The sequence below is a fragment of the Trichoderma camerunense genome (genome assembly GCF_050948025.1).
Source record: "Trichoderma camerunense strain CBS 138272 chromosome Unknown V8C40scaffold_7, whole genome shotgun sequence".
Lineage (NCBI taxonomy): Eukaryota > Fungi > Ascomycota > Sordariomycetes > Hypocreales > Hypocreaceae > Trichoderma > Trichoderma camerunense.
Genome location: NW_028145363.1, coordinates 2307 through 1028353, shown reverse-complemented (window position 1 = coordinate 1028353; position 1026047 = coordinate 2307). Strand labels below are relative to the sequence as shown.

Genomic DNA, 1026047 nt, shown 5'->3' with positions numbered 1-1026047 from the left:
GAGACACGCGAACCTATGGGGCCTGGAAACCTATTCAGATGATGAAAGAAGAGTTGGTGTGTGATGAGGCTCAAGAATAGTCTGTGAAGAAAACATGTATGAAGCTGAGCCGACAAAATGACGGCGGAGATCCTCTGAGCTGTGCTTGTTGAAGATGGAAGACCTAATCAAGACTATGCTAGAGAGGAAACTGGCTGCCATAGCAAAGGTATTCTCAGGAATCCTTCCCACCAGCTAGGCTCTGGGCCAAGGCTCAGTAAGGCAATCTCGTATATTATCCGTCTACAAACTACATACCAACTGAAGCATGCATAAATGGTGCAATGTGTGAAAACTACCAAGATGAAACAAGTTAGATGTGAAATTTGACAGAATAAAGGTAATGGATCTTGCATGTGTATCAGTGCTTATTCGTAGATGCATTTACTCAACGACCGTACCATCGCCGCCGGTGAAGTTAGGCTGTTACTGGCATATTCAACTGCCCATGTTAACCTGAATTATAAGTTGGATTAAGTGAGATATCTGGTAATTATTATGTGGAATTTACAGCATAGATGATAGGAATGTGGTCATTACAACGATGCAGCATGAGTAGAATCCGAATTGAAGGAGTGAAGACTGTGCAATGATCTGGCATCCTACGATATCAGGTACCTAGTATAAAAATAAAGATAAAGAGTACTTGCTCTATTAGCTGTTATAATGGAAATGAAGTCTGTTTTCGCCGTATAATTCCCGAGAGATCTCTTGTATTGATAGGTGGCGTCCACGAGCATGAGTCTCCATTGACAGGATGCCACACTCCATCTCAGGCAAGTTTAAAAAAGCCATAGAGGCACTAGATACACGTATAAAGTCATGTAATAACAGGCGTGAAAACTTCCATGTTGTTTGCATTCACGTGGTGATAAGTATGGTAGCTATCTTGATTACCCGTACGCTCAGACTCCAAGTCTGCTGCTTCTTTCTTCTTCCTTCTTCCTCAAATCCTCTACGCCGTTGGCTCTCCAACCAAAACCATGTCAAGATTTAGTTTAGAGCTAGCGATTTAAACTATGTCCCGTCTTGATTATTAAGGTTCGATTCTTCGCAACATCACTCGCCACTAAGCTTCGGCATCCCCACCGTCGCGGATCGTCGGAGTGGGTTGGAAAGAGTGGCCATCGCCTTGTAAGCCTATTGGCTGAGCCATACTTGCAGCAATAGTTCGCGATGCAAGGATATTGAGGCAAGTGATTTCGACCTGTTGGCAGGTTATTCTTACGCCTGTCTATGTTGTTGTCTTTCTCAGGTATCTGCACTCAGTCTGTTGGACACAGATTCAACCCTCACAAAATTTCTTTTCGGATATTAATTTCAACATCTCTTTACCACAGCTCCCCAGCATGGAGACCCTCGTCGGACAGCTGGGCGACACGTTCCACCTCTTCGCTCAGCTGCCTTTCGACGTGCGGGAGATGATCTAGAAGATTGCGCTCCAGCCTCCTCACATACGCAAAGTCCTCTTCCTCGGCACTTGGAGACGTCAGAAGCCCTTGAGACCCGGCCAGGTAGCTTATATCAATCCCAATGCCAGAGACAACACACCCCTGTTAGTCACCGAGCTGGATAACCGCCGTTCGATACGCTCGATAGAAGATATCCTCTGGTTGACCAATGTGGAGGCCCGTGCAGTAATCCGGTCGGTGGACAGGAAGCGAGCGAGCGAGCGAGCAATAGGGCCTCTTGTCCGAGATGACCCGCAGATACATATATTGACTGGTCACTTCAGAAATGGACAACGAGAATTGACGTTGACATATGCCTCGGACAGAGACGTGATATGTTTCGAAAGCAGGGACTTGAGGAATATCCTGCACTGGGTCTCGCATTCGCGAAGGATGCCCCCCTTCATCCAGATGGGCTCCTTCAACTTTGCTTTGCTCTACCACAAGTCATGGGCCAATTTTTACCCAGAGAGAGCACCCGGAGATCGATACCACAAGCGGAGAACGATGGACGGCATCATTTTCCGCGCATGCGCCAGATCCGGAGCCCAGCATTTTTGGCTGATTGACAGAGTGCCTCGTCCCAAGGAGGAAAAACGGCATGAGTTTGCTGAAGATCCTGGCAAAATTTTTGGCTATCGGGAGCGCTATCTACCAGTGTCCGATAGGACTCATTGGGATCTTCGGGGCTCAAAGTCTTTAGAATTCATGGATAGACTTGAAGAGGCGGTGTTATATTGGAAGAGGCTCGTCATTGGAAATAGGTCGCCTTTGGAGTATTCAACACCTCCGACGGAGTATGGAGTTCTCTGCTGCGTCGAGTGAGAAAAAAACGCCGCATTATCCCAATGATTCCATGATTACTCTTGGGAGATAATGGTGGTGGTCATTGTGAATTCACGGGCAATGGATGCATGATGTTAGTGAGGAGCTTTTTACCCAGGGGCCACAGGTGCAAATGGAGGATGGAAGGAGATGTAGGATAAGCGGATATCATTCTTGAGCCTCCACAGCGATATTTCCAAACATGTTCCATCTTTCTAAATCGGCCGATGTCCGCTTGATCATATGCCATGTGCCGCCCATCGTAAAAGCAATGTATGGCTTGCAGGGTTTGTCGAGGTTGTGCGACAGTGATGATTTGCTCCATCATCACAAGCGGCTATATATATGCGGTACTATTCTATTGGATGCCCATTCTTTCTTTCAGTGTTATTTGTAGCCCGAGTTAATAAATGGATGGGCGTGCTGCCTTGTGATGCCGAGTATCTACAAGGCTCAGTTTCATATTAGAGTAACCACCTACGATACTGCAGCATTTGATTACTTCATTTTGCGAGTATCAACAAACATTATACAGTACCATCTAACATTAACTGTATTAGCAATACCAATTGCAAGTATTGATGACCTTCTCCCAAAATCTACCACTACACTACAAACGCGAGCGTCATCATCCATGCACCCAAATGCAGCCATCCGCGGCACGTATCTGCCCGAACCCTCGCATCTCCCGCCCGTACCCTTCCAGACATTGCCGATATGCAGCATGCCTCTTTTACCGGATCCCCTCTCCAAAAATACCCAGTCCGAAGCCCTATTTTGACGTCCTCCCTCTCGGAGCAAGCGAGTATAAAAATATGATAGAAAACTGAATAGTTTAGAGGACAGGGGGGAGGCGTGTTTTTTCTTTTTCTTTCTTGTCTTCTTTCTCCTCGTGATTGGATCCCACACCTGAAAAAAAAAAGCAAGACAATAGGGGGCGTGTGTCAAAGGGAAAAGGGATCAGCACGCGGCTTCTGGGGCGTGTGCGTGTGTCACACGGGATGATACAGCAGAACATGGGGGAGAAAAAAAAAAGACGTTATTGAGGATTCTCGGTGACGAGGTGGATCTCCTTTTATTTATAAAAAAAGCCTCATAACATAGACAAGCTCAATCCCGGTTTCAATCCCACACTCTGAACAAGGAGCAGGACAGTTTCGATAACTATAGGACATTTTGTTTTCTTTTGCTCACAAAACATCGTGGGCAACACAGCAGCCAATATCCCTCGACGCAGCCATACAACCCTTCTCTCTTTTGAGACTAAGCTGGGCTCTCACAAAGCAGGTGGTGGTTGCACATCGGAGCTATGCACGAAAAAATAAAAAGGCACACAAGGAAGCTCCGAGATTTAGGAAGACAAGTAAACAGCTGAACAAAGTCGGGATGCGGCTACTCTGACAAGGCTCTTTTATTCGACGATAATGAAAGGAAAAACGACTCTACGTAGCCTATGAGAGCTGAAGGAGTGTCTTTTGATCCTGGGTGTTGGGAAGAAGAACCCTGTTCGACCGGTGAGGACGAGGTGCATTAGCTGCTTCATGATATCGACTTTTTTTGGTCTCTGAAAATGACCAAATGCAGCAACATGCGCGTACTTTCTACATGGGGGCCTTAAAGAGCAAAATATAGACACACTCATGACACATTCGACGCAAAGAGTCGTGGCACATGGGGCAACTTGGATGGAGTAGCACGTAATGCAATGCATGTCTTATTTCTCCTCTCCGTTTCTCTGGTGAAGGAAGAAAATAAAAAAAACTCAACACTCAACACATAATACATACATAGAGACACACGCACACAATAAGACAAAACAACAAAGATAAAATAAAAGAATAATAAAAGACGGACGAAAAGATCGAGCCGAGCCACACCTCCTCAACCAAAAAATTCCCCGAAATCTTTTGCCACTCAGCTGCACTCTCTCTGTCTCTTATTCTCTCACTCATCCTCTCTCATCGATCCTCCTCCTTCGCCCCCCCTAATAATCCCCAATTAAAAGACAACTTCGCCTCAACAAAAAAACCCATTCAAGTAAACTAAACAATAAGAGCAATAAACCACTCAAGACCATCCCACCGACTCATATACATTACATACACACACACACTCAACATCCTCAGAAACCCCCAAATCTCACCTACAAATGCGTCAGCTTCCTCTCTTCCTCTCCTGTACTTTCGTAGGCTATGTACCACCCCAAAACCTTTTTTACAGCATAAGACACCTTAAAGAGAAGGGGAAAAAACGCCACGTCAAGTCAAGCTCAAAACAGCGCCTCTCAGCCTTTCTTCCCTTACTCTTTCCTTTTTTTCAGCCCCCAGGGCGGAGAATTCACACCCACACCGGCCCAGCCGAAGCAGCAAATCACAAGTTTCCTAAAAAGCCATCAAATCATAAAAATCATAAATACATAAAAGAGAGTTCCTGCTCTTGTACTAGCAACCCGTTCAGGTTTAAGAGCTGGCTTGAGTTTTGAACCAAGTCTCTCTAAGCCCCCCTTCGCCCCGCGAATCATGTACAAACTAATGGACTTGACCGAGACCGATTACATGCATTCTCGTTCTCGTCCCCTTTTCAGCTGCTTCGCTCGGCAGCCGTCGTCATTTTGTAGGCTCCTTCGTCTCAGTGTGTGGGAGCGAGTGTGACGAGGTGATGTTTGTCAGGTTGTCATTTTGCTCATTTCGCTTCCGAAGCGCCTTCAGCCGCTCTCTTTTCGGTTTGGCGGCTGAGCTTCTGCCTTGTTCTATTCCCGTACAGTTGTTTGTCATTTACCTTGCGTTACCTGTAGTTGCTATTGTCTGTCAGTCTGCCTTGCCTGCTCATAGTAGTCAACATGGATCATTATTTTCCGGCATCTTCCCGTATTTTCCTTCCTCTGCCCTACAAGAGCCCATCCATCTGCCGAACGCTCCTTGGAGCCAGCATCTGGCAGATGAAACGTGCCCCCTTGTCACTGCAACCACTGGAAACAAGCGTACCCATGACAGATGGTTTTATTACTGTTGCTGACTCTGCATCAAATCCGTAAAACTCCATTTGCATCCATACCGTATGCTCTTGACTTTGACTTGACTTGTCCAGAACCTTGTTTAAACCCGATATCCCGTAGACTATACACTCCCTATAACCCTGCCTGGCCATCCTTGCTCTGTAATAGAGTAAACCCTGGCCCCTCCCTCTTTAAACGCCTGATATGAAGCAGAAGAGGGATGAGAGAAAAAGGAAAAAAAAAAAAAAGATACTAAAGAAGGATTAAAAGAAAAAAGATCAGGGTGAAAAACTACACCGGAACAAAACAAAACTCCCCCAAAATCCATGGAACAAATGCGACAACCTTCTCGTCCGGGGTGTCTTGTGTGAATTTTTTTGGTTTCCCTTTTGTAAGACCGATGCATGTTTTACCTCGTCTGAGAGGGGCTTTGCATCTCCATATCTTTGAGCCCCTCCCCTTTTCCATTGGGTATCAAAACCAACCACATGCTGATCTCCTGCATTCGCTTGCCGTTGCAAGGTGCTCTTGTGCGTATACTAGTAGTTTACAAGCTGCTCGCCTCATCCGGAGCAAATCCCGGTCCTGTCGCCCGGTCGGTTCCCCGGAACGTCGCGGCTTAACCGGCCTCTCCATTTCGCTGGACTCCTTCGTCTGAAGCACTGGGGTTCTCGGCAGAAGTCTCGTGGCTCTTGTTTTCGCAGCCCTTGACCAATCGGTGTCTCTGCAGCAAATTGTCAACAACCACGGAGAGAACAGAAACAAAATAGCAACTACATACCTTTAGAGCGTCCTTTCGTGAAAAGCTCTTGGCACAATAAGTACACGGGAATGGCTTGACGGCAAGGTGAATGCGCTTGTGACGTTTCAAATCGTGATTACGGCTAAACGATTGAACGCATTGATCACACTTAAATGGCCGTTCAGGCTGTGCCTGTGGTTGTGCGTGTGGGTACATCATGGCCGGGCCCCCCCCGTACCCTCCAGGAACTATTCCGGGTATCATCGAGAGTGAGCTGCCAGGCTGGTGAATGTTGGACATGACGGGCCCGCCCATTGTTGACATCGGTGCCTGGTAAGTCTGATAGGAGCGATAGGGGCCGGGGGGCGCCATGGACGGGAGTGGGTGCTGGCCCAAACCCCTTGGAAGCGGTGCCGCTCCCGTGGGCGAGTGGCTGCTCGGCGAGTGCTGGGTTGCGTAGGAGAAGCCAGGCTGGGGCTGGGCAGTCGACGAAGAGCCATAGCTGGGTCCGCTGATAGAAGATCGACTGTGCCCGTACGGCTCAGCATGGGCTGGAGCATTGGACATGGACGGCGCTTGTGTGATGCTCCCTGACGGTAAACTAGAGTGGCTTTCCTGGCCATTGGAAGACTGAAAGGGATGATGCTCATAGGACGCTTCCCCTGGGGCTGTGGGGGACTGGGGACTTCGCTGAGTGCCGTAGGGCTGGGGATAGAGGGATCGCGGGGCGTAGGCTGCCGTTCCCAGAGGATGCTGGGTTCCGTTGGCCGCATTAACGGTATATGACGGTCCGCCAGCGGTCTGCATCGGAGCGGCTTGCTGGCCCGTAGCTGAGTTGACGCCGTAAGAGGGGTTGCCGGGTGTTGGCCAATTTCCGTGGACGTGGCCGGCGTTGTATGTATATTGCTGCATGGTGTTTGGGGCTTGAGAACCTTGCGAACTGCTTGTGTGGACACTCGACAAACCTGGGCTCAGGCCTTCGCTGGCTCCTGAAGACGGGGGGGTTAGATCGATGTTCTTGACGCTATAGAAAGAACGAGGTCGGGAAGAGTAGTTATCCATACTTGGAACCTCTGACTGTGGCGGGGGGAGAGAAAAGGTAGGCAAAGCGCCAGTTGCCGGTCGTCGGGACGAAAAACTTGACGACGGTTGATGAACCGATTCCATGGCACTGGCTTTGAAAAGGTGTTGATCGAGTCGACGCTGCTCGAATCGTCGACACAACTGGCTGTTGGTTGCTCAAAGGTTAGACAGATACTCTTGTTCTATTCGGCAATGAGCGCGTCAAGTAACAGCACGAGGCTTCTCGAGTAGAAGTGTTTCTGGGAGGTGGGTTGAGGCTTGTCGAGATGATGATCATGCAAGAGCTATGCGCCAAGACAAGGTAATACACAGCAGCCCCGAGACAAGTTACTCGGCGTCGATCAGAGGGCAAGTGCCGTTCCTCTGACAAGGCTGTAGGATAAGATGGGAAGAAGGTGATGGATGAAGTTGAGCAGCAGATGACATACAAGGTTGCGGCGACTGAGCACGAGTACCTCTACCCTCTACAGGCAGGCGACCGCGGTAGGCGAGTGCAGCGCTTAGCGGGTGCAGCGAGTGGCAGCGCCTCAACGCCAGCAGACGATGGTTGGCTGGAATGCCCAACGAAGACGGGAGTGGCGGATGTGCTGGGCTGATGTTTTAGCCGTTTTTAGTGATACGGCGTCTCAGACTTGCTCTTCTATTGCAGTTGACGAAGGGGGGGCAATAGAACGAGACGACGAGTTCGGAGAGATGCCGCAAGGGAAAGAAGCCTGGGAGCGAGTTGCTTATATACGAGCGCTGAGATTGTAGATGGAAGCGTCCAAAAAGGCCGGGCTCGCTGCTACCGTTGGAAAGAAAAAGGCTTTTTGAGGTGGAGTGGCGTCGAATCTTGATCCGTAACCAGAGACAACAAGCAGGTGGTTGAAAGACGATTTCCGGGAACGGCACAGGAAGCGAGGGGGGCGTATGTAAGACTTTTGTATACGCCTGGATGTGGTAGGAAAAAAAAAAGAGGGAGACAAGGAAAAAGAGAGAAGAAGGTCCAAGTGCCACGGAAGCCTTAATATTCCTAGATGAAAGCCCTCCAGAAATAAGGTTGGCCCAAAAAGGTGGTTTATCGGGGGTATTCTTTCTCGTCCTTGTCTTTGGCTTTTTTTTTTCGTCTTGGTGTCTTATCTTTTTTTCGTTTGCTTTTTTATTGGAATTTTTTTTTTCAACCTTTGTGTCTTTTACTCTTTTTTTCGTGTTGAGAGTTGAGTTTTTGCAGACAAGGATGCCGCGTTTGAGTTGGGGTCGTCGAGCTGCACGCAAGCTGATGGGGAAAAAAAGACCAGATGAAAGGGCTCGGAGTGAGCCGAAGGGGGGACTGCGGCTGCTTTTTGATGGATGTACTTTTGGCGTCCCGAGATTCCCTCAATACACAGTCAATAAGGTTTCCCTGTGGTTCCGGCCGGCGTCGTCGTTGGCGTCGCTCTGAGCAATCTGTTTGGCGCAAGCTGCCCACAAGTGTGTTATCGCTACAAGACGGTTTGCCTTCTCCCCATCTGCTCAACTCTGTTTTTTTCCCTCCTCCCTAGCGCCCCAAGGCTGGGTTTTTAGCAGCCCCAGGCGTTGGGACTTGGGTATCTTGTCGCTGAGCCACGCGCTGCTTGTGCTTGTGCTTTGGACGGGACCTGATGCCTTGTCCCGATCCTGGTCGTGGGCCGGTGTGGGTGCGAGGTAGCACTACCGTCATTCGGGTTCGAGAGCTGTATGGCTAGCGCTTTCATAGATTGGAGGGCTGAAGCGGAGCCATGGATCAAGTCGCCAGCTCGTCGCTAGGGGGTGGAGTCTGAGTCTGTACTTGTGCTAGTCCGCAGAGAGGAGAGGAGAAAGAAGGTGGAGATGCAGGCAGAGCAAGAATTGAGAAGCCAGGGATCCGGTGCTGTCGAGGTACTGCGGCGGTATACCGTACCATACCGTAGACGATTGTATGTTGAGCGTTGCTTTTCCCATCATCATCATCCTCCCTCTGTCCGTACTGAACGGTGCTCAACAATAGTAACATCGTCATCATCACCATCGCCAGCCCCAGCACAACCCCCAGCACCTCTCCTCTCTTCCCACAGCCCATTGACTGACTCCTTCTCCTTCTCTCCTTCTCTCTCTCTCTCTCTCTCTCTGGGGTTGCTCAAAAGTCACAAGCTGCTAGCTGCTGCAGCTGCTGCAGGGGAGTGCCGACAGGTGGGTAGGGGGGCGTGTGGATGGCCAGTGTGAGAGAACAACAGGAATAAACCTTTCCGGCGAATGGCTGGCCAGGACCGCACCTTGGCCGGGCTGGCACGCAGCGGGAAGGGCTTGCAAAGCTACGAGGCCTCGTACATGTACAGCACAGTAGTGCCATTGCCTTAGTATTGTACGAAGCAGGTAAGTAGCATCCTGTCGTATTTATTCCAGTTTGTCAGCTTGAAGCAAAAAGCGTGCCTCTCGTAAAATGCCCGCCGTACTGAACTGACTGCACCGTACTCGTACCTTGGTGGCCTTGCTGCCGTTGGACCGTAGAAGCACAGATTCGTAATAAACGGCCGCTCTTGAATCATGTGTAAATCGCCTATCCTTTTGCGTGGCTCAGAGACAAAAACGGTCCTGGCCTCGGATCCAATCCCTGAAAGCGTCATGGGTGTGGGAATGGAATGTTTCGGACGGGCGTTGGCGAACAACAAAGACAATCCCACACGGAGCATCGGCGCCAAGGTACCTATGCCCATCTTCACGGTTCGCCGTACTTCCGCATGCAGGGGCTTACGTACGCGGGGTACTCCGTGCGCGCTTCTCCTCAATCTAACACGGTGCCGTCCTGGCTCTTCCGGATGCCGCCTGGCAGCTCGGACATGCACCGTTTTCTCAGCCGCGAGCGCTCTTCTGCCTTGGCCAATGCGTTAGTGTGCGGTACGGCGCATCTACAAGGACGCGACCTTCGTCCTGTGTCGTATATGATACTTTGGCCTCAGGGCGCAGCGGCGTAGCGTCTCCGAGTATGCAGTACCTGTGGCCATTAGACCTCTGCTAAGACATGCTGCTGTGTGGAGAATCGAGCCCAGCGCGAAGGAGATTCCCACACTGACACGCATACGCATTGCGAGCCTTCCGAGAAAATGTCTTGCCCGGTCCCGAGTGCTTGTACTTGGCCCGTACAAGACAGCGGAAACAAGGCAGTGCCACACGCAGAGCACGCAGAGACCACCGCGCAGCTGTACGCACAGGTACTTGCCTTTGAGACACGCCCTACAAAGCCGAGGGCACCAGTCGAGAGTCAAGAGCAGCACATTCTCTCCTCTTCAGACACGACACGCTCAAAAAGGCCCTTGAAACATGTCTCCAAGATAATACCAAGACAATACAATCCCCAGCAAAATCAATCTCGAAATCCCACAGCAAAGGCACGCATCTCACCTCTGCCGGTACGCAGTGCGGAGTACCCGTCACTTACAACCACGGTACTTCATCTTATATATCCACTCACACCTCAAGCTTTATCCTCCTCATCTCTTCCTCCTCCTCCACCACCATCTCATCCAACAACCTGCTAGTACCGAGTAGCTCACCTCTTGCCCCCCCTCCTCCTTTCATGTTCCCTCAAAGCGCCAAGGGGAAGTTTCTCCAGCCTGCGTACATGCATATGCATGATGCGCCTCCGTACCTGCAAGTCTGATAAGGATGTGTCCAAGTCATACCCCCCTCCCTTTTAGCTGCCCGGTCGATCGTGATTCATGGCAGAGAGCCGACTGTATTGTTCCATCTGTACTCGTATATCCCTTGGGAACACAACGCAAGTGATGTGAGAGACAAAGACAAATCAGGAAAGGAGAAAGCATGCTTCAGCTAGCACAAGAGTCAATCAGGCCAGAAGCGCAGACGCACTCCATACCCTTTGCGGCTCTGGATGGGAACAATACCTACATGGTCAGGTATTCAGTCCCAAGCCTAATGCCTGCTCACAAGCACCCCCTACTCCGAGGCCAGGTAAATGCTCCGATTTTTATGCATCTCCCGTTTTCGCCTCCCCCAGTTCGGAGTACCTGGTCCTAGCTCCAATGACTCCCGTACTGCAGTACAGTACTTCCTTGTACTTGGCCGTGGCATTGTCGTCCCTCTCCTCCTTTGCTGCTCACACATGCATCCGCATATTGCGTCGCCAGATTACCATGCGTTTTGCGTCATGCGGCAGAGACAGATGACCGCTTCCTTGATACGCATGCCCTCACTCTCGTTGCCTCTCGCCGCACCCTTGATGGAATGTCATTAATTGGAAAGTCGTGTCTGCGTCGATGAAACTAAATCGATGACCAGTTGGAGAACTCTAAGCAACCTTAGTAGATGGTCTAGAACTCTCGAGCCCACAATTGAAGCTTGGTTAATGCTGAGTGCTGAGTGCCAAGGTATCAGAATAGAGAGGCACTGTACTGCCTGTCCAACTACTCCATATTATTCCATTAGTACAAGTACGAGCACATGTGAGAGGACATGACAGACCCTCACTTGAGCGTCAATATAGCGCTACAAGCGGTAGTAGTAGCAGTGGTAGCAGGTTTTAGCAGTAGATTGCTGAGATGCTCCATCATGGCGTGCCGCGTACAAGGTATAACCGCAAGCCGCACCTTTTCTTAGTCATGTCCGTACATCTTTTGATGGGGAGCTGAAAAGCCAAAGCATGGGGTAAGGGACCCCTAAAAAGGCCTCATGGGCTGGTACAGACGAATAGACTGGTACGAGGTATGCTCTTCGGGATTTTAGCACGTCTTTTAAATTTCAGGTGATATGCTAGCCGCAGAAGCTTACCGGCGAGGCCTGTGTCTCTTCTTCTTTCCTCATCGAGTCATGGGTAGATGCCTCTGATGGAGCTGAACTCGACGTGCTCTGTATGACAAACACCGGACACCTGCAGGAGTGGAATTCCTCACACCCAAACGGGCGACTTGCAATCACACAAAAACGGGGACAATTGCCTCCTGCATTAACCCTTACGGTACGGAGCAGCCAGCTCGTTCGCCGACATACAGGACTGCGGCCCCAATCGATGGAATCCCCTGTTGTGCGACGCTTCTTGCTTGACAGCCTGGACTGCTAACTCCATAACCAGCTTCTGCAGCTTGTCGTTGCAGCCAAATGTCGCCCCTGGTCAACCACCTGCCAGATTTGATGCTCAAAAACATTACATTGGCTGTCCTGGAACGCCGTGGCGAGTCATTTCTGCATCGAGGCAGAGTAGCCGGTAGTGCCACTGCCGTATGGAGTACTCGTACTTTGATCGTAGATTATTCTCACTTAGACGCCTAGATCGTGGACAGCGCCTCCATGTACTTGACGAGAGTTGCAGAGCAGCATCTACCTCCCTGCTCCCCCGTTATTCACTACAGGAGGCAGACGCCGCCACGTATCCACACTGCAAACTAGGATCTGTTCCTGCTCTGCATCAGTTGCGCTTAGCGGACCCGTTTCCCTTTAGCCATACCGTTCGCTAAATGAGCCCTCTCTATCTTTGGGCGTATCGATATAACCGCGTCCTCTGTGGCGAGCAGACCCGTCCATTCCGTCCAGGAAGTGAGCGCGTGCTGCTTTGTAGGAGATGTCCAGTATCGAGCCTGGTACAGACTGGGTCACAAAGCTGAATCCCCTTCCCTACCCCAACACTTGCCATCGAGCCAGCTAACAAGAATTTGACAGCTAGCAGTCAAAACTTGGCAACGGCCGCGCATTAGCTAACCCATGTGAACTTGGGACATCGTTAGGGGTCCCACCACCGTTCAGATGGGTGAAGATTCTTGTTGGGTAGACATGCCAGCCCATTACCTGCCAGTAAGGAGTGCCCCCATGCCATTGTTATTCCAGGCGCTGTGAGTATCACGTCATGTGTTGGTGGTGGTGCGGGCAGACAAATGACTGCCACTAACAAAAGACTTCTTCTCCTTTGCCGGGGCCACCGGACATGTACCCCATTGTCAGAACCCTTTGTATGAAGCACCACCGTAGTAGCAGTACCTGAACTCTGTTCGGATTACTCACACTTGGTACAGAATATTCGAACACAAAAGTTTAGCTTGACCCATTTGCTTACGTCCTCTCGCCTGGACGTATCAAAGCAAGCCAGGGAATAAGCAAAGGTAAGATCTTGACAGATTGATTCTGGTGCCCACGGCAGAGTCTACACACTGGTGAGAGCGCGCGCGCACGGGCTGACAATCCATCCACCCCTCTCAGACCCCACTCCCCCGGTCCATGGCCCCGTGGCAACCCGGGCCTGATTCCCAGCGCCAGCCGCAGCCATCATGGAAAGGCTCAGCCATGCCGACCCAGTGTCTGGGGTGGTGCTCTTTCAGAGACAGCTTCCGTGCCGCCTAGGTACTGTACAAGCACGCATATCCTTGACTTGGCGTTTGGATGTCGGCACAGGTATATATGGCTTGTTGATCAGCCGGTATGACCTTTTTTTGCCAGAATTCATAGTCTGAGATCCGACGATATGGTTGCATCTCTGAAGACTTGTACGGAGTAATGCTTCCCCCTTCTCCCTGCTCGGCCTCTGTCAGGTTTCAAAGGTTGTGCTTTGTCAAAACCCTTTTCATTGCCGTCTGCAGAGGCTCGACATCCCTGCCAGACATCCGAGTTAGCGCATTCAGCTATCGAGGCCATGCGCCCAATTAGCATGGCCCAGAATGATCTGCTCCATGGACCGCCCCAGTCTGTCCATGACAACCATCTCCACGTCTTCCCACTTGCCCTGACCTTTGTACTCCGTATAGAGTATGGAGTATTATTGTTCAATAGTGGCTTTCATGTCATGCCAGTGGTTCGAGGCTCTTTGCTCCATACTTCCAACATACCCCAACATCTCGGTAAGACAATTTCGGGTACAGATTACTGCTCGTAATGAGAAGACATCCAGGACACCACGCTGACATAACTCAAAACATCGTGTGCTGTTAGCGAGAACCCAAAGTGGAGGCTTCGCCAGGCAAATCCTCCGCGAGTTCTACCAGGTCACTGTTCCGTATTTCAGGAATCACCACCTGCGCCGCATCCCCACCTCCGCGTGTGGTTGTCGGCTGCCGGCGCCTCTAAATTGGCGCCTGGTAGTGGTCGCACACACGATGCCTCATCCAACATCCGCGGATAGATTAGGGTGATATATTGGAGACGTGCTTTGTCTACGCGATCTTCTCGCAGTATTATCCAGGTAGTTGATTGGCTCCAAGGGATTTGACACCAAGGCGGATGTCGACCATGAATGACTCGCGTACTATCCAGCTAGGCTGTTGAAACACATCGCAATTCTCACTCAGCACTCGAGAGCAGGTTTGAAGCGTTTCCAGTTGACAGTCATCGAGCCTGTAGATTGTATACCACACTCAGAAAACTTCGTAGATAGGTGAAGCTCTTGTCCGGTTCTGCTGATAGCTGGCTTTGCCCGCCTCAAATCTCTAGAAGAAGATGATACCATGGCCCTCATTATCGAGGCCGCTTATGATTCCATAGTAAAACAGTCGATTATCAAACTTGTGGACGATTGTTTCGTTAGCAACCATATGACTCGAAGCAAAAGTAAAGCTCTTGTGCGCCATATTTCCTTCAGACTGTCAATGCAGCTTTCCCCATTCTTCTGAAAAAGCTGGTCTTCTGATAGGTGTGTGCTTAGACACCAATGAGGTTTAACGCTGGTGGATGGCGAAGTTTTACTGAGAAAATAGACGAGTCCACAATAGCGCGAAAAAGAGCTGAAGCCGTGCAAAAACGGGCGACGTTAGGAGGATTTGCCGCGTGATGGTCGGCTGGAAATTTCTCTCGGAGTTCGGCTCTGTCGGAACATGATAATACGAGTACATCGCATCCTCCATCGGCAATGGCCTTTCAGTATCCATCCGTTTGAAAATGGTTGTCCGTACGGAGTAGACAGTGCAACACAGGCTGGGGCCGGACTTGTCCAGTCAATGGGCAATAAACCCCACTACCCAGCACTTCCGGCAAGACTTGTCTGCAACTATCACGGTCCAGGCATCTTAGCCAAGGAGTACTGCATCCGCGCGGAGCTTTAGACCCTTTCTCATCGCCACCGTCTGCAATGGAGATTCGGCTGTCGACGGGACCTCATCGTGGCGCAAATTCCACCCATTCTGCATGGCGTTAAACAAGGTTGTTGCGGTTGCAAGGGATGGTGCAGGGGTCAGTATCGCTAGCTCCGACTTCCTTGTCAGCAGTCAAGATGGACTGACGCGGTTGGACGGCCACTCTCTGGCTGAGGGGAAAGTTGGTATGCTTGTACCTGTAGAGTAGCATTTCGGATGCTGAAGCTCATCCCGGGAGTCCAAGTATGTACGTTGATTGGGCCAAACCACCCTCGATGGACGCGTCTGCATCGCAGAAGGATCTCTCCCTGGTCTGTCACGGGCACCATGATTCCGAGTGGAGTGGTTTGCATCCTGCCGCGCTGAACCCTGAACAGGCCCCTCCATTAGTGTTGAGAGGCTTCGGAAACCCAGCGCCACTGTCAGAAGCCAAGGCGAAAGACGGAATGGCGTTCCTAGCATCTGGGGTTGTGAAGGCGCCACTACGACGATCCACCAATATCGAAAGATCCATGTAATTTCTTTTTGAGATAGGTCACAATAATGAAATATGCAAGCCATTCAGAGATGAGCTGTGAAGTGGGAGAAAGTAGCAAGCAAATAGACGCGTGCCAGCATTGCAGTTAACGAGGGAGGATGCGTGTGTTTTAATGGTGTAGAGGGGAAGATGGATATTAGAATAGCTTGGAGGAGTTGGCGGAAGGAAATGCTGCTATCGATTTGACAGAAGGTGTTACTGATACAAGTACTTCGTAGAGAGCCCGATAAGTCGAATGGGAAGGTACGGTAAACCGATTTTGATAGCTTCATACCTAGGACACAAACGCAGCCGCAAAAGAACCAAAAAGCCGGTTTCGAGAGAGCAATGGGCTGGAATTCCAGAGCTTTTCAACATCTGCTAATACTACAGTAACGGCATCTGAACAGCATTGGGTACCTAGGTATGCCTCCATTGGATATACACACATAGCCCAGTCAGTATGCCGCGCGCGTATCATGGAACCTTGCTAACGTACATATTGATCAGCATATAGATCAGGTGAATCCTCCTAGGAAACGATGTTAAAATACAGAGCACAAAATACTGGCCGGTCCTTTGGCAGCTCTGGCTGATCTTATGCGATTACGGAACGGAGATCGGCTTCCGACAAACTGCTACCCCAAACGTTACCTTTACAAAGGCCAGATGGACAGCTTCGGCCGACCTTTCAGCCTCCATTCGGCAGGTTATCCCTACCGCCTCTACACTTGATATGGCGTTGTTAAAAAGCTGGCCAACACTATACGCAAATTGGCGCATTCGCAGAAACGGGCAAGCAACATTGGATACAGCCGCAGTGGGACACCAACTCAACCTCCTTCACAGAAAGACCCGGTTGATTCAGTACTATGAGGCATCCCTCTGTGTGAGGCTAGTTCATTTTTTTGGTTCCTTCAGAACATAAACGTCATTACTGATTTCGCCCCAGTTCATATCGCTCTTTCCATACACTTGTTCCATTAATGCTGGGAGAACCTACTCCTCCTAACTTGTTGGCTCGGAACAATGCAAAATCATGTCGTGCAACAAAGACGGTAGATTCAGAGATGATGACTATGGGATCAAACAGAGCAGAGCTCTATGAATCTGCGGTATCAAAGTACATTCTATGCCCTTCCAAAGTCATCAACCATGCGTGCTAATTGGTCATTTCTGAAGCCAGATCCAACAAACAACCGGCTTACCACCTCCCCTGAAGTTTGACTCGACTTTACAGCAGGAATTTTCATCAGGCTACCAAGGGGAGCCAAAACTGAAGAAGAAAAGAGACCACGAGTGCCAAGATAAGCAGACAAATATGCATGGTATAAAGGTTAGGAGAGATGGATCATTAGTTAGCACCAATTGGGCTGACAATGAACATTCACCGGCTGCAGCCTTAAATGAACCTATTTCGCCAAGGTATGGTATGGTTACAAGTAAGATCTACCACACAAGCTAGCTGCTCTGGTGGGATCAAAGAAAGGGTTGACGCATAGTGACGCGATTTGACACTCAAAATACCAACTATTTCTCAATCCACATAACGTCGCCCTTGCAGAGAAATATACACCAGGCTCTATTGGGAATCAAGCGTCAGCACAAGTCCTGTGCTTGGTCTAAGGGAAATTCATGAGAGCAAGCTTTCGTAGGTAAGCACTGCGGAATCCCTACAGAATTGTCGTGGCTCTGTACCAAACTGTCGGGACATTGATTGGATATAATTTTAAACAACACTAACAGAGCACACACCAGATACGAATGCAGGTCTTACGTCGACTCGCATCAATCAGATGCTGGATCAAGGCCAACCTGGGGAGTAGACTTTGGACCATCAATAACGTTTCTTACGCTGATTAAGGTTGTACAGGTAGACTTCGCATGGTGGCGCGAACACGAAGACCTGACGCCCAGATACGAAACTTTCTGGTGTACAGAATCCCCACGTACTAAGAGACCCAAGACAGGGGGTAGGCCATGCCACGCGAGGATCTGAGGCTACGAGCGCCACGATGTGCTCCATACTCATGAAGGGTAAAGATTCGTTAGCGATGCTTCTGGGAAGCTCAGGCTCGGCTACGCGAAGAAGAAATGAGGATAATACCGGGCGAGACGGCAGCATTCGTCTCTGACATCGTGAGCAACATACCGTCACATTTTATCGTACCGATCACATGCAGTCAATGTGATACGGAACTCGCAGTATACTGTACCTGGTGCCCCTCGCAAATACCACCACCACCTTGTACGACGTGCATGTGGAGTGTTGGTCCTCCTCGTACTTGGCGCAAGTGTGTACCCCTTTCACCCCCTGTTTCCTTTATTCCTCGCCGGCGCAGCAGCCACCCCGCTAAAGCATGAAAACGACAAGGGTAGTGATAGCTAGGGGAGTATGTATATGGAGGACAAGGATGACCTCTAGTTTTCTCTGGAGGAGCCGTCAGGAATATGCTCTATTCCTCTAGCCCCTCTCTCCTTTTCAGCGAGGCATTAGCGTGAACGGAGCTCAGCAGCCGCCGCAGGCCCCTGAAGGAAGATAGTGATCCGACAAAGACAGACCGGCGTTGCCAAGATACAAGATCGTATACCAGTAATATTGCGATAGGGCTGGACCGACCGATGTCAGCAGTGCACGGCGCTTGGGAGAGCTCGGCGACGAGGAGGATTTTGGGACCATATTCCGAGCAGCTACGGACTGATGGACGAATGAAGCAAGGACGACGTGGTCCCCAGAGAAGCATACGGAGCATGCAGGTCTCCTGTCCTTTCAAGACAAAATGGACAGAAGGACTCCATTATTACCGGTGAAACTTACAGTACGGAGTGCTTCCTGCGCCTGCCAGTGGGTACTGCTCCGTGCCAGAGCTAGGCCAACTACCAGTCGACCAGGTTGTAAGCAGACTTGCAAGCGCCGACACCCGGGAAGCCGGGGAACGAGCGGGATGGCGTCCAAGTCTCCTCCACCGGAAGTACGCGGCCGCAGCCCTGCTCATCTGGCGTTGGTTTGACACACCCGAAGCTCGTCTCAGAACAGCCAAATTCGCGCTGTGCATACCAGATGGTCCTGCGGGAGTGCATTTGCCTGCCCTTAATCACCTGGGCAAACAAGGGCAAACAACTCGTCAACACCACAAGTATTGGGCGATTTCTTGGCTGGATGAAGATGCTTCATCGAGTTAGCCGCCCTCGGCTACATCTGCAATCAGCTTCTTACCCAAACAAGCAAGGTAACGAGTCAACCAGCGCGTGGCTCAGAGACACAATCCTAGTCGGTCCAACTTGGTGCCGTCTGATGGGCTCGGCATGGAAAACTGGAGACTTCAGCCGTTTGTTCGGTGGTGCACGTCCGTGAGTTAATGACGGGTCTGGGTCTGGTGAGAGTACCGAGTGGGAAAGGTCGGCTGAGCTGAGCTGAACCTCAGCCGATACGAACAAACAACTCGTTTTTTCTCTCTCCTCACTAGCTGCTACGAGTGCCTGATTCTAGAACAGAACCACAAATACGAATGACGAACTAACGAGCGCGGAAATATGCTAGCCGAGGCAGTTGGTTAGGCGGACAATAGCTGAAGCGGCGGGTTTTCCGCCCTTTATTAGTTAAACAGGACCAAAGACGCCCTCCGAGGCCAAGGCTGGGAGAAGGCGAAAAGACGCCTGGCCATGGACGAGTGGATATCGCCAGGTGCTCTGCGACGGTGCAACCCATTAGTCAAGGCGACCGTCCGTTATTGAAGAATGGCGGCCTGATGGCCTGGTGAATGGAGTCGAGGCAATAATTCCACATCTCCGGATGTCTGTCGAAATTTATCGAAGTTTTCACCTGTAGTTCAATACTTCTGGGAGCTCCGGACCGGACGCCGGACTCTGTGTCCGACATCGGGTTCGGGACTGTCGGTACGGGATCGGACGGGCGGACCGTTGTATGTTACTCCCGCTGCCTTCAATTGCTCGTACGCAGGACGCCGGAGTTTTCTGTATATTGTAGAAGAGGTGAGTTTCGCGGTAGATTTAAAAAAAGTTGTGCTACTTGCCCCCTGGCGTTTGTTATTGTAGGCTAAATCCTGGACAACTTCGGTATTGATGCTGCTGATCTCTCCTCTTGGCTGGTTGTTTTATGGACAACTAGGAGGCGCACCTCTGAACTGAACGGCCAAGGAATTTATTTGATTTAGTGTGCGCAGCTAGAAATCACCAAGGCAAATAATTTGTCTGATTCTTTTATTTCTCTCAGTGTGAAAGAGAAAGCAACCTCCCTTATATAGGGTAGTTTTGCTCGCCCGAGCTTCATCAATTCCTTTCTACAACTTCAACGAATATGAGATAGAAAGTTTTCAATAATGGGAAATAATGAGAGTCCCATTACATGTAATTAGACAGCTTTGAGGCTTTATGGAATACTTCCTAGTACAGGTGTTACCAAAGAGTTAATGCCCGATCGTATAAAGCATCGTCAAAAGACTTGCGACTCATATATATTTCAAAGGGAAATATTATCCAGCATCCCAAATTCGTTATCCAACACCCTAGCGACTGCGTAGAATTCAAGTATTAGAATAGGATGTAAAAGGAATAAGAATAGAAGCCACCTTTCTGCTACTATAACTACTTTCTGCTACTATCGCTACTTTCTTCTAGTGTCTACTATTATAAATATATTCTTCTCGTATCTGCTGCTATTGCAGTTTTACTCTAGTATCTGAGATTATTTTTTAGTCTGTATAGCTTTTATGTAAGACATGGGATGCTGGATAACAAACTTGGGTGACCGAATAACTGCTCCCATTTCAACAGTGTATCTTGTCTATGTACACTGCGACAGCCAGTCCTATTAGCCAAGTTATATAAAATTAATTCTCAGAAAGAAGCTGAACGTCTTCTTCAAGTCTCGACACCACCTCCTGGAAAAACTGTTGGCAGCACTTATCATTCTGCAAGCCAGCCACGTGAAGCACGCTGTCAAAGCACCATTCCACGGCCGATTTATAGTTGGCACCTCCGCTCTCCAGAAGTTGGTCAAACAGTCGCTTCCCAGCATCTCGCTTGGAGAGAACCGTGCGGACGTCCATCACCCCCACCATTTCTAGGGCGCTTTCCACCCTCCCAATCATCACTTGGACGAGTAGAGCTCCAAGAGAGAAAACTGCTAGGTTGACTGGCCGCGATGTGTTTGAAGAAGTGTTTTGCTTGTTGTACGGAGTCAAGAGATTTCTGACCACAAATGGGCGAGCCATGGATACACTATCGAGGTTATACGCATCGTCGCCACTGTTGGGCAAGAAGAAGATGACATTGTCGAGAGTGAGGCTTTCTTCAACCCACTGAGTGCTGTGAAGATGGAGAGTATTGACTGCGATTGCGTGTGATACCTTGAGTCTTTCCGGATAGTCGAATCGAGCAACCTTTGACTGCTTCCCTTCTAATAGCTCCCGAAGCGTCAATATTGCACAGCCGCCCAGATATAGAGTTGGAGGGTATATGCCAAAGGTCCGGGGAGTATCTGCTATGTAACCAAAGCAATCCAGGAATGGCTGCTTGTTTTTTCCAATGAACATCCGGCAGAGGTCTGTTACCTGCTGGGAGGACGCATTCACTGGAGAGATCGTCGCTTGTACATCTATTTTCCCTGGAGATTTATCGTTGCGGTGCCATGATACAAACCTTGGCGATTTTGGTGGTGTTGGGGGCACTGCAATGGTGCTTGCTGTAATGGTGCTTGACGAAGGAGAGAGAGTCGGTGTTTTGTTACACTCAAAACTTCCTAATCGAAAGTAGATGTTGTTCCAACGGTTCATCAATTGCCCTTTTACAAGACTGTAGGCTTCTTCTGTGTCTTTGTTCCCAATACTAATATCAGAGCCGAAGGCAACGTGAAACTTGAGGCTTTGCGCAACGACATCATCGACGTCGCTGGGGATCAAAATTGCATCCCTTGGCGCGAGTTCAAGACACACTCGATGTGGTGCAACGCAAGCACATGTTGTAGCATTGCGAATGGCGTTGAAAATCCCGTTGGAAAGCCCTCGAATGAGTCTAATTAGTCGAGTCTGGGACCGTTTTTGTCTGGTTGGCTCGAGTCCCCGGCTTTTACTGGCAAGTTCAGATAAGGCCAGGTTTCCTCTCTTGATCCGCGATACAATGTCGATGTAATCCTTCTTATTCAACGTGAATGATGCTCCCTTTTTGAGTTCTCTGATGATAGAGATCTTATCTTTCGGTCTGGACTGGCAAATATTGAAAATGCCAAGTTAGCTTGTAAGATGAAGTTAGGCTCGACATGCACTTACACTACCGTCACCATATATACACAGCTTTTCCCTCAATCCCATGGCTGCGGCGCGCATGTCTAGAGTATAGTTTTTAAATTCCCTTTCTGATTCCCAAAGCCGTAGGCGCAATAGGTGACTGTATTTCTCCCAAGTGGCACCAAAAGGGTCTTTAGTCATATCGTCTATCATGGAGAATGGCGCGATTCCTTCGAGGAGCACTTCACAGGTTGTCTGCAAGCGGACTTGCTCTGTCTCTAAATCGCGAATCAAGCTTGCCAGATCGCGTGCCGCGTTCCGTATTGACGATATGATGTTTTTATAAGTTTTGAGTGTGTCCACAGCAACTGGTAACACGCCCAACACACCCGTGATGGCCCCCAGAACCTCTAAGCCAGACATGATGACGGTTTGGTCTGATTCTGGCCAACGTAGAGCCGCGTGGAAGCTTTGCTCACAACGATACTGCTGACTATCTCTGGGATGATGCGAGGCTCTGCGGGTAACCCCGCAGTGCTCAGATGGAGATTATTTCGGCGCCCAATCGAGTGTCGATTATGCCTGACCCATGCATGAATTAACGAATAGCAACCAGACTGTGGGTTACGTTAACTTGCGAGGGTGACCTTTATACCTCAACATTCAACATCATCGACATTTGCTAGATAAAATCTGCAATCATATTCTAGTATTGGATCTTAAGCGCAATGGAGCTTAAAATTGCGCCGCTCGTAAATCGCAGCCTTGTTTTATTTGAAACGCTCAGTGACTCTTTATCTTCAAGCCAGGTCGAATGTTCTACGGCTCGTTCGCATGTGGCCAGATTTAGGCTGTGGGCAGGTAGCTTGGGAGCACATCGAGCATCTGGAGGCCGGTCACTGGAATATCGTCTTCGTGATTCGTCCTTTGTGCGCAATCACATAATCTCCCTGCTTCAAGAACTTGTGTCCTCTATTGGTGAAGGTAGATCATCTTATTTGAGCCATAATCTCACATGAAAACTAACATCTTCAAGGAATCCAGTTAGCAACCACAGACAGCGACGACAAGGAAGCTTTAGACGATGCAGACTTGGACTTGGAAGCATATTTTCAGTCAGATGATGCCGACGAGCAATCTGAAATTGTGACCATTCTTGGCGACATCGGACATATTATCGATTGCTTGCTGAGACTATCAATCACGATCCGAAATCCAGCGCGTCATGACCAGTTCAACTCCAGAGCTGGAGCAGATACCGTTTCTTCTTACAGCGAGTGGGACATGAAGCATATACGCGAAAAGTTCGACCGGCTTGACGGTAAACTTGTTGACAGACTAGCAATGGCCATGTCTCGCCGCCGCCAATACATCAAATACCGGGAAGAGCACAGCAAAAAACTTGCACATGGGCTGTTGGACGAGCCTGGTGAGGGTGAAAACGCAACAACTATTGCGTCTTCAATTCCGAAAAAATTGAAAGACGAGGAGAATGCAGCAATGTTTACTAAAATGGATACGCTCTTCGACAACATGTCTGAAATTTCTGGAACATCGTATGCGAATTCGAATGCTGCCACCAACGAGCTACGAGTCCCTAGTATACCAAAGGAGTATATCGACGGGCCCTTTTTGTGCCCTATATGCCATACGTTAATAATCATTAACGATAGAAATTCCTGGAAGTATGTGTCTTTATCTTCCAAATTCCTGCCATTTCTGAAAACATCGAGGTTAACCATTGCGGCGTAAATTAGGAAACATGTGTTCAGGGACCTTCAACCATACGTATGCTTATTCGACAATTGTTCATCTCCAAGTCAGGTATACCAGCGTCGTAAAGACTGGATAGCACACATGAAACAAGAGCATTGGGTATCCTGGTCTTGCTCGTTCGGTTGTTCTGAATCGTTTCGCAGCCAGGAAAGCTTTGAGAAACACGTCACAACAATCCATGGGCAAAACTTCGAGTCCATTGACTTACAGGCCGTTCTGAATTTATGCCGCTTTCCAAGCGATACAAATACGGTCGGCACATGTCCTTTCTGCTTTGATTACGAGATCAAATCTGATAAAAGCTATCAATCACACATTGGCGATCATCTTGAGCGCCTTGCCCTTTTTGTTTTGCCTAAAACGTTATATGATGATGATAGCGACGGTGGCGACGATAATGATGATGATGTTGGCGACGACGACGGTAATAATGACGACGACGATTCTGATATTGGGGTGCGTCTTATGAACGATGATGAGATTAGCAACCATCCTCAAGAGTCTCACGAAGGCGACAGCTGGGAGAACGTGGAACTAGACGAAGGCATCACAGAGAGTGCGCACCCGCTGATGGACTATAATATGCAATTGGAACTACTTGAGCAGGCGAATAAGAAACGCCTTATGAGGGCTCGTCAGGAGCAGAGCGAGATGGAAGGAATCCCTCAAGATAGCCAGCCCAGCACCCCTGCAGGGAATAACGGACAGCCGTTCCCAGATACCTCGCCCCAGCAAACAAGGTCAGAAAGCCCTCCCTTCGAGGAGATGATGTCGTGGATGAATAACTCTAGGATCCACGACAGCTGGAGAGACGAGGAACTAAATAAAGGCAACACAGAGAGTACGCACCCGCTGATGGACTATATGCCGCGGTTGTTGCAGCTTGAGCAGGAAAACAAGAAGCGCCTTATGAGGGCTCGTCAGGAGCAGAACGAGATGGAAAAGACTCTTCGAGATGGCCAGCCCGGTGTCCCCGCAGGATTTGATGGACAGTCTTCCCCAGACACCTCACCCCAGGCAATAAAGTCTGGAACCTCTCCCAACCCCGAGGAGCAGATGAAGCGCGGCATATCGCAGATGAATAACTCTAGTATCCACGACAGCTGGGGAAATGAGGAACTAAATAAAGGCAACACAAAGGGTGTCAACCACGCCTTACAGGACTATCAGATGCAAATGATGATGCTTGAGCAGGCGAATAAGAAGCGCCTCATGATGGCCCGTCAAGAGCAGAGCGAGATGGAAGGAATCCCTCGAGATGGACACCCTAGCACCCCCTCAGGGCCTAAGGGACAGCCTTCTCCAGACATCTCGCCAATGGCAGCAAAGTCCGGAGCCTCTGGAGCCTCTCCCAATCTGAAAGACCGGATAAGGCGCATCATATCGCATCTGGATGGCTTTGATGCCTCCTCCTTGATTCCTGATGATGGACAGTCTAGTGGCAGCAACCAGGTTAACATCAGCATGCCACCTCACCTCTACAAGGGAGCAGATGAAGAAAACATAGGACACTCTCAGATGAACAGCACGAATCCGTCCGGCAAGAAGGTTTCTTTTGCCAAAGGCAAGAACATTGCCGTGCTTCCATCTACGACCCTCAAATACCGGGAAGACAGCCCAGATTCTCATCCAGATTCTCATCCAGATTCTCATCCAGATTCTCATCCAGATTCTCATCCAGATTCTCATCCAGATTCTCATCCAGATTCTCAGGACTCAGCTATGAGGCGCAGCACTGGTGCCGGCAGCCCTCTGCTGTCCCCCTCACTCCAGCAGGAAAACCCTCCCCCTTCTACGCTGTTTCACGGATTCTTCTTTGGTGAAGATGAAGAAGACCTGGATGCAGACATCTCGAGCCATGGCCGGCTTCCTCCACTGTCGGACACCGGCGGCAGTAGTTTGAAGAGATATGGTAGTCTGTCAACCTTTCACGGCGAAGGTCCCATAGAAACAAGCCCTACATCCGCGCCTCGTGCCGACGGCACAGATACCATTGTACCTCGTCCCCGCGATCACAGTGAGACTCAGCGCCTCAAGGAGCAGGAGAATGCTGCCGAAGCTGCTGAATTTGCCGCGGAACAAAAACGGCTTGAAGAGCAGTCGCGGCAACTTAAAGAGTTAAAGCGTGAGAGTGACATAGTGGTGGAGAAGCGCAGGAAAAAGGAGATTGAGTATAGGCGTCTTAAGGAAGAAGATTCTGCCGACGCTGCCGAGAAGATGCGACAGCTTGAACAGGAGTTCCGCGATGAGGCTGATCTTCATGATTTACAGCAACAGCTTAATGCTATTAAGATGCGTGATGCCAGGGCTGAGTTGAACCGCCGATTGAAGGAACTCGACCGTGGGATCCTTAAGAACGACGAGGAGGCTGCCGACGAGATGCGACGGCTTAAAATACAGTTCCCCGATGAAGTTGAGTTACATTATGCACGGCAAGAGTTTGATGCCATTAAGATGCGCGAGGCCAACGCCGAGATGAGACGCCGGATAGAGGAAGAGGATGCTGCTGAAGCTGCCGAGGAACATAGACGGGTTGGAGAGCCGTTGCGACAACTTGAAGAATTAAAGCGTGAGAGTGACATAGTGGTGGAGCAGCGCATAAATAAGGAGGCTGAGTATAGGCGTCTTAAGGAGGAAGATTCCGCCGACGCTGCCGAGAGGATACGGATTGTAAGAGGCATGTTACGCGATGATGCTGAGCTTCGTTCTTTACAGCGGAAGCTTGATGCTACGCAGAAGCGTGAGGCCGGCGCGATTGAGAAGCGCATAATGAAGGAACCCGAGCTGAGGCGCCTGATAGAGGAGGAGTATGCTGCTGAAGCTGCTGAGGGGAAAAGGCGGCTTGAAGGGGATTTCCGTGAAGATGGGGAGAATTCTAAGGAAGAAGACCAAGACGTCCCCATGGATTGGGACTCAATTGAGCCACCATTTACAGATGGCGTGATGGAAGTCGAAAAGCGACGAGGCGTAAGCTTACAGCCAATCTTTATGAATAAGCCCCGCTAATAGAGTAACAGAGCGCTGCCCCTCCTGGACGATGCCACAGCTGCAATCGCATCGTCACTACAGACTGGAGACGGGGTCCTTATGGTACCAGGACTTTATGCAATGCCTGTGGTCGCATTTACGCCCGCAAACGCCAGCTAGAAGCAAGATCACTACATCCCAAGCCTGAGGAGAGAAGCTAGAGCGAGTCTCACCACCCTGCTTTACACTTTTCAAACTCCCTAGTCCTTTGGAGAAAGATGCCGTCGACGCTGTCGAGATGGTGCGATGGCTTGAACGGGACATGTTCCGCGATAAGGCTGAGCTTCGTGATTAACGGCACGAGGTTATCAAGGGGCGTGAGGCCAACGCCGAGCTGAGGCGCCTGATAGAGGAACTCGAGCTTAGACGCCTTAAGGAAGAAGAGAAGGCTGCCGAAGGGAAGCACCGGCACGATAAAGAGTATCGTGATGAGATGTAGGCAAGTCAAGATCGGAGATGGAGAATCAGATAGAGAACGCTAAACGTTTTATATAGACAAATAAAATATGATTGGAATAAATAAACGCTTTTAATTAGACTTATTTCATACTATCGTTACACTTAATAAAACATGTCAACACCCAACCTAACAAATTACAGCTTAGATGCCGGCGAAGGAGATCCAGGCTTTGTAATCTCATCATAAAGAAGTCTACCCCAGAAAAGTCAGTCACCAAAGAAACAAAATTCATCAATATCTCAGGAAGAAAACTCACGTTGTCAAGAAATCGGCATAATCTTCACCAGTGACCTGTGTAGAAAAGTACTGAGCAGCAAGATGGAACTTGTTGCCCTGGGGAGCCTTTGCGGCAAGGCCCTCGGTGCACTCCTTGAGGAGCTTGAGGGCGTAGGCCTTGTCGACGCGCTTGCCCTCGGCGGTGGAGACGCCGTGCTTGACCCATTGCCAGAGCTGGCTTCGGGAGACTTCGGCTGTGGCGGCATCCTCCCTGTTTCGAACTATTAGTGATCATGTTTCATGGACTGGTAATGATGCAAGTTTGTAAATGACTTACATGAGGTAGTTGATGGGGACGCAGCCAACTCCTCGGATCCAGGCCTCCATGTAGCCCAGACCAATGTTGAGGTTCTTCTTGATGCCCTCCTCGGTAATGCTTCCGGGAACGTTCATGTTGAGCAAGTCGTTCTGGCTAATCTTGACGTCCTCGCGGCGGACAAACAGCTGGTTGGGAGTAGGCATGTACTTGTTGAAGATTTCGGTCGCAATACTGGCGAGAGCAGGGTGGGCAACCCATGTGCCGTCATGACCGGCACGGACCTCGCGCAGCTTGTCGGCGCGGACGCCCTCCATGGCCTTGTCATTCGCCTCCTTGTCGTCCTTGATGGGGATCTGGGCGGCCATGCCACCCATGGCGTGGACACCACGCTTGTGGCAGGTCTGAATGAGGAGCTTGACGTAGGCATCCATGAAGGGAACCGTCATGGTGACGGCAGATCGGTCGGGGAGAATAAAGTTGGGGTTGTTGCGGAACTTCTTGATGGTGCTGAAGATGTAATCCCAGCGACCACAGTTAAGTCCAGAGCTGTGCTCACGGAGCTCATAGATGATCTCGTCCATCTCAAAGGCAGCAAGGATGGTCTCAATCAAGACAGTGCCTCGGATGGTGCCGCGAGGAATGGCAATGTAGTCCTGGGCCAGGTTGAATGCGTCGTTCCACAGACGAGCCTCGAGGTGGCTCTCCATCTTGGGCAGGTAAAAGTACGGTCCGAAGCCCTGCTTCGTTGCCTCGACGGCGTTGTGGAAGAAGTACAGACCAAAGTCGAAGAGACTGCCAGAGATGGGCTCGCCATCAACGAGGAAGTGCTTCTCCTCGAGGTGCCAGCCTCGGGGACGGACAATCAGGGTGGGGAGCTTGCGGTCAGTTCGGAGCTTGTATTCTTTGGCGCCCTGTTTGAAGTCAACCTGGCGGCGGACAGCGTCGTACAGGTTGACCTGGCCGTTGATCATGTTGTCCCATGTAGGGGCACTAGAGTCTGGAGATTTGCCATCCACATTAGCAATTGGCGTCACTCAGTTACCTCGGGATGAGAATCTCACCTTCAAAATCAGCCATGTAAGTCCAGACATCAGAGTTCAAAGCATTGACGACCATCTTTCGGTCAGTCGGGCCGGTGATTTCAACCCGTCTGTCAACCAGACCAGGCGCGGGCGCTGCTCCCTTCCATGTGGCATTCTCGCGGATGTGCTTGGTCTCGGGCAGGAAATCAGGCAAAACGCCGCGATCCAGCTCAGCTTGGCGGATCTTTCGGCGCTCAAGCAGGTTCTTGCGGGTGGTGTTGAAGGAGCGATGTAGGAGGGCAAGGAAGGCCAGGGCAGGGGGTGTGAGGATCTTGCGCTGAGAGTCGTCAATCTTGCCGAGGAGGGTGACTCCTTGGAGGATGCTTTCTGTGGAAGCCATTGTGAAGGTTGTGGGAGAGAAATTGGTTTGAGATGGATATGCCGGGTTGGATTGGTTGTATGTTGATATGGGTGTAGTTGGCAGAAGAAGGATGCCAAAAGGGTGTTTGATGAGAGGATGATGAGAGAAAGATGCTTTTGATTGAGGCTGAGCTTAGAGGAAAAGGCCAATAATGAGTTCAATGGCGGGCAATGGGTTTAATGCATAGGCAAACTTTCACGTGTCAGTGACGGTTGTTCGCGGCAAGCTCCAAACTTTCCGGAATTGGGGTCGGACAGCTTGTGATGAGTGGCTTACAAGAAGTTCAAAGATGCTCTGGTCTGTGAGTGATGGGATTCCCACGCCGCAAAGAGGAATTGGATGATAAAATGAAGAATCAGGATAAGAAAACGAAAAGAAGGGGAAAATAACAGCGAACCATGGCTGATATAGCTTTATCGAAAAAGGTTTCTGCCAATGCCCCGTGTATGAGGGTATGACGCACCCAGGCCGCCATGTCGGCAGAAAGATTAGCCTTTGCTCTCTCTATCAACTTGCATCGGCACTACAGATTTCGAGACTAGGATCAGTATGGACCTCCTACTAAGTAAGCTCAGAAGGCAAAAGGCCCAACCCCGTTTGCCCATTCTCGTTTCTTGCTCCATTCACCCTTTTGCCATTGAAACTTGCTGGGCCGTCAGCCGGTTTCTGGGGCACTTCGGCACCTGTCGGTCTGGCTTTGGGGCCTCGGGTGGACGGAATGGGCCTTTGTACAGGGTACCTGGAAGGCGGGGCAAAGCCTCAGCCGCTAAAGCATGTGCTCAGACGCCGCAGCGCCAGTTTGCGTGCTGAGAGCAGCCCGAGAGACGCTGCGGGGTAACCGCCGGCAGGTACCGAGTACAATGTCCGGCCGGACGCCTCCGCTGCAACAAGAGACGGCACTTTTTGGATCCATTTGATGCCGTCGACTTAGCCATGGGGGAAGCTTTATCGATAGCCACGGCACTATGTAAAGGCAAGCTTTCTCCGTGCGAAGATTGGCAGAGCTGATTCATTTTTGCCGAGGGAACTGAGACTACGGCCAATTGGTCCTCTGGGCGCCTCAATCACAAGACGCCGTTGTACCTAAATCCGGAACTACGGTATTGGATCCCAATGACGCATTGCCATACAGTAGATGAACATCATCACATTCATCACGGCAAACCAGACAGAGACAGTATTCTCAATGGATATTTGCTTCGTACTAGCTATACTAATGCAGTTGAGAGTATATATATTGCATTCACCCGCCATCCCACACTTAACCATCCCCCTCGGTAACACAGCCATTCACTCACTCTACTCTTCTTCAACCCGGGTGGCAAAAAAACACCCGACACTTTTAATCTTCCCATCGCCCATCCAGCTCAGCCCATCGCTTTCCTAGTCCCGTCCCGTCCTTCTACCCCAACCTCCCAAGGGATAAACGTTTTTGTATCCATACCCTCCCCATACCTACCGAGCAGCAGCCGAGGCTTCCCCAATTCTCCAACAGCCGCAATCAGCAACCCCGAGACTTTCCGAGCTCTGCTTGTTCCAGATTTGTACTCCGTAACTATCATCGATATAATCTCACTAGCATGTATGTCTTGTTCGCTGCGGGTCTGAATCGTATCTCGAGGTCATCAAATTTCCAGCTGCAGCACACTACTAGAAGTAGCAATGTTGTTCTACATACGCTTAGCACCTGCAGTACTAGCCGCGCCAGGTACCCGATACCAAGCTACCGGCTTCTCCCGCTTATTCTTTCATCCGACCAACTTCATCCTCACCTCGTGACAAGATTGAATCGTCTCATGATATTTAACTCTAACAAATGAAATACAGTCCAGCTATGGGAAGCAATGCTCATGTCACCTAATTACAACCGATTCGACTCACCAGCCCCTGTAGCTCTCCCACGGCCCCCATTAACTGCCTCTGTTGGCTCTGCTTTCTTCGTGCCACTGAAGTCGATCAACATCAACCCTGCTTCCATCATTTCAGCCCTCAATATCAAGTCTTGTACAATGAAAATAAAGCCAACGGTAGTGCTGCACAGCATATGACAGCCCTTCAATCCAACAGCATTAAAAGTATCTTCAACCTAGCATTATCCTTCACCCACTGCCTTCACAGAATAAACCGGCCCCGTTGGAAGAATCGTTGGTTATTCTCCATTCCGAAATGTTGATTAAAAAGAAGAGAAAATTAGCTTCAACCACGTTGAAATTTTGTCGCAAAGCGTAGCTCGAATCCATTCAGATCCCATTTTGGTCCACAGCCACGGTGTGTCGGAAGGGCCCCCTTGTCGTCGCCGCCATATATTCAGTCGTCTTCGAAACAGTTAATCAGGCCTGTCCCAGCGATACATCCCAAGCACCCAGGTAAAAAGAAACAGAAAAGAAAAGCAGTAAAGCAGTAAAGCGCCGTGCATCACGAGTTTAGAGTCTTGATCATCATCTTCTGCTTGCTTGGGTCCTTAACCACGAGATTGCGATCGGTAAACACAATCCTCATCGTATCCACAACTTTGTGGAAGCTGCTTGCAGCACCACGCTCTTGGGTGAAGCGGATGATACTAAGCTGTTGCTTCTTACCATGCTCAATCACCGTCATCACCTCTGCGGCAAATGCAACTGGTTTGAGGTTCAAGCCTGTGATATCAATTAGCTGCCACTCAAGGACATGGACGTTAGCACATTTGGCAACTCACAGTTCTCAGCTCCGACTCGCGCAAAGACAATGTTGCGTTCCTTATCCACTTGTATATCCATTATTCCGTATTTGCGCCATTTCCGCAGCAATGTCGACACTTCCTGTCGCGTGCGTTTGCGTGACAAGTTCATACAGATGTAGCTCGTTGCAGGTTTGACGCGGAATAGCCTAGTAAGCCAATTCTGCTTCACTTCGATATTGCGGCTGCTGCCGCCAGATGATGACTTCTGCAATCCTTGCACTTTCTTATCGGCCTTGTCAGTGACCGTCTCCTGATGCTGACTTGTGTCATCTATAGAGGGTTCCATATGGTTAGTTGAGAGCTTTCCAATCGCTGAGGTGTTGCCATTCTTACCTCCGTTAATCATCGTTGAATCTCTATGCCGATTGCTCTTCCAAAACGGGAAGCTAAAGTTCCTCTTCTTGGTCGAAGTGGCGGTAGTAGAAGTTGAGCTGGACTGGCGAGTCTCGCAAGAGACGGTTCGCTGCTTGCCATCCTTTGATTCTACCAATGTCTCACCGTCTGTGTCAATCTTAGACGACCGCTTGAACCACGACCTCTTCTTCTTTACCGGGCTAGAAATGCCAGCCTGCGAGGTATCCTGCGCGTATTGCTCATAGTTTCTCACCATATCTTCCTTTTGTTCTCCCTGGTGTTGCAGAGGATGTCCAAGGCCCTCTGCTGTTGACTTCTTTCGCACGTTGAGTGGCTCTGGAATCTTGACAGGGCTCAACGAGGATGGAGAAGCTACTACCCTGATTGAGGTTTCGACTTGGTTCAGATATTCAACACCACTCATGGGACGGCTCGCCTTCTTTGGTGGCGTATACGGGGGCGCCGACACAATCCTTGGTTTGTCCACATTGACAGTGCTGACACCTGGATTCTCATTAATGCATGGTAGAGTACCTGTTCGTCGATTTGCCTGGCCATAAGCAGGGGCCGATACAATTCGACGATCTGGCTGGTTAGAAAATAGCAGTGGAAAAGCCAGTCGGTTAATCTCATCCACAAGGGTATCATTGTCGGCAGCTCTTGAGGCTGGTCGAGAATTGACCGCAGTAGTCTGTTGACTCATGAAGCCACTTTCGGATGGAATTGGCGGCAGGGGGCGGCTGCTCCAGGACTTGCTGGAGAACTCTGTAGGTGCAGTCGCCTCTGACGGAGTATCGATTGTAAAAGAAAGAGGCGTCGATTCACGCTGCTTCCTCTGCACATCTACCACTGATTCTGAAAAAGAGTCATCTTGGATGAGGGAGCTCCCAAATGCGTCATCACAGTCCTTGGCAATGTTATTGCTAAAATGACGCAGCTCTTCGTTAAAAAGAATCGAGGCGTCCTTGGAGACGGGACCGCCTTTAGCTTTGGGATAGGTACCATCCGGTAACTGAGGCATATCCGGCGTTGGAGACCGAGGCCTTAAGGGGACCTGATGTTGTGGGATCCCACTCGTGGTGGCCATCGAGTCTGTTCGCGAGGGGTGAGGTTCCCGCTGCACCTGCGCTGCAGAGGCCGATCGCTTGCGCATGTGTGAAAAATCGACACCTCGCTTGTGTCGTAGGCCAGAGCCATGCGTCTGTGGTGTGCCTTGACGAGTACTGCGCAGGGAACCCATGGATCCTCTTGACGACTGGGAGCGACCCGTATGCGCTCGCATAGAACTGGCTCGTCCGCGGCGAGTGGAGTTTGATCCGCTACGCTTTCTAGTCGACTTTGATGCTTGCAGCATCTCGCCGTCCCGATGTACAGTGATTCTCGCATGACTGGCTTGCGAGCCACAAGCCTTCAGCATTCGACTGCCTCTATAGGGGTCGTAACTCTGGACGGTCCCGTCCTCGGTTTCTGCTGTTGTAGAGATGACTGTAAATCGAGAGATGGATCTACCGTGGCCGTTGGCTCTGGGCTGAGAGAATTCACACGTCGAAACGCGCTTCTTCCAGGAATTTGGCTTGAGATGATGATAGTCGCTCATGGAATGAGACAGTTCCGGCTTAAAATCCTCTAATTGCTGCTCGCGGTAGTTGTAAAGAAGCCAGTAAAATGCCTTTTGGTCATTCGGCCTAGATTCATTCACGGTGAGCACAATTCACTATAAAGAGAGCATTGTTAAGTTGATCAGTTACTCACTCTTTAGAGCCCAGCTGTCTCTCCAACACGTCATCGCTAGACATGTGCCATAGGGAGCGCAGCTGTCGCAGCAGCTGAGGGTCAATCTGGTGCGGCGGAATTGGAGCATAATGAAATCCCTTGCGCGTATCTGGAGGCTGGCCAGTATCCTGACCAAAATCGTCGAGGTAGTTGTACTTTTGAATCAGAAGGTGCTGCCAAATCTGCTTCATTGAGATGCGATGATCGGGATTGACTTGAAGCATGCGGTCGATGAGATCCTCAGCTTCGGGGCTCAGAAACTCGGGCATCTTATACTGCCCCTTTTTAGTCTTGTTCATCATGACACGCAAATCAGGATCATCAAAAGGTAGAGTTGCGGACAGCATGGCATAGAGAATCACGCCCATGCTCCAGATATCAGCCTTATCTCCACGGTATTGCCTATTCTTGAGAAGCTCAGGCGCCGCATAGTGTGGACTGCCACAAGCCGTTGCCAGTCGATGAGTCTTTGATTGGTGAAGAGCCGCCATGCCAAAGTCGGCGATTTTGATCTGGAGGTCGGCGGTGATCAAGATGTTTTCGGGCTTCAAGTCGCGGTGGCACACGTTGAAGGAGTGGCAATAGGCAATGGCACTGATCATCTGTCGAAAAAAGTAGACGGCCACTTCCTCAGATAACCTTCCTTTTGTGTTGATAAAGGTAAAAAGATCGCCTTGGTCAATGTATTCAAGAATGAGATAACTGGCGGAATACAGGTCAGTGATTGCATCAAATCATGGGCAAGAGAAAGCAACAAACATTTCAGAGCGATTCTCCCATATATCATAGAGCTTCATGATATTGGGATGTTCAATAAGCTTAAGGATGGCAACTTCGCGTTCAATCGACACGGGAACTCGCATTTCGCCATTGACCTCGGGGAGGCTCGAATCCCACTTGCTCAGAGCAGCCAGGCTGCTATCTTGAACAAGATACGCCATCCGACGGTTGACAATCTTGACAGCGGCGAGCTGCTTGGTGATGTTGTGGCGACAGAGCCGAACACGAGCCGACGAACCTTTTCCCAAAGTCTTTCCTAGCTGCCATGGTCCAATGTGCGTCTTGTAGTTCCTCCTGCTTTGACTGCTGGAGGTGGAGGCGTAGGATGCTTGGGAGAGACGCTTCGCAGCCTCTGCAGATTGCTGCGGCTTCTGCACAGCAGGAGCATAGGCGTTGTAAGCCACTGCCTGGCCGCGTGAATCAGGCCGCATGTTCTGACGCGAGTAGTAGCTATTGTTTTGAGCAGCACCAGATTGGCTGTATCGTGCCTTTTGGCTCTGGTGATTTTGAGCAGGCACAGGAACATTGAGGCGATTCGTGGTCTCGGCGAGAGGCTCACGAGTCTTTGGGGTGTATTCGACCATGGTGATCGTCGCGAGTTGCAGAAGAATTAGCACATAATATTCGAAATCAGCCTGCGGAAGAGTTGGCTGGGATACGACTGTGAAGCGGCAAGATGCTGATGATTGGTAGGAGAATTGAATTGGTAACTGACGAGGCCTAATGCAATATGCGTAAAGGGGAGAAAGACAACGGGATGCTGTAAAGAGATTGGATGAGGAAATCACGAGAAGGAAGAATCCTGCAGAGAAACATCGAGACTGGAGGAGGCAAAGTTTTGGCAGGCGACGTGCTTGGAGAAGGGGGCAAAAGGCAAAAGGTCTGGTCGGTTACGAGGAGGGGAACATGGAAGGCATGCCAGCTGGTGAGACGCAGCTGTCCAGAGACAAGGAATGCAGCGTCGGCCTCTGCCAGTGGCGGCCTTTCAGTGGGTGCAGAGCAGCTGGCGAGCAGCCACAGGGGAGACCACAGGGGAGAGGGAGCGGGCCAGCACTGGAATTTGGGTCAAAACAGTTGCGCGTCATTCCTCGGTCGGGACTTGAAGTCGGACTGTTTGGTGGTGCAGAGGCGAGGAATCGTTGGCTGCGCGTGTACTCGGCAGTCTAAGCGGATGACTGTCGCGATGCATTCCAAGGGTGGTTGGAATTTATCCCCACGAAGGTGCCATGTCACAATCACCCTACTATCTCAGATGCGAGTCAAGGTAGATACTAAAAAACACAGACGAACGACACAAGTAGTATTCTTGTCCAATAATATTACAAGATCTGAGGACTAACTGTAGAGTCTCGAGTCTCGGCCTATCGCTTTGCGTGGGCAAATTGACATTTGATATTGACGCAGATTGTAAGTCCCACCTTGCGATGAAAGAACATAATTTGGCCAGACGCGCTGCGAAGGATGCTTGGGCGCAAGCAAATAAGTACATAAATACATTATGTCTATAATTATCTGTCTCTTGTGCTATTTGCCCAATTTTAACTGACTGCACATTACAATCTTTGCTCGCACACAGTCTATGTTGTTCCAGAGCCACCTCACAACAAGCGCGAACAGAAAGCAAGGTTGGCCGATGTTTAGAGAGAGTAACTGTACAAATCTCTACGGCATTATCGCAGTTTGTAATGTTTACGCCATAAATCTATTCTATTATATATCAATAACACGGTCTAAAAGCATTGTAATTCTAATCCCAACAGCCAAAACAATGCTAGGGCGTCAAGTCGAAGACTCGTACGCAGATAAACAACTGCCCAAGCAAGGGATGAGGTTAAAACATGACTAAGCGCGCCCCACACAGACGAACCACCAACACTTGGTCAAGGATCGGCCCCTCCTGTCCAAGATAGGAAAAATGCCAGTGCCGGTGCTAAAAGCCGTCTCTCCACTCAACTCCCATGACCCTGGTCTTGAGCAGATCCTCCTTGAGAATCCTGTCTTTCTGCTGCTCCAGCTCTTCCATGTCCCATGTGGCCAGCACAAACCGACCCATGAGGAAATTGGATCGACCCGTGCTCAGATAGACGGCAGTGGCCCCGGACAGCTCTGCTTTGTCCGTCATCCTGCCGATGATGGCTTCAGGGACGACGGTGTTCTTGATGAGGTCGGTGAGGACGCCTCCAGGGTGCATAACCACGCAGCGAATGTCGTTGCCCGCGGCTTGCTGCTCCCGATCAATGTACTCGGTGAAAGTGTTCATTGCGACTTTAGAAGCAGCATAGGATGATCGTCCATAGACATAGCGCCACGATGCAATCGAGCCCACGTTGATGATTCTGGCCTTTGTCTTACCCGCTTCCTTGAGAGCGCCGAGATACGCCGTAGTAATCATGTACATGCCTCGGATATTGTTGTCGATGTCGCCTAACCACCAATCAGGATTGGATTCGTCAATGGCAGCAGTGGATAGTGACACTGCCGCGCTGTGAACAAGGATATCGGGAACCTCTGGTAGGCTATCCATGAGATTTTTGACCGACGCTTTATCCGCAACGTCGGTACCGCCTCGAACAAGAACTTGACATTGGGGAGCAAGAAGTTCAATTGACGTCTTTGTCTCCTCTAGGGGTTCTGATCGTCGACCAGCGATAATGACAGAAGAAGCCCCAGCGATGGCGAACTGTTCAGCAATGGCCTTTCCTATGCCAGTACCAGCACCGGTGACCAGCACAATCTTGCCCTGAGCAACCCCTTTGAGACTTGCCCTAGGGTCAATGAACGGATAGACATCCGAGTGTCGTGGTCGTCCCACAGCAAAATCTTGAGGGTAGTCCATTTGGATAGGGGGTAAGACGATTAGTCTCTGTGAATAGACAAAGTAAACAACAAGAGAGGCTTGGAAAAGGAAAGGAAAGGAGAGGGAATTAGAATCGGGAATTCTTGCATTATGGAGAAAATATGAGTCCCACGCGCAACTCCGAATGTCTCCATCAAGCACTTTAGCGCTGACAATGTCATATATCATTCTCAAACGAAGCTACCATGATTCCATGATGAGTATTTCCATGACTGATGTTGTCATATAAGTGCTTATTCCGGTACCGGAACATATCCAGTGCAGCACAAGCTGTAATAGGGATAAGCGTAATTGGTTTAGTGGTAAAATTCTCCGTTGCCATCCGCAACGTCGGGGAGCCCTGGGTTCGATTCCCAGATTACGCATCGATTCTCTTTTTGCCCCTTTGGCATTGTGTCTATTTGTTTTGTGCATCACACGTTTGAAACATCACGAACAGACAAGTGTGGGCGTGCATTTGCTTTTTTTGTGCTGCGGTGGTATGTGTTTTATGTGGCAGTTGGTTCCATCATAACGTGCAGCGGATATTAAGCTCCAGGGCTATCAAAGCTTCAGGTTGTCCATCAGATATAGTTTCTCCACGTTTTGCTATTATGAATACGCCAGTATCTTTTCTTAGCTGAGGAAAAAAAAATTCTCATTAGAGTTTTATATTCTACACAATTTGTGGATTCGAAAGAGCGTTACCTTGATAGACAGAACTGGTCGGTGTCTTGGAGAGCAAATACTAACAGCCAATGTTGCAGTGCTTAACTGGTACCTTAGCAGAAGAGGGACACTAAAGAGCTGGCGTTAAGTGGTGGTGGGGTCAAAGACGCGTCCAACCGCGTCGCAAGAAACTCACGGCTGCCTTTTCACCACCAACTTGCATGCAAATAGCAGCACCAGCTGTTTTCACGATACCTAACCTCACACAGTCGATCAGCCCCGACGCAGCTCATTACTAAGCATGACTGCCAGCACCTCACGTCGGCGGCGGCGTGTGGACGACGATGAGGACGACGATGACAGCAGCACTGAAGGCCACGGTTCGCCTTCTGGAGACGAGAGCTCAAAGCGACGACGATTGGACTCCGACGATGACGAACAGCCACGGCGAAGCACCGGTCGGCCAGATAATGGCAAGGGAAAGGCTAGGGATGGTGGCAAGGACAGTTTTCAGCCAGGCGCCATCGTTAGAGTCGCTGTAGAGAATTTTGTCACCTACGAAAAGGCCGTCTTCTTCCCTGGCCCGAATCTCAACATGGTCATTGGTCCCAACGGCACAGGGAAAAGCTCTTTGGTCTGCGCCATCTGCCTGGGACTTGGGTATAGCCCCAAGCATCTTGGCCGCGCAGGGTCCGTCAAGGAGTTTGTCAAGCATGGCAAGGACACGGCAACCATCGAGATCGAGCTTTACAAACGACCCCAAGACCGATCCAACTATGTCATTCGAGTCCAGATTCGCCGTGAACAAAACATCCAAAAATGGTTCCTGAATGGCAAGGAGACGACGCACAAGAGGATACAGTCGCTGATGCACGCGCTCAAGATCCAGGTGGACAACCTGTGCCAATTTCTTCCACAGGACAGAGTCGTCGAATTTGCCGCCTGTACCCCGGTGGAATTACTAGGCGAAACTTTGCGAGCCGCTGCTTCCGAAGAAATGCAAACGTGGCATCGACAGCTCCGAGAACTTCATAGGGACAAGAAGGGACTGGTCGAGGCCGTGCACGAGGACACCGAAACCCTGAAGAATCTACAAACTCGCCAACAAGGCTTGCAGGCCGACGTGGATAGAATACGCGAACGAGAGGAAATTCAGGAGCGAGTTAGCAATCTCAAAGGTGCCCTTTCCATCGCCCAATATCAAGAAGCACGCAATAGCCACCTAGCGGCAAAGGAGCGTAAGAAAGAGGCCGAGAACAGACTGAGGCGTCTTGAGAGCGAGAGCGGGCCATCTTTGGAAGCAGTCAACCGGAAGCAGGTCTACGCTCAAGAGACTGAGGCCGCCATTCCGTCAAGGGCAAAGGCTGTTAGAGACACCCAGGTAGCGGCGCAGAGTCTGGTACAAGAAATCAGTGCTGCAGTTGACGACGTCAAAGAGTGGTCGAATAAGATAGGTGCAGAGCGCAAGGGGTTTGATGAGAAAAAGAAAGAGGTTGCAGCATCAAAGCTGAGGATCACAAATCTACAGGGAGATTTGCAAAACCGACCTTCTGACTTCAATGCAGGAGAATGGAATCAAAAGATTGTAAGAGCTTTCTCGTCTTGTCACACCTTCTATATCTTGATTATCCTTCATCCATTCTTTAAACTAACAATTCTGGTTTCTCTCATAGCGAGCTGAGGAGCATAACCTGCGCGAAGTTGAAGGAGATCAGCGTCGACTAGCCGCTGAGACAGAGAGAGTCAAAGGACTTGGAAGGGCGAAGATGGATGAGCTGCGGAAACTCAAAGCAGACTTGGAGTCTCTTGACACACAAGAGGGCCAACAGCTAAGCTTCATGCGGAGACACTTCCCGGAACTGGCTACGGCTTGGGATTGGGTTCAAGAACATCAGGGTGAATTCGAAAAAGAGGTTTTCGGTCCACCCATGCTGTGTTGCTCAGTTAGAGACGAGCGCTACTCCAACTCAGTCCAGGCCTTGCTGCAAAACGACGACTTCCTCTGCTTCACAGCACAGACCAAAAACGACTACAAGAAGCTGACCAACCAGCTGTACCGCGAGATGAGTTTATCTGCCGTTATCAGAACCTGTTTGCAACCTCTCGCTGCTTTCAGGTCTCCTGTTAATATTGATGAAGCTCAATTGCTGGGCCTGGACGGCTTCGCGCTCAACTATTTGGACGGCCCTGAGCCTGTTCTTGCCATGCTATGTGCTGAAAAGAGATTGCATCAGTCCGGCATCTCATTGAGAGAGCATACTGATGACGAATATGAGAAGCTTGTCCATAACGGGAAAATCAACCAATGGGCAGCCGGAAAGCAGCAGTACATAGTTCGTCGACGAAAAGAGTACGGCCCTAACGCAATGACAACAGTTGCCAAGAGGATCCAGCCGGGAAGATTCTGGACCTCTCAGCCTGTAGATTCACAAGAGAAGGTTGAGCTTAACAGGCGACTAACAGAGGTCAGCGGCGAAGCAGAAGTCTTGAAGTCAGAGTATAAGGAGCTGAGGCAAAAGATCGACCCCCTTGAAGATCAGAAAAAAGACATACAGGGTAAAATTGTAAGTCAGCCCACCATTTTTAGGCCGGATATGAGATTTGTCATGTTAACGTCAGACAAGGAACAACTGAGAACGGAGAAAAACGCGTTGCAGCGAGAGTTCACCAAGTGGCAGTTGATACCCCAAAAGATAGGTTCGCGTTCCCACGGACTGGCCTACAATTTTGTTCTTTGACATGCTGACCAAATCAGAATCCGAGGAGCGTCATAAAGAAGCAAACGAGCTGGCCATGAGAGAGGCCCGAGAAAGAATCATCGACCTCGGCTTCGAATGGGACAAGGCAGTGGTAGAAAGAGCCAAACTCGTTCTTCGCCATCAAGAGGCCCTCGGTCATGTTGCAAAGGCCCACGATGAACTCATCGAGGCCAAGATACGACTCATTGAAGCCAAGTCCGACATTGAGGGTCTCAAAGCCCGCAATTCTAGTATAATGCAGAGGCTTGAAGAAGAAAGACTCGTCGTGCAGCAAGCTACCGAAGAAGCTACCCAAGCCAGAGATCTAGGTCGCGGACTGCTTGACAGGGTTCGGGATCTCATCAACGACAACCCCGATAAGAAGGATCTATACAGCTCCTTGGCTGAAAACAGGTCACCAGCAGATATAGAGATGGATATCTCTGCTGAGCAGGCGAATCTCGAGCTCATTCACGCAGCCAACCCCAACGTCATTCGAGAGTTTGAGAGGCGTGAGCAAGAGATTGCTAAACTACAGAAGAAGATGGGTACATTGAGTGGCAAACTTGCCGACTTGACTGGACAACTAGATGACCTGATGGGCAAATGGGAGCCCAAGCTAGACGCCTTGGTGTCCAAGATCAATGATGCCTTTGCCTACAACTTTGAGCAAATCAGCTGTGCTGGTGAGGTTCGCGTCCACAAGAACGAGGATTTTGATCAGTGGGCTTTGGACATTATGGTCAGATTTCGGTACGTCTTCTTCTCTCTTCCTCTCACTCCTTTGACGCGTCCATCATACCCAAGAACAAGAGCTAACCAGGGAAATGTATCAATAGAGAAAACGAATCCCTTCAGCAGCTCAACGCTCATCGCCAATCCGGCGGCGAGCGCGCCGTCTCCACAATCTTCTTCCTCATGGCCCTCCAGTCCATGGCACAATCCCCTTTCCGCGTCGTCGACGAGATCAACCAAGGCATGGACCCCCGCAACGAGCGCATGGTCCACGAGCGCATGGTGGAGATTGCATGTCGCGAGCACACCAGTCAGTACTTCCTCATCACGCCGAAGCTGCTCACGAACCTGCGGTACGATCCCAAGATGAGGGTGCTCTGCATTGCTAGTGGGGAGCACATGCCCAAGGATGGGACGAAGCTTGATTTTGGGAAGTGTTTGAGAATTCAGAAGACGCTTATGGCGGCTGCGGCGTAGGTAGCATGAAGCATTCATTGCTCTGCCTTTTTAACTATTTGGATGGGTTTTTTGCTTTGCTTTGTTTGGCCTGAGTTTGGGCGGCAGGGCGTTTGGCGAATTTATATACTCGTAGAATTTGCATGTAAGGGCATATGAAATGATGGTTCAGTCTCAGCAGTGTTGCATATAGATACGCAGGGATTGAAAGCCTTCATCTTAAGCTCGAGTCTTCCCCGACTTTCTTCACAAACATATATCAATCACATCAAGATACCAAATGGAAAACAGTATAATGTGGTTTTTAAAAAGAACCAGGCAATTCATCTCTCATCATTTAGTAAAAGTAATAAATAAGCCAAACCATGCAAAAAAAATCACACGAAAAAATAACAAACAAAGTGTGTTAAGGCATAAATCCCCCTTTTTGCATGATTCTTTTTTAAGTGTCCCCCGACAATGGAAAAAAGAGAATATAGGAGGCAGCGATGAAAGTGCAGGAAAAAAAAAAGATCACGCGTATACTTCCACAATTATTGTACAAACCAAAGTGTAAAAGGCGTCTTGTGTCCCCCCCTTATATTCTTCCCACGTTGGACGCAAGTGTGTGTGTAAGAAAAATCAGACAAATAAAAGCAGAACACGGAGAGAGAGAAAAGCAAAAAAAGGTTGATAATAATAATAACGGAAGAAGAAAAAATGTGGCGTTTCAAAAAAGCAACGAAAGATTCACATCCCTCCTGGAGAAGAGAGCAAGCGCATGCGCCGTACGCGACAGGCCGTTATGTGTATCATGTCATAAAAACAAGTAACCAGGCTTCGTGTTCAAACGAGCCGTGCCTTGAAAATGAGAAGAACCGGTATTAAGGAGAGAATAGGAATTGAAGATGAGGTGTACTAGTAAACAACAAAGATTTATGCATATCCGTGACGTATAGTTGAATCAGCCATCGCGAATGGCGAGTAATAAGCAATAATCATCAGATTGTGGAAAGCGGCGAGGGAGGCCACGACTCTTGAAAACAGACAGAACCCAACGAGTATCTGAGAGGGATAAAGAGGTGGCAGGATGGTGGGTATATGTCGTCATGCAAACGTAGCAATATCCAAAACATAATATTTTGGTTTAGCCTTGCTTGGGTTCTCCTGCGTCGGAGTGGTTTTCCGTATCAAGTCGCTTTCTCCAATCCGCAAGGTTGCCACTCATGCCCATGCCGATAGGGGTATCGTCCTCCTTCTTAGAGGCGTTGGCGGACTCGAAATCGAAGTTGGTACTCAGACGGTAGTTCTTGTTTGTCGTCTCCCAGTGGTTTCGAAGAGTCTCCAGCTCGGTAGCCAGATTGTCAAGCGCAGCGCTGTTTCGGTTTCCTAGGTTGCTATCCCCATAGATGCTCTCACCTTCAGAGCTTTCGTTACGGCTGTGGCCGAGAGCGAGGGTGCCGAGGCTACCGAGACCCATGCCGTTCGCCGCCGCCATTGCATCGGCGTTCATGCTGACAACATGCCGGCTGCGACGACGGTAGGTATCGACAGAGTGCTCGACTTGATCAAGAAGCAGCGAGACCTTTTGTTCAGCATCGGACGCGCGCTGCTCGAGGAGGGCGTTCTCGGATTGCAACTGCTCAAGTTCTTTCCGTTGGCTGCTCAGGGATTTGCGGGCTTCGTCGCATTCGTGCTGGCTATCTGCCAATTCGGCTTTGAGACCTTCGAGGCTCTTCTCTAGCTGTGCAGCAGAATCATGGAGCTCAGCCTCCAAGCTAGATATCTTTGTCTGCAAGGCGGCACGTTCGTTCTCCCACCCAGCGGAACCAGACTCATTGGGGCCAGCCTGCAGCCTATCCTCAAGCTCTACAACTTCGGACTTCAACCGGCCATTCTCTGTCTTATAGCGTGCCAGTTGCTCCTGAAGTTGTTTCAACATCTTCTCTGTTCCCTTGACATAATGCACCGCTGACTGATAATCGCTCTCAAGCTGGGATAGCTTCTCGCGGTACGCAGTTTCAGAGTCTTGGGCTTGGATGGCGAATGTCTGCTTAGTCTCTTCGTGGGCGGCACTAATGCTGGCCAGCTGAGCCTCAAGCTCTCGCAGGCGATTTTGCTGCTCAGGAGAAGTTGTCCGGGGGCTCGTGAGGCCACGAGTTCTGGCGGAACCAGTGGGGCTAATGCCTCGTTCAACAAGAATATCCTTGAGTGCGTTGTGCTGCACAGTCATGGCGTTTGTTTCAAGCTGCTGAGCCGCCAGCTGGTTCTTGATATCTGAATGAGCAGCCTGGAGGCCCTGGTTTTCTCTCAAGGCGGATTGGAGCTGTCGTCGAATACCAACGCCCTCACGGCTGGACTGCTCCTGGTACTGCTCTAATCCAGCAATGCGCTCTTCCGCACTACGCAGCCTATCGGCAGCTATGTCTGCTTCCTGCTGGTATTTCTTAACTAAAGCATTCGCCGCAGTGAGCTGGTTTTGGAGTGCAACGGCACGTTCCGCATCTCCATTATGCGCAACTGAGTCGTCCTTCGCAGTGAGCTTGGAAAGTCCTGAAAGGACAGCTTCCCGATGCGTACGTGCTTCAGTAGCGTGTTTCTCGGCAAGCTCTTCGGCGTCTCGTAGACGTTGAGTCACAGCAACTAATTCTGCTGTGCGCGCTTCGTGTTCAGCTTTGAGTTTAGTCAGCTTCCCTTCGACCTTCTCCCTTTGGGCTCTCTCTTCTTCAAGTTTTGTCTCGAGGTGGGCGCTGGCATCCTGCGACGCCTCAATGGCGGCCCTGAGAGACTCAAATGTCTCTTCTCGACCATTTGATGAATCGGCAACTTCGTCAAGCTTCCTCGAAATAGTCTCCTTTTCAACCCTCAGCAATTCAAGAGCAGCCACAGCCTCAGCGGCGGCCACTGCTTGCTCCCGGGCTTCTCGCTGCGAAAAGTGAAGCTCTGCCTTCAGACGCTCGACTTCTCCAGAATTTTGCTGTTTGTAAGCCTCCAAATCGGCCATACGCTTCTGGGCGGCCGATGTTGTGTCATCGGCAAGCTTGCGGGCTCTCTTCTCGGCATCAAGCTCGGATTTCGCCGCCTCCAGCTGTGTCTGAAGACTCTTTTGGTGGTTGAGGGCAGATGCGAGCTTCTTGCTCATATCTGCCGATCGAGCAGCAAAATCCTCTCCACCTTCAGGCTGAGGGGTACTTGATACACTTCCGCCACTCTGAGCAGCCAGCTTAGCTTTGGCATAAACGGCTTCCTGAATGGCGACATCTCGTTGCCTTTCCGCTTCCGCAATCTGCTTGGCAGCAACAATAGCTTGCTTGTCTACAGCATTTTGAACGTTTGCTAATTCTGTGCGCATAGCCAAAAGAGCCTCGATCAGTGGCCTGTCTTCGTCGTCAAAGGACTCGACAGCTTTTCCATCCAGTGCAGGCCCCATGGAGGCATTGGGAACATAACCACCTTTCCTGGCCAACTCGAGTTCCGATGCATACCACGCATTCCGATTTCGGGCATTGTCAAGCTCCTTGAGAAGAGCAACAGTCTGCGAATTTCGGCCTGATGAACGTCGGTTGAGGTTGGCGCTCATCGGCTTGGTTGTATGCGGGGGTGAAGCTGGTCGAGTTGGCGCAGGCCTCTGCATGCCTTCAGGAGGGCCTCTCTGCATGCTCTCAGGGGGACCTCTCTGCATTCCCTCGGGGGGACCTCTCTGCATTCCCTCGGGAGGGCCTCGCTGCATCCCATCTGGTGCAGGCCTCTGCATTCCGTCAGGTGTAGCTCTCTGCATACCCTCTGGCGTGGCCCTCTGCACTCCTTCTGCCATGCTATCGATCGAACCTGGTCCTGGGCGCATTTTGCCCCTGGGGGGTTCGTTGCCGCCCAAGGAACCTTGTTTAGATCCTGTCCTTGAAACTTGAGTAGGCGTAGTGGGTGTTCGCCGTCCGTTAACAGGATTGCCTGCTGCAGACACGGGTGCAGAGGTGGGTGCAGGTGCATCGTCCTCGGGTATTATTTCGCGGGTTATTGGCGACGGGGCAGAAGCCAGCTGGGGTGAGCCCGTCGGCGCCCGATCAACTGAGGCACCTCGGACACGTCCTATGGCAGATGGATCAGGGCCCGGTTTAGCAGGGGTTGGGCCTTGCGGAGGCGGTCCGGAGGGGCTGGCAGTTGCGGCAGCTCTAGGCATCTGCATTTTGTTTCCTGGACCTCCTGGACCTCCTGGGCCGGGGGGCCCTCTAGGAGGGCCTCCGGGTGCTCTTGGTGGCGCACCGGCCGGAGGAGGCGTACCTGGCCCTCCAAGGCCTGGTGAGCCAGTTGGTTCCATGCCATTGGAAACAATTCTCCGGGTAGCTGGTTCGTTGTTGATGCTGGATGGGCCACCGACAATCATGTTTCCAGGTTCGGGAGGGCCTCCTCCGTTGGATCCATCGCGCATCGGGGGCTGTCTGTTGGGATTCGATGCATCGCTTGGCCGTCGCGCTTGGGGTATTCTCTGGGGCCCTCCTGGAGCATCGTTGGGATACCGAATCTTAGTCGTGTCCAATACGTAGAGAATGCCAAGATCGTTAGTAGACGAAGAAGCAGTGCTAGGTTCTCCGCCAAGCACAACAATGGATTTTCCAACTGTGGTCATGCTGTGTCCGGATCGAGCCGAGGGAGAGGGACCCATATTCTGGAAAGTATACCACCTCCGCTGCGTGATACGGAAAGCTGCAAGATCTCCCAGATCAGTGCCTTCATCGGTTCTTCCTCCGAAAATATACATGACATCGTCCACCAGAGCAGCAGCGTGGCCTTCTCGAGGCGCGGGTATATAGCCGATGCAATCTAACTGCGACCACTTGTTGACTGCGGGATCGTAACACCAGACGTCGTTGAACCATTGGAAACCATTCGTGCCACCAAACCTAACAAGAGTGGTCAGAGAGAACAACAGCTGTATAGGGCCGGTTTATCACACATACAGATACATCTTATCGTTAAATGTCACCATGGAATGGTTCGTTCGCGCGGCGGGCATCTTGGGACTCGCTTCTGCCTTGAGAAGAATTTCCCATCGATTGGTCGGCGACTGCAGTTGGTTGAGATCAAACGCAGAGAGATCGTTCATGAAAAAGCCCTCAACTTGACCACCAAAGATGAATATCTTGGAGCCAAGAATGTTGAGTGAGTGACCATATCGTCCCGATGGACGAGGCCCTGCGGGCAGGGCACGGGACCAGTGCCGTGTTGCTACAAACAAATGACTGTGGTAAGATTCTCGATGCCTTTTCCATTTAGGGGAGTTCAATAGGTGATGGAGACTCACAAGTATTAAGTAGGTATAGAGTCTCATCCAAGATGTCATTATCATCAATTTTGGTGTCTCCTCCATAAACGATGAATGCATTGCCGACTAGCAGACTAGCATGGCCAACACGAGGCCCCGGGCCCTCGGCGGTTGTCGCCAGTGGGTAACATGTCATGCTGCCACCGGCCTCGATCATCCAAAGGTCGCCCTTTACAGTCGAAGAGTTGATCAGACCACCCATCAGATAAACGTCTCCCTCCTTGGAGGCGACCGAATTGACGGCGGCGCCATATCGAGGAAATGGACTGGGATGCGACGAGGTGTATGTCAAGCGCCGCTGCGACCACGGATAGAGCGAGGCATTGGAATTGTTGCTCACGGGCGGTTGGTTTCGAAACTGGAGGGTTTGCGCGTGTTAGATGTCACACTGCGGTAGTCGGTGGGATTAGCTCCGAACAAAGGTCACTCACAGGCAAATCACTTGGCTGGGACGTATCAACGCTTCCTGTGCGGCGGCCGTGGCCTTGGACTTGGCCCTGATCCGGGCTAGAGGTATTGGTGTCGTTGTCGATAGAATGCAGGCTTCCCGTTGGCGTCGCGCGCTGCAATGCTGTGTTCTTGTCGTCTCTGGCGACTGCGCGCCCCGGGGCGTTCTGGATGGACCCCTGAGAGCCTGAGCTGCCGTCGCGACTGGTAGTCGTACGGTCCTGGTGCTTCTTGGACTTGAAAAGAAACGCCATGGTCGGCTGCGGACCGCTCGCTGGCGGAATATGGGCAGTGGCGTGTTCGCAGGCGGGCGAGGGACGATGTGGTGGTTGTCGAGGTTGTTGAGGTTAACGAACGTGGGTGAATGGCGACTAGAGAGTAGAATCCCCAAACAAAGCAGCAACGAGAGGATTGCGCGCACACGCACACGATGACACGGACGGCTCAACAAGGCCAAAGAGAGAGTGACTGGAGAATTGTTAGGAAAGAAGGGGGTCGAAGCTCGAGCGTCGAGATGGCTGGACAAGCATCTGTGGGAAGTATCCGGGGGAGTATCGCCGAAATTTCAGTGGCCACCTATTTTGGGGGGCAGCGGGAGTGCGGCAGGAGGGAAGAGGAAAAGGGCCTTGATCCGTGAAAGCAGCAACGCTCGTTTGCTCTGCCGTTCGCGAACCTGCGGAATGGAGATGCAGCTCGCAATTGCTCAGTAAAGCCCAACGAGAGAAGAGCTGAGGACTGAACTCGAGGCGGGAAAAGCCACAGCGACTGCTGGTGGTGATGGATTGTATTGGAGCTGGCACGGGGGGACAAAGACAAAGCAGAGGCGTCTAAGGTACTGTATCCATCCAGTTCAGTTCGTTTCTGGTGCTGGGCTGCGTTTCGGCCTCCTGTCACAGTGCCAGGGCCAGGCCAGCGGGCCAATTAGCGGGCGATGCTGGTCCTTGGGGTGCTTGAGTGAACATTTTTAGGGGCTGCAGGCTCACCAATGTGCACTAACCTCCTGTAGGTACTGACGTACCGCCGTGCCTCAGCATGGCGTTGTGGGGGACTCCTAACAGCAGTGACCTGGGGGGTACATGCAGGTGCGCCAGAGGCAGCGGAGATCGCTTGGTCCCTGTGCTGTAGCGCTCTGCAGGTCGGAGATGGCGACGATGTGGAGCAGGCCAGAAATCAAGGGGCTGGAGGGGCAGCGACAGGCATTTCAGCGTCGGATACGGGAAGGCTGACGCAAGGAACAATCTGAAGTGGCGAGCCAATGCTCTGCAGTTTCGTCTGGAAGCCCGTCTGCGAAAGAAAAAGAGTCCACTGCTGACCTCATCGTGCTCGTGCCTGCATCGGTTGGAGCAGACAGACGGACCCCGTAACAAGTGCTACATGTCAGATATAATAATAATCTACGAGCACCTTATGCTTGAAAATAGAAATGCGCCACCTGCTGCAGAATTTCGTATGATTTCTTCACGTCCATTTGATTCCCGACAGCTTGGTTGCTCCGCATACCGGTCGGTACATACTGTAGTACATGCCACTTGGTAGCCGCCCGGCAATTCCAATGCTGATCGCGGTTGGCTTCATGCTCCTGATCAATTTCCTCCCCTATTATCTCGCGGGCAATTATTAGTACTACTCGTTGCTATTAACCCGGAAAAGCCTTGGCTGAGTCGGCAAGCTGATTTGCCCCAGTCGCACACGTTTGTGAGCCGCCCACCAGCAGGGGCAGAACCTCGTCGATCATATTTGCCTGCTCCTGTTACCCTGTACACGGCCCAGCAATGGGGAGATTTGATGCGTCTGGGCAACACGCGAGCTAAAAATATCAATGCTCTATTGACGGACGTGAAAGAATTTTTTCTTTCCCCTCTCTCTCGAGGTCAAAGAAAGCCCGCACTTTGTTGACCCAGTCGGCGTGAATTTGTAAGTGAGCTACTGTAGGTACCTGGGGCTAATGCATCACGCGTATTTCGTTACCACGAAGGACTCGTAGAAATGGAAGCGTCTATTTCGAGCTCCAAAATGGCCTTGGCTGCTTCTAACCTAATACGCGCACAGACCGTCTAATCTAGATTCCTCGTTCGAGTGCTAAGCCCTAAATGGCCATTATCGAAGTAAAGGAACACTGTGTGCTGCTTGGCGGCGTGTCTCAATCATGTCTTGATGCCAGCAATCTTCACATCAGCTCAGGTACATGTATTGTTGTTTCGTCGGAACGCGCCGACAGTAGCTGAGCATCAGCTACGAAGTACCTCGCAGGGCACTTACACCGGTCTCCCATACTGCGGGCTGATATCCACACTTTCTCGCGAATGGTTCCATTCAGCTGCTCAAGGTGCTACCGTAATATATTGGTTTGCTTTTAGCTTGCAGGCAGATGGTTAATAATAGCTCAACGACCATTGTCGTCAAATTGGATCTCAGTCACCAGGAGTATCAGCGTGGATCGCCTGTGAACAAACATTTTGATTTTAGAGACATGGGGTATCACGTGCTCTTTGTCGACATTTGCGAAAACCGGTCAGGGGAGCAAGCGCAGGTCAGAAAAAGCGAGACTGCAAAATGAACACGTACATACATTCACTAATATAAGCACCTAACCAACTCGTAGAACGCCTATTCGGCTAGCATTAGAACTTTATTATATAAATATAGTAGCAGTTACTAGAAGAATGTAGATATAGCAGCAGTTACTAGAGAAATATAGATACAGTAGGGAATTATAGGTATAATAGCAGATACTTAAAAGAATAGGTGTATAATTTAACGCGTAGGTGCTCGTAATCTCCTTAGTCTCGGTTTTTCTGTCCTCCGCTTGGGGAGGCTGAGGCTGATCCTGACAAACAACGGGAAAGCTTCAATAACCCAACAACCAGATGCATGACGACTGGGTAAGCTCTATCGGGATGCCTCGTGTGAAATATGGTGCCTGAATGGCTTGTTGCGGGATAAGCTTTTTAGCGTCTTTCTCTAGATCGCCACGACATCAGTATTGATCTCGTGTCTGCCGCTTAGCTTATTCACAAGCAGCATGCTCTGAGTGTCATAGCTATAAACACCAACTATCTCCTAGCAAGACCATCAACAGAGTAGATTATTCACATGCCATAGCCAAACTTCAATGACGCCCCATGACTCCGTGGCACGGAGATAAGCGTTTAACCTTTTTTTCCCGAAGTGCTGCCTGCTGCCTTGCCTCCCACCTCTAGAGCTTCCGGCGGGCCACGGCAAGCGGCGGGATGGATGGCTTCAACAAACGCTGGAGCCGCCAGTCACAGAGCTGGGCTGGACTGGATAGAATGGACAGCCCAGCTTTGGGTAGTAACAGTCTGCGTCTTCTCGTTGTGATAGCAACCCGAAGACGCGCATATGCATGGCTGTGGGCTGTACGACCGCTGCATCGGCCAGTTAGCAGCTGGCAATAGACTTTCACAGGTGCAGCGTAACGTTATTAGTTGGCAGCAATAAGCCATCCCTCGCCCCAAACTCTCCCCTCCCCAAGGCTGGAAGTGACTTTACCATTCAAATCCTCCATCTCCATACTTTTTAAAGCCGTGCATCACCTTCATCGCCCGCAGCATCATTTTCACGGCCGATGAAAACAGCATTCCATTCCGCGCACTCGCACCGCTGAACATGGGTGCTTCGATATGATGATTTAGAATATACCGTAGTGCCGTGCTCCACTTTAGACCGCGACCGTCATGTCTCTGCCTCAACCGCAACAAACTTCGCCTCCTCGGCACCCACAGCAACGCGCTGCGAGCCTCCGAGAAGCAACGCCCGCCCATCTCGACCATCAGCAGCCTCTGCTGACCCCGTTGCCTGCGCGATTAGACGAGCTGCGAGCCGCGGCTCATGGACTTCCAGCCGAGATGACGCAGCGATCCGGTGCAAATGGCTCACACGCATCCGCCGCCGCAGTGACCAACGGCGGTGAGACTTCGAGATTCAAGGTCCAGTCGACTAGCAGCTCCGACCGCGACTCCCAGTCCAACGAGACGAATGACAAGCGGCCATCGAGCGCTCCCGGCCGCAAGAATGGCATTGTCGCCGGCGATGCGAGAGACGACACCAGCATCGAGCCTGAGCGACCGATCCGACCGGTAAAACCAGCCCTCCAGCGCTCAAAGAGCGAATATGCGCCGCGACAGACCGAAGAATCAGACCATGAAGACGACGCTATTCAGGAATGGGGTGCTAGACATGGTTTTGAAGACCATTATCAGTCGGAACATATCATTTCTCAGCTTGCGAATGTACGTTTCATCATCCTCTCCTATCCCAGCCCTATCTTCTCGAAGCTTTCAACACCCCTCCTCTCCCCCCACCACGGCCTTGGCTCGCGGTCTCCCAACCCTTGGTCCGTTCCCGTATTGCCCACGACAGCATGCTGACCCTAGACCCTAGAATTGGTACATGTATTTTACGGATAAGCGGCACGAAACCACTGCCAAGCCCAAGGCGGTGCAGTACGAACTCCAAGATTGGCGCCAAAGAGACAGGCTTAAGACGGTGTCTGCAGCTCTCGCCGTTTGTTTGAACATTGGTGTCGAACCTCCCGACCAGCTCAAGACCAATCCGGGCGCGAAGCTAGAGGCCTGGACGGATCCCACCATCCCACCTATACAGAAGGCGCTTGAGAATATTGGCAAGTCCCTTCAAGCGCAGTATGAGACTCTCGCAATCAGGGCCCGTTACAAGCAGTATCTGGACCCCTCGGTTGAAGAGACGAAAAAATTCTGCATCTCCCTTCGTCGCAATGCAAAGGACGAGCGGGTGTTGCTACATTACAACGGCCACGGTGTGCCAAAACCAACGGCGTCGGGCGAGATTTGGGTGTTTAATAAGACTTATACTCAGTATATCCCAGTTTCATTGTACGATTTGCAGCAATGGCTTCAGGCGCCCACCATCTTCGTGTGGGACTGTTCAGAGGCCGGCAACATTCTTAATAACTATCATCGATTTGTTGACAAGCACGACGAAGAGGAGGAGGAAGCCGCACAGCGGGATCCTCACTATGTCAAGACAAACTATAGACCATATATCCATCTAGCTGCGTGTGCGGTCAAGGAGAATCTTCCGACCAACCCACTGCTCCCGGCCGATCTGTTTACGTCATGCCTAACGACCCCGATCGAAATGGCACTCTGGTTCTTCGTTTTGCAGAATCCTCTCAAGACGAATATTAGTCCTGAACGCGCCAAGAAGCTCCCAGGTCGTCTCCAAGAGCGAAGGACACCACTTGGAGAGCTCAACTGGATCTTTACTGCCATTACTGACAGCATTGCATGGACTACGCTGCCTCGGGATCTATTTAGAAAGTTCTTCAGGCAAGACCTGATGGTGGCCGCCCTATTCAGAAATTTTCTCCTCGCGCAAAGGATCATGACTGTGTATGGATGCCACCCTCAATCATTCCCTGCCTTGCCAGACACTCATCAGCACCCGTTGTGGGAGACGTGGGATTTGGCCGTCGACATGGCTCTGGCCCAGCTACCCATGCTGGAGAGAAAGGAAAACGAAGGTATCGACTACGAATACCAGAATTCGTCCTTCTTCACCGAGCAGCTGACTGCTTTTGACGTTTACCTCACCAGAGGTGACGCTGTGGCCCAAAAGCCCCCCGACCAGTTGCCAGTCGTCCTTCAGGTACTTCTGAGCCAACAGCACAGAGTACGTGCCTTGATATTGTTGGGGAGATTCCTTGACCTAGGACCATGGTCGGTTCAGCTGGCTCTCAGCATTGGCATCTTCCCCTATGTTCTGAAATTGCTGCAATCTGCGGCAACCGAACTGAAGCCTGTCATGGTTTTCATCTGGGCAAGACTCATCGCGGTAGATATTTCGTGCCAGCAAGATTTGATCAAGGATAGTGGATACAGCTACTTTGCACAAATTTTGAAACCATCCGAGGCCTTGCCCGTCGTCAACGGCGATGAGCACAAGGCCATGTGCGCCTTTATCCTGGCAATGCTGTGCAAGGGCTACAGAAACGGCCAAATGGTATGCAACCAGACGGAAATCATGAGCTACTGCCTAGCCCACCTGCAAAACGAGGGCAACCCCCTCTTGCGCCAGTGGGCCTGTTTATGTATCAGCCAGCTGTGGCAAGATTTGCCAGAGGCCAAATGGCGTGGCATTCGAGAAAACGCATATGCCAAGCTGGCGTTCCTCACCAAGGATCCATGCTGTGAAGTACGGGCGGCCATGATCCACGCCCTTACTACTTTTCTCGGAATCCCTGACCTGACGGAAGAGGTTGCGCGGATCGAGGAGTCGATTGCTTGGACAATTCTCGACATGGGAAATGATGGCAGCCCGATTGTGCGCAAGGAATTCTTAGTCTTCTTGTCTCATTTCATCATTCGCTTCGAGAGCAAGTTTTTGGTTGCCGCCTATGAACAGCTCCAAGAGGAGAAGGAATACCTGGTATTCCCCCCACAAGAGGATGGGCAAGATCACAAGATGGGCCTGCACTATGCCAGACCCGATAACCGACAGAGAGACGGGACCATCAAGCCAACCGCTCACGGCCTCTCCCACAACACGGTCTACATGGCGTTCTGGAAACACGCCTTGATTCTGAGCGTTGATCCCCATCCAGAGGTGCAGCGGGAGGCTACGACGGTTATTGACTACGTCCACAATGCTTTAATTAACTCTAGCCTCGGTGAGGCAGCTCATGGCTTGATGGGAGAGGTTCAGAGAAGGGCAAACAGGGCGTCGCGCAGCAGAAGCACGGCTTCTTTGGGTCCGAGGTCTAACGGCGCTCTCAGCCCCCAGCCATTGCAGTCTCCTGGCCTTCTCCGGCGAACGGCTAGCCTTCTCTTCCAGTCCTTCATCACCAGCGAAGATAAGTCTCGCCCTACCACTCCCAACAGTCCGATTCCGCCAAAGTCGCCTTCTTCAAAGGTATCTCCGGACCGTGTATCTGCGCCTCCTGAACAGAATGACTACTCTGGCCGCTCGGCAACATATCACAATGCCCGCGAGCCTGTTTCTGGCTCGTATGAGGAGCGCGACTTGACCAAGGAACCAAGCCTGCCACTCACGAGCAAGTTCCTGGAGTGGTCAATCGAGTACTTCCGTGAACCCCAGATGAAGAACACTGAGGCGGATGAGCCTGGCAGCACCGACTACAACGAGAGATTGTGGCGGAGGGCCAGGAATGAAGCCATCATGAGAGAAACGCAACCCCTCAAGCATATTGCTGGCGCTCACCGATGGAACAACCAGTTGGGCATCATTAACAACGGCGCACAGCCTGCCAAGATGACATTCCATCAGTTTGAAGACCACTTGGCAGTGGCAGATGACGCCAATACAGTTTACGTTTGGGATTGGAAGAAACAAGGACGCCTAAATAAATTCTCCAATGGCAACCCAGAGGGTTCCAAGATTAGCGACATGAAATTCATCAACGAGGACGACCAAGCCATCTTGATGACCGGATCGTCGGATGGCGTAATTCGAGTGTATCGCAATTACGACTCGGAGCAAGACATTGAGCTGGCCACGTCTTGGCGGGCACTCACACACATGGTTCCCAGCAATGTCAATTCTGGAATGGTTTTCGACTGGCAGCAGGCGACGGGACGCGTCCTCGTTGCAGGCGACGTTCGGGTTATCCGAGTCTGGTTTGCTGGGCATGAGACGTGCACAATGGACATTCCAGCCCGATCTGGCTCTTGTGTTACCTCACTCACATCGGACCAGATGACGGGTAACATCTTTGTGGCCGGATTTGGTGATGGTGCCGTCCGTGTCTTTGACACGAGGCTGAAGCCGCAGGAATCCATGGTGCGCAAGTGGAAGGACGAGTCGGATCGTCAATGGATCAAGAGCGTGCACATGCAGCGTGGAGGGAAGCGAGAGCTGGTAAGTGCCAGCCGCAATGGCAAGATCAAGGTGTGGGATATTCGCATGGACAAGGCCTTGCATTCCTTCCAGACGACTCGGGACACTCTGCGGACGGCAAGCGTTCACGAGCATTTGCCAGTATTCTCAGTGTAAGTTTTGCGTCTCCTCACGTACCTAACTCTCAAGCGGTGAATCGTAGCTAACACGGTTGTTTATAGAGGCACCTCTGCGCATGTCGTCAAAGTGTTTAACCTGAACGGCAACGAGCTTTCTCGACTCGAGCCATACTCAAGTTTCCTGCAACAGAACCGGGGATCTCCCATTTCTGCCACGGCATTCCACCCGCATCACCCGATTCTTGGATGCGCGGCACGAGGCGATCACCACATTAACTTATTTACGTGTGAGAAGACTGAGCCGCTGCAGCTTGCTTAGTGGTCCAGGCCACGGCGCTAGATTTATTTTGAAAGGGCGCCTTTGCCCATGGAGCATGTTCCTTTTTACCATTTTCTGGCTGGATTATAAACCAACTCTTTGTTCAATTTTCTTTTTCTTCGATGATATCAAGCGTTCGACGCTGAATGGGGGGACGCCGCCACTAGGTTCCTCGTGCTTTGAATAGATGCATTGATACTGTACATGCGGAAGGGCAATGCCCGACGTGTCCTCGACTTTTCAATGTGAATGGCTTTGGAGGATTGGCCTCGGTAGGATTCTGGCGTTTGGGAGAGAGGGAAACAGTATTACCATAGTAAAGCTTTCAACAGATGAATTATTAGTATAATGAGGAACATTAGTGCGCTGATTTATGAAATCCCAGTGTTTATCGGACTGGTGATGTTCGCTTGCAGTAGAAATGCAGAGGCGATGTGATTATGCATGAGAGAGCGCACATGGCAAATATAAAGTAAAGTAACGAAGCTCGGTTGAAGTTGTCAAAAAGATTTCAGCTGAACGATTTTCGCCTCGGCATCTACTGCAGTTCGATTTTTTTTATCTTTGGTAGAGTAGTATTTCGTATGGATTTTTATTAGAGGGTGGACGCCATGCATGAACGGACATGGTTGGCTGTATTCTGCTGAAGAGGTAATTTCCGATGAGTGGCCCTTTTGTTTTGAAAAATACTCGCTGTGGTTCTACAAAATGTCGCAAGATTGGCCTTTACTCTCTCTGAATACGGGAAATCGAGAGGGCAACGAGACAAGGCGCCCATGAAGGGAAGTTGGATTTTTAGGTGGCGTTTACTAATCACTGAGGATCATGAGCCTCGACCACGTTGTTTCCAATTTGCAGGCTGTGGCGAGCTTTTTTAGTTGGTTGGTTGGCTTTATTTCTCTCGCCAAGGCACTCAGCCCACTTGGCTGAAGGTAACGTGGTCTACTATAGATTCGCCAAGGGGTAAGAGGAAGCGAGGCTTGGAGATTGTTGTATTTTGAGGTTAGTATTGAATATGTAGGTTTTTAAGCTGCTGTGGTTTTGGGGGTCATATGACGGCGAGTCTGTAGTAGGTATGTTTGCCTGGGCGACTGTTGGGGTGTTTTCTCATCCATCCATTTTGGAGTAGGGCATGTGAGCGCCTACCCTGGAAAACGGGCACATGTACTTGGGGCTGCAAGAGCAGGAAAAAAAGAGATGGCCGATTCATTAGTAGGCAGGACTGGAATACGATGTCTGGATGCAGGTTTTGCTGGAAGGCTCGGTGTTTAGCAAAACGGCACGGCGCGGCACACGGCTGAATGGCATGTCCGCATCTCGGGTGTTCGGGAGCTGCGTCACCAGAACAAGGTTGGCCCGATGCTGGATGTCGCTGCTGATGGGCTGAGAAGTGCTGATGTTTTCCATTGGAGTGCCTGTAAGCTGTCAAGTCAGTTCAGTTCAGTCACACAATCTCACTATTGCTCGTAATGCTGAGGTTCGACCTCGTTCGCGGGTTTCGGGCCTGGGGGGAGCTGGTTTTATTGTATGAGTAACAGCACGTTATTTAAGGTGGTGCCAGATCGACGAGCTGGGACCAAGTACGGGTACATGGAGGACCACTTGGTGTAGGTACGGTTACGGTACGGCACTACCTACCTTGGCCCTCCTACTGCACCTCAGCAGCAGTATGTCATCATCATTGTCATTGGATCATCATCAATGAACAGCTCCTTTACCCCATAATCTGGGCATCGACTTGGCATTGCACACGAGGCTGGAGGAATCTACACGTGTACCTACCTTACATCAAGGTGCCGTATCCGTACCTCGGAAACTGACATTAATTCCCAAGGTAAAGGTAAGACCAGGTAGCACCTAATTTGTATGGACGAGGACAGGCACCAAGACAAGTACCGATACCTCACGTCACGGACCCCACGGCATAAAAATCGCGGCGAGGGGGAACTCGGGAGCAAAAGCAGCCCAGCAAAGCAGTCGAGCTTACAGTAGCGTCAGACAACCCATGCAGCGTCTGGACCCAACAAAATTCCCCCAGAACGCCACCAGACCCGGCAAAAATCAAGTTGCTCTGGGTCGGGTTTTGCAGGGGGTCGGTGGGTTGGACTTGGAGCAATCACAGTAGCGCAGCTTCAAGTTGCAGCTTAGCTGCCTTGAGCTAGGCCTTGGGGTGGGCGACTGCAGCGCTGCAATCAATCGTTTGTGATGGCCTGCAGTGGCTAGAGCTCCCCTAAATTACAGTAGAAAGATGTTCCATTCGCATTGGATTGGGTGCAACAGGTACATGTACCGGTACGCCGCCCTGGTCGCCCGCCTGGCCTGGCGAGTCCCGGCTACGTAACTTGAACCAACCTAAGCTTTAGCCTTGCCTCGCGCTGCCTCCAGCTTTTTGCCTTTGCCTTTCCATTGCCTCCAAGCTTGCTCGCTCTCCTCTCCCTCTCTCTCCCTGCATCTGCCTGGACTGCACTGCACTGCGCTGCATCATTGCCCAACTGTGTCCCAACTCCCTTTTCCTTCTTCCTATTTCTTAACTATTCTGTCTTGATTCCCCTCACTCCTTCGTTCTGAATTCTCCCGCTTCGTCGTCGCCGTCAAGCGTGTCTCATTGCCTCTCCTGCTTATAGCTCTAGATCCGTCAGACTGCTGGGAAGCTTCTACTGCTCAGACAAAAGCCGGACCCTCACCCCCTCCCCCCCTGCAACTCCCCCGGCACGAGCAAAGTTATCCTTTCGACTGCTCTAATCTCCTCCGCGTCCTGTCTCTTCCTCTCTTCCTCCCCTTCCGTCCTCCCTCTAGGCCACTCGTCGCAGCAAACAATCACCAATAACCTTCAAGATGACGACGGACTGGACTGTGGGCGTCATGCCCTTAACCCAGGTGCGCAAGCCGCCCTTCACCATCGAAGCTTCCGGCTACGAAAAAGTCCCTGGCGAGACCATCCCGCGTCGCCACCCAGCAGCCAAGGACGGCCTTCTCACCACTCCTCACGATGACGTACACACTGTCTTCGACATTGTCCGCCGCAGTGCCCGCGAGTATCCCAACCACCTTGCCGTGGGCCACCGGAGGCTCATTGAGCTGCACAAGGAGACCAAGAAGGTCCCCAAGAACATCGATGGCCAGGTTGTCGAGGTGGACAAGGAGTGGCAGTACTTTGAGCTGTCCAAGTTCGACTTCTTGACCTTCAAGGAGTATGAGACGCTCGTTCTGCAGCTGGGTTCCGGCCTGCGCAAGCTGGGCTACAGCGGCTCTCACAAGCTGCACCTCTTCGGCACAACCAGGTAAGCCATGATGCAATTCCAGGAGCCAATGCTCTCAGGGCGTGGAATTCGCTAACAATGAACCCTTTTCTCGTCTTGTAGTGTGAACTGGATCTCCATGTCCCATGCCTGTGCCTCCCAAGGCATCTCCATCGTCACTGCCTACGACACCCTCGGCGAGAGCGGCGTTGAGCACTCGCTCGTCCAGACCGATGCTGAGGCCATGTACGTCGACCCTCACTTGCTCAAGACGGCCGCTGGCCCCATCCGCAAATCAAAGGTCAGGACTGTCATCGTCAACGAGGACTGCATCTTCACTGCCGGCGGCGAGATCGAAGCCTACCAGAAGGAGAACCCGGATATCCGCGTCATTACGTGGGAGGACCTCCGCAAGCTCGGCGAGGAGAACATGGTTGAGCCCAGCCCCGGCAACCCATCCGACGTCTTCTGCGTCATGTATACCTCTGGTTCCACTGGCCTCCCCAAGGGTGCCTGCATCACCCACGAGGCGCTTGTTGCGGGAGGTATGTAGCCAGCCTTGTTGCTTAGCGGCATGATTTGATACTGACTTTTTCTGATATTAGTTACGGGCCTCCTCGCCTCCGTCGGCCAGACCATTAGCGACAAGGAGGTTGTCCTTGCCTATCTTCCTCTTGCGCACATCTTTGAAATGGCCCTTGAGAACCTCGTCTTGTCCATTGGTGGCTGCCTGGGATACGGAAACCCCAGGACCCTTTCCGATACTTCCATGAAGAACTGCGCTGGTGACATGCGGGAACTGCGACCAACCGTCATGGTTGGTGTCCCCCAGGTGTGGGAGACTGTCAGGAAAGGAGTCATGGCGAAGCTGGAATCTTCTAGCCCTGTTCTCAAGTCGCTATTCTGGGGTGCATTCAGCTACAAGAGCTTCATGTCGCGCAACAAGCTCCCGCTTGCCAGCGTTTTCGACAGCATTGTCTTTAGCAAAGTTCGACAGCTGACGGGTGGCCGGCTTCGTTTCACCATGAACGGTGCCAGTGGTATTTCGGACAGCACGAAGCATTTCCTGTCCCTCGTTCTCGCCCCCATGTTGACTGGCTATGGCTTGACCGAAACCTGCGCCAACGGCTCATTGGGAAACCCGCTTGAGTACACTGCCAACGCCATTGGCCCTGTTTCTGGCGCCATTGAAGTGAAGCTCGTTTCGATTCCCGAAATCGGATACTCCACCGATGCCAAGGTTCCCCAGGGTGAGATTTGGATGAGGGGTATGCCCATCATGAAGGAGTACTACAACAACCCCGAAGAGACTGCCAAAGCTCTTACCCCTGATGGTTGGTTCAAGACTGGTGATATTGGCGAGTTCGATGCCGACGGCCACCTGCGCGTCATTGACCGAGTCAAGAACCTTGTGAAGATGCAGGGCGGCGAGTACATTGCCCTGGAGAAGCTGGAGGCTGTTTACCGAGGTTCCCAGGTGGTTGCTAATGTCATGATCCACGCTGATCCGGAGCACAACCGCCCCATCGCCATCATCATGGCCAATGAGAAGGTTCTGGCTGACAAGGCGGCAGAGCTTAGCGTTGATGAGCACAGCATGCACCATGACCCCAAGGTCCAGGCGGCAGTTCTCAAGGATCTGCAGCTTACCGCTAAGCGATCTGGCTTGACTGGTTTGGAGACGATTGGCGGCGTTGTTGTTACTGATGCGGAGTGGACCCCTGACAGCGTAAGTTTGCATCCTCTATCGGCTGAGTTGTGTGCATATACTGACAGTTCTTCTTTTTGTAGGGTTTGGTCACTGCTACTCAGAAGCTTAACAGGAAAGTCATCCGAGAGGCTTTCAAGAAGCAGATCGATGAGTGCTTGAAGCACGCCCCCTAAATATTCTCTACAGACGCAATCCTTTTGTATCCTTTTTTTCTGATTTTTTTTGTGCTGAAGATGGCGAGAAGAGGCTAAGAGACGGGAGAGATGAAAGGTGTGGTGGCTTGGTGTAAATGGGAATGAAGAAAGGTGGTGGGATGATGATGATACCTGATACCGCCGTTGTGATTCAGGCCATGTAGCACGACGTGATTTAATTTGCCTCTCTTGTACTGCTCTTGGGGCGTGGGCTTAATTAATGACATTATACCACTTTTGATCTCTAATCCTTCCTGTTTCTCTTATGCTTCTCGATGTTATTGTAATAAAGCCGGTTTAATACAGTTACAATACAATAGTAGATGTGTATAAGTTATCATGGGGGGAAAAGAGCCAAGCATCGTGCTCCAACGTAAAAACTCCATTGCCATGCTTTCGCCTACCGAAATCCTAAGGTGCTAAAACATACAAGAACCAACAAGAGAGAAAAGTAAAAAGCTAAAACACACTGACATACAGGCTGAACAAGTAATATAACAACAAAGAAATGGCTCTGTACATGCGCGATGGATATTGGTAGAAAAAAAAAAGAAAAGGTACACTCAAAAAAGGGTAAGGCAATGCACGCCAAAGTATACTGAAGAAAAAAAGAAAAACAAATGTACAAGTTCACGTCTTCTCTTTCTCCTTCTATCGCTCTCCCCGTAAACATGATTCTTTCGGTGCATTTATGCCTTACAAAATGTTGTGGAGGTATGGGAAGAGGAGAAAAGAACTATGGCGGGTTGCGTTGCATACCTCTCCATTCAACTATCTTTCCTCCTGAAAAACGCCAGGTAAGGAACCGTGTCTCGCCCCGATCTAAACACGTTTTCCTTGTAATCAGTGGCATCGTTGGTGCCGATCCGCACCTTTGTGACCTGGCTATCTTCGCAACGGTACCACGCATACTGATCATGGGTGCTCGAGTCCCTCACATAGGCGTAATAGTGTCCGTTGTCGGTCTTGCTGCCGCTGTGAACAATAACAGCGTAGCATTGATACTTGAACGGTCCCGAAAAGGCCCTGTCGCTCGAGTTTTCGCCTGTTCGCATAAAGTACGGGGTGAGGTCGATCTCGTTAAAGTCCCAAGTGACTTTTCTCGTCGACTTCTTTATGTCTCCGACAGATTTGTCAAAGTCAAATCTGCGGAAGCTCAGGCACAGCAAGGGAGGCATACGGGCAAAGCAGGTGGTTTGCATGGCCTTGGTGTTTCTCTTGCACGTGTCGCATGCAAAGTTGTCGAGCGTGTTGACAACGTTGTGTTCTCGGAACGAGTCCTCGAGGGTAATGTCTTGATTCTTACCGACGGGCGCGAAAACCAAGTCAAACGTCGAGAATGTGTGTGTCTGCTTATGGCACCGTTGGCAGTCAACTGTTGAGAGCTCAAGACCACGCCAGTAGCGATCAACGATGGATCGGTTCAGCTCTTGGTAATTCTTCCAATACTCAACAGCAGCCTGCAGGCGTGCTTGAGGAATCGTGCTTGGCTGTGGGATGTTGCCTTTGAGGTTCCGGCGAGAATTGGTTTCATCGTGGAGGTAGTCTAATAAAAAGGACATGAATTCTTGAGCGTCCTGTTGCCCATTGCCACCAAACTTGGAGATGGTTTGACTGTGCTGGCAAAGATGGAGGGAATAGTCCTAAAAGGAATCTTGTCAGCAATGCACTTGGTATGAACGAATGGTTACAAAAGAAGAAGCAGCATGACATACCATTAGCGTCTGAGCCTTCATGGTTTTGAACTTTCCCGTCGTCATCCAATGGAATAGATTTGATATTATTTTAATCATCAGCTGGGGTTGATCAATCTTCTCATCGTCCTTTCGTGGGGCTGAGTATCTCTCAACCCATTCTGAATTGCTCAACTCTCTCCCAAAATTGGGCGACGCCAATAATGATTGTAGAGTACTGTTTGCATAACACCAGTTGTGAGGGTTGTTTAGACCGGTGTAAAAGACTTTCTCAGAAGGTGGCGGCGCCGGTGGTGTCGGAGCTGGTTCGTCGTACATGTCATGCTCTTCAACCGTTTGAGACAGGCTGCTGTAGCTTAATCGTGGCAATGCTGGAGCTGGTCTTGTGGGAGGGGAAGGCAGGTCGGTATAGAGGTCAACCTGATGAGACGAGCCGTAGCCCGGGGTCCTTTGTTCAACAATGGCGGGGGAAGTCATTGATTCCTGCAGAGACAAAGAAGGAAACCTCCGCAAGAAAGACTCCGTTGAGCGGTGAAAGGCCTGCTCTGTCGCCGTCTCAGTCTCCTTTTCTTCAATCTCTACAGCCTGTTGCCAGACTTTGACAATGTCCGGTCTCAGTGGCTTTCCCAGATATTGAGACGGCCGCCGCTGGAATGGACCTTGTCGAACTAATGAAATCTTCTTGGGTTTAGGCGGAGCCGTCGACTGCAGGGAAGCAGAGCCCATAAGATCGACCCATGCGTCCAACCCGCCTTTGAGCAGCTTTGGGGAATTTCGCAGCTCGTGTCCGTAACTGAGGTGTACTAAGGCGCGATGTAAGGACAAAAGAGCAGCTTCTTCGGTATTCCAAGGAGAGGGTATCTTTTCTGAGTACTGGTCATAAAATACCACCAGATCGTAACTGGCTCGTCTTTCAAACTGAATCTGCTCCTGGTTTGGGGACAGAACCAGGCTCTCAGCTATTTCATCGGCAGAAATATTCGGCCTAGAAAGTATGCTGGGGTCAATGCATATTGTGGAGGATGACATGATGTGGCCCTCATCAAAGTCCTCGCGAGCACGGACGTCTATGATTAAAATAGAACCCTTTGCTTTCATGGCTTCAAAGAGCTCTTCGGGTGTAATTCTATCCCCTTCCGGAATCTTGAAACTACTCTCTGGGGGGTATGGAGTATCCACGTTTCCGTTTCTAGAAGAAGAACTTTGTGACTGGGCTGAAAAATAGTCATTGCTCTGCTGCTGCTGCGGTAAAGGAGTGGTTGTTGCGCTGCCAATGGATACAATTGATCCGGCACGGCTGTAAGGACCTCGTGGCGTGCTGGGTGGAAGACGAGCGGACTCTCCAGATATGCTACCCCGCGCAGGACTGTAAATCGCATCTGGCATCTTTGGCAGTGCCGGAATTGCGCTATCTAATGATATTTTAGGGCGCGGCGGTGGCATATCTCGGGGCCCGGCAGGTCTGCTTGGCGGCGGGACAATCTGGTGAGTCTTTATGCGAGGATCTTGCCCCGGCGAAGGCTGAGGGCCTCGTAGGTTAGCAAATCGTGCGGCAAGATCCGACATGGCTTGAGTCGAGGAGATGGCCGAGGCAGCGGAGGCGGCCCGGGTATGCCCGGGCTTGATGGCATGGCCAGCTAAAGATTGAGGCTTCGGGTGCACAGTAGGCTTGACTTTCCCCGGTGAGCCGTTTGTGCGAGGCTCGGACTGCTGCCCATTGATAGGTTGTCGTGTTTCTGGACTCGCATCTAGAATCGAGGAGGACTGTGATAATATGGTATTTGCGGTGGCTTTTTGCTGAGTCGAGGCGGGAGGGGTTGGTCGTACGCCAGTTCTCTCATTATCTGCAATGATATCCCGCTTGATTTGTTCGTATATGTCACTTTGTTGGGATATCTTTTTCAAGAGGGTCTGGTGCCTTCTATTCCAATCGTCGCGACGGCTTTTTAGTTCTACATATTCACGGTGAGAGGGAATGATTTGTACGGCAATGACCGAGGCTTTGACGTAGTCTCTGAAGGCAAGGGCAGGTTTCCCAAATTCACGGCCCATTTCAGACTTGGCCAGCGTTGTTTCAGCCTGCTCGAGCAGAGACTTCATCGTTTGGTTTGGGTTGATGTCCTGGGGAAAGGCCACCATATCCTCGATGTGAGGAAGCGGCGCAGTTGCGCCTGGGGGAGGTCCATAGCCGCCATTCATGCCATCGTAGCCCGAAGGCGGCATGCTGTGCCTGGCATTCACGGCCATGTGGTGCCTCGCGCTATCAATAGGGTCTGCCGTTGTCATCGATGTTGGGAGAGGTTGGATATGAGGTCGGTGGTGGTTGGCGCCCAGCGTCGTTGGCTGTGCGGCGCTTCAGCGGTGATGTCGCCGGTTGTGTGGAGGGGGCAGGCGTCAATGGGGCGCACGGATCGAATCTGATACGAGGTCTGGTCTTTTCATCTCAGGGAGACAAGCATTGAGAGGCGAGACAAAGACAAAGACGTGCTTCCTATGACAGCGGCTTTCGGGGGCCCTGAGGAGGGGCTGTGGCAGCACAAAGCATTCTCGTATGACTGGGAGGTTCAGAGTCGGGATCTCGAGCGTCGTTCTTTGTGAAAAGGCGGGAATCGGTGGTACGCAGGCCAAAAGACGGACCGGCCTGGTCTTGTGCGTGGGAATGGAGAGAGTGAAGCTGTCAACAAAAGGCGATAGAGTGGTCAGCTGCTTTGGCGACTCGGTTTGGGGACTTGGCCTATTGGGGGCTGCACCACTCTACTGTAGGCCTCTAAATTACAGGGTACAACCGTGGGCGGATTAGCATACGTACGTGGGGTATAAAGTACATTTGATTTCATTTCTGTACTTATGAAGCCATCCTAAAAACGCAGTATCATAAGTAGCCCCCACATGAGCTTTTGTACTGGGAAGCACCTCCAGCCTATGCCGCAACTGTCATTAAGTACCTCGAGACGGCGCCGCCAAATTTCACACGCATCAGCCACAACCGGGCGTCGTCATTGGCTTGGCTGACGCGCTCTCTCGACTTTTGATTCCTGATACTCGAAGAAGCACTGACAACACATATCACGATCAAATAAGTGCACAGACTTATGGTATAACAAAGCCCTCTCGCTTGTTCATTCTTTTGTTTCTATTATTTGAGCTACCTCGCCCAACTCCATGCCGGTGTCGCCGTGTTCAATTTGCCTCTCACCGCCACGATGCCTCATTTAGAAGCTCTGTCATGCCCATGACTTGTCCAAGTGGGCTATTTGATATCTAGCAGCGCTACGTCATCGCAGCACGGTTCATTCACTATCAGTGTAGCAGCATGCACCATTCAACACTATTGCAGTAGGGATATCACATAAATCTTAGCAGTCATCTGTTTATTTACCGTGTCTGATGTATCGGAAATCTTACACAAGCTACGTTATTGGGCAAGTTTGAGCTAGGTAGAACCTTAGTAATACCTCTAATACCTCCTACAAAGCTAGCAACTTGGAAAAGAGAACTGCGTGCAATGTTCGGTTCTTGCCGCTCTGGGATGAGGCATATTGACTCGTAAGGAATGGATTTCTGCCTGGCAAAATCAGTAGTCAAGGCTCAAGGCAGATGACAGTTAGAAACACCGATAGCCGACTGTGGATGTCACTGTAGTCCGTGGCATACCGATACTTGTAAGGAGAAAGAAACCTCAAAGAGAGCACGAGACAAAGAACAAGGGGAACATCAGACTCCATAATTCCAGCATGTACCTGCAGAAAGCACATGCATTTAATCAATAAGTATTCATTGTTCCGACAGTGCTGTTCATCCTCTGCACAAAGTGTAATTACAGTTATTACAGGCACAGGAACGGCTTGGCTTAGGCCTGCCTCGGCGCCTGTAGCGGATTAACCACTGTTCCGGCTGGTGCCTCCGCGGCCGTGACGCAACTGAACGGCGTCGTCAGCGGAGCCGAAAGTACCTGGACTTGGCTAGGACGGACTGGACCTGGACCTCATAGCCTCACCTTCAGCTCAGCTCCATCACCATCGCCATCCCCGAGCTCTTCTTTTCTTTTCTTCTTCTTTTCAGCGTCGCATCTCCGCTTCCGATCTCTCCTTGTTCTCCTCCCCCTGTGACGCCAAGCTTCCCATCGCCTCCGTCAACATGATGAGCTGGTGGTCAAACTCGGCCAACACGGCTCTGGACGAGCAGGTCGAAAAGGCCACAAGCAGCAGCCTGTACGCTGATCCCCAGCCGCTCCCGTAACGAAGCCGGACTAACGACGGGGTGTGTAGGGAGGATATTGCGCTCAACCTCGAGATCTCCGATGTCATCAGGTCCAAGACGGTGGCGCCCAAAGAGGCCATGCGGTCGCTGAAACGGCGCATCGGCAACAAGAACCCAAACACTCAGCTGAGCGCCCTCAACGTATGCTATCCGACATGCCCTGTCCTACCATCTCCTCCCCCGAGTTTGAGTTGAAGCCTAGCCTAACACCGCTTTCCATCTCTAGCTTACGGATACATGCGTCAAGAATGGCGGGTCTCATTTCCTCACGGAAATCGCCTCCCGCGAGTTCATGGACAACCTGACCTCTCTTCTCCAAGCCGTCGGCCCCGTCGCCGTCAACGCCGAAGTGAAATCCAAGATGCTCGAGCTGATCCAGTCATGGGCCGGTGCCACAGAAGGACGATACGAGCTTTCCTACATCGGCGAAGTCTATAAACGTTTGCAGCGAGAGGGGTACCAGTTCCCCCCGCGAGTGACGGTGGCGAGCAGCATGATTGATAGCAGCGCGGTAAGAAGCCCATCGGCACTTCGGGCACGATGTCTCTAGGGTTGTCAGCTAACGGAAGGCCAAATAGCCGCCCGAATGGATTGATTCGGATGTTTGCATGCGATGTCGAACAGCTTTCACGTTTACCAACCGAAAACACCATTGCCGAAACTGCGGAAACTGCTTTGACCAGCAGTGTTCAAGCAAATCCCTCCCACTGCCTCATCTCGGGATACTTACTCCTGTGCGAGTCGACGATGGGTGTTATGCTAAGCTCACGAACAAGGGGTTCAAAGAACCAAACCCATCCCTCGACCGCACACCGACGTACCCTCATAAAACTCGGAGCACATCTGCCATGCAACCCCGAAACGCGCGCGTCGACGAAGGGTTTGATGAAGATCTTAAAAGGGCATTGGCGATGAGTTTGGAAGAAGTCAACAATGCATCCAGAGGCAGGGCCCCCCCTGTGACAACCAACGGACCTCGCACGAGTGGAGGAGACGCATCAGCCACCAAGCAAGCCGAAGAGGAAGACGACGACCTAAAAGCTGCCATTGCTGCCTCCCTAGCAGATATGGAAGAGCAGAAGCAGAGACATGCTGCTGCGCTCAAGGAACAGACCTCAGGACCCGCCACCTCCTCCGCCACCTTCACGCTGCCAAAGAACGACTACGAACTGACGGCCGTGGAGGCTGAGAACATCAATCTCTTTGCCACCTTGGTCGACCGGCTCCAGACCCAGCCTCCCGGTACTATCCTACGAGAACCGCAAATTCAGGAGTTGTATGATAGCATTGGGTCGCTGCGCCCCAAGCTTGCGCGAACCTACGGCGAAACGATGAGCAAGCATGGTAATGATTCCCGGCATCCCACCTCATGATTTCGATGGTTAACAACGCGAATAGATACCCTCCTCGACCTTCATGCCAAGCTATCCACGGTTGTCAGATATTATGACCGGATGTTGGAAGACCGGTTATCAAAGGCCTATAGCCAGCAGAACCTTGGCGGATATAACCTACCACCCCCTCGTCAATCTTCCGGACCCTACCCTTCAATACCTTCTCACGCCCCGAGCAACTCTGTGGGTGCCGAAAGCTTCTACACAAACCAGCAGCAGCCGGGCTATGCGCCACAAGGCCAACAGCAACTGTATCAAATGCCTCCTCCACAGGCGATGCCGCAGTCCCCTTACCCGCCTTACGCTGGCATGCCAGCACCCGATGCCCCTTCTGGACCTTATGCGCCTCAACAGCAGCAACTACAGACAGCCGATGGCTGGAACAATCAGACTCCATCAGCCCCTGAGCAATTTCAGCAGCAACAACAGCCACAAGAGAACCCGGAAGATCGAAGACAGTACTCACATCAAACAGCTACGTCGCCTTCAACAGACCCCAACGCTTCATACTACTTCAACACTCCTCAACCTCTACAGGCCGTTCCTACCGGACCATCCGCCCCCGGGTCCGCGCCAGACGCAAGCCAATCGCCGTATCCCAACCTGAACCAATCACCTATGCCGTACCATAGAGGCTCAGTGTCGGCACAAACACAAGCAACTCCTCTACAGACTCCAGCTCAACTCGCACAACCCCCCAACGCAACGCCTCACATGCCTGTTCATTCTCAGGCCCCATCTGCTCCGACTCAACAGCCCTTCCAACAGGAACTGCCACAAGGATCGCCCTATCAGATGCCCATGCCACAGCAACAGCAGCAGCAGCCACCTGCCCCTCCACCTGAGTGGGCTGGCTATTCCCAGTACTCAATGCCCGCGGCACCACAGCATGAGCCCGTTCAACAGCAGCAGCCGATTAAGGAGGAAGCACTTATTGAGTTTTGATTTTTGTTATCTAATTTGAAACGGGGGAAATAATGGCGGCAATTGTCATGAGACGCGGGTTAAAAGTGACAGAAAGGGGAGTTTTATACTGTGACGCGGCGTTATACGAGGACTGGACAGCAGGTGATGTAAGATGGATGTTCCGTAGCCTGTCAGAATGACCTTTTTTCATCTTTCCTGAGAAATGTAAACATGGGGATGTTTTCTTTTGAAGCACATTGGATCGCATCTTGAGGACGTTTTCAGCACAGTCGCGTATCTTTGTACGTGAGAAGCCTCTCGGAGCTCCGAGGTACATGTAGTTATATCATTCTGCATAATCGTCAATGCAACAATGGCAAACCAGACCGCTCAAAACCAGCATCGTCTCTTCTATCCACTCATCCATACACGGGATACACGGGGGGCTTGACACTAACCGCAGTCAGCCACAGAAACACTAAGCACGCCACAGGCACCAATTGGATCATCCGTATCCTGGCACGAGCCGCATCTACGGCTCAACTAGGTAATATACTCGTATATTCGAGCTTTTATTCCACTTTGGATGACCAACTGTACGGTGGACGTTTGAGTCGCCGGTCGCCGCGGGCCGGAGGTTTGACGTACTGTATCTCATGTGAGGAACCTTTTTAGGGAATTTTGTACTCATATGGCTGAGGGCGTGTCCTACTGCCTTATGTATAGTTTACTTCCCGCCCGCTGTCTATCGCCGGAGCCGGAGGTAAAAGATGGGGCCTTGTTTTTTGCTGTTTTCGCCTCCCCCCTCGGAGCCGGGCGACCCTCTCCGCTGTGGTTCCCCAAGACTTTTTTTGAGTCATTCGGAGTGAGGTTTTGGGCGGGATTGCTTAATGTGGTAGGTGAGCCGAGAATTACGTTCTTCGTCTTGGGCTGTGTATTGTTTAGCTGTTTGTCATTGGGTCCGTATTTCTTCATTCTCGTAATTTGATGTACTTGACTTTCTTTCTTTCTTTTTATTTTTCATAGACTCATAGTTTGATCAATTTACCTTTCTTTGCTTCTGTGCTTTGAGAAAGTCATCCAGCACACATATATCTCTCATATACACCAAAGAACAAAAACCACATACCTACAACACAATGGCTCCCACGATCCATCTCGTGCGCCACGCCCAAGGCTACCACAACCTCTGCGCCGAAAACGAAAAACTCCCAGACCCAGACCTCACGCCCCTCGGCAACGAGCAATGCAACCATCTCCGCAGCACATTCCCTCACCACGCCCAGCTCCGCGGCCTGGTCGCCTCAGGCATGCGTCGCACGCTGTACACCTGCCTCCAGTCCTTTGGCACCGACTCGCTCGGCCCCGTGATTGCGCTGGATACCCTCCAGGAGTGCTCTGACGCTCCCTCAGATACGGGCTCGTCAATTGAGAAGCTGGCGGCTGAGTTTGGCGAAAAGGCAGACCTGAGTCGAATGCGCGAGGGCTGGAACTTCAAAGGGGAGGGGAGCGATTTCGAGCCCGCGCTTGATAAGCTGGCGGTGAGGGCGAGAGAGGCGAGAAAAACGCTGAGGGAGATTGCCACCGGTCTAGGAGATGATGCGCACATTGCTGTAGTCTCTCACGGAGCGTTTCTGCACTTCTTGACGGAGGAGTGGCACGGAATTACCAACACATATCGTAAGATGCAGCCCCCCCATGCCCTATGCTTGCTTTGCTTTACGAATGATGAAAGAGGAAAAAGATGATGAGAATCATTGGCAACTGACGTCAGCATGAATATAGCCACAAGCTGGAAGAATTGCGAGTACCGCACCTTTCAGTTTGTTGATTCCACAGGCCAGGATCCTGATGCCGAGATACGCGAGACTGACGAGAGCTGGCGTCGGCGACATGGCACCTTGAAGGTTCCCACCGCAGAGGAACAGCGTGAGCTGCGCCAGATGATGGAGCGGGAACTGTTGCCCTTTTTCAAGATGAAAAACCACATATGAAGCTGTATGATGCAACCCCAGACGCAAGACTGTAGACTGTAGACTGTAGAAGGTCCAAGATACAATCATCGAGTATGGCAGATAGATGCCTAGGAGCGAGAGAGTAATTTTTGACAAAAGAAAGAGACTGGGTAAGAGATTAATGGAAGCCTGGTATTACACTATAGAAAGTGTTGTTTTAGAAGGCACCACATAGAAAACCGTAACATGATGAATAGAACACCGACATTCTTTGGCAAGAATAGACATTGAAATCCAGCTGCAATTCAGCAACCCAAAGGATAAAGTCTCCACTACATTGCCATCCATTGACCGTTTGCTTAACGTCGTACCAAATCATTCTAAACCCTGTTTGCCCAAGTTGGCCTGGACGCTCCGAATGGTCTCCCATGAGACAGGCTGAATATCGTAAATGTAGAGAGACCAGCGAAGCATCGCGTTATCGTCCTCTACAATGTCGCATAAGCAGTAGCATTTGTCTTCAGTCTTTGTCGCCGCAAGGAACGGGCTAGATTCGCAGTAGATGGGACTTTCGGTGTCCTTGAACATCATAATGCCGCTGATGTAGGGTTTCCCGCCAAATAAATCTTCCAACCTGAAACATTGGAAGCTCTTGCGATCGAATCCACCACAGCCAGTATGAACAACTCGTGCAAATAGCTCAACTAACTTCGTGCCATAAGAACTCCTCTTCTTCGCATTTATCATGTCGCTAATGTGAAAAAATGTCTTGGCAGGAATAAGTCCCATATCTTGGATGAGCTTCTCATTTGGTCCCTGTTGGTTAGGTGATGACATCCGGTACCAATACGATCCTCCTGTTTCTTTGCAGACGGAATCCTTGATATGATCCTCTACAGTCGACCAATGCAAAGCCCTCCAGATGTGGTCATCATCCGGACGCCATCCACCCGGCGAGGGGGGGTCAACCACGTGGAATTTGCCTGGAGAAGTAGAGCAGAAATTTCCAGGAGGAGAAAGGCAGATATTCTGTTTGTTTGTGTCAGTAAGATGAATGTACAGACTCATTCCAAAAATGTAGAATCGACTCACAATCGCACTCATGTCAATGTCTTGAGAGTTCGCATCACCCAACCCCATAGAAATCGCAGGGCGCTTCGAATCAGGTTCTGCCACATCATTCGAGTCCAACTCCTCCCGTTGACGTTTTTGGCCAACGATGACAACAGAGATGGCAACGTCATGAGGTACGGAAACCACAACTCCGGGAGCAGAATAGTTGGCATGTGGAACAGGGACCGGATGTTCAGATAGTTTGCTGATACATGTCAGTCATGAAGCTTCGTTCCAATTTCGGTGCTAAATCGACTCACCTTTGATCATACATCGATTCATCCGCCATGGTGATGGAGGGTGGGACAGAAACCCGAGGATCGACTCAAAAGAATGGAAAGTTTGGCGAGAAAACGACCTTTTTGATGATGAGGACACCGGTGAGACACCAGATACAAGAGAGGCACACAACTTCAACAAAAATAGACGCGTAGAGGCCGAGAATCAGAAGAGAAATATCAAGGCTCAGAACAGAAAAATCAGGGCTCAGAATTGCACAAGGACAAACACAGGAGGCGCTTAGAAAACGCGAGAGAACATCCGAAACGACGTTGGCACAGAGAAAGACACAGAGAGGCCAACAAAAGAAATAGAGAGTAGAAGAAGAAGAGGAAGGGAAAAGGCCCTACATTTTCTCCCTCTTCGACTTGAATTTGAATTTCGTGCCTTTCAGATAAACGAGCGTTACAGAAGTGAGAAAGACCTGCTGGGCAGCTGCCCTTTTGTATGTGCTTTGCCTGGGGGGTAAGGCATCGATTGCGCTCCTGCCTTGATCACTTGGTTGGCATTGCGTCATAGGAGGAAGTGAATTCGATGCCGAGCAAAGATGGAACCACTGATAAATGTCTAGTACCTTTGCAGAGAATCAGATAGCAGAAGCAATTCTAATAGGCAGCTATGATATTGAACATTGTAAATGGTATATGCACTTCTTGCCTTGGATCTATAGCAGATGCATGTCTGTGTTTGACATAGCCTCACCATCTGCTTTTTGGTATTCCAAGCCAAGTTCTTGAGATGTATTCACTTATCTATGGCATCGCCGTTGTCTGCATTGGGCCCTATAAATTCTAGGCACCTGTACCGAGACAGCATCACCAAACACCATAGCACATCTAGAGAGTAAATATTTGGCCAAGTGACCAGCTTAAGCGTAAATTCACTTCATTCGCTACGCTATCATCTTTTCATACATGTAAAATTTTCAGTTCCTCGTCCGTCATAGCTCTTCTCAGCCACCGCCCCTTTCCCTTCCCCTTCGTGTCCCTCCAAGATGCTTTGCCAACCGGTTCCCCGAGACGCCAAACGATTTACTTGGAGCTCAACATAACGCGCAGACATCTTGCAAGAAGTGCAAAAGATGCCGGGACTAGTAGTAATTATATAAAATGTTGCTTGTTGGTTTTCTCTCAAAGACTGTTTCCCCCCACCGTCAGGGTATCTTTTGAGAAATGTTGGAGGAGTGGTGAATGTATGGGGGCGTAAATGGGTCAAAAAAAAAAGATCAAAAAAATAGAAGTGAAGAAGTTGTTTAAAAAAAGCATGAATCAACATGAAGAATCAATGTGAAAAGCAAACGCATGATTATAACATGCGAGCTGAGAGAAGACGTGATCAAATGAATTGAATCACATGATAATGGCGGGAACGTCCACGTTGGCCTTGATGGACTTGTGAGGCAGAACGCTACCACCGTTGACGTAGATCTCGTCGCCAATGGTAACATCGTCACCGAGAACAGTCACGTTCTCCAGACGGGCCCAGCGGCCGACGGTGCTGTTCCAGCCAACAATCGTCGACTTGACCCATGCGTGGTCCTTGACCTTGGAGGCACTCAGGAGAACACATCGCTGCAGACGAACACCGTCACCGACGACGACGTCTGGGCCAATGGTGACGTTGGGACCTATTCTGCAGTTCTTTCCAATCTTGGCAGAGGGGTGAATCAGGACGTTGCCACCGTGGACGTAGGACTCAGTAGGGGGGGTTAGCTCCTTGCTGCCCTTCTTGGTGAGAGAAGACAGGTACAGGCAGGTGCCGCTAAGGAAGTCCTTGGGCTGACCAACGTCCATCCAGAAGCCCTCGAGGTCGAAAGAGTGCAGCTGGTTGTCGGCAACCATGGCGGGGAAGGTCTCCTTCTCGATGGATGTGGGGCGAAGCTCGATGCGCTTCAGGACTGAGGTGTTGAAGATGTACATGCCGGCGTTGATACGGTTGCCGACGAACTCGACGGGCTTCTCGACGAAGCGGTCGATGCGAGATGGGTGGTTGGGCTTGTGGACAACGACACCGTACTTGGACGGCTCCTCCACCTTGGTGACCACAATGGTACCCTCATCGCCGTGGCTCTTGTGGTACTCGAGGAGCTCCTTGAAGGGATAGTCACAGATGACGTCGGAGTTGAGGACGAAGAAGGGAGAGTCGTCCTTGGCAAGGATGCCCTCAGCAAGCTTGAGGGGACCGCCAGTGTCGAGGGGCTCGGACTCGACAGAAAACTCAATGTTGATGTTGTATTTCGCCTCGTACTAATGATGGGGCGTACGCAATCAGCTTCATGCTCAACGTCATTGGAGGGGAAGCTCAGCTGGGGGCAAAAGCTTGTTGGTGCAACAAGGCAAAAAAAACCAGGCAAGGGTTGCAGTGAGGGGTCATGTGCAGGACTCACCTCAGCCAGGAACTTCTCCATAATCTCTGGGCGGTAGTTGACGGCGAGGACAATGTCGGTAACGCCAGCGGCGACGAGAGCCTCGATCTGATGCACAATCATGGGCTTGTTGCAGAACTCAACGAGAGGCTTGGGGAGCGTCAGGGTCTAGATGGCGTCGCACAATGGTCAGTCTCTGGGGTGTGGTGAAGCTGTGGTTCTGGCGGTTCCCCCTCCATCCCTCCCCCCATTCGCGTTCAATGCGGTGGTGGGATGCAGGTCGGATCGCTGGCGTGGAACGTACGAGAGGGCGAAGGCGAGTGCCAAAGCCACCGACAAGAATAAGTCCTGCGCAGGGGAGAATGTTAGCCTTGCCATTGGATTGGAGATTGGAGCACCGGTTTGGATGGTGGTTGAGAGGCGCGTCATACCCTTCATGGTGAATGTCTGCGACGATGCTTGATGTGCAGGTTTAAGAAAAAGGGGGGGTTTAAGAAGAGGAGTAAAGAAGTAAGGCAACTAGTATATTTTGGTAGTGAGCGTAGAGAAGAACGAGCGACAGTCAATGCTCGCAAAGCAGAGAATCAAAGTCGACTCGAGAGGCAAAAGGTGAAAAGGCTGTGGTGTTTTTGCGGGAGGATGGGAGGGAAAAGGAGAGAGGAAATTGCCATCTATTTGGGCTGGGCTCAAGGTGTCCAGATGTCACGAAGCCAGTACACAGATTAGCACGGAGCTCCAAGTACTGCCGCTCCGGAGAAGCAATGCAATGCGTTCGTACCGACTAATTTCACGCGCTGGGCTTAGCGGCATCTCAACTCGTACAGGGCCCGGCGTCCCCTGAAAGCGCCTCCAAGCTCCCAGCAAATCACCAATTGGCACTGGACGGCTAGAGCCCCGTTTCCTATTCCCATTCCCAGCCTATTGGCGTGACAGCTGCTGAGCTCTGCCTTACTAGTTGCTAGTCCAGAGTGCTGTAAATTATCGAATGGAACTGGACCACATAGAGATTGAACACGAAGCGTCAGGACGAGGCAGTGCGGGGGCCTGTGATCACTCGGTCCAGGGGTCCCCCAAAAGACCAAAGACAGCGCGGCCAATCAGCTCGACAGGCCTGAGCATGAAAAATTTCCCACGCGGCTTGGGAAAAGCTGGAGGCGAAATTTGGGCGGCCCGTGAACCTGCACAGCACCCGTAAAGCTCCGTATCATCATGCAATCAGTTGTTTTTGATACTTCGTATAATATTGATACCTTTTTATCACACTGCTCATCTAAAATTGTCTCGTGTTATCAGTGCTTATAAGATGCTTGTATACCTGATTGTAGATAGACAGACAGATCGATGGGGTACCTGGCGTATAAGTGCCAACGAGTGAGTGAGACATTTCACATCTCTTGTCTCACATGAAATCTCATACTCGTACAGATTCTGCATACACAGAGCCCTGCAAACAATCACCTCAGGGCTGCAATCGTGCGCACGCAGCAATACGACATCGTTCGTATCCCATCGCATCACATCACATCGAGTCCTGGCGATTCATGCCATGTAAATAATACCAACTTCAGCCGCATTCGGCGAAACCCCCATCACGCCAGCATCCCAATAGTCTCAAACCCACCAACAAACGCAAACAGCCAAAGAGAAACCATTGAATTCAATTTTTCAATTTTTCATTCATCTGCTTTATTCCCATACAATATTTAATATTTCGTATAATCGCTCATTGCCCACACCAGGAATAACACAACACGGACCCGTCAGCCCGGCGACTGCCTCATTCATTTCCATTCGTGGCGCCACTTAAACCGGCCGGTCAGCACCGTGATTTGCCCCCTATTTTATTCTGGTCTGGTCCTTTTACTGTAAAAGCACGCATCCATCCATCGCTCTCTCTCCTGACGTCGGGTTCGTGATAATTACTACATCCGATCAGCCCTGCAACGTTGTACGCATCATCTCATCGACACAAATCTTCACATTATGATTCTCTATTATTGTTATTATTTTTCTCACTCATTTCCTCCCTTAGAATGCAATCAACTCAGCTCTCATAAGCTCCAATATAAACTCCATCCACTATAACACTCTACATACAAACACAGCCCCATCCCATCGTATCGCATCGTACCGCATCACATCATCAAAAGACTCCATCCCGCACCTAATTACTCGTACAACACCCTTCGCTAATCTCACAGACCACAACAACCTCAACCCGAAACGAGACAAAACAAAATACAAAACCACGAAAAAAAAGAAAAGCCCATCCCATCCCGTGTTTCATCTCCCCTATCGACATGGATTATTCTCGTTTTTTTTTGTATAACCCCCATTTCATGTGGAGTTTTTCTTTTTCAGCCTAGTTGAAGCCTTGCAAATCCTACAAGACCCCTGGCCGCTAGATGAATTTAGGATCTTTTTTTTTTTTTTTGGGTGGCTTCATCAACCGCATCCTAGACCTAGTCGTTTCTGTTCCTGGAGCTATCTTGTGCCACATTACGTATGTGTGGCTAACTAGGCCGGCTCAAGTGGTCGACTCTTTCTTGGGGAAGCTGGTGCTGCAAATGCAGAGAATCTTCAACTCTTCATCTGGTACCTAATTTAAGATTGAACCCGGTTTTAAAGCTAATCACCTGGTATGATGATCGTCATTTGGAGAATACCGGGTTTTCTTGGCATGGACATGCATGCCATGATACACCATAAATCTCTCATCAAATCATCTTAGTTCTCACCACAAAGAGAACATCTCCAATAACGCCTTTTGGCACAGATAACATCTTCTATTAGACGAATCGTGTATCGCCTTAGTAGTGACCACGAATTTTGGTTCTTACCACAAAGAGAACACCCCAATAACGCCTTCTGCAACAAATAACATCTTCCATGATTAGAGGAATTATATATCGTCTTACTAGCAATCATGAACGGGCCAATCAAGTATTATCAATATTCACATATATTCACGATTCTCCAAATCTACATCACATCTCGCGCCGCGACACAACCATCCAAGACAAAATATCTTAAAAAATGAAACATAATAGTCATCATCTTCATGTCATCGTAACCGTAAACTCTTTTTTTTTTCTGTTCTCCAAATTTTTTTTATATTCCAAACCTGCATTCGGATCCGTCATTGCTTCGTATCATCCAATCAATTCATCTCGTCCTTCTCTTCGTTTTTGCGTCTTGACATCATAAAGGGTCTTCATTCAGTCCTGCCAACATTGGCTCGTGAGAAAAGGACCCCAAATTGCCTCCAAAAAGGGGCAATCACAGCGAAAATCATAAAAAATGAAGAGATATAATAGAAAACAAAAAGGCATTACCCGCTTCGCTTGCTGCGAGACGCCTAAAAGGAAAGTCAAGGAGCCGTCCTTGCGAAAGGCACGACTTGCCCCTGTGCAAAACGAGGTACTTTGTCTTATCGCAAGAAAACATTCATAAACTCGAGGCAAGATGAAGAAACACTTGGCCTCTGTGTTGAGTGATTGAGGGCTTTCAATGCCCTGTATGTAAAGGATGGACAGGTATGTCATCAAACAGTATCAAGAACCGCCCAAAGCCAGGCTGTTTGGCCTGTAAAAAACCCGCTTCCGAGAGATAGTAATGAAGAAATGTACTTTTTGTTCCTTGCCAAACATCATTAGGCCAACAGGCCCAAAAGATTGGCTCATCAATTGAGACGAGCGGCAAGGTGTTGGGGAGGTGAGCATCAATGTCATGAATGCAATGCGTCTAAATCTAAACACATTGCTGAGGAAAAAAACAAAGTCAACATCTAGGTTGATAACAAAAGGACCACACCGGGACATGCCGGCCGCCGAAAGAAATATGAGACGTGTCTAAAGGTCGTTTCATGTCGTCATAAAAGTCGTTGCAACATTTGCATCCACAAGAATGCCACTTTATCGCCAAGTCTTTTTGTACGCGCTTTTTTCCGTACCTTTTTTCTTCTTCTTTTTTTGGACTCCTCGCTTGTTCAACCCTTCTTTTTTGTTTGTGAAAAGTAAAAAATGATAGCCGCCATGAAATGGATAAAGCAAGGTTGGCGCGATGGTGGTTATATCCTCAAAGGGACTGCCGTGAAGCCTTTCAACCACATGTATATGTGCGCCATTGGCTGCCTGTGAAGGTCCAAGCCAAAAACCAAGGGGGAAATATGGAAAACAATGCGGGTAAATCACTACCTTAAAAAAAAACTCCGAATCCGTTCCAGGGATCAGCGTCTGGCTTATTCAAATGAAGCAGTGGAACTGCTGCTCGAGTGAGTGCCGGAGCGGCGGCCGTGACGTTCATTGCTGTCCCTGGACGATGTAGGGCGGCTCTTGCGTCGGGTATCAGCATTGGCCGGAAGTCCCTGGACAATACCGTTGCGAGCAAGCATGCCGCCGTTGACGGAAAAGTTGCGGCAAACCATGAACGCACGCATGGCAGCGTTCTCTTGAGCCAACAGGTCGGACTCGTATGCCAGGTCGGTCTGGTACTCGCGTCCGTTGACTAGGACAAGGCAAGTAAAGCCATTGGGGTCACGGTAACACTCGTACGAGGGGTCTGTCCATCCTCGGCGCCGGCAAAGGCCTATCAATTACACCCATCGGTTAGTCTTTCCGCCTCCTCAAAAGTTTTGAAAAAAGACGAAAAAAAGGAGAGACAAGAAAAATCACAGCCATTAGCTGTCAAGGCAATGCAGGATGCAGCAGAAAACACAGATCACGGCAACTCGCCAGAAACATGCTGCTGTAGACACCTCATTCGACCGGCTTCTTGCAGCCTGAAGGATCCCTGCATGAACCAGCGGTACGATTAAGCAAGAAGAGGGGGACAAGGCGCGGAAGGGTGTTGTCATGTGCCTGCGTCAAACCAATTCACGGGATTGTAAACGGCGGTAAGAGTTCGATTGGGCGGCAGAAAGCAATTGAGAAAATGCTCGCTCCCTTTCAATCAGCCCTCTGAGCTGCCAAGGTCGCCGTGGTGGCCGCGCGCAAGGCTCGATTTATTTCCCCCCCTCCCCCCAAATCTCATACGCCACCCCCACACGAGATTTCGGGGATGTCGGTAGCCATTGGGTTGAAGTAAACAAAGCACACGAGAGGTTCAATTGATCAACTTACTCTCCAGGTACTGCATGTAGAAGCCACCCATGATTGCGGTAGATATTCAATAGGTAGCGGAGAAGAAAGGAAGAGAGGAATTGGGTTCAGGCAATGAAATTGTCCTGGTGTGGGCAAAAAAATAAAAGTGGAACAGAGTCCAGAAGCCGCTGCCGCAGATATGCGTGTGTGCGAGTTTGAGTTGAGAGGAATTGGAGTATGGCTGCGTGGTAACCTTTGAGAGAGCAAAAGTTAAGAAAAGTTAAACCAAAGTTCAAGGTGTAACCGAGGCGGGATCCAGGGATGGTTGGAGAGAAGCTACAATCGAAGCCCCGGCGGGAACTGAGAGGGAGACGAAGGGATTAAGAAGAAATCGAAACAAGAAGCGCGGGCTTCGGCGGAGGAGAAGGCGGAAACGAAACAAGTTCAAGAACAGAAGCTGGCCAAATCCAAGGTGGAGCACGAGGACGGCCGAGACGGAGGCCAGGCGCACCGCTCCGGTAGCAGCAGCGGCGGTAGACAAGATCAAGCGGCGAGGGATGTATGCGCGCGCGTGTACCCCGTACGCGGGATGTGAGAATCTGCGCCTGGATGTGTGTATGTGTGTATGTACGAGTATGTAGGTCGTCCTAGTCGGAAGCTGGCATGGGGGCCACAAGGAGAACAGTCAAGGGTGAGGAGGAGAGATGTGCAATGAATGGCTTCGATGGGATGTGTAGCAAGCAGTATTCTGGGCATGCATATGTATGTGTCTGCCTGTCTGGATGCATGTACTCGTAGTGGTAGTATGTGAGTATGCATGTACGTGGTATGCCGCTGTCCTGATGCTCCGTTACCACGCATTCCACGGGCCTTGTCGCAAGAGCAGGATGAGCCGGTCCTTTGGCGAGACATGTGGGCTTTATTGCAAACGTCGTCCCTAGCGCGGGGCCGAGGGGTGTCTGGAGAGAGAGCGAAACGCGCGAATGGAGGTTGATGCGAGCAACGATGCGGCTCTTGGAAGAGTGTGACCCCATCGTTGATGTGTTGGCAGCTCTCATTGCCAGTTAATTTTGCAAACCGCTGGGGACTAGGCCGCTCCACCACAAAGTGTACAAGACGACAAGTGTACAGTACACTTTGGGTGCCAGAGAGACGCACTGCCTAACCATACCTGTATATGGTCGTCTCCCCATCTCGAATAAGTTTCGCCCCAGCGATGCGGACGAGTCGTAGCATGGACAGAGGATGGAGGTAACTAGAGAGCGAAGTGGTAAGGTATGGCCAGGCTAGGGGCCTGGCTTCTTTTCGTCAAGGGTCGTCCACCTACTCGAGTCAACCCGGGTCCTTTCGTCTCTCTCAGCATGGTTTCCTAGCTTCTCGAGCTGTCCTCATTTGTTCATGCCGCTGCAATCATCTTCCTACAGGTAATGTCGGCCGTTCTGGCCGCCGGAAGGGTCGCTTCTCTAGGCGCCCAATCCCCTGTCTCTGCGGCGGGGACCCATGTTTGGCGCTTCGGCCATGTTCAATTGAGGTCGCACGAACGATTAATCAATCGACAGCAAGAAAATCATCAACGGCAATACTGTATGGGCAAGGGCTCCCCCTCGTTTGTCCTGAATTGGCCAACGGGGGTGGTGGCAAAAGAAAATTTGAGAAGGGGAGAGAGGGGCCAATGGCAGCTTTGACGATCCTCAGCTCGACCACAGAGAACAACATATCACCACATCTACTTCGTAAATGTTGGTGATAAGGAACGACAAGTACTGTAAAACATCGCTTAGGAGAGACCCAGCCCAGCCACACGACGCCATATAGCTGGGAGAAAACGTATCGCCTGGTAACCACCATCACCCAAGAATATCCTTCCGAGATCTATGCTTTGGCGGCCGCTAATGCACAGCAGGATCCCACAGATGGCGCCTTGTGCAGATATCTGTGTATTGTCGGTGACCTTGGGTGCAGAGCATACACCGTGACTGGTAACATGAACTTGGTCTACAGCACGAACTTGTTACAGCCCCAGTTGGAAAAGCAGGATGAATGCTCCAATTGCACCCATTGGATTTGCACGAATAGAATATGTGCACGATTGGAACACACACATGCTGCTTGGCGGGCATGGACACATCTTTCAGTCGTGCTCACATCCCTAGAGGCATTGGTGGTCAGCTCGCGCAGCTGTTTGGTTGGATTGGTTCACTCCAGGTTAGTCGGTGGTGGCTTCGATCGTCGGTAGGAGGAAGCGTGTGCGTTCACAAATCTTGGGATGAGCCGTCACACATACGTAACGCCGGCCTTGCTGTGCTTCATCTGTACCGTGCCAGCAAAGAAGAGGCTATCTCCCTTTGGTACATACCGGGTGATTGGCACCGAGACGACATGCTAACAACCTCCCCCCAGCTGCACTTGGGCAAATCTGGCACAGTGCCAGTGGTCCTGGCGCCATGAAGAGACGCTTAGCGGAGGCTATTTCCTAAAGCTGCTCGGATTGCAGGCCGAGGTAGAAAGGGGAGGTCCTCGTCGGTGCTTTCAGACGTCGGTGAAGAGGCGCGAAACTGCAACCACTTGCATGAAAGTGAGCAGACCAAGAGCGCACAAAGTTTTAGTGATAAACATACTCCGTGCTCCATACTCCCAGGCCATTGCACCGCAAGGTCTAATCTCTTTAGCGTCGCAGTAGCTGGACTGGCGAATAGTGGGCCAAAGGTTGGACGCAAGGTGATCCCGGTTCGAGAGAACCATCCAGCGGCTCTCGAGCTGTAACATAATATTGCTCACATCCATTGTATCTGTATCATGTATGTGAGTTCTCGTACGGATTCTCCCATGCCTGCCTCGACCTCCCAAGCGCGCACACGGTGTGTCGTCGTCGTTGCACACAGGGTTCCAGACTTGACATAGAACAATAAGTGACAATTACGGTGAAGATGGCCCGATTGATTGGACAGATCTGCGAAGAGGGGGGCGCAAGGCAGCCAAGTATGAGGCAGACGCCCTCGGACCCTTTGACCCTCTTTAAGTCTCTTTGTGAGGAGGGGGGGGTTTAAAAGGCCGCATGCAACGATGAGCTGGCAGTGCCGCCGGTTGATATTAAGCAAACACACGCAGCGAACGGTTCGTCGAAGCTGCCCCAAGGTGCCATGTACAAGTACTCGTGCTCGGTGGCTTGCACACTTGTGTCCCGGCTTCTGTGCAATAGTACTGGGACAGCGACACCCTCAGTCATCCTGACATGCGCGGAGGCCCGAGCGCTGACGCAGAGCTCTTGGAAGTAGTATACCATTGGGAATTGTGGGCGAGGATGGATGACAGGAAGCCCGCTGCGTGCCCGGTAGAGGTAGCACCGATTGTCTGTATGTACGAGTATGTACGAAGCAGCAGGAGTAGGAGTAGTGCTTCCTCTTGTAGTACCGAGACCAGGGGGGCCACTTTCGGCAGCGGTTTCTTCTTGACCTGCTTGTCAATTGCTGATGAAAAAAAGCCCCGTCCATCCTCAGTCGTCGCCCAGGAACGGAACCACACGAGGAGGAGACGCCACCCACGCTGGATGACACTTTGGTCTGGGGTAAAGATCCGTTGCGTCTGCTGCGAAACTCGGAAAATACCATTTGCTATCCATTGTGATATGTGTGATGGAGGATGCTAAAAAAAGCATGGCAAAGAGCAAAGGGGGTTTGACGCCTTGCCTAGCACAAGCGTAGCTGGTGGGCGGATCGCCGGCCAGAGCTTGTGATTCGACAATTGGACAGCTCTTGGCACCGAAACACCTCTCATCGTTCGCCTAAGGGTTCCGCTAGCTAGCTTGCCAGGTGAAGTCAAAAAGCAAAGTCCCTTTGCTCCGTAGCGCCGCTTGATACCACTGAGTAGCCGGGACTCTGGTGGGAAAATGTCTTGTTTCTTTTTTTACGGGGTGCCCTGGAGCGCTGGCGATTCGGATCCGGCCGTTGGTCCCAGCGACCTGGTGCGGCCGCGATGGGATGGGCACGAGGCAGATGGACGTTGACCACTCGGCAGAGGTTTGATGATTATGGCCAATGCCGTGTAGACGCGTGCTGTCGTCCCTACCGAGGGAGAAGGGCATTGGAGCAGACGAGACTGCAACCAATGCATCCGTGAGGCGGTATCGCCGTCACCTCGGCCGTCGTATCGTCAGACAGGCAGCGCCGTCTCTCAATGGCCTGCCCTTGCCTTTGCCTTTGCCTCAACATGGCTAAATGGGATGCAGCGGTATTCCGTACGAGTACAAGGCACAAGCCTGCATCTTCTCCACGTCTTCGTATGTACGGAGTGGTGAAGTTGACTTGACCCAGGCCACGGCATGGTGAGAGCAAGCGTGTAAGGTACGTTGGATTTTTACATTTCAGTCTACGAAGATGGTAAGGTACCGTGTCAGTGCCCATGTACAAAGTACTCCCTGCTTTGCTACGTCAAAAAGGCCCATGCCAGCGGTCAAGCAGGGATAGCTCCTGCCCTTTGAGAGCAATCGCTGAAGCTGACCTATCGGAACTCAGACAGCAAGGTACCTGGTACATGTTCCTGCGGGTCGCAGAAATACCTAGCAGTACCTAGCAGTGCTAGGGCATTACTAACGGGTGAGCCATTAATATGGACTCATGCCACTTGCAGCAGCCTCACTACATTAGTACTGTATATCCAGGCAATGGCAAGGCCTTTTGGCAGCACTGCTTTGACATCTCCGATGGCTTTCGTGCTTCCTCAGCGTATGCCGGCGGACATGAGTTGAGTCATACACGTACTTGGTAAGACGAAGCGTTTTATACAGGCCCTAGGCCAGAAGCGTCGTTGTCTGCAAAGGACGGATTTCTCCTTGCTTCGTGTAACCCCTATGCAGCAGCATGAGCCCATCAGACCGGATAATCAAGGGAGGAGGTCCCTGCAGAGCCAGGTCAAAAGCCGGGAAAAAAGAAGGATAGAAAACAAGAGAAAACTTTGTGGCAAAGAAAAAAAAACACGGCGATCCACATCATGCAAATGCCCACTTCCACCTCCCTCAATCCCGGTCCCTTGGTGGCGGGTGAACGATGGGATGTAAGCCGACAGGTACCTCCTGAGCGGGCGGCTCCAATGCATCGGCAGAGGGAAGACCTCGAACAGGCGGCTTGATATTAATGTTGGGGGTGGGAGAAGAGATGTGTGAGAGAGAGCGCCAGCTGTTAGTCCTCTGATATGGCTTCAAGATGTTTGCCACAGTCTTGTCCAAAGAGCTGCTTCTTCGCTCATACCTCCTCCTTAGAGGGGAAATGATAAACTCGATTTCCCCTCATCTCATTCTGTGACTCGCCGCCGTATGCAGAGGAAAAATCCAAACGCCTGTGCAATTCTCAGAGAGTTGACTTGTGCAAGTGTACGGAATAAAAGCAGGCTGGCCATGTAAGGCGGCCGCATGATATGCGGCCCTATAAGCGGAGGGGGCGTGTGCGTGAGACCTGTGCCATTTTGACAGAAAAAGAAGAAGAAAGACATTTTGTTGCCTCTTCTTACATTAAAAGAGTGCATATGTACGGCGCAATCGGTTGATGATCAAGGGCGACGCTTGCTGGAATATTGAGTCTTATGGAGGGTCGGGGTAACTCCGCGGCAACTAATGGATTCATGCCATGTATCTATCATTCGTAACCGGCCTCTCCCTGGACTCGGAGGTATGACTTGAACCCAGTAGAGCAAAAGGGATCGTCCAGAGATATACTATCCGGCAAGAGTTGTATGACTCCCAGGTGATGTGAAGAAATAGGTGTTGTTCCAACCCACGCAACGGCTGTCTGCGGACGCATCGGGCGGGATGCGGTACGTCCTCGCATCCATGCCGACATGAATCTGTCCAAGAATATCAGCCCTCGATACAGAGTAACCCACCCTTGGTCCGGCGATGATGTGCAGAACTGCGAATGCGGTGTGGCGCAAGGCAGCCCCCCTCCCATGAGTCTTCATCCGAGACATGCTTCTTCAACTAGTGCTCCGGAATCTGTCGGCGGGCGGGCAGCTGCGTGTTGGCATCATCCTCTTGTAGACGCCGAAGAAAGGAATATCACATATAGCTCCAACTTACACGTAGTACATCAAATATTCATTTTGTAAGCCGTCTTGTACAGGTTATACTCCGCCTTGGGCATGATCGGGGCATCTGGGAGAGTCGCACAGACAGCCGGAGGGCAAAAAAAGACAACTTGCTACAAACAGAAGCTTGAAGACTTGGCAGGCCATACCCTTGACGGGTAAAAGAGTGTGGGGAACGAGCACTAGCACGGAGGACTCCGTACATGCAATGCACGGCCGTCCAAACGAGGAGCCTTGCACCGTACTTCGTGCTGCTTCGGGATAGCCACCCCAGACGGCCTGCTTCGCGAAGGAATAAGCCCGAGCTACTTGTACAGCATTCAGATGCCACCTTGAATCACTTTTCACGTGTGTGGAAGATCGTGGGTCCTTCCATTCGAAGCGAGGCGCTGGAATCATAGTCCGGAATAAAAATATGTTGCTATGCTCATAATTGATTCAAGTACATGTTGGTTTCCTTGCAGTACCGCCAGCTGGTGAGCCGTCAACCAAGGAGAATAAGAAGACAAGGAGAATTAATCAAGCGGTGGCGGATTTCATCAATCCACGGCTAGGCGGTCGGATCGGCCACGAGAAACCCTGTTCACCGTCCTGTCCCTCGAAGGATCGGATAGTACTGCTGCTTCTGCTGCTGGTAGTGCGTCGTAGCATAGTGCTATTGGCGGCCATCGCTCGACCCACTCGTCTGCCATCTCAACACGTCCTCGTTTCAACGACTCAACATCAAGGACTGTATCTAACCCCCTGAGGGACACGTGATTATAGCATGTGGTTTAACCCTTATCGTGCGCGAATGCATGTTTTCTCAACGGCTTGGTAGAGAACAAATGACTGGACAAGTATCGAGTTAGTGCTCTTTGATTGCTCCGCTAGACCGGGTAAGCAGTGTCTGCTATGTAATATCGAATAACCACTTTTTACCCCATTACAATTAGAAGCTCTCCTTTGACAAGAAGTAACTTCGAATCTCGTCGACTCTGTGTTGAGGAATTGCATAGACAGGATGGGTGGTCGCAATCCGGTCTTCTTCGTCAAAGATTTGGTCTCCATTCGTGTGAGGTGACGCCTCCCAGCGATCGTCTCCGAGAAGGGTTTCATCGGCACGAGAGGCAACCAAACGCCACTTGGTTTGTGCGGAGCTGAGGCCGGATAGAACGTAGCATGAGTGGTACGCGTCCGAGTACCTGTGAGAAAAAAAAATAAGGCATCAGTGTGATTGCTCTGCAAAGTCTCGCCCTGAGGAAGGGAGCACCCACTTGCTAGGTTTGTCCCTCAGCCCACCCCTCTTAGACATGTCTTGACAGCAGCAAAGGATGTATCGAATCAAGCCATTTCGGCTGAACAAGCTGTCGTCTGCATCGGTGGCTTCGAGCGGGCGACCTGCAGGGCCAGCTGTCGGCCCCTCAGGCCCGCTCAGACTGGCCTCGATCAGGGGCCAACATCCGCCAACCCAGTGGCTATAACAGCCGTCGACAAGCTTGTTCGTGCGGCCTGAAAAGCCACCTTCTGGAGCATACTGGCGAGATGAGAGCCAAGAGATAAGACGTGGCACATCCATGTACCTACCGCGCCGGGGAACGGGTCAGAATGCAGAACTCTCATGGCACTGCGTCAATAGACAGCACCCTAGATTGAGACACTTACCGTCTAACGCTTCGGTGTGGGGAATCAATAATTGAGAGACATCCTAGAGCACAAAAGGCGTATGCGCCATGCGCTTCGATCCCGTGCTTTGCTGACACGCCTCCCTCGTACGTCTGGCCTGGATTTCCATTCTTGTTAGACAGAGGGGCAATCAAGACGGGATGGTCGGAAAAAGACATGTATGGGGAGAGACAACTTACACAACCGTACCCATTCACCCAGCCCACTAAAGAGATCAGTATGGCCAGCGGCATACGCAGGAGATTCGGGCGACAGGTTCAAGGGCAAGTTGAGCAACGAAACCACAACAGCCGCACAGTAGGCCCCCCTGAGCGAGACGTCAGTTAACAACCTGGTATCACAGCGTGGGCGTGCCGATCAAAGACATACCTGACATCCTCCTCGCCCCCGACAGCCATCTGGAACCCACCATCCGGCTGCTTTAGTTGGCACAACCACTTCCACATGCTTCTCCTGTCAACCACCTCGAACGCTTCGTCCCCACCAACCAGTGCCAGCGCAAGAACAACTGCATACGTGGTGGCGAGGTGTGAGGCCTGGCCAAAACCCCCTCCGAATCCACCAGTTTCGTTTTGTATCGGACGCACTGTCTCGACCAGCTTGGCGCGATAAGGCTCAACATCCTCACCAAGGAGAGACAGGGCATTCAGGCACCAGTAGAATATCCACGGCCGGCTTGGATCCGCTCCCACGTACGCGCTCGGCAGCACTCCTAGCTGCTTTGTTAGGAACCTTGCATGCCGTTCCTTGTCCAGACGAGGGATGCCATGGGAGTTGAGGTAGCGGTGTTCTTTGCCAGTCAGAAAGGGCAGAACCTCCTCGACGGTTTCATCCTGGATGTGAGATGAGTCCGTCTCCAGCGCATCGCGAATCACAGGAGGTTGCGTGAAAAGACTGGGGACGGGTGAATCAGACTCAGACGCGTCTTGGTATACGCCATGCGCCGCTGGGCCTGGCTGTTGTTCCACGGCTGTGGCCATGTTGTTTCTCAGATGATGCCTAAAGATTACTCGAGGACGGTTTCGTAAAGTTGCTCGAGATTTCATCATGTGGACTCAGGGCCTTGTCATCTTTTTAGCAGGACAGCAGATGTCAACCCCGCTCATCCTCCCACCTTGCTTGTGCTTGGGAGCTATTGACAAACAGCCCGGGAAGGGTACACTCAGTATCAACTAAATGGTCAGGCCGTAACAGAACAATGGGAAGAGGAAGTCGTAGCCAAACTATTGTTGCCGGCAATATCCCGGATAGCAATTTAGCGCCCCCTCTCTCCGCGACACCCACTTTCAAGTGCAAGCGTTGTTAGATGGGCTCCAACGGTGAACCCAACGTCCTAGCTCTGCCGAGGCTGAATACAAGCGCTAGACATTGGAGATGATGTTGTTGATCTGCCCGAATTGGTTGGAACCGGGCAACGTAGGTCTGCAAATACATTCTCCAGTTGCGCCATGATTACGCCGCTGAGGGCTCTGGCTAACGGGTTCAAGGATTCATTGATTATAAACGAAACTGAAACATATTGTTGAGCCATGTTGTGGCTTTAGCCTTTAGAGTTTAATCGTTAGTGGCGATCCCTTGAATGGCATTCAAATGAGATTTGCCTGAGCTATTCGGGACATGGCTGTAACCCTAGATCTGAAGAGACCTATTCAGATGGCACCTCTTTCAGTATATCTCTTCTTGCAGCCTCGTCATTACCTCCGAAACCCTTAATTTTCTCCGGAGAAAGCAACATTTTCAGGGGTTGTGGCTGTTAATGAGTTGCCTATTCTCTTACCGTGCTGCCTGTTACAGTATCTTCATCTGTTTCATACACATTGATATGAAACTAATCACCGATGCCCGTTTCATGTTTGGACAGGAGATCCCCTGTTGATACCACGATATATAAATTAATATCAAGGCATGGTTATTGACTCACCAGTCAGCTGGGAAGTAAGAGCGGCGATGCCTGTCATTCGGTGCTACTACTCATCGGCAATCGTAGTCCAACAGCCTACAGAATGGAAGATCCTAGTCTCAGCAGGCCATGGCCTGCTACTAGCAATACTTCTAGAACAACAGTCTGCATCTTCCATCTACGAGCTGACTGTCTCTCCACTGAGGCCCGGACACATCCGGATTACTCTGCTGCTTTGTACGATGAGGCATCCCGTTCGCCGAGTCGCACGATGACACTTCGCTTGGATGGATGGCAGATGGCAGTTGACAGCCGGGTCTCGAGTCATGATTCGGCGGGGCAAAACAGCTTCTCGGCCGATTAATCCTCAAGGGTTGCTGGTGTCAGAAATCATGATTCTCAGGAGACAAAATACTCCGATGTTGTTCGTGCTGACAAGACCCTGATATTATGCAGGAATCAAAGTCTAATGGTCAGGGCTGAGATATACCAGAGCTCCCCTGAACTGAGGACCATGCTCTGACCTGTAGTTGTAGTCTAGAATAACTCATAGAATATCATGGATTAAGAACCCTGTTAAGAAGTGGGTGAGTGTTCTGGGAAGAAGATCAGGCATCAAACAACTTTGCCAATAAACCTTCGCATGGGGGGCTTCCGCCGCAGACAGGACGGAACAAGGTCTGTTGATCGACATCGTGGCATATCAATATGGGCAGACCCTTCAATCAAGCATTTGGCACGAGTAGTAAGTAGTATATCATGACCGTGGGAGCATGGTATCACGCGCCGCGAAGTACGGAGTACTGTCGTCGGCTGTGCAAGGGCCCTCCTCGGCTCTTGGCGGGCTTCTCTTTTGCCTTGGTCCTCCCAGATCTTCCAAAGTGGGTAATGTGATCTTGTGTCTCAGACAACCGAGGGCAGGATGTAACACACATCAACAGCCTGAGGCGGGGTTGGGCCGGAACACGTTCGCCGAGGAAGGCATTTCCGCACTCTTCGACTCTTTGTTGGCCAGCCGTTTAGCACTGCGTCCGGCTCAAAGTATCTCGGCGGGTCATCTCAGTGCTCTTTGCCCACGGCGAGGTTTGGCGTAGCGCTCTGACCTTCCTGACTCCGGTGGCTGGCGATGGGTCTTCCAGGGGTGCCTGCTAGCAGAGCATCGCAGCGAAAATAGTACGAGATCGTGCGGTACAGTCTGCCCAAACAGAGCACGTTTGAACACGCGCTGCAGCTAAGAGAGAGAAAGAAAAGCAGGGTAGGCCATGGGGCAATGCTGTAGCAGGGGGCCATGCCATATCGGTTGGGCAGCGGAGCGGTTGCGGCAGTCGAGAAATTGAGAAAAAATCAGGCGAGTGGCCGTCCACGCAACAAGAAGCTGCCCGTTTGGAGCCATGCAAATGCATGACAATTGCTAGCACTAGCAGAGCAGCGCGTACCGCGACTCAGCATCTTGTTCATGTACTCGTATGGAGCTCTATCGGCAACGGCGTTACGGAGTATAAATTTTCATCGGCTAGCGGACCCAGATGGCGAGGTGAGGCTCAGATGTTGGTGTTGAGACTAGCCGTCGGTAGTGTTGTTACGTCGCTTAGCTAATGTAAGTCGAGTGGCTGGGGTATGGAATGGAGAGCCCTTGAATGTTTGATGTAAATATAGAGTACTCCAAGCCTGACTGCGGTCTCATGATGATGAAGATTGACTGAAAGGATCACGCATCTGATTCGGCCGTCACCGAGGGCCAGGTCAGCAGCTTTCTTCCGGTCTCGTACTACTGGCAGCTCACCATTTGCTGGGCAGATACTCGGTCGAATAGGCCTGCTTCCTGCATCGTCAAGCGGGCCAACAGACTGACGGGGAGGACGGTATCTATCCGAAGGCCAATACGCCAATCCTCCCTTGCCTTTTTAAATAAGTCCCGAGTCTCTACTTTTGTGCAATGGTCCGGCCAATGCCCACAGCCAGAGTTAACCCGATGCAGCAAAAGAGATCAAGCACTCTAAAGGCACATGGGACACCCGCATGCATATCTCAATGATGATCGATCGTTAAAGTGTAGGTGAATACCGATCTAGCTGGATTCTGCTTGGGCGCACATCATTCCTGCAAGCCTCACTGTAGAGGAATATGTATGTCTCGGATTCAGTGTCCTCCCAGCCCAGGCATTGTGTAGCTTAAACGGCTTTAGGCAAGGGAGGCGAGGCTGGGGGATTGGCTTGGCTCAGATGTCCGCCGTCCATGTATCGAGCAATGTGTGTTAGTACGAGTAGGTATTACAGGGCAGAGTGTCTCGGCACCCTGCTTCCCATGCATGCATGTATGTATGTACTGTACTCCGTATGAGTACACAAGATTTTGCAAAGGTTGGGTTCGGCCATTGTTGCATCACGCTGCCCGACTGGCTGGCGGCTATGGCGAGGGCCGTGGCAAAAAGGAAAAAGGATCAATGCTTTCCGTCCGAACGATGGTGGCACTCAACGCACGCACTCGATTCGTGCCGCCCGCATTACACGTAGCAGAAGCAGAGCAGCAGATCTATCGAGTCTGGCCATCCATGGATGATCGGTGATAAGGGTTTAGCTGGAGCCTTAGCTGCTTTGGTGTGCACGCCACAAAATGACAGCGCATCACTCCTATGCGCAGCTCGACGGGCAATGCATCAGCGGCGGCGTCGACCAGCGAGTTATAGCATGGCATGTGTTCGAGGGGGCTCCCGGGACTCTGGGGACGGATGGGGCGGCCAACCAGGGTTGCAAGCCGCCGCCTGAATCGAGGGAGGCGCTCGTTCTTGATTTCTTGTGTTTTGGTTGACCCATGGCGGGATGCTATTGGATTCTAGGTCAGTATCATGAGCTAGACGCTCGTCAAGCTGGGGAATCACCCTGTCCAGAAGCCGAAACGAATCTGCTGCGAAGGCAAACAGCGGCGCTGTGTATCCACTCAGGCCTCGCTCTCACATTTTTTCTCACATTTTGATTTTTTTTTTTACACTTTTCTCTTCTTACTTTTCCGATGAACCCTTGCTGCAATGGAACCTTGACAAGGGAGTCTAGTGGGGGGAACGCCGGAGCTTGATGTGGCTCGCTCGAATCGTGTAGTACTAGTTGGACCACGGGGGCAATATATACGATGTGCTGTCTGAAGTAGCACTCGTATGTACGTATCGTACGGAGCGCATGTGCAGTGTGAGGCGTTTGTTCGTATTTGGAAACGTGCCAAAGACGTGGCAGCCCAGATCTGGCAGAGGGTAGAGACGAAGGACTCCGGAATGAAACGCCGTTCCTTGGTGTGCGCGAAATGACGGCATTGGGACAGTGCAAATAGCCAGTGCTGGAGAGTCATGATGCCGGACTTCGCTCCGTTTCTGCGCAGCCAAAAACGATGCTACTGCAGTCGCTTCTTCTGGCGATGGTTTTCGCTGCTGATGCTTCGTCTGGCGTTCCATCGAGGCCGTGGACAGTAAACGACGGGATCTCCGCTAGATTAAGTTAGGCTAGCAGAGGGAAGAGTCAAGCCATGGCTGGGCCTTGTCGCGCGGTGGCACGAAGCACAGACGAGCGAGAGCTGTAAACGGCTGCTAGTATCGTAGTGTAGCAGTAGCAGACTGTTAGTATCATGACCAGCATGATGATAGCCTCCTTGTCCTGGTCGAGTGCATGTATGTAGCAAGGACCCTCGGATCCTTTCTCTCCTGCGGTGTCTCGCCCCGATGCCCCTCCTGCTCCGGTACGTGCGGGCAGCGCGCTCCGACACTGTGTGCGGTGCGGGCGAAGCGAGCAGCAAATGGCGCCATTGTCGCTCGGACGTGGCCAAGTCATACTGTCCTGGCGGCGACACAGTGCATTGTTTGGCTCCGATTGGGCCCTGGGGTCTGCGCCGTGGCCCTGTAGCGCTCTGTCCCCCTCTGTGGCCCTTCTGTGGCCCGCTGTGACCCTCTGTGGCTCCCTGGGGCCCTCGCTGTGGCCCTCGCTGGATCGCCGGCCGGCTGCCCCACACCTGTGCAGCTGCAGATGTGCCTTGGCGGCGCCCATTGGCTGCTCGTCCCGGCCCGGGGCTGGGCGAGCGAGCTCACCGCCTCTTCAAGCCCCCGCTCGCGATGCCTCCAAATCATGCCAACCCGCCGACCACCCACTCCAACGTCCATCCATCTCTCAATCCCATCCATCCATCCACCACCACCTTGCCAGACTGTCTGAACTGTACAGACCACCGCACAGCACAGTAGTACCACCACGGTAGCACTGCTTTGCTTGCTTGCACTGACTAACTGTCTGTCTTGTCTGGGCGCCGGAACCTGCCAGCGGCTGTTCGTCTAGGCACCCAAGAAAAGAAAAAGAGCGTCCCGTAGCGCCTTATCCAGCTGGCCTGCAGCAAACCGTTTCGTTTCTCTTCGCACCCCGGACGCTTCCCTTCTCTTCCTTTTTCCCATCTCTCCCCGCCGTAATCCCGATCATCCCTCAACGCACCGAGCGTGCCACTGCCAACATCACGAAAGAGCGGTGTCATCGGCTCAACTTCATACAATACGCCCTTTGCTCGCATCCAAGCGGAACGCTTGACTGTTCCTCTCCTCTTCTCTCCCAGAATGACCCTCGACTACAATGTCAACGGCGGGGGCGATGCCTTACTCGATCTGACCTTTGAACAGCACCAGCGGGACCGGGCTGCTGCGTATAGCTACTCAACCACAACCACAGCTCACTCGAGTCCAGGGCCTGCATCCAACCTCGTCACTGGTTCTTGGAATCTTCCCATCGACATGAACGCCAACGCCCACAACTCGCCTCCGGGAGCTCGAGGCAGCTCCCCCGAGGAATACCACCCAAACTCGCCTCTCTCACACATGTCCAGCCCTCACAGTCAGCACTCGCCGCTGCAGCACTCGCCCTACCAGCAACACACGAACCCTCTAACCGACTGGGCTCTTCACCACCATCAGCAACAGGCGGCTTCCGCTGCGCAGCACCAGACTTTGCCCGCTCACGACCTGTCACATTACATCCAGGAATCTACGCTGTTGAACTTCAATGCCTTTCCCGGATACCACCCTCTCGAATATCTACCGGCGACGACTCAGGCTGCCTTGCAGACGCATCTGCTTGAGTCGCCCTTCAGCTCGATGCCTGCCTTGGATGACACCGCACACGCAATGCACTGGGGAGGCGCAGGAATGGGAAACTGGCAGGACTTTCAAAACACTCTGCAGCTCGAGGGTCTGCCCACCGTTGGCAGCAATTCACCCACTGGAACGTATCTTGAGGTCCTCTCATTACCATCCTCTTCATCTGGCGATGGGTGGGCAATGGTAGACTGGGGACACCCTGGCCATGAGCTATTTCAGCCTGCCCCAAGTGCCGCCATCTTCAACCCCTCGCAGACACTTCATCTGCGAACCAACTCTGATTCTTCAGACGGTGGCAACTCGGTCGAGGTCGGTAGCTTCGAGGAAATCCCCCCCTTCCCTTATTCGCCTTTCTCACCAGACTCTGATGGCCAGGCGGACAACCACAACGGACACCGGAATTGCTATTCTGCAGATGGTCACCACCACAGCCATGACAACAGCCATGGCCATAGCCATAGCCATAGCCACAACCATAGCCCTACCACGGTAGCTGCCCCGGTCTCCATCAAGGGCGAGTCCTCCACCCGCCACAGCCCCGGCAGTGGAGCAGGCTCAGTGTCTCCCTCTTCGTCTAGCACCACCTCAAGGAGGAGCGCTGGCGGCACGGGCATTCGCAAGAGCCCAATTGCCAAGACACCCAAGACCGTCGTCAGGCGCATTTCCAACGGAAAGAAGGATGGATCTGTCGAGAAGAAGGTTGGCCGCAGAAAGGGTCCTCTTTTGCCAGAGCAGCGAAAGCAAGCCAGCGAGATAAGAAAGCTTCGTGCTTGCCTGCGATGCAAATTCCTTAAGAAAACTTGCGATAAGGGAGAGCCCTGCGCTGGATGCCAGCCATCCCACGCTCGTCTCTGGCAAGTCCCCTGCACTCGAATTGACATCAAGGACATTGGCTACTTTATGAAGGACTGGAAGGCCGACTATGAGAGGCACATGGACCGTGGAGTATCTGTCTATAACGTCAAGGGCTTTGCCCAGAAGGAGACACTCATGTGGATCACCCACGGCTATGGCTTTGCCCTGCCTGTCATGGTTCGTGAGGTCTACGTTGCCGATGACAGTTGCTTCTCCGTCGAGTGGGTCGAGTCGTATATCACCACCAACGACACCATTGACTTTGAGACTCGCACTGAGAAGCTCGACGTCGGCGCTGAGGGTATCCGCATTGATGCTCTTTCTGAGTATCTCGACAAGCACATTGAGGGCCCCTTTGAGGACTTCATTGACGACCACTTTGAGGGCACTCCCTTCATCACCGAGATCCTCAAGACTGCTCACCGTTACTACGTCAAGGAGAAGATGCCTGTCATCCGAAAGGCCCTTAAGTTGGTCCTTGCTTACAACTTAACTATGCACATCACCATGGTTGAGAGCCAGGGATCCGAGATGCCCCTTGACGGTCAGATCGACGATGAGGACTCCAAGTACTACGGCCGCACCGTTGCGCCTGTCATGATCAACTTCCAGATTAAGTGTGCTCTGGCTGACATGTGGCGCGAGCTTCAGAAGGACATCCTGGAGGAACTCTCTGCTCTCTACTCCGGTGTCTACAGCGGCGAGAAGATGAAGAACTGGCCCACCATCTTCCTCCTGGCCTCCATCCTCCTGGCTGTGTGGGAAGAGATGCAGTTTGACTGCCACTACCGCGTCCCTGACCCTGTGGCGGTGAACAAGTTCTGCAACGACATGGAAACCACCCCTGTCGGTGTTATTGTGGGCCTCTTCCACGCCATCTCTCAGAAGCTCCCAGCCTTCACCGACTGGGACACCCGTGAGCACGGCCACCTGCTTCACAACAATGTCGCCGTCTGTGATGCCATGACCGAGGTGCGACAGCATGTCATCAAGCATGGTAAGTTTGCACACCTGTGCTCCATCAAACATGGTTACGTGAGTGGTACGGTATGCTAACGAAACCTTTCAGAGGCTTACTTGCGAACTCGGAGAGAAGCCAAGTTTGACCGCTACGATTTTGATTCGCTTTCAAACAAGTTCTTGTCGAAGCTTGTTATTCGGGCTAACTAATAGAGGGTTTCTAATTGTTTTGTTTGTTTCAATTTTTCATTGTCATGTATGGGGCAGGCTCTAGTAGACGCGCTCGTCACCATCATTTCCTTCACGACTTTCTTTTTACATGAATCTTTTTACGGTCATTCAGCGACGGCGTTGTGATAAGATTCTCTGCATAAATCTTTGAGGACGACTTCTGAGCTCGCCATCTACTTCACCTTAGCGTTTCTATTCTCTTCATTGGTTGACCGCCGCCATACAACACGACGGTATTGCGGAATGTCTAACGAGCTTGATATGACTTTCTTCCACGAATGTATGACTTGAAGAAGAAGACCTCTCCTTTCATCCCTATCTCTATCTATCTTTACACTTTTGGTTTTACTCCATCGGGCAGCTCATCTTTCAACACGGGAATTTGCGATTTGCGGTTTGATTTTTTGCTTTTTTTGCGGCGGAGAGGTGGAAACTCTCGGTTATGTTCGTTACGGGATCATGTTGCATGATGTAGTGTTATGGGATCTACAGACGAGTGGTTATGCAGCATAGACGAACATGCATGGTATTTAGGCGCCTTGGGCCACAGCTATTGACCTGGCCTTGGATGGAGCGGGATGATTTGACATGATGCCTTGACCAGTTAGGCAGTTGGGTGCGATGGCTGGGAATGCCACGAATAAAAAAACGGCTTTGACTATTGTTAATGGAAGCAACTGTTTCTCCTAATGATGATCGCCTTGACCAGTGATTCAATGTTTGTGTGAGTAAGCCCACAGCCTTGCTGCAGGCAGAGTTCCCCCACCGCCATATGCCCGAGTTATGCGTTGTGGTAACTTTGCCTCCGTTCCCTTCACCGAGCACTTGATATACCGAGTACAGAGTTGAAGTTGGAGATAAGATACCACTTCTTGAAAGACTTAATTGCTATCAAGAGAGATAAGGGCGTAGGTACTGAGAAAGAGAGGTCGTGTTTCTTCCAGTAAGCCCCGGCTTCATCGGAGAAGCATGCGGGAAGCGGTGTGCATGATGTGGTGAGATTAGAACTATTCCTGAAACATTTTACTCTGCAGAAGCAGCTAATTATTTAGCTCGACCAAGCGATTGCATTTCTGGAACAACAATCACTCAGGTGCATGTACATATCCCTAAGGTGCTTTGTTGGAGGTAATATCGAGCTATGGTAGGAGGTTCGGTGAGAATTTTATTTAGAATCGTGTCATGGATCATATATATACGATACATTTGTTGAAATAGGGATATCTATACTAATATTGCATGATGTTGCCTATATCTGAGTTTCTAATTGTAGTGTGTGGGAGAAATGGCATGCGTACCTGTTAATTGAACTCATCGTCTAATTCTCCAAGTTTTGTGGTGGAGTGAGCGGATTTTGGGGATTCAGCAACCTACCCTGCAAATCAACGAGACTTGTTTACCAACTCGCCAGAAACGAAAAAGTTACTTCGGTGCATGGAGAATGAAGTTGGAAGATGAATAAATTTAGTTCTCTTTTCATTTCTGGCGAGATATACGTTATTCTTTAACCTAGGGCGTTTATGGTAGCATTGTGTAGTGTAGAAGGCGAAGTAAGGCCTTGTTCTCGATATATGGTCTTGTTAGTTGGCCGTTAAATTGAAGACATGTTAAATTGATCAGAGGATACACCTCAGAACGAGATAAGAGACCAAGTGCAATTAGTGGGTAGGTACTTGAATGAAGAAGAGGCGGCCAAGGGAGGAATATTGTCGAATCATAGGAATGAAGGAGAGAGGCTCTGAAGATGAACCGAAAGTGTCAGGTCCCACAGTCTGATACGTTCATTGCCAATTTGATTATGCGTGGAGCTATAGGCTGAGATACACGAATATGCTACGAAACATCTGGGAGAGGGACAATGATATCTTTGTAGTGTAGCTGAGAAGAGGACTGCAAGCCTATACTGGAGGAGGAAGAGAGTGATCTCAGCATGATACCTGTTAACGCTGCCACCTGGCGGCCAGGAGAGAGGTGCCTTCGTGTGTTCGTGCACCTGCTCTGCATTTGATGCACTCTCTCATGGCCCTGATAGCCTGAGGCTGCAAGGAGCTTAGGCACGCCTATATATTCCATGCAACTGCTCTCTGCTTCTCTCTTCTTCCTCTTCCTCTAACACATCTTATCATCTTCGATCTTTGATACTACCCGTCCATCTAGAACCGCCTTTTTCTAGCCGAGATATTCTTATTCTAATCATTCTGCTTCAACTCATTTCAATTTCTCAACATGAGTAAGTCGAATATGAATGATTTGGTACAGGAGATGATTCTTGAGAATACCTACTGATTTCAACCAGGTGCAGATACCACCGTCCAGACTGATGCTCGCCCAACTCTCATGGGTAGCCTCTCGAAAGACAAGCCACCGAAGCGCAAATCGCCCATGGTTGAAGAAGCATGCTACTATGAGGCCCTCACCATTTTACAAGGCTTCCCGAAGTCTACTCATCCTGTTTGGGCCACCTTGAAGCATGAACTAAAAAATACACCCATACCCGTGAGATCAAAGTCGTTTCTGTATCAGAAGCTTATCCAAGCCTGTGGAGAAGAGGAATTGGACTGGCAAAGATTCAACTTCATCATGACAGCGTGTCAGCATGCGCCAAATCTAATAGAGGTTGACAACGCCGCTGTCGGCTTATATAAACTGATGGGTATTCAGATCGACAAACAGTCTTTGCCATTCTTTACCAGAAATTACCTGATCCGCAAAGCTCTTATTCAGGACGAGAAAACAGCCGAGGCGATAGCTCTGCTTCTAGGTTTGCTAGGGCTTTTCAGGAACAAGTATCCAGCAGATTTGCTTCCACTGCTGCGAAATAAGTGCCAAAAGGTGGAAAGTCTCCTGAAGAAGAACCGAGGAGCCCCCAAGATCCGTCAGTTTATGGAACTCTGGTATAAGACTGCTGGTAATGGGAATGGAGACGACTGTGATGACAACAGTGAAGAGGATGAATCCCCAAGCCAGAAACGGCGCTGCATCAAGGCTGAGGAATAGGAATGATCCCCGGCAAGCGCTTGAGGGGAGCTGGTACAGCAAAATTCGCGTGCCACATAAAGTTCCTACGCAAGGCAAAGCAATGGGCGGCATTTCAAACAAACTGAGTTATATGTGCAGCGGAGGCCGTCTCTCCATCGTCAACATGGAGTGAAGGTAGTTATCAGATGTCAAACATGACAAACGAAGCGGCAGCAACGAAACAAGAAAAGGAAAACAGAAAAGAAAGGTATGTGCACGACATGTAGACGCAATTTGATACGAGGCTAATGTACAAGTAGGGAAGCGAACATCTCGACTCATACGTCGTCGGTCGCCTATGCCTCTATTATTCGGGAGAGAACAGAGCGGCGCAAGAAAATGGTGATTAGGGAGGAATGGAGTTTGGTGGCTTATAGGCTGAGGAATTTGCTATTTCTTTTTCTTCTTATCCTCTATCATGCTACATGGGCTGGTTTCTTTTTAACGCATGAAGTGGCTATTTATTTTTCTTCTTCACTTTGACTCTCGGACGGAGCTTACCCTAAAAATGGGATTGCAATATGCGGTGGAATGGTTTATCTTGAAGCAGACTCCTTTTATGGCTGCTACTAGTACTAAACTTAGCTGATGCTTGAGATTCTTTATCTCGGCGGCACCTTTGAGTTGTTAAGGATTCCCTTCAACTCTCACCATAGGTAGCTCTACAATTCAAAAAGTTTGTGATTTTCGGATCTTGAGAAAGTAAATCCTGCGAAGTAACATGTCTAGAGAGATTGTCGAGTTCTTCTCCAGCTTAGCTCCAGTGGTCCTGGATCTAAAAATACAGCCGAGTGTGGAACAAACAAGCTTTGCGGGTCTTCCATCCAGGTTCTCAATTCAGCTCCAGCTGTTAGTCTCCGCACTCCATCCGTGAAAAGATGCAAGCGAGAGAGCGCATCACTTGTTGATCTGCCCAGAAAACTCAAGATCTACGTAGTTGAGCACTAAAAGGGTATCACGTCGAAATTTGGCTCAGGAACAAAAGGTTGTTCTTTGGACGATCTACGGCATCTCGTCGAATATCATGATGGGGGCTTCACTACGGCCAATGTCTGAGAAAAAGAAGAGCCGCTCGCTATTTCCGGCTCTTTGAGAGACATTTGGGAGCGACATTTGCCATGTGCCCTTTAACCGCCCTTGCCATTGTCGGCATCTCTTTCAAGTTTTTCTTCAGCAATTGTCTCACAATTATTGGCTACTACGCTCATTGCCGTCCGATGCCATCAAAGGCCGTTATCGTGCAATCGTCAAAGCGACAGTTCGTAGAATAGAACCCCACCGTGAATGGCCAGGCCCCGCCCGGTATCGCGCGAAACCAAGTCTGGTGGCTGCTAAAAACGGGCGCCTGTCTCGGCCCCTCCTGAGGTCGAAATCGCGGAGGTGATGCAATCGCTGCATCGGACCCTGGCTCGTATGACGAAAACCTGATTCTGGCGGCAGAAGATTCTTTCCTGTTCCTGGACCGGCGCTGGCGTTTTGGAAAGGAATGAATAAGCCATCCCATGCCAAACTACCGCTAGTAGCAGATTGCGAGTTGCGCGGTAATTTGTCGTTTCGAAGCTGCAGCCCAATCTAGATGCAGGACGAGAAGGGCCTTCGAGATTGCAAATACGTCACTGACGCTGACCGCTGGTCTGATAACGCGATGGTGCATCCGAGCAACTCCGTCGCATCATCCGTATCTCGGGCGAAGGGCGGCATCTTGGCCTGCTGCAGAGAATTAATTCATCGTGCCATAGAGAAAAAAAAAAAGAGCCAGCTGAGGTGTCAAAGACGATGCAAAGGCGGCGGCTATTTGACTCACCTTTTGTATTCTCCGCGTTTTGCCTCCTGCTGGGTACTGTAATAATTAGACTATTGCCACTGCACGCTGCGCAAACAGAGCACAAGGGAACAAGAGGCTGGCAGCGCTTCACCACGGCGGAGACAGAGGCACAAAGAGGGGCGCGGATGATACGCCAGCAGCCTCCGCTATTGGACACAGCCGAGCGATAAGCCCCACTGCGTTTTCGATAGGGTGACTGCCTTGGTGCTTAGTGGCAGCGATTTATCCGGATGCGGGCCCACAAGTACATCGAGTCCCACCGGCCAGCTGCGCGCGGTCGAGGTACCGGCAGCACCTCGCCTTCCCCGGACGGTTCTGGAGCATTCTCGGGGCCTTTGGCGCCTTTGGCTGATGAATCATGGCCGCTTGCCACTCACTCGCCGGTACGTACCAGTGACCTCCTGCAAGGCGGCGAGATGGGGCGCCCAGCTTGTCACTGGTCACTGCGCCTGTCTCCTCCTCGCTCGGCCTTGCCAAAGCGTCACCGCCCCCCTTCAGGCTGCCACTCCTCTCCTCTCGTCCCTACATAAGGACCTCTTGCCCGTCAGCAGCCATTTTCACGTTCTCTCTCTTTTCCTCTTCTCATACCACACCAAACACTTCTCACATCTCTTCCACCCTAAGGAATATCCGTTAACAGCGCATCTTCTTGCACTCTCTACGAATCTCCCAGCGGCCAAAGCTTAATCCGCCACCATGCAAATCTTCGTCAAGACCCTCACCGGCAAGACCATCACCCTCGAGGTCGAGTCTTCCGATACCATCGACAATGTGAAGTCCAAGATCCAGGACAAGGAGGGCATTCCTCCTGACCAGCAGCGACTGATTTTCGCTGGCAAGCAACTCGAGGATGGCCGAACTCTGTCCGACTACAACATCCAGAAGGAGTCCACCCTCCACCTGGTCCTCCGCCTTCGTGGTGGTATGCAGATCTGTAAGTTATCTGATTCAGCCTTTCTATCCAACCAACTGTGACTAACAACATCCTTCAGTCGTCAAGACCCTCACTGGAAAGACCATCACCCTCGAGGTGGAGTCATCTGATACCATCGACAACGTCAAGTCCAAGATCCAGGACAAGGAGGGCATTCCTCCTGACCAGCAGCGACTGATCTTCGCTGGTAAGCAGCTTGAGGATGGCCGAACCCTCTCCGACTACAACATCCAGAAGGAGTCCACTCTCCACCTTGTCCTTCGTCTCCGTGGTGGTATGCAGATCTTCGTCAAGACGTTGACCGGCAAGACCATTACATTGGAGGTTGAGTCATCAGACACCATCGACAATGTTAAGTCAAAGATTCAGGACAAGGAGGGTATTCCCCCGGATCAGCAGCGTCTTATCTTTGCTGGTAAGCAGCTCGAGGACGGTCGCACCTTGAGCGACTACAACATTCAGAAGGAGAGCACACTTCACCTTGTCCTCCGTCTTCGTGGTGGTATGCAGATTTTCGTCAAGACTCTGACCGGCAAGACAATCACCCTCGAGGTGGAATCTTCCGACACCATCGACAACGTCAAGTCCAAGATTCAGGACAAGGAGGGCATTCCTCCTGACCAGCAGCGCTTGATCTTTGCTGGTAAGCAGCTGGAAGACGGTCGCACCTTGAGCGACTACAACATCCAGAAGGAGAGCACACTGCACTTGGTTCTGCGTCTTCGTGGTGGCCAGTAAAGGTGTCTTTTGCTTACGACCGCACTGTTACGACTGAATTGGACGGTTGGGCGTTTTTGGGAATTTCTTTTTAAAGCAGATATGGGAACTTGGCCATTGCACTGGTCAACATAGTTTATGATAGCACATTTCAGCGTGACCGATATCACGGTACGCGCCAATACACCTCTGACTGTCAACATTGACAAGTCGCAAACAATATTCTCTCCTCCATCATGAACTTGAGTGAAATGAATTCGATATCGTACAGTAGCAAGTCGTAATTGAAAATCAGGCCATGGCGGTCGGTTATCATGTATGCATATACCGCAGTGGTTGCAGTTAGTGGGGCCAGTCTCAAAGGCAGAGCCGCCACTTGCTTCGTGAAGCTTCTAGCGATTCGTAACCTTCCTCCACCAGCTCTTTAAAATGTGTCTCTCGACCTGACATTTATGCTCGCAAGGGGTCGCCATGTTAATGAATCGGCTCTCCTCGGCCCGTTTCAGAATTAAACATTTTTTCCCGCCTTGATACCTTGATATGAATACTGAACTCGCCCACGGCTTCTAGCTCTCCAAATTTTATCCCTGCAAACTTGTTTCTCATTATCCCTACTGCAACTTCACCAGCTGGCGTATCATACCTGAATAGCCTTATGAGGGTGCCGAAAACTTGGAGATGACTTCTTTTTTCTTCCATATCAAATTCGAGCTTTATCCGACCGAAAATCCTGCTGCCGGACAAGACACATTTGCGGCGCAGAACAGCCGAGATATTTGGCTTCCATCGAACGATTCCAGCATTTTTGACGACCTTCCAGCCCATCCCCCACCTCATCGATCGGCGGCGCGCAATACAGATCTACCAGATAGAAGTAGACGTATATCTTTTGGAGCTCTGGCTACGTTGGACCGCAGAGCTGGGCTTGGCGCAAACTCGAAATCTGGAGTCATAGACTGCGGGACCCCGCGACCACCCACAGAAACCGGAGGAGAAATCGAAGGCCTGCCAGGGCGACAGTTGTTGGGACGAGCGAATAGCTATCCTCTACCGCCGTCAACGGCTGCCTTGGAACCGCAGACTGCAATCCGAGACTGGAGATTTGGGCGCATCAATATCGAAACGTTAGACCCCGGCTTATACAAAAACAACAACATGGCTGGAGAAGGCAAGGCGGCGGCTACTGCTGTCGCTGGACCATCCGCCGCACCAGATCTGGGCCCGCCGTTTAGCGGCTCAGGAACGGCGACAAAGGCAGAGTTTGTTGAGCTGGAGGGCAAGAATACAGAAGTTGGATGGGGCATCGTGCATTTCTACAGGGAGGGCGACGAGACTGCTGGGCTTGCTTCCACCCACGAGGTGGCAGAAGAAACTGAAAACATGCAAGATTGCACCACGCTCTGTATTCCTGCTGTCCCGGCCTACATGACACCCGGGGATTTCTTGGGCTTCTTGGGAGAACGATGGCAGAACGACATTAGTCACTGCCGAATGGTTATGACCTCGCGAATGAATCGGTATCTGGTCTTGCTCAAGTTTCGCGATAGCAAGCAGGCGAAACTGTGGAGGCGAGAGTATAATGGCAAGATATTCAACTCTATGGGGGTAAGTCATTGAAACATGCTACTCTATTGCAAAGCCGACATATGCTGACCTTCGCAACAGTCACAATCCCAAGCCTGCCACGTGGTCTTCGTCAAGAGCATCACATTCGAACGACCAAGCCCATCTCGGGGGCACGAATATTCTCTTTCGTCGTCTTCGTCGGCCATTTCGAATAGCCTGAAGCCTTTCCCACCTCCGACTCCAAGCCTTGTGGAGCTGCCCACATGCCCCGTCTGCCTAGAAAGAATGGACGAGACGAATGGATTAATGACTGTGCCGTGCTCTCACGTCTTCCATTGCACGTGTCTACAGCGCTGGAAAGGAGCCGGCTGCCCGGTCTGCCGGTTTACGAACCCTTCCGAGGAGAGAGATCCGTCAAATCCCTACAGCCAACCGTTTGGAGGGTCGGCCTCGAATCTGTGCAGCGTGTGTGATTGCGCTGACGATCTCTGGATATGCCTTATATGTGGTTATCTGGGGTGTGGCCGATATAAAGGAGGTCATGCCAAAGATCACTGGAAAGACACAGCACACTGCTTTGCTTTGGAGCTGGAAACACAACATGTGTGGGATTATGCGGGTGACATGTGGGTGCATCGTCTCATTCGCGACAAAGGCGATGGCAAGGTCGTCGAGCTTCCGGGAAGAGGTAACTACACCGCCAATGGTGAAGGGGCGGATGAGGACATGGTCCCGCGGGCAAAATTGGAGACGATTGGCCTCGAATATACTCATTTGCTAGGGAGCCAACTCGAGTCTCAGAGGGCCTATTACGAGGGAATGATCAACAAGAGTGCTAATAAGGCTTCGAAAACCTCGGCCGAGTATGAAAAGGCAATAGCGGAGCTGTCAGAAACTCGGCAACAACATGCTACTCTGCAGGAAGAATATGGAGTCTTGAACAGAGAGACGCTCCCGCAGCTGGAGCGCGATCTTGAACGGGAGAGGAACAAGGCGAAGAAGGGAGAGAACCTCGCTAGGAGTCTTGGCCAGTCACTACAAGAAGAAAAACGACTTAATGAAGGGCTGATGAAACGCATTGAGCATCTGGACACTGATGTCGAGGCGATACGCAAGCAGCTGGAGGAGCTCAGGGCGGAAAATGCAGAACTGAAGGAAATGAATCGAGACTTGACCATGTTCATCTCTGGGCAGCAGAAGCTTAAAGAGCTGGAGAATGAGGGGCAGATCGAGGAGGGGGAGCTTGAGGGGGGCACTATGAGTGTTCCCGAAAGCAGGAAGAAGAAGGCGAACAACAAAAAGAAGGGGAAGAAGTGATTGGCAGTTTCGAGTTTTATAGCGATTTGGTCGTCACAGCGATGAGTTGGCTATCTTGGATGGAGTTTTGGTGGTGGGTGAGCGGGGTTGGTTACGGCGATGGCATCTTGTTTAGGATACTCCAATAGAATCCATTGTAATACTAGGTAGTAATGGCATTTGATTCTTACAAAGAAGCAGACAGAACACAGCAGGAGTTGCCCCTTGCATGGCCCGCCATCTCGCATGCAGCCTTGGGAGAGTTGTATGCATGTGCTTACAGAGTCGTACAAATCTCCGGCGGCCGAATGAAACCAATCTCCGGGGTTCGGTGCCGGGCACGGTTACGGGGGGTGGTTTAACAATTACATGTGACAGAGCGGCAGGGATATCGCGAAAAAAGAAGAAGCTCACGATGAATGATTATTTTGCTTGGTGTGGTATAAATTCGCATTGATGTGGTTACGTGATGAAAATGCTTACAGTAGCTGTTGTTAGAGTTTGTTTAGAGCTCACGGCATAATATCAGACTGCATTAACGTTCAAACTTGGTGTCTGTTTTAAAGTTTCGAGCTTGCCGTGTTGTGAGTTGTCTCAAACAACTGCATTTGCGCTATCAAAGACACATTCCGAACAACTGTCCCTCCTTGCATTGATACAATCACAACAATATACCCATAATAGTTTTATTTTTATTTCTTTTGCATTTGCCTTGAATGGCGTGCTGAGGAAGTGGGACAAGGAAGCACATGTTAATTGCGAGACCTCGATGGCGAAAACAAAAAAAGGTCAGCACAGGTAACCATGGCCCCTTGTTCTCTCAGCAGCCCTACCGTGGTATCGACAGTGGATCTTTGCCGTTCGTCCGCCCGAGGCTAGCGCTTTGGAGCACTGTAGCTCCTTGTAGCTGAGGTAGGAGGCCCCATGGTTGTTGGAGATTCCATGTTTGTATGGATGTTGCAGTAATTCGTTGTAAGTGGCGCGCCCGTGATTGGGGGGCAAAAGGGAAACGTCGCTTTTCAGAGGCGCATGTAACTACGTAACTAACTACATGTACATGTAATCTAACAACTCATTTAACTCTCTCTCTTTCTTTTTCCGCCTCTTATTTTTTATTTCCCAAAATCAACAAAAGCTGAAGCTGAGATCCTTCTTGGCGTCGCGCAGCTAAACAAAAAAAACCTGGGAGAGCCCCTCTTCCCACCTCCGCGCTGGAATCGTCATCCCTCCCGTGGCCCAGCTTTTTGCTCTAAAAGCTCAAGCTACTTGTTGCCTGTCCACTTTTCCCTTCCATCTCTTTCTCTCAACCAAGCTTTCGCGGAGCATCGGATCTTCACTCACCCTGCGCATCGGGTTACAGTGACGAGCAGAGCCATTATTTAGCAAACGTCGATCAAAGAGAATCAACTACTTAGCAAGCGGCTGCAATACGATACGACAACAACAACAGCTCGACAAAAAAAGGCTCTGCAGCCATGGCTTCGCAAGAAGCTGCAGTGACCAAGGCGGGGGCCGAGCCCCGTGAGGAGCCGGTGGAAGAGTCTGAGCAGCAGCAGCCCAAGAAGGAGCTGTATCCCATGGTGAACTGGAAATACGACCTCTTCCTCTACGGGATGGGGAATCTCGTCAACCTCTTCTTCAGAGAAGTCGTGCCGCGGGGCTCGTGGAGGGTTCCGCAGACGGGGCCTGTGCTTTTTGTCGCCGCGCCACATGCAAACCAGGTATGGACTATTTACTATATGATATCTTGTTGCGCCGAGTCAGAGGGCAAAGGAAAAGACATCAAGCTTACCATGTTTTGTGACAGTTTGTCGACGCCATCCTCCTCCAACGGACGCTGCGACTTGACGCCAACCGACGAATCTCCCTCTTGATTGCGCAAAAGTCTGTCCACGGCTTCATTGGCTGGGGATCCCGCCAGGTCGGCTCCGTCCCTGTCGGGCGAGCGCAAGATGCCGCAAAGCCCGCGACGGGCCTCATCTACCTCCCGGACCCGATCAACGACCCGACGCTGGTGCGAGGTGTGGGCACAAAGTTTGGTGTGGGCGAGGGAGAGCCACAGGGCATGCTATTCCTGCCGCCGGGCAAGAAGACGTCTGGGGAGAGCGTCAACATTGACCAGATCCTGGGCCCCGAGGAGATTCGCATCAAGCGGCCGTTTAAGACTGCGCTGGCTTTGAAGCAGCTCACCGGACGGGATGATATCGACAAGGAGGGCCGGTTTACTGACAAGTCAGTCAACGGTTCTGCGCCGGGATACAAGGGGACCAAGTTCAAGCTTGCGCCGCATACCGACCAGACCAAGGTGTACGAGGCTGTTTTTGCGCGACTGAGGAATGGTGGGTGTGTCGGCATCTTCCCTGAAGGTGGTAGCCACGATCGGTCCGAGCTGCTTCCTCTCAAGGCCGGTGTGGCCATCATGGCCTTGGGAGCGCTGGCCGATGCACCCAACTGTGGTCTCAAGATTGTGCCCGTGGGCATGAACTACTTCCATCCTCACAAGTTCCGCTCGCGCGCTGTCATTGAGTTCGGAGCCCCCTTTGAGGTCCCGCCGCATCTGGTTGAGATGTACCGGAATAATCAGCGAAGAGAGGCAATCGGCCAGCTTATTGACACCGTCTACCAAGCTCTCAGCTCTGTGACCGTCTCAGCCCCTGATTACGATACTCTGATGATGATCCAGGCTGCGCGAAGGCTCTACAACCCCACCGGCAAGAAGCTACCTTTGCCGGTAGTGGTGGAGCTGAACCGCCGTTTGGCATTGGGCTACGAGCGCTACAAGACCGACGAGAGGATTACCAGCCTGTCCAAGAGCGTCAAGGACTACAACTCGCAGCTGCGATATCTCAACCTGAGAGACCACCAGGTGCAGTACGCCACCATGTCCATCTGGAAGGTCATTGTGCTCTTCATCTACCGCTCTATCAAGCTGCTGATCCTCTTCCTCTGCACTGTTCCGGGCTTGCTTCTGTTCTCACCAGTCTTTGTGGCTACAAAGATCATTAGCAGGAATAAGGCTAAAGCGGCGTTGGCGGGCTCAACCGTCAAGATCCGCGGGCGCGACGTCATGGCTACGTGGAAGATCCTCGTTGCCTGCGGATTGGCCCCGACACTTTACCATTTTTACTCGATTGCAGTGGTCGCTAGGGCGTGGTACGACCACCTCTGGGGCTATTTGCCGGAATGGGTGCCGCTGGTACTGGTGTATCTAGCTACGTGGGTGGCATGGATGGCTATTTCTATTGCGGCGCTGCGGTTCGGCGAGGTCGGGATGGATATTTTCAAGTCACTGAGGCCGCTGGTGCTTTGTCTGGTTCCGGCATCTGATTTCAACATTCACAAGCTGAAGCGGAAGCGAGCAGAGCTCAGCGCCCAGGTGACGGACTTGATCAACACCCTCGGGCCTGAGATGTTCCCCGACTTTGAAAAGACGCGGTTGGTTCCCGACTTTTCCAAGCTCGAGACGGGAGGAACTCAGACGTCCCCGACAGAACACCATCCCCGGCGAGACAGCGAGGCGTCAAGCGCAGGCCCCGATATGGAGACACCGCCGCCATTGTCACGACGCAGCACTACACAATCCAGTCGCTTGCTTCCTCGAAACGACTCGTTCAGCAACATTGGCAGAGTTGGCATCTTCTCGACACGGCCTCCGTCGCGGTCCAGGAGTCGCTCCAACAGCGCGGGCGGTGGCTTTGGCTCCAGCGGATTCCACATCAGCGGGTTTACAACTCTTGACTCGGCTGAGGGTTTCAGCGAGGCCAGCCGTAAGATTAGAGAGGCCATGAAGGACCGGCGGAAGAAGTCTGACAAGGTCAAGATGGAGGCTGGTGGAGATGAAGAGGACGAGTCTGATAGCGATGAGGATGGTTACAACGAGGCGAGGAAGAAGAATATTTGAAGGGCCCGCTTAATGAGTACGAATTGGGTGTGGGGTCTAGTGCCGTGTTACAATATGTTTTGTTTTGTTTTGTTTTTTCATCACCACTTGTTAGTTTTGTGTTGGAGTTTTTGCGCATATACTCCGTAGGCATCTTGAATTTACCAAGGGAATTTTATGAATGCTGTTACCGTAGATACGGCAATTTTTGACATTGATATGACATGCAACGAGTGTGCGTGTAAATGGATACATCCCACATGGCCCTCGTCGGCTTATTGTACACGACGACGTATGAAGTTTGACGCTTCTTCGTGGGGTTTCGGGATTGGTGCAGGGGCACTAAACGGAATCCGAAGATCGGCTTTATGTACAGCAGCCTGAGTTGAATTGGCATTTCGAAAGGGTATTACCCTAGTATGATAGGGGAAAAATCAACGTTTGGTAGTATTGCGTGTGTCTGCATGATGAGATTTTGCTTACGCTTTTCTACATTTCTGGCAAGGTTAGTGGTTAGTCAAGATGGTGTAGTTGTGATTGCATATGAGGCCATTGGGGGATGGGAACGGACTCGGCCGACGAGCCGCCGGTGAATTGGCAGCTCGGAGATGTCGGCGATTTGAAGGCAAAGAAACAGCGGTGGGGGGAGGACCTTGAATAGATTACGTGTCGAGCGAAAAAAAAAGAAAAGAACACGATTGATCCTTTTTTACTAGGTAGTATTTGACGATAGAGCCGCTGTTTTATTGGCGAACCGCGGAATAAAAGATGACGACGACAAGCATAAAAAATCAGATACAATACGTAGAGCTGGAAAGATTCCATGTGATGACGGGAATTTCCCGTTTGGGGCGGTTGGTGTCCACTCCCCGGGACGCGCGCATCGGCTTGGCCTGCCGGACGGGAGCTGGGGAAAGAGAAAACTGAGGGATGGGCGTTTTTAGTTTGCGCTCTGAGTGGCTGGATTGTATTACTCATTTGTAGGGCGAGACGCCGGAGGATCTGATAAGGATGTTGGGGGGAGAGAGTGGGATGATGGTGTTAAATCCGAGGTTTATAAGACCGGGGGAGAAACCCTGATGGCACCCTTTTTCTTTTTTTATTTATTTTATAAATCGATTCGGGAGTTTCTATCTGTCTTTCTTTCTTGATTGTTTGAGTCTTTTGATTTAGCGGCAGAGAAAGGCAACGTCTGGAAGGAAAACAAGAAAAACGAATTAAGGGGGCGAAAAAAAAAATAGGGTCAATTCTATATATCCACTTGGACCATCTCGGAGTTCCTTTTTCTCTTTTTCTTTTTCCCACCATGCCGCCTCCCGCAGCCACGAACAACAACACCAACGGCAGCAGCAGCAACGCGCCTCGCATGCCCGTGAAGCAGAAAATGGCCGTGTCGCTCAAGTCGCTCGTGAGCTCGGTGCTGAGCGCGGTCCCGGGGGCCGCCGGCGTGGGAGCGGCCGTATCGGGCCCGGCGTCGAGCGGGGGACCGGCACGGATCGAGTCCCTGTTTGCGCGGACCGAGGCCGAGGTGGACGGGGACGAGTGTCTGCATGATTGTGAGAGCTGCGCGGTGAAATACCCGCGGGGGTTCAAGGTGGACGAGGAGGACGTGCTGTATGGGCAGGTCAAGGGGTGGAGCACGCATGTCCTTGTCGGGACGGGGAAGACGGATTGGGTGAGGGATGTTGCGGATGAGAGGGGGAGTGTGATGGAGGCGATTCAGAGGGTTGGCGGGGTGACGAATGGGGTAAGTTTTCTTGATTTCTCTTTGTTGTTTGTGAGGGTGGATGAGGTGAGATGAGGTTATGTGAAGTGAAGTGAGATGAGATGAGAGAAGAGTGATGAGAAAAGGGGGGAAAAGTGAAGTGAAGATAAACGTTACTGACATTTACCATCAGAGACTCATGCTGTCCGCCTCCAACCTCCCTACGCCTCATGACACCACCGACTACTCAGAGCCCACCACCGTTCTCCTCCTCCCAGCCTTTGCCATCGTCCACAACGTCCACCCCCGCAACGTCCCCCAGCTCATCTCAGACGTCGTCAACGTCGCTCCCACAAACTCCTCCCCCCTAACCCCCTGGCGCTCCGTCATCCCCGCCTCCCTCCCCAGCCCAGACGCCTCGCTGGCCGACCTCACCATCAACGCGTGTCCGCACAGCGCCGTCGTGCTCATGTGCAGCCAAAAGACGCGCGACGCTCGCTGCGGCCAGAGCGCGCCGCTGCTGCGAAAGGAGCTGGAGAGACATCTGCGGCCGCTGGGGTTGTATCGGGATTTGCATGATGAGAGGCCTGGTGGAGTGGGGATTTACTTTATTAGCCATGTTGGTGGGCACAAGTACTCTGCGAACGTGATGGTGTACCGACGGCCGAATGCGTTTGGGAAGGATGACGAGCCGTTGCCGGAGGGTGTGGAGGAGGCGGCTGAGGCTAAGGAAGAGAAGAACGGTGAGGAGGAGGAAAAGGAGAAGAGTGATGTGGGAGCTGCGCAGTGTATTTGGTTGGCGAGGGTGAGGCCGGAGGATTGTGAGAATTTGGTGCGGTATACGGTGCTGAAGGGGAAGGTTGTGAAGCCGGAGAGACAGTTGAGGGGAGGGTTTGATAGAGGGAGGGGGTTGATGAGTTGGTGAGGATGGGTTTGGGTTTGGGGGTTATATGGGTTTTTCATTTGGTTGGGTTTATGAGCATATACACATATATATAATTCAGGTGAACGTTTATAAAAAGAGGGGTCTATCGGTGTTATCCGGTGGAATGATTAAACATCTACTTTTGTGTAGCTGAACTTTTGTATGCTTGAGCATGTTGATTATGAGTTTGGTTTATAAAGGGCTTGCGAAAGGGGTGAAAGGCTTCATGATGGCAATATGATTGGAGTTAGACGGATTGTAGCGAGTCTAATAGATCTTTTGTGTCGGACATCTATGTACTTGACCTGGGTATATCTCTTAGCTTTGCTTGCTTCATTAATACATATTGGCCATGCTTGCTATTTGGACCTGGCAGTTGTGGCTAAATCTAGTAGAGAAATCCAGATCCAGTAAAGAGAACCATATCTGGATGATAGAACTACTTCCAGCACAGATAATAATCTGAGTCACAAGTACACGTAATTAAATAATATTTAAATGTGGTAAATTTAAGCTTCGACATGTAGCAGAGCAAGACTTCAATACTTTTCTTGCAGTGGTATTACTCTCTCCCCTCTCTTGTTATCAACATTAGCACTCTCCTTCTGGAAAAGTCACAAGTCCTACCACCTTGGGCGGCTGCTCACCTACTTTACACGTGTTCCTACCCGGTAAGATGGCAGCTGAAGAAGACGAGATAAACCTGAATTGAATCGAGTTGCCCGTTGGGAGATGCGGAAGACCAGAGAAATAGGCCTTTTGAATAGTCTTTCAACAATCTGTCAAGGTTGCAATTCTCTGCTTGCTTTCTAATATAGCGTCAAGGCCTAGTTCCTGGTACTACTTCAAGGTCTCGTCAGGGCTGTCTGTGTTGTAAGACCAGTATAACCACCCAACAACCAAAGATGAGGTTTCTAGTCACTGTTAATCCAAGCATTGGGCAAAACCCTTTCAAGCAGGGCTTTTGACTGGAGAACCAGCTATCGCAGCCTGCGCCGAACCTAGCATCCGTCATTTAGAATATCAGCAGCGAGAATGTGCAGTGACGTTTACTTGTTTATCTAACCATGTGCCGGGTCGCCTGGCCGCTTCGGTGCAGGGTGATTCGGTTTTAAGACCGTGGTTGATGCGAATTTAAGGGTTCATGATTTTATGCTTGCTGGCCATTTTTGTCCATTTTGGGCTCATTCGCGAGGCACGCAAGCAGCTGAAAAGCCCCACGCAGGACGTTTGCTGCTGGACAAGGATCGTAATGGTATAAGCCTAAAACTAATGCCAGGCCATGCCCAAGTTTGAACTCGCAACTACAAAAGAAATCCGTCGCCGTCGCCGTCGGTGAAGGAAGAGAAAGAGAGAGAAGGAAAAAAAAAAAAAAAATGCGGCTGCTCAACACCAAAACATATAGCATCACCGAATTCTTCGAAGCCAACATCCCCAGATATGCCATCCTCTCTCACACCTGGGGATCCGGAGAGGTGACATATCAGGACATCGCCCAGTCGGTAGAGCAGGCGCGGGAAATGAAGCCTCAGGGGTTTGCCAAGGTCGAGGGCGCGTGTGCGCTTGCATATGCCGAGGGATTCGACTATATATGGATTGACACATGCTGCATCGACAAGACGAGCAGCGCTGAGCTGTCCGAGGCCATCAATTCCATGTATGCGTGGTACCGGGAATCTTCGATATGCTATGCCTACTTGATCGACGTTCGATATATCGAGCACCCAACTTTGGAGACGGGGAATAGGAACTTTGATGAGGTTGAATTCGGGGCATCTCGTTGGTTTACGAGGGGATGGACGCTACAAGAGCTCATTGCGCCATCCGACGTCGCCTTTTATTCTGGAGATTGGCACTATCTCGGAAGGAAATCTTTTCACAAAGACGTGATATCCAGAATCACGGGCATCGACGTTAGCATCCTCGCCGGGGCTGATCCATCCCTCATCGCCGTAGCACGCAAAATGTACTGGGCCTCCCGCAGAACGACGACCAGAATCGAAGACATGGCCTACTGTCTGATGGGTTTATTCTCCGTCTCTATGCCTCTCATCTATGGTGAAGGTAAAAAGGCGTTTCTTCGACTCCAAGAGGAAATCATCAAAACTGTTGACGATCAGTCCATTTTTGCATGGCAGCTACGGAAGCTGAGTTCCCCTGGACCAGACTTTCATGGACTCTTGGCCGACTCACCGAGTGCCTTTGAGGATACTGGTGGAAACGTCTCCCCATTCGCATCAAGTCATTCTTCTACGCAGGCGACACGTATCATTAACAACACTCTGCAGACTACACTGATGATCCAGAACAAGGTAATCCAGGGCGTCCACTATGCTGGCTTTGGCAAACTGCCATCTGGTCCTCTGTCAAACTATCGTCGGGCTGTTCTTGGTTGTAGGTATGGCTTCTCCGGAGACTCTTCCCCTTGCATTGAACTGTGGTGTCTGGATGAAGAGCAGTCCCAGTTTGCGAGAATCCGGCCTTGGAATCTCTTTAGGGAACAGGCACCGTCCATTTCCCCTCCTTTGCGAGTGAATTCGCTCTCTAAAATCCCATCTCTCTTGTACGAGGTGCCTCTATGTAGGTCCAAGCCCCGATCCTATTTCCTTTGTCACTTGTGAAAATTAGGTATGCTGATACAGAGTCGAACGTGTCATGTAGACTTTGGCACTATCTCTATGGACTTGCTCTTAAATCGTGCGCCGTGGGAGTACAAACAGATCACTGTCTCTCACAACCCTCGGGAATTCATACCGTTTGGCTTCCGCCTTCAATATCTAAGCTACAAGATTGGAACCCGCGAAGGCTATCCAGCTGATCGATGGCACGGCAACGACCGGGTGTTACAACGAGCTTACCACCACAGAAACGGCCCTCAGCAGAATACTTCGTCAACTTCCCAGCCAAATGTCGTGTATTACAACGATCCCAAGAGGAATGTCCACGTCGCTCGTGTCACAGAAGGCGCCGTGCGTGTCATTTTCAAAGAAAAATCATTCAAAGGGTGGTGCTTACTGCATGCCCTTGTCCTGGGGATGGACATAATCCATGATGAACGGGGGGATTGGGAACGAAAACCGTGGTGTCGCATCGTGGAACTTGAGCCGTGGATGCAGGTGGACGAATACAAATACGAATTTGACTGGAATGAAGGAGAGAGTAGCAAGATTAAATGTTCATCGCACGACGCCTTGTTGTTGGCAAAGGTTATTATGCTACCTGGCGATGAGCTGTATACCGTGCAACTGAATGCTGCTAACATGAATGAGTTGGCGTATTGGTGGCCATGGTGATGATGAGAGCAAGGTTTATGAGAGCACGAGTGGAATGAATTATTAATATCTAAGTAATACGATCGAGAACGAAAGAGTTCATATGAGAGAAGTTGTACGGGCATCGCTTTGTTCTTGATCTAAGCGCCATTTCTATCATATCCCGGCCAACAAAAGGCCTCCATGTCCCAGCAAGTACCAAATAATGCTAAAGCCAAACTATGGAAGAGTTTCCCATGAAATCTACGGAGAATGATCTCGACAACACTCGGAGTGGCATTGTCCTGATGATCCGCTGACAGAACCGCTGCTATTGTCATCAGCGATGTTGACGTTGGCTTCGCCAACGTTCAGGGACGTGGCAGGCAAGGGCCAATTGAAAAAGCTACTCAACATGGCAGAAGCGTTGTCGTTTGAAGATCCCATTGCCTCAGTGTTACGACGATGGTCAAACCCTCTGTAATACTGGCCAGCCATAGGATCGGCGCCTCTCTCCAGTGCCTCCGCCTGCTTCTCCAATCCTACTCTCATAATCGCATCCGCGCACTGCATCTGTTTCATTGTCTTGCGTACTCTCTCCTTAGCATCGTGCTCATCGTCCTGCAAATCCCGTAGCTCGTCCAGCTTCCGCATCCAAGCCTCACTCTCGTGAGCAGAGTGCCGCTGCAGAGCGATTCCTCCTTGGGAGAGAATGGCGCTCGTAGTGGCGTCAGAGAGAATATCCATCTCGTGACACATGAAGTCTAGGGGGCTGTGGAAGAAGAGCTCCCACGTGGTCTGCACTTCGAGGCGCGAAATTTGTGCAAGACGCAGGTTTGCCTCGTCATGACGTTGGCGGAGGGTGCGTTGGATGTGTCGGAGGATGTTGAGGCATGTTGATAGACGTTGTTCGTGAACAAGCCGGGCGGTAGAGGAGTGTTGATCAAAATCTGGAATCTTGGATGATGATGGATGTGCGCCGTTGTTAAGAGTAGGGGGCTGGTTCTCATAGTTGCTCGTGAATTGCATCTTATAAGGCTCCTCGGGGCGTATAAAGATGGGTGGGATATCGGAAGTCGGCTGCTGAGGCGGAAAGGGGAAGCCTTGGACCAGGAGAGAAGATGGTGAGGCCATGAGATACTCCCGAGGAACTTCGTTAGGAGTGTCTTCAAACACGGAAGAGGCGCCGCTCGAGGATGTAGATGGAGGCGTAGAGTTGGTGAAGTGTTGCTGCGGCAAGTCGCGAGTGTTTGAAGCCGAGCTTGCATCCGCCATTGTGTAAAGGTGTAATAAGTGAGTGGTGTTGAAGAGAGTTGATGTTGGCGAGTGTCGCGGCGGATGAAGCTGATGGAAGAGAGGGGAGAAGGGAATGTGGTGTTGGAGGAAGCATTTTTATGGTGAATTACAGCACAGTGATTCAGAGTGTTTGGGGGAGTCGTGTCTTGTCGAAAAGAGGTTCGGTGTTAATCAGAGGAGAAAAGAGAGCTCTGAGAAGTGTCTGATTCACGTAGAAAAAGGACCATGAGCAAGGCGCTTACACTCGTGATGAGTTTGAGTATTCTAGAAACAACACAGTTGCACGTATGATATTCACATATACTTATATACAGGATATATTTGCATGTGGTATTTCTGCTGAGAAGAAAGATTCGAGCATCGTATGTATGATTCGAGTCGTGGCTTGGTTCCCGTGATAAATGCAAGTCTGTTCCATTGTATATCCATTTCACTGTTTAGACAAGTCGTCTCATGATATGCATGCTGCGATATACACACGCCTTCATTGCTCTCATTATCCCACCTTCATATCCTCATTACACACATGCCAATTCATACCATCCTACTAAAAGTCATGTACAAAACATATCCAAAAGAGCCCCGGGGGGCGACTTATTCCATAAACAGATCTTCCCATCATCCACATCCTCATCCTCAAAGGTATCAAGAACCAATGCAGAGATGCTTCAAAACCCTTTCATAAACAAACCATGCTCATATCATAACCCAAGAACAAATCATGCAATTCCGCTGCGCCACATATATTCCAAAAATAATTGAAAGGGGGAGGAAAATATAAAAAAAGTTGGCAGTTTTGAGCGCAAGAATCCTACCTCGATTTAACCCCGTTTTATTTCATCGGGAGGACTCTTGGCTCAGTGTTAGTCTGCCAGGCTGTGTGAGTTGCTGCTACTCGACTCCGTCGTGATGGTGAGCTCGCGGCGCGCGCCGTGGACCAGCTTGTAGATGCCGAAGGAGATGGCGGCTAGGACGACGAAGAGGACGATGATGATGATGGCGATGACATAGTTGCGCTGCGTCATTGCGGCGGTTTTTTGGTGGGGTTTTTTTTGTGTATTTGTTGGGTGTGTTTATGTGTCGTGTTTGTTCGTCTGTTTAGTGTTGTTCCCCTGTTTGTGACAATGTCGGTGAGATTCTGACGGTGTGGTTTTCTGTCTCGCTCTGTTTCGTCTGGCTCGATAGTTATGAGCTTTTTTTTTCTAAAAAAAAAAAAAAAAAAGACTGAGAAACAATTAGTCTCCTACTCCTCCAAATTCAATTCCGTAGCCAAAGTTATGCAAGGGAGAAAAAGGGGCGCGAAAGAACAAAGAGCGACGAGCCAGACTCACCAAGTAAACAAAACCTCGTCACCGCAAAATAGCCCAAGAACCAAAAAACAGCGTGGGAAAGCCCGCGCAAAATCTCACTTCAAATCGCTTCGATAAAGCCAGTGGAATCAAATCAATTAGATATTAATTCAAGCACTCGTCGTCGTCGTCTTCGTCTATGTACCTCAAGGTAAAAAAAGGACGTTTTAAACAACAAAAAACACGATTCCCAATAACAGCGTGAAAAGAGAGAGAAAGAAAAGAGTGCCACCAACCCCCCCAGCATATATACGCCGTTGCCCCGCCACCCGCTTTTTGCGTCCTGTCCTTCTACTTCTTAGCCCGTGTCTGCTTCTGGCGTTTCTTTCGAAAAATCGCAAGGCTGGGGAGGAGGAGACGCAAGCTCGTGCTGCTTAGCTCCAGCGCCTTTTTGTGTGTGTACCTGGGCTAACGCGGGCTGATGTGGGCTTACGCGCAAACGCTTGCTGCGGCCCTTCCCTGTAGCTGCGCTGTGCTACTGTGCTGTTCAGTGGGGCTGAAGTGCTACAAGCTCACCTAGGCAGCTTCCCAGCCTCGCCATTTTATCAACGAGAGCTGCGCTGGTGGCGTGTCATTGGCGACGTCTTGAAACGCGATGATACGGAATACGGCACACAACACACACGCACACACAGCGCGTTGACTGACTCTATCAGGAACTCCATTGAGGCTCTACAACTCGAGAATCAATGGCAATAACATCGTTCATCATTTCAATATGAAACTATAAGAGGCTACTTTGCAAGAATACCCGTAGCTGTTGATACACATTACGCCTCCCCCCGTCCTCCCCCTTCAGATAGATAGAAGCTTGCCGAGTAACACCTAAAAGTAATGAGCCACGCTTCGAGAAACCGCAGCCCGCAAACCAAGGGAGGAAAAAACAGTAAAAACCAAAAAGATCAATGTGGTCCGTATACGCCAGCTGGTCTTCAGGCCATGGCCACGAATCTCAGTCGCAGAAGTCGCGTATCTACTCCTTCGCATCGCGTCTGATCCAGCAGCCATGCATCTCCGCTGAGTGTAAAAATTGTCTCCATTCACCCTGATGCCATTGTCCGCTTTTACTCGGTCAGGGCCTTGTTCTCCTCCCGGATGATTCGTACATGTCGTTCGTAAAATAGTAGCATCTATACCAGTGTCAGTTTCGCAGCATGCCCACGATCAAGCAGGCGGCGACTTACCTTTTGGGGGCACTTCTTGTAAATGACCTTCGTGTCATGCTTCGTCTTACGGCCATTCTTCCACACAAGGTAAACAACGAGCCGGCCACTACCTTCATCCTCGCAGGCATCAATCGTGTCGATTTCATCCTCCCACGACCCGGCCGGGGGGCTCCATTTCTCTGCCGTCGCTGGCGGTGCTGAGTCGCCAGGATGTGTTCCGTTTCTCTTGGAACGCTTCGTCGTGGCGGCTGGCGTTGTGCTGTTCGTCCTATTGCGCTTCTTGCCTCTGGCAGCCTCTTGCGTCTCCTCGAAAATCTTCTCTCGCCCACCAATGGATTCGAGATAGGCACTGAGAATCTCGCCCGCAGACTCCCTAAATCGCACCAAAGTCAGTCGCTTCACCCAGTAATCGCGTATCGTTTGCCCCACGCTCCATGATCCGCAACATACAGTAGATTCTCTTCAGGCTCCCAAGTCATATCTGACTTCTTCTCGTAGCCCTCCCACTTGACATGGAATTTCAATGTTCCCTACGCGACGTTAGCCGTGGTGTAATCAAACAACCAAACGTGACGGAGGTGCATCCCTACGCACATCTTCGTCAATCATGTGCTTCTTGATAGCCTCGACAATGAACCTATAAGCAGTTGTTAGGTATCAATGCCATATGCCGTGCAATACCCGGTGGTTTCATACACATCTTCCTCGAGGTCATCCCCCTCCTCATCCTCATCTTCATCCTCGATTTCGATATCATCGTCCTCGTCCGCCTCCCTTTCCACCTTTTTTAAGACTCTTCCGTTTCGTTTGGGCCTTCCGGCCGCTTCGTCCGCCTCGCTTGACGCAGAGTTTCGTGACGACTTGACGGGTGGCGCGCTCTCGTAATCCGAGACTTCCTCGTCGCTGAGTGCTGCTCTGCTTTTAGCGGATGACCTTCTTTTGTTTCCTCTGGGAGCCATGACGCGACAATACACAGCGATGGAGCGGTGTGATTGTAAAGGCAGAAGAGCTTTCAGGTGCAAGTATTGAGCTGGAGCTGTCTCCGGCTACTTGGGGGCAATCATCTATGCACTTTGCACAGGCGCGATTCGTCCGCTGGGGGAGGGGAGGAGCCAAGTGGCAGCCAGTTGGTGCACGTACCTGGAGGCATTGTTGCAATTCACTAATTCGCCTGGCAGTTACAGAATTGATTCGCAGTCCCAGACGGCGCAACCTGGTCGCAAGCGCTTGACGCTGTCCAGTAAGCAAACGCGATGGGCGCGGGCCTCAAGCTTTGGTGTTGCCGAGTGACGCTTGGTCACGTGAGCAGCTTTTTTTCTTGGTTCTTATCGTTATCGATCTCAACAGCTGTAAGCTCTCCACTTTCAACGCCGCGAGTCGTGATATTGCTAGGTACATGAGCTGCAACACCTCAAAAGCCCATTCCACCATTCATGGCAAAGCTTGGTGAGCTTTATAATGCATTGGAATCTTGTTGACCGTTTATCCACAAGGTTTCCACCGCTTCTACTCACCTTTGATAGATGAAGCATTCTTTGTATTCTTGCTCCACGTCTGTGCTAACCAACATGTTGGATGACGCCTTGATGAAAGAGGAAAACAACAACCTGACCTGGTGGTTCTATACAAACTTTTGCTCACACTCATACAGTGACCCGTTATCTTTGCTCGGGCCATCAAAAGGGAAATGTTATCCAGCATCCCAAATTCGTTATTCAACACCCTAGGCACTGCGTGGAATTCAAGTATTATAATAGGATGTAAAAAGTATACGAATGGAAGCCGCCTTTATACTTCTATCACTACCTCCTAGGTAGGTACTTTCTGCTACTATCGCTACTTTCTTCTAGTGTCTACTATTATAAATATATTCTTCTAGTATCTGCTATAACTGTAAATGAATTTTCTGTCGAGCCACCCGTCCAGCACAAACGGCGCTTCCCGATATCCGGCACGCTCGGCTGTCGCTGACTGCATACTCCCAGCTCACATGAGCAACAAAGCGTGCCTCAAGAAACGATTGCTATTTAGAGTTGTCTTGCTCCGGGACTTGGCACACATGTTTGCATACATGGTTCTCCATTGTTTGCCGTCAAATTACAAATTCTGACGCTGTGGCCACTTCCTGCTCATCTGTCCTTTTTGCCCATTCAAAAGGAATCGGGATCAGCAACACGCCGAACTGCGATATGCCGCATATCCTGAAACGAGCCGGCCATGTAGGCCAGTCGCAGTTACGCCGAGCCCTGAGTCAACAAGAACTGCCGTCGGGAAAACAGCAATTGTGAGTCGGCCGACGTCCACACCACATCAATGGCTGCATTCAACTTGACCTGCATGAATAGCCGGATGGTGGTTGGCGCAGTCGACTTTGCGCCGGTCCCTGCGATGGAAGGCTGTTGGTAGGGCGTCGTATTCATTAATCCACGCATAATGCTATCATGTCCCGCAGGTGTGCGCCCTTCCTTTGCTCTTTTGGCCGGCTCATTGAGCTCTCTTGGCGGACTCTTGGAGGGACAGCTGCTTTTTACTTACCTAGCGCTAAGTAATTAACGTTAGCATGACCATCAAGCCCTGTCGAATTCGCTAGCATCATGTAGGTATAAATTACTGCAATATCAAACGGCCCTCGTCGGAATCACATGCTGCCGCCAGCAACCCAGGCATGCAGTAGTGAGTACCTGGTAGATCACCCGAAGAGGCTCTTTGTACGCGGCTAAGCAAATTTCTTAGCTAAAATGAGGGTCCAACATGACCCAAGCAAGGCCAACGGTCCTTTGTGTAACGGGGTCATCAAGCAGACCGGCCGGCGTAACTCAAAGGGAGCAATCGGCCTCGTGTTTGGAGCGCCAAAAGTGCCACGGTCCGGGGATCCGAGCCCACCAGGTCGAAAAAAAGACCAGCGCGGCAAGATGCGAAACGTTGCCGATTCGAGAAGGCCGGTTGGCATTCCTGTTTGCCCGCTAGAATGCACGCAACCACACTCGCGACCGGCAACAAGGGACCTAGCCAGGGGTAAGATCGCAGCGACTTCCATGGATCTTTGCCGGAAAGCTTAGTGTGTAATACGACTCTGCTGCTTCGTAGCGACAGCATGGCTTCGTCAGAGGTGGTATCCATTGCAGCGCCGTCCATGGAGGGTACTTAATTAGACGTATGTAATTTGCCTGCCTACCTAGCCGGCAGCCCTAATGTCTCGTGTGCCAGACTGTATTCCGCCTCGAGCTACTCCTTGCGGGAGGACGGAAATAGATCGACCCAGCTATGGGCGTATCGAGATGCGATCTCTACAAGAGATAGGGTGCTGAAATGGACGATTTTCAGTCGTACCACACCAAAACTAAAGCACACCCCTTGGCCATTAGCTCCAAGGTGCTAGTCAGCAACGCCGTCGTCTACCGTCTTAGTATGCAGCGCGACACCAAGACAACAATATCCGTCCATGTAAGGAGTAGTCAACGGCGTGGCAGTGAACGAAAGTGCTGCATCGTAGAGGAGGTTATTGCTGTTGGAGAGTGGCCGCCTCCAAAGCATATCCAAGACAAAACTCATGCTTTCGGCGATTACGCACCCAATAGGCTCTCAAGGCACCCCGTAGGCGACTCTATTCCCCGGCTGAAATCAGCCGCAGTAATCTAGGAATTAAGAAACGGCTAAGCATAGCCAAGCTTTTCGAGACAATGTTTCAACGCCGGTCCACGGCAGCTTTCCCGGCGAGGTCTTATCTGCGGTCCAGGGAGGAACGTTTTTTTTTTAACCATTCTCTCCACCTCGTACCAAAGCATGGCAAAAGCAGGAGTCGTTCTGGTCGTCGTACGGAGTACAGCGTGCTCCATATGGCCAAGAAGAAGGCAGAAAGACTGATGGGTGGATTTTCTTAGTCTTGGGGCTGCAAATTCTTCTGCAGTGGTAAGGGAGTCCGTGCAGGCACACTTCCCTCGGCTACGAGTATGCCAAGGTGCCGTCTTGGGACTGCTGCATACGAGCGTATGTACTGTAATACTACTCGTACGGAGTTGTTGTGCTGGCCGTGAGAACCCATGTTGATGAAGTCTCCACCGTCACTGCGCTAATCGCACCAAGGGGCTTGGTCGGCTCTCACGTCAAGCTCTTTCCCACGAGACAAGAGTAGGGCAGTTGTTATGTGATGCGCCCAACCCTGGCCTGTTTTGGCTCAGCATGGTCATGATCCTGCCAGAATGATAAGTCCACAGAGAACCACGAAGCGTTCTGTCATAGGACGCTGCGATTATATCAGACCTGCGCTCCTCTACACGGCACAAGGTCGTAAAATGCTAGTTGGACGAGAGATGACCGAAAAAAGGTTGGGCCTGCGACAAGGGGACCGTTGTCGTATGCCCATGCGGTAAAGACCAGGCCAGACACGCAGTTAGGCCGTTGACGAACGGTCGAACAACGGCGGCGCGGAAGTGATATGACAGCTCCCGGGACGGACAAGGGGCAATGCTTCGATGACATGACAGGTGTGTGTGTGCTCCTTGGCCACCAGCCAGACACTCTGGCTCTTCTGGACACTCGTCTCATTCTCTGTCATAGACTTGTATCAACGGAGTAAGCGTCTGACTTTAGCTTAACCAAGGAGAATGGCTTCGCTTTGGCGTCAAACTTTGACCATAGCGTCCACCCCCTGGACGGCCTGGGTGATCTCCCGAAGTGACCCCCCTGAAGCCTCGGATCTTTTTAATCTGGCCTGTGTTTGGAGGACGAAGAGCACTCGAGTTTTGAATGCTACGAGCCCATTGCGCCATCGGTAGGAGGGTATTCTTGGGCATTGAATGTGACACTGATACTTGCCATTCGAGAGATGAGGCTGTAAGCAATACATAGCCTGAAGTAACAAAATAGCCAACAAGCCATGATGGCATTCACACTTTCTCTCAACTTGCCTGAATCACGAAGCACCCTGCTGCAACAGCAGAGCACGCTAGGCATCCGAGCCTTCTCTGATGCCCACTCCGTTCATTGGCGGCGCTCAGCCGGTCTGGATCTTTTGCAATTCGGCCGGTGCGAAGTAGGGTGGCTGGCACGGGCGCAGGAGAGGTGGGATCGCGTGCAGTTTGGCTGCAAGAATGAAGCGATTGGATTCAAGAACGCCACGAGAAACAGCTGGCTGGCCATGCCCTTGGCTCTGGGCCAGATGGGACACGGCCTCTGAATAGCAGGTACGAGTACTCGGCCTCTGCTTGTAGGATCCGTCCACGTTACTCCTGAGATGGCTCCGATCGCTGCCACCCTTGCTGGCGAGTCTTGATCGAGTCCGTCTGGACATCGTCTAGTCTCTTGCGGCCGGCTGCCCGATGTCTTGTCGTGTTGTTTCTGTGCTCCTGTGCTCCTGTTCTGTACCGTACCTGTACATGTAAGAGGAACGAGTAAGGTGGTATTCGTACTGTAGGTATGGAGTTCGGAGCACCGAGTATGTACAGCAGGTCCAGTCCTCAGCTGCTGATTGCTGCTGATAGCTGCTGGCTGATCAAGCTCCATTCATGTTGCCAAGGCATCTGGGCAGTGCATACCCGTGGGCTGTAAGGTAGTAACAAGGCTAATCAATCCAATGGCTTTAACCTGAGAGGACAGACGCAGACGCTGATGAAGCTCCATCACAAGAGTCTCCATCGACCCATGATGTAAGTTACTCCGTACACGAACAGAACAGCAGGGCCGGAATGATTCCCTGGGCAAGAGTGGGCAGGCACCATGACAATCTCCTGCGAGCCTCCTTCCTCCAGCGGCGCCCCATTACGAGTACCTACATGTACATGTATCCGGACGGAGCACAGCGCAGGTTGCAGGTCGCAGACGGCCAATACTCCGTTGCTCCTGCATCCTACCGACGCTACTGCTGGCGTAGGAGCCTTTGGAGCCTCTAAAACATCGACTACAGGTAATAGTAAGGTGACATGTACCCGTACTTGTGCTCCGTGCTGTACCCCGTACCTTCATGGCGCTCACTCGTAGGTACTTTGCAGCTGATTGTCTGCTGGTGTTGACTCGAGGATGAGGAGGCACGGAGGATGAGTACAGGTCATATCGCCAGTAGCCAGTAGGAGGTACATGCACCCGACCTCAATCTTTGCTCTGCCAAGTGCGGCACCCTCAATTGGTCCCCCCAGGCTCTCATACATGTAGGTACCTGTACCGACACGTGCCTGGGCTGGATGTCTCTCTCTCTCTCTCTCTCTCTCAGCCTGGGAGTCCGACCTCGTAGTCTCGTAGATGCCCGACTCAGCTTCCTCACAACTCAAACCCGGCTTCGGCGGCTGGCCTGGCCTGACCGAACAACTGAACAACTCACTGGCAGCCCTGGCCACCGCCAGCAAACCGCGGTCACGATCGGCACGCCTGTCTCCCGCTATCCGCACCACCAGTGGACGGTCTCTCGGCGACGCTGACAGCTGGAGCACTAATCTGGGGGGCCGGGTTCTGGCGCAGCGCCGGACAGGGGGGAAAGCGGCCACACTGGCGCCTAGCGGTGGGCTGCCAGCTACTACTACTGTACAGCGAGTGCCAGCGCCTGAGCTGCCCGCTATGAGCCGCCTGTAGCGCCTGGGCCCGGTGCGGTGGGGAGCCTTGGAGGGGGGTCGATGTTCCTTTTCCACTTCTCTCCCATGGAAGCGTCCCGTTCGAGGTCCCACCCCTGAGCCGGCTCACCACCTAAAAAAAATAATTAAAGGTTTCCCACGGCTTCTCCTGACTTTGAGCTTTGTCACGAGGGGATTTGAGTGAGCTGTTTCTGGGCTGTCCGTCGTCGAGAGGTCTTGTTCTGCTTCTTGTTCTGCTTCTGCATTGGCTTTTCCCTGTCCGCTTCCACGCTGCTCTGAGTTGAATAAGCAGCCTTGACGTCTGTGAACCGCCTCCCCCTTGAGGGCATTTGCTACCCACGCTCGTTTTCCAAATCCGCCCCTGGTCCTTTTATACGCTCCTTATGATCTTCACAGGTCCTGCTCCACGAAAGGAGCTATTGGCTTTGGTCGTCTTCCATCAAATTACCTTCTCTCTGCCTGTTTCGTAGCGCCAGAACGATATCTCCCCCCTCCTCCAGCCGGCCGATCGATCGCTTCTGCCGACGAAGAAAGAAAACCAACATATCCTACTTTTCACCGCCGTCTCTCTTCCCTCGTGGCACACCCTCTCTTCTAGAAATTGCAAGCAATGTCTGAAACGCCGGTGCCCAATGCCGAGGGCAACCAGCCCAAGGCTGTAAAGGACAAAAACTGCGAGTACTGTGGCCAAGCCTTCACCTCGTCTTCCCTCGGCCGACATCTTGATCTCTATATCAAGGACAAGAACCCCAAGCCTCCGGATGGTATTCACGATGTTGATGCTATCCGGAAGCTCCGTGGCAACATCACTCGACGCCAGCCTCGAGGCTCTCTTGGTGCTCGAAGAGATAACTCCACCCCTGCCGGTACCCCGAAACCAACGGCCAGGAAAGTATCGCCTGGGCAAGAGTCAGATAGCTTCAAACCTTCTGCCATACCCAAAGAGGGTCTATACAATATTGGACCCGTCAAGTACTCTTATACTACTCCATGGGAGGCCACTGGCGTTATAAATGATATTCCGGGCAAGAATGCCTGGGATGGTAATGCCCCTCAAGATAACAACAAGCGTCCTGGGGTATCAAGGAACGCTAGCAAACAGATGGCCCAAAAAGCTCAGTTCGATATCAGACAAAAGCTGGCAGATTCTATGGACACTGCTAGAGCCGCAGAGCTAGCTCTCAGAGAACTGATCAGCTCATGGCGGGCGGCAAAGTAAGTTATCTTGTCTGTTCAGGGCTTCGTCCAGAACTGTTGTTCGCCATAGGGGCCAGGATCGACTAACACCAAACTAGACAGCAGATTGATGGTAATTCGACACCTTTCGACTTCGATCCTCTTGCTCTGGATTTTCCAGCCCTTACTTTGCAGTGTCTTCAGCCACCGCCAACGTTGTTCTCTTCGACTCAGCACGCTACCTCGACATCCTGGGCTATACATTCGCCGTCCCAGCGTGAGTATGAGGCGCTTCAGGCCTACTTCTCGGAGGAATTCAAGGCATGGAAAATTACATGCGCTTCGGCCACGACCACGGTGATGGAGGAGATGGCTTATCCCCCAACTGGGGGCCCGTATAGAGACGTGAGAGAGGCCGTAAAGAAGGCTGAGAGAGCTGCTGAGAATCTTGAGCTTCATGTCAACGAACACCTAAAATCTGCATATGCGGTTTGGGAGAGTTTGCCCGGCCAGCGGAAAAGTGAACTTTGGCTTCTTGAGCTGGCACGTGGAGTGGGTCGCAAACATAAGGAAATGGAGAAGATGAAGGAGCAGCATCATAAGCTCAAGCAGGAAAACGCCAACCTCAAATCACACATCGACCAGCTCAACCGACTGCAGCAGCCGAGAGAGTTCAAGGTGATCTCACCCTCTACCATTCCTCTAGAACGAGACGTTCTTGCCTACGCCTATGAGCAGGCTGTCACGGGGACCAAGCTTGTTGGTTTCGAACTCGAGGATCGACATCTGGACCTGAATACCCTTGTAGCAAAGTCAATAGACCGATGGAAGAATATGATTGTGTCGAGTCGTGTTACCGCTACAGGGATGACCGCACAGCGGCCTCTGGACCAGACAGCGGCCCAGACTCCTGCTGCGGGAAACCAAAACAGTCCGTCAGAACCCCCAAGCGCCGTGCAAACACCACAGTTGACGCAACCGCCGCCGCCACCGCCGCAGCAGCAGCAGCAGCTCGACAAAAGGCTCTCGACCGCAAGCACGAATGGTCCAGCCAGTGAGCAAAGCGCTTCATCTACGACCAACACTGGCCCGCCGTCGATCGAAGAAACCAGCGATCAAGATGCTGATGCCGAGATGGAAGATGACGATAGCTTTGTTATGATGAGCCAATCACCTATCAAACCATCGCACCCACCTATACAGCAGCAGGCGCAGCTTGATGTTTCTCGGACTCGTGGACCCATGGCCCAGCAGCAGCAGCAACAGCAGCAGCAGGTCCAGCAGGTCCAGCAGGTGCAACAGCAAGTCCAACAGCAAGTTCAGCAACAGGTCCAGCAGCAAGTTGTTCAGCAAGTCCAACAACAGGTCCAGCAGCAGGTCCAACAACAAGTGCAACAACAAGTGCAGCAACAGCAAGCTCAACAGCAACAAGCACAGCAACGTAACACAGCAGATATGCGTTACATGATGCAAAATGGAGCCGGCAGCCCTGCAAGCAGAGCGGCCATGGCCATGAACCGTGCCATGCCCAACATGAACATGGCGGCAATGCAAGCCAACGCCATGCACGGTGCAGACATCACCATGGCGATGCAAGGGGTGCGTGGTGACATGTACTTGGAATAATAATGTCGATGAAAAAAAAAAAACATATATCGGAAGAGGGCGTATTTTCGGACGGTTTTAATAGAAGGAACGTCTCATTTATATAAACGGTTGTACACTGGCCATCATGGTTACCGGCATTCATTTTCGAGCGACGGCCTCATTACAAAAGAATCTTTTCACTTTTTTTTTTCTTTTCATGCGATATAACAAATCTCACGATTATTTCAACAAAAAAGGAACAATCAGCATTTTCTGTGCGCCTCCATGATGTGTTAATATAGAAACCGCAGCATTTGGGCCGGATAAGAAGCATATAGACTGGCGGAGGAAATGGATTAGGGGGACTGGGAGAATGTCGAATTTATTTTCATTGTTTTTGCTTTTGGTTTGTTTGTAGAATGGGATGAGGCTGAAGAAGAAAGAGGGGGCGAATATTTTGTGAAACTACTATTGGGCATTGCTGACTAGAAATCGAAAGTAAGGAGTAGGCGTCAATAGATGGAATTTATATGCGTTTTTTATTTTTAAAGAGAATCCTTTTTCCTTGTCTCGACCTCTATATATGTCTTGAGTTGAGTTTTTATACATGATTTTTCTGTCGGGATTTGTCCCTGGCATATTGTTCCTCCGTGTAGCGTAATAGTACATCATCTATTTTATACAGAGAAGCGGCTCGCTTCATGGCTTAACCTGCTTCAGCTTCTTCTCAATCATCCGCACCGTCGACTTTGGGATGTGTAGTCGGTGAGCGAGCACCAATGCGCCAGTGAGAACAGCAAGGCTACCAGCCTGGTGAGTGGCTGCCAAGTGTGTGGGAACCATGTAGATGAGGGTGGAGATACCGAGGGCGGCTTGCATGGTGACGAGATGGACGAGGCCGGTAGTGCCCTTCTTTGCGTTCTTAGGGAGCACGGCGGCGACCTTCCCGGTGCGGGCGTATGCGAAGAGGGCGAGGATTGTGCAAAAGGTCGTGATGGCCATGATTCGGTGGTCGAGCTGGACGGTGCTGGGGTTCTCGAGCATGTTGCGCCACCACAGGTCAGAGCCGTCCTCCTTGCGGGAATAGAACTTGTCCCATAGCTCAGACTTCGGAGGGGTGAGGCCGAGGCCCATCTTGGGGAACTCGTTGTAGATGAGGCCGGCGTCGAGACCGGCGACCAAGCCACCAGACATGGCAGTGAGGAATACGAGACCAGTGACACCAAGAACTGAGCGTCTGAAAGTCTTGAGAGCGGGGTTCTTGATGGCGTTAATGACAGCGGAGGCGGCAGCAGGGTCGGCGAGCAGACGGCGGGTGCGGAGGATAGTCAGGCCAGACATGAGCATCCAGGAATAGCAGACAAAAGCGGTAGCCAAGTGAGTAGTCAATCGGTACTGGGAGACACGTGGGTGAGAGCCAGGAGCAAAGAGATCGTCCTTGAGACCAGACTTGACCATCCACCAGCCAATGAAGCCCTGGAAGCCGATCAAGCTGGAGATGCCGAGGAGGTTGACGGCCATTCTGGGGGAGACTCGGCGGCGCGCGACAAAGTACAGCGAGGGCAGGACGAACGACATGCCGATGAAGCGGCCCCAGAGTCGATGGGTCCATTCCATGAAGTAAATCTTCTTGAACTCCTCCAGCGTCATGTGAGGGTTGAGCAGCTGGAATTCCGGGGACGCACGGTATTTTTCGAATTCAGACTCCCAGTCGGCGAGTGACATGGGAGGCAAAGAGCCGGTGACGGGTCTCCATTCCGTTATGCTAAGTCTATATACAGGATATATGGTTAGCGACTGACTGTTGCATTGCTTCTCTTGCTCATCCGAAGCGAATTGAAATCGTACCCAGATTCGGTCAATCTTGTTAGTCCACCCCAGACGACGATGCCGAAGCAGCTAGCAGCACTGCCAATGAGCCAATATGCGACGGCCTTGGAAGTGGTTTTCTTGGGAAACGCTTTTGAAGCCTTGGCTTGCACCTGAGATGCCACAGCTGAAGCATTTTGGGTCGCCAGGCTTTCCAATGGCTTCGCATCGGCATATCCCCGTGATCGTACGATATTCAGAATTGTCGAGGGAGAGCGTCTGGGCGCCTGTCGAAGGCATTGGTTGCAGACAAAGAACCTCGAGGGCATCTGGAGGGCAGCCCTCCGAAGCCCGGCTGCAAAGACGGCCATTTTGTGCTTCTCTGCGCAATAGCGCTCAATGTGAAGACGAAAAGGCGCTGGATCGCACGATATTTCGGGAGATCTGAATTATAGCATGTCGTCGGAGCTTACAGAGCGCCGAGGCGGGCGGGCCACAGCGGAGTCGGGAAAGAATTAGAGGGGCGCTGATAGGTGGGATGCCGCCGGGGGTCCCCGCCAAACCACTCTCACCGCCAATTTTTTCACACGGCAGAAAAAAACGTAAGGTAAAGTTGAGCAGCAGCAAAAAAAAGACGAGGAAAAAAAGCTTGAGAGAGAGGCACGACAGCTTGGCGTCGCAAAACACCTGGCAATAACGCCCTCTAATTTACGAATACAGAGCCTCTGAAGATGCCCGGTCGACAGGCTCATGGACGGCCGCTGCTAAGCCAGCCAAAGGCCAAGTCTGGCCCCAAGAAGTCGAAGTCGAGGGCGCAGACGAATGCGCTGAATGCCTTCAACATTGCGCAGGAGAGATTCCCCACAAAGGAGAAGAAGACGCCGCGAGCACGAGAATTGGATGCCGAAATTGAGAAGAAGCATGCGCGAGAAGAAGAGGACGAAGATGAGGAAGAGGACGAAGAAGAAGGTCCCAAGCGGAAGAAGATCAAGGCTCCCCAGCGCAGTGCAGCAGCTGGTGGTGATGTAGAGTTTGGCAGCGACAGCGAAGGAAACGAGTGGCAGCTTGGTGGAATGGCAGACGACGACGAAGACTCCGAGATTGAGAGTGACGATGCGTTTGGCGACAGCGACAATGAAATGTTTCAGGGCTATGCCTTCCGCGGTTCCAAGACAGGCCAGCGAAAGGTGAGAAATTGCCATTGGTGAAAATACTGATCCGTAGTGCTAACCCGCAGAAAAACAGGACGACGACTCAGAAGACTCTGACGATAGCAATGACGATCAAGGAGAGACTCTTGGCGAAGAGGCTATTGATCTGGCAACGGCTCTGGACCAGTTCGAGGAAGAATCTGAAGAAGAAGAGCCAGAAGGCGAAGAAGGCTCCGAAGAGGAAGATTCAGAAGACGAAGAGGATTCTGATGAGTCGGATGGCTCTGAGGATGTTGATGATGACAGCGACGAGGAGGCCGATCCCGAGAGATTGAAAGAGCTCAAAGGCCTGATATCTGGCTTTGGTGGCGAGGAAGATGACGACGAGAACAGCGCGCCAGTCTCCAAGAACCAGAAGATTGATCTTGGTGACCTCGGACTCTCTGGATTGAACGACCCTTTTATGAAGCAGTCAGTAAAGCTCCTGAAGAAGGAATCGAAGGAAACACGGCCCGGAGCGTCAAAGAAGCTAGATGTGCCGCTATCAAGAAGAGAACAGGGCCGTATCGACCGAGCAGCTGCCTACGACAAGACCAACGAGACACTTAACCGATGGACGGAGACCGTTAAACAGAACCGCAGAGCCGAACACCTGATATTCCCTCTTCCTGAGAACTCTGAATCAGCTGGACTCGATCGGACAGAGCTTCAACCTCTCACACTGAAGAGTGCTGCCAACGAGCTCGAATCTACAATCATGGGCATCATGGAGGAGAGCGGTCTATCTTTGGAAAAGGAGAAGAAGCCTAAGAAGCAGGAATTCGACGAGGAGGGCAACCTGCTTACTCGGAAGCAGGTTCTGGAAAGGAAGCGTCTCGAGCGCGAGATCAATTCCAGAGAAGCAAAGCGCGCCAAGCGTATCAAGAAGATTAAGAGCAAGGCCTATCACAGAGTCCACAGAAAACAACGGGAACGCGATGAGATGGCTACCAAGGAAGCGATGGCCGAGGCTGGCGAAATCGATTCCGAAGAAGAGAGGGAAGCTCAGGATCGTCGTCGTGCTCTGGAGCGAGTCGGCCAGCGCCACAAGGACAGCAAATGGGCCAAGATGGGATCCAAGGCGAAGCGTGCCGTTTGGGATGACGATTTCCGGTCTGGCTTAACAGAAATGGCCCGCAAGGACGAGGAATTGCGTAGAAGGAAAGAAGGCAAGAACTCGAGGGGAGCAGGAGATGATTCGGATGAGACCAGCAGCTCTGGATCTGATGACGATGACAACGATGACTTGCGACGACAGCTGGATGAGCTCGAACAAGAGGATGACGAGCCTCAGTCGAGGCTGATGAAGATGAAGTTTATGCAAAAGGCGGAAGCAGCGAAGAAGAAGGCCAACGACGACCTCATCAAGGAAATCCGCAGAGAGCTAGACGGAGAAGAAGTCCAAGTGTCTGACGAGGAAGAAAAGGGAGGCGAGATCGGCCGAAGACAGTACGGCAACGGAGCGGCCAACCCGTTCTCCATGTTGCAGAACAACATCTCAGCCCGAGAAGCCAAGAGGAACCGCGTCAAGGACTCTAGGGAAGAGGAGCAAGACGTGAGCTTCGCAAATGGCGATGGCGCCCCTCACATTACAAACGGCTCGGTGAATCACGCCTGGTCAACGCCTGCCGAGGCAACGACTTCTATAGCGGGAGCTTGGTCCCAGGGCGACTCGCGCAGAAAGAAGACTTCGTCAGCACGTGCCGACGACCTCGATCTCAACGCCAACATCCTCACCGCTTCTCAACCTAAACCGAAATCCAAGCCAGCCAAGAAGTCACAATCCCAAGCCCAAGACGACTCCGATGACACCTCCTCCGAATCCGAGTCCGACGCCGAGTCAGAGAACCGCCTGCCCCTCGCCATCCGCGACAAGGCCCTCGTAGCACGCGCCTTTGCGGGCGAAGACGTCGTCACCGAATTCCAGCGCGAAAAGGACGAAATCGCCGAAGAGGACGACGACAAGGTCATTGACAACACGCTCCCCGGCTGGGGCTCCTGGGTCGGCGAGGGCATCAGCGCCCGCGAGAAGAAGAGGCACCAGGGCCGCTTCCTGACAAAGGTCGAGGGCATCAAGAAGAAGGACCGCAAGGACGCCAAGCTGGATAAAGTAATCATTAACGAAAAGCGCATCAAAAAGGTTCGTCTTAACACCCTATCCCCCCCTTTTATCTCCCAATATTTTATTACGGAAACGCTAACCCTTTCTTTCTCTAACAGAACGACCGCTATCTCGCATCTCAGCTTCCCTTCCCATTCGAGTCGAGACAGCAGTACGAGCGGGCTTTGCGTCTGCCTGTTGGCCCCGAATGGATGACCAAGGAGACGTTCCAGGACAACACGAAGCCAAGGGTTATCATGAAGCAGGGCATTATTACGCCCATGTCGAAGCCTTCTGCATAGATTTTTTTGTTTTCCCAACGCTGTCAGAATGGAAAATAGACTTACTCGGAGGATGGAGCTTTTCTTTACTTTCATAATTTATACACCATTCAGGTTTGATTTTCATATGGCCTAGATACATCCCGGTTGTCAAAAGTCAATTCATGTGGAATGTTCATAGCTCTTCTGTTGGAAATATCACGGCAGAGGTTAGGTGCGAAAGGTTTGTTACGTTTTCACAGGTATCATTAAAATTATCAATACAAACACGATATAACGCCATCATTTTGTCCGTTTGATTCCCCATAAATCGCGAGAGAAAAGGAAATAAATAAACGAGAAAAAAGAAGCAAAAGGCAGAGTGACCACCGCTACCTTGGGGCGCACATTTTGATCCGATGCATCTAGCAATATTCTCTGATCCACAGCCGTCCCTCGCAATGACTTCAAATTTGCAATCCTTAAAATTCAGCACAATGCAGGAAAATAATAATACAGGGCTAGGAAAGGGGCTAGTATAGCCAGGAGTGATCTCGATCCGAGGGTTTTTGTTGCAGTAAACAAGCCCCGCGTTCGTCCATAACATAAGAAAGGGATGTTCTCGAGATATTCATAGCATCGATGGCTATGTTGTATTCCAATGGTCGGAAGGATGCCATCTTCGACCAAGGTAGTAGATATCGACTCGTATCAAAGTCGTCGATGTTATTCAGTCGTGCTTAGTTGCTGCCGCTGATAAGATCTGTTGCCTTGTCCAAGAAGTCTCCTGGCGTAGCAAAGAAAGCCACGGCAATGATGATGTAGAGGCCGAGAAGCATGGCGCCTTCGAGGTAGTTCGATTTGCCGTCCTGAACGGTATAGGTGACAACCAAAACGGACACGGCGAACGCAACAGTCTCGACTGTATCATGATTAGCTTTCTTCAAGGTAACTTCTTTACACACGGGTATAACTCACAAGTCTCAAAGTGGAGCGTCATGTCACGTCCAATAATCCATCCGACAATAACGAGGAATGGGGTGACACCCAACGCAATCTGAATGCTGGAGCCAATTGCCACACCCATGGCCAAGTCCATCTTGTTGCGAAGGGCGACGACCACGGCAGTGACATGTTCCGCAGCATTTCCAACAATGGGAATGAGGATTAAACCGATGAATGCTTTGCTGATATTTGCGCTTTCGACGAGGTCATCGATGCTTCCGACCAAGTAATCGGCACAGATGGCGACCAAAACTGTTACAACGACAAGGACTGCGGTAGCAGCAATCGGACCCAGAGTGGGCTCTTCGGGCTCCTCACCGTCGGCAGTGAGAGGGTCTTCGGGGTCGAAAAGGTTGCTGTGTGTCCGAAGCTGGAAAATGAGATACATGGCGTATAGAACCAGCAGAATGATGGCAGTGCCGCGAGAAAGAACCAGGATACTGCGGTCCTTGTCGCCGATATCAGTGTTCTTCTGGTCGAGGACGCCGTACAGCTACAGGATGATGTTAGACAAAGCTCGTATTCCCAACATGCGACAGGGGAAAACATACCGCAGCGGGAATCACCAGGGAAGCAGAGGAGAGAGCCATGAGGGAGCAGGTAGTCTGCGCAACGGCGGCCGAGAAAGTCTGCTCCGTACCAGCTCCCGTCGAACCACGGTGTCGAAGACCACCAAACAAAAAGCACATTCCCATGACCAGCAGCAAATTCGAAAGAATGGATCCGAGCATGGAGGATTGCACAACCTCAATCTGGTTCTCACGAAGAGCCACAATGCTGACCTGCAAACAGTCAGTACCTACCGGAAGATGGGGAAATATTGCGCGCAACGTACAATCAACTCAACAGCGTTTCCAAAAGTAGCGTTCAGCAGCCCACCCAGAGCCTCGCCGAGCTTGAGAGATATTTCCTCAGTCGCAAAGGACAAGACGGCAGCAAGCGGGATAATGGCGAAGAAGTTAATTGTAAAAACGGCGGTTGAGTTCCAGCCGAGACGACCAGCAACAATACCGATAGGGACCATAATGAGCAGGAAGTTGACATAGTCTAAATTGTGAAAAAGCAAAAATATCAGTATACAGCTATTTGCTGAGAAACAAGTGAAATTGTAATTCTCGCGCAAAACTTACTGCTAAGGAGAGTCACCTTGGTGACATGCCAAGTGTAGGCAAGGCTGCGGACGATGAAGTTGTCGCTGTCATTGCCCGGCGTGTGCTTCGAATCGAAGAAGAATTGGAATGCCGCGGAGCGCTCGCGGTGAACGTCACCTAGAATGTGATTCTGGTTGCCATTGGAGCTCTCGCCGTTGAGGCCATTGAGGAGCGGCGTGCGCTCGTTGTTGTTTGGTTTGTAGCTCATTGTGCGCCGAATGCTTCTCGTCCAATTCAAGTTAACTGTAGTCGACGATACCAATTGAATATGGTCAGTTTACGGGAGATCGCAACGAGCGGGATCGGTTGTTAAAAGAGAGAAAGCGAAAGGCGGCGCAAAGACGAAAAAGAGAGTAGAGAGCAGCTGAGGATTGCACGAGTGAAGCAAGGGAGAGTTTGCTAGTTGGAGCTATTCGCAGCAAAGGAGCTGTGTCGTAGGAAGAGGGAGGATGGAGAAGAAGAGGAAGAGGATCAGCGATGGCAGCCACGATGCCAATTCCCACTGCCCATTGAAGGTTGCAATTATGGAGGCGCTATTTGTGTACTGCAGAATGGAGACACAGAGGCGGCGAGGCAGGGATAAAGTAATAAAAGTTCAAGGCGACGAGGCTGGCTGGGCAGGGTGGAGAGGGGAGAGAAATTGAGGTTTTAAGAGTTGCGCGTGGCGTTTTTGTTTGGTCCGGGGGCGTGGTATGTCACAGAGCTAGGGCGAAGGAAAAAGAACAAAGGGAGATTTGATTTGATATGAGTCGCAGGAAAGCACTGGATCGGATCGCACGCCTGATATGAACAAAGAGAATAGACAGCAAGGATTGTCACTTACACAGGCCCCAGACCATGGCTGGAAGCTCCGGAATAGCCACAGGATACGGGACAAGCGAATTTACCCGGACACGGCGGGAATATCGAGAGCAATCGGGGGTGTTTTGGGTCACAGTACAACGTACAACCCTTTGTTGGAATCTCGGTTGAAGCCGCGGTCGAGTCGGTCGAAGGCGAATCGAGAGAGATGGAGGGAAAAAGAAGAGCGAGTGACCGCGATGTTCAGCGAATGGGTATGCCGGGGCCAAGGCTAGCGCGGGTCCACAGGGGTCCGGGTAGGTGCGTGTGAGAATTCGAGGTTCAAGGTTGCCAGGTACCGGTACCTTACCAATGCATTGATGGAATTGGTTGTGGCTGAGGCTGGAATAACTGATAACTGCACTCGTAAGTGTCGAGGGGCTTGTGGGCGTCTGATGACTTGATTTTTGACGCTGCACTGTGACGATTGATTTGGTGATTACAGCATCCAGAGGACGATATGCTGTAACTGCAGGCGCAAGGCACGGATGTACGCAAATCTTGGCACGCGACTTGCCTTGCCGGGAGCTGGACTGGAGGCCTCCTTCCCCTCCAAGAACCAGAAGCCCCTCTTGCGCCAGCCTGCAGCTGCAGATTGTATGACAGCTATACCGCCCTTGGTTGACGTATGCCTACGTGCGCACAATGTACTCCGTATCTGCTTCACCGTAATTGTTTGTTTGGGGCATCTTGGCAATCAGCTAGCACTGTACTTCTGCAATGGTCTGGATCTCACTAGACAGACCGCAGCTACTGCACTGCACTGTGTAATGTGGTAATTGAACATTAAACCTTGAAAGGAACCAATTCGCAACGCTGTTCCCGCCCCGGGCGCTTCCAGGTGCAATGCAAGCATCGAATTCAAATCCAATCAATCCAATCCGATATTAGCGCCTCCCGCTTCCCAAAACATGCGCATGGGATCCCCCCCTCCAGAATTACCCACAAAAAAGCTTCGCCAGTCTAAAAAAGCTTGTTGTGTGACGGAATGGAACTGTACAAAGAGCCAAGTAACTGCATGTCCCCCCCTCGCAGGGTGGAGAAGAAGCTAACGTAAAGCCGTCAATCCACGACGTCATGCACGATTCAGCAGCAACGCAACGGCTTCTGTTTTTTTCTCTCTTTGTTCTGCGACAGGGCGGCAAAGGGAACGGAGAATGCCGTCCTCTTGCTTTTTCATTCGCTCGCCCGAGGATCGGTACCCGCGCTTGTTTGTAAAAAAAGGACGCAACGATTACCAAATGATAGCCCTACTGACCCATAACCTCGCGCCTCGGTCGGAGAAAAAGGAAAAGAAAAAGAACAAAGAAAAAGAAAAAAAGGTACACACGTATCCAAACCTTATACTCGCACGTTCCAATCTACAGTAGCCGGGGCGCTTAATGCCCAAGTAGGTACTGTACTTACCTCGGTACCCAGGTCCTCTGGACACTTATTGACTCTGTACCTTACTTCCACTCCATAACCTCGTACAACATCAAGCAAGGTCTATCAAATCATCTCCAAAACACCGCCTGCACGCATGCATGCATGGAACCAAAAAGCCAAGACAAAACCCTCACCTACCATATCCCACGTGCTCCCCCTTATCCCATACAAATCACTTCCCTTTCAAACACGCAAACTCGTACAAACATCGCTTCTCCAACAGCCACCCCTCTTACCAAGCAACTTCGCCCTCTTCTTCAACTTGCACAGCCCCCCAAATCCACCTCTCAAAGGTGAATATCGCAAATTAAGCTTAAATTCCCCCCCCTCACTCGTGACTCCGTTAGACAAATCGTATCGCTCCAGCCTCATTATTCATGATTTTGAATTTTTGATTTTTGATTTCGAATTACACTCTCTTTTACCCGGCTGCTTCTAGAACAGAATTTACCCCGCCAGCCGACTCGTCACCGATAACATCCTGACTCTCCAAGTCCAACGTTTCCGATGGGCTACACCTACACCAGTGTCTCAGCCTCTCGCCCAGGTTTAGGCCAAGATTATGGCCAAGGCTCTAAGGCTCTCACCAAGGCTTTGGCTCTGCCGCAGTGCCCCTTGCACGGCGGATCTTATCGATTAACAACTTAGTATCGCCAAGCGCCCACGTGGAGATCTCACGTTGATTACCGTCACACTGCACAGCCGGAGCACCTCGATCTAGGCAAGCCGAAATTAAGGGTCCCATGAGAAATGAAGCATCTATTCTGCAGAATGTACAAGTATCGTGGAACCAAACCGAGTCGTAGTAACCATCAGGTGACAAGAGCATTGCGCCCATTGCAAGTCACGGCGTGAGCGAGCGATCCCGAACCTCCCGCCAGCATGTCCGACGACGTCACGGCTTTGAATATCAAACGGCCTTAGTCAGCGCCGGCCACACCTTACCAGGAACAAGCCGGAACAGAAAGCAGAAATAGGCAATTGACAATGCCACCGCGCCTCTGCTCAGAATCCCGCCCGCAAAGTCAATTTCGCCCTCGAATGCCGCATCTGTCCTGCCGCCGACGTGCTCAGCCTCGCATCCCTTCCCGCATCAACTTCCCGCATCGGCAAAGGTACGGCAAGATACGCATCGACAAAATACGCCGCCCCGGCCCCATCCCACCGGAAGCAGCCAAGACGATCTAAAGGATCGCTTCAACGTTTAGCTTGCCACGCTTGCTTCCTAAGCCTCCAACCGACTGTTGCCAAGTAGCAGAAGATCAGAGGCCATCCTCTCCTTGCTCATCATATTTCCCCAAGCGCTGTTGCTGCCTGTTAGCATTGGATCCCCAGCTCTGACAGATAGAGGCACCCTAGAACTTACCAGCAGAATAAGCCATAAACCACGTCAGCGATGCTCCGCCATCCAGCCACTGGGGGCTAAATGAGCGTGAGCTAAAGAATTCCCAAGCCTTCCTTGGCTCTACCGACGCATAGCTGGCCCAAATGATGCCCTTCCAAGCATTGCCAATGTCGTCGATCCGCCCGTCGCTGAAAAAGGCATCCCATTCTTCCTGCACAAATTCCTTGACCCTCACGAACGGTGTCGAGGGCAGGATAGGAATCATGTGGATCCCCTGAATTGCCTCGATGTTGGGATCAAAATACGTCGTGTGGTCCACTTTGTTCTCGAATAGGATGCCCGCGACTTTGTTGCCAATAAACTGCTTTGGCTGTACCTCGTTGTCGCTTTTGTACAGGTAATAATTCTGCAGGCTACGGGCGATGATGGAGAGCTGCAGATTACCCCTATTACGTTCTTGGCATCAGCTATTTTGAATTTCTCGGGGTTTAAAGGGGCAAGCGGGTAAACGATGAAAGCAAGAAACAAACAGAAGGCGTCGACATCACCAGAGCAGGAGCATGAGGAATCTCGCCTCTTACCTTGCCTCCAAATCGGCATTCCTGCTGACCTTGCCCCACATCTTGATGGCATATGCATGCATCATGTCCTCAGAGCTCGATTCTTGGTCCTACTGGCCGTTAGCATTGGAGAAGCACTACCGTCTGGAGAGCCCAATTCACCTTGCCGTCCATAGCGGCATAGAGACCATGTGCCCAACTGTGGCCGTGGTACCAGTCAAAATTCCGCCACATGGGAAACAGCTTGTCCTTGGCGCTGGGATTGGCCACGTCTCGAACCAGCGCATTGATATAGTCCTTGTTCTGGTTCAGCCAACCTGAATCGAGATGGCCAATGATTGCTCCAGCGAGTATATGATAGCCGTAGTGGAAATGATGGTCGTTGTAGTACGTGTTTCCAAAGTCAGCACCGGAATTTCCGGTAACATAGCTTGCCGACGACACGATACCACCCCAAGCAGCTGCCAGTCGTAGAATTAGCATCTCGCCGTGGCCTTGGAACGAGATGAGCAGTTAACAAGCATCAAACCACTACTTACATTCGTAGACAAGAGGAAACTTTTGTTTGTTGGCCGCAAACGTGGCAAACGCCGCCTTGAGCTGACCCAAGCCAGTTTGTGCTAGAGCACTGTCCCCTAGCATCCATCTGACCACGTAAAGAATGGTTGCAAACTTAGCCAAGGCCTAGAGAGCAGTTTGTCAGTTGAGTTTCCATACCACAGCGAGAGACGAGAAATCCTCAAAGATGTATACCTTTCCGCTAAAGTACATGGAATCCAGATTGCTCTGCGCAATCATATTCTGTGCGATTTCTTTTGAGGCTGCCGCGTGGATGATGCTCTTCGCATGGCTTGACAGCTTCTCCATGTTTCCTCTTTCGGGGTCCCAGGGAGCAAACGTCATGTCCACCGGCATCTTGGGCTCAATCATGGTCCATCGATTCCCTTTTACCAAGGTGGCAAGGCCCTTCGTAGTCGATTGCAGCTGCGCTTCCCGCTGTATACGCCTCTTTGTCTCCTGATCAAACGAATCGATATGGTGAGGGAGAGCGTACATATAAAGGTTACCAGTCTGATGCCCGTCTATCTGAAAATTGAACGAGTAGCTGCCTTCATAACCGCGAGCCGTACCTGTCAATTCAAGCGTGACGGGCCAGATGCCGGCGCCATCATCCAAGATATCCTCGGCATCCTGGCTCTTCGGACACTTGCAGACCTGAATGATGCCATGGAACGGCTTCTTCGATTCAGCTAGTCCATTGTTGATAACCATGAGGTCCAGCGGATCCCCCTTTGTCGCCCAAGCATACATCAGCCAAGTGGCTCCATCCTCGAGATGGAACGTGAACTTGGCCACTCCATGCTTGAGTTCTCGTGTTACTCGAGTCATAGTCTTGAAGAATACACCAGTTTGAATGACGGGGGTCGATCCGCTATACTGCGCTGTAATGTATGCCATTCCTTGCACCAGAGGAAACGATATAGCGGGTGGAGAATTATCGTCTCTGCTCAGGTGAACCCGCGCCGAGAAGGCTGTCATGCTGTCAATTGAAAGAATCGTTTCCTTTCCAAGCTCCTTGGCAGAAAGAACCAGGGAATGAATGCCCACCGGGTTGAGATAGAAAGACGAAGCGCCGTTAAACTTTTCTTTACCAAAAACCCTTTGGCTAGCCTCGGTGTGAGAACATGCCATGCCCCAGCTGGCCGTTATGCCTTTTCCTCCGGCCCAGGCCAGTGAGTAAGGAAACGTAAAAGTCGGACATCGCTGGTCTTCCAAGAAGAAGTTGGAGTAGAACTTGTTTGTCTGAAGCGGCGCATTCTCCCAAATGCCCTTTCGAGGAACGGGGTGGTCCTTTCGAGTCGGGATTTGGGAGGGAGGCAGGTCGACGTCGATGGGCTCCGCGAAAATGTTCTTTGATACCATGTTGCCTTCTTCTTCAGCGGTAGTGGCGTCCATATCGACTATCCGTGTGTAGAATCTAACCGTGGTCTCTGCAGCTGGCACTTGAGGCAATCTAGTTGGACCGTGGGGAACGTCGCTTTCGCTTGTGCTTAAATGAGTGGTATGCGATGGAGGCGATATTCTTGTTTCAATTGGAAGAGAGCTTGCAGTTATAGTAACTGTCGTTGTGACTCTATTCTGAGTATAAGAGGCAGACTCAGTGCGGGTAGACTTTGAGATCGTCGTACTAGAAGCCAACGTCTCATTCAACAAGAAGTTTCTAAAGGGAGAATGCAACCGAGTCCTAATCGGGCGCTTCGATTTAACGGTCTTTTCCGAAGAGGCAAAACGGCCCTGACCAGTATCCGGACCTGGTAAAGCGAGAGTCCCTTGCGCGAGTATTAGCCAACAAATCCATGATATGAAACGATATAAAGCCATGACATTGGTGAAGATTTGAAAATATCCATGTATACATGGTGCAAGGTGTGTTTTCAACTTGATATGCTCAAGCAAAGTTCTTTAGATGTCCGAGAGAGACATATTATCAGAACCAAGAGGTGTCTCCAACGAGGAATTAAAAATAGCCGTAGTCACGGAGGAATGGGTGCCCAGAAGATGTTTTGTGGGGGACTTGATTCACAACCATGCATGGCTCCAAATTCCCAGGGAGCTTGGAATGCCTACGGGGTGCAAAGAGAAAGAGACAATCAGTGGTGGTTTGTTATCTTGGAACATACCTGTCTGACGATTCGGAGCTGAAGTGCTGCCTCGGAGATTGTGAGCGGTGCGGATGAAGCAATAACGATGGTGATTGTGGTACAGGAGGGAGATATCACAGAAGGTTAACAGATGGACAAAGGATGAAGGTTTAACCAAAAATGGCAAATGTACAGTGATGCTGAATAGGAGCTTGTAGGAAGAAAAGAGGTGCTGATATGAGGTATGAATCTGCGAATGCGAAGAAATCAGAAAGACAGCTCGCGTCTTTGGAATAATTGGTATCCTCTACCCTACAAAGGGCTGAGCCGAATTTGGCAAGAGGACTTAAGAGGAAAGCCCTTCCGATTACGCCTCTGTTGGTTTTCGCCTATAATATTCTAAGTCAGCTGCCACTGGGCATATGAATATGTAGCCTGGTGATAGCTACTAACAGAGAAGCTTTCTTCCAATAACCAGCTTGGTGTTACCCCCCGTGAGCGTGTGCTGGTAAATGTCCGAATGTGGGTCACAGGCCACCGTTTGTCTTTCCTCAATGCAGAGTTTGAGAGTCTCGCCCTTTTTGGTGGAATTGGTTGTTTAGGCCTAGACAGGAGCTGAGCTGGGCAGCTATGGTGTTTGGTGTTGCCCCGGCGCTGGTATGAGCTGGCTTGAGACTTTTGAGTAAACAAACATCCCGTGCGTTGTTTGAGGGGAAAATAAATCAATGACCGTTGTTGTGGAGCAGCTACAGAACCTTGGGAGCTTGGCGGCTGCATGAGCGGGAAGATGGCAATTCAATTTGAGCCGTGTGATGGTGTCGTGTCGCTTTGAATTGTTTGGATTGGTATCATTTGCTTGCCTTTTTTGCTGATTGCACAGAGGTAGGTAAGATATGATGAGGTATCGTTGCATTGGCGTGCTCATGATGTGCTTGGGAATTGGTGACGCTGCACGAGTGTTACTGCTGGAATTCCAGAATTTATTTGGTTTGTATTACGGAATACACATTACTTTCCAATACCATCCTATGCTATGCTATAACCCAAGAGCATTATATTTCCCCGTTGATGCGCCCTCCCGCATGATCTTCTGTACTATCTTGGTCACGCTATCGTCACGCGAGATTTTGCTCCTTGAATCTCTTGTAGGTAGCTTCGTAATCCCTGATCTAGCTTCTTTGGCCTTGCTTTGCTTCTTCGCCTTCTTCTTCTCGGCCTCAGCTTCTGATCGCTCAGCGTCTCGACGGCATCGGCGTACGTCCTTGTCCCGGAGCACCCAAGGCACGTCCAAGACCTCGCGACGAAATCTTGTACGCTTTTCCCAGAGCACTACCTCTTGAGCCGTGCTCTTCACAACGGTCATTCTCTCGATATTGATCTGGTGCTCGTTGCGGAACGACGATACACTGCCTTTCACATCCACCACCATACCAACATCGATATCTGCATAAGGATTGGCCTCTTGTGCATCTGCATCCTTGTCCGTCCGTTGTTCGCCGGCGGTCGATTCGTTCTTTGACTTTGCGGGAGCTGGCGGGGTAGTCACAGTAACAATGTTCCTACCGCTGCTATCATCGATGGTATAAAGCCGCCGGTTGAAGAATTGCTCGATGGCCACGACGATGCCAACCACTCGCACCCATTTTATCGGGAGGTTTCTGTAGAAGAAGAAGTTTTCTCCTATAAACAAAGTAAGCTTCAACTGTCGTAATTCATGTTGATACCAGGAGATGTGTACCTTCAAAGCCAGCATGTTGATCTAGAGCGTGAATGTCGGCAGCACGTAGCAGACACCAGGTATTCACGGTAGGCGATAAGTGAAAGCAGTATCGCGGATAAAGAGCAGCTTTGGTAGCCTCGGTCATGGAATGCGCGTCCTGATGCCTTGATTCACTGGCGAATCAAGCGCATGCACCCATATCTGCGCAATTGGCTTTGCGCTCATCGTCTGGTATGTCGCCAAAGGAGAAGAAAATCCAGGGTTGGAGCAGATGCGTTGTGGGAAAAGGCCGTTCGTTGCTGTGGCGCGTCACTCCAAGCCCCGCTAGCTCACGGAAGCTATGCCGTGCTTGTAAGCCTTGTAAGCTGCACATAGAAACTCCATCCAATGACTTCCAAACGTCGGTGGTAGATGATATGAATCATCATCAGTGTATTTAATTTATGCACTTTTATCAACAAATAATCGTATAGAAGATCTACCCAGGCACACTCAGCATCCCGACTGAGGCTGTACAATACCAAAAATGTTTCCGAATAGCATGTGCTGCGTGATGCGACGCCGTAAACCCAAATCCCGAATCCTTTTCCCCTTGCCCTATGAAATAAAATAGCCCGGCTTGTGCCCTATACTCAAAATTAGACGCTCCATTGACTCTATCGGCGAGACCTTGCCGATCGACGACCCGTGCTCGAAGCAGGTTTCTCGTCCTTTGCAGAAGTCTTGGCCTTTTTAAGCCTTGCCGCAGCTGCTTGGAACGCCTCCTCTGAAGGTTCCTCTTCGTCTTCATCTTCATCCACAGCGTGCTTCTTGCCCTTGCCCTTGCCCTTCTTGCCCGCAGCGCTCTTTGCGCCATACTTTTCCTCCAGGTGGCTGAAGAAGCCCTCTGCGCGGTCTTGCTGCCGCTTCTGGATCAGAGCTGCCAAGCTGTCTTCTGAGCTCCCCTTGCCTTTCTTGGCCTTTGTCTTGCCGCCAAAGATTTTTTCGTGAACACCAAGCTCCTTGGCCAGCTCCTCTGCTTCTGCTTCCTCAGTCTTTGCTGCCTTGGCACGAGCAGCGCGCTTTCGCTTGTTCTCCTTCTTGTAGGCTGGGAAGCTGGGGACGTCGCCCGTCTCAATTGCTTCGTCGATAATCTTGCGGAACCGCTCGTCATCCTCAACAACATCACTGAGCATTACTCGTTCGTACACCTGGTCCATGTCGCCTTCGCACTCTTCGTAGGCAATGAGGAGGTCATCCTTCTCTTCGTCGGAGCGCTTGTACTTCGCAGCAAATTTCTTAATGGCATCTTCGGAGATTGCATCCTTGTATTGCTCCCGGTAGTATTCGCTCCAGTCGAAGCCCTCTGAATCGACAATGGACTCGGATGTTGATCCAGTGGTATCGTATCGCTTTCGTCGCGCGGGGTCTGACAGGACAGCGTAGGCGAATGCGATGCTCTGGAAGGTCTCATGAGCTTTTTCCTTTTCAGACTCGGAAACCTTGTCTGCAGCGTCCAATGTTAGCAATGACGAGTGACGACGCCTCCAGACCTCTGAGCAACAACCCACCTGGATGATTCTTGAGCGCTGCCTTGCGGTATGCGCTCTTGACCTGGTCAGCAGTTGCGCTGCGCTCGAGCCCCAGGACCTCATACGGGTCGATTGCGGGCGGCTCGCTGTCGACGACATCTTCGTGGTCCGACATTTTCAAGGCTCGATGGAACGCTGCAAGTTTGTGTTGCAGTGCAGAGTCTTGGAGGAGGGTAGGCTGATCAAAAGCGAAGCTCTTTAGCTGGGTCACGCGTCGCAACGCGCTCAGGAACACCGTTAAGCTTAATGGAGTCGGCAGCCGGGATCCACTAACTGCCGCCCTATATCCGGAGGTTGCAGGCCTAAGCTCACTAATACTGACTGATACTGTAGAACGCTGCAACTTGAACTTTTCAAAATTGAAGCAACCAGCAGCATTGGATTCCTGTGTGCAAATTGGTTGGATACAACCTGGACATGATGGATTCCCCAGCGAGCCAAGATCACAAGACGTCGATGCAACATGCATTGGAGCTGGCAAAGAAATCCCCGCCAAAGCCGACAAACTTCCGTGTCGGCGCCATCTTGAAGAGGCTGGAAGACGGCCACATCTCTGCTGAAGGCTATACCTTGGAGCTTGAAGGAAACACACATGCCGAGGAGTGCTGTCTTTTAAAGCTGGCAGAAGAACATTCCACCACCGAGGAGGGACTCGGAGCTGTTATGAAGAGCCCGCATGTCCTTTACACCACCGTCGAGCCCTGCTTCAAGCGGCTCAGCGGCAAGCTGCCGTGCGTTGAGCGCATCCTTCGCCAGAAGTCGTGGATCAAGAAGGTCTATGTGGGTGTTCTAGAACCCGAGACTTTTGTCGGAAAGAATCCCGGACGCCAGTTGCTCGAGGAGGGCGGTGTTGAAGTTCACTATGTCCCCGGGTTTGAGGAAGAAATCCTTGCGGTGGCAGCGGCTGGTCACACAGCATCATGATACCGTCGACCTACCTTCATCTATTGCGTTTGGCCAGCTGACTTGCTGCCCGTGATCCATGGGAAGTTCTCCGGATCAGAATACAAGCACGAAGAAATCTAAGAGGCGGTCTACTGCGACAACTTATATATGCGAGCCATTTTAGACATTTGGCGTCGTCATCTCTTGAAGGGACTACACGCATGAGTAAGCTTTGCGCTCAAATGTTAGACAATGTGTACATATATGGTGGAGAAGAGAGAGTCTAGTATCCTGGTAAGCAGTTTCAAGGCCAGGTCATGAATAAAGGCTCTTTTGTACATATTCAAGCTGAGATCTCCTATTATGCAAGGCAGTTCATTGAGCACTGCATGTGATGGAACTGCACGTTCCTGTTGGTGACAAAAATAGCGACGAATCGAGATGGTGTGGGTGCCGTAAACGCGGGGTTGTACCGCTGATGAACCTTGCCTTGTGGCTGCGGAGATGCTGTAAGACGTCTCATCCCTTGGCCTCACTTTCAATGACCTGTGCTCTGTATCGTCAATCAATTGGAAAACAATACACATGAAACTCGATGGTTTACGTTTAATCGTATTCACGGATGACTAAAACAGCCGCTGGCATCTAAACCCAACGTCTGCAAGAAGCCAAAGCACAGGTCCAAACCAGCTTCACTTTCACGACTCCCGCCGTCTCGATCGCCATCCCTGCCTAGTGGATCAGAGTGCCCAGGCCCCAGTCAATATAATATCCGGCCTCCCATCGGGTCTCCAGCCGATCCCGTGGCGTCCGGTAAATGAGGAGAAATCCATCGTATTACCCGACACGACAATCCATGCCCGCGTGACGTCGTCACGGAGAGAAGCTGTTTATGAGCTGATACTCGGTGTACCTGGCCCCAGACGCATGTTCCATATAGAGCTTCACCAGCTACAAATAAGCTTCATTCCTCTCTTCTGCTGTCTCCAGTTCTTGCGTCATCACACTCGTCTAGAGCTTGCAGCCAGTCACCGCCATGCTTGAACAAAAGGTAGTGACTTTTGAGCCGGGCGACGGCTTCAGCATCGTCGGCGCCGAAATCTTTGTCGACGAGCAAGACTACGAGGGCGTCCATATTGCGGCAAACAACCTCTCGCAGGACTTTACCAAAGTCACCGGACAGCGCTGCAATCCAATTGTCAAGACTCGCCCTTCGGCTCCACCGGCTCGATCATGTATCGTCATCGGCTCTCTCACTAAATCGCCCTTGATCCAGCAGCTGAAAGAGCAAGGCAAGATTGACCCAAGCCAAATTGAAGGGAAATGGGAATCTTGGATCACAACCGTTGTACACGAGCCCTTTGATGGCTACGATGATGCCCTGGTCATTGCTGGGAGCGACAAGCGAGGAACCATCTTTGGAACCTACTCCCTCTCGGAGCAGATTGGCGTATCGCCGTAAGCTTCCTCCCAAATCACAGATTGAGAGTAAATTAGTGAATTCTGACAAGCCGCCAAACAATAGATGGCATTGGTGGGGGGATGTGCCCCCAAAGAAGCAGCAGCAAATCTACGCTTTGCCTGTAACCACAAGCAATGGCGAGCCCAGTGTCAAATATCGTGGCATCTTTATTAACGATGAGTGCCCTGGCATGGACAGCTGGGTACACGAGAAATTCGGTCCCACGTTTGATTCCAACCTGTATCATTACATTTTTGAGCTTCTCTTGCGCCTCAAGGCCAATTTCATGTGGCCTGCAATGTGGAGGGGATATCCATATCCGGGACGGTCGTTTTTCGTGGACGACCCCAAAAACCAGGAGCTTGCAGATACTTACGGTATTGTCATGGGTACTTCGCATCATGAGCCGATGCAGAGGGCCATGAATGAGTGGTCTACTACTCAACCAGGGGGCACCTGGAACTGGGATACAAACAAAGAAAAGGTCACGCAGTACTTTGAAGAGGGAGCCGAGAGAGCTGTGCCGTATGAATCCTATTTTACCATGGGAATGAGAGGCGAAGGCGATGTACCAATGACTGGAGGCGACCCTGTAAAGATCCTCACCGAAGTACTTGATGTACAAAGAAATATCATCAAGAAGAATTACGGTAAGGAAGACGGCGTTTTGCAGCTCATGGCACTCTACAAAGAGGTTCAAGGATACTACGAAAAGGGACTCAAGATTCCCGATGACGTGACCCTCTTATTTGGCGACGATAACTTTGGCAATCTCCGTCGTCTTCCAACAGAAGAAGAGAACAAGCGATCTGGAGGCTCAGGCTTCTATTATCATTTCCAATACACGGGCTATCCGCGCTGCTACAGGTGGATCAACAGCAACACCCTAGGCAAGGCCCTTCATCAGCTCCAATTGGCCCATCACCGAGGTGCCGACCGTATCTGGATCTTCAACGTCGGAGACTTGAAGCCTGTTGAGGTTCCAATGAGTTTTGCTTTTGACCTGGCTTGGGATATTAACTCCATCACAGCAACCACTGTGCCGCAATATTTTGAGCATCTTGCTACTCGGGAGTTTGGTGAACAGTACGCCGGTCGGATTGCCAAGTCCTGGTATGACTTCAACAAACTTGTGGCGATTCGAAAACAAGATCACATTGATGCGTCTACTTTTGTCATCCAGAAATACCATGAATCTGACAACATCATTGCGCGATGGCGACAACTCTTGGGAGAAACCGAAGCCATCTACTCCCACATTGATGAGGAGCACAAATCTGCCTTTTTCCAGCTCGTGCTTCATCCCGTCAAGGCCACTTATATATTCACACAAGTGCGCGTGGCCCAATACACGAATCAGCTCTTCGCCAAGCAGCGCCGAAACACGACCAACACCATGCTGAAAAAGTGTATCGAACTCTTGGATGCCGATCATGATTTGTTTGAAGAGTACAATTCTATTTCAGATGGTAAATGGGATCTTATGCTTCGCCAACCGCACTATGGCTACGGCGATACGGGTGCCGAGCCATCGCGTAACATGATTGATGGGCTTTGCTATGTGCAGACAAAAGAAGACTCCAACCCGAGTGTTGGCCATATGGGTATCGCGGTGGAGGGTATCGAAGGAATCAATCCCGGTCACATCAACGAGGACTCGGACAGAACCCATCCGTCCCGAGGCGGCCTCGAGCCTGGAGTGACTCTGCCTTTCATCACGCCTTATGGAGAGCAGACCCGTTACTTCGAGGTATTCCACCGCGGTACAAAGGAATTTTCCTGGGAGGCTCGGCCACAGTACAAGTGGATCAAACTTTCTCAATATGAAGGGCATCTGAATCCCCGAGACGACGATATCAGGGTCATCATCACCATTGACTGGTCGGAAGTACCCACTGATTTCGATGCCAAAGTTATTATTGAAGTCATTGGTACTCGTGATGGTTACGAGCAGGTCCACATGACTGTGCGGAACAGCCGTGTTCCAACAGACTTTGAAGGATTTGTTGAAGAGAGCGGCCACTTGGCTATCGATGCCGGCAACGTAGTTACGGCACCATACATTCTGCATCCTGCACTAGGTCGGCCTATTGCTGGAGCTGTCACTCTGCCTCTTGATTACGATTTCAGCAAGCCAGATGACATTCCATTCCTTCGATATCCGATTTACGTCTTCTCACAACATGACAATACGAATCTCGAGCTTCAGTTCAACATAACTCTTGAGACTGAAAAGACGAGCAGAATGCAGTACGACGTGCGCTTCGACGGGGGACCGATCAAAACATTCCGTCTCACTGACGATGAATCGAACGCCGATGACGTTCCTAGAGGCTGGGCGGGGGCTGTCATGGATTGTGTCTGGAAGAAGGGGCATAACTTGGGTACGGTAAAGAAGGGCAGTCACACTATTGAGGTGCGATTCAGGAATCAGAATATCTGTCTGGAGAAGTTGATTCTTGATCTTGGCGATTTGCGGTACACGTACCTGGGGCCTCCACAGAGTGCCTATGTCAAGAAGGGAGAGGGTCAGGCTGTGAGTGTTATTGGGCAATTGGATAGCTTGAAGATTGATCTGGGATTTTAAAGGTAATTTTTCATATCTTGTCTATGAAGGGATTGGATTATGCAAGAAGGTACTTCTGAGCTACCAAGTAACTATTTTCGCTGGTCAAGGTAAATTTACAAGTCGTTTCCGATGCTATAATCATGATATTAGTACATGAGTCCGTCATACGCAATTAATATTCTCAACTTACCGCGCCACAAGCTTCTTCGCACTGACTTTCCGGTCAAAGAGTGCCTGTATACCACCGACTACGCTATTCAAGCCGTCCGGAAGCACCTCGACTGGGTGAGGCGTGATCTTGCCCTCTGCCAGCAAGTGGCTGAGGTACCTGTAGAACCAATATGCAAACTCCTGGTCCACCTTTGCTTGCTCCTCGTTGATGAAGCCCCAAGTATCGCCGTGGGACGAACCAACCATTGTACGCGAGAGCTTCACGCCCTCAGGGAATGTCCAACCCGGCTTGACGGGATCGACCATGTTGATTTCGCCGCCGCCTGATGCAACGAGCACCTTACTGATGGGCTCGTAACTGACGGAGTCGGAAACTGAGTCAAATGCAATCTTAATCTTGGATGGTCCTGCGGCATCAATGATCTTCTGGACTACATCTCCTTCTCTGTAATCGATGATGTGGTCTGCCGCGTTCAGCGACTTGACGAAATCGATTCCGTTGCCGGCGACGGTGATGATGGGACTGACTTTGCTCAGCTTGGCGAGTTGCAGAGCGAAAGCTCCCACAGCAGTGGCGCCGCCCCAGATCAAGATGGGGGTCTTTCCGGCGGCAGGATCTTGCAAGGTTGTTGGGATTGGTAGTTTCAGGCATTGATACAAGGCGATGGCGGCTGTCATGAAGGCTAGAGGAAACGCAGCACCAGATTCGAAAGAGATGTTTGGGGGTAGATGGAACGTTGTAGATGCTTTGACAACGGTGTATTCTGCGAAGGTGCCGTGAGGATGGCGCATCCGGTGGAAACCTGCAACACGATCCCCTTTCTTGAACTCGAAGACTTCCGAGCCTACTGCTTCGATAATGCCGGCTACATCATCTCCAGTGTTGAAGGCTTCTGGTTCAGTAAGCCCTCGTGTAGCCTGTGGACATAATATTGTCAATATTATGAAGTGAGTGGTAATAAGTTAATTTGTCTTCTCATACCTTCCAATCTTTGGGATTCAACCCCGCAAATGCAACCTTGATGAGAACCTCCTTCGGCCCTGGTTTTCTGGTGGCATGTCAGTGAAGGTTTGGAACAACATTTAGAAGACAACGTACGGGATTTCTGTTTCCTTGATTACACCACCGTACTTGGGCTCCGCATAGATAAAAAGTTCCTTCATTATAGCAGCTCTGGTCTGCCGAGTTAAGCGATGGTGTCTTGAAATTGGTGTTAGTGAGAGACCGTAGGGGAGGAGTTTGTTATGTATACTGGTTAGGATAAGGTAGTGAATGGAAGCAGTACTTATAAAATCTTTGGCAACTAAAGTTTAAGGCTCTATTAAATACACAACGAAATTACTTGCCCGGCGTTTACTGTTGTTTTGTTTCTCCTGAGCCTGATCATTCAGAGAGTCAAAACCCCGCCGCGGAAATAAGGCAGTTGTCCATGGACAAGGTGGTATTTTTATGTAATCTACATCGCATTATACCAGGGCTGTTATTTACCATCACGGCCAAACACGATTCGAAGCAGCAGTACCTTGAAGAAGCGGCATCATTTGGAAGGTTTCTATAACTAAGCCGGATGGTTGATCCTCCCGAGTTTACATCGCCAAGTTGACATGAATCGCGCCTCTTCCACATTTGTCATCTCGTAATGCAGCGTCTAAATAAGGCTCTGTCAATGAGGACCGGGCAAATTTGTCAGCGGCTTTAGTCAATTCCGATGTTCTTATACCCATAGTAAACCCATGGAATACGATATAGTTTTACGGAGTTTTAAGACAGAAATGCTATCCACTCTTCGGAGTATCGTTCGAGCTCATGGATGACTATTTTTTATGAATAGATGGTCATCATCTGGTAATCTTGAGAGTTAGGCCGAATCTGACTAATAGGGAATGGAGCGAAAATACTTATTGTCTTGTAACTTATAGATGAGACCAATAAGAATAGATCAACATATTAGTTGCGTCTAGAAAACGGGAGTAGGAGTTACTTCAAGAGAGTCGCAATATCTCAAATATGAATTAAATTATTGCCATAAATCTCACCGCTCGTACACCATGGACTAGTTCCTCCTTGAGGACATGATCATTCCGAAAATGAAAGACGTCGGAGCGAAATGTAAGACGTCGGGGCGAAATGTCTGTATCGCTGAAAATAGGTCCCATGAGAAACCTTGCCCTCTCCATATAATTCACTGGCACTCTCTTTTACACTTATCGCAGATCTCCGTTGCTGTTGTCTTGATGTTTTCCCAAGCAAGATCCTTGCACTGCGGCACGATGTAGCTATTCAGAACAAGCTCTGGAGGGCCGTTCATAAACCACCAGGTGCAATAATCCCACACCCCTCGGCTGGTAGTATCAACATCGATAATATGGCCGAGTCCGTTGCAAATATCTCCATAGTCGACACAGCCGGCATTTCTGCAGGGGCAGACGAGGAGAATTCGTGTTCTGGTACACATTGAGGCAGACGTTTTCTTTGAGAATAACGGATGAGGCTTTTATGGATAGATGAGGTATAGGACATCGGATAGCATGAGAGGATGCTTGTTTAGCTTAATATTTGTTTGAGTTCTCTGGATCATGGCAGTTCACCTCATGATAGCACTGCTTCACTCCGTATCTGGTGTATATGAACAACGAGCATTTTGCGCTCGGCATCATAGATTACAGGGTGGCATTCACTTCCTCACTGTTAGTAAAAAACAGTGATGAGCTGTCATATGGATTTTGTGCTACTGGGGCGTTTTTATCGTGAATATGAAGGAGGTATACCTCAGTCTTTGGCGGGGAGGTAGATGATTGGTATCACACACAGTATACAAGTAAGCGTTGGTCCGTAATACGCGCCTTATACAAAATATTGTACACAGTAATAAAGACGACAAAAAACTGGTAAAGTGATGTAACCATAATGATTGGCAGTTATGTCAAAGTGGAAGATAGAAATACTATTGGTTCTATAGAGTTTCTAAAAACCTATCTTGACGACCGAATCTAATACGAAAATGTGAATCCACGATATCCATTGTCCACCACATCCTGAAGAGCCTTTCTGTAGTGAACCAAGCCTCCAACCCAGAAAAGAACGTTCGGCTTCCTTCCTGCGATATTGGCGCCGAAAATATACGACTTCTCCTTCCTAAAGAGATTCTTTGTTCCAAGCACGCGACACGCTTCGACATAGTCATCCTCAGCTTGCTGGGTAGCCTCAATGAGGACTACCTTATCCGAAGCCTCTTCCTTTCTCTTTGTCTCGGCCTTTGATATCAATCCCGTGATAAAGTCGACCTGGGTCTCAATTGTCGGTGGGAAGTTGTTGAATGGCGACAAAGGCCCCACGACTAAGAACATGTTGGGGAATCCTGCTTCGGTGACGCCCAAATAAGAAGTCGTCTTTTCGGCCCAGTGTTCTTTGAGAGATTGCTGACGACCATTGATAGTGAGGGTGGTGTAATTTCCATCGGCAACCTCAAAGCCAGTCGCAAAAACGATGACATCCAGCTCGTGCAGCTTCTCATTAGTGAGTATACCCTTCTCAGTAATTTCTGTAATGGGTGTCTCTCTCAGGTCAACAATATCAACATGCTTCTTGTTGAACGTCTCATAGTAGGCGGGTGCAGTAATAGGCCGTCTAGCATAGTATCCATCTGGAGACAGCTTTCGAGCCTTGACAGGATCCTCCACGATCTGAGAAATCTTCTTTCGAATAAACTTGCAAGCTTCTTCATTAGCCTCTTCGCTAATCACAATATCGGAGAAAGCTGAAAACATGAATCGGAATCCGTTTCCTTGCTGCCAAAGCGATTCGAAGACACGTTCGCGCTCTTCCGCGCTGACGCTCATGGCCGGTATCGTGCTCTCTTTCACATTGTGCGCAGCGTAGCTGTTACGAACACCGTCCCAAATCTCGTCGTAATTCTTGTTGACGTTGTCTCTGAATTCAGCTGAGACGGGCCCATCTCCGTTGGGAACGATGTATTGCGGCGAGCGTTGGAAGGATATGAGCTCCTTCACTTCATCGGCAAGGGCAATCGTAACTTGGACTCCTGTTGAGCCGCTTCCGATGACACCGACTCGTTTACCTTTAAAGTCATAATCTTTTGGCCAATTCCTGCAAACTTCTGTAAGAACTTTGTTTCAGCTGATGAGTAGGAAAGACATACCCTGTGTGATATTTTTCGCCTGCAAATTTCTCGATTCCAGGAATGACCGGATAGTTAACCTTGGACCAAGTTCCCAAGGCGGTAAGCAAGTATCTGGTCTGGATGGTCTCGCCAGTAGATAATTGAGCAGTCCACAGAGATGAAGAGCTGTCGAACGATGCGGACTCTAGTTCAGTGCTGAACTGCATATACTTTCGCAAATCATGGCGCTTGACCACATGCTTTAGATAATCCCAAATCTCCTTTTGAGATACATAATGATTTGGCCATGGATATGTCAATAAATCCTCTTTATCCCAGCTATATCTGTATACTTCGCTGAGAGAATCACTGTTGGCGCCGGGATAACGATTCCAATACCATGTGCCGCCAACGTCAGAAGCCTTGTCAATTAACTTGACCGAGAGTCCAAGCTCCCGGAGCTTATAGAGCTGGTAGATTCCGGCGAATCCAGCTCCAACCACAAGGGCGTCGATTGATGGCATGGTAGATGAAGAGTGATTAGATAGATGTTATTGAGTACTGGATATTGTCTGATCTATTTGAGAATATTGGGAGAACGTATTCTGCTTTATAGCAGAAACATATCCCTCGTAGGCATCGCTCAAGAATAGCATTACCAACGTAGAATTTGTCAGCGGGTCTGTTTGAAATCTCATTCATCAACGGATACCTTTCTCGGATTGCTAATGGGCAAGGAATCAGGTACATCTCCCGAAATATTATGTACACATTTAGCTAAGGCATGCAGAGCTGTTTATTTCAGCATTTGTAATAGACCTTGGGCCAGAAGCTTTCTCACATCATCGCATTCGTGGAACTTAATGTTTGCGGAGCCACTCGCATAACATCGTTTATTATTGATCAAATTACTGGATTTATTCCTTTCGGTGTTAGCATAAGCGATAGGAAACCAAGTCTGACCCAGTCTTTCCGGATAGATTCTCAACGCCCCATGCAGATGATTACTCGTGGCCACTGCGCCATTCAGCCTATTGGCGTAGAAATAGAGATCTGTTCAAGATGTGATATATGGCCTGATACGTGTAAATGTTAAAATATGAGCTACGGGGCGCTACGGGGCACTATGCAGTAAGGATATAGAAATATCGTGGCATTATGGTACTTTGTCATTTGTTATGGTGATGTTGCGCAATGCTAATGCTAGATGTTGTCGCTTCGGAAACCGTGTTATTAAGGGTTTACTGGGAATAATGTTGTGATTGTGCAATTTATGCCCGTTTCTTGGCGATGTAACAGAGCTCTTTCAGAGCCATCAGGAGGAGCCTCAACCGCGTAGCTCCCTGTTTCTCTTGCTTGACTGAGAAAGGCAACACTGAGGCGTTTTCTGAATCTTTCTCGACAATCACGCCACAAATATTTGTAACAACCACTTTAAGCCTCAGGTTGATTGCAAAGCAGAGAGTAAAATGTGACGTATTGATATCGTTCAGTAATTCTTGGAGATATTGGTGGAAGCGGCATACACAAGAACACATGTAGTCTAACCTGTTGTAGAAATCTCTCGACCACGGGCACCACCTCTTTGGAAACTTCGCGGAGACTTATGATTTTATTAACCCTATCTAGTAAAGCGTTTCTAAGATCTAATTTCAATTCAGTAAAGTGCATCATAAGCATATATGGTTGGGAATAAAAAGTACACACCTTAAGTATACAAAAAATTGCATACATTTTGATACATCTTACATCTTACACTACAACGCCAGAAAACTGCTATCATAACTTAAACAGCTTTCAGCACATAGCGTTGATATATATCGCTTCAGCACACGCATACAGTTTTAAGCAATTCTCTCGGGCAACAGCTTCACCGCTCTTAGGCAGGCAGCGTTTAGGCAGCTGTGTTCGCTTAGTCGGGCCGTGTTAGAGCGCTACAAGTAGCCCGCTTACACAGGGGGCTTTTTAGCATACACAGCATTAAAATGAGAAAAGTTATAAAATCGTGAAGAGTCTTTTAAAATATATTATTTTATATACTGAATTACAAAGCTTCAGATTACGCTTTACTGAACGTAGCTAGTGAAACAGTGGCTTTATCGCGGGTATAAAGAGGTGCCCCTCAAGTCCATTTCTTCCCTAACTGGGAAAATCCTTTGCATACCAATGACCGGCTTACCATTAATTGTAGATATAAAGAACAGAGAGACACTTCAAACAACAGATCTAGTCACGTATATAAAGATGGTGGTGTTGGCAGAGGTCCAAGTGGCGTGATAGTGCTTGAAATGTACAAGAACTCGCCATCACTCAGGATTCAAAATACCAACAGGCATTCGCAATCGGGTATCTCGAATATCCAAAATCTTTCTCAAATAAACTTCTGTAATTTCTTGATGGTAAATTTTCGTCAGCGCTGCTTAGAGGACCTACTCGATTAATTTACTCATACGCTAAAGCTTTGAAAGCGACGTTGTTATTGAACAGATGGTGGGTAAGAAAACGAAAGGCGCGCGTCAAAGCATGGTATTGTTTGATCAAGGGGACAATTTCACAATTTGAAGTGACAGGTATGAGCCTAATGATGGTTACCTGCCTAAATCGCATAGATTTCTTGGATGAAACTTTATGCAACCAGACTGCATAAAGTAGCGAGGATATCTAGTTGCCGCTGTGACCATACCGTCAGAAATCGTCAGAAATCGCTCACTGTCTATACTGAACATATTCGGAGGCGACCATCTACACAGAGACTAGATGCCAAATCTTAGAAGAAATGAAAACTTCCCAAAGAATGAAAAAATGCCGTAACTACTTAGCATCTTATGTCGCTATAAAACGTAAACTTTCCTTCAGATTGCATCAAACACATACACTTAACCCGTGTTTGAGTTAGTGAAATAAAAAAGAGAAACGTGAAAAACCCCATATGCCGCCTAAAGTTCTAGCAGAAAGAATTGCACTACCTATTGGCTCCACCTTTAGTCAGTAACTTAGAGTCTACGCCTTTAAGTTAGGTCTAAAACCTTTAAAATACCTTAAAATGTAGCATATACTTTCGCTAGTTTTAATTCCTACTTAATTTATATATAAATAATAATAACGGAACTTATGTTTACTGACATGCGTGCCAAGGACTTGAAGCCACTACTGTTTTCTACTCTTTCCGAAACAGGAAATTTTATCATCCATGGTATATTCCAAGACAGGAAAGATGCTTTTGTTAGCTCCCGGAGATGCGGGGCTCCCGCATGGTTCCGAGATGCGCGTATTTTGCTCGAGTAAGCGATTCTTCCAACGGCGCTGCCGGGCGAGAGAGGGGAGAAATACGAAGGTTAAATGAATGAGTTGCGAGTGGGAGATATTGAACTAGGACAATGCTTACAGATGAAGAGTTAATGAAGAAACCCGAAGATACATGACACGACTACGGCATTTACCTCTTTTGCAGCGGCCCGCGGGCAAACTACCCCAAACATCCGTTTTTACGATGTCCTCCAAGGTAGAGCGCATAAACTAAGCTCAATAACCTCTTACCCAAGATCTATAGTTCCACCGAGACGGAAGTGACGGGTATGTTGTATGGTAAAATTGCATCCATTAATAAGAACAGCAGAAAGAAGGCAAGAAATTGCGAGTTTGCGCTAAGGCTTTGTACCATTATATACGTCATTAATACATGTCCGTTGGAAATCTGCGGACTCTATCTGTTCTGCCTATGTAACCATTACTTTTGACCGAAAGCCTGCTGATCAGCCTGCATGCCCTTGAAGACCCAATCAGCATGACGTTGCTGGTACTTTGCAGCGCCATCCGGGTCATCACTCTTGATGCCCAATACTTTGGGGATGTGGAATCCTCTAGTGATAGCAGATCTTGCGCTCAGCATTGCTTCCCACTTTTGCAGATTTGGGAAAAGATCCAAGGGAACGTCCACATAGGGGCCAAAAATCACCCAGGACAAGGCCGCGATGTCTGCAATTGAGATGTGATCTCCGACTAAAAATCCAGATTTAGATTTCGAAAGTTGAACGTCAAGGACATTGTAAAGCCGCTTTGTCTCAGTGACATATCGATCAATTCCATACTGAATTTTGGTGGGCGCATAGCGGAGGAAATGAGACGCCTGGCCCTGCATGGGTCCAATGCCTAAATAACGACAACAATTAGTCGATTGGTCAGATGCTACGATTACGCAAGAGGGAGAAGGGAAAACAAAAGTCCTAATGGACCTACCTCCATGCTGGAAAAATAGCCAGTTGTTGCATTCATAGTACTCTCTGCTGCCCTTGGGAAATGAGAGCTTGTGTTCGGGATCATAGCGATCAGTCAGGTATTGCAAGATGCTTCCACCTTCAAACACTCTAATTGACTCGCCGTCGTCAAATGTGTCGACAATGGCAGGAATGCGACCATTGGGATTGATCTCAAGATACCATGGCTCTTTTTGGCGAAGGGTGCTGATATCGAGGTGCTCTAGTTCATAAGGGAGCCCAAGCTCTTCCAATGCTGTGGTGATCTTAATTCCATTGGGAGTTGAGTCTGTGTATAACTTGATATGTGGTTGAGGTGCCATTTTGGGAGACTTGTGATACTCTAATTTGTTGGTGTGAAGAAATGATCGCTTTTGTATTTGACAGCTGTTGTGAAACTTGCTGGAGATATTGTCGCCCCAGGATGAGGGCCTAGTATATAAATACTTCTCAGACGAGTTGAATGGGATCCAAATGCGCCAGCAAACAGCTGCTTAGAAATACGCGCAGCAAGTTGCATTGTATGCTACAGTTATTACTCACAATAAAAGAACTCATTCGTTTCTAATTGCATGATATATAATGCGAGAAGCTTGGTGGGTTCCATTATTCAACATGTGATGATCTCATAATCGAGACAGCTAATACCCTTTTAGGCAATTCTTGGAACACGGCCTATTTTGGACAAGAGCAGATAAATCGTTACAAATCCACGCACAAGAGGCTTTTACAGGAAGCAAGCAACTGAGAAGCTGAATAATAACACTTGACTGATTAATTATACTCTCTTCGATCGCATCTTAATTTAGAGAACTAATAGCTAGCACCTCAACGACTGCGTGAAGTTCAAACGTCAGAACAGAATGTAAAAGGAACTCTTTTATTTGCTGACCTACTTACTTAAGTATCCAGCAGGTAGTAAATAACCAGTTTTTAATGTTTTTAAAACTGTCACTATCATCCGATACTTTTAATAACTATCGCTGTATCCCCCTAGAATCTGCTGCCATGGCTATATTCGTCTCATTTCTGGCACTACTATATAGCTTAAAAAACTCCGAGACACGGGGTGCCGGATGGCAGACTATTTATAATTACAGGCGCTGAATTGGCCATACTGTAACTTTAATAAGCAGCAACGGCTGAGAAACGCCTTCTATAAGAACTGTTTATCTGGCGTAATAGATGACTTGACGGATAATTGACACAGTAGTTCCCATTCGAGAGTTTCACTTATTGCTATCTGTATGGAGAAGATGGGCTTTTTTCATGACTTTTCTTTGCTATCTTTGCGGGTCTAGTTGACAACCCTGACCGCTCCCACAAGCCATCCTACATCTAAGGTCATGAGCTAGAACCTCAAATAGACGCCTTTCCGATCGAATCCGCTTCCAGCTGAGATGGAACCCTCCTAGTAAATGACTTTGTGTCATATACATGCATAATTTTTAGTATCAATGCATCATTGCATTTGGATGACAGGATACTCAATCCATGAGGGCGCCCACTAGGAAGCAGATAACCTAGGGGCATAGTGCCAATAGGATAACCTACGTTGAAAGTTAGCTTAGGTGTTACAAGTGTCATGTCCCCATGTTTACACACCTGCAAATGATGCGATCTTATGGATTTCACTCTCAGTCGGTGCTATGATAGCGTCGATGCCATATTCCTTCAGTGCGCGGTCTATGGTCTCGGGACCAGCAGCTTGGCGGACGTCTCTAACGGCATCCTCCACTACAGAGGCAGGAATATTGTACTTCAATGCGCCGATCAAGGAGTTTTGATCCGGGCAAACTAAACCAATCGTCAGATTTCTCGCTACGTCAGACACATATATAGGTTTTATTTACCGTCAGAAAACTCCAGGTCAGGATTCTGTTTGCTGAATTCCACAATATCTTCTAGTGAACGGACCTTGCTCTCTACCAGATTTTGTAAATAATCAGCAGCTATACGCTTCCAGCCGCCATCTGCATTGAATTAGAATAAATTTACGCCACGTTCTTTCCAATTCAACGGGAAGACTTACAACGAATCACCTGATAGCTGCTTTTGCCTTGGAAAGTGTACTCGGAAGGCTTCTTGATATCGATTGGAGAAACAATCTTTGCTCCCAGGCGGTTGAACTCGTTCAGTGCGTGATCCCAATGGTCCCGCTAAAGATCATCAGCATATCTAGTCCAAACTCGCCAAGGTATGACAGGAATAGCTGGGCATACTCGTTGCTGCATGTACGTTTCGTCCGGCTCGAGCATCGTTGATGGGAGCATCCAATCGTTCACGTCGACAAATCCTAGACGAAGGCCATCAAGAGAGCTTGAAAACTCTGTTGTCAAACTCTTGCTGGCCAGTGGACTGCCAGGCACTGTAAGAAAGAGGATCTCGGTCAACGCTGCAAGATCTTGAGCTGTTTTAGCCATTCCCCCAAGGCTGTCGAAGGCATTCGTCAGCTTAAAAACGCCATCACCCGAAACCATATCTATTGTCGGCTTCAAGGCGAATAATGATGCTCGACTGGCTGGGGTTTGGATAGACCCATCTGTTTCTGCTCCAATAGACCATGGCGTGAAGCCTGCTGCAACGGAAACTGCAGAACCACTGGAAGAGCCTCCTGGCATCTAAAACCTTAATTAACAAACAACAATGAGAATATCGTAGCCGGTGGATAATGGATACTGACGCTATGTCCGAGTGAAGTGTCACCAGGCAAGACGCCCCCGATGATGTAAGGAGACTGGGTTTGGCCGCCAATTGGAGACCAACCTCCGACACAAGACCCCCTGCTTTCGAGAATAGATTAGAATATTTATGATACTTCTGTACAGCCTCGTGAGAGTCACTGACTTATTGGTTCCAAATTCCTATGAGGCTTGTTAGCTGTGCTAAACCAGCTGTGTGAGGATTGGCTACATTGGCTACTCACTGATAGATTTGCTTTCGCTAGAACGATGAGTCCGCATCTGAGAAGCTATGAAAAGTTCAGTTAGCAAAAGATATACTAGAGAAGCATATAGCGGTATTGTAAATATTCCCAAAGCGCTGCCAAGCATAGGGCTAATAGGCTGAGATGAGGATCTTTGGCGAGTAGATATTCCAGCAATTAAACCTCTTGATAGTGCAGTGCAAGTGCCTACATGGCTCTTTGGCAGTAATTTCAACTTATATAGACGTACCACGTCAACTACTAGTGCGTTTCTCGCCGGTCTTGCCGATGCCGTGGCATATGAGCCCAGTGTAGTTCTCATGCCAAGAGATGGTTCCGTATTTATCGTATCCTTGATAGAAGTATGAGATTCAATTTACATATAATCTGGAACATAATGTAAATGAGTGACAACGTACCTTCAACACAATGGGGATCCCGTGATAGCGTCCACGAAGATTGCCGGCAGCTCTCTCGGCATCCAAAACATCTGCAAATCTTAGGAGCACCTCTTCTGGAGCAACGTCAATGAGTGCATTGAGCACCGTCCCCTGTGAGTTATGTCGCTTTATTTGACGCAGATAAGCCTTGACAATAGCTCGTGAAGTGATAAGACCTTTGCTAAGCATGTCCTTGAGGTCTGATGCAGTTGTCGTCAACACATCTATGTCTCCCATGGCTCCAGTTGAGGGATCTAAGGGAATATTGCTATCAAAGCAGCTCGGTGATTTGGGCAAACTCAAACATGTATTTGAATGTTCCGGTGATTTATGTGATGCTTGGCTTGCCTCTGTGTTGTTGGAGAAGTATTCCAGATATCGAAGCCAGTGAGACATGATTCCAAGGCTACAGTTTGCAAATTCTACTCACTCTATGCGGAAGAATAGTCGTGGGGGATGACTCTCGGCTCCTGGCAATAAATATACGCATTGACTCGAACAGCCACGTGATGTACATACCAACACAGAGAGAAAATTTTTTGTCCCTCCTCGCTTCTGCTACACTCCAATTGCATAGCCTCAGTTGTGACCAACTGGCCAATGCATTTAATTTGCTAAAAGGATGGAGTATATGCATGAAAGCTATTGGCGATTGATCCTACAAGATTAAACTATAGGAACAGTAGCGTCTCTTCTGGGCTTCTTATCTGACCTGGCACAAACCTGCAGTATCAGACACAGCCACCTCTCGTATGGCACGGTTAGCAACTTGAGAAAAGCAAAAAGATGTAACCACCCGACTGTAGTACAAACATTTTATTCGTAGGGGGCTATGCACTTTTCTACGCATACCTGATACTACATGTATGCCATTATTCTTTTCTAAAAGTACTGACCAGGGTGCGTCTCTGTATATATATAGCATTGTACTCAGTATATTGATCAAGTAGGTACATATGATGTCTTCAGATTTTGTGTCTTTCAGCCCCCGTACACAAGGCACGATGGCCTTAGGAGCGCCTCCGACCACACTCGCAATCACGCTACCACCCGCTATTCAGGATCGAAGAGAAAGATTCTTATCCTGTATCTTGCCCAAGACCCTTCATGATGCGCATCACTTGAAGACTGGTTTAGTTCCTTGGCTTCTCTACATCGAGAACCAGCTTCAAGACGGTCCATGCGCTAGCAATGTACGTGATTTCATGGCGCTTATGGGTATTCCTGACCCAGGCTCTTTCACATCTGTTTATGATCTGCTACACGATATAATAGAAGTCATACAAACGCCTAAGCGGCGATCAATAAGTATCGACCAAATCATAACTCTTGTTTCAAAGCGACGAGGACAGGCCATAAACGATGGTAATGTTCCACCCGCTGCACACCAAGCTTTATTTTGCATTGTTGGCTGCCTCACTCTTCTTTTTTGCTGGAACAATCCAGCTTCACCAGATGAATTCTCAATTAAGAATGCGGCCGAGATCACGCAGGTGAGGGCAAAAGCCGCACAAAGGGGTTTTGGCAAAGTTCTCCGAAATTTTGGGAGACAGTTCGTACAGCCGGAGCCAGCAGAGGGCCTTCTTGTGTGCGCGAATCTGGATTACTCTACATTATCAGTCGTTACAAAGCTACAACTCGAGTTTGTATCCGACATTAATCTACATCTCTTGTTCAACCCAGTTACGCGCAAGCTTTGCATTTTCTCTTTTCCTGCATTTTGTGCCTTATGGTGCAATCCCGCCTCGGAATGGACTTATCTTGATGGGTTAGTAGACAGCCTGTGCAATCCTGCTTTCAATGTCATAGCGCCCATACCTGCATGTACCTTACCTACATACCTATGTATTAACAAAATTTCTCTTTAGTATCATTGGCGACTTGAATGATAAAAATTCGGCAGAGATCATACGCCTCCAATTCCAAGAGATTCTCTTATCTCTCAGGGTTCTTTTCGCATACAACCCAGAATCTCGGAAATTGTTTTTCAAATCTTACTACTCTCAATTGGATATCCATCTTGAGGATAGAGAATTCTGGAAAAGTTTATTAGCCAAGCCCAAATCCAAGCGACTGGCATCCCTTCCAACATACTGCTGGCCACCTCCGGCGACAAATAGTGAAGGCACATTGCTTGATCAGCCGGATTTTGATCGGTCTTGTGACTTCATCGCTTTGGGTGACAGATTAGAGCGCTTACAGCATTACTGCATGAAGCACAACCCTCAAAAACTACGCGATATGTGGTACGACAGGAGGAATAGGCAGCAATGGGTCACTTTCTGGGCGGCGATCATTATTGGCGCCACGTCTATCATTCTGTCATTAGTTCAGGTTATACTTGCTGGGATTCAAATTAAGTCTAGTAGTTAGAGAGTAGCTCAAGACAAGGGAGCAATGGAACGAATTAGATAGATATATATCTCAATGCTCTGCCACAAACAAATACAAGGCAACGTGACAAGCTTTGGTTCTTTCTCCTGTTAACCACTTGGCATTTTAATTAAAATGGCGAAGAAAGAGGTTTACGTAGAATATGTTAGAGACCTCTCTAAGTACGGAACCGAGAAACCATTCAACTTATCGTTCTCAACATACCATGAAGGACTCACCACCAATGTCGAAAAAGAAGAAAAGGGCATTATTGTTGAAGATGTTCGAGGGCAAGAATCTCGATTTAGCATGGAGACACATTCGTTTCGCTTCATCAAGTTTCCCACACAACACCCAATCGATGGGACCGATGATACGACGTTCCGTTATCTCGAGGAGACTAAAAGTTTTCTGCTTCAAGAACTTGATGCTGACGAAGTTATATGCTACGATATTCGGGTAGGATACCGCATGTCCCTGATCAAATGCACCCAGTTACAGAGTTGATAGCTAATACTGACACCAAAGCGTCGCCGATCCGACATAACGGCTGAGCTGCAGAATCCAGATGGGAACTATTTTGGAGCACTTGAAGATGCTGCGCCGCCAGTATATAATGTGCACGTCGGTTAGTCAAGCAAATGTGCAATCGCAGACGGCGAAATGTGGCTAATGAATTGGTCCTCGGATGCAGATCATACGCTTGAGGGTGGATTCCACAGAATTGAGAGACACCTTACACCAGAGGAGTCGAAGAGATATCTTGCTGAAGGATGGAGAGTGCGGATTGTCAAGTCAGTGATTCTTCCCCCGATTCCCATTTGCATGTATCGCGTATTAGACAAAGTTAAAGCCAACATTATTTTCACAGCATCTGGAGACCTCTTCAGACAGTTACTACAGCGCCGCTTGCTGTCTGCGATGCAAGGTCCGTGGCGGCCACGGATCTTCTTGAGGTAGACCAGATCAATGAATCTTGGTATGGAGAGGTCTTTTTGCTCAAGTTTAACCCTGACCACCAATTCTACTGGCTTAGCAATCAAACCCCGGAGGAGGTATGCATGATGCTCATGTTCGATTCACATAACGGAAAGGCCGAGTCAAACATGCATTGTAAGTTGGCCCAAATAGCATTCACACGTATGGAATGAGGGCTAATTAAACAGGCTGTGCACACGCATCGTTCAATGACGCAAAAATGTTGGCTCCCGGCTCTAGCAGAGAGAGTGTGGAAGTTCGCGCCATCATCATAAACAGACTGGTCTAAGGGGCAATGAGGCGGTGAGGCTGCCGTGTAACGCATTTCGGGAAGTCATTTTCGTCGATGTGTTGGCTCCCGACTCTGGGAGTGTGGAGTCACGTCATCATCGTCAACAGCAGACTGGTCTAAGCGGCAGTGCGTTGGCGAGGCAGTTATGCGACACATAGTCATTTTCGTCGAGACGTTCGATTCTGAAGAGAGACTGGCCTAAGGCATACTGAGTCGGCGAGGCTGTTGTGTAGTATAGGCTGCGTAGCTATTCTCGTCGAAGTGTTACTTTTTAGCCCCTGAAGAGAACATATGTGAAAGTTCGTGTTCTTACAAATAAACCAGTCTGAAGGCTCACAAATCAGTAAGGCTGCTATGTTTATGTAACACAACTCGCGTGTTCATTCTTGTCGAGTGTTGACTCACAGCTCGCCAGGAGAGAGGGTGTGTATGAAAGCTCGTGCCATCAGCATAAATAGACTGATAGTAATGGGCCGGTGAAACTGTTATGTAACACATCTCGCGTAGCCATTCTCTTTAATGTATTGGCTCCCTGCTCCAGAGGAGAGTGTGGAGGTTCGCGTTATCGTTATAACCAGACTGGTCTGATAGGTAGTTAGTCGGTGAAACTGTCGTGCAACGCAGTTCGGGAAGTCATTCTCGTCGAGGCTTTGAGTAAAACTTTTCATTTGCTACAATTCCCGATGAGGCTTGGTGGAGTTATTGTACTGTAAACAATATTTGTTTCAAGTACGTTTTGATTTGAACGATAATTTTGTTATCTTTAGGGTGCGACTCAGGCTGCATCTTCCACCCTCACCATTTGTAGAGTAAGAGAAGAAACAAAGGAATTTATAAAAAGTAGAAGATCATCGTCAATTCTTGACGCTTAGCAGAACGTAAATCCTCACAAGTATCAGTACAAGCAATCTCACATCGCCAGTTATCCAAAAACAACTTTCAATTTAGTGAATGCAATAACTGATCTGGCCAAAATTTGAAGCCGGACATCATTATGCCCACCCAGGAACCCAGACGCAGCAAGCCTGCGCTATCTTTGAACCTTGAGGTCCCCGCACCGGCCAAAGCCACCAAGACTCAGCCGTGGAAGGCTTTATGCCAGCCCCAGCTCATCAACTACGCTCAAGATACTCGCGCCGATTTCCCGAACATCAGACTTCAATCACACAAGGACGAGCATGCAAGCATGGGAGGTTGATTAACTTGTTTGGTAAGGGCGCATGCCTGTTAGAATTAGCCCCTGCTTACACGATTTAGAAAACAACCTCATTCTCTGTTGCTCCATTGCTACCATTTCTCGAGAATTTGCATTTTATCTATTTGTTTCTCGACATTTCAGCAGGAGAAATGCATTTTATATGTAGATTTTTGGAGCAAGTGACGTATGAAGTTATACATTAGGCATTAGGAACTACCATAAACTGCGCGTTGCTTATGTTATCATCGAATCATCCCACAGACTAGTGAATCAAGGAGGGCTTCTGTGATCTCTACTGATAAGTCGTGCTGTGGCCTCAGTGCCTGCACAATGTCCCGGATTTCCTTCTCTACCATTCTCATCTCATCTGTGTTATCAAAACCCATCTTCTTCAGTGCTTTACTCAGCATGAAGTAGACCCGCCCAATTTGAGGGCTCTTCGGATCAGCCAATTGAAGCCTCCTGATTGCCTCGCGAAACTTTTCTCTGCAGAGATATCAGCCACTACAGTTGCTTCTATGGACGGGGGGGTAGGGACAGTGCTCACATCGCATAAACCAAATCCCCTTCCTCCAAAGCAGCACGACCGATTTTGTAGAGACAGGCGGTAGCATCTGGGTGGTACATGACTTTTCCCACGTCTTCATACTGCTTGAGAGCATATAAGAAACTCTCTTTGCTACCCTCAAAGTCTCGCACAGCAAACTGGTAATTTCCCCAAGGAATGAATAACCTATGGTAAAAATTCGTCAGCCTTCTATTAATTACAACATCTGCAATTGGCTTACTGTCCAATTAAAAACCAGTTGTTGATGCTCTTAAAATACTGCAATAATCCAGGAAATAAGGCTTTTGCTTCTTCAGGCCTATCTGTGGCCAAAAGCAATCTCGTAAATGTCAAATCTCTCTTCTTAATTTTGAGGTCTCGGGATCTTGATTCGGGGTGCTTCCAGCAGACTTCTAGAGATTTTTCTCGATATTCCAACGCTTCTGAGAATCGCATAGCATTTTCGTATGCCAAACACAAGTTGTTGAGAACACCAGAAATCTCTTCGTGATTTTCGGCAAGAACACGTTTCCGTATTTCGAGGACTAGGTTGAGCTTTTCAATTTGTGAGTCAAAAAATCCTCGGAACCCATCAAGAAGAGCACTAGTGTTTAGAATATGGGCGTAAATGACATGGATTTCATCGGATTTGGACTTTGTCTTCAGCTTCTCACATGCGTTAAGGCCGCCAATTATTATTGTTCGTGCCTCTATATTATTGCCTTTCTCGTAGAGGAACCTAGTTAAGTCAGCTTAGTAGCTTTCATGTCGAGGTTATACTAAAGAGACATTGAACATACCATGCGCAGTTACTAAGCAGACGGATGTAGTGAAGAGACGGAAAGATTTGGGGAGATGAGGACGTATCAAGATAGTGTCGGTTCAACGTGACGATATGATTAACAAAAAGATTGCCCTGTTCCCAGTGATCGTGTAGATACTGGCCTTTATCCTGCTTAGGAAATGCATGATATAAGAGAAAGGTTATTTGATCAAAGGCATCCTGTTTTTGGCCTTCATTCAAAAAATGTTGCACTTCTTTTTGAACGAGTCGGTGGAGCGAAAGGTTTCCCGCCAAGTCTTTTTCAATCAGCCCCCAGTTTAGAAGATTACCTTCAACAACTTTCAGCCTAAGTACACATATATGTCAGCACACTCGGAGCAAAAAAGTGCTAAAATGTGATAAAATACCTAATGCTATTAGAACAAAAGAGCAAATCATCAGAAAGTTCACCTCGTGAGAGTTTTGGTGTGAATAACACCTCAGGAATTGTCTCCGCTGCAAGGTAGGATAACATTCCAAGTAAGCTCATCGCTCGAGGTTTTTCGGAAAGCTTCTTGAACGACATCTTCCATACTGTAGAGATGTCTTTGAGGTAGTCATCGTAATTTTTTATAGGTGATGCATCTCTTGCTTCGTCCAAAGCGAGTTCGATCTGCTCGGCACACTCTTCAATGCGAAATTTACAGGAGCGAGCGAAGGCAGCTACGCGCACAATCGCAAGTGGGTGGCCTCCAAGCTCTTGATTGATCTTTGCGGCTGAATTCTTATTCAGCTCATCCTTGTTGTCAAGAGCTAGCTGGTCAAGAAAGCAGCCTATCGCCTCTTCCTCAGAAAATGCGGGTACTTTAATCACATAAGGATTGAGGTTGAAGACAACATCTGAAACCACAGAAGTGACGATGATGGATCCCAGCCCTCCACGAGGCCAAAAATCTTCAATGGCCGATGCTTCATTCAAATTATCGAAGATAACGAGCCAAGGGGTCTCTAGAAAATATTTTTTCAGTATTTCTTTCTATATCCATACGATCGCAGACGGCATCGCCACAGCACAAATTATTAGGGTAGGGGGGTTGTGGGATTTTACCTGATCGTTCTAATTTGCCTCGTACAGCAACTTTATTTTGAAGACTGTCCGTCTGTGATACATTGGCCAGCTTCAACTCTACCGCCGCTTTCCGAAGGCTTTGGTCGAGAGAAAGCGCCGTCTCGGATTCAATCCAGAGTATGATACCATATTGCGCTTTCCACCGGTAAGCGTACTCGCGAGCAATTTGGGACTTTCCAATCCCACCCAGGCCGTTGAGAGTAATAGCAATAGGCTCCGTGGCCGATGGGCTGTTTTGCAGTGTCTGGCCAATCTCATTTAATATGCTTTCACGGCCGAAGAATTTGGCGTTTCGTAACGGCAGCATGACAATCGGATGGGAATCAAGCACACGTGGAGGTAACGGTGCGCTATCATTTGCGGCAAGACTGAGTCTAGAAAACTTTCGGAGAGGACTGGTATGATTTGTTTTCGTTGCTTTCAAATCTCTAATATCGGAATACGCGCTGTCAAAGGCTTCGGCAAGGCTCAAAAATCGCTTTTCAACCCCCTCCCAGTCCTTCTGAGATAGATTGACTAAGCAATGGTAAGAAATCTGAAGTTGTACTCTATAGCCGGTCGAAAAGGTTATACAAACCAATAGGGCCTTGACTCTCTCTGAAACATAATATTACCTGAGTAAGAAATAGTATTATATGGCGATGGATGCTAACAAAGGTTCGAAGTAGCTTCTGAATCGGTGAAAATTCACTCGACAACTGGTTGAATCTATCGAGCTTCTCAACCATGAGTGCAATTTGGTCTACTAGTCGAGTAAAGGCGGTATTGTCAGTACCTGCGAACTGATGATTTGGAATTGCTTCTGTAGCGACCTTGAAGCTGTTAGCAATCTGACGAACAAATTAATCCAAATTCCGGGTGTAGTCGTCATACATCGATAGAGGCGTACATATGCCCGAGTAGTCGACCTATATTCGCTCGTTTTAGAGCAGCTTTATCCAGAGACGCTTCTTCAAGTTGTGATAAGAATTCATTAAGAACTGACGGTAATTGTTTCACCTGAGTCAGCAGCAGAGTTGATTTGGACGGATTCTCTTGTAGCCAGGATTCTATGTGGTGCTTGAAACGAATCCCAGTGTCAATCGAAATGATAAGTTTCCGGTCAACATCTTCAAGGCGCTTCAGACAATCATCATTGGTCTGCGATAAGTTAAAGAGCTGAATCGGAGCCTGTTCCGGACCGACGTCCATGATTTGCACTGGAGACAAAGATTCGAGGTTTTGCTTAATCTGAGGTATGTTCTTTTAGCGAAACGATTGGCCGTGGAAAAATAGAAATCATAAAAATCTTTGACCGGGCCTCATTTTCTTAGCTAGTATTTGTAGCCAGAGCAATGTTCTTCTGTTCTTCTGCTTCCTCCTGCTCCTGCTCCTCCTCTTCTTCTCCCTTTTTTCTCAGAGGGGTTACACCCTCTCACAACTCTTACAGTTCACACGCTGGATTAAAAATCTACTAATTCGACAAGGCTTCGACATGCAGATTATATGTGGCTTCCAGAGCTCCCAATGTTACAAAGAAGTACCTATCAAGTACACACAAAGACTATACCGCGACATACATATATGGCTGCCTACAATGGGGAGAGATAAGTAATTTCTGAATACGAGGTTAGTATCACCACCCCCTCACTTCCGAGTGCGTTGGCACGGGCCGATGCATCATTGGTTACCAATGTTCAGGTAGCACATCATACTGCAGCTCACCGCCTCGATTTTGTCCCTGCCTTGTCGAAACAAACGAAACAAACTCTACTCGTTGCTTATCTACTTACTCCCCTCGTCCAGTTCGCAAGAGATTTTCATAGGTATCACCAACTAGTCATTAGTTTTGCCGGTTTTGCCACTGCCATAACCTTGCAATCAATGAACAGATATGACATTTGCAAGGCAAACTGTGCTTATAACTGGAGCGAATCGCGGCATTGGACTAAGCCTTTGTAGAGAACTCATTGCGAGAAATTATAATGTCTTCGGTTTAATGCGCCCAGAGAGCCGTGACGACCCAAGTGCGGCAGAGGTAGATCTCAGAGCGGGTCATCCTGCCAGTATATTCCCACGTACACTGATTAAATTCTTTAGTTGAAGGAAACCGGAGCCAACATCATCGAGTGTGATGTCACTAATGAGAGCACTATTGCTACTGCGTTTGACTCTTGGGGCGATAAACCTCTCGACATCTTGATCAATAATGCTGGTAGCTTTTCTTCGGGGAAATTTGCTCCTAGCTTTTAGCCAGCTCATACTTTGAATAGGAGCTCCTCCGCCTCCCAGAATGTGGGATGAGGTCACAGCTGAGGCCCTGATCGGCAAGTTTCGTGTCAATGCTGTGGTAAGTATATGTATACCGTAGGTTATGCATCTATTCAAACGGCCGTCATTCATATTTTTTACCACCAGGGACCTTTCATTGTCTCTAAAGCCTTCATGCCGGCTCTAGAGAAGAGTATAAGCCCAAAGATCATAAACATCGCCTCAAATTTAGGCCAGATAGCTGGTGAGTGGTGGGGAGTTGAGCCTGCTTATGCAATGAGGCCTTATAATGTTATTTACAGATAGATACATATCGTGAACGGAGATTTGCATGGCTAACTCATGTTGTAGCAAATAAAGATGGAAAATATATGGCGTACAAAGTCTCCAAAGCTGCCCTGAACCAAGTCACCAAGTCTCTGGGTATGCAGATGGAGATGACCAAGAGCAAAGTCATTGTTGCTGGTATTCATCCTGGCCATATTCCAACGAGACTCACTAATATGGGCGGTCCGGACAAGATGGACGTGCAGATTCCGAAGATTGTTGACACAATTGAGAGCATCGGAGCTTCGCAAAATAGCGGATTCATGGATGCCGAAGGAAATACTATGGACTATTAGTGGCTGCTAGAGCAGAGACAGCAGCATAAATTTATTTTTGGTTTATTTATTAGAATGGTCTAAATAACTCTTTTGTTCGTCAACCTAAGTCTCTCGATCAGTTTCACGGCCCTTGTCTGGTAATTGGATATGGTCGGTGAGGAGCATCTGGAGGATCAATTGCGTACGTGTTTAGCCGGACATGGCGTTTCGGCCCCTTAATACTGAACACCGCCACCTCGGTCAGCTTAGGGGAAAACGCGGTGCGAGAACGAGAATGCCGAAGCAGCCGAGACGACGACTATAGACGCGCAAGTATACGCAATAGCCACGCGTTTTTTTTTCCTTCTACTTTTGGAGATGTACACCTGAATATAGCAAGTTGGATTTGGATCCTAGCATACCTATTCGTAATTACAACAGATTCGCATTACTATCTCATACAGACGCAGAAACTATAATAATAAACAAGTGTACCCTTCAAAAAGTTCAATCAATATGTAGTGCAACAAGTGCATTCCGGTTCAGTGAAACTACAATATATATATATAATTAGCAGCTTACACATTTATTATAATGCGGCCTTTCCTATCTTCAGGGCTTGCTGCTGTCCTTTGGGGGTTTAACTCGGCTTTCGCCCAATCAAACTTCCCACCGGAGCCTATGGGCTTAACAGAATTCTTCTCAAAGCGGTGGCCGGGAGCGACTATTTCATACAAACAGGCAAGTAATACAATCTTGCCATATTATTCACAAAGGTGGACATAATGAGGGAGCCATGCGCTGACAAAATGACTTGAAGACTTCGATATGCGAGACCACGCCGGGCGTAAAGGCTTGGAGCGGCTACGTTGGTATGCCCCGGAACCTTCTCAACAAGATCCCAGATGTTCATGTCGACTACGATATCAACCTTTACTTCTGGTACTTTGGTAAGCTTCTTATTCTCTTTTAAAAAAGAAATGGCATTGTCGGATGCTGATAGCATAGCAAGAGGCTCGTCATAATGCTGAGGGAGCACCTACTTCTATCTATCTGGGCGGTGGCCCTGGATATACCGCCCTTGACTCCATGTCCGGTTTCCCCTGTATCATCGGCAATGACTCCAATAGCACGACCCTAAACCCTTTCTCATGGAACAACCACGTCAATATGTTGTATATTGAGCAGCCCGTCGGGACAGGCTTCTCTTACTCGCGCCTAGTGAACGGTACATTGGACGTGTTAAAGACAGACGAAACAGGTGGACCAGTTTTTACGCCCCTGAAGGAAGGTGAGGAGCTGCCAGTAACGAATGCTACCGTTCTGGCGGCAACTCTGGACTCGCGGGGCTTGGATACGACGCAGAACACGACGGCACAAGCGGCTCGGTCTCTGTGGCAGTTCGCCCAGATCTGGTTCCAAGAGTATGCGTTTTGAACCTCGAATGGGTAGCAGGCAGTGCAAGTCTAATACGGGCACAGGTTCCCTGAATACAAAACCAAGAACAAAGAGATATCTCTTTGGAGTACATCGGTAAGGCTCCAGCTATTGTCTCTTACACATTACGTTTCTAACCAGTGATACTTTCAGTATGGTGGTATCTGGGGCGCAGGCTTCTTCTCCTACTTTATCAATCAAAACGAGCAAGTCTCAGCAAACAAGCATGCCCTTGCCAACGCCGTCGTCCTTCCCCTAGCCATGCTGGGCCTCGGTAACGGTTGCATCGACATCCGTGCCAGTGCCATCGGCTACCCGCATCAGGCTTACAATAACACTTACGGCATAAAGGCGTATGGTAAGGACCTCTACGACCAAGTCATGGGCAACATCACTGCTCCCCAGGTTGGTTGCTATGACTTGGCAGACCAGTGCAGGGCCGCCGCCAGGGAGCTGGACCCTACGTCGCAGGGCAACAATCCGAAGGTGAATACAATATGTCAGGCAGCGGCGGAGGTGTGCGTAGACGTCGTTCTAGGGACATATATAACGGATACAATGGCGAGTCTTTCTCCCCAAGTATTACATTTTTGAAGCAAATTTCTGACACTTTAATATACAGCTATCTAATGAAGATATCACGTATCCCAACATAGTGTCGAGCGTCTCGAACTACTACAATGGCTACTTCAACCAGGCATGGGTGCAGAAAGACCTCGGGGTCCGCACTAACTTCACTAGCAATGACAACACGTACCAGGTGGCAATGTTTCAACTCACCGGCGATGTCGTGATCCGGGACATGTCCTCACTCGAACATATTATTAGTAGTGGTATCAACGTTGCTCTCATCTACGGCGATCGTGACTACCAATGCAACTGTGAGTCTCATACACCTCTCTCCTCTCTACATTGAATCATTCACAATAATATAGTGTCTAACACCTGACCTTAGGGATCGGCGGGGAAAACATTTCGCTGTCTATGGACTTCCCTACTGCGCCCACCTTTCGAAAGGCCGGATACGCCAACCTCGTCGCCAACTCCTCTTACATTGGCGGCGTCGTCCGCCAACACGGCAACGTGTCCTTCTCGCGCGTCTTCGAAGCCGGTCACTCCGTAACCGCTTACCAGCCGGAGACCGTTTACCAGATCTTCCAGCGCAGCATGTTTGGAAAGGACGTTGCAACAGGTCGAAATAAAGTTGACGACAAGTACAGCACCAAGGGTCCGATCAGTAGCTGGGGCATTAAGAACAAGATTCCGAAGCACTCTCCCGAGAATCAGTGCTATACGTATTTAGCAACACAGACGTGTACACCAGAGCAACTTCAAGCATTAGAGGATGGAACTGCAGTGATAAAGGATTTTATAGTATTAAAACCGGCAGGGATTGCAGCAAGTCGGTTGTAGCATCTTCCTGTAAATAACATCTTATGGGATCTCTTAGCTTCACAGCTTATATATAAAATCACAAACAGTTGCCCCCTCCTCCATCATCCCGCGTGATCATATCTCCAGCCCCTCCAGTCCTACACAGGTGGGCGCTGCACCTCGTGACTCCCTGATGTCTATCGAGTACCTGTAGGTGAGAAGGCGTGCCGTGATCTGCAGCCAATAGACACAAGGGGTAAGGAAGGTGAACAAAGAACTCACCCACATTCCGTCCGAGCGTGCTCGCCTTTTTCGAACTGCTTCCCGGGAAAGCCCTCCAGTGCTCGCCACCAGTACTCCGCACATGTACATGTAGTCTCGATACTGGGTTCTAGGGGTGGTACTTACCAACTGGACGACAATGTCGCCCCGATGCATGTACCTCAAGACATGCATCTCGCTTGCTGCTGGTACATACTAGTACTTCCTAGCCAATGTATAGACCTGCAAATGGGCAGTCGATAACATCGACCACTGCCCCTTCTTGAATCAACTTCGGCCTTTCTGTTAGCTGGGTACTGTCGGTCTTTCCACGGCATGAGCGTTATCAGCTTCTTTCTGGGTAGGTACGCATATACATGCCTTTTGATGGGATGCGTTTTTCTTCTCCTCTTTTCTCAGACTGGTTTCCTTTCTCCTTTGCAGAGACGTATCGTATCTTGTACTTGATTGCATTGGAAACTTCAAAAGCTGGCTCACCACCGACATTCATAGTGTGTAGGTTAGTATTGATGTTGCCAAAATTCCGCGTAAAAAGTCTCCGAGCTGCGCAAAAAAGATTGCGTAAAAATGATTGTGTAAAAAGACTGCGCGCGTAAAAAGATTGCTCCTTCTCCGAATCACCCAGTTCACTGGGTATGCACCTGCTCTCCGTTAGCCATGGCCGCTCTTTCCACGACGAGAGCCTCGCTTGACACAACTCACTAAGCGAACACGTGCTTCTCAGGGGTATAAATTCCCCTTCGCCTCTTCTCCGATTCTATCTTCTTTTCTCCTTTCTCCGATCGACCACATATCTTTGGCCGGCTCGTCACTGACGCTCAAGAGGTCGGGACGAGTGTTGACATTGCCAAGGCCCTGCGTGAGGCGACTAACACCTTGGGATGATCAGCAGGTCTGCTTAGTACCCCGGCACAATTTTTGATCCATCTTCTCGCGCCCCTGGTATTACACTTCCTCCAGGTGGCGCTGCTTCCTCTCTTCCTCTTTTTTCATTGCATTCGGCGGCTTGTCTGCTGGTGCGAAGAAGAAACACCGTTGAGACCTTTTCTCGTTGCCTCCGTCTTCGTCTTCATCTTCGCTTTCCTCACGAAGACTGGCTCATCACTGACATTCAGGAGCCGAGATTTGTGTTGGCGCAACGTGTCCTGTGTGATGTGGTTAGCATGGAATGTCAGGTTTAGCGACTATATGTACGGCAGTGCAGGTGCGAAGGATGTTGGAGCGAGGTTCTCGGTCTGGTCTGGATGGCGAGGGGGAAAGGATGGGAGGAGGATGGGAGGGAGGATGGGGGCATTTTATAATGGATCTATGTAGCCAGCAGCTTATACTCTGTACTATGACTCATGAAAAGTTGGACAGATCAAGATTTTCTCTCTCTTTGCGTTTGCACTGCCATCATTGTCCAAAGTATGATGAGATGGCGTTTTTCTTGCGCAGGCTTCCAAAACTATATCTTACTATGTAGGTACCTGGAACCTAGAAAGTTTGTAGGAATCCACCGAGGGATTTTTTTGTAGGTACCTAAATATTTATGGGAAAGATTGTCAAGATAAATGGATGGTTATTGGACTACTTCATGGGCGCATGGAAGAAGCTCAGTTCTGTATGGCGAGCTTCAGGTATCTATCCACCGTACCTGGAGCACGACCGACCGGAGAACACGCATCTCGTTGCTTTCCAGGTTGAAATTTTGCTCCCGCTCCTTGGAAATCTTGAACTGTAATGGTCATTTTAAGTTTGTGTATAAAATGTATATATTATATGGATTCCCAACTAGCTCAAGGTTTGAGAGAATAACATCTTGTGAACGGAGGGGACGTCATATTGCCATATGCAGAGCTGGCGCTTTTCATCTCTTCCCATTAAAGCATCATTCTGCGCCTGAAGAATAACTTCTAGACGCGCCGGACAAGTCCAGACTTGACGTCGTAAAGATAGCCGCTCGCATGGTCCCTCAGCTCCCGACGAATGATTCTCGATGTTTTCAATAGTTTGACATCGTCTCGAACGCTTTGTTCCAGGCTGTGAGAATTAGCTTACTGCTATTTCTGACTGGTACTTGATGAGAACTCACTCGGTAATGAACGGAAGCACCAACTGTGTTGCATCTTCGATGGAAACTCCGTCTTCCTTCAAGACGTGGTCGTGAATCCTCTTCTCAGTCATGTGAGTAGCTCCGCAATCTATTTTGTACAAAGCATCGAAAGCAGGTTAGCTTGCATCCAATGCAAACAAATGTCCTCCGTACCTGTATGATGAATCACCATTATCTCTTTGAGGCTGCCGAGGAAGCAGTCTAAGGAAATAATTTGGGCGATGAGCGGAGCAACTCTACCACCCCCGACGCGTAAGATAGCAGCATCTATGGGTATACGTCAGCGACAAAGTACAGAGAGTCATTCCGGAAATAAACTGTACCCCCTGGTAAAAGACTGAAGAACTCTTCAGGGTTGCATCTTGGGTCGAGACAGGTTACTTGAGGTCAGGTCAGCAATGGGGCCATGTCTGCAATTGCATCACATGAAGCTTACTTATGAGTATCGACGGTTTCCTTTGACCTTGGCTTTCAGCAAAGAATCTGTACGGCCTATGGGTCACGGCAAAGTTTCTGTGGTCAAGCGTTTAGCAGGTATACACGACGAAAATGTGAGTTTCTCATACTTGTTTCGCTCAAGAATTTCGTCAACCAAAGATTCAGCCATTGTTTAATCTTGTATGTGATAGAATAAGTAATGTTTTGTTGCTCGACTACTGATGCAGCTGTATATACTCGTGTCTCTGAGAGGTTCCGTCAACGCTTTATATATCTCGAGTCTGTCGCTTTAAACTGCTCCTGAAAAGGAGATATCTAATCATCCCATTCACTTTCCAGCCGGGTATCACTTCGGATTCCCGAGATCTTATGCTCCCATATTCACAAGAAACGTTTAAGGAATGTATCATCGTCTCAGAGTGCCGGCAATCAACGTGCAACATGCTTTCGACTAATACTGGGCTTCACTGCTAAGTCAACTGCCCGCTTTGGATCTAACCGAAATCGGGAAATGGTGCCCTGGCGAATCGATGAGACCCTATAGCGAACAATATCCACCAGCAGATCAATGTTTGTGTATGACTCAGATCTCAACAGATTATTTTGTAAAATTGGAAAGAAAAAAAGAAGAAGACATTGTGAAAGTTTTATAGGTTTTAAAAGAAGAGCTGTATGTAAGCTATCTCAGTGTACAGATCTTGGGATGACATGTCACAATCCCCCGCGAATCGAAGAAGGAGAGCATACTGGAATGGCAGAGATGAGAATGATGTTCTGGGAGAATTAGCATAACATTTTGTTTCTCAATTTTCCATTAGATTGTATATGCAATGCAGCATTGTCTGTAATTGTATTGTGCATTGTACGACTTCGGTAACTTCCGAATCCTGGATTCTGCTCCTTCATGGTCACCATACTATTTTATACTAATCACTGAATGATTCCTGTACATTTTGCATCATCATCTCTTTATGGGTTTATGGTCCCCTGGTAGTCTATAATTCGAATACCCGACTGTAAACTTGGATAGCCTATACGCATTGTTTTACAAATGAGCATGAGGAATCTTTTTAGACAACATAGCAGTTGATGTTTCTATATAACATGAGCCTCAGGGCTGCAAGAACATAAAGAACACATACTTGATCAGTTTAATACATCAGATACATAAAGAATCATGTCAGATAAGCCCAAGATCCTCATTGCCGGCGCCGCAGGTCGCACCGGTAGCATTGCTACCAGAATGCTTCTTGAAAGAGGCTATCCTGTCCGTGCCATGGTCCACAAAGACGATGAGCGTGCTCGCAAACTCTCAGACTTGGGCGCTGAAATCTTTGTCGGTGACTATCTCGACCTCCGTTCTGTACGACGTGCGTTTGAGGGAGTCAAGCGCGCCTATTTCGTTTACCCTATGCAACCCGGCCTTGTGGAAGCGACAGCAAACTACTCCATGGCAGCTATCGAAGCCAAGGCTGAATTCATCCTCAACATTTCGCAGCGGACATCCCGCCCTGATGCCACTAGCGACTCGGCCATGCATCATTGGCTTGCGGAGCGAGTCTTTGACTGGGCACCTATTCCGGTGACCCATCTTCAGCCAACAGCCTTCAATGAGTGGTTGACCTTTATGCAAGGGATGATTCGGCAGGGACGTTATGCGGTTCCGTTTGGACCAAACGGTCGCTTTGCTCCGATTTCATGCGAGGATCAAGGGGCCGTCATCACCGAGATCCTTGCCGACCCTTGGTCTCATGTGGGAAAGACTTATCGACTCCTCGGACCTGTGGAGCTGACGCCGCCTGAGATCGCCGAAATTGTCAGCAAGACTCTCGGCAAAGAGGTTCGCTACGAGCAAATCTCTGGAGAGCAGTGGGTTCGGGAAGTGGCGGGTCAGGATATACCGTACCTGTCTCAGCACGTTCAGGGTATTGTCCCGATGCATGAGAAGGGGCTCATGGATGGAACAAACGATGTCGTGGAGAAGATTACCGGACGTCGCCCGGAGACGGTGGAGGACTTTGTCAAGAGGCACCGTGAAGTCTTGGGAGGGTAAATGTACCTCTAAAGACTGAGTGGGCTTGGTACCATTGCTCGGGGATATACTACCTATCTCTCATCAAGTGGACTTGTCTGGCTGTATAAGAGGCTGTGAACTCATGTATATACTATAGCAATCACAAGTTAGATAGGGATGTTTACATACCTAGATATGTATCGCCACATAAAAGCATGGTTTACCTTGTACAGGAAACGTATAATATGTGTTGATCGGTGCGTTCATGCGCAACTCACCATTGACTCTGTTGACCCCAGCCCTATATCATATATACTGAGAAGGTACACATTTCTCTTTCAATTCCGTATGTGCTCAAACGAATTAACAATGCCATGATCATGTAGGTATTTACGGTATTTGCGCATGTACTTGTTGCGGAAGTGATATTGCATTAACAATGAGGGGCCATGTGCCACATCCAAATTTGATGAGATACATCGTCAAACGCCAACCATTACTGTTCTCAAACAGCTCATAATACGCATTATACTCAACAAGCCGGTAAATGTGACATTAAGAGCAAGCTTTGACCTCTTAAATGCCACTAAGGCGTCTGTTTGCGCAAACAACTGCAGATCCAACCTTTTACCGTACACCAACTAGTGTTATATAGATTGAACTTAGACCAAATGTATGCATCAAATAAGCATATCCGACGTGGTGTAGTGGCTAGCATACCGCGCTTTCACTAGAAAGTCCCGCGGCGATCCGGGTTCGACTCCCGGCGCCGGAATTGAATTTCTTTTTTTGCTAATATTTTGATCATTTTCATTTTTTTATACCTTTTGTTTTTCTTTTTGCTGTTGTTCAATGTGAGATGGAACTGTGTAGTGTGCAACTCATCCAAGGGCTGCGCAGACTGATTTAAAAGCTTCTCTACTGAGAGTCGTGTGTGACTTACGGCTACCTACTAGGTGTAGAAGACGCCTTCTATACGAAAATACTATGGGGATGTTGGAGAGTCATGGCCGCTCAGATGCGATACAGGCCTGCCGTAAATAAGCGGACGAATGAATGATAGCACGGAGGGATGCTCCGAAGACATAGGTCAACATAAGGATGCTGTATCTGTGAGTGTTGCATAAGAGAATCAACGCCTACTGGTCATACGGTAGATCTACTCCATAGGTACGGAGTACATACCCCAAGATGCCAACGGGTTGGGCGTCAATATGTACATCAATAGGTAAGAGAAATGGTACTCCGGAGTGGCAAAGGTGAATGCCTACATCTGCATATATGTAATGTAATGTACTCTGCATGCAACGCTACGTACAGTATGCAACGCTGTGATGAAGAGAACAAGGCCGTTCCGTAACCACAATCTCTAGCAGACATCAGACTCAATGGGTTCAATGGAATCCAGCCAAATGAAGAAAACAGCACATCACAATCATTATTCTCGACAACTGCAGGCTGATGGACCGCGTGCCAGGCCAGAGGTCCGAGGCCCGCCTTGATGACGATGCCGCATCCATCAGGCTCTCAACAGCTGGAGTACCACAACATCAACATTACTTCCATGGCCTGACGCGCCGTGAGGTGGCGTGAAGCGCGGGTGCAACCGACGGCTGCATGTCAATTCTCAGAATGCAGGCCCCCTCCTCCTGGCCTAGCTAGGTGTCGAGAAATGTGAGGCTGAACCTCTCAATCGGCGATGACGGAGCGGGTGCAGATGCTGCAGAATGCCGCAGATGCTGCCCAGCCAGGCAGAAAAGAGGCGCCCTGTCACTCTTGTTGCTTGGAGCGAATCAGCCTCGACCTGCGCGGGCGGACAGCGGGAATAATGGACGGTGACTCTTTGGGAGGCCGACAATGGCAACGAGTCCCATGTCGGAGGCCAGCGGCTGCGCAAGGGTGGGAGGGAAAGGATTTTGTTTGGCTGCTGTCCGTCCGATGTTGGGAAGTGGGTGTGCATCAATGAAGATGGGCATCTCAGCTGCAGATATATATGGTGTGTTGATGGCTGCATTGACACGCGGGATCTCTCAAATCTTTACATCAACGCATTACATATTCGTTCTCAGTTATTGTTTGACATTCAACAGCTACTATACAAGGCTGGATATCTACCTAACAGACCTATCCATCTGCCTCTTCGTCTCCATTCATACTACTATCCACCTACAAACAAACACGCATTACCCAACTGCAGCGTGTAGGTGCATAGCCAGATCTCGGCAAAGAGGCGTGCAGATTTCGGTGCAAGACAATACGCAAAATTCACGGCCGACGAGCAAACGGAACGACACAACCAACAAGGAGCTGCAGGCATGCGATATCTTGCATGAGAAGCTCTCAGACCTCTGGCTGACTCGGCACCTGTGTTTTCACCCCGCAGAACCCCGATAAGGGCCCTCTTAAAAGACCCTGTGGGGAGCTCTCGGACTGGCGTCATTCCTCGCCTCCCAAAGTCAAACCTCAACCCTCCCAACCATCGAGTCTCTTTCCAGACTCACGGCAAAAGAGCTGCTGCGCAGCTTCAGGCAGCTTCGGGTAGCTGCAACGCATCACGACTTGCTGCATTGGCCATTTGTTGTTCTTGACTGATTGGTCAAGCACGCCCCTCTTGCTTGACATTTCCAGAGCGACCCATTTATCTGCTTTTCTGTCCTTTGTTTGTGCTCACATACCGTATCTTGCTCAGCCATCAATTGTTTTGTCTCTTTGCCAGACTATCTATACCCTCGCTTTTCACTTCAATATTTTGATATCCCTATTCTCATCACAGCGCTTTTGCTTTATCCCTGATATATATCACTTACATACATCTTTTGATATACATCTTGCTTCCCTCAAGTCGCGCAAAGCTTTCTCATGGCTGACAGAGGCAACCGCGGCAACCGCGGCGGTGACCGGGGCCGGGGTGGCGATCGAGGACGGGGTGGCGGCCGAGGTGGTGATAGGGGCCGGGGCGGCGATCGGGGTCGAGGCGGCGGTGACCGGGGTGGTGGCCGAGGAAGAGGAGGCTTTGATCGCGGAGACTACGGCGGAGGCCGCGGCCGGGGAGGTTACGATCGTGGAGATTACGGTGGAGGTCGTGGCAGAGGAGGCTACGATCGTGGAGGAGGAGAACGTGGCGGTTATCGTGGTAGCTTCAGCGGCTTCCGGGGAGATGGCCCACGAGGCGGCGGTCGAGGTCGCGGCCGGGGGCGTGATGTCTCTCCTGGTATTTCCAGGGCCTTTGGGTAAGTCTTTATCTTTCACATCATTGTCAACATTTGCCTAACTCATCCTGTAGCTACGGCGATGCAATTCCAACTCCCAATGCTGAAGTCGCCCAACTTGAAACCCAGATTGTCTCACTGCAATCCGCCTCGCTTGCATCCATCACCTCTCAGATGGCAGGCATGAGTGTTAAAGGCAAAAAGAGAGGGGGTGGCAATGTTGGTCCAAAACCCCCGCCTGTAATGAACGACCGGCTCCCTGCCAGGCCGGCGTTCGGCTCACAGGGAAGACCCGTCGTTCTTTGGGCAAATTACTTCAAGGTCAATGTCACTCGTGATTCTTTCTTCAAGTATACCATTGAGGTCAAGAAGAAGGTGATCAAGTCGGCAGCTCCAAAGAAGGGATCCAAGCGTGGCGGCAAAGCCTCCTCAAGGCCAGCTCCCGACACAGAGGGGACACAAGAAACTGAACAGGAGGTCAGGGGCAGGGAACTTTTTCTTGTTATCAAGGCGACCCTTGCAAAGCTTTTGGAGCAAGACAAGTCTTTTGTCGCTGCCTCGGAATTCAAGAGCCAGATCATCACGCTCAAAAAAGTCAACCTCCCTGAAAATCCCATGATCATCCAGATTCCCAAAGATGAGGGAGATGATGAAGTCTTGGAAACCTATAGTGTCCATTTTCACGGCCCCACTGAGATTGATGTGGGAAGCATGAAGAAGTATTTGACGTCCTCAGCTGACGAGCCGGTTGCTAATGAAGACGTCGCCTTCCCACGCTTCCCCGAAGCCGTCGATGCTCTCAACACCATTTTGGGTCACGGGCCAAGGAGCGATTTTGACAAAACCGGCACCATTGGATCACACCGTTTCTTCCCCTTTGGCGACGACAAGGTTATCGAAAAGCTCACCCATAACTGGCATGCCCTGTCCGCCGCCCGCGGCTATTTCCAATCTACACGTCTGGGAACAGGCCGCATCCTGCTAAACGTCAACGTGACCCACGGTGTCTTTAGGCTATCGGGCTCATTAACAGACATACTCGACAACCTAGGCTTGAGGGCTGCTCCAAGGACCGACTACCAAGCCATGAAGAAGCTTAGGGCCTTTGGTAAGTTCCTGCCCAAAGCGCGTGCTTGGAGAACCATGATTCTCGCCACAGGCAAAACAATTCGTCGATCCAAGGCTATACAGGGGTTAGCCATTGCTGGGGATGTAGACAAAAAGAAACGTGGTATTGCCAATCCACCAAAGTTTGACCGTGATTGGGAGTATGCGGGACCAAAAAATGTCCAATTTTGGCAGAACACGGATGGAGGCGGAGGCCGATACATCTCAGTCTTTGACTATTTCAAACAGAGTAAGCATTCTTTCCCCCATTTTTTTCTCCTTTTCTTTTCAGCATTTGTTTGTTTTCAAGAGATTAGGCCTAACATGAGTCGAAGGCTTTAATATTATACTGAAAGATTATCCGCTGATCGACATGAGCTCTGACCAAAACCCTTTCACTTACATTCCGGCCGAGATGGTGGAGATCCAGCCTGGACAGGCGATCAAAGCCACTCTCACCATGGAAGAGACAACGGCAATGCTTGAATTTGCATGCCGCTCGCCATATTCCAATGCTCTGTCGATTAGCGCGGCTAGCCGTCAGGCTCTCAATCTTGACGACAACGAACTAGACAAATTTGGTCTCTCTGTCGACAAGAGGTTGCTGACCGTACAGGGAAGAATTCTCAATGCGCCGATGGTGAGCTATATTGCCAATGGTAAGAGGGCTGACGTCGCTCCAACCAAGGGCCAATGGAACATGAGATCAGTTAAGGTCGTCAAGCCAGGCAAGAGGTTTGAGCGCTGGACTTGGGTCAATCTCATGGGAGAACATCAGCGCAGGAGGGCCGTCGATAAATCGGTAGTGTTAAGTTATGGAGAATGGCTAATTAGCATGGGCATCAACATCAACAAAACCCCCATGGATCCATTCCGAGAGGTGGCCGATCCCGCGAATCTCGAGAATGTCTTTGACTGGCTGAAAAAGAATGATGTCCAGCTCTTCGTCATCATCCTTCCCGAAAAGGACTCCACCGGCTTATATAGCAAGATCAAAACGCTGGGCGACTGTACGTATGGAATTCATACGAGTTGCGTAGTGGCCCAGCAGTTTGCAAAGGCAAATCCAGCCTATTTTGCCAACGTCGGGCTCAAGATCAACCTGAAGGCCGGCGGCACCAACCACAAGCTACGAGACGATTTTGGCATTCTGAGTGATGGCAAGGCCATGATTGTTGGCTACGATGTTACTCACCCAACCAACATGAGCCAGAGGAAAAGCAGCGATACTCCCAGTCTGGCCGGGTTCGTATCCAGCATCGACAGAGATCTCGCTCAATGGCCTGCGATAGCGTGGGAGCAACCTCCAAGGCAGGAGATGCTCAGTGACAAACTACTAGATGCATTTATGGCACGGCTGGATACCTGGAGCAAGCACAATGGAAACAAATATCCGGAAAACATCGTCATCTACCGAGACGGCGTCTCCGAGAGTCAATTTTCCCAGGTGCTCGACAATGAGCTCCCAATCATCAGAGAGGCCTGCCGCAAGAAGTATCCCGCCACCCAGGCCCAGCCAAAACTCACAATTTTGGTCGCGGTGAAGCGGCACCAGACTCGCTTTTACCCTACTTCAGCAGATGACATGTCCAAATCCGGCAACACCATCAATGGAACAGTCGTGGATCGGGGCGTGACCCAGGCAAGGTACTGGGACTTCTTCATGACGGCCCACGAAGCCCTTCAAGGCACCGCTCGGCCAGCCCACTATACCGTTCTTCTCGACGAAATCTTCCGCGCGAGGTTCGGTGGCAAGGCGACCGACGAGCTGGAGCGTCTGACGCACGAGCTGTGCTATCTCTTTGGCCGCGCCACCAAAGCTGTCAGCATCTGTCCGCCGGCGTATTATGCGGACATTGTCTGCGAACGGGCTCGTCAACACCGCCCTGAGCATTACGGAGCTGGTGATGATACGGAGAGTGTGTCAACGATATCCGGGGCCGGAGCTGGCACGGCAGGGAGACAAGTGCATGCCAATCTCAGGGATAGTATGTATTATATTTGAGCGATTGTGATGGATTGGGAAGGCATATTTAGGATAAGCAGAGATTGTCTTTGGCAAGCTTATACACGGCATAACTTAGCTTAGTATTGGATATTCAGCGGCTTTTTTAAAGAAATTGAATGCAATCGTATTTTTGAAAGCGGCACCTAGAATGGCAGCAGAGTCCTTTGTGACGGCTAGTTAGATATTGAAGCATATTGATTGCAACTATCTGTATTACGTTTCCCCGTAGTAAAATAGTCTTTACGCGCGATTGAAGGGCGAGCTTATTGTTCACACGGGATGATGCTTTATAGATTTACATCGGACACATCATAATCTCTAATTCATTGATAGTCATTATGTGTGAATCGGACTGCCGGCCCATTATCATCAAACCAGATACCGAACCTTGATTGCTTACGGTCATGTACTCTCAATATCAGACTTGGACTATTTGCTGCATCATCAATCTAATACAGTTTGTATAATGCAAACAGAGAAGGAGAAGAAGAAGAAGGACAGCCTCTATCTAAGAAAATATGCTGCCAAATCAACAAAAGGAAGAAGCCAAGAAAAAGACAGGTCTACTCTACAAGTTCGCTTTCGTCTTGTCGCTCTTACGATTCGCCACAAGCCGCTTCATAAACTCTTCGTCCAACGTCGATTTCTCTTCCAACGGCTTCTTCGCCCACTCCTCATACTCTTTCTCTTCCTCCCACCATTTATCCATCTCAGTCTTGGTCCACTCGGCGGCAGCCTTTGCGCAGAAGACGGGCTCCTCTAGAGGCACGAGGTGGCCGCTCTTGGGGTGCGTGACTTCTTTTACGCGACCGGCTTTGGCGCCTCCGCTGCCTCCGACGCCGGTGCCTGTCTTTTCGAGCTTTTCGCGGATGAGATGGGGGAGGGAGACGTCGCTTGTGGCGCCGAAGATGTAGAGGACTGGGGGGCGGAGGTGGGGGAGGCGGGCTGCCGTGTTGTTGCCCTCGGAGCGGTAGAAGGTGAAGACGGGGGGAGTGTCTGGGTCGAAGTCGTGGTCGGGGGCCTTACGGGAAGGGTGAGTGATAAGTTTGCTGACGGGGTCGATGGCAGGCCAAAGGGGACGAATAAATGTGAAGACCTCCTGATGCTTGGTCGTGGTAAGACGAACAGGGGTCTGGGTCTCATCCTGCTGAGAAGGAGACGGAGCTTCGACCTCACGCAGGCCATACTGGATGAAGCGATCAAGTACACGAGGATCCCAAGCCTGGTAGAACGGTTTCGAGCGGAACGCGGCGGCGGCAGCGGCGCGGGAAGGCCAGACTTCGCGGCGGGTGGCGCTGAGGGAGGCCGGTCCGCTGTACGTCTCGGGCGAGCTGGGGAGCTTCTTGGGGGCGGTGAAGCGGTTGATGACGGGGTCGAGCATGACGATGCCGGTGAAGAGGCGCGGGTGCATGAGGGCGACGTTTGTGAGGGCGTTTGCGCCAAAGGAGTGGCCCATGGCGATGATGGGCCGGGGCATGCGGAAGGTGTTGATGACGTGGAGGATGTCGCGGGCGTAGTCGAGCCAGTTGGCTGTTTTTACTGGTTAGCATATTATGAAATGTATATTGTAGGATGAAAGATATGAGATGGGAGTTAGAGTGAGGTGAGTCGAAGGATGAGAGATGAGAGAGACGTACGGTCATTGCCCAAGTTGGCCGCATTGAGGATGCCGCTTTGGCCTTGGTGAGCGGCATCAGTGATCCAGATGGCACGCAACCGAAGACCCTGCTTTTCCAATTCTTTCAAGAATTCCTCGTAGAGAGGCTCATAGAGTTCCTGTTTTCAATTAGCACTCTCCATCATGTCATCTTCAGGGTGAGAGAGGGACGGACCTTTGGAAAGCCATTTGCATGAGAGCCCACGATGGTGATGTCGCCTTTGCGCGGAGGGCCGCCGTGCCGGGGAGTGTATTGCTTTACGCTGAGCAGAAATGGTTCGTCTTGCGAGACTGCGGTTGCTCGAGGGTATTCCCGTATGTGCGATGCTTGGACGGTGTGTTCGCGGATGTCGAAGACGGAGGATGAGGGTGAGGAGGAGGAAGCCATGGTTGCGTCGCTCTATCTATGTATACGTGTGTATATACAGGATATGAAATCTAGTTATAATAAGGCACAAGGGAGATGGGATTTTGATGACGGCTGTGCTATTTGGAATCAGGGCCGTTTGTATCGTGTCGGGATTACCAGGATAGGTGAGGAGATGCCACGATACTTGCACATCTATATGAGAGTCGCCAGCTCAGTCAGACTCTGCAAGTTGATCGCTGAATCTTAACAACCTAGCTTCGTGAAATAGGACAGTCAGCTCCATTCTTTCAGAAGCAAACGGCAGGCCGCATGCAAGATGCTCCTTATGGGCTCTGCTCGGCATGGCTGGGTTTTCTGGGGTTCGGGTGGAGATTGAGCCTCGGCAAAGGCGATTGGAGATGCTGGTACCTGAATCGGGGGCCAGGACAGACAAACACGCTGGCAGCGATCCATATGCTGAGGCCGATTCGATTATAGTGGCGTTATGGCGACGGCTGATACCGTTTAGGTGCTGACTAGTGCAAATCTCAGCTCTGTTGTCAGTACGGGGAATGGAAGTCTAGTGCCTTAGGCAATAACGGGGTTTGAGGGACACGTGAAGCGGAGTGAGTTTTGTTGCCGTTGTCTTTGAAGCTTTTTGACACCTTCACGCCAACTTCTCAAAACCCAGCTACGAAGTACCACATATCAATGTCTAATGAATAGCATCTTTGTTGCATCAATACCCTACAGAGCGGCAAGCAATCGATCCTCAAGCCGTTCACGTGTGCGGGTTACATGTACATGGCCACATACTAAATCCGGGGCATGACAGGGGTCTTTTGTGGAGGCGGTTGGTTGGTTCAACAGCATCGCAGTAAGAGAGATAGACTCAAGCTAGGACACACAAACACGGATAAAGGGGATAGTGCAACGTCAATCTTTGAAGACGTCAATCCTTTGCAGCATTCTCATTAACCAAGAAATATGCCTGCTCCAGCACTAACGCCGTCACCGAGCCTCATCTTCTTCGTCGGAGCCCCCTCTCCAGCCTCCGTGAACGCCCAATCCTGTACTCTCAACAGCTTTGAGGAGCCATTTCATACCATATTTGGCCCTCTAGACACCGGCAAACACAAATTACGGCAGCACACAGACCCGACCTCGGGCGCTGAAATTGCATCACAAACACACGCCGTTTGGCGGTCTGTGCCGCTCAATCGTCGTCCTCTTCACACTGGCTTAAGTCAAAATCACAGCATCCTAGACATATCCTTTCAAGCTCATCGCGACTTCTTCACCACGGCGGATGCTCTCCCTGGAGATGACACACAATCCTTTGACCGTGGTGACGATGGAGGAACGATCCTTACACAGTTTGTCGAGGAGTCGCTGGCTGCTCACAACTTGATACCATCCAGTCAACTGGGCAGCTTCAGCTTAAACACAACTGAAGACACTACAGCTTCATTCACCACGACCTCTTCAAACGAAGTCTCCCTGCAAGACCCCACCCGGTCACTACCAACGCCTGTGCCATCACACCTCTCAGACTTGGAAGACGTCCCTTCAGCAGCTCGCATCCTCGCCCTGAGCCCCCAAACAGTGACACTCAATCTGATCGTTGCTGTCATCTCCATCGCTCAACCTCGGACTGTCACAACGCGTTGGGGCACAACTTTATCACTGGTCGAAGTCCTAGTTGGTGACGACACCAAATCGGGTTTTGCGGTAACCTTTTGGCTATCCAACGACCAGGTCTCGACCAACCAAGTGAGCAAGCTCCGCCGACAAGACGTTGTGTTGATGGAAAATGTTGCACTTCACGTTTTCCGCAGCAAGGTCTACGGCCAGAGTCTGCGCAAGAACTTGACGCGAGTGAGCCTCCTGTGGCGGAGAGAAGGGGGCGGCTACTATGACAATAAAGACATTGCCAGACGAACGGCTGCGAAGCATCCTCAACGGGAAAAGACACGACTCGTCAAAGACTGGGTTATTCAGTTTGTTGGACGAGATTTCGGAGCAACTACACGAAAAGAGGCCAGCCGGAAATCGTGGGATCGGCCTCCCGATGATACGCAGTGATGTGAGTGATTCATGCTTCTATTAGATATTGTCAGGATCTATATGTGATTCCTAATTTAATTACACTATGCAGCTCAAAATATGCAGTACTACTTGTACATGTCCAAATTCCATGGGTATTAGAAAAACACAAAGCTCGAAACAAAGGAGTCAGGAGAGTGGAGAGGTACCTTCAGCCAGGTAATTATACCATGGCTGGTGCCATCTCAGTCTTCTTACCGTCCACACCCTTCTTGACAGATCTCCATTCGAATGCCAGGCAGCACAAGAATGCGCATCCGGCACAAGCAACGGAAATGTAGTAGGTATGGCGCAAGCCGAGCATGTATGCCTTCAGGACAGCGTCAAATGCATCAAGGCGGTTGATCCCTGCGAGCACGGATTTGATCTCAGAAGCGCCGCTGTTGATGAAGAGCTGAGGGTCGATACCGAGGTTGTCCTTTTCAAGCTGGTCGATGAGTCCGTTTTGAAAGAGAGTCTGGGCAACAGCAACAAAAACGGCGCCTCCCAGAACCTGGAAAAACTGGACACAGGCAGTGCCGATGGGAACCCATTCCTGTGTGAGGACCGTCTGCACGACCAAAACGGCAGTCTGGAAACCAGCTCCGATGCCCAAGCCGGCAATGACCTGGTAGCCAAACCACTCCTTGAGCGGGCTGTGGACGTCGAGAGTCGTAAGCAAGCCCGTTCCGACGGTATACAGAATCATGCATGGGATGATGATGTAGTTATAGTAACCAATGACCGAGATGAGGCCACCCGAGAGGACTGAGATGAGCACAGTGGAAAGGAGCAGCGGCAAAATCTTGATGCCGGCCGTGACGGCACTGACGCCCTGGATGGCTTGGAAGTAGAGGGCTGTTGACTGAGTTAGCACAAATTGTTTGGGTCGCTATCGTTGACATTGTGGAGAGGCAACTTACAAAGGTAGTAGACAAGAGGGAAAAAGCCAGCGCCGAAAAACAGACTGAAGAGCATGGCAGGGAGCACATTGCGGTCCTTGAACATGCGCGGTGGAAGAGTTCCCTTGTCGCCCTTCCAGAACTGGATCCCAATAAAGATTGCAATCATGAGGCCAAAGCCGACAAAGAGGCCGATAATCTTTGAATTGCTCCAAGAATATTCCGAGCCACCCCATTGCAGAGCCAACAGGAGACACACAATGGCGGGGATGAAGATGGCCGTACCGAGGATGTCGATCTCGAGGATGCGGGCTAAGACGGTCATGTTGAGCGTATCTTCCGAGTTGCGGTTGACGTGCAGGATGAGGACGACAATGAGCATGGCGAGGCCGCCGATGGGGAGGTTGATGTAGAAGCACCATCTCCAGGAGACGTTTTCAGTGAAAGCACCACCGAGAAGGGGACCGGCGACGGAGGCGATTCCCCACATGCCACCGATGAGACCAAAGGCAAGGGGACGCTTGTCGAGAGGCACTACAGAAACAATGCAGTTTAGCAAGCTGATATTTTATGTTGACGCCGGAAAGGAAGTTTGATTAGGAATCATACTTGATAGAGAGATGATGACGATGGAGCCAGAGAATAAGCCCGCCGTTCCAATCTAGCCGTCTCAGTCAGCACCTTGATATTAAGCTACTATAATATGTGCTCCGGAAAGAAACTCACTCCTGCAATGGCTCGTCCAACAATGAGTGCCTTGGATGAAGGCGCCACAGCCGAGAGCAAACTGCCGATTTCAAAGATGAAGATGGCGGCGAGATAGGTCCACTTGACGTTGAAGTATTTGTATATGGCACCGTACATTGGCTGCAGGGCCGTGGTGGTGAGAAGATAGGCAGAGCCATACCAGCCCTGAGTTAATGAGTCAGTACAACAACAATATGCAAAAGGGGACAGCAATTGATATCATTTCTCAACAACAATAGAAGAAGAAAGTAATTAAAGGGGGAAAGGATGCACACTCACAATATCCTTCACACTCTGAAACCTCGCAGTGATAGTCCCCAGCGCAGGCGCAATAATCGTCTGATCCAACGCAACCAGGAAAATAGCCATGCACAAAGCGAAGACGATGGAAACGAGCTTGAGTCCCTTAGGATAGTTGTCTGCGGGGTTCGTCGCCGTCGTGGTTGTCTTGGTGACATCTTCCATGACGCCCCCGTCCTTTTCCTGCGTCACGACATCCTCTCCCGTCACGGCAATCTCCTTTTCGACATCGTCGTTGTCGTGGTTCACAGGCGGCGGTAGTGAGCCGCGCTCTGTCTTGTCTGATGAAAGACGCGGAGTTGGCGATGCTGAAGACATCTTTAACCCGCGATGTATATGAAAACAGGACTTGTGTGAGAAATACTGAGAAAAAGAAAAAGAAGTTGGCTCCCTGTTAGTTTTTTTAAGTCCTCTAACAAAAGGAGCTGAAGAGGCGATCTAGGCTGAAAACCGATCACTGCTAGCGCTTCAGCCTCTCTCGATCGGCCGGCTGCGTGTTATCCTTCTTTCGTATTGACAACTTCCCTGGCCCTTCGCTGGCCAATGCAAGGTGCAGAGGGTAGATAATAAAGGAAATACGAAAATCAAGAATGTGGTACACCTTTTCAGCCTTATACCAAACAGTCACATCACATCCAAATCCAACCCACACACCCCCTAACGACAAAAATCATCGTCTCATCATTCACCGCAAAGAGCGTCTCGGCCATCGGAATGACTCAAGCCCATGAGATGCACACTACTGTAAAGTCCAGTCTCATTTACCGAGCAAGACTAGTACGAACAAGAGCAAAAGAAACAGAATTTATCAAGCCGTTAATTAAATCCGGCAAACTCACTCCATCCAATGCGGCAGATGGCAAGACTCACACGCCCCTCTCATCCCCACAAAGAAAAGACGTGGCGAACCTCTTCACGATACAATAAACCCTCCCTTAAGAGCAAGCCTCTTAGAAAAATCAATCAATGACAAAGCATAACTCCACTCTCCTGCAATCCTTCCTCCCCTTACACGGAAATTAAAGCATAAAGCATTTTTTTTATGGGCAAGCTCTATTGTTTTTTTTAACCTTTCGTGCCGCCCCGAACCAATCACCAACTACGGCTTTTTTAGTCTGCAGATCCTGCTCATGACTCAAAGGGTGAATGACTCCTGAAGCAGCTTAGTGGCTCTTGGAGCCAGCTGACCCTTGGAAACGTGGTAGTAAGACGCGGACTTGGAGGTTGACCGATGTCCGAGGATCGAAGAGATTTGGATTGAGGGGGGTGTGCGAAGGTTTCCAATACTCTACGGGAGAATAAACTAGCTGCCGCTGGTATGGACCGGGGGATGAAGAGGGAGCGTTAGCTATTATATGTTGGAAATCAACACACGATCTGGAAGAGTTGGTGTTGTGTTGAGTCCCAGTCTCCCGGTGTAACAGTAAATGCATCATACAGTAGAGATGTAACATCAATAAGAAGGATCAAATATACCAAACCTCCCAACTTCACTTGCTAACAAATCCTTCTCCAAATCCATCCATACATACATACGCGTACATTCACGCTCCTCAGATCCTACAACCCGCTAAAAAGGCCCAGAACCCACATTCTTACAAGGAACCGCATCTCCACCCACAAAAGCTTAGCCCAACTTCTCCCCCCAATCTTAGATCTCAGGCACACCTTCTCGGTGTTGTCTAAGTTCCGCGTTTATCGGCTTCAGACTGGACATAGGAACCGCACCCAACCACTTCGCTGTTCATTCATTGTGCGCGAGTACGTGGCCGAGCCGGATGATTGATAAGATGCCGGATTTTGCTGTCGCTTTTTTATTATCACCGCGTTACGGCTAATTCCTCACGGCTGTCGGCTTGACCAACTTCCAGCCTGTAATATACCGACGTTTGCAATGACTCCCAGACAAAGGGGGAGCAGTTTGGAGTCAGACGGCGTGAAATCATTTTCCCCTGTCTAGTCTAGACAAAATCAATGCTGGAGATTCTGCATATTGCATTTGCGTATTCCTCGGGTACCTATCCCTCTGCCTTCTCCTCTGCTTCTGGCGCTGGAGGAACCCATACCAGCAGCCCGTCCTTGTCAATCTTCATCCCCTCGGTTGGAATGACTCTCAACACCTTCTGGAAATACTTGTCCCTCACTACCAAACCCGGCCGTATGTAGACGCCACGTGCAAGCGGCAGCAGGCGATACGTCTTGGTACGTCTTGACATTGGGAGCAGATGCACCGTCGTCTGCTTCGATCCTGAGAAAGCAAACGCATCACTTGGTTCCATCACCAGTCCAAATGTCAAGAAATGGCTGGACGGGTTTTCAATAGTGATATCGAGTCGAACCAAGCCTGCCTGCTCCTGCGAGCTGTGAAGCACCGAGGCCAATACTCTGGGCTCTGTCCCAAGAACCATGTACTGCCCGACCGTCATCGTCGTGACATTGATCGTGTTGTTCTCGCCATCTGCTAATTGCCATCGTCGTCGCCAGCGGACCACAAACGCCAAGTCGATTGCGACGGGATGCCTGTCGTCCAACGTAATCTTCTGCGCCACCAGACCAAATCGAGCTTCATACATTGTCTTTGGAGCCACAATCATGCCATCTGCTGAGAGTTCGGGTTGATTCACGACCTGGCATCGTCCGCCAGGCGTCACAGCCGTAACTGCCAGATCCAGACCAACTACATCCAAGTCTTCTGTGGCGAATGATGCATAGTGACAGACTAGGCACCATTGCTGCGCAAGACCCCTGGCCTGAATAACATCGCCATCAGACACATCTTGCAGGTCTTCATAGTCGAATAGGCTTGGCCAGGGATCTGGATGAAGCCGCGGCATTAAATCGTAATTTGCTTCAAATGCGTTCACGATATTAAGGTGAATCGGCAGCACTTGGACAATCGGCGTTGCGGCGTCTGATTCCAAGTGGTAATCTGCCCGAATCTGTATCTCGTACGCCGTAGGCGCTGGCGCTGGGTCGAGATGAATCGACAGCTCCAGCGACGAAGAGCTGCCTATGTGACCAAGAGCGAGCCCTGTCACCTGCGACTCTTCTTCGGCAGTGTCTACCTCTCGTTTGTGTTCGCCAGCGTCCACTCGGAACCGAGGAATAACCTTTCCAACAATGCGAATGTCCAATTTCACATTAGCAGAGTCGTCCTCTTCGTTGTATAAGCCAATCCGCAGTGGAATCGGCTCATTGGCATAAAACTGGCCGAGAGGCTCTACCAGCCTCAGTTTCATCTTGGGAGGCCTTGGTTGTATATGTAAAATGTGCCCGTCGGGTCTCAACAGCCGTGGTTTTGTCGCGCCTTGAACGAACCAACCTGTGACTTTGCCTGACTCTGACAATGATAGCGTGTAATCCAACTCAAAGGTATCAGTTTTGTAAGTCAAAACTACGCGAGATGCCGACGCCTGCCCTGGTTCTCGCAAGGGTATGTTCATCTCAAAAACCTGTCGGTGGCCGGGTCTAAGCGTAAGATCGCATTTTCCAGTCAGTTGACCTTCTTTTTCATCGTCCTTGTCTTCGGCTTCGCCTTCGTCCTTGGCCTTATCTTCGTCTTCGTCTTCATCGTTTTTGTCCTCCTTTTCACTCTCATCACTTTCCTTGGCATCACTCCCAAGTTGCTCCGTCAAAGCTACGGGGGTTACGGAGACAGGAGATTCAGAAGAACTCGGAGGCAAGTCAGAGTCGTGTATGAGTGTGATCGGTTTAAGGTGTCCTTCGAACTCGACCCGGATTGAAGACAAAGTAACCGGTGCAGCTGCTTGAAGCGCTTCAGACTTTAGCGACAGCTGAGCCAAGCATGTCTCACCAGCCCTGCCTTCTTTAGACCGGAAAGCAAAGGATGTTGATATAAAAGACGAGGCTACGTCATCCGAAATGGTGATAAATGGCCTAGATGTTGATGATACCCCATCTAATGACTTGGCAAGATCATAGTGCCAGTTTTTTCTTCGAGTAAATCCTGAATATCAAGAATTAGCTTAGCTCCAAGCACATGTATCAACGGCATCAGATCAAACTTACGTTCATTCATTAATTCCCAGTCAATTGCGACCACAATATCCGCCCGCCCAGTTTCCGCCGCCGCTCGTCTCATTACCCATAGGATATCTTCCGAGATATCCAACCACCATTCGGAGCGGAAAGATTTATCTTCCCATAAGGGCCTAAGCATGGCCAACACTTCATTCCAGCTCCCCATTGTCGCCATTTCTCTCGCGCACTCTAGGGATATCTCTGCCGCAATTCGGTGCTGCTTCCGCGCTTGAAACTGCCCCCTTGCGTTGAGAAGACAGTCTATCATTAGCTGTGCATGATTGATTCCGTTTCCGTTCAACGGATATTCCTCGTGAGGCGGAGGACACATGTATGTATCATAGCGAATGGCCTTGCTCGCCACCCTCGACGCGGGCGAAGCGTCCGGCGCTCCTCTATCATCATCAGGTATCCTATGGGCTAATGTTCTGCGAGCTCCAAGGTGGCGCGCAGCTATCCGGTACCAATAGCCTGTATGATGCAATAGTTCCCAGGGCTGCAATCGCTCTCCAAAGAGAGCTTTTTCTGGCTGAAGGAAAATCGTCATGGTTGAAGGCCCTAAGCCCGGAACTTCGACCATCTCAATCATGTTAGCCATCACCATTGCCCACCGGGATTCCCAAGCTTGCCAGCCATAGTTGTTAGTGCCTCTTCCTCGGCGGTCAACAAAGTCACTGATGCGGTCACGGTGAGACTGCCATCTCCTAACTGCCAGGCTCGTTTGCCCCATCCATAAATGCAGCCGTAGACAGCGAATAGATATGATATCCGCCAGAAGTCGTGCCTCGTTCCAGCGAGGGCTCCAGCTGGGGATGATATCAAGCACGTCTTGGCCAAGCAAAATCTCATACGCCTGCTCAAAAGATCGAATCGCTGCGTCAATTTCTTGGCGAAACTCGGCGAAGATAGCAGACTTGAAATCATAACGGAAATTCCAATCCGGCAACGACAGTGTTTGCGATGTTCCAGAAGTAGGTGGTAATGTCGGCTGCGGAACGATTCCTCGGGATCTCTTCTTCCTAGCATGTCTCCCGAGATCTCGATAATACTCGATGGCCGTGTTGTATAGCAGAGCGAAAATACTATCCATCACCCTCCTCAATTCTGACGGCGATTCCTGGGGAGGAATATAGAAAATCGATTTAGGGTCTAAACCAGTTCCCCTTCTAACACCTTCCAGTCGATCTTGTATAATTTCGGCAGTCAGATTAGCCTTAGCCTCTGCATCGCCGAGAATGATAACAACCAGGCGGGTCTTGTATCCAGATTCCACCAAAGTCGCTCTCATACCATTAAGAGCAGACTTTAATCGATTGTCTTGCTGCACGGCAATCTTTGAATCGCTAGTCAAGGTATGGAAGCACACGAATATGCTGGGTATTTCTTCCTGGTGTTTCCTGATCCACTGCGCATTCATCAGTCCATCAGGGTACAGAGCCGACGAAGGGCTGAGCGGCGAGAAGGGCGAGTGTAGAATCGGGGCGGTCGTCAACGGCTCAATAGTCTCCGGCAGCGTCGCCCGTCGAGATGGAAGGACAAAAGACTATAATTCATATCAGAAATGCGCTGCGCAACCGGCTCGGCTCCCATTGCAAACTCGTCTTACCCTGCCGACGGTCTTGACACGAAGCCTGAAGTGCTCTTCCCTCGTGACCACAGTCCATGACTTCCCACGCTCGTCCACTTCTTCAAAGTACGATTCCAAAAAGTTCGCTTCCTTTCCCTCGAGAGGCGGCAGATCAGACCGAAGAAGGACGCCCTGGCCTTTGGCCTTGGGAGGCTGGTCTGGCGGATCCGAACTCAACCCCGACACCACAATCAGCGGCACATTATGATCGAGGCTTCCCAAAGGGTAGCCATCCATGGTGATTAGTTCGGCGTCGAGAAGACATAGGCCAGGCGTCTGTTTCGTGCGGAGGAGCTTCGCATTCAAATCGGAATTGCGCAACTGGTTTCACTTGCTTGGAGGTGGTGGAGCAGCGTTGGCATCACTCAAAAGCAAAAGCTGCCCCTCGTTGCGGCGCAAAGCAGCCCACCTTGCAACTTTGTAGACCGGGGATGTATTAGGCTTTCTCTGGCAAACGCTGAGGTAAATAAATAATATGAGGTGAGATTCAGAAAATAACAATTAAATCATCAATCGAAGATACATTTTGACCTGTGAAACATCGATGAAATGGCACAAGCTCGCAACAGAAGCTCAGAAAGTGACAAATCTATGGACCTGCCATTAGCGGCCACCGTTAGAGCTCCAATTGTTGGGCGGCGCCGGAAGAACGCCGGAAGCCGAACAACCCTCTACCCAAAAATTCAAGATGCGATGGAATGATGCAAAACAACCTCTCAATTCACCAACTATCTCCAACCACAAACCCAAACCTGCTCGGCAGCGCAACCTCGCATCTTCACCGTCCGACTCCTCGCCTTTATTCGCAACCATGAGACCCACGCAAATCCTCAGCGTGGGCAAGTACCGCCACCTCAAGCTCACAACCAAGGACGTCGGCCGCGGCTTCTACAAGGGCAACCGAACGGGATCCATGGGTCGGCACACCAAATACGGAGGATACCTGATCGAATGGAGCAAAGTGCGCACATACGTTGTGCCCCAGAACCTCAGCGAGTCCAAGGTACGAAAGAAAAGAACACACCAAAGCGGGTGGGCAATTGGCATTGGCAGAAAGAGAGCTAACACTGTGGTCATTTGCAGCTCACTCCGTTTGTGAGCAGAGAAGTTCGTTCCGAGCCTGGTGATTACAAGGGATTGAATAAGGGTCCTCAGGATCCTTACTTTTACGTCGAGCAGTGGAAGCGATATAACGGCGTTGACTAAGTGTCTTCTATGAATCATACGACTATGCGAGACGAAAGAAGAAGAGGGCACATCTACGAATAAATCTACAGCAGGAGTCAAGGGTGTTCTGCTGAAGTTGTATATATACACCCTACGAACATTGTACCACCACCATGTATGATGGAGTCAAAACAGTGAATGGGGAGGGAGAGAAAGGATACCATCACGGCCATGTATGATTAGTTACGGTATCTAAACATACACCATACAAAAGGAAAGAGAAGGAGAGGAAAAGAGTAAAAAGAAATTCAAATTCAAATTCAAATAAATAAAGAGCGCGCCACTATTGATGTGGCCAGGATATCACTAGGTATATGCTCGCTGACTGGCTGTCTTTCGTACCTCCATTCTTCTCCCATTATTCCCTTCTCTTGACGAAATTATTCACATCTCCCATCTCTTTCACATCTCTATCTTGACCTGCGGCAAATCTTCTTGAGCTGTCACAAAAGTCTCAATGCCTGGACGCTGTTCTTCGACTTTCTCATTGTCTTCGTCTACCCCATTAGCAGCGGACTTCTCTTCAACCAGGTCTGCCTTTGAGTCCGTCACGCCAACAAATGCTGGTCCAGGCGACGGGCTCATAGGTCGCGACCCAGGCGTCATGGCTGAATTAAGCGTAATCATGCTCGCCGTTTCCGCGTCATTCTTAATGCTGAACGGTAAGGCGATACCGTCAAGGAACGGCCTCTTTCCAGCCACGCCCGTGTCAGGAGAATAATCCGGGCTGAGGAGCCCATCATGAGCTGCCTCCTGCTCTCGACGCATGGCAATCAATTGCTCCACGACAGTTTCCCCCTCCGTCTCTTCGCTGCCAGTTTGATGCTCATCTCGAACAATCCGCTGACGAGAAGGTCTGCGGCTATGTCCACGTTTGTCGCCTCCAGAGTCCAACGGAACCTCGTTGGTCAGCTCTGGAGTAACGGCTTGCATCTCGGGCTCGTAATTAGCCTTTTGCTCTCTCTCCACCGTCATCTCGTCATGCTTTGATCCCCACAGAGACCAGATGGCTAGGCCGAAACTCTTCTTTCTCTTTCCTGGCTGTAACTCGGTGCCCAGGGGTATTCGCCCTGCCAGTGCGGTAGGCGGCGGACGTTCATCCGGGCCAAAATCCTTATAACCAACGATCATCTCTTTAATAATTTTTTTATGCGTTTTGGCTTTAGCACTAGAGTATTTGTTGTCCCATGTGCACTTGGTTTCTAGCCACTTTCTAACAGGGCCTTCTTTGATGATTCCAATCTCTTCAGGCTTCATGTTGCATCCAGGCAGATCTGTTTCCAGGGGAAGAGGCAAAATGGTGCCATTCCGAGCTATGCGCTGTCGAATCATATAATTCTTGAATGGTGGGAGTGGATCTCCTGCTCTCCCAACCTCTGATGGGGTCAATTCATCCGCTGGCTCTTTGTCTTTGCTCTGGTCTTGGTCTTCCTGCCCTCCAGCTTCTGTATCAGAGCCAGAGCTCGTGATGACGGAAATCGCATCGTCATCCATAATCTCAATATCTCTATTCTGAGCACGCGCCAGGGCCCAGGCTCCAAACTGCGCAATCGACCTGTACATGTACTTGGCAGGGCTTGTAAAGCTCAGAGTCGGAGCAACGTGGCACAGATCGTCCCACACTTGAAGCTGTACATAGGTAGGCTTATACTTGGCAAGCAATCTCCTTCCGTGATCCGTCAAATCCGCGTCCGGCGGTGCGTATTTTGTCGGATTGGCGCACTTGTGAGCCAAGTAAATCTGCTCGTCACGAAGAAGCTCGCCACCTCCGACAGTAATCAGAAGAGGTGGCAGTCCACCAAGCGTCGGCTGCTTGACGGGGCTCACCAACGGGTGAGACAGAAGAGCATTTGTGGTATACATCTAGCAGAGGTTAGGGTACATTTCCACCCGAGCGGCAAGCAACTTGGAACTCACTTGAATCTGGTCTTTCATGGTGATCAGCTCTCCATCGATTGTAACGGTCAAAAACTTTTCCGTCTCGGTGTGAACGCCAGCGCTATCAATGTGAACGCCGGTTTCGCCATCAATTATCGGAACCACAGGATCCTGTTGCTTCTGCTCTAGCTCGGCCGTAGACGGAGCTTTTTTCTTGTCGCTCTTCTTACGCTTGTCCGCCTCTTCCTTGAGCATCTTCACATCATCGTCATTAGGCGGCGGCCACGCCCTGGAGGGCTTATGGTGAAAGCCTGACTGCGGTATGTAATCCAGCGGTGTCTCGAGGGCAACACTTGGAAACGAGTGCGTCAAGTCAACCCAAGGGCTAATAAGGATGCCACCGGCGGGCAATGGAATGCCTTGGTCTCGAAGAAGGCACAGCATGGACGTTACCATACCACCACCAGCCGAGTCTCCAGCAAAAATGATCGTGCTCGGGTCTTGGATTGTCAGCAGATATAGATAAGCTGCGATACAGTCCTGGAGGCCACATGGAAACGGAAATTGAGGAGCCAGTCGATATCGCGGTGCAAAGACTCTAGCTTTCAGCTTTCTCGCGTGGCGTTGTAACTGGTACCGATGCTCATCGACGCTCCCAAAATAATAAGCACCCCCGTGTACATAAAGCATCACACGACGGAGCGGCTCGTTATTCTTCTTCCGCTCATTAGCATCCGCCCGCATCTCAATCCACTCGGCCTCCAAAGGACCCTTCGGACCTCGCCAGTGCCACCATTTCCTGCCGCCAACCTGGCGGATGCCGTCAGGTCCCAGCTCTCCCTCGATTAATTCTGCTGCTCGGCCGAGGTGTTCGTCAGGAATAGTCACGCTCTCCAGCTTGACCCATTGCGGGTGCGGGACCCATTGGCCCGTGAATCCCTGGATTTCTTCGACAGTGTGTTGAGAGGCATACTCGAGGAACGATCGAATAAGGTGCAGTCCCTCGTCGTACGACAGATGCGTGGTTGGGTGCTCTTTCAAGTTCTTCTTGTTCAGGTACTACAAACATCCCGCCCCAGCAGAGCACGAGTTAGCACAATTGTACTCGTTGAGAAGCAATCCAAAAGATTCCCCTTTCTTCTCCTTGAAAGCAAACGCCAGCAATGCCAGATCCGTCGCCATTGAATTTTACATACGTGTGAAAACAAGGTGGTGACCACCGTTGGCGTTACGGCCAGAGAAACCGACGTCGTGTTAAGCCTGTTCATGGCGATCTCGTTTGTCCTCCAGGTCCCATCGATTCGTGCGGATCGCTGGTTTATAGAGAATACGAGTATAAAAGGGACAGCACCGTCTAATTAAGAGACGGGAAAATACGAAGACCGACACACCGGCATAAAAAGGGCAGCGAGGTCAAAGCATCTTGATATTGGCATCAGGGGCCCCCATGATGTCATGCTTCATACGGCAAGGGATGATCTTGGCTCCCAATCCTCGAATGTCGGTTGGGAAAAGTATGTTACTATATTAGTACTAGCGCGGGGAGCTTGGTTCAGCGCCAGGCTAGTGGTCCGTGCACAGGCAATCTAGCACAGAATTTGCGGGTGGGAATGAAAAAAAAAAACTCCAAAAATTTTGTGCAGGCTGGAGGCCGTTTGAATTTGAGCCCCTCCATATCCCCGCTTAATACATTCAAGGCCAGCATCAGCATCATGGCATCTACAGAGGCAGCGCAGTTGCCGCCGGCGGGTAAGTGGGAGCAAAGGCATTAATCAAGCCTTGGGACATTGCTTTATTAACTCTGCATAATACAGCACTCCGGCAGTCCAACTTCGAACAAGCAGTGGCATGCGCCCTTCACCTATGGCCGGCCTTGACCCTCGCGGTGCAGAACAACTGGGGAGGCCCCGACTCTGCAGACAAGCGAGACTGGTTTGCTGGAGCCATCGTCGATCTGTTTCCTGAATTCACCGATGCGCAGCCCGGAGCGCCTGCAAACACCACCAGCGCCGCCGACGAACCAGATATGGAGGACGTCGAGACGGTGCTGCTACAAGTTATGATTGACGAGTTCGAGGTCAACACAGATGATGATTCCGGTCTTGAAGTTGCCAGGTCCATTGTCAAGGCGCGATCCGAGTGCGCCATTGGCGAATTCAACGACGAGGTCAAGAAGCTGAGCGAGCGATTCGCGAATCGAAAGGGTACCAAGGTGGATCAGATGTTCAAGAAAGCCGAGGATGAGGACCAGGATACCGACTGGGAGTCTGGCGACAGTGGCGAGGACGATGAAGATAATGAAGGCGATGTGGATATGGACGAGGCGCCACCCCTGGCACCTGTTGTCAAGGAAAAGCCCGCCCCTGAAATTGACGAGGACGGCTTCATCAAGGTCACCAAGAAGAAGAGGTAGACCTCGAGTAGCAGAAAACATGAGGGGAGCAAGCTACCGCCGTGGGGTAGCATATCCCAATTGGCATGATCCAAGATACACAAGTACACAGCGCCGTGACGACTCGACTTGCCGAAGAGGCGATAGCAATTCCAAACGCCAAACCGCCCAAGCTCTAAGAAACAAATTATACCCGCAGACGCACAGAGCAAACGTGGGACAAGCTTATTCCCAGTCCTCGTCACTGTCGTCATCGTCGCCTTCGCTATCATCGTCGCTGTCGTCACTATCATGCTTCTCCCCCTTCTTCTTGGGCTCCTTTGGGCTGTTTGGTGTCTGGCTAGGTAGCTGGCTCGTCTTTCCTGAAGCCGCTCCAACAACATCGTAGCTAGCATCAGTCTCCGCCTCGGATTTTTCATCATTGGATTTCCTGGATTCAGCAGGCTTCGTGTCTTTGTCCTGGATCGTGGTTGATGAAGCAATAGACTCGGGCTTCTTTCCCTTGGCATCGGCAGCGGTAGATTTATCGGTTGTGGTAGGCTTTGTGGACTTTTCGTCTTCCTCGGAGTCTTCTTCTTCCTCTTCCTCCTCGGAGTCATCATCCCAACCAACCTCATCTTCAGTAGACGCAGCTAGAAAAGAGTGTGTCAGCAAGAAATGATTATTAGATAGGACAAGTATAAAGAAGCAAAAAAAAAGCAGCATCTGATTAGCATCAGCTTACCTTTCAGAAGATCACGTCGTCGTGATTCAGCAGTCTCAATACCATGGCGCAAGAAGTAGTATCTCTTCCAAAAGTCGGCGTAAGGAATCTGGTCCGGCACTAGCTTCTCCATAGTTGCTCGCAGTTCGGGGTATTTGGCCAAGTCGCCGCTGATTTCATCTGTTTGCTCATCAATGTCAAAGCCCTTGGTCCATTGGTCGTATTCCGTAGCGGATGGGTCCTTGGCGAAGCTCTCCGGGGATGTGTGGATGACATGTAGCTGGGCCTCGAATCTTGAAGTATGAATCACTCGCTTTCCTTGAGCATCTTTACTCTCAAACATCACCTGGCTGCCTTCGGTTGATTCATCTGGAGGGGCGACACTAATCGCATCTCGCAAAAAGTCTCGAATATTGCTTCCGAATCTAAGCAGAGCTTCGTCGGCGGCATCCTCAGCCTGTTGCAAATCCTTTAAGCGCTTCGCAGCTTCGGTCCTTAGGCGTGACAGCACAGTTTCAGACTCCTGGGTAGAAGCGCCATCTCCAGCTTCCGGGGCCGTTGTATTCGTCGGGGTCCTCTGGCTATCGTCGGCCTCGGCGTTGGACAAGTCGGGAATGATGGTGGTGAGAGAAAGCGATCGGGTTCTGTTCACGACGGCTTCTCGCAGACTGGTGAATCCCTTCTGCGCATCCTCTCCGACCTCTGCAAACTCCTTGGAAGCTTGAGTGTAGACAGATTCGCCCTGCAGCAGATGAGCCTCAGCCACGAATAGCGGTGATACGGCGGCAGCCCGGTTGTCATACCTGCTTGATTACATTACCAAAGAAGCCTCCGATCTTGGCGCCCCACGGGCTTGCGGAGAATGCCTTGTAAGCTTCCTGGATATCACTGTTCAGGGAAGTCTGCGCATCTTCCTGCTTGGAGCTCTCTCCAGTCTCCTCGGGGATCTTGTAGGCTTCCTCCTGGATATGATCGTATGCGAGATCCATAATGTGTAGGCGCCGGCTTCGTCCGCGGCGTGGAGAAATAACCCGAATATCTTAGTTTCGCTGTCCTTGTCGAAGTTCCGGTTCGAAGCTCCGGAATCTGTTCTCAAGGGATAAACATGGACATCAGCAGCTGAGCTGGTGCTGGTTCACGAGGCTAACGGATGCGGCAGAGGGGGGTGGGCGGGGAGTGCATTGCAATCACGTGAGACTCCAATACAACCATCATGAGAACAGTGAAGTCCTACCCTGTAAGTTCCTAGGTAGGTACAAAATGCAAACTTTCTGCCAGAACAGCTTCCTACGAATATGAATTACATGGTGTTTTCTGTATTGAATGTTGTTTATTATGTCATCTATCGAGTCACCATATACAACGGGTGCACGGATTAACGGAGTAGCCATCTTATCAATTTAGCGGGAGTGTGCTTGTTCATTTATCGACCTACTATTAGCCTGCCTGGTTATATACCAAAGGGGTAATAATGAGAGATGAAGTGAAATACAGCAACAGCGCTAAATGGTGCTATAATCGGGAATATTTACCGAAAAAATATGCAAGCACTCACCATATGAAAGTGGTATGATTGAGGCCTGAGAGGTGGAACACCTTATTACTAACTGCTGTTGAGCATGTGACATCAGTTCAATGTTGTCCAGAATGGATACATATGGCGTGATGGAGTAACGGGGGCAGCATAGGACATAAGCAGTAGGCATAGGCGATTTATTGCTTGATGTTGAGCACAGCAACAATATTCTATTCGATGCTGTAGCTTGCCTGGCGGTTCACTTGAAAACGTAGAATAGGGCGTAGAACGCCCATACCAGACCCGGCCACTTTCTACATTGTTCTCCCCAATATCGTACAGGTACCTAGTACGCAGCGCCGCAGTTCCCAACAAGATAAGATAAGTAGCTTAGATGCACGCCAATTGTCGTGGCGTAGAAGTTCAACACTGCGAGTCTCGTGATTGCAATTACCGGATAAGCTAAGGCCAGTTGAAAGCGATACTGGCCGTCTTACGCCACGTCTGAGAAGGGATATTCAGGGTATTGATCCGCTTAGATGACCTCAAAACCTGTTATACCACTGCCCTGCCTAACCGCGGTTGTTGTGCCAAGTTTTTTGTCTCCCTTGTCCCGAGGCTAACGCGACTGCGAGATGCAACCAGTGTTTAGAGTTGCGTTGGTTCGCTGAGATCGGACAGAGATAGATTGCATTCGTGATGGCTTTAGCAAGACGTCTATATGGGCTACATGATAGTGTATGGCAGATAAGGCATCGACTACATTTGGGTTATCTCAAGTCCTACAACGGCTTCTCATGGCCATTTGTGCCAACTAAGATCATCCGCACATCAATTACCTATCAATTCATCGACATGTTGCTCTGCCATTTGCTCACTCTCAAGGCGCTCGTTGACGAATCTATGCCGTCATAGTGCATGGTGGAGAGGTCCCAATCAGATCTAGATTCAGGGCCTGAGCTAAATTGCCCCAGTAAGCTCCATGTTCTCCGCATCGTTTACGGTGAATCGACCGGCTGCCTTGAGGGCCAAAACTCGATCCTCTTCAAAAGCCAAGATGCTGCGATCGCCAGACGGTTTGTACATCTTGGTTTTTTGCGTCATTGCTCGCCCAGAGTGGGAATTGTGGAGTGCATGTGATTTAAGCTTTGTCCTGGGGCAGCTGAAATGACGTAGGTGTTACCATTCTCATTGGTGGGTGGCCCAACTTTGGCCCACTTACTACCGGATCCGCTGCCAATTGAGTGTCGATTGTGCCTGACAAGTGACGATCATGGCTTCTGGGAACTCGTTTTCATGACATCGAAATGTCCAAGAATGAATCGGAATGCGGGTTTCATAGGGGATTACATGTTCCTGAACGACTCCGCCGTTGTTTATTTAAACCTCGTCGACATCCCGTCTCTGGAAATTTTTTTAGCATCATCACACTCTCACACACATCTCAACAACACTTCTCTCAACTCTCAACTACACCACAACTTACAATCTCTTTCGAGACCAACCAACTTTCACAATGGAGACCGTTAAGCAAGCCGTCAACTACGTCGCTGAGTCCGTCCAGGGCGCTGCCTCTGGCATCAGCAAGGAGACCAACAAGGAGATTGCCAAGGACAGCAACGTCGACGTGAGCACTCGGTAAGCCGGAGCAAATATTCCGAGACTCTTAGGTTCATGGTCCGCTAACACATCCGCAGTTTGTCCGCTGGCAAGGACGCCCTTGGTGACAAGATCGACGAGACTGGCCACAACAACAAGGCCGAGGCTCACAAGCAGCTGGCTGAGCACAACTAGATTGGTATAAGAAGCTTCGATTGCTTCACAGGCGTTGAAACGGATCCGAGCGAAGGGAATATATAGCCTCTTTAGGCAGGAATTGATGATTTGAATTCGCACAAGCTTTCTTTTGTGTCCACTGGTGATGATACTGTGACTTCCGTTTGTCGTGAAGCAATCTGTTCAATGCTCCAAACCATAGTGTCGTGAATCTGCCCCTCGTTTCATCATGAACGCCCAAGTCTAGCTGATGGCCCAAGTTTTAAATCTCTCAACCACTAGGCTATGCAACGAGTAACTGCCGACAGCGTATGATTGTCCGGATGGGCATAAAGTCGCCTCCCATTAGTCGCATTCTTCGTATCGGTTGAGTTAGTTGCGCACACTAACGACCATATAGGAAAATACTCGACTGCTGATAACAGCCAGCGAGCTTGGCCAAAATTCAAATCGAGCAATAGCCTTATCCAGCTCGCCGGCCAATCGTAGGGCTGTTTCGCCGCGGGGTAGTGGTGGTAGCTGGGAATAGTAGCATTCGCAGTCAATCTTGGAGTACTGTAAGAATTCGACGAAAACCGCCGAACGTCGGCAAGAGTGTGCCGCATGAATTCTTCCGTGATCCTTCGGATATACTTTGCCTCTAGCTTCAATTGCCCCTCGATCTTGATCCTAGGTAGCATCAAAGACAGCTAGGACCGCCGACTACTCAGCCATTGTGACGCATACGGCCAACATGTCATCAATAATTGATGCCTTTGCGCTTCGTATGCGCCCAAGGGCGTATTATCGAGAAAATCCGAAATGCTACTCCGTGCTCCATTGTCGGGGATACGAAGCCAAGGGTCCTTTTTCCGGAAGCGGGACAGCCGCTAATTGGTCGTCAACCCCACTCAACGCCCGGAGATTGTAGCATACAACTGCGGAACTGCGGGCTTTCGCGGCTAACAAGAGCGGGCATGCGGTGTATCTGCTTCTTCTGTGTCCTCTTTGATGGCTACTGTAGTGGCCCCTGCTGTCTGACAAGCGTTGCAGCGTGAAGAGAAAGGGTCTCTCGTGTTATTGGGGGAGTCTGGCTTGGTCTGGCCTTTGCACAGCACTAGCTGCATCAGATGGCAAATCACCTCATCGGGCGACGGACCGCTGGGCAATCGAGTAGGTTGCTGACGATTGAAACGCCTTTTGCCATGTCTGTCTGTGTCTTGGATATCGGGATGAGGGTGGGAGCAGCCAAAGGTCTCGACAAGAAAAGAGACATGGCGACACAGTGACTTGTCGAGTCCTGGCTTTCGGCATTGCTGGGGATATCGGTCGGACACAGCACAATTGCCGAAGGGGCACAGGCTGACACAGCTCGATTAGCACTGTATTTCGCGGTCGATGGTCATTCGGGTACTCGTAAGTACGGGACAGGTACCGAAGTCGTCAGCAACTATAGTGCCTGTTTCGGCAAGAGATGTGTCGCAGCCAAGGTACTCCAGGTACTCGCATGTCGGCTGTATGTACATATATCCCCCGGTTCATGCTGGACAGGCGATGTTGCTATCATGCACTAACGGACGGCCGTCCCTTGGAGAAGGTGAATAAGCAAAACGGGAAGAAGGGGGAAAGAGAGGAGAGGATCTCGTCGGGACGCATGCAAATAGGGATGTCGAGCTGTTATAGTCAACACGAGGGGACGGAACACTTGCGGAAACATATCGCCTGGTGTTTGCTCGTCAATGGCAGCACGAAGCACGCATTAAGCGTCTTAATATTGCCGCCGGGTCAAGTCGCAGATGCTCCGTAAGCAAGATCCATTGATGGGAAGCCATCCGGGCGACACAGTGCGCTGAACACGGTATCGACAGGCGCTGTCAAGCCTCTGGGCCGACACCGAGGCGTCGCGGCAGAGCGGACAGCGGTCAGGCCGAGCAGGACGTCGAGAACGCTCCAATGGCAGGCCAATGGCAGCCCGGCGGCACGCTAGCCAGACACCCTATTGGAAGGGCTGAAGAGCCGGACGACTTTTGCTGCGCTGCCCCCGCCCTGCGCTGCCGCTGACAAATGCGGCAAGATTCCTCATCCTCATCCTGTCCAGCATCAGTCGAGTCGTCTCCCCAGCATCACCACATGCTCGCTGTCCCCTCTTTCTACATGCCACAGTGCGCAGCGTTTTATCGTTAACGATACAGTACTGCCTCTTTGCCAGGCCGCACGGAAGCGCCTAGAAGAAATTTTCTGACTCAGGCAGCAAAAAAAGCCAGTGTCTTCCCTTTCCCTGGCCATCCGCTTGCCCCACAGCTGCTAAGGAACGACGCTGGAGAGCCGCTACCAACGTTCTCATTTGCCTCCCAGCCGTTATTCTCTTGCACCAACCAAACATCATCACCACGACACTCCTGGGCATAACCACTACGTCTGTCCGTGACGTGCAGTGCATCCGGGATTTCCTTTTTTGCCATTCTTCATCTATTCTTATCTGCTCGTATCCCCCATCGTCGCATCTTTTGCTCTCGAGACTTCTTTTCCCCTGGATCTCTGGTCCCCTAGCGTCTGGCATTTCAAATCAATCTCCCCGCCACCCGCGGCTGTGGAGGGAACCGAGCAAGTCCGTGCTGAGAGACTGAGAGACCGGCGCTCTTGTCTGCTGTTCTCAGGGCAGCGATATCGTCAAGATTGGCTTCCATTATTGATAAATTCTACTCTCGACACTTGCTGAAATGGCGACAACCGGTTCTGGAAGTGGCTCGTCATTGCCACCGAATTTCTTCTTGACCCCGCAACAGCAGAATCTTCTCTTCACGGCTCTCAACGCGAACAAGCAGCAGCAGGCGAATGCAAAGACGGGCCTCTCGCTGTCCCCGACTTCTTTCAAGACGAATCCGCTTCAGAGCCTTGACGGCGCTGCATTCCAGGAAAGCCCCTTCCTCGACAACTACGACTACGACTTTGGTGACTCCAGTTTTGATTTTTCATTTGCCAACGATGCCGCTCAAGCCAGCATGATTGGCGATGTTCCGGACAGTGCCATGAGTGCCAAGTCCGACTCGACTGAAACTGACAGCCCCGAAAAGAGGAGCCATCCTGATGATGAGGATGACGACGCCAGCCCTGGCAACGAGTCCAAGAGGCATGAAGGATCCGACAAAGTCCCCAAGAAGCCTGGCCGTAAGCCGCTCACTTCAGAGCCAACTTCGGTACGCTCCAATCTTTGTCCCCCCTTTAAGTATTCTTCGAATCCTTGTCCACTAACAAAGCCCACAACAGAAGCGCAAGGCTCAGAACCGAGCTGCTCAGCGTGCCTTCAGAGAGAGGAAGGAGAAGCATCTCAAGGATCTTGAGACCAAGGTTGAGGAGTTGGAGAAGGCTTCGGAAGCCGCCAACCATGAGAACAGCATGCTTCGTGCTCAAGTTGAGCGTATCACTGCGGAGCTCAACCACTACAAGACGAGGATTTCCATTCCTACTCCCAAGTCATCTGTCCCGACTGCCCGTGCCCAGCCCTTTGGTAGCGCAGCCATCAACAACATCAATGATGTGAGCTTCCAGTTTGAGTTCCCCAAGTTTGGAACCTTGCCTGGCCCTGCCCCTGCCAAGTCGCACCAGAAGTCCATGTCGCAACCCATCAGCCCTAGTTCCCAACAGGCCAATAGCCCTGCTGCCACCCAGAACTTGGACAAAGTTGTCTCCCAACAGCAGGCACGAAATGCGCAGTTCAAGGAAGATCTCGCAAAGTTTAACAATGGCGTGTTCAACATGCACACTCCGTCTATGAGCAGCAGCTCTGCTGCTACTGGATCTCGGGCCAGCGTCGACTCGGCCAACTACAGCTTGAATAACACCACAAGCTCCCCATCAGCATCTTCCCATTCCAATGTCGGCGCGAGCTCGTCGTGCGGCACATCCCCCGAGCCATTCACCCAGTCTCCCATGGGTTTCAAGCCCGTTGATACCCTCACCACAATTGGCGAGGAGCATCCCTCCATGGCTACCACAGAAGGGCCCTTTGCTCAGTTCTCTGGTCTCGATTTCAGTAACAACAGCTTCGATTGGATCGTCCAGCAGAACAATGGCGGCCAGTTTGACCCGCAATTGTTTGGCGATTACCGCGAGCCCCAGGAAAACGTCATGACCAACAACACATTTGACGACTTGTTCAATGACTCGCTTGAGGCCGATTTCTTCACTCCTTATAACATCGCCGCCAGCCCCAATTTGCCGAAGAAGACCAACCTCATTGATGAAATCGATGCAAAGCAAAACGCGGATGAGGATGTCACTACAAAGTCAAACATGAGCTGTAACCAGCTTTGGTACGTCGCCACGAGTATGAGTTTTTGTGTAGTTTATATACTAATATGTCTATCTCAGGGAAAGGCTACAAGCATGCCCCAAGGCTCAGAATGGCGAATTTGACCTGGATGGCTTGTGCTCAGAACTTACCAAGAAGGCAAAGTGCTCCGGAAGTGGACCAGTCGTTGCGGAGCGAGATTTCGACAGCATCCTCAAGAAGTACATGGGCAAAGAGGCGGCTGATTGCTCGGCTGAAAAGCTGGGCATCTCACTTGAAAAGAGCCAGCCCGAGCCGAATCTGGTGATGCCATGATTCAACAGAATCACAGGCATTCCAGCGGCGCACAAGTGTACGTTAAAAACCGATTTTCGGGTGCAAAGAGGACACAAAGAATCCATGGATTTTACGGCGTTTTGAGCAAACAGAGGGGCATGGCCAAGGCCAGTGACCCCGGGCTTTTTCAAGCATTGGATGGACATAGGACGAAAGGACAACTCGTCATTCTTGAAGCATAATTTTGGTATTATTATTTTTGATTTTACGATTAGGGACTCTGGTTGTTGTATCTCTACTATGAATGATTACGCTCTACACTTTGCAATCAATCGATCTATTTTTGGTTTTTTCTCTTCACTCTTTCGCATGAACGAATCGATTGGCTCTTGTTTCGAAAAATGGGCGGCTTCGTTTTTGTTTTGCTTAATGGGAACATACACGAGGGCAGTTACGGAAAGGAACTGGGTTTTGCCTTGTTTTCTTTGGGGGCAGATACGCTCTGATCGATCTTTTTTTTCGTATGTACATTAACTGAGAGAAAAATCACAATGGAAATTTCAGGAATTGGAATCTACGAGTGTCTGGTCTAAGCACCTGATGATGTATCTGTCCAATATCCTAAACAAAGAAATCGATGCCAATTTTCTTGCTCGTCCATCCTGTCAATTTTCTCGTCGGATAATTTTTCTGCCAAAGTTGCATCATTTGGATGAACCACGAATCCTCTTGGCCGCTAGTATCGGAATAACCCGCACTTGGCGTCGAGTCATTACATATCACAAAACGTGTGTGTGTGAGTGAGCGTAGTGTCATGCTTGGATAATCAGGAACAAATTAAACAAATCCGGAAGCGCGGCAAAAAAAAAAAAAAAGGGTGCGGGCATGGGACGAAATAATCAGAAAATGAGGCAGTGTGTTCCTTTAAGCTTAGACAGTTTTCCCCTTCTTTTTCCTTTTTGCCCCCTCTTTTTGGGATTTGCCTGAATTGTCTGATGTGATGTCGTCAGTGGTCAGTGGTGTTGACTCATGGGGTATCATGAGACTACCTCATCAAAAAAAAAAAAAAAAGGCCACGTCTTGGTTGGCATCGTGTGGTTGGAATGGACTTACTTAACAAGATACACATCTCTTCTGAGCATTCGAAAGCGAAATGCTCATGTTTTTTTTTTCGTATGTCCAATATACTGGATATTGTTTACGTCAGGAGTATTCGTGTAAGCGGAGGACAGAAAAACCGAGACCGGGAAGATTTTTGAGCACCCAACGAGTTTAAACCATACGCCTTCAAGAGGAGTAGGTAGCTGCTATATCTATATTTTCCTTACTATATCTATATTTCTTTAGCAACTGCTACTATATCTATATTTCTCTAGTAACTACTACTATATCTACATTTTCCTAGTAAATGCTACTATGTTTGTGTCATAAAGTTGGGGTGCTGGCTGAATAGGCGTCCTACGAGTTGGTTAGGTGATCATATTACTGAATATATGTACGTATTCATTTTGCGGTTTTGCTTTTTCTGACCTTTTTTTGTCGTTCTACTATTAAACAGTTGAACAGCATATACGAAGAAATATATTCTTCGCTAGGAGGTTTCGCATTTTCTCGCAGAAATCTGGAAACGAAAAACACATCTCATGCCACAGATCTCAGTGATGTGTCTTCATCCAAGTGTCGAGAGAGCTAGAATCGAACGCAAAGAAGATATGCAATAACATCACATTGCTCTGCCGAAAATCTCGTAATATGCATTGGCATTGTCTTTTTGCCAAATGCAAATATCAAAGCGTGTGGAGCTTCTTCTCTTCTGGAGCTGGGACAACCGACTTTCTGCTTCTGCTTAGCCCTTCCTGTTGACCTCTTTAGAGTAATTGGAGATTTACCGATCCAAGTTCGTTATCATGAAGCGTGATTCCGTCTGTTGATTCTGACGGGAATCATCTATTAATCCGCATTTGGAATATCTAGATTCGGTGGAGGATGGTGAGATCAAGAGTCTGAAAGCCCACCACGAAAGAATAACACAAGCACCCTTCGTTAACATAAATGTGTAAAGAAAATCGGTTTCATTCCTAAGCATGATGGAGGGGAAAGACGCTGCTTTATGCTCATTTGACTATATATTTGGTATTTGGTATGTATGCATCATAATTATGGCCAGCTACATGAAAAATTCTCTTCCTCCATCTGTCTATAACATTAGGCCGAGTTCCAAACGACATCATGGTGTACTTTGAGTGAAAGTATGATACTACGAGGGGATGATGCAGATATCCATATTCCCGCTAAAAACCGCCCGCTGTTTCTGCCCGTGTTCCACGTCTAAAAATGTACCAACGCCAGCGAAATAAAAATGAGTTAGAGCAATTGGTGAAAAAGACATTGCTCTCTATCCAAGAAAAGAAGTTCAAAGATGAAAGAAAGCGTTAGGACATGCATATGTGAATCCCCTTCCGGTAGGGAGGTATATCGTACAATGAGATGGGTATCGACGATCGAAAAGGCGTTCTAGCCGTCAGATATGGAACAGGAGAGGTGCTCTAAATGTCTGCCTCTGAGATGTTTCATATGGGGACGAAAATCGGCCAAGAAATAGGAAAAGGCATCGTGTTCGTGTTCGTCCGCCTGCCTGACATGGCGACTAGACAAGCAATGCTGAGGTAGATTCCGTCCCAGGAGGTGTCGAGGCCACCGCTTCAAGCGGGCCGTATGAATATCAGTCAATCTTCCGTTAACTCCGCGTGAACCCATTAGCCCGTATCGCGTACTCATTCTCCTCGTGGGTATCGCATCCAGCTCGCTATCCTTGGAGGGAAAAGACGTTGTGTCGTCGCAAATCCATCACAGTTTTGGTCTTGGCTCTTCAGCTTATGACCACTCTGGCTCCCTCCTTGCCCAACACGCCACGCTCTTTGGGCTTGGGGCTGTTATTTCTCCCCTTCTTATTTCTCAAGAATCCAAACATGCCGCCTGATCCTTCGTTCTTGGCCTCTGCTGCGGTAGCAGCATCCTTGGGAAGCGTTGCATCTTGACGGGCAAGATCTGACCAGCTGCCTCCGCCATCTAGTGTCACCTGCACTCCGCCTGTCGGACTGGTAACTCGTTTGCTCATGGGCGGCGGTCGAGGGGCGTATTGGGGCTGTCCGGGGTAGGCAGCCTGTTGACCCTGAGGAGGCATCCGACCATCGGCGCTGACGGTGGGTTCCACAGGGGGAGCTGGGTAGGTCTCTGGCGGCGGCTCGTTCATCTGCGTAGCTTCGTCTGTCGTAAGGGCCTGGGCGGCAATTGCAGCTGGATCGACGTCTTCGCCATGAATGGCCGTGAGCCTGTAGAAAGTCAGTCTTCCGTTGTGCGTTTTGGATGAAGGGAGAGCATCTCGACTTACTTCTGGTAGGCCGCAATGTTATAGTCAAACGGACGGAAATCCGTTTCAATCATTCGGTACAGCTCATCTTCGCGAATCTCCTGATCGGTGGCATCCTCCTTTAGCCTCTCTCTAGGCTTCTGTCGTCTCGCGCGAGCTTCAAGAGGGGCCTCTTCGAGCAGCAGCTCCTCCAAGTCGTAAGTTGCGTCAAAGTTGGTCTTGTCCGACGAGGGAACGAAAATAGGCTCGATGCGTTTCTGCTCGAGCAGATCGAAATTGATGGTTTTGAAGAAATCGTTGTAGATGAAGCTCTCCCATGTTGAGCCGAGTCGATTGTTGGGGTTCGGCTCGAGTGCGGCGCGAATGGCGTACAGACATGTCAACGAGACGGGGGGCTGCGTAACAGGATACTTTGGCTGAGAAAACTGAACCTGTTGGCTGAGCGAGTTTTCACTGTTGCCCTCAAATGGTCGCTGGGTTTGGTTAGCCACGAAGATTCTCGAAATCGCTATCGGGAGAGTTGCATCGCGGGAGCGGGAGCTGCGAAAGCATAAAAACCAAAAACATACCTTGTTATAGATGCACTCGTAAAACAAGACACCTAGTGACCACCAATCCGCACGAATGTCGTATCCCTTGCCTGAATAAACTTCCGGGGCAAGGTAAGCCAAGGTTCCGGATTTGCTAGTCATGATGCGCCCCGGAACGATGTCAGAAGCCACGTTCTACGCAAGGAGGCCAGTCAGCTTATCAGCCCGCGCAATCTCACAAATTGGATAGAACTTACAAAATCGGTCAAATGGACATGTCCCTCGGCGTCGAGGAGGACGTTGTCGGGCTTGACGTCCCTGTGGATGATGTTCTGGCTATGGACGTAGCGGAGGGCGCAACCCAATTCAGCTATCCAGAAACGGACGGCTTCCTCGGTAAAGGTCTTTCTGGAGATGTGAAATCGCAAATCGCCACCGCTCATGAGATCGACGACGAGATACCTGGGAGATGTCGTTAGCATGGCGTCCTAGGTTAGGGGTAGTCTGACGTGGGTTGGAGGGGGCTCACATGTATTCGATATCCTGAAAGCTGTATCGCAAGTTACAGATGAAAGGATGGTTAACGTGTTCCAGCATTCGCCGTTCACGGATGATGTTTCGGACGCTTTCCGACTTGACAACTGTTTGGGATGTTAGCCGTGCTGTTTCTGGTGTGCCGGTGCAGCTGCACACCAGTCTTGGGTGTGCAGCGAGCATCATGAATCCTCGTTTGACGGACCTTCATCTTTGCGAATGTATTTCAGCGCAAACGCCAGGTTTGTGTCTTTGCGCTCGACGATGCGGACCTTGCCAAAGGCGCCTCGGCCGACGACTCGTAGCAAGCGGAAGTGGTTGAGGTTGGCTGTGATGTTTCGGTCAGGTCAGCTTAGAAATGACAAGAATGCAGCCCTCGTCGCTGCACCACGCGCCAGACACGTGGGAGGGGGGAAGAGGGAGGGAGGGATGCTGTAGGCAATGATTCGCTCGGGGGTTTTGCACGTACTTTCGCCAGTCAGGTCGACGGGCTTTCCCTGACCGTTGCCCATGATGAAGGCCTGGGGGAGGATTGGAGGGACAAAGTTGCAGCTGGATCGTTCAACGACGGCAAAGGCTCATGCTGTGGGAAATGGCAGTTTGTCTGCTCGGGTCGCTGTTCTTTTCTGCGGTGGCCGAGGAATCGGCAGGCCGGTGGGGGGGAATTTAGGAGTAAGAGGTATGGAGGTCGAGTCTGGTCGCAAATGGGCGGGCTAGCAGATGTGGATAGGCGGCGAATTGACCGAATTCTGATGGCGAGCTCGACCGTTGGAGTTCTGGGACCCAATGCTGGCTCGTATCTGAGTTGGGGTATTACGGAGCGTTGTCCCGCTGTTTGCAACCGTACTGGAGGATGGTGAGAGTCGATGAAGCCGTCGACGATTGCTCTCGACAGGACAGGTATGGATGAAGAAAGGACCGTCGCGGGTTGGGAATAAGACGAGACGAAAGAGGATGAAAGCGTGGAGGATGCGTAAGAGGAAGAAAAGGCCTGGTCGAGGAGAGGAGCGAAGCTTGCAAGGATAGGTGGTAGAGGGCGATGATCAATGCTCGCCCCAGACTAGCCAGTGCACTGAAAAAGATGCGGGAGATTTGATGGAACGGGGGGGAGGTTAGCGGGCGAGGGCGCCCTGTATTAGTGGAGATGTGCGCCGGTAGAGGAGCGACTGAGCGCGGCCGTGGCGGCAATGCAGTGGGCAGCTTCAGCGCCTTTTAGTGTCTGTGCCAGCCTGTGCCAGCTAGAGACCTGCAGTGGTGCGGTGCAGGGACCCGTTCCCAAGAGTGGGCGCGAATTCAATGCCTCCGGTGTGCTTGTGTGAGTCCGGCACATGAAGTTACAGGGCCTGGTTTCAGGGAAACACAGCAGGAGAAGATTCCATGTTAGTCGTGACGGACGCGGGCTTGATTTGGTGCTGGCTGAGATTCGTGTGTTGTATTGCAGATTGATGCATCGTGGGAGTGAGACAGACTCCGGATGCGTTGATCTGGTGTACAGTACTGGACCTCACAATGGATGGATCAATAACAATAAAGCGGTGGGTACGGGGTATGTACTACTACTGCTAATACTCGCAATACACACAGCTGAGAGAAGCAGAGGACTCGAGTCAATAAACTGGAGCCATTGCTTTGATACCAACCTGCAAAAGGCATGGGCTCCGGGATGACGCAAAGACGAGCTGGAGAGAGAGAGATAGTGCTCCGTACGAGTATACAAGTGATAGCAATCCATCGATAGCATAGTGAAGAGGACAATGTCCCAAATCCTAGCCTAAATGGATAAAAAATGATAGATAGACAGACATGGCATGCATGGCAAGTCAACGGCACTTGCTCTGTCGAACCCTGCCAGTGGATTGGATGGTGCAGATATGGAGTCGTACGGAGTCGTCAAGAGTCGCACAGAAGGGTTCATACTAGCGGTGTGTCGCATCCATGACCAGCTTCTCGACGAGATGGACCACACAGAAGCCGTAGAGCAAGGGGTCACTACAAGTACGGAGCACACAAAGGCGCTGTTGCGATAGGAAACGAGGCACACGAGTCGAAACCGGCCGGTGAGAGTGTGATTCTGCTGGTGTTTTGTTCGTGTTATGTTGCCCGATTCATCCATCGCAAGCTCACCTGCATGACGGGATGCGATGCGTGGGCTCACCTTGTTGGCTGTGCTCCAAAGATGGGGTAGCAGTAGCAGTGCCACTAGCAGCACATTGGATGTTCCAATATTATTCCAGTACTCCTGCAGCGACACCTCCTGCATCAATATCCATCTCATTTGATGCATCTCTCGACTTGGGCTACGGAGTACATACATGTAGTATATTGGCTGACGGCGATAGATACCACCATCGCACGGGAGACGGTCTGGGCTCCGTCGACGTGAGTCTTACTCGGACTTGCAGCTCGTATCAGCAACACCAACATCCATCAAGTGCACATGTAATTACCGGTACCTACGCTCCGTTGTGTGCGTGGTGTTGCATCGATGCGACTCCAACAATAACTCAACTCGCAGCGCGTGCCTTTTGGGTGTGTAGCAAATGTATGCGACTGGCCAGCCGTGATTCGATGCCGCCGCGGGACCCAGTCTATTCAATGAATGATTCTGGCCACTCAATAGCCAAATTCACTGTCTTTTTTTGCTCCGAGGCGTGGATTGCGGTTGGTGTGGTGGAGACGAACTACTGCGCGTACCACGTTGTCAAAGCTGGCCATGGAGCGGCCGGGACTTTCTGGAATGGCATTTGGAAGCTGACACTTGGACTCTTTGCATGTTCCTTTTTTGCTTGGCTTTTTTTTGCCCCAGAAACCTGATGCCGTCAAGTTGCCACCCGCTAAGAATCGGGATATGGGTATGAGGAGATGGAAAAGGAGAGAAAGGGAGAAAGACTCCGGAAAACATCAATGTCAACGAGTACCTGCTATACTCGCACACGGGATCCGCATAGCCGATACTATCTCGTACTTGGAGAGGCTACCGTGGATTGGTATAGCACAAGATAACGACATGGAGTCAATAAGGCAATGAGCATCAATCAGTAGCCGGGTTTCACGCTCTGCCACTATTGCGAGCCCGGCCCTTTCGCCATGTCGTCCATCCATTGGTACATGTACGATATTATCAACGCACTCCCGTACCAGCCGCTCTGGCACTGTGGGGAGTGTCAAACAGAACAGAACAGCCGCCTGGTCGGCGAGTCCGGCGGCGGATTCAGAGCTGACCAACGCTGGATTGTTCGCGGCCGGGGGGCTCCAAATCGCCAAGCGAAGGCATTAGTGACCGGCTAGCAGCAGCTCGTGGTGCCCATCTAGCTCAAGTGCAAGTAGGCAGAGCTGGCTAGATAAGACGGCTGCTCGGAGGAGATGACCAAGAGGAACCTAGCTGGCTTTTTTCTTTGGTGGTGATGGGCCGCGACACGTGGTGAGCTGAAGGAGGGACTAACCGTGGGTATCGTTTGAACAATGGATTGATGGATGAATGATTGAATGGATGGATGGATACGGAGTAGAAGGATCAATACAGTAGACAGAAGGATGGTAGTCTGTTGAATTGGCGAACCAGACGGCCGGTGCAGGTGCAGATGCAGATGCCCACACCTCAATCCTCATCAAATAGTAAATGCATATGCAGGGAGCTGGAGCTGGAGCTGCACTGTTTCGGCCACCGTGTCAGAGGTAAATTGCCCATCGATCCAACATCCGATTCTTCTGTCAATTGCTGAATAAACCTGTGCGACAACAAGCACGTGCGGCTCAATTGCACTGTGCAGCTGCAAACGACACGGCCAATCAATCGTCCTCGTCATGAGCTGAACCTGGGCATTTTACAGAAACTCCCCAGCGCGCGCTGCAAAGAGCGGCGAGCGGCGTTTTGCCAAGTTCAATCTTGGCCGCGGCGACAGGATGGCCTGGCAAAAAGTCTAAATTGAGACGATCCTTCGCCTTGCGCGGATGCTTGCAGCTGATTTGATTTGCCTCCAAGCCAAAAATGTTGGTGCTTTCACCCTTATTCGTTCAATTCGATATTACTGCATCAGATTACTGCATCAAAAGCCCCGACTACCTTACACACAGTGCTAGTAGCTGGCCAGCCACTTTTTAACTGATCAGTCATATCAGCTTTCGCTCTTCCCCATTCATTCATTGCATGGAGCCCTTTTATCCGGACTATTTCCTCGGTCCAGACACCAAATCATCAGCTCTTCAGTTTATAGCTGGCGTTTCTTCTGCTTCGCATCCCTGCTAGCCCACGTGTCGCGCCGATCCCCAGTTGCAAACTCGCCGCTATCTGGAGCGTCACGAGACGACTCTCACAGACGCCGCGCCACACTAGGTGCTGCCCTTGGGCGTTGGTTTGCGCCGGACTGCGCTGGAAAATCGCAATGTCCCTTGCAGGTCGAGCTTGTGTACGGAGCACTTGCAGCAGCTACTGTATCTGAGCCCCCAAACTGTCACTGTAATCTGGTCGCGGACATGGGATTGATACAGGCAGCAGTGAGCTTAGTAGCCCTAGGTTTGCTTCATGTGCTTGCTTTGCTCTAGCCTCCTGCAAGATTATTATTGTTCCCCCGCGTCGTTGTGATGCCGGGCCACTCTAAGCCGGTTTCCGAAGCTGAAATCTAGTCTAGGTACCATAATCCATTACTCATGCTCTAGCACTCCCAAGCCCATTGTCGAGTAATTATGTCGATTTGACTGGGACTCGCTCTGGCTGGTTGAGGAAACTTGTCGTGCGTCAACCCACGCAGCCGTCGCTACGTCGCATCCAGACAACATGTACCGCCGCTTCGTTGGCTTGACCGCGTCAGGCTCAGCGGTCTAGGAAGTTGCTTGCAGAAAGGACACGGTCAATCAGCAAGAGGTTGGAGTAAGAGACAAAGATGGAACAAAAGCGTGACATGAATCATACTTGGTGCCATTTGATCGCGTCTCATCGTAGACAAAATAAATGCATATGCCTAGCAATAAGTTGCCCATCTGGGGTTGCAATGATACCATCTTGACAGGGGCAACGACGCCAGGAGGGACCCCAATGTCTCCATACTTCGGATATGTTGAGCGGACCCAGTACTGTATATACCGTTCAATGCTACCTCTTTGTAGTATTTAAACCATGTATGCCTGCGGAGTATTCTATATATAAGTGGAAATCGTATATGGACTCTCCTGGCCGGTGCTTCATATGCCGTGACTAGCTCAGAAGCCGATCTGGCCCCCTATTTCCCCAGTTATAACGGAGTTGCAAGAGATATAATAGGATCTGCAACATACATTATTACTGTTATTGCCACTGCCGGCATTCGGCTCTTATTACTGGTAGACGTGTCTTGATTATTACTGGTGCCGAGCAGCTGCCATAGATCTTTGTACTTGAGTGTACATGTATCTAGGGAAATCTGTGATGACTTGTTGGGGCACACAAAGTTCCATGGCACATGACACTATCAATTGACTGTTCGTGGACGAACTTAGCAAGATTGCAACGGGCGTAAAGAACAAGTACAACCTCCTCAAAAAAATGTAGAATGAAGGCAAGGAATAAAGGAGTGTTCAAAGCTTGAGCAACATTAGCCCTACAAAGGGAAATACCAGCCCATCATACATATTCACCTCTAGCCCACTACGAAGTCACCTCCTTGTCTGTTATCTGGCCATATTGGGAAAGAGCCGTTTTCCTATCTCATCGAATGGTTCTTGTTGGTTAACCTATGTTAGGAGCGGGATGATGCTAACACGTATCTAATTGCCAGTATCAACATGCAATTGCATGTTGCTTCAATAACCAAGTCAAAGAAACAGATATATCATACTCTTGCATTATCGAATATGGAGCGGTATACATATCATGTTAGTCATGGAGGTGGCCTGATAGCAACAATTCCCATTGAGTTAACCTGTATGCTCGGTCACATAAACGGTCTCAATGCAGCCGGATTCGACTAATTCCAGCCTTTGAACGACCAACTGGTCTCGTTTAAGCGATGACTTACTCATTACCAAGTAACTAGTTAGAATACCTAACTTGGAGAACAGAAGGCGGTCCGCGGCACTGATGTTCTCCTTGCATAGAGATTCAACCATCCATGCTTACCACACTGGTCCTGCATTTTCCAACTGCGAAGTTTAGGCACGGGCTCAAGCACTGTAAGATGCGGCACCCTGTTTTTAGAACATCTCATCTTGTTGTCGTAATCGAGAGAAATGCATGATTACCCTTCATATCTCCCCCCAAGCGAATGATTCAGCCTCTCGTTTTGATTCCCAAGCACGTCCCTGCCTTACCAAAACATGTGCGTCGTCTCGAAAATTGAGTGGGCCAAATGTTTCCGATGTCGAAATCGCCCGGATGTTTTAGCGGTCTGTTCGCTCACGGCCATCATATTACTGGTCGTACAACATGGGCATGCAGGACCCCATAGCATGCAGTGCACATACAGAAGCAAACTTGTTTGTTTCTGCTCTACCGGCGGCACCTCCGAAGAAGCCCCTTTCCCATTACGGGAGCTCCGTAGACTGACGGTCCTGTGCTGCCGTTTCGTTTCGATTGTTTGCAGTGCGCGCGCGTGATGGTGATGCTTGAGAGGAAGCGACGTGAGCACTAGGAAAATGCTACATGGACCGTGCTTGTGATTACTCGTAAAGGAAAGAAAGGAGAAACATTGACGATAGTGTCTGTGTATGACTTGAGGAAAAGTTTCACAACAAATTGATCATCCGGTTATGTCTCTTTGTTCATGGTAAACTAAGCGACTTGTTATTAGATGTGGTGAGTTTCTTATGTTGGGTTTAGTCACTCCAATCTACATGTAATTAGAATGGATATGCTTTTGCTGCTGTTTTCTAGAGAAGTTGTGTGTTATAAGCTCAAGTGGTTTTGCCATCAGTGTTAACTCCAGTTATCATGAGCATCTGAAGGTGACAAGAAGCGATGAATATAATCAATGGATTTGCTGGATGAACCGATGTGAGGCTATCTATGTATTTACTTGCTCCATTGAATCTAAACCGGGCATCTATAAGCGACAAGCGAACACAAGACACGCGAAGCAACAGACTGAGACAACTACCCCACTACGATTACTACCTCGCATGTTGTCTCAATGTACAGTAGCCTTGTTTAAAGTTAAAAAGACAATTAAATTTAGTTAATGATCGCCAGCTCATTACAACGTGAATTCACCTTGTTGAGCCCGTTTAAAAGCATCACCTTAGTGCTGCGTGGAAACGTGATGACGTCAACATACATGGCTGTTGACGAGCTTCACGAAGCGTCACAATGACCTCAAGTATTTCTGCAATCAGAAATAAATATAACAGGAAAAAAAGCCCAATTGAACCCGTTTTGCAAGAAACATCAAAATTAAAACCATCAATCATATTTATCATGGCATCCAGCATTCGTAACCTCGCTCAGACTTCGCGGCGATGCATGACAGCCGTCCCGCGACTGTATCACACCTCCGCCGCACTTCGACTTCCATACAAAGACTCCCAAGACCGCCAATCCCTCAAACCTCAATCCAACAATGGCACGAGATCGGGTAGAGATGACGATGTCGCGGCGCAAAAGGACGCTGCCTTTGACCCGTCCAAGACGAAGCCGACGCCGGAGTCGGAGATGGAGACAGCGGGCCGCGGCAATGAGACGAACCCTTTGAATGCAAGCGGCGCGAATCAAGAGTTTAACAAGCCGATGGGAGAGGGAAAGCAGGCGCATGATACGGGACCGGGCAAGGAGACGAGGAAGGGAGGGAGGAGTGGTGGTGGGAGCCCGCCGAAGAAAGGGAAGACACCTGGGAAAGCCTGAAGAGGGTGTATATGCTGCATAGGGGCTCCAATGGATATATGGCAGTTACTATATGAGTTGGAATCATCATCAGGTATTTTTTGGGTTTATCAGGGTACATATATCCTATTCTGGAACCTTTGAGATGTGTATCAAAGGCAATAACCCAGCTCAACAACATCACTTAGTAACTTCATGTTGCATAGATTAAAACAGACAATCGAGTCAAACAAGGAACAACTAAAAATATCAATATTATATAATGCTCTTGAAGCTTTTTGAGAGTCGTTTGGAACAGCCACATCTGGGGAAACCCAGTAACGTTACACACGCCCTATTAGCTCGGGACACGACAGACCGAAGAGCTGAAGGCGGGGTACGATTCGATTACATGTAATCGATCGTAATCATCCGATCGACAATTTATATAAAACCGCTCTCTTTGTTTCACAACTCAAATCTCAACAGCCCAAGTAGAGAAAAACACCAAGATTAAGACAAGACAGTTCGGAAGTACCTAAATAAGCAAAAGGGCAGAGAAACGCCACCATGGCTCAGGCCAAGTTCGCCGTTTATCCCAGCCTCGTCGACCGCACCGTCGTCATCACAGGCGGTGCGCAAGGCATCGCCGCGGAAATGGTCGAGCAGTTCTCCCTGCAGGGCTCTCAAGTCATATTCTTCGATGTCGAGGACGAGCTTGCCGCTGCTTTGGTCCGAAAGGTGTCTGATCAGGGCGTCAAACACAAGCCCATATACTACCACTGCGATGTCATCAAGATTGACGAGGAGCTCAAACCCACGGCGGCCAAGATCCTGAAAGATCATCCCAGGATCGATGGACTCATAAACAGTGCTGCGAGGGCAATGGTGAAGCCCACGCAGGAAATCACGACCGAGTGGTGGGATGAGAGCGTCGCTGTGAACCTGCGGCACCAGTTCTTCCTGACCCAGGCCTTGCTGCCGGGGCTTCTCCTTGCTGCCGGAAACGCTTCGGTGATTAACATGGGGAGCATCAACTGGCTCGTTTCTGCGACGGGTCAGGCGGGCTACACGACGAGCAAGGCCGCCGTTGTGGGACTGACGAGAACGCTGGCACATGAGTTTGGACCGCAGGGTATCAGGGTGAATAGTATCATGCCGGGATCTATTGCGACGGAGAGGGAGAGGACGGTGGTCATGACGCCCGAGTACGAGGCCAAGGTTCTGGGCAGTCAGGCGATCAAGAGGCTGATTGAGCCGGTGGAGGTGGCGAGGATGGCCATGTGGTTGATTGCAGATGATAGTGCTGCGGTGACGAACCAGAGCATGAGGATCGATGGTGGATGGACATGATATGTGGCTTTTGAATGCCTCGTTGTGTAAGTAAACACAAAGTCAGTTTTCAGACGCTATGCTGATTATTGAAACACTGATACGGCATGTATAAGAAGATTTGGCTTTCATGATACTACGAAGATAGAGTTGGATAGTGCCACAAAACACATAGAAATAAAGTAGTCATTACTAACAAATTTCATAGTCGAGAGCTTCTACGTCTTGTCAGCTGAACGTACAACATCTATATACCTCTCTATTGCTACTGCTGCCTGTTTAATCACCTCATCTATGGCTGGCGTATACGAATGTTGTTGACTTTCTGCTCCAATAGCTTGTATTGGCCCATTAGTACATTCTTATCGATGTTGTCCTTGTGCATATCAGCTTTTATGTGGTGTAGAAGGAGTAGCTCAATTCTACCTTGTCCAATGAGTCGTACGAGGATGGCTTGATGTTGGAATGGTTGAAGATAACCGCTTCCTTCTGAGAGTTTTCCTATGTTGGTCCCTGTGAAGCCCATAAATGTTGTGTAATAGCTTATGAGAAACATCGCCCGCTCTCAAAGAAAGGTAGTGGAGAGTATTACGTCCCAAAATCTATGGGGTGCCCTGTCACTGAAAGCCCTTTAGACACTTCGTGACGCTTCGAAAGGAATTGATCAACTCCTACTTCCACAAACTGCCACGCTTCATCGGCAATCGTCCTCCGCCAAAACGGATCATGTTTATACTGGCATAGAACACGCGTTGCTCTCTCAATAGTCCGAGCGTTCTGCTGTCGCCACTTTGTTGTGGGCTTGGCAGTAGACAACCTGCTCCTTCGTCTTGGCAAATTTTGTCTTCCTAGAAGGATGCGGTACAGCCACCATAATGGAGTCGGACGGCAGCTCGAATGCTTATTCAATCATGCCCGCATCTTGGCAACCGAAGAGATGCATAGTGATAGGGGCAGAAGCTTGATGGGCAGCCTGGGCGGCGGCATGGACCTGGACACCATTAGAGAGCGTGACGGCTTAGAGCTTGAGCTAGATGACGAGGGGAGGTCTCTTGCGATCTGCGGCTTTGACAAAGCCTCGAGTTTGCTAAAGGTTGCATCTAACTATGGCACGAAATCTTAGATATGTGATAGTAATTCGACGTAAATGTGATGCCAATATTCTTTTACTGTTGAGGTGACATTGTTCGCAATTGCTGCTTACATTGCATAACTTGAATACCCTCCACCCCTTCTCAGGCTTTTGACCACCTTTAACGATGTCGTTACTCGTATTTGCCGTATTATGCAAAACCTCAATGAGGCTTTGGATCCATTCCAATTCAACCCTTCTCAAGCATTTCCGGAGCTGAAGTCTCCGCACAACGGGCCGTCGCTTCGGCTCCGGTCTTCCTAAATGGGTAATAGAATTATCAAACAGAAAGAGAGAATGCCCGATTTGTGGTTATAAAGAGTAGCGAAGGGAAGATTCCAAAAGTATTATCTGGGCTGGAGATTGATCATGTCGTGGTTGCAGAAAGTTGAGTTGTTGAAGACTGCGCAAGTTTTCTTGAGCTGGGTGCAAGCAGGGTAGCTGAAATTACTCGTGCTACGACGCCCTTGGCAGACATACGACTTGCAATGCATGATGAGAGATCCCCCCACACGTATATCCTAGACTTATGCAGGTGGTAGGTGGCTAGCCGTTGACGATTGACCCCTTTGTCGTATGGAGAACTTCTAGATTGCAAAGTAGGTGGCCAAGACTCTTGGGTTACTTCGCTACGGATGTCCTCAATCAGTACTAGCAGCAGCATGTCGTTCAGCTCCATAACGGCGAGGCTTGAAATGGTATCACAAGGTGAATGCCATCGTTTGAAATACGAAGTTAACCGAAATACCCGAGGCAAATGCCTGTGATATCGGGCTGAAGATGCGGAGGTGGCACTGCATATCCGCCTGTCTCCAGTTCCACACGCAGCGCCAGCGGTGAGACTACGATGGGATGGCTTGATAAGAGTTGTTGAGATTTCAGGATTGTTTACCCGAAGCCAATAAATGGTATGATATGGAGAGGGCGTCTTTGGCGTCTTTGGCGTTTTGGGCGCTTATTTCAACGAGGGCAGCGAGAGTGTTGATCACGACAGAGGCGCTATTGCAACTGGGGCTGGCCTCGATGATGACTCCATAATTGACAAGTGAGATAAGCAAATGAAGCTTTGGCCAATCACTTTGTCTCTAATTTAATAGTTTCTCTCGGAGAATGCGGTAGTAAGTTCTTGATCGTTACTCCGAGATAAGTCATGAGGCATGCGCACCTGTATAGCTTCAATTATACAATGGATGGCTGCATTCGTTTTCCAGCATAAGCATGACATGTCTACCTTTAATTGTGCCATCTCCATTATTTCTCTTTGCCTATCTACTGGATTACACTGCCTACAATGCTCTCATGGTAACTGAAATGATCTGATGCCTTCCAACATGAGACAATCTCCTGATAGTAATTACAAGAGTCGTTCAACATAGAACCAACCTAATATTAAAGTGATAAAGCCACTACTGCCTGTCAATATCACGCCCTAAGCTCGACGAGTCAGCTACAGCCTTAATATGTCGATATGAGGCCATCCATCCCGTCGGAGAGCCAGCATCAAGGCACCCAGGCCAATCACCTCTCAGGGCACCCAAACGTGGCGCCGCCTCATCGTTAATCAGCCGCTGATAAGACCAACCACCCGACGGTTTGCGAAGTTCTAGAAGCCAAGTGAGCACTGCGAGAACGATTCTGGTGCTGGCGGAATCAAACCGGGTTCGGAAAAAGGCAAGCATCGGCAATCTTTGGGGGTGGGAGGAGAGACATAAGAGACCGGCGGCCGTCGCGGGGTCTGGGGCAGGTCGGGGAAGCGGGCCAGTTTGGGGGGCTTCTCGAAGACATGACTCGCGGGTCAGCTCTTTTAGTGGACAAGGGCTGAGTTTTCTCTTGGGCTTCTAGCGAGGGCGGAGGAACAACTCTAATTGCGCCCTCTTTTTGCTTGGCTCTTGGGCTGTGAAACGGTTGGTGTGGGCATGGGTTGATGGGAGGGATGGGTTCAATTTGCTGCATGCAGCAGCTGATTTGCCTATCTTGCCTTTGTTCGTATTGCTAATCACGCACGCTTCTCACTCGGGATGTATAACGCTCACATGTCCGAGTCTATGATGATTTGGTTACTTCCATAAGGCTCAACTGCCAACCTGTCCATCCTCGAGACGGTTTCTCAAAATCAACCAGGAGATCCGGGGTATCAACTTGCCAAGAGATCACAGCCCGTTTCCCCAAAGTCTGTTACGTTTTGTTTTCTTTCAAAATCTGGAGTTCCCCGAATTTGCCCCCACGAGCAAGCATCTGATGAGTTTTCCAAGCCTCTGTGAAAAAAGCATGTTTGTATGTAAAATTTGGAGTCATCCACCAAACTAAGTGGAGAGCAACTCAAATCACAACCCACCAAGACTCTGTGCCACCACCAATGCCGCCAATACAAATCCAGTTTCTGACGAACAAGCGGCTGGAGTCTTGTCGTGAAACCACATCTCAGCATCCTGCCCTAGCATGACAATTACCTAACAGCAGCCTCGCGGACTGGCCAGCCGTCTCATCACAAGTGGGTTCCTGTCGTTCGCGCCCTATCCATCTGCCGGGATTAACATGTCAAGCTGGGTCCCTGCGATGGCGCCGCTTCCCTTGGCGACCCACGAGCCTTTCTGAGTGGCGGGCTACGAACGGTTCCGCTGAGCTACGGCTACGAGAATCCTTCTCTGCGTCGGAATACTTGCCCTTGGTGTATGGAGCTAGGCGCAGACCATGTTACTGCTTTTGTATGTTACGAGGAGAACCGCTCCGTGCTCTACCCCGTTAGCCTGCGCAAGGGCTCTCGAAATGGAATCAGATCATACAACCGGCCTCGACTTGCCTCTCCGGTCCCGGCTATCGGAAGCTCTCTTGGCTCTGTCCACTGACTCAGGGTTCCCGCTTCCTGGTTTCTCCCGTTCAGCTGTGTTGTTGGCCCTGCAAGCTGATGTGTGTAGCATTGGGCGTGTTAGTGTCAGTATCACAAGAGGAAGGGGGTTGAAAAAAATATAAAAGTGTTGAGCCCTCCCGGCCCTCCCCTTGCTGCCCTGTTCCGTGTGACGTGCTTTTTTGAAGGCTTCTGGAAATATTCTAGCCTCCGCCCTGCATTAGATACCCGAAGACTCGGGCAGGCTGTATTCTGCGCCCAAGATCTCCAAGTGCCGGCACCAACCCGCGCGCTACGGGCTTTTTTTGTGTGTGAATACCCCAATTTCTGGAAAATCTCCAAAAAGAGCAACGAAACAGCCCCAAAATGTCCCAGCGGGCTAGTTCGGGCGACTCACCGTCCGTGGGAGCAGAGGAGAAGGGAAACGCAGGCAAGGCCGTGCAGGACACTGCTGTGGTGCAGCAATCAGACGCTGCCTTCACAAATTCATACGATGAGGAGGACTTCTGGACGAGGAACGGCTTGAACGCCAAGTCGTTCCAGAAGAAGCACTATGGACATGGACTGGTGGAACTGGACCGAGCGATGAAGACGCGGCACTTACAGATGATTGCCATCGGAGGTTCCATTGGCGCTGGTTTTTTCGTTGGTTCCGGTGGTGCTTTGGCCAAAGGTGTAAGTGAGAATTGAGAAAAAAAAAACAAGAAAAAGAGAAATGGTTATTCGATAGATGCTGACATTTGCTGCGCTGTACAGGGTCCCGCCTCGGTTCTGATTTGCTTCCTCGTCGTCGGTTTCATGGTCTTCAACGTCGGTAAGTCCACGCACGATTAATATCCCAGAATACCTCTCGATTTATACACATTTGCTCACAATTCGCCACAGTCTTTGCCCTTGGTGAACTTGCCATCATGTACCCAGTTTCCGGTGGTTTCTACACATACGCAACTCGCTTCATCGACCCCTCGTTTGGCTTTGCAGTCGGATGGAATTATTTCTTCCTCTGGTTTGTCGTCTTACCACTCGAATTAACAGTCTGCTCCCTCGTCATTCAATACTGGAATCAGGATATAAGCGTCGGCGTCTGGATCACCATCTTCTGGGTCGCCATTATCCTCATCAACATCTTCGGAAGCATTGGCTATGCCGAGGAAGAGTTCTGGTCTTCGGTCATCAAGCTGGCAGCAACCCTCGTCTTCATGATCATCTGCTTTGTGCTTGTGCTCGGCGGTGGCCCTTCGAGTGGAAGATACTCTGAATATATTGGAGCGCATTATTGGCATAACCCTGGTGCATTCCGCAACGGCTTCCGAGGCTTCTGTTCCGTCTTCGTTACTGCTGCCTTCTCTTTCACTGGAACTGAGCTTGTTGGCCTTGCTGCGGCCGAGAGTCGTAACCCAGTCAAGTCACTACCTAGCTCCATCAAGCAAGTGTTTTGGCGAATCACCCTCTTCTACGTGCTTGGCCTCTTTTTTGTCGGGCTCTTGATTCCCTCAGACGACCCGAGACTCCTGTCTAGCGCGGCTTATACCGACGTCAAGGCATCGCCTTTCGTCCTTGTCGGCCTCTATGCCGGTCTCCGCGGCTTCGACCACTTCATGAATGCCGTTATCCTCATCTCCGTCATCTCCATTGGTGTTTCCAGCGTTTACGGCGGCTCCCGCACGCTGACTGCCATGGCCCAGCAGGGATATGCTCCCAAGTGGTTCACCTACATTGATCGCTCCGGACGATGTCTCCCTTCTACAATTGTCATGCTTCTCACAGGACCTCTCGCCTACATCAACCTCAGTGCCTCGGGACCTACTGTTTTCAACTGGCTGCAGGCCCTCTCTGGTCTTGCCGTTCTCTTCGCCTGGGCTGCCATTTGCATTGCTCATATCCGCTTCCGTGCAGCATGGGCTTACCATGGACACACCCTGGATGAGATCCCCTTCAAGGCAATCTTTGGCGTTGTGGGATCATGGATCGGATTGTTCATTTGCTTCATTTGCTTTGCTGCTCAAGTAAGTTTAATTCTCGACATATGCAGAGTCTACTTTGATACTAACAGACTTCAGTTCTTTACGGCTATCGCACCCCCTGGTACATCCGAGCTCAACGATGCCGAAGGCTTCTTCCAATCCTACCTCGCCTTCCCCATCGTCGTTGCCTTCTGGGTTGCTGGATACATCTGGAAGCGCACTGGGTGGCTGAAGGTATCCCAAATCGATGTTGACACTGGCCGCCGTGAGTTGAACTGGGATGAGATCCGCGCATACAAAGAGTGGGTAGCGTCTCAGCCTGCTTGGAAGCGTGTCTATTATAAGCTGTTCCAGTAGCCGAATGCCGTACCGGGCTATGGAGAGCCGGTATGTAGTTGTCAGTTTAAGAATCAATGCAAGTAATTTAATATTTGAAGTACATATACTATTATCAAGTTCGGCATCCGTCGTTTTCTCATCGTCTTACATGTGATCAATCATCATACTGCGTCTCTGAATATTAGCCTCAAGTGATGTTCATAGTCTTAACAGCCACCAACGCACGCTCCACTGCCCGCGAGTCAGGTCATCTCCCAAGAATAGCCACAAAGCATTGGGTTCAAATGGAAAAGTTCTTGTAGACATGGTCACTCCTATATAAACTTGTTGCACGCATTCCATCAGACGATTGAGTATGAAAGACAGACACAAAGGACAAACACCAAAAATTGGTTCTCATGACCCAAAGTTACAAGCAAAAAGTCCAAAAAAGAAAATTCCTAAGCCGAAGCTCCGAAGAACGGGTCTGGCCGGGGATTGAACCCGGGACCTCTCGCAGAACAACTTTGGGTTTTCCCTAAGCGAGAATCATACCACTAGACCACCAGACCGATGATGATTTGTTGTTGAAGAGGCTGGCTCGTAATTTGCCCATCAAGGCATCGAAATTGTCCATTGTGGGCTGTCTGTGGATCGTGAAATTTAGATTGTGGACTCGGTGGATGCCAGGGTTCGAAGAAAGAAAATTGTAGCGGAATTTGAAGCGGTATCGGAGGAGACCGGGGTGGAGACCGGAGCACTTGCATCACGGAGAGCTCCGTATTGTGCTCCGTTATGTGGATGAAGCTGACAGAAAGAGAAGGAGAGAAGAAAAAATAAATTTGAAAAGCACATTGATTAGTAGAATACTCTCATACGACAATGATGAATAGACTTGAAATATATAAACTTGCAAAGGGGGTAGCGAAATGGTGTAGGTGAGTCAAGACGTAGGAGTTTGAGTTTGTGATTATTGGACTCTTTCTACTGTGGGCGAGCCAACCTGTCAAATTCAACGGTTTGAAGAGAGTTATTCTTGGCTGCTAGGATCAATTTCATACTAAGAAAACGCTAAATTTTGACAAGGTACATGACACATGGCCTGTCTAAGACCCAGAAACGGCTTGCATAAACTCCACGACGCTGTTAATAGCTCGCTCCGTAACCGCCTTGGCCTGATACGCCGTCACCACGGCAATCTCAACCACCATCTCATCATACGGGACTAGCATCTCAATCTTCTGATCGCCAAACCCGGCCTTCTTCGTCTTCGTCTTGGCCAGCTTCTTGCCGTTGCTGTCGCACAATGTAAGAGTTGATCCTCCCGTGAGCTGGCTGGACTTCCACTTTATCTTGCCCATCGGCGTGCCGGTAACGGAAAAGTCGCCCGATAGCTGGCTCATCTTGAGCTTCATGGCGCAGCCGCGCATGTTTAGCTCGGCTGAAGTCTCCGAGCTGCATGTGATGTGACCAATGGGACCCATCTGGCCGGTGGGATCGGGAAGGCCGCGGTAGACGATGAGCATGCCTGGCGACATGGCGTGGGGGGCAATTGAATATAACGGTAATGTATTCTGTGGAGCGCCGTCATATTGCACAACTAGAAGGCCTGGATTTGTCGTGGATGTGCTGATACAGAGAGTTGGAGATGTGCTGGTGTAGTCGTAGGCTCCAGTGTTGGTTTCTAGATAAGAAGAATTGGCGTCGCTAGAAGCTTTAGAGAAATGTCGTGAGAAGAAACTCGTCATTGTGTATGTGTTATATGATAATCAAGAATTAATTACGTGTAAGTGAAGATGGAGAGTGTTGGCAGTTATCAATGCTGGCAGTGTTGCATGTTTTGATTATCGGGGGGCGAAGGAGAGAATCAAATCGCTCTCAGAGTATTCGCATATATCATTTATAACCTTTTTGATCCTCCAAATCGCTTTAGTTACAGCTAGTCTATGCTTATTGCGTTCATGGCTGTGTCGTCACCATCCTTCTTTTGAGATCTACACACGATTTCCCCAAGAGGAAATACCATGCGCTGTGGCAATCTCCAACAAAGCCGCAGCAAGTTATTCCTCTTCATGTCATCCAATCAATCCAATAGCAGGGAATAGCAAGGTTGAATCCTTCGCAACTCAAGTAATCGTACAGGTTCTACGTCATCCCATGCATCGCATCGTCTACAATGGCTTCTATTAGTGTCATGCTTCACCCTCCATCTACTCTGTCACAAATCCTTCAATTGGTCTCATTATGGAAAACAGAACCAGTAATTTTACATCATAATCATCATTGTCAAAGCTCCTCTTTGGTAGAATCGCGCGCTTGGAGGATATGGCCGGGACCCCATCAAGCCGTGGTTGTGATGCCTGCCGAGAGCAAAAGAAGAAGGTTCGTAGCTTGACACAGGTTTAAAAGACAAGACCAATTACAGACCAGAAGCTAAATTGCATGTCTTAGTGCGATGCATTGAAACCAGCGTGCTCGCGCTGCGCACGCCTTCAGATCCCATGTGTTGGTGCAGGTCAGCGCCGGTTCATGTTCAAGGTCCAAACCGCAGCTAGTAGATCAAAGAGACCAATTACCGGCTCCCAAGATCACGATCAAGAAACTGCCAGTTCTTCACTCATATCCGTCGGCAATCCATCATCTCCTCCCAGTAATGCCATGACTTTAGCAACGGGGGCCTTTGTGTCCGTCCTGGAGGTTGATGATCCTCGGTACGATGTCACCGGTTGGACCGTCTTTCTGAATGAAATACCTAGACGCATGAGCACAAGTGATTTGCTTGATGCATCGGCAAAAACATTCGCGAGTACCCTTTCCGCGGTACAGTCCAAACAACCACGGCCTGTAGAAAACCTATCACAATTCGGCAACGCTTTGCACATTCTCCGGGGGTCATTGGTGGAAGACAAAGATCAAATAGTAGACTCGCTGTGTTCCATATATCTAATTCTTCTCTGTCAAGGCTGGCTTTCCGAATCGCCAAGTCAAAATGTCAACCACATAAACGGAATTATAATCCTTCTAAATAGAGTATCCGACAAGGACTGGCGAGGCGAATTTGAACGTCAGATTCTGGTAACAGTGTGCATGGTCGTGGTATGGCATTCGTCTATCCGCGGAAATGGAAGATACTAACCATTTTTTCTTACAGATATTTGAGAGCATCGCCAACCCAAGTATAAAATTGAGCCCCTGGCTCGTTAACCTGAAGAAGACGTACTACGGACCCGAGAAGCCCTGGGGAGTCGATGACCACAGAGGGATCGGTACTCAAACAATCACAGTGGAACACATGGTCAAAATACCAGGCTATTTCCAGGAACCAGAACTTCACTTGCATGACCTAAGAAGCAGCTATCATGTCGCCTTTAGCGAATCCAAGAGCCTCTGTGCCTATGTTACAGCCATGGCCGATCAATGACACCTAAAACTGACATCTCCTCATTTAGAGCGTATGTGCGTATCCAAGGTGTGGCATCCGTTCTAGTCTCCATCGGACTCCTCCTTGGCACCATCCTGCGAATATTCGAACCAGACAATGAACTTCTCAAGATAGAGTCTGCCTTTCTCATTTCAGAGGCCGCAAAAATCGCAGCAAGAGCATCGAGTTATAGGCCCTTGGGAGCGATACTTATTCCGCTTAGTTTATGCACTGCCTGGGCTGCGGCAGACGATGCAGGGACAGAGGTAGAAATTGAACGCATTGTCAGGGATTACGAAACGGATTTTCCAGATGCGAATTGGTTTGACATTGCGATCTGGTTAAGGGCCAAATTGGAAAGTTTGAAGCAGAGAAGAAAGCAGACGCAGGTGCCAGTGCATCACGAGATACTACTCATTGATGCTGGAAAGGAGCTTTCAGGGAGAAGTTCGACAGCTCCTTGCTGTGTGATGTAGATGGGATTCATATTACTCATGCAAGACTAGATAGATAAAACCGCTATGTCTTTGAGATATAACGCATCTCATGGAACTAACTTCTTGATCAAGACTGATAATAACACCAAACATAAGACAAGCTCGTTCAATTATCACTGCTCCTCGCCGACCTCATATCTCACACACCCTTGTCTCAAACAAAAAGACCCTTCTGTAACCACTCACATCTATGTCCGGCAGTGGAATCTTGTCCAGTGATGATACCTTCCGGAGTCAAGATATTGGCACTCGCATTCTGTCCCTGCTGAGGGAATGGTGGCAGGCCACGGCCATTGGGATTGCCAGTCTTGATAAAATTGGTGATATATCCTTGCCATGACGTTGGCAGTGATTCGATTACGGGAGCTCCGAAGTTATTTCTCCCGTATCCCTTCCAGATGTACGATTCGTCGTACGCGTGGAAAGGGGGGCTGATGTTAAACTGCATGTTGTATATCTGGTTGACAAATACCCTGGCAAGCCAGTTCGTGTTGCATGCAAATATACTATCACCCATAAAATCAATGGTCCGCACTGCACCTTTCCCAGGATAGAGATCTTTGATGATATAATTGGCCACTTCATCCACGATGCCTGGGTAGAGCTGATGAAGGAGGGATTTGAAGTCATCATCGCTCTGCACGAAAGGCTGCGAATACTCGCCGCCTTCATATCGTGTATGACTGAGTAGTAAATCAATATTTTTGTGAAAGTTTCCAGAAAGGAGCGATAAGCCTGGTAAAGCAGGCACAAAGTCTCCATCAACCGCGGGCCCGTAGACAAAGTTGGTCTCAACGCTGGATGTATGCGCAACGTTTGCCTCCATCAAAGCTCTGGCTGGGAGCTTACGAGCTTCCTCGATTGTGCCCGCATTCAGGAACTTGAGGAAATATTGCGTGATATTTTCGGCTTGGAAGTTGGAGCCAATGGGAAAGTATCCAGGAGAGTTGATGAAGGCCCTGGCAAAGGGAGGTGGTCCTTTCTTGCCACCGTATGCGGTGATATGATGAACTGTACTGCCACCACCGGCCGAAACTGAAGATTGTAAGTTAGTTTGAGGTTTGTGGGCATCAGAATTAAAGGTTGATACGTACGGCCACTAAGCGTCACCTTTTTTGGATCTCCTCCAAAAAGATGAATGTTCTTCTGCACCCACTGAAGAGCAAGATGTTGGTCATGGAGACCGGCATTTGCGGTACCATTTGCGGCTTCAAGGGACGGCCCAGCAAGCCAGCCAAAAGCTCCAAGCCGGTAGTTCAAAGAGACGTATATGAAGCCGTCTGAGCCATCGCTGCGGCTTGCATTGATAAGACCAGCCGGATCAGTGGCATCAACGACATCATTTTTGTATCCGAAGATGTAGCCGCCTCCATGCATCCTATCCAATATGTCAGTCAAATGGCATAAAACTTTCTTTTTCTTTAGGTGAGACGAACCAGACTAATGCGGGAGCTTTCTTAGCCTTCGAGTTTCGGCGCTCAAACACAGCACGAGGAACAACGACGTCGAGAAACAGGCAATCTTCTGTCTGGGGAAGCTCCAAGACAGTCTGTGCATTCTTCTTTGTCGTCAATTCCTGCGCTGCGTGCTCTGCCGTGTAATTGTAATCAGACAGGTTCCCATTTATAAACGCATGACCGAAATCCGCATTCGCGCTTCCCCAGCCTGGTGACCCCTGAGGGCACATGGTTATTGACCCATTGCCTTTCTGTACCACATGGTTTCGGCCTGTTGGTGGCTTTGGAGCAGAGAAGCGCAGGTCATCGACAGGAGGCTGGGCATATCGAATGTTACTAAAGGTTTAGAGGTCGGTTGTCTCCTATAAAAAGTTAGTAGGGCTTCTCCATTGTAGAAAGAGATGAGAGAGCTGTACGTTGTATTTGAGTGCCTCATGGATCTCGTATCCTAAATCCACTTGTGGGAGGCATCCACCTTTTGCAAAGGATAGCTGGGACACAATTATCCCTAGGATGAGAGAGACCTTCATAATGGTGAGTTCCCAGTGGTGTAACTCAATATTAATTGATGAGATGAGAATATGAATTGAGATAATAGTTGTTCTGTGTGGTTGCTTTGTTGTTGTTTTTATTTCCAGTCTTTGACCGGAGTTTCTAGTGCCTTATATACAAGTCATTGAGGCCTCTGTCTCAATGAAGACGAATGATGATATCTCCTGTACGAAGTAGATCTGCAACCTTTCATCCTTCATCCAGGATAACCACCCGCCAACGCATAGCCCATTTGCTTTTACGTAGGCCGAGCATCCAGACAAATTATCTCTCTGTTTTAACAAACAATGGCATGACTTAGACGTTGGAAAGCCTTAAGAAGGACCAGGATACAGCATTGTACAGGGATATATGTGCACTCCACATGTATCATGATGCTATCTCCAGGAGATTAAAGTTTTAACTCATTGGGTTTCATATAAAGTTGACTTCAAGACTGCACAGACCGCAACTTTATTGGACAATGGAACTAATTATAGGTGAAGAATGGCGAGTGCCGAGTGTCGATCAGTACGAATTAGGAGAAACCGTGCGCTGTGTGAGGGCAGCCGGTTTAAAGGCGGCCACGAATCCTTCAGGAACGTGCGCATGGATCTAGACTAGGCGGATTTGATTCGATGGATGGAGTGCCGAGCTTATTGTTTGGAGGGCAGGGGAAAACTACAGGGGGATGGATATAGATGGATTTGTTACAGTGACGCAGAACAATTACACTTCGTATAAACACAATTGACAGTTGTGAATCAAGAAATGGTGTTTCTGTAGGGTGAGGCATCTCTAAGCCTTAATCAAGCGAGGATGACTCAACGAAAGGCATACAGACAGGAGGAATGATGTATGCATTGTATTTTATCCACTCCATCTCTCATCACCTTTCATCAAAGACGATCTCTACAGAATCAGAATAAGCTCTATTCAATGAATTGAGTTTTGTCTTTCAGCCACACGCCATCAGTGAGTGACAGACAAGCTGGACCCTTTCTTCTTGACACCTCCGCTTAAACCCCGGTAAATCACGGCAATGCTACGTCACAGTCACAGCGCAAACAAAACAGCGAGCGCGGCATCGGCAAAAGTAAGCTTCCGTGTCTCGGGCTGTGATTGGCCCTGGCTGTGCTGGCTGCAGAAGCTCCGGGAAAAAAAAGTGGGTAGAGCCAAAGCAGCCTTGTCCAGTCTCGCTGCTGTTCTGCCGCTCTCCTCGTCGTGGGCCAATTTGCTCCTCCAGCCTATTGTCTACTATTCATACTTTTTGTGCATGACACAAGCCCTGGGGTCTTCTGGACGAGGCCCTGCAGGACCCTATGAAGCCGCCTTCAGTGCGCTAAACGACTCCATCACAGACTCGCTGCCGACTCGGTTCTGCTCTTCTCTGCTCTCCAGCCCTCGTGTCTGTCGACCTGCTCAGCGCTTCTCTCTGCCCTCGTTCGATCGGTCGGCTGGCCTCGGGATCTGGATCTGGATCTGCCCATCATGGCGTCGCAGCAGGTGCTCTTTGCCGAGACCATCGCCGGCATGAAGAAGGCCTTCAAACGAAGGGCCTATGGTGAGCTCTTCAAACACTCGCTGCACAGGCGGATCACGCTAACCCGCTGGCGTCGACAGAGTCTGACTCCGACTCGGAGATCGAAAGCTTTACGAATCGAGGCAACAAACTTAAGAAGAGGGCGCGTTTCGCACACAAGGGACAATTGATGCCCTCGGCAGGACCTGGAGCCTACAAGGAGGTACGGCCGACCGTCAATAGACACAGACACAGCCCCGTGAGGCGCGATTCCTGACTTTGCTGACCTGACGCAGACTGTCGAATACGCCGGTGTACGAAGGTCCATTATCCATCGCAACCCTCCCTTGGTCGACGAAGACGGCTACGAATTCGACAGCGACGACGATGAATCCCGCGTCGAGGAGGCCATACTGTCAGCTGCAGAGCTGAATCCCTATGCAAACATCCGCCTGGAACGTACGTTTGCCGTGCAACCCGCCTGGGCAGGGCTCGCGCTGACTTTGACAGACATCCTCGCGCCCCTCACTGCTTCAACCGACCTCCCAACCCATCCCGTCCTCTCCAAGCCCTTCACCTCCAATACCCTCACAGAGCTAGTCAAGCAGAGTTCTGGCATAATGCAAAAGGAAAACCGATCGCTGTGGCAGGTTCGGCATTTATGGACCTCGCTCTGCGGCGATTCCACTTGGGTGCCGTGTTCAACCATGGTCGGCACCAACGACATCGAATTTTATACTCAAAATAATGAGGCTCACCAGCCTCAAGATCCCTCCAAGGCGGGCGATACTACATCTTCACCGTCCAAGGTGAATGGCGAGAAGAGGCCTGATGGGTCCGCGACTCATGCTGCCAGTACCAATGAACCTGGAAACCAGGGCGAGCAGGGTACCGCTGCTCCAGCAGATGCCGATGTGCCCATGGGTGATGCTGAATCACCCGGGAAGAGGAAAACACCCCCCAAGGAGCCTGAGGCAATGGAGACAGATGACGGAGCTTCCAAAGAGCAGCCTAATGAAGCTGAGGACGCGAAAAAAGAGAACGGCAAAAGCATACTGAATGGCGGCTCAGGGAGAAATACAAACGGTAGAGAACCATCGGCCGAAAATACAAGTCAAGGTCGCAAAAAGGGGAGCCGTCTACCCAGCGAGGACGTCCAAATGCAGGATAGTGTTGAAACAACAAACAAGGCTTCCCAAGAGAACTCAGAAGCCAAGAAGGACGCGGAGGCTTCATACATCCACCCAATGTTCTTACCGCCTACAAATGCCTCTCTTGATAGAAACCTTGGCTTACCAGACAACGAGGCCGAAGACATCAGGCGTCTCCTAGCCTTGTATGTACAAAAGCAGGAAGAGGTCTGTCGAGGGGCAGCGAGACTGCATCTGGGCCTTTTGAGAGCACAGAGGCTCCGCAAAGATGTACTGGACTGGTCAAAAGCAGAGGCACACTGCGGGCCGAATCGAGACATGTCAGATGGCGAAGACTGGTACGACAAGGAAGAATGGGGCCTGACAGAGGACCTCAAGAAGGGCCAGGACGAAGAAGAGGAAGACACTGCAACGGCAGGAAAGAAGACTCGAAATAGGCGGTAAACATGTCACTATGGGCGGCGTTTCAAGGCGTTGTGAGGGAGGGAGGATATTTCAAACCAGCCACGACTCGTGGATGAGCTGATGATGACGATTTCTGTATTGTGAGGGACGTGAATGGATTTATAGATACCAAATGCCGACCAGTGTCGGCGGGACATAGGCTTTTGTCCCCTTGGCGACGCCATGAGGATTCAAATTCCGTGGGCATCGGGAGGGGATTCTTTGGACACGCGAGCTGTTGCTACCTCATACATGGGCAGTGTATTTTTAGGATTAGCGGTTACATTTTCCCCTGTTTATTTTACCAGCTAGTGCTAGTTTTCATCCTCTTCTATAGGTTTCTCTCTCTCTTTTTTCTCATGCCCTGTCATTTTCCAGGCTGGCAGAGGCGGCTTAATGGAATTGGAATTGGTAAATTTGCTTGTGACAGACGCCAATTTTGTTGAGGGCCCCATCCAAGTGACCAATCCCCGCACCCGGAAGGAGCTGGAGCTGCATGTACTCTTCGTTAGCAGGTACCTTCAATGACGCTATGCCCTGGACTTTGGTTTGATTCAAATTCCCGACTTGGTACATACAGCCACGTTTCTCTCTCGCTTGTGATTGTGTGCATTCTATCGCCTTTCTTACTCTCTCTTCTGAAATCCCATCTGGCTTGTTTACTTTCTTCCTTACAGTCCGCCAAACTGCCTAGACACACGTAGCCCGCAATGGCGTCATCATTCAACGTTGCCGACCTGGCCGAATATATCGATCTGGACAAGCAGAGCCTATTGAGTAAGCGGCGCGAGCTGTTCCGGCAGACGAGATGAGAGGCAGATGTCTAATCAGTGGGAATACAGTCTCGGCAGGGTCAATCATCTTCAACCCGCTCTTCTGGAAGTAAGTAAGAATCAATTCAATGGAATGGAATCTCCGGTCCGCGTCTGTGATACCGTACAACTTGCTTACACATCGTCTTCCTGCAGCATTGTCGCTCGTCAAGGTTCGAAAGCCCATGCCCCGATTGATCTCCCGATTGGCAAGTCGCAAAACAGCTGACAATCAAGCCATTCTGCAGAATACCACAATAAGGTCCTGACAAGGCTGTTTGGGGGCAGACCCTACCCGGCCTGCTATGCCCTCGCCGCGACCATCTTCTCGCTGGGCCTCCTCCGCGATTGGCTGTACAAGACGGCCCTGTCGGAGCAGCCCTCACACCCGCTCCTGGAGACGCTGTACTCGCAAGCTGCCGGATACACCCTGTTCATCATCGGCAACATCCTTGTCGTCTCCTCGACGTGGCGCCTGGGCATCACGGGCACCTTCCTGGGCGACTACTTTGGCATCCTGATGGACGAGATGGTGACGGGCTTCCCCTTCAATGTGACATCGGCCCCGATGTACTGGGGCTCGACGATGAACTTTCTGGGAACCGCCCTCGTCTTTGGCAAGCCCGCTGGTATTGCGCTGACCGTCGGCGTGCTCATCGTGTACATCATCGCCCTGCGGTTCGAGGACCCGTTCACTGCTGGGATTTATGCCAAACGTGAGCGCGAGCGTGAGGCGGCCAAATCTGGCAAGAAGCAGAAATAGAGAAGGAAAAAAATGGCCCTCGGGTCTACATTTGACTGCCGATATTGCGTGGCACGCCATTTAGATGTACGAATATTGCTGTGATGGAGAGAGGGGCTGGGAGGCTCCATGGGCAAGGATAGAGAGGGCGAGTTGAACACCTAGCATGGCGTTTTGTGCTACTACCAGGAATGACTGTAAAACAAAAACAAAAAAGTCTTTCAACAGACTCGGATGCGGTTTGTTGGAAGGAAGGTTGATTATTGAGTAAACATGGTTGGGAATTCCACATATACCACTAGATTGGGGTTGAACAGGATAGGATTTAGGTGAAGAATCATATTCCGCTTTTCTTCGCGTACGTCTGGACGTCTTGTTATTTTACGTTACATCTTATTGGAGTTGCCCCGAGCTTCGATATCGAGACCGGCACGACGGATCCAGAGTCGTATTCCGATTGAATGCCGGCATAAGACCGATGCCATTGCGCGGCTCGTGGGTTCTGCACTGCCCCCGGCGCAAAGAGTGCTTGCAGCTATGAGTGATTAATGTATCTGACACGATGCCTCCGAACCATGGGTTAACAATTGCTCTACGAAGTATTTGGTTCAAAGATGCGCGCAAGCTCTGGCGCCGCAATGAGAGCAGCTCCTATGATGTCAAGATCGCCAACGCCTCTCGGCCTAAAGAGAATCGAAACTCGGCCAGACGCGGGGGAACTGCATCTGGGGAAGAAAACTAAAAAAGGTCCAACCTAACAGAAAACGTAAGAAAAAAAACAGCCCCCAAAGCATGTGACCGCAAGAACGCAAGAGAAATAAGAGGCGGCGCAGAGACTAGAGAACCCGGATGGGAGCGGCAACCGGCTAGCCGAAATGCTACTTCGTTTCCTCAGCCTTGAACATCTCCACTTAGGTAGAGAGAGTTTTGACTCAATGAAGGGTGCCAGAAAAAGGTTCCGGGGAAACCCGGTCGGAGAGGGGCTCCGACGGTGAGGAAGAAGAAGATTGCATGTATGTGATGTGATGTGTGTATTACGGCGGTATGTTACATGTATGTGCTCCGTTGACGGCACTGAGATCCCGGGCCCTTGTTGGCAGGGTCTACATGCACATCGTCGTTGCAACGAGGTCGAGCTTCGCAGCGAGTCAGATCGTAAATACCGAGGCCACTGCTCCGTGCTGACGAGAATCTTCTTTGGAATTCGTTCTCGTCTCTTTTTCACGATAATCGACGCCCGATCACTCTTTATCGCGGCTACGACAACTAACAAGCAAGCCATCTGCAAGTCATCTGCATCGGAACAGCGCCTCTTTGGCCAGACAGTGATCAGAAGACTCAAGCTTCCGCCTTGGCTTTTTCGGCTGTTTCCTTTGCCGCGTGATTCACAAGAGTTTTTCTTACCCCTGGCATTAAATCTTCTTTTACGAAAAACCTAGACCGTTCCATTTTCCCCCGGCTCGCATCGCCGAGGCGGAGCATACCGGCCGGGACTCTATCTCGACGACAATCTCATCCGCATCTGCATCTTTCATTGGGAGTCACATTCGGGCTGCAATATCGTTCAATTTTCTTCCTTGCATCTCCTCGAAGAGCACGACAATTAATACTCTGCTTGTGAGTAGAAGGCGAGTCACAAGTCAGCCTTTTTGTCGGCACCTTTGCACGCCAGTGAGACCGGAGCCAAGTCTTTCCGGGCAGATTCGGGCTTGTCGACCCGATGCCGTAAGAGATTCGAACACTTTTGCGCTGTTAGTCCAAGCTTCTTCTTTCAGGAGGCGAAACCACAAGACTCATTAATTAGCCTCCTCCTCTTCCACCCAAACATAAAGAACAGAACATACACATTCAAGACAAGCAGAAGCAGTCAAGCTTGAGACAAAAATAAGTCCAAGACACATAGAGTTCCGGAAACGCCAGTCATCCAAACCAGCGCAAAGCAGTCCCCACTTTCTTTTTTCAGCGTCCGTGGTGTGGCTGTGGCCTCTCAGAAACCAAATCGCTTCCGTCTTTTTTTTGTTTCTGGATTCTTCTGTTTCTGGGGCATGCATGCCACGACTGTTATTGCACCGCGCGATTCTCTGATTGGCAGGGGTGACGGATTGATGGACGGGGGACCGAATCGAGGTGCTTGCGTGCTTCTGCTTTGACGAGATTCAAGTTGAGAGAGAGAGAAAAGAACGACGATAAGACTGGCGTATTCACCCAGAACTGGTCATTTCTTAAACAGGGATCCTACTTGGCTTTCATAGGTGGACAGCAGCATCAGCACAAAAAAGGGGGGGAAAGAAGGCGACGAACCAGGAAACACCTTCAGCTTTTGAACGGAAAGGCCAAAATGGACAGGATACCCGGGACCGAGGGCGGCGACGTCACAGACGATTCAATCGTCCGCCAGACATCACCGCCAATTGTCTCCTTCGACAGAACCGCCGACAGCAAGACGCAGAACGCGCAGATTGCAGCAGGCGTGCTGCTGGGCACAAGCGACGAGGACCGCGGTGCTAGCGATGGGAATTCGGTCGCGACGTCGAATGGGCGCAGCTCAAGATCGAGGCGCAGGACGCCGCTGGCGAGGCTGAAGCATGTCTTGATGACGTTTGGCAAGTTTGTGGGACCTGGCTTCATGGTTTCTGTTGCGTACAGTAAGTCTCTCCCCTCATGAGTAATTCATGATGTGACGACAGAGAAAGAGAAGGATGAGACAAAGCTAACTTGATATCTACGCATAGTCGATCCTGGTAATTACTCTACCGACATTGCGGCGGGCTCTTCTTACCGCTTCAAGCTCCTCTTCATCGTCCTACTCAGCAACATCTTTGCCATCCTCCTCCAGAGCCTCGCCATCCAACTGGGCACCGTTACGGGCCTTGATCTGGCATCAGCATGTCGTGCTTACCTGCCACGATGGCTCAACTACTTTCTCTATGTGCTCGCTGAAGTTGCCATTATCGCTACTGACATTGCCGAGGTATGCAACAGCTTACATTCCCGCTTGGAGTGATCTGGTGTACTGATTGTCGTTTCTTGTTAGGTCATTGGCACCGCCATTGCGCTGAACCTTCTCATCCCCAAGCTGCCTCTTGTCGCCGGCTGCGCTCTATCTATCCTCGACGTCATGGCCATCCTCATCTTTTACCGCCCAGACGGCTCCATGAAGGGCCTCCGCGTCTTCGAGTTCTTCGTCCTCCTCCTGGTCCTGGGCGTCGTCATCTGCTTCTGCATCCAGCTCTCCCTCATCCAGCACACCAGCGTCGGCGAGGTCTTCAAGGGCTACCTCCCCTCCTCGGCCATTGTCCAGTCCGATGGCCTCTACCAGGCATGCGGCATCCTTGGCGCCACCGTCATGCCTCACAGCCTGTACCTCGGATCCGGCATCGTCAAGCCGCGCCTCAAGGACTATGACCAGAAGCACAACCTCATGCCCCAGGAGCCCGTGTCGGCGGCGTCATCCACCATGGACGAGAATTACGATAAGGTCTACTATATTCCCTCTCTGGCCGCCATCAAGCACTGCCTCAAGTACTCCATCACCGAGCTGGCGCTGTCGCTCTTCACTTTTGCGCTGTTCGTCAACTCGGCCATCCTCATCGTTGCTGGTGCCTCGCTTTATGGCAACCCAGACGCCCTTACTGCAGACATCTTTGGCATCCACCAGCTGCTTTCCAAGAGCATCTCTTCCGGCGCCGGAACCATTTTCGCCCTGGCTCTCCTTCTTTCGGGTATCTCAGCTGGTATTGTATGCACCATCGCCGGCCAGATGGTCAGTGAGGGCGCTCTGCGGTGGAAGATGAAGCCCTGGCTACGACGCCTCATCACGCGATCCATCAGCATTACGCCTTCCATCATCATTGCCGGCGCGGTTGGGCAAACAGGTCTCGATAAGGCCCTCAACGCCTCTCAGGTAGTGCTCAGCACCGTGCTACCATTTGTGACATTCCCGCTCATCTATTTCACCGCTCGGTCACGGTACATGACGGTGCAGCCCGGCCGAGCCCGGCTCCAGATCGAGTCGAGGGAAGATGGCCGACCGATGGGCCAGCCGGGGACCGACATGTCCAACGGCTGGGTGCTCATCATTATCAGCGCCCTTGTCTGGTTGCTCATTGCGATAATGAATGTTGCGAACCTAGTTTTGTTAGGACTAGGTAATGCATGATGAAGTGTTTTCTTTTCCTTTTAGCTTATATTCTGGATTAAATATTGTTTCTTTCTATTCCTGCATGGCGCTGCGATGCAAATGCTAAAATTAGACCTCGGTTCTGATAGAGTTGGATGGGCGTGGGGGTTGAAAGTATGGTTACGAACTTACACAACCCATGAATCATGTGTATACGCGTAATAGTATTAGAGATGTAGTTGATATATATACTTATATTAGTCCCAATACTATATTCCGACACTTACTCTTGAGCCTGACACTACGTATTATACTCTTTGTCTCGGAGATCTGTTGATCGCTGTCTTAACAAGTAACAGCCTTTGGACCATAACCTCACATACGATTATCGCTGTATAGAGGACCTGGAATCAATTGCACAGCCTTCCAAATCAGGCCATTGTTCCACAGAAAATACACGTAAATTGCTCATTCAAATCAATCCAAATCTTCCGTCGGAACTTGGAATAAAGCAAAAACCTCAGTCCAAAAACAAAGCCGTTTCAAAACCAAACTTGCAAGACAAAAAACCAGGGCGAACAAAAAAGCGACGTCACCGCATGCCCCCACCGCCAAAAGCCCCGAAACATCTCCAGCCCCGCGTTTTAATCACCCAAACGGACCCTCAAAACTGGGCAACGCATTTGCCGAATCTCCCCCTCCAAGCGCCGCACCGAAAAAGGATCATCATCGGCTGATGCCAATCGTTTTTTCTGACAGCTTGGGCGGTGAAATCCAAGAACATCAGGCCGGAAATCAGGCGGGCTGCTCGGGATTGCGCGACATACGAACAAACAAGGAGTTGAGCTTTTGTTTCGAAAGAGCTGCCTTATTAGCTCAGCTGAGCTGCCTTGCGACAACGTGGCGCTGTGGACGTTTGGTTTGAGCTGAATATCGTGGCACGAGAGACGAGCTCGTCAAACCTCACAGCTGTATAAATACACCACCAACCGCGGCGATATCGAGAGACAGCTTCTGGAAGCTCCGTTTCACTGTGCGGTGTTGCTCGAGGATCCAGACTTATACTACTGCTCTCTACCTGCCAACTAAGCTTCACCTCTATCGTCCAACATGTTCCAACAAGTACAGCCAGCTCCAAGCCTCTCCCCAAACTCGTGAATCGCTATAACCAGATGCTAACTGAACGCTCCCTCCCTACAGAAGAAGCCATACTCGGCCGTCACGGTCACCATCGAGAGGCTCACCTCCGAGGCCTACGAAGCAGAAGATCTCAGCGGCATCCCCGACCTCGTCGAGGTCATCACCATCCAAGCATCCGGCCCCACGGAGGCCGCCCGCGCCATTCGAAAGAAGCTCAAGTACGGCAACGTGCACCGCCAGATCCGCGCCCTGGTCCTGCTCGACGGCCTCATCCAAAACGCCGGCCCGCGCTTCACGCGCACCTTTGCCGACGAGCCTCTGCTGGAGCGCCTGCGCGTGTGCGGCACGTCCGACCTCTCGGATCCAGAGGTCAGGAAGAAGTGCAGGGAGCTGTTCAACAGCTGGTCCCAGTATGGCAACAAGCCCGGCCTGGAGAGGATTGCTCGGCTGAGCAAGGAGCTGCCGAAGCGAAAGGTTGGCGTCACGCAGGAGAGATCGCGCGTACTGAAGGAAACCGAGAACCCATTCGGTGATGAGGAAGACGACGAGCCAACGTCTCCGAAATCCCCATCTCCTCCTGCCGCCGGCCCGTCGTCGTCGTCCCACAGTCGTACGTCTCATAGCCGCGAATCGTCAATGGTCGATTCGTTCAAACGTCAGCAATCCTCCTTGTCCAGCAGTAGCGGCTCCATATTCAGCAGCTCCGACAAGAAAAAGAAGAGCGGCAGCAGTAGCAAAACCAAGGGCAAGAGGAAGCCCTTTAACCTAGAGGCTGAAAAGGAGGGGATGAAGTCCGTCATTGCAGAGTCATCTCTGGCGGCAACGAACCTGCTCAACGTCTTGCAGACGATTAATCGTGAACGGGAGCGTATCTCCGAGAACAACTTGGCTGTCGAGAGATTTGAGTCTTGCAAGCTTCTCCGCAGAAAGGTTTTGCGATTTGTAAGTCGTCACCACATATACCCCTCTCTTGACTTTTGGCTCTTTTCAGCAGATCTCTAACTCTAGAGCAGGTTCATCACGTCGAGCATGAACAGTGGCTAGGTCCACTCCTCCACGCCAACGACGAACTGGTTCACGCCCTCATGACCTTTGAACAGCTCGACCAATCTGTCGATGCCGACAGTGACTCTGACGACGAACTTGCGGAGCAAGCTCACCTATACCGAAGTAAGAACTACTACAACCTTCTGACAAATCCCCAAAACCTCGCATTCGTTTGAACCCTGAGACTGACCCCGATCCCCTTCCTAGTGGCTGCTATAAAAGGAAAAGAAGAACTGGCCGCCAAGGACGCTTCATCCCCCCCAGCCCGGGCCGAGCATCCCGACATCGCCGGTCTGAGCATCAACTCGTCCCCAAGAGCGACCCCGCCCCCTCGGCCTGCCTCGAAGCCTGCCTTTTCAGCACCGCCAATACCACCTCCGCTGCCGTCGAACCCCAGGCCTACGGCTCAGCAGAGACAGGGCTCGTACTTGTCTGACGAGGAGGACGATGACGATCCGTTTGCTGATAGAAACATTGTTGAGTGAGGTTGACACTGATATCACTGGGAATTTGTGGTTTATTCTTTTATCCCACGGTTGGCATGTGTGTTGATTCATCGTTTTGGATATTCTCCTATCTTTTTTTTCGATTCACTTTTTATTTTTATTTATTTCTCGTTGTTTGGAACTTATTCCCCAGGAGAGTTCCATGCGTGCCTTGGAAAGTGGGCAAAATCTAATGATTCATGAGGCCATGATATCGCGTGTGCGTGCCTTTGGTCATCTGAAAGATTCCCAAAATGAGCTTGTGGATTATTCTTCTTCCAATAATGGATTTATTTTATATTATTCTATTTCAGAGAAGAACTGTGTTTGCGTTTGGACTAATTTGTGATGTTGAATTGAAGATTTTTGAGTCGATATGGCTCATGTCCGTCCTTGGGTCCGACCTGGAGTGGTACGTTTGTTTTAGTTTTTCTAACAAATCATACGATGAGGCGTTGAATAATACCTAGGATGCTATTCCATGTGATAATGCGTGAGGAGTTTGCTAATGCCAAGAGTTTGATATTGAGTTGAACCATATTGAAGTGCTGTTCTCGACTTTACTTGATACAATCTAATAACGTGAATGGACTATGATTGCCACAACTATTTCTACGAGTTTCACAATGAGTCAATCTTAACAAAGTAGATGAAAGTGCCATCATCAAATTAACTCTCATCCAGACGGACTCCAAACACCTCTCACTCAAACTCATCGGCTTCAGGGTAAGTAGCTCATGCCAAGATATTGCAACTCAAGATCGCCACAATACAGAGAGGGTGCAACATGTCTCAACCCTTCACAGAATCAAGTCTCTTCCACTCACACCCTCCCCACATGGCAGAAAGAAACAAAGAGACAGGAGAAGAGACAACAAGATCAGACCCTCAAGGTGCATGCCGCCCCCTCATTTGCCAGACAACAATGCCGAAAATACGCACGGTCCGTCTCAACGCCCACCCCCCAGGGCCCAACCACCAAGAGCCGGTGGTTTTCGGAGACTTTGCACGGAAACCTTTTCCTCTCGTTTGCTGGCGGGCGTACGTGCGTGCGTTGTTGACCGTTTTCTTCCTTGCCTTGCTAGAGAACATTCCTCAATGGGCGGTCTAAAAAAGCTCCTGGGGGTGTGGCATTCCGGCGTTTAGGTCGGCCGATCCCTTGGGACTTTGACGGACCGGAAAACGGTCAGTCAGCAATAGCCAAGGGGAAGACAAACGATTGATGCTGGCTGCCCGAACAAGGCGCTAGCGATGCCGGATCAATGCTTTATTTTTGGAAAATGCCACTTCTGCCTTAAGTTGGGCCAGATCGGCGCGTGTAAGTGAACACATAGGGGGATCCCGTACGAGAACTTCGTAGAGACGACGCCATAGATGGGTGTCGGTGCGGATGTTGTCGGAACATTCAGATCAGTTGACGTGAAAAAACCTGTCCTAGGCACCCGTCACATCTTGCCTCCACAGCCAAATGGCACCAGATATGCATTGAGTGAAATGTCACAATAGCAAACAATTAAATGGTGCTAATAGTCGTGGGGAATGTCGAGAGTATTGACAACCCCCCCTTCTATCATGCACTCACAATGATGCAGGCTCTCATGTTGAGGTCATCGGAAAAACAAACTGCTCTGGTTCACTCCCTAATGCCCAAAATGGAGAAATATTCGAGAGTAAGGGTTATGTCACCTAGTACCGGATAATTACGCACGTTCGATACCACCACGAGGTGACGACGGCTTTGGCCGGTGCCTCCCCCGGACGGGAGAAGGAAGCTCAGGACAGAGAAAGGATCAAGCCATTACCATCATCTCGTGGCATAATCTTCAAGACGCTATACCCTCCCTCCCAATACCGAAATTCAGGTGCCAGATGAAGCGCTGTGAGACACCACGTTGCCGGCGAACAAGGCGTCTGAAGCTGCCACATAGTGTCGTGTGCTCCTCACCAAAGTCGGCATCGGATGTCCCCTTTCTGACGGTTTTGCAAGCGTGGGGGTGCACGGAGTTGCCGGCACTCATAGCTGGCTTTCCTTTGTTGGTCAGAATAAGCCCGGTGTAGGTAGTCTGCAAGGATAGGAATGTAGTCAGCACTTCATTTTGGGTTCCAAGTCGCTAGATGCTTGATACTTGATGCAGAGGGAATTGAGGCGTCTCGTAAACAAGCAGACAATGCGTCGATCTCTCTTCCCATTGGGCTTGGTCATTCTTGCAGGCTTTCATTGGGCGCTCCTAGTTTCATTAAGCGATCAAGGCAGCCTTCCGAATGAGTAGGTGGTGAGGATCCGTTTGCATGTTTTCGTATGAAGTCGCCGAAAGAACGGAGTACTCCGTCATCCGTCGTCCATATTCGGGACCCAGTCGACAATAGTAACAACTGGCCTCCGAACCAGGCCTAAGCCATTGTTAGACACCGTCCTGATCCGTTGCCCCAGCTTGCGGCGAGAATACTTTGCGCTAAAAAGGCGCCCATGCACCGCAAAGGTAATGTCCTAGCTGGCCAACCGTTTAGCCCTATGCAGGATGCAATTCAAAAAGGGAGTGGCTAGTGAAATTAGCAGATATTGAGCCTGAGTAGCGAACAGTACAGTAGCAGACATTTGAAGGGCTAGAAGACAAACGGAATTTCATCTGCGCCTTGTCTTGTAGCGACACCCGAGGTCCACGTATTCACTTGCTTGGGTGTTGGTTGGCCGATCCCCCAAAAAGCAACTGGTGCCAACAGCAGCTTGCTCGATGACTAAGGCCCACGGGGAGAGGAGAGGGAGCCCTGTTGGTGGCGCTGGTTTTGGAAACTCGGCATGTGGGAATATTGTCCTTCTTGGTTGTTTGCCTGGGAGGGCCTTGAGAGGGAAACGAGGTACGAGGCTCGAATATCATCGGGCCGCGGCCCATCCAAACGTGATGATGCTAATATTAACTTGCCCGTTGAAGCTTTGCGTACATGTAGATCAGCTGTCGCAGCACTCAATATCATATCCTGGTCCCTGGCTTGTGGTGACTAGGGTGGGCGTGATGGTCGGTCGTTTGTTTCACCTGCGTGGTTTCAAGATTAAACCGCCGTGGTGCGACGGATTCCTTGCATGCCACCAGCCACTTTGAGCGCGCCATGCGTCTCTTGGCTGCAAGGTCTGCAAGGTTGGGATATAGCGTTGGAGGCTCATCAGATATCGCGATCCATGCCACGAGTATTGGAGAAGGGGTGTAAGGTGTACATGCATGCACGAGCACAGTTGAACGCAAATCTTTGGTTTGTGCGCACCTGGACCTGTAGCTTTGATTGGTGGATCGAATTACAACAGATCATCATGGATGAATTGAATTGAAGCCTCGAGTTGTTCCGGCTGGTGAAAGAACGGCTCTGCGGCTCTTGTTGGTCACGCGTCGTTCAGGTGACCTTGCCCTGTTGTCAGCAGCTACTGTACATGTATTTTTTCCCCACGACTTGCAGTGGTGAGGAAGGAGGGGTGGGCAGTGAGGTGAGTGGGCAGCCAGCTGAATTGCTGTGCCTCTGGGCTACTTTTGTCCCGATCCACCACCTCAGCCCCTTCATTATGGGCGCGCATTTCGAGTAGGGAGGATCATCCCTCATTACATCATTCATTATTTTATTTTTAAACAACGTTGGAGTTGCAGAAAGTGACGCTTGATTTCGATGCAGAAAAGAGAGAAATTGCGCTGAGCGATGCGAGTGCTGACCTGTTGCAGGACACTCTTGTCTGGGAGAAGGACCTAAGCCAATACGTGGCTGACGCTGGGGACTGCTCTGCGACGGATCACGGAAGCCAGCAGCCGATCATGGTGATCATACTGGCCGGCACTGACAGCGAGGGGTGGAGGGCAGACAATTACACGTTACTGCATCGCTAGGGTCCGTCAGCCATACGACGGTCGGTTCATTGGTGGAGGCCTGGCCGGGGCGCAGGCTTCTGGAACGCTTTCAGAAGGATTCCTTATGCCATCCTGTCCGTTTGTGCATGCTCGCGCTCCGTCCTTGTGCGCAGCTAGCGTACTGGCGGCGGGGCTGCGAAAGCTGGAGTGAGTTAGGGAGATGGTGGATGGCATGGGGCTGGGCAGAGCCTTGTCGCACTTGGCATCATATCCCTCGTCGCCGGTGACAAGGCGACAAGGATCGATCCAGGAGGGTGGAGCCGCCTTCGAGGAGAGAGCCGAGAGAAATTCCAGAATCCTGCCACGTATGGCTAGAGCAATTTCCGCCAGGATGCATTGGCCATCGGCCTCTCCACGCAGCCAACCAGATGCACAGACAGGGAAACCGAGGCGGCACCCCTGGCTCTCGCAACGGCGACAACGGAGAGGAAACGACGTTTGTGTGTTTCTCGAGGCCGTTGGCTGGGAGCTAATGACGGTGGGTGGAGTGTCATGCAAGCCTTGCGGGAAAGCGGTCATTCTCTGGCCGTCTCATCGCTGCCTGGAGGTTGGAGGCGTGACCCGTTTCTCCTGTTCGCCATTGTCACGACGTGTGGGTGTCCAACAAGTCTGGTCTGTCGTCTGCAGATGAAATGTTTGCTGCGAGAAACTCGAACGACTGACGGGGCACTAGGACGGCTAGTAATGGCAACCGGTCGATTTGGCAGCTTACTATTCAACCCACATGCAAATTGCATACGACAGACCATATGCAGCCTGTTTACGAAATACCTCTTTGTCCTGTTGTTCTGAGGCATGTGTGGCGAGATGCCAGCGTGGTCACCGTCACCCTCCAAGCGGGAACGTCTGGGTCCCCCAAGTATCCTGTCCTGGCGATCCGGGAGCTGAGCTTGTATATTGCACAGTGCCTACGCAATTACTCGCACGCGCGGGCCGCTCCATCTTATCTCATTTAGGATGAGAGATGTGATCGATTCCATATGCTAACCGCCATGGCGGGCACAGATGAAACGTGCGCCTGGCCGTAGCGGGTGGTGCGCTCTGCTCTGCATCTGCATCGCGTGAGCACGAGAGAGAATGAGGATCCGTGGGCAATCGCCTGCGGAATCCCAGGCCGAAACCATCAAGCTGCGAGATGAAGCCGTCGCGACAATGCAAGTGGCCCGTTTCTCGCTCCCTCGAAATAACGTGGCGCCATTAGCCCGGCCCCTATGCCGCCGGTACCTGAGGTGCGTCGCTCAGTGGTGCTGCGCCTCTGTCCATGACCTATCCGCATGATTAATAGAATCCATTCTATTATCCAATGTGTGCATAACGACTATGGAGCACTGGATGTTCGTGGCATAGCACAGCCGTCCCCGTAGCATTGCATCTGGCTGCTCGTGCTAGCACTGGAGCAGTTTCTGTTCCGATTCTTTTGCTAGTCCCTACGCTACTATATTCCTTACTAACCTAGTGGTGTTATGAATGGTCGATTGATTGACTTGATTTGATTACCTTGCAGCCCGACTTGTTTCAGATGGCCCATTAAAACGCACAAGGACAAGTTGGTATAGTTTGTACTAACTCTTACGCTGGCGTTGACGTGTAGCACGTACCACCTCTTATTTCCATCATCATCGCGGCTAACAGGCGTCAATCTGAATTACATCATTTGCATCTCTATTGTTGGACCCGGCCAGTCTAGTGACAATTGCATGCCTGAGAGATAAAAAAAGAGCACATGGGTTCATTAGATCGCGAGAGGCGTCGTCTAGCAAGAGTCTTCATTGGCTGCACGACTTTGCCAATCGGCCGAGGCCTTTTGGGCTGCGCTATTGATCGCCCGCCATGCACGTTTGAGGGAAATGAAGTTGCTGCATGTGCAGTGCATTACAGTACAACATGTACTCCATGTGCCTGCACATGCATATTCGCCGCATCTTGTGCTTTGTGTCTAACACCGTGAGGCCAAGTGGTCCACGACTAGCTGGGCCATGCCGTCTCCTCCCTACCAAAGGGGGTGGCTCTGTCACCGATACTTGCGAAGATGGGTAAAAAACCGCTCCAAAGGGAGAGAGACGCCATTGATGTTTTGAAGCGGAAAGCTAAAATTGGTTGCTAACCGCAAGTACAGCTGCCTCTACTAGAAAGATTGACCATCGACATAAGCTTGACCTACTATTCTTCCGTGCCGCCGCCAACTGTCTAATAGAAGGTGGCGGGAGAATGGCCCATTGCCACACACCCCAGGACGCTCGGCTCTCGCAGGGTCTGATGAGATGCTTGGCCGGGGAATATCGAAAAGTACAGGTATGGATGTACAACGCACACGCCAATCCCTGGCAGTTGTTGGGGATCCCGTTTTTTGAAGGGGTCCAACATGGCAAGTCTGGCGGTGGCTGCGGGTGCGCATCATGAATTGCTCCGTGAGTTGCTCCGGCGGGCGAAACGCATCGACATGTGCTCGTGTATGAACTGCATGAAACGTCAAACACGAAACAAAACGAAAGTGTTTGCCATTGCATGCAATGTTACATGCTGATGTGTCGGCTTGGGTATTATCGATAGAATAGGGAAATGGCTTTCTCACCGGTCAGCATGCTCCAGCGGACCCCAAGCAACAGCCGGAAACGCCGTGCCTGGTGGGTTGCGGATGTGGCACCAAGATGCTAATCCATCACATAAGACGACTGCCAGCCCTTATTAGTGGCAGCCGGGGGGGAGAGCAGAGCAGACAGGCAGAGCGGAAGGCGCTTGTTCTGAAATGACGGCAAAATGAAGGGCCCATCTGGCTGTTTGTTGTTTACATTTGATGTAATTTCGAGCAGCCGGAGACGTTCAAACGCCCACATACCGTGTCTGAGATGATGCCCTGCATGTCCTCCCGCTCTCTCTCGCCATGCCACGGATTACCTCACCGTGAATCTGGCATGCTTGTGTCAGCCAGCCAGGGCCCTTTAGCGGCTCTGCCGTGGACGATTTGAAGCCACTGCCGCTAGGATCAAATACCACCTGGTGCCAGGCATTACCTTGCAGCCAGCCAGGTATCCCTAGATGGATATGGATGCTTCCAAGGACTTGCACGTGTGCGTCTGCTGCGTTGCTTCTCTCTGTCTCTTGGGCCGCCATTTACATGCAATGCAACAGGTAGTATCAGTATGCATCCAGGGGCGGGCGTATGTGTGCACGCACCCATGGTTCACAACCCACGGCGAGCATCAATCAATTAATTGATTCATCTGGGCCTCCCTTTGGCATAGCACTCGATGCTACTGTCATCCTCTTCACACCGCATGTAGCCGCCACTCGAGGACTGGCTGCTGCGAAACCCCAAATGCCCCAAAAAGGCATCAATTCAACTGCATCCCTGCTCCGTAGTGGCTTTAGCGCTGGGCCAGGCTGCGCTAACAGAGCCTGGCAGCGCTCCACCGCAATGAATCTTTCTTTGTCCATCGGGACACTGTGGAGTGAGACTTTTGCGTCCTGCCCAGGTCCCCAGAGCGGTACTTGTGTACTGGGTACGGAACATCGGTCCCGAACCGGCGCGCACGCTTAGGCACTGCTAGGCACTGCTAGGTACTGCTACCTGCCTGACCCGAAGGGTACTCGGACCGCTAGCAACGACGCCAGCTGATTTTCACCCGAGAGCCAACCCGCTTTCTCTTTCTTTTCTCACCTCTTGAGAAAGCTCTCATGATTGAGATGCCGCACCTATTCTGAACCAACTCCTTTCGCAAAACAAACGCCAGAGAAGCGGTTTCGTTCTCCTCACACGCCCCCTCCACCCCTTCTGCCAAACTAATAGTACGGATACTTGTCCAGCTGGGAGCAATAGAGTTTGCCGTCTGGTTATATTAGACTACAGCCAGCTTTGCTCCTTGAGTCTGAGCCCGGGACCTTTTTGCGATCAAAACGTCGACCTCTCGGTTTCATCCCTCAGCTGGCGTTCCAGACGAGCCTCCTCCTTGGTACTGGTAGCCCCAGCCTTACACGACTTGCCGTTGAAGGACACGCACTGCCAGGCAAACGTCGAACCACCAAGCATCTTGCATTCCTGAGAGGATACGCACAGAGCTCGCCTCTTCTTCACGTGTTCTCATGCTTTGATAGCAAACCGCAGAACAACACGAAGCACAGAGCACATCGCATCATATCCAAGGCCATTACGCAGTAAGTCGACAGCTATCCATCCATCCTTACTGCATTGCATTTCTCAAGAGCATCAACGCACCGAATCCATCTATACATGCACACCCCTGTTTGCTTGCTTGGGTCGCTGGCGCGGCGCAAGGGTGAGCCGGTCCAGGAGATTTTTTGTTCCATCTTTTCTCGACAGGCCCACCCCTGCCACTTCTGCCCTGCACCCAGCCAGCAAGCCTGTCATAAAGGCTTGGGCCCCTAAAAAAAGTTACGTCGTTCGCCAGTTCCAGAAGCACTTGCTTTGGACGACCGCATTTTGGCACCGACTTCCAATCCATTTTCCCACCCTTTTTTTCCCACCTCAACCCACAGGCCGTTCGTTGCACCGTTTCTGCTTCACGCCTCTTCCTTCGTTTTTCTTCCTTTTCTCTTTCTCCTCTTCCTTCTCTCCTCTTACTCTTCGCCATCCCTCCTTTAGCCTTGAATCAGCCCACCCTCCTCCCGCAACGCGGCTGACCGAACAGGACCCAGCCTTGACCACCCGGCAGCACCCTCGACCACAGCGCCCGTTGCATATTCAACGCCCCGGTCCGGCTTATGATCAGTCTCTCTCGCTAGCAGCTTGTTGCTTCCGCTCTGCAGGCTGACTCGACTGCTCTGAATCCTCGTGGCCAGACGGGCTCCTTTTCTTCCTCCACTTGATTGGCATCTTTGGGTGTCAAATCTCATCTGCGAAAACGTCGGGCTTCCCGTCTCGCATGCGACATCTCCTTACGACTTGAACAAACGTTGTCCGATCTCGTTTCTACCTCATCCAATATTCGACCAGCTTTGCGCTCTCCCGTGACGAGTTCGCCTGTCCTATATTGTTCTCTCGCTTGCCCGCGCCTGCATACAAATATCCTGCGACGCTGCCCCGCGGTGGCAACACACGTCGAGTTATTGCAACGCTGCACCTTTCCTCTTTCGATAGATATATTCCGAGCTCAGGCATCGATTCGCAGAAGCGGGTAGAGTGCGGAAAGATACGTTTCGTGGTACTCAACATAGACGTTCGTTTCCGCGATCCCAAATTGGAGGCGACGACCCGAGAACGGCGTCGGCGCGAAGAAATCAAGGACGAAAGCCCTGACGTTCTCTACATCAGATCAGATCTCGAAAGGTATGTCTAAACACTGTTGATATTTTCCGGGTCATCTTTCCAGGAAGGGGCCAAATGTCGGCTGGTGCTGTTGGTGGGTGGCCCAAGCTCTTGGGACTCTTCAACTGCTACCCAAGCCGACTGGGCGGTAAGAAAAAAGTCTCCGCGATGGCTTCAAACGGCTGGTGGACGACCGGTAGCTTGGCACCTGATGGACTTCCTTCAAATGATGATACCCCCATGGCCTATGGCTTATTGTATGCGCGGATCCTTGACACTGGGCTTATGACTGACTGAAGCCCAATAGCTTTACAACCTGGCTCTCATAGATCGCCGATTGGCATTTGGCCATACCATGTTACCCCATACCCTCTCTTCGTCCGCAAGGCCGAATGCCGTCATGTCTTCAGCATCGCCCGAGGTGATGGACATCACCAACATGCTGAACAACAAAGGCGGCATGACTCACGGACTTGGTGGAGGCATGCCCGACCACCATCACCACCAGCATCACCTTGGTCTCGTTAAGCATGAGCCCACGATGGACCGATCAGCCTCTCCTCACATGTCTGAGCATTCTTCCTACTCCGCCCACAGCCTGTCTCGCGCCTATCCTTCACCAACGGCCATGCAAGCCCCCATGCAAATGCAGAACCCTATGCATAGTGCGATGCAGATGGGTGGCTTCCCAGACATGTCTGGTATGGGTGGCGTGCCCAGCATGGCTATGCATCATATTCCGCAGCAGCCACCACAGCAGCAGCAGTCTCCCGCCGCTCCTGTTAAAGCTTATCCTTGCAGCACTTGTGGCAAGGGCTTCGCCAGAAGAAGCGACCTTGCCCGTCATGGTGAGTCCGGGTGCTATTGAGACTGATAACTCAAAGAGACCACTGCTAACATGTTGATTTACAGAGCGTATCCACACAGGTGTCAGGCCTCATGTCTGCGACTACCCCAAGTGCAACAAGCAGTTCATCCAAAGATCTGCCCTGACTGTTCACCAGCGAGTCCACACCGGCGAGAAGCCCCATCACTGTGAGACTTGCGCCAAGGTAAGCTAGTTATCAGCGTTGAGCTCTTTGCTCTTTCAGAAAAAGCAAAGCAAACCCCGCTAATTGGTGACATTGCAGCCATTCAGTGACAGCAGCTCTCTGGCTCGGCATCGAAGAACGCATTCAGGAAAGCGTCCTTACAAGTGCCCTTACGCCGACTGCCAAAAGACATTTACGAGGCGCACTACCCTTACACGGCACCAAAACCACCACACGGGTACCATCGAAGAGGCTGCGGCGGCTACTGCGGCGGCACTCGCAGCCTCAAGGGCCAAGAACGGAGGCCAAGCTCGCTCCGATGGCGACCACATGTCCAGCCACGGCTCTCCCCTGACGACCCCGTCTCCCAGCCACCACACCATGATGTCTCCCGCCCTGGACCTGTCGGGATCCAACGGGCTCAACCGACATGCCGAGTTCCAGTACATGACACAGAGCGGCACGCTGCCTCCCCACCTCCGCGTGGGCAGTCCTACTTCGACGACGTCGGCCGCCAGCTACAACAACGGCATTCGACCAACCTCGCACCCTACCGGCTACGGTCCTCCTCCCACGCTGGAGCCCAACTTGGAGCAGCACCCGGCAGGAACTGGAAGCGCAGGTGGCAGTCCTCACATGAGCCAGGTTGGCTGGCAATCCCCCCAAACCCATTCGCCATCTCACAACGGCGGCAGCTACGTCTACCCCGATCCTGATGGCTACCCACCCAACCCCTCGATGAGCCAGATGTACTACGGCGCACCACAGCAGATGCGACGGCCGCAAAGCACCGAGCCTGGTCTGGTACACATGGCTTAGTGGGACCCAATACCATTGATGAAAGCCGAGTGCTTGCTGCCTGATGGCTCTTTCCCATGATGACTTCAACATTGACACGCACATTGCTGTAAACCACTTTCCTACCTTCTCACATCAACCACGTACACGACTATTTTTGCCGGCTTGGCAGCGCAGAGGCCGGCTATCTGTATGCACTAGGGCTGACTCTGGGCCTTGGCTGTTCTCTCTCCTTATTTCTCTCTCCTCGTATTTCCTTTATTTTCATTTTTGTTATTCTTTTCATATAGACCTTGGGCGATAGACTGGCGGACCGGAATCTTGATGATCATGGACTGAGCGTTTTTCATTTGACACGACGCCGGCAGGGGAGGAAAGACTGGAGTTTATAAGGAGGGGTGGAAGGGCACCAAGTGTGTTTGCTTGCTCGTCTTTTCTCTTTTTTTTTCTGGGGTGGCATACAAGACGGGCTGGGAAACGGAAACAAGATATAGACGGCGGGAGAGCTGTCCACCTCTCTTCGATGACGCATTTTCCTTGGCTGTTGGCACACATTATTTAGACAAGGGCGCTCAAAAGCGCACCTCTTCGCGAGAAATTGTACGGATATACATTACGGAATACGCAGTGGCCACTTGTACACGAGATGTGACTTGCTTCTTTCTCTTATTCTCCTTTTCTTTTTCGTTTTGTGATCAGAGTAAACTTTGAGCTTGTGATACCCGACTAGTCGTTGTCCGTTGTAAAAATCGTGTGAAGCGTGCAGAGGGAGAGAAACTAAGTGAGTCGATATGACGTTGCAAAAGGAGGAAGCAGGGCGAGGGGCAACACGAGAGGCCGCGACGCTATGAATTTATGATTAGTCGTCGAGCCTTGTTCGGGCGGGCAACGAAGAGAAAGAGCCAATCCGTTGCGCAGGGAATGATGCTGGAGAAGAAGTGGGACGACACGAAGTGAAAACGGGGTTTGTGAAAAATTGGGAAGAGAAAAGGGAAAAGAGAAAAGAGGAAATGGTTTGTTTCTCTGGATTAGGATTGATGTTGGATGGTTTGGGTGTGTGGCGCTGTGCTGTGGCGATGGTTGATTTTGGGGTTTTGTAATCAGTTTTAAGGAGGAGAGAGCATGGAGCGTATTGGCGTAAGTTCCAACGTTTCATGATTCTGGGGGGCATACAGGATTGTATGCGAGATGAAGGGACTTGCTGCTCTGCTTGTAATCTCATAGACGTTTGAAATGTTGAAATAGCATCTTATTTTGGATGATGAGATGAGATGGGGAGTTCGTGCCTGGTATAAGAGTCGGAACGGATTGCTTCCGGCGTAAGGTAACGTAAGGCGGGCTTAGGTAGTGATACGACGGAAGAGCTGACTGACACTGACATGGGCCACCGAGTTCCGGGCAACTAGGCGAAGATGAAATGACGGAGATGCTTATGTGTTGTATGTGTTATTAGAGTATTAATAGCTGCTGAGGGGAAATCTGGGGAGATTAGCTGTAGTTCCTTGAGTAATGTGTGACATGTGTAATTGATGCATTACATGTGTCTGTCGAGTTCGTGTATTTTGTTTAGATTACGGGGGTTTATCCGAGACGGAAATGATTACTGTACGCTGGCGGATATACAAAGTAAGCCTTGCACCGTCAATAGGTGCTCTTGTTTCGCCTCGTTCTCCTTGAAGTCATGATATTTTGTGACGATATTTTGCCTCTGGCCGGATTGATTACGGACCTTGCTCAAATCTGAAATATGCAATATACAACATGTTCCTCGGTATCACAAATCCAAAAATCGAACAACACGATTACTATTAATTAATTCCTTCCCGTTCAAACTCTGTCGGTGCACCAAAACTAACAAACAACACACACGCAAAACGGGGAAACTTACATACTCGTCGCCGGCCACCCAAGGGCATCGTCACTTTATACAAGACGTACAAGACGAAGGAACATTCCGCTTTCTTGGTTCCAGCCTTTCTGCCTAGCACCAATCAGGATAATGGGGGCGATCCGATCAGTAATCGCGATGAATTTCATATTACTATTCAGTCCGTTGAAGCCAAAGTCCGCGAGGCTCCATCAGGTAATTTTTGTTTCGCCTTTTGCTCGCACGCCCCGAATTTTTTTCTTTTTGAGGTTTGCAGATGAGAAATCCCTGTTTACCATGTGTTTTCCATGTGACGCTCATGTCTTGTTTTAAACATCATATTGATGGATCGTGGTTGATCGCACATCATTGAACAATAGAGACAATGTAGATGCATATCCGTAACATGGGTAATCCGGATTCCCTCTTACAGTAATTTGTACGGAGCAAAAGAGTAATAGTGCCCGCGTGCCCTGAAAAACAGCAGTAATCGCGGGACCGTTTACTGGCCTCGAGTGCTGTAGCCTTTAGCGGCGTTAATCCGCAGGGGCCGGAGAGATCCGCGTGGGATGAAGAAAATGTCATCAAATCAATATTTCGACTCAGCTCGACCGAAAGAGGAGCCCAGAAAAGAAGAAAAAGGCAAAATCAAGGGAAATGGGATGGGAAAGAAAGTCGAGTGGATTCCAGCCGTGTCGGTCCTATTTCTTGACGCCCTTTCTTTTCTTCCCTCACTCTCTCTCTCTCTCTTTTGTTTCTTACACCACATATATTTTGTCGTCAAAATCCGTCTCTGCTCTTCTCAGCTCTCTCTTCCCCTGGGAAGATCTGATGACGAAAATAGTCGTCGCCGATTAGCACACCCAAAGGATTCCCCCTAGTCCGCACTACAAAACTCCCTGCATATACTGCTTTCAGTCGCAAAGTCCACTTTCTTATTTAGGTGCACCTTGACGCCCTCTTTTTTTATCCTTCCCTGTTTCTTTTTTCCTGGGCTTTACAGAAGCGATTTGAAATCCCCTTCCGTTCGAAGGAAGGCTCAGGAGACCCCCGGAAAAAGGAACCAAGGTCTGACTAAGAAAAGAAACAGACTTACCTCGTACCAAGGCGGCGAGAGCCGAGGCTGCGGGCGGGTAGCGTCACTTTTTTTTGGTTGGAATCATTAAGAAGCTTGAAATCCATCCCATCCAATCCGCAACTCGCGCGGACTAAAAGAGGCAACAATAACCTTTTTTTTTGGATTTCTAATTTCTTGCTTCCGTCTATTCCACATCATTACTCAGTCCTTTGGCGTTTCTGTCTTGGCCTTTTTTCCTCTTTTTCCTTCTTTATAATATAATACCCTCACACGACACCCATCAATTCCGCCTTAGGAACATCCTTTTCCGTTCCCTCTATTCATAGCCACTCATCCCACTTTCTCGCCGTCGCATCTCACTCAACCACACCAACGGTGGCAACCCGCAAAACGAACAAGATGAGTGCATCACCAGTCATCGGCGTCCCGTCGCAACAACACCAGCCGAACCACCACTTCCACAACGACAACCTCACAACATCGCCCCAGCCCGCGCGCCAGCCTCTGCCCTCGTCTGGACGGAGACCGACGGCGACAGCCACGGCGGCGATGCGACAGGACAAGACGGCAAATGCGACGGCCGGCCGCGGCGCCGGAGGGCTGATCCGGCTGGAGATTTACATGGATCTGCTGTGCCCGTGGTGCTTCATCGAGAAGCACAGCCTGGACGCGCTGATGCAGCGGTACACGGAGGAGCATCCCGAGGTGCGCTTCGAGGTGGCCTATAAGCCGTATTACATTGCGCAGACAATGGCCAAACGTGAGTTGCCCTCTTTGTTTCTTCTTCTTCTTCTTCTTTCTCCTTTTTGGTGTTTGTTCGATGCGCAATGCAGCTGCATCTTGACTTACAAATCATGATGCGCATGGATGACCTAATCATCTTGAACTTATCATGATGTTCTCACCACACCCCTCCATCATCACCATCATCGTCATCGTCATCGTCATCACTAAAGCTAACTAACACCCCCCGGCGCAGGCAACGTCGAGAAGCGCTCCGTCTACGACCGCCTCAACAACCTCTACCCAAACTTCCTCTCCCGCATCCAAGTCACCGGCGCAAAGTACGACATCGCATTCTCCATCCGCGGCATGACGGGCAGCACCCGCCCCGCCCACCGCCTCATCGCCCTCGCCCTGCACGAGCTCGGCGCCGCCGCCCAGGCGCGCGTCGTCGAGACCTTATTCCAGGGCCACTTCGAGGACGGCCGCGACATCAGCGACGAAGGCTGGCTTATTAGCGTCGGCGTCGCGGCGGGGATGCCCGAGGCCGTTGTGAGGTTGGGGCTGGAGGATGAGGACGCCGCGAGGAGGGTCGATGCCATGGCTGAGGCGGCGAGGGATGTCATTGGGGTTGAGGCCGTGCCGTGCGTCATGGTGCAGGGGCGGTACAAGGTGGGGGGATACCAGGAGAGCCAGGTCTTTGAGAGCCTGTTTGAGAAGATTCGGCAGGCTGGCGAAGCTTTCTAGATTTTGCGCATGGAGGTCTGAGTTCTGATATCCTTTTGCTTTTTTGATTTTTGGCGTCATATCCCCGGTAGGCGGTCTTCATATAGGAGCATTGCTTTCATCGTTTCTTATTTTTCTTTGTCATGGTGTTTTGGGATGAAATTGGGGTGGCGCCGGTTCGAATGATATCAAATATAGCATTAGGTCAGTGGTGTTGAAGGCGCATTATCACGATTGGTCAATACCCTGGGCATCCAAGGCGGCGGCTTGGGAATTTTATATCATTTCCTTTATTACCTTAGTTTGTCTTTTCTGTTAGTTTCACGGAATTTTCCAATTAAATTCCTAATTCGTTCAAAACCATACAGAAGCCAAATCTGTAAAGGGTCGTCCGCACTTTCCGACTCTCTATCTTGAAGAAAGAAACATAATGCCCCATTACCCCGTGCCCCGTGGTAAGCTGTCGATTCATGTCGGGGATCAATTTTTTGCCTCGTCTTTCGTAGTATAAGAAAACCAAAATAAAGAAAAAAAACACCAATGCAAAAACTCCTTAAAACTCCATTCTAGTGCCTTCCTGCCAACCCACCAATCTGTGAGTGAAAACCAATCTTTGTCGTCTCTTTTTTGTGTGTGGCCATTCATTCTCCGAATCAAGTCGATGTGGAAGAAAAAGTAAAAAAGATGTTGAAAGTAAAAACAATTCGCCAGCAGTTTCCCGTAAAAATTATGTCCTTGCGCGTTATCCCGTACAGTTCGAATATGTGCCCCCCTCACATTCGCTTCATCTCCGCATCATCGCCTCATACCGCTGTAATCGTTGAGCAGGTGCGTCATATGCGTGTTGGTCGCCTTGCCAATGCGCTTGCCGGCCCTCTTCTTCTGCTGCTTGGGCTTCGCCGCCACCGCCGCGGCCTTGCGCGGGTCGTCGCTCGTCGGCTTCTGCCCAACGCTCACCAGCTTGCGGTGCATGTCGTCCAGGCTAGGCAGCTGCACGCGGCGCCACATGGCCTGGAACTCGGGCTCGACAGAGTTGTGCAGTGACGCGTCGTCTGCCCACACGTACCGCGGGAAATTGTCCTTCTTTGTGCGCACCACCAGGATCTTGTGCTCGCCCTCCAGCTTCGCCAGCGTGTCCTCGCAGTCGGGCCAGCCGTCCTTGAGGTCCTTGACCGACACCCCCGAAGCATCCGTCTTGCGCTGCAGATGGGCCAGCAGCGACGTGGCGTCCTTGACTCCCGGGATGATGGGCCGGTGCTTGTACGTGCCCGTCTTCCACGTCTGCTCGCTCAGGCTCGGATCCGGCTTCCATTCCACCCGCGGGTGCCCCCTCAGCCCCTCCGTCAGCTCCTTCTTGTGCTCCTCCGTGTAGTTCCTCAGACTCAGGTGGTCGATGATGTCCGTGATGGTCTTTGCGTCGCCCTTCTTCTTCAGATACTCCACCGCAAACGTCATCTGCGTCTTGACCTCGGCACCGTATCCCGTCAGCTGCGGCTGCGAAAACGGCACTTCCGGAGCGACATCACGCTTCCTCTTTGATGTCGGCGTGTTGCTGTCTGAGGCGGCGGATGGCGAGGGCGATGGCGGAGCGAGAGAGGCCGTGGCTTTGAGGCTCGACGGGTTGGACAGTTTGGACGCGGCCGAGGCGAGGCTGCCTCTGAATACGGAGGACTGCTTCTCTAGATACGACGACATGTTGGGCGGGGAATGACCTAGCAGCGGCAGCAGTATCGTAGAGGGGGGAGAAAAGAGAGGGAGCGAGGTGGTTGACGAGGGTTGATGAGCAGAGGTTGAAGCGGATGCAGAGTAAGTTCGTATGGGGAACGGGAAGAAGAGGCTGATGCGACACAGTGTGGCGCATTAGGCAATCAAGGTTGTGGCTTGACTCTCTTTTTTCAGCTTATCGGTCTTATCGTTTGTTGAGAATGCCACGCAAGCAGAAACTGAGACCGGGGTGAATCTATTTGTTCAGATCTATTTGACATTCAAGTCAGTGCGTCTTCCGGGCATATGTTAGTACTTTGAAGTTGTGTTTGCAATCGGGCCAATGAGAAAAGCCAGTACAAAGAGCCTCGCTCTCTTTGTCATTTCCAACCTCACTTGCGGACTTCCATATGTGCATCGTGTCAACCAAAAAAACATTGATTATCGTAGATACCTAGCCCTGTATATTTTCCGTCAAAGGCATCATCTAGTTCATTCCTGTAACAATGACTCCCAATGGTCTAGTGCCCGAAAATTCTTGACAGCACGCCTCTATACTGTCACGCTTATCAAAATATCCCAGATCCGTTCCCCGGCGTGTAATTGCATGCTCGAAAAAGGTAACATGTCACAAATCCTCTCCCCAGCTCTTGTCCTGTTTACAACTTCGCGCGCTGAAGCGAAAGCTCGGGCATGATTCCCCCTTTTTCTTTCTTCTCTTCTTTTGTTTTTAAATTTTTATATTCGTTGTTGAAACCCTGTCATGGATAGGATGTGATTTAGGCAGCCTGGGCAGTTTGCTCGGCGTTGGCCTGGATGTACTGGTAGGCGAAGTAAGCGATGAGACCGCCAATGGCAACAACGCTGTAGAGGCCGAAGCCGCCGCCGGTGGTGGAACCGCCAACGGAGGGGGTGTTCTGGGAGACGGCCTTGGGGACAGGGTCGCCGGGCTGCAGACAAAACGTTAGTTGTGAACAAAGGAAGAGTGTCGCAAACAAGAGTTGATGGGGCGCATACCTGGCGCTTCAGGTCGCCGACGAGCAGCGTGGCGAGAGACTCGCGGGCCTCGTCGCTGTGGCCGACATCCTCGAAAGCCTCGGTGGCATCCTGACCGGCGACATCGAGCATGACCTCCTCACCACCACTAAGACACTGGTGTCAGCAAACAGAAAAAAAAGATGACATTTCCATGCAACATTGGCACTGTTTCCCCTCCTGGGTAAAAAAGAGGGGAATCCAACAACTGGTTGCCAGGATCGGGAACTGCAAGACGTACGGGTGCTCGTCGACAAACTTGGAGCAGTCGTAGACCTTGTCGTGGATCACGACGAAGAGGTCCTTCTTGGTGTTGTGCTCGGCAACATCCTGGTAAGAGTACTCGGTAGACATGGCGGGCGAATTGGGCTTAACGCAAGCAAATTGTTTAAAGAGAGAGTAAAGAGTAAAGAGTAAGAGAGAGAGAGAAAAGGAAGAGCGGCGAGGAACCCCAAAAGGAACTTGGTTGGCAAAGTCGGTCAAAAAATGATGGTGGGAGAGAAAGAAGAGGAACAGCCGATGCGAGTACGATAAAATCGCTTTAAGCGTTATGGCCATCTCAGTCCCAGTTCTGCAAATGCCAACTAGCCATTTCACTCTGGCTGCTTAGCGTTTGTCGGGCCCCATCAAATCAATTCCGTTGGGCCCGCAGGGGTCATTGACTCGCCCAATCAGCCGCTGCAAAATTACCGCCCGGGCTGCTCTGATTCGCCTCGCTCCAGGGCATCTCATCAATCCAGATTCTGAGGCGTTCCGGCGGCGTTCTCAGCCAGCTAACTGCCTGAGGTAGGCCTAACCGTCCAGCGAATCCCTTCAACGTCGGATTACTTTTAAGCGCATCCCTCGTCTCAAATCCCAGAATCCTCTTGTTGACATCCTGCTACTAGCTGGTCTTCGGGTCAGCGACTGGCGGATCTCACAGGAACCCGAAAAACCGGGGGTACATCGGGGGTGTGGTAGCATTCGCTGATATGGAAGGCTTTGGAAAGCAGTGGTAGTAATACTCCGCGCAATTCCCCATGGCATCTCATATCAGATGCCTTACACTGAGTGGAAAACGCTCCGATGTGAACAAAACTTCCCTAGCCAGCGTCAAGATCCCACCAAGATCAAGACAATCTCATCGCCACCGGCTGTCTTGCCTGCATGTAAACTGGTCTTGACTCAATGGCACCCCCCAAAGACATCAATCATATCCAGTCGTACTAATGAGCGTCGAATATACCGGCATTTACAGTACAGCAACAACCAACTCGGGTATCTCGAGCTCGGGATATGATCGGAAAGGCACATGCTAGCCCATCTCCATCCTCTTATTCGCATTGCCCCAGAGTAGCATTAGCTCAAGAGACCAAGAGCGGGCTTATCTTAGCCTTGCTGCTAGGCCGTTCCCCCCTCCTCTTCCGTGCTGTCCTTCCGACTCCTCCTCCAGAACGGGACTTGTCCACGGTTGTTGATTACCGTAGTGAGCCGTTCATCTGCTTTTCATTACTGTACGCTGTGGCTTTCTTTTTGGTATTCAGCATGTTCCGATTCCGAAAACCTCGGAAGATGCTTTTATGCATATTTCTGTCTGCTAATCCTAACCTCTCCTAGGTGATTTCTTGCGGTGGCACCTATCCCAATAACCCCGGATGCTTGATACTGTAATGTTACTGTTACATATACGGAGTACGATTACTACTCCATTGATATCACAGAGTGTCTTGTCTCACTTCGTAATCGCAAACGGTTGGCTGGCCTTGTCTCTTGTCTCAGCGGTCCCGCGTCATACCCGGAAAATCCATGGACTAGGTACTGTAGCTCTCCACAGGTCGGTCTCAAGATGCAAAGCTGGGGTATCAACGACCAGCTTCGCTGTAACGCATATTTCATACACGATTGTGCCAAGCAGGGAACAGCATTCGCCTAAGTGAAAATTTATTTTCAATGTACCAAGTATGATTAGTACATTCGGTTACTGCTCATTCTTACCATTCTTCTAGCGATGCCCGCTCTTCCATGCAGTCAGATGGACGATTCCCAAAGCAGAATTTCCCGTGATACTACGGAGTACCAGGGCCGGGATATTCATGTTTCTGTAGTCCAAGCAGTAAGTAGGCCTAGTACGTATGACCGGAGGCGGGGCAGTAGTCAAACAGCAGCTGCTCTGTTCATTGCTCATATTCATTCTTTGACTCTATTAATCCATCGAAAAGCATCGTCTCCGTCTTGAAGCACCTTTCTTCCCAAATGGCCCAATCATAAATCACTAAAATCATCGCTTTGAGCTGCCACCACCAATGTCCTGACCCAGGCGGTATCCCGTCACTCGGTCCCACTCGATCTTCTGTCTCGTCACCGGCAGTTGTCGCCGCAGGCCCTTGAATGCACCTTCGCTCAGGCTCACGAAGCTCTTGTTGAGATCTTCCTGGTACTTCTTCTCTATCGACGCAATTTCCTTGACGATTCCAGCACCGGTGCCTGAGGGGATGGAGGCACTGACGGCCTTGTTGGTGAGCAGTCGCACATTGCCGTCTTCGTAGTAGTGGACATCGACCATGATGGTGCCCTCGAGGTTTCCGGAGCTAGGGTCAAAGGTATATACAGATCTCCATCGGCCGTTCCTATAATCTATAAGTATCTGTAGCATATCGTGTGCTGTTAAGTGTCCGTACCAGAAGTTGTTGGGGCTGTATTTGTTTGCGACAACGACAACGGCAACCTTTGAGTCGGACTCGACAGGGTATGCGCCAAGCGCAGCGTTGGGAAAGTGCTCTTTGACATAACCTCCCAAGCTCTTCAATGTTGATTTACTACCACAATGTTAGCCAGCTTTAAACTGGTGCCAGCATCCGCCCAGCACTCACACCAGGTCCGCCTGTGATCCTTCCAGCACGTAGCTCTGCACCGCACTGGCTTTCTGTGTCCCCAGTTAGCTCCAGCTCTCCATATTGTAGCTGCTCGTAATGTCAAACGTGCCTGAGCCACATGGTCGACCTCGAAGCTGGAGGAGCTCTCGACATCGTAGTATCGTCCGCCGCCCAGCGAGTTGTGCGGGCTGATCAAAACCTTTCGGCAAGTTAGCCGTCTTCCGTTCCCATAACACGTGTATCCTCGTAGTGCCGTACCGGCTGGCTGCTTCCCGGCAGCTTGAGTGTGATGAACTGCTCCTCGTTGTACCGCTCGAAAGCTGGCGCCAGCTCGTCAACGATGTTGGGCTCGGAGGCCGTCAGGGCCTTGATGTCTGCAGAATCCGCGTGTCAATGGTTGCTCTTCGAAACTTCAACAAATATTCCGTCTTAGGCTGTATCGTACCGGCAACGACATCTGCGAGCTAATAGAGTCGGGAGTTGGAGGTTAGCTTGCCAACGATGACGCGTAGGGGGGCTCGGGGGCAGCTCACCTCTCCCGGAGGAGCTCCCTGGACGAAGGAAGAAACCGTCTCGATATGCGACATTGTAGAGGTTTAGCTTGGAGGAGATGAGAGAAACCGACCAGCTCTTTGGGAGCTTTGACGTACACCGCAATCGGGTAGGGGCCAGGAGATGAAGCATGGGCGGGGCATCGACACGAGGGGCAGTTTGGTCTCCATATCCAATCGCTAGCGGGGTACACAGCCGGACTATGGCCCTTTTGCAGTGGTCGCACGTACTCTGTTACCAATTCAGCTTGCATTGATCCCTAATCGTAAGCGGGCATCAAGGCAGTTACAGATGCTCATATTACAGGTATGCAGAAGAGTTGCCCGAGCTGTGTTGTGTCTTGTTGCTGGCGAATGCTGCTTGGTGGCGCATCGTGAGTCGGGGAACTAAATCTCTCGATGCGCAATCCAGTCCCTGAAGCATAGAGTTCGTACAGTGGCATGTTATGTGTTATATAAAGCTTTATTCTCTATTATTTACACTTATGCTAGGAAGAAGCTCTAGAAATTCAAAGATAAAGTCACACGTTACTCGCTCCCCACATTCTTAGTACTGAACCGTCTTTTTAATACTGTCGTAAATTCCTAAAGAACACACTGTTAGCAAACCGATTCAAGCTACCCGAGAGGATATAAAGATGGAGGTACTCACTTGCAACATCTGGGACGTGAAACTTTTCGAATATCAGAGCGTTGTGGATACTCCATCCAGCAACACGAGACACGGGAGCCTCGAGTCTGTTGAAGGTATCTGCGTTCTCTTGAATGGCGGCAGCCACCTCTGCACCAACACCCGCGTTCACCATGGATTCGTGGACGACCAGGACTCTTCCTGTCTTCTGAACGCTTTCAAACACAGTCTTCTTGTCCCACGGATAGATTGTGCGCAGGTCAATCAGCTCGACGGAGATGCCCAAATCCTCCTCTGCCTGCTTGATGGCCGCCATGCAGTTGTACAATGGCTGACCATATGAAACAATTGTGACATTCTTGCCCTCCTTGATAACTTCGGCCTTGGACAGCGGCAGCTCATACGGTGCCACGGGAACCTCCTCCACGGCGGCTCGGTACAGGATCTTGGGCTCCATGAAGATGCAGGGGTCGTTGCTTCGGATAGCCGCCAGCAACAATCCCTTGGCCTGCAGAGGTGATCGAGGCATGATGACTCGCATTCCGGGGACGTGTGTGAACAAGGCCTCGGGAGACTGAGAGTGGTACAGGGCACCGTGGCCGACGGTTCCGCAGGGCATGCGGACAGTCATGCCTCCAGCACTCCGGCCATTGGCACCCTCGTAGTAGCGCTTCTTTGCCGCTTCGTTGACAATCTGGTCAAAGGCGGGAAAGACGTAGTCGGCGAACTGGATCTCGGCAACAGGCCGCATCCCCTCGACGGCCATGCCAATGGCAAAGCCGAGAATGCCCTGCTCCGTCAGCGGCGTGTTAAACACCCGGTCGGCTCCGTGCGTCTCTGCGAGCTTCATGGTGCATCGAAAGACACCACCAAAGGCAACGTCCTCGCCAAACACGGAAACCGTCTCATCCTCTGTCAGGGCGATGTTGAGGGCATCGTTGATGGCCTGGAACAGGTTCATCTTCTTGGTCGCGCCATGGAGGACGTCGGAGGAGATCTCCGTGTTCTGCTTGGCTATCGCCGACGTGTGAGCCAGCAGAGGGGTTGTCGAGTAGTCAATGGGCAGGTTGAGCTTTGCGTTCGGCGGGTGTGTGGAATAGCATCGTGCTAGATTCAGAGACGCTGATCGAGCTCGGGGATGCGCCAGCGCTCCCTTCAAGTGACGAACCGCCTGACGCTTCATGGTGATTCTGATGCTGTGGGTGAGGATGAGGATCGGAAAAGAGTCGAGAGCTACGGGGTCCAAGATATTGCGATTCCTGCGCCCAAAGTAATTCTCATCGGTCGTCGTCGGTTTAGACGGATGGCAATGGCGCTCGGCTTGCTGCGGCCTGTCGCGGGGCTGGAGCCGGCAGAATTGGCGTCTGTGGTTTAGACGGTGAAGCTAAGGTAATACCTTAAGCATGGGGTAAGTGGTCTGGAGAACCGAGGACGTGCGAGCCTTAGGTAATCTGGAGTTTGTATTTGTTTGTAGACTAGTAGAGAGCTTATAATATGCAGATGCAGCTGTCACAAGAAATGATTGCAGTTATCAACAATTTGTTAGTGCAGGGTAATATGTACTTTGTATGGAGAGCCTGTTCCAGCTGCTAATAAGTTGAAATGAGCTAACGAGTGTGTTACTGTTACTGGCTACACTAATACAACAGAGTCTCCGTTGCAAATATGGAAATACTTACTCTCGAAACTCTGAAATACCTCTTTAATGTGTTATATATTTAGTCGCGCTTAAGATGATGGTGCAAATCCCCGGCCGGTGGCTGGTGGCTGGTGTTGTTGCCAAGAATCGTCTTCGTATAGCTTCCGCATAGAGTACACGGTACTTATCGCTATACCTCAATCAGTACGCGTACTCTCAGCAGCAATGTATTTGCACCAACAAACACTTTCTGATGCCCTTCTCGAATCTGCAACTCGTATTTCTACATGCTCAATATAAATCGGCGGCGGCAATCCTTCCAATTATAACTCTGCATCATTCGCTCCGCCGTGCCGCTTCCGGGCCTGGTGCCGTCCACCCGGCCGAATCTCCGATTTGGGTCGTGTTGCCCAGCCAACGAGCCAAGGCTTGGCAATCTGACCTGCAAAACTCAGCCCGGTGACGTGTATAATCGGTTAAACGGCCATGGCATTGTTTTGAGTCCTTTGTAGAGCATGTCGAATTGTGTTTTTCTTCTTTTAATGGTTTCTTGGGCTTCTTTCTAGCGTTAATTCAATAGAGATCGATGCGTTTTCGAGTTTATGCGTTTTGTATACTAGCGAGCTCGAGCTCGGTCACGACGTTACGATGAGCGACACGGACGTACCGCGTGCGCACCACCACCGCAACCGCAGCGCACGAGGCGAATCATCCAGAAGAGACAGGAACAGGGACAGAGAACGGGACAGGGACAGGCCGCCGCGGACGAAAGGATCGCGGACACGGAGAGGCGCCAGCAGCGCGGATGAAGGCAGAGCCGACAGGCGCAGCAGGTCGCAATCGCTTTCCGCAAATGCGCTGGCGCAACTGAACCAGGACAATGTGAAGCAGCAGAGACAGGCTGATCGCGAGCGGAGGAAACGGGACCGCGACCGTGGGAGAGGAGGAGTAGACCCTGATGAGAGAGCCCGAGAGCGCGCGGAGAGGCACCAAAGGCGAGAGCGAGAACGCGAGCGCGAACGGGAACGGGAGCGGCAGAGAGAGCGGGAGAGGACAAGAGCAAGAGAGAGGTCGCCCAGTCCCGACCCAGAGACTGAGCCAAGCATCGTGCCAAAGAAATACCGCAAGCCTAGCAAGCAGAAAAAGTCCAGAGTCGTCAGCGGGGCAGTGATGGAGGAGGGGAGGTCCAGGGGATGGCGGTTCGGGTTTGGGCTTGGGGGTCACTCGCGGGATGATAGCTATGACAGTCTAAGAAAAGAAGACTTGTATAGTCAGCCGGAGAAGAAGAAGAAAAAGGGCAAGATGTCCAAGAGAAAGAAATGTAGGTTGGCGATCAGCGACCGCTTAGAAGAGTCACTGACCTTTGTTGCTAGGGATCATTGGAGGAATAGTTGCCCTTGTTCTACTCATCATCATAATCGTGGCCGCGGTGCTCGGCTCAAAGCACAAATCAGGCGGTGGTAGTAGCGATGATTCGTCGTCTGGGTCTTCTGCAAGCAGCAGCGATGTTCCGCTCAAATACAAAAATACAGATCTCGACCCTTCGACGTGGGCGAGCACGGAGGATTTCAACACCACCTTTACCGACGAGATGGTTGGAGGTCTTCCTGTCATGGGTCTTTACTCGAAATGGGACGATTCTACTCAGGCGAACAGCAAGGTGCCTGCGCTGGATAAGCCCTGGGGGGATTATTCGAAAACACCGGCCAAAGGAGTCAACTTGGGAGGGTGGCTATCGATTGAGCCTTTCATCACACCATCTCTCTTCAACTATCCTTCTGGTTCCGGAATCGTGGACGAATGGACCCTATGCGCGCATCTTGGGTCCCAGGCCGCATCGACGATTGAGAATCATTACAACACCTTTGTTACTGAGGATGATTTCAAGGCTATTGCCGACGCCGGCCTGGACCATGTCCGCATTCCGTTTTCGTACTGGGCTGTCCAAGTTTACGACGGTGACCAGTACATTTATCGAACATCGTGGCGATACCTCCTGCGCGGCATCGAGTGGGCTAGGAAATACGGCCTACGGGTCAACCTCGACTTACACGGCCTACCAGGGAGCCAGAACGGATGGAATCACAGCGGCAGACAGGGCACAATCGGCTGGCTCAACGGCACAAACGGGGCTCTAAACGCACAGCGATCCCTGGACATTCACAACAGCCTCTCCCAATTCTTCTCCCAGGACAGATACCAGAACATCATCACGCACTACGGCCTGGCCAACGAGCCTAAAATGACCTTCCTCAAGGCCAGTGATGTTGTCAACTGGACGGAAACGGCATTCACCATGGTTCGCAAAAACGGCTTCAAGGGGCTGGTCATCTTTGGCGATGGCTTCATGGGCCTGAACAACTGGCAGGGTCTCATGCAGGGCTACGACGGGCTGGTTCTCGATGTCCACCAGTACGTGATTTTCAACCAGAACCAGATCGACTACACGCACCAAAAGAAGATACAGTACGCGTGCCAGGGATGGACACAGCAGGCGCTGCAGAGCCAGGACAAGAGCACGGGCTACGGGCCCACGCAATTCGCCGAATGGTCTCAAGCAGACACGGACTGCGCCCAGTACGTGACAAACGTGGGCCAGGGCAACCGGTGGGAGGGCACGCTCAACACGGGCAACGCGAGCACGGCGATCCTGTCGCCAGACTGCCCGACCAAGAACAGCCAGTGCTCGTGCGACAACGCCAACGCGGACCCGAGCAAATGGAGCGCCGAGTACAAAAAGTTCTTGTCCATGTTTGCACAGGCGCAAATGTACAGCTTCGAAAAGGGGCTCGGCTGGTGGTACTGGACGTGGAAGACGGAGAGCTCGCCGCAATGGAGCTACCAGGCTGGGATGGCGGCGGGCGTGTTGCCGTCGAAGGCGTGGGAGCGGGATTTCAACTGCGATACAGACGTGCCGGACTTTGCGGCGAGCGGATTGCCAGAGTATTATTAAATTTTTTTATTGTTATTTTGTCTTGTTCGGGGGTTGGCTGATTGTTACATATCCGGCGGAGAAGAAGGAAGGGAATATGGGGAGGATGCGAGTATACATAATTTGGAGAATACCCTGTTGTTTTGCGTTTATAGAATGCCTGCTGGTGTACATACGAAGAGCTCATGTTGTCTGCGAGCAGGTCGGGGGAGTTTTATGATTGGCGTTGGGTATGTTGTTTTAGACTTGTATATCGATATTGGAGGTGACGATGCCTGATGATGGAGATGCGACAGATGGAGGGTGCCTTGGCATTGCGCTGTACATGGGCCCGAAGATGAATATACGAAACGGCGAGGATTGATAATCTCAACGACTTTCTCGGCCCCCAGATGTGATGCGCTCGCGAGTCAGCAACAGGTCGTGATATTTCCACTTGGCGCGTGAGCAGCTGCAGGGCGACGGTGCAGCTTTACATTGAACATCGAATCTACGGATTAAAGATGACTCTTTTAAACGCGAGAGCGAGAGCGAGGCCCGGCCGCAGCACCCGCGATACCCGAAGCCTTGCTCCAGTCTTTTCTCCTAAGGCCTAAGGCCTAGGGCGATTCGTAACGCCGAAGGGCTTTTACGCAATGTGCGTGTGTGGCTGAACCAGCTTGGAAGGTCTGAGCTTTTGGTTAGGTACAGGTAGGCTTAATTGAGTTTACAGTACATCAATGTTCTTTCGAGGTCTTTATTAATTCGTAATGCTAGGTATGTAAGCAGCTCACACCGTTCTCGTATCATCCGGATTAGTTGTAGTATCAACCCCCCCGGTGCCTTTGGTCTCCACGTGGGAAACAATGGGACAGAGACCCTGTCCTTACTCGTACACTAGAAGAATATTTGGTCTTTCTGAATACATCTGAATACGTGAGGAAGGGCGTCCAATCGCCGAGACGGGAGCTTGCGTTTCTTGCTTGTTGGTCATGGGAATTAGAAGGGTTTACCAGCTCTAGGAACAAAGGCCCAGGAAGGATCAGAGCTTGCAGAACATGTACATAATAACACTGTTAGTTGGACAAATAAGAAACATAAGCCAAGAAAAGCCAGGTTAAAAATCAATTTCCTCCTGGGGTAAGTATTGCCGCCGAGAGCTGCCGGGGAGAGGAGAAAAGGACCGGACGTATGCATAGCCTGATTTGGAGTGTGCCCGGCAGTTAGCGGACCGCACCCTCTCGTTTTGCTCTTTTTGGTGTTTGACCTTGTTGGATTGCTCGCTCTTCGCCTTTATGTAAAACCGTCCGGGCGGGATCCACTGACTGTGACGATGGCGATTGACGACAGGCTGATTAAGAGCTTTTTCGTCGAAGGCTGGGGCTGGTGATTGGTAACATTGAGTCCTAATTCTGTGTGTCGTATGGGTTACTTTGCCCATTCCTTTTTCTCTCTTTCTTTACTCCGAGTGGGTTTTCGGATGAGAGAGATTTTTATTCCAACGATCGACTTGCAGGCCCGGGGATACTCGTACAGATTCGGGCGTATTCTGGAGGGGGGTTCCATTGATAATGCTTCACCGTCACGTCACCTCCTGATTGATAATGCCTGCATAGCATCTTGGCCACCATTGCTAGAATCTGCTATATACAAGGGCGTTGATCCACTGGGTCATCATCTTGGCTCAACTCTCATCAAACACACTAGCATTATCTCATCAGAATCCTCTTTCACGCAGCTTCACCACAGTCTCCCACTTCGAGGCCGTTGAGAGAGATACATATAGAGAGACACAGAGTTGCTAACCTAATGACGGCACCGACACCGGACGGGGACACGGCATCGACGCTCGCGCCCGACATGGCGGACCGCGAAAAGGGCGAAAAGCCCTACGAGAACCCCGGCCTGGGGGAGGACGCAGATGACTTGCGGCTGCAGATGACGCCGTCGACAGGGAGCTCGACGAGGGAGGACCTAGACCGCACGCGGTCGCAAAACGGCTACGGCGTATCAGACGAGCAGCGCGGCGAGAAGGCGTTGGAAGCTGGCCAGCCGCAGACGGATCCGTACGAGGTTGGCTGGGATGATGGGGATAACGATCCGTTGTGTCCTCGGAGCTTTAACAAGGCGCGCAAGTGGCTGATTGTGCTTATTTGTGCGTGTGGAAGTCTTACAGTGTAAGTCTTGATGATTTTATTTGATTTTGATGTGGTTGATATTTTAAGTCATCATGGCTTTGGATTGTGAGACAAGAGCAACAAAAAGAGAGACAGAGACAAAGAGACAGACACACGCCTTGGTGGAACCTGGCGGCGCTTGTATCCGTTGCATTTGTCTCACTCACGGCACATTATGTTTAAGTTACGAGTCACTGACATAGAGTTAATCTCTCGTGCGATACAGGACATGCGCCAGCTCGATATACACCTCGACTTACGCCCAGATGGAAGCCGAATTCCACAACGTGCGTGAGATTTCCGACCTCGGCCTGTCGACGTTCGTCCTGGGCATCGCCATTGGGCCCATGCTGCTGAGTCCCCTGAGCGAGTTCTACGGCCGCCGGCCCATCTACCTGGTATCATGGACCATGTACCTCATCTGGCTGATTCCCTCGGCCGTGGCCAAGAACATTGCCACCATGGTTGTCGTCCGCTTCTTCGACGGCCTGGCGGGCAGCGCCTTTCTGACTGTGTCTGGCGGCACCGTGGGCGACTTGTTTGCGAGACACGAGTTGCAGCTGCCCATGGCGGTGTTTAGCATTGCCCCCTTTGTCGGGCCCAGCCTTGGACCTCTATTGGGAGGCTTCATCAACTACTTTACGCATTGGAGGTGGACGTACTATGTCCTGCTCATCTGGGCTGGCGTCATGTGGGTTGCCATCGTTGTCCTTGTGCCGGAGACGTACCGTAAGCTATAATCCTCTCTCCCTTATTAACAAGTATACACTTACACGAGGAGAAACCATTGAATGACTGACATGAGAGTTTTGACGTGTCACTTATAGATCCGATAATACTTAGAAACAAGGCTCGCAAGATGCGAAAGGACACCGGCGATGATCGGTGGTTGGCCCCCTCGGAAAAGACGCAAAAGACTGTAGTCCAGGCCGTGGGCACCTCCTTGCAGCGGCCCTTTCAGCTGCTCATCTTCGAGCCCATGTGCCTCAGCCTGTGCATCTTCACCGCCATTCTGCTGGGCATCCTCTACCTCTTCTTCGGCGCGTTCCCGCTCGTCTTCGCGACGAACCACGGCTTCAACCTGTGGCAGATTGGCCTGACCTTCGTGGGCATCGGCGTGGGCATGGTGCTCGGCATGCTGACGGACCCGGTTTGGTTCCGCATCCGCGCCAGGCTTATGGCCAAGTTGGAGCAGGAGACTGGCGTTCCGGGGGGCAGCGAGCCCGAGTTTCGGCTGCCGTCGGCCATCGTGGGGTCCGTCCTGGTGCCCATTGGCATCTTCATGTTTGGGTGGACGACGTACTCGTCGGTGCCCTGGATCGTGCCCATCATTGGATCGGCCATCTTTGGATTGGGGTGAGTCTATCTTTGAGCCACGGTGACGCAGCGTTGCAAATAGTGGGATCCTTGTTTCTTGATACCACCCTCCTTCTTCCTCTCCCCCTCCCTCCCTCCTCCCCTCCCTTACTCTTCTGCCCCTCTTCAGCCGGTTTCACGTTTTGCTCTCGGTGGGAGGAGCAGAGCATGACCTGTTTCGGTCTGGAAAGTAAACATCCTCATTGGATCTTTGACTCGGTGGCTGACTCTGGATTTTCCTTTTGCAGCAACCTCCTTGTATTCACCAGCGTCTTTACGTTTTTGGTAAGTTTTCAAATCCGTAGAATGCCTGCCTGACTCATGTTGGGTTAATTTCAGCAACATGTACTGACTGAGGGATGTGTTCAGGTCGACGCCTATCCCATGTATGCCGCCAGTGCCCTCGCTGCCAACGCATTTGTGCGCTGTTCATTCGCAGGTATGCCAAGTCCATGATCTGTCATGCTTTGTATGAAGCCGTGGCGTGATGTGATGCTAACTTTTGATGGTCTTGCAGCTGTGTTCCCCCTGTTTGGTACACAAATGTATAACAAGCTCGGATTCCAGTGGGCGTCGTCGCTATTGGCGTTCCTAACCGTGGCCATGATGCCGTTCCCCTACCTGTTTTTCAAATACGGCAAGAAGATTAGGAGCAAGAGCAGATTTGCCAAGAATTAGGAGGCGGCTGCTTGCTCTACCTCTGGCTTTTAGAAGTGGTTGAAGAGGGGGAGGACAAAAGACAAGGGGGGAGGTGTACGATGCACTGTAATCGTACTTGTGTGGGAGTGCAATACTAATTAATATCAGGGCATTTTGGGATAATGCGTTTTTAAGGGCGTAAAGGAAAAGTTAAGAAGGAGAGAAGGAGAAAAGAGAAAAGAGACAAGATGTGACGGATTTCTTTTGGACTATGGACTATCGGATAAGACACCACGTCTCGGCTAGACCCCGAGGCTGTAGCATGGGATGAGCGACATGACGGATATGACTTATAGACTATGATACTAATAAGAGAGAAGAAATTGGATTATATCACACCGATGAGGGGATGAATGACCAATCGAGTAAGAAGAGTTGCCTCTTGTGGACAGGGATTGAATGTGAGTCACGGGCGTCTGCATGAGAGCGTCTCTGGGCGTAAAAGCAAGAAAGAGCACGCGTCAACTAGGACGCAAGGGGGATTACTATGGAGGGTTGTGTGGCTTGCGGAGAATGGGTAGCCAAGCCACGGATGGCTTGTTGGGATACATGAAGGCGGCGTTTAAAGTTGAGAGAGGAGGGGCACTTTTATTTTTACCGTTAATGGAGATGGGGAGACAACTTGTGATGAACTAGGAGACAAGAAGGATTCAAGCTGGGCAAGGAACATGAACTAAATACATCTATACTATACCATACTTGATATACCTAGGTAGTGAGTGACGCTCGCCGAGGTTTGGTGGATTTACAGTCCCAGTTTCTGCCGTCCCTGATTTGACAGTTGAGTCCATGGCACGGCAGGATGCGGAGCTGAGCTCCAAGAACCAATGGAGAAGTTGCTGTGATGCGCAAGGGCAGAAACAGGGCTTTGCTTCTTTTTTGTCCATTCGAGTCTTTGCCTTTTGGGGGTGGGTTGCAGCAACTCTAGAGCCTGGCCTAGATGCAGGTGATACGGGCCTGCGGATTACGCAGTACAAAACGTCCAGTCCGTGCAATTGACTTGATAGAGCGGTGGCATGCCGTGGCATGTGAGACTGCATGTAAGGGGAAACATGGATTATCCATGTGAGAGACTGGAGAGTTTATGCTGTGTTTGAGACAATGTGGACAGCGTTTACTCGTAGATGAGATGGAACTTTGCCCCAAGTCCCATGTCGTTTTGGGGGCAGGCCGAATAACAAGGACATGCATGTTTTACAACAATGAGGAGGCAGGGCAGTTGGCCATTGTCATTGTTTTCCAAAAATGCTCAACTGCCTGCACGACTCCTCAATAGGGGCCAAGCTACCTTCGTATACAATTTGGAGCTGCATTTGCATTGACACACACAATGTTCAGGGGGTTGGTTTTGGTTCATCGAGCGTGCGTGTACGGGCATACAGTAAGTACTTGTTGAGGAACTCGGAGCGGCGTCCCTCGGGAACTCGGTTATCGCTGATCGAGCATGGGGAGGGGGTTCCGAGATTTTTCGTGTTAGCCGTAGAAGCTCATGAAGCCAATTTTTTCTTTTCCTTGTTTTTCTTTTTACATCTTTTTGTGGGTACGTGTATTCCAGACTATTTCTATAGCCGTGTGTTGTGTTGATTGACTCTGTTCTCTTGTAAGTGCCAACATGCTTTCTCTCCATCTTGTTAGGAGTTGAGCCGTTGTATTCATCACACAAGACCTGCGCCTTTGTTGGGCAGAGTTTTTTCCCATTCATTAACAAAAAACAAAAGAACTGAAAATTTCTCCCGTCCCCCGGCTTGACACATGCAGCGAACCTGCATTCGCAAGCCCAAAAAGCAAATAATGGCACCCCCTGGGCTTTGGAGCTTCTGGATTGGTGCCGCTCAAGTTAGCCGCACCCACCGGCGAACCCCAGAATGGCGGCCGCGGTTGGGACTAGAGGAACTAGGGGAATACCTTGCACGTCTGTGAGATTTGTGAGGCTGGGTTGAGTAGACGGCATGTACAGTACAGACGAGTTTTTTCCAACCAGGGATGCTGCTTGCTCGAGGGATCGTCGTGCTGGAGATGTTGGCGCTTGTAGACCCTCACCGGTGAGGAGCTGTGGGTAAAAGATGCAGTGAGTGGATGGAGGTGAAGAACCAGCTTTGAGCCTTTGAAGGATCGCAACCCGGTCCAGCCTGGAAAGCCGGGCCCCTCTTGGCAAATCACTGCCGCAATCTAGTGAATTGACCTGCAGGCCGATGCTGTACGAGCGCCTGTAATCAAAAGGACGGACACACGCGACACTCCCAACGCCTCAAACTTGCATTCAAGTTGCTGTGCTGCTATTGACTTGAATGGGTTGTTGGGGCTGGGCTCGTCTCAATTGTAATTGGTCCAAAGCAAACATGCAGCATAGCACACTGGACGAATTACTCCATTAGTCAAGATTGTCCAGTTGATTCGGTATAAGCCGTCCAGTCCATTTGATCCATTGATCCATTAGGTGTGCTCGTACCTGGTTCGTCATCGCTCGCCCCGTGCATGCGGCTGCGCCCAAGTACCAGCTACCACCTCGCGGCCAACTGTGCATGTACCATTGGGCCGTGGCCACTCAGCGTCCAGCTGATTCCCAAACAGCCCCAAGCGCCGCCGCCACCGGCCCAGTTCGGGTCAAGGCCTGGAGCAAAAACCCCGCAGTCCTGCACAGCGTTACGGGGGATCCCCAGCGGTCCAGCCCACTAGCAGTGCTAGCACCAGCCCAGCACCAGCCCGTCCTCCAGCGGCACTTTCAGCGGTGCTCTGCAGCGGGCTCCAGCGCCCACAGACAACGCGCTGCACCCACCATCGCCCGCTGCAATTGCGAAATGCATGCCCGATGCCCGTGGGCGAACCTCGCTCGAAATTCTGACGGTAGCTTAACTCGACGACTAAGCAACGTCGGCACTTCTGACTGCCCTCCCGTCTTTGCGCCTCAGCTTCTTTTGTTTCCTTTGTCTTTTTTTCTTCTTGCTGGGCCTTGATTTCTTTCAACCAGACCGTCGGTTGCCGTGGCCAGCAGCCGCATTGCATCGCTGCCAGCGGAAAGGGGCCAAGCCGCACAGGCGCAAACGGGTCCTTTGCCGTCATCGCCGCCATCGCTCCGGCTCAGCGTCATCCCAGCCGAGCCGCTGCTGCTCGCATGCCTCGTTGCTGCGCGCCCTCAACTTCAGCTTGCGATCCTCGGGCCCGATCCTCACAGCGCCGTGTCGCCTCCCGCCTGCTCTGCTCCTGGTCTGCGCATCATTCAACCCCCAATCCAATGGTGGGCGCGGCCAAGCGTATGGGTAACGGGTAGCTACTTCAAAATCTCTTCGCGCGCTCTCTTTCTCCAATCTCGCACTTCTCCCTTGGGAACCGACCCCCCCCTCTCCTCTCCTCTCACTCCCATTATCCTTCGTCCGCCCTCTGCGCAGACGCGGCGTTACATCTTGTCTCTCGAACCTGGGCCGATCGATCACACACCCCCGTTATCCGAGAGAAGGACAGATCCTGCCCGGCTGCGCTTCCGCGCTGGAATTCACTGGCCTCCATGCCACCGGCGCCGCCGCTCTATTGATTCTGCCGCCTTGTCACACGACCGGACGCCCTCCTGCGTGCTTCACGAATCACAGACGCCCATTGGCCTTCGACCGCTGTGAGAATACGAACTTGGCCAACCCCGACCTGTTTGGCCCTGCCTGTCGCTTTCGGCCTCCCTTCCGATCAACTGCCGGGAGCCCACACGGATCGTCCCTCCCGCGACCGGTCAGCGCAACACTGTCTCATACATACCGCGCATACAAGCACGAGCAACGTTGAGGCTCTGCTGTTGCTCCTGCTCCTGCTTCTACTTGTGCTTCTGCCCTTTGCTCAGCTCGGCTCAGTCCAGCCCGGTTTGGCTCGGCTGCCTGTCATTCGTCCACCTTGGGCCTTGCCAGCTGCATATATCCCTGGCGCGCTTCAAGCCACTGTGGATCGCTCTTGTTTTAATCGCACATCCCCAAAGAAAGTCACAGTCGTGTAACTATCAGGCCCTTGCTCGCTCGTGCCACGAAAGCCGTGCGTTGGTGTGGTTGATCAGCGCAAGAGTTGGATGGATTTGGGGGAGACGAGACTTCTGGGGAACGGAGCCCGATCGCCGCCCTGATTCGCAAAGAGTAAAACGGATTACCTGCTCTGCTGTGTATGCGCCAAGGAGGGGCTTTGTTATTCTATAAAGACCAGGCAAAATGCCCCAAGACATGTCAGATAACGGGGCAGACGTCTCAGATCCCGTATCCGAGAACGAGGAAGATTCGGAGACTCTGTTGAAAGACGAAGACGAGAGAATGGCCGACCCAATGGCGGCCAATGGTTACGACGATAAGAAGAAGTATGATCCTAAGGATCCTTTGAGACCGAGGCGGAAAAAAGCAAGGAGAGCATGCTTTGCTTGCCAGAGGGCACATCTGACATGCGGTGCGTCTTTCTCGGGAGAACGAGCTCCCCCCTTTTCCTTTCCTTTTCCCATGCAGCCTCCCCTGCCAACCCAATTCCTCGGATATTCAATCGAACTCGTTATTCCTTTTCTTGGCCGTGTTTAGCTTCTACTGCCGTTTGCTAGCTGTGACTAACATTTGATTGTAGGAGATGAGAGACCGTGTAAGCGGTGCATCAAACGTGGTCTTGCCGATGCATGCCAGGATGGCGTGCGTAAAAAGGCCAAATATCTGCATGATGCCCCTCCAGAAGCCCTTCGACCCGTCCTCGGCCCCAACTTCAGCCCTCCTCCCTCTGCAAAGGCCAACGGACAGCGCCATGATTCGATCCACTCCGACAACGTTCTTGGCACGGCTACGGGTGACGGCTTTCTATCACAAGGCAGTGCCACGTTCCCAGTCTATCCAAGTGTCAGTCAGCCGCCGGTAGCCATCCCCGAAGCCATCCACCTCAACCCGCAGGCGTCACCTATCTCGCCATCTTTCCACAGTGCCACCGCAGCAGGCCAAGCTCATATGGGCAGCATGCTTCAAGGAAACACCATGGACTTTAATGCTCTGTTCGACCCCAGCAACCCCGCGCTCTACAACTTTGATCTCGAAGGCCTGAATTTTGGCAGTCAATATGCTGGATGGGAATTTGGCATCCTTAACAAGATGGGCCTTGGGGCGGAGACTCCTCCTCGGGAAAACTCAATCTCGCAAACTCCAAAGACTGAGGCGAGTTACGCTGCCATGTTTGGCAATGGAACCGGATCGTATGATGCTGCCATGGTAGGAGACTATGCCGGCATGGATGTCGGCGGCTCGAATATATACACCCAAGGCAATCTCCAGCATGGCCTCCCCCATGCATTTGCCATTGCCGCTGGGCCTAACAGCTTGGCTAGTCCCAGCACCGACGCAACTGCTAGTCCGCAGGCTATAATGGATGGTTCCCCAAACCCGGCGGCTGGCGGATTCCCTGGCTTGCCAAACATGACAGGAGCTTCTCGCCTCAAACCGAAGCAGGACAAAATGGTACAGTCGATTCTCGGCAAGAGGCAGCGGGATTCTGCATCCATCTACGCAAGCGTCAAAGAGCCCTATCCCTATGTCGCTGGATTCCACAACATGATATCTGTCCTACGCAACAGACTACCACTGAGCAAGCTGTGGAAGATTGCTCAGTCGCTGGGAGAGATTCGACCGTCGTTCATCTCATGTACCAAGGACCTGACGCGTGAAGATCTCATCTTTATGGAAAAATGCTTCCAGCGGACTCTTGTCGAGTTTGACGATTTTCTGCAGCACTGCTGCGCGCCGACCATTGTATGCCGACGCTCCGGAGAGGTGGCAGCTGTAAACAAGGAGTTTGCGGCGTTGACGGGTTGGCCCAAGGACGTGCTCCTGGGTAAGGCGCCTAACCGCAACATCTATACTCGATCTTCAGACGAGGGTACGGATGATGGCGATAGCTTGGCTTCATCTGGCCAAGTGACGCCTGCCAAGAACCAACCGATGCAGACCAACAACAATAATAACAATAGCAATAACAACAGTGGACGGCCACAACCAGTCTTCTTGGGCGAGCTGCTTGATGATGACAGCCTTGTCGAATTCTATCGCGACTTTGCCCAGCTTGCGTTTGAAGATAGCCGAGGCAAGGTGCAGCGCAGCGGCCGGCTGATGAAGTATCGCACGCAGGAGATGCTGGAAGCGAAGGAAATGCTGGGACCTCAGAGACACCCGCGGACGGGCATCCTGAGCAGTCGCGTCACTATGATTGACAGTGAGCACGGCATTTCCCGCATCGAAAAAGACGGGAAAGTGGACTGTACGTACTGCTGGACGATTAAGCGGGACGTCTTTGACATTCCCATGATGATTATCATTAATGTGAGTTTTGGCTTCCTCCATCCTGATGTCCAGTGGTGTCAGTATGCTAATGAGTTATAGTTCTTGCCCCGATATCACCCCAACCAAGAGCCACATCAGCTCGCTGTATGACGCTCATCGTCGCCCCTAGTGGGCACACTCTCTATACGTTAACCTTTTATGCATATAAGGTGTTGGCAGTTTTTTCAATTCTTGCTTTTTCCTTTTCAACGTTTTTGCCATGGGCTAGGGTGAGGTAATGCATTATACGGCTTACCCCTTAAAAAAAAATCGGTGGGCTATTATGGGCTAGATTTAGGACTGCGTTTCTTCTTTTCTGCTGTCATTCATGAAAGGCACGGGGCATCTCGTGACGGGTATGATTTCTGGCTTGGGTACTTTTGTTTATTTTGGATTCGCTATGACATGAAACTTTTAATGACAAAAGAGGGGATTACTTGGATGATACCCGCGTGCGCAAACACACACATACAGACACAAAACACATAACAACGCATACCTTACCTACACACATTCTCAAAATCACCTACATCTTAGTATATAAGTGTGAACTGGCCAAGAGGAGGGGGTTGTGTATTTTCGCCGGTATGATGCTATTGGCTTCGTTGTATTTTTCTATTATCCAAGAATATTTGCGGTGCTTTTCTCTCTCTCTCCGGATTCGACCTGTCTATGGTGATGCCCATCCCAACCTTGTATCGTCTCCCTCCCACCTGGTGTATTAAAAAATAACCCTCTTGTCCTTGCCACGCAAAACCAAAAGTCCAACAAAATTGTAACAAATTGAAAAAACAAAACATTCAGAAAAATCATCTATAAAGGCTTGACAAACCACTCCGCATCCTCCTTGCTCCCCTTATCCCACGCCCACGCCTCCCTACCAAGACTCTTCTTCGCAACCTCGCAATCAAAGTTAATATCATCAATCAGCGCCTCCAGGCTCTTATAATCCTTCTCCTCGCGAATGAAGCCCAAAATCAAAAGGCGCATGTGGGCATCGTAGAAATCGCGCCCGAATTTATGCAGGATGTGCACCTCTGCGCTGCGCACGGTGTTTTTGTAGAACGGGTTGTACCCGATGGACATGACCATGGGGAAAACGGTGAATGCGCCGGAAGAGGTGGAGGAGGGGTGGTCCGGGTGGGAGTCTGGGAGGGCGAGGGAGGCGTAGCCGAAGTAGACGCCCGAGGGGATGTTTGCGATCCAGGGGGTGAGGGTGTCGTCGACGGGGAGGTTGGCGGTTGGGATGCCGAGCTGTTTTTTGTGAGATGATGGAGTGAGTTTGAGGGGGGGTGGGAGATATTTACCTCTTTGGAGCCGCGGCCGAAGCCGGAAATGACTTTGCCCTCCATTTTGTAGGGGTAGGGAGATTCGGGGCCGGCTTGAGGGCCGACGATGTCGGGGCGGGACGACATGGTGATGATGGTTGACGTTGAGTGAGTGAGTGAGTGAGTTTGTGATGAGTTGAGTTGAGAACGGATGAGTCAAATGGTTGAAGACGAAAGTGATGAATGCGCCGGCAACTCGTGGAGACAAAGTTTCCTCAAAAACACTCTCCCAACGAGTTTAATACTTTCTTTTTGTATGTGTAGACCCAACGGAACGAAGATAATCTAAATCTTGAAAAGAAAGAAACTCGGTATATGACTCTTTAAATTGATAGCTGGACCTTTTTGGAGGGGGGCTTCCGTAATTATGCCTTATCAGCCGCGCGGGATTGCCTGGAGAGAGAGAGCAGATCGCGTGCGGGCCTAAGATTGGCGGGGCAGAAGCCAAAGGAACGGCAACTTTTTTTTCCTTCTTCTTCTATTGACGCCGGTCTAGTTTTCCAGCTCGGGCTTCGGCCGCGGGGCAAGTCCGGACACGGGTAAGCGGGTTTTCTATCGTTGTAGGATTCAAAATAGTGTTGCTGGAGAGAAGTTGTGATTGATGACTCTTTCTAATGTTTGAAAGGGGGGATCATGAATTCATCAATAGCAAGATAAGAGGGTTAGAGGACTCGTTTTTAAAATATGGGTTGGAGGTATCATTTGAATGCAATTTCAAAACTACATGTAAGCCGTATGTCTGTTGCTGACCAATGGTCCCAGCAATTCCGGGGCGTCAAACGCCTTACAAATTCCATATTAATCTGCCATCATCATTGTGTGTATCATTCTGTTCCCCTGTTCCTAACAAATGCGCAATTGATCTGAGCACTGGGGTATTGCAATTCCAATTCCGACAAGTTTGGAGCTCAACAATGGCTCTCTGTCAGCGAGTCCAGACGAAACTCTGCGTATTAAAGAGCGTCAAAGGAAAATGATGAGAGAGAGAAAAAAAAGAGAGAGAGGGTGGGTATTGATTCTTTAATAGATGCCGCAAAACAATGCAGCTTTCCGTGATATGTCGGAAAAAACAGTCTCGCCGTTCACTGAGCTTCCTCCTTAGCCTCCTCCTTACTGGCCTCCCACTCGGTCCGGCCAAGCCTGATGATGTCGCTCTGGCCGAGGATCCAGAACTTGCTGGGCGCCTTGCCCTCGTCGGCCAGTTGCGTGGCCCGGATGGCCGCCCGCGCAATCACCTCGGCATCCTGCGCAAAGCTGTCCTTTAGACCCAGGAAGCCCAAGCCGCGCGCAAACGTCATTGCCAGGCCCTCCATAAGACGCTTCTGCTCGCGGTCGCCCATGATGAGGCCCGGGCGAACAATGATGCCGTGGTCGAACTCGAGCTCCTTGACCGTGGTCTCGACGCCCTTCTTCATCTTGCTGTAGGGCGACGTGCTCGCCAGGATGCCATCAGATCCAACGCTGGAGATGAAGACAAAGGTCTTGACGCCCGCCTGCTTGGCGGCCCGGGCCACCTCGACGTTGAGGTCGTGGTCAATCTTCCACTGGTTCTCGATGCCGCCGGCGGCCGCGCGGGTCGTGCCGATGGCGGAGAAGGCGACGTGGGGAGCGGGCGAGATGGCCGTCAGGGCGGCGGGCCACTTGTTGACGTCGGCGTCGATGATGGAGTTGAGGTTGGGAGACTCGGCCTTGGGGGCGCGGCGGCCGACGGTGTGGACGGGCCTGAAGGGGCCGGATGCGAGGAGGTTGGAGAGGATGAAGGAGCCTACGAGGCCGGTCGAGCCAAAGACGGCGGCGGAGTTGGGAGCAGCCATTGTTCTTTTTGAATTGTCAATGGTGATGGCGATGTGTTGTGTAGAAAAAGGTCTGGAGAAGCAGAGATGGAAAGCTATGTGGGAGCTATACGGACTAGGTAGGAGGAGCTAGATGAGGAGAGAGGGCAGCAAGCAGCTTGGGTACCCATCATATATAGAGGGCTACCTTGTATGCCTTCGTGCCTTAAAAGATATGCGTATGATGGAATGGACTGGAGTTAATAACAAATGCGGCCCGAAACGCCCGAGCTTCTGGAATGATTGGGCCCATGTCTGTGTGTGATTTCCGCCCGCAGGCGAGAATTGCAACATCTAATCAAGAACTAACAGAATGGCTACCATGTGATACGGCGGACAGAGCGGATAGGAGCGGACTTTTGGAGGTACTCCCAGGTACTAATTGATAAGTTAGCTCTGGTTGTTACGTCCATTGATATTATTTGCCTGCTTGGTTCTAGGGCATCAAATGAATCGTATTAACTTTCTGACGGGGCGGGATGTTCCGTGACGTGATTTTTGGGTTGACGCTCGAGGCATCAATTGGATCGATGCAACTGGTGGAGGCATCGGGACAATTACGCCGCTGTGCCGTCTGATGCTTATGATCAAATGCTGGTCGACTTGATTGATGTCCTCTTTGGGAACTGCATGAGCTTACATGTGCTGCAAAGAGCTCAATTCAATTTCAACCCCCAGGGCTGAGCTACAGCCGAGCTACCTAGGCTATAGCGGACCCTCCTGGACGTGGGCAGGCTGCATATTCGCATTCGCTAGGCGCTGTCGGTGCCCCTCCAAACTGCCCCTACTGCCGGACATTGCCCCTCCATCACTGCTAGGCGCAAGTGGGCTTGCGACAGCTTCTCTGCCTGCCAGGATTGAAGCTTTCCAATTCCCATCAAAAGTCCGCCATCGTCACATCCATCATATGCGCGCAGTCTGATTGTGAAGCGAGAATTACTGTTGCACCGACTCGCATAGCCTCATATCACGCCCAAACTCTGCCTATCATGGCCACTCAATACGAACGTAGGTTCAGTCAATCCATCACAACTCTAGATCTCCAATAGACACACCCTTTGCTAAAACCACCACGCAGTCGAACACAATGTCAAATTCTCCGAATCTCGCCGTGCCGGCCGCCGCGTCGACATGGCCTCCTTCTTCTCCCTCCTCAACCAGCTAGACGAGCCCACGACGACGCAGAACCCGCACAACAACCCGCACGCCACGCCCACGCCCGTCGACACCGCCGCGCTCTTCCGCCTGCTGCAGAGCCAGATGCAGACGCTGCTCACGACGGCCCCGACGACGGACAACCGCTCGTTTCTCGAGGACCTCATCAACTCGCTCGAGGAGGACATTCACGACCCCCCCACCCGGCTGCAGGGCGCCAGCCAGGAGTTTGTCGATATGCTAGACCGCGTGAACAGGAAGAAGCTGGATAAGGAGGACGACTGCGCCATCTGCAAGGTGCCCTATCTGGAGGACGAGTACTGCCTTGTTGTGGAGCTGCCGTGTAAGGGGAAGCACCGGTTCGACCTCGAGTGCGTTGGGCCGTGGCTGCGGAGTAAGGGAACTTGTCCCATGTGTCGTGAGGAGATGGGAAGAAAGAAGGAGGTCCCCATTGTGGAAGACGATGAGGAGGAGGATGGCGATATGATGTATGCGTAATGGTGTTAAGCATGGTAGAGTTGGGCGCATTGGAGTTTTTGTTGAACTTTTTATTTGGGATGGATATATGAAGCCATGGCTGCTCATGATATAGAAAGCGAATATTTATGGGTTGCCAACATTTGGCCCATGAGAAAAAAAGAAGAAGAAAAGATTCATGTCTATTATTTTCGTCTCGAGTTGGCTTATGCCTCCAGGCTTTTGATCACTTCCAACGCCTTCACCGTCCTCTTCTTGGCCTCGGCCTTTGCGCTTGCGCTCAGCTCTTCCAGCCTCTGCTTCCAAAAGCTCCATCTCTCCTCATTGAATCCTGACTTGGTTCCCTCAATCAGAGAGCCCGGACTTAGAGCTTGGGTAGCTTGTGAATCAAGCTCGACACTGTTCTTTGTCTCGTTGTACAACACCTGGCCAGCCTGGGTGATCCACTCAGATGCAGTGATCAAGTGTGTGTCTCTGGCCTCATCAGTGGAAAGCGGCTCTTCCAGCCCGTCGCGAAGCTCCCATATGGCGAAATTTGTCCAAGACGAGACGGAGGCGCTAAGGAGGCGGGCGGCGAAGGAGTTGAGGGAGAGCCACTGGGCGATTTTGGTGGCTTGGTCAGGTTTACCGTCGAATTCAGGGGAGGCTGAAAGCAAAACCAAAAAGTAGTCAGCAAATTTGTAGCTTTAATGTGTATATATATATGTTATTCGCTAATTAGCATATGAAACTGTGTAAACTCACCGTTCCACTCCTCTCTCATGACGGCGCCAAAGAGCGGCATGTCGGCCCACAGCTCGTGCTGCGAACCCCAGATCTCGACGCTGCCGGTTTTCTTGGCGTTGAGCGCCTTGAGGATCTCGACGAGGTGCTGGAGGCGCGGGTAGTCGAGGGGGATGCGCTTGGCGACGTCGGCGAGGAGCGACCACAGCGACCAGAGGAAGGCCTCTGCATCTTCGTTTCGGGGGCACAACTTGTCGATGCCGTCGGCTGTGACTTTGGGGCTTGTGCTGCGGTTTATGGCGGCGTCGAGGAGGTCGGCGAGTTGGGACTCGACTTCGGGGGTGAAGTCGTTGCCGGTGACGAGGTGGTGGAAGTTGATAGATGAGATAGACATGTTTGTTGTTGAGAGATTGCGAGGGTGTGAGTATGAGCTGTTGTAGGTGAATTGGTGTAAGTGAGAGTGGTTGTGGAGAGGGAGTGTTTGCGAAATCAAGCGCTGAGCTGTGAATGGGGTATGTTTGTAGCTGAAATGTGTGTCATTTGGAGATGTTTGAAACAATTTAATTCTCTGCTGTCTGCAAATTGACGAGCTGCATCCACGTGTCATTCACAAGGCCAGCTTGGCAAAGCTCATCACATCTGAGCTACGGTACACGCATCATGAACCAACTGCGTCACCGAATTGATTGCGGCGGGGCAGTGTTCTATGGAGGGGCACAAAGTAGCACAAACGAGTTCAGTCTATCCAACCAATTGACGCACGCTCTCACGGCATCGAGACTATCAAGGCCCTTTTCAAAACAAACACCAATTCACATGCGGCAGGTCAGTAACACTGAATTTCTTAAGGATTCCATTTCATTACTGTAGATCTACGCAATCGTCATCCGCATGCCGCCATTGGCGCAAACCACGCTCCCCGTCGTCCACCCGCTCTCCGCCGTGCACAGCATGTCAATCGTGCCCGCAATCTCATCAACAAACCCGGGCCTCCTCCCACCCATGCTCTCCCTCACCAACTTATCAAACTTCTCCGCCTCGTCGCCCGCCTGCCGCAGCACCTCAGCCTCGCCGTCGTACGCCATCAGCGGCGCCGCGTCCACGTACGGCTGGTTGCGCTTCCAGAACGTCGGGCCAGCCTCGGCGTACATGTCGCCCCAGGCCGGGCCCGGGTTGATGGAGTTGACCGTTGCTCGTTCGCCCAGCTCGCGCGCCCACGTGCGGGTCATGACTTCGAGGGCGCCTTTGCTGCCTGCGTAGACGGACTGGCCCAGGTAGCCGATGGACGCCGACACGCTGGAGACGTTGACGATGCGGCCGGAGCGATCGGTGGGGAGGTGAGGTGCCACGGCCTGTGTCAGGAGTAGCGGTGCCAGGACGTTGACTGCGTAGACACGAGTGAACTCGGCTTCGACGATGGGGCCCTTTTCGGGGTCGTTCATGAACTGGTTGGATGAGACGCCGGCGTTGTTGATGAGGATGTCGATCTGGAACTTGCCGTCCGGGTTGTAGCTGTGGAACAGGGTCCGGGCGGCCTCGACGATGACGGGTGCTGCTGTTGATGCCTGGGCGAGATCTGTCTGGACTGACTGGCTGTGGATCTTGTGCGTTGATGTGAGCTCCTCGACTAGCTGCCGCGTCATTTCCTTGGACGAGTCTGAGGTAAAAGTGATGAGGACATTGCTGCCCTTGGCCGCAAGCCGCTTGGCTGTTGCCGCTCCAATACCTATTGTCTCGTGAATTAGTAGGCGGTGGTGAAGAAGAGTACATGTAGCTCATCACATAGTGTAAGGCCTATGTGTAAGCTACATGCATCGACGGGGGAAACTAACCTCTCGAGGCACCGGTGACGATGGCCAGCTTTCCTTCATACGGTCGCGCCATTTCAGTAATCGTGAGCGAGCTTGATGAAAGATGATGATTTCAAGAATTAAAGTCCCCTCGAGCATCTATTTCAACGGGCATCGGGCATCCGTCCATCGCCCAGCCGAATATATTCCCGTCCATATAACCCCACCAAGATATGCCCCGCGGCATGTTTCTCCGTCTTGTTTCTCCATAGATACTCCGCTGCACATGTCGTCATTGGAGCGCATGGGACTGAGTGGGATAGTCAGAGGAAAATCAGTCAGTTGTTCGTTTGGTAGAGCAATACTAGTGGGAATACCTATTGATGGGTTATGGGGATATAGGCCGTGGTGGCGTCCTTGCCATTCGCTCCAATCAGCGTCTACCTTCTGCAAAGCGCTTACATGATGAGGATACAGTATAGCAAGAAGAAAGGTAGCAGTTTGTCTTATAACTGGTAGATGGCAGCCAAATAATTGAGGTGTCTCATCTCAGCCCTTGTCCATTATTGGAGCGGCTGTCTGCTCGGCTCATAATAGATACATACATACATGTAGGCTTACCCTAGTTGCCGCATTGGTAGCGCATATATACCATTCTGCTTCATGATACCTCGACGTCTTTTGTTGGGGTTTCCCCTCTACGTCGATTTAGAGTTTGTATGTACCTATCATTTCCACGTTGACGAACGGGCGTTAGTTAGATCTCGGTTCATCCACTCTATTCTAATCCCACGTTGCCATCTGCAAAGTGACATCTGGCAAAGGCGGGTGAGATCTGATAACCTTATACCTCCTGTCGCAAGTTATCCGTACGTTACAGTTTTTTTTTTTTTTTTTTTTTGGCGGTTGTCTAGTGCGGCTTGTTACTTATCCGGCATCTATCCGTCAACTCCCGCTTGAATCCTATCCATTAGCACCCAGCTAGCACCCGATGGCACATATAACAACCTGGAACCATGCCGGATAGGTGCCGGATACATGTAACAGCCGGTACTTGGTTGAGTGCTACTATACCAGCATAAATACATGGTGTATATGTATGTAGTGATGCTTGACGCAAATTAACAAGCCAGCAAGTAATTGCGCTAGGCTTGATAAGTCATCTCGTCATGAAACTACCTAGGTAACTTCTAATTACCTAGGTAATAGCTTGGATCTCGGAAACACAATCCCCAACGGCGGCTTACATGGTTCCATCTATAGAACACACTGTTAGGATGTAGAACAAGAAAGTTGTCGTAGGGACTTGGTTGGTCGTAGAAGCTTGGCGTTGAAATTGTATAAATGCCATGCTTGTTTCATAAAAAGAGCAAAGTCATGTCTAACATAAAGCTTTAGACTCGTCTTCTGATTCTTTCCCACAAGAACACAGCAGCACAAACAAGACATAATTCTTCAGAATTCCACGTGTAGCAATCATGGCAAAGGTTCCTTCTCCTTTCAAACCGCACATTCTCATCATCCCCGGAGCATGGTATCCGGCCTCAAACCTCGACACATTCATCGAATCGCTAGAAGCCGCAGGATATTCTGCTGAAGCCTTCTCGCTTCCTAGTTTTAACACAGCAGGCGTCTCTGTCCAAGACGATGAAGATCAGGTGAAAGTTTTGCTCACCTCTCTAATCGACAATGGAAAAGATGTCATCATCGTTGCCCATTCCTACGGCGGGTTGGTTGCAGCGGGAGTTATCGCCAATCCGGGTCTAGACCAGAGGACCAGAGAAGCACAGGGGTCAAAGAGGGGTGTCGTTGGTATTGTATATCTGGCCGCCATTATACCTGCAGAAGATGAGGGGATTCTTCAGCTGGTGGGTGGAAAGTGGTTGGAGTACATTGATGATACCAAAGTGAGTGCTAAACTGTTGTTGCGCCGTCTTCATCTTCTTCCCTCTCGACAGGTCAAGACTCGAATGGCTTTACCTTTCTTATGCTAATAATACATTTTCTTTTAATGCCAGGCTGAAACAGAAGGTCTTCTCTACACATTCAACCCAACAGAGACCTTTCATCATGACTGCTCAGCCGAATTAGCCAGCAGCGTTACAGAGACCCTAATGCCACACTCTGAATTGGCCTTGAAAACAGCCTCCTCGGCAGTAGGATGGAAAGATAAGGCATATGACGGCCGCCGCGCCTACATTCGCTGTCTTCAGGATAAGGCGCTTCCTATTGGTATACAGGATCACTTGATTTCTCGATCGGAAGTCGAGTGGGTGGTCAAGTCTCTGGACTCTTCGCATAGCCCGTTTCTGTCGATGCCGGGCAAGTTGACGAGGGTGTTGGGAGAGATTTTAGAAGAGTTTGCAAAGAGTTGAGAGCTAGGGTTAAATGTACAAAATGTCACGTTTATGACATTGGCATATAATCTTTACCGTATGGTCAATAAGAATCCATTTGGCTGCCTCTCGATACAGTATACATCTGCCTGAAGCCTTTGTTTCAGAATGATGGCGTGATAGTAAGTATGCTGTCACAATACCAACCAACAGGATGTCGAGGAATTGGTGTTGGTCCCGTTGCATCGTGATCGTGCATAATGGGTTGCCGCTTTGCCTAGAATGAGGCTGAACCTATCGAATCGAGAGTTTCCCAAGGCGAGCATCCAGATCTTCGTTTACGCCTATACAGTACTCATGCAAAAGTCGAATACCATATAGCGATTACATACATGTATTCAGTAGCGCAAGTTCCGCATCAAGACCACATCCATGTATAACCCCATATGCAACGAGTCTAGTGTTGATACGTTTCCAAAAACTACATTCAATTTACGCGCGCCGCAGAGGCATCCATATGGCCTCTTTCATGGCCGCTGGCTGTGCTCAAGACCCCTGCAAGCCATCATCAGACTCTCCCAGAATGCCTTATAAGCCTCCCGCGCTATTGCTGGGAACCACCCACACCACCGTCGCAATATGATCCTGGCCAAGGCTTTGCGATAAAGAGCATGAGAGAATCCTTCTTATTTCCGTTAGTTTTGATATAGGATTCTGTGATTAATTTGTTTGTCTAACTTTCAATATTGTACAACATCTCGAAATTATGGATTCTAAAAGACGGCGCGACGACAACTCGGAGGATGTCGAAATCGGTTCATCGAGCACGCTTGACGCTAGAACTGGACATAAACGCCAGAAAACGAGTTATGCAATTAATCTCTGCCAGGAATGCGGACAACTCGACATCGACGGTCTCTTCCATAAAGCCTCCGAAGATTTCAAAAGAGCTAGAAAAGGCCTAATCAAGCGCCCTTCAAAACTATACGGCGGGCGCAATGACGGTCCTTTATTCTATGGAGATGCCTTCTTTGCACATTCTTTCGGGAGTCGCTTATCGGCGAGAACAACATGCCCTCTATGCCGCTTCTTTTGGTCCCTGAGGATCCAACCGGATAAGCGTCATGTAAAATACAAGCTTCTTGGGTTTTGCAGCAGCGAGAGTTGGATTTTTGGCCTCTCAGAATTGAAGAAGAGTCCAGCCTGGCACAATACGCGAGATACGGTCTGGATGGGCGTCGTGCCAGACGTTCCGTCTATACCACAGTCGGGTCATGGCGAGAATTGGCTGGATAAAGACATTCCAGCAGTTGGACCAATCTACCTTTTGCAGCCTGATGAGAACGAGGAGGATATTCCTGCGTTATTAGAAGCACGGCATCTCAGTGACGCAGTCGATTTCACTGTTGCAGAAGAGTGGTTCTCATTCTGTCGAAAGTGGCATTTGAGCTCCTGCAGTCGACCGAACAAGGGTGATACCATTACTCGAGGGTTTCGTGTAATTGACTGCGAGAAAGATCCGCCGGTAGTAGTAGAAATGCCCTGGGGTGTTGAATATGCCGCACTCAGCTATGTATGGGGTCAGCGGCCGGAGGACTTGGTTGACTGGCCTGCAACTGTTCTCGACGCCGTTGCCGTATCCCGTAAATTGGGATTGCGGTACTTGTGGGTTGATCGACTGTGCATCAACCAGTCTGATCCTGTGGAGAAAGACTATCTCATATCACGGATGACTACGATTTACGAATATGCTGAGCTCACCATTGTATCAGCTTCTGGATCGGGAGCAAGCGATGGTCTCCCCGGGGTACGATTGACGCCTCGACAAGGTCAGCCCAAGATTCTACTAGAGAGTGGAAGTCTTCTAGCGTCTGCACTACAAGATCCCCGCCAAGAGATTCTGGCATCCGAATATTGGACGAGGGGATGGACATATCAGGAAGGTGTCTTGTCGAACCGGCGTCTAGTATTTACTGACCATCAAATGTACTGGGAGTGCCGTTGCATGGCTGCACATGAGAGTCTCCGGATGCCTTTGGAGCTACTTCACAGAAATCACACCTCCGTGACGAGTGCTACAGATTCGCGCAGGAGAGAGATTTTGCCCCAAGTACCTAATGGACAACATATGGAGGACTATATTTTGGGAGGAATATTCAAGAGTGAGACGTCTGGTGGAGATTTGGAGATGGGCAGCCATCAACGAAACGTTATACAAACAGATGAATATCGGCTGGAATACGGATTTCCTGTGCCAGACGAAGCCTCCACCGGCTCACAATTACGATCGTTGAATGACCATATCCGTGCTTTTTCGGCAAGAAAACTAAGTCATGGCGGAGATTCACTCAAGGCTTTCCTTGGTATTGCCGGCATGTACAGAGACAAGAGACTTTGTATATATCTTGGCATTCCCATGTGGACAAACGATATCTTAGTCGACCTCACGGGTTCTTACGTTACATTCGCCCTCTCAGTCTGCTCATGGTACCATCGCAGCGGTACAGAGCATCAAATGTTCATTTCAGAGCCCTGTATTCGCAGAACACACCTGCCATCCTGGACATGGGCAGGATGGCAAGGCACGGTATCATGGCGCGCTCCACCGTCGGACGAGCATAGTGTCTTTATGAATGATCTGATTACTGCAGAGCCACTACAGATTCACCTGGTATGGGCAGCAGATCTGTATCTAAGGTCATCATGTGAGCCAGTATGCTTACGATTGCTGAACTTGTACTCTACAGATGTACTAGAAGCAGAAGTCCCTACGCTGCTTGAAGTACGGAACCCCCTAGTATTGAAGTACTCGGTTAGACATGAAGTCAAGGGAAGCTGGGAATGGAGACGCTTAGCAGGCAGAGCAGGCGAAACACGCCGCTACCAAGCCGAACGACAAGAGTGGGATAAAAAATGGTACCGCATCGCCGGCAGGCTCGCCTTTGTAAGCATGTCCATTCCAATAACAGAAGAGGACTGGACTCGAAAGCACGACACAGGCGAACTCATCAGCGTGCTTATATTTGCTGCTCAACGGCCCCGTGCAGAGCATGGCCGGGCAAGGTTTTTGACGCTGCAGAGGGTTGAGTCTGATTCGTTTGAGACGAGGTGGGAGAGGGTTGGGACGCTGCAGCTTACAATTCCGGAGGTTGACTTGGATAAGTGTTTTACGAATGTGGAGTTTTTGAGGAGGATTCCTGTGAGGGAGTGGAGAGGTGCCATTGTCATTCAGTAAGATATGAAATGTGAGGAGAAGAAGCATTGCGAAACACTTGATCTTGTAATGGGCGGTGTTCTAAATTTAGCGAGAGGATGCTAATGTCCATGGCAAAGAGCTCAGAGGGATATGGGCCTTGATGCCATATAGAGGGCGGTATTGATGAATGATCATGACTTGTAGAGAACTGTCAATCTATTACTCTGTACTTTAAACCTCTATATACCGGTTTCTAGGAAAGAGATTAAACTTCTTTGCACTAAATCGTAATTGCGTGAAGCTGTTTGAATGAGAAGCTCACGCCTATCATCAAGAGTTCATAACTAGAATTGCGGATTTTCGGCTACGCAACTTTTACGGCACTTCCCACCATTTGTTAGGCCTCGGCTCAGGCCTTGGCAAGCTCATCCAAACCTTGGTCCTGAGACATCATCATATCCTGAAGCAGTAGACCATATTAGTATACGGCCAGATTCGATCGACTCACCCCATTCAAGGTGGCATATAAAGAAAAGAAAATGCTTACAAGTATCGATACTGGTAGCCACCTTGTCACAAACCGTATGATGCCACTATACGATCCTCTCCATACAATTCCGTTTCTATTACTCGCCATGATATCCGGCACGATGGAATTGACGAGCTCCTGTGCAGACCCTCCTTTGGGACCGAGCTCATTCTTGGCCCACTTGGTAATTGTTTCGAGGATTCTGGCATAGTAAGATGTTTCGGGGAGCTCAGGAATCGGCTCATTGGCGTGAAATGGCGTGGCAACGGTGCCGAGCAAGATGGTCACGACGCTCACGCCAAAGGGGGAAAGTTCCAAGCGAAGAGTCTCGGAGATGCTGTTAATGGCAGCTTTGGAGGAGGCATAAGTTCCTGTGAGAAGCTTCTGGGTTAATCACGGTGATTCTCCCCACACAACGCAATGACAGCTGTACTGGATCAAATCCAACTTACCAATCCACGGGGTGTTGACTACCGAGCCCACGGAGCTCATGTTAACCACTCTGCCTTTACTTTTGATCAATTGCGGAGCAAATGCTTGAACAGTTCTCACCACCCCCCAGACGTTTGCATTATATAAGTTTTGCGCCTTGTCAATGTCCACGTCCAGAATCGGCATCGTGTATCCAAACCCTGCGTTATTCACCAACACGTCCAGACAGCGTCCTGCCTCCTCGACTGCCTTTGCGGCCTCCGCAACAGACTCTTTGGATGAAACATCGAGGGCTATTACAGACACGTTGGGGAGGCTTCTGAGCTCAAAGGGGATTTTGGACGTGTCGCGTGCAGTCGCAAAGATATGGTGGTCTTGTTTTGCGAGTGTGAGAGCGAGGACGGCACCGATGCCGTCGGCGGAGCAGCCGGTGATGAGGATTGTCTGGCTCTTGGCCATTTCTATGCGACAATGGCTAAAGACAAATGAGAGAAATATACTACATCCGAAAGGAAGATGAGGAGATGTTAATGATGGGAGGGGGGGCAGCGATTCAATAAGAACGGGATTTTCAGCTTTCAATCCTTCTACTTACTTGTCACGTTCGCTGCAGGAGTTACAATAATAGCAACAAGGAATTCTTTTTGGCTATAAAAGGTTCCTCTACTGAACGTTGGTTCGCAACGTGTGCTAACCAAATCTCGTCCATGCCGTGTAATTCCCCTCACTTGTTTGGCATCTAGCGGCCTGATTTCGTGGCTGTCGACAGGGTTGAGAGCTTCTCCGCAATTAAAATTGGGCTTGACTTCATCGTGAGCCTGAAGGATTCGTAGAAGCATGTACATGCACCCATTCCCGCAACTTGTGTGTGAAGTCAAGATAGGCACGATCAACGAGGCAGATGTAGTAACAGCCCCATGTCAGCACACATCCCGATCGCCTGTACAGCAATTACTACCGTGACATAAACATCAACTAGGTTTACGAGAGTCTCGAAGAGGATCAGAATCTCCATCTTGTGCGTGTCTTCGGCCTTGGATGAGAATCGGCTTGGAGGGGCCCCGCAAGTGTAAATCAGAACCAACAACATAAGACCCTTGACGATAAGGATCGACTCGGTTTGTCATCCTCAACTTGCAAGTAGTAATAGCTCTTATTATAGTATCTAGCTCAATCCAGAATCTCTCTTTCTTAGGACATTTTAAAAGTGAATCGAGCGTACAGAGGAAAGGGAAAGGAACAAAAAGAAATCAGAAGACGATTTTGAGTCGCAATATGCAGCCGCTGCTAAACCATATGCTCAGGATGAACCTCCTGCGTGATATCAATGTTTCGGACAATTCCATTCGTGCCAGCATTTGCCGATTCCGGCATTTCATTCTCTTCTTTGACGCCGCCCTGAATATGAACTACTCGCGACGAATAGCTGCTCGCATCGTAACTGCCAGAGCCCTGTCCGTGAGATACAAAGTGCTTGAGATTTCCCTCTGAAGTAACCTCGTTTTCATATGTCGACTCTTTGGAGTTGTCTGTGTTGAGATAGTCTGGAGCAAGTTGAGGGCCGCCGCAATGTCTATCGCCGCCTTTCTCAACGTTATTATCGCCCCCTTCGTTGCCGCCTCTGTCGCCACGTCTGCGGTGAATTTTCTTCATAAGCGCCTTCCATGCACGAGTTTCGGCGATATGCTTCTTGCACATGTTCTTGAAGGCGGGCACGCAACAGACGACCAAAGCGACGTTATTTTCGACGATGCTATACGGAATCACTTGTTAGACAAGATGATGTGACGTTCACTGTCGGCGATGCAGTACTTACATGCAGATAAATAGTTGACTCTCTAGCCAGGTGAGGTCCTGTGTGCCAAGCAGTATAACACGAGCCCAAAGTGCGACGACACTGGCGATGATTCCCCTGTTGTCCCCCTATTAGCACATGCTTGTGTACTCGCTAGTAATAGTCATAGTTGAACACTTACATCAAGGCAGTAAAGAAGACAGCGCACAAAGCGATGCGTCTCCTGAGGGGCATGTTGAGCTTCCATAGTACTGGTAGTGGTAGTACGAAGATGGCTATATCGATGACGACAGCCAATGAACCCTGAACAGGTCCAAAATAGATAATCTTTCCAGGATTACCGCTCGTCAAGAGAGATATCCACGTCTCACCAGGACGTGGACATGCAAAGGCAATCTCGAGCACTGTGTTTGTCCAATAGGTGAAAACTGTGACGACCATGAGGATATAGACGGATATACGCATAGTCCTATGAGCTGAGAATATTTGAAGGTAGAGCAGCAAGATGGCAGCTTTCGCAAAGAAGATGGCGGGACCAAGGAGCATGCCAAATGAAAAGATGATCTTCATGTAGGTTGCAGTGTACCAACACACAGGGACATTCCATTGGTGCCGTGAATACCGAGCCACTGGCGAAAACGAGGTAAGCATTCGTTCAGAACAGCTACATTCAAAGTATCAATACCTGACAGTATAAGTCCTGTATAGGCTACGTTGAGAACGTAACCGATGATGGCAAAGTCTGTGTGAGTATGGTCAGCTTGCATTATGTCGTTGCCATTGCTCGATCCTAAAACTTACAATCTGCCAACTTCAAATTCCGCCAGTTCATCCACATCCTCGCAGCAACGAAAATTGTCGACCATGTGAGCATGACAACCGAGACTGCGATAATAGCTCCCGCAAGTGATTCGGGGTCGATGAAATTAGGAACGACCCCTGGAGGAGGCAGAGATGCAGGAATTTGGCAGAGATCTACGCCTGGGGGTATAGTGAGACTGGCCATTTTGTCTTTTTTTTTTTGGTGCTTTTCTTATCCTTCTTTTCCTTTATTTTCCAACTTCCAGTCGAGGCTTCCTGAGAGAGGCGGTCTTCTGCTTGTTGGCCGCCGTCGTGAAGGTATAATGGTAGCTGTCAGTTATATGAAGGGCCAGATGTGAAAGGGTGGGTCGATCGACTAGTTCATCATGAGGACTAAATATATTGGAATTACATCCAGGACGATAATGAGGCGAGTGAGGATGAAGAGAACAAATATAATGGACACCCAGTCAAGTCGCCCCTCCCGAACCGACACATTGAGATCCATCCTCTTTAAATCCCCAAAGAGTATCGGCTAGTCTTTGAAGAGCTACAGCTGATGAACCAAAGAGGTATGAATGAAGAGCTAAAAAATAGCATTGGTGTTGGTTCGATAACAGTGTGGAAGGCGCTTTACGCATTAGTCGATTTAGCCACTCTCGAGATCTCCGAGAGCGTCTGTATTCAGGATTACCTGTATTTATTGATAGAAACCAATTGAAGTACTTGATATCGGTAGCGATCGAACTCCCAAACTTCGCGGTGGTGCAGGGAGATTTGTATCGTGTACTTCTTTTACGGTCCACGAGCAAATGTTTTGAGAGTTTCATCACATCGACCAGCCAAGATGTGAATCTTCAACCTGCCTAGCGCGATCTACTAAAGCTTCTCATTGTGCTCCATCTCCCTTCTTCGCACGTTGGTGTTGGTGGCTTGGCAAGCTGGAGCGGGGGAATGGATGTGCATGTTCCGGATTGGAGAAGATGTGGCCAAAGTCAAACCACAGAAACAGCCAGTGCGTAGAGGCTCCAAGGGTATCCTGAATCAAAGCTGAAAATGAATCGCAAAGTATATGAGCGCAAAGAAGAGCGATCTGTCCCTTGTGTAGGCCATAGCCGTATTGCTAGGAGCCGAAGCTATATACAGAGGACCTCTCATCATATCCCTGAGTAATAACAGCAAGGAATACAATTTATTCGTCCAAACACGATACGTTGAGTTTGAATTTCATCGTTGGATGATCCGCAGAGCCTTTTCCATGGCATCAAATCAGGCATCAGACTAACATGGGATGCTCCATATATGATCGTAGGGCGTACGAATTACACATCAGAAACAGCTTCAAGCACAGACCTTGCTGTAGATTCTCCAGCCGGCACATCGGATACGACTTGCTAGTCCAACTAGTTCAACACCAAGCTGATTCAATTAGCAAGGTCACGCCGTATGTGACGGGGGCATGAACCAGATAGATTCCCGCAACCTAGACGCCTCCAATACGAGAAGAATAGAAATGAATACAAGCCCCTCACATATTCATGCAGGCGACTGTGACTCTGGGATTGGCTTCAGCCAGCCGTGGCGCAGCGCTCCAAAGGTAATCGATCTGTTTAGTGGCACTTGTGTTGCATTAGGCCCCTCCCGTGGCCACTTGTTGCGCATTTGTTGCCTCACTGGCTCATTTTCGTCGTTCTGATGGTCAGGGCGATGCTCGGCAGCGGTGGATGAGATCTTCTTCAGGGAGGGGGGCACGGATACTAAGACAGAAGCTGCGTGTAAGTCCAGTCTGTGCACATGTGTGCCGGAGTACCCCGGCGAATCAGATCTCATGTATCTGAGTGAGGCTGACACGAACTATGAGATTCGAAAAATGGGCATGGTCTGTATAGAACGTCGAGACCGTAGTCGCAGAAGCTTGATTTTGCAAGCGGCTACTAGGGGAGGGACGAAGACAGGATGAATGGAAGAAAGAATCACATCGTTACAAAGAAGGTGATATATGACAATATCACTGTTTTACTAATGTGCTAGATCAAAGTATATTTGACAACAGAAATCCAATAGCACCCTCAATAACAGAGTTCACAACGCGCATAAGTGAGCACCTGGTACCAGATATACCTTCAATCTCTTAGGTACGATTGCTTCATCAAGCCGACATAAGATACAGTAACAGCGCAGTAAAACAAATTACTTTTGCTACTAAAGATGCTTTTTGCGAAACATGATGATGGTGCTGCTCCGGGGCATGATGCTCGATCTCCAGGTCATGGATCTTGGTGCTTCAGGCTCAAGTATCTTGCACTCCCAGTCCTCCAAAATGCGGATCAAGATGAGTTTGGTCACTAGCGAGGCATAGAATCGGCCGGGACTGTTTTTGCAGATCATTTTCTATTAGTACAATACAACGCCTCAGCCGCTCTCTTTAAGCAGATCATCCTTGACTCACCAAGCCGCATTTCCAAGTCCCCAAATTGGCCAATCAAGAGTGGCATCGGTAAATTTGGACTCTTTCTGTCCAGGTATGTCAGTAGACTGCTTATGCTGCTGGTCTTGGGCGTTGCCATGCGCAAATCTGAAGCCGTCAAAAGTCTGCGGGTCTCTGTATCGCGTGCTGTCTTGCATCATGGCTCGCTGGGGGATACATGCCCAATCGCCCTTGCTGAGGGATGAGCCATCTTGGAAGGTATACGGGACGAGAGCTTTGCGACGGCATGTAACTAAGGGTACCGTAAGTCAGTATTCTTAAAGATAGGCGTCGTCCTATAATAGTAATACAGCAACTTACTGGCATCGAAGTTGCTGTTGCGAACCGATTCCTTGATGAAGCTGTCAAGCAGCGGCAGTCTTTCAACATCTCTTGGAGAATCCTCCGCGTGAAAGCAGTCTCGAATCTCTATAGCCAATGGCTCAACGTACTCGGGATGTAGACATAAATCTTGAATTGCATATGTCGACGTCTGATCAACAGTGTTAGCATACTACAACGATGAGGCATAAGAGGCGGACGTTTTTCATACCATGGCCAATTGATGCACCGATCCAAACCAAACCGCCATAATTTCGCCCACAATTTTGGCAGGCGTCCAGGGGTTTTTGCGAGGCGAGTTGTCAATCAACCACTGCATACAATCCATCTAGACTGTGTCAGCTATACACACAGAGTCACGTACGAATTAGCTTGGCAATTTGTCGACGCACAGGTGTAGCCTCATTGGACCGAAGTCCTCTAATTGCGAGTCGCTGCTCTATAATTGGCACCAGATAGCGGTAGATTGTTGTCGCGGCTTTGTGTCGGTTGGTGGCCATGGATGCTACCAGTGGCCGCATGAATTCCGGAGTGATACGCAATAACTCAGCCGCAAAGGCGACGTCTTGAGGGAAATCTAAGGCCGCTGTAGTAAATTCTGTGTTTTGGGCTATTTTCATGCAGCAATCGTTAGTTTATAACTACTTTTTCAAAGGATATTGAGAAGAAATGGGAGTCGTACAGAGTTCTTCACCGAAGAAGACGAAGCAGTTGACTCTGGTAACGAGTGTCTTCATCAAAGGGAAAATTTTCGCGTGCGCAAACCCTTGAGAAAATATGTTAGGAAGATCATCCAGTGCAATTGAAACACGTCAGGATACAGTTGGCTTTAATACCGTCTGATTGCACGTCTCTCAGCCCAGTCAGCAGAGCATTCTTCACTATACCCTCTAGATGAGGTTGGAATTTCGGGAGGTGAGATGTAAGAAGGCTTCGAAGGGCACGGACATATCCCGTTCCCTCAATTCCACGATGATCTTGCACCTCAAAACCACACATTGTGTAGTTGGGTTGCAGGATCTGCTTCTTCGTTAGGTATATAGGACGTCGGTTGTTGATCACGGCATCGTATACCTCTTTAGCTACAGCATGTAACGATAAATGCTGGGATGGCACATTTATGAGCTCTTTGATAAGATTGGTGGACGTGATGAAAAGATGGTCATTAGATGGAGTGGAAACTTTGAAGGGTTTTCCTTGGGCCTATCCGGTGTCAGAATCGCTAGTGAATGTTTACATATGCCATCTTGCACGCTTCTTACCCGATTATATGCACAATCGATGAGCTCGGGTCCTGAGAAAAGATACAAAACGCCGTGAATACGTCGGACCAAGAATGAAATTGTCTACATTCCCATAATCCAGTAAAGTCAGCATCCAGGAATGACGGAATTCCACATTTTAACTGACCGTTCTGACTTGGTGAAACTGAGCCACAAGCAAGACTGCAACTAAAAATGTGACTCCAAGTAGCTTCTCCTTATATATCGCTGGGGGAGCCAACTTAAACGAAAGAACAACGGTATCTGAAATGACAGACATTTTGTCGCTTCGATCTTTTGGAGGAGCTCAGGAATAGGATATGAGTGGTTCAAGAACTTTTATAAAGAGAAGATATAACAAAGATTATTGGAGCTCAGGCACGACTTTAATGGGAAGCCCTCAATTTTAGATGGCTGAGCCTCCTTATAAATATTGCGACCTACTGGGCGCACATTTCCAAGGTCACACCTTGGTATATAGCCATTCTTCACATCTCTATAAGCAAACTCTTTTTTCAACGCTACCAGGAGCTTCTACTTCACATTCACATACGTACAAAGCCCCTATTAGGGGACAGTTCGCTTCACTACCCTGTTCTCATCCCACAGCCCTGTTACTGATAGTGCGAAGTAGAGAGACAAGCATCACAATCCGTTCAGCCCCAACTGATAGATCAGTTCATATGAAACTAGCCGAGCTATACTCTCATCTCGGTTCATAAATAGATGCCATTATAGGCTACGCGATATATACGTTCTATACGTGTGTTATATGTACATTGCCTATTACGATACTACGCGCTTCCACAGTTGTTATATGTTCTAACAAGTCGCCTACTCTCCTCATCTATCGTCTTCCATGTATCTACTCAAAGCCTATCCCTTTCCCCCCGCAAAGCACGTCCCCCACGAGCACGGTCCAAGTTCATCGGCTGATGTTGTGACACCGGTAATTGTACCCCTGGAACTCTCAGAAAGAGGCTGCATAAGTGCCGGCTGTATACAGCGTCTTTAGACTCAAACACCATCAGATCGTAGACGGCCAAGGAAATTTGAGGCGCAGCTCCTTACCAAGTATATATCTTAATATCCAATCATCCCTTTATGATTTGCGGCTGAGAGAAGGGAGTGGCGGGCAAAGATCCTAGTCGTGAGTCTTGGGAGAATGCCCAACAAAAGGTAAAAAGGATATCTGTTACAAACCCACTATGGTATCTTACTGGCATGATGAATGGCTGCTTAATCGGTATGAAAGTTCCTGGATAAAGTTATCCGATAAATGAGCAACCCATTAGTCTCCTACTCTCTTCTTCTTAGCCTAATAAGGATGGGAAAAGAGTATAAAATCGGTTCTCAGTGCTATAAGAATAACTTCAATTCCTGCAAAAACAAGATGAGATTATGAAAAGAGATAATATCTTCCTCAAGTGAGTCCGGGAGGTTTCATCCGAGGCAGGGGTTATGAAGTCGCTATTGGCCAGCCCTGTCTGTTTGCTCGGGCACAGCCGAGCGGCTGAGATGACATCCGGCCCCTGTTCAACAAACAACAAACACCACTAACCAGGTAGCTGGGTCAATCACAGGGCTGCTGCCTGGTATAAATGCCTATAGTTTGGAATTTAGAGGGTGATAGTGGCGTTGGGGCGTTCTGTCACCAAGGAACCGGTTGCTTCTGATGGTGGCCCGGCCCGTACGCCCGACCCATGAGTTCGGATTCCTTATGGGCCAGATATTGAACAGGATTCTAACCCTGCTATCATTATGGTGGGCTGAAATGTAATTTCGCCTGAGATTCTAGGAAGAAAAGTATACTTGGATACATGCCATATTTCTTGTACAGGTCTTGGCATATGGCACCCTGACAATCCGACTGAGAATATGTAGTCATATAAGTATGCATACATGCCTAGCTATATATCGCACGCAACATCATATATCTGATGAGTATCAGGTCTGCTGTAGCCCACATAAGTGCTCCTCTCCCTCTGTTACTGCGTATTCTTTTTTCTCAAGCCCCAGTCCATCATGTTACTCATGATACTAGCTTGGCAGGTGATATTGGCCTTTGATGCTCTTCTGGAGAACTCTCGGGACAATTTGATCCTAGTTGTAAGCGCCATCGCGTTAATGTCTGGATGGCTTGTTTGGAGACTTTGGAGGTTCACTGTCTGTCCTCAAATATACCCGGACGATCCGCAAGAATTGCCGTATTGCATTCCTAGTAAGTCAATTAAAACCATCAACCACCACTCCTTCTTTCTTCATTTTAATTCTGTCATTTCTTCTGTGTTTTCTAAGAGGAACACATTTGCTAATACTCTTTTTAGTTTTGGGTAAGCTGCGCAAATTAATAACTAGAGGCAGTCTTCAGAAACTGTTGACACAATTCATATTTAGGTCATGCACCGGCGTTCTTCAACAACTCCAACACCCTGTTAACTAAAGCTAGGTAAGAACTTATAATTCACACTATTTCTACCACACATCGAGCTAAGCACTATCTCTCTCAAAGGGCCTATTTCGGCAGCACCAACGAGCCGTTTGCTTTGACCATTGCCGGATCGAAGATATATGTCATCACAAAGCCCAAAGACGTCGCCAGCGCGTACCGAAATACAGAGACCCTATCTTTCAATGAGTTTGTCCAGGCCTTAATGCGCGCTTGGGGAAACACTGAGTCCTGCATCCAGGCAATGTACACACCACTGCCAAAGGACAAGGGAGGCTTTGCGAACCCCCAAGGGAAGCCGTTGGCGACGCTGGCGCGGCAGATACATATTCACCAGCTATTTCCTGGAGATGGACTGAATTTCCTCGAGAATTCTTTCCTAGAGTGGTTTGATGTGCGCATGAATATTGGAAAGCTGCATGCTGTCTGTCCATATGCCCTCCAGTCGACTGACGTCGACATTGTGCTCCCTCTCATGGAGTGGTGTTCCGATTTCTTCACTCGTGCTGGGCAGAGAGCATATTTTGGAGATGAGCTTGACCAAATTGATGCTACGCTTGCCAAAGAATTTGTCATTTATGACGAGCTGAGTTGGCAAGTTCTCTACCAGTATCCCGATTTCCTCACTAGAGAGATGAAGCGATCCAAAGCCATCATTCAGCGCGCGTTGAAAAAGTACATTCAACTGCCTCAAAGCCAGAGATATGGCGAGGCTTGGTTTACTAAAGTCATGGAGAACGAGATGCGGGCTTTGGATATCAGTGAGGATGACATTGCGACCATGTTCATGGCTATATACTGGGCGTACGTCTACTACTCAAGCTTCTCTTCTATTCAATTCTCTAATAATTTCATCCAACTCTTGTTCATAGAGACTGACAAACATTATAGTATCAATACGAGTACGCGCAAAGCTGCCTTTTGGCTTCTCACCTACATTCTCCACGCTCCCTCGCTCATCAACGTGATCCGCGAGGAAACAAAAGCCGCTTTCAGCAGTGAAGACGGCAAAATCAATATCGAGCATTTGCATAATCAGTGCCCCCAGCTCAACGCCATGTGGAATGAAACCATCCGCATGTCCTCCTACGCAGCCTCTGTACGCTTCATCACCCAAAACACCATCATCGGAGGCAAAGTCTTGCGCAAAGGCAACAGGCTCATGATACCGTTCCGCCAGCTGCACTTTGACCGGGGCGTCTTTGGTGAGACGGCGGACTCGTTTGATCACGAGCGTTTCCTGAAGAAGGCGACCTTGACGCAAAGCAACAACTGGAGGCCGTTTGGAGGGGGAAACACCATGTGTCCTGGAAGACATATGGCCAAGAGATCCGTCTTATTGTTTGTTGCTATGCTACTTCATAGGTTTGATGTCGAGATGGATGGCTATCAGCCTATTCCAGCGGCAGAAGAGGGCAAGCCGGTGCTTGGCATCATGTCGATCAAGGGCACTGATGATCTGAGAGTGAGACTGACGACGAGAAAGGCAAAGGCATAAGATACAAAGTCATGTTGAATGATTTTAAAATGCCTTACCGATCATTTGGTGGAATTGGGCAGGAGAGAAGCTTTGGTGAGAGAACAATGTAGCTAGATGAAGTACTAGGTAGATGTGAATTTGCTGGTTACGTGTATAGATAATAGGGCGTGTGAGTGAGACATGCATGTGCTGCTGTTACACCGCGTGTTCACATGTCAAGAGGTGCATCATCAGTAGTAGAACTACTAAATCAATCCCAATCGAATCCGTATAAAATACATTGAGCGATTGATTCTGCATCAACATGAATATGCTTTTATCAGCTGTCGTCTGTGCTGAGATTTCTAATCCCATGCACCAACTCGTATTCCCCAACCACCTTGATGGTACGTAAACAAGTGAGGCTGGTGCATCAATCCTTGTCCAGCCGCAAACGCATGTCATCATCGCTCCTCTCACCGTCGGACTTCCTGACTTGGCCATCTCTACACTTTTCAACCAGAGACCATCATCATCTCATCAATCGAGTCAAAAACAATGGACGGCGCTGCACGTAGAAATCGAGACCCTCTGGAGTCCATGGACAGCCACGAGAGCCACGACGAAACCACCCGCCAATTCTTCTCCCACACAAGCGCCAAGCGTGTCAACACCGACGCCGCCATCGCAAAGGCCCTACGTCAACAATATCCCAATCTCTCCGTCTCCATCGCCCCGGCAGACTCATGCAATCTGCTCGCCTACGCATCAGGCGGCCACGCCTCATTCACGCCCGTCGGCAGCGACAACGACTCCCACGTCCCGTCTTCGCTGTCGTGGAAAATCTACGTCCCGCCCTCGAGGCGCATGGACGGCGATCTCGGTGTCATTGCAAAGGACGTCTTGTTCGAAAAGTACCTGTTCCAATGGAAGGACAAGGACTTCATTGTGTACCTCGTCAGCGGCCGCGACGGAACCAGCGCCTATCCCCAACTCACAAACTTCTTCGTGCTCTCCACGCGCGAGGAGCTGGCCGAGCAGCTGATTCTTGCCGCTGGGCGGTGGACCAGCGAGCTGCACGAGGAGATTTGGGTGTTTGATGGCGGCTACTGGTCCAAGAGCGCGGAGCTGTACCAGAGCGCGATGAAGTCGTCGTGGGAGAATGTCATTCTGGATGAGGACATGAAGAAGGCTCTCATCGAGGACCACATGTCCTTCTTCCGGTCGAGGGCTACGTATGCGAGGCTCAAGGTGCCGTGGAAGCGAGGCATCATTTACTACGGCCCGCCTGGAAACGGCAAGACGATTTCTATCAAGGCCACGATGAATATGCTTTACCATCTGAAGCAACCCGTGACGACCTTGTATGTGAGGTCTCTGAAGTCGGTATGTTGTCACCCCGGGTACTTGTCCCGTTAAGAATGATCGAATTGCTTTCACATGGAGATCTGGCTGACAAGAGTATTCGCAACACAGTTCTTTGGACCAGAGAGAAGCATTGCCATGGTTTTCGCAAAGGCAAGAGAGTTTGCGCCCTGCTATCTCGTCTTTGAAGACCTCGACACCATTGTCACCGACGACGTTCGAAGCTATTTCCTAAACGAAGTAGATGGTCTAAAGAGCAATGACGGTATCTTCATGATCGGAAGCACCAACCATCTCGAACGATTAGATCCAGGCATTTCAGTAAGTCACCCTTCAACGCCGCAACATTGTTTCATCATATCTAACGCATCCATCTTAGAAACGCCCTTCGCGCTTTGACAGGAAATACCTCTTCCCAGACCCAGACTTTGACCAACGCGTCGCCTACTGCCAGTTCTGGCAGAAGAAGCTCGCCGACAACAAATCCATCAGCTTCCCCGACAAGCTCTGCACCGCTATTGCAGAAATCACAAACGACTTTAGCTTCGCTTACATGCAGGAGGCCTTTGTGGCCGCGCTGCTTGCCATTGCGCGCAACGCGCAGCCTGGCGACGGCGAGGATGACGACGCGGAGGACGAAGCCATGGTTATGACGATGGATTTGGCGGACAACGAGTGGGTCAAGGTGCTTGATCGGCCGGTGGAGGAGAGCCCGGAGCTGGATGAGCTGGCACTCTGGGTCGAGATTAAGAAGCAGGTTGCCATTCTGCGCGAGGGGATGGAAGAGAAGACTGCATGAGCCTGCTTTTGAGTGTTTACAAATGACGGGTTCAAGAAAGAAATCATGACGGAGCAGAATGTTAATATCGTGTTATGTATCAAGCGTGTCACATCAAGTCAAAAGAGAGATATAATCCTACTTTCTTCTTTATTCAATTTGCCCTAGTATACAACAAACAATAGCTAAAGGCGTGAGAGTACACATAAAATGATCATAACTAATAAGTACATAGAATCATAAGTCTTGCTGCTCCTCAGGTATCCAATATGAATCAGCGAATAAACCAAAAACGAAAGATGAGCTGGTCAATTGACGTCCGGAACTATACTCCTCATTTAAACCCGGTACCAAGACAGATAAGCAGAGGTGAATGTAAAATAGCACTTAATGGGGGAGATCCAATGGAAAGCAATACCGCGCGAGTATCAGCAGGAACATAGCTCAATGCAAATAATCGTCCATCGTCATCAAGTTTGAAACCTGTTTATGGATTAGCGTCCCCCCATCTCGATTTCAGTAGTCATAGTGATGGTCCTTACATTTCAGGGGAATTCGTTATCTCTTCGAATGTCTGCAAGATATCGAATCCCATGGCCACCAGCGGCTCAAAAGCATCATCGACAACCTACATCGTGTTAATGTTTCAAAGAAACAAGTCAAAAGAATCGAGTAAAACGTACCCAGCTTAAAACCGACTTGGTTGCTTTGTGGCCCTTGTTCTGTCGAAGGCCCATCAAAGCAAGGCCCTGCAGCACCAAAGTCGAAAGAGGAGCCGAAGGAACAATTGGGGCCAGGAGACCGCCAATATCTTGACCGAGAGACACCAATGGCGGAACATATCTGGCGAGGGGGCTGTTTGGCCTGCAGATGATGATGGTTCCTAGCAGGTTTCCTCCTGCATCCTTGGCTCGCACAATGCCACACGCCTTGCTCTCTTCCAACGCGGTTCGATAGAGTTCGAGAACTTCCGGGTTTGCGTAGGTTCGTACATGATGCATCACCGTGTCTCCGCTTTCAACGCCGTAGATCAGGTCAAAGCTAATATTGGCTCGCTGGATGCTTTGCGAAAGTCCCTCGGGAGCATACCACGCACTCAAATCCTGGATAACCATGTTTGTGAGTCTTCGTGGGAACTGAGTATCCCACCCACTGTTGCTGAACCATTCTTTCGTCGTCGTTACTTCGATATCGAGAGGGATTCCAAGGAATAGAGCAGGGAAGCTTGATCCTAGCTGAACTTTCTTGATGCCTCTCTGCTGCGTTAAGCTCTTCAGTGCTCGACGATGAAGAGATCGTCCAATCGACAGGTTCCGTTTGGTTGGGTCCACAATGAGGGCTCCAAGGATGCCAACGTTTTGGAGGAAATATGTAGCAACAAAGCCGTAAAGGGCATGTGTGCTGCTGTTTCGTACCACGAAATGGGTCTCTTTTATGTTTGGGTTGTCAAGGACAAAAGTATCCGAGGTTGTAGTCTGTAGATACCGGAAGTCCTGGTCGCTAGCCCTATGCACCGCCCGAATGAGGTCGTTCAGGCCTTTTCGATCCCGATTGCTATCAAACTCTTCCACCAGCCAATGCTGTCGAGACTTGAGAACTTTCTTGCTCTTTCGAAGGGTTCCCGGCATGGTACCAACCGGGTTGCTGTCTCCAACCAGTGCTCGGACGAGAGCAGCCATGGCATTCTCCGTAAAGTCGTATGTGCAAATATAAGTACCTATGGATTTGTCCATGGCGAAGTCGTATGGAGAGCTCACTGCAACGACAATGAGCTGCTTCTTTTGCCCTCTGCTGCGAAGCATAGAGCACATCATGTCAACATGTTTGGTAAATCCGGCCTGATAGAGATTTCGGTTTGCATCTGCCGTGAAAATGATGATGCAAGATGCCCTGTTGATAAGGTTTTCATGAACTACAGAATAGAGTTAGTGAATGCCTTGGAAATCCTTCCTGCCACCAGCATATTTCTTACCTGGCCTGACTCCGTTGGCTGTGTAGCTTGTGTGTAGAAGCTTTTCATTGCGATATCTTGCAAGCGTTTTGCCAAATTCTCGAAAGACTCCTTCTCCGCTCATGATGGCGCTTCTTTCTCGGATTTGATGACTCCATCTATCGTGCATAGTGTGGATCATAGATGCATCGTTCTTTGACTCGAGCAAGCTCTTAGTCAAAGAGGAGGCCGGCAGTGGCTTGACCAAGGGGGTCAGCAAGAGGAGCTCCTCACCGGGATGCATTGAGAGAGAAAGGGGCAGCAGCTTCTCCTTATCTCGCACAATGGTGATGGAATCATCGTAAGCTCGCCGAGATAGGGCAAGATGAGAAGGGCGAATCTGTGAAAGTAGATTTATGCCCGGAGGGTTTAGTGCCTTTGCCCAGGAAGTGCAGGTCGATTTTAGATGAAAAATTCTTCTCAGGGAGGTAAAAATCCTCTCCTTTGTAATAATGCCGTTCTCGTAGCCCAGCTTTAGGCCTTTGATAGCTTCCAATTGAACGTCGTAGGCTCGGCAGAGCAGCACGATATCGCATCCTGCCTCTACGGCCATGACAACACCGTTCTGGACTCCAAGGTCTTGGCTCAGAGCCTCCATTTCAAGACATTCTGAGATGGCAACGCCTTTAAATCCAAGTTCGTTCCGGAGAAGGTCGTCGACAACCTGATCAGACAGACAAGCATGGCTGACATTCATGGAGAGGTTGGAGATGCCACATCCGCCAATAAACATGCCGTCGAGCTTCCCAGAGGAGATGGCGTTTCGAAAGGGCACCAAAGCGCTGAGGCTCAGCTCTTCTAGTGTCTGAGTAATGATGGGGACATCAAGATTGGAGCCAAGAAAGTCGAGGTTTCCATAAGATGGGAAGTGTTTTCCACAAGAGGCCACGCCAGCGTCACGAATTCCACTCAAAGCTGCCAGTCCATACTGGGATACTTCTTGGGGGTCATCACCAGAGGCTCGCACTCCAATAACTTGATAGCGCGCATTGTTAAGAACGTCCAAGACCGGACCCAGCATGAGGTTAACACCACAGGCCGCGATCTCGGTGGCGGTTGCCTTGTTGACTTCATATGACAACTCAAGGCTGCCAGTGGCTGCAATGGCCATGGCGCTGGGGAACTGGCAGACATAATCCTCGTCAAACAGACTGTTGACGCCGCCATTTTCTTGATCTACGGCAATGAGAAGCGGCTGTGGGTGACCGGAGTTCTTGGCAATCATCTGAAGCTCTTGAACGAGCATCGCAGTGTGATGCGCCGCTAATTGGCCAGTTAGCAAGATGCCCGGATCCACCACAAGACCTCTATGTAAGTGCGCGAGTAGGAATACGAGTAGGAGTATTAAGAATACCAGGCCCATAGAACACATGAGGATAATATGTTGTTGAAGGGAGGGGGAATCACGCACATTTCAGGTTCTTGGCCGTCAAAATGATGGAGCCGAGATGGTGATCCTCAATGAGGCTTCTGATTTGGGGCGTAACTTGGGTGCCATCCCAGCCCATGAGCAGCATCTGCCCTATCGCCCTATATCAAATAAACCATGTCAATCATAGTCATTGCAGGTAGCAAGCCAACAACATGTAGAGACCCCAAGCAGCCAAAATAGACAGCTACAGCAGCAGTATCGCATCACTGAAGCCGATGGAAAGGATAGAAGGAGGGACAGCCACAAAAGATCAATAGCAGTGCCACGTACCAATCAAGATTCTGCCATAGCGGATCCAGCTCAAACTTGTCGGCAGAAGAGCCGCTGATGGAGTTGGCCATTGTGGATGAGACGCGAGCCTGTCATCAAAATCACCTCCAGGACATGGCAAGCGAAGCACCGGCGGCGCTGGTGGGCGCAAGGCGAGTTCGAGTCGAGTCGAATCGAGGAAGCTCAACTGGAGAGAGTCTCACGACAAGTGACGGCCCGGGAGTGGGCTTGTCTGGCTATCCTCGTACGGGGATCACACAACACACAAAGGGCATTCGCTACGTCTCAGCTGAAAGGCCCATGTCTCGAGCATCGCTCATGACATGAGGCCGCCGCGGTTGGAAATCCGGCTTAATGTCGGCTAATCAGGAGATAAACTCGGCGGGGGGCGCCTCACGGGATTCGGAAGTTCAAGGCTCTAGACTCAACCACTATCAAGATTAGTCGTCAGTAGGCCGGGGTCTGCTATTGGTAAACGGCTGTCTGCAGTCTTGGGAACACAGTGGCAACACAGGTAGTGGCGTTACCAAGTTCGACGGTAGTACAAAACAAGCCAAAGTGTTGAGCTGATGCCCTCAACTCGTCCTCAATGAAGAATTCACTACATGTACTACAGGTAACTAAGCCTTGGCGGCTAGGCGGAGTCGCTCCTCATCAACGGTGCTCCGATTCCAGCAGCCGATTCCAGTTCCAGCGGCTCCTCCAGGATTGGCTTCAGCGCGTGTTCCCCAAAGTGGGCTGTTGCCGCACCGTACCGTTTGAGTACATTCGCATGTACCGCAGTATCGTATCGTGCCCTTTGCCTTTAGCGCATTGCAAGTCAACGTTACATGCCAGCCCAGGCTTTTGATCGCCACCCGCACTGCGTTTGTGCCCGTTTCAGCAGCCACTGTAAGTTGGGCCACCTCAGGTAGCAGCGGAACTGGGTACATGTGCATACAACGGCATCTTGTTAGAGTGCTAGCATCTGCAATAATTCGCCGTAGCCAAAATGGATGTCGACGACGTTAGTTATGCACGATAAATGAAGAAAATGGACTCGAGCTTTTTACAAGGACAACGTAAATCATCAAGTCTTTTTTTGAATCCAGAATCTAGAGATTAAAAAAATGAAGGCATTCAGCCTGTAATAAGCGGCCTTCGGGAGAAAGGCAAAAGACACACGTCAAAACCAATAGCTCTCAACCCATTTTCCTAGCACCACGCCCTATCAAAGCGCCACTCACTATGAGACAATCCAGTCCATCTCTCTTCTGCACGTCATAGCCCAAGTACAGCCCATGTACTCCCATAACTCACCAGATCTTGCGTGCAACAGAACAGCTCTGGGCCCCCCGTCCAGACTCCAGCCGGGCAAGCTCCACCGCGAAGGCACATGGCACCGTGACTTCAACGGATAGGCGAGGATTTTTTTTCTCTCAGTCGTGCTGCTTGCTCCATAACCTAGGCGCTTGCTACCATCGGACGCTAATCGGCGTTCAGGTTTCGAACTCTATGTAGTTACTCGGCCGGATCAAGGGAGTGAGACCAAAGGCGTGAGGCGTGAGGCGTGTGATTCTCAACTGGTGTGTGGTGTTTGTAAATGCCGTATATACATGTACCGGCCTTGCTCTCGGGTGTTGAAGCTGCTTCCTGTTCTGCTATGGAGCCAGTATCAAACGGTGCCGGGACAAGCAGCCCGAGTCTTTCTTCTCCCAGAGCGCACTTTCTTGAATCTTTGTTTCCACCACATCCTCCGTGAAGCCCGAGAAAAACATCTCTAGCATCAGAAGATCCTATAAAAGACAAAAAAGACTTATACAAAAAGATCCTTTGCTCACAAGGGGAAGCGCCGGAGCAAGCAACATGCCCATAGCACTGTCCCCTCCCTTCCGGCCAAGAAATGGCTTGACCAAGTTCACCAACTGCCGCCTCCTGCGCGGCGATAAGCTGGTCGAGGAGGATCTCTGGGTCAGCTCGCTGTCCGGCAAGGTTGTCAACAGCCAGGCTGCCTTTTTCGACGACCTCGTCCTCCCCGACCAGACCATCGACCTCGGCGGCCGCATCATCTCACCTGGCATGATCGATGTGCAGCTCAACGGCGCGTTCGGCTTCAACTTCTCGACGCTGCTCGATGACATGTCACAGTATGGCAAAAAGGTCAAGGAGGTGCAGAAGTTGCTGGTGCAGACGGGCGTCACATCGTACAATCCCACCATCACCAGCCAGAGGCCAGAACTATACCAGAAGGTGGGTCACCATGCATATATTTCTGTGTTCTATAATTATGTTCATTCTCATTTTCATTTGTGGTGGGGGGGGATTGCCTCGACCTGATATTTATTAGCTTACGCATGAACTGACTCTGGTGGCATTTTCATGTAGGCTCTTCCGTTCCTAGGACCGTCAGGGCACTTGCAGGAAGCCGAAGATGGGGCCGAGTCGCTCGGCGCTCACTGCGAGGGGCCGTTTCTCAGCCCGACCAAGAATGGCGTGCACAACGTCGACGTGTTGATAGAGGCGCAGACGTACGAGGATCTCGAGGCGTGCTACGGCAAGCACAATCTCACGCCTCGCGCCGAGGGCGACAAGATCCCCATCAAGTACATCACGGCGGCGCCGGAGCGCGGCCAGATGATGAAGCTGATTCCGGAGCTCACGGCAAAGGGCATCATCTACTCGGTGGGACACTCCGAGGCGACCTACGAAGAGGCGTCCAAGGCCGTGGGCCAGGGCGCGACCATGATTACGCACCTGTTCAACGCCATGCGTCCTCTGCATCACCGAAACCCAGGCATCTTCGGCGTCCTGGGCATCGCCGAGAGCCTGCCGCGGCCGTACTTTGGCATCATCGCCGACGGCATCCACTTACACCCAACCACCATCAAGATTGCCTTCAACTCACATCCCGACGGATTCATTCTCGTCACCGACGCCATGCACCTTGTCGGATTGCCTGACGGCGCATACCCGTGGACCAACGGTGACACAACGTGTAATATCGTCAAGGTGGGATCCAAGCTGCTCCTGGAGAATTCCGACACCATTGCCGGCAGGTAAGCTCACCACTCTTATTTTCTTTTGCCACTTCTTCGCCCCCAGCAGTTATCGCAGCACGTACACCGCAGGATATGCTAACATTAGAATCAACCCCCCCAGTTCCATCACCCTCCTCGAATGCGTCAACAACTTCCTGCAGTGGACAGGCACCGGAATTCCACACGCGCTCAAGGCTGTGACGGCGACCCCTGCTGCCATGCTCGGCTTACAGGGAGTCAAAGGATCGCTTGACGCTGGTGCTGACGCTGACTTGGTCATCTTTTCAGAAGCGAAGACGCCCGGCCAGCCCAACACTCTGGTATTGGACGAAGTGTGGAAGTTTGGCACCAGAGTTCACCGCGTCATCCACAATTTGTAGAGGGAACAGGAAGGTCAATTGATGGAATACTAATTTTGTCGATCCATTGACCGGATTGACGCCGACGGAAGACTGATGAATGAATGAACGAGTCAATGCATCTGACAGCTGCAGGAATTTAACACACAACAATAAGCATAACACCAAAACGAAAACCAAAAGGGACAAAGTTTTTTCTTTTATAACTTCTATAGATTGGGGGCTGTTTTTCTTGGAAATTGCAGGGCGTCATTAGCAGATCCGTGTTAGGCAAAGAACATTAAAATATCCTTGATATGAGTAAACATAAATCAGAAGATCTGGGGGCGAAAGTCTGAGGTGCGATTGGAGATTGGAGCATACGATTGGAGCATCGCTTTGTGCAAACTCAAGGGGGAGGCCCGTTCGGGTGCTCGTGCCTGGGAATGGACACGTCAGGTATTACTCGTCGGGTTTTCAAACCATGATACGATGTGCACAGCTTTTCCGTGCCAAGTGAGCTTAAATGACCGAGCCGACCCTCCGTCAGCTTTCTGCTTCAATGCCGCCGGATGGATCCTTGCTGCTTGTCTCTGACAGCTCTGGAAATTGCAAATTGCACGTGCGATCCTGTGACGCTGCGCGGGCCAGGCTCATGACCTCTTGGCGGCATTTGTGGAGGAGGCGAGTGTTTCTGTTAGCAAACAAATCGCACAAAGTACATCCGGGCCAAGCATCAATAGCATCGGACACCTCCTCTTTGGCAGGGCCTGCCCATGGGGAAAATGGCGCCAGACGATGGATGATACCGGACATGGAGTGACTGAGGCGAGTGCCGACCAACCGTAGGTTCTGGCTAGTGCGCGTCCCGTCTTTGCAACCGACCCCGGACTTTTTGATGAGAAGAGCTGAGCGGATTCCAGGAGTTGAAGTGGCAAGGCATGGGTACATGTACTTTAGGCGTCGGGGGGGTTGGAGGGCACATGTCGCACGTTCGAGAGTCGAGTTTCGGTGAGGAGATTGAGGTTTACAAAATCAAGTTGACGGTGACAAACAGATGTGGAATAGGAGGAGATAGAATGCACGTGGGTTCAATTATTAAAGAGATAGATATCTGATAGCACCTTAGCTTCAAGATAGCTGGAAGTGCCTATCTGCTTTGACAGCGACAATCAGACGACAGGCAAAGATAGCAGTGGATACGGCACAGCTCTGAGCCAGAGATAGCTGCGCTGATCGAGAGATAACGGACGGAGTGACAGTGTCAAATCACGCAGCAGCGATAGGGCTGATTTGATTGATGCCATTGATCGGAACGTTCCAGCCAGAAACTCGGCCATCAGGAACCGCCATGGTCCCCACGATGCTCCCAGCAGTTTGATGCAATGCAATCACTTCCAGATGGATGTCACCAAGAGCAACCTCGAGATGGGACACAAGACAACCTCCTCACTTGTCCCTGCAGTGCGACCGGCTCTAGTGGCCTTTGGGGCATCTCATAGCGGGCAGCCCCGCTGAACCATGGCGCTGCACGCGTTTTACCCCAAAGTCCCCGGCTTCTCACTTGGCTCTAGAGCGTCCTTCGGAGGGTCTCGAGACGCCAGCCCGCGTGCAGCTCCACGCTCCACCGCCCAGGGCCGGCCCAATGGCGATGGACGGTTGTCAAAGAGTCTGGCCGCGGGCATTTTGAATTTTCATTTGAATGCCTGCGCGAGCGAGAGCCAGAGCTTAAGCCAAAGCCGACCACCCCCCAGCGCGGTACAAGTGCGGGTTACCTTGTACTGTACGGTACTGTCCTGTACTTGTAGTGGTTGCGCCTCAGCGCCTCCAGCGGACGCAAGGCTCTGGGACCCCCCCGAAGCAACGTCCGGTTCGGTCCTATCGCTGCTGTCCCGTGCCTGGAAACTCCATCGTCTCCCCATCTTCATTTGCACTGCTTCTCCAGAACCTGCTGTGAACCGGCGTCATCATCGCTGCTGCGAACCGGAAAACCCTTGACCTCGACCTTTGCTCGCCTTTCTTCTCCTCGCATCCTCTTCCTCCTGTGCCTTTTGCTTTTTGTCTCCGTCTCGCTACCCTCCCAGCGGCTCTGCGACTCGATGCGTAGGTGCTGGGCTGGATGATGCCATGGCTGCCTTCAACTCCATGCCGGCCATGCCTGCTGCCCCTACAGCGCCCAACGATGCGATGGGGATGAATCACGGTCCGCCTCCGCCCATGGGAATGGATTCCTTTGATCCCGAACTTAACTTTCACGAGTCTCTACTGTATGTTGAACCCATTTAGCTGTCCTTTTTCTTGGGAGTAGCCGGGAACCGCTCTACAAGCCGTTCTCACCTAAGCCCATTTCCCCCCTCCCCCTTGAATTTTGCCACTGACTCTCAGCAACGCATGTAGCGACGGCAGCGCGCTGGCACCTCTCCCGTTTACGCCTTCGTACGAGTTCGACAACTTCGTCACCACCTTTGAAGATCCCTTTTCTTATTCGTCTCGCACGTTCGAGCCCATCACCAACCAGGATGCCGCGAATGACGAGGCATCTCCCCAGGAGCTGGACAATAAGCTCCTGGGCTTCTCTGACCCGATCATGCATGCGACCATAGTGGATGAGGCGGGAGCGTTTGCCGATCTGAACATGACGGCGGAGCTATACGGCATGTTCTTCGTTGCTGAGGATGTGTTTGGCGGGGAGAATACAGGCCGTCCGCTAGAGTTGACGTGCTATCGTCGGAACCTGTGGCAGTGCTCAGGGCAAATTACCTTGCCTCGCGCCGTGAACAACGTTATAGATGAACAGGGGCGCCAGACAGCCATTACGGAGCTATATGCGTCCATCACGGGCTTGGAATCGATTGAGGGGAAAGCCGCCGAAATCATCACAATACCGTGGAAAGGCGCAAATCCCCAATTAGAAGAGGCCAAGATCGCATCTGCTCCTCCCAATTTGACTCTTGACCTAAGCATTGGCCGAGAGATTGATGCCAACAGGGTCTCTCTGCCCGTCTCCTGGAAGAGACTGCAGTTCAAGCACGCCACCGCTAACAACGGCCGGCGGAAGGGATTGCAGCAGCATTATGTAGTCCAGATCAATTTGCTGGGCAAGACGAAGTCGGGAGAGATTATCAAAATCGCCGAGGTTCAATCCGGCCCGGTCATTGTTCGAGGGCGAAGCCCGCGGAACTTTGACAGTAGAAAGGACGTGCACCTCACCAGTGATAAGAAGCTAGAGAGGAGAAACACAAACAGCACGGACAATCCCACTCCCAAGGCGGAGAGAGACAATTTGCTGGCTTCCCTGCCAAGATACCCATCTGTAAGTGGCAGTTCCCTCAGCACGCCCCTGGCCCTGGCTGGAAGTGTGCTGTTCATACATGGGGTTCTATTTTCAGCATCAGGATACTAACATGACATGCCCAGTCGAATGGAAATGAATGGACTACTCCTCAGGCTGCACCACAGCCCAGCCAGAGTCCGCACCCAGCGAAGCGCATGGCTCTATCTCCTACAGTCTCGCTTCCACCAGTCCCGGCATGGACGACAGAAAACCCTACGGGCAAAGGCCCTCCACCGAACCATCGAAATTCCTTCTCACGGCCGCCCAATCCCACGGTCCCCATCACCCTTTCACTATCAGAGGACGAAAAGAGCCCCAACAGATCAAGTGCTGAGCTGCAGAGCCCACAGCTATCCAAAGCCTACCCAGCGAACGGCCAAAACGCCAGCAACAGCCCGGCTGAGGAAGCAGATCCTCTCTACGAATATTTTCCCCTTAGTGTTGATGACTGGTAAGATGAGACAACTACAAATATTGCCATTTTACGGTTTTGGAATCAGGAGACTAACTCTGCAACTGTAGGATGCCACCAGTCGATGCTGTATATAGGCCGCACATAGTCCACCACACCATTGCGCCGCCAGAATTCAAGGCTCAGCAGATAGGCCGAAAGGTCAAGCGCTACTTCACCGCCGATTAGAGATCGATGCCCGGTGTCATATCGCACTCGCCAGAACGCAGTGCTACCATTTACGGCGAATTTTGCAACGGGGACATGTTTTTAACGAAATCACGAAGGCTCCATCCCGACGGATCGCAGCATTTCATTGTATCATAGTGCAGAATCTTTCTTCCTACCTTGTCGTTGGGGAGCCCGTGTATTCAAGGGATATTTTTTTGTTTTTAAAGTCGCGGGCTATTTTTCATTATGCGACGACATGACTGGGACACAGCAGGGATATATATACCCAGGGGCTCTTTCTGGTTCTTGTGTTTTTTGTTTCTTTTCGTTTTTTTTTATCCCCGTTGGTATTTTTCTTTTATTCGAATCGTGGAGGGCATGGATAGTATGAGTGCAAGGCCGAAGAGAAAAAAATGTAAATCATTCGTTAAACATTACGGTGTCGATTTCTTGATGGTCCATGAAAGAGAAATGCTGTGCCTGTTTGTTATATATGGGCCGTTGTGTCAGTCTGTCTCGTCTCAAGAGTTTTTGTGATCGTTTTTTGAAGATTTGGCGTGTTCGATTCCTCATGTAATCTTCAGAGGGTGATGAAATGCCCAAAGATGGATTTTGCCTGAGACTCGATCACAAATATCCGAGTATGTAGGTAGATAGGTAGGCCTTAAGCATGAGGAAATAGGAAGAAATGGTATAACAAAGAGAGCTCCGAATAAGGACCTCGGGAGGCTTTAGATCAAGTGGCAACGATTTTCTCGATCACACCATTAACGCTGCAATCACACCAGGAGTGATGTGAAAAGAACAAGTTTAAAAAGGAAGAAGAAGAAAAAGGAAAAGACGAAAATAAAACATGAATCGCGTACAAGCACGCTCACATGCGATGAAACGTAGCCGCGATCCAATTTTTTCTCTCTCTCTTGATTCCCATGTCCAGGACCCCTAAGGTTCCCGCTTTTAGCTGGCAGCATCTCGGGCGTGCATTGCATCGGACACTTTTTTACTTTTGTCCCGTGGTTTTTTTTTTTCCCCTTTCAGGTGATAGTATAATTCGAAATCGGGAGATGGTATGGCATGATGTATGTAGGCGAATTGTTCGATGGCAGCGTAGCACTCGTTTGGGGCTTCAATCTATGTTTGTTATTTGTCTCGGCCGATATACGGCACAGCGAGCGTGATATGCCTTGTATCGTTGTATTGCAGATGATGCTTACTTTACCACCTTTGTGGACGCGTTTCCGGCTCGTTGGATGCTACTCTAGCAGGGCACCTAGTTGCAATTGTCAGATGCCAGAGTCGTATCGAGAGATTTTTCAATGTCATCTCCCCAGAGAGAGACAATAAGAAAACTCTGTTTATTGGAATGTGTTTCTCATCGCGTGGTTCAAGTTGTCGTTATTAGTGGCCAAATAGTATGATCATCATCTCGCTTCGGATGGACGGCAAGCCATGGGCAGAGTATCCACATTTCGCATCATACGTGTGTGTGCCAGTTTCGGTCCGGTTATGTGATATGTATGCCGAGCTTCAAAATGTAAATCCTATTAGCTATGAGAAACATAAAATAGGACATCTAATGAGGATTGAATAGAAGAGGCGTAATGGGAGAGGAATGAGCAAGTAACGTAGCAGTTCTTATGAGACATCACTCGGAGGAGACTGTTCCAGACTTTGGATGCAAAAAAGGAGAAGAAGACAGATTCAGGGTAATCACGACATTTAGACATCCATTGAGTGACGACCGATGGAACCCCTCTTGGACTGTGAAGAACAGAAAGCCGGCAATGGCAACCAGCGTCATCTTGACCAAGGCTCCGAGAAAGGGGGAAAGGCAACGATCCACAGGCAAACGAAACCATGTTGTTGTTCAGCTACCAATCCACGTTACGCATGTCGTATTGCCAAAAAGCCCACGTGGTTCAAAGAAGCTCTGCAATACCATCCCCACGACACAAAATGAAACAAGAAAAGAACAAATCTGAAAAACGCAACAGCATACAAAACAATCTTAAAACCTTACCAGCAATCACCACCCACGACCTCAAATCACATATCCTCCCCACGCATCCCGAATAAGACAAAGCCTCCCCAATCGTCCCCCCACGCATCATCATCAAGTAAAATGGGGGTCCCCAAGCACACATCCCAACCCCATCCCCATCCCATCGCCAGCTCTCTTTGACCGACAGTACAGTAGTCCCATCGGCCACCACAAAAAATAAGCTTGTATTAACACATCCCTCCATGTCCCCTTCCCCCAAACTTTCGGGAACCCCCCTGCTGTCCCCCCAAATAACATACCCAAGAAAAACCAGCAAATCGGAATCCCAAGCGTGGCCTGGACGGAACAGCAAAAAAAAAAAGAGGATACCAAGGGGAGGGGCGGGAATGTCATCTCTTCCCAGCGATGGAAAATCGGCTTCAGCTAGTTTTGGGACTAATGATGATGGGAGGGGGGGTGTCTGTGTCTAGACTGGATTTGCCTAAACGGGGCACTTTGATTGCCTTTTAACCGCTGTCTTCTTTTTTTGTTATCAAACGACGACGACGACGACGGACTTGATTTAAATTGATAAAAAGTACCTTGGAAGTACCATTGGTTTGGGTAGACGATCATGTATGACGTGCATGTCTCGGCTGTCAGACTTGACGCTGGGTATGCGTGCGTGATGCGTGCCACCCTAGAGCTCGATGACGATAAATGTCTTACTACACACTTACAGAAGAAACACACAAGGTAACATGATGAAAGGACAATAAGTTGACACACAGCCAACTGTCAATGCTCATAAGTCTTTTGATGTTTTAATCTTTTTGCTAACCCTTTTTTGTATTTCTGTGTTGTGGTATATATATACATCATTCCAAGGCTCCTATTCAAAAACCCAAAAAGCGTCCAAGATCCTACGTGTGAATAACGAGAGAATAATAAAGCGAGAGCCAACCAATTCTAAAACTCCATGATTTCGTGTTCCTTTTTTGCCGTCTAAGCAGTAATGGCATTCTGCTGAACAGCCTGCTGCTCAGGGTTAGGGGTCAGCCTGTCGGTGAGGTGGGGCTCAGGGATGCGGGAGGCCATGCGGTCCGGGACCAGGTCCGGCGACACGGAGCGGATGGGGTACTCGGTGGCCGGAGTGGCCCGGAGAAGACGAGAGGTGGTAGGCTGAGGAGCGTGGATGGTAGGGGAGGAGACCTCTTCCACCTTGGTCTGGGGGATGGGACCATTGCCAGTGCGGACCTTGGACGGCAGGATCTGCTCGAATCCGGCGTCCATGGCCACCTTTTCAATGCTCTTGAAGTACTATACAACTTGAGTCAGCCTATGTTTGTAGATAACAAGATGAGATGAGAGAGTTCCTTACCTTGACAGTCTTGACCTTGAGTTCGGCAGTGGCATCCTCATCAACCACAATCATGGGGTGAGGGTGAAGCTGCAAGCTGGACAGGGTCCACATGTGGTTAACACCCTCCTCAATGCACTTCTGCAGAGCAAGCGACTTGCGCTGGCCCAGGATGATGACGACAACCTCGCGGGCCTCGAGGACGGTCTGGACACCGACGGTCAAGGCCATGCGGGGCACCTTGCTGATGTCGTTGTCAAAGAAGCGGGAGTTGGCCAGGATGGTGTCATAGGCCAGAGTCTTGACACGGGTACGACTGGCCAAGCTGGAGCCAGGCTCGTTGAAGGCAATGTGGCCGTCCTCACCAATACCGGCGAGGAACAGGTCAATGCCGCCAGCTCTCTTAATAGCATCCTCGTAGGCGACGCACTCGGCTTCCAGGCTGGGTGCGTTGCCGTTGAGAATGTGGACGTTGGAGGGGTGGATGTTTACATGGGAGAAGAAGTTCTTCCACATAAAGGTGTGGTAAGACTCGGAGTGGTCGCGGGGAATGCCCACGTACTCATCCATGTTGAAGGTGATGACATTTTCAAATGAGACCTAGCATGATTTCATTCATTTAGCTACTTGGGGTCCAAGAAGCTTTAGATGCTGTATTTTTGCTTACCAGGCCGGCCTTGTACTTCTCAACCAAGATCTTGTACACGCCTAGAGGGCTGGAGCCAGTGGGCAGGCCGAGCACGAAGGGGTTCTCGGCAGTGGGGTGGAAGGTGTTGATACGGTCGATGATGTAGTTTGCGACATAGGCGCTGGCGCCGTTGGCATCGTCACGAATAATCAAACGCATGGTGTTTGACTGGAAGAGGGAAGAGGACTAGTGTGGGGGAGAGAGATAAAAGATGTGAGTGTTATGAGGGGCGGGAGAATGGATATACAGGCTCTCCGGGGAGGTCGGAGTAAGAGGAGATTTGAAGCTGATTCTGGGGTCGAGTATCAGGAAGAGGATAAGAAGATGCTTGGACTCGTTAGATTAGAGAGGAAGAAAAGAAGAAACTTTTTCTAAAGAAAAGAGGGAGGGCAGGACTACGGCTCCCATGGCTTAAGAGAGCCCAGTTTGTATGGAGGGGAGGAGGGGCGCCCCTTCAAAGTGAGCGACATGCAACTCTGCCAAAAGCCGCCCCAGGTTCCTGAATCGGAAGAGCGCTTAACGACACACTTGACACAAAAGTAAGTCATCGCTGGGTACCTATGGGTAACGGCCATTGGCGACACATGGGCAAATACAGCAGAGTTACAGCCCAACGAACGGAACGGAGACTGCGGGAAGAGCGTCTGGGCTGGGGGCGTGTTTCTGCCACTCGAGGTGACGGGCTTGTACTGCACTAACATCGAAAGTCGCAGCGGCAAACTAGCACGCTTTGGAGGTGCCATGTGAGCGGCGCTGGGAATGTTAGTGGGCCGGACGATTGAATGATGTTCGGTTTGGGTGTGCGAGAAAAAAAAAAATTGGTTCGATGGAACGTCACTGCATGCTTCCATCGGTCGGTTGCGCGCCACTTTGGGTCCCCGTAACTGATGGACGTTGGTGGTGGGGAGGGTTTCAATTCTTCTTTTGTCTAAGACAGCCCGGCTCCGTTCGAGTTTCCTTACGGCCGCCCGGTATATCCAATTGCTTTGCCGTGCTCCGTATTCGATACTATACCGTAACCATCGCTAGGACCACAACATAGCGATAGTGCCTCCAATGCGAGTTGTTGCATCGCGGCATTGCAAACGGGGCGACCCTTTTTTCGTGACGTCTATAACGGGCAATCCAGCTCACGCCCGTTTGCCGCTAGGGCAGCCAATCATGAGGCTCGCCCGACTCGACATTTTGATCATCTAAAACAGCTCCCCTTGTAGACTAATAGTGGTAGATGGAGCAGAGCCGTTCCATGTCTCATTACTCCGTCTGGTGGATTTTCCCATCGCCCAGAGGTCTCATCAATAGTGGCAACTGCCGGATCGGTGGTACGTGACAGAGGATTGACGGACTACCTGCCTATCCATAACAGCAGCACGGCAGTACAACGTTTGAGGTTTAGTTGTTCACGATGGATCGCATCAGGTGAAGAAGAATCTCCTTCGGCCAATTATGGGCGGGGCCATGTTGCCTGCCAACCGATGTTCGACGACGTCTTGTTCAATGTTGCTGGCCGGCCGTCTCGTGGCTTCAACGTTCCCAGAGATGCTAAGCCCAATCAACAACCCCCTGGCATGTCGAGATTCAACACTGGCCACTCATTCACGACTGTGACCCCAGGCCGTCGTGCGACTCGTCTCCTGTTTGCAAACTCTTACTCCATCGTGATGCGAGTATTGTCTCATGTCATCTCGTCTCATCGTCCTGATGCTGCCATGTATCCACGCCGAGACATCGAGGCAACATTGATATCCGCAACGGGCACCGTAACACAGGAGGTTTGGCGAAGTGGCTTCTTCGTTATACGAAGCACGGTGCAGGTAGTACCATCGAGATTTGTATGCATCTCTTTGCGACGCTGGCCGGGTTCCAGATCCATGCCATGCCAGAGTCAGATGCCTTCTCAGCTGGTGACTTGTTGTTAGCCGAGACTGGCTTGCAATATTACTCGCGTTTGCACAGGCAAAAAGAGCGTCATGTTTCGTTCAGGCATTACGGCTCGAGTAAGCGCTTCCATGGACGAGGGTTAGACGATCTTATGAATGCACAGATGGCTTCGGATACAAGATACCGCCGATGCTACGCTGGTCCGTCCGGAATGCATACTAATCTAGTAGGAGGAAAGGTGATGCACATGCTTATCCGGGCGATCTAATGTCGAAATGCTACAAGTTCAACCACGGCCGTTAGATGAGGTTGCACCTGATATCAAATTATCCTATCAGGTGCAGCTCGCTATCTACAATCTCTGCATTAACCCAGTGCCCAGGGCTGGCTTGGCCCTGCGAGGACGATATAGGAAGGCGACTGCAGCCGAGGCAGGATTAAAGTTGGGATTGGGAGGACGAGTGTTTCGAGATCGAGGCTTAGCGTTTGTGCTATATGCGATTACCACTTTCTCTTGCTGGACGCATAAGGGACAACCTTGCGGTCACGAGGGTGCATGGATGGACGCATGCCTACAGGCACTCCTTGTTCGATGGACGAGTACAGCATAGTAGCTTTCATGTTCCCATCAATCTTATCGCCGGCCGCGAAGCTCACCCCACGAGAATGCAGACACGCCTCTAGCTCTGTCCAGGTTCTCGACGAAGCTGAGCTCACCGGAACCAACAGTAACAGTAACAGTAACAGAGAGCATCGTAGCTATGTGGCTTCTTGGCAGACGGAGCGCCCCCATAGAAGGACCCCTAAATGGGGGCAAAAGGCAGCGAGAGAGAGACATCCATAGGCAGCGCTGAGTGAGTTGGAGACCAATGTTGGAGACTGAATTGGAGAGACATGGGGGTTGCATGCTATGAGTTGGTGGTTGGGGCTTTCTGCGCCACAGGGAGATTTTGGCTGCATGTACTTTGTACTCCGTACTATCGAACGAACTGTCCCCCGTAACACGACGATGGGGCGGCTCTTGGGAGACTGACAGGCCCGGAAATCACTATTGATTGAAATGGAACAAGTAAGGTTGAAAATGACATGAAATGGATGCGGTGGATCATGGCTTCGATTGCAGGCTGTGCGGAGCTGTGGCTGGTGGGCTGTACCCGCCACTAATGGATTAATGGATTGATGGCCCGCAGCTCACATTGATTGCATTGGATCCAATTTGACTAGGTGATCAACATTGATTGATTAAGCTGACTGGCTGATTGATTGGACTGATTGATTCTTCAGTTGAGTTGCACCATGTACATGGACACTTCCGCTGAGCCGCCAATATGTGTATCAATTCCGCAGGTTCCCTGTACCTGTACCTGTACTCCGTACTTTGCTCCGCGCCGTTGCATCTCTGCAATTTCAGGCCATCAGCACGCCTCCAAATCGCCGGACCCAATGGCAAAATTTCCCGGCCAGCTGGGCCAGCCCCCCCTGTCCATCCCGCGCCTAGTCGCCGTCAAAACCTCCACGCTACCAACGCTCCACCGCAACGTTACAACACCACAAACCTCTTCACTTTCTGCTCGACTTCCAACAGTCTACAGCACCTATCCTTTTGCGTTGCCTCTTTGTCTTGCCTGGCCTCACCTTGCCTTGCCCATCCCATGCAGCGCCACTCCCTCTACGAGTACTCTCCACCCGCTAACGGCTTCCCCCTTGGCTGGCCCCCCTAGAATGGAAGCGTCGCCCGCACCCAGAAGCCCTCCTTTTACCAAGGTTGATCTCGTCGAACGTCCCTTTCCCTTTGGGCCGTCTCCATTGTCGCATGCGCTGCTGTGCCAAATACGGGCAAGTATGGAGTACACGCGCCACTGCGCTGTTGACTTGCTTCGTAATGCTGCTGTCTTGCGAGTGAGCGCGTGTCCTGCGATAATTATTGCTTCCAGACAGAACGCCCCGATGTGACCCCCATCCCGCCCATTGACTTTCTCCCCCTTTGCTCGCCCTTTCGCAGCATACGAGAACTGTCTGTACTGTACAGCTACGACTACTTGTACAAGTACCTGATCTTCTGCCAGTGCGTGCCCGCTGAAAGCCAGCCATTGATCGGCTCCACCGTGCCGTGCGACGTTATTTTGGTTTCCATTGTCTGGTCCGGCGAACAAGCTCTCGGCAGTCTGCATACGAGAAAAGCTCCATCTAGCTCAAGATCGCCTTGTCGTCGCGCAAGCACGGGGCATGCCCTGTAACCTTTCGAGGCACACGCCTTCTGCTGACTGACCTGCCACCATACCTGTACATTACATTACATTGGATTGGCAAGGCCCGTTAGCTGGTTACCTTTCTGTCGCTCACCTTGTTGTGGCCATCCGGACGCTGCCATTCGCCGGCCCTCCGCATATCCATCCGACAACTCAAGGGAGACCTACCACCTATACGGACTACTCCGTGCCCAACCCTCGACCTGGCTGGACGACCGCATCTCTTTTTTCCCCATGCGACCCTCTCTCGACCCTCTTTCTTCTCCCCATTGCCAGCTGTGAGGTGGCCGTTGCCCGAGATTGCATCAGCACGGGGCAGGTTCCATTCCACTTCCCCTTCCATCGCTTCTTCTACTACCTGGTAGTTTTCTCCCTCGCTGCCTTCTGTTGGTCCACGGCCCTTCTGTTGTTGCTGCTGCTACAGATCCATCAGTCCCGCGCTCCCGAGTCGTGCCTGTCGATCGGGTCCCAAGCCTGACCTCGTGTTTGGACGCCTTGTCTTGCATTTACCAAGCAAAGATACGGGTGACCGTCGCTTTCCCCCTTGTTGGCGTGGCAGAGTACGGTCCGGCTTTGTACCTCTCGATTGTTCGGCGCTTCTTTTGCCGCGATCACACCTCCACCATCACCCTCGTTACTTTCTGGCTGGTGACCTTTGCTTATACCACATCCTTGATGCCCTACAGTCTCCATACTTTCTTATATCAGCCTCATCTCGCCCTAACCTCATCCGACTATCTTGTTCCTTTCGCCTCTTTTCTCCTCTGCCTTGCCTACTCACGCTAGGTCCTTAATATCTTTCAGCAATGTCACAGTTCCGGAAAGCATTCATGGCCGCCGTCGTCAAAAGCTTGCTTAGGGGCAAGTCCCTGATACAGGCCATCTTGTCCTTTTGGTTATGGAGCAATAAGAAGAGCAAGGAAACAGACGGGCAGAAAAAGACTCTTCAGCAGTTCCTAAAGGATGCCGAGGCCGCGCTGGTCGGTCCCATCAGCGGTGATGGCCTGCAGGAGATTTCGATGAACTTGAAGAAGCAGATCCTGGAGGGGCTCAACGCAGATTTGCAGTGTATGCTTCCTTCATACAGCCACCAACTTCCATCAGGTTCCGAACGTGGACAATACTTGGCCTTGGACGTGGGAGGATCGACACTAAGAGTTGCCTTGGTGGAACTGCGAGGACGCGGGACAGAATCTGGAAGCGCTACTGAGATTGTGAGCATCCAAAATTACAAAATCACCAAGGAGGTCAAGGATCTGGAGGGAATCGCCTTTTTCGAGTGGATGGCTGCGCGTATTACCGAAACGATCCAAGGCACGCTCAACAGACAACACAGTGCTGAGGATCCGCTGCCTCTTTCTTTGGCGTGGAGTTTCCCCATCGAGTGAGTCCTTTTTCTCCCCATTCAGACTGATTTGTGCCTAAAACTGACATTTTCCAAAAGCCAAACTTCGCTTGGTGGTGGCAGACTTGCAGCAATGGGTAAAGGCTTTTTGGCCGATATTGGCCTCGTTGGACAAGATCTAGGAGACATCGTCAAGACTGCCTGCAAGAACCAAAATCTTCACGTCGAGCTCAAGACCATTCTGAACGATTCAAGTGCCTGCTTGCTGTCAAGAGCTTACTCTCACTCGTCGACACGATTTGGCCTCATCTTGGGTACCGGTGTCAACATCGCTGCCTATCTGCCCGTCTCAGCTATTGGCCGAGTGAAATTCGGCGAACGACCAGCCGGCTGGTTCGATGAAGCTTCTCATGTCATCGTCAACACAGAGCTCGGCATGTTTGGATCCAAGATCTTGCCCCTGACTCGATGGGATAAACAGCTTCTCAAGGAGCACCCCAGACCCGATTTCCAGCCCTTGGAGTACATGACTAGCGGCATGTACCTTGGCGAGATTGTCCGGTTGGCCTTGGTAGAGGCCATTCAGACGACTGGTCTTCTGGGCGGTATCGTCCCGCCCGCTTTGACTGAGCTTTATTCTCTCGGCACCGAAGTCATCTCCTTAATAGAGGGGTAAGTAGCCTTTGCGTTGGATTGATGATTTGTCAGCCTGTAGCAAAACTAACATGTTTGCCCATCTAGTGACACCACTACGGACCTATCACAGGCCATCAGCATCTTTACTGAAAAGTACCCTTCAACTCACACTCCCACTGTTGTTGACATGAGCGCCATCAAGGCCATTGCATCATTCGTTTCTGTGCGTTCAAGCGCATTGATTGCCTCCGCTGTCTACGCCCTCTGGGATATTCGCCTGGAAGGTGATGAAAAATTCCTGTCAACCCTTCCTGAATCCTCTCCCCTTCGATCCAAGGTCGAAGACGACATCAAGATGGAGAAGACTACCGTTGCGTTCAATGGCAGTGTCATTGAGCACTACCCCGGCTACTTGGCTAGTTGCCAACGATACATCAATGAGTTGATGGAAGGCAACGCATCCGGCCTGCCAAAGTTCATTGAGCTTGTTTCCGCCAAGGAGAGCTCACTGACAGGAGCTGCCGTCGCATTGGCGTGCGTAAACTCATGAGAAGAAGAATAAAACCAACGAAAACCGAAAACCAAACATTCTTTTTCGAGCTTGTCTAAGAGAAAGTGCGTGTGTGTGTGCGTGTGTACATGTGTACGCAAGGACATGATACCTGGGATGATGTGTTATGTTTACTGGGATATACGGGGTATGCGAAGGTGATGCATACGTAGAGGCGCCGGTTTCAGCATTGCTTCTTTCTTATCTGGCGCCACTGCCGGGGTTTTCTTTTACTGTTTATTTTTTCCCCACTACACACTCTTATTCACTGTTTTCCTTTCTCAGTTGTATGTTTTGATTCCTTGTAATTTTCTGCTTCTGTTCTTTTTATTTTATTTTTTCTTTGTTCTTTGTGGGCGATGGTTATAGTCTGGAGCATTTGACGGTACGCTGCTGCAAAGAGCGAATGTTGCGTCATGTAGATTCAAACAGCAACAACATGTATATATTGCATTGCATGTCCTGGATCAAAAGAAAAGCATTACATTACAATCTTGACCACTGTGTCTGTGACTGCCATTGTTTATTTTTTATTCTTTCAATAAAGGTAAAGTATTATTAAGTCACCTTAGAGACATGTTGACAATGGCACTGCTCTCGTATCGTTGGAATTCTGGGGGTTGGGCCATGATGATGAGTGACGTTGGGCCTATAAAAAGTAACATGTCTTCAATGTTGTTTTGTGTGCCTCCCGCGTTGCTGCTCCCGATACTATTTTGAGAAGCTGTCGATGGGCGTGTAAAGTGGATGCTCCCGTGGGCTGGCGCGCCCAAAGTAACGATACGACTCTCAGGGTCCCTCTCAGCCCGCATTTTGCGTAAAGTGCAAAGTACCGTGTACTTCGTCAAAGTCATGTGACAGCCTGCCTACTTCGCGTAAAGAGGCTAAGGAGCGCGTCTGGCCACAAACAAAGGCAAAGGCGCCAAGGATTCAGGCGTCGGGCTACGTCAATCTTTCACGATCATCTTTTTTTTCCTCCTTACTCTCCTTTGTCAAATAATAGCTTGTGCAAACCTTGTATAGTAGCTCTTTGCTGCTTCTATCAGCCACAGAAAAAAGAGAGAGTCGACTTGTGTTCTTGGAGATACCGCCGCAGTTTCGCAACATGGCTGATGCTGAGGGCATCTTCAGCGAATGCTTCATCGCATTCGTTCCCAGCGCGCAGCTGGCTCCGAAACTAATCAGCAGTGTACGTGTGCTAACCTGTGGTCTTTACTACAAGCCTGAATCCTTGTTTCGCATTCTAATCTTTGTCATTAAAAGCTCTCGACTATTCTAACGGAGAATGGCGCCACAACAGTCGAATATCGACGCGATGGATCCATACCAATTGACCGAGTCACGCACATCGTCTCCAACACGATTGACTTCCCGCAGTACATCGACTCGCAGGCGTACATGATTCCGGTTGTCAACACGCACTGGATCACCATTTCAATATCTCGGCGGAAGCAGGCGCAAGTACGGCCGTTTTCGCCTGATCCCCGCATGATCTTCTCCGAGGTTGTCGTTACGTGCGCGGACCTGCCGCAGATGGACAAGGAGAGCATCTTGGGGGCGACTATGGCGCTGGGAGGGCAGGAGTCGAAGGATGTGGGCAGGCTGACTACGCACGTCTGCGCGCTGTCCATGGACCATCCTAAGGTTGTGGTTGCGATGGGGAAGGGCTGGAAGGGCAAGGTGGTTTTGCCGCACTGGTTCGATGATTGCTTCAAGTTGGGAAAGAGGATCGACGAGGGTCCCTACCTTCTCCCTGACCCCGAAATCTTGAAAAAGGACCCCGATGAAGAGCTCGACATTCCGTCAAACAACAACTTGGTCGGCGCATCATCAGCAAACCCTGAGTTTATATCTTTGTCCGACGGAAACTCGGCCAGACCACCCGTTACCGTCTTCCAGGACAAGCTCATCCTGCTCGGTTCCGACCTAAAGATAACACCCCGCCTCGAGAAGGCTTTGAAGGATATCATCGTGTATGGTGGTGGTCGGTTGGTGGAGGATGTGGAAGAGTGCACTACCTTGATTTGCCAGTACCGAGACGGCGAGCAGTACGTGAAAGCCTCTCAGGCTTGCAAGGAAGTTGGCAATTTGTCCTGGCTCTATTTCCTCATTGTTCACAACGACTGGACTTCACCCCTGCGTCGCTTACTTCATTACCCCATCCCTAGAAATGGCATCCCAGGGTTCAAGGATATGCGCATCACCGTATCCAACTACGGTGGTGAGGCCCGCATCTATCTCGAGAATCTCATCAAGGCTTGCGGCGCCGAATTCACCAAGACTATGAAAGCGGATAACACCCATCTCATTACTGCTCGCAACTCTAGTGAAAAGTGCAAAGCTGCTCCTGAATGGGGGATCACGGTGGTGAATCATCTCTGGGTTGAAGAATGCTACGCCAAATGCGAAATCCAGCCTGTCAACATTAAAAAGTACAACCATTTCCCTCCTCGAACAAATCTGGGCGAAATCATCGGACAGACCTCTTTCAACGAGTCTCGGCTGAGAGATTTGTTTTACCCCGGAGGCGAGGAGAGCATGTCCCCGAGAGCGAAGAGAAAGAGAAAGATTCTGGAGGCTGCTGAAGACAATGCTTACTCACACGGTCCTGCGGAGGGCGTGGTGATTGGCGAGGTAGCGCACGGAGGGGACTCAGACACCACCATGCAGGAAGACAATAGCGAGGAGGATAGCATTCCGTCAGCTGCTGCTGCAAAGAAGGGTCGGCGTACTACGCAACAAGTTACGCCAGTAAGATCCCGACCTGGCAAGGAAAACGTGACGCCTGTTGCCAATTCCAGCGGTGGACGTAGTGCCAAAGCAAAGGCCATGAACGTGCTCTCAACTATCGCTTCGGATATTGCGCTCTATGAAAAGGAGAAGAAGAGAAATACCAAGCCAGGAACTCCATTTGGTGGCAAACGAGCCGCAGAGCTAGTAGAAAAGGAGAAGGCTGAGAGTGCGAAAAAATCAACGAGCCATAAAGATGACGCAGATGACGAAGACCGCCCGGCAAAGAAATCGCGGCCGTCTCTACCTGGTGTCGAAATGCGCGTTATCCTAACGGGATTTACGAGATGGGTGGGCAACCAGAACAAGGAAGATCAAGATCGGGTGAGTTGCAACTGTTTTCCTCCTTTTGTTTTTTCTATTCCTTTGCCCCGGCCGATCAAGTCGCATTACTAACAGTATATCTACAGAGAAAACTCCGCGATCTCGGTATTCAAATTGTCCTAGAGGGTCAACCTTGTGACTACCTAGCCGCACCACATGTTGTGAGGACGGTCAAATTCCTGTGTGCCCTGGCCCGAGGCCCTACCGTCATATCTTCCACCTTTATCGAGAAAGTTCTCGAGACTGGCAAGCTTCAGGACGTGGACGACTTTATCCTCAAAGACTCCGAAGCCGAAGCCAAGTACGACATTGACCTCGAGAGGTCCGTCAGCAGGGCCAAGGCTCACCGCGGCAAACTCCTTCGAGGCATTCCCATCTTCTGCACGGACAAGATCAAGAATGGACCCAACAGCTATCGCCTTATAGCAGAAGCCAACGGTGCCATGTTCATGATTTATCGTGCACGAAGTGGATCGAACATCAAGCCAACTACTGCAGAGCAAGACAACTTTGCGCCTCCTGAGCCGGTCTATCTTCTTAGCGGTTCCACCCCGGAGGAGAAGCAGCTGTGGCCACGCTTCAAGGACATGGCGGAAAAGGGCCATATGGAGCCGCGGGTGGTATCGCCTGACTGGCTTCTCGACGTGGCAATGGCACAGCAAGTGCGATTCGATAAGAAGTTTCTGCTCGATACAGAATAGGACATGTATTTACGCGGAGGCAGTGATGACATCTTTGAGTGATGCAAGTATATGACGGAGTTTTTGGAAGGGTGGATTGCGGAATCATGGTTGGTGTTGGGTGGATAGTTAATAATAGCCTTGCTGGGGATGGGAGGACAGTATGTCCGGCTGCGGTTTGTAGCCTGTTGCTCTGTGCTCCTTCTAAGTTAGGTAATCCCCTATTTTAGAAGAATTTGACACCGAGAGAGTCTTCGGAGCCGAAGATTTGAGCTTTGCCCCGTTTGACCAAGATATTCAATGCCTTCATGAGCACTTGGTTGTCCATGCCATGGAACTCTGTCATGTCTTGATTAGCATAGGCCAGACTAGAGCGACATGATTTGATGCGAGAAGATCTCTCTTGGTTGAGACTTACCTGTTCCTCTGGTGTTTTCTCCCTCTGTCAGCTCATACACAGTCAAAACGCTTCCCTTTTGCGCCGTCTCTTCCACAAAAGCCTCAACAAGAGCAGCCCACTCCTCCGGTTTCCGCCAATACAAAAACACGACATCGCCGCCAGCAGCAGCAGAAGATGAGGTGTCAGCGGCGCCATTGCTTTCGCCGGGGCGGAGAAACTCTGTGCGGCCGTCCTTGCGCATGAAGTCGAGGACCTCGCGGATGTCGGGCGGAGACAGGCGACGATCGATGCCGCGGTTGAAGAAGAGGTCCGAGTCAGCGGCGGCGGATATTGTTATGCGGAAGAGGCGGTGGTGGCGGGCGTAGGCGAGGATGAGGGCGGACCATTTTGTGAGCTGGGCGTGGTGGATGGTGATGTTTGTTTGGCGGGTGAAGAAGGCGGGGAAGAAGTATTCGCGGGGGAAGGGGAATGAGGGGGATGAGGATTGTGGTTGGGGTTGGGGGGGTGGTGGTGATGTTGTGGTGGCCATTTTGTATGTGTGAGGTATGAGATGAGTGATGAGAGTATGAGGATGAGTATGAAGGTGTGAGTGAGTGAGATGTGTGTGGTTGGTGGTGTTTGTATGAGGGATTGGATAAGGGCCTTGAACTATAAGGCGGGATGACGTTGTGCCACGTGCTGGGAGCTGCCAGGTACAGTACGGTATTGGGCTTACCCTGGAGTGAGAATGAGAGTGGCAGAATTGGGGAGACGATGAGGACAGAGGCAAGCTTTGAGAGCATTGGCAGTAATGAGGAGAAATATCTGAATGATTTCTTGTCTTTTCTATTTAATTTAGCTGAATTTGAACTAAAGCTATGTAATATGAAAGCAGCGTCATACATGCTAGTTGGGAGAGATGATGCACCAAACTCCGACATGCGTATCTAGCCAAGCAATCATACCACATGTATCTGTCAGTGACTGGATAGCAATTTCCATAAAGAGAACTTGGCCTTTCCTTCTTCTATCTTCACATATCTGTCGATACTGCCGCTCACTCGACAGCTCCCGCCTCTATGCAAGGTCCTTTACTCCCCTTTTCATCACGCGAGAACTGCCAACATCAAACGCTCCACCGACACTCTACACCAGCAATATTGATTACCATTCTTCAAGTATTACGCTGAAGCCTATACACAATATATTACAAACCCATAGTCATTCATGCAATGGAGAATCCTAGCGGTCCAACCACACCACGCAAATCACGCGGTTCGGAAGGACCAAGCGAACCAGTGGGACTAAATGAACGAAACCAACCTGAGTTTGAAATACTTCAAGCAGGCGCGCGCAGGCCAGGTGGTGAGCTCGATGGAGGTAAGTTTGACTTGAACTCGTTTGAACTGGAGGATTATGCGCGGGAATAGTTTTGAAGCAGACAGTTTCGGGGCATTGAAGTATGAAGGATAACAATTTTGAAGCAGCTGCTGAAACTGGAGCGGACGACACAGGAGCAAACGACACAGAAGCGAATGACTCAGATTCATCATTTGGGGACCCTGACATTCGTTCTCGACGACCTGACGTATATAATGGAGACGTACCCAGTTCTGTATACACCCCATGGGTACGTTCCGGCGAAGTTGTGCAGGGACCCATACATCGCGGACCAGACGGACGTCCCACGATGTCGGAGGTAAGCCAGCTATACCGGCGCAGAACTATATTCTATCCCCGAAGACTCTTTACGGGAAGACGTGGAGTGAAGAGGGGGATAGTCACCGAACATATTACTAGGACTGTGATGCGACAGGGGGGCTTTTTCAGCATGGTCCGCATAATCAAGACGCAGCCCTACTATGACAAGAGGAACATCTATTTCCTTCAAGAGGGAACATTTATCTCGTACTGGAGACGGAATCGTTCTGGATCTACTCCCCCTCCCGGCGAGGTTCGTAGAGTCACAATACCAGCCCTGCCAATGTCACGTGCATAAAGGGGGGAGAGCGAGTGTTCCAAAGAGAAGAGATGAAACAGGACAGCGATGCTCACACTCGAAATTGGAACTCTTCTGTTTGGTATAGCTGCGTTTGCGGAAAGGGTTTGGCATTACACAACGTGAATACCTGGGCTCTAGAAGCATGAATTTTTTGGGGGAGGCTGTTCAGGGGGCAATGGGTCTCGGAGGATAAGACTTTGGCTATGTTAGAGCTCATGACATCCCTTGGCTCTTTTACTTACTTTACCAGTGGATCAGTAGCGTTTGTATGTAGCGGTGAGTAAAAAATATACTATCTTCAAGACGTCCCCTCTTGACCGTACCACTTAGACTCTGAATTACAAGTAATCGAAACATTAATACCACTCCTGAGATTATGAAACGTAAGTTTTAAGAACTTCAACGCTTCAATGACTACAACTGATGTGTATTAGCGTGATATCTGCCGGATCACACTTGAGAGTCTAGAAATATCTACCCATCTTCCTCAGATAGGTAGTGTAAGATGCTAATAAGCATCGAGTACTGTGCTAAGAAATAATACAAGTAGGATATGAGTTGCTGCTCAACATCCACATATGGACACTAAACAGTCAGCCACCCTTTATCATAACCCCCATCACAAAATGACCAGAAATCGTATCACATCCGATCGGAACATCCGATCGGATCTACCCGTGAAAACGAAACACCCGCAATCCCACGGCACCACCATTACATCAAGATCAGCTAATCAGCAAAATCTCCCGATTAAACCAGAAATGCCGCACAGCCAGCCGTTACTCCGTTACCCCGTTAAACGTACACACTCGAATATTCACAGTAAAGAATGGGACCCATTGAAAATTTGAACCAAAACATCTTTTTTTAACTCAGGAATGTCCCTTATCCTGTCTTTCATGAGTGCCTAAATGATGAGGCCCTAACACTACGCCCCCGCCAGGTATCGAACCGCAGTAACAAAGGAAAACGATAAGATAAAGAAAAAAGGGGGTGAGGAAGAATAGTACCAATGAAATAGAGGAAAAAACAAAACAAATAAAGTCCCAAATAGCTCAGATAGATGATGAACACGCGTCCCTGCCATGAAAATACAATAGTAGTTGTTGTTCCCTAATCGCCCCTCCCAAATTTCCCTCTAGAATAATTTTTTTTGTCCTGCCTTGTTGTTGCATGATAAAGTCGTGATGAGGCTAGTTGACTCCTGATACAGATTCTTTCTTATATACACATATATCTCCTAGGTATAAGATAAGGGGTCGTCGTTTCTTGTCTGAAAAGAAATAGTCGTCCTCCATAAAACACCTGTGTGCCCAGAAAAGCAGGAAACCGGGGGAGAAAAATTAGGAAAAAAAAAAAAGTTAATGACAAAAAGCCAAGTGAAGTGGAGTATCGTAAAAGCAGATTTTGAAATGCAGTTGCGCATAGTCTTCATTCTCTCTTTCACCTCCTCATTAACAATCATCGGAATCCTTCGTCGTCTGTCATGCTGTCGTAGCCTGTATCTACCTCCATCCCCACTATCCTCTTTGTAATGCCCAGGCATTTATTGATAACTTTTTCCTGAAGGTCGGGAGATACACCGCAATTTAATGCTAGTTCGCTACCCATCCAAAGACGCAATATGGCGGCTAGTCTCTCCACCAGGGGTGCAAAGTTGTTTGTAGTATCTTTATGGGCTAGGATTTGCTCCAAAACTTCCATGACCGACGTAAAGCTCAACAGCGTCATTCGTGTTTTTGTTGTCAGGTCAATCACTTTTTCGATCGAGGTGCGGACATATTGTTTCGTGCTGGCAGATTCGCCACCTAGTCGCTTGAGGTGAGCTGTAGCAACGGCACAGCGAAGGCAAAGCTGAAGGTCGGGATCGGCAACGTCTGATTGAAGAGGAGTAGGTACCAGGCCGGTATAAGGATTCGGTTCGGAACAAGTCAGTGCCATGGGGTCCATCAGGCCGTTGCTACCGGTATCGACCCGAAGAACCTGAACAGCAGCAGCAATGTTGTCACCACGGGATTTGTAGGCGAGGACAGAACGAGCCAGGATTGCCCGTGCTCGAGCATTTGAGCCCAATGGTGCGACTTTGACGGCCAGGTTCATTACTTCGTCTTCCGACGCCTCCTCATCACCATACAATGTTGTCGTCAAAACGTCGTGCACCGTGGCTGTTGACCACCAGGCGGCGAGAGCATCCATCGGGGACCCAATCGCCGTATCATCGACTACCGAGTCCATGCCATCAATCGGGGCCGAGTTGTGCGTTGTTTCCATGTTGAATGCCAGATTGTGGGCTCGTTGAATGACGGTGGCGGTGAGAACGGCATCACACTCCTGTTCGACCAAGGCAGCCAGGTGATCGGGTAATACGTATCCTGCTCGCTGCATCTCCAAGATCTCGTCTTCTTGCAGGTCATTGATTAGTCTGTTATTTAGGTCACGAGCTGCGTTCCACTGCCGTTGTGCAACCTTGGTAGCGAAGAAGTTGACCAAACCTAGCTGATACCATTTCTGGCTCAAGTCCCACAAAAGGACTCGAACGTGAAGTGCTTTGAGCATCAGACCGCTGGGGGTATTGGGCACGGTGCCAGACGCCAACAGCGTCAGGATGAGGCGGCTCGTGCAAATCTCCGCATCTCCTCCTGTGAGCTGTGCGTCGAGAGCAGTGGCCCAGGCACGGACTCGGGCCACTTCTTGTTCAGGAGTCAACCCAGTCAACAGTTGATAGGCGTGGATGCCAAAGACGTTGCGTACGCTAAGCTTAAGCGTCTTGAGCATCAGCGCGGCTGCCTCGAGGAAGAAGTTGTGATGAGGCACCCAAACAGTTTGGATTGCAGTCTCCCAAGCGCGGCGACGGACACTAATGGGAGAAGCCAGTGAAGGGGCGGGATGTAGATCAGTGGATTGCTGCTTCTTGGGCTTTCGGTCCATTGCCGAGAAGAGCGAAGGGATGAAAACCCACAAAACAAGGCCGAAAAGAAGCATAAACTTAATGGAAATGTCGGCTTGATACCCTGCCAACCCTACATTGAAATGAGATGGCATATGCCTGAGAAGCTGCACGGGCAGAGCAAACAGTCCGCGGCCCTGAGGCTCTTCATTGTTCGTTTCCTCTTCTCGAACCGCTTCCAATATCATCAGGCCGGCGAGCGAGCCCACCATCAGCTTACCAAAGTAGGGGCTTGCGCTCCATCCGGGTTGGCCCTGTTGCTGCTGCTGCTGCTGCTGCTGCTGCATCGGCCGAATTTGTTGTTGACCAACCACGGTCGGGTTGGACCGAAATAGCTGTTGGGGGACGGGATATGGCTGGCCAGGCATCTGGGAGAGGATTCGTTTCATGTCCTCGGGAACATCAATCATCCCGTTGGGTATTCCGCTAGATTCTTGGCCTTGAGCGTCCAGCGGGGATTGTGACATTTGTGACTGCTGTTGTTGCTGTTGCTGCTGCTGCTGTGATTGTTGCTGCGACTGGCCATCTTGGGGATACTGTATCGGTGTGGGCTGCTGCATTGGAGGCATAGAGCCGTTCATAGCTCCAGCCATGAACAGCTTCTCAAAAGCGGCGATTCTCTGGTGCATGGCGCTGTTTTCATCCAGTAATCGGTTATTCCTCTTCTCCAGGTGACGTATATATTCAGTCGCTTTACTCAAAACCTATACCATTAGTTAGCCATTGGGGACATGACGCCCCTTGATTCTTTGTTTTCTATGAAATCTCGAGTGGGATTCCTACAGTTGCTTTGTTGAGCTTGTGTGCGGGTGTAAGGCCGTGTAATTCCTCACGGTCCTCAGTCGTGTCCTCTCCCCTAGCGCTCTTACTCATGATGCGCAGGCTGGGGACGCTGTCTCTCAAGGCAGCAATCTTGTCGTTAATGTTGGTCCGGTAGCGCTTCTCAATCATGTTGTGAGCCGTCTTCTTGATGGGCTTACCGCCCTCCTCGAGAAGATCGTCATCGTCCTCTTCGTCGGCAGGAATCTTACGCTTCCTGGAATCCCCTCGAGAACCGCCAGAGACGTCTGGCGACGAGGCAGCTCCAGTCTTGGCCGACTCAGGGCTGGAGGCGCTCTTGGGAGAGCCGTACTGAAGATGAGGGGGCATAGCAATGTTTCGCAGCTGTTCCTGCAGAGCAGGACTCAGGGCAGTGACAGATCGGAGAGAGGGTTTGGATGGTAGGGGGCCCCGCTTGGTGGCCGCTACGCCGGGGAGGAAGACTGACGTAGGGTCGATGTTGGGTAGGCCAAAGGCGACAGAGTCGGGTTGCTGCTGCTGCTGTTGTTGCTGCTGTCGCGGGTCAAAAGTTGGGGCTGGCCAGGACGGGGACACGTATCCTGGCTGGGCTGAAGAGAGGGTGGTGTTGCTGCTAATGTCGTACGAGTTGGCCTGAGGTGAGGCGTCTAGAGGCCAGACTCCAGCGTCAAGGAAGGCAGCCGAGGGATCGCCGCCGTAGTTGGGAGCATCTGAGATTCCATCGAGAGACACGGGGCCACCGCCTATGAAGCCGAAGCTTGGGTCATCAAACCCAAGCCCGTTGGTGCCATCCTCATCAGCCATGGGAGGGGATTGGCGGCTGCAAAGACCGGGGGAAGCTCGCGGATCAGCTCATGCAGCGACAGCCGGGCTCGCAGAGAACGAGAATGGAAAGACTGAGACCAGGCGGGAGTGCGTCAGGGCCTAGGGGGGGAAAGTGACTCGATAGTAGGCAGAGAATCGTGCGGTCGACGGGCCAGGTGGACTGAGTGGTGCAGAAGCTGTGGACGCTCTCACCAAAGGATAGCACGATGAGATCAGCTGTTTTTTTTCTCCTGCTTCCCTGGCGGGTGGACAGCTTAAAGCGGGATCTGCTGAGACAGACGCCCAGTGGGAGCTTGCCGAGGGTGTGGGATGGTCAGGGATGGCTGCGCGCAGGCGAGACGACGGATTTTTTTCTTTTTTTGACGGTCAATTAGCAAGCGCGTGCTACAGACCGAGAGACATACGAAAAGGGCTGGTACTTGGATCTCCGTAGCGGCAAGGAGAAGAGAAACTTGGAAGGAAAAAAGCTGAGAGATGACGATGGCTGGATCAGACAGGGGGCGGGTTTAGCCCAGCTGGGAATTCTCTTTTTTCGCCTCTTTCCCTTTTTTTCCTTTTGCTTTTTTTCTCTTGTTTTCCCGTTTTTCCTTTTTTGCTCGAGCTGGGTTTGGTATTCCCTGGTTATTCTCTTCCAGTCCAATACCAAGGCTCAGGCTGTCGGGATGGGGTTGGGCGGGATTGCACGGGCTCGGGCTAGGCTCGCCTGAGTACAGCACCGTACGAGTATGGATGGATCGATGGATCGTCGGGACAATGGCAGATCGATGGGATTGATTGCTCTCTTGCTTGGACTCGGGCGCCGAGTGTTGGGAGCGTCTGGCTTGAGCCACGGCAATGCGGTACGGACAGCCGGAAAACTGAAAAAGAGGTGCAAGATGAGACAGGCAATGCACGACAGGAACATCGTACGATCCGGAGCCGATATCAGGCGAGGCTACGCCGCAACAAGCAAGGGAAAAAGCTAAAAGGTGAAAAGGCCTACCCGAGAAGCCCCCACCTGCCTAGCTGCCAACCCGCTGAGGTTTTGTTTTGCCTCTCTACTGTTCTTGTATGTACGAGTACTCGTATGGACGGGCTCCACCGCCTTGGCGATGATGCTGGGCTGTCTGTGCTGCTGCGTTGTCTAGCAGAGTTGCAGTTACAGTGCAGTGCAGGATTTTCTTCCAATCTCTTTTCCCTTTGCCCTTTGCCCTATTCCCTCCCCTCTCTTCGTCCATGCATGTAGAGTAGGGGGGATGGACTCCATACCTGTCTGTCTGTCTCTGCGCAGACTAGCCCAAAGCACGCGCATATCGACATCGGCCACTGCAGCAAGCCAGAGTGTAGGTGATTGTGCAGATGCCGTCCCTCAAGTACCGGTACAAGTCTGACATGTTGGCCTTGGGTGGATACGCGGCCTGTCAAGAGGTACCGAGTACAGCCACCTGCATGGCCATGTACCCATACTTGGAGCATGTGGATGGATCAATCAACGCCTTCACACGAGATGCCGCAAGGGAGAGGAGTCGTCTGCATGCACCAGGACAGGACTAGCGCCCGTGGCATTTTCGTAAAGTATCCAAAGTACTCCGTGCGAAACCCACGCCACGGCAAGTGGGATATCAGCAATAATCCAGCCTGTACTCCGTACCAAATATTTCCCCGTACTGTACCTCTGCTCTGTGCTCTCACCTCCCGTCTACCTACCAAGGACGTTCAATTTCAACCTCTTGCAATGCTCGGGAACTGGCCGACATGCCATCTGCAATCGAACTGACAGGCCCCTCTCCCAACCGCTCCAATCCATACCAGCACAGTTACAGCAATGTCCCTCCAGGCCCGCGTTATACTGTAACAAGACATCAAATTGCGATCTCGATGCTCAGTGGCATCAACAAGGCCAAGCGACGCAAGGCGCGCAAGCTGAGCCTCCATGGCGAAATAAGCCCCTAGCGCCCCTCGGCCTGTACACGCGCGAGCTGGCATTTGCCTTTTTGTGGCTCAGTCGCAAAGGCGCCAAGATTCACCGTGCAACTCCAGCCGGCCAGCCGAATACCGAGGAGCACTGATCAGATATTGGCATTGAATTGATGGATCCTGATGAATGAGCCCAGCAGCTATTACATACTCGTATGAGCAGCTACGGGAAGCTTCGAGCAGCTACGGGCGCCTACGACTAATATGTTGAGCAAGTTTTAGAAGAGTCGAAGCCAGCAAAAGGTGCCACGTGAAGTCTTAGAGGCGGCCGCTTAACATTTGGCCGCCGTCGCCGCAGCGGAATGCCGCACGCCAATGGAATTGGCAGCTCCGTGCTACACACGGTGCTCGTACAGTTTCATCAACGTTTCTGCTCTACTCACCCCTGCTTAGCCGTTGGTGTCTTGGCTGAGCACAGCACAGTCTTTGGTGTCTCCTCAATCATCGCACAGAACAAGACACTTGCCGCCTGAGACATTGATTGAGACCAGTGCCGCATTCCAGACGTTCTAGCCTCTCAGCCACAGCATCGCCAGGACCTCTGAGTGGCTGCTCGGACTTCAAGTCGACTCCGGGTTCCCAGCAATTGGCAGCGCTCTGGTCACTGCAGCATCCTTGCGGTTTTCATCAGCTGCAGCGCCCTCCTGTAATTTTTGCATGTGCAAGTGAGCAACCCGTACAGTGCTCACTGTACAGTATACAGGCAGTTCATCGGCATCCTTGTACGCATTGCGTGTTTCAATTTCATTCATCGACAATGTTCTGTGCTACCGTTGGAGTACTGCACAGTACGAGTATGCAATCACATACCTATTAAAGTTGCCAACGTTATGTGGTTCTACCATCCCTTCAAGGGGAACAATGGCACGGACAATACGGGTCCTAGTTTTAATCAATAGGCTATTCCCTACCTAACCGCTATGCAGTCCGAAATCCCGACGAAATCCCAATCCCGGGAGCTCTACATCCATTCGCTCATTCACTCATTCACACTCTCATTACGGCTTGTGGCACTTTGAGCCCGGCACGGCGTATCTGTCAGCGACTTGCGTGTGTCACTTATTCGTACCGGGGCCAATCACAGCCACCTCGGAGCCAGCGCCGTCGCAACCTCATGGTCTCTAGCACAACGTCCCGCTCCCCCCAACGGCCGTCGACTTGATATCGCCGCTCGGCTAACACAAGCTCAATGAGCACACACGAGGGGCAACAGCCATCACTCCTGACATGTTACCTATCACCTTCTGACTAAGCCCACGTTTTCCAGGGCTCTCAGCCTCTCCATCCCTCCCTTGAGTCTGCTCGCTACCGTTACCGAGCTTTGTCGATTCATGTACCCTCACAAAAGAGTCTGGCGCTCCCTTCTTTGCTTTGGTAGCCTGCTAGACTAGTCCTGAACCATGTTGGCAGGCTGTCTCCCGTGCATATTCCCCGCCTCCCGCGAGCGGGTCGATCGATATTGGCTGCATTGAATAGGATTCCTCACCCAGCCCGTGTGAGCAGGGAGTTTGTGCACGAGGCCGTAAAGCTTGCTCCGGCCGGCTGTCCTTTGCACATCTTGCGTGCCCATCACCGCGGAAGCGACGTCTGCAGGATCAGATCCCATGCTAGCTACGTTCAAATTACTAGACTTGGTGGGAGATATGAGGTAGTGCCTGATAGTTGGGTAGCAGCCAGCACTACAGTACTTGCAGAGAGCACTCGCACATGTGCTTGGCGGAGATGTCATCGAGTCATACTATCTACCACCAAGGTTAACCATTCCCGATAGGCATCAAATTTTAACCATGCCAAGCATGCCTACCGGCTAGGTGGTAGTCACCGAGATAGTAGCAGTACTATGACCTCAGAGCAGGACGTAGGTAACACTCTTTACGGAGCATGCTCAATTTAAATCGGCGCGGAACACGATCTGCGGCATTGATCGACAAGAGCTATAGCAGTAGACGAGCTGTCAGAACCGAAGTGTTGACACAAAATCACATGGTTTTTTTTATCTCTCCTACGAGTACTACTGTAAGGGGTGTTTTCTGATATGCTATGGACCAATCTCTTTTGTATTAGTGGTTCATGCGACCAGCTCGAAATCCGCGGGGCTGAGTTTAAGTTTAATTAAGTCTTGCCGCTTCAATGCCACCCATTGTTCTAGATTACCTTCACGTTGCTTTTGTGAAGTGCTTACATGACGAAAGATGGTAATTGCTGGTGGAGAAGATAAGAAGAAGAAAGCAAGGGAAAGAAAGGGGAGAAGAGGAAACGAAACGACAAGAAACGAAACAAAACGATTTTCCAGACGACGTTTCATGTTTAAGCTATCAGCGTCAGATTAAGAACGTAATGACCTACATAAATATTGATGACTGCTATGCTATGAGTCTATCCATTTGGGCCATATGCTACCGGTAGCCGCGAAAACGTAGAATAGCTCTGGTGTCTGTTTCCAGATATAGACTAAGGTGTAATCGTTGGATAGGACCTACCTACAGTATTCGCGGATTGCCCCCGTCGAATGTTATGTCTGTAGCAACGATAACATCAGTGTGTAGCTGGTTGATACAGTTGCAAAGATAGACATGCGAAGAGTATTGAGCAATGGTAAAGGGGTGTCACCTTCTTCAGCTACCGACTCTAAAGATTTTCGTCTTCATCTATCCCAAGAAACGTTCATTCGTCCAACGTCGTCCAACGTAGCACATCCCAGGCAAACACACATTTAAACAGCTACTACCTTTACACACAATCACGACGCAACACTCCAGGTTCTTAGAGATACAATCTTTTATTTCTTCCAAAATACCAAACACTCAAATTATTGATGATGGATTTTTTAGATGCTTAAAGGCTTATCAAGTACAAAAAAATCTCGTCAGTCGTGAACAAATATGCGGGGGTATGAATTTCCTTCTTTCCTCAATCCTGCGCTCCTGGCCCAAGTCATTTGGATATATGTGTGCAATGATAAAATAAAAAAAGATGAAAAGGCCATGTTTTGAGAAGAACGAGAAGAAAATCACGGCGACATGATCAAGGTGCCCTTCCTGGGACAGCCCCAGCAAATTATCTAACAGTAGAAGCGTGAAAAAAATAGGGGGGAAGAGAAAAAAGAAATGTTAATGTATGAAAAACAGTATTGCTTGTTACTCCCATCCAACCATATTACCAGATATCCTCAGAACTCTTAACCATCTCCAATGTTGGCGTCTTGGGCACCATTCGCTTCATGCGCTTGCGATCTTCCCTGGTAACCAAGCCAGGGGTGATTGGGACGCAAGGAGTGTACGGCATATACGGAGAGTACGGCACTGCGGTTCCGGTAAACGGAGTCATGCCGCCACCTGGTGATAGAGGGCCGGTTCTCTCAAAGACTGTCTGCTTGGTCGTCTGAGCAGTGACGAAAGGCGAGCCCAGCTGCTCTTCGTAGGCACGAAGGGGCAAGGCTCCACCGCTTCGGACCGCAGACGGCGGGTTAGGGCGGGAGAAGGAGGCACCGGGCCGGGGTGAAGACGGCAGCGAAGGAAACGTGCTTCCGGGCTTGGGAGACGATGGAAGACCAACCAAGGGAGCCTGAGAGCTCTCCGTGGTGGCCGAATTGGGCTCTCTCTCGCCGTACGGCAGCGTAGTCCTCGATCGATTGGCGCGGCCGAAAGCGTCTCCAATGCGCTCATCGATGGTTTGAATACTTTCGGGAGACATATCGGGGGTGATGGGAGCACCCGACACCCTGGCGTTGGGGCCACCAAAGGGAATTTGATCCGTCGGGATCGGAGGCGGAGGTGCGGGAGCGTAATGCCTTGGAGGAATGGCGCTCATCTCGCGAGATTCATGTTGAGGGAAAGTTCCCGACATGGGAGTCATGATTGGAGACGAGATGTTGATGCCCTTGGCGGCCTTCTTTTTTGGTGAGAGGAGCGAGGAAAAGAGAGCCGAAGTCTTTGACTGGGACTTCTCTTCCTGGGCCGCGGCCAGGTTCAGCCCGGCAGGCTTAGCCTTGTTCTTCTTTGACAGCAGACCGGTCTTTGATGTGGCCGAGTCGCGCTGAGGGTTCGGAGAGGCAACTGGAGACTCGAGAATGATGCCCTTTTGCTTGGCCTCCTCATGCTCCATGACATATTTGTACATTTCTTCAAGCTGTTGTTGAGCCATGGCTCTGTCTGCTGCAACGACGTTCTGGTCTACTAGTGGTGAGACTCCAAGAGTAGAAGGAATAGCAGACGAAGTGGGCGATGGTAAGATGTATGATGCGGGGTGCGCCTTGGGATCGAAGATACGGGCGCTATATGGACCGGAGTGATAGTACTCGGACTTGGGGATGATCAGAGGAGGAACAACGTGGCCCTCGGGTTGAGCTGCGAAATCGAACTGCTGCTGCTGCTGCTGGAACTGCTGGAACTTTGGATCTACCGGAAGTTGAAGAACGTAGCTGGGGATATCGTTCCCACTGAGATGTTCTCTTCGTCGTTTAGAGAGCGAAAGCAAGAGGATGGCGACCAGCACCAAGGAGACTCCGTATGCCGCAATAATACCTCCAATCTGCGCGGGTAGAAATTTGGTGTCGTGAATCGGCGTTGCAGAGGCAGATGAAGGCCACAGAAGCACAGAGGTCAAGAGGGCGAGGGATGATGATGAAGGACGAGGACGAGTTCCAAAAAGCATGATGGAGACCGGCCTTGCTCTTATGAAGGCGATCGCTGCGTGATGGAACCTCCTGGCGTTGGAATGCGAAACATGACCCAAGAGAGATGTGACATGAGTGAGGAGAAATATGCGGCATGTAAAGGGTATTTAGACTGATAGAGTCGTCACAGCGGCTGGCGATGCTGGCCGGAGCAACTTTGGCGCTGGCTCGTGGGGCCGGGCGAGGATTGACCTGGGACTCCCCAGCTTGCCGGGCTGTGACTGGCTGGGTGATGCATTCTGGCGGTTACATGGCGTCGACGAGCTCAAGGCACAGAGAGCAAGAGGAGAGGCCATCTCGAGCCTGTGGTTGGATCGAAGCTGGTGGTTAAGCGCCGACCTGCTCTGTGACGGGCGCCACCGGGTGCTGATTGGCCGGCTGGCAGAGTCGATGCAAGGCACTAAAGCTTGCTCCCTGCAGCGCCCCGCCAGCAGCCCACAGGGAGGGGGAGAGCCCTGAGTGATTGGAACTGGACCTACTGTAATCAATTAGGTGTAATCAATTCCACGATACTGGACCTCGATTCAACCAAGCCACAGCCAACGTGCATGTCGGTTATTTAGCTTAATAGTATAACGACAAGTACAGTAGTATTCTTAACATCTCTTGTGCCTTCTTTTCTTTGTTCATTTTTCTCATGTTCAACGACATCGCTTACGGTATTATTCCCTCCATCACAGGCTATGATATGCAAAGCGGGCACCCGACGCTAAGGTGAGCAATTCGCTGCTAGCAATAGCCGCCGGCGCCGGTGATCGCACAAGCAGGACATCGGGACTCACCCCTGCTTCTCTGCAGTGACACCCGCGACGATTCGTCCAAATGCCTCCCCAATTAGAGCGAGCCGGCCATGAGGGCTGCTTAGAATAGCAGCAATAGCACCAGCTACCCCCTTCAGCCACTCCTGCTAGCGGTGATGGGCGCCCTGAACTCCAAAGCCCGGGTCACCCAAATTCGACCAACGAGGTGCCCGTCCTGTATGTCTCGTCACATCGCCAGGCACACCGCCGGAGCGGATCCGGATGCCTCTTGGGCATGGCTGAATTGCTGAATTGGTTGTTCTGCGAAGTGACTGAAGTGATGATCGACAGATACACCAATCGTGCTGACGGACCTCATCTTTGAACACTCGAGTCACGCCATCTCTGGATTCTGGATTTGTGACGGCTTCAACTGGTCGTGTGATGTGAAGGCATTTCTCATCACCCATTCTATCACCCATCACCCATCACAGATAGCACAGATGAGCGCGTCTAACATTCACAATCACGAAGGATCATCGATGGGCTCTCTCTTTCTTCCATTCTCCAAATCCCCCATTCTCAAATCTCAAATCCCAAATCTCAAAGTGGTAAAATTGATAAAAATGAGTGCAGCTTCAAAGCCGTAACTAATTGCGTTCTCATATGCTTACTAAGGCGCATCATTATGGTCACATGACTTCGCGATGCCGTGTTTCTTGTTGGTTGCGCCGACGCGTTTGGACAACGGCGTCTAGTATGGGCGAGGTTGATACGATGAGGCAAAAATCACAATGATTTGTTGAATTGAATGTGCTTCTTATCTGTCTGTTGTATTGGAAACTCAATCATCATCATTTGCTTGGATCCGCGGTATCAGCTCTCGATGCCTAATCTCTGCTTCCTTTTTTAATCACACACTTGGCCCGCTGTCGCCTTAACCACCACCATGACAGCGGCCCAGGCTGAAAATCCAATCCTGAAATCACTGAATGCGGCCCAGCGCCGTGCCGTTACTTCCAATGCGTCGACAGTCGCTATCCTAGCCGGCCCCGGCAGTGGCAAGACGCACACTCTAACATCACGCGTCGTGTGGTTGGTTCAGCAAACCGGCTACCAACCGTCAGACATCGTCGTTGCAACATTTACGGTCAAGGCAGCCCGGGAAATGAAAGAGCGGATTGGAAAGGTCCTTGGTCCAGAATGTGAGAAAAAGATTGTGCTCGGTACTTTTCACTCCATTGCTCGGCGGTATCTTAGTGCCTATGGTAAACACATAGGCCTCGACTCCAAGTTTGGTATTGCGGATGATGGCGATTCGAGGGCCGTAATTCAGCGGATATGCAAGCGGCACGACTTCAACATTGATCCAGGATATGCAAGATCATGGATCAGCAAGAAAAAGGCCAAGGGCCATGCAACGGAACCAGCCCCAAACAAGAAGCAGCCTGAGAATCCCTCCTTAAACGAGTGTTACAGGGAGTACCAGGAGCACTTGGAACGATCAAATTTATTGGATTACGATGATTTACTAGTGCGCTGTGTCGAGCTTTTGAGAGAATACCCCGCCTGTGTTTCGAACATTCAGTCTGTGCTCATTGATGAGTACCAGGACACAAATGGCATTCAGTATGAGTTGATGAAACTATTTGCGCAAGCTCGCCAACGAATAACAATTGTTGGTGACCCCGATCAAAGTATCTATGGCTGGCGATCGGCCGAGATCCGAAATTTGTACCGTCTGCTGCGAGATTATCCCGACACCGATGAGATATCCCTGGAGGAAAATTATCGGTCATCTCAGTCAATTCTCGACGTCTCATTAACAGTCATTCAACAGGATAAGAAGAGATATCAAAAGGTCCTTCTGCCAGTCCATACAAAAGGTGCAAGACCAGTTTTGCGAAAGCTAAAGAGTTCCGCCGCGGAAGGAGACTGGATTGTCTCAGAGATTAAACGGGCTGTCATGATGTTTGGAGACATGCTCACATATGAAGACGTGGCTATTCTACTGAGGTCTGCCTCTCTCTCCAGACACATCGAGGCGGCATTGGGAAAGGCTGGGCTGGCCTATCGGATGATTGGAGGCCACAAGTTTTATGAACGAAAGGAAATCAAGATTTTGCTAGATTACTTGCGCGCAATCTATCAGCCGGACAATAACGACGCCATTGCCCGAATCATCAATGTTCCGCGTCGGGGGATCGGAGACACGACGATCAAACGACTGATAGAAGAGGCCGAGCAGCTGAAAATAAGTCTCTGGTCGCTCTTGAGAAAGCACTGCCAGGGCAGTCGTAAAGCGACGACAAAGATACTACCGAAGATGGAGCAAAAGCTCAACACCGAGCTGCTGAGAATAATTTCAAATCTTCAAACTCAAGCCCAGCAAATCACAGAGGACTCTCAACATACTCTAGTTGATCTGATTGAGAAGTTACTCTCACAGCTCGATTTTAAACAATACCTCGAATCAGAGTATCCCGAAGACCATGAACAGAGGTGGCAAAACGTTCAGGAATTCCTCAGCTTGGCAAATGATTTTGTACGAGATGCAGCAAATCTAGAGGATGAAATGCTACCTGAAATCGACAATGTCGATCAGGTGAAAGATGACAGCATCTTGGGCCGCTTCTTGGCAAACGTCGCGCTGGCATCCGATGCTCAGAAAAACGACGAAGGGGCAGAGAAAAAAGCAGTGATCACTATATCAACTATTCATGCTGCCAAAGGGCTCGAGTGGCCCATTGTGTTTGTTCCGTCAGTCTATGCCGGCTCCATCCCCCATTCAAGGGCCGAGGACTTGGACGAAGAGAGGCGGCTCCTCTATGTGGCCATGACCAGAGCACAAGCGTTGCTTTATCTCAGCTGTCCCTTGTACGGGTCTCAGGGTATGGGCACAAAGGTCGAGCTATCACCTTTTGTCTCACCATTCGCCTCAGCCGCCTTTGCCAAGCAAGGTGCATCGTTTAACAGACCAATCCTAGAAGGGGTCGCGAAAATCCTTGGGAGAGATCTCCCCAGCGAGAAAGCAATCTTTGCCAAACTCCCAACCATGTTCTCTCTAGAGGACAACTTGTTTCCCATAGATCCAATCGACACTAGAGATGCGGAGGGTCTAGAAGACTCAGAAGGATATCGTCCAAAGGGCCCCAAGAGGCAGCGCTTAAACAACCAGGGCTATGGTAACGACGAAGAAGAAGCGGCCGAGGAGCGGCCATGGAAGAAGGAATACAGCACAACCATGGAGCAAGCGTCCAACTTTACCATGGCTTCCTTACCCGGGTTCATGTCGGCTGGAGCACATCAAAACGCCCTCTCTGCGGCCGCTGCTGTCGAGGCAGAAAAGGCGGCGGCAGCCAAGAAGACCGTCAAAATGGGAACAACGCGTCGAAAGGCAGACCAGTCCAGTCTCCTTGGATTTGTAACTACAGCGTCAAAGAAACCAGCAGCTCCAGGCGGCGGGTTCGGCGGTCCAGACGCTTCCATGGCTCGATATCAGCTTGCAGCATCTCGATCCGCAGCTAGAATGGCGGCCGAGACGAAAGCGACCGAGCTCCCAAAACTACCTGCTGTCGACCCATCGTTGGCGAAACACAAGCTCGCCAGCGGCAATGCCCTAAACAGGCCCAGCGTCATTAAGAAGGAAGATGACGAAGCCTCTAAGAAGCGGTATCACTGCTTCTCCAGCTCTCCACCAAGACCAGCTGAAGTCGAAGAGGTGAAGGAAGAACAACAGACGACCGCACAAAAGGTTTCTGCTCCCGATCGCCCTGCCACGAGCTTTCACAGGACGACGTTTGTTTCTGCCGCTTCTAGGGGCGGCGTAAGGCGTCCGGTAGGTTTAGGTCCGCCGCCGGGACTGGATAGGCTTCGCAAGCCGTTTAAGCCATTGACGATAACGCGGCCCACGAAGCCGCAGTGAATGTTAGATTCTATTGGGTTATGTATGCGCATTTTTGGAATGCTTGATTGTACCTAAAATGATGGGGCGCGTGGAGAGTGTTTATTGTGGCGTTGGGGCATAATGGCAAACCTTACGAATAAGCATAACGGCTGGCGGGAGTAAGGTGGCTAAACACGGGAGCGGGCTACGTATATAAAGACCGTGATGAACTGAATGAAATAGAGCATCGGCATCAAATCAATCCATTAAAACAATAGACTCATCATAAAACTACGCAATCACACGCAAATCCACTCAATTACTCATTATCATTTTTTTTTTCTTTGAAGAGAATAAAGAAAATAAGAAACAAAAAGCACATCATGTTCTCTACCGTCATGTCGAAAGCCACCCGAGCCGCCTTTTCCACTTCGGCACGCGCCCTCAAGCCAGCAGACGTGGGCATCTCTGCGTCTGCACGAAGCTGGAGGAATTTATCGCCTCAATCTCGCCGGTACATTACATATGGAGTTGCGACGTGCTTGGTTGTGGATGGATATCTCGTGTACAACTATGCGCCTTGGATCGTGGGTTTGGAGAAGAAAGATTAGTTCGTGATGGTGTCGTGTAGGGTATGAGCAAAGGGTGTACTTTGTGGATTGGCGGATTCAATCAATAGCTATATTAATAAGTCGGACGTCAATGAGAAGAGACCAATACATTGATTAATGCCATCTTGATCTTGTCTCCTTGGCATTTTTGCTAGCTTGGGCACTTAGGCATTGTTGGCAGTGGAAAGCTCTCCATTGGTTTTTCGAACTGATACTCGTACATGTCACTTCAGACGACTCCTCGCAGCCCAGGTAAGACCCATCTCAGCTTGGGCTCTTGCACAAGCCAAATGACAAGGGTTTTTTTGTCTTTGTTTCTTTCCGGATATTCAACCGAGGCTCATGCCGGGCAATCGGACATGATACTGTTCAAGGCGGTGGTAGAAATGCCAGTGTTGACACCCCCCGCTCGACTAAGGCATCGCGCCGATTCGTGGGATGGTGGTGGTGATGACGATGCCTCGCCTTGCACACCAGCCAAGACAACGGGCGGCATTGGTTGCCTGTACCTGCTTCCAGAGATTCACGTCTGACATACGACACTCACGATGACGTGGTGATCTGTCATTGTTTGTATCACTGTCTTGGCTCTGTATGTAGATCTTTGACTGGCCCAAGGGGAATCAGATTGGCCGGTTTTACTCCCTGCTCCATTGCCAAAAATACTCGAGTCTCGGCAGACACAGTGGGTTCAGACTGGCATTTGTCCAATGGAGCCCGCGGATGGCGGGTGACCCAGTTCATCTATGTTAGCGGCCCTCCCCGCACTTTCAACCTTGATCTGGAGGGGGGCTGCCGTCACACAGCCAACAGCTCAGCACGCGCAGCACTTTGTTTGGATCTGCCATTCAGGTCTGTCTCGCTGCGCGATGTGACGACAATCGGCTGGCCTAGCCGTGCTCAACTGCATGTCCGGACTCGTATTGGCTTTCTCTGGGTGCTGCATGAGTGCTAAGAAGCTGAGCTGCCGATGCTACGTTGACCGTCCCACCGGCCGGTGCCCTCCTAGATGTAAGGTGTCAATTGTAAGTGCTGCACAGAACGGGGTCGCATGAATGTCGATAGCAATCAATACGACCTTGACTGTGCCGTTTGGAGTTGCTCACGGTTCTTTCGTCTGTTGTCGATATGATGAGGGTTGACCCGACTCCGAGTGTTTGTCATTATATGGACATGCAATTCAAATCTCAGGTGTAGAATCTCAAGTGGTGAAAGAAGTAAAAAGAAACAACTGGAGAAAGCTATTCGCTTAATACGGAGAATACCTTAGTTGAAAAATAAATAAAATATTCCATTAAATATCTCAATTACGCATCATAGCTGCCCTTTTTATAACGCCAATTGTATTGTCCCAGGACAGCCTTCCCCAGCGGGATCTGGACTGCCGCTGCCGCTAACCCCGCAAGGGCAGTATAGCTCCGCGTATCGGGACTAGCGGTGCGGAGCTTAAAGTTGGAGGGCAGCCGGGCATGCCGCCCTTTCCTTGGAGGGCATCGCCATGTCTTAATGGGCAGGAGCGGAACGCAAGCTGCTTCCCTTACAGTCAAGTGATCCGTGCCGATACTACAAGCACAAGCATTGATAGACAGTTCACGACTTTTGGGCATTAATTTCACGTCTGCCTTACCTTAACCTATCCTATACTAGGAGAACTGCACAGATAAATAAGTACTGCATGGCGGACTCCTCACAGGGAGAGCTGGAGAAACTGGCTCCTCTCCCAACTTCGGAGAAAGTCAAGTCGCCAGCTCCGGCTCTCGAATCTCCAACCATGGCGTTGCTCTTTACCGGCAGGGCCCGGTCGGCGCTCTCCATCTTTAGCATCTTTGCTATCCTTTCCGTGGTGCTCTTTGGCGCCATTGCTACGGCTACGCCCGGCGGAAAACTGCACAAGTTCCAGAAGCTCGCCGATGCAGATCGCCAGTCGTATCTCATCGGCGTGGGCAAGGCCGATATCACAGGCCCGGTGGTGGAGATTGGCTTTGCTGGATATGCCAACCTGGACCAGACGGGGTCTGGCCTTCGCCAACGTCTCTACAGCCGTGCTTTCATCATTGCGGACAAGAACAATCCCAGTGACCGCTTTGTCTACCTGGTCCTCGACACGCAGTCTGGAGACACTGCTATGCGGAATGGCCTCCTTGATGGTCTGAAGGCGCTAGGCAGTGACTATGCCGTCTATGGTCAGAACAATATTGCTCTGACGGGAACTCACAGCCACTCTGGTCCCGGTGCCTGGTTCAACTACCTGCTGCCTCAGATCACGTCCCTTGGCTGGAGCCAGCAGAGCTACCAAGCCATTGTCAATGGTGCTGTCTTGTCTGTTCAGCGCGCCCATGAGAGCCTCCAGGAAGGCTATCTCGATGTCGGCACAACTGACATTCCTGATGGCGCCATCAACCGTTCGCTTTGGGCGTATCTCAACAACCCAGAAGAGGAGCGAGCCCAGTACGACGCGGAAACCGATATTACCATGACTTTGCTTCGCTTCCAGCGCGCTTCTGACGGCAAGAACATCGGTGTCTTGTCATGGTTCCCTGTTCACGGCACTTCTCTCCTTGGAAATAACACTCATGCTGCTGGTGACAACAAAGGTGTTGCTGCATGGCTCTTCGAGAGTGCTATGAAGAACGACGCTACAGCTGCGGATGGCTTCGTGGCAGGCTTCAGCCAGGCCAATGTTGGCGATACCACTCCCAATGTTCTTGGTGCTTGGTGTGACGATGGCTCTGGTCAGCAGTGTAGCCTCGAAAACAGCACTTGTGCTGATGGTAAGTCGCAAAGTTGTCATGGCCGAGGACCCGAGTTCCAGGCCTTGGATCTCGGCGCAAAGAGCTGTTACGAAATGGGCCGCAGGCAATTTGCTGGAGCCCAGACTATTTATGTAAGTGAGATGTCTTTTTTGCTTGCTCGTTTCCCAATAACTTCACTTATATCCACCTTTACCTTCTTTCAATGGAAAAGGAATTGCAACTTACAAAATCATAGGACAACTTGAAATCATCTACTACTGCAGTTTCTGGATCCACGGTCAAAGCCTTCCACTTCTTCCAGGATATGCGATACTTTAACTTTACGTTGCCAGACGGAACCAAGGCTCAGACGTGCCCGGCCGCTCTCGGCTTCTCTTTTGCTGCTGGAACTTCTGATTGGCCCGGCGCTTTTGATTTCGTTCAGGGTGACTCTGGTGCGCCGAACAACCCTTTTTGGTCACTTGTTGGTGGTCTGCTCAAAGCACCGGGCCCCCAGCAAGTTGCGTGCCAGCAGCCCAAACCTGTTCTTTTAGATGTTGGTGAGATATCGACGCCATACGCCTGGACGCCGAATATCGTGGACATTCAGGCGCTCCGCGTAGGCCAGCTTGTCATCATTGTCAGTCCTAGTGAAGCTACCACTATGGCTGGCCGACGCTGGAAGGCCGCAGTTGCAAAGGAAGCAGCCACGTTCCTCGATGAGGACCCCATTGTCGTCTTGGGTGGCCCAGCAAACAGCTATTCTCATTATTGCGCAACGCCTGAGGAGTACGATATCCAGCGCTACGAAGGAGCCTCAACCCTCTTCGGTCGGAACGAGCTCAACGCCTACATCAATCTCACCGTCAGCAACTTGCACTACCTTGAACCTAGCTCGACCAGCACCCCCTCCCAAGGTGTCCTCCCTCCAGACAACCGACAGAACATGATCTCATTTATTACCGATGTTGTCCAGGATAACGCACCGCTGGGCAAGAGCTTTGGAAACGTTTTGGTGCAGCCGAACCTGACGTATAATATCGGTGATGTTGTCAACGTCACTTTCGTGGGTGCTAATCCACGTAACAACCTCCGCCAAGAACAAACCTTTGCGGCAATCGAGCAACAAGGCAGCGGCGGGACATGGACGCAGGTACGTGACGACTCGGATTGGTTCTTGGTCTACACCTGGCGAAGAACCAATTTCATCCTGGGACAGAGCGAGGTGGACATTACTTGGGAGACGTACGGCAATGCGCAGCCGGGAACATACCGTGTCAAGTATTACGGCGACTCCAAGGCACTGTTTGGAGGAGTGTCGTCGTTTGTGGGAACAAGCAATAGTTTTACGCTCAAGTGAAGTAGAAGTTTGTTTAGGAAATGATACTTGAACTTTGAACTGATATGCTGCTTGGAAAAAGGCCAGTGTACATATTTCTGTTTTGACCATTAATGTTCAGACAAGGCATTGGATCAGAAAGCGAATATTGTTGGCCTCGTATGCGTGTTCCCTGTGACTTTATGCTATAATTGGAAAAGTTTATCACTTAAGGCTACTTGCTGATTATGACAAACATGCTTTGCTATGCTACATGACGCTAATGGCACGGGTAGCCTCCTCTTTTATGGATACGGAGGGAAGAGATGAGAAGAGGATTTGATAGGTTCATAGTACAGACATGGACAGCTGCGTCTCGTTTCTCTTGTCTTTCTTCGTAAACTTGTTTACCTGACACTCATGGCGGTTGAGGCTTCGTGACACTAGGAGGGGGGTGGGTATCAGAGACCTGACCCGGGAATTCGGGACTGGCCTCGTACGACGGGCAGTGTTTATGAAAAGAGATTTTGTTTGAGTTGAAGGTTGTTACATTGCTTCCGTCGGTTGGCCGTGGATGGAATGCACTTGGCCGATATTGCTGCTCTCATGTATATTCCCGTCGTACTGAAGTTCTGGACTTGTTGGTCTGGAGACGGGTCAGGATGAGACGGGATCTACGGGTGTGTTTTGATTTAAGCTTACGATACAAGGTTGCGCATGATGGGCGGTGGGAAGTTATGCTTGTTTCTTGTATGGGGTTGATTGGAGTGGTGATTCTCTCATGTGGTATCTCGAGGATACGGGTTTGGTCTCGTTATTTCTTCCACACAATTTGATGTGCTTCCTTCGTTGGTTAGCACAAATTACTGGTTATTATTTTCACATATCGTCTTTCCCACGATATCGAGTTCGATTATTTCATGATATCTTACTGTAAACATCAGTATATGCCGTGTGCATCCGATTGTGCTGTAGCAGATGGGGCTCTCTCAGGACGGCAGAAGCCATGTATGCACGACATACAATGTGCTGCTTGGATATTCAGAGAGGAAGATGAATCGATCCCAAACCGATTCCCCGCCATGTACTTACTTGCTCGGGCGACTGATTTCGTCCATCTCAAAATTAGAAGTGCACTTCCGAGGCGGCTGTAGAAGCCCGACGACGACGGTACAATTTGCGTGATAACGTTCAATCCACGCATATTATCCAATAGTCACTCAGAATTGTCCGCACGAGTTCTTTTTCCGCAGCAGTGACTAACCCGTCAAGCATATGCAAGCCACCTTTTCTCTTCCCACTCCCTGCGCCGAAGTCGCCATGTCTATTGGATGGGCATCAAGCGGCCTGACGGCACCCAGACGGGAGAGGGTGGCAGCACGCGGCGAAGAAGAAAAAGCCAGCAAACTAGCTGAGAAAAGGGGGGGAAGTTAATTTAGATTCACGTCAAGGACATGATCTTGTGTTATCCCGACAGCAGTGAGATGAACACGGAGAGCTCTTCTAGTGAGAGTTGAGAGGCATATTGCCGCTGGGTTTCGTAGCCTCACTTTCTTTGGGGTGCAGCCTGTCCGCCTGCAGCCGCATAGATGGCATTGTTCATGTCAAACATGATGGAAGATGGCCACGTACAGAAAGTTTGGCCAACACAACCTGTGTGACTTCGTTGTTACTGCAGTCTGTGGAACCAGCTATTGTTAGACATAGTGCCGTGTCTTCCTCCTCCCTTCCCCAACATAGCCAGACCGAATGAATTTTGACTCCATGTGACTGGGACGAGGCAAACAACAACAAAAGTGCGAAATCCAGCTTGGTTGTGCAGCTTTTGGGGTTGCCAAATCATGTGCGCCTCAACCAAGGCTAATGAGGCGAGGGGGAGCCATGGGGTGAATCCTGCTCCTCGGCAACTGCGTGTGAGATGCCAACAAGAGACGCTCTCTGTAGACGTCGTATTTTTCTTCCACTTCTGTCATCCGTCCAAACCCAGCAGCTCTGAGAGCTACATGATTCATTTGAGCACTTGGCCAGTTACGGGCAACGCACGTACAAGTCAGTAGTCAAGCGCGCCGTGAGACCAAGCAGATGGCGATGTGACATTTCGCTTTTCTGCAGGTCTCGGCTGGCTGCCTCCTGCAGAGCGTCCTGGCTCACTCGTGACGTCTTGCTTTCAGGGCGCCGCCTATTCATCACCGACTCTTTGGCCAAGGAGAAAGCATGGCGTATCGCTTAACTGACTGGGACCCAATACTCTATCCAAGCCACTTCCGCCTCGCTCACCGACTGCAAAGAAGATCAAGCAGCAAACAAGCGGCTCCGGCTTCCGGCCCACAAGGCGGTGCCGCGAGCCGTCGTTCGGAAGCGAGGGGCCAAATGCCAACGGCATTGCCAAGTACACGACGGTTTGTTGTCAAGACATGATGCCCAAAGAGACAACAACGTCAATGACGACGATGGAATCCCGCGGCCCAGGTAAATTGCATTGCCCCTTTTGCAGCCACCAAATGGATACTATTTTAGATGATTAAAAAAAGGAAGCAGTTCCCAAACCCGAGTCCCGTTGGTGTGCAATTTGGTGCCTAACAAACACCTGTACTAGTACGTACGAGTACGCCCAAAGATACGTGGATGCCAAAATGATGCCTTGTGAAGCAATCTGCGAGTTGCGTCAAGTGGGGGGCCTCCTTCGCGGAACGGCTTGGAATACAAGGGAATGGAAACACGGGTGATTGAAGGCAGAGGAATAAGCTGGGAAAGGAAAGAGAGCCATTACAACTGGCTAAGCGCCGTCTTTGTGCGCGCTCGGCCGTAAGTGTCAACCTACCTATGTGCTCGTAGTCATCTCATCCCACAGGTGAGACCCCAAGCAGCCAAGCAGGCGTGACCTGTACAATGTCTTGCGTCGTGCAGCGCGCAGATGATATCATGAGGATCGTCCATTTCCGAGGGAACAAAATGGCCGAATCTATGAGGCGGCTCGATTTCTGGCGACGGGCTGCGGGGCGGGAGAGATCTTTGCGCCAGGGATGCCTTAGTAGATGGTGCGGTATGGTTAAGATTTGAGTTCTTCGCTGGGCCTGTCATACTAAGCACCTCAATGCGACATGATTCCAGAGCGTCGGCGCCTCTCCCATTGTTTCAGTCGGTTGGTAGTCCTCTCATGATCTGCATCTCCTTTGGACGGCTCGAGTGTTAGTGCGCGAGCTGCGAAACGAAATTTCAAGTAGTATCAGGTACGTACATGGTTCCAAATGTCATATAAGCGCAAATGGTTACACCTGAGCAATGTCTCAAATCTCCTTTTCTTCTCCGCACCGGTGTGGAAGAGGAAGCATAACCCCTTCGCAACCCCAGCATCTTCTCTCCACGCTACTTACGGAGTAGGTCGTACAGTTGCGCGTGTACTTCTTGGTACTTGATCGAGGCGCCAAATCTGCGTCGTGTCGTGTCGTCTTGTGTCGTGTCAACAGTTTGGCGCAATGCGCAGAGAGAGAGACGAAATCTGCCTATCCACATATTGCTGTGCAAGAGATATCGATGCGTCGCACAACATATATGAATATTGTGCCTTGGGACGACAACAGGCATCATATAGCTCCCTGCCTGTATTTAGGTATGCATACTTTAGTCACGCACACACTCACATACCTATATACTAGGCTGCCTTCGTGCCTTACTTGGTCCTTTTAGGGACGCACACCAAGGCTGCGGTCCTTTTGAACTGAATGAAGCAGGAAAACAAGATCAAGAGACCCGCTCTGATGCCCAACTCACGCCCCTTTTCGGCCTATCGTCAGTCAGTCGTGTGTGCTTAGTTGTCACCGTCAGGATGCCCCGCTGTCATCCCGTGCTCACTTTTTTTTTTTTTTAACCCTTCCCTGCTGCTTTCTTTTTTTCGCTGGCTTCTTAGCCTTTCCCTCCCTTCCTTTGGGGCTCAGATATTCGACCCTTTGTGCTCCGTATTGTACCGGTATTGTTGCATGTATGTATTGATACACGATTCTAGGCGCAGGGTTGGAAGCAATGCGTTGGCACTTCGCTTTTAGATCCCCCAGAGTCGAATGGTTCAGACTTCGCGATGCCGCTTGAGTGGGTGGTAGTACATGGCATACAGCGACTTCAGCCTTAACACGCATTAAGTGGCATCACCGCTAATGCAGTCGTCGTGTGCTCCACAGACCTGCACCACAGAACTGTAGTACATTCGTGTTTAGCTGACATTGAGATCCTGCGGTATGGGCTCCAAACGCGGGTGGACCACCAAGAATAAATAACCGCTCCAAAATGAAGGAGACGGAAGAGGAGAGACAGTCTTCTGTGACAGAGTCGTGCTGAAAAAGAAACTAATCGGCGCCAACGCGGTGTGAGCTTCTCATCGCTGGACATTCAGACGCTGTTTTCCCATCTGCCACTCGTGTTGTGATAATATTATGGCCTAGCAGCACCGAGTACTCGTAATCCGCAATTTTGCTCTTCACAGAGGTATCGACCAGCCTAGTAGGAACTAGTAATTGTCAGCTGGACCTCCCTCGATCTACTACTCACGTCTCCAGTTGGTTCGTCGCCTAACACATCCACGCCAAAGGCATGTGCACTTTGTATGTATATGTGCGCGTATGCACATATAACAAACGCCCATAGATGCACGCCCGCCCTGCCAGCAATCTCGGCATCCCAAGGGGGAAGCATCCTAGTGGCTGGCTCTTGCAACACAACCTCAGCGCATTCAAGAATACCACTTGGTATACGTTGACAGGTAGCCGATGTTGCAGACAGCCTCCATACCTGACGGCATATTGGTCCCAAGTAATATGCACGTATGCACCCATAGCTCAGGAGAGTGGTCCCTTTCAGGTAGTCTCGCAGCCAGAACGCCGGTTCGGTTCCTCTCTCTTCTTTTTTGTTTCCATCTCTTTCTTTCCTAGCTTCCCCATCCGTATTTTCATACGTACCCACTCAGCCCTGCTGCTTAGATGGGAGGGGCCATGTATGTGTTTGCCAGCAACTGGTAAGCTGGCGACAAGGTGTTGAGACAACTCATCGAGCCATGAACTTGGTGCCCGGGATTGGGATCCGGCGGACACGCCGGCACCACCAAACGCCAGCAATTCTGAAAGCTGTACTCCGTATGACTCTGTATTCTGGCTGACAGCGTGGATGGGACCTGCTCCGCACATGCATTAGCACTGCCTGGATTGCCTCGGAGTACAGTAAATGCTAATGGGTAGCAAACTTATAAGAGCCGCGTCACACGGACTGTCGACCGGGGAATCAGTGGTTCACGGCCGAGCTGGCATGAAGGTGAGTGAGTACGGAGCACGGAGTGGCTGGTTGCGCGACAGCGCAGAAACTTGGCTTTGACAGCTGCACACCCCCAAAGCATATTGGCCCAAAGCAGGAGTGCCACAGAGCCACAGTCGTATGCTTTGGTCGGCAGAGATGATACCAAGATAGGCAGAAGAAGAGATTTCAGCAGTGAGAGGATGAGCAGTGCTGATTTGTATGCACCAATTGTATCGGGTGGGTAAGGGTATTGAGGATGACTGAATCCCCCTGGTCGTTCGGCAGACGTATCAAGGCTCAGAATCCAGCAGCGCCGATACTTGGGAAAATGGAGCCCGGTGTCGTCCCCCTTGTCAACCTCTGCTGAACGGCTGTTGTATTGCTGAAGCTGGTGAGCGACGGATCAGCCATCGTGCCCATTGTGGCCCAAGAAGTTGTTTTTTTAGCCATCCATGCATGCAACGTGTATGTGGGTATGCTTCCTGGTGTGGGTGGTTTATATGCTGTATGCATGGCCGCAGTAATACTTGGAGGTGAAGTCGGAGATGCTCTATCACGACATGGCTATCTGTCTTGTCTGTCTTCCTGTCTCGTCTCTATTCCCTTTTCTCGATACCTTAGGCATCCAGCCTGTCTTGATGTCAGTACCTCTACATGTACGGTACCCAAGACATCCCCGTAGTATTTGTCCGCATCTGTGGTAAATGGAAAGTACAAGTCGCAGCAACCGGCAAGGGCGAACAGCTGCCTCCATACAAAATAGGTGCACTGACCTTAATCTGTCCGGTGTGGGGCTCGCCGGCAGTAGTGCCGCGTTTGCACGGCGGTGGCTTCCTTGTCTTCCTTGTCACTCCAGCAGGTCAAGGTACTAAATAGGGCCTCTGTAGTACGGGGTAAGGGGTATGGAGAAGTACGAGGCACTATGAAGTACTGCCCTCCACGCCGCGTGGTTTGGGCTGGGACCGGGTATCGAGTACGGGGAAGATACCTATTCAGAGTTGCCAGGGGCAGGGGCAATGACTTTGGACATCGTCGTGCCTCCCATTGGCATGGCGGCTGAGATCCGGCCTAATGGCGCTAACAAGATGCATTGTGCCTGCCCTGTGTTTTCACTTTGGGATATCACTCGGCGGTGCCATCTTTTCACTCGTCGTGTGCTCTGCTGATAGGTTTTGATATTGCCGAAACCGAAACCTGTACTGTATCAGCAACTTCATTATTCATTTGGAACCCGGAGAACGAAGAAAAGCGAGTCTCAGACATCTCCCTCCGAATGTGGTCATCTCATGCTCTCGCGCTGGGAATAGGCGAGCAACAAGACAGGACGAGATGAACGTCGAATGCTACCTCAACGCAGCACAGCGCAGCACAGCACCTACAGCGCATCGCTCCCACACACACGCACTGACAATTCACACCCCACCCTCCTACTGGTAGACTCAAGCTCAACCTTGAAATTACATGGACTCCATCTATTGGTATCTCATACACCAATACTTTGCCGGTGCAGGGGAGAGTCAAAGTCGAGCCAGAAAAAGGAAAGCAGACAATCACCATCCACCGACCAGCCCCAGCAAATGATCCCGGCCCCATCACACTTGTCCGCCTCCAACAGAACAGCTGCTTGAATTGAAGCTTGCTTCTTTGGCCCCATGCCCGCCTTGTGCTCCCCATGCTAGTCGTCTTTTTTTAACCCCCGGTCCTGGGCTACATGTGGCAGAGAATCCAACAGCAGCGTCAGAAAAGTTAATGACCCTCTCTGCTTTTGCTTCTGTCGGCCATCATCTCCCCCTTAACGTCGCCGATGGACCAGAATAGAAACCCAATGGACATATGATGGCATATAGAGAGACGCCTCCTTGTACGCCTTGCCGTCCATTGTAATATTTGTACTCCCCTTTGCCTTGACCGTTGTCTAGGCCCTCTTACATGCAGTCTGCCGCAGCCGCTCCGTGTCAAACACGCCAACCCTGAGCTGCAAGCATTGACAGCGCAATCACCACCTCGACGCCTAAATTTGATACCAAGACTCTCGTTTTTTTCTCCGGCCCGCCTGCATCTAATTCCTACTAGCTTCTCACCGGCTGCCACATCACACATACGGCTGCTTCTCATCTGCTGGGGCCCCCTAGTCCATCGTCTCGGATGATTCATCCTCGTCCACTTGTTCTCTCCACCAAGCTCGAGAAACAAGACCAGCCCCCGTCAGGCCGAGTCCACCACGATATAAGACATCGCGTCTGCGCCGTCTGAACCACAGACTCCTCTCTCTTTTCTATCCCGCTATCCCCAGACCAGTGCTTTGACTGTCTTGATCAACGCAAAAGTGCTCAGATTCACCCCACACGCCGCTTTTCCTGCTTTGGATACAGATACTCCCTTGAGAGCCGCCATCCATCCCTCATTCCAGCCTTTCGCTCGATCTTCCATACTATATAATACCTATATAAAGTCTGCCACACCTCACCTCTCTTCGCCCCGACCATTGGCCCCTTCGACGCTCGACACCATCTTATACGCAGTCCTCCTCGCCTCTTTGCTTCCTCTCGACCTCGAACATCTACACTACACCAATCACATCCATCCACTACCTATAACATCCACAATGTCGTCCACCACCTCCTCTGCTTCTTCCTACACCTCTGGCTCAACCTGGCAAGAGCGCCTTGAAGGTACGAATGGCCACATTCGCCATTGACCCTCGCCTTGACATGACTGACCTGTTATACAGAGGCTTGCCGCGATGCTCAGATCATGCCCCCCACTTTCCAGATTGTGTCTGATCGCCGAGGTATGCACGCATTCCCTCCTACCTATTAGGCACTTAATTGTGTCCATTGGCTCACAGATTCTTGTTTTCTAGGCGGCCGAACAGCTTGGTCCAGCCAAGTCACAATCCGAGGCCAGACTCTCGCAGCACGATACTGGTACGATGGCAAGAATCTCAACAATGCCAAAGAAGATGCCGCCGAGTGCGCCCTGAACTGGTTGAGCAGGGCGGCTTGGTGAGCAGTCACCGCTACTTGCATGCCCAGTAGCATTGTTCGCTGGTGCTACGGAATTTTCGCCACTAGATGTCGAGGATGCAGCTAAATGACTTGCATCCCTGGCTTTTCATTCCTTCTCTTTTTTTACTTCTTTCGCTCTCTTTCCATTTTCTTTGTAGGGTTTCTCATCATGTTTGGAGTTGGAGTACAGAGAAAGAAAGCCTTCCACCGTGGGGTTATACAGAAGACGGCTATGGGAACGGCGCAATTTGCAATTTTGCCATGTTTTGGAAAATTCTCTCTTGATAGATCGAGAATCTTCTCTCTTGACAGATCGAGCATCTTCTCTCTTGACAGATCGAGCATCTTCTCTCTTGACAGATTGAGAATCTTCTCTCTTGATAGATCGAGAATCTTCTCTTCTGGCCTTTGCCTTGATTGCTCAATACCCTTGGTGGCCGCTCAGTCCCGATCAACAGCATTGTCGGTGGAAGATAACAAAAAAGGGCGGCACACGACCACAGAAATCCTTGTCACGTTGCGTGGCATCGCGATTGCGAAGGTGGAGTTTATTGTATTGGACTAACGAACTTGTTCATTTGTCTGTTTTGTTTTTGCTTTTTTGCTAGGGTTTTGATATGATTTTTATCTGGTCTGTTTTGGTTTGGTTTGATTTTATCAGTTGGGAGGGCTATTTCACTTTCGCATTTCGATCTCAATATCAGGAAACACCAAAGACGAATGCTGGATTATGACGAATTCAAGAATGATGGAAGAATGGTGACTGGCGCATAGCCCAATAACGAGAGTGGAAGGTTGATACTAATAATTACCATGTTTGTCAATTCAATTAAAAAAAGGAATCTCCGCATTGGAATTGCATGACTTAGGAATGGGCCAACAAGTGAGCAGCTCCAAAACCGCTAGATAGTATACTTGTGCTTCGTACACCGTAAAAGCGTCCGTATCGAGTGGTTACGGTAGGACGAGGTCATGTGGCCAAGGAGGAAATGAGAGCCCCGACCTTGGCGTCCAAGGGATGGGCAGCTGCCAGTCAATGCTGTGGAACAAGCTGCAAGGATTGCTCAGATTCATCCGTCAAGCCATCTCAGATGAGCATGCAAGGATGGAGACATCAAAAAGCGGGATGACATAAGCAAGTTTGGAGCGGCTGGAGTTGGATTCGGCCCGGAATTATTCCGGGTCGGCACAGCGATGGCGGGTGGTGGGCGGCTGTAATTTTCATGGAGGGACATTGAAAGGCGATCACGCGAAAGTATCGACGAAGAATTGCGCCTTGGGAGCCCATTCGGTAGCACGGAGCACCACCATGGCTTCAAGATTGAAGATCTGGGGTGCATGCAGGACTCTGGCGGTCCGGACGCAACCCGTCCGCCTTGCGGCTCAGCCATTCCGAGCCCAGGCTTCATCGACTCGATTCTATGCCGACGATGCGACCAACAAACCCTCCAATTCTCCGAGCGGTGCGAAGAGAGAAGCTTCCGGGTCGGGCTCGAATTCAGAACCAAGAATTTCTAAGACTACCGAGGGCGCCTCTGGAGAATTGACCCAGAAAGCCGCACAAGAGGTTGGATGATCCCTCCCCTCCCCCACACATCGAGTGTATCCCGAAGTGCTGACCAGCTGGGAACGTAGACAACTTCATCACAATCGTCATCTATTGAAGCGCTAGACGATGCGACCTTGGAACAAATACTATACGGCGGTCGACCCGTAACAAGTCAGCGGGAGGGCGGCTTGACAGAGGCGCAAGAGGAGGCTCTATATCGCGAGGGTGTCATTCCCCCACCAGAGCAGGCGGAAGCTATTGTTGCTGCCGGGTCACAGTCAATAGTCCCCGTTGGCACAGAATTGCAAAATGCCGGCCACAAGTTTGGTCTTCCCCAAAAGCCCTATCCGGACGGGTTCCATGTCAAGAAGCGATACCACCCCGTGCTGGAGCAAATCACTAGGCTCCTGATGCGCCATGGAGAACTCAGTGTTGCGCAAAGGGTAAGTCATGATATAGGCCGGCTGGCATATACCAGCTCGGAATCCTCGTACTGACAGCTTTAGAACATGGCTGCTGTCATGAACTTCTTACGAACGTCGCCCGCCCCCATCTACAGCCCGAAATTCCCCCTATTACCAGGGACTCCGCCCGCCGCCCACCTCCCTCTTAACCCCGTCCTCTACATCACAATCGCCATCGACTCGGTTGCGCCGCTCCTCAAAGTAAGGAACATTGCCGGCGCTGGTGGAGGTGGCCGTGCCCTGGAACTCCCCGTCCCCCTCGCCGTCAGACAGCGCCGAAGGATGGCGTTCCAATGGATCCTGGACGTCATCAACAAGAAGCCCTCGAAGGGCAGTGGGCGAAACCAGTTTGCCCATCGGATAGCTGAGGAGATCATTGCCGTGGTGGAGGGCAGGTCGAGTGTCTGGGAGAAGAGAAAGCTGGTGCACAAGCTTGGCACTGCGGCTAGAGCCAACGTGGGGTCCAACAAGCTGAAGACGAAGAAGAAGAAATAAACGACATGATGCGACGGCAGATTTGAATGTATATTAGATGTGTATTCTACGGCAGCGAACTAGATGAAAAAAAAAAAGGAGGTGGGTTCGTTATAGGCTTTGAATAGGCTTGTACATTACGAGGTAGTAGAACACCTGCGAAACCAAGTCGACGCGAAATAGTGTCAGTTTCAATGCTCCCAACGGATGTATATATTGTCCATTGAATTGATGCTTTTTATATGCACGCGCACTGCAAACACTGGCTCCATATCAAGTATAGATCAGCATATAAATGCACATCACGACGCCCCTCGAATCCGGCCTGCTGTAGGCCTATCGCCTGCATGTGACCAACAGCCCGGCTCTAATTCATAAATACGCACACCCAAAAAAGAGAGCAACTGGGAGGCCGGCCCCCGATCCGGGTAGATCAAGCCCATTTTTAAATTTAATAGGACCAGACAGACCAAAGAATGGTCAGTCGCACGTAGCATCCCAAAAACACCAATGAGAGCACTCTGAGGCCAGCCGCTTAGCGGAGTAGCACAGGGCAGTGCAAAACCGTCCAGTGCAATTTGATACAAATTTACTGAAGCGGGCACGGAGTTGAGCCCATACGATACTTGCAGGCTGGGCGCAACTTGCTGGGTTACACAGTGAGGAGCGATAAGCTTCTGATTCTCCTCGTTTAACGGGTGTGGCGAAAGGTTGAGTTGAGGCTAGCATTCTCGTTGGCTGGAAAACCTGCCCCCTTTTTTTCTGACCAGGTATGCACGAGGGCATGCAATGCGACTTGCTTTCTCTCCCTTGCGTCCCCGAATAAACTTAATCGCGATGCTGCTGTGCTGCCGTGCTAAGGGAAAGCCACGGGCTGCTAACGAAAGGCCGGGCTTGTTTAGGGGCGTTGGGGGCCAAAGATGAATTCTCACGATGGCCCTCATCACCTCTACCTGTAAAGCATCAAATGTATTGGATAGACTGCACGATGTCTAGCACCAGACGTTAATAGGAGTTGGATAATAGACTCCAGACTAAGCAGTACAAAGTAGCAACATAGTCCGTCCAGTAGCTTCAGGGCCTGCTAGCACAGCTCGTTCCGCTAAACGGAGCTTCGTCACTGCCCTACAAGCCCCTCTCTCACTGGAGCTTTTTAGGCTCCCCCCAGGCTCTCCATCTTTTCCCGTCTCGGACCTGCTCCGGCTATCATCCATCTTTCCAGACGTGCAACCACCGACTCCAACAGACCTGGTCAAAACGAAATCTACCAGGTAGCACAATTTATTTGACGCATTTTCACCCGCCATCAACCAAGTGCCGCTGAGAATATCGCTACAGCTGCAGCCGCTGAGAGGGGAACAGAATACAAAATTCGAAAATCACACGCCCAGAAGAAAAAGGGCCCACAGCTTCCCCGTCTTCTTCTCCCCTTCTCCCTCCCGGCTCTCCATCGTGTGCCTCACCGGATCCAAGTCCGCTCCTGAACATCGTCCCATCGTCCTGCGCCTGCGCCATGATCTGAGAGGCGCCGCGCATCCGTTGCTGAGCCGCTTTCCTGCTCATGCACAATGCTCCTTTGGCCTCCAACTCGGACCCAATCGACTCGCCGTCGACTTAATCGAAAGCTGCCCCGCTAGGATTTGCGGCGGCCTCCCACCCGTTACACATTCCCCATCGAAGCTATCGCAGCATCAATCTATCGGATCCTGCCGCGGCGAGCAGCACGTGTCTAAGGGCGTTGAGAGCAATTAATTCGGCACATCGGCCATCACCCATTGCCTGCTCGTGGCCCATCGTCTTCCGTCTCCTGTCCTTGACATTAGCGATTGTCTGGACACATCTGCGATAACAATCGTCTCCTATACTACAAACAAGATACAAGCCCGCCGGCTTCAACCGTCACCATGGCGAACAACAATAATAACAAATTCCTTCCCATGAGTATCGATGCCATGCTCGATATGGAGCGGCAAGAGGTTCTGGCTCTGCTGGAGCGATCTAATGAGGCTCCTGCTCCGTCGGCAAGGGGCGGTCGGTCAGATTCGCCGTATGCAGCGCGTTCTCCAGTTCGGAGCATGCTGGACATTGCCGAAGAGGAGATTCCCCCTAGCAGCACCTCTTCGTCTTCCAACAAGACTACCACTGCCACTCAGGGCCCAGTGAGAAGCATGCTGGATGTTGATGCGCCGCCCTCCCCACAGCTGGTCCGCAGCATGCTCGATGTTAGTGGCCCCGTGCCGGACTCTCCTAGGCGGACGGGTAGAAGCTCAACTCCAAGCTCTCCTCTGATGCCCCCCAGTGAGCCCTTTAGACCTCAACAATCATCTAGTTTGGCGCCACATCCGCGAAGTAGATCTGATGCTAGCATCAAGTTCGCCGAGCCTGCACGTGGCCGCCGAAACGATCCGATTGCCAACTACCAGTTTTCTAGTATATACTCGCATGGCTCGGGTTCCCAATCCTCGGTGAAATGGTCGTCTTCGAGAAACAGCAAGCGAGAGAGCGGAGGGTCCCTAGGAGATATCTTGAGAGGCTCCGACAGTGGACTTCAGCTTCCTGTGGATAGAGGCCGATCTCCGCTTGGTGGCTCTCGCCTTTTCAACAACAAGTCCAAGTCACCCCAGACTCAAAATCGTCGTTGGGGAAGTAGGTCTCGATCACCGGCGACCTTTTCCACACCACAGCTGCCCCCAGGCCAGGCTTTGTTGAATGATGGCAAGGTTGTTAACCTCAATAATGCCTACCGGAAATTGTCAGATGCGAATCTCATTCAGTCTAGCGGAAGCTTGGCGCAATTGGCTATGCGAAAAAAGTCTGGGGAGGCTGGGGAGGGCAGGCTGGTCAAAGACTATGTTGGACCGGATGGCGAGCAGCTTGGGTCGAGTGACGAAGAAGAAGAGGAGTCATCTGAAGATGAGGATAGAGGCCGCAAGAAGTCTCCTCGGTCGCTGATACACGATACCGAGCCAGACAACAAACAGCCCGCCGCCGCCGGCAGCTCACAACCTGGGGGGCGGCAGGCACTGAGCCTGCTCGCAGCGGCTGAACAAGAACGTAAGCGAACCGAAGAGGCCTCGTCGAACGCGGGCGGCCAAAAGATGACTGACTTTGTAAACAGGATCGCAAGTGGCATCTCAGCAAGCTCAATACCAGTACCGTTCCTTGTTTGAAGAGCCCGAGATCAAGGTGACAACCGCCACTGGAGACACTACAAAGCCCTCCAAGGCCAACAGGGGCGTTCATCCTGCTACCAGCTACGACCAAGGGCCGCCATCGAGGACGCCTTCTGTCATGGACTCAGATGAGGAAGCCGACATGGACGACATCAAGAGGGCACAAAACCTGTCCTTCAACATGACTAATATTCTGGAAACGCCAGAAGCGCACCGCGCCATTCGCATCATCTACCGCGGAGACTACACTAGAATGGTTCAGGCCGCCGAAGAAGAGAACCACAGGCTGAGGAAATACCTGGTTGCGACCGATCTTAGTGATGAATCAACGCATGCCCTCGAGTGGGCGATTGGTACAGTTCTCCGAGATGGCGATACCTTGGTAGCCATCTACTGCATTGACGAGGAGACGGGCATCGTCACGGGAGAGGGTTCTCTGGTGCCAGATGAGTCAAAGGCGATGAAGGAGCAGGCAGCGGCCATCAACCTGATGGCAAACACAAAGCTGGTGCCGGGGCAGGTGAACTTGGTCTCTGAGTTTAAGCGCAGCTCAGGTTTTTACCTACGGGGCGATTCTAACGCTGGCACTCCAAGCGGCTCGCCCGCGCCGCTCTATCGGGGTGATCGCTACAAAGCCGAGCAGGAGCGTAATCGCGCGGTCCAGGAGATTACAGATAAGGTGCTCCGTCTCCTGAGGAAGACTCGGCTCCAGGTCAGGGTGATTGTAGAAGTCCTGCACTGCAAAAACCCCCGGCATCTCGTGACCGAGGTAATTGACCTTGTCAATCCCACTCTGGTTGTGATTGGGAGCCGGGGCCGAAGCGCGCTCAAGGGGTATGTGTCCTGCTTGAGCTTTATTTCTAGAAGAGGAGGGTTCGCTAACCAAAGACGTAGTGTCATTCTGGGGTCCTTCTCCAACTATCTGGTTACTAAGAGTTCGGTGCCCGTCATGGTTGCACGCAAGAAACTACGCAAGCAGTCCAAGTACAAGCGGACGCCGGTGAAGCAGGTGAACAACATCAGCAACCCGACGGCCAGAAGCCTGGCCAACGCCAAAGTAGACTAGAAGTCCGTCAAGCGGCAAAGCCCTTGAGCCTGCCAGGCGTCGTGGATCTTGACCGTCTGGGGCAAACGCAGAGAAGACTGATATCGCGGCTTTTATTTCCCCCACGCCCCTCCATTCCACACAAGGGTGAGGATGTGAGGATCTGTGACCGGGGGAGGGAGAGAGTGTGAGCCAACCACAACTTGAGCTGGTTGACCACGGGGGACAAGCGCACGTTACTATTGTATAAACTGGGTAGTTCAAGGGACGAACTAGCAGCAGCGGAGCCAAGGCGCGAGACGGCGTTGTCTTTTTTTTTTCTCTTTTTCTCTTTTTTATCAAGTATCCTTCTTACTCATTTTAGTCTCTCTTTGGGGACTAAAGTTGCTTTTTTTTATCAAAGGTGTGATGGGTTATGAAGTTTGGGTGTGCTGCTTCAAGGGCAAATCGGGTAGGAGTTGAACCAAACAGGGCGATGATAAAACCACAAATGGAAACATAGCGTCGATTTCTTTCTTCTTAGCCCGCTCATCTGATACACTTCACTAGCTTAATGCAACTGCGTCATATAGCATGCACGTGCTGAGTCCCTTGTATGAGCCATAATCAGCAAAGTGCCGTATTACTCTGCCCGTAGAAACATTGTTGAGCGTACGGTGAGAGATGACTTCTCATGTGACTCTGTTTAGCTCGGGTTTAGAGACTGGGTGGGGCATCTTTTTGGTGATGGTTGATGCACGGGAATAGGAATACTAAAGTAAGGTAAGGTATCTGCTAAGGTATGGAGTACCTGCTTGGTAGATCGATGGAGCATTCGAGTGGAATGTACAGCGTACCTAGTCTCTACAAAGACAAGTCGACGGGGTGGAATAAGGGTGCTAAGATGCAGTATCTGTATGTACCTACGTACGTTTACATGGTAGGAAGGGTATCTGGCTTTCTTAGAACTTACAAGGATGGAGGGAGGGATTCAAAAGGGTCCGCACCTTTGGACGATCCGCGGGTGACGAGGATCGACTGCGAGGTGTGGTGGCATGTCTTTTTTTCTTTCTTTTTCTGCGGGCGCCTCTCCCGTCCAAAAGCTTAGGTTTTCTGGCGGTTGTGGCACTACTAAGTAAGTTTAGTTTAGTTTCCCTTGATCTGACTTCCTGCTCCCTTTTTTGTCTCGCCCTCGGATGAGGAAAAGCGAGCAAGCGAGGAAAAAAAGCAAAGAATGGACGGACGCCAGCTCAAGGGAGGCAAGGAGGGGGTGGTGTGGCATATCCCACGAGATACTGTAGCTTGGCTTGTCTGAAAACAATGGGGCGATGTCAACTGCAAAGTGCGTGCATGTACTTGTACTCGTACATATCAATTAGTCTAGCAACGGAGAAAGTAGGCCGAAGAGATGCTACAGGACTGCCTTCATCATGGAGGGGTGGCGAAGCTCGGCTTGGGGAGAAGAAGAAGAAGATGCCCACTAATTGCGGGGTGATAAGATAACGGGAGCAGCCTAGTGGCTGGAAAGGGCCAGAGGGCGGGAAGATGGACGGGACTGGAGCGAGCAATAGCATTGAAGCAAGCAGACAGACAAGACCAAGAAACAAAACCGCCACCAGCCAGCCAGCCCGTGTCTTGTCATTGCTTGTTGATGCGATGCTGCAGGTAAGCTATGGCTGCATCGACGAATGAGCGGATTGCGCTCTCTCACGCTATTCCGGCTCTTTCTGCAGTTGCATGGAGGACACGGCACATACGAGTACAGTACGGTACAGTAGTGCTGCTGCAGCCCGCCATGGTGGCATCCTGACCTCTGCCCGTTTCTGTTCTGGGGCCATGGCAGATGGATTGACAGCAAGGACAGGCAGACACCAGGTGGGGGTTCGAGCTGGAGGGACCATGGACAGATCATGGCGGAGGGGAAGGGAAAGGCAAGACACTGCTGGGTCCCCCAGGGAGAGCGAGCAGAGCAGAGGGACTCAACCAAGGGGAGGGGGGGTGGCCTGTTCATATGGTCTGAAACGGCGGACGGAGATGTGAGCAGCACGCCTGATTGGCCGCGCCGGCTGGGTCAATGTCGTGCCACGAGGGCGGCCCAGCCTCTCACGATTGCTGCCACCCCAACACGGTCAGCCATTGCGCGAAGGGGAGTGGCCGCTGCCGGGGCTGGCGCCAATCTTCCAGTCACGACTGCAGGGCTGGGGCTTGGGTCGAGTCCCAGTGTTGGGAGAGGAAGCTCAGAGTTGGGTACGAAGGGGGAGGGGGATCTGGGCTTTTTTGCAGAGTCAGAGGCAGGGAAAGACGATTGTTCGGAAACAAGTCCAAAACAAAAACAAGAACCGAACAAGAGGGGAAAAAAGAAGAATAGCCGACGCTGACGCCGTTGCAAAGAAGACGCCGAAAAAAGAAAAAAAGCAAGGACAAGCCGACGATTCATCGCCCGTCTGCCACTCTCCCGCACCATCGATCGCTGCCCACTTCCACTGCCAGTGCCAGTACCAGGGTTGTTCGGATTTCCTGACGTCTTCTCTCTTCTCTTTCTCCAGTTCTCTCCTTGCAGGGCCACTGCGGAATCGACCGAGCGGGACTATCTAAGGTATTTAGCTCGTCGACCTTGGGAAGAAAGCCTGCCTGGGTCGACCGACCCTTTTCCCCAACCTGCCAGTCATTCCAACCACGCCTACGGATAACTAGTACCGTGTACATTCGCACATACTCCATCCAGACAGACACACGGCGTACACATACACCTACCGCACTGCCGGGGTCTGGACAACGCGAAGACTGACTGGAGTTGCAAGGCCAGGCCAAGCCCACGGCCGACTACCGACCGGTCGACACACCTTTCTTTAGTCCCATCCCGCTGGGCCTTGTCCGCCCTCAGACTCTCCCATGTATTCGCTTTTGACGGTGAATCAGCAGGTCTCCCTGATCAGCGTCACTGTCACTCCCAGCACCTTTCTGGCTGCGCTGCTTGTTATTCTCGTCTTCGTCAGCTTCTATCTTCCCCAGCTGCCATCGTTCAACCTGCCACGAATCACCCTGCCGCGCTTCTTAACCGCCGCAAACACCAACGACAACACATTGCCGCCGTCGCCCACCTCGCCCTCCCGACAGCTTGTACTGCGCGACCAGTCGCTGACCGTCTACCGCCGCGACAGGAAGGACTCAACATCCTCATCATTCAAAGACCGCTTCAGAAAGGAACCCAAGGACCACTACAAGGACTACAAAGAGAGGGACTACTACGCCAAAGAGAGCGACCATGGCCGATCCCCAAGAAAGGCTCGACGCCTCATTACGGGATTTCGAGACTCCGGCAAGCCCGCTATCTACGACGAGGAACTCATCCGTTCTCCCCCCCAGCGAAGCGGCGATAGAGGACGATCTCCTAGCGGACCTGGACGTCGCGTCCGCCGGTTCTTATTCTCCTCCAGCGTGGCGGAGACTCGCCAACGGTAGTCGAAGCAACGGTTTCTGGCGGCCGCCGTCGCATGATGCGCTCGGCGCAATGGCCCCGATGCGCCTGCACATGCGCAACACCCCGTTTAGCGATCGCGACGACGACGACGATGACGATGACGACCTGGACCACGACTTGGACAACCAGAACGATATTTTGCAGAGGGCGATCCGCACGAGGCTCCCAACCGGCAGCATGAGCCCGGACAAGGTGAGGAGCCGGAGTCCAGAGGGAAACAGGAGCGGCACATTGCGACTCGAGGCACCGACCCCGCCCGTTCTCGAGAGGATACTGGAGTCGCCGCCGCCGACGGATAACTGTAAGTTGCGCCGCGCATTTTCCTTGCCTGCTGCTGCTGCCGCTGCCGCTGCTGCCTGCTCTGCCTGGCGCGGCCCATCTGCATCTGCGTCTTCGTCTTGGTATCATCAGACTTAGACTTGGCGCCTGACTGTGTTGTCTTTTTTATGATAGACATCCGCTTCGCCGTGCGCGCTGAAGTCCAGCAGCGAACCGAACCAATTGAAACAGCCATTGCTTTCATCCGTAAACGCTACGCCGCTCTCACTGCGTCATGGACGTCTACCCTGTTTAGTGTGCTCCTCGCCGTCTGCAGCATCACAATGTTCAAGACGCTCATCCAGGAGCCTGCACCGCGGCCGGTCGGCGATCTCGTAAAGGTCGCTGGCATCGCGCGCTCCTTTGAGCCGCTCATTTACTATTCGGAGCATGCCATTACGCAGGTGCACGACTTGCAGGCCACCAGCGTCGCTGTCTGGGACCTCGGGGAGACGGTACGAACCAGTGGAATGAAGGATGCGTCGCTCATCGTTTCCGACCTCGACGCTCTCAGCGGCGCAATGAAGACACTTGCGACCGAGATGACCAAGTTTTTTGCTGTTGTCGATGGTGACATTGACGGGTAAGTCAATGGATAACAATCCTCCCCCTCCTCTTATTCTTATCGTCTCATCTTTCTTTCATCCTACCCCATCTCCCAATTGAGTCTTTCTTCCCCTTCCTTACTCCCCCTCGTGTGACCCTGGTGTGTCGAGAGAAGCAAACAGCAGAAGTTGACATGGGCGTTTGCGCCTCGTTGTACAACAGCATCCTCAATGTCATGGATTGGGCCAAGATGCATCTCAATCGCCTCCAGAGCGCCCCTTCTCCTTCCACCCTCTCCTCCGCTTACGATAATATCCACAATATGCTTTCTGAGGCTCATGTCCTCGAGGACGCCTCCGGTGCTCCCACGCCGATCGGCACGATTACTACGTACGTCTTTGGACTAAGCAACCCGCAGCGCGAGCAACGAATGGTCCAGCTACTGTTCAACGAATTCCTGTCGGTTCTCGAGGAGAGTGTTCGAGAGGAGCTTCGCTATAGCATGAATCTCTACGGTCTCTTCAACAGCATCGACCAGCACTTTCTCAACCTTGCGCGAACCGTCGCGCGCGAGACTTCTGCCCAGGAGGAGCTTCATAGCGACATGCTGGCCAGCTTGTGGGTGCGCATCCTAGGCACGCGCGCCGCCGAGCTGCGCAAGTTTGAACAGAACCGTGTGCTTCTGCGGGATGTGAGGGAAAAGACTGTCCGCAACAAGGGCATCCTGGTCAACCATCACAGCAAGCTCCTATCACTGCAGACGTCACTCGAAGGGCTCCGCACCAAGCTCATCTCGCCGCTTGTCCGCGGCACCAATGCCACCATCCTGACTCTCGAGGACCAGATCGACAGTTTGTCTGGCGTGAGGGATCATCTCTCGGAGATTCGACGCCAGCAGAAAGGAAAAGTCCTAGAAACGCTTTACGCCAGCGTGCCGAGCAAGCAGCAGCCTAGAAGTCTACGACTCGATGATGGCCGGGGCGACTTCCTCAGAGATTCGTAGTCCTCCTCCCCCCTTTTGTGTGTTCGCTTTGTTTTCTTGTCTTTTTTTCTAAAGGCGTCGAATCAATCATTCTGTTCTGGGGGAGGGGATATACAAAACTTCTTTGCTATTTATCCTTTTTTATTTTATCTTCCATGTCAGGCACAACAGCATGGCCTCATCGCCAACAGCGTGTGTGTTTATTTGGTCAGCGACACACTCTAGTGGAGTTACTGTTCTTCTTCTATTTTAATTGTATCTGTTGTTTTGTATCGGTTTTAAGGCAACCAAGGCATGGCTAGGCAAAGGACCAAAGGGTAAAGGGGGTGGTTGGCTTGACAAGCAAGGAAACCACCATTTTTACGGCGCTGCAACGGGGAACGGTAAGTATATACTATCCTTTCAAATCATTTGCTCTCTTGTTTCTTTTCTTATTTTGGTGGTTTTTCATTTTCAAGGAGGGAGTGGCAGGAAATAAGGGAGCGCACATTTAGGTGAAAAGCCGGAACACTCAAAAAAGTTTTTCACATAGATGTTCTTTTCTTCTTCATTCCTTTTTCTCTTCTTCTTTTTTTTCTTTTCTTCTCTCCTTTTTTCTTTCTCTCTTGCTGGGCGTGGAATTTTTATCTTTCATATGGCGTTTTTTTCTTTTTCTGTGAGTTTACCTGCAAGCCAAGCGAAATCCTTTCCTCTCCTTTTTATTTTTCCTCCTCAAAAACTCTCCTTACATCTTATCTATCCATCTCCTGTTCTCACATATTGTAGTATCTCAAATGTACTCGGCATGTGTGGTATTTTGTGTATTTTCAGTATCGGTCAAAGGGCAGGGCGTTGTTTTCTTCTTATTTTTTGTTTCATTTTCATTTATTTTATAACTCGGTGCCAAGGTTCGCCTTTTCTTAGATGAAAACGTGAACGTTTCTTGGTCGGGGCGCTGGGCTTGGTTGGGTATGTAACCAGTAGTTCTACCTCCTAGGTTTGGCAGTGTCAATTGAAAGCAATTTCGTATCCTTTAAAACATCTCGTCTATACACAAGAACTCTTTTCTTGATTAGAGAACGCGTAAGTAGTGTTTGCCGAGCTTGTATAAATCCAGCTTTAACAAGGTCCTTTAAGTATCTAGAGGGAAAGGGGGTTCACAACTCCACACTTCGCTATTCACAGTTTAATAAGGCACATACACACACAAGTTGTTTAACATGTTATCTATTAGAAAATTCCTAGAATCCTATCCGTTTCAGCCCCTGCCTCCGTTATTTTTGCCAGTGAGAGTGGACCATGTTCATGGGGGTATAGCCCAGAGGCAGCCTTCATAAAACCCGCAACGCCATCCCGGTGAGCCCGATTTTTTTGCCGGCGACGCTTTTTTCGTCCCGGCCAGGGCAAGGCGGCTTTCCCGCATTCCGAAAATACCACCTTCCAAACCACACAACTTTTGTTCATCCTTGAGAAAAATATAGCAAATAAGTCTATCCTTACATGATGCAATAGACTGGGCAACCGTGGCTATCATATTGCATCCCACGTAATCATTCGGTGACTTTTGAGTCCATCTCGCACCGTAGTCAAATTTTTAAACGACAAAGGAAACGATGTTGCGTGTCAAAGGCGGCAAGACCGGCTCTACCTAAGCCTTGGTCTCCTCCTCCTTCTTCTCGGTACCAGTAGCCTGGGACTTGACGTACTCGTCGTAGACGGCCAGCGCCTCGTCAACCTTGGCCTTCAGGGCAGCTTCATCCTCAATGCTAAGGTGGAAAAGTCAGTATTACAAATTCGTCTCCAAGAAAAAAAGGGGGGGAGGGAAGCTTACAGGTTGACAAGCTCGGAGTTGTCCATCTCCAAGAGCATACCGGTGATCTTGCCAGCAAGTTCAGAGTTGATGGCCTGAATCTTGGGGAAGATCAGCTCTCCAAGAATCTGCTTCTGCTGAGCAGGCTGGGCAGCAGCAAGCTGAGACTGAAGCAGAGAGGAAGTGTTGTTGTCGCGAGCAGGCTGGTTAGGGAAGTTGCCGTTGCGACCAGCGTTGTTGTTACCGCCGTTGTTGTTGCGGCCCATGTTCTGGCGGTTGTTGGGGGGGTAGCCAGGCATTCCACCCTGGACATTAGGAGGCATGCCGGCGATGTTACCACGACCACCCTGAGGAGCACCACCGCGGCCTCCGGCAAGAGCGGCAGCCTGCTGCTGAGCCTGCTGCATGGCAGCCATGAACTGAGGAGTTCCGGGCTGTCCAAACTGAGGAGGGAACTGGCCGGGGATTCCGTACATGTTGGGGGGGATTCCCTGGGGAACGTTACGGCCACCCTGCTGGGGGTATCCGGGGAATTGGCCAGGGCGACCTCCCTGAACGTTGGGAAGAGGCATTCCGGGCTGGGGGAAAGGCATGCCACGGCCACCCTGGGGGATGAAGCCTGGCTGCTGGCCAGGAGCATAGAAAACGGGGGGCTGCATGTACTGCTGCGGCATACCAGCTGCCGCCGCCGCCTGCTGCATCCGCAATTGGTTGCGAGCCTGGATACTAGCCTCAAGCTGGCTCTTGCGGACGTCCTTGCGCTGAGCGAGGGCAACGTACAGAGGCTTGTTGTTGATCATCCTCTGGTTCATCTCGGCAACAGCCTTGGTGGCATCGTCGGGGTTGCTGAAGCAGACGAAGCCGAAGCCCTTGCTCTTACCAAGCTTCTTGTCGCCCTTCTTTTCGGCCTTCTTTTCGGCGCTCTCAGCAGACTCGGCCTCGTTCTCGGGCTCCTTCTGGTTCTCCTTGTCCTTCTCCTGGTCCTTGACCTCCTCGTCGCCCTCCTGAGGGGTGTCCCTCATGACCTTGGCAGAGGTGATGGGGCCAAACTCGGCGAACATCTGTCGGAGCTTCTCATCGTCAACATCGTCATCAAGGTTCTTGATGTACAGGTTGACACCCTGGTACTTGTTGGCCTTCTCAAGGCGCGCGGCCTCATAAGACTTTCGCAGCTCCTCTTCACGCTCGTGCTTCTTCTGGGCACGGCCAACATACAGTTCCTGGCCGCGGAAGTCCTTGCCGTTGAGGTCCTCAACAGCCTTATAGGCAGCTTCGTGGGTGGTGAAGTTGACGAAACCGAAACCGCGAGGCTTGCCCTCCTGGTCGCGGGCCAGAGAAGATGAGGTAACATCGCCAAACTTCTCAAACAGCTCACGGAACTCGTCGTCGGTGACATCAGGTCCAATGTTCTTCACGTAGACGTTGGTGAAGTTGGCCTTCATCTCCTCGAACTTGCTCTGGCGGTCCTTCTTGGGGATGTGGTAGCCGACGTAGACCTTCTTCTCGTTGAGCAGCATGCCGTTGACATGCTTGATGGCCTGAGCAGCAGCCTCATCGGTCTCGTAGTGAACGAAACCGTATCCCTTGGAGTTTCCGTTCTCATCCTGGGCAACCTTGCAGCTGAGAATGTTGCCAAAGGCAGCAAAGGTGTCGTGGAGAGCCTTGTTATCAATGGCAACGTCCAAGTTCTTGATGAACACATTGCCCTGGCCAGTCTTGCGCAGAGCGGGGTCACGCTGGGACCACATGATACGGCAAGGGCGGCCCTTGATGAGAGTGTAGTTGAGCTCCTCCAGAGCCTTCTCGCCATCGGGGGTGGAGTTGTAGTTCACATAGGCGTAGCCAAGAGAGCGGCGGGTGACAGCGTCACGGCAGACACGGATGGAAGCAACGGCTCCAATCTGAGAGAAGAGCTCAAAGAGCATGGCCTCGGTGACGGAGGGGTCAAGCTCTCCAACGTAGAGAGAGGCCGAGTTCTGGGGGTGAGGAGCGGTGGTGGGGGTAGGAGCAGAGGCATCCTCAGCACCAGCGCTGACGGCAGTGTCGACGGCAGGAGCCTTGACATCGCCGCTGCCATTGAGGGATGTGTTGTTGAGATCGCTGGCGAGCTGGTCAACAGCGTTCGAGGCGGTGTTGGCGGCCATTGTATCGGTTGACTAAATCACGGGTATCAAACAAGGCTGCAAAGAGACAGGGTCAGCGGCTGAAAGGAGGAGGAAGAGAGCAACGTGGTTCGCTGGGAGAACTCTGCCAGCAGAATACCCGGAAATCAGCATAGACTTACTGATTCAGGAAGAGAATGAGAAAGAGGAGTGCTCGGCGAGTCAGAATAGACAATCTGCAGGCTGAGCGACTTGGTGATAGAGGCAACTGGGGGGAGTTGTCTCAAAGGATAGGATTTGTTTTGTTTTTTTGTTTTGTTTTCTGCGGTGACTGCTCGTCGACGTCGCGGGGGGGTTTGAAAGTGGCGGGTAGGGTTTTTTGGATTTTTCAAATTTTTTTGGTTTTCTTGATTGAAAAGAAAAGAGCAAGAACAGAGAACTAGGTCGAAGACCGTACCTCTGAACTAACCTGCCTTTTATGGGTTTGTGTTGTTTGGGATAAAGTTGGGCGTTGTGTGGAAGAAGAGGAAAAAAAGAGATTTTTCAACCACTTGACATTTTTTTTTTCGCTGGGCTGCTAAACCTGTCTAGCGGTGGAGTGACCTTCCGTGCCTCCTTAGCGGCGAGTTGTGACTTCCTACCAGATTTATTAGGGTATCACAGTCCGGCACAGTGCAGGACACTGCCGGAGCTGCCACTAAAGCACCCTAACAAAGAGCCAAAAGGTACCAGCTGCCGTGCATGGCAAAGTAGCCGATAGCAGAAACTTCCGCGCTTTGTGCATCTCTTTGTTAGAGAGAAACCGGCAACCCCGCCTCAGCCAAGTCTCGAGGCTAACAACCGGCCTATCTGGAAGAGGGTGTGATGCAAAGTCTGCTCTTTGAAAATTCTGAGAGGCGGTGGCAGAAGCCTGTTCTCGTGCTCATGCCTTTGTCTCTGCTAGTTGCAGCCGCAAGTAGCCACCGGGAAATGCAAAGTCTGAATGAGTTGGAATTTGCCTTTTGGTGCTACTTGCACGCCTTTGTTTTTGCTCCCCACGAAACAAGGGTAACAGTGGACTCACATCCGCCTTCACACTGTGTTGGTGGGATGTCAAAGGCGGTGACCCTGATTGCGGTATTCGTCTTATCTTATCAGCACGCGACACTAGCCCGCCCAAGCCCGCCGATGTTGCCCCACCAGTGATGATGCTATGCTATGGGCAGCCTGCAGCAAGACGTATCCAAGTTGATGACTGATGAAAGCTTCAGGGCTGAATCTTCTAGAATCGCCACAACAACCGCAACACCACGGAAGCATCGTACAAGGTGTCTGTGTGGCATCTATATTCGTGTTCACTTAATGTCTGTGTGTAGCTACTAGAAAAATCCAAGCCGCCGCCATGTTCTCAACCTTCACAGGCAACTCGAGGCGGCCGAGGAACGTGAACCTAAGCGGACAAGCCAGCAACCCGTTCTCCAACACATCATGGACGCCCTCGGCCGTTTCGAACGCTACAAAGACCGTCTCGGATGCCCAGGCCGACAGAGAAAAGCGACAGGCCGAGAGGCGACGTTTGAAGGCGGCATCGCAGATACAGAGAACATGGCGAGGATATAGATCGCGGTCCACATTGAGGGACCAGCATAGGCATGACTTTGATCTCATCTATCAGTCTCTACCAGATAGCGATGCTTCTCAGAGGATATATGCTTCTTTCCCTCTCCTATTGTCCTTCTTCTCGTCCAACCGAGCCGGCGACATGCAACGTCTGTCTTTATTCGTCAACGACTGTAATAGTGTATCTCTACAGCAATTCAGCGACGCCAGCCGTCATCCTTCTCGCCTTCAAAAGTTAATGGTAAAGCTTGTACAAGCTTTGGGCGTTTCAGTTTCCACAGAGTATGTTTATAATTGCCCCTCCGAGAGATACACAATGAGTGAAAAGCTGTCGCAAGCTTGCAAACCATCATAGACGTGCTAACTCAGCTTGCTTAGCAATACGCCATTGGAACTACAATATCTCCTACTCCTGATCAACCACCTGGCAACCAACTTCCCTTTCACGATTCTTGGATCGGTCGACGAATACTATACGGCATTAGCCAAATTTTGCCAAACAAGGCACAGCCAAGAATGGGTGGAAATAGTAGTCAAATCTCTCTCGGCACCGTTGGATGCAAGCGCGGGAAACAGTATGTTGTTCTATTGTAGCTTCAGTTCTTTCATGTGTAGCATGAGACCAGTTACTAATTCGCCTGTACACAGATTCGAATGCATATAGGGCGTTGGCGCTCCGATTTTTAGCAACCCAAGATATTCATCTCTTTGAGGAAAACATTGACCGGATGGCCCAAAGCATCAACACGGAGAAGCTCGCAAAAGAGATACTGGATTCGTACAACTATAAATCCGACACCTTGCCCGAAAAAGATCGCCTTTTCTGGCTCTTGGCTCATTATATTGATTTAAGCAGAGCTCAAAAGAGCTCAACTCAAAACCTGGTTCATCTGAAGGTCGTTTTTACACAGCTATCCGCTTTGTCATCCGATATCAGTATTCGAATAAACCCCGACGCCCCGGCTACTGGGCCTCTTGTATTCCCCTCCTCATCTTACGTTTCCCGTCAACTATTGTGGCTCGTTGACAATCATGGCATTTCCAATCTGCTACATGACTTCTCCACCAGCCTGGCACAGTCTACAACCCAAGAGCTCGAAGGAAGTGAGCTCCTCGCTGGTTATATCTTGGCTTTGCTTCAAAGCTTCCCCAGCAGAGCCGACGATACGCGCATGAGGCTGTTTCTCGAGGAGATACCTGCTGCAGAGGGGCAGGTCCCCATTGTCAAGTACCTCTGGCAGATGATGACCAAGACCTCGGTGTTCCAAAAACTAAGGACAGAGTCTGAGCGACCAGCGAAAATACTCCACAGATACTTCTATGGCAATTCAGCTCAGCCCTCGTCGCATACAGAAGAGCAAGAGTGGAGAATTATTCTGCTATTCTTGGAGCTTTACACTTTTATCCTAAGGATCAGCGATGACGAAGACTTTTTAAGCGGCATTTATCCCAATGTTATTAGTAGCCATGTACCAAAGTCACGCACTCGATCATGCAGCTTGGCATTGAAAGATGTTGAGGCCCTCATCACTTTCCTCAAAAATACTGCATTTGCTCTGCATTATAGTGTTCAAGAGATCACACAGACTCAAGCAGCTCTTGAGGCATCAACAAAATCCCGGTTGGACTCATACTGGGGAGACTCGTCAAGAAACGCAGAGGAACCCAGGGGCTCCAGCAAGAGCTCAGCCTCAGACGTCTCCACCAAACTCGATCTAGAGAGCCTTCGCGCCATCATTACAACGACACTGAAAATGCTCTACGAGAGAGACTCGAGGAAGCATTTTCTGTCGGCGGATCACTGGCTCATGACGAGCAAACTGGAGAAGGAAGACTTCATTGGAGCCGTCATAGCAGAAGAAGAGAGGCAGATTCAACAACAGGCTGATGATAGTGACATGGAGGCGGATGACAGTCAGGAGCCTTCATTTGATGACGGTTACGGACTGCATTCAACTTTTGCCGCGCAACGGCTTTCTCGTAATGTCAGACTGGAGAGGATCAAGGCTAACCAGATGCGCGCCCAAAGGGAACGACGACTGGCCGAGATGGGACCTAAATTGGAGGTATTAAAGCACATCCCATTTGTTGTTCCGTTTGAGACGCGAGTAATGATATTTCGACAATTTGTCAACCTCGACAGAATCCGCAGGGGCGGGAATCATGTGATGTTGATGGCCCCTGTGGGAAGGCATCACGCAAAAATCCGTCGTGGCCAGCTGTTTGAGGATGCGTTTGAGCAGTTTTACCAGCTAGGAGAAGGCCTCAAGGACCCCATCCAGATAACCTTTGTCGACCAATTCGATACCCCTGAAGCTGGTATCGATGGTGGTGGTGTTACCAAAGAATTTCTCACGAGTGTTACGTCAGAAGCCTTTGGGAACGGGGCTGGGGGACTGGGGATGTTCACATCCAGTGGTAAAGAACTGCTGTATCCTAATCCCACGGCTATGGATGTGCTTCGCGAATCACTGCGAAAGCAAGGGTTTTCGGAATCCGATCCTGAGTGGAGGGAGGCGGTGTCTGGTCTGCTCAGACGATATGAATTTCTCGGTCGCATTGTGGGGAAATGCATGTATGAAGGCATTCTCGTCGATCTTGCGTTTGCCGGGTTTTTCCTCTTAAAATGGCCTTCACCCAGTCGAAAAGAAGAGAACAGTTACAAGGGCAGTGTAAATGATCTTCAAGACATGGACGAAGAGCTATACAGGGGCCTCCTTCACCTCAAAAATTATTCCGGGGATGTTTCGGCCCTAGGGCTTGACTTTACGATAACAGATCAGATCTCGGCGCCGGGTGATCCTGTTGAGATTGTCACAAGAAAGTTGGTACCTGGTGGTGATGAGATGGTGGTAACCAACGACAATCGCCTACTATACATATCATACGCAGCTCGCCACCGCCTGGTCGTGCAGCCAGCTCCCCAGACGACTGCTTTCCTGCGCGGACTTCGCGAGATTATCCGGCCGTCGTGGCTGTCGATGTTTAACCAGTCCGAGTTACAGCGCTTGGTTGGTGGCGACTCGTTGGCAATTGACGTTGACAACCTACGCCAAAACACAGTCTACAGCGGCCTTTATACCATAGGCGATGACGGGGAGGAACACCCCACGATCAAGATGTTCTGGAACGTTATGAACGGCTTTACAGACGCTCAGAGGCGCGATGTTCTCAAATACGTCACGTCGACTCCAAGAGCACCGCTGCTTGGCTTTGCGCAACTGAATCCAAAGTTTGCCATACGGGATGGAAGCTCGGACCAGGAACGACTACCAAGCGCGAGTACGTGTGTTAATTTGTTGAAACTGCCGATTTACAAGTCGGAGTCGACTTTACGAAAGAAATTGCTCTACGCGATAACGGCAGGGGCCGGGTTTGATTTGAGTTAGACTTTTAGGGCTAGGTCATCTTTTTTCGATAGACGGGAGACTGAGTTGGATTGCAAGGAGTCGGTGTATGGCTTGTATATGAATTACAGTGTTAGAATAGGATCACTCTGGATAATGTCGCGCTCTTTCTGTGACTTGCCTGTGACTTGCTTTGTCATGTATACTTCCTGCTATGACGGCAAGACAGGTGGAATACACAATACCTGGAGATCTTCACGTAGCCCTGTGTGATCAACTGCAGTCAACCTGATAGCAAGATTATTGTTACAATGCTGACGTATGTTGAATAAAATAAGCATGAACTGTTTTCAATAAGTCTAGGGTGGATGGTAAGATGTACAGATGTGATAGTCAGCATGATGGCCCCGTGACGTTATGGGATCGTCTGGATACACTCTGAATCCCTGTTTCGATACTCCAGATTATTACAAGACATAATCAATTTGCTAGAGACAATATTCTTGACCCATTTTTCATTCAAAATGAATGTTTCAAAAGTAATGGATGTTAATTGTTGACCATCACACATATAAATTTCTTGTAGCGTCGAAATTGGGTTCCAGACTACCCTGTACCTCGGGATTGAATATCCGGATTTTACTTGGCACCTCAATTTATAGCTACGCATGTATGATTGCATAGAGAAATAGATGGATATAGCAGATATTCAATGAACTGGTTACATCACTGGGCATTAATCTCGGCTTAAACTTGTTCTGTATTGAATGGGCTGCAGACCGCATCTTGCGGACCGCGGCTAAGACAGACGGTCCGCCTTATTTCGAGCGAGGTACAAGCGGGTTTTGGACTTATAACCTTGGAACAACTCAGAGCTCGACACGGGTACATGGACCTATCACGGGTCATGCGTCACATGCCACAATGCCAGCTCACCACGCATCTTGGGTTTGCAATACGGAGGTACCCTGATAGGAATTATTGATACTACTATCTGGACTATTGTATCATTAAGATTAAACGTCAATCGTCTTATTCGGGAGCTTGTCATCCCCGCCATGGGTCGTTCCGATCGGTACGTGGGTACCTCAGGCAGCTCTGAGAAGCTGCAGGATTCGATAGAAGACTAGCCGCACAGCTTTAAACGTACAATGCCGCCGATATCGAAGCCGGTGGGCTTAATTTGTGAGAATTTTTACCCTGGGTTTCACCAAGAGAGCATGGTATCTGCGGCATCGGTCAGCATTCAGCATCATGATGGGAAGATACTTCAAATCGTAGACATAATAATTACTATATTGATATCATATCATCAAATGACTTTCTGGGGTCGGTTATTACAGGCTTGTGACAGCAGCGAAACTCTGGAGGAAAAAGTACCTAAGAGCTACTTCATAAGCCGAGCTTAACCACCAGTTCGCGGCCCGGGCTCCCACTATCCCAAGTACCACACAAGTACAGTGCCCCTCCGGCTGCAATCGGCTATATGAGTCCCGGGTATCAGGTCGGACCTTGGTAGCCAATCGCTGGGCAGATAATAGTAACTCGGCGCCGGTCCTTGACGTCGATGTAGCAGCTTTTCTTCCCGGCCAGCTTCTTCCACTCTTTCGCCAATTGCTTGCCTTTGGAGTTACAAGTAATTCCAAAAGTTCAAGTCAGTCACCACAATGCCGGCTCCAGCGCCTGTGTCGAGATGCGCCCTGCGCACCACCCGCGCGATCCCAAGATGTCGGCCAGCAAGGTTCCTCGGGCCTGTGGCGGCTGCTCGAAGAGCTCCCATCACGATGCGGCCGTCAATAGCAGGCATGCCAATTGCCGCCGTCAGATCCTTCAGCACCGCTATGCGACTGCGGATGGCGGCCGAAGACGAATCCTTCGACCCCTCGACCATTGAGCGAGAGTCGGACCAGGTCGATGTCTGCATCATCGGCGCCGGTCCCGCGGGGCTGAGTGCCGCCATTCGGCTGAAGCAACTGGCGAACGAGGCGGGCAACGAGGACTTCCGGGTGCTGGTCCTGGAAAAGGCCGGCGAGGTGGGCGCCCACATCCTCTCCGGCGCCGTCATCCAGCCCTCTGCCATCAACGAGCTGATCCCCGACTGGCTCGACGAGGCCAACCCTTCGCGGTTTGAACATGCGACCCCGGCCGGCAAGGACAAGATGCGCTTCCTCACCAAGACGGCTGCGATCCCGATCCCGGCGCCGCCCCAGATGAACAACCACGGCAACTACATTGTCAGCTTGAACCAGTTTGTCAAGTGGCTCGGCGAGCGTGCGGAGGAGGTTGGCGTCGAGCTGTACCCCGGCTTCGCTGCCTCTGAGGTTCTCTACAACACCGACGGGTCGGTCAAGGGCGTTGCCACAAACGACCTGGGAATTGGACGGGATGGCAAGCCCAAGGATTCCTTTGAGCGGGGCATGGAGTTTCACGCAAGAGTCACAATGTTCGGCGAGGGTTGCCACGGCAGCTTGACTAAGAAGGTGGTTGGCAAATTCGACCTCCGACGGGATAGCCAGCACCAGACCTACGGCTTGGGCGTCAAGGAAGTGTGGGAGATTGACCCTGCCAAGTTCGAAAAGGGCCTCATTGTCCACTCCATGGGCTATCCTCTGCCCAAGGATGTATATGGCGGCTCTTTCATGTACCATTTCGGCGAGAATCTGGTCAGCTTGGGCTTGGTTGTGTCTCTGGACTACGAGAACCCCTGGCTCTCCCCATACCAGGAGTTCCAGAAGTTGAAGCTGCACCCGCTCTTCAAGAACGTGCTCGAGGGCGGCAAATGCATCTCTTACGGTGCCCGAGGCCTCGTCGAAGGTGGCTTCCAGAGCATACCCAAGGTTGCCTTCCCCGGCGGCGCCCTGATTGGTGATTCCGCCGGCTTCGTCAACGTGCCCAAGGTCAAGGGCACGCACAACGCCATGAAGTCGGGCATGCTCGCCGCCGAGGCCGCGTGGAACGCCCTCAGCAACGACTCCAGCGAGGGCACCGTCTTCCTCTACGACTACGAGGACGCGCTGCGCAAGTCGTCCATCTGGAAGGAGCTCAAGGAGGTGCGCAACATGCGGCCCTCGTGGCACAACCCGCTCGGCGTTTATGGAGGTGTCGCCTACTCCGGTCTGGAGGCGTACGTCCTCAAGGGCCGCGTCCCGTGGACGTTTAAGCACGGCAAGCCTGATTACGCGTCGACTAAACCCGCAGACAAGTTCCCCAAGATTGAGTACGAGAAGCCCGACGGCAAGATTACCTTTGATATCTTGACCAGCGTGTCTCGCACGGGCACCAACCACGAGGAGGACCAGCCCGTGCATCTGCAAGTCAAGGACTGGGATGCCCACACTGACACGACGTATCCGACGTTCAAGGGCCTGGAGAACCGCTTCTGCCCGGCTGGAGTGTATGAGTACGTGGAGGACGAGTCAAAACCGCACGGCGTGCGATTCCAGATTAACGCACAAAAGTGAGCTTGCATCCCTCCCTTTTCTGTTTTTGATGTCTTTTGCTTTAGGGAGTTGAAGTGACTAACAGTGAAAAACAGCTGCATTCACTGCAAGACGTGCGATATCAAGGCTCCCCACCAGGACATCAACTGGCAAGTTCCACAGGGAGGGGAAGGACCCAAGTATTACATGACATGAGAGAGGCAATCCATTGGGAAGAGTGTGTGATTCACACAACACAGAAACGATCTGGATGATATGATGTATTGATATGTACAATGTATGCATGTCCTGGGAATGGAAAACGCCCAGTCAAAAAAAAAAGTATTCTCTATTTTCTGTTTTTTTATAGGTGCTGGCGGGAGCGGGAGAGGAGTATCAAACAGGGCGGTCGGGCTGGCATTTCCTTTTTTCTTTCTTTGTTCTTCGTATATCATAGTATGAGTCGAGAAATACAGTATATAAGGTGGTTGCGTGTCTTTAAGCAATCAAATATCAAAATATCAAAGAAAGCAATAAATCATCTCACCGAAAGTTTGTAGTACACAAAATGGAAAGCTAGAGTCCACTTCATCACCGCCTTGTTTTTTACTTCTTGCATTGGCTCGCGCAGATAGACCCAGCCCCAAGTTAAGTAGTGCTGATATGAGAGTGGATGCGGCCGCTTCTTGATTTTGCATGTGTCAAAAAAGTGTATCGCTCTGCTCCGCAATGGCTAGCGCTCACTGGGCTTTGTGTGTGGGTTCGATTTTTTTCTACAAGTCTGGGGAACGTTTTGGGGGGTCCCTTGTCTTTCAGCAGGTTTGGGGTTTGATATCCATGGATGGTTATACGACTACAGTACGTGATGCAATGAGCAGCGTATTTGCTGGTGTCGTTGCGCCTCATACTGTCTGTTGAGTCAGGCGCTTGCAGGAAGGGTACGGCTACAAAGTACGAAGAAACAAAGAGAAGAAGAGGTAGCAAGCCGCTTTGTTTGCTGGTCTATGCACTGTTGTCCCAAAGGGATTGTGTGTGCATTCTTTTGTTGCATTTCAGAGCTGCACAGAGGCCAGAATGCCAAAGGTACCGCTGGCAGTGAAACATGAATTCCTCTTGTTCGTTCCGGTCTGCTGCACAAGTGTCCCAAAGAAGCCCCGACTGGGCAAACGGAGCAGGATACATTCAATGTACAGAGGTAGCAGCAGTGCTACTTTCGACTACAAGCGAGTACGATTCTGGACATCAGAGAGAGAAAATAGAGAGGCAGGGAAGAAAAGATTTTTTTTCTCCCTCCCTAGCTCTTTTAGCACTCTTCGCCTCAAACTTCTTTGTGCGTGAATTATTGACGTCGTGACGACGAACGAGAGAAATTGCTTGGACACGCTCAATGCTACACCAACACGGGCCTGGGCAGGCGAGAAAGCAAATTTTTTCTGGACCCAAAGGCGGCCAAAGTATCCAGTTCTGGCAGCGATGCGGCGCTAGGGACCAAAGTGTAACGTGCTGAGCAGCTGGGGGTCACTGGGTTGGAAAATTGTTAACGGGGTACTTGGGCCGCGCAGGCCTTGTAGCAGTGACAACGATCCAAAACTTCCGCGATTGCGCCGGTGCAACAGGCTACGAAGGGACGGCGCAACGCTGTCGGAACACGGCCATCAGCTGCAACTCGCACTCGCTTATCCACATTGAAATGGAAAAAAGTGAGAAGAGACGATGGGAAAATGAGCAAAAAATATCAACAGGGCTCCTCATGGGTCTTGTACTCGTGCATGCGTCGAGAAGCCCGTTGTCGCGTCCAGTCCATTGGGCAGACACAGGTTACGGTGACAGAGAGGCGCGTCAAGCGGGCAGCCGAGCTGGTACCCAGTACTTGGCGCCGGAGCCACTCACAAGGCCGCAAACAGCAAGATTGCTGGGTGGATGCGGCTCAAGGCCCATGGTTGGCTCACAGGCAATGACTCACTAACGCCAGGATGCCGCCTTGTGCCATTTTTGCCTCCTCCCAAGCGGACTTTGCCCACCAGAACCATAGAAAATTCTGCTGTGTGCGGCCGTACGACGCGACTCGTAATCGCTTCCAGGTTCCATCCCAGACACAGACACAAGAGCACAAATGCCCTCGTCTGGCTGCCGCCGGACATGAGACGATGCTGAGACGCAGGCTGTTTGTAGCTGTGAGCACATGTCGCTTATCTTGGCCGGCCACGCAACAGGGGCAAAGGTGCGTGTTTCAAAGCTCGTGTTGTTCCAAGGCAGTAACTTGTTGTGGTGTGGCCGCTGAAAGGACGTGGTTCAGTGGGTGAGGGGGGCGGCGAAGACGCAATTTCAGGGAGTGGTTGGTGGGTAAAGCTCAGAAAAGGGGGGGCGAATGGGCGCGACGCGACCAACCCGGGTCCACTACCAGCCCCGTCGACTTGCCTGGGGCTGATTGACCGTCGCTCGCCCCAGCAACAGAACTGGCTGGAAACTCGGACACGGAAAACAGAGTCAAGCGAATTTCCCCGTCACCCCATCGGGACCAGTCCAGTCCAGTATTCGCCATCCGAGACGATGTGCGCTGTCGTTTTTTGTCGTGGAAGAGGGAGGCAGTGAGCGGTGCTAGAGAGACCAGAGGAGATTGACGGGTCCGAGACGGTTCGCTTTTTATCGTACGCTCTCTGTCGCTTCCGCGGACGGCAGCGAGCATGGCATCGCAGCTGCACGCATGGTTGAGTGGCAAAGGGGCCTGCGCTGCCCATCGACTGCATGCAACACACACAGTACAGTAAGGGACGACGAACAAAAGACCAGCAAAAAAGAAAAGCTGCACGTCGAGATGCAGGCCGAAGGAAGAAGAAAGAGGAAGAAAGAGTGCAAGTGAAATGAAGCAGTGGTCGGGTTGGAAGAAGTGCGTTTGCTGGGCCTCAAAAGCCCTGGCAGCAGACACCGTGACCGCCAGCTGCCCCCCCTGCCCACCTTTGTCTCGCCCTCGTCACCCCCCGTTATCCTGGTGCCACAGCGCTGGTACCGCGAGGTTCTGCATGATACCGCGATACTTCAGGGGGCCTTGTGAGCCGTGGTGGGCAAAGGAGATAAAAAGCACGGCGGTGCGGGCCTGTGATTGGCCGCACTGGGGCCTAGTGCATACGCTAAGCTGAGCTCGGGTCTGCCAGAGGCGACGCCACAGGTGGTGTTGTTGCCTGGGAGCCCTGCCTGGGCCTTCCGGAGCGAGAATTATAAGTACCCAGCCCTTCCCCATCCGCTGTTTCCTCGTTCTTGCGAGGAAGTCCCGACCGGCGGCCCTGCGTACCTCCCACATACGTTCGGCCCTCTCATTAATATTTTCCCCCCTCCAACGACGTCACGCCCCACATATCCTCAAAGGCTTCGCTTGCCACCTTTTTTTTCCTACTATCCACGCTCTCTTCTTCATCGGACGTCAACGTTCCTTGAACAGCCTCTCCCTTAATTCTAAAAAAGCGTCAGGAAAATCAACGAGCAGAATAAGCGAGTCTGCTCCGTTTAGGTCGCACGGTGTCGACGTCCTGCGACCAGGCAATAACAGAGAACTGGAACACGTTCCTTAACGCCGTCGCTCCCTAATCCCACGGGTGCAATCGATCTTGTTGATCGCCGACGAAGACTTCAAAGCGATACAAAGTACTGCCCGTCGTCGTCGCCCTTCGAGTCGTTGCCTCGTTCTGTAGAACGCAATTAAAAAAGAAATAACCTCCAAAAAAATTGCTTGAAAGTGAAGACGAGACGATCCGAGTCTCGGTTGTTGGACCAACGCTTTTTTTCCAAGGCCCGACCTTCGTTCTCACCTATTCTACCCACCTTGCTGTTTGCGCCCGGCATTCGCAAGGACTCCAAAAAAATATCTGCTTGAGCAGCATTCTGTAGGGGAGACATTCACTTGTTCATCTCCCGCATTTAGGTAGGTGGCCACAACTCTTGTGTTGTGTGTTTTTTTTCTCCCTCCATTCCCTCATTCACTGCACCGCCCTGCTGTGGCAAAACACAACACGTGTCTGCCAGCTGGCGCTGCAGCAGCCACAGCAACAAAACCGCGACTTCGCCTCCCTTCATCCAACTTCATCTTTCTTTCATCTCGCTTTCAGCCTGTGCAGCGCAGAGCTCTGCTTTTCGTGCCTGTCAGCAGCTACATCACCACTTGCTTTTTTTCTCTTTTTCATCTGTTGGGTTGCCTCGATGCACCAATAGTCTTCAGGATATGCAAGTGGCTAACATCATCTCCTGCATAGACCTGCTCAGTTTAGGGTTGCAGCATCGCCGCAAACTTTCTGATCTCTAGTCGCGATCATGGAGGGCATTCAAACGCATCCGGCCAATGCCGCGCAGGCAAAGGCTTTTACCGCTCCTGGCTCGCTGTCGTTCCCCGGTGCCTCTAACGAGTTAACACCACCGTCCACCAACCCCGATGGCAGTCAGCGAATGGCTCCCAACGGTCAGCAGGCTGCAAATGGGAACGGGGTGACTCCTGCAACTCCCGCTGCCACGCCTGCAGCCTCTCAGGGTCCCAGTGGTATCACACCCACTCTGCAGTATGTATACACTTGAGTGACTTTGGTTCTGCTCCTTGAGACTTATCTCGCAATCAAAGGAACATCGTGGCAACCGTGAATCTCGACTGCCGATTGGACTTGAAGACGATTGCCCTGCACGCACGAAACGCCGAGTACAACCCAAAGGTGAATACATGGCGGCCCACTAATATTCTCGTGGAGGCATAAGGGTGCTAACAGCATACAGCGTTTCGCTGCCGTCATCATGCGTATCCGCGAACCCAAGACAACAGCCCTCATCTTCGCTTCCGGCAAGATGGTCGTGACTGGTGCCAAGTCCGAGGACGATTCTAAGCTGGCCTCTCGAAAATATGCGCGTATCATCCAAAAGCTCGGCTTCAACGCCAAGTTTACGGATTTCAAGATCCAGAACATTGTCGGCTCTTGCGATATCAAGTTCCCTATTCGTCTCGAAGGTCTTGCCTCTCGCCATCACAACTTCAGCTCTTACGAGCCTGAACTGTTCCCTGGTCTGATTTACCGTATGATCAAGCCCAAGATTGTGCTGCTCATTTTCGTCTCCGGCAAGATTGTCTTGACGGGTGCCAAAGTGAGAGAGGAGATTTACCAAGCTTTTGAAATGATCTACCCTGTGCTTCAAGGTTTGTCTACCATTTACAACTACATTCTGCTTTTTTTAGACTGTGCAATACTAACGCCACATGCTCTAGATTTCCGGAAAGTCTAAATGCACCTCATGGGCATGGTCAGAGATGTTTCATCTCGTGTACCAGTATCGAATTACTACTCCTTTTAAAAACCGACGTATATGACTAGACCATTACGGTCATGATACCACGACTACTTCATAGGACGTCGTTCGCCCCAAGACCTCGGTAGGCCACAATCGGGTGTCTTGTTGGGCTCCGCCTGTACCATTTGATTTCTGCTTGCATTGCATTGGCGTTGGCAAAGGGGGGAAGGCCAGGAAGAGGTTCTATTGCGTTTTTTTCTTACGATGGATCTGGTTCACGGCAAAAAGAACAAAGACTACCCATCCCGCGACACAACATAGATTGCTCGTGGCCGCCTTCAGACTGCTATGCCAGTCTTTCGCGGCCTTTTTAATGCTTTCGAGGGGGAAAGGTCAAGTTGAAAGTGGATCGAAGGAATGTTGCTGGTGAAGTGGGAGAGCAGCCAAGATGGAGTGGCTGATTGGTGCTGTGAGGAAGCTGCAGCTCCGTGACATGTGGTTGTGGAGCTGAACAAATTATGAGGACATCTTACGCCCTTTGGGGGACAAGATATGATTAGTTTACGCCCTTTTGGTCCTTGTAACAGGGCGTAGCTGTTACAAAAGTCTAGCCATGACTGGTCTTTTGCAGTTAGCATTATCACAAGAATGCTTGATTCTGTCCTCAAACCGTCGTATATCGCCTGATCTCACCTGCGTTTGTGTGTCGATGTGATTCTACGTAATTCTCTCTCCTCACGGCATGCCAAGTTTTGTGGGGGGTCTTTGTGTGTGTGCGGGCTCGGTAAGCCGATAGTTGCCCGAACATCGGATGCCCCTCCCGAGAATTGACACCCCTCCTTGGAGTTGGACCTGTAGATCCTCTGAGTAATGGCAGAGAACCGATAGCATGCGGCAGTCGTAAATAAAGAATAAATATCCGAGAAGTCCAAATCTCTGTGCGCATGACATTCGTTTTGGCCAAGACAAGTTTGAAATCCCAGGGCGATCTCAAAAATGAGTCACTCTCCTCAATCCATCCTCATCATCGGCTCGGGAGTATTTGGCCTCTCTACCGCCTGGGCGCTCACCAAAAGGTCGACTTTTGATAAAACGGTAATCACCGTCGTGGACGATGTGCGTGGGGCATCCTTCCCACCGGGAGACTCTGCCAGCGTAGATTCGTCAAGAATCATCCGAGCTGACTATGCCGACCCGGACTATGCCGAGTTGGCAGCTTTTGCACAGGAGGAGTGGCGCAAGCAAGGCGATGATGAGCTTGGTGGTCAGGGACGATATACCGAGTCTGGCCTGCTTCTTGCGGCAAATGAGTCGACGGAGCCCAAGATGTCAGGTATGGGCTATACCAAGTCCAGTTGTGAAAACGCAACACGCATCGCCAATGAGAGCGGACAGGCCCATAAAATTCGACGTCTGGAAACACCCGCAGCTTTGCAGCACGCCTTGGGCGTTGATGGCCATCCCGGCGATTGGGGATATGTCAATGAGCTTTCCGGATGGGCGAATGCCGGCGAGGGCATGAGATGGATGTACAACCGTGTCAAGGCCACAGGCAGGGTCAACTTTGTGGATGGACGAGCGGAGGAACTCATTACCAAGGGCAAGAGAGTTGTTGGCGCACGATTGAGCGATTCCAAAGTCCTAACGGCGGAAGTGGTATTTGTTGCTGCAGGTGCTTGGACGGGCAGCTTGATTGACCTGAGAGGACGAGTAGAGGCCACAGCCCAGCCTTTGGGCTACATCGACATCTCAGAGGAAGAGCTTGAGGTCCTGGCGAAGCAGCCCGTGGCACTGAATCTCAGCACTGGCTTGTTTATCATTCCGCCACAGTCGCGCGTCTTGAAGATTGCGCGACACTGTTTTGGATACCTCAACCCAGTGCTTGTTGAGACAGCCCTGCCTGCCTCGCCCTCCGAGGAACGCAAGCCCATTGTGGTGTCGAGACCACTGACACAACGGGATGGGAGCAGGAATGCTACCTCACTGCCGCCAGACGCAGACCAGGCGCTGCGCCAAGCCATGAGGGACATGTCACCCGTTAAAGGGCTGGACAGCCGGCCATGGAAGCAAACGAGATTGTGCTGGTATTCCGACACGAGCGACGGCAGCTTCCTGGCGGACTGGCATCCGGGCTGGGAAGGGCTGTTTGTTGCGACAGGTGACAGCGGGCACGCGTATAAGTTCTTGCCCGTCCTTGGAGACAAGCTGGTGGACTGTATGGCAGGGAATGGAGGCAAGCTCGGAGAGAAGTGGAAGTGGAAGAAGGAGGCAGCAGCAGATGCAGGCCGAGAAATTGGTGGGAAGTTCAAGGGGCTGGTGACGATGGACGGGAGCAGGGGAGGGAGTCCAGGGTTGATATTGCAAGAGGAACTATCGGGGAGATGAGGCAAGACATGCCGTCATCTCGTCCGGCATGTCCGGGCTGGTAGCATTTCGGTATTGATGACCAGGGTCGGATGAGTCGTCTGTCAGTGAAGATTGGTAGATACTTGGTGTAGGCAGTAATATGAAAAATGTTGAAGGTGGAAAAAAATAATTTGTGCTGTTTCAATTTTTGTGAATGGCTGTGGTTTACGGGCTTTGCTCTTTCCTATCAGCCAAGGCAGCAATATGCCACTATCGAGACTGATGCTATTAACGATGTGACTTTAACTGATAAATGCATGCATATGCTTCGGTGCTTGGTCGATGGCGCTATGACTTTTGTGTTGCTACTGCTAAGCTCAAGCTCAGCACAACCACAGACATCCATGATTCCCATATGATGATGGCCTAGCAACTTTCCAGTTTCCTCCGACCTCTCACAACCTCTACGCGCGATGTCATCCTCCAAAGACCCCGCCGATCCACTTCGGTTGGAATCCAAATTCCAAAAACCCGCCAAGCAATCCGTATTCGAGAAGCAAAAGGCCGAGGCTGAAGCCAAGCGTAAGCGCGAGGCTGCAGAAACCGCTGCCGTATACGAAGACTTTATCAAGAGTTTTGATCACGACGATGATGACCATGCAGAGCACAGCGCGTCGGCGCAGCGGAATCAGCGCCCTGGGTTTGGCAACTTTGGTGGACTGCCGCCGCCCTCGGGGCCCAGCGGCGCATCGCGGCGACACTTTGGCACGTCGTCGGGGATGAAGAGCGGCCCAGGGAGTTTGGGGATGCCGCCTATGCCGTTTGGAAAGAAACGGTCTTTTAATGACTTTTCTAAAGAATCAGAGGGCAGAGCAACGTTGAAATTCGAGGACAAGAGCGACGATGAAGAGATGGTCGACCGCGCCGAGGAGAAGGCTATAGCGAGGCCGACTCTGCGGCTGTCCAATCTGCCACCAGGAATCTCCCCCGCCACGATCAAATCGTTATTACCCGCAAACCTGACGGTCGAGAATGTCAAAATTCAACCTCCAGCCGGGCCTGGAGGATCTGAGAGGAAATGCACGGTTGCCATCGTGACCCTGTCTAAAGAGACTCCTGCGACGGATATGGATGCTGCAGTAAGCTCATTACAGAACCGATATATGGGCTACGGCTATTATCTATCCCTCCATCGCCATCTTTCCTCTGCCGTTAGCAACGCTACGCTATCAGGACTGGGTTCTTCTGGCTCCGCATCTCAACCTTTTGGAGCAAAGTCAGTAGACCAAGAGTCTGGAGCTGGGCACAACGATCATTCACGCCATGGATTTCACCGGGGATTTGCCCCACCGACTTCATACTCTGGCGGACAAGGGGGTGTAAATCGGACTGGACTGTTATATGTGCCTGTCAAGCCACCTCAGGATATTCGAATGATTAGACTCATCAACAAGGTGATTGAAGGTGTCCTTGAACATGGCCCGGACTTTGAGGCTCTACTCATGTCCCGTGCATCAGTTCAGAGAGAGGAAAGATGGGCTTGGCTATGGGATGCAAGGAGCCAGGGCGGCGTTTGGTATCGATGGACGCTTTGGGGAGTCATTACTGGCTCACATTTACAGCAGAAAAAGGGCAAATATGTCCCGCTTTTTGACGGAGGCCATGCATGGAAAACACCGGAAACGGGTCTTCGCTTCGAGTACACCACCAGGCTAGATGAGTTCGTTTCAGACGGGGAGTACGATTCTTCAGAGGACGAAGACTTTGACGGAGACGCAAACCGTGACGGCGGCCCGACTGGCGAAGAGGAGAAGACGTTTCTCAATCCACTAGAAAAAGCCAAGCTAGTTCATCTTTTATCCCGCCTACCCACGACGATTGCAAAGGTTCGCAAGGGAGATATTGCGCGAGTAACGGCTTTTGCCATTACCCATGTTAGCCGCGGTGCTGACGAAGTTGTCGACTTGGTCGTCTCCAACATTGAACGGCCTCTATCATTGGCGGTCACCAACCAAGATACGAAGAAAGAAGGCAAAGGAGAGCAGCAAACAGCAGGCACCGAGGAAGGCACTGCTGCTGCAAGTGAAAACACAGACGCAAGCGCGGCTACTCTAGTTGGCTTGTATGTGGTTAGCGATATTCTGTCATCATCCTCTACCAGCAGTGTACGCCATGCATGGCGCTATCGACAACTTCTCGAAACAGCCATGCGCTCCAGGAAGGTGTTTGAACGCCTAGGCATGATGGCTGAAAAGTTGGGCTGGGGTCGACTACGTGCAGAGAAATGGAAGCGAAGCGTCACCCTTGTGCTAAACCTATGGGAAGGATGGTGCGTCTTTCCGGTAGAAAGTCATGCACTATTTGTGAGCGCATTTGAAAATCCACCAACTCTCAAGGCGCAAGGAAAGGTTGATGACTCCATCAAGAAGGGGAAATGGAAGGTCGTCGAAGCCAACCAGACCGCCCCCACAACGTCTGAGCCTGTTGTTATTGGTGATGCCGACGTGACGGCGCAGCAGCAGCAGCAGGAGGAAAAGAAGGAAGAAGAGGACGAGGAGGAGGCAGTAGGCGAGCCTATCGAAGAAGATGACGTTGATGGCGAACCTCTTGCAGATGAAGACTTGGATGGAGAACCGATTGAGGATGACGACGACGACGTAATCGGAGAACCTATGGATGAAGACGACGATGAAGACGACGATGAAGACGTGGCTGATCTTGGTAAAAGTAACGAGGCTGAACAACAAGGCGCTGATGATGCAAAGGCTGCGGATACATCGAATGATGTGGAGGCAGACCCTCAAGCGGAGTCGCACTCTGCAGGTCGAGGCCAGCCTAGAAGACGAATGCGAGCGGCCGATATGTTTGCTGACTCGGACAATTCGGACGGCAACTAGTTTGAAGGCGGTAGACGGAACTTATGGCAGATGATGAACCGGGAGTTGCATGATTTTGAGATAATCTACGGATAACAGGGCCCGAACGGAGGCACCGTGGCGTACAGGAAGGGTATAATGGGATATTGTTTCAAGCGCCTTGTACAAGAGCTACAGCCTCTCTAGGCCGTATGATGAATGATTTTTTAATTAAAATAGATAGCCTACTTATGTATACCTGGGTACTATTGCCTATTAGATACCCGATGCCTTGGGGGACCCCATATATGGAGCTTTTTGGGTATTCGAATTCGCCCAGGTGAATAGCATTCAAGCCACAAATGGACATTGGTAACCAATAAGAGCAAAAAAATCTAGCACAGAAAAGAACAAGAGTCACAGAAGATACATGTTCAGTTGATTATGACAGCCGGAGTTAGGATCAGGATCAAGGCACGACGGCCGCACTGACTGATTGCTTGTCCCAGTCGGGCAGCTGGCTATTAGACAACATTGATAATCACATACAGCTGTGCGCCCTCACTAACAGCGGGAAGCATGCGCGCGGCTATTAGATAGTTGGAGAAGAATTGGTAGGGAAAGGCACAAAAGGAGCATGAGATAGGCCGACCCTTCTCGGAGCGTGTGAGAAGTGAGTGTCAACGCGGGCCTAGAGACAGCCAATAGAAACTTGCTCAACTTATGTGCGGGCACGGGCGAACATTTCAAGGCTGCTTTTCTGGGCGATTTGGCCCAGTGGAGAATGACAAAAGATAAAAATAACCTTGGACTTGCTGCTTGTGCGTTGGATGAAGATGCTTTTGCGAGATTGGCGAGATGCTAAATCGTTGCATATGTTTCTTTGGGTCAGTACTGGAAAGGTTTGTCGGTTTCTTCGCCCTTGCTTTTCCGATTTTGGAGTCGCACGGCTCCGGTGCTTTCGGGATTTCGGGAGCGGCGTGAATGGGGCGGGTTTGCGGTGTGGATTGGGGCCGGCTAAGGAGGGAAGACGGACTGGATTATTGATTTGATGCCGTGGATGGGAAAGGCAATTTACCCGACTACTTGACGGATGCATTGGAGATGCTGTGGTTGAGATTATACGTTTCTGTGCTGTTGCTGCGCCTAAGTACAAGAGCGCAGTTGATATCATTTGAATGGATGCAATGACGTTTGACTGGGGGCTGATCCATTCGCTACATACTTGCTTGTACATAACTCTCCGAAAAGATCCATTCATTGATGAATTAAACATCAATAGCCCTGGAGTGTGTCTGCTTCGGCGGGTACCGGGTATTGAGGAGCGGGTAACCGATAGCCTCATGTTCTCACTTCGTCCCAAGGACCCTCCATGACGACGATGGCTTCCTAGATGCTCTCCATTTTCCGGTGCGCAGTAAACAGTAGTCTAACTGTAGTTGCAATATCGATGCTCAAGCGGAAGGGTCAAGGCGGATCAAGACAAAGGCAACAGAAAATGTTTCGTTTGACGCACGGCGTTTCACCAAGCACCCTTGCGGCCCCTGGTTAGCGCATGCAGGCCACTGAAGCTGCAGCAGATGCACCTGCTGTAATCACTGAGGCTAGCCGCTAAAGAAGCCCCTGGGAAGGCGATGAAGGCCCCCCGCACGCTGCCTGGGGAAATGAGTGCAGAGTCAGCGGTTCCAGATGCGCAAGCCACAGAAGGCTATGTCCCTTTGTCGCTTCATTGTCGTTTTGCACTTAAACTTTTACCCTTTTCATCCTTCGTTTTTGCGACTTCAAACGACTTTGGCGTGTGCGAACGCCATCAGGGCAGGAAATCGACTGCATGAGAGGATTGCTGGATACAATTGCTCTGAAATTCCGAGCCTTGGTTGCTACGGACTCGCATTCTTGATCGAAACGTCGACGGCTATTTTTTACTCGACGGCACTTGGTCGAAATCGAACGTTTTTTTGGCCATTTTCTCCCCGCCATTCGCTGACTCCCGCCGGGGGGTCTATCGTTATTCAGCGGCCTCTGCCATCACGACATATTTGGGGGGGAACTATTTCCGACGGGCTGATTCATCATTACACGATCAACAGGCCAATTCAACCTTCGATGTCGCTGTGATTTTTTTGCGTCTACGACTGCTCCTCGCCTAACTTGAAGCGCTGAAGCGCTGAAGCGCGCTGTTTGCGATACACAGAATTTTTTCGACTGAGGCGCATCGCTGCACTTGGCATTGGCTCAGGCGCGCAGCTGTTTTAAAATCCGACGATCCTCAGCGCAGAACCACACCCCGTATCTCGCCATGCCTCTGATAAACGGGCAGAAGATGGCCTGGTATGTGCTTTTGTTTTTTCTCTTCCACTTTGTAACCTTGATGAGCAGAGCCTCTGCGTCATTGTCCTCTCTGCTCGACTTTCATTGCGACTAACCGTCATTGTGCAGTGAGCCGTGCATCCGAGGCCATCGCTCCACCAAATGCACACACGCCTCTGAGCGGCTCATGGTCCCCGTGCGCAAGCCTGGCCGGCCGCTCAGTTCGTGTCCGCATCCCTCGTCGCAGCTCTGCGGCTGTGCTGCCGTTACGGCTGCCTTCCCCAAGAAACAGAAATGCCGCTGTGGCACTTCAGAAAAGGCGCCTGGCCGCAAGGCGGGAGACCAGGAGAGTCCAGAGACGTCCAACGGATTGGTCACGCCTCCAAGCCCATCCACGAAAGGATCCGCAACAAAACCAGCGTACCGCGTGCAGAAAACAAACTCCAAGACTGCCTCGGGCAGGAAACCTATCGACGCTGCAAGCCTGGAGAGAATAGATGCGAGCCAGCTGAACATTCTATCATCCCCTGAATCGAGGTCTCCACAATCACCCAATGGCAGCATACCCACAATACCTATCGGCCATGGCATAATGGGCTTTGTCCCGAATGGTAACGCTTTCAACCCTGGCCCAGCTATATTTCCTCCATACCAGGAAGTAGCATCAGCGAATCCCATCGCCGACCACACTGCATCCAAATCGGCGGCGTCGAATGGCCACGCTCACGTCACGAATGGACAAACTGCCCCCCCGGCAGCCGGAAGTTGCTGCGGGAGTGGGAAATCGACAGCTACCCAAGCAGATGAACAGCAGACGCCCATGCCAAACGGGAAACCTATCATTAAGAGCGAGCCTGGAAGCTGTTGCTCATCTGGAGCGGAAAAGCCCGAGATCAAGCCACACGAACACATGCCCAACCAGGTTAACGGCCTGATGATGCCGCAGTTTAATGTCCCGATTGGCATGCCAAATGCCGTGTATCCTTACATGGTTCAACCCACTATATTCGCATACCCACCACATTACGGCTCTTATCTTCAACCTCTTCAACCTGATCAGTATAGGCAGTTGGTGATGATGAATATTCCCCAACCAATGGCGAATATCCAGGCTATGCCATATAATGCGGCCGGCCCGTTGCAGTTGTCTCAGTCCAATGGCTTGGAGGCGGATTCATGGACAGGCCACCAGTGCGACTGCGGAGACTCGTGCCAGTGTGTAGGCTGTGCTACACACCCGTACAACCAACCGACGCAGAATTACATACGGTCTGCCATTAGCATGGGAGAGGATGCGTATAAGCGTCACAGGCATTCTGAAAGTGCTCAGAGCATTCCCAATGGCAACTACGAGGCGGTCTCGCCCGCTAACCACTCGCCGAATGGCGCTTCGACGCCCATCATGGCTAAGGTGGAAGGAACCAAATCGCCGACAATGGCGCAGACGCCTTCAGACGCCAACTCAAGCCTTGGCGAGGAGCCAATCTTGTCGGCGAATGACTTTTTCTTTGTCAGCTACCCCTTCGGCGACTCATGTGAAGGAGAAATGGCCAGCTGTCCCTGTGGGGATGATTGCCAGTGTATCGGCTGTGCCATACACAATAGTTCCGCTTCGGCTGATTTCGAAGGCGTTGAACTTGGACTGTGATAAGAAAGGGGAACAATGATAAAAGGGGCAATGGTATGATATTAGCCATGAGCCCAATACTGAAGTTTTTTGGAAGCGTTATATGAACCACGAATCCAATCGAGGCGGCCCAGGAATACACGCAATATTTGTTTTGCTTGCTCCTAATGATAGATACCCACCATGTTATAAACATTAGAAAGGGAGTGTTTGGAACTGAATTGCAGTCTAGTATTTCTGTCGTTAGGTAGCCAACGTGGGTCAAAATTTACAATTCGCATCTCTTGCCCTCGCATCTATACACTATATCTTTGAGGATATATGAATGTCTGCCTATGTGAATAAAGTATGAACATCTTCAAACAGAAGACGAGAGTTGAATCCATATCCTTTGACAATGCCAGGGGACTAACAGCCACTAGAGGAAAAGCATGACATGCCGGGGACTGTGGGGCGCACTGTGCTACTTTGCTAGGAAAGTTCTCACGCTTTGGCTCAGCTTCAGAGCTAAGACATTCAATACCTAGCTAAGCCTCACTACCACTCTTGCTTTTCAGATTTGCTATAATTACGACACGAGCTGAGATTGGTCATCCGGACTATTTGCTTCTTTTTTGAGAGTCTCGTCAGCATCCTATTGGGCGCAGTGCCTCATTTTATGCTCACATAGTGTACGGAATAATCAACATGCCTCAGTCTTCCAGGATTTCGACACGCGACGGACATGAATCGCGTCATCGCCATTCGCATCAGGAAGGAGGCTCACGGCGCCACCGCGACAATAGATCTCAGTCACCAGATGGAAGCCCGCAAAGACATTCGGGGGAGCGCAGGAGAAGGTCGCCCAGGAGGAGAGACAGGGAGAGGGAGCCTCGAAGGCCACGCTCATCCGATGGGCATCATGGCTCGTCGAGTCGTGCAAGCAAACAGACGAGCCAAGTGGCAGTAGCGCTGCCATATGGGGCTCGCCAAATTTCAAAGGATGACCTTGAGGCGTTTGAGGCGCTCTTTGGCGAGTACCTAAGCTTGCAGAAGCAGCGGTACATCGAGGATATGGATGATCGGGAGGTTCGAGGTCGGTGGAAGAGCTTCGTGGGAAAGTGGAATCGTGGGGAGCTGGCTGAGGGGTGGTACGATCCCGACATGTTCCAGCGTATCCTTGAGCGGGATCCATTACCCAAGAGACAGCCAGAACCGCAAGATGCACCACGGGAACGAGAAGTTCGGCATCGTGACAGCTCCGGGAGCGAGGACGAAGACGAGGACGAAGACGAGGACGAAGACTACGGCCCTGTGCTTCCAGGCGCATCAGCTGGTAGCCGTCGAGCTGGCGTTGGGATTCCGACCAAGGATGATCTTGCTGTACGCGATGAGCTTGCCGCGGAATCTAGAGAGGCTGATCGGGAAGAATTACGCGCCGCCCGCAAAGCTGACCGGAAGCTGCAAAAGGAGCGTCTTGAAGAGCTAGTCCCTCGTGCCGAGGCGGGCACCCGCGAGCGCAAGCTGGAGAAGCGGCAGGAAGTCAATGAGAAGATGCGGTCATTTCGAGAAAAGAGCCCTGGCGGAGAAGTGCGTGACAGCGAGCTGATGGGAGGAGGCGACAGCCTGGAAGAGTATAAGAAGGCAAAGGAGAAGGAACAGCGGCGCAAATCGGAGAGGGAGATTCGACGGGAAGAGATGGAGAGGGCGAGGAGAGAGGAGATTGCGGAGAAGAGGAGGGCGTGGCAGGAGAGGGAGGATGAGACGGTGAGTATGCTGAGAGAGTTGGCCAGACAGCGGTTTGGGCCTTGAAGATGGATGCAGCGTATCGAAGGCGCCGGTTCCTCGTCTGTCTGTCTATAACGACCTGGGATTGAAGATGTATGCTCCTCTACATCCTCAGCTCCAATCATGGCTGTGGCTTGTCATGGTTATGAACAAACGAGGACGACTTCTGGATACCCCGTTGATGCTCGCGATTTCACGACCGTTGAACTATCAAAAGAGGTGGCTGTCAGTCTTTGGGCTGGATCTCACACTGTGAGGGCGGCGCTTGCAAAACTCACCCCACCAACACCAAAAAATTGAGAGATGCGACTTGGACTCATCAAAGTTGGAGATTGCTAGATCACAACACGTCTGATTTATTAGTTGTGACATCACAGACCCGGTCTCTTGAATTATATTTTGGATAGGAGCACGAATTACCAGACCATTCGGCAAAGCGAAATTTCTCGGCTCTTCGCACCACAACAGCTGATAATTGACATACAGTCGGCTGTTTAGTTGCTTGTTATTTTGAGCCTTGACAAGCCGACTCTGTTGATTATTCTTTCAGCAATACGCAAATTTCCCTAATCACATTTCATCATGGAAGAGGGCGACGACTATGGCACGGGGGGCCTGATGGACGATCCCGAAGACTACTACCCCTCTACCCCTCCACCAACGAAGCAAATTTTCACCATGGGAAGCGGCAAGGAGGTTGTTTTGAACTTGGTTGGCTCCAGCCCTACGGAGGCACATCATTTATGGAACGGCGCAAAGATCATATCGGACTACTTTGAGGAGGATCCTGCACGGGTACGAGGCAAGACTGTCCTGGAGCTCGGAGCTGCATCCGGACTTCCTTCACTTGTGGCCGGTATTCTTGGAGCAAAAAAGGTTGTCATGACTGATTTCCCTGATCCGGATCTCGTCATGAACATGCAGAAGAACATTGATGAGTGTGATGAGACCACAGAGCCAAAGGGCCACATTGCAAAGGCGATTGATGCAGCTGGGTTTGTCTGGGGTGGAGATCCGGTGCCTCTCATTGCCCGTCTTTCATCTGACGAAGAAGGCTCAAATTCAGCAGCCGCAGAAAACTTCGATGTTTTGATTCTTGCGGATCTACTCTTCCGACACTCAGAACATGGCGCCTTGGTCAAGACGATTAGGGAGACGATGAAGGTTTCGCGAGATAGCGCAGCCTACGTATTCTTCACCTCGTACAGGCCGTGGAAGAAGGACTTGGACATGGGCTTTTTCGATGTGGCGCGCGAGGCAGGGTTCGAGGTGGAGCAGGTTTTGGAGAAGAAGCTGGAGAAGCCGCTCTTTGAAAACGACCCGGGCGATTTGGATGTGCAGAAGACGGTTAAGGGATTTATTGTGCGGTGGCCGGAGAGTGTGTGAATGTGAAGGATGGGCATTAAAAGATGGGGGGTGGGTGGGATGGTACGTTGCATTTGACTTATTTTAGAGCAGAACTATGGAGTTTGAAATAGCGAACCACTACGATTTAACTGTGTGTAATGCGAGAGAATAGAAGGAAAGGATCGTACGTTTGCCCTGGTTTTTTACTCGATCGCTACGGAGTATATCGAACCGATATTCGGTGGCCTCGGTTCGGTTTGGATCGGGGCTCTTTTGGGATGTTGATCTACAGGCTGTGCCGCCGTGGCTGAAAGCTGGAGAAGGAAATGGAGTTTAGTTGTGAATATAGAACAGACTAGTCGTGGAAATGCATGTGAATCTTGAGGGGCTGCGTATAAAAATCGACTTTTGATCACGGTAGAAGGATTTAGCCAGCCCCGCATTCCCATGATATAAGGCACAATACATCTCATGTGTACGGAGCAGATATTCCACCTTTTTCTAAGATATATCCGGGCGTCCCTCTCTACTCATATCTACAGAAACTAGAAATAAAGAAAGAAAACCGCCAGCAACTCAAAGTCACAACCACATACATCATGCCTGCGCAAACTACATCTTCCCACCTGGCCAATCTCCAGCGCGACGGCTTCGTCGTCATCAAATCCATCGTCTCCCCCTCGAAACTCGAGGCCCTCCGCACCGCCAGCCTTAAAGCAGAGCAGCTCGCCCGCAGCGGCCAATGGCCTCACGTGAGGACCGTAGGCAAACAGTTCCCGCCGTGGAACCACGAGGAAGCGATGGAAAAGGGCATCTGGGGCGTGCAGCACCTGATGAAGCCTTCGATGCCCGGCCACGAGACGTTTACGGCGCTGTATTTCTCCGAGGAGATTCTGAGCATTGTGAGGGAGTTGCTGCAGTGTGAGGATGAGGAGCTGGTGATGGAGCTGTTTAACATGCTGGTGAGGCCGGATAAAGACTTTGAGCTAAGGTGGCATCGGGACGACATTTCGGCGGAGGCGTCGGCTGAGGAGGAGATGGAGAGGCTTGGTAGGCCGGCGTTTCACGCGCAGTATAATTTTGCGCTGTGGGAGGATGAGTCGCTTGTTTTGGTGCCGGGGTCGCATCGGAGGGCGAGGACGGATGTTGAGCGGAATGCTGGGCCTTTTGAAAAGGAGCTTCCGGAGCAGATTGTTGTGAAGCTGGAGGCGGGCGATATTGCGTTCTACAATAACAATATTTTGCATCGGGGGGTGTATGATTCGAAGAAGGAGAGGGTGACGCTGCATGGGTCGGTGGGACATGTTGGGGGGAGCAAGTTACGGGCGAGGAACGTGTTGCAGCATGGGGTTGGAGGATGGGTTGATGGTGTGGATTTCTCGGGGCTGGAGGAGGAGGGGGAGAGGAGGAGGGCGGAGGGGATGAGGGAGAGGTTGGTGAAGTTGGGGAGTGAGAGTGGTGATGTTGGGTATTCTTTGCAAGGGTAAAGGAAGACGTTATTTAGGGGTGAGGGTGAGTTGGGGAAATGATGGATGGAGTATATCGGTTGAAGATGTAGCTGTTGACTTGATGAATAGTGATGAGACATGTAATCAGAACAAATAAAAGAATCTACAATAATAGATATCTATCTGTGCCTAGTAGATGTGATGGACGAAGTATTAGGTAGATACTATATCTACCAGGGAATTCAGCGCCCAGTTCCGTCTGCGGTCTCACCCCGTAGAGCAATTCGTGCGGTGAGTAGCCCAGGGAGGGTACGATTCGACAGTTCAGGCTTTTTGCAGTGGTTCCCAGACTGAGGTCCCAGTCAGTTGGTTGACTAACGGTCTTGTTCAAGGTGACCTGGAATATGCGGTTCGTGACTTCGATCATGCCTACGCTCCGATGGGATTTTGACGGGGCAGGGATCCTCAGGATGTGCCTCAGCAACAGAAAGTCCTCAAACTTTGCGGACACGAAAGGTTGGACCGGGGTCTTACTATATCTACTTTTCCCTAAGTACGGTTAGCACGCTTAGTGTGGACAGTTCGGAATTTCACCAAGAAGGCTGTTAGATGCTCAACGGCCATACAACACGTCCGAAATTCCTCCAGCATGGATTGGTTCTCTGTTCGAGGGACCTCCACGCTTGGTCGTCCACAAGTGAGTTGCTGAGTGCTGAGTGCTTGGCTGTCGATCCTTGATCCAGTGGACAAGTCGGCAACGGGCCCAGTACGCAACCATGGTCGTATTATGTGTGGTAACCTGTCTGCATTCTGCCATATCCCAGCGCAACCTGGCGTCAGCACGAGCCTGAGCTGAGCTATATCCTGGGGTAAGTTCCACCCAGTGGGAGTGAATAGTACTGCCCCTGACGTCGCAGTATATGAACGCGAGGATGTAGATATAGTAGATATAGTAGGTATACAAGATGTAGTAGGTATAGTATAGTAGATATAGTAGATATAGTAGATATAGTAGATATAGTAGATATAGTAGATATAGTAGATATAGTAGATATAGTAGATATAGTAGATATAGTAGGTATAGTAGGTATAGTAGATATAGTAGATGTAGTAGATATATATTATTTATTAACATACTATTCGCTTAGACATTACTCTATTACTCTATTGTCTATCCTCAAGATGGTATATCCCCTTCCTCTTCCTCTAGCTCCTTCGCCCTCTTCTTTAATTCCTGTATCTCAATAAGCCCTCGAATAAACATTCTTGGCAACCTCAACAGTTGCTTTTGACCCTTGTTTTCAAGGATAATGTCAGCCGCCCTGATGTAATTACCAGTAAACGCATTCCAGGCCTGCTTCTCGATTTGGGAGTCTCCGAGAGGCTTTGGAAGATACGGATCATTAACCCTAGCCGCATCAACGGCCTTTGCTACCCCGGCTTCATCCATCGTAATTAGCTGGACTTGGTTGAAATCCAAGACCCAGAGTTCTGTGCTTCTCATTGTGAGTGATGGTCTCATCGGATCACTGCTGAGCACAAATTCGACATCGCGAGCGTCAGTCTCAGCCGCCCAGTGCATAAGAGCCATAGCTACGCCTATTCTGCCGGCCATCATCTTGATGTCTAATTGGAGGTCCACCATCTGGTTGAGATGCAGCTTGAAGTTTCGCAAGGAGAAGAAGAGTCTTGAGCTTTTGCCTTCTAGTGAACCGAGGTATACTCTCACCAAGCACTCTTCGTTCGACGCATCTGTAAGTGCGGCTTCTTTGATCCGTGGCGCGCAATACTTGTCGATCAGTAAGATTCGAGCACGTTCAGGTAACGGAGGGATCCTCTGTGTGACGAGGACGCTGGTAGGTAGATGGCACAAATCTTGAGCCGCCTGGACAACATCTGGTCGGTTCTTGAAATAGAGGTTGTTTTCTTTTGGGGAGAAGTAATAGCAGCGTGGGATTCTGACTTCTGTAAACTCCCAGTCTTGAAAATGTCTTTCGATCAAATTGTGCATGTTGAAGTCATTCCAGAGGGCCGTCTGATCGTTCTTGGCTAATTTGATAACAGAGCAACTCTTCTCTTGTGCAAGAATAGCGCCACAAGCACCGGCGCCAATCTTTGTGCAAGAATTCTCTGTAGGCTGGACTTCTCGGGGTGCATAAGACATCTTAAGGGAAAGTAACCGGCGAAGTTCTGGATCTTTGGGGCCGAGACTGCAGGGGTCCGGGCCGGTTGTTGACGAAACCTCATCAAAGCCCTCCAATAGAGAGACCAGACTGAGGTCAACTGGCATATCTTTGTCATTCGCAAGTAACGGCAATGCAGGGCAGCCGTTTGTACTGGTGAGGGGCTTGTTGTTTAGAGCCATTGTATACGGAGCTGTAGTCACTGTGTATGGAGATTGAAGAATGTTGTTGAAATCAGATTTGTGTTTTGGGGGGAGAGCACAATAACAATGGTTTATATAGTCTACGCAAGAGAGCGGTAGATTCCGATTTGTTTATAATGTGCAAAGGCTATACGGATGTGTATCTTATACTTTGAACACTATATAAGCAAATCTGAGTTAAAGTGTCTTTGGCTGGCACTTGGAGCAACCTTCGTAAAAGCCTCCATAGCATATAATAAAGTACATTTACTACATCTACTACACCTACTACGTCTACTGCGTCTACTGCGTCTACTGCGTCTACTACGTCTACTACGTCTACTGCATCTAGGCTTCAGGGGGGACATGGGACAGTCTGTTCTGCTAGCTGTCTGGGGAGATCAATCATTAGGATGGGACAATATGGAACTAAGACGCCGAACTTTAATAAACATCCTCAATTTATATACTTTGTTCAAGATACTCGTCCTCCTGTTTGCCTTTGCCACATGAACTATTATTTTACTACGCTATGTCGATTGTCTCTCAGCAAGAGAGTGGGCATCTCGTCGGCGAGGCGATGAGAACAAGCTTAACCGTGATATCTTGACCACACAGAGGGAGATGGGGATAGGACTATACAAAAATTTTAAACCAAGATACAAACCGACTTGATGAACAACAAGGCCAAGTCACATGGCCGGAGATGGGAGCTTGGACGTACCGCATGTTTGTCAGCCTGGGGCACGGACAAGCAAACAGATGTTGTGATGCCCTCTTCATTTTCCAGAAACTTAATCTTCGCTCATATCTCAGCTCTACTGTCCCATTACGCGTGACTTTAACAATTCATTGCACCATGTCCATCTCATATTCAGAATACGACAGTGACGAAGCGATTGCCGACTTCTTTGCGACCAAGACGTCGGTTGCTCGTTCTGCATGTGATGATCGAGCAAAGGAACTCATCGGAGGCAACGTCATTCCTGTCGAAGGGCAGGGCAATTGTAGCTACTCAGTCTATGCTGGACCTGACCTTGAATATGTCGTCCAATTCCGGCTCAAGTCCCTGAAGCTCAAGCCCGAGACCACCGCACTGGCGAGCAAGATATACGGAGCCCTGGCGCCGGAGGTTTCGTTCGAAGGTGAAATTGGAGATGATGTCGAAGGAAAAGAGCCTCTTTATGTATACGTGATGCGTCGTATACAGGGTATCACCCACTTAGACTTCCTCTTGGCACATGATCTTCCTGACAACTCGGAAGAAAAGGTTACCTGGCGCAAGACCTTTATGGTTGATATAGCACGGTTGGTAAAACTCACGTAAGACGTTTATAAGGATGTCATTTAGCTGACGGCCTACAGTTTCTTTGCGATCTCGTGGAATAACCCCCAGAAAGTTGGCTCTGCGTATCGAGACCAACTTGGCCGGGAATATACGAAAGAGCTACAACTTTTGCTGTCTGCCTTGCCAAACCGATTCCATGCCATTATCGAGCATTGCATCAGGTCGATGGACGATGTTATGTCCTTACCAATGGTGCTTCTACACCAAGACTTTAGCACCTGCAACATCATGGTTGACGAGACATCATGTCATTTGGTTGGCGTCATTGACTGGGCAGAAGCTGAAATCTGCCCGTTTGGCCTAAATCTTGATTCTCTGCAATCCTTTACAGGCAAGCTCGATTATCGGCAAGGCTGGACACGTTATCAAGATTACGCCGATTTACAGGATACATTTTGGGACATCTTCACACAGGAGGTGGGAGGCTTGACAAAGGGCGAGATACAAGCTATCAAGCTAGCGAGGATCATTGGTTTACTACTTTCTCATGGCTTCACCAGACGGCTTGCAAATGAGTCTCCTGCCGTCCCTATTCGTGACGATGAGGACGGGCGCTATAACATGCTGTCTCTGGATGGATTCCTGATCAATCCAGCAACCCGGTTCGAGGATCTTGACTGAGACGCTAGGATTTCGACTATTCTCGATCCTGGCGGAAACATGATAGAATGAATATGTTGCCCAGAGAATATTCAATTATCTAGATAGTTGTTCTTTCGAGTTTGTATCGTAACAGTCATTAAAATGAAGAGTCAAGAGAGCCTCAGCTCATCCTCAACCTCACATGTAAACCAAATAACCCGCTCCTTGCATGCCTAAATGTGTCCAAAAGCTGTCATAATAGTAGTAGATGAAAAAAGGGTATATATATTAAGTCCTGTCGCGGAAGCCACCATCTCTTCCATAGTCTGCAAGGCACAGACCATGGACAGGAGACATCGCACCGTGAGCCAGTCCCCGTCTCCCTTTGGCCATATGGAACAACACTGCCACGTCCGCCCCAAAAGGCGTCGTTCTCGGAAGAACAGTGAGATGAGGCGATGGCCTAGCCCTCTGATCTATAGAGAACTGCTTCCATTTGGCAATGGCCTCGCCTCCAATGAGAGGATCGACAACTTCGAAGAGAATGGCCTTGCCTTCAGGCGTAGGCAGTACCTCGTCGAAGACCACGGCACCGTACTGCTCCAGCCGCTCAATAGGAGACAGCGATTGATACGCTGCATCGGCTTCCTTCTCTGGACGAAGTGCGAGACGGAATGTTTTCTGCAGCTTCCGCTTGTCACCTCGGCCGTTGACCATGACGAGATCGTAGCTCCTTATTGGGTCTTCCGGGTCTTCGACGTGCCTTACGGCCTGCTGCATCCACAAGACAAACGGATGCATGAACCCCCACCAGATGGCGAGATCCGACAGAAAGATGTTAAAGTCCAAGCGCACGTAATGGATGTGAGTCCAGTTGAGCAGCGTCGGATCTCCGCTGCGAATGGAATCACGGCTGACGTCCTTTGCCTCGAGGAGATAAGGCCAGTCCTGGAGGCGCTCATACGCGTTGAGCATTAGCCTGAAGCCAGGCCCTTGAAATGCGTCCAAGGACTCTTTGAGGATAAGAAGATCCAGGGCATTTGTGGGAATCTTCGGCTTTGTCCTCGCCTCGGCATCTGGCAGAGGTTTATCGGGAGGCGCCGTATCGGCAAAGTGAAGAGTATCGATGTCAAAGTTGAATAAGATGTGCGGCGATACATCCAGAGCAACGGGATATCCCCCAGCGTATCTGATGGGGTGAGTTGCAAGGGTGTGAGTTTCCAGGATTTTGTAGTATTTGCTCACGATACGGCGAGACTCTGCGTTAACTTGAAGGGCCACGGGAGGACGAGCTGTGCTTTTCACACTCCATCGGCCTTTGCTGACTAGACAGGGAATGAGACCGACGAGGCGAGGTTCTATGGTATCCAGCCATATCTTTTCACGAAGTTCATAGGGGAGTTGAGAGAATTTGACCATGGTGACTGTTGGTTTTGATGTTGTCGAGGGGACAGATGATGGCATGTGTAGTGCGGAGTGGGCTCTCGTATATATAGGGACGAAATAGCATATGGAGTAGATGGGTGTAACCGATAACAAGGACAGATATTGGAGACGACTAGGCGGCAAACATGGCGGACAAGGATCAGGTCAGGTCAAAAGAGATATCGTACAAGTCTGAATTGATATACGAGTACTTCTGGGCCAATTGAATGGCAAGGGAATGTATGTAAGAAGCTGACCGGTGGACAGGGATGCGGCAGTGAGACTGAATAGCGAAGCGCCTTGCATGGAGGCAGAGGAGCTAAAGGTAGATGCTGATTACCCACGAATTGGTCATGTGAAGGTAAAGCTCGGTATCTTTACTGAATCTGCGCCATGAGATGGAGATTGAAGCAATTCAGAAGTTGAAGATAGTCTACAACGTCCGTAGGTGACAAGGTGAATAGCTGAACACCTTGTCCCCGGTTTTCTTGTGCCGGCTCCAGGGTAGGCCGCTGCCACTTCATCTCGATTGAGGGGCAGATGAGGTAATCCATACAGCAGCTTCTGTACTGTACTTGCAGTGGTGCGTGTCCTGCTGAAGCCTTGCGCCCAGGCCAGCAGCTCACTAGGCTTCAAGCGCCCTAGTGCTGGCCTTGCGGGAGCTCGAACAAGGTAGAAACACCATCACCAACTCCGTCATCCGTCTTCGTCCTCGACCATACCAAAAGCCACTCTCCCTCTCGACCTCGACGACTCGATTCCCCCGACAGCTTGAACCCTCAATCCAACATCTAGCATCCTCCGATACAGCTGCCGGCACCGTCACCATGGGCGCAGATCCCCAGTACGTCAAGTGGCCTCTGCTGCCGCTGTCCCAGCACGTCTTCACCCTCACAAACGGCTATGCGTCCAAACAGTCCCAGCTGGCCGCCGTCAAGGCCCTGCAAGACGCCATCGCCCAGGACAAGATGGCGCCCTTCTACCGCTACCTGGCCCACCCCATCGAGGGCATCCTGAACGCTGTGGGCGAGAGCAGCTCCTCAGCACCCGGCAAGCCTCCCAGCCGGAAATCCAGCATGGTGGCGACCAAGGCTGCGACGGGGGCCGTCAACCTGCCGTGGGACGAGGATCTATACAACAAGCTGAAGGAGGACAACGACAAGGAGCTGGCCGATTTCCAGAAGGAGCAGGACGAGGCTGAGGAACAGGCCGGTGACACAGAGGTCATGGCGGCCAAGGGCAAGCGAGCCGACTTTTGGGCTCGAGTGGGCGACAAGGTGCGATTATATATCATATGATGCTCCCATAGTTGGGGTATTGTCGTGCTGAGCTGAGCTCACGCTAACGTTATACTACGCAGGACAAAGCAATTGCCGAGTTTGAGAGCTTGTTCGAAAAGACGGGCATCCTGGGCACCAAGATCGACCTGGTGCTGGCCATAATACGCATGGGGCTCTTCTACGGCGACAAGCCCCTCGTCAAGACTCAGGTCGAGCGAGCCAAGACGCTCGTCGAGACGGGTGGCGACTGGGACCGCCGCAACCGCCTCAAGGCCTACGAGGGCCTGCACCTCATCACCGTCCGCGCATACAACACAGCCGCGCCGCTGCTGCTCGACTCCCTCTCCACATTCACCAGCTACGAACTCTGCACCTACTCCAACCTCGTCGTCTACTCGGTCCTCACGGGCTCCGTCTCCCTCAAGCGAGTCGACTTCAAGTCCAAGGTCGTCGACGCCCCCGAGATCAAGGCCATCATGGGCGACGGCGAGGACAAGCTGCTGGCTCTCAGCGGCGCTCTGAGTGCGGGCCCCGGCGCCGACGACTCCATGGGCGATAAGCTCCCCAAGGCGGCGGCCACCACGGCGGTCAACCTGACGACCCTGGGCACCAGCACCGACCAGCCCGAGGCGGAGATGGCCATTGACTTTAGCCCGCTCGCTCTGCTCGTCAGCAGCTTGTATAATGGCAACTACAAGACCTTTTTCCAGTCCCTCGCCTCCGTCGAGGAGCAGTTCCTCAATCATGATCGTTACCTGCACGAGCACAAGAGCTGGTTCATCCGCGAGATGCGCCTCCGCGCCTACCAGCAGCTGCTGCAGAGCTACCGCGTCGTCGGATTAGAAAGCATGGCCAACGACTTTGGCGTCACGGTCGACTTTTTGGATCGGTGAGTTTAACAAATACCTTTCTGCACTTTTTTACACTTGTTGATGAATGTTACTAATACACGTTTTGTTGTAGCGATCTTGCCCGATTCATCGCTGCTGGACGTATCCCTTGCACCATTGACCGCGTCACTGGCAAGGGCGTCATTGAGACCAACCGTCCCGACGACAAGAACAAGCAGTACCAGGACGTCGTTCGCCAGGGCGATCAGTTGATTACGAAGCTGCAAAAGTACGGCCAGGCTGTCAGACTAAGGGGTAGCGAGAGAGCATGAGCGTAGCATGGAAGTAATGAAATGACTTTGATGGGAAAAGAGGAAGAAAGAGGCTGCGTCATGGGGAAAACTGCAAGTTGCCCATGAGTTGTATCGTACTCGTTTAGACAGAGGCGTTATGCAACAGATAAAGCAAACAAACAAATAAAACAAGACACAAAGAATAAATTGAAAAACAACAAGGGGCTAAGTTGATACTGTGAAATGTTTCGCCGTGAATGCACGTCACCCAGTCAGTTCTTTTTTATAAGACGTCTATCATTTTCTACTATATTATTCTCTATCCACCCACGCGATAAAAATATCCAAATCTCGCTCACAGTCCCTTTTAAAAAAACACCTCTACCCTATTTTTGAAGCAGTAATTATCCTGTACACGGCATATTTACCTGTACTTGTCCATGAACTCCTGGTGGAACTTGGTGATCCGACTCACCCACTCGGTTCCAGGGGCAAGGAAGGTAGTGCGGAAGTGCAAAGTGCCCTCCCGCTGGCCGAAGCCGCTGCCGGGGACGACGCAGACGCCGGTGGCCTCGAGCAGTCTCATGCAGTAGAAATCGTCAGGCTTGCGGCCCTCGGCGGTAGCAGCGTCAATGGCCTTCTGGGGAAGGGTGATGGTGGGGAAGAGGTACATGGCGCCCTGGGGCTCGCCGCACTCGACACCCTCCATCTGCTCAAAGGCCTTGTGGAGGGCGTTGGCGCGCTCACGGAGACCGTTGGCAATGCCGTTGTACTCCTTGTCGTAGAGCTCGAACGAGGGCTCGCCGGGCTGGGGCGGGTTGACCATGAGCTCGACGAGGCACTGGCCGATGACGGGAGCGCAGAGCATAATGGAGACGAACTTGTAAATGGTGGCTTCGACTTCGGCGTCGAATCCGACAAGCTCAAAGTAGCCACCACGGTGACCGCACTCGCCGACCATGCCCTTGGAGACACTGTGAAGAGAGGCCAGCTCGACGTCGTCGTACTTTCCGGGGTTCTCCTGCTGCAGCTTGCGCAGAACGCCCTTGAAGCTGTGGAACTGGCCGATGAAGACGTTGGTCTGGTAGACCTCGTCGGCCATGATGACGAGCTTCTCCTTGCTGGCGAAGTCGATCACGGCGCGAACATCAGCCTCAGACAGAGAGGCTCCGGTGGGGTTGCCAGGGTTGATGATGACGATGCAGCGGACATCGACACCCTCGGACTTGGCCTTTTCATAAGAAGAACGGATGGCCTCGAGGTCGGTGCCCCAGGCCTTGGACTCGTCGAGGTAGTAGGGAACGCAGGTGGCGTTGAGGACGGAGAGGGTGGCGGTGTAAAGAGGGTATTGGGGGATAGGGACGAGCACACCAGACTTGGGGGACTCGGCGAGGATGTGAAGAAGGGTGTTGACGCCGGACGAGGCACCGGCAGAGAGGTAGATGTTGGCAGGGTTGGCGGGGAAGCCATCTCTTCCTGTAAAGCAACACATTGTGTCAGTAAGCCGACTCAGCTCTGTATCAGAAAAGAAAGGACCAGTACTCACTCTCGAGGAACTTGGCAATGCTCTCTTTGATAGCGTATACACCGCTGCTGGCACTGTAGGCACCAACAGAGCCGCAGTTCTTGAGCAGCCACTTGGCACGCTCAACAACGTCCGTCTTGTAGCCCAAACCGTTGATCAAGACATCCTCCTTCTCGAGCAGCTGGGGGTTCTCCAGCAGACTGAGGACCTGGCGGAAGAAGGTGATGGGCTTCTGGTCCAGCTGCTGGGGGTTGCCAATGTTGGCCGAGATGACCTGGTCAAAGGGCAGGCTGGTGGTGCCCTTGCTCAGCTGGGCACGCAGCTCTTCCGACTTGACGGCGAGCTCGCCACGGACGGCGTATTCGGCCGCGCGGACGTGCGGGTTGATGTTGTTGATGTTGAGGCGGCCCATTTTCGCGGTAGTTGAGAATGATCGAGGGACGAATCTGCGATGGTGGGGTTGAGAAGTTGTAGATGGCGGGGCACAAGTTGTGAGTAGCGATCGCCGATGACCGGCGGCTTCTAGACCTTTTTTTGGTGTAAGTTGGCAAACAAAATTCTATGAAACCAAAAAAAGACTTTTTTAAAATGATGGGGATATAAAAACAAGATCAAGTAGGAAAAAAAAAAAGGGAAAACACGGGGAAGGGTCTGTTGGAGGCGAGTGGAGCGTCTGGACCCCGAGATCCCCCAAACACAAAACGGCAGGCCATGGAAACTCTCGGCTGATGGCCAGGGAATCCACGGGATCTGCGCGCTTCTTTTGGCTGCTGTTAGGCCCAAGCCATTGCCCAGAAGGGATTCACCACCACACCTCATCCAGTATCCATGACACGCAGAAAATAGAAAAATCAGCGCATCAGTCGCTCCACGCATCGCCTGGCACGCCCTATCGAGATTGGTGGATCTGGGGATAGCTGCGGCATTGGAGGGTTTTGTGGGAGCATGATGCATGGAGCGCTTAATTTAATCGGTGGTTGTTTGTTGCATGTTGAGTGCGGACAAAAGAGAGGCTTCGCTGTGAGATGCAGCCATGAGCTGAAGCTGTTTTGCTCCCTTGGCCCGTATAATTGTCGTGATCCCTCGCTCCAATGGGCAGCTGAAGCATGATAATGACGTACCAGAGAGGTGAATAGAGGAAATTGAAGCGGCGCAAACAGGGTAAAACTGTTGGCGAGAAAAAAAAAAGAAACTCAGACACCTACCAGCTATCCGCGACACACCCAGAAGTGCCCTCCCAGTAGGCAGCGCCGTGTTGCTCGTCAACAGCGCCCTCGACATGATGCCGAATTACAAGAAAATTGATGAAAATCAAGTAAAAAAGGAAAAGAGAGATGAAATAAAATGAAACGTAATATAGTAGAGCACCGATGGAGGGCGCGTGTGTAGCTGGAGCGCTACCAGATGCCAAAAGGATTGTGGATGGATGGATTTTGTTGGCTTGAGACGTTTCCTCGTGGCTTTTTCCCCTACTTTACTTTGGCCGCCGCACCCTTTATCTCTAAACTACAGTGTGTACAAGGTACAGGGCTTACATACTCCTAAACTACCGCTAAATGGACACGGGTAGAGACCGCAAAAGAGAGACAATTCCTGCGCAAGGCTGATATGGTAATTTCTTTGCTCCTTCACCGGTGATAATACTTGCGCCGTTGGGTGACGGGATGGACCCCGAGCTGCGAGCCTAGCTCTGAATATGGCAGGATTCAGAGCACGGGTCAGCCGCTATCGGCGGGCGGGCTCCATAACGTAATTCGGGCTGCTTTACAGGGGTTTAAGCTATCTTACATAATTTTTCGGAACTCGGCGGCACTTTTTACCCGGATGGAAACCGTCCCGCCATGCTAGGAATTTACGATGCTATCGCGAGAGACCAATCGAACGACATCTTTCGAGCGCTGGAGATATCGACACAATGGCCAAGAAAGGTAAGCTCCCGAATCATACCGCAGTGGAACTTTAATTCCTCTGCACTATAAACCATAAACAACCGCTAATATCCTCGCAGCAAAGGCAAGATTGATCAACGTCCGGCTCATCTCCATGGCCATGACCGGCTTCTTCTACACCTTTAAGCGGCCTAGAACGGCACCCATGATGGGAATGCTGAAATACGACCCGATAGGTACGAATCGCACCCCCTCAGACATAAATCTTCCTTCCCTCACGCCAATGCTAATTTCCTATCGCTCTTTAGTCCGCAAAAAGGTCTTGTTCCTAGAAACGAAGAAGCGATCCAAATAAAGATATTTCCGAGCAATGTAAAATTTCAAACTATACACCTCAGGGACGGGAAAATAATGATTGGGTTGCGGGCGGTCTGGTTATTCGAACCTGCGGCCACCTATGTACATGTATCAATATGAAGAGCATTTCTGGAGTTTTGGGGATGGGCTGGCATTGCGCTCGATGCGCTGACAGGTCACGATATCTGGTCTGATTGGAATATAAATTCACTCCCAAATATTTCCACTTTTGATCCATTTACCATTCTAGCTGTGGAACAGTGAGTTGCTGCCAAAATAAGCTGCCAAAATAAAGCACCAGCGATTAAAGTACAAGCTGCTTCCACCCGTAGGAGGCATCTGCGGACCAATCATCCACCATGCTTCCTCACTGAACTTTATTCCTCGATGTAGTGCTCAGTTCTGGGCTTCTTCGTCTCTCGGGGGTTGAAGTCAAAAGATTCCAAAGACACCGGATTGCACTGAGGTGCTTGCCTTTTCTTGCTGGTTAATTGAATGTCCCTCTCGAAATCAGCAACAGTTGGGAAGGTCCAGGTGTGGTTGTGCTGAATCAGCCTCGAGCGAATTTCAGCAACCATCTCCTTCGTCGAAGCAGATTGAGGCTTGTTGATAGAGACGTTCGCGGTCTGGCTGACTTTGCTTTGGTCAGTCTGTGGTCGAGTGAGATGGCCTTCCACGCTGCCTGGTTCGACCGTGGCAGGGATGGCATGGCTTTTGAGAATCGATCTGAGTTGAGTGACTTCACGACGACGCTTTTGCTCTTGCATCACGGTTAGTGGAGGTGACGGCGATCTCTCACCTGGATCAGGACTGTGAACAGTGACTTTGCGGCTCATAACATCTTCCTTGGTTGATGGCTGGATCTCTGCCGCGCCGTCGGATTCGGCCAGGAGAGGTAATGGTGTTGCACTAACTTCGCAGGATGTCACTGCATCCGAGGCAGCTGAGTTCGGCATTCTGTCTATCATCTCTAGCTGAACCCATTCCTCTTCCGTTGCTAGGTAGCTGGCTGATGATTGTATGGATCTACTGATCTCCATGATTCTGTCTAGCTTTTTGTCGCAGTTTTCGACCTGCGGGATTCGCATCGCGATGGCCTTGAGCTGTGATCGCATCTTGTCAATTGTTTGAACATCCTTGAGCCATTCATCTCGGAGGATTTCAGTTTCTTGAGCCTTCTGCTCAAATGCTTGGATTTTGTTTCTTAGTTGAGCAGCTGTCTCCCGCTCGTTTTCTAATGTCGCTTGTAACTCGGAAATTTTGTCGCCATCCTGAGTCGTGATATGATTCTGTTCATTTATATGGGTTGTCAAAACATTCAAGACATTCTCATTGACTTGAAGCAATTGCGCCGTCTTCTCTCTCTCCTGCCCAAGCCCCTGCTCCAAAGTGGCTCGAAGATCGGTAATGGCGCTGTTCAACGGCTCTATAGTTTCTTCTCCGTTTTTCATTGCTTCAGATATCATTGCTTCCACATTTTTGGTGAGTTCTTCATACGCTTGTTGAAGCTGTTGATCCGTTTCGCTGGATTTATTCTCGTGCGCTGAAATCCGCTGCAAGACGCCTTGTAGCATATTGATTGTCTCGCGCTGATTGCTTTGTCCGTTGCCTGCGAGGACATCAAATTTTTGGCCAATATTTTCACAAGAGCCCACTGCCTTCTTCAGACTGCAATCAAAGTTCTGAATATGGCTTGATAGCTCTTGAAATCTTGCGCTGGTCCCTTTCTCGTCTTGTTCTAATGCGTTCACAATCCGGCTTGCCTCCCCTTTGAAGCGGTCGAGATCTTGCCTAATTGATCCCCCTAATTGTGACACTGCTTTTGAGACATTGCTTTGCTCACTCTCCAGTGAAAAAATCACCGGTAATAAGCTATTGTTGTGTAAGCGATGAAAAGACTGCTGGATTTACATACTCCTCACCTCTTAACAATATTCTTTTCGGCGACCGCTAGCTTGAGCTCAAGATTTTCTTGCGAAAGCATCTTGGACGCAAGCTGATTTCCACCTGCGAGCAGAGAATCCAACCTGTCAAAATGTCAGAAGGAACGAACTTGCAGAGTAAGACAGAGAGTCGAGTACTTCGATTTTAGAGCGCTCATCATTTGCGTACTCGATCTAGCATCCAATTCACGTTGTTCGCTTTGGATGGTATGATGCGCCATCAAGGAATCCACCTTGGCCTCCAAAGCCCAAATGCATTGATGTACTGCGTCTTGCTCTTTTGTTTGAACACTCAGTTTGTCGGCAAACGTTTTCTCCTGGGCCCATAAAGCTTCTTGGAGATGGAGCTTTTCTTTAAGCTCTGATATAACCTGGTCCTCTGTTGCTTGATCAGTTAAATATCATCACAGCATCCACAGGCGATGTCTTACTCCTTTTAATATCTTGTTCCATTTGCATGCGGTACTCGTCCGTGCATTTTTTCATCTCCTCACGGATCTTGAGGCTGTTTTTCAAAGCCTCGTCGACGGCCTCTGAGGATGCTGTTTTGTGTTCGTTCTCTTTCCGCAGCTGGTCCATCGTGTCTTTATAATAAGTTTCTGCACGTCGAAAGAGAACTCCTTGCTCCTTGATGGTTTCGTTGAGTTTACGTCGGTAGGCGTCACATTTGTCATTGGCAAGCTTCCCTTGCTTCTTCTCTTCCGACAATTGCTCCTTCAAGGACGTGAGTTCAGAAACCAAACCCTCTTTCTCTTTGGTCACTTGGTTGTTATCCTCAAACAACGTGTTGTAACGCGCTTGGATGGCAGACAACTCCGCGTCTTTCTCTTTTAGTGCTTTACCTATATCTCCAAGCTTCTCCTGTTCACCTTGAAGAATCTTTTTGAGCCTTCTGAGCTCTGCCCAAACTACCTCGGTTTCTTCGTCTGCAAGTTCGACACACTGATTCCAAAAATCGCCAATATATTGAATTGCCCTTTGATCGCGACTCACTTTTAACTCGTGCTCTGATTTGTGGTCGCGGCTCACTTTTGACTCGGACTTTGATTTGTGATCGCGCAACCGTTTCCTGGAGATGTTGCTACTCGTGGCGGAGCCGGACCGCCGATGGGATGGCCGTTCATGTGCATCGCGAGAGAGAAAAACAACTTGGCTCTCTTTATATTTTTTGGGATCTTTTGGCCGAGATTCCAACGGACTGCGGTATGTAGGAAGTTCTAGATCGCCACAGATGCTTGGGGTGCGCTGGCGTTGTACATTTTGGCTCTTTGTATCGTTGAAAACCTTCATTCTTGGCGCACTGGATGGGCCGTCTTGTTCACGAGTGACCATTTTGTGACCAATGGCCTTGAATAGATTGATATTATGGCTTTGTGTTGGCGAAGATGCAAGCTTTGGTGGCGACATCAGCCTGGTGGTCTTGTCCTTCTCGTGGCTCCGAGAGTCAGGCATGACTGTGGGCTCGGTGCTACCAGGAGATATGAAAAACATCGGCTTCTGCATTTTGTTAGATATTTGATCCTATTATTCAAAGGATTGAATCATCCAAAAAAAGAATTGCTGAGCCCACGCCATCTTACATTTTCCTCTCGCTGAGAGATCTCTGCTTCACCTCCATGCTTATGAGCAGCGTCTGCGTCTCTTGGGTTTCCTGAGAGACATATCTCTGGCAAGTCCAAGGGTGAAGCTCTGGCAGTCGTATCTATGGTTTTGTCCTTTGGTGGTGAACCAGGTAGATTCAGGCTTGGCTCTGGATGCGGAGGACTCGGGGGCTTTGTAAATAGACTGTGCCGTTGAATATTGGTGAACTGGCCAGGGCGAGGTAGATCTCTGGGTGGAAAGGTAAAGCCCTCTGACAACACTGCCTCGGAGATTTCTTTCTTGCTGTCAAGTGTACGACGGCCATATCCTTTCTTGGGAGAGGACAGTTCTGGGATCATTGGGAATGCATTGCCGATGCCTGTTTCATTGATTGCCCATCCAAAGTCAGATAACTTCTCGACGGGAGCTGAGCCACCAAATCCAGCACCAGACTTTGGAGGCGTTAGATTGACGCCCATTTGAGGAGGCATCTCTGCATATGCGTGATGCGAGATTGTAGAATGTGATTGCCCGCTTCTGCCGCTATTGAGTAGAAGCAATGGGTATGCGGATGTCAAAGTTTACACTGCAATTTACGAGGATAATTTTGAGGAGATGTTGCAATTAAATTTGGCAGTTTGATTGTGGGATTTGCAGAATTAAGGCGGTCAATCTGCAGCAAGCGAACTCATCTGGACGGTAGTTGTGGAAGGAGGTCTGATGCTCCTTCCAACGCTACCTAGTACTCCTGGAGAGACTCAGTTCAACACCTGCCTTCGAAGACATCGATGTTTAGTAGGAGCATGTAACAGCTCAAAAAGATGATAGGCCTTCAATTTAATTCAATTTTCTGTGTCTCATTATTATTCTATCAGGGTAGCCAATTTCATCTGTGATTTTTGAGGCCAAGTAACAATCCGCTCGCTGCTTGGTAGGTAATGAAGCCAAAACACACACCAAGCGTGGCTATCCAGCATCCAGTATCTCAGATTTGACTGTGATACTAGAAATAGCAGTTACCAGAAAAAGGTAGAGATGTGATCTGGCGCCATCAATATTATTCACCAACTTGCGACGGCTCCCAGTCATTCCCTTGAATCAGCGGATCATGAAAGAAGCACATAAATAGAAACCACAATGTATTTGCGTGGCAATTGTCTCTTACCATCACAATGCAATAATTGAAACACATCAGCCGTCGTGGATACCCTCAAAATGCCTTGGGCGCCTTGTCTCACAATCTTGAGACACTGCGAGTAATGACATCAAAGTGTCCGCCTCGCGTATCCTCATGGCAGTTAGAAACCACGCTTCTTCCATCCAATCCTTCACTTATGCATTCAACAAAGCCTCACCGTCTCAAGCCCCTACATTACCGAATCTGCAATGCGAATGGTCCAGTCCAAGGCTGCGTGGACCTGCCCCTCCAAAATTGGAAATGCCATCGTCCATCACCAATATCACAGTGATGCACTTTAGGCCTTCTCAAATCGCATTAAGCGCGATGCACCAGCTCTCCCCCGTCACAAAAATAGGATCATTTAGTCTCACGTCGTCACGGAACCGTCACAGACAGAATCTGCGGGCGCGCAGTGATGCTTTAGCTGTTTGGCTCGCTGAAGTGATGCACAGCAGGACAAAGATGCAACCTGTACACCTCATTGGCTGAGGCCCCTGCATGCGCCGTTGGCGTCGGCGCTTGTTGGGTGAGACGAGGCCAATCATGAGGGCGCAACACCGATATTTGGTCATATCCAGGCACAGGCGTCACAAAGAAACTAGCCCAGGGCCACGCCAAAACGGGGCCGATGAGATGCCCAGGGCGTTTACTGATACATGGGCCTTGGCCGGCATTTGTATGCAGGCACTTGTCGCGGGCGAACAGAATGGAGAGGAGGCGAGGGTACAAAGAAAGGGCTGTTACAATAAAGGGTGGGCTATGGCGCAGTTATTTCCGATCCGGCGGTTGAGCTTTTGTATTGTTGTTGGTTTTATTCTTATTCTGCTGACTGCCCATTTGGAGATATCTCGTACGATATTTCGATTCCTCAAACAAGCCGCCTGGCTGTGTATTGATATCCATTACTAAATACATACATACGCATACGAGTAAAGACGCCGAAACCCAATCAAAGCATCAAATCATACCACCATGTCGCAGACTTCTGCATATTTCCCTCTGGCCACGGACGATTCGTGGCAGGGCCAATCCGGCAGCATCACTGCGCAAGACGGAACCGACGCCGGTGCCGCGGGCGACAGCTCTGCCAATTCCATAACTCTCTCGACCGGAGCACTGGTAGCCATCATCATCGTCGTTGTAGTTGTCATCCTGATCGGCAGTAAGCAGAATCCGCGGTCCCTCAGACTTAATTCCCAGCATGCTGACATCCTCTAGTAACAACCGCTACTCTCTTCTTCATTGCCAAGAAGCGTGAATGGACCATCAAGGAGACCATTAGAAGATCAACGAAAAAGGTTGCAACTGCTCTTACGCCAAGGCGATCTGAATTCCCCCGTTCTGTCAAAGGCTCAACGCGCTCCAACCGGCGTGGACGAACTAAGCTCGAAGAAGTGCCTCCAACCCCTCGACTTCGACCTGAAGATTTGGAGAAGGGTTTGGCTCGCAGCGAGAGCAAATCCATCTCACAAAAGTCTGGTGGAAAGTAACGATGACGAATTGTGCGTGGGTGTGAGTGCGATTAGGTAGTAAAGGCGTCAAGGCATCGATTAGGAACGACTAATGGCGAGTTTTGCTTTTGTGTGCTTTTTATGGATGAAATTATGATATCGCTCATGGGTGTCCGAATGTATATACATATATCCTTTTGCTTTTCTGTTTTTGGTAATTCAAATGTTTATGGGTATCACATCTTTCTAAATGTGTTTGAACTGGCGCTTCGCCTGCCCTTGTTGGAACGTCTTTGCGGGGGAGGAGCTTCTTCTTCTTCCTCTTGCTGCCGCCCCTTCTTCCTTGACTCTGGCACAAATGTGACTTGTCTCTCTCCACGGATCTCGCCACTCTGTGATTTGTTGATGCGTGTAGACTTCTGCTGTCTTGAGCCCAGTGCGGAATCCTTCAGTTGTCGGCCTTCGTTTTGCGTTGATGATACCTTCATGACCACGTCATCTTTAGGCTTAGAGATGGGCTCATCATCGCTAGACTCTTCATCAGAGTCCTTGCCTTGGTATTTAGTCGTTCCATGCTTGGCCTCCAGAGCTTGCTGAACCGCCGTGCTAGGGTTGAGAGCCTTGAATTCACCACTGGCCTCATCCACCGCAAAGTCTTCGTCTTCGAACAGCTGGTTGAATCGAGTGTCTCCCAAAAGACCGGCATCAGTATCGACCTGGCTTCTGTTCTCCTGCCTCTTGAGAAGTTTGTCGACAAGTCTCTGGTTGACCTTGACCTTCTTCGTGCCTCTAATGCGGCTAGAACGTTCCTTCTCAACCCTCTCCTTGACGCGCTTCTGTCTCTCGTCCTCGAATGCGTAAGGGTTCGCGATGAGTCTGGCCTGCTCGTACAACTTGGAAGCCACAAAGTATCCGTGCATATATGGTCGCAGCAGGTTGGTTTTCCCAATCAAGTGTGCTAGACTGAGCTGCTTCAGCTCTGGTAGGGTCAAGAACTTGTAGTTGTCGTAAGTCTCGGTGCGGACTTCTTCTGCCATCTCTTCTACCATGTTGTCCAAGAAGGAACACCATTTGGGAGCGGCGCCGAGCTGTGGGATGAAGAATGCGTGCTGCTGCTTGCCTTCATTTGCCGTCAGCAGCATGCCAGTATTCTTGCACCAAGCCACGTCGTTGATGTCAACCACAGGCTCAACCGATGTCCATGGGTCTCCCGTCAACTCGTCCCAGATCTTAATGATGCGCTTATCGGCCGACAGAACCTTCTTCTCTTGTGAGGCCGTTGTCATGTGAATCAACTTCTTCACGGCGAAGCCATAGCCGTGATCCTTCTTGAGTAAGGGAGTAGGGCGACGGAGATCGAATAGCTGGATCATGCCAGTTGAGCTGCCAGTGGCCAGCGACAGACCGGACGAGTGAAAGTCCAGTGCTGTGACGCCGCCATCGTGGCCGGCAAGCAGCGCAACCCGTCCTCTTGATCGGGGATCCCAAAACTCTACTGTGCCTATTGATGTACCAAATGCAAGCAGGTTGTGGGTATCCTCGGCGATGGCAGCGCAGTTCACGCTGCCAACGTTGATGCCTCCTTGTAGACCGCCGCCCAGTTCGTCATCTCCTCCAACTTCGACCTGATATGACTTCATAAACCGTCCAAGCTCAAGGTTCATGCGGAAAACCTCTCCCTTGCCGTCAGCGTCGATTCCAACGGCGGGAATGAGGGCCTCGGTGGATTGCCGATCGTATACAAGATCTCGACCGTATCTGGGAATGCGCGCCTCATAGTGGCAGCCCATGGGGGTATGGAATTCGAGTTTTCGGTCATTCTGGAGGTGTAGGGATTTTGAGTAGTCGGTAGAAAGCAGGACAAAAGTCTCGTTGAGCGAGGTCGTGTGTCTTGTGAATGAAAGAGAGAGTTGCGGGAGGTTGTGTACATGCAGCTGGGGTTTATATGTACCCGTGCTCATGACCCATTCGCCATCCTCACTGATTCGGACACACTGACTGGCTTCCTCAAACTCAAAGTCTTGCAGAAGCTCAACGCGATTCTGGTACTCGACATCGTTCTTCAGACTGCGCTTCCGACGGCGAGCCAGCCAATCTGGAAGAGGACGCGCAGTGGATGCGCCCGAAATTGTATAGACGGGGACTGTCCCCGGATTGGAAAGCTTCATGGCGGATTCAGAGTATCAGGGCTCCCTCGTTGGGATTTCGACTGAAAATATCTGCAGTCGCAAATGCAGAGACAAAGATAAAGATCCCAATGCCAGACAATTTTGCGGGCTACCAGAAAAATCAAGGTGAAGAAAAATTCCAGCCCCACGTCGGTGACCGGTGAGCCGCCCCCACACAAGCACTATGCTTTGTATGGATTCGCCTGACCGAGCGCTGGCCAGCCAATCGCCGCCACGCGCTGGATCCAGCACGCTTCGGACTCCCTGGAGACGTCTGAGCCCTGTCAGTTCCGCGATGCGGTGCATTTTCAACGTTGCTTGATCATCATCTCCTTTTTTGCTCGACTGCCCCATGGCCTGAGGCTGCACATGCTGGCAATATTAGGCATGTGGCTGATGTGCTCCTGAAGACTCTGCCTTCCCCTTAATCCCCGTGCTTCGGACGCCTCGTGACTCTATAACCAACCTGGTTCCTCGAGCTCGCGCGCCTATCGGGGCGACGCTCCTCGAACAGCCTCATCGATCGGCGAAGACCCTCGTTGAGATGGAGCTCGGGCAGCACAGAGCATCAGAATCGCTTATCCTCCTAATCAGGGCTTCTTGAACTCGACCAGTTGCAGCACAGCTCTCCAGCCCGGCCTTCGGTCCGACCGTTTGCGCGAGACAGCCAAGGACGCCGTGGCTTCGTGTCGACGACGGCAAACTGCGCTGTCACCGGCTGCCACGAGCCGATTATCTTACAAGCAGTCGATATGGATACTGGGGAATATGAAACTAATACATTGTTAATTGTGAGCATGGCCCCTCGCTTGATGGTTCTCCCCTCTTCGGCTGACCCCGGGTCCTAGAATAATGTCTCGTCGATCGCTTATCGTTTGTACGAACCGTCATCCAATCTGTCGCAAAACTTCGCCTCGGTCGCTCTTGAGATTGAAGACTCACTAAGGGAAAAGGGACACATCGTTTTATACGATGCGACCAAAAAGGCTCTGTGGCACTTTCAATTTCTCCCCAAAGATGAAAATTCGGATGATTTGGGCGACAGCCTTGAGCTGCCGCCCGATGTGACCGGACATGGCCTAGCTTTGAGAGAACACGGTGTTATAGAGCCTCCGATAATACAAAAGCCTCGATCTCAAGGCCTTCAATCTAGTGGCACGCCAACGAGCCTCCTGTCAACTGCTTCTGCTCTGGAACAGGCCCATCGTCCAACTCTCTCATCACCTTTGCAGACCACCGCACCCATCACGCAAGACCCGGACCCAAAGGCTGAAAAGTCCAAGACCACATCAACAGCACAGAGAGCACTCTACGAAAAATTCATTGCGTCTGTCCTATTGACGATATCTACCACATTCTGTCGCCGAGTTGGGGCAGTTCCTCTCAATTATAGGACTGTTATACTCTCTCCGACGGCATACGATGCACAACCACATGGAGTTGCCATCGGAAGACCACAGATACTGGGCACTTTTAGGGCGTATTTGACGACAACGGGAGCATTGATGATAAGCCTGGCTCTGACGAAGTGTAGAGGGATATTATCACTAGATGATACTGTTCCCTCGAGTCTGGCCCCCTCTGGCTATTCTGTTCTTGCTGCTCCTTTTGGCATCATGACTGCTACTCAGAATTTTGTTCCTGGCGACGGCGGCTTGACGAGTTTAGCTCAGACTCCCATGACACAGTTCTTTAATTTCCGCGGTGGACTTGACGGACAAGAGTCGTTGTGGAAACAGGCTTGCTTACGGTTCTTGAATTTTCGAGGCATAGCTGCCTCGACGCTAGGGGGCTGTCTTTGGGTGAATCTCTTGGTCCCCAAACCGAAGAACCCAGATACTAGGGGCGACCAACGATCCTCCAGTGCAAGCTCTTCATTTACGCTGCCATGGCCAAGGCGTCTATGTTTCCGCAAGAAGAACGTCGACGCATCATCTACCAGCCGCGTAGTAGACACCGTACTGAGCGGCCATGAAGAAAGCCATGATCCATTGGGCAATGCCAAGGGATGGCACGCCTCTATTACAGAAAGAGAAGAGAAAGCCAAACGAGCCTTGGAGCGTGCGGCCAATCTCCCCAAGGATCCACAACCACAAAACACAGAGTCAAAGACAACACCCAAACCCAGCGGTCTATCACCCGTGGCCTTACAGCGTCCCAATACGGCCACGGCTGGTATTATGTACCCGACGCCACCAGATGGAGTTCAACAGCCGAATGGTGTGACTCCGTCCATCGATGGCACTCTTTCCAGTCCAGGTAACCCATTGTCCGCTCCAGTCATCGCGGAATCGGATGCTGTTGTTCAAAGTGAAGCAACTGGGGGAGACAGCGTCGACCAGTCTCCCGAGTTTGCAGATTCCAAGAGACACCGGAGCGATAGCAATGTTCTTGGTGATGGCGAGACCGTCTTTGGGGGGGGAATAGGAGGTGACATGTTTGACGACAATGACATTACTGAGGCCGATTTTAACTTCTTTGACGAGAAGCCAGACGACATGGATGCCGATCTCCCCATGGCTGATATATCTAGCTCAGAAATGGCACTTCCTCCACCACCCCAAGCTGTTGAAGAGACTGTAATTCCCGTCGAGACCACGCCGCTCACTCTGGCACCAACACCTACATCGTTGCCTCTTCATCCTCCTGCCACCCCCTCAGCCCCAACTCCGGCCCAGGCTGCGATTCCCGCTCCAGCCCCTATTCCTTCTCTACCGCCACCAACTTCTACCCCTCTCCTTCCTCCTCCGCTCCCTCCTCCTCAGTCAGAGAGGGTAGTGTTTGCCAAGCCCGAGCTGAAGCATGCTAGAAGCCAGAATGAAGACCCAGCCCGTCGCAGCCGGGGGGAGATACGGGTGACGCCTGCAAAGCGCGAGTCTAGCCCTTTCGACCCCCATGCGGTGTTTAAGCGTGTCAAGGCATCTCTTAAAATGCCAAAGTATGATTCCACCGCGTCTTCTCAGCCCACGTTGAGAAAGGCCAAGATCTTTGAGAGCCTCGACTTCGACCCAGCGTTGCCTATGATTAACAAAAAATATGAGCAAGGAGGGCTCTTCGACCTGAGTGCTCTTTCAAAAGTGGAAAAGATGGAAAGGCCAAACATTGATCTTCGGGCCGTGCCTGAAACCGACTATCTGAAACGGCATGGCAAGCTCAGCAAGAGGCAGAGGGATCGGCCCATTACTCGAAGCACCATGGCCAAGCAATATTCCGCACTGGAGCCGCAAATGTCGACGACTAGCCCAATGAAACTAGACGGATCGATCTCAGGAGAGGACAGTAGTGCCGAATCGGACCAAGACGATTCCAGCTACACGTCAGACGAACCTGGTTCTCCGCACAAGGCCAGCATCAGGTTGATAAACGCAGATGACGATATCATGTCTCAAATCACCTCGCTAAGAGATTGCGATATTGAAGAGCCCGATCATCAGCTGGCAATGGAGCTGCCACGACTATCCAAGTCTGACATGACAGGAGTGCCCCTCTCTGCGTTGTTCTCAGATCCAGAGCCCTTGTTGTTGGATATGGCCTTGAATGACGACTATTTGATCCAGATTGCGCAGATTGTGACCGAACAAGCAGCGACTGGTGGACTGGATATCTTTAGAGCCTCGGATTTCGAAGCACCCACTTTGTCGGCCAGCCAAAAGCGTCAAGAACTATTAACTCACAGTCGGGACGCCTTTCATACACTGGAAGATATTATTGCGCAGTTTTTTGGAGATACCATGCCTATGCGCTTGAAAGGCTTGTTGGATATTCAAGACATACCGCTTCTGAGCCAGTTCCAGCCGCGGCAGATACCTGGCCGAGAAGGAAATCCCGAAGCCATGCGGCCAAGCAACCTATATCAAATTCCTAGCCCACATCTGGAAGTCCAAAGGGCAGACACGAAGCTGTCTGTTCTGCCGTCGGCGGTCTCATTCTGGGAGAGCCTGGGCCTCTCCCCTTCCTCTGGCAGCAAAAACATTAATGCAATCTGCGTCTATCCTGGATGGCCTGGAATGGGAGACAACGTCCAGACCTTTTTGGACCGTATCAAAAGTGTTTATGAGTTTTTGAAGTTGGGCACGTTTGAAGTCATGCCTCTTGGCACGGATATGGAAGCAGGGCTCTTACCATATGAGATTGATCGAATCACCACTTCTCCTGATGCCACGGTGACGGGACATGGATCGGCCATGATTGAAAGTATGGAAGTGCTGCGCGGGATATTCACCAACCTCGCAATTACTGAAACCAACTTTGTTATTTATTTCGTCTACTCGCCCGACAATCCTGGGACCATTATTGAATCGTGTACGGCGTTTCAGCGATTTTTTGAAACGTACCAAAAGATTTTGGCAGCCCGAAAGGAGCCTCCTCAGAATGAACTAGTTTTGCAGCTAGTCTCGGCAGATCTTCTGTCTTCTCCCTCGGCCTTGGTCGTCACTCCGACTTCAGATCTGGTCAGGCTCTGCATCGAGACCTATGATCGCTGTACTCTCTTTGGAGGACCAATGCCTGCTCCAGCCATTAGACTCGAGCAGCTTCTACCACGGATCATTGATTTTAAGTTGACTACTAATCCGTCAGCATCGCTTATTCGCGAGAACTCTTGCATTCATGTGGCATACGCCCAGAGCGTCGACGAGCGATGGATTACCGCGGCATGGACGGACGATAGGGGGAACCAGCAAGCAACGGCTTCTTATTGCATGGGCAGAAAGGGGAAGCAGCCGTCTCGCAACATGAACGAGATTGCCAATGAGATATGGGAGACTACTCTTGAATTAATATCTGCCTGGAAAGTCCTTTGGAGAGTCATCATCACCAAGTGTGGGCCAATGCCACAGCATGAGATGGACTTTTGGGTTGACTTGGCCCGCACCGAGATCAACGCCAAGGTAACGGTGGCTTTGCTCACGGTCGATACGAACCCATCGCTTCAGCTTTTACCGCCAGTGGTGAAGCTCGCGCCACCTTCGGCTGCTCTTCACACACCAACATCTACACCGCTACCGAGCGCGTTTTCTCCAGAGCCCCCAACTCCTGCGACTCCTGCCCGCGAAGGCATGGCAGTTGCTACTCCCTCTGGCGATGGTGGTGCTTCTAATGCTGGCGCTGCTGATGCGGATCTGGATGCCATTTTGACTGATGTCACTGATCAGACCTGGGGAGCTATTGCCGGCCACCGGCTCAGCAACTCTACGAGCATTCTGGAAGTACACCCCGCATTGATCAGTGGCTATCTCATCAAGCGGACTGGAATCAAAGTGGAAGATGCTCCTATTGTGATGGAAGTCAATCTAGTGTACACCGAAGCCATGCCACGAGTACACGAGCCCCTATTCAGAGAAATGTTGGGATACTTTAGAGGACTGGGCACCCTGGCCCGGGCCCGTGGAGTGGTTGATAGGGAAGCAGATGTGCGACCCTGGCACGTCGCGGCGGCCGAAAAAGCTGCGCGTGCATTGTATCTGTTAATGTGATTATTTTGTTTTACTTTCCTTTGTATGAGGAGAAGGGGAGGCGCGTGGCTGAAGGGGGGTTTCCATTTTTTTGGTGATACCTTTGCAACGAGACACGTTGGAAACCCATACTTTTAGGCGTTCTTTTTTATGTTGGCGTTGGAAATGGTTTGGCCGAGGTTGTTGTTCATTTCCGATCCAAAGAGTGATAGAAGGGGGGGAGGGAAGCAAACCACCAATGTGGATTTTCTTTTCAGCATATGCATAAGTATACGGGTTGGCGATGATGATTATGGGTTGTAGATAGGTTTTGATATATAGTATAGCAGGGGGTATGAGACTTGGGGTACATATATAATTTGCCCTGTTCGTGAGAGTGAAGCATGTAGTAAGTTGTGAGATGTGTGATGTGTCTGGGTGCTGGATAGAAGCAATGGAGTGAGAATATTATATCGTGAACAGGTACTTGTGGTTTTTTAAGATCTTACCCAAAAATGGTATATAGATCCAACAACTACATATGTATTTTTGCCTACCCAGATGGATACTTGATATCTACACCGTATAACAGTACAGTATGATGCGATGTTGGCTGGTTCTGGTGTCTTCAATTTAGGCAGTATACAGTGCTTACTGAGGTGACCCAACCCGCTAGAGGCATATACCATCTACGCCTTGCAGGCAGCCTCTCTTCTAGCCCAAGTCATGCATCTCTCCTCATGATCCTCATGACTCTCCCTTTCCCTCACTAAACCAGTCATAATGGGGGTTTTGGCTTAAGAATCTGCATACCCTGGAGAGAATAGAAGCCTAGGCGTGAGTCAGACTGTGGCTGCCACGTTTTGGATACAAGTTGTTGCGCCACCGTCAATCCTTAGTAAGTTTTAGTGGATGAATCATCATCGCTGCAAGGGCTGTAAAATGCGTCCATGAGGCAATGGAATCAAGAAGTTGAAGCTGATTAACGAATGGACGACCATAAAGATGCGGTAGATGATAATTACGCGGCATATTCCTTCTTCTTTTCTTCTTGCTTTCTGCATTTACAATTTACAACAAACATAGACCTCTCTATGAGACTGCTTGAACAGTAATCATAATGGACGTGGCATCGCTGGGGAGTCTCCCAGACGATCTCATCCTCGACATTGTCCAGCATCTGGACACGGCCCGCGATGTGGCTCATCTGGCGAGCGCATCCCGACATGCCCATGCCGTCATCAACCAGAGCGGATGGCGCAGCTTCGTGAGGGCCAAATTCCCTTCCATCAACATCCCCTTAGGTGCTTTAACGGGCTGGAATGCCGTGGCAGACCGCTTGACGTATCTCGACCGGTGCTGGGACAGTCGTGGATTCTATCTGACTGTGTATGGAGAAAAGCCTCCGGCGCGGACCAAGAGGAGGGAGTTTCCCCGGAGCAGACAGTCTGTCAACTTTCACTCGGTCATTGATGCTACGACGGTCGTGGCTACGCAGGAAGAGCTGCTGGCGTGTGGCGCGGGAGAGAACTTGATTCTTCGACGGAAGGGCGTGAGCAGCAAGGGTCCGGATAGCTGGAGCAAGTTGGGAGGCCGTGAGACTGGATATGCGGCTGGGACGGGAGATGTGACGGCAATCAGCCTCATCCAGCGCCAGCAGGTCCCAGAGGTGGTTGTTGGAAGGGCTGATGGAAGTCTTCAGCTCTTGTCTGTTGGAGACGAGATGCTGTCGGACGCATCTCAGAGTTTTATTCCTTCACACGACGCTAATAACTCATCCGGAGTACCCCTAAGCCGAAAATCTCCTGGACAGAGGGCAATTTCGTGGACCGAGTGGGAGTCTGACGCCAAGTTGCTGGCAAGTTGCAGGAGTTCCGTCTTGACGCTATACAACCTTTCCAATACCGAGGAGGCAATACTGAAACCTGTTCTCTACTACGACGTGGCTAAGGATGGTTCTGTCGACGAGGTTTCGCTTCTGCGCAGCGCCAAGTTCATGGCCAACGATGTGATTGCTTGCAGCATTGGTGGCAGCACCGAGCCTCTGAGATGGGCCAAGATGAGGCCCAGTGGAATCGAGTTTTTCAACGCAGCAATGAGCTCCAGGATGGATGGGAATGCTTCGGCGGATTCCAAAAGATCTGCTGAGAAGACGACGGTTCGTGCTATTCAGCCGGTTAACAGGATGAATGACAATCTGCTGCTTAGCGCCTGGGACGACGGAAGCCATAGGTAAGACGAGATATGACAATATGTTCCAAAGCCAGCGCCTCTCTTTAAGCTAATAACTGACATTTATGGCACTAGGCTATCAGATTTACGAACTCCTTCAGCCCACGATGTCCTGTATCGTGATGGCTTCCAACCATATCAGGCTAGTAGTTCGTTGCTAGTGTATGGATCTGAGCGATTCGTAGCTGGTAATAACTGCAGCCCCGATCTTCGATTCTTCGACTTTCGTTTCCCAAAGCCGTATCATCATACCAACGCCATGCCATGCTCTGAAAACACGCCTCTTCCCGGACGGCCCCACCAGTACGGAGCCATCAACGAAGTCGATGGACTTCAGATCAATCCAGTCGAGGAGTGCGATTCTTCGTCTGGTCGAGCATGCACTTGGCACCATCTATCACGACAAGATAGCTGGAGACCAGACGCAGTTATGCACATCTACAGCACATCCATGGACCGAGTCCACTCCTTGGCCAAGGCATCCGACTTGTCGACGTCGTTCTATTGCGGTGTCAGGGGAGCTGTTGTAGAGGCGACGTATTCCATGGCTGAAGATGTAGATTTGGTAGTCTCTCGCCGGTCATCGCCGGAAGGATGGCAGGCTATCGACCCTGAGGGAAGAGCGTCGTTGATAGAGACGGGTGTTGGCCTGCGTGATGGAGAGGCGCAGTTGGAGGAGCAGACGCAGACGAGGATGCCGGAGCTGTATTATTATGAGCGGTGGAGAATTCCGGAGGGAGAGACTGAGTATAAGAGGGAGCAAGGAAGGCGTTTGGATCCGGCGTTGGTAACTAGTCGGAGGAGCAGAGGATGAGCTTCATGGTGATGGAGTCTTGGTAATGTACGCAATGCGCCGAATGGTTTGAGAAGATTTGGTGTTGGTGATGGCTTGGCTGATGGTGATGTCTTTTTGTTGTTGCCGAATGGATCATAATAGATGGGACATACACGGTTCTTGAAGTTAGTTGGGTAAAGAAAAGCATCATGGGACGTCACGATGAATGGCATTATATAGGACTGGAAATGATTTCTTTGATGATTTCTTCTAAACAATTTGTATCCTGTGTGGTGACATAGATGGGACGAATGGCAAGACTACCTTGTATCATAACCGAATTCCAATGTCCTGTATCCATTATTCTCTAGTATCCTCCCGATATCATGATTGATTGCCTGCTAGTACTGTCACCGAACCCCAATGTCCTATATTCGCAAACCCCAAACCCCCTCGCCAGAAACTAATGTATGTTTTCGTCCCCAAGACTTCACGCCTCGAACATCATCATCAAGCTGTCTATCTTTATCAACCTCAGCATCGATATCGTTCTCCATCTCAACCTCATAATTGACCTCTGCTCTCCACTAGAAAGATGGAGGTCTCACAAGTGTAGGGATTCGGGAGCGGGATTCAAGTGGGTGTGTATTTTCTACGTTCTTCTTCTCCCGCACGAAGAATGAGTCTAGTTATATACCGGGGTACAAGGGGGGTACGTTCCTACCCTCCATCACTAGATGTCGAGATGGTTATTCTCGTCTGAAAGGGTTGACTTGATCTCGACGTCGCAATAGGCTTCCTCGTGATCGTCATCATCTGATAATTCTTCTGGCTCTCCAGAAGCGCCACATATTGCAGCCATACGAAGAAGATTCCACGATAACTCCAGAAGATCAAAATCAGGAATATGATCCGGATTCTTCGACTTTAATATAAAAGTCTGACCTGTAAGAAGATGCAGGCCACTTGCTCGATAGTCGCCGCCCATCAATATCATAAGCCAGCTCCAGTTTCCTATACCCGTAAACGTCCAAATCCCCAAATGAAGCCATGCCCTCGTCGCTAAGGTTTCTTTGTAGTTTTGCCCAATCTTTCGGTCATTTTCTTCATAAATGTCCGCATCTCGTCCCTGTGTTTTTTTGCCGTCGCCTTGTCCTTGTCCCTGGATTGTACTTTCTTCTAGTATAGCTACTTTCTTCTAGTATAGCTACTTTCTTCTAGTATAGCTACTTTCTTCTAGTATAGCTACTTTCTTCTAGTATAGCTACTTTCTTCTAGCATCGCTACTATCTTCCAGTATTGCTACCTGTTTCTACCTGTTCCTATTATACAAGAACTACAGCTTACATTGGCTTCATTTAAATAAAACTGAATTGGATTCTAACAAGACGCTAGACCCCTTAGCTTGTCCATACATAGTTGCAATGATGATTGCATAGACAAATGTTACACCCACGTCGAAGTTAACAACTCATTAGAGAGCTTTTGAACGAACGAACGAATCATGGTTTTCATGCCGAATGCTTCTAGTATCGATATTCTTTTATTGTATCAGTAAACATTAGATATTTAGCAAACTTGGACTACCGCATAGCTGCTCTCTTAAAATGCATACTGGAGTTTGAACCTATGTATATTATAGGTTGATTAGGCAGTTCATTCCTGGTAGCAAAGTTCAGAAATATCATCATGGTCAGCATACCTTCATGATCTGACGCCTGCTAGTACTGTAACCAAGCTCCAAATGCTCTGTATCCATGAATCCCAAGCCCCCAGCCAGGAACCAACTCTCCACCTTACAAATATTTACTTGTTCTCGTCCTGCGCTGTCACGCCAAAGGCTTTGGAGATTGCGACCATGAACTTCCGCATTTCTTCCCGATACTTCTTCTCCTCCTCCCGGTACTTTTTGTCCTCCTCCAAATGTTCTTTCATCTCCTCCCAGCGCTTCTTCTCTTCCTCCCAGTACTTTCTCATCTCCTCCCTGAACTCATTGTTCTTTTTCCTTTCTTTGCAAGCTTCTGCTTCCATGGCGGCCACCTTCTCGAGCAGATCTCCCAGACTATTCTCGTACTTTTCCCATTGTGCCGCCTTGTGTCTCATCTTCCATACTGGGTTTTTTTCTATAGCCTCCACCACCTTGGCAATGTCGAAAACTTCTTCAGTAGTGGATTGTCGTAGACGCTTGTCAAGGGGCTGATCGCCAGGGGGCATCGGAGACGCAACGCGTTTTCCTTCTGCGTTTGAAGGTCTTGGGGCTGCTTCCCCTTCAGAGGAGTCCTCTTCGGAAGCTTCTTCTTCAGCGGTGTCTTCGGCGATGGAGGATTCTTGATCGCTATAGGAGATCTCCTTGCTGTCGGAGCTCGCGACCTTGCAGGAGCTCTTTTCGTCTGAGGATGTTGCCTGAACAATATTTTTGTTCCCAGCCTTTTCGGCAGCGGCGATATCCAGGTTCAATGTCTTCATGTGTTTTCTACCTTATGTCAGTAAGAAAGCGTACCGTGTTGTCTCGTCCAGAATCCCTTACCCGTCGACTGCGAGTTGCTTACAACTTTTCTTCTCGGAATCAATAGCTTCCTTCAGGAGTTGCCCGAACGACTCCATATTGATCGCCTCTATCAAGGCGTTCTCGGCAGCAGCCTCTCCAATCTTGTGGCGGTTGTTTAAACTTAGCAAGAGGAGAGTGAAACGAAGTGAGAGGTGAAGAAGGGAAAGAATAGAACCCCGTTTGAAGAGGGATTGAATGGGTAAATAAGGATTAAATCATGTGATTACGCATCAACTGTAGGTAAACTGAAGGGATGGTGGCATTAAGAGTGACAACTGGCCACAGCTGCCAGGGGCATCAAAGCTGAAATTTGTTCGAAGTATTACTACTAACGTACCTAGTAGTTACTAAGAGGTAGTAAATGTAGTTTGGTAGTAATCAATGCGAGAAAAAGTATCAATATTTACCCAGTACTTGATGAGTTAGTTGAATAAAACACCTGTTCTGCACTTCAAACATCGTCACTGCGGTCATATTAAGAAGATGGAAAGACATCATTACAAAGAGGTGTCTTAGTCAACACTAAATTGAGATACAATAACAAGAAGCACAGTCTTTGGAGATTGTCAATTCGACTCAATATACACTTTCGTTCCATTCTCGTCACTTTATATCGCACATAGTCAAGCTCTCCCTCTCAACCCAGCTAACTAGTTCCCTAAAGACCGAGATATCGCGAACGGGACTTATAATCTAGCCCGTTACTCAGTCCTATACATCTCAAATATAGTCAGTATACTAAAGGTCATAAGATGAAAGAAAAAAGAAAGCTCACCTTATGTTTGCGCAAATATTTCGTTCACCAAAATAGTCGTAGATGTCGTCATCTATCGGGGCGAAAATCCTCATTCGTGATTGTTGTTGTCGCTTTCGTCAATGACTTCAATTGACAGAGGAGTACCTGCCGTGTTTGCGAAGGCAGTCATAAACTGACGCATCTCAGAAATAAAGCCATCGAGTTTGGCACTAACTGCATCAATTTTGGCCTCGTTCCTCTTTGCAGTTTCCCTGGCAATCTTCACATCCTCCTTCATTTTGAGGAGGTCGGAGCTCGTCATTCGCGGCTTTTTGGCTGCTGTCGAGGCGGGTTTGGCAGCATCAGCAAACGGTTGGATGGTGAGGGACGACTTGACGCCGGTGACTATTTGGTCGATATCAAATCCATCGTTGTCGGTTGCCCGTCGTGTACGTTTAGGTTCAATGGCCGGATTGTCGGAGAGTGCTCGAGGGCGTTTGGCTGTCTCTAGAGATACGCTCTGCGATGCCTGGCAGACTGGGTCAAGGTCTGTCACCTGTTCCTCTCCACCAGAGACGGCGTCTTCGTCGTCCACAGTCATAGTCATCGTGGCCTTATTAGCTACGGCTGGCTTGTTGATCGTGGTCCGGCTAGGGGGTAAGATGGCAGGAGAAGCCGCTGCGGCTGCGATCAGGGCGTCTTTTTCCATCTTTTTGATTGCTTTGAAATACTCTTGCGTGTGGTCTTCGATGACACGAGAAAGGAATTTCTGCCCGATCATGGCGACGTATCTCTTAGGCAACTTGTCGTATACCGTCGACAAAATGAGATAAATCGGCAGCGACAATTCCATATCGCCGTAGGAATCCAAGAGTCTCATTTGCAACAGATACAGATAATGCTGAGTAGGGGTCTTCTTCACAGAGGGTTCGATAGCATAATTGTGATTCAATATCCAGTCAAGTATATCCTCTTGTTCGCCATAATCAAGCCTGGTTGCATATGCCCAGTACTTGCGGATACATTTCACTCCATCTTCGTACCTTGGATCATCTGGCTGAAGCTCGAGATCCTTCTCGCTGAGTTTGGCGACATCGTAATTCTTTATGGCCGACGACATTTTCAACCGTCTTGGATAGGTGGAGGGTTGTCAAGAGGCACGTAAAAACAGGTGCAGAGATGGGAATAAGGAGAAGTTTGAAGAGAGAAGGGGGAGACGCGTCATTATATCTGAGAGTTAAATGAAAATAAAACTGAGTGGAGTTTGGCAGTCTGTTCCACGGCTGGCAGCGGCTGCCACAGATGCTGGGCCTCGAGTTCATGCAGCTGTCCGAACATGTTAAGACAAGGTCAATAAATAGCAATGATTAGTGTATGGTGTGGATTGATGATCCTGAACTCACTGGCGAGGTAATTGTTTCTGAGTGTCAAACAATGGGTAGCAGGGATTAACGTAATTACAATCATGTTTCAAGCAAACATAAGGCTTCACAAAGCAATAAAGCCCGTAGGACATATGTGAGAAGATTTGATAGTAGTAATAGCGTGTGCTAACAATCACTTCGAAAATGATAGTGGTTATATAACAGATACTAGAAGAAATAGCAACAATCCCAACCTTTCGTTAACATTATCCGCATTTCACACTTTCGTCGTTTCTATTCTCTTTGTACATGCAGTCTCTCTTCTTTGCAGCAAGATCTGTCTTAAACTTTACCAAATTGCAGAGAAAACGAATAAATGGCGCCACAGTGAATTAACACCGCAAAACTGCCTCGGACCGCTTTTAAAATCTCTACGCAAAGCGTGCCCGAGACACAGCGAAGCAGATAACAGACGCCTATCACTTTACCCAATACGCAGCCGCCAGAGCGGGACTTATGTCAAACTCTTCTTGACTATAGCCTAGAAGCAACTACTATAGATCCTGCCCGGGTTCCCAACGAAGATAATGTCGAGCTAGACATTGAAATTCGGGAAGGAGGTGATTTCATACTATAGACTGACAGGACGACAGTAGGAGTTCACTAATACCTGCATGCTCTAGCAGATGCCCCAGAATGAGTGATAGTAGTGGATGGTAGAAAAGGTAGCGATACTAGCGGATACTAGAGAAAGTAGCGATGTTTGCAGATATCTGAAGCGCCAGGTTTGAAAGACACTTAGTCCGCATCTTTATGATACTTGAACTGTAGTTCCGGGGACGCTGGATACACAACTTGAGATGCCGACTTGTAGAGATATGATAGCACACAAGCAGTTGTTCTAGGTGGCATCGGAGTTAAGAGGTTGTAAAAAAAGAACCATATTTCATTCATTATTATCGGCTAAACTCATGCCGTTATTTCATCCCTTATAGCTTCGAATCAGACACAATCAAAGCCAGCTTCTCCCTCAGCGCAGTCTCCGCCTCCTTCTCAATACGAGCAACCAGTTCGCCGCAAGTCGGGATATCGTGAATAAGACCCATGACCTGGCCCGTCGTCCAGACCTATTACCGCAGCCATATCAGCAACTGAAGTGAAAGAAATAGACAAAAGAGAGAAAGAAAAAGAATCACTTACACCATGTTCCGGGTCGCCATTAATGAAGACCTCCTTCCCTCTCTTTCCGCTGACATAAGGTGCTACTTCCGAGAATTCGCCTGTCTTGCTCTCCCTCTCAATCTTTAGCGCATCCGTCGTAACCTTGTTCTTATACAGCCTCGTGGTGTTTGTCCAGCGTCTCAACAACAGCGTCGTATCCGTCTCCTGGCCCTTGACGATGGCCTCCTTGATATTCTGATGTACCGGAGCCTCTTGAGAACAGACGAAACTTTTCGAAGACATTTCGTTAGTGATGATGCTTCCAGGTGCAATCTATCCTCGTGAAGCTGAACGCTTACCGGGTTCCCATGTTGATACCACAAGCTCCTAGAACGAGGGCCGCCGCAAGTCCCTGACCATCAGCAAACCCTCCTGAAGCAATAAACGGAATATTCAGCGTCTGCCTCGCCCTGCTCAACAAAATAAAATTCGTAATGTCGCTCTCGCCAACATGTCCCGCGCACTCAAACCCATCAATGCTCAAAAAGTCAACGCCCAGCTTGATCGCGCTCTGGGCGTGACGAATCGTCGTACACTTGTGCAGCACCGTGATGCCCGCGGCCTTGAGCTGGCGAATGACCGGGCCGGGCGAGTTTCCGGCCGTCTCGACAATCTTGACGCCCTCGTCGATGATGGCCTGGGCGTAGGCCGGGTAGTCGGGCGGGAGGAGGGACGGGAGGAGGGTCAGGTTGACGCCGAAGGGCTTGTCGGTGAGGGTGCGGCAGCGCTGGATCTCGGCGCGCAGGGCTTCGGGCGTGGGGGAGATGAGGGCGGTGATGATGCCCAGGCCGCCGCCGTTGGAGACTGCGGACGCGAGGTCTGCGGTGCCGACGTGCATCAGGCCGCCCTGGATGACGGGGACTGGAGGACGAGAGTTAGCTGACGAAAGCAGGCAGTAGTAACAGCAAAGAAAGGCACATACCGCGAATGCCCAGGCGGCGGGTGAGCTCTGTGTTGAAAGGCATCGTTCAAGAGGTGAGGTCGCGTTTCTTGTTCTATGTCTTGTGCAAGTCCTGTCTGTTTCCTTGTCTTGTCTTGTCTTGTCTTGTGTATCGTCTCTCTATTCCAGCATCCAAACCTCAAGTGAAAAAAAAACGCTTCTCTTTCTGTCTTTGTCAATCGCAAAATAAAAACCACAAAATCAGCACTTCTTATAACGTCAGAAAGTCTTACGAGGAGCAGGTCCCCTTCTAGACCCCAGATTACCGCTCCCGAACAAATAGCCTTATGCCGAGGCAAGTCTATCATGTACGCTGACAGCAGCCCCACACTTCGATGGCCCTTTCCCTTGCATGTTAAGCTCGGACCCCATCCCATACTTTGGGGCTCTAGGTTAGAGGTAGGCTAAGCCCCCGGACTTCACATGCTAAAATACCTATAGAGACGAGAAAGATACAGTGAGTGGCTGCTGATATGGCTGCTGCTATGGCTTCTTTGTACTGCATCCTCCCTGTAACACTCTGCTATGCCTTGGATGAACAAACCCTGGAACTCATTTAGTTGTGTACGCACACCTCGTACTCTAGACATTGTCATCATCCAACCGCATCACCCGGATGCCCAAAAGCAAAGTTAACGAGATGTCGTGCTTCGTTTCCCGGGGGATGAGTAATCCTGACACGGGTGGAGCAGCACTCTCAATTAGTGTGTGTGCATCTTCCATCTTCCCTCGGTTCTCTTAATTGTCGTCCGACATTGAACTGGATTGAGTACTACCACTCCTATAGCAATACTGTATTCCTCTCTCGTGTGCTACGTACATCTTTTATCCTCACTGCCCGTCGATGTAATCGTTGGCTGTGAAGTGTCCATAATTGGCAATGCTTACTATTCATCAGCCTCCCTCAAAATACCCCAGCTTCCTTCTCCAGCTTCCTTCTCCATCATCCGTATCGAGATCCCCCGCAATCTGACAGGTTAGCGATCTCACTTGTTGATTCACAGTGTGCCACCTGAGTGTGTTACAGAGTTACAGAGAAGGGGGTATTCCATTCATTCGCGCTCAACAAACTGCGTGTTACACATGTACAAACTCGTACTCCTGTACCCTAGTTCCGCATCCGGCGGTTATCCAAAATCTGCCTAAGCCTTCCTATGTGTGCAATTTTGTCCCCTATATGCCAAAATCAAATGTCCCATATCCCATTGACTGTAGGCCGTTGCTCGCCCGCTAGTGTGCTCCAGCATGGTATCTTGTATTCCAATAACGCCCGACGTGGTCATGGAAGGCCCGTCATACCCTCAAGACACCTAAGAAGATCCGTCCAGCGAATCCTTGGCTCATCTTTGGCCTCAATTTATGTTCGCAGTTGGTGCCAAGGCTACGCGATCCCTCGGCTTGTCCACTAGATCAGCGTATCCGTCCAAGCTGGCGCCCATTGTCTTGATCATGTCAAAGATGTGCGTGCCCTTGAACGTCTCAGCCCAGAGGCGTACTACCGCACTCGCCAGCTGTCTCAACTTCATGGGGTCTGTAGTTGCAGTTTCCATCTGTGGGTTGGAATTTGCGCCAGCCAAAGATGGATCAACGGGGACGGCGAATTCAGTTTCGTCCAACATTCGCCTCACTGTTTCCAAGAGGTTCCTCTCATCAAGGCTGATGGGAGCATCAGACGGTGTAAGAGACGCCAGCGTCAAGAGCCACTTGGCTAAAAGAAGAGCGCATTCAAAGTTGCATACTATTAAACCACGACATTAGTCTCTATATTCATCCAAAGGAGAAAAGCACCAGGGAAGAAAAGAGGGGCGAAACTTACACGAATGCTGTATGCTCCATTCTGTGGATTTGGTCCTCGCAACGTAGTTGACACCCGCCTTGACCAGCATAGACAATGCATGAACAGCTTGAAATACCGCCCCATGGAGTCGTACACTGCGCACAACCAGTGGCGTGGAAATCATGGCTGATGCCATCAGCATCGAGTCCCTTGTTTGCAGCTCTCTGCATGGAGGGGCATCGCTGTATAGCCGAATGTACGCGAGGCGCAGAAGAGCTGTCGCGTTGTAGGCCAACAGGCCACCAGGGGAAAAGTCTGTACTGGCAAAGGGCCCTGATCCTGTGGCAAGGAGATAATGGTGCTGTTCGACCGTAGTATGCCATACTCGCAGCGCCTGGGTGACTTCCTCCACATCCTCCGGCTTCAAGGTGCGTTGTGTTTCGAACGGCAAGCCGGCTGCCAGCGAAGTTTGCTTCAAGAAATACACGTGCTGGATGAGCACATGAATGAGCACATAGAAGCCCAGCGACGATAGATGGTTTGGCAGCCCCTGATTCGTTCGGCCAAACAGCCGAGCAATGGCCTCGTGAACGGTAATCTCCACCATTGGAGTAGACTGTCGCAACTCTTGCCACTGCCAAGCAGTCTCCGCCCTCCAGAGTCTAGCAGGGAGAGGTAAAGAGAGCCTGAGTTCCGACGTGACTAAGAGAGGCGGCAAGTCATATGCAATACTGCAAAGGTTAAAGAAGGAGTAAGCAATCAGCTTAGTCCTGGTGGCCCCTTCGCGCTTGATCCAAGCATCCCAATCCGTGACGCTTGCTTGGCTAATGTCTTCAGTAAGCCCTTCTTCTCTAATCAAGATGGCCAGGGTGCTCTGCAAAGACAGTGCCTCATTTAGAATTGTCTTGGCTCCCCACAACCCAACCGAGAATAGGAGTAAGACGGCCTGGATTGTTTCCAACCTAGACTGGGGCGTGTTGGGAGAACTGCAATTAGAAATCCACACATTAGCATCTTATGGAACGGTATATGCAAAAAATGGAAATTGTAAAAGTATATACTTACTAAGGCTCCCGATGCGTGTCTTGGGTAATCGGTCTCTCTGATTGCGCTGAAGCAAAGGAATGCCGGTAAGAGGTGCTAGGAGAAGGCCGCGTCGAGTGAGGGCTATAAGATGATGCGTTTGGCAAGAGAGCATGGATTTCCGAGCTATGTCTTCGTCGTATCTGCTCCATTGCAATGGCTTTTGCTGCATACCAGAGGGCATATCCTCTCTTACTCTCAAACCTGTACTGCGCTCCAACGGACAGGATGGCAAGAAGTAGCTCTGGTGCCATCTCAGTGGGCGACAACGTAGGCAAATGCAAAAAGGGCAGCTGCTCATGGAATCCTCCAATGTATCCCTCCAAGAAGCGGGTGAGCGTATAGCGAGAAGGGAAGACGAAATCAGTCGGTAGAACAGACGAGAACTCTTCCAGACGATTCTTTATGATGCCGTGGTCAACTACCGATATACGTAGGGGCGAGCGCGAAGTCTCCTCGTGTAGTCGAGAGCTGGGCTCCTGTACATCTGGTGCAAGAGACCCAAAGCGGGAGGGCAGCTGTGAACTCGGCTTTGAGCCCCCACGTTGAAACACGGCCGGGGATCGAGCAAAAAAGTTCATCTGTTGGTCGGGCTCAAAGTGTGGAGGGAGGAAATGCTGCGGCGTCGTGTAATCGTCAAGGAACAGGTTGTAATCCTCGTACGCTGGCTGTTGAGGCTGTGGACCAAAGGCAGCCGCGAGAATTGGCGGATCTGCTCGCGCACGATCCGCATATCCCTCAATAGTATCCGGATAACTCTTGACTCTAGCGTGAGTTGGAGGCTGCTGGGGCATGCCGTTGAGCAAGGGCTGGATGGTGTTGACCTCGCTTGCCAACGCAGCATCGGAAAGGAGATCAAGATTGCAAGCTGCAGTTCGCGCTGCTGCTTGAGGATCTTGCTGGCCAAGATGATGACTTCCAGGATCTGAACTCATGGAGCCGTGATGATGATATGGCGGTGGAGGCGCCTGGGGCTGATGCTGCTGTTGCTGTTGCGGCGGTGATGGCTGAGGGGGTAGCAGTGTGGTTGTGGTAGGAGGAGGCGGAGGGGGTGGCCGCAGCCTGTGAATCCCCATGACATCGAGGTCGACATGGCCATCGGACAGAGATGGCTTGTGCATAGACGTGCCAGAGAGCTTCCTTGGCCTGGAGACATCTTTATGCCCTTCGTTTAGGTGAACAAGCTTCTCGTGCCGGACGAGAAGATCGCTGATGTCCATATAAGTCAGTATAACCCAACGCAAGGCGGGGACCGTGTAAGTGCAGCGAGGAGGTGGGAAGTGCAAAGTGGATCAAGGCGAGCAAAATAGCAAAGTTGAAGCTTAGGCAAGAAGCTTAGGGTGAGGCTAGAGGTGACACTCTGGAAGAGGGGAAAGGGGGGATATGTAATGCAATGAGGAGGCGCGGGTACTCGTATGGGTACAAGCACCACATAAAAAAGGCACAGCATCGCATCACCTCATGCTGAACCACGCCATGGGTTATGTAGGTACTTACGGGCATACGGCTGAGGGAGGGGGATTTGTTGAAGGTGCAAGGAAAACGGCAAACAGGGTCATGGGGGGAACGAATTGCTCTTACCGTCGACCAAAGGTTTTCCCACAACGGTCCCAACCACATGAGAATGGCTTCTCTTTGGTGTGAGTCCTCTCATGTCTCTGGACATGTTCAACGCGTCTGTAACTCGAGGAGAAGAGGTCATGTGAGCAACACAGCACGAAGCAGCAGAGTTGGACAGATGCGGAGCAGAGCGGGCTAGACTGACCTGAAGCGCTTGCTACAGTACTTGCAAGGCAATGTCTTGGGCTTCTGGTTGCGATTCTCGCCCACCTCGGCAATTGCGAGGGCACTGGATTGGTCTGGCGGTGGCAGAACGACCGGGCCGTCCATGGTCTGGAGCGGGAGCATTACGAGCAGAAGCGAGGCCGTCAAGGTATGGTATAAGTGACAAGGAGCAACGAAGCAACAGCGGCGACGGGATTTGGGGGTGGAGGATGTGGGGGATGGGGGAATGGGAAGCAATCAAGGGACGGCAGCTCGAATAAACAACAGATAGAGTATCAACAGGATCCGTCCGACCTTGACAGAGATGAGAGACACGGCCCAGAGGAAACAGCAGTGTGGGGTCAGCCGGGTTTCGCACTCGGTCTGCTATCTGCAACCACAGTGGCTAGGAGGAGGAAAAGAGGTGACCGACTATGTAGCCGACTGGAGAGAGGGAGAGAGGCCGAGCCCAATCAACAATGGACAAACAGCAAGCAGCAATCGAGGCTGGCTCATCAGACAGACGAGTCGAGTCAAGTCAGTCGAGGCGAGCCGCAGGCGTGCTCAGCAAGGTTCGGCTGGCCGCGGGTGTTTTGTTTTGCAGATGAAGGAGCGAGGCGAGGCGAGATGTGATGGAGCACACAGCACAGGCGAACAAGAAAAGAGCCCGGCGACTTGATCCGGCCAGGCAAAGCGAGCGATACACTTGGATTGAACCAGGACCCCAGGCGGCTACAGCGTGGAGCCGGCACAAGGTACAGCTTCCCCGATTTAGAGGCAGACCAAGTGCAGTAATCCGTAGTATCGGGGCAAAGGACCAGCTCAACGGCGTTGTGTTTGGCTCATCGGTCGCGTGCCGTCATCCGTTGGGGTTGGAGATGGCAGCGAAAAAAAAAATAGTAAATGCAAGGCCGGGCGTCGCGTGGATGTCGGCCCCAGGGCTGTCAAACGACATGTGCTTTTTTTGGCCGGCAGAAAACGAGCGGTGGCCGAGGCAATGACGAGCGACAATGGACGACACTGCCAATCCTGATGCTAATGTCCAATGCTAATGCTAATGCGAAATGACGGCCAAGTTGATGGACAGGAAGAAAGTACAGTAAACCGGAATGTCTTGGGATACGGGATGTACAAGGGCCAGGGTTGGATTGAGCGGGGAAGCTGAGGGGAAGCAGCTGGAGAACAAGCCACAGACACAAGCTAGATGCCGGCCGTGGAGAGGAGAGGGGGAAAGGCAAAAAGGTGAAGCCCCGGATATGACACAACGACAGTTACCTGTACCTAGTAGGTACTGTACGAGTACGCGGCACGGCTAGGCACTTTTGGCCCTGACGTACGAGTATTGATTTCGTACTACAAACGACTAAGGAGAAGCCAGCTTTGAGCCGAGCCTGCGGATTTTGCCTGGCCTGGTGCGCGTGCTAGGCCGGCCTCGGCAAGCCTGCGATCTCAAGCTTGACAAGGCGTCCAGCTAGTTGAGTCTATGTAGTAATATCTGCGTGCTTGCTGGCCCACCGTGGCATGGGGACTGCTACTAGTACTATGTAGTAATTAATCTCTGTGGCACGAAGGATGCAGTTGCAAATGGCAGAGCCTCTAGACCCCGGAAGCAATGGTCATTTCAGAGGCAAATTGATCAAGATAGGCCTCTTGCGTCTCTTTTTCTGTTTCCTTATCTGCCCTGTTTCTTACATGTAATAATTACAGACAGAAGCTATCAGTCTAATGGACGGTGATGGATTGTCTCTAGCTCATGGCCTGCCGTTTCCTGTGTGGGGGAGGAGTTGGAGTGGGCCGATGGTATTTTACCCCACGGGGCAGAGGATCCCAGCACTCTCCGGTACTGGGCCACTCAGGTTTTTTCCTTTTTATCAGCCCGTCTTTTTGCTTTTAATTTCCACTGCATGTGCTTGGCGTGTGTGGGCGGACTTGCTCCTCCATCCCCATCCGTTATGTAATCACCATTCCCTATCTCTCACGTTCCCCCTCACACACACCCTACAGACGAATTGTTGCATTTGGCAAAGAAAGTAAAAAAAATTAATGGCGGTGCGGGCACAGCGGCAAATTCTACTCCAATTTGCCAATAAGGGGAGCGCTAAATTAGAGTTCAATATTTTATCCCGTTTGGGTAGCTGAGTTGTGGCGCGCGAGATGCTGTAGTGAATGATGCCGTTTCTGTAAGGTGAATTGAACTGAGACGGCTGCTGCACGCGATGTGTCGAGCCTGTGCATTCAATGCTGCGACAGCATCTTTTCGCTGGAAAGAGAATTAGGAGAGCAGTGACATCTACAGAAGATGCTACTAGTCAGCAGATAACCTTGAGTTACTCAAATAATCGGGCATGTAAGCATAGTAAGTAAAAGGTCATTCCCTCTCCATCTTGTTATGGACACTTGAACTCTAAAGCTACTGGGACGTTGGGTAGTTAATGTCGGATGTTGAATAGTCTCTCCCATAGTTAATCGACGTTGATATGTGCCTACAGTCGTAAGACTGCCTCAGTCACCGCCCCAACCACAGAGCGAGGGTGCCTGCGGGAGAGATGTAGGTATACAAGTAGCTTCACCTTGTTGTCAAGTCCCAAGTGAATGGCTAAAGAGTACCAAACCAAATAAGTCACTGAATAGGCAGAATCCCGTGGATTAGGATGTGAATGTCATTGAGGTTTCTTGAATAAGCTACTGATTTCACCCTTGACACAAGATGGGTGTGACTATTTGGATCTGAATACATATAGCTCTACATTACCCTGACTATTTGTAGATGACCAAAACAATCTCAAACTCACCCACTGATTTCTCACCTGATCTCTACTTCATTCACAGTTAACCACCATGGGCTCAGAAACATCTGAGGGTTGGGACACCGTCATGTCTTCGGACGAGACCGAGGGTCCGGTATATCGTGCGTGCGCGGATGCAGCAGACAGCATAGACTCCCTTGCCGGAGATATTTCTTATCCAGCAAGCGTCCTGGCCGACCACTACAAAGAAAAAATTCTAGACTTCCATCCGAGGTCCCTTGGCTACCGCCAGATTCTAATACCACAACCGCCAAAGAAAGTCCGCAAGGCTAGAGATGATGTTATTAATTCAGCATTCAAGATACTTGAGCTAACAGCTGGGCCGTCTGGGATGATATCAATCGCAATGTCTCAGGTTAGTACAACTATCCTCCGCTGTTAAACCAAATCAAGCGCATGAGATTGCCACGTCGGGTGCTAATGTCAGATTACAGGTCCAGTTCATAGGGGCTCTTAAATGGCTCCTCCATTTCAAAATATTCGATCGAATTTCGGAAGACGCTGAAGTGGAATACGACCGCTTGGCCAATGAAGCTGAAGTCCCTGTTTCTCTGCTTAAGGGTATGCTCCGAATGGCAATGACGAACCATATTTTCTGTGAAGTGGATGGAAATGCTGTTTGCCATACCCAATTTTCATGGAAGCTTGCCAGAGATGGGGACTTCCTTCACGGCCTACCCTTTTTCTGTGACACTGTTATTCCGGCTATGGGGAAAATGGTAAAGAAAACAGACATGTGGCATAATGTACTATCAGCGAGAAATATTGCTCTCATATGATGAGCCTATTGAGCTCTGGTCGAAGTCTTCTGTCCACCTATTCGACTGAGATGGTTCATGGTACCGTTGACTGGCCCTCTCTAAAAAAAGGAACACTCATTGTGGATGTAAGATCTTTCTCATAGTGCTTGTCTCATTGGGGCGGTATGGGCAGCAAGTTACATATACTGACACGTGCTATACTTACAGCTCACCTCACGCAGCCCATGGGTCTGGGAAGTGGCCAAGCTATTCCCTCATCTTCGATTTCATGTTCATGTTGATTCGGACAAGATTGATGCTATGAAAGATTACGTGAAAGAGAAAGGCCCTGACCTTTTGACCAGAATTGAATTCCGTCCCTGGGATCTGGAGACCATAGCTAAAAAAGCCGACGTATATCTTTTCCCAACACTCACCTATCGTCGGGACTACAATGCAACGTTTGACCTTGTCAATTTTCTTTTTCTTCATGTCATGGCCTTCCGTTCACGAATCATATCGAACCATTGCTGTCCGATTTGGGGTGCTCGACATTGGCTAAGGAGAGAATAGCACAATGCCGCAACATCAGCAATTGGCAGCTGCAGGGTTCTGGCGACAGGACACTGCACGAACTCGAAACGCTTGTCAAAGATGTGTGCACGGCGTTTCACATCGAGAGCCACACTCGTCGGCCAAACAGCACGGTGACAACGGTCGTGTTTCGCCTCTTTGATACTGGGGGTTTGCTGGGTTTGCCGCACTTGTTTGGTTAAGCGGCGACGAGATCGATACGATATAGACACAGGGAGATTGGTACTAGTGTGAGGATCGTCTTTGCTTTGTTCTATCATAAGATGCGCCAATAGATTTACAGGATTGACTTTGCTATACCGCATTGATATTTGCAATTTGTGTTGACATGCATGTGAAGTAGAGTCAGTGTAGTAGACAAGGTACATGATGTGGGCAGCAGGTGTAGCTGGAGCACAGGCTACGGCAGAGCTCCCGCTATCAGCCGCTTATCAAACTTGGGGCGGCAGAGCCTCAGCATGCACTTCATCCACTCAACAACTTCTCAAAATTTGCTTCTTCATCAACAAACACACTGTATACATCTCCAATTGAACCAAAACCTCAAAAATAAATACTAGACTCTAAAAAAAGAGACCGAAATCCATCCCAACATTGCACTTGGCAATGGCTAGCCGCTCCGACCCCGATTCCTCTCCCCCTGCGAGGAGAAGCCACAAGCGATCAGCTGAAGACGACGTCAACGACGATCTGCCCCAGCCATACAATGCCAACTCTCTCCAGGCACCCAAGCGACGTGCCATATCTCCCTCCGAGCAGCCGCGGAAGCTGAAGCGCCCAGGAGCGCGCGCTCGCTTCTCCGAGGCCGAGCGGGAGGCCATCCGCCTGCGCCAGATCGAACGCGATCGTCAAGCCGCCCAGGCCGCCGCCTCGCAGGCTGCGGAGGAAAACAAGATTCGAGGCATCAACGATGTCGTTAGAGAACACTACAACAGCGTGCCCGAGCGAGGACGCGACTGGCGCACCCGCGAGAGCAAGATCAAGGGCCTGCGCGTCTTCAACAACTGGGTCAAGAGCTGCATCATCCAGCGCTACTCGCCCGATGAGGACCACACGCCCGGATCGCGAGAAATGGGCCGGTCGAGCGGCAGAGAACTCCTTGTTCTCGATATTGGCTGCGGAAAGGGCGGCGATCTGAGCAAATGGCAGCAAGCGCCACAGCCTATCCAGCTTTACGTCGGGCTGGACCCTGCCAACGTCAGTATTGAGCAGGCAAGAGACCGATACAGGCAGATGGGCTCTCGTGGAGGTCGAGGAGGTCGTGGTGGACGACATGGCAGACCTCCGCCCCGTCTCTTTGATGCGCGGTTCCACGTCAAGGATTGTTACTCCGAGAGTATTGAGGATGTGGAAATCATCCGGCAAGTCGGCTTTGACCCATCTACCATGAACCGCCGTGGCTTCGACGTCGTCACCATGATGTTTTGCATGCACTACGCCTTCGAGTCTGAAAAGCATGCTCGCACCATGCTCCGTAATGTCGCCGGCGCGCTCAAGAAGGGCGGCCGCTTCATCGGCTGCATCCCCAACTCGGACGTGCTCGGCGAGCGAGTCCGCGCCTTCAATGCCAAAATGGCTGCCAAACGCGAGGCCAAAGAGGTCAATGGCGATGGCTCTACAACTCCTACTTCTACGCCGCCTCCCGCCGCGGCAGAGCCCGAGGATGGAGAACTTGAAGAGGGCGAGGCCGAACCAACGGCCGAATGGGGAAACTCAATCTACCGCGTGCGATTCCCAGGCAAGACCCCAGAGGATGGCGTCTTCCGTCCCGCCTTTGGCTGGAAGTACAACTTCTTCCTGGATGAGGCTGTGGAGGAAGTCCCCGAATACGTCGTCCCCTGGGAGGCGTTCCGTGCGTTGGCCGAGGACTTCAACCTGGAACTGCAATTCCACAGACCCTTTCTGGAGATTTGGGAGACGGAGAAGGATGACCCGGAACTTGGACCGCTGAGTGAGAGGATGGGGGTCCGTGAGAGAGGCGGCGGAAGACTTCTCGTCTCGGAGGATGAGATGGAGGCCGCAAGCCTTTACGTCGGCTTTTGCTTCTACAAAGTATAGTTTGTTGCTTTTACTTGCTCTACACCGATGCCTTTAAGCTCATTTTTTTAATGCCGTGGAATTAATGCCAATCTTTGTTTCTTCTACATATTCGTATTCAATAAAAACCACTAGAAAATGAAACCGTACCTAACATATCTGTATCTGAAACCGGGTATCATGAGCTCCAATCTAATTTCTGCTTGCTTCCCAGGAACCACCACCAAGACGAAACGCCGTCCTTCACATAAATTACCAACACTACCCGTATTCTTGTAACCTGACTGCAGAGACCATTATATGGTAGAGAAACGCTATGGATCCAAAAAGTTGTCAAAAATTGTACCAGGATCCTACATGGCATTTGTCGACCGCCTCCAAATCATAACAGCTGCAATCGCCGCGCAAGCCGTTGCTCCCAGAGTAAGATACAAGCTTGTCCGATCAGGCGAGTCATCGTCAGTCTTAGGGAATGCGGTGCTTGGGTTTGCCGCCGCCTCAGCAAGGGAGACAAACAGCTCACTGATGCTGTTCCATGTGACACTGACATGCAAGGGCGAGCTCATGTTAAGAGACGACGTGTACTGGTCAGGCTGCAGCTCGCTCCGCTGCATGGTTTTGTCTCTGTCTGCCTTGAGAGCGGTGTAGACAGATGGCAGCTCGTCTAGCTGGGGATGCTTTTTCCGTATGTCCACAATGTGAGAAAACGAATCGGGGTCGGATGAATCGTAGGTGTAGCAAAGGAGGTCGCAAGCGTCCAATTTTGCCTGATTCTCTAAGATAGCCGGCTCAAGCTCTCCGAGCTCCTCGAAAATAAGGTAAACCTGCTTTCCACCGGGAAGTTCCACGCTGTTGACTGCTCGACGTGGCTTAATTGTGGGATGGTACAAGTCGTCAAACGGGCGATTGAGAAAAGCGTCTAGGAGAGATGATTTGCCAGCTCCTGATGCGCCGAGAATATAGCAATGGAAGACATTCCTTTCGACACGCCCTGGTCGCCTTCGCCTCTTGCGCGGTTTTGTAACCTTGAGTGCCGATGTGATGGGTTCTTTTGGGTTGGGAGGCTCGAAGCCGAGGTATGCCAAGTACTCCAGAGTGGTCTTGGGTTCTAGAAACGTCGTCATGCTCCATTGGGCCAGCCAACCTTGCAAAGTGATGTATCCGCCTTCGTTTCGAACCGTCGAGGATGGGAAAGAATCAGCCCAAGAAGAGGGCAGCCCAGGGGTAGGAGCGAAGAGCGCCTCAAGCTCTTCGTCATTGAGACCACCATCATTGTCTTTGTCGAATAACAGGAATAAATCCACAAAGAACCGGTACCCCGCGGGACTGAGCTCGGCCGAGCAAAACTCTGGAACCTCGAATTTGGGATGGAGAAAGTTTTCCTCCAGACTCAAGCTATCCGTATGGTGGTACTTGCGCAAGATGATCCAGATGGTTTCGTGTCGACCTTTCTCTGCATACATTTTGTTTAATTGCAGAAAGCCTTTCAGGTTGATACCCTTTGACAAGTCTACATCGCCTCTTAGGGATTTTGATATGGAGAGTTTGATGTTTTCGAGGTCATCGTCCGTAAGGGGCTTGTCGAAGCAGCGAGATTGAAAGTCTCGCATTTCATTATTATCCAAATAGCCATCCTGGTTTTTATCGCAGAGGAAGAAGATTCGTTTCAAGGCCTCGACGCAGGAAGGCTTTAGATGGCCTTCCTTGTAATCGAAGAGGGGCGCGATAGGGTGTGTCACGGCCTTTTGGCACAAAAAGAAGACTTCGTTGACGTTGCGATGCTCCCTTGCGCTGGTTCTGATGCACGAGTCGATCTCTCTAAACTCGGCCATGACGGGAAGCATCTCCTCCTCGACGACTTGCGATGTACTGCTCTGGCCCACCAGATCCGACTTGTTCGCACATAAAACGACTGGGACATTGACACCCAGTGATCTAAAGTAGGGCATCCAGAAGAGGGCGACACGCTCGTAGCTGTAATGATCGGCATACACAAGCAGAATGACATTGCATTTCCGGACCTCCTTACGCAGCGTCGTTCGGTCTTGGGGTCGAGCCGAAGTGTCAACAATTGTCGTAGTGACATTCTCTGGTGTTCCAATGCTCGGCGGAATGGTGATTTGAGGCAGGACAGGCTGGATCTTGTTGGTCATAAACTGGTCCTTGACGAGAGACGCAATCAGGCTCGACTTGCCCGTGCTCTCGTCGCCGCAGACGCAAATTTTCACTGAGCGAATAAACACATCAGGTCAGTTCTAGTTCAGTCACGTAGAGTACCTGTAGATATTCCTAGCATCATGGTTCCCATGACCCTTTGGAGCACAGCCGGAAACGGGCCGGATTGAGTTCTCTCACCTGCGGTAGGCATCGCGCAAGCTGTCAAGATAATGCCGGGTTGCTAAGCTAAGGTTACCTCGAGGCCATATCCTCAAGCAGCGAATTCCAGGGTATCTATCGAACAGCTCAGGCGCCAATATGTAGGAGCAGAAGCTTGGAGTCTTGTGGAGCCGGAGCTGCGAGATGAAATCTAGTGCTTCCACGTCACAAGCCGCATCGCTCGACGTGCAGCTAAATTGCCGCGGGGCTGTTGGGTGCTCGTGGGCTGATTTGGCAGGCGGTGACGCATGATACGTGGGAGGGACGTGCTGGTTAGCGCTGAGCGGCCACCTGAGGTGCTACAAGGCATTAGCGGCTGCAGTTCCTGTTGCAGACCCCTAGCAGGCGCTGAAGTGGTGTGCACAGAGGCCCAATCAGCAGCTGGCCGATGCTGTGCAGATGTATGTACCTACGTGTATTCTGTGGCACTCTTGCGCTTCAATGTTAGAAAGAGCTACATGTGTCCAGTGAGGCAATTTCGATTATTTGCATGTACCTGCATTCATCGGGCCTCCACGGCGACCTGGGCTGTACATGAGCCTGTTGTCTAATTTCATCCAATCTCTCAATCCCTCGACCTTCACATGGATGCTGCTGTACTTGTACTGTAGCATCATCTCACGATGGCTTTGCCAAATACGGAGCTCAGCACTCCATACCAAAGCACGGACAGCGTCCCTATTTGCTCGCATCGCCCTGCATGAGAGCATCACTGGCCATCTTAGGGTTTAGTGGTCAAAGTGGCTGTCCAACCATTCAATCGTCAACTGTTGCATCCCCACTGCGAATTCGTTACCCCACACTCTCAAGACGCTATTCCTCCAACCTTGTCCTAGTCCGCCCATATTATCAGCTCTCCGGATAAAGACCCCCCGGCGCAAATACGTCCGCCTTCTTTGCCTCTAGAGAATGTCCTGATCCAACCTCTTGGTTCATTAGGTTGGCCGTCCCGTTACGAAAAGCACACGAGCACCTTCACTCTCCCGGCCACCGTCTCTCCGCCTCGCTCTCTTCATTTGTGCCGTAGATAGTCGGCATTTGGGGCGCACATCCGTCATAGCGATAGCGATTAGCGAGCATCTTTGCGCGACAACTGCGATTCATCTCGACCGACGACTGCCAGACACGAGGCGCAATCCATATCTAGAAGATCTCGCTGGAACGGGCATTGTGCTTTACGACTCGTACTTTCAATAATCCGCCAATATGTTGTGCGTTTTAGCCATTTCCTGGCCTCTCAGGTTATGTTCCATACGACGTTCGCGACTGACAAGAGCAGTGTTCTACCACCGCCTCCACGATATCCCGCAGGCGCCTATGGCATCGGCCTCGGGGGAGTCGTGCCCCTGATCGAGACCAACAACACGCTGTCGAACCCGAGCGGTCCTGAATACCAGTTTCTGGTCGGAGAGGGTAAGTGGGACATGTTGCGGCTGTGCAGATTCGGGGTCTCAGGTTGACCGAACGGCCCATAGGAACATACGTACTCAAGGAAGACCTGCATCTGGCAACGCCGCCGCCTCATCCGTCCGAAGCGCCCGTGGTCAATCCCAATCCGCTGGCCACGGACCCAAAGCCTGCGACCGCGGGAACGAAAATGTCGATCCTGAGCTTGGAAACGCGACCAGCTCCTTTCTTCTACAAGGGCCCCTCTGCTACGACGCTGTCATTGGGCGGGACCACGAGCATTCAGGAGCACCCCAGCGAGAGATACTCGACCGAGGGGGGTATGAGTAGTGAGGATGGCCGCGCGGCATCAAGCGAAGTGCCGACCGGCTCCGTGACCATGGGATCTGCGCCAGCATTTGGAGAAGGCAATTCGCTGCTGGCACCCACCGTGTCCAAGGACATCAACAAGAAAAAGAAGCCCAAGAATAATGTCACCAAGAGCAACTCTTCCTTCATCTCGCGCGTCATTGTTAATGATAATCTCACGCGAAAGCTGACGGATCGCCCGTCTGATGGCCTCTTTGCTTTTGCCAACATTAACCGAGCATTTCAGTGGCTAGACATGTCGTCACCAACCAAGGTGAGTTGGAGCTACGCATAGGTACTGGCTGCAGCGGTTTGCTTGGGTGGGCTAACACCGATTATAGCAAGATTACTTGACAAAGATCCTCTTCACCAAGGCTCACTGTTTATGCCACGATGTCAACATGGTGACAAAGAGCGTTTCGCATATTGATGTGATTATGGGGTTCTCCACCGGCGAGATCATCTGGTGGGAGCCCATCTCCCAGCGATATACACGTCTCAACAAGAACGTAAGGATGAATTGTATGCCGATTGACTGAGAACTCTACTGATATTAAGCCAGGGAATAATCAACAACACGCCCGTATCCGAAATTCGATGGATTCCTGGCTCCGAAAACCTGTTCTTGGCAGCCCATATGGATGGTTTGCTCGTGGTGTATGACAAAGAGAAGGAAGATGGCCACCTGAATCCCGAGGAAGAGGGACTAAATGCCAGCGGCAGCGGCAGCGAGGGCGAGCTCTCGAACGGATCCGCGAACGGCAATGGCATCAGAATCAACAAGTCGGTGCACTCCAAAAACCAAAAGACCAACCCGGTGGCTGCGTGGAAATTGTCGAACCAGCGGATAAATGCATTTGCGTTTTCACCTGATAATCGGCATCTCGCAGTCGTATCAGAGGACGGAACACTGAGAGTCATTGATTATCTCAAAGAAGAGTAAGCAGGCCTACAGTGCACGCGGGATACTTATTGGCATGGTCCGGCATATTAACTGATGAACAGGCTCTTGGATCTATACTACGCGTATTACGGAGGGCTGTCATGCGTCTGCTGGACGCCAGACGGCAAGTACGTCCTCACTGGTGGCCAAGATGACTTGATATCTATTTGGTCAATGGCCGACTCGGCCCTGGTTGCCCGGTGCCAAGGCCACCGATCTTGGGTATCTCACCTTGCATTTGACCCATGGCGATGCGACGACCGAAACTACCGCTTTGGTAGTGTTGGAGAAGATGGGCGACTTTGTCTTTGGGATTTCAGCGTGGGCATGCTTCACCGGCCAAAGACCGCCGTAAGTCGATAAACATGTCAGGGAATGCATGTTATACGATGGAGGCTAACTACTTTCTTTCTCTACAGGTGCCGGCTCGCCATCGGGGATCCGTATCATCGAGAATTACGGCTCCGCACAGAACAGATACCAACACCTCTGTTAATTCCGGGGGCAAGGGTAGTTCTGGTTTGGAAGACGAGTGGGAGGAGAATGTGATTGCTCACCCTGTTCAGCCTCGTGCAGTGATACCAATGCTGCCGCCTGTCCTTGTAAGTACTACTCGGAAATACACCCAGGGGATCTGCCACCAACTAATCCACCCATTATAGACGCACGTGGTTGATACCCACCCCGCGTGTTGGTTAGCGTTCACCGAGGATGCTGTTATCACGAGCTGCAAGTCAGGTAAGCGTGAAATCTTATATCTTGATAAAGTGCACTGGTTTCATTGGCTGACGGAGGAAATCAAACTTTATAGGCCATGTAAGAACATGGAACAGACCGGGTGTTCAGACGGCAACCCAGTGAGTGATAGATGATATATGGATGGATCAGGGCGTTTCGATGGCGCTTATCCCATTTTAACTGATTGATTGGCTTTATTTTGCGGGCGAGATAATCTTGCTTGGTGTTTCTCAGGGATGACTGCTTTGAACTATTTGGAAGGAGCCGATTTTGCTGTCTGATTTAATTGTACATTTCTCTTCAATATAGTAATGTAGCCTGTTGAATGGATCGAGTTGAATTGATCAAGCCCTGATTGGCTGGGGAGTCGCAAGCATGCTTCAGATTCATGTGAAGGCTGATACTACTGTATGGTACATCTACATGACAATAGGCGCACATACTACAGAGCACCAGGCACGGCATTCTACGAGTACGTGTATTATCAGAAGCCACCGGATCCACGGGTCCATCCACAAACCTCGACATGTGCCGACGCGTTCTCGGACGGGCGCTACAGTAAGTGATGGGTGCGGACCCGAATGGCTGCCCCCCCTTGTCCCATCGGGATAGGATGATGAGCTGATATGCAGTGGAGAAGGTGTCGTCAACGTCATTCGATGGGACCTCATGGCACCAGCACATCGCACGTGCGGCAGAGTTTACCGGTACTTGTTCTGTGTCTGTTTCGTATCGGGGACTCGGTACAGTAGCATAAGACAGACATGTGAATATACGGCATCGTAGAGTTTGCCCGTTTACTCCGCGCCCGCCCGGGCCTATCAGATAGGTAGGGCTCCCGGGGAGCGCCTCGAAGACTTTTCGGCTCGGTTTCCCATCTTCCCGAGCACCGGCCGAAAGAGCTGCTGCGGAACTCCGTTTCTGGAAAGCCAGGCGACGCAGACGCGCGTGGGGGTGAGAGTGATGCGACGCTGTGTGGTAGCAGTAAGGAGAATTTCAGCTGCTGATGGGCGGAAATTATTGCATCTCATCTTGATCATATGTTGTCCTATGTCATGCTGCATTTTGTCGAAAAACATGTCATGGCACCACTTCTCCCTCTCCCTCTCCTTTTTTTGTTTGTCTTCCAGGCAGAAGTTGAAGCCGAAACCCGGGCTCGAGCATGATGGCTTGATATCCTCGGCGTGTGTTTTACATTGCCGGAAGCCAATTTGCGGGCTACTTGTAGACTCCGGGCTGTGTGCTCCGAGCGTCTCATAGTTACGGAGAGTCTAGCCGGAGAGGCCGCGCTACGGGGTCGGAGATTCTTGGAGATGAAAGTCGGCATCTTTTTCTGTACCTAGGTAGAGTAAATACGTTTGAGTTGGTCGGCGGCTACATGTGGATTCCGGGCAAAGTTGCCAGAGCGATCAGTTCGACGATAATCACGTTGGTGCTAAAATCACCCGCTAGCAGGGAGAAGCATGAAACTAGCAGCAGTATGAAGCAAGAGAAGCGAGGCTTCGGGGCTCACCCGAGAACTCACCATGCTGTACGGGAATTAACGGCGGCAAGAAAGACGGAAAAATGAAAAATGGAAAAGAAGAAAAAATTGTTGTGGGATCCTTGGTGGTCAAGATTGTTGAGACGGGAAAAGTTGTCAATGTTGCAAAAAGCCAGGGTCTGTCACATCCCGTGCTCGAGGCGCCATCTAGGATTCGCAGATCACATCCACTATGGAGCATGTCAAGGTAGCATTAGAGCATCTCTAATAGTGAATCTCGATGGATGACACATGAAAAGAAAAAGAAAAAAAAACAAGAAAACTTTTCAAATAATGGGACTTCTTGATGTGGCATCAGCTTCGAGGCGGTGGGCGATTCAGCTTGTGATTTCCCTTATCTCTTGCGCTATTATGCCTCAAGACTCGGTCTTTTTTTTTTTTTTTTTTATTCTCGTGCCCCCTTGCAAGGCCCGTTTCCAAAGGTGGACGCAGGGTCCCTTTTTTTGGACGGCCCGCAAGGAGTTCCACTGATAGCAGCAAGATCAGCCAGGGCGGGTATCAAGCTAGAGAGCCACTCATGGGACCCCCTGGCTGGGCACATGGGCTTGGTATCAGACAGCTTCGAGATGGCGTTTTCGATGCCGAAGCTAGTAGCAGCTGCGGGCTTTGATACGAGCTTGATATGGCTTCTTTATCTGGTTTGACGATAGAGTGTTGCGGAGGAAGAAGGGTGGCATTGCGTCGGTAGTTGGTTGTTGTGGACTTACATGTAGGCAGAGTGAGATGATGCTGATGATGATGAGGTTATTGCGGCCTTTTGGAATTTGTCATTTGCGGCTGATGCTGGATTTGTATAAGAGGAAGCCTCGGTAGCTAAGCCTTACCAGCAAGATTGGATCCATTGATAGCATTAGAAGCCAAGCCTCAGCAGCTCGAACTAGCGACAGTAATGCCTTGGTCACGTCTCCACCGCGCCGCAGACGGCCGGACAATCAGATATATTACAGCGGCTATATCAAAAGAGATGCGCTGGCCGAGAATCAAGGCAGGCTGAGTCTATCGGGATGCAGCCCAAACGAGGCGGACTGTGACCTGCAGCGCGCGACGGATCCAGGCTCTCTGGTGAGAAGCTGACCTCTTCTCTCGCAGCCCAAGAGGGTCAGCTGGCGGGTTGAGAGTGAGCACTCGATGAGATATTTATCCGCCGTTGCACTCGGTTGAGTAAAAGCACAGCAAAGTAAGCTGCGATACGCCATCAAAGTGAGGGGAGCATCGCAAGCACTGCCTCACGATGCAATACCAAGCCGTGGCCGATCCATACAAGCACCGCGATCGATAGTGCCAAGCGCTTGGAGATGCTTGGGAAAAGCTTGGATGACGCTTAGAGATGCTTGGAGATGCTTGGAGTCCAAGTACCCAGCGGTACAGAAGCGCCGGGCAAATAGCCGTCTTGTTCGTGTGCGTGCGAGAGCCGGTTGTTTTATTTGCCTATTAACCTGGTCCGATGCCGGGGCGGTATCTCGTGGGACAAGGTTTGTGTCGACATAAGTTACTGCTTACGAGTGCTAGGAAGTCGTAAAGCTTGAAATAACCATACTTGAAGCGATTCGGCAAGGGTTGGATGTTAATACGCATCGAGTATGAAGAATCTGTAATACGGTGGTTACATTCCTGTCAGTGCGCAAGCATCGAGGCGAGGCGTCTGACCCGCATTGGTACATCGTATGAAGTATTTTTTTACGCTTCTTGCTGCTCAAAGCGGCAATGCCTGTGCACGAAGGAACTGACTCTCTCATTGTATATTATTAGCAACAGCACTAACGGCAAATTAAAACGAGGAAAGGAGAAAAGCAAAAAAACACAAATTGTCAATGTCATATTTAGTTTAGAAAAATAGAATTCACAAACGCCATTCCGTTTGCAAGCCCTGGCGTCATCTTGACGGTGGCTTTTTTACAATTTTTTTCTTTCCCCTTAGACGCCACGACTCATGGCTTGGAAAAAGCCTTTATGCTTCCCGTCCGGTTTGGCGGCGCATCTGCTCCGTTTTCGGGCTTCCATTCGGGCTTCCATTTTCTCTAAACCTTCGCTCGGGCTGGCATGTGTCAAAGCCCATGCGAGTCTCCCCGGCACTCGGCATTCGCCCGTCATCATGACCTTGATTGTGGCCTGTTGCCGCCTGTTGCCGCTGCACGTACGAGCATGTGCGCTCCGATGCTACGTGAAACCCCCCCGTTGAAGCACGATGATTGTGATTTGGGCGGCAGAGAACGAACAATCAAAGTGACGAGATCGGTTCGACCTGCACGCTTCCGCCGGGCTCGTTCCACCAAGCCACGGCATTTCGATTGATACTCTATCGGGCGCCCGCCTCGTGGAGCCCCAAGCAGCCTTTATTCCCGTAGGAGTAATACTTGGCCGCTGGTACCTGTAGCCGAGCGTTTGATTGATACGGATGCGGATGCGGACGATGAAATACCCACGGGCTGAGTTCCTGTCATGTCGACCACAGTTCCACACCTCCATTGGGCTTTCGTCCCCGATATCGTACATGCTTGTACATCTTAGCTGCACGAACTGTAGAGCCCTGTGATTTTCCCGAGGCTTGGCTCCAAAGCCTCTTCCCTGGTCTTCTCCTCTTCCAATCTGCCTACTACTCTCTTAGTTTCCACTTCTTCTTCTTCATCTCTTGTTCCTCTTCTTCTCTTCCTTTCTCTTCCTCCTTCTTCTCACTCCTCCTCCCAACATCCCACCAACAAACAAATCTCTTGCCACCCCCTAGTATTGCGCAATCTGATCGCAGGTCCCGAAGACTCTCTTCGCATTATCGGATCCACCAACCGGGCAACTAGCTGCGAGCCAACAACTTCCGGCTCTTGACGGAAGACCCTTGCTGCGGCGTTTATCGAGGCCCCGCCGCTATCAGTTTGGTCCCTTTTCTCGGTGCCATACGACCGAGAGCGAGGCGGCCTAGGGAGTTGCCCACAGCCAGTCAGCTTTGTCAGTGCGTGTGTGTGTGTCAGAGGCGAAAGGAACAAGCAGAAAATTTGGCGCGTGGCATGTCAGCCCATTGAATCCTAGACCCAACGATCGTCTGGTCTCTGCGTGCTGTCGTGCGTTTCCACCTCTTTATCGGTTCTGGCTTGGTTTTTTCCTTGCTTTTCCTTCTTTTTCCTTCTCTATACCACTTCATCTCTCCTGATTTTCCCTCGCTGGGTTTTCTTGGCCGTTGTTTGCAATTGCGGCTTTGCCAAACCCGAATCATGCCGTCTTTTAAGCCATTTTCTTCGGTGACAGGACGTCATAGCTATAGTCTGTTTGATGTCAGGTGAGTTTATCTTATCGCAACCCGTCTCTGAGCACCACGCTCATGGGGGCACATTTTGGACAAACTCTCGCCCAAACTGCGCAATGCATCTCTTGTCCTTTGGTTGGCTAAACTCTTCTTCTCTTATAGATTAGATGATGATTTCATTGTCTTTCGCGGAAACGAACAGGAGTCTTCCGGCCAGCTCCTCAAGGGCGTTGCCGTGCTATGTCTTTCTTCGCCCCTCCGGATGGAAGACGTCCACTTGCGTCTGATTGGGACTCTCCGACTGCAGTATGATTCCCATTCCCCCATCAACCATTCGCCTTACCAGTGTGTACCATGTTCTAACCTTATTGTCTGCCACTTGTAGTTGGTCTGACCCTGGATCTAGCACACCAGGCGTGACTGGCCAAAGAGTCGACAGATCCATCACCATCCTCGATCACAGATGGCCTGCCTTTGTTGGCACGCACGGCAAGAGCATGACTCTGCCTGCTGGAAACTACGAGTATCCTTTCGAATATACTCTGCCCGGCGACACTGCCGAGAGTGTCGAAGGCATCCCCGAAGCATCCATCACATACCGGCTAAAGGCCACCGTCAGCCGCGGAAAATTTGCCTACGATCTGCACGCCTACAAGCACCTCCGCATCATCCGGACACTGGAGCCCGGCGCACTCGAGTTCCTGCACGCTATGAGCGTCGAAAATATCTGGCCCAATAAGATTGAGTATTCGATCGTCATTCCGCAAAAGGCAGTTGTTTTCGGCGGCACCATCAATATGGAGATGCGGTTTTCGCCCCTCCTAAAAGGTCTTGAGTTGGGGGACGTTACCGCCAAGATGGTCGAGATTCGGGATTGCTTCATTCAGGGAGCTACCGGCCTAAACATGCGAGAGCACCGAATAGAGCGCGATGTGGCAACCTGGAAGTTTGCAGTGGACCGCGAGGAGCATTGGCACGACATGATTGAAGACAGCGGGCAGGAGGGCTGGCTGCTGAACAAGCCGCTCCCTCTGCCCAAGAAGCTGCGCCAATGCATTCAGGATCTCAACCACCACGGAATCAGAGTAAGACACAAGATCAAGCTCACCGTCGCACTCAGGAACCCGGACGGCCACATTTCCGAGGTAAGTGTTTCACAACGAGGGGGGGTTGTGTGGGCTCAGCTCAAGGCCATGTGAGACATTTGGCTAACAATGCACGCAACAGTTGCGAGCGACGCTCCCGGTTTCCATCTTCATCTCGCCCAACATTCCATTCGACGAACAAGGCAACCTGGTCAATCAGGCTCCCGGAGGTGGGACACTCGAACCAGATCTCGGATCGATTGCGCCTCCCGGATACGGCGAACATGTGCTCGACCAGCTTTACGACGAAATGGACGTTACCGGATTTCAGACGCCAGCTGTGCACTCTGGGTTTAACAGCCCCTTTTACGGCCACTCTCGGACTGGTTCTTCGGAAAACCTGTCGGTCCTGGCCAACAGCGCACCCATCACACCGGCTGCTCTTGTTTCTCGACTGGCCGATGTCTCTATCGACCCTTCGCAGCGAAGCAGCTCATATCAGTCTCTTCACGCTGCCTCTGGGAGAAACTCACCTACACACGGGACAAGCCAGAGCTCCCACACACCTCACACACCCCATACACCAGCTCATCTGAGCCGAACGAACAGCGAGGAGGATGAATCTAGTTCAAGGAGCTCGGCGGAACGAGTCCAAGTAGACGTTGCGGAGTTTGCCGAGTTGAATAGAGTGCCGAGCTATTCCACAGCTGTGAAAACACCAGCACGATCTCGCACTCAAACTGGCGTCTTCGTCCCCGACTACCAAACAGCCTTGAGCGCTCCGCGGACGCCACCAAACATGGAACTCAACAACAGCAACGATGCGCTGGCGACAATTACAGAGCATGCAACTGGCGAGGTGCGCGAGACACACATGCAGAGCGTTGCTCGGGCCCTGTCACCTCCCATGGCCCGTTCTAATTCTGATGACACCTCGGCGCATCGGAGGCTACATCTCTTCCGAGCCAGAGACCAGGCCGTCTGAGAGGGAGCCGATTGCACAGCCTTGATTTTGCATCACGAAACGAACCATCCCCTCTTTCCATTCCTTTTATCTTAATCTCCTTTCTATACGGCCACATATACGACTATTTCTCCTTCTTATCCGTCTTCTTCATCTTCTTCTTCGTCTTCTTCTTATCTATCACTTTTGGTTGGGCATGCAGGTTGGTTGATTTTACCGGCGTCAGCGATTTATGCGGGGCTTTCATTTTTTAGGATACAATCTATAGACTTTGGGCATCTGCGGGATAGAGGTTATCATGACTTATCACTTTTCTTCTCTGGACACGCAATTAACAGCCTGGTCGGGGCTGAGTATTTACGAAATACCCACCAACATTAGTATAGCAAATAGCAACGACGCTGATGGACAATCTTGTGGGCGTCTTTTCTTCCATCCTTGAACCTCATTTCCTCATGCTGTGACTGTGCTGAATGCGATGCGATATCACCAACAAGACGCCGAATGCTACCAATCTATGCAAGTGGCGTTGCACTTCAGTCGGGCCCCTCATGGCTCAGGGGCAAATCCTACTTATGCAGGGACTACTGATGCCAATTGATCCTCATTGGCCTCGATGGTATCTGTGGCTTTTCGTCTGACGCAATGGATAGAGTTTGTTGTGTGTACGTGTACAGAGTTTACAAGCAGCCAGATCGAGTTGAACAAGAGGATTGAAGTCACAGCATCGAACGTTTCTGCAGCCACGCCGGAAAAGTCTCTCCTGGAGACAAACACCTTTTTTGGTCTGTGCAAACTGACGTCACGGGCGACACTAAGGTGGACTATTGGATGCGCCCATGGGAAAATCAAGATTTCGAGTGTATTGGAACATGCAGCATCTTGAGCACTCACGATCGATTCTGGAGGTTAGGGAAAGAGAGTGTGAGTGAGGCCTCACGGGTGATAAAGAGCTGACGAGATTACCCAGATAGGGAATATCGGCAGCAAATACGAGTACGTGGTTGATTTCGTATCCCCCTGCGCTGCTGAAAACCCCCACTCTGGCAAAATGAGACGATGACCTTTTTTGCTGGATCTGGAACATGCAGCGAGCGGACTTGAGTGCGTTGTCTTGGATGTTAAGACAATTGAAGGTGAATTGTTTTCAAGTTTCGTAGAGCTGAAGTCAGGTAAGTGGTGTGGTGTGGTGTTCATGTGTTCAATTACAGCATCATCGACCAGAGAGTTATCGGAGCTAATGGCAACCACTATGATCGCAAACCTTGGTCATTGATGATCATCGCGATCCAATCCAATGCTAAAACAAACCGCACCGCACATGGCGCTACCACAATCCGCCAAAAGTGGCAAACCCGCCCCCCATGGCTGGCTGGCAGTCCAATTTTTTTCCACTCTCCCCTTCCACTCCACGATGGAGGCTGTGGAAGCTCAATGGCCCGTTTTCCCAAATGCTGCGCGGCCTGGACCCCAGCTAAAGCAGTTTGTGGTTAAACATGCAATGACATGACAAGGGGAGGTGGGAAGTGGGAAACGCCAGTGACCGCCAATGGCTTTTTCTTCTCCAGCTTGTCCCTCATTTAATATCCAATGGACTGCAACCTCGTAAATCAGTGACTCTCTCCTTTGCGCGCTTGTGTTCTCTTCCTACCTATCTACTCCTTACTTGCGCTTGCTTGCTTTGATTCTTTTTTCTGGATCATTTTAAACCTCAGGTTTACATCTTTTTCTTAATACCCCTGCCAGCAACAAGAGTTACATACTTTTTCTTTTAACAATGGCTTCGCCGACCAACACCACGCTGCCGTCGCGCGCGACGACGGGACTGAGCGATGATGCCATTCCGGAGGCGGATCCTTCTACTGTACGTGACACTGCATGCCTATTCAGCGGGGAGAGGAAGCCTCGTTGTCTTGCTGAGGTTTGAAGTGCGTGCGGCTAATCAAGCGAGATGTAGACCGCCGGATTGCTTGCAGAGCGTCTGCAGGCGTGGAAACACATGGTGGGATATCTCGAGGAGTATGTCGAGTCCGTGGAGAAAGTCCATGGCCGCCAGGCGAAGGAGTACGAGAAGGTCTTGAAGGTGAGATACGGCCCCGAATCCCCCCCTTTCTACACCCCTTTGGTGGTTTGCCAATGCTTTTCTTCTATCCTTCTTTTCTCATATTTCTTTTACTGACTTGCGGTGTTTCGACAGACCATTTCGAATCCCCTGCGTGAAGGCCACCACTTCGACCAGAGCCTCGGCGGCATTGCGGGCTTCTTCGAGAACATGCGAGCCAACACCCAGGCCATGATCAACACCAACATCGAGACGGAAAAGAGCATCAAGGGCTCCGTCCGCCCCATCCTCGACCGCCTGCACAAGGAGATCAAGCACAAGGCCAAGGAGCTCGCGAGCGGCGCGCAGGCGGCGGCCAAAGAGGTCGAGAAGCTGCGCAATGTGACGCAGAAGCACATTGAGCTGCTCGGCCAGCAGTCCGCCGCATACGACTCGCACGGCGGCAGGCAGACCAACAGCCACGAGGATCCCTACGTGGTCCGCCGCGGCGTCACGCACCGCCTGCACAACCAAGTGCTGGCCGAGAACAACCACCGCAACGACCTGGTGTCGGTGCAGAACAACTTCCGCACGTTCGAGGCGCACATCCTCGAGGTCGTCCAGCAGGCCATGGAAGGCTTCACGCAGCTGGTCGGCAGCCAGGGCGAGAAGATGCGGGCGCTCAACAGCGACATCCTCGGCACGGTGCAGTGCATCCCGCGCGACTTTGAGTGGACAAACTTCCAGCACCGCGCCGCCGACCGGCTGGTCAGCGCAAACGACCCCCCGCGCTCCGTCGACGCCATTCAGTTCCCTAACATGGAGCACGCCTCGACCAAGGCGCTGATCGAGGGCTCGCTGGAGCGCAAGTCGCGCAACAAGCTGTCGTTTGGCTACTCCACCGGCTACTATGTCGTCTCGCCCTCAAAGTACCTGCACGAGTTCAAGGACTCGGATGACACCCGCAACGACCCCAAGCCCGAGCTGTCCATCTACCTCCCCGACGCCGTCATCGGCGTGCCCAGCGCCGAAAAGTTCAACATCAAGGGCAAGGACAAGAGCGGCACGCTGAGCAGCAAGCTCACCGGCAGCTCCGAGATCAGCTTCAAGGCCCACACGCCTGCCGACGCCCAGCGCTGGTTCCAGATCATCCAGGGCGTTACCAACGCCGGCCCTGCGCTCTCGACCCCGGCGTCTCCCGTGACCACGTCGTCGCCCACCATGACCTCTCCCGTGGCTCCGGCTGCGGCTCCTGCGGCGGCTGCGGCTGCGACCAAGGCGGTTGAAGCCGATGCCAAGTCACCCGTGGCCACGTCCACGCCGGTCGAGAAGCACCAGGCGCAGGAAGTTGGTGTGACGGGCGGCGATGCAAAGCCCGCTGCTTAGTATGTTGGCGGGAGTATCTGGGACTCGTGAAGAGAAGGGAGGAAAACATTGGGGGAGAATTGAGGAGTTTTTTTGTTGTTTTCTGATTGTTTTGAGTGGTTAATGATACCTATTCTGTGAAGGAGACTGGAACAGTTGTTAATGCAAACGAATTTAATGATGAGTGGGTTGAGTTGCTTCTCGGTGTGATGCGTTATGGCTGATGCTGAATTGGTGTGTATTATTCTACCAATGAATCTGAGGATCATATTGATATTAAATGGTAATCTCGCAGAATGATGCAGAGTGATCTAGTGGTCCATCATGAATTCTTCTTGACTATTAATGCAATGCAATCATCCAAATCCGTCCCCATTATCGCGCCACCCCGAATAAATAAGCAACACCTAATCGCTCTCATGAATCGTTCTATGCAAAACTTAAAACCAGCCCTTTTAGTGTCATAAATCATCCACCTTGCACTTCTGCGCCCTGAGCACGGCCTTGTGCGTCTTATTATGAAACTTTACGTCGTCGGGGTACAGCGGGTTCCAGACGGTGTTGCAGATCTTGCACTCGGAGAAGGCAGCCTGCGCGGAGATGTTGAGGGTAGTCTGGATGGAAGGGGAGCGTGTCTTTGATAAGAATTTGGGGTTGCGGGAGGGTTTCTTTTGCTCTTGGGGCGGAGAGGGAGATGTTGAGCTTGATAATGTTGTTTCTGTTGTTTCTGAGGTTCCGTTTTGGGGAGGGTCGCGGGAGTGAGAATCTGATTCTTGGGAGGATTGGTCAGGGGTATCGTGGGTGGTGGCTTTGATCTTGAGGAGTCGAGGTTTTCGTTTCGAGGGTTTCCGCCTTGGTGACTCTTGGGGAGCGATTGGCTCTTCTGGTTGTGAATCCTGTGACTGGGACGGTGGATCGTCTTTGGATTTTTGAGGAGCTGGTTTGAAGTAGCTCAGGATAGAACTCTTCTTTGGAGACTGGGCGCGTGTTTCCGCTTTGCTTTGATTTGGGTCATCTTGTGTTGTTTTTGCCTCCGATGCAGCTGTTACCGCTGCATCACCGGGCTTGGGGGCATCTTCTGAGCTATGAGCTGGTGAGATTGATGTCTCGTCTTGTTGCTTGAGTGCAGATAGTCGCTGCTTTTTGAGCGGCGGTTCGCTTTGCGCCTCAGGGGCTGAGGTTTGTCTGCCGTAGGTGCGAAGCGGTTTCTTCTCCCTTTTGCGCTGGTGGTGGTGCAGTCCCGGCTTTGTTCTGATGAAGCGTTGCATTAGCAAAGAATCCAATGTGGAAAGAAAAAAAATGATGAAAAGTACAATGATAAGAACTTACATTGAATATTCAGGCGAAGAACTCACCATGGCTGCTCCAAGCGTATTGCGGTTGTGTAACTCAGATTTCGTGGTGGTTAGTGTGCACAGCTATCGACCAATTAAAGATCGGCTGTATGTATCTCGTTGAAGTATAACAGGGCTCCCTCGTAAGAAGATATTTGCAATTTGCAATTTGTAGACGAAGAGTATCTTGGGTATCTTGGTATAGAGCTCAAGAAAAATAAACAGCCTGATGCTGGCGCCAAGCTTGTGGTGCTCACGAGAATTGGCCCCACGTAGAGACGCGTCGAGACGCGGTTGCAATCACTTTACGCGATGTCACATGCACACGCATTTCATCTCGCTGAGGAGCTTACATACATACAATCCGGGCGTCATTATGTCTATCACTCGTGAATATTTTATAGATGGAATAAAATTTGTCAATGAGATTAAGAGGTATTGGCCGAAATTCTCAGAATGACGACAGCAACTATCAGACGGTTTATGGCAAGCTACCTACTGCGCTACCACTAAGAATCGGTGCAGCCATTTGAAGAAGGGTATTAACACAACGCTTGCAAATAACATACAAAAACAATGGGTAGCCGACTCGGATTTCATGAGTCTGGATCATCCGTCTGGGTTGTCGGGATTCTCCTCCTGACTTGCTCGTCTCCTTCATCTTTGCTTTCTAGCAAGACGCTCTTGTCGTCGCCCTCCCCTTGTCCCACAATCCACGTCTGGACAACTTCCTTAATCTCTTTCACTGCGCCCTGTTTGCTCTTCGCCTCGCCCATCCTCCACACGTAGCTTGAATAAACGGCTACTTCTGCGATTGCAACCAGTATGCTCCCGCCAAGGGACAGGAAGATTCGAGACGAGAGGCTCCACCAGCGGCCGGCAATCCAGAGTGTCACCGCGACTCCAGCAATGCTGACGAGAAAATTGATTATCAGCATCACTTGGCGATGAATCTCATTGTATGTAACCTCATCATCGCCAAGATCTTCCGAGCTGGAGGGCCGGTTGGCCTCGGCAAAGGCTTGGGCGGCATTGGGAAATCGGTGCTGGAAGGTCTCGAGCGGAGGCGGCGGGTTAATCATGCGTTCGTAGGCCCGAGCATCTTCTTCGCGGCGGAGACGTGCCATGAGGGCCTTGTATTCTTCAGACTAATGATACGTAGATGTGTAAGTAGATCATCATCTTGCTAATCAATGACACGGATGGGCACCTACCGGTTCGGGCTTCGGTGGAGGAGGTGGAATATAGACACGAGATCCCTGGAGAAGCTGCTCCAGGCTGTATCTGGGTGGTGATGTTTCTGAAGCACCGAGCTTCTTGTAAAGGCTGATTATCTCGCTGTGGGAGATGGGATTGCCCACTGCTGGCTCTGTCGATGAATCGGTTTCGGGCTGATTCTGGCTCCCATCGTCACCGGGCTCGTCATCTTTGCGCAGCTCGCCCAGCAGCTTCAGCGCGTCCACAATGGACGGCGTCATTGTCAAAAGCACCATGGCGAGTGATGGTACCTTATCCCGTTATCATAAATGACGTGCAAGCAGAGTTCCGTGTGAGGCCGTCTAGGTGCAAAAGCATTGATCCATTGATCACTTTCTAGGTACGTATGGATTGCCGAAATCAATAGTGGGATGCAAGCTACGGGTTACGGTGCGGGGCATTCTTCTCTAGCGGAAGCTTACTCGAATGGACGCTGCCAATTCTGATTGCCGACCGGGCTGACCAACGACGCTAGGCTCGCAATAGCGGGCGTTCGCACGGAGCGCTACGGGAACTGGAACTGCTACGGGAACCGCTACAGCGCTGTCGTGCAGCAGCGTTACAGGGCTCGCGGCCCCTGTGCTCCAGGGCCAATCGCCCGGGGAGCACCAGCCAATGAGCAGCTGCGATAGGCCCAGCTGCCCCTCGGCCCAGAGCCGTGCAAAAGTTTCGGACGGCTGGATTTGCGACTCAAACCACCAGATCTGACGACTGATTGCGCGACTTTGCGGCCCTCGACCACCCCGATTTCCTCAGCCAGCGCCCAGACGCTGTGAAAAGTGCAAAAGACCAGCTCGTCTCTGCTTGATTGCGAAGAGACTTGCCGCAAACCTGCCGCAGATGAGGCTCCGTGCGGGAGCTTCGGCGGCTCTTCGCGATGCCAGCCGAGTGGGAGCGTCAACATGCCTCGTCTGCCACCGGCCCATGATGGCATCCAGCGCTGCCTGGAAAGTTTTGACCATCCAGCAGGCCGGGATTCACTCGAGCTCGAACCGGGGCTCTGCGTGGGCTGCCGCCGTTCAGGTGGCCACAAACGTGGTGGGCAATGTTGCAAAGCGAGCGGCAAAAGACTCCATGACGATTGATCCGCTGCGAACCGTGGCCAAGGAGATGAAGTTTTTGACGGGCAACATCCGCAAGCTGCTGGGATCAGGTCACCCAGCCCTCGATCGAGTTGCCAAATATTATACGCAGGCTGAGGGCAAGCATGTGCGGCCACTCATTGTGTTGCTCATGTCACGAGCCACACATCTGTGTCCCAAGAGCCCGCGGGACGTAGCTCCCGAGACGTCGAGGGGCATCGACACGTCAATATCCCCCATGCAGATCCTAAGCGACGTCAACCCAATGACAAGCTCGACGTCGTATGAAAGCGAAGCGGCCGAGTCGGCAAACCTCGACATCCTCCCAAGCCAGAGACGGCTGGCGGAAATCACAGAGCTGATCCACACGGCATCTCTGCTACACGATGATGTCATTGACCACTCTGTGTCGAGACGAGGTGCGCCGTCGGCCAATCTGGAGTTTGGCAACAAGATGGCTGTTTTGGCTGGAGATTTCCTCCTGGGCAGGGCATCTGTTGCGCTGGCAAGACTGCGCAACGCCGAGGTGGTGGAGCTGCTAGCCACGGTTATCGCCAACCTTGTTGAGGGCGAGTTCATGCAGCTCAAGAACACAGAGCGCGACGAGCGCAGCCCCAAGTGGTCCGAGGAGACTCTGAGCTACTACCTGCAAAAGACTTATCTGAAAACTGCCAGTTTGATTTCCAAGTCCTGCCGAGCGGCGGCGCTTCTCGGCAATGCGGATCAGCACACGGTCGAGGCCGCCTATTCGTATGGACGGAACCTGGGCCTTGCATTCCAACTGGTGGACGACATGCTGGATTACACCCGAAGCGGGCAAGACTTGGGCAAGCCTGCAGGAGCAGATTTGGAGCTGGGACTGGCCACGGCACCGCTGCTGTTTGCCTGGAAGCAGATGCCGGAGCTTGGAGCCCTCGTTGGGCGCAAGTTTGCCCAAGAGGGAGACGTCCAGAGGGTGAGTTTTACACGCAGTGAATAGTAATCAGACAAGTGACTGACAACGTTATAGGCTCGCCAATTAGTGCTTCAGAGCGATGGCGTTGAGCAGACCCGAGCTCTCGCTTACGACTACTCCGAGAGGGCGATTGCTGCCATTGCCGACTTCCCCGACAGCGAGGCCAAGGATGGCCTCATTGAAATGGCTCACAAGACGATCCAGCGCCAAAAATAACCAATCACATGCATCACAGGTCAGGGAGCTGATAAACACTGCAGTAAAACCTGAATACAGACCACGTGGGGGGAGTAGACCAACATACTGTTCCGGCGTTTGTACCATTATTCCACTCTTGGGCAAGAAAAAAACGGGTAAATATGTAATGAGACGGGAAACGAAAAAAAGGCATGAAAAAAGAATGGGAGACAAAATGGGCATGGTGTTTGGATGGAGAAAGGGGGCCATTTTCTTTTTTCTTGTGTGAGAGCAAGGAGCCAAAAAAAAATTACGGGATTGTCGAATCACCACTTATAGGGTACACATGCAGATGTTGATAGAAAGGCACACCAGGTCGGCTATTTGATTTGCAAACAAAAAAAGATTAAAATACAAAGGACTGCATGGGCAGGCATTGAAAACTATGCAACTGAAAAGGGCATTTGAAATGGATATCTTCTGATTGACGGATAGGATGGATGGGGTGTATGATGGGATGGGTGCCTGAAAGGAGGGGGAACAGGAGGTCGGACTTTTTGATAGATCAGCCAGTTCGTCAATGGGAAAACAGCGATAGATTGATTATTGGGACTTGATACGTGCACGCTCTCATTCGCTTCGGCAGCGTATTGCATCAATTAAGGTGCCATTCGCTTCTAAGAGTGGAGAGAAGACGTGGGATCTGGTGATTGGAGGCGTGTACGAGTATATTTGTATATCATGAGTTCAGATGCTCTACAATGCCCCAGTCAGTGCTTGGAGCAATGTAATTAATGTTCATTATAATTATACCTGTTCATTTCAAAGATTATGGTCACAATATACTTGGATATAGCGAGAGGGTATTGAAGTAACAGGGTAAAACGCTCTCAATTCATGTGCCTATTCGATCATCTCGACATCGGGGGTATAATAGTACACAACATCTAAAAGAAAACAACCGTCAAAAAAAAAACTCCTAGTCTAAGTCGTGGTACCCATTTCCGACCTCTTCATCAGCCTGACTCTGACGCCGTTAATCTGGTTCTTGGGCGCCCCCTTAATCTCCTTGCCCTCCGCAGTGAGCATATCCATCTTCTCCCAGCGGCCGGGCATAGCAGGCGCCGCTGGTGCCGGTGAGCCGCCGTGATGTACAATTTCGATGCCGTTGATCTGTGATCCTGTGCCAAGCTTCTTGCAGCCGTTGTAATAGTATTTTCCCCGGGGAGCCTGGAGGTCCTCCCCATTTGACCCCGGGTCGCACACTATCACCACTCCGTTGATCTGATCAACTCCAGAATCGGCTTTGCAATCAGAATAAGAAGCGACGTCCCAACGTTGACCAGCAGCGTCGATCATGTACGGGAAATAAGCCGGAGGGGCGCCGGCGGCAGCCCACACGGCCGGCGCCCCGATGGCATAGTTGGTTGGATAGGGTTGCATGTGTTGCATGTGCGGGTGCGGTGTTACATAGGATGTCATCGACATGGGCCCCGGTGGCATGTTCGGCATATGGAAGGCACCCTCCAGGGTTCCATGTAGCGGGAGGACTGTGTCAGCGTCGGTGCCAGGGTGCATGTGTGTATCTGTGTTGGGTGTCATGGTTGATCTGAGAGAGATCTGAGGTGTGACGATGCTTATGCAGCAGGGGGTTTATTCCGTTCGTGGTGGGATGAGAGGTTCAAGCTTTCTTGTTCGAAGCAAGCAAAACCTGTAAGAAGAAGAAGAGGCAAAAGGTTCCGTTGAGGTTTGAGGGGATGAATTAGGAGGAAAGGATGATGGAAGGCTAATGAGGAAAGACGAGGACATGGTGGATTCCCTGCCTCATATATAGTCAACTCCAAGGTGCTTGGAAGGCCCCTGGGTCTCGACCTTTCCCGTCATGACCAAGGCCTACTCTAGCCATCCTCTCCCCTCTTTTGACATAGATCACTGCCCTAGCCGATCAGTGTCTCACAGGTCAGGCAGACAATCGCCATGGCGTAGACGCCCCCTCCTCCACGGCGCCTATATGGCCGCGGCCCATTGGACTCGTTCATACTCGCACGATGGACCACCAGTTAGCACTAGCCAATATGATGACATCTCCTGCTAAACTAGGAGCGATCGGGGAGGGCGGCTATCTTGTCCGACTAGCTGGTGTGCGAATCCGGAAGAGTTGGCAAAACAGTCTAACCCCCCTTTCCCCTCCCCCCTCAGCTCTAATGACTGAATGGGCCACTCACTTGCCCTATAAGCAAGAGCTGACTTGATGTTTCGTGCCACCAAATTGGTGATTTCTCAAACTTTGGGTGAAGCTTCAACGGGATGGCTGGGTCATACATTCACCCCTCTAGACTGGAGAGGATGAAAACATCTGGCTCTCCGTATATAACACTCGGGCAGCAACGCTAAGCACAAGCTATCGAGAAGCTGGCAGGAAACAAGAAACGACCGAATGCCGCACAATCTTGTCAAGGTAAAGCGTGAACTGCAAGCCTGGGGATCCTTGCACACCGGCTGCGGGAGGCACACAAGACAATGACAATGGCCCAATGCAAGGGAGATTCTCTTGTAAAGCAGCTCGAGATAGCCATCACTAAACTGTATATACTCAATTAGCGTCATGTATGAGCACCACGTACATATGCTCATGCAAAAGAGTAACAACTCACCGCTTCGAGTAAATAGACTAACATATCAGGTTCACATGCTTAAACAAGAGCGTGGGGGATCTGATGCCGGTGTGAGTGCGCAAGATGGTGAGGCTGAAGTAGGCGTATACGCTAAAAGAAGCAAGGATGCGCAAGTCGACTGCAAGCTGAGGTTTGGAATTGGGCTCGACTCGAGCCACGACAGCGTCAGGTCGGGGAAAGGGAACAACAGGTATACCGACTGCGTCTTGATTCGGCATGATGGACCACTAGAATAGAAATCCCTCTGCGTATTGGTGTTCGTATCCTGCTTTCTTCGCTAAGAGCAAGAGTACATCCTGTACAACCTTGCACTCCTACATCGTCGTGATACGCGCCCAGCTCGAGACAGTGCCACCCACTTGGGCTACAATCCAGTCCCAGCAGCCGCCATGTGTAAACCGGTTTTCACATCCGTCTCCAAGCTAATGACTGCACCCCTGAACGTTGGGTTGGCACAACCATCCAAAAGAACTCTTCCTAGCACATCAACACGTGTTGCCATACCACCCACCTTGTTCCTTGATCAACACATCCAATGGATTGTTCCAGCCCATCGTATTGGAAAAGCACGCACAGCTGCATATAACGTGAACCATTGTCATTGGCCTGCCCGAGAAGCATGTCATTTCAAGCAATCCGCACGCCAAGGGAAATCAGTGGCTCCCCGGGTGCCTACGCGGAGACTCTAATATCACCGACAAAGACCGTAAGATGGGTATGTATATAATCAGGCCGGCACTTCAATACTGCTTCTCGCCGAGTGATACCCCGTGCTCGTACGTGGTCAATGGAAATAACATGCTACCGGCATGTGGTTTATCATTCACTCTTCATAGCGGGGCTGTGCGAATCGGGATGATATCCGTTGCAGCTAAGGAGACTTTGCTGTCGTAAAAGACACCCATTGGGTGTAGTGACAGTGATTAGGCCGAAAGGACGGCCCTGTTTATGCGGGGAACGACCGATTGAGGCCGTGCTAGCAGCAAGTTGGCGGCGGCAAGGGAGACTTCCCCGGTTTGGTGGTGTGTCCCAGTGATATATAAGTAGACCATTGTTCACGGGCTTCATCTCTGGCCCTTTCTCAACTGAAACATGGCTGAGAGCCTGATCCATCTTCCAACCAGGCACCACTGCCTCGTATTTGGGCCATTGACAGTTGGGCAACAATAAAGACCGTGGCCTGGACCAAAGACTTAGCGTGAGCGTGCTTCGTACTTCGTAGACGCGCGGAAGACGGCACTTTGCACGCTGTTTCGCGTTAATTGTGCCAAGGCGTCTATTGCCTGTCTCCAGCCAGCCTCGGGCACATCATTCGGGCATCTTCCAGGGCTGTAGCGAATGAGCTGGACGGTCGTTTGCATGAAGCTGCTCCGCAACGTTGAATGTTGTTGGTCCTAAGAATAACCTTGAACTTAGCAAGTTAGCAGCACTCCGGAGCTGTAGATGCTTGCATTAGCTTGGCCATGCAGAACACGTGGAGCATCTCCTCTTCCTCGTCTTATGTAACAATTCTCGGCTCTACGGCACAACTCCTCCGATGTATCTTTCCCATCTCATCTTTCGTCTGTTGATCCTCGTGACCTCCTTAATCAGCCAATTATTCGATCTTTTTCTCATCTTTTCGTCTGTTCGTCCTCGTGACCTCCTTAGTCAGCTTGACTATCTCCCAAGCCACGGCTACTCTTCTCAGCCACTTGGTGTGGCGGCTTCTGATAAGGACCCTGAATCCACCGCTGATAACGCCTCCACTAGCCGGTTCGCTTATCGTCAATCCCGACACCGCCGAAGTCGTTCAGCTTTATCCTCTTGTCGCGCCGTCTCGAGTAACTGTTACTCGATCAAATGCTGATTGGTCACGCGCTCCGCGCCTTCAGTCCCGAAAAGCCTGGTAATCTGATCTTCATCCTCGCTCTGGCCCATCGGACGAAGCCGATAAGGGTGGAGATTTTTTTTTTTCTTGCTCCCTTTACTAGCGATCATCCGGGTTCTGCGAATCCCTTCACTTTCGCTAGAGAATTTTTTTTCCTTATTTGCCTCCCCGAGATGTGAAAATTCTGCAACTCTGCTGAGGACCACTCCCGAAAAAGAAGCTGCGGAATTCGTAACGTAGATTGCCCGTAGAGAATGGAAGCAGGAGTAAGGAGAATACTCCAGAGTAAGCGATGTGTGATACATCTCGGGCCCCTCTTATCTGGCCCTTTCGCCCCGGCCCATCGTATCCCACGATAAGGCCTGCCAGCCACTATCCACCATATGGCTTAGACTGCTCTGGAGCGTCATCGGCTCCGGCCGACGATGCGGCTTGCATCGCCTGGATGTCCCGTCTCTTTGCCTCCTTTCATATTTCTCTTCTTTACCCCTCCTCCTCCGTAGTTCGTGAAGTTCTCGTGCTCTGACTGTGCACCTCGCTTTAGTGTCTCTCATCGTGAACGACCGTTTAGGAGAGCGGTCTCTCATCCTCGGAGCTCATCATAACTCACACAGGCCTAGAAGACTAAGCCGTAGTTGTCGCCATGACCGTCACGCACACCTCCAACGTCGGGCCGCTCACCGTCCTGGTTTCGACTCGGGCCGTCCTCACACTTCCAGACAACTCTCTTGTCCTCTCTCCGGCGACCATATGCATATCTCCCGAGCTGGGCAGAATTGTCTCCATTCTGCCCGAGATCCTTCCCGCCTCGGCCTTTCCCCCCAGCGCTACCTATGTAGACCACTCTCCCAAGCTGTTGCTTCCGGGCCTTGTGGATGCTCATGTCCACCTGAATGAGCCTGGCCGAACGGAGTGGGAGGGATTCTGGACCGGAACTCGAGCAGCGGCAAGCGGTGGCGTCACCACCGTTATCGACATGCCGCTGAATGCCATCCCACCAACGACTACTCTTCAGGGATTCGAAGAGAAGCTCAAGGCTAGCCGCGGCCAGTGCTGGGTAGACGTAGGCTTTTACGGCGGTGTCATTCCTGGGAACGCAGACCAGCTGAAACCCCTCGTAGAGGCTGGTGTTAGAGGATTCAAGGGCTTCCTCATTGAATCCGGCGTCGACGAGTTCCCTGCCGTATCCGCCAAAGACGTGGCATTGGCCATGGAGACGCTCAAGCATGAACCAACCACTCTGATGTTCCATGCTGAGATGATCCCTCCCATTGCCGATTCTGTTGGTGATGCCGTCCTAACGTCTGATCCTCCTGCGGCTCCCAAAGGCGAATTGACTGCCTACAGCACATTTCTCGAGTCGCGGCCTCCTTCTTTTGAGACTTATGCTATCGAGGAAATCCTTGCACATGCTCATATCGCCCCCTCGCTACACCTCCATATTGTCCACCTGTCGGCGACGCAAGCGATTCCGATTCTCAAGGCAGCTCGCCAGAGGGGAGTCAACATCACTGCTGAGACCTGCTTCCATTATCTGGGGCTATCAGCTGAAGAGATTGAAAAGGGTGACACCAGACACAAGTGCTGCCCTCCCATCCGTGAGGCCAACAACCGAGATGGCCTCTGGGAGGAATTGGTGGCCGACGACTCGTGCATTCGTACCGTCGTCTCTGACCACTCACCTTGTACACCTCAGCTGAAACTGTTGCCCGACCACCTCGAGAGGCCTGCAATTCCTCATTCAGATTCGGGTCTTGATGTCAACAGTCACAAGGACCTGCCACCAACCAAGACTATTGCCCGCGGTGATTTCTTCGCTGCTTGGGGCGGCATCTCCTCCGTCGGACTCGGCCTGCCTATCCTGCATACCGCTGCCAAGCAGCGCTCCGAGACATCCAAGGCACCGACCATCGTCGACATGGTTCGCCTCTGCTGTCAAGCAACCGCCGAGCAGGTCGGTCTCTCTCACCGCAAAGGCGCTCTCAAGGTCGGAATGGACGCCGACATTTGCGTCTTCGACGATACGCACGTCTGGACTTTTACTCAGGGCGACATGCGCTGGAAGAACCGCTGTTCACCCTGGCAAGGCCACAAATTCACCGGTCGGGTCATGGAGACGTGGCTTCGTGGCCGCAAGGTGTTTGATCTGGAGGCTCCCGGCGACGGCTTTCTCGCTGCCAAGCCCTTTGGCGAGTCTATCACCGAGAAGAGAACTTTGTAAAGGATACGAAACACACGATTCTATGATTTTGTCAATGTTTTTGATTTGGAGCCGGGGGACATGCGCATGGAAGAATAGACGGACGAGGTAGATGGCATATTCAAGTGCGAGCGGGCGGGCGTTTATGGCATATTGCGTTTGGTTTTCGGCATACTTGCATCTGCACGTACATGGTTTGCATTTGTTATGGCGTAGAAAGCACTGTTGAGATTTGTAAGGTTTATGGCCGGGTAATAGGTAGTAATAGCATTCGATTTGGTAAACCAAGTTGAAGTCAAGAGTGCAGAATCTCGTATACATGCGTACAAATTGCGAGACACTTCCCTACTTTTGTTACCGAGTGCAGTCAAAGAATCGATGCCTGACCGCACTTGTTTGTGGGGTCTAGACAGAGGCTGAGATGCAAGGGAGGCGATTCTGGTCCATCATTCGTCGATCATGTCTCAGTGCGAATGACGTCAACCGGTAGCGCAAGAATCTGACGATGTGATTTGTCGAGAGATCGTGGCTGACAGACGATGGGATGCTGGAATGGACAATTGAAGGGTCGGTGTATTAGAATATAACGTTTAAGATTAACGTAATAATGTTTGTGTGTCGGTCGTGGTGATTCGTGAGGAATCACGGGTGATGTGTACCACAAGTAGATATTGTTGCCGGATTAAAGATGGGCCTCCATCTATCGATAGGTAGGCAGATACAGAGAAGCATCTTCAGAAATTTAGTACTACAGGTAAATACCAAGCAATTGAAGCGTGGGTAACGTGTCTGGTAGTCTCTTGCTTTATCTATATCCACATCAAAAATAAGAGATTTGACACTTGTAGGGGATAAGGCGAAGTAGTCGTCAGTGCGGTCTCATACAGGAATAGGACCGTAACGCGCTATAACTCTCTCATCAAAGTCGGCAGGCACCGCCTTATCCAATACTCGTAAAAGAATCAAGCCCGGCCTTATAGCCCCAGCGGAGCAGTTGTAGAAGCTGTAGAGATAATGTTTAGAGATCTATGTTCGCGACCATCTCGTGTGGCGGAAGTCGGAACTCCAGTAATATCTGCTACTACAGCTATATTTATCTAGTATTTTCTATTATAGCTATATTTCTCTAGTATCTGCTACTATAGCTACATCTATGTAAAATCTACTAGTATAGTTAGATTTCTCTAGTACCTATCTGCAACTATGGCTAGAGTGCGCATGACCCGTCGCTCGTCTTCAGATAAGTTCAACGCGTGCGCCCAGTAGGCTTGCACACACGCAACCGCATCAGGGTAACTAATGTGGTTCTTGTCAAAGATCAAATTGGCTATATCCAAAGCTTCGATGGTGTCTGACTGCGCCATAATTGCGTGGTGATGCCGACTTTCGCAATGTTAGTGGCGGTAATTTGGCGACAGTCTGCTGGCAAGATGCCGCTATGTGATTGTGAGTGAGAGAACGAGAAGAGACAAAGAAAGAACAGCCACAGTTATCCAAACTTCGTTTGACTCTCTCGAACGAAGTCAGCTTGCAGAACTGGGAACACCGTGGAACCTGCTAGAAAGTGCAAAGAAAGAGAGATGTAAGAGATTGTGAGGTGCATGATACACGAAAATATATATGCAGTTGCTGCAAAACGCTGGCACCTGTCATTCTCCGCCTCGCCATCATTCTGTGAGTGGTGTGCACGAATTGCGAAACTCCCCTCTCTTGCTAATCCTTCCTCCCCTTCTCTCTTCTCTTACTTCTTTCTTTTCTTCCAAGCCTCATCAGTTTCTCTTTTTAGACCTGATCCTTGGCCAGCAATAGTCTCCTCTATTGCCAATCATTCCTCCACTTCTCTCTTTTCTTACTTCTTTCCTTTCTCCTAAGCCTTATCAATTTCTTCCCTTTGCACCTGATCCTTGGCCCGCCATAGTCCCCAACAGTTTCGAGTAGCTACATGTGCTGGACGGTAAGTTTGTATCCTCGATCATCCTTTGCCCTATCTCCCTACTACTTCGGCCACCTCATACGTTCAAACATTCCGTGTCCATACCTGACAACTTATAGGTACCGTGGGCGACCTACGAGTCTTCAATGGGCTCGTGGCACGAGATCACCCGCGTTGGGGGTTTGGCATATACTCCACCGCCAACACGCTCATAGCCGAGACGGCTAGGGCTTTGAATCGAGACCCTGATTTCAAGACACAAAAGGTTCTCGGACGTTGCCGACATATGCTGGGATCTTCCACGAAGACAGGAAAGAATACAAAGGGCGAAGCCGCTCCCGAAGCCGCCCCCTATGTGGGATTATCGACAAATATCTACTACCTAGTGGGTAGTACCTACTCGATATAATAAAAACATGTTGAGCACCTAACTAACTCGTAAAACGCCTATTTAGCTAGTATTAGAACTTCATCATATAAACATAGTAGCAGTTACTAAAAATATATAGATATAGTGGCAGTTACTAGAAGAATATAAATATAGTAGCAGTTACTAGAGAAATATAGATATAGTAGATACCTACTTGAAGAGTTATGATTGATAGGTGTATAATCTAACTCGTAGGTGTTTGTAATCTTCCCAGTCTTGGTTTTTCTGTCCTCCGCTTGCTATTATGTTGTTGCCGGATTAAAGATGGAAGAGTAGAGGGGGCTTAGTTTCTTTTTCGCCAGCTGTAGGAAGCGTTACTGTATTATACCACTAATATTATCTATTAACGCCATATAATAAACATAATCGCCCATTAATACAAACTGCAAACAAATACTCGTAATAATCCCATTATTTCTTCTAATTTTACTATTAATCTAAATCTATTTTAATAGTATAAAAAGCAGTAATAATAGTTAGCCGCAATCGAAATTTAGGTACCAGACTTTCGACTTCTTACTCCGTTGACATTGCTTTTTTTCTCTGGTCCTCTTCCCATTTTAAATAGTGACGAGTATTATAATCTCTCTATATATTTCTTACTGCATTCCTTTGGAATCCCTTACATCTACTGCCAATTACAAGGCAGCATTTCGCCTTTCTTTATTTTAAGATGGGTATTGACCAAATAATTTGCGAAAAAACACTGTGACTCAATGTTACTGGGACTAGAACGCTTGACTTATTGATGTGTCTGTCGAACTTTACGTTTTCATAGCCGCGACGCCTGTTTTCTCCGTCTCAAATACCTAAATAGCAGAAGCTTGATCGCTCGTCGTGATTGCTTGAGCCCAGTGTAAAAACTATCCCACTCGCTGGGACAACTGTCCCTGCTAACCATGATAATAACCCCTCCCAATGCAAGTGATGTGAATACCCATAAGAAAAAAATTCCCTCCCAGAATCAACGAAAGCCATTCCCACTGCCTAGCAAATATATCCCAATCGCTCAATCATTCCATCACCGTCACCAAATGTCCCTTGTAAGCTATCCCACCCCATAAGAAAATCGTTCCATCGCCGCTACCAAATGTCCTTTGTAAGCTGTCCCAATACAAGAATAGTTCCTAGCAAATGTAGTCCAATCCATCCTCAATCATTCCACTTTGTAGTCTAAGTTTTCCCAATCACTGTCCACTTCGAGATAGAATCCAAACCAGCTGCTGCACGTCAATCGTCAGGGCCGACAACCACGCTCGTACGTCTGAAATCTTCTGTACTAATGTCTCCAGATTTCCGTCCCATTCTGTCGCCGGCTGTTGCTGGTGAGAGGTCGAAAGGATGTATCTGCCACTTATCAATAGACTCAGCCAAGGGCCGGCATCGCGGTTCCAGAACTTCGGAAGAAAGGCACACAGTGGCATAATGTCGCATGAGAAGACATCCCAGCCTCATAGGCCAGCCGAAATCATTCGGCGGTACGGACTCTCAACTTAGGCCTGACCCAGGCGTGACCCAGGTCGGATGAGCAGTTGAAGGGAGTCATATCGAGCAACAAGGCTATATGTGTCGTCATAATTAAGTTCGGGTATTTGTGTGAATCCACAGGCGACGAGTCTCACCTTGTGTTGGACTAGTTGGCCTTACGCGTTGTGCTTTTTAGCAAATACCCAGGTAGTATTATATATATATATTTACTACTAACCGAAGCATTTTTCTTCAGGTTTGAATACCATATATATATCCGTCTAATATACTACTATAGTTATGGCTATGTAATATCAGTTCCTATAAATATATTTCTCTAGTATCTGCTACTAGAGCTACATCTATCCAGTATCTGGTAATATTTCCTAGTTTTTAAAAATAATAATAAGTTCTGTTAGGAAAAGGGACACAAAACTAGAAAGTAAGCTAGAAAGCTAGCTATATTATCGAGACTCTTGACGTTACTGAGACTAAGATCTTCTCTCGCCAGTGGCATTGAGCCTGGCCTCGGCCTTTCTTGCTCGGTCTCTCTTGCTCGGTGAGCCTGGGTTGCGTTATGGCGTCCGAATTTCTTTTTGACGTTGGTCGAAAAGCCACAGAGGTCGCAAGAATATTCGAATACAACAGCGGCCTCTGTCTTCAATGTTATCATTAGCGCCGGTATTGGCACTGCCATGAGCCTTGGCTTCTTTTGCTAGGTGAGCCTTGGATTTGCTATTGCCGTCGACATTCCTTTTGAGGTTGGTCGAATACTCGCAGAGGTTGCAAGAGTATTTGCACATAATCGCAGCCTTTGTGCTACCATTGCCTTCGGTGTTGGTATCAAACTCGGCATTGCTATTAGCATTGCGCCTGACTTCTGCCTCCTTTGCCAAGTGAGCTTTGGTTCTTTTATGCGCCTTTAAACTCCCACTGATGTTTGTTGAATAATCACAGAGGTCGCAGTAGTATGCGTATATAATGGCAGCCTCTGTATTGCCATTGGCTTTGGCCTCCTTTGTCAAGTGGCCCTTGCTTTTCTTATGATGATCCAGATAATCCTTCGTTTTGCTCCGAAAGTTGTAAAGGATGCAGGGGTATTTATCATCGCTATAATAACTCTGTGTTGATGACCTGTGGTGGCCCTGTGTTTAGCTAACGCAGAAAGGCTATGGGAACCATATCTGCAGATAACACAGCTGTACTTTGCTCCCTCAGCTAATGTAGAGAAATCGTGTTGGCCAGCTCCGTATTCCTTTATGTTTTTCAGCACCCGTTTATTTTCCTTCTTTCTGAACCTTTGCTTTTGGTACTGGCGAGCTCAGTTTCGCATGTCCATATTGAATCCAGGCTCCAACTCGTACCACTCACGTCATCGCTGGTTTATTCTTTGAAGGACTCCTGGTCTATTCGGCCACTCACGAAAGTGCTCTCGTTTCTTTTTCTTTAGTCCCTAGCAGCCTCATAATCTTCCGCAATTGTTGTACTTGCTTTTCTTTGCCCTCCAGTGACAATCGTCGCTTCGGTCGCTGTCGTATTGCCTGCTTGACTTCGCCCTCATGGTTTGGTTCGTGTGCCTTTTTTTTTGGACTTCTCGTAGCAGTCGGCGCTGGCGCTGACGCGCTCGTTATAGCTCTTGTCTTTTAATTCTCACTTCTGGCAAATTTTCATACCAGCGTCTCCATTGTCATGCCTTTTCCTGGACTGCCAGTAGGATCCGATGACGCTTGTATTGCCGCTAATAAACGAGGATAAACCGAAGATTGGTATGACCGAGTACGGTGGTAAAGCTCTCTATGCTGTCGAATTTCTCATTGAAACCAGGCTTCTTGGATTCTGAACTAGACACGTATCCCCAAGTGCTGGCGAGCGCTTCACCGTTAATGGCTTGATGGGTTATTGTAAAAAAGAAAAGAAGAAAAAAAGAAAAAGAAAAGCGCGGATGTTTTGCTTGGAAGCTGATACGGGAGAGGTAAGAGAGGGGGGTATGTGAGGTAACGGAGGTAGCGAAGAATAGGCCGATGGCGAATGGAGAGGCGAGAGGCTACGATAGACAAGAGACTAAAGAGGGACGAGAGACGATATAGAGACGAAACGAAATGAAACGAGACGAAACGAGACGAGACGAGATAGAGACGAGATAGAGACGAGAGAGTAAAGCCATTCGCCTGAGATATGAGGCCAACAGCTCCTTCCATTAGCGCCTCTGCCACGGTAATTTGGCGGCGGCGGTAGGTACTCTTGCGCTTGCTCTCATGCTGTCGTATTCGACCAAGTAAGGATATTAATTAGAATGAAGAATAAAAACAAGCTAGAATGGAGTTATAGCAGTAGATACTAGAGGGTTGTATATATAGTAGTACATAATAAGTACTTAATAGATATAGCAATAGTGGAAGATATTAAAAATATGGATAAAGCTATAGTAGTAGATATTAGCTAATGTAGCTATAGTAGAAGATACTTGGGAAATCTAACTAAAGTAAAAGATAGTAGATAAATATAGCTATAATAGCAGATGCTGGAGAAATATAAGTATAGTAGCAGATAGTAGAAGAATATATAGGTGAAATGTCAAGGTATCTCGCTTTATCTGTTGGCTGCTAAGCAACCCGTGATTTATGAGAACAGTGTACTCAAGTCTCCTAAGAATAGCTGGCCGAGACGTTGAAAGGCCTCGTTGAGAACGATGTGTGGAAGCTTTTAATTGTAGTAAGCTGTAGGAGCAAGACCACGTGGAGAGGCTGGCTAAATTGTCTAGCCGAGGCTGGACAATGTTCGTATTATCATGTGATTAATATAACACTGGCCAAGAATAGGAGCGATTCATGATAATGTAAAGACGTCCATATGGAAAAGAAAGATTGTATCCCAGGTGGAATTTCAGCAATGTAAATATATCTAGGTGATGCGTCTTAGCATATTAAACTGAATGAATGAATGATAACACGCGTAAACATGGAGCTTGACTTGAGTCGTACTCCATACCTAGGTAGATCCGACGCTATTATGTGCTTTAAGTCTTAGTCTACGCCTCGTTCTTCGCTTCTTATATATATGACATGATTGTGACTTAAAGTGATATATAAGACTATCGTATGAAAAAGATTATGTTTGTTCTAATAAACACTTAAATCAGTCGGCAGTCCTCTCGCGAAGCTCAATAAATATAGAACTAAATTGAGGGAGCTACGGATTTCGGATTGTGTTTTACTTTACTCCGTCGGGGTAACAAGGATCGGATCCACAGAACTAACGAAATGCTCGGCCTAACATGATATGAACCATCATGTTCTCATGCATGAGCTCCTTCATCGATCCTTCTCGCCATGCTTTCCTTCTTATTTCCTCTGCAGGAGGGAAGAATCTCTGCCCTATCACGCCGATTTAGCGGGTCGAGATCCTGGCGCACTTCATCAACCAGCGAAGCGTCCAGCTATATCCTTTAGGTGATTATTGTCAGCATCTTGTTTCCTTTTCTCAGCGCCTCAAACGCCCCAAGAAGCTGTCATCATGCCCGCATTTTGACTAGCTAGAAAGCCACATTGTCGAACCAAGCAACGGCGGATTTAGTCGCAATGGCTCTAACAGCTGGCGAGAGCAAGGAGGAAGCTCTTGGGCACATTGCCGCGATAGATGTTGAAAAGGCCGAGATTGGAAGCACAACCGATACGTCGCTCGATGTGCCCATCAGTCACATCAAGCTCGACCGGAATCGCTTTTCCGTCGCCGGCGCAGCGAATTTGTCTCTCGATGATGTCGAGGCCGTTGATGTTCAGATCCGGGGACTGGCCATCTCCGTAGATACGGCGCCTTCATGGCTTGATCCTGGCACATATCCCGAATTATTCTCCGCCGGATTCAAGACTGCGCCTCGCATCAAGACTTTGCTGCATTCCGTCGATGCGGACCTCAGGCCTGGGACTCTGACGGCCATCATCGGAGGCAGTGGTTCGGGAAAGACCACCCTGCTCAACAACCTCGCCGAAAGGGTTGTCAGCTCGAGATTAAGCCAACAAGGCCTGGCGGTATTCAACGGGCAGCTCGGCGTGAACAGCGTAAGGCACGCCTATGTTATGCAGCAGGATATCCTGCTACCGACTTTGACGGTTCGAGAGACTTTAAGATACTCGGCTGATCTCCGACTGCCGTCGTCAACCAGCGCCGAGGACCGCGAGAGGATCGTCGAGGAGGTCATCCGTGAATTAGGCCTCAAAGAATGCGCCAACACACGCATAGGAAATAGCCAGCATCGCGGCTGCTCTGGAGGCGAAAAGAGGCGTGTAAGCATTGGAGTGCAGCTTTTGTCAAACCCATCCGTGTTGTTCCTCGATGAACCCACCACCGGTCTGGACGCAACCAGCGCCTTCCAGCTCATTAGAACCCTGAAGGCCTTGGCCCAGAAAGGCAGAAACATCATCACGACAATCCACCAGCCTCGATCTGAGATTTGGGACCTCTTCGACAACCTCATCATCCTATCCAAGGGCAGCCCGGTCTTCTCCGGCCCCGTCTCCGAATGTCTCCCCTGGTTCAAGGATCTGGGCCATCAGCTGCCGCCTTTTGTGAACCCAGCAGAATTCGTCATTGACATTGCGGCCGTGGACAACCGTACCCCAGAATTAGAGGCAGAAACTTCGACTCGTCTCGAGAGCTTGAAAGCAGCATGGAGGATAGAGAGCGAAAGCCGCTTCCCGGCACTGCAGGGCGTCGCCGAGATGAGGCGTAACAAGCACTCAAAGGCAACGACTCATGCCGGATTCCTCCGCCAGGTACGCATCTTGACGGATCGTACCCTAAAGGTCACATACCGAGATCCCCTTGGCATGACAGCGTCTATTCTGGAAGCCATCATCATGGGACTCGTGATAGGCTACCTGTTCTACAATGTCGGTCGCGATCAGGCTGGCATTAGATCTAGAGAAGGTCTCCTGTACATATGCGTTGGTCTTCAGGGCTACCTGATCCTAATGTTTGAAACATACCGCCTGACTATTGACATGCCGACATTTGATCGCGAGTCTTCAGAGCACTGCGTCGATGCCGTACCCTACATCTTGTCACGACGCCTGGCACGACTCGTTACGGAGGATTTCCCAGTTCCTTTTCTGTTCTCTCTCATTCTGTACTTCATGGCCGGATTTGACCATGATGCAGCCAAGTTCTTTACATTCTTCAGTATCAGCTTTGTCAACCATTTTGCTTGCATCATGTGCGCATTTACATGCGTCGTGACAGTCAGACACTTCCCGGGTGCCAGTTTGATAGCAAATTTTGCTTTTACGCTGCAGAGCATAGCGTGTGGTATATTCATCCAAGTTGATACCATCCCAGTCTATGTTCGGTGGTTGAAGTGGGTGACTTGGTCGGTGAGTTCCCCTTTTATACTCTCAGGAATCATAAACTTGAAACCCCTGTTAGGTATAATGAGCTAATCGCAGTATCACAGTTTTACACTTTTGGAGCGTATTGCGGCAATGAGTTTCAAGGCAGCTTCTATGACTGTCCCGAGCCGGGTGGCCCATCTAATCCGGCATGCCTTCAGTATACAGGAGACTACATTATGTCCTCACTCGGATTCCCGAGAACCTGGATTGCTCGCCCGATTGTCTGCCTTGCGGCGTTTGTCATCTTCTTCTTCATACTATCGGCGATTGGGCTGCACTATATCAAGGTTGAAATGACCATCGCTCGACCGCGAGTCTCAGACACGGATCTGTCAGCCGGAAAAGAAAAGATGACTGCAAGGTCCATTGCAGAGGTTCGCACAATCGATGTTGAACTGGAGAATTTCTCTCTCGATCTTGATAAAAGAGCTGCCAATGGTAAAAAGCTGCCTCGAAAAACTATTGTTAAGCCAATTAATGTGACTTTCCAGGCCGGTACCTTGAATATCATCATGGGTCCATCTGGAAGCGGTAAAACATCCCTTCTCAACTCAATGGCACTCCGGCTCCGCAACTCAATAAGCACTCACTATCGTCCATCCGGCAAAATGTCTTTCAACGGAGCAGTTCCGTCTTCATCAGTTGTCCGATCTGTCTGCTCCTATGTCTGCCAAGATGATGACACTCTTTTACCTTCGTTGACCGTTCGCGAGACGTTGAGATTTTCTGCCGCACTACGATTGCCCTCGTTTATGAGCAAGGAAGAAAAGTATCGTCGCGCCGAGGAGATCCTCATGAAAATGGGATTGAAGGATTGCGCAGACAACTTGATTGGTAACGATTTAGTCAAGGGCATCTCAGGAGGAGAAAAGCGGCGAGTGTCCATCGCTGTACAGATCCTTACGGATCCTCGCATCCTTCTCCTGGACGAGCCAACATCCGGACTAGACGCCTTCACCGCAAATTCGATCATGGAAGTTCTTCAAGGACTTGCTCAAGAAGGAAGAACATTAATTCTTACTATCCATCAGCCTCGATCAGACTTGTTCAAACACTTTGGCAACGTGCTGCTCCTTGCTCGTGGTGGTGCCCCAGCCTATGCCGGTCGCGCCAAGGATATGCTCAATTATTTTAACAGGCAGGGATATCAATGTCCGCAGCATTCAAACCCGGCAGACTTTGCCTTGGATATGATTACAGTCGACTTACAGCGAGATGATAGAGAAGCGGAGAGTAGAGATAGAGTTGAAAGGCTCATCGAGGAGTGGACTAGATGCTCATCTGGAGGAGACAAGGAGCAGCAATGGAAGAAGGAGGAAGGGTCAAGGCTTCCAGAGATAACTGAAACCGACGAACTGGACGAGAAGAAAGAATTTGATGGAGACGTAGCAGTGATAAATAACGGCGAACCTTTGCCAAAGATTCAGCCTGCTACTTCTCGCAAGTCCTTCAACAAAGCCAACCTTTCAACACCTGCAGAACTGGGCGCTCTTGTCCACAAGCGTGCGTCTCTCGCCACCGCTGTGCCTCTGCTTTTGCATCGCGCCGTCATCAACACGCGCCGGCAGCCTCAGCTCATCATGGCTCGGACAATGCAAGTCGTAGGATTGGCCATCATCTTCGCCCTCTTCTTCGCACCGCTGCATCACGACTACTACGCGGTCCAGAACTGGATGGGTTTTATACAAGAGGTCGGTGCCTTTTACTTTGTCGGTATGCTGCAGAATGTAGCCATCTATCCCACCGAGCGAGACGTCTTCTACCGAGAGGATGACGATGGAGTGTACAGTGTGGACGCATTTTTGCTTTCCTACACAATCCTCGAGGTCCCCTTTGAGATTCTCAGCTGCCTCCTTTTCGGCATCTTGATGTGTCTCGCCGTCGGCCTTCCCAGGACAGCAACCATGTACTTTGTCTCCGTCTTTGGCTGCTTCGGGATAGTCTCCTGTGGCGAGAGTCTTGGAATCATGTTCAACACCATCGTCAACCACACCGGCTTCGCTGTCAACATCATGGGAATGTTCCTCTCCATTGCCACCGCCATGGCCGGTGTGCTGTCCATCAACGCCCCGAAGGCTTTCAAGGCGCTCAACTACCTCTCGCCCATCCGGTATGCAACACGCTCGATCGCTCCCTACGCTTTGCGGGATGAGACCTTCTACTGCAAGCCGGGGCAGCAGCTTGCAAACGGTACCTGTCCCATTACGACGGGCAAGCAAGTCCTTCAGCTGTATGATTTTGATGACAATCCGGTGGTGAACGTGGCGGCTTTGGCTGGGTGCTTGGTTGTATACCGACTGTTGGCTTGGCTCTTACTGAGGCTGGCAAGGACAAGATGGGGTGGATCTAAGAAGTAGGATGATTCGTTATTTCGATTCTTTTGCACATGATACGCTCTGATGGGAGGCAATGTATATAAAGTGCTAGGTATTAATGTAAATATGCACCTTGGTAGTAATTTATGAAGATGATTCTCTGTGTCTAAGGTACCTCTATTGATAGATTCTATAGTTAGTGAATTACAAGATAATGAAGAATATAAACTAGCAGCATTAGAAGAACGGGTGAGAAGGTTGCGCTATCAACCACTTATTATACACCTTGTTGTAGCTAGCCTTGTATCTCTCCCCCTAGGATAACCATTATCGCAAAATTTGCTTTGTATAACCCTCTGAATTATTGATGTGACGTTACGTTTCATATACTAGATCCAATAAATGCAGATCCTGTCCGAGGTTATGTACACAGCGTTGATGTGACTTTTAAAATGAGGTGCATTTGCATTATTCTGTTTTCAGGCACTTCACGATTACACCATACCAAATGATGTTGCAACTTTAGCTATGTATATATATAAATTCAATAGCTTTATCAGTTTGGTTTTACGTATTCTGTTAATTAATCGCTGATGGGGGCGTACTTTATCTCCAGCCATGGCATGAGAAAGAGGGGGAGATGAAGGGTGGAAGAGCAGGTATACTCGCTACCCTACAAGAAAAGACAATATATACCTCATGACTTCAAGAAATACAATTTAGGTGAGCATTTGTAAGCCCTGTATGAACCTTGCAGAAACGATCGGGTAAAAGAAGACACGAAAATGTAGCGAAATGGCATCCCCCTATTTTGCGAGACCTCTGAGACTACATGTACTCGAACGTACTAGCCACCCACAAGCAAAGTTTTCGCGTATAGCTTTTGCAGACTTACCATCCCTCCCTTTAAGAAGCAAATATGGTAGCAAGGGGCATCTACTGATAATGTACAGTACGTGAACCGTTCGATTACTTGTGCAATAGCTCTTGTACCATTGTACGTGATTAAAGCAAAATTGTCCATTATGCAGCAACGATTTATACTTCCCCTGAAAGCTGTTCAAAATATATCACAAGGCAAACCATCTCTTCAGCACTACCATCCTGCAGGAGAAATCACAACCTCTTTGCTAAAAAGATGATCTTTGCAGCATGACTATCCCAAGAGAGAGATATGAAATGATCAGTCTCCATCGTCTCTCCCTTTGTATTGTTTATAGCATCGTGTCGGTTATAAGAATCGAAGCGGCTGGAATCTAGTCTGTATCAAGAGTGAAGAGGTCAATTAAACATAAAGTGAGCGTAAAAATTGAGAATCAGAACGAGGCATCGCTCGAAGATTTTCAAAACATCCGAGAGTACGGAAAGAGGATAATATCAGAAACAGGAAATGGGGAATCGACCATGGAAAGAAGATGCAGAGACAGGATGATACGATATCCAGCTCATCCCCTGACTTTCGACAAACTCGAACGTAATTGACAAACTGTAACGCCCTCCGACCTCGCTTGCTTGACGCCATCTTCATCCGCCTCCTGGACAAACTAGCTACGACTTCGCATGCATCAGTTGTGGCCATGATGATTCTCATACGAGGGTATTCCACTCGGATCGTCTGGATCTAGACCACACGCACGCCAAGGTACGGAACTTGGATGCCTAAAACCTGTATCCAATAGCTCAGCACCTCGGCGGTTTCAATGCAGGACTGCATGATCCGAGTACTCGGAGCTAGATCTCGTTGCCCCATGTTGCGTGCTCTATAATCGCCTAGTCCAGCAAGCCCCGTGGGGTGTTGCAGAGTCGGCATGTCCTTCATCACGATGCAAGTGCCATCTATGTGGGTGCTGTGCTCCGAGCCTGTCCTTAACCACATGCCTCGTGTTGGCGATAGTTTTCTGATAACAGGCATCAACATTATCACGGCTGCCACTGGTCCAACCCGGGTCCCCAAGGCGGGTCTTTCTTCATCCCCTGGTTCGGCCAAGGATAGAACGTGGAGTCGAACGGCTTCGAGAGCGGGCGGTCTAACATGAAGCTAGCAGCATGGCGTGTGGGGAGCGGCGAGACGGCTCAGTAGAGGTGGCGAGTGAGAGCGAGGCAAATTTAGGCGTGGCGTGTGTCGACAGGAAGACTGTACAGTAGCAGAGTATCTCCATGAATTCTCCAGAGAAAATCCGACCATCGTGAGGCTTCATCGTCCAAAGCGAACGTAAAAACATTAAATGACAGTACTAAATCAACAAATTAGCATCATCGTATCTATGCTAGAGGTTTGCTAGCTGCCGCTATTTTCAATTGCGGTGCTGCAAGTCGAGTACGGCGAGGCCGAGCAGATGGCTTGTCTGTAAGAGAAATATTAGTAGAGGGCTTAAATTGCTGAGTCTGTTTAGACGCAATGAAGTTAGCTCTATGATGAACTATATGGACGCCAAGCTGAAAAATTGCGTCTGCAAAAGGCGGTAGGGAAGCCCATAGTAGGTACTTGGGCATGAATGTCACACACCGGAAGCTTTGCCGACCTGAACTGGCAAGCTTCTTGTCTCTGCAGATTTGAATCGTAGATTCTACCTGTCAGTCAGACTGCAACAATGTCTCAGCTGTGTCAACTATACTTATTTAGACGAGATCTACAACACTGGAGAGCAGCGTTGGATCTCGCCTTGATACCGTATGAATGAAAGTGTGTACATAGACCCATCTTGATGGAAGTTTGCCATGTGGAGACACGGGTGTAAAGTACAGACAGACGTAAAAGTTGCTTGTACCTGCTTATGAGCGTATTATGAAGGCATTAGAGATAGTAATCCATGATTCGGCCGGTCCATGTACATGCATGCGTGACTTCAGTTGCTGGGATTATCCGGCATTACTGCGTGCTTTCGAAAGTCTCGACGTCCATATCACGGTCACCTGGTGGCTTGGTAGCTCGGCTCCTAGATCTATTGGCGTAACATAGATGCTAAGGTCGAACAAGCAGACTATCGGTCACTTTCAATTAAACTGTCCGTGTAATAATGTACGGAGTAATTCTACTCGTTCACCCTCTGGCATGCAAGCATTCATGGCTCGTCCATTGTTCTCCACCTGATAGCAAGCATCAGCTGCAGCGCTAGCCAAAGCAAGAACCCCGGTGATTCGGAGTTTTTGGTGACGGCCCTCCTCTCCTCTCCTCTCTCTGGGCGACGATCAGGCAGCAGAATTAATTTTGTGGAAGCATCTCCACCTGACGGTTTTAGCAGCTTGAGAGCTGGTAAGGATCGGCCAATGTCAGCGCGTGTGGGCTTTTGTGTGTGACCAGACCGGACTTTTGACTGCTCAGCCCAATGCCAGCCAACGTGCGGTTGTAGAAGGGCGAACAATTGACGCTCATGGCCGATGGACTGTGAATAGGGAGTTTAGATGATCTTGCGGCAGATGCTATATCGATTCTGATCTCCTCGGCCATGGCGCCACGCTAGGTAAGATGGAGAGCTGGTTTTTCTGCAAGGCGCCGGGAATCGCTAGCAGCGAGGCGAGAGCTGGTCTGAGAAGTCCGCGTACTCGTACAAGTCTGTACCCTATCCCATCAAGCTGGGCTATGGACTAGCCACCACTTTGCCATGGTCTGGGTTTGGCGCGCGGGATGAGTTCGCAAGTGGATGCTAGTGCCACGGCTGTCGTTGCATGCCGGCGCGCCCCCGAATGCATCCAGTGAGCATCAGAGGAATTCTGTTGCCTGGCATCTCGCTAGCAAAGACTGCTGATCCCGGAGCATGGCAACTGATTCAGTGGCCCGGGTTTCCACCTGTGCTTACTTGTAGTACGAGAATATGCTCTTGGCCCTCGGCACGGTACCTGGGCGTGTACTCGTACCAGAATGGCCATGAGCGCGCTCTTGGTCTTGTCGATTATGGCTCTCCGAAGAGTTTCGGAGCTGATGGTGATGACCTGCCAGAGATGATTTTCTCGCTCCTAGCGGGCGCCGGATCCGTCAATTGTCGAGCGTGGCGTTGCCGCCGCTAGCTTTACTTTGCCCGCGCTGGTCTTAAGGTTCTAGGCCGTTGCCATGGTTCGATGTTTTCGTCTGGAGGCACATGCTTCCGGCACTGCATCTCGAAAAACGAAAAGGTGCAGCTGAGTTGGAGAGGGTGGAGTTTGCAGAATGCATGGAAGTGGAAGCTTGGACTGACTGAGGCCATCAATTGCGCTAGCAGATATTGACCCTGTACTAAATACCTTGGCTGACGCAGATCTGCTACCGCAAACGAGGTACAGAGCACCTCCAGCTAAACCAAGGGAAGAAACACAGCCGAACGCAGGTGTGTTCAGCGGTCTTCAGGTACCTACTCGTATCCTCCCAACACTCCGTATTATAGACTACTGGAATCCATTTCGGACCGAGACTGTGACAATGTCGATCTGCACGAATACAGCAGTCAAAAATGGTATTCATCGGCCAGGTACAGGACAATTGATCACCTCCACTATCTCGTACGAGTCCAGGTGCTGCACAGACACCTGCAGGGCCGCCCTGTACGAGACTTTTGGAGACCTACGGGAGTTGCTCCCACCTACGTCAGGGGATGGCCTAGCTGCTCTTTTAAGGGCCAATTGCAGCGCCGTCCAGGGGGGTGTGTCCAGGGTCCACAGTGGCCAAACAACCGCTTGCGGTTCCCACTCTCGACCTCGAAGCTAATCCAAGACAAAACTTCTCCATTTTCAACCGCTTCAGCACGAAAGCAAAGGGGCTTGTTTTTCCCATGGGGAACTGGAGAATCTCCTCTATTGTTTTGTCTGGGGGTGCGGGGGACACCCTGGAGATGTTTCCCCGTTTGGCAAATTCCAACATGGCCAGTCTTACACGCAGCCCAGCTTCGAAGATGGCTTGATCTGGAGATGTTTCATACGGGCGTTGGTTCGCATTGATCATCGACAGCTTGTTACCGGAACATGACGATCATCCCATTGCTACTCTGTTTACGTGATACAGGTATGTGTCATCCGCGTCCGTGCTGCTGCAGCTATACAATAGGTAGATTAACTGGTGTGGCACATGGTAGTGACACAAAATAGAAATCTCTTCATCCCGGACTACGGCTCCGGGCGTGGGAAACGACGCTACTGTGAGACAAGCTGCCACAATCCACCCATACAACATGATGAACGCATGAGTCGTACTGTAGCGTCTCTATATGGCTCTTTGCGTCCGTCTTCCAAGCTTCGGTCTCCACGCCACCATCATATGCCATGCGACTAGCATCTCCTCCAGCCACGAGTGGGCCGGACAAGGATTGGTCTCATCCTGGCTTGCACCATGTTGCTCAACTGACTTGGAAGATGGCCAATGTACATCCACAATGCCATGGTCCAAGGTGTTTCCGGCGTCCTCAAATCGCGGGGATTGACAACGAGTATCCAGCTGGAGCCCAATGTTAGCCGCACGCGACAAACACACAAATAGCCATTGTTCTCCGCCTCCAGATTCCGGCTCTCGTCTCACTTCCCCAGCTCACCACAAAGGAGTATAATAAACCTCCTTGTCCCCTCTGTCTTGACCTTGATTGTCTCGACACTTTCAAATTCTTCAGCTGGGAAGCAAGATCCCTCTCTTGTCTCGTCTGTTTACACCAATTGAGCCAGCAAGAGAAAGTCAATCTGCGGACTGATCCGCCTATCCCTCAAGATGTCGGGAATATAGTCAGTTGCCCCCCCTTTTTGGTACATCTTCCTCTGTCAACATGTACACTAACGTGTTTTGATACAGCGAATCCAAGAGTGTCCATGAGACCTCTATGGAGAAGGGAGTCACCTACCACGAAGAACAAGACTTAACCCAGAACCTCCAGGCGAAAATTCGCAATCCCCTCAAGGGGATTCCCCGAGAACAGCTTATGAGCGATGTCGAAGCTTTTGCTCAGCGCAATGGCCTTCAGGAGCACACTCTTCTTCTTAAGAAGGGCGCGCTTATTGCCCAGAACCCTGCTGAACCACATGCCATTGATGGCGAGGAGAAGCTCACTGCACACGAATTGAATATTCTGGAGCGCGAGGTCACTCACAAGTGGCACATGCCCCCAAGACTCTTCCTCACCATCGCAACATGCTCCATCGGTGCCGCTGTCCAGGGTTGGGATCAGACTGGTAGCAACGGAGCTACCATTTTCTGGCCTGATGTCTATGGCATCGGTGACCAGAGCATTACTCGCAACGCTATTCTCGTCGGTCTCATCAATGCTGCTCCTTATATTGGTAGCGCGTGAGTTACACCTTCACATGTATCAATCTAGAGTTTAGCTAACCTGTCCCTAGTTTCATTGGCTGCTGGATCTCTGATCCTATCAACAACCACTTCGGTCGACGTGGTGTCATCTTCTTCGCCTCTCACTTCTGTATCTGGCCCGTCATCGGTTCTGCTTTCTGCCACACCTGGGGACAACAGCTTGCCTGTCGATTGCTCATGGGAATTGGTATGGGTGCCAAGGCTTCAACGGTCCCTATCTACGCTGCTGAAAACGCCCCGGCTTCCATCCGAGGTGCTTTGGTCATGTCATGGCGTACGTTCTTCGTCCTTCCTTCCATATTGAAATCTTTGTTGTACTAACGCAGTTCAGAAATGTGGACTGCCTTTGGTATTTTGCTCGGAAGTGCCTTTAACCTGGCCGTCTACCACGTAAAGGATATCAACTGGCGTTTGATGCTTGGCGCGCCTTTCCTTCCCGCTGTCCCTCTTCTCTGCCTCATCTACTTGTGCCCTGAATCTCCCCGTTGGTACATGAAGAAGGGTCGCTACGCTGATGCCTGGAAGTCCCTTGTCATTCTCCGCAACGACCCCATCCAGGTGGCCCGAGACATCTACTACATCTCCGCCCAGCTGGAAATTGAGAATGAGCTCGTTGGCAAGACCAACTACGTCACTCGATTCACTCAGCTCTTCACCGTCCCCCGAATTCGCCGTGCCAACCTGGCTGCCTTCACTGTCATGCTTGCTCAGCAACTGTGCGGTATCAACATCATTGCCTTCTACTCCACCACAGTCTTCGTCAATGCTGGCTTCACCCAGTTCCGAGCCCTGATCGGTTCATTTGGCTTCGGTCTTGTCAACTGGGTCTTTGCTTTCCCCGCTTTCTGGACCATTGATACTGTAAGTTGTTCAATTAAACGACAAAACCTTCTGGTGAAAGTATTCTAACAACAGTATAGTTTGGTCGTCGAAGCCTGCTGCTCTTCACCTTCCCCCAGATGTTCTGGACTCTCTTGGCTGCTGGTCTCTGCACTTTGATCTCTTCAGACCACAACGAGCTCAAAACTGGCCTCGTCAGTCTTTTCGTCTTCCTTTTCGGAGCCTTCTACTCCCCTGGTGAAGGTCCCGTTCCTTTCACCTACAGTGCTGAGGTTTATCCCCTGTCTCATCGTGAGACCGGTATGGGCTTCGCCGTCGCTACTTGCTTGTTCTGGGCTGCTGTGCTCAGTACCTCATTCCCCTTCCTGCTCGAGAAACTCCAGACCGTTGGTGCATTCGGTCTCTACGCTGGCTTCAACGTTGTCGCCTTCATCATGATCTTCCTCTGGGTACCCGAGACTATGCAGCGCACTCTCGAGGAGCTCGACTATGTCTTTGCTGTGCCTGTTCGCACTTTCATGAAGTACCAGCTCACCGTCGCCCTGCCCTGGTGGTTCAAGAAGTACGTCTTCTTCCAGTGGAGTGCTACCAAGCGACCGCTGTACGAGTTCGACAATGTCGCTTCTGACCTGCGCCGAGCGTCTATCCACCACGCCCCCACGGCTTCGTCGGATGATGAAAGCAAGCGGGCTATGTAAAGAAGAGGGAGAAACGAATTTTATGAATTTATTTGGGTAGCAAGGGTGAATATTGGATTTTGAGTATATTAATTGGTTACCACACAACGGGTAGTGTGATATTGGGAATTGATACCCTTTCCCTTATAGTTATGATACTATATGAGGGAATTATTAAGAATATATGAACTTCCCTATTTCAAAAAACTGATCCCTTGAAATCTTTTGAGTGATGATGGCGATATCTCTTTTGAGCCACCAATGTGAAATATCCAGCGCTGTGCTTTTCGTAATGGACTTGAGCAGCCCCATTGGCTATCCAGCATCCCATGGCCTGAATTTTAGCTACCTTGGGTAAGTCGCTTTTTATAATAGCAGATACTAGATGAATGTAGCGAAATTAGTGGATACTTGGAAATAGTAGCGATACTAGAAGAAAATAGCTATAGTAGCAGATTGTGGATATTTGAACCGCGCGTAGTTGCTATGGTGCTTGTTATGCATATAAGAGACTAACATCCCAAGCGCAAAACGACAACTTGAAATCCCAAACATGTTCTTCGTTTTTAATAAAGTCGGTTTCTCTATCGACTATCAAATTCATAGAAAACGTTCTGAGTAAAACGGTGTCCCCTTTCCCAAAGCGAAGAATGGAAGAACAAATCAGAGGAAAAAATAATAATAAAATATCCGAATGCAAAACGATATTTTGAAACCCCGAATGTCATTCCATTGTGTAATTTATCTGTCCCGTTGTCCCGTCTTCCAGTTCTCCCAATCCACCAATTCTCCTGTAAGCCTTCACAACTGCCTTTGAGTCGTTCTGTTGTCCGAAACTGTTGTCTAAACCCATTCTTCTCTTCATCAAAGGTTGCCCAAAATCACTAACGCCGTCGCTCTCGTCGTAGCCCTCGTCGTATCTGTCGTCTTATCTGTCGTCGTATCTCTCGTCTTTGCTCTCGCCGTCGCTCTCGCTGTCGTTCAAAAGCCCGCTGCAACATGGAGACATTCTCCGCAAGAGTCGCCACCTCTGAGCACAGTTGGTCAAACTCCTGTCTTGTCACCGGGCTGTTAGCCTCTGTCGTAGCAGAAGGCGGCTGCATAAGGGTTTCAGGGATTGGTATGGCTGGTGGAGAAGCAGAGATCTCTTCGGAGACAGTATCCATGACTGACGCCGGCACAAGCCAACTTGCAGTCGGACTCGCAGGCGGAATCGTAGGTGACAGTGTCTCTTGAGGAGCTAGGACAACGGCTTGATCACGGTTGCGGAGGGTACTCGGCGTGACCTTCAAGAGCGGATAACGCTGTTGATATCGCCTTGCCCTGCCGGTATCCATATCAAAGACTGGAGTGCCGATAGTGTCAGGGAACAAGGCAAAGTATTCATCGGAGCGGTTCCGCACAGGAAGGGGACCGCAACGCGCCACGACGCCGTTTTCAAAGTCGACTGGCACCACCTTGTACAATGCTCGTAGGATGATCAAGCCCGGCCGCGTTCTTCCAGCGGGGTCTCGGCAAAGGTGATGCTCATAGAACTCTTCTCGAGACGCAAGAGTGTGATGGTGTTTTCGACTGAGAATGAGGTTCCGCAAGTTGTCTCGCTCGTCTTGAGTCAGATCCATAGAGTACGCCCAGTATGCCTGTATACAGGCAACGCCGTCGGAGTAGGGCATATGGTCCTTGTTAAGCCCCAAGTGGGCTATGTCCAAGCGTCTTATGGTTCCTAGTTGCGCCATGGTTGCGTTGTGATGCCGTCTTGTACAGCGTTGCTGACTCTGTTTCGACGATGGTTTGCCAACACCATGCGGCTATTTGGGCGTACGTAGGAAAGAAGAAAGGGAGGATAAGAAAGGGAAAAGAAAGAGGAAGAGAGAAAGGAAATGAAAAGTTGAATTAAATAGTGCTCTGGTGGCTGCCTCGCCAGGTGGCAAGGTGAGCAAGAAGTGTCTGCCAGCTGGTGCCAATATCTTGCGTAAACACTACTTGAACAAGTTAACGAGGTTTAAAACATAAATAATACCACAAGTTGAAGATAGTGGTAGAGCTATAGTACAATACAAGCTCTTCCACTCCAACACACGCTACAGTTGGTAGCAATTGAACGTTCCGTACGCGTGCCAGAGATCTGACTATTTAACATCCCGTATCACAATGTTCGCAGATATAATTATGAGGAAGGAAGGAATGGGGAAGAAAGTAGAGATAGCAAAAGAGAGTAAATGAAGATACTAAACATAGTAGAAGATAGTAGAGATAATAGAAGAGAGTAGAGGTAGTGGAAGATAGTAGAGGTAGTAGAAGAGAGTAGAGATAGTGGAAGAAAGGAGAGACAGTGGCAGGAAGGTGGGACAGTAGAAGAAAGTAGAGACCCTAGAAGAAAGGAGGGACATGTAAAAGAAAGTAGTCATAGGAGAAAAAGGCACAAATAGTGATGGTAGAAGATTGGACCTTTGACGAACTAGATAATACCAGTGGTTAGGATATGATATAGCCAACTCCGGATGCTGGCTAACAAATTCCATTTAACAAGATTTATTGAGAGCACTCTGAGTTTGCTCGTTTGTAGTTACATTGACTACTAAACTACCGCATTTACTTGCCCAAACGTGCACCCATCAAGAGACCAAAACCCAAATCATAAACACCAAACAAAGCCACCTCTCGCCATCAATACCATTAGCGAGGCGCAAACAAAAGAAAAAGAAAGTAATGAGCGACATAGAGACAGAAAGCAGCCGAATACACGCAATCAGTCTCGACAGAACCACAAGCAAACAACAGGCTTCTCATTCGGATTGCCAGTCCTCGTAGAGTCCCATCCCACGTCCTTGATCGTCTTCTTCAACATATCCTTGTCCGCGCCATTGACTTCCAGTCCCTTGTACCACTTGCCGCCTCCGCCGCTGACGACCTCGAAGCACTTGTTCTTCTTGGGCGTTGCGTTGGTGCAGCCGAAGCCCTTGAGCAGCTCTGCCATGGTGGTGTTGCACGGGATGTGCGCCGCCTTGAAAGGGATCTGTGCCGTGGGCGGGAGCTGCCAGGGCGGCGTGTTCGTCTTGAAGACGTGGGCCTTTGTGTGCTCCGCAGGGAAGAAGTAGTTGTAGCCAGGCTCGCAGCCCGTGCCGCCGGTCGTGTTCGTCATTTGGGCGGCCGGCATGGTGGGATCGATGTTGGGATATGGCTGAGGCTGGCGAGGGATCATATTGCCCGTGCCATTAGGCTGGTAGGAATATGTCTGCTGCGTATAGTAGCCGGCAGAGGGCCCCTGAGCGGCAGTGTAGCCAGCTCCGGGCATCACATATTGAGGGACGCCTTGGGCGGCGGCTAGAGGATAGTATCCGTAAGTCATGTTAGGCCAAGCGCTGTGCTGAGGCATCGTACCAAAGGAGTAGCCGGGCCCGCCAGCATGAGGAATGTATGCTTGGCCTTGGGCCGGCTGGGGGGCTCCGTACGGAGCATAGGCGGGGCGGCCGGAGCCGGAGTCGCGGCCTGTCAACGGATTCCAACCTCCGGACATGTTCTGCGGTAGGCTAGGGCGAGAAGCTAGCGGAAGGGTATCTCAAATGGTCGAGGCTGCCAAGTGTGAACCCAGCGTCCGATGCTAGGTTGGAAGGATGCTTGCCAGTGTCCTGGGACAGGACCGGAGAAGACGGGGTTCCAGCCAGCAGGTGGGCTGCCAATAGGGCTGCCAATAGGCGATGACGGCGCTGGGAAGCTAGGTGCAGCCAGGTAGTGGATGTGAGGTTGGTGAGGATAAGAGTGGGTATAGGAGTGAGGAAAGTGATGTGGACAGGGGTGAGGGTGAGCGTGGTAATGGGGACGAAAATGAGAAAGGGGCAAAGCCCGAGAGGGAGAGAAGGCCGATTCGTGGTTATTATAGCCTCGATATGCACTGATGGGGTGTTGCCAATATGGTTCAGGGTGATGAGCTCGAAATCTGGGTGATACAGGAGGTTGATGGGTTGCTAGAGAATGGACTTTACACAGGCGTTAGCTTACACAAGCTTCTATGAGGGGCGACTCAGAGACAACAAGACAGCCGTGATTAACGTACCGGGTGGTGAACTAGGTTCAATCGTAGATTCAGTCGTGGTAGACTCAAGCGTAGCTTCAGCTTCGGGCTCAGCCTCAGTCTCACGCCCCGTCTCTGCCTCCGCCTCAGAAGCTTCTTCCTCGTCCGACTCGGCGTCAGTGCCGACGTGGGCGGCAAACTGCTCTGTGCTCCAAATGATGCGGTCCTCGCTATCGTAAAACGCCCCCACGGTGATCAACGCCCAGAACTGGGAATCCTCACTGGCTTGGAGCACCTGGGTGATGACGAGCTTAGTTGCTGGTGCCGGAAGCTGGCCAGGCTCGACGGGAATCGTCCTACAGGTCACGCGAGGAGCGTTGGGCATAGATGTGGTGGTATAAGCCGCGGCCGGTGCCGGTGGGACACGGCCAGAGGGAAGAAAAGGGGATGTTATAGGTGAACCGAGAAATGGAGATGCTATAGGTGAAAAATTGTTTGCTCTGTCAAACGAATGAGCGTATCTGCTTCTCAGATGGGGGTGTCGGAGAGAAGAGAATGGCATTGGGATTTCCATGATTCTTCACTAGAAACCTATCGGTTATGTACTTTTGGGTATTGCAATGATTCACTTCGGTGATGGAAACTCAGATTCTGATGGCAAACAAGCCAGCTTTTGTTCGATGGCAAAGACATGGTCTGCACCAGGCAAGCTGAACTTTGCTGGCGGTGAATCACGGACTTCGTGCCTGGTGGCGTGGGATGGCCCGAATGCCCAACGATGCCAAAGATGACAGGGAGAGAAGTGTCCGTGTCCAATCAGCCAGAAGCGAGTAAAGTGCTTGCGCTCGCTCTCATTTGCCGCGTGATGAAGGCGGTCATACGTGGATGCCACGTTGATGAGCAATCTGGAGACGTGGCCGATTTGTTCCACATCAAACATTCGCCTCCTTCGCCTCCAGGTTGGGCACATACAGATAAAACACAATAAAAATAGCAGGCCAAGGCCAGGCTGCGACCTGCAGGCTGCACGTAGTTGGCACCTCATGAGAATATTTGTCTATTGAAGAAGCTGAATCGGTCTTTCAGCCGTGATGAGATGTGATCCACAGACGCATGCATGCCCCCTAGGTATGGAGACATATCCACCGACTTTGAAGAGCCTCACCGGAGGCTTACCAGGGCACGACTTGAAACTTGCCTGCTTCGTACTCCCAAAAAGTCCCCGGGTCGATAGCGCCCTTTTCAGATTCCAGCAGCCGTACGAATGCCTCGGCACTGTCCACGGGATCCTTCTTCCCCTGATAGTTGTTGAAGGCCGTCTTTGTGTGGCCAGGGCTGACGCTCCAGAAGGTGATCTTTTCCCCACTGTCCGTGTAGTTGTCCTCGTTTATCTGATAATGCAGCGTCAGCATGTTGAGCGCGGCCTTGCACACGCAATAATCGATCAGAGCAACAGGTGGAAGCTGTTTGTCGTGTTAGCAAGCGGTTACACCAGATAGTGTGCCCTTTGATTCGTATTCGGGACCAGAGAAGATGGGACAACTCGCGCACCTCTCTGCTTGCTGTGCGACCGAGACTACCTCTGGCGCTGGAGTTCATGATGACTCTCGGCCAGGAGCTCTTCCTGAGTAGCGGGACGAACGCCTTGGTCACAAGGATGTTGGATGTGACACAGCGGTTGAAGTTGATGTTGGAGCAATCTCTCAGCTCGGCGAGATCCTGAGTTTTGGGCAACTGAAGGCTCGCAGCATTGTTGATGAGCACTAATAATAATTGCATGAGCAGAATATTCTACAGGTAACATGAGGCGTAAGGCGATATCTCGATATACGCACCATCCAGCTTTCCATATCGGTCGTTCACAGCCTCGACAGCATTCGTGATGCTCTGGATATCTTCAATGTCAAGCTGGATTGCATCCAGTTTCGATGAGATCCCCTGTCCTCGCAACTGATCGATTGCCTCACGGCCAGTTGCAAGGTTTCTGCAGGCCAAGATGATGGTAGAAGAAGGGATCCGTTGTGCGATGGCCTGGACGATGCCGAAGCCGATGCCTCGGTTTCCTCCCGTGACGAGAATAGTAGGCATGATGTGTTATCGATAGTTAGGATTGAACTGAGGAATCGAGTTGTTCTTGTTTTCTTCCTTTTCAAAGTCCATTTTGTCCAGCTTTTTATATTTTTTGTCAATGAAGCGAACTCACAATGGTCGAATGGACTTAGGCTGTGTATATCGGTAGGATAGCCGTATTTCTCGGCGGTCGGAAATGTGTGGATGCTGGACCTGCTAAGTCCGGCCGTTTGTTGGAGCAGCGATTGAATTGAGATGGACTTGGCAACATGACACAGCTTCTGATTACTAAACATGGATATGGTAAAATACTGGAAGAAGAGGTTTCTTGCTCAATTTTAGGATTTTATTGTGCGTGAAATTGCTCAATTGAGACTGTGATTCTGACAAAAAGCAGTTAGGCTATGCTCCGACTCCGGCGAGACGATCAAGACAATACAAAATACATATCAAAACACACATGGCTCTGCCTGCAGCCCGCATAATCCCAAAACAAATCTGATAGTTTGCCATGCCATTCCTCATCAAGATAAAAAATCCATCGCATCACGAAACTTCATAACGCTCGTCCTCGTCGCTAGTCACTACCCTGACGCTGCCAACAGTCATCTGCTTGACTGGCTCGATACTCTTCTTCCGTTTCTGTTGTTGTTGCTGAAGTCTTCCCACCTCGGACACCAGGCCCTTTAGATAAACCTCCGCCTGTACCGTGGCGCTGTACGCAGCTGGCGTCCAGTTCCACATGTTGCGTCTCTCGACATCCGCACCAGCCGCAAGCAAGGTCCGCAGACCCAACAAGTTCCCATTGCCGCTCGCAAAGTGAAGAGCGGTATTCCCCTCTGAATCTGCTCTCTGCACTGCCTCATACGGTCCTCCAGGGACATATGTCAACAGCAGCTGCAGTATGGTGTCGTGGCCGCCCCCGCTGGCCTCCATGACGGCATCCCGGCCGCGAATATCTCTTCGTAGAATGCAGTCCGAGTCTTTTTCGCACAGCAAGTGGACGACTTCCGTGTGGCCAGCGCCCGAGGCAAGCATAAGGGCAGTTTGATGGTTCTCGTTGAGGGCAGGGCAAGGGTCTTCGTGGCCGGCATCGAGGAGCACCTGGCAGACTTCCTTGTGGCCGAGAGAGGCGGCAAGGTGCATGTTGGAGTTGGAGAGGCCGACTGGCGAGACATCGGGATTGTGGAGGAGAGATGGATGGGACTTGAGGATGCGCTTGACCAGCAGGGCGTCGCCGGCGTGGATCGCGCGCCGCAATCGAATCGAAGGCTCGATCCTGTTAAGATACGATGGTTAGTTGGCATCGATCGGGACATTTCAATGTGATGGATGGGCCGGCGCTTTTTTTTTTTTTTCTCTCTCTCTCGCGGGATCTTACTTACATGATGGATTCAAGTCTTCATGACCAGAGACTTTAGAATTCAAACCGCATGATGAAGCAAAGAGAAAGAAAGGGAAAAAAGACAGCAAAACGGGAATCAAGCGCCGTCTGACAGCAGCCGGGCCGCCGCGAGAAAGAGCTGCCAAGGTGAACAAGACAGAACTGGACTGAACTCAGCCATTGATGGATGACGCCGCGTCTGTCTGCGTCCAGACTTTATCAGCTCAGCCGTCCGAGAGCCCATACCCCGCTATGTTCCACCGAGCATCCCCACTGAAGTCCGCTAAAGTGGGCGCTTACGGACGCTACAGACGCTCTGTGTGTTTCCCCCCTGCACCTTTCACCGAGCCGATATCCGAGAATTTGGACATTACGAGACCTTGACACAACCTGGGACTTGAATGTTCAACAAAGGCCAGTGAATACATGCACTGAAGATGCATCGATATACCTTTTTTATTGGATGAAACAATCCAGTGACTAACAGTCCTTTATTCTCAGTGTTACCAACATCGCCCAGGACATCCGACTTCCACCTGGTAGATACAGTAACAACGCCATGAAAACGCGAGTTACTCTTTGCCGGGTATATCAGACTCAGAATCGATCCAACCTAGCCAAAAGTCACATCCATACATATGTAAGTACTGACGCAATCATTCCCCAGTCTCGTTCAATTCATGGCTGAGCTTAATCGCATCCGACTTTCCCGTGTCAAGGACAACAGCAGGATCCTCCTCATCGCCCTTTCGCGAGACTTTGTTTCCCTTTTTCGTCTCAATCGTGGTCCTATGTCAAATCCAGTCAGCTTCTGAAGGATCCAAAATGCATAGTATGACTTACTCTCCAGGATTCACTTCCTTCACTTTCCCCTCAGGTTGGCCTTGGCCCCAGTTCCAGCTCACCGTATCGCCCTCTTTAGGACCCTTTGCCTTGTCTCCATTTCCCGCCTCTGCCCCGTTCTTCTGGCCGTTCTTCGATTCCTGCTTCTTTGGAGCCTCTTCTTCAGCCTCTTCTTCGGCTCCCTCAGCTTGCTCATCCCCCTTTTCGTCATCCTTTACCTCAGCAGCGCCATCCTGCGTTTCTCTCTTCTTGCTCTTTCCAGATTGGTCGTCAGGGGCCTTTCGTTTTTCTCCTGCTTTTTCTTCTTTTGCCTCCTCTTCCTGCTCCTCAGGTTGCTCTTCTTCCTCACCTTTGGCACCACCGCCATTTGCCTCGCGCTTCTTGATGGGATCATGACCCCAGTTCATGAGCGACGCGTACGACTTGGTCTTTTTCACTTCTTCAATAGGCTTCTCATTGTTTGCTTTTTCTTCTTGAGCCAGGTGTCGTTTGCTGATTAAATTCGTCAGTCTCTGTAAGTTCCCAAGACATGGTGTCTCAGAATCAGTACATACCAGTAAGACACAACCTTCCTCATGTGGCTAACATCATCTTCTGAGTACTTCTCAGGGTCCTTCTCGGGATTGGATTCGAGAATCTCAACAATCTTTCGACCACTGTCATGACCGACGGATTCACCGCTGCCGTCGTCCTTTTCCCATCCAGCACTTGTAGAGTCATCGCCCTTTAGCCAATCCTTCAGTTCCTTCGCCGTCACGTTGACGAGCTCATTGAACTCTTGGATAACTTCGCTCTTGTCCTTCATTTTTGATGATGATTGAACTCGTTTCGATACTGTAGTCTTTCAAATTGTCCTTGTTCTCCTTTGACACGTGATGCCGTTTAGAGATGAGTGAAGATCGAATCCGCACTAGAGGGAGATGCTCCCGTCTTTTTACGTTGCTAAGCTCATTGTGTCTTTTTGAGTTTCATGGAATCGACGCTTTCGGCAATTGCGTCATGGAGCATCACCAAGATCGAAAGGGCAGAAGTCTCACAAAAGGTCTAGCGCTGGACCAAAGGGGTTGATGGCATCACAGACTCAATGTTAAGCTTTAAAAGAGGCGTAGAGTTAGCGTCAGCATCTCCAGTCCGCCATTAAAGCAAGTTTGCGGAGGTTAACCGCTGACGTAGAAGAATGAGAAGAATGGACAATGACGCTCCCTGGGACAATGACGCTCCCTTGCATCAATTTGTCCTGGCAACTACGTATTAGAACTATCCCCTTGCGTTCTATACTATGTGACTACGAGCTATGAGAAGGGGTAATGGGGGTTGGATAACGATGTAAGGTTCAGGTAACGATTCTTTGCATCGCACATAGGAAGAAGTGATCGAGACCAGTCTTGCAGTACATGTATACAGCAGATCGGCTTTATGAGCATTGCTTTGCATGATCATATTATATACACATTAGAATAACAGAATAAACCGGTCACTAGAAAATACATGACACATCATAAACTCACGCATGATCCAATATTTACAATCTTCCCGCACGACTCACGCCTTGGTAGCCGCCTTGGTAGCCGCCTTGATAGCCCTCATCTTGAGCACCGCCGAGTCGTTATTCAAGCCGTCAAAGTCATGCGCATCCAAACACGCCTGTCGACTCAACAATACAGCCGGCTTGGTCCTCTCCTTCATTTCCGTCTCATAATCAGTGACGGCTGCCGCCTCAGTCTTGTCACCAGCATACACCGCCTTGATCTCGCCCCAAAGATGCCAGGCGTCAAGAATGCCATGGTTACCAGCCTCGCCGCGATACATGACCATGGCGTGGGCAGCGTCGCCAACTAGAGTCACTCGGCCGTCGTGATTGCTCCAGTCTTGGCAAGGCCAGTCTTGCAAAACGAGGTGGAGGGTTGATGAGGATTCGGGAATGGCCTGTATGGTGCTGTATAGATCCGGGTGGAAGCCGTCAACCAGGCGCTTCATCAGGGCGATGCGGTCCTGGTTCGCTTCTGGGATCACTTCGTTCCTATCCTTGTCCATCCATGAGAGCATGACTTGAACGCGGAAGCGTTCGTTGGCAGTGCCTGCTGTGCCGTTTACTTCGGGGGTCTCGAGCATAGAGATCCAGAGGAAGACGCCTGTCGTAGGATGACTGCCCTGGAAGAGCAGCGGATCAATGTTTCGCAGCGGCGCGACCTGCTCGGGAGTAAAGTCTGCGGACGCGCCAATCATCTTGACGGGCAGCAAATAGTTCTGATAGGCATCCGGCACGAGGAACTTTCTTGTCTGAGAGTTGCTGCCCTCGGCGCCGACGAGCATCCTCCCCTGTGCCTCAGTCCCATCTGCAAATACGGCCGTGACGCCATCGCTGGCATTGTCGGACACTTGGATGTCTGCCAGCTTCTTGTTCCAGTGGACCTTGTCTGCGACGCTCTTGAGCAGCACCTTGCGCAGCTTCTCGCGGTTCACGCGGCGGCGGTAGTTGGGCGGGATCTTGAATTTGGCTTCCTTCGTCTCGAGGTTGATGAACATGAAGTTGCCGCTGTCATGGCGGCCGACTTCTGGATCGACCTGGACCCCGTCTATGGCATAAAAGGTCTCTTGGTCGAGAATTTGCTTCAAGTACTCCAACACCCAGTGTAAGGTGATGGCATATCCTTGCCCGCGGGCATCGATGTTTTCGTCGCGCTCGTAGATTTCAAACGGAATGTTGGCCTATGAAAGGGAACCAAGAAGGTTTTTAGAGTTAGCAAATGCTGAATCCAAAATGAATAGAATATGCCATTGATGTACTTTCTTGAGTCCGTGTGCCAACGTTAAGCCCACGACACCGGCGCCAATGATGAGCACGGGTTTATTATTGACGCTCATGCTGAACGGAGATGTAATGTGTGTAGTGGTAGCAGTAGCTGAGTATGTAGCTAGCTGTCGTCGAAATCAATCGCCGTTCTTATCTTTGTTTTCATAAAAAGCGTCTTCTATGGCCGCGCTTTTAAAGCTATTCTCTCTGCCCCTCATAGTGCATGCATCATGACGGCAGCAAGGGTGTCCGTGTGGTTCTACTACTACCACGACGGCGCATTTCAGCCACAACTTTTGTCCCATCCGGCGGCTCTTCAGGGGTTCACTTTCACTGTTCTCCACGGGTTTTCCCTAGCTCTGGAACCCAAATGGGGAGATATCACTAGTACTCGTAGAGCACAGGAAGAGGAGCATTGAACGAGATCAGTAAGATTGAGAATCCGTGACTCCTACCGTACCAATTTATCTACGAATTGTGGAACCACTTCTCGTCTTCCGCCGGCCTTGGGTTCCCTAACCGGCAATGCAAATGGAGAGATTGCTGATTGAATGAGACGAGTCTGCTTGAAATATTGCTTCATCGTATCTATTTGCATTGAGATGATGATGGCCTTTGTGCTAACATGGATGGACATCCATGGGCCAGCAACCACTTGGGCCGCCGCGCAAACCAAATCACTGCATGTGTTTTGCATCTGGCCATCGACTGCTGTTCCCTGTTCCTCGCCGGCACGGTCCTTTGTAGCAGGCGGTGAGTCCCACCGCGCAGCGTTCAGTTTGTGAGCTGATGCCGAACCACACCGCGGACCTGAGCTGCTAGTGCACACAGGCGGTTTAACGGCTTGGAAATCGCGCAGTTTGGAGAGGTTGGGGGCTGTTTTGGCCGGCCAGTCGATTTACTGTAAAGCCAACCGTTGACTAAAATACCTACCCGGCACACTTGTAATTGAAGACGATTTGCATATTCCATACGTGAGCACAAAACCTTTGCATTGTTTATATTATAGCTTGCTTCGGTGAGCTTTAGAATGTATTTATTAGTTCAAGTATAAGTTCATGACTAGACAAGCAGTACGCGTTGCTGTTGTCGAATAATGTCCAGGAATCATGAACCTGCCAAATTCTTACAAGGCTTTATTTCGGATTACACTACAAGTAAAGTCTGCTAAAGTTGTATCCGAATATTATTAGTCCATCGACCTATCCAATCCTCGGACAATATAAGTACCTAAGCTATCCAGCACACCAAATTATATATAAAGCATCGCAGCGACTGCGCGGATTTGAAGTGCCAGACTAGAAGGCCAAGGAAAGCCTCTACCTAGATGCTTCCCGAGCCATAAATATGTACCTAGTTTACAAGTATAAGTTACTATCACTTCTTTTTTCCAATGTCTGCTCTTATAACTATTCCTCTACTATTTACTAGGGTCATGCTCTTTCAGTGTCTGGTATTATTACAACTTCAAATTGAGACCCGCGATGTTGAAATAGCAAGCTTGGGGCACCGCTGAAGAGCCACTCGCTATAGCGACTTAACCGACTGCAAGCCAGAGGATGATAACCCAGGTTTTGACCGATTTCCCTCTCAGGATGCGTCATTATACACAAGTCAGCCTAAGTCAAAAGCAATCAAGGGGGTTTTCATTATCATTTCATAAAGTCTGTGTGCCATCTACGAGTTGTGTGATGTCTGCGAGGCAGCTTACTGGGAGCTTACTGACAAGCCGTCTGCTACCCAACCCAGTAATTTGATTCCACCAATTCCCCAAGACAGCAGTGACTCGGCACACATTCCCTGTTAGGAGGCATAAGCAGCACAGGCCCGCTATCTCTCTTCTCTTCTGTCCACTGACAAAAGGTGGTTGAGAGCCTGGAGATGCGCGCCTGGCGTCTACCGTCGGACCCAGCGCGGAAATCGAAGATGCGTGGCGTCCCGCGGCCGGCGGCGCGCGTATCACCCACTATGGGGTCGAGATTAATAACCTCCGATCAACGTTGCTGCAGCCGCTAAAGCTGGCAGCTGGAGCTCGAGATGGAGCCTTTGACCTGCGATCTTTGCGAGCTATAGAATCACCAGTCTTCCCCTTCTCCCCTTCTCGCCATCACAGCTGCTGCCCTCAAGTAAAGCCAGAAAACCGAATCATTCGACATGGCGTCCGACGGAAAACACGAGGCTCTTCAGCCCCTCCACCCCTCCATGGCCGGCAAGTTGGACCCCGCCTTCGAGAAGCTCTACAACGACAACGTCGCGACCAAGCCGCTCAAGCCAATTGATCTGGGGGCGCTGCGAGGCAACTACTCGCTGCTCTACAGTTACGGAACGGCTCCGGCGCCAGAGGTTGGACGCATCTACGACGATGTGATCCCGCTTGCCGATGGCACGCAGCTGGCCGTGCGCGTCTATGAGCCCGAGACTCCAGGTCCATGGCCGGTGCATCTGGACTTCCACGGTGGCGGCTGGGGACTGGGGGACCTGGATACGGAGAGTCACATTTGCAAGCACTACTGCAAAAAGGCCGGCGTGGCTGTCATTGACGTGGCCTATCGCCTGGTGCCCGAGTTTGCTTATCCCACAGGCGTCACAGACAGCTTCGCCGCCGTCGAGCACGTCCACAAGCAGGGCGCAGCCAGGTTCAACATCCGCCCAGACAGCATCTCGGTGGGCGGCGTGTCAGCAGGCGGCTTCATCGCCCTGGCCGTGGCGCATCTGGCTCGCGACGCCGGCATCCCGCTGCGGCTGGTGGCTGCGGGTACACCCGTCGTCGACGACATCTCGCAGTATGCCACAGCCGCCGACTCACCCTGGCCATCGATGCAAGAAAACGAGTTCGCACCGACACTCAATTGGGCCCGGTTGGCGTGGTTCGACAAGCTGAAGTTATCGACACTGCCCACGGAGCCCGAGGCACACAAGGCCGCCAAGGAGCGAATCGGCTGGCAGAACAACCTGCTCAAGGCACCAAACTTCAAGGGCCTGCCTCGCACACTCATCTACACTGCCTCGGCCGATCCGCTGCGGGACGAGGGCGAGAAATACGCACAGGTGCTGGTCGAGAATGGGGTCGAGGTAACGCAACGGCGCTTCCCCGGTGTCCCGCATCCATTCATGCACATGGACGAGGCGCTGTGGCAAGGGAGAGAGTTCATTGACAGCACCGCCAGGGAGCTTCGGATGGCTCACTCTGACTCGTGAGGGAGGGCTGGGACGCAGCCATTTCAACTCGGTACTGGTGCTGCTGTACGAGTACAAACATAGCTACTGCTTGGCAGGATTCTCCCGGCGCGTTGGCCATGATGGAGCTGTTGAGTGGAAACTGACGATGCATCCCGTGCGATTCGCTGTGCCGGCCCTTGTTTGTTTGCCTTTCCCCTATTTGTTATTGTTTCTCCCACGTCTCTTTCCAAGAGCAAGCGATCCGTCCAAATGTACATATCATGATGATGAAAACAAATTAGACATGACCTACCTATCCAGACCAGCCTCTCTCTCTCTCCTCTTGATCATTGACGAATGTTGAGTATTGGCGATCGTCAACCAACATGGGTAAAAGACATACCCGGGCACTTTTGGCAAGAAAGCATGCGTAATACTGCACATGCACGTTGAATGTACCGTTACTCTCCCTCTCCCTAGTTGTCGTTGCGTTGCATTGGCACCGATGGGACAGAAGCCATCGCTGTCTGCTCCGCCGAGGTCCAAACAAATGGATGTGACATGCCGCTTGTTCTGGTAGCGCAGGTACCGTACGCACTCACGCTCACTCACACGCACGCACACACACTGGCTTCGCACTCACACCCCTCGGATCCCAATGTTTCTCTCTTCATGCAGAAACCGGTTTCATCGGGCCAAGCTCTGACCTGACATGTGCCAGAAAGAGAGCCCAAATTGGGTGCTTATGCCGGCCCTCGTACCACCAAAATCGGTGTAACGCAGTAGCAGTGTGTCCATGTTCGTTTTGCATTGCAGGCCCAACATTAATGATTACAAGCCGTGCGAGTGCGACCCTTGCTTGTGAGCAGGCCATCCTTCGAATCAAGTCATCTCAGCCAAAGAACCCACTCCCCACTAGGAGTAGAGTAGGATCCTATCCCATGCCGGAGCGAGATGAGCCGAGCAAGGGTTCAGAGTTTTCTCTTTTCCTCTCTGTTCTTTTTTTCCTTCCAGTGGATTGGCCGGCTAGGGTATTAGTACATGCGGGCCGCGTTGATTCGTTCAAGTACCCCGTAAAGGCACAATCATGGGCAGAGAGCGCGAGCATGACAGGTACAGGTACCAGGTGAGCGATGCTCATCTGCAGCGCGCTGGACGAACGCTGCGAGGGTGATGGACTATCATTGCCGTGTTGAGCGCTGTTACGTTGGTGACTTGCGCATGTTGGTTCAGTCAAAACGGGAGCACGATTCATGCCACCCCGATATACTTCTTGACAGCTCGGCAAGGCCCGTATTGGAGGTTTGACGCCACGAGAGCCGACCGGTTCATGCTCCTTTGCTGCGCGTTTCGTTTGTTGCTCGCGGCCTAGCGTCAGGAACTGCAGAGCCCATGGAGGTCAACCCTTTTCTCACGAAGCCCCTCTTTCTCGCCCACATCAACGGTGCTCGTACGAGAACGACACAGTATGGATTTGATGCATTAATCCAGATATGCTTGTCTCAGTCCCAGTTGCCGCCGCCTATCGTCTCGAGATGCGTTGCTGCTAGTCAAGCAATCAGGCCCGTCCCCGCCTCTCAAATCTCTGGTGCCGGTCCTGACTAGGGTCTTGGCCAATTGCAACAATGCAGTCTAGCTGGGATATCGGGGATCTAGTGCGTCCCTTTTCGGGCGTAGCAACTGGCGTTTGTCTTGCTTTGGCGTGGCGCATCATGCGGCGATGCAGTGAGGGCATGGAGATAAGGCGAGGAAGGGTGACCGCCTCCCTTTAGCTCTTTAGCGAGGGGCGCCGCTGGCTGCTGGATGGCTGCCGAGAGGAGAAAGGGCGTTATGTCCAGTCCCGGATGTGCTCGTGCAGGTACGGTATGATTGTGTGCTGGGAGGAGGAGCAGAAAGTTGGCCGACGATGGAGCTGACGGGATGGATTCCCGGCTGTATGCACACCAACAGCACATCAAGTGTCAACTGCGGCACCGCACAGAATGGATCATGATCAGTGCTCCGCCTAGCGAGTCGCAGCTGTCGAGGCTTTTTGCTTTGAAACCTGCAGATGGTGCTGAGGGGCGAGCAGAGGGATCTGCATCTTAGGCCCCCGACTTCTGCAGCGCCGTGTGGCCTGTGGCTTCTGATTAGCGAGCAAGCGTGATAGAGCAGAGCGAACCTGAAGTGCTGAGCTGCTGAGCTGCTGAGCTGCTGAGCTGCTGAACTACTCGTACAGGTACAATACCCAGGTCGGCATATGTAGGATACACGGATGGGAAGAAAAGGATAGGCGGATTCTGGTCGGCAAAGGGATCCATTGATCCAATTCCAAAACGCTGGGAGAAAACGAAACGGCGCAATGGGGCCGGCCAGTCGTAGTAGCTCGAGGCGGCCCCTTCCTGGATTCTCCCCGGCGGGACACACGAAAATTTACGAGAGTCTGGAGATGTACCGGTACAGAAGCCAAGTCTTCCATCCTTATAAATCAACCTGCCGTAGTCGTAAAGTAATGTGTGGTGCATGCTGGCTAAAAGAAGGTGCGTGCATTACAGGAACTTCCGCATCGCATCGCATCGCATCGCAGTCACCAAGTGCCAGTCCCGAATCGACGGGATCAGCGTGTTTGCGAGACAGCCACGGCAAACATCCATGTGTGCTTACTTGGCCCCCCTCCTTTGCTTTTACCATACATGTACGAGTACGGAGTACGGAGTATGGAGTACCTAGACTAATCCCTTTAACACCAGATCGCTTCATGCGAATACCTCTATGATCTATTAGGTAGGTGCTCGTAGGAGCGAAAGACGGCAGAATCAACTGAATTGATCTCCCGTCAAGATATGCCCAAGACTCGTACAGTAATTACCTTCGTACTACCCAAGGCTGTAGTACGAATAGGTGAGTGACACGTTAGTAATTACAGTACCTAGCTCTATCAAAATAGATTGAACCAGTGCAGTACGAGTATATCGAATGGATTGTCCCAAGTATAGCACCAAATGGAGCATGTCTCTTGTCTCGGAGACGGCGATGGCGGCATTGATCCCTATTGACCGATCTCCCCACCCCTCTCCGCTATGCTTTGTATATACTAGTGTACTCGTAGTTAACCGTCTTCCCAATGACGGGCAATCATCAGGTTCTCGTCAACCTGTCCTCAGATGACGGCAGCTTAGCCTAGCACCTCTGCTCTGCCACGGCTGTTACTCGCTGGTACATTCCAGTCATGGAATCCAGTGCTTCCATCGACCTTGTTTGGCCTGGTGCTTACAGGGGCATGTCGGGGTTTCTGGCGGCCCTGCTAGCACCTTTGCATGCTCTCACTCGCTAAACGACGCAAACAAGGCAGTACCTACGCCTGCCGGCTGACAGGTCCAAGTGTCGCAAGCATCGACATCTGGAGTGCGCGTACTCGTACCGGTACTTGCGCACACGAGCCGAGTCCACAGGCTGCACTGGCGTTGGACGCTACATCCTGCCCCGTAGCGCTACCAGCAAAGATCCAGGATCCATTGGGGGCCCCAAGACAGACCCCCGCTGCAGCCAGATCGGCACCACCAGGATGCGCAAGTAACTGTACCTGTGCCATTATCTACCGGGGTCCGCCCCGTCCCGTACAAGTATTCCCGAGTCCTGCTCGGTTTCCCTCTTGATACTACCGCTTTTGTAGAACCAACCAACTTTGCTTCGCCGAAAGGGCTTCCCCCCCATCTGCATCTACGCCCCCGTCTTCGACAAACCCTTTGATCCTATTGACGCTCGACCTCGCCATGAACAGCAGTGGGAATCGAGAGGTTTTGAAGACGACTCTTGCATTATTGCCGCGCCCGCTCCATCTAAGAAAAGCCTCCTTAAGCCATACCCGCTTTGCACGGGCAGACGAGTGATTTCGAGGCGGCAAAAACTGGGGCCTGGAGGCTCGGCCAACTGTATTACCACCACCAACCTGTTGAAACGCGCAGTTGGAGAATCTTGTGAGTGTGTTGTGCGGAAACCGTGCGTGGACAAGGCCAGGACTTGCTGGTGAGAGAGAGCTGTGAGAGTGAGAAGAGGAGGATAAGAAGAAGGAAAAGAGAAACAGGGGGAGAGAAAGAGAGAGAAAACTGGAAGACAAGACAGGACAAGCCAAGACAGAAACGCAACATCCATCCCACATCATCGCCATGGGCTCCGACAGCCGTCCCGTATGCCATCGCTGTGCCCAGATCAAGCAGGCATGCGATGGCAGCGTGCCATGTGCGCGGTGTCTGCGCCTGAGCCTTCCCTGTCGCCCACGCGACTCCAGCAGCTCGGCCAACCAGCAGGTGGGCGACCTACCCAAAGCACGCATCCGCAGAGTGCAGACGGGGTGCCTCATGTGCAAGCGCCGCAAGAAGAAATGCGACGAGACGAAGCCACGATGCGGCGACTGCAGGCGCCTGTGCCTCGACTGCGCGTGGCCAGCCGAGCGTCCCAAGGACAAGACCGCAGCCGCTGCCGTAACTGTGGGTGCACCGGCATCCATGTCCGCCGAGACTGTGGCTTCCAGAGATATTCCCATCACGGAGTCCGTGGCTGTCGATGGCATGGCCGACGGGACCACCACTGAGCTCATCATTCGAGGCGGCAACAGTCCAGCCTTGAGTTCTTCCAGCAGCAGCAGCTCCAGCAGTGCCAGCATCAGCCACTACTCGCTGGATCATCACTTTGGAGGCATGCCGCCGACAGCGTCCACCAATGATTTAATCGAAATCCCGGCCGACAGATCTGCCTGGGATCAGCATGGCTCGTCCCCAGTGGGTTGGCACGAGTCAATAACACCAATAAGCTACGACAGCCCTCAATCGGATTCCCACGACTCCCTCACTGTGTCGCCCATGACGTCCCTGTCGTCACTATCTATCTATAACCCGCAGTTGCTGCCGCAACTGACTTCGTCCCACGACAGAGCTTTGCTCAACCACTATATGACCATTGTGTCGTCTCTACTGTCTCGCCGCATGTCCACCAATAATCCCTACAACGGCTACTTGCTCCCCATTGCTCGCTCCAATGATCTGGTCATGCACTGCATCCTGGCCCTTTCTGCGAACCACTGGCGCAAATTGCAACCTCAACTGGCCGACAGGGGTATATACCACCAAAGCAAAGCAACACAGGCTCTGGCTAGGCTCCTGCCTCACGTGGATCGATCTAACGCCGATATCGCCCTTGTTAGCAGCCTACTCCTGTGCATGACGGAGCTATTTGATGGCACCAGCGAAGGGTGGCAGTTGCATCTGAAGGGCGCCAAGAGGCTGTTGACGGCACTGATGAACCAGCAGCAGGGCGATCGTATGAATGGCCATAACAAGTTTCTTGTGCGGCTTGCCCGGTTCCTCGATTCTGCTGCTACGACGTCAACATGCAAGCCTCCGCTCATGGGTGAAGACGAGCGGGAGGCAGCTACGCTGGATCGGCTGACGGCCTCCCCCGATGACGAAGACTCGGCAATTTACGGCATCCCCAAGGAGCTATTTCATCTAGTCGACGTAGTCAACTCGCTTGCTGATAAGCGCAAAACTCGGGTTGATCGCGCTTCAGAAGCTGCCTTTCGCAAGGAAGCCATGCAGATCGAAGAACGCATCAACCACTGGTCATATGAATACGGGGGCTTGCCACGAGCCGCTTGGTCCGCCAATGTGACTAACAATGACGATGTATTGCACGCAACTATGGCCTACGAGTTTGCCATTAGGCTCCGCCTCCACCAGATTGTGGAGGGGTACGACCTGAACGATGCCAGAGTGGTCACCAACGTCGAGGGCATCTTGGAGTCGGTTCAAAAGATTCGTTACGGCAGCCCCTTGGAGCCCTGTCTCATGTACCCCTTGGTCATGGCCGGGGGCGCATGCTGGACTATGGAGCAGCGGGTTGTCATCCAGGACCGCCTCCTTGTTATGGAGCGCACCTGTGGCTTCGGGTACATTTACAATGCTCGAGAGCTAGTGGAGCGGGTCTGGAGGATGAGGGATCAAACTGAGGGCACGGGCACTATTGTCAACTGGGCACGCATCAGATACGAGGAGATGCATGGTCTGGCTGTTTTCTGAGCACAATATGCCTTGATTTTGTTGCTGAAGAGAAAAAACGAGCACGTCTTGGCTCAATCGTTTAGCTGGATATGGTGCTCCTATTCCTCGCTGATACAATTTATCGAATCGCACCAGCAGCCGAATCAGAGAGGCTGCCACAACTAGCATTACATCGGCAGGAAGTACAGCAAAAACACCGTAGCAGCGGCAACGCTGTTGCATGTCTACCAGGGGTTCGATACGGGATTTGAGAGCTTCTCTTCCAGCTCAGCCACATGAGAATGCATATCGTACCCACACACCTCTTCAATGGTCAGCTTCCCTGGCCGATCATTGGCGCTGCTCCAACCGATGCGTTCCGTAATATCTGTTCTGGCTCGCCGGCTGCTCTCTTGCACTCGCGTGGCGCGCGGTCTGCGCTCAAGCTCGTACATTTGAAGCTTCTCTGGTATTGACAGATGTGCATACTTTTCCGAGAAGAGGATACCAAGCGCTCCAGCGTCCTCCAGGGCCATACAGGCGCCTTGAGACTGATCAGGCATCATGGGATGAGCCGCGTCTCCAAGGAGGCAGCAACGACCATTCACCCAGTATGGGTAGGGTTCGTGATTGTAAAGACGCCACATCTTGATATCCTCTGCATTTTGAAACAGTAGCAGGAGTCTCTCGTCCAGATCAGGGAATGTTGCTGCCAGATTCTCGCCCGTGGACGAGATATTCCAGCCATCTTCCTTGAGATCGTTCTTCTCAGCCGGGTAGAAGCAGTAGCAGCTGACGACCTCATGGTTGGAGCAAGGGCTCATGACAATCTTATTGATGCCCTTTCCGCCCCAGAACTCAATAGCACTGTTATCAGCGAATTCGCCGAGGCCCAACTCGCGGAGTTTTTTTGTGCTTATAATGCACCGATAGCAACATGAGGTGGATGGCGTGACCTGCGGAGTGATGCCAATCTGCTCTCGCATTTGACTTCGAATTCCATCCGCGCAAACGACAACATCATGAACAACCTCGTTGTCGTTTTCAAATGTTATTCTGCCCTCGGCAGGATCTAGCTTGATCGCTTTATGCCACACTTTAAGCTGTGCCGGAGGGCCCTGGCCCGCTTCGGCAGTGGCAACTTCTTTTAGGTGCTTATGGAGATCAATTCTGTGGAAATTGTTGTAGTCCGTTCCAAACCGCTCACGATAGTCTCCCAGTGGATACTGGCCGGAAATCTCTCCCGACGACCAATCGTGCATGACGAGGTTCCGCAGAATGACGGGCTTAGCGGCCGGAATGTCCACCTCCCATTCGTGCAGGAACCGCGAGCCATTGGAGGCGAGCGACAGCGATGCGCCAACTTCTCCGCCAAAGTCATATCGTTCATAGATGGTGACCTGGTGGCCGGCACGTCGGAGGGCAATGGCGGCGGAGAGACCACCCAGGCCGGAGCCGACGATGGCTATGCTGAGGGAGGAGGTTGATGGACTTTTGGCTGCGGCGGACATGACGAAGATTTTATGTGAAAACTCCTTGAGACTTGATAACGTTTTACGTCTCCTCCTGGTATAGATGTCTCATACGAGAAAGTGAGAGTCGACCAATAGGGGATAATGAGGAAAAGGTAGGTAGTATTATAGATGGATTATACGTTGAGCATTTGGTCACGCGAATATGAATGAAGAATCGAATCGACTGGGAATAGCATCTGCTTTGCCCAATAATAAACGTCTATTGTTTGAGCCCTCACACACTTCATGCAAAGGCATGTTGGTCCAGCATGTCTTATACACGCATCTCCAGCTTCTCCGTCGTTGAGGAGGCGTCACCGCTGGTCGGAAGCCACCAGCCACACGGGCCAGTTGGCCATCACGGCCGTCGGAGCTTGCCGTGTAGCTCGTGAAAACGTGAAGATCGTAGCTGTTTGGAGGTTTGACGGATGTCGCAGCCGTCGGAAGGCCCAGTCAGATGAAGCCAGCACAGTTACTAATAGCGACGATGCATTTGTATGTATTACGCTTTCTGCATACTACCAACCTGCTAATGTGTTGGCTGCGCAGTTACATTTTTCTCCCCTTCTCAACTTGCTTGCCGAGGATGGGCTCCGCGTCAGCACTCTATTATCTCGCCAGATGGGGGAGAACATGGACCGGACGCCTTTTTCTTAGATGCGCGGGTTTACGACGGCGGTCGGCGGCGCATCCTTATCTGACAGCTTTCAAGGATCCAGCAGAAGCAAGCAGTAAGCCGGCGGAGACAAAAGAAGCGCGGCATTACGGAAGTAGAAGAAGGGGAGAGGAGATGCAATAGTCTTCGGTTAAGGCACAATTTTGCATTGTGCTTTCAAAGACACATCTTTTGATTACTTTTATGCTTGGGCAATGGCTGGGGGGTTAGGGATTTTGATTAATAACGGGCCGTTGGTTTGTTCATTTCTCGGTGTCTAGCCGATGTTAAAGTGATGTGCCGTCGGTTATCGATTCGGTCTGGCTGCGCCTCCCGATGCTCGTATGCAGGCAATTTATATGATACTGGGTGAAGTGAAGTCTTTTTCTTCTTTTTGCTGGTGTTTTGTGTTTTAATCTGCCTTGTTGGGCTGGGGTACGCGGGTTGTGGTTTTAAGACGACTCCTGATTCTCAGGACGGTTGGTTTCACGACGTTTTAGGTCCCGCATCTTGGTCTCTGGATACTCCATACGTCGTGTGATGAATCCCATCTTCTCTTTCTCTCTCCTCGGCGTTAACACCAATGTCGCTAGGATTTGAATGTTTGGTCTTCTGCACTAAAGGGTACTTGGTGTAGCATTCAGCGGATCGTACTACTGTAGATCCATCTTTTTCGGCCCTCCGTTTTTATGGAGGTTGGATTTCGCCTCTCATGCCCGACTTGGTTTGGCATTTTTGGGGGACCGTCAGGGCTCGGAAGCGACCCGAGCGTCCGGATCATCCGCGGGAGGAAGCGCGGCAGAACAGGGGTTTCCGACGGCCGCAGATTCTGTGTCTTGGGTGGGAGGCGAAGGGTGAGATTCGAGGTGTTTTGGCCGCTGTATCTGTGTTTTCCCTTATTCTGCTTCTTCTTTCTTCTTCTTCTTTAATATCCGGAGCTAGGACTGGCAGGATCGCGTTAGGCGTAACAGAGTTAGGCTGCTGATGATATCGACGGAATGCATTGGCCTGAGCTGACGGCAGCTTGGAGATTGCTCTATCGTATCGAGGGCGAACGGTTTTTGTACACACAAGGGGGACGTGCGGACTCCACGTAGGCCGAATCTGTAACGGCGAGGAAATATCGGCATCAATGCGTCTGGGGAAATGAAAATGATGCTCGTTCGATGGTCGTATCGGGACGGTGATACGAATGTGATTTGCAGAAATGGGCATGATCTTCACAAGAGAAATGATGTAAAAGTAACATGCCTTTTTGCGCTGTTGGCCGCCCTCCCAACAGCCGGCATTGCCCAACCCAAATCTCGATGGGAAAGTGATTGATGCTTCGAGATTCCGAGCTGAGATCCTAGAAGTACCACGGCCCACTCCAATCTCCATGGGCTCATCGAATCAAAATCTTCCGAGGGCAGAGAGAGTGAAGTGAAGGGTTTCGGATGCGGATTCCAGTCGGGGCCTCCCTTGTACTGGCCTTCCCCATTGGAAATCCTGAGGCCTGTTTAGTGCTGCAAGATGCCGGGCTGATCAAAGAGGCTTAACGAGGAATATCATAGCCACTTTTATTTTATTTAATTTTTTCTCGCATGGGTGTGAGTGAGTTCATGCCCCCCCAGCATGAACTCTCTCGTCGCTTTGGTGCATATTGCAATCTCAAAGACATCCTTGACAGCTCCCGCTTTGAGGTGATTCAGCCGATGTAATATTCGCTTCATCCATTGAAGCTTAGTGTTTATTATGTACAGGGAAAAAGCAATAGTAGTTAGTGAGAAAGAGACACATGCAAAGAGAGAGGAAAAAAGAGGCGAATGGGGTACCTGTCTGTATTAGCCTTGCTCAAGTCCGCCAAGGTTACATCGTATTAGGACGCAAGCAGGAAAAGACGAACCGACGCGCCATGCAAACGAACGGCCGAGAACACTAAAAGCGAACAAGGTGAAGGGTGGCAGCTGGGCGAATAGCAAGGCCGAGCAAGCAGGGAAAAGGGGATCGTACGTTTTTTTATTTTCCCGTTCCTTTCTTAGCTGGTGCGGAAGCCAATGTTTGATATATGTATGAGGCTCCGGGTCGTTTTCTTCAGCTTTTGCCTCGCCGGTGGAAACTTCATGCGTTGATGTTTTAAGCCATTGATTCATGACCCTTCGCTCTCCCTCTTGTGGCTTTGTTGGTTTTTTTTTATTTATAAACTAATGAACTGAGTCACACAAACTCTTCTTTTTTAATATCTTTTTGTTTTCATGTTTTATTGCTTGAACGTAATTACGTGTTATTGTTGATTCGGACTCTTTTACTTCGATTCCCTCCCTTCCCTGATTTCGATATTCGAATCATCTTGCTACCCCAAAGAAAGACAGAAAAGAACAAAAAAAAACTTCACGATGGACGAAAAGGTTACTTCGCCAGTGACCTCGAGCCACGGCTCGTCCCTGGACGACCCCTTGGCCAAGACCGACCAGCTCAAGCGCATCTACCGAAAGATTGACATGAGGCTCGTGCCGCTCATGTTCTTCTGCTACTTCCTGCAGTTCCTCGACAAGGTCATCGTCAACTACGCCAACATCATGGGCATCGCCAAGAACCTCCACTTTGTCGGCAACGACTTCTCCTGGATGGCCACGGCCTTCTTCATCGGCTACGCCGTCGCTGAGTTTCCCCAGGGCTACCTGATCCAGAAGTTCCCCGTGTCCAAGGTGCTCGGATTCAACGTGCTGCTCTGGGGAATCGTCGTGTGCTGCACGGCTGCGACGCAGAACTTTGCTGGTGCCGCTGCCGTGAGGACGTTGCTGGGCATGTTTGAGGCCGTCATCACGCCCGCCCTCATCATGATCACGTCTCAGTGGTACAACAAGAAGCAGGCTACTCTGCGTACCGGTATCTGGTACTGCGGTCTGGGTGCTGGACAGGTCATGGGAGGATTGATTTCGTGGGCGGCTCAGCACGGCTCGACGACTTCGTCCTTCCAGAGCTGGCGCATCATGTTCGTGTCTGTCGGTGCCTTCAACCTGTGCGTTGCTCTGGCTGTCATCTTCTTCATGCCCAGCGGTATCAGTGATGCAAACTTCCTGACCGCGGACGAGAAGGCCCTGATCGAGGAGGCCTTGGCCCGCGACCAAGCTGGCACTGGCAAGAAGGTGTTCAAAATGTCTGGTATCTTGGACGCCGTCAAGGATCTTCAGGTGTGGCTTCTGTTTGTCAACACCATCCTGATTGTCATCCCCTCCGGTATCATCACCACCTTCTCGGCCACCATCATCAACTCCATCTTCCTCACCCCCAAGAAGTCGGCTCTGCTCAACATGCCCGCCGGTGCCATCTCCATCTTTGCGACTCTGGCCGGAACATACGTGATCTACTACAACCTGCCTCGCTGGCTGAGCATCATCGGACTCCTGATCCCCACCATCATCGGCGCTGGATTGATGTCCTTTGCAAAGTCCAACGCTGGTGCTCTCGCCGGTGTCTACCTCATCAACTTCGACGTGGCCCCCCTGGCCCTCATCTACGCTCTGGTCGGTGCCAACACGCAGGGATACACGAAAAAGGTCACCGTCAACGTTATCATCGCCATTGCCTTCTCCATCGCCAACATCATCGGCCCGCAGACCTTCCAGGACAAGGATAAGCCCAAGTACCTGCCCGCGAAGATCACCGTTCTCGGCGTCGCTGGTGGATCCATCCTGGTGACCATTCTGCTGAGAGTCCTCTACGGCGTTCGCAATGCTAAGACGGCTGCGGCACGCAAAGCGGAGCTGGAGGCCATCAAGCGAGGTGAGGTTGATGCCAAGGTCGTCGACGATGAGCAGACGGATCTTACAAACCCTACCTTTCAATATGTATACTAAAGCGCGCACGCTGGGGGGAAGCCTGGATGCTTTCCGAGCTGTGCGTTTTATTTTACTCTCTTTTGTCTGTGTGTGAATAAAATTTCGAAGTGGCTCTTTTTATCTACGGGTTACAAGATGAAGCAAATTAAATACCTTAGAGGCAGCCTGTTATTTTATATACCTAGTTTTTAGTTAGTTATGGCAACGTGTGTATCATTATACAATCCATTCTTTTCGGCCTCGATGTTATCCTGGAAACAAACCGACGACACCGTCTCGACTCTCACTGAATAGGGGTAATACCTCCAGGGTTCTGACCGATGCTGCAGCTTGACTCTTACTTCCCCGCAAAGTCACTTTCAGAAGCAATGCTATCAAGTGATCTATGGGCCAGCCAAATCACTGGTACGGATTATACCTTAAGCAAAATTATATCACACATCTTGGGAATATCCAGCACTGCTATTCGTACTGTACAGCCAAAGCTCATTGTCAAACGTGTCGGCTCTCGAAGCGGCAGTGGATACATGTAGCAACGGGTAAGCTGTGGATATGGCGGGTAGTGTCAGCGCCATCATCCACCCGCGGATAGAGCCAGAGGAGCCGTATCTCGGCCACCAGACGGAAGTGCGAATCGCCAGGAGCGGGAGATGGACAAGCGGATCGAGACTGGCCTCATGATTTGATCGCGCTGCTCCATAATCCGCACGCACGCACAAGTCAATGGTCTTGGGCCACGGATATGCTCCATCGAAAGAAGCCACAAGTTGATATGCGATAGTGAGCATGGCTGACCCTGGTCACTGGATATCGGCCGCGGATACGGAGTACATGAGCCTTCTAGGAATAGCTCGACTGAAACCTCAGCCGAAACAAAGCATCGAATCATAGCCCGTCATTCTCAGAGGGGAGATGGGCTAGGGGCTTGTCTTCATGTTGTTTTGTATCATACGTGATACTACGACCACGACTTGTAGGCACATGGCTGTCATTGGCCACTTCCTGCGACGATACTTCGTGCTCAAATCAGCAGTACAATATTTGATATGTCTGTTGGCGTCTTTCCCATGTCCAATGCTTTGTAAACTGTCTCCTCTCAGAATATCGCCTATGTCGCTTACATGCACTTCGTACCCTGTAGCATAGCCGTTATGTTTCTTATGAATGGACAGAGTACGAAGTTAATACCCCAATGTATGCAGCCTTGTGTCATTATTGCCGGTTGGAAGGAGATGGTATACCATATGCGTCTATCGTTCGTTATTGGCTGACTCTAGGGTGGCATCGGAAGGTAGGTGAGATGCATGTTGATGGAATGTGATGCCTTCCTCCATGCTCCATAAAGATGTCATGCAATGCGAAAAGCGTTTCATCAGCGTTGTTGCAACTCCGCGGCGCGGTAGATATGTTGGAGTTTGCGACGGCCATAACATGTCTATTGCTGTGCAGGATGCTATCCCACTCGGATTCTTCGCATTTGTTACGTCGTCGCAGCATCTCTGCGGAGCAACACTATGGCTGCGAGCTGTCACAAGCACATCGTTGCCTCTTGCGCCCTCGTATATTTTTAGTTACAAAGGCATGAGTGCTAACACCGTAGTTCAGATGTATTCTCCGTGTGTTGAACCACTTTCGCCTTTTGGCTTTTCCAACTCTCTCATTCGGTGAGACTCCTCAGCTGTGGCGTCGCCAGTCAGGTCGAGGCCGAGGGAATGCATACAGCCAAGACCGCCATCCGCTAGGAAAATGGGCGGTGTCGACTGATAATGATGACTCTTCTTTGCCATTCTAAGTGAATCCAGGCGGAGAAAGCCTTCTTGAACGATAGTTGAATCAGTAGGCTCTTTTTATTGCTAGGGTCTGGCGAAGACTACACTAATGTGATGATGCACCTTTGTGCGGGGGATTGATTAGTCGATAGGACGCTAGAAAGCACGAAGTCGTACAACATCTTCAGCCGGTCCATTTAGCAAATGAATATGCTGGTGAATCAAGAGAGTGGCCAATCAGCACCCAAATATGCCAGCAGTCCGTGTCTCGAATTTCAAGCTGAATGACAATGTCAGATACCAGAACCATACAGCTATACTCTAGCTGCAGACACTAGAAGAAAGCAGTGATGATAGCAGACACTAGGAAAAGATATCGATAGTGGCAGAAAGTAATGGTAGAAGTAGGTCCCGTACATGTACCGCAGGAATCAGGTGTCTACTACCAAGTAGGTGATATGCATCTGTAGGCAGACATAAGGTTTTCTCTCGCATCCTGTTCCGACGGATGAATTCCACGGGCGACGCGGCTCTGAAATGCTGCTTCCTAGATATGGTTATTTAGGACCGAATTTAACAGCTATTCGGAGCATCCTAACTTTGAACAGATTCGATCAGCAAATGGCTTAATTCCAGATGCCACAAGAGGTTGTTGGTGGGACTTGAGAAAAGGACTAATACCCTATACTCTGTGGCATGTGCACAGTCACACAAGCACGAGTGTAATATTGGATGATCAGTGACCATTCAGAGGACTCAAACACAGCACACATTTAACCCACATTCCTCTCGACAAGGCTGCATGTTATGTCCTACACCGGTCCGCTCGGCGAGGTCACCGGGGCCGGATGCCGGCTTTTCCTCCTCACTGCCCCACACCGGAGGCTTCTTAGAAAGATGCACAAGCTCGTTCGAGAAGAGAGCTTTGCGACGGCTGCAGGGGTCGGGCTGGGACGCTATCCAGCACCGTCTTTGCTTTGCCAGTCGGAGTCGCCCGACAATCTGGGGATCCAGCGCTGATCTATCGCTCCATCAAGCCTCTCGCCCTCTCTTGGATTCGTCAAAAGAACATCAAGCGGCGTGTAACACCGGACACGTCCTGCCGTCGGGAAAGCCCACGAGAATGCGGTCATGAGCCTGCAATGATACTCCGCTGGTCTGGGCGTTTGTGGCCGCTACTCTTTCCCCTCATGGACAATTGCTGACACGACAATCTCATGACAGATACTCTGGAGAGCGTTGAATAAATAACGTCGTCCTCCCTTTGTCCTTTGACGTTGAGGCCATCAAGCACCTGAGCTGATAGGAAGACAATTTCATCTTTTCCGTCTGTTTTCTTCTTGAGCTCCTGAAGCCTTACTGGATCACATTTCTGTCTTCTTGAGTTGACAAAATGCCCTCATTACTTGTATCTGCCATTGAGCCGCCGGCGCTGGTCGTCGTCACCGGCGCCAACGGCTTCATTGCACAACATTGTGTTGCCGCGCTTCTCGAAGAGGGCTATCACGTTGTAGGCACCGTCAGAAGTGCGGCCAAGGTTGATGCAGTAAAGAATTCACACCAGAGACATCCCAGACTGGACGTCGTCGTCATCGAGGACATCACAAACGCACAAAGCTATCTCGACGTTCTTGGGCCTCTATCACCGGTAGCGGTCCTTCACCTGGCTGCGCCCTTTCACTACAATGCGACAAACTTTGAACGAGACATGATGATCCCCGCGGTGCAAGGATCAACGGCTATCCTGGAGGCTGCAGCTCAGATCAAGAGCATCCGGAGAATCATTCACACAAACAGCTTCGCCTCAATATATGACGCCGCGGCCGGTCCTGCCCCCGGAAAGACTTACACAGCTCAGGATTGGAGTCCGTTGACGTACGAAGACGGAGTACAGGCAGACAACGCGCCTGCGGCATATCGCGCGAGCAAGACGGCAGCAGAGAAGGCCGCCTGGAAGTTTATGGAAAGCAGGCCGCTTGGGTTTGATCTCGTCAGTCTGTGCCCCGGTATGGTCTTTGGCCCTTTCTTGCCAGAGGCAAAGCCCAGGTCTATCAGCGGCGTCAACACGAGCAACCTTCTGGTCTGGGCCGCGGTGTCTGCTGGCCGTGATGCTGCCCTGCCACCCACAAGAGGCCCCGTCTGGGTCGATGTCCGCGACGTTGCTGATGCTCACGTCAAAGCCCTCCAAGTCGTCGAGGCCGGCGGCGGTCGTTACCTCCTCGCCAGCGGCATCTACTGCAACCAGGAGCTGGCAGACGTGAGCCGGCGATTGTTCCCCAAGTACGGCGACAGAATCCCGATCGGCGAACCCGGAAAGCGGGAGTCGCACACGCACTTTGGCGTCAGCACGGCCGAGACGGATAAAGTTCTGGGAGTCAAGTGGCGAAACCTGGAGCAGAGCCTGGGGGAACTTTTACCACAGCTATTTGAGGTTGAGCGGGGTCAGGCTGCCTAAGATTTCGAGCGCTGATGTCGCGGTACTGTAATGGCCATTGAGTGTCCGGTAGCAGCCCCTAGGTCGCGTGTACCTGGCAGCGCCTGCTAAGATGGCATGCATCACGTTGTGCCAGGTACCAAAGAGAGGAGGCCCAGGGGATAAGGAAGTCGGCACGGCGGTACATCATCTCAGCATGTTAACGGGTACCTGTACCTTTGGCGCGCTTGAAGACATAACTCCGCTTCTAAGCTTACCTCACCTCTGCTGCCTCATTCAAGTTCCATTGACATGCTCCAGAGTGTCAATACGACGGTAGGATGATGGAATTGAAACGCTATTCATGAACTGATATTAATTATGTTGATGTTATAATATATTCAACGATGGAGGAGTTTTTGGTGGACGGTTGCATATATATAGAGACATGGATGTATCTCCAGGCCGGGAATTAGGAGGTTCAAGACATAAAATAAAATTGATTTCCATGCTACTACTGGGTACTACCTTGTTCTAGTACCTGCTACTATCGCTGCTGTATTCTAGCATCTGCTACTATTGCTATTTCTTTCTAGTACCAGCTACTATTGCTACTTCTTCTAGCATCTGCCATTGTCGCAATTGAGTTTCCCTTCCAACAATTTCATACCAATCATGGCATTCCTGGCGCGACAAAAAATACTGCAAAGGCCGGTGAGGTTACAGTAGGAGTCCAGAACCCTGCAATTGCATTGCGACGTCGTGATACGGGTAAATACTCAATTGCCGTACTGTGTCTTTTTACCCCCATACTCGAGTTTCGCACTGTCCTCCTTCTCATCGGACCCTGCATCTGCGACGTGGTCGTGCCTTCTCAGCTTCCTCTCTCCTTGCCGGCTTTCGACTGTGATCTACGGGCCGCGGTACAGCCGCCATCGCCATCGCAAAGGCAAAGCCACAGACGACATCTTTCAGCACACGGTTGTCTCACTTTCGCTTTCGCCGTCTCTGCAGATACAGACGCTATAGCTTTGCGCTAGCTCGACTCGCTGCTTCGAGCGGGCTGGGGGGGTTCAGCCGTTTAGGCATCCGAGGCTCTCTCCTGGACACAGACGGAACCCACAACGCGTCTGAACATGGCGGATCAATCCCCTCGCGAGATCTCCAAACCTAAGCAGCGCCGCATCTCGCGAGCCTGTGACTACTGTCATCGTCGCTCGATCAGATGCCGTCCAGCAGAGGGTTCCGGCTTATCCCCAGGGATCTCCTCGTCTTGCCAAAACTGCAAGGATTTTGCGCAAGTTTGCACTTATCATCGCCGTCCGAAGAGACGGGGGGTTCAACCGAAAGGCGGCAGTGGGGGACCATCGGCCAATCGACATGTGGAGGGATTGCCAGATCTAGAGTCGTCGAGATCGCCATCCCAGGGCGACTTGCGGATAATACCCGAGATTCAGCAGCCGGGCCCAAATGCCAATACCTCACCACAGTCGCAGTCAGCCTGGCGGGCTCCCTACATTGTCAGCCAGGCGACTGTCGTTGACCTCGTTGAGCTCTACTTTGAGATTGTCTATCCCATCTTCCCCTTCTTCCACCAGCCCTCCTTCACTCGCAAGATCTCGAGGGCCGAATATAACACTAACCAGTCGCTCTTTGCCACCACTATGGCCGTGTGTGCTCTGGTGGGCGGCCGAGTCCGTGATGGGTCTGTTATGAATCCGCGATGGGACGTCCAGGCCCTCCAGAGGGAGACGTTGCCAGACACCTTTTATGCCGAGGCCAAGAGGCAGTTGCTGGACAATGGCCTTGACAACTCAGACTTTAATATCCTCCGTGGTCACGCTATAATGGCCATTACGGCTATTCAAAACGGAAAAATCCGAGACATGCATCATCACCTTGGCATCTATCACACATTCATGGCCATGGATGGACTCCATGACGAGGTAAATTGGCCATCCGGTATTGGTATTATTGAGAGAGAGGAGAGAAGAAGAATGGTGAGACTATCAGCCTTTGTCCCTTTCCTCATACCACTTACACCAACTAATCCGTTACTTTTCCGAAATAGTTTTGGTCTATTTATACCCTGGACATTTTCACATCCGTGGTTTGGGGTGGTGTTATCCGTTCTCGAGAACAGCAGGCCAATGTAGCTTATCCAGCAGAGGTGGATGACCAGTACATCAGTGACGGAGGCATTGCACGACCAGGCCTCTCGCCTAGTGGTCTAAGCCCTCCCATTGCTCGCCTCGTCCTCACTGCACAGTCTGATTGCTGGTTGTCCGGCTGGAATTTCATCACTGACCTATACAGAGTGTTGGAGCATGCTCTGGCACGATTTCGCGATCGCAGGAGATCCTTCATGTCTGAGATCATTGACGACCAGTCAACAGTGACTGGGCAATCCGTTCGTGACAAGGTACTCCGCATGTACTTGAACCTCCCCGAATGCTTCAAGAATACGCCGGCCATGGCATTCAACCAGAAGCAAGATCTCTTTGGCTTCCAGGCAGCCAACATCACCGCCAGTCTCCAACTTCTTCGCATCACACTATTCGCGGCCGGAGGCGCAAGCATCGCAGAGCGCTGTGAGATTGCCTCTGACGTGGTGGATGCTTTCAGCTCCATTCCGGTGCAGTATTGCTTGACAATAAGCAAACCGCTGCTGCATCATCTGGGTGGAATCGGCGCCATCCTCGGTTCGGTCTTTGAAGAACCTCTCAGCGAAGCAGAGTACAATCGCGTGAGATCTGTCATGTTGTCGATGGCAAGGCTTCTTGAAAACCTCGAGACGATACACCGCAGCTCGAGTGCCAGCGAGAAGCTTCGATCTCAGGTATCCCGCATTGACGAGTACATGGCAGCCCAGCGCCAACAGTCAAGGCCGCCTCTCGAAGATACTCCAGTGAACACTACGGTGCAGCAAGTGGTGCCAGTCGACAGCTCCAGAGGTGGTGGCCAAAATTATGAGCAGGTTGGCACGGAGATGACTGGTGATTGGTCGTTCTTGGTGCCTCCGGACTTGTTAGGTGATCTAACATGGAATTTCGATTTTGGTGGAGTGTTTACATGAGGAAAAAGAAAGCTTCTTTATGGTTCATAAACATGAGGCGTACTATTCCGGCTATGATATTGCGTTCCAAAACAAAGGGCTAATTCTGTCAACAAATTTACATAACAGCGTCGGCATTGGCCTCGACCCTCTTTTCATCAGGGCTCCCGGGTTCCGTGCCGCGTTCCGAATCCTTACCGTCAACCTCATCCAACAATTGCCTGGCCGCAATGGCAATGTTACCTCCCGCTTCGCCTACGCGACGATGATATTCCTTCACGTTCTCAGATGCTAGCATACTGTCGCTTGTGAAGAGAAGTGAAATCTCTTCCAGAGTTCGGTTCGCTAGTTCGGGGTAGAAAAACCAGACTATGGGGGCAACAACGACGTTCATTGCGCCGAAGAAGAGATAGGTGCCATAGCCGACTCTGCTGAGGAAAATGGGCATGATGAGGGTTGTGGAGCCACATCCTGTGGCCCAGCCGAAAATGGTGAAGCTGTACCCCTTGGCACGGACCTCTTGGGGCCAGATCTCGGTGCCATAGATCCAGCAGGGAATGATGTTGAACATGGTGAAGAACCTGTATAGTAATAATTAATATCTCTTACGTTGTACATTTGATATCAAGGAGGATTGTAGGAAAACTGGAAAATAGGAAAAAGGAGGATATCTCAGATATATACTTACCAGACATAAATGAAGACGAAACTTGCTGCGGCAGTTCCTAGGCGCTGCGATAGTTCTGGATCCGAGATGGCATGATCTTGTGAGGTCTTGATGAGGGCGCCGACCAGGAATAGACATATTCCCTGGATGATGAATGAAGTGATTAATGACTTTACACGCCCCATTCGGTCAATGACAAAGGCTGCAGCTGCGGTGCCAGGAACGCCAAAGGTGTTGGCCAGGCCGGCAAGCCAAAGGGCCTTGTAGGGATCAAACCCAGCCAGTTCAAACAAGACGCCGGCCCAACCAACAATGGCGAGGATGCCGGTCCATTGCTGGATCCACTGCAGGGCAAATCCGAGGACGGCCCGACGGCCAAGATGCAGCTTTCCAGAGAAGCGGCCGCCTAGGACGATGTTGGCGAGGTCATTGCGCTTGTGGTGCGTTGCCTCGACAATGGCATCTAGCTGTTCGACCTCGGAGGCAATGACAGGGTCTTCGGGACTCAGGTCTCCTCGAAGCTTGCAGAGGATATCAATGGCTTCCTGACGCTGGCCGTTGGCAATGAGCCATCTGCGGGTAGGCGTTAGCAGCGTACTTATACAGATAGTAAACGGCAAACTGCGGGGACGGGACGGGAGGAGGAGAGAGTGGAGGAGATAGTGGAGAGGGGGGCGTATATTGAAGATAGTGATGGAGGGGGATGAACTGACCGAGGAGACTCAGGTAGCAGCGGCACTGCCACGTCAACGACCAGGAGCGGGATAATCATCCATGCCAGAGGGAATCGCCAGCGGAATTCCAGGTTGGAGTTGCGGATGCCGAAATTGATCCAGTAAGCAATGACGATGCCCAGGTAGTTGGCGACGAAGACCAGGGAGAAGCTGGAGCCTCGGTCGTGGGACTGGGATAGCTCGCTGACCCATGGCAGGATGATGGCATTCATGAAGCCAATGCCAATGCCGGCAATGACACGCGCACAGATGAACATGCTGGCATTCTGGCTGCCGGCCATCAATGCCGCACCGAGGATTCCGAAGGCGGTGCCCACGAGGACGCCACCTTTGCGTCCTATCTTGTCACCAACCCACCCTATGTTGTTCGTGAAATTAGCACACGTCCGTTCCACGCCGCGATTCCTTCCGCTTTCCCTATCTCTCTCTCTCCTCGACTTTTGACAAAAGTTCTTCTCTCCTGAGTGAGGGTTGTAATCGTACCACCGATGAAGCATCCCCACATCCCCCCGAAATAATAAGCTGCGGCAAGCCCGCCTTGTTTAGTGGTGTTGGTTACGACCCCATCGTGGCCGATATCTGCCATCTTGATGAAGCCTGGCGTGGCGCTAACGGTCCCAAGGACACCCTGATTATAGCCTTTGGAGCGAGATCTCGTTAGCACTGGATACCACGAAAGGCCTAGAACTAGACTCGGATGGGGAAGTTCGGCTCGGCGCGCGCCCAAGCAAGCAAGAAAAATCCTCCTTACCTTCGAAAATCAGGGCCGTTGCCGCGACTAGATTGATGAGGAACAGCAGCACCTTGCCCGGGACATGGCGCCAAATCTGTAGACCCGCCATCGAAGCGGCAGAGCTTCGTGCTAGTCGTTGTGTAGTGTCGTAATTAATTAACAACCGGCCGGAGGCAAATGTGGTTGACGATCTGGACTCAAGCTTGGACACTAAATCAAGGGGTATAAAAAGGAATAAAAAAAAAATCGGGCACGGGAGGAATTTGGGGGCGCTTAAAGAGGGAATTCGAAAAAGGCGGTCTCTCTGACCCCATGGGCCAAGAGGACGAACGTCTGATACGGGCCTGTCACCTGTCACTCCAGCTCTCCCCCAAGGTTCTGGTGATGGAAATCGAAGCGAGTGCTACGTCGTTTGTGATGAGCCAACAGCTCAGCCAACAGCTCGAACCAACGACCACTTCGCTCCGTTTCCCACTGTGCTCTCAGCCGTGTGGTCCGTCAGAACCAAAAAAAAGATGGCCGTCTGTCCCTTCTAGCCTTGGCGAAGAGCGTGTCCTAGACGTGCGTTAGTTCCGTAACGGAGCCCAAGATGGGACCCCTCCCCAGATACGATACGCGTTGTCCCGGAATAAACTCTTTGTTCTTCCCAGGGTGAGGCTCCAGGCGGGGGACGCGCCGAAAACGTTGAATCGAGTCTATGCCGGCTAAAGCGGTGCCTAAACGTTTAAAAAGATTTATGCATGGGGGGTGGCGATTTCTGGCCGGCCGGTTTTGGGAAGCGGCCGTTTAGCCGTGCGAAGCGTTTTGACGGAAGGCCGTTGCAGTGAAGGGGGGGTGTATCTTTGGTCTCATCGGGCACATCTCGCGCACACAGTTGGTCTGTGGCCTTCAAAAATCATGTCGTTTAGCAGCCTGTGATTATATTGGGGGTGTCTCCTGGATTCGTTGCTCCTAAAAGCTGGGTTGAATGACTCGGTTCTAAGTCGTTTATAGTGCAATAAAGACTAGCCAACTCTCTTTTGATCCGGGCCAGAGGTTTGGTTGGGCACTTCTTTCTCTTTGGGCAGAATTCGCTCTTCATCTACTTCATCTTACACAGATTCCAACGCAGCTCTTTTTCGTTATACTTGGAGATATCAGACAGATCAACATGGGTTCCGCCAATGGTGTCATCTATGGCGGGGAATCGCCGCTCGACATGACCGTCCTTGGACTGAATTCGGGCACGTCAATGGATGGAATTGACTGCGCTCTGTGCCGATTCAGGCAGGCGTCTCCTGATGAGCCTATGCACTTTGAGCTGCTCAAGTATGATGAGATCCCCCTTGAGCCAAAGATCAAGAAGAGGGTCATGAACATGATTCTTCACAACACGACAACGCCACAGGAGCTATCGGAGGTCAATGTCATTCTCGGAGAAACGTTTGCAGACGCAGTCAAGGCCTTTGGAGAAAAACACGGTGTCCCGTTGTCGTCTATCGATGTGGTCGGATCGCACGGGCAGACCATCTGGCTGGAGAGCATGCCCCAGGACGGACACAAGCAATCTGCCCTCACCATGGCCGAAGGAACGTTTATCGCGTCGCTTACCGGCATCACAACCGTGACGGATTTCCGGGTGTCAGACCAAGCGGCTGGACGACAGGGCGCCCCCCTGATTGCCTTTTTCGACTCCTTGGTGCTCCACCATCCGACAAAGCTCAGGGCGTGCCAGAACATCGGCGGCATTGCCAACGTGTGCTTTATCCCTCCGGACTCCAACGGCCAACTAAATGATGAATTCTTTGACTTTGACACCGGCCCAGGCAATGTCTTCATCGACGCTGCGGTGCGTTACTTTACCAATGGAGAGCGGGAGTATGACAAGGATGGAGAGATGGGCAAGCTCGGCAAGGTGAACCAGGAGATGGTGGACGAATTTCTTACGACACACTTTTACTTTGCGCTCGAGCCACCAAAGACGACAGGCCGAGAAGTCTTCCGCGACACTATTGCGCACGAGCTTATTGAGCGTGGTATTGCGGCGGGCATGTCAGCTAACGATATCGTGGCTACGATCACCAGAATCACTGCACAGGCCATTGTTGAACACTACAGACGGTACATGCCAACGCAATACGGGCCGTTGGCTGAGGTGTACATGTGCGGAGGTGGAGCTAAGAACCCTAACATTCTCGACCATCTGAAAGAGTCGTTCCCAGAGACCAAGTTCGTCATGCTGGACGAGGCGGGCATTCCGGCGGACGCAAAGGAGGCCATTACTTTTGCGTGGCAGGGGATGGAGGCTGTGGTTGGTCGAAGCATCCCGGTTCCGTCTCGAGTCGAAACGAGGCGTGGTTATGTGCTAGGAAAGGTCAGCCCCGGAGCGAACTACAGGCGAGTGATGAGGAAGGGTATCGACTTTGGAGCGGGGCAGGAGCATCTCGATCCAGTAAGGGAGCTGGTCAATTACGTTGACGGCAACGTATACAACAACAAGAACTGAAACCGAATGGACAACTAGCATCTGGATAAGCTGACAGCTCGCACGGATGTCGGATCGGATTTTCCGGTACTTTGAGAGAGGCAGGAGAACAAGTGCGATGTTACCTCTGTGGTATCCCCTGATTCCTACAATCTCCTTGATTACTGGACATGGATAAAGGGTCGAGACGAAAGAAAGGAAGAAAAAAATTAGAAAAGGGTGAGGAAAATACATACTAAAGGCGGTTAGTTCTGACATTTTGGCGACTTGGAGAAGGCTTGGTAAGAGGAATGACGGGCTCGGGGCGGGCGATGCAACAAGGGGACGGCGTTTATGCGCTTTATGCGCGAGTGGTATGTGTGTATCTATTCCGGGGCACTGGGCAAAGGGCATTGGATACGAGTACTCCGTATACATGCGAGGTGTTTGGCAGCATGGTGAATCCGGCGCAGGTTGAGAGAGCAATACAGTAAAGGGCGTTGATTTGTCCATTCAGTCTATTCTGGTTCCACCACCTATCATGACGTTCCATCACAGCTACTCCCATGTTACCAACGAGCCGTATTTTACGGGCCTTTGTAAATGAGTTCTGTAGGTAAACCTCCCCGTGTAAGTAAGCGGCGGCGTCTGTCTAGAGCTGGTTGGTCACTCACACACACCTCTCTCCCACCGGACTGGGACGCTGCAGGCGTGAGAATGGGGCACACAACGAAGGGACCAGGTCGAGAAGGGCCCAGACCATGATATCACTGGCGGCCGTGCTGCATTTGGTGTGTAATGCTGATGCCGTTTTGCCGCATGTGTTACCTTGATGTTGCAGTTGTGGCTGTCCGGTTAGTAGACGAATGTAGTATCATCGAAGAGACCGTTGTTGGTAATTCATTAGCCATTTTGCCGTTGAAGAGGCTCTCCAGTCTTGGAGATCATTGATGATTATCCGATCTTCACTACTCCCTTCCCTGATGAGTGACACTATCTCAAATGAAGATCTATTTCCTTCTTATATAGTAAACACGACTCGTGTAATATGTAGTACAAGACTCATTGATCTCCAAGATGGAATTCTGAATGCCGCTGCCGCATAATGTAACCTCCAGTGAGTAAAAGGGGGTGGATGGCATTAGGCTGTAGAGAAATCGCGAGCACACCGTACAATGTACTACAGATATAATGATCTACAGGTCACTTGCCCTTCTCCTCACCGTTTCTTGTCCGTGCCCATTTGATTAACATTTATGCTGCGTTGTTCCAAAAGCGCTTACAGACTATGCATATAATTGCTGTTTGTTCTCTCGGGATGCCAATTTGATGGTCGCAAAGAAGTGGTAGAGGGCATGAAATTGCTCACTCGGGTTGTCTTCCATGGACAAACTAGTTTATCTCAATGAGAATTTAGCTCCACAAGAGACTGATATGCTGAATTAATTTATGCTATGCAGTGTGACCGGCCCCTTATCTTGATGGTATGAATGTAGGTCCTATTACCTACCATGTGGAGCTGTAACTTGATAGCTTTTGCACAGACTTTCCAGAGCTCCAATGAAAGAGGGGAAGATCGCTATCTGTGACTAAACGGAGACACCAAGACACGTATTTGTCTGCCTCGCTTGTCCAAGAAAGGACAAGAGATTCATAATCCTCAGCTTCAACCCTTATCCTCCTGCAGGGGAAGTCACCACTCATCAAAGGGGGGTGTTGCAACCTCATGCAGCCGTCTGTAGTTACACCTAACTGTAGTATTGGCGAAGATGGTGTAGATGAGGTGTTTTCATGCTCAACCCTTTTTACCATTTATCCAAAGTAGGGCCGTTGTCTTATATTCCGGTATTCCGGATATTTGGGGAGCAAATTACTAGTAGGCAGTAGCTGCAAGATGATAAACCACGCACAGCCTAGGGAATGTGGCACTCAGCATGTGGCCTGACTTTAACCTATTATAATAGGAATTATGCGGGGATGCTTTGGAGAAAAGTTCCTATTATAACTACAACAGGCAGGGGGCCTTGGTTGGGAGGTCATATGAACATTTATAGTGAGATCTAGTTTGAGTGCTGATGTTGCTAGTATTCCGCGGTGATCTGACATGTGATGCCTCTCAAAATAGATCCACACCAAAAGAAATCGATTAGACTTCTTTCAACCTAGATTGGGGTCAAGGAGGCGGAGTAAAGTGCCATTAGCCTGTTGGAACACGGATAAATACTCTCTTTGCTTGCATCTTTCTATGTTTCTTTGTTGGCCTTACTATTGTACAGAGTATTAGTTTACTCGATGCCCTGTTGGTATGTCAGTTCACTAAGACGTTGGGTGGCTCTATGCCACTATCAATAACTGCCAGCGGAGGACATGGTTGAAATGTGCTAATTAAGTTGGAAACCAGAAGACAGTCTTTCTTGACCGACAATCAAGTGCCCACGTGTACGCATAAGTACTTGAGAGAGGCCGTTGGCGTCCTGTGACGGATTCCATCTACATCTTCTAACCGGTTCCCTTATCGACAGGTTACCGGGTATGATTATATAACCTCTCTTGAGTGTTGCTCTAATATAACACGCAAACGGGTATTGAGCATTGTTTTATACTTGCGCTTGGAGACTTAAAGTTTCTCCTACCCCTATCCATTTCACCATTTTGGCTCCGCTCATCCTCTTAAATATGTAGCTACATGGTGGTCAATAATACGTATTCAGTGCCTTACATTAGGTGGCATCAACATTACAATAATAATTTACTGAATGCTCCAGCTTCTCATGATGGAAGGTCCAGCGGATGATGTCGTAGACACATAACTACGACCGTCGAGGAGGAGTCAAGTCCAAATGCACACTGTTGATCCTATTTTCTCACTAGACTCTGCCCAATCACCGTTAGCATCGTCTCCTCGCTTGTAATTGATTGTACTGAAGCCTTGCAAACATGATGTGTTACACCAAGATTCCGTCAATAATAGGTATGTAATGGAACATCTTATTGGCAGTACGCGTTCTCAATAAGAAGCGACTTGATGGTTGGATGGTAGCCAATATTTCCAAATTCATCGCGTAAGCACAAGTGTTAAAGATGATGTGCTTGATTTTTGATACATGACGTATTTTTCTTCCAAGAGAGCTATGAGGCGGCCAATTAATGCGGTAGCTCGTTGAATTGAAAAATGAAGGGCTTTCCACGTTTCTAATCTTCCCTTTCCTCTTCTCTCTTTCTATATTATGGAGAAGTTCAATACGTTGTACGATACGATTACTGTATACATAGGACTTCTGGCTGACGCTCTGTTCATATACTCCTTTTTCTTTCAATCAAAAAATTACCCTCTGGCTGGTCTTTTGGTGTCTGCTGCGCCAATGCATGCTGACAACCATTATCATAGCTTGATAGACCCCTAGGCGTGTATGTACTGCAACTTTCCCCATTTGGATGCCTGCTGTTTACCGATTGACGGATTTCATCTTGGCTGCTGTCTCACCATGGTCAGCCACCATGACCATCTTTGGATAGTTGTTTTTAGTTCTGCGGTATTACTTATCGGGCGTATATCTGTGCTGTCTTGTCTACATTTGGAAGGACACCAGTGGCAAGTATTCGTCAATATTATTTTTTCGCTTTCACTTGTTGTGGCGGTTCCAGGATACATCGGCCCATATCTTTTGAAATTGCCATACCTATGATAACATACGAGCTTCCCCCCCCGCTTTTGTCAACTCAATTTACTTGTGAAAAGAAGAAAGCCGGCGAATTGTACTGTAGCAGTAGGGTAGATATGAGTTGCGTGGGGGTTTGCGATCTCGATGAGTGTGGTGGGGTCTGAAATGCCGTGACTGGTTGTGCTGCTCAGCGTGATCGCTCCGTGCATACATAATACGACCTATCAGTATGTCACTGGCGGTGGTAGAGTTGAAGGATGCAAGATAAGAACGTTGAATTGTTACCGGCATTGCATCAGGCTGCTGACGCAACTGCATGTTGTATGAGCAAGTTGAAGGTGTATTAATGCATATGCGTATGTCCTCGATAACTCGTAATGAACAGATATATGTGTGAAGCGCAAAAAGCTTCGAAATCTTCGATCAAGCTCTCTGTATGTGCTATAGTTTGCGCCATAGTTGAGAGCGAATATTGTAGCTAGTCGAAAATGCCTACTGTGTCGACTCTTATTGTTAGTCGTTCAATAAATCGAGGCTTCAACAAAAGAAAAGTTCTTTCGAGCGCTTGTTTTCGAGAATGGATAGAATGAGAACAACGGGTGACACCAAATTAAGATGCAATCAGAGATGCTTACCCACTACCTGATGGGGTTGCTGGAATGGGAAAGCTACATGTAGTGTATTTGAGAATGCTCAACACCAACGTCATCAAGCCATGATTGATTTATGGCAATGTGTAATTGCAGTCACCGTGAGTATCTGGTAATAAATCTGCGAAGTTGTCCAGAGGTTGAAGTTGAAGTTTCAGCATGAAAGATCCTGAATTAAACATCTGACAGCACCTTTCAGCTCCACCCTGTCAGCGGCCCTGGAGATGGAATATTCCGCTTCTCTAAGGCATTTCCCGTCCTCTAGCGGAGCTGGCCCACAACACTAGATTGGCACCAAGCGCAAAGCTGTTGGAATGATTGGACATCAAGGGCCGCCTCACTCTCCTGTTCGTGGTAGAGCGGAACAGGATCTCTTGCTCCGCTCTGTTTATTATAAATCACAAAGATGAACACGTGCGGCGGAGCATTTCCAAGTGCTAGTAAAATGCTGATGAAATGGTTTCAGGCATCGAAATGGAGATGCTCTATTCGGAAGTCGCTGCGAGGTGGGGAAGGATGAATAAGACTGAGAGCGACAGCCCGGCCTTAAAGAGCTAAAGACCGATGGAAGGATCAATGGCTGGACTTGGATTGTCTTCCCCGGACTGGTACCAACTCCTATTTATTTAGCTTTCAAGTAGACTCGATTCAAACCTGTGTCTACTGTTCAATGTCATCACTCTGACACTATCAACGCAAGGTCCAAGACAACACAACTATCTGTCCCTTTCAAACTGTCTTGATACCCCACGATAGTATCTTACAATGGCTACCATCGCAAAAACCGTCGTCGCCACTGGCGCATCTTCAGGCCTTGTAAGTGGATCTATCCGTAAATGCATGCATTAAACCATGGCTTGCCCGATAACTGACTCAACTCCAGGGCTTTGAAGCCATCAAGCAGCTCCTCCTCCAGCAAACTCAGCCCTACAAAGTCATCCTCGGTGCTCGAAACACAAAGAGCACCATTGCTGCCTTTGATGCTTTGGCCTATGGTCGCTCTGGCCATGCCGTAACCGTCCTGCCATTGGAGCTCTCAGATGTGAGGACAGTCAAGTCCTTTTCGCAGCAGGCGTTGGAGAAGATTGGAGGTGATAAGATCGATTACTTGTTGCTGAATGCAGCCATCACCAATGGCGCGGAGAAGCCTGGCCCCAAGGGTTGGCGATGGTGCGAGTCGGTGGTGGTGAACCATTTCTGTGAGTTCTGTTAAGCCGCCAACAGTTGTAGTAGTGGCTAATGAATGCATAGCACAACACTACCTTACGCATCTACTGAGAGAGAAGCTTGTCGAGTCAAAGTCTCGCATCGTCATTGTCTCTTCTGGAGCAATCCGTCGCATAACTGATCCCAGTGAGTGAATCACCCCACTCATATGTCTCTCCGTCCCCCATACTCACCTCTACCGTTTCCCATAGGTGTCCTTGATGATATGTTGAAGAGCGCCTCGGGTGCAGATGGCATGAATGTCTACTGTGCCACCAAATTTGTTCAGCTTCTGAATGCTCACTGGTGGCGCCGTCAACTGGCTGGCCAGTGTGACGTCGTCGCTGTTTCACCTGGCTTGATTCCAAACACTGGCCTTAGCCGAGGTAATGGACTGCAGCTCTCTATGGATATGCCCGATGCGAAACCCATTGAAACAGGTGCGTTTGCTCTTTTGTTATACAGTTGATACTGAGAGCGAAAGCTAATAGGATGTGATAGGCGCACAAAGCATCCTGGCTGCATTCACTCGATCTGACTTCCCTAGTGATCCGGATCAAATCTTCTTAACAAGCTGGGGAGATTGGTGGGGAAAGGATATTATTGAGCAGTCTCTTGACAAAAACCTGCAGGATAAGTGGAGTTGGAGCAAAGAAGAGATTGAGAAGGAAGTTGGTATCACTGCATGAAGTATGGCGGAAGAAGTGCTGGCCTGGTACAGATTTAAGCTGTAGCTAAAGCATTTATAAAATGGAATACAAAGTCACACGGTGCCAGAAGCAGGAGAAAGGGAGGGACGGCTCTCACCGACTGATCCTACATTCACTGTTATTGTTTCACAAGCTTCTGTGATTCACTTCGAATTGACTACATATTAAGCCGTTTTTCCCACACCCAAGAAAGATTGCAATCCACCTCAAACTGAACCTGCTATACGAGCTTTTATAGAGTTGTTTGCGAAGGTAGAGTGGCGACTGACTCTTTACCCCTTGCCTAACGAAATGCTAATGCTTCAGTAGACACTATGTGCAAGTTTCGAATCACCGTCACTCTTTGCGCCTGCCAAGATCCAGCTTGCAGAAGAAAAACGGACGCCTTCGGTCAACTTGACAGCGAAGTAATGCAAAAGCACGGTGGCCATATCCTCTGGATAAGCACATATCTTAGAGAAGGCCCCATGTGCTTAGACTACTTCACGAACGAAGACCCTAACCGGCTGGTGGTACGACATGGCATGGATAGGAACAATGGAAACAGTAAGCAGGATTGCAAGAATCGCACCTTCGTTATCGACCCAAACATCAAAAGATGCTTCATAATGTGCGATCCGTGCAAAGATCTCTGTGATCTTCCCCCACCATCGCCAGGTTCTCCAAAGAGTCAGGAATTCCGTCCTGTTAATGAGTCCAAATAAGAAGAGGTCTCTGGAGATCGTCAAAGTTTGCAATATGGAGAAGAGAGAGTCCTATGCAGAGCAGGAGGAATTATCTACGAGATGATATCGCGCAAATGGGTAGACTTCACAGTGGATGGAACAGCTTAAGTGAAGAAACACATATGAATCTAGTCCAATGCTGCCGTTTGGCATTTGTAAACTATGTCTATAAATTGGTAAAACGAATGAAGTGAAGAAACTTGGCTTCGAAAAGAGCCTTATTTAGACGTAATTTGAATACGTAGAAGAGAACGACTATAAACAAAGGAAAATACAGTGAGAAATAGAGAAAGAAAAGAACAACCACGAAATAAATGTACCCTTATGCTTTAGCCAGCTAGCGTATGCATACGCCGAATCGTGCCCTCACGTTGAACATTGTCAAACGCATCTTCTGATGAACGAATAAAGCCAATCTTCCTGAGATATCTCACATTGCTCTCAACAGCTGACATAGACTGTTCACACTCAGGAGTGCCGGCATTTGACAATTGTACAATAGTTGGTGGTAAGCCAAGCTGGCCAAGGAATTGTTGTACAGGCCACAATGGATGTTTGTTACCAACTCTGTTCATGGATGCTAATGCGAGTTCGATCCATTCTTGCCAGGTTACCGGTTTGCATGGGACCTCTAGTCCAGAATTGATGCGATCCCAGAAGACAGACATGGGCATGCCACTTGCAAGCATCCAGAATGGCTTGATTTCATCGGCAAAGAGCTGGTTCAGAACATTTGACGCAACTATGCCCACATCTTGCATAACCATCCAGTGCTCTGATGGTTCCTCTGGGTAAGCGTGGATTGATGCTGCAGTGGAGACCACGCGCCAGACAAAGTCATCGACGTTGGCGACTCCGTGCTCTGCCGTACCAATAATACGCCCGGGCTTGACAGTTGACACTCGGTTCTGGTTGATTGGGAGGCTTCTGGCGATGTTCGAAATGACAGATTCACAGACGAACTTGGTTTGAGAGTAGCCATTCACGTTCTTGAGAAGCGCTGAAGACACAGCCTGATTCTCAGCTGGGTCCATGAAGGCACCACCGGACACGAACACAAACTTGGGCTGCTGTGGTGATGTTGCCGTTGCCATTAGCAGGTCAACAGTTGAGGAGACGTTGGCAGCACAAAGGGTATCATAATTGGCATTCCAGTTGACGGATGCTCCGTTGTGGACAATTGCGTCGATGTTGGCCTCTGATTTCGATAGGCCAGAAAGACGTTTCCATTGAGCGTCTGCGAGGCCGAGATGTGGCTTGGCAAGGTCGCCCAACCAGATTTCCAACTTGTTTGCATCCTCCTCATTCCACCAGCCTGCGATCGTGGCTGTCTCCCGGACGCGACCCATCCCTTGTTCAAATGATTTAGAACGGACATGAACAGCGATGGATTTTATCGCAGGGTTTCGCACCAACTGCCTCAAAATCTCCGTACCAAGGAAACCAGTCGCTCCCGTTAGGAAAACTGTTGCTTGCTCAGGTAGTGTCTTTATGGGGTTTCCTTGTAGGCCACGTGGTTGTAACATCCAAGGCAACTGAGAAATCGAATTGATCTTGACCATTAAATCGATGTCTGCATCTGAGTGATCTACCTCTGTCGCCCCATTCTCCGCGCTGAGAGAAATATACTTGGCCATATTGCTGATCGTGGTGTGTTTGCTGTTCATGAGCGTATTGCCAAGGGACACACCGAATTTATCAAGTATACGTCTCGAGATGTTGACGATGCGAATAGAGTCACCACCCAACTGGTAGAAATTGTCATCTACGCTTATTGTTTCTCTTGGCATTTCGAGAATATCTGCCCACTGGACTCGGATCCAGTGCTCGAGTTCGGATGTAGCATCACGGAATGGCAGACGCTGACCAGCCAAATGAACTGCCAAATCTTCGGTGGAGAGACTTGCCGCTGTCTGCAAAAGCGCTTTTCGGTCAAGCTTACCAGCCGTATTGAGCGGCATGGACTCGACAGCAATAAAATACTTGGGAACCATGTAGCTTGGTAAAACCGTAGTAAGGTCTGCGACCAACTGAGAGAAGAGCTCTTGCAGCTCGTCGTTATGTGACACCAACTGATCCTGAGCAACCTCGCTGGGACCCTTGTCGCCTGAGAAGTTCACGAATGCAACTAAAGACTCATGTGTATCGTGACGAATAATGTCAACTGCCGCGTGCTTGAGGTCAGGTAAGTGAACTTTAATTTGGTACTCAATCTCACCCAGCTCAATACGTTGGCCGCGAATCTTGACTTGAGTATCCTTTCGGCCAAGATAGTTGAAACTTCCGTCAGGGTTGTATCGGACTAGATCACCAGTCTTGTAAAACCGGCGCTTTCCGATATCAACATTGGCGGGAAGCCACTCAACGTGGTTGATGAATGCGTTGTTCGTCTTCTCCTCATCATTGATATAGCCACGGGATAAAGAGTCTCCTTGTACTAAGAGTTCACCTACGCACCCGATCGGGGTAAGCTCATGATAATTTTCTGGGCTGACAACCCAGCAATGATGAGCGAATCCGCGGCCAATGGTAGTAACTGGTAGTGATACATCTGTATAGTGCTGGAGAGTGGAAACGATGCAGGTTTCTGTAGGACCATATGCATTCCACAGGCTAACATGTTGGCGCCATAAGTCTACGACCTCTTTAGAAGGAGCCTCTCCACAAAGAAATAGGGTCTTCAATGAGGGAACCGACTCCGGGCTGAGTGTCTTTACAAACGTCGGTGTAAGAATGGCGGTATTAACTTTAGCTTTTTCCATGAAGGTTGATGTGTGCTGCATACGCTCCGTTTCTGTAGGAATACACACAGTACCTCCAGATATCAAGATGGCAAAGATTTCGAATATAGAAGCATCAAAGCCATAGCTGGAGAATTGAAGTATTCTGGAGTTGCCATTAAACTGGGCGACTTCGCAGAGCTTTACTAGGAAGCTGGATATGGGTTTGTGTTCAATGATCACACCCTTGGGTTTTCCAGTTGATCCGGAAGTAAACAAAATATACATTGCACTTCCGGGCCGAGGTTTCATGGGCTTGAATTTTCGAGCTGTAGAAGAACGCTTCTTCTTCGAAAAGAAATTCGGCGAGAGCTCAATGTTGTTCTTGGTCATACCTTTGCATTCTTTGGCTGTGGTAGGAGAAACGATCATATACTGGGCGCTTGTTTCATCGATCAGGGCCTGGCGGCGACTGAGTGGATGGGACGGATCTAATGGTAGGAAGACGCCGCCTGCCTTGATGATACCTAGCATAGCGATGATTGACCATACTGACTTTTCGTAACAGAAAGGTACAATAGTTTCGGACTTGACACCAAGCCGAATGAGATGTGAAGCAAGTTGATTCGACAACCGGTCAACTTTTCTATACGTCATGCTTCCAGAAGTGGAATAGATAGCTTCCTTCTGGGGATTCTTAGCAGCCTGAATAGAGATCAGTTCGTGCACACACGATTCGATTGGCTCGATGCTGTAGCTGTTGCGCTCAATAGCTTGTTCTACATCCCAAGGGCCAGCGGCAGATAGCTCTGCTAATGTCTTATCACCAGCATTCTGGAGTTGTTCAAGGATGTAAGAGAATTGTTCGGCAAGCGCATTCACTTGAGATTCGCTGATAACATCCGGTTGATAGATCAGGCCTAACTCAACATCATCTTCAAGCAATTGGCACTGCATGACAAGAGGATAACTGAAATAGTCACCGAGGAGTTCTCCTTCAGCAATGCCTTCAGCGACAGTCGGAAGGAAAATGGCTGGCTCGGCTCCATCACCGGTCTGGACGAATTGTTGAGCGGGCTGAACGATGAGGAGATTTGTAAAATTACATGCTTCCTTGGCGTCGTTGCTAATCCTAGAGATGTTTGCCAACCCGTATTGCTCATGAGGTATCATGTCAAATGCTTGATTCTGGATGGTGTCGAGGAGAGCTGAAATCGTTTGCTGTTTACCAAGCTGGACTCGTACAGGAACCGTGGCAATTACAAGTCCAGGCATCTCATCCACGCCCTGCACTGGGGCTTGTCGTCCAGAGACGGTTGTGCCAAAGCAAACATCATCAACATGATCGTATCGCGCCAGCAACAATGCCCATGTGGCGCGTAATACAGTAGCCCGGGTGATGGACGATTTCGACGGCCGTGGAAAGTGTACTTGTTTATTCAGCAAGCCTGCAATCTTCTGTGAAGAAGACGAAGGCTTCGGTTGAGTAAGTCCCACAGGGAACATTGTGCGTTTGACACCACGCAGTTGTGTAGACCAATAGTCACGGGAATTCTCTTGGTCAAGGTCCATAATATACCTGACAAAATTGGCATACGGTTGAATCGAGGGTGGTTGAACTTGAGAATACATAGCATGCAATGTTCTCAGCACGATTGACAAAGTCCATCCATCGAAGACAGTGTGATGGATATTTACGGCGAAGTAGTGTTCGCTGCCCTGAGCAATCACGGCGTATCGACAGAGCGGCGAGCCATAAGTCATATTGCGATTTTCTTGTGATAGTAGGAACGAACGAAGATCGGTATAGGTAGATGACCAGTCAATTGGTTCTTGGATAATTGCTTGGACTGCAGCGTTTCCGTAGAGCACGATTCGGGTACGAAGGTTGGTGCAATAATTCACTGTTTGTTCCCAAGCTAGTTTGAAGCGCTCAATGTCAACATGAGATCCGAGACGGTAGACATGTTTTGCGATGTAAGACCCTGGTTGGTTGATAGTCAAAGCCATTAGACCTGTTTGAAGATCCGTACAAGGGTATATGTCCTCCACTTCCGCAGAATCGGAAAGCTTGCTTTGGGTTTTGACTGCCCTCAGAGCAGTCTGCTTATCAGATCTTGAGATGAGACCAAATTGAGCAACATCGTCTGCTGAAGACGTCAGAGAGAACTCTGTATTGATGGCATTTGCCATGGATGAAAGTCGCGGATTATTGAAAATCATCGCTACCGTGAGGTTAATATTCTGTCTCTGAGCTAATGAGACTAATTCGATTGCCGTGATCGAATCACCACCGAGGTGAAGGAAGCTATCGTGCTTTCCAATGACTGCAGAATCTTCAATTTTAAGGACCTGAGCCCAGAGAGCCTGCAGTTGCAGCTCCGTTGGAGTTGTCGGTGATTCATGGTCACCCGCATCAGGAGTGAAGCGCAGGCGATCCTGGACAGAGACGCTACGGCCAAGTTCCACCAAAGCGCGTCGATTAACCTTTCCAGATGTCGTCTGTTCTGGCTTTCCCTCAAATATTAAGTATGACGAGGGAATCATGTATGAGGGTAGAGATTCTGCCAATGATGAATCTAGATGGCTAATAAATCTCTGCGTTTTTTCCGGTAGAGACTGCATAAGAGAGAGACCTTGCGATTGAGCAGTGTCTTCTTCGGTATACCAAAGGAAGGCCAAAAGAATATCGTGGGCATTCTCATCATCCGCTTTGAGAATGTCGACCATAGCAGCCATGTTATCAGGGAGGAAGTGATGGATTTGGGACTCAATCTCACCAAGTTCCACTCGTTGTCCGTGAAGCTTGATTTGAGTGTCCTTGCGTCCCATGTAGTCAAATGTGCCGTCAGCATTCCGGCGAACCAAATCGCCTGTGCGATAGACTCTCTTCTTCTCCCCAGGAAACCAATCCACATCATCTATCCAGTTAGCAGCAACTTCAGCATTAACGTTCAAATAGCCGCGGGCGAGCATAGGACCCTCAATAAGAAGTTCACCTATGCATCCCACAGGTACAAGCTGTCTGATGTTGCTCGGTTCAACGACCCAAAATGCACTGGAGATCGGCCTACCAAGGTTGGTCGACCGACCAGATTTGCCAACTGTGGGATTCCACGCGCAGATGGATGCCTCAGCCGGTCCATAGAGGCCATGTAACGCGACATGATTTACCCAGCGGTCTGCGCACTTCTTGCTGATAGCCTCACCACCGAGACACACTACCTTTAAGTCAGGGACATCAGTGGGAGACAAGAGGTCGGCAACAGTGGGGGTCAGGAATACCCAATTGGCCTTTAGAGACCGTATGGCACCTGCTAGATTGTTCATCCGGTCGTGATCAGAGGGGATACAGAGACAAGCGCCGCGCATTAAAGATACCAGGCAGTCTAGAATACCGACATCAAAAGTGTAAGCTGAAAATTGGAAGACTCGCGTACCCGGCCCGATATTAAGCTCATTTCCATACGCGTCGCTTGAGGAGCAAAGGTTATTATGCTGGATAACCATGCCCTTTGGTTTACCGGTAGAACCCGAGGTAAAAAGTATGACGCTCGCATGTTGGGGTTGAACATTGGATATTACTTGATAAGTTGGGTCAGGTAGCGCAGAAAGCATTTCCTGGTCGACCGACATGATTTCGACACCCAATCCCTCAAGAACCTTCCCACTAGACGGACTGGCTACTGCTAGAATAGCATGAGTATCATCAATGATGCCTTTCAACCGAGCGGCTGGAGCTGCTGGATCAAGAGGAACAAAGGCGCCGCCAGCCACTTCGATAGCCACCATGGCGATCACAGCCCACGCTGACTTGGGGAAACACAAAAGGACTAGAGTTTCGGGGCCGACTCCGCGTTCTTGCAATCTGACTGCCAAACGAGAAGCGAATGTACCGACTTGAGAGTATGTAAGCTCTGCATCCCACGACGCGATAGCTATGTCATTTGGTCGAGATTGGATGGTTTCTTGAATGAGCCAATGCGCGCAAGTCTCGCTGGAAGGGTTCAATCGGTTTGATTCAACTGCGTGATTGAGATCCCAGGGGCTGAGAAGAGACACTGAGCTGAGAGGTGTATTGACTGCCTCCTTTGCGACTAATTGCTGAGTGACGTGATCCAAATGAGACGCCAAAGCAACCACTTGAGGCTCTGATAATACCGTAGGGTCGTAAAAGAGATTCAAGTGGAATTTATCGGCATAGAGATTGGCAATGATTACAAACGGGTAATTGAAGTAGCCGTCCATGGCGTTCATTGTGAGGTCGCTTGCGGACTCGTCTTGAATAAATATGCCATCATCCGCATTATCGGCTGCCCCGTGTGCAGGAGGCTGAACGACTAACAGACTTGAAAAGTCGCAAACTTCTTTGGCTTCTGGACTGACCTTAGAGATATTCTGTAAGCCATACTGCTCATAAGGAATCATGGATGAGCTTAAATTCTGGATATCTTGGAGGAATCTTGATATCGGTGCCTGGCTATTGAGACGGGCTCTGATAGGAACGGTGGCAATCATTGGTCCGGCAATCATTTCCGCTCCTTGTATCTTTGCTTGACGGCCAGAAACAGTCGCACCGAAAACTGCCTCGTCACTATCGCAGTACCGGGCAAGGACAATGGCCCAAGCAGCTCGCAGAATCGAGGCTTGTGTGATGGAGCTCTTCATAGATCTTGAGAACGCAATCGTTGAGCTATATCTCTTGGTTTCTGTGCTACCCAGAGCACTTCGGCGAGGTGGAAACGTGGGGCGTTTTGCCCCGGCTAATTCTTCCCTCCAGTATGATGCGACCTTGTCATTGTCAAGCTCCCGTATCGATTTGATGAACGTGGAGAACGGCCGTACTTCAGGTGCATAATCATCTTGATAGGCACAATACAGAGCTGAGAACATGACTCTCATTGTCCATCCATCGTAAATAGAATGATGAGCGGACCAGACGAAGTAGTTTTCACCCTTGTCCGACACGATGGCGTACCAGCACAAGGGAGTTCCGTACCCCATCTTCAAATTCCGTGACGATCCAGTCATTGACTCGAGAGTCTCATTGTCGGCAGGCACCCAATTACTATCATTGTCGAGTACTATTTGCGTCATAACTCCATCTAACACAATGATTCGTGTTCGAAGGTTATCGCACATTTCCACGACCGAGTCCCACGCAGCCATAAACATGGGAATGGCCACCGAGTCCGATAAATGGTGGGCATAGGTAGCAACATATGACCCTGGCTGCTTTGCGGTAAGAGCAATAAGACCTTCCTGGAGAGAAGAGCAGGGATATGCATCAATGATAGTTTGGTCATTGGAAAGGCCGCACTGTTTGCGAACCTTACCTTCAAGGACAAGGCTATGCTGTGATTCAGGCAAGAGGCTAAATGGCTCTGGAGTAGAATCTGTTTCGTCCATAGCATCTTCAATTAGGACAGCTTTTGAGGCAACAGCGAGTAATCTGGGGTCATCAAAGACATCCTTCACGGTAAGTGAAATGCCATCTTGCTGCGCTGTTGACACGAGATATATAGCCATAATGGAATCGCCACCGAGCTGGAAGAAGGTATCGTCTCTGCCAATAGAGTCCATTGGCAAATTCATGATTTCGGCCCAGATTAGCTGTAAACGTTGCTCCATTTCAGTCTCTGGCTGACGCTTTTCGCTGTTGGCTAACGAGTATGTCGCCAGCTGATCTTGACTAAGCGAAGACAGCAGCCTCTGGAGCAATTTTCTGTCTAATTTTGTAGAGGTGATAAATGGCATATACTGGCAAGGAATAAACAATGTTGGAATCATGTAGCGGGGCAAGGCAAGGGCTAGTTCTCCCGCGAGAGCAACCAGCTGGTTCCGTAGGCTTTCGTCGGGAGATGAGAAAGGCGTCTCTTCTTTGTCGATTTGGATGCCTGCTGTCCTTGTCTCATTGTTGAAACAAATGTAGGCAACAAGATTAGAGCCACTCTCGCCTCTAAACACGTCGACGGCTACCTGTTGCACACCCGTCAAAGCTTGTTGGATGTGGTATTCAACTTCACTCAGTTCAACACGCAGACCACGAATCTTGATTTGTGTGTCTTTACGCGTCGAAAACTCAAGTGTGCCGTCTGCATTATAACGACAAAGATCACCCGACTTATAGAATCTGTTCCAGTTCGTCTTATCCGGGCGAGGAGCCCATTCAGCGGATGGCATACTGGAGGCATTGGTGCGCTCCGGGTCTGCAAGATACTCTTGCAAGAGAGTCGGACCTTGGATGACGACTTCACCAATCGTACCGAAAGGTGCAAGACGATCTGGATTTTCAGCATCGACAATCCAGCAGAAGCCGCCGACAGGGCGTCCAATTGTAAGAGACGACTCATCAATAGATTTCCACTCGTGTAAAGTACTGAATACACAAGTCTCGGCTGGCCCCCAGCCATTGACTAGACGAAGTTTGCCAAACCAGGCCGTAAACACATCACGGGGAACTGCTTCACCGGCAAGCACCAAAAGTTCTAGACCTGGAACATCTGTTGGCTTGAGGGTCCGTACAAACGAAGGCGTCAGATAGGCCCAGTTGACATTCATATCTTGAATGAACTTTGGAAGCTCGTTTATTCTGGAGTGTGCTGATGGAACGCATAGGCAAGCTCCTGTAATAAGGGGGGCAATAATTTCGCCAATTGATAGATCGAAAACAAACGCCGCGAACTGAAGCATGCGAACTTCTGGTGTCAACCCAAGCCTCCTTGCAATTGATACCTGGCTTGTACACACAGATCTGTGCTGCATTACTAGACCCTTCGGAGTGCCAGTGCTGCCTGACGTAAAAAGCACATAGGCAATATTGTTTGGAGAGACTTTGCTTGCGGGACCTTGTTGACTGTTGATAAGTTGTAAAAGTTGGCTATCTAATCCAGGAGCAACTTGAACAACGGATTCAACGAGGCTGAAACAAAGATCAATGTATTCTGGCGAGCAGAGCGCAATCTTTGCTTTGGTTTGATTGACAACCTCTCGGAGGCGCTGTACAGGATGAGATGGATCAATTGGTACCCAAGCAGCACCAGCCTTGTTGATAGCTAAGATTGATATAAAATACCAGATGGATTTCTCAAAGCATACATGTATCAACTCATCTGTCTGAATATCGTATGTCTGAACGAGATGGTTTGCAAGACGATTAGCTGCTTGGTTAAGCTGGGCATAGGTAAAGTCACCATCCCAGGAACGGATAGCCATGGCATTGGGACGATAAGTAGCTTGATCTTCAACGAGATCATGGAAACAAGAATTGATCATCTCGGGAACATCAGAGTTGAGCTGGTGTGACTGTTGCATATCCCACTGAGAAACAAGGGAAACGTTGCCTAGTATCTGGTTGGGGTGTGACTCAGCTAGCTGAGTAACGACATGCTTAAGCTGCTCAGACAAAGCCATGATCTGTTGCTCGGCAATACACAGTGGATTATAGATTAGAGCGATTCTCGCAAAATTATCGCTCAAATGGCCTTGAACGACAAGAGGGTATGAGAAATAATTCTGCATTCCATCCGTATCCTCCACTGTATTTTCAATGGCATTTAGAAAGGCATCTTCATCGCCACTGTCTTTGGTGGAGAACATTTGGAGAGGTTGGATAACAAACAGGCTTGTGAAATCACACGCCTCTTCGGCGTCATTGTTAAGCTTACGGATATTCTGTAAACCAAACTGCTCATAAGGTATCATCTCTGTTGCCTGAGTTTGAATGTCTTCCAGAAATTTCACCGTCGATTTTTGGTGTTCAAGATGAATTCGGACGGGTATAGTGGCAATTACAGGGCCAGGCATCTGTGTTAAGCCATGGAGGGATGCTTGTCGCCCGGAGACGGTTGCTCCAAAACAAACATCGGTACTATCACAATAGCGCGCAAGGACTATTGCCCAAGCGGCCCGCACAAGAGTGGCCGTGGTGATGTTCGAATTGCTTCTTGGAAGTTCAAGGTCCGTTGTGATTGTGCGTGAAGCATCTGGTTTGCTGGTGGACTCAATCGGGACGGAGGGGAATGTTGCTTTTCGAGCATTTTGGAGCTGCTTTGCCCAATAGTTGCTAGCGGCTTCGTAGTCAAGTTCCATAGAGTATTTAATGAAATGAGAATACGGAACGAGGCTGGCGATTTCGAGGCCTCTATAAGCTTGATGGAAGGCCTGGAAGAGAACAGACAGTGCCCATCCATCATAGACGGCGTGATGAATATTCATGGAAAAGTAAAAGCATCCGTCATCTTCAATAATAGCATAGCGGCATAGACGCGAACCATAACCCATTTCCATAACTCGGGTTTCTTGCAGATAGGATCGGAGCGTCATTTGATCCGTAGGATCCCAAGTGATGTCACCCTTGGCAATAATCTGGACGGAAGTTGCACCAAGCCTGATAATTCTTGTACGAAGATTGGTGAAGCGGTTGACAATCTGCTCCCATGCTGTTTTTAGCCTGGTGACATCAACGTAAGACGGAATGCGATAGTTGTATTTCCCAATGTAAGAGCCCGGTTGCTTGACTGATAGTGCCATCAGGCCTTCTTGCATCTTCGAGCAGGGATAGGCATCTTCTATATCTATACCAGGGGGTAGTTTGAAATTCGGATCAGTGGGGCTACTGGAGATCAGGTCGCATTGGGATTCATCCAGTAGGGCAAAAGGTGCGATATGAGGAACTCTCATTTCCGCATCATCGGCGACAAAAGAAGCTCTGGAGGCAACGGATAATAGTCGAGGATCTTGGAAAATATCGCTCACAGTGACCGCAATTCCTTTATCACGGGCAGCGGCCACTAGCCTGATAGCAGCAATAGAATCACCGCCGATGCTGAGGAAGCTGTCATCACGACCAATTGTTTCCACAGGAATAGCCAAGACATCTGCCCAGACAGCTTGTAACTTGCACTCCATTGGAGTTTTCGGCATGGTTTTCTTACTATTCACTAATGAATACCCTGCCAATTGGTCTTGGGTGAGGGCTGATGTGAGCATTTGTAAAGTCTTCCTGTCCATTTTTCCAGATGTGGTAGTTGGCATATATTGGCACTGGATGAAAAGGGTGGGAATCATATACTCCGGAAGCGAAATCTTGATCTCTCCAACCATGGCTGCAATGCGATGCTGGACTTCTTCCGACAACGGTATGAAGACGTCATTGACGTCGGTTCCTGAGACGACTGTAGTGGCATCGCTGAAGCAAAGATAAGTAGCCAGGATCGAGGCAGTCCCAGATTTAAAGACATCAACAGCGACCTGGAGAGTGCCATGGAGAGCTTCTTTAATGCGATATTCGACCTCGCCTAACTCCACACGCAGACCACGAATCTTAACTTGCGTATCCTTGCGTGAATAGAATTTAATAGTACCATCGGGATTATAAGAACAAAGGTCTCCCGACTTGTAAAAGCGATTCCAATGTTCCGTATCAGGACATAAAGCCCAATCAGGACGGCTGCACAATAGTGAAGCCTGGGTCTTTTCGGAATCATTTAAATATTCGCGCAATAGAGTAGGCCCTTGCACAATTAGCTCACCAACCGTTCCTGTTGGTGCAAGTCTCTGTGGATCTTCTGGATCGACAATCCAACAGAATCCACCGACTGGTTTTCCGATGGTCATATTTGAATCGTCTGCTGATTTGATTTCATGCACTGCGCTTATAACGCAGGTCTCGGAAGGCCCCCAACAGTTAAAAAATCTCACTTTACCAACCCATTCTTCAAACAGGGCACGGGGGAGAGGTTCGCCTCCAACCGCCACCAATTCAACGCTCGGCAATTCATCAGGTTTTAGTGTTTGCAAAAACGATGGAGTAAGGAATAGCCAGTTTATGCCACTTTCCTGGATGAAATGTTTTAACCGGTTCATGCGGGTCTCCTCAGATGGTATGCATACGCAAGCACCAAATAACATGGCTGCTATAATTTCGCCAATGGAAAAGTCAAACACATAACTGGCAAATTGCAATATTTTTACCACCGGTGTGAACCCCAAGCGGTTTCCAAGAGCTGTCTGACTTGTACAAAGTGCACCGTGCTCTACAATTAAGGCCTTTGGTATACCTGTACTGCCGGAAGTGAATAAGACGTAAGCAGCGTGACGCGAAGTAACCGTAGCATCAGGAGCATGACAACTGTCATATTTCTCATTGAGGTCAGTGTCCAAGGACGATGAGAGTGTAACGACAGAGGGGGTTAAGATAGAACACCTCTCAACATTATCTGGAGACGCAAGTATAACTCGTGCTTTTGTTTGGCTGATAATCTGCTTATGTCGCTGAAGAGGGTGTGATGGATCAATTGGGCCCCAAGCAGCACCGGTTTTATTAATTGCCAAAATGGCTATGACATACCAAGCTGATTTGCTAAAGCAAACATGAACTATGTCATGAGGTTTCACACCTATTTCCACGACGAGATGGTGAGCCAGCCGATTGGCTGCCCTGTTCAGCTCATGGTAGGTGAATGTTTTATCCCAGCCTTGTATAGCCATAGCGTCTGGGCGTGTCTCTGCTTGGAGTTCAATAAGGTTATGCAAGCAAGTGTCTAGGATTTCTGGTAGAGCCTCGCTATTGACTTTGTGGGAGAACTCAACGTCCCAATCAGAAGTTAAAGATAAACCATTGAGTTGCGATGCCGGGTTCAACATGAGTTGCTTCATAATATGTTCCAACTGATGGGATATAGCTAATATTTGTGACTCTGGGAGAACGCTGGAATCATAAATGAAGAAAAGATTGACGCTTTCATCTCGCACATGGCCTTGAATGACAAGAGGGTAGTTGAAGTAATTCTGCATCGTATTTTCTTCTTGCAAGTCAACTTGGACGGGTAGAAGCATTGCATCGCCTTCGTTTGTTAAAAGCTGCGCCGGTTGAATGACCAATAAGCTCGAGAAATTGCAGGCCTCTTGAGCTGCAGAGTTAATTTTAGCAATCTCTTGTAGTCCAAACTGCTCATAAGGGACCATTTTCGAGGCCTGACTTTGTATAGTGCCTAAATAGTCCAATACAGTTTGCTGTTTATCTAGTTGGACACGGATAGGCACAGTAGCAAGTGCAGGCCCTGGCATTTCCGACAGCCCTTGAACAGATGCTTGACGACCAGACACGGTAACTCCGAAGCAAATATCATCGGTCTCGCAATATCTTGCAAGGAGCATAGCCCATGCGGCTCGGATTATTGTCGCTTTGGTTACCGACAAGCTAGCCATCTCAGGCAGCTCCAAGTCTCTTTCTAGAGTTTTACAAGAGTTTGAGTCTTTTCCTGAGTTGGAGGAAGGCGGATACGATGCACGGCTTGCGCCGTGAAGCTGTGTTCTCCAATACTTTCTTGCTTCTTCGTGATTAAGGTTTGCAACATATTCTACAAACCTGTTGTACGGCTGCAGGGGTACCGGAGTACAATCCTGATAAACCGAATGAAGAACTTCCATCATGAGGCGTATCGTCCAGCCGTCATAGATAGAATGGTGCAAAGCCCATGTGAAATAGCTCTCCCCATTATCTTCGATAATTGCATAGCGGTGTAATCGGGATCCGTAAGCCATTTTGAAGGAATCCATGGACTTCACGTATGAGTGAAGCTCCGTGCCCTCTACATTCTCCCACGCAATGTCATCCTCGAGAACAACTTGGACTGACGTGTTTCCGACAATAACAATTCTGGTGCGCAAATTGTCGCAAATATTAATCGTCTTTTCGAAGGCAATCCGGAACTTCTGAACGTCAATACTGCGATTCAGGCGGTAGACAAACTTTGCGACATAGCTCCCGGGCTGTTTCTCTGCAAGAGCCAGAAGGCCCTCTTGCAACTTAGTGCAGGGATAGGCGTCTTGAATGACGCTATCATCAGCAAAATTATACCTTTGCCGTAATTCTTGACTTAATAGCGATTGTCGCACTCCCTCATCGAGGAGAGCAAACTGTGTGATTTCCAATACCGAATCACACTCTGTGAGATTGGTCGCTTTAGCAGCAATGGCTGATAGCCTTGGGTCATCAAAGACATCGGATACTGTGAGCCCAATGTTGTCGTCCCGAGCGGCATTGACAAAGTGGATAGCTCTAATAGAATCGCCACCGATTTCCAAGAAATTTTCATCGCGACTAATCGATTGAGCTGGGATGTTTAATAGTTCAGCCCAAATGACCTGCAACCGCTTTTCCATCTCCGTCTCCGGACTATATTTCACTGACTTAGACAGCGAATATTTAGCAAGATCTTCTGGACTAAGAGAGGATACCATCGCCTTTAGCTTCTTCCTGTCCAACTTCCCAGACGTTGTAACGGGGAGATACTTGCACGGTACAAAGATTGCCGGGACCATATATGGGGGCAACAAGGCCTTTAAATGTCCAAGCAAAGTGCTAAGCTTCGTTTGTATGTGAGAATCGAGAGAGAGAAATATGTCGGGGCTTGAACCGCCATTGGCAGTGTCTGGCTGTTGGGCTTTAATGTTGAAGCCAATGAAAGCGATCAAGCTGGCTCCAGCAGTAGTTTTAAAAACGTCGACAGCAGCTTCGCAAACAGCATCTAGTTGATCGCGAATATGATGTTCTATATCTCCGAGTTCAATCCGGAAACCGCGAACCTTGACTTGTGTATCCCTACGGCCACTAAATACGATATTGCCATCGCTGTTGTAGAAGCCTAGATCGCCGGTTCGATAGAATCGATTCCAATTTTGATGATCAGGCTGGGGCGCCCAAGTTGGTGGGTGTATCAACGCAGCCTCTGTTCTTTGAGTGTCACCCAGATATTCACGGAGGAGAGCTGGCCCCTGGATAATGATCTCGCCCACTGTGCCAAATGGAGCAAGGCGATGTGGCATATCCGGATCGACAATCCAGCAAAAGCCGCCGACTGGACGACCAATGACAAGAGAAGACTCTTCAATAGAAGTCCATTCATGTAGAGCACTGACAATAGATGCTTCTGTAGGACCCCAACCGTTGATAAGGCGAACCTTACCAAACCACGTGTGAAACAGATCCTGTGGTATAGCTTCGCCGCCGACTAAGAGGAGCTGAACACCCGGAACATCTTCAGGTTGGATGGTACGAGCAAAAGATGGGGTCAAGTAAACCCAGTTCACTCGCTGTTCGTTAATAAAGCCCGTAATATTTTCCATCCGCTCACGATCCGACGGTACGCAAACACACGCACCATAGAACAGTGACCCTAGAGTTTCAAGTATGGACATGTCGAAAACGAAGGAAGAGAACTGCAGTATTCTCACATTTGAGTTCAGGCCAATTCTATTGGCAAAAGCGATTTGGCTAGTGCATATAGACATGTGTGTTATCACAACGCCTTTGGGCGTTCCAGTACTTCCCGAAGTAAAGAGGAGATAAGCAGCGCTGTGAGGCGACAAAGCCACGCGAGGCACATAGGAGTGTGAGACAGATAGACTCAATTGTTCATCGAGCTTAGCCGTGATCTCTATCACGCTTTCGACTAGCTTAGCACATAGAGTAGTGTTCTTAGGCGATACTAAAGCTACCCGAGCTTTGGTTTGATGCGCAACCTGGAGTAAACGTTCTTCAGGCTGGGACGGGTCTAAAGGCACCCAAGCAGCACCAACTTTGTTGATCGCAATAATCGACACAAAGTACCAAACAGACTTCTCAAAGCAGACATGGACGAGGTCATCAGGCCTGATTCCAAGAGTGTGGATGAGATGGTATGCAAGTCTGTTGGAAGCTGTGGTCAATTGGCTGTATGTAAGCTCTCCATCCCATGCCGATATTGCCGGTGCATCTGGAGAGATGTGAGCCCGTTTGTCAATCAATTCGTGTGTAAAGGAGCTGACTATTTCAGCTGTATGGCTATTCGAAGCGATAGCCAGCTCAAGGTCATGAGATGATGCTATCGAAATGGCCTGAAGCGGAACGGCATCAGTGGATGTGAGCTGCTGTATGACATGGCCAAGTTGGTTAGATAATGTTTGTATCTGGCGTTTGGTCAAAATATTGCTATCGTAGGCCATAACGACTCTCAATTCGTCTTCGTAAACATGGCCTTGTACAATAAGAGGATAGCTGAAAAAGTTCGCCAGACTATCAGAAAGACCTTCTTCAGCAGCATCGGCAGCGACAAGCAATGTCTTGCTCTCTTCACTATTGGAAAGATGGCTCATTGGTTGTACCACCAACAAGCTTGAGAACTGACATGCTTCATGAGCATCTTGGCTTAGCTTCGAGATGTTTTGTAGCCCAAATTGCTCATATGGGATCATTTCTACTGCCGCCTCCTGGACACTCTGTAAAAACTCGGATACCAGTTGTTGACCACCTATTTGGGCTCGTACTGGAACAGTCGCAATTGCTGGTCCCGCCATGTTAATAATTCCAGGAACGGGCGCTTGACGACCAGAGATAGAGACTCCAAAGCATACGTCTTCTGTCTCACAATACCTAGCAAGGACAATAGCCCACGCAGATCGAATAACAGTTGCTATAGTGACATTAATATGTTTTGTATCGACGAAGCCAATCGAAGTTTCCATAACACATGTGGCCGCAGGTTTATCATGCGAGTTATGCAGAGGAGGATATGACGCAGGATGAGCATTACGCAAGAGCTCTCTCCAGTATGTAGAGGCTGCCTCATTATCTACTTGAAGAAGATAATGAATAAATTGCGAATAAGGAGCCACAAAAGGAAGTTCATCGCCCATGTAGGCCTTGTGTAGGATATTGAGAATAACTTGAGTAGATAAGCCGTCAAAAACCGTGTGATGCATGGCCCAGAAGAAGAAGACGTTCTGCTGTTCGTCTTCAACAAAGGCAAACTGACACAATGGAGTGCCATATGTCATGTTAATAGTTTTAGCGTATTGTAAAACAGACTGTAAATCTTGATACTGCAGCTCCAAGCTAGAAATTTGGTCCACAACAACTTGGTATGTGGCTTTACTTGACGTGTGGATAATTCTGGTGCGCAAACTAGTGCAAACATCTACAGTTTGTTTCCACGCTGACTTGAACCGAGCCACATCAACATGAGCAGGGAGGTGGTAGAGATACTTAGCAACGTAGCTACCAGGTTGTTTGACAGATAATGCCATTAAGCCCTCCTGAAGCTTAGTGCATGGGTAGGCATCTTGAATGACAGATCTGAGAGGCAACGAACATTGTGCTTGAGCTTCGGCCAAAATCATATCAGACTCATTAACCGGAAGCATACCAAACGGCTGAATCTCTTCATATGAAGTCGAGTCATCCTCTGTGATAGCCGCAGCCATTTGCTCGAGTCGAGGACTTCGGAAAATGATAGCAACTGTCAGGCTAAGTCCTTCCAGTTGAGCCTTAGACACCAGCTGGATAGCGGATATTGAGTCGCCGCCAATTCGTAAGAAGCTATCATTCTTACAAATATTCTCTGAGCTGATGGGGAGAATTTGGGCCCACAGCTCTCGCAACTTGAATTCCATGGGTGTAGTAGGTAGGACGCGGAAGCTGGTATCAGGAGCAAAGCGCAGACGCTCTTGGGCGGTAATATGCTGGGCGTGGCTAGTGAGAGACTTTCGATTGATCTTGCCCGTCACAGTTTGTTCTGGCTTGCCACCAAATAGAAGGTAAGATGAAGGAATCATGTATGGGGGTAGAATCGTGCTCAAAGATGTATCTAGGTGCAAGATGGCAGCCCGCGCTTCATCAGAGACAACATCCATGAGGCGAGCTGGTGAATTAGATGCTTCCTCAGTGTACCAAAGGAAGGCCAATAAGGAATCAGGACCATCCTTGTCTTTCACAACGCCTACAATGGCAGCCATGTTATCGGGTAGGAACTCGTTAATCCAGGCCTCAATTTCTCCTAGCTCAACACGTTGACCGTGGAGCTTGACCTGCGTATCTTTACGGCCGATGTAATCAAAAGTTCCATCTGCGTTCCGTCGTACCAGATCACCCGTACGATAAATTCTTCTTGGTTGATTGTTGCCAGGGAGCCAATCAACTCCCTCCATCCAGTTGGCGGCAACGTCGGCTGACACATTTAGATAACCCCGAGCAAGCATTGGGCCTTCAATGAGAAGCTCGCCAATACAACCAAGTGGCACGAGAGACTTGGGGTCATTAACATCAACAACCCAGAAAGCGCTAGAAATCGGATGTCCAAGATTTGTTGAGCGCCCGGATTTCCCTACCATAGAATTCCATGCACAAATTGATGCCTCTGCTGGGCCATAAAGTCCGTGGAGATCCACATGGTTAACCCATCTCTCAGCACATTTCTTGCTTATAGCTTCGCCACCAAGACAGACGGTTTTCAAGGTAGGTACATCGACTGGATGAAGTAGATCGGCAACAGTTGGCGTAAGGAAAACCCAGTTAGCTTGAGATGCAGTAATAGCAGCCGCAAGGTTATTGAGGCGATCGTGATCTGAAGGAATGCAAATACAGGCACCTCTCATAAGTGACACAAGGCAATCTAAAACACCAACGTCAAATGTATATGCCGAGAACTGGAACACTCGCGTGCCAAGTCCGATTTTCAGGTCAGATCCATAGGCATTACTAGATGAACAGAGACTGTTATGTTGAATGATCATGCCCTTGGGCTTTCCTGTGCTGCCGGATGTAAACAGGACAACGCTGGCGTTGGCAGGCTGCACCTCGCATTGTAGAGCAACCGAGCTAGGTAGCTTGGATATAGCTTTATCTTCTACAGTGATGACTTCTACACCCAGGGATTGTAATGCTGCTTGACTAGAGGGGTCGGAAATGGCCAATGCAGCTCCTGTATCCTGTAGAATGCCCTGCAATCTTGCTGGCGGAGCGTCAGGGTCAAGAGGAATGAAAGCACCACCTGCCATTTGAACAGCGACCATAGAGACCACTGCCCACTTGGATTTATGGAAGCATATAGGAACTAGTGACTCAGGCCCAATACCAAGATCCTGTAGTCTGGCCGCTAAGCAAGTGGCATGAGCCCCAAGTTGAGCATACGTGAGGTCACCATCCCAGGATGTAATAGCGGTTTCTTCAGGCTGTTCTTTGATCTTGTCATGAATCAGCCAATGTGTGCATGATTCTGTAGCAGGGCGTAGACGAGATGCACCAATGGCTTGTTGCAGGTCCCAAGAGTCGATCAGAGAGATGTCCTTCTGCATGCCGCTGTTTCTCAAAAGCTGGTGCATAACGTGTTCGATGTGATGCGACAATGCTTCCATTTGAAGCTTGGTGAGAACTGCTGAATTATAAAATAGTCGCTGCTGAATAACACGCTCTCCAATGCTGCTAATGATGACAAGAGGGTAGTTGAAATAGCCTTGCATAGCCTTTTCTGTCTCTTCTTGCTCAATATCGCTTTGTAAAAGAAGGGCTTTTCCATCATCTCCTCCAGAAGGATCATGTACTGGCGGCTGAATGACGAGGAGACTCGAAAAATCACAAGCCTCTTTTGCATCTGGACTTAGTTTGGCGATATTCTGAAGACCAAACTGTTCAAAAGGAATTAAAGAAGATGCTTGCAATTGAACATCGCTTAAGAACTGGGATACTGAGGCCTGTTTGTTAAGTCGAACACGAACTGGAACAGTTGCAATCATAGGCCCAGCGATGGACTCAACCCCTTGGACTGGGGCCTGTCTGCCTGAGACGGTAGTGCCAAATGTTACATCATTGCTATCGCAATACCGGGCTAGGACTAGTGCCCAGGCTGCACGTACAACTGTGGCTTTCGTAACAGAAAGATCAAGTGAGTCTGGAAGAATAATGCTTGAGTGGTGGACATCAGTCATGGCAGAAGAGGTAGCGCGTTGGTTAGACGGAAATTCTGCCCGCTTGGCTCCAGCTAGCTCCTCCATCCAAAAGTCCGCGGCCATTTTGATATCCAATTTCGAGTAATAATTGAGGAAAGAAGAATATGGTCTAACAGGAAGTATGGTATCGCGGTAGTATGCCGAATACAATGTGCTGAATATGATTCGCATCGTCCAGCCGTCATAGATGGAGTGGTGAGCTGACCACACAAAATAAGCTGCGTCGCTTTCGTGTACGATAATACACGAAGATAGAGGCGTTCCGTAGGTCATCTTGAGATTTTTCGACGACTCAAGAATAGAAGACAATGCTTGATTCTCTGTAGGCTTCCACTGGCTACCACCTCGGACAACTACTTGGATGGACACTCCGTTCAGATGAATGATCCTAGTCCGTAAGTTGGAACAAATCTCAGCCATCTGGTCCCAAGCGGCCATAAAATGAGAAACGTTGACATGATCAGGAAGTCGGAAAACATAATTTGCGATGTAAGATCCGGGTTGCTTAGCAGTCAAAGCCATCAAACCCTCCTGAAGCGAAGTGCATGGATAGGCGTCTTCGATAACATGCTCGGCGGACAGATGGCATTGGTTGCGAATGTTATCACTGAGAATCTCGTTCTTGAGATCATCAGATAGCATGCTGAATGGCGTCACTTCTGTCTCAGCCTGATATGTAGTATTCGTAGCCTTCGAAGATAGTGTCATTAGTCTCGGGTCGTCAAACACATCCTTCACTTGGAAAGAAATTCCCATTTCCCGAGCCTTAGAAGCCAATTGAATGGCCAGAATTGAGTCTCCACCAATTTGCAGGAAACTATCATCTCGACCTATAGAGTTCACAGGAATGCTCAAAACCTCCGCCCAAAGCCTCTGTAGTTTAATTTCCATCTCAGTTTCGGGCTCACGCTTCTGGGTGTTGAGAAGATTGTATGGAGCGCGCTGTTGGTTGTCCAGAGAAGCCATCAAAAGGCGTAAAGTCTTTCTGTCTAGCTTAGTAGATGTGATGGATGGCATAAAGTTGCAGGGGATGAACAGGGTAGGGATCATGTATTGGGGTAGTGTAATCCTCAGCTCGCCTAGCATAATAGCGATTCTCTGCCGCATATTGTCCGTAATAGAAGCAAATAGAGTAGCTGCAGTAAATTCTTCATCAGCAGACGGATTCTTCATCTCATCGTTGAAGCAGATGTATGCTACGAGATTAGCCCGGCCCTCCTTTTGGTAGACATCAACGACGACTTGGCATACGCCTTCTAGTGTCTCATGTATATAATGTTCGACTTCGCCTAGTTCAACTCTCAATCCGCGGATCTTGATTTGCGTGTCTTTGCGGCTACTGAAAACTATGGTGCCATCAGGATTGTAGTAGCCAAGGTCACCAGATTTGTAAAACCTATTCCAGTGCTCTGAGTCTGGCCGAGGCGCCCATATTGGAAGAGCGTATACAGTTGAATCTTTGGTGCGTTCGACATCAGCAAGGTATTCGCGTAGGATTGTAGGACCTTGTATAACAATTTCGCCTAGTGTACCAGTCGGTGTAAGTTTCTGAGGATCATCTGGGTTCACAATCCAACAAAATCCTCCGACAGGCCGACCAACAACAAGTGGCGATTCATCTATAGAGGACCATTCATGGAGAGTGCTGAAGCAACAAGTTTCAGCAGGGCCCCAGCCATTGACGAGACGGACCTTTCCAAACCAGGTGGATAGCACCTCCCGGGGGACAGCTTCACCGGCTAACAGCAGAAGCTCCAGGCCGGGCATATCCTCGGGAACAAAAGTTCTTACGAAAGCAGGTGTAAGATACGCCCAGTTAACCCTCGTTTCATTGACGTATTGTTTTAGGCCATTCATTCTTGTCTCTTCCGATGGTATGCATAAACAGGCACCTGAGATTAGAGGCCCTATAATCTCACCAATAGAGAGATCGAATACGAAGGCAGCGAACTGAAGCATCCGAACGTCAGATGTCAGATTCAGCCGCTTCGCAATAGCTGTCTGACTCGTACAAACGGCACCATGTTCCATGACCAGGCCCTTTGGTTTCCCGGTACTTCCAGAAGTGAACAGCACGTATGCCGCATGCCGGTGAGTTACAGCAACGGTTGGACCCTTGTGGCCATCGTCGGTCAGGATTAGTCTCTTATCGAGTTTAACATCAACTTGTAGAACGTTTTCGATAAGGCTCGAGCAGAGCTTTGCATTGCGGGATGATGTCAATACTAGTGTAGAACGCGTCTGGCTTATTACCTGTCGTAGCCTCTGTTCTGGATAAGAAGGATCTAAGGGAACCCATGCAGCGCCGGCTTTGTTGATTGCAATGATAGCAACGAAATGCCAAACCGACTTTTCGAAACAGACGTGAATAAGGTTATCTGGTTGGACATTGTAGTTCTTAATAAGATAGTGAGCAAGTCGATTTGCAGACTCGTTTAGCTGTCTATACGTCAAATTTCCATCCCAGGCAGAGATTGCTAGCGCGTCAGGCTCACGATGAGCTTGGGCTTCGATAAGTGTGTGGACACAAGTGTCCATGATTTCAGGTACCTCTGGATTAAATTTAACAGACTGCTGAACATCCCACTCAGATGTAATGGAGAGGTCCTTCAATAGTAGGTTAGGGCGTAAGAGCTGAGAAATAACATGCTTTAACTGATTTGAGAGTGTAACAAGCTGCTGTTCAGAAATAGCAAGCTTCTTGTATATGAAAACGAGCTTGTCACTAGTTTCATGTAAGTGGGCTTGAATGACGAGAGGATAGGTGAAATAGCTCTCTAATGATTCACCTGCTGAATCATCAGACTGTGCAACAAGAAGAGCCTGATCATCCCCATTAACACTCGACAGAATTTGTCTGGGCTGGATCACGAGTAGGCTGGAAAAGTCACAAGCGTCTTTCGCATCATTACTCAACTTGGCGATATTATGCAACCCAAATTGCTCATATGCAACCATTTCAGATGCCTGTGCTTGAATATCCTCGAGAAATTCAGATATATCTTTTTGAAGATCCAAGTGAATCCTAACAGGAATCGTTGCAATGGCTGGACCAGGCATTTCCGCTAATCCAGCAACCGGCGCTTGACGACCCGAGACAGTTGTACCAAAGCAAATGTCATCCGCATCACAATAGCGAGCAAGCACGATCGCCCAGGCCGCCCGTAGAATTGTTGCCTTTGTGACATTGGCAGAAAGTTTGGGCATCAGTAGCTCGCATTCGAAATTCCCGGTACTATTGGAGCCAGCAGGTTGCTCACTCGAAGCCAGTCTGTTCGGATAGCTGGCCTTCTTTGCGTTATTAAGCTGACCAAGCCAATATTCGCTTGCCAATTGGTGATCAATATTGAGAGTATATTGGATGAAGCGCGAAAAGGGTTTCAGTTCATTGACCCTAATCCCTTTATAGTTATTCTCCAGTGTTTCAAGTACCACGCGCATTGTCCATCCATCGAATACCGCATGATGCATTGTCAGTATAAAGTGTACGTTATTGTTATGAGATATCAGGGCATAACGGCACAGCCTGGAGCCGTATTCCATCGTGATATATCGCGAGGCGTCAAGGTAGTCATCTAGTGATCGAGTGTCTGGTGAGTCCCACTCGAAGTCATCTTTTATCACAGCCTGAATGGAGTGACCATCGATGTGCATAATCCGAGTTCGCATATTCGGGCACATCTCAATAGTTCTTTGCCAAGCAGCCTTGAACTCCCTGAGGTCCGCGTTCTTAGAAATGCGATAATGAAATCTGGCTATGTATGAACCGGGTTTCTGGACAGCTAGTGCCATCAAGCCTTCTTGTAGCTTTGAGCAAGGGTACGCGTCTTCGATAGTCACATTATCATATAAGTCCGTGGCGGATTCGTTGTCGGCGGCAAGAAGCGAATCTTTTTGGAATGGAGTCAACATGCTAAATGGTTCAGTAGGGATGGACTCAAGATCATCACCACTGATGCTTTGGGCCTTTGCGGCGACACTGAGAAGCCGAGCATCCTTGAAGACGTCCCTAGCACTAACAATGATACCTTTTTCACGAGCGGCAGAGATAAGCATAATAACTGACATAGAGTCGCCTCCAACTTGAAGGAAGCTATCGTGCCTTCCAATCGATTCAGTTGGAATATGTAGAATGTCAGACCACAACTGTTGCAGCTTTAATTCCATAACAGTCTCTGGTGGGCTCTTGCTACTGTCAACAAGCGAATAAAGGTCGAATTCTTCCCTATTCAGTGATGTAGTCATATGGACGAGCTGTTTCCGATCGAGCTTGGTCGATGTGCCAATCGGCATATGTTTGCAAGGGATGAAAATTTTGGGGACCATGTATTGGGGAAGAATATCCCCGAGATGAGTAATAAGATCCTGGATCTGTGGTAGTATATCATCCCGCAAAGGTAAGAATGTGTTGTTATTCTCGGAGTCGGCCACTAAATGCGATGGAATAGTATCATTGCTGAAGCAGTAATAGGCCACTAGATGGGACCCTTCTTCCCGTTTCATAACGTCGACTGCAACTTGACGAACCCCTGGGAAATGTGCAAATATTTGATGTTCGATTTCGTGAAGCTCTATGCGAAGGCCACGAATTTTGACTTGAGTGTCTTTTCGACCAAAATATTCCATTGTGCCGTCTGGATTGTAACAACCCAAGTCACCCGTTCTGTAAAACCGACTCCAGCCCCTCATATCACGACGAGGTGCCCAAACCGGGAGCGAAGATACTATAGCCTCCTGAGTCTGGGATGGATTGGCCAAATATTCCCTGAAGATAGTTGGTCCTTGGTATACAATCTCGCCAACACATCCTGTGGGAACCAGTCTCATGGGATTATTTGGGTCTACAATCCACCAATTGCCCAAAATAGGCCGCCCAAGAGTCATTGGGGAATTGTTTGAATCCGTCCATTCGTGTATAGAACCGATGACACATATCTCCGTCGGGCCCCAGGCATTGAAGACTCGTAACTTCCCAGCCCACACTTGGATAATATCGGAAGACGCAGCCTCACCACCGACAACAAGAATCTCCAGGTTAGGTATCTCTTCAGGCCTCAAGCTACGCGCCACAGTCGGAGTGCAGAATGAGGCAGTTACAGAAGCTTTAACCATATATTCTGTCAAGTTGTTCATTTGGTCGTCCCAGGATGGTATACAGACGCAACCGCCAACAATGAGAGGTGCGAAAATCTCAAATATCGATGCGTCAAAGACAAATGAGGCAAATTGGAGCATTCTGGTTGCATCGGTAATGCCGACTCTCCGAGCCAAAGCCATCTGAGATGTACATACTGATGTGTGCTCAATAACAACGCCCTTGGGCATCCCTGTTGTTCCGGAAGTGAAGATTATGTAGGCAGCATCTGCGGGAGATACATTGACATCAGGCCGATGCATATTTGCACCCATCTCCAAACTCTCATTGAGCTCGGATGATATTTCGAGAATGACGCGTGCCAAAGTTGCACATTTTGAAGTGTTTGTCGTAGATGTCAAGATTAATGATGAGCCAGTCTGTGAGAGAATTTGCTCGTATCTTTGAATAGGATGACTGGGATCTAACGGCGACCAGGTTGCGCCGGCTTTGTTAATTGCCAAAATAGCGACGATATACCAAGCCGATTTGTCGAAACAGACATGAACGATATCACCACTTTTAACGTGGAAATTGTTGATGATGTGGTGGGCCAGCCTATTTGCGCAGTCATCCAGATGTTGGTAGGTAAAGGCGACGTCCCATCCTTGCACAGCGATTGTGTCTGGATGCTTTTTTGCTTCCTCTTCAATAAGAGAGTGAAGACATCGGTTAACAGTAACGGGCGGGTTCCCATTAGCTGCCAAAGCAAAATCATATTCCCAAGGCGCTTCAACTGAAATTTGGGACAATGGAGTGTCGTTTGCAGTAAGCAGCTGTTCAATTACGTGCTTGAACGTGTTTGAGAGGCCCTGTAATTGGTGCTCAGGAACCACTGATGAATCGCAATACAAATCAAGATCAACACTATCCTCAGACAGCATGCATTGGGCAACAAGAGGGTAGTTCAGGTAATTCTGAAGCGTTTCTTCCTTACTGCTTCCCTCAATATCTATCGTAAGGTCGAACAAATTACTCTCATGGCTCATTTGTTGAACCGGCTGAACAATAAATAAAGTTTTAAAAGCGCAAGCAGCCTTAGCTTCGTCATTGAGATTTGAGATATTCTTTAGCCCGAAATGCTCATGGGGAACCATATCAGCAGCTTGATACTGTATATCTCTTAAGAATGACGATACAGCTTGCTGACTGTCTATCCGGATACGAACGGGGACCGTGGCGACCACGAGACCGGGGATGGATTCTATGCCAGCAACTTCAGCATGGCGACCAGAGACACTGGAACCAAAACAGATATCATCCACATTATTGTATCTTGCTAGCACCATTGCCCATGCCGCTCGGATGACTGTTGCTTTGGTGATGTAGCTATTGGCTAGCTGTTTAAGGCTCACTGAAGTTGTCTGAAGCTTCATTTGCCCCTTTGAGTCGTTTGTATGTCCTTCGCTCCCCATTGGAAAAGCTGCTGACTTTGCACCCTCTAGCTGAGCTGTCCAAAATTTGGCAGATGCAGTGTGGTCCATATTCAGGCTGTACTTGACGAATCGAGAATACGAATGGAGCGGAGAGACATCTGTTGCATCATAATTGGTGTGTAAAGTACCCATGATCAACCGAAGCGACCAACCATCGAAGATCGAGTGATGCAACTTGAGGCAGAAATATTTGGCACCACCATGGTCAATCAAAGAATACCCACAGAGTGGCAAGCCGTAATCAATATCGAGACCTCGTTGGCTGTGGAGGGGCAATAAGGTCTTCTCTTCGTCATTCCACTGACATCCGTTTTTAATGACGACTTGAATGGTTGAGTTCTCCAGGATTATGATTCTCGTTCGTAAGGTCGCACAAATTTCGACAGTTCGATCCCAAGCTGAAATAAATCGCAGAACGTCAACCTCTTCTGCCAAACGAAAGCAGTATTTGGCTACATAAGCGCCTGGCTGTCTCATAGTTATGTTCATAAGACCCTCTTGCAATGAAGTGCAAGGGTATGCATCTTCAATAATCTGTCCGATTGACAAATTGCATTGTAAATCTGCTTCGCCACGTAGTAGAGCTTCGTGGACTGACTGAGAGAGTAGACTGAATGGCGGCGTTTCATCAGATGCTATGGTGCGGCTATCAATCAACGTCATCTTGGAAGCAACAATAAATAATCTTGGGTCATCAAACACGTCTTTGACAGAAATAGATACGCCGAACTTTCGAGCCTTTGAAACAAGTTGAATCGCCACCAGGGAATCACCACCGATCTGAACAAAGTTGTCACCACGACCGATGGATTCTGCAGGAATATCTAGTACTTCGGCCCATAGAGACTGAAGACGCCACTCCATTACAGTTGCTGGTGATTCCTTTGCCGTCACCGTGTCGGATAGCGAGTACGCTGCTAATTGATCTCGGCCAAGTAGTGCTGTGAGCTGTCGAAGTGATTTTCTATCTAGTTTAGCAGAGGTAATGGACGGCATAAACTTGCAGACAATGAACGTTGTGGGCACCATGTAGTGGGCTAGAGTTGTCTTGAGCTGTGCCACCGCAGTAGATATTAACTGCTGCATGTCGTCTGTGAGCGGAATGAAAATCTCATCGGGTGTTGCTGTCGGAGATATCGGTTTACAATCCAAATTGAAACAGAGGTATGCGACTAGTGTACTTCCGCTCTCAGTATTGACCAATTCCACTGCAACCTGATCAACAGTCATTGCTTGTGAAACCTGGTACTCTATTTCTCCAGCCTCGACTCTGTGACCTCGAATCTTGATCTGCGTGTCCTGACGCGAGAAGTACTCGATGTTGCCATCTGGATTGTAAAAGCATAAATCGCCGGTTTTATATAGTCGATCGCAGCCTGGAAGTGCTTGGCGTGGAATCCAGTTTGGCAAGTCAGAAATTATTGATGCCTTGGTTTTGTCTGGAGCAGCCAGGTATTCGCGTAGAAGTGTTGGGCCTTGAACAACCAGTTCGCCAACAATACCGGTAGCTGCTAACTGAGTTGAATTCCGTGTATCAAGAATCCAACAGTAGGCACCTAAGGGCTTCCCTATTACGGAGGGCGATTCATTCGCTGACTTCCACTCATGACTAGAGCTGATAACAACAGTCTCAGTAGGACCCCAACTATTGAATAGGCGCACTTTTCCGAACCACGCATTGTATACATCTTTGGTAGCCGGTTCACCAATCAGAGCGACTACTTCCAAGCTGGGTACCTCTTCCGGATCAATTGTGCGAATGTAAGATGGTACCAAGTAAGCCCAATTGACGTGGTTTTCCTGAATAAAACCAGTGATATTGTTCATTCTTGCCCAATCTGATGGAATACAGACACAGGCGCCTGAAATCAACGAAGTGAAAATTTCGCCCACAGATACATCAAAGGTAAAGGCAGAAAATTGCAACATTCGAGCGGTGGCTGGTAATCCTAATCTTTTTGATATAGCATTCAGACCAGTACATACAGCCGCATGCTCTAAAACAATACCTTTCGGTGTACCAGTGGAGCCAGAAGTGAACAAGACATAAACGGTACTGCGAGGAGATACTGTCACAGCTGGATTGCTTGAACTGACTCCCGCGTCCACCAGCTGGTCATCAATTATACTATCCACTTCAAGTACATTCTTGATAACCTTGGCACATAATGCACTGTGAGTTGTTGAAGCCAACGCAAGTTTGGCGCCTGTCTGGTCAACAATTTGCTGGAGACGCTGCTCAGGATGGGAGGGATCTAACGGGACCCAAGCTGCACCAACTTTATTGATGGCGATGACCGAAATAACGTGCCAAATAGATTTTTCGAAACATACATGAATGAGATCTTCAACTTCAACAGAATATGTTTCGATAAGGTGATGGGCTAAGCGATTGGCGGCCTCATTCAGCTGACTGTACGTAAATTCTCCATCCGACGCGGAAATGGCGATTGCATTAGGGCGTTGGTCAGCTTGGATCTCGATGAGCGTATGAAGACAGGTATCCATGAATTCAGGTGTTTCGTGATTGACTGCAATGGCCTTCTCGAGATCCCAAGGAGAAGAGAGAGCTACCTCTCGTAAAGGCGCATCGGGTAGCGATGCAAGCTGGCAGATGACGTGGCTCAGTTGATGGGCCAACGCTTCAGCCTGAGCCTCAACAAGTGCGCTTGAATCATAAACGATTGACAATTTGATTTTATCGTTAGAAAGATGTCCCTGGATAACTAATGGATAACTGAAGAAATTTTGAACAGAGTCGGCAGACGAATCGATCTCTTCATCTGCGGACACAAGAATAGCATCGCTGTCTTCATTCATCGTGTCTTGCATTGGTTGGATAATGAGGAGGCTAGAGAATCGACAAACTTCCTTAATATCTTCACCCAACTTCATAATGTTTGGTAAGCCATATTGCTCAAAGGGGATCATCTCTAATGCCTGATCTTGCACGCTTCGAAGGAAACCAGAAATAGTCTGGTCTAAGTCGAAACGAATTCGGATTGGGACTGTGGCAAGTATAGGCCCAACCATGTTCATTACATCAGGGACTGGTGCTTGTCGGCCTGAAATTGTCGTACCAAAACAGATATCATCCGTATCACAGTACCGCGAGAGAACCAAAGCCCAAGCAGCTCGAACCAGTGTTGCGGTCGTTGTATTCGAGGTTAGCAGATCGGGGAGCGTAAAAGACTTCTCAAAGATGTTGGTCGTACCCGCCGATGTTTGAGCATCGGTTGGCGATGGATAAATTGCACGCTTGCTGTTCTCGAGCTGTGTGTTCCAATAATGTCTAGCATTATCCGCATTCACAGATCTGACGTAGTGAATAAAACGCGAGTATGGTGGTAAAGGAGACACTTTTATCCCAGAATACACTCTTTGGAGTACTGTGAAGATATTTTGATTAGACAAACCGTCGAACACAGCATGGTGGATCGCCCATAGGAAATAACAGCGACCGTTCTCTTCCTCGACTAAGGTGGATAGAGACAAATTTGAGCCGCAGCTCATTTCAATAGAGCTATGCAATCGAATGACTTCGGTCAGATTCTGACCACGAATGGAGGAAAAGTTGAATTCATCCTTCAACACGACCTGAATGTGTGCCCCGTCAACGTAGATGATTCGTGTACGAAGATTGGTGCAGATTTCAGTGGTCCTTGCCCACGCTTTCTTAAAAGTATCGACATTAACATGGCGTGGTAGTCGATAAACGAATTTGGCGATATAAGAGCCCGGCTGCTTAACGGCGAGAGCCATAAGGCCCTCCTGCATGCTAGTACAGGGATAGGCATCTTCAAGAACAGCATGCGGCAATGAGCATTGCTCACGCGCTTGATCAGCAATTGCCTCCTTCTGGCCATTTGATAACAGGCTAAAGGGTTGTATGTCATCAACGAGAACGTCTGTGATCACAGACACAGCGCTGGCCATTTCCTCCAGTTGTGGATTCTGGAAAATAATGGCCACACTAAGGCCAAGACGATGCTGCTGGGCTAGAGTAACGAGCCGGATTGCACTAATGGAGTCACCCCCAATGTGCAAAAAGCTATCCCTTTTGCTAATATCGTCCGACTTGATATGAAGGACTTCAGCCCAAAGATCTCGAAGCTTGAGCTCCGTAGGCTTAGTTGGAGCTTCCCTCTCTTCTGTTCCAGGGGCAAACTGAGAACGTTCCTGATGTGTAATGTTTTGGGCAAGCTCCGATAGAGCACGACGGTTGACTTTCCCAGATGTCGTGTTATCAGGTTTACCATCGAAGATAAGATAGGATGACGGGATCATATAAGAGGGTAGAGCAGTTGACAAGGCCATGTCTATATCAGAAATTAATATCTTCTGTGCTTCAGATAGCGTATTGATCAATTTTAATGATGATTGCTTGTTTGGTGCATTTTCATGCGTATACCATAAGAAAGCCAGGACGTGAGACTTGACAACGTCAACAATAGCAGTCATTTCTGCTGGAAGCGCTTTTTGGATCTGCGATTCGATTTCTCCAAGCTCCACACGCTGACCATGAAGTTTGACTTGCGTGTCTTTACGGCCGATGTAGTCATACGTTCCATCTGCATTGCGCCGTACGAGGTCGCCGGTTTGATAAGCTCTGTTGGGAAAGCCATAGGGTAGCCAGTCTGCTGTAAAGTCTTCAATCCAATTTGCTGCTTGCTCTGCGCGGACATTAAGATATCCTCGCGCCAGCATCGGGCCTTGGATTAGTAACTCTCCGATACAGCCAACAGGAACAAGGCTGTGGATATCGCTTGGCTCGACAACCCAGAAAGCACTCGAAAGTGGTCTGCCAAGATTGGTCGATTTGCCTGATCGTCCGACGGTCGAATTCCAGGCGCAAATAGAAGCCTCGGCTGGGCCGTAGAGACCGTGCAGCTCAGTGAAATCTTTCCACCTGTCGGCAGTTTTCTGGCTTATCGCCTCTCCTCCAAGGCAAACCACACGGAGTGTCGGGACGTCAGCAGGATTGAGAAGGTCTGCCACTGTAGGTGTAAGGAAAACCCAGTTAGCTTTGGTCTCGTTGATGGCGCCAGGAAGATCATTAAGTCGATCATGATCTGATGGGACGCAAAGGCAGCCACCGCGCATCAGGGTAACTAAGGTATCTAAAACACCGACATCAAAGGTGTAGGCAGAAAACTGGAAAACGCGTGTACCCGGCCCAATTTGAAGATTACGTCCGTAGGCAGCTGCTGAAGAACAGAGAGCGTCATGCTGAATAACCATGCCTTTCGGCTTACCGGTACTACCAGACGTGAAAAGAACAACCGCTGCATCAGAGGGGTTTCCGGAGTGTTGTGAGGAGACAGTAGCCTCAGGCAAAGTGTCCAAGAACGGACCATCGATGGCGACAGTAGAAACATCTAGGTTCTTCATTGTGGACTCACAGCAAGGGCTCGTAAGAGCAACTGTAGCCTTGATATCATCTAGAATACTTTTGAGACGACTTTGTGGTGCCTTCGGGTCAAGCGGGACAAAAGCACCGCCAGCCATTTCCACTGCAATCATCGTCACAACAGCCCAGATAGATTTGGGAAAGCACACAGGCACAAGCACCTCTGGACCCACGCCAAGCTGTTGAAGCTTTGTAGATAGGCGAGAAACTAGTGTTCCAAGCTCAGCATAGGTAAGTTCACCGTCCCACGACGCCACGGCGGGTGAATCTGGGTAGGCGCGGATTGTATCCTGAATCAGCCAGTGGGTGCAAGATTGCGTAGAAGACATTGGCAATTGCGAATTCACAGCATGCTTAATGTCCCAGTCTCCGACAAGAGAGATTTGCCCAAGACACACATCATTAGCAAGCTGCTGAATGACGTGCTCAATCTGGTATGAGAGTGCTTCGACTTGCTTCTCTGTCAACACTGCTGGATTGAAGAATAGGCGCTGTTCCACGCTGTCACCGGCTATTCCATAGATAAGAACAAGAGGATAGTTGAAGTATGATTCCATCGTGTCTTCGGTTAAAGCCCTCTCAGCTTCTCCAGATAAGAGTATTGCATCCTCGGAATCAGCTCCTGAGGAAGCGGGGGGTTGAATAACGAGTAAACTGGAGAAATTGCAAGCTGCCTTCGCGTCAGTGCTCACATTCGCTATGTTTTGTATTCCGAACTGTTCAAACTGAACCATGTCTGTGGCTTGTTTCTGAACACTGAGAAGGAAGTCCGAAGCCTTTGCCAGACTATTGAGGTGGACCCGGACTGGTACGGTGGCAATTGCCAGTCCTGGCATCACTTCTAGACCATGAACTGGTGCTTGGCGGCCAGAAATGGTTGTTCCAAAAGTGATATCGTCGCTATCACTATAACGGGCAAGAACAATTGCCCAAGCTGCACGCAGAATGGAAGCCTTGGTGATTGATGACCGTTCTCTACGAGGCAGAGATATAGTTCTTCGATGCACCTTGGTAGATTGGCCGTCATTGATAGCATTTGATCCGTTAAGAACTGGGAACGTGGCTCGTTTAGAGCCATGAAGTTTGTCATGCCAGAATTTAGCCGCAGCGTCGTGATCAAGAGATGAGGTGTATTTGATAAATCCACGGTACGACTGCAGCGGCGTCATTTCTGTCTTCCGGTAAACAGACTCCAGGGTACTCAGAATGATTTGAATAGTCCATCCGTCATAAATAGCGTGATGAGCTGACCAGATGAAATAGTTTGCCTTTGTATCGTGCAGAATTGCATACCAACAGAGAGGAGTGCCATAGGTCATATGAGAGTATTTGTCTGAGCGGAGAAGGGAAGAAAGGGTCTCGTTATCTGTTGCCCTCCAGTGTAACAAATCTTTGACCAATAACTGGATTGATGAACCATTAAAGAGAATTATTCTCGTACGTAGGGCGTCACATAACTCGACAGTTTTATTCCAGGAAGCTTTGAAACGCTCAATATCAACGTGGTCCGGCAATTTGTAGACATATTTTGCCACATATGATCCTTGTTGCTTTACCGATAATGCCATAAGGCCCTCTTGCAAAGATGTGCATGGATAGGCATCTTCAATGGCATTTTGTGAGATATGACATTGATCAGCCGCTTGCCTGATGATTGCATCTCGAGTCAGCTCTGGCAGAAGGCTAAATGGCGAAATGATTTCGTTCGCTTTCTCGATGTTGTCGCTGAGAATTGCCTTCGATGCAACCATGAGCAGCCTTGAATCGTCAAAAACATCCTTCACGTTTAGATAAATGCCATCAGTTCTTGCTTTAGACACGAGGTGTATGGCAGAAATCGAATCTCCACCAATCTGTAAGAAGCTATCATCGCGACCAATAGAATCGACAGGTATTCTTAAGATGGACGCCCAAATTGATTGGAGCTTTCGTTCCATTGCCGTTTCCGGGGGGCGTTTGTTACTATCCAAGAGTGAATACATCGATATTTGGTCATGGTTAAGCAGAGATACCATCTGACGAAGAGCCTTCCTATCGAGTTTCGTGGACGTGATAGAAGGCATGTATTTGCATATGATGAAAAGAGTAGGTATCATATAACTGGGAAGGATCACCTTCAGCTGACCTATCATTGCGGCAAGTAACGGTTGGAATTCGGCCGTAATTGGCAAGAAAATGTCATCTAGATTAGCCTGTGCGTTTGACGATGAACGAATCTCTTCGCTGAAGCAGAGATATGAAACCAAGTTGGAGCCGCCATCAGAAGTTAATACATCCACAGCAACTTGACGAATGCCTTTCAAGCTTTCACGAATTCGATGTTCAACTTCACTAAGCTCAACTCGTAAACCACGAATCTTTACTTGAGTATCTCTGCGGCTGCAGAACTCGATAGTTCCGTCCGGGTTATACATGGCCAGGTCACCCGATTTATAGAAGCGTGTCCATTGAGGCGCTCTTTGCAATGCCCAATTGGGCAGTGATGTAATAACAGATGATCTTGTCCGCTCAGGGTCATCAAGGTATTCACGCAGAAGCGTTGGACCTTGCAGCATAACTTCACCAACGGTTCCAATGGGGGCTAACTGGTCAGGGCGCTCAGGGTCAACGACCCAGCAGAATGCTCCGACGGGCTTGCCTATAGTTAATGGAGATTCGGTATTCGACTTCCATTCATGCAGGGTGCTGAAGACACATGTCTCAGCCGGGCCCCAGCCACTGATAAATCGCAGCTTGCCCACCCAAGTGTTAAAGATATCTCGGGGAGTTACCTCTCCACAAAGAAGGAGTAGCTCGAGAGTAGGGACATCTTGTGGTTTTAAGACTCTAATAAAAGAGGGTGTAAGGTAAGCCCAGTTTACACCAGTCTCTCGAATAAAGCCTGCAATGTCATTCATACGAGCCTGCTCCGAAGGGACGCAGACGCAGGCACCCGATATAAGTGGTGCAATTATTTCTCCAATAGAGAGATCGAACACGAAGGCTGCAAATTGAAGCATCCTCACGTTAGAATGAAGACCCAGACGCTTGATAATCGCTTTCTGACTACTACAGACGGACCGATGTTCCATGACAAGACCCTTCGGGATGCCAGTGCTACCGGATGTAAATAGGACGTAGACTGCATTATTGGGTGACACCTTTGTGACCGGTGAGCTTGAGCTATATCCGCCATTGCTTGATAATTGCTGATCAAGAGATTCCGAAATCTCAATCACCAGTGGCACAAGTCCGCTGCATAGCGCCGCATGAGATTCTGATGTCAGTACCACTTGGGCTTTTGTTTGCGTAACAATTTGGCGAAGTCGCTCTGGAGGATGAGATGGATCAAGGGGAACCCATGCAGCACCGGCTTTGTTAATAGCTAAAATTGATACAAAGAACCAAGCCGACTTGTCGAAGCATACGTGGATGAGTTCGTCCAATTCGACCGTATGCTGAGCCATTAGATAATGTGCTAAGCGATTGGCTGCGTTGTCCAGCTCAGTATATGTAAAGCTTCTGTCCCAAGCGCAGATGGCCATGGCATCTGGGGTCTCTGAAGCTTGTGATTCAAAAAGGTGGTGGAAACAGTTTTCTACTACCTCTGGCATCTCGGGATTGAACGAGACAGCCTTTTCAAGATCCCACGCAGAAGCGATCGTGATAGCTCCAACATCCGAGCGCAGGCCTAGGACAAGTTCCTTAGCTACATGCTGAAACTGATGTGACAATGCCACTATTTGCTCTTCGGAGAGGATTGCGGTGTTGTAGATGAGAACAAGTTCGGTGGAGTCATCATGCAGGTGTCCTTGAATAACGAGCGGATAGCTAAAGTAATTTTGAAGAGCATATTCACCAGTGCTAAGTTTCTGATCAACTGAAGTGAGAATTGCATCACCATCGCTTAAACGATCCAGAGCTTCTTTTGGCTGGATAACTAATAAGCTAGAGAAGTCACAGGCGTCTTTAGCATCGCTGTTCAGTTTGCGAATGTTTTGTAGACCGAATTGTTCAAATTCGACCATCGCCAGGACTTGTTCCTGCACTTGCTTCAGGAATGTAGTGACTGATTTCTGCTGATCAACTCGAATTCGCATGGGGACAGTTGCAATCGCTGGGCCTGGCATATCTATTATCCCAGGCATTGGGGCTTGTCGGCCTGAGATTGTTGTGCCAAAGCAGACATCGTCACTATCGCAATAGCGTGCAAGAAGAACCGCCCATGTCGCTTGAAGAACTGTAGCTCTTGTGACGCCTGGTATGCTTACTTCTGGAAGATCAATATCCATAACCATAGATCGAAAGCCTCTCGAAGGTTCTAGTCGATCTTTACTAGCATCGGGAGGAAACGAGGCTTTCTTAGCATCAAGAAGCTGCTCTGCCCAATAATCAGAAGCAGACCGGGAGTTGATATCCATGGTGTATTGGATGAATCGAGAATAGGGCGTCACTAGTGTAACGTTCATTCCTTTATACATGTCATTAAGTGTGTCAAGACAAACTCGAATAGACCAGCCATCAAATATCGCATGGTGCATAGTCCAGATGAAGTGTGTCTCGTTGTTCTTCTCTCGGATCAGCGCGTAACGGCAAAGGCGAGACCCGTATTCGGCTTCTACATCTTGGATTGACTGGCGATAAGAAGCAACGGTCATACCATCTGTATCATCCCAAGTATCGCCATTAATCACTACTTGGATTGATGAGCCATTGAGGTGGATAATCCTGGTTCGAAGAAGGGAACACAGTTGCACCATTTTCTCCCAGGCTGTTTTGAAGTTGGAGACATCTACACGGTCTGATAAGCGATAGTGAAAGCTCATGATATACGACCCAGGTTGCTTCACAGCCAGGGCCATGAGACCTTCCTGCATGTTGCTGCAAGGGTATGCATCTTCAATGTCCATCGAATGGGCTAAGTTAAGCTCCTTCCTCATCCGTGCCGTCAAGAGATGACCTCGAACTTGTGGTTGCAAAAGGCTGAATGGCTTTGCTATTTCGGTATGGTTCTCGGCAACGGCAATAGAAACAGCTTGAAGAGCAACGGAGGACAGCCGAGAATCTTTAAAGATATCGCTAGCTCGAAGTTCAATACCATAATCGCGAGCCAAGGCAATAAGACGAATGATCGCAATAGAATCGCCACCAATTGCCAAGAAGCTGTCGTGTCTACCAATTGACTGGACGGGTACCTTCAAGACTTCTGCCCAAATTTTCTGCAGATCCTGTTCCATATTTGTTTCTGGGCTAGATTTGACCTCGTTCACCGCACATAATGAATACTGCTCAAGACATTGCAAATCTAGTGCAGCGACAAGGCGAAGCAGGGATTTTCTGTCCAACTTGGAGGACGTCAGTAGTGGCATCTTCTTGCAGGGAACAAAGAAAGTTGGCACCATATAGCCAGGTAGAGAAGATATTAAAGAACTGCGCAGGGCTCCCAAGCCGTTTTTCAGCTCGTCGGTCAAGGGAAGGACGATATCTTCGCTGGTTATGTTATTGGTCATGCTGGCTGGAATAGTATCACTATTCTGGCATATGAATGCAACTAGATTAGTACCGGCTTCGCTTCTGAGCGCTTCGACAGCTACTTGACCCGGGGTATTCATGTTCTTGCGAATGTGGTGCTCAATTTCTCCCAGCTCAATACGCAAGCCACGTATTTTAATTTGCCCATCTTTGCGCCTGCAGTACTTTATAGTGCCGTCAGAATTGTAAACGGCTAAATCTCCGCTTCTATAGAATCGATTCCATAGTTCACGATTTGGAGTCCACTGTGGGAGGGAGGTGACCGTAGCGGCAGCTGTTTTCTCTGGATCTGCAAGGTATTCTCGTAGCAAATTCGGTCCTTGGACAACTATCTCACCAACAGTTCCTACAGGAGCCAATTTAGTTGGATCTTCAGGATCAACAATCCAGCAATTGCCGCAGATCGGCTGACCGATAGTTAAATGTGACCCCTGAATAGAGATAGATGTTACTTCGTGAACTGCGGCGATAACTGTTGTTTCGGTAGGACCCCAAACATTGAACAGTCGCACTTTACCAAGCCAAATATCGAAGACCTCTTTGCTTGGAGCTTCACCACCAACTGTAATAAGCTCTAAGCTGGGCACATCTTGAGGACTAAGAATACTGGCAACCGAGGGAGTCAAAAATGCCCAAGTAGCATTGACATCTCGGATAAAAGCGGGCAATGAGTTCATTTGCATATCCCATGAAGGGATACAAACACAAGCACCTGAAATGAGTGGAGACATTATTTCGAAAAGCGATGCATCAAACACAAATGAGGAGAATTGGAGCATTCGGACGCCATCGTGCATACCGAGCCTCTGACTCAGAGCGACCTGGCTGCTGCAAATGGCCCTGTGCTGAATGGCCACACCCTTGGGAACTCCCGTCGATCCGGATGTGAAAATTATATATGAAACATCATCAGGGCTGACCCTCACATCGGGTTTGCCAGCATATGCTTCAATACCTCGGAGCTCGGAAATAAATTCTGCATTCACTTCAAGGACTTTTGCAACTAGTTGGCTGCACTTAAGAGAATTCGAAGGCGTGCAGAGAGCCAGAGTTGATCTAGTTTGCTTAACAATGCTCTGGTGACGTTCAGTTGGATGTGATGGATCAATAGGCACCCAAGCAGCACCAATCTTGTTGATAGCCAAGATCGCCACAACAAACCAGGCGGATTTGTCAAAGCAAACCATGACTAGGTCGCCAGCTTTCACTTTCGAAACATTCATCAGATAGTTAGCCAACCTGTTGGCATTCTCATTTAGTTCAGAATAAGTGAAATCGGCATCCCAAGAACAAACGGCAGCAGAACCCGGGTTTATTTTTGTTCGTTCTTCGATAAGTGTGTGGATGCAAGCATCGACAACAGTAGGCGCGTTGGGGTTAGCAGCAAGGGCGAATTCAGTATCCCATTGGCTAGTCATTGACAGCGTGTTAAGCGGCTCTTCGTATTGAGAATTTAACTGTTGAACAATCTGCTCAAACTGATTGCAAAGACCCTGAAGCTGGTGATCAGACAGTATATCTCCATCGTAGTACAGCGTTAGAATCGCGTGGTTCTCAACCAGATCACATTCTACCGTCAAGGGATAATTGAAAAAGCTTTCCAACCAGGTTTCGATTTTTGTTTCGTCATTCAAATCAGATGTAAAAAGCTTCCCACCATGATTTTCCGCATGCTGCCTCTGACTTGACTGAACAACAAACAAGCTAGTGAAGTCGGTAGCGTCCTTGGCACTGGCACTGAGCTTTGAGATGTTTTGAAGGCCGAACTGTTCATAAGCTACCATCTCAGTGGCTTGGTTTTGGAGATTTTGCAGGAACTCAGACACGCGTTGGGTACGGTCAAGGCGGACTCTCACAGGAACTGTAGCAATTGTAGGGCCGGCCATATCAATTAAGTCTTGGACAGGCGCCTGTCGACCTGACATAGTTGTACCAAAGCAGATATCGTCAGTCTCAGAGTGCAGACTTAGGATGAGCGCCCATGCGCCTCGAAGTACTGAAGCTTTTGTTATAGAGGAGTTGGCTTGGCTCGAAACTGCGATTTTTCTCTTCATAATTTGGAATCCTTGAGCTGCCGTCTCTGATTCAGTTACCAGCTTTGGTGGTGGGAATGAAGCCCTTTGGGCACCTTCTAGTTCCTCAGTCCAGTAATCCATAGCTGCTTCCTGGTCCAGTTGTGAGACGTATTGGACAAAGTTTGCGAATGGGCGAAGAGTCGGGAGAGAATCTTGGGCGTAAGAACGCTGAAGGACGTCCATATTGATCTGCATAGTCCAGGCGTCAAAAATTGCGTGATGCGCAACCCAAACAAAGTATGTCGGTCCATTGGGAGTGCTAATTACTGCATGCCGCGAAAGTTGAGATCCATACGTCATATCAATGCTCTCGATCTCGTCCATGTAAGTGTCGAGGTTTTGGGCATCTGTCTCATCCCAGCACGTATCATGGGACACCACAGCTTGTAGCGACATATCTCCGTCCAGCACAATCCTTGTTCTCAAGTTGCTGCAGGCCCTAACGGTTTGTTCCCAAGATTTCTTGAAACGATCCAGGTCAACGTTTTCTACCAGCTTATAAACCCGCTTGGCTATATAAGAACCAGGCCGTGTGGCGGTCAAAGCCATGAGACCTTCCTGCAGCGGTGTACAAGGGTACAAATCTTCAAGATCTTGTTCTCTTGAAAGCTGACATTGTCGGCTAATAGCAGTAGTCAGAGACTCTAGCTGTGTCTCCTCGATCATACTAAAAGGTTGGACATTGGTAGTCGTCTCGTGTCCAATGGTCATCGAGGCAGCCATCGAGGCTAATTGAGAGTCTTTAAAAATGCTTGCGATGGAAAGTTGAATATTCTCTTTTGCGGCAAGATTCGAAAGATAAATTGCAGAAATTGAATCGCCACCAATTTCCAAAAAGCTATCAAATTTAGATATTTCTTCGGCGTTGATGTTCAAGACTCGAGCCCACAGGCTTTGAAGTTTAAACTCCATTTCAGTGGTTGGTGATACTTTATCTTGACCAGCTATCGAAAATTCTGACAACATTTCGCGGGGCATGTTTGTCGCAAGTTCACGCAGCGTCCTTCTGTCGACCTTATTTGAGCCTGTATACGGAAGTTCTCGAAGAGGGAAAATGATACTTGGGATCATATAGCTTGGCAACACGCGTCGCAGTTCAAGAGTAAGATCTTGGAAAGCAGAAATGAGTTTTTCATCTTTGATAAAATTGCCATAAGGGTCGGCAATATCCGTGATGGTGTTGCACAAGTGGTTCTTGAATGTGATGAAAGCAATTATCATCTTGCCTGCTTCACGCTCGATGAGGTCCACTACAGCGTGCTGCACATCTGCAAGTTTGGCCTTAATGTTATACTCAATCTCGCCGAGTTCTAGACGCTGGCCACGTATCTTGACTTGAGTATCCCGCCGCCCAAAGAACTCAATTGTTCCATCAGGGTTGAACCTTGCAAGGTCACCACTCTTATAGACTCTAGGCCTACCGCTGGATATAACACTGGGTAACCATTCTAAGTCATCGATAAAGGACTCTTTTGTCTTTTCTTCGTTGTTGATATAACCACGTGCAATTGCATGACCTTCAATGACTAACTCGCCGATGCATCCAATTGGAGCGAGGCGGTTGTGATTGCCCGGCTCCACGATCCAAAGTGTGTGAGCAAATGGACGTCCAATATTTGTAGGTGAATCATCTCGTGACTTGAAAACATGCCCGGCAACATCTACACAAGCCTCCGCAGGACCATAGGCATTGATGATCTCTACTCGTCCGTGCCATTTGCTCAAGATATCTCTCGTGGAAGCCTCTCCACCGAGGCAAAGGGTCTGTAGAGTTGGAAGAGTATCAGGGTCGAGCGTTCGAACAAATGATGGCGTCAACATTGTCCAAGTGGCCCGAGCTTCGGTCATAAATCGTGAGGCGTTGCCCACTCTCTCGGTATCTGTGGGAACACAGACGGTGGCTCCGAGAAAGAGTGTACCGAATATGTCCAAAATGCAAACGTCAAATACGTAGGCAGCGAATTGGAATGCTCGCGTAGACTTGTTCATGCTGAACTTTTCAGGGTGGCGCAATAGTGAAGTGCAAATGGCGTCGTGCGGCATGACCAGACCTTTAGGTTTTCCTGTAGAGCCAGAAGTATAGAGGATGTAGGCCGCATTGTGAGGCTCGGGCTTCTTGTAATTGCTCAATTCACGATAGTTTTTAGTGGTTTTGGGAGCATGCGTCAACAGGGAAGAGGCAACCTGGAGGGTGTGCTGAGCCATTCCTTCACATGACGGAGCCGTAGATGGTGAAGTGATTATCACTTTGGCATTGACCTCCTGAATCAAGGCCAATCGTCGTGACTCCGGATGCGAAGGATCAAGTGGCATAAACGCACCACCAGCTTTCAAAATACCGATCATAGCGATAACGGCCCATATAGATTTCTCCATACAAAAGGGCACAATTGTTTCCGGCTGGACGTTGTATTGCAAAAGCTGATATGCGACCAGGTCAGAAAGACGCTCCAGAGTAGCATAACTAAGTGACCCTTCCGAGGAGTACAAAGCTTCATCATTGGGACATGATTTTGCTTGTTTGGAAATAATATCATGCATACAATGTTCTTCGATCATGACTTCGTGGTCATTCCACTTCATGCTCTGTTGAAGATCCCAAGGCCCTGCTATGGCCACATCACGAAGCAGCTTCTCTCTGCCTAGAGATACCAGCTGCTGGGTGATGTGGTCAAGCTGATGAGTTAATGCTAGGACCTGCGATTCAGCAATGACATTTGCATCATAGACAAACTCCAACTCGATGCTATCATGGCCCAGGTGGCATTGGAGATTGAGAGGATAGTTGTAATAGTCTTCCATTGACCTCCATGCGAGCCGCTGCTCTGCTCTTGTGGAAACAAGTATTGCCTCATCCGCATCAAGTCCGCCCGTTATTTCCTTTGGCTGGACGACCATGAGACTGGTAAAGCTGCAAGCGTCTTTGGCATCTGAGCTGAGTTTAGCTATATTCTGTAGCCCAAACTGCTCGTGCATCACCATTTCAGTTGACTGCCTCTGAACATCACCAAGAAATTCCGACAATAGCTGGTCTGGGTTTAACCGGATCCTGATGGGGAGTGTAGCAACAACCAGGCCAAGGACATTCTCTACACCTGCAAGTGGAGCATTTCGGCCAGAAACCGAAGCACCAAAGCAAACATCGTCTATACTGCAGTATCGTGCCAAGAGAATTGCCCAAGCAGCGCGAAGATACGTCGCTGTGGTAATGGCCCCGTTGGTTGACTTTGGGACTGTGATTTCCCGTGCGCAGATACCCATTTTCCTTTCGGAGTTGGTGATGATAAAGTCATCTCTCGGTAAAGGAAACAAAGCGCGCCTTGCTCCAGATAATTGTGTTTTCCAGTACTTCTCTGAACTATTCAGGTCAAGTTGAAGCGTGTACTGCACGAAGCTGGAATATGAGCCCAGCGGCGGTACTGCAGTATTAAAGTATATAGAGTGGAACGTCTTGATCACAAGAGCTAAGGACCACCCATCGAACACTGAATGATGCGTAATGAAGACAAAATAGCGATCGCCATTGTCATCATTGATGAGTGCGAGACGGCAAAGCGGTGACCCATGAGACATGTGGATGTTACTCGCAGACCTTAGGAAATCATCCATGTTCTGATTGTCCGTCGATTCCCACTGCACAGGCTCTTTGACAATAACTTGGAGTGATACCATACTGCTGAGCTGAACAATTCTGGTGCGCAGATTGCTACAAAGAGCAACTGTATGATCCCAAGAAGCCTTGAGGTGGTCAATATCAGCATTTCGCGCAACCTTGAATACCATTTTCGCGATATATGCTCCTGGTTGTTTCGCTGTTAGTGCCATTAACCCTTCCTGTAGCTTGGTGCAAGGAAATGCATCTTCAACAAGATCCCAGCTAGCCAGACCGCATTGCTTGAGCAGTTCTGCTCTCATAACTGAGTCTGTCTGACATTGCTTGACTAAGTCGAATGGTTCAACGCGGGAAACCATGTTAGAATCTCCGTTCATCTTATCAGCGGCGGCAGCAACTTTCCACAGTCTTGGATCGTCGAAGACGTTCTTGACAGTGAGTGAGATTCCAGCTTGGCGGGCATCGGCCACAAAATGTATCACAGCGATGGAGTCACCGCCGATTTGCAAGAAACTATCATCTCTTCCGATAGACTCCAGTGGCATGTTCAGCCTTTTCGCCCAAATGGCTTGCAGCTTACTCTCCGTTGCTGTCTCTGGTGGATTCTTGACAGTGTCAACTAGTGAATAAGTGGACAGGCTCTCAGAATCAAGCTTTTCGAAATGATGCTTCAAGGTGCGTCTGTCCAACTTGGTCGAAGTAATCGATGGCATATATCTGCATGGGACAAATAATGAGGGAATCATGTATCTTGGAAGGTTCACAGATAGGTGTCCAATCAAGCCAACAATTTGGCTCTTCAACTGGCTTGTGACTGGGAGGAACATGGCAGCATCTCCATCCGCAGCGGTGTCAGCTGTAGTTACCATTCTTGTCTCGGTACTGAAGCAAAAGAAGGCAATCAAGCTCGAACCAGCCTCTGTATCAATTTTATCCACCATCAATTGCTGAACCCCGTCAAGACATGCTTTAATCTGGTGCTCCACTTCACCCAACTCAACTCGAAGGCCTCGAATTTTAATTTGAGTGTCCTTTCTTGTAACAAATGCAATCGTTCCATCTGAGTTGTATTTACACAGATCACCAGACTTATAAAATCGATTCCAGTGGTCTAAATTGCTGTTGGGCGCCCAACTGGGCAAAGGCTTGACTGTTGTTGATTCGGTTTTGGCAGGATCTGCTAGATATTCTCTGAGTAACGTTGGTCCTTGGATAACCACCTCACCGATGGTTCCAAAAGGTGCTAGGCGATGTGGATTCTCTGGATCAACAAGCCAGCAGAAGCCACCAACAGGTCTACCAATCGTCAAAGGAGAGTCATCAAGAGATCCGTATTCGTGCAGTGTACTAAAAACACAGGTCTCAGCAGGGCCCCATCCGTTGATGAGGCGAACCTTGCCAACCCAGGTCTCTAATATATCGCGGCTCACAGCCTCGCCAGCAAGAAGCAATAGCTCAACGTCAGGTATATCATCCGAGTTTAAAGTGCGAGAGAATGAAGGCGTAGAATATACCCAATTGATCTTCATCATGCAAATATACTCAGCAAGTCCATTCATTCTAACTTCTTCAGATGGCACACATATGCAAGCGCCAGCAATCCATGGGCCGACGGTCTCTCCAATTGACATATCAAAGACGTATGATGCAAATTGTAGAACTCGGACATCCGACGTCATTCTGAGCCGTTTGGTGACAGCAGTTTGACTGGTGCAAAGAGCCCTGTGCTGCATAACGAAACCTTTAGGGGTTCCTGTACTTCCAGACGTAAAGAGAACGTAACAAGCATCACTTGGGGATACCGTCCGTGGCTTCTTGTTACTTTGTCTTCGCCTTAGCAGCATCTCGTCAAGAGTAGCAGAAACTTCAACGACATTGTCGACTAAATCAGCACAAAGAGGGGTGTTGTTAGGCGAGGCTAACGCAAGCTTTGCCTCTGTCTGCATTACAACCTTCTTATGGCGCTGGAGGGGATGAGAGGGGTCGAGAGGAACCCAAGCAGCCCCGGCCTTGTTGATCGCTAAGATGGATACGAAGAACCAAGCAGATTTTTCGAAACAGACATGAACAAGATCGCGTGCCTGAACCGCACAGTTATCAATGAGGTAGCTTGATAGTCTATCAGCAGCAAGATTCAGCTGGCTATAGGTTAACGTCAAATCGGATGCATGAACGGCCATCGCGTCCGGTCTCTTCAGAGCGTGATCTTCAATAATTTGATGTAAGCACGATGAAACAATATCTGGCTCTTCGCTATTGCATTCTATAGCACGTTGCAGATCCCACGGGCTGGATACTGTTATGGACTTCAAAGGAACATCATCTTGTTCAAGGAGCTGTCGAGTAACATGCTCGAAATGGTAACATAAAGCCTCTAATTGTCCTTCGGTCAAAACGTCGTTATAATAAGTGAACTCGAGTTCAACCGCATCATCTCCAACGCGAGTTTGAAGAACTAACGGATAATTGAAGTAGTTCCTCATGGCTTCCTCTGATATCGCCTTTTCTTCTATGCCTTGTTGAAGAATCGAGTCCGACGAGGAGTAAGCTGCTGAGGAGAGATGTTGCATTGGTTGGATAACAAGTAAATTAGCAAAATCACAAGCTTCCCTAGCACTTTGCCCAAGCTTAGAGATATTCTGTAGTCCAAACTGTTCATGAGCAACCATTTTAGACGCATGTGACTGAATATGCTGAAGAAATTCAGAAATCAGCATTTCCCGATCAATCTGAACTCGGACAGGTACAGTCGCAATCATGGGCCCTGGAATTTCGTTCAAGCCGGGGACAGGAGCTTGTCGGCCAGACAAGGTCATACCAAAGCATACATCGTCATTGCCGCAATACTGAGCAAGAAGAAGAGCCCAGGTGGCGCGAAGAATGGTTGCTGTGGTTATTGCTGCTTTTGGGTTCTGGAATGGTATGGATTTCTTCATCACGCAATCTTGAGATTTTGCAGTTATAGAAGCGGCAGGGAATTGGGATCGCTGTGATCCCTCCAATTCTTTCCTCCAGTATTCGCGAGAAGAGTCGTAATCGAGTGACCCAATGTACCGAATGAAGTTCGAATATGGTGGCAGAGCCTCTATGCTAGAGTTCGTGCTGAGATAGGATCGTTGTAAAGCATCAAGGACGATTTTCATACTCAGACCATCAAAAACAGCGTGATGAACAATCCAGATGAAATAGGTGTCACCGTTCTCCTGGTGCAACAACGTGTTTCGACTGAGACGATCTCCATAGCTCATAGAAACGCTTCGAGTCTCGTTCAAATATGTATTCACGTCGGTATTTGAAACAGGGGCCTCCCATGTAGTATCAGTTGTGACGACAGCCTGCAATGCTTCCGAGTTAACCAAGGCTATCCTTGACCGTAGACTGCCGCAGAGCCTGATGACCGCGTCCCAAGAGGCCATAAAATGGTCAATGTCAACATGCGGCATTAGCTTGTAAACCTGCCGATGAATGTAAGATCCAGGCTGCTTAAGTCCAAGTGCCATAAATCCCTCTTGAAGTGTTGTGCAAGGATAAATATCCTCAATTGTTCCGACGTCGAGGTTGCACTGTTTCTGCATCTCGGTTTTGATCTCATCCATGCCGTCTTGCGGAATCAAACTGAATGGCTTAGCATATCCCAATTGTTCAGCATCATCGATTGAAGCAACAGCGGCCATCTGTGCCAGCTCGGGATTCTCCATGATGTCTATCGGGGACAGGGAGATACCATGTCGATAAGCAGTTGTGGCGAGCTCGGTCATCGTAAGAGAATCACCACCAAGGAAGAAAAAGTTATGCCGCCTGCCGATATCTTGGATACGGATCTGAAGCACATTGCGGAGTACATCTGCCCAAAGAGCCCGCAGGATTAACTCCAACTCAGTCTTTGGTGTTTCCTCAGCTGGGAGGCTCGCAGTCGTCATCAATGTGGCTCTTGTGATGATTTGAGCCCGTCTATCTTTTGCCGGTAATGGCATTTCGTTGGTATCCAAGAGACCGCTATCATCATGATTGCTGTAATTCCATGGGTATTGAGGCAGTCCAGAGATTGCTTTCCCAGTGAACAATGGACCTAACTTCAACACCACAGAATACTGCCAAAGCCGACCAATCGCCGATATGAAGCTTGCCAAACAATCTTTCTCTCTAAACTGGGATGAGATATAGTTGCATGGCACAGAGTTGGCAAAGCATATTTGTGAAAGTGGCCCAGAAAGAGTTGAGTGTGGTCCAATTTCTAAGAACAAGCTGTGCTGAGGGTATGTCTCAAGAAGAGACAAAATTGCGGAAGAGAAGCGGACAGGCGAGATCAAGTTGTTCACCCAATACTTAGGGCCGAGGTCTTTGGCAGCATTGAAAATGCTGCTGTTAACGCTCGACACGAAAACGGCCTTTCTCGTTCGCTGCTCTGGCAAGGCAATTCTTTCAGCCTCTAAGAGACCCAGAAGTTCAGTAGAGACTGATTCCATGTGGTGTGAGTGAAAAGCTGTGCCAACATGCAACTTTCGCGTGGTAACTTGCGGTCTAGACATTTTGATCGATGTCATGACTTCCTCTATCACATCGCGGTCGCCGGAGATTGTCGTGCTCGTGGGGCTGTTTTCACAGGCCACAACGACGCCTTCACGCAAGAACTCTTTCGTCTCTTTAGCGCTCAGACCTGTCACCGCCATGATTCCATCGGATGTGCTCATTGCAGCCGCGTAGCCATAGTAATATGCCGTAACAATTGCGCCCTTCAGAGTGAGAAAACCTGCGGCGTAGGCTGCTGCAATCTCGCCGCTGGAATGGCCGACTACAGCCTCTGGAGTAGCTCCCAAACGCTCAAATTGATGGAAAAGTGCGATCTGCAAAGCGGTAGACAACGTACAAGCTATTTCCACAGAGTTGATTCGACATAGAGGGTCGCTGGATGATCGCTGGATTTCCTCTTCAATCGTCCACGAAGGCGGGGTTTTCAGTTGACGCAAGATGTTGTCCATGATTTTAATGTCATCTCTGAATCCATCGAACTGGAAAAGTTCTTTGCCCATGCCTGCCCACTGCGCTCCCTGGCCACTGAATACCATCGTGATGGAAGGAGGCTCAGCCGGGCATTTCGCGGGGTTCGCAGTACTCAGGCATTCTCCGTCGACTCCGAGAAGAGAAAAGGCGCGGTGACTGAATGCTTCTCGTCGTAAAGCACGAGTAAAAGCAACATCAGAGACGAGTTGCGGGTGTGCCTTGGCGAAATCATGATGAAGCTGTATCTGCTGGTTCAGAGAGGTCGCGTTGTTTGCTGAAAAGAGGACAACTTCTGTGCGAGAGTGGTTCTTGTTTGCTGAGGAATCGTTACATGTATTTTTATACGATTCAAGGATAACGTGGGCTCCAATGTCTGCAGTTCCAAGATAGCTGATGCTGATTCTTTCTGCTCGACCAGATGGAAATTCGCGTGGCTTTGCAAACGCACTGAGCTTCCGACTTTGAGATTGACCTGTGCGATTATGTAAACATTTTGTCTCCCCAACTACCAGCAAACATTGCTCTTCCAGATTCTTACCTTTTGATGCAGCTGGGATAAAAGGCAGAATTGTTTGATGCTTTATGGAAACCATAGCCTTGATCAAACTAATAAGGCTCGAAGCACTTTTTGAGTCGCCGAAAGCATGGCGAGAAGAGCAAAGGGAGGCATCGCTCCCTCCGAAAACGCGTTCAAGAGCAGAGAGCTCGATCTGGTTTCCAGCAAAACCAGCATCGTAACACTACATTTGTTAGTTTATCACTTCCTCCAAGATAAAAGCGAATTACTTATTTCGACAGGAAAAATCTCACCTCAATAACTGCTGTATCACGTGGATCCAACCCAGCGGCATCGTAGGCCTCGCGGATCATGTCTGCATAGACACTTGCTCCTGAATTCACGGCTTCACGAAACTCATGGCCGTCGCATGTGTTCGTAGCACAGATGACGGATTGAATCGGGTTTCCATCGCGAACTGCGTCATTCATTGGCTTGATGAACACAGCCACCACGGCTTCTCTCTCAGCATCATCCTCATCCGCATCCGCGGCGGTCATCAAGTTGATGCCCGCAACGAGAGCAGCTTTGGCATCGCCATTCTTGATAGCGATACATGCTTCATGAAGCGCCAGCAGTGATGCGGAATGATCCGCATCTTCAATCATTACGCTGAAATATCATTGATGGTTAGCCACCGCGGGTTGATGAAAACGAGGATTGAGTGGTTCAGCTCGAGGTTTGGGCTGTGCTTACCTTGGTCCTTGAAAGTCATATTGTTTGGATACATAGTCCGCGATAGAAGTGTGTCTGACCTCTTTCGATTCGAATTCTTCATTACTAGGCATTGCCAGATAGCAAGCTACAGACGCATCCTTTCCGCGATAGCTGACCTCGCATGCATCTTCTAGGCATTCACGCGTAACTTCGAGGAGTTTCTGGCCATATGGTCCAAAATTGATTGGCCCCTCGGTGGTCGTGAATAAGGATGCATCAACGGAGTTGTGGCCTTCACTTAATCGGCTGACATGCACATCACGCCCTTCATTATGGGCTCCAGGTGCAGAACCGCGGGCATCCGCGTCACCGGCCAATAAATCCCAAAACTCCTCGGCGCTGCGGATTCCACCCGAGAGTCGCATACCAACTCCGCAGATAGCGATGTGAAACTGATTCGAAGTTCCATTTTGGCTCTTGGAGGAGTTGATAGAGCCATTGATGCTACCTCCAGCCCCAGCCTCTTCGGCCGAAGACATGATTCCAGACATATTAAAGATTGTAATTAGTACGTTGAAGCAAATTAATTAAAAATGGACAGTAAATTCAACCGGAATCGTATATGTATCGACCAAGACGCTTGCTGGACCAACTAGGTGGGAGGATGGTGGGCATCAAATGGTATAAAAGGGAAGCTCTTTGCAAGGATAGACAATACAACTCTTACTCCTACTACAAGTACTTCGTAATACTTGGTGATATTACTGTCAAAGCAGGCCAAGGCCTAGCCAATGATGGTACCCTGCTCTCCAAGTCAGTCAATGTCTCACAGAGTTTTCAACACTTGCGAGGATGCGGCCATGCTCAGGTGCACGGGTAGAGCCCCAGTCGACTTACCGCCATTGTCCCGCGCGTCAATCCCTTTGATGAACAATCATTCAGGGATCTAAGACCAATCCAACTGCAGAACTTCGATACGTATTCATGATACTTGATACAGTCGAGGGCGGTTGCTTCAAGCCCGCGTACAAGCACACCACTACAACACTACAAATACCTACTTGAGTGATACACTCGGAAGTAAGATAATCCACAGAATATATGCAAACTTTGAAAGAGCCATCCAAAAATGCGTATTGTGCAAAGATGGAGCTTCTGACGACCGCTGATGGCAGCTTTTGAGAAGGCACGCAATCTCGTAGGAGTATGTCCTAACGAGTATCTCCTATTGGTGAGGGCGGCACGGCGCTTACCGGCGGGCTACAATCCGCCTCACCGGAAAAAAGAAAGAAAACGCGGGAGAGAAGTGGAAATACCAATTACTATCCAGTGTCCAGGCTATGAGGCAAAGATCCTATAGGTCAGAAGCGATGTGCCCCTGCGCAAGTATGCATAGGTAGTGCCTCTTTCTTAACCCACTCTTTTGCATCTTGCGTAACAAGGACAAGATCTACCAGATTTTACTGTAGCAATGCCAGTCTACCCTTGACTTGAGTCTGATCTTTCAGAGTGAATGAGCCTATGAACTATACGACGCAATAGATTATATGGTGAGCTTCAACAAGTTTTTCCTCATGCATTCGCTCAGCTCTCATATAGAGCCACCACCCAAGATGATGATTGACACCTTGGGGGCTAATATAGGGATGGAAAAAGACTGATATTCACATAACACTTCTTTTTACGTTTATTCCATGGAGTGGCTGCATGGCGCAATTTAAAACAATATCGTCCAACAGCTGAAATGAGTGGCCAAGAGCCCTCCCTCGGGGTGATCAGTCGAGGGAACTCAGCTTGGCACGCCCCCTTGCATGCCCTCTACTAGTATACTTGCAAGCAAATCACAACAATATATGGATTACAGAGCAAGGAGTCCTTCGTACAAGTTTAGACCTTGTCTTTCTAAGTAGTGCCACAAAAGCCGTAGCTCAATCCAACCCGGGGATGCTCACGGCAAGTGTCACCTTACAAACCCATCCGCACCAGGATTTCCGTGTGTGAAAGACGACATAGAAAGCTTCATTACTATGAAATACTCATAGTCACGTCATCTGATACAAACGATACCCAACGGCGAGATATTAAATAAGCCCTGGATTTAGCGACGTAGCATTGTGTGGTACATAGCGTCGTATAGGGCATATCATGATCATATCCATTAGCAAAGAACAACATAACTACCGGGTGACTGGTCATAATTAGTCAATCATTCACAGCCGTCTGAGTGATTGGATTTAGCCCCCATATATGTAGTATAATACTGCCATTTTCATGGCTCTTTTAGTATACAGGTAGGAAGGTAGATGACGTATTTGTATGTAGTAGAGAGGTATGGGGTATAGACTAGCTCAGTATTTCGATATCATACCGCGGCGTGCCTTGATCTGGGAAGAATGCTACTCATGCACGATTTACGTGATCACCCAAAGGAGGTAGTATACACTTGCATACTTAGTACCCAAAAGAGGCTGAGGCAGTCGTGGAACCCGGTTCAGCTGCTCCGTCTCCATTTCTGGGCCACTTGTTCCAGGCGTTCGCTTGTCAATCTCAGATATCATTTTACTTAATCTTGCACGAGCCGTGAGACAGAGATGTCACTAATAGCGCCCAATTGGCCGGCGTTCGCATGCGTCACAACTGTCTCGGACATCGGATAGGACCACTCATACTTTGTCTCACAAGGGCATCAATCAGTCAGTGACGGTTCTCGCCTGGGCAAACCGTACATTGGTCAGCCAGCAGATGAGCTCATTTAACATTCCGGTCGGCGGGTGGCTGATGTGACTCTGGTATTTGCACGGACAACGTCCGTGATTCTCCGTTGCAGGCCAGGGAAGTTGAACGGCTCCGGCGCGTTATGGGTGGCTATCACAGATCGAGTTGTTCAGCTCTATTGGTGCGCGCACGGTCAAAGGTGTAAGCTATAGGGGCTGTCGCCCTGCATAAGGCTACATGTAAGTGTAAGTGTACATACATGGATCCCCTGCTGCGGCAGCTACGCGTTTTCTAGGCTTGGTCGTGAGTTCTTACTATTCAATGGACTACTACTTCCTTTGCTGATGGGTTGTTGTCAAAACTTACATCAGTTACATGGAGTAGAGCGGCAGTTGCACAGTGGACACGGGACTGTCCGGATATTTCGGTTGGTACACCGCTAGGGCTCCTGCAGGCTGGATTAAGCCAGGGCGGCCTGTCTCTGCCCGTTGACGTTTTTTGTACTCGAATCGGTGTTTGGCTTTGAGACACGCATCAACCTAACCGTCGCCACGCGTTAAGCGTAATTACATGTAGCACCCACGGCAGTACTGGTAGGAGGTACTGTACGGTACGAGGACGTGAAATAGGCAGCAATGATGGGGCTGGGCACTGATTAATGGAAATGAATCATCAGAAACAGATTGTGAATCACAAATAATACTCTGTACCTTGTCATGATGGGCTATCTGGCTTACAATTCCGCTACATCTACCCTAGCAAGGGGGTGACAGATTAAACAGGACCGCAAAATGAATAAGTGCACATATTTGTAAAACATGAGCATCCATTATACCGAATGTTGATCACTTCTATATGCGTTTATTTCTGGCATGTGTGCCAAAAATCTCTCCAATCCCCGTATTTTTGACACCCCCTTGCCTAGAATCCGGAACAATTGTAAAAATATGGACAAAGTATAGAACAAAACACTGAAAGAAATTGAAAGAAACTATCAATTTGTTGTATTGAATCATTCAACTGGTTACTTATTAAATTTTATTGGTGCGTTTGTTGTCTGCGACAGATAGGTAGTGAGTACATTTGTCACTTCAATCAAACCGCTGATTCGAGTCGCTCAAGTCTACTCGTACGTAGCTAAACCACAGCTGATGACTGAGACAGCCGCAAAACAAAGTCCAGCTATCTGGTAGCTATGGAGACTGGGGACAATCCACGAGGCACTGTTTTTCTGTTGATTGGATTAATGAGAATTGTCTGTGCACCCCAAGGTGGCTATTCAACGCCCCTGCGTAGAGTTAGAGCTTCAAAAGCGGATGTAAGGGATCGCCGTTTATTTACTACTACAGGCATTTACTTGTCAAGTAACAGATGCTTGTTCTTTAGATATCTGCCGTTTTTGTTATTTTCTGTTACTATAGCTATATATAGTTCCAGTATATTACTATGACTATTTTCGTCCAGTAGTCAGTGCAGTTTGTAACACTTGACCCCGGAGAGCATAATTAGGTGCTGAATAGGGATTCTATTCCAGGCAGGAAAAAAAGAGAGTTCATAGGTAGACATAACTTCCTCTAATGCATCACCCTTGCTCTAGGTCAAATGGATATTAGCTTCCATATTAATTCACAATAATACGGGATTCATCTTCACACCGCACATCGCCTTCACAAACGACATTACACACTTCTGAGGCATCCCGCCATCATCGAAGAGGCGCAATTGAGCACACCTCACGTGCCATTTGTGTGATGCATCTTGTCATGCGACTAGTCGTTTGTGCGGAGACATATTAATTGTTCAATACGACTTTTCTATGATGTTCAATTTAGTTGGCTCATCCAAGATGCACTCTGCATTCTTCCTAAATGTCTCTGTATGTCAGCCTTGCAGATATCACCAAACTGATGGGGTCCGAGTGCCTCCCCAAACTTGACAACACATGTAAATAGGCACTCGGATGACATTCATATGGCTGGTCAAATGATCAGTGATTGTATGGCGTGCATATTCCAAACGCCCAATTTTGACTTCTTTGCTACATACTGAAGCGATTTGAAGGACATTATGCTCTGTAGACGAGCTATAAGAAGCCATCGTCGCTCAACGATTTGGCAACTTTTACCACATCACGTCTATCCATAAAAGAAAGCTTGCAAATCTATCTACCAAAGCCATCAAAATGCAGTTGTCAGGTATTTACTCATATTTGCGCACGCAGCCGCTATATAACTAACCTGACAAGTCGCTCTTCTCGGTCTCTTCGCCTCTCTTGCCGCTGCTAGCGCTGTTCCTACTTCCCAAGACTCTACTTCCGGTGTGGACCAAGGCACACAAAGTGTCTGCTTCATGCAATGTGCAGTTTGGTACTCATGGTGCCGGAGAGACCCCCATAATTACAGATGTGGCAGAGATGGAGGATTTGTCTATGACAAGCGAAATACAGGTTGTGAAGAGGCTTGTGGTTGTCTCTGTGATGCAGGCTGCAAGGACCACCTTTGTGAAGCCCCGGATGAGAGCGAATAATTTAAGAATACGTATTTTGGAAAAGAGAGGCTGTATGACAAAGAAATCTAATATCATATGCAATCGCTATTTAGTGAATGACTGCGCACCAGCCTTTGAGCTTCTATAGCCTTGGCCCTTTTTAAGTGAATGAAAATCTGAGAACCCTCTAGGATTTTGTAATAGCTTTAAGCCTTGGATTCGTTATTCGTGGACTCGTCGAATGTATGAAGAGACATAGCTTTGGGCTCGTCTCGACCAAAAATGAGACCGGGGTGTCCAACGCAGAGGCAGAACGAAGCGATAACGACCAGGCTAAAGCAAATGTCAATCCGAGTGCGCTTTATCGAGGGAAACGAGATCTGGTACTTACACTCCCTCAAGGCCAATGAAGAGGCCTTGATCCGTGATTAGGTTAGAGTGAACGTAGCCCTTGCTCAGCTCGTAACAACGGTATACGCAACGCGTGAAGATGAGAAGAATCGCGGCACCCAGGAAACCCAAAAAGACGCGCATTCTTGTTCCCAAAGGTGATGAGGGCTTTTTGCGGACATAGCGAGCCACGTAGTCGATGAACAAGACGCTGAAGAAGAACAGGCCGCCGACCTGTAGCCCCAGACCAGTCATGGCAATATCGACACCGGTTGAACTACCGCCAGAGCTGACTACAGATATGGCACCACCGGCAGCTTGGAGAATAAGGCAAACGATATCGAGAGGGATAAAGATCCAGTAGAATAGCTCGGGCTTGATGCGTGAGACTTCAGGGGCTAAGAAGTTTATGCTGTGGCAGGTGTTAGCCGGTGATCAACGATAGTTCGATCAACAGTAGACTCACGTCTTGGATAGGGTAATGTATATTCCAGCAGTGAAAAACACTGGAGCAATGGTAATGAGGACGATCTGGTCCATGAAACCGCCGAAAGAGAAAGGGTTATTGTAGAGGACAAGACGGCCGGCGTAGCCTCCAATCTCAACTAGGCACCCGAAGATCATGAGGGTCATGAAATTCCACTGGCGCCAACGAATGCCAAGAAATGCATGGATACTGATGGCTATAGCAAAGAGGGCTATGAAGACGGAGTTGGCAGCGATGGAAGGTCGATACTTGTAGACACTCCATTCGACAGGGCAGACATCGAGAGTACAATTGGCCAGTGGGCCGAACACAACATAGCCGCCTGGCGTCCCGGGTATTCCCTGACCCGGAGTCGTCATGATGGATAAAATTGAAGTCGAAGTATGGTGATCGATGCGAGTGTAGTTCGTACTGCTGGAGATGGCCGTGTGGGCGGCGCGAAAGGGGGAGGACGGCAGTGCTGCCTATATAGGTGTGTCGTGATTGCGATGAACTGCTTCGAGAGAATAGGGCTTGTGTAGGCGACGAAAGAATGCCCAAAGGAGTCTGCAAATGGTTTGAGGTTCCTGCCTCTGAAGGATTTTGCCTAAATTATATTGAATCCTGATAACGTTCAATTTATATCCTGAACAGCGTCTTCCAGGCAATCAAGTTCGACACGACAGCAAACGGAGTAGCGGCGAAACAGAAGCACGACCAACACTGAAATGGAAACTGGTATGTGCTGACGGTGGGCTGTGTGAATTGATATAATTCGATTAGGTGCAAAAGGAGAGTGCCCTGATTACAAAGTGTGATGTAAAATCTCTGTTTTATTGTGCTGGCATCTGTCAAATATGAGCAAGTTGCGCCGATGCTCCTGATCGGAGGGACGGAGTAACTTTTGAAGGTCCAGATCGTTAGTCCCATTAGTTACGCAAGCTGCAGAATGCATATCAATAAAGACACAAACAACTTGGTTTATTCTTCCGCTTCTAAATATTGATTAGTTTTGTCTACGCACTCGATGCTGCCTCTCAAGCCATCTGTCGTAATTGCCAAACCTTTTGCGCAGTAAAGATTCGTGATATGAAGCTCCGTTGCATCGATTTTGTAGATCGTATCTCCGGCCCAAGATTTTGCTGCTAAACGGAATACGGGGCAACACGGGATTCACAGCCTCCTTCAATTTTTTTTTCTCTCCTGATACCCAAGTGGGTCAGGCCAATGATAGGAGGATTCGTATTTTCGTATCTCTTCATGATTGGCATTTTGGAAATCGTTTCAGCCCATGACTACCCAAGACGCCACAAGCCTCAATATTTTGTCAATACTTGGACGCAGCAGGTGTCGTGCTGAACGGGTGCCAATCTCTCTCGTGGCAGTCTAGGATTCAGATCCGTACAGGATTTCAATGCTTGCAGTGCCTAATCTGGAACGATGCCGCGAAGAAGGTGCTGCGATCCGCGGGAATTATTCGTGGTGCCTAATCTGGAATGATGCTGCGAAAAAGGTGCCAACAGCGGGAAAATACTTGGCCTTCGTCCATTTGCTGTGTGACGACGCAACTAAATGCGGCTGAAAAGCGAAGACGCGCAATGTACATTAGGCCATAGAGATTCCCCGCGACTGTCTTGGCAAGGTTAGCCATTTGGATCCTGAATGGACTGATATCGCATGAAGCGTTGATCCTTCGTTGAACTCTATTTCATGCTCTGATTGGTGTTTGATGAAGGGCTGATGTTGTATATAATCTCATGATGAATCATTGACATGCGGCTGAAAATCTCCGTGCTGGCAAGGCGCTCCTAGGCCACTGGTTCGGTGGTATTCGGCTGAATCCGAATTACCGGGGGTTCGATGCAGTTTGGATCCTCCTGGCAGCAGCCACTGGGCTTTGCAAGCAGAACGTTATAGCGTGTACGTTCCATCATATTGACAGCCATCAACCTTTGCCCACAGGTCAGTTTTGCTGTTTGAAATAGCCGTTGAACTCAACTTTTTGGATCTCTATCTCACCATTGATGAATGTATTTTAATGTAGACCATGCTCTCGAATTGTCGTTCGGAGTGCTATGATTTCCCGACACCGAGCGGGACCTAATCATATATTCGCGGCAGCCAAGTGCTGACCTTTCCGCCATCAAGATCTAGCAAGATCTAGTGCCTCAAGCCGAAAATTCGCGAAACGCCTCAGGAAGTATTCCAACCTAAGAGGAATACCAGCGCTTTACTGGTCGCGATATTCCCCACAAGACTGTCAGCCTTATGTTCCGGCAATCTATACTCCTAACGTCTACCAGGGTCCGGGTATATGTAGTGTGAAGGATGGCGGAGATTGCGGGAATCCTACGCGATATGCAAGATTCCATGTACAGATTCAGTTGCCACTTACTAGTGATGGCGTATCTCTTCGGAAGAACGCTGTCATTGTGATCGATCTCTCGGCCGAAATGTCCTCGCAACCGGTTCACGACTCAGCATACCCGTTCAGGTACCGAATAGCTCTTTGGACGCCACCATTTGAAAGCGCAGGAGTCTCGGCTGCCCTTTCTACTAATCGTTATCTTATCCCTGCGCGCTCTTGCCAGGGAGTGAAGAGATTCTGGAAGGAAGAATCGCATCCATGACATGAGTCATAATGATGGTTACTACCTGCCTACATGTAGGTAACGTAAGTGGATTGTTCAAGCTGGTAGGGGGCGGAGGTATGCCTGAAGTTTGAGGCCAGGTTCATGAATGTTCTCAGATACATCTTGGTGGGCTGTTGCTTGTGACGAGCACCGTTGCGTTGCGTCGCGTGCAAGCATTGAAGGAACATGCCTCCACCTTGGCACAATCTAGTGTTGCTAACCTAAGCAGCCCTTGCTGCAAGTTATCTTTGGCTGGCGTCTCTATTTGAGTGGCAGCCATGCAGCCACGAGATGCTGTCCAACCACATTTCTCGCGGCTTCCTGCATCCTTTTTGCCCTCGTGATTAATTATTGATGCACGATCAATAATCATTAAATTTCGGTTGTTGAACGTTGAACAGCCTTTTGGGTAACATGCAGTCTTTAGGCTGTCACACACACACACACACGCACACACGCACACATACAATGAGCTTCATGGATTGGTCTTGACAATATTAAAAGATGGTGTTTATCAAATACCATTCGATTGTCCAACTACTAGTTGACGGTACGGGGTGTACGAATCAAAGAGATGTCGGAGCAATGCCGGATACAGCAACATTGTCCACTGGATGTATTCTCGATGGTTCTAAGAACATGAAGCTGAGATACTCGAAAAGTGCTAGCTGTTCCGCTCTTGATGGTGGCGAGCCCCAATCAGGGGCGATTTAGCGCTTGAATCAGTGCCGAAGATGGGCCTCGGCTCGGCATCCGGGCTTCAGGAATCTCTCCTTGTCGTCATGCTCGTTGTCACTCTCGATTAATAAGGAGGAGGGAAAAAATTGTGCCAATGTACTTCATTTAAAAACTGATTGAGTCGTTTACGTTATGGATGCATGAGGTCATTTGTCTTGAGGAGCGGAGTTTTGATTGTAGAGTTATTATGTCTGCTTGTATAATCGTTCCGTGGCCCTTTTGCGGATGTTGAAGGTGAGGATCATGCATGCTTACGCCTTGTTCATCCAATAGGAACAGACAGGAATTATGCTGTCAGACTCACAACATAGATGTGCCTGTATTGTAACAGCCAATTTGCTACACAACTCCGCGACTATTAACAAGGTCCGAAACATGGACCGTTTTCTCTTTCAGCATGAATTCGCTGCAGAACACAAGTCCGCGATTACCAATCAGGTCACTGCCAGCAGATCGGACACTAGCGAGTCAAAACAAGAGCGATGGCGGAACAGCCGCGGCGCGGCGCAAACGGGAAACTGTCTGAATCTGTATCTTCACCGAGACTATCTTTTTGCGAGGGCTGCGTGTATGTACATGCCGTCCAAAGCAAAGTGGTCAAAAGTCCAAGGATCTACGGAGTGTTGTACATAACATGCCGCTTCTCTTTTTCCACTCCTTTCCTTCTAAAACTAGTCCCGGGCTTGAGTCTCCCCTTGCGGCTCGATCCATGCCATCCATGTCTTTGTGGCTGCCGCTTCTCGACACCGAAAAACACCTCGGTATCTTCGCCTCTCCCCCATAATTATGCAAAGACGGGACTTAGTGAGCCTGCAGCCGGGCTCTTTTCTAAAAGAAGGACTCGGCCGGCCGGCCGAAAGACACAAAGGTGCATCTGCTCGGAGCTGCACTCGACGGCGAAAGCGAACTCCGCACCGGAGGAATATCCCCATTGCGAAATGGCGGGCCCTAGTGGCTTTGTGGGGAGCCGCTGGTGACGGGATTTTCTCAACGTTCTGTTGCATCGCTGCGGTTTTGGTTTTGGTTCCCCTTGCCTTTGACGTTTCTCGATAGAGCCAATGCAGGAGTTTCCATCCCTGCGGGCCACGTCCCACGTCCTTGTCCCGAGGCCATCGACACGAAGTTTGAATTCTAATTGCTAAGCACAACGGACCTGTGTAGTACGACACGACTCCAGGCAATGCGGGTCTCCGTGGACGGTCGGATTCTCCATGTTGCTGTTTCAGACGCTGAATCCCTAGTTCAATGGAGCAAACACCCGCTTTGAGGCCGTCGCCGCCGCCGCTGTCGATACTTGCTAAATGCTAGCTGGAGGGTCGGCCACGCTTTAGGCCACCTAGAGATGCGAGTATAAAGACAGCTGTGCGCCTCCAGATTTGTTTTTTCGAGTCGTTGAATCTCAAGCTAGATCATTCCCATCTCTACTAGCGCATCACATCTCAAGCCCCTTACGACAAACACCATCCTTCACCTTCACCTTCATCATGGCTGTAGACAACCTCTCCATCGTTCTCGCCGAGCGGCCCACCGGTGAAATCGTTCCCGGCACCACCTTCAAGCAGAAGATCTCTCCTGCTCCCACCTCAGCCGACATCAAGGATGGAGAGATCCTCGTCGAGGCTCTCTACCTCTCTCTGGACCCGGCCATGCGAGCCTGGTTGAATGGTAATTCACATTGTCCTTGTCGCATTTTCTGCAAATTCTAACACGCCATTTTCAGATGTCCGATCTTATGTGCCCCCTGTCCAGATCGGCGAGACCATGCGTGGTGCTTCCGTCTGCCGCGTTCTTGCTTCCAAGAGCAAGCAGGCCCAGGCTGGCGACTACGTTTGCGGCTTCACTGGCTGGACTCAGTATGCCGTCCTCCGCGAGGGTGCTTTTGAGCCTTCTTCCAACTACCCCGGCCTGAGGGAGCCCAAGGACATGCTGTCAGTCCTCGGCATGACTGGCCTCACTGCTTGGATCGGCATGACCAAGATTGGAGAGCCCAAGGCTGGCGAGACTGTTGTTGTTTCCGGTGCCGCTGGTGCTACCGGCAGCATTGCTGGCCAGATCGCCAAGATCAACGGCGCTCGTGTTGTCGGTATTGCTGGCAGCGCCGATAAGTGCAAGTGGCTGGTTGAAGAGCTCGGCTTCGACGTCGCCCTGAACTACAAGGATGCCGACTTCAAGGAGAAGTTCAAGGAGGCCACTCCCAAGTACATTGACGTCTACTTTGACAATGGTAAGCAAATCCGCTATCACGCTTGATACAAGAACCTCCCGCGCTAACCAATGTCTATTCAGTTGGTGGTGAAATCCTCAACATGTGCCTTGCCCGCGCAAAGGAGCACGCTCGCTTCGTCATGTGCGGTGGCATCAGCCAGTACAACAGCGAAAACCCCGAGGGTCCCAGCAACATCTCCAGAGTCATCAGCATGCGCATCAAGATGCAGGGCTTCATCGTCTTCGACCACATCAAGGACTACGGCAAGGCTCGCCAGGAGCTTTCCCAGTGGGTTTCCGAGGGCAAGATCAAGAAGACCGAGCACATTCTCCCCGGCGGCCTCCAGGTTGCTGAGCAGGGACTGGTTGACCTGTACAAGGGCTCCAACACCGGAAAGCTGCTGGTCGAGGTCAAGAACCCCAAGGAGAACCCCTCCAAGTTGTAAAATGTTGCAAGGAAAGATGAAGAAGAAACAAAATACCCCCCGAGTTAATGAGTTCAATAACGATGAACAGAAATGTATATAGTTTTGTATGATCTAGACGCATTGGCAGGCAGCGAATGATATTTCTATTTCTGCTTACCTATCTTGAGCTCTATTCCAACGGTGAATGAATGGCTTGTTCAATGGAACCGAAGACACTCATGCCGGGTACTGATTCTAGGATCTTTCTAACAACGAGACTAAATTCTCTGACGCCATGATTGGCCATCATTCGCCCCCGGCACTTTCAAAGAGCTTCACGGCGTGGGTTCAAAAGAGCTCAATTCAATTCTAACTCAGCTCCACACAGTCCGGTTCTAACCGATGCATCCCACCTTCAACCACCAATTAACGATCATGAACACCATCCCTAGCTCTTTTTCTGCAATTTAGCTTAGCCATATCATTCTGTTATCGTAACCGCAATCGGACACTAAGCTCCGTCTGTCTGAGAGCTCTTTTTTATTATTTTTCTAATTGCGACAGAATCTGGATTTTCCTTCTCCTCGTTGACATGGTGGTTGATTGACGTCTCTTTGTCTTTAATTCTCGCCGGCTCGCTTGCTGTTCAACAGTTCAACAATGGACGACACTGTGGCAAATCGAAGCCCATCTGACAAGGATGATGCTGTTGCCATGGTAGGCGAGGTGCGACATGCCATCGATCCTATCGTGGAAGCAAGAGCCATCAGGAAGATTGACTGGTTTCTGATCCCAGCAATGATATGCGGATGTCAGTTTTTCCCTCAACTTTTTTACAACTCACAGCCGGGTTGAGACAGTTGACTGCAACGACGAGAATAAAATGACATGATACTGACATGATTTTGTATCCGCAGATGGCCTCGTCTACTACGACAAAGCTATTCTCGGCTCAGCTGCCCTCTTTGGCATGACCACAGATCTCAAATTGAGTGTCGTTGACAACTCAACTGTACCTCCTACTGTCGACACCAGACGCCTCAGCTGGGCCACCTCGCTCTTCTACTTTGGCATGCTGGGAGGTCTGTACCCTATGACATTTGCTCTCCAGCGCTTCGACATGGGGAGAATCCTCGGAGTCGTGGTCATTCTTTGGTCGGCCATCTGCATGCTCACTGCGGCAGTAACATCCTGGCAAGGCCTCTTTGTGCAGCGTTTCTTCCTAGGCTTTGTGGAGAGCATCATCCCGACGGGCTTCATGTGCATCGTTTCGGGATACTACACTCAGTCCGAACAGTCGCTACGGCAAAGCTGGTGGTTCAGCAGCACTGGGCTGTTTACCATCATTGGCGGAGCGCTCAACTACGGTTTTGCTCAGATCACTGGCGGAGGATTGAAGAGATGGCAGTACATATATCTGTTTGGTGGCGCACTCACATTCTTCTTTGGGCTCTTTTGCTTCGCGCTGCCGAATTCGCCGGTATCGGCTTGGTTCTTGACTGCTGAAGAACGATTCGCGGCCGTAGAAAGACTCCGCTACGGACAAACTGGAGTGCGGTGCACGAAGTTCAAGTCATCTCAGCTTAAAGAGGCTCTACTGGATATCAAAGTTTACCTGATCTTTATCATGATGGCGTCTGCATACACAGTCAACGGCGCAGTGAGCGGCTTTGGACCCCTTATCGTATCGACATTCGGCTGGAACACTCTCCAATCGATCTTATTCCAGTTTCCTCTGGGCGGGCTATGTTTCATTGTAATTCTGGCCACCGGCTACATTGGTTCCAAAGTCAACAATGTTCGCATTTTTATGCTCATCTTTACCTGCTTGCCCGTTATCGCTGGTTGTGCCATCATCTGGAAAAGCACCTGGAGCCACCATGCTGCCGCTCCTATTGTAGGATACTCTATTACGGGTTTCTTTGGCGGCACAGTCAGTCTCATCATCACTATTGGAATGGCTAATGTGGCCGGCCATACGAAGAAGAGCTTCATGGCCGCGACAATCTTTGTTGCATACTGCGTTGGAAACATTGTTGGCCCGCAACTCATCTGGTCACAGACCAAGAGCCGACACTATCCTGCCTTATGGCTTGGTTTAATAATATGGTATGACGATCTAGCCGAAGCGATGTGCACCTTCATTAAACAATTGGCTAACTTGCTGTGTATAGTTACATTATTTGCATCTTTGCATCGACCACATTGTACTTTGTCCTACGAGCTGAGAACAAGAAGAAAATGGCCTTGCCTGAAGATGAAGCCGAGCGAGCAAAGCTTGCGTTCCAAGACCTCACGGACAAGGAGAATCCGTACTTCCGCTACGTTTACTAAAAAAAAGAAAATTGTTTGCGATTGGAGGATATTACGTCGCCTCTCTTATAGAAATGATACCCGACGGCTGGCATTGTTCTCATAGGTTCCGTTTAAGTACTATGTCGACATTGATAATGTTATACATGATCTAGCTATATACGTATTTTATCTACATACCCCTATTAATATCAATCCTATACAGTAAAATCCATCCAATCATAAAAGTCCATGCATCACGCCAGCGGGTATATAGCTCGTTCATCGTGTCCATCAACGCTCAAAACACTCGTGTAATGCTTGGCCCAACCCATTCCACCACTTCACACTGCTTTTCTTTACGAAATGCGTCGAGTCTATCCTTGAGCCAGCCCGATTTGAAATCTACCCACTTGTCGTCTCTCTGTTCCGGCTGTCGCGCTTCTCCATACCTAAAGGACCGCGCGAGAACGCATTCCTTTTCGTCCCTTCCTCTCCAATTCCACTGAACACAGGTGTTGTCTTTTTTGCACGCCTCCTCACATTTCTCAAATGAATCAATTCCTTGGTCCGGGCCAGACTTGGAGGCATCCCAGTCACCATTATCCCAGTTTTCCAAAATACCTTTTGTGCCAGGCTGATGAAAATTCCAGTAGTCGGAGTATAGTAATGGGCGCTATAGATAAATGTTAGATCTTGACCCTTGAGAAATCGAAGCAAGGGGGAAACCCTCCACATACATTTTGCTTCCTTTGCCCAAACTCCCATTTCCAAACTTCAACCATGTCCTTTGGCGTTGTCTTGTGCAGCGTCATGATAGGCTGACACCAATAACGATCGCTGAATGGAATTCCATGCAGTGGGTGAGGATTGAACATAGGCCAATAACCTTGCAAAGCCACGCCATTATTCCACAGAGTCCATCCAACAACACTATCGCCGCAACACTCGTCTTTGATCAGCTCTATCCACTCTTCACTGACTGACGGTCCACTGTATTGACCATGCGGTGACACGTCACGGTGTATAAGCGCCTTGACCGCTGCGCGGCTGAGGGCAAATCCCGGGCCACCATTGGCAAACCAAGTTTTGAGATCGTCGCGGCTCTGATCATGGCGTCCAGGCGACGGGGAGCCCATGTACACCGGGGTATCGGGATCGAAGGTTGAGATGAACCGGTATACCGTGTCCCACACGACATATCTGCAAAACAGCATGGTTAGCGCCTCCATCTCCAGCATTCCATTTGCTTAAACGTTGACATGTACGTACGTATCGGTCTCGTAGAAGAAGTAAAACGGCCTGTCTGGTCGCAACAGCCAAGCACGCTCTATCTGCGGTAGAAACTTGTACCTGTCAATGATCCAGCCATTGACGCGCTTCGTCGCCTCTTTATCCTTGTCCAGCGTGCCGTTCTGCCTCAATTCCTTCTGCAAAAGATAATTCCCAATATCTGGGTTATACTCTTGATCGTAGTACTTGGACGGAAGATTCGCGAGAATGTCGATGGCAGTGTGGTTGCGGATGCGCTCGTCGAGATCGGAGAAGATGAGCAACTCGTCGGGTCGGAAGCAGGCACTGACGCTATCTAATTGCGCATCGAGCTTTGTGCGATCCTCGCCATGGCCAATCTTGAGCACAGGCTGGATGAGACTGAGCAGGTGCTTGGGAAACGTTGCGCAAAGATCCTCGGTGGATTTGTTGGTAGGATCGAGAGACACGGGATCGTAGTCGCTAATTGTCTCGTATGGATAATAGCCGTCCGGTTCGTCAAAGCCCATAGGCCGCAGCAGCACTGGCGTAAAGACATCACGCTGTCGGCGCCAGAGAAGCCCAAAGGCGACGAGGAAGAAGACGGTGACGCCGATGAAGATGCGGATCAGGCGTTTGTTCAAGAGGAAGAGCCCGATATGCTGCGACTCCGCAGGCTTGGGGAAGAGCGCCATTGCTGTCTGCACATGGCCTTAAGCCTTGCACAAAACCAGAACCAAGGCAGAGACGCGAGAGCTGGCCAAAAGTCGAGACGCACTTCGTATTCCGCGATCCTTTTTCTTCCCCCACAGCCACAATTCAAGACTGGGATTCCATTTTTTGGCGGGATGTCGCTGGTGAGGCAGCTTACTATGCCTAGATGGGGTAGGGTCTCTTGAACCCAGTACATACGAGCACTCGTAATGGGTCATACATTTGTAAGTATTGTATACCTGTCAACTTGAGCGGCGTTCGGGATAATTTAACGTTGATTGGAGGCATTGCCACAGCAAGAAGCCAAACCCCTTTGTTTGGTTGAACGTCAATTGACGTGGAAAGTTTATTTGACAACGGGATTTTGATAGAATTGAGTCAATTGCAAGTTGCAATTGTATGACAACCAAAGGAATCAACTCAAAGGCGCCCTTGCAGGTTGTTGACTTGGGCATTACATTACCAACTAATCTCAGTAATAACGCCAATCCCTACATGTATGGGACACACGATCTGTTGCACCTCAGAGCTTCATGTCCTGCACAATGTACGGGGTAAGCATGCGTCGCTTACACTGCATATCACAACACACAAGCCAGAAATTAAGGGTAAGACATGGATTTTATCTGACAACTCGATTGAAAGATATCAAAATGCCATGCCGTAGTGGTCACGTCTTGCTGTAGAGAGCCTCTTTGTCGCATTTTGGGAAAAGATGTTGCAGGGGCAGTGAAAGAGGCCCGCGTTAGTGATTTTGCTCAAGGGACACCCCCAGCTCCCATATCCAAAACGATATCATGAGTAGCGCAGTTTGCCAGATCATCTGGCTACAAATGGGGGATTTCCTGCCTCAACTGTATTTATTAATAGCGAACATGACTACCTTTTGTGGTTTGAACAGATTTCACAAAAAAAGTCCGTAGCGTCAATAGCGTTTGTTCTCTGCGGGAGTCCAAGAACAATCACAACACAATGTGCTTCTTCTTTCACATTTTCACTGAGAGAAAAAAAGGAACCATTTTTTCTCTAATGATGTTTATTTTACTTTCAGATATCCCTGAGAAAATTCGAGCCTGGGAAAGGTACTGAATGCAGAGGTATGTAGGCAATTTTCCCATGCCGCTGCACACATTTCCACTACCTCTCACCTATTCTCTTGTTCTGGCTTCCCACAGGTTTAGCCTACGCTATCACTCACTCGCCCGGAAACAACTCCGATGTTCTGCGCAAGTTGCATTCGACGGCGCTATTCAGCAACGGATCAGATAACTTTAATGCCTTTTGACGTGACCCACGAGCCACCATATGGAGCGAGATCGGCAAGCTATCCCGGTCTCAAGGAGAGTTAAAGGTTTGCTCCCCATCCTGGCTTCCTTCGGATATACATGCCGCTAATGGAAGCTATTGAGTAAATTTGACCAGCTCTAGGTGCTCAACACGAGGTTCATCCCGTCTTCCAAGCTAGAGTGTCAGCCTTGGTTGGCCTTTGCACGCTCGGTATCGCCAGATTTTGCGACTAGAGAACGATTCCACCGAGTCTAGTCATCGCAAAAACGAAGTTTTGCTGGATTCCTCGGCCTCCGTGCGCCACATGCCAAGATTGCTATCACTTTTCATCATGTCAATAGTTCCAGACATGGCCTCAAAAGAACCTTCAAAAGCCGTTCTCGAAGCTATAAATATGACGAATAATCCCTTCATCCTCAAGCATGCATTGTCGATGCTATACAACTTCTCAGAAATAGCGAAACATTAGCTCTCAACAGCCTAACCATGGTTCAAGTAGTTCTCCCAGCGCTCATCCCAGACATCCCCAAGGTCTACGATGTCTACTTCAACGCCTTTCAAAACGACCAAATGGGGAAGATCATGCTCGAGATCCTCTTTCCAGGAGTGATCGACGAAGAGTTCAAGAAAGCGCACGCTGCTGGAACACTGGCCTACTGGCATACCAGCGGGTCCCAATACACTTTCAAATGTGTTGATACGAGCACTGGAGAGATCATTGGCATGGCTCTCGGAGATGTCTACCTATCAGAGCGATCAGAGGAGGAGCGGAAGAACCACGGGGTACCCTGGCTCATAGGAGAGCAACGCGAGAGGGCGGAAAAGATTCTGAATCCGTTATGGGAGGTGAGGGAAAGATTGTTTGGAGGCAAACGCTATATCTGTAAGTCAATTTACCCATGTTCGGTCCACATTTTCAGCCTCAGCTGTTGGCGATGTTGCATGCCAAGCGAAACAACTTTCCCACTAATGACACCCGAACTTTTGTTTAGATTGCCACGTTATCGGCATCGACCCGAGGCATCAAGGACGCAAGGCCGGCGCCTTGCTCGTGCAATGGGGACTGGATCTGGGTGAGAGGGCTGGCTTGCCCGTCTACTTTGAATCATCCCCTTCGACAGTCGGCTTGTACAAGAAGATGGGCTTTGAGCTACTTGACGAAAAGATTATACATAAAGCTGAAGTCTTGGGGACTGAGGAAGATATCGAGGTCCCTCTTATGATCAAAATGCCGTCTCTTGCCGGAGGAATGAGCTTCGCAGAATGGAAGTCCAAGGGATATCCTGAATTTGGAGGCTCGGATCTTGCACCAAAACTAGCATAGAGGGTGCAGGATGTTGGCATTAATAATTCATTTTCTCATAGCCGGAGTTAACATGTACTCTGAGATAAAATACTACTCTAATTCATTGCATTTGGCTCTCAAAAGTGGAAACAAATACGGCACCTACTAGCAACCTGTACAAGGACATGAGCTGCCAAGTAGAGATGGATGCGCGATTATCAGATCATCTGATAATTTTTCTTGGTCCACATTTGATCAAAAAACATCCCTGAAGTTGCATCTGCTAGCGTTAGACCAGCGGCCAAGGATTCTCTCTCCACTGCTCTATCGGCCGCTTGGCACGCCCGAGCTCCTGCAAGCCATGGCTTTAACAAGAAGATTCGCATGTGCTTCGAGCAGCTCCGAGTCGGACTCGGACAATGCCGTCCGGAGATCGCGACACGCGTTTTTCGGCATTTTCACCCCTTCCTCTCACCTCGAGGCCGTATGAAGACAATGGCAGCGCCATGAACTTTTGCTATCTTCTCTTCTGACCTTGTTTAACAAGATACCATAGAAGTATCTACGATTGAGATCAACATGCTGGAAAAGGCCAGACTATATACAAAGGTTGTGGGTTATACCCTCTACGTTATCTGGGCGGAGCTACGACTTGTTCTCGGAGCCGCCATCGTACGACGACAAGCCTCTTGGTTTGGATCTTTAGGAGCAGAGGAAAGGACTCGCAATATCGTTATTGTCGGTGCTTCTTTTGCAGGTTACCGTGTGGCTCAAATCGTTGCGAAAGCCTTGCCTCCAAAAAGTCCTTATCGAGTCGTCGTCATCGAGCCAAACAGTCATTTCCAGTTCACTTGGGTGCTTCCGAGATTTTGCGTTGTCCAAGGCCATGAGCACAAGGCTTTCATTCCTTATGGGGGCAATATGAAAGGGGCCATAGAGGGCTCATACCGCTGGGTGAAGGACAAAGTCACCGAAATTGATCGCACATCTGTGAGGCTGCAGGATAGCGGCGAGGTAATCCCCTACGAATTCCTCGTCATTGCTACGGGAGCAGGAGTCAAAGATGGCCTTCCATCGCGAGTCAATGCTACAGACAAGCTCGAGGGAATGAAGCTTCTACAAGGGATGCAAAAGGGAGTCGAGTCTGCCAACACAGTCGTCGTCGTTGGAGGGGGCGCCGCTGGAGTCGAGGTCGCCACAGATGCCAAAGCCCTCTATCCAGAAAAGCACATCATCTTGGTCCATTCAAGACCTGCGGTGATGCATCGCTTTGGCAAAGGCCTCCAGAAAGCTGCGCGAGAGGGCCTTGAAAGACTAGGCGTGGAGCTTATTCTCGAAGATCGCGTTGTGGATGAAGATGCCTCTTCGAAGGTAGTGACCCTGAAATCTGGCCGAAAGATCTCATACGATTTCTATGTATATTCACCTGACGTCTTCAAAATTCCCTGTAACTCGAACTAACCAGTCACAATAGATGAATTGTGCCGGGCAAAGGCCACTCTCCGACGTGATTGCCAACCTTTCTCCCAGCTCGATCTCGTCCACGGGACACATCAAAGTCAAGCCAACCCTCCAAATAGACGACGATTCTCTACCGAATGTCTACACATGCGGCGACGTTGCCGATACCAAGACTCCGAATCCCAACTCTCGATCAGGAACGCGCCAAGCAACTGTTGTGGCGGAAAATATTATTCTTGCAGTTGCAGGCAAAAAGCCTCGGCACATCTACAAGAACCAATGGGTAGACGGGATAATTAAGCTGACCTTAGGATTGGTATGTTATGATTTTGGAATAAACCTTCGCTCTTTTTTCCATTTGCTAAAAAATGGGGTTTTATAGGATCGATCAGTTACGCACCTTGGGGATGGCACATCTGAGCTACTCTTTCCATCAAAGGAAACCGACGAGGCTCTTATGTCTGCCATGTGCTGGTCGCGCATGGGAGAGAAGCCATTTGAAGACAAATACATGGATGATCACTCAGCTGAGGCAGAGGCAGATTCCAGCAAAGTACCTGTATAATATTCCAGATACGGAGCCCTGGGGAGTGTACTTTATTTCCTTCAAGATTTACAATGGAGGGAGAGGGAGTAATAAGATATATCTTTGGGCATTTCTTCGCTATGAACTCTTGCAATAGAGTTTGAATTGCTATGATGATAAAAACAAATAGATCATAGACATTCTCGCGACATAATTATTTCGCTTTCAGTGGAACTTGGCAACCCAAACATCCATAGTCCACGACTTCTTCAATCCAAAAGTGTCCAAAACTCCAATAACGCCATCTCTAGCAGATCGCAAAAGCGCCTTGACTTTCACATCCTCAACCTTCTTCTCAATTTCATCCAAAAATTTGGGACTCTTGACAGTGCTCGTCTCCCAGTGGCCATCCAAGAGTCCCTCCTCCGGCACCACAATCGTCTCCTCATCAAGAACCCAGCCGTTCTCCTTTGTAGCGTCACTGATGGCGCCGGGGCTGGAAAGACAGCGGATATTGGCCATACTTTTTTTGTTGTGTGCCTCGAGAGTGGCTCGGGCCACCGAAGCAAGAACATGCGGCAGGGCATTCGTCTTCGTCGCCTTGAGAGCATATTCCGCAACGAGAAGAGACTTGGCTCGTCCCCTCAAGGCGCCCAGCATCTTGGTGAGCGTGGCAGGCGAATCAAAGTACCAGATGCAGTGGGCAAAGACAACGTAATCCCACGACTTGTCGGCATTCTCAGCCAGGTAGTCGATCGGATCGGCAAAGTTCCACGAAATGCGGTCACCGACCACGCCGGCCGAGAGATGCTCTTGGGCCTGAGCAAGTGTCCAGGGAGATCCATACTCTGGCGGACCGGGGTCTACGGCATCAACATGGCCAGTGGGCCCGACGGCTTCGGCCAGGACTGCAGTAGTTGTGCCTTGACCACATCCGATCTCGAGGACGCGGCTGCCTGGAGCGATTTGCCAGAAGTTAATGAGGTTGACGCGATGTTCGGCCTGGCTAATCTCCAGCTCCAAAAGACCTGCGATATCTGGTGTGATGATGTGATATTTTGCAATTGTAGCCGCGGCCGTTGCCGGCATGGGCTCAAAAGAAGCAGAGGAAGACATTTTCGGTTGATGTTTCGATTGATTCGATGGAGAGCCTTCTGTGAGATTGTGTCTTCATCTTCTTCTATTATATCCCAATTTTCTGTTTCAGCTTCTTCCTCGCACGTCAATATTCTCCTCTTTCATCTGTTGTTGAACTGTCTCATCTCAGCATTCTTCCCCTATTCCCCATTTAGTAATGTTACTAATGATCATGACTGTGAGTCATGGATATCCCACCTTCAGTTTGAGAGCATCCCACACCAAGTAGAGGCTAGATTAGTGATACCCCGCGCTATTATCTCTCGATCTCGAGACCCTTCTAGCTCTAGTTCCAGCTTAGCACAGTCATCTATTGTGCCAGAACGGGCTAACGTGACAAAAGGACTTTTGCTGATGAGAGCCAAAAATGTCCTGCGAAAGCTTTGACTCACAGATCCATACCTCAAATATTCATACGACATTAGATCATTCTGAAAAGATGCGGAAATTTTCCCGCTGGAGAAACTGTGTGGCGGATTGTGCTATTGGGCCAGGCCCATTGTGGCAGGACATAAGCAAAAAGGGACTGATTGCAAGAATGATTCATTCTGCTTAGCTGTGGATCTCTTGATTGAAGAGTCACAAAGACAAATTAATGGCTATCCATCTCCCATCGCTATAGCCTATCACCCCATCTACCTCTGCATTTGATAATATCAGCACCGGGCAAATCTGAGTGTTGCTCCCCGCGGCTATCGTATTCGCGGGAGTTGCCGAGTCCTTTGATGTGTTGAGCATTAGGTGATACATCCGAGCTCTGTAAGATACATGATTTTCAAGACTCAATAGAGATATCCGGAGACATTCTTAGAAACATACATGGGCAATATTCCTCAGACTCATCGCGTGGTTGCAAATCCATGCCTCGTAACCTTGAAGTTCCAATATCATCACGATAGCATGCATGCGCTGAGGCTTCCTCTCGACTAAGCAAACAACCAAAGTCATTGCGCAATTATCTCAACCCCTTCTAAAAGGTAGTTTGCAGCTTTGGGTAGTCCTCTGCATGAACCTTCAAGTCCGCGTAGATTGCTTCAGAGTGATCTCTCGATAGCTGGTGCATTCGTTTCAGGTCTTTCTCTTCCAGTTCCTCCATCTCCTCCAGAGGCTCTTGTTTGGGTGCCTTTTCGTCGTCTTGAACCTCTAGGGCTTTCTTGATTCCAGATGACTCTCCAATAAGCAGAACTTGGGCATTGTCGTGGTCAAGGTGATTCGGCCGAGATGGAATCCACCTCAAGTCTCGAAATTCCTCAAGGATCCTGCATAGCTAGATTAGCATTCATTTGTCATCGGAGAATAAAATGATTAGCGCCTACTCTTTGGGGTACTCTGGTCCTTTGGGAAGACGGGCAGAAGCCGGCGCTGGATACTTTGGGTTCTTGGTGCTGATGATGAAGCTTCCTTGTTCTTTCACTCCAAGGTCTTTCTGTACCTCGCCGAGCTTCTCTGGAATGGTAATCATGTACGCAAGATGGCTCGCTCGGCCAGTGGTCGTCATGGCGTAGACACCTTCGCCTATTGGTGTGGCTGCTGGAGTGTGCCTGGTGCCTTTTGTCTTGGTCTCGTACTCCTCACCAGCGAGGAACTGGCCCTTGATTTCATCATACGATGCCCCAGACTTCTCTACAAACGCCATGAAACGATCTCTGCCACTGGTTGGAAGCACTTTCTTTGGCAGAATGAGGATTCGCGAGTTTCCAGCATCCGAAAGTGGCCCCTCGCTCAGCTTTGCGTCGTGTGGAATTGGCCTCAGAATCATAAACGTTCTCGCAATGTCTCCCACTTCCTCTGGTTTGTCGACGTCCACACGTCCTCGCATGAAGAAATAGATGATACCCTTTTCGAGAATGCTTGAGGGAGTGTCTGTGTCTGATTTGGACGTAGACGTGGCGTCATCTTCAGATTTAACATCAGTCTTGGAATCTTCAGGCTCTTGCTTCACGTCTTGATGAGCGCTTTGTTTTTCCCCATTCCCATCTTCATTGGCTTCATCGAGAGACGTTTCCGTCTTGATCTTGGTTCGCTTCGCATCTGGATTTTCCATCTCGGTTTTGTGCTTGTCGCCAGCCGAAACTTGTTGGCTTTCATCCTGATCCGTGGTTTTATCTGCCATTTTAGAATACTTTCGATCAGTCTCAAATGCTTGGATTGTTTTGGGCGATGGGAAGGTAAGTTGCGTACCACTGAAGTAATTGCTGGAAGCTGTCTAGAAATACGACCAGCATTGGCATGTGATGTCATCCACCTGTCATGATGAAGATGTCAACAATTAGCGACCGCAGAAAATGCTAAAAAGGAATCGCCAGTAAGATTAATAGAGTTTTGCATGGAATTTACCGAATGCGGGCTGTTTTGTTAGAAGCAAAATTGCAGCGCTTTGCGTCCACACTCTGAAGCGCGTTTCGAATGTGAAAGCGTGTCGTTGCTTGAGAGACAGCAACGAACCGCCCCGTCCTATTTTCTGCAGGCTGTCCAAGTGACATACTGCGCATTGAGTCTTTGGGTTCAATGCCGATTCAAGCATGTTTCCAGAAACTCACAGTCATCTACCTGTTATTTACAGTTCGTTTGCCCATTTCCACTAGCTCTGTCAATCGAGACTCGGGGCCTAGGATCGTGGGTTTATTATTCCACTCAATGCGATAGATGCTTGCTGTATTCAGCCTATGGTTGCTCTGCCCAGAGATAATAGTTTGGCATGTAACGATTACACTCAACATGGTCGGGCTTCCAAAGTCTAGAGGAATAGCATGTCCATCGCTTGCAAATCTAACGGTCTGAATATATTCGTGTTCTCAAGGGGAACAAAGGTAGGCGATGAGGCTGTGTTTCTCATACAAAAAACTCTTATCCTGTTCAATATACATCCAGTTATTCCAGATTCGATCTCTATATCCCATCCTTCGTGTATTTGCTGCATGGGCTATGTTGTCAACCCAATGAAGCCAACAATCGCCGTCTAGACCGTGAAATGGATCATGACCAGGCATGTAGAAAATCCGATTCAAATCTCATTGTTAGAATAGAAACCATCCGAATGAATTGCTTGGTTAGATATTGTGGGCGTATCCCGGCGTTTGCACCTCTACATGTCTGAATACGAACTTATTCCTTCAATGGGATAAGGACTGTGGACTCTTGTCACTTGCTGATCAGCTGTATCGTACTCAATATTCGACAGCAACTGACGCTCTGAAATAAACGCAACCTCAAAACGCATTTTCTCCTGCGCAACAACTTCAAGTCGCAATTCCCTTATAACCATCTTTCATAACCATCGAGAAGGCGACTACGAATCTCACGCAAGTAAACACCATGGCTTCTCTTGGTGTGTTTTCGCTATCCGCAGAGAATCTTCCAACAGACTCGCCAGGCCGAATCTTCCTCCGAGAGTTTTTTAGAGTATTCGACTCGATCACAGCTTTCCGGCTACGCCCTTTCTCTATCTCGCGTATGATTAATACATCGACCGAGTTTTTTTATGATGACGACGAGCCGGTCTCGGCGGCAGATCAAATTTTGCTTCTTTAGCAAAGAAGTATGGAGGCCAGCCAAGTCGAACGAGAGGCGGAAGACGTAGTCGAGGATGACGAGACGGAGGTGGATGGGTGCATCCATCTTCAGTTTTTGTCAACTTTGCGAGTCACCAGAAACGACGGTATTGTCGTCAAAATTCGACAGCTGATCCTCATGAAGGTGAAACCGAACCGAAATGTTTTCGGCCGACTATCTCTTGAAGAGATGCATACCACGACCCTCCTAGTGGAGACGTATCCCGAAGGAGACGAAATAGGGGAACCCATGGAGGAAGAGGATTTTTAAGGGCTGGATAGTTTTTTGCTGGTGGCGGTCTCATATCGGAACATGATGAACAGAAGCACGGTTTTTTTCTTTCTTTGATACGAGATAGCGACACTTGCAAGACGACAGAACAAGGAAAACCCCACGAACCGTTGCAGCATCAAAAAGATTGTGAACACAGTTGCCATTTTCTTTTGGCAGGAGGATTTTCGGGGAAAATTTGGTTGCCCAGTCGTATTGCACCATCGTTTCAGACTTCTTCATGGACTAGACTCTGGGGTTCTTTGTGGTTCAAAACAGGCCCATGGACAGAAATAGAATACCAACCGTTTCCCATTCACCCTTTTCGTCGTATGTAGGCCTTGGAATACGTGACGATGCACTGTTTTGAACATTGCTCAAAGTAGGACAGGTAGCTAGGATCATGGCATAGAAGCAGACGTTTTGAACGATTTCTTTTCTCCCATATTTTTCTTTTCCGCGTTGTTTCAACAGCGACGTAGTTTTCTTTGTCCGGCTGTCTCGCTGTAGCCACGGTCGCTTTGGTAAAATCCACGAACTTCGTCAAACAGGTACTCCCAATCTTTTCTTTGTGCCAAAATTTCTGCAATGTTTCAACATTACCTACCTACAAATAGGTTCTGCCCGCCCTACTGATCTGATCGCACAGCTACAGGGAGGCTCCAAGCTCTACAAAGCGCATGCCCTCAAGTCGGAGAGGATACGAGAGAGGATTCCCGGTTCTCCAAGATTTGGGAGAGGCTTGTTGCACCACTTTGAACCTTGGAAAGCCTCTCAACGTTTCCAATACAGCCAAGAGGGCCTGCTCTTGATTGTGTTGTGCCCCTGGCCTATTTTCCTGACTGCCTTATCACTTTTCCTTCCCCTGCTCCAGCTTGGATACTGATGTCTTGGTTTCTAGATAGTTTCTTAGATCCTGCGAAGTCCCCGCCCGACCAGACCAAAGACTCCATCTTCCGAACCCAGCGACAAATACAACATCGATCCGATTGCTCCATAAACGAAGATGAAATCCTCCAAGATTCACCGCGAAATTCCCGATCGACGAAAGAACTCTCACCTGGGTCGCAGCTTAATAACATTTCTCTCTGTCTACAATTTTTCTCAACACCAAAATCTCTAGAAATTGTAACCGGGGGGGGGGGGGGGGGGAGATTGTATCTATGCTGGAGAATGTATGGGCAACGTAATATGTTCCAGTCTCCATGCTGTGAGAGGAACGAAGCTGGATTTGTTGACTGGGCTCCCTTTGCCCTCCTTTGGCAATAATTTTCGCGTTATCTTCCTGAAGCTGTGGAAATGTCGGCTCAAATTCGCCATTCTACCACGTCCTCTTCTGAGAAGTTATCTTCGAGATAGATAGATTCGCTCGAGTGAATAGATTGACAATCTAGAGGACCCTACTACTCAGTAATTCGTAGAGCTTGATCCTTGAGCATCTAGTCATCTTGCCTCTGGAGCCTCACAGCCAAACTTCCGTTCCACGCTCTCTTTTCTATGTCTGTGCCCAAGCGGCAGTTTTTTATCTGAGCCTACTCTCCGATCTCGTATTACGCCTACCGAGGAGACGATTGTGATATGAAACCTTGAAAATTAGCAGTCATGGCCATGGCCAGCGGAAGGATTTGTCAAAATTCTACAGGTGGAAGCCAGAAACATGGACAGCGGAGAAAAATATTGAACCGAGGTGTCGATGACGCAAACATAATAAGAATATCCTCGAACCTGGCATTTGGTGCCTAGTGATCTAGCGGTAGAGAGCAGGAGCAACGTAGTTTGACTCCAACCAGTGAAGCTATCGCAAAGGCTAATGCTGGCCTCCATCTCCCCAGCGACTCTTCCTTCTCCCTCGACTCGTGGCCATCTTTTTGGCGCTTGGAAACGTCCATATCCGTCTCAAGTCTTCCACCTGCCCTTGGTCGGCTTGGTCGACAGAGAAGCCGCATCGCCGCATCGCCGCATCGCCACGCCGTCGTTTGGATCTAGGGGATCTACAAATAGCCGGAGAAATATTTAGCTATCTTGATCTTGAACCGCGTTTGTAGCTCTACCCGAATCTCGAAGACTGTAACGGTAATTCTGGGTGGCTCGGTCGTCTGACTGGTACAGAGAAGCACCAAAGATGGTGCTGTCGTCGAAGCATGGTGGTGAAGAGGAATGAAAATACTTATCGTAATGACCGTCAGATCTCTTTGGAAGTATCCTTCTCTTAGCTCTAGAAATAACAGTGTCTTTGTCTTTGTCTTTGCCCAAGGAGATTGAGGAGATGGGCGGAGCGGATTTTGGTTTTGGGCTTCGCCATTTCCAAGTGCCATAATGTCCTTCGTGGCTCGAACGGCAATACAGACAACAGCAAATGCAATTTTCTTCATATCTCTACCATTGAGTATCTCAGCTATCTAGCATCGTACTCTATGCCTGTTCTCTATCTACAAAGCAAATCCAGTCGTCAAGAGAGCTGTGCTGCATCAACTCCTCTACTCAAAACATCACCACCATCAAAACACAACAACGCCAGTAGCTGCTGCCAGCAAGCCAGATTTCCAAGTGAGAATTTCTTCTTCAAGTCAAGGCGTATAGCCTCGAACTCAATGAAAAAAAAAAAAAAAAAGTGTACCCTCATGTGTGGGAGATCATCATCACCAAGCGTCTTACTGACTTCCGTAGAAGTAGGGTTCCATTGCACTTAGTGAATCAGACAATTCCCTCAGAAAGGCTAGCAGACCGAAGTGCGCGTATGCCGAACTTGTTGGGATCTCCCATGCAAAGCGCCACCCTTGCATTTGAATCATCGGGTAGAAGCACCGACCTCCGTGAGAAGATCCGCCTCGAGGACAAGACAAGTCAAGACAAGTCAAGACGAGTCTTGTCCCCGAGGCGGGCTGTGCATGAAGAAGAAAAGAGGAAAAAGAAAGAAAGGGTTGGAGGGGGAGAGGAGAGGTTTAAGTAGTTGGTGGGGGGCCCCCCCAGATCACTCCTCACGTGAGCTCCTCAGGCTGCAGTCACTGATCTGGCAACGAAGTGAAGGCAATGACGTCGATTTGTTTTGTTTTTCTGTGATTCGAATTATGATTGGAGAGATCCGGTTTGTTTGCAGCAAGTACTCTGGTACTCGAGTTGTGATGGTGTGTTGATATTCCATCCATGGTGTTCTTTGGGATTCCTTGGCCTCGAGGAGGCTGTTCAGTTGGTGGTGAGCCCCCCGCGGCACCCCTCTGGATGTGTAGTGCAGGGGACTCCAGCAATTGGCACATCTCAATCCTCAGTCTTGATGTTGATGATGATGCATCTTGATTTTGTGTAGTTGTCTTCTTCGTCAAATACAATTTGTATTTGTCCCCTGAGATTGTAGCCCCTGAATATCACCAATCGTAATATCACTGTACTTTTGCCTGGAATCATGCCCATGTACTATATGCCAGTCTACTTCTATTTTGCTCTGCATCAACTGTTGGCATCTTGATATCACGATGGAGCGGTGCTCGGGGAGTTTTGGTGGAGTGTCGCTGTGCTCTGTCTGGCACCGTTTGCTCTCCCCATTGGCAACAGGGCCAACCCAATTAATTTGTTCAATAATCTCGATAGAACTTGCACAACAGTCTCATATTCTACTAATTCGTCTCTCCAACTCTCCGCTAGTATGGCTTTGCAATTGTTTGCAAACAATCTTGTGGTAAATCAGAGGTTAGGCAAGTGTTCTTCTATCCTGTCTCCCCACAGGCTCTATCTCCCCTAAGGCCCCCTTCTGTAGCACCTCCTACCAAAATTTGATCCCCAATTCGAATTCAGTGTGATTTTCTCTGTCTCTTTTTATTTTCCTTGTTGTCATCTCTCTACGCAGCAGCGTTCGCCTCTGAGTTTCTCTCTTCCTCCTCCTCTTCGTATCGAGGCTTCTTTCTCTGCCGTCACTTCGTTCCTCTTGCTTTTGCTCAACTATTCTGCACCATATACGACCCTCCCAATGCCGTCCTATTTGCACATCGTCTGTCTGAACCTTTCTCGTAATCTCTTCTCGGCCTTTGAGCGTTCCCTCTGGGATCCCTCTGTGTTGTTTCCCCCCCCCTTTCGCCAAAATCTTGCTTCTGAATAGCAAGTTGTTTCTTTGACTCTCCTTGGGCCACTTCCGATGTTGCGTCAAAAGAATCGGTCAAAGGTTTGTTCACTGCCCACCATCTGCCAACATTGAATGGTGCTAATGCTTATGTTGGTGGCAATAGATCCAAAATTATTACGAGTCGAAAGTTCCGATGCTCCCCCAACATTCGTTCCAACAAGAGATTGTGCAGGAAATGACCAAAAACTTCACCGGGGACAGGCTTGCTAATGGTCTTTGACCTTTCGGCAGAGGGTCTCCTACTCTTGAATCGGAACAAGTGAGTCTTTGTGATCCCATTTCTGTTGCGACTTTTTTTCGCGTATCCAATAGCCTAACCAACTTTGACTGTCGAACAGTGCCCTCGTTGAAGGTGATTGAAGAGATCTTTGCTGATCCTCGATTGAGAGCTTCAGAGAAAATAGGAAAGACTACTCTATTTCGCCCAGTCTCCAGCAAATACCCTGCCTTTTGGCAACAATTTAGGAACGAGCACAAAATTCTCCCTTCCTCGCGTGGCGCTACCTCGTTTGGCGACACAGCATCCGACGTGACAGGACACCTATCGAGGCCAAGGTCATCCGGTGCGAGGAAACTGTGCCTTCGTCGTCACACATTCTGGCGGCTATTGGAACAGCGAAGAGCTTGGAAATGATCGTACGTGTGGGAATATTGGGGGATCTAGGGCCACTGGAGGTCTATTGGGACCAGGGCCTTGATTTTTCTCTCCGCTCACGCAAAGAAGGCATCATAGCTCATCAACTGTAGACATGAATTTGCTTTCAGTCCCCTGTGCGCACTGTCACAGCAGCAATAGAGAAGGCTTTGCATTTGTAGATGACTAGATTAGTATATTTAATGTCTATTCAAAACCTCTCAAGTATCAATCTCTTACGACCTATTTCTCTGCGTATAACATCTGATCTTCGATCCAAATCTATTCGTCTGCTGGACGGCAAGCGTCGACTGATTACGAACGATTTTGGGAAATAACGGGTCTTCGTTTATGATATTTCGCGGTGGAGCAGCTTGAAAACAACAAATAAACAGATATTTTCTTTAATTCGTTAGTATTCAGAGCGCGGTTTAGCTACTGTCATGTTTGTTCAGCGTCATTCTTGGTAGGCTAGAATAGACCACACGGGGTGACCCTTGTAAGCATTCATCTTCGGAAGAGGAGAAAGCGAAGGCAAATACCCTCAAGCTATTCCCTTGAGAAGAAATATTTCCCTAGACAATCCAACTATGTTAGACATAACTTGATTCCAGCCTCAGCTCTGCCAGGGTTTCTCTTCTATACCATTGCCACAATTCTGTTTTCTACAGTAGGGTAGCCAGTCAAATGCATCAAGAGTGATTATTTCGCAACGAAGTCTTCCAAGCAGCTGCTGAGCAGAAATTACTGTCATACTTTGAAATTTAGGGTAGTCAAATAGACCTGGTTGGTTTCAATTTGTTTGCTATTTAGACTGTTGTTGTGCTCAGCTTTCTTCAACGCCCATCTTTCACGCATCAGCACCATCAATCATCAGCAGCCAAAAACACCACCAAAGCCCCGCGAACGTAGCCTATACACCAAAGTGCCCCAGAAACCACGCCTCTCAAGCCCGTCGAGTTTCTCGACTCGGGCACTCTTTAACAGCCGCGATGAAGTTTCTTCTTCATTCTCATTTCCCAGCAGGCCATGTCTACCCAATGCAGGCCGTAGCCCAAGCCCTCGTGCATCGCGGCCACGAAGTTGTTTGGTTGGCCAGTGCGGAACACAAGCATCGCGTCCAAACCACTGGAGCAACCTTTGTTGAGACTCGAGCCATCGCCGTAATTGATGCATCGTTTAAGAGCGAGAATTCTACAGGCCTTCTCGACCGCCAATTTCGTCGACACGCAATGCGTCTCCTGGCTCAAGTTGCCGATTATCGAGCTATTCTGGCCGACTTCGCCGCCGACGCACTCTTTGTCGATGTCTTCCCTGGTGGCGCCCGCGCTCTCTACGAACTTGGCGAAATCCCCGTATATGCCACTCTTGGGGTTATTCCATTCTACACTTCAGGAGCTGCAGCTCCTCTGCCGGTGTCGGGAATGTGGCCTCCTACTTCGTGGCCAGGTCTGGCTCTGAATGGAATCTTACAGCTCGTTAACAAATGGGTTCTACTCCCTTTGTTCTTGGCTCCCGTGCTTAATGAGCAGAGACTCAAACTTGGATTAAAAATGCTTCCATATGGAGAACCACCAGAGTCCTTTCAATACAGCCCCCATCTTCACATTCAAGCTTCATGCTCTACCCTCGAGTTTTCTCTGGATCCCAACTCAGAGCATCACAAGAAGATAACCTACGTCGGCCCCCTGGTGTGTATAGACCCAAATGCAGAGGTACAGCTTCCCTCTTGGTGGGGAGATGTAGTGTCGCATTCACGAGTGGTTGGAATTACGCAAGGAACACTTGCTACGGATCCTACTTCGTTAATCATACCTTCAGTTCAGGCGCTCAAGGACGACTCGACACTTCTCCTCATCGTAGTGTCGCCACACTCACAAACGATCGAGGCACAAGTGGGATTCTCCGCTAATGTCCGTTATGCAGACTGGCTACCTTACTATCTCCTACTCCCGCGGTTAAGTCTGTTGATCACCAATGGTGGCTATGGAAGCATAACTCAGGCACTGTCTCATGGAGTTCCTCTTCTTTGCGCCGGTCAATCGGAAGACAAAAAGGACACAGCCGCTCGAGTAACTTGGTGCGGTGCCGGTATCGACCTTAGAACGGACAATCCTACACTCAGCCAAGTCAAAACAGCTGCCACAAAGGTCCTCTCAGACGAGAGCTATTCATTGAACGCGAAACTTTTGGGCAAAGAGCTTAGGGACTCGGGAGGTGGACAAAAAGCTGCAGAGTCACTAGAAAAGCTGGTTAGGAGCACGGCAACTAACAGTGAGGATTCTACAGATGAATGATGGTCTGGTTTTTGGTTTCCGCAATATTCCCATCGTCTGGGATTTGCTATTTCCACAAGTTATTCTAGAGTATGTCATTCTAGATTATGATGCCAAGATGTTAAATATGGGTCGAATGATGATAACGCCATTATGAAGATAGAGAATACAGAGTATCGAGATTTCGAGAAATATCCTACAATTGACAAGCATTAGCCATGCAACTGAAGAGTAGTGACACGCCATGGCAAAAGATAAGAGTCTCGTTCAAAGTCGATCACGATTTTCCACTTTCAGCAGACAGCTACCAGCTCAGTACACAACAAATATGTGCTTTCACCAGCATCGACATTGAACCAAGATACGTTGTACAAAGAAAGTGTGATGGAACAAAATGGGGAATTGTACACATCGCTGACATTTTGGTGAATACATAGAGCTCATCACAAGCAACCTAACATTATTTCAGCACCCGATCGACGGCCGATTCTACAAGATATCGATGTTTAGTACACACAAGAGACGGCAAGGTCTAACGGCTGATGCCATAGGAAGAGGAGGATATAGGTCAGGACCATCACAACCAAATCGAGGACCGCATGACGAACAAGAGAAGCCCCGACCTAGCGAACAACACGCAAGCAACGAATGCAATCAATCCTTCTTTCGACCAAAAAGCAGCTACGAATGCCAGTGTGTGCCCATCGAGCAAGATGATTAAGGTATCATTTTACATATACATATACGAGTACATGCTGGCATATCATTATCATACATATGTCCAGCTACCTCGTCAATTTCCAATTACGAAAGCAAAGGTCTAATTCGTCTTCTTCTCATTATTCTCTTCGTTCGCCTCCTCTGCTTCCTCCTCGGCCTTCGCCTCCTTTGTCTCCGTACCATCTTCGCTAAACATGGTCTCTTGGGCTACAGACATTGTCAGTAAATGATTTCGTCAAGAAGATTTATACAAACAAAGACTTACCACTCCAGAGCTCGGCGTAAACACCAGCACGGTCAATCAACTCTCTATGCGTGCCCATCTCGGCAACATGTCCCTCCTTCAGCACAATAATCAAGTCAGAGTCAAAGATAGTTCGTAGCCTATGGGCCACAAAGACACTCGTGCGCCCCTTCTCACGAAGAATGCCGTTGATGTTCATCATCAAGGCCTGTTCAGTGTGTGTATCAAGCGCGCTGGTTGCCTCGTCAAAGAACAACAACGGAGGGTCTTTGAGGAGCAATCTGCTCATGGCCAGCCTCTGCTTCTCGCCACCAGAAATCATCATGCCTCGCTCGCCAACCTTAGTCTGGTAGCCTTCTGGGAACTTTTCGATGATGTCGTGAATGCGGGCTCGCTTTGCGGCTGCGATAACTTGGTCGTGAGAAGCATCAATCTGACCATAGCGGATGTTGTGTTCGACGGTGTCATTGAAGAGGGGAGTATCCTGAGGCACCACACCGATGGCCCGGCGCAAGGAATCAACAGTGACGTCGCGAACATCCTGGTCGTCAATAAGGATACGACCACCCTGGACATCGTAGTATCTGAACAAAAGCCTTAGGAGGGTAGATTTACCACAGCCACTGGGACCAACAACAGCAACCTTCTTTCCAGCAGGAATGGTGACGGTCAAATTGTTCAGGATGGGCCTCTCGGGGTGATATCCGAAGCTGACATTTTCAAATTTGATTTCTCCACCCTTGATCAGAGCTAGAGGCTTCGCAGTTGGCTTTTCCACAATGTTGACGTTGACCTTCTGCAAATTGAACAGCGTCTCCATATCCAAGAGAGACTGTCGCAATTCGCGATACACTGAGCCGAGAAAGTTTAGCGGGACGGATAGCTGGAAGACAAGCTGGTTCACCATGACAAGATCTCCGACAGTCAGAGTTCCCGCAGCGACTCCCTCAGCGGCAAAGTACATCATAGCAGTCAAGGCCGTAGAAAAGATGACATTTTGACCGCTGTTGAGGAAGGCCAGAGAGGTGGCCACCTTGATGGAGCTCTTCTCGTATTCTCTCAAAGCCTTGTCATAGCGCGAAACCTCAAATTTCTCGTTGTTGAAGTACTTGACAGCCTCGTAGTTGATAAGCGAGTCCACTGCCACGGTCGAAGCTCGGTTGTCGGCGGCATTGGCCTGTCTGCGAAACTTTGTCCTCCAAGCCGTCGTCCAGATTGTGAAAGCCGTATATCCAACCATAGTCAGTGCCGTTACCGCTGCGAACTTGACTCCATACTGCCATGTAAGGATGCCGCAAACCATGCTGATTTCCAGTGCCGTCGGAAGAATATGGAAGACCATGCTCGTAAGGAGGAAGCTGATGCCCTTTGTACCACGATCCATGGCTCGCGTCAACCCACCTGTCTGCTTGGAAAGGTGAAAGCTCAAGTCGAGTCGCAAGAGATGGTTGAAGACATTCCGAGCCACGCCGCGAATCGCCTTTTGCGCAACCGACGCAAAGACGGCATTTCGCAGTTCCTGAAACAATGTAGCGCCTATTCTGGTAGCTCCGTATGCGATAATCATAGCACCCGCTACTGTCGTCGCAGTGCCGCCGACAGCGGCAATATCAATGTTCATCGAATCGACAATGCTCTTGAAATAAAAGGGCACCTGTACGTTGAGGACCTTTGCGCCGATCAAAAGAGCGACGGCAAGGCCCACGCGGACTTTTGTACCCACGTCGCCCTTAGGCCACAGATATCGCGACATTTCCTTCATAATGGCCCAGTCGGCCTTGCGCTGCTCCGTCGCAGACTTGTCCACACTCGCAAGAGGATCATTGTTGGGCTTGGGCTTCTTCGCACCAGCAGCGCCCTTGGCAGCAGCATCTTTGGCAGCAGCATCTTTGGCAGCAGCAGCAGCAGCTATAGTCGTCTCGGCAGGAGATGTTTTCGAGCTCGTCGGGGGAGGTTTCAGCGATTCGGGGATAGGCGACGGCGCTTGCTCACGGCGAGATACCGCCGAAGTCCGGAGGGGTCGTTGGAGTTGGAGAGAAGAAGCAATCGGCCTTTGCGGGAGCCACGGCGGGAGGCTATGTGCCTTTGCGACGCTGCATCGCGGGCAGGCCAGCGGCACGCGAGGCAGAATTCGGGGGATCATTGTCGTAGGCTCCCTTCAAGGGAAAACATCCTTGAAAAGCTGCAGAAATCAAGCCGGAGAGAGCTTTGCGAGTTTGCTGGAGGGGAGGGAGAGCTTCACGCGGCTCAGACGAAAGTCCCCCGCGACAGCAGCTTTTTGGCGGGGAGATTGCGCACGTGTGCCGGTTCTCGAGGGGCTGCAAGACCAAATATGGGCTTTCAGAGGATTACAGTCGCACAAGAAGTGCAGTTTCAAAGAATTGAACAGGTCTGACAAATTGGCGCAGAGATATGAAATATCGACGTTTGGTCCCGGCGTTTTGAAGCTCGGCTCCGGTTCGCGAGCCGGCGACGCTATGGTGTCATCCTTCACACCTGAGGCATCACGGCCGGTCCACTGGAGACGGAGTTGGTTTCAGTGGAATGTCCGCCTTGCCGACGTTGGACGGAAATACATGCGCAGATTGGTGAGATCGAGATAAGTAAGAGTGCTCCGTATGGAGAGTCTAGTCTAGCTGTTTGTTTGATTGTTTGTTATCATTGCACCAGCGGATGAGGATCACTGAGAGCTGTTGTCTTATTTCCGACGAATCACTTGCTGACAAAAGATCCATCAGGGTTCAGCTACAGCATCATCACTTACAGCTTCACACAACCTGGATGGCCAAGATGACCCAGAATTACAGACACAAATACTATGAAACTTGTCGAATTATGTCTCTTTGTTCATCTATCTTCGCTTTTCCTCACCTTCGACCGGCAGCTCTCTCCGCTTAATCCATACCTTGAGCGGCTTCTTCGGATGCTTGTTCGCAACAAGTTTCCTCGTCTGAGGCTCGCTCCATGATCCTCCCTTTGGCGGCTGCATATCGTAAAATGTGATGATGGCGGCTGCATATAGCAACATCTCCCGCAGCGCAAATTGCCTTCCTTTGCACATCTTTATACCGCCACCTATTTGTAAAAAGGTTAGTAAAAGGAGTTAAAAGGCAAAGCGCTGAAGGGGAAGCGAAACACTCACCATATGGCCGCATCGTCCCCAGTTCTGCTGTAAGGACCTTGTTGCCGCTTTCATCCACTGTTTCGCGCACATGCCTCTCCGCTTGCCACTCAGTCGGGTTTGAAAAGTATTGCGGATCAAACTGGTGCAGCTCTTGAGGGACGTGTGCGTAAGTCCCCTTCTTCAACAAGAAGGACTCTCCGCCTTTCCCTCTTGCTTCCAGCACAGTATCGCTGTACATCATCTTCATGGCCCATCCGCAAGAGTAAACCCTCATAGTTTCAATGTACGAGGCCTTAAGGAGCGGGCATTTGGTTATTAGTCCGTCGATATCCATGTCTTCCAGCACCGGCGGCACCCAGACTGCAGATCCAAACTCGTTCTTTGGCTGCACGGCCTTGACATATGGCGCAATCTCTTCACGAACCTGTTCCAAGAGCACAGGATCCCTGTAAAGCTCAAAGAGCATCCACGAGATAAGAGGGTTGGAATTCGCAACCGAAGCCCATAGCAGCGCCAGGTCAAAGGACGCACGGCCGTCGAGTGACACTCCATGCTCCCTGAACAGCACAATCCTGCTCTTGACCAGTTGGCTGACGTTGTCCAGATTCTGCCACTTAGGGTCGACCTCTTCGCCGTCTAGATGCTTGTCCATGGCTTCGTTGAACTCGTACAGAAATGCCAAAAGGCGTCTCCTTGCCAGCTTTCCGCGCTGAAGACGCGGCCATGGAATCCAAGAAGGAACGCTCATGGCCAACAAAACAAAAGCCTCGTTATATATCCACATCCATTTCCACAGCTCGGGAAAATTTTCGACAAAATCAGTGCCGTAGATGGCTGGAATTGCTGTCGTTGCGACATAATTCCTCGTCAGTTCCATCAGGTCGACTTGAGTGGTGGGAACCCCTTTGTCGCCCTCTTCAATAACATCAACATCCGCCATCTTCTCCCATTCAGTTTGATCCATAGGGTTCGGGCTGAATGTGACATAACTATTGATAGTTTGCTTCACTTGCGATAGAGCCCCCCCAGTGATCTCGCTAAGCCCCGGCTCAGAGCTAAGATACTTGTAGAGAGCCAGAGCTTCGGGGAATATCTTGTTATAAATGGCAGCGTCTTTCTTGCTCACGCCAAAAGTAGATCCAAGGAGGCGATTTGCCAGCATTTGCTCCTCAGCAGCCGGGCGGTGCAGGTTCAAGAGTGCCGCAGCCAGTGAAGGCTTGTAGATGAAGTGGTGCATCTTGCCGCCCATTTTCAGAGAAAAGATGCCGTCTGTGAATCGACTCCGCATGCTGGCCAGAAAGCCGCCTTGAGCCATGGAAAACGCATGTCCGAGGAACGGGAGCCAGTAGCTTGGCGATGCAGGAATTTTGTGTTTACCGCTTGCATCCACCGTTGTAGAGCTTCCGGTGATGGCTTTTGTTGTGAGAATAAGGACGAGAAAAGTAGCAATGACGGCGACAGCAATAGACTGCTGTCTCTCGTCCAGCCTCGAAGTGAGGTCGCTCCAAAGAGCCTCGACAGACACCATTGTGCAAGCCGAAAGAGATAAATCAACGAAATTGGAAAATCAGGTCGCCTGTGCTGAATGATAGAAATTGATGCGTGAGGAGCTTCGAGTTTCGATCTTGAGCATTGCGTCTTTTGTCTGAATATATATACAGAGCACACTCGTGCCTCAATTTGTTGGCGCTAGGACTTGAGTTGCAGCCGTTGGTCAAAAACAACGAATGAATGAATGAATCATGGACCGAAAGATGACCAAGTCGCCATGCAAAACCCGAAGACCTTGTAGAAGCTCCGATCACGAATGAGAACTAGCCATCCATGCCGCAGTTCCGAGGCGATTGTTTGCGGCGGGATTTTTTCTCCAGGACTTCGGACATGGACCAGCAGAGAAGCGAACTTGATGATGCCAGCGAGTAGATTTTCTCTCTTTTGCTCTTTGGACCCGGCTATAATTAGGCGCAGGGGTATCGGAAGGCTTCGCGACCCCACCCGGCCATCAGATCTCAGCTATCAGCCTACACAGAAACTCGGTAGCTTCTGTCCACCATCAATTCGGCGTTCTTTTGTTCGGTGCCGATACCCATGGCCGGCAGATTGCTAGGCGGCATTACGATTACAAGACTAGGCTATAGCCTCAACTCCAGAGATCGGCATGCAAAAGATGCCTATTGAGTAGGAATACGAATAGTTTTATTCAATCTGGAAAGGCTATAAACTGCGAGTAAACGTCATGTGCTTATTACTACCTGGTTCTCGGTAAAAAGCAAAGAGGCATCACATGCGCCAACTCAAGCAGGCAGCGATGCATTCAGACATGGGTTCAGGGCATGAATCATCAACAAAGAACGAAGCCCTCATGTTCGCACCCTCAAAACAACCAAACGCAGCAAAATGGGCCATCATCACGCACGGTGAAAGAGGCATGGATGATTGAAATCTATCTAAACACTTCAAAAAGTGCATGCGGCAATATGTAAGAGATGTCTACTCTGGATCGCTCGTGTATTCAACTCCAACATTCATCGCTGCAAAAACTATATCCTTATTATACCATCTCCTTCATCAAGCCTCCTTCTCTTTAATCGCCTTCTCAGCCGCCACCAGCTTCGCTTTTGCCCTACTCTCCTCAACCTCCTTATTTATTCTCAAGATTTCTGCCCTAGCACCGTCCCAGCGCTTCCTCCTCCCAGGAAACAACCTCCAAAAAGCCGAAGTAAACGGACCGTCCATAACCATCTTCCAAAGCTTCCTCTCTCTCCACCAAAACATCCACCCTTTCCATCCCCAGCCCACATTTTCCTCCACGCCCGTACCAGCTGTTTTATCTGCCCATGAGAGCCATTCACTTGGAGGTACTGCCGTAGGGATCACAGCTCCGCTCTGTGCGAGAGTATATATCCTCTTCTCCTGCTTGTCTACCCATTGCTGCATCGTCGATCGCGGCGGGAGCGAGGCTTTTCCAGACCAGACTTGCGCGATGCACATGCTAGCAAGATCAGCAAGGCAAAATGCACCAGTGACGAACCAGACACAGCCGAGGAAGGCCAGAGAATCAGGTGCACTCATAGAGAAGACGTTTTGATACAGCCGTGGATAAGGCCGGTTTTTCGAGCCAGGAGCCTGTAGCCAGCTGGGTGAAGGCATGGAAGACGGATCATATGCCTTCTCCAGCAGGCTGAAATCATTCTTGTATCCCGTACAGCAGATGACTGCGTCGGCTTCAATGACCTCGTCAGAGGTCAACTCTATCTGTCGGTCACCAAGAAACCTTCGAATGCCTTTTATTGACACCACTGCCTTGGATCGAAGGTTGGCAATGAGCGTGTCGGAAATCACTGGATTGGCCACCAGAACCGAGAGGGCTGGGTCAAGTCCCCAAGCTGGATCGACCTTTCCAAATGCGTCGGTCATGATTTGTCGAGCTTTCTTGTTGTATAATCTTTCGGCGAACTTGGGAAACAATTTGTTGAGGACTCCTTGCAGGTTGATGAACCTGTACGATATGCGGCTTGTGGCTGCTACCCCGTCGAGGAGCCGCGGCATCTTTCAAAGATCAGTCAGTTTCTGCTCATTATATATAGCACTTTCCAAATGAGGTGGAAGAACGAAAGAATAAAGAAGGATTCATACAATAACGGCGCCATGGTGGTGTGATATCGAAATCTCGGGTGCATGGCCAACCAGTGCATCTGCGATATCACTTCCCGTGTTTCCAAGCCCCACGACGACAACTCGCTGCCCAGAAAAGACTTCAGGTCTGGATTCTGTTAGACCCTCTCTGCTCAACCATCTCGATAATACCAGCGAGCTCACCTTTTAAATGCCTTGGAGTGAAGTAATCGACCAGTAAACAGCTCAGCGCCTTCAAGCACGGGCATCATGGGCCTAATATGAGGGCCCGTAGCCATAATAATCTTGTCAAACCACTCGCTCGGCCGATTTTCAAAATCGAGCCTCCATCTTCCGTCGTCATCTTCTCTAGATACCGACCTAACGCTTGTAGAGAGGCAGAAATGGGGTCTGAGGTCGAAGTGTTCCACATAGGCTTCCAAGTAGCTCTCCACCTCTTTTGCAGTGCAGAATGTCGAGGTTCCTTGTCATCGTGCGGTCAATGTCAGCTGCCAGTTTGGCAAAGTATGTCTTCCAAGGCCATGAATCAAGGCCAAAGCGCGGCGCTTACCAATGGGAAAAGGAAAATCGGTAAAGGATGCCTATTTCGAACTAGGTCAGTAAGAGAGCATCTAGACATTCGTTCAGCAAACGCTGATCAAGACTTACTCGATCAATTGAGACGTTGACCGTAGTTGCTGAAATGGAAATGGGAAATGTCAGAACAATAGCCAAGCCCGATATCGTGAACCATAACAAAGAGAAGAATGATGCAAGCGTTTATCCGGTCTGTATGTCAGGGTCAGAATCTCAGCGCCATGACCACTCACATTCTATGATGCTCAGAGTCTCTTCATCTTCCGTAAAGTGCCACAAGCCGCCGACATAGTTGCTGCGTTCAAATCCGATCACATCAAAGCCTTCTTCCAACAAGTTCTTGACAGCGACGATCCCCATAGCCCCTGTTCAGCCGTTAGCTGTCTTTGCATCTCTCTTGCATCCCAAACAGAATCGATAAAGTCAAGGAATCGGTCCTGGTGAATATACTGATGCTGATGATCGAAAAATGCAAAGGCAAAAGACATACCCAGGCCAATCACAGCAACTCTCTGTCGCCGCGACTCCATGTTCTCCATAGCCATCGTTCGTAGTCGAGCACGCTATGGCAAAAGCCACGCTTATCTGCCCACCAGCAGTTAAATCAATCGATATTGGAGAGAAGATGCAGACGCCAGAACACTCGGGCTTAGTCTCGGCAACAGCGGTTTCAGCTGCTAGGCCGCAAGCTGAGAGACGCCAACTGAGGGGGTTTTCATGGCTAAGACCCGAATACGCATTGCACCCACTATGGCAGATCAATCGGCAGTTTACTTCACAATACCATGTGAGATCCGATTTACCGTATCGTCTTTTTTGTTTCATTCTCAAGCTCTATACTCATATTATACGTACTCTACCAAATTGGACTCTCAATGACTAAACACCAACTCTATCTGTGAATTATAACAGCTACCCCCACATCTCGGCCCTCGCTAGAGCTTCGGCATACTTTGTAGCGACACGGGAAAATCAATGATCGAGCTCACATTTACTGACATCTAAGCATCTTTCATTCGCACAAAGCATCCTACTCAAATTCGAGCAGGTGGACATCCTAATTCTTCATTTTTTACAAGCAAATCGAGCCAATTCTTTGTTTGACATGTACACGTTCATCAAACTCGAACCGCCTTATCATCCAGCCACAATTATCATCCATGAATACCCGCACTCAAGCATAGCAAATGCTCAATTCCAAACCATTACCCGAAAACCCTCCAATCCGTGAAAATCTCAATGTTGCGCAATTATAAATAGGGCCATCGTGGGGCATGCATTAGGCCAGGATCTTGGCCGGGAGATCTTCCATGTCATCCATATCGCTGTCTGAGTAAGGCTCCGCCGGCAGAGCAGCAACGCCATTTTCCTCCTTTCTGCCCTTGGTCGCCATGAATTTCTTAGGAATCATTATCTGGGGAGTCTGCGCTTCCTCGAGATTTGACTCTTCGCCCTCATCAGCAGCAGCTAAGGGTATAGCCGGTTCACTATCTTCGATAGGGTCCTGGATGTCAAGAGTCGCCTTTTTCGACTTACCCTTCCTAGAGTATGTCTTCTTCTTCGGTTTGGGCGTGGCCTTCGGAGGTGAAGGCGGCGGCGCTTCCATCAAAGCTGGATCAATAGTTATGTCAGCCTTGTTGTTTTCAGCTGCCCCAGTCTCCTCTGCACCAGAATCCTCGACAAACTCGGCACTTTTCGGTGCTGGTGCTGGTGCTGGCCTGTTGCGGAAACGAAGTTGCTGAAGAATTTCCTTCTCTCGTTCATCATCATCGTAGCCACTACCGTTGATTTCAGGCAGTCCTCCCGTTCGGTTGTATTCGTTAATGATGTGCTGAGCAACGTCTAGTACTGTCAAAGCTTCCCAGCCGGGGACTGTCTGTTTCAGACGGTCCCAGAGCAATACCTGGGTGTGAAGACTCCATTGGCCGCGGAACTTCTTATCAAGGAGTTTTGACCAAGGAATATCAGCGTCTAAGAGCACAGAGGCCTGTTGGATTGCCAACACCAAACGGTATTGCTCTTCTTCATGCATACTTGCGAGTTGTTGACGAGCTGAATCGAGCTGAGAAGAAATATCCTCGTCCGAAACAGGCATCTCAGTAGGTGCAGGCTCTGGACGTTTTTTCTTCTCGGAGGCGGGCTTCTTCTCGGAGGCAGACTTCTTATCCTTCTTCTTCCCAGAAAGGCGATTCTGCATTGCCTTCCACTTTGTGATGCATTGCAGCCGGCTCCGCTTTCTTTCCATATTCTTGCTGATATCTTGCCAGTCGATTATGTCTTCAATGTTTTTCTTGTATATAGGATTGTTGGGGTGTTCTTTTCGGAATTCTTCAATAGCCTCCACTGCCTCTTCGACAACTTGTGACAACAGCTGCTCTTCTTCTTCGCTCCACACATCCTTACGTTGGTATGGGCCGCACACAATGTAATTGCGATACCGATCTCGGACATCTTCGGGATGGCGGTTGATGAGACCAGCAATTTCAGACCATTTATTTCCATGCACGGCAATGAGTTGGGAGAGCTCTTCATCTTGTTCCGGTGTCCATGTTCCTCGTGCAACAAAATTATGGTACTTTTTGCGAGCAACGTTGATGACCTTTTGTCTCTTGCGGTCAGGGCACACTTCAAAGAGGCGGTACCAGAGGCGTGCATGAGCATCACCGGCTGTTGTACCTCCAGGTGCTTGGATCATCTATTTTTAAAATACAGGGTAAGTCATTTGATTCCAGCCAGCAAAGCCAGTTTTGAACATGGTGGGCACGGTGCAATTGGGCCTTACCTGATTGACTTCAGCTTGTGTCATTCCATATTCGTCGCGGAACTGTTCAATAACGCGGGCAATGCCATCGAATTCGGCTTCTGTGAATCGTCCTTGCGTGTAATTTCCCGAATCGCCTGTTCTCGCCGCTGGCTCTTCATATTCTGCGTTTTCAGCATCCTCTTCCAAGGGCTGCAAGGGCTGCTGCGTCTGTTTCTTAGTAGCACGCTTAGCCCGTGCTCTCGGCTTTGGTGTGTTGGCGGAGGGGGACGGCAGCTCTCCAAGTGCTTGACGGTTCTTCTTGGAAGGCGTCTCTGTTTTGGTCTCCTGCACAAGCAACACGGGCTTCACCTTTGTTCTCGTAGATCGCCGTCGTGCTGGGCTTTCAGTTGGCTGGTCCTCTGCTTGAGCAGAATCTCCAGAGCCGTTGACACCGGTTGCATTCTGATCAAGGTTCGCTTCGTTTGCCCCATTGCTCGCTTCATGTTGGCTACTCTTATGTTCTCTCCATACCTCGCGCGCGATGTTGAGCATTTCCTCGTCATCACGATCATCTACGTGGTCACCAGATGTTTCTCGCTGGCCATTTGAGGCTTCTTCTTGCGGAAGCGAATCAATTGCCATGGGAGCCATGGGGGCAACTTGAGCTCGGAAAGGTACACTATTCTCCCTCGAGCGAGTTTCCTCTCCCGTCTGGCTGCGACGGCGAGCACGGGCGACGCTGGGCGACAATTGCTCATCGGCATCGGCGACATCATCCTCAATTGCAGTGCCGAGTTGGGGACTGGCGGCATTGTTTCTGGCATCCAGGTTCTCGGTCTCGTCTTGCGTCTGCTCAGCAGCCGGGTGGGCATCTTCAATGCCCTTTCTCTTCTTGTTTCGCTTGCCGTCCACGGAGTCGGACCCCTTCCGTTTCTTCTTCTTCTTTTGAGAGGCTTGGGCCTGCACCAAGTCCAGTGCATCCATCTCGGTGGTAGCATCTTCAAGCGCATCGGGACCTCGTTCGTCATCTTCGGCGGCGGTGGGGGCACTTGATATGAATTGATTTGTGTCGGTAGGCTGATCCTCAGTGATTTCGGTATGCTGCAAAGACTTTCTCTTCGACTTCTTGCGCTTTGAGGTGGGTGCGTTGGGATGGTCGTCATCGGCAGCGATATCAGACGTCCTGCTTTTCTTCTTGCTAGATTTGGCGCGTTTCGCGATATCACTTGAAGGAGGAAACTCAGGCTCCTCGTACTTTAAGGATTGGGGTGCCCCCGAAGAAAATGGGAGCTGTGACGCGTTGCTGTCAAACATTTCGAGATCGCCAAAGTCGACATCGACATCGGCAGTTTCGCCTTCGTCAGGGTAGTTGTCGACATCTTCCATCTCCTCGACACGAGCGTCATCAATCTCAGCCATTGAGGCAGTATATCCCTCGCTTCCCTGATCTTGATCGCCTTCGCCTTCCTGGGTAGATTCGAGTTGCTCGCGTTTTGCTTGATCGAGCTGTGAAGGCGTCGTTTCCGATTGAGTCGAATCAGGTGCACTTGAGCCCATGAAATAGCGCAATTTGGAAGCCAGCTGGAAATCGGGCCATTTGGCGTTGGCAGGCATGAGAGCAGCAGCGAGTGGCGAGCAGATGAAGCTTCGCTGTGCTTGTCCCTGTCCGTGGCCGTCTCGACTTGCTCCGAAAATATTATGGGACTTGGAATTTCGAGGGATGTGACTGGCCTTGGCCCAACCGCGATGTTTGTGCCTTGTCGGTGAGGCAGCTTAACAATTGGTACACGAGCGCGTAGCTTTCGCGTTAGGGATGCCAAGGTCGCAGGCGATAGTGTGCTGACCAGTCAAATTGCAGTGGGGTGATTATTGAGTCCAAACAGCCCTACCCTGTAACTACCCTAGACCGCACCGGAAATTGGAAATTGGATATAGGAGGCAAGAAAATAATCATAAACGCATAAATTCATTGATGAAAACATCAATATATTTATGAGATTTTCCCATTTGGACTATATCTAGAACAAGTGTCCACCAATATTCTCTTCTTGTCTCTTGCCGGCTAATACACAATCGAGAGTACATGTATGCTGCATTGCCCTGCTAAATGGGGGCTGCTCAAACATGAATGAGAAATAGAGGTATGAACAGAAATGTATTATCAGAAAAAAGGGTATTATCTAAAGCTAGGTAATACAGTCAACTAAATAGAAAAATAATGCCAAATATGTATGATACAAAGAATTCTGAAATGACAAATGAAATATTGTAGAGTCTCCCAGCTCTGACCAGACCATCAAGGTAGGTCGCCGGCATCTCTCTTTGTGTCTAAACTCAAGGAAATTGCTTGCCGTTGTATGGCTATTTTGTGTAAACGCAACGAACTCCAAGGCCCGTTTCATCCATTATCGTCGCCTTTGTTGTATTCGAACCGTCGTCGGATACATGTCTCATCAAATGCTGCTTTTATTCGTACCAATTGATTTTGTGCATGAGTTGTTAGTAATTGCTGCCGTTTGGCTTAGTCGTCGTTTTCTTCCGGCTGCTTCAATTTGACCGTGATGCCCTTGCGGGTTGTCTGAATGTCATATTCACCACCAAGGACCAGATCCTTGGCGACGAGCTCTCGGGTACGACCCAAGCTCTCAATATCAGAGATTCTCTGAATGGTATCTTCCAGGTGCTTCCGGAACCGAGGCTCAGCGCATATCTCCTTGAAGGCGAGGTGCATCGGGACGCTGCTTGCACGAACGTCTGCTTGGCTGGTGACAGTAAAGAGATTCAGACTATCGAGATCTCGGATGAAGTCGGCTCGAGTCATGAGCTCCTGGGCTATGTGGAAAGGGAATGTTGGCAACAGGTGACCCACGACTGGATCGTATGTTTTGGCCATCTCTTCTTCTTTGTCAACAAGTGCCAGAGCAAGGACCATGGCAGCCGCCTAAGTGAGAAATTGGCATTGTTAGCTGGGCGGAACTTTCACGTAAAGCTGAGTGTTGGGATGGATGTGTTGATATAAGACGTACCGCCCATTTCTGCTGATCCATCACGTCATCATCCATCTCTGAGCCAAGGATCCAGCATTGGTTGAGAAACCACTTCTTCTCGGTGTCTTTGATCTGTTCGCACGTGCGAATCATATCCTTGCTCTTTGCCACGCGGTTCAGAAAGCTTAAGCGGCCGCCGATGCGATCGTATACATCTTCGAGCTCGTGGTGGTTAGGAATCTCCTTGAAATATCGCATACGGTATTTCCGCAGGGCATTGATGGCTTGGGACTTTGGTAAATCAGTAACAGCAAGAACTTCCATGCGAGTGGCTAGGAGCTTCAACCGCTCGTATACCCAGTAATCGTCAGTGTTGAATACCATCGTGACCAGGTTTGCCGCTGCCCACTGTTCAGCGCGCTGCTGGAAAAGCTCAATCAGGTCTCTGCCTTCTTCGTTGTTCCTTAGAAGATGCAGCTGGTTCACAATGACGACGAGCGGCTTCCTTCTTTTTTGGACGAGCAGCATAGCCACCTTTTCTAGCTTGTTCAAGGCTCGTTCGATATCAAGCAGAGCAGTGGTCTCACGAGGACCTCGTTCGCTGAAGTAGCCTCCAATGTAGTCCTCATGGAACTCATAGTCGAGACATTTTCCCAGACGTATTCTTACGATTTCAGTGTCGGCATGAGCTTCAAACATGGCCACGCCATCACCGTCAGTCTTACGCATAGCTTCGATGAGCATGCTGCTTTTGCCAGTTCCCTTTTCTCCCATAAAGAGATAGTAATGGCCGGATTCTCTACCGTCAATGATTCTGTCCACATGCTCCTGTTCAGGGCGTTGGACCCAGTGCTCATCCTCGGGAGCCACTGTTCGAGGCACTTCCTTTGCGGTTGTCGCCAGGTCGAGAACTGGGTCGCCTGGTTCGAATGCGCGCGTCATTTTCTTCAAGACGAGCATTTTGTAGCTCTTATGGTAAATGTAGCCGGCAGCAGCAAATCCGAAGGCAAGGACGAAGATGGAGGCAAATGTGGTAGCGGCACTTTCGCCCATCTTCTTGAGTAGAGATTCCTTGCCCGCATCATGACGACTATGAGAGGATGACTGTGAGAACGTTGACTGTGGGAATCCCTCGTCTATGAATAGTGTTAGTTTGATTGAAATTGGGCACTGTATCTTGTACTATTTAGACATTTCGCAGCGACTCCAAGACAAGACTATATGTACATAAAGCCACGGGCTGCTCGGTTACGAGGTTGCCGATTGTACACAAACTTGAGACGCCTGGTGGTAGTACAATGTGTGCATTTTCAAACAGCCATTGACCCCAATTGCAACCATGAATCGCACGAGCATCTCCCAAACACCAAAGAGAGACGCTGAGATGAGTACAAAGCAAATAGTACGATAGTATCAGTAAACGAACGTACCGGTTTGTCGTCGAGGTGCCTGAGTGGAAAACCGGGGCCTGCATAACTGTCGCGCGCTGCTGCGCCCCAGCCTGCTGGGGATGGACGGGGGGATATGCCGAGTCAAGCGGCTGCTTTGGCGTAGCATCGTGTAGAGACTCTGGCCGAGTCGTTGGCAGATGGAGATTGTAATTGAAACTACACAGCCAGACAAGAGACTTTGAGGTTTGAGGGACGCTCGGGAGTGTAGATGAACTACCTTGCACCTTAGTCCAATTAGCAGCGCTTGGCAATCCCGATTACATCTGCTGCTGTGTTACCCAAGTTCTTTCAGTTGCCATGCCCCTGACGTCTCTTGGCGCAAAAGGGGCTTCAGCACCCACAGCTTGCTGGAATTGCTGGCTCTGGCACCGGCGGCCTCCCAGTGGGCATATTATTGGTGCGTGGCCCCCAGCCTAAGCTTTGTGGCGCGTTGCATTTTACGCATCAATTAAATCCCTTGCTTGGCCCTGTAGATTCGCGTGTCATCAAATAGCAGGGGTCAATGTCTTTGATCGATTGATTAATAGTGGGATTCCATGCATGTTGCAGATAGTATATTAGTGGTATATATTGATTAATGCAGCTGTACAGATATGATCCTGCTAGACACCATCGTTCTACTGTATTCTTACATATCCTGCGATGCTGCTTTGTCCACGTCCATGTGTCTATATTTCTTTCAGGGCTCGTTACGCGTCTTTGTCTCCCACTCAGCAAGCAGCCGCGTCATCAACCGAACCCACAACTCACAACTTTGTAAACAAAGACCAAAATCCAAAAAGAGGGGCTTCAGCTCGAATGCCCACACACGTGACGGGCCAGCTCGATGCATGCAGTTGCGGCCGTGCGTGATGTGGGCTGGCACTTGCCAGGTGGGAAAGATGGAGTCGATCTCGGGGCTCCAGCTCTAGATCGGACATCTAGACTTTGGCCTCGATCTTCGACCAGGGATAGTTACAAGTAACAGTACTTATCAGATTCTCTGAAACAAGCCAATTGGATCTCTAGCCATGCCTCTTTTTATATACCGAAATTCTGTCTTCTATCTTCCCTCCTCGTGATCGTGATGGACGAATATCAAGCTCTTACTTTCAGTCTTGTCCGTCTCCCATCTCAAATGCCCACTTACACTCCCATGCCAAAAGTGAGTGTCATCTGAACGGTCCGCCGCCAAACGCGTTTGCCTTGCCTACTGGCACATGCCCCCTCTTGGTCCCCCTCGAGGCTGGGGGAATTTTTTACTTTCTACTTTACCTTCTTCACCTCATAGTACTCTATCCTAACCATCTTCAACACTACTATTTCAATCTTGTTTTTTTCAGCTCTTGAACACCTCTACATCATCTTTGTTTCAGCATAGTATTTTTCTTCTTTTTTTCTCCTCTATATTCTCACTCTTTCGTTACATTTGATTTCCCTGTTACTCGAAAACTCACAATTCATTGACTCCTAATACCGCTCATCGGAATGCCACTCACCCCCCAGGAGTACCTGGACTGGTGGCTCACCACAGCTCTTGATCCTCTCAAAGAACTTGTCGACAAGGAGGCGTTAGGATGTGGTCCTCAGCATGTTGGTTTTGAGCAGACAGTTCAAAAAAGACAGCGAGGCTTTGATAATGATGTCGACTTGCGAGAGGCTCTACGGCTGCACGTCAAGCGACTCTCCTCTCATCAAACTCCTGAAGCCTCCTGCAACCCAAGAAACAAACTGAGAGAGCTTACTTTGAACGTCTTCAAGAAACCCGAGGATGGGGGCTTAGTTCCCGACAAAGTACTCGATGGCCTCGCTGATCTCAACTCTGTCGAGCTTCGGCGCCGTCGCCTCGTGGCTGACACACCTCTTATTTTCAGAGCCGGCCATCCTGCTTATGGATCAGCGGCAATGGTCCAAGAGCTGAACAGAAAGGCCACGGAGAAGTTTAACCAGTTTTACATGGGATTCAGAGCATCGGTGAGTATCTCCCAAAGGCTGCACCACATTTTTTCTACTGCTAACCTCCTTTCAGATGGTTGTTGAAGAGTTGAAGCAAGCGAAAGTCACCAGAAAGCCTTCTGTTGAGATTATGGCAGTTGTGAATGCTCTCTTCCCAGCTCATGACCTTTTGAAAAACTCAGACGACATTAGTCTTGTTCCATGCACTGACTCTCTTCTTGACTGCATCCGCTTCACGGTCCTCTACCATCTCTTGGGAGACAACCCGTCGAGCGACAAACAGCAAGCCATGATACAAGAGAAGCTGTTTATCTGGTGCAGCCTGCCAAGGTATGAGACGGCGTACAAAGCATTTGCCCAATACATTGAGGAGTTTAAGACAATCGAGTCGCTCTGCTTCAATGTCCTCCAGCTAGCAGAGAAAGAATCCTCCCGTCGAAGATCAGGATCAGGACCTCGCCGTCCTTCCTTTACCCCAAACTCCGTGGTTATGGTCAAATCCATTCTCAAAGGTTCTCCCCAGAGCCCCCGTGAGGTGGAAAGCCAGGCTGGTTCTGGAAGATCTATTTCGCCAGAATTCGTGGCATCGGCGCCCCCTGTTCCCAACCCTTTGCTGAAAGGTCTCCCAGGGCGAGAAGTCTCTCCTTCTAAAACCGACGGAGCAGCATTTGCTTTTGACGACTCATCTGCACCAAAGTTGAGAGTCAAAAACACCTCTACTCTGTCAAAAACGGCTTTTGACCAGCATCCGCTAGCAAAAGACTTGAATCTTAATTCGCGAGAAAAGGCCCAACTCGGACTTCTCCTCCCCAAGCAGAAAAATCGCCGCAAGTTTTAGTATGATGCTGGCGGCGAAACTGTTGTCAAAGGAGAAAAGGTTGACGTCAAGACTTTTGACCCCAGCAAAAAGTTGAAAAAGAAGCTGCCGATGAAGCAAAAGGCGTTGCCAACGAGACAGAAGTCTTTGCCGGCCAAGCAGAAATTGTTGGAGACAAAGCAAAAGCTACTGCCAACCAAGAAGAAGCAATTGCAGGCGAGAAAGAAGAGGGAAGATGATGACATCCCGCCGGTTCCCCCTACACCAGACATTCCTGAGTCGATGAAGGCAACAATCACAAGAACCAGTCTCAACCTCCTTCAACGGATGCGGTCCCATCCAGAAATGCAAAAGTTTCCTCAGATTGCCTCAGTTCTGGCTGGTGAGAAAGCCAAGTCGACCACCAAGCTGGCGAAGCCGCCGCCGCCGCCGCCGCCTACTCGCCCCAAAGCCGCTCAAGGTCAAGTTCGAGATAGCTTCTATCTCCGTACGGCATCCTTCCCTGAAGCAAGTATCCGAAACAGCCAGCATAGCCTGTATACTCAGCGAGCCCCTTCTACGCAGTCAGTAGACAGAGCCAGCGCCATGAGAAAGCAAGATGGTACTGCCGCTCAAGAACAAGCATCGCTGAGCAAACCTGAAGTCAGATACAGCATGTGCCAACCACGGCTATCCAACATGGAATACACAAGGCTTTATCTTGTAGAGGAAGCCAACGCCAAAAAGGAGAAGCGCCCTTGTGAACTTCCTCCTCCTAGGAAAGTTTGGCTCTGGGGTCCTCGCTGGGAAGAGTTCCTCGTGCTGCCTAAGCTTCCAGCAGCCATCAGACGTCGGTTTTCCCTCGGTACTGGCGATGAAGAGAAAAAGCCCATGGATTTGGAGCCCCTTGGCCAGGGACATGATTCGGATGCCGACTCCGTGGAGACTGTCAAGGGAAAGACATCGGTGCCTGCTAAACCGCCTCGGCTGTCTTTGAATCTTGATAACATGACTTCCTCTCTGATGCCCTTGGTATCCGTGGAGTCGGAAAAGGCAAACCGGATTTTAGGCAGGCCGCAGGCCCATAGAGTTGTGCAGGCTTCTGGTCAGGAAAGCCCAGTCTTGGGCCATTTCGCTTCTGAATATGTGAGGCAAAGCTGGTGAGTTGAGCCTACAAGTTTGAATTCTCGCCAAGTTGAAATAACGTACTAATATGAGAAATAGTGTATCGAAGATTCACAAGGCTGAAGATGCGGCTCCTACATCAACAGTGACATCCACATCTACTGGCGTAAGTGAAGAAGAAGACTTGTACTCCGACGACCGACATCTATGGCCGCCACCAATCTGTCAACGAGGCGCATGGCTTGATCCCGTTTCACCCATAACTGAAGAAGTCACAGAATCCGTGCGTGATGAAGGAGACAGTATTGAGAATACGACACCGCAGCTCAGTGATGACACTTTTGAAACATCGTCCATCTATTCGGATGATAGCGCTAGAACTGCCGTCTTTCTTGGAGACAGCAGCAGCAAGGAAGCTGAGGATGCTCCCAAGACTCCCCAGACAGCTCGCCATCACCCTGAGCAGCTTAAGGCGCCAAATGAAGCATCACCTGTGCGCCCTGGTATTCCATTTAGCTACAGCTGTGCCTCGTTCAACTCAGTGTCGTCCGATCGCTCCTCGCTGACGCATTTCCCCATCTCAGCTGAACAAAGATCGAGAGCCACCACAGAAGAGATGGTGCAGGGTATCCTTAGCCAGTCAGGCGGCCGCCTCTGTGTTGAAGATGCCCGCCAAGTTCAGTTAGTGGAGAGGAAGCAGAGCGCCGAGATTCAAGCCTCGTCGGCTGATATTTGGAACACCAACGAGTACATGGAACCAGAGCTTCAGCCAGCCCCCCTTAATCTATCCAAGAAGCCCTCTATCGCGAAGCCAAAGCATGGTTTACATGAGCCACCTTCGAAGTCCAAGACGAATCCCGATATTCTTGAAAGCATCCAGCCGTTCATATATACAGGCAAGGGGAGCAACTTGGTGAGCGGAGCTCCTCAGAAGTTCCATGAGAAAATCAAGTCTTACGAATCTGGCTTTGTGCCTCTGCCTGGATCTCTCCTTTATGAGGCTGATAAGAATACGGACATTATTCGAATCCCACGAAATCTATCTGATAGCTCCAACTCAAGCAGTTCCATTTCAGCCGTTATCACTCCATCCAAGCCTGGTCCAAGCAAACAAACAAGCTACGCAGCCCAGCGCGCGGAACCAAGATCTGCTCGCTCTATGAATGAACTATATGGTGCTGCTTCACTAAGTAATGGCTCTCCGTCTCAGCAACGAAAACAACCCTCTCCTACTCTGAGCGATTTGGACGAGTTCTTCGGGGTCGGTCCTTATGAAAAGGCGTTCTTGGAAAAGCATCCAGAGGCGGCAAAACCATTTGTACTTCCTCCCAAGCTCCCACAGTTGCCGGTAGCACCAGTCTTTACAGCACCTGCTCAGGCTACACTGATGCTTCGCCGACGAGACAAGAGCACACAGCAACAGAGCACGCAGCAACACCGCGCTCCTCCACTGCCAGATAGGGGCACACAGCAGCTTCGGACTCCTCCACTGCCAGACCGAGGTACCCAACGGCTCCATACTCCTCTACAGCCTACAGTCCAAAGAGTCATGGAGAGAAAGCCAAACACCTCGGTGAACGTGAGCAGCTTCGCGTTACACAGAGCTCAAGGTAACAAGGCGACCATCCTGCCGGTAGTTGAGGGAAGAAGCCGTGCAAACACGACTAATACTAGACGCGACGTTGCCACCGGCCAAGACCGCGACTACGAGGACAGCATATCTGAGGAGCACATGCCACAGCAGACCTTTCTCGACGATGTTCACCGGTTCTCTCTTCAGCGGTACGATGTCAGCGCTCGTCGACCTTCGACTGCCCACGCTCGCCCCAACACCCTAGTTGAGCAAGCCGCGCCGATCTCGCCCGTGGAGAATGTCCCATCTGAGGGCAAGAAGATCGCCAACACACCTGCTACGACGCTGGGAAATCTGTTCCGACGGCGCAATCGGAAGGGTAAGGAGAATTAATAATGACACTAACTAATCTTTTGTATGTACGAGTAAACTCAACACGTTCGGCCACGAGAGCTGCTAAGGAATGGGATATGGGATATGGGAATGGAAATCGGGAATCATATTGCGCGCAAATGGCTAGATAGAGCCAGATAATTCGATTTAGGTAGTTTGAAAAAAGGTCCTTTGAAATTTACAGTTTTGTGAGTCTAATGTGAAGGGTAATGAGTTTGTTTGCATGCTTGATGGCGCCTTTGCTTTCAAACCCTACAAACTCAAGAGACTGGCCGACGCGGTCTGAAGAAGATTGATCTACAAAGTTCGCCCACCTATACTACAACGTGTCGTTGGCTGATCTTCTCAGCTCCAATTTTCAACGTTGCCACCAAACTCGTACGATAACACAACTTGACTCGCGATCTTAATTACCTGCAAACGGCATCTTCTTGGCACAGTCCCTTCGGAAGAGAGACTGCCGAGAAAGAAATTATCAAATGTCTCTTTTCATATACAGCACTGGCGATCCAGCGACATACCCCGACAAGGAAGAAAAAAATAAGCCATAACCTCATTCGCTAAACTTCGTCCCGGAACCCTGGTCGAAAGAGCAGCGGGAACTGTGCTCTAACAGGCATCCCGGACCATCCACACCTCAAGCGAGAAGGCGTAACGAGAACAAAGAGCAGGGCTACGGGAGGAGGAGAGAAAATGAGAGGAAGAGAGAGGAAAAAATAGGGACCCTTGAACGGGACGTTTCGCTTGGCCCGCCGGGTTGGAACGGAAGCATCTCGGGCATTGCTTCCTCGCAGCCCGTCGCAAGAAGATGCGCGCTCCGGGCCAAGAGATGAGGTAATGTTACAGCACACTATACCACTGCGGAGCCTCGAGCCTGACTTGTCAAGTGTGTCTAGCATCGCATCTGTAGCCGTACAATGAGCAGCGTCCGGTATGTCTGAGTCGGAGGGGGGGAACAGGCCACCAGAATCCGCGTGCTGGTGTGGTGTTTCAGAACCGAATCGCCCGCCCAATGCCCATCACCAAGCAACCACATCGTTCGACCCAAGAAAGCGGGGGAAGAAGAGCAAAATGGCCCTTCACTTGCCTTGCAGGCATGGGTAACGACGGTGATTTGCCAGATGCAGGATTTCGGTACCCCCCCTCCCCTCTCTCTTTGCTTCCCATCTGCCATCCTATTTTCTCCAACACCACACGAGAGCCGAACCCCGGACACACGCGGAGAGCGAAACTGAGACATGGCTTTGATAGCGGCCCAATATGTGTGGCAGCGAAGCCTTGTGTATCGTCGAATCCCAGCCGCACCGCTGGAGGGGGAGGGGGGTTGACAGAGAGAGACACGCACGAGCACAGCACGCCAGCGCTACGGCATGCATGGAATCATCATGGCCACGCACGAAATACGATCCGATACATACATGGCGGAGGTTGGTCTGCTGGGCTCCAGAGTTGGGGGTCAGTCAGCCATCAACCACCAAAGCCCAAAGCCGGGCCAGGCCAAACCGGCATCATGGCCAGCGGCAAAAGAGAGAGAGAGAGACCCCTAGCTCGGACTGTTTCATTCCCTCCTCTCACTCCCCCACTTTCCGGATGGTGGGCTAAGGCACAATCTCACAGGCACACCCTTTTCCCGTTTGGCCTTATTTCTTCTAATCGTTTCTGCTTGGTCTTTTCGGAGTCCAGGCATACTGCGTGCATATGGGGGGATGTAATTCAATGACAGATGCAAATGACCCCACGTTGTGCTCCATATCTAACTTTGTTTTACCTGCTTAAAAGTCTGGGGAAGAAGAAATCGATGTGGTAATTCTCCGAGCAGCCCGACCTGCAAAGTTGCCTTGTAACGTAAGGGAATGCAAATCAAATCTGTCGATTTTCTCAAAAGGCAACATGCGGCACACGATACACGTACGTAATAAATCGCACACAGCGAATTTGTCGTTCCATGTCCCGCTCGGCCTGCATGCTCTGCCGCGCCAGACCCTTTGATCAGCCTCACCAAAAAAGACACGCCAGCAGAGAAAAGATCATCCGCTAAGACGGAGACTAGGCAATGACAGATGGGAAAATCAGCGCTCAGCCCGTGCCGAAGGGGCTGCTTGCGTCGGCCAAGTCGAAAACAGAGATGGATAGACGGCTCGGAGATACACAAGGAGTAAAAAAAAAAAAAGAGAGAAAATCTCCCTTCCATACGGTACGACGTGGATATCACGGCTCCTTGCTCTCTGCCCTGACCGGTTCGGCAAGGAGTTCCCGATCTTTGGCCCCCCCGCCCCCAGCTTTTCAATTTTGACAAATTTCGAGGCTGAAACAGCCCTTGAGAACAATATCGAGGTGGTTACACAGCATTCCCACCGGCTTGCCAAGCGTGTAAAAAAAAATTCTTCTCCCCGGCCGATTGCTGCAATCTGTACAGTACCTACCGATGTGAGCTGTAAGGGATCCATGACCGTACATTAGATGCTATGGAGAACAAAAGATGACGCCCACAAAAAACTTCAGCTCCGGTCTTAGTGCCAGAACCCCCAAAATCCCACACGGCAACATGGCATCTGCTGGACGCTGATATCGACGTCATCTCGAACAAGAATAGAAGCTCCTCGGCGGCAAGATACCGCTATTTTCTTTCTTCTCGGTCACGCCTCGCCGTTTCGTTGGAGGGACAGCGGATCTGATGTTGGGTGGGGAGTGGGTTCATGTCCCATCGAATAAAGCCCATGACCATAATCTGTCTTGTCTTGGTCCCTTGGAAAACCAAACACTGTACTGTATTTTCCCTTTAGCAGTGCTACTCTACTTCGGAGGTACAGACAGGTACGAGTCATAACTGCTAGCAAAGAGTGAGACTGCGAGGGAGGAGAAAAATAAAAAAAGACGGGAGAGGCTCGGCCAACGAAATGTCCTGAAACCGCCGCCCTACCACCTGAGCTTCACAGCCGTGATTTTTAGTGCCTTGTCCATCGTCATGAGCATGAACGAACCGCGCTGGCTTGATACATCCATCTCCTCACCGCATTTTTTTAATCTACCCCTTTTCTTCTTTTCTCTCTATCTGTGCTCTGTGTGGTCAGTCACCATGACAGGCGTGTCCCGATGCTAGCCTAGTTTCGCTCCCACGTATCATGTCATGCGAGATGAAGCAAAACAACTAACAAGATGCTCTGTCGAGATTAGATTGGACGTCTTCCCTCCTCCCTGTATGCGATGACGTGCTGCGATGCCATCCATCCGCTTATTCGGCTTCTTGAGATGTGATGAACGGATTGGCTTGGGCTTGGCATCAGAAATCACGAGTAAGGGCCGCCTCATGGGAACGAGGAAATCCCGTGTGAGTCCTGAATCAGGGCATGGCATACGATGGTCCGCCACGATCTAGAGCCTCGCTTTAGCGTGCGATTGCGGACTTTGCCGCATAGAATTTTAATACTACCAATTTTTTTTTTTGGTATATGCGTTTTTTTGGAGAACGTCGTAGGATAATACCCATTGGGAAAGGCATCGTCGGGGAAAGGGAGGGGAGAAACAAGGTCATACGACGAGGGCAAGCTTGAAAAAAATAGAGTGCAAAGACAGACTGGGTAGGTCTTTTTGTCGGAGGATAAGTTCCTTTGAAGGATCAATGGCAGTCGTTTCAATACGATGTCTTCCCATGGCCTCGGGCTATTAGACGGTCCGCGGCTCCATGTCAGTAGGGCGTCGACGCAGGCATCAGGTATGTAATGTATGTCTCAAGGTTTAAACAATGGCCTGCTTGGCAGATGTGAAGGCATGGTTTGCTGACCACGTACGCAAGGAGTCTACATGTACAGTATACGGGCATATAAGCGCTATGCGAGCAACCTTTCAGAGCAACATTGAAAACATGTCCTGTAACAGTACCATACAGTACAGGGGAGACTTCACATGCCGTCGCCCCGGATGTGTCAGAGCTTTTTGACAAAACTGAGAGATGATAGCCGGTTCGTGAAGGATGCAATCAGCCATCGTCCAGAAATATAGTAGATACCTGCAGCTTGCCGTATGCGAACGCATCCAACAATGTACACTCCCACTCCCGGAATCCGTAGACTCAAAATCACCAGGTTGCAAGTGCCTTGCTGAGCAACCTTGAACAGCTTTTTAGCCTGCCACTCCCAACGCCTGGCATTGGCCGAGCCGTCAAAGTGCTGGTGTAAGCGCCAGCCTAGCCGGTTTGCTTGCTTCCTTTGAAGCTATGGCCGCCACGCCGTTCCCCGAACTTTTCTTGGAATTGATTTTCTTGCCACCAAAGATTTGGCATGGGCTGAGCGGTGCGGCGCGAGGACGGTCCGCATGGTGTTTATCCGCCGTTCAAACTCAAATATCGTCGGTGAGTCTAGACTGGCCGCTCAATTGCCCAAAGGAGGAGACATTGGGCTCTGCTGGGCAGCCGGGCTTGAGATTGACTTTTTTACCCCAAATCTATCATTACGAGGATTAAAAAAAAAAAAAGAAGGCTGTGAGATTCCTCTCTCCCCCCACCAGGATGGATGATGGGGCTACCATTGACCATGTACTGCCTCATGAACAGTGAGTGGGCAGCTGGAATCGAAAAACTGCGCCCGAGTTGATCAATCACAACGGCGTGGCCACTACTGGACGCCGCCATTATACTACTCGCAATGCTAAGGGGGTTGTAAATTGCGAATTCGTCTCTTTTCACCTTTTCACTCTTCATCTTAGCATCGTCTGGTAATAGCGCTGGCGCATAAAGCTGCCCCTAGCAAGTCACATGAATGCCAGCACTCTGCGGTCACTCGATTACCGCTTCTCTGGAAGGGGAACAAGACAGCAGACGGATCCTCTTAGCAGATTTAGACCCAGAGGCTAGATGCCACCATCGGGTGCCAAGGTCAGGGTTACTAGCGATTGCTAAAAACCAAGAGCCCGGCGTGGAAGATCAAGTCCAGTTCTTTTTTCGTGTCCATGTACCCCCAGGTAAATCTCCGTACCAAAGCCCACTTAGCCGCCTGGGACAATGTCACGTATTCAAATCCCAATTGCCAGCCTCATGGCAGGCCTAAGCCTATTGAAGCGCAAGGGCGGTCTTTCGGCATTGTTTTCTGGGGCCAGATGGTTACACAGGGGACGGAGGTTTCAATGCTCTCTTTGTGCCATCGAAGCCGTGTCTCGAAATGTTTCCTCGAATGCGGGGAGGTTCAAGAATGCCTGTGTCACCATACAAAGTCCTATAGCGTCCTTTGGCCACAACTGATTTTCGAGAGAGACCAAGGTGAAATGTGAGTATGCGGCTCTCGGCATGTGAGAGTGTGAGTGTGTCTTGGTCGAGAAGGAGAAAAGACAGAGCGAAAGCCCGGCATACAGCTGGCTAGTAGAAGGATCTGTCTAGCCCACACTAATCGACTGAAGCAGTACTCCGTATCTCCAGCCAAAGTGTTCTTGTTTAGCTTTATTTTATCAGTGGCAAGTTGAAAAGGGGAACATCGTGTCAAGGGAGCGTCGATCATTAGGCCTTGTGCGTGTTGAAATTAGCACTGCTGGTAACGCTAGTTTGAGTATCTTTTCATGAGTGGAGATTCAAAGCATGCTAATGTCCGTTAGTGATCACTTAGTATATGGCATGGCAGCATATGAGTACGAGTAGTGTACAAGAGTCGAGGCCAAAAAAAGCCCGAGTCATCTTCTCCTAATCTGGCCACTCGAAGTGCCCCTCCATCGTGGCTTTTTCAAGGGCATTGAGTCGGGACGAGAATTGACATACATAGACAGTACTTACAGGTCTATTTACCCGTAGGGCAATATCGGGGAATCGTCTCATGTGACCGTAAGAAGCTCGTCTGAGAGGTGGATTCGGCATAGCCAAGTCTTCACGGAAAAGGTATCCATTCCGGGAAGCCCGACAAGGAGTCAACAGTCCAGTATCATGTTATGTACGAAGGAGTTCGGAGCAGCATACTAGATAAGCACGCAACACTCCTACATACGAGTACAGTACATACCACAAGGTTGTATGGGATGTGATTGATAACCTGTCACTTGCACTCCTTCGTATTGACACCTACCGGTATGCTGCGGCTTTCGTTTCAACATCTATCTTTGCTTTTCCTTACTCCTCAACAACATACTGCGGCTGGCAGGCGGCAGCTGTCCACCTCATGGCGTGACATATCCTTCGTTGCCAGCGTTGCTGACCTTGGAGCTCGGTAATGCAGCCGTCTACTGGTCGAGCGAGCGTGGAGAATAGAGGCTAAATCTGTAAGCTGGGGAGAGAATTGGCGTCAAAGGCTGGCTGGTTCCGTTGGGCGTGCCGGAATTCGTTGCAGCAGCCAGGTCGTATTAGTAACTAGTACGAAATAGCAGCACCTTGCGAGTTTCGAGGCTCTCTCCGTGGGATTAGTACGGAGTACCCAGGCCACAGCACTAACACGATCACCGTCAGGAAGCTGATGACTGCGGGGACCAGATGATGGCTTCAGCCGTTAGCGTCTCTACACGGTCCGTTGCGCCCGCTTCTAAACAGTCGCTAGTTAAACTCGCTGGTGAATCTTGAGGCACGGTTCACTTGGGAGGGGCGTCGTTTAGTCGTCCGGAGAAGTTGTCTCAGCCGTGCCGTTTGGGATGAGCGGCTTATACGGATGATTCATGGACGCGTGGCAACAACTCCCAATGGCAAGATCTTTCAAAGGTTCTCTGACCTCGAATTGCTCGTAGGACATGCTGTCTACTCTACTGAAGCAGCGAGAGTAAGACATCGACCAGTCCTGTACAACACATAGCGAGCAACGTCGGGCCGGTGTGATACTGCTGCCAACAGCACGATGTTATCCACAGGTATTCCGTGTTAAATACGTACGAATAGTAAGCTCTTCCATCGTGTTGGGCTGTGTCCTCAGCTCAGTTACCAATAAGAGAAGGCTCCTCTTCCTCCTCCCAGCGTCCAGATTAGTATACAGTATAAGTCCATGTAGTCGTGGAGACGGCTGTTATCGTGCCTGGATTGGACCGGGGTCTGGGCTGTCGTCTCTTAAACGGAGAAACCGTATTCGCTGCTTCTCTGGACAGGGTTCAGCATTGGCCAATCTCCTCGTTTGCAGAACAGCTGCGACTTCCGAGCGGCCAACACAGATCAGTCAGCCCCACGCCTCGTGGGGGTTTTGCTCGGAGCGTACCGTCTTGATTTAGCACAAGCAGCACCAGGTCTCCTGATGGCCCTTCTCCGCTCGATCTCGTCTGTTAGCTTTGAATGGGCACAGGCGTGCGTATTGTAGGATTTGCCTGTATGTCCGAGTACAGTGGGCTCATGGGGCTTTGTTGAGGCGGCTGATAAGATAATGATCTACAGACTGGAGTGTTCCTCGTGGAAGCCAGCGTGGACCGGGGAGGCTCAGCTCAGGGGCTCCAGTCTGGTACGGATCTGTGACCTCGTACGGATACGCTCTCATTTCGTGCACGGTAGTTTTGATCACGCTCGAGGACAGGCTGTGACGTGGTGTACATGTACATATGTACGCGGTGCGTAAGAGACGATGGAATCACGACCTAGGTAGATAGTGCATGTCAGTGTTGGCAAAGTCGCTGACGATGTACGAGTAGTTCAAATCTCCAGAAGAATAATCAGAAAACCAAGACACTGGTAACACAGCCTCCAGGCACGGGTACAGTATGCTGCTGATATTGCATTTCGGGGAGGCTGCTTGATCATCATCCCGCATGCGCCGCACTTGCTTGACCTCCAGGTACAAATTAAACCAAATCACTAACCTTTCCGTGTGAGCGATGCAACGCTCTGATCGTCCTGGACCCTCTGGTTGGCGGCAACGAGAAGCTCCGTAGCCCGGAGACCAGCCTGTTTATGACTTTGGCCCGGCGGTAATATGAGAGGGGAGAGACCCAACTTACTGGGCCCCTGGCTAGCGCCTGTGGAAGAGAGGCCACGACGATAGTGTCAACTGCTGGGCGTACATGTCTGTACAGAGCGATTGCAGGCGCTGGAACGAGCAGATTATGTTCTTATCATATCAGCCAACTAGGCCAATTAGCAACGCGGGAGTTGTCTCGTATGAGCAGAGGCGTGTAATGTGAGTAGATATGCGACTGCATGCGTGTACGTGTATGAGTGCTCGAAGAAGGCCTTGCAACTGGAGGATGTTACGAGCACTGGTGGACCTACGAGAATCTCTTGGACCAACTGCTACAGGCACGACACTGAGCTTTATCAAATGGAAGGCGAGCTGCTGCTGCTGCTGCCACATAAACCCGAGCTGTACCTACATGTACGGAGGAGACAGTACTAATGTACGGATTTACGGTTAAGTTCAATGCCCTGAAGCGCCAAATCTCGTGCTAATGCTGCTTTCCTGCAGTTGCTTCTGAGGTACCTACAAGTTAGCAGGTACACGGAATACCTGGCACAGTATGTAGATTCCTCCACTGCGTGAGTTCTCGTACTGTACTGACGGCTATGTACTCGGACAGCCTGAGGCAGTGACTGAGCAGCCTTGTGAAAACCCCCATCTCCAATTCTCAATCCTTCCGAGGAGGGGGCTTACCTTTGACCTCGACAGACCAGAGAATGAAAGGAATAAACGACGAGACGGCCATGATTCTTTCTCGTCAACTCATCACGCCACGACCTGCCAGGGATTGCTGCCGATTACTGGGTCGCTATTGATTTAGCTCCGAGCTCTAGAGGAGCCGTCTAGTGCCATGACAGGGCACTCAATTCAGCCATGGCTCGGGTTGGCCATTTCTCGGCGACGATGGCCTAATGATAGCTCTCCGGAGTATACGAAGTACTCGTACGAACACAGCTTACGGCTGTTGGTATACATATCTCGAAACAGCATACGGCACGAGCAGGATGAGTACGAGTGCAGATATCGAGCCATGCAGCAGCGCCGGACAAAGGACGACGGGCATCAATCCCTGTCCCTCAGTAGTGCCATCAGTTAGGTGCTACGACAGAAGCATCTCGACTCGGCTTGGCTGAAATCGTTACGCCAGCAACAGCCACACGCGGCCAGAAGAAGGAAAAAGGGCAAAAATAAGCCAGCCGCTAATAAGCTAATCAAATCCCATCAAAGGCCATCAATCTGTCGGTCTGGGCCTGAAACGATGCGCCGCCGCTTCAACCAGACATCGACCGGCCTTGCCTGTGTCCCTGCCTAAAGGGCACACACACACACACACTTACACCTACTCGTACACACACACAACGGCAATGGCGAATGGCTTCCGAGAGAGTGTGAGGAGACATGCGAGAGGACATGACAAGGAAGCATTTCCGCCGCCGACGACGACGACGATTATGCGCGCTGGCTGCTTAAACAACGAGCCAAAATGCGAGTAGGGCTGCAAAGCAAAACTGCGGCGGGGACGTTGGCCCGCACCCCCCGTCCACAAATCATGTCCAGCTACCTGACACACCCTGGGCTTGCCAGCAATGATATCATGATACAGGACGCTATGTCGGAAGCAACCTTTCTGATGCTTGTTCGCCGCAGAGTCTAGCGGGGGGGTTGAGGGGACTTGGGGGAGGCCAGAGGTGGACAAACGGCCTACTGCTTGTGCCTGCTCGCACCGTCACGCCTCTCCCAGACACCGCGTTGCACGTTGACGGGCCAGAAGATGGCGTCAGCAATGGCTTCCCCATATAGCGTGCCACATTCCCGAAGCACACTGGGCGTCAAGGTCCTGCAACCCATGCTCATGCTCTTCTCACCAGAGGCCGGCGTTGGATCTCGTTCCCTGGACGCAACTAGCCAGCAGTCCAGCCTCAGCTCCCAGGCCAGACTCGCAAGGGTCAGCTCTGGAACGGATGCTTGGTGCTTGACTCTAGCACTATTAAGAAGCTGGAATTGTCCAGCTAGGCGGGGTCTCCTGAGAAGTGAGAAGAGACAAAAGACACCACGACGAGAAGCAGAGGTGCAGTGCAGGGGTGCGGCACGTCCCTCCCCCAGCACTCGCAGCTCCAACTCGGTACGAGTAACGAGCAGCAGCTTGACCCCTACCGACCAGGCTTCTTGTACCGGGGAGTACCTCCACGTCTCTCTGCAGGGACTGGCTGGCCGACGCTAGGATAGGGAATGTGTGGGTTTAGAGGTGGAGATGAGCGCCAAGGCCTCGACCCCGTCTAGATGTCATCTACTGCTCCTCCCATCAACCAAATCCTAAGCCCAAAGCTGGCTTGTACCCCCATCACAATCGTCTGTCCACGGGAGCGACGGCACAACAGCTCTTGAGTCGTAGCAGCATTAGGGGAATAACGGCGACTACTCGTACATGTACGGTACAGAGTGTCCAGGCGAGGTTGCGATTAGCTTCGCGCTTTGGACAATCCCACACGCCCCTTGCTTGGGTGGTGTGTTCCCAACCTCGTTCAGGCCTGGGGGCCAAGATGGACGGCTGTGGGGGGGGAAGAGAGCCCAAACAAACGATTGACGGATGGTTCTCATGAGAGGATCTTATGTATATGATTTAAACGGATGCCGTTTGGACCCTGTCTCTCTGGCTGGTCGCCAAATAAGACCTCTCCTCCACCACAACCCCTCCATGCCGCCCAATCCTTACTTCTCTCTGCTCGCCACGATCTTCGCTTGCACCGTGCATTTCGGCCAGCTATCCCTCTGATCATCTCCAGTGCCGATGTCGATGAATTACCCAACGTGATACTAGCACGAACAGCCACTCAACCACTCCTGCCTGACGGGCCCTCCACCCTTGAATTTTCTACGCCGGCCGGCAAAAAAGAAAAGAAAAGAAAAGTGACAGAGCACAAAAGAGAGAGAGAAGAGCTTTTGTCAGCTTCAATCGCTGTTGATTTCTGCCTCTCAAGCCTCTTTCTCAATATCTCTTACCTCCCCCCACCTCTTACTTCTCTCTTCGAATAGCCTATTCCACGTGCCAACGCTTTTTTCCCGAATACCAACTTGGATTGGGCATGTGCTTGCTATTGACGTGTAATGGAACATACGCTCGCCATCGTGACGAACGAAGACTTTACCCAGTCAGACGATAACAGCATGTCCCCCGATGAAGGATCCTATGATGGGATGGTGCTGCCGTCGCCGTCTCCTACCGAGACTGCATGGAGAGCAGGCATTTCCACGGCACCTCTTCAGATGGGGCAGCTCTCGCCGGTGAGCTCCAATACCGACGCCAACCTGGACAACTCGTCTGTCCCACCCACGGCCCATCATTCTGCATCGTCGTCGTCCTGTGTAGACTCTTGGAATCCCAGCTATGCCAATCCGGACGAGGGCGAAGAAGATTGGGACTGGGAGCAAGGCTCCGAAGAAGCACTCGCCATTCCAAAACTAGAACCGATCGACGACGATATCAATTTAGAGGATGTAATCGCAGCCCCTCTGTCGCAAACGCCGCCGAACGAGCTGCTGGGAGGTCCCCAGCTCAAGCAAAAGAGACCCCGCGGACGACCGAGGAAACATCCCCTGACTCCGATAGTCAGTGCGAATAAAGTTACTAAGGGTCGTTCCAAGACTGGGTGTATCACCTGTAGGAAACGCAAGAAGAAGTGTGATGAGGCAAAACCAAGATGTACGCAGGCTCTATTCGAATTTCATAAAGCATTGTAGTCATGTACTCACGCTAACATACGGCTGGGCTAATAGGCATGAACTGTGAGAAGAACGCCGTCGTCTGTGAAGGATATCATGAAAAACAAGTTTGGAAGAGCGGCAGGGAAAGGGCTGAAGAGGGTACGTTGAACCAGATTTGAAAGCAAAGAATCTGGGCATAGCAACACCACGGGCTTCCGAACCATCTAACTAACCCTCACAGTAGAACGACAGCGATGGGAGAACCTACCCATTATAACCATGCAGCCCATCTTTCATGGCGTGGAAACCACCGAGGACAAAATATTTTGGAAACATTACGTTAACCACTTCAGCAATGTGCTGACGGTTGAAGGAGAGGCCAAGAACGCCTTCAAGGACATCATACTGCAACTCGCCAATCGGCATCAGGGCTTGATGCACTCGATACTTGCGGCTAGTAGCAAGCATATTGATTGGGACACGCCTTACGGCATGAAGATTCTTCAGAACAACCCTTCCACGAGCAAAGAGACGCTGGAGCAACGCTCCGAGTATCACCACGACGAGGGCATGAGACGAATGTATGCCGAGATGAATGAAGAGACGGACAAGAACGACCCTGAGTACAAGACAATTCTGGCTGCTAGGTACGGCCAGATGATGTGCCTACTCCTCCAGACTCGAGCCGAGGGCAACCCGCGAGGCGACCACAGAGTTCATCTGCAGGCGTACAAGTCCCTAGTGCAGCACTCACCTCCGGAGGATTCAAACTTTCTCACCTTTATCACGGAGTTTTTCCAGTATCACATTTATGCCGACGATCTCTTCTGGTACCCTGAAAAGAAGACGGAGCGCCTCGCGTCGGAGGACTGGGAGCCGACGATGCCTATTCATCCTCCACGCCTACTGGGAGTCGCTGATGGGCTATTCCGCCACCTCTCCGAGATTACCAGCATTCGAAACGCAATCCGTGTCAACATGGCCAACGCTGTTGACCCCCTTGTAGACTACACCAGTCTGTATAAGGCTGCTGAGATTGATGCTGCCATCAGGGAGTGGACGCCGCGCTGGCCGTCTGGCGACAGCCGTGATCGTGTCGGGCTGCTGTACAAGCAGATGCTATGGGTCTATCTGTTCCGGACGATATACCCTCCTTCGGCCCTTCCTGGTCGTCGTAGCACCATTGGCTCATTGCCCACGGTTGTGTTTTCTTCAATGCCGTCGAACCCACAGCCGCGACGAGCTTCGATGGCTGCGGCCATTGGCACCACGGCTGCTTCTCCGCTCATGGGAGCGGGCAATCCCTTCTCCCGTTCGAAGACGACGCACAGCGCTCCATCTACTCGTCATCCCTCAAGAACCAGCTCTATGCACGAAGGAGATTTGCCATCCGAGGCACAGAGACAGCGGCCTTCATCTCCGCCACCCGCCCGTCGACCGGCGCAAGATGACAAGCGGATCACACTGGCAGTTGACGAATCGCTGGGGCTCCTGGAATCATTCAAGCCCTCGGATCCATCACAGACTCTCCTTTTGATCCCATGCCTGGTGATTGGAACGGCTTGCTTCGAACCCGACCAACGATACCGCATCAAAGCAGCCGTCAGGGCAGTGCGAGGGTATACAGGCTTGAAGAACTGCGATCGCGTCCTGGAGTTGCTTGAAGAAGTGTGGGCGCTCATGGATCAAGGCGACTGGGTGGCTGTTTGGGACTGGCAAAGGGTTGCGAGGCGAATGGGTCTCGACTTTCCCTGCACATGATGAGGCCTTCTGATTTTGCTCTTTTCAGCGTCTTTTATCTCATGGCGATTTTCTTCTTTCCTCTTTTTCTTCCTCTTTTCTTTTTTTCGAAGAGTTTTGATTCTACCAAATCATTCTGCTTTTCTAGAAAGTCCCGTTCCTAGTAATGGTTCCTCTTTCATAAAAGACTCTTTAAATCAAAAACAAAAAGGTTCACAGCGCCGAACTCTTTTCATCAGCACACAGCATATCATTGCCGTTATATATATCAACGGCTCCAATATCCATATACGTTTTTTTCGCGACGTTTTTAACGCCGCAGTCATCCTATCTACATATGCTTAGATAGAACACCAGTACCGTTAGTCCAGTCTAACAATCACGCTTAGATACTATCAGTATCACAGGAGAGAGGGGGCTTTTTTTTTCAGCAGTTTCTTTCATATTTCGTATCGAGGATGACGGCTTTTCTCACGGCTGGGGGATTTGGTTGTTTGGAGTTTCACGGAACAGGGTGGTAGCATGCCAGCCATGCGGACTGAAAGTGCTTCATTTATCGCACATGGCCTGGTTCAGGAGGGAGGCAGAGAAAGGAGGAGGGTGGTTGGCCTGGGGGATCTTTTATTGTCTTTTTTTGTTCCTGCTCTTGTCCACGGCGTTGTCTCAAAAATGTTGGTTCCCTATTCTTCATCCTTCTGTTTCTGCGCTCTATCTACCCCCATTGGATTCTGGGGGTTCCCCTTTTTAACTGTCATTTGAGCCGAGCATTGCTTTTTGCTGCCTTAGAGTTTCGTTTTGCTATATATTTACCTAAAAGGAGGTGGTTAGATGCGTTAGAACATGTTTGGCAGAGGATGATGTCGATAATCCCTTCGTTTGGGTTTCTGTTTTCTATTAGAATTTAGTGTTTACGCTATGCAGCTTTGTTTCCCTCTATTCATCTTAGATTTGGTGCCGCACTTTCCTGTTGTCTTCTTATGGTCATAAACGCATTGTAGTTCACATAGATAGCCTGATGCTTTTAATTATCAATATGTTTCTTATTCCATCCTAGGTAGTGCGTATACGTAGGAGAGCGTCCCGGCTCAGCCGAAATACCTTTGATCAATCCCAGAGCTACCAAATCCCAGCAAGCAAATTCCCGATCCGTCAAACACATCAAACGTGACTCCTAGCGAAAAGTAGAAAAGACAAAGAAGGAAATGGATACACGAATAAGGAAGGAAGGGGGGCAAAGGAAGAAGAAAGAATAGAAGTACTAGTGATACAACGCCCCCCTTCCAGAGTGTTTCATTGTTTACCACCGTAGACCGAAGTTATCATATCTGCGGTGCTGTGTGTCTTTTGCCGTTTGCCTGCCCGAATTCCCAGTCTGAAAAAAGAAAAGAAATCAGAATCATACATAAACTCGAAGAGTGATAGAAAGATGATAAACGCTCTCCGTCTCCCTCGTTAATCATCCCGTTTGTCAGTTTCAAAGTAGAATTTGCCCAGCTTGTCGCCTCCCCGACCTGGGCTGCCCATTCCCGATGGTCCCGCTCTGGACTCGCCGCTATCCAGTCGTTGCATGATCCTCTCCGCAGTTTCCCTGCCAGGCTGGCGGCCTACGGGAACCGGTCCTCTGAAGGTTGTGTCGACGAAGACGTCCTGGTCCGGGGCAATCGGGTTCGTAGGCGGCCCGTCCGTGGCCACGCCATCCATCATGCGAGCATGCTGACGCTCCTGGATGGCTGCGGCGCTCATTGGCGTGTCGCCGCCGCTTGCCGACATATACGAGTCTCTATCTCGTCTGGCGTCGCTCATGCCCGAGTTGGTCCGCTCGAGACCCCATTGATATGCGGCGCCGGGAGCCGGACGGCGGTGATAGATGGGCCCGGAGACGGTGCTGCCGGCACCTTCGCCAAAGCCGACGAGAGACGAGCCGTCGTCGCTCATGCGGTCCTCGAAGCCGGTCGAGTGGGCGCCCATGCCCTCGAGATCCTCGTCCATGGCATCGTGATCAACGCCAGTGCTTGTGACAGATCCGGCCTCGCGGTAGTTTGTGTCGGTGCTCAGGATGTCCTCGTCGCGGTCGCCAATCGTTCTAGGATGGCTCTCGGTAGCACTAGCGGTACCGACGGTACTCATCTTGGTCACGGCAACGGGCTGGCCATTGCTGTCGAAATAGGCGGGGGTCAGGTGCTGCGTCAGCGGGTAGTTGGGCGGGAAGCCGGCCGTCGACGTCGGCGTCGTCTGAGGCGACAGAGACGAGGCGCGGCCGGTGCTGGGAGTCTGTTGGGGCGCTCGCAGCGTCGACACCCGCTCGAGCCCGGCCAGGCGCGAGATGCGGTCGGCGCGCTCAGCCTCGAGGCTGGTGGCGGAGGGGTTGTGCTGGTGGCCGCGGCTGAAGAGGCCCGTGTGGAAATGGCCGCGATGGCCGTCCTTGATGGCGGTCGTCGACAGGGCCGACAGAGACGTGGTGGTGCTTGTGGGCGTGCCGCTGGTTCCAGGGCTTGTCAGCACAGAGCTTTGTGAGCTCTACTAGGACGCAACATACGGCATCTCCGACGGAGTCTCAGGATTGGACTCGGGAGGAGGTAAATTGGCCAGCACCATTGCCGTGTCCGACATGGTTGGTGGTTGTCTTTGGGATTTGCGACAGGGCCGAAGGTGGGAGAGCTGCGATCAAGAGCTTGATAGAATCGAAAGCGCAATCTCAGATCTGGACTCTAGATAGACCTAGATCTTTGAATCGTGAATCTTGCGGATGGAACGGTGAAGGCGATGCGAAGGTAGTGGAATCGCAAGAGGATGAAAAGGTTGAAGGTTGAATGCGATGAAGTTTGAGGTTCGAGGTTTGAGGTCGAAGGTGCATGTCACCGGGACGTTTCACGCCACCCTTTTCTGGTGGGTTTGGTGGGCCAAGGCGTTCAGATCTCTAGCAAGCTTCGCCTTTCAACTGCAGCCTTATGCCAATGTCACTCCAGTTAGTACCACAGCGTCTCTTTGCTGCGTGTTGGTCTTTTTGTGGCTGCAAAGGGTTGGTCCATGCTATGAGCTCGGTTCGTGCTGATACCAAATCAGTGCAGCTGGTCGAATCCACGTGCATTTATACTGCCCGCGTCTGCCTGCTTACATGTATGTACCTGCTATTGGACTAAGATGCAATTACAGACAAGATACACATACTGTTTATGCAGCCATGCTCATGATATAGATTATACTATGACGAACATACGACTACTATAATAGCTATTATACAGCTTGATAGCCGCAAGCAGCGTTTCTTGATCTCGACTGTCTCTTTGAAGTGCCTGGATCAGAACCCCAGAGTCTGTACGCCCATGACGTAGTTTCCGCCAATTGGTGGTTTGAGGTCTGACATTTGGCTGAGCCGGCCAAGACTAGCATCAAATAACAGGCCTATGCATATTGGAGATTTGTGCATGTTGCGCTCAAACATGCCGCTGTAGCTATATTCCCTTTTTACAAGTGGTTTCTACCGTCAATGTTGCTTTCTTTCGTTCTATTTCCGAGCTTCCGATACAGAACAATCCCCTGTCAATCAGTCTACCCACTGTAAGCAAATTTAGAGCCTTTATCCGAAAAGTATACCCTAGGTGCCATGTATTTGCTATCCATGGATATATACGGCAGCTGAATGAGAATCACCCTCAACATCACTGATAGCTTCCGGGTAGCGGATATAGCTCCAATGTCTAAGATCTAAGCGAAGCACTTGGAGGTAGGTATGTACAGTGCAGACGAATATGACGGCTGAGAACTGCTTCAATGCATTGAATATATTTTGCAGACTTGTGTAAACTTGTAGCATTCGCTGAAAAACGCTCACAATGTTTTGGTAAACACGACATCCCATTCCCATAATTCATGATCGTCAGATTAAACCAGTGTTGCCCAAAGCCACACGTACGCCAAGCACGCCGCCCTCCCATATTTCCCAAGTACCATGAAAACGCCTCAACAATCACAAAATGTCTTTGATGCCCATCAAAAAACAAACAAGGTAACAATCTTCTCACACATACTAATACAAGAAAGCACCTCGCAGGTGCCTACAGAAACACCATACCTCCGCTAATGAGCACAAACGAGACACTGAGGAGCACAAATCCGGGCTCCTGCAGTATAATGTTTGTCAACTCAGTTTTGAATCGGCGTTTGTCCATATTGAAAGGTGATGTCTTGGTGGAGGACGGAGATGAGTGTGCGGAGGCATTGAAGGTGGATGATGAATTGTCGTGATATGTCCAACTGTCGCCTCGCTGGCCATGAATAGCCGTCGCCATCACTTCAGAGGAGACGGCGCCATATTCAGCAAGGGCTAGTCCGAGGAGGACAAACAAGAGAGCAAGATGTCTAAGCATCTTGAAAGCCATGTTGTGTATTTGAGAGAAGAGTAAGTGGTTTGTGTTATGGTGGCTGTGGTTTGGAATGAAGAGTGTTTTCCCCCAGCTGAGTGTCTGTAAGTAGGTACAGAGTACGTGTAGATGCAATAAGACAATGCCAATGAGAAGATATATGGAGATGTGAGATAGATGATGATAGGAACTGGAAAGAAAGATATTCGCGTAGAGATGGGGGGTAGGCTTTCTTCTTGTATCTTTCCAGACAATGGATCGAGAGATAAGCACCAAGACGGGAGGAGAAGATGGCGTCAACCGCAGCGTCGACCAAGGGAGAAGAAACGCAATCAAGACACCACCAGCCGTCCGATCCATGCATCTTCGGAATCAGGGATGCAACGCTGTTTATGAATAAAGACAACGGCAGAGATGCTAGATATGCAGCAATTGCTATCTGGCGGAGGGGAAGCCGGTTTCTGTTATCATGGGGGAAGGCCAATCGAACCAATCTCAGGCACGGCGTGTTAGTAGGTTTCATGCATACCAAAAGTAAAATGCAGGCCATTCCTTGGCTAATGCATATCAAAACAAGCATCCGCTCGGCCTGTAGGATATCATTGCTTCGCCGTTGTCTTTTTTTGATTAAATTTTGACCGGGATGGAGGGTTTCGAGCCGTTGCTTCCGTCCAATTGACTCGTTGGACATTAGTCAAGCCAAACCTTGAAATCGGATGGTTTGCCATTAGCACCTCCATGGATATCACGGATATGCTGTAGCGTCCGCACCTCTTTGCACCATCAAGCAGATATTTTATTTATATTTCCACGTTGCCTATCGTGATACACACCCGACCTTTAATTGCTTCCATTCCTGCCCGTTCCTCTTCAGCTCGAGGAGGTGCCGCAACCATTGCGATACGCATCTCATCCGCTCTCCATGCTCCGGCATGGATGCATCAATGGATTCAAAGCTGCACGCAAGCGGGGTATTAGAGCGAAACTCTGTCGAGTGATTGTCAGATTCAAAAACCCGCACATGCAGGTTCCAGGCGCTAATAGCTCCAGCGTCGCATTCATGCTGGTAGAGTCACATACTGTAATACTTCCAGTCATTTCTCACCAGCATCAAACAGTTGAAGCAGCATGGATGGACTGGATTTAGTGCGACGGAGACCTGCAACCAAGAGCTACAGCGGAGCTACAGTGGAGCTACTGCCGCTGGAGCCAATGCCAACTCCGCTAATGCCAGTCGTGAACCGCTAAAGCAACCTCGTTGACCACTAAAAGCCTGCTTGCTGCAGCTGGTGCGGAGCCCCGTCCCGACAGTCTCGCCTCCGTCTCGCTTCATTCTCTCCGCCTTGGACGCTTGCTAGAGCTTCGTATCGCCGTCGGCTGTCGCTCAAACTTTCGAAGTCTAGACTCTGCACATCATTCCGTCGCCAGAGACACTCGATTTCGCTTCCCCTGGATCTGGAACGCACGAGCCGCCGTCAGACAAGGCTGACTGAACATGATTTTAGCTTTGTTTGACTTGGCTTTTGACTATTGATTTTGATTTTATTTTCTAGGTTTTTATTTCTTCTCCCCGGTCATCATCATCGTCAGCCTCTCGCTGTAACATCAACTCCCTCAGACTCATCCATGTACCTGCGACCGAAGGATATCAAGTCATCGAATCAATCCCCCTTCACGCTGATCTGATACCCGCCGCTTCCTTTTCATGCATGGATGCCTTTCTCTGCCTCAAAGGCCGCGCGCTACAGGCAGCTAGCCAACAATCCATCATGCAGCCAATAGCAGAGGGCTGACTGCCTTCTGGTCCTACCATAGCTTTTTCAGCTGGAGGCTCAGCTAGGCATCATCGTCAGTCATGCGACTGGCAAGCGGCTCTTTCTTAGCTTGTAAAACAAACAACACCTGTGTCAGGGCATAACCATTCGTCCTACCTCAAGTTGTCCTCTTCACCGTTCGTCTTCTGGAGAGCACCGTGACTGTTCATTTGCCTTTTGCTTTGCTCAAGGCTCAGTAAACACATACTGTGGCAAAGATCCGCAGCGTATTGACATGGTGCATTTCAATCTGGAACTGATATGGCTATCCCGCGCAAGCCCACACGTTGAGTGAGTGCCTCGTCGATACAGCCTTGTCTTGGGCTCGCGTGCTCACGATATCGCGATATCGTGGCTAACAATATTTCTCAAGTCTCGTCTTCGTCCATGGATACGGTGGCAATCCAGAAACTACATGGCACGACGAATCTACGGGCAAAATATGGATCAAGGACGAAGAGTTCATCACTCGCATAAAGAGGCCGATTCGCATCTTCTCCTTCAGCTACAATGGCGACGTAGAGGCAAACCTGTCATCATCCAGTCCAGCCTTCCATGCAAGCGATTTGCTTTGCTGTTTGGAGCAAGCTCTCGAGAGATCTGCAGTATGACTCTCCATGCTTTGTGAATGATTTTGAATCACTTTCTTACTCTGTCTAATAGGGGAGACCATTGATATTCATTGCCCACGGCTTTGGAGGCATCATTGTGAAGAAAGTCAGTAAAAAACCATCCGCTTCTCACCTGGGCTGATCAAGTGATTAACCTGCTGTATTGTAACTGTAGGCGATCCAGTTGTGTTTTATGACACCAAGTTATCCGCGGACTAAGAATGCGTTGGCCGGGGTCGTCTTCTTTGGCACACCACACGCCGACACAGATTCCGAAGCACTTCTCCAATCAGTCAAAGGGACTATAGACACTTTTGGTCCAAAGGACGGAGTTAAGAGTGAAGATGTCAGGGAATTCGTTTCCATAGTGAGCCGCATCAACACCACTTTTATTGCATGCAAGCCTAGCTACCTCCGGCTGCTGTCCTTTTGGGAAAATCTACCCTCAAAAACCCCTGGCTCGAGTACAGACTCTCACAAGACTCCGGTGAGTCTACTCAGCTTCTTTGATAAGCCAACCAAGTATTTTCTTGCTGATACCCTCATAGGTCATTCCTCTCCAATGCCAGAAAGAGAAACTACAGGGAAACACAAATCACATAATAGAGTGCAGCCATGAGGAACTGCCTCGGTTCTCTAGCATATTTAGCGACAGATTCATGCAGTTTATGCAAATATTTTCCCAGTTCTTGGTGGACACGCTATCAGAACGCACCGTACCTACTTTTCCCGCCAAAATCCCGCGTGCACCATCACGGATTCTGGATCGACCATTCCCGATTGAAGAGATTCCCGGTATAAAGAAACTCGATTTTCCAATAATCAAGCCTCGACGAAGGATTTGGAAGGTTGACGACGACCTTCATAGCCGTGAACGTCAGAAGAAGGAGGAGGAAGAAACGGCCTCCAGAGAAAGTTTTCTACGCTCACTAAGCGGTTGGTCAGATATCAATTACGGAAATGAGCTATATGTTGCCTCTGGCACATGCGAATGGTTCAAGGATGGCACCATCTACAAAAACTGGCTTACGGATCCAAAATGTGGCACAATCTTCTATATAGGGGCTCCCGGTCATGGAAAATCACACCTAGCTCGTGCTGTTTTCACCCATCTCAAAATCTCCAAGCCTGATGATGTTGTGATGAGTTATTTCTGTCAAAAGGGGGAAGAAAAACCGGCAATCTGGGAATACTTCACCTGGAAGCTCATCAAGGAGTGGCCAGACTGGTTTTTGCATGTTCCTATCCAATTTCGCCGCAGCACCGATGAATCCAGTCCTCGTCTCGACTCATCATCCTATGCCGAAATATGGACCGCATTTCGGAAAGTTTGCTCGCCGCGCACAATATATCTAGTCGTGGATGGACTTGAGCAAACGCCTTCAGCCAATTTCACTGAATTTTTCGCCTTGATAGAGCACTTGAGGCAGCCGATCAATATGGGGCCGGAGAGCCGCCCCAGCAACCCACTCGACATGCCGACAAAGGTCAAGCTGGTCATAACGAGCCGATGGACAGACGCTACCTATTCGGCCTCAAGTACTACCTCATGTTGCACTCTACCAGATGAGGATCTTAGAAAAGACGTCTCCACATACCTGAACAAGAGGTTCTTGGCTATTTCCAACTCTAGGCAGAAATCAGACCAAGACCTGATACAAAAGATCAAAGAACGAGTCATCCAAAAAGCAGGAGCTTATTGGCTCTATGCTAAACTTGCGGCCGACGAAATTGAGAAATCGACTAGTTTGAACCCAGTTCAAGAGATTCAAGAAGATTACATTCCAACCGAGTTGGCACAGCTCTATGAGCAGAAGATGCTGCCTTTACTGCAATCCGCTAATAACAGCGAAAGGCATCTGCGCACAGTTCTCACCTTAATAGCCTCCGAAGGCATTGGCCTCGCTTTTTCTATCAAGCAACTCGACAATATTCTAGAGTGCTTGTACGGTCAAGACGATATGCCAGTGGAAAGCCTCGCCAAATCCATGCAACAGTATTGCGGAGACTTGTTCTGGGTCAGCCCAGCCGACTCCCTCATTTTTTCTGTTCATCCTTCCGTTCGAAGCCATCTAAGCAACTACCTTTCCTTGGAACACAGGCAAACCAACATGGCTTTCATCTGTCTTACATACCTACTTCAAGATCGATTTTGCGAACGCCTGCCTCTCGTGTGGACTGACAGAGAAGGTACCTCGGATAGAATGGCCAAGACGGCTGCGTTTTACGGCTTTGCGTCTCAATGCTGGCTAACCTATCTTCCCAAATTGAAGACACTCAATCCCCAATTGGTTCCGCTACTGCAAAGATTCCTGTCTCCCGATTGCCCGCAGTACCAGACGTGGCTTCATTGGAAAGCGTGGCTCCTCAGCGAAAAGCTCCAAGAAAAGGCTCTACCGGCCGAGGATCCGATCATGGCCATGGTTCGAGAGGGCTGTCTTGCCGTCATCCAACATTTTTTTCCAGCCTCAGAGTCCCCGCGAGCTCCGTGGAAGAGCAGGCTCGGAAGCTGGACCCGATATATGCCGTTTCCAAACGCTCAACTCTCTGATAAATTTACGGGAAAGTGGCCGGATATCACAGGCCTGCATGACCATACTCTTCTAATGGCAGCAGCGCTTAGTGGAAATCGTGGTATGGTCGAGCACGTTTTGCAATGGAATGTCGATGTGAATGCGCGTGACGAAGGTGGAAGGACGGCCCTCACACTTTGCCTTACCTCGGATCGATTGATGGGGACCAAGGCCCAAGATCAGAATGTATACGACGTTGTCGAAACATTGCTGCTCAATGGAGTCAATCCAAACATATGTGACCAACACGGCATCACGGCTTTGCACGTTGTATCCGTTCGCGGCAGACACGAGCTTGCTCAGCTCTTACTCAGGTTCGGTGCCTTGCTCAACGTTACGGATATGTGGGGGATTACGCCGCTTGAAAGGGCATACTCTGCTGGAAACGTTGAGCTTGTCAAGTTGCTCATGGACTTTGGTGCAGACACAGAAGCATGGATGCTGGGTGGAGAGCCACCCCTGACAAGATGCATATTTGACGGGAAATTCGACATGTTCAATGCATTTCTTCCTTACGCAGATATTAATCAGGTCACCATGATTGGGTTCGCACCAATTCATCTTGCCAGCGATGGCGCCGACAGGATAGAATTTCTTCGGATACTGCTTACAAGGCCAGGATTGGATCTGGATGCTGTCAGCTCACTGACCGAACGTTTTCATGTCAAACGCACTACAGCTATTGGATTTGCCATCAATAGCCGTAACTATACGGCGCTGGAATGGCTTCTGGAAGCTGGAGCATATCCTGGATTGCTGCCCATGGTTAGTGTGCCGCCGCTTCACGATGCCGTTATTGTTCAGGATAGGTCCATGGTTGAGCTGCTTCTGTTCTATGGAGCATCGGTGAATGACTTTAGGCGCAACTGGTTTCCATATACTGCTCTGGGTCATGCCGTGGATCTAGGCCTGGAATCCATCGTGGATTTACTTTTTCAAAATGGCGCAGATGCTTCTATCGAAGAAGGCTATGGCGTCGTCGCGTTGCTTGAAACAGCCGTGACGAGGGACGGCCCTCCCATCCCCAAGATTATAAAGAAGCTCTTGGAGTCCCGCCATCCTCCTGACGTCAATTACTTCAAAGAAAACGAGGACCACTGTATAATAGGCGCTGTTGATCAAGGTGATGTTGAAACAGTGTCCATTTTGCTAGAGCATGGAGCAGATATGAGCATTTATCTCAACTCCGGCGAAAGAGTATCCCCTCTGCACAAGGCAGCCAGAAAAGGCAATGTCGAGATTTGCGATATTCTGTTGAAGCATGAACCGAATCTTCTCGATCTTCAGCTAGAAAAGGGGTTCATGGTTGAAACCCCCTTAAATGCGGCATGCCATAAAAAGAAGAAGGACGTTGTCCGCTTTCTCCTGGATAAGGGCGCCAAGGTAGACCTGGTCAGCTACTACTATAAAGAATCACCTCTATTCACCGCCTGTGATGTGGGAGATATGGACATTGTCAAGATGGTTTTGGAAGCTGCGCCTCATATGATCAATGTGCCTACGGTCTACAATTGCACCCCGCTCTCATTTGCTTGCAGCCATGGGAATCTCGACATGGTCAAGCTGTTGATTGATGCTGGAGCAGATATGTATCTTCCCAATGGCGCTGGCACTACAAGCGCGTTCAGCCGGATCTTTGATGCCAAGGGGGATAAACCATTTAAAGTCCTTCAATTGTTGCTAAACAATGGGCTGGATCTTCACGCCGTTGACAATGAGACTGGACTTACCGTTCTTGGGTGGGCCATAATAGATGCCGAAGCAAGGCACGTCAAATGGCTTCTTGAGCAGGGTGCCGATCCGCTGCGTGCTCAGAGGGGGCCTGGTGGCGAAGAGACGTGGCAGACAGCCATCCAGGTTGCTGCCCATACGAGCAACAAAAATATCATGCCCATTATAGATTTGCTACTTGAGCCGCGCTGGGGCTTGCGGGAACATCTAACTCACAGAGACTATCAGGGAGGTACCCTTGTGCCTGCCCTGGCCCGGTCCCGAAAAGGTATGCCAATTATATCTCGCCTCATGTCCGCATGCGATACCATCTCCAAGGAGACTGGTAATGACATCTTCTCCGCCATCATGGACCAACCTAGCCACTCCGGGCTCACTCCCGTTGACTATGCAATGGGGATTTTCGATGCCAAACTCGAGGCACTGCCCGACCTGGACAAACTCATCATTGCTAGAATAGATGAGCTTCTTGCTGGCCCTCGTACGATGGAAATTCATCTGCTCACGCTGGATTACGTCGCTATACTCCTTTTTGCACGTGGTGGATATGATACAGACGCCAGGGTTTTGGCCGAGTTCATACTCACCAGACCTCAGGTTCGATGGAACGACGATGATGGATATTACATGGGGTCCGTTGCCCTACAGCAGTGCCTTGTCTGCGATAAGTCCATTTACGATCCTTACGTTTACTGCACCCTCTGCGAGAACTCGTGGTGCTCGGAGTGCAAAGACAAGGAGGACACAATCAGTCTACACAAACACAAATTCTTCCCCATCGAGCTCCGCAAAGACCTAGGCATCAATGCACCAGACATTCAAGAAATCTTAGAGAGAATACACAAACAAATCACGTCCAACTTGGCTTCCATTGAAGCGCAGCCACAGCAAAATGGCGAAATACTCACCAGCAACTCCCCAACACATGCAGAACCTCATCCTCCCGCATCAGCTCAAGCCTCTCTACCGCTCGCCACACTTCACGCCTTTAATTTCCTAGCCATCACCCGACCCATCTGGACGCCATTCCTCCCGCTCTCCCCATCCGCTCAAGCCCTCGTCGACCCATGGCACGCTCTGTGGTCGCGCGAATACGAGTACCGCCGCTGGCGAAGCTTCATGGAACGGAGAAGCATGAACTACGAGAATTCGGCTTGGAGGCGCTTCCAGGAACTACAGTACTTGAAACGAGGGTTTACGAGAGCGTATACCGATGGAGAGCGGGTGAAGCAGGATTTAGTGCTCTGCGATATACGGCGATTGTTCGAGGACAGGGTTGTGGTTAGGCCAATGCCGCCGAGGAAGTGGCCTCCGGTGGTGAGGAAGAGGCAGTGATGATACATGACGTTATGATGAATAATCTACAGCTTTGGAATTGTTTTGTTATTTGCAGCATACCTAGGTAGCTAGCCATCTTATACATGTGTAATGCTAGTTTTGAATTTTGAAACAAGTTTCTGTTGCGATCTAAAACATCGTAGCATGTGCTACTTCTATCATAATAATTAAGCTATTCCATAAAACGTTCTGGGCAAGTAATAATCCCAAAACTCATCGCAGTAAATTGGTTACTGCGACTAAGAAAAACAAACAAAGCAGGCTTGACCAAAGGCGTTAATCATCTATCCAGCGTAATGCTATCATTGTGTGCATTAAATCGTGTATCTGAAGTGAGGGCTGTCGTCACCAAGCTCCTTAAGCTCATCGTCCGGGAGCCCTTGGTGCTCTTCGCTCAACTCCCCAGCATCGCGATTCTTGTTTGCCCTCCAGAACCAGAACCAGAGAAAGCCGTAGACGCAGGTGCCGAAGGCAACCATGCTGAGAGAGACGGCGTGGCCACGGATGAAGCGTGGTTTGTCAAGCGCTGGGCTAGATCATGGTTGTTAGATCAAATATTGCACGCAACTCTCTGCCAAATACATAAGATGTAGTGCATGTACAGAGAGATGGTTTGGAAAACTCACTATATGAAGGCAGACATGATTCCAGATGCGTTGCCAAAGGTAAGCTGCATCCCTGTGGCAGTCGTTCTCTTGCCGTACCGAGGGGTGTTATTCGGTAACTGTTTGAAGATGTTAGTTTTTTCTCCCTAATAACTATTCTGGGGTGTATAATAAGAGCTTACCCATGCAATTGGAAGACCGACAACGACGTAGAGTCCGCATGCGACAAGAAAACAACCAAAGTAGTGCACTCCGGGTGACGTATCAGACAACAGGACGGCATATCCGAGTACACTTATCATGCCAAATATGACGCAGAATACTCCTCTCATCTGGAGCCGATCAGACAGCATGGCTATGCTCATATATGCCACTGCTCCCAGAAAGTAGCATGGGATGGTGAGAAGCTGAACTTGAGCAGTGGTCCATTCGCCAAGAGCACTAATGATGGTGGGCAAGAAAGTCGAGAAGCCTAGACACATGATTAGTCAAAGACTTCCTTTTTTTTACATCATATCCAGACGAGAAACATACCGTAGAGCATAGTATCCACGCCAAACTGGGCAAACGAAAAGGCCCAGACCTTCCAGTCTGTAAAAGCCTTCATCATGTCTCGTCGGCTGAACTCGCGACTAGAGGCTGTATTGCCATAGTCCCGCCTGTGTCTCTCTTCCATAAAGATCTTCTCCTCTTCCGTGAGGAAATACGCAGATGGCGCGTCATTCGGCAGCGCAAACAACGTGACTACACCAAGGACCACACTTGGGATGCCCTCGATGATGAAAATCCAGCGCCACCCACTCATGCCACGAACACCGTCCATGTGTCCAATGCCATACGCCAGCAACCCGCCAAGGGCACCCGCAATAGCAGCGCTGACAAAGAGGTATCCTATTCTCAAGGCAAGCTCATGCTTGGTGTAGAAGAAGGTAAGATAGACGCTGAGACCGGGGAACAAGCCTGCTTCGACAACTCCCAAGAGCAGACGGCAGGCAATGAGTGAGCCATAGGATTCCACTAATCCGGTGAGAGTCGCAATGATGCCCCAGGCCGTGACAATAAAGGCTATCCACCGTCGGGGGGTAAATAGCTTGAGAACAAGATTTGAGGGCACCTCGAACAGGAGGTATGTGACGAAGAGGATGGAAACGGTGACTTGAAATTGCTCGGATGAGAGGTTGAGATCTTCCTCAAGGCCATACAATCGAGCGTTGCCAATATTCACTCTGCAGACTGTCAGTTACCTCTGCCTTCTTTTCTGTACGACTCCAAGGTTAAAGACAAAGAGTTCAGAGTGAGACGCCTTACCTGTCCAAGAAACTAAACAGATACAAGGCCATGACAAGCGGGATAATGTAAAGATCCAGCTTCCGCACCAACTTCTTCTCGTCGACACCTTGGAGCAGCGTCTCATTGTCTGACTCTTGAGCAGCATGATCTTGCAACTGCGCCCTCTTTTCAACTTCATCTTGACTGGGCACCGTCCCCATTGTGATTTCTTGTGACGCCATCCTTGATGAATCTTCTCTCTTTCGGTGTCTCTATCGGTCAAAAGGTGCTTCGATGTGTCACCAAAGAAACTAGAGGATCTTGGCGTTTTCTCGGAAAGAAATGACAACCTCGAGAAACTCAAACAGCCGGTCTGGAAGCCAAGGAAAAGTACGAGCAAGACTTGTCCTCTTGGTCCCCACCTCGGATCCTTTCGTCCAGCCACTCGCAGAAGCCGAGATGTCTCAGAAAGACAAACAAAAAAGTCACCAGCCGGGGACTCAATTCGACATGGTCACAAACAGTATGTAGTAACAATGTCTCAACACGGGCCTCGTTATTAGTAATATCTCTTCACAAAAGTTATACTCGGTGATGAACAAAGTGAGGCTGAATGTTGTGTAACACAAGCAAACAAATAAAAGTAGAAGAAGAAGAAAGAACAAGCCGAAATACCGAGCGTCGAACAACACAAAAAGAGTCACAAGTTCGTGACCCAGAAAAAAAACTGCCTAAGAACATAGAAGGGAAGGCACTCTATAGAAGCGAAAGAATAGTGGCGTGAGTGGCCGTTCCGCGAATCAACTAGCGTGCCCGCATTTCGGGCCTGAGAAAAGAGAAAAGAAAAGAAAAAGCCTCTTTTCCTTGGCTTTTCTGCTCATATGGTCAAGGGTTGGTTTCTAGGCTCTTATGCACGTAGAGGCTATATCCGAAGGCTTATCAATCAGTCCCATCGGCAGCTGAGAATCTCGTCATGAGCACGTGTAACCAATCACAAAAAGATGAAGGGATCGTGTGCCTAGAATTCGGTAATTGGGTAATGTCGTAAAGATGGCGCCTGGAGTTTTACCAGTTATATATCCTCGTTTTTGTCTTCGTCTACCAACCGAAGCATAGAAGAAGAGATCTCACCGCTTCATCACTACTTATCTACAAAATCAGCTATATCTTAATTGCAAACAATCATGCATCAATCCTGTACTTCCAAATCATAGACGTCAACTCGCATCCTCGCTAGTCCCATTCATCGCATTAAGCTTCTTTTACTCTATTTTCAAAGTTTGGCGCAACACTGGAAATTTGCCGTAGCGTGCTGAGGCGCAGCAGCCCGGCTTTTTGCCGCGGAATGCATGGCTGAGCGCGCATTAGCCAGGAACCGACTGCTTCAGAAAAAGCATAATAACATTCACCCAGGCTAATTCAGAAAAACAAAAACAAAACGGAGATAAAGAAAGAAAAGACAAGGGAGAAAAGACAAGAAAGAAAAAGTAAACACGCGCAGCAGTTGAAAACATGTAGTAAATTGAAACAGTCCATTATTAAAGATACATAAAAGGTGGCTACACAGAACAGAGCAAAACAACATGGCTCTGCTCTCTCAAGTTCCTCAAACCTCATTCGTCACACGTTTATCGAGACTTCCAGCATCATCACGCGTCTTCCCAAAGGCATAGCCCCTTCTTCTAACGTCAATTTCATACAATCACATCAATCGAAAAATCTTTCCTCCTCCAGGTCTTGTTAGAATCACCAAGCCTCTCCTGTTGCAATTAAGCCTAGTTCGTGGTGAACACGCCGGGTATAGACAGTATATACAAAAGGCACGTGCCTTGTATGTTCCCGCCGCTGCTGCAGATGGGCTTCCTCCCAATCAAATCAGTTGGGAGTCAAGCCCTCTCCTTTGCTGATCCAGTATTCTAGTTATCAGGTCCCCAAATATTGCCCTCTTTTTTTGCTTCTTTTAGTGATAGTTTTGCGTAGGCATTTCGTAGACTGGCCCGCTCTGGTGGCTCAGGACTGCGTTGCCGTCAATCTCGGCAGCCTCGGGGTTGTTCCATTTGGCAGCATTGACGTTGTCGTTGCCCAACTCAGCAGCATCGGCATGAGCAGGGGGGACGTTGGCGGTCCTGTTGTCGAACGAGACGGGGCTGACAGTGTTTGCCATTGTCGTTGCCGGGCTGGGCGAAGTGTAGGCTGAGCCATATGGCTCTGGCTTGGCATATCCAGCACGTCCATCACCCAGGGCGGTACCACGGTAGCCCTCGGGAGCGGCGGGCTTGACGGGAGTGCGGCCGGGGGCCAGGAAAGCTGCTGCGTTGGCGGTGTGAGCTGACATGGGTTGCTGGCGACCGGGACCGCCAATTCCACCGCCGCCGCCACCGCCGATCGGGACTTCAGAAGCGCCAACCAGGTCGTCGTGGTCAGGGCTGGGGCCGCGGTTGCGACGCCTCAGGATGAGGAAGAGGGCAGCGCCGATGATGAGAAGACCACCGACGCCGACGCCGACACCAATACCAGCCTTGGCGCCGGTGGACAGGCCCGAGCTATCAGAGGCATGGCTGGTGTTGCCATCCGGAACGCCCGTACCGGAGCCTGTCGGGGCGGTGCTGGTCTCCTGGACACCGGTGGTAACACGAGTCGAGGTGACGGTCAAGGTGCTGGTCGTAGTAATGGTCGTCTTGGCATTGGCCTGATGGGTCTGGGTGATGGTACTGGTAACAACGGTCCTGGTGGTCTCGGTGTCTCGGACGGTCCTGGTGGTGGTGTCGACAATTGTGGTGCCACTGCCGCCTCCGACGGTCACAGTCACGACATCGGTGACGAAGGCGCGCGCCTCCAAATCGCGCAGAGCCAGATATTGGTTCAGAGACTCGGCATCAACAACCTCGGTAGGAAGGGGATCAACTCCCGTCCTGGGCGCAACCCTGTAATCCCGCTTCTGCGCGGCGGTGGGCGTTTCGAAGACGGTGGTGGTCTCAAAGACGGTGGTGGTGGCTGTTTCCGCGTTGCTGCTAGTAACAGTGGTCGTGGTAAAAGCCGTCGACGTCGTGGTAATCGTGGTGGTGATGGTCGTCGTCACAGTCCTGATGCTTGTCGCAGTCCTGCCGCCGGGGCCCGTCACAGTCTCGGTCTCAAAGATGGTGGTGGTGCTGTCGCTGTCGTCAGAAGAGCTGCTGCTGCTACTGCTGCTGCCAGGGGTCGACGAGGTCGGGGGAGGAGTTGTCGAGGATGACGGCGGAGGAGTAGACGACGACGAGTCGCCTCCATCGGACGAGCCTGGAGCAGTGGACGATGAGCCCGAGTCATCTTGTCGGATCACAACATTTGCATGGACGCTTCCAAGCAGCGCGCCGAAGACGAGTGCCAACGGCAGGCGCATTTTGAAGGAAAATCTCGAGGTGTGGCCAAACTATGCGTCTTAAGAATGAGGCAGTACAACAATGAAAATAGTGGTGTCGAAAGTAAAGTTAAGAAAAAACTGAAGAATGATGACGATGGCGATTAGGTGCCAGGCGAGTGAAACAAGCGAGTGGAAGGGGTCGGTTAGGATGGAAGCAGCAAGTTCAAGGGCCCTGGGGAATTTGACTGGCGACAAGAGCCAGTGGCCAGAGGAGCCAGAGGGAGAAAGCGAGAAACGGCCCGTTGTTTGGCCATTGGCCGCAGCAGGCACACGCGGACTCCCGGAGAACTTGAGCCACGCAGCAGACAGACCCCGTTGGGGGGTACCCGGTACTTGCGCCAAGGGTACTCGGACAGTCGGGCACGCGGGTATCTGTACGAGCAAAACAGGTCCACAGCATGCCAGTTGACCTCTGTAATCAGCGATGGATTTTTTTCTTTTTTCTTCTTTCAGTGCGGGTAGTCCGCTAAAGTTCCAGTCCAGCTGTCGCAGTCTGGTGGTTCTACGGAGCACAAGATACACTAAAGATGAGGCCGCCCAGAAGCGTCTACTAAGCCTCGATCATGTCTACAGTACAGATTCAATACGGGCTGCGCCATTGTACGTGCACCAGCAGGTACCGGTACCCCGTGGCGACACCGCACAGGTATTACTCGTATCGCATTGTCGCGAACACATGAGCAGCACGAGAACGAAACGCACTTTTTGCGCATTTCGCTGGGCAGAGGCAGAGGGACCCGTTGGGCTAGTACGAATGTTGCACGCGGGACTTCAGGAGAGTGAATCAAACAGCAGCGCTTTTGCCCGGTGCAGCTTAGCGGCGAAAAAGTGGCAATGCAGGGACCCCCCAGAATACGAACTGCTCAGAGAGGGAAAAGGATCCATTTGATTCATGGAAGACTGACCAAAGAGAAAAAAAGAGAGAACGAGTGGTAAAAGAAAAGAAAAAAAGAGGATCCCCATCCCCTGAAAAAAGAGAACCGAGGGTCGATGCCAGTTGAAAGCCGAGTCACCTGCCAATTGGGCGGACAGGTAACGTGTACTCGTATATACAGTACAAGAATATTACGATTACCTCACCTGGGTCCATGTTGATGCTACTGTACCAGGTTGATACGCCATGTTGGCAATTTGTTTCATCGTCATTTCATGACCGTCAATGTCAACGTCAGTGGTCATTCTTGGTGATTACCACACCTTGTCCGTTCTCGCTGTAATGCTCGCACAAGTACCGTGCTAGGCCTACAAGCAACGCCCAAGGCCATCCATCCCATCCATGCTGCAATCGCTCCTCACCTTGCCCAGAACCGTAAGCCTGATCGCCTCGTCCACGAACGAGTCGTTATGCGAAATGACGTGCACCAAGCTGGCGCTATTAGACACTAAACCGCCAGTAGTACTCGGTTCGTCATTGATTGGCGAGTGCGTGACCAAGTATTCAATGTCTCTCCCTTCCATGCCTCATCTTCAATAGTACAGCACCATTGTTTTGGCAATAAATAACGTGCAGTGCAGCAAACAATACGAACCAAAAATTCCAACCAAAAATGTCATCCCATTCCTGCATCAGCCTCCGCCACATCCCCCCGAAATAGGAACCATCAGAAAAAAAAAAGCCACAAGAGATCCAAAATACCCAAAACTAGCTGCTTCATAAGATGACCGCCAGGCTGGGAAATGCTGATGCCCCAAAGCTGAGATTTGCTGCTATTCTTATTCACTTTTTTTCTGACTGCACCGTACTAAAATGACCTAGTAACTTCCCTTTATTGTTTTCTTCTCCAACGAGGCGCCCAACCACAACGGTCTTCGCCCGCTGGAATGCCGGAAGCTGTCAGACTGCATGGAGCTACGCTCGTGACGATCCTTTGGGCTCTTCTATTTTCCCTTCCCTCTTATCTTCTTTTCTTTTTTCGTTTAGTATGGATTTCTTTAGGCCCGGAAATCCTTATGACCGGTGAGATCTTGCCCCGTGATACGGGATCGGATACCCCGAAGCCTCAATCCATCTCCTCAAAAAGAATGTCACCGGGGGCCGGCCTTTCCTCATTGCCCTCGCTCTGAATTACTCCAAATCGTGGATCCGTATAATACTCGTATATAAAAGAATAAAACAATGAAATGAAAGAGTGAAACATTCGAGGGGCGGCGTGACCACCTGCCTCATTTTGCTGCAAAGTCGACGATTGCTGATGCTACTAGCCAACAGCGGCATATGAATTTCAGACGCTGCTCCGCAGTGACAGAAAAGCCGGCATTAATACCTCCACTTGTACGTACAATACAAGGTATGCTGGACAGTAAGACGTCAGTTAGGCTATTACAGCTGACACTGGCGTCAAAAGCATTCTAAATCGGGCATCCCAGCTCAATAGGTAGGTAGTATCATCAAAGTTTTATTCATCCAAATCTTGATCGACATTTTATTCTGCTTTACTTGTAACCTGATAGATAGTAATCACACAAGACGAGAAACGTATATACGCAACACATATACTCTCACATATTGAATATATACCTATATTTCTTGTACAAGTCATCTCTCATCAGCCTGCTCCATCCCCTTATATCCTATCCTCCTCTTTATTTGTCAAAAACTCCCCCTCGGGCCCCTCTCGCCAACAGTAAGTTACGTGTATGCGTCCAGCGCAACGACTTTTATGGGAATTATTACGTTTATAAAAAGAAAAACTTTCTCCATCCACCACTGAGAGAGCAAGCCCTGGTATCATGAGAGGGGACAAGAGTCGACAAAGGAAACAAAAATTGAGAGGAAAGCAAAAAAAGGGGCACGGGCACTGCTGTAGTAGTATCGATCGATCTCGTCGCGGTGGAGAAGAAACAGGGAAAGAAACGGAGAGGCCGTTGACAAGGAGATTGAAACAATCGTAGGCACTTTAAAAGTTTTCTTTGCCCCAGACGAACGAGAACCTAGATGGGGAGTCAGAATTAGTTTACACAAGAAAGAAAAGGGCCAGAGAGGATAGATGAAACAAAAGAACTTACTCAGGATCCGTATACTTGTTGCAGTAAACGTGCAGGGAACTTCCCAGTCCCTTGGGTCCACAGAAAAACACACCCGCCTCGCAAGGACTGTGCAGCTTCCGGATCCCTCGGAAAATCATGTCCCAGTTGGGCCGCCCAAAGTTGGTGGGACTCCTCAGGCCCGTAATGGTATCTTTGTCGGCGTTGGCATCGTTGATCATGATGTTGGTCGCATCGTCCGCCTTGATCTTGGCCGTCAGGTACGTGTGGATCTCGATGCGGTTGTCCACGTCCTGCGCCTCGACCGCCAGCAGCAGCGACCGGAACCACTCAAAGGAGCCAAAGTCTCGGCAGATCCAGAAGAAGTAGACCTTTCGCAGACGAGTCTTTTGCTGGGGGTAGTTCATCCGGTACCAGATGGACTTGAGGATCGAGGCAAAGGGCGTCACGCCAATACCGGCACCGACGAGAACCGCCACCTCGTACTTGAAGACGTCCTCCGAAGCAGATCCGAAGGGGCCGTCGACATACACTCTAGGCAGGACACGCTTCAGGGCCGGATCGTTGGTCTCGTCACCGGCAACTCCAACAACCTTACTCGAGCTGCCCTTCTTGTCCCATTCGCAGCCCAGCATAGTCGAGACGGCCATGGTAAAGTCACCCTGGCAACGCATGTGGATGGAAATGTAGTCCTCCTCGGGGGCGCTGGTCAACGTAAAGGGGTGATACTGCCACAGCGAGACTGCCGGGCAGCAGAAGAAGATGTACTGTCCAGCTCGAGTCTTGGTGTGCTCCTTCTTGATCTGAATCTCGCAGACGTTGCTGGGGTGCTGGATGACCTTTGAAATGTACGTCTTGTGGCGTCCTCGGATTTCACGGGCAATTCTCTCCGCCAGGTAGATGAAGCCTCCGTACATCCAGTACTGCCAAAACACACCAATGGCCGAGGGTCCGATGCTCGTGCAAAAGGGCGCCACGTCGGGCTGGATCATGCAGTAGGCTCCGTGGATGGCCCAGAAGATGAAGAAGACGATGAACATGTGGTGCGTGTACCAGAATCGCTCGTAGTTGGCGCGTCGGGGCTTCTCGATCGAGGTGAAGACCATGCCCATGAGGGCAATCAGCATCACGTATCCAGTCCAGCCAGGGCCCGAGGCAAAGTTGGCGAGCAGCCAGCCGTAGATTCCAAGGTTGTTCTTGACCGCCACCTGGGCAAAGTTGTTCCAGTGGGCAATGGTGTGCACCCACGAGAAGAAGACAATGGACCAGGCCGTCGTGATGTGGAACGTGATGTTCTTGTCGAACTGGATGACGCCGTTGAGAGGAGTCTGTCGGAGGAGCGAGATGAGGGTTCTGCAGACGGGGAAGAGGATGATGCCGACATCGACGTGGAGGACCAGAGCAGCCGATCGAGCAACGACGAAGGTAAAGCCAAAGGTGGCTCGAGATGTGGCCAAGCTGTCCTTGAGGCCGTAGTGGACGCAGGCAAAGGCAAAGATGAGGGCATGGGCCAGCATGAAAACGAAGACAAATCTGTTTGCGTTGGATCAGCAAGTTGCGTTCATGTTTTGTTTCTTCCCTTTTACCCCTGCTTTACACAAAGTCCTTTTGGGAGCAACGTACACTCTTCGGTATCCTTCGTTAATCATCCATCGATCAAACTTTTCTCGCGCCGTCAGCTCTTGCTGCTTCTCCTGTGTCATTTCTCCTGAGAGCAACATGCGCGTCAGGGGGGTCCATCTGGACCTCTCCGTCGGCCGCTCATAGCTCTCGTACTTTTCGTAGTCCATTGTGAAGCAAAGCTTGTGGCTGGTTGGTCGGCTGTCGCAATTCGGACGTATACCCAAGAGTTTCGGGTGAAACCTCTCGCTCTATATCCCAACAAATGGTCGGTCACGGTATAGTCTCTGTAATTATCTTCCAGTTTAGAAGCGATCGATTGGCGCAGGCAGTATCGGTGGTTCAGATCCCGCTGAACGAGCAGCAGCCTGTCGAATAAGAGAGTGGAATGACTTGATGTCAATAAAGTAACGTAAATATAATGAAGAGAAACGAAGGAGAGGAAGCAATCCCGAGATCTGCAGAAACCAATAGTAGTCAGTACCAAAGCGTCAAAGGAGAAGAAGCCGTCTCCCATCCAAAGGCAATGGGCGTCAACATTAATATTCCAAAGGACAGCAGTTTACATACCACAAGATTCAACAAAGCAAACTCGACCTTGCCTTGCGATCAACGCAACCCACGGAAAAAATCCAAAACAACAGACAGCAAAAAGAGAAACTAGAGATGAGAGAACAATAAAAAGAGTCCAGACTTTCGCACCACGAAGTCGTAAGAGACGAGACCGAGACCCTCCACCCCCGGGGGTTACGAGTAACGCCAAAAACAGCAGCGAGCACGGCCGGGGATTCGCTGCCGCGTCCCTGTTACAGGTTGCAGAAGCTCGTCCATGCAGCGAAATACACGACTGCCGGACATGGGCCCCCGTTTTGCAGCCAATTAGCGGCCGGCCAGCCGAGGTCTCGAAACAGACCATTGACGGTTGGTTTGATGCCAAGGGCGCCTTTTTTCATTTTCGTTTTGGGGCGAGTTACTACCTGTCTAGCCCGCTGAAAGCACTTGTATGTACGAGTAACCTCTGTGATTGATTGTCGGGGGACCAGCATCTTGGAAGCCCGTACCGGCGGGTGGGATATTGGCAGTCGAGTCGATGCTATTCCCGACCCGAGATCTCTCCATCGTTGTCTCTTTTCGTGATCCATCTCCCCGTGGTCCAAATACAGCATCTTCAACCTACACGGAGGATTCTCCCATATTGAACACGGAGCTGCTTAGACCCAAAGGACCACCCGACATTCTCCACCTCAAAACCCCCCCGAAGCGAGAAAAGCCCCCCTAGATTCCGTTCAGCTTATCGACGCCTCTCTCAATAAATCGCAATCTTTCTGGTCAAAACAATCCAGCAAATGGAAGCAATCAAAAACATGTGTGCAAGCGCAAAACATGCATCCATCGCCAGGCCCTCGAGTTTCAAGACTTGTGGAAAATCGTTCGATTTTTTTATCCTGCCGTTTTACTTGTCGCTCCCCCCCGTGGTCAATTTAATTCCCCGCATGCATAATGGCTGGCGAAAGGAGGCTGAGCGCGAGGCTACATGAAACAAGATGCGACAAAAGGTGTGACGGAGATGCCCTTGGCGCTTGCCGCCTGACCCGGGCTTTTTCTTTTTCCTTCTCTCCAGCTCGTCAAGTATTGATATCTTGTTTATTAATTCCTGTTTAATCATCACCCGGATTTCTTTTCTTATACCATAGATAGTACCGACACAGATGCAGGACTCTGTGCTCTTCTTTTCCCGTTTGTTTCCTACCGACCTGGCGCTAATCTCATGGAGTGTCCCGTGCATTCCCTGCCTGGTTGCGCATAACCCTGCAATATGGAGGGACATGAAGGACATGGACACACCATCCATGGATACCACTGCCTACCACTTTATTCTGACCATACTGCACTCCATGTCAGAATCTCTTATAGAATTAGCGCCAAATCCTCCACAACGCATGACATTCTCCCTTTCACATGGACGTTGATTATCTAGGCTATCTACTGGCCTTCCTAGAGGCTTATCCGTACATTAACAGGTATTGCTTGGACGTCTATTTTAGATAGACGGACTCCATATGTATTCTATCCTCTCCATTAGGGACTACGCCGCCGTAACATTTGTTTACTCCCTATACCATATTCCAAAATCATCACTTTTCACTTTCTACTGCTCTGCTCCAGTGGTAATAGTTCTACGCACGCAACTTCACTTGCAGCTCAACAGCACAATTCACAATGTCATACATCACATAAGTAAACCATTCTTATAGACGCGTTAAATCAGATGCCTGTTGTTGGATGCAGAGTACACGTTGTTGATGCAAACCCAAAGTCAAGTCCAGCCGCATAAGCCCTTGAATAGCGGATATTTCTGTCTAGTCTGCCACCTGTCCGCCGGCCATGCGTCGTCTCACCCCCAGCATCATAAACGTGGTGCACCCGAAGAGATGATGAGAACAGCAAGGAGAAGAAAGAAAAAACTTGCACTGTCCGCCTTCGAATATCATCCCCGCACCCGCTTATAACGTAGAGGCTCGCCAAACATGCCGCACCGTCATTGCGTGATAGAGGACGTCAAACACCCAGCGCCATCAAACCCCCTTAAAAGAAACCGTTTGGTATTGCCTAGACGGCGTACTTGCGTGTCCATTCCCTAGCGGTCGCCTCGTACCGGGGCCGGTCGGTCTTGTACACGTGCGCAATCTCAGGCACAAGGGGATCATCGGGGTTCGGGTCTGTCAGCATAGAGCAGATGGAAAGGAGAACTGTTGTGTGATTTCCATGTCAGCGGTTTGATTTCACAGAGTGTCATCTCATCGAGATGGGGTAACAGATAGCCTACCTTTGGAAATGGTCAGAGCAGGGCTCCACTGGTCTCGAAGAATATCGAGGCAGATGCTGCCGTTGCTGTTGATGTTGGGGTGGTAGATTCTGGTGGAAAAGTTGACTTTCGGGGGCTTGAAGGGGTAATCCGTAGGGAACTGGATCTTCAGGAAGAAGACGCCTCCTGAGTATGGTGAATCACCCTATGTCGGTCGTTAGTCGTCCATCTTGTCAAAAACGGCGTTGTCGGCAAGGCCATCTGTTTGTTCATCCCAAACGACGAAGTGCCGTCAGGAACAAACAAAGCCATGCCTAAAATCCATGGGCATCAACTCACGGGTCCCATAATGGTAGCTTGCCAGTGAAACTGCAGGACACGTTAGCTCATCTTTGTACGCAACGTCGTTGTCATTCCACGCGAACTACACCCATCCTCTGATGGAGTTGACGCATGGAAACAAGGCTCCCGACTTACCAGATCTTCTCCAACAGGACCAGCGGAGCAGGATGATGGCGGGTCACTATTCGATCGATAAAGTCAGCATACAAAACTCGACGCTCAAAGCCAGGTGCGACTTGGTGCCAGACACTTCAGACATTCCAGAAGTCGAACATCAAGCCCATGCCGTTGAGCTGGTGAGACCCCCGCTCAGCATAGCCCCACCTCACACGACGGCTTGGGCTGCAAACGACGACACTCCTGACGAAAGTATCCAGAGAGAGAGGCACCAAAGGGGGGAAGAGCAAGGGCCGATAAGGCGGAGGAGAAGGGAAGACGGGAGAGGGGAGATTTACGTGCCGAGGTCCTTGAGCTCCTTGTTGATGCGCTTCAGGGCCATTGTGATGAGGGTATGTGGTATCTAAAAGGGTGGTGGAAGATCGATCTCGGATCGAGGCTGGCAGAACTGGCGTCAGTATTTGCTTTCCCGGACTGGTCGGGTCACGATGCGGAGACGGTGCAACTCACAGGCAAAGAAAGAATCAAAAGATCCTAGGCGGACGTTGGAGACGATGCAAGGCGACCGTCTGCAAGTCCTGAGCGCTAGGTAGAGGCTTTATCTGATCGGGGGTGCAGAGTCCCTGATGGCGGTCCTGTGCAGATCGAGTTTGTATGTCGAAAGCAAAGTGGAGGGGTTGGAAGGAAAGAGAAGAGAAAGGCACAGTAGGAGTCGTAGTAATGAGCACGTACAGTCAGTAGCGGTAGCCACCAAAAGAGCGGGCTTGCACACGGCCAGTGGCTGCGAACCCACGCACACAAACCACTAACAAACTGGGTAACTAAGCAATAGCAAGGCCGAAAAGAGTCCAGTTTTTTTTTTTTCTTCCATTTTTTCTTTAATAAATTCCCCAGCCTTGGGCCACACCGGTGGCTAAGACAGACACCGCCACTGCAGGCTGCTGCTTAGGCCGAGACTTGGACACTAACAGATATGCAGCGGATTTGCGCGCAAAGGGCGATAGCGGCGAGGGGACTTTCTCTCGTTGTTACGGCCCAAAGGTGACATGTCGCCGCCATCCATGTCTTTCGCTCAGCTTCGACGGCTGGAAGCGCCAAAACTGAGGCGTGACTGATGCCTTTGACGCTTCTTACGGGAGGCACCGTGATGGCCGGGACGTGCACATACATAGCACACCTTGCACACATACTCGTACATACAAAGCTGGGCACCTTATGTCAGGATGACCAAAGCCGGGGCGGCTAACCTTGTGATTGATTACATGAACAGCATGAAGCCCATGACGATGCACCAATACTGGCCCCCTTTCCCTTTCATACCGCTAGTAGTTGCGATGCTAGGCACACACGGCGCTTGGCGTTGCTTTCTAATACGGACGGCCAGCTTTTGCCTCAGGGACGGAGACGCAGTAGCATCCCGAATGGAGTAGTTGCTCTGTCTGGCCGGCGATGAAATCGCACGGAACTGTCACGGCAACCCCACGGTGGGGTTTCGGAGAATCTCGCTCCAAGGTTTACGCTTGGTGGTGTTCGACTCAAGCCATTCATAACTTTAACTACCTAACATCTTGTCCCGAATCACGGACCGAACGCTTGATAATCTGTATAATAGATGCTACTATGAGTGAATAGGTATACATGATGATAATATGTATAGTAGATGCTACTGTCAGTACCTAAATGTACATAACTTTTGGCCTGTGCTAGTTGGCATCCAAACCACGGCCGCTCAAGCACAGTTTGACGAGGTCTATGAAACGCAGTCAATATACGTGTTATACTATACGTCCTGTATGTGATTATATGCTTTTATTTCATCATCATCTATATTGCTAGCATATTTTACACAAAGGCTTGTATGCCGGTAATCGCCCTGCCCAAGATCAAACTGTGGATATCACTCTGTCCCTCGTATGTCTGCGTCACAAACAGGTTCGCCACATGTCTTCCAATGTGATACTCGTCGCTCACAGCGTTTCCACCGAAAATCTCCTGCAGCACGCGGACGTTGCGCAAGGCTGAATCACAGTTCTGTCTCTTAACCATGCTAATCATTTCGGGAGTCACCTTGCCCTCGTCCTTGAGCCTACCGACCTGCACCGCAGCCAGTGTGCCATAGGCGGCATCTGTGGCGGCATCGGCAAGCTTCTTCTGAATGAGCTGGTACCTAGCCAGAGGGTTGCCCTTGAATTGCTTGCGCTCCAGGGAGTAGGTGCGAGCTCGAGCAATGGCGTCCTCCAAGGCGCCCATGACACCGAGTGAGATGCCGTATCTGGCACTGTTGAGGCAGCTAAAGGGTCCCTTGAGGCCTTCGACATCAGGGAACATGTTTGCTTCTGGCACCGGAACGCCGTCCATCTGGATCATGCCCGTGATGGAAGCTCGGAGCCCGTTCTTGTCCTTGATGGCAGGTGTCTCGAGTGTACCAGGCGGGCAGTCCTTTCTCTCAATCAAGAAGCCCCTGATCTTGCCCGTCTCTTGCAGCTTGGCCCAGACCAACAGCACATCGGCAATTGGGCTGTTGGTGATCCAGGTCTTGGCTCCGCTCAGTGAGTAGTATCCCTTCTTGGTCGGATGCGGCTTCGCGACGCTCTCCATGCTGCCCGGGTCACTACCGTGATTGGGCTCCGTCAGGCCAAAGGCGCCAATGAGCTTGCCCCTGGCCATCTCGGGAAGGAATCTCTCCTTCTGCTCCTCGGTGCCGAACTCGTGGATGCCACCCATGACGAGGGACGACTGCACCGACATGCCAGACCGGTAGCCGCTATCGACTCGCTCGACCGCTCGTGTAATCAGGCCGCCGGCCACCGAAGAAACGCCAGCGCATCCGTAGCCCTTGATGCTGGAGCCAAGCAGACCTAGCTCGCCCATCTCTTCGAGGATCTTGGGGTCATAGTGTTCGTCTCGGTAGGCCTCTGGAGGAAGAGAATCAGAAGTCAGCGAGTCAGTCAGCAATGCCGCACGAATGGCAAATATGAAGCAGCATCATGTAAATGCAGAGAGAAAGGGTGACGCCATACGCAAGACCCTGGGCTGTAGCCGTTCCTGGCAGTATCGCTCTGCAGTTTCCGCAATGGCCTGCTCTTCCTCGGTAAAGAGGTTATTCGCATTGAGGGGATCCTCCCAGTTGAACGTAGCGTAGCTTCTCGCCGCGGCCGGTCTCGCAACAGCCGTGCGGGCAAAGGCTCTGAAGGATTGTCGCAACATGGTCAATCGGGTCCGTCCTCGTCTGCAGAGAGAAGAATTGGAATTAGAATTAGAATTGGCACAGCCGTGTACATGTTGAAGTTTGAGTTGAACGAGGCACCCGCTGCGTTATGTATTATTCAATCCATTAGGTATTAAGTCGGCTAATACTAGCATCATCCTCTCTGCTCCTCGGCAACTTCCCCAGAATCGCGCCCTTAACGCGCTAAAGCCAAGCACTAATCCGATGAAACCCGGCCATTGCCTTCTGTGGAGGGCGCTGGAACGACATTCGTTGATGCAAATCTCCACCGGAATCTCCACCGCCGCCGCGGCACATGATGCGCTTGCAATTGCTCCGGACGATGCCTTAGTAGGTACTAGTAGGCGTCATCCGAGCAGGCTAAAAATGGAAGATATTAGGAGAAACAGTACAAACAGATCCTGTAGTTAAGGTACATGTATCTAACCTCATGTTCCATCCCGATATCGGGATTCAGGGATGGGTTGTTGTAAATACCTTACATGAAGGCATCATGAGGTACATGAAGACTCAATATGGGTGGGTTCATTATCTTTCTAGTATCTGCTACTATAGCTATGTTCTCCTAATATAGCATATCTTTTCTGGTATCTGCTCATGGATTCAGCAGTAAGTGGCATGGCGTACTACTTATGGCCGAGTATTCCCATCTCTTTGTTTATAAGACAGACGCATCTTCACCATATGTATCTGCTTTGAGAAGAGACGGCATAGACCCCAAAGAGTTGAAAGAATACCTTGTATCAATACAGACAAAGCTCTACTCTCTAACTCACTACTGAGTGGCTGCACAGCTGTATCAACAACGAATCATGCCGTCACTCTGGACCTCAACTCTCGCTTAAATCACTTTTCTTTGTCTTCCTCCTCCCTCTCCTTCTTGTAAGCCTGGCTCAGCCTATCCAGATCACCGGTCGCCATCACGATTCCCGCCACCACCAGCGGACCGGCTCCTCGTTCTCCCACAGGAGTGCTTTGTCGAGGGCTCCCAATGTCAGAAGGACTGTGCCGTTCTAGCGAGCCTCGCGCTCTTCGCCTCCTCTCTCGTCCGTCTTGAAACTTCGGCATGTCAAGCTGAGCGGTTGCTGAACCTCGACAGGACTTTGGAGACTCCCAGGGGCGCCGGCGGCGGAAACGGACGGCGATACGTTCACGGAAACTGTAACCTGGTGGTGTGGTAGGCTGAGAGCGAGAACCACGCCGACTATACTGGTGCTGCCATCCTCCCACTTGGCGCGAAGTTGCCTTGTAATATCTTATTAGTTGTCTGGCTGCGTGTATATTGGAATTCGTAGGCAATCAGTTACCCAAGGCTGCCTTGTAGCGTTATTTAAATCCGGACACGATATCATGCACTGATCAATCATGCCCGGCGAGCCATTCTGTGTGGTGGCTGGCCACAGCTGTGAAGCCTGTATAGAATTCGGTCTTGGTAGCCCTCGATCTCCCGAAAAGAGCTTGCCACTTTGCGGTGGGCTCATATCGACAGGTCCTTCGGTTGGTTGGGGTTGGCTCATTAAAGGAGAAGGCTGACTAGAGGGTCGTGCTGGCGATTCGGGCGATTCGTTCGAGTTATTGTTCATTTTCGAGGACTCTGTGAGATGTTGCCGGCCGGATCGCTAGGGGGTTTGGGTGATGGAGCAGCTGGTTATAGATGCCTTGAAGCGGAGTTGTTGCGATATTTGACTGCGACAAGCGCCATCTAGGTACATGCATTCAGTCAAGAGTCAGAATTATTCAGGGTTGGGAAAAGGGGGTTTGAGCCACGCGCAATGCATGCGAAGTGGCCTCCCACCAGAGGTTCGTACCTTCCAAACTACCATCTTTTCACCAAACAATGTGAACGTTAACAGCGGCTTATAGGCCCCCGTAACTTGCAGCTTCCTTCCAGGCTATTTTTCATGAAACGACACTACCACTGATCATCCTATTAGAACAAACCGTCCACGCCAGTCAGCATATAGCTGTGCCGCCTCTTGTTTTTGCATGGAATTGGTCGCATATTGAGCGACCAAGCTCGCCGCGGCAGTAACTTGCAACCCGACGTTGAACGGTAGGAAAGGTTGGTTCATCAAATGCTTGGAATCTGCAAGGATAGCTGTCGACAGAGATTCTTGCCTCTTGGGATTGGAACCTGATGCACTTGCTGACACGAGTTCTCGTACGTTCACAAGAAGTCGGACTATGCGTTCAAAATCCGCAATGTGGTCAGGACGGGCAAAATTGAAAGTTGCTCCTTGGCCGTGACCCAGGTTTACGCCGCTAATTTTCCGCCGCTCGATAGTCTTATGGCCCAAAATCTCCCCTTTGTCTTCCAAAAGAAGTGTGTCAATGACACGGTCGAACTCGGTTTTCTCACGGTGCCGAAAGGGTATGTCCATCCAAGTCTGAGACCCAAGGAATGACATCTTGCGAGTAGAAAGTGTCACGTAGGACTGCATAAAAGTAAGTATCATGCCAATGACTTTTAGTGATTAAATATCCCTCTAACTTACCATAAAAAACCGTAGCTGCCAGAATATCTCGAAAAATGGCGATTCCTGACAGCCTTGAGGTCCAACTTGCTCCAGGAGGCCCAGAGCGCCATAAGCATGAGGGAACCAAGAATCAGTAGCGAGAGGCGCCATCATCTCGAATTCCAACAATGCCATTGACATGAGAAGAAGATTTAAAATAGAAGCCAGGTGCTGATGTCTCTGCCATGGAACAAGCTGGTGGAGTTGGGCTTGATGTCGCTCCAAGCCGCTAGAGTAGTATCGATACGCCGCCGCTTTCAACGAAGCATCATTTTCTGGAAGAGCTCTAAAGGCCACTTTCATAGCTTGGAAGGGTAGCAACATTCGCGACTGAAAGTCTGCCGAGAGTGCCAATCGAGGAATCGACAAAAACCATGGATGAGGCGTCCACGGTGATAAATGGTACGATCCGATTTCGACTGCAAGGCGAGATACCACTTCATGCGCGCCGCTGCTAATACTAGGCGGGATTGTGAATATACTTGTCTGCTGGATATTGAACCCATCAGCACGCGCTCTTGTCACTTGATGAGACAGCCCCTTACTTGATGACCCCGAACCTGGCGAACGAGCTGCCGCTGCTGTTGTGGCTGAGACTCTTGACGACTGTTAATAAAAGACATGCGGATGCCTCATTAAGTGCATAGTTTACTTGCCATTTACACTATGGATGAAGATAAGGCCTTTGGTTGACCCGGGGCACTTCTTGTTCAGCCGTGTGCATTGAGAGCAGCTTGGTAGCTTGTTGTCACACTAGAGCCCAGTTAGTTCTGTCTTCTCTTATCGGGTGTGCGGATTTTGCTTGCTTTTATTTTTCTTCTTCTGCATGTCTGGCATGCATGAACTCTTTGAGAACCCAGTCTCATTTTACCTTGGGTAGGAACCAGGCTTCCTCCTACTTCAAGGCCTAAGTGTGGAATGTGAATGTAGGTGAGAAGAGTCGCGACACAGCTAGACGCCTCAAGTTGGACGAAAGTGGATGAGTAAGCAGCCTGGTTTAATACTGCACGAACAATGACCTCTGCTCGCCGCTTGTCTCCGGCTTCAACGCTGTTAAACCCCGTATATTCGATTTCCAATCCGTCTTCTTAATTATGAGGTCCAGAAGGAGTCATTTAGCAAATAATAAGAATGATAACGATAATGGTACGTGCGCTTCACACATGTCATGGTTTCCTCACTGAGCACTCCGTACATGTATTCTATTACCACCCTCACAATTGGTTTATGTCTTCCATCACATGTTCCTCGAAAGAATTGTGTTCCAGTACAGACGTAGAATAACTGAAAAAGGGAGGGTTGATAATCGCAGTATGCGTAGACGGCTAGGCATCACTAAAAACTGACCGAGACCTAGAGATTGTTCCTTCCCTTCCTCTGTCTCTCAGTGATTTAAATCGCTCCTGGCTCGGATCTTCTCCCCCTGGAAATACACCCAAAGGGGCAGCGGAATACCTATTGCGATGCTCAATCCGCCAAGGAAAGAATACGTTCCCCCCAGTCCCATCGCATCAATCATTTGTGGGGCGAATAGGGGGATGGCGAATGCAAGCAGCGAGCGAGCGAGCGAAGCAGCGGCCAGTGCAGCAGCCGAGTATTTGAATGCATCGATAAAGTACAGCTGCAGCGGCAACAAGATGGACATCATGCCGAATCCAAAAATGGACGAGCCAATGATGGGCAGCATCCAATGTTGATGTGTCTGCGCTGTCCAGCCGAACCAGAAGAGGCCGATGGGGACAGCAACGGAACCGAGAAGCATTCCCGGCATGCGAAACTCGGGCTTTGGGATACCGCCATTCTTCTTGGTCAACTGATGACCGGAGCGTTCGTGTCAGTTCGTTTACAGGAGATGGCGTGAGGGAAGTTTCGGCACTTACATTGTGATAGACCGTATTTCCAACCCATCCGCCCAAAGCCGTGGCAAATAGCTCTCCAAGTCCGCCTCCTATGTATGTCAGACCGGTTGGGCCAGGCTTAAATCCATAGGTCTCGCCAAATATTGTTGGGAAAGTCGTGAAAAACATGTTGAGGAAGCCGTAGACACTATAGGTGGTTGTTGTCAGTGGACACTGTCGAGAAGTCTTGGAATAAAGATATATGTACTAACAGTGCTCCGTAGAAACTCATGATGAAGCAAATAGGGCTTCTTGTGAGAAGCACCAAAGGCCGTATAGCTGCTTCTCTAGCTGACCCCGTCAGGGGAGTAGAAGACTGTGTCCGCTTGTCGTCAGCCGACGTCTCTGCCTTTTTATTGAAGAGCCCTGTTAATCCTCCACGCTGCGAGCCACGTTTTGATCGGATGATTGCATGGTCGGTCTCGGGAAGAAGAAATACGCTGAGAACCAAGGCTACGGCTCCAAGAGCGGCCGTAAGAACAAATCCGTACCGAACTCCAACTGTCTGCGTCAAATATCCTCCCATGATAGGACCAGTCGGGGGTCCTATCAGTAAACCCAAGCCATATATAGCGCTTGCTGGAGCCCGTTCCTCCAATATGAAAAGATCGGCTATAACCGCTCCCGCAATGGATATCGGTGTCGACGCTCCGATGCCAGCCAAAAACCGGAAAGCAATCAGTTGTCCAGTCGACTTGGCGAAGATACACCCAATACTAAACGCGGTGAATATGACGCTCGATATGTTAAGCACCCACCGTCGGCCATACATCTCAGACAACGGGGCAAATGCTAGTGGGCCAAGTGCCCAGGCCAGGAGATATATCGTCAGAGTCAACGCCAGAACGGTGTCGGATTTGATGGTGTATTTCTCTGCCAATTCTGGTAAACCGGGTGCCATGATGGAACTCGCTAGAGGACTACAGAAAGTAAGAGAGAGGACATCCATGTGCAGTCATCGGATGGTGAAAACTTACGAGATGAATGCTTGAAAGGAGACGAGGCCAATCGTCTGGTACTTCTTCGATCGAGGCCAGTTTAAAGGATTATCTTTTGATTCCAGCCATGTTTGATCAGTATCTCCAATCTCCAAGTTTGAGACTGACGGGGCCGTAACAGCAGATTTTTCCATGTCCGTGGCCTCCATGATGGCGATTCGCTGGTGCTTCTGCTTCTCGAGGCAATTCCCCTATGGATGCCATTGTTGAGAGCGTGTTTCCAGTATTTATAATCATCGTGAGAGGAGATAATGAAGAGTTTTGCAAGTTACGGTAAGAAAGATGTTATCTGGTTCTCGGTACTCTAACTTTATACAGAAGAATGGACCAAGGGGAAATATGTCCAATGTGATGTGATATCAAGCAATGGCCAGAGGCATATGAATGGCAGCTCGGGAGACTAGCCTATTCTGGATAGTGCGATTCTTGATCGAAGACATTGAACCTCAAGCTGCAGAAAAGGCACGATTAACTACTTCGTACACTAAGCCAAGAGTTCATTTGATTGGCGACTCTTGTTGGGTGTAAATGAAAGAGAAACCTATCTTAAATTTTCTAATTGGTAGAGGCTCCAATGTAGACTGCCTTGAGATGCCGCATGGTTCATCGTGGCCTTGAAATATTAGATGATTGCAGTTCTTATAGGGTAGCTAGTGGTATTTTGACGGCTATCAGGAAAGCTGAATCAAGCAGCTACACAGTTATGGAGAAATGACTATCCAAGATGCTGTTATTTAGTGTGAGTGAGATTTGGACAAAAGAGCCAATGTGTATGGTTTGCAAGAGGGAGCATGGAAGCATCGGATGTACGAGCATAATCGTAGCATCACATGTTGGCTGTTGGTTGAAGCTCGATCTTACAGGCAACATCATGTGCACCACAGAGGTACATGTAGGTATTTCCACAGAGTGTCCGCATATAACGGCACGAACTCAATCACACTTGGGCACAAAACTACTGTGTTACAGTACGATACATGTTAGATGGCGATAGTAGGTGCTATCCCATTCGAAACTCCGTGAACACAAGAACCTTGTTCCGTGGATTGTGAAAAGATCGACACGACCGATCATGACGTCGATGACGCCATGGTACTCAGACCAAGGTACCTCCACTGTCTCTCGGTCAAGGAGCTGCTGACCTTGATGTTTGCTTGAAGAAAGTCTCAAGGTAAGATAGCTGGAATTAAGGCAAATTCAAATGTAATACTGAGCGTGTACAGGTAAGCGTGCAGTATGTAGACGTTTCAGTCCCTACCAACGTGAGAACTCCTGCGTAGATAAGTTGCTCGAGTAACCTGAGGCTGCCCCCCTAGGAAGTTTTACTATAATATTATCCGTGTGTCGGCAGATGCATCCTTTTGAAGCAGGCGATGCGACATGGGGGCGACGGCGACAGGGCCTCGATTACCTACAGCCTAAAGAAGAAGCTTCAATTCTTCTTGTCCGTGGTTTGGTTCTCCTCCCTCTTCATCCTTCTCTGGCCTGTCCCGGGCTTTGCCTGTGCGCGTCCAACGCAGCAAGAATCGGGTTCCGGGGTTCCATTACCTTTTCTAGAAGACAGGGAGACTCTTTTTCATCGGCAGCAGAAATGAGAACTGGAGACAGGATTCAGGGATGGCGACAGCAATGTTTCTGAGCGAGAGGGGCTGAGTGCTTGTGCACGGCGCCAAGATATTACCAGTATTTATGCGCTGGCCCGGCAAGTTTCGGCCGGCATGGCTTAATATAATGGGAGAGGCAGTGCTGACAGGGCCACCTTTTTCCTTATGGATTTTTTATTTGGGTGGCAGGAATTGATTACGGAACATGGAAGCTCAAAGCAGAGTGGACGGGCGAGTGCGATTTGATCCGTATTCGATTTGATCCTTTAAACGTTAGGTTAGTGCCAAGCAGAGACGCTCAGGGGGGAACGAGTTTTAGGGAGTGTCCAATTTGATGTCAGTGTGCGGAGTTACCTGTTGGTGCGTGATAAATACAGCGCAAGAACGGGTACCGCCATTTCGGCTGGAATGGAACATTAGCCCTGCCGCCAATCCGCAGAGCCGTGGAAGTTGTGCAGACGGCGCCATGATACGATCGTCCAGATACGGAGTAGCAGTTCTTAAGTCCATGTGAGGAACTCCGGAGTTGGGTCTTGAATTGTTTTTTTCTCTCTCACGACATGGGTAGATTGGACACCGTGATTCTTCTTAGTAAGCCGGTTTCACCCATGCGGAATACGATGGATGGATTTGTTTGCTCTCGTCTGCCCCCTGGCTTGGTGCGGGCATGTTGGTGGAACGGTTTGAAGGCATTAGGCCAGAGCGCCAGAGCCTCCTGTAAATCATTTCTGCGAGTCACCATACGAGCAATACCGCCAAGTTGTCCGCTTCGGCATCCAAATGCGCAGCTGTGCAGTATCTGCTCCATTATAATTGATCTTACGCGTACGTACGAGTATGAAGACAGTACCTTAGCGGTACATGCACATGCAAGTCTGCCGTGGCACGCGCGCTGGGGGACCACGATGCGACAAAAATCTTGGCCAGCGCACAAAAAGCACTGCCTCAGATCAGCAGCGCGAACTCAGCTGAACCAGGTCCAACGCTGGATGGCACCAAAAACTGTCACTGTGTGTGTGCCCATCCATCGTCCATCCAGTATCAGTTCAGTAGCAGAAGTCCAGTACATGAAAACCATTGATTGATTCCATCCGTGATATCAATCCCGTGCATGTTGAGTCAACAACTTTCGGAGTGCCGTGATGGGACTCTCACAGCGGCTGAGCGGCCGCCCACTGGCTGGAGCCTCTCCATAATATTGAGCATCGGCAGGGCTCCAGCGTGCTATGCAGCAAGTCTCCAGGTTTTTCCAAGTTCCATGGATGTTCAAGCAACAAGTTCCCATCAACTGCACGCTGATCCATTTTTTCCCTCGCCCATTTCCGCTGCCAACCCCCTTGACCCATTAGCGCAGCCCGGAGGAAACGACAAACCCGCCACTGCCCAAGACCAGCCTCATTTCAATTTTCCACGTTGGACCCCGACAGCCCGCTGCCAGAATTGTCCCTGGTAGGGCCAGAAGGGCAAGGAACAGTACAGTAAGCCTCCGAGCGCTGCGTTTTGCGTGTTCGTGTTCCAACGTTGCTCGTTCTCTTTCCATTTCCATCATCAAACTCCATCAAAACACACTAGACATCATCGATACACCAAAATTCGAGCAAACAAACAGCACCAGACCGCGCAGCTCAGCACTGCACAGCACAGCGCAGCCCCCCCCGAAGAGCCCTAAACGTGCACTCAGCTCTCCCCTGGCTGGCCCTTCTAGGCGCCGTCCCTCGCTGCAGCCCCCCGGGCTATTCGTCATCCAATCCCCTCCCCAGCGCTGCGCCAGTGGGTCGGCGCGCCAGTCTTTCCTCGCTGCTGCTGCTGCGTTAGTTCTGCTTGTCTCTGCCCAATCTCCTGCACCATCCAATCCGCGAGAATCAAGCCCGGTGCAACGACCTTCTTGGCCGCTGCCAGCAAATCCCCCATCCCATCACCACTCACATTCACCCCGTCGATCCAGGAAGCATCGCTCAATTGGTAGCATTTAGCACCCGCCTGCCGCTCGCGTCCGCCGTCGCAGCGAAATGCCCTCGTTCCTGACCCAAGACAACCCGACAGTCTTTTCCAACGGCTCCGTAATCAAGCTCAGCGACCACTTCGGTGCAAAGGACCAGGCGAATGAGGCTTCCATAACCGACGCCCGGTCCTACGCCGTCCATGAGCGCTTCGACGAGAGCTCGACACTGTCCACCCGCGACTCGGACGTTTCGGACTCGCCCGTGCCCTTGAGCGACCTCGACCGGTGGAGAGACGACGCCAGCGGCAACGAGACACGTCCTACCAGCATGAGCTCTCTCTCCAACGGCAAGAGTCTGCCTGGCGGTTACGGCGTCCAAGGCTTTGGGCAAGATCTGGACGTGCAAGACGTTGACCATGCCCTGTCCAATGGCACCGCCTTTTCTCTCCCTCATCGCTCCGTGCCACAGACCAGCAATGGGCTCGAATTCTCGCATGCAGCTGCAGATGCGGCCCGCAAGCCAGCGAGCAATCAGAATCACAGGGCATCGACAAGGAGCGTCCAGGACGATGTCTCTGCTACCTTCACCCGACCAACTCCGCCCCCCACAGACGCCGAGTCGCACAGCCCGCCTCAGCCTTGGACACCGTCTCTGACGCCTGCATCGCCCATGGCGTCCGACCTCGCCCTGCCGCAAAACTACAACACCAGCATCAACCCAAACCCCCAGCGCTTCTCATCTCCCGCAACCTACCAGCCCAGCGGCTCCAACTCGGCGCCCTCACTGTCCGCTCACTTGCAGCCCCCAGGCCCCGGCATGGGACCCAAGCAAAGACATACGCTTGAGGTGCCCAAACCACCATCAGGCAGAACCTCGAGAGAACTTGATACCGCCCAGGCTAGCGGACGCTTCTCCCCCACAGTCGCCAGCCCTACCGGCCGCGCCGCTTCCTTCAGCCTTGCCCGGCGGACAACGAGATCCATGCAGTCCGATGCCCCCCGGGACGAGATTGCTCCCGACGAAGACGCCATGCGATGGGCCGAAGTATATCGACAGAAGCGGGCCAGCAAGCGGAGACGGAAGGAGGAAGAGGACGATGACCGCGTCTTGGTTGGCACCAAGGTTGACGAGAGCCATGCCAACTGGGTGACGGCCTACAACATGCTAACGGGCATCCGTGTTTCCGTTTCGAGGACAAACGCAAAGTTGGACCGCGAATTGACCGATGCAGACTTCAATGTTAAGCAAAAGTCTACATTTGATATGTACGTAATCGCAACGCTGCTCCCCTTTAACCTCTCACATGCTTTGCCTAGCGGACTTCTTCGTCTCGTATGGCGCCATCAAATGCTAACATCATCGCGTCTCCTTAGCACCGGCAACGAACTCGTCCCCTCGGCCAAGTACGACTTCAAATTCAAAGACTATGCTCCTTGGGTCTTCCGTCATCTGCGAAACGCCTTCCGTCTGGACCCGGCCGACTATCTCATGTCCCTGACTGGCAAATATATACTCTCGGAGCTGGGCTCCCCGGGCAAGAGCGGCAGCTTTTTTTACTTTTCTAGAGATTACAAGTACATCATCAAGACCATTCACCATGCCGAGCATAAATTTCTGCGCAAGATCCTCAGGGAATATTACGAGCATGTCACCAAGAACCCGAATACATTGTTGTCTCAGTTTTACGGCCTCCACCGAGTCAAGATGCCCTACGGAAAGAAGATTCATTTCGTCGTCATGAACAATTTATTCCCCCCGCACCGAGATGTCCACACAACATTTGATCTCAAGGGATCGACTATTGGCCGAGATTACAGAGAGGAAGACTTGGACAAGAACCCTCGCGCGACCCTCAAGGATTTGAACTGGCTCCGACGAAAGCAGAACCTCGAACTGGGTATTCAGAAGAAGAAGCTGTTCCTTGAGCAGCTACAACGGGATGTGGCCCTCCTCAAGCGTCTCCATATCATGGACTATTCCTTGTTGGTCGGCATCCATGATCTTTCCCGTGGAAATGAAGAGAACCTGCGCGGAAAGACTTTGCAAGTGTTCAACCCTGGCGGCGAGAAAAGCACCGACGACGATCTCCAGGCTTCCCTTCTGCGAACACCGTCAAAGCTGGAGAATTACCGCAAGGCAAAGGAACTGCGGCAGATGGTCCAGAAAGAACGCCCAGTGCCCATGGGCGTGGCCAACGACCAGATGCCCGAGGAGGTGGGCGAGGATCGTCGTGGGCTTCTTTTCAACCAAGACGACGGTGGCTTCAGAGCAACCCACGAAGACAATGAACCGGCAGAAGAGATTTACTACCTGGGTGTCATTGATTGTCTAACTCACGTGAGTCGTAGGATGGCGCCGTGTCGCTACTCAGCTTTGTTGAAATCTCGGCTAACATCTTCATAGTACGGAATGATCAAAAAGATCGAACATTTCTGGAAAGGTCTCTCGAATGACAAGAGCAAGATATCCGCTTTGCCGCCGGACCAATACGGAGATCGCTTCTACCACTTCATCCAAGGTATCACCATGTCCGCTGAGGAGGCGAAACGAGAACGTGCACGCAGAGACCAAGAAATGCTTGCTCAGGCACAGAAGCAAGAAAGGTCGAGGCAGAGCACGATTCCCCCGATGCCGATGCACCAGCCCCCACCGCCTCCAGTCGGAATACACTCTAATGGGCGAACGCCTGAGGCTCAGATACCCGAGCGAACCCTCAAGACTACCGCCATGCCCGGCGCTCGTGACTCACAGCACGAGGCCGTTCTTCCCGTGGTAGAAGAAGCCGGAGAGAGCAGCCGAGACGATACGGAACGATGGATCCAAGGCACCTCTTGGAGCAACAACATGGCCGAGCCTAGCCGCGCGCCTCCGCCGACCCCTCCTCCTCACGACCAAACCTATCTTAAGCCCGATAGCTCTGATAGTGGCTACGGCGACAACAGCAACGGCACTGTGAGCAGGGACAACTCCCTCAAGGTGGCCCGACCGACGAGCCGAGGGAGTCTGAACAAGCATCTACCACCGCTCCCCAAGAAGGAGAACTCGCAACAACCAGGTGGAATTAGAATGGTTCAGTAGACGGACTACAAACTGTTGGACCTCGACTCCGTCGCTGATGGATTGGAAATTGATTGGTATTACGACAAAGCACGGCATGGCGCATAAAATCAGCGATGTTCACTATAAACAAAGGGTCCAGACTTTAACCCATTTTTTTTTTCTCTGATGATTCCGCATGAAGGACAAGGAAACGGGTCGGGCGGAATTGCTGGGCTCTATGATTTTAAACACTGTTTTGCAACATAATCAGCACCTCGCGTTTCTCTTTTTTCACTTTTCATTGCTTTTTCTTTTCTCATCCCCTTTCTATCCCCCATTCCTGCTTGACGGCCATTGCGTTTTTCTTCTTCTCCCCATCTGATTGTTTCCTGTTGGCCAAGCTCTTTCCTGTCCTTTTGATTGGGTTCATATTTTTTTTTCCTTTTGTCCTCTGAGGAAACGGCATCTTTTACTCTCCACGTGTCTTTTTGTCTCCTTTTTCTTCTTTTCATTTTGAGTCTTGTTTTTTCCTATGTGTGACATGGGAGTGGAGAGAAACAGCGGCGGAATGGGCGTGCAGATTGTTTGTTGTAGGTTGAAAGAAGAGAAAAAAAGAGAAAGACAGAGAAGGGAAATTTGTGCCCCCGTGTTGGGGGCTGTGGTTGCAAAGTGTGCTAATATTGGCTTTTATTACAAGACGTGGATGATACCATTGACCGCATTCGACATACATACAGACAGTTGATATTTTTTTTTTTTTAAGTAGATTCGGTTGTTTATTTACCTGCATCTCCATGCTCTCGAGAATTCTGCTTTGTCTTTCCTTTTCTTGTGACTGTCCTATGCTGTGTTGTATGTTGGTGGTGTGAGATGTGTCTAGGGGGGATGGCTAACAAACAATCTGATTTGGGAGAAACTGTTTGCTGGGGTTAGCTTGATAGAAGCGCTTTTGGCCGGAGGTTTTCAACGCATAGCATGGGCGGATGGTTTAGTGGTATAATTTTCCCTTAGCATCGTGGAACCTACTGGTTGTACAACCGCATGGGAAAGGTCCGGGGTTCGATTCCCCGTTCGTCCAGCGTTCGTTTTTTTTTCTCCGACTTTTTTTGTAATGTCTATTTGAACACAACCTTCTCTCTTTTTGCTATCTATTTTCTTTTGTTGATACGGTGGTTGGTTCTTATTTATTACTTGTGGAGTGCTTGGAGTTGAGGGATAGATGTTGTAGTTGACTGCTACCGAATTGGTATCAGCAAATATAAAAAAGCGCAAACCAACATTTGAACACATCTAAAGATGCAAGAATTCAGGTCAGTAAAAGAGTCCCAATGTTTGAATTGTATACTCCGTATTAGATAGGATGTAATAGCTGGTTCTGATTAGCTCTTTGACAAGTAAATATCCATTAAATAACATCATATCATAATTTACCCTCCCGATGATTCACACTAAATAGTAACCAAATTCTCAATTTCTTCAAAACTTCATAGGGTATTCACTCTTTTCTTTTCGCTTTCATTTCTCCTCAATCTTCCCATTCAGCTAATTATCCCAAGTAACCTTCATCGACACAGGGAAGGGCGTAAGAGTGCCCCAGTCCTCGCTCAGATACTCGCAGTGGCCGCCCTGTCTTGGGACCTTCTTCAGCTCGCCCTGAGGCCCAGCAACCCTCTTCAAGCCCTGCTTCTTGAAAATAGCACGGAAGAGCTCCACCAATGCAATCTGGCTGGCCTCTTTGTCCAAAACCCTGTGCGTGCCGGCGCCAAACTGGATGTACGACTCGAGAGGGCGGCGAGGGTCAACAGTTTCCGGGTTGGGGAATTGAGTCGCATCACGGGCACCGGAGACAAAGGACGCAAAGACCTTGTCGCCTTGGTTGACGCTGATTTTGCGGCCGTCATCTTCGGTGATGATGTCGGGGCCGGTGGAAATCTGATGCAGGCCAAAGGCACCGGCCATGCGGACGCCCTCCATGGCGAAGCCGAGGAGAAGAGCGTCGCTCTCGGGGCTGGGCTCCTGCGAGGCGAGGATGTGGAGATCGTCGACGTAGGCAGCGCCTTCGGAAGAAAGGTACCAGTCGAGAGCTTGGGCGAACTAAGTGGGAAGAGTACTGTTAGCTTCTGATAGAATGAAAAGGGACTTTACTTTAAGAAAAACATTTGAATACATACCAATCGGCCTTGAGTTGGAACAATAGCGGCAGCCGTAGGCAGGATCAATCCCCAGGCAATGTCGTGAGGACTCATGCCAGACTTGGCCAGAGCCTTGACAGCATTAACACCGGCAGTGGAAAGAGGATCGTTGCTGGTGTTGCCGGTGAAGAGGCGGAGGCCAAAAGATTTGGTGTACTTGATAGTTGTCTCAAGAGACTCTCCAAGAGCATCAGCAGCTTCCTTTGTCTTTTGTCTCAGGGAAAAGGATTTCACGGGATCAATATCCAGGAAGATGGTGGTGAAGATGGCCGCCAGCGAGGCGTACAGCTCGTGCTCAGAGAAGACGCCCTTGGGATTCTCCTGCGTCTTGAGGGGGATGTTGAAGATCTGAGCGGCGTAGTGGGTGTGAGCAGTGTTGCCAAAATCCCGAACAATATCGATGTGCTTCTTGCCCATGATAGTGTACGATTTATTGGCCAGCAACGTCTCGGCCGTCTTTGCGTAAAATGCCTTGACAGCACTCCTCCAGTTATCCTTGTAGAGCACGGATTCAAGCGTCTTGCGATCGTTGGCCTGCATGTAGCGGCCGCTGTGGCCAGAAAGAATCTCGAGACCTTCCTGCCACTGGACGCGGTACTTGTCCTCGTTTGCAATGACCTGCTTGAAGCCGCCAAAGGTGGTGATGTCGACGCGAGGAGTAGAGGCCCTCGGGCGCTCGAAGCTGAAGCGGTGGACGCGGTTCAAGCTGGTCAAGATCTTGCGGTTCTCCTGAGGGATGACCATGGGGTAGTGGGCATAAACGGAGTCTTGCTTGAAGTGGTTGGGGAATGCTCGGATGAAGAGTTTGTGGAACACGCAGCCGTGATTGACTTTCAGGTCATATTCAACCTCCTTGTAACCCCAGTTTGTGAGGTACCGTGGGTTGTAATCCGTGGTGTAGTGTCTATCGCCACGGACAAGGGAGACTGCATCGGACAAGACGACACGGGAAATGGTGTAAGTGGGAGCGATGCCGACACCAGGAACCATGGGTGATTTGGCCTCCTCAGCCACGATGCCAGGATAGAGTTCGACATAGTCGGGATGCTGGTACAAATTACGCAGAGCGTCAGCAACCTGGGGATCCGAGTTGATGTCCTCAAAGGTCGCGTAGGCCTTGAGACCAAAGTGCTTGCGGAACTCGTTCAAGCCAGTCAGGTGCCACTTTCGGCCACGAATGATGCCGAGCATCTCCACGGGCTTCATGATGCGAGGCACGTTGCGGGCACCGAAAGAACCACCTGGCTGCTCAATGGCCGTGGCGATGCAGTTGACGAGATCGTCATCGTCAAAGCGTCCGTCAGGGCCACGTGTGAAGCCGCCAAAGACGCAGTCGGCAGGGTCCTTGGGCATGCCCATGGCAAACTTGCGGATGGCAATCATTAGAGTGCGCATATCCATGGTGCCATAGTTCTCGCCCAAGAGGTCGTCATAAAAGGCGTGAATCCACTCGTCGTCCATCTCGGAGATGCAAGAGTGCCAGCGGTAGCAGAGGTTGAATTCCGCAGAGACGCTGTTGCCGACTCCTCGTTCAGAGCCCTTCGTAGTGCCGACGTCGACGCCGGCCTCCTGTCGAGGATCTAGCGTCCACTCGGTATCAACTCTGTTCAGGTTGATAATGTTTCGCACATAATCAACTAGAGTGATGTTGATGTACAGACCGGAAGTCACCAGGCGAGCCGTCTGGAACAACTCCTCGTCGTACTTCTTCCAAGCCGCAGTTGCGGCATCTCCTTGCAGAGTCGGAGAAGGCTTGGCGAATCTGTTGCCTTCATTGATGGCAGCCATGTTTGCAGCAACGTAATTGTGAACGCGGTTGAACATGACAAGGATAATGCAGACACCCGGCGGCATGCCCAGGAGTCGCTTGTCGGCAAAGGTATCAGGCTTCAACATGCCATCTTTGAATGTGCGAACCGAGTCCTGGGCATCTTGGCTATGGCCATAGAGGGGAGCTAGGTCGAGATATGATGATGAGTCGTTGATGTTGGGATCCCTTTCGTTGGTCCAGAACAGATCTGAAGTTATGATTAGTTATGTTCTTTTCTGAACGTGATCGCGCTGTAACAATTACCGTGGATGATAATGGTAGCCCAGTACCACAGAATGCTTGAGACGTTGTTGGGGTTCTTGATGAACTTGTCTCTGGCCATGATGGATTCGAAAATGGCTTCTGGGTCAGGCAAAGCTCCCAGTGGTACGACACTGGGATGGACTGAGCGAGAATAAGGAGTACCGGCTGCGCCGAGCTTGGGCATAATGGGGTTCTGGGCGGCCTTGATGAGTTTCTAATCGAAAATGCGTGTATTTGAATCATAAAAAAACTCACATTGTTGGATCCATCAGCTTGACGGAAGCGGAATTGGTCTCCCATGTACAACAATGGGGGATGTTCAAGAGAGTACCACAGCTCGTCAATAAACATATTGGTGAGCTGCTCTTGTCTTTTAGAGCCACCAGGTAGCGCAGCAACCAATTGGATAGTCTTCTCCATTATCATTGTCTTGTCATCGGATTGAGTCTCGCCCTTGAGCTTGGCAGTGATAATTGCCTTGAGGGTCTTGAGATCTAGGAGAAAGTGTCAGGATGTCAGATTTCACTAGAATAGTGGCACGATTATTTACCTTGGAAGGTGATTGTGCTCAAATCTTGCATCAACGATGGCCTGTTCTTAACCAACTGGTAGGTGCTATCTCCGGTCTTGTTAGGGAGAGGTCGGCGAGAAGCACGATATAGCTGCATCAAGCTGCCATACTTGACAGGCTTGGTCTTCTTTGCCTTTGCAACGGGGCCGCTGGGGTATTCGACAGTGGCATGGTTGCCATTGGGGGCATTTCCGCTGGAACTCATGGTGGACAGAATGTTGCTACTGGCCGGGTATCATAAAAGAGAATTCAGGAGCTGCAGAAAATGTGCAATGGGAGGAGAAAAAAAGGCAATGGACAAGCTCATGCAGCTGGGGGCGTCCCGGTGTCTTATCTACCATCCGGGTGTCAAGCCAATGCTCCTGCTGCCGCCGTACTCTCCCCCCTTTCAGAAACATGCAAGACCACAGACAGCATTAGTCCATCAAGCGTTATGGATACGAACATCTCCAATTAGCCAGTCAGAAACACCCGGGACGTGTGAGGGTTCGGGCCGCGGCCTGCGGCTGAACCAAAAATCTTAGCGACGGCATGCTGAGATCGACCCTGGGAACTAAGCCATTACTACATTGTAGAACGAGAAAGACGAATGACGAGTGTTGCGGCAGCTGGGTAGCCCACATGGTGTGTGTTGCAGTGTGCTACCGGCACCTCTGCAAAAGCCGTGTCTGCTTGCTCCAAGCTGTGATACCTCTAGCTCCATCCCAGGGGGATCAGAAAGGCTGGTAGCAGTGCTAGCACGGGATGTGTATTTCCCTATACGCCTCTAGCCGCCCTTATTGGAAGGCCTGTATGTCAGGGTAAGACATACATGCGGAGAGGACCGGGGATCATGACGGGATAGATTCCATCCAGTCGTCACGGGGAGACGGAATTTTGGTAAGAAAGAGCCCTCCCCCTCCTTGATGTTGGACTACACTCGCCCGCAGGAGGTGCCCGTGGCAAATGTCTGGACCTTCGTATCGTCGTACAACACATGTTGAACAAGGACAATCTTCCGATTGTCTCCCTTCTACCTCCCTCAGTCTCAGTCTCTGTCTCTGGCTCTGTGGGTCTGACTTCTCAGCTCACGAAGCTTGATATTGGGAGTGATCCATACTGTCAGGATAGACGAGTTGTGGTGAATCGAACCTTGCTGGTTCCCACTCCCTTCGACCCACCACATCTCGTTATGGACAACCAGATTGCGCCGTCGACTCTTTTGGAATCATGGGTGCGAGTGTTAGTCGGCCGTCACCTGAAAATGCCGATTCCCGCTAGAACTAGTGCTGCGGGTACAGCTCCGTACCCTTGGAGGATCGAGCTTCATGCGGTTAACCTGCTCAGGCCAACGTCAGATCCCTGGAATCATCTCTATGGCAGCTTCATCAAAGTTGGATGCCGGACAGATGAAGAGAACAAAGGACGCCAAGAGGCACGCGCGTGTGATTCGAGAGCTGCCGGTAACACGTCGTACGATTCTCAACAGCGTGGCCTTGGCTGTGTACGGAGAAGCTGCTTGGCCATTTGCCTAGAGTCAAGAGACAAAGCTGAGAGTCCCTCCCTCCCTTGGCTGCTGAACAAGCTGCCTCGGACGCTAATTGCACAAGCCTCATGCGCTGCAACAGACGTGCAGATGGCTTCAGTGCAAATCGGCCAATCCTGCCCAGCAGTCCTGGAGATAGCGGGCGGTCGAGTTTTCACCGTGCCGTCTCTTTCGTCCATGCCCCCGGTCTTGCTCGACGTCTGTCTAAGACATGCATATATAGGCGCCAGACTTTTACGAGCAGATCATTGCTCAGAATGAAATGTCGTCGTCCGGATTGGTCCCCGTCTCGGGGTCCACACTTCTCATGGAGAAATGAGAGGCGTGCTCGATGCCAGCTGAAAGCTGCAATGCTACGCCCATTGCGTCGAGCTTCCTGGTTGAATGGGTTTTTTGCGAATCGCCAGTTTCCCTCTCTCCGCCCCTGTGAGTGTTGCCTACGTATCCGTAACATCTATCATTCTGCACAACGCGATGCAATGCACCGGCATATACAAAGACTCAGAGCACATCCTGTGCTAAAACTTGAGTTGATACGCCGTCAAAGAGCCAGGCAATCTGATCCCTGCATAGATGTATGTGGAGAGGCCAATTGCTGAGACCAGCTCACCGGAGTCGTACTCGTACATCTATCGCCATGGAGACCATGCAATCAAAACGAGAGAGCAAAGGAATGGGCAAAATCAACGATCGGGATCCAATGGACTGAAGCTCGGAGATCCCAATGCGATCCATATGAATCTTATCACTAGCACATATATGGATTGATATAAAGAGATCGTTATTTGAACGCCTATTCGTTCATCCGCAGCTTGCAATATCTTCTGCTGGATATCCCGTAAGAGGCGGACCAGGGGGTGGTTCATCTTAGATAGGGCTCGATCCATTTGTTTGCTGCGGCTGGCCCAAGCTGGCTCCACTGTCACCGCAACTTGGTCCTCTTCATTCTGAAAACCGAGTGGTTGGCTTTGATGCTACTCGTACTTTGTCATGCCCCTTGGACGATTCAAGTTCTGATAATGCTTCATTTCGTGTCCTCGTTAGTATTTGTAGTAAGGTATGAGTTGTTGCACACAGCCCATGATCAAGCAAATATAATATTACAGTACTTTAGAAGTGCACCCATCTCGGAGGGTGATAGTAACCATCTTTGTCCACCACGCATCTGACAATCTCTCCTCGGATTCTTAACGCCCTGCATTTCCATGCCCTTGTCATGATTTCATGCCGCGATGTAGTCAATTGTACAAGCACATCGGTAGGGACGCAATCTCTTTGTGTGAAACCTTGGAACACTGGTCGCATGGGGGAATTACACAACAACGCGTCGCATGCGCAGTATTGACCGGGAGCTGTTCGAGCCAGGCAGTGACTTATGTGTTGCGTGTGAACCCGCCTGCTTCCTACCCAGTCTCATCGAAATGCGCGGTCAATCTTGGAAACAGGCCTTTGGTGATATAAATTCCTCGTAGCGACCATCTTACTTTCTTGGCGATAATATATCATAGCAAGACTTGAGCCGCGCATTTGTAGTCCACATGGATGATAGATTCTTTTTGTGACAGCCGTCATTTAATCGCGAGTTTTCAGCTCCTTAGATGTTTGGATATGATGATGGCTCCCAGACCAAGAAAATGCCAATAGAAGGAAAGGAAAAGGCCAAATATGCTCGCGTGAAAAGGGAAGAAAAAATCGCTGTAACATGACGGATTGCCAGTAATATAACGCTTCACGATGTTCCTTTGATAAATAAGTATTGAGGTCCAGGAGATGTGAGATTTTTCATCATTTCATCCGTAGGTCGACTACTTGCAAGGGCATCTTGTCACTCTCGTATACGTGCCCATTAGGGTGATAGGCCTCTCGGTAGAGGTTGTCAATAGAATGCTGATGAAATGTCTCTGTGCGATTACAGTTGAGGACGTGATCTAAACCAGGGGGGTGCGTGAGTCGAAAGATGCCGTGCCTAGATCCAGGTTAGTCAGAGTGCTGTTTGCGCGAATCGCCTACTTTTCCAACTTACTCATTGTATCTCGGTGCACACACAATGGCAATGCTTTCAGGCATCATTACTTGATATCCCGCATGGGTGTGGAGATCACGAGAACTCATGAAACACGTTTGTGTTGGATGCGTGTGTATCCAGCCCAGCATCAATAAATCCTCGCTCATACAGTAATCGAATAGAGCACTTTCGTTCTCTGTTTCACACGTATCAGGGGTGGATTTCTGATCCGGAATCAGGAGGCAGCGGACAAAGAGGGCGTTATTGATGGGCGTTCCGCAGAGGACGCCACAGGTCTCTAAGCCGGCAGCCGTGTTCTTGGAGGCAATTTCCAAGAACTTGGAGCGCAAGCTGCCGGGGAGAAATATTGATCGAATAGGATCCCCATTCTCGAGATAGCCTCCAGGCTTAAAGGCAAGGCGTTCTTTCTTTGGCTGAGGAATTTCCATTGAATCTTTGGGTGGAAGAGGAGGCTGATGAACATCAACTAGCGGCTGTGAAGGAGTATCTAGTGGTCGATTGTCATCGAGATAAGCTTTGCGGGGCACCTGAGGCGGGATAGCCGACTTTGAAGTATCGTATCTGTCTTCATGCTGCAAGGGAGGCAGGTCAAACTGCTCCTTTGGCGGTCTAGTAGGTTGGGCTTCTCTTGAGGATGAATAACGGCTTTGTTCGTATTCGACAGGCCTGGATTTGGAGAGTGATGGGTAGTAGTAGTTATGGGATGTCACTGGAGGACTCCGATCATCTTCCAATGCTGCATCAATATTTCTGCGCTCTTGGGCCATGTCGAGCGTACGTCGTGTTGCCTCCATCTGTCTTCGGAGATCACCATCGTCGAATTGTGACGTTCTATTCCCCGCAGCTCGCGCGTCCCAGACGCTACTATGCTTGCTTGCATGCTTATCTCGCTCTCGCCGGCTTAGCTCTTGTTGTGCTAAATCCACTGCCAGATCCTGGTGCTCAGCCGCGTCCAGAATTCTCGCGTTGCCACTCAGACTGGGATCTCGAGATGCAAAGGCTGCATATGACGATGCTGCCTGCTGTTTATGTCGTTCTATAGCGGGAGATGGCGTGGCGCGCTCCCATTCGTCATACAAAGCTTGAATCTCGGGTTTCAGCTGCTCAAGATCTTCGAGGACGCGAGGAATCCGCTTCGACAGTAATTTGAACGCCTTTTTATTTTCGGGGTCTTTGAATTGAGGGTGAGTGGGTAGAAACTTCAAGACCAAGACGGAGTGTCGATACAGCATCATGTAGGCTCGTCCGTAATCGCCATCCGATAAAGCAAACGATGCCTTGGAATCATGTCAGCGCATGGGTCAAAACAACTGGATAAGAAACAGTAACAGCATTTCTGCACTCACTTCTTGATAGAGTGTATCAGCCGCCCGAATCCAGTGCTTCATAGCGATATTGACGTTGAAGGCAAAGCTCTCGGCCTGAGCTACCAGCTCCTTGACGCTTTGCGGCCGGCCCGCGGCCATGCTCGGACGAGCCTCCATTGCGAAATATTGGACAAGATGGGCTTTGCGATATGGTTGGATAGCGTCTCTGCGAATCCTGGACTTTCTAGGGGAAATATCTCATGCTAGAAGCCCAGGCCGCCGCCAAATACTGCAGAGCAAAAGAGCTGCCTGGCAGGCAGAAGAATTAAATGGTCGTTGTTCCTGGCAAACTTGCAACTAACAGAAGCCGCAAGTTGACGTCGGCCCCTCCAAGACAAATATGGCGGGGCACGTAACCGCTGTAGACTGGGCGAACAGAAGGAGGGTTTAATTGCATGTGCAGTAACCTGGCGCGGCGACAATAGGTGCGAAAGTGTTTATATCGCGAACAAATCTTAAAAAGGGGCAGCACCATATCATGGAACATAAAGTACCTAAGTCTCATAGTGAATGTGAACATGAACACAAGAAAGGTTTGTAGCCTAGGAGAAAGTGCGTAGATGTGATGTCAAGTTAGCTTTTCATTTGATCTATTTGTCCCATCATCTATTGTGCCCCAATGGCCCCTTGAGCCCCCGCTTGAATCTGGATAATCTCAGTCTTCTTCTTCTCAATGTTCTCCTGCGTGTCCTTGATCTGGCCCTCTAATCTTGTGCTGCGTAAAGTTAGCCGTGCTCTTGAAATTTTAAAAGACAAAAGCATGTGAATAAATCATGCGTGGTGACCAACATTTCGCCTCCGATAAAGTCCAATCGACCCTTGACGGTGCTCTCAGCCTCGAACTTTTCCTGCTTCAGCAAGACAGGTCCCACAAGCTTGTAGATGGTCTCATCCTCGCCAATGTTTTCGAATTCCTTCAAACTGTTAGTTTCTAAAGGCTCGTTCAGGTCCCTCAGTAAGATTCCGAGTGACACCGACCTTTTGCACTCCGAGGTTTTCTTGTCTCTGACCCTCCAGCTTCTGGCGTGAGGCCACTGTGTTTTGGAGATCTAAAATAAATGAGCATTAGAAACCTCTGCACAACTAAAATGAGGTACAGCTAGGTGCAGTGAAGACGGCACCCCGTTACTCACCCTGCTGGAGCTTTTGATACTCCTCGGAAAGGGACTGCAGCTTGGCCTGGATCTCGGCCATCTTTGGAGCTCAACGCGTGATTGATGGTTACCTTGTCTGCTCGGTCAGTCACGGCCAGGCACAGTCCAATTCTGCGGAATCTTATATATCAGCCTAATCTTACCTGGCACGACTGGTCGATTCGATGAGTGCTAGAGTCGAATTGGTGACGCCCCGCTAAGTATCAGCAGGCAGCTCTAAATTGCGCCCCGTTACAGAGGTAAAATGTTACCCCGCCAGCGGTCAGTAGCGCAGGTACGGCCTCCATGTTTTGTTACAGTATCCAGTTCCAGTTCATGGCATCATCTCGTTCCGCTGATAAAGCCCGACCTTCCTCTGGTGACCAGCTCGACCGGCCTGTCGAATCCTCCCAAGACGGCTTATAAGTGACACGCCCCCTGTCGCCTCGATTCCCTCTCCGAGGCTGCATTGCCGTCGTCTTTTTGCGCTCGCATCCTCGAACACCGCAAGGCAACCGTCATCATGTCCGTCAACTTTCGAGACCGGGCGATCGCCGAGGTCCAGAAGGCTATTGCCGCGGACAACGAGAAGGAATACCAAAAAGCCTTCGATCTCTACATGTCATCGATGGAGCTGTGGGTCAAGGCCCTTAAGTGGGAGAAGAACAAGGCTATCAAGGCCACCATGCAGGAGAAGATGGCTACCTACTTGGACCGCGCCGAGAAGCTGAAGCAGTTCTTGCAATCCGAGAGCGAGGCCAATGCCAGTGGCGGAAAAACGCCTATGGGAGCCAATGGATCTAGCGCAGGAGGCAAAGCCAAGCCATCAGCAGAGGATGAAGATAGCAAGAAGCTTCGCAATGCGCTGTCAGGTGCCATTCTCCAGGAGCGACCAAACGTGAGATGGGAGGATATTGCTGGATTGGAGGGCGCCAAAGAGACATTAAAAGAGGCCGTCGTGCTGCCCATCAAATTTCCAAACCTGTTTCAGGGTAAGAGACAAGCGTGGAAGGGTATCTTGTTGTACGGTCCTCCAGGAACCGGAAAGAGTTACCTGGCCAAGGCCGTCGCGACAGAAGCAAACAGCACGTTCTTCAGTATCAGCAGTTCCGATTTGGTGAGCAAATGGATGGGTGAGAGTGAAAGGTGAGTTTCTGCTGGATGGCGATGACGCTTCACGTGCCCTTTTAGCTGACGGTGATTTTGCGATTAGACTCGTGAAGCTCTTATTCTCCATGGCAAGAGAGAACAAACCGTCTGTCATCTTTATTGACGAGATTGATGCTCTTTGCGGCCCCCGAGGTGAGGGTGAATCTGAAGCTTCTAGACGTATCAAGACGGAAATCCTAGTGCAGATGGACGGTGTCGGCAACGACAGTAAAGGTATTCTTGTACTGGGCGCAACCAATATTCCTTGGCAACTGGATGCTGCTATTCGCCGACGTTTCCAAAGGCGTGTTCACATCGGCCTACCCGACCCCAACGGGCGAGCGAGGATGTTCAAGCTTGCGATTGGAGATACAGACACTGCTCTGGAAGCTAGCGATTACAGCACCCTGGCATCGTTGTCAGATGGATTCTCGGGAAGCGACATCGCCAACGTTGTTCAGCACGCTCTCATGAGACCTGTTCGGAAGATTTTGCAAGCGACTCATTTCAAGCCCGTATGTTTCAAGCTTTCTGATTACCAGACCTGTACCCTGCTAATACTCGGAATCTTTAGATAATGAAAGATGGCAAGAGAATGTTGACGCCTTGCTCTCCAGGAGACCCGGAGAAGATTGAGATGACGTACGACGATGTCAAGCCAGAGGAGCTGTCGGCTCCTGACGTGACACTCCAAGATTTTGAAATAGCTTTGGCCGACTCACATCCTACAGTGTCCAAGGATGACATTGAGAAGCAGATTGAATGGACGAATGAATTTGGAAGCGAGGGAGCTTAGGCAATGGGCGTGTCTTTGAGAGCACATGGCACAGCGGCGCTTTGAGGAGTTAGAGGGGCATCTAGGCACTCTTTGCACATACAATGTTGAATTCGGGAATCGTAATGCATCTGTCTTACTGGAAAAGAAAGAGAAGCTGTTCATATTCGATTCTTTTTATGGTAGATAGTGGGCCGGCATCTTTGTAGGATGTGATTAATTTTGAGTCCAAGATGAATTGGCATTTGCTCGCATAATGAAATCTAAATCAGATGATGAGTGTTTATTTAGTCAGACAAGACGGAAGCTGTGTCGAAAGTGAGTATTGTAGCGGCCAGAGGAAAGTGATAATCGAGAACTCTCTCTTCTCTCTAGCTGAATCTCTTCTTAGGTATAGAGGATATTTATATGCTGGAAGTGGTACTGAAATGCTTCCTACAATTTCATTATAATTCCTAGGTAAATAGGTTCATTGATATACGCATAGACGTTGTTTTCAAAGCTCCAGGCCTCTTCTTAATACTGATGACGCTGATGATCGAATAAGTCAGTGCGGGTGGAATGAAGGCCCATTAAATTCGGTGAGTGCCCCACCACACCGAGCCTCACCTCGAATTCTCCGTCACTTGAACATTTTGCAGCTTGTTTGACTCTTCTTTTCCATACCGCATCAACACCCCGAACTGTCCTCTTTATTCTCTTCTTCATGTTATTTCGTCTTCATAATGGACTCACAAGTCTGCCGAGGTTGCTGCAACAGCCCTCAATAACCTTTGCTCGAGGGGCGGCGACTAAAGCAAAGGCTCCTGACATGCTCAAGGCGACAAGCACCGTAGCAAAACAGCTCGCAGAAACGGGGATATGGAATCGCAGGGGCGGTAGAAAGGCCAGCAAATCCCCAAAAGCGATAGAGCCTCACAGGGTTAATATCGTAAGCGAAGGACTCTGTGGTATGCGTCACCTTGGAACACCTTCATGCTTTTATACAACATGATAGACGACTGACTGGTGCTTCAGACGACATCATCCAATATTTGGGTACATCGTTGGAACGCCACAGAGGATGCGACTTGATTGATTTGAATCCCGGCGCAGGAGTGTGGAGCCGCAAGCTTCATGACTTTTTGGAGCCTCGGAATCACATCATGATGGACCTTGACGCCGAATTGTACAGCCCATTCCTCAAAGATCTGACTTCAAAAGACAATGTACAGTTGATACCAAAGTCAGGGATTGTTTGGAAGGATCTATTTGAGATGATACAGACGAAGCTCTCCCACCAAGAATCTCTCTCTACCGGGGAAGCAGAGCCGATACGTAACGACACGCTGCTGGTCACAGCAAACTTATCCAGCTATCCGAAGAAAGCCTTCCTTGGGTTCGACAGCGTTAGCACCATGGTCATGTACCAGTTCATGTCTAGTATCAAGTCATCCTCGTTGTTCCAGAAATATGGCTTAGTTCGTATGCTTCTGTGGGTGAGTGATGACGAGAAGCGCCGACTCGTTCCCAAGTCACTAAATCGCCGCAAGCGAGGCTCATTCGAAGCCGAGCTCGCGTGCGAGTGGATTCACGAAGTTGCGGGACAAGAGTTGGAAGCTGAAAACCGCACTGCGCTGCGTGACGATTGGATTAACAAAGAGTCCGCCCTTAATACACTAGCCAGGATGGAAGCACTGGGCCTCAAGGTGCCCAAGGGACGAGAAGTGAAGATGTACAAGGAATCACTCAAATCAAAGAATCTCATAGGCAAGAAGCTGGCCGGCGTTCGCGTGCCTAATGTCCCGCGGCCTTTCAAGAAGGAACTGGAGGATCTCGAGCACGAACTTGAAGAGGAGCCCCCCGTGGAGTTGTCCCACCGGCTAAAGAGCCTTCGGAGCAGAGAAAAGTATGAGATTAACCATTCCAAAATGTACCTTGAATTACTCCAGGAACACGAGAGGATATCAAATATGGGGACAGATAACACGAGCGCGTTTGTGGAAGCCAATGAAGCCTGGAACGAGAAAATCGACAACCTGAAGAAGAATCAGCGAATGGAATTCAACGTCGTGAGAGATGGCTACCATCTATTTCGCCAAAGTCCCCCTGCCCTGCTCTGGGACCGCCGAGAATATGAGCCACTCAAAGCCATGCCGGACGAGTTCTTCCCAAACTCGCCAACGGCCCTCTTGGATATCCAGCCCAAGGCCATGCATCCCCTGCTCCGACAAATCGGCCCCAACAGCAACCACGCCGGTGACATATCGGACATTATGCTAAAGTCTTGGTGGAGCATGTCACTCCAGCCGGCAGACAAGGCGATGGAAAGCTTGTGGCCCGGTTTCAGCGATCTATTTTCCGAGGTGCCGAGCTTGAGAGATCCCACGCGTGGAGGAGTACCAATGACAGGACATGGATCGTTAAGCGCAAGGGGCATCAACGAGGGGCAGTGGACCGAGATGTTGGAGGCGTGGATGAGATGGCCATTCCGGCCGACATATGGGCAGATGCTGAGCAGGATGAACGATGATGATGGAGACGTAGAGGATGAAGATGTAAGGTCTGGAGCTATTATGATGCAGGTTTAGAATTTTCACGATGGCATGGCGTTTTGTTGTACGATAGATGGAGCGAGAATGTAACTACAGGTACTCATGATACAAATGGATAATCACTTTTTAAGGAAGCAGTATTTCGTTTCACGTGCGAGATGAATCGTTAAGAAATCATTGTGACGAAGAGCAGGCAGCGTTGATATGGTGTTATTATTACTATTGTACAGTCTTGTTGTGAATCATGATTCGTCCGTTCATTAATTGGACCACTTGGGGTCGACCTTGTTTCTAAATGGCGGATGCAACATTAGTACATACATTCAAGCTGGAGCTAAAACGTGTATGCTGTTACTTACCCTGTCGCCTTCTCGTACATGTTACGGCCTGCGTCCGTAATCTTCTCCTGGGTGTTGCGATCCATGTTGTGGCCGCTCTTCTTGGCGCCCATGGCAAAAGCTAAAGCCCAAGACACATTGTGTTAGCCGTGTTCTCATTCATCTATCGAGGAAAAAGCAAAGAGATGGCTTACCCTTGTCGACGTAATCGTCCTTCTGGACCTGGCCGCCTGCTTGGGGAGCAGCGGGAGCGGTTCCCTGAGTGGAGCGCTCCTCCTTGCCCATAGCCTTGTTGACGAAATCCATTGTGAGAAGTAGATGTATTTGCTTGAAATAATAAGAATGTAGATGGATAGTTTGATTGTAATGATCTAGATTCAATGACAGAGTCGAGGGGAGCATCGAGCTCATTTATATATCCCCTTCCCCCCTCCGTGGCTTATTCACGGGAACCAATCGCAGTCATCAATCGCAGCCATGGCTGACGGCATTACTGACGGAATTGAAAAGCCTGGGGTACCTGGAAGTATGACGGAGCGGCCATTGTACAGTAGAGCTGTGCCTCATTCCGCGTGGCATGGCGGTGATGCTGCTTTCATCGTAAGTACGTCATAGCGTGCAGGACCAAGCTGAACGCATGTGATGGGGGGAATTCCTGGAACCAACGGATTGTCCAACTAGGTGGAAGCTTATTGGGAAAAATCGGGGCCCCAGAGAGATGCCATGGTTGTGGCTCTGATGCCGATCTTGCATCATAGCCTATGCGGATCTGCACTGTCTTTTTTCTCCGCCAAGTTTCGGAGATGCTTGAGGAATTGGATCGATCAGCTATCCGGCATCATGATCTTACGATAAGGTGGAAGATTAATTTATGGTTACATGTATTTTTAGATACAAGAAGAAGGCTGTGATGGGAAGAGGAATCTGTAAACTCACTGGTATGCTAACATGAACACTATGGCGCAACAAATAACAGCATTGTAATCACTTGCAACAATGTCATATGCCGCTCCGAAACCTTTCAACTAGGTTTGCTATGCATGATTGATTGATAGGTTAATTTATATTCGCATTGGATTTTAATTCATACAACTGTTCCCCGCAGCTCGGTGGATGGCCCATTGCATCTATTACAGCTGACCTCGCCCATGTATAACCATTATAATTCCCTGCCGTCCATCAAGAATAAATCTACCGCCATAATGAAGTGTCTCAAAACGCAAATCCAAGAGCTCCAGCCAAGCAAAACGCAAATTCCAACGCCCGCTCGTAATGCATGTAAACGTTAAAACGTTCAAAATCATCATCCAACATCCATAAATATCCATACGGCATCCATCATGGCGTCAGCATGAGATGCGATAATATCGTCATCTCTCGTGAAATAGGCCTTGTTCCTCTCGTCTATACCAAATGATGGTCTAGCCATAGAGAGCGAAGCCTAAACAAATTCGGCTTCGCTATTGGCCACCGATTGGCGTGAAAGACCAAGCTTGCATCACTTTGCTTGCTTTTATATAAAACAGAGAATGGAAAATCGATCGTCATTCTTTCTTTTTTTGCTTCTCATCCCTGTCCCATCTTCGTCTGGCATCAGTATCATGACCTGGCAAAGACCTGGTAAGCCATGATCATGACCCAAAACAGAAAGATGCCTCCCGTCAAGGCCATGGCAAAGACCAGGTCCCAGCACTGGCAGATCATCTTCTGCTGCAGCCACGCCAGCGTCTCCTGCGTCCGGCCCTTTGGATTCTGGTTGAAAACATTGTTATTGCAGGTGCTCTGGATGGCTCCGTTGGGCCCCCAGAGCTCGAGCGAAACGACGACGAGGCCGACGATCCACAGGACGAAGAGCATAAAGGCGCCAATCATGACGATGGCGGGTAGCAGTCGACGTTGGGCGATTAACCAGAAGACGCCGAATATGAAGAGGATCGCAATGGCGCCGACGGTGATGAAGTAGGGGAAATACCTATAAGGCAACCAACGTTAGTGTCTAATTGCTTCGTTAACGGATGAGGAAGAGTGTGGTAGTCCATACCAAGGAATAGGCAGCTCGAGTTGGTTCTGGATCTGGATGAAGCTTCCGAAGACGCCGATGATGGTGGCAGAGCAGAGCAGCATGACGAAGATCCAGAAATTGAGCTGCAGAGGCGGCCAATTGTAGGTTCGGATGTGAGTCGTCACGACCTTGCGCTCGTAGACGACAGAGGTGCCGCTTAACATTGAGCGTGTTCCCGCCATCGTGACAACTAGGAATTAATATTGATACGGCCCGTACTCTTGCTCGTTGCGGTTATTCTCTGCCTCCACCTATAAGCTAACGCTCTCTAGACGTTTTCTGTCAACCTCTCCTAATTGTGTATAGGTATATAATCGGCTCTTGCTGCGTATCGCGGATGGTGGGGGGACGAATTGTTGATCGTTGGCTGATTGTGTGGATGGATAGATTTCGAAGGTCAATGGCGATGTCTGCATGTGTCTGTCGCTTCGTCTATGGTCCAAGTATCGTTTGGAACAAGATGTCGGTATATAACGAGCAGGACTCAGCTCCCAGGGGCCACAGCTGACTTGCTCTGTCGCCTTGTTGGTTCCGATAGGTGAGGTTGATGCACGATGGCGGAGCTACCGCTTTCTCGTCTGGTCCTTGTCCCGCGTCCTTTGATGACTGTCCGTCTGATGTCCCCCCTCTGTCTCTCCAGCATGTACCGGTACACGGCAAAAGAGACCAGAAGACGATCAGAAACAAGAGAAGCCCCAGCCGCCCTGTCGGATGCCGGGCCCTCGATGCGGGTTTCCCCCCCAAAAGCCTGGGTCTAGGTCTGCTTGGCCTTGCTGCTGCAACCTTGAGCGCCCAACCAGCTGCGGTGCACGGAGCCCAAGCCCCCACTGCTGGAAGAAGCGTGTCGAGCACTGATTGATGAATCTGGTCGAGAGAATGTCGGTCGAATGAATCTTCAGGCCTCCCCTTGCATGTGCGTCAGTTTTTTAGGCGGCGTGAACCAGGGGGGGAGAAAGCCGTTGAGAAAAAGCTTCGACGTACGATGGTTTCTGGTGAGACTATTGATTCCCACCGCTTGAACTCGTGCTTGGGAGATGTGACAGGTGAAAACAAGGAGAACCTTAGAAAAGAAAAGAGGAGCAATTGTCAGAAGCCGATGCGACAGCTCATGTACGTACTTGGCCATGCAAGTGCGCGCGTTGCAGCAACCGTTCAAGCCGGGCTGTTAGTACAAGTCCAGGGAAAATCACAATGAGGGGCCATGATGGATATTATTAGAGGGCGGTATCGCTGCTTCGAGGTGGCTGGCAGCTTCTTTTGGTTTGTGTGTGTGTGATCCTCTTTTCGACAGCTGAAAATGAGATGGCTGGGAGCGGGAATAACAGGCACAGGCACAGGCACGGGAGAGCTTCGTAGCCTATTATCCAGAACACGGACTAAGAGTTAGCAGGATGGAGCCTTTTTAACCGCTAATAAGCAACAGATCTTACACTGGCAAAGACAGTTGAATACAAACTCAGTGTGTAAACAGTTTGCATAGATGAGCTCTACAACTGGGCATGAGCCAAACTAACACCAATGCCTACCATGTACTACCATCCATGTAAGCAGCAGCCCTCCCTCCTCATAGGGTTGCATGCATCGTCCTTTGATATTTAGACGTTTCCTTACCGCCTAGCATCACCGCCCTTATGATCACTTGTACTTGTACTCTCCGTGCTGCTGCTGCTCCAACTCGCCCCATGGCGGAGAGGCGGGCCCTTGCCGTTGATTCGCGAGACTCCCGGGGGACTTGAATCCCGCCTCCGGGCCTCCACCGCCTCGCCTTTGTTCCGGTACGCCGTTGAGCTGCTTGTTGGCATACATGCATTTACATTGATGGTTGAACGGGGCCGTATACAGAATATAGAGTAACAGAGTGCAGAGTGCAGAATGCATACATTAGTTCATACATCCTGTGTATCTAGCCTTATTTCCGACACTGATGCGGCAAGAACAAGTAATACTAACACGCAATGTTTGCAGTCCCCTTGCTTGCTGTGGGTTGTGGACTGAGCAGGGCTCTAAACATAGAATCTGAAAGGTAATCTTTGGATCATCTTTCGCGGCAAGGATATGTCATCAGATATTTTTGCTGTCTGAGCAGTGTAGAGTACATCCAAATTTCACTAATAGACGGTCTTCCATCCAATTGAAGTTCTTTCAGTCTTGTCCCGCATATGTTTACATCAATATCATGCTGTGAATCTCAAATCATCCATCAAATCATCACCTAACATTTATCTATTCCCTGTCATCTGGGTGGAATACCAGCGCTCGGACCTCGATACTCTCTCGCGTTGGTGCACTTGCAGGTGAAGTCGAGTCCGAAAATGCGGTATGCGGCACCCGTCGAGCTCTTCCGTCCGTCTTGCTGTCAAAGCACTTAATGAGGAGGACCTCTTCAGGCGTCAAGCCAGACTTGTAGAACCACCTGTGTCCCTCGTTATACCTCACACTGAGTGTCTCTCCATTACGGTTAGGGTAGATCAGGCCAATTGGGACGAGGTCCTCCTCTACAACTGACTCTGCCTCAGCAACGGCCAAGGGATCGCGTTGGACCTGTTTGATCGGACGCCAAACATTGATGATCTGTACGCGACCTTTGGAAAGCTCTTCTGCTTCCTCGGGAAGGTGGAAAGGAACACGGGAGGCTGCCGCGGTGTATGACTGATCGATATGGACCCGCTGGACAGGACCACGAAGGGCTGCATCTGAATTCGCCGAGGTAGTTTTGTCGTCGGGGTTGACACGACGGATGGTATGATCAAAGATGAAGATTTTGGACGCTCCGGTTCTGTATGGCCGATGTCAGCGGAAGAAGGAAAGAATAAGAGAACAGGCGCGTGGACGTAGAAGTCGACTTACACATCCTTGAGGAGTTGCTCTGTTTCAGGGTAATAATTTGCTTTGATTTGGTCATCATCCAGGAAATCCTTCTCAATTGAAGTATGGCGATGAAATTGGAATCCGCTCTTGTCGAGTGTGTACTTGTCCTCTTCTCCTGCAACGTCGTGGATGGTTACCTGATGCGACGCAATGGGCCGGTTGGTATACGTCTCGGGCTTTCCAACGTAAGTAGGCGCAGGAGGAGAGCCATCTTCGTTGTCCTTGAAAAAGTTGAGGATGGTATTTACGTCGTGCTTGGGAATACTCTTGTAGGTCGTTTGCTGATCAAGCTGTGGCTGGAATTGGACTCCCTGAACGGAGTTGAAGCCGGAGCTGGGAATAGCACTCTGAACTGCGGCGGCCGCCATTGTTTCTCTCTTTACTCCGTAGTATGACTTTTACAGATTAAGTGTGGGAAGCTGTTATTTCAATTTATGGGTTTTAAGGTGAGAGAGTACAGTATGTACGTACGCACCGATTTATAACAAGCCGAAGACTCTCACACGCCCTACACTATACATATATATATGGTATCGGCTCTTGCAAGCATTCCCCGCGAGCACGCCATTTCTCTACCACCCATCATCAGAAGGGATTGATAATCCAACCCAAAAGTGCAACATCTAATCCAATAGAAACGTAACGTCATAATCAGGACTTGACACGCCCTTCCCCTCAGCTCTTTATTCCGAGGTAAGCGGGTTGATTTGAAATCTGCATTTGCGAGCCTCGCGTTTGGCATTGCCTGAAGGAGCGCGAAGGAGCGGGGACTGCAGCCAAGATACATGAATTGGGCCTTAATGTGATAGCTCAGTTAGAGTTTGATCCATCAGGACATTTTGAACTACTCCGAAATCTTGCTCCTACGGCTGACGCGTTGTAAGCGGCAATCAACTCTCAATGCATGATTGACGGACAGATTGATGAATCATCACAATGGGAATTGTCTGCGGAATTGCGGAAAATCCTGACAATGAAGTTATGAATTTGGTATTAAAAATACATATCATGACAAGTAGACAGTATACTCAATTTGTAACAATTCAACGCTTGCGATAATCCAAATAGCCGCCAAATCATGAGATAGCTCTCAAGCTCAAGCTCTGCTTACCACGCAGAATCTAAAAATATGGAGCTTTTAGGTTCTTATGAATGTAAAATAACCCGATCTAGTAGATGTCGTAAATAGAGATATATGCTCAGCTTAGATCATTCGTAGTTATGCACGAGCCTTGTAATAGCTGTTCCGTCATCAAGCACTTCGCTCTTTTCTTCCAACTTGTAACCTCCCCACTTAGGCAGAAGAATAGTCCAGACATACCAATATAGGACGCCACCAACAATACTAAAGAGATAGGACAAAAGTCAGTGTCAGTTCATCAACAAGCTCTATTGGGAAAGGTGATAACGTACGTGCCCATCCCTACTACCGCATAAGTTGCATACCAAAGTCCTCCAGAGGGCTTCTCCTTAGGAGGGAAGAACGGGGCAGCAAGCAACGCAATGCTCAGGATGATTCGTAGTATAACAGCAGGTAACCATGCTTTATAGGGCCTCTTGAGGTCCGGTCGTTTATATCGTAGCCACACAAGGCCAAATCCCATAGCGAGGGTAAAGACCTGACCAGGGTAACCCTCCACTTCGAGGATGAAGGAATATACCTCCGTCGTGGGAGGTAGCACAATCACAAAAAATGAAGGTATAAAGTTGACGATAAGGCCACCCAACGGCGAGTTCCAAGGCTTCGTCGAAGCAAGGATATCGGAAAAGGGTAGAAAGCCCTGCCTAGCAATCTCTTGCTTTAATCGCGCCTAGTACAAAGTCGTTAGCCAAAGTTCATATAGGTGAAATTGCCATTGTGACTGAACTTACCATTGCAAATGCAACCACAAAAACATTTCCCACTGCTGAAAGAGCAACGGCCAGAGTTAAAATCTTTCTACCCACTTGCTCGCCAAATAAGCGCTGGAAAAAAAGAGCTGCAATGAGCTCGCCGCTCCCCTTGATCTCATCAATGGGAACAACGATAAAGTATGCCAAGTTAATGAGGGTATACATAGCACAAGAAGTGAACAACGCAGTCAACGTTACAGAACGCAGTGTCCGCACGGGATCTTTGACCTCATTCAGCACGTTGCTAACATTGTCCAGTCCGGCATATGCGTAAAACACTTTGAATAGTGATGTTGACATGACACCCCAGTTCCAAACAGTGTCGTCCCATAGATGGTCCCATGATAACGGATTCTTTTGTTGTACCGAGGTGTCCAGTGTTGGCTGGAACACCACAACGTAGAGGCCAGCAAAAATCATGAAGACGATAATTCCAACCTTGATCCAGCCAAGGAAGTCTTGTATCTTGATACCTGCTTTTGGAGTCACGGCGTGGATGACCGTCACAGCGACCAGGAGGAGAACGGCCAGTCCTTTAGTAACAAAAGCGCTCCCATTTTCAACGCCGAATGCAAACAGCACGTAACGACTGAAGATGACGCAGTTGCTAGCCGTAAATCCCAGGAAAACAGCATTGATAGCGACTTGCGTCGTCGCAAAAAGTCGCGGATGTCTATATGTAAACTCGAGATAGACTTTGACGCCTCCGGATCGCGGCAGCATGCAGCCGTACTCGAGTGACACGGCCAGACCGGCGGCTGCAACAAGAGTACCGACAATCCATAATAGTAGTGCCAGGCCAGGACTGCCTACCGACTGAAGGATGGCTCCAGGTGTCGCGAATATGCCGCTACCGATGACTCTGGATATTACGAGGATGTAGGCGCTCTGCCAGCTTAATGTTCGACCGAGAGTAGACGTCTCCGGTAACACATCATCTTCGATGGCCCGAGACGGATGAACATCGCCAGCGGCGTTTTCTGTTTCGCTCAGCGTCGCTCTTGTGTCATATTTGTTGTCGTCTGGTCCTGAGGACAAAGGGCTTGGAGAGCTCTGAAGCAGCGGCTGCTGTTCTCCGCTATCCGCATCATTATCACGGCCAGCCATGATGTATGCTTGGCGACGTAACCTTCGACACGGAGCTTGTAGTTGTAATATTCAAGACTGTCCTGTTGCCCAAGTACCAGTATATATCGCAAGGTATAAACGAAACTCTCTTTTCATAGTAGGCTTATCGGGCACAAAAACAGAGTTGCCACTGCCCAATGGCCTGCTTGGACTTGGTTCATCGAAATGGCATTGCTACCCAGAGCCATATCGCAGCAGCCCGGATATCAAATCAGAATCAACAAAGGATGAAACGCACGCACACACTCCCAGGTCATCCGAGGCTCCCATGCCCATCAAAGGCCTGCGTGACACGCACACAAGACGCGCCCTCGTCAGCCAAATAGTTTATTGCGCGATTGGCTCGATTAATAAGGCAGACAAAGGCCAGCTTCTGAGACACCCAAATTCCATGGCGCGAGTGCAAGGAGCTCGCACGCCATCGCTCTTTGGCCACAGATAAGAGGTCAGCATTTGGGCTTCCTTATCATTCCGTCAACAATGCCCGGAAATGCTAAATAAAGTCCACGGAAGCTATCCCGATGGTACGCGGAGCATGGGAGACATAGTGTGTAATTATTTGAGGAATCTTTTAATATCTATGCAAGGATAACCCCGGAATTGAAAGGATAGCAATGTGCGACATTGATGGAAAGCTGCACGCTCTTAAACTGAGACCTACATCTGTAGATGCGCTAATTCGTTGTTAAATACGCTACCCCAGCCTATGGCATTTTCACGTCCATTATGGAGTTGAAAGATCAACTGACGGCTCCAAGTTGGAACTCCGTAGTTGTTCTGAAGCATGCAAGTAGTTTATTAATCGAGTTATCAACTGACTCCCTTCACACTTCTATTTCACAGCCAACCAAGTTGTCTAGCGGACCTGGACTTCTTGACCGAAGCCAATGAGTTTAGAAATGTTGTATGACTGAGATCCGTGCACATGCTTCCCAAACGCGTAGCCCTAGAACTTGTGTCTAGTAAATAATATTTAAAATACTCTCAGCCCATGAACTATCAATAAGAGAAAAGAGCCACACCTTTGTAGACAAAAGACATGGACAACCCTAGTCGCAGCTCTATGTAGACCCAACCGCCCAACAGTTACCTTTCACCCGCGATTCTAAGTAAGAAGTCTCATGAGAAACAACATAATTATATCGGTTTTATATACCACATTGTACGCTATTTACATACATTATGGAGATCCTGCCAGCATGGCCTTGAACGCCTCCACAGTTGTGGTTTTGGGAGGTGCTAGTGCCATGACTTCTTTGCTGGCTGGATGATAGTCGCGCGCACACTTTCCTGCCCATAGGGCCTCGACGGTGGTAAACATAGCAGGAATAAGCTTTTCAGGGATACCCAAACCCCTGACGGCGCTGAAATAAGTGTCTTTTGCGGAGTAGGTCACATTCTCGACCTTCTCACCAATGTAGTCCTCGACTATCTTGACAATATCTCTTCCGGTAACATCCTCAGGGCCGTGGAGAACATACTTGCCGTGGTTGTGGGGTGACACATCATCAAGAGCCAAAAGGTGCGCGGCAACATTGCCAATGTCCTCAGGGTCAATCAATCCGGCAGGAGAATCTTCTGACGAAAGCACAGGCAGCACTCCCTGTTTTCCCGTCTGCTTATACTCTGCAATGAAGCCAATAGCAGGGCCCAGCCAGTACTGGGCAAAGAAATTCGGCTGAAGTGATGTCCACTGCAGCTCTTTGAACTCTGGCTGACTCAATAGGTTCTCGACTGCCCAGTGGGAGCGGGCATATGGGGTGGGATTTGTGGGAGAGATAAATTCCACAAAGGTCGATACCCGAATAACATACTTGACACCAGCCTGTAGAAGAGCTAGGTAAAGGGTGGACTCGTCCGCAAACTGATGAGGCAATGTGTGCGGCGCAATAAAGACTCGTACTACCTCCTGGCTCTTGAGCCACTCAACGTCAATATCAGGCCAATCCTTCTCTAGCCATTCAACACCATCCACCTCCGCGGCAAGTTGCTTGGCCACTGAGTTGTTCAAGGATCGGGTGAGAGCAACAACGCGGTACTTGGTGCTGCTTGACTTGAGTAGCGCGGGAAGGCCACGGACGACGCCCTTGCCGGTGTTACCGGTGGCACCGATAATCAGAATGGTTGGAGCCATGATGACTTGGGTATCCTGTGCTGTTTAAAGTAAATAGATGGGCTATAAAACGTTGACGAGGTGAAAGAAGAGTCAGTTTGTACAAGTAATAGAGTGTGGGGACAAGAACACAGGCAGGGCCGTCAACTCTTTAAATACAAAACTCACGGGCAAGAGACTTCAATCCTTCAGCAGGCGAACCGCAATTGTTACGAGAGAAATTCTAATAAGAGTATAGTAAATAATCAATTTTGCAGATAAACCCCGGTATCGTCCTGTTAATTCACCCATTGCTGCTTTTATCTACATCAAAGATGCGCGGGACGGCGAGATCTTCCGTACTAAAGCGCCCACTTGGTCTAGGCACGCAAGCGGTTCGCAGAAAAGCAGAGACCGCAAAATGAATATACACAGACATGGAGAGAATACGCTCACCATTCTAGATGAGTTTGTAGTGGCGGATATGTGCGGATTGTCTGTTTCTGTATGCTGATCTTTTCTCGATTCCTTTATCTTCCGCAAACTCGGCCCGCTATGGGTCCGCTGTCAATCATATGAACCGATCGGAGACTAAACGAGAGATGAAAAACTTTAACTTTGTTGATTTCAATGTAACAAGGATGCGTTGAAGGAGATTTTGCAAATCGGAGCTGCCTATTTCTTACCCTGCAATCCTCCAATTCATGAGGGCTTCTTCGGACGTTTATGGGCATGTAAGCTAGGAACATGCTGTATCCCATCATTTCCAATGGGGTCGTCATTAAACCAGCTTCGAACTCAAAACAGAAGAATCACTCTTATTGCAATAATTTGCGTAAAAAGTGGGAAGGAAACCTGGAATAGATGCCCTTCTATTGGCTTGACCCTTATGGGCGAGTTACATGCCCGAGCCACCTCGGCCCGCTTTCTCCAACCCTCCGAGATAGCGTTGCATCGACATCAGAATCTTACAGCAGGACGATACGACGCCGGAAAATCTGAGTCAGTTAAGCACTAGACGCGTAATTCTAATGCTATACAGAATATTCAACCTATCCGATACATAAAAGTTGCCGCAGTTTTAACGTGGCTTACCACAAAATCTCTCTTTTGTAAACCGTCAACAACCTTTCCTCGTGAAAAAAAGGAAAACACGGCCACATATAATGTTCCAATGTATAAAACAAGAATGACAATTCAGTGACCCAAGTTGGATATCTAGATTCTTGTATACCAAGTTTAAAGTTGCCCAGTACATTAGTGATAAGATCAGATATTAGGGAAACATATCTAAAGTAGTCGGTACTGAAAGAAAGTCACCAAGGGAAAGTCATGATGATAGGACAAAGTAGCAATAGTAGGAGAAAGTGAGGAGATCTAGTAGCAGATACCCAAGTATCTACTAAAAAAAAAGAATGGGGTGTCTTGTTCGCACAATGAAGCGCCTCCCATGCTTGCCCAACATTCTCTGCTTATCCTGGCATCCAAAATAGAGGGATAATTAAGCAGAGATGAGAAGCATGTTTGTGAAATATCACCATTTCCTTCTTCTCGGTAAAGGTTTCTCAGAAATAACAATCGAAAGCTCAGCATCAACTCATGGCTGATTTCGTGGACTAACAGGCCTTCCCTACTTTTTATAATCACAATCTCTTGGTGTCATTCAGGTGTCTATGTGCTTGCCAAGCAATGTCCTCTTTGTTGCCTCTCTTCCTATTTTCTGTATGGGTATCTTGCGACAATTCATGTCAAGTTTTTCCAAAATCACGATCTTGATGTAGTGATTCGAGCCCTAAGCAAGTTTCTTGCCTTCCGCTGCAGATTTCGTAAATTAAGTCTTCAAGACTGGTAAACCGAATCATCAGCATCGAATAAGTCCATATACTTGGCTTTGCACAGAGCTTTAACTGGAGATGCTGCCTCTTGGTTGAGGTAAAAGATCGCTTCACGGGGTTTACGGCAATTTCATGCACTTTATGCATAGTGCTGAGTATCAGTCTACATCCATGGTGTATTATTATGCTCGTTGCTATAATGATATAGCACGTATGTGCTGTATTACAGTCTTCAAGCTGTCTATAGAAGGAACTCCACTAAAGAAAGCCTTTTACATATCTAAACGCAAAATAGATCATGGAACGCACATCAAGGATGAAAGAACCATCTTCGGAATTACAAAATAACGGGATTCCAATCCCATTTCCCAGGGTAAACTCACTGTACTTCCACCCCGATGCACAAAACGGCGATCTCCCGGGCGATCGGAGAACGTTGAGATCGGGGTGCGGGTACCAAGCACTTGGGCCCTTCTAGACCAACAGCCTCATATAAATGGCTCCGCAGTTGTTCAGCTGGCTTAGGATCAGGATTTAGCTGGCTTTGAATCCAGGATTGAGCACCACACCTCCATCAATAGACCTACTCCCTGCCCATCTAAATGCAAGTGTCGTCTAATCAAGGCGGTTCTATTGTTTCATCCAAATCACTCGCCTTGAACACACGCTAACTTACAGATGACTTCCCAGCAACTTCACTAATAAAGGGATGAGAAAGAAGCTATACGCCGGTGAAAACTAACGAGCCGTGCCTACTCTCTAGTGCTATTTCAATCATCATGTAAACAACCTTCTTCCCTTCCTTTCTTGTCCGGCCCCTTCAAAATACCTACCCGGCCTTCGCCTGATGTCTTGGATCTATATTTGGCCCATGTGGCTTCAGCCTGAAATCCATTCAGTTATTCCCAGCCTATCATTGCTACAAAGCATTAGTATCATCTCTATTAGTGTAGAGCGGTGTATTATATGTGAACCTTGATCCTTGCGTTTGTTTTCCCAACATATCTTGTTCAAGCTGATCCACTTTGTGAAGTGTACTATGTTGAGTTGCAAGCCTCGCTTCCTATTGCGTAGTGTCACTCCTATAATATTATATACACATTATCTTTTATCTCTTGCGTTGTTAATCCATGTGGTATCATACATTTCCTTCAGCGAAGCTACCAGAGGTGGTAGGTCAGCATCGCCTTATGGTTACTAGTAGTTTACTGGATGTATATACAACAAGATATTGGACTCGTGACTAGTTACAAGTGCCCTAAGGGATCCAGCAAATGCGAGGCACTCATCGTGAAGCAGGTGAATCGAAGAGAGCGTACTCCGTAACCGTCATGTAGCTCCAATAACTCGCCTCGTCCAAGAATCGGTGTCCCTGTAGTAGTTACAGACCCAACAAGTAGGGGCGTATGCTTAAGATCTAGTCTTGACTTCTCAGTGTACCATGGACATATTGCTCCGGGATGAGCCTGTTCTTCCTTATATTCTCACACCCAACATCAGTACAGCATCATGCTAGTCTTACCATGAGGGTATCCGAGATTATGCGGCTACGGCGGATGAAGGAGTGGGATTGGGGCACCCGTAATGCAGGTTATGCCTTGAATGACGTCCTACTCAGCTGGCTTGAGTACGGCAACCCCACGATATGTGATATATCACTTCATTGTACCTAACCGAGTGCATCTTTGTACTCTGTGTTAAAATGGTGATTGGAGGAACCAGGACAAGGATCTCATGTGAGCAAATACCAGAACGTTCAAGACTACATGTGATCCCACAAACACGGCATATATCATGCAGTATTGCGAACCACCATCTGTAGGGGCATGTAGTTGCAGCAGTACTTTTGCACCCCCAAGATAACGCCATTAGATGGTGTGGGATTATAAATGAGAGAACAAGAACCACTATATTGGGAACCCGGAAATCCCATTGTTTTGATCTCAGTGGCATATAGATAGTTTCATAATCTAGCACTGTGGCCGGAGGAAGACCTTGTCAACATCCGCCTCACTGGCTCCTCGGTCCTCGGGACATTGGTACGCGGTCCGTCCCTGATCTTCTATCTAGTCTAATTGACTCCTTGCTTGCTTCATTTCCCGGAATACGCCTATAGGGGAGAGTGTTTTATCTTGTTCAGCTGTCTACGTAACAGAACCTCCTTTACTCTTTTTGTACTACCACTTTTTCATCCGGATTTCCCAAAATTGTGCGAATACAAATAAAAGCCATGTATAAGCATCCGAACATGCACAAAAATGGTCTGATTTATTTGTGCCGTGTCTGGTTGAGCTCATTTCCTCGTCGCGGTACATCCATAACAAGGGGGGGCTGCACCTTGCCCTCCTATTGGCAGTACTTCTTGACATGTTCCTTTCCACTCTAAATCTAGTCTAAAATGCATTCATTGCATTATCGTTATTGCAGCAGTTCACACGTGGTGTCTTATTCGAAAACCTCTCCCAGGTAATCTACTTGAAGTAATCCGTCTAATGAAGGGCACCGGGCACCGGGGATCTGTCATAAAGGATACATACGTCAGTAAATGACCGGCGGAGGCAGCTCCGAGGATACACACATTGCGATTGGCTATATCGGAATTGGGCATTTGATCAGGGTCTTTGTAACGCAAACATCCATGTACGTCACTCTATCAGGCTGAGGAAATTCCAGGATAGCCTTGGACATTTACGCGCACACAAAATTCCAACCGGGAGTAAGACACACGAGTCGGTGATACTCCCTAGTTACTCTGCATTTTGTGGCCTGTAACCTGTACCTCTCTAATCCCGATGGGCGTCATCAAAGGTATTAGTTCGAGAAGGCCGTTTTCATTTATATGCAACTTGTCACTATCACTTACTACGACTGCATAATCGAATAATCGTGCATGCGGCACATCTACATGCATCATCATCCCCGATCGTTTCCGTCTCATTCGACATTCAGCTCAGCGTGGCAATGAATCAAAAAAAGGTTAGAAAACGGCCCCCGAAAAGAAGGGGGTAAATCACCTCAACCGTTGTGATATCTGCGCGGAGGCTTTCCATGCCATGCGTGTTGAGTCAAGCAAACAAAAAAAGCAAAAACATAGAAAAAGAAAATAAATAACCAAGACCGCCAAATACCCCTGCCCTCTCCCCATCCCACCCCAAGCCGCTCCACGGGCGAGTGGCATACGAGTACTCGTAACACAGGTCAATACGGTTACACCCTGCGTCCTTCAGCTTGTCGGTCAACCATTTTAATTTCCCCATAGGGACGGCGCCCAGACAACTGAAGCCTCCTCCCATTCACAAACCAATACAAGAACAGGTCTTGTCTTACATTTCAACGCTAGCAGCATCCGGGCCAAGGATCTTTCACCACATGAGCCGTTTAGTCCAAAAAATCAACCACCCCGAACATCAAAAAAGCAATTCACGCTTTAGCTCAGGGCATTGATTAACAAAAACTTTGTGTCAAGCTTTTATCCGTCTAAAAGCTCCACGCCTTCGCGATTCGCACCATATCAGGATACGTTGGCCCAAGTCTCTCTCGCTGCCCCTCTACGAAGAGGGTGTACGAGTAATAGAATAGCTACCCCAATGAAGGCTACCTCCTGACGAGGCTAGAAGGGGGCTCCTTCGCTCATCATGTCATAGGCGCCTTGCTTAGGCTGGGCGCCTCAACGGCTGTCAGCCAGGCAGGTCCGTCTTTTATTGTGAATAGTGACAGACCTCCCGGCAGAATGCCTTGGCAAGATCCCGTAGACGAAGATTGTCAGACGAGAAAAAGGAAAGCAATCAATAGCGCCGTCCATTTGGGAATTGATGAAATCATCATTCATGCGCATTGAAGCAGATGAGGGAGAAGGCCAAATCTAGACTTGATTCCTGACCCCGATCTGTATCAACCCAGCATATCCCAAACATCGCGGGGCTTTGTATGGTGCGGCTGAAGCCCTATCCATGCGGTTGCTACTGTGCTCGTTATGCCGCAACGTCTGTGTCACCGTTTTCCGTCTATGCCGACCCCTCCCACGGTCTTTCGCTACAGTCTATTTGAAAATTTCCGAGAATGACGACTTCAAGTCGTTTAATGTCAGTTATGAAGTATATATGAAAAGAGGCAACTAAAGACAAAAAGGAATAATACACGCTGAGAGATGGAGGGTCGGATTCCCTGGGACTCCCATGTATTTCTATGTAAGCGCCATGTCTCAAAATTGATATTCCAAGCACAAGGCCAATTTTTATTTCAAAATTGAAGAAGAATTGATAGCATAAATAAATCAAAACTAAATACATGTACCTAAAGGAGAAAATTCGTTTACAAGTAGTTACTGCCATAATCCCAGCGTATGCCATTTCTTCAGCGAACCGCCCATTTTTGCTGGCCCTGTCCCAACCCCCGGCCTTCATCCCCTGCCGTTTCCGGTATGAATCTAATGTGACTGTGTGCTGCACTCGCCCTGCGCTCTGGAGCCTACGAAATCCATTGCTGTAAATCTCCCACAACTTGATAGGTCGGGTTGGCAGAGTGGCCATCACCGCTTTTCTGGTCCCACGCCCATCGGTCTGCATAGTCTGCACCAAGGAGGCCGTGCAGCATATCAACAATGTAGTCACCAATCACTGGCAAGAACTTCCAGCCGTGAAAGGAGCCACCTGTAGCCACGTACAAGCCTTCGCAGTGAGGATGAGGCGTAATAAGGAAGTCATGAGTCGGTGTAGAGGCGTCCCTAGAATAGGTGCTTGTGTAAGTGTGTGTTCATAAAGCCCAAGAGGAAAACAAGGGGCTTATCTTACCAGCAAATACGGTACGACTCAATGGGCAGATTTTCAACCTCCTTGCCATACAGGCCATCAAACGTCTTCCTAGCGCACTGCTTGAGGAAGGGAACGAATTCCGAGCCGGTCCACGTGTTGTAGTCTGACGCTTCAGGTGTCATGGACATCTTCTCACCCGTAATAGGGTTATCGACGTAGTTGGTGAAGCACATATCGCAGTTGAACTTTATGGTCCCATCTTTGAGGATCGACATGCCCTCGCCTGTGTCTCATATCGTTGTTAGCGACTGTTTCCCGTTGTCTTATGCTTGTACGGGCAGCTGAAGGAAGGGAATCCTAGCGTCCTCATCCTGGTGCTGGAAGTGGGGAGAGGGGGGGGGCGGGGAGCCAGTTCCGTTGAGGAACCAGACGTTTCTCAGTACAGAGTACAACGCACCTTTAACCTCAGGGAGGCAGTTCTTTAGTACGGGAATGCAGGCAAACTTTTCCTTCTGCTCGCCTTGCAGCTTGGAGTAGAAGCTAACGGCGCCTGTTGCAACCAGACGGTCACCGATGTGGAGCTGCTTGTTCTCTGGGGCGCTCTGGGCCAGGAGAGAGCCAGTCCTTGCGCCTGTGCAAAGCAGCACCTTGTCCGCTCTCAGGGTATCGCCATTGGCGAGCTCGATCCCCACGCACCGGCCGTCAGCGCCGAGATCGAGCGACTTCATCTCGCCAACCACGTACTCAACACCCAAGTCGACTGCAGCTTGCATGACGGCCTGCAATGCCTTGTCTGCCTCCGCATACCCCACCGTGGGGTTGTAAAGTACCTTGTCCAGGCTGCCGAAATTTGCTGTGGCATAGACGCCGTTCCAGCGTTTCCGCACCTCATCAACGGATAGGAATTCCGCCTCGTTGGCAACTCCAACGGCCCTGTATGAGGCAACACTCTTTTCACCAAAGTCAGATGCGTCAGCTCTAAGCATACCGACTTCATGGTACCAAGGGCTGTAGAGCTTGTCCGCACGCCACATGGGCATGGCCCTGATGAGCATCCGCATATAGAGCTTGTCTGGATAGTCATCTCGCACGATCTTGTTGATGTCGTGCGAGGCAGCTCTTGGGTTTGGGTAAGGAGCAGTGTCAAGAATCGTGACTTTGAAGCCACCTCTCCTGGCAAGGCTCAGAGCCGTTGCAGCGCCGAAATTCCCGGCGCCAACAATCAAAACTGACGGCACATCACTCTGGATGGAGGAGGCCGACGAAGCCGGGGATGCTGGCTCAGTGTCTGGTGCCTGCCTCGGTGATGGGGGAGTAGACATTGGCTTTGAGGCCTGAGAGGTTGAGCCTGTGACGATATGCATCGTGTGAAAGGTAGTACTGAATTGTGTCTACACTAACAACTTGAAGAGACAAGAAAACGTTGCTACTGAGATGTAAGAGGATGAGACGGTTGTGTCTTGTCCTCTGCCTTTTTGTCTTGCCCCAAATGGAATTTTTATATAACAGAAATGGTGAGGGAAAATTGAGAAGTAAGAAGATGTTCTTGTCTGTCTGGAAAGCTGTCTTGAGTTGCTTGCTGCGTCAAGTTCATGAGAGGAGGGGGATGACCAGAGCTTTATACTTGAGGAGCCTCCCAATAAGTTTGACTAAAGGCATTGACGTGTTGTAGATCGGCGTGCAAGAAAAAGGAAAGAAAAAAGCATTAACACCCAAGCCATCTAGCAGCGAATGATGATACGGGCATCGCAAGGCAAGGCCCCAAGACACGCGAAAACACCCCGGCTAGGTAACGTACTGTACGCACTCCGTACATTAGCCCTCCCTGTCATTATCACCCGGTGTAAGTCTGTCAGCTGCCGGAGCCTTAGCGGATCTGGGTCTTGGAGGTTGTTTGGGGGTTCAAGTCTCAGCATTAGACAGAAAAGATACGTATCCCTTTTAGGTTGTAGCTCGGGTCCAATTAATTCACACCCCCCAGTCTGTGGCAAGAAGAACAGCCGCCGTGAAAGATATAGGCTAGAGGGAAGAGGAAAGAGAAAACAACTGAAGAAGTACACCGAATTGAACGAGACAACACAGGTGGTACGACAAACGTATGACGACGCATGAAGGACGGACTTTTGCGAGCCCAGAACCATCGTGTGGATTCCGCCTCTGTGTGCCTGTAAGTAGACAAGCTGTGGCCATTGCGGATGACCAGGTGTCAGTGACTGCCAGCTCTTCAACAGATCGATTGGTAGGAGAGGACAGGGGCTCAGGGCAAAGACAGGGCAAAGACAGGGCAAAGACAGGGCAAAGACAGGGCAGGGCAACCCTGGGCTAGGATATGCCCACGATGGTGGCGGATGCAGCAGCCGTTGTGCATCGGTATGAAGAGTTGACGAGGAAACAAGATGCTGGAGCTGCCAATCGAGACCCGGAGGGGGCGTGTATTTAGCAGGCTGAGTGCGTAGCCCAACATGAGGCCCGGAGAGACTGAGACTGAGAAGAGACGAAAGCCAAGCACATGCAGCCCAGCCCGGGGCGGAGGAAATTAGGAGAGACACTCCAAGTGACGAGAAAAAGCAAAAAACGAGACAAGAGAGATGTCCGATCGATCCCCAGAGGGGCCTAGGCAGGTACAATTTTGGTGGTTAGCACTACCCTGTACCAGAATAAATTGAATTCCATTGAGCCATCCACGGATGATAAATCGGGCAGAGCTCCGTACCTCGTGCTCTACTAAAGCAATGCAGCGCAGTACCTTACCTACATGTACCTACATGCACTAAGGTCCCTGTAATGGAACCTTGAACATTCCTCCTTAGTAGTAGTCAGCGACTCAATGCCGAGCTACGCGCGATCAAAGACGCCAATCTGGACTGCGCTAAGCAGAATATTAACGGCAAAAGAGCTTCGGATATAGATTTGATGCTGACCGAGGATCTTGGGACGGAACCTGGAAGCAATTGAGAGCTCAATGCCACATCCCCGATGTTGCAGCGAGGTAGGTACTTATAATTGGCTACCTAATGTACACATGGGATCAGTGTTCAAGATTCTCTCACAGAGCTCCAATTCCATGTCCTCACGTACAAAATATAAACTCTATTCTCCTTTGTCTAGCTCCCGTCTTCCCCTGTCCTCTGCCCGGCCATCCCAAGCCAAAGACATCCAATGTATGCGTATATCTTCTCCGTCGTTATCGGTCTCTCCTTCAAGCGCTTCTCCTGTTATCGTATCGGTATCGTGGGTACGGAGTACTTGGCGGTTGATCCCTCAGGCATCAAGCACCTGTAGTTTATTTCGTGTCACGTCAAATTGTCGAGCCTCCTTGTTTTCCCTCTTCTCTCTCTCCTCTCTCTTCCAATCTTGGTCTCGCGCCCCCCTTTCTCTTTTCCCCACGCCCACGCCCACATCTCTCTCCTCCTCCTCCCCCGGCGATCGCCCTACTGTAATGCTACTGTAGGCGCAAAACATCCGCCCCATTGTCCCCTCTTCCAGGCCTGTCCGCTATCCGCTCGCTATGTCTGCCACGATGCTCCACAGGCTGGCATGCATATTTTGTATCTCCACTGCGGATACGGCCTTAGTGTCGCAGGGTATGCCATGGTCCAGACGGCGTGCCTGAAACGGCAGAGTATGGCGTATCGGAGCTCGCAATTCACGGAGGCATTCGCAACCAACAGGTATACACGCTGCAGCTGCAAGTCGAGGGCGTCAATGGATGTATGTGCGACGTGAGCTTTTCCATGCGCGGACGGCCAGACGTGGGACCCGGTGAGTCTCCAAAGTCGGTACCCCCCATCAAGAGAAAAGACACCACCTGGTACCTGTGCGTTCTCTTCCTAAAGCGTTGGCTGCTGTGCCTGACACGCAGCGGACCAGTAACGAAGAGGACAAGAAGAGCGCCACTCGCTAGCGTTTACCTGCTGGCTGTTAGCTCCATCTCTTGCAGTTCATTGCAGAAACGCCGTCGTCGTTCCGGACTGGCTGAATCCAATGTCGTGGCGAGCTAGCCATCACATGCAGTCCGCTTTGCCAAAGATTCCTTCCAGGTCGTACAAAGAGAGGTTATCCGCGGCAGACTCTGGTGAACAGACAATAAGGACGGCCTATCAAGATAGCCGGTGGCATCCATTTCGCTCTCGCCGTCGCTGCCGTCGTCCTAAGCATCGTCATGACGCTCTAGGCCCGCACCGTTGACGAACCACGTGCCACAACCACTTCACGATATTGACTTTGAATGTGACAAGAACCCGCATATAATCTGCCAGCTAACACGCCTCGAGGTGGCGGTGTGCCAAACCGCGAGCAGTTTAGGTTTCGACGTCTCAAGAGAGGCGTGGAGGTGTGGTAATATGGAGGCAACGCTGGGTTTGGTATCGACCGAAACAAGTGGGTTCGCTGCATCACTCGGAGCAAAAACTTGCGCCCTCTACTTGAGGTTATTCCAATCGGGGTGTTGTGCTCCAATGGAGACAAGAGGAGCCCGAGCTCTCGAGGTTTCGTTGTACTCTAGCTTCGACGACTGGCGTTGCTCTAGCTTTCCTCAGTCAATCAGCCTCGACGTCTCGATGTTGCCCTGCATGGTGACGCCATATCTTCTTTTTAAGGAAACTCGACACTCTTGATATGGCATGTCATTTGTAGGTGGTCGATGCTGACCCCTCCAAAAGGCCTATTGGTGAGCTTCGTTACGAGCGTCTGTCGGCTATGTCGAGTTACCACAGTCGCAATGCCATAGACAGGACGTCTGACCTCAGTATCTGGAGGCCATTACATGAAGTAAATGCCGCTCCCTTCATGCTTCCGTTGTTGCATGGCCTTCTTGAGTGCGTCCCCCCTTCCTATGTCGCCTCCCCATCCCAATTTGATGTCTTCTGATCTTGTTGTTCTTCGATAGGTGTCGTCCGTTACTCCGTGGTGGTATGCTATTTCGGGTTGTTATTAGCTGGCTAGTTGCATCGAAGTGTGCGGCCGCTTTGGCAGACGAGACTCCATGCGATGATAAAACGCCACTACCGTAGCCAGAGCCGGAAGTCAAGTGATCCTGCGACGTATTATCTAATACATACCGGCGGCCGTTTGATCACTCTCAAACTCTCAAACTATTCTTACGAATAGTTCTTTCTCTCGGGGTCTATGAGAAGGATGACGACCAACATGTCTCGATTCCGCATCCTTAGTTTCCGACACGTCGCCTCGGGGTAAGCGGGACAGCGAAGAGCTTCTCGGTCAACTCGCTCTCCTAGCATCTTGACCTATTCCTTCAAGGCTGGGGCCAGTCAGAAAGAGAGCTCTCTCTTATTTGCTTCTCACGTAGAAGTATTAGAGAATTGGAAGGTGGTCATCATCTGATCTCAGACTGTGACTATGAGCACTGATTCTGACAGCTGAAGCTAGAAGAGAGTGCAGAGAACCGCTAGCCGTTGTGATTTTCCAGTTTTTTCCGGGACGTACTCTGTACTACCTACTATTAGGCTTTCGATTTTCAAAGCTGGGTACGGGGCATCCGCTTTACTGGAGAACATTCAGCTCTTCAAACAGTACATGTCTCGTGAATCTGGAGGACACACGTGGAGAGAGTCCAAGAACTCGGTGTCTGTTGCCCCCCCACGCCGTCTATCGGCTATTTTTTTCGACCTCTGATAGTGTGTTGCAATAGTGCCTGAGAAGTTTTCGTGTTTGTACTCTACTCTCGGCACGGCTCACACACATTTACACGAGATCCACCAAGCTCGCGGGGCCTGTTGTCATCACGCATGCACCATGTGCGTCTGTTGGTGGATACTTCTGCTCCCATTTGCTGGATAGGGCTGGCATCATTGACCGGTCAGCATTTTTAGATTGACCGGTCAAGAGAAGAATGCATTGCAAAACCCAAGGATTCATGCAGATTGCAATTTGCATCACCGCGTGACCTGATTCATAATATGAGAACGCCAAAAGAAATAAGGGCGAGAAGCGGGGGCAGTGCAGCAGCAGACTTCCTTGTGATTTTGGGCCTGAGACGAGAGATTGGGAGGAAATACACGAGGCTCAGATGGTAATATTGGGCACGATTTGGGATACGATTACATACGGCCCGCTGTCTGACACTCTATGTGTTACACGATGTTTGCTTTTCTTTTTTCTGGAAATGCTCTCTCCTCGCCGCATGAGGCTTAGAGTACGGGCAAACCTTTTCTAGGACAAGGTGCACTCCCTGGATTGGGAAGCGACGGCAGGCGACCTGGCATCAGTTCATCAGGCATCATGGGCGTTGAAGCCCAATGAATGGAGCCGTCCCCTCAACCAGCACTCGAAACGCTGGAACCCAGTCAGTTAACCGCCTTGAACAACCAGCCTCCTGGTCGGGCGAGTACACAATTCGGGTCCGGAAAAAAACTGCCTCGCATCGTTCCCCCTGGCTTACGGTTATCATTGCGGAACATTAAGGGTCAATGGATCGTATCAGCTCTATTTTTTCTTTTGGGAAGTATATCCACAAAGAGAAGTCATGGACAGATCCCAGAGTTCAGCTCTCCAGGATGCGGAAATATGTACATGGGTGGCCCCGCCCCTCGAATTAACTAAACGCCCGCTATCTTGCCCTTCCTTTTTATTCCGTCCCGTGTGTTATTAAACCCAATAGTTTTGTCAGTTAGCCTGACACCGTCTTCGTCGTCATCGTTATCCTCGTATAATCTAGCCACTCAGAGCGAGTTGCGTTTTCCGATGCTGTACTAAACAAGCAAGAACATAGCGCCACCAAGAAAAAGAAAAGAAAAGCAACGAAACCAACCCTCCCTTGCTTGGCAAAACAGGGGTAATCAAATTGGACGCAAGCCACCAAGTCCTGATAGCGCAAAAGACAAAATTAGTGTGTACGGGGGGCCGACGGGTACCGTGACATCGGGGGCTAAGAGACGGGCAATGATAGCCCGATCCACCTTTGGATGGCGTTGGGACTAACAGGGCGCGGACTCGGGGAGAGCCGTGGGCGTGGGGACGGCATCTAAGCCAGCCTCACCGACTCGTTTCGACTCCGCTTTCGCCAGTGCTGTGTCCCTTCTCTAGCTGACGGAACCGATCCTTGAGAAGGCGCTACACTTGTTGTTGAGGCGCGTTGTGAGATCGTCAGGCCCAGCTGGCCTTGTTCTGCAGAATCACAACAGCTGACTGGCAGTTTTCGCCCGTCACCTGTGATTGATTCCATCGTGTGATCCCTGCAGCACATTCATTTTCCCTCCCCACCCTGGTTCTTCAAGGTCTTGAGATGGAACATCATTCTCATATCTGTCTACGCATTACGCGTTTGTAAGCCAATCTGGTTGCACAAGGAGGAGGGAGTCTTCTCCTACTCACGTCATGAAGTAATGCTTGACTGTGGCTTTGTGACGCTCCAGTCCGTCACGGCGCGCAAACCGACGCTTCTTGGGAGGATTCGGACAGCCAGGCACATCACACCGCCAGGGCTTTCGATGTTTGTTACAGTGTTGCCTGCAGGATATATTAGCAAACATGTCCACCAAAGCACATGTCGCAGGTGCTCTTCCGCTTGTATTCGGGAGCAGGCCCCCTTGACTTTCCAAAACTCCTGGGGCAGAGGGAAGCAGGGAATGGGAGTTTGCCATGCGCGCCACGCGCTGAATGGGGAGATGACTACATACGCAAAAGATGAGTTACGATCGAAAAGTATCAGGTTGCCATGTTTATCGACCCCGCCTTTGTCGCATTGATGCCCCCTGGGGCAGTAGTATTTCCCTTTGCCTCGCTGCTTCAAGGCCTTCATGTTGATGCCTGCAAATTCATTCTCATCCGAGTAGTCGTCTGACTCATCTTGCTCTGGAGGATTTGCCCCAGTTGCCGTCGCGTCTGACGCCGGCGTTGCTACGGACACTGGGGTTTCCGGTGGTGGAGGCGTTGGTGGTGATTCAGACGCCGTGGCCGATGCTGCTATTGGTATTGGGGCCATTGGCGTTGAAATTAGTAATGGCCTTGCTTCGGCCTCTCTCCTGGCCGCAGCCCTTGATAGCTTCGGCGGTCTCGGCGGTGGGTTGTTCGGCGCCGGTCCAGTTGAGTCTGCGGCATCTGATAAGATGGGCGGCAATAAGAGTGATGAAGCCGGCGGTAAGAGCGGGAGCGGCGGCAGTGGTGGATGTGGCGCCGCCGCCGCTCGTTCACGCTGTACAGCGGCGGCATCGGGAAGCTGCTTGCGACGTTTAGGTGCGCGCGAGAGCGTATCAGGCGCCTCTTGCATGTCCAACGAGGTCGCCGATGAGGTCACCGATGGGGCAGCGGATGGGGGGCCGTCGTGTGACGAGATGGACATCCGGGGCGCGTGTGAAGCCAGACTCGACCTTCTGCCTCCAACCGTCCATACTGTTTGGACATCTCGAGCGTACTGCTCTGCCAGGTCGCGCATCTTGCTGCACGCCATAGCCATGATATGGTTAGTCTGTGCCATTGCCTACATGTTGACAAGGGAAGAACAAAAGGTGAGGAAGGGGAACGAAGTGGCTGAAGAAGAAAACATATACATACCGAAGACGACTAAGGGTCACGTCCATGGAAACGGATGCGGCGAGGTCTGAAACCCGGGTGTCTGCTCGAGACTTCTCTAGTATTTGTAGAGTAACCTGGTCAATGTGAGGTCCCTGGATGAGACTTTGAATGAGAGAGGACCATATCATGGCAGTTCGGGCTAGGTAGTCTCCCATCTCGGTCACCAGAGCGGCGACATCTTGTGGTTCGGCTGAGCACGACTCCGACGACGGGACAGAGGCAGAGAACAAGTCACCCGCGGCCAGCTCAACTTTGCGAGCGGCTTGTTTGAGGTGCTGTTGAATAAGTTCTTCCAGAGACTCAGTTGCAGGCGGCGTAGTAAGTCCAAACTTGAAGACATGCGTGGTGCTGAGTGGCGGCATAGTGTGAGTTGACACTACCTGTATTACAGGACTTCCAGCTTCTAGATAAGAAACGGAGGCTTTAGCCTGGGATATACTACTCGGCACTCTGGAGAGTAGACAGTCTAGAACCACGATTTTTTTCTGTCCCAGGGGAGCCTCCCCTATCAGGCCATGAGGCTGAAGTGAAACCTCACCTCTGCCCGATCCCCAGCTCTAGCGTTGACGATTGATTGAGCCGATCGCTTTCTCTCCAATCGCCCCGCTCACGCTCGGGCTCACTCGCTCGCTGACACCAAGCCGATATAACTGGCAGCAGCACCACCCGAGGGCTAGAAACGATGACGAGATTCAAATAGGACAGACGATGGCTGAGACTTAGAGTAGCCTTCCCGTGGTTGGTCCCGTGGGTCGCAACCCAGGACAAGAGGCAGCAGAACCCGGCCAGCCTTGTGGCGACCTGGTGACTGACGGCTCAAGCAAAAATGAACTAAGTAAGGGACCGATCCGAAAGCCCCCGTTGGAGTTGCGTAGGTCCAAGCCAAGTGGGCAAAGGGAAAGGGGCCGTCGTGTGTGCTCTTTTTTAGTGAGCACTCCGGCGTCCCACTCGCAAGTGAGGTGAGGCTCTCTCGCTGATGGAATGGGAATGGGAAGGATGAATAATCACGGGGCGATGGGATTTCCCATGTCTGTGTCTTTTCTCTTGGGTGGGTTTGAGATGGAGAGGGACTAGGGGTCTTGATTCGGCTGAGCTTAGTGGCCACTCTGTGACTGATATGCCTGTGATTGGCGCGATGATGGCCACCCCTGCCTTGAGTGCAAAGGATCGTGAGGCCAATGGCTTGGTTTGTGTTACCCACCCGACTCCGCACCGACTGAGAGGGCGCCAGAGACCAGAGGGACGACGAGATAGAGGTACAATAGAGGATAGGAACGGGCAGAAGATGGGGGTGGCGATGGCTGGGGCCAGGAGCAGAAATACCCGTCCGAGCGAGCAGGAGACGGCAAAGAAGGAGGGGGCTCAAAAGAGAGATCAGGAAACGCCAGCAGCCTCGGGCTGTGCAACAGAAGCGAGCTTCACGGCGTCACAGACGGACGGCGGCCCCTTTTGAGCCTGGAGGGGAGGCAAATCACAGCAAATGGTGCAGCACTTGGGTGGTCGCAGGAGCCAGGCCGTTGATTGGCCGCGATAACCTGAGGCGTCGAGGAGCTGGCGAGAGAAGAGACAACAATAAAGCGCCATTCGACCTGCCGTGAGCTGGCCACGCTAAAGCACCAGAAGCAGTAAAGGCCTCGACCCCTGCACACCGGTATGCGAGCCGTGTCTCCATGTGCGTTAGGCCATTGTCGGATTGGCTGCTCGTCGATCATCTGGACGGTCCTTGGGGAAGCTTGGAGGACCGCCAGCTGCAACAAGCAATCCCTTCTTGCAGGGATGGCACAGCACTTCTCCACTCGGTGAGGCCAGGACCCTGGCCCCGATCATGAGCATCCTGGTCGGACAGCGCGATCGTGAGGCTTTAGAGGGCACCAGTACGTCGGAAGCATCACGTTGGTGCAGAAACGGGGCTTTGTACAGTACAAGCCCCCCAAGCAAAAGAAATTATGGCCATCTCCAGGTTCCAAGGGCCCGGTCATGCCCTTGCTATACGCACCCTCTTTTGGGGAGACGCTGCATCTAAGCGTAACAGACAATCGACGCTTAGCAGGACGAAGAGAGTTCGAATAAGATGTCCTTGGACCTACAAACTTTTGACTCTTCCCTAGATCCCCCCAAGATCCAGAATACATAAAGGAATCAGCCAAAGCTCACGCGTTGCCCCGAGGGTTTGGTTCTCCATCTGACTGCTTTGTACTGCTACCACTGCCCGGAGTGCGAGTAACACCCGCTCGTATTATCGCGACGCCTTTACACTTTTGATTACTTGAGTTGGTCCCTCCGATCTTCAGGGACCGTTTAATGCGGCTATATTCTCTCCCAAGCGGAGCTTCGTGGGTAAGTGCCACTTCTTCTCTCTCTCGTACCCAGTTGATGCCGGCACGAGGGGGTCTTGGTGTCTTGTCCGGTGGATTCTAGCTCCTCCATGGGCCCTTTTATCTTTGCTCCCCTCACGAGAAAAGAGAGAAAGCGTGAGAAAAGTTTTCCGCCGATTCTCGGCTTTCCTTGTTTTCTCTTTTCTCTTCTGCTCCTCCTCCTCCTCCTCCTCCTCTTCCACTCCGCCCCAATCTTATCCTCTTGTTGCCTCTCTCGGCGCATCAGATCCAACACCCCAGATCGTCGCCGGCTGAGTCGGAAGCCCAAGTTGGCCGCTGCAGATTTTTTTTTGAGTATCCTCACGCGCATTGTTTTCTCTTTTCTCATTTTACCCCTACCACCCCTGGGCCCGAGCAAGTACCAGCCCGCCACCCCTCGGCCAATCCTGCACTCCATCCCCATATTGGACGAATCGCTCTGTTGGTACGAGTACCCTTATGGTATCTGATCATTCTCGCGTTAGTCTCAACGGTTGTTGCGTTGCCGAACCAGTCTTCGTATTAGTCGTGTCCCGAGCTTATTGAACCTGCTGCACGCACTTAATCCGCTTCTCTGCCCTTGATACCTACATGCCTGCATTTGGCGGCACACGCCACCTGGTACGTTGTATTTAGTTACTTGATCTATGCAGACAACAACTTCCCTCTCCCAACCAACTGTCTTGGCATTCCTGCCGGTAACTGGCCCTCTCTTTCTGCCTCTTTTCGCTTTGAATCTCACCGCATGCCTCTCTGTTGTTTCCTCCCGTTGGGCTGTTGTGGAGGTCAGAGCCTGGTCGTTGTACCGAAGAGTTTCCTCTCCCCACACACACGATCTCACACACAATTCATACACTTACACGCCCTAATGGTCATCTTACTCACTCTTTACAAACCAGATACAGTGCCAGATCTGATCGCCAAAGCCACAGGGTGGCTTCTGATTGACCCGGCTGGCCGAGCCCGTGGATGAAACGCCCGCTTCTGGTCATACTTGGTATAGCCCGGCAAATACTCTTCTCGCGAGGCCACTGCCGGCTGGTAATTGGCGATCGGGTTTATTAATTGTGCATGGTCCACCGCCAGCCTGCCTTTCGTTGTCGTCCAGGCTCAGTGACACCCACACCCTGGCCCGTGTGTGCATGTGTGCGCGTGTTCCTGTCCGACGTCCGTGAGCCCACCATTGACAAGCCTGGCGTGTGTCTGCGGCCTACGGTTCTAATCAAGGCGTCCCGAATCCTCGTTGCCACGCGAGCCTGGTCTCTTCGCTTCCAGTAAGCACCTGACTCGCCCAGATGGGAGACTCGTTGGATCAAGGGCGCCCAGCCAAGCGCATCAAGCTGGCGCCACACACGCAGCCCTCGCATCCGCACTCTCAATCCCAGGATCACACTCGCCAGCGGACGCTCCGGCCTGCGCCAGACCCTGCGGAGGCGGCTGCTGCGGCTGCTGCAGTTCCTGCCTTTCATGTTATCCCTTCTGGCAGTGGCGCCCGTGGTGGACGCCGTGTCCGTCGCCGTGTCCGCAGCCGTGGGGGTGGCCGTGCCGCCGCCTCCGGCCTTGGGGCGTCCCGGCCTCCTTTGCAAGTGCCGGTTGACGCCGGCTCCTCTCCGGCCTCGACTGAATCAACGTCTTCTGTGAATTCGATGTCGACACTGCCTTGGCCAACGCAAGAGCAAATCCATATGGCCGCAGAAGCAGTAGACAGGCCAATTGAAATGACATTGATACCTCTGGACAATGGTAAGTCAAGTGCAAGCAGATGCTACGCTGTGGCAATGCCACCCCACGCCAGCTTGGGAACCACCCTCCCCTGTCTTACAATTCCCTGGCATTGCATGCACCATTACGCCTTTTATCTTTTTGTACTACTCGCTGCCCCTCGTACATATATGTACACATAACACTCCCTGTTGTCTTACCACGCCACGCGATCTGTGTTGGCCCAACACTACTATCTATCTGTCATATCTAACATTTTCTTATGGATCTCTGCACCTATCCGACGAGAAAAAGGAACAAGGTTCCTTTCTGTCACCGCAGAATGCCACACGGTACCATACCAATTTCTTCCACGCACTATTTCCCTTTGCTAGTAATCCCAATTCACTCATGCGAATTACACTTTACTTTGTTCCATCATTTTTCGTCTGCACTTATTCAACTACCACTTCCTGTCTTGGGCCATGGCCCCTACTATTGCATATCAAGAACTGACATTTGGATCTAGTACGGCCGCCCGTGGAGATTGATCTCGTATCGTCAGACCATGGCTCTTCGAGCAATTCCATTTCTCCAGAGCGAGAATCCCAGTCGCCCCAAGATCTGTTTGTCTCAGCCAGTGTTGAGCAGGTCGTATCTTCCCAAGTTGAACAGGGGCACAACTCCTCCAAACATGAATCACGACATAGATTCGTCAGTCCGTTTAAAGATTGTGTATCAAGCTTTGTACAAGCATCTCGGCGCTTCAGTCGTCCTTCGGATGGCACAGTCAATTCATACATCAAATTTAACTGGCCGCAGCGAAGAACGCAGGGCGGACGCTCGTCTTCTGTATCGGCTGCTGCCCAGCCTGGCAATGATGCTGATGATGACCAAGTAGAAGAGATCGTCAGACCTTCAACACAGTCATCATCGTCTTTGGTTGCTTCTCATCGCCACTCACATCAGTACGCCAAACAACTATCACAAGCTACCGCGATTTTGTTAAACTCTCAGAGGAGATCCGATCGCTCGCTGTCTTTCTCAGACGGCACATTGCCGTCTGCAGGGTCGAGCTACTCTGTCACATCTCCTTCTGCTCATCCGTGGAGCTCCCATGGCTGGGCTAGCCATTCATCGTCTCAAGCTCCTCGTATGTTACCGTCACATTTTGGGCTGATTTCGAAAATGGATAAGATAGATAGGCAGCTTTGGGCATTTTGTAGGTTGAAAACTCCCGACTTCCTCAAGGCATTTCACATCCCTCATTTTTCTCCATTACAATTCCCAAACAGACTACACCAATAGTTTTAGTTTAGGTTTGCGCATCCTGACTTTTTTCGGGGAACATAGATATCAGGAATTGGTGTCCTGGCCGGAGTATTCTGGGCAAAACAAATTCATGGTTGCAGGATTTTGCCCCCATGGAGGGGAACGACGGCGTGCTGTACGCGATGCAGAGCCTCGCCGGCATATATGTCTACGACTACCAGCCATTGGAAGAAATCAGTCGACGCATTAACCTCCAGTTTGCAAAGGCCGAGGCGCGCCTGAGCCAACTACTGGCTAAAACGCATCCTACTATTGAAGAAACTAGCGAGCTGATCACTATTACTTCCATCTTATCGATGCAAGACGTAAGTGTTTCTGCGAAGTGTTTGCACTTTCAATACTTTTGAGCGATTCTAACAAATTGGGTCTCATTTTTTACAGATTGTCTATACTGAGCGCCGTCGCAAGCGACCTCAGTCTCCGCGTTGGCTGGAAGGCTTCAAGCAATGCGAGCATTTTCTTGAATCAATCGACGAAGGGTCACGATTCTGGTCGCCATCCAATGTTCAGTCGTCCTCTCTTCGTATCTCCCAGTCAATCATTGTTGGCAGAGCTGTCGTCCTTTCGCAGATCATGACGCCGCTCAAGTCTCCATATACCTTTGATCCACAGAAAGAGTCCTCTCGCTTCGGCTGGCTCCTCTATGGCAACATGGAGGACATGTATGAGATTCATGGCGGATGCGGCTTCTCCAAGAAGCTGCTTCATTCGCTGAGCCAAATCTCATACCTCGCGGCGCGTCTTTATCAGGACCCTGAAAGTCCGGTCGCTCCGCTCACTGCCCGGTTTTTGCTTGCAGAGCTGCTCCAAATGAGGCAATGGAGCAGCGCACCCGATGCCGCGCCTTGGGAAGAAGCCAAAGATCTGCCGCAGACTATTGAAATGGTGCGCGCTGCTCCCGAAGGCTATGTTATCGAGAGCGCATGCCACATGACAGAAGTCACTGCGGAAGCCTGGAGAATTGCCGCCATAATCTATCTCCAGTGCCGTGCTCTAAGGTGAGCTAACTTTCGCTCCACTGGGTACAAGTTGTTGTTCTTAACAAATTGAATCTTCACAGAAAGCCCCGGAATCACCCAGAGGTGTTGACTAATTTAAGCGATCTTGCCAAATGTATAAACATTATGCCAACTTCAGGTTACAACTTCACCGCCCAAGCGCCTCTATTTCCAGTCTTCCTTCTGGGAATGCTTGCGACAGATCCTGTGCACGCCTCCGTTGCGCAGACGTGGTTTGAAAAAGTCACCAGCACGCCAGTGAGAAGTGTAAGTTGAGCTTCTTTCCCACCTACTCTACTCTTTTCCGAAGCGCTAACTTGGTGTGCCTCGTATAGAGCGTTCCTCCACTTTATGAGGCATTGAAACGGATCTGGACGTGGATTGACTCTGATCCCAACTTGAAGCCGCCTGCCAAAGGAAAGCTCGATGATGATGTCGGCAAAAGAATACCATGGTGGGAGCATCTAGTCAAACGCGTGCAAGACCACGAGTCTGAGATACTGTGCTTGACCTAACGGTTTTCGGATATCAATTGGTCTCATCAAGTCTATCTAAGCCTATCTATTTAGACTGGCATCTTCTCCAGTCTCCGACACGACCTGTCTAGCATCGCCTTTCTCGCCAATTGCTCAGGAGTCCAATCTAAGAGAGCAAACAATGAAAAGTATCCCGCAGTCCAAAGGGTTATTAAATCAGCCCTGATACGGCGCTGTCCCCATCATCTCTTTGGTCCTGCCCCCCCTTCATTTTTAAAAGGTACTGTCCTGCAAGGCATATCGTTAGTAAAGGCAGACCGAGAAAAGGGGGAAACAGTCGAGAACTCACGAAACTCGGAGTTTGGTGCTTGCCAGACACTTATCACACTCAGTCCCGCCTTATGGCACATGAGTCGAACGCTCTCCTCTCCATACTTGTGAGAGTCGAACCAGTCTAGCTCTTCACCTTGTTTGATGGTCCGTCCAAGCTTGTGGATTGTGACATCCTTGTTGGCGCGGAAGAAGAATCGATGCCGAGTTGTGGGCTCTTCTTCAAGCTGCGCCATGAAGTCCCAATCTTCTTCTTGGAACCACTCTTCTCCAATCGCTTTGTTCACCTGCTCAAAGCCATTCAGGAAGAATTGGTGGTATAGATCGTCCCTGGAATGATAGGCGGCCCAGATCTTGTCCTTATCGTTAGGCAGCAAGTGAGCATCCATTCCTACCAGGAGAAAATCGTTTGGCCGGAGTGCCTTGGCCCAGTACTTGAGATGGCTCAAGGCTTCTGGCCAAGGGTCATTGCAAAGCACTGAGCCCAGCGAGAGAAACAGTCTCTGGCCCTCAATGCCTTGTACATAGGCCATCCCGTCTTGGAATGTTCCCCACAGCCCTGCGCAAGTTACCTTTGCATCCGCTGCAGAATGCTTGTCGAGAAGATAGCCCACGCTATGCTCCAACGAGGCCTTGGAGATGTCAAGAGCCAAGTAGGTGGCTTTCTGCTGCGCTTTCTCAAAAGCAGCCAACAAATGCTCCACTTTACGAGTGTCACTGAATCATTATGGAGCTTGTTAGATCATATGATCCCCTGGATTGATCCTTGTTGAGACTTACCCGACTCCAAGATCAATCATGGTCACACCAGACTGGACTTGCCCAACGATGTCGCTACCGTGAGCATCAAAGAGCGCAATCTCGTCGTGTGTCTGGTAGAACTCCGGGGTGAAAATGATCTCGTTCCATATAGGCAGTCCCACATCAGTATACAGGAGTTCATCTGGGAGAGTTGGCTTGGCATTGGGGCCATAGACAGCCGTGAGGACCCTGGACAGTCTCTCTCCGACATCCTCATGCATTCGGCTTCCGCCTATGTCCATGACGTCGCCGTGACCAGGGATCTCATGCCGCAAAGCCATGATGCGTATGCGATATATGGTGGTGGCCGGTTGGTTATTCGAATTAAAAGCTGGCACAAGATAGCACTGTTTGCTGTTGCAGTCGAACTCTGCTCTGGCTCCAGGTCGTTATACCGGGATGTCCTCGAGTTTTTATGTCGAGAATACGGCAGCGAAAGACAGCCTTTTAGTATGTCGGTCGCTGCTCTTACTCACTGCTGCAGCCCCAAGGTAAATGCGTGAATGGGAGAGGACAGGAGAGAGACCGGGGTGGTATTCAGCGAGGAATGAAGAACAAAGCATGGACCCAGCTCTACCTGCTGGGTAGAGATGTAGACTACTCATCTCCTATTTCGCCGGGAAACGCAGAGGAACTGATAGAGCTCTGCGGTGATGGTCGAGCTCTGATTCCTCTTGTCGCACACCCTACATCCCCCCACCAGCCTGTCAAGCCGCCGCGTGTGTGCATATATGCGGTGCTTGGCCAGAAGGGCCGTAATAGGATAAGGTGCTGTCCAGGATGGGCCTGGCAGGATGACAGCCTCAACCCTACAAACCGTTGGTACATGGCATTCCACCAAGCTGCTGTAGCCAGCCGGAGGACTTTAAACCTCACAGGCCCGCCTGGTGGTGAGGCGAACTTAGGGTCCTGCCGGGGCATGGCCGGATGAGGTTCGACTTACATTAGCCCGCTTGTTTATGGAGTAGAGGGAGGGGTGCCACCGCGCGTAAATATGTGCCCCCCCTGTCGAGACGAGCCACCGTTGAGGAATTGGGAGGGGGGCAAGTACTCGTACTGTACCGCGCTCCGGAGCTGCATGAAGCGAGTCTTACGGGTACTTGTAGTATGTATATGATGCCGCTGTCCTGCACCTAGATGGAGACTTGGTGTCAACCATTTACTTCGTCTGCTGCACCGTTGGTCCATCATCGACGGCGAGAGAAGAGAAGAGAAGAGAAAGGAGGGTAGCTTTTCAACGGAGCCACGTCCGAACCAACTGCATTCGCTTCCTCAGCTGGGGTTAGACTCCAAGGATCCCCGTACTCCCCAAGCAGGCCAGCGCATACATGTAATCACAGTCGATACTTGTGCTCTGTCATATCTCGAGGTGCTTCTGCAAATGCTAGAGGGCATTGGAAATCCCATTGCTGCGCCACCACGTGTCTTGGTGATGCGAAGCCATTGTGGTCGTCCGTGACAATAGGAGTGAATAAGGCACAAGTTCATGTGTGAAGCCTCGTCGCCGCTGGGCATCAATAGATGGCCAAGCTGGTTCGTCGTTTCTTCAGGTAGGCATTGGTATTCCAAATGGAGATATCGAGATGTGGCTTGAGGGCATCGTCCCCTTCGGCGCGGGCCGAGCGAAAGCTAGTATTTAGTATATTATTCTTTTTATACTCCAAAACAATGCGTTGTTCCATTGTGAATCACTTGCGTCCATCATTTACGTATCAAATGCTTTCATGAGTTCCTACTCACACTTGCATTGCTCATGCCTGTCGCGGTGGTGCTCAGAATGGGTACTTCACACTTACCGTTGCAGCTCAAAAGATAATGCAGAACATCCGGAGATGTCCAGTTGCTCAGGCCCTTCTTGTACACATGAAGTACAGGTACGAGCCCGCAGCTCTAGTGGAGCGAAAGAAATATGCAAATCAGTCGCTTGCAAAGGCAGGGCAATGCAAATGGGTGGCGTGGGTCTCTCGAAAAGCTCGATTGGGCACTTGGTGCGAGTGGGATGAGGATGGCGAATATCTAAACGACAACCAAGTCGATCTCGATTTCCATGGACCTGACCAAGCACCAGATAAGGCCCATTGCCTCACACCCATTGATTCCCAAGCGGGCATGTATGCAGGCAATTGGAACGCAAGAGTTGCGCCTTGATACCGAACGAATACAGCTGCATGGATAACTAACAGCAACCTCCAACCGCCGATGCATACTGCACTCCTACTAAGAACGTTGGCTGACAGACCGACCGTCTGTCCGCATACGGCCTGCTTAGTATTAGCACCAGTAGCTTCATCAAAATAGCCGCCCATTGCTTACCCTTACAAGCGAATGAATAGGGCTTGATCCACCATATTGGTTCCGGCTCGCTCAACACACCCCACGGCCCCTGCATCATTGTGCTGTAATCTTCTGCGGCGCCGTCCCAGATGATCCTTGTGATGAACGGGGAATTACTTGTTGCTGGTCAAATATCGGAAAGTTTTTGAATACACACAAGCAAAGTCTTGTGCGAGTGGCGGGGCCGCTGTTCATGGCACTGCGACTGCCTCTTTGGTGTTAAATCCTCCGTTACGGTTGTAATCGGAGCTCTAGTGGAGAGCAGATATGGGAAGATTGTCTTGTCTGTTCGTGCTACGTCACACACGGCCGGCCGGGAGCATATACGAAGATGGGGGACCTGCCGGGCGGAATACACCCGCGGTCCGAAGTGCGACGTGTGAAGCATGCGGAAGCGTGTTGTACAACATGTTTGCTTTCTATGCTAATATCTGTGGCACCATCGATCATATCAGGAGTCTTGAGCCTCAAGCGCAGGGCAACGCGGTGCTGCGCTGCCGGCAGTTTATGTCTGTGGGGTTACATCCAACTGGGGCTCCTTTTCAGACTGCATGCGTACCTTGGAAAGATATGAAAGAAACAATATTGATGGTGATGCCGACTGGGATGGACCAGCCACGGCGTATAGACGTTGTACAAATTTCTCATCGAGCAGGTTTCAACAGTGGCAAAGACTGGCTGGTGCTTTTGCAATTGACTGGTTTTCCGTACCAAGACCTACCCTCGTTTGGCAAAGGGAAATATTGCTGCTAGCGCTGAGCTGAGTGACGACGTTATCCCCGTTTTGATGGCAACTGTCAATAGCACAAGTGACGAGTAGTAAAAAGTCGCTGTGGGGTCTGTGCTTGCAATGCCTGCAGGAATATGACAGATGATATCCCGGTCTGATGTCGGTACCGATCCTGTGTCACCATATGCAGGAGCATCAACTCCAGAGCCTTGTTACAAAGGGGCGTCAATTCATGCCATTCGTGGGTGATACGTCCACAGGACAAGGTCGAGCTCTAATCAGGCATGCACTGATCGATCTGTTCAATGGGATGAACAACGCAGTAGATGTGTGGGACGTTGCTCCCCGTGCTCTGCATCGGAATGTTCAGGGGCAACTAGACGGGAAAGTCGGAGTAGCAATACTTGCCATGGAAAACTTGGATACAAAATCTGACTGCATGTCCTACTCGCAAATACTAGCAGCATGTTAGTAGATGCAGCTAATGTATGGAAGTACGGAGCAGCATTCCGGTGGATGTTGGGGGAGGGGTTCGCAAGACGATCACGAGCAGAAGAGGCTTGGTGATCGAGATTGACCCCATGTCTGCGCTCAACGACTCGATTGTAGCAATTTGTGCTACAATCAGTGGATACAAATGTGTCCAAGAGCAGATTTTACTTACGGATATTCGCTTGTGAAGGACTACAGAGTCATGAAGAGGAAGTTCCAGATCGGCTTGTTCACGAAAGCACAACCTGGTTTTCCCCTGAGTGAGAACCGGGAAACGGCATGCCGCAACTGTCTCAAGTCTGCCGCTTGGTCATCGAGGAGATGTGGCCAAGGCATCTACACTTTTGTTTGTCAACTACTGCACCTGCGTCTCGCCAAGCAGGCCAGCCGCTTTGCGTGCTTACTATGTATCTATCAACCTGTGTACCGAATCGATGGAAAGACGGAGAGGGTGTGGTGGCAGTCAATCTGACTGGATGCTCCAGCTTCGGGGCTGTGTCTCATCGCCGAGGATATGGTTGTCTGTGAAAATGATGCATCGAGATGGGGCCGATTCTCACATGTCACGATCGCCGTCTGGGTCGGCGATAAGACGCTTCGTTTGATCGAGTTGCTGTAGATGGATACCTGTTGAATGAAGGCGAAGAAGAAGAGCCAGAACGAAAAAAGATCAAGAAACCTGTCCTGGATTTCATCACGTGCTGTGTATCGAGTACGGAACTTGGCCGGGGAAGTTGGAGGAAAGTGCCTCCCAAAGCTTGTACAGGAACTTCCAATGTTCCTTTGTCCCAGCCTTCCAGCTCCTTCTACGGATCGACGTCTCTGTGCCTGGCTTTCTCAAGAACGGCAGGAAAGCGAGCCGCGGCCCCACTGACACGCGACTGAGCGCCCGCTGGTAGGCAACAAGTACTAGGAAGAGCACAGAGCCCGGGGCATGCGTACCTGTACGATCCATACCCAGAAGACTCGCCTGAAGAATTGTGGTACGTTTACCTCCTGGCTGTTTAGGCTATACTTCTGCAGTACCTCAGATTCTACCAAAGGTACGTATAGTAGGGATGCAAGCTGGAAGGCAGGAGACACCTTAGTACCTACGTACCGAAGTACTAAGTATCTATCGACAGAAAGGGATTTTGTGACGTTCTTCCTCTCTCATCAGGGGATTCAGCTTCAGATCAACTACCACGTCCGTACAACACCAACACTCTGATCGGCAGCTAGTCCGCCATACTTCCCAGTTCTGGACCAGAAGCAGATGCCTAGATCGGCTTCGTACGAGTGACAACCTGGCCGTTATTGACCCACGCCGGCTGCGTCGCGGCGCGCTCGTCAGCAAACTATATCGAGACGGGTTGACGAGGACACGTCAGATCCGCATGTGCATCTGACAGCCGAACACGGAATGAACAAGATCGCCAACCGCTGGCTGGTGCTGATGAACAATGGCCATTGTCTGCTTCCACCAGATTCAATTTCCTGCAACTGTCCCACCTGGCACTTTCGGGCCACATAGACGTGCCCAACAGGTACTTACGACGTTGCCACGGGTGCTTATAAGTTGCTGGAATACGAAGAAAGAAATGCAGGCAGCAAATATCAGCACCAAGAATACTACGTGTACGAATGTTGTATTACGACTAGTAAGCTACCTGGTATGCATCCATCCAGATGGGTCTACGGCAGCTCATACAAGTCTGTGCGACATGTCGACAAAGGATACGTACACATCGTACGAGCCACAGTGGAGGCCGTTTTGCTTTCGTCGTCCCATCAACCGAGGATGAGGGACAAAAAATTGTGAAACTAGGGGAGCTTCACCTTCTATGAAGCCCAATGAACTTGGGGTTTCCACCTTCAGGGCCGCTTCTCTCGTGTGGACAGTCATCCAAAAGAAACTTGGAAGGCTTTGCAGATTCATTTGCGAATCAGGAAAGCCAAGGATCCGAGAATGGGTGCAATCCTCTGTGCCCCATCACATATCACTCTTGCAAAGAGCAGATTATGCAGAGAGCCTTTTCCACCATACAAGCGCGGAACACAAGTACACTCGACGGTGGGCCTCTGACAATAGCAATGCCGCATCTATTGTCGGGAATAGCCAGCCAATACAAGCGCCAAGGACGAAGCTCGAAACACAGAGTAGTACAAGTGTCGCTTAGCAGTAGCCAGGGCGTCGAGAACTGCCGTCGTAAGTTGTGGAATGTGAGTGACTCTCTTCTATCCCTGAAGCTTCGGCCTTGTGAGCCCCCCTTCTTGAATTGGTGAAGTATAATCAAACGCAACGGCGCAGCAGGCCTCCATTTGTTAGCGCCCGCCAACTGCAATGGCTCTTTCACCCATCCCTAGCCTGCCACCATTTTTTGCATGGTTTCTCTTCTCTTCTCTATGCTCCAAGCTCTAGTGTGAACAAACTGCGGGATGACCCGAGCGGCGGGGTTCCTTGACTGACGACAATTTAGTACGCCACGAGCGTTGCAAATCAAAATTGACTGGCATCAAGATGCTGCCCTTATCCCTGATTCAACTCCAAATGGAGCTCGGCTTTTGCCAGCCTTGGGTCACACAGAGCTTACGTCCCTCGCTATAACGATCCTCTACCCCCCAGACTTGGCATTGTTCAAGCAAGACGACAGAAACTGGATGGAAGTCGTGCAACTTCGTCAGAGTTAGTCGTGCATCCTCAAGTTAGCGTCTCCGTTCGTGCCCACAACCGATCCCAGAGTGGACACAAGACAACAGATGCTACTGTATGGAGTGCTTTGAAGCGCCTGGATGTGTGAAATGAAATGTGAGCAAATCCTTTCGTCCACCAATGGGTACCTCGTGAGATGGCATCCGCATATCTATCCATCACAAGGTATGGGGCACTCCGGACACCCACTTCCCGGTTTTTAAATTATGTCTTTTCCTCTTTCACAACTGTGCAGCACAATCCTTTCTTTTAGAACTTTTGAGAAGCGACCAAGTCTTCCTAACCGAAGGCAGATGGGACTGGTCTCGCAAGGCGGAAATGCTTTCATAGCTAGGACGCGCCCAGCTACCTTGGGCGAGGAGTTGCACCTGAGTTAGCCCCTCACTACCGCTTATCTAGCCTTCCGGATGAAGATTGCATTTGTGGGTTTCTAACAAGAAATTTATGTAATTGTTTTCTGGTAGGTTGCCCTGCTCCCGTTCCCAATCCATTCCTTGAGGCCCTTATACCCTGCTTTCTGAATCCTGGCTGTCCAGACCCCGGCTCCTGGCATGGAGAATTCATTGTTCGAGTGGCCATCACACAAATACGCACCATCTCTGTCCTATGAAGAGGGGCCGAGGTCGCTGAGCCACCCCATGCTGTCTCATTAAAGTGACATGTCATGCTTGGCTGGGGAATTGTCCTCGTCGTTGGTGGGTGATAGTCAACCTAGGCAGTCTTGAGAGCTGGCAGGGACTCTCATTAACAGCACTGCTAACTCAAGCCGTTCGTCCAATGGCCTATTACCCAGTTCACCGAAAGCTGAGATGATGGCGAAGTCGGGCTACCAGTATTAGGCACAATTGTGAGTGTTTTGCGGTGATTTCTTAGCACGAGGTTTTGTGGCCGACATCGCTAATCCAGGCCTAGCAGATGATTATGCAGATGGAACCTGGGGTGGCAATGAACCCCCCTTCGAGAACTATCTGCTTAGAAGATCCTTTACGAGTAATTACAGTCGGCCATCCTTGCTCAAATTTGTTTACTGAAAGGCGTGTACCCTGACAATATCCAACCGCTTGCCATTGGGGGCTGAGACTGTGATATCTGTCACTGCCGACACGTTGCGTGGCCAAGCAAGTTATATTGCTGGCCATCGACGCCGCGGATCTTGAGGGAATAACTCAAGACGTGGATGCCATTCATCGCGACACACGACGCTATCTGCAAAGAGAAATACGACAAGGAAAAGCCCCGAGCTTGCTTGCTTGCTTTACGCCATATCGTATATTTAAAGCACAATCTCGATCTGGTTTAGTCTTGCAGCTGAAAGATTAACACCCCATCCTATCTAGAGCAAAGTGGCATTTATGCAGCCTGCCTGTCATCATAGCTTGAGTACCTGCAAGCCGGGCATATTCCGACAGGCCGTACGGTTTTTGGTGCTTACCACTTCGTAATTGTACACCGAACATTGGTTAGTATTAGGGCTTGCATCTCGTACACCCCTAAGTACAACAAGAGACTTATGCATCCATGTCTCTCAGAGGAACTGACACTCACGACATGCGAGTATAGCTTCAGTACGATTACTTACACCCTAGGCCTCTGTCCTTTGCAATCCATGACACATGCCGCCCCCCTGAGATCTGCAAGTCAGCCGCTGCTGCGGATATAAAGCAGGCTTTAACATTTTCGTTCATCATGCGTAAGAAAAACGTGGCACAAGTGACAGTCAGGGCTTTGATGCCCGCAGACTAGAATATGCGGAGGTGGACAAACCACAGCACGACATCACATTCCATTCTTTGTGAGCCTCCTGCATCTAGGCATTGACAGGTGGAGGAGCCGTACTGGCGCACTAATGGTATTTGCATGAACCCCGTCGCGGAGGAATCTATCCAAGTATACCATGTACCGCGGCATACAGTATGTACGGAGGACTCTATGCATCAAAGAGGGGGCGTCTACATAAGTTGCATACCTAGGAGCAGCATGTCCCATCTTGCACCTCGCTTAGCAAACTGGGTTGCCAGCAGGAACGAGAAGGGATATGCAACACCACTATTGGATACTGCCCCTAACATCAGATGCTTTTGACAGGTTGTACAATGCAACATTATCACATTGTTCCTTCTGCGCATCAGGCCCAACAGAGGAAGCCATGGGTTCGCTGTCATGCACGGGTAAAGTCAATGGATCCATACATGAGAAACGATTCGCCAGAAGCAGAAGCAGATGAGTGATAAAGTGGAATGCGATTCTCAAATTCTAGGAGTTTCCGTGACGGCGATTCTGTCTGCCCCTCGGCACTAAGAAGCTGAAGCCGACGTGGTGCATGCATGCATTCCCCTGCACGCCTTGTCAAGCAGAGCCAGAGCTTGTTTAACACGACATGCCCCCCTTCGGACGGCCCCCCTTATCGGGCATGACGGAGAATAGCTTACTTGAAATCTGATTGATAATGGTGGCCTCGCTATCACATTTCTTTGTTACCTGACGCAAGAGCTCTCCCTCGAGCTGCAATGCATGACCGGAAAGTGACAGAGTTTAACAAATTAAACCGACGATGCCGAATCATGAACACAGCAAGGAGTCATGATGCTGCCTAGCTTTACAATTAGAAAAAGGGGGGAGTGCATGACTGTGACGTCTTGCATCTTGGATCGGTGCCGCTGAAGAATTTTAGATCAAGATATTACTTGGCATGTACTTACGGAGGATCGTGTTCAGTTGTGTCATACTTGGCCACTGAGATCTGCTCTCGGTAAGTATGTATGGAGGGCAGATTGGATTGGTTTGAACGAGTTGATCGGGCGCCCCTTTTTATGAACTAACTGATTCGCTTGTGATGTTGAAGATCAGCATCGTGTACCGGGACGACATTGTACACTCCTCTTCATATTGGCTTGGGCAATTGAGAAAGCAAGGCTGAGTTTTATTTGCTTGAATATTGCGGTGTTCGTTGTGTACTCGATGCTAACAACTTCAAGGGTTCTTGTTGTAGATGTGTGGCTTTACGCGGAATGCGCCTTACTAGGCGACGACGATGCGAAATATCGTTCGGACACGCACACGAAAGAATAAAATTCGAGCTCTCTAGGTCTGATCTGATATATCTGTCTTCTACCACGACTGTCTAAACTTGTTATATCTGTTGAAGATCTATCGCCAAAAAAAAATCTCTTGCGTAGTCTTTCTTGTCTGGCTTCTTCCAAAGGTCGTAAACGAAAAAGGAAAATCGAATATAAAAAAGGGCAATATGCAAAAATGAAAACTAAATTCATGAGCCGTTGAACCTCAGACACGCATCTGACTTGGGCCGGCATTTCGATTGCGCCGTATTTTCCACCTCCAAACGCCCCCGTATTTATCTTTTTTTAGTCTTCCTAACCTAGTTATCCCAAAAGCCCGGGAACAGGTACTCGACCTTCTTCATGGCCTCAGGGTTCCTGCCAGCAGGCTTGGTCATGAACTTGACAGGGCCAGAAGACGCACCCTCCCAGTGCTTGGCCAGGACAAGGTCGCTGTGGTCCAGCTTGGAGAGCTGGTCCAGAACACCGCCAACCAGTCGCTTAGCGTTCTGGCTGTTGGCCTGCATGTACTTGATAACCATCTCGACGTTGACGTCCTCGTATGAGTGCCAGCAGTCGTAGTCGGTGGCCATGCAGATAACCTGGTAAGAAAGCTCAGCCTCGCGGGCAAGCTTGGCCTCGGGCAGAGCAGACATGTTGATGACAGATCCACCCCATGAACGGTACATGTGAGACTCGGCACGGGTAGAGAACTGGGGTCCCTCTGTGGTAAAAGAAAAGTTAGTCAAGCGGTATATTTAGGTCAATTTTAGATAAATGCATTGACGAACCCATGCAGATCAGGGTGCCCTTGTCATGGAGCACCACACCATCACCCTCCATATGCGCCGCACAGGTCTTGACAATATCTGCCAGCTTCTTGTCGAATGGGTCGGCGAATCCAACGTGGCCTACGACACCACCCTCAAAGAAGGTGAACGGCCTGATGCCCTTGGTGCGATCGATGACCTGGTCGGGGATCACAAAGTCCATGGGCTTAATCTCCTCCTGCAGAGAGCCCACGGCGGAGAAGGCAATGACGCATCGGACACCGAGGTGGCGCAGAGCAGCGATGTTGGCCTGGTTGGGAACTTCGTGAGGCGCAAACTGATGGTGCAGGCCGTGACGGGCGAGGAAGGCAATGTTGACACCGTTGTGGGAGAGGATGGAAATGGGCGAGGCGGGAGGTCCCCAAGGAGTGATGGGATTGACGACAGCAATGGGCTCGTAGCCCTCGAGCTGGGCAAGACCGGTGCCACCGATGACGGCAATGTGGACGGGCTCTATACTCGAATTAGAGTCACATTGGAGATGACAGACAGCAGGGGAGCTTTGCAACGTACGGTTGAAGCTAGTGGGGAGGTCGGACATGGTGACGGCTGGCTGGTGATTGAAGATTAGCTGGTGCGCCTGCATATGAGAACCCAAGGCGGCACAATTTACCTACTGTATGTTTCTATGCTCGTAAAAAGAAGAAGAAAAAGAAAAAGAAGATGCTTGGAGATTGGCAATGGTGGTGTTCCTGGAAAGGCCGCAGGTTCTAGAGAGCAAAAAAAGCTACCAAGCTGCACTTACCCCTCTATCGATAGTGATGGAGGGGCAGGATTTTCTTAGACACTCGTTGGATAGGAGGTTGAAGCAAAGAGCACGCCATCATGGAATTAAGTTCCTATCAGCTTAGTGCGCTTATGTGATATTTTGAGGTAAAGCAGCTCCCTATTGTATTCTATAATACATGAAAACTCAATACTTTCAATTGGTGACATTTGAGGATGATGGCTAGAGTGCTGGGAGTCGCTCTAATACGGCCATGGCGGTACTGAAGTACTTGCGCAGTACAGGGCACCCTCCTACATCCTTGTCCTTAAATGGGAAGAAAAAAACGTTGTTGCCTGTCTGGTTGACACGGAAACGCCTTCAGCCTGTACACAATCACCCAAAACAACTCTACACCTTATTCTAACATTGACACATCCATTTTGAGGGACAAGACAAAGGGCAAATACACTGTAAAGCTCCCTCACTTTGCCTCGTCATTTATTCCCGATATAGCGGGGTTATGTGCTTACCAAGCCGGCAACTTTTTTTTTTTTGCGGGCCATTTCACTGCTTCATAAACTACAGGGCAAAATTATATTAGAGATATTCAGGCTGCTCACGCGCGCATCATCAATTTCACTCGCCACGAGACTTCAACATCAGCCGCAGATATGAGGATGGCGGAGACGGTTGATATCAATGATACTACCATTCTTGGGCAGGATGTAGTATCGACGCGGCCGAGCGAAAATGGTGGCGACAACTCGGGAGAGACCATCGAAGAGCGATGCTTCTCAGCCGCTCTCATCTGTTTGGAGGGCCATTTCACACAGTCTCCTCCCATGGGCCCTCAAACAACGGCTAGGGTGAATTCTATGATCTCCAAGACGCTGGAAAAGACTCACACACTTCGGAAAGCCAGGTAGGATCCCGTAATCAGTATCAAGATATCATGCCGCTAACCTGCATCGATGGCATCAAACAGAGAGGCGTTAGCACGGAATGTAGCAATCTGGATATGGCTGACAAGGATCTTTGCTGCTGCCATCCCAAGCTTGACATCGCGATCAGTGGGGCCATTATCAGCATTGAACGATCCTGATAAGGGAGTCAGTCCTCAAGAAAGCACAGCCTTGATCGTCCTCAACCATGTTTCTGTGAAGGAAGACCTAGGCACCCTCATCAAGTTGATGCACATTGCGCGCAACCTCCTTGTTAATGCTGAGCCCGAGGTTCCTCAGGACATCTGCGCCGCAGTACATTTTGACCAGATGGTCTACCAAACAATTATCCTTTGTGTCAACGTAACGAGTAAAGGCTACGATGGAGAGATATTAGACGAGGCTCAGAGACTAAAGCTCACAGACATTACTGAATTATGTATGTGCAGCTGACTTCTTCTTATGTGGAGAAATGGATATCTGCTAATCTTTCTATCAGATAAAAAACTGCTTGTGACTTCGCTGCAGCAAGTTCACAACTGGACTGCCAAGCATGATCGCAACAAGATGTCGTTCTGGTTTGATGTCCTGTTCGACGACGACGGCGCCCTATCAGGACCTGAAGAGATTATGACAGACGGCTCGGGATTCCGCCCTGATGCGGCTAAGCACCAAGTTCAGCACTGGCTGGATCGGAATTCGAAAATGTGCGACACAGCGAGGAAGCTGCTTAGACATTACGCGGAAAACCATGCAGACAAACCTCCAGGAAACTTGGCTCCCATACGGCCACTGGCCTGGAACTGGCTTCCGGACACCCTTGATCCCACTTCCATTATCTTAGATGATGACGCTGAAAAGGTCAACCCGGTATGGAAGCCGGATGAGCCGGACAAGTACCAACAGGACAGGTTGTACGCTCGTGTGTCCCGTGAAATTGATACATGGTGGCTCCGAGCGCGTGATCCGAATTATGAGGATTGGGTAGTTGGCATGCCATCCGTAGAGTTTGCGCAGTCGCGTACAGAGCATTGTCGCAACAACTTGGTTCATCGATATGCTCATTCCTACCGAGCAGACCACTCGCCACCTCCAGAGGGTGCCGAAGAGGACCTCTCTGATCATGAGCACTGCCACGAGTGCCATGAGTGCTATCTCCGTCACCACCATCACCACGAGGATGATCATGAATGCCATCACCACCACCATGATCACGAACACGACCATGAACATGAGCATGACCACGATCATGAACATGTACACGACCACGACCATGAGCATGACCACGACCACGATCACGATCACGATCACGATCACGACCATCATCACCACGAACATGCTGAGCCTGGCAATGAGGTTGAAGAGTGCGACCACCATCACCATCATCATCATGATAATGAGGACGACCACCACCATCACCACTGCCACCATCACCACCATCACCATCACCATGATCACGACTATCCCCACGATTACATGGACGACATGATGGACGACGAAGAGGTCGATGATGACGAATCATATGGAGATGGTCCATTGACTGGTCTTTTGACAGAGGTGCCCAACATTCTCGATCCAAAGCAGATTGAAGCATTGCACATGATAGTGAAATCGTGCATTCTCGATCACGCAGGATCCGGGTTGACACGTGCGGGAGAAAACTTGCAAAAGACTCGATGCAGAATGTTTCTTGCGCTGGACTGTGGAAAGAGCCTACTGCGTGAGCTGCTTGTATTCATTGCTGTGTGGGATAAGGACGAGCAAAGCCTTATTTTCCAAGTCACAACGCAGATTGTCGAGGCTATTCACCACAGCGCCCTGGTGCCCTATGCGTGGAATTCTCTAAGAATCCCCAAGGATATCATCTCCCCTGCACAAACAGTTCTCTTGCGCCTTGTCAACCATATGCTTCGGGCTCGTGCCGCCAGTTCTACTACACAGGATTCCAAGGACCAGACGAGGGATCTCAAATTGGTGCACTTCTTCTTTAGCTTTTTCCGGAGCCGCATCGTCCCCGAATGCGCAGCCCTCATGCACTTGCAAGCTCAGATCCGCGAGGAGAATCGTGATCCGGCCGAGTTTCCCGTCGATAGCTGGGATATGGAACGAGCTAAAGACGGCCTGTCTCAGTACCTGGAATTTCTCACGACTGTGGCCGAAATGGTGGACATGAGGCCTCATCTTATCGAGTGGCAGGCTATCTATGATCTTATCACGATCCTCAGCAGTCTTGAGGCTGCCGTGCCGAAGAAACCACTTGTCGAAGTGCCTAAACGCGCTCCAGCAGCAGAGAGCACATCTGCCGCCAGTAACAATGCCAGCAACGACCCGATGGTGGAACGGCCATACGCAACTGGAGACGAAGGCGTATCTCCATCACCCCCACCGCCCCCTCTGCAAGAGCCGGCTCACAAGTTTCCATGGTCTGGCATAAAGGGCCAGATATTCACCATCATTGCGACGCTGCTGCAGCCACCACCCGGGCAAAGTACTCCGGGTAACGCTCAAGTGCAGATGCAAATGATGAAGTACAACGGCATTGTGCCCTTGCTCAACTGTTGCGCATACGACGACCACAATCCATTTGCCAAGGAGCGAGTTACGATCTGCTTGAAATGGCTGTTGGATGGTTGTGAGGCTGCCAACAACTTCTTCCGCGAGCTTGTTAACCTGGCACCGCAGCCGAACCTGAGGCCACCCCCTGGAGGCACTACGGTGTCGACGATCAAGCTGGATGGAGTGCAGGGAGAGGTCAAGGTGCAAGTGCGGTCAAACACTGCGCCGCCATTGGCAGACCGCGGTGCCAGCAGCACCGATGAGCTGCTTGAGAAGGCAGCCGAACTTAACTTGGGGCTGAATCAGAGCAAGAGCGGGAGCGGTGGTCGAAGCAACATTGAGGAAGACTTCATGGCATAGTCAAGAGACTTGATTTGGGCTACAATCGTAGTTTACCGGCATTGACGAAGTGGGATTATTCATGGAAGCATTATTGTGTTTTGTTTTGTTTTTTTAACTCATAGCGGTGGATCAAAAGTATCTCATGTACAGTATCATTAAGGACAAATTGAATAGAAACTCCTTGCAATAGACATATAGCATGGTGAATGGGAAGCCTAGTTTTATCTATTCTCTTCCATTTTTTGCCTTGTTATACAGGATAGGCTATACATATGTATTGTGGTATGTAAAACAACGCCGTATAAAATAGCTAATTCTAATGAACAACCAAAAAACATAACCAACGTAGATGAAGTCGTCCAAGACAGAACGTACATGCAGATAGCCAAGGTACTTGGGTGCGTAGATGGAGGTAATGAAGTGGGTTGGAATACAGGGAGTAGAGTAGGAGTTTGCGGTCTTTTTTTGTGTCTTTTCGAACCAGCCCTTTTCCGCCGTTGCCAGTGTGCGCCGTGCAAGATATTAGCCATGGAAATCGATTGAGTCCCCCATTACGAATATGATTTCTTGTTTTTAGGGGAGCGTTCCCGCCCTTTTTGTCGTTGTTGTTCGTGATATTTCTTGAATTCCTTGTTTCCCTCTTTCCTAATTTTTTTTTCCTTCTCTTTTCTTTTTCAGATTAATTCACGGTCCCTTCGTATCTTTGTTCTTTGCTTCAATTTGATCCGTTGGCTGCGAGCTTGCCCTCCGTCTTCTCGACATAGGCTACCAAGTCCGCAATAGTGCAGACCTTGAGGCCCCATTTCCGGGCAAAGTCAATGCAGGCCTCGCCGCGCAGCATGCCGGGCTCCCTGCGAACAGCCTGTCCAGGAACCTCCTCTCCATCATCGACAATCTCGCAGATGACGCCCGCCTCAGCCTTGCCAGCAAGGCGGCAGAACTCTGTAGCAGCCTCGGTATGGCCATTACGAGCACGAATTCCGCCAGGCGCAGCGCGCAGCGGCAGAACATGGCCGGGACGACGCAGGCTGGCGGCGGTCGACGCGGGATCGGCCAGCACACGGCACACGAGGGCGCGGTCGTGGGCGCTGATGCCGGTGGTGACGGAGGGGTCGGCGGCATCGACGGAGATTGTGTAGGCGGTGCCGCGCGGGTCCTGGGAGTGCTGGACCATGGGCGGCAGGTCGAGGGCGTCGGCGCGGGCGTGGGTGATGGGAGCGCAGATGAGGCCGGAGGAGTGGCGGACCATCCAGGCCATTTGCTCTGTGGTGACGGAGTCGGCGGCGATGATGAGGTCGGCCTCGTTTTCGCGGGAGGGATCGTCGAGCACGACGAGGAACTCGCCTCTACCTGCGGACCGGGCGAGGGTTAGTCAATTCAATTGCCAGCTAGAGCGGAAATACGAGAGAAAGAGAAACGTCAAGAAAGGGTGAGAGAAGCTGAAAAGGGCGAGAACATACGGAAGGCCTCGATAGAGTCGGGGATGGAGTCGAATTGACTCTGATCTATGGTGGAGGAAGGCATGTCGCTGGCTGTGTTTGTGCTTGCGCTTTGATTTGGGGTATTATTGTACTGCCCTCAATAAAGCAGCTTTGTATTCGATTTGAATTGATCGCTTATCCGAGAAGAGAGAGAATGAGAAATGTCGAAAAGTCAAAAAAGAGCTGATGGTTGGAATATGACGATGTGCAAGACTTGGGGAAAGTAAAGTCACCCGGTGACTTTTGTTCGATGGACTTCCACGGGCCTAGGGTCGCTTTGGGCGGGCCAGAATTCCGAGTACCCTGGAATTTATGGACTGGATCTCGGGCCGGCACTTGCGGCGCCGAGCTGAGAAACTGCGAGAGGTAGTTGGAGGGGAAAATAGCGGCTGGTTTTGGCGTTGGGGAACTTGGGCGACCCGAGTTTGTTGCGGCAAAGCCGAGACGATGGAGGGGCTGAAAATGCCGAAGCGTGTGTCTCTCAAGGGCGTGGCACGGAGATGGTTCGCGAAGTTGTGGGTGAAAGAGTATCCGAGGCTTGTTTGGTTTTTGGATTGGATTGACGTCGCTTTTGCTTTTTGCTTCTGTTTCTTGTTTTCGGTTCTCTCGATTTTGGCTTCAGGCTTCGTTTTCTGAACAGGGTATCATGAGATGAGTGGGAAGAGAAGGATCAGGTCAACAGCGACCAATGCCGTCCGCAACAGTAGAATTCAATATTACCAGAGACAACAGAACATCACATGGGAAACGAAACTCTTTTCATCTGGATGGGCGCTCCGGCCAGAATATAAACAAACGCCCAGGTTATTAGTTATTGCTCGGACCAGGCCAAAAAAGAACTGCGACCTCGGTGCGCCGGTTCCGCTAACGTTGTGCCGGTCTTATGATGATGGCATCAGGACTAATCCACATGCTTCGACAGATGCTTGTCAGCTTTTCTGGCCTGTACTGTAAGTGCAGAGTAATGATGTGTAAGCCGAGGCGTGGAGAGCGCTAGGGCGGTTTTGCGGTGTTTTAGCAGCAAAAGGCATGAATTGAGTTGGGGGAGGGATTCACATGTTGGAATTTGATTACAAAGAATCTAGGACGTTTATGTTGATTGCTGGCATGGAGTTGTGCCCAGCTGCAGAGAGAGTTACAACTAAGGTAGTTGTTAATTGATTGATATTGGCAATATGATGACGGATCTCTGGTCGAAATAGAGAGCCAAAGTACCAAGTCCCAATTGTTACTACACCACGGTACATTTACAAAAGAAACCCCCCCAAAACAACAAAGATCAATGCCTCTCCAATGAATCTAATCATTTTTGTCTAAAAGCCTATCCATTGATATTACCGCAATGCCATGTCCCGCTACAACATTCGTAGCAACAGCCAGCAATAGCCAACCGCGCGGGTATCATGCCCGATTTTTCTCGCTGCAGCCAGCCCCACAGAGTCCCGCGGCACGCCGGCGGACATGCCCCTCCATAACTGGAAGATTTGCAGAATTGGGGGAGATTCGGAGTTGGACCTCCAGCCATTCGTTTGTCAGCCGGACCCTTTGTGCATGCCCAGGGCATTCCCGCCCGTTCAAGCGTTGACATCACACCCTCCGTATCCTCCGAGCCTCCGAGCTCCTTGCATGTTTCTTCCACATCCCTTGTCTTTGGTGTCCCTCGTCCGCTTCCGCTCGCTCACCTCAGATGGCCGCGCCGACCCGAGCTGTGGCCGGTGTGGCAAGCGGCCTGTCCCGGCTGGTGTCTCGTTCTCGTCCACGGCTGTCAATTGCCTCTGTCTCTGTTTCTACTCCAGCGAAGACGGTGGCGGCATCATCGCGATGGCACTCGGGCTTCTCGTCGGTCAACCCCAATGAGGTCTCGCACTTCAATGCCCTCGCCGCTGAGTGGTGGGAGCCTCACGGATCGTCGCGCCTGCTACACCTCATGAACCCGCTGCGCCACGACTTCATCCGCTCCTGTCGCGAGTCCTCCGACGACCTCAATTCCGTCACGTACCTCGACATTGGCTGCGGCGGCGGCATCTTTGCTGAGAGCGCCGCCCGCCTAGCTACCACCAAGCACGTCACCGCCATCGATCCCACGCCGTCCGTCCTCAATGTCGCAAAAGCACATGCCCGCAAAGACCCTTCTTTGGCGGGGAAGCTCTCGTACCGACAGTCTTCGGTCGAGCAGCTCGAGGTCCCTGCCGAGGGCCAGGGCTACGACGTCGTGACTCTCTTCGAAGTCATTGAGCACATTGACGATCCGGGAGCGTTTCTGGACCGCGTGCGCCCGCTCGTGAAACCTGGCGGGTGGCTCATCATGAGCACCATTGCGCGGACGTGGGTCAGCTGGTTGACGACGAACCTCATTGCTGAGGACATCCTGCGCATTGTGCCGCCAGGGACGCACGACTGGAATAAATACATCAACGAAGGTGAGCTAAGGGGATATCTTGCCGGCAAGGGCTGGGACAGCGCAAAGGTAATGGGCGTTGTCTATGTCCCTGGGTTTGGGTGGAGGGAGGTCAAGGGCAGCGAAAAGGTGGGCAATTATTTCTTTGCTGTGCGCAAGGCATAGAGAGAGAAAAAAGATTGGTGAGAGTTATCACGGGCGAAGCATCACGGGCAGGCTACCTGCTTGTAAAAAATAACACATGTGTATCAATATGGCTTTGGGAGATTTGATACCCCTTTGATGTCTTACGAAGTTCACGATGGGACACGGACGGCGCAAAAGTCATTGTACGATAGTCGATAGAAAGGGGAATAACCTCATTGCATCAGAGGTTTGAAAAATAGTGAGAAGCTTTCTCAGTCATGTAGCTTCAAATTTTTTATTTCTTGTTGGGTATCACTTTGTATAATATCTTCATTCCTACCAATTAGAGCACCATAAATCAATCTCTATTGATGGCCACCACCCGTTCTTTCACCTCGCCTCCCTCTTGAGTCCTCTTGTACCGCCTCCTCTTGCTTGCTGCTCTGTCTCGAAAACAAGAGATTCATTTGCATCGTCTTCGTCTTCATCTTCGTCATCTATATCGCGGCGGTTTTGCTCTGCTTGCTTCCACCGTTGGATTCTTCGCTTCATTGCCTCGTCCAAGTAAAATTCATGGTCAAACCGGGCTCGAGAGAACATCTTCCTTCAACGTTAGCGTAGTTTCAAAGAGAGAGGGCAATAGGTAATGTGTGGGAAAGCTCACCTGAGAACAGCCTGTCTGGGGGCATTGGTGCTCGCCCCGGGGCGTCAGGTAGTCCAAAATGGCAGCCTTTTCAAAAGTATGCGGGCACTTGCGGCTTCTGTATGGCTCTGTCATTGGCAGGAGGGTCAAGGGGCAGTTCATGCTAATCGTTTCCCGCTGAACGGCTACGTCGTCGTCGTCATCGTCTTGGGCGCCATTCTGCCCATCACGGTTGGGAGTTGTCATGTCCGGCTCGCCATTGGACAGGAACCATCGTGAGGCATCTGGCAGGGGAGGGCCATCTTCGCCTGCTGCAGCTTCGTGCCACAGCTTCTTGAAGCCGGCATAGTCATTGTTGAGAGCGTACCGCTGGTGAACGTCAAGGTTCGTGTACTCGGCCCTCTTCTTGGCGCGGAGCTCACGAAACGTATCGACGATGCTGGTCATAGGCCCCTCTTCGTCTTCGTCTTGCCTCTCAGCAGCGTCTTCTTCATCACTGGTAGCTCCGTTGGCCTGTCGTCGTCGGCTTTGGGCAGCAGCCGCGCCTCTTGTCTGAGCTATTGTATTCGTTGTGGCAGTCGTGCTGAGTTCCTCCAAAACAACAGCCCCGTCTTCTAGCTCGGCTCTTCGATCAATGGTATCTCTGAGCGCACGCTCGGATTCTCGCGTCAGCCTCTCCACCTCCTTTTCGAATTCTGGAATCTCTTCTTCCAGGCGCTCCTCTTCGGCCGTCTTAGCCGTGCCCTTCTCCTCTCGACGCTCACGGACTGCAGCCAGTCGATCCTGGCCTCTGCGTAGGCGCTCGTTCAGATCGCTCACGCTAAGGCCAAGATTACGGATAGAGTCCTTCAGCTGGCTTTCATAAGGTGCAGCGCCGCGGTTGTTCGAAAGCTCGATCAATTCTTGCCGAGCAGTATCGGATAGAGGGAAAGACAGAGGCTCGTAGTCGGGGAGAGCAGTAACAGTGGTGGTGGTAGAGGTGCTGGTCGATGAGGCAGCAGCACGGCCACCGCGATTGAAAAGACGACGAGACATGGTACGGGAAATGACAAGTTGGCAATATCTCAAATGTCGGCTATCATAAGAGCATCTTTGTGAGGATTGACGGCTTGCAGATCTATCCAATGGTGGGGGTTCGAAGACGCGATTCACAGACGCGATCGATAGCGAATGCACTTAAATTACCTAAGCCGCCTAGCACACTTAACAGGTGCTCCTGCTTCGGCAACTTTGACGAAGATCATTCTTTGTTAGAATGTTCACATCAGGATTCCAGGAGCTTGAGTGCCCGATTTCTATCAATATTCAATGACAATGAAAACTCCAATTTCGTCGAGAAGCAAGCATGAAAGCGTAGAGATTCTACGTCCAAAAGCTGAATGGTCTAGGTACTACAAGTACGCAGAGCAGCCAGGGTTCAGCAGCTTCTCCATGATAAAACACCGCCGGCCACACACTCTCTATCATATGCTTAGGTAGTCGCCTTTGACTTACCGCTTCATGAACACTCCTCTTGACTGACTCCATCTCTACTAAGCAGTTATTAGCTCTGTGGATTCGCAAACGATGCCTAGCTGGGTCACGGCGCATCCCGATCCCCTTGCTAGGTTACTCGGGGCATCGGACGGTACCTATGATGCTGCATGGAGTATTGCTAAGACCGATGGGCTTTGACAAGGCATGCAGTAGCAGGTCACCGTAATGAATGTGCAGCTGAGCACAAGATGCTGCGGGCCTGGGGACGCCGGACTACGGTGGCAGCCCAGCCTCACAGACATCGGCCATGTGCATTTGTCTGTCCGCCACGGCGCCAACTCGACGGTCTCCTGCCAGTCAAATCCCTGCAAGCTGAACACAGACACAAGAGAACGGAGAAGCAATTTGCACTTGCGGTATCTTGAGCCTGTATGTCTTGACCAGGTACTTGGATCCCGGTGCTACAACCGCATTTCCAAGCCCGCTCATTGAGGCCTGATGCAGCTACCGCTGCAAGGAGCCTGCGGAATTCAATGAATCCTTCAGCCTCACATGTCACTTCATGCAGAATGCCTCTCACCGAGCGTCCATTCTCGCCGTTAGTGTGCAGCTTGGCTTGAGGGTTGCTGCATCTTCGGTCTCAGCTTTTGGTCTCCCTTGCCAGATGTTGGAGGCGATCAGCAAATGTTTGAAATTCAATCACTACTAGGTACAAAGCAGCTACGAGTATCGTCCTATGGCTAGATACCGAGGGTCACAAGCTAATACCACATGTACGGTGAACAACGGGCGTTCTTGATCCATGGCAGCTGGACGAATCTCAACTGCGGACCAACATACGATTATTGAAGCAAATCGCAAGCATTGAACGCCGCATTCCTGCGCCCGCATTGAAATTAGACGCATATTGAGTCTAGAACTGGAGACTTGCAGACGACAGCTACATCAAGCGTCATGACAACAGGGAACTTACCGCCCTAAGGCGATCCCCGCCCACAGGCAAACATCGTGTGGCATTGACCAGCATCAGAGGCTGGGATTTCAGATCGTCTTTCATCAAAGGGCAGCCATTCGCCCGATCGCCATATTGACCCAAGCTACCGCCATCGGACCAATCAACTAGCTTCTCCCGGCCGTCTGCAGCCATCGGGAGCTCCACGAAGTTTGATGGCTTGCGCTTGGACGCTAACAAAATCAAGCGCGCGATTCCCACCGCAGGTGATAGTGCGCTAACATGGACTGGCCAAGCCGCTCTCGATGGTGGCCAAAGCCTCCCGCATCTACGATCTGAGATCGGTACTCTGTATCGATGATTTCCAGTTTTGTAGAGGCTGCCCCTGCACATATCTGCAGGCTCCCCAGCGCCAGCCGGCTGTTAGTCTTTTGCCAACTCAGTTGCGCCATGACTGCGTCAGGATCAAACTTGGCCCCCCCTGGTCTGTCAAAGTTCAAAGCCCTACCCAGTTAGCAGCAAGGAGCAAACTGGAGGGAGTGGTATCAAGCTTCGGATGGAGCCTCCCAATTATCCCGGGTGGCCGTTTTGTCTTGTGCTCTTTTCCCATTCCGCAAAATATCTTACCTCCTATCCACTTGGTTTACTCGTATATCTTATCCCTTAACTTAAAATGGTCCTTCAACGACACTGCTATTTAGTAGCTCCTCCCCCGACTCTGTACAGTCCAGCATCTCTTTCATCCTCAGTAGCTTTCTCGATATCCAAGCCTTAGCCGTATTTCAGAAGTTGGCACAATCCTTGCGATTCTTCCTACGCCACTTAGCGGGCGTCAACGTCAACAACAAATGCGAGGGGCACCAATCATGGTGTCTTCAGGGTCTTCCAGATTGTCATTACAGCTGAATCCATGGGAAGACCAGGCCCTCAACGTACGTTCTCGCCTCTTTACCGGGGGGTTAGCCGTGTGACCAGCACCGATATTAACTCTTTATGCAACCAGTACGAGTTTCCAGCCCAGTCTGCTACTCGTGCAGGAAACGACAGCACTCCTGTTCCGGCTTGGATACAGCTTCAAGACCCAATCATATATCCCGGAATCTATTCCGCTAGCGGCATTGATGTAATGGGTGTACTGGTAAGAAGCACTTCTCGTATACTGCTCCTTCGTACCGGGGCCAAGCGTTGGGAAGTCTCTTCTAACTGGCCATGACTAGTTGCGAGTAATGTCTCGACCAAATCCTTGCATTGACATCGGGCCTCTCGACTGCTCTGTGTCGCTCACATTATGCGATCTCAGCCAACCCAATGCGCCCATCGTCTACGCCTCCCCTGGCTTCTACGAACTGACTGGCTATTCTCCCCAAGAGACTATGGGTAGAAACTGTCGGTTTCTGCAATACCCCCCTCATGTACAGCCGCCGGCCAGATCCAGTCCTTCAGACATTCATGAGCCCGTTACAATGATGCGACGTGCCATCCGGACCAATCAAGAAGTTCGGGTCCAGGTTCTCAACTATAAGAAAAACGGCACAGCCTTTACCAATGTCGTCACTATATTACCCTTGTGGGCTGATAATACTGGGCATCATTATGCCGTGGGCTTCCAGGCTGAATTATAGAGACTTGGCACTCGCGCTAAGACGACTCTCTCAGTTCCAGCAACAGGTTCCCATTACGCTTTCGTGTATTAGGAACGATTTGGTTCTACGACGTCACTTTTTTCTCCTTTTTTTCTTTCTTTTGGGAATCCTTTTGTTTAAGTGTTTAATCAAAGCCAGCATATAGCGATGCTCTGGAGCGCTTGAGCTTCGATCACGAACAGTACAGTACAGACAGTAACATATCTATCAATTGGTGTTGGGAGATATACGAGAAGTACCATTTGGTTGATTTCACATGGCTTCACGCCGACGAGATAGACTTTTGGCTTTTATGGTGGTTTCACGACGGGTTCGGGGCGTATACGACTATGATATGGTTTGCTTATTTGATTTATTTTGAGAGAATCTGCTATTTTCTTCACGGGAGTTTTAGCTGGGCAGAATGACCTTTGGGAGTGGCAAAAGAGTCAAGGCTTATGAATAGTACACGTAGGGATTATCAGGAAATATTGGTCATGATACACGAAGACATTCAGAAGTATATTTAATATCAGACACTCATATAGTTATATAAATAATAGTACGGCCAAAAGCACCAAAAACACACAGCATTTACTCTTATCTATGAAAACTCTCATCACCTCCGTGTGCATCATGTCAAACATCCACAGGCATCTACCTCCTCAAGCGACTAGACCGGCGGCGGCCTGAGTCTTCCTCCACCACTTCTTTTTTAACAGAAGTCTCCGATTTGTTCGCCGCCGTCGCTCCCTTGCCCCGTCTCTTCTTAGCAGGTGGGCCAGCATCATCAGCTTCTTCAGGCTCTTCCTTGACTACCGCCGCCTGTTTTCGTGATCTCTTGGGTTTCTTTTCTTCGGCCAATTCATCATCTTCTTCTTCCTTCGGCTCGCTCTTCGCTGCCTTACCCTTTGCGGGCTTGCTCTTCCCTGATTCGCTCTTTACGGGCTCTGTCTTTGCGCTGGCAACAACGGCGCCGGTTTTCTTCTGCACGCCAGGTGCATAGCAGCTGGTCCGTCCACCAACAGTGATGAAGGCGAGCTTTTCTCCATTGGGGAGCTTAGTTGCTGCATCTTTGTCGCCCTTGCCCCAACGGTAGTTGAAGAGCCAGTGATCGGGGAATTCATCCGAGTCGCCCAGTTTGTCCACGGCTGTTTGGCAGACGTAACGGATGGACTCGTGCAGCTTTGAGATTTCCTTGTCATCAAAAGTATCGGAATATTGCTCCGGGTGAAGTTTGGCTTGGTAGAGGGTCTCGTCGGCGACCCAGTTTCCGATGCCACTGATCATGGCTTGGTCTAGCAGTAGGGCCTTGATGGGGACGTGCCGGGACTTCATTTTACCGCGCAGATATTCCTCTGTGAAGATGTCCTTGTCGACAACGGGATCAGGTCCATTCTCTACAAGGGGAGAATGTTTCCGAATGGATTCGCCAGGACAGTTGACAAGACGCACGCGTCCGAATCTCCGCGCATCGGTGAATGCGACTTCGACGGGCTCTTTGTCATCTGTGCTGAGGTGGAATTTCCAAAATTTGGGGGGCCATTGAGCGATGTCGCTCTCCTTCATTTTCTTGTAGTAGTTTGTATAAGCCGTCTTCTCGCCATTTATGTGTACCCAGCCTGTATGCTAGATGTGAGCGGTGTGAACTGAGGAGCATTGCCTGTATGAGTATGCTTACCCGTCATGCCAAAATGCATTACCAGATGCGGTGGCTTGTCAAACGTTATCCTTTCTCAAGCGTTAACAAAAGTTCATAAAGCAGTTATTATGACAGTTTTATTTCATCATACCAAAAATATTTTCCTTGAGAGCCCGCGGAGACAACCTGGTGCCGTTAGACATGGCACGAAATCTCAAGCTTGTGACAAGTCGGCCATACCGTTCTACCTTTCAGAGTCTCTTCGACCTCTTTTCCACTGGTTCCGACCTTGCCAAATACGCTGCTATCATCTATGGCCGCAGCATTGGCGATGGTCTTCCCCACCAGCCTCTTGCGGAGGTAGTGTACAATACGGGCAACTACAAGGATGTTAATTATACAGTACTTTGGGCTTCTAGAGGGAAAGATACATTCCTTCAGCTATCTCGGGCATGTTTATGAATGTCGCTTGCTAAGATCAAAATGAGATGTGAGAAAAGACGCTTAAAAATCGTTTTTCACTCTGCTTCATACAATTGGAGCAACACCTTGTGAAATCACGTCGTCAGCCACGCCTTGATCACTCTCTGAACGCGAGGCAACGCGAAATCACGTGCGTGCTTACAGAAGCAAAAATCTTAGTCGGCCCACAACCCCACCTGTAAAAGCTATGAAAACATTTTGCCGAAGCTTTTTTTCTTTTTTTCTTTCCACCATTCGCCATGTGCAGAATTTTGCCATGGCAAAAGCTCAATGTAAGTTTGTGTGCTGCTTTTTGCTTGTTTGCCCTCAGTCCTCCTACCTGATGATACCCTAAATCCGCAAACTAGAGTCTTTGACCACTGGAGTGAAAACACCGTTTAGCACGTCAGTCTGAAATATTATCGGACAGCTGAATTTTTTCTTGTCGCATGCAGCCAATTGAGCACTCTTGCTAACTGTCTGGATAGAATATGAATGCCAAGTGGTATCGAGCTTGAATATCTTGCCGGCAATCTCGCGCCATCGACATGTAATACTTGGTAGGTTGCAAATTTTCTTTTTTTCTGCTCGCGCAATATGATGATCAATTTTACAACTATATACGCTGGAAATTACCGGCTGAGGTCTCCTTTGACGATATTCTTAGGCTATAACTGATTTGCTTCTTCAATGCTCTTTTCTTGTTGGCTACAATCATGGTAACATTGGCTGACTCGGATTAATAGATTCACTTGACAAGGTACGCCGTCTTGACACTGCATCTCCTCCATCATTCCGATGTTAGATGATGAAACGGCACTGGGCTCCGATTTTTATAATGAGCAAGACACGCCATTTTGCGGCAGGCCTAGAAAACCTCGCCCACTGATTCTATCTCATCGATGTTTCATGTTGGATCAACCGATGCTGGATATCAAAGCTAATTCCTTGGTATCAGTGTCTAGTGATGTGCTTCGTATGCCTTCAATCACACTACACTGCATTTCACATACATCAAGGTAAGCTTTACTAGTTTTCTGCCTCATCCCAGCCTAGCATCATGTGATGATTTTAGATGACGAGTCCTATTCGGGTTTCCGATGAGGACAACAACCTTACCTACCATTCATGCAAACCCTGATTTATGATCCAACAATCATTCTTGTTCTGCTGAAGCTTGCATGTGGACTTTGGCTAACATCCGAAAGTGATAGTGTTAGTTACCCACATCTTCCTTTTGCAACCCAGCTTTCTCGTGATGAGCTCGAATAAAAATGACAAGCATATGTCTGAGCTTCACGCGACGAAGACAAAGTGTTCTATTTCTGATCTGAAATCATTCGCATCACGCTGTTGACTTGCAAGAACCTGGGCTGTTAGCTAACCGGCTCGAAAGATGACTTGCCCCAATCCGTAGTGTTCTCTTCTTGCATGTGACTCTATCGGTAAGCAATCCCCTTTTGCCTGTTCTCCTTTCGCTTTTACATGATGTACAAATATCACGACGGTCAACTTAGCCATATGCTCTGATGATAACGCCTGTGACAAGGCACTTTTACCCTGATAATTCACTCTTTCCTCATCTTTTTATTGCAGCATGCATTTTCAGCATCGTGCTAACAAATGATGTTCAGGTATCGCAATTCTCTCAACATCATATTGATGAGAATTTTTACACCAAGTGGTGCCGGCCAATACCGAGTCTCTACCAAGTGGTAGCTGTAACTCGTCCTATCTTGAATCCATCAGGCATGGATTGCCGTTAAGCTCGTGTCCCCATGGGACCATTGGAAAGAGAGAATAAGACTCTCTTCAGTTCATAATTATATCTAATATAATGTCTTTCTTGCACTATGCCAATTTTCCACCTTACCTGTGATGTGTCCTGCCTTATGTGACGTTCATAAATATGAATCATCTATGCTCAGTAGCCCCTCATCAGAAAGGAGTTTTGTCTCTGGTTATTACCCACCTAGGTAATCTGCCCGAGCGAAGTCACTCCTCCTATCTAGTACCCAGCGCGGCGTGTATCCGAAGCTGCTGTCGAGAAGATCGCTGAAATGAGAAGAATTACTGACAGAGCGAAGGGAGACGACAACGGAGTGTTGTAAGGGCCTCGTTGCTACAAGTCATGGGCAACAGCTCAGTGTATGGTTAGTGCCAAAAACGGCTCGTCGTCAAAGATGTGGAGGCTGCAGCCATGGTGGTGCGAATACTTGACGGCGGCCGTACAGATATATATAGCCACAAAAACAATAGTTGAACTCGGCAGCGCTTAAACATCCGCAGCGAGCATTCTGAATGTCCATGGTAGGCCGGCAAAGCGCATGTGGCCTTCGATTTATGCATCCATCTCGTCTTCTGTAACATCGATCTAAATCAGCGCCATGGTTTTGAATTCCGGAGAGAGAAGCGCGGTGGCGTGGACATCAATGTGTTGGTGCATGCGCAACTGATTTGCGTCCCGACGGCAGCACAAAAGAGCCGCAAGAGCAGAATCTCTCCCCAAAATCTCTTGGCAGGTCTTACCTAGGCGCGAGAAGGCGCGAGAAGGCAGGGATCGGCTCAATTTTTGAACAAGTTTGCCGATTGAGCTGGTTGGGGGCTGAGTAAAGACGTTCGATGTGACCTTGGCCCGGGAGGATCAGAGTCCTCGACAGATGTCAACCGCTAGGTCGAGAAATAGATGAGGAGGAAGACGCTATTTTGGACGCTAAAGTACAGGTTTAGCGCCGGCAGCGCGCCAGGATATTGCACGGGTTGGGCAGAGCTGTCAAGAGTGCTCCTAAGTGAAAAGAGGCTTCAGTGTTGGTGATGGTAGGTCAACTCATACTGTTATATCCTGTGCATAAGTAACAATATCTTGGCAGCTTATTTCGACTCATCTTGCTGATTCTTGGGTACCAAGATGACAAGATGCCAGCCTGTATTTCCGAAAAAGCATGATGATGCCCCCCCTGTTCATTGAATCCTAGCTCTGGACAGACTAGGATCACCGGTGGACACCCCTGCTCTCAACAAAGCCTCTTAAGCGCTGCATCTGGGTGGGAATGAGCTTAGCATCTTGTCTTTGGCGTACAGCCTGTACTGTACATACATCAAACTACGGGAACCTTGGGAAAGGCGTGCGATCCTTCTCGCCAGCCCCCCCTACACTATGTCGTGTCGTCCTATTTCCTCACCTCATAGGCCGATGCCAGTTCCACGACGGCATATGTCTCAGAGCCCAGGCAGACTGCGGCATTGCGCCTCAACGATCATTGGATCGTCACGTTCGGAATAACATTGGCTGAATGGTTAGTGGCCAGTGAGGGAGGAGCTGAGCGACAGGCATTCGAAGAGTAGGATTCAGCTCCTTGCAGCTTCTGGTGGGTGTGCTGGCTAGGTTTTCTGCAGTCTCAGGGGTGACTTTTCTTTCGGTTTGTAAGAGTTGAAGGAATATGCATTGAAACCAGGCTTATGCTCTTTTGAGGCGGTAATGTGGCATCGGTCAAGGCATTAATATGAGGCACACGTGAAATAAGACCCTCGGCAGGCTGTCTTTCATGCTGCTTGGGTCCTACGCTACTGTATATTACATATCTGGGCTGGCGCTTCCAACCGTTGTTGCATTTACCACTTTGATCCGCGACGAGAGCTGCGTGATATGGTGCTTCCTTGACCTGTCGTTGGGAGAACTGGCAATCTTGTTAGCCCTGTTGCCGCGACCGATCTCTCCATCAAGCGTCTCGCCATGGCCCTTCTCACAAGCCAGGCCGGCACTTTGCTGGGCCCTCTGACGACAACATGGACTATGCCCGAGACTTGCTCGATTTACATGCCGTCGTGTCCGACATGCACTAATGGATTCAGAGCACAGTCCTGCAATTCGATAAACAATGGCCAAGTGCAGGATAACACGGCGTGTTGGCCGCCAGCCAAGCCGGGGGTTGCGTCTCCATCATGGCCGTTTGTGGGATGGGGATTCTACTCTCCCGGCATTGCGTGTCCGGCAGGATACATGACTGCTTGTACGGCAGTTTACGGACAGCGGCCTGAATGGGATATCCAATTCACCCTGGTGTCGTCTGAAACTGCCGTGGGATGTTGCCCAACGTAAGTAGAACCTGGTTTGAGCCAGACGTTCCATTTGTTATACCGCATTTTCTTGCTGGATAATCCAGGCGATTGAGGAATAAATTCGATCTAGAAGTTTGCTCCGCGCAGCGAATTGGCCAGGTTAGCTAACTGAACCTTTCAACTAGGGGTTTCGCATGCGCCAACATCAACGGAAACACATGCGTTGCAACGGCTACGTCCACTGCCGTTCCAACAGCCTTTTGCGATGGCACCAAACTCACCGATTCTGGCACCGAGACATTTCCTCATGTCATCACGATCACTCAGACGGATACAGCCAGTGACACGGTGGATGTAGAGACTACATCGCTGACAATGATGTTATACGCCCCGATGTTCCAGCTCAATTTCCAAAGAAGCGATTTACCAGCCTCGACAACCACCGCATCCACTACACTATCAACAAGAACGACATCCTCAACAAGCAAGCAAACTTCAACTTCCGCAGCAGATGATAGCGCTGGGAAAGGTCATTCAGGGCTCTCTAACGGAGCCAAAATTGGGTTAGGTGTTGGCCTCGGCCTCGGAGCGGCCTTTTTACTCGCTTTCGCCGCCTTTATATACTACTATCGACGCGCAAGAAGATCTCAGATAGCCATCAGCAGCGAACTTCCAAACAACGAGGTAGCAGAAGAAACTCCCAAGGTCAAGAAGGTGCCTGGTCAGGTGTACGAAATGGGAGATTATTACGCCCCCGCTGAGCTACCCGGTGATAACCACGAAGGAGAGCATCTACAAACCGCTTCGAGATTCGCATAATTGGGTCGGTGAAAAAGAAAGAGGATTAATGTTGTAATGAAATATTTTTCGACGAAATGCAAGGGCAGGGCAACTAGAATTTGTATGATTTGCAGGAAAGCTTGAGTTCCAGGACTCTGTTGATACCTAAGTACTGTAAAGCGACACATGGGCAAGGAGCTGGGGCTGGATTTTCCTTTATCGTTTTGAATACCACTATTTATGACTTGTTGAATAGCGAACGGAGGCGGATATGATTCTTCTCTTCATCTATTTATATATATCATTTCTCTTTCGCAAATATTATTCCGTTGCGGCCATCTTCCGAGGATAACCATCTATCCGTACATATATCCGGCCGCCTTGTCTCCGTCCCGCACCGATGCTTCGTCAACAAGTGGCGCAGACTTGTTTGCATGCAAGACATGTAACATTCAACTTGAAAAAAACTTCCATTCAGGGAAGCGGAATTGGGAATTATTCATCGGTTTCCTTGGCACAAAGACTACGAATCTCTTCGGGTTCCGCGCAAGACGGAATTCGCGGGCGCCGCGGCCGTGGCGCAGCAACGGATTGTAAATTGCTGGAGTACGAGTACGACGCCATGTTTTTCGAATGGTTGAACCAAGACAAGATAGATAAACAGTCAATTGAGAGAGGTTCACGCATGAGGCTATCACAATGCTGCAGGAAACAGTGTTCTCTGTATTTTGTGGCGTGCTCTGTACATACACTGTACATGTATTGCTGCTAACCTGGAACTTAACTCATGATGGATATAAAATTTCCAACTCTGGAGATCTAAACGAAAACGAGTGGCCAACCAACCAACAGCCACCCAACCAACAAAGATCTAGATTTTCCTCCCCCTTTTACCCCACAAAATAAAGCTGCGAATTACGCGCATTCCATTTATCTCACTACAATTTCTCCGTACGGCTGATGCCCGCTCGTATTAGCGAATTTCGGCGTGTTAGTGAAGAAGTCGTGCCACAAAACCGCTATAAGATGCTTGTCTTGAATTGAACGAGAAACGTCATCAATGCTACTCTCCTCCATCCGGCAATTGATCGAAAAGGAATTCGGGAATCATATCAATTATCAAAAAGGGCCCCCATCTTGGGCGTCGATATTCGTCACCGCCCCCTTTAATAAATCGCTGCTAGACACAAAACTAGCCGTATTCGTAATTTGACTGGGCCGTAACACTGGCACCAGCCAATCTTTGCTGGCCAGGTGTTGATGGAAACACACACAGATAAAAGAGACAAAATCTTCTTCACAAACAGACGGACAAACAAACCTCCATTGACTCGTCCCGATTTAAGCTTGTGCTTCTATTCTCTCTTCCGCTCTCTTCCGCTCTCTTTTCCTTATTTTTCCTTTTCATCAGCAGGTTTTCTCTCATTTTGCTCGTCGAATCCTAAGCCAGCAATGAATAGCACTGTTGAGCAAGTCATGGCAGATCTGCCGCTTCACCCCTTCTCTCCTTTTGCCGTTGAGCTGCCAACCTACGTTGCCAACACACATTCGGCGGCCGTCCTGGTATCAATCTTTGCTGCGGGATGTTCTGTCATCTTTCTCGTCACGTATGGCCTCATTCAGCGGATGAGGCCCTCAATGGGCAGCGGTGAGATGCTGGTTGCCATGTGGTTCGCCCTCTGCGGTTGCATCCATCTCTTTTTCGAAGGTGAGCGAGCATATCCAGTTTCCTGGCTTTACATAAAATACTCTCATCTTGTGTTCCTGATCCAATGGAGTCGAATGTTAACATGTATGCAGGCTACTTCTCCTACAATGCCTTCGACATGGCTGGCAGAACAGACATCTTTGGCCAGCTCTGGAAGGAGTATGCCCTCTCAGATTCTCGTTACATGACCCAGGATGCCTTCACCGTCTGCATGGAGACTGTCACTGCGGTTTTCTGGGGTCCCATGTCCTTTTTCAACGTCTACTTCATCATCGCCGACCACCCGCTCCGCCACCCCTTCCAGATCATCATCAGCCTGGGCCAGCTGTATGGCGATGTTCTCTACTATGCTATCTGCACTTTCCAGGAGGTCGTCAACGACATTGTCTACTGCCGACCTGAGCGATTCTACTTCTGGGCTTACTACTTCCTCTGCAACTTCTTCTGGATTGTCATTCCCTTGCTGCTCATCCGACAGAGTGTAAATGAGATCGCAAGTGTGTTCGCCAAAATCAAGGCGGCATCTGTTGGCAAGAAGGCGCAGTAAAGAGAAAGGAGAGCATTGTGCGAGTTCTGCCTGCAATGAGATTTAAGAGGAAAGATTCTTATCATATGGTATAGACAAAAATTGATGCTATTTTTTTTTTCTCTTTTTCTAATTTTGAAGCCTTCCAATCAAGACCATTCCATCTAGGTGTTGCCCGCTCTGACACGTACTTCCTCAACACCTAACCAAAAATAAAGTGACAAGAACGCCATCGCTATGCAAAATGATCTATATATTAACAAAAGATTTCGTTGAGTTGAGCATTATTCCAATTGGCCTTCGATGCCTGACTTGATACCTTCAAGCACAGGACCCCACTGGCTGCTCGTTCTTTGGGTTCGGATCTCGTCAAATCGATCGCTGGCAATTTTGCGGACGAGAAGGGTGTCCTTGGCCTTTTTGAGATTTCTTCCATCGCCTGTCGAGAGGTATTCCTCAAACCACGCTTCTTCGGTAGAGTCAAAGGGCAGAAAAGCCAACTCGCCCGCCTGTTCTGATGCCTTATTACCGAGCGTTTCTGCAATCAGCTGTCGGAAGAGTTGCTCGCGGGCATGCTCAGGATATGTTCGGGAATAAAGAAGCGCCTCAGTGACATTGGTTTGAGCCATGGCGCCAAAGATGAGCTCAAGGGCCTTGGAAGTCTTCAAGACTGGCTGAACGGTATGGAAGTAAGACAGTGCAAGATCATAGTCGCCGTCTGGGGCATTTTGAACTAGTGCGATGATGATATCATCTGCAAAGTCCGATACCAGCGATGGATGGGCGACGTATTCCAGAGCGGTCTAGCAAAGTGTTAGCAAGGTCCTTGTTATGGCGAAGGATTGCTACAAACCGAAAATTCGAGGCCATCCATGTACCACAGCCCTTTCATGAATATCTCATACTTCTGCGGCATGCTGGACGCAGAAGCAAAGGTTTCTGACAGAGATGCTTGGCCCTCAACCGTGTCAAAGTCTAGGAGCACATAGTAGATCAAAGACAGCTTGTGGTGCATCGACATGTTGCTTTCGCAAATTTGTTGGTGGAGCTGTCGGACTCCATTGTCGTTCTTTGGAGGATACACCTTGCCTGTAGATTACGGTGTCAGTTCCGAATCGCAATGCCCATATAACTTCAGCCAAACTGACTCTTGCTAATGCCCAATGCTTTCAGCACACGATCAATGAAGAGCTGTCCACCTAGCTCTTTCCGACGCGCCTCGATTTCGTGTATGCGCTTGCGGTCGTAGGGCATTTGAGCTCCCGGTGGGAAAACCTTCTGGTAGTCGGTGTACTCGATCATTGTTGTAGAGGTGTTGAGACAGATCCAAATATTGGGGATTGGTTTTGGAGGAAGAGAAAACGAAGGGTAGGTAGTGTTCAAGGTTATCAAAAATGAAGCTCCCAGTTTAGCACAGGGCAGCTGCAGTCACTAGCCTCAGTGCTCTAACTGGAAGACTGATGCTTGTCGCGACGTCACGTGCAGCTGCTCCTAAGCTTGAGGCGCCGCCATCCGTAGCGCTGAAGCCACTGAAAGAGAGCCACAGGACAGTGGGGTGCAAGGTACGTACCGTTGTTTACAAACCACGTATTTGGACATTTCCAAACAAAAGCGCGGGGTCTAACAAGATCGAGATTCTAGCGGTCAATTGGTGGCCATCAAAACAGCGACAGACGAGGGCTGTGGATCGGCGCTCCAGGCTCAATCACATCGCCCATCTCTCCTCTCATCCTCTCGACGTTTAACTACTACGAACCGGGGCATTCGCGACAGCATCTCATCCATCGCATCTGGGCTTGGGAGCGACAGCCCACTAAAACATCATGGCTTCTCGACCACGACGCGTCGCCCAGAGGCGCGCTATTGTCGAGTCCGACGACGAGGATGAAATCTCCATGGCATCCAACACCAGTCGCCAAATCAAGGAAGAGTCACCATTTGAAGAAGAAAAGCCGGCCGTCAAGCGAAGTAGGACTAAGCGCGGATCGGTGCCGCCTGCGGCTGCTTCTGCTCAACCCGCCGCTGCCGTTCGAGTTCGTGGACGCCTAAAGAAAGCTCCCACTCCGGCTGCGTCTGAGACAGCTGATAGCAACGACATACTTGGAGAAGATGAGATTTCTCAGGCGGACGTCACATCGACCTCGACGAGGATCCGTGGCCGACCTAGGAAGATTCCGGCTGCAGCCTCTGTCGAGTCCAGTCGGCTTGGTTCAGTGGACGTCTCTCATCTAGATACCACTCTTTCTACGGGCCGTGTGACACCGGCAAAGCGGAGGAGCATGGCATCACGAAGCTCCATGTCCAGCAACGCATCAGTCGACGATCCTCCGACCCCAAGACCTAGGAATAAGAAAAGGTCGACGATCGTGCCAGATGATCAACCATCAGCAGGAGAAGAACGGGCTACACCAAAACCGCGAGCTGCCCCGAGATCAAGAGCCAGCACAAAATCCCGAAGCACACCGGCGCCGCAGGAGACGCCAGCCGCGACTCCCTTACCGCCGACATCGCTTGATACACCAGCAACGCAGCTTCGACAGTCCCCTCCGCCAGCAGCGCAGAGGCAAGATTCGCCTTTGGCAGACACTGCATCGCAGTTACGAGAGTCCACACCTACCGCACCTCAGAAGCAGGATTCGCCTTTGGCAGATATTACATCAAATATCAATGCGGCCAATCTGCTACCGCCGCCATCAGCTGTCAAGCCCAACAAGCCGTCAGAGTCCCCCACGAAGTCGTCGATGGAACCCATTATGGATAGGCCGTTGGATATCGTCCTCAAGTCGCGAACAATGACGATTCCCGTTGTTGAGGACACAACACCAAAGCCTCGCATCGTCATCACGCATTTGATTCTCAACAATTTCAAGAGTTATGCTGGCCGGCAGGATGTAGGACCATTTCACGCATCGTTCTCATCGGTCGTTGGGCCTAACGGCTCTGGAAAATCCAACGTCATCGACTCGCTCCTTTTCGTGTTTGGTTTCCGAGCTAGCAAGATGCGACAAGGCAAGATTTCAGCTTTGATCCATAACTCTGCGCAGTATCCCAACCTCGAGTTCTGTGAGGTTGCTGTTCACTTCCAAGAGGTTCTAGACCAGCCGGGCGGTGGCCACGTAGTTATCCCAGACTCAGAGCTCATCATCTCCCGCAAGGCCTTCCGCAACAACTCTAGCAAATACTTCATCAACAACAAAGCGTCAGACTTTACAACCGTCACTACACTGCTGCGAGATCGTGGTGTAGATCTTGACCACAAGCGTTTTCTGATCCTCCAGGGAGAAGTTGAGTCGATTGCTCAGATGAAACCCAAAGCTGCAAACGAGCATGAAGACGGATTGCTAGAGTATCTCGAAGACATTATTGGAACCTCCAAATATAAAACTCCGATAGAAGAGTCCGCCGCCGAGGTTGAAACACTCAATGAGGTTTGCGTGGAAAAAAATTCCCGTGTTCAGCATGTCGAGAAAGAGAAGAACAGTCTGGAAGAGAAGAAAGACAAGGCACTTGCATTTATCCGAGATGAGAATGAGCTCGCTATGAAGCAGTCCGCTTTGTATCAACTCTATATCCATGAATGCAACGACAACATGGCGGTCACGGAGGAGGCGATCAATCAGATGCAGGCCGAGCTTGATGTTGAACTGGAGAAACATGAAGGGAGCCAACAGCTTATCAAGGAACTTGAAGGCAAATACGAAATGGGTAAGAGGGAGTTTGAGATTCAAGAGAAGCAAACTCAGGTCTTGTCAAAAGAATTGGCAAAATTCGAGCAGGAACGTGTCAAGTTTGACGAGAAAAAGAAATTCTTGGAAGACAAGAGAAAGAAGCTCGAGAAAACCATTCGAAACGCCGAAAGGAATGCGGCCGAAGCTGATGAGACAATTGAGCAATGCGGCGCCGATATCGAAACTCGATCACAAGAGATTACGGCGATGGAGACGATGGCAAAGGAAGAGGAAGCCGAGCTTACCAACATTCGAGAGAGCATGAAGGGAAAGACAAAAGTCTTTTCGGACCAAATTGCAGTCAAACAAAAATCTCTCGAGCCGTGGATTGAGAAGATCAATCAGAAGCAATCTTCCATTGCTGTTGCTGAAAGCGAGATGAACATTCTCAAAGAAAAGGCAAATGCTGGTGCCGTTGCCCTGCAGGAGCTCGAGGCCAAGATATCGTCCATCGAAGAAGGCAAAGTCGCCAAACAGAAAGAGCTCAAGGCCTGCCAGACTGAAAAGGCAAAATTGACAAAGGAAGCCGAGAAGATGAAGTCTGAGCTTGATATCCTCGCAGAACAAGAGCCTAAGATAAGGGCTAAGATCTCCAGCGCGCGCCAAAAGGCAGACGAGGCTCGCTCAAGTTTGGCCAATACCCAGACGAGGGGCAACGTCTTATCTGCCCTAATGAGGATGAAAGAATCAGGTCGTATTGATGGATTTCACGGTCGTCTGGGCAATCTCGGTACCATTGACAAGAAATACGATGTTGCCGTTTCCACCGCGTGTCCTTCACTGGATAACTTTGTCACCGAAACAGTCGAGGCCGGCCAGCAGTGCATCGAGCACCTACGCAAGAATAAGCTCGGCCGTGGCAACTTTATCTGTCTAGACAAACTGCGCCAACGAGACTTGTCACCGATTCAAACACCGGAAAATGCACCGCGATTGTTTGATCTCATCACAGCGAAGGCAGACAAATTCCTACCGGCTTTCTATCACGCTATGCAAGATACGCTCGTTGCCAATGATCTCGCGCAGGCAAATCGCATCGCTTATGGTGCTAGGAGATGGCGAGTTGTGACGCTGGATGGTGAATTAATTGACAAGTCCGGTACGATGTCTGGAGGTGGCACAACTGTAAAGAGGGGCCTGATGTCTTCCAAACTTGTTGCCGATACTACAAAGGAGCAAGTCGCCAAGCTCGAAGAGGATCGTGACCAATGGGAAGCCAAGTTTCAAGAGTTCCAAGAGTATCAGCGAGAGTGCGAGAATACCCTGAAAGAGATCAACCGCAAGATCCCACAGTTGGACACCAAAATGCAAAAGATTGGGTTAGAAATGGAGAGCGCCACGCGAAACTTGGCTGACATTGAGCGACGCATCAAGGAAGTCGGCAAGGAGTACCAACCATCTGCCGAGGACTCCAAGCGTATTTCAACACTGCAAAAGGAAGTAGCCAAGCTTAACGCGGAAGTGGACAAGCTCCGTGGCGAGACATCTAGCCTCGAAGAGGAAATCAAAGCTCTTCAGAACAAGATCATGGAGCTTGGTGGAGAGAGATTGCGAGCTCAACGAGCCAAGGTCGATTCTATCAAGGAAGAGATTGCGTCTCACCACGAGGAAGTGTCCAAGGCTGAAGTTCAGAAAGCCAAGGCTGAGAAGCAAAAGATCAAGCTTGAAAAGGACTACGCAAAAGCAACCAAAGAGCGAGATGCGGCAGTTCACGACCTCCAACAGCTCCAGGACGGCCTTGATAATCAAGGAGAGAAGGCTGAAGAGCTGAAAACTCGCGTCGAGGAAGCCGAAGAAGGCCTGGCGCTGAAGAAGAAAGACCTGAAAAAGCTCAAGGGAGAGCTAGACGAGAAGATTGCGGAGCTAAACGAGAGCCGTGCAGTGGAGATTGAGATGCGGAACAAGCTTGAGGAGAATCACAAGGTGCTGACTGACAACCAAAAACGACTTCGATACTGGGAGGACAAGCTATCCAAGCTTGCACTTCAGGATATCGATGATCTCATCGGTGGTTCGGGTTCCAGAGCCATCAAGACTGAAGAAGCAGAGGCGCCTGAGATGCCTGATGCTCCGGCAAATGGCGATGAGGATGGCGATGTCGAGATGACTGACGATGATGTTGAAATGTCCGATGTCGAAATCGACGACGCCGCCTCTGACAAGACTGAACATGCCCCAAGCGCGCCCACTCGCCAACCTGGCCAACTCCCAAAGTATACACCAGACGAATTGGCCGGTATGAGCAAGGAGACTCTGAAGGGCGAAATCGCGGCCCTGGAGGAGAAGACGCAGAATGTCAATGTCGACCTTGGCGTATTGGCTGAATATCGTCGTCGTGTAGAAGAGCATGTATCTCGTGCATCTGATTTGCAGACGGCAATTGAGCAGCGCGATGCCGCTAAGAAGAGGTGTGACGATTTGCGTCGCTTGCGACTTGAAGGGTTCATGGAGGGCTTCAGCGCCATTTCCTTACGTCTCAAGGAAATGTACCAAATGATCACCATGGGAGGTAACGCAGAACTCGAGCTGGTCGACAGCTTGGATCCGTTCAGCGAAGGAATCCTGTTCAGTGTGATGCCGCCAAAGAAGAGTTGGAAGAATATCGGCAACCTTTCGGGTGGCGAGAAGACCCTGAGCAGTCTTGCATTGGTGTTTGCTTTGCATCACTACAAACCGACGCCGCTATATGTCATGGACGAGATTGATGCCGCTTTGGACTTCCGAAACGTAAGTATAGCTTAGCCGCTATTTCTAAGCTCCTCTCTCGTATACGGTGACGATAAGACCCTCCTTGCTAACACACGCTACCAGGTCTCCATCGTGGCGAACTACATCAAAGAGCGCACAAAGAACGCACAGTTCATCGTTATCTCGCTACGAAACAACATGTTTGAGCTTGCAGCGCGACTCGTCGGCGTGTACAAGGTCAACCATATGACAAAGAGCGTAACAATAGAGAACAAGGACTTCATCGACAGGCCTCTGACGCTGCAACAGCAGCAGAGAACACTTGGTGGGAACACAGCCACGGTGACGATTAGGTAGGACTGCTAAGTTGTCCTTTCAAAATCATGAGCAGGACGACTACATGTTGTTTAAGTATGCGATGGCTAATTCATTACGACAGTTCTTAATGTGTCCATGACATACATATATATATGGGAAGAAAGGGTAGGCAGGCATTGTAGGTGTATATGGCGGCTGGCTTTTTGGGACTTCGACGGATGTCGAGTTGAAAATAACGGGATGCAATTTCTCTCTCTTAATGATTATTGATGAACAATATTCAGTCGAATCCCAGGTATGTGAGATGTGAAAGCCGTGTTCATGTTCCTCTGGTCCCATATCACGAAGCACCCCCTTATTTCTCCTTGCCATTCTTGGCTTCGAAAATATTCTTGTCAAGAAAGAGGGAGCCCATGGTGGCAACAACTTAGACTCTGGTCTCTGGAAGCGAAGGCACTCGCCTCTCGCACTCGCACCAAGCGCACTCGCTTCTCTTGAGTAGCTTCTCCCCAAGCTCCTCCACCAACCCTAGATTGGGCAATGCGAGAAATGTCTTGAACTGCAGCCCTTTTGGAGGTGTGCACATTGTGCCACGTGCCATCGTCTCGCACAGCAGCGCCTCTTTAGGGGAGAGAGGGGGAAGTGCCGGATCTCGCGATCGCCATTGCATGAGACAAGATGTTGATGGGTCTTGGCTTCTGGGCGATGTTGCACGGATGAGATCTTGTGTGACGAGGGGAGGAGAGTGGTTTCGAAGCGTGTGAAGGATTGTGGCTGAAGTCCTTAATTTGGATATGTTTGGATTGTGTCAAGATGGACTTAACGTTCAGCTTGGAAAGTATGGCCGAGAGGGGACCTGAATAAGGGGCTGGAGGCACATCTAGTTATGCCGAGACATGAGCAATGCCGGCTATGTCTCGGTGAGGTGCCTGATCTAGGCTCTACTGAGGCTCGGGACGGATTGGTTTATATGGTTAGATTCATGGCCAAGTTGAAAATTTTGCCTGTTCCTCGATCCTTGTCAGGGGCAGCTGAGTTACGGATACACCATGTCTCGTGCCTTAGGAGAGAGCATACGAAGCTGCGCAATTTACTGAGACGTCGATGCTATATATACTGCTCTTTATTGTAAATATCTATATATACCGGCAGTATAACCCATCATATACTACTACTTGCCAATGACCAGACATTATCCCTTCGTTGGCTATTTACTCATCATCACCTTGTTACTATGCTTCTTTTTGGGGTTCTCTTCACTCTTCCTGGCGTATTTGCCTTTCCTGCGGCTCAGAATGTCGTTTCGTGTTCTCGTGATAGCCTCTATACCTCACTCTCTCGAGATGGCGGGGACTTTTGCTCCAGCATGATGAGGACTCCCTGCGAGGTTTCGTCGACTCCTACCCAGTTCACGTCGTATTCTTCGGCCAAGTTGTCCTCCTATGTAAGTCATTCTCATTGGTATCGACAGTTTGTTTATATGTTAACTTATATCGTCTAGTGTGCCTGTCTTATGACGACTTGTACTTCGTTTGGAACTGCGGCGCCTAGTGCAACTGGTTCCTATAGCGGGCAGGAGAATGGCACTATGTCGTATACTTCGTGGCGCTATTCTCGTGGCCCGACGATTACAAGCGGTGGTACTCAAGCCAGATCTTCGGATGGCGCTGATGGAGGAGTTTCAGAGACTAATACCGATGGTGGTTCAGGGGCTACTGATGGAAGCTCTCGCAGCACACAAACTTCCACGAGTAGCGATGGAGGCTCTACTGGTCGTGCTTCCATTGAGCCTTCGAGCATTTTGGAGTCACCTACTGATCCAATGACGAGTGACTCTGGGACTGCCTCAGAGACTGCATCGCTTATCGTCGGGTCTGATACTGGATCCATGACTGACAAGGCCACACGCACATCACAAGGCTCTTCCCAGGAGACTGCAACATCTAGACCATCTGATCATAGTGATAACAACTCTGGAGGCGGTTCTGCAACGGGAACAGGGACCTCTAGTACGGGTGGCGGCTCAGCTACTTCGTCTCAGACGGCATCTACTACAGCTACGGGTGATGCTACATCCACTCACGATGGAGGAAGCGGCGGCACTGGAGCAACTGGAACCTCTGGAAGTGGTGGAGGCGACGATACTTCTACTGCCTCTGCAAGTGATCCGAGTAATACAGGCTCCGATATCAGCTACTCTGGAGCTACACCGACAATAACTTCTGGAGATGCTTCCACAGCCACGGGTTGGAACACCTCAACAACATCTTCTCCAGGAGGTACTGGAACTACGGGCTCTCTATCTTCCACGGCTACAGTTAGCCCTGGCAATTCGGGAACAGGATCTGTAACCACAAATGCAACGACGACAACCGCTCTCACCTCTGCCCCTTTCATTACGCCCAGCGGCTTCAACACCAGCACTATCAGCCCGATTGTTAACGCAACGCAGACCGGCCCCCCTCCTTTACCCGCTGCAAACTTCACACAAGTAACTCGAACAGGTGCCATTGTCAAGCCGACTTGTTATCAAATGCCGGAGCCAGCAGCTGGTTCAACTCGAAGGGCACTGCTTCACAACACAAAGCTCCGAGAGGTAAACGCAACGATCCCATTCCCATATATCGAGTCCGTCGATTTCCAAGTGGATGGCGTCGATCCCTTATATCTTACGCTACGTGACGCAGCTGAGGGAACTCATTACATCGATGTTTCTAATCGGAGCTATATTGCCATTGTGGACTCTCTTTACAATGCCATGATTATCGATGGTAAAGGCATTCACTTCTCGACAAAGAAGTGTCAGTATGATGTCTCCATCACGATTGACTCTATGTATGAACAGCTTGCTGCGCTTTCTGGGCAAATTTGCTCTGTGGGAGATCGTAAATGGAAAAGGATGAGCGACACGGACTTCAAACAGACGCTTTACCTACGAGACCAATGTAACAATCCCGTCAAGCAGACAGTCAGACAGTATCCAAACCTCAAGATTGGGGACACAGACTGCAACGACATTGAAGTTGATGAGAATACCGGGCGATGGCTCTTTGACTGCACATTCCCTGGTTCAGACTCGGGTACTCTGAAATGCGAATGGGCTGTGCGGAACGACATCGAAGAATTTCTTTTTACCGATCCCTTTGGCGGTGCCTGTCCCGACTTGTCCACTGTCATCACAACCCTTGAAGCCAACGGCCAGGACTTTATCAACCCAGAGTCCCTTCGAACCGAGCTCTACAATCAAGGCCTCGACGACGCACAAAAGGCGGAAGCCAATCTCATCGTCATCTACTACGAGCAACTCTGGGAGATTCTCAAGCAGGCATTCTCCAAACTGCGCACTCAACCACCTGGCAAAGCGAGCGCCATCCAGGAATACATCGACGTGTACAACAAGTACCGCAATTTCGAAGACGACATCTGCGAGGATCTTCACGCCGGCGACATGCCCCTGAAGATGAGCCTCCGCGCAGGCGTCACCACCATCGACGCCATCGCCAGACTCAACTGGGCGCCCGAGAACCCCAAGCCCTTCAACGTAACAATCCAAGATCCAGCGAAACTCGCGTGCTGCAGCCCCGGAAGTGATTCCCAGAAGAATGAGACGGCGGGGACTTGTGCGTATCCGGCCAGCGCTCACCTCGGCGATACGGGATGTGTTTGCGGAAAGATGGCTTCAGGAGCGTCGGTGGCGTTTGAGATTACGGAGTGTGAGAATTTCGTGAGTGAGTGTAAGGTTGATGATGATTGTTCCAAGGCGGGACATCCGACGTATGTTTGTTTGACGGGGAGTTGTTGTGGAGGGGGTGTTTGTGTTGATCCTTATGAGTGTGCGCAGAATGGAAGTGTGTTGGTGAGGCCGGGCCTCTTTTGAGAAGATTGCTGCTTGAGAGATTGTGCTGTGGGAGTGAAGAGTTACCTGATTTGTTTTTACAGAGCAAAGTAGAGTGAAGATGAAGATTGGCGGGACTGATCTTGTGGCTCTTGTCTTTCGTCCTGCGTATTGAGTTTATCGAATATTACTTTGAAGCATTTCACTGTCATCAAGTAGGAGGCACACAATGGTTTGAATCTTTTCAACAAGAAAAAAAAGTCCGATTCATTTAGGCTCCAGGATTCTCTTTGTCCCGGGTATTCATCTAAGCAAATTACATGAAGGCGTTAAAGTAAACCAGACTCCGTCCAACCCATTCCCGTCATACCCATTTTTAAACCTTGGGGGCAGCGGTAGGGGTGATCTTCTTGCCGTCCTTGTTGTAGCGGACACGAGGAGGGGGAGCCCTGTTACGGCGACCCACGCGAGATCGGACACTATTTGGATTCTGTCAGCGTCAAACGTACCTTTACGGGGGAGACGGGGGATATATGTTCGAGAGCTGGGACGTGTGTGAACGTCCCAAAGTACAACCAAGGCTCATCTGAAGCACATACGCCAGAAAGGCGCAGTTGTAACACTCCCAGGGGAGGCAACGTACCGGACAATCTTGCCGTGGATAGCGCAAGAGACGCAGTACTGCAGCTTCAGGTACATCTTGGGGACAGTGTACTCGGCGAAGACAGAGGCATCGGAGATATCACCTAGAGATACCAGTTAGCGAAGCCAATCTCAGACTGAAGCTGCTTTTGAGAATCGAGACTCTCAGGGACGGGTTTGACATACGGATGGCAGCAGACTCGACCATGTTGCGGATGGTGAAGCGCTTGATCGCCTTATCCTTGGGAGTGCATCGCGAGCAGTTGCTGCAGCGGATGGGCTTGGTGTGGCCGCGGCCCTTCTTGTTGCGGCCGCTGTTGTTTTGTTAGCATCGTGTCTCGAAGTACAGATATAATTGTTCTCCATCGTCATCCATCATGAAAAGCTGCTGTTGACGGGGAACATCGTGTGGAAGCAGCTTGACTGATGAATGGAAAATGACGGAGGCAGCGGATAGAAGGGCGATGCATACTTGTTCTTTCTCTTCTTGACCATTTTGGCGGTGTCTGGATTGAACTGTTAGATTCTCACGCAGAAGGGAAAAGGAAAGAGAAAGGAGTTCGGTTCACGTACTGGAATTGGTGCTTGTCAAAAAGAAACTCGCGGATCGGCTAGGGCTTTCGCGAAAGTATTCCACATCCAATTGCCACAGGCCCAAGTTTTAGTGCCTCCACTGTGCACAATCGGGTATTTTGCTGCCAAATTTCGCGAGGGGCAGGGCAGCCATTGCGGAAACCCTAGGTCATGTGACCTCGTCTGCTGGTGCCCGCCGGAGGTGAATTTTCTGGCGCGCCACACCATGGAAATGTACTGCTCCCTCATCATCCGCAACATCTGAAGATTGCTTAGGACGGCAATAGGTCTATTGTCGAGGTATGTCTGAAAGATGCTGCATTTCTATCTGCCCTTCATGAGCTCCGGGGGCTTCATGAGGGAATCATCGTTGATGTCTCCCTCTTGAATATTCTTCTTTTGTTTCCCGGAGCTCTATTTCCCAAATCCCGAGATATTGCTCGTTGTCGTTGCAACAACGGCAATTCTCGCCTTCTTCTCCCCAAAGTCAACTCACGCAGGCAATGTATGCTGGGCAAACAAATCTAACCCTTCCAGTTAGGCAAGATGCAGATTTTCGTCAAGACCCTCACGGGGAAGACGATCACCCTTGAGGTGGAGTCTTCCGACACCATCGACAATGTCAAGTCCAAGATCCAGGACAAGGAGGGCATTCCCCCGGACCAGCAGCGATTGATCTTCGCTGGTAAGCAGCTGGAGGATGGCCGAACCCTCTCCGACTACAACATCCAGAAGGAGTCTACCCTCCACCTGGTCCTGCGCCTGCGTGGTGGTGCCAAGAAGAGAAAGAAGAAGGTCTACACCACCCCCAAGAAGATCAAGCACAAGCGCAAGAAGACCAAGTTGGCTGTCCTCAAGTACTACAAGGTCAGCAACGATGGTAACATCGAGCGTCTCCGCCGCGAGTGCCCCAGCGAGACTGTGAGTTCATCCCCTGCAATGATTCCAAATGATTTCAAACCCTGTGTGGCAAAGCAGCAAGACTAATACGATTTTGCTATCCAGTGCGGTGCTGGTGTCTTCATGGCTGCCATGCCTGACCGTCAATACTGTGGTCGTTGCCACCTGACCTACGTCTTCGACAAGCAGTAAACGACAAAACTTTCAAAAAGGGAAAAAAATTATTGTGGATTGGACAGCTGGAGCCATGGGACTGCCATAACACACAAAGGCGTTGATGTAGCATTAGAGAGCACATCCGGCGGCTTCTGGTAATGAATGCTTGATTTGAGACACGTTTGGAGTTTTCGGAAACTGTAGTTCATGTGACAATGTGCAATGATTGCGGGATCAATTACTCCGTACCTGTGCCGTCTTTATGACAATGTGATGTTTGTCTGTACGAAGTAATGCTGGAGTAATTTTGATAAGGCGATATGAGCCCCCATGAAGCTATCAAGGTACCCCGTATAATAATTTTCTTTTTCATTTTTTGCGCGATCCAAAATTATTTTCGATCCACTTTAACCGAGAGTAGGGTCGGTTGTCTGGTGTCAACCCCATATTGCTGTATGTACATCACCGATTCCAGTGTGATGCTTGCACACTCAAGATGCCCCGCGAAATGGCCAGCTTTGGACAGAGTTATGTTCACGAAATGGCCAGATTTGTAATTTGCAGAACTTCAATTCAATCGTGCCTATGCCAACCACCTAGGTTAAATCGACATTGCAACGTCAAGATCGGGTATGCATCCCTTCATATGTACAAATTATCATAGCAAAGCTTCCTTGAACGCCGTTTCCAGATTCCTTTACAACTCCCTCAAAGTGAAGTGCAGATACCACCCCGGGCCAGAGCCGGCCTCCCAATGCTACTCAACCTACTCAGCCTCAGACGACTTGCTCTTGTTGGACCTTATTGCTCCTGTCCTTCATGGGCATGGGCTCCAAGTATTCCTCAGAATCCTGATCGAGATCGGTAGAGCGTTCGTTGGCAAGCACGGCACTCAGCTTCTTCTTTTTTTGCTGAGTTTCTCGTCGCTCTTCTTCTTATCGCCCTTGTCGCAAGCCAAGGCACCGTCCCCATACTTTCCCATTATCTCAACCCCAACCTCTGGTTGAGCCCACCTTGGTGGAATTTAATCAGTCGAAGCATCCTTGGACTCGGAGGAGATCTACTCATCCTTGGACTTGGACTTCTTCTTCTTCTTTTTCTTCTCACCATCGGCGGCGTTGGTCATAGGAACATCCTCGTCCTCCTCGTGCTTGCGCTTCTTTTCCTTCTTCTCTTTCTTCTCCTTCTTATCCTTCTTCTTGTCCTTCTTCTCCTTCTTGGAGGCGGCAGCATCAGGGGCATCAATCATATCCTCATCAAAGGTCTCACCGGCATCTCCGAGAGACTCCATGACGGATTTCTGGATCAAAGTTAGTTTCATGCTCAGCATATCAAGAGAGAGGAAACAGATGAGAAGAAAAGTGTAAACGTACGATAACATCAGAGTTCTTTGTGGGGCGCTTGCCAGTGGCGTAAAATTCCAGACGCTCATCCACTTGCTGCTTGAAGGCATCGCCGAACCGGGTAGAAGGCTCAGCGGAGAAGACATCGATACGAGAAGCCATGGAAGCCTTGTTGGCGACACAGCGGGACATGCGACCCTTGTTCTGCTTGCTGGCCTTGGCAATAGCACCAGCGTGGAACAGGAGGCCGAACTTGGGAGTGTTACCCTTAGTCTTGAGAGCACGGAAAAGGGCCTTCTCAGCACCAAGAATCTGCAGAGTTGATGAAGGCAGCTTAGCCAAGCTGGTGAGAGAACCAGCGTGGGAGATGAGGCGAGCAGCAACGCTGGATCCGAGCAGAGCCTTCAGGTTGGGCGCGACCTGGTCAAGCTTCTCGTCAAGATAAGTAGAGGTGTTGCGGCGGTTGTCAGCCTGCTTGATGACAAGGCGAGAGAGCTGATCGATGATCTCGAAATCAGTGCCGGCAAGATCATATCCCATGGAGACCTTGGCGGCATCGATGATGGCCTGGGCCTTCTCACCGTCCTCACCAAGGATAGCGGCGATGTCGTGCAGCTTCTCATCAGTGAGAGTCTTCTTGTTTCCAATGACGCCGACAAGCTGGGCGTAGGTGTAGTTGTCTGAGGTAAATCTCTGGAGCTCAGGGAAGTGAGAGCCGTACCATTCGCGAAGGCGCATGAAGAAGCCGTTGACACCCTTGTCCTGGAAGTCGACAGTGGCAATAGCCTGGATGATGTGGTTGTCATTGCGGGTGACGTTGAACTTGACCTTGGCACGGGAGTAGGCGTGAGCCAGACCCAGAGAGGCCTTGCTGAGGTCACCAGACTGGAGACCCTTGAGGAGCTTCTCAGCATGTAGACGAATGCCACGGATAAGTTCGGCAACAACCACGGAGGTTTCGATCGTCTCGATGGAGAGGCCAGGGAACTGGGCCTTGATGGCGCTACCAAGGTTCTTTTCGGCAACACCAAGAGTGATCTTGCTCTTCTTTCCGCTCGTCTGAGGGAGATTGAGCTCAAGAACCGACTTGAGCTGATCGGAAACGATGCCCTCAGAAATCAGGTTGACGTTCTCGAGAGCCTCAATGTGACCACTTTTGCACCCGTATCAGTCTCCTTTCGCCTCAATCGCGGTCACATAGGAACAAGGACAAGGAATTACCTGAAAGGAGTGAAGTTAACGAGATTGACCATCTTGCTAAACTTGGGCAACTCGTTGACTGCAGTCTGCACCTCCTTCAACTTGGCACCAACAGCATCGGCCTGGTGCACCACGTTGAAGAGGGCATAGCCCAGGGCGGCTTCGAAAAGGACGTAATCGACGTGCGCCATTGTAATCTCTTCCCGGGCGACGCCGTTAGATTGAGGAACAGAGGTGGAAGAGAGACGCGGTGATTGCAATTGGTTGCCTCGAGTTGGAGTTTTTTCCAAGATCTTCGCATCCAAACTTTTTTTTTTGGTCGACGAAATTTTTCTGGTAGCTTTGAGCTTAGCGCACGGACCAATTGGATTTTGCAGCCGGCAGGAACAGTGATGTGGGAGGAGTCACGTGGGCAGATAGCGGGGCACATTTTGCTTGGTACTTTGGCTTTGTACCTTGAATTCGCTTCAGAATGCAATCAGTGTGGTTGCACATGCATGAATCTCATGCCCAACTGATATCAAAGTGAGATGCATACTTACATTATCACTATCAAATCATTCTTTCAATTCATCTTATATGTATGCTGATTCATATATATGTCAGTGTCATATCATGTTCTCGTTCGTTCTACCTGCTTGGATGTGCATTTTGTCCCCTTGTCTCTCCCCCCACCCCTCAGTTGTTTGGGAATCCATTCTTCAGATTGTCATATTTCGACTGCGGATAGTCGATGCAGTTGTCCTTCCTCTGCAACGCCCCAGGGCCTCCAAACTCATTCACCACAATACCGATCAAGCTGTCAGGGCCCTCCTTGTCTCCGCTGCTCTCCCACCACATGCCACCTCCAAGACCCCACTCCTTGATATACCCAGCCTTGGCTCTGCTAGCATGAGGGGTGTCATAGGAGACAAGCTTCCTTGTCTGGGGGTTGTAGCTGTAGCTGGCGCCAGTTTTTTGATCCCAAATTTCTTGAGAGCCTGGGTGAGGGAGAACCTTGTAGTCAAAGATGCCATTCTCCCACGACCCCTCACCAATACCATTGTAAGGCCTGCCAGGGCCATCGGTATTCTCAAATGCACGACCATAGATGGGCATTCCGAGCACAATCTTGCTAGGTGCTACACCACTCCTGGTATAGAAGTCGATGGCTGCATCGGTAGAAAAGGGAGTAGACGTAGGGTTGTCAAGTGACGGATGGAGGTTCGCCTGATGGCCGCTCGTCTGGTCCCAAGACCCCGCATAGTCGTAAGCCATCAAGTTCCAGAAATCAAGATATTGGTCCATTCCTGGGACATCAAGCTTCTGGAAGTGCGTAGCTCCGGCGGGACAGGCAACAGTCAGTTCAAAGTGGCTGTAGTTTGGAAGGGTGGCAGAATAAGCGTCCAGCTCTCTGCGGACGGTGGCGAGAAGCTCAACAAAATTCCTGGCCTCGTCTGCATTCTGAGGATACTCCCAATCGATATCGAGTCCATCGAAACCCAAGTTTTTGAGCAGCTCGAGACTGGATTTGGCGAATGTCTCACGGCCCTGCTGAGTGCTGGCCGGACCCTTGAAGTTGCCGCTGTATGTCCAACCGCCAATGGACAGCAAAACCTTGAGGTTGCGGTTGCGCTTTTTGAGAAGATTTAGCTGCTTTAGGCATCCATACATGTTGTTTCCCGTGTCATTCCACGAGTCGCCCTCCCAATGAATGTCTGTGTCCGCCCAGCCATCCGTCATGTGTCTATCATTACTTAGCGCGCTATAATCACGAAAGGGGGGTAAGAGAGATTCAAGACATACACTTCCCCGCTATCTTGGCGGACATTGGCAAAGGCATAGAGGATATGAGTGAGTTTGTCAACGGGGAGATCTTGAGGGCGATGCTTTCTAGCATAGATGGCCCTTGATTTTGGAGAAGCCGTGTCAGCCGGGACATGCGTGTAAATGATGAGGTGTTGATGCATTTATGTTAGGATATGATACATACCAGTTGACAAAATAGGCGACTGAACGAAAGCCGTCTCCCGACATGTTTGTTTGAGATGTAGAAAAATTGATGATGGGAATGAGGGATAAGAACAGGACCAGACCAGCGAGAAGAATGAGGTATTTGGGGAGTGCTATGGTCCGATGACGAAATGGTTGCCGATACCCTGTAGAAGACGAAGCCGTGTTGGATGCGAATGTAGGGGCTTGTCCATGCAGCACCCGCCCTTTTTATACCTCTTTATAAGCGACAACAAGCTACGAATCCCAATCCCTTGTTGTTGTTTTGTCTCTCTTTGTTTACGAGATGAATACAGTAGCTTGTGTGTAATTCCTTGGCCATTCAGTAGCTTCGCGTCAGTGATTCGATCAGCTCAATGGCGGCCTCAGATGCTGTCGTGGCTTTCGCCCCAGCCTCCACTTTGCATCCGCTCACTGGCCAGCACCGCCTCATGCGACAGCTCACATCTCCAGCAAGCCCACATACTCGTAGTGATATTAGCCAATTGTTCACCCCTTGAACTTCACTTGGACAGCATGTGACTGGAGGAATCTCAATTCCTTTTTGGCCAATTGATTACATAGCCCTGCGACTGTAGCTGCGCATGGAAATGAGACACATGCAGTTCATCCCAGCTGTAAGGCGGGCAAGCGGGATCTAACTGATGTCCGATTTACCACTCAATGCATCTTTCAGGTCATCAATGACGAAGTTCCATACTTAGGCGCACAAAAGCAGCTTAATTGAGTAACTATCGATGCTTAACTGCCGACATTATTTCCAGCACTGCCGTATTCTAGCAACAGCCTGACTATGCCTTCATCTCCATCCCTAAAGGCCCGTGCAAGTGGTAAATGCATGTACATATCTATCTATGCCCAACGAAGTTGAATTCGCGCCATTCCCTAATAACAGCCGGATTATCCTTCCATTGTTGAAAATGATAGCCTGAGTTAATGGTGAGATGCTCTCGTTAGCAATGTGAACATCCGCGCCATGCCCCAGCAACAGCCTGACGACGTTTCCATTCTTGCCGAATGTGGCTGTACCTCGTAGTGGCCGGTGTCCCTCAACAGTCAAAACATCGTTTTCCTGAATACTTTTGAGGGAAGGAGATTGCGCACGATATCCCTTGCATATGCCGCTGCCGTCATTGCTGCGTAGCCTTGCCATTCTTCATTCTTGTGAGAATCTGAGTAATCGCAGATGCCACGAATAACTAAACCGGGAACCAAGCACATAAATACTGCAACAGCTTCCGTGTCAAAGCATACGATATCTTTCTTTTCGCTAATTAGCTTATCTCGGATGATGGCGTCCCTCATTATCTGGCTGCCCGAAGCAAGCGTGCCAAGATGAACCGAAGCAATCGTGCTAGGATAAACCGAAGTAATCATGCCAGGATGGACCGAAGCAATCGTTCTAGGATAAACCGAAGCAATCGTGCCATGATGAATACAGGGGTTGGACTTATTTCGAACCCGTTCCGGTCGCTGTACTAACATCGACACGTTGTTTCCGTGGGAAATTATGCCGCCTTCTTCAGTGTTCAAAGGGTGGTTGACTGTAGACTTATATAGCCTATCGCTGCTTGATTGTGGTCGGCCGTACTTCTGCCTCAGCCTTGGCTTCTTCTCTAAACTATTGCTAATATCTTTTTCAATCTGGTAACCCTCTGTCGCATAACTGATCTGAAGTTTGCCGACTGACTTCATAAGAAGTGAATGTGGTTCGTTTAAATGACGTGTTGTTTCATGTAATGTCCCATCTTGGACTGTTTGATATTCTAAGACACCCGGATTGCCATTGCAAGGAGTACCAACCACGACATCTCCAAGCCGTATATCGTGCTTTGAACTTGGCGCGCCACTTCCGATACCAACCATCAAGTTGATATTGATATTAGGAAAAGCAGACTGCATATCGCATATAAGATTTAAGGCAGTTGCTTCCTCGCGAAGCATGTAAGCCATGGTTGCAATAACGACATTGCGTTTCCCAATTTTGCCCAATGTGTAACTGGGGTTACTTGGCGCAATGCCCGAGTGCGTTTCGTCTAGAAATACCTGCGCGGCATCATACTCTATATGATTGCTACAGATCCAGCCGACAGTATAGTCCGCAGGGGTCAAATTTGGCTGAGGGGCATCGCCTATGGCTTCCATGTCGCTGATGGTTATTACAGGTTGCTACCTGTCCGAAGTTTGGATCGAGAGAAGAGTGATGAATACAAAGAGGCACAGAGAAGTAATGTAGTTTGTATGTAAGACGTTATTGCGCAGTGAGGGATCCAAAAATGCCTGTCTTTCTCCGACTTAAACGGAGGGGGGAAATTCTTCTCTTTTATATTCCATTGTGAGCAACGGACCTCGGTTTAGACCGAAGACATTTCCCTTTAACTTTCCCACTGTGAAGCCCCTGACAAGCTGCCCTTCTTTCATGGCCACGTCAACAGTGCCAAATTTAGTAACAGTCTTCGTTGAACAAAAGGTTTTCTTGAGCTTGAAGAACAAAAGAATCGATTTGTGACAAAGAAAAGACACGTCAATGACATTGTGCAAGTGGCAACAAAGCATCTACGAAGTCGGCTGTGCCTCCAATCGTTACAATCAGTGTTTCAGAGAACATCCAGTTCAAGCTTGTCTGCCCAGTGCAGGTGAAGCTCTCGACTCATCTCAAAATCCACGGGAAATCGATCTGTATTGCGAGAGTCGTGATCTGCGTGCGATGATGCGTAGCCTCTACATCTACTCCGTACATGCTGCTGATTTGACTAATAGGTACATCAAGTACACACACGCACACACATACCTGTTAACATAGGTAGGCCATAGTACACGATCAGGCACCAAGGGGCTATTCAGGGGGCTGGTGATGGTACGATCCATTACGGCTACGGCAATCAGGTGCACCCCCAGGCCGATTTAAAACCAGCCTAGATATAGTAATGGTTCTTTGTCAAAATGGCTGACGCTTGTAGAGCGTCTTTGGCTGATCTAATTGGTCACATATCCTCTAGGCTTCTGAATAAAAATGTAGCCTCGAAAGGGCGTAAATGATGATTGGGTATTCTAGCTGTAAGGCGGTATCTAACTAATGTCCGATTCACCACCTAATATATCTTCCAGGTAATTAATGACGAAGTTTCATCCCTAAGTACGAGACAGCAGCTTTATTGTGTAGCTACCTGTATCAATGCTTCCCTGTAACTACTGATATCGTATCCAAGTTTGCCGCCGTATTCTCGCAGTAGCTTGACCATATCCTCATTTCCCCCCAATTCTGCGATGAAGAGCGCTGATTTAAAGCCAGCACTCACACCGTTCTCCAGCAATAGTCTGACGATGCCTTCTCTTTGACTAAACGCGGCGAAACTTAGTGGCGAATCATGATTACCACCTAAGCCAGCACCCGCGCCATTCTCCAGCAACAGCCTGACGATGCCTTCTCTTCCGTTCCATATGGCTACGCTTAGCGGCGAATTCCCAGAATTATTCACATAGTTAACGTCCGCGCCATTCTCCAGCAACAGCCTGACTATGTTTTCGTTTCCAAGAAGTATAGGTCCAGCCAATGGTGAGTCACCGTCAACAACAATATTAACGTCTGCTCCAAGCTCTAACAGCTGCCTGATAATAGCTTCATCTGTGTAACGTATGGCTCTAGCCAATGGTGAGTTACCGTCAACAGCAAGGTTAACGTCTGCTCCATGCTTTAGCAACAACCTGATGATGGTTTCATTTTTGGTCTTGAGGGCCGCATATAATGGCAAGATGCCCTTACTGGGAAGGTTAGCATCAGCGCCATGTTCTAACAGTAGTTTGACAATGCCCTCATGGTTGTAAGTGATAGCGACGTAAAGCATCGGCTCGTTGTCGAACATAGAGTTAGCATTAGCGCCATTCTCTAACAGTAGTTCAATAATGCCCTCAAATCTGTAATTGATAGCACTGTAAAGCATCGGCTTGTTGTTAAATATAGAGTTAGCATCCGCGCCATGTTCTAACAGTAGTTTGACAATGCCCTCATGGTTGTGAGCGATAGCTTTAGAAAGCAATGTGCTGCCGTTCTTGGGAGACTTGATATCGGCGCCATTTTCTAGCAGCAGCTTAACGAGGCCTTCTCTGTCGCCCCAGACTGCTAATTCAAGTGCCGACCTCTCAAACTCATCGGCACATTCAACATCGGCACCGTTCTCTAGCAGCCACTTAGCAGCGTCCTTCTTGCCGTCATAGCATGCGCGGAAGAGTGGTGTGTGACCCAAGATATCCTGCTGATTGATCGCAGCACCGTGGTCGATCAGCAGCTTCATCGCACCCGTACACTCCCCTCCAACAGCCCAATGGAGTGTATCCGCTAGGAAATCTCTGGCATTCGTGTCGTTTCCATTTTCTAAGAAGTGTGCAATTATGCTTTCTAGCCCAAAAAAGGCTGCCAGATGAATGGCTTCTGGAAGTGGAGGAAGCCCTTCTATCATCTCGCTGGCGGAGTATATCTTGGCGTCATTGCCCAGAAAATCTAGTATCAGCTGTCTTAGTTGCATCGTCTCTGGAGCCGCGCGGGCATGTTTTCCGAAGAACCTGACGGCGTATTGATATAGCGCAAATTTATGCTTGCGCTGCTGGATATTGGCCGTCCAATCCTCAAAAACGTCAAAGGAGATGTAAGTTATGCAAGCTGTTGCAATATCAGCTTCTGCATCTTGAAACCAATGCTTCCCTTCTCGCTCAAAGTATTCTTGGATGGTATAATGAGCCAACCGTACGGTATCACTCTCAGCATAGAAGGTGACTAGGCCTGCGCAGACAGAGCCTAGGATTTCCTTATCTGGGATGAAGTCCTCGTTGAGCTGCTTGGTCTTTGGTTCAACTGCTACCGCGTGCTGAAGCTCGGCTACAGAGAGCACTCTTCTTGCGTAAATGAGCCAGCATAAAACCTTTTTGGCCAACTTTTGAACGGCATCGCCTTGAGTCTCAATTCTTTCCATTGCTCGTTCGTATGTCACATCTAGGCTTTTGGGCAAATTTCGCAGCGCTTGTTTGACATGCCCTACAGTGGGCAGGTGGACCAGTGCATCAACATGTAAGCGCACAATGAGAAACCTGGAGATAGTTAGACTCACAGCCTAATCGAACTATTATTTAAACTCACATTCCATTAGCAACCTTGGATATGATGGTTTTTATTTCGTTTTGCAGCTCGGGGTTGCGTAAGACAAATGGTGGGAGCCGCTCCATGTTCCCGGCCAGGTATTTTTGCACGTCTTCTTCTCTGGCGCTGATTTTTAGAGAGGAACTGTGTTTAAACGCCTCTAAGATATCCGGAATATTTCGTGCAGTTGCAAAGAAGTTTACATTTATCTTTTCTTGCAGTTTGAAAATCTCAGATAAAAAAGATTTGCGGCAACTATCTGCAGTCTGGCATTCGTCTAGTGCGTCGACGATAATGAAGACTTTGGAGTAGAGGAGACAAACTGATCGCATAGCTTCCGATAACTCGCTAAGAGATGGTCGTTTCGGGTTCTTCTTGCATTCAGCATACAGTTTTTGTATGGAGTCTGGTATCATATCGCGTCTTTGAGTCAGCTGTTTCAACAGGTTTGCCACTAGGTCTTCTGCTTTCTGTTCGTTATGTTTTCGGTAGTCGCAAAATAAATATGAAATGCCTATGTCAGCATCGCCTTTGTACCTGTTGTACAAGTTGTTGATAACCACCGCTGTCATGATTGTCTTCCCAGCTCCAGGGACACCTGGACAAAATAGCGTCTGCTTGTCAGATTCAATCCAAGTCTGGTACTCCTCTGAGCTTAGGAACCAATGACCCGTGTCTGGCTGCCGAATTTTCATAAAGTCCCTTTGTTGATGGGCATAGTCAATTGGTGTAAGCCATTCGAGGATTTCTTGGTGGTCCTTGTTTCGTTGAACATTGACAAGCGTATCAACTCCTTCCTGAACGACTACCATCACACAACAGATCAGTATTTGTCTAGCGGAGCCATCCAATATTTAGTTCAAACTGACTTGAAAGCACATCACTAATCTTTTTCTCCGCCTCAATCTTATACAGAGGGATCCTGTATAAAAGATCCTTTGTATATGCTGCCGCTGTCATCGCCGCGTAGCCTTGCCACTTATTATTTTTGTGAGAGTCTGAATAATCACAAATGCCGCGAATAACCAAACACGGAAACTGGTTCATTAACCCAGCCGCTTCCGTCTCAAAGCATAAGACATCTTTTTCTTTGATTACCTTGTCGCGGATAGTGGCATCTTTCATTATCTGGTTTCCGGAGGCAATCAAGCCGTAATGGATGCCAGGGTTATCCTCATCTTCATTGCGGTCCATTCGCTGTTCTAACATCGAGGAATCGTTTCCACAGGAACTTATGCAGTCTTCCTCGGTGCCCGAAGGGTGGATGACTGTAGGTTTATATAACCTATCACTGTTTGCTTGCGGTCGTCCGTACTTCCGCCTTAACCGTGGCATTTCCCCCAAGATACTGTCGATAGCCTCCTCAAGCTGGTGACCGTTAATCTCATATTCAGCCTGAAGACCGTTAACTGCAGTCCGAAGAAATGTCGGTGGCTGATTAAGGAAACCTGTTGTGTGGAAACCTCCCCCTTGAACTGCCTTGCCGAAGTCATATTGAAAAACACCCCCATTACCCCCCCGAGGAGCACTGACAACAACATCCCCAAGTCGTACATCATGCTTTGAACTTGGTGCGCCACCTCCTATGCCAACCATCAGACCGATTCTGATATTGGGAAAGCTATGCAGCATGTCTTTTGCAACACCTGTGGCGCTTGATACGCCGTATTCCCCTTGCGGTAAGACAGCAATAACGACATTATGGCTCCCGACCCTGCCCAAGGTGTAATCGTTATTGTCATTGGGGGATACATAATCTGGACCTTCATGCCTTTCATCGAGAAAGACCTGCGCGGCAACATATTCAGTATTTAGGGCACAAATCCAGCCTACTATGTAGTCTGTATGAGCCAACTTTCGCAGAGGGGCATCAAATGTTGCGTTCCGAGTACCATCAGCATCCCCAATATTATTCTAAATCGGAACAGCATTAGCAAAGTTCTCGCTCCTCCTATCGTCTGAGACCATCAAAGCGGAAACTGTACAATATCATTTTTGTCGAACATGGCACTATCTCTGGGTTCCACGACGTTGGTAACCGTGATTAGATTGCTGTGGGCAATTTAAATGGCTCAGCAGAGCCTCCAGTTCAAGTTTGCTTGCTCGATAATTTTCATGTCTCGTATCAAGTGCACTCTAGGAATATCTCCGCATTGCAAGAGATTTGCGAGCTGCACTTTATATTTTGTAGGCCTTAGAATACAATATTATTGGGTTGACTTCGTGCAGAGATGTATCCTGCCGAAAGCACGGAATCAGCTGGAGGCAGCAACGCGACATTTACGCGCGTGAGGGGTGCTCCAACCAACCACGGCACGACAATCATGTAATATATGCAAGGCCGATTCAGAGCCAGGGTATATTAAGCTGTGACACTGCGAACGCAGGAAAACGAAAATTGGGTATCCGGCGCCGACTCAACACAGTTCAAAACACAAAGACAAAATCCTCATTCTCGAGGTCAGTAATGTCCGCAAAAGCCTTTCGTCCTTTAACATCATCTGGTTGCACTCCATTCTCTTCATCGCCTCCTAGGCGGGTATCTCCGTTTTCTTCAGAAAGTCTTTGAGTTCCCTCTCGCATCGCCTGCTCCAACGCCTCCATTCGCTCTACCTCTTCTGCCGTCTCCAAACTCATGTCTAGAATAACTGCACTCTTTCCTAAAGCCACTCTTCGCTTAGCATGATCGGAATTGAGAAATTTCAGGTAGAGCGACGTAATGCCAACGAATAAAACAACCATGGCGAAGAACACAATGTTTGCTCGTAAACCTCTTGAATACGACGGAGCTTCGTCGGGTGTGAAAAGCAAGGGCCCGACGATATTTCCAGCAGACGACCCGATAAACACCAGCGCTGAAGTACATTTACGTTTCGTATCTCCGGCTGTATTCTGTGCAGACCATGAATAGAGGAGCGGTGCTGTTAAGCGTTAGTCACCGAAGCCCGCGATTACGAGTTCGAACGAAAACTTACTGATGCCTGTAAATGTGGAAAGACAAAAATATCCAGCAAGCAAAATTCCTCTATGCTCAATATCGTGTGGATAGTGCAGCAAAATTGAAAAGCCGATGATTGGAGGGATACACAAGAGGGCAATAACTGGCCCCTTGAGCTTCCACTTCATCGATGCGTATGCACTCAATGAAACAACCAAGACATGCGACAACCCCACTGGAACGTTGAATAATATGGTTCTGTAGGGGTCTGTCACAAAAGACTTGATAATGAGAGGTCCGAACGTTGATATACCATTTGAAGGTACAGAGATGCAAAATATCATGATTACCCACAGCCAGGTTTTGGGATCTCGCAAGGTCTCGAAGAAGTGAGCAATTCTCCATTCTCGCGACATGACCCCCATCTGGTTGTTTCGAAGTCGCTCTATAGCAAGGATCTTGTCTTCATCGCTGAGAAACTTTGCTTCAGTAGGAGAATCTGGCATCCAAAAGAACATGGCGCCAGACACCGCAACTGTTACGGCACCAAAGAAAAGAAAAATGATCTTGGATAGTGTTAGCGTAGGTACGCATGGATAGAGTAGGAAGCATGATGCGAGTTTACCTGATAAGGCTTCATGCTTGATTCTATACTGGCGAGTCCATAAGTGATGAGACTACCAAACTGCAAGTTCCTAGGTCAGTAAATAATAGTATCATGAAAGATACGGCCGACTCACCACCCAGGTCAAACCGTTCATACAATACCAAGACCCAATTCTCATTGTTTGCTCTCTGCGACAAAAGGTTAACTTCATCAATGACACATAAGAGGTCTCAAGACAATAGCGCACCTTCGCCTCCACCACATCTGCGTTATAGCAACAAATGCTGGCCCAACGCAAGCTTCAAAAGCACCCAAAAAGAAACGAGCCGCCATGAGCTGACCAAAGCTATGCGCCCATGTCATTCCAGTCAAGGTGATTCCCCATGCAAGAACCATGGCGCTCGTAAATTTTCCGATGGGGAGCTTGACCAAGGTCCACGCCAAGGGCAACTGCATGATGAGCTGCGCCAAGTAAACAATGCTACCCAGCCATGAGAACTCGTCGCCCACCAAATCCGTGTCGTCGATGAGGCCGAAAATGGATGCATATGACAGCGTAGCCTTGTCAAGGGCCTGTAGAAAGTACACGGACAGCATGAGCGGAAGAAGGGCGAGATCGATGCGACGAAGGATACGGGCGTCGTCGGCCGGGGAAACGGTGATGAGCTCGTCTGGCGAACGGCCGAGCTTGATGAGCATCATGGCCGCCGCATCTCGATGAACTTTGGACTGCGCATCGGATACTTGGGAGGGCTCATCCGGCCTCTCGCCATCGTTTGGGTTCTCGTCATCGTCATCTTGGCTCAAGGGTCGGTATGGATACGACGACGCTGACGCTGATGCTTGCGTTGACGGCAGGGCGAGTTTTACCGCGGTGGAGAAGAGCTTGGAGAGCATGGCGGCGGCAGCGAGTCCGTGGGCATCGAGGATGTTTTTGATAGCCTTGCCGAGACGAGGCTGAGCCTTGTGTCAAGGCAGGCCGAGGTATTCAAGGTTGGCAGAGAAATGAACCGTCACGAGGTCCGAGTCCGCTCGCTGATGTTGCACCGGAAATGCTCAAGCTTCGATTTTGGGATGTCAGCTTTAGGGGGTCCGATGACGTCTTACTGTCCCGTGCCTGGCACTTTGTCGCTGGCTCTAGGCCTCTTTAGGCGCTGGACGGTTGGCTGACAGGGCTCTGGTTTAGCGGCATCGGGTCTTTTTTCACAGGCCTGCGATGCTACTGCAGATTGCCGCTGATTTTTTGGACATGGATATTTGCATTAAAGTCATTAAATGTCCATGTTTGTACCTCGGCCTGGACATTTTAAGGGGTATTGTGATGTTAGTTGTCTACCTCTGCTAGCAATTTCGCTTGATAGAAAAGAAAGTGAGCTGATGAGAACATGTGGACAAGATGCTCTTATGCACATCATCTTATCTTAGTAGTGCAATCAAGGGATTGAGATTTGATGTAATTGAGCCTCCAAGGCGCAACGTTTTGAGGATTCGACCGCAGGATGCATGCACAACATGCACCACATGTACACGACCGGAACGCCGCACGTAACATTGAGGCTTCATATCAATTTCAAAGTATCACAAGATAGGTAAGCAAGAATTGTAACAACAGATGCCGTGTTCCGAAACATGCATCATCAACTGTCCTTTATCTAGACCTGCAGTGACTCTGCAATTGGCGATTTTCCCACCTTGGCATTGGTAGTGGTATGTACATGTCCGTGTATATGCATGCAGATTAAAATCAGATTATAGATTGCAAGTACTACTGGATGCATGACTTAAAATTGATTGATTGTTTGCTCTTGGATCCTCCAAAAAAGATCACATCATGTTTGTGTCGCTCTCATCAGCCAATCTGGGCAGCCCTGCTGCCTGTCTAACCAGGGTTCAAATGTTCTTACACCGCACTTGGTAATGAGTCTCAAGCAACGAAGACGAGAAACGTCTATTAACTTTAGGGAATGAATCTTTATTTTGGTAATCGGTTCTATATGTGTATAATTACCTATATGGATATGAGTACCTAGTAGTATCAGCGGATAAAAATCCGCATGTGCTACACGAGCGCTCGATTCCAAAGTAGTTCAATGTCCGCCGCTCTTTTGTGGTTTCACTCATCTTACAAGGGTCGACCAACGAACAGTTGCACCGCTTGTACGGAGTAGAGAAAGATAATGGCCAAGACAATGATCCAATCCGCTAGTGCATGCGTTCTAGTTTTGTTTGTCCATCAGGTTACATTACATATCAACGTTCCGTCGGCAAACAGTACGCGCGCAAACAAGACTAGAATCTCAATTCGAGCCTCCCTACATTTGGGGCTGAATACTTTCGAAACCTCTCACCAACACGTGACAGAGATGCAAGACATGCAGCAAAATAATGATTCAAATGAAGATAAGCCCCTGTAACACACACAAGTTGTAAGTTCAAATACTACGGAGTATTACTATCGAAGAGAGAGAGAAGAAAATAAGGCTTCTACTCCGTGGAAAAGGACAGCCCGTTGCTGTGGACCACACGAGACGGCTTGAGCAATTGAATCAGACTTCAGTTTGGCCCGTGCTCGTGTCAACTGCCAATACTGGATCTCTTGCCGAACAGCCGAAAAGTGCATATTAATCGAGCTTGTAAGCGTTGAACCTTGTCCGCATTTTTCAATGCATTTGTCGATCCTAATTAGACCGTCGTACGTTCAAGTCCTTTCGCCTATTTAGACCCCGGCTGCCAAAACTGGATACTCTCTTTAGTCCAATCCGGCAGTTGCTTTTTATTATTATGTCTTGGCCGTCCACTGCCGACCTATTTATTAAAAATTCACTAACCATCTACCTGGCACCTGGTATTTTGGCATGCTGGCAGCTAGTAATATATCGGTATTATGGCTTGGCTTTGGATTCTCATCGAGGGGTCGATCGCCCTAATCTTGATCTATACGCTCTACCTTGCTGCGCTGCCAAGGCCTTTACCTGGTATTCCGTATAACCATGAGTCTGCCAAAAGACTCTTTGGGGATATTCCTCTTATGAAAAGTGTACGATACCGTCGGCAATGGGTATGGAGTCAGCCTCGGGAACATGGATCGCCGGTGTCTCAAGTCTTTTTGTTTCCGTTCCGCACACCGACAATCATCGTGTCCGACTACCGTGAAGTCATGGACATTTGCTCACGCCGGTCAAAAGAATTTGACAGAGGGATAAGGAATAAAGAGTTGCTTGGCGTTGTGACTCCGAATTTCCATTTCGCAATGCCAACTGCGGATCCTCAATTCAAGGTCAACAAGAAACTTGTTCGCGACCTCATGACACCAAAGTTTCTCAACAAGGTTCGTCTCAACTAACAAAATACTGTATGTACGCTTCGGGAATTATAGACTAACAGTATGATAGGTCTCAGCGCCTCCCGTATATGAGAAAGCCACTGCTCTTGTTGCTCTGTGGAACCTGAAGGCATTCAAGGCTCATGGCGGCCCATTTGAGGCAGGAAATGACTTCTACTCAGCGACTCTCGACATGATATGCGGTGTCGCCTTTGGTATGGAAGATACAAAGTCTGCGCTGCGGCATGAGATTGCTCATGTGCAGTCGACCAATCCCACATTTCCGACGATGGAAGATGGACCAGTCTATTTCACTCAAGCCCAAGCCATACCGGAGCTAGAAGCTCTCCTCGACATCCCCAAAATGGTATCCATAGCTCAAGCGAGTCCGTTTCCCACCTTTTCGCAATTCCTCGCGTTACTCAAACCAAAACATGCACGAGCCCAGTGGAACAGGAGGGCCCTGGTAAAACGACAGATAGATCGGAGTCTACCAAGACTTACTTCAGCTGGCGCAGAAGGATGCAGGAGCGCACTTGATCAGCTGTTATGGCGAGAGATGAATGCTGCCAAGGAGGCTGACCGATTGCCGGATTACTACTCGCCTGCAATTCGAGATGAGGTAAGACATACACATTAGAATCTGTCTGAGTGATGGAGTAATGCTAATGCAGCTTTAAATAGATTCTTGGATATCTCCTCGGTGGTCACGATACCACGGCCGCCAGCCTCTCGTGGTGGGTAAAGTTCATGTCAACCTACCAGTCTGTCCAGGCTCGCCTTCGCGATGCCCTGCGACAGGCTCATTCCGACGCTTACCGAGATTCTCGATTCCCAACAATGGAAGAGATTTGTGGAACGTCGATACCATATTTGGACGCCGTCATGGAAGAAGCCCTTCGCTGCGGCTCTGTTGCGACACTTATCGCCCGAACAGCGACTTGCGATACGCAAATCCTCGGGTATCCGATTCCAAAGGGCGCCGATGTCATTCTAACCGTCACCGGCCCGTCCCTGACCGAGCCAGCTTTGCCTATTCCCGAGTCGTTGCGTTCTCCTGAGTCACAAGAGTCCAAAGACAGAGTTCCCAGCTGGGAAGATGACGTATCTGAGTTCAAGCCAGAGAGGTGGCTCAAGTTGGTCAAGAGCTCTGACGGGAGCGAAGAAGAAGTCTTTGACCCAAATGCAGGGCCGACTCTCATCTTCTCGGCTGGGCCTAGGCAGTGCTTTGGGAAAAGGCTGGCGTATATGAAGTTACGAACAGTAATGACATTGTTAATATGGAACTTTGAGTTCCAGCTATTAGATGGGTCGTTGAACAGTCCGGACATTCACGAATGTTTTGTAAATCTACCAAAGGACTGTTACGTCAAACTTGCAAAAGTATGAGGGGGATGATATGAGTAGAATGGGGTTATCTTTTTTTAATTGCGCCGTCTTGCTCTTACCGGCAATTCACATTTCTAGAATATATAGTTGCGGAATGTCAAATATGAAATACATTGATTCAAATCAAGAATAAAGTCCAACTAATTCGCAAAGCAGTGCGTGCCGTCTAATTCAAGCTCTATACCTTTTATCCACCATCGCCTTTTATAAACGCATAAAACCACTCTAGTCCTATATACACCATAACTTCATGCCACTTGAGCAATCACCGCAGGCTGAATAGCCATTTGTGCAGCTTCCGCCTGGCGAAGCTCTGCCCACCTGTTCAAGAGACTCAGATAGGCCTGCCATCCAAGGTTAATCATTCCAGCAAAGAGGGCTCGGTATTCCAGAGGCACATAGGAAAGGTTGAATGCCATAACAAAAGGCCATACTTTGCAGGAATTGATCCAGCTTGTGAGCAGAGTGTCTCTAACACGCTGGACAGCGCCGCTGATACCCTCGCCGGTGAGAAGGGCTTGCATGCTGAAGAAGTAGACATTCATATAAGTAGCAAACAGAAGCTGGTTCATGACGATTTTGACTCCCAGAGACGCTGCACGAGATGAGTAATTGAAGTTTTTGGCGAGAAACTGGAACCTGTAGACCAAAAGCCGTCAGCATTAATATTCTCCCGAATTTCCAATGCAATATTCTCACCATTTATATGCCGGAATGGCAGTACCAGCTCCGATGAAGACGTTCCGCACCGTCCGCACAGGATCGTAGTCATCATCATTCATGCTCTGAGCGACAATGTCGGCGCTGAAGAAGATGAAAATGGTACTTATGGTCTGAGTCACATAAGGCCTTTTCTTCTGAGATCGTGCATACGCTTGAGCAACGCGAGTTATCGGCCCCAGGCGCTGCCATATGGGAAGCGGTGCGACCACATTCTGTGCTGATGGCGAGACTGTAGGCAGGCTGCTGCTTGCTGTCTCTGGTGACATTTTGCCCTGCGTCTGAGTCTGGGATGAATTTGGTGTAGATGACTGGGCGCGGAACTGGGGTCGTGGGCGATACGCTAACTGGAGCTGACGCCGCAGAATCGAGCGAAAAGGGGTTGATGCCATTTTTCTTTTTTTTCTCGTATTTACTTTTCCGGCTGTTTTCTTCTTCCTCTTCGTGAAACAGATATTCTATGGTGTATCACAGTTTTGAAAAGTTTCATTTCCATCCTGTCAGACAGAGTCAAGAGCACCAACTATTATCAAATCAAACCCACGCCTTTTTCTCTGCTAGTACATGATAAGGCGTCGGCACCGGCTTTCGGCACAAGTCATTTGTAAGCCGTTTTAGGCAATTTTCGGACCGTGAGGGAATGGCGAGCTGTGGCTGATCGGAAATTGGCCTTTCGGCGATACCGTTTGTTTAGAGAAGGTTGCCAGTTTCTCTATTGTTTCGTATTAACGTTTCACTGTTACAAAACCTAAATCTCCTCCCTTTTAGAAGGTTTTTGATTCCTTCAAACCCCCCATCGCCAAGATGCTGCCAAACTGTGCCTCGCCATCATGGACAGTCCGTTGTCGGCTGAGTTATTGCCGACTCGCAAGCAGCCGGAGCATTACGGAGACGGACTCGTACACTATTTTATGCAACTCGACATTATGCCTGGCATAAACACGTACAGAACCACTAAACTAGATTCGCGCGTATCAACGGTACAACGTCAGGAGCTTTCTTTTCCCACTGCAAAAGCTTCTCCCCTCACCGTAAAAGTAGTAACTCCCTAGCGTGGAGCTTACAGCAACGAGCTGCCCATTGTTCAACACGAAGACTCCATTCCAATTTGATTATTACTGTTTAGGAAGCTTTTCATCATGAGTGATACCAGTCAGGTTGAGACGGCCCAGTCGACAATCCAGTCGACTGCGCCGTCCATTGACCCGTCTCTCGATGGCAGCGGCGTGTCGAGTGCGAGTGGCGGTACCAGCCCAAGTGGCGGTAACATCAAGATGGACGACCTTTGGGTCGCGTTGCCAAAGCCAGCACAAACTGTCACGACCGAATCGCTGCCTGATCGCGTGAGGAGGATCAGAGTCGACGTCGAGGAGCTCGAAGTCTTTTACAGCATCTCCGTCTCTCCCGGCCGCCACGAACGGCTGCGCCGCTACTTTTCAGATGAGCTCAAGTCCCTATTCAGTCTCGACTTTGAAGCCCTCAACCAGTCGGACAAGGTCGACTTCTTGCTCCTCCGCAACTTCCTCAGGCGCAAGAACCACCAATTGTATGCCCAGAAGGAGGCCAACAAGGAGATCCAACGCTTGATTCCCTTTGCACAGCTCATCACAACGCTGTGCGAAGCTCGCCGAGACGTCGACCCCCTGTCGAATGAGCGGGTCGCCCAGCAACTCGACGACATTGCAAGGCTGGTCAACCAGGTCAAGGACGGCATTGAGAATGACAGAATCAAGATCAGCAAGACGGCTGCTTTCAGAGCTTCCAAGGTGGTCACGGAACTGCGAGGCCATCTCCAGGAATTCTTCAACTTTTATTCATCGTACGATCCCATGTTCGACTGGTGGGCTACCGCGCCGTGGAAGGAAGCCGACTCTGCAATGTCACAATTCATCCCCCTCATCCAGAACAAGTTGGCGGGAATGCACCAGGGAGAGACTGGCGATATCATCGGCGAGCCTCTTGGCAGAGAGGCCTTGCTGGCTGAGTTGGAGGCCGAGATGATTCCCTACTCGCCCGAGGAGCTCATCACTCTAGCCAAGGAACAATTCCACTACTGTGAACTGCAGATGAAGGCAGCCTCTGAGGAGCTTGGCTATGGCGATAACTGGAAGAAGGCTCTCGACTCTGTCAAGAAGCACGCCGTCCCTCCCGGCGAGCAAACAAGCTTTGTAAAGAAGCTCGTCCGCGAGGGTGCCGCTTTTGTCAAGGAGCATGACCTAGTTACCGTCCCGCCGTTGGCAGAAGAGGTGTCTCGCATGACCATGATGAGCCCCGAGATGCAAAAGGTCGCACCCTTCTTCCTAGGTGGACCTCTCATCATGGTTGCCTACCCAACTGCCGATATGCCCCATGAGCTGAAGAAGATGGTGATGCGCGGCAACAACAGGCACTTTGCCCGCGCAACCGCGTTTCACGAGATGATCCCAGGCCATCGCCTCCAGCTCTACATGAGCGAGCGACACAACAGCCACAGGCAAATCTTCACCACGCCGTTCAGCATTGAGGGCTGGGCCATGTACTGGGAGTATGTCTTCTGGGAGCGCGGCGACTTCTTCGAGACGCCCGAAGACCGCATCGGCACCATGTTCTGGAGAATGCACCGCTGCGCCCGCATCATCTTCTCTCTCAAGTTCCATCTCGGACTCATGTCTCCCCAAGAATGCATTGATCTGTTGGTTGAATGGGTTGGCCACGAAAGGTCCACTGCCGAAGGCGAAGTCAGAAGGTCGTTCAACGGCGATTACGGCCCTCTTTACCAGGCCGGTTACATGCTCGGCGCACTGCAGCTGTTTGAGCTGCGCCGAGAAATTTTAGAGAGCAATGCCATGTCTGAGAAGGACTTCAATGACGCGTTCCTCAAGGCCAACTTCATGCCCATCGAACTGTTCCGAGCCCTGGTCCTAGATTTGGAGCTGCATCCGGATTACACGCCCAATTGGAAGTTTAACAAATAAAGGGAACACGCCCTGAACGGGGTTAGTTGACGAGAAGGAAAAGTTGGCATTCATTTTTGGGTTTGGGTTCTCTCGTTGTCGAAGGGGGAGCTTGTACCGTGTCTCTATGCATTTGTTCTTGACTCCGTTTAGCACGTTTTCATACTACAACACACAGCCTCAGCAAGCCGCATAGCGAACAATGATCTACTGGTTAAGTATTTGCTTTCTTCATAGGTATCTAATGTTATATGATGGATGAAATTTTATGAAAGTTGATGTCTCTACTCTAATATATCCTTTCTCAATGCTTGCCAGATTTGTGACATGTACAGCGACACCTTTTCGGGTTGCAGAGTGTAGTAACTGCATGTACCTCGTAGGTGTGAGTTTCTGCAGAGTTGGAAAACTACATGTAGACCAGATAGAATGAATGGTGATCATGTTTCTCTAGAGAGATCAAGTTAAACGTGTGAAACATGAGCAAGAAACATTTGACTCATTAAGAGAGTAACTTTAGAATAACCATTGATACGCCAGATATGCATCCCTTGTAAGTTGATATATTGCTATGCAAAATCATCCGCTTCAAATGTCCACATCCTCCACGTTGAGGAGCTCCAGACCACTATCATATCTCTTTCTCAATCCCCTACTCCCTCTCCACCGCAAGTTTTTCAAGTATTCATGACTACCATACTCGCTACTTGGACCACTGTTAGGCTCACTGAGGAAACTCTGGCTCAATCGCAAGACTCTTTGCAGCTCCTCCTTCATCGAATCCATAGCGTGCTTGGCTTTCTCTCTCTCCTCTTCCATCTGACCCTTCATCCCGCTGTTCTCTATCCGAAGAGCGTGAATGGTATCTTGCGCAACTTGTAGTGAATCGTTGACTCTGTCAATGTCGGCTCTTAGCTCAGAGACTCGCGCATCCCGAAGTGCGAGTGCCGTTCTATGCTGTCTACTCATGGCAGCTGTTTGCCTAGTCAGGGAAACTTCGGTAGCGCTCATTTCTTTGAGGAGGTCTGCGGTTTGAGCGACTGCTTCTTCAATCTTGGCTTCCAGTTCGGCAATGATAGTATCTTTAGCTACTATTAAATCATCCTTCGACTTTCGCCGAGAAGTATGCGTATTCGTAAATTCTCGGTGCTCCTTCTCCATGCGTGCTACGAGCTTTTCAAGCTCTGCGATATCACGAACATAGCCGTCAACCGCGCCTTTGAGTCGGTCGTTACCAACTTCAAGCTCTCTGACACGGTTATCTTTCTCGTCAAGCATGCGGTATACTCCCGCTATCTTTTCATTGAGCTCATCCATGATAGAGACTCGTGAGTCAAGTTGTTTGCGTAGGGATTGCTCAATCTCATGGTACTCATCAAGTGACTCATCATCTTCCTTGGACTTCTTTGCCAACTCTCTCAGACGCATCAAGAGAAGATCCAGCACCTGGGCACCACGAGAAGTGAGCGGTAAAGGAGTTTCTCCCGGTGTGAGATACTCTAGCTCAATACGAGCAGCCCGAAAGCCAGCCGCGAGCGACAAAACCATTTCGCTGGCATCATCGCCGGGAAACCCTAACTCGCTAATGGCAGATGTGAGATGCGAAGCTGCTGCTGCCCTCTCGGACATGGTTTGTAGCAGTAACTGGATCTGACTCTCAACAGCCTCAAGGGTAGAAAAGGCTCTGCTTCTCTCCGGAGGGCCATCTGATAATGCATCGCCAATGCGCGCACCAAGAGCATGATATGAATCCAAAGTTGCCGTCAATCTGTGCACTTCAAAATGCAATGATGCAATCTCCTCTTCAAGTAACTGCTTATCCGGTTCCGGATAACACAACGGAGTATCGCGAGAGGAGGGTGTTGGTGAAGTAGCCCGAAAGCATGGAGATGCAGGCATGCGTGGACTTGTTGCAGGAGGAGTCATGAACAAGGATCTTCCCCTTGCCGGTGTGCTGGCCTGCAACTGTAACATGGTGCTGTCACCGAAATGATCCTCGTCTCGAGCCGTATCCATTAAATCATCGTTTGAGGCATCACTTGATGACTTCGCCCAGCTATAATACTGAGTCACTCCCTCTTTAACCGAGTTTCTCGAAAGCTCGTCTTTGAGCTCTTCAACTTGCCGTTCTAGGGCCCATACTCTCTCTGTGTCCATGATGACCGTTGCATTCTGTAAGTCATAAATCTCATTGTCTCTGGCCCTGACGTCAGCCTTGAGCTGTGCAATCTGTGCCTGAGCTGCCTGTTCTTTGCGCCGCTTCTCCTGTTCAAATTTGTGAAGTAAATCGCGGAGGCCATTGCGTCGCATCCGACGTTCAACACGACCATCAACTGTCTGATGAAGATTGAGAGCCGTATGCCGGCTCTGTCGCGGGGCTGAGCTGGGACTTCTAATGTGGGCGGCTGACCGTCGACTTTTCGGAGTCGCAAGGTATGTGCGCCGCACCATTGGCGTAAGGCCGCTTGAGAGTATAGAAGAGCCCGGATCAAATAACCGAACTCCTCTCTTTCTCCTGGGAGTCTCTGGAGGCGTCAAAACACCGGGAGGCACCTCCGATTTTATAGGTGTGCGCGCACAGCATCGTCGGCTGCGGCGTAACGCAATAGGAAGGTCCAGCTCTTCCATATCGGTGAATTGTTAGATGTATTGGTTTCTTTTCTCTTTTTACTTCAAGAAGACCTTTCTTTTTTTGAATAGTACGAGGATATGAATCAAGACGAGCCGTGTGAACGGATGTTAGAGCATATAGATAAGCCCAGCCGAGAATCTTGGCTTCTACCACTAATATTCAAGATATGTAAACAGGCCTATTGTACACACAACACCCACACACGGCCTAAACCGCGTCAGAGACTTGCCCCTCTCCTATCACAGCCTTGGACGCGCATACATGCGTGTAGCCCTTGCATCAACCCATGCTCGACTCGGGCAGCTTTTGTTTACATTTTGCCTGCTGGGGATTAGCGCCCGAATACATCGGACAGCCGGCCCCACCATCTCCGGCAGAGCCTCTCTTCCAATGATTTGGGCATTTAACGAGGGCTGCATGTCTTAGACCATAGATAGCGGCGGCTTTTATTATAAAAATGTAGCGATAGTAGTAGATACTAGAATAAAGAGATAAAGAGATGGAAGCAGCCAATATTCCCTACCTAGTGGTACACAAGTACTGTCGCGTCTTTTTGTAAAGCGATACTTCTCATCCAGCCATCAACAGACCCCTCGAAGTCAAGGGCGAGCAGAACGTAACCAACGCGTAGCTGAGTGTGGGGAGAGTAGTTGGTAGGTATGAGCCAAACAATGGATATCATGTAAGACAATGCTAGCTGATCATCCACTATAGACCAGCACAAGTGTATTATTGTTGTTGTTGACACGGCATGCACGTGGGTTTTCTTCTCGCCACAAAGACAAAAACAACCTACTGGAAGCCGAATTTGCAATTATGAAGAAAAATAAATAAAGATCAAGACCATCATTCATCTCTACTAATTAGTCTCAGAAATGGTCATGTTGACAATTCCATCGACCTTCCAAGGCTACCCATCGGCATCCAGTCGAAACACCACAACATTGCTGCCGGTATTCGCATACACCATTTTATGATCTTTTATCGTAAGACTATTGACTCATAACGCCATGGAACTATCCTCTTCAATCTCTGACCCCGTGACGTTCAGTAAAAGTGTTGAAATTGAAGGTATATCAGTCGTCACTTGTGGCACCTTCCGACCTCCCGAGCCGCAGATTGCCAGGGAGTCCTGGTACGACAGTACCAATATAAAAGCCAGAGCAAAATTCGGTAATGAGAAGATCAGAACCGCTGAAACTGCAGTAGGTAATGCAGCAGTGGTTACGTTAATGCAGTCACGGGCGGCGGCGCGCTCAGCTTTGTGGTCAATGATAGGGGAGGGCCGCTCGATATAGTCATCAAATTCGGCCTGTTCTGCAGAGTACTGGTTTTTACAGTAGAGTGTGCTGTCATGGTTATCGCGGACAGTGTTATCGTCTTCGTTGGGTGCGACTTCATCATAAAGATGGACTTTCGTGTCAATGTCACTGCCAGCATCACGCAACTCAGGACTGTGGAGAACACTGTCATGACGATTGCAAATGGGAGCATCCGTTTCCGATAATACCAAGGCCTCTGGATAGGTTCTCGGTGCAATTGATAGTATTGCTGCCGAGCGTCATTTGACTGTTGATCATCCATAGATCGCGTATTAGAGCGCCGAGGAGCAGATGGTGGTATTGGTGCCTCATGCGTAGCAGCAGCCTGTCTGTTTTGCTGCTGCACAAGGTAAGCGATATCAAATAGCGGCATCATAATGAAGTCTCTTGGCTAGACTGTGATGCTTTTGTAATCATGAAGGATAGAGTGCATTGCACTCAGATGTATTTGGCCATAAGGAACTTGCATACTTATATACAAATGGAGTGAGTCTACAAGGAATCAGCAGCAAGATGCAAGAACATCATTGCCATCAATTGGCTCCACCATAGAGTCACATTATCACGTCTAATGGTGCATAAATAAGACGACAGGGCAAATATGAGAACAGCAAATATGAGAAGACTACCGCAACAAGACCAGATTGGACCACTCATAATCACGCCTTTGAAAGTAACTGTGATGACGGCCATTGGGAGCTGCGTGTATCCCCAGTCGTGTTGAAAGGGCGAAGGTCATACAGTGACCAGATTGCCATCAGCCACAGGATTTTCTCATTCGGTCACATTGCCAAATAAAGGGAAGATGATTCCCATCAGCTTTCCACATATTTGAAATTGATAATAACACCCGACTTCACTGATTCTCGTACATGATACTTGGCAGCACACCTTGCATTTTAAAAGGACAGCGCCAACTGGTGCGTGAATGAGAACTTCATGACTGCCTTCACACAATATACACGTGCGCGATTCAGTGTTAAATGAAGGTAGTTATAGAGATGACTCACAGGATTATGCAGGAGAAGGCATTGAATACCTGGGATTGTCCAGCACGGAGCGTCTTCGGTATGTTTGTCTGAAGGATTCATGTTGATGTGTCTGAAATGTTGAGATTGATCAATGACTAATACGTGCATGTCGATACCTTGTCCACTTAAGCTCAGTGGCCGGCGCAGGTACATGTACATCTGCTGCAGGGCTTAGCATGGGTGGGAACATGTACATCCTCGTACTTTTTACAGAGATAAGGCTGCATGCACAGATAAGTGCCCAAGATTGCCGAACAACAAGATGGGCATTTACGATCAGGTTGGTATAGATGATTTGATGTCGGGTCCCATGATTAATACGCATGGATGGGTCGTAACGTAACAAATACCGTCAACAGCCCAAGCTTTCGCTTCCAATTTTAGCTGACCGAGCCACCCAGGGCGGGACAATGGCAGGCGGCTAAGGAGCCCTGTAGCGCCTGCTAACGGCCACTAACCGCTTAGCACCGTCCAGCGTCCCTAATGCTCCAGCTGATTCCTCCGGGTTACCACCGATCGGACTGGACCCCATAATATTGACGGCCAAGTCATGCTCATACCCGTCATGCTTCTTTTGCTTCAAACTGATCAAATCCTTTGCTCATTCTGCCTCCTCTGGCCCAGCCTGCCATCCTGAGAAGCCAGAAGATGACGGCGCTTCCAGGTGCCGAATGATCCAGTCTCAACCTGCTCACCAAGGCAATGTCGCCATGGCCGTGCCGGCACGCAAAGTTAAGTTCGTCGCGTCAGATCCCGCCCGCGGCGGTTTGCCCGTGAAACGACGACAGGTCCAGCAGGCCTGTCTGTCGTGCAGGCGCAAGAAGGTATCGTGATGCCTGATTTCTATCACCTGTGCCATATGTCTAGACTTGCGGCTTGCTAACGGCGTTGAAGCGAAAATGCAACCATGCGGAAGATGCCATGGTTGACGACGCTTCCCTTGAAGACCACAAAGTCCTGCTGGAAACGTCACCTTCTCAATCCTCGTGAGGCCTTGCTGTATCACCCCCCAATATTTGCCAAACTTCTAACATTAGGACAAGACCTGGCACTTCTAGATCGTCTCTCACGCCTTCAGTCCGCATGAGGCCGCTTGGCGCAGAGGACGCCGCGACACCAGCCGGCAGAACTGGTCTTAACACTCATCCATCACCTGTCTCACGGCGACCCCTTCCAGGAGCCTTCGGCCATGGCGAAACGCAAGCAAACATACCTGCAGCACAGATTGCGCAGGATATTGCTGCGCGACCACAGTCGTCACGCTTTGTGGGCGACCTGAATCCAGAGGGCATGTTCATGGAGGCAGCAGTTCCGAGCGTGACCCGTGCCTCATCACAGAAAGGAGACGTGGGCATATGGTTTCCAGCGGCTACTACTGGACAGCCGTCCCAGTTCATCACCTCACGCCCTCCACCTGTCATGGACAGCTTTATGCTCCCGTTTGTACGAGAGCATTGCTTATCCTGTCTGCCCCCTGAAGAGGACTATGCCCGATTGAAAGCAGTGTTTTTGCAGAGAGTTCACCCCATCTTTCCCGTCATCCCCGAGGCTGCCCTCAATGGGCCTACAGACAACCCTTCCAGCATCGTGCTACGACAACTTGCTTGTTTGGCAGCCGGCTCTGATCCCCAGATGACTCCATATTTGCGTCTTAAGAATAAAGGCCCCAGTCCACTGCGGCCCTCCGAATTCTCCAGCGCCTTATCCTCCTCGGTCCGTGCCATTTTGGAAACAAGTATTATTCCCGATAGAGTGGTACACATACAAGCGCTCACCATGCTATCCCTCTATACTCAGCCTACATGCGCTGAAGAATCCGATCTACCGGCTCAGCTTGGGGGTAGAGCAATTCACCACATCCAAACCTTGGGGTTACACCTTCTCCGATATGATGGACCGAATTTTGGTGACTTGGAAAATCTCTTTTGCGCAGTTTGGGCGCTAGACAGAATAAATGCCGCCATGTATGGACGGCCGTGTCTGATCCATGAGAGAGATATTGGGGCGGATCTCGACGCTTGTATCAAGAAACGCCAGCCTGCCTTCCGACTTCTGCTATCCGTGGCACAGTGGTTGGATAAGGTGGTGGAGCTGTATCGCCCTGGCCCTAGTGCGCAAGTGTCTGGCTTTGATAAAGTTGCATACATTGATCTCCCTGTTCTCGAAGCAATGATTGTGGACGCAGACGCCCTGAAAGTCCCAACTTCTCTCATTGGTAAGCTCTCCACAGACGAACTATGTGTGGCTATATTTCTGACCAGCTTACTAGCTACCATTGAAACATTTTATCACGCCGTCATAATTCTATCGTGCCGGCTTCCTCGGCCAGGAACAATCATCGCAGCCTCGACATTGCCACCGCCATCTGCCAATGCCCGCCGTTCACTAGCAGCCGAGCGCATCGCGTGCGCAGTACCAAGAGACTGCCTAAGCTCCCTTCCGTTTATTCCCTACGCAGTGTCGCTCGCCCTAAGCGTCGAGTACCGAAAGATGAGGCACAGCCGATTGCCAATGTTTCGCACGCGGGCAATGAACGCCTTTAAAAGAAACTGTGATCTCCTTCGGTCTTATAGCGAACATTACTGGAGCGCCCGAGTCGTCGGTGGGCTTGGAGAGGGCGTCCTAAGAGAAATGGAGCGAGCAGCCAACACGCTGGCTAAGGAGCTCAGTCCTCAGCCAGCCGAAATACCGCCAAAGCCTGTAGTGGATCATCAAGATGCACCAGCCACTCAAGATCGGGGTCCTACACCATCGGGGGACCCCGTGACCATGAATTCTAACCTGGGCTTTGAGAATGTCATTGACTTTTCCGTCATTGACGCGATTTCAGGCCAGGATGTGTTTGGGCATATCGATCCCAATTTTAACCTGGACGCCGTGGAAGATGCCCTGGAAGCAAATCTCGATATTGGTCTTCCGCCTAATTGGGGAGACTGGGGCCAGTTTGCAGCATGAGGATGGTTGTGATGGGATTAGATCGAATGCGCATAGCTTTTATACGTAACCGCTTTTGTATTTAGAGAAGCGCAGGTATCGATTTTGGCTGATAGATACCAGGCGATTTCAGCCGCTATATGACTGGACAGGCCATTCTCATGGCTGACTTGGGATAACATTACCAACTGGTCTATACCACATAGTTTGAGTGTTAGATAACGGATGCTTATATACGTAGCACTATTCAAAGGACAATGTATGCATTTTATCAAGAGCACTTAGTAAAGCATACCAAAAAAGAAAAGAAAAAGAAAAAGAAAAAGAAAGGGAAATTATGTGCAGAATAAGAGTGATGTTGTAACGATGTAGCAAAAAATGAATCTCCGATACTGGGAATCGAACCCAGGGCTGCTCGGCACTCGAAGGATGAGAGCGAGCGATGTTAGCCACTACACCATATCGGATGGATGCTTGTTGTTGAAAGCGGCTGTGCTATTGGCCACTATAGAGCTAGACACAGAGCCTATGCCCATCATGGAGAAGAGATTCGATTTCGCAGCATTCTACAGGCAAGGCATTGGTGATCACTTGAGGGAGAGATCTATGGATATGTAAAAGATGTGTGCCTTTTATTCAGGGTATCAAAATCATGACTCATATCAACATTGACGTATTCTGCACGTCTTGTCATCGCTGAAGCTTGTATAATGCAGACATGTTCCACGCAGTGTGTGATGTTTGGGTATATACAGCAACAAGTACCAATATTTCCACTCTTCTCTTCTTGTATCTTCAAGGTGAGATGCACACAATGATGTGGCATCGTACTAGCCTGGTGATGTTATGTACACCTCAAGAGAAGGGTTAACTATGCCCATTACCATCAAGTGCGCTTAATGCTCGGAGTGGCGACGGTCGATGTGCGGCGTTTCGTTTCGGTGTTCGCTGGACAATGTGCGGTTGCGAGGTATTCGGCGTAGCTGTCCTCTCACAGCTAAAGGCCAACGGCTTCTTCATCTGTACCGGTATTTCATCGCAGTCGTGACGGGCGTAAATTGGGAATTTCGCTTCGAGCTCGAGGTGAGGATCGCTTCACTTCGTAGGCGGCTTAGTGGTGATGTCGGTTGGTTTCCCACGAGCCTGATTCTTCAGCTCGCCGATGAAATGTTTGAAAAATCCATCCGCTCGGCCTCCCGGATTCGGATCCGCTATAGACGGTTCTCGTCAGCCTGATCTCTACTCTCGTGCTGCAAAACTCGCCATCCGTACCTGTAGCTTCTCCCGGCGCTAGCGGCTCGTGCGGATTTCGGCCATGCTGCTTCTCGTTGATCGCGCGGTGAATACGACCGACAGCTCTGTGGAAGCCCGGCTGGCGGAGGATCTGGAGCTGTGCGTGAGCGATAGTTGAGAGGGAGGGAGTCGTGCGCCTGTCAAAAAGCACATACAGTGTCGATGATTCGATCCTCAAAAGCCTGGATGAGCCGCAGCGCGAACAAGTACGGCGACATTGTGTTTTCCTACTGATGTTGCTGGAGGAGGAGGTTCGTGGCTCTTGTTGGTGGCGGGAGGAATTGAGAGGAGGTCTAGCTTAATAATAATTGGAGAGGTACTTGTTACTGGTGTAGAGATTTGTCGCGACGGCGATGCTGAGGTAAAGCTGCATGTACGTACCTTGCTGACAGACGGGCGGAGGATTTTATCAACCTCACTTTTAGATTGTACATGAATACACGTATTACGGCTCCAATATCAAGCAAGGGCAATTGTGCTTCATTTGATGGGGAATAAGTTGTTAAAATTTAATTCACTTTTCTGCTCATACATTGCGGTCTCCTTCGTTTGCAAAGAAGAATCCATCGGGTATTGGTTTAACAGCGCTCATTGAATAAAAAACAGAACTTTTTTCAGCTCATTTCAACGAGTCCAGTTTGTCGTTACTTCTCCCTCCATCAATTTCTAATATCCATTGTCCTTTTTCCTTTTCTTCTCTTTTTTTACTGCTTGTTGAGGTACTGGCCAATGAAGGACTCAAGGTAGGCCTGCTTGCCCAGAGGAACGCCCTCCTTGCGCATAATGTTGTAAGCGGTGGAGAGGTGGAAGAAGACGTTGGGCAGAGCATAGCCGTTGAGGTAGTGGGAGCCGGGCATCTCGAAAGTGCCAGCAGAGCCCATTCCGAGGGTGACGAGCTCGTTCTGGCGCTTGTTGATGACCTCCTTGTCGGCAGTGGCGAGGATCTCCTCCGCCTTGGCGATGCGAGCGTAGCAGTCGGCAAAGGTCTCAACCTCGCCCTCCCAGGCGTGAGGCTCGGCACCGGTCAGACGGGCAACAATCTTGGTCGAGGTGTCGGTGACCATCTTGACCTGGAAGACGAGGGGCAGCATGTCGGGGTGGATGCGAGCGGCGAGGAGAGTGGCGGCATTGGGCGAGGCCTCGCCCAGCTTGAGGATGTTGGTGAGAGACTTGAGGGCGCTCTTAGCCAGGGGAATGGAGGCGTCGTAGAGAGAGTAGCTCATCTTGAATGATTAGGACCTGGTTTGATTGGTAGGATTAAGTTGGTTTGGAAGAGAGAGGATGTGGGATATGATGAGGCAATTGGCAACTTGAATCTCGCAATCCGGAGAGGGAGTGGCCTGGGGTATATATATCAATATTATTGAACCTTGGTCGTTTACTCCGAGCGTATTCAACTTAGACTATACACTATGCCGCACATCAATTCGGGAATATAACGTACAACGTTAATGTCCCTCTCCTGAATTAGCAGGTGGTCTCCGCCTATCCTTCAGTCGAACTAACTACAAACCGCTACTACTCTGATCTGAGACTCGCGATAGTCTGTCACTACCTCGCTCGAATTCCGTATTCCGCCTCCGTCTCCTCTCGCTCCGCTTCTCTCGCAACTGCGGCTTGACTCGACTCGATGGGTCCCCGTACGAGTATCCACGAGCCACTGACCCCCCTCTCTCCTCTTCCAACTCCCCACAGACGGATATCCGAGGGGATCCTCCTAGGTTGCAAGGGATCCTCCATTAGCTGTTGGCCAGAATTGAGGCTGAAAGGCCCGCAACGCAACACGACGCTGGATTACTAATTAGAATCGCATCGAAGCCACTCCCGCCTCCAGTCCAGCCAGAGAGCGGTCAAATCAAAGCGGCGTGTCATTGTCAATCCCTCATGTCACAGGGGAGGGCATGTCTCAGCCGTTGTGGATCAACTGGCGAGCTGTTGTTGTGCATTGTGTGAATACTCGTACATACAGTAGTGCTAGTTCATGCTCACTTGACTAGGATTATGAGGTTTCACGGCAGGCCGAGCCAGTGCGAGCGAGGCCGACGGCCCGAAGGGGGGCAGCTTTTTACATGAATCTGGCCATCTGCATTTACTCTGCACTCCCCCAACACACACAAACTACGACAAGGGACAAGGGACAAGGGCCAATCGAGTAACCCATGGCTCTGTCTCTCCGCACCGGCTCGTCTCTCGCCTCTTTTGCCCTTTTTTCCCTTTCCTCGTCCCTTTTCCCAAAGTGGACAACGGTGCGCTGGACCATGGAAAAATAGCTCTCGGCACTCGGCCATCCAGTCAGCACCGTATTACCACCTCGCGGCTAGATATACGGAGTATCCAATCTCTATCTCCTTAAACAATTGAATGACAAATAGATCCGCGCAAAAGTAGAAAGTGCAACCCTCAAGGACATTGACCAACATGCTTCACTGTCTACGTGCCGAAGGATTCGATCAATATGTGTCACCAAAGCTGAAGGATCCAAGATTGGATTACCAAAGCTGAAGGATTCAAGACTTGGATTACCACGCAGCTGAGACATCAGCAAACAATGACGACTTTTACTCAGCAAACATTTCAGCTTAGAAATTGAAAGACAAAATGTGCGAATGAAACCCTCGAACGGGATTCAGGAGCAACTCATCACCGTCCGCGCTGACATGGTGTTGGACGATCCAGCACAGCACAGCACACAGCACAGTGTTGCTCGCATATTCCGCCTTCTGCTTCGCTTTTTCTTTCATTTGTATTACTGATCAATAAGCCGGACATCAGATCAAGCAGAAACTAGATCTTGTTAGTTCACGACGCTACGCCGCTCGATGCGAGACACGATTCATATTACAAATGCTTCCCAGATAGTGTACAGTACAGTCTCATCCTCCCCTCGCTTTCGCTTTCAGACATTATTGCCAAGCCAATGCCATGGGACCAAAAAGAAAGCCACTTGCGCACACAGCAAATCCAATCCTCACGCCAATTCAAAAAAAGTTACATGAAAATTAAACTCTCTCACTCTCTCTCAAATCAGCCCCAGAGTCGCGTTAAACCTGTCCACCACCTCTCTCGCTCCAGGCAGGGCTGAAGGACTCGCAACCAGCTTATCCAAGCCCATTGCCCGTCGGCCCTCGGGATTGACCCATCGCCGCACCATATCTTCTGTCGGGCGGCCAATGTGCTTTGATTCACCATCGCCGCCTGGGAAGTCGGGTCCTGGTGTGCCATCCAGGAAGGCCTGGCGCTGTCTGACGAGGTATTGTGCGTTGAGCTCTGTGACCGGGCATACGGGAATGTAGAGAACGCTCGAATCAGATTGTCCCTTGTGAACTTTGTCGACGGCATGGATGGCTAAAAGTTGCATTAGTATTTGTGTCCGAAACCTGATGTTAGAGAACGGGAAAGAGGAAAAGACTTACTGTCACAATGCCATGCCACAAAGGCCCCGGGTTTGATCTCGGGTACATGTGTCATGGTCCTTGAAAGCTCCAGGTGAGGATGGAGCTCATCATTGAGCTCTTGTCCATGTCCTGGATGTGCGCCTTGAAGGTCGCTGGTCATATCAGCATCGCCAGTGAATGTCCAGTTCTTCTCATCCAAGAAGGCATCCCCCTTCTTGGTGGCGTCAAGAGGTGTAAAGAATGGCCTCAGAAGTGTGTACGCAGTTGACAGCATCAAAGGATACGTCAACAGAGTACCTTCTTCTGGTGCTACTTGGCTCATAGAGACCCAGCCTTGCCATACTCTAAAAGCACTGCATGCTCCTAGGCCGTTGTGAAGGTCGTTGACGGCATCGATTCTGCCAGAAGCATCCCAGGCATCATATCTCTCCCATCTGCCTTCAAACACTCTATCGTATACATGGCCACGTCCGTATCCGTCCTTTTCCCAGCGCTCGACGCTACCGCCGTCGATGTGAGGGCCGAGTGCAAAGGCTGCATCGCCGGGCTGGCGAATGCGAAGCCTGTCAGCATAGGATAGGGGTATGTCGAGAGAGATCTGGGCACTCGGCGATGACGTGTGCCAAAAGTCTGACATGAGATGCTTTTGTACCCTAAGCATAGATGGGTGTGATCGAGCTTGGATTTGTGGCTCAGACCAGTACAGCTCATACACCTGTGGATCATGAGCCGGGAAAGCTGCCCTTGACCATTAGCCCTCATGTCTTCCCCCTTTCAAAACCAATACGATATATATAAGAGAGAGAACGAGAGAGCAGTCTTACCTCTTGTGTGCGGGTTTTGCTGGACATATTCTTCCACGCGGGCCTTGTATTCCCGCGCTTCGCCCTCGGGTATTACACCATGTACGACCACCACCCCCCTCTTCTTGATCTCCTCCTTGACTTTATTATCCAGCCCGTAGTTTAAGTCAGAAAACTCTACTTGGGGAATAACTGCAGGGCCCTTTTGCGCAATAACCTCGTTTTCCCTCCGCAGCGTCCGCAGCAATCTCGTCCAACTCGCCGCAATCTCCTTCTCCCGACCCCTGACCAGCTCCAACTTGAGCTGTCTGAAGCGATCCGGCAGCGGCGCCTGCTCCACGCCCGACAGCGAGACAAAAGAGTCCGAAATATCCCCCGTCCTCTTCGGCGCCGGTTTTGGCGTCTGCACCGTCGCGAGGCAGCGGTGCAGACGGGGCAGGACGGGAGAGGCCTTGATGAAGCTTGAGCGCAGCATCTTGATGATTTTTTTCCTCGTAATGTTTTTTTTTCTCACAACAACAAAGGGCTTTCAGCACAGAAAATGATGGAATCACATAACCTAAGCCAAGATGAACCAACAAACGACTACCGACAAAGCAAGATTGTCATCATACTATTTATATTGATGGGCTAAAGGCGTCGGTGTTGCTGTTTTGGGGTGGTCCGCGCCCCGCCTCAGCCACGTAAACTCTATCTTTCCCCGACGCTACACGATACCAAACAGCAAACTGGATCCTTTTTTCTTATTTGCTGTGGCCTGATCGAGATTGTAATCGAGGGCGGAATGGGCGGTGGTGCTTTGTCTTGGGGCGGGCTGAGACATGGTTGGATTGCGTCTAAGACGCGAAAGATGGGGGGCAGGAGGAGGCCCGTCGTTTCCGCTTACAAAAAACTTGAAGCAAAGAAGAAAAAAGTAACGTATCCCATCTAATCCAACCCGTTTAGCTAGAAAGAATCAATCTATTAGCTTCTTGCACTATATCACCAATGCTGGAACGTTACAAAGTCATTGCCATAACGCTGGCCAATCTCAAGTTATCACCGAGTGTTTTCGTTCCCCCCTTCTTTTGTCCTTCTCGTCTGCCGTACCCAGCAGCCGTGTAACGAAAAAGCACAAACTCCATCCTTCCGGCCGACACGGATTTCCAATTCGAAACATGATCACATGAGTTACTCTGAAATGGTGCGTATACCCGAATTCATTTATTAAAAATCGTTTTCGAAGGGGGGGAGGGGGAAGGACCTTTGTAAAAAATGACGAGCTGCCGACTTCTTCATGGCGTCATTTGTGTTAAAGACGAAGATTCCCGGGCCTCGTGGTGTTTCTAGCATAGTCATCCGGTCACATGGACAGCGAGCTACATGATATAGCCTAAAAGAATGCTTCTTTGACGTTCCATTGTGTCGTTGCAAGATGAGATTTTAGAAAGTTCGGTGCAGGCGAGAGCTGCAATGGCCGCTTCTAGGAAGGAATGAAACGTCCCCAAAAAGGGAACTTCGTGTGTCGACGGGCGCCCTGTGGTGGATATGATCGAGACAAGATGTCTTGCTTCCTCATCTCCGAGATATCGTGAAGTCTTCAAGTCAAACATTGGGAGGAGCGGGAGAGAGAGCACGGCTCTTATAACATCTAAAACTCCGTTATAAAACTCCGTATATACATCCCGGCAATTTTTTTCCAACTCATTTTTTCTCTAAACATCATATATCATGAGCTCAAAAAAAAGCTTACCAAAAACCTTCGAACATAAAGCATGTCCCAGCCACAAGAGCCTCAACCCTCGTCTACTATCCCTCTCATGCCACATCGCCAAACTAAATAGCACTCTCATAATTAATCGACGGGAAATTAGGATAATTCGCCGGCATGTCTATATTAGGCAAATCCGCTCTCCACACTCCAGCCACGAACCACTTACTCCAATCCGCATCCCGCCGGTGCTCCCACCCCCTCATCAGCCACACCATCCTCCTCCGCTTGGGTTCTCCAAAAAGATTATAGCCTAATAGAGCCTAATAGCTCTCTCTCTCTTTCTCGTCTGATGTTTCTTTCTCATTCTCAGTCTCATCGTGAAAGGCTCTCACTCTCACTCACACCATCCCAGTATAAGCATCTCATCTCTCATCCGTAATCTCAACACCACCACCCGTATAAGTGCCATCCATCATGACCTTAACCAACCCTCCCCCAACCCTCAAAATCTCCCTCCCCCAAATCGCCCAACTCATCGACCACTCCCTCCTCCACCCCACCCTCTCCGACCCCGACCTCCGGTCCGGCCTCCTCCTCGCCCGCTCCGCCTCCGTCGCCTCCGCCTGCGTAAAGCCCTACGCCGTGCCCCTCGCCCGCTCCCTCCTCGCCGACTCCCCTGTCCGCGTCTGCACCGTCGTCGGCTTCCCCCACGGCTCCTCCTCCGCCTCCGTCAAGATCACAGAGGCCGCCGAGGCCGTCTCCTCCGGCGCCACCGAGATCGACATGGTCATCAACGTCGGCAAGGCCCTCGGCGGGGACTGGGCCTATGTCGAGCACGAGGTCGAGGCCGTCAACCGCCTCGTCACTGCAAAGGGCGCCATACTAAAGGTCATTTTCGAAAACGACTACTTGCAGGACGAGCATATTGTTCGGTTGTGTCAGATTTGCACCGACTTGGGCGTGGCGTTTGTCAAGACGAGCACGGGCTATGGCTTTGTGAAGCAGCCCAATGGGTTTTATAGCTACCGGGGCGCTACGCCGCATCATCTCAAGCTCATGAGGAAACATGCCGGCCCAAACGTGCAGATCAAGGCTGCGGGCGGTGTCAGAACTCTGGATGAGCTAATCTATGTCGTGTCGCTGGGAGTAACAAGGATCGGTGCCAGCGCTACCGAGGCAATCCTGGAAGAAGCCAAAGTCAGAGGCATCGGTGAGGCTGAAGTTGAAGTTGAAGTCAAGGTCCCTCCAAGTCTGCAGGATGGAACATATTGATGCCACCGCAAGTTTGAGCGCTGTGTCAAGTTTGACAAGTATCGGAGTAGAGAAACATAATTATCTATTAAAAAGAGTAAAACAGCACCAGGCGCAGCTCCGCATGATATGTATGCAAGACTTTCATATTCCTTTAAGCTTCTTCTTTCTCTTCCCCTTTCCTGTTTCTGCTCAGCCATCATCACTGATGAAGAAACTCCGGGATACCCAAAAAAGGATAGGAAAGAGCTGTATGACGAAACAAAAAGAGGTAAAAAGAGGTCAAGATTGTAAAAAAAAAACAAAAAAGTATCGCTCAGCCAAAACATCAAGCCGCCAGCTTCATGCCCTGTTCTCGATCCCCATGTATCCCTAACAAAAACAACATCATGTCCGTACACCGATCCTCTCTACTCTCCAGGCATAACAGGTATTTGTAATGTACAAACCAAAGATACGCTCTCGTTAAAAATAAGATATGGGTGGTCGTGTAATAAAAAAAAAATAGTTTTAAATAAAATGCTCACGGCGCCAGTTCGACGCCATCGTTATTCGAAATTCCATTTTTCGCTTTCATCGCCTCCTTCTTCTTCTTCTTCTTTCTTCGCAGCCCAAAATGCTTTCTTACTCGGTATCTTGGTTTGCGCGCCTCACCTTCTCTCTCAAATCTCTGTTTTCAGTTTCCAAGCCGCCGAGTCGCTGCCTTGCCGCCTGCCTGTCCTGGTTGCGCCCTTCTCGCTCCATCTTCAGCTTGTACTCCATATCCCGGAGCCTGAGTAGCCAGCGATTGTCGTTCTGGCTAACCGACCCGTCGGAGTTTGACGCATCCATGAGGCCGAGTCCAGCCCTTGACGACGATACTGGAATTCCAGAAGCGGACGGAGCACGCACGGCGGATGACGCCCTGCTCTTGGAAGGACGATCGCCAGTTCCACGAGAAGCCGACGGCGAACCGGCACTGGCCTCGGAGCCTGCTCCAGGAATTTGATGAGCCGCACGAGCACGAACATCATTAGCAGTCCTCAGTGTGGCATTCTCCACCTTGAGCTGACGATATGCCTCTTCGAGACGTAGCATCCGGTTCGACGCCTCGTGAGAGCCCAGCGACCCAGTGGCAACAGAGTTGCGAACCATGGTCTCTAGTCGATCAAGCTTCTTGATTCGCACATCCAGGTTGTTCTCGAGAGCTTGGTACTCGCGATAGAGGTCCTTCTCAACTGACTTGATCTTTGTCTGCAGCGCCGCGAACATGCCCTCAATGGTCTTAACAGCGGACAAGAGATTCTTGGTAAATCCCGGCAGGCGACTCGCGATGACTTCAAGCGTCGGCACAACTTGCCGGTCCACGAGTGTGTTGTTGTTGGCCCATTCTCGGCCGCAGAGTGTGCTCAGCTTGTGCCACAGAAGAAGTAGCAGCTCGTTCCTCTCCAGCAGCTGCTCGCGGGCAGTCTGCTCCAACACGGCAAGCTTCCGGCGATCCTGGCCTCTGGTAGCTTCCAGTTCGCTAATGCGGACATCTTGCGTGCTGGCCGTTCGAGTGAGATGCTGGTGCGTCTTCTGGAACGACTCGAATTGGGACTTGGTATTGCGGTGGGCAACCCGCTCCTTTTCAAGCAGCTCGGTGATTTTGCGAGTTTCCAGGGCATGCGACTCCAATAGTGAATCGCGCTGCTTGATGATTCGGTCCTTCTCGACCAATGCCGCTTTAGAGGTGTCAAGTTCACGAACAGTGTTCTCAAGCTCACGCTGCATCCGTGCAATAGACTGTGGGAGTGGCTTCACGTTAGTACAAGAACAAACTGAAAAGAGAAAAAAGGCGGCATCTTTGTACCTTTAGCAGCGAAGAGCGGGTGCCGTTCAGGTCACCCAAAGCTTCCCTCAAGTTATTCTCCAGCTCCAGCAACCTCTCCTTCCACTCGGTGGCCTCCACCTCACGAGATGACAAGCTTTTACGCAGCCGCTTGACCTCGTCCTTGGCGCTGGCATTCTCTCGTTGAAGGTTGGCAAATATCTGCTGGACATCGGCATCCTTCTTGGTGGTGACGTCCTCCCATTGGGCGCGCTCCTCTTGCATCCGGTTATCCAGCTCTTTGACTCGCTCTTTTTCATCTTCCAGGCTTCTCTCCAAGTTAGAAAGGGCGGCCTCTAGATCGCCAATGCGAATTTTGTCCGCCTCCTGCTCTTCTCGAAGGAACGAAATCTCGCCCTGAGATGACTCCTGTTGGACGGAAAGGCGTTGGTTCTTTTCGTTGGATTCCAGTAGCTTCTGCTCCAATTCTTCCAGCTCCTTGTTGGAAGATTCTTGCTCCTGCTCCAGGTGTTGGATGCGATGTGTCTGGTTAGCTTGCTCCTCTTCTAGCTGCTGAATGTGCTGAAGCTTATGCTCCTGCTCGTCTTCAAGGCCAAGGAGGGCTTCGCTCATCTGTCGCATCTCCTTCTGCAAGCTCTCAAAGTTTTCGGATCTGTCACTCAGATCAGCCTGCAGCCGCTGAACTTCTGCCTCTAGCGCATCAATCTCGGCCTGAGCCTCACTGCGAAGGTCCTCAAAGTTGGCCTCCATTTCACCATGCTCTCTCAATGCTTCGTCGCGCTCTGACTGCAGCGCAATCAGGTCGTTGGTCGCGTTGTCGAGCTCCTCCTGCATGCTCATGAGGGCCTCATCTGCCTCACGCTTCTGGTTAATAGCAAGCTCAAAGTCGGCCATGCAGCTCTCCAACTCCCGCTGCAGGTCCTGGTTCTGCAGCTTCACCTCGCTAACTTTGTCGCGCAGCTCGGCCATTTTGTTTTCCATGTCCTCGCGCTCTGCCTCGTCCTCCGCTGTCAGCTGCCTAGTCCGAACACTATTCCTCGAGTTCGGTCTCTCGAGAGCGCCTGCACGAGATGCAGACCGCTCCAAGAGACTGTCAATAGTGGAGGGAGCAGGACCACCGCGTCGCTGAGCCATCTTGAGATCCTCGATTTCCTGGTACAGTCGTTCTTTTTCACGGTTTCTGGAAGTCAGCATAGAGGTTTGGGCTCCAACCTCACGACGAAGTTCAGCATTCTCGTGACGCAGTTGCTCGCTCTCCCGCCGCAGTTCGTCGACCAAGGTACTGGCCGCACTGAAGTTGGCGTGAGAACCATCGGCATCGCCAGACACGCTGGACATGGGCCTGCCCGGCGAAGCACCTCGGTCTCGTGGTTTCTTGGTGATGTTGTAAATATTGGTCGTATGATGCAGCATGCCCGAACCAGCGCCAGACATCTCCTTCTTGAGCCGGAACACTTCATCCCGTAGTTTCCTGTTGTCCTCATCCGACTGCTCTCTGCGCGCAGTCTCCTGCTCCAACAAGTCCTTCCAGACGTCTGCTTCCTCCTGGCGGCCGAAAGCGTCGCTTCCAGACCGCTCGCCGAGCGTCTTGACAATATCTGACAGTTTCTTCTTCTCCGACTCCCTATCCTGAGTCTCACTCCGGAGCCTTTCAATCTCAGTGGCGTACGTTTCGACACGTTCTCGCAAGAACATGAGCTCCTCTTCCCGCTCTTGAGCCTCCTCGTTGTACATCTTGGCGGTTTGGTCCGTCGAAGAGGCACCGCTGCGAGCAGTGCTCGGTCTCTCTTCATCCTCCTTCTCCTTCTTTTCTAGTTCCTTGACTCGTTTCCGGAGAATCTTGTTGTCTCGCGTCGTTATTGCGAGATTCGTTCTCAGCTCAACGTTCTCGGATATCATCTCCTTAAGACCTTCTTCCGACAAGGTGTCGAGCCTTTTGCTCAAGAACATGACTTTGAGTTTCAGGTCAAAATTTTCTTTAGAGAGTCTCTCAATAGTGCTGCTCTGCTCCTTTAGCGTCCAGGTCTTGCCGGTGCCTTTACCTGTAGCCTTGGAGCTGTTAATCGCGGTGGCGGTAGAGCCAGACAATCGTGGGGTTTGTAGGCCATTTTGGAATTTGAACTCTTTCGCAACCGAGTCCGGGACGTGGACGTTCTTAACGTGCTGGGCGATGACGGTATCCGTAGGAGCTGTGCTCATGCTATCTTTGGCCTTGGGCGTCACCATCTTGTAATTGCTCTCTCTTCCTCGGGTAGGAGTATCCACCTCGGCCAGCGGTTCTAGCTGGCGCGTATTGTCGCCAAACTCATCAGTACCGAGACCGGAGGTCATGCTGCCCATGCTTATAGTTCGCAACAGATTAGAGGGAGATCGAGACATGCCCGTATTTGGTACCGCTCCGCCGGAATGTAGCGCATAGTCGAGTCCCAGCCCTACAGTGCCCACAGTAGCATCGCTATCTTCCTGCGATTCGGGATTGGTCACGAAGGACGAGGTCGAGGATCGCTGGCTGCTGAAGCGGCCACTGCGCACATACTTGGGGCGCTTGTTGCGCAGGGCAAGCCCAGTAGGGCCACCGGGAAAGGAGGAAGCATCATGGGCATCGATGCTAAATACAAGGGAATCGTCCTGTCCGGTTTTGTCGTTCTCTTGTTGTGGGACCTTGGGAGTGTTCTGTTTGCTCGTGCTGCGGGAGATGTTACGAGCGGCAGCTGCTGCTGCAGGCGAGGAGTCAAACCTCTCTAGACTGGATGTGGTGTTGCTCGCTCTAGTCAAATCATCTTCAGACTCCGGATTGAATTCAAACTCGTTTGTGTACTCCGGTCTCGATCTGTAGCTCGAATCGTATCTCAACTGGGGTCTGGACTGCGACGACTCAGGCCGGGCTGAGCTCCTAGAAGGCTGCGCAGATCGTTTGGCGGGCGAGTCGAAGACAAAGCTGTCATCGGCAGTCGCCCCAGCACCCGCAGAGCCGGTAGGAATTGGCGACAACGACGGGAGGAAGCTCGATTCCATATCCTTAAGATGTTCTCTGACTGCGTCCTCCGAAATGGTGTCGTCCGGGCTCAGCGTCGGCTCCAAAGCGGTCGTCTCGAAATAGCTGAGGTCTCCTTGGCCCGCGGGCGAACCCCCGCCAGCTTTGGGCCGAGAGGAAGCTTGCGCCGACGCTGGGGAGAGCCTGCTACTGGGATTAGGGGGCATCGAAGCATGTTTGGGAGGCGCCGGCGCATTCTCCTGCTGGTCGGATCGCGAGCGCGCGCTCATCGTCGTCGGGTCTGCTGTCTGGCCATTGTCGGTTGGGACGCGCCGGGAGGTGGAGGGGAGCGATTCAGGCTCCTGGGCGGTGTTCTCATCCACGCCAGCCATGGTGCATCTTGCGGCTTTGTTTCTGTCTCAGCCAGGGCGTGTGAGAGACACGAGGGAGGCGAGGTGCTAGCAGAAAGAACTAGCAAACAACAGGTGTTGAGCAGGAGGCGAGCGAGTAGGGAGAACGGCCAAGTTTGCCAGCTTGATGCGAGCTCAACGCATTGATCCAACGCCTGATCAAGCAGAAAGTGTCCCAAGGGCAAGATGGCCTGCAGCTCCAGTGCTTGCACGCGCTAAGGCCGCGGGAACCAGTGGAATTCTAGAGCGAATTAGGGGGCTGTCAGGGGGGGCCCCGCATGGCTTTAAACAGGCGGTAAGTCATCCATCAAATCTAAAAGGCAAATTGATGATATTTGAATGCTGGTTTCTGTCACTTTTGGATTTCAGGTTGACATTTCCTCATGATAGCAGCAGAATGGTCGCCGATTGCCCTGCCCTATTCAGCTCCGTCATCACAGTGGTACAGTATTTTTCGGCGGAAAAAAATGGTATTATCAAAATGGCGTGAAGAAGAATAGAACAATAAGAGAATAAGAAAACAAAAATAACATCATGCCAGTTAAAAAAGCCATGCTGGATTGGTAGTGCAACATAATTCCCCCAAGTCCTGCCACTCTCTTAACCAGGTATCAATTTTCAAATCGCCTGTCGTCCGCCAGTTTTCGTTACAAACAGACCTTCACCGTAATTTACTTGCCGATATGGAGAAGCGTAAAAACGACTTCCACGCCAAACGCCGCAGGCCTATCCAAGTCCCAAACTGTTCCAACTCATGCATCGTCACACTCGATTATTGCGAGAAAAAAGTAAATGAAAGAAAATCAAATGGTGGGGAGGAGAAGAGGGGTGGGCGGAGAAGAAATAAGAAGGAAGAAAAAGAGTCATTACCACCACCACTTCCATGTCTTCTCCAGTGACGGGTTTGCCAGGACATCGTCCACCCATCCTAGACTCTCTCTCTTATCGTCAAGCAATCGAGCATATTCATACAGCAGCCGCAATACATAGATCTGCATGTCTTCTTTGCGCAGCACCAGATCGGCCCACTCCTTGCCCTCGGTGGCAATCTTCTCCGCCACGTGGTCGTGGCCGTTGCGTCCCTCGTATCCGAGGAAGTACTCCATGATGCCGTAGTAATCGATGAAGCGGCTATCCATGGGAACAAAGTGCTTCCACGCAACCAGGCGGCTATCGTGCCACTCATGCCAGACGGTGGCCTTGATAGGGAGGGAGGTGGATCGCAAGAAGCCAAGGTAACGGCCAGAGAAGGAGTTTCCATCAATGTCCGGGATATACTTGGAATCGAACTGTTCCGCCATCTTCATTCCCTTAGTTGGCTTGAAATAATGGCTCGTGTAGTTGCACTTTCCGTTTTGCGGGGGAGTGCAGCTGAGATCCGTGAAGCTGATGTTAGCCCACTGATCGATCCACTCGCCAAGCTTGCCATCTTTTTGAGCTTGTAGGTTGTATTCCTCGCCCGGTAATGCAAAGTTGTCGGCCTTTTCTCCATGCTCCACTCGCGAAACTGTGGTGCCATTGTTCATAGCGACAAATCTATGGCGCTGGAAGCCTCGCCAATTGTGCACGGTATTCTGACCTCCGGTCGCGACACCACGCCAAATGGCCTTGTTCTCCTTCTCCTCCCATGAAACGCCGTGGTTGTCACCACCAGTGAAGCGCTCCTCCTCGTTCCAATACATGGGTGCAGGTAGTAAAATCTCGTTGTTGACTCCCAGTTTGGAGCCACCAAACATGGGAAACAAAACCTTGGATGCAGAAGTAGAAATTGGCTCAATGAAAATGCCCTCCAAGGCTTGCAGGTCTGGCTGATGGCAAATTTCGGTGGACATTGAAAAGTTGGAGACGAAGCCCTTGTACATGTGGGGTTCGGCATATGACGAGTTAATGGCGGGCGTTTTATCTGCAGTTTTCCTCAGATCTTCCACTCGAGCCAGGCTGTCAGGGGGGCAGCCGCGTCGAGCAATGGCCCAGTAAGGCTCTGTATTGAGAAGAGATGTCAATATCAAATCATTAAATAAAGGCAGAGAGAAGGGTATGAAAGGCAAGGAAATCATGTATCAGTCACACAATCCCGAGAGAGCAACCTACTTGTTTTTTCCCAGTTCTTGGAGCGCGTTTTGACCTCGACGTCGCCGGTACCGGGGCGAGGCAGCTTCTGGAACTCGCTGATAACGTTCTTGGACTTGGGCATCTTGATCGTCTTGGATGCATTCTTCATGTAACCGGCCATTTCCTCCCACGGAACAACCAGCCTGGGCTCGTCCATGGCGTTGAGTGCAATGTCCATATCTGGCAGCAGGTGGTCGATTGTCTTGATCATTTTGAGCCAAATCTTGGTCCAGAAGAAGTCGCTTCGCGCAGTGGCGTTGCCGTCGCGGATATTGATTGTCATTTCAAAGTCCCACGCCTCTTTACGGATGACAGCCGGGTCAAGGCCCCAGAAGGGCTGGAGGTCCTGATAGATGCGGTCGAAGAAATCCTCAACAATGACTGCGTTCTTGGAGCGAGCAAACTCGAACCACTTGTCGAAGCCGGGGGGAGGGTGGCGGCCACGGCGCTTGCGATAGGCCTGGGCAGCCTCTTCCACCGTTTTGGATTCCTTCGAGGTCAGCTCGGCAAAGTTCATCTGGGCTTCGTATACGAGCTTGTCAATGGGGTGGCCGCCGGCGGTGGGCGGAGGGCCGAGCGGAGGAAGAGAGTTGTGAATAGGCTCCTGGTTATCAGAGTCTGGCTTGGTGGTTCCCTGGGACGCTGGCGCTGTCGCGACGGGTGCATTTGCGCCTCCCGGGATGACAGCAGCCTCGTTGCCGGCGGGATTTGAATTGGGGGGTTGCAATGGTCTTCCTGGCGCAGCCTGGCCTGCTGGTAAAGGCGGTAGGCGGGAGATATCTGATGAGCTGTGGCTGAAGGTGTACAAGGCCAGCAGCAGAATGGCCGCCAAGACGCCGTACCGCACAAGGCCGGATGACCGCCGCATCGGAAAGCCGGGCGACAGCATCTTCATGATGGGCGTCTGGCTGGGAGAGATTGTGATGCTCTACTAGTACTTTTTGTAACGTTATGAAGACTCTTCAAGGTAGAAACGCGGTGTCGAGAATCGCTATGAGATGCTTGAAGGTTGGCCGCGCGTGCTTGCGCTGCTGCGGCTGGCGTTCGGCCTAAAGCTGGATGACGGAGGGGCAGAATATCCAAGAGAAAAATGGAAGTCTCAACGCATCCGGGCGTGCCAAGAAGCGCACAAGACCAGGAAGTTGCTTCGAGAGATTGATAACGAGCGACTGGTCCCGAAACACTGGACTGGACTGGACTCTGTCTCCGGTCAACAGGGAGAGAGGAGAAAGAGAAGAGAAGGTCGAAGTTTCGAGCCAAGGGCACAAGCAAGGCAAGGCGTTGGCGGGCTGGACGAGTTCGGTTCGGGCGCTCTGGAGTCGCTACAGGCGCCGCATCATCATCCGACCTGCAGGATCAGCCCAAGACAGCGAAGAGATTGAAGAGGCAGAAGTCTAATTTCGCAGAGATGCCCGGAGGCGGGCAAATTACCTGGGCAGACGCTTGCGGCAAGATTGGCCACATCGCCCATTGATTCGCCAAACCCGCTCTGTGCCATTTCGCAGCGAGCTAAAGCCGGTGCCAAGACGACCCATAACGTCTCTGTAACCCCTGACATGATTACGCTCGCTAGTGGTTGCGCTGGAGCTTTGGGGTGGCACCAGCGTCTTCAGCATTGGTTTAGTTGATTAGGTCAACCTTGAACGTCCCAGCGCGATAAGGCTGCCCGCAAATAGCCTAACCGAGCGCCGCTGCTAATGAAACACGGGCGATTGATTTGATGGATGCTTTTCGATCGCATCGATTGATGGCATGGCACGCACCGCACCTCTGTAATATGAGCTGTAAGCATTGACTTTTGATCCATGTCAGCCGCAAATAATCGATAATATACTGCAGGTACTGCTAATAGTGCTAGGTAGAGAATAGTACGGAGGTACAAAAGCAAGAAATTAAGATGGCAACTCATGTGCCTGCAGGACAAACTAATACCGGAACTCTCTCCCTTGCTTCAAATCCTCGCACCCGTCCAGCATCATGCATGTCTCTGTTTCTCATCACACCAGACTGCTTCCCTACCAAATCAAAATCAATGACATCTTCTTTTTGGCCTGCGGGCTAGTGAAGAAGCCATGAAAAAGAAAGAGTGGGAGCGAACCTGACATGAATCAAAACCACGCATCCATCCCATCCATCCACCTTGACAGACAATCCTGCTGCAAATACTGTACTCGCTAATGAGCTGACGATCCCTCCTCTTCTAACTGCTCCGTAGCCCCAGCTCAATTATTCTCAGCTCCACTCTGCATGGCCCCAGCCGTTGTCGCGACATGCTTGCACTTGCACCATACAAGCACCATTGCGAAAGAAAATCCTCGAGAAATTTTAGCGGGTTGTGCGGCGAGCACGCAACCTCCAATGACATGGGCCAGGACTGCAAGACTGGAACCACAACCAAGCAGGCGAAAAAGACAAAAAACGCCTCCAATAAGCAGCAGCGGAACCACACACTCAATTCTGTCCGTGCCATTACGAGTCCGAGTCTTCAATTACGAGACTCGTACAGCACTTGTTTCCACCCGCCTAGAACATACGGTAGGGCAGACGGAAAGTTTTCTGACTTCATGTTACCTCGCGTTGCTCTCTCCCGATTGCCGCTATCCGCTAAGCTCAAAGCCATGTTTTTCCTTGCAAGGAGCTCCTTGTATCCGTGTGAGATACCATCACCAACGCTGATTCGCACTCGTACTATTTCATTCCCCACCCTTTCGCCCCATGCTTTTTCCTTTCTCGCCATGGAGACACTTGCAGTAAGCCCAGTTCGTGGTTTTTTCCTCGACCAGCAACCGGCATGCAGAAGTCGCCCAACGTGAAGAGACGTCCATTTAGCGACCATTTTCCGCCAACCACGGAGATGCCCACACTTTGGCCATGTGGTTTTCCCCAGGTCTGTGAGGTGGCGCAGCACCTCTCCTCAAGATAAGAAAAGAATAAGCTCTCTGCAAGACAGATCCGACGCTACTTTCGTTACACAAGCCCTGACTGCCCGGCTGCTGGTAGCGTGTTGTACTGCCGAGTGGGTTATGTAGCATTTTAGAGGGTCGACTTGCCACGGTTGCGGCGCTTGATTGGGATCCCGGGTGCCTAAAGAGGGACTGGCTGGAGCTATTGATTGATGGATTTCAATTACATGTGCTTAGTCCCAGCGGTCTACGATAGAGGCCCCCCTGTAATTTCGCCTTGTCGACGCCGTCTCGTGCGTTTTCCCGATTGGCGATGGGTCTTGCTATGAGGTCAGGATCGTAGGCGGATGGGTGTGGCCATGTTGCACGAGGATGACGGGCTGCTACTCTGGAAAGCCAAACAGATGCTCCGTGTGACACTCCAGGTACGTACGACTTGATAGCTTGGCTTGTAAGTGATTATACAGCTTATTAGTAAATGTCTAGATCAGAGACGTATGTTCATCTATCTAAAATAACATCACGGCAGCTATGGAGATGCATATACGAGCCCGTATAAATACTCGTAATCATCAAAAAGCAACAGCACATGGAATTCCGAGATTCATGCGTGCGGCGCTACTCCGCACTACTCCGCACGAGCAGCAATTGACTTTGGTTATTTTCCAGTAATTTTCCCGAGCTGCTCGTATACACGTAAACACCTCTGGAAGAGAACTAACAAGCATTCAACGCTCATGGGCAGGCTGTTTTCTTGGGTTACCGTTACCCTACAGCTTGAGGTATTATTTTATTTGCCTCACCTCTAATCAACAATGGAGTCCAAGTCATAAAGTCATGATGTAATGATTTGATCATTAGAAGCTCCATTTCCAGGGAAGATCAGACCCGCCCTAAGCTTTCAGTAGGGGTTTCAAAATTTTCAGCATCCTGGATTTGAGGCTCACATCGAATATCGAATATGAATTTAGAGCTGTAAAACCCGGCTGCTCTTGCGCTCAGAATCGATAACAGCATCACGCTAACCTATTGCGGACATTCCGCATCGCCATAGCCAGCGAATTCATTTACACAGATGAATACATAGCTATGACCATCTTGTGATACGTGCCAAAGGTCATCAAGGTACCTTCAGCCAGTTGACAATTGACAGTTAGCTCATGGCTTCATTCGTGCAAAAGCCTTTGGCCACTCCTATCTCCCATCACTTCACCTTCTTCCATTATGATAATATACGGCTACCCGTTTCTCGTCCAACCTGAGCGTCTGTCAATTCTACTAATCATTCCTCCGTGAAACCCCACAATGATGGCCGCCTTCAATAGCAATGTCTAGTTGCTAGCAGTGCTTGTCGATTGGGATGACGAGGATGACGGCGAGTACCGCTTCCTGGTCGACGGTAAGGACACAAAATATGTTACCGTTGAGCCTGGTGTATTACCAAAAGACAATCAGACCTTTGGCCCGATATTAATTCCACTACCACCACCCTTTCCTCCTGGTGAATGGAACGAGGGCCATGTCTCCAAGAACCCTCTGAGTGGGCAGCCAGTCTTTTCTCACTATACGCAAAGCGACTTGCCTGCAATCTCAAATACCTGGCATCACATGCGCATCGATCATCTGGAGTTCAAGCAGGTCCGTCAACTACGGCAGAACATTCATGTGGTTACGCATCCGCGTTTTGATCAAACCCTGGCTGTCAAGTTTGCCGAATTCCCTTGGCAAATGCCCTACTTTGAGGCCGAAACAACAGCGTATGAATGGCCCAGTAGCCATGGAATCGGCCCCAAGTTCATCGCCAATTTGACCGAGGCCTCGCAGAGGTGCAATGAGAAGCAAGAGCTCGAAGCAGAGTATGAGCAGCTCGAGGCTTCACTGAGCGACACTTCAACAAGAGGCGTCCCGTATACGTGGGAGGATCAACAAGCATTTCAGCAGTAACCTATTATGGACAGGTTACATCACTAGCTAACGCTAGTGGCATACAATGAGAATTGTTCACCGAATTGGAGCCCTTCGGTGAGCCACATTTTTTCCCACTTAGCACAGGATGAAAATTCTTATATCTATTTGCCTCTCACCAATTCCAACAACCAGCCAGCCGCCTTCGAGCTCAACCGTGCTAAAGCCAGCCCGGTTAGCTCAATCGGTAGAGCGTGAGACTCTTAAGAGCACACGTTCTGATGCAATCTCAAGGTTGCGGGTTCGACCCCCGCATTGGGCTTTTCCTATACAAGCACTTGGTCGAGATATCAAGTCGGCTGGTTCTTTTTTTGCTCCTTTGACTAAATTCTTTACTACTTACTGCTTGCCCATTCTTTCTCGCCTACATATATACATACCTAAGTTTATTATTTTGTGTGCTACTAGAAACTCTTTTACCTAGCAGCTACCTAGTATTTTGTTCCTCCAGATACAACTTCGTTTCTCCCGGTCAGTCCGTGCTTGCTTGCATGTTGCTGCTGAGTGAACTCTGTCTCATCTGAAGTGTTGAAGCTGCTAGAAACAACGGAATGGATAGACTGCCACATACAGAATTTTACTTCTTTGCTCTGAGTGATATAGACCCAGTTTGAATAGATCAATTCACGATCTTGAATCGTCGACGATCGCTGTATGGGCTGACAGTAGGAAGACACAGATGCCTCACTGTTCGGACAGCAGCCTCAGTTACTGCTAATGGCACACGTCTGATTGCTACTATCCTTACCTACACAGAACTCTGATCTTTACTGGGCCCTCAGCGGTGCCGGTGCCGGCATTTTTCAGTGTTGTTATATCTATGACCAGTATTGTTGGTGGTTCTTCCTTTTTCTTCAACGATGCCAAGGTTGGTAATGATGTTTCTGGGATGCTAATGGTGCATTTCACGCTCTACTTCCTGGCTTAGTTGATTCCGGCAACAGTGCTCTGTATACATGTACGCTTGATCCTACAAAGTTTGCCACTGTCGGCATCACTATGCCTAGCGCAAAAGATTTGGCCGGTATAAACGCTTTAATGAAGCCCTTCCTCGATAACCTCACTAAAATCGACTTCCAGTACCAGCCGCGTGTTATTCGACAACTATGATGACCATTTCGCCTACCAACCTTGCTGACGACAGCGAAGCGTGACGCTCAGACAGCAATAACAACAGACTTTGCAGCTCCTAAGTGATTGAACACTGCTTGATAACTACCTGGTTGATGGCCACCTCATGATGACTTGTGACTGCGTGGATTACGTCGTTGTTATCTGTAAAACAATTATATGCTTTTATGCCCAATGTTTACTTATTCACTAGGCCACAAGATAACTTTTATCTATCTGTGTGATGCAATCTCTACGAAGCCCTTCAGTCCAATTGTAAGGAAGACGAATGCTTTTATAAAAAGCCTTAGCGACTAATCGAACACTGATTTGCGCCGAGGGCGCCGCTTTTTGTATTTCGCACCCGATGGTTACAGCCGACCTGATCCAACTACAAATACACTAGCTTTGAGGCCGAGGATAGGCATGCGAACAGTGCTGCTAAGACATATCCCATCGTGAGAGTTGGCGCCGCGAACTTTGTCTCCCTTTTTCCAACTGCGTAAAGTCGATCCGTCATTCTTTCTTACAATCGGAGATCACTATCGCCGTCTGGCAACTGGAGTATAAGGGAGACAGCAAGATGATTCAAGCATCGGGCCTTAGTTCTTAATGAAGTGTTTTCATTAGGCCAGTATACGCGGACAGCGACTCTCCCGATCCTCGGTCAAAAGTATCCATGCAATTATTAAATAAAATTTCCGTTTTCAGTAGGATACATTTAAGTTAGATGACTCTTGCCACTACCCGGGTACTATAGGTAATAACATGAGTCAATGAGAAAAGTATATACTCAGCTTTCATTCCTGTGCCGCTGACACACAGAGCTGAACAACACCGAAGAAGAAGAATAACCCCATCTTATAGGATACTGCTGCCTTCAGCTAGTTTGTACAGGTGGAAGTGATGTTCCGCTGACCTGTTTCATTCAGATGTTGGTTGCCGTAGTCCTTCAGTAGCCACCACAAACAGACACAAAGTTGTGCGTTTCGGCATGGCTTCTGGAAGCCATACTAACGGGTAAAGTGAGACATAAAATTAACTAAGATGCCACATCTGTTTACTCCAGTTGACCTCCAAGATCAAATAAAGAAGTTTGACAATGGAGGGGGGATTTATAAGATGGAATTGGCTACACAATGGCATGGTAGCTCTTCAACTCTTTTCAGCTCTCCCGATATCCAGTCTAGATCATTATCAGTTCGTCATGGCTTTCTTCATTTTTGTCTTAACTATGCAGAATCAATGATCATTCTACAGTGATCATGAATAACAAATGGCATCTCCACGGGAGCCTATAATATCCTGCGCTCATTCTTCTGTCACGTACACCATTTCGTTTGTTGTGATGAAGGCTTAATAGTTAGCAATAACATTACCAGGTTTCCAACAAGCCACCAATGAGCTTAGCCCATGTGCTTAATAAGCGCCCGGTTAGCTCAATCGGTAGAGCGTGAGACTCTTAGCAGCACACGTTCTGATGCAATCTCAAGGTTGCGGGTTCGACCCCCGCATTGGGCTTTTCCTATAACAAGCACATGGGCGAGATAAGATGGTTATTTTTTTTTGGCCTTTAACACTTTTGTAAAAGTGTTGACTTTTGGGGATCGGAGGGGTTAAATGCCAGTGCCTATTGGCGCATTATACAGCTGGGGAAATGCGTGTGTTGGGTGGTTGGGTGGACAACTCTGGTGTCTCTTCCCGAAGTTTGGATAACTTGACTTGCTCTTGGATGGGCGAAGGGAATTACAAATTCTCTTGCGCCATATCAGCCAGTTGATATTGGCACATATTCCAACTACCTGTACTCTGTAGTAAAATCAGCCAAAGTGGGCATATAATTGTACGGCTTGTACTCAAACTCTTTATCTCTGCTTGATTGGGCGATGCTGCGCAGCGGGTGTGGTGGCTGGAAAGTGTTTCAACTACAGTTTCGTTCCATCAATCGGGCAGTTTGATGCAGCGATTTCAACCTTTTCTTTTCAATACCAGGGAGGTTCTTGAATATTTACTATTTTAAAAAGTTGAGGTATCTACGAGTGTTAGGTTGCCTCTGCATCTCTACACTGCATTACACGTTTTGTGTGCTGACCTAAGCCAATCACCAATATTAATGCATGTGGTGTGATTCCTCTCAATGACGGCACTGCCGCGTCTTATATCGAGGCTACGCAAAGAAACCTTCGTGTATCTCATCGCAAGGTGCCATCCTGCGCTCAATGCGATCCTTGCCCCGGAATCTGGAGCCGTCGCGGTATTAATTCAGAAAGCGCCGTCCGGAGTGCCGACGACTGTTTGAGATCGATCGGATCGGATCCGTTGGAACTCCTGCTTTAGCGGCCGTTGCCCGTGGCCGGTGCCCCTGCCTGTGCGTCGGTATCGAACGTTCAGGTCATCTGGGTTGGGAATAGATGCTGCTCTTCTAGGATAGAATCGCAAATAAGATAATTTAGACTCCTTGGACGGATTGATGTGGGAGTTGCGTCCTTTTGTCTTAGTCGTGGCTCGGAGTTATGGCCCAGTTGCCTACCATGCACTAGTGGTCGTATCTCCGACTCCCACTTGCCCTCGGGGGTTATCATTGTGGTCGATTAAATGAATTTACGGCCTGAAAATTTATCGAATTTATCGAATTTATTTTATCGAAAATATAATATTCAGTTTCCTTGACTCATGTCTTACTGGCCGAGACAGCTATTACATAACACTAATTCGGGCGGTTGGTTGGCTGCGGAGGGGTCACTTGACCTTTCTTATCAGGTGGAGGAAGCGATAGGGAAAGGTGCAAGGCTAGATACGGCTCTTGGAGGGGCTGTTCCAACGTCATTCAGGGCATTAAATTGAGCGATATGTTATGGATGCGACAGAGGACGGGATGCACCAGCCTGATGGGGGAATTGAAGGTTGGGAATATACGAATAGCCTCTATGCTAGTCCTTGGCGAAGTATACTCGTACCAAGGGAGATTTCCATGACAAATAGTAGAATTCGTCCGTCCTGCTCTATGAACTCAGTAACACATACTGTACAGTCCGTGTTTCTTAGGTACTTATCATGTCTCTCCTTTTCCGGCGCCGCTTGTAAACTGTGCCGAGCGGTGAAGGTACAAGCTGCGCTGTACTCCCTCAGAGATAAGAAAAAAACTCCTTGCATCAAACCTCTACAGCTCGGCCAACCAACTGCAACCACGGCATCGCCACAATCATCACCAATCTGACAAGAGATAGCCAACGCGAAACCCCCGTGATACCATCGGCTCTGCGTCTCTCTTCGGCATCATGTGCAAGCCCCGGCCGCTGCTGGACGTGCCCCGCGGTGGAGTCTCCGGACGCGGCGGATTGCCGACTCAAGCCTTTTATTAGCAATAATTTTCCACGGGTGAGCAAAGCGACTTGATTATATAGAGTCTCTGTTTTCCTCTAAGTTACTAGTTCGTTCGTCTGCTCAACACCCCTTTACCTCTAAGTTACTAGCCCGATCCGCCAGTCAGAGACACACGCACACATGGATTCGAGCGCCTTCGTTTTGACCTACCCAATTGTACGGCCCTAGCCCACGGTCTTGCAAATGGCGCTCAGACAGCAGCAAAGCAGGCGCAGGCGCAGCCCCCATTCGAGACGAGAAACGGGCCTTTGATTGGGGGCGTCCGTGTGACCCGAAGTGCTATATCTACTGCAGCCGCTGCCCGCCTCGTCGAAGCTTCTTTTCCGCATCTCTCCTCAGAAGCATTTTGCACCAGGACTATCCGCCGATAGCAATATATTTTTTCCTAAGGCTTACGCGCAAATTCCGACTTCTTACGGACCTACACACACTTCAGCTGAAGTCCAATCGCCCAAAATGAACACCAGCACCGTCAAGAGCCGCTTCCTTTCTCACCCCGAGGACCTTGGTATTGTCACCGTAGGCTTCTCGGGCGGTCAGGTATGTTTATCTATGCTCTATTCGCAGCATCTATGCCCCTCTATGCCATCAATTTGACTCTCCTATGGACTCCAGACACGATTGCTGACGCGTATTGCAACAGCCCAAAGCCGGTGTGGATGCAGGCCCTACTGCACTCATCGAGTCTGGACTCTTGACCCAGATTCGAGATGAGCTTGGTTACAAGCTGCACGGTGATGAGACGGTCAAGTTCTACAATGACCTGACTCCCGCGTCCGACCCCGACTACCGTGGCATGAAGAACCCTCTCCTTGTCTCGGCTGTCACTAAAAAGATTGCATCTGAGACATACGAGCACTCTTCCAAGGGCCGCCTCACGCTGACGCTCGGCGGTGACCACAGCATTGCCATTGGCACCATTGCTGGAACTGCCAAGGCCACGCGTGAGCGCCTGAACCGCGAAATCGCCGTCATCTGGGTTGATGCGCACGCCGATATCAACACCCCCGAGACGAGCGACAGCGGTAACATCCACGGCATGCCTGTTGCCTTCCTTACCGGCATTGCCAAGGAGGAGAAGGAGGAGTACTTTGGCTGGATCCAGGATGACATGCGCCTGAGTGTCCGCAAGCTTGTGTACATTGGTCTGCGTGATGTCGACGCTGGCGAGAAGCGCATCTTGAGAGAGCATGGCGTCAAGGCATTCAGCATGTTCGATATTGACCGGTAAGTGCTTGGCTTTGCACCGTCTCTCGTCGCCTTATAAGAAACAATGACTGACCCTGAATTTTCTCTCAGCCACGGAATTGGCCGTGTCATGGAGATGGCCCTTGCCCACATTGGCGACGACACTCCCATCCACCTGTCTTTCGACGTGGATGCTCTCGACCCCATGTGGGCGCCCAGCACCGGCACTCCTGTGCGAGGTGGCCTTACTCTGCGTGAGGGTGATTACATCTGCGAGGTGGTTCACCAGACCGGCAACCTGGTCGCCATTGACTTGGTAGAGGTGAACCCAAGCCTTGCAGCCACCGAAGCCGGAGCACAGGAGACTGTCAGAGCCGGTTGCTCTCTGGTGCGCTGTGCACTCGGCGAGACCTTGCTGTAGACTGTCTCTGGTGAAGCACTTGGTTGAGAGGAAAAGGGTTTTTGTTTTCGTTTGATAGGTTTTTATGATGAAATGGATATATGGGATTGGGAAAGGAAACAGCATGATGATTTTGTATATCTCTCTACAAGGCAAAGCGGCTCGTTGCGTTGAATGGTTGCTCTTTTTTTAGACACCGATAGAAGGAGGTATGCCAAAGGTTAGAGTGGAATACAGGTATACAGTTCTATTAGGTGCATTTGGAAAATGCATCACTTTGCACACTTTGTTCACATACACACGAATACGCGAGTGAAATTGAAAACAGAAGATGTGTTGGGAATATAAATGTTATTTGTCTATCTACAAATTTGCTTTTGTGCATCGCTCTTCTATTCGCAACGTCAAAGATTCAAACTGTGCCAGCCGCTTAGTACACCTCAAGCACATATCGTCCGTCCTCCTTAAGCCTCTCAATCTCCTTGCTCGGGTCAACCTTCTTGCCTGAAGCCTTGGCCTCTGCGGCAATGGCCTCCTTCAGCACCGCTGTCACATCAGGAACAGGCCACGTAGGACCGCAGAGGTAGAAGCTGCCGCCCTCCTTGATGTACGCCTGCACGATGCTGTCCAGGGTCTCGCGCATCCTGTCCTGGATGTAAATCTTCTTGGGCTGGTCTCGCGAGAAGGCGCTTCCGACGAGGGTGACGACGCCGGCAGCGAGATAGGCCTCCCACTCCTCACCGTAGAGGTACTCCTCACGCTGGTGACGAGAGCCGAGGTACAGCAGGATGGAGCCAATCTCCTTGCCCTGGGCCTTTTGCATGGCGCGGTACTGGACGAAGGCGCGGAAGGGCGCGAGACCGGTTCCGAGACCGGCCATGATGAGCGGCGCGGTGTCCTTGGTGGGCAGCTTCATGACGGAGGGCTTCACGGAGACGGTGACGGTGGCGCCGGGCTGGAGGCGGCTGAGGTACTGCGTGGCCTGGCCGGTGCGGGTGCGGCCCTTTGTGTCGACCCAGTCGACGACGACAATCATGAGCGCGACGCTGGTGGGGGTGACGGCCTGCGCGGAGGCGATGGAGTACTCGCGGCGCTTGAGCGGGCTGACAATCTTGACGAGGTCGTGGAAGCTGGGGCGGGCAGAGCTAAACTCCTCGAGGATGTCGACGTAAGTCACCGTGTCGACCTCGGAGCGGCGCTTGAACTCGGCAGCGCCGTCGTTGCCGCCCAGGGCAGCAAGCTTCTTCTTCTCAAGGTCGTCGGTGGCGAACTCGGACAGAGCCTCGTAGAAGCGCTTGGGAGGCTTGCCGAGGATGTCGACGTTTTGCATGAGAGCCTGGAACACGGTGCGGACCTCGAGAGCGGTGGCGTCCTCGCGAGAGGGCACCTGGACGAGCTCTGCGGGGTTGAGGCCGTAGAACTCGATGAAGGCGTTGACCTGCGCCTCGTCGTTCTCGGCGTGGATGCCCAGGGCCTCGCCGATCTTGTAGGTGAGGCCAGAGTCGCCGAGGTCGAACTCAATGTGGAAGATGTTGCGGTCGTAGTCGGAGGGCGTCAGACGACGGTTCTCCTTAACACGGACGGTGGAGGTCTTGACAGAGAGGTCGGGGCGCAGGGTTGTCTGAGTGCCATAAGCCTCCTTGAAGACGATACCCTTGGCGGCGATCTGCCAGTCGTGGAGTTGCAGAGCCTCTTCGGCCTCTTCCTTTTGGAAGGGAACAAAGCCAGTTGGCTGCAGACCGGTGGGCAAAACGGGGTGGACGAAATCAGGCTCAACCTCTGACCAGGTAGCCGGGACCTCGAGCTCAGAAAGAACCTGGACAAGAGCGTTGCTAGTTTCCTGAAGGATAGCCTGGGCTCCGACAACCTCTGCAAGTCCTTCGGAAGAAATTCCTGGCAGAGCAGTTTGCAAGAAGGAGAGCTCGAGAAGCAGCTTGGAGATGGAAGCATCCTTCTCGAAAGCAGGGGAGACAGCAGGGTCCAAGACGATAACACCGACTTCCTTTTGTTGAATTCCCTTGCGCAGGGAGGCTGAAAGTCGCTTTTCAACGTCAGCAGCGTTGAAGTTGGGCAGCTTAATGAGGAGCTTTCCGCCGCGAACGATGTTGGCCAGCACATCGACATCCTTTAGGACCTTTTCATCACCAACGACCACAACGTCGGCTTCAGTGACGGGGTAAGGTGCCTCCAAGGCAGACTTGGAAGCGCGAAGATCAGTTCGGACAATGCCTCCCTGGGTGAAGTTGTCAAAGGTCTCGAAGAGGTGGACATTTGTGGTTGATTCCTGAGCAAGGAGCGTGCCAATGGCAGCAGGCGACTTGACAGAGACAGAGTTGTCAACATCCCAGAAGGTGAACTGCTGGGACTTGACGAAGAGAGAGGGCACAGGCTTGACCTCGCCGTCGTTTCCAAAGATCTTGTGCAGAGTGCCGACCAGGCCCTGAGGGGTCAGGAAATGAGCAGGAGTATACTTGATATCCAGAACCTCGGGCTGCTGATCAAATTTGCCGGCGAAGGTGACAGCCGTGAGGACATCGCCATACAGAGCCGATTGGGTGGCCTCGTCGGCCACGGCGATCTCATTATTCACCTGGCCCAGCACGGCAATGGTGCGGGCAGAGGCGGGGATGGCCTTGAGGAAAGCTTCCTCGATGAAAGGTCGGTAAACACGAACATTGATGACACCGACCTTGGCTCCGTCGGCGGCAATCTTGTTGAGAGTCTCCTTGGCGACTTGCGCCTCGACACTTCCCAGAGCAACAAGGACGACATCCGGGGTCTCGTGTCCGGAGTATTCAAATGGCTGGTAAACAGTGCCGAGCTCATCGTTGAATAGTCTCAGGAGTTCCAAAACCTTGCCTGCGGTGTCGAGGTGCTGGTTCAACTTGCCAGCCTCCTCAACAAGCTTGTTGTACAAGTCGGCGACGCCGGCCTCGCTCAAAGCATCGACAATTCTCAGAGTCTCTCTGGGAAGGCGAATGCCGTCGTAGATGTGGAGGGTAGGGACGACGGTGGCCAGCAGCGTTGAGAAGAGTGACATGTGCTGAGACTCATACGCGGAGGAGCTGGCAACCAAGCCCAGGCCAAGGTCTTCGGCCAGTCTCAGAGCAACATCATAGTCTGAGACGAGGCCGTTGGCGTCACTGTAGTCGGCGGCGGCAACATGAGCCACAAAGGGGCTTGAGAGGTTGTAAAGAAGCGAAAGCTGGTCCAGGGCTCCACGGAGGTTCTGGAGAGAACCTGACGGGGCCAGCAGCGTCTGAGGGATATGGCGCTTGCTAACGTCGAAATCCGGAGAGAAGATGTAGCCTAGAGCCAGAGCACCGGCACCGGTTCTGGTCTGAAGAGGCAGGACATCAGGGGCGTATCCGTGAATATTCTTGCTCTCCTCGACAGCCCACTGCTTGGCAGCAACGTCAAGGTCAAAGGTGGGAGGGGAGTAGGAAAAGATCTTGTCAGAGAGCTTGTAGGCAATCTGCTGGACAAGGAGCTGGGCAGTGACATACGTCGGGCCAGAGATGGCCGACAGAGGCACCTGCTTGCCAAAGGGCAAGGTGGAGGATTCTTCAACCTTAGACGCCATTTTCAGAGGAATTTGAAGTGTTCCAAAGGTCCAGTGAATCTCCAAGTCTGCGTGATGGCAACAGACTTAAAAAAAGAAGAAGAGCTGGGGAAACCGAGGAAGAGGAGGAGGAGAACAGAGAGGAGAGACTCGAGCAGCAAGTAAAATACGCCCATGGCAATCGTGGATCGCCCCGGACGGGAGAGCCAGCCACGGATTTGTCAGGGTCCATTCTGCACCAAACGAATGACTTTTTTTCTCCTTCTGCGTGCAAAGCAGCGAATTCTACCGCCTTGACTGGCTTCGAGATGCAAATTGTTGATACCGGGACCGAATCACGCAATTCTCTTAGGCCGCCTTGGGCTTAGCGCCGATGATGCCACTCGCCGAACCCTCCCCGAAGGGACGGGAAACCCCACTTTATTTTGTCTGCAGCGGCGTGATTGGTCCGGACTGTCGGCCAGGCTTTGGGGGGGAGGACCGACTTCCGACAGCGCTTTCTCGAGATGTGACTTGTATGAGTAAATTTGGGCGGTTATTGCTGATGGGAAGAGGAAATTTGATGTTCCGGGTTGTTGAGGTTTCAATAGTGCGGGGATGAGGGTCAATAATGTTGTTTTATCTGATGGTTGTATTGGTTTGTATGAGTAGAGAATGGTACGTTGAAAAGGTACATATGCAGCCATCCGAGAAGAAAAAGAAGGACTATCCTAATTCAGACAGTTGGGCCAATAGCGGCAATCCCACAAGAAAATCCAGAAGGCTACTAACGCTGTGAAGGGGGAACACAGTGCTGTATATTGAGTTTAGCACTTGGTAAAGGCGAATAAGATGAGATGATGCGGTTGCGATAGCCCGTTATGCTGCGATAAAGGGGGTATTCATGTATGCTACCAAAAGTCCAGTCTCAACATTATTAGGGAGAATGTCTAAACAATTCTTGGTGGCTTTATTCTGAATTAAAATGAACGTGCCTTTAATAGGAGTACACAATACTAGTACAATCAGATGGCGCACCGCCTGCTAGTCATCCCACCATATAGTGTCTCACTCGCCTTGACTTTGTAGGATCTGATAACATGCACAACAAGATACCTAGATCAGTGAGCTACACGTGTATTACCCAGCTTGTGTAGTCCAATTCTGTCTCTTATTGGTTTCTTAGGCACGATGTACATAAGATAAAAGAGGCGAACTCATTGAGTGGCAAGCGCCTTGGATGAACTACCACGTGACCAGACTCAGGATGACGTCGGACTGTCGCTTCGTTGTTTGTCAGCATTCAGCACAAATGTCGCGATGCCACAATGCATCAGCTGGAAGCTAAGCCAGAGGCCTACAACGTTGATGGCTTGAGGGAAATGTGCCTTTGATTACGCCACAGATGCATCGTGCTGACCTCTGCAGAGCATCCAAACTGACATATTCAAACTGACTTCAGGTTCCTCTCAGCTCGGTCACGTGCAACGCATGGAATGCCAACCGCTGTCCCTTGCAACGCGTCCTGTCTTTCCAGCAGCTTCTAGCACCATAAAAGCTGTAGTAAAGTGAACACGTCAAGAGCAAGACTGACAAACGAGAGCTCACCAATTCATGAATATGCTTACGGGGACTGCGTGGCTTTTGCGAGATACAAAGGGCGTTGTTGGTTGATGACGGCAGCCTCCCAATTGGGATCCCTGCAGACTGCGATATTTGTGCGGATTTTAGCGTCAAAAGCCAACCAGGAGAGTTTCAAGGTTTCCTTATATAAACGACATCGACAGCAGCAACCAAAAAGGGCATCCTTTTCTTCTTCATCACTGCATCTGATTTTATCCCTATCATACTCGGTTAATTTCAGCTTTTTACGAAGAAGAAAAAAAATCTCCTTGAAGCGCTTCACGACTACTTTGTGCAACACCACCTAGAGCCTTTATCATATATTCCGCCGGACGCTTTCATCACTACTGCCGTAAAAACCCCCCGCCAACGCATCCTTTAAGGGTGCCCATACCTACTTAATCGCCGATTGGTGCAACGACAACGACACGGCAGGTCGTACATGATGCCTTTGTCTAATACAGCTACGACAGCCTTTCTGCTGGGGAACCTCCACTGCCCATCATGTGTGACCCTCATCAAGTCGCTTCTGCAAGAGACGTTTGGTGACAAGATTGTTTGGGTATCACCAAATCTGGTGACATCCATCGTGACAGTTGAGCACGATGACCATTCGCCCGACTTTGTCCGTGCTATCGGCAAGACGCTTCAAAATGTCGGCTTCGAGATTTGTGGAGTCGATACCACTGCCTCCGGTGCCGAAGAGCTAAACAACAATCCCCAAAGCGATGACATGCCTGAAAGCAGTGGCTTCTTTGACAGCTGGTCCAGTCTATGGGCGCAGAAGCAGCCGGCGCCGGCAGTAGAGGCCACTAAGGCTGCGCATCTGGAGAACTGTGAGGCGTGTAAAGCACACAGGCCACACGATGAAGAAGATGCCGACCAGAAGCTAAAGTCGTCTTTCTCGTCTTCGAGCCTACGCAAGGATCCAACCATCGATACAGTCCCACTTGATGCTGTTGTCACTGGAGATGAGAGCCTGCCCCCCTTATGGCGAGCGACAGTGTCTGTTGGCGGCATGACCTGCGCAGCTTGTGTTACCGCTATAACAGACGAGCTACAGAAACTCTCCTGGGTGTCAAAGGTTGCCGTCAACCTGGTTGGAAACAGCGCCACGATCGATTTTGTCGGTGTGGATAAAGAGAAGGAGCTTGTTGAAGCAATTGAGGACATCGGCTACGATGCTGCAATTGATCAGGTGGTTGACCTCAACGAGAAGAAGCCCCTGTCAGACGAAAGACATGTGGAAATCAGAATCGATGGCATATTTTGCCCGCGTTGCCCTCAGAGAATCAGCCAGACGTTGAAGAGCTTCGGCACACATGGTATACAGATCCTAGCACTTCCGTCCGCGGAACACCCCATCCTAAAGATCCGCTACATTCCAAACTCTCCTAAATTCACCGTCCGCCACATCTTGAAAAGCATCGAGGCCACAGATCCATCTCTCCGGGCAAAGATATACCACCCGCCAACGCTTGAAGAGCGGTCGAGGGCTATTAGAGCAAAGCATACTCGACAGCTGTTCTACAGAGAGATGTTGACCCTTGTTCTGGCCATTCCCACATTCGTTCTGGGTATTGTGTACATGAGTCTTGTGCCAGACTCCAACTCTACCAAGCATTTCCTGATGAAGCCGTGGGTATCTGGCCTTAGCCGAGTTGAGATTATACTCTGTCTCCTCGCCACGCCAGTATACTTTTTTGCAGCCGACGTCTTCCATGTAAGAGCTATAAAGGAGCTGAGGACTCTGTGGCGTAGTAGCAGCCGTACGCCGTTCTTGCAGCGATTCTACAAATTTGGCAGTATGAACATGCTCATGTCCCTCGGAACAAGCATTGCGTATTGGTCTTCCATCGGCCAGATGATTGCCGCGGGAGCTGATGGTGATGCTGATATCCCCGAGGACCGATTCTATTTCGACTCTGTGGTCTTCTTGACCCTCTTCCTTCTTGCCGGTCGGTTGATTGAGGCGTACAGCAAGTCCAAAGCAGGAAATGCCGTGGAAGCATTGGCAAAGCTGAGGCCGACTACTGCTCTGCTTGTAGAGCAAGATAAGCTACAAGGCCAGATTACTACGACGATAGACATGGACCAGCTAGAGCACGGAGATGTTATTCGAGTGCCTCACGGCTCATCACCGCCAGTGGACGGCGTGATTCTATCTGGCGAGACGATTTTTGATGAATCTAGTCTGACAGGCGAATCAAGGCCCATCAAGAAGGGTGAAGGAGACGAGGTGTTTGCGGGAACCGTCAACAAGGGAGCTGCGGTAGTGGTCAAGGTCACAGGAACTTCTGGCAAATCTATGCTTGATCAGATCGTCGAGGTCGTCAGAGAAGGGCAAGCCAAGCGAGCACCGATGGAACAAGTAGCCGACCTTTTGACCTCGTACTTTGTCCCGGTGGTGACTCTGATAGCCATCATCACATGGGCTGTCTGGATGGCGCTCTCGTTTACTCATAATGTGTCAAGTGACGAGTTGGATTCGTCAGGAGGCTCAACCGCGTTTGCTTTCCAGTTTGCCATTGCCGTGTTTGTTGTGGCTTGCCCGTGTGGACTGGGTTTGGCTGCTCCGACGGCGATTTTCGTCGGTGGAGGTCTCGCAGCCAAGTACGGAATCTTGGTCAAGGGCGGCGGTGAGGCATTTGAGAAAGCTAGCAAGGTGGGCTGCGTGGTCTTTGACAAGACAGGGACACTCACAGTCGGGGGAGAACCTCAAATCACCGATTCTGCTCTCTTCCCTGATGGAGCTGTCGATGGACTTAGTGAAGGGAATCTCCTCTCTGCCATGAAAGCTACGGAAGAAAACAGCAGCCACCCCATCGCAAAGGCTATTGTTGGATTCTGCAAGACGGATGCCAAGCCGGTTGAGCTTGAACAGATTGAGGAGGTGCCGGGCAAGGGCATCAAGGCCAGCTGCAAGAATCAGGCTTTTGACATTGCTGTGGGCAACGAGAGCCTGATGAAAGACTTGTCTGCCAAAATATCTTCCAATGTCAGGGGCTTGCTGGAGACGTGGAAGCAAGAAGCCAAATCTGTTGCACTCATCGCAACACGGCTTCGTGATGGTGGCAAGTGGGCAGTCACTGCTGTGCTCTCCATCTCGGACCCCATCCGCGAAGAGACTCTGCCAGTTCTCGAGGCACTACAGAAGCGTGGAGTGGAGGTATGGATGCTCTCAGGAGACAATGTGACTACGGCGCAGGCCGTGGCTCAGAGGGTGGGCATTCCCACGTCCAACGTGCTGGCTGAGGTTTTGCCCTCCGAAAAGGCGGCCAAGATCAGTTATCTCCAAGGCTCGATGGGCAGCAACGGTCAGCGTCCGATGGTGGCCATGGTGGGAGACGGCATCAACGACTCGCCGGCGCTTACGACGGCGGACGTGGGCATCGCCATTGGCTCCGGCAGCGACGTGGCTATTTCGAGCGCCGACTTTGTGCTTGCCACGTCGAACCTGCACTCGGTGCTGACGCTCCTGGACCTCAGCCGTGTCGTCTTCCGCCGCATCAAGATCAACTTTGGGTGGGCGGCTGTGTACAATGTGTGTGCGATCCCCATTGCGGCCGGGTGCCTATACGCCATCAAGACTTCGAGCGGCTCGCACGTCAAGCTGGACCCCGTGTGGGCCTCGCTGGCCATGGCTCTTTCGAGCATCAGTGTGGTGTTGAGCAGTCTGAGCCTGCGGACGAAGATTCCTTGGCTTGGATTCCGCAATAAGCAGGTTGTGTGATTCTATGGTGTTATAATTTAAGCATTCAGGACTATTGTTGTCTTTGTCTTGGCAGTTAAGGTTATTTTTGGAGGGCACAGGGCATGGGTATCGCGGTTAAGATCTCCCTTTTGGATAGACCATGTGTTGGCAGTTGAGCATTCCTATGGGGGTATATGTTATGTTTAGTATAGTCTCTATAGTTTTAATCCTATAATGGCATCCTATTGTTTCATGTTGGCTCAAGTCTAAATCCTACAGCATGCACTCACAGCCATCAAACGACCAGACTTCATCTATTCAGTTTCCCTACTGATATTAAGAGATGGATATAAATAAATATAACCATAGTCGGGGGATCTGCAAGGCCCAGCGATTTCTGTTGCCTCGGCGGCCGGGACGCTCAACTCGGGCCCGAAACCGTCGCCCGTGCGGCTTAGACAGACCCGAAAAATCGAGGCTCAGGGCTCAAAGCGATCCTTTCAAGCTCCAGGTTTGCAGGTTTGCAGGTACTTTGACTGCAAGTACCGCTACTTTCTTTTCACATCTACGATCTAATTCCTTTCTTCCTTCTGGGGGCTGTAAAAATCCCAGCGTCAAGGTAAGTTTAAAATGCACTTGGCCTTGGATGACGGGGCCAATTTCTCGGGCGGCAATGGGAATTTCATCGCGTGCCCGTGCCCCCCAACAAAGAAAAGAAAGCCGGAAACGGCTGGGTGTATAAGTTGGGCTGGGGGAGGCGCAGCAGGATTTTGTTAGTAAAGTCAGCGTCTGGGTGTTTGTGTTAGTAGTTAGCTGGTGCGATTTCCATGGCCGGGTCACTGCCATAATAGTTGGTAGGGCTTGTCAGCTCATGTGAGATCGGGGGTGAAAACAAGGCGACCCCAAGCCAGGGCCATATGGCCATTGCGTACATACATGGGGCAGAATTTGGAATTCGATTCTATTATTGTTTGATGCTCCGTCAATACTGTACAGTAACCCAACAGCAGCTTTTTGTTGGTTAACCGTGTACATGTATTTGCTTTGTTTGTTCTTGCAACCCACATGTAATTTCAATAATCCCCCAATCTGATATCCCGCATGACGCAAATGAACAAAGAAAAAGCATCCGAGAATTGAGCATCAAATCTTAAATCCAAGGCTCGTGCAACTTTCAACTTGAACAAAGAACATCGGGCATCCATCATGCAGTAGCACCACAACAGGAAATTGGACAAAAGAGATGAAGCATGTCCCCCGGCGAAGAGGGGGGGTGTCACCACATCTGCAAACAGGCAATCAAACAAACAATATGGGAAGAAAATGTCACACGCCGTCATGATCCCCGATTCCTTCAAAGGAGAAAAAAAAGACCCAACACGCCATAGCTTGCTAAACGAAGGAATATTCTTCCCGAAATCCCGTCGCTCTCGCTCTTCGGCAATAACAAGCTAAAAAAAAACAATGTGCCTCACCGCAGCAAAAAAGAACGACGAAAGAACGCCGAACCCGAATGCTGCATACAGTAACACACCCAAATCCCAAATCAAGTAAAACCTCTATACATCAATACTAGTGTTGATATCCGAACCCGTAATTCTCCGTGCCACAAACAACATCATCATGCAATGTAATTCAAGGCCACTTTACTCGTACACGATACCCCAAAAGGGTAGTGTGTGTGTGTGTGTATTACATACTCACTACGACTCCCGCAAACACGCATACGAACACGGCGTTTCTGGAGCATCGCCATAATGACAAAGAAAACAAAGCCACACTCCGACCTACGTACGCCTTTTCGCCTCCCCCATCATTCTCTCCGACTTGTTCTTCAATGTTTCCCCGTGAATGCGTCATCTTTTGTACTCCCTGCACAAAACCATCAATCAAAGAAAGATCAAACCATGTAAAATAATAAAAATGAAAAAAAAAAAAAAATGCAAAGGCTGACAAGATCGGCCGTGCTCAACACATCATCGGCCGCAAAGCACGCATGGACCATCACACACCTGTAATTACTCCGTTACTGACAGACAACCTTCATAACACCGATCTGGGCTGGCACTCACAGCCCATCTCCAAATGCCGAGCCCACGGGCGCAAGACAAAGGCGGGATAAAAAACACAAGTGCTGACGGGCAGTGATCAATAAAATAAGCTGCTTTGGGGCTTTCTGATATTGATGAAGACATCCTCTAAAAATCTAGAGAGGTGATTATCTAATTGTAGATTGCAGTAATTCTTGAAGATCCTCTTAAGGAAAATCACAAAAGAAATTAGGCAAATAATAAAAAAAAGTTATCCAAAGAGTCTCTCTCCTCCGAAGAAATATCGGGCAGTAAAAAAGCAAATCCCACCATGAAAAAAACTCCAAGAAATTCCCTTGACCCCCCATTTCCCTTAGCCAAAAGCAGGGTTTATCCCAACCCATTGTAAGCAGGCCCCTAGTTTCCCCCCTCTGCCCTTCGTCGACTTCGCCTCGTTGGCAGACCAAACCAGAACCCGCAAATAGAAACATGACAAAAAACACGGACCCGTTTCCCATGGCCTAAGATTTCGCTTGGCGTATGCACATGATATCTTTGTATAACAAATTGATGGTGATTGAAATGTGAAAAAAAGTGGTGGTGATTAGGCGATTGTCAAGAAATGTTCCGCTGTCGATGCGCTGGCCATGCAGCTGCATCTGAGGGAGACAAGTCTTGTAGTAAATGTATTGTTGATGATGGGGGTGGGCAATAAAGCAAACAAAAGACAATCCGCGACGCCATGCTTTTTGTAACACAAAAGTGATTTAGTGTTGATGGAACAAAGGAAATAAAATAATAGAAAAAACGCCCAGGATTTGACTGTGCAAATCGATGCGAAAATGGGAGATTTATCGGACGGCGACGGCGGCGGTGCCGATGAGGCGCTCCCACAATGCGCGCCTGTGTCGCTTCTTGGTGGTGACCTCGTTGAGAGGCTCGTATGAGTCCACCGAGGAGATGTCGTAGGAGAGCATCCGCGCGCTGGCCTGCATCTTGGGCTCCTCCCTGTCCATGACGATCTGGACGGGCGAGTCGTACAGGCTACCCTGGCTAGTGCCATACAGGTACGGCGACGGGGACTGCTGTCTGCTCGAGGCAATGGACGAGGCATACGAGCTGGCAGAGCTGTACACCAGGCCCGGAGGGGTGACTGAGCCGTTGCTGTTGGCGCGGTAGTGGTCGGGGCTGGCGTGGCGAGATCGGGAGCTCCGGGACGAGACCGGGCTGGGGTAGCGGGCCGCGGCGGCATACAATTCCTGCTGTCGCTTCTTCTCCTCGCGGTGACGCATCTTGCGGGCGTGCCTCTCGGCGATTTTGATGCGCAGGGGCTCGAGGAAGGAGTCCAGCTCGCGGTACAGGTCGTGCTCGGTGATTCTCAGCTCCCACTCGAGCAGGAAGAGCAGCTGCTTCTCCATCAGGTTGACCTCGGTGCGGGTGAAGCCAAAGCTGTAGTAGTCGGTGTTCATGTGGGTGTAGTTGGCCCAGTGCTTGTTCTTGGGCGAGCTGTCGTTGAGGTACTTGGCCGACAGGATCAGGGCCGCCAGGAAGATGCGGTGGGTGGTGCATCGCAGGCCGCGGGCCATGGGCTGCAGCTTGGACTTGAGGCGGTTGAGGTAGACCAGAGTCGACATGAGGGTGGGCACCTGGACATTGGAGGAGACGACCAGCTGGGTGATGAACTCGTCCAGCGTGGGCAGCGCATCGTCGGTGCTGCAGACGGCTCGGGGCTCGGGGGTGCGTGGAGGAGTGAGAGGCCGGTCCTGGCCCTTTGATGATGATTCCCTGGGGGGCGGCGGCATCAGGGTCGAGTCGCAGGCAATGACGTTGTGAGCAGCGTTGGCCAGGTACGAGATCATATCCCGGCTGACGGGCTGGTAGACGAACTGCTCCAGGGCAGCCTTGTTGAGGTCGTCCATGGAGAGGAATGATCTTGACGCCATGGTGGTGTGTGTGTGTAAGTGATGGCCCAATGCAAGTGTGGGCTGTCGGGATTCGGCGGTGAGTCGTTGTAATTAAAGAGAAGATACTGCTGATTGATGGATGGAAAAGAGCAAAAAGCAGAGACGGAGACAAAGACGTGATGATATATAAAAGATCAAAGGCGGCAACCACAGAAGGGATGACTGAGAGATGCGAGAGAGAGATGATAGAGCAAGTTGGAGGGAGAAGAGTCTTGAGCCGAGGATGGAGCCCAAAAGACAAAAGGAGGACGGGATCTGGAGGGTTGCAAGGAGACGATGGAGAGGAAAGAGGAAGAAGAAAAAAAGAGGAACGAGGACGAGGATGAGGATGAGGATGAGGGATAGCAAATGTATTAAAACGAGGTATCGCAGTCAGTCAGACACGAAAGGACGTGTGCATGTGGCCCTTTTTTAGTCGAGCCAGTGACCTCTGCTTCTGACGTTTGGGGTGTACACGAGGCTGTATACGTGCAAGCAAAGTACAGCGGTACAAGCACCAGCTGGCGGTCCAGGCGCTAGCGATGCGCCACAGGGAGGGTTGGGCCTTGTTGGTGTGCCGGCGGGGATGCCTGCGGGCTGCAGGGGTGGGCGATGGAGGGTAGGTACCAGGTATGGAGGGTACCAGGCCGCAAGGAGGGGTACCTGGGGGGGAGGTACCGGCAGACAGCCAACGGCGGCGTGGCACGGCGACCGATGCTAATGTACTGTCCGTCGACGTGGCGGGCCTTGGGGCGGTCAGAGACAAGACAGCCTGTACAAGCACCACAGGTACCGGAGCGTCGCAGCTGTGGGTGGCTGGGGGTGCTAAGGTGCTAGTACGTACCGGGAGCGGGTACAAGTACGAGTACGTTTACGCGCGGTGAGGGTGGCGGTACGGTACCTGTACGGGAGTACTCGGATAGTACACGCAAAGCAGAGCAGAGCAGAGCAGAGACAAGGTACCGGCGCTCGGTCGGGGCTTGCTGGCAGACGCTGGGCGGGGCGGACGGCCAGGCCGACAGGGATTCTCAGCAGGGCTCGTTTAGAGTTGAAGGTGTCAGTCAGTCAGTTCGACAAAGGCCGTTTTTTCGGTTCGGGGGAGCGGCAGCTTCGGTGGCGAAGGATTGGCTGGTGATGGCTGTGTTGGCGTTGTGTTGTGATGGATATGGAATATGGAAAGATTCCGAAGGAATACGCAAACAAAAAAAGAAGATGGATAGGCTGATTGCTGAAGATGTGGTGAGAGAGAGAGAGATGAGCAGATAGAGGGCTGACTTGGTGAGTCAATCCAATCAATCTGTAATATTATAAGATGGAATCTTCAGAGTCGCCAATTTGATGCAAACGATGCCGTGTCTAAGGGATGGCCAAGACAAGACAAAGACAAAGCCGTGCGTAAAGAGGGTTGGCAAAAAAAAATGTTTAAGGCAAAATGAAAAGACTCATAAAACAAAAAGCGAGAAATGTTTGCTTTGTTTCCCGACCCGTCCGGTTCGTGGGTTCCGAAAGGCACGTACGAGTATACAGTATACGTCGTGCTACCACTTATTGGCGTTCGATGGTCCGATGTGGATGAGAAAAAACTCGTGGTCCCTCCACGATATGCCAACGTGGCGGCCGTCCGATCCAGCGGAAAGAGGGGCGAATTGATTTGTTGGGCCTGAAACGAAGGCGGTTGGATTTTTTGGCGACGTGTCTAGCCGGCTTGCAACTTTGACAGTACTTGTAAAAAAGCAGGTAGCCCCGATTCAGACGTGGCGTCAAGGGTTGGGAGAAGAAAAAAAGACAAGAGGTTTTTCTTGTTTCTTGTTTCTTTGATCCTGAATTTTGCCTAATGGGTACCTCGGGTGTTCGGTGATTCCCTTTAGTTTTTACAAGGAAGCGAATGCGGTGAGAGCGAGGCTGCAAGTCAAAAACCTGGTCGGTAAAATGCTGGAGACGCGATCGAGTGATGCGATGCCAAGTATCAAAATGCTCTGTAGGGCGGACAAGGCAGATATATATGATGCAGCCTTTTTTTCCCAGTTCTACTATATCTCTCAATAGTGGTTGGTCTGGTTTGCCCCCTTTGTAGGATCGAATTGGGATTGGAATCCAATAGCGAATAGTCCTTGTGAATGAGGGAGTCGGGAAATGCAACAAGCTCAGGCTCCAAGAAGCGCTACCGGAAGTAGATTATGCAGGCAGGCCAGATGCAGGGTCCGAGGCGTCGAATGACAGTTCAGAAGGGGTTCCGGCCAGCGGTCGATCTGAAGGAGCGAATTATCAGGTTTCTACCACGCAGTGGTATGCTGTGACGTTGTATGAAAGGATTGATTGGCAGTTGGTATCCCTTGGTGCTGGTGCCGTCAATGAAGGTCGTAATCACTGCGCTGCAGCGTTCCAGTCGTCTGGTAAGGCACGAAAAGATGAAAAGAAGGGAGGGCTGGTGGCAAGAAAAAAGATGGTGGGATGCAAAGACAAAGAAAATGCAACAGAAAGGAAAAAAGGAAATAAAAAAGAAAGGAGATTAAATTAGAATGAGGATGAGGATGAGGAAAGAACGAGATCGAGAAGTTGACGATGCGATGCATTTATTAATAAATCGTCCAAACCGCCGTGACGGGACATTTCCATCTATGAAACAAATCATCTATCAAAAATAGAAGCACGCCTGTTACCGCTGAACTACCATACTGCTACTCTCGCTATGAAACTGCAATACTATGAATCAATCTCAATCTCTCTGCCATCTCTCGCCCAGCCTCTCCATTCTCCATTATCCATATTGTAAAACAGTCCCGGCAAGCATCCGAACGAAACGACCAGCATCGGCGCCTATCCAAGCAGCCGCCGCTCTTTGACTGGCCGCCAGAGCTTGTCGATGCCCCCCCTGGCCTCATCTCAGCCAGCGCTGGCGTAACTCGTCGCGGGTGGCCTCTGCCCATCTTCATTAGCCTCTGCCGGTTTTCATTGGCCCGCGGCGCTGCCATCTTGAAACCAGCTCGAATTCGAAACCTCTTTATTCTCCGCTTTGCCGTCAAAACACTACCTATCCCCCTTAGACCAATTGCGTCCCGCGTCTCGCACAAACCTCTTTGTCTGGGGGCTCTGGCCAATCACCGGCCGAGTCGCCAGCGGCAGCCGACGGCGCTGAGGCGATGCAGTACGATACGATACGATGCGATGCAAGCAAGTGTCGCTTCAGACGAACACGAACGAACCGCGGCCCGGCGCTTTTGGCGGGGAACAGAATGAAGCAAAGCCAAAAGGTTACGACGACATAGGGCAGAGTCATTGGACGGCAGGACAGGGCATCACTCACTGTGCTGGTAAAAGAAAAAAAAGAGATCTGATGCCCGAATCCGTGCCCATGTCCAGCTTGGCGTGTCTTACTGTTTGACCATGACTTACTCTGTGCTGTTTTTTAAGCCTTATCTCGCCCTTCCCTTGTCCTCGGCCAGATGATTTGCTGTCGGCTGTTGATGCGCTGGCCGCCGCACCGACCAATTGATGCCCGCCAAGGCCCCCTTCAGCTTTTCCCTCTCAGTTTAGTTAGGCAAGTCACTTTGTGAAGTGTCATATGGGGAATCCAATCCCAGAAATGTTATCAAAGTAAAATCGAACAAAATGCACATGTGAGACATCAGGTGGGCGAAAAAACAGGCTGCTGCCACCATTGTAAAATTACGAGTACAAGGGGAAGAAAGAGGAATGATATGGATCGCGGGAAAGCCACGCCGCAGCCGCGGGCACACCAGTGAAAAAAATCTAGACATTTTGTGGCATTCAGTTTGTATTTTCTTAGGTTTTCCTTTTTTCTGATCCTCGCACTGCGTAAGACAGCACCATCCCACCCTCCAACTTTTTTTTCGTTCTGCAAGCCGCTTCCAATGCAGGGGCAAAAAAGTATAAAAAAGAAAAGAGCGTGAAAAAGAGCAATTTTACATTGCATGGAGGCACCGCGGCCCGAAAACTCTCTTTTCTTTTTCGCGGGCGTAAACAACATCATATGATGATGTGATTGATGTGATTGACAGATGGAACGGTGATATCAAAAAACCAATATCGACAAAACGTCCCACCGTCAATTCTGCCCCGTGATGTCTCTTCCCCTCTCTTCCAGCCCAGCGAGGCGTTCCTGTTCTCCGCTTATCGTCCATCTTTCACCTAGCGTTCGATTTTGTCTGGGGAACGCCTCCACGTTGTAAACTATTTCCTCTCCATCTCTGTTACTTACGAGTACTCTATCGAATTGATGGATATACATGCAGTAGTAGTAGTAGATACTATCCCGCGAGTAAGACGCAGGTCACAAACTTTGTCCATAGAATGGGGTGTCCGACCCCTAGCCGTCCGCCGTGGCGTCTAGCTTTTCCCTTGCCGCCACCCGTACCTTTTTTTCTCCTCGTTCTGTTTTGCATGGTATGCCACTTCTAATGACCAGCAGCAACGGGATGATTATGCCCGATATGATGCATCAAATATTATCGCCCTTCAGGGACGTGTCCGTTGAACCTTGGCCGCAAAAAAAAGGAATAACCCGCTACTGTGCTGCACTTGTTTGATAGCGTATATCAAATCTCCCTCCCTTACTTGTCTAGCGCCGCACCAGCTCCAGCAACGATCTTTCCGTAGTCTCTGCAATAGTCTCTGTTAGCACTTCAACGTTTTGTTGTTCCAGCGGTTCAATCAGTCCGGGGAGGGGTTGATCAGCTCCCTGTTTAGATCCGATCCGCGTGCAGACACGGGCAGCCCAGCCGGGGGACCGGGTCTAGGTCTACAGTAGTGGGCGATAGTACAGGTACTTTGTCTGTCACGTTGCTTTTTCTGTCCGCCCTGGTCTAGAGTACTTGTCTCTGCACCTCAGCTTGCATTGCCGGTTCAATATTCACATCCATTTAATTTTGCTTTCGCTCAGCAGCTGAGTTCAGGGTAGGTGGTCAGCCGAACTCGCTATTCTGCTCAGCTGTTGCTGTCCCTGTCATGTCCTGTCCTTATCCTGTCCCATTGATACTGCACTCCTGGCCATCAATTCTCTTCTCCTCCTGGCTCCTTATCAAACTTCCAACCGGTCGACTCTCTCGGCTAAAAGCCCGTCAATCACGTCTGCCCGAGATGCTGCTTGTCTCTACCTAGTACCTAGCCCAGCGCCACCGTTTGATCCTACCGAGCTGATGCCCGTTTCATGCGATTCAGGAGCACACCAAAACTACCGAAAGACACTATCTTAGTAAACTTTCTGTCCGCTGGCTGCTATGGGCGTAGCTTCTCCGCAATTCTTGTTCTCAACATGATCATCTGTTCAGCATCAAATCAATCAAATCACATCAATTGGGCCCGCGCATAGCTCGATAAATAAACCAGACAATATCAATGCAGGTCCGCCAACCTCGACTAAGGCAAGGCAATTAAGAAACCCCAAGTGACAGTACTGTGTGTAGCAGTGGGAGTACTTGTCTCCCAGGTACCGACTTTGATGGGCACAAAAGCAAAGCTCGCCAATCATGGCCGGGGCATGTGGCTCGTCTTTTGCTTCGTGGTGCCTGAACCGCCCATCGGCCAATTCTACTCGAGGCCCAAAGCAACTTCAACTGCAAAAATCAGCGATTGAGTGCACCAATCACCACCGGCCCGATGCCTTATCGTGGGCTAACTTGGTCTTCTATCCTCCTTCTTCTTTCTCCCTCACCTCATGCAATGCCACGAGTTCGTCCAGGTCTACTGTACTGTAATGATGAGTAGGTACATACATGCAGCTACAAGAGACTTGGACATCTCATCTTATACCCACTTTTGAAAAAGTAGGTGAAGGGGGGGATACACAGAGCAAACGCAGGAAATTGGCCATTTTGGGCGTACAAATATGTACCTCTTTTTTTTTTTTTCACTTGCTTCTCTTTCGTTCGCATGCATGGAGCCAGTACATACGTGCAAGTTATCCCATGTCCCATGCCTTTACATGCCCCATATTCACCCCCATGTAACGAGGATTTGCTTGGTACATATCCGAGCGGGTCACCGAAAGACAACACATCAAAGCGTGGCGAGAGAAGCGTGGGGTTTGGCAAGGGAAAGAGGGCCGTCGTCGGGCCCGTGAGTGGCCATGATCCCTGACCGCTGAAGATGCAATTGTTTGGCTGCGATTGATTTGATGCCATGCTGTACGGAGTAGTATCAATCAATTGGATGGGGTTACAGCCAACAGCCTAATTGACTATCAAACCTGCTAAAGTGCTACGGTACGGGTAAGCAGAGCTGAGTTGCTGCCAGCCCAGTCATATCTCGTACACACACGGCGAATTATACGAGAGGCAACTTGGAATCGACTGATGCATTGATTGGCTCTCCCTTTCCCAGGGCAAACAATGGGCCTTGAGTGGTCGCCTCCACACATGTGACTGAGCGGGTGGCCACCATCTCCGACTCCTTTTTTTCTTGTTCGTATGTACGAAACAGCAGAGGTACCGTACGAGTAGAACCTAGGAATGAATTGGGTGGTAATACACGCCAGAAAAGTCATGTACGAGACACGACATCGACTGGGCTCCGTAGTACGGAGCTTGCTGCCGAAATGCACGCCCGCCCGATATAGCAGTGGCAGCAGCCCAGGGCATGGATTAGATGGTACATGTAATAATAACGCAGGCTTAGTTGTCAACGCCTGTGCATGATGCGAACGTTTCCATCTTTTGCTTCCATTATTCTTTCACCGCCAGTGTTATGTACGGGTATCGTGTTCGGGATGTTAAAAAAAGAGGGACCTATGATGCCTTTTTTTATCCCAATTTTTTTCATGCATCTAATAATAAGCAACCTAAGCAAATGCTGGGTTGGGCAACATTTTCCCTTCTCTTTGGACAAATTGAGACAATTCATTATTGCTGTGATGCTTGTACAACAGGCGTTGATTAAGGTACCTTGGTCGGTACCCATACCTGAGGTACATGGCGATCTTGTACTCCCGTACTCCCCCCCGTAGACAATCAATCAATCAATCAAACCCTCCCTCGGCCAGATCTCACTTTTCTTGCTCCCTCAGCGAAACATGCCTTGATTGGCTCGTGCGGCCTGAAACAAAGATGGCGCACCTTGTTCATTCCCTCTTGATTGAGCCCAACGCGATGCTACCTGTACCCACGGCATCATGAGGTAGGTACGTACCTCGAGGGGGGCATTTGCGCCATCTTTCCGTGTCCCGTGTTCCCCCATGTCGAGCTGTGGCTGACCAGGTTTAGTTCAGGTTGTTGAGTGTGGCTGGAGAACCGAGACATTGCTGGGGACCACGCAATTTTCGCCTTCTTGGCTATGGAATTCGGATACCATGCTAAACTTGCTTACCTGGGATAAGGATAGGGTAGGCAGTTTTGATGGGGTGCACAGCCCAGCTTTTGCGGACGAGTTTATTCGCCTTCTTGGGGCTTTCTTTTCTAAGTCGAAAATAGGTCAAGGAAAATGGAATCAGGTAAGCCTTGTTGGCAGCCGTAATGCTAGTGGGTTGTTTTCCTCAAGGTACCTACGTGAGTGAGTGATGCGCCACTGCACAAGTAAGATCCAAGAATGGAATACTAGATACTCCGTAGATGCAAGGCCAACCTCACGACTACCGACATGGATATGCATGCACAAGTTGCCAATAAGCAGATTAAACCTCATTCACCTACCAAAGCACTCATACAAATCCTCCCATACTACGTATCAGCTTATAAAACGAGAGACAAAAATGCAACCCATCACATACCTTACCATCGAAATGAAACCCCCATCACAAACTAAAGTCCAACATCAAGTGATGCGAATCCCCCTCTTTGCACGAGTCGTCGACCTGCTTCGATGACGATGTGGCTCCTAGGTCACAGGATGAGGACTTTTTAGAGATACACATCACAAGCAAAGCAAAGCCAGCTATGTAGTATGATGTAGCCACACACCCACGGTTGGGTATGTATGGCCATGGCATGGCACATGCTAATAAAAGGGCTCTGGGCATGTTGGGGTAAAACGCATTGGATTTCGCAGCCTCTACTCCAACCAAACCTGTAATGCGCTCGGTCATGTGCATCTCCACTGTCACATCAAGAGAGGGGGGGTTAACAGCATAATACTCACAAAATATACTCATACGTGTAATAAAAGTGGTAAAAAAAGAATCCATGGCATCTATTGGGTACTGTCGCCACGAGTTAATCATCATCCGGTTGTTTGGGCACGGAAATATCTTCATCTCATGCAGTCTAATGCAATGCAAAGGCACAAGTTGCTCCATTCTCTCATGTCCTTTCCAACTACGCCCTCTCTCTCCATCTCTCTTGTCCAAGCTTGCGCTTCCTATTCGTCGCCCATCAATGCCCCAATGTCTCACTTTTCGTCTTCTCCTCGGTCAACCGTTTTTTTCACAAGGCAGTATCGCTATCGCTATTCTCGCATCCTCTTGCTCGGGCATCCCCGGTCCATCCACTACAACTCACCCAAAGACCTCATTCACATGTCTGCAGCCTCTTTCTTTGTCTTCATGTCTCGCCTTTTACCCGGAGGAATTCACTACAGTAGCTCGTGTTACGTTGTAAAATCCGTATAGACTGGCGCATCATCACCGAATACCACCATGGTTCCAAGGAGAAGCCGGCTTATAGCCTTCTCAGCCCCTATGCATGTCTCACAATCAACACCCATCTCATCAGCTCTTTAGACCACGTTAGGCACTCTAATCCGGCTGCGATGCGTCTTTTTCTTTCTTCTCCTTAGTTTTTTTAAGGTGTATAATTCTACCTTGCTACACACATGGAGTTTGTCGCGAATTCATGCACATGTCATTCTGGTCCCTCGGCAGTGGTCCGCCAAGCTTCCGTACAATACAGTCTCCCAGCTACACAGCCCCAAACCTTCAAAGAAAGAATGAAAGGCTGCAATTACCAAACCGCAACACAAGCCGTCCTTTAATCTTAACTATTCCATGACAGATTATTATTGGAATCCTTTCCATAGCCCGGAATATTCAGGAAATCTGCAGCCAACAAAGGCCAATAGCCGCGGCCAGCCCACTTACACCATCATTCATTGGCCAAAAGTACCTTCCAACTGTACCCAGGCGGCGCAGTTACATGGTCCACAGCCCACACGGCGCTTCCCTCTTCCGTGTTTCATCAACCGCGTTTCCAAATTAACCGCCGTTGCATTGCATCTCTCGGATCGATCCTTGAAATTTCACCGCCGGGCGGCTATCACAGCCGGTGTTGGTAAGTTTCAATTTAACATGAATGTTACCTTCGGGGAGATACAAGGGGTTTCTGCTTAGCGTGGGCGCTTACTGCGGTTTTGCGTCTAACTGGCCAATCACTGCACCGTATTTTCTCATCCGCTTCCTTCTGCGACCCAACATTGAACATGTAAATCCATCTTAAACGGAGATGGCATTCTGAAACACCCGGCTTACCTTGCTTTTCGGATGTTCTACTAGCCGGGGAGGTGCATGAAGGAAGTTATGTAGGTCTAGTGTCAAGTGACAAAATATTGTCAAGGCAAGCTGGTCTACATATGTCAGCAGAGGCTTTGAACAAGGACATGGGACCAGTAACTAGGCCATGTCAGTCAAAGATTTAGAAAGAGTCTATTGAATTGAACATTACTGTGCTACTTGTTTGGTGTGTTTTCAAGTATAGCAGGCACGCATGTTGTAGTGACTTTGAATTGACTGGATCGTGTACTTCGTCATATATCAGGATCTCGACATACGGGCGTTCATCCAAGTATAACAAAACTCATTCAATGGCGTCCAACGTATCTAAAAAAGAAAGTCTCGATGTAATATTCATCACTACTAGTCTTTTCACTCAAATCTCACATAATAGCATTCCGTATCTTTGTTCCACGTCCTCAAGCAACTTGTTTTGCCTCCCATTTCATAACGTGAAACTCATTTACATTACAAAAACAGCTGTGAATATCTCATCATTACTCAAGTGTATGTTAACCGGCAACGTAGTCATCTCTGTACTCAGTGTGAACAGGTGAATTGTCTAACATACTTCGTCACCATCCCTCAATAATTCTGAAGCACTGGTTTGCACAAATCCAACACTTTGCAAAGTACAATACCTGCCCAGGTGCTCTAAAGAACAGGATAAACATACCAGACGTCTGAGAACAAGTCGACAAGACACGTCATACTTGTATCAGAATCAATCAAGCCGTGAAATGTGGCACCTGTCAAGACCAACTCTGTCATCATCGCAAGCCAACCCCCTGAATCGTCTCGAGTCCATCAATTGGCTGGTGTATCACACAGTCGTGTTTCACATGGCAAATCCGGCATTAAAAACCACATCACCAATGACACAGATTTCACCAATTCATCCAGCTTCTTGTAATCGAGTAATTCTCTCTCAAGTCATTTCCCATCATTCATATCATCTACTATTATTCTCATGCTGATTGTTACCCGTTCCTCCCAGAAAAAACCCTGCATTGTCCCTTGCATATGCTGTACATGAAAACATTAAAAAACATTAGTTTGCTAAAAAAGAGCCAGTCTCGTGCTCGTATTTTCCCGATCCGTAGACACGTGCGGTGCCGTTATTCGCCTCAACAGCTCCAGTAGTACGTCGAGAAGCGCGCATCAACCACGTCATCCATCCACAACTCCCTTTGCGTTGTCCTTCCTCGTTCCGGCATCTGATTGTGAACGCTAGGCAGGGCGAGCAGATGTCGGTGAGCTCGCAAATGGATAACGAGGTAAAAAGGACTCGACTCTTTGAGCAATAAACTCTGCCAATTTGAGACGAGCCATCGTAACAATGCCAATCAGGTTATTGCTTTTCTTATCCCCTTCGGTAAGATATAGTGGCCATTTGATGATGCTGAAAGTATCCTGAAAACCAACAGAAGTGGAAGCCTATATCGGCCGTCCACGTCACCATCTCAGCTGCGTCAAGACAGCAGCATCACAAGTACGGAGGCACTCCGCCCATCTAGTGGAAGTAGCTGGCACCGCGAGCTGCTGTCGGGTTTGCTGGCGCCGTCGTCGTTGGCCCAGGAGTCGACACGTAGTCCTCAAAGTAGGGATGGTTGCAAGCTTGCTTAGCAGAAATCCGTCCTGCAGGGTCGTAGACAAGCATCATCTCAAGCAGATCCAAGCCCTTATCATCGAGGTTCGGGCACAGTGCCTGTGAGTAGTCTCTCTGCCACTTGGGGAAAGACGCCTTGAAGTCGGGGTAGGACGTGACGCCGGGCCACAGGTCTTCGGTAGGGGTTCCGAGAGCACTAGGACATGGTAGATACCAGTTAGTCAGATGAAAACGAGATGCGCAGGCACCAAATCCGCCAAAGCATTGCCAAAGGGGGCATCTCTCTTACCGGAAAATACGAAAGATTTCGTCAATTTCCGAGTCACCTGGGAAAAGAGGCTTGCGAGTACACATCTCGGCAAAGATGCATCCAATTGACCACATGTCCACGCCGGTAGAGTACTGCCTTCCACCCAGGAGAATCTCGGGAGCTCGATACCAGAGAGTAACAACCTCATGCGTGTAGGTTCGCAGCGGCACACCAAACGCCCGCGCCAGACCGAAATCTGCAAGCTTCAAGTTTCCATCCCGGTCGATAAGCAGGTTCTGGGGCTTGAGATCTCGGTGCAGGACACGGTGAGAGTGGCAGTACCTGATGCCATTGCACAGGTGCATCATGAACTTGCGGATGACGGCATCGCCGAGTCCAAGTTGCTGCAGGCGAGGGGATGAGCCCTCGGGAAGAGCCTTGCCTCGGCCTCCATCGCTAACAGGGAGAGCCTCCATATATCTCTTGAGATCTAGATCGAGGAACTCGAAGACCAGATACAGCTTGTGGCCGTCGGAATGGACAATGTTGAGCAGTCGAAGGATGTGGGGGTCTCGCATCTCTTTGAGGAGGGAAATTTCGCGGATGGCCGTGCTTGGAACGCCCTCGTCTTCGGCCTCGAGTCGGATCTTCTTCAGGGCAACAATGCGTCCGCCATTGGCAAGGTCTCGCGCCTTGTAGACCACACCGTAGGTGCCTGTGAGGGTGTCGATGTAATTAGCATGAGGAGAATGGGATAGGGCTAATATCATGCAAAATGGAAGAACAAGGGGAAGAAGACATGATGTCAGAAAACCAACACTGATGCATATGATTGCGGCATGTCATTGGGGGTGCTCAAGTCACAGCAACAACGTACCCTCTCCGACCTTCTCCAGCTTCTGATAGTTCTCCATGGCGGTGGTGGGCTGCAGAATCAAGTAACGAGTGGATTGGATTCAGCAGCGTGGAGAGAAGAAAAGAAAAAGGACAAGCCGACGACAAGCTGGGTTTTGTTTGTCCTTGTCCTTTTCGTCGTCGTCGTCGTCTTCCGTTGCCGTGCACACAAGAAACGCGGCGTTGGTGGGAAGGGAAAAAAAACACGGTTCTTTTGGTCGCCGGGGCGAGGGGTCAACAAATTCGCGGTGCTGGCACGGGGAGCACAAACGCGGTCAGACTCGAGCCTTTAGATGAAACAAGAGCCGGCGAAGTTTGACTTTTGGTTCCTCGAGTGAAGTGTGTGATGATTCCTTTTTGGTTTAGTTAGTAAGCACCTGCCAGGGGCAGCTCGATGGTGGATGTTGACGAGCTCCGGGTTTGTTTGTTGTGTGTTTACTTTGATTTGACAACAACTGCATTGGTACGGATACTGGGCTCACAAAGGAGACGGGCGGCTAGCTGGGTTGGGATTGGCGTAAATGCCCCGCCACAGGCACGGGGGAAAGATGTGGCTTGGAAGATGCCTCCAAGATGTTGGTAGATAAGATCTGCGTTTAGTGGCATATAAAACACTGATGGTAGCGAAATATCTTGGTAGCAATCATTCAAAGGTTAGCGAAAAAAAGATGTTATTGATTTAATTGTTTGGGGGAAACGTAATAGGTCGACTAGGTGCTGAAGGAGTGCTTCCACTTATATCAATTACATGTGACATCATCGTGGGATGTATCCTAGGCGAACATAATTATCGTAGTAGATGTTACATACATAGCTGTAGTAGTAGATACTATATAAATGTTGCTATTGTAAAAGAAAATACTAGAGAAATATCTATAGAAGTAGAAAATAGAAATAGGAGGAGATTCTTGAAAGAACTGGGATATTTGCTACCTAGGTACTCGAGTAAATGTCTTTAGTCGTAAATAAACGGCTTCCCTTCACATCCGATTTTGATGCTACATAAGCATCTGTAAGAGCTATAAATCTCATATAATGTTGGAAAGAACGGTATGGCACACGTAGAAAGATGTTCGGAAGTATATCTGTTGTGGCGTTGATATGTCTATGTAAATAACAACAGACGTACTACGAAGATACTGTTGGAAAGAACAGACATAGATAAAGTTTACAGACAAACCCTATTAGCGAACATACTTAAACAAGCAACATCCTACAACGTTAGTTAGTCTAGTTCTTACAATGATAACTTCATACGTTTTTTCATCTACGCATTCATCATAACAGTTGCTAGAGCCTAGATTAATCAGCAATCCGTTCTCTCGAAGCCCAGTCAAGCAACATAGAAAGACAGTTAAGCAATAGTACTCGCCCAAAAAGATACGAAGCCCATCCTACCAATGTCACAAGACACGCCAGCCATTCAGTCGACCGTAACAATGCCCTGCTTCCAGACGAATGCCAGATCTCAGACAGCCTCCTGGATTTCAACCAGACCATCCAAAATATGCAAATTGAACCGGCGCAGCTACGAGATGCGTCAAATGGTGAGATGTTCGGGGATGAGGAGAACATCGATCCAGATTTGGGTGCAGATCCCATCTATGAGACCGAGAACGAGTGTGAGAACGATACAGAGAGCGATAACCTCCCTGAGGAGATCCCACCACCGGTTAATCGCCAGGTAAGTAAAACATTGCCCATCCGCCAGAAATACACTTACTACTATATTTTGCAACTGCAGAAGCGACTTGATCTCGAAGATGAAATCCTTGATCTACTCTCCAAGGTTGAGTGACACAAGAGAAAGGATCTCGCGCACTGGTCGGAGGATCTGGAGAAGACTCTCAAGAAGACTCTCAAGAAGACTCTAAGGAAGGCTCTCAAGAAGACTCTCAAGCAGTTCGAGATGAGATAAGGTATAGGGAGATGGTAGCTAGTATCCCAAGTTGGCTATCTAGCACCCCATCGGCTGCCTAATGTTTAAGCACGGGAGTATCTCCACGAGATCGCAACAAGCAAAACTTGTTTGATAGTATATACCTTATATAATACATTAACCAGATTAAATACCAAGTAGTCTGTCATCAATACCATCATGCCCGCTAAACCGAACCCTTAAGTTGCCCATCATTTTGCTTCCAAAGCTTCCTTTCGTCTTAAATCCAATATCTTTGACAACTTCAGCACGCCCTTCTCTCCCCATCCAGACGGCCCCGCCTCTATGTCGGGACGAACGGCCACATACCAGCTCCACGCTCTTCGGTCCAACTCAGCTCGCCCTAAAACGCCAGCCCAGCTCGCGAAGAGCAGTCGAAGAGCTCCCAATAGCCTCCCCAGATTCTCTTGCTTCTCGTCATTCAGCGCCGCAACGGTCTTCTTACTCCCGCCGCTATCTGCGCCCGCCGAGGCAAAGCTCCGTAAGAGATAATTCCTTGCGTTCTCGGGTCGGTGAATGGCCATGCCAATTGTAGATATGGTTGGCTTCTTGTCCTCCGCGTCGAGTCCCCAGAGTGCCTCTCCAGCAAACGACGATGTCCGCCTCTGAGCTGAAAGGGCATCGTTAAGACACTCGCGCATTAGTCGCCACCGATCAGGCCCCAGCATAACTCCGCCGTACCATCGAACGAGCACAACGGTTGTGTTTATGATGTTTGATTCGCGCAAGAGCTCGAGCATGAACTTGCCGCACCCAGCCTCGCCATCATCAAACGAGGCTTCCTGTACGAGGGACGACCCACCAAAACTTGTCCGTATCGCCCACGCGACGTGATCCGCCGTCTTCTCTACGTCGGGATACTTGTTGAATAAAATCTTCATGAGGCCCGAGCGCATGGATGGCGACGTTATTGGAGCCGCATGCGCTACGAAAACGGATCCCTTTGAAGTCAGCTTGCTGCTCGTCGCCCATATACTATCAGACGCCGTTGATGCCACTGTTGACGATGACGGGCCTGCCGCATCTGTAGACGACACAGATTGTTGCTTCTCATCAGTCCATGTATAGCCACCTCTCTTCAGAACAGGGATCTCTCGTCCAAGAACTGAAACCTTGGGCTGGCCGGTTGGTATTGGTGTCTCTCCACCCACGGGCGCCTTTTCGATGCCAATGCTTATCGCCTTGGATCTCGAGTTTGCACTCACCACAGCCTGAGCTAGACTTAGACGGCTACTTGGAGGTTGCTCCGGCATCGTGAATCGTAGCAGTTCCACCGCAAACGCAAGCACCAGGGGAGCTCTATTAGTCACCAGCGTAGTCTCTTTGATGAGCTCCTCGTCCTCGCACAGAGGCAGCGTCAACGACCCTTCGAGCTCTTCAGGCGTCATAGAGTTGTAGTCCAAGTCCCGTTTGTGCATTTCAAGCTTGGGCTTCTTCCTGTCGGCTGCCGCGGGCTCCTCGGCTGCCCGCTTGTTGCTCTTCTTGCCGTGAGACTTGCACGCCGTGTGAAAGCTCTTGGCAAGCTTCACGTCGCCGAGGGCTTCTTCAATAGTGGATGAAGGCGACTCAGCAATCTGTTCGATACTGTTGTCTCATATGTTAGTCACCATTAATCACCAGCGTTCACGGCGGCCGGTGTCTCGCCTTTTCAGATTCTTTGCTTGTAACGCCTTGATGTAGCCCATTGCTTGCATCATGGATGCTTTGCGCGCCGTTAGCATGCGCAGCATCTCCTGTAGATCGCCATGGCCCGCCATTGCTGCAACTCGTTACAAGGAACCAAAGCTGTCAAACAGAAACGAAGTCACTGCGCATCGCCTGTCTGCTTGTCATTCCCCCCCTGAGCCGTGAGCCGTGAATGATGACGTGACGTGCCGAGCCGAGCCAGGATGGTGCAGGGTAGCGAATCTCGCACAGTTTTTGGCGATCTCGGCACCTTGATAGCGAGGGTTGGCCCCACTTTGCGACCCCCATGCACACTGTATTTGCTTTTGCATTTGCATTGCTTCTTTCGCCGGGCGTCTTTTCTGCAACGGGTCAATGCCCTCAACCCACATGATAGATATCATTCTCACCACCTTTGGGCAAAAGGCAGAAAAACTCTTCTTTAACTATTGCTAGTCTAGTCACGCCTTCGACAATGCTCCCTCGATGAATGTTCCAACACGCCGCCTTGCCACGGCCGTGGTGGGCTTTTCACCCTTGCAATCCCGCCTTGCAAGCTCTTCCGTGCGCCAAGCTGTGAAAACTCCTCCAGCCAAACCTCCCATTCCTCCTCCGGCGTCCCGCGTTACGAAATCATATAAACCGTTTGTCTCTCCCTATTCACTAGATTCTTCTCTATCTTGAATGAACATTGACTGACATAAAAAGCTTTATAACAGCACGCAAAAACCCAATATCTCTTCTTCATCTCCACCACCACCACCTCCTCCACCTCCTCCCAAAGCAGACACTCTCCTCGACATCTGGCGCCGTGCCTGGCTCCCCCTAACCGGTGCCTCCATTCTCGCCGGCTTCCTAGGCTTCTATATCCTTGGCACCACAGTCGCAACAGTCAAGTCTTCCCCTTGCTCCTCCTCTGCCCCCTGTGAACATGCCACACCCACCGGCCGTCCCCCCGCCCTGAGCGGCGACAATGCCGAGCAGTTCGACAAGGAACTCAACCTCCCAGAATGGTGGATGGGCATCACCAAGCTGCGCAAGAAGCTCGCCGTCCACGCAAAGGGTACTGTGCTCGAGCTCGCCATGGGCTCCGGCCGAAACCTGGAGTACTATAACTGGGAGCCCCTAAGCACTGCCGTCGAGGCTGCCAGGACCGGCAACATCCCGCCACCAAAGATACCCCAGGGCATCACATCCTTCACAGGACTAGACATCTCCATTGACATGCTCGATGTGACCCGAAAGAGGCTCGCCAAGTCCGTTCCACCCATGGCCGCCTCTGCGCCCATCGTTAAAGCCTCGTCCATGGCCGATCACACAGGCGGGCAGCTCTCCTTCTTAGATGGCCATGTCCGCCTCGTCAACTCGGATGCGCATCACCCACTCCCCGCTCCCGCCCATACCGACAAATACGACACCATCATCCAGACCTTCGGCCTCTGCTCCGTCTCCGATCCCGTCGCCGTGTTATCCAACCTCGCTACTGTTGTCCGACCTGGCACCGGCCGAATCATCTTGCTGGAGCACGGGAAGGGCTATTACGGATTGGTGAATGGCTTGCTGGACAAGAATGCTGGAAAGCACTTTGCAAAGTACGGATGCTGGTGGAACAGGGACATCGAAGCCATTGTCGAGGACGCAGTGAGCGCGACGCCTGGCCTGGAGGTGGTTAAAATCGAGCGACCAAACATCACGCAGATGGGAACCCTCGTTTGGGTCGAACTGAAAATGGCAACCAAGGACAAGACGACATGATGCTTGGATGGCTCACAGCCTCGCACGCATAATGGAGATGCGCCAGCAACGAACAGGCCTGTCAACTCACCATATGCAATACTACATCATTTACACACCAACAATTTCTTGCGACAGTCGAGCGTCAGAATAATAAGCGGAATCTGTCTTTTAATCAATGAGTGGTAAGCTCTTTTGTATGTACACCTTTTTTCATCTTCATCTTTCAGCCGTCTCTTTCACAAGCGCTCCTGGCGTGGCCCCTTTTTTGGTTGGTTGTCATCTCATCATCCCCGAAATATAGTCAGAATCATCTAGTATATCTACAGGGGAGTGTCTCTCCGCACATGTCCACATCAAATGTTACAAATACAAAGCCATCCAACGCCAGCTCCTTTTTCCCTTTTGAGTATTTCCTGCTCCTTGCGCCATCCCAATGATAACATTAATAATAATAAAGAAAAAAAAGAAATCAGCAAGCGTCTAGCAAACAATCGAGTTCGTCAATCTCGATGCTCTCGGCGCCCTTGCCCCATTCGAATAGTTTGTTTAATCTTAACCAAGCTTCGGTATCATCTTCTTTCCGACCAGCGGATATGCTCGGCTTGATGGAGGGGCTAGCTAAAAATATGGTGGCCGCGCTGGGACGGCTGTCGGCGAACCACGCATCGTCCCGATAATAATCCATCGTGGCGACACTGTGACGCTCAACAGTTTCCGGCTGAGGAACTTCGGCGTTAAGCTTGCGCTTCTGCAGGCCGTCTGCAGTCTGTGTAAACTCGCGCTCATCCTTCTCGAGAGGAGGGGAGTTGTTACGGGGTCCGAGGACAAGTCTGCTTCGCTGGGAAGAGAACGATCCGATGGGGGTCATGGGCATCGCAACGTCGTCATCGGCGTTATCGAACTCGGTGGCCGATAGGTCCACCTCGGGAGAAGGGCTCAGCTCCCGTCGTCTTGCCTCGATGTCTTCTGAGCCAGAATCCTCGGTAAGAGAGACTGAAGGGGTGAGAGAGGCAGCCTGCTGAAGACTTGCGTTGAAGTCGGGGAGCGGTTGCCTGGGCTGAGTGGTGAGGAAATAATAAGTGCGTCGTGGGTGTACTGTCTCAAGCTCCTTACCCAGCGGGCAGGGAGCTGAGGCAGACCAGCAAGTCCGCTTCATGTAGGAAGCGAGGCGGGACGAGATAATGGCGCACGGGTTCGCAGATCTATGATGGTAACGTCAGCATGGCCGGAAGTGAATTGGACAAAGGGAATAAGACCTACTGTTGTACAGATGTAAGCGACTGGGTAAGGACAGTCGCCAGCTCCTTGATCAGATGGGGGCGGTTGCCAGTTTCCTGAAGCTGGACAACAACAGCCTCGACAATGTCGTCCTTGATGCTCTCAATGTCGATCTTGTGTGTTGTTGCGTCAACATCCGTCATCTCCTCGCTGATGGCTCGGATGGGCGACGGAGGCGGGGTATTCTCAATAGCCATGGTCTCTGCGGCATGGGATCTCTTGTGGCGCTTGTTGGGATGTTCTTCTGGAGATTCCGAGCGCGAGGCACTTCTGGACGCCGGCGTCGCTGAGGCTGAGGATGAAGCGGCGCGAGACGCACTCTTCGATGAGGCAGCACGCGAGGCGTGCGTGACGGGGATGTGTATACCCAAGCTGGGCAGGGAAAGCGATTTGCGGCGCGTGTTGTAAGGCATGGTTGTATAACGGTGACGATGTTGAATTGCGTTGGTATTATTGGGGGTATTAAAAGTAAAGGTACTGTGTAATTGGATTGGTGGACGTAATAATGCAAGACGTAAATGGCGGTGGCAAAGAAGAAAGAGAGAAAGAGAAGAGTGGGATATGGAAGGGATCGACTACAGGCTGGCTCGCACAGGACAGGCAGCAGACGACAGAGTCACGGGGATGACGATACTTTGTTTGTTTTGGGCTGGTGTTTAGGAAGATTGTATGAAGGTCTCCAAACATCCCGAGGGAGAGGCAGAATTGTCTCGGGGGGGCGGTCTGCGGTCTACGAGCGGATGGGAAGGAATGATGGGGGGGGGGATGGCACCGAGCAAAAGAAGCCGGACCAAAAAGCTCAGGCGATTTTTTTTTTTGGCGTTGGCGGGCCAGGAAAAAAAAAAGAGGCAGCAAGCACGAGAGCTTGAACTTTTTTTCTTTCCCCCCGGATCCTATTGGCCAGAGCCCCCCGTCACGGCTGCCGAAGTGGAGCGCGCTAAACGTCAGTGCCCGCACAGACCACTCGCTGTTGCAGTGCAGCCACGGCTTTGAGGCAAGCACGACCCACCGCAGAGGGACGTCCAAGCCTCTGAGGCGCCTGGCACGAAAGCGGCAAGAGCGACTTCTGTTTGTAGGTACTTGCAGTGGGGTTTTTGGTTCGAAGAGCTGGTGGGGAGGCGCCTGCCAGAGACTGCAACAATGGCCACTCTGTGGTTGGTCCGCAGCTCGGCACTCTCAGGCACTATAAAGAGATAGTGGGGAATATTTTTGGATTTTCTTTTTCTTTTTTTCGCCTTTGACTTTGCCTTTGCTTGGCCACTGCCACCACTAACACCGACGGGGACACCCCTGCCCGATGAGATAAAAAAAAAAAAAAGCTGCACTTTTTTTTTTCAGGGTACGGGGGACCACATAAAACGATGGAGACGGTCCAAGTTGGCATCGTGGCCGGACTGCTTCTAGAACCAAGAGCACGCGAATAAAACGGAGATTCGGTATTGGAAGTAGTGGACGTCATGGCCGAGGCGATCTGAGAGTATATTCGCTCATAGGCTGGAGGCGTTGCAAAAGAGGCAATTGACGATGATCAAAGTCGACGTAAATAAATTATTTTTTTTGTGCGTGTGTGCATGCAAGGGGGTGTGGGCGAGCGCACACTGAGGGGAAAGGAAAAAAAAATTGATCAAATACCACTCAATGTGTTCCAGGGTCTGGCATGTGCTGAGACAACCCCAGAGCAATCACGGAGTACGGAGTAATACTCCATATCTGTACTGCTCATACGTGCATACATCCGATTCCCTGCTGTCGATTTTTTGCTACGCTCCCCCTGCGATTGAGGCATGGGGGTCCCTCTCAAGGGTCCTTTTGGTGGGGCAGCAAAAGCGCCCTAAGCGATCAAAGACGCAGCGGCGAAAAAAAAAAAAGAGCGTTCGAGTCGGTCTTCAGGTGTAAGTCGTGTGAGAGGTGGAGAGGACGTTCGATTACTGTATGGAGACTCGACGCGCTGGATCCCAGGCTTGCCGAAATGAGGCCTTACCGCTGATGACATTCTGCAGGCATTGAAGCACTAGGTCCTGCAGCGCGTCCTGCAAGAGCGTTGAGAATCTAAGTAAAGGCCGAGTTTGATGCAAGCTGCTTGCTAGTCCAAAGCAAAAAGTAAACAAAAACAGAGCCGTACAGTAGTCGGTCACCTGATCTATTACACCGCCTACCTTGGGCAGAGCTTGGGCACCTTTTTGTACGGTCAATGGCTTTCCATTAGTACCATCTTTGCTGCTTACAGTGGCCGCAACCTGCAGATTGATGCCCGTTGACCTGCAGAGCTGCAGAGCTATCCAATTCCCGCGTCATGTGTTGCTGTGCTGCCGCTGCAATTGGGCCAATGGCTCGGAACAAGGGAGACGGACGCTGGCGGCTTGCATTGGCCACTGCCTGTACCTGCAAGACCTCTGTCTCGTTGTGGTACGACTTGTCCTCGCATGTTGAGCGAGACATGCATCGCGATAAGTGTCTCACCGGGTCCCACAAGCCTAATCGTACAAGTCGTGACAATCAACGGTCTGCAGATGTCTCAGTTGCCAAATCTCATCCTTCCCTTGACGGCGTACTCGTCTTTGTCGCAGACGGGCCACCCTGTGACGACGCACTCGTTCTTTTCCTTGCCGCCATCCAGGCCGTTCCATCTTAGGCCGCTGCCCATCCCTAATGTCCACCAGAGTTTCCAGTATCCCTCCTCAAACACCTTCATCCACAGCTGTACAATGGGCAAACGTAGCCAGACGGCGTAGTACCTCCACCACTTGACGGTGTATCCCACTATAACGGAGGGATCCATGACCACTGGGGCGCCGCCTGTGGTGTTGGTAATGCTCAACGGCAGCAGTGTGCACTCGGATATGATGCACTCTGGGGGTTGCTGGAAGCGAAGCGTGTCCGCGTCCCAGTCTGCGTTCTTGCTGCGCAGAGGCGGGTCGAGCAGCATGTCTCCATCGAGAACCACGATGCCGTTCCAGCAGGTGCCGACCTCGAGCACGCGCCCCTCGCGTACGGACCTCCTGTCTCCCTCTGATGTGAAGAAGGGCCAGAAGCCGCTAGTAGTTCTTCCACAGCGATCGCGGAGCACCCACGTGTCGTACAACGTTGCGCCGTCCATGTCAATGCTGCAAGCCATCCGTCTCTTTCCTGGCTTGGTCGTTGTGTGCGACAAGGAGGACTCGGCATGTGGACCATTGACATCATCTCCTCCCACGGCCGCCAGCAGCTTCAGGACGTCGGTGTGATGATACACAACGTCGTTTAGCATAATCACGTTTTCAAACCGCCTGTTGAGCTGGCCGAGAGGCTCCAGAGCGCCGTTGCGGAGGTTTGCCATGTATCCCATCCTGTGCCTGATGCTGTGCCAGGGGTTTTCGGGCGGATCTCCGCGCAGGTCGGTGGTGATGTTGACGCTGTGCGCGACCTTGCGCTTGGTGAGCTCGCGGCCAAAGTGCAGCAGCTTGCTGGCAGTATTATCTTCGCTATCATTCTCCGTCAAGGATATGTATACGTTGGCGCGGCCCAGCGTGTCGATGAGCTCGAGCGTCTGCGATGTCCACGAGTCCAGTATCTCATCGTTGTTCCAGAAGGAGGCGGCGATGAAGTAGCTCGCATTTTGGGCCCGGTGTGCTTGTAGTGTCGGCGAAGCGGCCACAATGGACGATGCAGTTGGGAAAGGCGATGCGATGCCTTTCGTGTAAGCCCATAAGCTAAAGAGTGCGCCGCACAGCCAAATCAGTGGTTTAAGCATCCCTCGCCCTGCCCCGGCCCCGTTGGCCCTCCGCGACGAAGAAGACGACCCATTGGACGGTAGCAGGAAGCTGCTCCTCCTCTTGCGCCCCCCAGCTGCGTAGGACGGTGAAAAGTGCTGCCAGGCCGCGAGTATCACCCTGGCAGGTATGTAGACGAGGACGATGGCGAGGTAGACGCTGAGCGGCCCGGAATTGTGTGTGAAGATGATGGGGGAGAGACGAAAGTAGATCGTGGGAAGCAGCACAAGGTAGATACGATGGTAGCTTCTTGCGTGGCGGATGAGGGCCGAGATGCGGCTGTGGGCGGTCAGGCCGTGGCTGGTGAGACGGTGGCTGGAGTGGCCATATTGGTCGTCACGGGCCTTGTCGTGGCTGCTGTCGTCGTCGTCTTTGTCTTTGTCGTGGCTGCGATTGCGGTTGTGGTGGGAGTCGAGGCTGATGATGGAATCTGTCATTGCGGATTTGAAGCTGTGGGAGAGGTCGAAGAGGGGTGGAGACGGAGATTACATGATGTGTGCAGATGCTGGTTCGGAGTAGCTCGGGGTAGCTCTGGTACCTTAGTAGACGCCTTAATATAGACTAATAGCGGCGTAGTGCAGTGCTACTCCGTCGTTGGAGAGGGGTTTGAAGCTGTGAAGCTACCCTGCAACGCGATACAATTAACATGGAATTGATTAAACTCAATGATGCCTATGCCAGTAATTCTAGGAATTTGGATAGGTGTGAATCTAGTTTATCTCGAGATGACTCTTCAAGATTGCTGTTTAATGCTATCAACTCCAAATACGCAATGCAAGCATCTACCGTACATACCTCCCTTTCACTAGAATCCACCATGCTATACTTCTCTAGAACTTACTCGTCGGAATATAATTCCCAAAGCAAGTCTAGATGGTAAAACACTCAAGACTCACAAGATGCACCTCGCTACCAGCTCGGCCGACAATAGCCAGCAACTAGACTCAATCTGTCCGATAGCTTATCAAAGCATCGTCCAAAACGACATGACGAAATCACCAGAAGGGCGCGCAGTACTCCGTTCATCCACTCGGGATGGAGTCCGCAACATTGAGTCATCTAGTGGCCGCCCTTGGGCATCGACTAATACAGAGGCCGCGTCCGGAGTAATATAGAGTAATATATATATATCACCATGTGAAAGCAATCTATATAAGAAGCACTACCACCAAACTTAACCCCCAATAACACTACATCTTCAGACCCCCAAAACCAGCCGCAATGGAGCTCCCCTTCATCACCCTCGACGTCTTCACCCGCACCCGCTTCCGCGGCAACCCCCTCGCCGTCGTCACCATCCCCGCCAACACCCCCAAGCCCACCCAGGAACAAAAGCAAATCGTCGCCCGCGAGTTCAACCTCTCCGAGACCGTCTTCATCCACGACGTCGCCGACCCCGAGACAAACCACTCCCGCCAGATCGACATCTTCCTCACCACCGACGAGATCCCCTTCGCCGGCCACCCCACCATCGGCGCCGCCGTCTCCCTCCTCCGGGGCTCCCCCCACCCGGTCACCGAGCTCGTCACAAAGGCCGGCCGCATCGCCGTCACCCGCACCAGCGAGGATTCTGCCACGGCAACCGTCCCGCACAACGTTCACTTACACGCCGCAACGCTCTCCTCCTACGCCGGCATCACCGCCGCCCTGCTGCAGGCCAATGACGAGATCCGCAAGCTAGAGCTCGCCGCCCCCATCTTCAGCCTCGTCAAGGGCGTCAGCTTCGCCCTCGTCGAGCTGCCGTCTCTTGAGCTGCTCGCCGAGGTCACCGCCGGTGGCCGCAAGTTCAACGCCGAGGGCTTCCTCGACCAGGACTGGCAAAACGGCTTCATCGGCCGCTTCTACTACGTCCGCACTGGCTCCTCCACTGCCGATGGCGTCCCCGTCGTTCAGCTGCGCACGCGCATGATGGCCGAGGGCTTCGAAGATCCCGCCACCGGCTCCGCCTCGAGCTGTCTGGCCGCCTATCTTAGCACTCAAGGCGGTGACAAGCAGACAACGCCCACAAGACGTTACGACTTCACCCAGGGCGTCGAGATGGGCAAGGAGAGCCGCATCCAGGTCGATGTTAACCTTAAGGACGGCGCCCTCGACACAGTCATCCTTGGCGGGCCAGCAGTTCAAGTCATGCGTGGACATGTTCAAATTGAATAGAGTCACTGTTAAAATCATCAAAATACCTTGTTTGAGAACCATTCATTTCGCATTGTCCATCATCTTATCGCCTCTGAAATGTCCTTCATGATTGTCATCCTAATCCCAATGTTATCCGAAGAGGTCATGAACCTCGAATGCTCCCATATGCGCCGTGATAGTCTCTCCACCCCGCATCGTAAAGCTATTTATCGTACATCAATACAAGGTATTACATTTATGCCGTCCGCTCGGGTCCTCGCTCCCTTCTGTGCCTAGCCGAGGAAAACTGAATCCGAACTTTTCTTTGACAATCACTAGTTTTCCCTTTCCGTCTAATTCCCAAGAAACACAAAAAAGGACAAGTGTAAATATGAAAAAAGAAAAGAAAAGAAAAAACAAAATCAATAAGCGTTCCCCTTGCTCCGACACACCAAACTTATGCGATTAGGTTCATGCTCGGCTCCCACCGTAGCTTCGTGGCTTCGTAGCGAATCCCCATTACCCCTGCCGATGTAACCTATACCCGTTGAATAACTGAGGCGAATCGTTCGGCAACCTAATTCAATATTGGTTAGTTCTCTTCTGCTGTTGTGTCAACTTTGGGATAGCAAACATACCTCTGGTGTCGATCTAATAAAGGGGAGATCGAAGAACATGTTCTTCTCGTTTTTGCACAGTTCCACGACTGTGTAGATAAGTCCCCAGGGCTGGGGCCAGAAGCCCACCAGTCGCTCTAAGAGGATTCGGGTAATCTCCTGTCGAATGTCCGACTCTTCAGGGTCGTTCATGTCCTTTCCAAAGATGTACTGGATGAGCTGACTGAAGAATTCGGTGTGGGGATTGGGGAATCTCAGCTGATTCACCATGCTGGCGATCAGATAATATCTGGCCTCCGGAGGCAGTTCGTGTACCAGCAGAGACAGCAGAGCAACCTCTGGTTCGCTTCCTGAAATGGGCGAGCTGGTAACCGGTGGCGACTGCTCAGTAGCATGATGGGCGGCATATATCACAACTGCGCCAATGATCTGAGCATTCGCCGCAATGGCCACATGTCCAAATGTGGTCTCGGTCGGCGTGTTCGAAGTGATTGTGTGTGCAATCTGTGCCACTGCCTCCTCTGCTGGGCCGTTCTGGAAGACTTGGTCCAGCATGGTCAAGAGCCCAGCCTCCGTCAGGATTGCAACAGCATCATCTACGAGGCCCGGGTATGTCCTCAGCTCGTCTACCCGATCGCCTTTGAGGTTATCAAGGGGCTTTCCGTAGTTTTGCTGCGGGGTAGCCGTCAGGACTGTGTTGATCAGCTGGATGCAATGCGTTGGGATGCTGGCGCAGAATCTGACGTGATTGGCGGCCAAAAAGTCTGGGAAATCGTGGTGCAAAATGACAAACAACTTCACGGTTCCCCTGGACAGGTCTTTGCCAGCGTCGGTAACATTGAATGCCTTGAGCTGCTCGCTCACGCAACCGAGCAGCTGGCAGACTAAGTCGGCAAAGGCCTTCCATCCTGCATTGTCTGCTAGCTGCAGTAACACGGGCATAAAGGCTCGATGCTGGACAAGCAGCAGCCAGCCAAACACAAATCCAGGAAGAGTTTGCGGGCCAATGGTCTCCAGTCTGGAAGCCAGTCTCAGCATCACGTCGCGGCGGTCGTCATCCGGCAGATCTTCGCAGATGGAATATATCTCATGGAAGAGCATCGAGTAGATGCGGAAGAAGACCCTTTGGTTAAGGTGTTCTCCTCGCTTGGTATGGTGGTGGTTCAATACCAAGGACACGAGGACCAAGACTGAGTCCAAAAAGGCTGCGCGTGATACCGGCGTTTCAGTATTCATGCTGGCAAAAGAGCCGATGAATTTGGCCAGAGCATCGATCGCCATGTAAGCATCGCCGATAGCCCCTGTGTGTAGAATGTGTTCATAACGCTCGACCGAAAGGTCGATACCGATGCGCACGAAGAAGAAGAAGTCGTCGCGGTTGCGAATAACCTGCCTCGCGTGCAGCTGCTGGATGAAGATCGCCGTAGCCTTGCCGGAGGCGTTGTGATTGTTACACAGGTGCACCCACTCCTCAAAGACGTATTCCAGCTGATCTTGCTGAACTGCCTGTTCCTCCAGGCTAGAAAGGCCTTGCGGTGGCTGAGAAGGAACCGAGCCCATCAACTTGTTCTTTAACCGCTGGCCAGTAGCCGAGCTTGGCTCTTCGCAGATCCAGGTCCATGCCGCCTCGAGTGTGCGGATAAAATCGGCATACAGAGCAATCGGTCGGTGGTTGAGAATGGTAAGGTCGAGCATGTGCTCGAGGAACTCCAGCGAATTGTCCTTGCGAGCTTCCAAGACCTTGGACATTGCGAGATCAATGTTTCGCCAGTCGAGGAGATCAGTTCGGATCAGTGCTGCAAGCAGAGGCAGGCTTAGGAAATTGGGTCCAGGCTGCTGGGCGAACAAAGAGCGGACTCGGCTGTTTAGCGCTGGGCCAGAAATCTTTCGAAGAGTCTCTAGCACGTGAACAAGACTCTCAAGCGTTAGGTTGTCCTCAACCTGTTGGAAGATGAGTGAACTGATCTGCTCGGCGGCATAGATGGCAAACTCTTCCGAGTTTTGAGACGTCTTAATGATGAGCTGCACAAGGGCATCAACGACGTCGAGGACGGGGTGCGGCCTAGGCAAGCCCACAAAATGATCCTCTCGAGCCTCTCCAGCTACGCGCAATAATTCCTGTAACAGCTTGTTGACCCGCTCTGCTAAACCGCGAACATCCATTTGAAAGCCAGCAGCTCGCCCGTTGCCCATTGCGTTGGCAGCGGCGAGGTTATGAACTGGAGCGTAGGGCTGTAGTTGTGCGCCAAGCTGTTGGATCGAAGGCGTCTCTGCGGGGGTAGGTATGTTAGGCATGCCACTATATGTCTCCTGCAAAACTTCGTTTGCCAACGACCTGGTGGCCTCTGAGGCAGATGGTGCGTGGGATGCCACCGTGGAAGAAGTGGTGCGAGGTTGCCTGGCAAAATCTTCGTAGATGGCCATCTGTTCAGCATTGAGACCACCGGGTCTTGGCTGTATCTTGTAAGGGCTTGGAATCGTCATAGCCCATCGGTTGATTCCTGTCGGGTGATACGGCTCGTTTGGCTGCTGAAGACGATGACGTCTCCTGTGCTCCATATCGTTTTCCAGCATCTCCTCAATCTCCGGCACAGCTCGCTCCTCAGCCTGCTTTTCAATGATGCTGCAGGCCAAGTCGAGATTTGAGTTGACACACATGATGATGGTACCCTCAGGAAGACCCGAAGGCAGGTCGTTAGCAAGACTCCTCATATAGTTGGTCAAGTTTGCTCGTAGAGGCTCCTTGGACGTGACAAGAGCCAGGCTGCCGGCAGTGGCCTTTACCATGTTAATAGCAGATGTTCGAACGCGGTTTTCATCCGGTTCGGCAATGAAATCTTTCCGAATCATCTGCTGGGTTGATATAGCAGCAATAGTGACGGATCTATCGACGACTGGTTGTATAATATCCTGAAGGGCACGGGTGAGAGCCGTCCGAACAATCTCGTGAAGTCTGCTGGTGCTGACTACCATCTCATTGGTGGGAGGGATGGTGATAAGCGGCCCGAGGTCTGGGATAGTTGGAACCTGAGGGGATAGCCCGGGCCCAACTGCCGACCCAATTCCATTCAATGACAGACTCTCAAAGGCTTCGAGTTGCTCCTGGACAAGCACGTCTGCCTCCTCTAAGATGGGTCGATTGAGAATTTCTCCAGAGGGTTCGATGCTCTTGTGATCAAGGTTCAAACCCTTGCACAACACCTCGATTTCGAACTTAAGATTGAGCTTCAGCTCTGCGTGATGATATAGCTCTATCAACAGATGGATAATGTCCATGAGCCAGGGGTTGGGAGGTTTGAAAACTGCCGAGGTTGCGCTTTGGGTCAGGACCTTGCAAACGAAAGGAATGACAACAATCAGCCGCTTGGTATCATGTGCCTCAATAAGCAGCTGTTTGAACGCAATGTTTCTGTGCTTGATCGGATAATCTCGAGCAAGGGTTAGAAGACCAAGCCACCCTCCAAGGTTTTTAAGATGTGATCTCTCTGTGGAGTTTTGTAGAGTCGCCTCAGAATTGAGCATCCTAGACACACTGATAAACGTCTCGCGGAGAACTTCGGCCCAGAGGATTTTGTCTTCAAACAGTTTCACAAGCTCCAGATACACATGATGGTAGTTTGGCTGCATCTTGGCGCGTTCCTCGACGAGATGGCTGGCGAACCACTGCTGGTATCTTCGTTCGAGCATGTCGCGAAGCTCAACGCACATGGCTTGTATCGTGTTTTCAGTGATGTTGTTTAGGACAAACTGGATCTTGCCTTGCGTCTCATCATCTGGATCTTCGAACTCGACTTCTTGAGAAGGGGGGTCGACACTGATGGCTGTGAATGCAGGGGCAGGGCGGTCAATGCTTGCCTGCTCATCACCATTTGCATTCGCAAAGGAATCGTTAGGAAATCCCGCTCCGTGCGGCGTGCCTGATCCGTTACGAGCGCGTGCAAGCTCCTCTTCGTGATCTCGAACAATCTCCTCCGCCTTCTTGAATGCTTCTGTTCCCTGAAGGCCGGGGATTTGCAGTAGCTGTTTGCAAAATCCTGGCCATTCCCTGAGACGTACCAAAAGCTGCATCAGCGCCTGGAGACCAAACTTGAACATGGCATCATCGGGCGAATGATCCCTCACTGCCTCCAAAATCATTCCAAGACCTATCTTAAGGGGCAGATCGGAAATCAGTTTGTGGGAAATGATGCCTCCGAAAAGAACGGCGGTCGTGGCAAGGGCTTCGAGGGGATAGTCCACATAATGGTTGTACTCATCAAAAAGACCGTGAATCATGCAGGAAAATACGTCTTGATCGAGCTGATCCCGCGAATGCTTGTAGCGGTCTAGGATCTCAACAATCGTGCGAACCTGTATCTCGTCACCGTACATCTTTTTATAATGCTCCTCCATCTTGCTATTGGCTGCCTGCGGCAGAGCATTTCCATCCTTGCCATTTGCATCGATGATATCATCATACCCTTCTCCGTAGTTGATCAATCGAGGGTACGCAGTGATGCAGTGGCGCTGGACGAGAATGAGATCGAGAACCGGCGCCTTAGGCAGGAAATCCTCGAGAATCTGCAACAACGCCGAAACAGTCCGCACCTGAAGACTGGTACTTGTTTTCACAGGCGGTTGGCCATCTGGTGGTCTCTGGAACTGAATCTCCAGATTGGCCTTGATCATGAGAAATTGCAACAAGGTTCGCGCAATCTCGTTACTCCGATCGGCATTGTATTGCGCCCATTTCGACAAGTCCAAGTAGCCCTCTGCGTGGGCAAAGGCGGCGAGATCGATTCCAAAGCCATTTGGAAGATAAACCAGCTCTTCCAACCAGTTGTGCTTGGCGGCATGGTCGAAGATGAGAGGAAGGTCAACAGGCTTAACCGCATGCGCATCAATAAGCCGTTGAATCACCCAGTCCTTGTCTTTCTTCCAAAGGCTATCGAGCACGAAGTCATACTCCGGCGAGCGCTTGTACAAAAAGGTTTCGAAAAGAGAGTTCAGGGTGTCAATCGCCATGGCAGCCCAGGATTGTCTGGGAACTTCAAAAGCGGACACGAGGAAAATGTCAAGGTTAGGAACGACAACTTCTTGGAATAATCGTTTTGCCTCGACACTCTGGGAAGCGTGGACGGAATTTAGAGCAACGTTGAAGATTGCTGACAGCGCCGCCACGGATACAAGAGGGTGTTTGACGACGGCGGCGGCACGTTCTTGGACGTTGGGTGCGGAGTTTGCGTAATCTTCAATTGTAATGCTTCGCTGGAGGTGGGGGATTGTAGTTGCGTCAAGTTGGTCGGGCCCCAAGGAAGCGTAGGCGCTAACAAAAGACAGCTGTGCCTCAGGCTCGCTCCAAGAGCCACCCCACAACCGCTGGATGTCGAGTTTATTTGCTGGGTCCTCGGCAATGGGCAAAAGAGCTTTGTAAAGCCGCAAAAATTGAGCAGATGAGATGCGTGCCGACGGCTGATCGAAAGAGAGAACGACTTCTTCCCACACAAAAGGTTTGGGAACGTGGCGTAGGAGGGCATTGACGAGGATGATAGGATCATGAGGCGGATTTTGGCTGATGGTGGTGTATGTGAGTGCGGCAGAGACTTGCTCGGGGGTGAGCTGGATGTTGTTGGGACGGCCTCGTAAGAAGGAGGAACACAATTCCTCATCCTTTGTAAATTCCGGTCCAATTTTTTGGATGTAGCGAGCCAGGGAATTTGCGGGCCGATCGGCTAGAACTCTGCTGATATCGAGGGCCGCCAGAACTTCAGACGGGGGCGCTTGGTCCACAGACAAGTAGCGCTTGGCAACGGAATTTTGAAGGTCTCGGCGGGAGGCTGCGTTGAAACTCGGCGGATAGTATTGCAAAAACCTGTCGATGATGAGCGAAACAAAGGCGGGCGATAGGTCAGCGTGGGCTTCAATCTCTGGCCGAGAGATGATGTCCATGAAGGTGGGGAAATTAGTCGACAGGATAGCGTCCGCTGTGTTGAGAATAAGGGTCAGCCGAATAGATCAAGCAATGGGGAAAAAAGACTTAAAAAACAGAAGCAGCATAACATGGCATTGCAGATTACTGCCGTACCTTTAGTCTTTAAATCAGGCCGAGATCCGAGCTTAAATGCCAAAGCTAACAAGGTCTTTTCCAAGGCATCGAGCTTGAAGTGCTCCATAAACGTTGACAAGTCGAATTCGCGGAATATGTCTTCCGTGCCGCTTTCGACGGACTCTGCTATTTTTGTTGCTTGGTCGACATTGTGTGCAATCTTGCGCATCTCACCGACGAGAATGTGGTAGTTGCCTGGGTTGGCGACCTGCCTGTTGAGACCAGGGAAGATCTGGGGTGCGTTGCCGGCCACCAACCGGGTGAAGTATTTGGAAAAGACCTCCATACCGTGTTCATCGATAAGCTATCATCGGCCACGAGGGTTAAAATCCTGCCAGAGTGTAGAGCCGATGCCGGGACTCACCTTTCTTAATTGCTCGACTTGCAGCTCCCACTTGGCGCGATCTTTATCTTCCTTGATGGTACTGAGCAAGAGATAGACTTGGGCGACGACAATTTTCGTCAGGGAGTTGGCCCCCGTTGGACTGCTTGTGCTGGGGCTTGCGCCAGCACTGAGGATACCAGTGTGCGATGGATGAGGTGAATGATTACTGCCAGTTTGAAGAGTCTGCGCAGGATTTGGTGAGAATGATCCCGCTCTTTGTGGAGGGACCATGGAGGGTTATATGCGGCGGTCGAGATGGAATACTGTGGCGTCTGCCAAAGGGCCAAAGGCAGGGCTGCGGATGTGAGGAGGGGAAATTGACGATTATCAGCGAAAAGTACTGAGAGGCTTTCCTACATGGGCGGGGGGCTGAGGCGTTGGGACAAGGAGCGGTCGATTATGGTGACGAGATGCAGCTTTCGAGCCGAAGCTTTGGTGGGCGAGAACCGGGCGAAGCTTCTTGGTGCGGGACGAACGACCACAAGTGGGTTCACGTGAAAGATGCTCGGGAGTCGTGCTGGGCCAAATGCCGGATTGCCAGGTGCAAGGAATTAGGGTTTTGGGGAGGCGGAGGGTAGCGGTCTGGCAGCGGCCGAACAGCTGGGCGAACAAGGGACAAGGGCGGCGAGATGAGATTGAGCGTCTGGAGTCTCGTTGGATGCTGCAAGATGGAGTAAGAGAGGCTCCGGCGTACCGTAGAAAGAATCGGATTCGCCTTGTCTTGACAGGGTGGCAGCCCGCGTTGGGCTGGGCATCAGGTACGGTGCGCAATCTCACGTGACCAGCCACACCCACCAGTTTCCCGGCCAACGCTGGTCCGCCACTGCAAACAAAGCTACGGCGCCTGTTACGGCGCTGTGGCCGTAGATTACAGCGTTTACACACTATTATAACCATACCCACATCCGCACCTTGCATCCGCGACGCTTGCTACTGCGCGTTGGATGCCCAAATTACAAGAGAGCGCCCAAGCTTTTACTTTATTTACAAGGACAACTTTGATTTCTTCCAAGAGTTGGAATTCGGTTGACCCCCCTTACCATCGGGCACGATGCCTGCCGCAATTGCTGATGCCCCAGCCGTCACCATGTCATGTCAGTGTATCTCGCGACTCCGCGCCGATAGCAGGCCGTATTAACAGTTTTGTCGATATAGTTGCCAACAACTTCTGGGGCAAGGACGATGCTGGCGTCGGCCCCCTTCTCGAGCGAATGGTGAACTCGAAACAAACCTGCGATGAGCTCAAATCCTTCTATGGCGGTGAGGATATTCGCCCACATCTCCGGCTGTCAAATCTATTGCTAACCTTATGATGATATAGCACGAGCTGCGATCGAAGATGAGTACGCCCGAAAGTTGCTTAACCTTAGCAAGAAATCTCTAGGCACCCACGAAACCGGAACATTGAAGGCTTCGCTGGACACAGTCCGCAGCGAGCTCGAGGCCACGGCTAAGCAGCACCAAAGCATTGCCGCGCAAATGAAGACGGAGCTCGAAGAGCCACTCGCGGCGTTTGCAGGGGGAAACAAGGAGCGACGAAAGATTATTCAAGGCACGGTCGAGAAGCTGCTCAAGGTGAAGGTCCAGCAGACAAACCAGGTGAACAAGGTAAGGATAAGAAAACACAGCCTCCTACTCAAGCATCTCATAACTAACCGTGGATAAGACTCGAGACAAATACGAACAAGAATGCTTGAAAATTAAAGGTTATCTCGCACAAGGCCACATGGTCATGGGCCAAGAAGAACGTCGAAACAAGGCCAAGTTGGAGAAAACGCAAATCAGCCTCGCAACTTCAAACACGGAATACGAGAACGCCGTCAAGATATTGGAAGAGACAACAGTCCGGTGGAATCGAGAATGGAAGGCTGCCGCCGATAAATTTCAGGACCTTGAAGAAGAGCGGCTCGACTTTACCAAGAACAGCCTCTGGACATTTGCCAACATCGCCTCAACGGTCTGTGTCAGTGATGACGCATCTTGCGAAAAGATTCGACTCTCTCTCGAGGGCATGGATGTGGAGACTGACATTATCACTTTCATAACTGAGCGTGGTACAGGCCAAGAAATCCCCGAGGCTCCCAAGTATATCAACTTTGTTCGCGGCGATGTTCACGATACCCAGTCTGAGGCTTCCGAAGATGAACACAACTATACCGTGGCGCAGTTTCCTCGGAGTATCAATCCGGCTTTCCGCTCCTCTTCGCCCCAGCCTTCTACGTTTGAGTCTCACCATGATCCCAACTCCGCCCTAGCAAATGATTTGGCTCACAGGACCCCGCCCAAGCCAACTGGCCGCGAGGGTGCTTCGACTCCTCAAAAGAGCCCCCAGAAGTTGCTTCCGGCTGGACGCCCATCCATGGACGAGCAGCATCGAAAGCAGCAACCTCCAAGCATGGACGACCGATATCGAAAGCAGCCACCAGGGGTTGAGGATCAGTATCGCCGGCAGCTACCTCCTCCAGAAGAGCAACCACAGCAGCCTTATGGAAGACAGCCACATCCGGCTGATGACCAATATCGCAGGCAACCACCTACGGCCGAGGATCAATACCGTAGACAGCCACCGACCGCAGACGAGCAGTTCCGCAGGTCCCAAACAGGCTCGTCGCAGCCGCCATCGCCATACGACACTCGGCACCAGAGTCCAAAACCAACAACCCCCCACGACCCCTATCCCAAGGATGGAATGACGATGCTCTGCCGGCCCGGTGCCCCATCAGCCAGCAGCCCTCAGATTCAATCAGCCAGGACCTCTGGTCGGGACTCCCGCAGCGAATATTCCGATCCCACGTCAATTTCTAGCCAGGACCCTCAAAGTGGCAAAACGTCTCCGGTCAAGCAGGATCCGTCAGCTTCTGCAAGCCCTGATAACCGGATGCTCAAAAAGAAGAGCGGCTTTTTCCAGAACCACAGTCCATTTAGACGTAAGAGCACTAAGGATTTGCAAGCCGCCGCCAATGGGAACGCAACGCCTAGCAACAGAAACACCTGGCATCCATCTCAGTCACAGACATCGACGAGTCCTGTGCGTCGACCTCAGCCTTACAGCGGCAACAGTGAGCCGCAGACTCGCAATCTGCTGAAAGAGCGGACCGCCAGCCCAGAACCGATCGATGCCAATGCAAGCTTGGCTCTCGGAGTGGGCGAAAATGTTCTACCTGTCACAACATCTGACACCAATCGACAAAGACCGCAGCAGCCAGTTCAGAAGGCTGAGCCGCAAGACCCAATCGCAGCTGCCCTGGCAGAGCTTAAGAATGTCAATGTGGGCAAGCAAGCCTCCGTGAGGATGTCGGCGGATCAGTATCATGGTATTTCTACGCCTGTTCCAAGCACGGAGGCTGCCATGACACGGTCCTTCCCAGCGCCTGGCAGCCAACCTCCGCCTTCGTATCAGTCACAGGGTCAGGTGACAAGGCTGGGCGTCCCTCCCCCAGCTGTGACTTCTAGGGCAATGAAGGAGGCTACTCAGAAGATCGCGAATCAGGCCAGGAGCGTTTATGGCGATGACGGCCGCAGAGGATCTGTGAGCAGCGCTCACTCGCCTATTTCCCGACCCGGCACTCGAGGCAACGATGGCTCGGTTTCTCCAGCAACTAATCGCGGCGCATCCCCTCAGCCTCAACGGCGCATGAGCAACGATCCTCGACAGACGGGTCGCCATTCAGTGTCACCGAACCCTTATCATGATCATCGGCGAAACGGCTCTGCAACCAGCTTATCGCAGCATAATCAAGGGTACTACCGCGGCGCGTCCCCCCATGGTTCGACTCGAGGATCCACTAGGGGTGCTTCGCCAAACCCATACCGAGGAGATTACAACCATTCTCAGAGCCGCCCACCGAGCAGTTATGGTGGTGGGTCTGAAATGGCGGTACAACTGGCTGGTGGTGGTGGTGATGATCGATATGGCTCAACTCGAAGTCGAAGCTCCGTACGCCCAGGCTCCCGCGCCATGGGCTTGTACGAGGGAGGACATCAGCGAAGCAAGAGCGTTGCTGACCCATCACGACAATATTCTCGAGATGGTCGACCAATTCTACATATGGGTATGTTTCTCACACTCTTCCAGAAATGCGCCCTAAACAATGTTACTAATGTTATGTGTAGCACGCGCAATGTACATGTATCAGGCGGCTATTCCCGAGGAACTTGGCTTCGCTAAAGGCGACTACCTAGCCGTCTATCGTCATCAAGATGACGGCTGGTGGGAAGCAGAAGTCCACAACGGAAGTGGCCAGGTTGGGCTGGTCCCAAGCAACTACCTTCAGCAATGCTGAGTGAACGGCCGGTAATGAATGGGTTTTAAACGACAGTCTTTACTTCTATTTGCCTCTTCTTTTCTCTTTATTTCTTATCCCTTCTTTCTCTTCCCCCTTTTATTTTGAATGATCAACACGACGGATCTGTTTATGGTTTGAATGTACATGATTTGATGAAGGATGTTTTTGCAAATAATCTGCAAGAACGCTGACATCCGACTGTTTATGCTTGGTTTAATTTGTTTATGGTTCGGTTCGTTAATTCAACCCTGTCTCTCTTTATGCTTCATCTCCTGTCCATGATATGATATGAATTATTGTATGCCCCTTTTAATATTATGTAGATGTTAGTTTGTACGTAACCGTATGGAAATTGTTCAAAGTGATCAAATGCCGAAATGTCCATGTGCCTTCTGTGAAAAGTACCCAATACGGTAATCACCTAAGTTTACCCACAAGGTACTTTGGCCATTGGCCCGCCAAATGAATTCTGGGCCATGTTGCTGTGAGGGTAGCAGCGGGATGAAATTCAGGGGAATGTATCGCTAAAGTACAGCGCCGTAGGCTAAGACGTCATGTTGATCACATGCACCAGAGCTCATGTCAATAAACGTACGTCTCAGAGTCTCTTTCCAACGACATGGAACATTTGCAGATATTTTCTTTTATTCTGTGCATGCTCCTGGCGCCTCTAGGGGATTGAATCTTCTTTTCGCAACCGAATTCGCGCAGTCTATGGAGTAATTCTATGTCATGGTAATTTTAATCTGCCCCTCAGATTATCTGCATCTCGAAGGTTCAATCTCAAGCTAACGCTCGCTGCGTGCGCCAGGAAACATTCCAGGAGACCGCGCGCGTCGTCACTTCGAAGCCTGTCCAGAGGGCTGTTGTTAATGTCGTATTGCTCGTGTCCGGAGCAGTGACATTGCTCTGCCTGGCAGCAGTTGCTTCTGTGCTCTTCTTCCAAAACTTTGTCCCAGACCAGTTTGTCACTACGCCGATTCATCTCCAATATGGGTAAGTATAACAACCCATGATGCTGTTGCGACACCTCACGTGGCATCCGCTAACACTTGTCTGAATAGCTTGAGCTCCAATCCATATGGCGTTGCTGCGCTCACGGTGCCAATGCTGAAATCGCAGCAAGACTACGACATCTCCGTCACCCTCTCCATGCCGCGATCTCTACCAAATGTCGAGCGAGGAAACTTTATGATTAGCTTATATCTGTTGGATTCGAGATACAGCGATATGTTAGATGTGAGCGCACGCAAATTCGCCAATGACCGTTTGGATTTTGAGCAGAGCAACGTATTGTTCAGGTCACGGAGACCTGCCTTGATCCCCTACGTTGACCCTGTGGTGTCTTTGGGTTCGCGTATTCTATTCTTTCTCTACCACTTGATAGTCCCGTCATCGCAGACTTGCGTATTGAATGTGCCTGTGGCAGAACGCGTCACCTTCCCGACAGATTCTGCTATACCTTCAACGGCGTATGTGGAGGTGGAGGCGGGGCAAGGAATCCAGATTTACAGCGCCTCCCTTACGATGACTGCACAGCTTAGCGGTCTTCGATGGCTCATGTTCCATTACCGCCTCTTGACTTTTATCACTTTTACGATGCTGTTTTGGGTCTGCGAACTCGGGTTCATGGTCGTTGCATGGGCCATCTTGAGTTCTCTGCTAGGGACTTCGTCAAGTAGCACGGAGCTCAAGAGCCATAGAAATCAGCGTCGGTCTACCACAGGAGGCATGACTGACTCTGATGGGTATGATGAGAATGACGATGGAGATGACGCATCTGACTATCCGCAACAATTTCCTACCTATGGAAAACAACCCCCTTTGAAGCATGAGCCAGATGTCAAGGATGAAGAGGAACACAAGCAGCCTCTTCACGAGATACCCATTGCTGGGGAAGAGGCTGATGACGAGGAAGAAGAGGGCGAGCCTCGAGACTCGGGCATTGGTACAAGCTATAGCGGAGAGGGGAGCAGCAGTGTTCGGAAAAGGTCGATACGGTCAGACCCGGAGAGGTAGTAAGTATCGTGGGGTGGTGGGGTGAGCATTCGTTTTCATTTTCAAAGATACCCCGAATAGCAGGCAATGCGCTGTTATCCAGATATCTGTGTATTATCAATCTGCAAAAGGACGACATGTGCGTTGAAGCTTTGTGCTAATAGTGCTTGTACGGTGTCAGTGTCTCAGGTACCCAGATGACCCCGTCTTGTGACTGTTCCTTTGTTCCTCTGTTGTAAATTTCTTTGTTCTTCTGTTGTAGATTCTGGGTTCTTCTGTTGCAAGTTCTTTGTTCCTCTGTGGCAAATTCTTTTTGATCACTACCTAACTGAATTTAAGCCTCAATCCCACCAAAACAGCGCTTCAAATCTTTGAAGTGGCCCCCGTTTGGTAACACCCGCACTTGGACGGCGGCCCGTCCCAATAGTCTCGATGCCCTGAGAGGCACAGCATCCGCACTAAGGCAGCGCTGTGGGCGCCGTAGGTGCTGAGCACATGCAATAGCGCTGTTGGGCTGCATGACTTACTGGATGCCAGCCACGAGACAACTGTGATGAAAGAGGATCAGGGAGAGCCATGGCAGGCATCAAAAGAGCCACGGCAGGCATTAATCCTTGCAAGACACGGCCAGATTAGGGCACAACCAAAAGCGTTAATGCGAGTCAGTGCCAACGCATGCTCCAGTGTGCGGTGAAAACCAGCTGGCTTGTGGCATTCATGCATGAGGCGGCCTGTGACAGCGCTACTGACTGGTACAGCTGGCGCCCAAAAAATGCAGCAAAAAGAGAGGGCTGGGATCCAATGTGCCAATGTGATGTGCACCTAAACAGCTCGGCGCCACGCCAAAGCTCCGGACCAAGAGATGATCCGCTGCGGCGGGACGGGCAGCCCCCCCATTCACTGACGAAGCGAAGCGTCTCTCGGGTGCTTATTTACTGCACGGTAGCAACATAGTCATGGACAAGATTCTCGCGTGAAATCTCTTGGAGAGCCCAAAAGTCAACGCGACGCCCTGCTTTTATTTTCTGTCTTTTGTTTTCTTGGTGCGCATCGCACGCTCTCGCTCTCTCACGCTATCCCCCTCGTCACATGAGATGGCTAGCTGGTGAAATCGGAGCTTCTAATCGCCAAGCTTAATCTGGTCTCCCCCCCCACCGCCCTCTCTACAACAAGCCTCCCTCGTCTCCCAACGACCGCCAGCTTCTCGCCTGGCCAAACCCTTCTCACTCGAGCGACAAGCATCTTTCCTACACAAAGCTCCCCTTCCGAAACGATGCCCTGCTTCAAGGGCATTGCGGTGAGCATCCATGCCAACTCCGCTCCGCTCCCCGAATACGGCATCCAGAAGCAGTCGAGGCTGTCCCGCATCAGCACCTACATTCCGGTGCCGCAGCCAACCCTCAACTCGAGCAACAAGCCGGAACCCGCCAAATTTGCCATTTCCATCACGCTCTTGACGCCCGGCCTCCCCATCCCGTACTCGGCTCCCAAGGCGTCCGAGTCCAACCCTTACCCGAAGCCGCAATTCGTCGGGGGTCTCCACTCTGGCTCTCAGAATGCAGGCAAGGCTGCTGGAGCGGTCGCTCCCTACATGCCCTTGACAAACTCGGAAAACGAAACGATTGCCGCCTACATTTATTTTGATGGGAGAGGCAAAGAAGAGGTGGCCACCTTGCTTCGACCAGGCGAGGAAACCTGGGTCAACAGTCGCTGGGTGCAAGTACCCGATTCCGAGGGCGGCGGCCTAGCTGAGCGCGAATTCCTCTTCCGAGAGGTCGGTCTTGAGCGCTGGCTTAATGGCTTGGACCTCAAGGGCCACGATGCTGCGGAAAAGCTCGAGAAGCGGCGTCAGAAATTCGAGAGAAGGAGGCGGCGACAGGCCGCAGCTTTAGAGGGGAACTCTACCATGGATGCAGATGGGCGCAAGGGAACTCTTCGATATGGCGATGAGGCTTCCCCCATCGAAGCAGTCTATGATGATTCTGACTCTTGGTCGGATGATGATGACGAACCCCCGGAGGCAACAGGTCAGATTAAGGTGGCAATGTTCCGCGTCCTGGCTTCAGGAGAGATTAAGAAGGGGGAATACTCACCTCAGTTTGACGCACACGACGGGGATGAAGAATACGAGAATGGCAATGGCATCGACGCGGATGTTGAGCACACGACTAGTTTTGCCAAGCCCAAGACGCTTGATCCTAAGACCATCAGCACTCAAACAGTTACTGGAATCGATGGCCCAGACAAGCCTTATGCTACCTTTACATTTTTCTATCGCGGTGAAAGTAAGTTCAACTCTTCTCCCCTTTTATTCATATCGTTTTTCTCCCTTCTCATCTGAGTGTATTTTCTAATTAACACCGAAATAGGACAACTGCAAAAGATTGGCGTCCTTCAATCGGCGAAGAATAACCCTCAGGCTACTGCCATCTCTGCCAAAAGGCGCTCGGGTCAGATAGACTTCTCTAACATAGGCCCTCTCAAAGCAGGCGGCACTGTTGGATTTTCTGCCTTCCGAGATCAAGAAGCCGAAGAGGCGCGACGAAGGAAGGCTAGGAAGAAGAGCAACGGCAACGTCGCCGATGATAGCGATGACGATGACGAAGAGAGCGCAATCATTGGCAAGATGGAAGAAGTAGCCGACAAGGAAACTAATTCCAAGCTAGCACCAGAGGATGCAAAGTTCCAGGGCGAATTAGCTGACGGTGTTAACCGTATACACGTATGACCCAACTGCCCCAAAGTCATGGTCGAGTTAGATTTACTAACATTATTTCACAAACAGCTTAAGAGGGCACATTCGGCCGAACCCGACGCAAATTCCACCCCGGAAACCTCACAGCGAACCGACTCTCCGGCCGACCCAGGAGTGTTGGCCGGATCAGCACCAAGCGCTTCTTCGAGCCTACAGGCCAATTTCGATTCTCTTGCCGCCGCAATGGTTGGCAGTCCGCTTAAGAAAGCACGGCCAAGCGTCGACCAAGGCAATACCGGGGATAGATTCTCTACCACACAAAGCTTGAGCGCAGCTCTGGGCACTGCCGTTTCCACTAAAGCTGAATCCCCAACCAAAGAAGGTGCTTCTACGTCAACACCAGAAATCAGAATAGAGGAGGAAGAGCTGTAAATGCAGCAGCGTGTTTGCCAAAGCACTCTATACCTCGGGGAAATTTGACAAGGTCGAATTTCGAAATCTTAATAACTTGCTTATTGGAATGACCAAGCGACGCATCAAGAGCGAACCGAATTTTGCCGCAACCACGAAATCAGCCTTTGACGACTACGCTTTACGGGAATGGACCATGATGTACGAGCGAATTTGCTGGATGTGATTGAAGCCAAGTATATTTTTTTTTATCCTCTCACTGGATTTGGTAAAAAGGAGAGCCGGAATAAATGTGGACGGAAACAATTGGGGGCACCTGGGAGCCTTGAGACGCCGTTTTCCTCTTTCACAGCGGCATCTGGAGAGCGCTTCTACAGGCTGCCGGTTGGAGCTGGGCTGTGTGGCAGGTTGCATTCCCTTACCTATAGACAATAGCGATGACCTACGAGCGGCGTTGCTCATCCACCGCTTTTCGGTATGCGAGTCTACGGTATGCTGAGAGGGTTGGCTATATATGGGGGACTAAAAATTCGTTAGATGTGCATCAGGAATCAAGTTTTTTGTTGACCTAAAGATGCTTCTATATCGATTAGCCCATCCTTTTTTATATATGCAGATGCAGAATCCCATGAAAGGGGCAAGAAGCGTATTTTCCCATACGACTTTGTTATCTGCCTTTATCTTTGACATAGTTTGGGGGGTTGGCTGTTGGATACATGGGGTTTGATATCACATCAGCTCAATGTGACGCTTTGCGCCGAAGGATTCGATCATTTACGCAACGCGGGGTACTTTTGCCAGGTACTTTTGCCAGGGGCTACTCCAAATCTATAGATACCTTAGGTTATATATACGAGTGAACGTCATCTGCTCTTCTGGGTTGAATCTTGATTCTATGTGATTGTACGGAAGAAGTAGAAGAAGGGAAAGGAGACAAAGCACATTAGTTATTGGCTTTCTTTGAGAATTCTTAACAATGGGTCGACAATTGCGCCTCTTCCCGGCGCTTGGCCTTGCCGCCGCCGTGGCGATTGCCGGGAGTCGTGGAAACGCAGCGGCATATGTTCACGCGCAAAGCGAGCAGAAGCCGATTTCAGAGCAAGGTTCTACGGCAAGTGGAAACCCATTGACGGCTGAATTTGGGGATTTTGTGCTCGAGCAGTTGGAGAAGTGGAAGGTTCCTGGCGTTGCGCTGGCGGTGATTGATGGTGATGATGTGTACACCGAGGTGAGGGCTTTTATACGAAAGTTATCGTATGGTATAATACGAGGTTGCTCTTCTGACGCTGCTGCTCCAGGGCTATGGGTATGCGACATTGCCGGATATCCCAGCTACGCCAGAGACTCTCTGGTACGGCGCTTCGACAAGCAAAGCACAAGTAGCTGCTGTCCTGTCTGCGCTTATTCACTCGAGCAATTACTCGGCCTTTTCGCAGGGCTGGGCGACGCCCATCTCATCTATTATCCGGGACGACTTTGTCTTGCAGGACGATTGGGCGACGAACCACATTACTTTGGACGATGCCGTGAGCCACCGAACGGGCATGCCCCGTCACGACATCTCTTCCGTTAAGGAGATTGATGGAAGGCCGGCACTTCCGAGGGACATTGTTCGCAATCTGCGGAATCTGCCAATGGCTGCTGAGCCGCGGGTGACGGTTTATTACTGCAATTTGATGTATGTGACGCTTTCGTATGTCATTGAGACGGTCACGGGCAAGTGGCTTGGTGATGTGCTTAGGGAGCTCCTGTGGGAGCCCCTGGGGATGAAGTCGACTTATTTTGACCTACAAAGCGCTTTGGATGCCCCCGAGCACATGGCCTCGGGATACGCCTGGAACTTGGACAAGGAAGAGTATGAGGAAATCCCATTCATGACTTTGACCGAAGTCAGCGGAGCGGGATCCGTCATCTCCAACGTTGCCGACTACGCAAAATGGGTGAAGAGTTTGATTCACCAGTCCGGCCCTCTATCTGGAGATGTTCACAAGGATATCAGAACCCCGAGAGTGTTTTGGCCGGGCGAGCCTGGAAATGGCCTCGATCTCCAGCTTTATGGGCTTGGCTGGGTGAGGACTTTGCATAAAGGCCATGTGCTGTATACTCATAGCGGAGGAATGCATGCGTACGGAGCTGAGGTTTATTGGTTTCCGGAAGTCAAGTATGGTGTGGTAGCTTTGGGAAATACCGCCAAATGCCATGTCGTGGAAGAGATTGTTGGATGGAAGCTCATTGAAGACAAGCTCGGAATTCCTGAGAAGGACCGCGCTGATTTCGGCGCCAAGTAAGTTTTCAATCGACATCGTACTCAAATGTACGAAGATCCAATTATGAATACTGACTCTGCATTAGGTGGAGCAAAGCCGAGGAGAAGCTGGATTGGTTGTACGACAATGCACTGGATGTTCTGTACCCCGACAGGCCAAATCCCGGATTGCCCTCTACGTTGTCTACGAGCGAGTTGTTGGGCACATACTACAACGTGGGATACGGAAACATCACCCTTCGCGAAGAGCCTCACCCAGATAAGCCAGGCGAGAAGATTCTTGTTGCGGATCGCCCCGATTCTACGTGGAACTACTCAATGCGCTTTCACCATGTCTCTGGCGATCATTGGATCGTATACCTACCGGCGCCAATCTACGGCGGCCGTAAATACGTGGACTTTATGGCAGCGGAGTTCAAGGTGGGCGCCGATGGAAAGCCTTCGGCGATTGATATTGTATGGGAAAGTCCAACGGATCCCATACCCGAAGGAACGGCAGAGTATAAGCGAATCGCGTAAAGTCAGAGGAGTGTTGACGAGCTGAATTGCGATCCTGTTAGCGATTGCAAGCTTCAAATGAGATATAATAATGAAGAAGGATATTGCAAATAGAGAATGTGTATTCGTGTCAGACATAAAGTTGGTGATTAAGAATTCAACATGAAATTCAGTTGGCCGTTCTTAAGTTTTATCATCAGGAAAGAGATGTGATGTTTGCTAGAAAAGCGCCAGTTTTTGCTAATTGACTTACCATTTAGTTTAAAGATCAATCCATTGCAGCGATGAAGCAAGAACAAAAACTCGTAGCGGGCAAATTATCTTCTGGCCCTAATGGAATCCAGCTTGTGAAGAAAAAGAGTCTTGACCTGAAGCTGTTAAATTTTCGGCGGATCAAAGATATAGACCAGCATCCTCTTTAATGCATGTGCCCTCTTATCAGAGCTCTCGCCCCGCTAATTATGTACATACGCAGCTGTTGTATAGCTCGATGCGTTTATCAGATATATTCACCCACGGAGCACGACATGAGAAAAAAAATCATGTTGGCACTGTGTGTCCCTCATCTACCCCACCATCCCTCCCTACCGTTTATCGTTCTTCAAAGCCTTGGGCACATTTTGCGATAACCCAACTACGAATATATACCCATTGTTTGTCTCCGAAGCTCTCGCCTCAGTGGTATATTCTTGCGCAAAAGCTTACGTTTCGTCAGTTCTTGAAGCGCTCTCGAAAATACAGCCGCCAAAATGTCTAGTAAGACAGCAAACAACCCCTCCGCCGATGCGCCAGGACGATGCTAATCACGCAAAACTGCTATAGACATCGAGGATATCGCCAGTATGTGTGTTCGAAATCGCTGTCGCTGAGCCGAGTCTTCTAACGCGAAATCTTTCTCTGTCGCAGAGCAGTTTGTCAATGGCTTCTTCACGGGAATGAGCACAAACATCCAGGGCCTGGCCGCGGTCTACGTACGTTTGCGATGCTAGGCAGCATTTCGGGAGCGCCTTTCCACTAATGTTCGCAACTAGAGCCCCGAGTCCGTCCTCACTTTCGAGTCTCAGAAGTTTGAGGGTGCCCAGGCCATTCTGGAAAAGCTGACTGTGGGTTTAACCCTCTTGATATACGTTTATTCGAAGCGCTGTATCTAACTTCTGCGCAGAGCCTCCCCTTCAAGATGAGCGGTCACCAGCTCTCCACCCTTGACGCCCAGCTCGCCTCTGGCGATCTCCTGATCCTGGTTACCGGAAAGCTCAAGGTACTGAGTTCTATATCAAAGAAAGCAAGCCAAAGTGTGGCGGAGATATAACTGACATGTATGCCTCTAGGTCGACGAGGATGAGAACCTGATAAACTTTGTCCAGAACTTCAAGGTCAGCGTCACCCAGGGTGCCGGCGGCGAAATCACTGGTTTCGTCGTCAAGAACGACATCTTCAAGCTGGTTTACTAGGCTATGAATTTGGCGAAAGGAAACGATACTTGTGAGCGAAGACAGGGTAATGTTTGGCTTGGTGATACAAGAGCTCCATAAGATGAAGATAAGGAAGCAGGCTCGGAGGGGAGCAGGCTCGGAGGGGAGCAGACAAATGGCCAGAGATGTGTGTTATGTATTCTCATGTCTACGAGTCATCAACTCTTTAGACAGATTTCTTCCCAAAAAAAAACTTCATAAGCTTTTCAGGCATATAGTCGAAACCAAATATCTTGATTTCTCTCGAAGTAGTGAATCCCTTCGTCGCTTAGTCTGCCATGTTACCTGTGCTTTTTCCGAGATAGGTCCTCAGTACCCCCGAATCGCCAACCGCACTGTAAGCACTGTGTGAGGTGTAGGCCTCTAGTTGTTTATCACAGTGTCTGTTAGGCTATTGGACGCTTCGCGTTTGGTGTGTGTCAGTTGCTGGGGCAATTATGTCATGGCGTTTGGCATTGACTTGGGTTGTTGGTTTTTGGTACCTGACAATCGTGAACGGGAATCATGTGCAAGTGAGGGGCGTGTGTCGAAGTGCACGACTTCCATGAATCAAAAACGAGAACATTGTAAGAAAGCCGAGCTGTGTTTTGCATTTAAAGGCTCTTTTTCTTCTATTATTTTATTGTTTTTTATTTTCTTCCTAGTTGACAAGACTTATTCAAGCCTGATAGTTGAAGCCCAATATCGGGAACCCAAGCCACCTCTGGACCCTTGAAATCTTGCCCCTCCAACACCACAACCGCAACCTCACAGATCTAGATCGAGATCAACATGGTCCAAGAGCGAGGGTCCAAGCAGCGGGCCGCTGATAATGCCAATGGCCCCGAGAGCGACACTGACATCTCGGCCCTGATCAAGTCCACTCTCAAGGGCAATGGGCAGGCCGATACCAGCAGCGCCTTTGGGGCAGCAACAGCCCATCCCACCTTTGGGCACCCGACCAAGATGATGTCCTCTCGTAAGCAGAAAGCCGATATCTTCATCCGTCAGAAGACTCGCCCCGAGCATCATCTCGAAAGCCACGTCAATGGCCCCAGAGCGCCGACGTACCACCCTCGAATCGCACCTCCGCCCCCCATGTTCAGCTCAGTCCCGTCGTCGGCTTCGACTGTGCCTTCGATAGCTGCAGCACCCCAACGTCGTGGAGAAGAGGTGTTCTATACGGATCCGGCAAAGGCCAGCGAAGATTTGAAGGCGCTGCTGGAGGGGGGCCTGGAGGGCGATGACGACGAAGGAGTCGAACCCGATGTGAACCAAGAGCCGTCAGGAGAAGGGAAGAAGAAGCCCACAGACGATACGACCCCCAAAGACCCCAAGACTATAGCCAAAGATGGCAATGTGGTTGGTCTCAAGGTACAATTGCTACCTCACCAGGTAGAGGGTGTCAACTGGATGCGTGGCCGTGAACTTGGTCCGGTCAAGAAGGGAACTGTTCCCAAGGGTGGCTTGCTTGCCGACGACATGGGACTAGGCAAGACGCTACAGTCAATCTCCCTTATCCTCCTCAATCAAAAGCCGAAAAAGGACGAGGAGGGTTGGAAAAAGAATTTTCAAAAGGTCGACAAGACGACTCTCGTTGTTGCCCCTCTGGCATTGATCAGGCAATGGGAGACGGAGATCAACGAGAGGGTGGTTAAGGAACAAGGTCTAAAAGTACTGGTTCATCACGGGCCGCAGAGGACAAAGCAAGCCGAGGACCTTAAATTGTACGATGTTGTCATTACGACCTACCAGATCCTCGTCTCTGAGCACGGAAAGTCGTTGGAGGATGCCCCGACAGGTTGCTTTGGACTTCACTGGTGGCGAGTCATCCTAGATGAGGCACACACCATCAAGAACCGCAATGCAAAGGCCACCAAGGCTTGCTGTGCGCTGAAATCAGAGTATCGATGGTGCTTATCCGGGACACCAATGCAGAACAATCTTGAGGAGTTGCAGTCCCTTATCAAGTTTCTTCGCATCAGGCCCTACGATGATTTGAAGTCATGGAAGGATCAGATCGAGCTCCCCATGAAAAGCGGCAAAGGTCATATCGCTCTCGGTAGGCTTCACGGCTTTCTTCGCTGTTTCATGAAGAGGCGCACAAAGGAGATTCTGAAGCAGGCCGGTGCACTCACACCTGGCGGAGTACCATCAGCCGACGGTGCAGCAGCGATAAACGGATTTAGACATACCAACCGCAAGGTAGTCACTGTCGCTACTGAGCTATCTCCTGCAGAGCGGAAGTTTTACCAAAAATTGGAAGCTCGTGCCGACCAAAGCATGACAAGGATGATGAAAGAGAAGATTAGCTACGCCAACGCCTTTACATTGCTGTTACGTTTGCGACAGGCGTGTAATCACCCAAAACTGCTGGAGGGAAAACTAGGGGATGACAAGGATGCGCTTTCAACGGGCGTTTCGAATGCCAAGCAGCAAGATGCGGATGTGGATTCGGTGGCCGATTTGTTTTCAGATATGGGAATCACCACTAAGGAGTGTAGCATTTGCGGCCGACCAGTGGATAAAAAGGGACGAGACTCTGGAGATGACCATTGTGCTGACTGCGCTTCGGATTTGGCATTCTTTTACGGCAGCGAGAAGTCAAACACTAAGACAAAGAAGAAGGCTAAAAAGACTGTGAAAACAGCATCCTCCAAGAAGAAGGGGGAGAAAAAGCGACCACAGAGACGTCCGAAGGACGAGGAGGAAGAAGAAGAAGAGGAAGAGGAAGAGGAAGAACAGCCCAGACCACGAAGTACTCGTAGACCACGAAACCGGAATGCCGTTCTTGATAGTGATGATGAAGATGAGGAGGAACCGAAGCAAACATCTCGTCGTCATCGAAACCGCAAAGCCGTCATTGACAGCGATGAAGAAGAAGAGGATGATGATGAGGGCAGCTGGATTGTCTCAGAGAGCGAGCGGGGAGCCCTGAAGCTCGGTAAAGCTGGAGGATCAGAAGACGAGAATGCAGAAGGTGGCGGAGACTCTATAGGATCAGAGGATTCCGAAGACTCTGAAGAAGAAGACGATGATGATCAAAGCAACCTTGATAGCTTTGTGGTGGATGATTCCATTGCCAGAGAAGAGGAAGGGTACAAATCTGTGGACGAGGCGTCGGATGATGACTCTCTTTTGTCCATATCTGAAATAACAAAGGGTATGGCCAAGCAGACGCTCAAGGACAAGGCTCCCCGCACTTCAAAGGCAAAGTCAAAGCGCATCATCACAATTTCTGATGATGATTCCGAAGCTGGCTCAGAGACCGACGCCGATTCAGAGACCGAATCTGAGTCCGAAGAGGAGGAGGACTCAGATGCCTCGGAAGAGTACGACCCTTCGCCAGACGGCAAGAGCATCTTTTCATCAGCCAAGATCCGTGAACTCACTAAGTTGTTGCGCGCAGAGGCGCACGAGCACAAGTTCATCGTCTTTTCGCAGTTTACGTCGATGCTCGACTTGGTGGAGCCGTTCCTGCGCAAGGAAGGGTTCCGGTTTACGCGTTACGATGGTAGTATGAGGAATGATGCGCGAGAGGAGAGTTTGCGGAAACTTCGTGAGGATAAGTCGACGAGGGTGCTGCTTTGTAGTCTCAAGTGCGGAAGTTTGGGCTTGAACTTGACTGCTGCGACGAGGGTTATCATCATTGAGCCGTTTTGGAACCCCGTAAGTTCTTTCTTTTTCGACTTCTTCTTCTTCTTACATCAGATACTAACAATCTATTGCAGTTTGTTGAAGAACAAGCCATAGACCGAGTCCACCGCCTCACCCAAACCGTCGACGTCGTCGTCTACAAGCTCACCGTCACCCACACCGTCGAAGAAGGTATTCTCGAGCTCCAAGAAAAGAAACGCCTCCTCGCCGAGCAGACCATCGAAGGATCCTCCCGTAAGGGTGCCCTCAAGCTCGGCCTCAATGAAATCATTGAGCTGTTCAAGCCCATCCATACTTCACGCTTCCAGGACGGCGGCGCGCATGTTCAGTACGATACTGCGGCTGCGGAGGATGAGGATAGGAGGGCTAAAGATGCTGCTGTGTCGTTTTTGCAGAAGACGGGGCGGAAGAAGGTGCAGAAGCCGGAGAATAGTGCGTATGCGAGACGGTGGTAGAGAGTTATGCTTTTATGACTATGATTATGATTATGAGGTATAGATATGGTAAAGGGACTGGATGGGAAATTGTTTTGGTAGCACCATAGAGTGCTTGCTGGGTTTAACAAGGTTCATTACACATCATGAATGAGTACATGTATATTGATTGTATACGATGATGTGAATATACATTTAAAAAATTAAAACTCTTTACGAAGCACACACGTTATCCATCAAATTCAGAGCAACCACGTCAGAGGAGCACAAAAGCAATGAAGGATAACCAATCAACTCAAAAAGAAAAAGTAGACGGGAAAAAAACAAGGTATTGTTCCTATCATCTCTCTCCATCCCATATCCACGCTAGGCATTCCATTCATGTAACCCAAAGATAGAAAAAAACACAAAAGGCATTCTTCTTCCTCCCCTTTCGTAAGAACAGAGTAAAAATTCGCTTCCCTATCATTAACATTCTGAAGCCAGTCCATCTAGTCTGACACATCACGCTCATTAACTAAACTAATAGACTCCCGGTTGACGATAGTAGTCGTTTGGAGCCGGAGCGCTAGGTTCCGCCGAACCTGGGGGCTGATACGGTCTATACTGAGGGCCACCAGCCGCGCCTGATTGGCTTGGTAGATTTTGACGAGCGTCGTACGCAGCACCACTGGGCTGCAAGGGTGGTGGGCTCATGGTGTTAGGAGGGCGTTGGCCGGGAGGAGCAGAAGGGGGTTGTTGATTAGGCTGGTAGCTCTGGTACGACGGTTGTTGCTGCGTAGTATAGGGAGCTACTGGCTCGTTATCCTTTGGGTGAGGCATGCCTGGGCCTTCTTGAGAATAGACAGAGCTAGAATATGTGGCGGCAGAAGTTGGGTTGTTAGGAGCAATAGGAGAATCGTATACAGATGTAGCTAGTTCCTGGGCGCCGTAAGTGCTTGGCGGCTGCTGGTTACCAGGCTGTTTGAAGGGGTTGAAATTTTGAGGAGGCGGTGATGTTGAGGTATTGAGGGGAGGAGGTTGGCTGCCATTGGATGGTATTCTAGGAGCTTGTTCTCTCGGAGGATATGGCTGAGCAGCGGGCGGCTGGCCTGCAGCAGCATGAGTTGGCACTTCGGTTCCTGCCACATAGAAGGGGGCTGGTGCAGAGTGAGGAGGAGGACCTTGTGCAGGAGCCCCAGGCTGTGGGAAGTTAGGAGGTGGGGAAGAAGTCTGGTTGTACTGTGGCCGGCCTTATACCAACGGTTAGCAACTAGAGCTGACAACAATGTTGAATCACTTCAATGCGTAGGTGTGCGGGAAGTCGAACCTTGAGGACCAGGGGTGTAGAATCTCTGGGGATCCTGTTGCTGAGGCTGTGGTGGATAGTTGCCTCCTGGCGGCGCGTACCCCTGAGGGCCTGGGCGCATGGCATACTGTTGGTAGTTGTGCTGAGGAGGATGAGACATGGACGATTCTAGCAGCGATTCATAGTCTCTTCGAGCCTTGATGAACTTTTCGTTGAGCTGGGTGAAGTCATCTGCGTTGGTTGTTAGCAATGTGCAATGATACGCTAGTGAAAGTAGTCAATACCCTTCTTTTGAGAATACTTCTCAATCAGCTTGATCAGCTTAGGGCGGATTGCAAGCGTCTGGTGATATAGTTTCTGAGGAAAGTGGTTAGTACCTTGGTGATAGATTTGTGTTTCAACGCGAATGTATTTCAATGCGCTGGCGCATACTTACCGAAATCTCTTCGTTGTCTTCCTCTCGTGGTCCCGTGTTGGAAGCGCTCAACAGCGTTAGGAGCTTCTCCACGTTCTTGATCTCAGCAAAAACCTCCGCTTCCATCTGAGCCTCTCGCTGCATCTCCTCTGGTGTGGGATCCGCCAACTTCTCGACGTAGTTGAGAGGGAAGATGCCCGTCTTTCCCTTGAGCGATCCACGCCACCAATCCTTGTAGACGCTCTCCAGCACAGCAATGACATCACCCTTCTTGAATTCCAGTTCGCCGGGTTCGGTGGGCGTAAAGTCAAAGAGAGCGCGTACTCTGCTAACCGTGGCAGCCGTGGTACCTGAAGGCACGGCAGTGGATGCCGGGGCATTCTGCTGCTGTTGATTGCTAGATCCCGCCTGGGCAGATGGCGCCGCCTGAGCCGGCTTCTTGGATTCCTCGTCTTGCAAGCTGAGCCTGAGGGCCATCTGTAGCTCGTCGTCTTCCTTCTGTCGGTCCAGGTCGGTCAGGCCCTGCTTCTGGGGTGCGCTGGGTGGGTGTAACGAAGGGTTGCTCTGCTTCAGCCTGTGGAAGGCGTCGCCCATGATGCCCAGGTCGGCGTCGCTGCTGAACATTTCGGTCCACTCATGCATCTTCTCCAAGATCTTGCTCTTCACCTGCTGGTGGGTGTTCCGGTCGTTTGCCAGCTTCAACAGGGCCTCGGTGAAAGCGCGGCTGGAGACTTCGCGGTGCATATTCTTTCCACAGTTTTGGCAGAGGGCGTGCGCAAGCTGGTGGGAGAGGCATTAGCCGGGTGATTTTTTGGGCCTCGGCGGCGAGCGGGGGAAATCCTGCCGCCATGAGAAGGGACAAAGGGGATGAACATGGACGAACCTCGAGAGTGTAGAGCTGCACGTTGGCATTTCGGTGAGCGAGCCTCTTGATCATGCTCTGGACGGCTTCCTTGGAGCCATTCTGGTCGCCAGACACCTTGTCGCATACTTCGATGATGGCGCCCCAGTCCTCCGACGTCAGATTCTCGTCAGTCGCCTTGGCTGCGATGCCGTTAGCAAGGACACGGGGGCAACAAGGAGAGCATCATCAGGAATATATCGATGCGAGTGCCTCTCTGGGTTTGCAAAAACTCACTGACGACTTCGTCAAACGGCCCAGCCGCCGCCGCTCGGAACATGGCTACTGCTGATGACTAGAGGTATGACGTTGGTTGAAAGGGCTAGGCTGAGGCTAAGGCAGCAGCTCGAGATGCGGTCGCACGGAGTTTTGACAGTTGGCGAACGGGTATTGCTGAAGCTCGCAGGAGATACGGAAGCTTCTTATGGGCCACGGGCGAAGCAGGTGACGACAGGATGCCGAGTTGGAGAAAAGCAGGATCGTGGAGGTGTCGAGTCTAAGTTGAGCAGTTCTAATAGTGTTAGGTGCCTCTCTGCCTTAGTTAGCCTACAAGCAGCACTTTGTGAGCCACCCAGTGCGCACATGCATGTACATGTAGGTACATGACGAGGACGGGCGAGTACCCGCTCAGAGTTACGACACTGGCCTCGCACCTCCAGAATTGCTGGACCGGGTACCTTGTCTGCCGGCGAATGCAGCCATGGGTTCACGCAGCAGGTCCCAAGTGCGCAAGTACCTCGCCTCGTAATCCGCAGCGAGCATCCAGGCCTCCGTACCCGCAGCTTGTACCTGGGAGTATTGCAAAAGCGACACTTGAACACATCAAGTACAAAGACGGATAAGGTAAGTGAACAGGGCAATTCATTGTTGTTTTCTACAATATTTTATTTTTAATCATTTCAAGGTTTCATTAACATCAATGGAATACAATCCACCAGCCTCAAAGATAGGCATGTACCTACCTAGATTTGCATGCAACCTTGTAATAAAGCTTAGAGTCCGTCATCCTCACAGCAGAGGCTCAGCAGCTGAAGCGCCCCAGTTCCCATTCCGCATTACGTGGTTGGCCGCGCCACTCCAACGCCACGCCCATCCCGCCTTATCTCGTCATTTCGCCCCATCAATAGATGGCTAGGCCTAATCCATTTATAGGTCCCAAGCCAAGCAAGCTTCGTAGACTGTTGAGTACAAAACAAACAGATATCTCGTGATAGAATAGCCAGGCCACGTATTCAGGATAGCGAATCCTCTCACGAAGTACTACGTGTAGGCCCATGGAACTTAACGAAGAGGAGCTAGGAAGCTTCACAGATTGCGTGTCTGCGTTCGTTTCTTCTATACCCTCACAAGTAGACGCAACATACAGCATCGTTCAAGCAATCGAATAAATATAATTCTCAAATTCCAGTCTTTTAAGAAAAGAAAATCTTCGCCTACTTTGTACATTGCCTCGAGGCCCCATATACTCTCCAGTGCAGCCCCTCATCGTAGATCCAAACATCGTCAAGCTGTCTGCCTGTAGTACCTGTCCAAACCGTGTCTCGTTCGTCCCATTTCGTCCCCTCCCTACCGATATATACACACAGGCTCTCCAGGCCGTAATACTAATAACAACAGAGCAGAAATAACAAAGCCGCTCGCCGGCCAAAGGGAGGAGAAAATAAAGGTCCAGAGAGTAAGAAAAAGAAAAGAAAAAAAAAATGCAACCCTAAATCCCCGTGCCCGTTGTGGGGGGTTCCATGTTACCGGTATCCAAAAAGAAAGAAGAACAAAGAAAGAAAGAACCTGATAAAAGGGAAAAGGAAGAGAAAGGATAAAAGAGAAAGAGAGGCGAGAAGAGCGACAATTTTATAAGGAGATACCATCAACGCCCCAAAATCAAAATATCCAGTCAATCATTAGAACAAAATGCTGTCTCAAAAGCCCGGCACTGGAGGGCTTTTATAAAAAGCAAGATGATGAGTCTATCAACAATCTGTGCAATCAATCAATCAATCTTTAGCCAGCAAAAGTATAGTCTCGTGTGGTTTCCTCAGCATCACTCAGCCCATCCTCTTCGAGTCGTGCCTCGTGGCTCGAAATGGGGTCGTTCAGTAGATGCGGTGCCGCTACCGCTACCGCTACCGCCGCGGCTTTCTTCCAGGCTTCGCCTCCCCAGAGCGTCCATCTCAGAGAGAGTAAAGACTAGCGGCTCTTCACCAACAGCCTCATCATCTGGGCGACTAAGCCTACTAGTCGACCCAGCAAAGCTGCCTCGAGAAGAGTGCGGAGGAGTGCTTCGACGGCCACCTGCCATTCCTGCATACCGTCGTCGATGGAAGGGGGAGCTTGGCTGCGTCGCAGAAATAAACCCATCCGGGGGAGTGTCACTCGCCGAACCTCGTTGGATCACGTCCGATGACTCGGCAGTCTGAATGCCAGTCGCCGGTCGAAGCGGGCTAGATGGATCCTCTTGCTGTCCGGGTAGCTCCTCCTCCAACTGCATTTGTCGGCCGAGAAGTGTACTCAGAGTTGGTGGCTCCCTATCGTTTGCCCCGAGACTAATGCTTCGATGCGCAGCAAACGGCAGATCGGCCTCCTCGTCATCAGTTGCAGCTCGGACCTGCTGAGCAACAGAGCTTGATCGGCGGTGATGGGTACCCAGTCTAGGGGATAGAGGAATATCAATCGCTGTCGTACCGTCCTGAGTCGACCCTGTTGCTCTGGCTTGTGATGAGCCTCTCGCAGGCGGCTCTACCCTCGTATAGGTCGCCGGTGTATAGTCTATAATCGAATTCTCACTGAGGCGAGATGGGATTGCGGGCGTATGTGGTGTATGCGGTGACACTGGTTTTCCGGGAGAAGAAGATGTAGATAGCGAAATCGTTCCACCGATGCTAGTCAAATTGGCGAGCTGTCTGCTTGAAACGGTTGAGGAACGATTGAGCTGCATCGAAGAAGTCATTGACTCGGTCAAGGCGTTGTTCGACTCCCTCATCATTTGGAACTTGGACAGTTGAGCTACCGTTCTGCTCGTTGCTGATTCTCCCTTCTTGCTTGGCTCGAACGACTTTAGAGTCTTTTTGCTGTCCAGAGCCTTAAGGAAATCAGAGATGTCGTCCTCCTCGGTCTGCAGCGAACTATAGCTCGCTGCTCCAACCTCAGCGAGAAATCCAGATCCTGGTTGCGCAATCGATGAGGCTAGACTCTGCCTCCCGCTGCTGCTCTGCTCTTCATCGCCCATCCGACTCGTGCTGCCAATCGATAATCGCCCTCTCCGGTGCGTAAAGCTGCTGCTATATTTGCTGGCCGATGCGGGTCGTGGGGATCCTGCTAAGGGTGAATCGGTGGTGTTTACGGAAGTCGGTCCGCGAAGCGAGGCCGGCATACCTGCGGTCAACGAAGATCGGTTTCCTGGTTGTCGGAGAGACGGTAAACTAGGTCTAGTAAGAGATGCGGGCGATTCTGGGTCAGTGTGTCGGGGAACGGGAGATCCAGATAGGGATCCAGCTTTAAATGGTTGAAAAGATATGGACGGCCTTCTTCGATCTTCTCCAAGGCGAGCCGTGGGTCTTGCTGCAGACCCTCGCCCTGATATCGGCAGTGAATGAGGCGCTACCCCATTATCCGTTTGCCGCGGAAATGATGCTGGCGGTGAGCTCGTATCTGAGCCGGGCGGCTTGACCGCACGAAGCGCAGAAATAGGGCTCGTTCCTATGGGACCATCGCCATGAAAGGTTGACAGACTACCATATGTCTGGTGAACGTCATTCACGCTTACCCCCCTGCGGTGGTCTCTCAGTGAGCCTGCCTCAGTCATGTGTCGCTGTGGTAATGATGGCTTAAAGAAATTCTCATCGACTCCCATGAAACGGGAGCTCAAAAGTGACTCTGCGTCGTCAACGCGGAATGTGCAGTCGTTTCGATAAATCACAGAGGTGCATAGCCTGCCAACAGGTACCTCAAGATCTCCAAACATGTACTCCGTCGTTGCGTCCCTTCTCCCGTCGATGGAATTCTTCAAGAGGTCGGGCCTTGATCTGTCCGGGTCCGACATTCTAATCCTGCACTGTGGAATCAGGGCTGGGTGTGAGTTTTTAACATTGCCTTGGCTAGCAAACTTCCACGCCGGCAATAGTTTGGTGGCGACAAAGAGAGATCGGAAGAATACAATGGCTTTTTTGTAGATGGTAGGCAAAATGGGTCCGAAGTCGTCCAAAGGTTTATCGACAATCGATTTGAGTTCCACGCGCCATCGCTCTAGTATAACCTCAGTCGGCCTTCTGATGTTGGCGAGGGAATCGCTACCACTCGAAGATGTCGACGCAGCGAGCTGTTCTAGGACATCCCAGCGCTTCCCGTCCTCATCGATGATGACAAGACTCTGGCTTTCCTTGAGCGTCGACGCATCAAGATAAACTTCGATGATCATGGGTGGAGGGCGGTTCTCAAGGCTACCGCAGTTCTTCCATATCCTCAGCTCTTCCCTAAACTCGTCAATCTCTTCGGTTTCGATTTGGTACTGTAGCAGCACGGTCAGTTATCTAACTTTTCCATTCCTACACATAGTTTGGGGCATACCCATTTATTAATCTTCGGTACTCCATTGGCGCCGTGGACTGGCTTAACTTTCATGCGGGAGGAGACGACGACAGCGGCGATTTTGGTGTGGAAGTTCTGGTGGCACAAGCAAGGTTAGCCCATTGAAAGCCAGATATAAAGGCACTCGTCCTCGACAGAGCCATGATCCAACTTACCTGGACTATCTGATCCAACTTCCTTATTGACTCAGCCGGCGGTCCGGTTTGCTCCATCGTGGGTGAGCTCGCAGATTCCCTAGCGGAGAGGCTCGATCCCGCCCGCGGACGAGATCCCACAGCGCCCTCTCGCAGGCTGTTGGATCGCATGGGTGACCTAGCTGGTGAGGCGAGCCTCGGTGGCACCCGGCCTTGTTGATGCATGGCTGGTCAAGAGAAGGGGAGGAGGAGAGGGAGGAGGAGGAGGAGGAGGAGGGGAAAGTAGCTTGTATCGGCTCTCGAGACCAAGGTGTTTCCTGTCGTTGAGAAAGAAACAAACGGACGGCAGTCGATCAAACTCGGATAGGGGTGTCGGTCTGGAACTGAGACTGCTCTTCCATCGTTGGCGTGGGCGTTGATTTCGACAGGATCCAAGGGATGCTCGTCCGCTCTCTTCGTGCGGGCGGCGCTCGCGTCGAGCAGGTATCGATTATGGGCAGCAAGGCACAAACTCCAACCCAATTCCGTGCGATGCAGTCAACCGGCAAACTGAGGCCGATGACTGGTCAATCGTGGTCCGCGGGATGAGGCAACCTTGGCTAACTCGCCAGGCAGCAGAGGGGGGAGGACCTGATAAAAGGGCCTTGATGGGCTCGGCAGACAGGCAGCCAACGCAAGAAGCGGCCAGTAGAAGTCGAACGGGCAAAGTGAAGTGACGACGCTACAGCTATGCTATCCGCAAGCACTCAGCATCCCAATGCAATGCAAATGCCCAGGAGAGAGAGAGGCGACGAGGTGTTGCGATCCCCCAAGGTTCCAACTGTCTCGAATCGAATCGATAAAGTCTGTGGAGACGGGTATCGTCACAGGACGCGAGCTCCTTTTAGCACAAGAGTCACTCGCCCCGGCACTCGTCCGACCCCGTGATAGCAGGCCAGGGTATCAGGTACAGGGCCTTCGTCATCCGACAGCGCGCAGAGAGCTGCAGAACGGGCCTCGTCAACGCCGCGCTCGCACTTGAATGCCCTTGTAAGCGGTGAGCTCTGGGGGGGCAGAGAAAGTTGTATATGGACTTTGGGTGGATGAAAGAACCAAGATTTGATGCTTCTTCTCTCGTCAGCCCGGCTGATAAGGTTTGGGAGAAAGCCGGGGGACGGGCGAGGTTGGTGGAGAGAGCACATAGCTGAGGCAATGGTGGTAGTGGGTATGTACTGGGGAGGTAGCGCAGTACCATGAACAATACGGAGCACGGAGCACTGGAGGCGCTAAAGTGCTATTGAAGCCCAGCTCTTAGTGAGAGTTGATGAGAGTCGAGGTCAACCGGGGCCGGAGACAAGTACCTGGCAGGTACCTGGAGGTACGGGGCCCGGCACATGTCAGCTCCAGTTATTGGTCTCGTGCTTCTGAGCACGATATCGACGGTATCAAGAGTCCAGGTACAGGTGCAGTCTGCTGGAAACTGCTGGGGTCGATCTGTACATGTATGCGCCAATTCCTCCCAAGCCGTGACGATGCAAATGGCGCCTCAGCATCTTCCAAACTGCCCTGCCTCGGATCAAACTGAGTCGCTACTGTACATCCCAACTACATGCACCTTAACAGGTACCGAGTACCTCTGACGCAACCGCCCAACCGCCCACAGCCGACCACACCGCTGAAGCCAGCGTTCGAATGGGCTGCAGGGCAGCTTTTAGCACGCTCATGCGCTGTGGCCTCAGCGAGCGAGCGAGCATGCCGAAGCTGTGGGGGTCCTATCGCGCCGCTGTGGTTGGCCCGCCCAGCCCATTTGATGTCAGAAGCCCATTGATTCATGATCCGATTTCCCTCCGGCTGGGCTTGCTCTTGGGGGGAGTTGTCGAGGCGACGTACCGCCACGGTACCTGGCATAACATGCAGGATGCCCAGCCGCTGGAGCCAAAGTACCCGGTACGATAATGGCCATGCACTCCATTTACATCAATGCTACCACGGCCTGTATTCGCGATTCACGCAACAGCTGGGACTAGCCGCAAAGGGATGGCCGGATCAGATCAATCGAGGCTTGCCAGGGAGGGCGACTGAGATTAACAAATCCTGGGCGCCGAGCACGCAAGGTAGTGGCAATGGCGAGATTGGATATCACATCACACGGAGAATAAAATAGAACAAACATCCATTGATCAATTGCTTATTGATTAGGCACGGTTAGTATTATACCTACCTAGTACAGAGCATTGCAGGGTGCCCAGGTATGATATTACAGTAAGCAATAATAAAGCTCCCGATTTCCGTCAATACGTAAAAGAAGCCCGGAGAGGCCATTTTCATGCTACGCCCAATCCACTCCCATCACAAACAAATCCTCACGACCTGGTCCTTGCAATCTGAGGGCCTGTGGGACAAGACACGCTCGGGATTGGTGTCGCACAGCTGTTCGCTGAGCCCTAAAATTGTGTCGGTGAGGCCCTGGAGCCTCTGAATGGCTGTGTCTGTGACACCCAGCTAGATGTGCTGGCATTTCTAATGAATTGGCCATCTCCGCCGTCACTTGCTCCCTTCTGCCGGTGATTATCGGGAATCTCTACTCCGTACTCCCGTCCGGTGAATACGACAGGTAGTCTTGGTCCTCGCCTGCAGCTTCTTACCTGCTCGTGCGCCCCGAATCTGCAGTTACTGGTGACACGAGAAGCGTGCTGGGCCATGATTGGTATTGTTACAAAGTCGCACCTGAGTACAAGGAGCTGGGGATATCTACTATATAATATTAAAACTGCCGGTGTAGCCGTCAAAAACAAGTTCAAGTAAGCCAAACACAAACTTCTAACCCGATTAAAAAACTTACATTCCACCTCTGTTCGTCTTTCCTCTACCTCGGCCCCGAGATGCATTACCGCCGGTCTTGGACGCTTCTTTTGTACTCGTACTTGAGCCTTCAACGCCAGGCTGCTGATTGTTTGGCGGCTCGCCGCTTCGAGCCTTTCCACCCCTTCCCCGGCGGCCACGTCTTCCTCCTCCTCCCTGCTCTTCCTTGCCCTTTGCTCGATTGTGCCGCCTAGCCTCTTCTTCCTGCGCACGACGACTCTCTTGGTCCCACCACTCCTGAAAGGCTTGTTCTTGTTGGATCTCCTGAAGAGATCGCTTTGCCACTGCCTCCTTGACCTGCTGCTGCTCTCTCTGCTGGTGTTCGATGATATCTGCCATGCTCAGCCCCAACGTCGCCTCCGTCTTTTGTGCCGGCTTAATGTAAGATTTTGAGTGAGGCATCAGAGGCTTCTGCTGTTGTTTTTCTGCCCCAGCGCTTGTTTGGGCTGTGACTTGTGGGTTGCCAGGACGCCCCTGTCCGGGGAATCGAGTATCCGGGGAAGCTGTCCGCCTCTGGGTTGATTGAGGGTTGGACTCAGATGCGACCAGGGGCTTGACATTGGTAGATATTGCGTTTCGCTGTGCAACGTCAGACGCCATCGCTTGCTGCAGTGAAGTCTTTGGAACGGGCGTTGCTGCTTTCCATGGTGGCGGAGTTTTCTTAGACGATGCTGTTTCCCACGGTATTGCTTTGGCCTGCTCCTCTTGCGCTGCGACCTGTGATTCCTGCTGTATCTGCATCTGCTTCTTCCGTTCTTTCTGTGACATTTTGGAAAGCGGTTTACTAGACGAGTCCTTTGTCATCTGTGCTGATAAGGCAGCCGTCAACGCTGACCTTCCGGAAGCCTCAGACATAATGTCCTTCAGATCTAGTTTAGCAGTAGGCAGTGCCGCAGAGGCCCACGGAGGGTTGGCAGTCGAGTAGGGGGATTCTACGTCGTTCCTGACCTCTTTGGAAACGGGTGTCACTGAGTCGATAGTCGGCTGCTGATGAGAAGGCAGGCTTGCAACAGGCGACTGCGGTGTCTCGGCTTTGTCTTTGCCCTTTGAGCTCTTCCATTCTGCCGGGAGCCTTGAGATCGATCCAGTATCAGTATCGGTGCGGGTCAAAGGGGGCGATAGCTGCGGAGACACGAGGCTGCTTCCTCCAGAGGGACCTTCATCATCCATATCAAAGATCATATCAGCCTGGGAATCCTTAGGACGTAAGGTCGGGCTGAACGGCTCGTTCCGGCCACTCCTGGACTGTCTGGTGCGTTTCTCTGGAGTCTCCAGTCCTCGTGCAAGGTCATCCAGACTTCCAAAGCGCGGCTTGTATGCAGAGGACAATCTTCTCTCTTCCTCCCTCTGAGCCTGCTTAAATGCCATCTCTTTGACACGGCGCCTTCTTTCTTCTTCAATATCAGCCACTAGGTCAGGGTACTTCTCGTGGAGTAGCAGCTCCGCCCGACCGCTCTTTGCAATTGGGAAGCACGCGAGCTGATTGTCTCGAACCTTACTATCCAGTTCGTACAAGAGTTCTTCGTCGAGGGAGTCCAGGAAATGGTTCTCAAGCATAGATTCAAGCTGCAAGCAGATGTACTCCAGCCCAGTATCCTTGAACTCCGCCACTGAACAAGCGCTGATTTCATTCAGGAGATTCGATATATTTCGATTTGTTACAAATTTGCCAATCAAGGATTGGCATATTTGTGACAGCCGATCGATCATAAGCTCGTTGGCCACGCTTAGCACGTCCAAGACGAGTTCTGAGAATTCGTCAATCGACGAAGCCATCACTTCATCGAATATTTCTTCGCCAACATCCCCATATAAGAAGTTCAGCACATAAGAGAATGTCTCTGGGTGAATGTGCTTCAGGTCAATTCGAACTGGCTCAACGTGCTGTATTGCGTCGCGGCGACCAGCGAGCCATTGCCCCTGTGATCTACCATTGAACATTCCGTCGAAAAACGGACAGCGCTGGCACAAGAGATGACTGTGGAGCGTCACTTCGTCCCCATCCAGCTCTAATATCACATCACCATCCTCAAAGAACAAGGGGTCGGTTATTGCTTCCTGCAAATCGACATCAAGCGTTCGCTCTAGGCCTGCCTGCAGTCGAGCAGCGGCCTCCAGCTTCGGCATGTTGAGCTTTGTAGCGACTCTCATTAGGTCCGTTCGAACTTGGCGGAAGCGATGGGCCAGAGCCGGGGCTTCGCGCGTGTATTTCCACACGGGAATAATGTTGTCTTGGTAGGCATAAACCACAATATTCAGCAATGTGAATATGTCAATGTGGAGCAGAGTCAGCACCACCTTGTCATTGACAACTTCCAGAGCAAATGTGTCCGATTGTGTCTGGAAGCCATCAAGCCGAAAATCAGACAGAGCCTGGCGGAGGACGGAGCTCCTTCCAGAGAGAAGCCAGCCGTGCACCGGTATCCTGATATCTGGCACCGCAGTTGTGCGAATCTCTAAATCGGTATCGTATAAGAACGAGTTGGCTCGTAGCCAATGAAGCATGTCCGTTTCGATATCAGAGGAGCTTAGAATCATGTGGGCCACAGTACCAGGACCCTCTCTGATGATAGAAGCGTTCCAAGCTTTCCGTGATGAGTCACTCTCGGAGCTGCCTTCAGCAGTGTAGAAATCCTTCAAGCAAAGGAGAGAGCTCATATCGTTCCAGAGATTCTGCTCGGAAATGTGAATTTCCTGAGCCATGACTTTGCTATCCTTTCGAATCGCAGCAAACGCCCCAAAAGTAGAGCTGCGCACAGCCACGCAATCCGTGATGTAAGGAACACGCTGGAACTTGAAGTCTTTTCTCTTAACATCGCCAGAATCGACAATGGATTCGATCTTCCCCTTGAGGCGTTTTATTCTCCTCCAGACAGCGCCAGATGCTGTGCAGATGACGACAGATCCATGCTCTCCAACGCTGACCGATGTAACACCGTCTTTTCCTGAATCCCATATGCACTGCGGCTGAGAAACCGCACTCTTGATTTTGACGGGGTTGGTCGTGGAGCCAAATGGGGCTCCAGCATCTCCCTTGTTACTGACCTGCATAGTGAAGAGATCGCCACGAGCCGTCACTGCGGCGATCGTCTCACCACCAGCTGCTATGTATCGAATATCTCTTCGTGATACATCAAACTTTGTGGAGAAGACGCTTGCATTGAGACTGCGGTTAAGGGCGACGTCAGGAAAGGCGAACCTTATGAGACTGTATCCATAATTGGTGAATACCCAAACTTGATGATTTGATAACAAGCAGGTGGTGGCCCTGTCAATCGCAGCAACCATTTCAATAGGCGCCGACAAAAGAGAAGCGGCAACTTTGCGAGGCGTCTGCTGCAGATCCAGTGATCTAGAATCAGAATCCATAAGGGCGAGCTGGCCTGCATTGCGGCCCCAGCAATATAGTGACGATCCAGTGTGAGCAACCGAGTGTATGGACGATGCAGCGATACCAAGGACAATCTCTTTCTTGAGAGGGCCGAAAACCTGCCGCGGGACGAGGCTCATCGGCTCTTCATCTGTCCTCAGAGGAGGAGGCAGCACGTAGCCAAGTTGCGAATCAGAGTTGAGGCCCCAGGTCCACAGCTCGCCGTTTCCAACGACCGCCATTGAGTGGTTCTGCCCGAGTGCAACCTGACAGACCTTTTTATCTGCAAATGGCCCGGAGAGAGGGGTGAATTTAAATTGTGTGTTCTCGTCCCCAAGTCCCAGCCTTCCGCCGCGGCCAACGCCACAAACATAGAGGTTGGATATCGGGTCGTCAGTGAGAATAGCAGTGTGTAGCTTTGACATGGCCACGTCTTGGATTACCAAGGGTCGATTTTGAACTAGAGCAGGGATGGTGTCAAGATCTGTTGTGTCATTGAGCGGTGCATCCACATGCTTCTGTGTGAGGTAATCGTCATAGAAGCGGCGGATGGATTGGTCTGACCGTTGTAGCAATATCCGCTCAGGATACTGTCGGTCGTCCTCATCTCCAACTCCAAGGGAAAGATTCTTGTTGCTTCCAAACATGAAAAGTTCATCTCCCTCTGCGTAATGCTTGTTGGCCTGCATAAATTTAGAAGCACTATACGATTTAAGGTCAGTCAACATCAGATGCGAAACAGCCAAGAATGAAGTGCCGCAGTGATAACTCACCTTTGGTCAAAGTCCCCGTCACCAAGGTCCGAATCATCATCGTCCAAAGACTGGATCATCGTGTGACGTAACGATCTCGCAGCAATCGTCGAGTTATAGAGGTCAAATGGACTGTTTCCTTCGTGATCCTTGGTCTTGATGAGTTGGCCAACCTTGTTAACAGCACCAAGAGTGTGGTTTACAAGATCCCCACGCTCCTTTGCTAGTAACGCTCTAGCTATTGATGCATTTCCAGCGTACAATGACCTATGCAGGGCATTCCAGCCGCTTTCAGGATCTTGAGCGTACAAGTCGATATGGGGGTGCTCGAGTAGAGCTTGAACGAAGACCAGGGCGTTCGGATCGGTAGAAGAAGATGCGCGCAGCAATATCGTCAGTCCGGCATGGTCACGACTGTTGACCTCCGCTTTGCCCAGACCAGAGCTGCCGTCTTTTGCTTTGCCAAGGCCAGGGGCATAACCTGACGCCTTACGCGGTTTGATGGTAGTCCTTGGCGAAGTCCCGATGCTACCGGGACTCGCTCCAAGATGTGATCCGACGCCTACAGCTGGACTCCTTGTTGTCGCCTGGGTATTGGGGCCGGCCGAGGCCAGCAGACGCCGAAACTTGTCGACATCGTTCTCCCAGAAGTATTTCCACAGCAAATGACTCATCGGCCGGGGATAAGCTGCTGCACGACGGACAGGAGGCCCAGACGCCTGAAAAGGCACCTCGCTGTGAGTCTCGCTGGATCACGGCTTTTTTAAAGGTGCGATTCGAAGCGCCGGAGATTTGCTGACGCCTCAGCAAGCACAGTCGAAGCTCTCTTGTGCGTAATTCGATGCCAGGAGATCGTGCGACTCGGCGTGGCTGCAGCAAGACGTGCGTGTGTGGGACTCGACAAGTTGTTATCACCGAATGCGCACGCAGGATTAATCGTCGATGGATGGCAAAAGATTCTGTTATCGATAATATCGAGGGGTGGCGCGAAACGAGTTGGACCGGCGAGTGGCTTGGATTTGGATGAATTTGGAGCCTCAGATGAGTTTAATGAGGAGGATGCGGCGATGATGCAGGATTTGAAGATTAGAAGCTGGATGGTGGTTATATCTCTCCAAGTTCCAAGCTCCGTGAGCGTGGCCTTGCGCATTCCTGGTACCCGGAAAGTACATCGAAGGGGCCGTGGCGGCTGTTAGGTCGGGACTCGGCAGCTCATATGTCTATGCCGAGCTACGGGACAAAAAGTAGCTGTTTATACTACAAGGAAAATTTAAGAGAGGCCAAAATCATTGCGCAACGCCCTAGTTTTTTCAAATCGTGAGAATTCAATTTTTTTGATGAGGTTCTCTTATCAAATCATTGCCAGTAAATTTGTATACCCTTATCATATTGCGTCTCCCACCATTGTACCTGTCGCTTCCTCCTTTCTGCCCTGTGGTTGATGATGGCGGGGTTTAGATCCGGGCCACGGAGCACTTGCGCCGATAAGACGGATAGCCCTCTCTGCAGCCATGGCCAATAGCAGCGCGCAAAAGCAGCCTGTGCTAAATCGCTTTGACGCTCAGCTTCCGGATAAGGCTTGCCAACAACGGCACATGTCGACATTGCGAGGGTCTAATTTGCTGATACGCAGCCTCTGGGTCGTGGAACGTGCGTGTCTAGGTAAGAAGACCAGCTGAGCCGAAAGGGGGCTCGGCAATCTTCTGCTGCTACCGAGGCGAGGTACAATTCCCCAGATCTTCCATACAAAATATACTGGACAGCCAAGCAGCAAAGATCTTACCTATTTATGTCTACCGGGTGGCAGTGGGAGAAGGACGCGCACCAGGAAGCCGGGCCCTTCCGAAGGCCATCAGCCGCCGTGCATGACTTGTGTGTGGGGGAGCATTTTGAACCCCGCCATCGGGGTGCATTGGGGCCGTCTCATGTCTGCCCTACAACCTACTAGCAACAGCAACAGCACATACGACTATATATCAGTTCAAGAAAAAAAAAAGATTGTCATCCATAAGTTCTAGAGTAATTTGGTAATCCAAATCTACCAAATGATTATTAGTGGCGAGTTGATAAGTAGTATGCAGTGTGTGAGAGGCGGGTAGCATTCCCGGTATCTGAAGATGGACTCGATGATAATATGAAAATGCCTCTAGTTCAGAATGCCGAATCACAGGTATATTTACGTAAATCCAGACAAGAGCTGCATTGCTTTACGTACTGAAGTATCATGCTAAATAAGCATATTACTACGCTACCTATCAACAAGCTGCGGAGATCAATATACATGAGATTGAATGGCATCAATCCCGAATTATATCCAACTTACACGGAATCCCGCCATCGGGAAATACTAAGGTCGAATAGGTACAGTAAATCGTAGTGATTAGCCCAGGACAGGCACTTCTCTGGAAGTTCTACTCCAATTCCTGACGTGAATATTTCTAGCGTATGCAAGTACAAGTACTTTGCATTCCTGTAGGGCAAAAACTACCACGTACTACCTAGTACCTATCTAGGCTCGAGGTCATCGTCTCGTCTCGTCTCATCAGACTAACGCACTGCTAGTGTCGCGTGTTCTCGTCCAGTTTTCGTGACCCTTGGCCGCTAAAACTGCACCACTGGACAGGGTCTCTGCTAGCGCCAGGTGGGACTATCGCTTATAGCCGGCGACACTCAGCCCATGAAATGGCCTGCCCGCCGCTAAAGATTTGGAAAAAATTCCCCTCCAGAGTGACGCTCCGATCTTCCTCCGCTAAGCACCACGACAATCGCATCTGTGCTCGGCCGCCTTTCTGCCACGGAATTCCTTCAGCACTGCAATTGATTGATCCAGGTTGAACAGCCAATTTGACAAGATGGCCGAGCCAAAGCCCCTTCCCTTCCAATACCAGTTTGCCGCAGGTACGCTCAGATACTGCGCAGTTCGCTCCGATTCTACTTGATGGCAGTTGATGGCTGACAATACATTCAGGCGCAATTGCGGGCGTCTCGGAGGTGCGATATGACCCCGTTCCTCTTAACGGAAACCTCAGCTAACGATTCATCTTTCTTGCAATAGATTCTGGTCATGTACGTTGCGCGATATCCCTTATGCTCACCAGCCTGAGTAGCCATACTTACAAATCGCCGTGCAGGTATCCTTTGGATGTGGTCAAGACTAGAGTTCAGCTGCAGACCGGCACGGGTTCGGGTGCCGAAGCATACAATGGCATGCTTGACTGCTTCAAGAAGATTATCAAGCACGAAGGGTAGGTCACTTTCTTCTCTTCTATTGCCCCGCTGCTGTTATCTTCTTTGGAGATCCCTTCTCACAGAGACGCAGGTTCTCACGTCTCTACCGCGGTATCTCCGCTCCGATTCTGATGGAAGCCCCCAAGCGAGCCACCAAGTTTGCTGCCAACGATGAATGGGGCAAGGTCTACCGCAAGATGTTTGGCGTCGAGAAGATGAACCAGTCATTGTCAGTCCTCACCGGTGCTACCGCAGGTGCCACCGAATCCTTCGTTGTCGTTCCATTCGAGCTGGTCAAGATCCGTCTGCAAGACAAGGCGTCTGCTGGAAAATACAACGGCATGGTGGATTGCGTTCTCAAGATTGTCAAGAACGAGGGCCCCCTCACCCTTTACCAAGGTCTTGAGAGCACAATGTGGCGACACATTCTCTGGAACGCCGGTTACTTTGGCTGCATCTTCCAGGTCCGTCAAATGCTTCCCAAGGCTGAGACTAGCAGCGGCAAGATGGGCAACGACTTGATCTCTGGTGCTATCGGTGGAACTGTGGGAACCATTGTCAACACTCCCCTCGACGTCGTCAAGAGCAGAATTCAGAATACTCCCAAGGTGCCCGGCCAGGTTCCCAAGTACAACTGGGCTTTCCCCTCCGTGGTGACTGTTTTCAGGGAAGAAGGTTTCGGTGCTTTGTACAAGGGCTTCTTGCCCAAGGTGAGCTTTTCATGTTCGTTTATAAATATCCTACATTTACTAAACTCTGCTAGGTTCTCCGTCTCGGACCTGGAGGTGGTATTCTTCTGGTCGTTTTCACCACCGTCATGGACACTTTCCGCAAGTGGCAATCATAGAAACAGATTACGGTATTGGGAAAACAGCGTTAGAGAAACTGGTAGGGCCGTCGGATGGCCCGCAACGTCGACTTGTCACACTATGCTTAGAGAACTGGACGCTCAGCATTTAGACGATTTCTTCTTGGATTAGATAGGTACTATATCTCCATTGTTTTGTTTTGTTTTTCAACCTAGACGATGGCTGCGGCAGGTTTATGGGGCTTATAAACAGGCGGTTCCAGCGTTTCAATCGTCAAAAGCGGCAACGAGTACACAGTCACAAGATTCTTAGAAGTATAGACGCTTCAACATAAACTATTTACTCCTTAATCTCCATCATCGTTCCCAAACGTGCTTTGATAACGGCAGATGGCCAGATGTTCATTTTATTCATCCTGACAGCTGCTCAAGGTCTTGTAGCATGCTTCTCCAACCGCTCCATACGACACCTGCTTGCCAGCCTAAAGGATATCAACAAGAGTGCACGTTTCTCGCCTCTTCTCCAGCTCTTTGCAGCCTTTTCACCGCTTCAAGGCAGAATCATTGAAGCACCACGTGATTCAAAATCACCTATATAATCCCAACTCTTTTCTTCCTCTGCTCTTCCATCTCTTCCTCCCACCTCTTTTTATCTTTTCTTCTCACCACTTCTCTCCTACGTTTCCTGCACATCACTCAGCCTTCTACTTGCTCTTCCTTGTCTTCCAAGCTACTGCCGGCGATCAGTAGAGCGTTCTCTTGTTTCAGTCTTGAACACAGTCACTATGGATGACAATTCGGATGACGATGATGATCATCTTTCAACCATCAACCTTACTCCTTCTGAAGCCAATACTGGCGCTTCAGACGAGTATGGCCTCTCACATGATGAGGATGATGATCCTCTAGGTAAGCATGATCAACCTCCACAAGATGATACTCTATTAGTGCGATTCTGATATGTTGGCATATTCACCAGCTGCAGCAAATGCTGCCGATGACGACCCATCTGGCGTTCCCGAAGACGAAGACGAATATTCACTCACCGACTCTGACGCAGAAGGAGCACACGCTTTCCGCCATGCTGCCCCAGAATATCGATGGCGCTTCAATCGTGTTCATCACAAATCACGGGAGCGAAAGAGAGCAATAGAAGAACTAAACGCGAGGATTATACGGCTGGAAGCAAGAAATCGACAGCTTGAGGACAGAATTGTAAGACTTAGCCAACCGAGGGACACACTGAGGAAAACTCAAGTGGTGCGTAGCCTCAGGAAGTTTGAAAACCTCAAGCGTCTTTGCTCCTTGACTAACCAGTGAAGCAGACTTGGCCAGATCGCATTGGCAGTGAGAGCTGGGAAACAATCTACAAGCTCTCGTGCTTGGAGGGAAATGCTTCGCCTAAACTCACAAAACTTCATCCGGATCTAAATCTGAGAAGGCCTACGAACAGAGAGCTACAAGCAGATCTATTGCAGGACGACCCCTCAGAGCACCAGAGGCCGCGGCCTTGTGATATGCTTGCGGGCAAGACACCTGGGGGCAGCGTACTTAGGGGAAAGCTGCCTACGAAAATACCTGATAAGATACAGTTCCAGATTCTACGACATTTCTTCGACTTTCGAGGCAAGGTGGTCCATGCCATATCCCGCCTGGACCCGCATCATTCGTTAGATGAGGCGCCCATGAATCTCAATCAAAGGCCGAGCTACCTCCATCGCCTACACGTGGGAAGGACTCCGGTAAGCATTCAATTTGCGCCTGATCCCAACGTATTCCTAGCTCCTTTGTTGGTCTGCAAGAGGTGGCATTTCTGGGGCAGCCACATATTCTATGGCTTGAATACGTTTGCTTTTTCTTCTTTGGGCGAATAGGGTCGCTTTGCCAAAGGTATTAGAGCAAATGTTCAACGACTGCAGCATGTTGAGATTTTCTGGCAAGGGTCGCAGCATCTCACCTTTGAGATCAATGACCGCGGGAAATATACATCACGCCGCACATTCGCGCTCGTATGGCTTCCAGAAGCCATTCGCCTCAAGACTCTTGGTGTCTACGTTCAAGAGTCCAATGAGGAGTATATGCGTCGCCAACATGAACCGAGGGGCATAGTCGAGCACATGAAGTGCAAAATGGCAATACACCCTAACTTCAGAGGCTTCCGATCACTACGCACGATACAAGGCATGGACTACGTCTATAATCTGCGAGGCCTAGAACAAGCTGAATTCTGGGATTTCGACCGGTGGCTTCATACAAAAGAGAGGAAGCGACCAGTGCGAGACTGGCACTTTGTAAAGGACGTGAACAACTCTGTCCGGAGGCCCAAAGAAGCCGGTGATCGTTGTAAATCACAGTTGAAGAATCTTTTTCCATCACTCAATTCGTTTGAGCCATCAGATGCAGATTGGGACATCCTGCTCGGGGGTCTCGGGATAGTAGAGGAAAACTCTCCGGAAGACTCGAGTTCGGATTCTGACCCCGACTCTGGCTCTGACCCCGATTCTGGTTCTGATTCTGATTCTGACTCCGGCTCTGATCCTGAATCTGACTCTAGTTCGAACCCGAGCCAAAGTCGTCCTCCGAGCCCTGGTTCGGATTCAGGTTCTGATGAGAGCTCAGACGATGACGGCGACGATGATGCCCCATCACAAGCAAATCCTTGTCATAATATGGGGGACAACTCAACCAACACCGAAGAAGACAGTGGCCCTTCTACAGGGGACTCACAAGCGAACGATCTGCTCAACAATTTCCACTTGCTTCGCTTGATGGCTATCAACAGTGATGGTGACCAGGATAGCGATGATGGATCCGCCACCGTCGTACCAGATAACAGATCAGTCTCTGGACATCAAGTCATTGACCTTACCGAGGATGGAGATAATGAAGATCAGCCAAACCAAGAGCTTGACCAAGAACTTGACCAGGGGCTTAACCAGGAGCTCGAGCAGGAGCTCGACCATGAGATCGACCATGAGATTGACCACGACATTAACCATGAGCTTGACCAGGAGCTTGACCAGGAGCTCGACCAGGAGCCTGACCAAGATATGGCGTCTTCTGATCAAGGTTCAACCAATGGCAATGTGGAGGGCAGCCTCTTTGTTTCCGATGATGGATACGCCCCGTCATATCCAGAATCACTCACACGGAGCACGCAGGGCAATAGAAGCACGGGAGGTTGTGGGCGCGACTCTGATGATTCTGACGATTCCATCGATTCAATCATCTCCCCCCCACCGACCGCAGAAAGCGAAGCAAGTTTGTTCGTCGGCCTCGCACCTTCGTACATATATCGAACAACATCGTCGACAACGACTAGACGACAAAACGAGAGAAACGATATAGAACTGATTGACCTCACGATAGAGGATCTGACCGACCAATTCCTCCCCGAACAATCGGCTGCGTCTTCAGACTCCCGTAAACGCGACCATCTTAAGCTCGAAGAGGACGAGGAAGACAAAGACGATGGTGGCGCTCCAGGAGGCGCGAAGAGGCTTTGCGCGTAGAAAGGAAAGGCGCAGGCAAAATGATAGTGGTCGGCTAGGGTTAGGAAGGATAAGGACAGCATCTTGAAGAAGGATATCTAATTTGGGTTCATAAAATTTCGCTTTCCCGCTAGCTTTATTTAGCTGATATCTGCGACTATCTACAGTACCGTACGTGTACAGAAAACGGAAATCCAATCCAATCTCAGTTTATTCTTTGGGCCTCTGCAGCCACCGAAATCCCCCGAGTGTAGATACATCCAATGTTAATCCTCCGTAGGTGCAGGGTATTGCTGCATGCAACTGGAAGTGAGGTGTGCCCGGCCCACAGCAGTGACAGTGAATGACCTCACAGGTGCCGGCGTACTCCGGACCTATTTTCCTGGAGTGCTGCAGCTCCCAATTAGAGACGCGCAATCCGGCCGAATCGGAATTGCCTTGTACATACAGGACGATGTGCCTTGGATGGAAGCCCCGGTTGATGCACTGGAATCACGCATGGAACTACAGAGATTTTTAATGCTTAATGCTTGATGTAGGGTAAGCGCTGGGCTGACGGGCTTGCGACCCGGATCTGCCTTTGTCTAGGAGTATTTCCCTCAAGTCGTTGCGTGGCTGGAGATGGGCGTCTGGCGCGTGACGTAAGGTACCAGAACGAGGCATGCAGACTGGGCGTCACAATAGGCTGACAAAAAGACGACAAAGTAATTTGGGCTTCGGCGTGCTCGGATATTTTTGTCGACCCTGCCTGAGAACTGGGGAACTTTTAACCTCGTCCCTCCTCCTCTCTCCTAACGTAATCAAGCAGGGAGCGTACGTAAACTGACTCAAGCTAGCTGGAAACAAGGCGAGGCGAACCGACTGATAGACTTGTCAAAGCCCATCTCGCTTTTGTCGGACAAGCCTCTTTCTTCCATCCCACGACGTCTACTCGACTCGACATCTCACCCGCCTCTTTGCGCCGCGCAATCTGGCTTCATCACCGCTTGCACGCCAAAAGACTCTCTCTCTCTGTTCGCGTGCATTGCGTCTCCCCTTTGTTAAGCGCCACAGCTGTTGCGACCAGCCGCCCCACGCCAAGCACCTCCAAGGTACACCAAAGCGTTGCAGCCGCCGAGTTCGAGTGGCGATTCGATTCACCTTTGTGAGGCTCGTCAGCGTCTGCGTCTTGCGTGTCTGCAGCCGTTTGCTCAAGGTTCACGCTCGCAGCGTCTCGCGGCTGAATTTGCTGCGCACCCCGGACAGCCGCTTCGATCAATCTCATTTCTCTTCTCTCCTATCTTATCCTGCTTGCTAGCTGCGACCAACCCCCATCAGCTTCTCGCGCGCCAATCATCCGGCTCTTTCCCTCCCTCTTCTTTTCTTTTTCCTACTCTTCCAGCTGTGAATAGTACAGATCGCCCACCATGTCAAAGGTTATGCGCAGCGTGAAAAACGTGACCAAGGGTTACTCTCATGCCCAGGTCAAGGTCCGAGATGGTTTGTCACCGCCCGGAATTGCCGCTCATCGGCCTAGTCACCGATGCTAATGGCAGCTTCTTTCCACAGCGACGAGCAATGATCCATGGGGTCCGACCGGCACGCAGATGAGCGAGATTGCCCAAATGACCTTCAACACGTATGTCACGCTCTGAACAAGCTGGGACCATAGCGTCAAACTAACCTTGAGCCCGATTGCAGGTCCACCGAGTTCTACGACATAATGGATATGCTTGACAAGAGGCTCAATGACAAGGGAAAGAATTGGCGCCACGTTCTCAAGGCGTTGAAGGTTCTCGACTACTGTCTCCACGAGGGCTCTGAGCTGGTTGTCACTTGGGCGCGCCAGAGTATCTACATCATCAAGACACTGCGAGAGTTCCAGTACATTGATGAGGAAGGCCGCGACGTCGGTCAGAATGGTAAATTGATGCATCCCTTCTTCCGGTTGGCCGTTATTAACCCGATGCGCAGTCCGTGTCGCGGCAAAGGAATTGACCGCGCTTATCCTGAATGACGAGCGATTGCGAGCGGAGCGAAGCGACCGGAAGTCCTGGAAGTCGCGCGTCATGGGCCTAGACTCTGATTTCGGCCCGCAGTATGCTGGGCAAGGCGAACAGTCCCAGAGACGCCAGCCTCGGTCAGAACGGAGAGCTCCAAATGAAGAAGACGACACTGAGTATCGCCTTGCTATTGAAGCTAGCAAATACCAGGAGGAGGAGGACAGGAAACGAAGGCAGACTCGTTCCGGTGGTGAGAACGATGATGATCTCGCAAAGGCCATCAAACTGAGCCAGGAGGAGGAAGAGAGAAGACGTCGTGAGCTAGAAGACTCCAATGCCCATTCTCTATTTGACGATGACACTCCCACAACATCCCAGCCACAGCACACTGGATTCAACCAGGGCTACCAGCAAGGCAACGCTGTGGATTTCTGGGCCAACCCAATTGACCAGCAGGCTCAACAGCTCCCCCAGCAGACGGGCTATCTAGGAAACGCTTATACTGGGTACCAGCAGCCACAGCAGCAGCAGCCGCAGCAAACTGGCTGGCAACCCAACTACAACGTCGCTTTCGGTGTTGATTCAATCCTCCCGGTGCCTACAGGTAACCTGCTTGCTCAACAGCAGCAACAGCAACAGCAGCAGCAACAATACCTCCAGCAGCAGCAGCAGTTTGCTCAACAACAGCACTTGCAGCCTTCTCAGGCTCTGGATCTGGCCATCCAGCCTGGAAGCAACAACCCTTGGGCAACCGGCAACCAGCTACAGCAGCAGTCCATTCAGCCCACACCGACCGGTTCCAACAACCCCTTTGCCCAGAACAGGCCGCAATCAGCTAGACCTGCGACGTCTTCTCTTAGCCCTCTGCCAGAGCAGAAGACTCTGTCCAACTTCAACCAGCCCCAGTTCTCACTGCAGCAGCAACAGCAGCAGCTGCAGCAGCTGCAGCAGAAGCCTGCTTTCAGCCAACCCCAGAGAGAACTCAGTGAGCACGAGAAGAAGCTGAACGCTTTGCTGGCCTCTGGAGACGGCTTGGATACATACGGAAACACGGGAGACTTGCGAATTCCTTCACAGCACACTGCTCCCGGAACCTTCATCAATAGCGCTGGCGCCGGTCTTGGTCGCCTCAACCCAGAAGCCACCGGCAACAACCCTTTCCTACGACAGCAGTTTACCGGTCTGCCCAGCATCACCTACGGTGGCCAACCTCAGGTGAACAGCAACCCATTTGGAGCTCAGCAGCGACAGCAACCAGGCCAGCCGCAAGATTTAATCCAGTTTTAAGGCGAAGAAGTTGAAAAACAAAAAAATGGGCTAATTTTTATATACCAAAGACGGGACTGACGGATTTTCCATTGCCTTTGACGCTCTTTCTAATACCGCCATTTTTCTCTTTTGTTCCTGTTCATGGACTTATTATACCTCACCTTTTTCTTTCAAAGGTGAAAGTCTCTATTCCCTGTTGCAACGGCTTTCTAGGCATCGTACCAATTTGTTTCTTGACTTTGCTAGGGGAAGGGGATTAAGATTCTGCTCGTTTGGGTGGCTGAGATGGAATTAAACGGGATATCTCTTTTTTGTTTTCTTTTTTCTTCCTACGATCCATGTGGTATGTTAATTAGACAACGCGCCTCTGGAATTCAAAATTGTAGATCTGAATTCGACCTTGTTCATATTTGTCCAAGCTTTCCATCTCGTGAATGCTAGCATAGGTATCTCGTAGCACTTATTCTAGTCCTGGAGCCGAAAGCAACTCCTGCTGCCATTGCCTCGTTATACATAATCCTAAACAAGTAGAAAAAAAAAAAGCAACAAAACTACCGATACGCCATCTCCAAAAAAAAAAAAGATATACTTTGTGAGCATGTGCGCATTATATGTGATCCATTGTCCTCGACTATAACTTTGCAACATTCCGAAATCGTGTGCTTCTTGGGGCGGGTCGACCAGCTTTCATGCGTCCCCGGCAAGGGCGGGCCGTCGAGAAGGCGGGCTATATCTTCGACGGCGAAACAGCTCTGTGCCGAGATATTGAAGGCTTTTATTGCCGGGGCTGGAACGGTCTCTCCCCTGAAGCTTTCGTCGTAAAACGTCTTTCTGGCTTTCTCTTGATGCCCAACTAGCCAGCCTCCTCCATCATCTGTATGAACTCTTCGAGATTCACCCCGCCCTTGCCGTCGTGGTCGAGATGCTCTATCATGGTCTGGATCTCTTCATCCGTCATTGTGCGTTCTTCTTTGATGTCTTGAGCTAGATGCCTCATGTCCTCAACCGAGATGATGCCGTCCTGGTCGTAGTCGAACATGTTGAATACTTTGATAGCCTCCTCACGCGGGTCTCGTCGGGCAATGAGCTTTGCGGCGCATAGTCGAAACTGGTCGGGGTAGATGAGAAGGCGGTTGACTGGACAGCTGTGAGGGTCTCGCCAGTCGGGCGGTACTGTGCCGTAGTTTTCTAGTTCTCTGCAGTATTCGGGTTTGGGCATGTCGAAGCCGAGCGCGGCGAGCGAGTGTTTGAATTCGTAGCTATTCAGCCACCCTTTCTTCTTCATATCCATCAAGTCGAACTAAGGGGCATTGCTAATGTAAGAAAGTCTGGGACGGGGCTCCAAGATAGATTTGTGGCCAAACTTACGACTTCATCAATGTGTTCGCGATCCTCGTCAGCAATGGTGCCGTAATCCTCGTTTGAAGACACCTGCGGCGCGGGGGGATTCCGTGGCTGCGCATGCTGGTTGGACCCTCCTGCTATTGATCGTCCCGGAAAAGGGCGAGGCGTGTGAGAGTTCATGCCAGGCAGATAGTCCGGGTTGTATGTCGTGAAGCAAGTGAGCGAGCGTGAATGCGTGAGTGCGAGTTGCGTATCCAAAGAGGATTGGGCTTTTTTTTTTCTCAGAAGCTTATACTGCCAACAGGGGAACCAAAAGGCGGCGCATGGGGGGGAAAGGTCCAGCCCTTAAATAATGGCGTAAGGAGGACAGGAAAATGAGTACAAGCTGTGGAATGTGTCTTATAACAGGAATAAAGAAATGAATGAAAAAGAGAGGTCTGTAGCTATGGGCAGAAAGCACTGAAAAGTCGAATGCTTTTGGGTCGTTATTTTGCCGGCTTAGCGGGCGAGGGATGCGACGCGACGGAGCTTGACGCGCCAAACAGCTACAGGCGGTTGCGCTCGCGATGCAGCGGCTTTAGGCCTAAACAACAGCCACTGGATTACCTATCAGTTGAGGGGAGAGCTGCTGCAGAAGGGGGCCACAAGGGTTACACCTGACCAAGGTTCCTCCGTAGGCAGTGGCCCAGGCACCCGCAACTTGCCTGCCTGGTAGAGCAATTGGCGGCGCTGATTGGTTGCTGTTAGTCAGCACGGCGGTTTGGGCCAATGGGAGGGGAAAGTTCTTGTCTGAGGCACCAACATCAGTCAGCCTAGCGGGCAGCAGCAGCGACACGAAAAAAAAAGCTGAGCTGACCAAAGAAAGGGCCGGCTTTTGCTTTGACCTGAACTTTTGCCTCTTCCCGTCTGCTGCCACCAAAGCTCAACGGGTGACCATCCTGCTCGAGGTATAAAGGGCCATTTACGCCTTTTGCACTGCACCTCTCTGGTCTTTGTTCAGCAGTTTTTCTTCTCGTTTTTCTTCTCTAGTCTCTCATTCGGTCATTGCGCCTCTCCTTGTCCCTGCTGCGGCGCCTATTCGTCGCGGCTCTCAGCCCTTTGTCAGAACGGCGTCAGATAGAGCAGATAATCCCGTCTATCAACCAGAACGCGACTTTTCGCTCATCACCTCATCACCTCGCAGCTGGGCATGATTAACCTGGGCGGGCGCTGCTACCACTAATCCACACGCCATCGCATATGCGCGCTTTCTCCCGCGATTCTCGATTTGTTTTCCGTGGCCGATATTGATCGCGCCCTCTCGAGTCCCTCTTCGCGAAGCACAACACACTTTACCACAACAAAGCATCGTCTGCGGATAGCTTCCAACAACTAGTCACTCCCTCCGAATACCGCGATACACGGACGCCCATCATGTCGTTCGGCGGCGGATTTGGGGGCGGTTTCGGCTCAAACACCAACCAGCAGTCCTCGGGCGGGTTTGGTGGCTTCGGGGCCAACAGTAACACAACTCCATCAGGTACATTCACATCACGACCTCGACCAGGCGTTACATACCAATCACTAACCATAACCCACACAGGCTTCGGCTCCAACACTGGAGGCTTTGGTGCATCTCCCAGCACCGGTGGCGGCATGTTTGGCAACAACGCTACTTCAGGCGGCTTTGGCTCAACACCTGGTAAGTCTGTTCTCATCTTCTCATAAAAGTGACAAGGGCACGGAGCTTTTATCCACTGCCCTTGTTTTCTCGATAATCTCCATCTCGACCTCCGCGCCTCTTCCAATTCTAACAAGATTCTAGGCGGCTTTGGATCAAACACGGGCGGCTTTGGCAGCAAGCCTGCTTTCGGCTCGACCCCTACTACTACTCCTGCTTCAGGTGGTCTTTTTGGAGCCTCCAGCACCCCTAGCAGCACCGGTACGGGCTTTGGTGGGTTTGGATCAAACACCAACACTACCACCCCCTCTGCGTTTGGCAGTAACACCACTGGTGGCGGCCTATTCGGCAATGCTAATAAACCAGCAGGCGGTTTCGGAACTGCGAACACGGGTGGCTCTCTGTTTGGCGCCGGCAACACTAACACCGCTTCCAACACGGGCACGGGCTTTGGCAACTTTGGTTCGACCAATACCTTGGGCGGCGCCACTGGCGATCCTCCCGGCACGGCTGTCACTCCTTTCCAAGCCTTTACCGAAAAAGAGCCCAACAGCAGCACCAACCTGTCCAACGCCTTCCAGAACATCTTGTTCCAGGATCCATATAAGAAGTGGTCTGCTGATGAGCTGAGATTGGCGGATTACGTCCAAGGCAGACGGCACGGCAACCCCAGCGGTGCTGGAGCTTTTGGAGTCAACTCGGGCTTTGGCGGCGGCTTCGGCAATCAGACGAATACCCCCTCGACTGGCGGCTTCGGAGCGACAAACACAGGCGGAGGATTGTTTGGATCAGGCAATACTGCCAGTAACACAACCTCTGGATTCGGCGGCGGCTTTGGTGCACAGAATACCCCTGCTGCTAGCAACACTGCTGGTGGCCTCTTTGGCAACACCAACAAGCCAAGCGGAGGCCTTTTTGGAAACACTCAGCAGAACCAAACGGGGGGAGGTCTGTTCGGAAGCGGCGCCACCAACACTGCGACGACTGGTGGTTTTGGTCAGCCAAACACCCAGAGTGGTGGGCTCTTCGGCGCAACGAACAATGCTGCGGCCAACACCGGCGGAGGCTTGTTTGGCAATACTGCTCAGAAACCCGCAGGCACTGGATTCAGCTTCGGTAACACTGCAAATACGGCGGCACCTTCGGGCTTTGGGACGCAAAGCAACGCTTTTGGCTCGAATACCAATACCGCGACTGGTGGCGGTCTCTTTGGCAACAACGCCGCCAGCGCACAGCCTGCCGGAGGTCTCTTCGGGAACAACGCCCAGCAGCAGCAGCCGAATACCTCTGGAGGCTTGTTTGGTCAGGCACAAACCCAGCAGTCTGGAGGTTTGTTTGGCAACACTCAGCAGAAGCCGGCTACTGGTGGGCTTTTTGGCTCCACGCCTGCCGCTGCCAGCACAGGTGGCGGCCTTTTCGGAGGCAATACAGCTCAGCAGCAGGGAACGACAGGACTGGGAGGCACGAATACTGGAGGCCTTTTTGGAGCTAAGCCAGCTGCAACAGGTGGCCTTTTTGGCTCTGCGCCTGCCGCTGCTAGCACAGGTGGTGGCCTTTTTGGCGGTGGCAACACGACCCAGCAAGCTGCTGGCACCGGCCTCTTTGGTTCAGCCGCGAATCAGCAGAAGCCTGGCCTCTTTGGATCTACGCCCGCGGCGACGGGTACGGGAATGTTCGGTGGCGGTGCAGCGGGAACTCAAGGCGGCATCTTCAGCAATGCTGGTGCCCAACAGCAGCAGAGTATGGGCCTCGGCGGTTCCTTGCTAGGAGCTTCTCAAGCAGTTAACAACGCGCCACAAGGTCTCACTGCGAACTTGAGCGACGTGTCGGCATATGGCTCACCGTCGTTGTTCTCCGGAATTAGTGGAGGCGACGTTCCTAACCCTGGTCCACTCGCGGTGCCCCTGAGCGGACAGCCGAAGCCCAAGAGACCGTCCATCTTCCCCATGTACAAGTTCACACCTGCGGCATCGGGCCGTTTTGGTACGCCTCAAAAGAGAGGGTTCGGTTTTTCTTACAGCAGCTATGGGTCTCCTGGAGGAGCAAACCCTGCAGGTCTCTCTGGCACTCCCAGCACTCTGGGCCGTAACTTGCTCGGCGCCAGCAGCAGCGGAAATGCCCTTAGCAAGAGCATATCCTCAAGCAATCTGCGTCGCACCGTCAATGCTGACGACAGTATTCTCCTCCCTGGCGCCTTCTCGAACACTAACAACACGCGCTGGTATGGAAGCACGGGCTCGAAGAAGCTGGTTATCAACCGCGAACTAAGAAGCGACCTCTTCTCCACGCCGAACAAGGATGGGCGGAATGGCGATAACGGAACTGGCCCACGAAAACTAGCTAAGCGCGTTAGTTTTGATACCAACGTAGATGGCGAAGACTCTACCCCTGTGCGAGCACTACCGGCTCCAGGCGATGTGCCAGAAACCCCTGGCGAGGATACTCCCCGATCGGACAAGTCTACTCCCACCACAAACGGACTTTGGACTCCTGAAATGGAGCAGGTTAAGGGCAAGGGCAAGGACAAGGAATTGACCATTGTTCAAGAGGAAGATAGTGCTACCCCCGAGCCCCAGGCCAATGGTTTCGACAATGCTCCAGGAAAGTACTGGATGGACCCTTCACGAGAGGATATTCAGAATATGAATAGAATTCAGCGACAACGGATTGACAACTTCACTGTTGGCCGAGAAAATGTCGGTCACATTACCTTCAAGATCCCGGTGGATATCAGTGGTATCGACTTGGATGAGCTTTGCGGCGGTATCATCCAGCTGGAACCTCGATCTGCAACCGTCTACCCCATTGCGGCGAAGAAGCCTCCTGTCGGAAAGGGGCTGAATGTGCCTGCCAGGATAACATTGGAACAATCTTGGCCTCGCGGTGGTCGAGACAAGAGAGTCGCCAGCGACCCCAAGCGCTTCAACAAGCACATTGAGCGGCTCAAGCGCATCGTCGACACCACTTATGAAAGCTACGATGTGGACACGGGAGTTTGGGTCTTTTCCGTGGAGCATTTCACAACCTACGGACTAGACGATTCCGATGAAGAGACTGAGTTTGACACTACTCTCGACCTTCCTACTGCTGCCCCATTGTCCAACGTCGCACCGCCATCGGCTTTCCGTCCGTCACAGGATGATGAGATGATGGATTTTCCTCAATCGCACATGCTACCTGGCGCATTCGATGACCAGGGAAAGCTGTTTGCGACCGAGTTCACTGGACGACAGTCTTTTTTAGGGGCTAGCTCCGCGGACTCTGCCACACATGATGTCAAATTGTCGCTGGAAAACGAAATGACCGGTGACGACATCGCAGAGTATGATATGTCCGAGGATGAAGACATGACGACGTCTTCTGTCGGACAGCATCTCGCCGCGGAGCATGACGATGCCTCGTCCGAGGGTGGCCAGGATGTTAAGCGCTCGACCGCAACTCCTGGCGGCATTCTCAGAGCCAGAATGAGAGCGATGAAGGATTCAGCTGGCCCCGTGAAGCTTGAAGTCGCAGATGGCGACGATTGGATGGAAATGTTGAGGAAGACGGTCAGCCCGATGAAGCGGGACCGCCATCTACTAAGGGAAGTGGCTGGTCCTACCTCTAAGCAGGGAAAGACGGTCACATTTGATCTCGATGATGAATCGGATTTTCGAAAGTCGTCTATTTGGGGCAGGAGCATGAGCAGGCCCGACAGGAAGAATGGAACTGCGACTGGTGCTCAGATTGGTATGGATCAAGGACGTGGATTTGCCACGAGTATCGACTTGATGAATTCCTTGTTTGAGAAGCCAAAGCCAAAGCCGACACGCCAGGAGTTTAACGCTTCTCAGTCCGCCAAAGGTTTTCCCAAGGTCGGTACCCTCATTGTTTCGTGACTTGACACCTCCCCCCTTTCTTTTCCCTGTTGAGATTGATAATAATTTTTTCGGGCTGGATGGAGGCCCTATGTGTATTTAACCAAGTAATGAATAGAAAGAATGCTAAAATATTATGTGTCCATTATAGTTCCCGTACGAACGACAAGCTAAGACTGCCACGGCTGAAGAAGACAAGCGCGCCTTTCACAGCGCCTCGAGGCCAACCTGGGGGCCGGACGAGACGCTTGTCTTAATTCGGTCGTTGGACGGCTCACACTCGCGCCGGTCAATACGTGATACCTCGGATATCCTGACATATCAACGGTCTAGTATACAGACCGACGACCAGGATATCCGCCTGGCTACGTTCGCTGCTGAGGTAAGAGGCGTCGTGTAATGTGAACCAATAAAAGGCATTGACTAACATTGTTTCAGCCATCAAAGAAATATCTCGCCTCTCAGGATGTCGTGACCGAGATCGATGTTGTTGAAGGAGTGCCACAGGCTAGCCTTCATGCTACAAGTCTCAAGAGCCTGTATCAGCCTAAATATACGAATGATGCAGCTAGCATCCATGAGAAGCAGGTGTGGGAGCTCGCAAGCATCCTGTTCGACAATCTCGACAACCAAAATTCGATGGAGGAGGAACATTTGGCGCGAAGAAATAAGCTGTCCCAATTCTGGTCCGATTTGGTCGAACAAGCCTCATCGACAGGTATTGGTCTAGCAGCCTCCAGTGAAGAGAAAGCTCTCGCATGTCTTGCCGGTCACCGAATCCCAGAAGCCTGCAAGCACCTCTTGGATGGCAAAAACTTCCGCCTTGCAACTCTGGTCCCCCTGATCGGCACTAGTGATGTCGCCAAGAGGGAAATGAGAGAGCAGGTGAAATCGTGGCTGGATTCGAAGATACTGTCCGAGTTTTCCGAGGCCATCCGTACCATTTACGAGCTCCTGGGTGGAAATGTCTGTGTCTGCGAGGGTTTAAAGGGCGTGCCCAACGAGGATAGAGTTGATTCCTTTGTCATCTCAAAGCACTTTGGCTTGGACTGGAGACAATCTTTCGGCCTGCGATTGTGGTATGCCATTTCGAACCATGATGACTTGTCCGCTGCCGTTGAAAAGTTCAAGGACGACATTGATCAAGACAAGGAAGACCTGCCTCGCCCTTGGTATGTTGAGCAGGGCATCGCTCCTCTTTGGGACGACGCCAAGATCGATACTCGCCAAGATCTGTTGTGGGGTCTTTTGCAGCTGTATGCTGATCAAGACGCCGACTTGGAGGCTGTCCTTCGTCCGGAAAACTCGCAGCTATCCCCTCTTGAGGCAAGACTTCGATGGCAACTGGGTATCGCCCTGACATCCACTGGCAAGGTCTCGTACGGCACAAACGGGGTTGAGAAGGCTGATGCCGCTACTCTGGCATACGCTGCCCAACTTACCCGAGCAGGCGAGTGGCTCGAGGCTGCTTTCGTATTGCTACATCTGCACCACACAGCGGCACGCAAAAAGGCGCTCCAAGAACACCTCTGCCAGCACGCCAACTTGATTGGCTCTGAGTCAGATGCCAACTTCGTCATGCTCACCGAGAAGTACCGCATCCCAGCAGCTTGGATCTGGGAAGCTCTTGCGCTGTATATGCGTTGCGTAAAGAAAGATTCTGTGGCTGAAATGCAGTGTCTTTTGCGAGCGGGATCGCACGTTGAAGCCCATCGCATCTTGGTTCAGCATGTTGCTCCGCAGGCCATCATTGAGCGCGATTACGCCGGCTTGTTGTCTCTCATCTCTCAGTTCCAAGATCGTCAACAGGGCATCACAGAATGGACTCAGGGTGGCGAGATTTATGGCCACTTCCTCCAGCTGATTGAATGCCGTGGCAAGGGAGAAACCGTTTCTCCTGCATTGCTCGACAGGCTCCTTGCTGGTCTGAACGCGATGAAGGATATTGGAGTTGAAAACAACATTACGCGATACGCCGCTATTTCCGACATGGCAGACGAGACTGCTAGAGAGATTGTAAAGTTGACACGACAGAAACAGGTATGTAGTTCTTTCATTAGAAACACCCTTTTGACCATCTTCCACTAACATGATTGCAGGATATGGAACTTCGATCCAGAATTTTGAGCCTTCCGCTTACCCAAGATCGACTGCTCGCATACTCGGTTGACCTGAGTCTGGACCGCTACAGAGAGGTGATGTCACATTAAGGCTTGGAAATGAGACCAGACGAGATGAGATGAGATGAAATGGACAGGGCTCGGAAATATCTGCTGCATTGGGTTTTCTTTATGTATTGACTGTTTTTTTTTTATTCCTCCATTGAAAAGACGAAGGAGATGCACACACTGGGAGGGGAGGGGAAGAGATTAGCTAGTATCACGAGTGGAAGGACAGAGAAAGGAAAGCAAGAGCCAAGCAAGGGCTGCATTAGTAGTGTAGTATAATAGCTGTTCTATTTAGATTGATGCGATTTTGCCATCGCGTGTAATGAAGATGCGGATGCAGTCTAACATCATGTCGGTTGTATAAAGTGACAGACACACACACACTGGACCCAACGCCAAATCTTCGGCCACGAACAAATCTTGCCTTTGCAAAATAAAATTCCAGTACAATATTGCATCACTTGAATCATTCATCTAAAAAGCCATGTCGAAGCCCAAAAACTGGCCTGCAACGCTCCCCTATCTCAAAGCCCCTCTCTACGGCAAAGACATTTCCCCAACACACATCCAATTCCTCCGCACAAAACCCCCCTCCGACAGCGCCATCGACCAAGTCCCCATAGCACCAGCCTCGTCGCCCGCAACGGAAACCCCGTGCCCGCGCGTCAAAATCCAGGCTATCACAGATCGTAATCATCCGGCATACGGCCAGTTCGGGCTGTTTGCAGCGCAGAACATTGCGCCGGGGGAGCTGATTCTGGCGTACTTGGGACGGCTGCACGGAAGGGCGACGACGAGTGAGGAGAGTGACTATGATCTTTGGCTGGATCGGGAGATGGATGTAGCGGTGGATGCGGCGGGGGAAGGGAATGAGGGGAGGTTTGTGAATGATTATCGGGGGATTGAGGGTAAGGAGAGGGCGAATGCGAGGTTTGGGAATGTGTTTTGTGAGAGATGGGGGGAGGTTTGCGTGGGAGTTTGGGCGGTAGGAGGAGGAAGTGGGAAGGGAGATGGGAAGAAGAAGAAGATGAAGAAGAAGAGTGAAGGGGGGATTAAGAAGGGGGAGGAGATTCTGGTGAGTTATGGGAAGGGATTTTGGGAGGAGAGGAGGAAAGATGGTGATGGTGATGGTGATGGTGATGGTGATGGTGGAGGGGAGAAGTAGGCAAAGCGGAGGTCAGAAAAAGCGAGACCGTATTCAGCCAGCACCTGAATTTTATCATCTTAATGTAGTAGCAGTTACTAGAAAAATATATACATAATAGCAGTTACTAGGGAAATGTAAATATAGCAGCTACTCTCTTTGTAGGCGTATGATCTAACTCGTGTGTTTTCGAAAGCTTCTTGGTCTCGGGTTTTCTGTCCTCGCCTGGTAGGTAATGAGGCGAATCAGATTGTTGCAAGATATATAGATCATGAAATGCTTTGCTTGGTTTACGTTACAGAGTCTCATACTCTACAGCTTCAAATCCTCCTCACAAAGAGAAAATCACATAATAATAATAATACTAAAAGGTATACCCCCCGGTGTTCCGTGGCGCCACCCAACCAGCCCTTACGCCGGCCCCCTTCCCAACGATACCGGCAAAGAGCAATAAAAAAACAAATAACAACAAGTTTAATAAGATACAACAAAGGGCAAGAATCAAGTTGTGATATCCCTTTCCAACGCCCTACGCATGCTGAGCAGTCCCAAAAAAACAAAGAGAGAGAGCCAAAAAGAACATCCCCCGTGAATTGCAGTCGGCATGTTCACTATTCGTCTTCGCCCTCAGCATCCACATCCAATTCTTCTTCCTCTTCGTCTCTCCCGTTGATCCCTTGGTCGGATGCCGCCGCTGCCTGGCCGCCCAGCTGTACGACGCTTAGCACAAATCCGTTGCTCGAAGGCTGAGGAGTCATGACTCGAACTTCATCCTTAGCAGGCTCTTCGTCGCCCAAAGATGTGGAAACGCTGTGATCGCCGTCTGTAACCAAGTCTGCTCCAAGAGCTGCCCTATCTCTCCATCCAGGGGGCAATCCCGGCCCGCTGTCTGCATTGCCGTAGTCCGACTTCTTCGTCCCCTTAGGCCACCTGCCAGGGCCACGACCAGTGCCGCCAGTCCTTCTCCTAGATCCGCTGCTTCTAGGGCGGCTGGCAGTAGGTCGCCGGCTGCTTCCCCCAGCCCTTTTCGGGCGTGGTCGAGAGCTGCTCCCGCCGCCCGAGCTGCGAGGTACCAATGGTCTGCTCACGCTCTGTCGCGAGCGGTCGGCACGGCGGCTACCGGCTACAGGTGGGAAAACCTCAAAGCGGTGTGGTGGTATATCGCGATAAGGCGTCATCCAATCTGGTTCTGAATCCACGTCATCCATGGCTTCGTCTTGCGGTTCTGCGTTTTCTTTATCTTCAGGGGCCATCTTCTCCTCGATCGACATGATTGGTGTAAAGCCGGGGTTACTATTGCTTGAATCACCCGTCTCCGATGCGGAACCAATTCTCGACTGAGGCCCATCGTTCATTTCACCATCCATCATCATCGAATGATTTTCTCCCGATATGCCGTTTGCGCCCTCCTCAAGCTTAGCCTCATCGTCTTCCCGAGGGGCAATTGTATTAATAGGCGGGCCAAGTTCAAAGTTGACAGCATTGCTGCGACCCATTACATATGGCGTCCACGCAAGAGCCTCGGGCTTCAGCTGCACATAACCCTTGGATTCCCATTTGGCCACGTACTGTCGACAGTACTCTAGATCGATCCGGAAGGCATACACCTTTGTCTGTGGATCTCGCACCAGCGCTCGAAGGCCTTCCAAAGCGGCAATCACGTCGTCTGGTGTCATGCCCGTATCGTCTGATATTTGCCTAATGCTCAGCCCGTTTTGCTTGTGCTGATCGTCCTTCAACGTCTCGATGAAGTATCGGCAGAGTCGCAGGCGCCAGTAATTTCTATAGGAGACAAGGCCCATGTCGGAGAGGGGCTTCTCTGGAGACCCCGTCTTCTCTTCCACTTTGGTAAGGAGATATGAGAAATCAATGAGTAGGTTGCCGTATCCCTTTCTCTGGTGGATAGGCAAGGTTAAAATGCATGAGACGTTGTTTTGGCTGCTTGCGCGCTTCTCTTTGGAGAAGTAGCCGACAAAATGGTAGCCGCAGTCATCGTACTCACACAAGACATAAAACAAGAATGGTTCTACGTCGTAGTACAATGTCTTGGACCCTAGGAAAAGCTTTGCCAAAAGACACAGGTTCTGGCAGTAGACTGGGTTCTTGCGGCCGTCGACTTCAAACACCGACACCGATCCATGTCGATAAATCTCGTCGCCCGGAGGATGCTTCGCAGCGCATTTGAGCTTATGGCGCCACGCCACGTAGTCCGAGTTCATGTATTTTAGGCAGAACTCGCATATGTACAGCACGCGGTTCCTGCTGTACTCGGCTGGATATGGTGCTGCGTACCACGTATCGATCTCCCAGCCGCCAAACTCGATGCACTCTATCTGGCTGGCATTATCGCTCGACTTCTTCGACTTGCGAATAGGCACGTCCACTTCTGCCTGCATTGCCAGCACACGTGCTCTCCATTCATCCTCTGCACGCTGCTTGGCTTGGTCAAATCGTCTCCGATCGTCAGGCTGCGGGAGCGTCTTTGATGTGTCTGCTTCCGCTTCCGTCAAGATACCACCGTAGGGCTTACCCTTCATATCTTCGGTTTCTTTATCGAATAAGGAGTAGAAAGGTGTTGAATAGGAATCAGTGGTGAAGGGCGTCAGGAATGCGGCAGGCGGTGCCGTAACGGCTGCAGAGTTGGGGCGCACAGCTGATGGTGCGACTGGAGTCCGTGGCGGTCGCGTGCTTGCTCCAGAACGTCTCCTTTCTCTTCGTCTGCGTGAAAGTATCTCTTTGAGGTTCCCCGGCCGCACGCGCATCGTCACGACAAGAGACACTCGTGACTTCTTTTCGATGACGACGAGAGATGGGCGAGCAACTTTTAGCCGAACCGCACGAGAACTCCCCCTCGTTTGCTCCGCTGATTTGCTATCAGTATCTTCATTACCCGATGCAGCGTCTGTTGAGAGACCCCGCCGGCGTCTCCGCAGGGCAATTGTGGCTTCTTCAGGCTCAGCAGACGAAGTCTTTCTCTTCCGCAGTAGACGAGGCTCGTCCGAGGCTTCAGCATGGGCTGCGGGGTCGTTGAGGTTGGGTTCTGCCTCTGCGCCATCTTGCATGTGATGTCTAGGAGAGAGTTCAGGAGGGGCATCAGAGAGCTGCGACTCAGGCCTAGTTTCGTCGTCAACGCTGGCCCCTCTCTCTCGTTCTTCGGGCTCTTCCTCCTCCTGGTCAGAGTCGCTATTATCACACTCTGGACATTTCCAACGTTTTGCAGCTGGACCTGGGTCAGTGAAATGTTTTCAGGGACAGGCTTGACAATGACTTACTGTTCTGTTCGCTCATCGCCGCCGCATCTCGTGCGCATTGCTGGTGAGCTGAGATACGTTAGCCAAGCCCGTATTGACATCTTGCAGCAGCTTCTCCAGGACCCACCATTTTCGTTACATCTGGTGCACGTCAGGAATGCCTCGAAGTCCTCGCTCGGGTCGTTTTCTTCATCTTGTTTACAGAACATGCAGACGTTTGAAGGGCCGGTCTCTGATTCGTCATCCTCTTCCACCTCTCCAGCATCCTCCCAAGCGGGCTCCTCGTCAGAATCATCCTCGGCATTACTGAGAGGTTCTGAAACATCACTCTCCGCATCTTCATCGTCCTCGTCCTCATCATCCGTATCCCCTGGCTTGATCTTAACGGCGCCAACCCCCTCATCACCGTCTTCCTCACCATCAGCGTCTTCGTCTTCTTCGTCTTCGTCTTCGTCGTCATCGTCATCGTTATCGTCGTCGTTCATTTGGAAGGGTCGGCCGTTGCTGACCACAATCTGCTGATCCACAACAATCTCGGTATAATCTTCTCCCTCCGCATCCTGATCCATTTCCTCGTCGATCTCCTCTCCGGAAGCGTCACGATCACTCAGCTCATCGTCATCCTCCTCGTCTACCTCCATGCCGTCAGTGCCCCTTATCGTAGTCTGGGCAAAAACTGTGCTCATAGTCCTCTCCTTTGTAGCTGCCGGTGTAAACACATCCTCGCCAGCCGTATCTGCCGTCTCGTATTCAGCGTCTTCAGAGAGCATGACGCTCTGCTGCAGCTCCTCCTCCATCAACTGCGCACTCGTCATGGTTATCGCTGCTTAATGGAACTCTCGGAGTAGAGATGTGGCTCTGACGATGGCATATCGATCGAGACTCGGCGTTTGCGATCTGGACTCGGGTGGCATGTGTGGCGCTCTCTCGATAGGTTTCGTGAAGCAGAAAGTGGCTAATTACTGCTGTTTCCAGGTAAGCCATATGGAATCATCCAACTAGATGCATAGAACCTACCTGTAAAAGTGCATGTTGCCACAGCGGTTTTCTGTTGACTGTTGCTGGAAGCAATGCGACAACAAATCGCTACAGTCGCGTTCTCCAAGCTTGTCCCAAAGTCGCGGAAGCAGGAGTCACAGTGCGTGCGCATTCGATAATCGCGTTCCCCCGCCAAATATCGGCTCGTCTACAGTATGAAACCCCAGTGCGCTAACTATACGTTGGTACAGGGATGTCCCGCTGAGGCCTCAGGCATCCAAATTGGTAGCTCCAATTGGTCCTCTGCCCACTGACGTGCAGGCTCAGTATCAAGAACGACGCTCGGCAGAATCTCGATATTGCGGCCGTGTTCCGATTGTCGAGCGGTCAATTCGATTTCGACCTCTTTTACTCAACCGACATATAGCCCAGAAGACCGTCGAGGCGGCACAGCACAACCATGCCTGTCCCTTTCGAAACTCTGATACCGTATGGTATCATGATTGTCGTGCGTATTACAGCGAGCGAGATTTCACCACAAGGGAATGCGAGGCGGCTCACAGTTTGCGAATAGATGTTTGGTGTCTCGGGTACCGGACTTGCAGCCTTCAAGACGTGGCAGAACGAGGGCAAGCGACCGCGCTACTCATTGGATCAGTGGGACAAGGTCAGTCAACTCCAGCCGGGAATGCGGTTATTTGCACTTGATAACTAACTATTACTTGCAGCAAAGTAAGAAACTCTCAATGAGACGAATTTTCACTCGGTGCAGACAACGGTCGATTTGGATACTAATGAACTCGAAGTGATGGAGCGAGACCGACGCCTGACAGGCACATTGAGAGGACAAACCGACAACCCAGAGGCTCCATTGGGATTCGAATTCAGCAATGGATGGAAGGTAAAGTCGACTCACATACACATTTTATCTTACAGACGAACAAATGCTCATATTACATACAGCTGGAGAAGAGATTCACCTAAGGAACCATTTATTTGTATACAACCCAACAGACTAGAGAGGGGGACCTCGGAATCCAAAATGAAAGAAAGTGTATATACCAGACTACGAGTGGGCTTGACTGGATGGCGGACGGCCGATATGGAGCCCGAACTCGGCCTCGTTACCCAAGCATTCACATGGCAATGCTAATAACTGTTGGCTTATGTTGGGAATTTGTTGGCAAAAAAAAAACTAACTCTATATTGAGATCTCCGGTCGGTTCTTGTTGAGACTTTCCAATAATGTGCACGCCTGGCACATTGCTTGGCTAGACATGTAGCCGCACTTGACGCATTTTCCGAGCGTCTGTAGTTGAACAGGGCCGGGCTCCTTGGAGCGGCGCTGCCGTACAGGGAGCTTTACGACATCATCTTCATTGACTTTGGGTGTGCCATTCGATGTGATCTCGGTCTCGAGCCCATTACTCGCGGATTGTTCTGTGGTGCTTGCCTCCACTTGTGTGATCTCGTTCCCTGGCGTTCGAGCATTGGCAGATCCGCAGCCTCCCATGCCCTCGCTTTCGTCACAGGCGCATGCCCCTTGTCCTTTGTCTGGCGTTAGACGGGCCATGTCCTCGCCGCTCCGGACAATATCCAATATTGCACTTGGCCGGACTTTTTCTAAATTCTTGATGAGGCTTCTCGCTGTCCCTCGAAATGCCTCGGGGCTGTATATGCATTCCGTACTGAAATAGTCCAGCTTCTTGTGATGTGCATACAGCACAATCTCTTTCTCGTAGGCGTACTTGAGAGGTTTGCTTCTCTTGACGTCGTTCAATGAGCCGCCAGTGACAATACTGGTGCTACGGGATAGTCGAGGCAAATCTCCCCTAAGGAGATTCATGAGGACAGTCTCTGCAACATCATCCGCATTGTGTCCGGTAACAACGTGCTTGATTCCCAGCGTCTTTGCGCCCCGATCCAAGGCCTGCCGACGAAACACACCGCAGTATGTGCAGTTTCCTTTCTTTCCAATAGTCTCCACGACTTGGTCCATTGTCCAGCCATATAGTTCATCGTAACCCACAATCTTCAAGGGCATGTCGTACTGAACTGCGTTTCGCTTCACCGTTTCCAGAGAATCATCTCTGTAGCCTTTGATACCTTCGTCTATGCTGAGAAGGACTAGATCAAGCTCATAATTGTGGCGCTCATTGAGAGTCTTCAGAACAGATGCCAGCACTGTTGAATCCTTGCCTCCTGACGCTCCAATAGCAACCTTTTCTCCGGGGTAGAACAAGTTGGACGAGATGATGGTATGATGTACTTCATCCTCAAAGACTGTGATGAAGCATTCGCGACATAGTTTATGATGGTTCTTTGGTCTCTTAACAACTGCCTTGTTCGCCTGGCAGCGCACGCATGTGGTGGGCGGCATCTTGTAAGGAATCTAATGTGAATATGTGGTGCAATGAGATGAGGTTGCTGGTAGTCGTTGATGTATGTATTCCAGGTTACAGTGAAGCCGTATATGCTCAGTGTTTCAAGTGGTGGAAGGAATTTCGAAGAATTTTATCGCTAAATAAAAAACAAAAGGATATAATATGGCTCCGGTCTTCACAATATTAAGACTCATCAGATGAACTCCAGACAAACTCTCAAGGCGCCATGCATTGGAAATGACTCCAGGGTACTTCCTTATCTCTTATCGATCTTTTTTCTCAACAATCGATAAGGTCACGTGCATAAACGCCACAGCAGCCACAACCTCGAAGCCTCCTCATAGCGTTAGGGCCCACAAGTCGCGGGACGCCAAAGCCCTAATTTTCCGCCCACGAGCTAACTGACGAACTTTTCTTTTACTCTTCTTCGCAACCTGCCTCCAAGGAAATTTGTTCAACCTCGACAAATCACCCCCGTCGCCCATAGTACAAGATGGTAAGTTAACAGTCAACCAAAAGACTCTAATGGCCACAGTTTGTGAGTCAAATGCGCGAAAGCGCAATTGATGCAACAGCGTCTAGCTTTTATGCAAACCTGTTGGAAAACATTCCGCCTGACGTTCACACCTCGTGTGTGGACTGAATGGTGAAGACTTGGCTGGAGACACAAATGTGTTGCTGAAATATGCCACAATGTGTTCTCGTTAGAGTTCAGAGAAGACTTTTTGGCTTGAGCCCCTCGCTGATGTCTTCTTTTCTCAATGACAGCCTCCCAAATCTGGCAAGAAGGTCGCCCCTGCTCCGTTCCCTCAGAGCAAGGCTGGCAAGAAGGGACCCAAGGTTAGTGAAGAAAATTTTTAATACTCCCCCCCTGTTGAGACGACACCACGTAGATATCTAACAAGATGGCATAGAACCCCCTCATCGAGAAGCGCCCTCGCAACTATGGCATCGGCCAGGACATCCAGCCCAAGCGAAACCTGTCTCGCATGGTAAAGTGGCCCGAGTATGTCCGCCTCCAGCGCCAGCGCAAGATCCTTCGCCTGCGTCTCAAGGTCCCCCCCTCTCTGGCCCAGTTCCAGCACGTCCTTGACCGCAACACTGCCGCCCAGGCTTTCAAGCTCCTCAACAAGTACCGACCTGAGACCAAGGTCGAGAAGAAGGAGCGTCTCCTGAAGGAGGCTACCGCCGTCAAGGAGGGCAAGAAGAAGGAGGACGTCAGCAAGAAGCCCTACACCGTCAAGTACGGTCTCAACCACGTCGTTGGCCTGATTGAGAACAAGAAGGCTTCTCTCGTCCTCATCCCCAACGATGTTGACCCCATTGAGCTGGTTGTCTTCCTTCCTTCTCTCTGCAAGAAGATGGGCATCCCCTACGCCATCATCAAGGGCAAGGCTCGTCTCGGCACTGTCGTCCACAAGAAGGTCAGTCTAGTTCCCAGATGTCAAAAGAGGCATGGATAAGAAAACTAACTTTGCCATAGACCGCTGCCGTCCTCGCCCTCACTGAGGTCCGCTCTGAGGACAAGAACGAGCTGTCCAAGCTCGTCTCTGCCATCAAGGATGGCTACCTGGAGAAGCACGACCAGGTCCGCCGACAGTGGGGTGGTGGTATCATGGGCCCCAAGGCTCAGATGCGCATCATCAAGAAGCAGAAGGCTCTTGAGGCTGCTACCAAGATCTAAGCTTTCTAATACCCGGGTTGCATTGGGATTTATGGGATTATCATCGGTGTTTTAAGGGTTCAGGGCATGGCAAAAAATGAATGAATTTCCAGCACAGTTGTGTATCCCAAAACATGATGGTTCCAGGTACATGCGTGAAATGAGTGATGCAGTAACATGAATGACAAGAGGTTCACGAGAGAGTCGTAGCCACCTGCCCCAAGATGAGTAACCTGTGACCTTGACCCAAAAAGGCTCTCAATATCGGGTCAAGCCCATTACGACGAGGCATTACTAAAGCCTTGTCCCGTATATGGATGTGTCTAGAAAGAATAAGGGGCGGTCCGATGGAGTTTGAAAATAATGATCATTCTCAGGTAAAGGGGCAACTGTGAATGACAACACCTTGCTCTTGTTATCAATCCCGTTGGCTTTTGACAGAGGTTGCTGAGATGGAGAGTAATCTTGGTCAACATTTACGGTCACCGTCGCATAGGTAATATTCGTCTGCGTGGTGTTGACATAAGTTCCCTGCCTCAGGGAGATTAAGCTAAGACGAGGCTCAGGATAGACGCATGGTTGGCTCTTGATACGGTGGGAAAAGACTAATATCTCGTAACGACCGGCCGCCAAGAAACCGCTGCTGTCGGAGGAGTGGAAAAGTAGTTGGGAAAAAATCCCAAGTACAATTCCGGTGTGTGACGTTGGCCGGCCTGCACTCGCATCTGATGGTTGGAATAGCCATCCCCGGTCCGTCCTGGGTTCGGCTATCAACGCTCAACCGACGGAGTGGTTTGGTCTAGTCTGCTTTTGACGATTGAGTAATTATCCAAGATTGGCTGTGCATGCGAGAACTTGTCCATGGACTGCAGGAAACTGCTGCATCGGGTCTCCCGGAGAGTCTGGCCACAGACAACGGAGCCCCCATATTGGGCATTCGTCGAGAACTAGTTTTGGAAGCTGGTGAGGAGAAAGCAGGAAACAACCTGTGAGCAGAGGCTAAAGACCTGGTCTCTGCAGTTCTAGCCACAATGCACCGGAACGGTGTCATGAACCACCCGGACCCAGAAGCCAAAGCCGGCGATGAAATCGCTGGAGCATGGAGAATCAGTAAGCAAACCCACCAGCTAGAGCGATGTGATGATGCTAAAGCACCCGGATGAGAGAGTTGCTTAAACGGAGTACGTAGTCATGTAGCGCAAGTCTAGCATACTGAACTGAGTCCTGGAGAAGGGTGGGTTCTTGGGGGCCAAAAGCTGGCACCTCGCCGGACCAGGGATCCAGATGCTAAAGATTGTGACGGCCAGAGTCCCACAGGCCGGTCACAGTGTGCGCGAAAAGGCTCATGTACCTGGCAGGCCTGGCGCAAGTACTGCTCTAGTGCGAACCAGCACCAAAATGCCGCGAGATGGGGCCGGCAAGGGACTCCTTACAAGCCGCCGTCCCACTTGGCAAGCGGTGCTTGATGCTATCGGGAATGGACTCGTTTTTAGATGCCCATTGTATCAGTCAGCACTCGTGCCTGGGGGCATGCAAGGGACCGTGGAAATAGATGCATCTTCTCTCCAAAGGGAACCCTGCTTTGGCTAAGCGACCACATGTCTCCCTTGGAGGCTTCTGGGATGCAAGGGGAGCCCTAGAGAGAGAAAACCAGCATCGATAGTACCGTACTAGCATGGTGCAAGTGCTATTCAGACTGAAGCCATGGGCTCGGTAGCCGGCGCGATTGATATTGATTTGACGGGCCCGTAAGTGCGAGTCGACGACAATCATTTCCTGTTCCATATTGAGTGAAATCGAACGATCTGTGCAGCAAGACATGCAGGGAGCCGCTGCATCTGGTTTAAATCACAGTGACAGGTCTGATATCATTGTGAAAATCAAAGCAACATTGGCGGGTAGCAAATCCTTCCGCAGCCACAGCACTCTGGCCAAAACAAAAGGGAAAAGAAAAAAGCAAATCCAATCTCCGGTGCTAGTACTTTGCATTACTTCGGATGCATCAGTGGCTCCGTATTTGATATTTCTCAGCACATTTGTGTTCTAGGCGTACTTGTAAGCCAAGCTGCATGCAAGGAGTTTTTACCCGAGGGGAAAAGACAAACTGCACTCGTAATACTTCGTACCTGCACTCACCACTCGTAGTCCGCTCTGTATGGACCCTGCAATATGGAGCTACGTATCTTAGGATCCATTGAGTTCTGACCGATGCAACCATGAGGAGCACTGAGGATGGAGTATGGATACTCACCGTGCACTAGGAGCCAAGGGGATTGCTTCGGTACCGCAGAGTGGCCGAGAGAAGGCGAAGAAGAAGAAAAAGCTGGGGAATGTCTCGGCCAATCCGTTAGAGCCATCCCAAGACAAGGATTACTTTTTGCGGCCCGTCATGACACATTTTCCTTCTTCTTCTTCTTTTTGTCTTGTTTTCTCGCGCTCGGCCTTTTAATCGCCGATGAATTCAGACTAGAAGCAGGCAGTTGTACAAATACCATGCTGGTTTAAACGCTTGAAAAGGGCGTCGGCTCCGGGCCTGTGGGGACTCTTGCAGCGCGATTGAGAGTCGATCCGGAGAGGGACTGGACTGGCACTGGTATTTGATGCAACCTAACACCTTGCATTGGAAACTCCCCCCACTGGTGTTTTATGTTTTTGTTTTACCTGCTGCGGCCGAAACGAGACGCTTCCAAGCTTGCTGCGTTGCTATTTTCAACGACTTCTGCAGCTGCTAACCACTGCGACCTGTATCAGCCCCGAGCAGGGATTCTCCAAGCCTTAGACGTTTCTTACCGTTGCATCGCGGAGATTTTAAAAGAGACGAGCCAACAGATAGAAGAAAAGAGGCGAAAATGGTCATCAGCACCGACAGCGCCGGCCCCGAGGCCAGTGCGCCCGGAAGCGCCAAGCCGGTCGTCCTCATCATCGGCGCCGGCGTCAGCGGGCTGCTGCTCGCCCAGCATCTCAAGCGCGAAGGCGTCTCGTACCGCATCTTCGAGCGGGATGCCGATTTGGCGACTCGAGGCGCCGGCTGGGGCCTGACGCTGCACTGGTCTCTTACGGCGCTGCAGAGCCTGTTGCCGTCGGGGCTGGCAGAGCGTATCTGCGACGAGTCCAGCGTGGATCGATGGGCGGATCGACGTGGTGAGCTGTCGAGATTCCCCTTCTTCGATCTCGACAGCGGAGAGCTCAAGACACAGACGCCGGGAGCGGTCAAGAGTGCGAGAGTCCGTGTGACTCGGCAGAGGTTGCGGAAGCTGTTGGCAGAGGGGATTGAGATTGAGGTAAGCCGCAAGTCGGGCGTTGTTGCCATTGATGTCCTTGATCATTCTTTCCCTCAATGTCTATGCCATCCCACTTTCCTCGTGCAGGTTCAAATTTACGCCAGTATTGGATCTACAATTCCCTTCCTTTTCTTTTTCATTTCTTCCAATGCTTTCTATTACTTGCCTGATTTCTCTTAACGGGTTGCTTCACATCTTTCTCTTCATCCCATTGCGCATTTCCGCTAATCATCTCAACTCAAGTGGGGGAAAACCCTCCGCGAGTTCCATACCAGCGACAACGGCACAGTCAGCGTCTCTTTTGAAGATGGCACCTTATGCACCGGGACGCTGTTGGTCGCATGCGATGGAGGCCAGTCGCGCGTGCGTCGCGCTCTGTTCCCTGACCAGACAGACCTGATGTTGCAGCTACCCGTGCGGACCATGGGTGTCAAGATGTTCTTGACGGCGGAGCAGATCGAGCCGATCCGGAAACTAGATCTGTTTTTCCTCCAAGGTGCATCGCCAACCAACGATTCCTTCATGTACATCAGCGGTGAGTCGCGGAAGCACCTGTTTTATGTTACTTGTTCTTGAGTTTTTCTTCTTTGCACTCTTCAATTCTTTCCGCCATAGCAGAGCGCACCTGCATTATTCTGCTTTGTGGTCTTGTCTTGTTGTCTTCGGTCGATCTTTGGTGCTGTTAGGGCTTCGGCCCGCCCTGAGCATCTTGTTCTGTGGAGCTCCAGATACGGAGCACATGCACGTATCGTACCCATCACGACGTACGGAGCACAGGCGGGAGCGGCGGCCGCCGTCGCGGATCTGGCGATCATCCCTCCCGTGGTGGCAACTGTAAGATTCAGGCAATTGAGAAGTGACAAGACGCTTCAAAGATGTGCATCTGCTGCGAAACCAACCAAGGCCAAAAAAAAAAAAAAAGATTGAAATTGTTGCATTTGCTAACGCATTGCTTTGCAATTGATTTCCAGTCCTCGATGTCCCCGGAAACCAGGCCGACAGCGACCCCGATGTCTTCAGCTGCCAGCTGCATTGCTCGTGGCCATATCCGGGCAGCGGAGCGCCGCTAGACGTCCCGGCCACCAACGAGGAACGATGCGAGCTGCTGCGTGCCTTTGCAAAAACTTGGTCCGAACCTTTCCGGTCTCTCGTTTTGAACAATGTGCATGCCGACACGGAAATCAAGCGCCTGGATGTGCTGGACTGGGCACCGCCCATAGGCTTGCACTCGAACGGCCAAGTGGTGTTGATGGGCGATGCGTTCCATCTAATGTCCATGTGTAAGTTGTTTCCCGGAGATGGTATTTTCTGCTTCCTCAAAATTCCCCGATCCTTGATATTTTTTTTCCCCGAGTTGTTTTCTAGCACTCTTCCGAATTACCCTCGGCAGTTCGGAGTAGATTGGCGACATTGACTTACTCTGCCGTAGACCGTGGCGAAGGCGCCAACCATGCCATCGTCGACGTGCTCGATTTTGCGACGCAGGTAGTCCCGCTACTGGCGCTCAATCGCGACGACTTCAGCTCAAGGACGGGCTCGCAAGTGCCTACCCATCAGAGTCAAGGTCCGGATTTCCGGCAGGCTCTGCGCCAGGCGCTAGATGCCTATGAAGACGCCGTCGTCTCTCGTGCCCGGCCAGGGGTACTGGCCTCACGCAGGGCTTGCTTAGACGCGCACGCCTTTTCCAGGCTGTTTGGAGAGGCAGCGACCGGCGTCAGCCCGTTGCTCAGCAAGCGCGAGATGATGCTCCAGTTTGACGACGAGTCGACGGAGCTAATCAAGTAGTTGTAGCTTAGCACATCAGCTCCCTAGAGCAATGTCCTGTTATACGAGCAAATACAGCAAACCACTCAACTAGTCATGTCCGATCCCTACGCCTCAATTCGCCCTTGATGCCTGGTTCGTGGCGCAGTGCACAGCTGAGGTGTTTTATCACTCATAATTACCTACCTACCCATTGGCCTACGTACCTGGACATCGGCGGGCCAGCCAAAAGCCAATAGGCCTCTCTTCCGGGACTTCTTCCAGGGACTTTCCATCCATGGATGTTAATGTTAGTCAAATATCCACCTGCGGAACGGAGTGTTGCGGAGCAGAACGAAAGAAAAGGGAAAGGCAAGACGAGAGAGGCCCCTCCCACGCATCTAAACAAAGCATCTGCAGGGAGCAATCAGCTCAGTACGGACATCGTCCCATGGCCTGATTTCCTCAGCAGAAGCGACGGGAGCAGGGCAGCACATGGTTAATTTAATCAGCCCAAACAAAGCTCGTTAAAGCGTGGGCTGGATCCCGTCTCCTGGATCCCCGCGCTATCACCACCCCAGCCTAGCGCCCTGCTCCGTCGCCAAATTCTAGATCCCCCTATGCAAGAAACCTGCCGGGAAGAGGATCCGAAACGAGAACGGAATCCCCCCGAACGTATGGAGCACAGAATCCGAGTGCTGTACTCGTACTCCGTACATGACCCTTTCTTTCTTTTCTTTTTTTGCTGTCTGGTTTTTTCCTATAGGTCAATTCAATAGGTCCGTTGTTAGCGAGGGAGCGAGGGAGCGAACCCCCTCGGTATCATCGCCCGTTGCGGTAAGGCCGTTTGTGACGATTTGAATCTTGAGGCTGGAAAGGTTCCAAATATTGATTATTCTCATGCATTTTGGAGACTTTCTTGTTGAGACAATCTTACAAAGGGGGTCCATAAAGGTTTCCGCGGCTGAAGCCTTGTTCATCTAAGACTTGAAAAAAAAGAAGAAGAAGAGGAGACATGTGCCAAGAGTAAAGTGACAAATCGTTTCAAGTAATAGTACTATTCAAAGCCATAGCATTCATTGCCTCTGAGGCTATCCCAAACCAAGCGCTCCAGTTATTTTTTTGGTACTCCCCTATCGAACACCTCGCGAGAAGCAAGAAGAGATATATGGATAAAAATAAAAGCCCACCCAAAGCGTAACAAACGTTCCATAATATAGAAGTAAAGTGAAAATATCAAGCAGTACACAAGAATCATATCTTTTTAGGTAAACAAAGGAAAGTAAACAAAAGGAAAAGCAGCAAACCTGCTATAAAGCATCATGGTCTAAACGTTATCTTCGAAACTGTCGTTACGCCGTCTAGGTTGGTTGCGATCATCGTCGACTCGTACGCTGTATGTGATGGACTTCATGATGCCACTGTTCTGAAGGATATTCTCCTCACTTGACGACTTTGCAACAGTCATCACGCCCTTATCGTTGTCGTGATCTTGGCTGGCGGTCACGTCGCTGAGCTTAAAGTGCTCGCCCTTGGGACCTCCTCGACTGTTCTGATGAGATGATCCGTTGTTGTACGAGTTCTTTGTGCGGTATTCCTTGGCCTTTCGCATAAAAACTGGTGCCAAGAATGGCAGGGATGAAACCATGTTCTGCAATAACGAGTTAGGTGCGTGCATGCAAAACAAATATGGATATTAACTTACGCCGACATTGAACTCAATGGTACCCCAAAGGACAAGCATTGTGGAGTTGCCATCTCCGTTGGAAATCCGGTTGATCTGTGTATATCTCAGGATAGAACAGATTGTGGTGAATAGACCAAGCAAGAAGATGGCAATAAGACCGACTTTCTTGCTTGTCTGGATGTTGAGCTTGAGGAGAACTGGCAGAGGCAGAACGGCAACGATGATATCGGAAACAATGGTGACAACAGCATAGCCTGTGAATGAAGGTCCAGCCGCCAAGCAAGTTCCGGCTTTCAGGGGGTTCCAAGACTTATCAACAGGGTGACAGGCCAAGATAAGGGAGAGGGCGCAGCCAAGATGCGCCAGAAAGACCAGCAGGATGGTACCAAAGACAACGTAGCGATACGTCTTTTGGTCTGTCCCCTTGAGAAGCCGCAAATAGCTGATGAGGAGTGCAATCTTGAAAAAGCTGATTCCGATTTGGTAAATGGGTCGTCCTGCGTAGTTGACTCTGGTGTAAGGAATCAGATTCGCCGGAGGTCGGTCCTTGATAGGCAGTCCCAATCCATATCTTGTTTCTGTGTATCGTGTCAATGCCTACTCATAACTTTGGAACTGACCAATAGTATGCAATGGTGCTGACTTACGGACAATGCAGAGAATCGAATAGATGAGAGCAAACACCACAGATAGAAGCGACATCCAGTCATCACTAGCAAGACCACGCGCTTTGAAGCGTATCCAAAGACGGGTACCAACGACGGCGATGGACACCACCGAAAGAACGACGCAAATGGCAATGATGGTCGGATATTGAGACTCATCGTTTATAGCCTCCGTGGCATTTAAGACCCAACCCATTGTGGAAGATGTTGGAGATGTTGTTGGTAATTGATCGATCAAACCAAGCTGAGGTTGTTGGTGGCTGAACCAGGGACCACGGTTGCCATGCAAAGTGGCGCTCAGGCAGTGGGAGAGGCTCGGCGACGAGGGTACGAGCTGCAGAAGAAAGAGGGCGGGGAACAGTTATGTTCACATCCAGTGCCAAGCCAAGTCGACAGTCGGTATATGTTAAACTGTCACTGTACAATTAATTGTAAGACGTAAAGAAAGGTCAAGAAAAAAAGAGGATCGATATAAGCGGGACCGAAGGGGAGGACGGCCCCCAAGGGAAATATATGAAAATAGGAATGAGAGCGTGTTCGAGGCCAGAAGCCGGGAAGGGTGAAAATGTGTCAGACGATGAATGGATCCGAACTAGCAGACGCGAGGTGTGTCTTAGATAGGGTTTCTTTTCCCTTCGGTCAGCATCAAACTGGGACACGAGACTCCCACCTGGGACCCTTGGGAGGTTCGCTTTCTCAAGTCCTCGGCCTCAATGCGACCATTTCGGTTGAATACGGTGCATTGAGTATCCTTATCCGTACGTCAGACCCAGGATGCTCGTCCCTAATGGTCAAGCGTGGCGTTAGACGATGGCAGGTCTCGTCTCTCGCATGAAGTGCTAGTCGATCCCTACTTGTAACATGGAGTGGTAGGGACAGATTGGACCGAGCAGAAATGGATGGACCCTGCTGAAGAGAGCATAGGTCACAGTGGACTTGGGGCCAATGGTGCATGACGTTTCCAAAAGTCGCCCTGCATCCCCTGCAGCGAATACCACGTATTCTTTGCTGTTTGGGGCGAGTCGGGTCCGGGAGACAATGCTACGATGCCGTCTCGCATTAAATTAGCAGCAGCATCTTGGCTATCGCTTCAAGAAGGGATTGGCTGGAAATCCTACGCCGTTATCCGTGGAAAAAAATCCATATCCTTTACCTGAGCCAGGATGCTCAAATACGCATCTCACCTCATGGCGAGCAGGGGAACGGATGCGCGGTAGCACCCCTGCCCTTGCCCTTGGCTGTACCCATAAGACTTGGGTTCTGTACATGCCAGAACAGTGGTCGTACTGTGAGGGCGTGGCGTGGGACGGCGCGCGGTTGGCGTAGTGATCTTCGCCAGTCAAAATCCACTTCCTAGCAAAGGCTTTTGCTCTTGACAGTGGCCGGGCCGCCACTAACAAGCTCCAGTTCCCTTGCCGTCCAGAGAGGCGCCTGTGACAGCGCTCAACATCTGCCATGGGATAGCGTGTGTCTCGGCGAAGCGGCTGTCGCTGGGCGTTACACAGCAGCAGGAATACTAGTGTTCGCCTGACGCTGACTATCGGTCTGAGACAGGCTATTAATGGGAGCGGCTTCAGCATCGTCCGAGACACCGGATGCCTAGCCACAACTGTCAAGGAATGGCGCCATCACTTATGATGTCGCTCTTAGTCGATCAAGGAGAGAAGAGAAGAGAAGAGATTTCTCATGGCAGTAGCTCTGTTCGTACGGGTACTCGCCCTCCATTTCTGGCATACAATGCGCTGCTAAGCGTCCATTCTCAGGGCCTGCTCTCTCTGGTCTGCTAGCCCTAGAAGATCACTGGGGCGATTTGGTGGGCCTTGCTCATCGGTAGCACAGCTTTGGCATCTTGCTGCCGAGATGATCCGGCTGACGAAAGGATACTTGCGAGTTCAGTAGAGTAATGAAATCCAGTTTTTGTACAGAGTAGGCATCGTCATGTTGACTCAGGGGCAGCTGAAATAGCGGAAAGGAGACAGAAACAGGAATCGTCGCTGCGGTGGTGGCGTCGAGATGGAGACGTACAGCCGCACAGGTCCAAGTTCAAATTCAAGGGCGTGCGGATGAGGTGAGGTCCCAGCGCCGAAGGGACGAGTAAAAGCCGACGATGATGGAGATTTTGGTGAAGGAGAAAAAAAAAAAGATTAGAATGTGGAGTGGCTGAGGGCTTGGGCGAATAGCGTCTGGGTGAGCACAGATCAAATACGAGTACCCAGGTACAGTACGTACCACTGGGTTACTGCCGGCGAAACCACCTACCAAGTGAGGAAGGAAGGGACAATAATTCTGCCGAATACCAGTTGCCAACTGTGGCAGTGATAAACTGAGCTGCCAAAATGAATGAAAGTTGAGACGCCAGAGATCGGCGGCGGAAATAGTCGAGGAGCTGGAGGGGAGCAGCGACAGAATTGGCCCCCAAAACGTGGGCGATTCGGCGATCTAATGGGAACCGGTACGATGCCCGAGCAGTTCGATATATTAACAGACGAAGCTACGTGGTGTTATTCCTTGGTCAAACTGACCAGCCAACGCCGTTGTTGCGGGTGCGTCTAATACTTGATAGTTCTGTTGCACCAACAGCGCTGTGCTCTGTCGTACGGAGTGCCTGTATGTACGGAGTGCCACGTACAGCCAAGTGTTAGGTAGGGTATCTGGTTACTGGCATCTGGGGCTGCTCGTACCAGACAGCATCTATGGCTGGACTAACAAGGTGCCTCGTTCGTGCTAATGCACCAGCTCACCATATCAAGCAAGTTCCTGCGGAGGCCACGCAGGCACTCAACGGATTGGCGCACATGGTATGGAGTACATGCAAACCAAACGTGTCTGCTGCTTAAACGAAGTATCAGGTGCAGCTGCAGGCCCGACCACGCGAGACAGAGTATGTACATGCTCCATCTGGGAGTCGAGATGAAATCACGGAAATGCTCGCAAAATTCAGCTTTTCTGTCCTTGTGTGAGCTTGTGATTGTGGCGCCTCGATGGGGAACAGCAACAGCCCCAGGGGATCCAGCCGCGAAGCGGGTCGGGGCGGTGGGGGGAAGTACCTTCAAGGTTGCCCTGAAAGATATGGACCTATGCTGTAGCATAGACCTGTTATAGTGCTGAGGGCATTGAGGACAGCTTGAGCCACAGGTCTCGTGTACAGGTGCAAAGCACTGGAGCACTAAACAGGACCACAACTGCTAAAACCTCTAGCTGCGGACGACTGCCGGACCCCAGTTCAGCATCAAACACTATTACGATACGGGACCACCAAAATGGCCTCCGTCCAGCGGGACCGTCGATTCGGCCATCGTACGAGACGATCACTCAACGTTACTCGAGTCAATCTCCCGGCCCCCGTCGATTCATGCTCGATGCGTGTGCAACGCGATGCCTGAGAGGCGATGCTCCGTTGCACGGCCAAGAGACCGCAGACAGACTAGACGATGGCTGCCATTGTTGCTGCACCAAAAGGCCTTGCATCGAGGGCGTCGACGGCGTAATTTGCCCCTGCAAACCCGTCGGAAATGTGTCGTGCCCCTTGGCCAATCCTTCCTGAACCACGCTGAGTTCTGTGAGGCCGCTTGGCTGCTTTCAGCACAGCAGACAGACGATGTGCGATCGCGGCATCGCTTCCGCCTCCACAAGCTCGCCAACTTCTCACCCCCCTTGCAATGTCCGGCCTTGGCTACTTAGCGTTGACCTCGCTGCTAGGCCTTGCTGCTAGGCCCTGTCTTTTGAGGCACTGGTCTGGTATGAGTGTGAATCCCCCGAGGGGAAAATCGGAAAATGGGGAAGCGGTCGGCTGTTTCTTTTGCAGGTTGGCAACGCCTTCGGAGATTTCGCCCATCAGCAAATATTGGATGACGGTATCAATGCCTTGGAGCCGCGGCGACTCTTCTGGACTGTTTCTAAGACTAGTTAGCAACTTGACATCGCACCGAAGGGAAAGACGCGGCTTTGACAGGCCAGCTGCAGGGCAACCCACCCATTGTGACCATCCCTTTGGGTCGAGACAGTTCCCTCGTCTCCGGTTAGACGGTACTGTCCCCCCGTTGCTAGCACCGCTGAAGAGACCACTTATCTTGTCCTTTTCCCACCTCTCGTCTCCCTGCCTGTGATTTTTTGGCCTTTTCACTAGCATTGGCACTATTTTCTATCCTTTTGCTCCTTCTTACGAGTCACCTTCAGGTGGTTGACGGCCTGTACTAGGGCCGCTGCTTTATGGGTCCGTCCGGTCCAACATCCCTGGACTTGCATCCGAACCTTGCTTTAACCATCACTGCGGCCCCTCGTGGCACCGCTGCAATCAAGCAAATCCGCCCAATTGCCTTGTGCGCTGAAGTGCTCGTACCTCCCTCCCTCTACCAGAGCTGCGATACCGACGCCGTACCGTAGCTGGTCAGCTTCAGAGCGGCCAAAGACCCTGGCTCTGTCCTGCCAGGTCCCCCCCTCCTTACACATCCTCATTGGGAGTCCATAAATCTTCTTATTACTACGTACGGCATCCTCCCCCTTCCCACGTCGTATTTGAACTGCCATTCCTGGCTCGAGGTGTTGATCTCTTCGCATCCAACGCCGATCGTCCTGGTTTGGGAGAGAGATTTTGTTCCACGTCAATCTCACACACCCTGTTCGATTTTTTCCTCTTTATTCACTCCCTCGTTGGCAGTCAGACTCATCACGTCACTTCCCCCAGTCTTCTCCCCCATCGAATCTACTGTACACTTACTGTACACTTTGCGCTTCTCGTTGGATCCGAATACACGGCCATAGCTCTTTCTTGGAGTGTTGACTCGTGAGTCGAGAACTGCGAGGGCAAATCGCAAAAATGTCTTCCCAAAACCTTAGCGAGAAAGGAGGGGACGTCGATGTTCGGGGAACGACCCCTTCCCATAGCGATGTCGATGTTCCCGAGGCTGGCATTGACGATGCATGGAAATTCCTCAACGAGCATCGCGATGCTGCTGGCGTTGCTGCCGTCAACATCAAGTCTCTGCGACTCAAGATTGATCTGCATATTGTCCCCATCATGTTTCTCTGCTACACAATGCAGTTTCTTGACAAGGTCATCCTGAATGTAAGTTGATCTGACGTTGGTTCTACTGTACCTGCATTTCCGCCCCCACTCAGATCGAGTGAGCGGGTTCAACTGGGCGCCTATCGTGCGTTGTGACTGCGTGATACGAGATGCTGATGCAGAACTAGTACGCCGCTGTCATGGGCCTCAACGCAGACTTGCATCTTCAGGGTAACGACTTTTCAAACGTTGCTACATTTTGCTTTGTCGGCTTGCTCTGCTTCGAAATCCCCAATAGTGAGTCTCTCCAGCTCTGTCCGATGTCATACTGTCTTTATTTTGGTGAATGGCCGTATTAACTAAGGGTCTCAATAGCCTACTTCCTCCAAGTCGTCCCAGCTGCCAAATGGCTCGGACTCAATGTCACCCTCTGGGGTGTTGCTACTGCTTGCGGTGCCGCTGCTCACAACTACCAAACGCTGCTCGTCTCTCGTGTCTTCCTAGGTATCTTCGAGGCAACTATTGGGCCTTCTTTGATGCTCATTAGCAGCCAGTGGTATACAAAATCTGAGCAGGCTCCTCGCTTCTCTTTCTGGTATCTCGGCCTAGGCCTGGGCCAGATCCTTGGTGGTGCCATTTCGTACGGCTTCCAGCATGTCACCCCCGGCGCTGGCCTCGCTGGCTGGCGTATCATGTTTGTCGTCTTGGGATGCGTCACTGTTGTCATTGGTCTCTCTGCCTTCTTCTTCTTGCCTGATACTCCCATGAAGGCCTCCTGGTTATCTGATAACGAGAAGGTTGCTCTGTTGAAGCACGTCAGTGTCAACCAGACTGGTATCCAGAGCCGCAAGTTCCGCCCCAAAGAGATTGTGGAGGCCCTCCTTGATCCCCAGATCTGGCTTTTGCTCTTGTCCGTTGTTCTTGTAAGTGTCCTACAGCCCTCTACTGTCTCTTTATACTAACGTGGCTTTTTCCCCTCTGAAGCTCTCCGTCTCCAGTGGTGTCGTTACGACATACTCTGCCACTTTGATCAAGAACTTGGGTTATAAGCCAGCCCAGGCTGCTTTGATGAATATGCCCTCCGGTGCTATTAGCATCTTCTTCACCCTGCTTGTCGGCTTTGGCGTTCGCAAGCAATCCCATCGATGGGCTTGGATTATTGCCTGCATCATTCCTGCGTAAGTTCGATATCTATGTGCCCAGAGAAGCTAGCCGGTGTATTTTGCTAACCTATCGTGAATAGCATTATTGGAGGTGCCTTGATGTCTTTCCTTGACTCCAAGACTCATTCCTCGGGCGTCTTGGCCGGTATCTACCTGGTCAATGCTGTTGTCGCTCCTCTGCCCCTCTTCTACGCCGTGAGTGCTCCTCTTTCTAGTATCCGTGCGCAGTAGCGAGTGACTAACATGATGGATACAGTTGACTGTTGCCAACGTCAGTGGTGCTACCAAGCGTGCCTTTGCCGCTGCTATTGTTAGCGGCTCATTCTCTCTGGGTAACATTATTGGACCCCAGACCTTCCAGGCCCGTGACGCGCCCGACTTCCGACCTGCTAAGCTGGCAGTCATGGGCACCCAGGCTGGTTGTGCCGCGACTACCTTTGCACTCTTCCTCTACTATGTATGGTGCAACAAGAAACGCGGCGACAGCAGCAAGGAGAACGAGGAGCATTTTATGTCTCCTGAGGTCTGGGCTACCATGACAGATAAGGAGAACAAGATGTTCCGATACTCTTACTAAACTTTATACATGTACTAATGCGGTGGGATTTGTCTTTTTTCTTTTCTGGGTTCGTTACTTTTTTATTTTATTTACGGTGCATAATGAGGCTCAAGCAAGATGATGGTTGAAGACTTCCATGTTAAGATACGGGACGTGTCTAGGATACCCTCACTACCACGAGACTAAAAGTTAGAGAACATTCGCTATTTATAGATACTATATTTATACACGATATCCTTTCCGCTATACATCACTTCCTTTCGATTCTACGTTGATTGTGTCCCTCTACAAATGTCTAATCTCCTAGGGCATATTGTTGCTCCAAGTCCAGCAACTCCTTGAAATTTAACCCTCAAAGAATCGAGCCCGGATAGTGGTACCGCTTCTCGCAGCATCTAGTGCGTCAATGACTCTGAGCTGCTGCGAAACACTTTCCTCGGCCGTGATTTGTCCCTTCAAGTCAGGCTCGATCTTTCGGAACTGGTTAAGCATCACTTCAGTCGCCTCGACGAGCTGGGGAGGCTTTGGGCCTATTGATACATTGTTAGCTAAAGAAAGAACAGAGCGAGAGGGAGAGGCAATAAGATAAAAGGGGAGAAATTCATATCAGAAAGAAGACAGGGGTGAATTGTCCATTACCTTCATGGGTATCAACCCAGCCAGGGCAAATCGCAACGGTCTTGATGCCCTTGGGAGCAAGCTCAGCAGCGTACTTTGCAACTTGAACGTTCAAGCCGGCCTTTGCGATGGAATAGGCCACAGCGTAATCAACTCCAGCGCCGAGAATGACTTCCGGCTGTGCCATACTACTAGTAATATGAGCAATCTTCTTGAGCTCTCCCTTTTCAATCAGGGGCAAGAAAGCATTCGTCGCCCATGCCCCGCCATAAACAGCCGTTTTAAGGGGCTCCTCGTAAAACTTCCTGGTTTCCTCGACATCAAAGGGGACCTTTGAAGGGGGAAGCGAAAAGGTGGAGAGGTCGACGGAGTTTGAGTTGTGGATGAAGACGTCGAGCTTGCCGCCGAGAATGGTGGAGGCCTGTTCGGCGGCGGCGAGGATGGACTGAGGGTCTGTGGTGTCGGCCTTGATGATGTGGATGTTTGAGTGGGATTGGGCGAGGGCTTTGATGCCGGGGGATTCGGGGTCGCGGACGAGGGCGAGGACGGTGTTGGAGGGGGATTGGGCGAGTTGGCGGACGAATTCGCGGCCGATGCCTTTGGAGGCGCCGGTGATTGCGTAGGAAGGCATTGTGTGTATGAGTCGGTTGGTTGGTTGATTAGTTAGTTGGTTGTTTAGCTGATAGGCTTGAATGATTGATTAACTGATTGTTTGATTGGTCTGATGGATAGGGAGGCGGAAGTGGTTCATCTTGGTCATGGGAGTTGCGTTTATATACATGTGTGTTTGTGTTTGTGTTCGTGTAAGTCATGTCATGATGCTCAGTTGCCTCCAAAGTCACACTGGCGGAGAATCGCAACCGCCACAGCCTAGAGCTGGGGATAGTCCCATGATGACAAACAGTTGATATGATGCACGATTCATGATAAATCACTCAGTTCTGCTATAGTATCAAAGTCCGTCGTTGTTTCAAGCATACGAGGCGGAATAATGGCTGAGTAACTCAAAGGATCATCAGGAACGGCCGATCTAAAGTCCACCGTCCAGTCCCACTTTTAGTGGAAGAATTTCTTGATATTCAGCCAATCAAAAGTAGACGTTGTATATGTCAGCAACGGGTGCGGAAATTCAGAACGGCCAACGGCCGGCGGCTTTTGGACCGGCCGTTTTAACATTCGCCCTCCTCCACTTACACCTGCTTTCCATCCCCTTTTCACGTAACCGATGATGAATTCACAAGGCGGCATCTATAACATCAAGAGAAGAGCATGTGTCACGTGCACAAAGGCAAAATGTAAGTGTCTGCCACAGACGGACAACTTGTGCCAGCGCTGTGCCCGGCTTGGGAAGCAGTGTGTCTATCTCGATTTGCCAGAGAGAAAGCGGAAACGCAAGGATGACGATAGGTGAGAGTCTCTATATGCAGTGATATACTTTTTAGTTGTAGAATTGGCTTGCTGATTGGTCAACTAGTCGAGTTGGTGTTTTGGAGAGCAAAATCGAAGAGCTCACAGCTCAGCTGGTGGCTCTTAGAAACGGTGTGAACAACCATAATGGCACAGCATCTTCTTCTACCATCGGAACAGCATCTACTTCTACCAACGGAACAACATCAATTACAGAACCTTCATCCGTTACAGACTCTGTTCCTGAAGGTTCGTATGGAGATGCAGAGCCGTTGGACGCAGAAGAGCCCGAGCCCGAAGGCTATCATGGCCGTGAACCCCCTACAACGTCGGTATTAGAGGGCATATCCGACATCGTCGACCGTGGTTTTCTCAGTATCCACGAAGCAGAGACTTATGTCGCGCAGTTCAAGTCTCGCTTCGTGTGGAATTTCCCATTTGTCGTCCTTCCCCCGTCCCAGACTGCCGATATGCTCCGCAAGCAGGAGCCTCTGCTCTTCCTCGCCGTCATCGCCGCCACCATCCCCAGCGCTCACGCCATCCGGAAGCTGCTCGCCGACGAAATCATGCAGCACATCACATCCCGTATTGTCGCGAGCTCGGAGCGGAACCTGGGTTTGCTACGTGCGCTGCTTGTTCTATGCGCGTGGTACCGGTATCCTTCGCAGAGGGGGAACGTGCAGCTTGTTTTGCTGCTAGATCTATGTGTGAATATGGTACATGACCTGAGGCTGCATCGTCTAAAGGGAGAGTTGACCACAGACCAGCAGAGAGCTCTGTTGGGAACCTACTGGGCTGCTACATGGTAAGGGGGGAAATCTGAAGCGGGAGTATATGAGTTGTTGCTAATGTTGCTCCGCACAGCTTACCAAGGACGATTGACCGGCCAACTGCAATGAGGAGAAACAAAAAGATTGACGAATGCTGCCAGAATATAGCCACGTCCACCGAGTATCCCTCTGACAGATGCATCCGGCCCTTGATCCTCACCCAGTCTTTCATATGCTCAGTAGACAGCAGCTACAAAGAGTTTGCGGAACTCGGCGCAGACGCTTCGTCTCAGGAAGAATCATTCATCAAACTCATGGTTGGGGCCAACCTGCGGCACTTTGAGAGTCTGAAAGCCACCCTCGAGACAGAACTATCCAAGTGCCCAAACTCAGTCAGTACGTCGTCGTCTTTCCCTATCTCCGCAAAAACGATTACAATTTCTCCCGTACTATATACTCACAACACTCTCCCTTATCTTCTGTAGTAAACATATTTCACTGCAACATGCACTACATCAACATTGCCATCCGCGACTTGGCCCTCGACGACGAGTACATCTCCTACCAGTCCCGCCATGGCTTGACCAACTCCCGTTCAGCGCAGTCCTTCAAGACGTCTGCCTTCAGATGCTCTCTCCTGTGGCACCTCCTCCGCCACACCAAGGGCCTCATCAACGCCTACATCGACATCCCCGACGACGAGCTGCCCCAAGTCACCATCTTCACCATGGCCCAGATCTGCGCCTGCCTCGTTATCCTCCCACGCTCCGTCTCCGCTCTGCTGAAGCTCATCGTCGGAAAGCATTCCCGTACCAACATCCCGGACGACGTATTAAACGAAGCCAAGGCCGTTGTCGACGAAGCAGACTACCTCAACCTTGTTGTGAGGCTCTACGACAGGCTGCGCCTCCTCATCGTCGGGCTCTCGGGCCAGGAAAAGGGGCTCGATGTCATTGGAACGCTGTGCTGCCACATGAGCGTGCTGGCTAGCTGGTACGCGCCGCGGGTGAAGGGCATCTTAGGCATAGATCTCGTATCCAAAAGCCCGCTTGCTGCCATGACTCCTCCTTCCATTGCCATTAGCGACATCATTGCTGCCAATGCCAATGCAAACGCAGCCACTCTTATGCAGCAAGCGGCAAACCAAAATGTCGATGGGCTTGTGTCGGTGGGCGAGCAGCAGCAAGTCTTTAGCTCTTATACTGGCGCTGAGGACGGAAGTTATTTGTTTAGCGATGAGCTGTGGTCGACTGTATTAGAGAGTTTTTCCAGCTTTGGTTGAGAATGACCAACTATTATATAAGACAAGAATATCACAAGTAACTACTTGGATTAGGACAGCACATGAAATTAATTGGATCAAGACACCACAAGCATTTAGATCAAAATCATTTTCAAAACATATTCAATTTGGCTATATAGCAATTTCGTCAAAGAGATGCAAAATGCATATCCAACAGTCCTCCCTCCAAAAAGTGGCAAAAGGGGACGTGAAATGAAATGTTCAAACGCCGACCCATAGCGATGCTTTCCCAACGTTCAAAAAACGTGGCCATTAAAAAAGAAGAAGAAAGAAAGCAAACATGAGAAGATAAAAGGAAAATAGTCTAAATCCTTTCCAAATCAAAGTCCTTCAATTTTTTGTGTTCCCACACGTGTTTCGTTCAAGTCCAAAAAATCCTGGATATCACGAATTTGTCATGCAAATGAAGAAATTTCAAGTTCAAAACGCTGTCCCTCGTATCCTTGAGCTGTTTTTTTTCTCTTATTTTCGTTTTTTGGTCCCAATCTCCCTTTTTGTCGTGCTTAGACGCTGGGGCCGGCGGCAATGACGTCGGGAGTAGCCTCGCTCTCGTACTTCTTGAAGTTCTCGTTGAAGAGCTGGCCCAGCTTGACAACCTCGCGCTGGAAGCTGTCGGCGCCCGCAGTCCAAGCCTTCTTGGGGTTCAACAGGTCCTCAGGGACGTTGGGGCAGGTCTTGGGAACCTGCAGGTTGAAGACATCGTAGTTCTCGAACTCAACCTGGGCGAGCTCGCCAGAGTGGATGGCGTCGAGGATGGCACGAGTGTACTTGAGGGGGCATCGCTTGCCGCCCTGGGCGAAGCCAGCACCGACCCAACCGGTGTTGAGAAGCCAGGCGTTGGCCTTGTTCTGCTCAATCTTGTCGGCAAGCATGCGAGCGTACTTCATGGGGTGCAGAGCCAGGAAGGGCTGAGCGAAGCAGCTGGAGAAGGTAGCCTGGGGCTCGTTGACGCCGTCCTCGGTACCGGCCATCTTGGAGGTGTAGCCGGAGATGAAGTGGAACATGGTCTGGGCGCTGTCGAGCTTGGAGATGGGGGGCAGGACACCGCGGGCATCGCAGGTGAGGAGGATGATGTTGGTGGGCATGTTGTCGGTCAAGCAGGGGATCTTGGCGTTGGAGATGTACTCGATGGGGTAGGCGCAGCGGGTGTTCTCGGTGAGAGTGACATCGTCGTAGTCAACCTCGCGGGTGACGGGGTCGAAAACGACGTTCTCAAGGATGGAGCCGTAGCGGATGGCGTTGTAGATATCGGGCTCCTTCTCGGCGGACAGGCCAATGCACTTGGCGTAGCAGCCACCCTCAATGTTGAAGACACCGCGGTCACTCCAGCAGTGCTCGTCGTCGCCGATCAGGGCGCGGTTGGGGTCGGCAGACAGGGTGGTCTTGCCGGTTCCAGACAGACCGAAGAAGAGTGTGACATCGCCGTTCTTGCCCTCGTTGGCAGATGAGTGCAGGGTCAGGACGTTGTGCTTGATGGGCATCTCGTAGAAGAGAACGGTGAAGATACCCTTCTTCATCTCACCAGCATACTCGGTACCCAGGATGACCATCTCCTTGGCGGCGAAGTTAATGGAGACGGATGTGGCGGAGGTCATGCCCTCGGTGTATCTGTTGGCAGGGAAGGTTCCGGCATTGTAGATGGTGTAGTCGGGGTGGAAGTGCTCGAGCTCCTCACGAGGAGGGCGGATGAGCATGTTCCTCATGAACAGAGCATGGTAGGCGCGGGCGCAGATAACACGGACGCGGATTCTGTACTTCTCGTCCCAGCCAGCATAGCCGTCAATGACGTAGATGCGGTTGCGGGTGTTGAGGTAGTCGACAGCACGCTCTCGGTTGATCTTCCAGACCTAAGGGGTATTATCGTTAGCACTGTAAGCTTGCTTCACTGATCATCTCTCTTCGTCATTGCTTCAAGTCTTGTCCCGGGCACAGAACCGGCAATTACACGCCAGCCAATCAGCCAGCCAACAGCTTTGTTGGCGGCCGCCCATGGACACTGCCAGTCCGGCTTCCCAACCCGGCTTCCAGAGCTAGAGCTGACCGGAGCGGACCGGGTCGGAATGCAGGCAGATGAAATGCAGCATCACAAGCCAGACGTCCAATGCAAATGCAGAGCCGCGGGTCTGTGTCGGGAGGCCGCTTATGGTCGGCTACCCGATTCGGTCCAGCGGGGCCCCGGCTCTTTTTCTTTTTTGCCGTGACTTTGACAAGAGTGCCGAACAAGTCACTTTTTTGTCATATGCGGGGTCTTGGGCCTGCAAGTGACGCCAAGCTAGAGTTGCATCCCTGTCTGACTGGGCACTTCTCCGCATGCGCTTCCGATTCGACAGAGCAGGAAAAGCAAAAGAAAGTTCAATTGCTTTTCGCTGGTTGGTTTGCCCTGTGGCAGTGGCCGTTCCAGTGAACGCAGCAGCTGAAGGATTGCGCTGGAGTGTGGCGGCCGGGCTGAAGAGCTGAATAGGAGCCGCCCCGCTCGCGTGACCATTGACCCAAGCCAGAATAAAGAATGCAGGGATGAGACAAAAAGGACGAAACGAAATGCATGGGTAGATTCGGAACAACAAAGACGGGCAATGACGATGGAGATGACGCTCGCAGCGACGATCACGATCACAATCAGGTACTTACTTCAGGGCTCATGGGCTTGTTGACTGGTCCCCACCTGTAGAGCCTTGGTTAGCCGTGAAATTGATTGAACGAACTGCATGTGAACTTACCAGATGTTGTCTTCTGAAGAGGGCTCCTTGACAATTCGCTTGTCCAGGGGAGAGCGGCCGGTCTTTGCGCCAGAGTAGGCAGTCAGAGCACCGCTGGAGGTGATGGCAGTGCCGCTCTCGTAGACGAGGGCATCTTCGTAAAGTGCGGCGACGGAGGGGTTGGCGACCTGCAGTGGGCAATCTTTGTGAGCAATGTGCATTCATCATGATGCGTGGAGTTCCCCAACCAAGACTTACAATAGCGACGCGGTCGTAGTCGATGTGAGCAATCTCGTGAAGCTCCTCCTCTGTTGCACATTCAAGTTAATGCCGGTTCCCAAAGGCGGTGTGCCAAGGTCAGCTGGATCAAGACAAAAGGTGGACATACCGAGCTCGGTGTGCTCGCGGTAGGGCCTGCAGAACATTTCATGTTAGTCCATCTGCAGCAATATAAAACACCACAACAAGCCATCACAGGATAGGGAGAGCACTCACTGAACACCGCCAGGGTGCAGAGCAGTCTTGTTAACGTTGCTTGAAATCACTGTTCATGTGTTAGCCTCCCAAGTCTGGCAGAATCCTCTTTTGCTGGACAGCTCCATTGCAGGCCGTTGGGAAAGCGACTTACTCTTGCGTAAATCTATTCCCGATGCCTGGATCTGCGACTTGGGACCTTTGACGGAAGGATCTGTGTACGGAGAAGCGGTTCTGAAGTAGGGATCCATTGGATCTTTATGTATTCCAGAGAAATTGAGTCGTAGGGACAGTTCCGGAATGTAGTCGTCGTTCTTTTTCGTCGTGCTTCCCGCTTCAGCTACTAATGCCAAAACGAAACGAACCGGGGAGGGGGTGGCGGGTCAAGATGACGGGGTTCTTTTTTTTCTCCAGAGTGGAAGCCGGGACAGGTACAGCGGTCCGGAGTCGTGTCGATGTACTTGAGTAGATCAGAAGGACAGAAGCTAGAGCCATGTGTTAGATACAAGGTTGCCTAGTAGCCCTGCGATCGAACAGTCCCGACTGGTAGGATCAAGCACAAGCCCTTCCGAAGGGGGCCTCGTGTGGAGCCGTGGCGGGCGGTGCGAAGCTTGACACACGAATTTATATCGGAATGAACCAACGTGTGAAAACAAGGGGGTGCAAAGGCAGAAGGAAACAACCGAGCTTTTTGTGTGGAGAATAGGATAGGAGAAAGAGGGAAGGGGGGCGTGTGTGTAAGTGAAAGAGGTGAAAGGATCAAATGCTTCTGCGTGTACTTGGCACTTTGTGGCGCTTGTTATCGTCTGCGCTCGGCTCAAGCAACGCAGGAGAGGGCAGGTAATCAATTCAAGCATGGGACTTTTGGGTCATGTTTTGTGATGAATTTTTTTCACAATTTGTTTCTTGTCCTTTTTAATTGGACCTGCAGAGCAAAGGGGGCGTGTGTTCCAGAAGACGCAAGGGGTAACAAAGAAGAAAGTAAAGAAAAAGTCAAGTCGACTCACGATACCAGCACGGGTCCAGTTGTTAGTGCAGCTGAGCTTTAGGTGGACTGTGGATGATGAATGGATGACGGCACAAAGTGCACTGTTGAAAGCAAAGTTGAAGTTTGTTTGGTTTTTTCGATGCTAAAGAAGCTATCTTCAATCTCCAACTCGAGGGAGGAAACAACGGCTATTTAAACCTTGCTCTGCTCATGCTCACCAACCCGCCGTGTGATGCGTGATGTGTGAATATGCTTCCCGTAGACGGCAATTCTTCTCCAACCACACGTGCATTCGATCATAGGCAGGCAGGCAAAAACCGGGCACAGAAATCTGACCAAGCCAACGAGGTTTCGAGTCAATCAGTTTTCCCAAGCGGACTATTCCGAAACCCATGCCGGTTGTACATTGTGCTGTGCAAATGGGTGAGTCCGTCGAGACTTTTGCCCGGCGCGCCTACGGCTAATGCGGGGCGATTACGTACGGAATGGGCGCCGAAGGGGGCGAATGTTGCTGCAGCTTTGCCTAACCGGGTAGTTTATGGGATAGCGGATGATGCTCATGTGGCAATTGGTTTTTTTCGTTTTATTTTCCTTTTTTAATTACCCCGTATTGTTGCTATGATCATCTTGGGGACAAATGGAAGTCCTTGATTCTCTCGGCATTGTCCTTGGATACGAGTAATACCTTACGCACGGGGTCTAATTCTAAGCCGAGCTAAACAAACACATAATCGTTGGGTAATAGCAGCAGGATTCTGACGGTCACGGGGCTGGGCCCTGAAATAACAGGAACGGGCTTCACGCGAGGATCCATGCCAACTGGCTGGTCCGGGGGACGGGAGGAAGAAAAAGAAGAAAAAAAGGTAAAAAAAAGAAAAGCTCAATTGCCAGCTTCATTCTTACTCCCCGGCCCGGAAGGGAAGCTTGACTCGTCTTCCCGCTACTTGTACACAAGTGTTCCGGAAGTACATTTGACTACTGTAGCAGCTACAGGTACCGCCCGGGAACCGGTGCAGATAACGATAAACAACTTCAAAAGATATGGATGGATTCTTGCATTAGCACCCACGGCGAAGGCGAAAGGGCAAAGGGAAAAAGAATACTCCCCCATTGACACACAGGTGGAACCCAGCAGGGGGGTTGGGGCGTGAGATTTCTCAACTGAATTTCGCATTTGGGCACGAGATCTCTCCCCTTTTTTTCTTCTCGCTTCAATTTCTATTTTTTGCCCCGACTATTATAAAAAGCACAGGTAAATACTACCGGTACCAGTAGCACAAACAGGGCGGCAAGGGGCAGCTGCTTCAGCCTCCGCAAATTCTCCCATCAAGTGACTTCTTCTTCCCCCGTGTTAGTAAAATTGAAGCCAATTCCGGCCGGCGGCTAGTCATGTACAATAGTCCAATCCGGGGGAAGAGAATTGGGAAAGGGCCTCCCAGCTCCCGGCTTTTTGCCTTGAGCCTCGAAAATGCTGGTCTGTGCATACCCGCAAAGGGGTGAAAGAGAGGCGTGTGAGTAATCTCGCTACCCCGCGATTCTTGGGTTCGTCCAAAGAGATCAATGGATGGACCTTTTTTTTCCTCTTCTCTCCTCTGTGCTTTCTTGTTGCCCTTCTGTACACGCCCCCCCAGGGCTGTTCTATTCCCACCAAAGTGCTGTAAAGGCCAAGGTACCTGGCACCCGATTACATGTATATTCGTAAGTGAGAAACCGGCAGCAAGAATGGAGGTGCCGGCTGGAATACCCGTTGCTGCGGCTCCTCTCGGCAGCACGCCCGGCATCAACTCAACTCTTTTTTCGCTTGCAATGTCTCAGTTCGCTGTGCTCAAGACATTCGGCACACGATTCCCGAGTGTCTGAGGACAAACTGCGTCATCCTGTAGCACCTCGAAACAGACGACATCTTCATTCCTCCTTTCTCATCTCTTTTTTTATCTCGCTCTTCTAGAAAACCACAAGCCGTTGTACAAGTATTACTGCGGAAACCAAAAGTCACAGTGAGTCCGTGCCACTGGGTCTCGGCCCAACGGCACCGTTCCGCCCATCTGACCCCGTGATTGGCTCGCCGACCGCCGTGGTCTTTCTGTTCCGACTTTCTCCGCGAAACACAATTTTGTGCTGGTATTTTTTTCTTCTGTTTGATTTCGGGTCTTTGCATTTGAATATTTAGAATTTCTGATACGGGAATATCTCAGCTATTTTTGCGCTATAGCCACACCCTGCGGTACCTTGTTAGTCATTGAAAAGTCAGGGGGTGGGTTTGGCTTGGAGAAGAAACATTGCAGCGTCTCTTTGGTAATTAATTGTCAGGCAGTGATGCATGCACATGCGCTGTGAAATTGCTTTGGTTCCTTGCCACTCTGCAGAATGCAACCCAATATTGAAATGAAGCACAATTTTATTTTAATTTTTATTTATTTGTTTTTTTATCGTGGTTGACTCTCAATGTCACCTCTTCAAAATGGGTAGATACGGCATCAACTGCGTAACTAGACCCGCAAGCTGTTGCAAGAGAACCCACCGCTTTCGTTTGCTTGAAGAAAAAAAAATCGATCCCTTCCTTTTCCAGCACATGGATCTTCCCCGGTTCTACGCCAAGCCTGGATTGGGCTATGCTCGACGCCTCCGTGACGTATCTTTTACATATAACCTGGAAGCAAGTTACAACAATTACAAGTATACACTTTGTAGAGCATCACTATCACGGATGACCTGTAACAATAATATTCTTCTTCTTATGCTTTTACCTTGTTGCTAGTTTACAATACTCTCCAGTCTATACCTCGGCATCTCTTAATAGGTAGTCACAATACAACATGACTCAATCAACACAACAATATCACGATATCAAACCACCTACCCGGCATCTTCCTCCTCCTCCTATATCTTCGTCTTCCTCCTCCTTTATCCCATCCTCCCGACCGACCCAACTTGCCGCCCCACTCACGGACCCCCGAATCCACCGCTGGGGATTTCCAGATTCTCCAGGCTGCCTCGTGGTGCCGCTCCGTCTCGCCGGCTCGGGCTCGGAAGCCCCAGAACTGGCCCACAACTTACAACCTTCCTTGCACACATGGATTTCCAAGCCCCCCCTTGCTTCCGATTCATTTTCGTTCCTCTCCAGCAAAATGTATACTCGTACTTGGATCCCTGAGTTAGTGGGCTGTGTAAGGCTCATGTAAGGAAGTACCTTACTCTCTGCCTAACGTTGAGTCGTAGCAAAGCATGGCTCTTCCCGCTGACATACGGAGCAGCCCGGGTTGTTCCTCGCCCTCAACCCTGAAGATTCATGACAAGCTCCGGCCCATCAACCACCGAAGCAATTATTAACTAGCCCACAGCTCATGCAGTCTCTTTTCTCTTTTGCAGTGTCATGCAGGTCATTAACTCGACATGACATTGAAACCCACACGCCCCCCAGTTTCACCTTACCTAGTCATACCGTAGCATGTGCAAAAAGCCCGTAATTGATTCCCTCTCTTCCCCTGATTCGCCCCATGGCGATGGCTTCTTGCATGTGGCTGCCCACCCCCGTCTTTTACCTTTTCACACTCCCGGACGGCTTCTTCAGCCTTTTGGGCTCCAAAAACGTGCTCGGAATTGCGACCCTATCTGCTCGCATCTCCGCCCCTTGCGCCGAATGGTAATCTCAAGCGGCTGAAAGTATACCCATTTGCTGTCTTCCGACGGATCAATACGGAACGTCCAGGACAGAAACATCTTATCTTTTGCTGCTCCCTTAATCACTGATTCACGACATCATCCGAGCAGATACTGACCTCATCAAAGCTAAGTCTTTATCAATTCCTCGGCTGACTATGGCTATTTGCTTTAATCCAGAAAAAAATTGGCTTTTTTGAACAAAAAAGTAAAGGAGTATCTCGTCATCCTTTCTATCTTCGACAATCGTCGCATCGTATGGCATCTACAAATGCTTGCCATGGCCTCGCATCTTCCTGGTCTTTATCATGGCTCACCGCGTCTCAATCTGCGGCCCTGTGAACTTTTAACCCTGACACCCATGCAGGCGACGCTTTCTATCTCAGTAGTAGCCGAGCTCTTCGCTTCCGTCTCCTCATCAACATGGCAATCAGAGCTTGCTCTCACTCCATTTCCATTCAACCCTTCCTAGCCAAACCGCCGATGCCGGTATTCTTTTCTTTTCCTTCTATTTTCTTCTCTAGCCCTTTACCAGTGGGCCTTTACTGGTCCTCACTAGTAATGAGTCTTGTAATCTTGCCAATGGCAATGGTTTGTCCCTGTGCAATGTTATTAGCAAAGGAGTTTCGAATGGTAAGGAATCGTTTGTTAGCATCATACCTGGTCTCGGAGGGTGAAACGACCCATCTGGGGGTAATCCTCGAATTTCTCGACGCAAACCATACCAGCACCTCCAGTCACCTGGAGTCTGGCGATAATGCTGTCGCCCCTCTTGGCGTGTGTGGGAGGCACCTTGCTCTTGCGGTTGGTGCCCTTCTGCAGCTTGTGCAGCAGAGCCGCAAAGGTGACCTCTTCAATGGCGGCGTGGACGTGCAGCACGCAGTTGAATCCAGACGTGAGGATGCTCTTTAGCTCCAAGACTCGGATCTGTGCCTCAAACTCGGTTACACAGTGCACCAGTCGCTTCGGCGAGCAGAGCACGAATCCGGGCAGGATGTCTTCTTCTTCAACACCCTTGAGACGCAGACGCACCTGGTCACCGCACTGCAGAATAGGCTGCTCCTCTTCTTGCTCTCCGTAGATGGCAGCGGTTTCCACAGGCTGCTTCCGGGGCATCATAATCAGTGACATGCCCTTCTTCACCACACCAGCCTCAATCTTGCCGTCAACCATGGTACCCAGATCTCGGTACTTGGCGTTGATGGGCATCATGAATGGCGCGTTGACCTTGCGCTCCAGAGCCTGCATGCCGTCGAGATATTCCAGTAGTGAGGGACCCTTCCACCAAGGAGCGACGCCTGCGGGGAGTCGATCCTTGATGTTCAGTGACATCTGGGCAGCCACAGGGATAAAGTAGACATCCGTCTTGAGGTTGTAGCCCGTGCCCTTCAAGAATTGCTGCAGCTTGGTCGTACACTCCTTGTAACGCTCCTCAGACCACTCCACTGTCGGGTCGTCCATCTTGTTGATCGCTACGATGAGCTTGTTGACACCCTGGGTCTTGGCGAGCATGGCGTGCTCACGCGTTTGTCCTCCTCTTTCGAAACCAGTCTCATACTCGCCCTTTCGCGCTGAGATGACGAGGATACCTACATCCGCCTGTGAAGCACCTCCAATCATGCTGGGAACATATGTCTTGTGACCGGGGGCATCCAGGATACTGTAGCGTCGCTTCTCAGTCTCGAAGAAGCCACGTCCGACCTCGACAGTCTTGCCCTTAGTTCGTTCCTCCTTGGTCAAGTCCATGACCCAAGACAGGTACCATGATTCACGACCCAAGTCCTTTGCCTCCTTCTTATACTTGTCCATGGTACGCTCATCGACCATGCCGGTGGTCCATAGGATGGAACCACCCAGTGTGGACTTGCCTGCATCAACGTGACCGATGAAAATGATGTTGACGTGTTCCTTGCCGTAAATTTCCTTGAGGGTATCTTCGTCTACATCGGCCGACTGTGCCTTCAGAACCGCATCAACTTCACGCTGGGCCTTCTTCTCTGCTGCAGTCGGGCTGGACCGGCCAGAGGATGGGTCCGGAGATGTCCTTCCAGACGACTTGCCGCTACCTGCAGCCTTTCCAGCCTTTTCACCTGTCTTCTCGATAGCCTTGGCTGCGGAAACCTTCTTGCCCGCGTCTGGCTCGTTGGATGGCTCAGTCTTGGCGTCGTCCTTGGCCGGGGCAGCGGCAGAGGGAGAGCCGGTGGCACCAATCGATAGCACTTTAGCCTTGGGCTTTACATCACCTCCAATGCTGAGTACCTTGGCACCTCCTTCGTTGGAAACGACAGGCTTCGGTGCGCTGGCAGCTGGGGCGGGCTTCTCGACGGGGAGCGACTTCACAGGAGCAGCTTGGGTGGCATTGTTCTGAGGGGCTTGGGCAGCGGGCTGCTGTTGCTGCTGCTGCTGGTTTCTCTGGCCCTGCTGTTGACCATATTGCTGGAATCCTTGTTGACCTGTTATGGTTAAAAAGTTGATGTTAGCTCTCGTGGGTCGAAGTTAGCACTTCACAGTTTCGACGTACCGTAGTTCTGGTTCTGGTTGTAGCCCTGGCCGTAACCGCCGCCGTAGTTCTGATACTGGTTGTACTGGTCAAATCCTTGTTGTTGGCCACCATACTGCGGGTAGTATCCCTGTTGTTGCCCGTAATACTGCTGCTGCTGGTATTGCTGCGCATATCCGCCGCCAAACTGGCCGGGCTGGAAGGTCTGAGCGGTGGGCTGGAACGAGGCAGCACCAGGTCGGAAGCCACCGGCGGCCGGGTTCATGTTGAGCTGCTGCTGAGCCTGCTGGGCGAGGTTCTCGTCCTGGGCAGCAGGATCGTCCTCCCAAGAGTTGAGGTTCGACATGGTGGCGAGTGTAGTATCTTTCTCGTTCGCTTGGAGGGGTTGCTCGAGGGTCGTCGACGGTCAAACGAGGGGTTTCTCTGTCTGCCAACCGGTAAGAGATCTGATAAACGGTGAGCTATCAAGCACCGTCAGAGTCTTTTAGTCGAATCGGCACGCAGACTCGGGTCTTGGAGTTGAAAGCGACGGTCGACGTCTCGCTGGCTTTATGGTGCAGGTTGTGAAAATTCGAGCCCCACCAAGGCAGCGACATGACATCGCTAAAGGTGGCAGGCTTTGTGGAGGGGCTGCTACAGTGCATTTTACTGCTCTGGACACGGTACACGATTGGGTTGATACAAGACCCCAGCAAACAGCAACAAGGGGCCAATGAGTCAAGGGATTACGAATATCCTGGGCTGAGCACGAGTTACTTATACAAAGACCATTGATTAAATATGATCTCTTTCGATGTGATTTCCTCAGAGATTCCAATTTCCACATTTGTGACTCTTACCGCCACGCTTCACTCGATAAACTCAATGCCATGTGCCAGGCGTTTAGGCATCCTTAGGGCGGGCTGAGTCAGATAAAATTACTCGCACTGTGATTGCTTTGAGCCCAAGCCAAGGCGGTGATCAAGGTACCTTATACTATGAGCATTTCAAAACAAGCACTCAACTTGGAAGTAAACAACGTTGCAACTTTTGGGTAAATCAAGCTCTCACCTCCCTCTGATTCGAATATGACACTGATTTCCCGAGTTCCTAACCTATCGTCATGAAAATATTGCATCTTAATGAACCGCCGCTATGGACGAATTCCTGGCAGCAGTTGGCGTACAGGCCATGAGATACGCTATACGGTCTGGCATCGCCTTGACATCCTCTTACGCCATCAACCAGTGCTCTCGTCTGCTCCAAACGGTTGACGATAAGAGTCTTTATTCCGAGTTGAGGACGCTTCAGAAGCACCTCGATAGTAAAATCAAGGTAAACCCAAACTCTCGATACAATGCACCTCCTTTCGCTCGTCTCTGATATTGACCCCGTTGCAGGTTATCTCTCCTGCCATTAACCTGGTAGAGCTCAAGTCGGTAATATCCAATCATCACAAACATAGATGCTGACAAGTTAGATCCGGGCGAGGAAACGTCTTTCTCGAATCTGCGCTCCCTCTTGCAAAATCTCTCCATAAGCAGATTGTCTCGCTGGGTCGTCGTGCAGAAGCCGCCGCCGCCGCTCAAGAGCACAGCCAACGCCCAGGAGTCAGCTCACCAAATAAAGAAACCAGCCAAGATGCGTTGAAGAAGGTGATTGGAGATTTAAAGAATCTTCTGAGCGAGATTGACCGAGATATCCCTCTACTGCAACTGGCCATATCGGCTTCTGGTGAAAGCCTGTCTACTTCTCTCCCTTCTGGAATATCTCCCTCTCGGTTGCTACAAGCTAGTACCCTATTAATTGTCGGAGATACGCAATACGCGCAGGATCCTCGAAGATCCATACAGATTGGACCTTCATTCACGCTGTCTGTTTATATGCTATTCTTGGGGCATGCTACAGTTTCGTCCGCGCCCAAGGACGGTAACCTACGGCCATCCGTTGAAAATACAATGAGTACAGATACAAAGGCACAAGGTCCGGTCTATGGGCTGAGAGAGCATGATAGAAAGCCATTATGGCAAGAAGCGATACACAAGGCGCGAGTGCGTTTATGCAGATCGGCATGCGACCCAACCATCGAGGAGAATGATTGTGATGGGCAAAACCACAATATTTCCGGTTCTATTGGGAGCTTGTATTATGCATATCATCTTGAAATCGTTGAAGATTTAGATGACAATCGCGTTCATGAAGACTCGGGCTCATCACAACCACACCATGGCATCCCAAATGCTGGTATACGTGAGCTGATTCCCATCCATCAATTCGCCAAGATATTCTACACCGACACTGGCAGATTACTCAACATTGGAGACGGAACAGATGGAGAGAATAATCCAGTTCTGCTGCTGAAACGAGATATTAATGCGACTCGGCTGCAGAGGCCAGAATGTGCTATGCATGGCGAGGTATACGACACCAGTGATGATCACAGCAAGCAAGAAATGGACGAATATGACCAAGCTGATGTAGACCAACAACTTCTCGGAGAATCACAGGCGAAATTATCTACTTCTCGAAGCTCTAAAAATGCCAAGGACATTTGCACTACTGCTCTTCCCAAACATCTAGATCCCGAGTGGATAGCTTTTGAGGTCTTTGAAGAAGATGACGAGCAGAGCGATACAAGTTCAAACTCGGAGAACGCAGGTTTATCAGATGAAATTGATGAAAGCGGCCATTCACCAAGGAAAACGCCGCCGCGGCTTCGCACTGCCATGGACTCGACCTTAGTTTCCCAGATCAAGAACCTCTCCATTCACCCTACGTCGCGCGACGACCTTATCCCCAGAAAATCGGACAGTAAGGCTGGACGGTCATCGCGAGACTTGACAGTAGATTCAGCAAATGAAGCGAAAGACTTTGTGTCGCGGTCACCGTTTGGGGCCATCACTACATCGCTCTCTTTGATTGAGATGCTTATTCGGCTAGCCGGCCTTCAAGAATTCCAGCAAGCTTCTCATTTGTCTATTCCAGATCACATCTTGACGTTTTTCTTGGAAGAAACATCAACGACAGGATTGACTGGGGAGGCTATGTGGAGGGCTAGGAGTGAAACGAAGCATCGAGTAGGCTTTGATCCGTATACTGACACTACGTAACTCAAGCAAACTGGCATTTAATCAAGAAAACTGAATTGAATGCAGAGACAGAATAAAGAATACACATAGAAAGAGTGATATATGCAGTGAATTTGACCAGACTACTACTATCACCCATTTTCGCTGAGACTTGGAATGTTATTGAGCGACAAGGTCAATTAATTGTAGATTGCGACCGTTTTCACCGAGACAACCAGACGCATCTAAGACAGCATTCCAATGACTTGATTTGATTTGATGTTCTGTTATACAAAGTCGTCAAGTCTTCCCATTATGCTAGCTCTTCTTCTAATTCCTAAAAGGGATTCTCGCCACCTCAGTAGTCCAACAAGTAAATAAATGTTGGGGTGTTGAGGGGTCCATGCAACCTAACCTCGTCATGCATGCACATCTAAAAAGTTGATGCACCAGCCTCGGCTTCATATGTAAACAAAATAGATATATCAACGAGACTCTATTCTCATTTGTATTTATTTATATATGAACCTGAATCAAGAAGAGCGAAAGTATGACACCTCTCATACCTCGCCTGCATCTCTTTGAGATCGATGATCAGCCATGGTAAGAGTCTCTCTATGTTGCATCGCCGGTGCAACGTATTAATACAGCTTTACTTTTCATCCAACTGGGTACTATGAACATGATATGCGCTTCAAAGAGGCCTCTAACGTTGAATAACTCCAGGTTCCCTTCATTCCTACGCAGCCACGTCCAGGATGCTCTCACTTTGGCGTGGAACTCCAATACACCTCTTCAACCTGAATCTCCCGCTCGTATCGCTGCATCTACCCTTATCCATCAACTCAGCAATTTGCTCTCTTCTTATACATTCATTGACTTCTGTGCTGGCGGAGGAGGGCCTATACCCGCGATCCAGCGAGCCATCAACAGCCATCTCAGTACTCAAGACAAGCTACCAGTCGACTTCATCCTGACCGATTTACACCCTAATGTCGCTGCATGGGAGAAAATCGTCAGTAAAAACCCACATATCACGTTTGAGAGTCAGTCTGTGGACGCAAGCAACGCTCCAAAGTATCTAGTGGAACGCCAGGACGGAAAGAAAGTGATGCGGCTATTCAACTTGTCTTTTCACCACTTCGACGATACCCTAGCAAGAGGCATTCTTGAAGACACAGTCAACACGAGGCATGGGTTCGCCATCTTTGAGCTTCAAGACCGTAGCTTCGCAAGTGCGATTAGTGTCTTGATGTTCGGAGTCGGAGCAATAGCCATGGCACCATTCTTTGCCTTGAAACGGAGATCTCTGACAATATTCATATTTTCTTGCATTATCCCTGTGATCCCCTTTGTCCTTGTATTTGATGGATTTGTTTCGTGTCTGAGGGTGAGAACACCGGGGGAAGTAGAGGCTCTCCTTCGTGGCTGTGGTGCGGACACGAGCTCATGTGAGTTGCAGAGTGGGAGACGCAAATTCATCTGGCCTTGTGGATATCTCAATTGGATCATTTGTAAACCCGTCAAAGTTTCTTAGTCTAAGTTATGTACAGAAGATACGAGGATCAATAATGGTACAATAGTAGTGGTATGCAGTTCCGTATGTTTCAATTGAACCATCGACTTTCAACGGAACCACCAATTGACTGACCCATTTAGCTGTCCGTCCGATTGCTCGCTCCTGATAGAATGCCACCAGCCTTTTGGTATGAATAGGCCATCTCCGGCACGTAGTGTCACCTCTTGAACATCTGTTGCCGTTGGTTCGTCTCCCCAGACAGCACTATGAAGCATCTCCCTTTCTTCTCCCTCCATCATCTCTGTGGATCTTATTCGACTATTTCCCATTCGTCGAAGCTGCTTCTGCACGCCATTATATAGCTCCAATCCTCGCTCGGGTGGCATAAGCCTTACCACTTTGCTACTGCACAGCTGGCAGAACAAATTCGGGTTTGGGTCCCGGTGCAACGGGGTGTAAGTCGGCTCAGTCCCCAGCCATATTGAAGAGCTGTAAATGTCGCCTTTCCCCACTTTGCGAATTAGTTCTGGAGCTGGCACGTCGGTTTGAAGAGCATCGGGAAGATCTGGTAACAGAGATTGCGCAATGTAAAGCTGCACGGGCGGAGCTGCTTTTAATCTTTGTGAATTATTAAATTCGAGTGCTCTAACCAGGAGCCTCAGAGGTGCGTAAAGCTGAAAGAATTGGTGTTGGTGAGAGCTTTCAGTGGTAGCAGTTTTAATAGCTATTGCTAGATCTCGGCCAACATCGTCTTGGTTTAACAAGCTGTCATGAAGAAGGGCAATGGTCTCAGATCCGCGGTTGGCGGGTTTTATCAGCTCATAGGGAAAATCCCATTGGAGGAAAGGGTCCATGTAAGAAGACAAAGATGTGTTCTTGTCCTCTCTTGTGAACCATTTGTGAAAGGCTGGGAGGGTGTGAGTAGGAGATGATTTCGAATCAGCGAATAAATAAGGCCGTTCAGTCTTGAAGCTCTCTTCGAATGTAAGCCCATCTACGGCTCTAGGAATCGGCGGCGTTGGGCCATTTGAGGAAGTAAAGGTGCGATATGATGCTCTGCGGGATTGTAATGCCCAATTACGTGTGAATTGGAGCGCCCTCAAGCTCCCCTTCATCCTAAAGAGCCCGAATATTGACGGATTGGGGAGATAAAACTGTGCTTAAGAAGGGCATTGGTTGAATGAATCGTCCATCATCTGATGCTCAGTCTGGGTTGTTTTACTCTGGCAATTCTGGGTAGAGTGTACCTGAGAATATGCACCGGCTGCTGATCTGGCACAGGTACCCGCTACCTTAGCTTCATTTCGACGCAGGCCCTCTCTGCCCCGGAACCGGCAAAATCTGGCGCCGATCCAGCCAGCCTCACCTCTTAGTCATGTGTCTTTTCTCCAACCACAGCCCAACCCACTCAACACCGCTGCCTGTCCGTCCATTGCGACTTTGACCAAACGCTTACAGTAAATCTTGCTTTCCATTCAGCGCAGCCTTATCACACACAGGCCCGACACGAGGCTGCCCGCCAACCCCGTCAGCGCTCGCAATCCGGGCCCCAGACCTGCGTGATCCTGCCGAATTCTCCAGCCAGGCAGCAAATCAACTGGCGACACACAACAAAGCTGCCCTTGTTCCGACGCCACTTGGCCCATCCCACGCATAGCTCGCCTCACTTCAGTTCCTTGTTATTCTCATCACGGCTGCCCAGATACGCGCCTAGGCCGCTGCATTGGAGCCAAAATCACCCCGCCACGCCCAGAAAACAGGCGCCCAGGCACTAATCTAGGCCCCTAAACTTGGGTATCTACCGCCACCCATACGCGACCTGCCACTTTGCACTTTTATCGATTTTATCGATAATACCACTACGCCGAACCCCACCTCAGCCAGCCAAACACCTCTTCAACCTCAAAATACCAAAACTTCAACCCCCAGCCCGCACGCTGCCCGTGATTGAACAAGGCCAATCCTGTCCCTTGTCGCCGCTACCATGTCGACCTCTTCGGGGACGCCCGAGTCCTGGATCTCGAGCTTTTGCGCTCTGCCAGGGCACGAGTACTTTGCTGAGGTATCCGAGGAGTTTATCGAAGATGACTTCAACTTGACGGGCCTGCAGACGCAAGTTGCCATGTACAAAGAGGCCCTCGAGGTATGCTGCGCACATATAGACTCATTTAACTCCTTTGTTTTCCCTCTTCTCCTCGTTATCTGATGACGTATTGGATGCTGCCCCTAAATCTTGACCACCATTGCTAATTTGCGCGCCCAGATGATTCTCGATGTCGAGCCAGAGGATGATGATGAGGAAGAAGAAGACGAGGAGGATGACGACGAAAACGAGTCTGGTTTGGAGGAGCCCGACCGTGCAGGCGTGCGACACGGCGCAGAGCGGAGGCATCATAGCAGGATGGCCAGCGACCTGTCCGTCATTGAGTCTTCCGCGGAGATGCTCTACGGCCTCATCCACCAGCGCTTCATCTGCTCCCGGGTGGGCATCCAGCAGATGAGCGAAAAGTACGAGTTTGGTCATTTCGGCTGTTGCCCACGAACGCACTGCGAGCAGGCACGCACCTTGCCTGTTGGCCTGTCCGACATTCCCGGTGAAGACACAGTCAAGCTCTTCTGCCCATCCTGCCTCGACGTATATGTCCCCCCCAACAGCCGGTTCCAGACTGTGGACGGCGCCTTCTTCGGCCGTACATTTGGAGCCCTCTTCCTCCTCACATTCCCCGAATACGATCTCACCAAACGCGGCGCCGACGTGCTGTCAAGCACAAACTCCAAAGTGCCTGATGATGAGACCATTCTCAATGGCATGTATGCAAAGAACATTGCGCCAGGTCTTGGCGGTGCCCATATTTATGAACCCAAAATCTACGGCTTCAAGGTCTCAGAGCGCGCACGGTCAGGCCCTCGGATGCAGTGGCTGCGAGACCGACCAGACACCATCACTGAGTTGGACGAGGCACGACTTTACCACGAGCAAAACCCCGATTCCGAGGAGGAAGACGAAGAGTCCATGGCTGTCAACGGCCGCGCACTGGTCCGCCGACGACCACCGGGTAACGCTCGCCTTCGCCAGCGACAGAATCACAGCGGTAGCCCCATGGCCCTGTCCGCCAACGGTGCCGAGTCTGAGCTGTAGCGTAGCGAGACCTTACGTAGCGACACTATAAGGAATTATGAACGACACAAGTGGAAGACAGCGCAAAAGACCATGGCTTACCGTAGACGACTTGCACCTTATTGATGACTTTTAACACGAAACAAACAATACCAAAACACGACAACGAAAGAGAGAACGGACACGGAGACAAAGAGAACAAGGAAGATTCAAACAAAAATATTCGTCATCTGTGGATGGTGTTTAATCTATATCCTTATATGCACGCAAGCGAGGAGGGAGAGACGACCGATTTTTGAAAGAGTAATGCATACATGGCGTTGGAAGTGTATTGATATGCTTCGAGACATCCCCCTCAAAACTACTCACACGCACATCATTCTTTTTCATCACACCCTCTCCCTCCTCCACAAATTTTCCCTTGCTGCTTGTGGGATGCGAGAGGCCATGTGGTGCCAATTCTACTGTTCACATCATGTTTGCGAGGACCGAGCACGGGTGGTGATGACGTTCTAGGTTATAAGGGGGGGCGCGTTGGGGCTGTTTACAGTTGGAATAGGGGCTTAGGAGGGTAAGCATCAACAAAAAGAGGTAGGGCATAGCGGATTTGGCACGTTTAAGGAGAAGGGGGGGAAGAGGACTTACGGTGGAAGACTAGCTTGCAGGATATGTTAGTCTTTCTTATAATACGGGGTATGAGGGGATGTCTTATTGCATAAACGCAGATATGTTTTGTTTCTGTAAAAAATTTACGGGATTATGTATATTTACTGATTTGTCCTATTCTCTCTCCATACATTCACATCATCCATACTTGTGTGCCTATAATGTTCCACCGTTTGTGAAGACAAGTAAGATAGGCTGGTGCAACACTCTCATCTCCAACTTGATGAAATAGACAATTATGTGTCTGTTTTAGATCCACCATAACAGATTCTCCAAACAATTTAAATGCAATATCCTCGTTTCTCTGAAAAACAGCCCCTGTAACTAATCACCTCATAGGCGATGCCTTACCCGGCGTCCAGCCTCCGCTTCCAAAGCCCCTGACTCTAGCCGGCGTACTTGGTGGAGGGGTAGGCGTAGGAGCGCTCCCAGTCTCCGGTGCCGGCAAAGGGGGCGGTGTTTCCGACCTAGGAGCATCAATGCCATCCTTTCTAGGGGGCTTAAAGTTGACGTCCCTGCCAGCACGATAAATGTCCTGCAGCATGGCCTCCAGAATGCCGGCATCTTCAAACTCGAGGTACTTCTTGTAGAGTTTCAGAGCCGTCCTGGAATCTTCAATGGAGTCGTGCGTCTCCAGCTGAATGTCTTCCTTGAGCAAGTACCACGCCAAAAAGGCCAACGAAAGTTTTCGCAGGCGCGACTTGAGATAGAACCTATCTATTGTGTCAATGATCTGTGCCTTGGGGACATGGATATTGATGACTCGGAAGTCCTGCTTGAGTCCATGGCCCAAGAACTTGCAGCCCAAGTTGAGCAATATCCAAAGCTTCTTATACACCACTTTGTGGGGCAGAAGACTGTGTTTCGTAGTACGAGGGTTCAGATCGTCTTCAGTGATGCCCGAATACGACGTCAAGTAGTCAACAATGGGTTCTGAGATGGAAATGTAATCGTCTATGAAGGGAACCCCTTCGTGTTCACCTTGGCCTCGGACAACAGAGGCACGGGCGAGTGCGTACACTATGGGTCGGATGGTCTCTCTTTCGCCATCCGAATTCATCTCGATCTCTGGCTGCCGCACAGCAACGAATTCGGTATCCAGTGCCACAATGGTTGATGGCCCGGGCCGCTCCGTTGCAGGATCGAGGAGCTTATACGTTTTGCTTTCAGAGCGGGAACTGGGACTAGAAGAACGAAGGTTAGCTTTTCGTTTCCCTCATCCCAATTAGCGTCATTTACGGCGCAACTTACTTGAAGTCCTGGTATAAGATCGATGTATCGATGGTGTTTTTCCATCCATTATCGATCTTGTTATTTGCCTTCTTCACCTGGAATGCAACAACCGAAGGAACTTTCCAGGAAGTGTTAAAGGTAAGAGCTTCTTCTGTGCTGACAGGGCACACCAAGAAGTCATTGAATAAGTGCCATTGGCTCTGGCTGGGGGCTTCTGCTTCTGCATGACCAACTATAGCGAGGTTAGCCACTTGTTACGAAGAGTTTGGGAAGTAATAGTGTCTTACCATTTACCATGGCCACGAGATGTGGTTTTTGCGTCTGGCCGCTCTCAATGTTGATAGCCATTCCGATTAATGAGTAGACCGTGATGTTATGGATGCCACGCTGTAGGTGAAGCTTCAGGTCTTCTCCTTCGTAGCAAAAGAAAAGGCCTTGCTCGACAATAATGCCAATCTCTTCCGGCAGCCAGCCGGGTGTGGACCAGAGCATTCGGTGATCCGAGCCGGTAATTGCGGTATTAAGCATTAAGACGTCTGGAACACTGTGAATCGTCTTTCTAGTCGCAATGGTCTGGTATCGTTGACATCTCCCACACCACCCCTTTGATGTTGTTTCTCTCTCAACACTGCTCTTAAGAATTTGGGAGAAAGTGATGCGTGGCGCTTTGTTATTTCGCCCTGGGGTTTTCTGGGGATCAAGTTAGCAAAGATCAACCAAAGTACAAGGTTAATCCAACTTACAATAGGTGGATAAAGCAAGTCATTTACAAAGGTCGATCCAGGTCGGGTATATTCGCTTCTGCAGCTGAAACATCTGATGGTGCTTGTTGCCGAGGTTGCCAGCGCCTTATCCATTGCAGGGGAATTCGGAGCCATCGTCTTATAGTCACCAGCAATTTTCTCCAGGAGGAATCGTGTAAGTCCCTGCAACATTACGTTCAGAGATGATGAATGAGTATCTTCTTCTAACAGGCCCAGTGGTGCAGCTTGAGGTTGGTTGCTAAGAGCTTTTAGCATGTTGGTGGCTTGGCAGATTGATCCCTCTGCTTTCGAAAGCATATCAAAGAGGTAGCCCAGCTCGCACAGAAGACAGGCCTCGCTCACACAGGCGGTAGCTGCATGTTGTAAAGCCAAGTTTCGCAGTAACGGCGTAAAGTGCATGATTTGGAGAAGCGAATTTGCGTATGAGTTTGATATATGAATCTCGAGACCTGAGTGTCGGGTTTGGTTATAGTATCCAAAATCGAAATCATCCACACCAAATTTGCTGTACTTGATCTCGACATTTCTGTACATCATGGGCAAATCTGATTTTCTACTACCAACTTCCATCTCTGCAAGAGAGTTTGAGAGCTCGTCTGTCTTATCTCCGGCACTGGACGATTCTGATTTGGCAAGATCTCGGGCTTTTTCACTAAGAAACTTTGGCGCCTTGAGACCAGAGTTGGCGGATTTGTGTACGCTGCGAGTGTCCTCGAGTTGGTTCCTCCGAAGGCCTCGCATATTCCGGCCATAGAGTGCAAAATCGGTAGGCTTAAGGCTCGCGAGGAACTGTGTATCAAATTTGACTGGAGGAGCTCCAACATCAGATGGTAATTCTGGCCAAGAAGAGGCAAGAACTTGTCGATAATATGGCAGGCCGACTGAGTTCAGAGGACTGTGCCATGTTAGCTAACCAGCTAGGTAATAGAGAATATGAACATGTGCAATTTACCTTTCAGGCGTCCAATCCAGCTGGTGAATCGCCTCCTCGGGAGTAGCAAATTCAACGGGAGCAGGTAAATCGACGAAATGCAGTTTTGATGGCGATCCCCACAGATGGATCAAGCATTCTGCGTCAGTGAGGGCCATGGCCTCGCCGGAGGGAGCAATCTCGAACATGCTGAGGTAGCTAAGCACGTTGGCTTGCCGCACATTGCTTGTGTTAGGGTTCATGAGATCCACAACATGCATCTGGCCGCTTTGAGAGACCACGATGCTGGTTGTGAGCATGCGCGGGTGCATGCGTACATATGCCGCGCCGGCAGGGAAGGGTATCGGCGGCATTGACGCCATCTTTCTGATATCAAAGACGTTGAGGAAGGGATCCAGCATATAATTCTGTCCCTGGCGCAGCGAGTAGCCGCATGTAACAATGAAGTCGTGTTGAGCATCCATATCATTGATTAAGGCGGAATGAGCATTCCAGGTCTTGACAACCGCAAAGGTAACAGGATCCAAGAGGTCGACTGATCCGTTTCTCGTCGCTGCGCAAATGTAGCGCCCACGTTTCATAATCGAGTACTGGTGCTCCGTTCGGACTTGTTTGACGACTTCTCCCTTAATGAGATCGATAACAAACATGCTGTCTTGGAGACCGGCAGCAATGATTTCTGCGGTTCCCTTTGAGGTAAAGCTCATGCATCTCAGGTCCTTCATATCATCATGTCTGAGATGCCAGATGGGGGGCCCTCTCCTGTTCGCCATATGTACATCTTTGGAGCCCAATACTATCACGCCTTTACTGTTTACGAGAATCTGCCGAACCGGTCCGCCCGTGGCCGAATGCGCCTTGAATGAAGTATGTTGTTGAAGCTCGGAGCTTAGAAAGGAAGTGACTCGACCCTATTAAACATGTCAGCGGCCCGCATCCGCTAGGAGAGCATTTGCGATTTGTCTGATCATACATAGTCGTTGCCAGCCCATAGAAGCTCTTGGGTGGTATCAAAGGTCATTGTCGTGACTTGTGTTGGCAGCGCATGCACGCCCGGTGGCGGGAATGGCACCCGGGCGACCTAGAAAAGTAGAGATGTCAGAATCACAGAATCACAGGTCGATATCGAACAGCCATGCCGGACAAGACGTCGAGATGGCCGGCCATGGCGAAGAAGCACTTACCTCATCCCAGTCTCCGTCCATTGTGGCCTCCCCCGGTACCAAAGCCCGTGTTAAGGGTCGCAATGATACCGTAAGCCCAAGAGAGGCTCCACGGGAGTCCAATCTAAGAATACAGACTCAATCGACAAAATCACGGGACAGAAGCGATTCTGTTTCTACGAGAGAGCTAGAGCGGGAGGAACGCGACTTGTAGGAGGGGCAGTGAGGTCACTAGTATTATCCGAGATAATTCCGCAGGCCTACCCTATGAAAGCTCGAGATGTAGAGATGCTTGGATTGATATTGAGGCGATGCGAGTGAATGATGTGAGAGAGAAGAAATGCTGTTTATGGCTAGAGGTATGGGAGAAATATCTAGGTCAGCTTGTTTAGGCTTTTATTGATTTGTATGCGTGTTTTGTTTACGTTCTGTCTTTTGCTCCATTGAGTGGAAACTCAATGCGGCGGGTTGTGATGGCAACAAGAGCGCCTCAAAAGTTTGGATGAATATTGATACGTTATCTGCTACTGTAGCTTTTAGGAGCAATCGCCATTGACCCAGAGCATACGTAGTAATATTAATGGGATGCAATGAAGTTTGGGATTTGAACAGAGATACAGAAAACAAAACAGAAAGCCGAAGAGGGAGAAAATCGGCATCGTCGCTGGCAAGCACATCGCACTCATCAGGTTATAAACAACTCTTTTTTATTTCAATTCTAGGAACTTGGTATATTGTGAAATTGACAGGATATGCGCCCTTTGGATTCCCTGGGAGCCAGGCGACCACCTCTCCCACCGCCTCTACCTCCACCTTCCATTTGGTTCTTGTTAATTCTCCTATCTCGTCCCAGAGACGTTGGAAGCTTTCCTGGTTGTGAAGATAGGGCGAGGAATCATTCTTCTCAACCTCACGAGCGGTGGTAACGCCTGCGTGGCGGCCGTATATAAATGCGTTGCGTATTCCGGGCTGCAGAAAGTCGACGAGTCGTTTACCGATGTACAACTGCTGTTTCCAGCTGAATAGGTGGAAGAAGCTTCCGGCGTGAATAATGCTGATCTGGCCGTTGAGCTCCTCTAAGCTTAGGTCGTCGGGATCGGTCAAGTCTCCCACGGTAAAATGGGCGCCCAGGCTGTTCCTATCTTGGAAGAGATCATAGCCAGATGACACCATGTGAGCACTGCAGTCGAGTCCGAACAATCGTGATCCATCCACGCCATCGTCTCGAAACTGGCGAAGAGCTTGTCCAAGCCCGCAGCCTAGATCTAGAAGGGCGTCTCGAGATTGAGATAGCCTGAGGCGGAAAAGAGCCTGCTGATAGCGAGAGTCGTTGGCATCGTGTATTATTAAGAACTTCCATCGCCCAATAAAGGGCATCCGCGAACTCGCCCAAGCCGCCTCTCGCTATGAAAATCAATCAGATAAGCAAAAGAACGACCGGCGACAGGCGCAGATGACTTACTATCTTGATAAGATGAGGCTCGATTTCGTCGGCTGGGATTTTGCTATACCGGATGAGCAACTCCCGGATCGGCGCTATGTTATCCGGAAGATTAGGCATAAAGGCCCATTTTTGTATCTCTAGGATGTCCATTCCATGAGACGGAAGAGGCCCAAACACGCGACGAAAATAGAGTGTAGCCGCAAGCTACAGTATCGGATCAGGGAGTGCGAGATGGATCAATCGCCGGTGTGCAGAGGACGCGACTTCACACTCGCAGCTCTCTCTCGATGGCCTAGATGAGCAGCACCCAGGGATCCATCTAGCGGAATGGCAATCAAAGGAGACCGTTCATCTTGACCGACTGCAGAAATTCGACGCACTCCGTAAAACACACGTAGGTATCAGACGATGATTGGAAATGGTGTCAATGCAAGGGCTCAAGAGGCATGACGGTCAAGGTTGTGATGAGCTGGCAGAGGCTTGAAACGTATCCGAGGTATCAGCTCCATTGGCCCCGGCCCAGAGGAAGCAGGGCGAAGGCTATTAGGGAGGTAGACCTACTTTGCGCCTAGGCAAAAGCCAAGCCACTCGATAGCAAATTTAGGTAAATGCTAAGCAAATGCTAGGCAAAGGGCTAGGGGGGGAATATGCAAATAAAATGCAATCATGGTTCTATGCAGCTTCGACTGCAGCTTGACCCTCTTTTTGTTGCCCGCTGCGGAATGTTGCATGATAAATTGATAAATGATAAGGGACTGCTGAGTCAGAAAACCACCAATGCCGAGATAGCACCTAGCAGTGTTACAGTACTCCGTACTGAACTCCGAATACCTTGACAGCTCAATCAAATCATCAAATCAACCTAAGCAAACTGGCAGCTCCCCCGGATGTCGGATCGGATTCTCCGGTACTAAGAGCAAATCCCCTGATGCCTGTAGACCCTGACAAGCCTGTATTAAAACAAGTGCTAGTCTCTTACTGTAGGCATCAGATGTGACATTAACTCCTGTCAGTTAGCGCCAAACTGCCCCCTATAGAAACCAGAAACTGAACTTTACCCCCCGGTACTCTCCTCTACCTTACCTATTTCTTTTCCCCTCTATATTTCTCATTAGCATTTAGTAGTTTTGTTTCTTTACTATATCTTTATTATTTGCAAAAACATATTATATTATAATTATCTTTCGCAAGGTCTTCTACTTTTTTTTATTATAGTTTGATTTTCCGTAAATGTATGGTTATCTTAAAGTTAGTTTATACTATTACCACTGGGACCAGGGTTTATTACTAATTAAATAGCTCTAAGATTACGTTAAAATTAACTTACCTTAGGGCTTAGATACTATAACTATCTCCTCTACCCCTTTTACTATAGTAATAGAAACTAAAGGTAAACTAAGCGTCTTTCTTAGTGTAAAACTTTAAAGATCTAGACTTAGACTATATAATTCTATTATTAATTAGTAGTATTAATAGCAGTGCCTTTAGAATTAATAACTACGTAAGATATTTATTAATTATTTTAAAAAGCATATGCTTTATACTAGGCTATTATAATTTCTTAGAAGCTTATTTACTAATTATTTTTTATTCTTACTGCTATTTTTAAAGATAAAAATATAATTAGTAGTTATTAATATCCTTTATTAAGCAGCTAAGTGCCCTATTTTTATAAGATATACTTTATTTAGTATAATATACTAATATACCTGGTAGTTTACTATTGCCTATTATTACTTTAATAGCTTTTTAATAGCGCTACAACTTAGCTAGTATTTAATTATATATAATATTTTTACCGGAAAGTAAGGTCTTATATACGGCCTATAGTATCTTAATAAAGTTTTTATAGTAATAGCTATAGTAGTATTACTTAGTATATTCTTCCTTTATCTTAGTTATATCCTAGCTTTCTTTAGTTTAATTTTATTATAGATTAATTTAATAATTCTTTATAGGCTGTCCTAAGCCTATATATTACTAAGGATAAAATATAAAGTAGTTTATAGTAAGTTCGTTTATATATACCTCTGTACTATATAATAAATAACCTTAATTAGAACTTCCGTTATTTAAAGTTATAATTAAAATTCTTTAAAAATATATTAGTATAGGGGGTATATAGTAAAAGGTCCCTAGCTAATAAACACTCGCCTATATAAATATACTAGGTAGAGAAATAAAAGTACCTAATCCTACTAATAGATTATTATAGTATTAGTTAGTAGTATTTTAACTATATTATATCTAAGTTTTAGTAGGTAAGTTCTAGGAGTTATCTTTAGTAGTTCCTTAGCTAATCTAAAGATAGGTTAGGCGGAGATCAGAAGTTATAACTTTATAATTAAAATATACTAGCAGTAGAATAGGTAAAGTCTAGGAGCTAGTGCTAATACTTCTCTAGCTAATTTAAAGATAAGTAGGAGTTACCCTTAATATTTCCTAGATTATTTAAAGATAGCTAAGTATAATATATATTTAATATCTATACTCTGTATATAGAAGTATTTATAAATTTAAAACTGGAAATTTGTTATTTTAAAGGCCTGCGGGTTCTTTAAATTATATTTACTATAATCCTATAAATAAGACTATTTTATTATAATCTTTATAAAGCTAATATAAACTACTTTAGGTATAATCGATTTTAATATTAATAATTGCTATTATAATACGTAACTCCAGCCTTATATTATACTAGCTTTATAGAATTAATATATTACACCTAGGTATTATTAATAAGTTCTTTACTGCGTTATTTTAAGGTATAAACCTTTTTTTACTATAAAAAACTTTATAGCTTGGCTAATTACTTAGCATAGTAATAGTTTTACGTTATTAACTTAGGCTAATATATACGTTAGGAGTTATAAGTTAATAGTACTTAGAGGAAGTTAAAAAAGTTTAAGTATAAAATAGGTATTAGGAATAGGATATTATTATATAATAGGTTTAATTATATTTTTATAACAGGAGGTTGTATTAGAATAAGAATAATAGTAAGGTACTATAATTAACCTAGTATTTCTATTTTATATAGACAGCTTTATAATAATCTAGTATAGTAATAAGGATAAAATTTATTTTACAGCTGGTAAAAGGGTATATAAAGAGAGAAGGAAATAGACTATTACCAGCTAATTAAATATAGATAGGGTAATTAAAGTTAATGGAATAAGATTATATTCTTATTTAAAAAAAAAAAAAAAAAACCCTAAAACAACTACAAGCAGCCCACAAACTATTTCGCAGTCCCTTTTCTATTACTACTACTACTATTATAATAGTAGTTAATAGTAAATATATACTTAGAGTGAACTTGCTTTGTTAACTAATAGTTGCGTTTTTTTATAGATCTTTAGTTAGAGTTAAGAATGTGAAAAAAAAACAGTGAGAAGAAACAGCGAGAAGAAATAAGAATGTGAAAAAACAGTGAGAAGAAACAGCGAGAAGAAATATGAATGTGAAAAAACAGCGAGAAGAAACAGCGAGAAGAAATAAGAATGTGAAAAAACAGCAAGAAGATATACTATTGCGTTAAATTCTCTTCTTTAGGTATATTTTAGTAATATAGTCTGGCTCTAAGTAGTTAAAGTACCTTTTTCTTTTGTGCGGATTGTCAGTGATCTTAAGGCCTTTTATTTAGTTAATGGTGTTATTAGATAGTTATTATTTAGTAGCTGTTCTAGAGTATTAGTGCGCTATAGTAAATGGAAAATAAGGCTAAATATAATATTACTCTTACCTATTATAAAATTTTTTTTTAGAAAAAAAAAAAAAAAAAAAACTTTTAACAGAGTATTTATATTTTATTAGTTTATATCTACATAGATATTTACTTATATATAGGTGTAGAAGATAGGAGATAAAAGAAAGGTAAATAAGGCTAAAAAGGATAGTGGAGTAGGAGCAGAAGAGCTAGTATCTTTTACTAGGGGAGTGGAAGTAGAAGATAAGATGCTAGTAAAGTAGAAGTAGAAGATGCTTATTAAAGTAAAAAGTAAGAGGAAAGGGAATAGGAAGTAGAAGATGCTTATTAAAGTAAAGAGTAAGAGGAAAGGGAAAAGGAATAAGAGCAGATATAATAGAATATAAGGTATAGGGTGCTTGGGAGTGAACTTACGGAAATGTTATACGTATAAGGAAAGGAAAAAAAAGAAGAGAAAAGAGAAGAGAGAAGAGAAGAATAAATAGTTATGTAATAGTTGGTAGTTACGGGGGGTTATATAATAGAGGTTGAGTTAAACTAAGGCAGGTGTAGTTATTAGGTAGGTGTATGTATTAGAGAAGTTATATTATTAGCTATAGGTACTTAGGTATATTATAAAGACTATTTAATAATAATATATTGCTAATCTTAAATATTAGTATTAGCGTTACTAAGATAAGCTAGTATAGTATAGCGAAAAAAAAGAACTTAGAAAAACGGCCAGGCTAGCGGTAGTATTTCTAAGGATAACTAGGCCAGCGGCAGTATCTATATAGACAGTATCTCTAGGGCCAGCAGCTCTAAGGACAACCAGGCCAGCGGTAGTATTTCCAAAGATAGTATCCCTAGGGCCAGCAGCTCTAAGGATAACTAGGCCAGTAACTCTAGAGATTAGTATAACTATGGAGAAAGGATATATATAAATAAATATACCAGGGGGAAGACTTACTAATTATAAAATATATTATTAAATTAAATATTATTTAGTTATTAATATTAATTCTTCTGCTTAGTTAGTAAACTAATCTTATAATAGGAGAATACTTATTTTTACTTAGGGTTTATACCTATTTTTATAACTTAAGAGATTAGGAATAGAAATTATCTGTTATATATTAATAAAAATTTACCGTTGTAAAATACTCTTTAGGATACTCTGCTTTAATAAAACCAGAACGCCTGATCTAATTTTATAGTATGCGGAATCTGGAAGTTATTTTAATTGTAAGAAGAGAAGGAGATACTGAATTTTTATCCTTTATATTAACTTTATTTAACGTATTGTGCGTTTTGGGAAAAGTAGTGTTGTGTTTTTGGAGATGCCTTGGAGCTGATAATTTTGTATTAGTAGATATAAATTCTATAATGAGAAGAGTATACCTAAGGTAGTAAGCAGGTGGATAATAATCTTTTGTTTTGCTACTATTACCTATTTAGTATTAGAATTAATTATTTATAAAGTTACTATATTATTTTAATACTCCTCTATCTAATCTTTATATTAGCTTTATTAAAGGATAATAGATTATAAAATAACTTATCTAAAGAATGGGTAGATAGATTGGATATAAATGCCTGTATATCTGCTATTAATATTAAGATAGGACTGCTTAGAGAATAGTTGTAAAAACTGGAAAACGTATAGGCGTTACCTAAGATCTGCTTTCGGTAGGCGATAAGTAGGAAAACCCTGCCTTTTTATAACTCTGTATTTAAACTGATTTTAGGACTTGCTCCCTATATAGTTAACTATAGCTAATTGCTTAAGATATTATAATTGCTTATTATTATAAGGCTTAGCATTAATATCTTTTATTTAGTATTACTAGTATAGTATAAAAGTTTCTTATTAAATATTATATTGCTAAGATTAATATATGTTTGCGGAGTAGACTGTAGTTTTAATAGCTAGGACGCTATAATATTATAAATACTAAGTGCTAAGGAGAAAACTAAGGTAATGCTAGTATAATTAAGATGCTGTAGTAGGGCAGCTTAGATAATGGGAAGGTAGCGGCTAGGTAGTGGTATTACTTACTTACTTTAAAATCAGCATCCCTTTATTAAGGGCCTGCTGTAAAATAAAGGCTTACAGAATAGACTACAATAGTTACTATTAGAATTTTATATACCCTAATTTTATTAAGTAGGGGCTATTAAGAAATTAATTACTGCTGGTGAAATACATTAGTATATAATAAATTAGAATATTATATATTTAAAAAGGGGGAATATAAAGGCAAACTGCTTCTAAGTTTATCTTTCTGTTGTTGTAAAAGTTATACTCTGCTCTATATAAAATATATATTATAATTAATAAATAAAAAGCTACTATTATACTAAGGGACTATTTATAATCTTTTATCTCTAATATTTAGTAAACTGATAATATACTGCTCCTCTTCTAGATCGTAGATGTTAACGTTTAGTAGGAACTCTTTAGCTTTATTACTGCTTCTTAGAACTATAAACTAGATAATGGTAAATAGATATTAGGATACTGCTTAAGAGTGGATAAATAAAGCTATAATACGCGTATATAAGAATCTAGTTATAATAAAATCCCCTAGCTAAAAGTAAATATACTTAGTACACCTGTGGAAGATAAGCGGTAGAGTAAGAGAAAAGGTATATAAAATTATTATTTTACCTAGTTGCAAAAGATACTTTACGGGACTACTGGATTATACCTGATTTAAGGTATAGAAAAATAGACTAGCTGTAACTTTTTTTATATACCTCTTTTAGCTTATAGTAAAACTTATGCTTTTTACTAAGGCCTCTTATACTTTATATATTAATAAAGGGATCTCAAGTAGAATCTTACTTACTATATAAAACTTAGTAAAGTACTATTAGATTTTTATATTTTAAATTACTAATTAGCTTAATTTTAGATATTTTTTTAATATTATTTTTATCTTTTTTTAGTTATAGGTTAAGTGATTTATAAAGCGTTAGGCAGCTACGTAAGATTATAGAGAAGAGTTCGTAGTATTCTGGGTTTATTATAGTAAAACAGCCGTTAAGTAGAAAAAAGATAGTAAGCTAATAATTTTCTTTATAAATTAGAGTTACTATAGTATTATAAAAGTTAGTATATAAAATATTAGCTTTAAATTCTCTATTATAAAAAAATTAATTATTATATTTAACAGCCGCTATTAGGAAATGGTATATTACCTGTGTTTATCTTCTTTTAATAATATAAATATTATATTACAACCGCTGTATTTTATTACTACTTTTTTTAAATAAAGGCTAATATATATATTTAGTAAACCTTTCTTCTTTAATAAAGGTTACCTTGCAGATGCTTCTGTATTTCTTACGTCTGCTGCTCTAAAAGCTATTATACTTAGTGCTTTAGATAGCGTTAACGCCTTTTTAAAACTAGTTTACGTATTACTACTACTACTAAACTAAAATAAAGCTGTAATAGAATGTTACATAAGGCGCTAAGATGGAGTTAGGGTAGATCACTACGCTAGCTTATTTTTATTACCTACTTACAAAGTTAATAAGTACTTTAGGATTACTTAAGGATAAAAAGAACTTATATATATAACTTTTAGATATAATAATATAAGCTTAAATTAAAAACTAAATCGCCCGCCTGCTAGTAATAACTTATTCTTAAAACTAGTCCAGCTGTAAATATAAAAGGGGGCTGTAGATAGTAAGTATAAATTTCGTAAACGTTTAGTAAGTAATAATAATCTACTTAATATAGGTAAAGGTAGTAGTATTATAAGTAAATAAACTAAAATTAAAAAATTACTTAGCAATTTGAGAAAAAACTAAATAGAATTCTAGCTTAATATGTTTTTGCTAAAGCTAAATGCATAGAAATATAGGAAGAATTATTAAACCTTATGTAAGCTCTTATATCCTCTAAGATTTAAAATATTATAATAGTAATTATAAGCGCTTTTATTTTAGTAGAAATATAAATAAGTAAAAGTTGTTTATAAAACTAGTATATACTTTAGTTATTAAAATATATAAATTATTAAATATAAATATAAATAATAATTTCATAAGACCTTAATACTTAAAGTATGCTACATTAATAAGCCGGCCTCTAATTAAATTAATTAACGGTGCTAACACATTTATAGAAGTTCTTATTACCTAAAGCCTAATATTTAATAATACTTTTTACTTACTAAGACTATTTATTAGTTCCCAATTGTCGTAAAGCCTAAGATTTTTTAATTTCTTTTTTTTATTTTTCTTTAAACGTATTTATTTTATATACTTAATATTATTCTAAGTTTACTTAGTATAATAACTAAATTTAACTATATTAAAGTTAAGGTTTAATCTCTGCTTAAATAACATAAGATAATACTAATATCTTATTGTAGCTTTTAGACTAAGGTATCCCGTAAGCTGTTGCTGTTGTAGTATATTACTAATAAAGCTGGCAATAAATAAATAAATAAATATAATTTTACTATTAATCTCTAGATCTATGCCCTAATTAAGTTCTAAGATATATCTTAAGCTCTGGATTATATAGGTAAGCTAGGATTTAAATAGACTAAGTATTAACGTAATAAAACTTCTACATTAGTTATAAAATAATCTTTTAATAAACTGCAGTATTAAATAAAATCCCGTTATTAAGCAGTATATGTTTCTAAATAAGCTAAATATATTTACAAATAGGTAAAATAGTATTAATATTATTTTAGGATTAGTAAATCAGCTTTTAAAATACTTACGGCCTAAGTTTTATATTTCTTTTTTAGTATGCAGCAGCGTTATAAGCTTTATAGGCTAATATTTATTTAAAGATTACATATAGAAATATTAAACCGTATACCTTTGCAAAAGAGGAGAAATACTGCTTATAGGATTGAAGTTATAATTAAGATATATATTATATAGGCGATCTTAAATTTATATAGGTTCTAAGAGATAGGTTGTATTATTAATAATAATAAATTTAACTTAGTTACCTAACGTTTACGAAAACCTTACCCTAGCGGTTGTAAAATTGCTAGTATTTTTTAGTAATAATATTATAGGATAAACTTCTTAGATCTGAATAATTTATTTTCTAAAGTAATTATTTTATCTTACCTCTAAAATATAGTTTAAGCTATACTAAATTACTTACCTATATTAAATATTAGCGCTACTAGTATTTATAGTAGATTAAGTAATAAAATCCGATAGCTAGATTAGTTCTCCTATATTATTATAAATATAGTAACCTAATGTTATTTATATTAACTCTCCCTACTACTTTACTTACTATAGTTTAGTAATTTTACTATTAATGTAAATAGCTATTCCTTTATAAAGAAGATTTTAATTAATTAGTAAATTAAGAAAAACTTAAAAAATGGTTTTTATATTAAATACTAAGATATCTTCCTTTAACTTACTTCTAGTTAGTAAAATATCTAGGTTAAGGTTAATAGTACGTTAGTAAAGCGTAAGTAATAGAAGGCTGTAATTAAATCTCTACTTTAATGTATTTTTTTATAATAGTAATTAGTATAATTTATTAATATCTTAAGTTAACTTTAATACCTTATATAAACTTCGATGGCTATATCTAAAGATGCTATTTTATTCTTCCTATAAATAAAGTACCGTCTTAAAGGTAAATAAGGTTAGTAGTATAGGCAAGTATCTAACCTTAGTTATATTATTATTAATAGGAGTATACTTATAAGGTAAGGGCAATTAAGCTGCCTATTGAAATTACTACGGCTTACAGAGTTAATATTAAGGCTGGGGAGAGCTAGCTTAAGGCTTAAGGGGCGGATAAAAAGGCCGTTAATAGCTTCTATACGCTAAGTAGTATAAATAAACTAACTAAAATAGGAAAAAAAGATTAAAGTAAAGAAAAAGAAAAAGAAAAAGTAGCAGTAGGTAAGTTATAATAATACCCTGCTAATATAATAAGGAGGGTTAATTAGTAAAAAAAGGAGAGATTTAGTTAGTTTTAGTAAGGGTAAAGGAGAAGTGGCAGGTTACCTTGCATTAACTGCTAGATTATTACCTAGGTACCTTCATTAGCAGTAACAGCCTACTCACTATACTATACTAGTTTAGTAAATTGGTTATTAATAAAAGATATTTAGAAGTAATTAATTTATTTTAGGTAACTAAGAAAATTATATATTATTAATATTCTTAAAATTAACTTTATTAGTATTTAATAGTATAATAATATTTTTATTATAATTATATAGTAAGGGGATGTTAGTATTAGATAAGTGCTTTAATATATTATTTTATATATTAATTACCTCCTAAGACGTTAGTAGATTAAGTATTATATCCTCTGCTGGCTTATTTATTTTATAATTACTAGAAACCTAGATATAGTAAGTATTATTTTATAATATATTATTAACGATATCTAGAGTATTATAGGGATTATCTTACGCTTAGTATTAAAGAAATATTTTATTATTTAGGTTATTAAGGCTACTGTTAGTAATATTATAAAATCCCCTTATAGGCGTAATTAAAGAAACTATATTATTTACCTAATATATAATATATTTTTTTATTATTTATATTACTATTTAGATATTTTATAATACAGACGTAGTTAAAGATTATACTATTGCCTATATTAAGGATCTAGCTGCTTTTAGGCTACTTGCGGTATTTTATAAATTATTATCGTAAATCCCTTAATTACTATTATTTACTATATTAATCTTACTTTCTCTGCAGCTTTACTTACACCTTTGCTATACCTAACCTTCAAAATCCGCTAGATTATCTTATATAAAGGGAATCTTAATATTTAGAGTTTTATAATTTTACTGCAGTATTATAATTAAGTAATGCTGCTAGATTTCCTAGCTGCTTATTTTAAAGTTAGTAAGTTAATTATAAAAGAAAAGGAGAAAGTATAGGTAAGTACTTATTCTATTCTTTATAGTAAAAAGGTATTTAAGCGTTAATAAGGAGGGGAATATTTTCTAAAGCTAAAATAAAATTTTAGTAGGTTGCTGAACTCCATAGGCTTATTAATAGCCCCCCAGCAGTAACGGTACTAGTAAGTATGTAAACCCGCTGCCAGATATATTTAGAAGTTACACCTTCCTCTTCTACTAATACTAAGCTGCCCTATTTAAAATAGTATTTCTAACTTCAGCAAAACCATTATGTCTTTCTCTTCTTATATCTCTTCGCAATCTACTTAGACGGTTGTACGCACTCCTACTAGATTAATAATAAAGCTAGGCAAGAATAATAAGTATAGGCGGTAAAAGAAAAGTAAATCTAGTAGCTAAAATCGTATACTATAGGTAAGTAAGCCCTAAAGATAATTTTATAATTTTACTAACTCTTAAAGACAGCTGTCCTATAGTAGTAATCCCTAAAGATGCCTTAGCTATTTTAATAATAATCTAGGATAGTAGGACTATAATAGTAATCCTAAGAGACGCCCTAGCTATTTTAATAATGATTTAGGACAGTAGGACTATAATAGTAATCTTAAGAAACGCCCTAACTATTCTGTTGCTGTAGGTATATATAATACTATACTACCGACGCAATTCCAGATATTAGATAGCTTTATCTATAATAGATAATCTATTAACTAAACCTAAGAGTAATTAGCTTAACTATAACCTTTATCTAATACTTAGATATTTAGAGATAAGTTAAATATTAACCTTATGTTAAATAATAAGGCTGTTGGTAAGACTTAGAGCGAGAATAAGGATAGTGATGATAATTTAGAGGAGATACTAGCGCTAGTAATAAATTATAACTAATGTATAAGTAAAACTGACTATTTTATTATATAATCCTCCTACTAAACTATTTTGTAATTATAAAAACGGCCTGCTCTTAATCTAATAATAGAGGATAAGATCCTAATCCCCTATATTAAGCGAAAGAGCTGAAAAAAAATAAGCTACTAGAATAAGGATCTTAAGAAAACGTTTAAGTAGTTTAAAGTTAGCTGTAGAGTTAGGATATTATATTACCTTAACTATAATTTTAAGGAGGATGCTATTAACTATTACTTTCAGTATATTAAAGGAATAGACCGCTAATATATTCTACAGGATGTGCGTTAGAAGTATATAAATAATATTAATACTTAGAGATACTGTACTATAGATAAGCTTAAAGTAAGTATTTTATAAATAGTTATCTTTCTCTTACAGACTTTTATATAATATAAGGTTATTTTAATAAACTTTACAAAAGGTTAACGCTTCTGGCTGAAGAGAAAGACGTTATTAAAGTCTAAGTATATTTTATAAAATAATACACCCTAGATATATTTATAGTAGTTTTTTAATTTATTAGTAATAAGGTCAACTTTAAAAAGTTATTTAAGAAGGTTCTCCGGTAATATAAAAGTATATTTCTAAAGCCCCGTTACAAAATTTTATTTTCTTATTTTCTAACGTATACAGTAATTTTTTACTATATAAGGGCTTAGATTAAGCTTATACAAGATGTAGAACGCAGTAGACTTAATAACCCTAATAATAAGTACACTTATGCAGCTATTTAGGAAAAGCTTTGACTATTTTTAAAAGAGGAATGGATTTAGGTATACGTTCTAAGATTAGTAGAGGTAGTATTATTTCCCGCTAGAGCTTTATAGAATAAGTAGAGACGTGTAGAGATTAAGGAATTAATAGTATATATACTAGATTAGTTAGAGGATAATGATCCTTAGGATAGTTAATGTATTATACTATATTTATAAATAGGCGTGGGATAATTATGGAGCTTATATTCTGGAGTTTTTTTATACTATTTTACTAAGGATAGTAAATTATAGTATAGGAAAGATCTATATATTACGTCGTTTTTATCTTTTTCTTTTTTTATAATTACTTAGCTTAATAAGAGCATCTAATGTAATAAGTTAGATTATAGATTAAGATGCCTGCTATATATTCTACTAGGAATAAACTTAATTTATATAGTTATATCTATTTTTTAATATTATATATATAGTCTATAAGTCTTTTACTTAAAACTTATTATAGAAATATATTCGGCTATAATGAAGCTTTTTTTATCTTTTATATTTATAGTATATTAGTATAGCGTTTTACTTTCTTTAATGTAATATAACTATTATATAATATTTCCTAAATTAAATATAGTATTATTAAAAGCTATTACTAAAACTATCGTTAGATATTTTATAATTAATAATTTATTTTATTATTTACTATATAGCTGGCCGCCGGGTTATAAAGTATAGGAGCCTTAGGTATTTTACATTTTTGCTTTATAACTTTAAACTTTTTCCGCCTATGCCTTTTTATTTTAAACTTCTCCTCTCTACTACTTTATTAACATAGTAAATTAATTTTACATTACCGCCTACACTAGCTATAGCGCGCTTTATTATAATAAAAGCATAGGATTTTATAATTTAATATTAATTCTACTTATTAAAGCTTTTCTTTTATTTTTTTTTCTTTAAATTTACTACTTTCTTTTTATATATTCTTAGCGCTTTAGTATTAAGCTAGAGTTAGGATATTATTTTCAGTAATATATTATAAACTATAAGGTAATAGTTATATTATGCTCTTAGATTAGAATTCTTCTATAAGACTTAATTAAAGATTATCCTTTATTTTCCTTTATATAATTTTCGTAATGTATTAATATAGTATATTTATAGATAGTGCTATTTAAGCCTAAGCCTACTATAGCTAAGAAGACTATAGTAAAGCGGATGCCTATTATAAAAAAAGTAATTTCTAAGCTTAACTTAAAGAAATATTTTAGCATAAATGATAGAATATATTATTTTTTTATTAAGGTATATAAGAATAGTATTAAAGATTTTAAAAAGGGCTTAACAGCTACTTAACTTACTAGTGCACTACTTAGAATAGAAGATCTTAGTAAAGAATACTTACTTATTAAATAGAAGGAATATATAGAAGTAAACCTAGAGATTACGTAAACTATACGGCGCATAGTTGTAGAATTTAGAATACTAGAGGGGGAAAAGTTTAGGGTAGAGCTTAAAGACGCTAATGTAAAAATAAATAAGTATTTTATTATTAGTAACCTAGATTATAAAGCGGCGGGTATATTAGATCCTTTGCTAAGATTATATTTAAAGAAAGGATAATATATAATTAAGAAAGGAAAAATAAAGAAAGTAACTAGGCTAAAGTTACTATCCTTTAGGAAGAAGAAAGCGGAGTAACTAAAAGGTAAATAGAAAGAAGTATTTAATAATCTTTTAGATATTGAAGATAGTAAAGTTAGTAGTAAAGATAATAAAGTTAATGGTAAAATCGATAAGGACGCCTGCCTTTAAGAAGTGAAAGAGCGAAAATCTTAATTTACGCTATTAATGATGGCAGCAGATGCTAAATCCTCAGTTATAAAATCACTTTCTCTAATTAATTACCAGGAAGTAGCCTCGTAGACCGGAGAATATAGTACGGAGACTATTTATCTTGATGAGAATGCTTATCCTACGATAATAGATGTTCCACTAGGTTAGGAAGATTATGCTGATATATTTACATTAGATTATAACTAGGGTAATAATATTAACGACACTAGTCACCATAATCTGCTTAATCCTGTTTTTCAGCGGGTACCTGGACATAAGCAGGAGGAGCCTGAGCGTGAAGTTGGGCAAGATATTATAATTGATCTAGCGCTAGATATTAGACACAAAGAGGTAAATACTACGCTTAATAGTAAAGCTAATGTTAAACCTTATATAGAATAATAGAATAAAAAGAGAATACTTATTTTATAATACTAACTATTCTTATATATATTCTTATATATATTTTTATTATAAGTTCTTAATATTATTGCCGCTTTAGCTAACTACTATTAGCTTAGGGAAGAAGCTGTTCTATAACGCCCTTATAAGTATTTCTTTTTTTTTCGCAATCTAGGGATTTACTACTTAGCTATATAAATATTTACTTCTGGTTCTAGCATTAAGAGTTTAAAGTTTATTAATTCGCTGGATAATTTTACAGTACCTTTTTTATTTACGCAATCTAGGAGCATAGCCTACGCTGCTATTTATATATAATATATACTACTAAAGTTTTATTAAATACTATTTTACAATCTTATATAGTTTTATAATTAGTTTATAGTCTATCTAGAGTATGTATAAGGAATAGGATAATAGGAAATAGAAAGGAGTTTAGCTGCTGCTATTATAATATGGGATTTTATATAGTTTTATAATAGAGCTTTATTAATTTCGCTTTAATCTATAGGTTACGTTTATTTAAAAGTTTACTTTCTTTTTTATATTTAGAACTTTGCTATATAAATATAAATTATTATACTTAAATTATAAAATATACTACTGTATATTAGATAATGTATTAGTATTATATATTTTATATACTATAGAGAATTTAATTTAACTGGAATATTCTAGGATATGTACTTCTTTATAGCGCTAGATTTTATAATAATATAAGGGTGGATATATATTAATAAGAGAAATCTGTTTATTTAAAAAATAATCTATTTACTAAGTAAAAGATTTCCTTATGTAGTAAAAATATTTTTTTTTATTAAAACTTATATTTTATTAAGATATATGCAGCGTGTGAATATCTTTTGTTTTTAGATAGGATTTTATAACTGATACCTTTTTACTAGCGATATTAATTAAGCAAGCGGCAGGTAGTCTTTTATATAAGAACTATATATATAGTATCTTTTCGTATACTAATATTATATTAAATTTGCACTTCTTTTAGTATAAAGAAAATACTTATATTAAACTTATTTTACTGCTATTAATAGGCTATAAAAGGGTGCAAATAGATTTTTCTGCGTTTAACTATTATACAAGCCCTGTCTAGAACCCCCCCCCCTTGTGCGTAGGTATAGTAATAATATAGTTAATTTTACCTTTAGGTACCTAGGTATATACAAGGCTTACTAAAATAGCTAGGTTATATACTTATATATATTAAAAAGTTATTAGTTCTAAGATCTACTTATATTAAGCAGTTACTAATTATATTATATAAATAACTCCAGTTGCTTATAAATATTATTAAGTTTTTTAAAAGCTTTATTTTTTAAAAAGAAAGGGAAAATAAATTACCTATAATAAAGCTAGACTATATAACTTTATAGCTTTAAAATAAGTCTAAAAAAACTTTCCCTCTCCCTAAGATAAATTACGTATAGTATAGTTACTTACTTAAAATATCTGCCTATATCTTATTACTATAGAAGGAAGGAGTAGATAAGGTTAATAAAATAGGAGGATATTATAAGTATAGATGGAAGAATTTTCTGTCTTTATTTTTTATTTAGTAAGCTTTATCTCTTAGATAATTTAACTATAAAAGCGATTATATATATAATAAGATACGACTAAGATAATAATAGCGAAGTATAAGCGATAAGCTAATAATAGTGTACCTTTGGCTAAAAAGGTATAATACAATGACGAGAACCTGTAGGAATTAAGTTTTTTAGACAAAGTTAAGAAAAGTTTTAGCGCAGATGGCGTTAATTTTAGTTAAGTATTCCTATCCCTAATCCGTAATAAGGATTAGAAAGATAATATTATTTAGTTTTTAGAATAAAACGTTATCTATAACCCTGTTTTAGTAAAGATAGATGCCTTTCTGGAGGATAAGAATAGCTTAACCTGGGCTATCTACGACGTTGATATAAATTGAGCCTAGTCTGATGTCGTTAAGTAACTCCGTGGAGTCGGATTTGATAACTTTATTATACGCCTATTGTCGAAACTATCGGGGCTATAGAAAGCAGCTCTATGCTGTTTGTAGCATTATCCAACCTTTATAATAAAGAAGCGCCATTTTGGGTTAATATTAGATAGATTTA

At 50.1% G+C, this 1026047-nt stretch overlaps 311 protein-coding genes and 7 non-coding genes across 318 annotated transcripts; 161 read left to right on the top strand and 157 right to left on the bottom strand.

The window, feature by feature from the left end:
- Positions 1 to 1388: 1388 nt before the first annotated feature.
- V8C40DRAFT_264975 (uncharacterized protein) lies at positions 1389 to 2315 on the top strand (the record flags this gene model as incomplete). Its single annotated transcript, XM_083219595.1, has 2 exons — positions 1389 to 1451; positions 1533 to 2315. 2 exons carry the CDS (start codon positions 1389 to 1391, stop codon positions 2313 to 2315), a joined length of 846 nt encoding a protein of 281 aa, XP_083074280.1.
- A 1145-nt stretch (positions 2316 to 3460) lies between these two features.
- Positions 3461 to 4118, bottom strand: V8C40DRAFT_242891 (uncharacterized protein). Its single transcript, XM_083215301.1, has one exon. It carries the CDS (start codon positions 4024 to 4026, stop codon positions 3727 to 3729), a length of 300 nt encoding a protein of 99 aa, XP_083074279.1. The 5' UTR covers positions 4027 to 4118; the 3' UTR covers positions 3461 to 3726.
- Positions 4119 to 5929: 1811 nt separating this feature from the next.
- On the bottom strand, positions 5930 to 7114 carry V8C40DRAFT_264974 (C2H2-type zinc finger protein; the record flags this gene model as incomplete). Its single annotated transcript, XM_083219594.1, has 2 exons — positions 5930 to 6034; positions 6092 to 7114. 2 exons carry the CDS (start codon positions 7112 to 7114, stop codon positions 5930 to 5932), a joined length of 1128 nt encoding a protein of 375 aa, XP_083074278.1.
- Positions 7115 to 7684: 570 nt separating this feature from the next.
- V8C40DRAFT_242889 (uncharacterized protein) lies at positions 7685 to 7982 on the top strand. Its single transcript, XM_083215300.1, has one exon. The coding sequence runs from the start codon at positions 7718 to 7720 to the stop codon at positions 7886 to 7888; it is 171 nt and encodes a 56-aa protein (XP_083074277.1). The 5' UTR covers positions 7685 to 7717; the 3' UTR covers positions 7889 to 7982.
- A 4859-nt stretch (positions 7983 to 12841) lies between these two features.
- V8C40DRAFT_242881 (uncharacterized protein) lies at positions 12842 to 13203 on the bottom strand (the record flags this gene model as incomplete). Its single annotated transcript, XM_083215299.1, has 2 exons — positions 13121 to 13203; positions 12842 to 13023 (listed from the first exon to the last, which is right to left on the bottom strand). The coding sequence occupies exons 1-2, from the start codon at positions 13162 to 13164 to the stop codon at positions 12843 to 12845; spliced, it is 225 nt and encodes a 74-aa protein (XP_083074276.1). The 5' UTR covers positions 13165 to 13203.
- Positions 13204 to 20128: 6925 nt separating this feature from the next.
- Positions 20129 to 22463, bottom strand: V8C40DRAFT_242864 (uncharacterized protein). The gene is made up of 2 exons (XM_083215298.1): positions 21982 to 22463; positions 20129 to 21918 (listed from the first exon to the last, which is right to left on the bottom strand). Exons 1-2 carry the CDS (start codon positions 22360 to 22362, stop codon positions 20545 to 20547), a joined length of 1755 nt encoding a protein of 584 aa, XP_083074275.1. The 5' UTR covers positions 22363 to 22463; the 3' UTR covers positions 20129 to 20544.
- Positions 22464 to 22602: 139 nt separating this feature from the next.
- On the top strand, positions 22603 to 27240 carry V8C40DRAFT_205705 (GATA-type transcription factor). The gene is made up of 4 exons (XM_083212044.1): positions 22603 to 22923; positions 22976 to 23624; positions 23697 to 26682; positions 26733 to 27240. Exons 1-4 carry the CDS (start codon positions 22668 to 22670, stop codon positions 26901 to 26903), a joined length of 4062 nt encoding a protein of 1353 aa, XP_083074274.1. The 5' UTR covers positions 22603 to 22667; the 3' UTR covers positions 26904 to 27240.
- A 14-nt stretch (positions 27241 to 27254) lies between these two features.
- Positions 27255 to 29813, bottom strand: V8C40DRAFT_242856 (malate synthase). The gene is made up of 5 exons (XM_083215297.1): positions 29457 to 29813; positions 28799 to 29372; positions 27756 to 28734; positions 27459 to 27689; positions 27255 to 27394 (listed from the first exon to the last, which is right to left on the bottom strand). The coding sequence occupies exons 2-5, from the start codon at positions 29157 to 29159 to the stop codon at positions 27337 to 27339; spliced, it is 1629 nt and encodes a 542-aa protein (XP_083074273.1). The 5' UTR covers positions 29160 to 29372; positions 29457 to 29813; the 3' UTR covers positions 27255 to 27336.
- A 1617-nt stretch (positions 29814 to 31430) lies between these two features.
- V8C40DRAFT_286735 (serine/threonine-protein kinase) lies at positions 31431 to 35390 on the bottom strand (the record flags this gene model as incomplete). The annotated part of the gene is made up of 7 exons (XM_083222567.1): positions 31431 to 31816; positions 31876 to 32169; positions 32233 to 32440; positions 32507 to 33397; positions 33626 to 33938; positions 34006 to 34728; positions 34786 to 35390. The coding sequence occupies 7 exons, from the start codon at positions 35388 to 35390 to the stop codon at positions 31596 to 31598; spliced, it is 3255 nt and encodes a 1084-aa protein (XP_083074272.1). The 3' UTR covers positions 31431 to 31595.
- Positions 35391 to 36320: 930 nt separating this feature from the next.
- V8C40DRAFT_242852 (SDR family NAD(P)-dependent oxidoreductase) lies at positions 36321 to 37871 on the bottom strand. The gene has a single exon (XM_083215296.1). It carries the CDS (start codon positions 37829 to 37831, stop codon positions 36737 to 36739), a length of 1095 nt encoding a protein of 364 aa, XP_083074271.1. The 5' UTR covers positions 37832 to 37871; the 3' UTR covers positions 36321 to 36736.
- Positions 37872 to 37948: 77 nt separating this feature from the next.
- V8C40DRAFT_t101 lies at positions 37949 to 38028 on the top strand. Its single transcript has one exon. It is a non-coding gene; the product is annotated as a tRNA-Gly (tRNA).
- Positions 38029 to 38513: 485 nt separating this feature from the next.
- On the top strand, positions 38514 to 42541 carry V8C40DRAFT_242850 (DNA repair ATPase SMC5). Its single transcript, XM_083215295.1, has 5 exons — positions 38514 to 39896; positions 39985 to 40875; positions 40936 to 41008; positions 41067 to 41802; positions 41889 to 42541. The coding sequence occupies exons 1-5, from the start codon at positions 38613 to 38615 to the stop codon at positions 42259 to 42261; spliced, it is 3357 nt and encodes a 1118-aa protein (XP_083074270.1). The 5' UTR covers positions 38514 to 38612; the 3' UTR covers positions 42262 to 42541.
- Positions 42542 to 43209: 668 nt separating this feature from the next.
- On the bottom strand, positions 43210 to 48401 carry V8C40DRAFT_205642 (uncharacterized protein). Its single transcript, XM_083212043.1, has 4 exons — positions 47971 to 48401; positions 47519 to 47897; positions 47175 to 47442; positions 43210 to 47117 (listed from the first exon to the last, which is right to left on the bottom strand). Exons 1-4 carry the CDS (start codon positions 48238 to 48240, stop codon positions 43367 to 43369), a joined length of 4668 nt encoding a protein of 1555 aa, XP_083074269.1. The 5' UTR covers positions 48241 to 48401; the 3' UTR covers positions 43210 to 43366.
- Positions 48402 to 51714: 3313 nt separating this feature from the next.
- Positions 51715 to 56660, top strand: V8C40DRAFT_242845 (ubiquitin-binding TORC1 subunit KOG1). Its single transcript, XM_083215294.1, has 3 exons — positions 51715 to 52236; positions 52388 to 55992; positions 56062 to 56660. The coding sequence occupies exons 1-3, from the start codon at positions 51853 to 51855 to the stop codon at positions 56276 to 56278; spliced, it is 4206 nt and encodes a 1401-aa protein (XP_083074268.1). The 5' UTR covers positions 51715 to 51852; the 3' UTR covers positions 56279 to 56660.
- Positions 56661 to 58625: 1965 nt separating this feature from the next.
- Positions 58626 to 61745, top strand: V8C40DRAFT_242839 (uncharacterized protein). Its single transcript, XM_083215293.1, has 4 exons — positions 58626 to 59559; positions 59641 to 60062; positions 60123 to 61246; positions 61309 to 61745. Exons 1-4 carry the CDS (start codon positions 59114 to 59116, stop codon positions 61399 to 61401), a joined length of 2085 nt encoding a protein of 694 aa, XP_083074267.1. The 5' UTR covers positions 58626 to 59113; the 3' UTR covers positions 61402 to 61745.
- Positions 61746 to 61760: 15 nt separating this feature from the next.
- Positions 61761 to 65534, bottom strand: V8C40DRAFT_205582 (uncharacterized protein). Its single transcript, XM_083212042.1, has 2 exons — positions 63138 to 65534; positions 61761 to 63065 (listed from the first exon to the last, which is right to left on the bottom strand). The coding sequence occupies exons 1-2, from the start codon at positions 65400 to 65402 to the stop codon at positions 62190 to 62192; spliced, it is 3141 nt and encodes a 1046-aa protein (XP_083074266.1). The 5' UTR covers positions 65403 to 65534; the 3' UTR covers positions 61761 to 62189.
- A 1551-nt stretch (positions 65535 to 67085) lies between these two features.
- On the top strand, positions 67086 to 70288 carry V8C40DRAFT_242834 (ESCRT-0 subunit protein VPS27). The gene is made up of 5 exons (XM_083215292.1): positions 67086 to 67327; positions 67385 to 67517; positions 67603 to 67887; positions 67955 to 68720; positions 68775 to 70288. Exons 1-5 carry the CDS (start codon positions 67254 to 67256, stop codon positions 69713 to 69715), a joined length of 2199 nt encoding a protein of 732 aa, XP_083074265.1. The 5' UTR covers positions 67086 to 67253; the 3' UTR covers positions 69716 to 70288.
- A 380-nt stretch (positions 70289 to 70668) lies between these two features.
- V8C40DRAFT_242832 (histidine phosphatase superfamily) lies at positions 70669 to 71912 on the top strand. The gene is made up of 2 exons (XM_083215291.1): positions 70669 to 71356; positions 71462 to 71912. Exons 1-2 carry the CDS (start codon positions 70816 to 70818, stop codon positions 71668 to 71670), a joined length of 750 nt encoding a protein of 249 aa, XP_083074264.1. The 5' UTR covers positions 70669 to 70815; the 3' UTR covers positions 71671 to 71912.
- On the bottom strand, positions 71757 to 73128 carry V8C40DRAFT_205549 (uncharacterized protein). The gene is made up of 3 exons (XM_083212041.1): positions 73005 to 73128; positions 72724 to 72949; positions 71757 to 72660 (listed from the first exon to the last, which is right to left on the bottom strand). The coding sequence occupies exons 1-3, from the start codon at positions 73031 to 73033 to the stop codon at positions 72007 to 72009; spliced, it is 909 nt and encodes a 302-aa protein (XP_083074263.1). The 5' UTR covers positions 73034 to 73128; the 3' UTR covers positions 71757 to 72006.
- A 739-nt stretch (positions 73129 to 73867) lies between these two features.
- Positions 73868 to 76357, bottom strand: V8C40DRAFT_242830 (mannose-1-phosphate guanylyltransferase). Its single transcript, XM_083215290.1, has 4 exons — positions 75820 to 76357; positions 75693 to 75736; positions 75410 to 75556; positions 73868 to 75269 (listed from the first exon to the last, which is right to left on the bottom strand). Exons 1-4 carry the CDS (start codon positions 75824 to 75826, stop codon positions 74373 to 74375), a joined length of 1095 nt encoding a protein of 364 aa, XP_083074262.1. The 5' UTR covers positions 75827 to 76357; the 3' UTR covers positions 73868 to 74372.
- A 3251-nt stretch (positions 76358 to 79608) lies between these two features.
- Positions 79609 to 80827, bottom strand: V8C40DRAFT_205476 (double-stranded RNA binding motif domain-containing protein). Its single transcript, XM_083212040.1, has 2 exons — positions 80509 to 80827; positions 79609 to 79975 (listed from the first exon to the last, which is right to left on the bottom strand). Exons 1-2 carry the CDS (start codon positions 80537 to 80539, stop codon positions 79629 to 79631), a joined length of 378 nt encoding a protein of 125 aa, XP_083074261.1. The 5' UTR covers positions 80540 to 80827; the 3' UTR covers positions 79609 to 79628.
- Positions 80828 to 85993: 5166 nt separating this feature from the next.
- On the bottom strand, positions 85994 to 86489 carry V8C40DRAFT_205445 (uncharacterized protein). The gene has a single exon (XM_083212039.1). The coding sequence runs from the start codon at positions 86406 to 86408 to the stop codon at positions 86097 to 86099; it is 312 nt and encodes a 103-aa protein (XP_083074260.1). The 5' UTR covers positions 86409 to 86489; the 3' UTR covers positions 85994 to 86096.
- Positions 86490 to 86938: 449 nt separating this feature from the next.
- V8C40DRAFT_242808 (protein farnesyltransferase) lies at positions 86939 to 89387 on the bottom strand. Its single transcript, XM_083215289.1, has 6 exons — positions 89324 to 89387; positions 88579 to 89271; positions 88389 to 88516; positions 88189 to 88306; positions 87801 to 88106; positions 86939 to 87728 (listed from the first exon to the last, which is right to left on the bottom strand). Exons 2-6 carry the CDS (start codon positions 89256 to 89258, stop codon positions 87476 to 87478), a joined length of 1485 nt encoding a protein of 494 aa, XP_083074259.1. The 5' UTR covers positions 89259 to 89271; positions 89324 to 89387; the 3' UTR covers positions 86939 to 87475.
- A 5131-nt stretch (positions 89388 to 94518) lies between these two features.
- V8C40DRAFT_205234 (Zn(II)2Cys6 transcription factor domain-containing protein) lies at positions 94519 to 97403 on the top strand. The gene is made up of 3 exons (XM_083212038.1): positions 94519 to 95537; positions 95604 to 97080; positions 97153 to 97403. The coding sequence occupies exons 1-3, from the start codon at positions 94692 to 94694 to the stop codon at positions 97251 to 97253; spliced, it is 2424 nt and encodes an 807-aa protein (XP_083074258.1). The 5' UTR covers positions 94519 to 94691; the 3' UTR covers positions 97254 to 97403.
- A 2208-nt stretch (positions 97404 to 99611) lies between these two features.
- Positions 99612 to 100271, top strand: V8C40DRAFT_264955 (uncharacterized protein; the record flags this gene model as incomplete). Its single annotated transcript, XM_083219593.1, has 1 exon — positions 99612 to 100271. One exon carries the CDS (start codon positions 99612 to 99614, stop codon positions 100269 to 100271), a length of 660 nt encoding a protein of 219 aa, XP_083074257.1.
- Positions 100272 to 102813: 2542 nt separating this feature from the next.
- On the top strand, positions 102814 to 104087 carry V8C40DRAFT_286730 (ubiquitin-related domain-containing protein; the record flags this gene model as incomplete). The annotated part of the gene is made up of 2 exons (XM_083222566.1): positions 102814 to 103051; positions 103110 to 104087. 2 exons carry the CDS (start codon positions 102814 to 102816, stop codon positions 103787 to 103789), a joined length of 918 nt encoding a protein of 305 aa, XP_083074256.1. The 3' UTR covers positions 103790 to 104087.
- Positions 104088 to 104181: 94 nt separating this feature from the next.
- On the top strand, positions 104182 to 106827 carry V8C40DRAFT_242793 (uncharacterized protein). Its single transcript, XM_083215288.1, has 2 exons — positions 104182 to 105373; positions 105434 to 106827. Exons 1-2 carry the CDS (start codon positions 104447 to 104449, stop codon positions 106649 to 106651), a joined length of 2145 nt encoding a protein of 714 aa, XP_083074255.1. The 5' UTR covers positions 104182 to 104446; the 3' UTR covers positions 106652 to 106827.
- Positions 106828 to 108105: 1278 nt separating this feature from the next.
- On the top strand, positions 108106 to 113140 carry V8C40DRAFT_274343 (bifunctional glycerol-3-phosphate/glycerone-phosphate O-acyltransferase SCT1; the record flags this gene model as incomplete). The annotated part of the gene is made up of 4 exons (XM_083220592.1): positions 108106 to 108351; positions 108438 to 110499; positions 111788 to 112257; positions 112409 to 113140. 4 exons carry the CDS (start codon positions 108106 to 108108, stop codon positions 113138 to 113140), a joined length of 3510 nt encoding a protein of 1169 aa, XP_083074254.1.
- A 1376-nt stretch (positions 113141 to 114516) lies between these two features.
- V8C40DRAFT_264950 (heterokaryon incompatibility domain-containing protein) lies at positions 114517 to 116433 on the top strand (the record flags this gene model as incomplete). The annotated part of the gene is made up of 2 exons (XM_083219592.1): positions 114517 to 115720; positions 115802 to 116433. The coding sequence occupies 2 exons, from the start codon at positions 114517 to 114519 to the stop codon at positions 116431 to 116433; spliced, it is 1836 nt and encodes a 611-aa protein (XP_083074253.1).
- A 95-nt stretch (positions 116434 to 116528) lies between these two features.
- Positions 116529 to 117666, bottom strand: V8C40DRAFT_286728 (uncharacterized protein; the record flags this gene model as incomplete). Its single annotated transcript, XM_083222565.1, has 1 exon — positions 116529 to 117666. The coding sequence occupies one exon, from the start codon at positions 117664 to 117666 to the stop codon at positions 116656 to 116658; it is 1011 nt and encodes a 336-aa protein (XP_083074252.1). The 3' UTR covers positions 116529 to 116655.
- Positions 117667 to 117958: 292 nt separating this feature from the next.
- Positions 117959 to 118909, top strand: V8C40DRAFT_242786 (uncharacterized protein; the record flags this gene model as incomplete). Its single annotated transcript, XM_083215287.1, has 1 exon — positions 117959 to 118909. A coding segment is annotated over exon 1 (305 nt), but the record flags the coding sequence as incomplete, so codon positions are not given.
- An 817-nt stretch (positions 118910 to 119726) lies between these two features.
- V8C40DRAFT_242780 (uncharacterized protein) lies at positions 119727 to 121915 on the bottom strand. The gene is made up of 6 exons (XM_083215286.1): positions 121343 to 121915; positions 120899 to 121112; positions 120797 to 120839; positions 120653 to 120732; positions 120221 to 120575; positions 119727 to 120166 (listed from the first exon to the last, which is right to left on the bottom strand). The coding sequence occupies exons 1-6, from the start codon at positions 121350 to 121352 to the stop codon at positions 120101 to 120103; spliced, it is 768 nt and encodes a 255-aa protein (XP_083074250.1). The 5' UTR covers positions 121353 to 121915; the 3' UTR covers positions 119727 to 120100.
- Positions 121916 to 122286: 371 nt separating this feature from the next.
- V8C40DRAFT_242775 (uncharacterized protein) lies at positions 122287 to 122901 on the bottom strand. Its single transcript, XM_083215285.1, has one exon. It carries the CDS (start codon positions 122632 to 122634, stop codon positions 122437 to 122439), a length of 198 nt encoding a protein of 65 aa, XP_083074249.1. The 5' UTR covers positions 122635 to 122901; the 3' UTR covers positions 122287 to 122436.
- Positions 122902 to 124937: 2036 nt separating this feature from the next.
- V8C40DRAFT_204565 (uncharacterized protein) lies at positions 124938 to 125799 on the bottom strand. The gene has a single exon (XM_083212032.1). The coding sequence runs from the start codon at positions 125702 to 125704 to the stop codon at positions 125183 to 125185; it is 522 nt and encodes a 173-aa protein (XP_083074248.1). The 5' UTR covers positions 125705 to 125799; the 3' UTR covers positions 124938 to 125182.
- Positions 125800 to 126866: 1067 nt separating this feature from the next.
- Positions 126867 to 130123, top strand: V8C40DRAFT_242769 (uncharacterized protein). Its single transcript, XM_083215284.1, has 2 exons — positions 126867 to 127977; positions 128058 to 130123. Exons 1-2 carry the CDS (start codon positions 127373 to 127375, stop codon positions 129562 to 129564), a joined length of 2112 nt encoding a protein of 703 aa, XP_083074247.1. The 5' UTR covers positions 126867 to 127372; the 3' UTR covers positions 129565 to 130123.
- V8C40DRAFT_242767 (cytochrome oxidase assembly protein-domain-containing protein) lies at positions 130046 to 131796 on the bottom strand. Its single transcript, XM_083215283.1, has 2 exons — positions 131374 to 131796; positions 130046 to 131296 (listed from the first exon to the last, which is right to left on the bottom strand). Exons 1-2 carry the CDS (start codon positions 131703 to 131705, stop codon positions 130225 to 130227), a joined length of 1404 nt encoding a protein of 467 aa, XP_083074246.1. The 5' UTR covers positions 131706 to 131796; the 3' UTR covers positions 130046 to 130224.
- A 36-nt stretch (positions 131797 to 131832) lies between these two features.
- On the top strand, positions 131833 to 135273 carry V8C40DRAFT_242766 (Utp14 protein-domain-containing protein). The gene is made up of 3 exons (XM_083215282.1): positions 131833 to 132521; positions 132580 to 134664; positions 134745 to 135273. Exons 1-3 carry the CDS (start codon positions 132066 to 132068, stop codon positions 134925 to 134927), a joined length of 2724 nt encoding a protein of 907 aa, XP_083074245.1. The 5' UTR covers positions 131833 to 132065; the 3' UTR covers positions 134928 to 135273.
- V8C40DRAFT_242763 (Sodium/calcium exchanger protein-domain-containing protein) lies at positions 135134 to 138051 on the bottom strand. The gene is made up of 6 exons (XM_083215281.1): positions 137865 to 138051; positions 137021 to 137284; positions 136726 to 136937; positions 136442 to 136672; positions 135864 to 136383; positions 135134 to 135807 (listed from the first exon to the last, which is right to left on the bottom strand). The coding sequence occupies exons 1-6, from the start codon at positions 137878 to 137880 to the stop codon at positions 135626 to 135628; spliced, it is 1425 nt and encodes a 474-aa protein (XP_083074244.1). The 5' UTR covers positions 137881 to 138051; the 3' UTR covers positions 135134 to 135625.
- Positions 138052 to 140596: 2545 nt separating this feature from the next.
- On the bottom strand, positions 140597 to 143170 carry V8C40DRAFT_264943 (endo-1,3(4)-beta-glucanase; the record flags this gene model as incomplete). Its single annotated transcript, XM_083219591.1, has 6 exons — positions 140597 to 140613; positions 140676 to 141100; positions 141236 to 141324; positions 141377 to 141675; positions 141754 to 141898; positions 141968 to 143170. The coding sequence occupies 6 exons, from the start codon at positions 143168 to 143170 to the stop codon at positions 140597 to 140599; spliced, it is 2178 nt and encodes a 725-aa protein (XP_083074243.1).
- Positions 143171 to 144815: 1645 nt separating this feature from the next.
- Positions 144816 to 145851, bottom strand: V8C40DRAFT_242757 (uncharacterized protein). The gene is made up of 2 exons (XM_083215280.1): positions 145595 to 145851; positions 144816 to 145536 (listed from the first exon to the last, which is right to left on the bottom strand). The coding sequence occupies exons 1-2, from the start codon at positions 145719 to 145721 to the stop codon at positions 144893 to 144895; spliced, it is 771 nt and encodes a 256-aa protein (XP_083074242.1). The 5' UTR covers positions 145722 to 145851; the 3' UTR covers positions 144816 to 144892.
- A 126-nt stretch (positions 145852 to 145977) lies between these two features.
- On the bottom strand, positions 145978 to 147341 carry V8C40DRAFT_242756 (DnaJ domain-containing protein). Its single transcript, XM_083215279.1, has 2 exons — positions 147127 to 147341; positions 145978 to 147062 (listed from the first exon to the last, which is right to left on the bottom strand). Exons 1-2 carry the CDS (start codon positions 147260 to 147262, stop codon positions 146233 to 146235), a joined length of 966 nt encoding a protein of 321 aa, XP_083074241.1. The 5' UTR covers positions 147263 to 147341; the 3' UTR covers positions 145978 to 146232.
- Positions 147342 to 147567: 226 nt separating this feature from the next.
- Positions 147568 to 148071, top strand: V8C40DRAFT_264940 (cytidine deaminase-like protein; the record flags this gene model as incomplete). Its single annotated transcript, XM_083219590.1, has 1 exon — positions 147568 to 148071. The coding sequence occupies one exon, from the start codon at positions 147568 to 147570 to the stop codon at positions 148069 to 148071; it is 504 nt and encodes a 167-aa protein (XP_083074240.1).
- A 741-nt stretch (positions 148072 to 148812) lies between these two features.
- Positions 148813 to 152100, top strand: V8C40DRAFT_204403 (uncharacterized protein). Its single transcript, XM_083212030.1, has 2 exons — positions 148813 to 149490; positions 149558 to 152100. The coding sequence occupies exons 1-2, from the start codon at positions 149069 to 149071 to the stop codon at positions 152079 to 152081; spliced, it is 2946 nt and encodes a 981-aa protein (XP_083074239.1). The 5' UTR covers positions 148813 to 149068; the 3' UTR covers positions 152082 to 152100.
- A 76-nt stretch (positions 152101 to 152176) lies between these two features.
- V8C40DRAFT_264938 (zinc-binding alcohol dehydrogenase family protein) lies at positions 152177 to 153398 on the bottom strand (the record flags this gene model as incomplete). The annotated part of the gene is made up of 4 exons (XM_083219589.1): positions 152177 to 152195; positions 152254 to 153152; positions 153217 to 153283; positions 153334 to 153398. 4 exons carry the CDS (start codon positions 153396 to 153398, stop codon positions 152177 to 152179), a joined length of 1050 nt encoding a protein of 349 aa, XP_083074238.1.
- A 1827-nt stretch (positions 153399 to 155225) lies between these two features.
- On the bottom strand, positions 155226 to 156879 carry V8C40DRAFT_264937 (flavin-containing monooxygenase; the record flags this gene model as incomplete). The annotated part of the gene is made up of 2 exons (XM_083219588.1): positions 155226 to 156342; positions 156395 to 156879. 2 exons carry the CDS (start codon positions 156877 to 156879, stop codon positions 155226 to 155228), a joined length of 1602 nt encoding a protein of 533 aa, XP_083074237.1.
- A 3161-nt stretch (positions 156880 to 160040) lies between these two features.
- V8C40DRAFT_286723 (glutathione S-transferase family protein) lies at positions 160041 to 160981 on the bottom strand. Its single transcript, XM_083222564.1, has 2 exons — positions 160592 to 160981; positions 160041 to 160504 (listed from the first exon to the last, which is right to left on the bottom strand). The coding sequence occupies exons 1-2, from the start codon at positions 160929 to 160931 to the stop codon at positions 160083 to 160085; spliced, it is 762 nt and encodes a 253-aa protein (XP_083074236.1). The 5' UTR covers positions 160932 to 160981; the 3' UTR covers positions 160041 to 160082.
- Positions 160982 to 161759: 778 nt separating this feature from the next.
- V8C40DRAFT_242750 (putative amidase) lies at positions 161760 to 164405 on the bottom strand. Its single transcript, XM_083215278.1, has 10 exons — positions 163954 to 164405; positions 163785 to 163886; positions 163535 to 163579; positions 163456 to 163472; positions 163292 to 163391; positions 162831 to 163229; positions 162641 to 162767; positions 162462 to 162581; positions 162214 to 162405; positions 161760 to 162158 (listed from the first exon to the last, which is right to left on the bottom strand). The coding sequence occupies exons 1-10, from the start codon at positions 164368 to 164370 to the stop codon at positions 161968 to 161970; spliced, it is 1710 nt and encodes a 569-aa protein (XP_083074235.1). The 5' UTR covers positions 164371 to 164405; the 3' UTR covers positions 161760 to 161967.
- A 563-nt stretch (positions 164406 to 164968) lies between these two features.
- V8C40DRAFT_286719 (uncharacterized protein) lies at positions 164969 to 166347 on the top strand (the record flags this gene model as incomplete). The annotated part of the gene is made up of 2 exons (XM_083222563.1): positions 164969 to 165742; positions 165843 to 166347. The coding sequence occupies exons 1-2, from the start codon at positions 164979 to 164981 to the stop codon at positions 166345 to 166347; spliced, it is 1269 nt and encodes a 422-aa protein (XP_083074234.1). The 5' UTR covers positions 164969 to 164978.
- Positions 166348 to 166482: 135 nt separating this feature from the next.
- Positions 166483 to 167614, top strand: V8C40DRAFT_264933 (uncharacterized protein; the record flags this gene model as incomplete). The annotated part of the gene is made up of 5 exons (XM_083219587.1): positions 166483 to 166806; positions 166876 to 166975; positions 167042 to 167141; positions 167219 to 167460; positions 167514 to 167614. The coding sequence occupies 5 exons, from the start codon at positions 166483 to 166485 to the stop codon at positions 167612 to 167614; spliced, it is 867 nt and encodes a 288-aa protein (XP_083074233.1).
- Positions 167615 to 169057: 1443 nt separating this feature from the next.
- On the bottom strand, positions 169058 to 172445 carry V8C40DRAFT_264932 (uncharacterized protein; the record flags this gene model as incomplete). Its single annotated transcript, XM_083219586.1, has 8 exons — positions 169058 to 169301; positions 169363 to 169548; positions 169604 to 170101; positions 170163 to 170492; positions 170554 to 171133; positions 171234 to 171770; positions 171832 to 172066; positions 172128 to 172445. The coding sequence occupies 8 exons, from the start codon at positions 172443 to 172445 to the stop codon at positions 169058 to 169060; spliced, it is 2928 nt and encodes a 975-aa protein (XP_083074232.1).
- Positions 172446 to 173127: 682 nt separating this feature from the next.
- Positions 173128 to 176938, top strand: V8C40DRAFT_264931 (Alpha/Beta hydrolase protein; the record flags this gene model as incomplete). The annotated part of the gene is made up of 11 exons (XM_083219585.1): positions 173128 to 173271; positions 173334 to 173448; positions 173507 to 173583; positions 173652 to 173748; positions 173856 to 174049; positions 174909 to 175038; positions 175101 to 175512; positions 175570 to 175621; positions 175679 to 176011; positions 176148 to 176406; positions 176481 to 176938. 11 exons carry the CDS (start codon positions 173128 to 173130, stop codon positions 176936 to 176938), a joined length of 2271 nt encoding a protein of 756 aa, XP_083074231.1.
- Positions 176939 to 178949: 2011 nt separating this feature from the next.
- Positions 178950 to 179898, bottom strand: V8C40DRAFT_286716 (carbonic anhydrase). Its single transcript, XM_083222562.1, has 6 exons — positions 179843 to 179898; positions 179713 to 179789; positions 179600 to 179656; positions 179430 to 179543; positions 179256 to 179364; positions 178950 to 179203 (listed from the first exon to the last, which is right to left on the bottom strand). The coding sequence occupies exons 1-6, from the start codon at positions 179881 to 179883 to the stop codon at positions 179077 to 179079; spliced, it is 525 nt and encodes a 174-aa protein (XP_083074230.1). The 5' UTR covers positions 179884 to 179898; the 3' UTR covers positions 178950 to 179076.
- Positions 179899 to 180891: 993 nt separating this feature from the next.
- Positions 180892 to 181800, top strand: V8C40DRAFT_286712 (uncharacterized protein; the record flags this gene model as incomplete). Its single annotated transcript, XM_083222561.1, has 1 exon — positions 180892 to 181800. The coding sequence occupies one exon, from the start codon at positions 180892 to 180894 to the stop codon at positions 181765 to 181767; it is 876 nt and encodes a 291-aa protein (XP_083074229.1). The 3' UTR covers positions 181768 to 181800.
- A 621-nt stretch (positions 181801 to 182421) lies between these two features.
- On the top strand, positions 182422 to 182503 carry V8C40DRAFT_t102. Its single transcript has one exon. It is a non-coding gene; the product is annotated as a tRNA-Glu (tRNA).
- An 844-nt stretch (positions 182504 to 183347) lies between these two features.
- Positions 183348 to 184429, top strand: V8C40DRAFT_204347 (uncharacterized protein). Its single transcript, XM_083212028.1, has 2 exons — positions 183348 to 184041; positions 184112 to 184429. The coding sequence occupies exons 1-2, from the start codon at positions 183586 to 183588 to the stop codon at positions 184268 to 184270; spliced, it is 615 nt and encodes a 204-aa protein (XP_083074228.1). The 5' UTR covers positions 183348 to 183585; the 3' UTR covers positions 184271 to 184429.
- A 225-nt stretch (positions 184430 to 184654) lies between these two features.
- Positions 184655 to 188257, top strand: V8C40DRAFT_242742 (ribonuclease H-like domain-containing protein). The gene is made up of 3 exons (XM_083215277.1): positions 184655 to 184958; positions 185012 to 186294; positions 186380 to 188257. Exons 2-3 carry the CDS (start codon positions 185112 to 185114, stop codon positions 188047 to 188049), a joined length of 2853 nt encoding a protein of 950 aa, XP_083074227.1. The 5' UTR covers positions 184655 to 184958; positions 185012 to 185111; the 3' UTR covers positions 188050 to 188257.
- Positions 188258 to 188384: 127 nt separating this feature from the next.
- Positions 188385 to 190566, bottom strand: V8C40DRAFT_286710 (Alpha/beta hydrolase family-domain-containing protein). Its single transcript, XM_083222560.1, has 3 exons — positions 189885 to 190566; positions 189690 to 189828; positions 188385 to 189582 (listed from the first exon to the last, which is right to left on the bottom strand). The coding sequence occupies exons 1-3, from the start codon at positions 190095 to 190097 to the stop codon at positions 188621 to 188623; spliced, it is 1314 nt and encodes a 437-aa protein (XP_083074226.1). The 5' UTR covers positions 190098 to 190566; the 3' UTR covers positions 188385 to 188620.
- Positions 190567 to 190625: 59 nt separating this feature from the next.
- V8C40DRAFT_204297 (uncharacterized protein) lies at positions 190626 to 192235 on the top strand. Its single transcript, XM_083212026.1, has one exon. It carries the CDS (start codon positions 191046 to 191048, stop codon positions 192141 to 192143), a length of 1098 nt encoding a protein of 365 aa, XP_083074225.1. The 5' UTR covers positions 190626 to 191045; the 3' UTR covers positions 192144 to 192235.
- V8C40DRAFT_242736 (major facilitator superfamily domain-containing protein) lies at positions 191694 to 195143 on the bottom strand. The gene is made up of 5 exons (XM_083215275.1): positions 194072 to 195143; positions 193772 to 193957; positions 193655 to 193706; positions 193067 to 193579; positions 191694 to 193001 (listed from the first exon to the last, which is right to left on the bottom strand). The coding sequence occupies exons 1-5, from the start codon at positions 194408 to 194410 to the stop codon at positions 192328 to 192330; spliced, it is 1764 nt and encodes a 587-aa protein (XP_083074224.1). The 5' UTR covers positions 194411 to 195143; the 3' UTR covers positions 191694 to 192327.
- A 685-nt stretch (positions 195144 to 195828) lies between these two features.
- V8C40DRAFT_204322 (putative Gryzun trafficking through golgi-domain-containing protein) lies at positions 195829 to 199709 on the bottom strand. Its single transcript, XM_083212027.1, has 2 exons — positions 198122 to 199709; positions 195829 to 198059 (listed from the first exon to the last, which is right to left on the bottom strand). Exons 1-2 carry the CDS (start codon positions 199548 to 199550, stop codon positions 196111 to 196113), a joined length of 3378 nt encoding a protein of 1125 aa, XP_083074223.1. The 5' UTR covers positions 199551 to 199709; the 3' UTR covers positions 195829 to 196110.
- Positions 199710 to 200571: 862 nt separating this feature from the next.
- On the top strand, positions 200572 to 200966 carry V8C40DRAFT_264923 (mitochondrial 54S ribosomal protein mL41; the record flags this gene model as incomplete). Its single annotated transcript, XM_083219584.1, has 2 exons — positions 200572 to 200763; positions 200844 to 200966. 2 exons carry the CDS (start codon positions 200572 to 200574, stop codon positions 200964 to 200966), a joined length of 315 nt encoding a protein of 104 aa, XP_083074222.1.
- Positions 200967 to 201136: 170 nt separating this feature from the next.
- Positions 201137 to 204321, bottom strand: V8C40DRAFT_242729 (alpha/beta hydrolase). Its single transcript, XM_083215274.1, has 3 exons — positions 204062 to 204321; positions 202905 to 203924; positions 201137 to 202850 (listed from the first exon to the last, which is right to left on the bottom strand). Exons 1-3 carry the CDS (start codon positions 204131 to 204133, stop codon positions 201390 to 201392), a joined length of 2553 nt encoding a protein of 850 aa, XP_083074221.1. The 5' UTR covers positions 204134 to 204321; the 3' UTR covers positions 201137 to 201389.
- Positions 204322 to 204577: 256 nt separating this feature from the next.
- V8C40DRAFT_264921 (Pre-rRNA-processing protein TSR2-domain-containing protein) lies at positions 204578 to 205278 on the top strand (the record flags this gene model as incomplete). Its single annotated transcript, XM_083219583.1, has 2 exons — positions 204578 to 204614; positions 204680 to 205278. 2 exons carry the CDS (start codon positions 204578 to 204580, stop codon positions 205276 to 205278), a joined length of 636 nt encoding a protein of 211 aa, XP_083074220.1.
- A 102-nt stretch (positions 205279 to 205380) lies between these two features.
- On the bottom strand, positions 205381 to 207303 carry V8C40DRAFT_204156 (BSD domain-containing protein). Its single transcript, XM_083212025.1, has 3 exons — positions 206764 to 207303; positions 205982 to 206702; positions 205381 to 205889 (listed from the first exon to the last, which is right to left on the bottom strand). Exons 1-3 carry the CDS (start codon positions 206947 to 206949, stop codon positions 205483 to 205485), a joined length of 1314 nt encoding a protein of 437 aa, XP_083074219.1. The 5' UTR covers positions 206950 to 207303; the 3' UTR covers positions 205381 to 205482.
- A 1597-nt stretch (positions 207304 to 208900) lies between these two features.
- Positions 208901 to 209394, top strand: V8C40DRAFT_242723 (glucose-repressible protein Grg1). The gene is made up of 2 exons (XM_083215273.1): positions 208901 to 209114; positions 209174 to 209394. Exons 1-2 carry the CDS (start codon positions 208993 to 208995, stop codon positions 209268 to 209270), a joined length of 219 nt encoding a protein of 72 aa, XP_083074218.1. The 5' UTR covers positions 208901 to 208992; the 3' UTR covers positions 209271 to 209394.
- Positions 209395 to 211347: 1953 nt separating this feature from the next.
- On the top strand, positions 211348 to 214448 carry V8C40DRAFT_242718 (bZIP transcription factor). Its single transcript, XM_083215272.1, has 3 exons — positions 211348 to 212428; positions 212499 to 213544; positions 213603 to 214448. The coding sequence occupies exons 1-3, from the start codon at positions 211952 to 211954 to the stop codon at positions 213835 to 213837; spliced, it is 1758 nt and encodes a 585-aa protein (XP_083074217.1). The 5' UTR covers positions 211348 to 211951; the 3' UTR covers positions 213838 to 214448.
- A 1827-nt stretch (positions 214449 to 216275) lies between these two features.
- V8C40DRAFT_204038 (kinase-like domain-containing protein) lies at positions 216276 to 218894 on the bottom strand. The gene is made up of 7 exons (XM_083212024.1): positions 218702 to 218894; positions 218438 to 218560; positions 218228 to 218339; positions 217956 to 218160; positions 217738 to 217893; positions 217190 to 217641; positions 216276 to 217130 (listed from the first exon to the last, which is right to left on the bottom strand). The coding sequence occupies exons 1-7, from the start codon at positions 218742 to 218744 to the stop codon at positions 216668 to 216670; spliced, it is 1554 nt and encodes a 517-aa protein (XP_083074216.1). The 5' UTR covers positions 218745 to 218894; the 3' UTR covers positions 216276 to 216667.
- Positions 218895 to 225401: 6507 nt separating this feature from the next.
- Positions 225402 to 226319, top strand: V8C40DRAFT_242710 (uncharacterized protein). The gene has a single exon (XM_083215271.1). It carries the CDS (start codon positions 225509 to 225511, stop codon positions 226037 to 226039), a length of 531 nt encoding a protein of 176 aa, XP_083074215.1. The 5' UTR covers positions 225402 to 225508; the 3' UTR covers positions 226040 to 226319.
- Positions 226320 to 227598, top strand: V8C40DRAFT_242708 (SDR family NAD(P)-dependent oxidoreductase). Its single transcript, XM_083215270.1, has one exon. It carries the CDS (start codon positions 226568 to 226570, stop codon positions 227348 to 227350), a length of 783 nt encoding a protein of 260 aa, XP_083074214.1. The 5' UTR covers positions 226320 to 226567; the 3' UTR covers positions 227351 to 227598.
- Positions 227599 to 229530: 1932 nt separating this feature from the next.
- Positions 229531 to 230216, bottom strand: V8C40DRAFT_242701 (uncharacterized protein). Its single transcript, XM_083215269.1, has one exon. It carries the CDS (start codon positions 230138 to 230140, stop codon positions 229868 to 229870), a length of 273 nt encoding a protein of 90 aa, XP_083074213.1. The 5' UTR covers positions 230141 to 230216; the 3' UTR covers positions 229531 to 229867.
- Positions 230217 to 231552: 1336 nt separating this feature from the next.
- On the top strand, positions 231553 to 233792 carry V8C40DRAFT_203933 (amino acid permease domain-containing protein). Its single transcript, XM_083212023.1, has 4 exons — positions 231553 to 231981; positions 232063 to 232120; positions 232192 to 233312; positions 233367 to 233792. The coding sequence occupies exons 1-4, from the start codon at positions 231673 to 231675 to the stop codon at positions 233625 to 233627; spliced, it is 1749 nt and encodes a 582-aa protein (XP_083074212.1). The 5' UTR covers positions 231553 to 231672; the 3' UTR covers positions 233628 to 233792.
- Positions 233793 to 234071: 279 nt separating this feature from the next.
- On the bottom strand, positions 234072 to 234160 carry V8C40DRAFT_t94. Its single transcript has one exon. It is a non-coding gene; the product is annotated as a tRNA-Pro (tRNA).
- Positions 234161 to 234392: 232 nt separating this feature from the next.
- On the bottom strand, positions 234393 to 235352 carry V8C40DRAFT_286700 (uncharacterized protein). The gene has a single exon (XM_083222559.1). The coding sequence runs from the start codon at positions 235334 to 235336 to the stop codon at positions 234695 to 234697; it is 642 nt and encodes a 213-aa protein (XP_083074211.1). The 5' UTR covers positions 235337 to 235352; the 3' UTR covers positions 234393 to 234694.
- A 561-nt stretch (positions 235353 to 235913) lies between these two features.
- Positions 235914 to 237009, top strand: V8C40DRAFT_264912 (Zn(II)2Cys6 transcription factor domain-containing protein; the record flags this gene model as incomplete). The annotated part of the gene is made up of 3 exons (XM_083219582.1): positions 235914 to 235970; positions 236040 to 236684; positions 236740 to 237009. The coding sequence occupies 3 exons, from the start codon at positions 235914 to 235916 to the stop codon at positions 237007 to 237009; spliced, it is 972 nt and encodes a 323-aa protein (XP_083074210.1).
- Positions 237010 to 237660: 651 nt separating this feature from the next.
- On the bottom strand, positions 237661 to 239193 carry V8C40DRAFT_264911 (Alpha/Beta hydrolase protein; the record flags this gene model as incomplete). The annotated part of the gene is made up of 3 exons (XM_083219581.1): positions 237661 to 238541; positions 238601 to 238884; positions 238943 to 239193. The coding sequence occupies 3 exons, from the start codon at positions 239191 to 239193 to the stop codon at positions 237661 to 237663; spliced, it is 1416 nt and encodes a 471-aa protein (XP_083074209.1).
- A 1687-nt stretch (positions 239194 to 240880) lies between these two features.
- Positions 240881 to 242622, top strand: V8C40DRAFT_203818 (RXT2-like protein). The gene is made up of 4 exons (XM_083212021.1): positions 240881 to 241058; positions 241118 to 241239; positions 241313 to 241475; positions 241527 to 242622. The coding sequence occupies exons 1-4, from the start codon at positions 240986 to 240988 to the stop codon at positions 242609 to 242611; spliced, it is 1443 nt and encodes a 480-aa protein (XP_083074208.1). The 5' UTR covers positions 240881 to 240985; the 3' UTR covers positions 242612 to 242622.
- A 448-nt stretch (positions 242623 to 243070) lies between these two features.
- On the top strand, positions 243071 to 244457 carry V8C40DRAFT_203828 (bifunctional phosphatidyl-N-methylethanolamine N-methyltransferase/phosphatidyl-N-dimethylethanolamine N-methyltransferase). The gene is made up of 4 exons (XM_083212022.1): positions 243071 to 243388; positions 243454 to 243493; positions 243580 to 243596; positions 243672 to 244457. Exons 1-4 carry the CDS (start codon positions 243322 to 243324, stop codon positions 244184 to 244186), a joined length of 639 nt encoding a protein of 212 aa, XP_083074207.1. The 5' UTR covers positions 243071 to 243321; the 3' UTR covers positions 244187 to 244457.
- A 1903-nt stretch (positions 244458 to 246360) lies between these two features.
- V8C40DRAFT_203796 (natural resistance-associated macrophage domain-containing protein) lies at positions 246361 to 248404 on the top strand. Its single transcript, XM_083212020.1, has 3 exons — positions 246361 to 246810; positions 246898 to 247136; positions 247200 to 248404. Exons 1-3 carry the CDS (start codon positions 246504 to 246506, stop codon positions 248322 to 248324), a joined length of 1671 nt encoding a protein of 556 aa, XP_083074206.1. The 5' UTR covers positions 246361 to 246503; the 3' UTR covers positions 248325 to 248404.
- Positions 248405 to 249209: 805 nt separating this feature from the next.
- V8C40DRAFT_203777 (LSB5 family protein) lies at positions 249210 to 251084 on the top strand. The gene is made up of 4 exons (XM_083212019.1): positions 249210 to 249407; positions 249486 to 250367; positions 250439 to 250595; positions 250680 to 251084. Exons 1-4 carry the CDS (start codon positions 249396 to 249398, stop codon positions 250955 to 250957), a joined length of 1329 nt encoding a protein of 442 aa, XP_083074205.1. The 5' UTR covers positions 249210 to 249395; the 3' UTR covers positions 250958 to 251084.
- A 5392-nt stretch (positions 251085 to 256476) lies between these two features.
- On the top strand, positions 256477 to 256830 carry V8C40DRAFT_203724 (uncharacterized protein). Its single transcript, XM_083212018.1, has one exon. It carries the CDS (start codon positions 256568 to 256570, stop codon positions 256790 to 256792), a length of 225 nt encoding a protein of 74 aa, XP_083074204.1. The 5' UTR covers positions 256477 to 256567; the 3' UTR covers positions 256793 to 256830.
- A 3065-nt stretch (positions 256831 to 259895) lies between these two features.
- On the top strand, positions 259896 to 262088 carry V8C40DRAFT_203689 (C2H2-type zinc finger protein). The gene is made up of 4 exons (XM_083212017.1): positions 259896 to 260128; positions 260415 to 260955; positions 261020 to 261159; positions 261238 to 262088. Exons 2-4 carry the CDS (start codon positions 260463 to 260465, stop codon positions 261955 to 261957), a joined length of 1353 nt encoding a protein of 450 aa, XP_083074203.1. The 5' UTR covers positions 259896 to 260128; positions 260415 to 260462; the 3' UTR covers positions 261958 to 262088.
- Positions 262089 to 265415: 3327 nt separating this feature from the next.
- On the top strand, positions 265416 to 266685 carry V8C40DRAFT_242673 (thioredoxin-like protein). Its single transcript, XM_083215268.1, has 2 exons — positions 265416 to 265641; positions 265861 to 266685. Exons 1-2 carry the CDS (start codon positions 265431 to 265433, stop codon positions 266349 to 266351), a joined length of 702 nt encoding a protein of 233 aa, XP_083074202.1. The 5' UTR covers positions 265416 to 265430; the 3' UTR covers positions 266352 to 266685.
- On the bottom strand, positions 266597 to 268241 carry V8C40DRAFT_242671 (transcription factor TFIIE subunit TFA2). The gene has a single exon (XM_083215267.1). It carries the CDS (start codon positions 268023 to 268025, stop codon positions 267126 to 267128), a length of 900 nt encoding a protein of 299 aa, XP_083074201.1. The 5' UTR covers positions 268026 to 268241; the 3' UTR covers positions 266597 to 267125.
- Positions 268242 to 268296: 55 nt separating this feature from the next.
- On the top strand, positions 268297 to 269070 carry V8C40DRAFT_242670 (uncharacterized protein). Its single transcript, XM_083215266.1, has one exon. It carries the CDS (start codon positions 268378 to 268380, stop codon positions 268729 to 268731), a length of 354 nt encoding a protein of 117 aa, XP_083074200.1. The 5' UTR covers positions 268297 to 268377; the 3' UTR covers positions 268732 to 269070.
- On the bottom strand, positions 268814 to 269423 carry V8C40DRAFT_264904 (cytochrome b5-like heme/steroid binding domain-containing protein; the record flags this gene model as incomplete). The annotated part of the gene is made up of 3 exons (XM_083219580.1): positions 268814 to 268984; positions 269052 to 269178; positions 269311 to 269423. The coding sequence occupies 3 exons, from the start codon at positions 269421 to 269423 to the stop codon at positions 268814 to 268816; spliced, it is 411 nt and encodes a 136-aa protein (XP_083074199.1).
- A 1080-nt stretch (positions 269424 to 270503) lies between these two features.
- Positions 270504 to 271156, top strand: V8C40DRAFT_203621 (uncharacterized protein). The gene is made up of 2 exons (XM_083212016.1): positions 270504 to 270562; positions 270666 to 271156. The coding sequence occupies exon 2, from the start codon at positions 270704 to 270706 to the stop codon at positions 270983 to 270985; it is 282 nt and encodes a 93-aa protein (XP_083074198.1). The 5' UTR covers positions 270504 to 270562; positions 270666 to 270703; the 3' UTR covers positions 270986 to 271156.
- A 39-nt stretch (positions 271157 to 271195) lies between these two features.
- On the bottom strand, positions 271196 to 272613 carry V8C40DRAFT_242665 (F-actin-capping protein subunit alpha). Its single transcript, XM_083215265.1, has 7 exons — positions 272455 to 272613; positions 272367 to 272385; positions 272180 to 272295; positions 272031 to 272120; positions 271919 to 271971; positions 271727 to 271864; positions 271196 to 271675 (listed from the first exon to the last, which is right to left on the bottom strand). Exons 1-7 carry the CDS (start codon positions 272506 to 272508, stop codon positions 271327 to 271329), a joined length of 819 nt encoding a protein of 272 aa, XP_083074197.1. The 5' UTR covers positions 272509 to 272613; the 3' UTR covers positions 271196 to 271326.
- A 303-nt stretch (positions 272614 to 272916) lies between these two features.
- V8C40DRAFT_242664 (thiamine diphosphate-binding protein) lies at positions 272917 to 274732 on the bottom strand. The gene is made up of 2 exons (XM_083215264.1): positions 273125 to 274732; positions 272917 to 273057 (listed from the first exon to the last, which is right to left on the bottom strand). The coding sequence occupies exons 1-2, from the start codon at positions 274284 to 274286 to the stop codon at positions 273020 to 273022; spliced, it is 1200 nt and encodes a 399-aa protein (XP_083074196.1). The 5' UTR covers positions 274287 to 274732; the 3' UTR covers positions 272917 to 273019.
- Positions 274733 to 275231: 499 nt separating this feature from the next.
- On the top strand, positions 275232 to 278047 carry V8C40DRAFT_242662 (glycoside hydrolase superfamily). Its single transcript, XM_083215263.1, has 2 exons — positions 275232 to 276063; positions 276116 to 278047. The coding sequence occupies exons 1-2, from the start codon at positions 275391 to 275393 to the stop codon at positions 277693 to 277695; spliced, it is 2253 nt and encodes a 750-aa protein (XP_083074195.1). The 5' UTR covers positions 275232 to 275390; the 3' UTR covers positions 277696 to 278047.
- A 731-nt stretch (positions 278048 to 278778) lies between these two features.
- Positions 278779 to 282219, top strand: V8C40DRAFT_242656 (major facilitator superfamily domain-containing protein). The gene is made up of 6 exons (XM_083215262.1): positions 278779 to 279830; positions 280057 to 280559; positions 280658 to 281186; positions 281435 to 281471; positions 281556 to 281625; positions 281704 to 282219. Exons 1-6 carry the CDS (start codon positions 279463 to 279465, stop codon positions 281862 to 281864), a joined length of 1668 nt encoding a protein of 555 aa, XP_083074194.1. The 5' UTR covers positions 278779 to 279462; the 3' UTR covers positions 281865 to 282219.
- Positions 282220 to 285510: 3291 nt separating this feature from the next.
- Positions 285511 to 288558, top strand: V8C40DRAFT_203467 (Zn(II)2Cys6 transcription factor domain-containing protein). The gene is made up of 3 exons (XM_083212015.1): positions 285511 to 286295; positions 286464 to 288193; positions 288254 to 288558. Exons 1-3 carry the CDS (start codon positions 286067 to 286069, stop codon positions 288302 to 288304), a joined length of 2010 nt encoding a protein of 669 aa, XP_083074193.1. The 5' UTR covers positions 285511 to 286066; the 3' UTR covers positions 288305 to 288558.
- A 71-nt stretch (positions 288559 to 288629) lies between these two features.
- On the bottom strand, positions 288630 to 289747 carry V8C40DRAFT_203462 (riboflavin kinase). The gene is made up of 2 exons (XM_083212014.1): positions 289501 to 289747; positions 288630 to 289447 (listed from the first exon to the last, which is right to left on the bottom strand). The coding sequence occupies exons 1-2, from the start codon at positions 289606 to 289608 to the stop codon at positions 289007 to 289009; spliced, it is 549 nt and encodes a 182-aa protein (XP_083074192.1). The 5' UTR covers positions 289609 to 289747; the 3' UTR covers positions 288630 to 289006.
- Positions 289748 to 290195: 448 nt separating this feature from the next.
- Positions 290196 to 291611, bottom strand: V8C40DRAFT_242645 (uncharacterized protein). The gene has a single exon (XM_083215261.1). The coding sequence runs from the start codon at positions 291333 to 291335 to the stop codon at positions 290604 to 290606; it is 732 nt and encodes a 243-aa protein (XP_083074191.1). The 5' UTR covers positions 291336 to 291611; the 3' UTR covers positions 290196 to 290603.
- A 223-nt stretch (positions 291612 to 291834) lies between these two features.
- Positions 291835 to 293232, top strand: V8C40DRAFT_242644 (uncharacterized protein). Its single transcript, XM_083215260.1, has 2 exons — positions 291835 to 292361; positions 292432 to 293232. Exons 1-2 carry the CDS (start codon positions 292343 to 292345, stop codon positions 293004 to 293006), a joined length of 594 nt encoding a protein of 197 aa, XP_083074190.1. The 5' UTR covers positions 291835 to 292342; the 3' UTR covers positions 293007 to 293232.
- On the bottom strand, positions 293192 to 294102 carry V8C40DRAFT_264895 (DUF3632 domain-containing protein; the record flags this gene model as incomplete). Its single annotated transcript, XM_083219579.1, has 2 exons — positions 293192 to 293631; positions 293730 to 294102. 2 exons carry the CDS (start codon positions 294100 to 294102, stop codon positions 293192 to 293194), a joined length of 813 nt encoding a protein of 270 aa, XP_083074189.1.
- Positions 294103 to 294447: 345 nt separating this feature from the next.
- V8C40DRAFT_203453 (SDR family NAD(P)-dependent oxidoreductase) lies at positions 294448 to 295876 on the bottom strand. The gene is made up of 2 exons (XM_083212013.1): positions 295541 to 295876; positions 294448 to 295434 (listed from the first exon to the last, which is right to left on the bottom strand). Exons 1-2 carry the CDS (start codon positions 295590 to 295592, stop codon positions 294581 to 294583), a joined length of 906 nt encoding a protein of 301 aa, XP_083074188.1. The 5' UTR covers positions 295593 to 295876; the 3' UTR covers positions 294448 to 294580.
- A 1100-nt stretch (positions 295877 to 296976) lies between these two features.
- V8C40DRAFT_286686 (alpha/beta hydrolase) lies at positions 296977 to 297874 on the top strand (the record flags this gene model as incomplete). Its single annotated transcript, XM_083222558.1, has 2 exons — positions 296977 to 297405; positions 297517 to 297874. The coding sequence occupies 2 exons, from the start codon at positions 296977 to 296979 to the stop codon at positions 297871 to 297873; spliced, it is 786 nt and encodes a 261-aa protein (XP_083074187.1).
- Positions 297875 to 298498: 624 nt separating this feature from the next.
- V8C40DRAFT_203335 (HET domain-containing protein) lies at positions 298499 to 301221 on the top strand. Its single transcript, XM_083212012.1, has one exon. It carries the CDS (start codon positions 298601 to 298603, stop codon positions 301067 to 301069), a length of 2469 nt encoding a protein of 822 aa, XP_083074186.1. The 5' UTR covers positions 298499 to 298600; the 3' UTR covers positions 301070 to 301221.
- Positions 301222 to 301228: 7 nt separating this feature from the next.
- Positions 301229 to 302599, bottom strand: V8C40DRAFT_242637 (SDR family oxidoreductase). Its single transcript, XM_083215259.1, has 2 exons — positions 302012 to 302599; positions 301229 to 301930 (listed from the first exon to the last, which is right to left on the bottom strand). The coding sequence occupies exons 1-2, from the start codon at positions 302448 to 302450 to the stop codon at positions 301509 to 301511; spliced, it is 861 nt and encodes a 286-aa protein (XP_083074185.1). The 5' UTR covers positions 302451 to 302599; the 3' UTR covers positions 301229 to 301508.
- Positions 302600 to 303177: 578 nt separating this feature from the next.
- Positions 303178 to 305062, bottom strand: V8C40DRAFT_203331 (uncharacterized protein). The gene is made up of 5 exons (XM_083212011.1): positions 304588 to 305062; positions 304472 to 304528; positions 303968 to 304415; positions 303808 to 303903; positions 303178 to 303744 (listed from the first exon to the last, which is right to left on the bottom strand). Exons 1-5 carry the CDS (start codon positions 304790 to 304792, stop codon positions 303279 to 303281), a joined length of 1272 nt encoding a protein of 423 aa, XP_083074184.1. The 5' UTR covers positions 304793 to 305062; the 3' UTR covers positions 303178 to 303278.
- Positions 305063 to 306789: 1727 nt separating this feature from the next.
- On the bottom strand, positions 306790 to 308938 carry V8C40DRAFT_274321 (cytochrome P450; the record flags this gene model as incomplete). The annotated part of the gene is made up of 10 exons (XM_083220591.1): positions 306790 to 306958; positions 307037 to 307307; positions 307376 to 307547; positions 307608 to 307724; positions 307789 to 308006; positions 308079 to 308162; positions 308233 to 308416; positions 308471 to 308599; positions 308659 to 308742; positions 308807 to 308938. 10 exons carry the CDS (start codon positions 308936 to 308938, stop codon positions 306790 to 306792), a joined length of 1560 nt encoding a protein of 519 aa, XP_083074183.1.
- A 1745-nt stretch (positions 308939 to 310683) lies between these two features.
- V8C40DRAFT_286680 (cytochrome P450) lies at positions 310684 to 312901 on the top strand (the record flags this gene model as incomplete). The annotated part of the gene is made up of 3 exons (XM_083222557.1): positions 310684 to 310879; positions 311056 to 311107; positions 311171 to 312901. 3 exons carry the CDS (start codon positions 310684 to 310686, stop codon positions 312603 to 312605), a joined length of 1683 nt encoding a protein of 560 aa, XP_083074182.1. The 3' UTR covers positions 312606 to 312901.
- Positions 312902 to 313051: 150 nt separating this feature from the next.
- V8C40DRAFT_242630 (P-loop containing nucleoside triphosphate hydrolase protein) lies at positions 313052 to 314909 on the top strand. Its single transcript, XM_083215258.1, has 3 exons — positions 313052 to 313952; positions 314043 to 314252; positions 314311 to 314909. Exons 1-3 carry the CDS (start codon positions 313125 to 313127, stop codon positions 314728 to 314730), a joined length of 1458 nt encoding a protein of 485 aa, XP_083074181.1. The 5' UTR covers positions 313052 to 313124; the 3' UTR covers positions 314731 to 314909.
- On the bottom strand, positions 314847 to 318401 carry V8C40DRAFT_242628 (glycoside hydrolase superfamily). Its single transcript, XM_083215257.1, has 5 exons — positions 318111 to 318401; positions 316682 to 317962; positions 315393 to 316621; positions 315252 to 315337; positions 314847 to 315192 (listed from the first exon to the last, which is right to left on the bottom strand). Exons 1-5 carry the CDS (start codon positions 318214 to 318216, stop codon positions 315180 to 315182), a joined length of 2715 nt encoding a protein of 904 aa, XP_083074180.1. The 5' UTR covers positions 318217 to 318401; the 3' UTR covers positions 314847 to 315179.
- A 1845-nt stretch (positions 318402 to 320246) lies between these two features.
- Positions 320247 to 322168, top strand: V8C40DRAFT_286676 (N-acetylglucosamine-6-phosphate deacetylase; the record flags this gene model as incomplete). The annotated part of the gene is made up of 3 exons (XM_083222556.1): positions 320247 to 320630; positions 320766 to 321436; positions 321540 to 322168. The coding sequence occupies 3 exons, from the start codon at positions 320247 to 320249 to the stop codon at positions 321796 to 321798; spliced, it is 1314 nt and encodes a 437-aa protein (XP_083074179.1). The 3' UTR covers positions 321799 to 322168.
- A 975-nt stretch (positions 322169 to 323143) lies between these two features.
- Positions 323144 to 325634, top strand: V8C40DRAFT_242620 (NDT80/PhoG-like DNA-binding family protein). Its single transcript, XM_083215256.1, has 3 exons — positions 323144 to 324023; positions 324154 to 325069; positions 325174 to 325634. The coding sequence occupies exons 1-3, from the start codon at positions 323884 to 323886 to the stop codon at positions 325543 to 325545; spliced, it is 1428 nt and encodes a 475-aa protein (XP_083074178.1). The 5' UTR covers positions 323144 to 323883; the 3' UTR covers positions 325546 to 325634.
- A 1004-nt stretch (positions 325635 to 326638) lies between these two features.
- Positions 326639 to 327062, top strand: V8C40DRAFT_242616 (uncharacterized protein). Its single transcript, XM_083215255.1, has one exon. It carries the CDS (start codon positions 326787 to 326789, stop codon positions 327054 to 327056), a length of 270 nt encoding a protein of 89 aa, XP_083074177.1. The 5' UTR covers positions 326639 to 326786; the 3' UTR covers positions 327057 to 327062.
- Positions 327063 to 327759: 697 nt separating this feature from the next.
- On the bottom strand, positions 327760 to 328217 carry V8C40DRAFT_203265 (uncharacterized protein). The gene has a single exon (XM_083212010.1). It carries the CDS (start codon positions 328105 to 328107, stop codon positions 327826 to 327828), a length of 282 nt encoding a protein of 93 aa, XP_083074176.1. The 5' UTR covers positions 328108 to 328217; the 3' UTR covers positions 327760 to 327825.
- Positions 328218 to 328497: 280 nt separating this feature from the next.
- On the bottom strand, positions 328498 to 330328 carry V8C40DRAFT_242612 (glucosamine-6-phosphate deaminase). The gene is made up of 3 exons (XM_083215254.1): positions 329721 to 330328; positions 329075 to 329653; positions 328498 to 329013 (listed from the first exon to the last, which is right to left on the bottom strand). The coding sequence occupies exons 1-3, from the start codon at positions 329898 to 329900 to the stop codon at positions 328699 to 328701; spliced, it is 1074 nt and encodes a 357-aa protein (XP_083074175.1). The 5' UTR covers positions 329901 to 330328; the 3' UTR covers positions 328498 to 328698.
- Positions 330329 to 330833: 505 nt separating this feature from the next.
- V8C40DRAFT_242609 (uncharacterized protein) lies at positions 330834 to 331885 on the top strand. The gene has a single exon (XM_083215253.1). It carries the CDS (start codon positions 331217 to 331219, stop codon positions 331658 to 331660), a length of 444 nt encoding a protein of 147 aa, XP_083074174.1. The 5' UTR covers positions 330834 to 331216; the 3' UTR covers positions 331661 to 331885.
- A 2642-nt stretch (positions 331886 to 334527) lies between these two features.
- On the top strand, positions 334528 to 336605 carry V8C40DRAFT_203179 (hexokinase family protein). The gene is made up of 3 exons (XM_083212009.1): positions 334528 to 335255; positions 335316 to 335888; positions 335958 to 336605. The coding sequence occupies exons 1-3, from the start codon at positions 334678 to 334680 to the stop codon at positions 336400 to 336402; spliced, it is 1596 nt and encodes a 531-aa protein (XP_083074173.1). The 5' UTR covers positions 334528 to 334677; the 3' UTR covers positions 336403 to 336605.
- A 648-nt stretch (positions 336606 to 337253) lies between these two features.
- Positions 337254 to 340633, top strand: V8C40DRAFT_242602 (BRCT domain-containing protein). The gene is made up of 3 exons (XM_083215252.1): positions 337254 to 337591; positions 337666 to 339516; positions 339603 to 340633. Exons 1-3 carry the CDS (start codon positions 337508 to 337510, stop codon positions 340215 to 340217), a joined length of 2550 nt encoding a protein of 849 aa, XP_083074172.1. The 5' UTR covers positions 337254 to 337507; the 3' UTR covers positions 340218 to 340633.
- Positions 340272 to 341206, bottom strand: V8C40DRAFT_203166 (ESCRT-II subunit protein VPS25). The gene is made up of 2 exons (XM_083212008.1): positions 340615 to 341206; positions 340272 to 340535 (listed from the first exon to the last, which is right to left on the bottom strand). Exons 1-2 carry the CDS (start codon positions 341123 to 341125, stop codon positions 340423 to 340425), a joined length of 624 nt encoding a protein of 207 aa, XP_083074171.1. The 5' UTR covers positions 341126 to 341206; the 3' UTR covers positions 340272 to 340422.
- A 329-nt stretch (positions 341207 to 341535) lies between these two features.
- Positions 341536 to 342768, top strand: V8C40DRAFT_203142 (uncharacterized protein). Its single transcript, XM_083212007.1, has 2 exons — positions 341536 to 341955; positions 342090 to 342768. The coding sequence occupies exons 1-2, from the start codon at positions 341808 to 341810 to the stop codon at positions 342572 to 342574; spliced, it is 633 nt and encodes a 210-aa protein (XP_083074170.1). The 5' UTR covers positions 341536 to 341807; the 3' UTR covers positions 342575 to 342768.
- Positions 342769 to 344038: 1270 nt separating this feature from the next.
- On the bottom strand, positions 344039 to 347126 carry V8C40DRAFT_264880 (basic helix-loop-helix domain-containing protein; the record flags this gene model as incomplete). Its single annotated transcript, XM_083219578.1, has 2 exons — positions 344039 to 346228; positions 346308 to 347126. 2 exons carry the CDS (start codon positions 347124 to 347126, stop codon positions 344039 to 344041), a joined length of 3009 nt encoding a protein of 1002 aa, XP_083074169.1.
- Positions 347127 to 348217: 1091 nt separating this feature from the next.
- V8C40DRAFT_203110 (uncharacterized protein) lies at positions 348218 to 349154 on the top strand. Its single transcript, XM_083212006.1, has 2 exons — positions 348218 to 348469; positions 348553 to 349154. The coding sequence occupies exons 1-2, from the start codon at positions 348383 to 348385 to the stop codon at positions 348901 to 348903; spliced, it is 438 nt and encodes a 145-aa protein (XP_083074168.1). The 5' UTR covers positions 348218 to 348382; the 3' UTR covers positions 348904 to 349154.
- Positions 349155 to 350209: 1055 nt separating this feature from the next.
- V8C40DRAFT_242591 (uncharacterized protein) lies at positions 350210 to 350730 on the bottom strand. The gene has a single exon (XM_083215251.1). It carries the CDS (start codon positions 350707 to 350709, stop codon positions 350491 to 350493), a length of 219 nt encoding a protein of 72 aa, XP_083074167.1. The 5' UTR covers positions 350710 to 350730; the 3' UTR covers positions 350210 to 350490.
- Positions 350731 to 351775: 1045 nt separating this feature from the next.
- V8C40DRAFT_242589 (uncharacterized protein) lies at positions 351776 to 354043 on the bottom strand. The gene has a single exon (XM_083215250.1). It carries the CDS (start codon positions 353754 to 353756, stop codon positions 352260 to 352262), a length of 1497 nt encoding a protein of 498 aa, XP_083074166.1. The 5' UTR covers positions 353757 to 354043; the 3' UTR covers positions 351776 to 352259.
- A 1190-nt stretch (positions 354044 to 355233) lies between these two features.
- V8C40DRAFT_202950 (ATP-dependent helicase) lies at positions 355234 to 358839 on the top strand. Its single transcript, XM_083212004.1, has one exon. The coding sequence runs from the start codon at positions 355468 to 355470 to the stop codon at positions 358441 to 358443; it is 2976 nt and encodes a 991-aa protein (XP_083074165.1). The 5' UTR covers positions 355234 to 355467; the 3' UTR covers positions 358444 to 358839.
- V8C40DRAFT_242582 (uncharacterized protein) lies at positions 358654 to 359136 on the top strand. Its single transcript, XM_083215249.1, has one exon. It carries the CDS (start codon positions 358788 to 358790, stop codon positions 359013 to 359015), a length of 228 nt encoding a protein of 75 aa, XP_083074164.1. The 5' UTR covers positions 358654 to 358787; the 3' UTR covers positions 359016 to 359136.
- A 1650-nt stretch (positions 359137 to 360786) lies between these two features.
- Positions 360787 to 363107, top strand: V8C40DRAFT_274311 (neutral/alkaline ceramidase; the record flags this gene model as incomplete). Its single annotated transcript, XM_083220590.1, has 2 exons — positions 360787 to 361899; positions 362004 to 363107. 2 exons carry the CDS (start codon positions 360787 to 360789, stop codon positions 363105 to 363107), a joined length of 2217 nt encoding a protein of 738 aa, XP_083074163.1.
- Positions 363108 to 370950: 7843 nt separating this feature from the next.
- V8C40DRAFT_264876 (uncharacterized protein) lies at positions 370951 to 371354 on the top strand (the record flags this gene model as incomplete). Its single annotated transcript, XM_083219577.1, has 3 exons — positions 370951 to 371017; positions 371077 to 371136; positions 371209 to 371354. 3 exons carry the CDS (start codon positions 370951 to 370953, stop codon positions 371352 to 371354), a joined length of 273 nt encoding a protein of 90 aa, XP_083074162.1.
- A 1245-nt stretch (positions 371355 to 372599) lies between these two features.
- Positions 372600 to 374087, top strand: V8C40DRAFT_242569 (mitochondrial 37S ribosomal protein uS7m). The gene is made up of 3 exons (XM_083215248.1): positions 372600 to 372920; positions 372989 to 373345; positions 373409 to 374087. Exons 1-3 carry the CDS (start codon positions 372663 to 372665, stop codon positions 373859 to 373861), a joined length of 1068 nt encoding a protein of 355 aa, XP_083074161.1. The 5' UTR covers positions 372600 to 372662; the 3' UTR covers positions 373862 to 374087.
- Positions 374088 to 375744: 1657 nt separating this feature from the next.
- On the top strand, positions 375745 to 378079 carry V8C40DRAFT_264874 (universal stress protein; the record flags this gene model as incomplete). Its single annotated transcript, XM_083219576.1, has 3 exons — positions 375745 to 376894; positions 376959 to 377847; positions 377908 to 378079. The coding sequence occupies 3 exons, from the start codon at positions 375745 to 375747 to the stop codon at positions 378077 to 378079; spliced, it is 2211 nt and encodes a 736-aa protein (XP_083074160.1).
- Positions 378080 to 380929: 2850 nt separating this feature from the next.
- On the top strand, positions 380930 to 381293 carry V8C40DRAFT_242560 (uncharacterized protein; the record flags this gene model as incomplete). The annotated part of the gene is made up of 1 exon (XM_083215247.1): positions 380930 to 381293. A coding segment is annotated over one exon (364 nt), but the record flags the coding sequence as incomplete, so codon positions are not given.
- A 439-nt stretch (positions 381294 to 381732) lies between these two features.
- On the top strand, positions 381733 to 383603 carry V8C40DRAFT_202785 (uncharacterized protein). The gene is made up of 2 exons (XM_083212002.1): positions 381733 to 382419; positions 382605 to 383603. The coding sequence occupies exons 1-2, from the start codon at positions 381965 to 381967 to the stop codon at positions 383383 to 383385; spliced, it is 1236 nt and encodes a 411-aa protein (XP_083074158.1). The 5' UTR covers positions 381733 to 381964; the 3' UTR covers positions 383386 to 383603.
- A 951-nt stretch (positions 383604 to 384554) lies between these two features.
- Positions 384555 to 387841, bottom strand: V8C40DRAFT_242550 (polyadenylate-binding protein). Its single transcript, XM_083215246.1, has 3 exons — positions 387438 to 387841; positions 385175 to 387309; positions 384555 to 385109 (listed from the first exon to the last, which is right to left on the bottom strand). The coding sequence occupies exons 2-3, from the start codon at positions 387295 to 387297 to the stop codon at positions 384992 to 384994; spliced, it is 2241 nt and encodes a 746-aa protein (XP_083074157.1). The 5' UTR covers positions 387298 to 387309; positions 387438 to 387841; the 3' UTR covers positions 384555 to 384991.
- A 322-nt stretch (positions 387842 to 388163) lies between these two features.
- On the top strand, positions 388164 to 392484 carry V8C40DRAFT_242548 (ubiquitin-ubiquitin ligase HUL5; the record flags this gene model as incomplete). Its single annotated transcript, XM_083215245.1, has 3 exons — positions 388164 to 389136; positions 389233 to 389429; positions 389503 to 392484. Coding segments are annotated over exons 1-3 (3433 nt in total), but the record flags the coding sequence as incomplete, so codon positions are not given.
- A 1180-nt stretch (positions 392485 to 393664) lies between these two features.
- On the top strand, positions 393665 to 395989 carry V8C40DRAFT_202713 (electron-transferring-flavoprotein dehydrogenase). Its single transcript, XM_083212001.1, has 2 exons — positions 393665 to 395658; positions 395737 to 395989. The coding sequence occupies exons 1-2, from the start codon at positions 393869 to 393871 to the stop codon at positions 395834 to 395836; spliced, it is 1890 nt and encodes a 629-aa protein (XP_083074155.1). The 5' UTR covers positions 393665 to 393868; the 3' UTR covers positions 395837 to 395989.
- A 3728-nt stretch (positions 395990 to 399717) lies between these two features.
- Positions 399718 to 401045, top strand: V8C40DRAFT_202680 (TATA-binding protein). Its single transcript, XM_083212000.1, has 4 exons — positions 399718 to 400164; positions 400224 to 400311; positions 400373 to 400787; positions 400857 to 401045. The coding sequence occupies exons 1-4, from the start codon at positions 399923 to 399925 to the stop codon at positions 400871 to 400873; spliced, it is 762 nt and encodes a 253-aa protein (XP_083074154.1). The 5' UTR covers positions 399718 to 399922; the 3' UTR covers positions 400874 to 401045.
- A 589-nt stretch (positions 401046 to 401634) lies between these two features.
- Positions 401635 to 403412, top strand: V8C40DRAFT_242535 (FAD dependent oxidoreductase). The gene has a single exon (XM_083215244.1). It carries the CDS (start codon positions 401876 to 401878, stop codon positions 403262 to 403264), a length of 1389 nt encoding a protein of 462 aa, XP_083074153.1. The 5' UTR covers positions 401635 to 401875; the 3' UTR covers positions 403265 to 403412.
- Positions 403413 to 403608: 196 nt separating this feature from the next.
- On the top strand, positions 403609 to 406474 carry V8C40DRAFT_242534 (SWAP/Surp domain-containing protein). Its single transcript, XM_083215243.1, has one exon. It carries the CDS (start codon positions 403699 to 403701, stop codon positions 406120 to 406122), a length of 2424 nt encoding a protein of 807 aa, XP_083074152.1. The 5' UTR covers positions 403609 to 403698; the 3' UTR covers positions 406123 to 406474.
- A 1362-nt stretch (positions 406475 to 407836) lies between these two features.
- On the top strand, positions 407837 to 410391 carry V8C40DRAFT_242532 (copper fist DNA-binding domain-containing protein). Its single transcript, XM_083215242.1, has 2 exons — positions 407837 to 408411; positions 408520 to 410391. Exons 1-2 carry the CDS (start codon positions 408380 to 408382, stop codon positions 410036 to 410038), a joined length of 1551 nt encoding a protein of 516 aa, XP_083074151.1. The 5' UTR covers positions 407837 to 408379; the 3' UTR covers positions 410039 to 410391.
- A 350-nt stretch (positions 410392 to 410741) lies between these two features.
- On the top strand, positions 410742 to 412261 carry V8C40DRAFT_286660 (uncharacterized protein; the record flags this gene model as incomplete). The annotated part of the gene is made up of 3 exons (XM_083222555.1): positions 410742 to 410930; positions 410999 to 411763; positions 411831 to 412261. 3 exons carry the CDS (start codon positions 410742 to 410744, stop codon positions 412038 to 412040), a joined length of 1164 nt encoding a protein of 387 aa, XP_083074150.1. The 3' UTR covers positions 412041 to 412261.
- On the top strand, positions 412123 to 413556 carry V8C40DRAFT_202629 (uncharacterized protein). The gene has a single exon (XM_083211999.1). The coding sequence runs from the start codon at positions 412367 to 412369 to the stop codon at positions 413168 to 413170; it is 804 nt and encodes a 267-aa protein (XP_083074149.1). The 5' UTR covers positions 412123 to 412366; the 3' UTR covers positions 413171 to 413556.
- Positions 413557 to 413567: 11 nt separating this feature from the next.
- On the top strand, positions 413568 to 414755 carry V8C40DRAFT_242530 (uncharacterized protein). Its single transcript, XM_083215241.1, has one exon. It carries the CDS (start codon positions 413731 to 413733, stop codon positions 414616 to 414618), a length of 888 nt encoding a protein of 295 aa, XP_083074148.1. The 5' UTR covers positions 413568 to 413730; the 3' UTR covers positions 414619 to 414755.
- Positions 414756 to 415756: 1001 nt separating this feature from the next.
- V8C40DRAFT_264862 (zinc finger protein) lies at positions 415757 to 416944 on the bottom strand (the record flags this gene model as incomplete). The annotated part of the gene is made up of 1 exon (XM_083219575.1): positions 415757 to 416944. The coding sequence occupies one exon, from the start codon at positions 416942 to 416944 to the stop codon at positions 415757 to 415759; it is 1188 nt and encodes a 395-aa protein (XP_083074147.1).
- Positions 416945 to 417803: 859 nt separating this feature from the next.
- On the top strand, positions 417804 to 418913 carry V8C40DRAFT_286659 (phosphotransferase family protein; the record flags this gene model as incomplete). The annotated part of the gene is made up of 2 exons (XM_083222554.1): positions 417804 to 418252; positions 418310 to 418913. 2 exons carry the CDS (start codon positions 417804 to 417806, stop codon positions 418911 to 418913), a joined length of 1053 nt encoding a protein of 350 aa, XP_083074146.1.
- V8C40DRAFT_242529 (2EXR domain-containing protein) lies at positions 418764 to 420765 on the bottom strand. The gene has a single exon (XM_083215240.1). The coding sequence runs from the start codon at positions 420336 to 420338 to the stop codon at positions 419163 to 419165; it is 1176 nt and encodes a 391-aa protein (XP_083074145.1). The 5' UTR covers positions 420339 to 420765; the 3' UTR covers positions 418764 to 419162.
- A 211-nt stretch (positions 420766 to 420976) lies between these two features.
- Positions 420977 to 422928, top strand: V8C40DRAFT_242528 (proteasome regulatory particle lid subunit RPN7). The gene is made up of 3 exons (XM_083215239.1): positions 420977 to 421576; positions 421660 to 422468; positions 422543 to 422928. Exons 1-3 carry the CDS (start codon positions 421127 to 421129, stop codon positions 422739 to 422741), a joined length of 1458 nt encoding a protein of 485 aa, XP_083074144.1. The 5' UTR covers positions 420977 to 421126; the 3' UTR covers positions 422742 to 422928.
- Positions 422929 to 423126: 198 nt separating this feature from the next.
- V8C40DRAFT_274301 (pyridoxal phosphate-dependent transferase) lies at positions 423127 to 424639 on the bottom strand (the record flags this gene model as incomplete). Its single annotated transcript, XM_083220589.1, has 2 exons — positions 423127 to 424178; positions 424249 to 424639. 2 exons carry the CDS (start codon positions 424637 to 424639, stop codon positions 423127 to 423129), a joined length of 1443 nt encoding a protein of 480 aa, XP_083074143.1.
- A 1464-nt stretch (positions 424640 to 426103) lies between these two features.
- V8C40DRAFT_242524 (mitochondrial 54S ribosomal protein bL33m) lies at positions 426104 to 427007 on the top strand. The gene is made up of 3 exons (XM_083215238.1): positions 426104 to 426155; positions 426236 to 426352; positions 426425 to 427007. The coding sequence occupies exons 1-3, from the start codon at positions 426143 to 426145 to the stop codon at positions 426469 to 426471; spliced, it is 177 nt and encodes a 58-aa protein (XP_083074142.1). The 5' UTR covers positions 426104 to 426142; the 3' UTR covers positions 426472 to 427007.
- Positions 426109 to 430619, bottom strand: V8C40DRAFT_202563 (uncharacterized protein). Its single transcript, XM_083211998.1, has 5 exons — positions 429997 to 430619; positions 428848 to 429913; positions 428555 to 428795; positions 428396 to 428500; positions 426109 to 428345 (listed from the first exon to the last, which is right to left on the bottom strand). The coding sequence occupies exons 1-5, from the start codon at positions 430486 to 430488 to the stop codon at positions 426851 to 426853; spliced, it is 3399 nt and encodes a 1132-aa protein (XP_083074141.1). The 5' UTR covers positions 430489 to 430619; the 3' UTR covers positions 426109 to 426850.
- A 1248-nt stretch (positions 430620 to 431867) lies between these two features.
- On the top strand, positions 431868 to 433007 carry V8C40DRAFT_242517 (uncharacterized protein). Its single transcript, XM_083215237.1, has 2 exons — positions 431868 to 432339; positions 432396 to 433007. Exons 1-2 carry the CDS (start codon positions 432150 to 432152, stop codon positions 432665 to 432667), a joined length of 462 nt encoding a protein of 153 aa, XP_083074140.1. The 5' UTR covers positions 431868 to 432149; the 3' UTR covers positions 432668 to 433007.
- On the bottom strand, positions 432720 to 434878 carry V8C40DRAFT_242515 (ribosome biosynthesis protein ENP2). Its single transcript, XM_083215236.1, has one exon. The coding sequence runs from the start codon at positions 434794 to 434796 to the stop codon at positions 432865 to 432867; it is 1932 nt and encodes a 643-aa protein (XP_083074139.1). The 5' UTR covers positions 434797 to 434878; the 3' UTR covers positions 432720 to 432864.
- A 498-nt stretch (positions 434879 to 435376) lies between these two features.
- Positions 435377 to 440498, top strand: V8C40DRAFT_202517 (mediator complex subunit 13 C-terminal-domain-containing protein). Its single transcript, XM_083211997.1, has 2 exons — positions 435377 to 435587; positions 435645 to 440498. The coding sequence occupies exons 1-2, from the start codon at positions 435549 to 435551 to the stop codon at positions 440268 to 440270; spliced, it is 4665 nt and encodes a 1554-aa protein (XP_083074138.1). The 5' UTR covers positions 435377 to 435548; the 3' UTR covers positions 440271 to 440498.
- A 466-nt stretch (positions 440499 to 440964) lies between these two features.
- Positions 440965 to 443554, top strand: V8C40DRAFT_242509 (uncharacterized protein). Its single transcript, XM_083215235.1, has 3 exons — positions 440965 to 441126; positions 441222 to 442460; positions 442536 to 443554. Exons 2-3 carry the CDS (start codon positions 441349 to 441351, stop codon positions 443272 to 443274), a joined length of 1851 nt encoding a protein of 616 aa, XP_083074137.1. The 5' UTR covers positions 440965 to 441126; positions 441222 to 441348; the 3' UTR covers positions 443275 to 443554.
- A 1487-nt stretch (positions 443555 to 445041) lies between these two features.
- Positions 445042 to 445885, bottom strand: V8C40DRAFT_286657 (uncharacterized protein; the record flags this gene model as incomplete). Its single annotated transcript, XM_083222553.1, has 2 exons — positions 445763 to 445885; positions 445042 to 445708 (listed from the first exon to the last, which is right to left on the bottom strand). Exons 1-2 carry the CDS (start codon positions 445837 to 445839, stop codon positions 445042 to 445044), a joined length of 744 nt encoding a protein of 247 aa, XP_083074136.1. The 5' UTR covers positions 445840 to 445885.
- Positions 445886 to 446628: 743 nt separating this feature from the next.
- V8C40DRAFT_264850 (uncharacterized protein) lies at positions 446629 to 447639 on the bottom strand (the record flags this gene model as incomplete). Its single annotated transcript, XM_083219574.1, has 1 exon — positions 446629 to 447639. The coding sequence occupies one exon, from the start codon at positions 447637 to 447639 to the stop codon at positions 446629 to 446631; it is 1011 nt and encodes a 336-aa protein (XP_083074135.1).
- A 1172-nt stretch (positions 447640 to 448811) lies between these two features.
- V8C40DRAFT_242508 (NAD(P)H-dependent flavin oxidoreductase) lies at positions 448812 to 450350 on the bottom strand. The gene is made up of 4 exons (XM_083215234.1): positions 450027 to 450350; positions 449404 to 449965; positions 449084 to 449333; positions 448812 to 449010 (listed from the first exon to the last, which is right to left on the bottom strand). The coding sequence occupies exons 1-4, from the start codon at positions 450067 to 450069 to the stop codon at positions 448873 to 448875; spliced, it is 993 nt and encodes a 330-aa protein (XP_083074134.1). The 5' UTR covers positions 450070 to 450350; the 3' UTR covers positions 448812 to 448872.
- Positions 450351 to 451337: 987 nt separating this feature from the next.
- On the bottom strand, positions 451338 to 455056 carry V8C40DRAFT_202474 (C2H2-type zinc finger protein). Its single transcript, XM_083211996.1, has 5 exons — positions 454670 to 455056; positions 454486 to 454581; positions 452887 to 454113; positions 451861 to 452807; positions 451338 to 451782 (listed from the first exon to the last, which is right to left on the bottom strand). Exons 1-5 carry the CDS (start codon positions 454810 to 454812, stop codon positions 451397 to 451399), a joined length of 2799 nt encoding a protein of 932 aa, XP_083074133.1. The 5' UTR covers positions 454813 to 455056; the 3' UTR covers positions 451338 to 451396.
- A 2450-nt stretch (positions 455057 to 457506) lies between these two features.
- Positions 457507 to 458517, top strand: V8C40DRAFT_264847 (uncharacterized protein; the record flags this gene model as incomplete). The annotated part of the gene is made up of 3 exons (XM_083219573.1): positions 457507 to 457830; positions 457910 to 458036; positions 458444 to 458517. The coding sequence occupies 3 exons, from the start codon at positions 457507 to 457509 to the stop codon at positions 458515 to 458517; spliced, it is 525 nt and encodes a 174-aa protein (XP_083074132.1).
- On the top strand, positions 458448 to 458909 carry V8C40DRAFT_242505 (uncharacterized protein). The gene has a single exon (XM_083215233.1). The coding sequence runs from the start codon at positions 458537 to 458539 to the stop codon at positions 458786 to 458788; it is 252 nt and encodes an 83-aa protein (XP_083074131.1). The 5' UTR covers positions 458448 to 458536; the 3' UTR covers positions 458789 to 458909.
- A 377-nt stretch (positions 458910 to 459286) lies between these two features.
- Positions 459287 to 461022, top strand: V8C40DRAFT_242503 (mRNA (guanine-N7)-methyltransferase). Its single transcript, XM_083215232.1, has one exon. It carries the CDS (start codon positions 459416 to 459418, stop codon positions 460865 to 460867), a length of 1452 nt encoding a protein of 483 aa, XP_083074130.1. The 5' UTR covers positions 459287 to 459415; the 3' UTR covers positions 460868 to 461022.
- Positions 460923 to 463360, bottom strand: V8C40DRAFT_242501 (ERMES complex Ca(2+)-binding regulatory GTPase GEM1). Its single transcript, XM_083215231.1, has 2 exons — positions 463202 to 463360; positions 460923 to 463073 (listed from the first exon to the last, which is right to left on the bottom strand). Exons 1-2 carry the CDS (start codon positions 463212 to 463214, stop codon positions 461200 to 461202), a joined length of 1887 nt encoding a protein of 628 aa, XP_083074129.1. The 5' UTR covers positions 463215 to 463360; the 3' UTR covers positions 460923 to 461199.
- A 357-nt stretch (positions 463361 to 463717) lies between these two features.
- On the top strand, positions 463718 to 467023 carry V8C40DRAFT_242498 (WD40-repeat-containing domain protein). Its single transcript, XM_083215230.1, has 9 exons — positions 463718 to 464433; positions 464502 to 464635; positions 464698 to 465251; positions 465319 to 465486; positions 465540 to 465916; positions 465983 to 466271; positions 466340 to 466522; positions 466583 to 466658; positions 466732 to 467023. The coding sequence occupies exons 1-9, from the start codon at positions 464429 to 464431 to the stop codon at positions 466779 to 466781; spliced, it is 1836 nt and encodes a 611-aa protein (XP_083074128.1). The 5' UTR covers positions 463718 to 464428; the 3' UTR covers positions 466782 to 467023.
- A 4552-nt stretch (positions 467024 to 471575) lies between these two features.
- Positions 471576 to 473782, top strand: V8C40DRAFT_202339 (or S-antigen, N-terminal domain-containing protein). Its single transcript, XM_083211994.1, has 2 exons — positions 471576 to 472581; positions 472664 to 473782. Exons 1-2 carry the CDS (start codon positions 471745 to 471747, stop codon positions 473504 to 473506), a joined length of 1680 nt encoding a protein of 559 aa, XP_083074127.1. The 5' UTR covers positions 471576 to 471744; the 3' UTR covers positions 473507 to 473782.
- Positions 473783 to 474972: 1190 nt separating this feature from the next.
- On the top strand, positions 474973 to 477102 carry V8C40DRAFT_202251 (uncharacterized protein). Its single transcript, XM_083211993.1, has 3 exons — positions 474973 to 475349; positions 475443 to 475568; positions 475683 to 477102. Exons 1-3 carry the CDS (start codon positions 475263 to 475265, stop codon positions 476910 to 476912), a joined length of 1443 nt encoding a protein of 480 aa, XP_083074126.1. The 5' UTR covers positions 474973 to 475262; the 3' UTR covers positions 476913 to 477102.
- A 10-nt stretch (positions 477103 to 477112) lies between these two features.
- On the bottom strand, positions 477113 to 478475 carry V8C40DRAFT_242479 (C2H2-type zinc finger protein). The gene is made up of 2 exons (XM_083215229.1): positions 478221 to 478475; positions 477113 to 478142 (listed from the first exon to the last, which is right to left on the bottom strand). Exons 1-2 carry the CDS (start codon positions 478247 to 478249, stop codon positions 477353 to 477355), a joined length of 819 nt encoding a protein of 272 aa, XP_083074125.1. The 5' UTR covers positions 478250 to 478475; the 3' UTR covers positions 477113 to 477352.
- Positions 478476 to 478621: 146 nt separating this feature from the next.
- On the bottom strand, positions 478622 to 479851 carry V8C40DRAFT_242477 (endoplasmic reticulum-based factor for assembly of V-ATPase-domain-containing protein). The gene is made up of 2 exons (XM_083215228.1): positions 479440 to 479851; positions 478622 to 479373 (listed from the first exon to the last, which is right to left on the bottom strand). The coding sequence occupies exons 1-2, from the start codon at positions 479716 to 479718 to the stop codon at positions 478822 to 478824; spliced, it is 831 nt and encodes a 276-aa protein (XP_083074124.1). The 5' UTR covers positions 479719 to 479851; the 3' UTR covers positions 478622 to 478821.
- Positions 479852 to 480183: 332 nt separating this feature from the next.
- Positions 480184 to 482480, top strand: V8C40DRAFT_242475 (trans-hexaprenyltranstransferase). The gene is made up of 2 exons (XM_083215227.1): positions 480184 to 481519; positions 481574 to 482480. The coding sequence occupies exons 1-2, from the start codon at positions 480323 to 480325 to the stop codon at positions 481733 to 481735; spliced, it is 1359 nt and encodes a 452-aa protein (XP_083074123.1). The 5' UTR covers positions 480184 to 480322; the 3' UTR covers positions 481736 to 482480.
- On the bottom strand, positions 482305 to 483869 carry V8C40DRAFT_242474 (uncharacterized protein). The gene is made up of 2 exons (XM_083215226.1): positions 482510 to 483869; positions 482305 to 482452 (listed from the first exon to the last, which is right to left on the bottom strand). Exon 1 carries the CDS (start codon positions 483296 to 483298, stop codon positions 482681 to 482683), a length of 618 nt encoding a protein of 205 aa, XP_083074122.1. The 5' UTR covers positions 483299 to 483869; the 3' UTR covers positions 482305 to 482452; positions 482510 to 482680.
- A 1769-nt stretch (positions 483870 to 485638) lies between these two features.
- On the top strand, positions 485639 to 486512 carry V8C40DRAFT_242471 (uncharacterized protein). Its single transcript, XM_083215225.1, has one exon. The coding sequence runs from the start codon at positions 485909 to 485911 to the stop codon at positions 486218 to 486220; it is 312 nt and encodes a 103-aa protein (XP_083074121.1). The 5' UTR covers positions 485639 to 485908; the 3' UTR covers positions 486221 to 486512.
- Positions 486513 to 486746: 234 nt separating this feature from the next.
- V8C40DRAFT_242469 (allantoinase) lies at positions 486747 to 489029 on the top strand. The gene has a single exon (XM_083215224.1). The coding sequence runs from the start codon at positions 486885 to 486887 to the stop codon at positions 488460 to 488462; it is 1578 nt and encodes a 525-aa protein (XP_083074120.1). The 5' UTR covers positions 486747 to 486884; the 3' UTR covers positions 488463 to 489029.
- A 3475-nt stretch (positions 489030 to 492504) lies between these two features.
- On the bottom strand, positions 492505 to 492978 carry V8C40DRAFT_242468 (uncharacterized protein). Its single transcript, XM_083215223.1, has one exon. The coding sequence runs from the start codon at positions 492966 to 492968 to the stop codon at positions 492687 to 492689; it is 282 nt and encodes a 93-aa protein (XP_083074119.1). The 5' UTR covers positions 492969 to 492978; the 3' UTR covers positions 492505 to 492686.
- Positions 492979 to 495596: 2618 nt separating this feature from the next.
- On the top strand, positions 495597 to 500124 carry V8C40DRAFT_242466 (P-loop containing nucleoside triphosphate hydrolase protein). Its single transcript, XM_083215222.1, has 2 exons — positions 495597 to 497640; positions 497721 to 500124. Exons 1-2 carry the CDS (start codon positions 495850 to 495852, stop codon positions 500013 to 500015), a joined length of 4086 nt encoding a protein of 1361 aa, XP_083074118.1. The 5' UTR covers positions 495597 to 495849; the 3' UTR covers positions 500016 to 500124.
- Positions 500125 to 505450: 5326 nt separating this feature from the next.
- On the top strand, positions 505451 to 508476 carry V8C40DRAFT_242450 (sugar porter family MFS transporter). Its single transcript, XM_083215221.1, has 5 exons — positions 505451 to 505652; positions 505720 to 506211; positions 506265 to 506509; positions 506567 to 507096; positions 507156 to 508476. The coding sequence occupies exons 1-5, from the start codon at positions 505639 to 505641 to the stop codon at positions 507771 to 507773; spliced, it is 1899 nt and encodes a 632-aa protein (XP_083074117.1). The 5' UTR covers positions 505451 to 505638; the 3' UTR covers positions 507774 to 508476.
- Positions 508477 to 508636: 160 nt separating this feature from the next.
- V8C40DRAFT_286641 (uncharacterized protein) lies at positions 508637 to 509570 on the bottom strand (the record flags this gene model as incomplete). Its single annotated transcript, XM_083222552.1, has 1 exon — positions 508637 to 509570. Exon 1 carries the CDS (start codon positions 509486 to 509488, stop codon positions 508637 to 508639), a length of 852 nt encoding a protein of 283 aa, XP_083074116.1. The 5' UTR covers positions 509489 to 509570.
- Positions 509571 to 510307: 737 nt separating this feature from the next.
- Positions 510308 to 510897, bottom strand: V8C40DRAFT_242448 (uncharacterized protein; the record flags this gene model as incomplete). Its single annotated transcript, XM_083215220.1, has 1 exon — positions 510308 to 510897. The coding sequence occupies one exon, from the start codon at positions 510892 to 510894 to the stop codon at positions 510502 to 510504; it is 393 nt and encodes a 130-aa protein (XP_083074115.1). The 3' UTR covers positions 510308 to 510501.
- Positions 510898 to 512716: 1819 nt separating this feature from the next.
- On the bottom strand, positions 512717 to 514041 carry V8C40DRAFT_242447 (uncharacterized protein). Its single transcript, XM_083215219.1, has 3 exons — positions 513600 to 514041; positions 513316 to 513527; positions 512717 to 513227 (listed from the first exon to the last, which is right to left on the bottom strand). The coding sequence occupies exons 1-3, from the start codon at positions 513850 to 513852 to the stop codon at positions 512937 to 512939; spliced, it is 756 nt and encodes a 251-aa protein (XP_083074114.1). The 5' UTR covers positions 513853 to 514041; the 3' UTR covers positions 512717 to 512936.
- Positions 514042 to 514380: 339 nt separating this feature from the next.
- V8C40DRAFT_264833 (ankyrin repeat-containing domain protein) lies at positions 514381 to 516866 on the bottom strand (the record flags this gene model as incomplete). The annotated part of the gene is made up of 4 exons (XM_083219572.1): positions 514381 to 515113; positions 515924 to 516007; positions 516062 to 516553; positions 516616 to 516866. 4 exons carry the CDS (start codon positions 516864 to 516866, stop codon positions 514381 to 514383), a joined length of 1560 nt encoding a protein of 519 aa, XP_083074113.1.
- A 396-nt stretch (positions 516867 to 517262) lies between these two features.
- V8C40DRAFT_242443 (FAD-dependent oxidoreductase) lies at positions 517263 to 519671 on the bottom strand. Its single transcript, XM_083215218.1, has 2 exons — positions 518849 to 519671; positions 517263 to 518770 (listed from the first exon to the last, which is right to left on the bottom strand). Exons 1-2 carry the CDS (start codon positions 518924 to 518926, stop codon positions 517604 to 517606), a joined length of 1245 nt encoding a protein of 414 aa, XP_083074112.1. The 5' UTR covers positions 518927 to 519671; the 3' UTR covers positions 517263 to 517603.
- Positions 519672 to 520721: 1050 nt separating this feature from the next.
- On the top strand, positions 520722 to 522342 carry V8C40DRAFT_242440 (alpha/beta hydrolase). The gene has a single exon (XM_083215217.1). It carries the CDS (start codon positions 521010 to 521012, stop codon positions 522051 to 522053), a length of 1044 nt encoding a protein of 347 aa, XP_083074111.1. The 5' UTR covers positions 520722 to 521009; the 3' UTR covers positions 522054 to 522342.
- A 3609-nt stretch (positions 522343 to 525951) lies between these two features.
- Positions 525952 to 528170, top strand: V8C40DRAFT_201677 (fungal transcriptional regulatory protein). Its single transcript, XM_083211990.1, has one exon. The coding sequence runs from the start codon at positions 526160 to 526162 to the stop codon at positions 528065 to 528067; it is 1908 nt and encodes a 635-aa protein (XP_083074110.1). The 5' UTR covers positions 525952 to 526159; the 3' UTR covers positions 528068 to 528170.
- V8C40DRAFT_201683 (uncharacterized protein) lies at positions 528171 to 529664 on the bottom strand. Its single transcript, XM_083211991.1, has one exon. It carries the CDS (start codon positions 529537 to 529539, stop codon positions 528274 to 528276), a length of 1266 nt encoding a protein of 421 aa, XP_083074109.1. The 5' UTR covers positions 529540 to 529664; the 3' UTR covers positions 528171 to 528273.
- A 2483-nt stretch (positions 529665 to 532147) lies between these two features.
- On the top strand, positions 532148 to 534261 carry V8C40DRAFT_242434 (major facilitator superfamily domain-containing protein). The gene has a single exon (XM_083215216.1). It carries the CDS (start codon positions 532573 to 532575, stop codon positions 534034 to 534036), a length of 1464 nt encoding a protein of 487 aa, XP_083074108.1. The 5' UTR covers positions 532148 to 532572; the 3' UTR covers positions 534037 to 534261.
- A 2326-nt stretch (positions 534262 to 536587) lies between these two features.
- On the top strand, positions 536588 to 538710 carry V8C40DRAFT_242429 (SDR family oxidoreductase). Its single transcript, XM_083215215.1, has one exon. It carries the CDS (start codon positions 537181 to 537183, stop codon positions 538240 to 538242), a length of 1062 nt encoding a protein of 353 aa, XP_083074107.1. The 5' UTR covers positions 536588 to 537180; the 3' UTR covers positions 538243 to 538710.
- V8C40DRAFT_242428 (uncharacterized protein) lies at positions 538694 to 541984 on the top strand. Its single transcript, XM_083215214.1, has 2 exons — positions 538694 to 540200; positions 540272 to 541984. The coding sequence occupies exons 1-2, from the start codon at positions 539337 to 539339 to the stop codon at positions 541274 to 541276; spliced, it is 1869 nt and encodes a 622-aa protein (XP_083074106.1). The 5' UTR covers positions 538694 to 539336; the 3' UTR covers positions 541277 to 541984.
- V8C40DRAFT_201605 (general substrate transporter) lies at positions 541325 to 543599 on the bottom strand. The gene is made up of 5 exons (XM_083211989.1): positions 543408 to 543599; positions 543140 to 543295; positions 542636 to 543014; positions 541944 to 542495; positions 541325 to 541836 (listed from the first exon to the last, which is right to left on the bottom strand). Exons 1-5 carry the CDS (start codon positions 543496 to 543498, stop codon positions 541374 to 541376), a joined length of 1641 nt encoding a protein of 546 aa, XP_083074105.1. The 5' UTR covers positions 543499 to 543599; the 3' UTR covers positions 541325 to 541373.
- Positions 543600 to 544249: 650 nt separating this feature from the next.
- V8C40DRAFT_201603 (Anhydro-N-acetylmuramic acid kinase) lies at positions 544250 to 546033 on the top strand. The gene has a single exon (XM_083211988.1). The coding sequence runs from the start codon at positions 544540 to 544542 to the stop codon at positions 545872 to 545874; it is 1335 nt and encodes a 444-aa protein (XP_083074104.1). The 5' UTR covers positions 544250 to 544539; the 3' UTR covers positions 545875 to 546033.
- Positions 546034 to 549104: 3071 nt separating this feature from the next.
- V8C40DRAFT_201599 (uncharacterized protein) lies at positions 549105 to 549646 on the top strand. The gene has a single exon (XM_083211987.1). The coding sequence runs from the start codon at positions 549243 to 549245 to the stop codon at positions 549516 to 549518; it is 276 nt and encodes a 91-aa protein (XP_083074103.1). The 5' UTR covers positions 549105 to 549242; the 3' UTR covers positions 549519 to 549646.
- Positions 549647 to 550567: 921 nt separating this feature from the next.
- Positions 550568 to 552218, top strand: V8C40DRAFT_242421 (sepiapterin reductase family protein IRC24). The gene is made up of 5 exons (XM_083215213.1): positions 550568 to 550960; positions 551028 to 551343; positions 551396 to 551497; positions 551563 to 551790; positions 551852 to 552218. Exons 1-5 carry the CDS (start codon positions 550910 to 550912, stop codon positions 552037 to 552039), a joined length of 885 nt encoding a protein of 294 aa, XP_083074102.1. The 5' UTR covers positions 550568 to 550909; the 3' UTR covers positions 552040 to 552218.
- An 896-nt stretch (positions 552219 to 553114) lies between these two features.
- V8C40DRAFT_286635 (uncharacterized protein) lies at positions 553115 to 603215 on the bottom strand (the record flags this gene model as incomplete). Its single annotated transcript, XM_083222551.1, has 220 exons — positions 553115 to 554136; positions 554221 to 554555; positions 554595 to 554694; positions 554728 to 554783; positions 554817 to 554920; positions 554951 to 555033; positions 555067 to 555100; positions 555131 to 555181; positions 555224 to 555420; positions 555451 to 555562; positions 555596 to 555653; positions 555690 to 555711; positions 555751 to 555889; positions 555932 to 556021; positions 556058 to 556201; positions 556235 to 556397; positions 556431 to 556440; positions 556477 to 556935; positions 557248 to 559365; positions 559402 to 559498; positions 559532 to 559818; positions 559855 to 559886; positions 559917 to 559981; positions 560012 to 560092; positions 560123 to 560219; positions 560250 to 560349; positions 560380 to 560573; positions 560616 to 560733; positions 560764 to 560887; positions 560933 to 561009; positions 561049 to 561168; positions 561199 to 561230; positions 561267 to 561462; positions 561496 to 561530; positions 561588 to 561714; positions 561745 to 561853; positions 561893 to 562097; positions 562182 to 562189; positions 562241 to 562279; positions 562316 to 562404; positions 562435 to 562549; positions 562604 to 562612; positions 562643 to 562678; positions 562754 to 562801; positions 562835 to 562855; positions 562889 to 562927; positions 562997 to 563043; positions 563086 to 563218; positions 563249 to 563334; positions 563365 to 563450; positions 563508 to 563570; positions 563622 to 563648; positions 563685 to 563745; positions 563779 to 563805; positions 563860 to 563935; positions 563966 to 564045; positions 564088 to 564243; positions 564286 to 564341; positions 564405 to 564409; positions 564449 to 564509; positions 564552 to 564780; positions 564817 to 564834; positions 564871 to 564894; positions 564937 to 564979; positions 565028 to 565174; positions 565208 to 565274; positions 565311 to 565345; positions 565400 to 565457; positions 565494 to 565516; positions 565547 to 565555; positions 565592 to 565637; positions 565674 to 565725; positions 565822 to 565860; positions 565906 to 566079; positions 566125 to 566176; positions 566216 to 566296; positions 566327 to 566410; positions 566471 to 566486; positions 566877 to 567106; positions 567137 to 567199; positions 567230 to 567316; positions 567347 to 567386; positions 567429 to 567454; positions 567512 to 567519; positions 567586 to 567611; positions 567663 to 567700; positions 567749 to 567760; positions 567794 to 567946; positions 568013 to 568038; positions 568090 to 568142; positions 568233 to 568305; positions 568375 to 568393; positions 568430 to 568509; positions 568540 to 568599; positions 568645 to 568763; positions 568800 to 568835; positions 568878 to 568966; positions 569000 to 569013; positions 569044 to 569233; positions 569318 to 569353; positions 569399 to 569458; positions 569498 to 569526; positions 569566 to 569624; positions 569661 to 569701; positions 569750 to 569832; positions 569875 to 569961; positions 570019 to 570088; positions 570125 to 570298; positions 570353 to 570370; positions 570401 to 570452; positions 570483 to 570609; positions 570640 to 570651; positions 570694 to 570754; positions 570788 to 570866; positions 570918 to 570928; positions 570959 to 571009; positions 571055 to 571203; positions 571246 to 571297; positions 571334 to 571392; positions 571423 to 571468; positions 571502 to 571741; positions 571772 to 571980; positions 572026 to 572062; positions 572099 to 572163; positions 572194 to 572277; positions 572314 to 572414; positions 572457 to 572614; positions 572651 to 572700; positions 572734 to 572950; positions 572990 to 573380; positions 573420 to 573598; positions 573629 to 573691; positions 573722 to 575950; positions 575987 to 576015; positions 576061 to 576187; positions 576227 to 576253; positions 576302 to 576861; positions 576913 to 577000; positions 577052 to 577078; positions 577112 to 577207; positions 577250 to 577286; positions 577338 to 577373; positions 577413 to 577540; positions 577595 to 577727; positions 577758 to 577800; positions 577858 to 578011; positions 578063 to 578253; positions 578284 to 578299; positions 578342 to 578373; positions 578428 to 578529; positions 578560 to 578587; positions 578648 to 578689; positions 578723 to 578853; positions 578905 to 579049; positions 579083 to 579240; positions 579274 to 579344; positions 579375 to 579525; positions 579556 to 579807; positions 579844 to 579850; positions 579908 to 579939; positions 579970 to 580103; positions 580143 to 580164; positions 580417 to 581356; positions 581999 to 583099; positions 583232 to 583393; positions 583436 to 583638; positions 583675 to 583780; positions 583814 to 583980; positions 584017 to 584067; positions 584098 to 584316; positions 584356 to 584764; positions 584795 to 585091; positions 585122 to 585226; positions 585266 to 585430; positions 585461 to 585472; positions 585509 to 585723; positions 585760 to 585873; positions 585907 to 586056; positions 586099 to 586451; positions 586545 to 586617; positions 586693 to 587061; positions 587602 to 587758; positions 587819 to 587950; positions 587993 to 588120; positions 588151 to 588277; positions 588308 to 588331; positions 588368 to 588439; positions 588470 to 588561; positions 588601 to 588787; positions 588833 to 588976; positions 589013 to 589041; positions 589090 to 589152; positions 589192 to 589197; positions 589237 to 589392; positions 589426 to 589854; positions 589891 to 589993; positions 590027 to 590161; positions 590198 to 590221; positions 590252 to 590295; positions 590329 to 590458; positions 590492 to 590515; positions 590549 to 590575; positions 590615 to 594601; positions 594641 to 595311; positions 595345 to 595423; positions 595457 to 595495; positions 595535 to 595687; positions 595730 to 595772; positions 595803 to 596156; positions 596187 to 596195; positions 596430 to 597973; positions 598016 to 598314; positions 598345 to 598414; positions 598445 to 598568; positions 598605 to 598703; positions 598737 to 599134; positions 599279 to 601923; positions 601990 to 602191; positions 602262 to 602619; positions 602704 to 603215. 220 exons carry the CDS (start codon positions 603213 to 603215, stop codon positions 553115 to 553117), a joined length of 38808 nt encoding a protein of 12935 aa, XP_083074101.1.
- A 4828-nt stretch (positions 603216 to 608043) lies between these two features.
- On the bottom strand, positions 608044 to 609231 carry V8C40DRAFT_201422 (RTA1 like protein-domain-containing protein). The gene is made up of 3 exons (XM_083211986.1): positions 608723 to 609231; positions 608258 to 608668; positions 608044 to 608199 (listed from the first exon to the last, which is right to left on the bottom strand). The coding sequence occupies exons 1-3, from the start codon at positions 609100 to 609102 to the stop codon at positions 608073 to 608075; spliced, it is 918 nt and encodes a 305-aa protein (XP_083074100.1). The 5' UTR covers positions 609103 to 609231; the 3' UTR covers positions 608044 to 608072.
- Positions 609232 to 612969: 3738 nt separating this feature from the next.
- Positions 612970 to 614862, top strand: V8C40DRAFT_242395 (NADP-dependent oxidoreductase). Its single transcript, XM_083215212.1, has 3 exons — positions 612970 to 613758; positions 613814 to 614317; positions 614380 to 614862. The coding sequence occupies exons 1-3, from the start codon at positions 613578 to 613580 to the stop codon at positions 614742 to 614744; spliced, it is 1050 nt and encodes a 349-aa protein (XP_083074099.1). The 5' UTR covers positions 612970 to 613577; the 3' UTR covers positions 614745 to 614862.
- Positions 614863 to 615182: 320 nt separating this feature from the next.
- On the top strand, positions 615183 to 617232 carry V8C40DRAFT_242394 (major facilitator superfamily domain-containing protein). The gene is made up of 3 exons (XM_083215211.1): positions 615183 to 615516; positions 615623 to 616814; positions 616880 to 617232. The coding sequence occupies exons 1-3, from the start codon at positions 615366 to 615368 to the stop codon at positions 617037 to 617039; spliced, it is 1503 nt and encodes a 500-aa protein (XP_083074098.1). The 5' UTR covers positions 615183 to 615365; the 3' UTR covers positions 617040 to 617232.
- V8C40DRAFT_242393 (uncharacterized protein) lies at positions 617143 to 619074 on the bottom strand. Its single transcript, XM_083215210.1, has 3 exons — positions 618270 to 619074; positions 617738 to 618200; positions 617143 to 617673 (listed from the first exon to the last, which is right to left on the bottom strand). Exons 1-3 carry the CDS (start codon positions 618941 to 618943, stop codon positions 617299 to 617301), a joined length of 1512 nt encoding a protein of 503 aa, XP_083074097.1. The 5' UTR covers positions 618944 to 619074; the 3' UTR covers positions 617143 to 617298.
- A 1409-nt stretch (positions 619075 to 620483) lies between these two features.
- On the top strand, positions 620484 to 621637 carry V8C40DRAFT_201384 (uncharacterized protein). The gene is made up of 2 exons (XM_083211985.1): positions 620484 to 621132; positions 621242 to 621637. Exons 1-2 carry the CDS (start codon positions 620736 to 620738, stop codon positions 621571 to 621573), a joined length of 729 nt encoding a protein of 242 aa, XP_083074096.1. The 5' UTR covers positions 620484 to 620735; the 3' UTR covers positions 621574 to 621637.
- Positions 621638 to 621906: 269 nt separating this feature from the next.
- Positions 621907 to 623783, top strand: V8C40DRAFT_242389 (NAD(P)/FAD-dependent oxidoreductase). Its single transcript, XM_083215209.1, has 3 exons — positions 621907 to 622950; positions 623009 to 623311; positions 623378 to 623783. The coding sequence occupies exons 1-3, from the start codon at positions 622114 to 622116 to the stop codon at positions 623558 to 623560; spliced, it is 1323 nt and encodes a 440-aa protein (XP_083074095.1). The 5' UTR covers positions 621907 to 622113; the 3' UTR covers positions 623561 to 623783.
- Positions 623630 to 625141, bottom strand: V8C40DRAFT_242387 (class I SAM-dependent methyltransferase). Its single transcript, XM_083215208.1, has 2 exons — positions 624857 to 625141; positions 623630 to 624798 (listed from the first exon to the last, which is right to left on the bottom strand). The coding sequence occupies exon 2, from the start codon at positions 624635 to 624637 to the stop codon at positions 623747 to 623749; it is 891 nt and encodes a 296-aa protein (XP_083074094.1). The 5' UTR covers positions 624638 to 624798; positions 624857 to 625141; the 3' UTR covers positions 623630 to 623746.
- A 100-nt stretch (positions 625142 to 625241) lies between these two features.
- On the bottom strand, positions 625242 to 626821 carry V8C40DRAFT_242384 (uncharacterized protein). Its single transcript, XM_083215207.1, has 2 exons — positions 625975 to 626821; positions 625242 to 625917 (listed from the first exon to the last, which is right to left on the bottom strand). Exons 1-2 carry the CDS (start codon positions 626769 to 626771, stop codon positions 625629 to 625631), a joined length of 1086 nt encoding a protein of 361 aa, XP_083074093.1. The 5' UTR covers positions 626772 to 626821; the 3' UTR covers positions 625242 to 625628.
- Positions 626822 to 627973: 1152 nt separating this feature from the next.
- On the top strand, positions 627974 to 628537 carry V8C40DRAFT_286633 (uncharacterized protein; the record flags this gene model as incomplete). The annotated part of the gene is made up of 2 exons (XM_083222550.1): positions 627974 to 628060; positions 628190 to 628537. 2 exons carry the CDS (start codon positions 627974 to 627976, stop codon positions 628478 to 628480), a joined length of 378 nt encoding a protein of 125 aa, XP_083074092.1. The 3' UTR covers positions 628481 to 628537.
- Positions 628538 to 634268: 5731 nt separating this feature from the next.
- On the top strand, positions 634269 to 635525 carry V8C40DRAFT_274274 (glycosyltransferase family 1 protein; the record flags this gene model as incomplete). The annotated part of the gene is made up of 1 exon (XM_083220588.1): positions 634269 to 635525. One exon carries the CDS (start codon positions 634269 to 634271, stop codon positions 635523 to 635525), a length of 1257 nt encoding a protein of 418 aa, XP_083074091.1.
- A 749-nt stretch (positions 635526 to 636274) lies between these two features.
- On the bottom strand, positions 636275 to 638876 carry V8C40DRAFT_201333 (ATP-binding cassette Fe/S cluster precursor transporter ATM1). Its single transcript, XM_083211984.1, has 2 exons — positions 636490 to 638876; positions 636275 to 636431 (listed from the first exon to the last, which is right to left on the bottom strand). Exons 1-2 carry the CDS (start codon positions 638609 to 638611, stop codon positions 636325 to 636327), a joined length of 2229 nt encoding a protein of 742 aa, XP_083074090.1. The 5' UTR covers positions 638612 to 638876; the 3' UTR covers positions 636275 to 636324.
- Positions 638877 to 639295: 419 nt separating this feature from the next.
- On the bottom strand, positions 639296 to 641500 carry V8C40DRAFT_242378 (cytochrome P450). Its single transcript, XM_083215206.1, has 2 exons — positions 639611 to 641500; positions 639296 to 639543 (listed from the first exon to the last, which is right to left on the bottom strand). Exons 1-2 carry the CDS (start codon positions 641118 to 641120, stop codon positions 639320 to 639322), a joined length of 1734 nt encoding a protein of 577 aa, XP_083074089.1. The 5' UTR covers positions 641121 to 641500; the 3' UTR covers positions 639296 to 639319.
- A 517-nt stretch (positions 641501 to 642017) lies between these two features.
- On the bottom strand, positions 642018 to 644640 carry V8C40DRAFT_242375 (flavin monooxygenase-like protein). The gene is made up of 7 exons (XM_083215205.1): positions 644295 to 644640; positions 644038 to 644169; positions 643877 to 643905; positions 643779 to 643809; positions 643412 to 643691; positions 643229 to 643355; positions 642018 to 643141 (listed from the first exon to the last, which is right to left on the bottom strand). Exons 1-7 carry the CDS (start codon positions 644347 to 644349, stop codon positions 642161 to 642163), a joined length of 1635 nt encoding a protein of 544 aa, XP_083074088.1. The 5' UTR covers positions 644350 to 644640; the 3' UTR covers positions 642018 to 642160.
- A 30-nt stretch (positions 644641 to 644670) lies between these two features.
- Positions 644671 to 648296, bottom strand: V8C40DRAFT_242373 (uncharacterized protein). Its single transcript, XM_083215204.1, has 2 exons — positions 646587 to 648296; positions 644671 to 646499 (listed from the first exon to the last, which is right to left on the bottom strand). The coding sequence occupies exons 1-2, from the start codon at positions 648159 to 648161 to the stop codon at positions 645084 to 645086; spliced, it is 2991 nt and encodes a 996-aa protein (XP_083074087.1). The 5' UTR covers positions 648162 to 648296; the 3' UTR covers positions 644671 to 645083.
- Positions 648297 to 648609: 313 nt separating this feature from the next.
- Positions 648610 to 651287, bottom strand: V8C40DRAFT_242372 (ATP-binding protein). The gene is made up of 3 exons (XM_083215203.1): positions 650965 to 651287; positions 649574 to 650670; positions 648610 to 649488 (listed from the first exon to the last, which is right to left on the bottom strand). The coding sequence occupies exons 1-3, from the start codon at positions 651089 to 651091 to the stop codon at positions 649069 to 649071; spliced, it is 1644 nt and encodes a 547-aa protein (XP_083074086.1). The 5' UTR covers positions 651092 to 651287; the 3' UTR covers positions 648610 to 649068.
- A 143-nt stretch (positions 651288 to 651430) lies between these two features.
- Positions 651431 to 652028, top strand: V8C40DRAFT_242370 (uncharacterized protein). The gene is made up of 2 exons (XM_083215202.1): positions 651431 to 651511; positions 651577 to 652028. The coding sequence occupies exon 2, from the start codon at positions 651579 to 651581 to the stop codon at positions 651894 to 651896; it is 318 nt and encodes a 105-aa protein (XP_083074085.1). The 5' UTR covers positions 651431 to 651511; positions 651577 to 651578; the 3' UTR covers positions 651897 to 652028.
- A 424-nt stretch (positions 652029 to 652452) lies between these two features.
- Positions 652453 to 656807, top strand: V8C40DRAFT_264806 (uncharacterized protein; the record flags this gene model as incomplete). The annotated part of the gene is made up of 4 exons (XM_083219571.1): positions 652453 to 652938; positions 652994 to 653757; positions 653824 to 654876; positions 654941 to 656807. 4 exons carry the CDS (start codon positions 652453 to 652455, stop codon positions 656805 to 656807), a joined length of 4170 nt encoding a protein of 1389 aa, XP_083074084.1.
- Positions 656808 to 657192: 385 nt separating this feature from the next.
- V8C40DRAFT_242367 (uncharacterized protein) lies at positions 657193 to 658977 on the top strand. The gene is made up of 3 exons (XM_083215201.1): positions 657193 to 657641; positions 657695 to 658715; positions 658858 to 658977. The coding sequence occupies exon 2, from the start codon at positions 657820 to 657822 to the stop codon at positions 658525 to 658527; it is 708 nt and encodes a 235-aa protein (XP_083074083.1). The 5' UTR covers positions 657193 to 657641; positions 657695 to 657819; the 3' UTR covers positions 658528 to 658715; positions 658858 to 658977.
- Positions 658978 to 666332: 7355 nt separating this feature from the next.
- Positions 666333 to 667046, top strand: V8C40DRAFT_201106 (uncharacterized protein). Its single transcript, XM_083211982.1, has one exon. It carries the CDS (start codon positions 666414 to 666416, stop codon positions 666861 to 666863), a length of 450 nt encoding a protein of 149 aa, XP_083074082.1. The 5' UTR covers positions 666333 to 666413; the 3' UTR covers positions 666864 to 667046.
- Positions 667047 to 667487: 441 nt separating this feature from the next.
- Positions 667488 to 670356, top strand: V8C40DRAFT_201101 (transcription factor domain-containing protein). The gene is made up of 3 exons (XM_083211981.1): positions 667488 to 668342; positions 668417 to 668503; positions 668586 to 670356. The coding sequence occupies exons 1-3, from the start codon at positions 667748 to 667750 to the stop codon at positions 670103 to 670105; spliced, it is 2202 nt and encodes a 733-aa protein (XP_083074081.1). The 5' UTR covers positions 667488 to 667747; the 3' UTR covers positions 670106 to 670356.
- A 641-nt stretch (positions 670357 to 670997) lies between these two features.
- Positions 670998 to 673126, bottom strand: V8C40DRAFT_242351 (uncharacterized protein). The gene is made up of 2 exons (XM_083215200.1): positions 672621 to 673126; positions 670998 to 672563 (listed from the first exon to the last, which is right to left on the bottom strand). The coding sequence occupies exons 1-2, from the start codon at positions 672692 to 672694 to the stop codon at positions 671537 to 671539; spliced, it is 1101 nt and encodes a 366-aa protein (XP_083074080.1). The 5' UTR covers positions 672695 to 673126; the 3' UTR covers positions 670998 to 671536.
- A 416-nt stretch (positions 673127 to 673542) lies between these two features.
- Positions 673543 to 675550, bottom strand: V8C40DRAFT_242349 (uncharacterized protein). Its single transcript, XM_083215199.1, has 2 exons — positions 674975 to 675550; positions 673543 to 674884 (listed from the first exon to the last, which is right to left on the bottom strand). The coding sequence occupies exon 2, from the start codon at positions 674803 to 674805 to the stop codon at positions 674140 to 674142; it is 666 nt and encodes a 221-aa protein (XP_083074079.1). The 5' UTR covers positions 674806 to 674884; positions 674975 to 675550; the 3' UTR covers positions 673543 to 674139.
- Positions 675551 to 675856: 306 nt separating this feature from the next.
- V8C40DRAFT_242346 (ankyrin repeat-containing domain protein) lies at positions 675857 to 682647 on the top strand. Its single transcript, XM_083215198.1, has 5 exons — positions 675857 to 676550; positions 676633 to 676864; positions 676923 to 676976; positions 677046 to 677357; positions 677419 to 682647. The coding sequence occupies exons 1-5, from the start codon at positions 676495 to 676497 to the stop codon at positions 682507 to 682509; spliced, it is 5745 nt and encodes a 1914-aa protein (XP_083074078.1). The 5' UTR covers positions 675857 to 676494; the 3' UTR covers positions 682510 to 682647.
- V8C40DRAFT_242342 (major facilitator superfamily domain-containing protein) lies at positions 682584 to 685249 on the bottom strand. Its single transcript, XM_083215197.1, has 5 exons — positions 684426 to 685249; positions 683652 to 684343; positions 683300 to 683589; positions 683139 to 683236; positions 682584 to 683043 (listed from the first exon to the last, which is right to left on the bottom strand). Exons 1-5 carry the CDS (start codon positions 684626 to 684628, stop codon positions 682827 to 682829), a joined length of 1500 nt encoding a protein of 499 aa, XP_083074077.1. The 5' UTR covers positions 684629 to 685249; the 3' UTR covers positions 682584 to 682826.
- A 641-nt stretch (positions 685250 to 685890) lies between these two features.
- Positions 685891 to 687923, bottom strand: V8C40DRAFT_242341 (uncharacterized protein). The gene has a single exon (XM_083215196.1). The coding sequence runs from the start codon at positions 687763 to 687765 to the stop codon at positions 686347 to 686349; it is 1419 nt and encodes a 472-aa protein (XP_083074076.1). The 5' UTR covers positions 687766 to 687923; the 3' UTR covers positions 685891 to 686346.
- A 1328-nt stretch (positions 687924 to 689251) lies between these two features.
- V8C40DRAFT_242339 (uncharacterized protein) lies at positions 689252 to 689868 on the top strand. The gene has a single exon (XM_083215195.1). It carries the CDS (start codon positions 689608 to 689610, stop codon positions 689848 to 689850), a length of 243 nt encoding a protein of 80 aa, XP_083074075.1. The 5' UTR covers positions 689252 to 689607; the 3' UTR covers positions 689851 to 689868.
- Positions 689869 to 690192: 324 nt separating this feature from the next.
- V8C40DRAFT_242337 (ferric reductase NAD binding domain-containing protein) lies at positions 690193 to 693247 on the bottom strand. Its single transcript, XM_083215194.1, has 4 exons — positions 692962 to 693247; positions 692395 to 692849; positions 690793 to 692304; positions 690193 to 690717 (listed from the first exon to the last, which is right to left on the bottom strand). The coding sequence occupies exons 2-4, from the start codon at positions 692559 to 692561 to the stop codon at positions 690684 to 690686; spliced, it is 1713 nt and encodes a 570-aa protein (XP_083074074.1). The 5' UTR covers positions 692562 to 692849; positions 692962 to 693247; the 3' UTR covers positions 690193 to 690683.
- A 1434-nt stretch (positions 693248 to 694681) lies between these two features.
- On the bottom strand, positions 694682 to 696466 carry V8C40DRAFT_200856 (ubiquitin-conjugating enzyme/RWD-like protein). The gene is made up of 6 exons (XM_083211980.1): positions 696389 to 696466; positions 695995 to 696095; positions 695675 to 695720; positions 695537 to 695566; positions 695219 to 695402; positions 694682 to 695141 (listed from the first exon to the last, which is right to left on the bottom strand). The coding sequence occupies exons 2-6, from the start codon at positions 696036 to 696038 to the stop codon at positions 695002 to 695004; spliced, it is 444 nt and encodes a 147-aa protein (XP_083074073.1). The 5' UTR covers positions 696039 to 696095; positions 696389 to 696466; the 3' UTR covers positions 694682 to 695001.
- A 965-nt stretch (positions 696467 to 697431) lies between these two features.
- V8C40DRAFT_242326 (acyl-CoA dehydrogenase/oxidase) lies at positions 697432 to 698973 on the bottom strand. The gene is made up of 2 exons (XM_083215193.1): positions 698677 to 698973; positions 697432 to 698571 (listed from the first exon to the last, which is right to left on the bottom strand). Exons 1-2 carry the CDS (start codon positions 698861 to 698863, stop codon positions 697499 to 697501), a joined length of 1260 nt encoding a protein of 419 aa, XP_083074072.1. The 5' UTR covers positions 698864 to 698973; the 3' UTR covers positions 697432 to 697498.
- A 430-nt stretch (positions 698974 to 699403) lies between these two features.
- Positions 699404 to 700674, bottom strand: V8C40DRAFT_200844 (uncharacterized protein). Its single transcript, XM_083211979.1, has 2 exons — positions 700193 to 700674; positions 699404 to 700130 (listed from the first exon to the last, which is right to left on the bottom strand). The coding sequence occupies exons 1-2, from the start codon at positions 700466 to 700468 to the stop codon at positions 699732 to 699734; spliced, it is 675 nt and encodes a 224-aa protein (XP_083074071.1). The 5' UTR covers positions 700469 to 700674; the 3' UTR covers positions 699404 to 699731.
- On the bottom strand, positions 700585 to 702526 carry V8C40DRAFT_200803 (Zn(II)2Cys6 transcription factor domain-containing protein). Its single transcript, XM_083211978.1, has 6 exons — positions 702208 to 702526; positions 702058 to 702154; positions 701947 to 701999; positions 701381 to 701887; positions 700694 to 701320; positions 700585 to 700587 (listed from the first exon to the last, which is right to left on the bottom strand). Exons 1-5 carry the CDS (start codon positions 702265 to 702267, stop codon positions 700808 to 700810), a joined length of 1230 nt encoding a protein of 409 aa, XP_083074070.1. The 5' UTR covers positions 702268 to 702526; the 3' UTR covers positions 700585 to 700587; positions 700694 to 700807.
- Positions 702527 to 704980, bottom strand: V8C40DRAFT_200796 (MFS transporter). The gene is made up of 4 exons (XM_083211977.1): positions 704277 to 704980; positions 703512 to 704219; positions 703282 to 703447; positions 702527 to 703214 (listed from the first exon to the last, which is right to left on the bottom strand). The coding sequence occupies exons 1-4, from the start codon at positions 704444 to 704446 to the stop codon at positions 702786 to 702788; spliced, it is 1473 nt and encodes a 490-aa protein (XP_083074069.1). The 5' UTR covers positions 704447 to 704980; the 3' UTR covers positions 702527 to 702785.
- A 2930-nt stretch (positions 704981 to 707910) lies between these two features.
- On the top strand, positions 707911 to 710922 carry V8C40DRAFT_274263 (1-phosphatidylinositol-4-phosphate 5-kinase; the record flags this gene model as incomplete). Its single annotated transcript, XM_083220587.1, has 3 exons — positions 707911 to 709109; positions 709218 to 710181; positions 710248 to 710922. 3 exons carry the CDS (start codon positions 707911 to 707913, stop codon positions 710920 to 710922), a joined length of 2838 nt encoding a protein of 945 aa, XP_083074068.1.
- Positions 710923 to 711860: 938 nt separating this feature from the next.
- Positions 711861 to 711961, top strand: V8C40DRAFT_t103. The gene has a single exon. It is a non-coding gene; the product is annotated as a tRNA-Ala (tRNA).
- A 464-nt stretch (positions 711962 to 712425) lies between these two features.
- V8C40DRAFT_274262 (heme peroxidase) lies at positions 712426 to 715817 on the bottom strand (the record flags this gene model as incomplete). Its single annotated transcript, XM_083220586.1, has 5 exons — positions 712426 to 712977; positions 713055 to 715093; positions 715150 to 715342; positions 715405 to 715643; positions 715700 to 715817. 5 exons carry the CDS (start codon positions 715815 to 715817, stop codon positions 712426 to 712428), a joined length of 3141 nt encoding a protein of 1046 aa, XP_083074067.1.
- A 3447-nt stretch (positions 715818 to 719264) lies between these two features.
- Positions 719265 to 720755, bottom strand: V8C40DRAFT_274261 (AMSH-like ubiquitin thioesterase; the record flags this gene model as incomplete). The annotated part of the gene is made up of 2 exons (XM_083220585.1): positions 719265 to 720548; positions 720618 to 720755. 2 exons carry the CDS (start codon positions 720753 to 720755, stop codon positions 719265 to 719267), a joined length of 1422 nt encoding a protein of 473 aa, XP_083074066.1.
- A 195-nt stretch (positions 720756 to 720950) lies between these two features.
- V8C40DRAFT_242310 (tubulin-binding prefolding complex subunit YKE2) lies at positions 720951 to 722073 on the bottom strand. Its single transcript, XM_083215192.1, has 5 exons — positions 721936 to 722073; positions 721772 to 721863; positions 721617 to 721687; positions 721428 to 721552; positions 720951 to 721353 (listed from the first exon to the last, which is right to left on the bottom strand). Exons 2-5 carry the CDS (start codon positions 721830 to 721832, stop codon positions 721245 to 721247), a joined length of 366 nt encoding a protein of 121 aa, XP_083074065.1. The 5' UTR covers positions 721833 to 721863; positions 721936 to 722073; the 3' UTR covers positions 720951 to 721244.
- A 17-nt stretch (positions 722074 to 722090) lies between these two features.
- V8C40DRAFT_242309 (AAA family ATPase VPS4) lies at positions 722091 to 723997 on the top strand. The gene is made up of 3 exons (XM_083215191.1): positions 722091 to 722917; positions 722985 to 723435; positions 723495 to 723997. The coding sequence occupies exons 1-3, from the start codon at positions 722295 to 722297 to the stop codon at positions 723714 to 723716; spliced, it is 1296 nt and encodes a 431-aa protein (XP_083074064.1). The 5' UTR covers positions 722091 to 722294; the 3' UTR covers positions 723717 to 723997.
- Positions 723998 to 724506: 509 nt separating this feature from the next.
- Positions 724507 to 726265, top strand: V8C40DRAFT_274259 (uncharacterized protein; the record flags this gene model as incomplete). Its single annotated transcript, XM_083220584.1, has 2 exons — positions 724507 to 724645; positions 724713 to 726265. The coding sequence occupies 2 exons, from the start codon at positions 724507 to 724509 to the stop codon at positions 726263 to 726265; spliced, it is 1692 nt and encodes a 563-aa protein (XP_083074063.1).
- A 158-nt stretch (positions 726266 to 726423) lies between these two features.
- Positions 726424 to 727207, bottom strand: V8C40DRAFT_242307 (uncharacterized protein). Its single transcript, XM_083215190.1, has 3 exons — positions 726762 to 727207; positions 726589 to 726688; positions 726424 to 726520 (listed from the first exon to the last, which is right to left on the bottom strand). The coding sequence occupies exons 1-3, from the start codon at positions 726976 to 726978 to the stop codon at positions 726490 to 726492; spliced, it is 348 nt and encodes a 115-aa protein (XP_083074062.1). The 5' UTR covers positions 726979 to 727207; the 3' UTR covers positions 726424 to 726489.
- An 823-nt stretch (positions 727208 to 728030) lies between these two features.
- V8C40DRAFT_200616 (uncharacterized protein) lies at positions 728031 to 729058 on the bottom strand. The gene is made up of 2 exons (XM_083211975.1): positions 728609 to 729058; positions 728031 to 728539 (listed from the first exon to the last, which is right to left on the bottom strand). The coding sequence occupies exons 1-2, from the start codon at positions 728809 to 728811 to the stop codon at positions 728167 to 728169; spliced, it is 576 nt and encodes a 191-aa protein (XP_083074061.1). The 5' UTR covers positions 728812 to 729058; the 3' UTR covers positions 728031 to 728166.
- Positions 728937 to 729931, bottom strand: V8C40DRAFT_200620 (uncharacterized protein). The gene is made up of 2 exons (XM_083211976.1): positions 729611 to 729931; positions 728937 to 729522 (listed from the first exon to the last, which is right to left on the bottom strand). The coding sequence occupies exons 1-2, from the start codon at positions 729753 to 729755 to the stop codon at positions 729062 to 729064; spliced, it is 606 nt and encodes a 201-aa protein (XP_083074060.1). The 5' UTR covers positions 729756 to 729931; the 3' UTR covers positions 728937 to 729061.
- Positions 729932 to 730446: 515 nt separating this feature from the next.
- V8C40DRAFT_200594 (uncharacterized protein) lies at positions 730447 to 731965 on the bottom strand. Its single transcript, XM_083211974.1, has 2 exons — positions 731477 to 731965; positions 730447 to 731405 (listed from the first exon to the last, which is right to left on the bottom strand). The coding sequence occupies exons 1-2, from the start codon at positions 731863 to 731865 to the stop codon at positions 730853 to 730855; spliced, it is 942 nt and encodes a 313-aa protein (XP_083074059.1). The 5' UTR covers positions 731866 to 731965; the 3' UTR covers positions 730447 to 730852.
- A 751-nt stretch (positions 731966 to 732716) lies between these two features.
- V8C40DRAFT_200591 (APC family permease) lies at positions 732717 to 734870 on the bottom strand. The gene is made up of 2 exons (XM_083211973.1): positions 733370 to 734870; positions 732717 to 733308 (listed from the first exon to the last, which is right to left on the bottom strand). Exons 1-2 carry the CDS (start codon positions 734495 to 734497, stop codon positions 732877 to 732879), a joined length of 1560 nt encoding a protein of 519 aa, XP_083074058.1. The 5' UTR covers positions 734498 to 734870; the 3' UTR covers positions 732717 to 732876.
- Positions 734871 to 735554: 684 nt separating this feature from the next.
- On the bottom strand, positions 735555 to 736994 carry V8C40DRAFT_200577 (SDR family oxidoreductase). The gene has a single exon (XM_083211972.1). It carries the CDS (start codon positions 736650 to 736652, stop codon positions 735699 to 735701), a length of 954 nt encoding a protein of 317 aa, XP_083074057.1. The 5' UTR covers positions 736653 to 736994; the 3' UTR covers positions 735555 to 735698.
- Positions 736995 to 742359: 5365 nt separating this feature from the next.
- On the bottom strand, positions 742360 to 742786 carry V8C40DRAFT_242284 (uncharacterized protein). The gene has a single exon (XM_083215189.1). The coding sequence runs from the start codon at positions 742774 to 742776 to the stop codon at positions 742450 to 742452; it is 327 nt and encodes a 108-aa protein (XP_083074056.1). The 5' UTR covers positions 742777 to 742786; the 3' UTR covers positions 742360 to 742449.
- Positions 742609 to 744777, bottom strand: V8C40DRAFT_242282 (FAD dependent oxidoreductase). The gene is made up of 3 exons (XM_083215188.1): positions 743654 to 744777; positions 743236 to 743479; positions 742609 to 743168 (listed from the first exon to the last, which is right to left on the bottom strand). The coding sequence occupies exons 1-3, from the start codon at positions 744558 to 744560 to the stop codon at positions 742913 to 742915; spliced, it is 1407 nt and encodes a 468-aa protein (XP_083074055.1). The 5' UTR covers positions 744561 to 744777; the 3' UTR covers positions 742609 to 742912.
- Positions 744778 to 750105: 5328 nt separating this feature from the next.
- Positions 750106 to 752467, bottom strand: V8C40DRAFT_200290 (uncharacterized protein). The gene is made up of 4 exons (XM_083211969.1): positions 751708 to 752467; positions 750834 to 751592; positions 750529 to 750663; positions 750106 to 750463 (listed from the first exon to the last, which is right to left on the bottom strand). Exons 1-4 carry the CDS (start codon positions 752088 to 752090, stop codon positions 750454 to 750456), a joined length of 1287 nt encoding a protein of 428 aa, XP_083074054.1. The 5' UTR covers positions 752091 to 752467; the 3' UTR covers positions 750106 to 750453.
- Positions 752468 to 753947: 1480 nt separating this feature from the next.
- Positions 753948 to 754734, bottom strand: V8C40DRAFT_200265 (uncharacterized protein). The gene has a single exon (XM_083211968.1). It carries the CDS (start codon positions 754504 to 754506, stop codon positions 754036 to 754038), a length of 471 nt encoding a protein of 156 aa, XP_083074053.1. The 5' UTR covers positions 754507 to 754734; the 3' UTR covers positions 753948 to 754035.
- A 1203-nt stretch (positions 754735 to 755937) lies between these two features.
- V8C40DRAFT_200051 (transcription factor domain-containing protein) lies at positions 755938 to 758730 on the top strand. The gene is made up of 6 exons (XM_083211967.1): positions 755938 to 756136; positions 756313 to 757005; positions 757137 to 757420; positions 757497 to 758113; positions 758176 to 758380; positions 758449 to 758730. The coding sequence occupies exons 1-6, from the start codon at positions 756067 to 756069 to the stop codon at positions 758626 to 758628; spliced, it is 2049 nt and encodes a 682-aa protein (XP_083074052.1). The 5' UTR covers positions 755938 to 756066; the 3' UTR covers positions 758629 to 758730.
- Positions 758624 to 760528, bottom strand: V8C40DRAFT_242261 (histidine-specific methyltransferase). The gene is made up of 3 exons (XM_083215187.1): positions 759700 to 760528; positions 758939 to 759636; positions 758624 to 758877 (listed from the first exon to the last, which is right to left on the bottom strand). Exons 1-3 carry the CDS (start codon positions 759999 to 760001, stop codon positions 758801 to 758803), a joined length of 1077 nt encoding a protein of 358 aa, XP_083074051.1. The 5' UTR covers positions 760002 to 760528; the 3' UTR covers positions 758624 to 758800.
- Positions 760529 to 764925: 4397 nt separating this feature from the next.
- Positions 764926 to 765617, top strand: V8C40DRAFT_242248 (uncharacterized protein). Its single transcript, XM_083215186.1, has one exon. The coding sequence runs from the start codon at positions 765110 to 765112 to the stop codon at positions 765539 to 765541; it is 432 nt and encodes a 143-aa protein (XP_083074050.1). The 5' UTR covers positions 764926 to 765109; the 3' UTR covers positions 765542 to 765617.
- A 3399-nt stretch (positions 765618 to 769016) lies between these two features.
- On the bottom strand, positions 769017 to 770635 carry V8C40DRAFT_242238 (S-methyl-5-thioadenosine phosphorylase). The gene is made up of 4 exons (XM_083215185.1): positions 770472 to 770635; positions 770368 to 770407; positions 769816 to 770307; positions 769017 to 769748 (listed from the first exon to the last, which is right to left on the bottom strand). Exons 2-4 carry the CDS (start codon positions 770393 to 770395, stop codon positions 769345 to 769347), a joined length of 924 nt encoding a protein of 307 aa, XP_083074049.1. The 5' UTR covers positions 770396 to 770407; positions 770472 to 770635; the 3' UTR covers positions 769017 to 769344.
- A 139-nt stretch (positions 770636 to 770774) lies between these two features.
- V8C40DRAFT_199822 (uncharacterized protein) lies at positions 770775 to 774522 on the top strand. Its single transcript, XM_083211966.1, has 3 exons — positions 770775 to 771485; positions 771549 to 771943; positions 772004 to 774522. Exons 1-3 carry the CDS (start codon positions 771235 to 771237, stop codon positions 774418 to 774420), a joined length of 3063 nt encoding a protein of 1020 aa, XP_083074048.1. The 5' UTR covers positions 770775 to 771234; the 3' UTR covers positions 774421 to 774522.
- A 502-nt stretch (positions 774523 to 775024) lies between these two features.
- On the bottom strand, positions 775025 to 776060 carry V8C40DRAFT_199818 (3,4-dihydroxy-2-butanone-4-phosphate synthase RIB3). The gene is made up of 2 exons (XM_083211965.1): positions 775863 to 776060; positions 775025 to 775752 (listed from the first exon to the last, which is right to left on the bottom strand). The coding sequence occupies exons 1-2, from the start codon at positions 775924 to 775926 to the stop codon at positions 775118 to 775120; spliced, it is 699 nt and encodes a 232-aa protein (XP_083074047.1). The 5' UTR covers positions 775927 to 776060; the 3' UTR covers positions 775025 to 775117.
- Positions 776061 to 777413: 1353 nt separating this feature from the next.
- Positions 777414 to 778767, top strand: V8C40DRAFT_242234 (S-adenosyl-L-methionine-dependent methyltransferase). Its single transcript, XM_083215184.1, has one exon. The coding sequence runs from the start codon at positions 777571 to 777573 to the stop codon at positions 778444 to 778446; it is 876 nt and encodes a 291-aa protein (XP_083074046.1). The 5' UTR covers positions 777414 to 777570; the 3' UTR covers positions 778447 to 778767.
- On the bottom strand, positions 778622 to 780367 carry V8C40DRAFT_199808 (SUMO ligase MMS21). The gene is made up of 2 exons (XM_083211964.1): positions 779072 to 780367; positions 778622 to 779007 (listed from the first exon to the last, which is right to left on the bottom strand). Exons 1-2 carry the CDS (start codon positions 780083 to 780085, stop codon positions 778798 to 778800), a joined length of 1224 nt encoding a protein of 407 aa, XP_083074045.1. The 5' UTR covers positions 780086 to 780367; the 3' UTR covers positions 778622 to 778797.
- Positions 780368 to 781868: 1501 nt separating this feature from the next.
- V8C40DRAFT_242228 (PAS domain-containing protein) lies at positions 781869 to 783678 on the top strand. The gene is made up of 3 exons (XM_083215183.1): positions 781869 to 782410; positions 782482 to 782616; positions 782696 to 783678. The coding sequence occupies exons 1-3, from the start codon at positions 782327 to 782329 to the stop codon at positions 783098 to 783100; spliced, it is 624 nt and encodes a 207-aa protein (XP_083074044.1). The 5' UTR covers positions 781869 to 782326; the 3' UTR covers positions 783101 to 783678.
- Positions 783596 to 785296, bottom strand: V8C40DRAFT_242223 (Formamidopyrimidine-DNA glycosylase N-terminal domain-containing protein). Its single transcript, XM_083215182.1, has 5 exons — positions 785180 to 785296; positions 784983 to 785124; positions 784894 to 784928; positions 784782 to 784831; positions 783596 to 784722 (listed from the first exon to the last, which is right to left on the bottom strand). The coding sequence occupies exons 1-5, from the start codon at positions 785194 to 785196 to the stop codon at positions 783758 to 783760; spliced, it is 1209 nt and encodes a 402-aa protein (XP_083074043.1). The 5' UTR covers positions 785197 to 785296; the 3' UTR covers positions 783596 to 783757.
- Positions 785297 to 788254: 2958 nt separating this feature from the next.
- V8C40DRAFT_242210 (uncharacterized protein) lies at positions 788255 to 790381 on the top strand. Its single transcript, XM_083215181.1, has 2 exons — positions 788255 to 789299; positions 789449 to 790381. The coding sequence occupies exons 1-2, from the start codon at positions 788938 to 788940 to the stop codon at positions 790080 to 790082; spliced, it is 996 nt and encodes a 331-aa protein (XP_083074042.1). The 5' UTR covers positions 788255 to 788937; the 3' UTR covers positions 790083 to 790381.
- Positions 790382 to 791495: 1114 nt separating this feature from the next.
- On the top strand, positions 791496 to 792298 carry V8C40DRAFT_264770 (Emopamil binding protein-domain-containing protein; the record flags this gene model as incomplete). Its single annotated transcript, XM_083219570.1, has 2 exons — positions 791496 to 791751; positions 791844 to 792298. 2 exons carry the CDS (start codon positions 791496 to 791498, stop codon positions 792296 to 792298), a joined length of 711 nt encoding a protein of 236 aa, XP_083074041.1.
- On the bottom strand, positions 792269 to 793692 carry V8C40DRAFT_242207 (nuclear pore complex assembly-domain-containing protein). Its single transcript, XM_083215180.1, has 3 exons — positions 793426 to 793692; positions 793131 to 793366; positions 792269 to 793080 (listed from the first exon to the last, which is right to left on the bottom strand). Exons 1-3 carry the CDS (start codon positions 793577 to 793579, stop codon positions 792562 to 792564), a joined length of 909 nt encoding a protein of 302 aa, XP_083074040.1. The 5' UTR covers positions 793580 to 793692; the 3' UTR covers positions 792269 to 792561.
- A 408-nt stretch (positions 793693 to 794100) lies between these two features.
- On the top strand, positions 794101 to 799050 carry V8C40DRAFT_264768 (condensin subunit SMC4; the record flags this gene model as incomplete). Its single annotated transcript, XM_083219569.1, has 2 exons — positions 794101 to 798732; positions 798817 to 799050. 2 exons carry the CDS (start codon positions 794101 to 794103, stop codon positions 799048 to 799050), a joined length of 4866 nt encoding a protein of 1621 aa, XP_083074039.1.
- A 1195-nt stretch (positions 799051 to 800245) lies between these two features.
- Positions 800246 to 803021, top strand: V8C40DRAFT_274253 (uncharacterized protein; the record flags this gene model as incomplete). The annotated part of the gene is made up of 4 exons (XM_083220583.1): positions 800246 to 800455; positions 800513 to 802183; positions 802214 to 802785; positions 802961 to 803021. The coding sequence occupies 4 exons, from the start codon at positions 800246 to 800248 to the stop codon at positions 803019 to 803021; spliced, it is 2514 nt and encodes an 837-aa protein (XP_083074038.1).
- A 58-nt stretch (positions 803022 to 803079) lies between these two features.
- On the bottom strand, positions 803080 to 804159 carry V8C40DRAFT_242200 (40S ribosomal protein eS26). The gene is made up of 5 exons (XM_083215179.1): positions 804062 to 804159; positions 803961 to 803994; positions 803675 to 803802; positions 803490 to 803592; positions 803080 to 803325 (listed from the first exon to the last, which is right to left on the bottom strand). The coding sequence occupies exons 2-5, from the start codon at positions 803981 to 803983 to the stop codon at positions 803223 to 803225; spliced, it is 357 nt and encodes a 118-aa protein (XP_083074037.1). The 5' UTR covers positions 803984 to 803994; positions 804062 to 804159; the 3' UTR covers positions 803080 to 803222.
- A 141-nt stretch (positions 804160 to 804300) lies between these two features.
- V8C40DRAFT_242195 (ubiquitin family-domain-containing protein) lies at positions 804301 to 805434 on the top strand. The gene is made up of 3 exons (XM_083215178.1): positions 804301 to 804361; positions 804599 to 804982; positions 805067 to 805434. Exons 2-3 carry the CDS (start codon positions 804608 to 804610, stop codon positions 805151 to 805153), a joined length of 462 nt encoding a protein of 153 aa, XP_083074036.1. The 5' UTR covers positions 804301 to 804361; positions 804599 to 804607; the 3' UTR covers positions 805154 to 805434.
- A 233-nt stretch (positions 805435 to 805667) lies between these two features.
- Positions 805668 to 807976, bottom strand: V8C40DRAFT_242188 (snoRNP complex protein NOP56). The gene is made up of 3 exons (XM_083215177.1): positions 807682 to 807976; positions 806491 to 807613; positions 805668 to 806417 (listed from the first exon to the last, which is right to left on the bottom strand). The coding sequence occupies exons 1-3, from the start codon at positions 807849 to 807851 to the stop codon at positions 806178 to 806180; spliced, it is 1533 nt and encodes a 510-aa protein (XP_083074035.1). The 5' UTR covers positions 807852 to 807976; the 3' UTR covers positions 805668 to 806177.
- Positions 807977 to 808203: 227 nt separating this feature from the next.
- V8C40DRAFT_242184 (glycoside hydrolase superfamily) lies at positions 808204 to 810001 on the bottom strand. Its single transcript, XM_083215176.1, has 3 exons — positions 809633 to 810001; positions 809446 to 809547; positions 808204 to 809386 (listed from the first exon to the last, which is right to left on the bottom strand). The coding sequence occupies exons 1-3, from the start codon at positions 809674 to 809676 to the stop codon at positions 808339 to 808341; spliced, it is 1194 nt and encodes a 397-aa protein (XP_083074034.1). The 5' UTR covers positions 809677 to 810001; the 3' UTR covers positions 808204 to 808338.
- Positions 810002 to 812667: 2666 nt separating this feature from the next.
- V8C40DRAFT_242180 (uncharacterized protein) lies at positions 812668 to 817070 on the bottom strand. The gene is made up of 4 exons (XM_083215175.1): positions 816769 to 817070; positions 815653 to 816697; positions 814784 to 815588; positions 812668 to 814734 (listed from the first exon to the last, which is right to left on the bottom strand). Exons 1-4 carry the CDS (start codon positions 816787 to 816789, stop codon positions 812805 to 812807), a joined length of 3801 nt encoding a protein of 1266 aa, XP_083074033.1. The 5' UTR covers positions 816790 to 817070; the 3' UTR covers positions 812668 to 812804.
- V8C40DRAFT_242177 (major facilitator superfamily domain-containing protein) lies at positions 817071 to 819369 on the bottom strand. The gene is made up of 5 exons (XM_083215174.1): positions 818576 to 819369; positions 818462 to 818516; positions 818347 to 818406; positions 817759 to 818287; positions 817071 to 817704 (listed from the first exon to the last, which is right to left on the bottom strand). Exons 1-5 carry the CDS (start codon positions 819223 to 819225, stop codon positions 817211 to 817213), a joined length of 1788 nt encoding a protein of 595 aa, XP_083074032.1. The 5' UTR covers positions 819226 to 819369; the 3' UTR covers positions 817071 to 817210.
- A 1766-nt stretch (positions 819370 to 821135) lies between these two features.
- On the top strand, positions 821136 to 823387 carry V8C40DRAFT_286603 (cytochrome P450). The gene is made up of 3 exons (XM_083222549.1): positions 821136 to 821656; positions 821721 to 822272; positions 822335 to 823387. The coding sequence occupies exons 1-3, from the start codon at positions 821213 to 821215 to the stop codon at positions 823037 to 823039; spliced, it is 1701 nt and encodes a 566-aa protein (XP_083074031.1). The 5' UTR covers positions 821136 to 821212; the 3' UTR covers positions 823040 to 823387.
- On the bottom strand, positions 823054 to 824303 carry V8C40DRAFT_242175 (Mpv17/PMP22 family protein). Its single transcript, XM_083215173.1, has 2 exons — positions 823739 to 824303; positions 823054 to 823678 (listed from the first exon to the last, which is right to left on the bottom strand). The coding sequence occupies exons 1-2, from the start codon at positions 824149 to 824151 to the stop codon at positions 823288 to 823290; spliced, it is 804 nt and encodes a 267-aa protein (XP_083074030.1). The 5' UTR covers positions 824152 to 824303; the 3' UTR covers positions 823054 to 823287.
- A 455-nt stretch (positions 824304 to 824758) lies between these two features.
- Positions 824759 to 826818, top strand: V8C40DRAFT_199263 (uncharacterized protein). Its single transcript, XM_083211962.1, has one exon. It carries the CDS (start codon positions 824899 to 824901, stop codon positions 826711 to 826713), a length of 1815 nt encoding a protein of 604 aa, XP_083074029.1. The 5' UTR covers positions 824759 to 824898; the 3' UTR covers positions 826714 to 826818.
- A 356-nt stretch (positions 826819 to 827174) lies between these two features.
- Positions 827175 to 829426, bottom strand: V8C40DRAFT_242173 (uncharacterized protein). The gene has a single exon (XM_083215172.1). The coding sequence runs from the start codon at positions 829318 to 829320 to the stop codon at positions 827281 to 827283; it is 2040 nt and encodes a 679-aa protein (XP_083074028.1). The 5' UTR covers positions 829321 to 829426; the 3' UTR covers positions 827175 to 827280.
- An 898-nt stretch (positions 829427 to 830324) lies between these two features.
- Positions 830325 to 831022, bottom strand: V8C40DRAFT_264756 (uncharacterized protein; the record flags this gene model as incomplete). The annotated part of the gene is made up of 2 exons (XM_083219568.1): positions 830325 to 830778; positions 830835 to 831022. The coding sequence occupies 2 exons, from the start codon at positions 831020 to 831022 to the stop codon at positions 830325 to 830327; spliced, it is 642 nt and encodes a 213-aa protein (XP_083074027.1).
- Positions 831023 to 831083: 61 nt separating this feature from the next.
- Positions 831084 to 831750, bottom strand: V8C40DRAFT_242172 (uncharacterized protein). The gene has a single exon (XM_083215171.1). The coding sequence runs from the start codon at positions 831337 to 831339 to the stop codon at positions 831139 to 831141; it is 201 nt and encodes a 66-aa protein (XP_083074026.1). The 5' UTR covers positions 831340 to 831750; the 3' UTR covers positions 831084 to 831138.
- Positions 831751 to 832244: 494 nt separating this feature from the next.
- On the top strand, positions 832245 to 834954 carry V8C40DRAFT_242170 (putative transcription factor). Its single transcript, XM_083215170.1, has 4 exons — positions 832245 to 832501; positions 832572 to 832663; positions 832721 to 833892; positions 833947 to 834954. The coding sequence occupies exons 1-4, from the start codon at positions 832349 to 832351 to the stop codon at positions 834630 to 834632; spliced, it is 2103 nt and encodes a 700-aa protein (XP_083074025.1). The 5' UTR covers positions 832245 to 832348; the 3' UTR covers positions 834633 to 834954.
- A 41-nt stretch (positions 834955 to 834995) lies between these two features.
- On the bottom strand, positions 834996 to 835078 carry V8C40DRAFT_t93. The gene has a single exon. It is a non-coding gene; the product is annotated as a tRNA-Glu (tRNA).
- A 343-nt stretch (positions 835079 to 835421) lies between these two features.
- V8C40DRAFT_199224 (uncharacterized protein) lies at positions 835422 to 836232 on the bottom strand. Its single transcript, XM_083211961.1, has 3 exons — positions 836060 to 836232; positions 835884 to 835995; positions 835422 to 835822 (listed from the first exon to the last, which is right to left on the bottom strand). Exons 1-3 carry the CDS (start codon positions 836120 to 836122, stop codon positions 835707 to 835709), a joined length of 291 nt encoding a protein of 96 aa, XP_083074024.1. The 5' UTR covers positions 836123 to 836232; the 3' UTR covers positions 835422 to 835706.
- Position 836233: 1 nt separating this feature from the next.
- V8C40DRAFT_199223 (DUF1993 domain-containing protein) lies at positions 836234 to 837330 on the bottom strand. Its single transcript, XM_083211960.1, has one exon. The coding sequence runs from the start codon at positions 837125 to 837127 to the stop codon at positions 836609 to 836611; it is 519 nt and encodes a 172-aa protein (XP_083074023.1). The 5' UTR covers positions 837128 to 837330; the 3' UTR covers positions 836234 to 836608.
- A 1403-nt stretch (positions 837331 to 838733) lies between these two features.
- Positions 838734 to 840155, bottom strand: V8C40DRAFT_242161 (uncharacterized protein). The gene is made up of 3 exons (XM_083215169.1): positions 840124 to 840155; positions 839318 to 840037; positions 838734 to 839249 (listed from the first exon to the last, which is right to left on the bottom strand). The coding sequence occupies exons 2-3, from the start codon at positions 839958 to 839960 to the stop codon at positions 838924 to 838926; spliced, it is 969 nt and encodes a 322-aa protein (XP_083074022.1). The 5' UTR covers positions 839961 to 840037; positions 840124 to 840155; the 3' UTR covers positions 838734 to 838923.
- Positions 840156 to 842128: 1973 nt separating this feature from the next.
- V8C40DRAFT_242159 (2-deoxyribose-5-phosphate aldolase) lies at positions 842129 to 843504 on the top strand. Its single transcript, XM_083215168.1, has one exon. It carries the CDS (start codon positions 842270 to 842272, stop codon positions 843065 to 843067), a length of 798 nt encoding a protein of 265 aa, XP_083074021.1. The 5' UTR covers positions 842129 to 842269; the 3' UTR covers positions 843068 to 843504.
- Positions 843035 to 848411, bottom strand: V8C40DRAFT_242158 (uncharacterized protein). The gene is made up of 2 exons (XM_083215167.1): positions 844878 to 848411; positions 843035 to 844810 (listed from the first exon to the last, which is right to left on the bottom strand). The coding sequence occupies exons 1-2, from the start codon at positions 848220 to 848222 to the stop codon at positions 843671 to 843673; spliced, it is 4485 nt and encodes a 1494-aa protein (XP_083074020.1). The 5' UTR covers positions 848223 to 848411; the 3' UTR covers positions 843035 to 843670.
- A 176-nt stretch (positions 848412 to 848587) lies between these two features.
- V8C40DRAFT_199190 (uncharacterized protein) lies at positions 848588 to 851469 on the bottom strand. The gene is made up of 2 exons (XM_083211959.1): positions 850332 to 851469; positions 848588 to 850221 (listed from the first exon to the last, which is right to left on the bottom strand). Exons 1-2 carry the CDS (start codon positions 851245 to 851247, stop codon positions 849107 to 849109), a joined length of 2031 nt encoding a protein of 676 aa, XP_083074019.1. The 5' UTR covers positions 851248 to 851469; the 3' UTR covers positions 848588 to 849106.
- A 653-nt stretch (positions 851470 to 852122) lies between these two features.
- V8C40DRAFT_242155 (uncharacterized protein) lies at positions 852123 to 853321 on the top strand. Its single transcript, XM_083215166.1, has one exon. It carries the CDS (start codon positions 852623 to 852625, stop codon positions 853163 to 853165), a length of 543 nt encoding a protein of 180 aa, XP_083074018.1. The 5' UTR covers positions 852123 to 852622; the 3' UTR covers positions 853166 to 853321.
- A 293-nt stretch (positions 853322 to 853614) lies between these two features.
- Positions 853615 to 856330, top strand: V8C40DRAFT_264748 (uncharacterized protein; the record flags this gene model as incomplete). The annotated part of the gene is made up of 4 exons (XM_083219567.1): positions 853615 to 853680; positions 854591 to 855195; positions 855977 to 856092; positions 856149 to 856330. 4 exons carry the CDS (start codon positions 853615 to 853617, stop codon positions 856328 to 856330), a joined length of 969 nt encoding a protein of 322 aa, XP_083074017.1.
- On the top strand, positions 855390 to 855482 carry V8C40DRAFT_t104. The gene has a single exon. It is a non-coding gene; the product is annotated as a tRNA-Lys (tRNA).
- Positions 856331 to 857758: 1428 nt separating the features above from the next.
- Positions 857759 to 857851, top strand: V8C40DRAFT_t105. Its single transcript has one exon. It is a non-coding gene; the product is annotated as a tRNA-Lys (tRNA).
- Positions 857852 to 859841: 1990 nt separating this feature from the next.
- On the top strand, positions 859842 to 861621 carry V8C40DRAFT_199155 (uncharacterized protein). Its single transcript, XM_083211958.1, has 3 exons — positions 859842 to 860254; positions 860358 to 860941; positions 861014 to 861621. The coding sequence occupies exons 1-3, from the start codon at positions 860171 to 860173 to the stop codon at positions 861321 to 861323; spliced, it is 978 nt and encodes a 325-aa protein (XP_083074016.1). The 5' UTR covers positions 859842 to 860170; the 3' UTR covers positions 861324 to 861621.
- Positions 861622 to 861627: 6 nt separating this feature from the next.
- V8C40DRAFT_242145 (sulfite reductase subunit alpha) lies at positions 861628 to 865048 on the bottom strand. Its single transcript, XM_083215165.1, has one exon. The coding sequence runs from the start codon at positions 864883 to 864885 to the stop codon at positions 861733 to 861735; it is 3153 nt and encodes a 1050-aa protein (XP_083074015.1). The 5' UTR covers positions 864886 to 865048; the 3' UTR covers positions 861628 to 861732.
- Positions 865049 to 866166: 1118 nt separating this feature from the next.
- On the top strand, positions 866167 to 870399 carry V8C40DRAFT_242143 (E1-E2 ATPase-domain-containing protein). The gene has a single exon (XM_083215164.1). The coding sequence runs from the start codon at positions 866909 to 866911 to the stop codon at positions 870197 to 870199; it is 3291 nt and encodes a 1096-aa protein (XP_083074014.1). The 5' UTR covers positions 866167 to 866908; the 3' UTR covers positions 870200 to 870399.
- A 1906-nt stretch (positions 870400 to 872305) lies between these two features.
- Positions 872306 to 874618, bottom strand: V8C40DRAFT_242140 (cyclin family protein). The gene has a single exon (XM_083215163.1). It carries the CDS (start codon positions 874131 to 874133, stop codon positions 873042 to 873044), a length of 1092 nt encoding a protein of 363 aa, XP_083074013.1. The 5' UTR covers positions 874134 to 874618; the 3' UTR covers positions 872306 to 873041.
- Positions 874619 to 876719: 2101 nt separating this feature from the next.
- V8C40DRAFT_242134 (uncharacterized protein) lies at positions 876720 to 877484 on the bottom strand. Its single transcript, XM_083215162.1, has 2 exons — positions 877207 to 877484; positions 876720 to 877052 (listed from the first exon to the last, which is right to left on the bottom strand). Exons 1-2 carry the CDS (start codon positions 877408 to 877410, stop codon positions 877017 to 877019), a joined length of 240 nt encoding a protein of 79 aa, XP_083074012.1. The 5' UTR covers positions 877411 to 877484; the 3' UTR covers positions 876720 to 877016.
- Positions 877485 to 877669: 185 nt separating this feature from the next.
- Positions 877670 to 878145, bottom strand: V8C40DRAFT_242132 (uncharacterized protein). Its single transcript, XM_083215161.1, has one exon. The coding sequence runs from the start codon at positions 878122 to 878124 to the stop codon at positions 877759 to 877761; it is 366 nt and encodes a 121-aa protein (XP_083074011.1). The 5' UTR covers positions 878125 to 878145; the 3' UTR covers positions 877670 to 877758.
- On the bottom strand, positions 878133 to 878421 carry V8C40DRAFT_242131 (uncharacterized protein). The gene has a single exon (XM_083215160.1). It carries the CDS (start codon positions 878380 to 878382, stop codon positions 878200 to 878202), a length of 183 nt encoding a protein of 60 aa, XP_083074010.1. The 5' UTR covers positions 878383 to 878421; the 3' UTR covers positions 878133 to 878199.
- A 5962-nt stretch (positions 878422 to 884383) lies between these two features.
- Positions 884384 to 886753, bottom strand: V8C40DRAFT_242124 (kinase-like domain-containing protein). Its single transcript, XM_083215159.1, has 3 exons — positions 886303 to 886753; positions 885465 to 886140; positions 884384 to 885371 (listed from the first exon to the last, which is right to left on the bottom strand). Exons 1-3 carry the CDS (start codon positions 886337 to 886339, stop codon positions 885080 to 885082), a joined length of 1005 nt encoding a protein of 334 aa, XP_083074009.1. The 5' UTR covers positions 886340 to 886753; the 3' UTR covers positions 884384 to 885079.
- Positions 886754 to 888143: 1390 nt separating this feature from the next.
- Positions 888144 to 890147, bottom strand: V8C40DRAFT_242122 (YigZ family protein). Its single transcript, XM_083215158.1, has 2 exons — positions 889903 to 890147; positions 888144 to 889842 (listed from the first exon to the last, which is right to left on the bottom strand). Exons 1-2 carry the CDS (start codon positions 890013 to 890015, stop codon positions 888450 to 888452), a joined length of 1506 nt encoding a protein of 501 aa, XP_083074008.1. The 5' UTR covers positions 890016 to 890147; the 3' UTR covers positions 888144 to 888449.
- A 144-nt stretch (positions 890148 to 890291) lies between these two features.
- V8C40DRAFT_242120 (S-adenosyl-L-methionine-dependent methyltransferase) lies at positions 890292 to 892088 on the top strand. Its single transcript, XM_083215157.1, has 2 exons — positions 890292 to 890567; positions 890643 to 892088. The coding sequence occupies exons 1-2, from the start codon at positions 890410 to 890412 to the stop codon at positions 891676 to 891678; spliced, it is 1194 nt and encodes a 397-aa protein (XP_083074007.1). The 5' UTR covers positions 890292 to 890409; the 3' UTR covers positions 891679 to 892088.
- V8C40DRAFT_242118 (uncharacterized protein) lies at positions 891809 to 893751 on the bottom strand. Its single transcript, XM_083215156.1, has 2 exons — positions 892921 to 893751; positions 891809 to 892862 (listed from the first exon to the last, which is right to left on the bottom strand). The coding sequence occupies exons 1-2, from the start codon at positions 893349 to 893351 to the stop codon at positions 892130 to 892132; spliced, it is 1164 nt and encodes a 387-aa protein (XP_083074006.1). The 5' UTR covers positions 893352 to 893751; the 3' UTR covers positions 891809 to 892129.
- A 1659-nt stretch (positions 893752 to 895410) lies between these two features.
- V8C40DRAFT_198953 (glycosyltransferase family 69 protein) lies at positions 895411 to 897228 on the bottom strand. The gene has a single exon (XM_083211957.1). It carries the CDS (start codon positions 897122 to 897124, stop codon positions 895454 to 895456), a length of 1671 nt encoding a protein of 556 aa, XP_083074005.1. The 5' UTR covers positions 897125 to 897228; the 3' UTR covers positions 895411 to 895453.
- A 597-nt stretch (positions 897229 to 897825) lies between these two features.
- On the top strand, positions 897826 to 899436 carry V8C40DRAFT_198941 (PhzF family phenazine biosynthesis protein). Its single transcript, XM_083211956.1, has one exon. It carries the CDS (start codon positions 897909 to 897911, stop codon positions 898839 to 898841), a length of 933 nt encoding a protein of 310 aa, XP_083074004.1. The 5' UTR covers positions 897826 to 897908; the 3' UTR covers positions 898842 to 899436.
- On the bottom strand, positions 898827 to 906597 carry V8C40DRAFT_242112 (CCR4-NOT core subunit CDC39). The gene is made up of 4 exons (XM_083215155.1): positions 905869 to 906597; positions 905484 to 905808; positions 899441 to 905382; positions 898827 to 899379 (listed from the first exon to the last, which is right to left on the bottom strand). The coding sequence occupies exons 1-4, from the start codon at positions 906118 to 906120 to the stop codon at positions 899341 to 899343; spliced, it is 6558 nt and encodes a 2185-aa protein (XP_083074003.1). The 5' UTR covers positions 906121 to 906597; the 3' UTR covers positions 898827 to 899340.
- Positions 906598 to 906940: 343 nt separating this feature from the next.
- V8C40DRAFT_274234 (tubulin-tyrosine ligase) lies at positions 906941 to 912194 on the top strand (the record flags this gene model as incomplete). Its single annotated transcript, XM_083220582.1, has 7 exons — positions 906941 to 906983; positions 907045 to 907149; positions 907211 to 907497; positions 907556 to 909941; positions 910003 to 910133; positions 910987 to 911171; positions 911240 to 912194. 7 exons carry the CDS (start codon positions 906941 to 906943, stop codon positions 912192 to 912194), a joined length of 4092 nt encoding a protein of 1363 aa, XP_083074002.1.
- Positions 912195 to 913287: 1093 nt separating this feature from the next.
- On the top strand, positions 913288 to 915377 carry V8C40DRAFT_198862 (uncharacterized protein). Its single transcript, XM_083211955.1, has 3 exons — positions 913288 to 914458; positions 914543 to 914895; positions 914959 to 915377. Exons 1-3 carry the CDS (start codon positions 913447 to 913449, stop codon positions 915298 to 915300), a joined length of 1707 nt encoding a protein of 568 aa, XP_083074001.1. The 5' UTR covers positions 913288 to 913446; the 3' UTR covers positions 915301 to 915377.
- A 791-nt stretch (positions 915378 to 916168) lies between these two features.
- V8C40DRAFT_242105 (beta-lactamase/transpeptidase-like protein) lies at positions 916169 to 918275 on the top strand. The gene is made up of 3 exons (XM_083215154.1): positions 916169 to 916507; positions 916578 to 917563; positions 917632 to 918275. Exons 1-3 carry the CDS (start codon positions 916256 to 916258, stop codon positions 918062 to 918064), a joined length of 1671 nt encoding a protein of 556 aa, XP_083074000.1. The 5' UTR covers positions 916169 to 916255; the 3' UTR covers positions 918065 to 918275.
- Positions 918276 to 918627: 352 nt separating this feature from the next.
- V8C40DRAFT_242099 (Ran GTPase-binding protein NTF2) lies at positions 918628 to 919838 on the top strand. The gene is made up of 6 exons (XM_083215153.1): positions 918628 to 918799; positions 918866 to 918883; positions 918950 to 919014; positions 919075 to 919146; positions 919206 to 919301; positions 919372 to 919838. Exons 1-6 carry the CDS (start codon positions 918793 to 918795, stop codon positions 919492 to 919494), a joined length of 381 nt encoding a protein of 126 aa, XP_083073999.1. The 5' UTR covers positions 918628 to 918792; the 3' UTR covers positions 919495 to 919838.
- A 143-nt stretch (positions 919839 to 919981) lies between these two features.
- V8C40DRAFT_242094 (SNF2 family N-terminal domain-containing protein) lies at positions 919982 to 923813 on the top strand. Its single transcript, XM_083215152.1, has 2 exons — positions 919982 to 923163; positions 923226 to 923813. Exons 1-2 carry the CDS (start codon positions 920287 to 920289, stop codon positions 923604 to 923606), a joined length of 3258 nt encoding a protein of 1085 aa, XP_083073998.1. The 5' UTR covers positions 919982 to 920286; the 3' UTR covers positions 923607 to 923813.
- On the bottom strand, positions 923733 to 926846 carry V8C40DRAFT_242093 (uncharacterized protein). The gene is made up of 6 exons (XM_083215151.1): positions 926427 to 926846; positions 926172 to 926332; positions 925310 to 926068; positions 925158 to 925230; positions 924895 to 925104; positions 923733 to 924817 (listed from the first exon to the last, which is right to left on the bottom strand). Exons 1-6 carry the CDS (start codon positions 926467 to 926469, stop codon positions 924108 to 924110), a joined length of 1956 nt encoding a protein of 651 aa, XP_083073997.1. The 5' UTR covers positions 926470 to 926846; the 3' UTR covers positions 923733 to 924107.
- A 1046-nt stretch (positions 926847 to 927892) lies between these two features.
- On the bottom strand, positions 927893 to 931464 carry V8C40DRAFT_198728 (autophagy-related protein 13-domain-containing protein). Its single transcript, XM_083211954.1, has 3 exons — positions 930926 to 931464; positions 930750 to 930845; positions 927893 to 930690 (listed from the first exon to the last, which is right to left on the bottom strand). The coding sequence occupies exons 1-3, from the start codon at positions 931127 to 931129 to the stop codon at positions 928228 to 928230; spliced, it is 2763 nt and encodes a 920-aa protein (XP_083073996.1). The 5' UTR covers positions 931130 to 931464; the 3' UTR covers positions 927893 to 928227.
- Positions 931465 to 933570: 2106 nt separating this feature from the next.
- On the bottom strand, positions 933571 to 939106 carry V8C40DRAFT_198714 (uncharacterized protein). The gene is made up of 2 exons (XM_083211953.1): positions 937889 to 939106; positions 933571 to 937817 (listed from the first exon to the last, which is right to left on the bottom strand). Exons 1-2 carry the CDS (start codon positions 938539 to 938541, stop codon positions 933722 to 933724), a joined length of 4749 nt encoding a protein of 1582 aa, XP_083073995.1. The 5' UTR covers positions 938542 to 939106; the 3' UTR covers positions 933571 to 933721.
- Positions 939107 to 940563: 1457 nt separating this feature from the next.
- On the top strand, positions 940564 to 942260 carry V8C40DRAFT_242080 (mitochondrial 2-oxodicarboxylate carrier). Its single transcript, XM_083215150.1, has 6 exons — positions 940564 to 940765; positions 940836 to 940858; positions 940923 to 940933; positions 940999 to 941112; positions 941187 to 941805; positions 941859 to 942260. Exons 1-6 carry the CDS (start codon positions 940720 to 940722, stop codon positions 941940 to 941942), a joined length of 897 nt encoding a protein of 298 aa, XP_083073994.1. The 5' UTR covers positions 940564 to 940719; the 3' UTR covers positions 941943 to 942260.
- Positions 942261 to 942688: 428 nt separating this feature from the next.
- On the top strand, positions 942689 to 945415 carry V8C40DRAFT_264725 (uncharacterized protein; the record flags this gene model as incomplete). The annotated part of the gene is made up of 4 exons (XM_083219566.1): positions 942689 to 942812; positions 942883 to 943118; positions 943229 to 943645; positions 943778 to 945415. 4 exons carry the CDS (start codon positions 942689 to 942691, stop codon positions 945413 to 945415), a joined length of 2415 nt encoding a protein of 804 aa, XP_083073993.1.
- A 949-nt stretch (positions 945416 to 946364) lies between these two features.
- Positions 946365 to 949081, top strand: V8C40DRAFT_198614 (ENTH domain-containing protein). Its single transcript, XM_083211952.1, has 4 exons — positions 946365 to 946873; positions 946943 to 947012; positions 947075 to 947295; positions 947348 to 949081. The coding sequence occupies exons 1-4, from the start codon at positions 946801 to 946803 to the stop codon at positions 948661 to 948663; spliced, it is 1680 nt and encodes a 559-aa protein (XP_083073992.1). The 5' UTR covers positions 946365 to 946800; the 3' UTR covers positions 948664 to 949081.
- On the bottom strand, positions 948937 to 950578 carry V8C40DRAFT_242069 (uncharacterized protein). Its single transcript, XM_083215149.1, has 2 exons — positions 950014 to 950578; positions 948937 to 949945 (listed from the first exon to the last, which is right to left on the bottom strand). The coding sequence occupies exons 1-2, from the start codon at positions 950167 to 950169 to the stop codon at positions 949499 to 949501; spliced, it is 603 nt and encodes a 200-aa protein (XP_083073991.1). The 5' UTR covers positions 950170 to 950578; the 3' UTR covers positions 948937 to 949498.
- A 277-nt stretch (positions 950579 to 950855) lies between these two features.
- Positions 950856 to 958024, top strand: V8C40DRAFT_242066 (nuclear protein 96-domain-containing protein). Its single transcript, XM_083215148.1, has 6 exons — positions 950856 to 951508; positions 951572 to 951670; positions 951794 to 955503; positions 955658 to 955888; positions 955945 to 957546; positions 957606 to 958024. Exons 1-6 carry the CDS (start codon positions 951403 to 951405, stop codon positions 957714 to 957716), a joined length of 5859 nt encoding a protein of 1952 aa, XP_083073990.1. The 5' UTR covers positions 950856 to 951402; the 3' UTR covers positions 957717 to 958024.
- Positions 958025 to 958028: 4 nt separating this feature from the next.
- On the top strand, positions 958029 to 959134 carry V8C40DRAFT_198470 (uncharacterized protein). Its single transcript, XM_083211950.1, has one exon. The coding sequence runs from the start codon at positions 958159 to 958161 to the stop codon at positions 958837 to 958839; it is 681 nt and encodes a 226-aa protein (XP_083073989.1). The 5' UTR covers positions 958029 to 958158; the 3' UTR covers positions 958840 to 959134.
- V8C40DRAFT_198557 (uncharacterized protein) lies at positions 959135 to 963131 on the bottom strand. The gene is made up of 3 exons (XM_083211951.1): positions 962197 to 963131; positions 962091 to 962138; positions 959135 to 962038 (listed from the first exon to the last, which is right to left on the bottom strand). The coding sequence occupies exons 1-3, from the start codon at positions 962882 to 962884 to the stop codon at positions 959430 to 959432; spliced, it is 3345 nt and encodes a 1114-aa protein (XP_083073988.1). The 5' UTR covers positions 962885 to 963131; the 3' UTR covers positions 959135 to 959429.
- Positions 963132 to 963139: 8 nt separating this feature from the next.
- On the top strand, positions 963140 to 964031 carry V8C40DRAFT_264719 (NADH dehydrogenase [ubiquinone] 1 alpha subcomplex subunit 1; the record flags this gene model as incomplete). Its single annotated transcript, XM_083219565.1, has 5 exons — positions 963140 to 963207; positions 963299 to 963536; positions 963622 to 963714; positions 963799 to 963948; positions 964011 to 964031. 5 exons carry the CDS (start codon positions 963140 to 963142, stop codon positions 964029 to 964031), a joined length of 570 nt encoding a protein of 189 aa, XP_083073987.1.
- Positions 964032 to 964189: 158 nt separating this feature from the next.
- Positions 964190 to 965924, bottom strand: V8C40DRAFT_242058 (uncharacterized protein). Its single transcript, XM_083215147.1, has one exon. It carries the CDS (start codon positions 965425 to 965427, stop codon positions 964249 to 964251), a length of 1179 nt encoding a protein of 392 aa, XP_083073986.1. The 5' UTR covers positions 965428 to 965924; the 3' UTR covers positions 964190 to 964248.
- Positions 965841 to 967295, top strand: V8C40DRAFT_242055 (60S ribosomal protein eL8). Its single transcript, XM_083215146.1, has 4 exons — positions 965841 to 965927; positions 966200 to 966271; positions 966346 to 966855; positions 966915 to 967295. The coding sequence occupies exons 1-4, from the start codon at positions 965925 to 965927 to the stop codon at positions 967113 to 967115; spliced, it is 786 nt and encodes a 261-aa protein (XP_083073985.1). The 5' UTR covers positions 965841 to 965924; the 3' UTR covers positions 967116 to 967295.
- Positions 967296 to 969943: 2648 nt separating this feature from the next.
- V8C40DRAFT_264716 (uncharacterized protein) lies at positions 969944 to 972160 on the top strand (the record flags this gene model as incomplete). Its single annotated transcript, XM_083219564.1, has 4 exons — positions 969944 to 970375; positions 970619 to 970910; positions 971347 to 971655; positions 971805 to 972160. 4 exons carry the CDS (start codon positions 969944 to 969946, stop codon positions 972158 to 972160), a joined length of 1389 nt encoding a protein of 462 aa, XP_083073984.1.
- Positions 972161 to 973271: 1111 nt separating this feature from the next.
- Positions 973272 to 974916, bottom strand: V8C40DRAFT_198367 (uncharacterized protein). Its single transcript, XM_083211949.1, has 3 exons — positions 974453 to 974916; positions 973824 to 974383; positions 973272 to 973769 (listed from the first exon to the last, which is right to left on the bottom strand). Exons 1-3 carry the CDS (start codon positions 974664 to 974666, stop codon positions 973446 to 973448), a joined length of 1098 nt encoding a protein of 365 aa, XP_083073983.1. The 5' UTR covers positions 974667 to 974916; the 3' UTR covers positions 973272 to 973445.
- V8C40DRAFT_198267 (uncharacterized protein) lies at positions 974878 to 976585 on the bottom strand. Its single transcript, XM_083211947.1, has 3 exons — positions 975589 to 976585; positions 975141 to 975511; positions 974878 to 975062 (listed from the first exon to the last, which is right to left on the bottom strand). Exons 1-2 carry the CDS (start codon positions 976048 to 976050, stop codon positions 975167 to 975169), a joined length of 807 nt encoding a protein of 268 aa, XP_083073982.1. The 5' UTR covers positions 976051 to 976585; the 3' UTR covers positions 974878 to 975062; positions 975141 to 975166.
- A 997-nt stretch (positions 976586 to 977582) lies between these two features.
- Positions 977583 to 978016, top strand: V8C40DRAFT_242038 (uncharacterized protein; the record flags this gene model as incomplete). The annotated part of the gene is made up of 1 exon (XM_083215145.1): positions 977583 to 978016. The coding sequence occupies exon 1, from the start codon at positions 977823 to 977825 to the stop codon at positions 978012 to 978014; it is 192 nt and encodes a 63-aa protein (XP_083073981.1). The 5' UTR covers positions 977583 to 977822.
- Positions 978017 to 978592: 576 nt separating this feature from the next.
- Positions 978593 to 981806, top strand: V8C40DRAFT_242035 (major facilitator superfamily domain-containing protein). The gene is made up of 6 exons (XM_083215144.1): positions 978593 to 979535; positions 979664 to 979772; positions 979851 to 980398; positions 980460 to 980653; positions 980719 to 980833; positions 980895 to 981806. The coding sequence occupies exons 1-6, from the start codon at positions 979287 to 979289 to the stop codon at positions 981213 to 981215; spliced, it is 1536 nt and encodes a 511-aa protein (XP_083073980.1). The 5' UTR covers positions 978593 to 979286; the 3' UTR covers positions 981216 to 981806.
- V8C40DRAFT_242032 (uncharacterized protein) lies at positions 981375 to 982800 on the bottom strand. Its single transcript, XM_083215143.1, has 2 exons — positions 981837 to 982800; positions 981375 to 981727 (listed from the first exon to the last, which is right to left on the bottom strand). Exons 1-2 carry the CDS (start codon positions 982444 to 982446, stop codon positions 981543 to 981545), a joined length of 795 nt encoding a protein of 264 aa, XP_083073979.1. The 5' UTR covers positions 982447 to 982800; the 3' UTR covers positions 981375 to 981542.
- A 222-nt stretch (positions 982801 to 983022) lies between these two features.
- On the top strand, positions 983023 to 985536 carry V8C40DRAFT_198178 (Zn(II)2Cys6 transcription factor domain-containing protein). The gene is made up of 4 exons (XM_083211946.1): positions 983023 to 983222; positions 983290 to 984027; positions 984087 to 984388; positions 984478 to 985536. Exons 1-4 carry the CDS (start codon positions 983041 to 983043, stop codon positions 985272 to 985274), a joined length of 2019 nt encoding a protein of 672 aa, XP_083073978.1. The 5' UTR covers positions 983023 to 983040; the 3' UTR covers positions 985275 to 985536.
- V8C40DRAFT_242027 (phosphoenolpyruvate carboxykinase PCK1) lies at positions 985384 to 988683 on the bottom strand. Its single transcript, XM_083215142.1, has 7 exons — positions 988620 to 988683; positions 988487 to 988535; positions 988380 to 988405; positions 988250 to 988299; positions 988013 to 988179; positions 987924 to 987957; positions 985384 to 987142 (listed from the first exon to the last, which is right to left on the bottom strand). Coding segments are annotated over exons 1-7 (1671 nt in total). The 5' UTR covers positions 988621 to 988683; the 3' UTR covers positions 985384 to 985798.
- A 4506-nt stretch (positions 988684 to 993189) lies between these two features.
- On the bottom strand, positions 993190 to 996173 carry V8C40DRAFT_242018 (translation termination factor GTPase eRF3). The gene is made up of 3 exons (XM_083215141.1): positions 995635 to 996173; positions 993774 to 995566; positions 993190 to 993712 (listed from the first exon to the last, which is right to left on the bottom strand). The coding sequence occupies exons 1-3, from the start codon at positions 995957 to 995959 to the stop codon at positions 993656 to 993658; spliced, it is 2175 nt and encodes a 724-aa protein (XP_083073976.1). The 5' UTR covers positions 995960 to 996173; the 3' UTR covers positions 993190 to 993655.
- Positions 996174 to 996602: 429 nt separating this feature from the next.
- Positions 996603 to 998802, top strand: V8C40DRAFT_242016 (RanGTP-binding protein-domain-containing protein). The gene is made up of 4 exons (XM_083215140.1): positions 996603 to 996646; positions 996700 to 996927; positions 996993 to 997027; positions 997073 to 998802. Exons 2-4 carry the CDS (start codon positions 996748 to 996750, stop codon positions 998700 to 998702), a joined length of 1845 nt encoding a protein of 614 aa, XP_083073975.1. The 5' UTR covers positions 996603 to 996646; positions 996700 to 996747; the 3' UTR covers positions 998703 to 998802.
- A 278-nt stretch (positions 998803 to 999080) lies between these two features.
- V8C40DRAFT_242015 (uncharacterized protein) lies at positions 999081 to 1000295 on the top strand. Its single transcript, XM_083215139.1, has 2 exons — positions 999081 to 999263; positions 999387 to 1000295. The coding sequence occupies exons 1-2, from the start codon at positions 999211 to 999213 to the stop codon at positions 1000195 to 1000197; spliced, it is 864 nt and encodes a 287-aa protein (XP_083073974.1). The 5' UTR covers positions 999081 to 999210; the 3' UTR covers positions 1000198 to 1000295.
- Positions 1000156 to 1001557, bottom strand: V8C40DRAFT_242014 (uncharacterized protein). Its single transcript, XM_083215138.1, has one exon. The coding sequence runs from the start codon at positions 1001292 to 1001294 to the stop codon at positions 1000287 to 1000289; it is 1008 nt and encodes a 335-aa protein (XP_083073973.1). The 5' UTR covers positions 1001295 to 1001557; the 3' UTR covers positions 1000156 to 1000286.
- A 606-nt stretch (positions 1001558 to 1002163) lies between these two features.
- Positions 1002164 to 1003318, top strand: V8C40DRAFT_274220 (casein kinase 2 regulatory subunit CKB1; the record flags this gene model as incomplete). The annotated part of the gene is made up of 2 exons (XM_083220581.1): positions 1002164 to 1002322; positions 1002443 to 1003318. 2 exons carry the CDS (start codon positions 1002164 to 1002166, stop codon positions 1003316 to 1003318), a joined length of 1035 nt encoding a protein of 344 aa, XP_083073972.1.
- A 925-nt stretch (positions 1003319 to 1004243) lies between these two features.
- Positions 1004244 to 1008372, bottom strand: V8C40DRAFT_198056 (poly(A)-specific ribonuclease). The gene is made up of 7 exons (XM_083211945.1): positions 1008076 to 1008372; positions 1007865 to 1007972; positions 1006913 to 1007802; positions 1005940 to 1006855; positions 1005484 to 1005886; positions 1005215 to 1005428; positions 1004244 to 1005147 (listed from the first exon to the last, which is right to left on the bottom strand). The coding sequence occupies exons 1-7, from the start codon at positions 1008094 to 1008096 to the stop codon at positions 1004292 to 1004294; spliced, it is 3408 nt and encodes a 1135-aa protein (XP_083073971.1). The 5' UTR covers positions 1008097 to 1008372; the 3' UTR covers positions 1004244 to 1004291.
- A 372-nt stretch (positions 1008373 to 1008744) lies between these two features.
- On the bottom strand, positions 1008745 to 1010197 carry V8C40DRAFT_242010 (class I SAM-dependent methyltransferase; the record flags this gene model as incomplete). Its single annotated transcript, XM_083215137.1, has 2 exons — positions 1009517 to 1010197; positions 1008745 to 1009458 (listed from the first exon to the last, which is right to left on the bottom strand). Exons 1-2 carry the CDS (start codon positions 1009646 to 1009648, stop codon positions 1008745 to 1008747), a joined length of 846 nt encoding a protein of 281 aa, XP_083073970.1. The 5' UTR covers positions 1009649 to 1010197.
- Positions 1010198 to 1026047: the final 15850 nt, after the last annotated feature.

Bases quoted from the DNA above. Each gene is read 5' to 3' on its own strand.
- V8C40DRAFT_242891 (XM_083215301.1), bottom strand. From the start codon at position 4,026: ATGCATTGCATTACGTGCTACTCCATCCAAGTTGCCCCATGTGCCACG.
- V8C40DRAFT_242889 (XM_083215300.1), top strand. From the start codon at position 7,718: ATGTGCTGGGCTGATGTTTTAGCCGTTTTTAGTGATACGGCGTCTCAG.
- V8C40DRAFT_242864 (XM_083215298.1), bottom strand. From the start codon at position 22,362: ATGTCTGGCTTAGAGGTTCTGGGGGCCATCACGGGTGTGTTGGGCGTG. The intron at 21,919-21,981 runs GTAAGTGCATGT...AATATTTGCCAG, and splicing joins GTATATATGGTGACGGTAGT to TCCAGACCGAAAGATAAGAT.
- V8C40DRAFT_205705 (XM_083212044.1), top strand. From the start codon at position 22,668: ATGGAGCTTAAAATTGCGCCGCTCGTAAATCGCAGCCTTGTTTTATTT. The intron at 22,924-22,975 runs GTAGATCATCTT...AACATCTTCAAG, and splicing joins TGTGTCCTCTATTGGTGAAG to GAATCCAGTTAGCAACCACA. The intron at 23,625-23,696 runs GTATGTGTCTTT...GGCGTAAATTAG, and splicing joins AACGATAGAAATTCCTGGAA to GAAACATGTGTTCAGGGACC.
- V8C40DRAFT_242856 (XM_083215297.1), bottom strand. From the start codon at position 29,159: ATGGCTTCCACAGAAAGCATCCTCCAAGGAGTCACCCTCCTCGGCAAG. The intron at 28,735-28,798 runs GTGAGATTCTCA...GCAAATCTCCAG, and splicing joins TTACATGGCTGATTTTGAAG to ACTCTAGTGCCCCTACATGG. The intron at 27,690-27,755 runs GTAAGTCATTTA...AGTTCGAAACAG, and splicing joins GTCCCCATCAACTACCTCAT to GGAGGATGCCGCCACAGCCG.
- V8C40DRAFT_242852 (XM_083215296.1), bottom strand. From the start codon at position 37,831: ATGATATATGACATTGTCAGCGCTAAAGTGCTTGATGGAGACATTCGG.
- V8C40DRAFT_242850 (XM_083215295.1), top strand. From the start codon at position 38,613: ATGACTGCCAGCACCTCACGTCGGCGGCGGCGTGTGGACGACGATGAG. The intron at 39,897-39,984 runs GTAAGAGCTTTC...TTTCTCTCATAG, and splicing joins GAGAATGGAATCAAAAGATT to CGAGCTGAGGAGCATAACCT. The intron at 41,803-41,888 runs GTACGTCTTCTT...ATGTATCAATAG, and splicing joins GACATTATGGTCAGATTTCG to AGAAAACGAATCCCTTCAGC.
- V8C40DRAFT_205642 (XM_083212043.1), bottom strand. From the start codon at position 48,240: ATGGCGTTTCTTTTCAAGTCCAAGAAGCACCAGGACCGTACGACTACC. The intron at 47,898-47,970 runs GTGAGTGACCTT...CAAACCCTCCAG, and splicing joins CCCAGCCAAGTGATTTGCCT to TTTCGAAACCAACCGCCCGT. The intron at 47,118-47,174 runs GTATGTGTGATA...CACTCTTGTTAG, and splicing joins TTTAACGATAAGATGTATCT to GTTTGGTGGCACGAATGGTT.
- V8C40DRAFT_242845 (XM_083215294.1), top strand. From the start codon at position 51,853: ATGACGCAGCGATCCGGTGCAAATGGCTCACACGCATCCGCCGCCGCA. The intron at 52,237-52,387 runs GTACGTTTCATC...CCTAGACCCTAG, and splicing joins TCATTTCTCAGCTTGCGAAT to AATTGGTACATGTATTTTAC. The intron at 55,993-56,061 runs GTAAGTTTTGCG...GGTTGTTTATAG, and splicing joins CATTTGCCAGTATTCTCAGT to AGGCACCTCTGCGCATGTCG.
- V8C40DRAFT_242839 (XM_083215293.1), top strand. From the start codon at position 59,114: ATGACGACGGACTGGACTGTGGGCGTCATGCCCTTAACCCAGGTGCGC. The intron at 60,063-60,122 runs GTATGTAGCCAG...TTCTGATATTAG, and splicing joins CGAGGCGCTTGTTGCGGGAG to TTACGGGCCTCCTCGCCTCC. The intron at 61,247-61,308 runs GTAAGTTTGCAT...TTCTTTTTGTAG, and splicing joins CGGAGTGGACCCCTGACAGC to GGTTTGGTCACTGCTACTCA.
- V8C40DRAFT_205582 (XM_083212042.1), bottom strand. From the start codon at position 65,402: ATGACAACGGCAGACCCTATTGATAGCGCGAGGCACCACATGGCCGTG. The intron at 63,066-63,137 runs GTATGTCATGCT...GATTCCTTTTAG, and splicing joins TGAAGGCTCAGACGCTAATG to GACTATTCCCTCCATCTTTG.
- V8C40DRAFT_242834 (XM_083215292.1), top strand. From the start codon at position 67,254: ATGATGAGCTGGTGGTCAAACTCGGCCAACACGGCTCTGGACGAGCAG. The intron at 67,518-67,602 runs GTATGCTATCCG...TTCCATCTCTAG, and splicing joins CTCAGCTGAGCGCCCTCAAC to CTTACGGATACATGCGTCAA. The intron at 68,721-68,774 runs GTAATGATTCCC...CAACGCGAATAG, and splicing joins CGAAACGATGAGCAAGCATG to ATACCCTCCTCGACCTTCAT.
- V8C40DRAFT_242832 (XM_083215291.1), top strand. From the start codon at position 70,816: ATGGCTCCCACGATCCATCTCGTGCGCCACGCCCAAGGCTACCACAAC. The intron at 71,357-71,461 runs GTAAGATGCAGC...GCATGAATATAG, and splicing joins CGGAATTACCAACACATATC to CCACAAGCTGGAAGAATTGC.
- V8C40DRAFT_205549 (XM_083212041.1), bottom strand. From the start codon at position 73,033: ATGGCGGATGAATCGATGTATGATCAAAG. The intron at 72,950-73,004 runs GTGAGTCGATTT...GACATGTATCAG, and splicing joins GAATCGATGTATGATCAAAG to CAAACTATCTGAACATCCGG. The intron at 72,661-72,723 runs GTGAGTCGATTC...ACAAACAAACAG, and splicing joins ACATTGACATGAGTGCGATT to AATATCTGCCTTTCTCCTCC.
- V8C40DRAFT_242830 (XM_083215290.1), bottom strand. The intron at 75,557-75,692 runs GTACGTTCCACG...GACGCCATCTAG, and splicing joins GCACTCGCCTTCGCCCTCTC to ACCCTGACGCTCCCCAAGCC. The intron at 75,270-75,409 runs GTGAGTCCTGCA...CCCCATCATTAG, and splicing joins TGGAGAAGTTCCTGGCTGAG to TACGAGGCGAAATACAACAT.
- V8C40DRAFT_205476 (XM_083212040.1), bottom strand. From the start codon at position 80,539: ATGGGTGGCTTCTACATGCAGTACCTGGAGA. The intron at 79,976-80,508 runs GTAAGTTGATCA...TGTAATTGATAG, and splicing joins CTACATGCAGTACCTGGAGA to GCCTTTGCCGGCGCCGAGGA.
- V8C40DRAFT_205445 (XM_083212039.1), bottom strand. From the start codon at position 86,408: ATGGGAGGGGGGCTGCCTTGCGCCACACCGCATTCGCAGTTCTGCACA.
- V8C40DRAFT_242808 (XM_083215289.1), bottom strand. From the start codon at position 89,258: ATGATGAAATCTCGAGCAACTTTACGAAACCGTCCTCGAGTAATCTTT. The intron at 88,307-88,388 runs GTAAGTTGTCTC...ATGGAAATCCAG, and splicing joins GGGTGAATGGGTACGGTTGT to GCCAGACGTACGAGGGAGGC. The intron at 87,729-87,800 runs GTGGGTGCTCCC...TTTTTCTCACAG, and splicing joins CTGAGGGACAAACCTAGCAA to GTACTCGGACGCGTACCACT.
- V8C40DRAFT_205234 (XM_083212038.1), top strand. From the start codon at position 94,692: ATGACCCTCGACTACAATGTCAACGGCGGGGGCGATGCCTTACTCGAT. The intron at 95,538-95,603 runs GTCGGTAGCTTC...TCTGATGGCCAG, and splicing joins ACGGTGGCAACTCGGTCGAG to GCGGACAACCACAACGGACA. The intron at 97,081-97,152 runs GTAAGTTTGCAC...GAAACCTTTCAG, and splicing joins ACAGCATGTCATCAAGCATG to AGGCTTACTTGCGAACTCGG.
- V8C40DRAFT_242793 (XM_083215288.1), top strand. From the start codon at position 104,447: ATGACTTCTTTTTTCTTCCATATCAAATTCGAGCTTTATCCGACCGAA. The intron at 105,374-105,433 runs GTAAGTCATTGA...CCTTCGCAACAG, and splicing joins AGATATTCAACTCTATGGGG to TCACAATCCCAAGCCTGCCA.
- V8C40DRAFT_242780 (XM_083215286.1), bottom strand. The intron at 120,840-120,898 runs GTATGAAACCAC...AACTGCTTATAG, and splicing joins GATGACCTCGAGGAAGATGT to GTTCATTGTCGAGGCTATCA. The intron at 120,576-120,652 runs GTATGTTGCGGA...GGTGCGATTTAG, and splicing joins GAGCCTGAAGAGAATCTACT to GGAGTCTGCGGGCGAGATTC.
- V8C40DRAFT_242775 (XM_083215285.1), bottom strand. From the start codon at position 122,634: ATGCGTGGATTAATGAATACGACGCCCTACCAACAGCCTTCCATCGCA.
- V8C40DRAFT_204565 (XM_083212032.1), bottom strand. From the start codon at position 125,704: ATGGAGCTTGATCAGCCAGCAGCTATCAGCAGCAATCAGCAGCTGAGG.
- V8C40DRAFT_242769 (XM_083215284.1), top strand. From the start codon at position 127,373: ATGTCTGAAACGCCGGTGCCCAATGCCGAGGGCAACCAGCCCAAGGCT. The intron at 127,978-128,057 runs GTAAGTTATCTT...ACACCAAACTAG, and splicing joins AGCTCATGGCGGGCGGCAAA to ACAGCAGATTGATGGTAATT.
- V8C40DRAFT_242767 (XM_083215283.1), bottom strand. From the start codon at position 131,705: ATGGCCGTCTTTGCAGCCGGGCTTCGGAGGGCTGCCCTCCAGATGCCC. The intron at 131,297-131,373 runs GTACGATTTCAA...TCCTGTATATAG, and splicing joins ACAAGATTGACCGAATCTGG to ACTTAGCATAACGGAATGGA.
- V8C40DRAFT_242766 (XM_083215282.1), top strand. From the start codon at position 132,066: ATGCCCGGTCGACAGGCTCATGGACGGCCGCTGCTAAGCCAGCCAAAG. The intron at 132,522-132,579 runs GTGAGAAATTGC...GCAGAAAAACAG, and splicing joins CCAAGACAGGCCAGCGAAAG to GACGACGACTCAGAAGACTC. The intron at 134,665-134,744 runs GTTCGTCTTAAC...TTTCTCTAACAG, and splicing joins ACGAAAAGCGCATCAAAAAG to AACGACCGCTATCTCGCATC.
- V8C40DRAFT_242763 (XM_083215281.1), bottom strand. The intron at 136,938-137,020 runs GTAAGTTTTGCG...TTCACAATTTAG, and splicing joins CAAGGTGACTCTCCTTAGCA to ACTATGTCAACTTCCTGCTC. The intron at 136,673-136,725 runs GTACGTTGCGCG...GACTGTTTGCAG, and splicing joins GAAACGCTGTTGAGTTGATT to GTCAGCATTGTGGCTCTTCG.
- V8C40DRAFT_242757 (XM_083215280.1), bottom strand. From the start codon at position 145,721: ATGACCGAGGCTACCAAAGCTGCTCTTTATCCGCGATACTGCTTTCAC. The intron at 145,537-145,594 runs GTACACATCTCC...CTTTGTTTATAG, and splicing joins TCAACATGCTGGCTTTGAAG to GAGAAAACTTCTTCTTCTAC.
- V8C40DRAFT_242756 (XM_083215279.1), bottom strand. From the start codon at position 147,262: ATGTCGGACCACGAAGATGTCGTCGACAGCGAGCCGCCCGCAATCGAC. The intron at 147,063-147,126 runs GTGGGTTGTTGC...TGGACGCTGCAG, and splicing joins AGCGCTCAAGAATCATCCAG to ACAAGGTTTCCGAGTCTGAA.
- V8C40DRAFT_204403 (XM_083212030.1), top strand. From the start codon at position 149,069: ATGCTTGAACAAAAGGTAGTGACTTTTGAGCCGGGCGACGGCTTCAGC. The intron at 149,491-149,557 runs GTAAGCTTCCTC...GCCAAACAATAG, and splicing joins GAGCAGATTGGCGTATCGCC to ATGGCATTGGTGGGGGGATG.
- V8C40DRAFT_286723 (XM_083222564.1), bottom strand. From the start codon at position 160,931: ATGGCACCTCAACCACATATCAAGTTATACACAGACTCAACTCCCAAT. The intron at 160,505-160,591 runs GTAGGTCCATTA...GTCGTTATTTAG, and splicing joins GCTATTTTTCCAGCATGGAG to GCATTGGACCCATGCAGGGC.
- V8C40DRAFT_242750 (XM_083215278.1), bottom strand. From the start codon at position 164,370: ATGTCTCACTGGCTTCGATATCTGGAATACTTCTCCAACAACACAGAG. The intron at 163,580-163,784 runs GTACGTCTATAT...AACTTTTCATAG, and splicing joins ACGCACTAGTAGTTGACGTG to CTTCTCAGATGCGGACTCAT. The intron at 163,230-163,291 runs GTCAGTATCCAT...TTAAGGTTTTAG, and splicing joins ACACTTCACTCGGACATAGC to ATGCCAGGAGGCTCTTCCAG.
- V8C40DRAFT_286716 (XM_083222562.1), bottom strand. From the start codon at position 179,883: ATGGCTGAATCTTTGGTTGACGAAATTCTTGAGCGAAACAA. The intron at 179,657-179,712 runs GTAAGCTTCATG...CCTGACCTCAAG, and splicing joins GAAACCGTCGATACTCATAA to TAACCTGTCTCGACCCAAGA. The intron at 179,365-179,429 runs GTACGGAGGACA...TGTACAAAATAG, and splicing joins AATGGTGATTCATCATACAG to ATTGCGGAGCTACTCACATG.
- V8C40DRAFT_204347 (XM_083212028.1), top strand. From the start codon at position 183,586: ATGGCAACGAGTCCCATGTCGGAGGCCAGCGGCTGCGCAAGGGTGGGA. The intron at 184,042-184,111 runs GCATGCGATATC...TTCACCCCGCAG, and splicing joins CAACCAACAAGGAGCTGCAG to AACCCCGATAAGGGCCCTCT.
- V8C40DRAFT_242742 (XM_083215277.1), top strand. From the start codon at position 185,112: ATGGCAGGCATGAGTGTTAAAGGCAAAAAGAGAGGGGGTGGCAATGTT. The intron at 186,295-186,379 runs GTAAGCATTCTT...CATGAGTCGAAG, and splicing joins CTTTGACTATTTCAAACAGA to GCTTTAATATTATACTGAAA.
- V8C40DRAFT_286710 (XM_083222560.1), bottom strand. From the start codon at position 190,097: ATGGCTTCCTCCTCCTCACCCTCATCCTCCGTCTTCGACATCCGCGAA. The intron at 189,829-189,884 runs GTCCGTCCCTCT...AATTGAAAACAG, and splicing joins ATGCAAATGGCTTTCCAAAG to GAACTCTATGAGCCTCTCTA. The intron at 189,583-189,689 runs GTACGTCTCTCT...CAGTAAAAACAG, and splicing joins GGCCAACTTGGGCAATGACC to CCAACTGGCTCGACTACGCC.
- V8C40DRAFT_204297 (XM_083212026.1), top strand. From the start codon at position 191,046: ATGCCTGCTCCAGCACTAACGCCGTCACCGAGCCTCATCTTCTTCGTC.
- V8C40DRAFT_242736 (XM_083215275.1), bottom strand. From the start codon at position 194,410: ATGTCTTCAGCATCGCCAACTCCGCGTCTTTCATCAGACAAGACAGAG. The intron at 193,958-194,071 runs GTGAGTGTGCAT...TCATTAACTCAG, and splicing joins TTCAGAGTGTGAAGGATATT to GGCTGGTATGGCTCTGCCTA. The intron at 193,707-193,771 runs GTGAGTTTCTTT...TGAGACGGCTAG, and splicing joins TTGGACGAGCCATTGCAGGA to ATTGGAACGGCGGGCTTATT.
- V8C40DRAFT_204322 (XM_083212027.1), bottom strand. From the start codon at position 199,550: ATGAATGCGCAGTGGATCAGGAAACACCAGGAAGAAATACCCAGCATA. The intron at 198,060-198,121 runs GTAAGTTTGATC...CTTGATATTCAG, and splicing joins CTGGGAATTAATGAATGAAC to GATTTACTCGAAGAAAAAAC.
- V8C40DRAFT_242729 (XM_083215274.1), bottom strand. From the start codon at position 204,133: ATGAACAGGCTTAACACGACGTCGGTTTCTCTGGCCGTAACGCCAACG. The intron at 203,925-204,061 runs GTATGTAAAATT...GGATGTTTGTAG, and splicing joins TCACCACCTTGTTTTCACAC to TACCTGAACAAGAAGAACTT. The intron at 202,851-202,904 runs GTGAGTTCCAAG...AACCTCTGCTAG, and splicing joins CCATGAAAGACCAGATTCAA to ATGTATACCACAAATGCTCT.
- V8C40DRAFT_204156 (XM_083212025.1), bottom strand. From the start codon at position 206,949: ATGGATCTCGCATACGATCATATCCAGGAGGAAGCCTACAAGATCCCC. The intron at 206,703-206,763 runs GTATGACAACCG...CATCTGCTGCAG, and splicing joins TTGGTAATGTAATCAAGCAG to GGCGAATCTGTCTACACTCA. The intron at 205,890-205,981 runs GTAAGCTGATGC...ACTCTTTTCTAG, and splicing joins ACGACGTGATCTTCTGAAAG to CTGCGTCTACTGAAGATGAG.
- V8C40DRAFT_242723 (XM_083215273.1), top strand. From the start codon at position 208,993: ATGGAGACCGTTAAGCAAGCCGTCAACTACGTCGCTGAGTCCGTCCAG. The intron at 209,115-209,173 runs GTAAGCCGGAGC...ACACATCCGCAG, and splicing joins AACGTCGACGTGAGCACTCG to TTTGTCCGCTGGCAAGGACG.
- V8C40DRAFT_242718 (XM_083215272.1), top strand. From the start codon at position 211,952: ATGGCGACAACCGGTTCTGGAAGTGGCTCGTCATTGCCACCGAATTTC. The intron at 212,429-212,498 runs GTACGCTCCAAT...AGCCCACAACAG, and splicing joins TCACTTCAGAGCCAACTTCG to AAGCGCAAGGCTCAGAACCG. The intron at 213,545-213,602 runs GTACGTCGCCAC...TGTCTATCTCAG, and splicing joins ATGAGCTGTAACCAGCTTTG to GGAAAGGCTACAAGCATGCC.
- V8C40DRAFT_204038 (XM_083212024.1), bottom strand. From the start codon at position 218,744: ATGGGCAACGGTCAGGGAAAGCCCGTCGACCTGACTGGCGAAA. The intron at 218,340-218,437 runs GTCCGTCAAACG...CATCCCAAACAG, and splicing joins ATACATTCGCAAAGATGAAG to TTGTCAAGTCGGAAAGCGTC. The intron at 217,894-217,955 runs GTAAGTTCTATC...CTCCTTGCGTAG, and splicing joins ATGTCCATTTGACCGATTTT to AACGTGGCTTCTGACATCGT.
- V8C40DRAFT_242710 (XM_083215271.1), top strand. From the start codon at position 225,509: ATGACCTCAAGTATTTCTGCAATCAGAAATAAATATAACAGGAAAAAA.
- V8C40DRAFT_242708 (XM_083215270.1), top strand. From the start codon at position 226,568: ATGGCTCAGGCCAAGTTCGCCGTTTATCCCAGCCTCGTCGACCGCACC.
- V8C40DRAFT_242701 (XM_083215269.1), bottom strand. From the start codon at position 230,140: ATGCTTGCCTTTTTCCGAACCCGGTTTGATTCCGCCAGCACCAGAATC.
- V8C40DRAFT_203933 (XM_083212023.1), top strand. From the start codon at position 231,673: ATGTCCCAGCGGGCTAGTTCGGGCGACTCACCGTCCGTGGGAGCAGAG. The intron at 231,982-232,062 runs GTAAGTGAGAAT...TGCGCTGTACAG, and splicing joins GTGGTGCTTTGGCCAAAGGT to GGTCCCGCCTCGGTTCTGAT. The intron at 233,313-233,366 runs GTAAGTTTAATT...AACAGACTTCAG, and splicing joins TCATTTGCTTTGCTGCTCAA to TTCTTTACGGCTATCGCACC.
- V8C40DRAFT_286700 (XM_083222559.1), bottom strand. From the start codon at position 235,336: ATGACGAGTTTCTTCTCACGACATTTCTCTAAAGCTTCTAGCGACGCC.
- V8C40DRAFT_203818 (XM_083212021.1), top strand. From the start codon at position 240,986: ATGGCGTCGCAGCAGGTGCTCTTTGCCGAGACCATCGCCGGCATGAAG. The intron at 241,059-241,117 runs GTGAGCTCTTCA...TGGCGTCGACAG, and splicing joins CTTCAAACGAAGGGCCTATG to AGTCTGACTCCGACTCGGAG. The intron at 241,476-241,526 runs GTACGTTTGCCG...TGACTTTGACAG, and splicing joins TGCAAACATCCGCCTGGAAC to ACATCCTCGCGCCCCTCACT.
- V8C40DRAFT_203828 (XM_083212022.1), top strand. From the start codon at position 243,322: ATGGCGTCATCATTCAACGTTGCCGACCTGGCCGAATATATCGATCTG. The intron at 243,389-243,453 runs GTAAGCGGCGCG...GTGGGAATACAG, and splicing joins GGACAAGCAGAGCCTATTGA to TCTCGGCAGGGTCAATCATC.
- V8C40DRAFT_203796 (XM_083212020.1), top strand. From the start codon at position 246,504: ATGGACAGGATACCCGGGACCGAGGGCGGCGACGTCACAGACGATTCA. The intron at 246,811-246,897 runs GTAAGTCTCTCC...ATCTACGCATAG, and splicing joins CATGGTTTCTGTTGCGTACA to TCGATCCTGGTAATTACTCT. The intron at 247,137-247,199 runs GTATGCAACAGC...GTTTCTTGTTAG, and splicing joins TCGCTACTGACATTGCCGAG to GTCATTGGCACCGCCATTGC.
- V8C40DRAFT_203777 (XM_083212019.1), top strand. The intron at 250,368-250,438 runs GTAAGTCGTCAC...ACTCTAGAGCAG, and splicing joins GCAGAAAGGTTTTGCGATTT to GTTCATCACGTCGAGCATGA. The intron at 250,596-250,679 runs GTAAGAACTACT...TCCCCTTCCTAG, and splicing joins GCAAGCTCACCTATACCGAA to TGGCTGCTATAAAAGGAAAA.
- V8C40DRAFT_203724 (XM_083212018.1), top strand. From the start codon at position 256,568: ATGGGTTCATTAGATCGCGAGAGGCGTCGTCTAGCAAGAGTCTTCATT.
- V8C40DRAFT_203689 (XM_083212017.1), top strand. From the start codon at position 260,463: ATGTTACCCCATACCCTCTCTTCGTCCGCAAGGCCGAATGCCGTCATG. The intron at 260,956-261,019 runs GTGAGTCCGGGT...GTTGATTTACAG, and splicing joins AAGCGACCTTGCCCGTCATG to AGCGTATCCACACAGGTGTC. The intron at 261,160-261,237 runs GTAAGCTAGTTA...GTGACATTGCAG, and splicing joins ACTGTGAGACTTGCGCCAAG to CCATTCAGTGACAGCAGCTC.
- V8C40DRAFT_242673 (XM_083215268.1), top strand. From the start codon at position 265,431: ATGCGACAGGACAAGACGGCAAATGCGACGGCCGGCCGCGGCGCCGGA. The intron at 265,642-265,860 runs GTGAGTTGCCCT...CCCCCGGCGCAG, and splicing joins TGCGCAGACAATGGCCAAAC to GCAACGTCGAGAAGCGCTCC.
- V8C40DRAFT_242671 (XM_083215267.1), bottom strand. From the start codon at position 268,025: ATGTCGTCGTATCTAGAGAAGCAGTCCTCCGTATTCAGAGGCAGCCTC.
- V8C40DRAFT_242670 (XM_083215266.1), top strand. From the start codon at position 268,378: ATGAGAAAAGCCAGTACAAAGAGCCTCGCTCTCTTTGTCATTTCCAAC.
- V8C40DRAFT_203621 (XM_083212016.1), top strand. From the start codon at position 270,704: ATGCTTGATACTGTAATGTTACTGTTACATATACGGAGTACGATTACT.
- V8C40DRAFT_242665 (XM_083215265.1), bottom strand. From the start codon at position 272,508: ATGTCGCATATCGAGACGGTTTCTTCCTTCGTCCAGGGAGCTCCTCCG. The intron at 271,972-272,030 runs GCACGTTTGACA...CTGGGGACACAG, and splicing joins AGGTCGACCATGTGGCTCAG to AAAGCCAGTGCGGTGCAGAG. The intron at 271,676-271,726 runs GTACGGACACTT...TATAGATTATAG, and splicing joins TACAGCCCCAACAACTTCTG to GAACGGCCGATGGAGATCTG.
- V8C40DRAFT_242664 (XM_083215264.1), bottom strand. From the start codon at position 274,286: ATGAAGCGTCAGGCGGTTCGTCACTTGAAGGGAGCGCTGGCGCATCCC. The intron at 273,058-273,124 runs GTGAGTACCTCC...TGTGTTCTTTAG, and splicing joins TCACGTCCCAGATGTTGCAA to GAATTTACGACAGTATTAAA.
- V8C40DRAFT_242662 (XM_083215263.1), top strand. From the start codon at position 275,391: ATGAGCGACACGGACGTACCGCGTGCGCACCACCACCGCAACCGCAGC. The intron at 276,064-276,115 runs GTAGGTTGGCGA...CTTTGTTGCTAG, and splicing joins GATGTCCAAGAGAAAGAAAT to GGATCATTGGAGGAATAGTT.
- V8C40DRAFT_242656 (XM_083215262.1), top strand. From the start codon at position 279,463: ATGACGGCACCGACACCGGACGGGGACACGGCATCGACGCTCGCGCCC. The intron at 279,831-280,056 runs GTAAGTCTTGAT...CGTGCGATACAG, and splicing joins GCGTGTGGAAGTCTTACAGT to GACATGCGCCAGCTCGATAT. The intron at 281,472-281,555 runs GTAAGTTTTCAA...GGATGTGTTCAG, and splicing joins CCAGCGTCTTTACGTTTTTG to GTCGACGCCTATCCCATGTA.
- V8C40DRAFT_203467 (XM_083212015.1), top strand. From the start codon at position 286,067: ATGCCCCAAGACATGTCAGATAACGGGGCAGACGTCTCAGATCCCGTA. The intron at 286,296-286,463 runs GTGCGTCTTTCT...ATTTGATTGTAG, and splicing joins GAGGGCACATCTGACATGCG to GAGATGAGAGACCGTGTAAG. The intron at 288,194-288,253 runs GTGAGTTTTGGC...AATGAGTTATAG, and splicing joins CCATGATGATTATCATTAAT to TTCTTGCCCCGATATCACCC.
- V8C40DRAFT_203462 (XM_083212014.1), bottom strand. From the start codon at position 289,608: ATGTCGTCCCGCCCCGACATCGTCGGCCCTCAAGCCGGCCCCGAATCT. The intron at 289,448-289,500 runs GTAAATATCTCC...CACAAAAAACAG, and splicing joins TCGGCCGCGGCTCCAAAGAG to CTCGGCATCCCAACCGCCAA.
- V8C40DRAFT_242645 (XM_083215261.1), bottom strand. From the start codon at position 291,335: ATGGCTGCTCCCAACTCCGCCGCCGTCTTTGGCTCGACCGGCCTCGTA.
- V8C40DRAFT_203453 (XM_083212013.1), bottom strand. From the start codon at position 295,592: ATGGCGCGACCGTATGAAGGAAAGCTGGCCATCGTCACCGGTGCCTCG. The intron at 295,435-295,540 runs GTTAGTTTCCCC...ACGAGACAATAG, and splicing joins CGTCACCGGTGCCTCGAGAG to GTATTGGAGCGGCAACAGCC.
- V8C40DRAFT_203335 (XM_083212012.1), top strand. From the start codon at position 298,601: ATGGATTCTAAAAGACGGCGCGACGACAACTCGGAGGATGTCGAAATC.
- V8C40DRAFT_242637 (XM_083215259.1), bottom strand. From the start codon at position 302,450: ATGGCCAAGAGCCAGACAATCCTCATCACCGGCTGCTCCGCCGACGGC. The intron at 301,931-302,011 runs GTAAGTTGGATT...AGCTTCTCACAG, and splicing joins AGTCAACACCCCGTGGATTG to GAACTTATGCCTCCTCCAAA.
- V8C40DRAFT_203331 (XM_083212011.1), bottom strand. From the start codon at position 304,792: ATGGCCAGTCTCACTATACCCCCAGGCGTAGATCTCTGCCAAATTCCT. The intron at 304,529-304,587 runs GTAAGTTTTAGG...ATACTCACACAG, and splicing joins GAATTTGAAGTTGGCAGATT to ACTTTGCCATCATCGGTTAC. The intron at 303,745-303,807 runs GTAAGTACTGCA...GATTCCGTATAG, and splicing joins AGTCAACTATTTATCTGCAT to CATCGTCGAAAATAACGTCG.
- V8C40DRAFT_242630 (XM_083215258.1), top strand. From the start codon at position 313,125: ATGGACGGCGCTGCACGTAGAAATCGAGACCCTCTGGAGTCCATGGAC. The intron at 313,953-314,042 runs GTATGTTGTCAC...TTCGCAACACAG, and splicing joins ATGTGAGGTCTCTGAAGTCG to TTCTTTGGACCAGAGAGAAG. The intron at 314,253-314,310 runs GTAAGTCACCCT...CATCCATCTTAG, and splicing joins GATTAGATCCAGGCATTTCA to AAACGCCCTTCGCGCTTTGA.
- V8C40DRAFT_242628 (XM_083215257.1), bottom strand. From the start codon at position 318,216: ATGCTGCTCATGGGCTGGGATGGCACCCAAGTTACGCCCCAAATCAGA. The intron at 316,622-316,681 runs GTAAGAAATATG...TCTATTCTGTAG, and splicing joins AGCCAACGGAGTCAGGCCAG to TTCATGAAAACCTTATCAAC. The intron at 315,338-315,392 runs GTACGTTTTACT...AACACGATGTAG, and splicing joins CCAAGTCGGTTTTAAGCTGG to GTTGTCGATGATGCTTTTGA.
- V8C40DRAFT_242620 (XM_083215256.1), top strand. From the start codon at position 323,884: ATGGCTGCCTTCAACTCCATGCCGGCCATGCCTGCTGCCCCTACAGCG. The intron at 324,024-324,153 runs GTATGTTGAACC...CAACGCATGTAG, and splicing joins AACTTTCACGAGTCTCTACT to CGACGGCAGCGCGCTGGCAC. The intron at 325,070-325,173 runs GTAAGTGGCAGT...TGACATGCCCAG, and splicing joins CCCTGCCAAGATACCCATCT to TCGAATGGAAATGAATGGAC.
- V8C40DRAFT_242616 (XM_083215255.1), top strand. From the start codon at position 326,787: ATGATGTATGTAGGCGAATTGTTCGATGGCAGCGTAGCACTCGTTTGG.
- V8C40DRAFT_203265 (XM_083212010.1), bottom strand. From the start codon at position 328,107: ATGACATTCCCGCCCCTCCCCTTGGTATCCTCTTTTTTTTTTTGCTGT.
- V8C40DRAFT_242612 (XM_083215254.1), bottom strand. From the start codon at position 329,900: ATGCGTTTGATTATTCGTGACGATGCCAACGGCGCCAGCGCCTATGTC. The intron at 329,654-329,720 runs GTAAGCAAAAAT...AAATCATGCTAG, and splicing joins AGAAGTACAAGGCCGGCCTG to GTCTCATTTGAAAATGTCAT. The intron at 329,014-329,074 runs GTAAGGAACTCT...CAAGTTGTATAG, and splicing joins TCAAGGTCAAGACTGTCAAG to TACTTCAAGAGCATTGAAAA.
- V8C40DRAFT_242609 (XM_083215253.1), top strand. From the start codon at position 331,217: ATGTTCGACGACGTCTTGTTCAATGTTGCTGGCCGGCCGTCTCGTGGC.
- V8C40DRAFT_203179 (XM_083212009.1), top strand. From the start codon at position 334,678: ATGTCACAGTTCCGGAAAGCATTCATGGCCGCCGTCGTCAAAAGCTTG. The intron at 335,256-335,315 runs GTGAGTCCTTTT...ATTTTCCAAAAG, and splicing joins GCGTGGAGTTTCCCCATCGA to CCAAACTTCGCTTGGTGGTG. The intron at 335,889-335,957 runs GTAAGTAGCCTT...TTGCCCATCTAG, and splicing joins GTCATCTCCTTAATAGAGGG to TGACACCACTACGGACCTAT.
- V8C40DRAFT_242602 (XM_083215252.1), top strand. From the start codon at position 337,508: ATGGCTGATGCTGAGGGCATCTTCAGCGAATGCTTCATCGCATTCGTT. The intron at 337,592-337,665 runs GTACGTGTGCTA...TGTCATTAAAAG, and splicing joins CTCCGAAACTAATCAGCAGT to CTCTCGACTATTCTAACGGA. The intron at 339,517-339,602 runs GTGAGTTGCAAC...GTATATCTACAG, and splicing joins ACAAGGAAGATCAAGATCGG to AGAAAACTCCGCGATCTCGG.
- V8C40DRAFT_203166 (XM_083212008.1), bottom strand. From the start codon at position 341,125: ATGGCCACCACAACATCACCACCACCCCCCCAACCCCAACCACAATCC. The intron at 340,536-340,614 runs GTAAGTCTCAAC...AAGACATGACAG, and splicing joins AGAAAACACCAGAGGAACAG to AGTTCCATGGCATGGACAAC.
- V8C40DRAFT_203142 (XM_083212007.1), top strand. From the start codon at position 341,808: ATGGAGAATCCTAGCGGTCCAACCACACCACGCAAATCACGCGGTTCG. The intron at 341,956-342,089 runs GTAAGTTTGACT...CGGACGACACAG, and splicing joins AGGTGGTGAGCTCGATGGAG to GAGCAAACGACACAGAAGCG.
- V8C40DRAFT_203110 (XM_083212006.1), top strand. From the start codon at position 348,383: ATGGACTCCATACCTGTCTGTCTGTCTCTGCGCAGACTAGCCCAAAGC. The intron at 348,470-348,552 runs GTAGGTGATTGT...CGGCCTGTCAAG, and splicing joins CCACTGCAGCAAGCCAGAGT to AGGTACCGAGTACAGCCACC.
- V8C40DRAFT_242591 (XM_083215251.1), bottom strand. From the start codon at position 350,709: ATGGGATCTGATCCTGCAGACGTCGCTTCCGCGGTGATGGGCACGCAA.
- V8C40DRAFT_242589 (XM_083215250.1), bottom strand. From the start codon at position 353,756: ATGCTTTTTGGAACTCGTCCTCGTCCTTCATCATCATCCCTCGCCCTC.
- V8C40DRAFT_202950 (XM_083212004.1), top strand. From the start codon at position 355,468: ATGACAGCGGCCCAGGCTGAAAATCCAATCCTGAAATCACTGAATGCG.
- V8C40DRAFT_242582 (XM_083215249.1), top strand. From the start codon at position 358,788: ATGTTCTCTACCGTCATGTCGAAAGCCACCCGAGCCGCCTTTTCCACT.
- V8C40DRAFT_242569 (XM_083215248.1), top strand. From the start codon at position 372,663: ATGGCTTCAAGATTGAAGATCTGGGGTGCATGCAGGACTCTGGCGGTC. The intron at 372,921-372,988 runs GTTGGATGATCC...CTGGGAACGTAG, and splicing joins CCCAGAAAGCCGCACAAGAG to ACAACTTCATCACAATCGTC. The intron at 373,346-373,408 runs GTAAGTCATGAT...TGACAGCTTTAG, and splicing joins AACTCAGTGTTGCGCAAAGG to AACATGGCTGCTGTCATGAA.
- V8C40DRAFT_202785 (XM_083212002.1), top strand. From the start codon at position 381,965: ATGATAGACATCCGCTTCGCCGTGCGCGCTGAAGTCCAGCAGCGAACC. The intron at 382,420-382,604 runs GTAAGTCAATGG...GTTGTACAACAG, and splicing joins GTCGATGGTGACATTGACGG to CATCCTCAATGTCATGGATT.
- V8C40DRAFT_242550 (XM_083215246.1), bottom strand. From the start codon at position 387,297: ATGGCCGCCAACACCGCCTCGAACGCTGTTGACCAGCTCGCCAGCGAT. The intron at 385,110-385,174 runs GTAAGCTTCCCT...TTTCCACCTTAG, and splicing joins AACTCCGAGCTTGTCAACCT to CATTGAGGATGAAGCTGCCC.
- V8C40DRAFT_202713 (XM_083212001.1), top strand. From the start codon at position 393,869: ATGCCGGCTCCAGCGCCTGTGTCGAGATGCGCCCTGCGCACCACCCGC. The intron at 395,659-395,736 runs GTGAGCTTGCAT...AGTGAAAAACAG, and splicing joins TTCCAGATTAACGCACAAAA to CTGCATTCACTGCAAGACGT.
- V8C40DRAFT_202680 (XM_083212000.1), top strand. From the start codon at position 399,923: ATGGAGGGCATTCAAACGCATCCGGCCAATGCCGCGCAGGCAAAGGCT. The intron at 400,165-400,223 runs GTATGTATACAC...TCGCAATCAAAG, and splicing joins GGTATCACACCCACTCTGCA to GAACATCGTGGCAACCGTGA. The intron at 400,312-400,372 runs GTGAATACATGG...AACAGCATACAG, and splicing joins ACGCCGAGTACAACCCAAAG to CGTTTCGCTGCCGTCATCAT.
- V8C40DRAFT_242535 (XM_083215244.1), top strand. From the start codon at position 401,876: ATGAGTCACTCTCCTCAATCCATCCTCATCATCGGCTCGGGAGTATTT.
- V8C40DRAFT_242534 (XM_083215243.1), top strand. From the start codon at position 403,699: ATGTCATCCTCCAAAGACCCCGCCGATCCACTTCGGTTGGAATCCAAA.
- V8C40DRAFT_242532 (XM_083215242.1), top strand. From the start codon at position 408,380: ATGCCTCTGATAAACGGGCAGAAGATGGCCTG. The intron at 408,412-408,519 runs GTATGTGCTTTT...GTCATTGTGCAG, and splicing joins AACGGGCAGAAGATGGCCTG to TGAGCCGTGCATCCGAGGCC.
- V8C40DRAFT_202629 (XM_083211999.1), top strand. From the start codon at position 412,367: ATGGAAGAGGGCGACGACTATGGCACGGGGGGCCTGATGGACGATCCC.
- V8C40DRAFT_242530 (XM_083215241.1), top strand. From the start codon at position 413,731: ATGCCTGCGCAAACTACATCTTCCCACCTGGCCAATCTCCAGCGCGAC.
- V8C40DRAFT_242529 (XM_083215240.1), bottom strand. From the start codon at position 420,338: ATGCCATCATCTGTCCCCTCGACAACATCAAAACCAACAGTCACCATG.
- V8C40DRAFT_242528 (XM_083215239.1), top strand. From the start codon at position 421,127: ATGGGCGCAGATCCCCAGTACGTCAAGTGGCCTCTGCTGCCGCTGTCC. The intron at 421,577-421,659 runs GTGCGATTATAT...TATACTACGCAG, and splicing joins GGGCTCGAGTGGGCGACAAG to GACAAAGCAATTGCCGAGTT. The intron at 422,469-422,542 runs GTGAGTTTAACA...GTTTTGTTGTAG, and splicing joins ACGGTCGACTTTTTGGATCG to CGATCTTGCCCGATTCATCG.
- V8C40DRAFT_242524 (XM_083215238.1), top strand. The intron at 426,353-426,424 runs GTACGAATCGCA...ATCGCTCTTTAG, and splicing joins GCTGAAATACGACCCGATAG to TCCGCAAAAAGGTCTTGTTC.
- V8C40DRAFT_202563 (XM_083211998.1), bottom strand. From the start codon at position 430,488: ATGCCTCCTCAAATGGGCGTCAATCTAACGCCTCCAAAGTCTGGTGCT. The intron at 429,914-429,996 runs GTAAGATGGCGT...AACAAAATGCAG, and splicing joins TCTCTCAGCGAGAGGAAAAT to AAGCCGATGTTTTTCATATC. The intron at 428,501-428,554 runs GTACTCGACTCT...ACATTTTGACAG, and splicing joins ATGAGCGCTCTAAAATCGAA to GTTGGATTCTCTGCTCGCAG.
- V8C40DRAFT_242517 (XM_083215237.1), top strand. From the start codon at position 432,150: ATGTCGCAGACTTCTGCATATTTCCCTCTGGCCACGGACGATTCGTGG. The intron at 432,340-432,395 runs GTAAGCAGAATC...GACATCCTCTAG, and splicing joins AGTTGTCATCCTGATCGGCA to TAACAACCGCTACTCTCTTC.
- V8C40DRAFT_242515 (XM_083215236.1), bottom strand. From the start codon at position 434,796: ATGAAGCTTTCCAATCCGGGGACAGTCCCCGTCTATACAATTTCGGGC.
- V8C40DRAFT_202517 (XM_083211997.1), top strand. From the start codon at position 435,549: ATGGATACTGGGGAATATGAAACTAATACATTGTTAATT. The intron at 435,588-435,644 runs GTGAGCATGGCC...CCCGGGTCCTAG, and splicing joins AAACTAATACATTGTTAATT to AATAATGTCTCGTCGATCGC.
- V8C40DRAFT_242509 (XM_083215235.1), top strand. From the start codon at position 441,349: ATGGACGTGGCATCGCTGGGGAGTCTCCCAGACGATCTCATCCTCGAC. The intron at 442,461-442,535 runs GTAAGACGAGAT...TTATGGCACTAG, and splicing joins TGGGACGACGGAAGCCATAG to GCTATCAGATTTACGAACTC.
- V8C40DRAFT_242508 (XM_083215234.1), bottom strand. From the start codon at position 450,069: ATGCCTTTCAACACAGAGCTCACCCGCCGCCTGGGCATTCGCG. The intron at 449,966-450,026 runs GTATGTGCCTTT...CTCGTCCTCCAG, and splicing joins CCGCCGCCTGGGCATTCGCG to TCCCCGTCATCCAGGGCGGC. The intron at 449,334-449,403 runs GTAAGCGTTCAG...GTCTTCGAAAAG, and splicing joins GGTATCAACATGGGAACCCG to TTTCGTCTGTTCTCAAGAGG.
- V8C40DRAFT_202474 (XM_083211996.1), bottom strand. From the start codon at position 454,812: ATGCTCCCGCTCCAGACCATGGACGGCCCGGTCGTTCTGCCACCGCCA. The intron at 454,114-454,485 runs GTAAGAGCAATT...TATGGACATCAG, and splicing joins GGGAAAACCTTTGGTCGACG to CGATCTTCTCGTCCGGCACG. The intron at 452,808-452,886 runs GTAAGTATATAC...TTCTAATTGCAG, and splicing joins GACACGCATCGGGAGCCTTA to TTCTCCCAACACGCCCCAGT.
- V8C40DRAFT_242505 (XM_083215233.1), top strand. From the start codon at position 458,537: ATGAAAGATTACGTGAAAGAGAAAGGCCCTGACCTTTTGACCAGAATT.
- V8C40DRAFT_242503 (XM_083215232.1), top strand. From the start codon at position 459,416: ATGGCTAGCCGCTCCGACCCCGATTCCTCTCCCCCTGCGAGGAGAAGC.
- V8C40DRAFT_242498 (XM_083215230.1), top strand. The intron at 466,272-466,339 runs GTAAGTCGATAA...CTTTCTCTACAG, and splicing joins TTCACCGGCCAAAGACCGCC to GTGCCGGCTCGCCATCGGGG. The intron at 466,659-466,731 runs GTAAGCGTGAAA...CAAACTTTATAG, and splicing joins TATCACGAGCTGCAAGTCAG to GCCATGTAAGAACATGGAAC.
- V8C40DRAFT_202339 (XM_083211994.1), top strand. From the start codon at position 471,745: ATGATTCCCATTCCCCCATCAACCATTCGCCTTACCAGTGTGTACCAT. The intron at 472,582-472,663 runs GTAAGTGTTTCA...TGCACGCAACAG, and splicing joins CGGACGGCCACATTTCCGAG to TTGCGAGCGACGCTCCCGGT.
- V8C40DRAFT_202251 (XM_083211993.1), top strand. From the start codon at position 475,263: ATGGCTTCGCCGACCAACACCACGCTGCCGTCGCGCGCGACGACGGGA. The intron at 475,350-475,442 runs GTACGTGACACT...AGCGAGATGTAG, and splicing joins CGGAGGCGGATCCTTCTACT to ACCGCCGGATTGCTTGCAGA. The intron at 475,569-475,682 runs GTGAGATACGGC...GTGTTTCGACAG, and splicing joins AGTACGAGAAGGTCTTGAAG to ACCATTTCGAATCCCCTGCG.
- V8C40DRAFT_242479 (XM_083215229.1), bottom strand. From the start codon at position 478,249: ATGGTGAGTTCTTCGCCTGAATATTCAAT. The intron at 478,143-478,220 runs GTAAGTTCTTAT...ACGCTTCATCAG, and splicing joins TCTTCGCCTGAATATTCAAT to AACAAAGCCGGGACTGCACC.
- V8C40DRAFT_242477 (XM_083215228.1), bottom strand. From the start codon at position 479,718: ATGGTGCTTTTGACAATGACGCCGTCCATTGTGGACGCGCTGAAGCTG. The intron at 479,374-479,439 runs GTAGGTGCCCAT...ACGTATCATTAG, and splicing joins CTCCACCGAAGCCCGAACCG to TCTGAAGAATACAAGGCCCT.
- V8C40DRAFT_242475 (XM_083215227.1), top strand. From the start codon at position 480,323: ATGAGGCTCCGTGCGGGAGCTTCGGCGGCTCTTCGCGATGCCAGCCGA. The intron at 481,520-481,573 runs GTGAGTTTTACA...ACAACGTTATAG, and splicing joins AAGAGGGAGACGTCCAGAGG to GCTCGCCAATTAGTGCTTCA.
- V8C40DRAFT_242474 (XM_083215226.1), bottom strand. From the start codon at position 483,298: ATGACACCCAACACAGATACACACATGCACCCTGGCACCGACGCTGAC.
- V8C40DRAFT_242471 (XM_083215225.1), top strand. From the start codon at position 485,909: ATGTATCTTTCCCATCTCATCTTTCGTCTGTTGATCCTCGTGACCTCC.
- V8C40DRAFT_242469 (XM_083215224.1), top strand. From the start codon at position 486,885: ATGACCGTCACGCACACCTCCAACGTCGGGCCGCTCACCGTCCTGGTT.
- V8C40DRAFT_242468 (XM_083215223.1), bottom strand. From the start codon at position 492,968: ATGGCAGTGCCAATACCGGCGCTAATGATAACATTGAAGACAGAGGCC.
- V8C40DRAFT_242466 (XM_083215222.1), top strand. From the start codon at position 495,850: ATGGCTCTAACAGCTGGCGAGAGCAAGGAGGAAGCTCTTGGGCACATT. The intron at 497,641-497,720 runs GTGAGTTCCCCT...GCAGTATCACAG, and splicing joins TGAAGTGGGTGACTTGGTCG to TTTTACACTTTTGGAGCGTA.
- V8C40DRAFT_242450 (XM_083215221.1), top strand. The intron at 506,212-506,264 runs GTGAGTTACACC...ACCTGTCCCTAG, and splicing joins GCTCCTTATATTGGTAGCGC to TTTCATTGGCTGCTGGATCT. The intron at 506,510-506,566 runs GTACGTTCTTCG...AACGCAGTTCAG, and splicing joins TGCTTTGGTCATGTCATGGC to AAATGTGGACTGCCTTTGGT.
- V8C40DRAFT_242447 (XM_083215219.1), bottom strand. From the start codon at position 513,852: ATGCCTACTATTCTCGTCACGGGAGGAAACCGAGGCATCGGCTTCGGC. The intron at 513,528-513,599 runs GTGCGTATATCG...AATTATTATTAG, and splicing joins CCGATATGGAAAGCTGGATG to TGCTCATCAACAATGCTGCG. The intron at 513,228-513,315 runs GTGCGCGAGTTG...CACGACAAACAG, and splicing joins GTCGCACAGCAAGCAGAGAG to CTTCCACCTGTTGCTCTGAT.
- V8C40DRAFT_242443 (XM_083215218.1), bottom strand. From the start codon at position 518,926: ATGAGCGTCAATAATAAACCCGTGCTCATCATTGGCGCCGGTGTCGTG. The intron at 518,771-518,848 runs GTACATCAATGG...TCCCTTTCATAG, and splicing joins TGGCACACGGACTCAAGAAA to GCCAACATTCCGTTTGAAAT.
- V8C40DRAFT_242440 (XM_083215217.1), top strand. From the start codon at position 521,010: ATGGCGTCCGACGGAAAACACGAGGCTCTTCAGCCCCTCCACCCCTCC.
- V8C40DRAFT_201677 (XM_083211990.1), top strand. From the start codon at position 526,160: ATGGGCTCCGACAGCCGTCCCGTATGCCATCGCTGTGCCCAGATCAAG.
- V8C40DRAFT_201683 (XM_083211991.1), bottom strand. From the start codon at position 529,539: ATGTCCGCCGCAGCCAAAAGTCCATCAACCTCCTCCCTCAGCATAGCC.
- V8C40DRAFT_242434 (XM_083215216.1), top strand. From the start codon at position 532,573: ATGGACGAAAAGGTTACTTCGCCAGTGACCTCGAGCCACGGCTCGTCC.
- V8C40DRAFT_242429 (XM_083215215.1), top strand. From the start codon at position 537,181: ATGCCCTCATTACTTGTATCTGCCATTGAGCCGCCGGCGCTGGTCGTC.
- V8C40DRAFT_242428 (XM_083215214.1), top strand. From the start codon at position 539,337: ATGGCGGATCAATCCCCTCGCGAGATCTCCAAACCTAAGCAGCGCCGC. The intron at 540,201-540,271 runs GTGAGACTATCA...TTTCCGAAATAG, and splicing joins GAGAGGAGAGAAGAAGAATG to TTTTGGTCTATTTATACCCT.
- V8C40DRAFT_201605 (XM_083211989.1), bottom strand. From the start codon at position 543,498: ATGGCGGGTCTACAGATTTGGCGCCATGTCCCGGGCAAGGTGCTGCTG. The intron at 543,296-543,407 runs GTAAGGAGGATT...CTCGCTCCAAAG, and splicing joins AACGGCCCTGATTTTCGAAG to GCTATAATCAGGGTGTCCTT. The intron at 541,837-541,943 runs GTAAGTATATAT...ATTACTATACAG, and splicing joins TTCGTCTTCATTTATGTCTG to GTTCTTCACCATGTTCAACA.
- V8C40DRAFT_201603 (XM_083211988.1), top strand. From the start codon at position 544,540: ATGGGTTCCGCCAATGGTGTCATCTATGGCGGGGAATCGCCGCTCGAC.
- V8C40DRAFT_201599 (XM_083211987.1), top strand. From the start codon at position 549,243: ATGTACTGCAACTTTCCCCATTTGGATGCCTGCTGTTTACCGATTGAC.
- V8C40DRAFT_242421 (XM_083215213.1), top strand. From the start codon at position 550,910: ATGGCTACCATCGCAAAAACCGTCGTCGCCACTGGCGCATCTTCAGGC. The intron at 551,344-551,395 runs GTGAGTTCTGTT...ATGAATGCATAG, and splicing joins GGTGGTGGTGAACCATTTCT to CACAACACTACCTTACGCAT. The intron at 551,498-551,562 runs GTGAGTGAATCA...CGTTTCCCATAG, and splicing joins CCGTCGCATAACTGATCCCA to GTGTCCTTGATGATATGTTG.
- V8C40DRAFT_201422 (XM_083211986.1), bottom strand. From the start codon at position 609,102: ATGACGACTCCGGGTCAGGGAATACCCGGGACGCCAGGCGGCTATGTT. The intron at 608,669-608,722 runs GTGAGTCTACTG...CACCTGCCACAG, and splicing joins TACATTACCCTATCCAAGAC to CATAAACTTCTTAGCCCCTG. The intron at 608,200-608,257 runs GTAAGTACCAGA...CATTTGCTTTAG, and splicing joins TTCATTGGCCTTGAGGGAGT to CCTGGTCGTTATCGCTTCGT.
- V8C40DRAFT_242395 (XM_083215212.1), top strand. From the start codon at position 613,578: ATGGCTGTAGACAACCTCTCCATCGTTCTCGCCGAGCGGCCCACCGGT. The intron at 613,759-613,813 runs GTAATTCACATT...CGCCATTTTCAG, and splicing joins CATGCGAGCCTGGTTGAATG to ATGTCCGATCTTATGTGCCC. The intron at 614,318-614,379 runs GTAAGCAAATCC...ATGTCTATTCAG, and splicing joins TGACGTCTACTTTGACAATG to TTGGTGGTGAAATCCTCAAC.
- V8C40DRAFT_242394 (XM_083215211.1), top strand. From the start codon at position 615,366: ATGGACGACACTGTGGCAAATCGAAGCCCATCTGACAAGGATGATGCT. The intron at 615,517-615,622 runs GTCAGTTTTTCC...TTGTATCCGCAG, and splicing joins CCCAGCAATGATATGCGGAT to ATGGCCTCGTCTACTACGAC. The intron at 616,815-616,879 runs GTATGACGATCT...TGCTGTGTATAG, and splicing joins TGGCTTGGTTTAATAATATG to TTACATTATTTGCATCTTTG.
- V8C40DRAFT_242393 (XM_083215210.1), bottom strand. From the start codon at position 618,943: ATGGCGCTCTTCCCCAAGCCTGCGGAGTCGCAGCATATCGGGCTCTTC. The intron at 618,201-618,269 runs GTACGTACATGT...GCTGTTTTGCAG, and splicing joins TTCTTCTACGAGACCGATAC to ATATGTCGTGTGGGACACGG. The intron at 617,674-617,737 runs GTATGTGGAGGG...ATTTATCTATAG, and splicing joins TTGGGCAAAGGAAGCAAAAT to CGCCCATTACTATACTCCGA.
- V8C40DRAFT_201384 (XM_083211985.1), top strand. From the start codon at position 620,736: ATGGTTCAAGTAGTTCTCCCAGCGCTCATCCCAGACATCCCCAAGGTC. The intron at 621,133-621,241 runs GTAAGTCAATTT...ACTTTTGTTTAG, and splicing joins TGGAGGCAAACGCTATATCT to ATTGCCACGTTATCGGCATC.
- V8C40DRAFT_242389 (XM_083215209.1), top strand. From the start codon at position 622,114: ATGCTGGAAAAGGCCAGACTATATACAAAGGTTGTGGGTTATACCCTC. The intron at 622,951-623,008 runs GTATATTCACCT...CAGTCACAATAG, and splicing joins AGATCTCATACGATTTCTAT to ATGAATTGTGCCGGGCAAAG. The intron at 623,312-623,377 runs GTATGTTATGAT...GGGGTTTTATAG, and splicing joins TTAAGCTGACCTTAGGATTG to GATCGATCAGTTACGCACCT.
- V8C40DRAFT_242387 (XM_083215208.1), bottom strand. From the start codon at position 624,637: ATGTCTTCCTCTGCTTCTTTTGAGCCCATGCCGGCAACGGCCGCGGCT.
- V8C40DRAFT_242384 (XM_083215207.1), bottom strand. From the start codon at position 626,771: ATGGCAGATAAAACCACGGATCAGGATGAAAGCCAACAAGTTTCGGCT. The intron at 625,918-625,974 runs GTAGGCGCTAAT...CTAGCTATGCAG, and splicing joins GGACCAGAGTACCCCAAAGA to GATCCTTGAGGAATTTCGAG.
- V8C40DRAFT_201333 (XM_083211984.1), bottom strand. From the start codon at position 638,611: ATGATCCCCCGAATTCTGCCTCGCGTGCCGCTGGCCTGCCCGCGATGC. The intron at 636,432-636,489 runs GTAAGTCTTTGT...CAATGTCTGTAG, and splicing joins TTACGCCGAGCTCTGGAGTG to CCCAAGAGACCATGTTTAGC.
- V8C40DRAFT_242378 (XM_083215206.1), bottom strand. From the start codon at position 641,120: ATGGTGTCTGTCGAGGCTCTTTGGAGCGACCTCACTTCGAGGCTGGAC. The intron at 639,544-639,610 runs GTGAGTGTTTCG...TTTTACAAATAG, and splicing joins GGGGACGATGCGGCCATATG to GTGGCGGTATAAAGATGTGC.
- V8C40DRAFT_242375 (XM_083215205.1), bottom strand. From the start codon at position 644,349: ATGGCTATGGAGAACATGGAGTCGCGGCGACAGAGAGTTGCTGTGATT. The intron at 644,170-644,294 runs GTATGTCTTTTG...ACGGCTGAACAG, and splicing joins AGTTGCTGTGATTGGCCTGG to GGGCTATGGGGATCGTCGCT. The intron at 643,906-644,037 runs GTGAGTGGTCAT...TTTCCATTTCAG, and splicing joins GACTCTGAGCATCATAGAAT to CAACTACGGTCAACGTCTCA.
- V8C40DRAFT_242373 (XM_083215204.1), bottom strand. From the start codon at position 648,161: ATGCCTGCCAACGCCAAATGGCCCGATTTCCAGCTGGCTTCCAAATTG. The intron at 646,500-646,586 runs GTAAGGCCCAAT...TTTTAAAAATAG, and splicing joins CACAAGCTGAAGTCAATCAG to ATGATCCAAGCACCTGGAGG.
- V8C40DRAFT_242372 (XM_083215203.1), bottom strand. From the start codon at position 651,091: ATGCTACGCCAAAGCAGCCGCTTGACTCGGCATATCCCCCCGTCCATC. The intron at 650,671-650,964 runs GTACGTTCGTTT...CACTATTCATAG, and splicing joins GGCACCTCGACGACAAACCG to ACGAGGGATTCCCACAGTCA. The intron at 649,489-649,573 runs GTACGTCTTATA...TTTCTCACTTAG, and splicing joins TGGATCAGCAGAAATGGGCG to GCGGCTGCCATGGTCCTTGC.
- V8C40DRAFT_242370 (XM_083215202.1), top strand. From the start codon at position 651,579: ATGATCCTGCTAGACACCATCGTTCTACTGTATTCTTACATATCCTGC.
- V8C40DRAFT_242367 (XM_083215201.1), top strand. From the start codon at position 657,820: ATGCCCATCACCAAGCAACCACATCGTTCGACCCAAGAAAGCGGGGGA.
- V8C40DRAFT_201106 (XM_083211982.1), top strand. From the start codon at position 666,414: ATGGCGTCAGCAATGGCTTCCCCATATAGCGTGCCACATTCCCGAAGC.
- V8C40DRAFT_201101 (XM_083211981.1), top strand. From the start codon at position 667,748: ATGGAACATACGCTCGCCATCGTGACGAACGAAGACTTTACCCAGTCA. The intron at 668,343-668,416 runs GTACGCAGGCTC...CTGGGCTAATAG, and splicing joins TGATGAGGCAAAACCAAGAT to GCATGAACTGTGAGAAGAAC. The intron at 668,504-668,585 runs GTACGTTGAACC...TAACCCTCACAG, and splicing joins CAGGGAAAGGGCTGAAGAGG to TAGAACGACAGCGATGGGAG.
- V8C40DRAFT_242351 (XM_083215200.1), bottom strand. From the start codon at position 672,694: ATGTCGGACACGGCAATGGTGCTGGCCAATTTACCTCCTCCCGAGTCC. The intron at 672,564-672,620 runs GTATGTTGCGTC...CCCTGGAACCAG, and splicing joins GAGACTCCGTCGGAGATGCC to CGGCACGCCCACAAGCACCA.
- V8C40DRAFT_242349 (XM_083215199.1), bottom strand. From the start codon at position 674,805: ATGGATCGGACGGCTGGTGGTGTCTTGATTGCGTTTCTTCTCCCTTGG.
- V8C40DRAFT_242346 (XM_083215198.1), top strand. From the start codon at position 676,495: ATGGTGCATTTCAATCTGGAACTGATATGGCTATCCCGCGCAAGCCCA. The intron at 676,865-676,922 runs GTATGACTCTCC...TCTGTCTAATAG, and splicing joins AAGCTCTCGAGAGATCTGCA to GGGAGACCATTGATATTCAT. The intron at 677,358-677,418 runs GTGAGTCTACTC...ATACCCTCATAG, and splicing joins CAGACTCTCACAAGACTCCG to GTCATTCCTCTCCAATGCCA.
- V8C40DRAFT_242342 (XM_083215197.1), bottom strand. From the start codon at position 684,628: ATGGCGTCACAAGAAATCACAATGGGGACGGTGCCCAGTCAAGATGAA. The intron at 684,344-684,425 runs GTAAGGCGTCTC...GACAGTCTGCAG, and splicing joins CTGTTTAGTTTCTTGGACAG to AGTGAATATTGGCAACGCTC. The intron at 683,237-683,299 runs GTAAGCTCTTAT...ATCTTCAAACAG, and splicing joins TCGGTCTTCCAATTGCATGG to TTACCGAATAACACCCCTCG.
- V8C40DRAFT_242341 (XM_083215196.1), bottom strand. From the start codon at position 687,765: ATGCGCCTGCCGTTGGCACTCGTCTTCGGCGCGCTGCTTGGAAGCGTC.
- V8C40DRAFT_242339 (XM_083215195.1), top strand. From the start codon at position 689,608: ATGCCGGAAGCTGTCAGACTGCATGGAGCTACGCTCGTGACGATCCTT.
- V8C40DRAFT_242337 (XM_083215194.1), bottom strand. From the start codon at position 692,561: ATGGACTACGAAAAGTACGAGAGCTATGAGCGGCCGACGGAGAGGTCC. The intron at 692,305-692,394 runs GTACGTTGCTCC...CAACGCAAACAG, and splicing joins AACGAAGGATACCGAAGAGT to ATTTGTCTTCGTTTTCATGC. The intron at 690,718-690,792 runs GTAAGTTCTTTT...CTCCCCATCTAG, and splicing joins AACAAGTATACGGATCCTGA to GTTCTCGTTCGTCTGGGGCA.
- V8C40DRAFT_200856 (XM_083211980.1), bottom strand. From the start codon at position 696,038: ATGGCCCTGAAGCGCATCAACAAGGAGCTCAAGGACCTCGGCAC. The intron at 695,721-695,994 runs GTAAATCTCCCC...TCGATCGAATAG, and splicing joins GAGCTCAAGGACCTCGGCAC to TGACCCGCCATCATCCTGCT. The intron at 695,403-695,536 runs GTGAGTTGATGC...CGACCGACATAG, and splicing joins AAGCTACCATTATGGGACCC to GGTGATTCACCATACTCAGG.
- V8C40DRAFT_242326 (XM_083215193.1), bottom strand. From the start codon at position 698,863: ATGTTGCGACAATCCTTCAGAGCCTTTGCCCGCACGGCTGTTGCGAGA. The intron at 698,572-698,676 runs GTATGGCGTCAC...CTCTTCCTCCAG, and splicing joins GCTACAGCCCAGGGTCTTGC to AGGCCTACCGAGACGAACAC.
- V8C40DRAFT_200844 (XM_083211979.1), bottom strand. From the start codon at position 700,468: ATGAACAATAACTCGAACGAATCGCCCGAATCGCCAGCACGACCCTCT. The intron at 700,131-700,192 runs GTAACTGATTGC...AGATATTACAAG, and splicing joins ACGCTACAAGGCAGCCTTGG to GCAACTTCGCGCCAAGTGGG.
- V8C40DRAFT_200803 (XM_083211978.1), bottom strand. From the start codon at position 702,267: ATGAGACTGGGTTCTCAAAGAGTTCATGCATGCCAGACATGCAGAAGA. The intron at 702,155-702,207 runs GCAAGCAAAATC...ACTGGGCTCTAG, and splicing joins GCAGAAGAAGAAAAATAAAA to TGTGACAACAAGCTACCAAG. The intron at 701,321-701,380 runs GTAAGTTAGAGG...ACTTTTATGCAG, and splicing joins GGCAGCTACGGTTTTTTATG to TCCTACGTGACACTTTCTAC.
- V8C40DRAFT_200796 (XM_083211977.1), bottom strand. From the start codon at position 704,446: ATGGAGGCCACGGACATGGAAAAATCTGCTGTTACGGCCCCGTCAGTC. The intron at 704,220-704,276 runs GTAAGTTTTCAC...TACTTTCTGTAG, and splicing joins TCCTTTCAAGCATTCATCTC to TCCTCTAGCGAGTTCCATCA. The intron at 703,448-703,511 runs GTTAGTACATAT...AACCACCTATAG, and splicing joins ATGAGTTTCTACGGAGCACT to TGTCTACGGCTTCCTCAACA.
- V8C40DRAFT_242310 (XM_083215192.1), bottom strand. From the start codon at position 721,832: ATGGCCGAGATCCAGGCCAAGCTGCAGTCCCTTTCCGAGGAGTATCAA. The intron at 721,553-721,616 runs GTCGGTGTCACT...AACAGTTTGAAG, and splicing joins AAAACCTCGGAGTGCAAAAG to GAATTCGAAAACATTGGCGA. The intron at 721,354-721,427 runs GTTGGTCACCAC...AACTTTACGCAG, and splicing joins GACTTTATCGGAGGCGAAAT to CACAAGATTAGAGGGCCAGA.
- V8C40DRAFT_242309 (XM_083215191.1), top strand. From the start codon at position 722,295: ATGTCCGTCAACTTTCGAGACCGGGCGATCGCCGAGGTCCAGAAGGCT. The intron at 722,918-722,984 runs GTGAGTTTCTGC...TTTTGCGATTAG, and splicing joins TGGATGGGTGAGAGTGAAAG to ACTCGTGAAGCTCTTATTCT. The intron at 723,436-723,494 runs GTATGTTTCAAG...CGGAATCTTTAG, and splicing joins AAGCGACTCATTTCAAGCCC to ATAATGAAAGATGGCAAGAG.
- V8C40DRAFT_242307 (XM_083215190.1), bottom strand. From the start codon at position 726,978: ATGAGCTCGATGCTCCCCTCGACTCTGTCATTGAATCTAGATCATTAC. The intron at 726,689-726,761 runs GTAAGCCATCTC...CTTGGGCTTTAG, and splicing joins GGACGATTACGTCGACAAGG to CTTTTGCCATGGGCGCCAAG. The intron at 726,521-726,588 runs GTAAGTAACAGC...TCCGCCATTTAG, and splicing joins ATGTACGAGAAGGCGACAGG to AAACAAGGTCGACCCCAAGT.
- V8C40DRAFT_200616 (XM_083211975.1), bottom strand. From the start codon at position 728,811: ATGGCGGGAACACGCTCAATGTTAAGCGGCACCTCTGTCGTCTACGAG. The intron at 728,540-728,608 runs GTATGGACTACC...GTTGCCTTATAG, and splicing joins CTCGAGCTGCCTATTCCTTG to GTATTTCCCCTACTTCATCA.
- V8C40DRAFT_200620 (XM_083211976.1), bottom strand. From the start codon at position 729,755: ATGGCCAAGTACGTACATGAGCTGTCGCATCGGCTTCTGACAATTGCT. The intron at 729,523-729,610 runs GTACGTCGAAGC...GGAGGCCTGAAG, and splicing joins TAGTCTCACCAGAAACCATC to ATTCATTCGACCGACATTCT.
- V8C40DRAFT_200594 (XM_083211974.1), bottom strand. From the start codon at position 731,865: ATGGCGGCCGCCGCAGTTCAGAGTGCTATTCCCAGCTCCGGCTTCAAC. The intron at 731,406-731,476 runs GTAAGTCGACTT...TCGGCCATACAG, and splicing joins GAGCAACTCCTCAAGGATGT to AACCGGAGCGTCCAAAATCT.
- V8C40DRAFT_200591 (XM_083211973.1), bottom strand. From the start codon at position 734,497: ATGGCTGGCCGTGATAATGATGCGGATAGCGGAGAACAGCAGCCGCTG. The intron at 733,309-733,369 runs GTAAGTTCAGTC...ACTTTGTACTAG, and splicing joins TTGTGGTTGCATTTGCAATG to GCGCGATTAAAGCAAGAGAT.
- V8C40DRAFT_200577 (XM_083211972.1), bottom strand. From the start codon at position 736,652: ATGGCTCCAACCATTCTGATTATCGGTGCCACCGGTAACACCGGCAAG.
- V8C40DRAFT_242284 (XM_083215189.1), bottom strand. From the start codon at position 742,776: ATGGCAGTAACTACTTGTAAACGAATTTTCTCCTTTAGGTACATGTAT.
- V8C40DRAFT_242282 (XM_083215188.1), bottom strand. From the start codon at position 744,560: ATGCATATCGTCACAGGCTCAACCTCTCAGGCCTCAAAGCCAATGTCT. The intron at 743,480-743,653 runs GTGCGTTGTACT...TATGAGACACAG, and splicing joins CTGCCTCCCTGAGGTTAAAG to GCGAGGGCATGTCGATCCTC. The intron at 743,169-743,235 runs GTAAGATAAGCC...CACCTATTCTAG, and splicing joins GAGTCGTACCGTATTTGCTG to GGACGCCTCTACACCGACTC.
- V8C40DRAFT_200290 (XM_083211969.1), bottom strand. From the start codon at position 752,090: ATGCCGCCACTCAGCACCACGCATGTCTTCAAGTTTGGACTTACTACG. The intron at 751,593-751,707 runs GTATGTATATGT...TATGGCGTGCAG, and splicing joins GTGACCCTTAGTCGTCTTCG to CAAGATGCGCGACCTGGCAG. The intron at 750,664-750,833 runs GTATGTAGTCAT...TATATCCTGCAG, and splicing joins GATCGTAACTCATCTTTTGC to GCAACACTGTAACAAACATC.
- V8C40DRAFT_200265 (XM_083211968.1), bottom strand. From the start codon at position 754,506: ATGGGGATGGAGTGCAGGATTGGCCGAGGGGTGGCGGGCTGGTACTTG.
- V8C40DRAFT_200051 (XM_083211967.1), top strand. From the start codon at position 756,067: ATGGATCTCTGCACCTATCCGACGAGAAAAAGGAACAAGGTTCCTTTC. The intron at 757,421-757,496 runs GTAAGTGTTTCT...CATTTTTTACAG, and splicing joins CCATCTTATCGATGCAAGAC to ATTGTCTATACTGAGCGCCG. The intron at 758,381-758,448 runs GTAAGTTGAGCT...TGCCTCGTATAG, and splicing joins CCAGCACGCCAGTGAGAAGT to AGCGTTCCTCCACTTTATGA.
- V8C40DRAFT_242261 (XM_083215187.1), bottom strand. From the start codon at position 760,001: ATGGCTTTGCGGCATGAGATCCCTGGTCACGGCGACGTCATGGACATA. The intron at 759,637-759,699 runs GTAAGTCTCAAC...ATAATGATTCAG, and splicing joins ATGATTGATCTTGGAGTCGG to TGACACTCGTAAAGTGGAGC. The intron at 758,878-758,938 runs GTGAGTTCTCGA...TATGCCTTGCAG, and splicing joins AGCACCAAACTCCGAGTTTC to GACAGTACCTTTTAAAAATG.
- V8C40DRAFT_242248 (XM_083215186.1), top strand. From the start codon at position 765,110: ATGAACTTGGGGTTTCCACCTTCAGGGCCGCTTCTCTCGTGTGGACAG.
- V8C40DRAFT_242238 (XM_083215185.1), bottom strand. From the start codon at position 770,395: ATGTCCGACCTCCCCACTAGCTTCAACC. The intron at 770,308-770,367 runs GTACGTTGCAAA...ATTCGAGTATAG, and splicing joins CCTCCCCACTAGCTTCAACC to AGCCCGTCCACATTGCCGTC. The intron at 769,749-769,815 runs GTTCGTCAATGC...CTTTTACCACAG, and splicing joins GGGCACCCTGATCTGCATGG to AGGGACCCCAGTTCTCTACC.
- V8C40DRAFT_199822 (XM_083211966.1), top strand. From the start codon at position 771,235: ATGAGGATGGCGGAGACGGTTGATATCAATGATACTACCATTCTTGGG. The intron at 771,486-771,548 runs GTAGGATCCCGT...GGCATCAAACAG, and splicing joins CACACACTTCGGAAAGCCAG to AGAGGCGTTAGCACGGAATG. The intron at 771,944-772,003 runs GTATGTGCAGCT...TCTTTCTATCAG, and splicing joins CACAGACATTACTGAATTAT to ATAAAAAACTGCTTGTGACT.
- V8C40DRAFT_199818 (XM_083211965.1), bottom strand. From the start codon at position 775,926: ATGCCTTCCTCCACCATAGATCAGAGTCAATTCGACTCCATCCCCGAC. The intron at 775,753-775,862 runs GTATGTTCTCGC...CCCGGTCCGCAG, and splicing joins CGACTCTATCGAGGCCTTCC to GTAGAGGCGAGTTCCTCGTC.
- V8C40DRAFT_242234 (XM_083215184.1), top strand. From the start codon at position 777,571: ATGGCCGCGCCGACCCGAGCTGTGGCCGGTGTGGCAAGCGGCCTGTCC.
- V8C40DRAFT_199808 (XM_083211964.1), bottom strand. From the start codon at position 780,085: ATGTCTCGTCGTCTTTTCAATCGCGGTGGCCGTGCTGCTGCCTCATCG. The intron at 779,008-779,071 runs GTGAGCTTTCCC...CGTTGAAGGAAG, and splicing joins CCCAGACAGGCTGTTCTCAG to ATGTTCTCTCGAGCCCGGTT.
- V8C40DRAFT_242228 (XM_083215183.1), top strand. From the start codon at position 782,327: ATGCGAGGGGCACCAATCATGGTGTCTTCAGGGTCTTCCAGATTGTCA. The intron at 782,411-782,481 runs GTACGTTCTCGC...TTATGCAACCAG, and splicing joins GGGAAGACCAGGCCCTCAAC to TACGAGTTTCCAGCCCAGTC. The intron at 782,617-782,695 runs GTAAGAAGCACT...GGCCATGACTAG, and splicing joins TTGATGTAATGGGTGTACTG to TTGCGAGTAATGTCTCGACC.
- V8C40DRAFT_242223 (XM_083215182.1), bottom strand. The intron at 784,929-784,982 runs GTATGGCCGACT...TAACGGCACCAG, and splicing joins AGACTCTGAAAGGTAGAACG to GTTGTCTCCGCGGGCTCTCA. The intron at 784,723-784,781 runs GTAAGCATACTC...TCTAGCATACAG, and splicing joins AATGCATTTTGGCATGACGG to GCTGGGTACACATAAATGGC.
- V8C40DRAFT_242210 (XM_083215181.1), top strand. From the start codon at position 788,938: ATGGCCCTTCTCACAAGCCAGGCCGGCACTTTGCTGGGCCCTCTGACG. The intron at 789,300-789,448 runs GTAAGTAGAACC...CCTTTCAACTAG, and splicing joins GCCGTGGGATGTTGCCCAAC to GGGTTTCGCATGCGCCAACA.
- V8C40DRAFT_242207 (XM_083215180.1), bottom strand. From the start codon at position 793,579: ATGATCGAGTACACCGACTACCAGAAGGTTTTCCCACCGGGAGCTCAA. The intron at 793,367-793,425 runs GTCAGTTTGGCT...CGTAATCTACAG, and splicing joins AGCATTGGGCATTAGCAAGA to GCAAGGTGTATCCTCCAAAG. The intron at 793,081-793,130 runs GTTTGTAGCAAT...ACACTTTGCTAG, and splicing joins TGGATGGCCTCGAATTTTCG to ACCGCTCTGGAATACGTCGC.
- V8C40DRAFT_242200 (XM_083215179.1), bottom strand. From the start codon at position 803,983: ATGGTCAAGAAGAGAAAGAACAA. The intron at 803,593-803,674 runs GTATGTCAAACC...TGGTATCTCTAG, and splicing joins GGTCGAGTCTGCTGCCATCC to GTGATATCTCCGATGCCTCT. The intron at 803,326-803,489 runs GTACGTTGCCTC...GAATCCAAATAG, and splicing joins ATCCACGGCAAGATTGTCCG to TGTCCGATCTCGCGTGGGTC.
- V8C40DRAFT_242195 (XM_083215178.1), top strand. From the start codon at position 804,608: ATGCAGATTTTCGTCAAGACCCTCACGGGGAAGACGATCACCCTTGAG. The intron at 804,983-805,066 runs GTGAGTTCATCC...TTTGCTATCCAG, and splicing joins GCGAGTGCCCCAGCGAGACT to TGCGGTGCTGGTGTCTTCAT.
- V8C40DRAFT_242188 (XM_083215177.1), bottom strand. From the start codon at position 807,851: ATGGCGCACGTCGATTACGTCCTTTTCGAAGCCGCCCTGGGCTATGCC. The intron at 807,614-807,681 runs GTAATTCCTTGT...CGGGTGCAAAAG, and splicing joins GTTAACTTCACTCCTTTCAG to TGGTCACATTGAGGCTCTCG. The intron at 806,418-806,490 runs GTACGTTTACAC...ACTTTGATCCAG, and splicing joins CAAAGAACTCTGATGTTATC to AAATCCGTCATGGAGTCTCT.
- V8C40DRAFT_242184 (XM_083215176.1), bottom strand. From the start codon at position 809,676: ATGTCGGGAGACGGCTTTCGTTCAGTCGCCTATTTTGTCAACTG. The intron at 809,548-809,632 runs GTATGTATCATA...TCCAAAATCAAG, and splicing joins GTCGCCTATTTTGTCAACTG to GGCCATCTATGCTAGAAAGC. The intron at 809,387-809,445 runs GTATGTCTTGAA...AAGTAATGATAG, and splicing joins CGCCAAGATAGCGGGGAAGT to ACACATGACGGATGGCTGGG.
- V8C40DRAFT_242180 (XM_083215175.1), bottom strand. From the start codon at position 816,789: ATGTTCGACAAAAATGATATT. The intron at 816,698-816,768 runs GTACAGTTTCCG...GTTCCGATTTAG, and splicing joins TGTTCGACAAAAATGATATT to AATAATATTGGGGATGCTGA. The intron at 814,735-814,783 runs GTGAGTTTAAAT...AACTATCTCCAG, and splicing joins TCCAAGGTTGCTAATGGAAT to GTTTCTCATTGTGCGCTTAC.
- V8C40DRAFT_242177 (XM_083215174.1), bottom strand. From the start codon at position 819,225: ATGCTCTCCAAGCTCTTCTCCACCGCGGTAAAACTCGCCCTGCCGTCA. The intron at 818,517-818,575 runs GTGCGCTATTGT...CTTTTGTCGCAG, and splicing joins CAGATGTGGTGGAGGCGAAG to AGAGCAAACAATGAGAATTG. The intron at 818,288-818,346 runs GTAAACTCGCAT...ACACTATCCAAG, and splicing joins CAAGCATGAAGCCTTATCAG to ATCATTTTTCTTTTCTTTGG.
- V8C40DRAFT_286603 (XM_083222549.1), top strand. From the start codon at position 821,213: ATGGCTTGGCTTTGGATTCTCATCGAGGGGTCGATCGCCCTAATCTTG. The intron at 821,657-821,720 runs GTTCGTCTCAAC...ACAGTATGATAG, and splicing joins CACCAAAGTTTCTCAACAAG to GTCTCAGCGCCTCCCGTATA. The intron at 822,273-822,334 runs GTAAGACATACA...AGCTTTAAATAG, and splicing joins CGCCTGCAATTCGAGATGAG to ATTCTTGGATATCTCCTCGG.
- V8C40DRAFT_242175 (XM_083215173.1), bottom strand. From the start codon at position 824,151: ATGGCATCAACCCCTTTTCGCTCGATTCTGCGGCGTCAGCTCCAGTTA. The intron at 823,679-823,738 runs GTGAGAATATTG...TTTGGTCTACAG, and splicing joins GCCATTCCGGCATATAAATG to GTTCCAGTTTCTCGCCAAAA.
- V8C40DRAFT_199263 (XM_083211962.1), top strand. From the start codon at position 824,899: ATGAGTGATACCAGTCAGGTTGAGACGGCCCAGTCGACAATCCAGTCG.
- V8C40DRAFT_242173 (XM_083215172.1), bottom strand. From the start codon at position 829,320: ATGGAAGAGCTGGACCTTCCTATTGCGTTACGCCGCAGCCGACGATGC.
- V8C40DRAFT_242172 (XM_083215171.1), bottom strand. From the start codon at position 831,339: ATGGCCGTCATCACAGTTACTTTCAAAGGCGTGATTATGAGTGGTCCA.
- V8C40DRAFT_242170 (XM_083215170.1), top strand. From the start codon at position 832,349: ATGATCCAGTCTCAACCTGCTCACCAAGGCAATGTCGCCATGGCCGTG. The intron at 832,502-832,571 runs GTATCGTGATGC...ACGGCGTTGAAG, and splicing joins TGTCGTGCAGGCGCAAGAAG to CGAAAATGCAACCATGCGGA. The intron at 832,664-832,720 runs GTGAGGCCTTGC...CATTAGGACAAG, and splicing joins ACGTCACCTTCTCAATCCTC to ACCTGGCACTTCTAGATCGT.
- V8C40DRAFT_199224 (XM_083211961.1), bottom strand. From the start codon at position 836,122: ATGTCGCCGTACTTGTTCGCGCTGCGGCTCATCCAGGCTTTTGAGGAT. The intron at 835,996-836,059 runs GTATGTGCTTTT...GCACAGCTCCAG, and splicing joins AGGATCGAATCATCGACACT to ATCCTCCGCCAGCCGGGCTT. The intron at 835,823-835,883 runs GTACGGATGGCG...AACCGTCTATAG, and splicing joins AGCGCCGGGAGAAGCTACAG to CGGATCCGAATCCGGGAGGC.
- V8C40DRAFT_199223 (XM_083211960.1), bottom strand. From the start codon at position 837,127: ATGAGCTACTCTCTCTACGACGCCTCCATTCCCCTGGCTAAGAGCGCC.
- V8C40DRAFT_242161 (XM_083215169.1), bottom strand. From the start codon at position 839,960: ATGCTTAGGGTACAAAAGCATCTCATGTCAGACTTTTGGCACACGTCA. The intron at 839,250-839,317 runs GTAAGTCTTTTC...TGCAACTTTTAG, and splicing joins TGTGGCATGGCATTGTGACA to CCATCCATGCCGTCGACAAA.
- V8C40DRAFT_242159 (XM_083215168.1), top strand. From the start codon at position 842,270: ATGACCTTAACCAACCCTCCCCCAACCCTCAAAATCTCCCTCCCCCAA.
- V8C40DRAFT_242158 (XM_083215167.1), bottom strand. From the start codon at position 848,222: ATGGCTGGCGTGGATGAGAACACCGCCCAGGAGCCTGAATCGCTCCCC. The intron at 844,811-844,877 runs GTACAAAGATGC...CCACTCCCACAG, and splicing joins CCCGCTCTTCGCTGCTAAAG to TCTATTGCACGGATGCAGCG.
- V8C40DRAFT_199190 (XM_083211959.1), bottom strand. From the start codon at position 851,247: ATGAAGATGCTGTCGCCCGGCTTTCCGATGCGGCGGTCATCCGGCCTT. The intron at 850,222-850,331 runs GTAGGTTGCTCT...TTCTCAATACAG, and splicing joins CAAGAACTGGGAAAAAACAA to AGCCTTACTGGGCCATTGCT.
- V8C40DRAFT_242155 (XM_083215166.1), top strand. From the start codon at position 852,623: ATGCTTGCACTTGCACCATACAAGCACCATTGCGAAAGAAAATCCTCG.
- V8C40DRAFT_199155 (XM_083211958.1), top strand. From the start codon at position 860,171: ATGAACACCAGCACCGTCAAGAGCCGCTTCCTTTCTCACCCCGAGGAC. The intron at 860,255-860,357 runs GTATGTTTATCT...GTATTGCAACAG, and splicing joins TAGGCTTCTCGGGCGGTCAG to CCCAAAGCCGGTGTGGATGC. The intron at 860,942-861,013 runs GTAAGTGCTTGG...ATTTTCTCTCAG, and splicing joins AGCATGTTCGATATTGACCG to CCACGGAATTGGCCGTGTCA.
- V8C40DRAFT_242145 (XM_083215165.1), bottom strand. From the start codon at position 864,885: ATGGCGTCTAAGGTTGAAGAATCCTCCACCTTGCCCTTTGGCAAGCAG.
- V8C40DRAFT_242143 (XM_083215164.1), top strand. From the start codon at position 866,909: ATGATGCCTTTGTCTAATACAGCTACGACAGCCTTTCTGCTGGGGAAC.
- V8C40DRAFT_242140 (XM_083215163.1), bottom strand. From the start codon at position 874,133: ATGGCGTCAAGATCATTCCTCTCCATGGACGACCTCAACAAGGCTGCC.
- V8C40DRAFT_242134 (XM_083215162.1), bottom strand. From the start codon at position 877,410: ATGACTCTGCCCTATGTCGTCGTAACCTTTTGGCTTTGCTTCATTCTG. The intron at 877,053-877,206 runs GTTTGTGCGAGA...GAAGATGGGCAG, and splicing joins CAGAGCCCCCAGACAAAGAG to AGGCCACCCGCGACGAGTTA.
- V8C40DRAFT_242132 (XM_083215161.1), bottom strand. From the start codon at position 878,124: ATGATGTTGTTTACGCCCGCGAAAAAGAAAAGAGAGTTTTCGGGCCGC.
- V8C40DRAFT_242131 (XM_083215160.1), bottom strand. From the start codon at position 878,382: ATGTATATCCATCAATTCGATAGAGTACTCGTAAGTAACAGAGATGGA.
- V8C40DRAFT_242124 (XM_083215159.1), bottom strand. From the start codon at position 886,339: ATGGAGAACTATCAGAAGCTGGAGAAGGTCGGAGAGG. The intron at 886,141-886,302 runs GTACGTTGTTGC...ACACCCTCACAG, and splicing joins GCTGGAGAAGGTCGGAGAGG to GCACCTACGGTGTGGTCTAC. The intron at 885,372-885,464 runs GTAAGAGAGATG...ACCATGTCCTAG, and splicing joins GAAATCTTTCGTATTTTCCG to TGCTCTCGGAACCCCTACCG.
- V8C40DRAFT_242122 (XM_083215158.1), bottom strand. From the start codon at position 890,015: ATGGCGGGCCATGGCGATCTACAGGAGATGCTGCGCATGCTAACGGCG. The intron at 889,843-889,902 runs GCGAGACACCGG...ATGAGACAACAG, and splicing joins CAAGCAAAGAATCTGAAAAG to TATCGAACAGATTGCTGAGT.
- V8C40DRAFT_242120 (XM_083215157.1), top strand. From the start codon at position 890,410: ATGAATGTTCCAACACGCCGCCTTGCCACGGCCGTGGTGGGCTTTTCA. The intron at 890,568-890,642 runs GTTTGTCTCTCC...GCTTTATAACAG, and splicing joins GTTACGAAATCATATAAACC to CACGCAAAAACCCAATATCT.
- V8C40DRAFT_242118 (XM_083215156.1), bottom strand. From the start codon at position 893,351: ATGCCTTACAACACGCGCCGCAAATCGCTTTCCCTGCCCAGCTTGGGT. The intron at 892,863-892,920 runs GTAGGTCTTATT...TTACCATCATAG, and splicing joins TCGCTTACATCTGTACAACA to ATCTGCGAACCCGTGCGCCA.
- V8C40DRAFT_198953 (XM_083211957.1), bottom strand. From the start codon at position 897,124: ATGACAGATTCCATCATCAGCCTCGACTCCCACCACAACCGCAATCGC.
- V8C40DRAFT_198941 (XM_083211956.1), top strand. From the start codon at position 897,909: ATGGAGCTCCCCTTCATCACCCTCGACGTCTTCACCCGCACCCGCTTC.
- V8C40DRAFT_242112 (XM_083215155.1), bottom strand. From the start codon at position 906,120: ATGGTCCCTCCACAAAGAGCGGGATCATTCTCACCAAATCCTGCGCAG. The intron at 905,809-905,868 runs GTGAGTCCCGGC...GGCCGATGATAG, and splicing joins AAGTCGAGCAATTAAGAAAG to CTTATCGATGAACACGGTAT. The intron at 905,383-905,483 runs GTACGGCAGTAA...TTCTCAACACAG, and splicing joins GCCTGATTTAAAGACTAAAG to CGGACGCTATCCTGTCGACT.
- V8C40DRAFT_198862 (XM_083211955.1), top strand. From the start codon at position 913,447: ATGCCCTGCTTCAAGGGCATTGCGGTGAGCATCCATGCCAACTCCGCT. The intron at 914,459-914,542 runs GTAAGTTCAACT...ACACCGAAATAG, and splicing joins ATTTTTCTATCGCGGTGAAA to GACAACTGCAAAAGATTGGC. The intron at 914,896-914,958 runs GTATGACCCAAC...TTTCACAAACAG, and splicing joins ACGGTGTTAACCGTATACAC to CTTAAGAGGGCACATTCGGC.
- V8C40DRAFT_242105 (XM_083215154.1), top strand. From the start codon at position 916,256: ATGGGTCGACAATTGCGCCTCTTCCCGGCGCTTGGCCTTGCCGCCGCC. The intron at 916,508-916,577 runs GTGAGGGCTTTT...CTGCTGCTCCAG, and splicing joins GTGATGATGTGTACACCGAG to GGCTATGGGTATGCGACATT. The intron at 917,564-917,631 runs GTAAGTTTTCAA...ACTCTGCATTAG, and splicing joins CGCGCTGATTTCGGCGCCAA to GTGGAGCAAAGCCGAGGAGA.
- V8C40DRAFT_242099 (XM_083215153.1), top strand. The intron at 919,015-919,074 runs GTACGTTTGCGA...GTTCGCAACTAG, and splicing joins AGGGCCTGGCCGCGGTCTAC to AGCCCCGAGTCCGTCCTCAC. The intron at 919,147-919,205 runs GTGGGTTTAACC...ACTTCTGCGCAG, and splicing joins CCATTCTGGAAAAGCTGACT to AGCCTCCCCTTCAAGATGAG.
- V8C40DRAFT_242094 (XM_083215152.1), top strand. From the start codon at position 920,287: ATGGTCCAAGAGCGAGGGTCCAAGCAGCGGGCCGCTGATAATGCCAAT. The intron at 923,164-923,225 runs GTAAGTTCTTTC...AATCTATTGCAG, and splicing joins TTGAGCCGTTTTGGAACCCC to TTTGTTGAAGAACAAGCCAT.
- V8C40DRAFT_242093 (XM_083215151.1), bottom strand. From the start codon at position 926,469: ATGTTCCGAGCGGCGGCGGCTGGGCCGTTTGACGAAGTCGTCA. The intron at 926,069-926,171 runs GTTCGTCCATGT...CTCTCCCACCAG, and splicing joins TGCAGCTCTACACTCTCGAG to CTTGCGCACGCCCTCTGCCA. The intron at 925,105-925,157 runs GTATTGACTACT...CAACCAACGCAG, and splicing joins GAAGTATTCTCAAAAGAAGG to ATGACTTCACCCAGCTCAAC.
- V8C40DRAFT_198728 (XM_083211954.1), bottom strand. From the start codon at position 931,129: ATGCATCAACAAGGCCGGGTGCCACCGAGGCTCGCCTCACCAGCTAGG. The intron at 930,846-930,925 runs GTAAGTTGGATC...TTGTGCCACCAG, and splicing joins AGTTGGATCAGATAGTCCAG to AACTTCCACACCAAAATCGC. The intron at 930,691-930,749 runs GTATGCCCCAAA...GTGCTGCTACAG, and splicing joins TACCGAAGATTAATAAATGG to TACCAAATCGAAACCGAAGA.
- V8C40DRAFT_198714 (XM_083211953.1), bottom strand. From the start codon at position 938,541: ATGAGTCATTTGCTGTGGAAATACTTCTGGGAGAACGATGTCGACAAG. The intron at 937,818-937,888 runs GTGAGTTATCAC...TAAATCGTATAG, and splicing joins GACGGGGACTTTGACCAAAG to TGCTTCTAAATTTATGCAGG.
- V8C40DRAFT_242080 (XM_083215150.1), top strand. From the start codon at position 940,720: ATGGCCGAGCCAAAGCCCCTTCCCTTCCAATACCAGTTTGCCGCAG. The intron at 940,766-940,835 runs GTACGCTCAGAT...CAATACATTCAG, and splicing joins CCAATACCAGTTTGCCGCAG to GCGCAATTGCGGGCGTCTCG. The intron at 941,806-941,858 runs GTGAGCTTTTCA...AAACTCTGCTAG, and splicing joins ACAAGGGCTTCTTGCCCAAG to GTTCTCCGTCTCGGACCTGG.
- V8C40DRAFT_198614 (XM_083211952.1), top strand. From the start codon at position 946,801: ATGTCAAAGGTTATGCGCAGCGTGAAAAACGTGACCAAGGGTTACTCT. The intron at 947,013-947,074 runs GTATGTCACGCT...GCCCGATTGCAG, and splicing joins GCCCAAATGACCTTCAACAC to GTCCACCGAGTTCTACGACA. The intron at 947,296-947,347 runs GTAAATTGATGC...CCCGATGCGCAG, and splicing joins CCGCGACGTCGGTCAGAATG to TCCGTGTCGCGGCAAAGGAA.
- V8C40DRAFT_242069 (XM_083215149.1), bottom strand. From the start codon at position 950,169: ATGAACTCTCACACGCCTCGCCCTTTTCCGGGACGATCAATAGCAGGA. The intron at 949,946-950,013 runs GTAAGTTTGGCC...AATGCCCCTTAG, and splicing joins GCGAACACATTGATGAAGTC to TTCGACTTGATGGATATGAA.
- V8C40DRAFT_242066 (XM_083215148.1), top strand. From the start codon at position 951,403: ATGTCGTTCGGCGGCGGATTTGGGGGCGGTTTCGGCTCAAACACCAAC. The intron at 951,509-951,571 runs GTACATTCACAT...TAACCCACACAG, and splicing joins CAGTAACACAACTCCATCAG to GCTTCGGCTCCAACACTGGA. The intron at 951,671-951,793 runs GTAAGTCTGTTC...ACAAGATTCTAG, and splicing joins CGGCTTTGGCTCAACACCTG to GCGGCTTTGGATCAAACACG.
- V8C40DRAFT_198470 (XM_083211950.1), top strand. From the start codon at position 958,159: ATGTCGAAGCCCAAAAACTGGCCTGCAACGCTCCCCTATCTCAAAGCC.
- V8C40DRAFT_198557 (XM_083211951.1), bottom strand. From the start codon at position 962,884: ATGACGAGTGCGCAGTTGATGGAGGAGGAGCTGCAGCAGAGCGTCATG. The intron at 962,139-962,196 runs GTGGGTCCTGGA...AACGTATCTCAG, and splicing joins CACCAGATGTAACGAAAATG to CTCACCAGCAATGCGCACGA. The intron at 962,039-962,090 runs GTAAGTCATTGT...ACCCAGGTCCAG, and splicing joins GGCGATGAGCGAACAGAACA to CTGCAAAACGTTGGAAATGT.
- V8C40DRAFT_242058 (XM_083215147.1), bottom strand. From the start codon at position 965,427: ATGCCGCCCACCACATGCGTGCGCTGCCAGGCGAACAAGGCAGTTGTT.
- V8C40DRAFT_242055 (XM_083215146.1), top strand. The intron at 966,272-966,345 runs GTTAGTGAAGAA...AAGATGGCATAG, and splicing joins CTGGCAAGAAGGGACCCAAG to AACCCCCTCATCGAGAAGCG. The intron at 966,856-966,914 runs GTCAGTCTAGTT...ACTTTGCCATAG, and splicing joins GCACTGTCGTCCACAAGAAG to ACCGCTGCCGTCCTCGCCCT.
- V8C40DRAFT_198367 (XM_083211949.1), bottom strand. From the start codon at position 974,666: ATGGGTTGGGTCTTAAATGCCACGGAGGCTATAAACGATGAGTCTCAA. The intron at 974,384-974,452 runs GTAAGTCAGCAC...CACGATACACAG, and splicing joins TTCGATTCTCTGCATTGTCC to AAACAAGATATGGATTGGGA. The intron at 973,770-973,823 runs GTAAGTTAATAT...TCGTTATTGCAG, and splicing joins CCATTGAGTTCAATGTCGGC to AACATGGTTTCATCCCTGCC.
- V8C40DRAFT_198267 (XM_083211947.1), bottom strand. From the start codon at position 976,050: ATGCTGAAGCCGCTCCCATTAATAGCCTGTCTCAGACCGATAGTCAGC. The intron at 975,512-975,588 runs GTAGGATTTCCA...ACGGCATCGTAG, and splicing joins TTTTTTCCACGGATAACGGC to CATTGTCTCCCGGACCCGAC.
- V8C40DRAFT_242035 (XM_083215144.1), top strand. From the start codon at position 979,287: ATGTCTTCCCAAAACCTTAGCGAGAAAGGAGGGGACGTCGATGTTCGG. The intron at 979,773-979,850 runs GTGAGTCTCTCC...GGGTCTCAATAG, and splicing joins CTGCTTCGAAATCCCCAATA to CCTACTTCCTCCAAGTCGTC. The intron at 980,834-980,894 runs GTGAGTGCTCCT...TGATGGATACAG, and splicing joins CTCTGCCCCTCTTCTACGCC to TTGACTGTTGCCAACGTCAG.
- V8C40DRAFT_242032 (XM_083215143.1), bottom strand. From the start codon at position 982,446: ATGCCTTCCTACGCAATCACCGGCGCCTCCAAAGGCATCGGCCGCGAA. The intron at 981,728-981,836 runs GTAATGGACAAT...ATGTATCAATAG, and splicing joins CTGGGTTGATACCCATGAAG to GCCCAAAGCCTCCCCAGCTC.
- V8C40DRAFT_198178 (XM_083211946.1), top strand. From the start codon at position 983,041: ATGATGAATTCACAAGGCGGCATCTATAACATCAAGAGAAGAGCATGT. The intron at 983,223-983,289 runs GTGAGAGTCTCT...TTGGTCAACTAG, and splicing joins AAACGCAAGGATGACGATAG to TCGAGTTGGTGTTTTGGAGA. The intron at 984,389-984,477 runs GTACGTCGTCGT...TATCTTCTGTAG, and splicing joins CAAGTGCCCAAACTCAGTCA to TAAACATATTTCACTGCAAC.
- V8C40DRAFT_242027 (XM_083215142.1), bottom strand. The intron at 988,406-988,486 runs GTGAGTGCTCTC...AATGTTCTGCAG, and splicing joins CTGCACCCTGGCGGTGTTCA to GCCCTACCGCGAGCACACCG. The intron at 988,180-988,249 runs GTAAGTCTTGGT...TGCCCACTGCAG, and splicing joins ACTACGACCGCGTCGCTATT to GTCGCCAACCCCTCCGTCGC.
- V8C40DRAFT_242018 (XM_083215141.1), bottom strand. From the start codon at position 995,959: ATGTCGAACCTCAACTCTTGGGAGGACGATCCTGCTGCCCAGGACGAG. The intron at 995,567-995,634 runs GTACGTCGAAAC...TAACCATAACAG, and splicing joins CAACCAGAACCAGAACTACG to GTCAACAAGGATTCCAGCAA. The intron at 993,713-993,773 runs GTATGATGCTAA...AACATTGCACAG, and splicing joins GTTTCACCCTCCGAGACCAG to GGACAAACCATTGCCATTGG.
- V8C40DRAFT_242016 (XM_083215140.1), top strand. From the start codon at position 996,748: ATGGACGAATTCCTGGCAGCAGTTGGCGTACAGGCCATGAGATACGCT. The intron at 996,928-996,992 runs GTAAACCCAAAC...ACCCCGTTGCAG, and splicing joins ACCTCGATAGTAAAATCAAG to GTTATCTCTCCTGCCATTAA. The intron at 997,028-997,072 runs GTCGGTAATATC...CTGACAAGTTAG, and splicing joins ATTAACCTGGTAGAGCTCAA to ATCCGGGCGAGGAAACGTCT.
- V8C40DRAFT_242015 (XM_083215139.1), top strand. From the start codon at position 999,211: ATGACACCTCTCATACCTCGCCTGCATCTCTTTGAGATCGATGATCAG. The intron at 999,264-999,386 runs GTAAGAGTCTCT...GAATAACTCCAG, and splicing joins GAGATCGATGATCAGCCATG to GTTCCCTTCATTCCTACGCA.
- V8C40DRAFT_242014 (XM_083215138.1), bottom strand. From the start codon at position 1,001,294: ATGAAGGGGAGCTTGAGGGCGCTCCAATTCACACGTAATTGGGCATTA.
- V8C40DRAFT_198056 (XM_083211945.1), bottom strand. From the start codon at position 1,008,096: ATGGACGGAGACTGGGATGAG. The intron at 1,006,856-1,006,912 runs GTAAATTGCACA...AACATGGCACAG, and splicing joins CTGGATTGGACGCCTGAAAG to TCCTCTGAACTCAGTCGGCC. The intron at 1,005,148-1,005,214 runs GTAAGTTGCGCC...TCGTTCTTCTAG, and splicing joins ATCTTATACCAGGACTTCAA to TCCCAGTTCCCGCTCTGAAA.